Source organism: Zalophus californianus, chromosome 1 (assembly GCF_009762305.2).
Source record: "Zalophus californianus isolate mZalCal1 chromosome 1, mZalCal1.pri.v2, whole genome shotgun sequence".
NCBI classification, from domain to species: domain Eukaryota; kingdom Metazoa; phylum Chordata; class Mammalia; order Carnivora; family Otariidae; genus Zalophus; species Zalophus californianus.
The window spans coordinates 192,954,652-194,108,084 of NC_045595.1; the positions used below are offsets into that span (position 1 = coordinate 192,954,652).

Consider the following 1,153,433-nt stretch of genomic DNA (forward strand, 5'->3'; position numbering starts at 1 on the left):
ATGGGAGGCATGCTCTTTCCCTCTCCTATTTGCTCTTCATTCATTTCAGAGTTCACTGCTTTGTTCTTGTCTGTTATAGACAGAGAGAGCACTCCGGAGACACATGGTATTTTCCTGCAAGACAGAATGACCCCAAGTATAGCACATTCCTCGCTAAGCTAGAATTTTTCCCAATAATTCCTCGAGATAAAAAAGAATTTCACTGCACAGAGGCCTATTTTGCTAATATTAAATTGATTTCTGTAGATGATTATTCAACACTTAGTGGAAATCCAACTGTGCACCAGGTGCTGTCGGAACACAAAGTGAGTCACATTCCCCACCCAGTGGGCATAATTACAATCCAAATTAGACAGGTAAATCAAACTAACACAAACACTGACAGCTTTCCCAAACACAGTGGTCATTTCTGAGAGTGAAGGGAGCCTTGAGGTGAAGGGAGGGAGCATCACAGCTCCTGTCCCTTTATTGGGTCAAATGTATCTTGAACGACACTGTTTTTGAAAGATGTTAGAACTAAAATAGAACCAATAATAGATCTGTGGCTGCATTCAAGATTTTTTTTTTTTACCAAGTGAAAAAATACAAGGAATAGAGTTGTACACTGTCACATAATTTATGTTAGTGCCTCTTTAATTGTGTTTACAGTATTCACAAGGAAGCATTCTGTTTGGATAATTACTCATCTTCCTGAAGATCAGTAATTTGGTTCATGAACACTTCAGAAAATTACTCAAAATGTTGCAAGAAGAGAGTTTCCTACAAACACTCAGACCTACAAAGTATAAATAAGTGCTTCTTTCATCCTCTTTCTACCAGAATATTTTAAGAAATTTCTTCTAAGCGCTTTTGTGCTTTTAAGTTGTTCATAAGAGTGTCTTTTTTGGCAAAAAGAGAGCCAGTTATTTTCCTTCTTTTATGTGTACAATTTAATATGCCACACACTAAAAAAAATTATAAATGTTATGACTTAGGGGAAATTAAGTATATGCTAAAGATACTTATAGGTGATAAATATATCCAGCATGCATAATAAATAAAATTACTAAATGTCATATCTCTACATATATAGAGATGTGCTGTCATTAATACTTATTTAACAGCACATTGGGTATTACTTATTTGTAAGTTATTTTATTCTTTCTAATTGTTGACAACCAATAAAATAAATAGTTTTTAAAATTATAAATTTTATATAACTTTATGTAAATATGTATATATCTATTGCATATGCCATAATGAATGTGTCAAAACTTGATAATTACTATTAGAGATCAACAGACGAATATTGTCAACCTTCTTGATAACTTCTCCATCTAGAATTTTTGTTAATTTAGATCTTTTTCTCATTTTGGTCATCTAAGTAATCAAAATTGTATTTCATATGGAGAATTTTGAAAATTTTCCACTTTTGTCCTTTTACAACATCTTTGTTTTTCTAAGAGCCTTTAGTAAATGGCTTAGAAGTGCATTATATTTAAAGGAGAGGTGGTAAACTGATTGAAATACAGACCTTTGCAGTCAGGTATGCCTGCGTCTAAACCATAGCTCTGACACTTCATGACTCTGATCTTACCCTGTTGCTAGAGCTTTCTGTCCTCTAGCTTCTCATATATAAAATGGGAATAATAATGCATGTCATAATGTTTCTGTGAGGAATAAATTGTATGATGTGTACCAAGGGCTTAACTCAGTACATAGGGCATTATTAACTGTTCAAAGTTTACCAAATTGCTAATGGATCTTGTTGGAGGAGCTCATGGAGAGGGCATGACCTCTGGTTGACACTTGAGCTGGACCGGGCAGTCTGAGGCTCCTCACCCTCTCCCCTGTCCTTGGAGTGTTTATTCTACCCATCATTACCACCATGGGAGCCACTTTCAAGGATGTAGCCTTGAGAGAGCAATGTTGTTGACACTATCTGGATGATAGAAGTGATGGAACCATGTTAAAGCCGCTACTTTAAACTTTCAAGATTCTGGCGAGGGTGGGTGCAGAGATCTGCTCATCCTGGAGTCACCCAAGATAAGCCTCATATTTACATCCCCTTGTTTATTAAAACTGCCACCTACCAATCTGGAGTGGCCTGCTTCTTTCTTTGTTCTCTCCCTGCCCTGCATGGGAAGGGGGGGTGGTTTCAGACTTCACCTGGGAAGCTCCCAAGGTTGCAAACCAACACATGTCAATATTAGCATATTCTCTAGCTGCAGATAGGATGCATACTTTATATTATACTAGAAAACATAATTAATGAGTATTTTCCTTCTATAGTTACCTCTAGTCATTTAAATTACAGGCAAATCAAAATTTTTTCCCAGTGGACATCTAGTAAGCACCTACAATCAAAAAAGCAAGTCTTTTTTTTTTTTAAGATTTTATTTATTTATTTATTTTACAGAGAGAGACAGAGAGTAAGCATGTGCAGGGGAGGGGCAGAGGGAGAGGGAGAGAGAGAATCTCAAGCAGACTCCCCACTGAGTGCGGATGCCCAATGTGGGGGCTTGATCTCACAATCTTATGACGCTCAGGTCATGACGGAACCAAAACCAAGAGTCAGACACTTAACCGACAGAGACACCCAGGCGTGCCCCAAAAAGCAATTCTGTCTGCTACAGACAGCACAGAAAAAGGGGTCTACTATTGAGAACTGATAGTACAATGCTTTCTAACTTCATTAAATAAACCCTTCTCTAACTTCTGTGCTCTCTCTTTGCATTACGCTTGAAGAGTTGATTACAGCCAATTACCTATTATTTATTGAGCATCGATTTTGTTGATCAGACACATTTAGAAAAAATATAAACTAGTTATTTGGGAATTTTAGCCAATAAATTGTCAGCCTGTGATGATTTGGCTTGGTTTTGAACTTTTAAATCAGTTTTTGGCATTGGTAGCTATAGTTACTTTGGTAATTAGAGATGAAAGCTGAATTAAGAAGAAGGAATCTATTAATATATAATAATGGCATCAGAGTCACCAATAAATAAAATTGCTCCTCTGAAATCATTAGAGTGGAATCTAACTTTTAAAAAATATCTTAACAGGCAATACTCTCACACTTCATTTAGGAAATAAATTATAGAATTATATTATGTAGTGATTAGGAAATTGATCTTGCATTTTTCCATTTTTAAGCATTCTGTAGCAGAAAAAATTATTACTTTGGATTCACGTTATAGTTTTGCTCTAGAAGCTCAATGAAATTGGGCAGGACAATTAATCTTTCTTAGTGTCAATTTTTTTCATTTGTAAATTTAGAGAGTCAGACTTATATGTTCCATCTAAACTTTCTCATCCCTTTGACTGACTATGGAATACAAACGATGATGGTGTGTAGAACAAAATGCTTAGTTTATCACTGGATATTTGTTTGTAAGTAAAAAGGAAATCCAGGCATAAAAGGCTTCTAAACACTTACATTTAGTAGGGTCTTCTGATTTCAAAGAAGAAAAATGTCTTACAAATCTACCAAATAACATATTCAAGTAAATGGAGTTAAGACAGAAACACTGAATTAAACAACACTTTGGCCTTTCTAATATTGAATGAACCTGATTTTGCTACTATACTTAGGTGTTACTGTGATACTTTCTTGAGACACCACCTGTAATTTGAAGAAGACCTACTTAAAGGTCAAATTTTCTGAACATTGATTTTCTATCTTGTATGAACAATGAGTTTTGAAGTTACATTTTATGACCACTTTTTAATATTGCCATTTGCTAATTTCAAGGTGCATTAGGTATAATTATTTTTTTAATAAGGGCAGCAGTAAAAAGTGTATTCAAGTATCAGGCTTCATGGAAGTTGCCATATTCCTGCTTCCTCCCTACAACATTTTCCCTTCTGCAGCCCTTATTAGCACCAGTTTCTCAATATCACAAGATTCTTAAATACAACTGCTCTATTTCAGGGGTGAGTTAAAGAACAGATTCTCCAGTGTTTTAGGACACTGTTGCTTTAACTCTGATGAATTAAATAATTCCACAATTCATTTCAGAATGACCCCAGACTTTCAGGACAAGCGCTGTAGCTTAGGTAGGAGCGCTGCTATGTTCACCTTTCTGGGAGCTGGTCTTGATAGCTATTCATTAGTGTTATTATGGAAACAGTTATGAGGGCAGGGGAGGGATTGAGCCCTAAAGTGGTGGGTGAATCCAGGCAAGGGGCAGTTTCCATGGTAGCAGGCATGAGATCATTGTGAAATCTCAGAAGACCTGATTTGAAGTGGTAAGGGATGACGTCAATATCAAAGCTGAGAAAGACAGTATAAAATGGGCCTGCAAAGCTGACATGCTAAAAGGAGATGGGTAACCATAAAGACAGAGTAGAGAAACTAAGAAAGACACTAGGGTTGTAGGTGAGTCTGGAGCAATTCTATAGACAGATCGGAAATTCCCAGGCATGTCCCCATTCTGGTTTACCTGGGTTCATTTTTAATGACCACAAGGCACCTATATCCCTGATGTTACTTGAGTGGCTGTAAGCCAGTATGAATGACATTACCAGTTTTATTTAGTATATGGCAGAGTATTAAGTATAATGAAGCAGGACTCATATCGCTTAATGGTAAAATACTCTTTAAATAACAACTCTTTGTAGAAAAATAGAATTTCTCCGAAAGATGAGTAAAGAAACTTTGAATTCTGCTTTGATCTTGTATGTGGGTTGCAATCAAAAGGCAACACATATGTAAGCAGTGCTTATTTTCATTGTCCGTCTCTTTAGTTATCAGTTCCTCTCCATTGTTTTTACTTTTACACATTCATTCAACCTACCCTTATTGAATCCTTGTCATTCTCTGGGTCCTAAGCACTGGAAATCTAGCAGTAAACAAAATAAACTATTTCTTCATGCTTTTTATTTACAAAAATGTCTCTGATGGGTCCTTCTGGAAACCAAACCAACTTTTTACTTTTTATTGATGCATTTTCTTATCTATGAACTATTTCTTCAACAGCTTAGTAGTCGAAGTAAAATAAACTGATAAAATTATCTTAGCACTCTGGACATATAACAGTTTGTTAAATGGGGTCCAGATCATAATGTAAGTAGCCATGTCAGCAGGCTGTTAGCAATTTCTGCATTTTTGACATGTTTTCGTTCTTGAAGGGATTCCACTGATGAATCCGTTTCAATATGGAGATATAAGGCACATATACATCTGTTTTTCTGGGATATCTCTGGCTTAATGAAGTCATCTCTGTATAGCTATTTCCACCTTAAATGTTGAAGACATTTTAAAAAAGAGTACATAATTAGCAAACTAGATGTTTCCAGAAATATAATGTTTGTCTTTTTGCTTTTTTTAAAAAAAATATTTATTTTAGAAGGAGAATGAGAAAGAGAGGGGGGGGGAGTGGGGGAGATGGGCAGAAGAAGAGGGAGAGAGAGTCTCAAGCAGACTCCTCGCTGAGTGCAGAGCCGGATCTCACAACCCTGAGTTCATGCCCTAAGCCAAAATCAAGAGGAGGCTTAACCGACTGAACCACCCCGGTGCCCCTGTCTTTTTGTTTTAATGAAGATGGACTGTGCTGGCTTTATAACAATAGTTGGTTCTTAGAAGTTGTTTTCCCTATCTCTGTCCCCAAATCATGCCATTCCAAAACATTAGTTTATAAGGAGATTGAAGGAAAATGTATCAAGTCACTAGGACTTGTCAGACTGGGCTTCTTATAAGTTGTTATGCTCATAGAGTTATACTTAAAGATATTTTATGTAAAGAATAGGGAGCCCCCTTGGGGTTGCTCTACTGAATGCATTTTTCCCCTTGGGGTCCAGCACATAATATCATTTAAATTGAGGGGAAAAACTTTGGGGAATTAATTTTCCATTATAATTATTACCTTTTTTTTGGACCACAAAAGGTCACACTATATCTAGGGTCAAATGTTGTTCTGGAAGATGAGGATTGCACTCGGAAGTATTAAAAATACCTCTGAGAAGAAAATGGGGCAGTCTTTGGTTTTAAAGAAGCAAATAAACTGCTCTTTTTCTGGGGATACGGGCAGTTGTTCTTAGACTCAACCTGAGAAAGACAGTTTATTTTATTTATTTTTTATTTACTTATTTGAGAGAGAGAGAGAACGTGCACGCGAGAGTGGGAGTGCATGAGCAGGGGGTGGGGAAGAGGGAGAGGGAGAAGCAGACTCCCTGATGAGCAGGAAGCCCAATGCAGGGCTCAATCCTAGGACCCTGAGATCATGACCTGAGCTGGAGGCAGACACTGAACCAGCTGAGCCACCCAAACGCCCCGGGAAAGACAGTTTAGAGCAGGATTTCTCACCCTGACGTTTTGGATAATTTTTCATTGTGGAGGGTAGTTCTGTGCATTGTAGGATGCTACTGGATGCCAACAGAACCATAATCCCAATTATGATAATCAAAAGGGCTCCAGACATTGTCAAATGTTTCCTGGAGAACTAAACAGTCCTCAGCTGTGGAGGACTGGGTTAGAGAAATTCTTCCTGGGAAGGTAATTGGTGCCTAAAACAATTCATGGCACTAAGAAAGAGAATCCATTAAAGGGACTCAATGTGGAGAAACGAAGTGGACCATAGTCCCTAGAATGGGTATCTATTTTTTTTTTTACCTTTTTTTTCAGAACAGTGTAAGTTGACAACAAAATTGAGAGGGAAGTAAAGTGATTTCCCATTTACTCCCTGCCTCCATGCATGCAGAGCCTCCCCTGTTATAAATATCAATCATGAGGATGGTACTTTTTTTTACCAAGGATGAAGCTACACTGACACATCGTAATCACCCAAAGTCCATACTTTACCTGAGGGTCACTCTTGGTGTTTTACATTCTATGCTTTTGGACAAATGTATAATAATAATAATAATAACCATCATTATACTATCACACAGAGCATTTTCATTACCTTAAAAGTCCTTTGTGCTCCACCTTTTCATCTCTCCCTTAACCACTGATCTTTTTTATCATCTCCGTAATTTTGACTTTTCTAGAAAGTCATATCATTGAAATCCTACTGTAGGTAGCCTTCTTAGATTGGCTTCTTTCATTAATACTTCTTAGATTGGCTTCTTTCATTAATACAAAGTCCATACTTTACCTGAGGGTCACTCTTGGTGTTTTACATTCTATGCTTTTGGACAAATGTATAATAATAATAATAATAACCATCATTATACTATCACACAGAGCATTTTCATTACCTTAAAAGTCCTTTGTGCTCCACCTTTTCATCTCTCCCTTAACCACTGATCTTTTTTATCATCTCCGTAATTTTGACTTTTCTAGAAAGTCATATCATTGAAATCCTACTGTAGGTAGCCTTCTTAGATTGGCTTCTTTCATTAATTTCATTAATTCATAAATCCTACTGTAGGTAGCCTTCTTAGATTGGCTTCTTTCATTAATCCTACTGTAGGTAGCCTTCTTAGATTGGCTTCTTTCATTTTACCAAGGATGAAGCTACACTGACACATCGTAATCACCCAAAGTCCATACTTTACCTGAGGGTCACTCTTGGTGTTTTACATTCTATGCTTTTGGACAAATGTATAATAATAATAATAATAACCATCATTATACTATCACACAGAGCATTTTCATTACCTTAAAAGTCCTTTGTGCTCCACCTTTTCATCTCTCCCTTAACCACTGATCTTTTTTATCATCTCCGTAATTTTGACTTTTCTAGAAAGTCATATCATTGAAATCCTACTGTAGGTAGCCTTCTTAGATTGGCTTCTTTCATTCCTCCATGACTTTTCATGGCTTGATACTCATTTCTTTTCAGTGCCAAATGATATTCCATTCTCTGGATGTACTACAATTTATTTATCCCTTCACCTACTGAAGGACTTCTGGGTTGCTTCTAGTTTTGGCAATTATGAATAAAGCTGCTACAGAATAGAAACTCTCAGGAAATTCACACACAAAATATAAAATGTAAATAAAATAAACAGTTATGATAATGTGAGTGAAGTGTTTTTAGGTTTTCTTGATCAGAGGATAAATTATACATTTAAGAAAACAATGTATGCCATATAAATCCAGTACCTACAAATGGTCATATTTTTAAACCAAGTTATATGACTTCTAGCGACCTATGGATATAATCTCTACCATGTTTAGAGCTCTATGGACAAAGATATTCACATTGCAGTGTTTTTCATAAGAATAAAAATTACAGAAAATCATTAAATGTCTTTGTGTAGGAAAATTGTTAAATGTAATAGGGTGTAGTCCATGTAATCAAATGAAGTTACTAAATTTATATTTGCAAAAATTAACGACGATGTAAAATACTAATTTCCAATATGAAACAAGGTGAAATATGCTAAATAGTATCTTCTCAAGCCATGTTAAGAAAAGAAAATATGTCTGAAATATTGAAGAAAATGGGTCAACGTGTTCAAAGGTAGTGTCTATCTGGTTGGTAGGGTATAAACACTTCTAATTTTTTAATTATTAACATGCAGGAATTTGGGAATAGTAAATATTAATTTGCAATAAAACATATACAGATATATTGTTTCATTTCTCTATCTTATTTATATATTATCAGGTCAATTTCTTCCATAGGTGTTGAGTTCCTCAGATTTAGGAAGTTTATCAAATCCAGGATTAGGTATATATTTGTTTAAATATGAGGACTGATGATTAAAAATTGTTGTAGGGAAAATGTATCATTATTTTTTAATAAGTGAGGATCAGCTCATGTAAATGTAAAATACAAGTTTTTTTTTAAGTTTTTATTTATTTATTTATTTGAGAGAGAGAGAGTGAGAGAAAGAGAGAGCCCAAGAGGGGGTAGGGTCAGAGGGAGAAGCAGACCCCCGCTGAGCCGGGAGCCCAATGTGGGACTCGATCCCGGGACTCCAGGATCATGACCTGAGCTGAAGGCAGTCGCTTAACCAACTGAGCCACCCAGGCACCCCAAAAATACAAGTGTTTTTAACCTAAATAATTCACATTAAAATAATGTGTATATTCAAATAATGTGCATTGGTTAATTATTAGGGACATTATTACTGGCTTGTGGGTATAGAAGAGGGAATCCTGTTGCTACCAGTAGCTTACCTATTACTAGCAGAATTGCTTATCTAACTTGAAAATTAACAAAAACATAATTTTATTACGGAAACAACCAAATAGTCCTATTAAATAAGAGATTTTCAAATTTAACTACCTATTGTATTTGTCAAAATGCATTTGGTTAATGTTCTGTTTCTTCTCAAACCTATACCTGTACAGGATCACTTGCCAGATATGAAGGATTTGCTGTTATCTAGGATGTAATAACCGCTCTCCATATGATAGGATTTGTGCAGACATCACCTTGGTCAATACTACCTATGGACAAAAAAATATGATTTCTGAGTGCTGTGATCAGTATTTGGGCAAACAGCACTTCCTATTATGACCCTTGTCATATCAAATAGGTTCATTGCTAGCCACTGCTTGCTTCCTTTTTCCTGCCTCACTCTGTCCCAACTATATTCTTGAAGTTGTGTCAAACACTGTTTTATCAAGGTCTTAAGAGTTTGTTACATTATCTGCTCTGTCCGTCATTATATTGGCCAGGAATGTCCTGGCAAAGAAAAATATAATACCCTTTAGAGTTAAGAAAATATTATTCCGGCAAGTCGCAAATTATAGGCAATTATTGCATAATTTCAGAGTGAAGTGAGCAGTTATTTGCCCAAAGGGAACATGAAGTAGCCATGAAGGAAAATGACCCCATGTATCTTGAAAGAAATTAAAAAGTAAGAATCTGTGACAAGTAGGGTGCCTCAAGTATCATAAATCTCTCCCTTCTGTTTCTTAATTTCAAATAGAATGGCTAAGAAAGTAAAGCATTTACAAAGGAAGGTGTTAAAATCTAAATTTTACTGCTACAGTAGCTACTATGAGATGCTCACATATAGCCTGGTAAAACATCTAAAGTGCTGTTGTATCAAGAAAGTTGAAATTATTTTCAAAGGCATGGCCGTTAGAAAAAGTGGCGATAATGGCGAAGGAAAAGCGGTAGTAGGATAATCTATAGAGGTTTCAGGCTATCTGCCTATATATAGAGTGAATTTTTTTCCTTTGTGGTAATAAAAAAAAAATGTCAGAACAGGCAATTTTCTAGACAAGTAAATGAATAGGTATAATGGTTTATGACATTTCAAAAATATAAATGAACACACAGAATGTTCCATTAGTACGATCTTAACACATGTGAATTCTGTTAACAGAGACTAAACAAAAATAACATCAGAAATACACAAATAGAAGTAATGTTTAAATCCTGCCCACAACACACCATTCGTGCCTGAGATCTGTGTGTGGATTGTATACCTGTATGCCTTTTGCAAGAACCAACTGCAGATGGAAGAGGTAAAATCTCTCTGAGAAGATAATTTCCACACATAATGCACCTTATCGTTTTCTATCTCTCTGCTACTCCTTCATGTTCATTTTATTGATTCTTTTAAAACAAATTTGTCTGCTTTCATTTAACCATGCATCCAGTCCTGTTGATATTTCCTACTACTAAGCTCTTCATAGCTTCCTGAGTCCTGTTCAACTTTCTCTTATTTTTATAAATGGAATAACTAAAGCCCCAACTAAATCTCTGAAACATTCCTCAGGTAGATGGACACGATGATAATTTGTCTTCAATGTAATTATGAGTCACATAAAGGAGGGAGGATGCATTTCCACACCTTTTATATCCTGTCCGGTACACATGGCTTGGTCACAATCAGAGATGTGGTACATTTGGTAATAGCACTCGATGTCTGCACGTGGGAAGCATGCATTTGGAGCGGGGTGGAGGACAGTGGGCAAAGGCAATTTTTCTATAAGTTGTCCTCACACTGACAATCTGTTGCGGAGTGGAACTGACCAAGGCAAATGTCAGGTTCTATATCATTTTGTCACTGCAATGGGGAATGGATGTGCTTCTGATGGAGTTCTGGGGAGGCACTTCTACCTTTGGCGAAGAAGCAGTTTGAGCAAGTGTGGGAAGACTTTCTTTGAGTGTGGGTCACCCTGCTATCGAGACCTCATGGCAACATAAGTTCAGGCCATCTATGCATAAAACCCCTGAGAGCCTGTGTTGATAATCTTCCCATAGGTTCACAACTCGCAACTTATGCCTCAGGGATGGAGGGGCAGCCATTCTGGCTCTTCTTGACCATGCCAGTCTGGACTTCTATTCTGAGAGGTTGTAATTACTATTATGACTTTTTAGCATAACACGGCCCTAGACCCCTTTTCCAACTCCATCCAATCTTTATATTTGCACTGTATTTTTTCAAATTAGACTTCTCTCTGTTTTCCACACAAGCTGTGTGCTTTCATATCCACGGGCTCTGCTTAAGCTCCTCTGCCCTACCCATATCTCTACCCATCTAATTTCTCCTCTTTCGTCAGAGCTTCCTGAAGCTTTTCTCAATCCTCTATTCAGAAATGATCGCCTTCTCTTGTGCCCCAATAACTGTTTTCTCTTAAGACACTTTCACAAACTGATTTATACGATTGAATCGTGTGTTTATTCTTGATCTATTCAATAACACTATCAGCAAGTTGAGGGTAGGACCTATACCTATATCACCTTTGTATATTCCTGAGTACCAGGGCTTTATCTTTTCATTGTTACCATACACACAGGTATACACACAACTTTCCCTTTCTCTCTCTCACAAATAGTTTGTACACGGTCTTATAATATAAACCTCTACTCAGAAATTTCATTAATATCTGATGGATCATTGCTACATTCTCTCCTTCTTCCTGAGTCCTGTTCAACTTTCTCTTATTTTTATAAACGGAGTAACTAAAGCCCCAACTAAATCTCTGAAACACTTCCTCAGGTAGATGGACACAATGATAATTTGTCTTCAATGTAATTATGACTCACATAAAGGAGGGAGGATGCATTTCCACACCTTTTATATCCTGTCCAGTACACATGGCTTAGAGATTTGGTACATTTGGTAATAGCACTCAATGTCTATATTCTCTCCTCCCTCCACCATATTCTAAGAAGACTTAATAGCTAAATTACTTTAAAGGGCACCAGTGAAATTCTACTCTGGCGTAGTTCAACCCCTTGCCTGAAATAAAAGTAATTCGACTTCCAACAATATGGGGGGAATCTAATTGTCAAGATTATCAGGTGTGTGTGTGTGTGTGTGTGTGTGTGTGTGTGTGTGTGTGTGTGTATTTGTATGTCTTAGGCACTTGACCACTCCTGGTGTTACACTGAAAAAATTTCAGGTTCTATGGTGAAGAGGCTATTTGGCACAGGTAGTATGCTTTCAAATTTCTTCTGTGACCGTGTGTGTGTGTGTGTGTGTGTGTGTGAGAGAGAGATTGTGTGGAAGTGTTTGTGTGTGTAGTATTTTTTGATTCCCTAGAGAAATCAGGAACTGGTGAAAATAAAGAAGTCATTTTCACACCTATAAATGCGCTGTTTCCACCCTTTCCTGCAAAGAGCTGTGACCTTACTTAAGTACCGTTGGTGCCGCACAGAATGAGGAAAGTGTGTGAGGTGGGAGCTTTGGCAAAAGAATTTCCTAAATTTATTGTTCTAAATATACTACTATAAAATCAAGCAAAAGAAGAGGTTCTCAAACTGAGAGGTGCTGTGAGAGCGATTGGTTAGACTTCAGCCATCATATGTTGAAAGCTGCCTTTGCCTCCACTCATCTCAAAAACTAATCCCAGATATGCCAAGTAAGTGAACCTTCTGTGTTAGAAGATCGCATTCTGCCTGGGGAACACAAATCGCAGACAATCTCTCCCCTATCCGTGTTAGCTTGTTTCTACTCCACCCCTTTGGCCTCCCTGAAGCAAGGAAACCTGCATTCCAGCATCAAATCCCAGCGTGTTTGTAGGGAGGTTCGGGGCCTGGAGGGGCTGGTGGGGGGCTGGATTCTGAGCTCTACAATATTTCTATCCCCCCCCCCCCCCTTTCTACTTCTGCGTCCTCACTGATAAGGAAATGGCCAATGGTCTCGCGGGGTGTGAGGTGAAGCAGTTGATTATCCTAAGGAACCAGAACGAATGTGCAGATGAAAGGATCCATTGTCAGTTCCAGCCGGGCGCTCTGACCTAGGTCGACCGACCAGGGCCCTGGGGCCAGGGAGTCTGCCTCCTGCTCGCTCTTGCCGCAGGCTTGACATCGCACTCACAAACCTTTCTTAGCCACAGGAGAGATAATGATAAGCCCCAACCTTCTGAGGAGAGTTAGTTCTGGGCGCTTGCCACGGCTCCATCACTCCAATTCACACGCGCGCACACGCAGGTGTGTGTACGGGTGGTGGGCTGGCTGGGGAAGAATCCCCGCGCAACTCATCTTTGTACCTTTCCAGGACCTCCCTCGTCGCACTCCTCGCGGGGACCTGGCCGCTGCTGTGCGCTGGGGACAGAAGGCAGAGCCCGCCGAGAGTGGCTAGGGGAGACTTTGGACTCGTCCAAGGACGCGGCTAACGCTGACAGCCGAGTTTAACGCAGCCCCTCCAACATCTCGCCCCCTCCCCAATCTCCCTTAAGTACCTGCTCTTAACGAAACTGGGTCGACGTAGATGAGAAACAGCATTCACATCTTTCTGCCTACCCTCTACAGCCGGAGGAGACAGGCAGTGTAGACACTACAGGACAACTGCTTCCCCTCTACCGCGGCAGAGTGCAAAGCGTGGGAAGGGGGCAGACTGCTGAAGGGTTGAGCCACAGGGAAGGCCTGGGAGAGACAGAATCTTTCCCCTCCCACGCCCTTGGAGGAATTCAAGCGGCAGAATATACCGCCCGCATTCAGATTCCCCGCTCCCGCTAAATCCGCGCGCGCTTAGAGCCCGGGGCCGGGTGGCCGCCTGCAGCATCAGCTCAAGCTTCCGCGAAAGGGCCAGCGGCCGTGCAGGAACTCCAGGCTGCCCTCCCTCCTCGGCCCAGGGGCGTCCGCCAACGTGCGGGTCGCCGTCAGGCTAAGCGTGCGGTCGCCACTCGCAGACGTGCTCGCGCCAGCCCGATCAAGGCGGCCACTCCAGCTGGAGGAACCGGGAACCGAACCCGCTTCTCCGAGCTCGACTGCGGACGAATCCTGGGGCCGCGCGTCGCAAGAGAAGCAGCCGCTGTGCGGCGCGGAGGGATACACCCCGGCCGCACCTCCCCTCCCCTCCCCGCGCCCCCGCCCCCGCCCCCGCCTCCGCCTCCCTCCCCGCCTGGCTGTGCTGCCGCCGCGGCGGCCGGTGCTGCTGGTGCTGCCGCCGCCGCCGCCGCCGCAGCTGCCTGGATATAGTGCGGCAAGGAGCGGAGCTTGCAGTCACTTTGCGAGGAGGAGCGCGCGGGCTGCGGGCGGCTGGGGCACCCCGGGAGCGGCGGCGGCTCTAGCTGAGGCGGCCGTGGCAGCGGAAGGTTCTCTCTCCAGGGCTGGACTTAATAACTTTGGAACTGTCCTCCAGTGTCACGTCCTGAACATGAGCCTCCTCCTCTCCTTCTACCTGCTCGGGTTGCTTGTCAGTAGCGGGCAAGGTAGGAGTGTGGTGCTTTATTGCATTTACTTTCCCTCCCCCTTCCACCCAACCAAGAGAGACAGAGAGAGATACAAGAAGAATTAAATGAAAGAACTAAAGTTATAGTTACTGTTGTTGTTATTTTCACTGTTTATTTTAGCTGCCACTAAAAATTATCTGTTCTGTGGAGACCCTTAAATAAGAGAAAATACAGAATTTGAGATTGGCATCAGTGAGCAGGAGATCAAGGCAAACTGCTTCTTTTTCTGGGATCTTGGCTTGCTCTGATTTTCATTACAAAAATTGGATGAGTGTGTTGGTGTGTATTAACAGTTAAATATGTGAGGTTGAGGAAGGAAAGGGAACGACGATGTTTTACAGAAGCAGCAAAAACTATCAGCATTAAACTCGTTTGTGACATATCTCTCGTGTGCAAGAAATTCAGTTCTTAGAGACTCTTTTTTACCCCCTTTCCCAAGACCCCAATTCCTGACGAGGAAGTGAACGATGATGGTTTATTTCTATTGAAACTAAGAGAGGGGCCATGGATGTTGTGTGTAAGACGGCAAATAGATAAAACTAGGCATGTGTTGCAGTCATTCATTTTCAGCACCCCCCCACCCTTGTTAATACATCAAGGTTGAAAATTTTTATAGCGTCAGATTGTAATTACACCTGTAAGGGATATTTTAGCTTGTGGAGAACTGGTGAGATTTTTACCTCTTGAGAAAAAAAAAAATGAATAGCTTATTAAAATAACCTGAGAGAATTTGTGGAAGCTACCTCTGTTTATCTATATAGAGATAGATCTGAATTTATCTTGCTTTGTTTGGATAGTTCACGTTCACATAAAATATATTTATAATAAATGGAAGCATTTTCAACTGTCCAGACAAGTTTGGACATTTAATTGGGAACACAAAATGCTAAAACATGCATTGGTGGAAGTCTTTAAAGAAAAAGAAAATAGATGTAATTTTGTGACGTATGATAGTTGCATAGAATGTTATATTATTAGTATGGTGTGAAAATTGTTTTTTGAGAAAACATAAATTACAAGACAAGTTAAAATATCTCCACTATATTCAATTCTAAGCATTTTCTAGCCTCTTCTGTGTTGCTCATTTGGTCCAGCAGGGGGTGGTAGAACTCCATTTTAAACCCAGAAATGGTTGTTTCTGTTCTTCCACACTCCCTGGGTCCTTCTATCATTCTTCAGCAGGGCTTGACATTTTGGATATGAAGCCTTCCTTTCTCTGCCCTCACCTCCCTAAAGCTATATAGTGTTAGTGGCTGATGAAACATGATTGGATGCAGATTTTATGTTCAGAAATCAGAATGCAAAACTGAATGTTGCTATAGTTTATAAAGTGTCTTGGTAAGATGCCGCTCATTTCCCCTTAATAATATAGAGTATGCAAAATTTCAGTCATAGCAAAATTGCAGATATATCCATCTGAAGCTGGTTTTAGCCCGGTTAATTTAATTACTATTATAGCAAGGATTAACATATACTTTATGCCCTACAGATATGCTGCTTTCATTTTTACAGAGCTGCTGATTATGTTTAACTGTTCATTTATAACATAGACAGGTATTAGTGAATCCTAAGAAGAAGTCCCTGAAAATTACAGTTAAAATACCACTGCAATTAACCGAGTGTAGCTAATGTGGAGTAAGATGGGGGCATAATAGAAAGCAAGTTTATGCAGACTTACGATTACATTGTGACTGGTTTGGAGAAGAAATATATCTCTGTGGTGGAGTCTGTGAATTTACATTTATAGACACTAAGTGTGTTGGAATTTGGGGGACAAAAGAGAAATCTAGGAATGTTTAAATATTATATACAGACACAATTTAATTTGGGTCTATATATGTGACATATCTGAAATTGTGATTCCCCTAATTTATAATTCACAGTGCAGGGTGATTGTAAAGAGGGGCTTTAAAACTAAAGCATGCATGAAAGGGAGCTTATATTCACTGTAATGAAACAGGGAAGGAGGAGAGCATCGTTCTACATATCTCTCTATCTAGTGCGATTTAAAAATGCCTGGCACTCATAGAGGCGTAAATGCATATTAGAAAGACCTAGCTTTTGTGAAACTGAACATATAGTATTTCTGTGCCATGTGTCCTAATGAAGTCGGAGATGGTGGGAAACAGCAATCCTGAACCTGGAGTCCAATTCTCTTATGCTAGTGTTTTGTCCTCCAATTAAGGATGAAGAAGCAAGTAGCAGACACACCACTGGAGCAGTTTTTGAAAAAAAGGGATCTAGTGTAACTCATAATTTTGTTTATTCTTTTATAAATGGGGCCATGGAAAAGCCTCCAGTTAGTGATCCCTGAGCTTGCCTTAGAAATACTAAAATCCCAGCTTGCTGATTTAGGTTTCCAACAATATACTTGCAGGGGATTTTATGAAGCATGATTGAAGCTATTGCTTTGGAAAGTGGTGTGCATTTAGACTGGGGAAAGGCAACGATGATGTATTCCCTTTTAAGTAGTCAAAACGTTTTGAACTGCAGCAGTTGAACAGCAGAAAATGACAGAAGTGAAAAACTGAGCAACTTAAGTGGATGCCAATACCATAATTAGCTAACGAGTTCTAATAGTTCTAACTTTCAACACAACATTATTGTTCTACTGTAGTGAGAGCCTTTTTTTATTATAGCAGAAATGCTTCTTTAAAAGCCTTTCATTTCCACTGCAAGATTAATATCTAATGAAGTAAGGCTGGGATTTAATTGTCAAGTCTGAATTTAGTTGTCAACCGAAAGGAGATTCTATAACTCTTAACTTCTGCAATTATTTTTCTTTGTATTCAGAACTTGGTCACAGTTTCTGTCATCATAAATCTCAAGTAATAACCTGAGTCTGTGATTCAAAGTGCATTTGATGTTTGGATCTATGTAAATCCCAATTCCCAAACTGTAATACGTATGGGCTGCTTTCCTGAAGCTTTAACGCTTTCTAAAATTATTGTCTTCTCCTTTTTAAAAATTACTCAAGTGTGATTATAATAAACATCTATTCCTGGATGCTTATATGTATGAAATAGAAGGATTTTTGTATGAAACTGTAAGGTAAGAACAGAGCTTTTCATCTCTTTTGCAATCCAGTTCAACCATACAGTTAGAACACTTGCCTAAGCCAAAATCTTGGGGAGAGGGAGGTGAATTGCCCAGTTAATTAGTTGAACTTAACAGGCATCTGCTTACATTTTCTCTCTTTGGCGAAGTGCTAGTAAGTCATCCTTCATTAGAGAAGTGTACCTTCTAAAAATAAAGCATGGGTTTGTGGGTGGGTGGGTGGGTGGGTGTGTGGGTGACTACTAGTTTCACTTTTACAGGACGTGTAGGTGTGTGGGTGACTACTAGTGTGTGGGTGACTGAGTTTCACTTCTCGGAGGCCAATGCCTTATCCATTAGGCGACTGGGGCTTCTTGAGTTTCACTTCTATAGGAAGGTCTCCACAAACCTGTCTTCAGTGTAGGCTGTTACACAAACAGCCTCTCTCAAGTACTTTTTAATCTACTCTGCTCTAATTCTTTGATGTCAGCCTCTTTAAAACGTTTCTATTGAATCAACTCCATATGCATTTGCACTTAGAGAAGATAGGCTGTGTGAATTAATATTGTTATTGTCAATGAACAACCCAGAGGATTTCCTTTCCTGCTTTATGTCAAAGGAGTTAAGCAGAGCATTTGGCCACTTTAGTTTCTCTAATGCTGAATTGGAGCCCAGGAGAAGAGCAAGAAGGGAAGGTGGTGGGCCCCCGGGGGTCCAGTGAGTCTTTTCAAGGACACAGTGGGCTAATGTTCTTCCAGAGGTAATGTCCCATTAGAGAAGCAATTAATGGAAGAAAATAACCTCATTCAGTACAAGAAGAAAGTCAAATTTCATATAATTTAGTAAATAAAATGGCTTTCTTTCAGACATAAAGCTAGTTTGTAATAGGACTGAGAAATGAGCTGTAGAAATTGACGCTGGTAACCAAGCCGAACAGTGTCATTTGTTTTTGTCTATTTCCTTGGGAGGCAGGAATGCAAATGGAAACAAGGTTGCCAATCAGAAGGCCCCAGAACTAGTCCTGCTGCTCTCTCTGGCTTTTGACATTTGGAAAATGACTTTAGTTTATCTGTTTTCAGGGTCACTCTCATAGCAGTGAACTTTTGAAAGCATGAAGAAAGTGTTTGATAAGTGGAAGCGCAAGTTTGAATTGCTTTTGTTTTTGTTTGTTTTTGTTTTGGTCCAGAATAAAATGAGTCCTCTGGGTGTTGTGCAAAATTAATTTAATAATTTTAATATTCTGATAAAGGGGATATCATTGTTCTTCAAGTTTTATTAATCTAGATTCTAAATTCCCTGTGCCCTTTATACCTCCCCAATTATATTGAAGGTAGACCTATTTACAAGATTATAAAATAGTTTTAATTTTCCAAATTATTTTATGAGAACACTTTGAGATGCACCCAGTGCTTTTATGCTTTTATTAAATGTAATCTTCCTGAACTTCATAGAGCCAAGTTATCTTTAATTGTTCAGCAAATAAAAGTGCTTCTATATGGCACTATTTAAAATATTTTAATAACTTTTAACCATTTACATTGTTACAATTATAATAGTGCTGATTCCCAATGGCTCTCAGTGTACTTTCTGGTGTCACATATTCACTTGGGCCACTAACAATTCATCAACCATTACAAGGTATTTTTAGAAAGCTGTGATCGAATGAAACAGACTTGTCTGAATTTAAATAGTTAAGAGGTATGATAGGGAATTTTAAGAGTATTTACAAATGTAACGATCAACAGATGACAGTTTTAAGGATTTCAGGTCAGTTGGTCAGAATTTTCTTGGCTCCATTTTGTTATTAAAATTAGCAGGAAAGGGGAAAGAACACTGGATTTGAAATCAGAAGATTTAGACCATTAAGTCTCCTGACTCTGAAGAAGTAACTTAAACTCTCAAAGCCATCATGTGCTTATTTGAAAAATCTGACAAATATATCTGATAGTTGCTATACTGCCATGAGGAGCAATTGTGATTATTATGCCAGACGTATATTATGAATACAGACAAATCTGCCCATGGTTTAAAAACATTCCATTTATTCAATTTTTTTTTTTTTTTAAGTCATCGCAAACTTCTCTGTGAATAGGAATACATGGGGGGGAGATAATCTAATTCATTGATAGGGTGGCTTATTCATCATTTACTCGTTTATCAAACATTTATTGAATGCCTGTAGTGCCTCAGACACCTTATTCAGCAGCATTCCTAGGAATGGTTGTATAGGTTGTGTAATGAACAACTCCAGGGGGCGCCACTCATAGTCGTGGTGATAGAATACATATTTGTTTTCACAATTTTCCAGCAGATGGCAGTAAAAAGTCTTGAGGAATGGGTTTCTTAGTGTATCACAGATCTCTTTTATGGGCCAACACCAGGTTGATCTTAGTCGAGGAGAGGCTTAGGGTGGGCACACAATTAGGATTAAGTGATTTACTAAAGATCCAAATAGTAGCTCGAACTCTGGTCTCTAAACTCTTAATTCAGTTCCCTGAATACCAAACTTTTGCAGCAGTTTAAAAAAATTAACATTTCTGGGGTGCCTGGGTGGCTCAGTCCTTAAGCGTCTGCCTTCGGCTCAGGTCATGATCCCAGGGTCCTGGTATCGAGCCCCGCATCGGGCTCCCTGCTCAGCGGGAAGCCTGCTTCTCCCTCTCTCACTCCCCCTGCTTGTGTTCCTGCTCTTGCTTTCTCTCTGTCAAATAAATAAATAAAATATTAAAAAAAATTAACATTTCTTCAGCTCAAAGTAATGGTAATATTTAAATGTTATGTCATTTTGTCAGTGAATCAATTAACAAATACTTGTTCAGGCCTTACAATGATTTTAATGGCAGCATCCTGTAACCCTGTAGACCACTGGCTCAAAGTGCATTCACCTCCTTGTAACGAATGCTCAGCAAGAATCCAAGGGACTATTAACTATTCTATGGATGAAGAAATTGAGGTACAGAGGAATTACCTGATTTGCCTATATCAATTATAGTTAGGAGTTATCTGGAATTAGGATTAGATTTTCAGTGCCTACTTTTTAATGTGTTTAATGTATTCCTTTGAAAATTTGCATGTGTGTGGAGGGGTAGTGCATAGAATTCAATGTTGATAGTTGAGAAGGCAAAAAATGTAAAAGCCAAATAAGCATATGAGAGATCAGTTAACTGGTCAACAAAATGTTGCAAAATGAGAAAAGAGATATAATTAATTAAAAAAATTAAAGGGTCTAAATAAGCCCTTAGGAATTCAAAACCTAGAAAGAGCTAAAATTTGTTGAGTGTTTGCTAACTGCCAGGCTCTATTGTAAGTACTTTACATGTACTAAGTAGCTTAATATGTGCAACAGCCCTCTAATTACTAATTGTATTACTATTCCCCTTTTACACTTGAGGACTATGAGGCATAGAAAATTTAAATAACTGTCTAAGTTTGCACAGCCAGGAAACAAAGATGTGAACTCAGGACATGTACAAAGATTTGCCCTTTAACCAGGACTCCACCTTGCCATTCACTGAAGCAGAAGGGGATTTAACATGGAAGATGGAGAAGATAAGACAAGGAGTTAACAACAGGTGAACACATTGTGAGAAGGGATGCTCCAAATGTTCAGAGGACAGAATAATTCAATTAATTAATTGAAGAGTTTGGAAAGGTGAGATGTTGGACTCGATTGTGGAAATATTGGTGGCACTGAGAGGCAGAAAGGCCTTGAGGTCAGGCTGAGCTTGACTCTGGTGTAGATCTTCAGGAGCCATTGTTTGGGCAGGAAAAGAACAAGATTTAGGTTTTGTTTTGTTTTTAAGTCTCCTGGCCATGCATGGGGTGGACCAGAGGGAAATGAAAAAGGAGTTGAGGGGTCATGTTATATGTTTCTCTGGAAAAATTATTGGATCTTAATAAGGCATTCGATTTGGGAAATTAGGAGGCAGGTGGTACCTGAAATTTCAAGCCTTTTTGACAGAAAGAATGGTTATCTTAATAGAAATAGGGAAATAGATAAATAAGACCACTTATTTTAGGTGAGAGGTGTTTTGTTTTTGTTTTGCTTGTTTGTAGTTTTCTACATTGATAGTTGAGTTTGAGGTATCCATGGGATGTCTAGATAGAAATGTCATCACTAACTTTGGAAAGGCCAACTGTTGATCTTTTCATTTCAGAATTTTTCTCCACTTTTATTTAACTTTGTTCTCTTATTCTTCCATCACTATTTGCTCTAATATTATTTGGTATGTGTGTGTCTGGAATTTTGAGTAAAATTTCAGAAGCATGTAGGTCAAATTCCTTTTATTATATATTCTTAATTCATTTTCACTGCTTATGCATAGCTTTGTTTTTCTTTTTTTGTTCTGGGGAAACAAAACATGAAGAAATAAGAAAATAAAAAGGAAATGAAAATAAACTAAAATTAAAAATTTTGATATGAAATATATAGAATTGGACATTTTTCTGTTAGTCTTCAGGGGAACTAATATTTTTGAGTGCCTACTGAATGCCAGGGAGCTGTGCTGGGCATTTTCACTCATTGTCTCATTTAATCCTGATAAAATCACCTTTGATAGATGATGTGTTAGGATCGAGAGTGTCGGATTGGCCTTGAGCTATTAAGTATGTTCTGTGGCTGACACCCAAAGTTGCAGCCAAAGTGCAGCGTACGCATTTAAGATACAATTCGGTTCCTTTGTTTGTGTGTTTCTTTGATACAGGATTGGTTAATAGGGGGATGATGCAGGAACTGTGTTGTTCCATATATCACTTCTTCATCTCATTAATTTTGAAGTGATTAAGAGCAAGCTTTCTCACTATTAAAGAGAAAGCCTTAGCAATCTATGAAGATGTTAATGAAAAATATGAAAAATCAACTCAAGTGCTTTCTTTTCTTGCAAGTATTTGTTTAGCAGTTTAAGAACCATTTTGATTTCCCATATATTATGTATCTGGAAATATTAAGAGTGCAGCTAAAAAAAAAACTGGAAAGTCACTTTCTCCTGTGTTAAAATGATGTATTTGTTTTTACTTTTTTAAAGGCTACACCCTGGATCATAGTTTTCATTTTAGAGTGAATGTCCTTCAGGCCTTGCATCTTGAAAGAAGATGCAAATGCTAGGTACAAGCATCAGTAAAGATTTAACTCTTCTAGTATTTTAATTAAGATCGTTATGGTTGTTGTTAGTACTTGGTTACACATTACTGTAGGTTTGGAATTTTCTGGCCTCCAATCCTGTCTTTTCGCATAAGCCATGATATTTTTTACTGCGTAATTTTGCAGGCACCAGCGTTTTTCAGGGAGGCAAATATGGTGTTAACATAGAAATGCATGCCACCACTTGTAAAATAAACTGATGTAATAAAGCTAAGACTTACAGTAGAGTAGAGTACATCCTAATTTAAGAAAAGAAGCACACATATACTTTGTTCTAAGTATTAATGAGGATTGTGGACAGTTTTTCTAATGTTGTAACTTGTCCATTCTCAACCAGCTTTTTAATAACTACAGTACTACTCCTTCTGATTGTTTTTATATTTATTGCCCTCCTTAATTTATCTCTGATTATTATTATCTATCAATGACAAATATTGAATATACCACCTGAGCAGAGCGGTTGCATATTTATATTATAGTGATAGCTTTGTGTCATTGATGAGAGAAATCTGAAACACACAGATTATGTGAAAATTAAAATATAACATGAAGTATATGCCATAATCTTTGTCAAAGTACTGATCAATGATATTGACCTGTTTTTTTTAATTTTCTTTATTACATAAACCATTTATAATTTTCTAATGTTTCTAATGCCAACTGAAATTAAGTACATTTTCAATCCTGTTCAATTCTTTTTCATACTCTTTATCACAGAATCACTGGCTTCACCCTACCTATTGTATAGATTATATACTACTATTTTAAACTAGGTTAAACTTTTGAATTATCAAAGGGTTGGAGTTACATTATAGAATTTAATGATTTTAAATGTACATATTATATAATGAGACGTACTAGTTAACAAAAACTTTGATGGTCAACTTAAATTTACCTTCTTGAAGTCCCACAATTATGCTGAAATGTAGATACTATTCCCGATTTAGAAAAGAGGAAAATGAACCTCGAAGATATCAAATTACTTGTCCAAGAAGAAACTCTTGAAAAATGGTTGGTTTAGAACTTGATATAAATATTTTATTCTAGATGCAGCATTTCTCCTATTGTAACATCTGTGCTTTTACAGAAATACATTTTATCCTATTAATGGAGCAATTCTCAGAAATAACTTTGTGGTACAGTAGATACTTTATGTTACTCTGCTCTTCAAAGTTAACTTTTGGACTGTGTTTACAGGATACATGCTGTTCATTTTAGAGGACTCCCTTTCACTTGACTTATTTGGGAATTCCTGACTTAGAACTGTCAGAATTCCCTTTTATTCACTTGCTGGATCCTGTTTTCTTAGCCCCGTGCTTGTTACTATGAACACCGAACACTTTTTCACCATTTCTAACATTCCCAGATTTGAGCCCTGTGTCAACACAGCTCATTTATTTTACATTTTTCCTAACTTTCTTTGCTCGGACAATTCCTATTATTTTTCTTCAAAACTCAGCTCAGCCATTTCATCACTGAAGACATTTTTCTTTCTCTCAACACATATACATACCCAGTCAATGTGTAAGACATTGAACATACAATCATAGATGGTAATATACCTGAATTCTGCATGTCAGACTACACTGTAACTGTATGTGACCTTCTGTGTGAACTCCCTCAGAGCAAGAATGCCTTTCCATGCTGGCTTGCCATTAAATACAATGCATTTGGTTAGGGAGTTCACTGTAAATTCATATGTGTATTCCTGAAACATAGTAGATGTTTAGTAAATATGTGCTAAATGAATATTTAAATATTACCCAGCAGGAGTAAAACAAACTATTTAAAAATATATTTAGTTTTGACTGTTGGGAATATATTATCTGTTGGTCTGGGTATTTGTTGTAATAATTTTGTTTATATCACTAGTGCACGTGATAGGCCTTCAATAAATATTTGAGTATTTGTAAAATAATCCAGTCAGAAGGAAAGAAAAGATGACCTGCCTTATCTCCTGCACTGAAAATAAATTAGACCAGGAATAAAGCAGACTTTTAAATCTTGCTATAAGATTTCTTCTTCTGAAGTCTTATCTGAGACATAGGAGACCATTATGTCATTGAGGTTATAAAGTCTTCAATACATAGAAATAAATGAGGGAGATATAATATGTTGATAATGGTATAATTGAACAGATTAGATAATGTCAATAGTAAATGCCTGATTTGTCAATAGAACAAATATTTAAAGTCCTCAGATATCAAGATAATCCCTGGGGTTAATTAAAAGCTGATTATTCAGTCAATGATTATTGGAAGCCAATTTTAAACTATATGTATAGGAAGACAAGCAAGATAAGAGTATTTTGCCTTATTTTTTCATAGGCACTTGGATTTTCTTTTTTTTAAAAAAGGAAATTCAGTTTAACCTAAAAACTTGCTTTCTTGTCTGGTAGCCATGTTTTGTCATGATTTTATGATGTTTTCCATGTCTGACTTCAGTGGTAAGAGCATTTAAGTTAATTGGACAAAATACATTTTCAGATACTCCAGAATGTCTTTATCACCTATTTATTTGTCTGCCTTCCATTTATCCCCTAATGTTACTGGTATTGTGTATGCCACTTCTAACTTGAAACACAGTTTGCAATTAGAGATATGACCACTGTTTCTGATTCATCCATTTTTTTACTTTCATCCCTCCCCCAAATTTCACGTAATGTATGATCACATCCATGTGAGTCATTTTGTTTCAGAGCCCGCTCATGAGCCCCATGCTAATGCATTTTACCTCTATGGGCATTGTGCGTGGTCTACAATTTAGCAACAAAATTCAGCACAGGTTATTGAAGGATATTATGTCATTCTCTGTACTTCACTGAAAACTTTCACAACCATATCCAAAATGGATAGGAAGTATTCAACTCTAGTATTCTCATGATATTTAAATAATACTTAGTACAGAATCTTGAGCAATTATGAAGTACCCTAAGTTACTAATGTATTTTCTCTTTCAAGTCCTTGTTCTGTTTCTATTGTATGAAACATTTTATTAAAAATACCCTCCATTCTACTCTGTGCATTAATAGAGATTATTTGGAGAAAGATGACTTCTTCAAGCAGAATGTCACTCCTTCTTGCTAGGAAAATCAAAGGATTAACCTTACTGACTATGGTGGGGCAGGGGTCTTGTTAAATTTCACTTGTCTCTTCCCATTTGGCTGCCTCTCAGCTCCTCATTTAAAAGTCTCCACATCTCAGGTGATGTACCTGCAAGTGGATTTATGATGGGAGAAGGGAAGTTGTCCTAAGAAGTGTAAATTGTCTTTGACTAATTGTGACTCCAGGACATATTCTGACTCAGCAGAAGGGCATACAGGGAGCTAAGAATGAGAAAGGAAAGTAAATACTATTAGTAAAGATCAAGCACTGTTTTGTTTCTAGAGGGTGATGCATCAGCTAAAAGGTAAGGAGGGAAGGAGTGGTAGGGTAAGACTTTGAAGAGCTGGGATAAAGGGTGACAGTGATAAGCATGCAAGGGGAGAAGGAGATGCCCAACTAAACAGAAAGGGACTCCAGACAACCTTGTGCCCTCAGGGAACAGCGTCTGTTTGTAAATATTTCATGAATTAATTGAATGAGGGAAGAGTCAGAGATAAACAAAGCAAGACACTAGTTACGGTGGTTAAGGACAGATTTTAATCAGTAATTTACCATATTGGGAAGGAAGGATATTACTATATTCAATAGGGTAAAGAGCCTAGTGTTGCTTTGTACAGAGATGACCAGGCGACCGGGTGTTTTTAAAGAGACAATGAAGAAATAGGGAGGGAGGTGTATGGGGGCTCAGTAGAGTCAGGGAAGTGAAAAAATTACAAAAAGTAGGAAGGGGTGGTTTGGTCTATTTGAAACCCACCTGAGTTTGTTAACTGGTGGTTATCAAAGTTAGGCTCCTACCCTCCCATAGAGATTAGAGATTGGGAGATAGGGGTCCTATCTTGAGGTGTGGACTTAAACAGGAAAGTCTTTTGGCAGCCTTGAGCTTTCTCCGGCACTTTAAGTCATCCCAGGGATGCAGCCTTGAGCTGTTAAAAATAATGTTAATGCTTCGTTCAAATCTTTATAGGTCAGGCTTGAGACCCAGTTGTGAAGAGAGCTCAGCGGAGCCTGGTTAGTTGGTAAAAGGGAGAATGTCAGAAAAAAAAAAATCTGTCAGTCACCCTGCAGAGTACTTTCTTATGGGTTACCTCATTTTTATATTCACAACATATATGGGATTTCTGAAGTATTATTTTACAGATGAGGGAACTGAATTTCATAAAAGTTAAGTGGCATCTAATAAGTCAAGGACTTGAAATTCAAATTTAGTTAATATTTGGTTCTAAAACTTTACTCATTTTTCTGACTGAACCAGGGTACCTTTGAAGCAGCAAGGGATAGCTGAAGGGAAAAAGGAAGTCCTGGGAGTAGCTTTAGTTTCAGGCTTTTACCACTCTTTCTGGCCATTTCTTTTGAATGGCTAAATCCTAGGTGAGTGACTACCAGTTAGCAAATGAGTAAATCTTTTAGGGACCTAAAACATTAATGAGCAGAGAGAACTAACAGGATTTAGAAATACTGGGTTCATGGTGGTTGCAAGGTGGGGCAGTTTGTCCAGGTTAGTGTAATTCATTAAGGACTATATAGCATTAATATTTAAATGTAAACTATATTTTTAAATGGCTTCTCTTATTGTAAAAACTGGAGTCATGAATAATTCAGTAAGTCATCAGTTTGTGGTTGACTTACTGAATACTTTCATTATGAAATTACATCAGTTTAGGATGCTTTTCGGGTCAAAGAAGGAAAGGATACATTTAGAAGGGCTTAAAAATAAAAATCTATTATAGCATGTAAGAAATCATGTGGAGGCAGGTTGGGACTGCATGTTTCTCCTTGGCTTTTGCTATTTTTCCTTGACTTTATGGAAGAAAGTTGTCTGCAACAGTTTCATGTATCACGTTCTTCTACAATAAAATCTTAAGTTAGGAAAGATAAATATGTCACTGGCCTTGTATTACAAAAAAAGGATACATTCTCGTATATCATCCCACAGACTTCCCTCAGTTCTCATTGGCTAGAATTGTATCATTGAAACTCCCCTAAACTAATGGCTGGTGAGGAGAATGTTATCACCATGATTTCCCCTGACGAATCACCTCTTTTCTGTTTCTGAGGGGAAGGTCAGCCTCCCTTGAAGCGTCTGATTGCTCCATCAAATTCAGTGTTCATTTACTGAAGAACTAGGGAGAAGAAATAGGGTGCAGTGGGTGGTCAGGTGTGTCTGCCACAGAGATATTGAGAGGGCCCTTTTAGACAAAGAATGTAAACTATGTCAGAAGTCAATATTTATTAAGCACTTACGGTGTGCCATTTCAATGTACTTTGTATGTGTGATCTGATTTAATTCTTCAGACTTGTGAGGATGATTATGTTTTAGAGAAGAGGATGGGAACAGATTTTGAAGTGTTTGAATGACCTGTCAAACTCACAAAGCTACTCAGTGGCAGAGTTGGGATTGGAACCCCAGCTGGCTGGCAACAGAGTCCTCTTTCCCTGCCAGGTGGCTGTAAAAGGAAACTGTTAACATTGGGCATAGTTTTACTATTGTTAAGAGTTGAAGAATGGTAGGTAAGGATATTAACTTCCTTTGTGAACAGGGTATATCCTGGGAAGTCTCCTGAGAAAGCTGTTATATACTTGATATTATTTAATATCTGTGTTTACACATCTATTACTATCTTTTTCTTTTTAAATTTTATAGATAATGAAATTAAGAGAGAGTGTGATAAAACAGTTTACCCAAAGTCACATAGCTATGAAGTGGCCAAGGTGGGATTTGACTAAAGACTTACTTTGAATTTGAGGGCTTGAGTGCTTCCTGCCATACAGTGTTTGAAGACTGTTTGTATGTGTGGCGTGGCTGGGGTAAAAGATTTGGGGTAAAACAAATTATATAAACCTGACTGGTCTTCCAGAATCTTATGATATCAAAGAAGCTAATTTTTTAAAGGAAATATATTTCATTTTCATTGCTTTTTTCCCCCAAACTAGACAGGAGAATAATGTTCTCAAATTTAAGGGGGCCAAGGAAAAATATTCATTTGATTTCTGAAAGAGTTGGATGAAAAATAGAAATGGAGGCCAGGGTCTCCTTTAGAAAGAGAAGTGGAAACTGCAAACAAAGAATATTGGTTTGATATTGAGTGATGAGACAGGCTAAGTATTGAAATGAGTAAACTCACTAATCAGGGGCTAATCTACTACATGCCGAGACCAAGATGTGAACCACACCAGTTCCTGGCCTCTAGATGGTTTCTTCCTGAGACTACACAGTGAATTAAAAGGTAGGATAGAGATTAAGATGCTTAGGGTATAAAACTCTGTGTGTGCTCTGTAATTACTTTTTCTTAGAAAGCTATTCTTCTTGGGCGCCTGGGTGGCTCAGTCGTTAAGCGTTTGCCTTCGGCTCAGGTCATGATCCCAGGGTCCTGGGATCGAGTCCCACATCGGGCTCCCTGCTCAGCAGGAAGCCTGCTTCTCCCTCTCCCACTCCCCCTGCTTGTGTTCCTGCTCTCGCTGTCTCTCTCTGTCCAATAAATAAATAAAATCTTTAAAAAAAAAAAAAAAAGAGAAAGCTATTCTTCTTCTCCCCATCCCCCACCCCCATGCCAGGTACTCTCACCAGCACTGTTTTTATGAATGGCCAAATATATGAAATTATATATATATATATATATATATATATATATATATACACATACATATATACATACATATATATGTATATATATATATATATATATAGAATGGGGGGGCGTGTGTGTGTGTGTGTGTGTGTGTGTGTACACCTACGTATGCATCTGTGTATAAAAACCTTGGAAAATCATTCCATCATTCCATGCTGTGTCAAAATGCTTGATATATTTATTCCATTATTTTCATTAGGGCTGAAATTCATGAATATTTTAAGTGATTTGTTCTTTGCTGCTTTTTGCCTCTAAGAAGAAAATGTACTCCACGATAAAACATTGGACTTATTATTCACACTTAGTGTAACTGAAGACTAATTAGCTAGTGTTTAATTTCTCAAGACTACAAAATATCTGTTGTCTCTCTGTTATACAAAATGAACAGCTAAACAGCTCTCCCACCTTATTTTTTTAAACAAACTCCCAGCACACAAACATTCATAATTTATGATGTCTTCCATCGAAACATATTCCCTGAATATAGATAAAATCAGCATTTGGAGCATGGATGCTTTGGTTCCAGCTCAGGGACTGTGATTGAAATGCATGTACATGCTTGAAAAATTCTTCATTTTCATTTTGCCCAATTTGTAACTGCAGACATGAAGGCTGCTAAGTTTCTAGCAGTGTTATGCTCTCTTTTACATTGTACTGTACAACTGAGTTATAACATTTGTTTCAAAGCTGCTGAACAAATTGTTTAACATATTTGTAATATCACAATAAGGATTGGATCATAAAATGTAGATACACATTCTCTTGTATCTGTGTTTGATTGTCATGTCCCTTTTGAGGATTACTAAGTAGATAATCTGCTTCTATTTCTGATGACAGAGAACAAATTCATTTGTGTAAAGAGCTTTTGTGAGATATGTTGCTAATGTTTTTCATATAAAACATTTCTGTATTTGCAGGTATTCAAGACAACTGAGTTTACTTATTTGCAGCCAAGTAATAGTGTTCAAATTAAATAGTGTCTATTCACTTTATCATTGACTGGTTTATGGTTTTATGGAGATAAAAGTGTTTTGAGAAGAGCTTTCCTTTTTCAATAATGGCATTGAATTGTCCCATTTTAAAAGATGTCTTTGATATTCTTTTAGTCCTTATGGTTTGGTGACACCAGTCAAAATTGTTTCTAAAGTGTTCAGAATTCACATCGCGTGGCTGGTTGTTGAAGCGTTCTGCCTGAATGATTGGGTACTAAATGAATTTGTGCCAGCACATGGCAGTTCCAGCCATTGAGGCCAATGGCTGGTTAGTGCTGGGGCAAAACTCTTTCCCATGCACAAGTTGGTAGTGGTTTCCTGCGAATAAATTTGGATCCTGTGGCCCAAATGATGTCTTCAAGAAATAACTCAACATCTGTGTTTTATTTCCAGCTCTGTTCCATACTCAGTGAAGCCCAGATCACTACTTAGAGCTAAATATCTTTACATTCCCTTTAGCGTCAAAGCAAAAGTTTTGTTAATTTTACTTGCAAACATTTTTACTTTGATTTGTGGGCATGCAAATGCTTTGAGCCCTCAAAATATTCTTTCATGTCAGAGGCTGTGTGATGATGGTGAAGAGCACAGAGTCTGAACTCTGGCAAATTTGAATTCAAATCCTGTCCACCCACTTGCTTAATGAGAGATCACAAACAAATGATTCACTTCGCTATTCCTTAATATTCTCATCTGTAAAATGGGGATAATAATAGCACTACTTACATAGTAAGTGTTCAATTAATATTAGCTATCATTATTAATATTACTCTAAAGCCAAGGTATAATTACATATTTTTTTATAATTTGTTAACCAGCCTTCCTTAAAAGGCTTCTAAAGAGTTTGGCTCTGTGGAAAACAATGCTGTGGTAAGATGTCAGATTTTTTTTTTTTTGAGGTGATTATTAGTTTTGGAGAACTGTGTTATCACTGCACCACTGATTACATTCTATTTAGTTTTCCCACATATTGTGAAGGGTGGATGGCAGCTGGTAAGTTTGGCATTTGGGACCTTTATGGTTTCTGGGGTATCTGCTTTTCTTTGTTAGCTGTTTGCTATCATGGTGCAGGGCATCACAACTGAGGCAGAACGGAATTAAGGATAATTACACCATTTATTATGTGACCAACTAAGAACTGTTTAAATTCTGAATCTAGTGCCAAGTTCTGTCTCGCTCTCAAGGACTTTCCTCCTCTTCCAATAACCCTCGTCAGACTCGTGTCTGGGTTTAGGGGAAGCTTATTGTCCTTGTTTGTTTCTCTACTCTTATCCTTCCTTAATTCGAATGTGGCTCTTGGTTCTGCCTGGAATTTGGGCAGTATCTGTACTACTGACTGTTGGTTTGCCATCTGGCCCATATCATGGCGGGGGGGGGGGTAGGCAAGAAGAGACTAAAGAAAGAGGCAGATTGGTAGGTGTCAGGGTTAATAAATTTACAGACAAGGCTTATCTTGAGTGCCCACAGACAGTAGATCTCTGCACCTACCGGCCACAATCTTGAAAGTTTATATAGAGGCCTTAACTGGGTGCAGTCACGTGTACCAACCAGATGGTTTTGCCAACACATTGTTCTCTTAAGGATGCATACTTGAAAATGGCTCCCATTGGGGGAACGGTTGGCATAGTGCACTAAGGCCTGGTGAGGGGGTGAGGAGCCTCCATTTGCCTATGTCCAGCTCATGGGTCAGCTGGCGGTCATGTCCTCTTGATGACCTCCTCCAACACTGATGTTTCATACAGTCTGTTTCCACAGGATGATCAATGCGGGTGGTTCCCACACTACTGAATAAGGCTCCACCTCAGCTCCCATTGACCCTGATATGCCCAGAGGCTTAACATTAGCAGTTCCTCTCTTATGACCTAGCTAGTGGTAACCCTCCCCCCCCCACCATCTCCTATCTGCTGGGATTTCTGGTTTATTTAATTAAGCTTTAGTGATCTTCAACATCCCCTTCTCTGGCCAAGGTGGTTCAGTGACAATATATTCTCCTCTAATATTTGCATCATAATAAAGGAATTACAGGAACACTTGTTAAATCTCTTGCACACTGCAGAAGAGTTAGTGAAGACTTAGGGGAGGAGCATACCTTGGGCCCTCTGGGGCCAACTAACCTTCCCAATCTTTGTTCCTTATTGTAATCAGTCATGCCAATGCCCTTTGCATGCTTGCAGATAGAAAACAAAGAAAAAGCCCTGTTCTGCTCTCAAATCTCTGAGTGGTGATAGTAGTAGACATTATGGTGGTAGAGATGGTAGGGCAATTTGCCCAGTTGCCTTCTGGGCCCCGTCAAGAATGACAACACAAAAAAGGAAAAGGTAACTCTCTGACACTGGACAATCACCTGTTTTCATCATTCCCAACAACTAGTTGCCGTTCGTTTTTTAGGGAATGGGGAACTGTCCTTAGAGCAGGTGCACTCTTCCTTCTCTGTGGATCATGTTTTATAACCTCTTTGCTCTGAGTCATCCGTTACTGATATTAAAAGGGACACTTGTTATGAAAATACTCTTTTCTTTCAGGTGCCTGGATTTTAATTCTAAAATCCTAGCATTCAAAGCTACCCATTCTACCATGCTCTACTTAAAAGTGCCATTTGAAAATCAAAGCTAGGAGTGACACGTTGGCTCTCCACTCCTGCACTCCCTGTCAAGAGCGCCTGGGTGGCTTAGATGGTTAAGCGTCTGTCTTCCGCTCAGGTCATGATCCCAGGGTCCTGGGATCGAGTCCCGCATCAGGCTCCCTGCTAGGCGGGGAGCCTTCTTCTCCCTCTGCCTCTCCCTCTCTCTCTCTCTGATTCTCATGAATAAATAAATAAAACATTAAAAAAAAAAAAAAAGGGCTGGATGGCTTAACGGACCGAGTGCAAAGTCCCGGGCAGCAGGTTCAGAAACCTGCAAGATGATGAAGACTCTGGGGTGTAGACATATCAGAAGGAAATGGAAACATGAAAGGGGCAATGAGCAAATTGTGATCATTATGTTTACATAAAGTAGAAGGATTGATTTGATCCCCAACTAAAAGTCCCAGAATAATTTTCTAGAGGTAGTTTTTAGGCCCTTCATAAGATGGCAGTTTTGAATTCTCTCAGTTTATCATATAAAATGAAGCTCAGACCCTGCTTTATTTTTGAAACCTTTCTTAGTCATTCCAAATTACCTTTCTCTCTTATAAACCACTGGAATATAGATTAGTACTGCCCGTTTATAATCTCATATAGTCCTGGGTTGTAAAGTGTTTTATTTTTTTTAATTTTTATTTATTTTTTTAAAGATTTTATTTATTTATTTGAGAGAAAGAATGAGAGAGAGAGAGAGCATGAGAGGGGGTTGGGTCAGAGGGAGAAGCAGACTCCCTGCCGAGCAGGGAGCCGGATGCGGGACTCCATCCCCAGACTCCAGGATCATGACCTGAGCCGAAGGCAGTCGCTTAACCAACTGAGCCACCCAGGCACCCTGTAAAGTGTTTTAATTTCACTAATCTTGTCTTCTAAATCAGATTCTAAAACAAAGGCTTTGTGTTATGTGATTCACTTAGTGGATGCTCAGTAAAGAGCTGTTGAAAAAAAATAAATGAACGATGCTCTTACAGTGCTATTTATATTTATTATAAAAGAGATTTAAAACTGTGACAAAAGAAATTTGTGTTAAATAAAAAAGATAAGTATCTGGCTGTGAGGACTCATAGATTAGCACATCTTACTGATAAATATTATAGAATATTTGCTCTTTTTTTTTTTTTAAAGATTTTATTTATTTGACAGAGAGAGACACAGCGAGAGAGGGAACACAAGCAGAGGACTGTGAGAGGGAGAAGCAGGCTTCCCACGGAGCAGGGAGCCCGATGCGGGGCTCGATCCCAGGACCCTGGGATCATGACCCGAGCCGAAGGCAGACGCTTAATGACTGAGCCACCCAGGCGCCCCATAAAAGAGTATTTTTTAAAAAGATAAATATACATATAATTCAAGATTTATAAATATATACATCGCCTCCAAAAAATATATATCCATCGCCTCCAAAAACAACAACAACAAAAGATTTATTGATTCATTTTAGAGAAAGAGAGCATAAGCGGGTAGAGGGGTAGAGGGAGAAAGAGAAGAGAGAATCCTCAAGCGAACTCCCTGCTGAGTGCAGAGCACCAAGATCATGACCTGAGCCGAAATCAGGGATCAGCCACTACTGAGCCACGCAGGTGCCCCAAACATAAGTCTTTATCTGATTAGAACAGTTTTGGTGGAAATATAAATTAAATAATCAAAGTTGTCCTAAGTTCTCTGAAAATATATACTTAAATATCAAACTTATGTGTTTTTCCTTCATATCAATTCACTAGTTTGAGTTAGCAATTTAATAAGGAATATTTACACTTCCTTCTCAGTGATCTCTCTTACAAATTTTTAGAGAAGAGAGCAAGTAAGTATAATAGTCAGAAACCCAGAACCTTATCTTCTGGTAAATACTTTAGTTACTTATGTGCATTCCCTACCTACCTAAATTTCTTTTTTTTTCCCCCTGACTCTTAATATTCCATAGCAAAAGTCTATTTCACTTATAAAAAATATGGAATGACTTTTCAAAAATGGCACCACCCAGATAAATATTTGAATTATTTTGTTAAACTTAAAACTATTATATTAGTAATACATCCAAGTTAATTCGTTCTGACTACTAAATGTGTCCAAAGAATACTCTAACATCTATGTTTTGAAATGTCAAAACTCTTATCTCTTTTCAGTTTAATTTTAACAGGAAAAAGGTCAGAAGTTAGAAGTGATTTGTATATAAATATATATCTTACAATAATTAAATAAGCAAAACTGCCAATAACAGAGGTACACTAAAAGTTAAAGTAGGAGAAATTAGCCATCCTAAAAATGTCTGTGATTTAAAATAAAATATTCCTGGGCGCCTGGGTGGCTCAGTTGGTTAAGCGACTGCCTTCGGCTCAGGTCATGATCCTGGAGTCCCAGGATCGAGTCCCGCATCGGGCTCCCTGCTCAGCGGGGAGTCTGCTTCTCCCTCTGACCCTCCCCCCTCTCATGTACTCTCTCTCTCTCTCTCATTCTCGTTCTCTCAAATAAATAAATAAATCTTTAAAAAAAATAAAATGTGTTAGGATTTATAACCTGCACATGTGAAAATTTATCTGTGGTCACACTGTAAAAGATATACATACAACAGTACTCCTAAAAACCTAAATAAGAATATGAGAGGCAATAGCATAAAAATCAAAACTAGCTATGTTAGTGTATTTAAAGTTACATTTAATTTAGAGTTTTCTGGGTACAGGAGAAAATAGGATATGTAATTTTTATTATCAAATTATCAAATTATACCATACTGTTTATCCAGAAGGAAGATTAAAATTGATTTAATGTGTGACTTCTGATGTCAGATAGTTTTAAACAGTTTAGTAGATGATGACTCCCATACTAATTTTAGGAAATATCCAGATATTTTTTAATAGTACCATTTCATATAGCCATCCTTGGAAAGAGCTTAGGGCAGAGCAGATTGTATTCATCTATATCATTTTTTTTTATGTAGTGTTCAGCGATTTATTAGTTGCATATAACACCCAGTGCTCATCATATCAGGTGCCCTCCTTAATACCCATCACCTGGTTACCCCATCTCCCATCCCCCGCCTCCCTTCTGTAACCCTCAGTTTGGTTCCCGGAGTCCAGAGTCTCTCAGGGTTTGTCTCCCTCTCTGATTTCTTCCCATTCAGGTTTCCCTTCCTTCCCCTGTGGTCCTCCTTATGTTCCACATATGAGTGAAACCATATGATAATTCTCTTTCTCTGCTTGCTTTATTCCACTTAGCATAATTCCCTCCAGTTCCATCCATGTTAATGCAAATGGTGGGTATTCATCCTTTCTGATGGCTGAGTGGTATTTATGAACCACATTTTCTTTATCCATCCATCTGTTGAAGGTCATCTCGGCTCCTTCCACAGTTTGGCTATCGTGGACATTACTGCTATGAACATTGGGGTGCATGTGCCCCTTCTTTTCACTACATTTGTGTCTTTGGGGTAAATACCTAGTAGTGCAATTGCTGGGTTGTAGGGTAGCTCTATTTTTAACATCTTGAGGAACCTCCACAGTATTTTCCAGAGTGGCTCTACCAGCTTGCATTCCCACCAACAGTGTAAGAGTGTTCCCCTTTTTCCACATCCTTGTCAGCACTTGTTTCCTGTCTTGTTAATTTTGGCCATTCTGACTGGTATAAGGTGGTATCTCATTGTGGTTTTGATTTGTATTTCCCTGATGGCTGATGATGTTGAACATTTTTTCATGTGCCTGTTAGCCATTTGTATGTCTTCTTTGGAGAAGTGTCTGTTCATGTCTTCTGCACATTTATGGACTGGATTATTTGTTTTTTGGGTGTTGAGTTTGAGAAGTTCCTTCTGGGTCTTGGATACCAGCCCTTTATCCATAATGTCATTTGCAAATATCTTCTCCCATTCCATGGGTTGCCTCTTAGTTTTGTTGACTGTTTCCTTTGCTGTGCAAAAGCTTTTTATGTTGATGAAGTACCAAAAGCTCATTTTTGCTTTTGTTTCCCTAGCCTTTAGAGACGTGTCTTGAAAAAAGTCTCTGTGGCCAGTGTTGAAGAGGTTACTGTCCATATTCTCCTCTAGGATTTTGATGGATTCCTGTCTTACATTTAGATCTTTCATACATTTTGAGGTTATCTTTGTATGTGATGTAAGAAAATGGTCCAGGACTCCACCCCCAAGTTACTAGAACTCATAAAGCAATTCAGCAACATGGCAGGATACAAAATCAATGCACAGAAATCAGTTGTATTTCTATACACTAATAATGTGACTGAAGAAATCTATATCATTTGTATATATATACTATAAATCAAAGAGATAAGTATTGTTTATTGTTTATTGTTTAGTTTATATTTTTAGACAGTTCAGTGATACTAGATTTTTTACATTCAAGCAAGGTGTTAACACATAAGTTTGAGTGATGAATAATGAAAAGAAAAATTCACAAATGTATTTTTTTAGAATTGGCCTTGTATATCTTGTACTCATTCCTATTTGTCAAATCCTTACAGCCATTGAAGCCTATGGGTAATAAAAATATATATAAGCCCTGGATCATTTTCTCAAGGGGTTTACCATCTAGTAGCATCAGTAATAATACACTTATTCCCAAAGCAATAGTACAAAGAATATGTGCTATTTCCATATACGTGACAAAATGTGATATCAACCTGTGAATGCAATTTGATTATATGGTGTCCACCAAGTGCTGAGAATTTGATTGAAACAACACAGTGCAATGAAACTCTGCCTCAGGAAGAACCATAAAATCAACCAGTTTTATTCTGCCACCCACATACCAGTTCCTTTATGGTACCATTATTGCTGGGGTCAGGCACCTTGCTTTTTGCTCATGCACTTCTCCCTGGAGCAAAGAAGATGGTTAGGTTTTGTGTTTTCCAATAATTCCTATTAAAAACAGAGCAACTTGAGATATTTATTTATAAGAGAAAGAGTTGCAAATTATTTTAATCAACAATCTAATTTTACAAAGGAAAAGAAAAAAAAAATCCCTTAAAGGGATAAATGACTTTTTCAATTATCGACAGCTAGCAAGTAGCATGGCTTGATCTAACTTGACTTTCAACTTAAGTAGAAAAATTTTCAGTAGTTCATATTATGGAAAAAAAATGTGTTTGGCCAAAATTTCATGTGCTTTTAATAATTATTTTAAATGTGCCAGGTTGTTTCCTGTGTTTTATCCAAATATCTATTACAGTCTTTTATTCCAAAGGGAAAGGATTTAAAAGTTAGAGTAGAACTGTTGTAATATGTTCTCTCTCTCCAGGAGTGGCAATACCTTTATATCAGAGAAGACATTTCCAGGATACTGAGTATCCCACTGTTTCTTTAATATTTTGTGATTAATCGGAGGAATTCAATTCCTATCTTTTTAAATACTAAAATCACTGTTAATAAAAGTAAGAGTCTTTATTGCATTTAAAGTAAGTGTGTTAATTTTACTTGGAATCAGACCAGTCTATTTTATCTTCCAGGAATTTATTCTGTGATGTAAATGTTTATTTTCTCACAAAGAGGGGACATTTTAAGAGAAAAATGATAGAAATACGGCCACACTTCCAGGGCAGAGAAAGCCGTGTTGGTAGCCAATGAACTGGGTATACTAGAAGTGTGAGTTGTTGTGAATCAAAGTGAGAGAGTAGGTCAAGAGGGAACTGATTTGTGAAGTGTACCCAGGAGTATATATGAAGTCTTGGCCAAAGAGTGTTGAGTAAATTGATGTCTTTGGACAAATTATGTGAAGATAGAGTTGAGTAAGTTCAAGGACAGTCATTATTATATATTAAATTGTGAATGATAACAAGAGACTGGGAATAACGCAAGCCATTTTCTGTGGTAGAGTCATTTAAAAGATTAAAGTCCAGAAATCAGTTTACTGAGAGCATTGAGAACTTCGAAAATGTTGGTGTAACATGGACTCATCCTGAAAACATGGTGATGGTGGTTAAGAGGGACTAATGCAATGCTTGGAAGTAAGCCAAGTTCAGGCTAACCATTTCCTAACATTGTGTTAAAGGCAAACAGAAGAATACTTACCTGGAGATAGCTAGTGTTTGTTTCAAAAAAGCAGGTTGGAGAAATGTTCAAAAACATTTTGAAGTTTGAAATTAAATGCTCAGAATGGAAAGTTCTTTTGAAATCTTGGGAAATCCAAGATCAGAGCACCAGCAGATTCAGTGTCTGGTGAGAGCCCACTTCCTAGTTCATTGATAGGGGTCTTCCTGCTGTGTCCTCATTGTTAGAAGGGTCTAGGAAGCTCACTTCAGCCTTTCATTAGGGCACTAATCCTATTAATGAGTGCTCCACCCTCATGATCTAATCATGTCCCAAAGGTCTCACTTCCTAAGCTCATCACATTGGGGGTTAGGATTTCAACATATAAATTTGAGGCAGAGGGCGCTGGGGGAGGGCCACAAACATTTATTCTATAGCCGTGTTTAACCATGACAACTTTCTTATTCCCTGAGTCCTGTTTTTTGTTTTTGTTTTTTTTTTAATTGACCAGAGGCATCTGGGGTATTACTGTATATTTTCCATTATTAGTTAATGTGAGTTCCCTTATGTATTTACTTACTTTAAGACATTTTTAGAGAATCAAGTGTTTACCAAGTCATTTTGATAAGCAGTATGATATAAATTAGTTTATAGAGATGAATAAAACTTTTGTCTTTCCCCTCAGGAATCTTTAAGTTTTCAATAGAGAAAACACTTAAGCAAACAGTTCTAATAAATTACTCTAATTATAGCCAAACTCTCAAATATGGAAACCATTTTTGAACATGAAATAATACTGAAACATAATTTTATCATATTATTTGACTAGTCTGCTTTCAATTTTAGAATTATTTCTTCAAGTGTGGCAATGAGAATGTAACTTTATTTCAAGCTTTATATCAAGGGAAGAACTGTGAATAAAAATTTTCTAGTTTAACACATATAGTGAGTTCACATTACAGATGTGTCACATTGCAAATGTGTCAAAAAATGGACACGTTGTTTGAGCCCTCTACACTTCCTTTTAATCACTCGGGAGCATATCCTATGTTATGTACATTACTTCCCTAGTTATTCCAATAATTTTAATACACCAAAGTGAGTTCTGAATATGAATACATAATTCTTTATGATGCCCTTTTCTCTGAATTGTATTTATTTCTTAAGTTTCTAGAGTGAAAAAGGTTGTTAAAATATCTCTTATTTTAAAGGGGGGATGGGTTAGCCTGGTGATGGGTATTAAGGAGGGCATGTACTGCCTGGAGCACTGGGTGTTATACGCAAGCAATGAATCATGGAACACTACATCAAAAACTAATGATGTAATGTATGATGATTAACATAACAATAAAAAAATTTTAAAGAAAAACATATCTCATGCTCATTGGTTTGTTGATTGCTTGATAATTTTAACATTTTTCATATGTACCAAATTTATTGTTTTGATTCTTTAGAAATGGTATTAGTCTCCCAATTCCAAACATCTTGTTATTGAACAAATAACATTAAACTCATAATCCTATTCAAAGATTTATGTTGTGTGAAACTATTTACTTATTAGATTCTTTAATGAGGCCTGGCCAGCTCTTTTGAGTGAAAACCAAATACAGTGATTCACATTTACCAAACAGACCTTCAGTCTGAATGATTTTGAGTCATATTTGAGGTCACTTTGTTGTTGTCATTGTACTTAATCTTCCCAGCATCTCATCGTTATTGCCAGAAAACTTTGGTGTGCAGCCTGCATGTAATCAGGCACAGAAAACTGCAGTATAGACTACCTTAACTGAATTAAAATGAGAAGAGCCATACGATATGCAGACTTAACATACGGCAGACATATTAAAGGTGTACACAAAATGCCCAAATAAGTCTTTGGTAATACATACATATGTATACATATCTATAATATTACTAATATTGTTAAATAAAAATCAGTGTTTCATATGAGGGTACCTGATTGTACTTAATATTCTCCTGGAGCATAGGGAAACAAAACGTGTGCATGTATGTGTGTGTGTGGGGGGGATGTTTAATGTTATTATAAAATTTTTTAAATTATGTAATCTAGCATCAGAGATATATAATTCATGTTTTTCATAAGTACAAATGTTTAAAATTACTTTTAGTATTAAAATTCAGTATGGGAGAAGCTAATTTCTGAGATAATTCATTTGAAAGAAAATATAGCTCCTCTTTGGATGCCTTGAAGTATGGACTTAGGGGAATGAGTAACGCGTAGTTTCTGTAGAAAGGTTGTGGTCCTAACCCATAAATACAAATCAACACGCTTTGATTTTAAAAACAGAAATTGTTCATTAACCAAAGGTATGCTTTTGTACAAATGTTTACAGTTTGCTTTTTCCATCTATTTTGACTTCCTACGTTGCCTCAAACTTTGTTATATTTTTTCAGATGAAATCTGTAACAGTGGTCAAGGTGTATTTTGACTTAATCACAAACATTTAATGTAATCAGAGAACAATAGATTCTTTCTGATGTAAAATTCTTAGTTGTCATGTTGCTAGTGTGCTGTTTGTGACTAGAATGCAAAGTAGTTTTAATCCATACATCCTTTTTTCTGTGCTGGGATGCCTGCCAAATCGATGTCTGCGATTAACTTTTGAGGTTGTCAGCTCAAAACAAATGTAGGGTCAGGAGAACTCAGGACAGTGGATTTGTATCTAATGCAAATTTAACCACAGTGTTAGTGTTCAGAATTAGAAAACAAATAATTATCTTCGTAGACTAAAAGTTTCCTTGGCATCACATTTGCTTTTTTAAATTGTCCTATGCTTTTAATCTAAATGTTCAATAAATTTCATGTAAAAATGGTAGAATATTATAAAAATTATCTGTTAAAAATTGTATTACATAATTATTCATGGTATTATAGTATCTAGAACTCTCTGCTTTTTAGCTGGAGGTGAAAGGCAGCAACATTCAAGAACAGTGTTACCTGATTTGCTTTAATTCTTTGAATGATTAGTTAATATTCTAGCCAGAGGTGATTTAGTGAAAAAATAACGTGGGTTCAAGACAGAATTCCTGGGTTCATATCCAACATTGACTTAATTTCTCTGGGCTTCCCTATCTTCATCTCTATAAATCTACTTTACGTTTGTTCCATGCTTTGGAAGTATTCGCATCATTAGTGCCGAGCAGGAATGGAAGGTAAGAAAATTCACATTAGGTGAATACAACTACTATATCCTAGTTTTTGTTAGACACTTTGAATGAATCCTAGTAGCCAGTCTATGAGGAATGTTTGTTTTATGTAAATTCTCAATGAAGAAACTGAGTCTCAGAAAAGGTAAATCGCTTTTCCAAGGTTATCCAATTGATAAGGGAAGAGTCTGGAATTCAAAAACTGTGATCGTCCTGTCTGCTTTCAAAATTCTTGTTCACATGACTGCAGATAGCCTTGACTCTCCGTACCTCTGGCTACAGCGTCAACTCTCATTTCTTACTACCTTCATGATGATGGAAGGGAGGAAATGATATTGAACATTTGGGCAAAGGTCTGTAAAAATATAGTTATTTTTTTGAGCATTAACTATCCCAGATACTGAGCTAAGCATTAGACATATATAACCTCGTTTGAATCTAAACATAACCTTATAAGGTAAATACTATTACTGAGCCATTTTCATAATATGAAAACAATGCTCAGAAGCTTTAAGTGACTTTTCTAAATTTTAAGACAAGGTAGCCTGACATCAAAGGCCATGTCTTGACTACATGATGTTAGTCTCCTTTCACTGCTGTAACAGATTACCACAGAATTAAGTGGTTTAAGCAATACCGATTTTTTTAAATTAAAATTCAATTTAGTTAACATATACTGTATTATTAGTTTCAGGGGTAGAATTTAGTGATTCATCAGTTGCTCATTACATCAAGTGTCCTCCTTAATGCTCATCACCCAGCTACCCCATCCCCCCACCCAACTCCCCTCCAGTAATCCCCAGTTTGTTCCCTGTGGTTAAGAGTCTTATGGTTTGTCTCCCTCTGTTTTTATCTAATTTTATTTTTCCTTTCCTTCCCCTATGTTCTTCTGTTCTATTTCTTAAATTCCACATATGAGTGAAATCATATGGTATTTGTCTTTCTTTGGCTTATTTTGCTTAGCATAATACCTCTAGTTCCATCCATGTTGTTGCATATGGCAGGATTTCATTATTTTTTTTAATTTTTTATTGTTATTTTAATCACCATACATTACATCATTAGTTTTTGATATAGTGTTCCGTGATTCATTGTGCGTAACACCCAGTGCTCCACACAGAACGTGCCCTCTTTAATACCCATCACCAGGCTAACCCATCCCCCCACCCCCCTCCCCTCTAGGACCCTCAGTTTGTTTTTCAGAGTCCATCATCTCTCATGGTTTGTCTCCCCCTCCGATTTACCCCCCTTCATTCTTCCCCTCCTGCTATCTTCTTCTTTTTTTTCTTAACATATATTGCATTATTTGTTTTATAGGTACAGATCTGTGATTCAACAGTCTTGCACAATTCACAGCGCTCACCATAGCACATACCCTCCCCAGTGTCTATCACCCAGCCACCCCATCCCTCCCACCCCCCACCACTCCAGCAACCCTGTTTGTTTCCTGAGATTAAGAATTCCTCATCTCAGTGAGGTCATATGATACATGTCTTTCTCTGATTGACTTATTTCACTCAGCATAACACCCTCCAGTTCCATCCACGTCATTGCAAATGGCAAGATCTCATTCCTTTTGATGGCTGCATAATATTCCATTGTGTATATATACCACATCTTTTTTATCCACTCATCTGTCGATGGACAGCTTGGCTCTTTCCACAGTTTGGCTATTGTGGACATTGCTGCTATAAACATTGGGGTACACATACCCCTTCTGGTCCCTACATTTGTATCTTTGTGGTAAATACCCAGTAGTGCAATTGCTGGTTCATATGGTAGCTCTATTTTCAACTTTTTGAGGAACCTCCATACTGTTTTCCAGAGTGGTTGCACCAGCTTGCATTCCCACCAACAGTGTAGGAGGGTTCCCCTTTGTCTGCATCCCCGACAACATCTGTCATTTCCTGACTTGTTAATTTTAGCCATTCTGATTGTTGTGAGGTGGTATCTCATTGAGGTTTTGATTTGGATTTCCCTGATGCTGAACAATGTTGAGCACTTTTTCATGTGTCTGTTGGCCATTTGGATGTCTTCTTTGGAAAAATGTCTGTTCATGTCTTCTGCCCATTTCTTGATTGGATTATTTGTTCTTTGGGTGTTGAGTAGGATAAGTTCTTTATAGATTTTGGATACTAGCCCTTTATCTGATATGTCATTTGCAAATATTTTCTCCCATTCTGTCGGTTGTCTTTTGGTTTTGTTGACTATTTCTTTTGCTGTGCAAAAGCTTTTTATCTTGATGAAGTCCCAAGAGTTCATTTTTGCCCTTGCTTCCCTTGCCTTTGGCGATGTTTCTAGGAAGAAGTTGCTGCGGCTGAGGTCGAAGAGGTTGCTTTAGGATTTTGATGGCCTCCTGTCTCACATTTAGGTCTTTCAACCATTTGGAGTCTATTTTTGTGTGTGGTGTAAGGAAATGGTCCAGTTTCAATATTCTGCATGTGGCTGTCCAATTTTCTCAACACCATTTGTTGAAGAGACTGTCTTTTTTCCATTGGACATTCTTTCCTGCTTTGTCAAAGGTGAGTTGACCATAGAGTTGAGGGTCCATTTCTGGGCTCTCTATTCTGTTCCATTGATCTGTGTGTCTGTTTTTGTACCAGTACCATACTGTCTTGATGATGACAGCTTTGTAATAGAGCTGGAAGTCCAGAATTGTGATGCCGCCAGCTTTGCTTTTCTTTTTCAACATTCCTCTGGCTATTTGGGGTCTTTTCTGGTCCCATACAAATTTTAGGAGTATTTGTTCCATTTCTTTGAAAAAAGTGGATGGTATTTTTGATGGGGATTGCATTGAATGTGTAGATTGCTCTAGGTAGCATTGACATCTTCACAACGTTTGTTCTTCCAGTCCATGAGCATGGAACGTTTTTCCAAGGATTTCATTCTTTCTGATGGCTGAGTAATATTCCATTCCATATATATATTTTTTTCTTTTTTTAAATTTTTTTATAGATTTTACTTATTTGAGAGAGAGAGAGAATGAGAGATAGAGAGAACGAGAGGGAAGAGGGGGAGGGAGAAGCAGACTCCCTGCTGAGCAGGGAGCCCGATGTGGGACTCGATCCCGGGACTCCAGGATCATGACCTGAGCCAAAGACAGTCCCTTAACCAACTGAGCCACCCATGCGCCCTATGTATATATTTTTTCTTTATTTTCTGTTGGTAGACATCTGGGCTTTGTCCATATTTTGGCTAATTGGATATTGCTGCTATAAACATTGGGGTGCACGTGTCCCTTCAAATTACTATGTTTGTATCCTTTGGGTAAATACCTAGTAGTGCAATTGCTGGGTCATAGGGTAGCTCTATTTTTAACTTTTTGAGGAACCTCCATACTATTTTCCAGAGTGGCTGCACCAGTTTGCATTCCCACCAGCAGTGCAAGAGGGTTCCCCTTTCTCCACATCCTTGCTAACCTCTGCTGTTTTCTGAGTTGCTAATTTTAGCCATTCTGACCCGTGTGAGGTGATATCTCACTGTGGTTTTGATTCGTATTTCCCTGATGAGGAGTGATGTTCAGCATTTTTTCAGGTGTCTATTATTAAGTAATACAGATTTATTATCTCACTGTTTTGGAGGTCAGAAGTCTTACTGGGCTAAAATCAAGGTGTCAGCAGGTCTGTGTTCTTTCTTGAGGCTCTAAGTGAGAATCTGTGTGCTTTTCCTTTCCCAGCTCCTAAAGGCCATCTGCAGTTCCTTGGTTCCTGGCCCCTTCCTCCATCTTCAAAGCCAGCAGTGTAGAATATTTACATTTCTCCCATCCCTCCCTCTCTCTGTCATTCTATCTTCACCTGAATCATCCATCTCCATTTTTTTTTTTTTTAATAAGGGCCCTTGCTATTATTATGAGTCCATATAGAGAACTCAGGGTAATCTCCCCATCTCAAGATGTTTAATCATTTCTGCAAATTCTCTTTTGCCATATAAGGCAGCAGTCACAGATCCTGGGGATTAGGTTGAGTACATCTTCAAGAGTCATTTTTTTTTTCCGACCACAAGTATATTTTAGAATGTGTGATGTTAAAGGAGATAAGCTAAAGAACATAATAGTCCTCTCTGTGAAGAGCTTAAAAGAGATTATTCAGTATTAATTGATTAGTCAGAGAAATGTTAACACATTTGAATTCAGCAACCAGTGTTGTTTAAAATAATGCAAAAATATAAAGATACAGTGGACTTTAAAAGCTGTATAAATTGTGTGACAAGGAACTCATCACAATGATTTTAACTGATAAATATTAATATCAATACATTAAATAATTAATACATTAATACATACATATTACCTCTCTTGAGGCATGACAACTAACATATATCATGTTAGTTTTACCATTTATTTTTTCAGTCCTTTTTAATTTTGTATTTGCCATTTTATATTGAGTTGTTTTATAATTAGCTGTAATGATTTTTGAAAACTAGGCAGGGTATTAATCCTAATAAAGAAAATGCCATCCTGAGGCATAGTGAGTTTTAGTAAATTCCCCAGAGTCACACAGCTAATTGGTAATAGAGTCTTACTTGCTACCTTATTCATTGGACTCTCACTCTAAAATGATTGCTGCTGGGTCCAACCACTTCCCAAATTCTAAGAGAGAACTTAATGAGCCTTTAGCCTTCTGATTTTATGCTTATTCAGGTTCATTTGTGTAATATAGTAATTGGCAAGAGTAAGTCTTCTTTGTTGTGATCTAGAACATCTTGATTTTGGTGGAGGAAATCTGCATCATATAAAACTCATAGTGGGCCTTTCATATACAAGCAGTGCTGGTCAATGGAATTGGCAAGTAAACTAGAGTAATTTTTTTTTTTTTTTTTTTTTAACCCACAGCGAATATCATTCTCAATGGGGAAAAACTGAGAGCTTTCCCCCTAAGGTCAGGAACACGGCAGGGATGTCCACTATCACCACTGCTCTTCAACATAGTACTAGAAGTCCTAGCCTCAGCAATCAGACAACAAAAAGAAAGAAAAGGCATCCAAATTGGCAAAGAAGAAGTCAAACTCTCACTCTTTGCAGATGATATGATACTTTATGTGGAAAACCCAAAAAACTCCACCCCAAAACTGCTAGAACTCATACAGGATTTCAGTAAAGTGGCAGGATATGAAATCAATGCACAGAAATCGGTTGCATTTCTATACACCAACAACAAGACAGAAGAAAGAGAAATTATAGAGTCATATTTAATCGTCCCAAATAAGCTTTTGCCAAGTGAACTGATCAGTTTTACTTCAATATGTATTAACATACTTTTTATTAAATATATTCTCCCTCTGTCCCCGCCCCCACACACATGTTGTCATGTAGTCTTTGTACGGTTTTAGTAGATTTTTTGTTTTTGTAATCTTCATACAGAGATCTTAATGTAGATAGATCATGTTTCATAGTGGAGGAACATTAAAGTAAATGTGGTTTGCTAAATTTCAATATTGATTAGATATTTTTAAACTTAGGAAAGATAAAATTTTGTCCATTACTCTCTTTGATGTGATGTCAGTGTAATAGTGAACATACTAATTTAGGAAAATACCTGTTTTTGACCCTTCTAATTGAATTTATTTTAAAAAATTGGTTTCATTCCCAATTACTCCGTAGATAATTTTCTTTCGGAAGTGATTTCCACCTAGTGGCAACACATCTTAGCCAGTGATTATGGAAATGGAAATAAAACTACAGCAGTTAAAATATTTTTTTATTATTTAGCAAGGAAATTAAATTACAAGTTATGTTTACTTAAGCATAATATATAAAATAGCTATTTTTTTAAAGTCAAAGTTTTCCATGAGATTTCCCTTGTCATGTAGGCTAATACGTCTCTATGATTCCTTCTTCCAGAAGACCACTGGCATTAGTCTGTGAATTACAGGGTAGCTACGTATTAACACTAGAAAATGTTATTGTAATTGCTAGAAACACCATCAGCAAATAATCCTAATGTATACAGTACCTCAGTTTGAATAGAAAAATACGTGTCGACTGTAGCAAATCAAAATAAACCTCTCAGTATTTCACATCCACATTCTGTATTTTGCCTTAGTTCTAAAATATGGATTAGCTCTTAGTGGGTTTTTTTTTTTTTTTTGAGGAATTTAATTTCAGTGCATTATGAAACTATAACAGAATGTTATTTCACTGAAGTAGTCAAGTACTAATTTACTCAAACAATAGAATAGTCAGAGACACAATTATTAACTTATTTCATGAGGTAAATTAATGGTTATTGGTAGCTAGGAACACACTCATCAGTACCGTATTGTGACCTGAATCTCTTTTTCATAAAATACATTTAGAAATGTATCCACACACCTCGGCAAAATGCTGTTCCGTTTTGTTTCTGGTAGTAACTTTAATTCCTAACAACACATTTGTTAGTTTCTTTGTTTTTTTAAATACAAAATTCGTAATGTACACAACATTGTGTTTAGGCACATGGGATGATAAAGTGTTAAGTGAGCATAGCATATAGGATGATATTGATTATGGAACATACTTTTCAGTAGTAGTCCAGTAGTCTATTCGTGTTACTTTGTAGGTTCATATTCTCCTAAAAGCTACTAAACCAGTTAAGGACTTTCAAGCAGACAAATGATTTTAATGATGATATTTAAACTCCTCAAAATGAGAGAGTGAAATTGAATGATTTATAACTGATTATTCACTTCAAGTTGTTTCTGTTACACATGTTTCTTAAATAATAAGAAATGCGAGGGATTTATTGGTATTTTCAGGCTCTGTGTCAGGCTACATGTCCAATAAGATACTACAGAAAAGCACTAATTTGCTAATTTGCAGCCTAGGACTAATTGTTAAGGCTTTGTGATTCCCATAAGTGAAAGTGTAAGAGAGCATTATGGAGATATTACTAGAGCTCAGATTTTGTCAGTTAGAAATTCTAACCTAAAAATGGTGTGGATGGAGAAGAAGAACTTTGGTTTGGATGGACTAAGTCATTTTGACATATATTTCCTTTATATACCATATACTTTAAGTTGGTACTTTATGTTTACTTGATTAAAATTAGAAAGTATAGAGTAGAATGATTCAATTTTCTGATAATTTTGATCTTATGACAACAGAACGTCTCTATTTGAAAAGCAGGATGCCCATTTTAAAGACATTTTAATGCAGATAATATCATTTGTCTTGGGATAGCTTATGAATTATTCTGCTTTATCTGCTCGTGAGATTATGAAAAATGGGAGGGAAAAATGTTGAAGATGGTCTGTCCTGATGCTAGCCTTAATTTATGGTTTACTTTGAGTTGTTTCTGTTCACAGTTGTGTTAAGATTTTTCCTGCCGCTACTGTTAAATTGCCAATCGTCATGATCCAAGTCTGAATTTGTTTTAGTGGCCGACAAGATTGATTTTTATTGAGAATACAGAGATTAAGACACAGCTCAATCAGCATGCTAAGAACCGTTTAGTCATTTCCCCCCAAAAAGAATATGTACAGATCTACAGAAATTGTTTCAGCTGAAATTTTTGTGTATGAAAGGAAACCCATAGATTAATTTGATATTTAAAACGATTTTATTCTCTGAAAGAAATAAAAATTATAAATTGCTCTTTGCCGAGAGAACCCAAATCCTGATCTTCTACTGTCACTTCTGAAATTTTCTGATTTATTTAATCCCATTTTGACTGTGGAGTGAATGCATAAGCGGTCTTCATGCTCAGTAGGTTTCAATTAGGATGACTCTGTACAGGGAACACTCTGACAAGGCAGAACCTCTTTCTTCTCCTGGAAGACATTCTTTCAATATTTATCATCTTAGAATGTTAACCAGACCACTCACCTTTCCAACCACACTACCAGCGGATGTATTTCTTGGTCAGAGAAACTAAGACCTATAACTGTGAAGTTTGTTTATTCCGTTCATCTCCATGAAATCTTTCCCACACTTGTTCTTTTACAGTTTCTGACAGTTTCTTTAATTAAGAAAGGAGATATAACAGGTGCATTAATATAAATTTGTTCTTCAACAATAGTGGATTAGTAAGGGATATCTTTTTTAGAGGGAACAGGAAATCTTGTAGACAATTAATGTAACTCGAGGAAAAACTCAGGGTTATATTAAAATGTATGCGTATGTTAATATTTTAATAATCATTTTGGTTTTTGATGTGTGAACACATTAAAAATTAAAATGAGAATATTTTCCCAGCCACTCCATAACTTTCTGCCTTGGACGTATGCAAATCCCTGAAGTAGCCAGAGGGTCACTTACAGTATTCTCTCTCAAGTGCAGCACTAAATGTTAGGATTGCTTGTTGATATCTAATCCTCAGTTAACATCATAAATCAGTGCTTGTCAGATCAGGAAAGCATATTAACTAGAGTTATTATATTTCAAAACAGTTAGGAGTGTTTTTTATTCTGACAGCTTCCCAGAGAGGGGAGTCCGTGATGAGTAGCTGTAGATATTTTACACCAGTAAGGAGGCTACACATTGCCTGTTATTACTGTTAAGGCCAACCTCAGCTAGCAGGTCGTAATTCTCTCCCGAGTCCTCCATTTTAATTCTTGTCATGCCACAAAGTTATTTACTCCCTTTACCAAGCTAACAGCTGCCAGCCAAGTGCAGTTCTATGGAGTTATAGAATTTTAGAAAGGGTCCGGGGTGGGGGGAGGAGCTCTACAGGATATCTGATGAGTCTTCCTTTTCCTGTTGAAGATACTGATGCATACATTATGGAGGACTTAACTACGCTCTGGCCTAGAGAAGGTGTTTAATTTGTTGCTTCAAATTATACCAGTGACTTGTCCTGTTCTGGCGTCCAATTCATTCATTGTCTGTCTCCGTCTGTTTCAATGCACCGATACCTACAAAAAAATTGCTTTTGCAGTTTTAATGTATTGTTTTGCAGTAAGCCAATGGAAGCCTCTCTGTAGAAATAATGCCATATTCTACAATAAGTATTCACAGAAATTAATTTATCCAGATTAAAAAAAAAAAACAAAGAGAACTATCAATTGAAAAAGTGTTTTCTGATAGATGCACATTTACAAAAGGCCGTAACAGGAACAGAACCAATGGATACAAAACAACATTCCCTTCCTATAAGAATATTACAAAATTACTATAGCCAAGAATAAGGTGAGGCTTTTGGAAAATGTTGACAACAATAAAGTCACTTGGTGAAGCTGTGTTGTGATGTAAAAAAGTGCTGTCACTCACTAATTATGTAAATAGATGATTTTAAATGAAACAACTGTATGGTTAGCTAATGACAGAGAAAGTAGATGCACAATTCTTTTTCGATTCTTTGAGAATGACTTTCAGAGGAGAGAGTTCAGGAGCACTGACAGTAGAGTGAGGTGAGTAGTCTTTAAGAAAAACAATTACCCTAAATGCTTGTCATCTTCCTTATCCAGTAGATTATATCACAGAATAATACCTGAACCTAGGTGAGAGCATTTTATTCTGCAGTCGTTCAAGTAGTGAAAGTTGCTATGAAGGTGTGAACTTTTTGAGTTTTTCACAAAGTAGATACAACAAACCATATGTCTGTGAACTTGACTTGGATTCTGGGAAAGACTTCAAGGATGTTAGATAGCATTCACGTGTGTGTGCGTGCGTGTGTGTGTGTGTGTGTGTGTATACATGTACCCTCAAACATTTGAGTTTCAGGAAGAAGAAAAACAGTGATTGTTCAGATATTGTGTGACTTTGTGGTTAGTCATTGGACTCATGAGTAGGGAAAGTTTTTAAACCTGGTATATCTGAATGTGAGCTCACTGTTTAGTAGAAGTTTACCTTGTTTGTAATATGGAGAAATTGGACAGAAGAATTGATTTGTAACAGGTTGAATGACTGTGTCAACCTTCATTAATTTTAAGCGCAGTGGAACACTTTTGAAGATATTTACACATTTTTCTTTAAGAGTAACATGTATACAAACACCAGGATTATGCTGTTTAAACAGATTAAGAATCTAAAATTTGGAAAGTGTCTGGAGATTGTTCAATCTGACTGTTGTGGGGGGATAAATAGACATAAAACTCTCCTTGTCTCGGGCGCCTGGGTGGCTCAGTTGGTTAAGCGACTGCCTTCGGCTCAGGTCATGATCCTGGAGTCCCGGGATCGAGTCCCGCATCGGGCTCCCTGCTCAGCAGTGAGTCTGCTTCTCCCTCGGACCCTCCCCGCTCTCATGCTCTCTCTCTATCTCATTCTCTCTCTCAAATAAATAAATAAAATCTTTAAAAAAAAAAAAAAAAAAAAACTCTCCTTGTCTCGTGGGGTATTTGATATTTCTAGGAATTAACAGGGAAGTAAGATTTATCTTTCTAAATTTAGAAATAAGTGTTAATGTGCAGAAATCTCAGGGATTTGTCTTTTCATGTATCTTAACTTATTTGAGCTTGAAGTTTTTTATCTATAAATGAGGAATGTTGCCAACTACAAAATGTAGTGTGAATTATTCCCTTCAGACCCTTTGTCTCATATAGCAGCTGTTATACAGGTTACTATTAGGCACCTGAAATCAGCTAAGTTCTAAATAATGAGGAATTGAGTTGGCTAGATAAATGGAATGCAAGCTTTATATAGATCTTATTTTCTGCAAGAGCTGTCCTTGATCAATAGGTTTAAATAACAACAAACTTAATTTTCTTAGAGAACGCATCACTACATTTTATCTCCTTGAAATCTTTATAAAAAGAAACAAAATAAAATGCCTGAAATCCAAATATCAATATCAATATTCAATTTTATTGTAACACCTGCCATCAACATAACTTACCCACAGTTAATGTTTGTGAAATCATTGTGCCAAGAAATGGCAGGCATTGTTTTTGTTAAAAGATAAACTGAGGCACATTAGAATTTTCCGGAGTCAGAGCATATATTGATTCAAATCAGGCAGCGTCAGACTCCGGACGACTCCACTAATGGGAGCTAAGGGGAGAGGTTTTTGTAGAGAAGATGTGGAAACAAAGCAAGGGCATTGTTTGCCTGGCTACAGTTTTGAGCAGGTCCCTCATTTGGGAAAGCCTAGTTGGCTGTTTGTGACTGGGTGTTCTTACTTTTAATTTTTTGGGGATTTCAGTTCATTGACTCTGGCTTTGGTTTTGGTTTACTAGTCTACCGAAGGCTTTAGAACCACCTCAGCCTACTGGCTTTCTTGTTTAACTACTTTAACATTTTTAAACATGTCAAATGGTAACAAATTTACAAATATGAATTATACCCAGGTAAACAGTTGTATATGAAGCCATGAAGTCTAATTTAAGGGAACTGATTATTCCTTTCCCTGTTTCATGCCCTCTATAAATGGCTAAATTAAAGTGCATGAATATCACAAACATAATTGGATTTATATGGGAAATATAGTTCAGTGGTTAAAAACCAGGGCTTAGGGTGCTTGGGTGGCTCCGTCAGTTAAGCGTCTGACTCTTGATTTGGGCTCAGGTCATGATCTGAGGATCATGAGTTCGAGCCCCTCGTTGGGCTCCCTGGTGGGTGTGGAGCCTGCTTAAGATTCTCTCTCTCCCTCTCCTTCTCCTCTTCTCCTTCCCTCTCTAAAAAGCAAAAAAAAAAAAAACAAAAAATAAAAAACAACAACAAAAAACCCCACAAAAACCAGGGCTCTGGTCTCAGTATAACTAATATAGAATTCTAGTGACACACTGTAGAATCTAGGATGAGTAATTTAATCTTCTGTAAAATAAGAATGATTATAATATTTATCCCATGAGGTTATTTTGAGAATTAAATTAGATAATATAGATAAATTGGATGGTACATTTCTGGCACCTAGGAAATACATTTTGTTTTAAGGGAAAAAAGTATTTCTGAAGAAATGTATTATATACAATGTTAGTAATTTGTCTTTTTAGGGTGATGCAGTCAAATTATGTTTTAATTTAAAAGGTAAGACATGTATATCAGTCTTTGAAAAGATAGAAACAATACAAAAACATAAATTATGGAACTTAACAGCAACACACTAAATATTTTGGATAATTGATAATTTTGACTATTTTAGCCATAGAGTGTTTTTTCCAAATATTTTATTTAAAGACTGCACGCGTGTGTGTGTGTGTGTGAGAGAGAGAGAGAGAGAGGAGAATGTGCTTATTAATATGAAATTTCACTGCAAAATACATTAGTACATTTTACCTACTAAAATCTGAATTTTAGTCAATATGTCCTAAGGGTATATTTTTATAGCTGCTACAATCTTAAAAAATATAACCTTGTTGCAGATTTATGCTGGAAGGAGTTATCTTTTTTCAAGACTGTGGAATAGCTTGAATAGCAACAGAAAAGCAGGGTTTGTAATAGATGGTCCCTATTACTCTGCTGGTTTATCTGATATTTCTGTATTACATTTAAGATCTGTAAGCTTACAATGATGACCATAGTGAGGAAATGCAAGCCCACTCCATCCCACTGTTGATGCCACTTCAATCTCCTTTTAGAAGTTGTATGCCTTTAAAACACAGACAAAGGTGAAATGGAAATGCCATAGGATCAGTGTTTCCTTTTCTGTAAAAAGAATGTAGTAATACTTGCCATATGGAATTATTATGGATATTAACTGATATAATATAAATCAAAGTCAATATGCAAAACTTGTCTCATAATAGGTAGAACTAAATGTTACTGGCAATGAATAAATCAGTGTTTCTGTCATCAGATTCGCTTGCATTGAAAATCGAAGTACGTCTTAGGGAAATAATAACCTGAGACGTCAATTTATTTCAATTTAACATTGCCACATATATCACATAATGTCAGCCATGTTCTCTTCTTCCTTGCCTATCTGCATTGCATTTTTTCATGGGCATGACCATTCTCTTTGACCTATTTGGTATACCAGTAGTGAGAAGATTTATACCAGATATATAGTCTTTACAACTACTGGATCCACACTAAGTTTAAATTTTGGTAACATCGCTTACTAGTTGTCTGCCTTTAGAAAAGTTACTTAGCCTCTGTTTTGCTCATTTGCTTGCCTGGAAAAGAAGGATAACTATGGGTCCTCACTCGTAGGATAAGCATGGAGGACTAAAGGTAATGTGTAATGAGTAAAGCACTTAGAAAAACTCAGATCTCAATAGATGTTACCTATTGTTTTCTGCATCATGTAGAGCAATATCTCATGATACTACTTTGTATGCCTGTCATCTACAGGAGACTCTGAGTTCCTGAACAGTAAGGAAAATGTTACTTATCTTTCTGTATTGCAAGTCTATTCTAATTTCAAGCAAATAGCAGAAAGTTAATATTTTGACTGTTGTTATACTTAATTTTAAAAGGGTTTTCTCAAATGCAAATTCCCTGGTTTTGTTTTGTTTTTAATTTTTAAAAAGCTTTTATTTATTTATTTGAGAGAGAGAGACTACCAGCGGAGGGGGAGGGGAAGGAGAGGGAGAGGGCCAAGCTCAATTTCTTTACTTAGCTTATGCCTTATAGACATTATTTTTAATTAAACTGAAAAAAAATCCATAAGAATAAAATGTCCCTGTACTGTAGTGTCAATGCAGACATGTAACTAAGAAAAGAGCTGCAAGCACTTTTTGGTTCTAGCAAAAAATCTAAACCAAGATATGAAGCAGAAATAGTTAGAAAGGGAAACCTATATCACAGAAGACTGGACTATGGTAATAAGAATAAGTGGAAAGGAGAAAGAAAGGATTTATTTTAAAAGTTGTTTTAAGAGAAAAATGTATATGATTTTATGGGGCACAATTTGAGATTTAAATGTTTGGATTTGTGAAGAGAGAATCCAATGGCATTTTGAATAAAATTTAGTTCTGGTCATCTAAGGGGTACCCAGAAATTTAAGGCATTATAAACACCTGTTAACAGGGAATTCAGGGGCACCTGGATGGCTCAGTGGGTTAAGCGTCTGCCTTCAGTTCAGGTCATGATCCCAAGGTCCTGGGAGCCAGTCCTGTATCAGGCTCCCTGCTCAGCAGGGAGTCTTCTCCCTCTGCCTCTGCCCCTCCGGCCTGATTGTGCTCTCTCTCACTCACTCTCTCTCTCAAATAAATAAATAAAATCCTTAAAAAAAAATAAACTAACCTCTAAAGGAATTGAGTTAGTATTTGCTGCTAAAACATACTACAACTTCCTAAACACCATTTTAAATAGTCTGCATTTGTATAACTGCTTTATGAAACAGTCTGTATCCTTTTTCAGAAAGGTTTTTGTGTTATCACTGGTTTGTACAAGTTAGGGAAACTATCACTAAATAGTTTTGTTAAATTTGCTTTAAATGATAATGATTGTATACTTTAAAATGCACTAAGGAAATATCTACTTTTACTGGGGTATCTAAGACAAAGTTTGTAATTCTTCAGTGATTTTGATATGATTATGTGAATTTTGGCTACATAAATATTTTTTTCTAAATAACATCTATTTGAAAAATAGAAAAATACGCTTGAAAACAAAACTAGTTTTGCTAATGGGTTGTCATTTAGATTCTAAGTATTCATTAACCAGGAGGTGGCTAATGAGCAGATGTTTAATGAGCAATAAAAATGAATACACAGGTTTTTTTGCTTGTTTATTTTACACTGACTGAAGGTATAGATGTAGTTGATGAAATAAAAAACTTAAAAAATATCCAATTTGATGTGACTCAATGGAAAGTCATTCTAATAATAGAATTTAATATGGTTTGGAAACTTTCATTAGAATTTCAGAAAAGTATTGATACAATTTTAGAGATAAATGAAAGTAATACACAAATAGCATCTAAAGTTATAGAAACAAATGTAATCAACTCATGTTCAGTATATTATGCAGTGTTTTCTTGTTCTCTTTTGTATCTCATTAGGTAATTGCCATGTTACTGCTCATTTACTGGGGTAGGAAATTCTGTGTATCTGTGGATACCTCCATCTTGGGTTCAAGTTTGCCTACCGGAGATTTCTTATACACTATGCATCTCTCATAAGATAATCACAAGGCTACTAGAAAAGCAATAGAAAAATTTGCACACACCTTTAATAGTCAAATATTTGGAAGATCGATTAAATGAGTTTGTATTTTATAAAAGGGAAAATCCCAATCTTCAGATGACTCCATTTTGAAACAGCTATTTTTTTTCACTTGCTTTTATTTGGTCTATCATTTAAAACTAATTTTCAGATACAGATCTCTTAAATTTTGGTCTCCTAAGTGAAATTTTTCAAAGAAGCAAGTTGTTATCCCTTTACCTTAATAAAATTCCTTTGCTGGTCCATCTGTGCAAATATTTTCCTTTTATGGGCCCTTAAACACTATATTTTATTAATGATCAGTTGTAATTTTACTTTACTTCCCTACAGTAATCACCAAAGCAAAAATTACAGCTTTTCTCTGAATTTTACCTCATGCCTGCTGATGAAATTTAATTGTTTTATTTAATCCCCTCCTCAATCTAAATATGGAACACAGTTTAGAGAGTAACACAGTTGAATTAATCATAATTTATTCCATAATTTATCTCTGTAGTCATTAAGGAAATTTTACAGTATTAGGCTAATATATTTTTCTTTATTTTTATATTTAATTTATATATTGATGCAGCTAAACCATACAGATTAAATACCCTATAATCAAATTCAAATGTAATTTTTCATGTCCATAAAATACCACATTAGGTTTCTAATTATATGTTTGGTTCTTTTTAATGGATTTATAATTGATGGCAAAGACCCTTCTGAATTGCCTAATAAAAAGAGTATGAGAATTGGAATCAGCTACTGAGTATCATAGCCACTTCTTCCTCTGTGTTACTATAAAAAGGAATTCATACCCTGAAGTTTTCATTTAATATGGTAGTTAATATTACATAAGATTATGCATAGAAATGAGCTTTTGAAAATGTGAATAATATACAAGTGTAGGTATTACTATTGGGGTAGGAGTGTCTGAAGACAACCTAATTATTACCCTAGATTATTAGATACACAGTAATCTTACAGGTCTCTCTCAGGTCAAGTGACTGATTGACTACTTGCATTGACTGACTAGAACTTGAAAAATTTGGATGTTTGTCTAATTCACACTGAGTACTGTAAAATGCAAAACTGGGTTTATTCCTCATGAATCCATTTTAATACGATCACTCGTTAATTTGTATTTCACAAACTCTCCCAGTTTATAACTGAGATAGAAAAGTGAAAGTTAGAAATTTCTTTAAGGATGCCCTGGAGAAACTATCATTTTAGAATCCATGTAATTTAATTATACCAAAATCTGCTTTTAGCAGGATTTAAGTCAGAGATTATGTGCTACTCATGTGACTATTTTTTTTGGGGGGCGAGGATTATGAGTATCAACAGAGCTCAAGGGTCTCAAATACCATCCATTTGGCCAAAATAAAATTAATTCATATTGCTTTCTGTGTTCTTCACTGACCCATTTGGTTCCTTCTTTTTTATTATTATTATTAGGTTATGTTAATCACCATACATTACATCATTAGTTTTTGATGTAGTGTTCCATGATTCATTGTTTGCATATAACACCCAGTGCTCCATGCAGAATGTGCCCTCCTTAATACCCATCACCAGGCTAACCCATCCCCCCACCCCCCTCCCCTCTAGAACCCTCAGTTTGTTTTTCAGAGTCCATCGTCTCTCATGGGTCGTCTCCCCCTCCGAAATCCCCCCCTTCATTCTTCCCCTCCTGCTATCTTCTTTTTTTTTTTTTGAACATATAATGTATTATTCCAGCTCTATGTTATGCCAACCCCACCTAGTCTAGTATTTCACTTTTGGATTTGTAACATTTTTGTTTGTCTCAGTAGAATGCAAGATATCAGAGTCAGAGACTGTGTCTTACTGATCTTTGGATTCCCCATAGGGTTTGTCACTGTTCTAGCAAGGGACTGAAAGATGTTTTAGTTTGGATATATTACCTTTTTGGTGCCTCACTCTCTTGATCAGGGAAATGAAAATGAACACATTATGTAAGTCCCTGTGTGATTGTAAGAGTCAAATGGGTTAATGCCCTAAGCCAGGGCTTGGCATACATGGGCATTAAAAATGTTAGTTATTAATTGGTTATCATTAGTGTTCTTTTCTTGAAAGTTGTAGGAACTCTGATAGTGTTATCCAAAATGAATTTGGCTGTGAAAAATATTAAATATTTATTGGTAGCAGTATGAGAACGTTGATTTCTTTTTATCAAGTGACTTTAATTTTGGCAGTCTTCAGACCAAGTAATCTGGGCCCAACATCACTTGGTTTCCCCTGAACGGGGAATTTGTACCAGCTCCAGAGAGGGCTGTCAACAGCAGATTTTTAAAATTTTTTTATTTAAATTCCAGTTAGTTAACGTACCGGGTAATCTTAATTTTAGGTATACAACTTAATGATTCAACACTTCCATACAACACCTGGTGCTCATCACAAGTACCCTCCTTAACTCCCATCCCCTATTTCACCCATCCCCTATGCACCTCCCCTCTGATAACCACCAGTTTGTTCTCTAGATTTTTGTCTCTTCAGGAACTGCTTCAGTTGTAGATGGTCCCATGCCTAAGGTCACTCCCTTTTTCTGGGTTTGTCTATAGCCTGTAACCAGTAGAGGTGGGATACAAAAGTCTGGCCTTTACTGCCCAGATCAGAAAAATTCTAAAGTACCCCTCTAACTCCAGAGATTCCCACGGAGTTAGCTGAAGCTGTCATTGGGTCCATATTGCAGTTTGACATCTCTCTCTTCTATTTATTTATCTATTTAGAGAGAGCTAGAACTTGTGAGTGAGGGTGGGGGAGGAGCAGAGGGAAAGAGAGAAAATTTTAAGCAGGCTCCACGCCCAGTGCAGAGCCCAACTTGGGGCTCAGTCTCATAACCTGGAGATCATGACCTGAGCCCAAATCAAGAGTCAGACACTTACCCCACTGAGCTACCCAGGTGCCCCAATATCTCCCTCTTCTTAATCCTGTATCCCTCCCTCCGTTTTCACAGGTGTTGATCCCAAGAACACTCCTTAATAAACATCCTAAATGCTAAAGCACCTCAGAGGCTGTTTCCAGGAAACCCAGCCTGAGATACACAATGCTATAAGTTTTCACATAGTGGATGTTTAATGAACAGATATAAAACTGGGCTGGAGAACAAAATACAAAGCATTCTACCTTCAGGATCCAAAGTTTTTGCAAGTCAGGTTTCCGAGGCTACGTGAGGCTGGGGATAATACTAGTCACGATTGGTGTTTTGCTTAGTGTTGTAGCTTTGGTGCCTAGCACAGCATCTGATGCCCTAACAGGCTCACGACAAATACTGTTGTGTGAGAGAGCAGGCAGAGTATTTCTGTAACTTTGTAACATTTTCTGTTTAGCAACTTCTGTTGCCCACTCCTCCAAATCAACCCTTTGTGTTCTCACAAAATTGTAGGAATATATTTATTTCTGTTACTGCAATACAGTTACAGATTTTCTGTTTTGCTACTCTTCCTGGCAAAGATAAAACAAACAGTGGCTCAGGTAATCAACCTCAAAGACATTTCTCCATAATTGTTATTGTTGATATCAGGCTAGTCTCTCCAATGCAAAGAGAGACCCTTTTAACCACGATTGTAGTATAACTGGGGAGTCTAACTCGTGATGCCTTTTTCTTCAGTGCAGTCCGGAGATTTTCGTCCAAGTCCTACTACAGGTGTGACTTGTAACATCTTTCTTTCTAGCACAGAGAAGAGATTCTGTGGGGCCTATGCTGGACAGAGTCTAAGGCATTGTCATCTACACTGAGTATTAAAATCTTTCCTTCCCCCAAACTCGTAAACTCCATCTTCCTTAGAATGAATTTCTTTCTCCGGAAGACTTTTGGTCCCTTAGGCAAATAGACCTCTGGTGACCCACAAGATAATCCTGCCAACCAGACAGGCTCAAACAGGTTAGAAACCCTATAATGAACCTAATTTCGGTTCCAGCTGGAGTTTTCCACTATAATTAGAAAGTAAATGATTAAAAAAAAAAAAAGAAAGCAAATGATTGTATAGTATCTTGCTTATTCTTTTCCTTTAAAACAAAAAATAAAAACAGACACTATTAGACTATTCAGCACTGAACTCTTGGCTTTTTATGGAAATTTAGAGAAAATAAAGGGTTCATAAGCCTCAGATGGTCAATTCTGTATTTTTTTTGTATTTTTGTATTTTGTTGTGCTTCACTATTGTCATTACCATTTTTTACCATTTACTCACCCTTTAAGGGTATGTATATAATTTCTTTTACTTAGAGCAGACAATTTATTGAATAGCAGCAAAAAAAAAGCCAAAAGCCAAAAAATGTGATTTTTTTATGTTCTATTGTGAAGACGTTGAGAACCGTTTATTATGATTTTATAGAATTAACAAATTATATTGATAGGCCTTATTTAAAATTTTAAAATTTGCTTCTGAGTATTTAAATTTTGAAACAGAAAATGAATTTGTAATATAAAAATTGGGGATGGGCATCAGGGTATAGTTGATAACTTTTTCTCATTCTTTCGTGTTATCTATATTTTCAATAATTTTTTATTACAAATTCTGATGAAACTCATCTGTGAAATATGTGGACCATTTACCATTTTAAATAGTTAACTTTCATTAATTTCCAATTCTTTTTATGTGTTTTTCCCTCCTTAGGTTTCCCGAATCCTGGAGGTCAACTTTGTGGATTACATTTTATAAATAATCTACTGTTGTCTCTGAATTTAATCTTTGGCCATTTGTTTTCATGTGACATCTTTTCAAATTATTAATTTCTATATATATGTTTATGTCCCCTTATATTATTCCTTATGCTATGTATTTTTCTCTAATTTTTTGTCACAATTATGTTCTTTTTAAGAAACTAGCTTTTATTTTTTATTCACCTCTTTTTGTGTTTTATTTTCTGTTACATTAAATTTTTTATCCATATGGTCTTCTTTTTTTTTAAGACTTTTTATTTATTTATTTGACAAAGAGAGACATAGCGAGAGAGGGAACACAAGCAGGGGGAGTGGGAGAGGGAGAAGCAGGCTTCCTGCTGAGCAGGGAGCCCGATGCAGGGCTCCAACCCAGGACCAAGGACCGTGGGATCATGACCTGAGCAGAAGGCAGACATTTAACCACTGAGCCACCCAGGTGCCCCTGTACATACTGGTCTTCTAAATGTTTCTTTAATTTGTTGCTCATTTTCTTCTCCAGATATAGTATATGCTATACTATATATGCTATTCCCATAGGTTTAGATCTAAACTATTCTTTTTTAAACTCTTATCTTTATATAATTGGGAATCTCAGTTTTTATTTCTGTGTAGGTTTAGAAGATGATCCTTAGAAACACCAATTACTCAGCCCAACCTAACATCTAGAATGAAATTTCATTATTTTCGCTGGTTTGATTCAGAATTAGAAACTCTAATTTTGATAAAATAAGCTTTGTATCCTACAGGTCATTCTTCCCCAGTCAACTGTAATCACCAAAGTTTTTTGTCATTTTGTAATATTGCATAGTATGATTATAAATATTTTCAATGATATTACATATTAGGAGTCTAGGCATAAATAGTTGTTGAATATAGTTTGGACAATATTGCTATACTATACAAGATATAACATACTCAGTTGGTTTGCTTTTAAAAATTCACTTTAACTCTTTTACTTCAATTTGTAAAATGTACTACTAATATACTCCTGTGGTCTAACTTCATAGATTAATGTAAAAAGTTAAGATTATAGTGAAAATATACTACTCATATATAGTAGCTCATGATGATTATAATAAAATATATAGAGGCATGGTTTGTAATCACAGACTTGATAAAATCTATTAAATTTTACTGATGAAGGGCGCCTGGGTGGCTCAGTTGGTTAAGCGACTGCCTTCGGCTCAGGTCATGATCCTGGAGTCCCGGGATCGAGTCCCGCATCGGGCTCCCTGCTCAGCAGGGAGTCTGCTTCTCCCTCTGACCCTCTTCCCTCTCGTGCTCTCTATCTCTCATTCTCTCTCAAATAAATAAATAAAATCTTTAAAAAAAAAAAAATTTTACTGATGAAGAGTAATTATCTAAATATCAATATTAACACACATACATATAGAATCAGTATATATTAATACCTCACATGTTCATGATTTATGATTTTAGACACTCAATTATTAGACATATTTGAAAGTTCCATCTACAAGTCTGTGCATAAGTAGAAACAAAATACCAATGCGAAGTTCCAAAATATGAGAGAAAATATTGTCTCCAGCTTATTTTATAGCTGGCAACTCTATAGTAGTAATTCAAAAAGTAAATAAATTGGTTCCAAAAGAAGTTGTATCAAGCTCCACTTTAAATTGTTGGAAGATAAATGAATCGAAAATTTGACTCTAGCAATATATTTTTGTAAAAGTTAATTCAAGTCTGCCCATTAAATTTAGATTCTGAATGTTTGTCTTGAAGAGAAATATGCGTGCGGGAGAAGCATGACAAACCTGAATGTGTACTACTTACTTGAAGCTAACCTTTAACTTCTTAAAATTCTTCTTTCCTAGTCTTGAGAGAATAATTGATGAGAGTGTTTATGTCTCATACATCTTTACAGATAAAAACCTTCTTAAAGTGAAATTTCTTAAATGCAGAGATAAGGAAGCTATTGCTTAAAACCCTAAGTTTGGATGGTTTTCTTTTACTTTAAGATTCACGGGAAAATGTATATCACCAACACTTTAATGAAAAATGAAACAAAGATACCAGCTACAGGAAAGAAATTCATGTGTCTTATTTCTTTCTCTAGCATTTCTTAAATTTTGGGCAACCCAACGTTGTTACCTGTTATGTTTGGTATATATTTGTTATGTCTGGATAAGCAGAGAAAAAAAGGTTAAAACAGGGAGGCCACTGGAGCACCTGGGTGGCATAGTTGTTTAAGCATCCAACTTTTGATTTCAGCTCAAGTCATGATCTCAGGATCGAACCCCATCGTGGGCTCTGGGCTGAGTGTGGAGCCTGCTTAGGATTATATATATATATATATATATATATATATATATATATATATATATATAAGATTTTATATACTATATATTATATGTAATATACTATAAATTATGTATTATATATATTAATATAATATTAATATTAAAAATAGAAGCCACTGAAGTAAGCTAAATTAGCTCCCACTTAGACCTCAACTGTGTGATCATCCTGTGAAACCATTCAAATAATTTGTGTGTGTATATGTGATTATCCACTGGGCAACTTAGTAGGATAGTTTAAAGGTAACTATCATCTCTCTTGATCTAGCAAGGTATTATTTAATAGGTCATGAGCATAAAACTACACTGATGATTCCCTTTACTAAAAATAATGATAGTTTCAATGTATTAATAAGATACGTTTTAGGTAGAGGATAACGATGGGGAACCTGAGATGCTTTGAGAGCCGTCCTCCTTGACCAGTGTCTTCTTAGTCTGTGCTCATTAATTTGAAGTAGGACAAACAGTTTCTTAGTTGTGTGTAAGTACAAAGCATATCACATCTCAAAACGAAACGGGAAGTACTGGGGGAAGTGCCAGTAGAGGTTAGTGGTTAGGAGAAGGCTCAGGAGCCCCCATGTGGGATTAGACTAATAATCTCATCACTCTGTGCCTGTTATTTACGTTTCCTAAGCCTTAATTTCCTCATTTGTAAAATCATAATAACGAGCCTATCTCACAGACTTGATAGAGGAATTGAAAGAGAAAATCCATGTTAATACAAAGTCTGGAACATCCCATGTTCAGTAATTGTTAGCTCTTATCACCATTATTATTACGCTTACACATCCCGAAATGTATTATATTACACATATCTACGGGAGTAGAAATCCATTAGGATGCATAAAAGATAAAATAGTACACCTGTTTTTAAAGTACCTCATTTTAAGACTACCTTTATATCCAATAAACTGTTTTCTTTCTGGGGATAGAAATTCTGGCTTAGGCATTTTTATTTACACTGAATCAACTACTGTCTGTGACCATAGTTAAAACAAGAACAAAAGCCAGTGTGCATGTATTAGAAACCTTACAAAGGCTGACAGGATTCATTTTAAGATCTAAACGTGGAGTCAGGTTGTTATATTTATTCACAAAACTTCCCAGTAGTGTATACCTTGATCAACAACATGTATTGAATATATCTGTGAAGAAAAGTGGCAGAAACATTGTGGAAGTCCAATAGAAATTAATGAGGAAATAGATTTTATTTGACTTTTTCTTATTTTCTCCTATGGTGTAATTTTATTTTACATTTGTAAGACTACGTTGCCAATTCTTCTAGCTCATTTATCAAGTTGCAAAAATTCCTCAAGAGACAAATTAAAATAAATAGGTAATTGCCAGTGGAGCGCAAGTGACAGAGATATGTGTTGTTTTTATCACAAAAGACTTCTATTGCTACTTCTCCTAAAGAAAAAACTGATCTGAAAGGCAAGGAGGAAGTCAGTCCTGTTCAAGGTAACTTAACTCACCGAACTGTTGCTGCTATAGAAAATTGGAATGTAGCTTTGATTTATACATTTAAAATTGAGAATAAACAGAGATAGAAAATGATATCATGATGAAAAGGCCAAGGGCAACCTACATATTTGAGAAGGGTACACTTCAGTAATTGGAGCTGGAATCATGTAACACCAAATAAACTGATCTTTGACTCTTTGTACTTTTTTTTTCTCTCTCATCTATTTTTTTGGCATTATGTAACTTCTTTAATAATATGTTGGAATGAGTACTTTTTATTATCCATAATCCTACTCCTTTGAGAAATACCTTTGAAGGAGCATTTCTTTGTTATATATTTTGCCCCAAAAAACCTTAAATATAATTGTTGAATAACTATATTGTATGCCTAAAACTAATATAACACTATGAGAAATATACTAGAATTAAAATAAAAAATAAGCACAACCCTAAAGAGCAAAATTTATAATATTAAACTTAAACTGATATATATAATATATAACATAAGATATATAAATGTATAAAATATGTAATATCTAAACTTATAATATTGGAAACGATTTTGATATCTAAAACCAGATTTAAAGGCACACTTCTAGAAGGAGTTAAAATGCTTTTTTTGTAAGCGCTTTAAACTTCACCTTTTATGCTTCTCCCTCTCCCTCTGCCTGCTGTTCCCCCTGCTTGTGCTCACTCTCTCTCTTTCTCTGACAAATAAAATAAACTTCACCTTTTAAATGTTGATGAAAATATTATACAGAATATACAATAGCAGTTCCTTGAAGGCCAGAGATGACAGGGAAGAGGAGAGACTGTGATTGCACCAAGTACAAATAAGCTATTGAGATGTAATAAAGAGATGGAATTATTTGTCAGTGGATAAGCCAGTTATATATTCTGCTTTCATAGTTTGAATGGTTTACCATATAATGACAGTTCCATTTTGAAAATATCCTGTATATAACCCTAATATACTCAAGTTCCAGACTTCAGAGGAGTAACTTCTACTTTTATTGTCCAGTACTTGAACACTTATGTTCCACAAGTGTAAGTGATCCTCAGTCGGGACTAAGTATTTAAACATTCTGCAGATTCAGATTGTTACTTGTCATCTCTCGTCTGATCTTTCTCATAATTTCCCCCCAATCGTAACTGGTCTGGGAAACATCTCCATGCAACTGATGCTCGTACATTAACCAAGGCATTTATGAAGTTGTCATTTTTTAAAAGACTTTTTCCTAAGGGTTGAAGATAATAGAATGTGGTGACAACATTAACTAGCTAAAACTGGAGATCACTTGCCTCTGCTCGTAGGGGCTTCTGGCTTCTCCCCTTCCCTGTTTTTTTGTTTTGTTTTGTTTTGTTTGTTTGTTTTTTAACAGCTATTTCTTTCTTCAGACCCTCATCTTCATTATGTGATACTCTACCGATGTTAGCCTTACTTACACAACTCTCTATCCAGACCTCAGCCACCGGGAAGACAATATGATGTTCTTTTAAAGAATTTCCTGGTCCCAGTCAAAATGACTTCTCTATAATTGAATGTAATGCTTAACACTTCATCAAGAACCCCCTGTACCAGTGATCGGTAATGCTCAGGAACTCTTGGTGGACTGATGACAAATGCTTAAAAAGAATATAACAAAGTGACGCCCAAGTACCTTTCTTTCTCACCCCCAAAAATCTAGCTTTCCCAAGGAAAAAGAAAAAGAAAAGATGAAAGATTAAATAGCACTTTGTTCCCACTTTCAGTAGCTTATTTTCTTTTTCTTTTTTAAATGCAATTGACTATTCCGTATGCTATATTCCCACTTTCAATAGTTTAAATTTCAGAAATACTGGGATACAGTTGAGGGTGTGTGTGTGTGTGTGTGTGTGTGTGTGTGTGTGTGTGTGTGTGTGTGTGTGTGTGTGTGTGTGTGTGTGTGTGGCAAGACATTATTTCATTGTGCTCATGGATACCTAAGAGCAGTTTTCACATTATTATGCTGAGAACACCTTAAATACTCATCTACTCTATAATAAAGCAAACTATATTTTACTGTTGACTTATATTAAAGGCATCATCAAACATTTGTTGATACACTCAAAGAAAAATAAAGAGAAACATATAGCAGTTGGCTACAGAGTTAGAAGTATGTTACGTCAAGGATATGATTTACATAGATTTTGAAACACTTTTGTTTTATCCCTGGTACATTCACCTGTTTGTGGAAGCCAACTTAGACTGAAATTTACAAGAATTATTATTTTTTTTTATTTCACTTATATATTGACTCGCTGGGTCATGGTTTTCCATGTTGGCTAAACAAAAAATTAGTTTTTTTCTCTTACAGTCCATTTTTATTTTTTGATATAGGAAAATAGCTTTTCCATTCTTCAGTACATTTCTTACTGCAGCCAACCAAATACAGATGTCTTTATATTAATTTGCATTACATTGTTTTCAGGCTCTCTCATACCTTGTTTGAGGGACCATCCACGGTCACTGGTTTCCAATAGTTGCTTAAAATATGACACTCAAACTTGACTTAATAACCCAGATGTTTCTTGACCATGGGTGTTTTTCTCCCTTTCCTCCTCTTCCACCTCCTCCTCCTCCAGCTGACTTGCCCACTCTCACTCTCTTTCTGTGACATGGACATCATTTCTTTTAAAGCGGCTTCAGTTTTCATTAGCTGTTTCATCTACCATGTCACATGTTTGACTCTTCTTATGCTTGAAATGAAGAACATTTTAGCTTATATATGTCAACTTCTTTGCATTTTTGTATTTTTTTATTTAGTGCATAGGATTTGAAATATAAGAGAAACATAGATGAAGGCAGGGAAAGAACCTTGTACTCTGTCAGCTGATTCACAAGAGAAGATTTAAAGCCAAAGTTTGAAGCTAAATAAGTCAGAGATTTGGGGACATTAATAAGATGTGGTATTGGAAGAAAATAGTGTGAGCAGAGGTAGAGTGTTTCAGAATTTCAGATTTGACTTTGGTTAGCTTAATTTAAAACTCCAATGAGATATCATCTCACACCTGTTAGGATGGCTATTATTTAAAAAAAATTAATTGTTGGCTAGGATGTAGAGAAATTGAAACCCTGGTATACTGTTGGTGGGAATGCAAAATGGTGCAGGTGCTACAGAAAACAGTATGGAAGTCATTCAGAAATTAAAAATAGAACTACCATATGATCCAGCAATCTCACTTCTGGGTATTGATCCAAAAGACGTGCAATTAGTATCTCAAAGAGATATTAATATGCCCATGTTTATTGCAGTGCTATTCTCAAGATGTAGAAACAACCTGTATGTCCATCAACAGATGAATGGATAAAGAAAATATAATGAAATATCATTCTGCTTTAATAAAGTAGCAAATTCTGCAAACACGCAACAACATGGATGAACCTCATGGAAAGACAAACACTGCATGATTCCATTTACGTGAGGTATCTAAGATTGTCAAACTCGTAGAATAAAAAAAAAATGCAATGGTGGTAGCTGGGATCTGGGAGAAGGGGGAAATAGAGAACTACTAATCAATGAGCATGAAGTTTCAGTTAAAGATGAGTAAGTTCTGGACAGCTGCTGTACAACATTGCAACTATATGCAACAATTAGCCTGGTGATGGGTATTAAAGAGGGCACGTACTGCATGGAGCACTGGGTGTTATGCATAAACAATGAATCATGGAACACTACATCAAAAACTAATGATGTAATGTATGGTGATTAACATAGCATAATAAAATTAAATTAAAAAAAATACTCTACTGTAGACTTAAACATTGTTAAGAGGGTAGAGCTTATATTAAGTGTTCTTAAAAAATCTATTTTAAAAAAGTTTAAAAATTAATATATTTCATTCTAGATTTTCTGTCTGAGATGTATATGGGGAGTGTTTGTAAATAGGAACAGGATTAAATGATCATACTATTAGGGAACATTTTAACCTAAGAACTTTTTTATATTTAGAATACAGTAGCCTTTTGTGTGTATTAATGTAGTCTTTATCTTTTACATAGCATTTATGATACAAGCCATATTTTATTGAGAATTTAAAAATGGTGTTGTGCAGTATCCTCTTTGATTTTAAATTAACCTATTCTCAATCTCTAAAATAGTGGTTCTCAGAGAGGATGTTTTGTTCCCCAGATGTAATGTCTGGAGATATTTTTGATTGTCCAATTGTGCATGAGTGTGATGGTGCTGCTAGTATTTAGTGGATAGAGGCCAACAATGCTGCTTATCTTCCACCTTGAATAGCATCACCATCATCAACCAAGAATTATCCAATGTGAATTATCTATCAGTAGAGTGGAGGTTGAGAAAATCTGCTGTAGAAGTTAAAAGGCTGTAATGTCTAAATGATTATTTTTGGCAGTGTGTTTCTTCAGATGTGGAAATTTTCAACTTAATGGAATTTGTATAATTATAATTGATTATGTGAAATATACTGTACACATGTCTGAACTATCATCTGATTATAAAGTTAGGGTTGTGTTTGTCCATGCTTGACATATATTTGTAAAGAGTGGCTATTATAAATACACTGATAACAGTTTATTCCATTGGTCTTAAATTTAATAGGATTTCTTATGCATAATACCCAGTTTAAAGTAGTAATAGTTTGATATATTTCAACTCACCACATCACTGAAAAACAACAAAAGGATCACATCATCAATGAAAATAGTCACCATAGTCAAACCATTTTAATACCTCTTCTACCGTTCAATGAGACATAAATTATGTTATAAATGCATAATTGTATCTGCGGATGTGTGTCTATACATTTTCTTGTCTAAATCCCCTAGGTTTGGGAACATTTTCCTTAAAAAGTTATTTTATCTGAAGAGAAAAAAGTGTCAGTTGATACATGTTTAATTGTCCCTTTTAATTTTCTATCCAGATGTTTAAATTTATTCTGAAGGAAGTAATTTCAGGCATCAGAAGATCAGAAACATGAGTTTCAAGACATATAGGAACATTAGTCATATTAAACGCCAAGTAAAACTGTATCAGGACAAAGTGTAATCTGTCACACAATATTAAGCAGAGGTGGAAAGTTACAAAATTGGAATACTGTGATATGTCTGTTTTTCAATAACCACAGCTTAATGGGGGGAGTGAGTAGTATATATATGTACATCCATATCTACAGGTATCCCCTACTTTTGGAAAGCTCTTGTTAAGCCACTTCACTTTTACAAAAGACCTACATTAATACCTGTTTTTGCTAACTGAAAAATCCAAAAAGGATTTTCACTGTTATAAAAAAAAAAATAAAAAACAAAAATACCGTTCAGTTTTTGTTTTGCAGCGAGCCATTTGTTATCAGAGGCAGCACACGCCCAAGCAGCAAGCATGGCCCCGCCAACCTCCTTCCCTGCAAACTACACTCAGCATCTCAGCATCAAGCGCCATATCTTGAACTGTGTCTGTGAGCATCTGTGTTCTATGTCGATTTATTCTGTGCATCTGGCATCCTAAGGCATGGGAAAAGCCTAAGAAAGGTTATTTTTTGGGTCTGGGGAAGCTCAAAAATTTTTTTCCATATAAATTAATGGTATTTCCTTCTTTACACCATTTTGGCTTATGAAAGGTTTCATAGAAATGCTCTACTTTCAGAGAACAGGGGAGACAAACATAGAGATATAGATCATTCAGCCATGCTTATTGGGAAAAGGAAGAAGGGTTTTTGCCTGTTCCCTGGTACATTTTAATGTGACAAACTCGAGCACTAGGACAAGTAGAGGGGAAGACATGGGAGCTATAAAGTGTTGAGGACCTGCTTGATGGAGAGTGCTCATGAATGGAGGGCAAATCATCCAGGGTCCTAGTAAAGAGACTTTTGTGGGCAATAGGCATGTAGCAAGAAATGCTAAGAGGGAAGGGAAAAATCCAAATGAAGATGGGACTAAAATTAAATTTTTTTTCTTTTTTTCAAGTTTTTATTTAAATTCAAGTTAGTTAACATACAGTGTAATACTAGTTTCAGGTGTAGAATTTAGTGATTCATCACTTGCATACAACACCTGGTGCTCATCACAAGTGCCCTCCTTAATGCCCGCCCCCCATCTAGCCCATCCCCCCACTCACCTCCCCTCCAGCAACCCTCCCTTTGTTCTCTGTAGTTAAGAGTCTGTTTTCTGGCTTCATCTCTTCCCCCCCCCCGCCCCCCCCACAGTGTTCTTAAGTGATCTCAGCTGACTTCTTTCTCTTCTCTCCAAGGTATAAAGGTGCTTAGTGGAAAGAGAGGAAGGGAATAGTATAAGGTTTGAAAAGATGTGAAGGTTTAGAATAGCTATGAATAGCAAAAGAAACCAGCTACGGGCATAAGCTGGGAGTCTGAAGAGTTCAGCTGAATGGTACCAATCTACATAATATGCAGCTACTGTGATATTTCTATTCTAAAAGAGAGTTAAAGGCCATATTAAATATTAAACAGTCTCTTTCAGAGTGTTCTTGAAAATATAGCCTTAGTGTCATTTCAAGTTATTGCTGAAGCTTGGCTTGATTATTAGTTAGCTGCTCTTAACAACCACAGTTATAGATACTGAACACATCCTTTTTTTCTGTTGTAAGGTGTACTGTTTTTTATTTCCAGTTTTAAAGATAAAGAACAAGATCATTTAGATTTAGATGCATTTTATACAGCTAGACTTAATAACTGTTAATGATCCCTTTCTTATCTGAGTTGAAAGAGATAGAGCTTTCTTATATTAAAAAGATGAGACTCTCAATGGATAATCTGAGTGGAAACATTTAATTCATTCATTCAGTGATGAGTTAGAATTTAGACGGATAATTTCCCTGATGCTGGAAAAACAAAATATTTTTAAACCTTTTATTTCTTTGAAATATATACTAACTATGGCAAAAATAATAGAAATTACATAGTTATTGGTATTGATTGGATGTTTAAAATATAAATTTGGTTTGACATGTGGTCATGCCTTAAAGGTTTATTTATAGTCCTCTATTTGGGTCTGGACTGCTGTTATTTAATTCTGTTAATCTATTAAATATTCATGATGCATTTTAAAAATAATCTTTATTTACAGTGTTTTGATACTCAATTACAATAATATCACAGAAATAATAGTAGTACTTTACTGTAATAGCAATTATCATCACATTGCACAGTCTATATTGGAGAGCAGGCATAATAGAGAATAGAGGGTGGGGAAGAACCAACTCACAAAATAAGGATTGTCCAGACACCTTTACTCTACATGTTCCAGCTCTCCTCACTTAAATGATAAAGCAAAATATCACTCAGATGTTTACTTGGTTATCAGAAGTGGTCAAATGTAAAGTTAAAACATTAATTGGGGGAGGCTGTTTTTTATTTTTATTTTTTTTTAAGTGAGGAAAATGTCTTGAAGAAAAAAAGAGGTGTTTTTTTATTTTTCATTTTTAAGTATCAGTATATACATAAATGTAAACAAAGCTGAAGGATGGTAATTGGGTATACATAAAACTGCACCATCTGCAAAACATGAATGGCAACATCTCAAAATATTTTTTGTTTTTTGGTTATTTTTTCTTTAATATACAGAAATCATCTCCATGTAGAATGTCATAGCCATAGAACATCTATTTTATTTTTTTATTTTATTTTTTTAAAAGATTTTAATTTATTTATTTGACAGAGAGAGACACAGCGAGAGAGGGAACACAAGCAGGGGGAGTGGGAGAGGGAGAAGCAGGCTTCCCATCGAGCAGGGAGCCCTATGCGGGGCTCGATCCCAGAACCCTGGGATCATGACCTGAGCTGAAGGCAGACACTTAATGACTGAGCCACCCAGGTGCCCCTAGAACATCTATTTTAATAACATCAATAAGTCACAAAAAATAACAACTTATACACAGTTTCATTATCCCCCTGTGATATACAGCCAATAAACAGTTGGCATCTACTCAGTGCCAATCTTAGGCAGTCAGGGATACAGCATGGCTGCCCTCTCAGGACTTGATAACCACAGAGGAAGCTGGAGGGAGACAATTACATAAATAGGAAGAGCACTGTGATACATAGGAGTAGAGATGATATAATTTTTATTTTATTTATAAGGATACTGAGACTCAGAGAAGGCATTTGTCTCCAGCTAGGTTGTTAGACTGGTAAAAAAGTAGAATTTGAGTTCAGACCTATTTTATTTCTGGTTTTATAGCCAGTACACTTTTGGGGCTTTCATAGTATTTACATTTATTTAACTATGTTTTAACATATTTAGTGACATTTTTTCTTTTAATGAGTGTGACATAGGTCTGTCAATTGAGAATTTTTTTCCAGAATTATTTTACAAAGATCTGGTTTACTTTGTATAATGTTTACTTGCAATATCTTTTAAATTTATTATAAATTAATTTACTTGGAACATTTTCTTTATTTGTTCTGTATGTTCTGATTGATGGCCTGTGAAGTCATGAGATGTCTTAAAACAGAGGCCGTTGCTATACAAAACCAACAGTGAGAGACTGATTTGTGTCCCTCCTTAAATTCATATGTTGAAGTCCTAACTACCAGTACCTCAGCATGTGACCTCATGTGGAGACAGGGTCTTTACAGAGCTCATTGTGTGAAAATGAGGTAATTAAGGTGGGCCCTAATTCCAGTGTGACTGGTATCTTCGTATAAAGGGGAAATTTGGAGATAAACACCCAAGGAGAATGCCTTGTGGAAATGGAGGCAGAAATGGAGGTGATTCAGCAAAATCTAAGGGCCACCAAAGATTGCTAGTGAACTACCAGAAGCTAGGAAAAAGGCATGGACAGATTCTCCCTCAGAGACCTCAGAAGGAACCAACCCTATTGACCTCTTGATATCAGACTTCTGGCCTCCAGAACTGTGAGACAAGTTTCTGTTGTTTAAACCACTAAGTTTTGGGGCACCTGGGTGGCGCTCAGGCGTTAAGCGTCTGCCTTCAGCTCAGGTCATGGTCCCAGGGTCCTGGGATCGAGCCCCACATCGGGCTCCCTGCTCAATGGGAAGCCTGCTTCTCCCTCTCCTACTCCCCCTGCTTGTGTTCTCTCTCTCGCTGTGTCTCTCTCTGTCAAATAAATAAATAAAATCTTTAAAAAATAAATAAATAAACCACTAAGTTTGTGGTATTTTTTAACAGCAGGCCTGGCAAACGAATACATCAACTAATAAGCAAATGTTTTGAATGAGAAAAATATATTGTTTGTTTTCATATTTATACTAATAAAAAGGTCAATTGTAGCTTGCCTAGAAAAGAAAGCCCTCATATCTATGATTGAAAATAATCATATAATCATTTTTAGAAAACAAAATTACTATGCTTATTTGGATTTGAAAAGCTTATTCTATGTCAGACAGAAAGATGACTATATATAATATACATATGAAGGAATATGTATGAAGAAAACAGAATATTGTTTTGAGTTCTCAGAACGTGAAGCATTTACATTTTCAGGTCTTTGCAGTGACTGTTAACCTTACATTATAATTTATCGCAATGAAATCTAACCTGTGAAAAGAGAGCATGAACATTGGCATAAAATAATAAAACTTTAGTGTTTTTTTTTCTAGCCCAGAGTTTTCCTACTTATTTTCTTTTACCCCCTGCTGGTCCAATCAGCTCTATAGTACATAGAAATAAATAGATTTATAATCTCTGTCAATCAGTGCTGAATCTTAAACTTGCCCTTCAAGTCAGAAAGCTATTTATCTTTACAGTCTTAACACCATGGAAATAACAAAATATTTAATTGTGAAGTTGAAAAATCATATATATATTTATGTGTCTGAGAAAAGAATAAATTTCCCAGTTAATAAAATACCCACCTTAATATGTGTGAGAGACTCTAAAAGGAAAAGAGAAACAGCATAACAAAAACAAGCCAAACAAAACATAAATGAAATCTCATACAATAAAATGTCTTTGTAAATTATTTTCAATGCTTTTTATATTTATTAGTGGTAGTATCCATTCTAATTAATATATATTTGCATTTTTAATAGCTTTAAGAGCTTATTAACTATGAGGCACATTGTTAACTTTTGGGGATAAAATGACTAAAAAAAAGCTTTTTATATCAATGGAGTTTTTGATCTGCAGTGAGCATGAGATATTTGCATAAATAATTATATTTTGATGACAGCCAGGAAGAAAGCAAAATTAAAGGATCTCATGAGAGATAATAGGCAATTTTTTTGGTCTAGACATGTAGGAAGAGACATGTTATCTGAGACATGAGTGATGCTGGACATTCCTGGCGAAGACTTGGGGAGCACAAATGTTCGTAGAAGGCCTAGGACCTGTGAAAACTGTGAGCTGTGAGATTTTGGCACATGAAGGCAATAAAGTAAGGTCAGTGTGGCTATAGCCTAGTGAATGTGGATGGTCTGAGCTGGAGATATAAACAGGGCTAAGACTCCACCAGTCCCTGAAGGACATGTTAAAAACTTTGATATTAATCCAAGTATATAACCTTAATCATCCTTCAGGTCTCAGTTTTAGCTTTAAGTATAATAAAAAGAGACCCAGGACAGCTGTCCCGAAGAACAATGTTAATCTTTATTCTGCTTCTTAAAAAGACTGACCTAGCACTTCCATGGAATGTGCTGTGCAGAAAACTTCTCAGATACCTTTTCTCCAAAGTTTCTCAATCACAGCACTCATTAAAAATTGCACTCCACCTCTGTCATTGATGTATGGAAGCAGTTCCCACGTTATGGTCTCTTGTCATTTATTTCCTTTTTCTCCATGCAAAGCATCCTGGCTTCCATCTGCAAAGCCACAGTAGTCATTCTAGGGATTGCTGTAGGTTCAGAAACCTCTAAGAAGTGTGACTTCTCTGTCACTTTGATTGCTTGTTTATTACAAATTCATATGGACAGTTTCTAATAAAATTCTATATCCTGTGAGAAATGTGAATCTCAGGTCTCCAGACATAGTTTTTAGTTTATTGTAGCTTTTTATAGTGGTGGGGCTGTTACTATATTTTCCCTTATGTTAACGTAGGCATCAAATCTGTAAGATCTGAGTCAGTTGACTGCTTGATTACCCACCATCACCTCTTTTTAGGGTCAAGAGTCTCATTTAGAAATAATAGAATATTATAGAAATTATAGGCCCAACAGTACTTCTGTTCCTTGAGTTTCATTTAATACAGATATTAACTTGAAAATCCCAAGTCCTATGTACCCTGGTTTTTCATTTTGATCATATGAACACCAAACACTTAAAGAATTCAAGCTTTACTGCTTTCATTTATAACTGAGACTCACAGACACCCCCTAAAATAACAACAAAAACAAATACTTTAAACAAGTCCACAGCTGAAACATCATAAACTTGTATGCATACTGGCATTGCATGAACATTTTTATTCATTTTTGAATGGGTGAATCTTCTTTACAGAGTGTTTCTATTCATGTAAATATTCCTTGTTATTAAAAATGGTAGCTTAAAAGGTTATTCTTGTATTCCTATATGATGTCCAGAGTCCCAAATCATTGATGATGGCTGTTACTAGTTAATTCAATATTCATGGTTTAAAACTAGTGAGTACTAATTATTATTCAAGGTCATGAAAGTATTTGGTTATTTTGATGGAAATATGTGCTATGACTAATATATTTATTGTTAGCCATTTACAAAATGGTTTATATTTAGGAGTTTTATGTCAATAAATTTGAGCAAATTAGACAAAGGAGTGTTCTGTTTCATTTCAAAGATAATTTTAGTTCACTAACTCTTAGCTAGATTAATGCTTCTAATAAAAATTAAGCACTCCCCAATGCATGGCATGTGTACCAAATGACCTCATTAAATAGGTATATGGAGAACAGATGCCTCTATGACCTGTCTCCAGATTTACTGAGGAGGGAGTGTCCTTGTTTTAGTGACCCTATGATCAGTGAATGAATCTCCAATTAAAGACACAAGGACAATATTTCTTCATGGGATGTCTCTGTGCAATTTGGCAAAGTTTGAAACGTTAAACAGGACTCATCTTTTACTGATGAATTTATTATCTTCTTTTTTTTAAAATATTTTATTTATTTGAGAGAGAGAACGAGAGCACATGAGAGGGAAGAGGGTCAGAGGGAGAAGCAGACTCCCCGCTGAGCAGGGAGCCCAATGCGGGACTCGATCCCTGGACTCCAGGATCATGACCTGAGCCGAAGGCAGTTGCTTAACCAACTGAGCCACCCGGGCGCCAAATTTATTATCTTCTTTACAAGTCAATAAATGCTTGATTTATAATCAGATTTTAGTCATTGAGTATGTTTTTTTAGTAGGATACCTTTTTCAGGCAATGGGGATCAGTTTTTAGGTTCCTTTTGTAAATATTACCACATTTTAAAACGATACCTGATTAGAATTATTCCGTACATAATATTAATCACTATGAATGCACTGTTTTATATAACGTATAACATACATATGCCCTTAAGGTATCTAATCGAACCATTATTTGTTTATTGTTACTGTTGTTGTTGCTTCTGCTACTGTGATTGGTTTTACAGGTTTCTGTTAGCTATGAAATAATATAGCTGTTAAACGAATACTTGACCTTGTGTCATGTTACTGATGGCACCTCCATGTACAGGAAAATTCAATGTAGATATAAAAATTGTAACATTGTAAAATTAATTTTTCTAATGGTGTATTTTAGGTTGTTGGATTTTCTGTTGTTCTGCCTTCTACTTAAAAATCAAAAGGAAATCTCAGGAAACAAACTGAGGGTTGCTGGAGTGGTGGGGGTGGGAGGGATGGGGTGGCTGGGTGATGGACATTGGGGAGGGTATGTGCTATGGTGAGTGCTGTGAATTGTGTAAGACTGTTGAATCACAGACCTGTACCTCTGAAACAAACAGTACATTATATGTTAAAAAAAAAAGAAGAAGATAGTAGGAAGGAAAAATAAAGGGGGTGAATCGGAGGGGGAAATGAACCATGAGAGACTATGGACTCTGAGAAACAAACTGAGGGTTCTAGAGGGGAGGGGGGTGGGGGGATGGATTAGCCTGGTGATGGGTATTAAAGAGGGCAGGTATTGAATGGTACACTGGGTGTGATATGCAAACAGTGAATCATGGAACACTACATCAAAAATTAATGATGTATGGTGATTAGCATAATATAATATAATAAAATTAAAAGAAAAGACAATTTGGTAGACCTACATTAGAACAATCCAAAAAAAAAAAATCAGAAGGAAATGTAGCATGACTTTAGATTCAGTTACATGTTCAAAGTATTATACATGTATTCACATTGAAAGCTCTAACAAATATATGAAATGGGAGCTAAATTTGATAAATATTTAATGTGTCCATAGCATTGTTAGGTGGTCTTAATATTTCTATAGAAATCCCAAATTACTCTGTTGATTGAAAGTGCTCATTTAGTCTTAGCACTTTGAGAGAAGCACAACATAAGTTACCCATCTACTGAGCATGTTACTTAATGTTATCTAAATGTTACCTTGCTATTGGAAATCTTTAAAAATAGGTACATCCAGCTAAGAAGGTTTATATACACCTGGAGTATACATTAAGAAAGTAGCTGTCTGCGTAAACAACTTCTTAGTAAAATTATTTGATAATATGTTTATCAGCTCAAAAATTATTTAAATATGAAAATTTACTAAGCAGTACATGTAAATGTGAGACTTAATTGTCAAATGTAATTAACTACTTTTAAAGCTGGCATGGGAGGGAGAATAATACAATTAAAAATGCATTAGAAAAATACTTTTATAGGAAAAGATAAACTCTTTATAAATGTATGTCAGGAAGGAAAGTATGCTATATTTGCATATAAAATATGAGAACTAAATAAATGAATATTATGAGTATAAATTCTACAATATGTTTTTGACATAAATAAAGAAGAATGTTAATCTTAAAATATGGATACTTATTTAACATGGGAATGATGGGAATTGCCTTAAGAATGAGCATTTTCTGGGGTGCCTGGGTGGCTCAGTCATTAAGCGTCTGCCTTTGGCTCGGGTCATGATCCCAGGGTCCTGGGATCAAGCCCCGCATTGGGCTCCCTGCTCAGCGGGAAGCCTGCTTCTCCCTCTCTCACTCCCCCTGCTTGTGTTCCCTCTCTTCGCTGTGTAAGTAATAAATAAAAAATAAATTAAAAATAAATAAATAAATAAATAAATAAATAAAACCTTTAATAAAAAAAAGAATGAGCATTTTCCAATAGTAGGTCACTCAACTCTTAATACATATGGAAATCTTTTGGAAAATCTGAACCTTGATATTACTCGTAAATTAAAATCCAAAACATTCTATGTACTCCTTTGCATCATAACATTTTTCTACAGGCCATTCTTCAAACACTGGCAAACCTTTGCATAATGTAACACAATTTTCTTATTTATATTAATTATATAAAGTTATCTTATATTACTTGGAAGAAAGAAAAAAGTAGACTTCCATAAGTTACTTGAGAAGATTATCATGATATATAATAAATGATTAAAGGAAAGGAACATATCTTTGGAATAATTCTATTTTGATAAATATCAAATTAATATATGTATTTGTATATATGTTTGTATAATCATAGGAATTTTGTAATGTAGCCATTCACTTGTTAATTAATCTTGGCTATAATAGGGAGCTAGGATTATGTGTATTGGGATACAGGGTGAGGAGTGTTTCAGGAATACATAAAGGACAACTAATTTCTTCAAAAATGTGATGTATTTGTCAAGCGTGCTTTTTTGTTAGAAGGAATAACTGAGAAACTTGGTTTTCATGTATCTAATATATTACTTTAACTTTTTCAGGTTATAATAAGTTTCTATAAAAATAATGTATACACATATTCAGACAGCCCTTCCCCTCATCATCATGGTAAGAAAGGATTCTAATATAAGTATCTTGACTAAATCCTAGCAAGATGAAAATGTATATTTCTATCATCCACCTACTGGTGCTTCATTTTCAAGAATATTAAGGTGGAGTAAATATTTGTCATGAGGAGTTTACATAGTACCAATATGTGAAGACCTCCACAAAAGTTATTGTTTTATTTCCTTTCTTTCAAGTTCATCTATAATAGCCATCCTGAGAGGTCAACAGTGATCTGATTTTTAAGGTCAATATGAATGAAATTCTGTAACTTCTCTTGTTAGATTGTTATATTTGCAAAATTAACTTTGCTTTCCATAATATGGGTTATTAACTTTAAGAGTGAACTATCTGTCCCTTAATTATAATGGTAGGTATATATACACTTAGACAAGTAGTGATTCACTTTAAGTCATTATGTTGAAGATAATGTGTAACACACTTGACATATTTCAGAAAATATAGAAGAACCTTTTTCCTTTTGGCTTTTAGTTTAAATCATGCTTTCAGTTTTAGAGAATTTGATTTGATTATCACTATCTGGGAGTCTTTTTATCAGAAAAATACTAAATATTACAACTCATTACAAATTTGGTTTGAACTAAGAACCTCTAATAATTTTGGAGAAAAGTAGATGGAGGGGACCTAAAAAAAGGCATTTAAAATTTATTAGATACAATTTTCCCTCCTGGGAGGTAAGAATTAAAAGAAATTTTTTTAAAAGATTTTATTTATTTGACAGAGAGAGAGAGACAGTGAGAGAGGGAACACAAGCAGGGGGAGTGGGAGAGGGAGAAGCCGGCTTCCCGCAGAGCAGAGAGCCCAATGTGGGGCTCGATCCCAGGACCCTGGGATCATGACCTGACCTGAAGGCAGATGTTTAATGACTGAGCCACCCAGGTGCCCCAAGAATTTGGATTTCTAACTGTCTTTTCCTTCTTGAAAAATAAGGGAAGATCATTGGTTGTAACAAATATGATTTATTTTTCTTTCAATTTTTAAAAGGAAGTTTGAATTTGACTCTTTATGAAGGTAATCAGAATTATTGCTATTATTCAATGAAAGGAATTGATCAAAGCTGAGTGTTTCCCAAAAGCATATAGAAACATTCCACTCCACATTCTTGAATTATTATATAACTTATGCTGGAGAATAAGCCCTCAGTTATAAGTAGAATGAAGGATGAGTGGTACCAAACTAGAGTGGGTATTGAGAAACACCAGATTAGATAGATATATGAGGCTTATATCTATCTAGCTCATTTTATTTTCACTGTATCACTTTAAATGATTTCATCTACAAGTTCCAATTTCCTTTCAGCCATTTCAACTAGAAATAGAATATATCCTATAAAATTATAGATTTATAGATTTTTGTTTTTTGTGATGGCTTATTTCATTTAGCTTAATGTCTTCAAGGTACGTCTATGTTGTAGCATATGTCAGAATTTCTTTTATTTTATAAGACTGAATAATATTTCATTGTATATATATACACATATATATTGTATATATATATATACATATGTGTATATATGTATATTTAGACATATACATATATACATATATATGTTTATCCTTTCAAATTTTATCCATAAAATTTTAAAGTTTATTGACATTGTATTAAAACCTGTCATATCTGATGTTACTCCTCAATCATAATGCATAATTCAGTGAGTGTATAATGCAAAATTGCAGTGAATATGTGATAACCCAGCATTTCCATGGGACCCTGCACATGCTTACTTATGCACCACAGAAGAGTTGGGTCTGTGATTTTCACTGCAACTTTACCCAAATTGAACAAGTATTTAAGAGATTCATATTCAGGTCCTTGGAGCCCACTGTATATAACCACATTGTCCAATTTAGTTTTGGAAATTATCATTCAACAGTTTTCTCCCCACTCTGGCATAAAAGAATGGTGTGCCCATTTGTTGGAACCACTCCAGATGATCATCCCCTAGCCTGTCAAGTGCAGGCATTTATAGGTTACTTAATATGATCAATAAGTCCAATATGTGCTCATATTTCTAGCCTTTATGACCACAGTGTGTTTTAGGCAGTCTCATCTTTCCTATTTTATAGAAAAGGGATCTGAAACTCTGATTGAGGATTTAAGTGACTTGCTGAGGGTCAAGTGCCTTTGCCAGAGTCAGGAATAGAACTGAGATCTCTTGATTGTCTAGCCATAGCCCTTTCTACAATACAGTGTTCTTTGTGGTTTCTAATGTATTATTTTTATTACAAGTTTGTTTCTTTAGCCTTGGTTTGATATAATCACACTTCCATAATCGTGTCTTGAAATTGTCACTTAATTAAAGCCATGTTTAATGCCTTATCTCCCTAGAAAAATTTTATCCAAGTAGTCCTGTCTGAGATATGATATATAAAGAAATAGAATTACTTGTCATAAATTTGCTGATATTACAAAAAAAGATAATATATAATTTAAAATATTTTTTTTAATTTTTTTTATTGTTATGTTAATCACCATATATTACATCATTAGTTTTTGGTGCAGTGTTCCATGATTCATTGTTTGTTCATAACACCCAGTGCTCCATGCAGAACGTGCCCTCCTCAATACCCATCACCAGGCTAACCCATCCCCCCACCCCCCTCCCCTATAATTTAAAATATTTTAAATGAATTTACAATAAATTAAATGAATTCATCTGATAAATGATTAATACAGAGATACCTTGAAGATATTCTTTAATATTCAGTATCGTGTGGAATGCTGTTTTAATCTTAGAATCCAGGGCAATTGACTGGAACTCTTCCAGTGGGTCAGGATCTGGTGGATGAGACGCATGAGTCACTGTTTGCTTCTTGAGAACCACCCTACGATTAGATGGAGTTTCATTAACATGTGTTCTTTGTTGCTTCCTCTCTCTTTACTCTCTGTTAATTCTGGTATTAATAAAATCAGATTAAAGACATTTCTATGACAGGATTGATTTGGGGGAAGTACTAAAGAATCATGTCCTATCTTTGTTGATGGTGATTGTTTTATGTGTGGATATTACATATATGAGACTCAGTTCTCATTTTAACAATTGCTAACAAAGCCACGTTCTCTTACCTGAGTCATGCCTTAGTGACAGCATGGGGACAGAATCATCATATACGGAGACAGACTGTGATAGATAACCAAGAGCTCAATCCTACAAATATTTGTTGAGATGACTAGAATCAATATGTATTTGTGGAAGCAGTAGCTGATAGGTAGTACCCAATGAACATAACCAGGTACCATACAGGATTACATGGATAGGTTTAAAGCCTAGGAGACACAATAATTCTATATCAGCCGTGATGGCAATTAACAGTTTCTGATAATTCATAATCAGTTCTGAGTGTGATGCCTTTGGATCTGTGTTAACGCCCAAATGAAATCAGAGACTTACAGATAAGCCTAACTTTGCTGCAATACAGAGAGGTTTTGGTAGATGTAAACGGCAGTTCCATGAATCTTCAGCATGTTGTTCAAGTAAACCTCTACTTTGTCCCAGAGTCACAATAATCTGGTATAATTGCTCATGTTCTAAATGTATGTAGATTTTCCTTTTGGGAGTATTTAAATCCCATATGAACACGATTCAATGCAGAATGTATTGAGAGAAACTTAACTTAAAAAATGAAAATGTTCTTTAAAGATAAACTGAGAAACATGTTTAAAAAATGAAAAACTTTGTTGTTTATGATAATGTAGTTTAAGAATATGATCATGAAGATCAGCATTTTCAAAAGTTCGATGAAAGTATAATTTATATTACAAGGGAAATGGACTGAAAACATTCTTCTATAGTGCTTTTATGGGATTTTTAAAAGCTGACTATGCATTTAATGCTGCGCATAATGAAACTTGGGCCCTTATAATTTACAAAAAAAAAAAAAACTTAAACAAAAAGGATGTCTTTAGTTTCTGTTCTGATCTTTTTGAGTGCTTTGCTAAGTAATTATTTCAGGCTTATACTTGCAAAATTTGTTAGAAAATTAGAGCCATTTAATTTTTTTACTGTTTTCTTTTGTGCATATTTCGCTTTGTCTAGTTTTCTCTTTTAAAGATCTTTATAGCTCTGTCAGTTAAGTTTGAGACATGTCATTCCCTCTTCTTTCCTTTGTTTCTTTCCTAAATATCATTTGTTTTAAAACTGGGTCAGTCTGCTTTGATTTCATTTCCTTGCTTTCTGAAGATTATTGATCCCAAAATAAAGAAGCTCCCTGACATTCAATATTATATATGATTCATAAAATAGTTTTTAGAGTCCTCACAACTGGCCATGTGGTTGTAATGTTCTCCAGGTTCCCAATTGTCTACTTTTTTTCATGCCAAGTGGAGGAGAAAACCTAATTCTGCTCAAACCGGCCCCTTTTCCTGGAACATAATGGGCAGAATCCCATAAGGCACAATTTTCTTCTCAGCGCTCCTCTTCCATCTGGTTAGGGAGGCTCAGAGAATCAGAGAGGACTCTCCTTTGCAATGAGCACATTGACAGAGAGCACGAGGTGACTATAACCTTGGTCGTATTGTTAAGGCTATTTCTTTCCATGATCAGAGATTGTCTGTCAGGGAAAAGGAAACAGTGTGTTGAGTAGAGAAGTCAGAAAAAAGAGATCTCAAGTCCTAGTACTCAACTTCTCTTAGTTTCAGATTCTTATTTATAAAAAAGGGGGACCACTCCTACCTTTTTTCTAATAAATATACATTTATTAGAATGGCGAAAATCCAGAATACTGCCAACACCAGATGCCAACTCCTACCTTTTAAGAAAACTTTATGAGAAGATATTGTAGATGAAGTGCAAGTCATAGATTAGTTTTTCCATAATTTGCAACTCAGGTGATGATTACTTACGGTAGATTACATGTAGCACTGTAATTGACTTAGTGCTTTACTTCGTCCCAGTTTTTCCACATTAGATGATTTAAACTTAAGCAAAGAAACCCTTCTGCCTTCTGTTGTAGATTTTAGATTTGGATTTATTTCTTTTCCTTAATAGGATAGGCCCTTCGTTGCCTTTCAAAGATAATTGAAGGATTATTGAAAAGGAATCACCTGCTGGTCCTTGTACAAAAATAAAAATGACAGACCCCTGTTTTTCTATCTTGTTTCTCAATTTCAGATTAATGAAATTTTGAGACTGTAATGTTTTTTAAAGGATAATGCCCATATGTCATCAATATTATATAACCTAAAAAGTAAATCAGAACCTTTGCTTTCATATTTACACATTTCATAAGTAAAAACTAAAGGGAAGTACAGAATGAAAATCCTTTTTTTTCTCCTGTATGAAGAAACAAAATAGTTCAAACACATAGAAGGAGCAGGAACAGAAAATGTTAAGATAAATTTGAGATGAGCTTTCACTGACTCCAAGGCAAAAGAGCTACAGGTGTATTTTAACTGACCTTTAACGCTAGACCACAGGTCAATAGTTTATGGCATACAGCTTTATTTATTTACTGGAACACCATTTTACTCATTTACTTCATTTAGAGAGAGGAAGTTGACATGTGACCTTCATAGGCCAAATTGCAACTAACTCTTTAAGATTTCAGTGAGGCCCAATAGTGAATTTTGAAGATTATAATTTAGAGAATACTGTAATCAAATTTTGGTTTTATCTGAACAGGAATGGTGGCAGAATTATCTTATAGTGATAGTAAAATTGAAGTCAGTAAACTTCTAATTCATGTCACTTTATGAGAAGGGCTTAATTTTCAGTAAAGATGTTATTTCACATGTAAGGGGAGTGTATTGTCCTATGTTAACATATAATAAAATAGAAGTATTTAGTATTACTACCTCTTGTTTAGACTCAGTTATTTTTAGGGTCACATGTCATGTGCCTGTGTATTTGAGTGTTTCTGTATGAATTTGAGGCTTGGCTATATATGTGTTTTATCCTGTAAAACAGTGTGGTGCTATAGGGATTCAGCCTACTTTCATCCTGAAGAATTGACTGTAACTTCTGACTTTTTTTTTTTTTTTTTAAATCTTGGATCGTCATCTGACCCCTGACATCAGTGGCACTTATCTTAAGTATCCTCTTTCGCAGAATATTTAATCTCTCAAGATGATGGCAGCTAAATTTAGTTTGAAAAGTAGCTAGCTCAATAAAAATTATTTTTTATTAAAGGCGTCATTAAAAGTGATAGTAGATGTTACTACTACTTTTGCTGTTACTACTGCGGTTATTATACCTAATGATACCGCAGCTAACAATAGCTAAAGTGCTTTGTATTTGCCATGCACTCTCAGTAGTACTTTTGGATCTTATGTGAGTCTTTGCTGTCACCTGAAGGAGTCACTGGGCGGATTTGTTAATGCCATCTTTCTGTCACATCTTGCATCGTAGTAGAACCATAGCTTGTCAATCTCCTTCTCTACCTTCCAGCTCCACTAGTTGCCTTAGATTCTTACTGACGGACCAGTCTCCTAGGCCTCTGAGCTTCTGCACTTGGCTTCCAGTACCTAAAAAGCCCTTCCACTTTCCCTGGACCTCTATTTCAGGATGGGGGACAAATATCCAAGCATTGTGTGGTCCAGAAATCTCCCTAGCTTCTCCTAAAAATTTGAGTGGGAGGCCTACTGTTTGCTCCTTCCAGAGTCTTTTCCTTCTACCATGGCATTTGTCAAAACAGAGTATTTGTTGATTTGGCTGTTTAACTGGCTTGTTTATTCCCTGAGGTCAGGAATCTCCATTATAATCAGTAGTAGTGACCAGAGTAGTGGCAACAGTCCTGGTAATAATAGTGGTAGCGAGAGTGGCAGTTTTAATAGTAGTAGCATTTGTATTTCCAACTTGTTGGTATAGCACCTGGAACTCAATTCAGGCCTGATGTTTGAATGGATGGATGAATGAATGAATGAATGAATGAATGAATGAATAAAGTGATATCTTTGTGGTAATTATCATCTCCATTTTGTAGGGGAGAAAGCTGAGGTTTAGATAAGTGAAATTATTTCTTTGCAGACATATCAGCTGAGCTTGGGATCTAGACTCCAGTGAACTCTAAAATCCACCTTTTGGTTGTTGTTCTTGTTGTTTTATTTTTTTTTATTAACATATAATGTATTATTTGTTTCAGGGGTACCGGTCAGTGATTCATCAGTCTTACAAAATTCACAGCGCTCGCCACAGTACATACCCTCCCCAATGTCCATCACCCAGCCCCCCATCTAAAATCCATCTTTTTAATTTAATTCATATTTTTACTGAGACAATTGTAGATTCAGTGTTGTATCCAGGCTTTTCCAGAGAAACAGAACCAGTAAGAGGTGGATGGATGGATGGATGGGTGGGTGGATGGATGGATGGATGGATGGTTAGAAAGATAGATAGATATCTAGAAAAGATTTATTTTAAGATACTGGCTCAGTGAAGATGAGAAGTGTCATGATCTGCATACTGCAAGCTGGAGACCCCAGAGAGCTGGTAGTGTCTGAAGGCCTGAGAGCTGAAAAGCCAATGATGTAGATTCCAAGACAAGTTGAAAGCCTAAGAGCTAAGAATACTAAGGGTAGGAGAAGATCGGTGTCCCAGCTAAACAAGCAGAGAGTGAATTTAACCCTTCTTTGCCTTTTTGTTCTGTTCAGGCCCTGAAAGGATGGTGCCCACCGTATGGAGAAGGACCATCTCCTTTACTGAGTCTACCAATTCAGATGCCAGTCTCTTCTAGAATTACCCTCACAGACACACCCAGATATAATACCTAACTAGCTATCTGAGGATCCCTTTTGACCCAGTCAGGTTGACACATAAAAATTAACCGTTGTTAAGAAATTAGAGAAATTCCTTGTAAACTTTGTCCAGTTTTCCTCAGTGGTAAGATTTTGCAAAACTCTGGTATAATATTATAACTAGGATATTGACATTGATGCACCTAGCTGATTCAAATTTCTCTCAGTTTTACTTTACTCATTTATGTGTGTTTTGGGTGTGATAAGTTTGATACGATTTTATCACCTGTGTAGGTGCCTGTATCAAACAGCATAGTAGAAATACTGAACAGTTCCAGTACCACAAGGATTTTCATATTGTGCTTTCACAACCACACACACTTCCCTTCCCTCTCCTCTCTGGTTCCTAACTCCTAGCAATCACTAATCTGCCTTCATTTCTAAAATTCTGTTATTTCAAAAGTGCTATGTAAATGGAATTATATAGCATGTAATCTTTAAGATTCTTCACTTTAAAATGCTGTGGTAATCAATAAAGTAGTAGTAATAATATAATTAATAATTTCCTTCCATCTGTGCATGATATATATATATATATATATCACTGATTAAGAGATTATCATATTTGGATACTTCCTCTCCATGCCATAAAGACAGGGACTGTCATTCCTCAGCCCCCCACCTGTCTGTCTGCTGCTTCCCAACTGACTTGTACAGCACACATCATGTAGTTGATAATAATATTTGTCTAAAAGAATGAGTAAATTTGTAGTTAAAATTGTAGAGCTTTATACTCTGGGATTGTAGTAAAAACAGGACCTTTTCATGTTGATATTCATCACTTATGTAAATAAAATATTTTTATATTGAGTTGTAATAGCTGGTCACTGTGCTGGTGTGATTTTACAGGTACTAGAGAAGCCTATGCACCGTCCTCCTATCTCCACTTCTGTTTCAATCAATGGTTAAATTACTTCCATGGTCACATTATACTAGGATTCAAAGGTTAAAATTTTATCTTTTTTAAAAATCGAATTATAATTGACATACAGTATTATATTAGTTTCGGGTATACAACATAGTGATTCAGTATTTGTATGCATTGCAAAATGATTACCATAGAAAGTCTAGTTGCCATTCATCACTGTACAATATTATTGATTGCATTCTCCATGCTTCTCATTGAATCCCCATGACTTACTTCTTTCACAACTAGAAGTTTGTACTTCTTATCCCCTTCATGCGCATTCCCTTCCTCAACCCCCTTCCCTCTGGCAATCATTAATCTGTTTTCTGTATCTAAGAGTCTGAGTTTGTCTTGTTTTTTTGGTGGTTTTGATTTTAGATTCTATATGTAAGTGAATTGTGCAGTATTTGTCTTTCTCTGACTTACTTCATTTAGCATGATATCACCAGAGTCCATCCATGTTGTTGCAAATGGCAAGATTTCGTTCTTTTTTTATGACTGAGTGGTAGTCCTTTGTGTGTGTATGTACGTTTATATGTAAACACCACATCTTCTTATTGGGTATATGATTTGCAGATATCTTCTTCCATTTGTAGGTTGCTTTTTCATTTTGTTGATGGTTTTCTTCGTTGTATAGAAGCTTTTTCGTTTGATGCAGTCCCATTTTTGTTTATTTTTCCTTTTTTCCTTGCCTTTGGAGTCAGATTAAAAAAAAAAAGTCACTAAAACCAAGCTTATAGCTCATGTTTTCTTCTATAAGTTTTATGGTCTAAGATCTTACATTTAAATTTTTTTAAGAGATTTTATTTATTTTTGACAGAGAACGAGAGTGTACAAGCAGGAGAAGTAGGCAGAGGGAGAGGGAGCAGGGAGTCCAATGTGGGGCTTGTTCCCAGGACCCTGGGATCATGCCCCGAGCCAAAGGCAGACGCTTAACCGTCCGAGCCACCCAGGTGCCCCTAAGGTCTTACATTTAAGTCTTTAATCTATTTTGAGTTAATTTTGTATATGATATAAAATAATGGTTTAGTTTCATTTTTTACATGTAGCTATCTAGTTTTCCTAGAACCGTTTATTGAAGGGACTGTCCTGTCCCTATTGTACATTCTTTCCTCCTTTTTCAGATATTAGTTGACCTTATATACATGGGCAGTATGGGCATTTTAACAATATTGATTATTCTGAGCCATGAGCATAGAATATTTTTCCATTTATTTATATCTTCTTCAGTTTCTTTCATCAGTGTCTTAGAGTGTTCAATGTATAGATTTTTAACTTCCTTGGTTAAATTTATTCCTAGGCATGTTATTATTTTTGATGAAACTGTAAATGGAATTGTTTTCTTGACTTCTCTTTCTGAGAAGTTTGTTGATAGTTTATAGAAATGCAACAGATTTCTTTATATTAGAGATCTTATAAATTTACTAAATTCGTTTATTAGTCCTAATAGTTTTTGGTGGAGTCTTTAGTGTTTTCTATATGTAGTATCATGTCATCTACAAATAGTGACAGTTTTAATTCTTTCTTTCCTATTTGTATGCTTTTTATTTCTTTTTCTTGCCTAGTTCCTATGCCTAGAACTTCCAGTACTGTGTTGAATAAAATTGGGGAGGATGGGCATCCTTGTCTTTTTCCTGATCTTAGAAGAAAAGCTTTCATCTTTTCACTGTTAGGTATGATTAGCTGTAAGTGTGTCATATATGGCCTTTATTATATTGAGGTATGTTCCCTTTTTCCCCAGTTTGTTGAGATTGGGTAAATTGATGTTGAATTTTGTCAAATGCCTTTTCTGTATCTATTAAAAAATCATATGATTTTAATATTTTATTTTGTTATTGTGTTGTATCACACTGATTGATTTTCAAGGATGTTGAACCATCCTTGCATCCATGAAATAAATTACACTTGATCATGGTGTGAGATTCTTTGTATTGTTGAATTGAGTTTAATAATATTTTATTGACATTTTCTGCATCTGCGTTCCTCAGGGATACTGACTAGCCTGTAATTTTCTTTTTTGTGGTAGCCTTGTTTGGTCTTGGTATTAGGACAATGATAACCTTATAAAATGTATTTGGAAGCATTCCCTCTTCTTCAATTTGTGGAAGACCCTGAGAAGGTTAGGTGTTAAGTCTTTGAGTGTTTGGCAGATTCACCAGAGAAGCTGTCTGGTTCTGGACTTCTGTTTGTTGGGAGGTTTTTGATTATTGATTTAATCTCCTTACTAGTAATAGGTCTATTCAGATTTTCTGTTTCCTCTTGATTTAGTTTTAGAACATTGTAAATTTCTAGGAATTTATCCATTTCTTCTAGGTTGTCAAATTTATTGGCATGTAACTGTTCATAGTAGTCTCACGTTCTTTTGTATTTCTGTGGTATAATTTGTAGCTTCTCTTTCATTTCTGATTTTATTTATTTGAGCCTTCTCTTTTTTCTTGGTAAGTCTAGCCAAAGGTTTGTCTATTTTGTTTGTCTTCAGAGAATCAACTCTTAGTTTCATTCATCTTTTCTATTCTCTTTTTAGTCTATATTTTCTTTATTTTCACTCTGATCTTTATTATTTCCTTCCTTCTGCTAAATTTGGGCTTCATTTTTTCTTCTTTTTCTAGTTCCTTTAGGTATAAAGTTAAATTGTTTAAGAAATCTCTTATTTCCTGAGGTAGGCCTATATTGCTATGAATTTCACTTTTAGGATCACTTTTTGCTGCATCCCATAGATTTTGCTCTATTGTATTTACACTTTCATTTGTCTTTAGATATTTTTATATTTTTTCTTTGATTTCTTCTATGACCCATTAGTTGTTAATTAACATTTTTAATCTCCATGTGTTTGTAGTTTTTTCAGTTTTCTTCTTGTAATTGATTCTAGTTTCATGCCATCATGTTTGGAAAAGATGCTTGATATGTTTTCAGGCTTGAATTTATTGGGACTTGTTTTGTGGCCTAACATGTGATCTAGTCTGGAGAATGTTCTGTGTGCACTTGAGAAGAATGTGTATTCTGCTTCTGTCTATATCTATGAAGTCTGTCTCATCTAATGTGTAATTTAAGGCTGATGTTTCTTATTTTCTATCTAGATGATCTATCCATTGATGTAAGTGGGGTCTTAAAATACCCTATTATTGTATTGCTGTCAATTTCTCCCCTTAGGTCTGTTAATATTTGCCTGCTTCTATGTTGGAGATATAAATATAAATATAAATATAAATATATATATGTTATAACTTCTTGCTGAATTGAACCCTTTTTCATTATGTAGTGCCCTTCTTTGTCTTATCCACCTCTACAGTCATGCTCAAAGATTTTCTTTTTTTTTTAAGATTTTTTATTTATTTTTTAACAGAGAGAGACAGCGAGAGAGGGAACACAAGCAGGGAGCGTGGGAGAGGGAGAAGCAGGCTTCCTGCTGAGCAGGGAGCCGGATGTGGGACTCGATCCCAGGACCCTGGGATCATGACCTGAGCCGAAGGCAGACGCTTAACGACTGAGCCACCCAGGCACCCTAAAGATTTTTTTTTTAAGTAATCTCTATACCCATCGTGGGCCTCAAACTCACAACCCTGAGGTCAAGAGTCATACAATGCTCTGAATGAGCCAGACAGGCACCCGTCTACAGTTCTTTTTAAAGTCTACTTTGTCTAATATGGGTACCCCAGCTTTCTTTTTGTTTCTGTTTGCATGTAATATCTTTTCTCATCTCTTCACTTTCAGTCTGTGTGTGTCCTTACTTCTGAAGTGAGTTTCTTAAATTTAGCCAGTATATAGATGTGAGATGTGTCTTTTTTTTTTTTAAATCCATTCACCCATTCTATCTTTTGGCAGTCTATTTACATTTAAAGTAATTATTGATAGTTAGGTATGTACTTGTTGTCATTTTGTTCATTGTTTTCTGGCTGTTTTTGTAGTTCCTCTCTGTTCCTTGCTTCTCTTTATCTCCTACCTTGTGGTTTGATAATTTCTTTTATGGTTATATTTAGATTCTTCTTGTTTTCATTTTCTTTTGTGTATTTACTATAAGTTTTTTTTTTAAGATTTTATTTATTCATTTAAGACACAGAGATACAGAGAGAGAGAGAGAGAGAGAGAGCATGAGCAGGGAGAGAGGCAGAGGGAGAAGCAGGCTCGCCACTAAGCCAGGAGCCCAATGTGGGGCTCGATCCCAGGACCCTGGGATCATGAACTGAGCCAAAGGCAGACGCTCAACCATCTGAGCCACCCAGGTTCCTCTATAAGTTTTTGTTTTGTGGTTATTATGAGGTTCACATATATAATCCTATGTATTATAAAACAGTTTATTTCAAGTGATAGCAACTTAAATTTCAACATGTTCCAAAACTCTACCTTTTTATTCTCCTTCCACATTTTGTTTTGATATCACATTTTATATCTTTTTGTTTTATGTATTTCTTAACTAATTATTGTATTAATTTTACTACTTTTGTGTTTTAACCTTCATAGTAGCTTTATAAGTGATTAATATACTACTTTTACTATATATTTACCTTTTCCAGTAAGATGTTTACTCTCATATGTTTCCTTGCTATCAATTAGTGCAATGTCTTTTCAGCTTAAAGACGTCCCTTCAATATCTCTTGTAAGATTAATTTGGCAGTGATGAGCTCCTTTAGCTTTTCCTTGTCTGGAAAACTCTTTATCTTTCCTCTGATTCTGAATAATAACCTTGCTGGGTAGTTTATTCTTGGTTGGAGTTTTTTCTTTTCAGCCTTTGGAATATGTCATGCCTTTCCATTCTGATCTGCAAAATTTATTTTAAGAAATCTGGTAGCCTTATGGAGTTCCTCTTGTATATGACAATTCCTTTTTCTACTTGCTGCCTTTAAGGTTCTCCTTTTATCTTTAACTTTTGACCTTTTAATTATATTATGATTTGGTATGGATCTCTTTGGGTTGATCTTATTTCGAGCTCTGGGCTTCTTGGATCTAGATGTCTGTTTTCTTTCTTAGGTTAGGGAAGTTTTCAGCCATTATTTCTTCACATAAATTTTCTGCCCCTTTCTCTCACTTCTCCTTCTGGGACCCACGTAATGTGAATGTTATTCTGCTTGATATTGTCCTGTTGGTTCCTTAAGATATCTTCATTTAATTTTTTTTTTTTTTTCCTGCTCTTTCTGGGTCACTTTCATTGCTGTGTCTTACAGTTTATGGATTTTTTTTCTTCTTTGTCATCTAGTCTGCTGGTGAATCCCTCTAGTGTATTTTTTAAAGATTTTTTTTTTTTTTTAATTTGAGAGAGTGAGCAGAGAAGAGGGTAGGGGGAGAGGGAGGAAACAGACTCCCCACTGAGCAGGGATCCTCATGCAGGGCTCGATCCCTCATGACCTGAGCTAAAGGCAGACACTTAACCAACTGAGCCACCCAGGTGGGTGGGTGTATTTGTTAGTTCAGTTATTATATTCTTTGGTCCTGTTACTTCTGTTTGGTACTTTCTTGTATTTTCTATGTCTTTGTTGAAATTCTGTGTTCATCCATTGTTCTCCCAAGTTTGGTGAGCATCTTTATGACCATTACTCTGAATTCTTTATCAAATAAATTAGTATTATCTGTATCATTAAGATATTTTTCTTGAGGTTTGTCTTGTTCTTTCATATGGATCATATTCCTTTGTAACCTTATTTTGCTTGACTCTCTGTATTTGTTTCTATGTATTAGACAAAAAGTCTATGTCTGTCAGTCTTAAAGGAGTGGCCTTATGTAGGTGGTGAAACTTTTTGTTCAACTTTGCTCTAGTTGTTAGTTTACCCTTGAACTTTTGTGATTGTTTAAAGTGCCTGACTTATTCTTGATATGTCCCCATTGTTGAGGGTCTTCCAAGACCTCTCAGTGTTCCAAGGGGAGGAATCTCTCTTAGCATGAACTTGCTACTTATAAGGAAACGTGTAATGGTAGAATTGTATGCACACAGTAGACCACAGTTCAAAATGCATACTGTATCTTAAATGGTCAGGAAAGGTTTATCTCATTTTCCTATACCACTTCGTTTGTCTGTCTACAAGGTTTAGGATGCATAAGGTTGATTTTGAGGTGCTGCAAGGATCAAGACTGTCCAAGAGCAATGCAGGGTCTTCAGTGTAACAACATGTCACCACCTCAGAAACTGTAATTAGTCATTTAGAAAGATTTACACAACAAGATGTGTAACAGGGGTTGTGGTGGTGCTTAAATATGAGTCCTAAATAAAATGGACAGTTAATTCAACTAGAATAGTGAATAGAGCAGTTTCATTTGCTTTAAAATGTCACCGTTTATGCTTCCAAAAGTTCCCAGCTCAAGTGTGTATATGTGTGTATGTGTGTGTGTAATTGTCTTCCTATTCTTCGTCTTTACAATTTTATTCAGTGTGCTTATGTTATACTGATTTTCTTCAAATTTAAAAGATTTTATTCTTAATTTTTTCAAATACAAAAATCAATCCATCCCTTTAATTATGATATTGACCTTTCTGTGGATATATCTAACACTGTAGTGTCTTCCTAGCAAGACAAGAATTGTATGAGGATTTAGGTTGTCTCTAACATTTAGATTTTGCATTGTTGTTTTCCTGATAATTGCAAGGATTAGAAAGGCAATTTCAGGTTTGAAAAAAAATTTAGGATTTATGTTGCTTTCTTTCACTTACTTCCTCAGATCCCCTCTACACTTCTGTACCCTTCTCTTGTCCGAGAAACTGACTTGTATTTTAGTCAGTTGGGATTGACCAATAAGGAGTCCTTTCAATAGACAGAAGAGAAGGGAGTCTGACTATTCCTTGACTTACTCTTTGAGACAGTGTCCTGCCCTAATGCCACTGTTTCCCTTCAGGCAACTCATCCATGCATCTCTTCTGGAATTCGATAGCCTCTTCTCCCATTGAGGAGACAACAAGTAGCAACTGCTCTTCTGCTCTTAGTCCTGGTCCCTGAACTTTCCCTTATTGTTCCCTTATTCCTTGTCCACATCTTAGTAATTAGTCCCTTTGCAAATAAGGTGTTATCTTAATTTGAGTGTACCAGCTGTATCCTGTGGGGACCATGGGGAGATACAGCATTTTGGATAGCACCGACAGGATGTGGAATCCACTGAGACAGGAAATTGTGAGATTATTGCATAAGGTACTAAGAATGCATCCTGTTTGGATTCTGGACTGAGAATTCAAATGAGAGTCTTCTGTTTGGCTTTGGCCTTTGGAAGACTCAAATGATGGTCTGCTTTCACATCATTTCTGACAAATATGATCTGTGTGTGATCAGTAATTGTGTGATCACATAAGGACTCAATATAACAAGAGTAATGTATCAGAAATTAGTCATGTCCTCAAATTTATCCTTATTATCTGAGTATCATTTTTCAAATACATATAAATAATCTAAATTTATCTTGAAATAAATATTTCATTTGTCTTATATGTTGAAGTTCTTTAAAGTGATGTGAAACTATAATTATATTACAGCAAGAATATGACAGTATATTAAATAATAATTAAATGCTTTTAATTTGTATATGAAGTTAATAGCTTTCAAATAGTTAAATAAGATCCATATTAGCAATCAATACAGATATTAAGTGTACTACCCAGATCACTTTAGAAGAAGCATTACCTCCTTCAAGCTAAGCAGATGTCAATAAAAATTTAAATAATATAAAGCCAATATAATAGATATTAGATTATGCCAAAATTATAATTCATGTTCCATTGTTTGTTGTACTAATATCCATGGTATCAAATAAAAGAATCTTCAAGAACTATACTTAAATTACATATAATTGCATTTATCAGCTATAAATTTTCGAGAAAAGTTGTGTTGAAATTCTTCACATTTTGAAACTGAGTTAAAAACAGAATGTCCATGTTGTTACCTCATACTTTCATATTAGAGGAAAACTCCAAATCACATTTAACAACCCCTGTAATCAATCATGTTGCATTCAGACAACTGTTGGATTATATTGCAGGGGTTTATTTTGTGATTAATTTTTTCTTTCAGGATCAGCTTTGGGGAGTTTTTTTTTTTTAATTGAGAGATAATTGATATGTAATTTTACGTAAGTTTAAGGTATATATGTGTTGATTTGATACATTTATGTATTGCAATATGATTACCATCATAGCATTAGTTAAGACCTTTATCATGTCACACCATTACCATTTCTTTTTTGTGGTGAAAACAATTTAGACCTGGTCTCTTAGCAGCTTTGAAGTTTATAATATAGTATTGTTGACTGTAATTGCTATGCTGTGCATTAGATCTGCAGAACTTATTTATGATTTTAACAATCAGTGTTCAGTGAAACTGTTTACTAAACACATCCATTCACAGCCAGAGACCTTCATAGGTGGTGGTTTTTAAGCTTTAGGGATCATAGGTTTACAGTTTGGATAGCCAGCCATATTATTGTAATCTTTTGTGAGTTTTTTGTTTGTTTTGTTTTGCTTTTTAGCAAAAACTGGCTGTTCAAAGTCTTCCACTCAATACAAGGAGTTTAGAACTGGAGGAATTATGCTTTGCAATAAAATGGAATCTTTATTTGAAAATACAATAAAAAACTACCCCAATAGAGATTTGGAACAATTACTGTTAATAAAGAAAGCTACCTTTAAAAATAATTTTGTTTTCTGAAAAACTTTTGCCAATAACATTTTGCTATTCTCAAAGTTATGGTGCAATTTAGAGTATAACTGCTTATTTTGGCCAGAAAACTTCTATGAGCTTTTTTTCTCCTTCATGTATCTATCCCATCTGCTGGCTATTAGTGACAGTCAAACCCACAATAAAGAATGACATTAAAAACCACCACTTTTTTTTCTGTTAGTTTTCTGAAATTCTCACACTGTTGGTAGTGATGCAGGCTGAATATTTCTCTGAACATCTATTTGTAATTGAAACTGGATACCTATATCAGAAACAGATTTGAGCATGGATGCCCATGACATCTAAAACAACTGTTCTCTGCTTTCTTTTTCTCTGTGTTTATGTTGTTCAGTTATTGTGCCCCTCTCCTCTCCCACAGCATCCTCCACTGTGATCTCTCACTGCTCTTTACTTAGCATATTTAAGCTGCCTGTCCATATGTACTTGAAAGTCAACTGACTATATACTTCAGTGGTGAAACATGCCACTGATGTTGTGTATCACCTGTGTGCATTAAATTGCAACTCCTAGTTTTGTTTTTTTTTTAAATGGCATCCTCTTTACTTATTTCATCCAAGAGACCATATTCTAAATCAGGGGATAAACATTCAGAAGCCGACAGGCATCAATGCGGTAAAAGTAACAACATTAGCAACAACAGTGAATGAGGAGGAATGTGGGGATTGAAGGAGAGGGTGTGAACTGCTGCTACCCTCCTGCCCCTTTCTACTCCAGGTCTGGTCTGAGGACTTGCAGCTTCAGCAGCCCCTGGAAGGTTGTTGGAAATGCAGACTCTCAGGTCCTACTCCAGACATAATCACAATCTGCCATTCACAATTTCCCAAGTAATGTGTATACACATTAGAGGTCGAGAAGCGCTGCTTTTCTCTCCCCCGCCCTTTTTTTTTTTTTTACTTTCTTTGTGTCTTTCTATCTACTGTTGTCAGATCTGCTAAAGTTTTTTGAGGTATGTGGATTATTAATGTGAAAGTTCTTAATTTTCAGAAATTATCCAATTTGGTTTTTGTTGTTACTGTCATTTTTTTTTTTTTCTCTACTTTCTGGGACCAATAAAACAAACTGAAAATATCACTAGGTCTGAGAGGCCACCAGTTTGCAAACTGTTCCAAAACATGCAGTGTCAAAAGTGAATGTGGGCAGCCTTATTGTATTTTCAGGAAACGGTAGTAGTACCTAAATAACTATACAAAACTATTGATAGCAAAAAAATCAAGTGTTGCCATCAGTAGATATGCCAAGTTTTATTTAGTTTTTAATCAATAGCCCAAGTTTATTTTATCTGTAGTGCTGCCTGCTTTTCCTCTTCTACCCTGCATATTGTAGTTATACAGCAGCTAGAGTAACCCTGTTAGTAATGAAGTCAAAACTATCAGTTCCTCCAGTGGCCTCTGTCTCACTCAGGAATAAAAGTCAGCACCTTGCAAGCCTTTTTGAGACACTCTTACTCCAGTTTCTCTTGTTTAAAATTATGTCCAGTCACTCTGGTGAGCTTGCTGTTCCCTCAACCACCTAGAAAAACTCTGCCCCAGTGCTGTCTACCCAGATATGTGCAGGCCTTGTTCTTCAGCTACGAAAATGCTGCCTCAAATGTGATTTTCACAGTGAGGGCTTCTCTGATGAAAACTGGAAATTGATAGCCCCCCACCTTCACGGCAGCCCCCATCCCACTTTGATGCTTTCCCTCCAGAGCATTCACCACCATCAGATTTCTGTAAATTGGTTTATTTATTTGTTCATTCCCTGTCTCTCACCACTTGAATGTTCATCCTGTGACAGGGACTTTTGGTCTTTTGTTCATGCTGGTGTGAGTGCAAGGCTTGGCTTGTTTGTGGTAGGTTCTTAATAACAGGTGTGGCATGAATGGCTTACATCCTCATTTAAGTCTATAGGTTTTAGTTTGTTCGTTTGGTAATAGTACACAGTTGAAGGAGATTTTTTTAATTTTTTTGTTGTTATGTTAATCACCATACATTACATCATTAGTTTTGGATGTAGTGTTCCATGATTCATTGTTTGTGCATAACACCCAGTGCTCCACGCAGAATGTGCCCTCTTTAATACCCATCACCAGGCTAACCCATCCCCCCGCCCCCCTCCCCTCTAGAACCCTCAGTTTGTTTTTCAGAGTCCATCGTCTAGGAGATTTTATTAAGTAAGTGTGTAGTGCAGGTATAACATGATTAGAATCTTTTTTATTCTATAGGTTATATGTATCTGTGAGTTATATAATCCTCTGCTATGCTGAAAGTTTTATGACTATATTATTTTACTTTTAGATGTGCCCATAATATAGTATCTTCTTGAATAAAATTCTTTTAAATTGTGAGTGCTAAATTGTGGTTATCAACTCTATTCTAAATTGCATATTTGAGCTCTATTATTTGTTTTGAACAAAATGCAACTTTAAATAAAATAGGAAATCTCATACAGCATAATGAAAAATGTCCAGTTATCCTTAGAAAATTTTTTCCCCTAAATCATATGGCAATGAAATGATCTTATATATATAACTCTTTCTTGAAATATTTTACACTTTACTGAGAATACCAAGTATGATTTCAAGTGCTATTCAGTTATCATCCTAAGAAAGAAATTTGAAACTGTATTTTACTTTTCTCAAGTGCACTAGGTAGCCTCATAATTATCTGACACTGAATAGGTTACTCTAGATAGAATATCTTAAAATGCACAATGTGGTTTATTACTATAATTAAATCTCAATGTTTAAGAAATGATGCTTTTTAAAGAAGATTTTTCATTTTTCATTTTTTTTTACTTTTTATAAAATGCTGCAAAGATGTACACAGGAACATCTTGAACGCTAATATTCATTTATGTATTCTCCATCAATTAGGGAATTGGTTTTAGAAACCATTGTTTTTAATACATAAATGAAGCCCTAACAAACTAGATGTTCAATAAATATTTGATAAGGAAGAAATGAATTCATTAAAAAATGAATTTGTGGTCAACATATGTATCTGTCTACAGAATAGGTAAGTTCTTGCACTGAGTTCTCAGTGATAGGTGGGGAATTTGCCTGTCATGAGAAGGGTCGTGAGGCTCTTTATTTAAAATGGAATTGGTAGTGGGTAGAGGGTCTCTTGACTAAAGAGTTAATTAAAATGTAATCTCTGAAGCACTGTCAAATGTTTCCACTGTGATAGACAAAAATAACCTTAAAGGGAGGAATATTTTGAATTCTCATTTGATCTACTTTAATGACATAGAAGATTTAGTAGCTTTCTTACGGCTTCTTTTGAATTGAATTTCAATTTAAGTATTAAAAATAATTTTAAATATTTATTTTACCCTTATATGCTGCAAAATAGATGATTAGGCTAGAAGAATTTACTGTACTAATAGTTTAATTAATTTTACCTCTCAATTTTAGTAGAAATACCCATTAGCATGTATAGTTATTTTTATTTTATAAATAATGGCAACTCATACACATAAATGAGTAGCATTTCTCAGAATACTTATAGAGAAATGGTTAAATGAATATCAACTTTGTCGACTTAATATTTCTATTTTATTTTATTTTTTTAAAGATTTTATTTATTTATTTGACAGAGAGAGACACAGGGAGAGAGGGAACACAAGCAGGGGGAGTGGGAGAGGGAGAAGCAGGCTTCCCACTGAGCAGGGAGCCCGATGCAGGGTTCGATCCCGGGACCCTGGGACCATGACCTGAGCCAAAGGCAGACACCTAACGACTGAGCCACCCAGGCACCCCAATATTTCTATTTTAATGTGGAAAACAAAATATGAGGCAAAGGATTGATACAAATTGGGAAATCCGGATAAGAACCTGAATCCCTTGATTCTCATCTAAGCCATGTATATACATGAAATATATAATTACATATTGTAGACATGCTCCAGAGATATTAAACTGATATTTAATTCAACTAGTATATAATAGCAAATAATACTTTATATTATTTTCATTTACTTAATAAAATGGTATTTAATACTATATAAAATATTAAAATAAAAATAATATCAATTATAAGTGTTCAACAGAATTTTTGTAGCAATGAATGGAATATCTGTTACTTGACATTACCTATAGTTTTCATAACTTTTAACTTTTCATAATGTGTCAAGTCCAAAGATCAGAAAATACAGGAATTAGAGGAAGATCAGGAAGACATTTAGTCATACCCAGGAAAATTAATCAATAGGAATAATAAATCGGGTCAAGGTTTAAATGATGTGGTGGTCAAAGCCGGCATGGTGTATGAATAACAAGGAGGCTGAGATTCTGGCATCTGCCTCCTGACCTATTATTTTGCCTCTTCACTCTCTCCTCCCCTAGGGTAACTTAGTCTTCTTTTGGGATCTGCCTCTCTACCTTCTCTAGTTAGGGATCTAGCTGACAGATGCTATTGGACACTGCCACCAACCCAGAAATGGACATGTGCTGTAAGCTCATCCAGTCATTGTTAAGGGTGTTTCCAAGTGGAGATGGCAGGAAAGAGCCTGTTCCTTTTTGGATTATGGGCTAATAGGATGTGTACATGAAAGGGCCTGTAGATGACCCTTCAAGGGAAACCAAGAAAAAAACAATAATAAAATTATTGAAAGCATATAGGTCCTTGACCCGCTAATCCGCAGTTTCACTTTGCCTTTCCCGCGATGTAGTTACCTGGGCCAGTAATTCTTGCTTAGACTGAAACTAGGTTCATTCTTTAATTCTCAGCTCGAGTTCTGATTCTTAATAGTGCTGTTTGAGGTCAGATTACATATTAGGATGGGCTGTACTACGAAACAGGAAACAAACTTAATATGGGAAAATAGAACATAAAGATGAAAGAGTGCTAGCAGGCATCAAGTTCAGTATCCATTATTATGGAAAATGAAGCAAAAATTCCCACAATATTTTATTTTCAATAAGATGTTCCAGCTCATTTAATTAATGAATCATCATATTGAGCCTCAGATCTGGAATCCCACAACTTTTCATAGAAAGCTACTCCTTTCAAAACTCTCTCATCATCAAGCAACAGCCTGAACCCAAATAAAAAGGAGACATGCCTGATCAAGATTTGTCCTCTATATAGGTCTCAATCCATCAAGGTCTGTCATACTTATTTCTTGAACAGGCCTCTGTAGTTTCTAACCTTGACTGAGATAGGGATTAATTAATATTTTGGTTCAATGTGTGTCTCTTTTCTTCCAGCCTAGCATTCAAATTCTCTTTTCAATACTCCCTCTGCTTTGGCTTTGGTTTAGGAAGCATTATTGCATCTTTCTCTAAATCACAAATTTTCCTTATGGTTTTGGCCACAGGGCCAGTTGTAGGACTGTGTGACTGTGGGGGGAAAAGGAGACCCAGACAAATATTTTTGCACTATTCTTGCCTATATGAATAATTTGAGTCCCCAATCTGTATATTAGGACAATTCTGGTGAGCCAGTTTTGTAATTTCAGAAAAGGAATCCCACACTGACCAGCAAGAGTGATGTTTTCATCAGGTCAGTCTTCTGAAACCTACCTTCCCAATGGGTCCCTAGGAGATTACATAGACACAAGTTTCAGAGATCTTCAGGGCATTAGATTGACTTCTTAAACAGGTTTGCAAGAGAGTATAATGAAACAGGAATGTGGGAAAGGAATTCATGTGGGTCCTGGTGTTAGCTCAGAGTACCCCATCCAAAGGTCACTTCCAGCCATGCTCAGTTTTAAGCACCAGAGTGGAACTTAGAAAATTTTCAAGAAGGCACCAGGAAGCCTGGGGTCTTGTGATTTAGGACCTCATCAGGGGCCCTGCTTTTCTAATCTAAAGAAGGTATACTTGGCTTACTTGTCCCTTTTTTTGGCTCCACTCATGGTTGTTCCAAAATGGCTTCCCCTGAGTCCAGAACTCATTATACTCCCATCCCCAAACTTCTGACCTTCTAATATTTTATGGCTGTGAATAGCATTGCCAGTCATTCCATTGCCCAAAAAGATGACTTGGAATCATCTCCTATCCATTCATCCTCCCATACCCAGCCCATCACAAATCATGCAGACTGGACCTCTTACATAAAATTATCTTGAATGTCATCCATTAGTTTCCATCTTCACAACCTTCTTCATGGACCAAGCCATCAGTGCTATAATCACTTCATAACAGTTCACATCCATTCTAGTCCCTCTTCTAGAGAGAGCATCCTTTTTAAAACTGAAGGTATGATTATACCACATTTTTGCTGGCAAAAAATTCATTTAGTCCTCTCTCAGTCTTAGAATGAAGTATAAAAAGACTATGGTCGGGACAATTCCTTTACTTGGCCTGCTGTTGTATTGCCTCATCTCTCCCATTTCTCTCCCTTAGCAGCATCTTTCTCTGTGACTGATGTTGGTCACTAGGCTCCAAATTGCTATCCATATTTTGGTTCTTTGTACTTCCACCATTTGCACTTCCTTTGCCTAGAATGATCTTACCTTCCTTCTTTGCTTTGTACGTTTCATCTACAGTATAATTCACCAAGGAGACCTTTTTCTCAAGGAAATGTCTCTGAGTGGGTCAGATGCCTTTTCTCTAAACTCTCATTGCATTTTGCACTTCTTTATTTCTATTGTCAAATTTGCAAATTTATATTTATCTTGTTTCCAGAGATATGTTTATGTTCCCCACTATGTCAGCTCCATGAGAAGAGATCCAGTACCTCATTTGGCTACAGATTATATAGTTGACCTCTTAGCATTGTGACTGGCTGTATAGGTTGAATATTGAAAAAAAAATCACAAACCTGGAAAATTAAAATTTATTGATAGATAATGAAATTAAAGTGTTAGTTGTCCAATTTATATGCACAAATATATATTTGATGTTAACTTACAGAGAAATAGAGTTGTTTTAAAAGCATACAAACAACAAAGAAAACAAATAATTAAATAGTTCAAAAAGCCAATGTATTCAGGAAGAAAAGGAAACATATACCCTAAAAAAGCCTGCAGGAAGGGTAACATAAGATAATCCCAATGCTTGGACTTTTTTTTTTTCCTTACCTGAAAGGTAAGGAATTTGCTCAGTCATTAAGTATGATTCTTTTAGATAAAGTATTAGAATATCAAGTGTATTTCAAGAAATTGAGATTTGCTTGAATGAAAAAAATTCAGTGTGGTTTTATAAATGTAATTTATTTCAGGGTTTTAAAATATGTTTTCAGAACTTAAAAAATGATGTGTACTACAAGGTAGCTTTCTGCAGGGATATTAGATATGGTGTAATTTGAAGGCTTATGTATAGATGTAAATGAACATGCTAGAAGACAATTCTCAAAGGGTAGATTAACTAAGAGATTTAAGAAAATTCAAATAAAACACTTCTAATTGGAAAAATTTCTATAGGGATATTAATCATAATCAGTGAATAATAAAGAATATTGGTGCATATTAGAGACATAATTGTTGACTTCTAAGAGAGTTTTAAGTTTCTCTGAGCATTGATATTCACTATTAAAAAGGAATCAGTTCATCAGATTTCTCTAGATAGATTTATTAATTAATATTTGATTAGTTAAATATGATCACTTTCCTGAAGAAGAACTGTTGTCTTGAATGTCTTGAGAAATATAAAGTCAGGGATGCCTGGGTGGTTTCAGCCAGTTACTGCTCAGTGTTATGATCCCAGGGTCCTGGGATGAGCCCCACATTGGCTCTCTGCTCAGCGGGGAGTATGCTTCTTCCTCTCCCTCTGCTGCTACCCCCTGTTTGTGCTCTCTCTCTCTCTCTCAAACAAATAAAATCTTAAAAATATATATTATATAAGTCAATTTAGGTTAGGTCTGTGTTTTTAAAAAGTGAAGTGTATACCAGTTCTAAAATGAGAGTGTTAGTTTCATTGTCAAAAAATATGTCAACAAATAGATTCTTTCAAAGTATGCTCCAGTTTAATCTTTTCATTTGGGGCTATATTTTTGGTGTAGATCACATGAGTGACTTAACTAGTCAAAGAAGAAAAATTAAGGCACACATATATACGTAAGACTTTTGATACAATTGAAACACTAGTGTGACTATTATGGTAAACATATAAAATATTTCATAAGTTTTTCAAAGTCCTCTACTGAAAGACACAGCTAACTTCACCTAACAAAAGATAAGAGAAGGGAGAAAACATGAACTATATAGACAATAAGTACATGTCCAAAAACTAAATATGGAAGCAAAAATAAAGTTAAACTGAAAAAGTAAGATCTTTAAGGGAGAAAGTGATAAAATACTTCTCAAATATATCTATTTCTACAAAGAATGAAGGTATTGTGTACCTATGAAAATATAAATAAAATTAATGGAGCATGAATATTATAAAGAAAAATATCAGCGAATAAGAAAATATTAAATACTTGTGTATCATTTATTAAAGAAAATCATATTAATTTTTTCCTTTGTTTCAAATTTCAAAGTATCAGCTTTCCCATAGTATCTTTCAGAGAGCTATGATTTATCTTTTCTTTATATTTCTAATTTAGTACAGTATCTGGTATAGAGTAGAACTCATTAAGGATTGGCTGTTGACTCTTATGCCTTCCCATTAGAAATTGACAGATGTACTTTTTAAAATAAATGGAAGTGAGAGACAAGAGAGAAGAAACTAATGAGGCAGATATGTATCAAAGGCAACACGAGCAGAACATCTGTTTATGGGAAACTGAAAAGTCCTTAATTATCCGTTGGGAATAACCATGAAGATTCTTCATTTCCCCTTGCATTTTGTCTTTGTCTTACCTTAAACTTTACCCTTACCTATTATTGTTAATTTTATTTAATACATTAGATAACAGTGTCACAAATTCTGATCAACAAGGGTGTTTGCCAGGTTGTTTCAAAGTTCGTTATCTCAGACAGAATAGATAAAATGTTGACTCTAAGTGTTTTCATTCACTTCGTTTTAAATTCCCAATTGTTTTGTGTGAATTTCTCTTTCATTTTCTTTTTTTTCTTTAATTTTTTATTGTTATGTTAATCACCATAAATTACATCATTAGTTTTTGATGTAGTGTTCCATGATTCATTGTTTGTGCATAACACCCAGTGCTCTTTCATTTTCACTGTAATGTTCTCTCAAAGTGCATTTGCATGAAGTGCAGGGCCATAAAATGACAGTGAAAATGAACCTATGCAAACAAGTCAATGGGAAAATGATGATTGTTCTGTCACATTTAATATTTTTTTGTCAAAACATTAAGACATCTCTTACTGTGGTCATGAATGCATAGAGAAATTAAAAAAATAGTACAACTAATATTTATTTAATACACTGTATTTTAAAGCATTAGGCATAATAAGAATTAAAGTGATTTCTTTCTTTGTAAAATACTTCTCCAGAGTTCTGTGACCAGCACTTGCCTTCTCGTTGTATAATTCATGGTTACTATCGTTTCTCAGATGCCTTGGTGGCTTGTTATATTTCTTTCTAAGTTTGGATCAGCTTTCCAATATTTTATTCTTTGCTCTTTCAATATCATGAAATATTTCTGAGAGTTCCTTTAATGTGATTTTTTTTTTTTTGGCATCACTTCCTTTGGAATTATCTTCCTCCTTTTTGTCAAAATCATTTTTTTAATCTATGCCAAGTTTTGCCTGAACTAAGTTCTTCTGGCTTCATATCTGGAGCCTGTTCAGTGGCAGCTGTATCTACATTCCCAAGTTATTTTTTCTATAACTCCATTTGCCTTTGACTTAAATTTGACTTCACTTCAGCATTATCACTCTTAGTTTATTCCTTAGTTTTCATTGGCCAGTTCCCTCATTCATGATCATTTCTGTTAAATGTCATATGAGTTCATCACTGGGAAACAAAGAGACAATACAACAGTCAGCTTTGCTTTTGGCTCATGAACTGAATAGACTGATGTGATCAATCACCAACAGACTATGAAAGAAGTGGCATTATTGGTCATTGGTCATGATAAGCGTCTCTTATTTACATAGTAATTTATGTCCTGAGGAGCTAGCAGCCAAGTGTGTACTTAATGCAGTTACAGTCAGTATGCCATTGTAACAATATACCATGTTGTAGGGGCTGATATTATTTAATTGAACTGTGGTACCCAAAATTCATATACCTTGGACCTGTGCAAAGCAAGGACTACCTGCATTTTTATTATTTGGTATGAATATTGAATATTTTATTTTTTGTGTGGACATATATGTAAAATTATCCATTTTATTTTTATTTATTTTCTCTAAAATAAAAATATGTGAGTTTATGGAAATGAAAATAGAAACTAATAAGACTACGCACAGGCCCTGACTCTTCCATTGGCCTGGAGGGTTAAAGTCTGTTTCTTCTACTTCTCAGGATTACTTCTTCTTTTTTTTTTTTTCTTAAGTTTTTATTTAAATTCCAGTTAGTTAACATACAGGGTAATATTAGTTTCAGGTGTACAGTATAGTGACTCAACACTTCCATACAACACCCAGTGCTCATCACAGGTGCCCTCCCATCCCTATCACATATTTAACGCATCTCCCTTCCTACCGCCCCTCTGGTAACCATCAGTTTGTTCTCTATAGTATGGAGGTTCCCCAAACCTTAAAAATATAACTACCCTGCAATCTAGCAATTGTACTACTAGGTATTTACCCAAAGAATACAAAAATACTAATTCAAAGGAATACATGCACCCCAATGTTTATAGCAGCATTATCTACAATAGCCAAATTATGGAAACATCCTAAGTGTCCATTGACTGATGAATGGATAAAGATGTACTATACATATACAAGGTAATATTACTCAGCCATAAAAAGAACAAAATCTTGTCATTTGCAACAACATTGATGGAATTTGATAGTATTATGCTAAGTGAAATAAGTCAGCCAGAGAAAGACAAATACCATATGATTTCACTTATATGTGGAATTGAAGAAACAAAACAAATGAGTAAAGGGGAAAAAAGAGAGGGGCAAATCAAAAAACAAACTCTTAAAATTATCCATCATTAACAGAGATGTCACTTAAAACTTCTCATATGCTATTTTAAATATAGACTTTTCTGTATTTTAAATTGCACATAGATTTCAATGATGGTCCTATTAATGTTGCATTAACTTGGACACATAATAGATACCTGTTGAGTGAACAGTAAAAACCTATCTGGCTGTTTCAAGCATGCTAAAGCCAGTGTCTGCAAGAAAGAGTCTGCAGAAACTCTGTTACACCAAAACACTAATTGTTTACCATAAAGACCTCTGGGATTGATTCATTCTAACCAAAGCAGAAAAAAGCAATTAATAACTCAACTTAAATGTTTGAATTGATAACAAAAATATAACCATGAATTGGATGAACTTTGTCACATTGGGTTTTATGATACATTCTTTCACAGATAGGAATCTCAACACTGCTTTCAGTTATCACGTGATGGGCTTGGGCAAAGAGCTAGAATTAGAGGGCTCTACCTTCAAAGAGAAAGTGAGTACATGTTTTCATTGACAGGCCCCTTGAAAGACAGGATGCCTGCACCTGAAAGTACATATTCTAGAGCAGTACATCCCATTATGGTAGCCATTAACCACCATGGCACTTGAGCACTTGAAATGTGTCTAGTCCAAATTGAAATGTGTTTTAAGTGTAAAACACGTGCCTAATTTGAGGGATCACTATGAAAAAATAATGTGAACAACTCAATAATTCTGTATCAATTTATGTTGAAAGGATATTATTTGGATATATTGGTTTAAATAAAATATGTTATGAATATAAATTTCACCTGTTTCTTTTTACTTTTTTCAGTGTGGCTGCAGAAAATTTAAAATTTCATTATGTGATTCACATTGTATTATTGGGGTGAGCACAGCTCCAGAGACATAATGAACTACGTTCAAATCCCAGCTTCACAGTTTCTTTGTCGTGTGACAGTGGACCAGGCACATAACCCTTTTTTCTGTTTCCTTATCTGTCAAATGCAGAAAATAACAATTACTAGAATATAATAAAAAACGCTTTCTTTAAATAAGTTAATAGTAAGTATTAGGCACTTAGATATTTGCCTGATGTTTACTTAAGTGCTATATGTTAGTTACTATTGTTGAGCATTGACCAACAGAGGAAATGCATTAAACATATCATTTCTTTTAAACTCTTTTGTATTTTTGTGTTCTTACAATTAGCATCCTTTACTCCTTTCAGACATATTGCTGTATAATTGGATCAGATTACATTTTCTTTACATCAGCCATACTGAGACATCTTTTCCTAAGAATATACACAGGACTGTTGACAGAGTTGAAACATAGCCCAATTTCATCACCATCATGTTTCTATTTCATCACGAGTATATTCACACACTATTACTACTTTTTGGTTTACTTCTGTGTATAATAATTTTATCCATTGTGTGTGTGTATGTCAGTGTTTTAATTATTATTACATTCCTTACCAAAGGATGGCTTTTTTCTCATACTGTGGCAAAATAATGGAAGCTCTTTTATTTTTGGGGGAGATCTCTTCTTAGCCTAGAAATGATTATGCTATTTAGTTTCAAAAGTAACTTTTTTTCTCAGTATGCATCTACACTTGTTTATTTTTTTAATTTTTAATTTTTGTTTTTCTAAGTTTTGATTTAAATTCCAGTTAATTAACATACTGTGTAATACTGGTTTCTGGTATACAATTTAATGTTTCAACACTTATTTATAACACCCGGTGCTCATCACAAATTCAAAAGTACTTTTAATTTACATTTAATATAAAATAATTATAATATCTAAATATTAAAGTGGAATTTTAAGTATAAGAAGGTTTAATACTGGTGTGTGGTTCTGTGGTTTATATTATAATGCCAGATAATCATAGATGTATAAACCACATAGATTTGTAGGTTATAGACTCATTGATGAATTTAAATTTTAGATAGATTTTTGAAAAATATTTTTAGTGTGGAAATGATTTCTAAATGTAGTTGGCTTAACTAGATTTCTGTGGTAAGTCAAGGATGAATTGCATTCATATCTGTTTTATGTTAAAAATTCTCTGTTGAGGTATTTTGAGAAAACAATTCTTTTAGATATCTGTAATATAATTTTGCATTTCTTCACCATAAGCAATAGGCTGTATATCAGTTTTCTTTTCTGTGTTTTATTTAATGAGCAGCACTTCTACAACTGGAATAACCACAATCCAAAACAACTGTTCCTCAAACACAGGCTTCCAATGACATGACTGTAGTGTTTCTATATCCTTTTCTTTTTCTCAATGTCTAGGGCTTATGATGTAGTCATAATTGATATTCATAGATAACCACACTCATCATTCATTATGGTCAATGAGAACGCAAGGCTTTAGCATAGTTTTTAGTCTGTTATGAATTTTTTCAGTTTGAGATATTTCTATCCTGATGTTATTGTTTTCTCTTAAAAAAATACCCTCTTATCCTAACTCATTTTACTCCCCATTCTATGGTTAGTTTATCTATTAATATCAGATGATAAACTTCATCTAGAGCTTTCCTAAAGCCTAACTATACTTTATGAATTGAATTTGAATGTATTGAGGCAGTAATAACTTCAAAGTATTGTAATGGGTTTGTTAAGCATGAATTCTCCTGCCTGAATCCATGTTGGCTATAATTAATCAAATTATGCTTTACCAGGTGTGCATTTGCCACGTTCCCTAAATATGTTTCTATGAGTATAATTCTACAGCAGATGTTAACCTTTGTCACTCTTAATTCATCTTCTGTTGTTCGTTTTATATTACGTTCTCTGACTTAAGTATCCATTTAGTGGACTAATAATAGTCATTAAGTAATAGAATAGATTATTTCTTCCAGGTGAACTTACTAGTTATTTTAACTGGGATTTCCCAAGGATTTAATCAACTATGGCCTTAAACTATAAATTCTTATAGTCAACAAATATGTGGGAAATAATCATTATAAAGTAAATTTCAAGTTTTAGAAGGTATTATTCCCACTTTCTTCAACTTTATTTTTACTTGTAATCATGTGGACAAAGGAAACCAGAATCTCTGTAGTACATTTATTCAGATGAAGTATCATAATCAATCCCCAGCAGAAGATATTTTATCACTGAGCTCTACATTGGGGTCTGCAGGTAATGAGGAAAGATTACAATTACAGCTAGTCTTAAAAGGTGCCTAATTCAAAAAGTAAAGAAAATAATTTAAGATATTTATCATCTTCTAGACAGATAACAGTATGACATAGCCCATCAATCTTTATTATTTGGCTTTGCAGTGTGGAAACAGCTAAAAGCACAAAAACAATATTCTCTTTTATTGGTAATTTTAAATAGAACACAAAATATTTTGTCTGTGTAAAACTGTTATCTTTGTGCAGGTGCCAGTGATGAGTAAAAAGAAAGTGTGGCCTTAATAAAAAACAAATAAGTACCACAACTGGGTGGCTTAAACAACAAAAGTACTCTTTTTCACGGTAGTGGAGGCTAGAGTCTTGGGTCAAGGTATTGGCAGGGTTGACTCCTTTTGAGGCCCTTCTCCTGGCCTTCTTTTTCACGTGTCTTCACATCAACTTCCTTCCTTATGTGTCTATGCCCAGTTTCCTCTTCTTATTAGGATACCAGTTTTATTGGATTAAGGTCTATCCTAGTAAACCTCTCTGTAACTTAATTACCTTTGCAAAGACCCTCTCTCCAAATATGGTCATATTTTTGGTGGTATAGGAGGCTAAGACTTCAACATACAATTTTTTAAGAGGGCACAGTTTATCCCATAACACCCTGAAAATTTTTAAATTTAAATTTGAAAAAGCACACAAAATACTTCTGACCCTGTTTATTAAATCAGAATTTGTATTGTCATTTTTCTTTCATTTGCAGAAAGACTTAATTAACAAGATTAAATACCATGCTTCAAATATAAACTAAAGAGAAATTTTTGATGGAAGATATAGCTTATAATGTGAAAATGTTCCTTCGTTCTGAAATGTGCAGTTTTTCTTGATTTTTCATATATTTGCAGGAGGCAATAAGTACTTTAACAGTTGAATGCACAGTATTAGGCATTAATAGATTTTTTTTAAAAGATTTTCTTTATTCATTTGAGAGAGAGAGGGAGACAGAGAGAAAGAGTGCAGGAGAGCATGAGCCGGAGGAGCAGAGGAGAGGGAGAAGCAGACTCCCTGCTGAGCAGGGAACCTTGATTCAGGGCTTGATCCCAGGACCCCAGGATCATGACCTGAGCTGAAGGCAGATGCTTAACTGACTGAGCCACCCAGGCACCCCAACAGATATTTTTAATGAATAAAAATGGAATATGGTTCTCAAGATTGGAATCATAAATGGTGTTATTTTTTCTTAAGTCCAACATAGATTTTTTTGTCTATTATATTTGCCTCACAAAAACATACACCATACAAATATTTAAATACTAATCATTATAATTTATATAAATTTATACTCATATTTTTATATTTATTAGAATTATAAGATTTTTAATTAAAATTTAAATGACAAAGAACAAGTTAAATGAACTACTTTAACTTTTATTCTTACTACAGTATATACCTTTAGAGTTTAATTTTATAAAATTGAAAGGACACATTATATCATATAGTTCTAAACTATTTTTAATTTTTAGTACTGTATGAATAAAATTTTTGGTAAATATTTTCATTTCAATTTTTTAGTTTTTGTAGTTTTTTTGGCTTTTGTAGTATTGCAGTTGATTTTTGGAAAACCAAATATTTATAAAGATTGCATTGATGTTATATAAATGCTAATTTAAAAGATCTATAATGCTATAATTTCTTTTTTTTTAAAGATTTTATTTATTTATTTGAGAGAGAGAGAATGAGAGATAGAGAGCACGAGAAGGAAGAGGGTCAGAGGGAGAAGCAGACTTCCCGCTGAGCAGGGAGCCCGATGTGGGACTCGATCCCAGGACTCCAGGATCATGACCTGAGCCGAAGGCCGTCGCTTAACCAACTGAGCCACCCAGGCGCCCTATAATGCTATAATTTCAATGCTATCACTGTATTTTCTATTAGAATTATTAGCTTTTTTCTCCATATATCTTCATAATAGACCTATTTTGTAATGTGATTAATTTCTTTATGTATCTTCATAGAATTAGCCTTATTATTCTTACTCACATCTGACATTGTATTAAAAATATTCAAATGGATTCCAGAACAAAACAGGGATGATCCATTTTTAGTGTGTTACCATAGATTAGATATTAAACCTATTATCAGATTTATTGTCAACACTTGCTCTATTAGGGAGGTGTCATTATCCCTGTTTTACAGACAAGTAAGCTGAGGCTCAGTGGATTGAGCTGAGGAATTAGTTCCATTTTATTCCAAAGCTGAAGTATTTCCTGTGATGTGCACTGAGCTGTGAGAGAATGTGCTTCATAACTCTCTCTGAATGTTCATTAACTGTACTTGTCTGAGATGTAAAGATTGACAAAAAAGAAGTGCCTTTGAGGTTTACATCAATATGGAAACGAGGTTTTTTGTTTTGTTTTTTAATTTAAATTCAATTAATTAACATATAATGTATTAGTAGTTTCAGAGGTAGAGTTCAGTGATTCATCCATCTTATATAACACCCAGTGCTCATTACATCACATGCCCTCCTTAATGTCCTTCACTCAGTTACCCCATCTCCCCACTCCCCTCCCCTCCAGCAACCCTCAGTTTATTTCTTATGATAAAAGAGTCTCTTATGGTTTGTCTCCCTCTCTGATTTTATCTTATTTTTCCCTCTCTTCCCCTATGATCCTCTGTTTTATTTCTTAAATTCCACATATGAGTAAGATCATATGATAATTGTCTTTCTCTGACTTATTTCACTTAGCATAACATCCTCTAGTTCCATCGATGTTGTTGCAAATGGCAAGATTTCATTCTTTTTGATGGCTGCTTAATATTCCATTGTACATATATGCACACACACATACACACACACCACATCTTCTTTATCCATTCATCTGTTGATGGACATCTGGGCTCTTTCCATACTTTGGCTATTGTGGACATTGCTGCTTATAGCAATGTCCACATTGGGGTAGATACCCCTTTGGATCACTACATTTGTGTCTTTGGGGTAAATACCCAGGAGTGCAACTGCTGGGTCATAGGGTAGCTCTATTTTCAACTTTTTGAGGAACTTCCATACTGTTTTCCGGAGTGGCTGCACCAGCTTGCATTCCCACCAACAGTGTAGGATGGTTCCCCTTTCTCCGCATCCTTGCCATCATCTGTCATTTCCTGACTTGTTAATTTTAGCCATTTTGACTGGTGTGAGATGGTATCTCATCATAGTCTTGATTTGAATTTCCCTGATGATGAGTGATGTTGAGCATTTTTTCATGTATCTGTTAGCCATCTGGATGTCTTCTTTGGAGAAATGTCAATTCATGTCTTCTGCCCATTTCTTAACTGGATTATTTGTTTGGAAAGCAGTTTTTTACATCTGCTATTGCACAGAGGCCTAAAGTAGACTCATCTAGGGCACTAATTTTAAGAAATATCCAGAGGCTGATCAAGGGAAAATTTCCTATGTGAAATGTCCAGGCCTAGGAAGAACTAGGGGATGAGGTTTGGTGACAGTACTTAGAGAATGATAGGAATCCAGTGGGGGAACCCATGCCCAGGTAGAGTGATCATCCGTGAATTCATTTGTTCACCAGTATGTCAATAGGTATGTATTGATGAGCTTTCAGACAGTGTGTTAGACATTATCCAAAGGGCCATGGAGGCGGAAGGAGTGAAACGATGTGAGAAAGTCATACCTGAGTATCAGTAATCAGACAGAATTCTAGACCATGAAAAGGTGGATCCTGGATGCTGTCTTGAATGGTAGTGAAGTATATATATTTTGCCTTTATTTATCATCAGTTTTGGGGTAACTTGGCTCAGCCAAGCTACATTAAATGTATAAAGTAAGAGTAAGGAAATGGGCTCTAAGAAAAGGGATAGTTGTTGGCTTAAATTATTTTCAAGTGCCAGAATACTGGCAGTATTCCTCTATTTCTTTCCTTCAACCTAAAGTTTATGATAGATATCCCAGTGCACCAAACCCACCTGTCATACCATCTTTACTTCTACACTGCTGGCCATAACGTAGTCATGACACTTCTGCTTGTCTTGCCTCTTTTTTTTTTTTTTTTTTATGCTATTTAACCTCTTGCTGCCTGTTTTCCAACTTGATTCCTTTGCCTTGGCTGTAACTTGCCATGTTTTGTTTGTTTTTTTTTTTTTTTTTTAGCATCCTTTGTCTTCTGCTGGCCAGTACAGACTAAGGAATTAAGCAATGTTTTGTTAATTGTTTTTTTAATTTATAGCTTTTCTCCCTCCATCCCTTTTCCCTCTCTCCCTCCCTCCCTTCCTTCCCTCTTTCCTTCATATTTTTCCATTTCTCAAACTTGAGTCTAGTTCCCCCAAATATGGGCTTTTGATATACTTGGTCTCTCGTTCTGCTTAGACTGCCTTCTCTTTCTCCTTTTTTGTTTCTCTGGCCTGTGACTTCTAGTAAATCTCCTTCCTCAACTATGCTGGGCCTAGACACGTAGATAAACATCCATTTTCTTGGGAGCACACAGGCATCCCTTTGCCACTTCATTTGTCTTAATGTAACAGATGTGCTTCCCTAGGATTCATTTGCTATGCCTAATAGATCGGATCTGTGACATTGACTTTCTGACTAAGCCCTAAATGTCTCCAACAGTATCCTCCAGTGAAATCTATATAACATGGTGTTATTTAAGGACACACTAAGTAATGTATGATACTATCTATTTTCTGAGGAAGTAGTTATCTAATAGTGTTCCAATGTGAGTCCATAATATTTACTCTTTGACAAATACTTTCACAAACATTATCTCAATTTAACCTTTTATGTGAATAAATAATAAATAGTATGTGTCAGTTTTCCTTAAAAAATAATATGCAGAAACATGCATACCCCTAAGCTATACAGATAATAGACAATAAATATATGTTGATTAGACATGGGAAAATATACATGAAAATGTAACAAATGCCTAATCATAGTTAATTATAAAACAGAAATGATGTTTTATTTCTCTTGTGTTTTTCCTTCTGTGATTATGATTACTTAGATACCACTTTTTATTTTTGGAAGCATAAGCAGTGTATACTACCCTACTTATGACAAAACATGCATGTTCTCAAAGAATCAAGGCTGACTCAGTATAATCAAATTGTTTTCTGACTCTGGAGTCAGACTGCCTGTGTCTGAATGTCATTTTCAATGTTTCCTGGATGTTTGACTCTGTGCAGGTCACTGAACTGCTCCATGCCTCAGTTTCCTAATCTGGAAAGTGATGATAACATATATAATTTACAGTGTTGAGGATGAACCAAGATAACGTGATGCACCTAGTAAGCACTAAATAAATGTTATTTATGATTATTCTTTTTTTATAGATACTCACAACTTTAAAGCTTCTTTAATTTCAAATCTTTAATCCTGATATCATAGGGTAAAACATGGCACGATTGTTGGACAAGTAAAAGAAAAGTTATTTATGACTCACGACCTAATACTGATAAGTAATATATTTAAATGTAACCATTTTCCAAAAAATCAGAACAGTGTTCTCTGACTTTTGAGGTAACCAAAGGAACGAAAGCAGCAGAAAGGAAGAATGAATTTAGGTTGTTGCACAAACAACTAAATGATCCAATGGAAAAAAAAAAGAATTTAAAATCATTAGTTTTGTAATGTCACTTTTATCTTTTGAGTTTACACAAGGCTGCTACCTGAAGCCACGGGTTTGACAGTTATTAGTGGTGTTTACCAAACATCTCCAGCTCTCAACATTTTTGGGTATGTTCCAGGATTGTATTTGCCTGCCTCTGAAATTAGGTCTCGCATGTAATGGAATTTTGCCAGTAAAACGCAAGGAGTGACAGTGGTCAACTTTCTTTGCTCTACTCTGATGATCCTGGAAGCTCCAGTGAAGGGGAAGCTTCCATCATCCTCAAACTGTGACCATGATCAGAGAGCCCCCTGCTGACCTTTACTGGAGATGAAGCAAGAGCAAAACATAGCTCTTGTGTTAAAATAGGACACTTTGGGTTGTAGGTAGCTACACCATAGCAAGCCTTAGCCATTCTGACTGTCACATTTATTTATATTTTAAATCTATGTGTGTAGTATAATATGCTACAATATAGGATATAATATGACATATAACACTTTTTATTAAGGTATTTATTTATAATTCTCAATTTGAAAGGTTGTAAGAACTTGACAATTTAATTTTTTAATTCCTCAAAATATAGTGCTTCTCAGGTGGTAGTTCATGTATGGTGTGGTTCTAATGTAGTACAGAAAACTTTAAGCAGAACAGATCAAGGGAAGTGAATTGGACATTTAATAAGATTCTTTGGCACTTAACATATCCATAATTCATGAATATGCATCAAAACAATTACAGTAAAAATGGATTTCAAGTGCAAAATATGTGTAAAGCACTGTGATAAATTTTTGAAGGAAAAAAATAAATGAAAATAGTGGAAATGAGCATCCACATTTGATGGTTTTCTATAACTTAATGATGCTGAGTTATAAAAATTCCAGTAGAAACTATCATTCATGTATTGTGAAACAGTTTGATAAAGTCTTTCGGTGAATCAACCTGTCTTTGGTTGTGGGATTTATTTAAAATGAGAGTAAGAATGAAAGAAAGAAGGAAAGACAAAGAAGAAAGAGAGAGAGAGAGAGAGAGAGAGAGAAAGAGAAAGAGAAAGAGAAAGAAAGAGAAGAAAGAAAGAAAGAAAGAAGAGAAAGAAGAGAAAGAAAGAAGAAAGAAAGAAAGAAAGAAAGAAAGAAAGAAAGAAAGAAAGAAAGAAGAAGAAAGAAAGAAAAAAAAAAGAAAGAAGAAAGAAAGAAAGAAAGAAAGAAAGAAAGAAAGAAAGAAAGAAAGAAAAAGAAAAAAAGAGAGAAAGGCACCATTCTCTGGCTGTTGCTATTTTCCTGATAGGTGGTAAGGCGAAATAAAAATAGAAAATCCTTATATATGATTACATAATATATCCGAGTGTCTTATCATACATTCTTTTGTGATTTTTCCATTTTTTATAAAATCTGTCATAAATAGTTTTAAGTCTCATCATCTAATGCATGCATTCTTGTCTTGTCTTTTTATCAAAGGATTCATTCTTGTGAATCAACAAGGCATAGACCCAGACCAAAGAGAGCTTTCATCGTTTTTAAGAAAGTGACGCTAGCTTACAGTCTCCTAGGAAACTCAAAAATTCAGCAGCTGTAGAAAGTCCAAGTTTTACAAAACAGCTATTATTGGGGGTAAAATCTTCCAAAGAAGCATTCCCTGCAATCTCACCTTATTTTTAAATTTAGTCTAAGAAATACTTATGCAGTGTTAATGGTTAGCCATTTGTTACAAGAAGAAAAAAAATGAACAAAACCCAGATTTGGACAGTTTCCATATTCCTTGATCTGTGTGGAACTGCAATTAAACTCAGGAAACTTAACAAAAGGCTGATTATTTGAAGGGAATGGTCATCAAACAAACACAGAAAAAAAATACAAATCCAGTAGGCATGAACAGAATCATTAATGAGGCAGTATAATAGCAATTAATTAGGAGAAATGTATATCCATCCCAGAGAAATATGTATTTCAAAATATAAAATATAAAAATTAACAATACACGAAATAGCCAATTTCTCTCCATGAAATTAAGAGCTTGAGCTAAATGAGCTTCAAAATTGCTATTGAGAGAAAAAAATTCTGCGATACTTTTAAGTGTCTAGCATGCTCAGTTTGTTACTTATGTTCTCTTTTGGAGGCTAAAAGAGCAGTACAATGGGATATTGCTTTTAGAAAATGTACCTGTTTTACATTTCCATGCTACTATGGAAGATAGTTACACATTTTGCTTTCATGGGAATATTAAATTTTTGTAATTTAGGTGAACACTGCCTAATGTTAGTCATTTCATTTGTGTGTGTTAATGACTCCTTTATTATCAATGGATCTTGATGAGAAACAATCCTACTTTTAAGAATGAAAAATTAAATTCTAGAACCATTTCCTTGACAACAACAAAAATAACAGCTGAGAAAATAAACATGCTTGTGGAATTTTCAGCATGTTGACTCATGCTTGCCACAGTGGAGTAGAACAACAAAGAGGAATGTCTGACATCCAGCAGATCTAAACAGAAAAGAAAATTGTTTTTTTCAATATTATTTCTGGGACTTTGGAAAAGTTCAGTGACTTCTCTGAAACTCAGTTTCTTTATGTGAAAAATACAGACAATATCATTACCTTAGATGGGTTTAGGACATTTTTTTATTGAGATACTATCTTAAGATTTTAGTAAATGTTATCACCCTTTCTGCTCTCCCTTCCCATAGAGACTTAAGTAAGTCTTTTTAAGCAGTTGCTATAATCTGATATGTGAATATATCATTATCAGATAATGTATATATTCTGATATATATGTTTTATATGTATATGAGTGTGTTTTGTATGTTTGCATGTCAAATGCAAAATAAATAAGATGGAAAAATTAAAACAAGTAAAATATTTGCCATACATGTTATATACTAAAGGCTTCCTATCATCTATGGATTTTTTTTCTCATAGTTAGTTCCTTATATATATGCTCTTATGGAGATATTTATTACTTGCTATGCATTTACTTTAGGCATGGCATTGAACAAGGCAGACGTATTTTGCTGTCATGGATCATATATTCCAGTGAAGAAGAGAAAATGAGGAAGTTAATAAGCAATTGCACTGCTAGGTATTTGCCAAAGTATACAAAAATACTTATTCGAAAGGACACATGCATCCTGATGTTTATAGTGGCATTATCAACAATTGCCAAATTATGGAAAGAGCCCAAATGTCCATGGACTGATGAATGAATAAAGCAGAAGTGGTGTGTGTGTGTGTGTGTGTGTGTATGTGTGTGTGTGTGTATTTCATTACATAAAATAAACAAATATAATGGAATATTACTCAGCCATAAAAAAGAATGAAATCTTGCCATTTGCAATGATATGGATGGAGCTAGAGAGGATTATGCTGAGCAAAATAAGTCAGAGAAAGAAAAATACCATATAATTTCACTCATAAGTAGAATTTAAGAAACAAAACAGATGAACATGGGGGAACAAAGAGAGAGAGAGGCAAACCAGAAAACATACTCTTAACTATAGAGAACAAACTGAGGGTTGATGGAGTTGGGGGAGTGGGGGATGGGTTAAATGTGTGATGGGGATTAAGGAGGGCACTTGTCATCAGCACCGGGTGTTGTATGTAAGTGATGAATCACCAGATTCTACACCTGAAACTAATGCTACACTGTATGTTAACTAACTGGAATTTAAATAAAAACTTAAAGGACTAAAAAAAAAAAAAAATTAGAGTGTTTAATTTTTTTCTCAAGATAGTTGCATTTGAACTGAGAACTGAATGATACATTAAAATCAACCATGCTATAATCTGGAGAAGATTGTTTGAGGCCAAAAGAACAGCTAATGCAAAGTCCCTAAGGAGAGAATAATCTTGGAATGCTAAGGAATAGGAAAAAGGTCCTGTGACTGGAGTATAGTTAGGAAGGTATAGTAACAAGCTCTTCATGGTCCCTGCTGTGTCATCTGTAGCCACACTGTGCCGGGTTTGGTTTATATACACAATAGAATGTGGCAAAATTGATGGTATATTACTTCTGAGATCAAGTTATAAGAAACACTGTAACTTCTTTCTTGGATATTATTTTTTGTTTCTCTTGGGTTTCTTGTTCTGGGAGAAGCCATGTTAACAGTCCAGTGGGGATGGTTCTGTAGAGAGGAACGAAAGACTCCTGCCACCATCCATGAGAGTGAGCTTAGAGTGGATCCTCTGGCCCCAGACAAGTCTTCCAAGATTGCTACCCTAGCAGACAGCTTGACTGCAATTTTATTAGAGCCAGAACTGCTTGGCTAAACTCCTCCCAGATTCTTGACCTTCAGAATAGTATGGAAAGATAATTGCTTATTGCTTCAAGTACCCATGTTTGGTACTTAGGTACTTACTACTTTTTACGCATAAATAATGAATACACAAAAGAAGAGTGCTTAGAAATGAAGTGACGTGATGTAGGATTTCACAGACCTTGGTAGAGTTTGAATTTTAAGTTATTAAAAAAACTTAAGTTATTAAGAAATTTGAAATTATGAAATATACATGTAAAGGGATTTGACTTTGTTATAAATTAAACTAAACTGATTCTTGAAGACACAGTAATTTGGAGGACCATAAGAATTGATCAGGATGTCAAGTTATTAGGAGTAATACAGATGTGTGTGAGATAATGATTAGAATTGAATAGAACAAACACAAGTTGAGCTGGCAAGAAATGCTGAAGATGGGGATGTCCTTAATATACATGATTACTTAAGATCGATGAGAAAAATAAAAGGCAAGTAACTAAGGAATTTATAAATGACAAAAATGCGTTTGCAAAAGATGCTCAATCTCATTCTTATGGGCAAAAAAATCAATAATAATGACATTTTTCATCCTGCAGATTTAAAAAGACTGATAACACTCTTCATTGGCAAGACTGGAAAACTATTTAGTCTCATTTATTGTAGATATGAGTCTAAATTGATATAAAACTCTCTGAAGCTAGTCTACAAAGTACATATATTTAGTTCTAGGGATTCTCCTTCTAGGAATTATTCTAATGAAATGTTTGCAATATTAAAGAGTACTCATTGTTCATTGCAAGATTATGTTGGTGGAAATTTGGAAGTAGTTTATAGGCTCATCCTTGTATATGTAGTGAATCATGCTTATGGCATCATGTTAAGAAAAATAAGGGTTTCAAGATGCTGTATTTATAATGAATCCATGTATGTAAAACATCCATGCCGTTTTCCCATGGTGTGTGGGTTAAAAAGGTAATATTCAGAAGAATGTTCATTGGAGATGATTTTTACTTTCTTTAGATTTTTCTCTGTTAAGTTTATTTTTGCTGACATTTTTTTTTGATGTTTTTTGTATATAGACTTTATTTTTTAAAGAAGTTTTAGGCTCCCGGAAATATTGGGGAGAAGATGGAGAGATTTCCCATATACCCCTGCAAAATATGCCTCACTCCTTCTCCCATTATTAATATCCCCCACTAGAGTAGTACTTTTGTTACAATTAATGAACCTACATAGACACACCATTATAACCCAAAGTCCATAGATGTCCTTGGTGTTGTACATTCTATGGGTTTGGACAAATGTATATATCCATCTTTATAGTATCATGCAGAGTATTTTCACTTAAAATCCTTTCTGCTCTGCCTACTCATCCTTCTCTCCTGCCTAACCCCTGGCAACCACTGATCTTTTTACTGTCTCTGTAGTTTTATCTTTTCCAGAATGCTATATGGTTGGAATAATACAGTGTGTAGCCTTTTTCAGATTGCCTTCTCTTACTTAGTAATATGCATTTAAGGTTCCTCTATGACTTTTCAATGCTTTATAGCTCATTTCTTTTCAGCACTGAAAAATATTCCATTGTCTGGATGTGCTATAGTTTATTTATTCATTCACTGAAGGACATTTTGGTTGCTTCCAAATTTTGGCAATTATGAATAAAGCTGCTATAGACATCTGTGTGCAGGTTTTTGTGTAGACATAAAAGTTCAGCTGCTTTGGATAAATAAATACCAAAGAGTTCAATTGCTGTATCATATGGTAAGGGTATGTTTAGTTTTTTTAAAAAACTGCCAAAATGTCTTACAAAGTGGCTGTACCATTTTGAATCGCTATCAGTAATGAATGAACATTCCTGTTACTACACATCCTCATGAGCATTTAGTGTTGTCAGTGTTCTAGATTTTTACAGTTCTAATTGGTGTGTAAATGGCAGTTCATTGTTGTTTTAACTTGCATTTCTCTGATGAAATTTGATGTTGAGCTTTTCATATGCTTATTTGCCGTCTGTATATCTTTTTTGGTGAAGTATCTATTAAGGTGTTTAGCCATTTTTTTCTGTTGGGTTGTTTATTTTCTTATTGCTGAGTTTTAAGAATTTTTTGTATAATTTGGTATCAGTCCTTTATCAAATGTGCCTTTTACAAATGTTTTCTCCCAGCCTGTGGCTTTTGTTCTCATTCTCTTTATAGTGTCTTTGGCAGAACAAAAGTTTTCATTTCATTGAAGTCCAGCTTATCAATTCTTTCTTTCATGGATTGTGCCTTTGGTTTGACATGTTATTTTTACAAATACAAATCATCCAAAACTATGGAAAAAAAACAGAAGAAACTAACTGAAGGAAAAAATACTTAAAAATCTTAATCTATATCATGATTTTCTATTGTAACACATAACTACAGAAATAATTCTATTGTAGTTGTCATTTTCCCCATTCAAGTGTTTTCTTTATAGTGATAATTTTGGATTCTAAGTAGTCTATGTTATTTACTTTCTCAGGTCTTTAGAAAACTTTCTTTACATTTATTGGTCTTAATTAGAACAGAAAAAATATAAGAATAATAAGAAAAATAAAACAGGATTGATTATTGAGGAGAAAATAAAACATCAGGACATATAGTTTTTTAAAAAAGGAAAAGATACATATTTGCTACAGATCTTTACAGATACCAAATTTCCTGGTTTTCAAATAAATCATGAGCCAGTCACAAATTTTACATAGAGATTGCTAAAGTGATGTTTTTGTTATGTCAGTTTTTGCAAAAGTGTTTAATTGGATAAAAACTGTTTCCCAAAAATTATTCTCACATTAAATTGTAGTTTACTCAAGATCTGTAGATTTGTACTTTGAGAATCTTACCCACTGAAATACTGCTTTATAATTTTGGCTTTTGAGGGTGTCCAGGAATCAAATCTAAAACCAGTAAGAAAGTTCTGCTTTCCATATTATTTGATAGTAATTTATCTTGTTTAGGGTTTACTGGAGGTCTTAAAATATCTGGCAATTTAATCTGGCAATAACAGTCATAAAAATAACATTACTTTTGTAATTATAAAATACTAGTCTTATTTGTGCTTTACATACAGTGTTTCATTTTATATCTACCATAACTTGGGGTTACTTTGGTTAATGGCTTCCACTTGAGAAATCAGACAACTGAGGCTCAGGGGGTTAAATGGTTTATTCACCATTATAAATCTAGTAAGTAGTGGAGCAATAAAAGGACTCTAGAGCCCAGAATGAAATAATGTCTCCAAAAAAGTAAATCAGATGTTTTTTCCATTCAAAACTTGTATACTTATTCACACAGTTTTCAAAATGCCCCATTTGGTTTCAATATTGAACAGGGACAGGAAATTCTTTCTGAAAAATGTTTTTCCACCACAGTTTCTCAACCTACGCTTTCTCTCTGTATATACGTAAATGTTTCAGTTGCCATATTTTCTATTTAACTTTTGTTTTGAGTATACTTGTTTTATTAATTCAATTAAAAATAACTTTACATAAGTCCTAATATACTGTATTTACTACATGTAAGCATTTAAGACAGGAATGTAGTCCTAAAGAGCTTACAGAGGTAATTGGGGATATAAGACACGTTAGAGAAATCATTGAACAGAAAGAGCAACTTGCAGTCAAGTGCATTCATTATTGACAACTTGGGTCTTATATCCTTAGCACTACCCATTGGATATGATATGGACTGACTTTACTTCAAACTTGATGTCATTGCTAAGATTTACAATATATTTATTGGAGTAGGAATTATATATTTGTCTTCTTTAATCTGGTCACTTCAGAAACTTATTGATAAGATACTACTTGGATATAATCTAGTATTGTTCTACAGTTTATTAACATGTTAATGAATATTTGAAAGCTCCCAGTATACATTATTACACATGGTGAGTGGAAATATATATGTAAAACACCTGCAATTTATGAATGACCATGAAGTTTAGTTATTTAAATCCTGTGTTTTTATTTTATTCTTTTTATTGTTTGTGTATTATGTCTCAAAAATGGCCTTATGTTCAAAAAGCTAAATTGTTTGACCCAATCGTAATTAAGTATTTTTAAAAAGCAATTTGGCTTATAAATACTTGATTCTTTTTTTTTAAGATTTTATTTATTTATTTGTTAGAGAGTGGGAGAGAGAGAGCTCAACAGGGGGTAGCAGCAGAGGGAGAAGCAGACTTCCCACTGAACAGGGAACACGATGCAGGGCTGGAGCCCAGGACCCTGGGATCATGACCTGAGCTGAAGGCAGATGCAGAACCCGCTGAGCCACCCAGGGGTCCCTAAACTTGATTCTTTTTCATTAAAAACATGAAAATATACTGTATGCCAGGTTTTAAATCTCACTCAGGAATTCTATAAAGTGAGGCCATATTTTAAACAACTGAATTTCTTTCACAGTTTAATTTCTGTTGTAAAGTTGAAAAACAGCAATGTAGAATATATCTGGCCATCAATGGCACTTTTAATTTTGAAGCTATACTGAAGCTGTCGCACAGCCATTCAAATGGTTGTCAAAAACAAGTATACTAATTGAAAAGCTCTGGCTATGAAATGAAGTGTTGCGATTTTATCAAGCAGAGATAAGAACTCTATATAATGTGTGGGTTTTGAGGCAAATTGATTATCCAATTGTAAGAGTGGACCACACTTAGAAAATCCTACAGTGGATGTGTTTTACCATTTCTGGTTTGTTATGAAGACTGCATAGAATTTGGAATAAGGATATTTCTAACTGGATCTAAAATTCCTTACTTGCATAGCTCGTGAATCATCTCCTTGCTTTCTGTTGGATTTGAAGGACTATATGACACACAAAATACTGAATTTCAGGAATTTATAATCAAATTCAGGAATCACATGCTTTTATTCTCTGAATCAGAGTATATATATTCCAAAATATAGGATAATTCAACCTCACTATTTACTAACTTTCAGATATCACCCAAGGTTGTATTTGGGGTGAGAGTCAATGTTTTTGATTGTAGTTATGGTAATGGTCTCTAGTTTGTGTGTGTTATGTGTGTGTTTTTAAATATATGTTTCTGATGTCTAAATTATTGTAAAAGTAACAACATATATGCAAGGGTTATTTAGTGGCTAAAGGTCACTGCTGCTAGGAAAAGATAATGCTTTTTGCAGTGCCTGGAATATATATTTAGATTTAATTGGAAAGAAAATATCTTGCCTTTAAAATGTCTTTCCAAGGATAAGCCTGATACAAGTGAGATATGGTTCTGTTGTTCAAGATTAATGATATAAATGGCCAGTCAAATATGGTTCTATACTTACTGGAAACTCTCGAATAAAGTAATTCAAATATTTGAGTTGCATTTTTTTATAATACATACACACATATCTTAGATTTTTTAATTTAAAAGTTTGCTAAATGCATGAAATGCATGATTAACTTTCATAGGACAAAAGTGAACTTTTTTTTCCTGCATAGAGGTATATCACAATAACTGTTTTTATCACTATTCCTAAAACTATATTCCTTGTCCTTTTTTAAATTTCATTTTAGTGTTAATAAAACTAACATTTCATTTTAGTGAAATAAAAAAATGGTTGTTAAAGTTCAGTGAAGATACTTTTATTTAATCTCATTTTTTAATGTCATTGTAAGACTGACAACTTGTTGGACTTCTAAAAGCTTATTTGTTAAGCTTGAACTTTCTTATAAATACGTAGTCAACTTGTTGAGGCACCTGGGTGGCTCAGTCAGTTAAGTGTCTGACTCTTGATTTTGGCTCATGTCATGATCTCAGGGTCCAGAGATCAAGCCCTGTGTTGAGCTCTGTGCTCAGTGCAGTCTGCTTGAGATCCCTCTGTCCCTCCCTACCCTGTGCACTCGTGCACAGGTGTGCGCACGCTCTCTCTCTCTCAAATAAATAAATAAAATCTTTAAAAACACATATAATCAACTTGTTAATTCATACTATTATTTTATTTTTCATATCTATTAACTTTTTGAGGACAAACTGTGTAATTCATCTCTTTATTCCCCAACTGCTAATGCAGTATTTGGAATGTAGTAACATCTCACTTAATATTCGGAGAGAAGAACCTTAAACATGGAATGCCAGTCTGGGTAGGTAAAAGAGAAACAGGGTTAGTGTTTCCTGTCCAAACTTCAGATTAAGTGTGAAACGTATCACACACACATACACACACACACACGCACACATATGCACACACTGATTCTTTAAATTGAAGTATGTAATGAAAGAATAATTTCCTCTATGTTTTATAAAGTATGGTTTTTCAAATTAACATACCAAATTATTAATCTGTACTTTTCATGCAAGTACCACAGAATGCCTTTTTCTGTGAGTTAGTTTTTGAAAACATTCTAATATTTTATTAAAACATTTATTTGGATACTGCATGTTTCCTTACTACAAAACGATCATTGAACATTGAACAAGGACAAGAAAAAGAATTTGTGACTGAATACTGGCTCTACTACTTATAGATGGAGCAAATTTAGTACCTTCGTCTAGAAGCTTCAGCTCTTATTCCAGTACATACAGATAATAAGTACAGAATTGGTGAAATTATCGAAAAGCTGGGGGGGAAAGTGTCTGGATATTGTGCATGTTTAATAACAGTTGAATAAAGGGACATATCAAAGTACTAAACATGAAAAATAGTTATGTAAATATTATTTCAGGAAACATATTCTTTGTGTAGTATCTTTTGTTTTTTAAGTTTTTATTCAAATTCCAGTTTGTTAACATACAGTATAATATTAGTTTCAGGAGCAAAATATGGTAATTCAATACTTTCATACAACACCCGGTGCTCATCACAACAAGCACACTACTTAATCCCCATCACCTACTTAAACCATCCCCCTACCCACTTCCCTCTCTTGTCCATCAGTACTATCCTTTGATTAAAAGGCAATGAAATTAATTCTTCATAGAATATAATTTCAGGCAAAGGATTATTCTCCAAACAAAAGACTATGCTTACTTTTAACTGAAATAGGATATTATAATATCCATCATGTTTTCCTTTCTAATCAATCTTTCTACATTTCAAAGAAACTCAAACCTAACTGAATAATAAATTGCAGTAATTATGTTTTTCCAAGTTCTGATTATTCTATTTTACTTTTCATACAATACTGCTCTTTTAAAATATCCAATTTCAGTAGACAGATCAGGACTAGACTTGTGCATTTGGAACTGAAAGCACAGAGGTGTTATTTAAAGCCGTGGGATTAGATGTGATCCATTAGAGAGGGAAAATGGATGGCAGAAGAGATTCCAGGCTGAGTTCTGTGTGGAGGTCTTCAGGTTGAGGTTAGTCTCACAAGACGTAGGACTGACATGGAGGAGAAACAAGAGAGAATAGCTCCAAAAGCCAAGGGGAGAAAGTGATTCAAGGAGGGAGAAATTGACTGAATCCTGTTACAGATGAGAGCAGATTAGATACAGAGCAGGGATAATCCACTTACTGGAACAAGAAGAAAGGCACAATAGGCAGTTACAGAAATCAGATGTTTGGTAAAACCAGTGGGTAGATGGGGAAGGTGAAAGTTCTCTTCTGATTCTATTTCTTTTTTCAACATTAGAGTCCCATTCATCTGATAAATGTGAAGAGGTGGGAGGGAATGTTTAAAGTGAGGAAAATGAAGAAGGAGTGGGGCACTCCACCAGAAGACTCAGAACTCATTGACTAAGGAGGTTCTCTGTCCTCTCACTGGCCTGTGCATTTTTCAAAGCAAAAACTGAGTCTTATGACCAGTAGATACAAAGTGCAACAGATGAATTATGGCATAGTAGATTAATGTTTATCGTGTGAACTACTCAACCATTATTTTAATGAATCACGTAATCCAGGCGTATCTCCTTTTATTACTCCTTGCTTTATTGCCCTTCATTGATACTGTGTATTTACAAATTGAAGGTTTGTGGCAACCTTGCCTTGAGCAAATCTATTGGTGCCATTTTTCCCAATGGCATTTGCTCACTCATTGTCTGTGTCACATTTTGTTTTTTCTCACAGTATTTCAATTATTATCATCATTATTATTGTTATATTTGTTATATTGATCTGTGATCAATGATTATAAGTCACTGAAAGTTCAGGTGATGGTTAGCATTTTTAGCAATAGTTTTTTTTAATGGAGGTATGTACATTTTTTGAGACATAATGCTATTGCATACTTAATACAGATTACAGTATAGTGTAAACACAACTCTTATATGCCCTGGAAAGCCCCAAAATTCCCTTGACTCACCTCATTACAATATTTGCTTTATTGCAGTTATCTGGAACCAACCACAGTTATCTCTGAGGTAGTGTGCCTGTAGCTGTATTAAAGCCTGTTTTATTAATATCCTGAATGGTTGCACAATTGTGATTTAGTATAGACATCCCATTATCATTTTATTTACTATAATTTTGTCATACAAAAAATTCAATTTTTTTGCCTTCTCCATTAAAACAAAATACTGTATTCTTAACATTTGAAGTTTCTTTTTTAAGACATAATATTCTATAATGATTCCTTGTGTTTTATTTCAACTTTGCCACTGTTTTCTCCCTCACTCTCTCTCTATATATAAATATTTTCCTTTTTTCCCCCTAAAACATATTTTGTTTTTTCCCCCTGAAATTCTGCTCTGAATCCTGAATTTTGTGTTTAGAATTTTTTTTTTTTTTTTTGCCTGTGGAGAATAGAGAGGCAGTTTAAAAAAGGTAACTATTTTTCTAGAAGCCTGACCCATCCTTTCCATTCTTCTCTTACTTACCTGTTACTATTATAACTTCTATCAACAGTGTTGCTTGCCTATTTGAAATAAAGTTGAACCATCACAGGCAGCCTGAATGTGCTTTAAATATACCTCAAAGGGAATTGAAATGTCTCAGTTCCTTCTCATACCTCAAGGCCTGCAGTCACTGCTCTTTGGCACTTAGTTTGTGATGCACTGATTGCCAGATGCTATCAGTCCTGATAACTCCATTTAAGAAATGTAGGGAGAGAAAACTTTATCAGTCTGTTACCATCAGGCCTTATCACCCACAAGCAAGTGGTCAAGCTAGAAGAATAGTGCCGATCAGAAAGAAAGCCCCAAAGCAGATTATTATAGGAGATTGGCCAGTAAGATTGAACAAGTTGCACAGGATTCATCTTTTCACTCTTGAATCAATAACAAGTATTAGTAAAAGCATATCTTGAGGCCTCCTTAAACTACTTAGGTTTAGAATTGGCTTCCTAGGATTAGAGAGAAGGCAGTGTGTTCTGTGGCTTTTCTACTCATGGTCCTGGAACGCCGTGCCTCTGTTGCTGTCCTGCACGTAACCTTTTTTTTTTTTTTCCCCCCAGAAAACTTCTTTGCCCAGAGTTAGCATAAGGTATTGGGTCTTTTAGAACTTAGGACTGACACCAGTGGTTCTCAAAGTAGGAATATCCTCCAAATCCATGGACTAAAACTTTCAGGGGATGGTGAATTAGGCAAGCTGTTTTCATAATAATGCTAAGGACTTTTTCAGCATGTTGACTTTTGCTCTAGTGGTATAAAAGCAGTGGTGGGCAAAACTGCCCCTTAGCAAGAATCAGACAGTGCCACGAAATTATTCTAGCGGTCATTTTCTTCACTATCACACAATCACAGGGAGAAGAAAGCTGATTTCATTTAAGAATGTTTTTCAATAAGCAGTGAAATGTAATGTTTTACATCTCAGCACTTGACTACGCATCTTTTCAATATTTAGTGTGACAAAATTGCAACTACATATAGAGCATTTCTGCTGCAAACAAAGATATAATTATCTCAGGGAAGAAGCAAATGTGGGTTATTTGAGTGTAAGCTGACTAGCTATTTTTTTTTTAACTTGGGACATTATTCTTACTTGAAAAAAATGACTGACAAAATATGGTTATTCAGATTTGGGTTAGCAGACATTCTTTTTTTCCCTAGAATGTGCAAAGCAAGCCTGTCACTTCAAGGAAACTATGAACAGTATTTGTTGTCATTCATATAATTTGTGCTTTTAATCAGCTGATCTTAAGTAATGAGATATATACTGCACTATAAATATTTGATATGCTTTTTTTTTCTCCAGTTATTTATTTAAGGTTTTATTTGAATTAATGGCTCTTTCATTTTGGTTGACTTTCAGGTAATCAAATATTAATGCTGTTTTTAACTAGATATAGGCATATTGTTAGGCAGTTGATTTCAATTTGAATGACCTCAACTTCATACTAATTACTGTATTTTAGAGTTAAGACAGTCTAAAAGAGCGATACCATTCTCTGAGTTATAATCAATCATTCATGTGAATTATAATCACTCATGTGAATCAGCTAATTTTGCCATGTCTTTTTTAGCCCCTGTTTCTCTCCCTTGTTTAATCTGTGCTTCTATAATATATTCTTATTATTTAGTCTGTGAATACTCACAAGCCGAAAGAAAACACCTCCTAATTTATATTCCATAACATTTACTAGAAACATGATAAACTGTCTGAGTATGCCTTTTAGATTAATCCTGACTGCCCAAGATCCTCATTCTCTACCCAGGTTTTGGGAAAAGAGTGTGGCCAGCTTCCTCAAGAATATCCAGGCATATACACACTTGAAAGTAACATAAACCATAATATATTATTTTTCTTTTGATATTAGTTTTTAAATGGGCCATTGTTCTGTACAATACCTTATTCTCTAAATATAATGTGGGCTGTTACAGGCAATATTTCATTTTCTTATATGGTACTTTTTAAAAGTATCATTTATAAGTTGCAAGTGGTTTCACATGAATGTTTTTCTAGAATTGTTTGGGAATACAAGTGTGATCAGAGACTAATGAATCTCCTGGGATATGACCCTTAGTTTACAAGGATCGATGTTGATGCACCTGCCATAGGAACAAATTAGTAATAAGGGTGGAGGTGTCATCAGTGCCAAAAGCTGTTTCTTAAAACTAAAGAACATGGCAAACAGCGTGGCTTAGGCTATTTTAATGATGCCAAGAGTACTGAAAAAGTGGTTTATCCAAAAAAAAAAAAAAAAAAACACAAAAACCTGTCACAGTGGACCACTGAGCAGACTTCTTAGGGCAAGGGTGGGAGACTGAATGATAGACCAAAAAAGAGCTCAGAGCTTTCCAGGGCTTCCTCACTTTCAACCAGAGCAGCTCTCCTCTCTCGCTCTCTCTCTCTTTTCTTTTAATAACCTGGTTTACTCATTTTGTCTATTGCTTTCATTTGAAGACACAATTTTTCTACATGAAATAGTGTGAAACAGATCCCAGGAAGCCATAATTAATGACTACTCCTGCAAGTCATTGTTACATTTACTTGAAAAATTGTCCCCTAATATTAACTAGCATGGAAAAGAAAACTAGCATAAGGAAATTTCTTAGACCTTTTTCTAGTCCATCCTTCTAGCATTCCTCTTTACTCTGTGCCCCAGCCCCGAATGCTCAGTCACCATTTAGCGCCCTTGTTGTTTAATTACCATACAGTGCAGACTCGAGGTGCAATCTATAGGAATTAGTTAAACAGAAACATTAAAAACCTCAAATTTATTTTCAGTTCCCCATCCCATTTAATTCTTCACTGCATATCTTCTTGGCAGTTAAAATATTAGGTTCATTCTGGTCCCAATGGCCAGATCAGTTGTTAAAACTGCTGTTCTCACAGGTAATTAAGTCCCATTACCAGCTTCTGTGGGTAGGATCATGGAATGTCTCTGTATTCAATGTTCATTTTCCTGGTTACAGAGACATTTGAGAAAATCTTCTCTAACATGACTTTTCCCAGATTGCTATCCTATAATTCTATAGTCTGCATTAAGCGCCTTCATTTTTTGGGTACTCGTGATTCTGAAACCTTTCTTCCCAACAATTATGCATTATTTTCCTGGATAAAGTTTAGTTTTGAATTCAGAACCATGGAAATTGTGTGTGTGTGTGTGTGTGTGTGTGTGTGTGTGTGTGTGTGTGTGTGTGTGAGAGAGAGAGAGAGAGAGAGAGAGAGAGAGAGATTTGCAGTGTCTTCTATGGAGAGGAGTAAAATGAATCTGAATTGGTTCAAAGATGTTGAAATTTTATCTTGTGAGATAATAGGAAGTTCATGAACAGGACTGGAGTCCAGGGTTCCAGCTCTAGTTCTCTGAGATTCTCTTTATCCTTTTTCATGGGTTGGGTTTTTCCTCTGTTAGACTGCTTCCAGTTTGGATACATAAGTTCCAGGTATCATATCCTGATACAGTAATGTCCAAAGGAAGAGACTGTATCTTCTCTTCTTGCATTTCTTACCTGAGGATCAATTAATTAATTTTCAGATCCTCCCACTAGATGTCTGTTTTACCAGAAGTGAGTTATGTGCCTTGTATGAACAGATTATCATGATTGCTTGCATGGATACTCTGGGGAAACCACCGCTCTGACTAGTATAGTACTGAAGGGGGAAATAGTTGTTTTCTAGAACGTTGGTAGATTGTGTGGGACATGACATACAACAATGAAAATGTATCCTTAAGTACTTTGTAAGTTTATTGATGTATATAATACATGATGCCTAGAGTGAGCTGGTGAAGTTGTTTAGACAAACTGACCTTCATTCGATTTCTTTCAGTGTTAAGTCCTTTCCTGTGTTGACACTCTGGGGCACTCCTCTTATTTGTCTATTTAAGTCTCTTCACTAGTTTCTTCAGATCACTTCCTTGAGGGATCTTGAAGAATCTTCCTAAATCTTCCAAATTGCTTGAAGTCCCTCTGTATTTTTTTTTTCTATCACTTAAACACCAGTTGGGTAATCATTGATTTGATGGCTTTCACCTTATTGAACTTGGCCCATTTAGCATAGTGAGTGCTGCAAGAAATAGTTGTTCACTGACTCAACAAATATATGAATGAATGAATGAGTCACAGAAATAATTAAAATTGCAAGGCAGTAGTCTTTGAAGAAAAGCAGAAAACCACCAATACTGCCCTTTCTACAGACTCTGCTCTTCCATCATTTGATTCTGCTTGTGAGGATTTATTGAGAATTAATGGAGCTAGTCCCTAGTCTTCAAAGGATGTATCACGGTTTGTGGTCCACATTTATGTGTGTGCTTCTTTGATTAATGGTGGTTTTCCTCACTTGATTTCAAGTTCTATGAAAACAGAGCTTGTGTCTCATTTGACTGATAATTTAAACAAAAACATGGCTGAGTATTTGGCACACATTAAAAAACCTAATCCAATTCTGTTTAATGATTGAAATGATGGAGAAATTTAGTTATATGGTATTCATGACTTTTAATTGTACTAACAGAATTGGAAATGATTGTGAGTTTATTTAGGAATAACTTTTAAAATCTTACTTTTTTTAAAGATTTTATTTATCTGAGAGAGAGAGCGTGAGCGGGGGCTGGGGGAAGAAAGAGGCAGAGGGAGAAGCAGACTCCCTGCTGAGCAGGGAGCTGGATGTAGAACTTGATCCCAGGACCCTGAGATCATGACCTGAGTTGAAGGCGGACGCTTAACCAACTGGGCCACCCGGGTATCCCTTACTTTTCAAATCTTTTTTTTTTTTTAAGATTTTATTTATTTATTTGACAGAGAGAGACAGCAAGAGCAGGAACACAAGCAGGGGGAGTGGGAGAGGGAGAAGCAGGCTTCCCGCTGAGCAGGGAGCCTGATGTGGGACTCGATCCCAGGACCCTGGGATCATGACCTGAGCCGAAGGCAGACGCTTAACGACTGAGCCACCCAGGCGCCCTTACTTTTCAAATCTTAATGGGACAATCAGTGAACACTAAATTGGAGAAAAATCTTCAATTTTCCCTTGTCAAAGTACCTATCTGTCGAGTGCCTACTGAGACTCAACAAATAAAGAGTAAGTTCTTGTGATGACACTATTTGGTACCTTTGTACCTTCTTCAAAATAAGAATTCATCACCTTCTTTTTTTATGCTCAGTACTCTTGCTTGGTTAAATGGATCACGTCATCAGCAGGAAAGGAGTTCAAGATATCACTGCACATGCCTAACCATCTGTTCTAAGGAAATATTTATCACAAAAACCACCAAAGCATAAAGAGGTAGGATATGATTCAAACTGAAAATGAGTTGAAGAACAGGTGCCTTAATAGTGTAGGAATGGGAGAGGTTCTTCTGTCTTCCTGCAGGATGGGTGATCTGAATGGGACCCTGAAGGCTTAACCAGCTCAGACAAGCTAACAGGAAGGGACATTGTGGGTGGAGAGAAATTAATAAGGAAGAATGTTCTATATTCAGTTATTGCATAAGATCTGATCAGTAGCCGTACTAATTAGAGTAACACTGAAAGAAATGCTTTTGCTTTATTTTTCTTTTCTTCTCTTTCTTTTTCCCATCTTTTTGAGCTCATCCTCTCCTTCCCTCCTCTTTCATTTTTCTTCTCTTTTTCTTCTTCCATGTCATTCTTATCTTTCCCTTTCCAACATTTCCAGTGGTGAATAATTCCTTCTCCATCTCTGCCCCCAAAACACACTCTTGTGCCTGTTACAGTTGGAGATAGCTTGCTTGCACTCTCCCCACACTCACTAATTTCTGATATAAAAAGATCAGCACTTCATTCCCAGTGTTTCTATAGGACGATGTTTTTAGGAACCCAGTTATGTTTAATTATGTTTATGTTATGCAGGTTCTTAATTTTATGTTCACTCCTAGTTTTTTGGATTGGTGAGTACTATTATATGGGTACCTTGTTTTGTTTTGTTTAATGGTTCCTGTTTTTGTTTTTATTTTGTTTTGAGCATATTGTAGATTATTTTCTTGAAAGCTCAACTGTACTTTTTCTTTGGAAGATCATGATACTACATTTGAACTTCATTCAGAGCAAGGTAATTGGGCATTTTCCTTCAGTTCTAATTCTCTTTTTATATGTTCTTTTCAGCATAATGATTACTTCACAGTAATATTATAGTCTTCTTATTTTAATTAATGTCACATCTCAATTCTAACTGCTTGTTTTCAGCCCCAGGGTACTAATTTCATATCTTGTTTCTTAAATTAGCTGACTGTAAGCTCAGATTTCTGGTGGTTGTGATAGTCATACAGCTATTCCGTGTTCCCATCAATAAGAAGAAATTAGTGTTTTAATGAAGGATTTTCTGCTATTCTGTTAGGTATTTGATTTTAAAAGAACTGTAGTATTGTTTCATAGCCCTAAGTTGCATATTAAGCAATAATTGCTCTCCAGCTAATATATTATTTTATTGCTGGAAGCATTCGTAGTTTATAAAATGGCAGAAAATGGACAAAATCTAATCAGATGTATGTTAAAATAACTGTTTTATTTTATTATTATCCTATTTAATAAGAATATAGAAAATTATGCAAGTTTTTTAGAAACCTTAAGATTTGTTTATGAACTCAATTTTTTCTTGGATAATAATGTCTAGGAACAATAGAAGAGATTCTCTAGAGACATCTTATTTATACTACATTTAAACTATTAGAAAAAAATAATTCCAAATGCAGCTTACAAATATTGAAATTTGCATTTTTACATTTATTCCACTGAAAATTTTGAATCTCAAAACATGAATAGATAAGCTTCATATTAAAGTAATTCTATTGTTTGTGTTCAAGTATAATCTTTCTACTTTGATTTAATTTTTTTCAGAATCCCATTGTGAGCTTAGCCTGCTCTGGTCCCTAAGCACTGATTTTTCTCCATTACCTCAGTGTTTGATTTGTTGCCCAGTTATTAGTGATGATTATATTGAAGCTCCATCATTGTTATAATTGCTTTAATAAATATATTGTCTTTAGTTAGAAAGTTTTACCTGTCGCATTTGTTCCTTATGTGCTATAGAGAATGAAATATACTTTTTTAGGGTTCATTATTTTATTAGGGGAAATAATGCATTTCCTGAATATAGAGATTTTGTTTATATTAATAGCTTTATTAATGATTTCTGAGGATAATGATATATAAATTTGAGTTTTCCAGAATTTTGTTTAAAAATTTTGCTTAAAAATGAAAAGGTGGAAAAGAAAGTGATGTCCCTTGACTGTTGGCAGTCATATCATGATAAAAAATACAAGTGATATGATGAAGAAAAAAGTAACATTAATTTGGGGATAGAAAAGGAATATCTGTGGTGTCACTGTGTGTGTGTGTGTGTGTGTGTGTGTGTGTGTGTGTATCTCTAGGACAGGGTTTAAAGATGATATTGGAAGTGTGAGGTGAAAGTAGGAAATATGTATTTACAGGCAGTGGAAGCTGTTTATACAGAACCCCTGCAATAAAAGGAAGCTTGAGTTCAACAGGATGGGGAAAAGACCAGCTTGGTCCAACATGGAAAGAAATGTAATTCCCTTTTTTTAAAGGCAATGAAAATTTTAAAATAAATGGATTTTTTTTTAAAAAGAAATTGATTTTTATCTGTATACTGTGAAGAATTTTACTGAACATATCTTTTTTCTTTATATGCCTTTTGGATTTCTCTGTTTTTCATTGATATTTCATATGATTACTATTTATAATATTGTCTTCTAATATTTCAGAAGTTTCTCTCAAATATCATAGAAGTTTCTTTTTATAAAAGTATGAACAGTGCGGTTCCTGAGTGGCTCAGTTGTTAAGCTTCTGCCTTTCGCTCAGGTCATGATCCCGGGGTCCTGGGATCGAGCCCCACATCGGGCTCCCTGCTCCGCGGGAAGCCTGTTTCTCCCTCTCCCACTCCCCCTGCCTGTATTCCTGCTCTCACTCTCTCTCTGTCAAATAAATAAATAAAATCTTTAAAAGTAAATAAATAGGGACGCCTGGGTGGCTCAGTCAGTTAAACGGCTGCCTTTGGCTCAGGTCATGATCCCGGGGTCCTGGGATCCAGTCCCGCGTCGGGCTCTCTGCTTGGTGGGGAGCCTGCTTCTCCCTCTTTCTCTCCCCCACCTGTACTCGCTCTCTCTCTCTGACAAATAAATAAATAATTTTTTTAAATAAAAAAATTAAAAAAAATAAATAAAAGTATGAAAAATTATTCTCTGACAACGTTGATTTCAACAACTGTGATTTTTACAGTGAACATCACAGATCCTCCCTCCTTTTCTCTGACGTTCCACCTTTTTGTCTTTAAGCTATTTCTTAAAAATTATTCTTTAAATTTTATTTAAGATAGTTATAATCTTCCAAGTACGTTAATCGATGCCAAGGAGAGAGTGGATGAAATTGCTAGTCTTATTTAATATTTGCTGTTTGATATAAACTCCAAATGATGCAAGAAATTCTTTTGTGTCATAATTTTATATTTAGTTGCAGATCATAGCTAAAAATTTGAATAACTTTGATGAAGCTCTAATTATGATTGGTAAAGTTATGATAGTTTATTTATTCTGCTGTATTTATTAAGCAATTAAGATGTGTCCAAATATGATTAAGGATACAAAAGTAATTATGATTCTTCTTTTAAGTCCAGAGCTCTTAAAGATAAGAGAATCCATTCTAGACAGCTTAAACAGAAAAACACTTGTCATGGATTATAGATTGCTCAGTGAAGTGTTTTGAAAGCTGATGGAAAAGGCTATATATAGCCTGAGCCTTCAGGAATGCCTGCCAGAATCTTGCTGTTCAAGTGGCCCACCAATGGATCTGATGCCTCCGTCAAGATGTGGTATATGATAGATCAACAAGCTAATACCTGATTTATCTGCAGATCCACATTGCTTCAGAAAAGGTGGTGAGACAGGTTGAAGGGAAAAGGACAATTCATTGAGCTGAATCTAAAAGAGTTATTGTGCCTGTTTGCAAAAACAACTGTGAAATATAAGACCTTTAAAGACAACACATTCTGATGAACATTTGACCCATTTGGGTTTTATAAGGAATTAAAACCCAATTACTATTATTAGTGGAGGTCTGGTAATGCTTACAAGTTATGAAATGTGATATCAGAAATAGCATACACTGATAGGCTAGGAAAAGAATCAACCTTTTTATTGTTATGTTAATCACCATACATTACATCATTAGTTTTTGATGTAGTGTTCCATGATTCATTGTTTGTGCATAACACCCAGTGCTCCATGCAGAATGTGCCCTCTTTCATACCCATCACCAGGCTAACCCATCCCCCTCCCCCCCTCCCCAAGAATCAACGTTTTAGTTAGAGGAATTCTGACCTGTGATTCTCCATGCATAATTTAATAATAATTCGGTAATTTAATAATAATGACACATTAAACTTCTTAATATAATCTGGTAAGGTGATTACATGAGATGCCACATGATTCAATATAGAAAAAAGATCCTATTTTCTGTATGTAGTCAAAGGTACACCATATACTATATAAAGCCTAAGTTTCATAAAACTTGCTGTCTAGAGCCCTAATTTTAGTAACAGGCAGAAGAAAAATAGTTGTGAATACTTTGTTCCACAGAGCATTATTTCTCCTTATATTAGTTGTGGATTTCCACAATAATGCTATCCCAATAATTATTGTATAAAACATCAGCTATTTAATATTTCTCACAATTCTGTGGGTGGTTGAGTGATCTTTCTGATCTGAGCCTACATTGGCTAATTTGGGCTGGGCTTCCTCAGGTATCTGAAGTCAGGTGATAGGTTGACTGGAAAACTAGCTGGGTCTTAGCTGTACTATTCAGTTTTCCTTCACTTGGTCTCACATCTTCTAGAGAGATAACCCTGTGTTCTCAAATCAGAGGCAGGAGTCCAAGAGTTTTGGAAGCATGCCAGACCTGTTGAACCATAGGATTAGATCTGACACACTGTGACTTCACGTACATTCTAGTAGTCTAGAAAACTATTAAAGACTATCCCAGAAGTAAGAGATGAAAAACTACAACTCTTGGTAGGAGATATTGCAAAGCTGCATTGCAGACTATTTACCATACTTTCCTATACACATTTTAGAAACAAATCAAGCAAGCTCATTATCCTCAATGCATTTTCCTCAACTACTTCTTCCTTATTAGAATAGGAACTCAGGTTCAAATAAGCACATCTCTAAGCAGGATATGTATTGTCCTTGCCAATAAAATTATGCAAACACAAGTTTTAAAATTTATTAAGCACATGTTATTTGAAAATTCTGCTATGCACAATACAAAATTGAAAAACAGAAACAAAACAATAATCCAATTTCCAGTATTTCCTGTAAGAAACTTGGAAGTTTTCACAATATCTTAAGTAAAAAGCTGAACAAACTGAAAACAAAAACAGAAACAAAAATATTTCTTAGATCTGTAAGAGAAATGAGCCCCCCCACATTGAAGACGTGTTTACAGACCGTGGACACAGAATCACAACTTACCTGAGCAGAGTTGAAATGTCCTCAGAAGCCAGTGTCTAGGTAGGGAAGCCTGAATTGTAATTGAAGAATTGCTGGGGGGTGCCTGGGTGGCTCATTCAGTTAAGGTCTGCCTTCAGCTCAGGTCATGATCCCAGACTCCTGGGATTGAGCCTCTTGTAGGATCCTTGCTCAGCGGGGAGTCTGCTTCTCCCTCTCCATCTGCCCCTCCCCCTGCTTGTGTGCTCTCTCTCTCTCTCTGACAAATAAATAAATAAAATCTTAAAAAAAAAAAAAAAAAGAATGGTTAGAAGCTCAGTGTGGAAATGTCAGAGATAAATTTTCCAGAGGAATCCATTCATCAGGGAACCCCCCTATTTCTGTGAATTTTACTTCCTGGGTTTCTACCAGTTCTCTTTCACATGGTTTTACAGTGAATGTCAGAGAAAAATACCCTTGTGCTTCCACCACAGGAATGCCAAAAAAAACCATTTTGAAGTCGGCCAGTCCATTCTGCAGTTCTTAAGAAGGTCTGTTCTCAGGAGAAACTATTTAAATAGAGCCTAAGATTCTGGGGTTTTATTGGAATCTAGCTGACCTGGGTGAAGGGAAATACCCAACTTCTGCTCTGTTTACCCTTGTGGGAGAAGGAAATTTCCCAACTCTAGCCAATTTAGCCATTCTGTCCCACCTCCACACTGTTTTCCAAAGTGACTGTACGAAGTTGCACTCCCACCAGTAGTGTAAGAGGGTTGCCCTTTCTCCACAACCTCTCCAACTTTTGTTGTTTCTTGCCTTGTCAGTTTTTGCCATTCTAACTGGTGTAAGGTGGTATCTCAGTGTGGTTTTGATTTGAATTTCCCTGATGGCTAATGATGATGAACATTTTTTCGTGTGTCTGTTAGCCATTTGTATGTCATCTTCAGAGAAGTGTCTGTTCATGTCTTCTGCCCATTTTTTGACTTGATTATTTGTTTTTTGGGTGTTGAGTATGAGAAGTTCTTTATATATCTTGGATACCAGCCCTTTATCTGTAGTGTCATTTGCAAATATCTTCTCCCATTCTGTGGGTTGCCTCTTTGTTTTGCTGACTGTTTCCTTTGCTTTTCAAAAGCTTTTTATCTTGATGAAGTCCCAAAAGTTCATTTTTGCTTTTGTTTCACTAGCTTTTGGAGATGTATCTTGAAAGGAGTTGCTGTGGCCGATGTCAAAGAGGTTATTGCCTATGTTTTCCTCTAGGATTTTGATGGATTCCTGTCTCACCTTGAGGTCTTTCATCCATTTTGAGTTTATCTTTGTGTATTGTGTTAGAGAATGGCTGAGTTTCATTCTTCTGCATGTGGCTTTCCAATTTTCCCAGCACCATTTATTGAAGAAACTGTCTTTTTTCTATTGCATATTTTTCCCTGCTTTGTCGAAGATTATTTGACAATAGAGTTGAGGGTCCATATCTGGGCTCTCTATTCTGTTCCATTGTTCTAAATGCCTGTTTTTGTGCCAGTACCATGCTGTCTTGGTGATCACTGCTTTGTAATATAGCTTGAAATTGGGCAACATCATGCCCCCAACTTTGTTTTTCTTTTTCAACATTTCCTTGGCAATTCTGGGTCTTTCCTGACTCCATACAGATTTTAGGATTGTTTGTTCCAGCACTTTGAAAAATGGCTTCTTTACAGCATTCCTTTTAATTAGTACATCGCTAGCAATCAAGAAAAAATTATAAGACATATTAAAATTTGAAAAGATAGAGCAAGCATCGGAAACAGACTCATATATGGAAGGGATGTTGAATTATCAGATTAGATGTTCAGAAGAACTTGATTAATATGCTAAGGACTCTGGTAGATAAAGTAGACAGAATGCAAGAACAGATGGACAATGTAAACAGAGAATTCCTAAGAAAGAAATAAAAGGAAATGATGGAGATAAGAAACTCTGTAAGACACGTGAAGACATGCAATTAATGAGCTTATTGGTACAAACTGAAAAGCAATAGGAAAAATGACTGAAAAAAAAAGAGAAGAATATTCAGAACTGTGGGACAAGTACAGAAGGTATAACATACATGTATTAGAGATACCAGAAGGAGAATAAAGAGAGAGAATGGAAGAAATATCTGAAACACAGAGTGAGAATTTCCCCAAATAATATCAGGCACCAAACCACAGAACCAGGAACCTCAGAAACACCTAGCAGTAAAAATGCCAGAAAAATGACACCTAGCCACGTTCAAACTACAAAGACACCAAAGATAAGGACAAAATCTGAAAGAAAACAATACCTTACCTATAGAAAAAAAAGGTGAGTATTGTATCTGACATCTCAGAAACCATGCAAACAAGAAGACAATGGAATGAATTATTTAAAGTGCTGAGAGAGAAAAAAAGAAAAATATATATATATAATTTTAAACCCTGAAAAATTATCCTTCAAAAGTAAGGGAGAAATAAATACTCTGATATGAACAAAAATTTAAGGAATAAGTTGCTAGTAAATGTGGCTCGCAAGAAATGTTAAAAGAGATTCTATAGAGAAAAGGAAAATGATATAGATCAGAAAGTCAGATCTACATAAAGGAAGGAAGAGTATGGGACAAGAAATAAATGAATTTAAGAACATTTATTTTTCTTCTTCTTAACTGACCTAACAGATAACAGTTTGTTCAAAATAATAACAACGTATTTGAATATGCATGACCGTATAGAAGCTTGTGACAAGATGTCCAATCTCAAGTCACTAGGGACTTACAAATAAAACAATAAAGAGATACCACTACACACCTGTCTGAATGGCTAAAGTCCAGAACTATGACACCACCAAATTCTGGCAAGGATTTTGAGCATCATAGACTCGCATTCATTATTGGCGGGAATGCAAAATGGTCCAGACACTTTGGAAGATAGTTTGGCGATTTCTTAGAACACAAAACATACTCTTACCAAATGATTTGGCAGTTGTCCCCCTTAGTATTTACACAAAGGATTGAAAATTTATGTCCACATAAAGCTCTGCACACAGGTGTTTATAGTAGCTTTATTCTTAATTGCCATTACTTGATAGCAACCAAAATGCCCTTCAGTGGGTTAATGGGTAAATGGACTGTGGTACATCCAGAAAATGGAATATTATTCAGCATTAACAAGAAATGTACTATCAGACCATGAAAAGTATAGAGGAAATTTAAATCTTAAATGGGTATTACTAAGTGAAAGAAGCCAATCTGAAAAGGCTATATACTATATGATTTTCAAGTAGATGACCTTCAGGAAAAGGCAAAATTTTGGAAACCAGAAAAATCAGTGGGCTCCAGGTGTTAAGAAAGAGAAGATGAATAGGTGGGCAGAGAGGATTTTTAGGACAGTATTCTGTAGGATACTATTGTGATGGATACATATCATTATACATTTACATATACATTATACATTTGTTCAAACCCATAGAATGTACACCAACTCTGCCCTGAACTCAACTCTGAAGTAACTATGGACTTTGGATGGTAATGATGTGTCAATGTAAATTCACCAAAGTTCATTAATTGTAACAAATGTATCACTCTGGTGGTCGATGTCCATAATGGGTGAGGTTAGGCTTATGTAGCAAGAAGGAGTATTTGGAAAATCTCTGTACCTTCTGCTCAGTATTGCTATGAATTTAAAACTACTTCAAAATATGTCTATTTAAAAATAAACAGTAAATTGTGTCTACATTTGTCTTCCTTTAACACCTGTTCGATTTTGTCTTCTTTTTTCACTCTAAATCCTATACTCCATGACCTAGGATTATAATACACTGGTTACTAAATTTAACGTCAAATGCTGTTGCATGATGTGATGAATGTCTTGGGATATTTTTATCTTGTTGCCTTATTTCTTTAGCAAATATTTCTGATGGATGTTGCAAATAACATGTTTTGCTGTATATGATGAAATAAGTAAATTAGAAGAGTTAATATATTTTAGGTTTTTATATTAATCACATTAATTAGTCTTTACAACAACTTTATGATTTCTTTCTTTAGGCTTTACAACAACTTTATGATTTCTTTCTTTAGGCTTTCTTTCATAGGGTATGACACCATTCCTTCAGTTACCTGAGTTCCTACCCTAGTTCTGCAACTATCCTGTTAGAATTAAGAATAAAACTGGATCCTGCTTCTCTTATGAATGGTCTCAGTGAGTTATTAATGTCACCATTTTTTACCTTGGGAAAAATAATGAGCTATGTAAAAGAGAGGGCGAGGTCTTGCAGGAGCCTATACCAACTGCCTCCAACAGTCACAGTTGCTAGGCAGAGCTCATAAACAGTAATCCAGGGCACACAGCTTACTTTATAACCAGAATGTCTTTGATGCTCAAAGCCAGATAAAAAGAGACAACATGGGGATACTTTGGGCATTCTCTCCACGAGAGAAACTGTGGAATGTACACTTGGCCATCTCTTAAAGGTGTGACTTCTGATCTTGGGGTCATGGGGTCAAGCCCCATTTTGCACTCTGAACTCAGCAGGGAGTCTGCTTGGGATTCTCTCTCCCTCTCTCTCTCTCTTATAAATAAACCTATAAGAAATAAAGAGAATAAATACTCAAAACTCCTCACTTTGTAATTATTTCATCACATATCTCTATTATCTATACTCTTTAGGTTATTTACTTCTCTTGTATATCTATGACAGAGATACTATATAATTTAGTATTACTCTATATCTTCTTTAAATACCACATTTAGTAATGTCACATTTATGACTGTTTAACCACTTTTGTGTAGGACCTACTTTGCAGTTATTTCCCATTGAATTCTTACTATTTCTCTACACAGGGTCTTCCTTCAACTGTCTCCCACCTTGGTGTGGGATTTAGTTAATCTGACTGCTTTGTGGAAGCCTAATTTGAAATTTCTGCATGGAGATAATTTTTTTTTTTAAATCAGGCTATTTCAGCCAAAGTAGAAACCACATATTCCTTTCTTTATGAACCCCTTATACTCCAAACAAACCTGGTTTTCCAGAATTGTTGAGCTAGCATGAAATCAGCACAGGACAATAGTCTCTAAATTGAACTTGAATGGACTTCATATTTCATTAATTTTCCAGATTTCCTAGAAAGAAATGGTGGAAAAGGAGTTAAGCAAATACCTCATTTTTTTTTCTTTTCCAGTGTATCAAATTTACCCAACAACAACAACAACAAAAATGTCTGTAAAGCTGTTCCTTTAGCACTAACTCTGTTTGTGTCACGGAATCCCTAAGCTTCTACTCATATTGTAATGTTAGCTAACATGCTTTCAAAAATTGGCCACATCCAATGATGTTTCTTAATAAGAATGTTCTATTAGTCTCATTTATAAAGGGTGTTTTTCTTAGCAAAACATAATGAAATAATTGCCTTTGACAGTGTTTAGTGAGGGAACTTTTACTGGGGTAAGTGCTATGAAAAGATGGGGTCAGATTTGAGATTCATTTGTCATGTTGTCATGGAACATTACAAATATTTATGGTGGGCACCTGGGTGGCTCAGTTGGTTAAGCGACTGCCTTCAGCTCAGGTCATGATCCTGGAGTCCCAGGATCGAGTCCCACATCAGGCTCCCGGCTCAGCAGGGAGTCTGCTTCTCCCTCTGACCTCCCCCCTCTCATGTGCTCTCTCTCTCTCTCACTCTCTCTCTCAAATAAATAAAATCTTTAAAAAAATTTAAAAAATAAAAATATTTATGGAGAAAAATTTTCTTTGCGCTAATGTAACCTGGTGAAAATAATTTTTAAATTACTATGGTACCCTTCTCAGGTTGTACAAAATGGTAGGATACATCCAAGTAGATGTGCTTATTCACTAGGGCTAAGCATGCATATACACATATGCCTACACACACATATACATGTACTTTAAATACAAGAGATTATTTTTTATTCTTTGATCTGTATGTTTATATTTCTATCACAGTTATAACCAAAATATGAGGATATTATTAAGTATCTTTAGTAAGCCCCATATGCATGCTTTATGTGGGGTATGTGTGCATATATGTGTGTTGTGGTTGTATGTGTACATTATTTGTGGAAAATCATATATTTGATGTATTTGTTGAAGCCCACTTAATCTTATGAAAGTGAAATTTCACCGGCACTTCTGTGGAAAGAGAAGCTCATCTTATCATGAAAATCTTACTATATCTTATATATATATAAGCTTTATAAAAATTAATGACCTCATAATAGAAATACGAGCAATTAAATAAAATACCAATTTATTTGCTAAGCAGTTAATATTGGAAAAAAACCAAATGTATTTTTATATTTCCAATGCTATTTTTCTAACTGGTATATGCGGGCATTTTAAAAGTCATTGTCTAGGGCGCCTGGGTGGCTCAGTTGGTTAAGCGACTGCCTTCGGCTCAGGTCATGATCCTGGAGTCCCGGGATCGAGTCCCACATTGGGCTCCCTGCTCAGCGGGGAGTCTGCTTCTCCCTCTGACCCTCTTCCCTCTCGTGCTCTCTATCTCTCATTCTCTCTCAAATAAATAAATAAAATCTTAAAAAAAATAAAAAAAATAAAAGTCATTGTCTCATTTTTTAAGTTCAAAGAAACATCTTAAAGCTCACCATAGTGGTACTCTTGCTTTCCAGAAACAAACAAAATAAATATCAAAAAAGTGCAACTGGGGGCACCTGGGTGGTTCAGTCAGTTTAAGCGTCTTATTTCAGCTCAGGTCATGATCTTGGGCTCCTGGGATTGAGCCCCGTGTGGGGCCACTCGCTTAGCAAGGAGTCTGCTTGTCCCTCTCCCTCTGCCCCTCCCCACACACTGGTGCTTTCTCTCTTTCTCTCTCTCTCTTCCTCTCAAATAAATAAAATCTTTAAAAAAAAACTGACTAAATTTTACTGTTTCAAGTATTTTTATCATAAGAACTTTCAAAAAATAATAATACATATACATCTTTACTCTTTCATTTATATTTCCTCATTATTAAAAAAGAATAAGAATTAGTCACTGATATATATCAACCTTATAATGTTTACATTATTTTGTTTTGTTTATAAATAGTTTCGACCTCACCCTTAAGGAAATTATTACATAAATGATAAATTTAGCACAGGTATAAAATGAATACTTTAATGTATATTTTTAAATAAATATCAGAAAACAGACATCCTCAAATAGAAGAAAAAGACCGAAGTGAAACATTCACAAGTAGGGTCAAGTAATTGATTATATTTTTATTTAAACACATTTCAATAGAAATATATCTATATGTCTGTCTAAACATGTATACTTTATAATAAACTGTCCAAACTCTACTTAGAGAATGCGCAATGACATTAACAACTGGAAACTTGGCTGGCATTCAGCTCACAGATGGAATCGGTACTTTGTGTGGCAAGTGTGGTATGTTTGCCACTCCATGTTTCTACCTATCATTTCTCTTCAGTCAAAAAAAGAACTGTATACCTGGGTGAAGAAGTGTCACCATACTACTATATACTATATCTGGGATGTGAATTGTAAAGATGAAATCAGAAAATATACTGTGAATGGTAGACTGTGAATAATACTGGCTTTGCTTATTTGTGTTGGTCAAAGAAGAAATACAGAGTAAGTCAGATTTGTGCAGGAATAATTATTTTTCTTATATTTCAAAGATAAAACCATAAGAGTAAGGTAAAGTATTTAGTCCAGAATTAAAATTGTTGCATGCCTGGTATTCACAGGAGAATTATCTAAGGATTAGACATGTCACCATGACTTCCAACTTAACATCTGATAGGGAAACTTCATCAGTATGCAAATGGGGAGATGGGGTGACTGATGTAATAAATTCTTTATATAACATGTACTGAAAAGACCAAGATCTCTCTCTCTCTTTTTTTTTTTTTTCGTTAAGCGTCTGCCTTCAGCTCAGGTCATGATCCCTGTGTCCTGGGATCGAGTCCCACATCGGGCTCCCTGCTCAGTGGGAAGCCTGCTTCTCCCTCTCCCACTCCCCCTGCTTGTGTTCCTGCTCTCACTGTCTCTGTCTGTCGAATGGATAAATAAAATCTTAAAAAAAAAAATCTCTTTTTAATCAACAGTTGAGACAAATGAAAAAGGGTGAAAGAAAATAAAAATTGAGAATTCTATACTACCACATAAAAAAGTTGACATTTATAAGGTCCTGTAGAAACAGAGCAAAATTAGTGTATGATAACGTATAGATACTTTTTAAACATTTTTTTTTTTAAGATTTTATTTATTTGGCAGAGAGAGAGCACAAGCAGTGGGAGCAGCAGAAGGAGAAGGAGAAGCAGGTTTCCCGCTGAGCAGGGAGTCCAATGAGGGGCTGGATCCCAAGACTCTGGAATCATGACCCAAGCTGAAAGCAGACGTTTTACCATCTAGGCCACCCAGGCGCCCGCTTTTTAAACATTTGATTTGATTCTGGATGAAATACGAAATAAATATAAAATATTTGGACTTTGTAAGGCAAGAAATAAAAATGAGTTGAAAGCATATCTCAAGATAAAAAGTGGTTTGATATAACAAGATAGTAATGAAACAAAAGATCAGTAGCTAAATTAAATCTACCCTTTGAGATGGTGAAGAACATAATTATTACTGTACAAAATTGAATCAGAACTGTAAAATAAACAATACAGTAAATAAGAAGGAAATGTTAAGAGGACAAAAGACACTTTAATATATTATACATGTGCAAGACCAAGGTAAAAATAACCAAAGAATAGTAGATAGAAATTATTTAAAATAAATGCAGCAAATGCTGCAAATGTAACAAATATTAAATTATAAAATGTGCTTAAATTGCTTTTTGAATAGCAGTCATCAATTTTGCAGACAGATTTTAAAACATGAATTTACATATGCTATTTATTGCAAATCTTATTGATCACATGAATCTGTATAATATCACAATTTTAACAATCTTTTAAAATTGATAGATTGAAAATAATTTAGATCAGTTACTATGTAGTTTTCTTTACCATACACCTTATTAATTTAATTAGAGCAAATGAGAAGGTTGAAATAATAATTTAACTTTTTTAATGTTTAAGCTGTGTATTCTGCAGGCAGTAGAAAGTTTAACATAAGTAATTATCAAAAGTATGATAAATACATTATATGATGAGTCTACAGTTTTTACAAGAATTCACTATATAGCTTCTATGGTACTGGTTTGGGAAATGCAAGGTGGATTTTGGACTTAGAAAATCCAATCCTTGTACAAGAATAAATGAACCTTTGCCTTAGACTTGAAGGAGTATCATTTTATTTACTCTATCTAAGATTTATTTTATTTATTATTTTTTGGGGGGAGGGGCAGAAGGAGAGGAGAACAGAGCACCAACCACAGAGCCTGACTCAGACTCGATTCCAAGACCCCGAGATCATGACCTGAGCCGAAATCAAGAGTCAGACACTTTAATTGACTGAGCCATGCAGGCACTCCAGAATATCATTTCATTTAAATAGGAATATGAAACCAGTGTCTTTAGAAGAATGAATATGTTTTGTTAGATATGGACCTCTCTACCCTTTCTAAATTATATTGTCAGATATGCACACTTATAAAGATGTTAAATAAAAACAAAAAATGAATATATAAGATAAAAAACAATTAAAATAGTTATTATGGTCTAAATATGTTTTAAACCAGAAAATTGTGTGTGAAGTCTCTTTTGGGTTATTTCTTACAATTTTGTGCTCTATGGAATAATGTTAGCGTAATAATTTGCCAGAATCGAGCTCTTTGTAACTCAGTGTTTTATGCAACTGGAAATTATGAAAAAGTTATCCCGTTCATTGTGGGAAATAAATATTTTTAAAAGGATTTTATTAAAGACACTTAATAAAATATTTAATGGAATACCTCTTATTTTAGAGTGTTTTTTTGTCAATATTGGCCAGCCCTCTAAATTGTGGAATAAAGTATAAGTTTATGTGCATAAATATCCCAAAATCTTAGCTGGCTGTGTAATTTTGTCTCTTATAATTTTTTTAAGATTAATATAGATAAAAACCTCAACATAATATATTAAAAAGCATATTTAATTATAATGATTCCCAAAAGTTAATTGATAACCTCTAGGGGATAGTCAGTAGAAATGAGTTAATATGGTTAAATATTAACTTAATTTGACATGGTAAAACATCTTAGTCATTGAATACTATCTGTAGCTGAAGAAATATTTCAATTTTACTTGCTTAGTACTATAACTTTGCTTTTATGTAAATTACAAACTCTTGGGGTATTTTTAAAAGACATTAATTTATTAAATCAAAACCAGTTGAAAATATGTTCTTTCAAAGGCATTTTTTTTTCTTAGAGCCATTTTAAATTCACAGAAAATTTGAGAGAAAGGTATAGGGAATTCCCATATATTCCGTGTCTGCACACATGCATAGCCAACCACATGATCAACATCACTTACCAGAGTGGTACATTTGTTACAATGGATGAACCTACATTTCCACATCATTATCCTCCAAAACCTGTAATTTATCTTAGGGTTCATTCTTGGTGCTGTACATTCTGTGGTGGTGTACATTCTTTGGATTTGGACGTATAATGACATGTATTCATCATTGTAATATCATCCAGAGGAGTTTCACTGCCCCCTGCCCTGTTTTTTCCTCCTCTCAGCCCCACCCCCTGTCAACTACTGATCTTTTTACTGTGTCCATAGTTTTGTCTTTTCCAAAATTTTACGTAGTTGGAATCATACAATATGTAGTCTTTTCAAACTGGCCTCTTTCAGTTAACAATATGCATTTTAAGATTCCTCTGTGGCTGGTCATGGCTTGATAGCTAATTTCCTTTTAATGTGGAGTAATATTCCATTTTCTGGTTGTACTGTAGTTTACTCATCCATTTACCTACTGAAGGTAGGTTAGTTGCTTCCAAGTTTTGGAAGTTATGAATAAAGCTGCTATAAACATCAGTGTACAGTGCTTGGGTGGCTCAGTTGGTTAAGCGACTGCCTTTGGCTCAGGTCATGATCCTGGAGTCCAAGGATTGAGTCCCGCATCGGGCTCCCTGCTCAGTGGGGAGTCTGCTTCTCCCTCTGACCCTCCCCCCTCTCACGTGCTCTCTCTCTCTCAAATAAATAAATAAAATCTTTAAAAAAAATCAGTGTGAAGTTTTTGCTGTGGACACAAGGATCAGTTTTGGGGGGTAGATATCAAGGAGCACAATTGCTGGATCATTTGGGAATCATATGTTTGGTTTTACAGGAAACCACTACACTCTCTTCCAAAGTGGCTGTACCATTTTGCATTCCCACCAGCAATGTATATGAGTTCCTATTGGTTCATATCCTTGGTAGTATTTGTTGTTGTCAATGTCACAGATTTTGACCATTGTAATAGATATGGGTGGTATCTTATTATTTCTTTAATTTGCCTATCCCAGATGACATATGATGAGGAGTATCTTTTCAAATGCTTATTTTCCATTTGTATGTCTTCTTTGATGAGGTGCCCATTAAGGTTTTTGGCCCATTTTTTAGTCTGGTTGCTTGTTTTCTTATTTTTGAGTTTTAAGAGCTCTTTTTATGTTTTTGATCACAGTCTTTTGTTAATTTTCCTTTTTGCAAATATTTTCTCCCTATCTGTGGCTTGTCTTCTCATTCTTCTGACAGTATGGTTGACAGAACAATTGTTTTTAATTTAGATGAAACCCAGACTGTCAGTTCTTTTTTTTTTCATGGATCATGCCTTTGATGTCATATCCAAAAAAGCATCACTATACTCAAGGTCATCGAGATTTTCTCCTATGTTAACTTTTAGGAGTTTTATAGTTTTGCATTTTCATCTAGGTCCATGATCCATCTTGAATTAGTTTTGTACAGGATTTGAAGTCTATATTTAGATTTGTGTGCATGTGCGTATGTCCAGTTGTTCCAGCACTGTTTGTTGAAAAGATAATCCTTTGCTCCATGGTATTGCCTTTGCTTCTGGGTCAAAGAACAGTTGGCTCTGCTTATATTGATCTATTTCTAAGCATTCTGTTCTGTTTCAGTGATCTATTTGTCTCTCTTTTTGCTGATACTAACTGTATCAGAAAATGTTGATTACTGTAGGTTTACATTAAGACTCAAAGAGGGTAGTGTCAATTCTCCATCTTTGTTCTTCTTCAAAATTGTGTTGGCTATTCTGGGTCTTTTAACTTTCTGTATAAACCACAAAATCACTTTGTCAATATCCACAGAATAACTTGCTGGGGGTTTGATTGGGATTGCATTGAATCTATAGATCAAGTTGGAAAGAAACGACACCTTAACAATATAGAGGCTTCCTATCCATGAACATGGACTATCTCCAATAATTTAGTTCTTTATGTCATCAGAGTTTTGTAATTTTCTCCATATAGATTTTAACACCTATTTATTTAGATTTATACCTAAGTATTTCATTTTTGGGCATGCTAATGAAAATGGTGTTGTATTTTTTATTTCAATATCAACTTGTTCATTGCTGTTGTTTAGGAAAGCAATTGACTTCTGCATATTAACCTTGTGTCCTGTAACCTTGCTAAATTGCTTGTTAGTCTATTAGGTTTTCTTTTTCAGTTATTTTGGATTTTCTACACAGACAATGTTGTCATCTGTGAACAAAAACTCTTTGTGTGTGTGTGTGCTTTGGTTTTTGTATTTAGAACACCTTTCATAAACTATAATTAACATATATAGTTCAACAATTTAAAATAACTGATTTTTAGTATATTCACAGAGTTGTGCAACTGTCACCATAATCAGTTTTGGAACATTTTCATCATCCCTCAAAAACTGCACAGTTTTTGAGCATTTTCATCTTCCCGTGTCCATTTATCCCTGAGCAGTCACTCCCCATGTCCCTGCAATACTTCCCTTATCCCTAGTTTCAAAAACACTAATCTACTTTCTATCTATATGAATTTGCTTACTATAGATGCTTCATATAAATGGAATCCTTTTGAAATTTTGTTTCTGATTTCCTTCATGTAGCAGGATGCAGTCAAGGTTCATTCATGTTGTAGCATGCATTAGTATTTTAGTACTTTATTCTTTTTTCTTGCATTACTTGTGATAGCCAAAAAAAGTATAAACAACTCAAATGCCCATCAATGGATCAATGAATAAATAAAATGTGGTATATCCATTCCATGGAATATTATTTGACAAAAACAGTTTTCTATAACTTTTGCTTCTTTATAAATTACTAAATTGTTATAGTATCTAAAAAATATTAGCTTATTAAATGAAAACCAGTTGACAGTGTGATTTAGTTGAGTGTTAAAAGTGGTAAAACATGTATCGAAAAATATAAGCCATAAATTTATTAATATTTTAGTTCATATGCCTATGAAGTAGCCATGCAGAAATAATGCTGTTCAGTTAAACTGGTTGTTTTAGGTTTTTTGTGATTACTTTTGATTTTAGATAAAACATAGGACAATATATTTAAACTTTTATTGTGAAAATCCTTAGATGTTTTGCTTGCCTCTATTATCTGTATATGCATATGCAAAAATGTAATTATATCATAAAAAATAATAGTCAATTTTAAAAAGGTTGAAACTGTCATCTAGAAATGTTGAACTATGCTACTACCTATGAAAATAGTACCTGACACAGACATACCTGATTGATGCTTGGGGAAAATGGTGGGAGTAATGATAAAGACTGAAGTATCACCATTCAGTAACCATGTCTAGAAGCAATGTCAGAATAGTAACTTTATAACTAGAACAATGTGGAGATATATATATATATATATATATATAACAATTAATCTCTCTCTCTCTATATATAGAACAATGTGGATTGATCTTTATGCTCTATTTTTTTTTTTTAATTATGTATTGTGGGGTATGTGGGTGGCTCATTTGGTTGGTCGACCAACGACCAACCAAATTTTCAAGAGTTGAAATCAATCAACTCTTGATTTCAGCTAGGGTCGTAGTCTCGGGGTTGTGGGATTGAGCCCCACATCTGGCTCTGCACTGGGTGTGGAGCCTGCTTGGGATTCTCTCTCTGTCCCTCTGCCCTTCCCCTGCCCCTCACTCACACATGAATGCACACACACGCACACACTCTCTTTTAAAAATAATAAAAATTAAAAATTTTTTAAAATTATGTATTGATTTATAATCTGTGTAAAATTATACTATATTTTTCTCTAATTAGAGATCTATTAATTACTGCAATTCTATATATAGGTGACACCACCTACATCATAGCATTGGATGAAAAACAAACATCAGTTTATATTCAGTTTATATTCATATTCATATATTCAGTTTATATTTATTTCAAAAAATTTTTTTAAATATTTTATTTATTTATTTGAGAGAGAGCACAAGAAGGGGGAGCGGGTGAGGGAGAAGCAGACTCCCCGCTGAGCAGGGAGCCTGACGCGGGACTCAATCCCAAGACTCCAGAATCATGACCTGAGCCAAAGGCAGTCTCCTAACCAACTGAGGGACCCAGGTGCCCCTCTTTCAAAAATTTTTAACTTAAAAATAAATGTAATAAAAATTACCCCTTAAAATGTTCTTGCAGGATTAATTAAAAATGTTATCTCCTATAGTAACTTCGCTTAATTTTTATTTCTCTTTTTCTTGCCTTGATACTCATTTCATCTCTTATACTTCATTCATTTATTTAAATATGTATTGAACTCCTACTATGTGCAAGATCCCCCCCCCCCCGGTGCAAGAGTCTGGATATATAAAAGTGAAAAATATAAAATACATATCTATGTAAATAGCTAGGTTGGTATATTAGTTTCCTATCAATACTGTAACAAAGATCCAGAAAGTTAGTAGTTTAAAACAACACAAATGTATCATTCTAGAGTGCTGGATGTTAGAATTTTGAAAATAATCATAAGGAACTAAAATCTAGGTATTGGCATATTTTCCTTCTTGAGGCTGTAGTGAAGAATCCTTTTCTTTACCTTTTCTACTTTCTAGAGGCTACCTGCATGCATTTGCTCACAGCCACTTCTGTCTTTAAAGCCACCTGTGTAGAGTCTTCAAATCCATCTCTCTTGCTCTCCCTCACTCTCAGTCTTGCTCTTCTCTCTTTTGCTCTGACCTCTGATTAGTCACATGGTTTCTGACGCTCCTGCCATCCTCTTTCCCTTACAAAGACCCTTGTGGTCATATTAGATCCACAAAAATAATCCCCATAATCTTCCCATCTCATTTCAAAACTTTAACGTAATCCCTTCAGCAAAGTCCTCCCCCCCATGTAAAGTAACAAATTCATGGATTCTAGAGATTATAAATGGACGTCTTCTGTGGGGGAAGCGTCTTTTTGTCTATTGCAGGAGGTATGTCTATTTCTCTGTTACAACTTGCACTTATATGTGTGCATGTTGAATGGGATAAAAGTGTTCAATATTGTAATGTTGGATTTAACAGAGACCCTGTACATACTAATAGAAGTTAATATTAAATTCCATAAACCTTGCTAAATATTTTAATAGAAGGTTCTTCATAATATAAACACAGATTTTGTTTTTGTACGATCAGCATAGATAAATGTCTATTTTTATGAAGACATTTTGTTATAGAATATAAGACAGAGACAAGTACCTAAAGCAGAAATTTGCACCATAATTAATATTTTAAAAAAGGATCACCCACGTAACCACTGCACACTAGAGAACCCGATAAGAAGAGAACTTTGCCAGCGCTGTAGAAACATCTGCATGTTGCTTCCGGGGCGTAATCTTTAGAGATAACCGCTACCCTACCTTCTAGTAATCATTTCCTTGATATTTTTAAGCCTTTGATATATGTCCCTGAACAATATATTCATACCTGCTTTTATAATATAAATCAAATGGCATTCTATATGTTACTATATGTCTTGCTTTCTTTGCTCAGAGTATGTTTGTAAAATCCTTCCATCATTTTGTATATAAATCTGGATTGTTTATGTGATTTTTGTACAGCATTGCACTGATTTCATTTATGATCCAACAGTATTAGAGTGGAGCATATTAAAAAGTACACATTGAAATAACACGATATAATAATCATGATGATAATCATGAAGAATTTTGTTGGCTGTCCTATCCCATTCTCTTCTATCACCAGTCTACATGACATGTTCTTCACTCTTAGGTTGAAGCAGCAGCCTTATCTGGGACATGTGCAATTTCTGTGGCAAAGGGAACAAGGAAAGGGGTTGAATTGGGTTTTGTCCTTTAAAGGTTCTTCCCAGGACTGACACAGAACTTCCACTCCTAATCATAACCCAAGTAGGTCCCAGGCCCATATGTGATTTCAAGGAAGCAGCGAAGTACAATTACTTTGTGTAGCCAGAGGGGCGAGACCTGGCAGGATCTCATGGACCACACTAATCAATTCTGTGACTGCAGCATTAATTAGTCATAAACACTCAATTTATTATTTCTGCTCACAAAATAATCCTCAGGTACATGGTCATTCTATATAAAGTACATTATTAATTGGTAACACTATTGGGAAAATGCAATTAGCAAGTTAAAATTTTGTGAGCCTAACTTAAAATGTGGGTGAAACATGCTGCTTGTATAGTAAAATTTAAAAGATAGAACATTACACTACCAGTATTGTGCTAAAAATAAGACTGCACATGCCAGAATATATAAAAATGATCTTACCTAAAAAAAATCATTTACAAAATTAGAACTTTGGGAAAAAGCATGTTTTTATATTGTGACATTTCACATCATAGCATACTTTTTAAAAATGTTAGTACTTTAAAGTGTCTATAGAATATTTTAAATCAGGTGAGACTTTTGTGTCATTCAGTATGACTTAATGAAAGCGTTGTAGCATAAAGATGAGTTCCTTTTAGTTGCTTCCGAGCCTTAGAGGATATCCTTTGAAAACAGTTGTCAGTTCTTATATGGGTGTGTGTGCTGACAGTCTTTTCAGTGCTCCTTGTTAGGACTTCTTTTCTTTCCCTTCATGGATGTAGGGTATGAGCAGGAAAGTGGCACCAAAATTTAGTATTGGTATACTGGGCAAGAGCATTTATAGCAGTGTTTCCTTAAACTCAGCTCACTCCAGACATCAGCTTATTGTCATCTCATCTAAGGTCTATATTCCTAGAGCAGAGAAACACACCTTATGTCCCCCTTCCAAACTTTGATCAAGGCATTTCAAAAAGCAAGCCCTGCCACATGCTAATGCCTTATCTTGGGAACCCCTGCATTTCAATTTCCCTAAGTCTTTGCAAGCACAGACTTCATTAATTGTTGGGCTAAGATGTCAAAGTGAAATTTCTCCCACTGGTTTGCCTTGAGCGGACCCAGGTATTAGAATTCTCTCCAATCCACTCTGCAAAACGCCTTTACAGCACTTTTCAAACCTTGGTGTGATAATGAAAAACAATTATAATAATAAAAACAAAACAAAACAAAACAGGGGCTTTATAGACAGATAGACTTGTTTGACTTGCCTTTTCTATACCTCATTTTCATTATTTGTAAATTGGAGATCATAATGATAATCATAGTTCCCAAATCTTAAGCTATACCTTTTGTCCAATGTCTTCATTTGCCTACTGCATCATAGGAATCAATTAAAAGTAATTGTTTATATCCGTTGACTAAATATCTCCCCCACCATTTTGTGAACTACATGAGAATAAAAGTTGCATTTTTTCATATTATCACCTTCCAAATCTATAGCAATATTTCAAACAGAATGCAATCTTTATGTACTATCATTAGACTCTAACAGATAACTGCTTTTAGCTGTAGCATATTCATATAAAAATGGTATATGTTGGTTTTTGTAATGTTGAAAATTATTCCTAATAATTACAGCACAATTTTATAGCCAGACATTTTAATGCCAAAAATATGTTTCATGTTTCATTATTTGGCTTTTTATTTGGCATTGTGGTCATTGACTTTAGGTGATATTAAGTATCTCTGCATTTACAGTGCAGTCATTATATGGTAATATTTTGCATAGTTATTCATCACTTTGTTCATGCTAGGGCATTTTCACAATAAAGAATAGTTGTATAAAGTAGTGAGTTGGACGGTGGCCTTCCCCAGAACCTGTAAAGTTACCTTCTGTGGAGAAAATGTCTTTGCAGATTTATTAGTTTGCTAGGTCTACCATAACAAAGTACCACAGATTGGATGACTTCATTTATCTTCTTAAAAGTTTTGGAGCCTAGAAGCCCAAGACTGAGGTGTCAGCAGATGTGGTCTCTTATAAGGCCATCCTCCTTGGCTTTGAGATGGCCTCTTGGCTTAGAGATGGTCTTTCCTTTGTGTTTGTGTCTCTTTAGTGTCTCTCTGTGTGTACAAATTTCCTCTTCTGGTAAGGATGCCAGTCAGATTGTATTAGGACCCAAACATATGGCCTCATTTTACCTTAATTACATTTTAAAGACCTTATTTCCAAATACAGCTACATTCTGGGGTATTGAGGATTAGGCCTTTAACATACGAATATTGCAGGGACACAATTCAGCCCATAACAGCAGATGTAATTGAGTTAAGGATTTTGATATGAAGATTATCTGGGTGGGCCCTAAATTCAGTGACAGGTATCCTTCTAAGAAATGGTAAAGAGGGGGATTTGAGGCCAAGGGAAAAGAAGGAGGCGATGTGACTACAGAGTCAGAGATTGGAGTGATGTGCCCACAAATCAAGGAATGCACACATCCACCAGAAACTGGAAGAGGCCAGGAACAGATTGTCCCCTAGAGCCTTAGATGGAGCGTGGTCCTGTCACATTTCAGAATTCTAGCCTTCAGAACTGTGAGAGAATACATTTCTTTCTTTTTCTTTTTTCATTTCTGTTGTTTTAAGCCACCAAGTTTGTGGTAATTTATTATGGCAGCCTCAGAAAACTAATACAGATTTGTAAATGTCTCTTATTCTCGGCACCTGTCCCTGAAGATTTAGAACGATTTTTCATAAACACCCTTAATCCATTTAATTGTTTCTGTAGAGTACAAGAAGGAAATTAGTATACAAGATATACAGTAATATACATATATATACATGTATAATTGCAACAATCTATAGATGTCTTTATTTCATTTTGTGTCTTTTGCATTTGGTATAGGATAAATATTCAAGAAATTTTTAAATTCTTATTTTTAGCATCTCCAAGATGCTGGAGAAAATCAAGATTGTTTGAAAATATGTGTACAGAAAAGAAGTCTACAGTATAAATTTACAAGGATTTGCCAGTAACATATATATGCATATATCTATGTATTAAAATGTTTAAAATGCCAATGCATAATGAATATTTAGTTCTACATGTGAAGAATACCACTACCCTTGTTTGTTAAACTCAATTTGCTAATATTGTTAATTATAAAATTTCATTATCTAGTATAAATAAATCTAAAATTACTTGTAGTTTATTGTTATAAAGATTTGCTTTGTTGGAAATACACGGGTAACTTTCATGTTAAGAAAGTATTCACCATGAACAATCTTTTCACTGAGGAAGATGATGTCCCAAGAATTTAGGCCATAGTAATGATGGATTCTCAGATTTATCCAGTTTCTTTTTAAAGAACATTTCTCTATGACTAGAATAATTTGGCTACTATTTAGAAAATAAGAAAAATATTAAAATCCACTTCTAAATCATTAGAATTGGTATAATGTTCTTGCTTTGTATCAATTTCAGAAGTCAGAGAATAATAAATATAAGGAAAAGCAAGTCTTGAAAAATAAATGGTACTGAAAACTTAAGCACAGTTTTGTGAGATATAAAGAGAAATTATTATATTGCAATACCTGGATATCAAAGATAAAAGTTTCTATTTTAGTCATGTTGGCTAAAGCATCTGAAAACTCCATATGGGGCCTCTGGGCACAGCAAATACATTCAGTGAGCCAGACCTTCGGTAAATGATTCTTAGTGAAAATAGAACTATTAACAGAGACATGATAATTTGTATCCTACCACTAGTGCTGTTTTCCTTCTGGGCTTCAATAAATTATCATCATGATGTTAACAAGCAAGGTGTATTTTGATTTTGAAAATACAGAATCAAAATCACATGAAGTCGACAGATTTTTCTTCAGTGCGAGTCACATCAACTGCATTCTCTTAGTGGGATCGCTGGGGTCCAGAATCTTGTACTCTGATTACAGCTGTTGCTTCATTCAGAGGTGCTCAGCAAGACCTTGCATTATTCTTTAGTGTTCTTTTTTCTCACTTTTGTTCAAACCACCTCCCAGAAAATCTTGAAAAATCACTTTATTCTTTCAGTATTTTTAACAGGTTACAATTTCTGAATCCACAGATTATCAGGAATGCCCCCAATTCAATTTAAGGATTGTCAAATCAATTAGTTAATTAAAAATAAATCTCTGCATATTGCTGGTGGCGGGGGTGCAGAGGTCATTCTGGGACGGTTTATAGTGAACAGGCAAGAATGGAGAGAACCCTGACTTGAGGTGCACCCTGCCCTGAAAGCCTTTTGTAACTATCCACATGGACTGTTTATCCATAGTCCTGGAGACAGTCGATTCTCTCCATGGAGGGAGAGATAGTATCTTAATGAATGTTTTCCCATGTCTGCATATTTTTGTAAGTTTGACTTTATGATCCTGATAAAATTGGAGGATGTGACATTTCATCATTTCAAAATTTATAGGCTATTTTTGTGATATTTTGTGATAGTATTTATGTAAACTATTTTTCGAATTTTGTTGCTAGAAAACTTGTAGAGTGGCTATAAGTGTGTGTGTATAAATGTGATGTGTTGTCGTTTGACACACTTTTCTGTTTCCTGTAAATTGTTCTTCCATCAGGAGGCACAGCCTGTCTGGTGTCTCCTTTCATGACTCTAACAGCTGCTGGTGATCTTCACTTAGAGCCATTAATTCACCAGCAGTTAAAAATGATGCTATTTTAATTCCATTATTCTTTCCTCACTTATTAGCAGATATTTTTATAAAGAAAAACATCCCTTCAGGGCTCTAACGATTAACTGAACATAATAAAGGAGATAAGAGCCACGTGCCCCCTGACAGGACAAAAACGATCACATTAGTTACAAGCACATATTTCTTTACCGTGGACAGTTCACTGCTCCCGCTCACCCCCTGCCCAGCCCCTTTCCCCCACGCTGCTCCCGGTACAGTTAGGATGCACGGATGTCCCCAAAGTATGAGACACTTTGCTATGATCCAATTCTGCTTTCGTGACAATGGTAAGTATAAGTATTAAGTGTTTCCTGGATGCCCTCTGGAACTTCTGTGCAGTTAATGAGGGAAGATTTCAAAATTGTGAACCATGAGCCAACCAAGACTATAATTCCACAATTATTCCATCATTTGAATCTAACAAGAGCATTGTAATGTAGGTGAGACTGTTATCATCATCTCTGTTTTACAGATGAGGACACTGAGGCTTTGAGGTCAGCCTGCTCACGGACAAGAGAGCTGGGAAGCAGCAGGGCTAGAATTGACATCCAGGTCTTCCTCAGAGCCTTCCAGTCCTTTCCTTCTCCTCATTATTTTCCTTTCCCTTCATCCTAACAATCACCTCCATTCACTTGTAAATGGACAAAAAAGAAAAAGGAAAACATCCCTTTACCAACCACATGGTTACCAGTGGTATCAGAAAGGCAGGATAAGTGCTTGATTCCTTCCTATCAATGACTAGTTTTCAAAATAAACATTTGCTTATTTAAAACCTTCATGAGTGAACAATTAGTAGTTTTTATAAACCTCATTATGAACTCTTGCCTATAAATGAATTTAATGGATTTCTACCCACTCAGGTTATTCTCCTTTTTGATCCTCAAATTTTCTCAACTTCTCCTCATAGGAGCCTCTTCAGTTTAGTTAAATTCTTTGGACACATCCCCAGTAAGTCTTTGGTAGCTTCCAAGCTATCTGGAATAACGATGTTCCAGGTTTAAGTTATGTATCTCCTTCCATATACCAGAAGTCAGACAGATCTCCAGAATGAACTGCTTACTTTGACTGGGCAACTGTATCTGGACACCAGAATCTGGGTGCTAGGGATGCTTGTTACTACTTTGTACCTTGTTTCTGCAAACTTCAGAGAACAGAGCTATGAAAATAGATACATAGCTGATAGATCTCTGATCTATTTGACATAGATACGTAGATGAAATAAGTCAAGAGTCCATACCGAGTTTTCCAATTCAAATTCAGCTGTTAAGAGTTTTTGCATAATCGATTCATTTTACATCTTTACATTTCTCCTGCTTTTCAGCAACATTAGAAATAATTTAGAGTAACATTTGCTTTACTCCACAATGTGCATAAAAGAGCTCAGCAATGCAAAAACAAAAGAAAAACCAATAATAAATCCTGTGAAAGGTTTAAGATTATTTTTTGGTAGTTCTTTCTGTCCTTAGGTTGTATGTCGCTATAAACATAGTCAGATTGCTATGATTAATGTCACTTGGAATCATTCATCCGTGTTTGTGTATGTGTCTGTTCAATAACTAGACACATTTATAAATTCACTTTTTCATTTTTCCTTCTGATTTTTTTTGTTTCTTTCTCATTCTATTTGTGTAAAATATTTTGCATGGATTTCCAGTCAAAAAGCAAAGCAGAGAAAAATGTGTATAATATAGATGTATTACTTTTCTCCTTTTTTTCATCTATGATACCTGGGGATCAAATCATAGTTATATACAAGAGTACTCATTCTTTGGTCGAGCTGTGATTTCAGAGATATAGCACACTTTATTCAACTGATTCTTCATTGGAAAAATTTTGGATTATTGCTAGTTTTGTTCGGTCCCATCACATGGAGTGCTGCCATCATTTGCTTAGTTTTAAAAAAATATCCTTATCAAAAATATTTTTACTAGTGTATATTTTAGATATATTCCTAGAAGTTATATTGCTGGGCCAAAGGGTAAATAATTTAAAAATTTGTCACATTGTTGGTTCACAAGCTCCTTGGTGCTTCAAAGGTATGCTCTGAAACTGGTCCCTTTATTCAGAGGGCACGGAGAGACTGAAGAAAAAGGCAGGCCACTCCTGATTGGTAGGTGGCCGGTTTCATAAGCAAGGCAATTTACATATGAGGCTTGTCTTGGGTGGCTGCAAGATGAGTAGATCTCCACACCTGCCTCCAAGTCTTAAGTTTACGTAGAGTCCTTAACGGGGTTCAGTCAGGTGTACCTTTCAGATGGTCTTAACACCACATTACTGGGCGCCTGGGTGGCTCAGTTGGTTAAGCGACTGCCTTTGGCTCAGGTCATGTTCCTGGAGTCCCAGGATCAAGTCCCACATTGGGCTCCCTGCTCAGCGGGGAGTCTGCTTCTCCCTCTGACCCTCCCCCATCTCATGCTCTCTATCTCATTGTCTCTCTCAAATAAATAAATAAAATCTTAAAAAAAAAGAGAAAAAAAACACCACATTACTACCTCAAGTCCATGTCCTTCAGGCAGCCTCTGGGATCAGGCAAGGCAAGCAGAACCATATTCCAAGGACTGGGGAAGGGGGAGGATGTCAAGCCTCTGATCATCCAGATCTAGTTCATGGGTCAACTGGTGGTCACATCTTCTTGATGACTTCCTCCAACACACATATGCCAAATTACTCTTCATAGTGATTTTATCATTGTGTCATCCCACCAGCAATGTATGAAGGTTAATATTTAGCTGCCCTCTAGTTGGTTAAATATGTTGTTATAGTTCTGACTTTTTGCCAATGGAAGAGGTGAGAAAATGGCGTTTTAGTTTCTGGATTATTTCCATTTCTTTTTCTAGGAAGTGTCTTTTCCTTTATTTTTTAGTGTTGTTGAAGATTTTCTCTACTGTAGAGCTCTTCATTAAGCATATTAGCTCCTTGATATTTTAAGTTGCAAATAGTTTTCACAGTTTGGTATCTATTTATGGTGTCTTTTGTTATGCAAGTTTTTAAATGTAATCAAGGTTATCTCACTTTTTCCTTATTGCTTCTGGATTTTGAATTATAGGTTAAAATAATTTTTTTTCTCCATTTATAAAAAGGCAACCAAGTTTTCTTCTGTTATGTATATAGTTTTATCCTTTTATATTTAAATTTCTGGTCATTTTGGAATTTATCCTAATGTATGATATGATGAACAGATACAATTTTATTTCTTCTCTTTACTGTCTCCAGTTATCCAAACACCACTTAAGAATACATTTTTTGTCTTTTTTCTAATATGCTATTTTCTCTTTTGGCCCTTTGTTTCTTCTATCTATTCTTGTACCCAAACACAGTTTAGATTATTTAAAACTTTGGGCATCCTGCGGGCCTCTTCTCCTTTTTGCTTATTTTGTTTTTCCTCAGGATGTTTTGGCCAATAATTACTTCCATTTCTTTGTTTTTTCAAATAAACTTTTGAATCCTATTCTTATGCTTCAAACAATTAAGAATGTGATTTTATTGGCATTGCCAAAACTGCTTAACTTATAGATAAGTCACATCTTTATGATGTGGGATCTTCCTATCCCAGGATATAGTATTTGTTTTTTAGTACTGTGTATTACTTTTATGCCTGTCTATGATCATTTTTTCTAATTTTTCAAAGTAAAATTGTTTTGTTATATGCCAGCATTATACAGTTGAAAGGCTAGTAAAAATTAAAAAGACATTTAAAATAACATTTGAAAGTGATATATTAAAAAATGATATATTAAAAAAGAGTTCAAGATGTGTATACTGCAAATAAAAGAACATTGCTGAGAGAAATCAAGACCCAAACACATGCAGACACACACCGTGATCATGTATTGAAAGATTCAACAGTATCAAGGTGGCACTTCTTTCCAAATTGATCTACACATTCCACTTAATCCCAATCTTTATATGTAATTAAGTATATAAAATATATTATCTTATATATAATTAATGTAAATTATATATAAATTATGTATAAAATAAATTATATATAATTAACAAAATTTATATTTTATAAAATGTTACTATTAATAAAATATATGATTTCATATTATTTTATATATTATATAGATTATAAATAAATATATATTTTTTAAATTTAGGATTTCCATTCATGACACATCTTTGAATTTCTTTTGTCTTACCATCATACAACACAGGGGAAATCCCCCAGCTCAGATCAACACCTCTGCTCCCAACTGCCCAAATGCCTCCATCATTCCTTTTCCTGCTTTTTACATTCATAGATTTAACTATAGACAGGCAAGAATACAAAATCTAAGACATCTTGATTAATGAAATGCTTAATCAGTAACTGAAATATAGGTAAATTAGAGAAACAAGCAGAAAGCATGGCAACATTAGTGGAAATTTCCTTGAAAAGTTTAAGGATTGGAATGCTATGAAAAGCAAACCAATGTATGAGAAGGTGAAAGAAAGAATGATCACTGAGGATTGAAAAACTTTATTGCCACTGATACGAGTATTAAGCAATCCTACTCTCTGCATGAATGAATTCCTAGTAGAGAATTCCAGTGCATTTTGCTACATCAATCATTTTATTTTATGATTACTCCACTAAACTTTTTTGAAGTTTCTTATCATTGAAAAACAAGAAAACCTTTGGTAATGACAAAGCAAAAGCAGAATGGAAGTCTTCGAAGTTAATGCTAATATGAATTGCAAATTATTTTTACAATGGCTTCATTCAATATGACAAGAAAAAACAACAAAAATTTTAAATTGTGTTACTTGTTTTTATTGGTAAGATTTATCACCCTCTTGACTATTACTTAGATGTTTTTAAGTTGAATATCCATTAAATGGAGTATGAATTATTAACAACTTACTGAAATTTATATGTGTAATCACAATGATGAAAACAATCTTTATGTTCCTCATGTAACCATGAACTGTCTTCTACAGAACTAAGTACTGATGAAAACTATTTTGATTTTGGTTTTGTTATATAAGTTTAGTCTTTTGTTATTCTCCAGTGGTTTAGGGTAGTTTGTAAATCTGTATGCTACAAACAACAAGTTGAAGCCAAAATAGAAGAGGGTAAAAGGATTTTTGCAAAAGGAAACTATGGATAGTAAACTATGACCAACACAAGAGAATTTATAAATTAAAGATTTATCTATAAGAGGTTTATGATTTCCAGTATTCATGGAACAATTCAAGACACTGAGGATAAGAAAGATGAATTAATAAGATTTTTTTTAACCTAAGGATTTTACAGTCTAGTAGGAAAGAGAGGCAGTGACTCAGGTGAAGTGTGATACATTTAACAATAGCAGTGTACTTAAGGAGCTTGGGAAAATAGTGAAGACTATGATTAAATTCGCCTGAGGGAAGCAAGAGAGCCAGGAAGGCTTCACAGAGAAGCAGGCTTATAGACAGTAAAGATGGCAATATCTTTAAATAGCAGCTGTGGCAGAAACTTTTGCAATGGAGAGGCACATTTTTCTACAGTCTTCAAAAATAAAAATAATAATGGATAAAGTAAAAATATGAATTGAATAAATTCTATCACTGGATGCTGTTACAAAAGTATTTAAAATTTAAGAATAAGCCTCTGTGGTTATCTAAAATAGTCATAATATTTTTACTGAGTAAAATATTTCTAAATATTAAATTTCTTTTAACTTTAAGAAGATAAGCTATTTCTACAGGTAAAATCACAGCCTTACTTTACCGTTAACTTATATTCAGTTTTCTTTTGTTTATTTTGCATTGACTCTTACATAGTATAAAAAACTGTCTTTCTGACTGAATATGACCTGATTCTTTTGAGCAGGTGTTTAAGCCTTTTGTGGTAAACTTAAATACCTCGTGTGGACTGAAATTACCTGAAGGGTTTGTGTTTCAGTATTTGGACTACAGATATGAAGGCTTTCTCTATTTTAATATTATTGAACGGGAAGGGGGATGCAAAAGCCAGGTTTGGCAGGAGAGCCATTTACTGCTGCTTCACGATTAGTCTCCCTTTCTTTCATTGCTTTCTATTTTCTCTGGAAAAAAAAAAATGATTTCTCCTGTAAACAGAAGATACTGGTAAAATGGAGATTTAAAAAAAAAAAAAAACAAAAGAAGGCAAATATATAACATTTCATTCCAGAACAATTACTTATTTATTTATTGGAATCTTTAAAAGTAGAGAATAATGCTGGGCTGCAGTTTTCTTTGAGGGAAGCTTTTTTAGTAACTGCAGTGAGAAGTATTCTCACATGTGCTTAAGTTGTCATAGTTATTAATAGTTCTGAGAATTTCCCTGAGATTTCCCAGTATATTCAGTTAATGCTCAGATTTTTGCATACACATTGACTTGAATTTATTTACTAATCTGCAAATAATTATTAGAGCAGAAATTAAATTGTGATTCTAAAGTTGCACATCTCATACAACATTTACTATATTTATTTATTGTACTAGTAATGCATACATAGTTACCTTTTTTTTTTCAAATGAGAATCTACTTCATCCACCAATGCTCTTTGAAAGTCTGTTTTTCCAGTTTTAATATCATAGAGCTTTGTGGAAACCAATCGACCATGTATATGTGGTTCTATTTCTGAACTCTATTATGTTCCATTAACCTATATTTCTATTATTATTCCAACACCAAACTACACTGATTTCTATAGGTTTATATAAATTATTGAAATTAGGTATTATGCATTTTCTTACTTTAATTTTTCAAAATTGGGCGCCTGGGTGGCTCAGTTGGTTAAGCGACTGCCTTCGGCTCAGGTCATGATCCTGGAGTCCTGGGATCGAGTCCCACATCGGGCTCCCTGCTCTGCGGGAAGCCTCCTTCTCCCTCGCCTTGTGTTCCCTCTCTTGCTGTCTCTCTCTCTCTGTCAAATAAATAAATAAAATCTAAAAAAAAAAAATTAAAAAAAATAATTTTTCAAAATTGTTTTAGCTGTTCTCACTTTCTTATAACCTTAGAAACTTCTTGAAAATTTCCTTAAAGAATGTCTACAGAGAATTTTGGGGAGATTGCATTGAATTTATAGATCAATTTTCTTAATTTATTTAGATTAATTTTTCTCAGGAATCTTTACTACTTTTAAGTGTTCAGGTGTCACATGTATTTTGTTAATCTTCTCCCTAAGTATCTTATGTTTTTATATTACTTTAAAAGGTATCGTTTTTCCAGCAAAGATATATTTATTTGCTGATATATAGAAATACAATTAATTTTTGTATATTGATCGGTGCTCTGCTGACATATTTACCTATTAATTCTTGTAGTTTTTTATGTATTTTCTATAAGTTTGTTACAAATCATGTCAATTACATAGTTTTATTTGTTAAAATACTTATAGTTTCTTTCTGTATATTTGTCTTCTTTTTTTTTAAGATTTTATTTATTTATTTGAGACAGAGAGAGAGCCTGGACGCACAAGTTGGGGGAGGGGCAGAGGGGGAGGACAAGCAGACTCCCTGCTGAGCAGGGAGAAGGATGCAGGGATCCATCCCAGGACCCTGAGATCATGACCTGAATGGAAGGCAGATGCTTAACCAACTGAGCCACTCAGGCACCCCTGTATATTTGTCTTCTTGTCTATTTTACTGTATGGGAACTTCAGGACAATGTTGAATAGAAGTGCCCGAGAACAAATATCCTTATCTAGTTCCTGATTTTATGGAGAAAACATTGAGGTTTTCACCATTAAATATAATTTTAAATGTAGGTATTTTGCAGGTATTCTTTATTAGATTGAGGAAATGTTCTTCTGTTTCTGGTTTAGTGAGATATTGTATTATTAATGAATGTTGAATTTTGTCAGATGCTTTTTGGCATCTATACAGATGATCATATGATTTTTTTCTTTTACTTTATAAATGTGGCAACTTCTATTGTTTGATTTCCATTCTTGGGATAAATCCAACTTGGTCATGGTATCTGTTTTATGTATTGCTTTCGATTTGCTAATGTTTCCTTTTGATTGCCATGTTTATGTTCCTGACTGTGGTATTGTTTTCTAGTAATATCTTTTTCTGCATTTGGTATAAGAGTAATGTCCTCTTTATAAATTAGTTGGGAAGTGTTCTGTGTTTGTTTTCTGAAAGAATTTATATATTAGATTTTCTCTTTCTTTCTTTCTTTCTTTCTATGTTATTTCTTAATTAAATTAGTTGATAAAACTCACCAACAAGTCATCTTGATCTAGACTTTTCGTTGTGGGAGTATTTTTAAAATATTGTTTTTGTTTCTTTAATATTTCATGTTTATTTAATTAATATTATTCTTATGCCATTTGGAAGGTTTTGTCTTTTGTCTTTTAAGGATAATTAAATTTGCATCTTTATTTCTAATATTCATTCAAACCAAAATATTTTAAAAAATACTTTTGCATCTGATAAATTTTGATATATTTCATTAACACATGATGTTTTCTAATTTACTTTTTTGATCTGTGGGTTGTTTAGAAATGGCTATTTAATATCAAATATTTGGAATATGCCAAATTTGATTACCTTGTGTTTAGAGAATATACTTGGGATGATATAGTTATATCGAACTTATTAGAATTTGTTTTATGGCCCCGAAGATCATCTATTTTAGAGAATATTCAGTGTATACTAGAAAAGCGGTCTATTTCAACAGTGATCGGTTATAGAGTACTATCACTGTTTATTATGTGAACTTTGTTAATAGGGCCATTCACATCTTCCAATTTTTGTCCTATTTTGGTCTGCTTGTTTAAATTACTCAAAGAATAGTGTTAAAATCTCTAACAGTAATTGCTAATTTTTTTCTTTCAGTTCTGTCAGATCTTTCTTTTCAGTTCTTCATTTATGGTGAAGTTCTATTATTAGCGACATACTCATAAATGATTTTTTTCTACATGTAAAAGATTTTTATATCATTCTTGTAAAATTAGTCTTTTAGTATATTGAAACACCCCACTTTATATCTGTTCATATTGTAATGAACTTAGTTTTGCCCCATAGTAATATAGCTTTCCCTGTTGTCTTATGATTGATGTTTGTATGGTATTTTTTTCTCATGCTTATATTTTTAAATATGTGTTTTCACTGGTTTCTGATTTGCATTTTTTCTGATGCAGTATCAGTGATTCTCTTAAATTTGTTCCTTTATGCATAAAGTCATTTTTTTTCTCTAGCTGTTTGTAAGGTCTTATCGTTATCACTGATTTTAACAATATTGTCAGTACGTCAGTGTGATTTTTAAATTCTTATAATAAATCTAATTAGTAGTACCTTATCATTTTATGGGTTTTTTTTAGAAATATCACTGATTGATATTTTTTATTATAATTAGAGTCTGTTGAGCTTTTTGAATTAGTGGGTTTGTATTTTTTCATAAAATATGGAAATTTTATGTTATTTCTTCAAACATGTTTTGCTGCACTTTTCTGGGACTCTTCATGTATGTTGGATTTCTTGATGTTAATTCAGATCACTGATACTTTACTCATTTATTTATTTATTTTTATTGGATACGGTTACAGATATGTCTTCAAGTTCATTAAATTTTTCCTGCAGTTTCTAATCTATTAAATTCACCCAGTGAATATTTAATTTTAGATATTGTACTGACAACTTTAAAATTTCATTTGATTTCTTTTTCAGATAATTCCATTTCTCTCTTTATTACAATTTGCATTTCCCTTTAAATCCTTGAACATGTCTACTAATTCCATTTTATTTGTCATTTCCATTTATTTCTTTCCATATATTTTTCTCCTGGTCCATGATTCTTCATTAGTCTACTTTTTTTCTTTGTATATTGGTCATCATGAATATCACTTTGTTGGGTTTCTGGATCTTGATGTTTTCCTCTAAAGAGGATTGTGTTTTGTTGCGATGACAGTTGATTTATTTGAGGATTAAGTTGACCTGTTTAAGCACCTTTTAAAAGAATTTTATGGGAGATTTGAAGAGGCAGTAGTTTAGAACTAGCATAGCTCAGCTTCAAAGTCTTGGCCTTTTTTGAGTCCCTCCTGAATGTTCCATTTACTCAACAAATTTCTCTGCCTTATTCAAGCTTGGAACTCTTGCAGCCTTGTAAGTTAAGGTGGTTTTTAAGCTTGTTATTCCTCAATAGCTGTTCTTTCCCTCTGAAAGTTTAGTTTAGTGTTCAGCAAAAGGCTCAAGGGGACTTATGTAGATACTAGAGCTCCTTATCTGTGTGGCCTTCTCTTTCTAATACTCTGACATGAATTTTAGCCACCTTAACTCTTCTGAGCTTAACTTTCTGTCTTCATACATTATAGATATTATTGTGCTCTGTCCCCACCCTGTGCTGGTGTCTGGCATATGCCTCCAGACAGAAATTTAGGGTGATCTTAAGCCTCATCTAATTATTTTTACATTTCTCATGGATCAGTGTGCTATACAGCCTTTTGTCTTATTGTGGAAATATGTGTTTTAAATATTTTGTTCCGTTTTTTTAAGTTGTTTAGATGAGAGGGCTTGTCTGGAACCAATTATACCATCGTGGCCAGCAATGGGAAGTCTACTAGTCTTCTTTTTAATAATATATTCTTTATTTGAAGCCTTTACAAAACCTTATTATTTTAATCTGGAACATAATTCCCTTGTCATTTTGTCTGAATACTTCTGATCTCAGTTTAAATGCCATCCAACCCACCTCCTCCTCCCTCCCAACCCCCTGGAAGCTCTGTGGGATCTGTGAGTCCACATATCCTTTTTATTTGCTGCCATGGTATCCTTTGCTTTCTCCATCAGCCCATTTCCTATACTACCCCATGTTTATTTGACATTGACTTGTTTATGTGTGTAACTGGAGAGTATATTCAAAATATTGTTAATAGAAAATAATGAAATATTTAGTCCCATAAATGTGAATAATTAAGCCCAAGTTTAGGGGAGAAAGCAATTAATTTCAAGTTGGGAAAGAAACCATCATGACCTTTATAAGACATGACTGAATATGAGCAATATGGAATGGGAGGAAGCCACATTATAGGCATAGAAGATCATGTGAATAAAGGCACAGAGACTTAAAAATTTGAAAACATACAAGTGAATATAAATATAACTTGGGGAAAAATCTGAAAGATGTTCAATAATACAGTGATGATTGGAAAATTACATTCAACTCATCAAAGTTTTTCAGCAAGAGATCAATGGGTTCAGATACTTCTGGAAGCATAAAGGTAGAGGAAGCAAACTTAACAGGGAGTGGTTAGAGTAGCAAAGTCAAAATATAATGCTTAAATAGATGTGTGGGAATGAGGAAGGTGGAATGTCCAAAGTGTATGCCTAGTGTTTATTTTTCTTGCCTGATATCTGCTTATGCTTTTATAACTGAGATAGAGAATATTAGACACATAAAAAGTTGAGGGGATGAGATCACATAACTTTTAGCATGTAAGGTTGGAGAAGACTGCTTCAAGATTGGGTAGATATATCTATCTGGCAATTGGATTTGAATTTTCCAGATAACAAAACAGTATAGGCCATAGAATAACAAGGTAGGTAACACCATAAAGGGGCAAGTAGTCAATTTCATGTGGGGCATTACATCGATAAAATAACCCAGTATTTCTAGCATATCAATTATATCCAAAAAAGGAGAATTGTTATTGAATGAAAATTTTATGCAATTTGACATCAATGCTATATGTGAATGTTATTTGATGGTGATTTGCACAAACCAACTCTAAAAAGTATTTATCAAGGAAATTAAATATGGATGGCATATTGTTTGATATTGAAGAAGTATTTTAGCTTAGTAGAAGGATGCATAGTGGTCCCATTGAAAAAGAAGTCTAAAAAAAATAGGTCTGTATTAGTGAGAAATATATCATGACAAATGGCATTTTATCTGAGATTTGCTTTAAAATACTGTAGATAAAAGCCAATAAGGGAAAGATATACAAAACAAGTGGGAAAATATTGATCACTCTTTTTTTTTTAAAGATTTTATTTACTTATTTGACAGAGAGAGACACAGCAAGAGAGGGAACACAAGCAGGGGGAGTGGGAGAGGGAGAAACAGGCTTCCCGCAGAGCAGGGAGCCCAAAGTGGGACAAATATTGATCATTCTTGAAGCCATATGTTCTAGTTTTGTCTATGTTTGCAATTTCTATGATAATTAAACCTCAAGTGTGCCACTTAAAAGGAAGTTTTCGATTATAGATTTTAGAGAAATATACAGATATACTAATATATGTACACATATATGTGTATGTATATATATATATGACCCTTTCAGTTACAAATTATGCGAAATTGCTATAGAATGAAATACAGAATTATAAGACCAACAGCAGCTATCTTGAAACTAACAATCATTTATGTAGTTGGAAAAAATTTAGATATAGAAGCCATACAAACATCTGGAGAAGTGGTAGTGAGAGGGGGCTTTCACTATGATAATGAAAAATAAAAATTATGAAGAAAGGAAAGACTCAAGATGTGCCATTGTTTTGGTAAAATCCAAAGATTTGGCAACTGCTTCAAGTTTGGGGGCAAAAGAAGGGAGCAAATTCAGCTTTGAAACCAAGGTTTTGGACTTGACTATAGTGATGCTGTCAACCAAAAGAGCAAACAGGGAAAGGATTGTAGCCCTAGGAGGAAATAGGATGGGTATGATCTAATTGTAAAATAGTACATTGAAGAAAAGGCATTTCAGAAAATTTTTGCCATATGAGTCCTCACCACGGTGAATGACAACCCATTATCTGTCCCTACACACTCGGATTTTTGAGTCTGCTTAATGCCACCATTGAAATGTTTTTGTTTAAATATATTTAAAAATTTGATTCATTTTAATTTTGACATTTTGTAGCAACTCATTAACATGTTGAAATTAGTTATATGTGTGTCTATATTTTATACTTCCTTTTGACTTTTTAAAAATTTAGTGCAGGACACTATAGTCGTGTGTTAATCCTGATTATTCATAATATCACTATGACTATCATGCTATAATTTACTCTTTATTGTTAGCTTCTGTCTAAATAAATGGTTTATTAGTGGCATGATGAAATTTGGGCATTTACTTTGGCTTTAATATATGGTCTGGGTTCCTTTTTTGAAATAATCAAAATCAATAATCAAAATTTATTTAAATCAATAAATTTTTATAGAAATTATTGTAATATACAAAATATGCTGAACAAGTTTTCATTGTCATTTAAACATGGATTTTGTAATTTCAACACAATTTTGTTTGATTAGATTCTTCCCAAATAAAATCAGGTATTGATTCTATCCTTTAAAACCAAGGGGACTTCATGAAAAAATGTGCATCATCATTAGCCATCAGGGAAATTCATATCAAAACCACACTGAGATACCACCTTACACCAATTAGAATGGCAGAAATTGACAAGGCAAGAAACAACAAATTTTGGAGAGGTTGTGGAGAAAGGGGAACCCTCTTACACTGTTGGTGGGAATGCAGGTGGTTACAGGCACTTTGGAAAACATTGTGGAAGTGCCTCAAAAAATTAAAAATAGAGCTACCCTATGGCCCAGGAATTGCACTCCTGGGTATAACCCAAAGATGCAGATGTAGGGAAAAGAAGGGCCATATGCACCCCAATGTTCATAGCAGCAATGTCCACAATAGCCAAACTGTGGAAAGAGCCGAGATGCCCTTCAGTGGACGAATGTATAAAGAAGATGTGGTCCATATATACAATGGAATATTATTCAGCCATCAGAAAGGATGAATACCCAACTTTTACATCAACATGGATGAGACTAGAGGAGATTATGCTAAGTGAAATAAGTCAAGCAGAGAAAGTCAATTATCATATGGTTTCACTTATTTGTGGAACATAAGGAATAGAATGGAGGACATTAGGAGAAGGAAGGGAAAAATGAGGGGGGGGGAATCAGAGGGGGAGATGAACCATGAAAGACTGTGGACTCCGAGAAGCAAACTGAGGGTTTTAGAGGGGAGGAGGCTGGGAGGATGGGTTAGCCTGGTGATGGGTATTAAGGAGGGCACGTATTGCGTGGAGCACTGGGTGTTATACGCAAACAATGAATTATGGAACACTACATCAAAAACTCATGATGTACTGTATGGTGACTAACATAACATAATAAAATTAAATTAAAAAAAAAGAAAGCAGAGTGGAGGAAAAAAAAGATTTTTCAAAATATTTAATCCCAAGTGAAGATGCATGAAACACCAGGAAAACCTTGGGAAACACCCTTTAAAATTGTTTAAAAACATTTAATAATTACTCTAACTTGGTATGTAAAGTGACCATATTAAACTTTTATTTCCATATATAGAGAAGGACCTTCTTTCTTTAGTTAAATTATCATTGATAAGGTTGTAGTAATCTGGACACTCTATTTCCTATCCTTGCACTCAATATCTGGAAAATGTTAAGAGAGCACTCCAAACCATATTGAATCTCCGTCAGACTTTTCAGACACCTATACACGATGATGTCAAAAATAAAAATGGTCTTGCTACTATAGCATACTGCTTCTATAATATTTCTGTCTCTTACTATAAAGAACGAAGCATTTTTCTTCTGTTGAACAGAAACAAACCAAAATAAGGTAAATTCCAAATTAGTAGTGTTTGAATTCCAAGGGAATAAATTTATACCAGGTACAACTAAACATCTTTTACTAGACAGTAATAGGGTCAGCAAGAACAACAATATTTTGACATTAAGTCATTTCATAACAAATGTTTGCCCTTCCTGTTTGGTCAGGATATGGGAAACATATATGACAATACCAGTGTGGTATAGCTTGTCAGGAACTTCTTGATAATCCTATGAAAGTGATACTAATTGGTGCTTGTTTCTTTACCTCTAATACTAAATCATATCTACAGAATCAGTTGTAGATAGATAGGTAAGTAGATATATAGACACAAATAGGTGCATAGGTCCATAGATAGATATACAGATACATAGATTAAGCTATAAATGTAGATATGGCTGTAATTATAGATATATATCATACTATCTAGATGGTATTCTTTTATGGGCATTGTCCAGAAATAACAAGGAAAATGAGTTGAGAACAACTGAATGTATCAAAAAGAACGAAGAGTTTCTTCCAGAAACCACAATCATAACTGTATACAAAACTCTGATATGATGTAGTTGTAATTTATCTCCTAACAAAGACACCGGGGGAAATCTTATCCAGGGTTGGCTAAGAAGATTGCATCTGTTCTAATAAGGACTTACTGTCTCTTCTTCATTCATTGTCTGAGTCCCACCTCTCTTCTCTCACAATTGCCTAACACCTCTTCTTTTTATCAGAATCCAAATTATTCCTGGTAGAAATTTCCAAGTTTCTGTACCCACGGTTTTTCATTTTACTTCAGAGGAGCAGCTGTATTCCTATGGATTTTTTTTTCTCATTTTTCTCTAATAGACTCTGTAACATGCCTGCCATGTATTCCTTATTCCTATGGAATGGCTTCTCTACTCATCTGTGGACTCGTTGACTCATGGCTGTAACTTTCACTCAACTGATGTATTATTCACTGCCGCATTAATAGAAAGGAGTTAGATCCTGCCCAGAATTTTGGCAGGAAGAGTAATTCACTGCTTGAATCTGAGCTAAAATTAGCCTCCACGTTGGTTAGAAATATGAACACATCACAAATTATTTTAAACACAGGATAGTTGGAAGTCTTTAGGACGCCATGTACGCTTATGATAGCAAAACAATTATATAAATTTTATTTTATTTTTTAAAGATTTTTAATTTATTTATTTGAGAGAGTGAATGAGACAGAGAGAGCATGAGAGTGGGGGAGGGTCAGAGGGAGAAGCAGACGCCTCGCTGAGCAGGGAGCCCGACGCGGGACTGGAGCCCAACACGGGACTCGATCCTGGGACTCCAGGATCATGACCTGAGCCCAAGGCAGTCGCCTAACCAACTGAGCCACCCAGGCGCCCTATATAGTTAAATTTTAGAGAGTAATCATGTATCACCACTGTACTATCATCGTACTTGTGCATTGTCAAGTAAGTGAAGGGGGAGAATTAAGCGCATTACACTTTATAATGTGTGCCCTGTTAAAAAATCTTCAGAATGAGAACTTCCTTTATAAGGAATCATCTGCGTTTTTAAAAAAGATCTTCATAAAACATGCAAAGAACAGCTTCCTGTACTTGCAGCTGCAAGACAGAAATATTTCAGTACGCAGTTTCTGTTTGTACGGAGGCAGGTGAAGGTTAGATGGATCCACTCTAGGCAAAACGGTGAAGCCTTTGAAATTTTGTTGTCATTCCTGTTGTTTCATTTCCAGCTAAATTGAACATCCTTTACAGCAGCTTCTTCCTCTCATTGCAAAAATGGAAAACTTGGAGGCACTCCTCATTCTCTCAGACATAGATATTTGTACTTCACAGAAGGGAGCCATTTAGGTAAAAGCCCTGGATTCTGAACTTACCTTGATCTGGGTTTGAATTCCACCTCTGAAACTTTTACTAGCCATGTGATCTTTGAAAGTTTAACCTCAGTGTTTCTTCGTATATTTGTTTCCTCAAAAAAATCATTGAACTATGATAGGCATAAATATAAAATACCAAAAAGCCTACCTTCTTGGCTTATAAGAATTAAATATAATAATTGATTTAGAATAATGAGTTAAATATATTTGGAATAAAGTATGTGCTGAATATAATTTTAATTTTCTCCTCTTCTGTGTTAATCTAAAGTTAATTATAATTTAAATCTCATTCACAGATCTTTACATACACACGTGTGGATGTATATATGTGTACGTATATTGTGTGTACATATGGTGTATGTGCATTTTATTCTACTTAATTTTTACAATGTGAATATCTTATCAAGTAAAATAAGAATATGTATGTACATACATTAAATATTGAACTCTAACTTTGGAATTGGATGGGATGAGTAGTATATACAGGGGAAGAAAGGACCTCCAAAAGATAGGCATTTATTATTATTGAAGTAAAGAACGATTGAGAAAAGTCAGTTTCTACTTACCATGTTTCCAAATATGTTGTGCCTTTGTGGACCCTAAATAGACCACCGAGGGTGCACTTCACCATTTCTCATTATCAAGTCCTCTAACTATATGCATTGTGTAATTTTTTCTGCCAGACTCAATTGTCATTTTTATTTTAGTTAAACTTCACAATGTGAATATTTAGTGTCAACATGTGAAAATTGGAAAAAAAATATATAGTATATGAAAATTTAAAATAAGCATAGAGAAACAATAGCTCATCTAGTAATATCATTTATCCATCTATTTCCGTGGTATAAAATTTGACTTAAATATCATTTCCTTGTAGCAAAACTATTTTTTAAACCCATGGTTATCACAGTCAAGAATTTTACAAAGTTTAGCTTCTGGTGAATATTTGTGCTATACGACAGATGAGGCTAAATTTAATGATGGCTATTTTATTGAAGATAAATATTTTATTTCTTTCCTACACAAGATTCTAAAATCTTACAATATTTTCTAAATGTTAAGTTCAAAATATTAATATATTAAATAGTTAAATATTAATATTTTTAAATATTAAGTTCAAAGGAGTGTTAAAATTAGTCGAACAATTTTAAAGGTGAAAAACAAATTTAAAGGTAAAAGGATGTACAGACTGCCCTCATTATCAGTAAAATTGAATAAATCTGATCTGTGTAATCATTTCTTAATATCTAAATTTTAACTCCAAAATAGAGTGTTGTGTATACAAGAAAATATTGGAAATTTTCTAGGTAAATTTTCTAGGACATCACTGTGAAGCATGAAAACAAAGCTCCAACATCATTACTTTTTAGTCTTTGTTTGCAAAGACATTGGGCTTCAGTTGTTCGTGTAATCTTTTAGTCTTGATATATATTATACTGAATGAGCACTGAAACACTGAAAACTATTGGAAAGATTTTTGATTCAGTTTAGGTTATTGATTAAAAGGATCCTGGCTACAAACGCATAAGATCACTTCATGCTGTGACAAAGAATCCCTGAAATATTGATTGAGAACTTTGGACTATCAACCTATGTATGGGTTTTCTCTTGCTATGTAGCACGCCTCCATTACAAAACAGAAAGAAATTTTCCTATGAATCAATTTAGACAAAAGAAAAGCTAGATCATTGAAAACAAAAGTATAATACATGAATATGCAACTGATTAGATAGAACAAAGGATCAGTAATCTACACACACATAAAAGGACTAAATTAGGAATTAAAATTCCTCTATGGCATTTGCTGCATTTTTTTATTTATATAATTTTCATGTATTTGTTCAACAAATATGAATTAAGCCCTTTTGATGTCCAAATTTCAGAGTAATTTATTGGGAGCTAAATGTTTTAAAATTTTTTTGTTATGTTAATCACCATACATTACATCATTAGTTTTTGATGTAGTGTTCCATGATTCATTGTTTGTGCATAACACCCAGTGCTCCATTCAGTACATGCCCTCTTTAATACACAATTCACAGCACTCACCATAGCACATACCCTCCCCCATGTCTATCATCCAGCCACCCCATCCCTCCCGCCCCCCACCACTCCAGCAACCCTCAGTTTGTTTCCTGAGATGAAGAATTCCTTATATCAGTGAGATTAAAATTGTTTTTAGTATATTCACAATTAGATGATCACTAAAAATTTATTTCAAATGATAGTCCACTCTACTAGATTTATGACAATCTCATAATTGGAGAGGTTGAGTGAGCTGAGTGAAAGCATCATATTATATATTATATTATATATTAATATATTTTAGTGTTCCTGTAATATAAAGCAAATATAAGCATGAAGGCCATAAGCTAAAAAGAAGAGCTAGCAAGCTGGAGGCACTGCTGTATAATTGATAGTCGATGCATTCAGACCCAGGGAAGGCCAAATGAACGGAGATTTGCAGTCATTCAAATCAGGCAACATTCCAGGTCTGTATGACAGGTGGCAAAACATTTGTCCCAATAGCGTGTTTAATGATACTAGCTTTGTACTTTAATATTTTAAAATTAACTCAGATTTTGTAGTCAGTTGACATTTGTTTGAGGAGTTTCTATCAAGTTAGTCAACGTTGGGCGCACATTAAGAATCTGTTCCCTGTAGGATTTTGTATATATTTATGTTAGGAAAATCTTTAAATTTACTATATGGTTTGACAATTTGTTAAAATAACTCATCGAACTCAGAAAAGCCCTCAACATTTATCATTTTATTATGAAGGATACAACTCAGGAAGAGCTTACTACCCAGAGTAAGGTCTGAAAGAGTCCCAGATAGTGTTTGGGTGCCCTCGTCTAGTAGAATGGGGGCAAGTCACCATCCCAGCACATTAATGTGTGCAATAGCCAGGAAGCCTCACTCTATGAGGTCCCAAGTTGAAATTGGGTTACTTATGCCATGATTGATTAAATCAATGACCCTGTGACTGAAAGCATTGGCCAAATTCCAAGGGCTTAGAATCTCCTTCCCAGGAACCAGGTACGAAGGTAGTAGTCAAAATCTTTATTATATAACAGCCACCATTTGCACGGTATTTGAATTCAAGTGAGATCTCTGAGGATTAGAAGTATGTAGTACATGGGTACAGTTTAGACAGTTTGGGAATAATTTGGTTCATGAGATACATGGTAGAATGTAAGACGTAAAAATATTTCATTTCTCGGGTGCCTGGGTGGCTCATTTGGTTAAGCGACTGCCTTCGGCTCAGGTCATGATCCTGGGTCCCAGGATCGAGTCCCGCATCGGGCTCCCTGCTCAGCGGGGAGTCTGCCTCTCCCTCTGACCCTTCCCCCTTGTGTGCTCTTTCTCTCTCTCAAATAAATAAATAAAATCTTAAAAAAATATTTCATTTCTCATTTGTTTCTCATTTACTCTCTGCATTATATCTCTCAAAAATAATTGGCATTTTGGCAGGAAGAATTCTGTGACTAGAATCTCCTTGTGTGTCTCACTGAATTTATGATATATTTAGAGATATTTATTATAATATTCATATTTGCATATCATTTCTTATAGTACTTTATAAAACTTACCCACATCCAACTGAAAAGCAAATTCAGAGAATGATTTATTTCACACATATTCATCTGCACCACATTTGAAATGTAATCATTTTTTCACAAAAAATAAAATTCTGGGATATGATTTCAGAACTATTTCATATAATGAAGGACAATTCTCTACAGAATTTAAAAAAAATATTCTTCCTGTGAAATAGGAAAATAAAATGGGTCATATGTCTGAAAAATATACATAAAACATAGAGACGAATGTTTGCTGATTCACCAGATTGTACATTTTCCTGAGCAGTTGTGCTTAAAACTTTGTTTAAATACCAGTTTAGCAAATTACTAGCATAAAATATCACAATTTACATATGACTGTCGGCTGTTAAAGGATTGAAGTATATTTAGATCATCAGAAAGTCTGCATGAAAAATAAGGTCCTCTCAAGTTCACATACCTTCTCTCCTCACACTTAGCTTAAAAGCCCAAAATTTGCATTACTCTGTCCAGTCATACGTTTGACATATATACTTAAATGATTACAGGCATGAAAAAGAAGAAAAAAAATTCTTGGTAATGATTGGCATGTACCAAGATTGCAGACAAAAGCTTGTAAAAAACCTGTCGGAATACCCCCAAGCCTTAGGAAGCACATAATTGTTATTTCTAAATGTTACCGGCATCAACACTGATCTGAAATATGTCCTTTATTGATGAAAAAAAAAAAACAGGTTGGTGTTTAATCTGTCAAAAAGTATCATGAATAAGTAGTTTAAGTTTCACTTGGAAGAAATTCGGCAGTTCCTGTAAGGAGATTAAACTGCTTTTATGAATAGATAAAAAAGGGAAGTCCCAATTGCTTACTCAGTCCTTGTGCTTAAAATAATGAAGTGTCCAATTAGCATATTCTTTCAAACCCTTTCCTAAATAGTAATGTTGAAGCAAAAAAAAGACGTTTATATAATCATATATTTCTGTCCTTGATGTATGGCATTGAATTAATGATGTCAGGGATACAGACTAAGAAATAAACTCAGCAATTCCCCTGAAGAAGCTTACACTCCAGTAAAATAAAAATTAAATGCTTATTTTCAGTGGTGACAGCCCAAATCAAGGTCAGTGATTACCTGTAGGAGAAAGCATGACTGGAGTACATCAAAGGTCGTTCACTAGAAGAGAAAAGATTGTAGGAAGATAGAAAAGAATAAAACTCCTTGTTGTGCAGCCCGTGCCCGCCTGGTTCCCTTCCTATGCTACACGTTTTGTATTAATCAGCACTCTTTTTCACTGAAGACATTTGTTTTGTAAAGTGATATCTTATGGTGTTATTTACTTTATTTTTTTAAGATTTTATTTATTTGTCAGAGAGAGGGAGAGCACGCAAGCAGGGGAATGTCAGGCAGAGGGAGAAGAAGGCTCCCCACGGAGCAAGGAGTCCGATGCGGAACTCCATCCCAGGGACCCCGGTATCATGAACTGAATAAAAGGCAGGTGCTTAGCCAACTGAGCCACTGGCACCCGATTTTATGGTTTTAATTCCTTTCTTTCTCTCTGTTTTTGTCTCCTCTCTCTTATGCACGCACATTCTGCAAACCCAACATTCTCACATATTTTTTAGCTTAATTTCTTCTTACATCAGAGAGACACAATACAGCCGAGAGATATAGTCGTAAGTGTGTAATCGAATGTATTATTTTTGATCACAGCTTATTTAAAGCCATGAAAAACCAGCAAGAGTTAGGCTGGACAAATATTTGATTGCATCCATGTTTCCATGACATGTGGGTAGCAGCCCTGAGTACACAGTGAGACCCTGCTTACTTCCTTCCCACCTTCCTGGCAAAATTTTTGTTAGATAAGGCAAAGGATGGGCAGTTACTGAATCAACAGTGGTTTGAAGCATGCAAAACAACAAGAAATAATAGTGTAATAGGTGTGCAATAAGTATCTGATTGCTGAATTTGGGCTCAAAAAGGCAGAAAGAAAAACTATCTCGGAAGGCATTTCAACTCATAATTAAAAAAAAATAATGCAAGGGGTGCCTAGGAGGCTCAGTCAGTTCAGGTCACGATCTCAGGGTCCTGGGATTCAGTTCCGTGTGGGGCTCCCTGCTCAGTTAGGACCCTGCTTCTACCTCTCCCTCTACCCCTCCGCCTGCTCGTGCTCTCTCTGTCTGTCAAATAAATAACATCTTTAAAGAAATTAATGCAAGAAATCAGCTTTTTAAAAATGTCTTCCTGCCACCTTTATATGGGCCAATGCATTCTAAAGCCAATTTTCTCTTTTCTGTAATTTCTTTAATTTCTTAGGTTGATACACAGAGTGGTCTGCTTCCACCCTCTTTTGTTCCACAGGAAGGGAAACACATAAAACCACTGAAAGCACCTTTTTTTTTTTTTTTTTTTTTTTAGTGCAGGGAACCCTTGTAAAAACTTCAATGAATTATCTACTTAATCACTACAAAAGCCCTATGGAGAAGATACTATTACTACTCCTCTTCTACACATAAATAAATTAAGACCAAACAAATTTAGATAAATGAAAGGTTTTACATTTAGCAAGTGGTGGGACCAAGCTATGAGCCTGACATTGCTTGCAGAGTCTTGTGTTCTCGCCCTTAATTATTGCAGTGGGACCAGATAGGGACTTGATAACTCCAGTTTTCTCCTGGCCGAATACCCCTGGTTTGGATTATTGCAGTGAAATGAAAACTGAAAATATTACCTGCATCACTGCAGGTCTGCTGGGAGTCTCAGCTAACACTCCAGTACCCAGAAAAGCCTCCGATTATAGTTGAACGCGAGTGGACAGTTGCCACCAGGTGGCACCAAATACAATCAAAACTAGATGGATAAGCTAGCATCCCAGATACCAGGTCCTTGAGGTAGTAAGTTCAGCCGTATGTTTTGCGGTTCTGTAGTTTACAGTATTGAGAATTTTTGGACTTCACGTATTCTGTTGTGGTGGGGTTTTCTATATTCGGAAATTGAAAAAAATCCAAAAAGAGGAATATTAAAGTTTTATGAATGATTGCAAATACTTTTAGAGAGAACTATATTTGGTCATTTGAATCAGTATCTGAGACTTGCCAGGAGGTTTAAAAGCTGTTAATCTAAGCAGATGAAATGACTGAATTTGCCTGATAATAGCTCTGTTTAAAAAAAAAAAAAAAAAGTAGAGTTTTTGCATGAACCTCTCTAATGAGAAACACAGTCCCTGAAGACTACCTGTGCCATCTTTGGGTCAAATCAAGGTTAGAAAGTGCTCCTTTGGGGAGAGGGGGAGATAAAAAGCAAGAGTGCAGGCGAGGAGGGGCAGAGAGAGAGCGCGAGAGAGAATCCTAGGAGCTCCGCAGCCAGCATGGAGATCAAGGTGGGACTCCATCCCACGACCCTGAGATCATGACCTGAACAGAAATCAAGAGTTAGATGCTTAACCGCCTGAGCTACCCAGACACCCCAGAAGTGCTCTTTTAAAATTTGGCCAAAATCTACATTTAAATCACTTTTGCTTTTTACTGTTCTTAGTTCTAATTTGGGGAGTATTATAAAACCAAATAAGTCTTTTCCAATTTAACTTTACTTGAGATATTTAAATAAAAACATATTGATACTCTTTAGAGCTAATTCCAAAGCTAATTATCACAATTCTTTTGCTTCTTAGTCATGTTTTTATTTATTAATTTGCTTATTGAAGTAATATTAATTCAATAATTTACTCTGTGCTTGGACACTGTGTGAGATGTCAAATGGTCAAGGGGTCAAATGGTGAATCAAACAGACAAAACCCCCTGCCACTGTGAGGTTTATATTCTAATGGGAGGAACAGACAATTCTCAGATAAACATTGTGATTACAGATTGTGTTAAGTTCTCTGAATGCAACAGAGAAAAATTTGAGATAGTAATAATGAAAATAAGACGATCCTGTTCTTATGTGCCAGACACTGTTGTAAGTACTCTTCATACACTATTGTATTTCATTCTTACAACAACCTTGTTAGTGTTTGTCCCCTAAACCACCTTTGATAATTCACTAGATAGAACTCAGAGGGCTCAGAAAAGCTCTGGTATTTGTGTTACTGTTCATTACAGTGAGCAGATACAGATTGAAATGGGCAAAGGGAAATGGTGCATAAGACAAAGTCCAGGAGAAGCCGGGTGTAAGCTTCAAAGAGTCTCTTCCCAGTGGAGTCACACTGGGACACACTTAATTCTCGCAGCAATGATGTATGGCAGTACATGCAAAGTGCTGTCAACTAGAGAAGTTCACCTAAGCATTGGTATCTAGAAATTTTTTGAGGTCAGTCACATAGGCATGCAGTACCCCCATGACTACCCGTAGCTACTCAGACTCCAGCCCCCTCCCAGAGCAAAAACAAACATTCAACATAAATCACACAGTTTGTCCAAACTGGTTCCACATGGCCAAAGGCTGTAGGCATACAAAAACACTCTTACCAGGCAGATCATTCCAAGAGCTAGAAGATTATCCTCCAAGAACCATCCAGTTTCTTTCTTTCTTTGGAATGCGAATGCTTAGAACAACCTGAGTCTGCTGAATTAAATTTGACTTCTCAGTTCACCTGCCTGGTCCTCTCCTAGGCTCTCTTATTTTAAAGCAATTATATGTTTTCTGAACATCTACCTCTAGTATAGCATTTATATTGCCATCACACAACAAACCAGTGAGAATTACAAATGTATTTGCTATGCCTTCCCACCAGAATCAGTCCTTGCATATATAACAAATATATTATGGACAGGCATCATTAAAACTGGCCATGATTCAGTTATTTCTGGGTTCTAAGTCAGTTGGAGACAAGCCAGTCACTCTATCTTGGTCACAGGCTTGTACTGAGACTGGCTGGGGGCAATAATAATTTAGTTTGAGCCCTCCTTGTCTTTTTAAGATAGGGTCATCCTCTGTGGCATTTCGGATCCATTCTGTGATGCCTACTGCTTTATTCCCATTAGAAATCATTGTCTTTTACAATTCAGCTTAATAGCTTTCTACCTAAAAAACATAGGTGATAAGTATTTGTGCACAGCACACTGTGGCCTGTTGGGCATATGGTTACCTATTTTGTCGATATAATCAGGGACCTTTGTAAGCATTTAGCCATCACTGTTTATCGTTACATAGTGATTAGTATGCTAAGACTTATATACCACCTCATACTCTGATGGCCTAGTGGGGAACGGTTTTTAGAAATTTCTTCCAAATGGTGTCTTTTGTAGTAGATATAACCAGAAAAATGGGAGCCAAAAGATACTGGTACATTACTAGAATTCCACTCAGTTTTCAGTGATTGCTCTGGACCAGCAGCATATTGTATGACCAAAATGTCTCCCAGAGCAATGCAACTCGAATTTATAGATTTTTATTTGAACTTGTTTCTTTCCAAAAGTAGAGATTGTTTGGGAAAACAGATGGTTTCACCCTTTTGGGCATCTGGTATCATAATTGTGCTGTAGGCCTTTCTTTGGAGTATGTAGAGTTTGAACAACCCAGGACAATGGAACTCAACCTTTCCTGCCCAGGTAGCTACTATTTGTATCCCCAGTTGTCGGTTTAACTTTGATATGAAGTTAATAACCTTCTCAAAGTCCAATGATGCAACTTTAAGAAAGGTTGATCAAAGAAGAAAGGAGTGACGTTTAACAAAGCCTACAAATTGAAAAGGAGCTAATCTTGGAAGGAATGGGATGGAAGGCCCTCTGAATGAAGGAGTAACTGGCGTAAAGTCCCTGAGGTAGAAGAAAACTGAATATTTAGAGGATTGTAGAAAGTCAGATGAGGAGGTAGCCATAGTCAACAGTGAGTGAGGGAGAACATGAGGTAGCATTCAAGAGATAGACTGTGCCAGATTGTGCAGGGCTTGTAAAGCTTTTGTACGAGTAAGGAATTATAGAATGATAGGATATTTACTTTTCAAAAAGAATCATTCTTGTAAGTGCTGGGTTATTGTAGAGGAAGAAGCGATGATGGATGGAAGCAGGTTGCAGTTCTAAGTAGCATGATGGTGAGCAATGCAACAAGAGATACATTTGAGCTTATTTTGGGCAGATAAAATCCAGAGCACATGGAGATGGTTAGGATACATCAGTGAAAAATCAGGCATATAAAGCTTTGACCTTTATTCCTGAGCTTACTTACATTTGTTTGAGAGAGACACAATAAATATAACAAGTAGGCAAATTATGTATTAAAGATGTAAGTAAAGTGGGAAAATAGAACAAGGCAAGAGATTACAAGTAGAGGATGAAGAAGAAACACTACCTTGACTGGAGTGGTCAGTGTGGTATCATTGAGAAAATGGCATTGGAGCCAATCCATCCATTGTTTATCATAAATTGATCCTCTTCTCTGAACTCTCATTTGCTTCTTCTTAACCAACTGAGCCACCCAGGCGCCCCATTTGCTTCTCCTTGTGATGTATTTCAATAACAGTATCAATTTTCTTCACCGGATTGGGTTTCTAGTTGTTGTAATCCATACAATAATACTCTATTTTGTTGCTTCTCCTTCATGCTTCATGGGTCTCTAAATAGCTGTTTATCCTTCGCCATACTACATCTCTTCATAAAAGATATTTTTGGTGGAATAGAATCATTCTGTTAGTTAGGATATTCCATTTCATCAAATTTTATCACTACCAGTGTAAGGAATAGTCACTTTCTTTGCCATCACCTGTTAAGTACTCTAATTGTTGCCTTACCTCCTGCTAATGTTCTTAGTTTCATTGTTTCATTTTTTTACTCATTCTCTCTCTCTCTCTCTCTCTCTCTCTTTTTTATCTAACTAATCTCTGTAGAAGTGGTTTTCAATTTTCCAGGGGGAGCAAAGTATGGAAAGGTTTGCCAATGAGTGGGTGGGAATTAAAGTGAATGTTTTTGTCCAGTTTCCAGAGAGGCCTGCCAGTCTTACCTGAGACAGAATGACATTCTTTCACACTCTCTTCTTGAAACTTATTATGTTTTATAATCAGATTATCAAAAAGCTTTACTCAGGATTAGATACAGATTTTGAGATGGAGAAAAGGCATATCCCAAGGAGATAGGATTTACGTTCACATGACAAGTAAATCTTTGTTTTTAGTTTGAGTATTTATTTATTTACGTTACAACATATTGTCCTTAAAAACCTTATGAGTTTCCACTTTTAAAAACTAGAAAGAAAGAACACATTAATCCAAAGGAAGCAGAAGAAAATCAATAATAAAAATTAGAACAGAAACCAATGAAATTGAAAACAAGAAATCTGTAGTGATAATCAACAAGCCAAAAGCTTTTTGGTTGGAAAATTGACAAGTTTCTAGCCAGGCTAAGAAAAAGAAAAAAAGAGAAAACACAATTGCTCATATCAGGAGAAATGAAAGAGGGGCTATGAACTACAGATGTCATGGATATTAAAAGGATACTGAAAGAATACTATGAACAACTCTATAATTACAAATTTGAGAATCTAGATGAAATGGACAAATTCCTTGAAAGTCACAATCTGCTAAAACTCACACAAGAAGAGATAGACAATTCAAATTATAGACATTAAAACAACTAATAACCTTCCAGAACAGAAAGAAGGTCTACATGGGTTCACTGGTGAATTGTATGAAACATTGAAAGAAGAAATCATACCAATTCTCAACAGTCTCTCCCAGAAAATAGAAACAGAGGTAATTCCTCCTAATTTATTTTGTTAGTCTTGAATTACTAAAATGAGACAAAGTCATTACAAAAAAGGAAAGAAAGAAAAGAAAACCACAAGCCAAAATCTTTCATCAATATGGATGCAAATATTTTCAATATAATGTTAGCAAATTGAATCCAACAACGTATAAACAAAATTATACACCATGACCAAGTGGAGTTTATTCTAGATATTCAAGGTTGTTTCAACATTTAAAAATCAGTTGATGCATTTCATCACATCACAGGCTAATGAAGAAAAAAATCACATGGTCATATCAATAGATACAGAAAAGAGTTTGACAAAATTCAACACTCATTCATGGCTAAAATCTCTCTGCAAACTAATAATAGAGGGGAACTTTTTTTTTCTTAAAGATTTTATTTATTTATTTGAGATAGAGAGTGAGAGTGAGAGCATGAGGTAGGAGACAGAGGGAGAGGGAGAAGCAGGCTCCCCACTGGGCAGGGAGCCCGATGCAGGGCTCGATCCCAGGACCCCAGGATCATGACCTGAGCCAAAGGCAGATGCTTAACCGACTAAGCCACTCAGGCGCCCCTGATGGGAACTTCTTTAAAACATGTACAAAAAACCTATAACTAACACCATACTAAAGAGTGAGAAACTTGAAGCTTTCCCACCAAGATCAGGAAAGAGGCAAAATACCGCTTCTCACCACTGATTTTTGAAATTGTACCAAAAGTCCTATCTAATGCAATAAGACCACAACAACAAAAAAGAAGTAAGAGACATATAGTTTGGGAAGAAAGAAACAAAACTTTGGTCTCAGGTTACATGGTTATCTATATAAAAAAATCTGAAAGAACTTATGAAAAAAACCTCTTAGAACTAGTAAGTGGTAATAGCAAGATCACGGGATACAAAATTAAAGTACAAAAAGTGCTTTTATGTATCAGCAATGAACAAGTGGCATTTGAAATTAAAAACACATTATAATTTACAATAGTACCAAAAAATACTTAGCTATAAATCTAATAAAATTTGTACAAAGTCCATATGAGGAAAACAAGAAAACTCTGATGAAAGATATCAAAGAAGAACTAAATAAATGGAAATATATTCTATGTTCATGGATGGTAAGACTCACTCTTGTCAAGATGTCAGTTCTTCTCAACTTGATCTGTAGATTCAGTGCAATCTCAGTCAAAATCCCAGCAAGCTATTTGATGAATATCAACAGATAGATTCTAAAGCTTATATGGTGAGGAAAAAAAAACCTGGAACATCCAACTCAATATTGAAGAAGAATAATGTGAGAGGACTGACACAACTCAACTTCTAAGACTTACCAAAGAGCTGCAATCAAGACACTATAGTATTGATGACATAATAAACAAATACATCAGTGGAACAGAATAGAGAGGCAACAAATAGGTCTGTATAAGTAGAGTCAACTGTTCTTTGACACAGGAGCAAAGACAATACAATGGAACAAATACAGCTTTTTTTCACAAATGGTAGAACAACCAGGCATCAACATGTGGGGAAAAAAATAAAAGGATCTAGACACAGACTTTACACCCTTCAAAAAATTAACTCAAAATGGATCATAGACTTAAATTTCAAATTTAAAATGCAAAACTGTAAAAGTCCTAGAAGATAAAATAAAAGAAAACCTACATAACCTTGGGTCTGGTAACTTTTTAGACACAACACTATCATTAGGCAAGGCATTATCCATGAAAGGAAGAATTAAGCTAGATATCATTAAAACTAAAAAAAAAAAAAAGAAAAAAAATTACAGAAGACACTGTCAAGAAAATGAGAAGACAGGCCACAGACTGGGAGAAAATATTTGCAGAAGACACAATTGACAAAAGATTGTTAGCCCGAACATACAAAGAATTCTTAAAACTCAACAGCAAGAAAACAGACAATGGAATTAATAGATGGGCAAAAGACATGAACAGAAACCTCACCAAAGATTATATACAATGGCAAATCAGTATATGAAAAGATGTTCAACCTCTCATGTCACTTAAAACAGTGAAATGCCCCTACAAACCTATTAAAACTATTAAAATGGCCAATATCCAAAATACTGACAACACCAAATCCTGGTGATGATGTGGAGGAAAAGGGGTTCTCACACATTGTTGGTGGGGATGCAAAATGTTACAAGCACTTTGGAAGACAGCAGTTCGGGAGTTTCTTGCAAAACTAAACAGTCTTGCCGTATGATTCAGCAGTCACACTCCTTGATACTTATCCACATGATTTGAAATCCTCTGTTTACCACAGAAACCTGCACCTGGATTTTTGTAGCAGCTCTATTCTTAATTATCAGAACTTGGAAGCAAGAAAATGTCCTTCAGTAGGTGAATGGATTAGTAAACTCTGGTACACTCAGACAATGGAATATTATTCAGTGCTAAAAATAAATGAGCTATCAAGCCATGAAAACACATGGTGGGAACTTAAATGCATGTTACTAAGTGAAAGAAGCAATCTGAAAAGGCTGCATACCACATTTTCCAACCATATGATATTCTGAGAAAAGTAAAACCTTGGAGACAATAAAAAGATCAGTGTTTGCCAGGTGTTGGGGCAGAGAAAGGGATGGATAGGCAGAGCACAGAAGATTTTTGGGGCAGTAAAACTATTTTGTATACTACTACAGTGGTGGATACATATCCTTATACATTTGCCAGATATCAGGAGTGAACTATAATGTAAACTATGGACTTCGGGTGGTAATGTATCAATGTAAGTTCATTGGTATAAATCTACCACTGCGCTAGAGGATGTTGACTGTGCGGGAGGTTTTGTGTGTGTGTGTGTGTGTGTGTGTGTGAGTGTGTGTGTGTGTGTGTGTGAACAGGGGGTGTATGGGAACTTTTCATACTTTCCACTCAACTTTGTTGTGAACCTAGGACTACTCTAAAATAAAGATTATTTATTAAAAGAAGTTTTAGGTGATCAGTGTCAAACTTCTTCCTTTTATTTTAAAGACCCTTGGACACATCTTCAGCTTTAAATTTTGATATTGTAATAGATTACACGGTCAATTAGACAAGGGGGTGGTAATATATTTATAATGTGACACTTTCAGCTTCTGGTGTGATTAATTGCCATGCATTAAACATTGGCCGAGAAACCACACTTAGTAATGATCATGGGATTATCACTATTTGAATAGAGTTCTAAACTGGAGGAAGACAAAGCCTTGTAGGATGTTTTCTTAGGACACTATTTCAAATTACTAATACCTGTGCTGCAATGCCTTGTAAATGGTGAAGCATTAGTAATAGTGATCTAGGAATAAAAACTAAACTGTATTGAATAGCACTCCATGAGACATCACACAAATAATACTATTTTATCTTGTGATATCCCTGTTTTAGGGTATATTTTGCCCTGTTGTGGCATTGAGGAACTTGTGAGGCACCCAGACCTAAAATAAATTGCTCGATATCACACAGATAAGGAATGCTGGGAGTCAGATGACCATGGTCTTGCTTCCAGAGTATGCCTTTGTAGCTATTTTATGATCTTGTCTCCCACCTTCCTCTTGACTGTCACTTACTGGAAATGCAAAAGCAGTGAGTTTTAAAGAAAATATTTCGTTCTTCCCTTTTCTAGGTCAGTAGCCATTTGAGAAGATTGATGGGTAAAGAGAAACAAAAATCTATCTCAGAAATACTTTCTGTAGCTTAAAGATTGTGGAGTACAGTTGATTGAATAACAGACTGTAACAGACTTTTAACTGAGAATGCTAATGTGGGTGGACAGAAAGGTTGATATTAAATCAGCAGAATATTGTTTTGATAGCTAGAGTAAATAGAATTGTACTAATTAGCGTAGTAGCAGGTTTATATTCTATTTATATTTCCATATTGCAAGAACTTCTTCTTGTATTTTTATAAAGCCTAATCATTGTAAGCAGATGAATCACTTTTTATGTCTTTTATTCCCCAGTAACCTTAATAAATCAGCATAGCCCAGACGGAATGTGACTTTTCCACATATTTATATATTTGCCTTACCAAATATAGATGATCTTTTTTTTCCTAGTCTCATGTCCTATTTAAACTTTTTTAGCAAGCTTGCATTTGTTTCCAATTGTTTTTCTGACAGAATAGTGACAAAGTCATCAGTCTGGTAAATTAGGAGGAAAAAATAACAGATTTTCACATCTGGAGCCTCAGGCTAAATTAAAAAAAAAATTCAGACAACACCTTTATTTAAAAATATCATAGCAGTTTGTGATGTCTTACAAATCACCCAATAATAAAATCATTTTCTTCTTTGATACATTCATGTCATTTTGATCTAAATTTAATCTTTAGGAGAAATTTTCCTAAAGTAATATATATATTCTATCTATAAGTGTGAAAAATTGTCCTGTAGGAAGACACACTAAAATAATGGCTTCTTAGTATATACTTTACATACACATTGCATATCGCAGAGTTGAGGTCACATATAAATATATAATCAGTTGGTTGCCATTTATAAGGTTTGACATAATTATATGGGAGAAGCAACTGCATTGGTTTAAAAGTACTTTAACATTTAAGTGGGTATAGTGTTTCCTCTCACTAACTAAATAGCACCATCAATTTCATCTAGAGCTTCAGGCAATTCATTAATACTTCAGCAGATGAATATATTATACTTAAAATATTTATCTAACTGAAAAGTGAAGACATAAACTGCATCAAACATGCTATTGGCTGAGATTTTTTGTAAAATTTGCAGATGTATAAATCACTTTTCACATATATCTCATGTTGTTTTCTAAATGTATATTTTATAAAGAAGAAATAAACAGCAAAGATAGGTATATTTGTTTAATTCCCTTCTCCTACTTGATCTTCTGCTGCTTTCAATTTTTACCTTATAATATTATTTATGAGACTCAATAATAGTGGACTTGACTAATGGCTACGGTGTAAAATGTATCTTCACTTTGCTTTCATGGGGATTTGAGAGTGCAGAGTAATGTTAATAATTAATATAACACAATGCCTAGAGCAGGGAGGGTATCCAAGAGTTGTACAAATGAATTATAAAATGATGGCATTTTGTATTTTTATTTATGAACATACAAGAAAATTTCTCTGTTGATATAGAAATGTATCTCAGAAAGGAACTATTTGTATTCAGGTGTTAAGATTTTGCTCTTCATTGGAAAGAAAGTAGATAGAGCTCAATGGAATTAAGTATGACAGTGTAATGAAGAGTTATATATATAGTATTATATTTTAGAGTTGCTGTATATCAGAGTAACACAGACTTGCTTAGAGACATATTAATAGAATTTTTTTCTTCAATTTCCAAGGTTGTCAGTGACATTGAGCCTGATCTCCATTTAGCTGTGCACTATGGCAGCGAAGTAAAACATAAGGCATTTAGTGAACATTGACAAATGTAGTAGAGAATGACCTGAAGAATATCACTATGAAACATGCTAAGTTGGCTTTATTTAGTTGTTTCTTTAGGTTTCTTTGGAGTAAGTCAAGAGCATAAATCCAAAGGCAATGCCATGAAACTAATTTTGTTAAGAGGCCTAGACAACTTCACATGACTACACTAATATTCTGGGGTATTAAATCCTGCATTTTACTACATCCTTAGAATAATGAGTAGTATGCTTAGATAGATAAATATTCCTGATACTTGCAAAGTATCTGCCATAATTATGACCTTTTATCAGTCAGATTTCTGATAAAAAATTAGCAGGGATCTGTTCACAGTCATACTCTCTAGTGAGCTTAGATCGTAAGTAGCCTTGTGGCTGCTAAGTAGCATATTTATAGGCTTTAAAAGTCATAAGACCTAGAGTTGACCTGTAATTTTGAAACTTAGAGGTTTAAACAAAGCTTGGGCCATTCACCCCCCTATTTACAATATGTTTAGTGGTAGAATTGCTTGATGAGGTAAATGCAGATCCAGAATGCCTACTTAAATTTGAATTTCAGATAAACAATGTGTAATTTCTCTTTTTTTTTTTTTTTTTTTTTTTTTTTTTTTTTTAAAGATTTTATTTATTTATTTGAGAGAGAGAGAATGAGAGATAGAGAGCACAAGAGCGAAGAGGGTCTGAGAAAGAAGCAGGCTCCCCATTGAGCAGGGAGCCCGATGTGGGACTCGATCCCGGGACTCCAGGATCATGACCTGAGCCGAAGGCAGTTGCTTAACCAACTGAGCCACCCAGGTGCCCAATGTGTAATTTCTCAGTATAAGTATCTCCCATGTAATATTTAGGACACACTTATACTTTAAAAAAAAAAAAAAAAAACAGGGTTTATCTGAAAGTTTTATGGTGTCTACATTTAATCAGGTAACTATTGAGACATCTAGGGACAGATGAAGATGGACATCATTTCTGCCACATGACCAGCCTTGTTTGAGTAATAATGAACTTCCCACAAAAATCTATATTTCTGGAAGGCAATAAGCATGAATTTCATTTTAAAATTTGATTCATTCAACAAATATTTATTTTGTGCCTATTCAATGTAAGGAATTCTCCAAGGTACTTAGCAGTGAAAACATAGGATCACTGACTTTAGCAAGAGAATAGTTTAGCTAGGAGACAGATAAGCAAAATGGATCAGTAATTATAAATGGAGAAAGATGGTGTGAAGTACTGTGAGAGAGAGGAGGGCCATCTTTAAATAAAGAGGCCAGAAAAAGACTAGATGAGGGAATAGTCTTGAACTGAGGCCTAAATATTAATTGTGATCTGAATTAGTCATATGAAAATCTGAGATAAGAGCATGCTAGGGAGTGGGAATTCCTGTATGACAATGCCCTATATCAAGAAAGGACTTAATATGGAATGTAAAGGAAAATTATGGAACATAGTGGAACACTTTATGGAAAAATTAAATAGGTCCTTGCAATCTTAGTAAGAATTTGGATTCTTTTGTTTTCCTTTTTTTACTTTTCAAAGTGGAAAGCCATTGGGTTCCTTAAAGCAGAAAAATAACAAACTTTGGTTTCTATTTTCAGAAAATGAATTTAAGTAACATAGGGAGAATATATGGGAGAAGAGCACAAATACAAACTGGGAGACAGGTTAAGATGCAAATGCAGTAGTCTGGGGGGCAGGTGGGAAGATGGCAGACTTGGAAAACCAGAGTGGTAGCAGTAAAAATGATAAGAAGTGGAGAAATGTAAGGTTTGCTTCGGAAGTAGTGATAAGGGCATGTGAGACCTGCTAAGGGCTTAATTGTTGGGACTATGAGAAAACTATTAAAAGATAACTCAGTGTTTTAGCTAAGAGTAGTACCAGTGCAGTTAGAGAAGGAAGGTCAGAGGAAGAAGAGGTTGTGAAATAAAATCAAGTGTTAATTTTTATTAGTGATAAATGGACATAGGCTGTGGTAGGTATCCTAATTATTATTTTTTAAATATTTATTTGTTTTGAGAGAGAGAGAGAGAGAGGGAGCTTGTGAGTGGGGGAGGGGCAGGGGGGAGAGAATCTCAAGTGGACTCCCTGCTGAGTGCGAAGCCCTACCTGGGGCTCAATCTTAGGACCCTGAGATCATGACCTGAGCCAAAATCAAGAGTCAGACATTTAAGCAGCTGAGCCACCCAGGCGCCCTCTAATTATTTTTTGTTTGATTCTACAATGAAATAGCCCAACATTTCCATCTAATAGTCAAAACAGCTAACTTAAATCCGCCCCCCCCTTATCTCCTAGAGGACTAATTCTCTGTAGAAACTGGTTAGAAACAAATATCTGAAAATTAACTCTCTTTAAATTTCAGAAACATGAAGCATGTTTAAGCATTACATGGTATTCTAAAAAAAGAACATTGAGGTGGTTGTGAAATGATTCTGAAAAACCAAGTTTTCTCAGTCAAGAGATAACACCTGTGAATTACTTGATTTTGAAAAAATGGGCTATTTGTATTACTCTGTTACCTTTTCTCAGTCATTTGTCTAGAGATCTTCGTAAGTTTTTTGATGACTTCAGTGCCATTTCCAGTTTATTTGACTAAAAGTTATCAGAATAATTCACAGAAAGTTCCATAACCATAAATATTGAGAAACAGGAGTGTAATTTCAAAAATCTATATATAATTGAGATATCCTTCTAAGGGTGATGGATAATCATAATTGAATTTCATTATTGGCCATCTGTTTTTCATATCCATTTGCTGATTTGATTTTCTAATAAAATCATGATGAATATCAATCTGGTTTTTAGAAACATATTGAATTTAGAATTTTTCTATGAAAATGTAATTGGGCATGATACATTTTGATAATGTAATATAGTGTTAAAAGATAAACTGAGGCACACTGAAATTTTTAAAAGTGTATTTGAACAAAAATCAATTTAAATTGGGCAGCATCCAATCTAGCAAATAAAAGGAGCTCTTAAGAGCTATACAAAGTGAGAGAATTTTACTGGCAGAAAAGCAGGTTGGTTATTGCAAAGTTACTTATTTGGGGGGATGGGAGGGGTCTATCAAGCAGATTATTTAACTAATGCTAACGAAGTGATTCCTGATTGGCTTAAGATTCCATTTCTGGGAGAGCTAAAACTATAATAAACTATAATTAAGTCTTAGTTTGGTGACACAGGACTTTGCATAAGCGACTCATTTTGGGTTTGTTGTCTTAATTTTGACAATTTCCCTTTTTGACCAGCCTCGCAGCTTAAACTGGGAGATGTGATAAAAAATGTAAGGTATTAGTGGTACTCCCATATACTGTTCTGAAGTTTTCGCAGTTTTTGCTGGATCTCTGTGTGGTATTCACTGGTCATGATCTGGGGTTCACAGTCTTAACTCACTCATATTCTTCATTCCTTTCCTGGTATTCTAATCATAGGAGATCATTTGCTTGGCGGTTAGGGGGCTATGAACATGCATTTAAAGATTTTGAGAGAATATGGTATACCAGGGAGACTATTATGATTATTATAAGCAGGATAATTCCCGGTGTCTGGAGTGCACTTGGGAGCCTTGATCCTTGAAACCCAAACCAATCACAATCGAATAAGTTAAATAAAGACCCCATTCAATGAGTCACTTTTTTAAGCCAACTTGTTTATTCAGTAATCTTACATAACTGGATTTCAACTTCCCCAGAAGTGTTGGCCATAGTACAAACAACTCCTTCCTCAGCTAAAAGATAATCAAGGACTATCCTATTATCAAGAACAGATTTGGCCAGAGATTTTAGGGATTTTTGATGAGCCACTATTGCTTTCACAGCAGATTCTGCAATAGCTTCAAGAGTTAAGAGATTCCTAATCAGAAGCTCAGTTGTACTTATTCTTGCCAGGGGAGTAGGAATCTGCCAAAGGAAGTGGATTTTGAATCATGACTGCTTCCTGGTAATTCCTGGCTTGGGACAGGGAAGGTGATAGCCATGGAGGCCAGTAGAATTTAAGGATCTGTAGACCACACAGGTGGTTTTATTCTGGTTACCCTGGCCTTGCGTCCCTTTCTTTGTACAGACTCTTGACTCAAGACTCCCCAGGTTGGGGTTTGTTAACTAGAGAATGGGAAATGGACCCCAGGATTATCGTGTTTGACACAGTAGAGAGGGGTTTGTTCCAGAAGAACTGAGGCATTAGAAATCAGAGAGAAGTTTGTGACAGCAAAAACTACAGGATCACCATCAAAATGGCAAATATGACAGTGGAGTAGAGGTTGGATTGCCCTCCTTTGCAATGGCCTGAGACTTGTGAACAATGGCATTATCTTTCCAGGACAGAGAAAGGCAAAAAATGTCCAAAAGAATCATAAAGACTTTTATGATGTAAGAATCAGGAGAAGGGTGTTCAGAGAGTGAAGGAAGAATAGAATTAAACATTCTTGATTCAACATCTTGGGAGGAAGCAGTCTACCTTGATGTCAGAGGTCTCCAACATTTCCACAGGACCAGATGTGCTGTGCCATATTTGGGGGAGGGGAACTAATGGTTTGACTGCCAAGTTCTCAGGATACAAAATAGGACAAACAAAAAGGCGGTAGTTATCCCTGGGAGAGAAATGATCAACAGCATATGGATACCTGAAAGCAAATTCATAAGTCATAAGTCAAAGATCTAATTCTTACAAATCTTTTTTGGGGGGGAGAGGTTTCTGGTTTCATTATTGTCTTGCCTGTCAATCTGAATTTGGGAAGAAAGGGACAACATGAAATATTAACCTTCCTCTCTTGACCAGGCACTGGTTAGATTTGGGAGAGCTGGCTTTGGCAACAATTCTCAATCTTTGCCAGCTTCTGCTAGTTTTTCCAGAATCCCATCTATAGGTTGTGGAGGGAGTGGGATGTCCCAGTGGATCTCATCCTGGTCACAAGAAACTGTAGAGGAGGAAAAATAGTATTTTCTCTACCCTTTATGGTGAGTACTTGTCTGAGACTCCTTTTTCTCTAGGCACCTCATAAATGGGTGAGGTTATATGGGATAAAAGTCTCTACTGTGGCCACTGTAATTCAAGGTTATCTTTGGTAAGGTTAACCCGCTTGTTCAACCTTTAAACAAAATTTTATTCCCCTCTGGCCTCACACTGGACCCAGTCCAGTTTCTAAGTCAGACCCAGTCTGATCCTGACTGATTTCTGGGCCCAGTCTGGAAAAAGAAATGCTCTCAGATAAAATCCGAAAGCACATAATTGAAAAGGTACAGAGGTAGATATGAGAGGAACTTCACCCACAGCCTTAAGACACCGCAGGAAAGCAGTGAGCTGGGTTCACAGGTACCTAAGCCTGGTTGCTCAGTGCTCCCGGGAGCCTTCAGGGGTCTTTTTCAGTTCCCCCTTCTGATACCAGAACGGTTAAAAGATAAATTGAGGCATATTAAAAATTTTAAGAGTTTATCTGAGCAAAAATTGGTTCAAATTGGGTGGCGTCCAATCTAGCAGATAGAAAGTGCTATAGGACATGAAAGACTTTTATAGGCAGAAGGGAATGGGAACAAGGAAGTTATACAAGGCAAAAAAAGCAGGTTGGTTATTGCAAGGGAACTTTCCTTTAGGGGATGGCAGGGGTCTATCAGGCAGATTACCTAACTAGCTCTGATTAGGAGATTATTGACTGGTTTAAGATTCCATTTCTGGGAGAGCTGAAACTGGAATTAAGGCTTGATTTGGTGATGTGGAGCTTTAGCATAAGTGACTCCCTTTCGAGCCTGTTGTCTTGTTTTTAACAATAGAAAATTAAAACATAATCAAAATGTAAGTAAACTTATTCAGAGGAAGAAAATAAGAACATAGTGGAGATAGCTTTTATGTAAAATATTTTAAAATTTGAAAAAATATTTTAAAATGATTTTTCAGAATTTCATTTTCCATGAAGAAGATTTGAAATTTTATATATTAAATATATATTTATGGCTTTTCTGATAAATTCTTTTCCAAATGAAAATATATCATATACTTTATTTTCCAGCTATTATACACAATCATGAAATTGTAGTAAACCGCAGTTTTGTTAAAGCAGGTAGATTATGTGGTATATTTTTTCTTTACGGAATCAACATTTAACTGTACTAGATAATTGTTGTACTAGTTATTTATTGCTCAGGATTATAGAGCTGTTTTTTGATGTAATGTTAAAAAAGAAAAACAAACAAGAAACCCATAACAAACCTTAGAAATTAAAATCTTCCCAACATTATTCTCTATTACAACCAAAAAGTGCATTTAAATGGGAATATCTAAGCCATATTAAGTATCAATGTCTATTTATCTAGACTAGTTCTAGTTATTTTATTGGCACAACTTTAATGTATTTTCATAAGACAATGCCAACCACATTGACAGAGAGGAAGAGAGGGAGAGGGAGGGTGACAAACAAGGAGAAGGAGAGGGAGAGAAAGAATGGATATATTACAGGAGCTCTTGTGAAAGTCACCTCCCAAACAACTTTTCTTTCTTTCTTCCCTTTTTTCTTTCTTTTCCTTTCTCTTTCTTTCTTTCTTTCTTTCTTTCTTTCTTTCTTTCTTCTTCTTCTTTCTTTCTTTCTTTCTTCTTTCTTTCTTTCTTTCTTTCTTTCTTTCTTTCTTTCTTTCTTTCTTTCTTTCTTTCTTTCTTTCTTTCTTTTCTTTCTTTCTTTCTTTCTTTCTTTCTTTCTTTTTCTTTCTTTCTTTCTTTCTTTCTTTCTTTCTTCTTTCTTTCTTTCTTTCTTTCTTTCTTTCTTTCTTCTTTCTTTTCTTTCTTTCCTCTCCTTTCTTTTTTTAAATTTTCTTTTCTTTCTTTCTTTCTTTCTTTCTTTCTTTCTTTCTTTCTTTCTTTCAAGAAATCACCTTTAACTTTATCAGAAACTTAGAGGAAGACCATGTTGTGCAGAGCCTATATTTACCAATTTGGTGTTAGTGACTTATTTCCTACAAATAAGTTAATGTTAAGCTTCATCTGTTTTTCCTTTGTATTCCTGTGACTACTTTCTAATTATGTTCTATATACTTTAAAGGTTTAATCTATAATATATCTCTGACTCAAAATTTGTGTTTATTCATAATGTTTGTGAATGACTTTATAGAGTATCTAGAAACTTACTATAATATTCTTCATAGAGTTATCTTGGGCAGTTGTAGAAATATTTATGAAGATTACCAAATACTTTTGAAATGCTTATCATTTCACATGAGGAACAAATAATAATAATAATAATTATAATTATAATATAATAATAGTGAATTATGTAGCTGTTTTTATATCATATTCTATCAAAATTATTTATCATATATATATTTGAAACCAGTAAAATGAAAGGAAATCATATATTACTTCAACTTTTGTGAAAAACTTATTTTATATAACATATATTACTATAACATAATATATTAACATATATCCCTCTCTCTCTCTCTCTCTCTCTGGCCCGTTCTTCCTCCCTCTCTCCCTCCTTCCTTTACTCCCTTCCTTCCCACAATGAATGGGACATTTTCCCCTCAATGAAATGAACTGTACTCCATCTTCCTTGTCATACTTACCATCACTGCTTTTGCCCTGGGATAATATTACTGATAGGTAAGTTTATAATATAAAAAGAGGAGTATTTTTCTTTATAATGCCTGACATATATTTTGGGAAAACATTTTACACATGTTTATAATTCTGTTTTGGGTAGGAATAGATAGGAATTAAGTAACTACCAATTTTAACATCATTATTTGGAAGTTAATAACTTTAGTTGAAAATCAGTCTTTTGCATCTGATTAAAGATAATGAGGATAATAATAATAAGGATGTTAGCAAATGAATTACTTAATAAAAGGCATATTATTGCTATTTTCTTTTTATAATGTTAATTCGCAAAAATTTTTTCTCACCAGACAACCAATCTGGATGCATTATTCCATCTTCATTTTCATTTCTGATAGAACAGTTATAATCCTGAATTTGGCTAGTGCCCCTGATTTAACCTTTTCTGAAAGAAAGACAGAGAGACCGAGACAGTGAGGAGGTGGGGGGAGAGTGGAGAGATGGAGAGAAGGAGGCAGCATGTACTAGTTGGGCTTATGGCAAACATTAAACATAGTAAGCACTGCTTTCTTTTCATTTTAATTTAAAGATGTAGATTTACTCAGTTAATTTCTGATTTATCTGTTATTCCCTCTACAATTTTCAATTCTTATCTAAACTGCTCATTCAGTTCAAGAAAACTGATTTTCTGAATTTTTGACAGTAAGACATTTTCTAAGAAAAATGTTAATACAAAATACTATATTTTGAGTCCATACTACGAACCTATCACTGGGGCTTAAGGAGATGAATTAGACATACTTCTGATCTCATACTCTAGGATTTCCAAACAGACATTTTTAAAGTGAGTTAGGATTTATAATCTGTCTTCACCTGAATTGTGTAATGTAATCATTTGGTTTAAACTCTTAATCTGGTCTTATATAATTCTTTAACACTGGTAGAAATTATTTTAAAATGATAGCATTGTTTCAAATAATACGTTCTTAATATTTAAAAATAAAATTTGAGGATTACCTATTGTCCCTACCTATGAAATGGCCTTCTTATTCTTAGGACTCACACTTGGAAAGCATACATTTTGGCTGCAGACCAGCATCAGATATTGGCATAGAACTGGGCAAAAATTTATCACAAAGGTCAGGTATACCTTACAAATGTTTACTAGTTGTCTTAGAATTGGTGAGGGCAGATTCAGAGGTGAGGAACTATAATATCTGAACATGCTCCGTCTTGACGGTCTCACTCATATCCTGATAAGTACTTTTCAGCGCTGCCTCTGAGTTAGTTCCTAGAATGTTTTCATGAAATTAAGGTTTGAAATGTTTTTTCCTTCTAAAGCACGTTAGAGATTTTGTGTCTTAAAAACTACTGGGAAAGTGCACTAACTATAGCTGCTGATTGCATTATTAAATTAATGTTTTCTGATAGTTTGCTTGATGTATTTCTCCAACTGGATATTTGAAAGCAGTACAAAATCATATATACCTGACAGACTGATTTCCTCTTTTTCTCCCTTCACAAACTGTTTTGCCTTAAGAAATTATTTTTTTGACTGTAAAAATACTAATGAGAAATTCTCTTCAATTTTAAAATGACATTCTCCCAAACTGATATGGGTGTTAACTATAATTAATTCCAACAGCTGTTGTCTTCTTTTATGTGTGGCATTTGTCAAAAAGCCATCTTCATACTTTTGGCTTATTATGGTGTATCTGGGCAGTTTTATTCAAATTAGAAAGTATATTTACTTCATGATAGAAATAAAATATCTCTGGTTATTACATGTGTCATTTCCATGAAGAATATGTAATTGTTTTATTTTTTAATTTTTTTCATGTTTAATTTTTTATTTAAATTCTAATTAGTTAACATCTAGTGTAATATTGGTTTCAGGAGTAGAATTTAGTGATTCATCACTTACATACAACACCCAGTGCTCATCACAGCAAGTGCCCTCCTTAATACCCATCACCCATTTAGCCCATCCCCCACCCACCTCCCCTCCAGCAACCCTCAGTTTGTTCTCTATCTTTAAGAGTCTCTTATGGTTTGCCACCCTCTCTTTTTTTCTCTTCCTTCTCCTACGTTCATTTGTTTCATATTTTAAATTCCACATGTGAGTGAAATCATATGGTATTTTTCTTTCTCTGACTGATTTATTTCTAACATAATACCCTCTAGTTCCATTCATGTCATTGCAAATGGCAAGATTTCATTCTTTCTGATGGCTGCATAATATTCCATTGTATATATATATCATATCTTCTTTATCCATTCATCAGTTGATGGACATTTGGGCTCTTTCTATAATTTGGCTTTTGTTGATAGTGATGCTCTAAACATTGGGATGCATATGCCCCTCCAAATCAGCACTTTTATATTTTTGGATAAATACATATATATATATATATATATATATATATATATATGTATATATATATATATATAGTAATTCTTTTACTTTTTCTTTTTCTTTTATGAGTATGCTAATGACCCTAGGGGTAGGGTTGTTCTATTTTTAACTTTTTGAGGAAATTCCATACTGTTTTCCAAAGTGGTTGCACCAGTTCACATTCCCACCAACAGTGCCAGAGGGTTCCCCCTTCTCTACAACCTCACCAGCATCTGTTGTTTCTTGTGTTGTTGATGTTAGCCATTCTGACAGATGCAAAGTGTTATCTCATCTTCATTCATCATCAAGGAAATACAAATCAAAACTATATGAGATATGTAATTGTTTTACAGTCAGCTTTGTTTGTGCAGACATAGGACGTTATGGGCTAAATGCCACTGTAAATGTGAGTGTCACAGCTGTTCCTGGAAGCAATGTGGTATCCACCACAGAGGGACCACTCCTGTGTTGTTTCAGTTATCTACGGGTGTGTAACCAAAACAGACGCAAACTTCATAGTTGGTTTAAAGAAAAAAGCAATTTATTATTCCTCATAATGTTGTTGGCTCATTGGGAATTCTCTTTCATTGTCAAATGGGGCACCTACAAGGTTCAAAATGGCCTCATGTAAAGGCCTAACTGTTGTGCCACTGCCATAGGAGAGATCAGCCGGGGTTTGGGGGCAGGGATTTCATTTGTCCTCCACATTGACTTCTCAGCACTACTTCGGCTTTCTCAAAGAATAATGGCTGGGTCCCAAGGAGGAATGTTGGCAAAAGCTGTGCAACTCTAAAGGTCCAGACCTCAAAGTTATACAGTATCACTCTTGCCACATGCAATTTTTTCAAAAGAGTTTGTGGATTGAGACATAGAAGGGGAAATAAAATAAGTTTTCCTTCCCTTGACTATGAGTAAATATAATTTGTTTATTCAACAAATGGTAATTAATTGCTTGCTATATTGAAATATCTTATAGATTTTGAGTGCTTAAAGATGAGTTTTCTCATTCATTTATTTACTCTTTGCCTTGTTTCACAAAAGGTTAACATATTTATGGTAGCTTGTGATAAAACACTCTAAAACAATATCATAAACAGAGCAATACCATATAGTAAGCCATCATCCTAGGAAGTAGGAAGAAGGTCATATAGAGAAATACATACATTGCATTGATGTCTTAGCCCTCAAGCTATAGCAAAGCTGTGGGCAGTTCAGGAACATTCTCTTTTAAAGCTATCAATATGATCTTTCTTAGAAGTGTGTGGTGGGTGTATGCACATGTGTGTTTTAAAAGAATGCTGTGGTATTCTGTAGTAATGTCAACTTTGTGAAAGTGACATTTTTCTTTTTTATGTCCTCCTCTGTTCATGGGTACTTCGGCTTCAGTTTTCTTGAAAATAAGCTATAATCTCAAACCTAGCTCACTGATACAACTATACATTTTCACATTAGATGAAAAAGATTAATTGAATTACATTTTATAAAGATACAAACTCAGTTTTGTATGCCTTTCCTACATGTTATTCCCTAGCGTTGAATTTCAATGCAATAAGGGATGTGCTGATAGAAGGAAAATTACTTTTAAGTTCTAAAATCATATTGTCTTTTTACAGAACACAACTATATAGTTTTTCTGTAAATATGTAGTAGTTGAATGTGTCTCTCCACAAAATTACTGCTTTGTAGCACATAATCTCAGCATTTTATGCAAGTAAAAACCTATTCTGTTCTCATCTTGCAAGGTTTATTTAATATTAGTGGAATAAGCAATGTTGATGCAGAAATATATAATTTACAATAACTAATGTTTTCATATGTACCGAAACCTTTTTTTTTCTGTATGTGCATTGCAATGAATAAAAATAAAGTAATTCTTTTACTTTTTCTTTTTCTTTTATGAGTATGCTAATGACTGTGATGGCCACACATCCTTTGTAGGACAACTGCTCGCTGGTCATACCCTTTCTTGTATTAGGGCCTTTGCACTTTCTGAAACTTCTACTGGAATGTTTTTCTCCAGATACTTTCATGACTTGGCTTCTTTATCCTTTTTTTCCAGATCTTTACTGAAATGTTACCTTCTCTGTGACAACCTCTCAGCCTTCCAGGATTTCTAATCTCCTTTTCTATTTTTTTGCACAATATTTGTCATTGTTCAGACCGATAATATATTGTAGTAATTATCAGTCTGTTCTCTCCCTGCCCCATTAGATGTAACTACCAGGAATATTTTTTTTAATTTTAATATTGCTCATAACTATATCCCTGTCACCTACAATAGCTACTGATACATAGTAGTCACTTAGTAATCTTCTTGAATGAATGAGTAGATCATTATTGAAGCAATGATAACTCAGCATTAATACTAACAAAATATTTAACATATATATTTAACTGATGTTCACATATACCTTCTTATGTTGATTCTTTTAGAGAATTATTTAGTAACCTTATGACAAGGTACAATTCCTAACAGCAATAGGAAATACATATTAACTTGCACTTTGACACATCTCACTAAATGTAAGAAACAAATATGTGTATAACATGAAGTCTCTGAACAGCATAAAAATGTTTTAATGGTTGAGATTAATGTGATAGCTATTTTCATAGTAATTTCAGAATACATATTTTTTAGCCATTCAGTCACCCTATGTCTTTTGATCAGAGCGTTTATTCCTTTTACACTTAAAGTAATTATTGACAGGTATGTACTTACTGACATTTTGTTACTTGTTTTACGGTTGTTTTTGTAGTTCTCTGTTCCTGTCCTCTCTTACTCTTTTCCCTTGTGGTTTTTGATGGTTTTCCTTAGTGTTATACCCAGATTCCTTTTTCTTTATTTTTTGTGTATCTATTATAGGGTTTTGATTTATGGTTACCATTAGGTTCCTATATAACATCTTATGCATATAGCAGTCTATATTAAGTTGATGGTCGCTGAAGTTTGAACACATATTTTCAGAATACATATTTTCATAGGACATAAATCCCTATAGTTTTACTCCGGTCTTGGATTGTAGAGACAGTAGCTTCAACTTTGATATTCATCTCTATTATACTAGCTATTAATGTGTTTCATGATCCTAAATAACATCTATAAATTTTGTCATGTGTCTGTTTTAAAATGTTCATTAGGGTTTTGCTCTAGTTGAATTGGCTTTGATAAAATTTATATTAGCAATCTTCACCAACCCAGTTTTATTTTAGCTGTTCAATTTAGAATATTGCTTCACACACAATTGCTATCATAGTCCTAATGCACTGGAAAGCCAATATCTTTGTAAAAATATACTTTAGTTATGATTCTGATGGAGATTGGCACTTGACAGTTCGACAGCCTGGGCAGTATTATTTCTATTAAGATGTATGTATGCCTTGTCCAAATCATTTTAGTCACTTGCTCAAAATGTTCTATGGAACATTTGAAATAATCTAATAATAATAATTTCTCTAATGTGAAATAAAATAGTCTAGGAAAAGTAAGATAATTTTGTAATAATCTTTAAAATTAAATTTTGAAAATGTATTTATGATATTTATATTAAATAGTGTAATACAGATGATAATTCACTCAACCAGCATCAACTGTGACACACTTGGTGCTAAAAATAAGAATATAGTAACAGGTAGCAGTTCTAGAGAAGTTACTATATCTTAGGCACTGTGCTTTTACTTTATATAAATTACTTTATGCATCCTGTACTCCGACTTTATGAGGCAGGCATTAATTTATCATTTCCATTTTACAGAAGAGGAAATGCAGGGACACCAAGGTTAAATAATTTGCTTGCATCGTACAACTGATAAATTATGAAGCCAGGATTCAAATGCTTGTGGTTTGACAGTAGAAGCCAGTCTCTTAATCCCAATGCTATGCTACCTCCCACAAGAGTGTCAATAACAGAGCCACAGCAGTTATTGTCAATGAGAGAGAGAAACAAACAGATCTGTCTTTACTGTGCAATGAATTTTATGAAAAGGGTAAATAAGGGATGTCATGAGAACTGTTGGAGCAGCCAGCCGAAGGAGCTTTGGGTGGCAGGGAGATAAGTTGAGGAAACTTGGTGAGAATACAGACCTACTTTGTCTTTTCATCGTTACATTCCCCAACCTGACCATGATAGTACTTTGTGGGAGAATGCCCTAAATAGATGTGACATCTAAACAAAATTTTAAAAACCTCAAGTATGAAGTATGGATTCTCTTTTGAATATTTCATATGGATCTGAGCTGAGATGAGCTGAAAGTACTTGTTTTAGCTCATGTCATATTCTTAATCTTTTGCATCTAAAAGAATACCACCATCTTTACTGACAAAGAAGACTTAGGTGGTCAAAGTCCAGTTGACTGTACTGATACCAAATTGGAAAAATAACAAAAATGTAAATAAAAACCAAAGTGAGTCCTACTAACTCCATAATCTCACATTTTTATTTTAATGATACAGCAATTTAATAGAGGTATAGAATTGGATGCTAATAACCAAATTTTGAAGTTTCTGACCATAACAGGAATTTACCAGAATATTTATTAGCAAGGATATTAAAATAAGAGAAAGGAGAAAATACTCACTAATACATAGATACCCATAAAGATATTACAAGAAGAATGTGCTTCAGCATTATTTTTTCCAGTGCTCTGGAGGGGTTTTACTATTATTGTACAGTTTTTGTGGGTTTTTTTTGTTTAAAATGCTTTTTATTTTATTTTAGTTTATTTTATTTTATTTTATTTATTTATTTATTTTTTATTCTTGATGTAGTGTCCCATGATTCATTATTTGTGCATAACACCCAGTGTTCCACGCAGAATGTGCCCTCTTTAATACCCATCACCAGGCTAACCCATTCCCCCACCCTCCTCCCCTCTAGAACCCTCAGTTTGTTTTTCAGAGTCCATCGTCTCTCATGGTTCGTCTCCCCCTCCGACTTACTCCCCTTCATTCTTCCCCTCTTGCTATCTTCTTCTTTTTCTTTTTTCTTAACATATGTTGCATTATTCGTTTCAGAAGTACAGATCTGTGATTCGACAGTCTTGCACAATTCACAGCACTCACCATAACACATACCCTACCCAATGTCTATCACCCAGCCACCCCATCCCTCCCACCCCCTACCACTCCAGCAACCCTCAGTTTGTTTCCTGAGATTAAGAGTTCCTCATATCAGTGAGGTCATATGATACATGTCTTTCTCTGAATGACTTATTTCACTCAGCATAACACCCTCCAGTTCCATCCACGTCGTTGCAAATGGCAAGATCTCATTCCTTTTGATGGCTGCATAATATTCCTTTGTGTATATATACCACATCTTCTTTGTCCATTTATCTGTCGATGGACATCTTGGCTCTTTCCACAGTTTGGCTATTGTGGACATTGCTGCTATAAACATTGGGGTGCACGTACCCCTTCGGATCCCTACATTTGTATCTTTGTGGTAAATACCCAGTAGTGCAATTGCTGGATCATATGGTAGCTCTATAAAATGCTTTTAAGAGAGGTAATTTAGTTTATTGAGGTCATACTGTTGACAAAACCATACAGTTAAGATTAGGAATCTGGAGAAGAGAATAAAATTAGGGAGTCTATTTCTGTGAGATACGGGAAATGCTAATGACTTCATATGCCAAGGGAGTGCTTTAAAGTTGGTATTTGTAAAGAAAAAAGAAAAAGAAAGAAAAAAAGAGAAAGGAAAAACAAGAAAGTATCTCTTAACTTGAAAGAGTGCTTGAACATTCTCTGCTTTAACTGTAGAGTATATTTTGGCACTTGAAAGGGTGATGGCATCATGCCCTGGTTCTCAAAACAGGCTGCTTCTTGCAATCACCATGGGAATGCTTAGAAATACTGACGCCTGGGCTCCCCCTCTAGATTAAGATTTAATTGGGCCTGGATGAAGACCTGGTAATGAATATATTTTTTAAAGCTCCCAGGTGATTCTAAGGCACAACCGTTGTTGAAAACCAATAATTCAGGGCTTTCTAGCAAATTAAAATTGGGAGGATTATTTGTTGGGAAGAGTTAATATTCAGATAACAATGTCTTTATGTGGTGTCCCTATTTGTTGCCATTTTTCAATCTAGTAAATATCAAGAGTGTTAATAATTAAAGAAATTGTTCCTTATTCCCAGGAAACTTCTGATGAAATGAATCAATATTGAAATGCCTAGCCTGTTTCTAGGAAGAGCAAATGAAATATATTCTTTGGAAAACTGTTCAGCAAATACTGTCATTTTACCACTTCTGTAGCCTATTTTTACAAAAGGCACTTAGGGTTTCAAGTGGAGGAATAACTGTACAGAGAGTACACTTACAGATGCATTTGTCAGAGGTGACAGAGGAGTCAGCATTAATCTGGTCAATGTGGACAGATGACACCATATTCTCAGTAAGAGACGAGCAATATACAAAATATTATGCAAAATACATATGCAAAATAGTGATGCATTTTTTCAGAAATTTGATAGTACCACATAGCAAGTTAAAATGGTGGCTTAATATTCTACTGTTATTAAGACTGACACTTAACACACTCTTATACATTCAGATATTTACCATTAGTGTTTTGGTTTTCAAATGTATACATGTAAGTTTTTAAGAATGCCTGCCAAAAATTCACATTCATCCAGTGTACTCTAAATGTGGTTTTGTTCTATGCTTGTTACTTTTGACATTAGATGGGGGTTAGCTAAGACTCATGCTGGAGGGTATTGAAACTCATATTCCACGTGGTCATGAGCCACTTTTTATTCAGATACTCAACAAATTTATCCTTGACTAACTTCTTCATCATATTTAATTTCAAGCTTACCCTTTTTGACTCTTAAAATTCCTATTTTTATTCTAGAATTGTTTCTACTTTACTTAACAGAAAATTACCTTTTCCATTATATTCATTAACCCTCTATGGGAATATAATTATTAAAGTTAATTATTTGCCTTTATATTTAAAAGTTTGCTTTATAGCCACTTTGGAAAATTGTTTGACCATATCTTCCATAACTTCACTTGTGTTGTGCTATCACTCAGCTTGTCTGGTCTTATATATATATTGGCAACAGAACTGAAAATGTTATGTTCATAGTAGCACTACTTCAGTGAACCCCAAATAGGAAAACTATGCCAATCAGTAATAAAATGGAAAAATACATTATGGTATATTCACAATAATTATTATTCAACAATAACAAATAGAGACCTAGAGTTACATGCATAATATGAGCTGATTTTTCATTTATCATATTGAGGAAAAGGAATGAGAAAAATAAAAGCACATAATATACTATTATTTTAACATACGATTAAAAAAAACTATTTTATTATTTTAGAAGACAGGATAATTGACCTGGGGAAGGTTGTGACTACAAAACAACACAGCAGGTGCTTCTAGTGCACAAATACTGTCATCTTTCTTGATGTAGACTCTAGTCATTCTCAGTTGTGAAAATTCATAAAGACATAACCTTACAATGTGTGTATTTTTCATCATGTCTGTTATACTTCAATAAAATGTTAAAAGAAACATCCAAAATTTTACCAGAACCTGAGCTGCAACCCTAAAAATATCAAAACAAATATAGCTGTTTTTTTTCTTTTCTCAGCATTTTCTGAAAAATAACTTAGAATACAAACAGAAGTATGGGATTTGTAATTATTACAAAGAGTAAAATATATTTCTAGATTTTTTAAAGCATCAATATTTCACAGGTCAAAAATCAACTACTCCCGGGGCACCTGGGTGGCTCAGTTAGTTGGGCATCCAACTATTGATTTCATTTCAGGTCATGATCTCAGGGTGGTGGGATTGGGCCCTGCTTCCGACTCAGCAGGGAGTCTGCTTGGGATTCTCTCCCTCTCCCTGTGCCCCTCCACCTGCTGGTATGTGTGTGTGGACTTGTGCACGCGTGCTCACGCTCTCTCTCTCAGATAAGTAAAATCTTTAAAAAATCAACAACTCCCTTACTTTTATATTTGTGATATTTGAAATGTTACTATAATGATCAAAGGAGGTTTAGTCAATTATGTGACCCAGCGGGAGACAGAGGATTTATTCTAGGTATACCATTATCCTACTTTTTCCTTCTAATAGGTTTCTTAAACTTTTCAACTGTGTGCCTTATGTACAGGCTAAACGAGGTTTAAAATAACCTCTAATATATATATACATATATATATATATGTATGTATATATATATATTTATAAAATGAGGCTTCAGGTGGTTGGCAAATGAGAAAACTATTTTTGGAACTCATTTTGAATTATAAAAAATAAGTTTTCTTTGGGAGAAATTATAGTGCTTTTATTTCAATTTCATTGTCTCTTGGTAACTAATTAAGGTAGTTTTATATTACATAATCATGAAATAAAAAGTATTAAGTGGAAATTAAGATTACTAAAAATTAGAAATTATTAGTATAAAAAATAAATGTATTCCTGATTTTTAAATGTAGTCTTTTTATCATTGTTCTTTAAGAGGGTAACTCATGCTAATTAATTCAAGTAGTAGAGTATTACTTGCTTTTAATGTATGACAGAATTACCTATTTCTTATTTATATATTTTGTCTACAGAATTGTCCCAGGAGTAAACTAAGCTTAGCAGAACATACTGTCTTTTTTAGAGACATGTGACAGCCTTATAAAGACATAGTATCATTTAAATGTAATTTTTTAAAGAACAAATGACAATTTTTAAGAGATTCTTAAGGGTAATAATTATACACATAAATAATATTATGATCAGAAACTTCTGGTTTCAAAGTCTTTCTGGAAATTCAACTGTTATTATTATCTCAGATATACAATAATTTTGTTTTACAATTTATCCCAATATATTTTTAAGATTTGGAAACATAACATTCTTAGTAGAAAAAGAGAGGGAGAGAAAGAGAAAGAATGTGTGTGTGTGTGTGTGAATTGCTAACTTAAATGACATTTTAAAAATACATTTATTAAAGATTATTTATTTGAGAGAGCGAGAATGAGAGAGAGAGAGAGAGTACATGAGAGGATGGAGGGTTAGAGGGAGAAGCAGGCTCCCCGCTGAGCAGGGACCCCAATGCGGGACTCAATCCTAGGACTCCAGGATCGTGACCTGAGCCGAAGGGAGTCGCTTAACCAACTGAGCCACCCAGGCACCCTTAAAAATACATTTTAAATATCATTAAAATATGCACATTTAAGATACACCTATTTACTTGAAATGTTTATGACTCTTTTGATTTCAAGTCATCATGATAAAAAGACAGTTGAGCTTCGATCAGTTCTTCTCTTATATTGCCTTATCTTCTTTTTCATTCATTCTCTTTTTAGTTAGATGCTTTGCAAGAAGACCTTATATTTTATATGGAATACTTGTAAGATAATGAAATTTGCTCTAGCTACTACTCCTAAAAGTTGTCCCCAACAAATATCTATTTTAAGAAGAACACATATTATATCTTTAAGAAAAGTTTGTAGACATTTACAATTTTTAATGTATTGGCAGCATTTTTCTATTAGAAAAGCTTATATTGACACTATTTGGAAGTCAGCTATTCTCATCACTATACCACCAGTGCTGCAAATGTGGACAGCATTTGAAAATGATTTCCTTGTTATTAACGGCTGTCATTCTGGAACAGACTAGATTAACTATGTATGATGGGGTGGGGTATAGTTTATTATTGATTGTGCTGAAAATGAGGGAGCATTATTATTAGTCATGGTTAAACAGTGATCATATAATGTGTGTTTGTGAGTTTGTATGTGTTAAAACCAATTAAAGTTTTGTAAAAATCTGCAAATGCTGTACTCTGAGGACAGCTACATAAAACAGTAAATACTGTACTCCACAAGTTTAAAAATTTAGTTTTCCATATGTTTATCATTTTTCCTTCTCTTATTATGCTCAAATGTATTGTTTTAAGGGAAACTTTAAAGAGTAAGGAAAATAAATTATTATTAATCCCATTATAACGAGAAGTGAGTTAGGAGCCAGATGGGTTAAATGACTTTCCAAAGGTCACAAGGGTAATAGCTGTTTGAGTAAGGACCAGAATCTGTGTCTTCTACTCCTTTTGTCTCTTTCTCTAATTAACTTGAAATGTATGCCTAGGTTGGCCAGGAGTTTATAGAACATGATCTCTGTTAAAAAACATTTCAAGTTCTATTTGAAATTGGTCCAATTCAACAAAATAAAAGAAAAAAAATCAAGATTTTTTGGGTTCTATGACATCCAATTACATTCAGAATTTCAGAAATTAATTTCAACTTCACAAATTAAAAAGTACATAAGACCGTGGTATCTCATACCACTAATATATAAGAAACTGTTCACTTCAGTGGCGATAATACATTTTATCCTGTTTTCCATCTATACAAAACAGTAATAAATGTGAACTTTAAGAAATTATATTGTAAGAATTTTGAATATATCTTCACCTCCCGTCTAAGTTTAGAATGTGAAAAGAATTATTTCTTGGACATAAATCTTGATTATACCCAAACATCCATTCTCAGTAATAAGTAGGTTGTGGGTCATGAAGGGCTTTGAAAGGAGAAATCATCATTTTCTCCCTCTTTTTTCTTTTTTTTTTCATGATGTCATTGTAAAGTCAAGGGCTAAATAAATTTTTTGATCCAAATATAACTATTGCATGACATAAACCAAGCAAATAGAAGGTCATGACACAAGTGATTCTAGTTATTAAAACTTTATCCCTTCCTTGGGATTATACCATATGACTTTGTATAATTGTTGTGTCTTGGGTATTCATTAAACCTGTCTCCCTGGTGAATGAGCGCATTAGTGAAATAACACATCAAATTGTCACGAGAACTGAAATCAAAAGGGTAGATTATGTCACCATGGTCAGAGAGATAATATCTGTGAAATTCTGTACTTCAGACTTTATAAAAATATGTTTCTAGGGATGCCTGGGTGGCTCAGCCATTAAGCGTCTGCCTTAGGCTCAGGTCATGGTGCCAGGGTCCTGGGATCGAGCCCCGTGTTGGGCTCCCTGCTCGGTGGGAAGCCTGCTTCTCCCTCTCCCTCTGCCACTCCCCCTGCTTGTGTTCCTTCTCTCGCTGTGTCTCTCTCTGTCAAATAAATAAATAAAATCTTTTAAAATTAAAAAAAATAAAATTAAAATTAAAAAATAAAAAATAAAAATATATTTCTAAACAACTTTATTACTTAAAATAAATGCATGTGCTGCACATAATATTAACTGTGTTATTAAGAATAAATAGTTTGGTAAATATGAAGGATATTCATTTACTTTACACAATTCTGTGTGCTTTACAGAGTTCAAATGAAGGACTAGAAATGGAGTACAAAAGTTATATTGAAAAAAAAGCAAAATATGAAGGGAATAACTCTTCAGATATTGGTCTAGTATAGCTGTTAATAGATATAAATACTTGTGGGTTTTAAGAAATAGTAGTGTATGGAAATCAGAACAAAGTTTGGAGATAATTATTTTTCATGTTCAATGATGGAATAAAGGTATAATTACTACCCATTAATTGTTCTTTAACAAATGTATTTTGAAATAAAAATGAGTTATTTCATATGGAAGATTGGAATATTTCTATAATTGGTTGTGCTTTAAAAAAACAAATCTCATTTCATGGTGTTTATCACTAAAGGAAGCTCTTATTAAAATAAAGCTGAATATAATTCTGACTAGAGATGCCCCATTAACTATCAGCAAGTTGCTGAATTAAAATAAGTGATAAATAATTTCATAAGGGCCCTTGGACTTTCTAGCCATGAAGCAGTACCAACATTTATGCTCTTTGCTGATGGCAAAAGTAAATAAAACCGTGAATTGCAAGAAAGGACAGGGCTGATTGCCTCATGTGGGTCCCATGGATCACAAAAAGACATATGAAAAGACATGAAAGGTTCTGTCCAATGATGAATAATTTAATCCATTTAAAACACAGCAGCCGGGGTACCTGGGTGTCTCAATCGGTTAAGCATTTGCCTTCAGCTCAGGTCATAATCTCAGTATCCTGGGATCGAGCCCCACATCAGACACCCAAACAGCGGTGAGTCTTCTTCTTGCTCTGTGATCTCTGTCGTTCTCATTCTCTATCAAATAAATAAATAAATAAATTCAAAAAAAGATTTAAAAAACAACATATGAGAGCTAGATACGTTCACTGTGACTTGAGCAGTAGTTGAAAAACAAAAGAAACGTAAACCTTCAAAATACAGAACCTTTTTGTCAAGTGTAGTTTTATGTAGGGACCCCTGATACACAAAGTATAAAAAAGGACTGATTAAAATGAGGCAGGTGTCTTGGAAACCAGCCCAGAAACTTATTAGAAACCTCCAGGGATCCCAAGCCTTCAGTAAAACACATGTGCATTTTAGATTATATGATGTTAGACCCAATAAAACTTTAGCATTTATCTAATCCCACTCCTTTATTGTACAAATGAGATATTAAAGTCCTTCCAGTTTGGGGGTTTGCCTTTTAGTCCCAAGGAAGTAGTCAGAAACTTTCTGTCTTCTGAAACCAAATCAGGGGTATTAAAACCACTTGGTTCTTAAAAATTTGCTCAGTTTGTCCCTATTTTAGTAGCAGATCATTTTTGAAGACAACTTTTAAATATATAATAAAAAATAATAAGAATAAAAATGGGTCATCTCTTACAGAGTGGTTTTGAAGTTAATGAAAATTAAAAAAAAAACTACTTCTAGATAAGATTTAAATATTGTGTAAGTAAGGGTGTCAAGGATTACTAATTGGATGTTAAAATTTCCAGACTTGACTGAAGTCACAAGATTTAAATGGTATCATAAACCAAAGATAAGCAAGATTCACTCTTTCAAAACAGTTATTTTAAACCTGGTTACTTTTGGATTACTCTTGAATCCCCACCCACTAAAGGGTATAAAAGTGATGAACTGTTTGACGTTGTGGTGGGAAGGTATTTTTGAAGTGCTTTTCTTTGGAGAAAACTGCTAGGAATTTACTCTTTTCTGTGCCAAGGGCAAAAATACGGGTTGGTGCTCCTGTCTTCTCTGATCAGCCTTTTATGGGACCACTTAGAGCCGTGACCCTGGCAGTCAGGGGAACACTGATATTGATGTCCACCTAGTCTCTGAATATTCTGTAGGAGAGAAACGGGCAAGCGGGCTGTAGTGGTGATGTAATAAAGGAAGTAGTTGCTAAATTGCAGCCATTCTTGACTTCTAGAATTACCCAAGAAGAGAATGCATATGTGTTAATAATGACCAGATTTGGGCCATGCAGAAGAGATGCACTGGGAAAGACAGGGGTTGATTTAGGCTATATCCGACTGAGCAATGAAAAATGACAAAACAGAAGCTGGGAAGAGACCATTGGATGCCTTGGTGTTATGAAGTGAGCAAGCAGCTGCTGGAAAAGTTCCCTCAACTGAGGACAGGTCTCCAAGTATTGGCAAAAGTTGCTGTTAATAAATAAATTAGTTTTAACTATTTCCTAGTTCCAGAAAGCAGAGGACCATCTCCAGACATTGCTGTATCAAATGAAAAGATGGTTTACCTCTCTTATCCACCCACCCCTCCTCACTCCACTCCCACTGCCAACTCCACCCCACAGGTTTTATCCAGGGCCGAGAGAAGAAGTTTCCCCACTAAGCAAATTTGAAATGAGGCAATGGGAGAAAAATAAATTTGCTTTATGATTGGACCCTGAATCTTGTTTTTTCAGTATTGTAACTATTGATGGAAGAATTTATCACTGATAGTAATAATGCATTTAGGAGCAGGATTAAATCCATGCTCCTAGTTAAGATTATAAAGCTTCTGGATTCTCTTTCACTGACTGAATTCAATGTGTACTTGTGTGTGTGTGTGTGTGTGTGTGTGTGTGTGTGTGTGTTTCTTTGTTTTAGGAGCCTAGTGCAGGAAGTTAAGAGATTAAGAGAACAGACTCTAGATCAAGACTAGCTGGGATTACATTCCTGCAGTGCCACTTAGTAACAGTGTGACCTGCAGTGATTTATTTAATTCTTTGATACCTTAATTTGCTTATCTATAAAATGTATGTAAGAATAGTACCTACCTAATCGGGCTCTTTCGAAGAATGAATAAGATGAACGACTCTCAGCACATGTAAAGTGCCATAAAATTATTTATTATTGCTAACACTGTTATAAATGAGAATAATGGTTAGCTGGATATCTTGTTACCGACAATGTTAGATCAAAGGTCAGACATATTTACATATTTATTAAAAACTGTCAAATTATGCTCTGAAAAGTCATTTAAATAATCTCCCTTTAGATTTAAAAGCAAAAACTACATATAAATGGAGGCCATGTGAAGGAAACATCAGGAGATTCTTTAGCAATGAATGATAGTTTATAGAGAGCCAGCCACTTGGAAAGTTATTTGGAAGAAATACACAGAACAGGTGGACTGTACGACCTCTTTGCCCTGTGAAAATGAGTATTTGAAATGACCCGATTCTCAACCTGAGAATTTTCAAAGTGACAAATTATGCTCATTTGGCTTGTAATGATGTCCTGATTATAGGCTATAAGACCAATGATGGATTTCCTTGACTTCTTTTCTTAATGTTCTCAAATCCTGTTGTGACCTTTCCATATCCAAGCATGTACCAATATTTTCAGAAACAGCTAAAAGTTTCATAATTATATATTTAAATATGTATTGCATGTCGTAGGATAACCTTACATGTTTTCTTTTAAATCAGTCTTTCCATATAGGCCTTATTCCTTATTTATTTATTTTATTATTTATTTATTTTTATTTAATGAAAATAATGAAAGCAGTTTTAGGAATTACCTGATTTATCTTGACTTTGGTAAGAGATACGTAGATAACACCTGTATAAAAGTTTATTTTAAGATTTTTTAAAAAGATTCGTTTATTTATTTTAGAGACAGAGAGAGACCACGAGTGGGAGGGGCAGAGGGAGAGGGAGAGAGAGAGAATCTCAAGCCGACTCCATGCTGAGCACAGACCCCATCACGGGGCTCGATCTTACCACCCTGAGATCACGACCTGAGCCAAAACCAAGAGCTGGATGCTTAACTGACTGTGCCGCCCAGCCACCCCTATTTTAAGATTATTTTTAAATTATTATCGTGAGTACATTCTTAGTATTTTATTGAGTTTCTGCTGTACAGCAGTCATAAAGCCAGGTACTGGAGATGAAAATGTGAACAAAAAGCAGACCAGTTTAGTATCCTCATGATGCTTACAACCTAGGGATGGAATGGACTGTCAACAGTTTTACATTTGTGACTTGATCACATTTTGAGGGCATAGATTAGATCACCTGCGGAAACTTGAGAAGAGGCTTGGTTTTAAAAGGTAAAGAGAGAAAAAGCCAATGAGTGCGAAAGAGAAACAAGTGAGGTGGGATGAAAATCCTGAGTGCTCTAAAACGGAGCAGAAGAGATTATTTCCAAAGGGAGATGGTGGTGAAGTCCACAAACACCACTGATAACTTCTGTATGATGTAGAAACATAGAGGTTATTGGGACCCTCGACAGAGCCTGTTCATGGCCAGGGTAGCAGTTGAAACAAAACTGAAGAGGATTTAGGAGTCAGTCAGAAAAGAGAAGTGAAGACAGTACAACAAGCATTCCTTACACAAAGTTTAGCCCAACAGGATGCAGAGAACTGGGATGTTTTCTGGAGGGAGATGTGGGCTCAGGGTGAGTCTTAAAGACAGTGGATATTAGAGTGTGACAGAATGAGCCCTGCAGGGCTGAAATGATGAGTAGGTGAGAAACCCGAGAATGCCCGAACAATGGTTCTAGCATGGGAGGAAGGCATAGCGAAATTAGAGGTTAAGGTCAGCAATACCAATCTGTTGCTAATCGGAAGATAACTTGAAAGGGAAGAAATTTCAGGGGCCTGGGCACCAACCTCAAGGTTTCACATGTATCTCTTAGTGTGGTGGGGCTAGTGGGATCGAGTGATAGACCAAGGTACACAGCTTTACGGGGGATAAAGGAATTCTTTCATATACTTACCAATAATGGGCTATTTCTGTTTCTTCTTCAGGGTAGTTGGTAAATATAATTGTTAATTAGATTGTTACATTTTATAATATAAATATAATTGTTACAATTAAATATTGGTGTTGAACTTAAAACATCTTTATCTTAGTGATCATCTTGTAGTAAATTATGTTACATGTGATATATGTTTCTCTTTCATATGGGAAGACCACAATTTTTCAAAAGTAAATTTAAAAAGAGAGAATAAAATATGTTAATTAAACAACCCACATTTAATTTTATCATTTGAATTAGGTTTCCAGGGTATAATTTTTACCTTTAATAGGACAAAGTCTGACTTTAGTGAATAGTTCTAATTTCTCTTTTATTAAAACCATAATTGGGGTGCCTGGGTGGCTCGGTTGGGCGACTGCCTTCGGCTCAGGTCATGATCCTGGAGTCCCGGGATCGAGTCCCACACTGGGCTCCTTGCTCGGCGGGGGTCTGCTTCTCCCTCTGACCCTCTTCCCTCTCGTGCTCTCTATCTCTCATTCTCTCTCTCTCAAATAAATAAATAAAATCCTTAAAAAAACATAATTGTAATTAGTGTATAGTTTTTCTTTAATTTATCATATGGTTGATCATTTCTTTAATTTATCAGAAAAACATTCCAGGTTGGAATGAATTTGAAGTATGGCTGTATATATACATACACATACACACATCAACATTTATAAGCATATGATATATGCACATATAATACCATTTATAATCCAAAATACTGAGTTCTTATAATATGCTAGGACTTGACTGAAGCTCTTTACATCTATTAACTCATTAATTTTCATAATGGGTAGGTATATATCCCATTTGAAAGACAAGAAAACTGAGACAGAGAGACGCAGAGTTTAACTAACTTGTCCCAAGTAGTTTAGCTAGAAAGGGGCAAATAACCACTCAATTATACACCCAGGTGTTTCCATAGAGCCCAATAGAAGTAGTAAATCTTACTGGTAGTTATGATATTAAGAATTCACAAAAAAATTACAAAATTAAAATAAGAAATACAGGCGTATATACAATTGATTTCAATATTTTGGAATATAAATCATTAGCTGGAGGGGTGCCTGGGTCACTCAGTCGGTTAAACGTCTGACTCTTGATTTTGACTCAGATCATAATCTCAGGGTAATGAGATTGAGCCCTGTGTCAGACTCTGTGCTTGGTGAGAAGCCTGCTTAAGATTCTTCTTCTCCCCCTCCTCTTGACCCTCCCCCCTAAAATAAATAAATAAACCTTTTAAAACAATGATTAACTAGAACTGACCTCTATTTTGAAATGGAGAAGGCTGAGACTCCAGGTACACTTGACGATAATGAAAGGGTAGAAGTGATATTGTAAGTTGAGGGTGAGGGAATAAATTTTATAGCAACCACGGAGGCAGTAAAGGAAGGGAGAACATTAACAAACATCGTTCATTTTTATTGCCATATTTCAGTAGAAAAACAAATAGAAACAGAAGGAAATGAATATGAATGGGTGTCCAAAATTGTTAAGATGTAAGAACTGTACCATTTCACTTAGTGTCCTAAAGTTTAGAATACAAGAAAAATAATAAATCTGAATTAAAAGTATTCCATGTTTATGCCTTTAAGGATATTTTGTTCTACAGAAAAGACTTCGGGTATTTACTTTATTCTCATAGATCCATATAGAAATACATGCACAGAACCTAAAATAATCAGTTAAAAAATAGAGTCAAAGGGAAAGTAAAATAATTAGGTGACTGCATATTTTCTTTTCAAAATCACTGTATTTTTATTTCCATGATAACATGAGATTCTGTCTATAGTAGATCCTCCCAAAGGCATGCGATTCTAAAAAATTAACATTAATACAACATCATTAGCCAGAAGTAATTTTTTACAGGAGTAAAAACAAGATCTGTAATGAGCATATTTTGTGTTTCATATAAAATGATAAAAGAAGATCGAATAAAAATTATTCTGATGTGTGTTTGATAAACTCTTCAACATGTATTTTGACAGTTTTAGTGTTGCAGATCTTGCTGTAACTGTAATGAATAGTTCAATGTGTGAATATGAAATGTTAGACTCCAGTAATATTTTCTTAATTTTATATTTTTAGATACACAAACCTAGGAGGGAAGTGATTGAATGGGAAGTAAAACTGTGAACTAAATTGATCTTATAAACTTGTAGCAGGGATGAAAAGACTTTTTTTTAAAGATTTTATTTATGTATTTGACACAGAGAAAGAGAGCAAGAGCCAGGGGGAGAGGCAGAGGGAGAAGCAGGCTCCCCTGAAGATCCAGGCGCCCGACTGGGGCTAGATCCAGGAACCCTGGGATCATAGCCTGAGCCGAAGGCAGATGCTTAACCAAATGAGCCACCCAGGTGCCCCTAGACTTTAAATTTTTGATAGAATTGATTAATATCTGAGTTTAAATTATTAACATAATCTGACTTCTAAAAAAGTCATTTCATTCTCCGTCATCTTAAACTGCATCAGAGTGTGAAGCTTTTCTGCAGCTACTTGATCTAAGATCTAACCAATCACATTTTGGCTTAAGTAAGGTCATATGGTGTGATAAACATGGACAGGCATCTCTCAGATCCCCAAGGAAGGACTTGCTTCTGCTTCTGGGAGATTTGTCAAGAGACACACCTCAGCTGTCAGCCCACTTAGGGAATGCCCCACTGTAGAGTCATTTCACCCAAAGTCATGGCCTTCTTGGAACAGTGTGGATCTGATGGCTATAAAGTGGGAATAAAAGACTTTTATTAAAAAAAGACTTGAGCATTTCAGCCCAGTACAAGATAACTCTGAGGGACCATTTAATTCCACAGCTCCCTATGAGGATTGTTGAACCCATTGGACCTTCTTCCGGCCTTGTGGTTGAATTTTTTTCTCCACTTAATCCTATATCCCTCACTTCCTTTCTGAAGGGGTTGACTTCTGAACACTAAATATTTCTTGGAGTCTACTGCACAGAGGATCCAAGTTGTGACATAAGGATATGGAGCTCACAACAAAGTGACCGTCTAGGCCCTAGGATCACAAGATCAAAATTCTATAGGAGCTGTCTCAGTTTGTTCGGGCTGCTATCCTGAAATACCATAGACTGTGTAGCTTACACATAGCAGGCATTCATTGCTCACAGTTCCAGAGACTGAAAAACCAAGATCAGGGTGCCAGCATGGTTGGTGAGGGCCCTCTTTCTGGCAGCAGACATCTTGTGTCCTCACATGGCTGCAGGGCAGGTAGCTCTGTGGGATCATTTTTTTTTTTATGGACTATAATCCCATTCATGAGAGCTCCACCCTCATGTCCTAATCACTTCCCGAAGGCCCCACCATTAGATTAATACCATTACTCTGGGTGTTAGAATTCCAGTATGTGCATTTTACAGGGACGCAAATATTTAGACCACAGTGGGAGCCAAGTGGGTAACTTACTGAGTGAATCAGTCTAAATATAAAATAATAATAAGTATGGCAATGGTACCATGGGGACCAGAAACTGGAGAGCACAAGTCTCCTCTTAAAACAAACAAACAAACAAATAAACTTAATCAAAATATAATGTGAGGCAAACAAATATGTCTTAGAACCAAAAGGGAAGACTCACTGTTGCTTAATCTTCAAAGCATAAAGACATGTGTGGCAAAGGAGGGAGAATAGAAATAAAGCAATACTCTGGGATTTCAAATCTTAAACTCTGAACAACGTGTGACATTTTCTAACTAAGATATGACTGTACAAAATCTAATGCAAATTGTTTCTGCACTTTTTTGTGTAAGGAATGTGCTTTGCCAAGTTCCTTTCTACTCCATGGCTAAAGAGTTGTCAGCATAGAAATGATGAAGGTCAGTGAGATACACACAGTAGACTGAATTGAGGAATTTGCCAGGAAAATGCTGAGAGAAAAATCAAAACTTGAACACAGTTAACATGGGACTGAAATATCAGGCTTGCTAAAGTGGAAGGATTGCACATTTCGTGACAAAAGATTCAGTCTGAAGGTTGTCTCCATAGTTACTACAGCTAGGGATATAAGTGATGCTTTCCATGCCTTGGCTTTTTTCTCTGTTAAATTATGCTAATATGAATACTTTCCACTTTACCTGGTTCATAACATTCTTGTGAGGATCATGGGAATTAATATATGTGAAAACAATTTATCAGTGTTTATTGTTTCATCACACACACACACACACACACACACACACATACACATATGTATGTATGTATTCTTTAGAATTTTTTCAGCTGCTTCTCATCTACCAAGGAGAATTCACTTATTTTTTTTCTTTTTATTAACATATAATGTATTATTTGTTTCAGAAGTACAGGTCTGTGATTCATCAGTCTTACATAATTCACAGAGCTCACCATGGTACATACCCTCCCCAATGTCCATCACCCGGCCACCCCATCCCTCCCACCTCCTCCACTCCAGCAACCCTCAGTTTGTTTCCTGAGATTAAGAGTCTCTTATGGTTTGTCTCCCTCTCTGGTTTCATCTTGTTTCATTTTTCCCTCCATTCCCCTGTGACCTTCTTCCTTGTTTCTCAAATTCCACATGAGTGAGATCATATGATAACTGTCTTTCTCTGATTGACTTATATCGCTTAGCATAATACCCTCTAGTTCCATCCATGTCATTGCAAATGACAAGATTTCATTTTTCTGACGGCTGCATAATATTCCATTGTGTGTGTGTGTGTGTCACATTTTTTTTTAATATAATTTAATTTTATTATGTGTATGTTAATCACCAAACAGTACATCATTAGTTTTTGATGTAGTGTTCCATGATTCATTGTTTCCGTATAACACCCATGGGATTATAGTCCATAAAAAAAAAAAAAATGATCCCACAGAGCTACCTGCCCTGCGGCCATGTGAGGACACAACATGTCTGCTGACAGAAAGAGGGCCCTCACCAACCATGCTGGCACCCTGATCTTGGTTTTTCAGTCTCTGGAACTGTGAGCAATGAATGCCTGCTATGTGTAAGCTACACAGTCTATGGTATTTCAGGATAGCAGCCCAAACAAACTGAGACAGCTCCTATAGAATTTGATCTTGTGATTCTAGGGCCTAGATGATCTCTTTGTTATGAGCTCCATATAATATGTACCCTCCTTAATACCCATTAATGGGCTAACCCATCCCCCCACCTCCCTCCCCTCTAAAACCCTCAGTTTGTTTCTCAGAGTCCATAGTCTCTCATGGTTCATCTCTCCCTCCAATCTCTGCCCCCTCATTTTCCCCTTCCTTCTCCTAATGTCCTCCATTCTATTCCTTATGTTCCACAAATAAGTGAAACCATATGATAATTGACTTTCTCTGCTTGACTTATTTCACTTAGCATAATCTCCAGTCCCATCCATGTGGAAGTAAAAGTTGGGTATTCATCCTTTCTGATGGTTGAGTAATATTCCATTATATATATATGGACCACATCTTCTTTATCCATTCGTCTGTTGAAGGGCATCTCGGCTCTTTCCACAGTTTGGCTATTGTGGACATTGCTGCTATGAACATTGGGGTGCATATGGCCCTTCTTTTCACTACATCTGTGTCTTTGGGGTAAATACAAATGGAGGGCAATTACTGGGTCATAGGGTAGTTCTATTCTTAATTTTTTGAGGGACCTCCACACTGTTTTCTAAAGTGCCTGTAACCACCTTGCATTCCCCCAACAGTGTAAGAGGGTTCCCCTTTCTCCACAACCTCTCCAGCATTCGTTGTTTCTTGCCCTGTCAATTTTTGCCATTCTCACAGGTGTAAGGTGTTTTCTCAATGTGGTTTTGACTTGAATTTCCCTGATGGCTAATGATGATGAACATTTTTTCATGTGTCTGTTAGCCATTTGTATGTCTTCTTTGGAGAATTGTCTGTTCATGTCTTCTGCCCATTTTTTGACTTGATGATTTGTTTTTTGGGTGTGGAGTTTGAGAGGTTCTTTATAGATCTTGGAAATCAGTACTTTGTAGTGTCATTTGCAAATACCTTTTCCAATTCTGTGGGTTGCCTCTTTGTTTTGCTGACTCTTTCGTTTCTATGGAGAAGCTTTTTATCTTGATGAAATAGCAAAATTTCATTTTTGCTCTTGTTTCACTTGCCTTTGAAGATGTATCTTGAAAGAAGTTCCTGTGGCTGATGTTGAAGAGGTTACTGCCTATGTTCTCCTCTAGGGTTTTGATGGATTCCTGTCTCACATTGAGGTCTTTCATCCATTTTGAGTTTATCTTTGTGTATGGTGTTAGAGAATGGTCAAGTTTCATTCTTCTGTATATAGCTGTCCAATTTTCCCAGCACCATTTATTGAAGAGACTGTCTTTTTTCCATTGCATATTTTTTCCTGCTTTGTCGAGGATTATTTGACCTTAGAGTTGAGGGTCTATATCTGGGCTCTCTATTCTGTTCCATTGGTCTATATGTCTGTTTTTGTGCCAGTACCATGCTGTCTTGGTGATCACAGCTTTGTAACATAGCTTGAAATCAGGCAGCGTGATGCCCCCAGCTTTGTTTTTCTTTTTCAACATTTCCTTGACAATTCAGGGTCTTTTCTGATTCCGTACAAATTTTAGGATTGTTTGTTCCAGCACTTTGAAAAATGTCATTGGAATTTTGATCAGGATGGTGTTGAAGGTATAGATTGCTCTGGGCAGCATAGACATTTTAACAATGTTTATTTTTCTGATCCATGAGCATGGAATATTTTTCCATCTTTTTGTGTCTTCTTCAATTTCTTTCATGAGTGTTCTGTAGTTCCTAGATTATAGATCCTTTTCCTCTTCGGTTAGGTTCATTCCGAGGTATCTTATGGTTTTTGGTGCTATTGTAAATGGAACAGATTCTCTAATTTCTCTTTCTACAGTTGCATTTTTAGTGTATAAGAAAGCACCTGATTTCTGTGCATTGATATTTATCCTGCCACATTACTGAATTGCTGTATGAGTTCTAGCAATTTGGGGGCGGAGTCTTTTGGATTTTCCACATAAAGTATCATGTCATCTGTGAAGAGAGAGAGTTTGACTTTTTCTTTGCCAATTTGAATACTTTTTATTTATTTTTGTGTTCTGATCGCTGTTGCGAGGACTTCTACTACTATGTTGAACAATAGTGGCGAGAGTAGGCATCCTTGTCGTGTTTCTGATCTTAAGGGAAAGGCTCTCAGGAAGAAAGTGACAACCTGAATAGGCCAATAGCCAGTAACAAGATTGAAGCAGTGATCAAAAACCTCCTAAAAAACCAGAGGCCAGGGCCTGATGGATTCCCTGGGGAATTCTACCAAACATTCAACCAAGAAATAATGCATATTCTCCTGAAGCTGTTTCAAAAAAATAGAAACAGAAGGAAAGCATCCAGACATTCTATGAAGCCAGCATTACCTTAATCCCCAAACCAGGCAAAGACCCCATCAAAAAGGAGAATTTCAGACCAATATCCTTGATGAATATCGATTCCAAAATTCTCAACAAAATCCTAGCTAATAGGATCCAACAATACATTAAAAGGATCATCCACCATGACCAAGTGGGATTTATCCCCAGGATGCAAGGGTGGTTCAACATTTGCAAATCAATCAATACGATAGAACACATTAATAAGAGGAGAGAGAAGAACCATATGGTCCTCTCCATTGATGCAGAAAAAGCATTTGACAAAACACAGCATCTTTTCCTGATTAAAACTCTTCAGAGTGTAGGGATAGAGGGAACATTCCTCAATTTCATAAAATCCATCTATGAAAAACCCACAGTGAATATCATCCACTTATTTTTTTAACTGTAATTTCCCTTTGGAGATCTGTCCTTTTTCAACTTTTAATGTCATTAACTCTATTCATCTATTTGCATTTTAATGCAATTAAAATTCTTATAAGTTTCTCTTTTGCATTTACTTTGATTTAGCATAACCAAACAGAATACAAAGAGAAATAATATGTTCTTTCACTTTAGCCAGAATGTATTTTACAGGGAAGAAAACTATATAAAAAAGTGAGTTGAATTAGCACCTTCATACCATGAATAGAGAATGACCTTATAGAGAGATGAATTAAAATGCTTTGGAAGTTGTACGGAAACCTACTGGCTCACTTAATAAAATCAAACATTGGTCATTCGAGGCTAACAGTGGAGGAGAAAGAATTTTTACCATTCTGACTCCTGTGCTCAAGATTAACCTTCTCAAGGTCTGTTAATAATAACTACTGATCTAAGGATATGGAGCAGAAGAAGGCATTGTATTCTTGAAGGGTCCTGCCTGCGGTTATACACTTTCCTATGCTCCTCTCTGTTATATGCAGTATACCTCAATCAACAGCACAGAGCTCCCATATAAGAAAGACTTGACACATAATGTCCTAATGAACATAAATGTCAGAGAACAAAATGGAGCATTAAGAAGTGTTTTTACTATTATTTCAGGAATAAAACAAAAGGAGTGCAAACATAGAAGTTAACACTCCACGTTCAGCTTTGAACTTAGTGACCTTATTCAGAAGATGGCCTTAATGAACTGGATGACCTTACTTACTTCATGATATCAATAGAGAATAAGAATAAAATAAATTTAACATATATACAAGAAATGTACATATATACTGCATAGAGACTGTTTGCACTATAATAGGATAAAGTGTATGTCACATAGTTTGTAAAAGCTTTTTATACAAGTTCATCTTTTATTATATAATCGTCTAAAATGCCTAGAAAATACTTAAGCCGTAAGCTGTTTATGTCCTATTTTGTGTCTCCTGTTAGAGACTTCAAGGCTAGACCCTGGCACTCTGAGTATCCCACAGCATTTATACAGTGGGTTATGCAGTCTGATAAATGGCCATTGAAAAAGAAAATGGGGGCGTTTGGGTGGCTCAGTCGTTAGGCGTCTGCCTTCGGCTCAGGTCATGATCCCAGGGTCCTGGGGTCAAGCCCCACATCGGGCTCTCTGCTCGGCGGGAGGCCTGCTTCTCCCTCTCCCACTCCCCCTGCTTGTGTTCCCTCTCTTGCTGTGTCTCTCTCTGTCAAATAAATAAATAAAATCGTAAAAAAAATTAAAAAATTAAAAAAAAGAAAAAGAAAAAATAAAACTCTAAGATAATTCAATTGTTCATAATTTTTACTGGTGTACATATTAACTGACTATATTTCTTTGCCACTACATCAAGACTACCCCCCCAGATTTGAGGGGTTTCTAATAAGAAAATTTTCAATCTTTTTTTTAAATCCTCAAGGAGGCAGACCTGAAAGTAGAGGAAAGAGAACAAACCAAGGCAGGGTGGATACTGGACTAATTTAGCTGATAGATCCAATAACTATGCTATGAATTCCTAGCTTACCCCTGGTAACCATGCCATGAAAGGATAAGGAGAAAGTGTACTTTGATAAGGGGTGCGCTTTACTTTGGATAACAATGAAATGAACTTACATTGGGGTCAACACTTAGTTCATACCAGGAAACACTGCCCGATGGTTCTCAGAAGTCTCAAGACTCAGGTAGTCGATCAACCCTCAGGAGTGAATTCTGAGAATTCCAAATGAGACAACACCATACCAGTAAGAAAACTGAAATCTTCATTTGTCTTTCATTAGTAGTTTTTCCAGCTATTATTTTTTCCATTTCTGAGAGATAAAAAGGATAGAAAATAATAGTGGCCAGATAAAACTGTCAGGTACAATGTGTAAAGCCTTAGAACTTTCTGGTCACTATGGAACAGGGAATCAGATGCACAGAAAATGCAGAACACATGAAACAATGTTATTTACTGTTTAATTATAATGCTGTCCTTTATTTATCAGGTTATGATTTGGCTAAATTAGTGACAAAGCTCAGAATGTCATTGTTCTAAAAATAATCTTCTAATTAATGTGGTCCTTCACTTCTTTGAACCTCAAACCTCTCAACATTTTGATTCTTTGAGAAATAAAATCAGTCTTTTAAATGTGTGTGTGTACATGCACACGCACGTGCATGCTTATCTTACACTCTTCTAACTTTAGACTATAAATTTTTAGGCTCAGTGGTAATGTGTCTATAGATCATTTTCTACAACCATATCAGAGTGCATAGTAATAAGTAAATTATTGAAGAATATATTTTATGATTTTATGTATATTTCCACCTCCTAAGCAGTTTGCTGGAATAACATAAGGCAATTTACCGTTGCTTGTTGAAACTATAGGTGCAGATAATTAAGCCCACCTCCATAGTAAAACAATATTCCCATTTTTATTCCATTTCTTTACCATACATGCTCATAGTTTATTTTATGAGTTGATATTAGAAGATGTGGGAACTAAGACTATAAATGTGGTTATAGCCTCCAGCTTCAAGGCTCTTATTTTTGGACTGATTGAAATAGTTGATCAGGACCTAAAGACAAAGACAACTCCCCAAGTTCATAATCTTGAGTTATGCTGCTCCCATTCCCTTTTAGCCAGGAATGCCTCTTTTACTGAGACAGGTGTCATCCGCTATGATTAGTAAGTGAAGGCCAGAATTCTAGAACAGCAAGTTTACCACCTAAGGATCCCAGCTCAGATAACCTAAATATGGCTCAGTAACAACAAATGACCACGGACTTTTCTCTGACAGAAGAAGGACAATAATGATATCTTCATACAGTCAATTAATAGAAAGAAAAGCATAATCCAGAAGAAAGAGAAAAAATCTGGAAGACTCAGAGGCAGTTTCAGTATCCACTAAATGGATATCTGTGATCCTTAAACTGCTAAACAATGTAGTTCACCCTCAGTTGTTTTTAATATACATTTAAAAAAAAATCTTTCCAACAATTGCAACTGAAGTAGATAGTGTAAAACAGTGGTTCTCATCCCTGTTCTGCACTTTTTAATCCCTTGAGGAGATATGCCCACCCTCAGATTTTCTGTTTCCATTGATTGAAGGTGGCAGCTCTGGATCAGTTTCAGAGAGGAACTTTCTATAATGTGTACTGCTTTCCCAGAACGTTTTGGATGTAATGATTTGCTTCTCTGGTCATCGTTATGAATACAAGTTGTTTGCCTCCTATTATAGAGGCCACTGAATTGGGCAAACTAACTTGGGGTCCAAGAACACCAGTGATTTCATGGATTGAACTTTATTTAAATGTAATTAGTATTTTCGAACTTTATTTTAATTTATATTTAATTTTATATTTATTTATTTTTATTCATTTATATGCAATATATATATACAGTTATATGCAATATGCATAATACAATATAATAATTGTACTGTACATATTATATGTATTTAATATTTATATTTTATTGAATTACAATTTGAAGACAGAGTTATCAGACTGTTGAATGAATCATTGACACAAAAATTTTGAAAAGATTAAAAAAGGTTAAGGACTCCCATGTAAGAGTAATTTGACTTTTAAATTAATTGGCTCCTCATAGCTATGGTCTTTATTTCTTTCGTTGTTTTTGTTTTCTTGTCTCTCTCATGAATAACTAGCTCTAGGTCTGCTTATTATTTACTTGTTCTTGTGTATTTCACCTAGGAAATGAAAAATTCCCCTTTATACTCTAGAATAATTTTCTGAAAGCTCATAAGAGTCAGCTGTACAAACTTTTCACACATGGATTTAATGACATTTATTTTGCCAGTTTCAAGTTTTGGGGATGGTATTATTTCATATAAACAGTAAATGATCTCAGAGTAAGTTTGAAATTGCCCATAATATTCTCCAGCAGTATGATTTTCTATAGGATAGAAATTTTGTATTATTCATTCCTGAACCCCAGGAGTCTAGAGCATTTCCTAACACATGGTAGATGATCAATTAATATTTAATGAATAAAGGAGTAAAAAAACGTGAGGTGATGCTGTCCTGTTAGGGCCACACAACAGTGTGAGGATTTCACAGGGGACTTTGCTTGGGATAATCCTCAGTATTTGAAACAAATAGAATTTAATGGCTTTCCTAATTCCTTTAGAAAATGTATTGAGAAATTGATTTTTGTTCTATCACTGGGATTCAGAACTGACTGATTTATAAGTGAAGAGGCTTATTTATAAGTTAAGTTTACTAAGCGTTTATTTTATGAGTTCTTTCTTTTGCCAATTTAAAATCAATTACTTCTGTTTGTGTTTCTTCTTACTAATCAGTAAAAATTTTGACATTGTTATAGAATATTTGACATTTTTTAACACTGAAAGTCATTAATGTATTCATTCAAGCAGTGTCTATTGAGTACTAGCAAGTATTTCCTGATATAGCTGGTTACTTTGACCTCTGGTTACTACAATGCTCCATCTTAAATTTTGATATGTGTTTACTTACTGAGTCGGAACTCTCATCTAAAAGTGATTTTACTAGTGTCTTTCTTGATTCTTACAGTTTTGGTTTTAAGCTCTGACTTTGACATCTATTACCTCTAACATCTAAGCATGACAGTTATTCACAGAGAGCCATGCCAGCATAATAAAATTATAAAATGTATATTTATGGTGCTCAAGATAGTTACTGCTGAAATTATTTTTATGGGCATGTTTTATCTTTGAGATTTCCAATAGCTTTGTTATATTTGATAATAAACACATACTCTATAACCTTGAGGTACATAATTTGTATAAGTCAATGAGGATGGAGAGATTTTCTTTGGAAGCCTGTTTTGTTCATTTTTTTTTTCTTAAATAACATTTTCAAACCTGGGATAATTTTTTATACTGGATAAAAGGCCACACTGGAAATCAGATCTGGATTCCAGCAATATCCTGACAAAGAGTCCTCTAACCTTGGCACTAAGGTTAAATGGGCCCCTTAGATTATATCATGAATATTTACATAGACTGAAATGAAATTGTCCAGTTTATTTAAAATAACATTTTTCAACTGGTGATACTTCTGCTCTCTAACATATAGTAAAAGATTTTAGAAAAAATTGGCTTGTTGCCAATTTATTCATATCATTGGGTACAGCCATCTGGCAAATATTTTCCTTAATTGCTTTTTGGGGTGTTATGCATAGCAAGGAACTATTGTAGCTCTCTGCTGACTACAATTTCTACATTAATATGGAACTTGATCCTCTGATGACAGTTACTTCCACTTTCCATTTTTCCTTTATACCGTTTAATTTCTAAATTTCCTTTTTATAGGCACATACATCACTCTTTGTAATAATAGACATGTGAGATATTTAATGGATGTTTTGATAAAAATTATGTATTCCTATGGACATATATACATATATATGTTCATATATACACATATATGTATACATATATATGTATATATGCATATATACATATATGTACATATATATGTATGTATATACATATATATATAATTTTAGAGGTATGTGCACACATCCACTAAAATTTCTGATGGGAAGACACCATTTCTTGTTCACATAATATACCATTGATGATGTGGATTTTGTAATATTTTACCTTCTGATGAAACTTAAATATATTTTAATATTAGAACTGAACATTAGCTTTTTTCTATATATACTTTCAGACATTTTAATTACAAGTATCTCATAAAACCATTCAGTAGTTTACAACCGAGTGTTGTAAATATTCAGTAGATCAGAACTATGGACGTTTTAATTGTGAATCTTTAAAATTATATTTTAATTTACATTAGTGCCTGCGTACTACTGTGGACTGACTGAATCAGAATATGTTGGAATATGGTCTAGACATGTAATTTCCTTTAAGTTTCTCGTGTCATTCTGAGTGCTTTAACATCCTTGATACCTACTGCTTTTTATGTAGATTACATCCTGTTTAAATCTTGTTTTAAGTTTAGAGAATTTTTAATAAATGATGATGTTATAGAGCCTACTTTTTTCATTTAAAATAGAATAACAATGAAATACAATCAACACAATAAATAACCTGTATTTTTACATTTGACTACTCAAAAGGAATTTCCAGAATCCTTGATTTTTGAAGAAATTTTAGAGTTTCAAGAAACTTTAAGAGAGTACTCTAAGCAGCTTATCCAATTTCATGTCACATAAAATACTTGCTAAGTTTTCTTGGACATATTAAATGATTAGCCACTGTACATTAGATGAATGAAGGGTATTTAGAAGAGTATATGGATGAGAGAATGATGGTTATCTTGTGTTTTATAATGTTTTAATTTGCAATGCATTAAATTCCACATCATAGCTGTAAATTCGTTTATGTGTATTATTAAGCTCAATTTTATGTCTTGATAGGATAGATTTTCATAGTATAAAGTTGAATATTGTGGGTGCCTAGGTGGCTCAGTCAGTTAAGCATCTGCCTTCGGCTCAGGTCATGATCCCAGGGGCCCGGGATTGAGCCCCTCATTGGGCTCCCTGCTCAGCGGGAAGTCTGCTTCTCTCTCTCCCCCCTACTCGTGTTCTCTTTGTCTCTCTCAAATAAACAAATAAAATCTTTAAAATAAAAAATAAATAAAGTTGAATATTGGGTCTTGGAAACTTATAACTAAACTCTTCAAACTACATTCAGTAACTAAATTACAGTTATATATGGAAATATAAAAGTCAGCTCACTTTATAGTTGATTCACATAATTATTCTTAGCTAATTATGCTCCACGATGCTGCTATGACCTTAACAGACAGACCCCTGAAGCACGGTAAAATGTCACATAACCCTACTAAGTTTGAACATTAAATGACATCAGAAATACTATCTCCAGTAAATTCTTATGACATAAATTTTTTTAAAGAATCCATTTTTAAATACTGATTTTTTATGACTTTGTATTATAGATGTTGATATACGCTTCTGCAACATCAACTGTCATGCTTAATATTTTTTTTATATTGCCACAATTTGGAACCCAGGTTATTTTAAATTTATACCTTAGTTTCTCAGCATATAAACTGGAGATAATGTAACTATTTTTGTAATGATTATTAAATAAAAAGATAAAAACACTGATTCATTTAGTAGGAACCCTATGGAATAATATAGAGTACTGCTTGGTTCGGTATCTATAACATTTGCAGTTAACTCAGATTATTATAGATATTAAATAATGTCTTATTAAAATTATGAGGGGACAATTTGCATATGGATGAGGAGATAGCTAATGTCTCTTTCTTTAGAATGTACAAGGTATTTATAGATGTCTAAATAAGCCAAAATCATATTAATGGACATCTCTCAGTTTTTTAACATTGTCTTTAGAAAAATTTTTAAAAAGACCCTATGATAATTATTGAATATTAAAATCAAATAGGGGCTTTTTAATACCAAGCAGAGCTTAAATAATGTTTGATGCACTTAATGAGGCATACTTGGTTTTAGCTTTGACAAAGAAAAGTTCTGGGACAATTGGTTCTTCTTAAGACTCCAAAGAATTTGGGCCACAGTAATAAGTACAATGAGCACACTGTGAACAGTGATTTAATGCATGTTAAATTAGTCCTGGTATTTGAATTTCATCATCTTTAGTTTTCCTTTTATTTAATTTGTAAACTCTAGATTTCATATTTGTATGTTTTTAAGTATTATAATTTACAAACAGGAGACCTGGAAAATATTTTCCTTTACAATCATACTATATAGTATACTATATTATAATCCAAATACTGACCCTGCAGTCATAAGGATGAAGCAATTAATTCTGCTCAGGGGAGTGCTGGAAAGTTTTGCCAAGATGTTGTCATTTTGAAAATTCTCATCTTGAAGAATGAGTACAGGTATGGTAGGCCAAGACAGGGCAAGAGGAAGGAGAAGGGCAATAAAACATATAAAAAGGCAAAAGAACAACAAAACAAAACAACTTACTCCATGAGGGAGTGATAGAAATATAGATAATTGTTAAGGATCTTTTGTGCTAAATAAGAGAATTTGGATTTTAATACATTGTCACTAAATCCAACAAATGCAATAAGCAGGGGAACATAAAATACACATTTATAAGTCAATTGTGTATATATTGACTTTTTGTAAATTAAATCATATTTTACATAACATCAGAACCCTTTTGGTTAAGGCCCCCTGGGAAGTAAATGGTTTTGTAATGAAAATAAATTGCCCTACCACTTGTGAGCATAGCATAACAACCAGAGCTGTTGAATCACTTTGTTGAGCAACTGAAACGAATGTAACATTGTGTGTTAACTATACTAAAAAAAAAAAAAAGAAAGAAAGAAAAGTATATTGCTAAAATAAGTTGAAAGCGAGTAGTAATCCTCATTTCAGAAATAGGTAACCTGAAACATTTATCTGCTTATGAACTATTTTATTATCTGCCTTCTCTGCTTAGTAATTAGGTGTGAAACTTGTAGGTATTAGAGAACCACATCATTCAAGATGGACTTTGTGCCCCAAGAAAAGATCCTACCCAATCAGAAAGCAAGAAATTCCAACTACTAGGAATTCCATAATGAGAGTGCACGTGGCCAAAGCCAAGTTTCAGTGTGCCTTGGCTACTTCATTAAGAATCAGACCTTCTTTGAGAATTTTGTCATGATAATTGACTATTTGCTGACTTAATTACTTTACTATCTTATTTTATCTTTGTTTTTATTTTTGTTTTCTTAGTTTTATTACATCAGGGAGTATATAGTAATTTTGCATGGAATTTAGAAACTGATAAATCAAATGGCTTGACAAAATTTATGTTTAATCCAGATTTTGTTTTTTTAAATGAATTTGATGTAATGTAAAAAAAAAATCACCCTAGAATTATCTAAAAATTAAAATAGGGGGACAGGAACAAGATATATTATAGATTATATAGTCATGTTTGTTTGTATGAATATAACACATAGCGCAGGTGAACCAGAATATTGTTACATTAAAACACAAATTGTCCCATTAATTGGGGAAAATTTCAGCAAAACTGAGGTTTAAAGTGTAGGAAAGGATGTGTGCAAGGGGGAGTTTTGGCAGTCAAGAAGAAACGGAGTGTTATCTATGCCAGATGTTTGTCTATGTCTTTGCACAGTTTTCCTATGACCAGACACTAGAAAAGATGGAACTTCAGTGCTTCATGGAAATTAAAGCCATTCTGTTGAATCTGTCATGCCAAGCCAGGGGATCAGGTCTGGACTCCAGCACAAGGGAGCAAATTAGATTGTCAGGTGGGGTTTGCCCACAGAGAGCTGAATAATAACCTGATTATTAGGAGCAGGGCACAAAGTTATTATGAGTCTTCAAATAACTAACCCGTAGTGTATCCTGCAGCTACGAATTATGTTGGTTTATTCAGTACCCATTCCAGACACTTATTCCCAAGTCAAGGATAGCATAAGAATTGTCAGCTGGTAGGAGATTGAATGGACATGATGGCAGAGAGCTAAGCCTATCAGTATAAGAAGACCCTCCCCAAATGATAAAATATCAAATAATTCACATATGCATAGAAATTGGTTCATTGCAAAATTATCACAGTTAAAGGTAAACTGCATATCATAATGGGATACAAGTGTGTTAATCTCTTCTTGTTCATATACGTTGTCAAGAAAAATACAACCAAAAGCTTTAATACAATGTGTTTCTTAAGAAAGGTATGACTGTCAGGTTTTTTTTTTTTTTTTTTTGGTTTTTTTTTAAGATTTTATTTATTTTTTTGACAGAGAGATAGAGAGCACAAGTAGGTAGAGAGGCAGGCAGAGGGAGAGGAAGAAGCAGGCTGCCCGCTGAGCAGGCAGCCCAACATGGGGCTCTATCCCAGGACCCTGGGATCATGACCTGAGCCGAAGGCAGCCACTTAACTGACTGAGACACCCAGGCGCCCCTGACTGTCAGTTTTCCAAGTTAAATAAGTAAAACAGTGACTCTGAATTATGAAAGAACTGTTTAATTTTTTTGTGACTATGAACTTAAGTAACCAAATTAATGAAAGTGCTGTTAGATCATAAGCCCCTTTGAAACTGATTAAAATTAGTTGCTAGAAAGAATTTTCCATGGTATATTGAAAGTATAACAAGGTATAAATATTTCCAGAGTATAAAATGGAATAGAAAAATGTTTAGAGTGTGGAATGTAGCACTGGACAATGGTATGTGACCTTGAATCAATTGACAATGAATAAAATAAAACATATTAAAGAAACATTTTTTTTTAAGATTTTATTTATTTATTTGAGAGAGAGAGAATGAGAGATAGAGAGCACGAGAGGGAAGAGGGTCAGAGGGAGAAGCAGACTCCCCGCGGAGCGGGGAGCCCGATGTGGGACTCGATCCCGGGACTCCAAGATCATGACCTGAGCCGAAGGCAGTCGCTTAACCAACTGAGCCACCCAGGCGCCCCTTAAAGAAACATTTTAATTATCACTTCAAACCATTTAAATAATAAAATGCAATTGTCCATCTCTGTTGTAATATTAATACCAATTAAAAGATTTTGTAATATTGGGCGCCTGGGTGGCTCAGTTGGTTAAGCAACTGCTTTCAGCTCAGGTCATAATCCTGGAGTCCTGGGATCAAGTCCCACATCGGGCTCCCTGCTCAGCAGGGAGTCTGCTTCTCCCTCTGACCCTCTTCCCTCTCGTGCTCTCTATCTCTCATTCTCTCTCTCTCAAATAAATCAATAAAATCTTAAAAAAAAAAGATTTTGTAATATTAAAAGCCTGGGCAGGCAGACATCTATTAAATATCATGATTTTATTCCTAGTCCATTTTTAAATTAAGATGACCTTGGGTAAAATACTTAGAATCTTTTTTTTAGCTTCTTTATGGCAAAATGTATATGTTTCAGCTCTTATTTAATAAATGTATTTGACAGTAGATCATATTTTGGTTATAAGATAATATGAGTGCTTGGAAACTGGTAGCCTATGTGGAGGTTATTATTGAAGAGACCCTAATGAAAAATTCTTGGACATCCTCACCTGTAGCTACTTAGCTTATGGGAAAAGAGAAACAGAAAAATAAGTAGCTATTTAGTTCTTAAAATTCCCAGCATAAGTTTTCTTATTGCATCATTTCATCTCATGCATAGTGTTTTTATATTCAACTAAAATTATCTACTTAAATTTATAAGCATGCTTTCTCTTTCTGTGGTTTATGTTTAGTGAGGCAAATGTTGAGAGTGGACTCTAAGAGTTTTACCCTTAATAAAAAGGGGTTGAACAGTATTTTTAAAAATCTGAATTTATACATTGATGCCTTGTTTATGTTTGGGTTTAATATAAAAATAATCCTGAGTCTATGATCTATACTATGTTGTATTTCCATGTACTTGCCTTATTTACACCCTGAAATTTCTGCTCCCAGCATCCTATCAAGAGGTAAATTTGAGAACATGAAATGGTCATGGGCAAGAATTAAGATTTGATTCCCATTCCAGGTGTTGACAATGGGTTTAGGTTGCATTTGAAAGTATAGGGATACATCTAGTGTTGGGGGAGCAGGTCTTGGTCACATGAGGCAGGAAGAATAGAGAAACTTTCAGCCAGTCATGAGAATGGATGTGTGTACAGATAACGGGGCATGGCAGAAGCTGTCTGCCTTTTAATTCCATTTTGTCATAGCCTGCTATCATAAATGCTCTGGCTCTCTGCTCTGTGTTGAAAAATTAAGAGAAAGTGTATGTTCCAACACATGAGATCAAAGAGTGAGGACTGGTGTTGTCCCTTCACTGGAGGGCTGAGGGGAAGGAGCAGTGGCAGGTACTAGAAGCCCACTATTCTCAAAAATGGTGCTGCCCACTCACCTCCAACCCCCTCAAAAGCAGCATAGTATTATGGCAAAGTGGTTGGAGTAGAAGATCCTGAGAAACTTATCCAGAGCATAGCCTCTGAGGAGTAAGCTGGGATTGGAAGTGCTGGCTAATATTTGATTATAAATTCAAGAGTTTATGTCACTGCAGTAGGTTTGGATAAGAACACAGAAAATAAACAGTTGGTCCCTCTGCCACAAAATAGTTGAAATACTATGATAGATCAAACTTGGCCATACAATTCATTGCTTTCCCTTATCTTCAATCAAGTTAATTTTACCTTGAGACATTTTATTAGTTGCTGAACATCACCATTTTGGTATTTACTGCATTTAAATTTGGTAATAGATTAAAAATATATAGAAAATAAAAATATAGTGTTCATTTACCACTTAGGATCATTCTAAACCATCATGTCATTAATGGTCATAACTTAAAGTTTTAATCACCTAAGTACTACAAGCTAAGGGAATTACAGGTTACCCTTGAACATAGGTTTGAACTGCATGGGTCCACTTATACATGGACTTTTTTACAGTACAGACTGTAAATGTGTCTTCTTTATGATTTTCTTTTTCTTTTTTTTTACAGCCTTAGACATCATTTTATTTGTTTATTTATTTATTTATTTATTTATTTTTCCCCATGCAATGGGATATTTTTTAATTTAATTTAATTTTATTATGTTATGATTTTCTTAATAATATTTTCTTTTCTCTAGCTTACTTTATTGTAAGAATACAGTATTAATGTATGTATATATATATATATAACAAATATAATGTGTGTTGACTACTCATACACTTCTGGTCAGTACTATGCTGTTAGTAGCAGGTAAAGCTGGGGGATTTGAATTGCACACAGATTTTCCACTGCACGGGGGGTCAGCACACTAATCCCCATGTTGTTCAAGAGTCAACTGTAATTTCCTTAGCACTTCTTCAAATAGTGAGATATTTAAGAGCACTGGGCCACTCCATGACTGATTTACTGTAAGAAGCCTTCATGAAATACAAATCCTTAAAAATCCAAGAAAAATAACAGGCCTAAATAACTCTCTTTCCAGAGTTATTTCAGGAGTACCATGGATGGTGAGCTTGTATTTGTGAGGACAAATCTACTGTATTAACCAACAGGCAAGGTTTCTTTGTTGACTGGAAACAGATGAAGCAACATTCTATCTTGAAAAAGGGCAACCAGAGACAGATTATAGGACAGGTCAGCTGGATAGTTGCCCAGGGCTATAATCTATAAGGAGTGTTAGAATATCTTTGAAAGACAATAAAGTGGAGAACATCTTATTTACCAGAATTCCCCTTGAGGGAGAATATGTTGAAGGGGATCCTTTGATAAGTCACTAGTGGTGTTGGTAGAAGAGAGAAAAGACAGGGAGTGAGGGGGATGGGAAGTGGGGAGAAATGACCAAAGTGGACACTAACGGGCCTTCTATATAAGAGATATACAGGGCTTTTTATTTTTTTATTACTTATTCCCAAACATACACACACACACACACACACACACACAGAGGAGTTACTAATATCAGGAATTGCTACCAGCAGTTCTTTCCCATCTTTCTTTCATAAATCACTAAATAACTTTTAATAATCTTAAGCTTTATGCTAAATAAACCTACATATTAAATATTACTTTCTAAATTATGCCTTTTTTTAGGTTTCAGCTCCAAGGTCAACACCATCCTTTCCCTAAATATAGACTTCGCAGTTGATGGGACGTTTCATCCAGAATGCATGAAAACCTCTTGTTGTAGTACATCTGATTTTTTTGTAAAGCATTTTTATTATCAGAAACAATATGCTGTCATATTCACCACAGCATTGTGATAAATCATTTAGGAACAAGTTTTATTTAATTCTTACAACAGCCATAGGTGACATATGTTATGAGCCAGGATTCAAGTCCAATTCAAATCTGCCTGACCCTAGAGTCCTTGGCACCTTGGTATTTTCAATGGATTTGGAAATAGCCTTAATTTAGGTACCATAACCCATAGTTACACTCTTTACCCCTTAGTGTTTTAGAAAGGATTGTTTGTCTTGTGTTGAGCTATAGAAGTTAGCTAGATAAAGATTAAAGTATACTGAAATATCTTATAAAACCACGTTACAGAAAAGGCAGCACACATTTTCTGAAAAAAATACCTGGGTCCAAGATTGAAATGCTGTTAATTTCCTCTCTGCTACAGTCACTGCTGCTCTCCTCTTGTCCCTTTCTTTGTTTTCTCTCTCTCTCTGAAAATGTGAACTTCCTTTGCTCCATGGTCCTATAGTAGAAATATGCTGTCAACCTCAGCCTGTAAAATGTTGGTCTGGCCAGATTATAAACCCTTGGAAATAGAGCCTTGTGCTCTTTAGTGCTCTTTACCCTGAGTCTTTATGCCTTTATACTGGTGGAGATTCAGAGAAAATGGATCAATTGGACATTCTTGGTGGGGATTTAAAATGATGCAGTCACTCTAGAAATTAGTTTCGTAGTTTCTTATAAAACTATATATGCAGTTAGTCATATGACCCAACAATTGCAATCATCAGTATGTGTTCCAGAGAAATGAAAATGTATATTCACATAAAACCTGCATACAAATGTCCACTGGAGCTTTATTTGTAGTAGCCCCAAACTGGAATTAGCTCAGCTGTCTTTCAACAGGTGAATGTTTAAATAAACTGTAGAACATACATGCCATGGAGTACTATTCTGTTTAAAGGGGAATGGTTAAATTTGCAACAAGTTGGATGAGTATCAGGTCATTGTGCTGAATGAAAAAAAGCCAATCCAAGAAGGTTGTATACTGTATGATTTTATTATCTAAAACTTTTGAAATAGCAAAATTTAGAAACAGAGAACATATTATTGATTCTTAGGGTTAGGGATGTTGGTAGGGCAGGTGAAAGAAGAGTGTGTGTGAGAATAAAAAGCAAGAGGAGGGTTCCTTGTGATGTTCGAAGCATTTCATATTGTTAATATTGTTGTCATGACTATGGTGGTGGATTTACAAAATTATACAGATAATAAATTGTAGAGAGCTTAATAAACATACACACATAACACACATACCCAAATGACTATAAGCTAACTTGAAGAAATCTGAATAAAATAGGTGGACTGTACCAATGACAATATCTTATTTGTGATATTATACTATAGTTTTGCAAAATGCTGTCATCAGAGAAAATTGGGCAATGTGTATATGGGGTATTTTTGTATTGCTTCTCACATCTTCATATGAATCTTCAATAATCTCTGTTAAAATCTCAACTAAAAATGTACATAACTAAGTAAATACTTGTCCCATGAAAGAATAAGTGAATAAATCAGTGAACAATTTCTAGCTGTATGTGGACCTATAATGACTTATGACTATCTTCTTTTTAACTTGCTTATTAATAACCTAAAATCACTTCTAGACTTCCTACATACATTCATGATGGCTGTAGTACATAGAAGGGCAGGCATTCCTCTCATGTGAATGGTATGATTTAGTATATCTAACTTGTAACTTTAACATTAAGTTCGAAGTTGCCAATTATTGACCAAAGGTAAAACTACAGTTTTAAATATTTAAAGTCATAATTTTTGGTAAATGCTTCCCAGTCTTCAACTGATTTATAAGTAACATTTTATGTTGTTACCTCATTTAAAATAGGATATGTAGTTCATGACCTCTTAAATATACTAGGAAGCCATATTGTTCGAACTCTGAGTACTGCATGCTATATCAAGAACTTTCAAGATAAAAACATTGAGGCGATCCTATTAGGAACAATGTTCTTGAGATGTGTTCACATTACAGCCTTTTTACACCTTTGTCCCAAAGAAGAATCTTATTTTTCTGTCTAGGGTTCTCTATAGGCTCATTCCCATTTGAAACACATCCTATAAATGTTTAGGTTTCATCTGAACATGGATACCCATGATAAAACTTCACAGCAATGTAGAAATGTAACATCGACTGACAACATAAAATAACTAGGTGTATACCATGTGCAATCAAGGAGTACTTATCGGGTTTTCTGATTGATTTTTTTAAAATGCCTAATGTAAACAGATGCATGATATTAAGGGTGACTGTTTGAAGGGCATTTCAGATATTCCAAAAATGGACCTCTGATCAACTCAGATCAACGGAACTGAGTAATTGACAACCACATTTTGAGAGCTGCCACTAAATATTCATACGAACCTGAAATTTTTGTGATTTATTTGAGAGGGCAATATTTGAAAATCAATTTCGACTTTGAACTCAACCTGCTAAGATATATCAAAGCTAAGTTCTAAGTGTTTGTTTTATTTTCCTTCCTTCTGTGAATGAATTTCACTTACACTAAAGATGTGTAGGAAGTGAAGCTCATGGTACTGTGTGGGTGCTTTTGTGCTTTCCACTTATTTTTGTGTAACTTTTCAATTTTTGAGAATTACAGTCTTTCCAAGTAAAGCATTTTATGAAATATGCTTGTGGAGCCCAGATTGTTGAAATAAATATGGTAATTATCCATACTTTGCATTCTTTAGTAATGTCAGTATCCCTAAATAGCCAGCTCCAATTTTCTTTCCATGATATCTCATTTCTGTGAAGTACATATTAAATTATACAACGCTTGGTGCAAAGTTAATTTGAGTAAAGTCACATATTTAATATGGATGCCACGGCAATTGGCTATATAAGTACACTGTCTTAAGATTTGAGGTTTTTTTCTCCCCAGTTCAAATAATTATTTTTAACTCCTGAGAAACTCCTAGAGAGTTTTATTCTTGATACAATATGAGCTATGCTCTCAGCACAAGACATTATGAGGAAGGAGAAATATTTGCAATCAAGTTTTAGACCTTGAAATTTATTTGGGTATTTGCATTAAAGAATATCAACAGAATCACAACTGCCTCAAGTAAAGCAAACAAGTTTGTAAAGAAAAGGAATAATGAAATTAGGTTTAGTTTCTCAGAGAGACTTAAGCTCTGTTATAATTAATTTTAGTTTGAAGTGGCACTAAAACTCTTGGCAAGAGGAATGATGTAACTCTGGAAATATGCTGATTTTGGAAGTCTTGAATATATTTAACAATATAAAACATTAAATGTGAAAAGCTGGTCCTGAAGTTTTACTAATCATTATATTTGTGAAGATCAAAGCCTAAAAAATAAAAACCTATGGTAATGGAAAGATTGTAGAGTATAAAGAACTTCTATAGAACCAATTCCAGATGTTAAAGATATCCTAAGAAGAGCTCCATGAATCTAGTGAAGTTGTGTGCTTAAGATTTTCCATATACGTATGTGTTCATTTTTCTACAAAGAGTAATACATGCTACATCAGAAACTTTCAGGATAAAATAATTTGGGTAATGCTGTATGGAACAGGGCTATAGAGATGTACTCACATTAAAGCAGCAATACTGTTAAGACATGTTTGAAGAACACACTTAAGGATTATTCTTAATGCAGTCAGTTCATTAAACAAAATTAGTATTTCTTAAATGTTGTTCTAATAAATAAATAAAATATCATTTATACATGTGCTCATCCTCTGCAAAATGATGTGTGTGTGTGTTTGTGTGTATAAAGCCATATATATATATAATATATATAATATATAATATATATATATAGGTTATCAGATATTGATAAAGTTTCTTTCCATGGAGGAAAAAAGGAAAGCCACTGTGATAACAAAATCTTTGACCTCTTTTTTCTATCTCTTTCCATTTGCATGGGAAGTAATATAACTATTTTGGCAAAATAATTCTCACCAAACCTAGAGAGAAAATTCAAGCTAAGCTGAGGTAGAAGGCTGATAAAATAATTCTTTTGATAACAGAAACAGGCATTGTCCATTTCCCAGGCTTTTGGGTCTCAGACCTCTATATCCAATTTTAGCAGAGATAGTCAAGAAATATTTAGTGGGTTTTGACTGTGTGTCAGCCACTGTGCTACGGCATCACAAAAATATCAGTTAGTCTAGAGCTAGACACTTAATCATCAGTCACTAAGAGTTTATAACACCTGGAAAAGACAAAATTAACAAAGAACAGATGTATGAAAGGCACAGATTGAATAAATGGAGTATGTAGGTAGGGGTGAATAAAAATCAGAGCATGCGTAAGATACTGCTGGGGTTTTGAGGGGTCATAATTTATCACCTTTTTCTTCCCCTGTGAGTTACAAACTAACTGAAAGTAAGCATGGAGTTGGGCATGTGGAGAACTAAACTTTAGCTTCATCACTGCTAACAGTGGTTTGGAGGACATGATATGTGGTCACAGCCTGCCTTCCTAATACTTGTTCTCTGAAATGATCTTATCCATCCAAAACTACAGGCCTTGTTCCAGTAGGATTATTGTAAGATTGGAGGACACAGAAGAATGCACGATCCTACCCAGGGCAAGGCTGAACTACACATGCCCAGTTCCTTCTCACTAGCTTGTTAATTCCATCACACTGTTCTTCACTTGCTTATAATGAACAAGAGGGCTGAGAGGAAAGGTAAACCTGTGCTTTCAGTACATGACCCTGCTGGGGACTGGAATGGGAATTTCTTTCCTCTAGAAATGTGAAGAAGGATAGTTTCAGGCTCTCCTTTATTAGTCATATATGGGAAAAACCTGGATAGCATAAACCAGTGATACATTAGCCAAATCAGAAGAGAAAGAAGTCCAATGTGTTTAGCAAGGGTCTACTGGTGGAGCAGACAATTTGGGAAACTTGGCTGAGGTTTGCTTTGTGATCACAAAGCAAGATATAATCTTTGGCAAGCAGAAATTCCCCAAAGAAATAAAGCTGATTTTTTTTTTTAAACTGGTAAGACTATTGATGTGCAGACTGAAGGTCTAGCAGGTGTTCATAGCACAAGGGAAATCCCAAGGGTATCCATCAATTTTCCTCTGGGTAGAAAATATAACTTCTGCTGTGACAGAGTGTTAATACAGACAGGCAAGAATTAAAGGAGTAGAGAAGAATATATATGACACCCAGTGACAACGATAATAATGTAACATACCACCAGGGCATTGATAGCTCAGTATGAGCAATATTTGGGGAGAATCTCTGCTGAGGTAAATTATATACAATGGTCTACATCTGTGTACAAACTTTAGAGCACAAAGTCTGAACACATCAATGTGAAAGTCAACCATCCATCTGGCCCTGGAGCATAGAAATGCTAAATACCAACTAGTATATACTACTGATATTGAATAGAGATAGTTTTTATTTCTCTGATTTACTTAATCAGATCGCTGTTGCAAAAGTGGAGATGTGTAAGGCACTGTAAAAATGAAAAGAAAATCTTAAATATAGTTCCTACGAGTGGTAGAAGGAACTTTAAAAATAACCCCCCCAAGATTCTCATCTTGTGGTTATTCAGTCAAAAGTGAATCTAGGTATTGCTGGGAAGGGACTTTGCAGATGGAATTAAGAATACTCATCAACTAACCTTAAATACGAAGATTATCCTGGATCTAGTGTAATCACATAAGCCTTTAAATCAGCAGAGGAAAACAGAAGTGTCTGACAGGAGAAGAGAGAGGCAGAGAAAAGACACAGCAAAAGGAGAGGTCAGAGATTCAAAGCATAAGGAAGACTTAAGCACATTTGCTGCCATGGAAGATGAAGGAAAGGAACCACAGCCAGGGAATGCAGGTGGCCTCTAGAAGATGACATTAATCCCAGGCTGAAAGCCAGGGGGGGTTGGGGGAGGGGGGGAATAGAAAACTCAGTTCTATAACCACATGGAACTGAATTCTGTGTAAACAACCCTAGAACCTCCAGAAGGGAGTCCAGCCCTACCAACATCTTGACTTTGGCCTTGTGCAGAGCACAAGTTCTGTGTTGTCAATACTTCTGAACCACAAAATCTGAGATAATAAATGGGTACATTTTAAGCCACTAAGTTTGTGGCCATTTGGTACAGCAGCAATAGAAATCAGATACATTGCACAAATGCATTTAGAATATTCTCTTGGGTGGGGCCTACTTGTGCTTCCAAGCATGACCAGTATGCTGAACCAAGAGCACAGAAAACTTGATTCCACCAGATTCCAGCTAGCATGTGCTGAAATAGTAGTAATAGAATTATTGCTTACTTTTAAAATTTGCAATGCAGTAAACTTTCAGAAAGCCCTCTTGGAGTTCTAGTTCATTGCTATTCAGACTTTCATGTTGTGGATTTACTCTTTGGAAGGATATTCAGTGGCTAGAAATTGTATGGAAATAAACCAAATATGTGGCCTAATCTTAGCCTGCAGGACAGGCCAGCTCAGATGTGCTTCTTCACTCACTACATTGCTTAATTCTTTTAAAAGAAGAGCAGGAAGCTATCCTAATACTACCTAAATATCTAGCACAGTTTTGGAAGTTAATTTGCTTCCAGAATTTTCACAAAGGAAAAAAACAAACAAACAGTGGATGACAGTAAGAATCATGTTGTGTGTTGTTTCTGTGAACCAAGATAACTTTTGCTTACCTTTCCCAGACATACCCCAACATGTCAGTACCTCAGATTATGGACAAAATTTGGAAGCATTTGACCCATTAATATGCAGAGAAAATGAGATGAAATCTTTATAGGGACACTGTTTTTGATACTACATGCTATAAGCTTTTATAGCATAGAGTAGGTTCAAGGCTTTGAAGATCCTGTTATAGATACCAGTTATCATTGAGCCCCTGGGGCCCAAAGATTATAAAGGGTTTGCCTAAAATCAGCAACATGAAGGTTTCTTTTTTGATATTTTTGTGACTATAATGCTCATTAAATTGGTCTACATATTATCTTAAAAAGAGAGTAACAACATTTATGTGGGTGGCTCATAAACAAAAATACGCCCATTCGCAAATAGCAGCTGTAATAAAATGAGAATTTTTTACATAGTAGTTTCTAAATAGAAGGCCCATTAGCTAATATCCTGTATGTTTTTGTTCTGTATGTTTTCCCCTACTAGAAATCAAGAGAAACCACTCTTTAGAGGACACACAACCTTCTACTTTTTCTTCTCCCCTAAGAGGCTGCTGGTGTCAACTGTTCCATTGGACAACACTGGTTGCCAACTAGATAGTTAATAGTTGCACTGACGGTTGTGTTAGGAAGAAAAAATGCCCCTCTCCCTCACCGAAGATGTCTCTGTCCCTGGACCTTATGAATATGTTGTTGTGTCATATGGCAAAGAGAAAATAAAGTTGCAGATGGAATTAAGGTTGCTAATCAGCTAACCTTAAAATAGAAGTATTCTCCCCTAGTCCCTTCAGAAAGAAACACAGCCTTACTGATGCCCTAAATTTAGCCCAGTAAGACCTGTGTCAGACCTGTGACTTACAGACAGTAAATTTGTCTTATTTTAAAGACACTAATTTTGTGATAATTTATTATAATAGCAAATAAAAAACTAATAAAGAAGAATAGTCTCATGTTATTAATTTGGTTCTACTCAGTTTAAAACATTTATTCACTTCAGTCCCTTCAAGGAATTTTACCTCCTATCATCCCACCCTGTCTCTAGTTCTATTCTACTCCATCTGCTAAATCTATTTCCACTCAGTGATCCTTCAAAATAATTCCCCTGTACATCTCAAAATTTAGTGTGTATAGGAATCCCCATCTTACGTTAAAATGCAGGTTCTTGTGCAGTCTGAGCTAGGGTGGGGATTCTGCATTTGTAACTAGCTGCTGGTCCACAGATCATACTTTGCTACCCTGAGTGAATGAGTTTGCCACAAGTGGAACTACCTTCAAACTGCCGGCTGAGTCATGCGTAATTATCTCTCCATAGATTTAAAGAACTTTTTAATAAACATATACTCTCTCTCTCTCTCTCTCTCTCTATATATATATACACATATAAAACAAAGGCATATTTTTGGAAAATTCTTGTGTATTCTAGAAATTCGACAACTCTAACTTCCGTATTGAGGAAATAAATTGGTTTGAGTGGTTAAGTAACATCGTCAGGATTACAGTAGCTTATGAAAATCTCCCAAAATATTGTGCTACAAAGTATCCAGAGTTCTAATGTAAAACAAACAAAACAGTTTGGCTACCTTTCCGAATTGTTTATACGAAGAGCTTTTGATAGTGATTCGTGTTTAGAGATACATACTAGAATATGACATTTCCTTTACCTTGTAGCTTTTTAATTGATGTGCTCTCCAGAATTCAGTACAGGTTACAAAATCAACTGAATGTGTCTCCTATTATTACTAAGTACAAAGATAACCACTTCCCTTTGAAAGTCTGCATTTATCTTCACACATAGTCATTATCTCCAAGAAGAGCTATAGTTAGATGGTGATGAAAGAAATAACTTCCCAGTAATTCCAGGAGATGATCTAAATAGACAAGTATATATCACATTGTGGTTTCCAATCATCCAGGGGCCTTTTATAAGCCAATATTAGCCTCCTCCCAGACCATCTAAAACAGAATTGGACATAAAGCATTAGTATTGTTTTCAAAGCTCTCCAGGTGATTCCAGCCATCTGTCAGGTCAGTGTTGAGGTTCACTGGTCTGGAACTGCACTGTCTAATACAGTAACCACTAGCCACATGTGAATATTGAGCACTTAACATATGTGTAGTTCAAATTGAGATATTCTGTAAATGTAAGAACACACCAAATGTTGAGGGCTTAAAGTGAAAAATGAATGTAAAATATCTCATTAGTAATTTCTGTATTGATATGTTGAAATGATAATAATTTGGATCTGTTGGGTCAAATAATATGTTATAAAAATTAACACCTCCTGTTTCTTTTTACTTTTATTTTTTTAAGATATTTATTTATTTTGTACACGTGGGGGGAGGGGCAGAGGGAGAGGGAGAGAGAGAATCTCAAACAGACTCCATGCTGAGTGTAGAGCCCCCCATGGGGCTCAATCTCATGACCATGAGACCATGACCTGAGATGAAATCAAGACGGACGCTTAACTATCTGAGAGGACCTAGGCATCCCTTTACTTTTATTAATGTAGCTTCCTGAAAATTTTAAATGATTTATGTGGTTTACACTTGTGACTTGTCTAATTCTTTCTTTTTTAATTTAAATATAAATTCAATTAGCCTACATATGGTACATCATTAGTTTTTGATGTAATGTTCAGTGATTCATTAATTGCGTATAACACCCAGTGCTCATCATATCATGTGCCCTCCTTAATGCCCATCTCCCAGTTACCCCATCCCCCCCACCTCCCTTTCTGCAACCCTGTTTGTTTCCTAGAGTCCAGAGTCTAATTCTTCCATTCAGTGTTCGTCTAGAAAGTCATATAGGCTTCTAATCTGTTAACTCACAGAGCACTTCTCTCTCCTGACATTACTTCATTCTGTCTTTTACTATATGTCAAACTGCTGGTGCTCAAACTATCCTATTGCTACTTTAGTAGAAATTAAGTGAAGCAAGTCAGCTACCATGGACATCTCCCAAGTTTTTCCTTATAGAATTTTTCTTCTTCCTATTCCTCAGTGAGTATGTGGACTCCACAAATGGTGAGTTCATTATTTGATTGTTTATGGCCAGTAAAGTTTCACTGCATATCTCAGTATGATATATATCAATATTCTATAAAATTTTTTCAGGAAAAATTCTCCCTTTAAATATAATAACTGAAGAAACACTGATTATTAAGTACTGGTGAAATAAAATGGGAAAAAATTAACCTTCTTTATTTTGGAAAATGATCATGGCTTCTTATATGCAAAAGGAATATGGTGGTCTGGAATCATTTGTACAATAACTACATGTGTTTTTTTCCCACTCTCTTTATCTGCCTTTTGGGTTCTTTTTATTCCTAACTCCATTCATATTTGTAGTGGAGTGGGAGAATATAAACATTTTAAGACTGTATACTATCAGGTGAGCTAGATAAATTGTTTTTCTTCTTCTATTGGAAGAGATTACTTCCTCAGTCAGCCCCCTTTAATTTCATGAAAAAAAGTAAGTAAAATATTATATACTCTTTCATTCTATTTTTCACTTTTTTTCTATCCTTTTTATTTTGGGATATTGGGATACATTGGGATTTATATTTGGGACATGAAGCTTTTTGATCCATTTGAACCCTGGCTATTATTCTCTGTATTTTTCATTACTTCTAGTCTTCTCTTTTAGAAAAGTAATTATTTTCCAATAAATATATGACATATGAGAGTTTTAAAAAATATTTCTACAAGAATTAAAATTGCACATCTTGGCAGTATATATATATATGCATGTGTATGATACACACACACACACACACATTTTTTGCATTACTCATGGATCTCCACAGAAACAGAATCAGTAGGATATATGTGGGGGGCAGGTCAAGATGGTGGCATAGAAAGACGCTGATCTCATCCACAGACACAACAGATCTACAGCTATATATAAAACTCTTCTCTCTGAAAAAGACCTGAAACCTAGCTGAATGACCTCTCCACAATGAAGGATAAAAAGACCACATCAAGATGGGTAAGTGATGCAGAGATGAGGTCTCACCAAAAACTCCATCTCTGGTGTGGTGACACACAAGCAGGAGGGATCTCACAATCATGGATCACATCCCTGAAGAGCAAAGGTCTTGAGCCCCACATTATGCACCATAAGCTAGGGACCTGCACCAAATAAGTGAGCCCCTAAAACATCTGGCTTTGAAAACCAATGGGGAGACCCAAAAGGCTATAGGAAACTGAGATTTATCTTTTCAAGGGCTTGTGCAGACTCACCTGCCCTAGAACTGAGCACAAAAGGAGCGGGTTGAAAAGTATCTAGAATATATGTGAAGGAGATTCATGGGCTGATCTTAAAACATTTATTAGGCAGGCAAAGGTCAGTTGGAACTCTGGGGATGCAAGTTTTGACAGTTGCAATTTTTGTATTCTCTTTCCACCTTGCTAGTGCCCCTTGTCCTGCCCCTGTTCTCTTCTGTGGCCCTCCTCTGCTAAACTCAACAAGCAGGCTTGCCCCACTCCTGTGCTCTTATACAACCCTGCCTCACTAAACTCAGAAGGCAGGCATGCAAGCCCCAGCCTGGCACTTCCCCATGACTCTCTTCCACTAAACTTGGCAGGCAGACTTGCCCAAGCACACAGCCCCACCAAAGCCAGTGATTTAACACAGTTCAGACAGGTGACCCCCTTTTGAAAGCCTAGCTCTGGTGGTCAAAGGAGCTTGCATTTCTGGGCCCCAGGGGACTAAAATATTAGACAGACAGTTGAGACAGTTCTTGGTAGATTACCATCTTCAGGGCACTGCACCAACAGCAGACTGAAACACATGCATCTTCCTGTGACCACTCCTTCAAGACTGGGAAGGATAGCTTTTTTGCCTAATAAAAAGAAACAAGTACAAAGTTCAAGCAAAATGAGGAAACAGAGGAAACAGAAACAAATGTTTCAAACAAAAGAATGAGATAACCCCGCCCCCCAGGGGAACCATCTTAATGAAGAAAAGTATTATCTAATAAAGGGTTCAAAGTAATGATCATAAAGATCCTCACTGATTTCAAGAACGAACGAACACAGAAAACTTCAACAAAGACACAGAAAATATAAGAAAGTGCCAAAGAGAATCACAGAGTTGAAGAATAAAAAAATGAACTGAAAAATACACTAGAGGGGATTGATAGCAGACTAGATGAAGCAGAAGAAAGGATCAGTGACCTGGAAGACAGGGCAATGAAACTCAGAGCACCAAAAATAAAAAGAATTTAAAATGTAAAGATGCCTTAAGAGACTTCTGGTAAAACATCAAGCAGAACAACATTCATATAAAGGGGTTCCAGAAGGAAAAGAAAGGGACAAAAACCTTATTTGAAGAAATAATGGCTGAAAACTTCCCTAACCTGGAGAAGGAAACAAACATCTGCATTTAGGAAGTTTAGAGACTTCCAAACAATATCAATCCAAAGAGATCCACATCAAGACACATTGTAATTAAAATGTCAAAAGTTAAATATAAATAGAATTTTAACAACAGTGGGAGAAAAACAACCTATTACATACAAAGGAACCCCCATAAAACCGTAGCAGATTTTTCAGCAGAAACTCTGCAGGCCAGTAGAGAGTGGCAAAATATATTCACAGTGCTGAAAGGAAAAACTTCCAGCCAAGAATACTCTGCCTGGAAAGGTTATCATTCAAAATTGAAGGAGAGGTAAAAAGTTTTTTAGACAAGTGAAAATTGACGTTCACCACCACTAAACTGGCCTTACAGAAATATTAAAGAACCTTCTATAAACTGAAAAGGAAAGGTACTAATTAGTAACAAGAAATTATATGAAAGTAAAAATGTGACTGATAAAAGTAAATATATAATAAAGGTAATGGATTCATCACTTTCAAAGCTAACTTAAAGGCTAAAAGCCAAGCGAAGCAAAAACAACTATAACTACAATAATTAGTTAAGAGATACACAAAGTAAAAAAAAAAAAAAGATACAAAATGTGACATCAAAACCATAAAAAACAGTAAAAATGTAGACTTTAGAGTGCATTCAGACTTAACTAGCTATCAACTTAAAATAGACTGGTAAATGTATTAGCTTGATATATTTAAGCCTCATGTTAACTACAAAGCAAAAACTTATAGTAGATACACAAAAGATAATGAGACTAGAATCTAAATATAACACTAAAGAAAAGTATCAAACCATAAGAGAAGAGAGCAAGGGAAGAAGAAAGAAACAGAGAACTAAAAACAGCCATAAAATAGTTAACCAAAGGGCAATCAGTACATACCGATCTATAATTTAAATGTAAATGGACTAAATTATCCAATCAAAAGGTATGTAGTACCTGAATAGATTGGAAAAAATGGATAAATAGAATTAAAGAGACCCACTTTATGCTGCTTTTGAGAGACTCAGATATAAGGACACACAGAGATTGAAAATGAATGGATGGAAGTTATTCCATGTAAATGGAAACCAAATGAAGCTATACTTATATCAGACTAAATAGACTTTAAAACAAAGACTGTAATAAAGAACGGAGACATTACAGAATCATAAAGGAGTCAATCCAGTAAGAAGATATATTTGCAAATATTTGTAAATATTTAAACACCCAATGTAGGAGCATCTAAATATTTAAAGCAAATATTAACTTGTAATAGATATTTGTAATATATTTGTAAATATTTAAGCATCCAACATAGGAGCACTAAATATTTGCAGTAAATATAACAGATCTAAAGAGAGAAAGCAACAGCAGTATAATAATAGTAGGGGATTTTAAGACCCCATGACATCAATGGATGGATCATTCAAACAGAAAATAAGAAAACATAAATTTTAAATGACATATTAGACCAGATAGACTTAACAGATACATACAGAACATTCCATGTCAAAGCAGCAAAATATACATTATTCTCAAGAGCACATGGAATGTTTTCTAGGAGAGATCATATGTTAGGGCACAAAATAAGTCTCAATAAATCTAAGAAGATTGAAATCACACAAAGCATCTTTTCAGAGCACAGTGATATGGAACTAGAAATCAATCATAAAAATAAAAGTCCACTAATATGTGGAGATTAAACAACATGATACTGAAAAACAAATTGGTCAATGAAGAAATCAAAGGAGAAATCAAGAATACCTTGAGACAAATGAAAATGAAAATACAATATACCAAATTCAGTGGGATGCAGCAAAAGCAGTTCTAAGAGGAAAGTTAATACAGGCCTACTTCAAGTTCAAGAAAAATATCAAGTAATTTAATTTCACACATATAGGAACTAGAAAAAGAGGAGCCAATGGAGCCCAAAGTTAGTAGAAGGAAGGAAATAATAACAGAGTGGAAATAAATGAAATAGAGACTAAGAAGATAATAGAAAAGATCCATTAAACTAGGAGCTGATTTTTTGAAAAAATAAACAAAATTGGTAAATCTCTAGTTAGATTCAGTAAGAAAAAAAGCGGTTGAAATAAAATCAGAAGTCAAAGAGTTCGGGAAGTTATAACTGATACCAAAGGAACACAAAGGAATGTGAGAGTAATGTGAAAAATCATATTCCAGCAAATTGGACAATCTAGAAGAAATGGATAAATTCCTAGAAACATACAATCTTTCAAGACTGAATCATGCAAAAATAAAAAATCTGAACAGAGTGATTTCTAGAACAGAACATAAATCAATCATCAAAACCACCCAAAAAATAAGTGTCCAGGACCAGACAATTTCATTGATGAATTCTATAAAACATTCAAAGATGATATAATATCTACCCTATTCAGGATCTTCCAAAAAATTGAATAGGTGGAATGCTTCCAAACTCCTTTTATGAAGCCAACATTGTTACCCTGATACTAAAATCAGACCACAAGGAAACCACATAAAAAGAAAATTACAGGCCTATATCCCTATGAACATAGATGCAATATTTTGGAACAAAATATTAGTGAACCTAATTCAATAATAGAGTAAGTATATTTAAAAGATCATATGCCATGAACAACTGGAATTTATTCCAGGAATGCAGGGATGGTTCAACATTCACAAATCAATCAAAGTAACCAATGTAATATATTGCATTAACAAAATGAAGGGTAAAAATTATATGATTATCTCGATAGGTACAGAAAAAGAATTTGATAAAATTAAGCATCCATTTATGACAAAAACTCTGAACAAAGTGGGTATAGAGGACTGTACCTTGACACAATTAAAGCCATGTATAACAAGCCCACAGCTAATGTCATACTCATTGGTATAAAGTTGAGAGATTTTTCTCTAAGATTGGGAAGACAAGGATGCCTATTCTTTCCACTTTTATTTACCATCCTATTGGAAGTCCTAGCCAAACATTTAGGCAAGAAAAATAAATAAAAGGGATATATATTTTAAAGGAAAAATAAAACTGTGACTATTTGCAAACAACATAATTTTATATAAAGAAAATGCTAAAGATTCCACAAAAAAATAATAAATTCAATAAAATGAAGGGTACAAATCAGTGTACAAAGATCTGCAGTGGAGCACCTCGGTGGTTCAGTTGGCTGAGGGTCTGACTCTTGATTTCCACTCAGGTCATGATCTCAGAGTTGTCAGACCGAGCTCCACATCAGGCTCCTGCCCAGTGGGGAGTCTGCTTTAGATTCTTACCATCTCCCTATCCCTCTGCCCCTCCCAACCCCCTCTCTCTAAAATAAATAAGTCTTTAAAAAAATCTGTTGCATTTTTGTACCACTAACAATACTATAAGAAAGAAAAATTAAGAAAACCATCCCATTTATAATTGTCAAAAAGAATAAAATATCTAGGAATAAATTTAACCAAGGATGTGAAAGACCTGCTCACTGAAAACTACAAGATATTGATGAAAGAAATTAAAGAAACAAATAAATGAAAATATATTCCATGCTATAGATTAGAAGAATTAATATTGTTAAAATGTCCATAATTTTTGGGGTGCCTGAGTGGTTCAGTCCATTAAGCCTCTGTCTTCAGCTCAGTCATGATGCCAGGGTCCTGGGATCAAGCCCCACATCAGGCTCCCTGCAAGCCTGCTTATCCCTCTCCTCCCTGCTTCCTCTCTCTCCCTTTCTCTCTCTCTCAAATAAATAAAATCTTTTTAAAAAGTCCATATTTTCCAAAGCAATATATAGATTTGATGTAATATCTATCAAAATCCCAGTGGCATTTTTTTCCACAAAAATTAAAGAAATAATTCTAAAATTTGTGTGAAACAACAAAAGATACCAAATAGTCAAAACAATCTTAAGAAAGAAGAACAAAGCTGGAGGCATCATGTTTACTGATTTCAAACTATATTACTAAGCTGTAATAATCAAAACAATGTTATTGATTTAAAATGGACACATAGATAAATGGAACAGAATAGAGATCTCAGAAATAAGCCCATGTGTATAAGGTCAATTATTTTCTGACAAAAGAGGCAAGAATATACAATGAGAAAAGGATAGTCTCATCATAATTGGTCTTGGGAAAAGTGGTCAGCCATATGCAAAAGAATGAAATTGGACCACTATCATACACCATACACAAAAATTAACTCAGGATGGGTTAAAGGCTTGAATTTAAAACCAGAAACCATAATCCTCATAGAAGAAAACATAGGTGGTAAGCTATAGTAAAAGCAATGTTTTTTTGAATGTGATTTCAAAGACAATGGCAACAAGAACTAAAATAAACAAATGAGACTGCATCAAACTAAAAAGCATCTGAATGACAAAGAAAACTCAAAAAAATAAAAAGGCAACCTACTGAATGGGAGAAGATATTTGCAAATTTATATATATATATATATATATTTATTTATCTATCTATTTATTTAAAAGATTTTATTTATTTGACAGAGAGAGACACAGTGAGAGGGAACACAAGCAGGGGAGTGGGAGAGGGAGAAGCAGGCCCCCCCCCGGAGCAGGTTGCCTGATGCGGGGCTTGATCCTAGGACCCTGGGATCATGACCTGAGCCGAAGGCAGACGCTTAATGACTGAGCACCCAGGCGCCCCGCAAATTATATATTTAATGAAGGTTTATGATCCAAACTGTATGAAGGACTCGTACAACTCAATAACAACAAAACATACAATTTAATTCAATTTAATTAGAAAAATCATTAATCATTAGGGAAATGCAAATCCAAACCACAATGAGGTGTCATTTCACACCTGTCAGAATGGCTTTTATCAAAAAGAAAAAAAAAATAATGAGTGTTGGCGAGGATGTGGAGGAAAGGGAACCCTTGTGCACTGTTGGTAAGAATGGGAATCGGTGCAGCCACAATGGAAAAGAGTATAGAGGTTCCTCAAAAAACTAAAAATAAAACTGTATGATCCAGCAATTCCACTTTTGGGTATTCATCTGAAGAAGATGAAAACACTAATTTGAAAAGATATATGCCCTCTTGTGTTCATTGCAGAATTAGATTTGGAAACTGCCTAAGTGTCAATTGATGGATAAATGGATAAAGAAGATGTGACATATATTTAAATGTTTATATATATATATATATAATTTTTATATTATTTATAAATATATTTACTTTATAATTCTTATGTATTATATTTATTTTGCATAGATATGTATATGTATAAAAAATATATATAACACTCAGACATAAAGAAGAACGAAATTTTGTTATTTGTAACATTGATGGGTCTTGAGGGTCTATGCGAAGTGAAATAAGTGAGACAGAAAAAGACAAATACCAAATGATTTCACTTATATGTGGGATCTAAATGGTAAAACAAAACAAAACCAGACTCACACAGAGAGCAGACTGTTGGTTGCTAGAGGGGAGGGGGGTTTAAGGATGGGTGAAATGGCAGAATGGGTTCAGGAGGTATTAACTTCCAGTCATAAAATATATAAATCATAGGGATATACTGTATAGCATGGTGACTATAGTCAATAATATTGTATCCTATATGGGGCGCCTGGGTGGCTCAGTCATTAAGCATCTGTCTTCGGTTCAGGTCATGATCCCAGGGTCCTGGGATCGAGCCCCGCATCGGGGTCCCTGCTCAGCGGGAAGCCTGCTTCTCCCTCTCCCACTCCCCCTGCTTGTGTTCCCTCTCTTGTTGTGTCTTTCTCTGTGAAATAAATAAATGAAATCTTAAAAAAATATATGGTATCCTATATAATGCAACTTTATATCATGACAGGGGAAACAAGACTTATTATACTGATCATTTCACACTGTATATGAATATCAAATCATTATGTTGTACTCCTGAAACTAATTTAATGTTATATGTCAATAATATCTCAAAAATAGGATGAATGGCAAGTCTGAAATTTGTAGGACAACCTGTTAGGTTAAAAACAGAGGATTTCTGTGTTATAGTCTTGAGGCAGAATTATTTTGTTTTTTTGAGAGTGTGTTTTTGTTCTTATGCTCTACTGATTGGATGAGGCCTACTCACATTATTGAGAGCAGTCTTTTTTACTTACATTAACTAATTGTGAATGTTAGTCATATTTACAGAATATCATCACAGCAACAACTAGACTAGTATTTGATCAAACAACTGTTACCATAGGCACCTAGCCAAGTGGACACATCATATATATACATATATATAAGGTATATATATATATATATACATATATATATATATGTATATATATATATATATATGTATATATATGGGTCATTTAGAAGGATTTTTAGTAAAATAAATGAAATTTCAAATTTAGTTTTACAAATACAATAGAACTGCAGAATTGTTGGTAAAAACACATATTTGGGGTAATTTATCAGGAAATATAGAATTAAGACAAGTGCACTAAAGAAGATATGACTTTGGAATACTCCATTATACATAGGTCCATAAATACAAACAGTAAGGGCAGTACAGCTTGGAGGAAACACTATATAATAGTAATGATTTCACCTCACTAAACAAGTCTAAAAGTTCTAGCTTCTAATCATTTCTCTCATTTAAACATCATAGTTACATTAAGTATTGTTCATTGGACTATGAAGTAGCTATAATGCATTTTTATATAGTCTTACTATAATAAAATGTCAACTAGCTCTTTTACATATTTGGTCTTCTATCAATACATTAAGTGTATTTAATTTCCAACTTGGTATTGTTCTCTTGCCATATTGGGATGTTTCTATTCATTCTGACTTACTTCTTTAGCATCATTAATAATTTTAACACTTTGACTTTACTGATGTTAGAAGCAGTGAATAAGTTAATAGATAGATCTGAACAGTTATATAATTTTATCCACTAAAACATTTAATTTTCTTATATCCTGCTAATGCCTATTAGAGCACATCATAAAATTCTTTTCATTAATGCCAATTGCACAAAAACTAATTGAGTGAATACAGTGGAAGGAAAATATAATGAACTAATTGGTATGCAAATCATTAGCAAAGTGAAGCTAAAAAAGTTTTAAAAATGGAATAGCTTCACGATTCTTTTAAAGCGAACTTCATATTATACATACTCAACCAGAATCCCATGTATTTTCAATATTATCATGAAAATGAGAGAAACTGTTGTTTTTAAATTGTTGGCCATTCTATCTCTTTAATTCCCTGTCTCTGACTGAAATCTCTTGATCTATGTAGTAAGCTCTTTTTCGTTAAGTCGTGATGTCATTGTTGCAATACTGATTAAGCAAGAAAAAAAAGGGTCTGGCAAATGTGAATTTAAGACCTTCTGATAGTCAATGACTGTGACTTAATCTCTCTCAAATTTTAAGAAGGCTAATCTGTAGAATAGGGAAAACAGCATTTTCTACATGGTTGTGATAAAAGACAATGCTCTATGCCATTGACCCTTGAACAACAACATGGGTTTGAACTCTGAGGGTTCACATATTTTTTTCAATAGGTATATAAACTTATAGTATTAATGAATACAGTACTGTAAATGTATTTTCTATATCTCATGATTTTCTTAACATTTTTTTCTCTAGCTAACTTTATTGTAAGAATACATGTATGATATATATAGCGTACAAAATACGTGTTGATTTATTTATGTTATTGGTAAGGCTTCCAGTCAACAGTAGGCTACTAGAAGTTAAGTTTTTTGGGAGTCAGAAGTTATATGTGATTTTCAGCTGTGTCAGGTGGAATCAGCACCCCTAATTCCTGCATTCTTCAAGGGTCAACTACAATTACTTTCTATAATAAATACTCAATCTGTCATGCCTATACTAATATGCATATAAATGACGCATTTGTATTATATTGTTGATGTAATTTAAATACATCCATCAAACCATCCTTACAAACCATATGCATATGTACACACATGTCCTTCTCTCAGATTATTATTTTAAACAATATTCTTTATATCCTGGTATATGAAATTATCTATCATATAATCACCTGTCTTTAGTGTTTTAGATATATTATCTCAATGTCCATAACAACCTCAGTGAAGTAGACACTCTACTTCCCATTACTGAGAAAGTAACTAACTGAGGTTCAAAGATAATAAGCATTTCTAATCCCTCTAGATACTGGTCACAATTCATGTGGAAGACTGAATATAGAGCCTGCATTGCAGCACAATACCTTGTTTTTCATGTGTTAGTTGTCTGTTCCTCTTCAACATGACATCTGCTTCTATTAAGCCATTGACATTATTCACTCAAATATTGCCAGTATCTCAAAAATTACAAGATCCAAGTCTTCTTAATCTTATTTTATGTCGTAAAGCCATTGACATTGTGGAAGCCCTTCTCCTTTTTTAACATTCTGCTATCTTACACCCCCTCAGCTCTCCCCTTCTCTCACTAGTAGTCTCATTAACCTATAGCATATTGTGGTAGAAGGGGAATGGACGGATTATGGACAGGGACCTGGATTAGAATCCTGTAATCTCAGGCAAATCACCTATTTTCCAACCATGTTTGCTCATCAGTGGATAATAAGGGTACCTATCTTGCAGGGATGTTATGAAGACTGAATGGATACCATTTGTAAAGCACCTCACATAGTTCATATAACACTTCAAAATTTGGTTGCCTTACCTTACTAATTTATTTATTTGTTTGTTTGTTTGTTTATTTATTTATTTTAAAGATTTTATTTGACAGAGAGATACATAACGAGAGAGGGAACACAAGCAGGGGGAGTGGGAGAGGGAGAAGCCGGTTTCCCGCTGAGCAGGAAGCCTGATGTGGGGCTCCATCCCAGGACCCTGGGATCATGACCTGAGCCGAAGGCAGACGCTTAACGACTGAGCCACCCAGGTGCCCCACTAATTTATTTTTGAGAATGCGACATGAAACATACGGGTTTTCTAAAGTTCTGCCATTGAGCCCTCTTCTTCCACGCATTTTATTTCTATTGTACATTTCATCCACACTCATGTTTCTAAATATGGTTTTATTTTTGACTACCTCTAATTATTCTGTTTTTATGTTCTAGGTACTGCTTTCACTTTTTCACTGCTTCCTTTGCTGTTGTTTTAATCTCTGCTCTATTGCCTTCATTTTGTTTTACCTTATACTCCATTCTCAAAATACCCCTCTTAATGAATACATTTTATTTTAATATTCAGATTCCAAAATGGCCAGTGACTATCCATGGCTATCCAAAAAATTAAAGCATATCTATCAAGATGTTAAATGTATTTGAAAATCCCCCTGAAATCTGATTTCCTAGTAAACATCATCTATTTTGTCTATTCTTGAAATCAAACTCTTTCTTTAAGACTAAATCAAATGCTTCTCCATAACTAAAGTTATTGGAGATTTTTCTAAAGAGATGATGTCCTCAGAACACATTTTTATTTACTACATACTTTGTTAACAACTTTCCCAGAAGACTTACTCTAAACTCTTTTTTTCATTTTACACAACACACATATGTACATGATGTGTACACATTTAGCTCCTGTACTATTCACTAAATTGTCTTGATTAGATGTCATACTGTGTTGTCACCTTTATATAATTTCATACATGGTTCTTGATTCTAGAAATGATATTGAAAATTAATTAGCAAATTTCTAAAATAAGAAAAATACCCAAGCAGTAAAGATAGATTCAATAATGTTTAGTAGTTTTCAAAAATTCTGCCTTACTTTTCTGATTTTTTTCCTCTCTCATGTTTATGAGAACCATTAGACACATCAATACTGTGTTTTTAAAATCCTGACCATTCTGTTTTATTCTCTCAAAGGACATACTTCCTCATTTCTCAACAAAACTTAGAATTTTTAGGTATAGCAAGGAAATGGTGAAGAAGTAGAAAAGAAAACATTGCCCTTCTTTCTTTCGAGCCAACTATACATGTCTTCAGATCAATAATAGCCACCTTGGAGAGTACTAGAATGAGGTTTTTGTGAGCCATGCAGTGCCTCTAAAGAATTTATAAAACAGGAGAACATAAAGCTTGAATTAATGCACGATGCTATGTTATATGATATATAGAAAATTTTGTCAGTACCGTTGAAACAGCCTTGCTTTTTGTAAGTTCTTTTCAGACTAGAGCTTGAGTGAGGCATACAATTGAAAAAGATAATAATTATATTAATGAGATTCAGAAGCTATGCTTTATCTCCAAACACTGCCAAACTAAATACAATGTAAACAGAGATAAAGTGACAGGCTTAAGAAGAATAAAGCATAATCTAGAAACAGAAAATAAATCAGAAAAAGCATTTGCAATCATCACATTTCAAACTCAATTGGAGAGATCTGAAATATAGCCCATCGGAAGGAAAAAGCAATCACTGAACCCAGTGCATGACAGGGTGGGGGAGTGGGAGATTCAGAGCTCTGTAGAACATTTGTTATCATAGTAGAGTTCTGTAAGAGCTTTTCTTATGAAACCACTGATACTGAGTTTTCAATCTAGCCACACGAATATGCAGCAATTTGAATGTTAGCACAGAAAGTCAAAGGCAAAATTTCCCCCCATGGGTGTTACCAAATACTGCAAAGCCTTTATGACTTAAAGGTTTTTCATGTTTGTTCTCATCTGTGAATAGGATATGAATCTTTCCAAGGGAGAAAAACAATCTTATTTACTGTAACTGGCTTAGTGGCTCCTTCCATTCTGCTTCAGATGTTACTGTATTTCCACTGTGCTTAAGATGTCTTAGTTGTATCTGGAATATATAGAACATTTAAAGATAATCTTGGTAGAATGTAAACAAATGTTTTGATACTTGAAAATACTTGATATTTTCAAGTAGGTGTCCTTCACCAAGGAATCCTTTTAAAGAATTAATTTCTTGTGCAAATACTTATAATCTTTATAGAAACACATAGACATGTTAAAAATATTCAAGAGGTAATATATAACTTTATCCATAAAATTCACTTAACCATCTTCATTTTATATTGTGAATTTTTTTTTAAATTCAAAGAAAATTTTAAAAAGATTAGCATTTACATACACAGAGACAGCATTTGGAACAATCCTATTTTTAATATATGATTGGCAGGCAAAGATGGGACCTGGACAGATACCCTTGGGGAGTCTTATGGGAAAATAATAGATTTTAAATTTTTTATGTGGAACCATTGTTAGTAATCTCATTTCTCTTAAATATTTTAAAGTGAGTAAAGCTGATGATGAAATAGAAAAGTTCCTTGCACATTATCTTTATGTTAAAATAATAAAACTTTATCAACTGCAGTAGAAATACGTGAAGAACTCTGCTTCATTATATATTCATTATATATTAGAATTTCATCCACAAAAACTCACTCCTTTGCACAGCAGAGTAAATCAACTTAAAAATCCTAGAAAATACTTAGAGTCATCTGGCATGCATTATTTATTTTGAAGGTGATGAAATTCACATGTAAGAAAGTTTACAGACTCACTCAAGCTCACATTTTAAGGTCATAGTTGAACCTTTCTACCTTAGTGTGCTAATTAAAATAATGCTGAATAATTTACTATAGGTGTCAAAATATGTATGCATATTATAACAGTGATACTAGATATGAAACCATTAATTATTTCTTTTAATTTTCTTTTTACATCATATTCTATTTCATTTCTTAATCTTTACCTTTAAACTTTACCTAGAATCAAAATTATAAATATACAGCAAATCAAAATGGAACTGAATTTGCAATACTGTTATTTTCCAATAACAATATCCTAATGTTGATTTTGAATGAGGTCCACACATTAAAGAATTTACAAGTGTAGTTATCTACTATCATCCATAGTAACATTTAAAACAACTGTTTTCTAGGATTTTAGAATAGGCAACACAAAGAGAGACTGAGAAACAGGTATCCATAAGATACATTAGTATATATTGCTTCAGACTTATTTTTGAATAAATAAAATTCAGAATAACACTTAGAAATTCCTGACATAATTCCAACTGCAAATAGCAAAAATAAAATCTGAGAGTATGAGAATTTAGCATGAGAATTTCAGGACAGGAGGTTTTTGTGGACTAAATGCTGTAAGCGCTACTGTGCATATTCCAGAAATAAAGATGTGTAAAGTGCCACTTACCCTAGAGAATAGCCAGAAGGTGAGTGCCCTGATAAGGTTACTGTGGCCTTGCCTAAGATCATCTGGAGATATATATGCATATATATACATATACAGATGCGTGTACATACACATATACTCCCAGTAGTTGTTATTCAGAAAGAACAACTTGCTCAAAAACAAAATATATATATTCACAGCTTAAAATATTAAAGAGTAGAATATTTGGATCTTAATAGTTGGATCACTTTAGAAAGGGCCCTCTTAAATTCACTAACTGAATGATATGTTTTTGTTATATAGATTTGGATACTTTCACATTAATTCACGGATCGCAGAATATCCTTCATTCATCTCAGTGATACTTTAAAAAAAAATCTTTACACTTTTCATCCAGGAAAATACTATTCCATGATATCTATATCTTCTATCCCTACAACTTTATAACACTTCCAGATATATCATCACCACAGTAGTCAGTCAGTATCTGCGAGAGGTCTCTGCTCAGCCACCATTTGTACAAGTTTTGTCCTTCCCAAGTACCTTGACCAAGGAAGCCCAGTGAGAGATAAAACCCACATCTTGTTCTGCTCCCCAAACTCAGGACCTTGGTTCAGGTCCACATCAACTGGTAGAACAGGGCAACTCTTTGTCATTTTTTTTCCCAGGAGTTGCATCCTTTTTTAAAATTTGTAAACCTTGAGTGATAGCTACTGTCTTTGGGTTCTGGCCACTCAGGAGTACTTGTGAGTACTCCAGGAGCTATATAGACTGTACTGTGCCATTCCCCGTGTTATAGAGAGTTGATTCAATTAGGAGACACTCTCTGGTTATCCCCTCATCATATAGGGTGTCCTACAAAACAACAAGAAGACTACTAGTTACAATTATTTGTGATTCTTCATCCATTCAACAGATACTCATTGAGAACATATTATTCTGGGTATATCTTAGTGAATAAATAGATAAAATGCTGGTACTCATGGACCATCTATTCCACTAAGTCTAAGGAGACAAGAAAGATAAACAAGTAAGTTGTACAATTTGTTAAATGCTGGTAATGATTATTAAATTAAAACAGCAAATTAAGCAAGCTGGAGTGGTCAGGGTCGGGGTCAGGATAGACATTTGAGCAAACCCTGAAGAAGATAAGGGAGTGAGCTGTCTTGTTGATGGACTGATAAACTGTCTTTGATTTTTATTCTGATTGAAAAGTGGAGGCACTGATAAAATTTGATTAGATATATCATAAGATCTAACTTATGTTTTTAAGTAGTTTTCAAATAAACAATCTTCCTGTTGTGTTGATCAAACTTCTGTTTTTAAGTGATTGTACTTACTACACTATTGATAATGGAATCAAATGTTGAAAGAGGAAAAGCAATTAAGACATTATGACAAATATCCAGGGTAAGAGAGAATTGACTTATGAGAGAATTTTAACTGTAGAAATGGCATGGAGTGATCAGATTCTAAATATCATTTCAAGGTAAACTCATAAGGATTTTCTGATTTATTACATGTCAGTTGTGAAGGAAAAAGTGGAATAAAGATTATGATAATTATCAAACCATAGTATTTCCCCATTAGAATTATCAAACCATAACATTTCTCTATTCCTTAGGGAAGCAAGACATCTTCTGCAATTCTATATATGCCTAATCCACCAAATTTTTACTTGTCCAGCTCTACAGTTTTATTATAGAAAGAAACTGAAGCTAATCATGAAAGAAGTACTAAATATTTGCCATGACCAAATAATGGCCATCAGTCAATAAATATATGAAAAGATAAACAGTCTCATCATGAGCAGGGAAGTGCAGATGAAAACAGCAGTGAGACACTTCCAAACCTGTCAGTTTGATGAAAAATTAAAAATATGTTAATGCCAAATGTTGGTAAGGATATGACAAAGGAATCACTCTCATATATTTTTGATGGGGGTACAAAACAGCAAAAAAAATTTGATAAAAATCTGATGATAACTTGCAAAGATGAAGTCTGACGTTTACTTTAACTCAGCACATCTTCCCCTAGGTATGCATACTGCAGATTCTCTTGCCCATCTTCTCAAGGAGATTTCAACAAGAATGTGCAGCACATAATACTTTGTCATAGACAAAAAACTTCCACAAAGAATTACCTTGATGTTTATCAACATGTGAATGCATGTATTTTATTATTTATACAATGGAATTTTATTATTTATCGATTGTTATGTAACAACCCTAAAATGTAGCTGCTTAAGACAACACACATTTAATTATCTTACAGTTGCTGTGGGTCAGGAGTCTGGGCATGACTTAGTTGAGTCCTCTGCCTCGGGATCTCTCATAAGACTATAGTCAAGACGTTAGCCAGAGCTGTTGTCTCATCTCAAGACTATATTTGGGGAGAATCTGCTTCCAAGCTCACTCGAGTGTTTGTTGGCAGGATTCAGTTCCTTGTGAGCTGTTGGGCTGAGAGCCTCAGATCCTCGATGGCTAGAGGCCTCCCTTACTTCCTTGTTATATGTGGTTCTCCCTGCAGCAGTTCACCACATGGCAGCTGACTTCCATCAGAGCAAACAAGTGAAAGAGTAAGAGAAGGTGTGCAGGAGAGAAGCCAGAAACTTTGTGAACTTCACAAAGTTCACAAAATTTCAGAAGTGGCATCTCATTGCTTTTGTTTTTCATTCAAGACAAGTCAGGAGGAAGCAGGATTCATTGGCATGTGTCTTAGAAACTGTCTACCACAGCTTCTAAGAGCAATTAAAATATAAAACAATTAAAATATATGATCTAATGCTGTAAGTACCAGTGTTTATGTGTAAACCCCAAGCACATAATGTTACCTGTTAAATGAAAAGGACAAGGTACATAAAGTTATATACAGTATAGTACTACTTCTATAAAGCACAAATATATCTGATAGATGATAGATAGATTTAAAGAAAACATGAACACTCTATTCAGGGCAGTAGTTTCTTGTTTGTGGGACAGGAGAGGGATAATATCAGGAGGTGTAAACAGAAGGGTTTAATTGTTTTTCTAAGAATTTATTTCATATTGTGAATGTTAAGTATAATATAATTATCCATACATGTTTTACAATACTTAAGAAAAAATTGAGAACCTGCATTCTACTTCAAGAGAGCCTCAACCATGTCACGGAATTTTATCTACAGAGTGAATGGAAAAATCCTGCTCCCTACTCTAGGGATAGAGCATACAGCGCAATGTCTGTCTGGCTCATTCTTACCTCCCTAAACTCATGGTACATGCAAATTCTTCACATCTTCACTGTTTCTCAAAAGCAAGCCTCCAACATTATTTGAGTCTCATCGTATTCCACTTACTCCATTTTGTTGGAACCAGATTGTTTTCTTGATTTATCTTTGCTCTTGACCACGTAATGCTAAACTATGAATATTATCATCAGACCTTTTTTTTTTTTTTTTTTTTTTTTTGTCCTAACACTTGTTTCTAGACTGATTTTTGACACTGGGTCCATGGGAATACCACACAGTCTTTGCTATGTCATGTTTCTCTAGCTACAAATGCAATTGTAGTTTGTGGCAGTTTTGCTTGGGTAAATAAACACCTAAAGATATTTTCTTAAATTTGAGTTGACTTCAACCAAAGTTTCATATTTTTCTCCTATTTTAAAGAGACCACAGAACCTGTTGGGTAAATTGCTGTCATTCTGTCTGTAAAATGTCTTCTTTTCTTTTTTCAGTTTTCAGAGTACAGATTATGATTCTTTTTTTTTTTAATGGGGAGATAACTTTCAGAAAATAGACATAAAAATGAGAATGACATGTAATGTGAACTTTGTATTTATATAGAGGGGAATATAATATTTTTAAAGAAAAACTATTTTAGATTGAGCAGGGGTAATATATTCTATAAGAAAATCTGTATCCATTCTCTATGATTGGGAATATATCTATGTTTTGTTGATAAATATGAAATACAGTGAAGTTAGATGAAACATACTTCTTAATGAAACTAAATTTGTGATACACCTGAAGACCCAAATAGTAGAAAATTTCTGCATTACTCATTTGTAATCTTGAAACCAAAACCAGACAAGAGCAGCCCAAGAAAATTAAATCATAGGCTTATCTTCCAAAACTACATAAAGAAATAAAATAAAATATTAATATAACAAATACACCTGCACATATACATACACACACATATGACAGTTTTTCCCAAAATACATGGGTACTTTAACATTACAGAGACTATTAATACAACTCTCCACATTACTAAATCAAAGGAGAAACAAACAAATATATGCATATGATTATCTTAGTTGATGTAAGAAATGGGAGAATTTAAAACTCATTTATAAGGACTCAGCAAACTGAGACTAAAAGGTAACTTTCTTAATCTGATAAATTGTATTTACCAATAGCAAATAGGTCAAGTATAAATAATGAAGACACTTAGGTCATATTTTCTTTAAGTAAGAAATAAGACAAGGTTCCTGTCAACAATCTTGTTTATTGAACATAATGTTAAAGTTATAGGGGGCACACTAAGTAAACACAAATAAACAAAAATTAAAAGGACTGGAAAAGAAAGATACTTGCAGATGACCTAATTGGTGACAGAAAATTCAACAAATCAAACTAACTATCCTTCATCTAGAGAATAAAGAACTGTGATTTATTCCTGCAAAACAGTAATATTATATATCAGTGAAAACAACTGTATCTTCATGAATCACTATGGATAAAGATTTCAAAATCCAGTATTTAGTGAAATGCTAAGATTTTAAAACTGTATTTAAAATAGAATACAATTCATTTAAAACTTTAGAACACACAAAATAGCATGTGGTGTGTGTTCAAATTATGTGCATGTGGCCTAAGGACAAAACTGCTCCTGGGAACCATTTCCTAACTTGCGGATAATTTTTATTCCTGGGAAGGAAGAAAGAAGAAATAGAGGTTGAAAATTTTCTGCATCTGCTGCAACCCTAACACTTTGTTTTTTAAAAAGAACAATTTGGATAATATATAGCAAAACATTATACCTTAGAACTGGATCATAATTAAGTGTTATATTTTTATTCTGTACTTTTTTAATATTTGAAGCATTCTATTACTGTTTTTAAAGTTTAAAACAAGTTACTTTTCACTATACATTAAAATGTTTTAAATTATTTTGTATATTTAAAATATGAAATATATAAATTACTTTTTTTGTATTTCAAAATGTGCGTGCACATTCATGCACATGTTTGTGTGTACTCTTGTGAAAAGGCTTGGCTTAATCATTATGGTGGACATTTGCTTCTTCAGTCACTTTCACTGCCACTTGTTGACCAAAAACACATTGAATTTAGAGGGTTTATTGGAGTATTTGAGGGGATTTTAAATTATCAAGTAAATTTAAAAATAATAAAATATACTTTAATACATTCTCAAATGCCTATCATTTAAGAACCTATGCTTGAGTAGCTAGGTTGATTACTATAGATCTTAACAACTGTTAAGTTATAGACACATTTTCCTTGTAATTGACTAACTTTGTTCATGTCAGAATTTTACTTCAGATACCAAGAGTAATAAATAACAAACTGTAAAACTATTTGTAAGAAGCTATCAGTTTAGCCAAAAGCTTAGTTTATTGGCTGGTATCTTAAGCATTACAGTACTAATAACTACATTTCTATTGGTTTCTCTATTCTATGGACATTTCTAAGTACTTTGCATACATCAATTTATTTAATCTGCATAAAAACCTATGCCACAATCCTACAGATAAGGAAATGAAAAGTCTCAATTTACTTGCCCAAGGAAGGTCACAAAGCTAGGAAGTGGTACATTTGGCATTTGCAATCTGATAATCTATCTTTAAAGAAAAGCTCTTACCTCATTATCTCATTCATTCTGTGTATCAATCCCTTTTGTTCATACTATATACAAATCTATTCCATAACTAGTTCAACAAATATTTAGTGAATGCATTTTTGTATTAGTCAGTATTCTTAAATTGGGAATATGGAAGCAATACAGATTTTTAATGCTCTAAAAATTAAATGAACTATCTCAGATGTGTTTACAAGCTAAGGGATTTAAATATATCTGAATAATCACTTGGTTGGGGGTATGGAAATCATATTGAACTAAATCTTGAATAAAAACAATTAAAATATGATATATCTAACATTTTCAGGCACGTATTATGTGCCAGAGAAGTGTTCTAAGAGCTTTTGTTACATTCATTTATTCAAAATACACACACACATATGACATAATTATCATTAACCTCTTTCACAGTGAACAATTTGAAGCACAGATATTTTGTCTGAAGTTTCCAGAAGTGAAGTACCAGATTTGGATGATTGGATTGGGCTCCATTAGTAGTCATCAAATCCCATACTTTTGCTAAATAAATAAATATAAAAATTTAAAAAATTAATAATGAAAAAATGTTGCTTTATTTTAATAAAGTCAGAATTCATTAATAAATTAAAAGATTATCTCTTATGGTTATTTAGTCTAGAGTTTTAAAATGATTTTTATCTTAAAAATTTTTTAGTGAACATTCTTTGGGTTGTTTCTTTCTTGACCTGCAGGCAACACTTCACCATTGCAGTCGATGCCCTGCTCTCTCACTCGCTATGATGCCAACATTGTCTTGGTCTCGTATCTTTTCTCTTTCCCCTCCTTTCCTTATACTTAATTTGTTTTTTAAACAACTGTGTCTCTTTTTATTTTTATTTTTTGAAATTGTAGACAGTTAATGTTTCAGATTTGCTTTATTTTAATGTCCTTGCTTAAAAACATTAAAATTGGAAACCTGTGTGCCCCCAAATTATTGTTTTGTTTTTATTGTGTGATCCTAGTGGACCATGAAATCCAAGCCTATGGCCTAAAGACGTAAAGCCCCACCTTCTAATCACAATGTGCCTTGATATGAAAAGTACAGATATTATTTTGTGATATTTTTTCTTTCCCCTCTATCCCTTTTTACCCAACTCACTTCATTATGATGAAAAATAGTAGGTCCATTTTATTCATCTTTATAAAATTTTTATTGCTAGTAAGATGCTTATCCATAATCTATCTTTAAGAATTTTGTCAAAATTAAATTGTGTTGTCCTCCAAAATGTTTCCAGGTGTTATTAGGTTCAAGAAAATTGGAAAAACATAGATTTAATGAAAGCTTATTTTGGGGTTTGTAATTGAAGAACATAAATATTGCATACAATATACTTAGTTGTTGGTTCAGTAACACTCCTGATAATACCTGTGAAGTTCAGAACCATAGATAGGGTCTTCTTTTCCACTTTGTGCACGTAGTTGAGATGGATAAGATATTTCACTATAGCAAGAGAAATGAGAGATGTGTGTAGTAATAATTTGTACAATTATAAAATATTTTTAAAGACATTACTCCAATGTGTGCTGGGTGCACATTGGAGTAATTTTGACATCCTCACTTAAAATTGCCAAGCAATTAAGAATGATGGCAAGACTAGCAGTTGGAAATTAATCATTGCTAAAATGTAGAAGTTGTATATTGATTTGCACTAAGAAAAAAATTAAAGTACAACGCCAAAAGTACCTGGTTGTCCAACTATTGCAGCTGTAGAGCTGATTTAGTAGATGAGGGGGCAGTAAATTTAACTGAACTTTTCATAAAACAGAGATGTGCATGGAACATCCAAAATATTGCCAAATAAATTGAACTGCTGTAGAATTTATATGACAGTTCTCCCTTTTATAATTTAATGGGAAAGTTCTGACAAAAAACTTACAGGAATATATGTATCATTTTCATGTACTTCCTGGGAAAACAGTATGAGATATGCACTTTTGAAGAAAATAACAAACTATAAAATTAAATATAAGTGCAAAAATGCTTGGCTTATTTAACTGTAATTTTATACTATAATATGAATGCGTATTCTTGTAGATTATTGCTGTTTAAGAACTCTACCTTGCTGTGTTCAATGGTTTAATCATTGCTAGAAGTTATTAAAAAGGCAACTCTAAAACATAAACTGATTGAAGTAAATCTTGTATAGGATAATTCTCATTTGAGGAACAATCATAAGAAGATACTATTTATAGATTTTATTTAGTTCATGCTGTTTCCAACCAGAATGATCTTACCTTAATGAATCAATTTTCCAGTTTCTGGGAGGCCAAGAATTACAAAAACTGATGTATATTTCTTTACATATCTAACCTCATTTAGGGTTGTATATAATTACCATTTTTCATAAATATTTCAAATGGACTTGTATGTTCTATGCTTACCTAAACAGCAAACACGGAACACAGTACTAAGTCTTCTTGTGTCATTATAAAAGCCAACTTTGTTCATTTTAATGAAGTTATGTTCTCTTGAAATTGGCCATTTCTCCGTTAGGGTTCTCAGGTTTTTTTTAGCTTCTAAATTAGGAACACTCTTCTGCATATCCACCTCATCCTTCTTATATGCATAATTTTACAGATAATCTTAAGCCTTTTCAGGACACCTGAGTGGACCAGTTGGCTAAGCATCTGACTTTTGCTCAGGTTATGAGCTTAGGGTCCTGGGATCCAGCCCTGGGTAGGGCTCCCAGCTCAGTAAGGAGTCTGCTTCAGGAGTCTCCCTCTGCCCCTCCCCCCAGTTGTGCGCAGGCTCTCTGTCTCTCTCAAATAAATAAAATCTTTTAAAAAATCTTAAGCCTTGCTCTAGAGTGCAAACTCTGTGACAATGCTTGATCCATACAGAGGTTCACAAGGGGCTTTCAGATGGTCGATGGTACTAGATTCCTGTCATACGTGTAATCCTAGCATTACTTATATATAAACGAGTCCTGCATATCTGAAGTTTCTACTGCACTCAAATTATATGACATAAATGTAAGAAATAATGTTTCTGAAAAGAAAATGTATACAAATACACATATCTAGTTGCCACTGGAAAACAAACTGAGATTGATGACTTAACAAGAATTATATTAACTTACAAGATTAATGTTAGTCTAATTATAAAGTCTCTGAACAAAATACACTTGTATTTCTTACTAGAAGAATCAGTCAATAATTACTGTGAAAAAGTTGTACAGCTATGTTTGAATACTGCTTGAGTTGCCACCTGATGGCAGTCGTGTTTGATATCAGAAGGGCAGTTAGCTTCTCTTCTGGTGAATGGGGTTTAGATGATTTAGACACACAGTCAATAATCAGGAAAATTAAGCTTGTTATGTGGAGAATAATATCAATTACCAAGGGTAATTTTTGCTAGATTATGGAAGGATATATTTACCTGCAGCTTTATTCAGGTATCATTTGACAAAATTGTAGGATATTTAAAGTGTGCAGCATGTTGATTTGATGTCCATATACATTTACAAGGATTCTGCCCATCAAGTTAATTAACTCATCTATCGCCTCACATATATATCTTTTTTTGTGTGTGTGGAAACATTAAGTTCTGCTTTCTTACCAGATTTCAATTACACAATATGGTGTTATCAACTATAGTCACCATGTTGTTTGTTAGATCTTCAGACCTTATTTGTCCTTTAATTAAAAACGGTTACCCTTTCACCAACTTCTTCCTATCTCCCCCATCCCCAGCCCCTGGCAACCACTTTTTTACTCACTACTTCAGTGAGTTCAACTGCTGTTTTTTTTTATTCCACACGTAAATGATACCATGCTTCTGTTCTCTGCCTGGCTTATTTCATTTAGCATAATGCTTTCCAGGTTCATCTATGTAGTTGCAATGGCAATTTCCTTCTTTTTCAAGGCTGCGTAACAGTACAGTGTGTGTGTGTGTGTGTGTGTGTGTACACCAGATTTTTAAAATTCATTCATTAGTCAGTGGACACTTAGAGTGTTTCCTTACCTTGGCCACTGTGAATAATGCTACTATGAACTTGGGAGCACAGATATCTCTTGGAGGTACAGAAGTGGAATTGCTGGATCATATGGTAGTTTTCTATTTTTAATTTCTTGAGTAATCTCCATAATAATTTATTTGCTCTGTACTATTTCACATTCTCATCAATGGTGTACAAGTGTTTTCTTTCCTCCACATCCTCTCCAGCATTTGTTACTGTCTTTTTGATAAGATCCATCATTACATTATTATCTCATCGTGGTTTAAATTGCATCTTTCTGATATTAGTGAGGTTGAGCATCTTTTCATGCACTTCTTGGCCATTTGTATGATTTCATTGGAAAAATGTCTATCCAGGTCCTTTGCCCATTTTTTAACTGGGTAATTTGTTTGTTTTGCTATTGAGTTGTATGCGTTTCTTGTTTATTTTGGATATTAATTCCTTATCAGAAATGTGGTGTGCACTTATTTTCTCCCATTCCATATGTTGCATGTTTTTTAACAAAGAATAAACATTATTTTAAAAAGATTTTAAAAGGGATTTTATCTTTTAAAATAATTCCCTAATACCAATATTGTTTCAGTTTTACATAAGATCCTTTCCATCATTAACCTTCCAGTCTACTCACTCTTGTGAGTATTAAGGATTTCTTGCTGTCAAGACACTGATATCGAGTATACTTAAATTGGAATTGTTTTAATGTACTTTGTATGGCAGATGAAATTTTGGCATCACCAACTATGGATAAAAATAAAATGTAAAACCACAAGAAGTTATATATGCTTTTCCTTCTTCAAGAAATTAGTAATTTTGTTTATAATACATATTTTTCTTGCTATGTAGAGATAGTAACCAAAAAGATAAATGGTGAGTTTTATTTTTTTTATTCAGTAATGGAAGTTAAATCTGGTAATCATACCAAATAACTATCAATATACATACCTGACCTTCCGAAATAAGATATAATTTCTGTATAGTGTAATGGAAAGTATATATTTAATAGCATACATAAAGTTCATAATTTTCACACACATTGAAAATGAAGAATTATGATTAAATTGATGTGTAGGTCTACTATTTTAATGTACTGTGTATTCATTATTTCACCTTAAGTCATAATTTCTTTGATGCTAATTATGAATGTTTCATTAATATACACCCCTACTAAAGAAAAGGAGGATCTGAGGGGTAGTTTTTAAAATACTTGCAGAGGTTTGGGTGCCTGGGTGGCTCAGTTGGTTAAGCGACTGCCTTCGGCTCAGGTCATGATCCTGGAGTCACGGGATCGAATCCTGCATCAGGCTCCCTGCTCAGCAGGGAGTCTGCTTCTCCCTCTGACCTTCCTCCTTCTCGTGCTCTCTCTCTACCATCTCTCTCTCTCTCTCAATAAATAAATAAAAATCTTTTTAAAAAAAATACTTGCAGGGGTTTTACTAATAGCTTAAAGTAAACTTCTTAATATTGGAAAAAATAATAGTCACCCCTTGAAGGACATTGGAAATTCCTGCAGTAATTTATTCATCCATTTATTAACAATATACTATGTACCAGAAAAGCACCCTGCCTGGGAAGTGCCATGATTGGTACAGGAATAAGGTAGGACATCTGCCCTCATGAAATTTACACTCTACAAGCAGTAAGAAAATAAGCAGATATGTGCGGTGATAGGAAAAATACAAAAAACTATATGAGCATGCAATTGAAAGGATCTTAGTTTAGAGGCAGGATCAGGAAAGACTCCCTTTAGGAAAAGACACTAATAAGCACTGACATATCTTTTAAATGGGCATATGCATATGAAAGAAATTTAAATCAGAATTGAATGAACTCTTCTTAAAAGAGTGATGTATTGATTTATTCCCAAGAAAAATTTTTCTGTTAAAATACTCTGTGAAAATAAGATGCTGATTTTCAACTCTGTAATAACTTTTTTAGTGGTGACATTTCTCATTTGCACATTATCCATGGTGTAAACCATATATGCACTTTTTTCCCAGCATTAATGACCACTTAGCCCAAGCTTTCCTTAAGAGTTAATGAGTATCTGGAGTAGTTGGAGCTTTTAAGAGGAGTTGAGGACCCTTGATCCATATGGTTATTACTTTACAGGAAATGCCTGACCAACAGGTCATTATTGCTGTTATTGTGCTGAGAATTTAAATAACTGATGAATAAATTGCTCAGTAGATTCTTTTGCAGTTCACATAGATATTTAGTATAAAGTAATTTGCAGCTAATGGTATTTTAGTTCCATATTTTACTTTTATAGTGTCTACGTTTATAATGACATAACATCATCTATAGTATTTTCCAACTTTATAAGTGAGACATTGCAGCAAAAGAGTTTTCAAGTAATTTCCACATATCCATCTGGCAAGTCAAAATAGGACATCAAATTCAATTATTCAAGCATCTTTAAGGTTAGATAATTTTATAGCAGGTATACAGGAAAAATAAAGAGTATTTAACATGAAATATTTACATGCTTTGGTAACAAAGAAAAATAGCTTTATCTTTTTGCTTTTCACCAATTTAAACTTTTATTAGAACTTAATGAAATATAAATGTTCACATATTTTACATTTTAGTTTTGGGTAAGTAAGAAGTACTTGGGATTGAAATATTTCCAGAGATTTGCAAGAATTTAATTCATAGTTTATTTATTCTCGGGTTGAATAATATCAAAATTATTTATTATTTTATATATAAATTAAATTGGCCAGCATCAAAAAAATACATCAATAGAAGAACCTAGCCCCACTTCATTACTTCTAGAAATTCTATTAAATTAAATTCATTAATCATGAAACTCTCCAGAGATATCTAAAATTATGAACTGAAAATGGTGTGAGTGCAAGTGGTCAATACACTTCCAAATCAATTAGGACTCTTTGTACTGAATATAACAGAAAATTCAAGTAAAACTGGTATATTTAATGAATGGAATTCATTGACTCACCTAATTAAAAGTACAGTGGTATGATTGACTGTAGATGCACCTTTATCCAACTGCTCCAACGCCCAGAAATGGGCAGATTTCTGTTTGCTTAGTCCCTCCTCTACATTCAGATCTTGGCTCAAAGGTCAATACCGCTTAGTACCACCTGTCATCAACCTCTATCTTTATTGGACTAGAGGAATTCCCCTTGTTATATGTTCTCACAGCAGCTTCTATTATTTTCTCATTGTATTTATTAGTAGTAATAAGTGTAAGAGTAGTTGTAATCTCATTATTAAAGTTTGTAATAATTATTTCCTTGCCTGGCATGTCTTAGGCATGTAGTGTGTAATGAATGTTTCAATGAAGTCAAACACCCATCACCATTCTTCACACATAACAGGACCGTGAACATCAATACTGTCAGCGTTACTTTCTCTTGGCCTTTGTTCAGTGTTTGTCATTGCATTGCTCTCTGCTGAAATTCTGCCTTCCATGAAACTTCCCTGATTCTCAAAACAAAACAAAACAAAATAAAAACTAGTCTCTGTCTTTGAGACCCCATAAGATATTATCTTTCTTTTAGCATTGGTCATGGTCAAATATCCGTTAGTGATTTGGGGATGTGTGCTGTTTTCTCTACTAAATCATTAAATTTGGAGAGCATGAATTGTCTCATGTTTCGATTTTCCATGGTGGAGAATTCATAGCTATAAATAAATATATTTGAGTTGATAAACAAATTAAAGATGCACTCCTCTTATTTGATGGTTTAATATTGTTTTTAACTACCAGTGTTTCCTTGAAAATGTGAAAGACATCTGTATCTTGATTTGGGTAGTTAGTGCTCTATAATATCATATCTAATCAAATTTGTGCAAATTACATCACATAAGACTGCCTTTTTTTAAAAAAGAATTATTCTCTAATAAAAAATAAATAACAAAATAGACTTTTGTAATATAATGGTCTCCCCATATCTATTTGTAAGTAAAATGGAATGAGATAAACTCAGTTCTCTTTTATGATACCTTATATTTCATAAATGTGAAATACTTACTAGGTAACTTCATTGGTTCTCTTTCCCATGAGATAGAATCTCAGTAACATCAGTAGATATGTAAGATCTAAAAAAAGTTTCGCTAGATAATATATATGCAAAATAGGTAGTTACTAAATCCAGTATGCATAAGAGGAAAATGTTTCTGTAGGTTTTCAAACAGTGGTTCTTTAAAAAATATTTTGTGGGGGTGCCTGGGTGGCTCAGTTGGTTAAGCGACTGCCTTCGGCTCAGGTCATGATCCTGGAGTCCGGGGATCAAGTCCCACATCGGGCTCCCTGCTCAGCAGGGAGTCTGCTTCTCCCTCTGACCCTCTTCCCTCTTGTGCTCTCTATCTCTCATTCTCTCTCTCTCAAATAAATAAATAAAATCTTAAAAAAATATATTTTGTGTTTTTTTTAATATCTAAGAAATATGTATAGCCATTAATAGGTGGAGGTATTGATTTTGATAAGCAAGTGTAAACTGTTTTCAAAATAATTTATATCTTTCTACCTAGTAATTTTGCTTTTATTTATGAAACTTGGTTATTTCTGTATTTCTGTATGTGTTAAATATACAATTCTGTTTTAGCAGTTTCTCTGTCTTATGTGTCCATTTTCAAAGTTTCTGTCTTTCTATTTTTTTTTTTTCCCTTAAAGCCAAAGCTGTTAACCTTAGAATTCTGTCCCTTATTTATGTTTCTATCCCTGGTTTCTCTGCTTTCCAAGCCATTAATTACTGACTGATAGTTAATCCTATTTCTGGAAGCACATGGTTGGTATTTTCAGGAGAAGGAACAGAAATAATACAGCTGTAATGGGCATGACTACCTAATTCCATAATCCTTTCATTAGTCAGGCATCCCATTTAGTAGAGTATTTAATCCTGCAGAGAGCCCTGAGGGATCAGCTCATATTCTCACTGTGGTTTAGAATTTTTTAAGGGTTCATATCATTACATCTGAAGAAAAGTTCTATCTGACTACTTTCTATAATAAGCTACGGCAATAGGTAGGTGGAACATAAAACTTTTGGCATATTTAAATATTTCATAGCAAATGATGGTACAATGATGGACTTTGTGACCACTGTTTTCCCTTTCAGCATTCCAACTCTGAATTCTCAATTCCTGTATGAATCAGAACCCCAATTTGCTAGCTTCTGACAAAGTCTCCATTTAAATGCTCTTTTAGCTTGCCTTATAGCCCAAAGGTTATATTGAAATAAAAGATTTCACTCCCAGATAAGAATATCTGTTTCATATACTGTTTCCCACTTCAACAAAACTCATGTTCTGCTGAGTAGTAATTAGATCAAGGTTTACAGTTCTCCAGATTAATTTCAGACTTGTCTTTCCAGAAATTTTAATTAAAGGTAAATTCTATTTGCTGTATATTATATTATCCTAATGAAGAACATTACTGCAAAAAAAATAGTTAACTTCATTCACCAAATCATGTAGTATAGTTATGTTTTAAGTAGAGTTTTTAAAACAATATTCATATTTAGTGTTGCTTGAAAGTTTTAAAGATGATTAAATACTGGATTGCAGTTACTAAAAAATAGGATAGGATTTTTGAAGGATCTTCCATTCCTTTGAATTATTTTATTCGGTGCATTTAAATTCTTAAAACTAAAACCTGCAACATCATGATAAATTTTCAAAATGAATTACTTTCATTCCCTATAAAAGTTTGCCATACAAATTGATCATTAGGACAAAACATAAGAAAATTAGTTAGATTTACATCTGTTTGTTTCCTTTAAAATGATACTTATTTTTTTAAGATTTTTTTACTCATTCATTTGAGAGAGACAGAGAGAGTGCGTACATGAGCAGGGGGGAGGATGAGAGGGAGAGGGAGAAGCAGACTCCCCGATAAGCAGGGATCCCTGCATCGGGCTCGATGCCAGGACCTCAGGATCATGACCTGAGCTGAAGGCAGACACATAACCAATTGAGCCACCCAGGCGCCCCTAAAATGATACTTAAATTCATTTTTTTCTTAGTCTAACAGTATTGTGACACTGAACATTGTAAGTTTTACAAATAGCCTTTTAATTATGGAGTAGAGTTTATTTTTTAACAAAGATCCTAGAAGACCAAATATATTATCATATATGAAAATATGAAAGCAGATTAAGATGAAATCATAGAAACATTTAAAACCATGAATATTTTAGTTTTGAGTTTAAATTTAATTTTACTTATTTTATTTATTTATTTATTTTAAAGATTTTATTTATTTATTCATGAGAGACAGAGAGAAAGGCAGAGGTAGAGGGAGAAGCAGGCTCCCCACCGAGCAGGGAGCCCAATGCGGGACTCGATCCCAGGACCCTGGGATCATGACCTGAGCCGAAGGCAGATGCTAACCGACTGAGCCACTCAGGCGTCCCTAAATTTAATTTTCAAAAGCAAGTTTTTGTTTTTAATTGAGAAAAATCAGGGTACATCAATATTTTTTTTCTCTTGCCATTAGCATTTGTTAGCTCAGTCCTATATCAAACCACCTTTGAAGAGGGTAAAACATGTAAAAAAAAAAAAAAAGAATTTTTAGTCATTTTGCAACAAACATTAGGGCAGTAGTCTTTCTTGTAAAGAGTTGTAATAAGATGGCCATTTTCTCCTGACATAATCAACTACCAGTTCACGGAGTTGTTTACCTCAATTTCCTAGGGTTGCAAAGTGGCAGCTCCTCAAATATGTATTATAATACTGATAAAGGCTTCAATCGTGTGGCATAATCTTCTCGGAGCAATTCCCCTTTTGGGTCATTACAGCACATAATGGAAGCATTTATAATCTCTAGATAAAATTGGACTAAATGAAATTAGATTCCCTGTTTCCTTCATATGAGAATATTTCCTAATGTCAGCATTTATTGAGCAATAAACTGGGGTGTTGACATTGTACAAAAGAGAGAGAGCCAGACAACTCCCCCATCTCCTTTAGCTTCGTCTCTAGAATGTTTGTTCTTTAAATTAAACATTTATGCAAACTGTAAATTCAGATGTTGTGCAAGTCCAATGCTAAAAGGGCTGGTGAGGAGTTGTTCCCTGAGGCATTTGTAACCCATATATATTTTTTTTAAGTTTCTGTGTGAAAAAGGAGAGTGTGCATGCCACCACAGCCGTCTTCGGGCAACACTCATCCAAGGAGACATCTGGAGCAGAAAATTTTAAGAGGGAAAAAATGTGGTTGATGGCAGAAACAGTAGGCAAGCAGTCTGTTAGCCATAATCTATATATAGGGTATTATGCTTTGCAACCAGCAAGTATTCATGAAAATTAATGGCCTACCCGTAAAGAACTTATTGGATATTCTTGATAATGGTTCAGTGTCATGATTGTACTTGTAAAATGTAAAGCTTTCTTCATTTAAGCATTGAATTTGCAGGTATCACATAGACCATGTATCTAATTATTAATTTATATATATATATATATATATATAAATTAGGGTGGTACTTGTAAAATGTAAAGCTTTCTTCATTTAAGCATTGAATTTGCAGGTATCACATAGACCATGTATCTAATTATTGAAGCTTTTAGCAAACATGTATGTGATGTGTTCATGACTACAAATTAGGGACCATTCAGGAATAACATTTATACACTCGTTGTCAAAATGGTGGGAATTTTTTCTGCTCTTACAGCACATTGTTTCATTGGTCTGTCTATACCTACAAGACATGGGAGATTTTACATGAAAATATTCTAATGTATAAAATATATGCAGTTTAATTTCAAAGCACTTTATGGAATAGGATTTTTAAAGATTAAAGGATTTTAAAATTTTATTTATTTATTTATTTATTTATTTATTTATTTATTTATTTGAGAGAGAATGAGAGATAGCACGAGAGGGAAGAGGGTCAGAGGGAGAAGCAGACTCCCCGCTGAGCAGGGAGCCCGATGCGGGACTCGATCCCGGGACTCCAGGATCATGACCTGAGCCGAAGGCAGTCGCTTAACCAACTGAGCCACCTGGGCACCCCAAAGATTAAAGGATTTTAAAGATTTAAGATTGAGTATATATATAAAAATTATGTTAATAAATATATATTAATATTAAAAGTAATAAATATATAAACATAAATATAAATTATATTAGGTAATCTCATTTTTTTTCATTCCAAACAACAATTGTTTCAGGAAAATCTGTGGCTAATTTTCTCTGTCTCTGTCTCTGTCCCTGCCTCTCATACACACATACACACATACATATACACAAAATGACACCATCACCTAACTTCCATTTCTTCTAGAAGTTGTGTTTTAGCTAATACATATTTTTAATGTTTCAAAGTGCTTTTACTGAAGAAGTATTAAAAGAATAAAATAAAACTGTTTTAAATGGGACCAGGTCAAGCACCCAACAGACTTCTTTTAGCCATTTATGAAATGTAAACTATTCCATTTATGGTGGCACATATACCTAAAAAGTAATGTGCAAAAGCATAAATGCTTTGTCCCAAAAGTTTAGAAGGTTTTAGCAATTGGGGCACCTGGGTGGCTTAGTCAGTTAGGGGGCTGACTCTTGATTTCAGCTCAGGTCATGATCTCAGGGTCCTGAGATTGAGTCCTGCCCCTGCGGCAGGCTCTGCCTGGGCATGGAGCCTGCTTAAGATTCTCTCTCTCCCTTTCCCTCCCCTCTCATGTGCTCACTCTCTCTCAAAAAAGGTTTTAACGATTATAATAATATTAGCATGCCAAAGTATTTCAGATGAATTTTCTAAAATATTTCTAAAAAGCAAAATTCTATAATTCTGCATTAACTGCTTCTAAAAGAAAATTGGCTTTTGTACTACACTGTTGCATATTCAGCCTATGGAAAGACTACTTCATTTTTCTCCTTCTTTATCTGACAGGTGATATGGTGGAAAGTATACTTAACCTAATTCTTGTTCTGTCACTAATTATCTAAATCATCTCTGGGGAAATCTCTTATTTGAGCAATAATTTATCCTTTTGGAAAATTGTGCTATTTATAATAGTTTATAAATTTATATTTTTATATCTACCATTTCTTATTCTTCTTTCATCAATCCTATGAGACATCATAATACTTAGGCCAACTCTGTAACCCATTAAGATGTCATGAGTTGTTGAGGATTGAAAATGAATGTAGGCAAGTTATCTACCTTCTCTATGTCATCTCTCATTGGAAGAAACAAGGATAATTTTATCTATTTCACAAGGTTGTGAGGATTAATTGAGTTGATATTTTTAAAACTTTTATAACAGTCCTTGGCACAAGTAAGTACCACATAAATACCACAAGTATTGTTGTTGTTCTAAGCAGCAGCATCATTAGTATTACCATGGTATAGTTAAAACTAGGACCAGATCTCTTATAGGACTGTATTACAGTGATTAGATTAAAAACCTATATAAAGGATCTAGAAGTTTTTTAAGAACTGTAACCTTCTTTTTTGTACAGTATTGTTAATAAACTCAGAGCACACTTTGGACCGTAATGTGTTGAAAAAATCTTCAGTTAAAAACAAACAAAAAAAATCACCTGACCTTTAAAATGGCAGTAAAACAATGGCAACAACAAAAAAATGTGTTTTTTTTAATATATTGTGCTTTTGGAAATTATTTTTACTGACCTTAAAGCTATCGTAGTTTCCTGATGATTTTTCTATGAGAAAAGGTTTTTAGGACACCATTCTAAATGATGATAAATTATTATTTCACTATTTATATAGGCTGGTCCTATTTGCTACAACTTCTAAGTTCTATGAAGTGTTTCGCATATAACTGTTACTTTCCATATTTTATAAATTATGGAATTAAAACACGTATATGCAAATTAACTTGGCCAAGCTCACTGAGGCTGTGTGATGGAGTTTATGCTGTAACCCAGATTAATTCTGCCCAAGTCGCGCGTGCTTTACCCCGCTGCAGTAGGGCAGATGGTGGAGAGGGCTCTAATGACAAGCTGTCTGGGAAGTCTTGCCAACTCCATTCATGTGAAGCACTTGCCAGGTTGTAAAGGGTTTATTCCAGGTAATTTAAGGAGCTGAAATAGAGACTGATTTAATTTTTTAAAACGTAACTCATGATTTGGTACAAAAACTTGCATACCTCTCAGGATCCTGTTGACCAAAAATGACTGCTTAGAGGATATTGTGCTTGTGATCAATGAAGTTTGGTCCTGGGAGTTCAAAAACTGCTTCGTTACTTGGTTAGCTTCCCCACTAATTGATGGTACAAGAAAAAAAAAAAAAAAAAACACTGCTAATTGTAAGTAAGCTCTAGCTAGAATCTAGATTGAGAGCTTGAAGGATAATGTCATTAAATAAAGATTTAGAAATTATTAAAATAATGTATCTCAGAAAAATACTGTGGATATTAACTCATTCATTCAGTGAGTTATACCACATTATACTACAATTGTTGAGCACCCATTAAAGTCCTGGCATTATTTTGGGTGGTAGGACTACAAAGACACCATAGGAAGTCCATTGATAAATGTTTACTGGTTATTTGTTCTTAATGTTTAAATAACAGGTAAGGATTTTAGAATCACCACCAAAGGAAAGAACTGCATAAGAAGTGAATGAAGCTTTCCCAGTTAAAGAAGAAATGAGAATAGCAAGAGAAATGGTGGAAGAAAAGATATAGGGGAATTTATCTATGTATTTAGACCTTATTTCAAACAAAACCAGATGAACCATCAGCTAAGGTATCTTAAATACTTAAATTAGTATTTCATACAGAGGTAATTGAGAGATAAAGCAGGGGATCTTAAAAGAAATACAGAAAACCCATAGGGCAGATGCTTCCAAAGTTTTAAAAACTAAAGAAATGATCTAATGTCAGTGCGTGCAGGAAATGTTTGCATGAAACTCAGTGTCTCAGAGGTTCAATATTTCTATTAATGAAGAGCAAAAGTCTTAGAACTGTAGGAAGGAATCATTTAGAATGCATAGATATGTTCCAGACCATTTGAGAAAGAGAATTACACCTTGAAAAAATCATAAAATACTATTAATTCTTTGTAGGGGAAATATTATAGCTCAGAAAGTTTAACAGAGGTTCTGTTATTACTGATTGAAAAGTATTTGGGGCTGTATTACCTTTTTTGGGATTTTAAGAAGTACAGACATGCTTGGACTTACCGGTTGATGAGAATTTATTTTACTGTTAAGGTATGTTGAAAAGTAAGTCTTCAAAGCCATTTTCTCTATTGTAGTTGGATTGCTTTGACTTTGGTCCTGACAACTGGTCCTGACATGGGTGGTCACAGTGGTGCAGTCATATGACCTTTGTAGCTTAAGATGCACTCAGATGCTGATTAGAAGATGGAAATATAAATTACTTGCAAATGTCATAGCTTGTCCTCTAGAATGGTCATAAACACACGTTTCTGGGAAAGAATAAGGGAGAAAGGATGGGTCTTATTCAAGGAAAATAAGTTAGAGCCTATTTCACACATAAAAAAACAAAAAGGCAAAAACCAGTATGGCAGGGTAAAGAGCAAAGGTTCTAATTCCAAGATGCACATCTGAACCACCTGAGGAATGCTTTTTCTATCCTTTCCCCAAATTCTGTTTTAATTGATCTAGGATGGTCCCCAAACACTGGCATATTTTTAAACCTGCCTAGGTAATCTTATGTAGAAACAGAGTTGATAACCACTTGCCAAGATTAGAAAGAATATTTTTCTGCCTACCTATACTAAGGTGAGGCCAGGTCAAAGTTGGTAGAAAGCTCTAGAAGGACACAGAATGTCCTATTTTCTGCATTAGAAGTGGGATTTTTAGCTTGCTGTTCAAAAAAGTAAATTCCCTTCAGTGTGAAAGGAAATTTTTCCTTCTTAGGAGGAAAAAACAAAACTTAGTGGAAGGAATAGCAACACTAAAAACCATAGTTATTGGAAATGTGTAGTTAACTTAGTTTTGACATCAAGTATACAATCTATACAGATTCTAATATCTCATTGTAAACTCTTAAGCACCTTGCTGCTTTTTCTTCTTAGAAAAAGATGAAATTTTGTCATGAACTCTATGAAGTTTCTGGCAGAAAATAAACACCTTTTAAAATTTTTGTTTTGAATTGAATTTACATATACTCTCCACATTAAATGCTAAAATTATGTATAAACAAAACAACAAAATGAGGAGATACTGTATCACAGTGCTTCATGATGATATCTGTTAACTTTATCGGTTAACTAAAGGATACTTATTCGAAGGGACATGTGCACCCTGATGTTTATAGCAGCATTATCAACAGTAGCCAAACTATGCAAAGAGCCCAAATGTCCATTGACTGATGAATGGATAAATAAGATGGGGGGGCATATATAATGTGTTTGTGTGTGTGTGTGTGTGTGTGTATAATGGAATATTACTCAACCATAGAGAAGAATGGAATCTTGCCATTTGCAACAACGTGAATGAAACTAGAGTGTATTATGCTAACCAAAATAAGTCTGTCAGAGAAAGACAAAAACCATATGATTTCACTTATATGTGGAATTTAAGAAATGAACCAGATGAATATAAGGGAAGGGGGAAAGAAGAAAGCAGGAAGCAAACCATAAGAGACTCAACTATAGAGAACAAACCAAGAGTTGATGAAGGGAGGTGGGCAGGGGATGGGCTAAATGGGTGATGGGTATTAAGGAGAGCACTTGTGATGAGCCCTGGGTGTTTGCTGTATGTAAGTGATGAATCATGAAATTCTATACCCGAAAGCATTTTTACCATATCTGTTAACTACCTAGAATTTAAATAGAAATTTGCAATAAGAAAAACTTCATTGGATAACTCTTTTCCCAGCTTCCCCCTTGAATTGAATCCATGACAAATGATGTACCTCTTCAATAACAAACACTGCCAGAAAAAGTCAAAGTTCTTCAAATCACCATTTAAAATAAGTTGAGAATATCCAGTATCCAAGGAGGATACCGCCTGTAAGATTGGTGATTGAAGTAAGGTTGAGAAACATCTTGAAGCACTCCTTACATGTTTCTCCACATTTCCATGGGCCAGCCAGATCATTTATCACAGCCACATTTCATGTACATGCATTCCTTCAAGCTTTAAGCTGATTTATTTGTCTAGATGCTTTTTCTCTCCCTGTATCACTCATTCTTCATTCAGAGATCAAATATAAACCCGGGAACCCTTCACTATATACTGCACTCACAACTTTCATGCCTGGAAAATTAATGACTCACTCCTTTGTGCTTCCATTAACTTTTGCAATTTTATCACACTATATGTTTTTATCTGGGTAATTGTGTGTGTGTGTGTGTGTGTGTGTGTGTGTGTGAGTGAGTGAGAGAGAGAGAGAGAGAGAGATATCTCCCTTATTTGGCAGGGTAAGTTATTTGAGAACATGAATGTGTCTTTTCCCTTGTCATAAGCATAAGTATTTTCCCTATTGCTGGGTGCACATGAAAAGTTGTTCTATTGCCAGATAGACTTGTAAATGGCAGAAAGCTTCAATGGCCAGATAAGCAATCTCTTCAGTAAGATTGCTGGGATGAGACATGAAAATAATATGGATCAGGGTATCTTTTTCCTTGGACCCAAATTATCAGAAATTGCCTCTTTAAACATGTGCCAAAGTATTTCACTCTACCACTCTCCTAAAATCATGTTGTAAATATCAGAGCTCATAATTTATTGGTTTATTTTATACCATTTATTTCTCTGTTATTTTTCTCATGAAAACCTTATTTGCATTCTTCCTCTTTCTTTTTCTCCTTTTCCTTCTGAGAGAAGGAGAGGGAGGAAGGGATGGAGGGAAAGACGATGAGGCAAGGCGAGAGAATGAGAAGGAACAAGGAAGAATAAAAGGAAAATAGGTAGATAGTAGGAGGTGAGAGGTGAGTACATAGATGGTAGATAGGATGGTTTTAAAATAAGTCCATAAATTCTTCTATAGTTCTCCTTTCAAGTGATGGAGTCTAATTTTCTCCCTTTTAGAGTAGATTGTAGTTAATGGCTCACTTCTGGCAAAGAGAACAGAGCTGAAATGACAATGTGCTAGTTTTGAGACTAGGTGATAAGGGCACTGAGACTTCCCTCCTCACCTTCTCTGTCTTGGATGCCTCACTGTGGGGGGAGTGAGCTGCCATGTCCTAAGGGTACCCAAGCAGTCTGTGGTGGGGCTGATGTAGCCAGAAACAGATTTCCTGTTGCCAGCCCCATGACTAAGCTGTCTTGGAAATGAATCATCCAGGTAACATCCCTGCTGCAACCATATGAAAAACCCTGGCCCAAACCACCCAACTAAGCCATTTCTGATTTCTTGATTCCAGAAACTGTTAGATAAATATTTGTTGTTTTAAGTTATTATGTTTGGGATAATAATGATTTGCATTAATAGATAACTGTAATAAATTGAAGATAAATAGATGGATGATACATCAGAGAGAAGTAGAAATTTAGAAAGATGTTATTACAGATTTATGTTTATAAATTCATAAATATATGCAATAACGGAGCTATAGCTTCCGTTTTGTTTTTTTTCGTAAATTAGTTTTGCCTGCAAATTTTTTGTGTGTAATAGCCAATTTCACAGAAATCTGCAAACTTACCCTTTTTCTCACCTATTTCATATTTACTACATTTTCTGGATATTCACAATAACAAAAATGAATTAAAGGAAACAAAATGAATCAGTGAAAGGTTTCCTTACTCACTTGGTTCAAATTTTAAAAATTTAAAAATGAATTTTTTTTAACTTTTGGTAAATAGCTGGTGTTGACTGGTATTTCCAGCACTTTATTAATTTATACATTTAGTGACACCATCATTATCTTAACTCATTTGAGCCACTTTAGCTTATCTGCCTAAAGTTAGCATTTCTGTAATTGAATTGTCTAATACCTCTATTTTATTTTCCCTAGTACATTCAAACTCACTACAATACTTATTACCACCACTGATTTAGACATCAAACAACGGGCGTTCAAAATTTACAGAATGGAAAGCTATAGGTCATGACCTCCATCTACTTTTTGGAGAACAATGAATGTAAACCTTATTTGTAGATGGGGAGATTCAGAATTCTAAGGTCACATACCTAGTATGTAACCAGTATGTGAATTATGGGTCCTCTTTTCATTGCCCTGTCTCTATAGCAGAGTTTAATGTGTTAAAGAACATTAATTAAACAGAGAGATTGTGGTTGTTTGATTCTTTAAAGACAAGAAGAAAAATTCAGAATGAATCTTTGAATTTGATTTAAAAGTTTAAATCTATTTTATTTTGGAAAATTTGTGTTTCACTGTGTCTTTGATGAATGAAAATCTATCTAGGTATTCCTAAAATAATTACTGCAAAAGTGAAATACAACTACCCTGTAATTTATGATGAATTATTTTTTATCCCCTGAGGAACTCTGTTGAATGAAATGAGTCACCATATAATCATAGTGTTCATTGTAACCAGTGCTTGTAGATTTATATTGCCATGTATTTACAATATTAAAGTATAAAGTAGGACAAATGCACATTCATTCTTATTCACAGCTGCTTTTCTTCGATCATCCTGTTCAATGCAATTAAATCAGAGGAGAATTTTTCCTAGTAATGCTCATTACTGCACAGAGGCTTTCTTTCTTTCTTTCTTTTTAAGAACATGAGTTTAAACTGACTTTAAAGTCCTAAGGTTGTGGGAAAGAATAGACAGAGGGGTGACAGAAGGCAGGGGAAGTATGCGTGAGCATGCGTGTATATGTGTGTTTGTGTGTGTATGTGTGTGTGTGTGTGTGTGTGTGTGAGAGAGACAGAGAGAGAGAGATCCTTGAGATAAAGACCAAAGACCGTTATTATCTCCATGTAGAGTATTAACCCTCCAGGAGCTAGACTTTGACTTGCTGATCCAGTTACTTAGTTCTTCCCTGATCCTTGACTCCTACCTCTCATAGAACAGCAGCCTTTTTTAGACAGCATAGTTGTTCTAACTCCAAATGATGATCTCTAAGTCCCTTTGCTTTGCTTTCTGTCCATTTAAAACTAGTTGTCATTATCCTTTCATGACTTAAAGATGTCATTTAACAATTGAGTAACTTTCCTTTTTCCCTTTATAATCTTTTAGTGCTCTTCTTCTAATGTTCTTTGACTCATAAGACAAACCATCATGCCTAAGAGTTCTTTTCTTATGAAAGTCCACTAAGATTTTCAGCTTTCTTCATGTGCCAAAATGCTTTGCTCTCAAATTAGAAACATAAGATTTTGATTAAAACTTTCAGGTACTGACAAAAAAAAAAATCCAAGCGTCCATTGGGTTGATTGACTCTGTGAGTTAAAAAAATATATTGAAGTCAGATAATGCTAATTTCCGAGAAAGCCTTTATTTCTCCTGATCGTCTAGCTCCTTTTATCTTTCCTAATAATGTGGTAAAGAACAGAAATAATAATAAAATGATAATAAGAGCAATAATAATAAATAAGTTAATAAAGTAATGTTACCTAGGAGGTAAATCAAAAAGAATGTAGATTTTTTTTTCTGCATCTGAACCAATTATTCAATAGCCCCGTACGCCAACATTTTCATGTGGGATTTTTCAAGAGAGTTAAGTTTTATAGAAAGCGATTTGACTAATTCTTTCAAGCATGGTATGTTGCTAATATCATTATTGATGCATTTGAAAGGAGGTAATAGGTTGCATACAATGCCTTGGGCACTGGAGTTTAATTCTCCTGTAGAACTGTGGTTCAGAAGAGCTGTTCCACTCCCAAGGTACCAAAAAATTATCTGCCTGCCCCACCCCCTCCTAATTTGGTCAAGCAGGAAAAGTAATTAGAGTCCTCATTAAGGCCTCCATCTTCAGTTATATTATAAAAATATTCTCACATTTCTGAAATTTGGTTTGTGTTGTATAGCCAATGTGTACATTCACTAGAGTAGTATTTCCTTTGTTTCCTGATAACACTTTTTCTAAGATGTCGACCTGCCTTACAATAAATGTCTTATTAGGGTCAAGAAAATTGAATACCTTCTTTTTGCACCCCATTGGCATCCCCTTACAAATTTATTTTTCCTCTCTCAATACTTTGGGACTAAAATAGAATGTCCCTGAAACAAACAATATTTTTCTCTAAATAAAATATTATAACACATTTGTTAAAATTTAAATTGGTTGAAATATTTGTAATTGAATTGATCCCTCTGTTAAATTCTTTAAATCTATGTTTTTTTCTACTGCATGGATTATAGAATGAAATGACATTAGATTTAACACAACCAAATATATTTAATGATTATAAGAGTAACAGATTAATATTGCATGGTTTTCCACCAAGTGCACCATGCCTGTCTGTGGTCTAGCATTTGAATGATTTCAAGAACCAGTGCCCTAAGGCTTTTTTTTTTTTTTTTTTTTTTTGCTGGTTGATAATGTGCAGTAATAGGTTCAGATAGACTAATTTGTGCCTAAGTGATAGCTAATATATCTTCCTCCCAAATACTATTTAACTTGATTAAAATGGACAGGTCAACATAAGGCATTTCAAGTGGGAATTTCAAGCACCATTGAAAGCTAATTGGGCAAGACAAAGCTTATAACAAAGTATACTTGGAATCGCCAAAACTCTAAATGGATGCTAGGAAAAATTGTATTTGCATTAAATTTTATACAAGCACTTTGGTCCTGCTCAGTGCATGCTGTCAAGGGAGCTGCTTACTTTACCTAGAAATTTAACTTTCATTACTGATTAGCAAACTGGAAAAAATTCCAGTTGACTTATATAATGTGACCACATGTGCTGCATGTTTCAAAATTTGCATTTGATGGAGAGTGATTTAAAAAAATATAAGAATTATGATCAGTCTTTTTCTAACATTTTTCCAAAAAGGGAAAAAGAAATTAAGGAGGGCACAAGGTTTGATGAGCACTGGGTGTTATATGCAACTGATGATTTTTGAACACTACATCTGAAACAAATGATGAACTATGTGTTGGCTAATTAAATTTAAATTAAAAAAAGAAATAAGCAAACATATCAAGATATGCAGTACATGGGTCAACAAGTCTAATGTTTATACAGACCCCGGCAGCTAACTGCATTAGTGAAGAGAGGAAATGCAGAGACTCCCAGAGACCTGAGCATGAGTGATTTCCCAGAAGACATTCAAATTCAGTTTTTTTTTAAGATTTTTTAAGTTTATTTGAGACAGAGAGAGAGAGAGCACATGAGAGAAAATAGAGAGAGAGAGTGCATGCACAAGCCGGGGGGCGGGTGGAAGGGCAGAGGAAAGGGGAGAAGCAGACTTCCTGCTAAGAACGGAGCCCAAGATGGGACTCGATCCCAGGACCCCAGAATCATGACCCGAACCAAAGGCAGATGCTTAACTGACTGAGCCACCTAGGTGCGCTTCAAATTCACTTTTAAAAACAATATTTTGGGCCAAACAAGACATTTCTACTGGCCATCTTATATCCACAAATTATCAGTCTGTAACCCTTGAGAGAAAATTTCAATTCCAAACTTTCTCTTAATTTATGAATATGTTAGTAAATATATTAAATTTCATCCAATGTAATTGTAAGGATTATTTTATAAGATAGAAAAGTAGCTATTTAACGAATTCCCTTTCTGGTCTGGTTATATTTTATTCACGAAAAAAATTTTGATTATAGGTTTTTCTCTACAGCTAATCTAATATTACATGATTATAATTACTTATTGTTTATTAGATAATATGTCCTTCACTAGGGCAAAACTAGATTAAACTAAATGCACGGTTCTTTTTAACACCTGACTTGCCTATTCTGTCTTATCGGAAAGAATTAATGCAGTGTTTTGTTTTGTTTTGTTTTTGATGATATGTCATTAAAAAAGCTAACTGCTCTTTTTCTTTCTCTAACATTCATTAGCTAGAATTATTCTTAACAGATAACTTTATCTAAGATTAAATCCGACTATCTTTGCTTTCTAAGCTATCCAAGTATGTTCTTTACAGAAAAAATAGATGATGGAAGATACCGAAAATACAAGATGTGCAAGAAAATCTTTCAAAAATTAAATAAAAAACAAAACAAAATAAGAGTGATGTAAATACACCAGTTTTATGACCCAAGTATTCATGTTACTTTTTTAAAAAATATTTTATTTATTTATTTGACAGAGAGAGAGAGACACAGCGAGAGAGGGAACATAAGCCGGGGGAGTGGGAGAGGGAGGAGCAGGCTTCCCGTTGAGCAGGGAGCCCAATGTGGGGCTAGATCCCACCTGGGATCAAGACCTGAGCTGAAGGCAGACGCCCAACGACTGAGCCACCCAGGTGCCCCCTATTCATGCTATTTTATATCAAACAATTAAACAAATAAAAATATTCCCATACCCATGCTCTCTTATTGTGTACTTAAACACGAGAAACTACAGTGCATAAAATAGGAGCCAGAATCAATTATAAAGTGAAAATGAAATCATCTTCTGTCTGTCTTCCAAAACTTCTTTTTTGTTTCTTCTCTCCTTCCCACTCATCCTCTCTTCACTTCCTTCCTTCTCAGTCCTTGCAAGGACATCATTTTCTTACCTCTCAGCCAGGTCCAAGACTTCCATTTAAGTTCTAGCATATACTGATGTTCAGCCTATTTTTGTAGCATTAGAAGCATCACCACCATCTGGCTCTAAATTGTCAAGTCTACCAAAATCTCTGGAAAATGGCTTTTTTCCCCCTTTCCTTGTGTTCTGGATCATATTCTTTCCATGTTTTAGGGGTATTTTTCTTTCTCTCCAATTCTGATTGCTGAGTAAATAGGTCTTTGGACTGCTTCTTCTAAAGTCCATCCACAACTGTCAGTATTAATGTTGCCTTCCTTTTGCTATCACACTTTGCTTATGCAAATTTCCCACATTCCTTCTTGAATATTAATATGGTTGGGTTTGGCTCATGTTTCCCACTAAATTAAACCGAGGATCATCTCATCATCTTTTCTCCTCTTTAAATGTTAGTTTGTGATAACAAAAAGAATATCCAGAAACACTCAATACTAAAGAATCTGTTCATGGCATTGTTTTGCAAAAATTCCTAATGGAATGTGAATATTTCATTCTTTGATGTGTCCTTCATGTATTAATGATGAAATTAATGAACTGATGCAATTACTTAATTTCAAATGCAGCTGATTTATTTTTAGAATCCCAAGAGTACCTAGAACCATTCCTCCTTTATATGGTAAATCCTTAATAAATACTATTTAACTGAATCTTCCTAAAATCAACCAGTCTTTAGAAGATTGTTGAGTTCTTACATTATAAAATTGTTAAAACTAAATTACCTATGCTTTCAAACTTACAGATATCAGGAAACAGATTAGACACTGGGGTTTTAGGGCCCAGTAGGCAACTGGCCAAGATTTCTGAAACAGGGTTGCTAGTGATTATGAGCTCAGGTTTTGGCCTCAGAACTAGTAAGAGATGTTAACTCTCATCTGAGGAGACTAGAAATTTTGAAACACAGAGGAATTATAAAATCGAAGACCTTTACTGATAGAATGTTAAAAAAAGAATAGTCAAACCAAAACCAATGATCAGAAGCAAATACCAAAACAAGAAGTCAACTGCAGAAATCCCAAAACCAAGATAGTCCAAATTTTAATTTCATTATATTTGTTTTGTTTGTCTTTCTTATTTTCCTTAGCTGTGTGTCAAACAGTGCATTAAGCTTGTCACATTATTATTCATTTTAATTCTTAGAAATACTCTATGAATTCAGTGGTATTCATCTGCCACTTTGCAGATGAATAATCTGAAACTAGGAGACATCAAAAAAACTAACTGGCACTTCACAGCTATTGGATGGCAAGGTCAGGATCTCTTAATCAAGTCTGAGGCCAAAACCCAAGTCCTAATCACTCATAACACTTCTTTAGAAACTTGACTGATAGCCTGTAATCAAAACTGTTATTTGTGGTTTGGATTTTATTTGCTAGATGAGTCATGTTTGTGAATGATCAGAAAATGACATATTAGTCATTTGGCATTCCCTCTTGCCAAGGTTTCCACTTCTGGAACATCTTTTGGAAAGATGATAGGTTTAAAGGCTAGACCATAACCAGTCATCTGGCCTATAATCTTCTTCTCATGCAAGTTACTGAAGTTGAGCCTATTCTACTATACAATATGCTTCACTTCTTCAGTTGCTGAAGTCTAGGTTTGGAGTAAACAGTTACTTTAAAAGGATATTTCTAGGGTAGGATAAAGATACATGAAGTGTATGTGGGGTGTTGGAATGATAGAACCCCTTCAGTGATTTCACAAGACTAGGGGCGGTAAGTCCTCCTTTGTGGCAAGGTTGATTTTATATAGCTGTTGTGAAAACAGACATTATTCCCAATGTGTGTATCCTCAATCTAATCATTGTTGATGGTTAGCATATGTATTGGGCTTTTTTACAATTTTTTTTTTTTTTTTTTTTTTTTTTTTTTTGCATCACAAGAATTTGGTTCTAAGTGAAATCTTGGGTAGAATAAACCCCAGGCTATCAAAACGATATTGACAACACAGCTACGATGCAGCGGAAGTGTTGGTATCCTGAAGTCTTTTGAAGGTTGGGGTCATAATATCTCTCTATGCTTTTTGGGACTGGTCATGGCCCTTGGCACTAGAATCATGTTTTCCTGTATTGCAGAGAGCTATAGCTTATCAGTAGCTTCCAGACTTCCCTGGGAGGTGTGCCTTATTTATTGAAGAGACTGGAGTGCTTTTTGTGTCTCACTTTGTTAAAGACTTTCCCTCCCAAGATCTAATGCTGGCTGTTTTAATTAAGCAGGGCTTCATCATGCTATGAACTCTCTATGCTGTCTCTGCTTACTTCAGCATCCCTGGCACCATGGCCAGCAGGAAGTAATCTGCTGTTAGCATTATATGCTGTCCTTCAGCTGATGGTGTTTTAACTTATGTGACAGATTGCCTTTCCAAGTATTTGACTAAAAACACTTTATCAAAATATTCTGAAGAATGCTCCATGTTTTCTTTTTTCCATAGCATGGATTATTTCCATAATTAGTTTTTTTTTTTCCCCCAGAGCACCACTTATTTCTCATATTTGTCTGTCTCCCATCTGCTAGAATGTAAACTTCACAAGGGTAGGGATCTCAGTCTGTTTTCCTCGCTGATGTAACGTGACTGTCTAGAATAGTACTTGGCATGTAGTAGATTCCCTGTAAATAGTTGCTGAATGATTGTGGCCCAACATATTTGGCATAGGCTGAGCTATGCCCTACCTACTCTAGGCTATGGTGATTAGGCCTAAGAGCCTCTGGGTGCCAGACTCTTTCAGTAATTGCCATCTTCGCCCAGAATATAGTTTCATTGAAAAGTTAGCCCTCAAATATGGTCCCTGGTTGTGACTGACACTAGATGAGGAAGTACTGACGTAACTGCCTTTTTAATACAGGTAGACAGCCCTACATAAGTCCATGTTTGAAGATGAATTTTTTATAAAACAGGGTACACTGGGTTAAGATATGTTTTAATCTGGGCTGCTATAACAAATTACCATAGACTGGGTGGCTTAAACAGCAAACATTTATTCCTCACAGTTTCAGAGGATGAAAGGCTAAAAACAGGATGCCAGCCCAGTCAAGCCTGGTGAGGGCCCCCTCTCAAGCTGAAGACTGCCTACTTCTTGTTGTATCTTCACAAGGAAGAGAGAGAATGAAAAAGCTCTCTGGAGACCCTTTTATAAGGCTACTAATCCCATTATGAGGGCTCCACTCACATTATCTAATTATTTCCCAGAGACATCACTTCATAGTACCATCACATTGGGGTCAACATATAAATTTTAGGGGAATACATACATTCATGCCCCTCCAGGGCAGGCCGGGATGGGGGCAGAAATAATATTTTCAGTTATTAGAATACTATAGATATTACTGGGGATCCAGCTAGTCCTTTTCTTGCATATAGAGGTCAATTATTTTAGCTGGATTGTGTAAAATTGAGTGATGGACTGCTTATATCTTCTTGCATACACAAGGGCTATTGGATGCCCTTGATTGTTGGAGAGTCTCCCACACTTACAGACTGAAATAGAGTTCCTCCCCTCTCTACTTGTTGATGACCTACAATTCAACCTCTGTACAATCTCGTGCATTTCTAAAGGAATGCCATGTTTCCAAATGCAGAGAACAGAGGCTCACACAAGTCCAATCTAAAAAAAAGTTACAGTATATTTCAAGTACATTATAGTTCCTCAGTCTAGAGATTTAAGTACTGACCTGTTAATGAACTTCCAGAAGAAGTCACTTCTGTGTCTTGGACATACCTGTGATCCCCATCTAGAGGAGATCCTATGTACCTCGGAAGTCCAGCTTCATGAAACGTTACAGAAAAGTGTCATGACCTTGAGCAGTGTATACTCAGTAACACTAAAAAAGCAGTAGTCCTCTGTTCTTTACCAGGAGTGTCTTTGAAGATGTCATTGTTATTCCCTCCTTTGACTTTTCTACATTGGACCTGCAATCATTCATCTTTTTAATCAAGCTGCGAGTATAGAATAGAACTCTGCAGTGATTTAGTATGTCCTAGGAGTCATTATCATAGGCTTTCTGTATGTAGGAGGAGAATTTCACCCTGTTTCAGTTTTTCAGATAAATAAGATAAAAAAGAAACCACTTGCCTGGGATTGCCATTAAACTGTAAACTCTTTGGCTTGTAAAATTAAGTGATGGATTGAGTTAGAATACAACCAATTTCTCCGCAGGTTAGGAGCAAAGAGTGGTCACTGGCGTAATCACAGAATTGACATCCAAGCACTCCCTTCTGTCTCTTAAGTGGAGAGTCGGGTAAACTCTATATAATCTTATCCCCCATTCTGTATGAGAGACAGAAACTTCAGGAACATTTGAAGCTGGATGAAATGTCCTATGAAATCTATGTGGCTGTAATTAGAGCAGGTTGTCATCTGAGACTGTAAAGGATCAAGTAATCTAACAGTGTCTATAAAAGTTTTACCAGACCAAATGGTACAACAAATAAAATCAAGAATCCAGGAACCAGAGATGAAAGAGAAAGAACATGTAACTGCTGATTTTTCTGAGCCAGCTACACTCATGCATATATAGTGGGGAGGGGGAACCTACTTATGTAAATGTTCAGTGGTTGGGGGGATTCATAGATACACGCGTTATTCTATTGTTCTTGGGTCAGCTTCACGTTTTGTGTTCTGGTCAGTTTCCTGACCCCTTGGACTTGTGTGTAAAGGGACTAGCTGATGAACTTTAAAAGCACAACTATAAGGCAGAATCACATTAATTTAATTAATATAGAAAAAGTAGTCAAAGTTGAACATTATTTATGAGTTATAAAATACGTGGTTTTACTGTTAATATTCTATTTTAAAGTATATGTATTCAAAATATACTAGTAATTATATGTATTCAATATGTACTCTTTCTTTACTTCTGTTAAGGTTCTAAGCTAGGTCACAAAATATTAAAGTATAAAATACTTTTATCATCCCCCATACTCAGTCCTCAGTTGCATGAGAAGTAGTTGGTTTGAATGAAAAAAAAAATAATGAATAGGTGAGGGTGTTATTTTGGGTTTGAAACCTATCATAGAACTCACTGATGCAGTAATAATCATCTTTCTTTGCAATCAACAAATCAATCAGTCAAATAATGTATATTCAAATTTGTTTCTTTCATTATCTGCTATTAAAATAAAAAGGTCTGATTCTAGAAAATCTTTTAAAAATATAAGTTAAAATAAGTACCCTCTCTTTCCCGGGGTTGGGAGTGGGGAATAGATTTGCACCTTTTTATTTGGCAAATTTAGATTTAAATGTGTTTTTTTTTAAATATCCGACTCATGTGTACATTCATTCTTTAAGAAATGAAATAGATGCCTGCAATGTTCCAGGGCATTTAATAAATTTAGTGTGGCATTGTCTTTTCTCAGCAAAAATTCGGATAAGAGATATGGAGTATAAATAGCAACTTCCCAGGGGTTCCGTTGGAGGAGTCATACTTACATGTGACAGAATTTGAAACATAGGACACCCTTAAATATTTATTACTATACTAGTTTGGCAGAAATTAATCACTTTGATACTCATAATTTCTCTTAGCATTGATTTAGGAATTTGGTTACTTCAGGTGTATTTATTACATTATAATAAGCTTTATAATAACTGTAGTCCATAATTTCCTGCAAATGGTGACTGAGACAATAGCTTTTTTTGTTGATAGGAATAAAACTTCATATTTTGCACTACATTTTCTACCCCTCACCAGGGTAATGAGTATCATGGAAATGAGCACCAGAAATTTTTGTATTATTTGTGCATGTGTCAGCAAATTCTACAGCCTGTTGTAGAAAGTCCTTCCCAAGGGAAGAAATCTTTAGCACCTCAGTCAGCCTTATTGAATTCAGGCCTCTCTGATCTGAATGTTTGTGTCCCTCCAAAACTAACATGGTGGCATCCTAATGCCCGAGATGATGATGTTAGAAAATAGGGCCTTTGGGAGATGATACGGTTGTGACAGTGCAGTCCTCATGATGGAATTAGTACTCTTATAAAAGGGACCCCAAAGAGCTCTCATTCTCTTTTCACCATGTGAAAACACAAGAAGTAGGCATTCTGCACCCCTGGGAGAGGGCCTTCACCAGAACAGGACCATGCTGGTGCCATGATCTTGGACTTCCAACCTTCAGAACTGAGAAATAAATGTTTGTTGTTTGTAAGCCACTCAGCTTATGGTATTTGGTTACAGCAGCCCAAGTGGATTGAAAGATAGAAATGAACAAATTTTGCTTAAATACATTCTAATTAAGTTTGGATTGAGTAAACAATTTCTCAGTTTATTTGGAATGAAAAACTACAAATACAGTTTTGAATGGCAGTCTCTGTGGTGTGCAAACATGGAGCAGTTGTCTTATGTAGAAGGAACAAGGTACTATATTTGTCTTTGTGAGCACCTTTAGAGCTAAAGAAGAGGTATTACAATAATAGCAGTTAACATTCATTTAGTATTTGCTTTGTATCAGATACTTTGTATCAGACCAAAGACAGAATCTTGGTTTATTCTAGTTTATACAGTTCATTCAGTATCTTTGAGGTAAACTCTGACTCTTTAATACCACCTTCCTCAGACAGTAGCATCTCTGTGTCTGGTGTGGAGGGGAAAACTGGCCCTTCCCTTTTTTTTTTTTTTTTTTTTTTTTTCTTGAGAGAGTGGGTAGAGGTAAAGGTAGAGGGAGAGAATCTTAATCAGGCTTCACAACTAGCACGTGAGCCTGACGCGTTGCTCGATCTCATGACCCTGAGATCATGACCTGAGCCGAAATCAAAAGTGGGATGCTCAACGGACTAAGCCCCCAGGTGCCTTGAGGGGAAACTTCCTATGTAAACTTGTAGCCACTGGCGGGACTCTTAGATACAAGCTCTTACTGTGGTCCTTGCTTCAGCTGAGGTTTTTGTGTTTTGTTTTGTGTCCAGTTCTGCTAGGGTTCCTGATCCCTTGAACTGGTGTCTTAGAGAAATTGCCGGTGAATGTGTGGTTTGTACTTATGACTCAGTCAGGGACCAGGGATTCTCTCGTGCTGACATCTCAGAGGTAATAACCTACATTTTCTGTCCTGTCCCTGGCAGGTGAGCCTCACGGGTGCCTCACGGCCAGTCACTAACCTCACAGCAGGGAACCCCCGCATCAAGCCTCATGACTGGCACTGCTTTCTGCTACGTGACACTTATGTGGGGTTAGGGACATTACATCTTCCCACATCACACAGGAGTCCAGAACACATAAAAGTACTAACCCTTACTCTCCTTTTCCTCATTATGCTACCCTGAGTTGTTCTCTGTTGCCTCGGGTTGTTGCAGTCACCATTTATGGAGTTCCTGCTGTTTACATACACAGCCTGTTCACACATAGAGCTGTGCAAAATTGGGAGGTCCCACTTCTCTGATACCAGCCTTCCTCTCAACCTGTGGACAACCTCACATTCTGTTAGCCCGAAGTAGGAAGCCATGCCGTAGAAGAATGGGTCCTGGCAACTCCATATTTTACATCTCTTTTCTGACTCAGTTCCCTGGGAGAAGGTGGTGGGCTATCCGCTCTCTTTCCATCTGGAAGGGATTATTCCCAAGTTAATGTTTCCTCCCTTCTGAGGAGGTAACCAGTCTGCTCTTTCACTCGAAGTCTTCAACAAAATAGCACCAAGTATTTTGGAAATCTAAAGTTATTTCAGGCCAGGGATCCACTTCTGCTTTGTCCTGGGGCCTGCTGAAACAGATAAACCTTGTGGACTCATTTCCTCATCTGGAACCTTAGATCACTAGACCAGAGACCCTGTAGGTACCTTCAGGCAATCATAATCTAAGACTGAGATGTTTAAAATGCCTTCATAAAAAAACACAAAAGGTTTCTCTATATTTAACCATCCAAACTAATTTGCTCTTTTTAAATTTCTCTGGTTTTCCCTCCATGTCTCTATGCATACATTTGAATAAATCATTTGTAAAATATGTTTTCTTTTTATAATACTTAATCTTAGTATTATATACCCCTGGTCATAATATAAGGTTATTGATTTGGAGGCCTAAGAAACAGAATTGTTGTTGACTTCTTAAAACATATAAATTGTTTATTTCATGAAACTATAAACTTTTTAGCTTAGTGAAATATTTTTCTTGTGGTTATATAAGAGCAAACTTTATATATGTGCTCAGGTGAATCTACTCAGTGATCCCATACGTGGTTATAGAATGAGCCACTCAGTGAGTAAATAACTGCATGTATCTTTGAATTATAAGTGTCAATTTTATTCTAGTAGTCATTGTTAGTTACCCTGTGCAATTGAAAACCTTTAAAAATGTTATGACTCATGCCTTATAATATTCTTTCAAAACTGTTTATTTTAAGGAGTGTATTCCTATGGAAATATTTTGGATTCTGGTACATAATGTACTCAGTAATTTTATGATTTGCACTGAGCAAAGGAAATTAGTACAGTCTTACATTAAGGATGGCATCTTTCATTCGTCCCTTATAATAGTGCTTTTGATTTAGAAAACTTTTTTGTTCCTAAAGCTGTTCCTTCCTTTTTTCACATTATTTCATACTAGAATTTGCAATATCCTGACAGGTTTCACATTTTCTGACAATAGATATCAAGGCACGCTGATAAGCACTGTGAGTGTTGACTAGCCAGCACTATGATTCGACTTAGGCAAGTAAGGCAGGTGAACACTGGCGTAGTTGGGCTGTGACAGATGTTTGATCTCTGATTTGTCAGTCTTATGAATAAGGCTTAGGCTAACCTTAATCTGGAAAGTCCACACACTTGGAGTAGACAAAGCACTTACATAGGCATCCAGACACTTAGGAATTAGTCCCTCTGCAAACACTTCTTAATTTAATTTATTACCACATAGTATTAGCAGTGATTCAAAATTGTACACAATGTTCTATGCTGGTTTCACCAAGGCAGCTAATAACTTACATGTCTAAGTGGTGTCTGTTGAAATAAACTTGGATTGGATGTAGAACTTGGACTTAGCTGCCACTTCAGGATATTTTAGTTTTAATTAAATGTCACAATCAAAATAAGTGATGAGTGAGCTGTGCTTGGTCTGGTAAAGGGACTCTGGGCTTACCTACCACGTAAGCACAGATTGTTTCACTCATCACTCAGTTGACATTTTCCAGACTAATTGGCATGAAGGGATATTTTTTACTTTTATTTACATTAAGTGATTTAAGAAAAAGGATTTATTTTAAAATATGGTACAGATGGTCTTATTGTTTCCATGTTTATAAATATTAAAGTATTGTTTTGCTTTTATTAGTAAACTATTTTGCTGAGTATGCTATGCGTTGAAGTTTATTTAAATTTGAAGTTTCAAAAAATAAATAGACAAATTTGGAGTTTCAACTTCTATATCTCATTCTAAACTTATTCCATGTTATTTAATTTCGGACAATGTATTTTGGGAAAAAATCATTTTGTCTGTTTTTACAACAAAAATATATTTGAATCTGCATGAACTTCATTTCACAAACATTTCCTCTTTGCTATGATTTATTCGTAATCTCTTGGTAAGCCCAGGTTTTTAAATGCTTGACATATGGGAGAATCTCAATACATAAGTGATTGATTTTTGCTCAGTGCTGTGGTTCCATGACATATGAGAGTGTAATGATCATAAAATATATTTCCTCAACATGATGGTCTTCCCAAGCTCATCATCTCTTGACATTTCTTTACACACTTTCTCAGTTTCCCTTGTACTTCTTCCTTTCTTTATATCTTTATTTGCCATATCTTTTCCTTCACGTGTTCTCTTTTGAACATCGGTTACTTCTTGAGTACCAGTCATTTGGATGACATTTTTGTACACTTCAATTCACAAGTAAAATGCATGTTTGGATTGAAACACAAATACCCACAACTACTGAATAATCCATGACAGCAAAACAGTTTACTCAAAAGGCACTTAATATGTCACTAATTTAATTTATGCAAATTTTTATAAATTTAGCAAGACCTAGATTCTCAAAAATAGAATAGTCTACAGAGAATAAAAGTAGATTTAAAACTGCTTTTTATTCAATTTAGCCAACAGAAACATTCATGGAGAAATATGAATAAAAAATTTTCATTTGCAGGACACCTGGGTGGCTCAGTTGGTTATGCGTCTGCCTTTGGCTCAGGTCATGATCCCAGGGTCCTGGGAATGAGTCCTGCATCGGGCTCCCTGCTCCACGGGGAGCCTGCTTCTCCCTCCACCTCCACGTGTCTCTCTGTCTCTCATGAATAAATTCATAAAATCTTTAAAAAAAGAAATATTCATTTGTTTTTGTTTCGTTTCCTATAGTATCACTTCATGTATGCACACTTTTAAGTTTTTATTTAAATTCAAATTAGTTAACACGTAGTGTAATATTAGTTTCAGGTGTACAATATAGTGATTCAGCATTTCCATACCTCACCTGGTGCTCATCACAAATGGAGCCCTTAATCCCCATCACCTAATTCACCCATCCCCCACCCTCCTCTCCTCTGGTATCAGTCTGTTCTCCATAGGTAAGAGTCTGTTTCTTAGTTTGCCTTTCAGTAAGTAAGATTCCTTGAGAGTTTCTATAATTACTAGGTAAGTGCCTTAGTTCTCCCAACTCCCTCAGTGTGAAGGCCAAGGAATAAAAGTGCTTGCTTGAAAAATGTTACAAGTCATTGTACCAAGATAAATCAATGCCTTAAGTTCTCTCTGCATGTCTGTTGAATTTTAAGTGAATCCAACTCTGCTTTGTGTCAGGCATATAGTAGACTGATTAAGTTGTCAGTTTTTAAACCTCTGCAAGTGATGAACTGGCCATTTTAAATGCCGTTGTTAAATGTTGTATCAAATTGCAACGGGCTCTTGGACCCCTCATGGAACTTAGAAATGCCAGTGACTTCATTATATTTATATTCCTATAAATTGAGAAAGTCTCTTTTGATGGGACACCTGGGTGGCTCAGTTGTTAAGCATCTGCCTTCAGCTCGGGTCATGATCCCAGGGTCCTGGGATCGAGCCCCGCATTGGGCTCCCTGCTCGGCGGGAAGCCTGCTTCTCCCTCTCCCACTCCCCCTGCTTGTGTTCCCTCTCTCGCTGTGTCTCTCTCTGTCAAATAAATAAAATCTTAAAAAAATACATTAAAAAAAGAAAGTCTCTTTTGAATATCTGCTATTTGATATGCATGCTTAATTATTAATTTAAGCTTTGTTATGATAGCAGTTACCTTTGTTAAAATGTTCCCTGTGTTCTATTTTGAGAAATAATTTTCATTTAGGAAACAAATTGCAGTTCCATATATTCCCTCCATTAGCTCTTCTCCTGATACTCTTTCTCACGTTGGCGACACTTGTTTCATTGAAATAGAAAACCTTAACATCTTTGACTTTCTCCCTTTTTCACCAATTTTCTCATTGATCACAGAGGTAACTCCTATTATGATATTTATTGTTACATACATTCCTGTTTTTCCATATTTTTTGCCACCAGCCAACCCAGATACTCAACATAATATACTCTAAAGTGCTTGTCCCTTAATTCAGTTGTCAGTCATCCTATCTTCTGCCTAACCTTTACTAAATGCCAATTTTGTCATGTCAGTATCTATTTATAAATAATTAATGAAGGAAAATTTAAGGTTTGATATTTACCATGGCTTTTGAGATCCTCCAATGTCTTTTCAAAACTCTTTCTCCAATGATAATATATTATCAATATTATATATGAAGTTAACCTCCTCTATATTGATCTCCTAGGAATTCTCTGAATGTTCCTTGAATACTTTTGCCTTATCTGGAATGTCCAGCAGCATATATATTCCTTACTTGGAATGTCTACCCTCTTTCTGTCTATTACAATATCTATCACATCTTTTTCAAATTTTATTGCCCTCCGTGCAGGCTTCCTGATTATAAATCTCATGATGGCCATAATTGATATATGCCATCTTGTTTTATCATTTATCATTTTATGTAGTGTTAGTCTTTCCAAATAAATTGTAATTCCTTTGACATTTGGAACTGTGGCTTATTATTTTTGTATACCATTGCATTTTAAAAAAGTGATTTGCAAATGCATATAGTTAATAAATACTGATTTTTGTAGACAATTTTTAATTTACCTAACTCTATTTTTAAGGTTGATATTACATGGATTTCCTTGAGAATAATTTATAGAGGATGTAGATTTACCATGGCTCCACTTCTCAGTCTATGGGTTAAAGCTTTTTCTTACTTTAAGAATCTATCATGAAGGGGGTGCCTGGCTGGCTCAATCAGAAGAGCATGTGACTATTGATCTTGGGGTTGTGAGTTTGAACCACATGTAACTGGGGTGTAGAAATTACTTAAAGAAGAGAAAAAGAATCTATTATGAAGATACTGGCATTTTTTTCAACTATTCAACCCTAATTCTAATACAAAAAGATAGTTTATTGATTGATTTATAAGGAATGCCATTATTTAATCAATAATGGCCCTTATAGGAAATGAATCTATGAAATATTATACCCTTCATGGGTTTCTTTAAAGTTATTATATCTATTCCAAATACATAAAAAAGTAAGACATCAAAATGAGATTGTTCAGCATCAGTGAATGCCATTTTATTTTCAAATTCCAGTCCTAAATGGAAATTGTAATTAGAAATGCTTATTATTTTTTTTTCTAAATGAAATAAAGGCCTCATATTACTATCCACTTTCATTTTTTGTGTGTGTAACCAAAAATGGAGAGATTAACTAGGTGGTATCAAATGTATCAGTCCTGTCCACTTTTCTCTGAGCACAACTTTTGACACTACAAAACTTTAATTTTCTTCTGACATTTAGGTCCAAAATGAGACTGTTCGATGTGGCTGTGGGTCAAGAACGATTACAAGAAACTCTGGATGTTAAATCACTAGAGCCATGATTAAGACATGACCTTAAATTTTAGTTCTCCAGGTTTTTCCTAATATGCACGTTTTAATGTATCTGTAGAGGTCAATTAGAGCAAATCTAGCCTTTGGGAAATATGTATTTTCTTTATATACTTTAACACCTGAATTATAGCAATGTGTCTAGTCACCAAAATGTCCATGAAAAATATGGTCTTGATTAATGGGTGAATTGATGGTTTTTACTGAATGAAAAATTAACCAAGTATTTTAATACAAATTAACTAATTAATTTCAGGCTCAATTTCATTTTATTACAATGAATAGGTTATTTATTATACCCATCAGCAAATCAGTGTAAAATTATCCAGAACTATATTTAACATATAAAGTGCTTATATCCTTCAAGTTTTGTCTTTTCTATATACTTTTCCTTAGAAAAGTAAATTTACTACAAAGACCAAAGATGGAAAGTATTTAAATAATAAGTGGCAGACATTTGTCAAACTGTCTGATATCCTTAAATTCTTTTTAAGGCAATGAAGTCATCCCACAATTTGATACTGTCAATAATGTCAGTGTTCTATCCATACTGTACAATAAGCTCTTGGTAAGTGTTTATGCATTGTTCTGCCCTGTATTCATATTTTATCAGTTTAATTAAAGGAGAAACAGAAGTGAGGGTGATGAGCCTTCACTTTTAGAAATTTACATTTTAATAGGTAGAGAAGTTAATATAATTAGCTATTATGTAAGTTTCACTCGTTTAATGAAAATGCCTACTGATTGGGGTGCCTGGGTGGCTCAGTTGGTTAAGCGACTGCCTTGGGCTCAGGTCATGATCCTGGAGTCCCAGGATCGAGTCCCGCATCGGGCTCCCTGCTCAGCGGGGAGACTGCTTCTCCCTCTGACCCTCTTCCCTCTCGTGCTCTCTATCTGTCATTCTCTCCCTCTCAAACAAATAAATAGAATCTTTAAAAAAAAAAAAAGAAAATGCCTACTGATCAAAGATACTTATTTGTTGATACCATAGAGGAGGCTATTAAAGAATGTTTTGTAAAGTTATTGATATTTTACTCTTGCTTTGAAGATAGAATATAGGCAGCCATGTGGACATGTGAGAAAGGGAGAGAAAAACAGAGGAAATAGCTTGAGTGAATCCATAGTGGCAGGAAAGTAAAAGAGTCCATGAAAAAGATGAGGGATGATTCATTGTGGTTGTCTGTAGCTGCAGAGCATTGGGAAAGAGTAATTGGAAATAAACATGGAAAGGCAAGTTTTCTTTCAATTAAAATTTGTATAATAATTAACTAATTGGGCTAAGCAAATCCGCTTTGAGGACTTTTGAAGCAGGCAGGTGAAATTAAGCAGTTTTAGAAACTTATGCATGCAGAAGCCTAAGAAATACTTCATGGAAAGAGAGGTTGAAGAGATAAAAGTCAGAAAAAGAAATATAGAATCTGATATATCACTATCTCAGATTAAAACAAACATCTCACATTAAAATTAAGGAGTACATGTATTAGGGGAAAATTGTTTGAAATAAGAATGCAAGCAAATGATATTTCAGAGGCTATATCTCCAAGACTTGAAAATTGATTGATGATGCCCAAAAATGGACTATGAACAGTAAGCAACTTTTGGTGGAAGGGAAATGAATTTGGTTTGCACTCAGAAAGTTTGAAATTAAAATATGCTATCCAACTGAATTCTAGCTGAGGTTGGAAACCGCAGGACTAGATTTGGAAAAGCACATACTAAAGATCCACAGAGAAAAAAAGAAATGGGATAATATCTTAAAAGAGAAAGAAAAGGGAGGAAAGAAAGAAAAAGTGGAACAGAATGGCAATTCCCTTTTTATTTTCAACCATATAATGTCTTTTCTGCCTCCTTCCCTTCTATCTGTTAGGTATGCCCAGATCTTCCCCAATTTACAAAACCCCTGACCACATGCCCAGAATTGTGGATCCCCCAAACCTCAGCCATCTCTTCGGATTCACGCTAACTGTAGGGACAGTCTTAATTTCCTTAACTTATGCAATTTGCCTCTGTTGACCCCATCTCACTTTAAATGCACCTGAGGGATTAGTTACTCTTCAGAAGGAAAAGTCCTCACTGGAAGTGGCCTTCTTTATAGCTTTTAGATAACTCTCTTGCCCCTTGATTCTACTAGTTTTCTTCCTATTCTATCTAACTTAACCTATTTCTCTCTGAAATATCAGACTGACTTGACCACTTGTTGACTCCTATAATGTGCCAAGCACTCTTTGAGAATTAAGGAATTATGAATAAAAATGGGCCCAGATTGAGGGAAGAGAAGAAAACCATGTAAGCCCGCCTGTTTCCGAAAGAGGTATCCTGAAAAAGAAGGAATTTATTATTTGATGATGGGGAGTACAAGGAAACGTATTTTAAAGAGCTTAAACATGCCCAACAAATCTTCCTTGATAAATATTTTCTTCTTTTCTCATGTTTTTGATTTTATATTTCATTTCTTTAAATGTGTTCAATATAGTTAAGTTACATTCTGAGTCTAATTCCATTTTTTGAAATTTTGTGGGTCTGTTTATCGTTTTGGATGTTTTAGTTGACTCTTGCTCACAGTGCCTTATTTCACCATGGTTTTTTATGACAGAATATGAGTTTAGGTTGAAGAGAGCTTAATTTATAAACATCTTGGGCAGTGTGGGCTAATGATACAGTTCCTCAGAAGGGGATTACGTTTGTCCACCACTTAGCTGTCAGCCCTACATGGGGCACTGCTTTTTTGTTTAATTTCTCAGCTTGGAGGTTCCCAAAGAATATGTGTTTATAATTAAATTCCCAAACCTGGGATATGGCAGAGTGTGGTTAATCTATTTAAATAGAAACATTTCCCCCATCCACAGGCCAGGAGAATCAACTGTCTTTATCACTGCCCTTTTGCCAGTAGGATGATTTATTCTATACCCTTCTCATACTAAGGGTGAATTTTATTCCGCTCCAGTGTTATCTGGTGTTCAATAGCACCCACTTTTATAGACAAGTTTTGACCCCATCTTTGTGCAATCTGTGCACCTTTTGCTTACTATAATCCACAGATTTCTGGTATCACTTTATACTCTGATTTTTAGATTTTTCTTCATTCCCCCCCCCCTTGGTGCTCCATTAATTTTCTGAAAGCTCAGCTATACATATCTGGAAGTAAGGGATGAAGGCATGGGTTTTGGAATGCAGTCACACTATCTTGTCTACCATATTATTAGAAATATAAGTCTTTCAATTTGTGTTAAAATATAATTCTAATTTTCTTCTAAACTTTTAGAATGTTCAGCTATTTTATTTCAAAATTGACAACAAACTTATTGAACATCTCCTCTCTTTTATTACCATTGTGCTGGTTCCTTCACTTAATTTATTTATCTTGTCAAAATAGTGTTCATTCACATTTCTTATGCAATGTTTTTCTTCTTTTCATGGAAATATTTTAGTAGGTAATCAAAATGTAGTTTATATTTTTATTGTTATGATGACAGTGTAAGATATACTCTTTCAAACAAGGCTCCAAATGTCGGGCAAACATTTTTTGTAGTTATTGCCCAATGTGGTAGCACATATATAACCAAGAATGTAAATATGGAAGTGAGTATGAATTCACTCATTTACATGACAAAGAAATTTCAACATGCTTTATTAAATAAGTCCTGTATTTGGTCTGGTTCTGAGTTGCATACTAATGTAACGGACATAATGTTGTTAGATTGTATTTTATAATTAGAATGTATTTTATACAACTTTCATTTCTTTTTACAGGTAATAAAAATTTACAGGGAAAATAATTGCTATTTGGATCGTGTAGTTTATAGATCATGTAATAAAATCTTAGAATTCATGTTGAAAGCCATACTTAATTATGATTTAAATTTTTTTTTCAGCTCTTCTTCAAGTGACAATTTCACTTAGCAAAGTAGAGCTTAGTGTGGGCGAATCTAAATTCTTCACATGTACAGGTATGTATCAGATGTACAAGTATTCTCAGATGATAACTCGTGTTATGCTTTATTTAATATTATATACTGGCAAAATTTAGATGGTGAAAAACAATTCTCTGAAAATAAAACCTTATATTATCATTGGACTTATGAGGTTGGGAAGTGTTAATAACTATATTTTGCATGTTAAAAAGTATGATTTTATTTCTGTTAATTTCAAGTTATTAATTTTGACTGTCAAACTAGCTCATTTATTTTGAAAATAATTATCAACTGTAATGTATGCACAATAACTTAAACAAATTCAAATATTATTCCTGTATAAATAGTAATATTAGGATGAATGTAAATATTATAACTGAATTACCTTCATAAATATGCAGTGAATAAATTAGATATAGCACACTGCTCTATGTTACACCTGAATGAAAACTTTGGGACAAAGCAAATCAAATCCATCCTTATGAAAATTGAATTTAAAAAAAGTTGATATTTAATCAGCAAAGCTTCTGCAAGAATTTTGTGACTATTAATCAAACTATTGTATATCGTAATACCTATGGGAAATTTTATGGACCTCATTTAGTTTGATCATGCACATGCAGAATTTTTTCAGAAGACATTTAAATACTTAAGCAACACATTCTAATTCAGAGTACTGTAGAGCTCACAAATGCACATATTCGACTTCTGTTTATATTTATAAAATTCATTTTTATGCATACAAGCCTTCATACCTAAAGTTTTAAATAATGTTCATCTAGAGCCAAAATTGCCTTTTAGGGTATTTTAAAATTGTTGATGTTCCTGATTATACTTAAGTAACACAAAACTGGATTAAAATAGGCATTTCTGACATAAAATGCATTATACAAGTCTTGAGAATTACATGGCTTATTTAAATTATTATTAAAATTAATAAAAACAGAAATAGTCATAACATTTATAAATCACAAATGCCATATTATAATACACATACTATAGACATTATGTATGTATAATACCACATTTTATGAAAAACTCACAGAAGCCATGATTCTTCATATGTTTGCCTTCCTAAAGGTCTGAATTGATAGGTCTGTGGATACATATTTTTGCATATTGACAAATAGAAAGGCAGAGAGCAAATGAGATACTGATTCAACATCATTTATTATGTCAGCAGAGCTTTGGCATAAGAATGTAGATCATTGTTTTAAATCTCATCCATATTTTATATACACAAATGCACACATGCACACACACAGCTCAATTGTGTCACATATTCACAGAATAATGAAGTAGTTTAAAAATGAATTTTGAAAAAATGAAATTGTTTTTCTTACATTTGTATATCACAATGATTTAGGTTGTATAAGTTATATAATATTATTACCTCTGTAATAGGTCAAATTAAGACATAATTTAAAATTTAAAAGAATGAATTAACATCATTTAGTGTACTAAGTTTTGCTGGTAAAATAAGGCAAAATAATGAAACATTTTCTTTTCCTTATATACAAGAGCCATATTGTTGTCATGTAAGTGGCCTTATATATATGAAATAGAGTAGTAAAACAAGATCTAAAAAAAAGATGTACGAAACCACTGCAAATCAGAATGCTTTCATGTATTTTTCCTGCTACAATGCTGACCAAGTTGCTATGACTCTGAAGTTTCCTGATACACTAAAACATAGACATCTAAACTCAATAAAATAAATGTCTTAAATTTACACCATCAGGTGGTCAGACCCTCACAGAGCTAATAAGAGTATGTCATAAATAGCAAATGAATTTGTATACCACATTTTTAAGAAAATAAAAATTTTACTGTTATTTATCAGTATCTCCAGTAGTCTAGTCTTAATAAAATTTTCCCCTGATACTTTTGAGTTAATAGTGTATACTGCTTCCACAAATTATCTCTCAAGTAATTAGGTGAAATACATCCTTTTGGTGAGTAAAAGCAAACATTGGAAGCTTCAGCTTTTACGAAGAGTATAATAACCTGGATTTTGAATTGAGAAAAATAAATGTTTACCCTGTAATGATTTGGTTGTAATTGCCTAGCAGTATAAGTATCATTTCAATGCATTCTAATTATCATATGATGAAATAGTTAACAGTTTTAAATTAAAATGATGAAACACTTCATTTCAGTTGAGAAAAGAGATTAGGGCTCCTTTTTAAAAAATAAATTAGCTTTATCTGTACAAGTTTAACAACTTAGGAAATTAATTCCAAATTCGATATTATCAAAGCCAAAGTTTATTTTGTATAGGATTTACATTGTTATAAGCTTTGCTTTATCGGAGAGAAAAGTCCTATCTCCTGACCCTGGCAAAGATAATTGGGAACAGGTGAAATCATGTTAGTAATCATGTTTCTGTTCAGATATATCGATCACATTTAATTTATGTCTGACTCAGTGGCCAAGGCAGTTTTATAACTTAACTGTAGTAATAATTCATAGATTGCTATGATAAAGTTTCAACTATCAGAGCTTAAATACCATACTGTTAGTTTCCTGTAGAACTTTCGGGTTTTGCTTACGCAAACAGGACTGAATTCTCAACATTGGATAAATAAGGATGAGCATGTGTGCTAACATTTGTGTTTACTTTCAATTTTGTAAGATTTTTCAGTTTACAGCCTTCTCTTATTTACATTTTTTCCCAAAATTGTTAAAAGTTGTCACATAATAGTAAATGTCAATGCCAAAACAAACATTTGAAACATATTTTCAAACATTTATTTTTCATGGCTATTTGCAGCAATTGGTGAACCTGAGAGTATAGATTGGTATAATCCTCAAGGAGAGAAGATAATTTCAACACAGAGGGTAGCAGTGCAAAAGGAAGGTGTTAGATCACGATTAACCATCTACAACGCAAATATAGAGGATGCAGGGATATATCGTTGTCAAGCAACAGATGCCAAAGGACAGACACAAGAAGCTACAGTTGTTTTGGAAATTTACCGTAAGTCATGCATTTATTAGTTGATTGAAATGTGGTTGTATAAAAACTCGAACAAAAAAATGCATTTAGGGGCACCTGGGAGGTGCAGTCGGTTAAGCGGCTGCCTTCAGCTCAGACCATGATCCCAGGGTCCTGGGATCAAGCCCCACGTCGGGCTCCTTGCTCAGCGGGGAGCCTGCTTCTCCCCTGCCTGCCGTCCACCCTCTTTGTGCTTGCTGTCTCTTTCTCTCTCTAGCTCTCTCTGTGTCAAATAAATAAATAAAATCTTTAAAAAATGCATTTAATAAAAACTAACATTCATGAAGAACTATGTGCTAGGCAATGTCCTAAGACCATTACAAATATCAACTTATTTATACTTTACCAGAATTCATCTCTAAAATAGAATAGATAATAGGAAAGAGTTTATTATAAACACATAGAAGGAGCCAATTCTGTTGGTTAAACAACAGAGATGAAAATGTTTTAATATTCTCAAGCCATTAAAAATCTGTTGGGTAACTAAAGAACAGTAGATTATTATGAAATTTATAGGGAGTACTCTTTCACACTAAAATAAAAGGTCAGGATGAGAACAAATGAAATTACATATATGATAGCAGCGACCAGTCTAGAATGAGAATTGAGGAAGGGTCAGTGAACAGGAGTAGACACAGAAAAAAATGAAAACTCATCTAGTGGAGAACAATATCTAGCTGGATTCTTCACCATCAGAATATTCATTAATAGAGTTTTCCACACTTACACTTCATCTTATGACTTGAGATTGACTGCTTTCTACATTCCTTCTCCCTTCTTACATTTAGGAATCATTAGCCTTTTTTTTTTTTTTTTTAAGATTTATTTATTTATTTTTTAGAGAGAAATGTCAGGGGGCAGACAGAGTGGGAGAGACAGTCTTAAGCAGACTCCTTGCTGACCAGGAAGCCTGACACAGGGCTGAGCAAGGAGCTGGATGCAGGGCTGGATCATGACCTGAGCCTACACCAAGAGTCAAACACTTCACTGACTGCACCACCCAGGCACCCCAGGAATCATGAACCTATTTAAGAACACATTAAAGCCTGTTGACTCCCTAGGCTTGAAACCAGGCTCTATTACTTATTTTTGTGGCTTTGAGCAAATGCCTAACCTCTCTGTCTTTGATTTTGTCAGCTCAGTCGGTTAAGCCGCTGCCTTCGGCTCAGGTCATGATCCCAGGATCCTGGGATCGATTCCCACATCGGGCTCCTTGCTCGGTGGGGAGCCTGCTTCTCCCTCTGCCTGCCTCTCCCACTGCTTGTGTTCTGTCTCTCTCTCTGACAAATAAATAAATTCTTAAAAAATAAAATAATAATAATAATATTACCTACCTCATACGTAGAGTTGTTTTGAGCACTACATTAATCAATATTATATAAAGTGCTCTAGAACAATGCCTTACAATTAATATGTGATAGTATTTCTACCCATATTAATGAAAAATATGTAAAAAAATATAAAAATTTTAAAATACTAACTCAAGGCATCTCTTCCTGACAGCTTTATTATTATTATTATTATTATTATTATCATTGTAGAAGCAAGACATGAAAAAAAAGGCAAAGCATTCCCACAACATGACTTCCTCTTTGATGCCCAGTGCAATTTGTTGGCACATACTGCCCTCATTTTTCCTGACTTTGCCCTTACTCCTGTTAATTTCAAAGTTCCTTAAGAAAAGATAGTGTAACTATATCCCTACAGTACCTATTTCATAAATAGAAAAAAAATAAATTGAAGTGATCATTTCCTAGACATAGTATTTGGAAAGATTTTGCATTGCTTTGAATGATGAAAAGGAAGGTGCCTGGTGTTTTGTTTGTAAACTAAAGAAATGGCTTTTTTCCCCACAAGAATAATGAATTACTTTTGTGAAAATTTCTCAACAAGCATAAATATCCAAGTTCATTCATTCATTCGACACGCTTATTGGGTGTCTACTAATGACAGGCAATATTCCGAGTCCTGGACACTCAGTAAAACAGAAAATGTCACTGGCCACTTGGTGCTTATTATTTTATTGAGTAAAGAAAGACAAACAATGAATGAACTTAGAAAAACACATGGGTACTAGATATACACGCTATAGAATTCTGTAGTGAATAAAGTTAGTGTGGTAAAGAGAGGGAGAGTTGAATTGGGAAGGGAGAAGGTTATTTTATCTGTGAAGGTGGAGCAGAAATCTGAAGGCATTCAAAAGAGCACAAGGCCTGAGGATGAGAACAAACCTGGAGTGTTCAAGGGATTGCAAAGAAGACAGTTTGTCTGGATCACAGGGACTAGGAAAAGAAAGAAAAAATTGGGATCAGAGTTGTGGGGCTGATTCCAGTTCACTCAGGACCTAGTATGGCATTGTGAGGACTTTGAATTTAATTCTCAGTGAGATGGGAAGCTCTCAAGTAGAGGAATTATGTTATCTGGCCTAAGGTTTTAAAAGATCTAGAGTTAATGATTTTATCATCTCATCAATCAGCACATATTTTGGAGTATGTTACTGGGAGAAGTGAGCAATAATACTTTTGTGGTTTGTTTTACTTTCTTGATACAGAAAAACTCACTTTCAAAGAAGTGGTATCACCTCAAGAATTCAAACAAGGAGAGGATGCAGAAGTGGTTTGCCGAGTTAGCAGCTCACCTGCCCCTGTTGTCAGCTGGTTGCATCATAATGAGGAAGTCACCGCTATTTCCGACAGTTAGTATTTTGGTAACTCCCTAAATTATATGTTCTCATAATATTGCAATTTTTAAAAATGCTGAATCTACCTGACTGCATATAGAAATTTTATTTTTTGGATCCCAAGCATCAAACAACTGTTTTGAGAACCTTACAGCTCTAAAGTAGGAGTTGGCAAACCACGGACCTCAGGCTGAGTTCAGCCCCTGGGCTGTCTTTGTATGGTCATGAGATTACAGCCAAACCCGACCGTTACATAGTGTACATGGCCACTTTGGGGACAGGGTTGAGCAGCTGTGACACAGATGGTGTGGCCTACAAAGCCTGCAATACTTATCATTTGGAGATTTACGGAAAAAGTTTGCTGACCCCATCCTATTCAAGAAAATTTTGTACAAACAGTATAAAGATAATAAGTAAATGAAGGAATCAATCCTGATGCATTCAAATTCTACATGTTACAGTTCAAACATCATCCCCTGGGCTCATCTATGTAATCTTAAAATAATATCTATATGAACCCTGTTTATTATTCTGGCACTGTTCTTTCAAAAACACCTACATGCTCTAAATATTATGCTAAGATGCATATGGATAATGGACAGAAAAGTACATTCATTCAAATTGTCTTCATAATTTTGATTCAGACTGAGCTAAAATTCCAGAATAATATGACATCTGAAACTGAAAGCATAATTTGCTTACATTATGCTACTTTACCATTGTGCATTGGGAGCATTTTCAATTTTCAATGCACCTGCATTGCAGAGAGTTATGAAATAATTGAATCTTTTCAAATACTTTCCTTCTTGGATGATTCTGTTGTGTGTTTCTAAGAGCTAAAACTTATAGCATAAAGGAGAGAAAGCAGATAGTATCTATTTTTGAATATGTACAGAGAACATATCATAATCATGTTTAATAGTCATTTTTTAAATTTTGAGACAATTTTTCTCAGCATTTTCAGCGCTTATCACTTATTGACTATCTCTCTTTTTTCTATTATAATAAGTTAGTGAGAAATAATACTTTATTTCCTCTTATTTTATTTCAGGATAACTGCTTTATATTTCATTAACACATCACATGAGTACATTGTGCAATTATTTTCAGCTATTTTTCCCTCAACAGTAAAGAAAAGGCAGTTCTTTTATAGCAGCTAAATGACAATGTCTAAACATTTTCAGATTGCCTCATCTTAGGCTTCAAGTGTACATCTGGTTTATTGTAAACCTTAATTACATGAAGGTTTTCAAATGAATTATAGTTTTTAAAAGACACAGAGAACAAAAGCCTCAAAGCAGAGATTGATAGTCAAGTGTGATGGTGATGGAGGAGCGTTACTCTGTGCTACAGCTCACACATGTTTTCCCAGTATCCAGGAACGAGATGATTTGAAGCTGGAATGCCATTATGGCTCTACTCCTTTCCTTGGCCCGGAAGCTTTGAATTTTCTAACTGCTCTGTATCTAATTCAGATTCTCTCTCTGTAAACAGTGGGTTATTATCTCCAATTTCAACAATAGTTGTGAGTTTCAAATAAGACTTGAGGCACATAATAAATATTTGTTAAATGAATGAATTAAGTATTTGCGTGTATATCAGTTTCTCAACACAATGACATTTATCTTTCTCCTTCCTTCTCACTGAGTTTTTAAATTTTGAGAATCAGTGTTACCAGAATTATATGCACTCAGGTTATATCTAGAATAAAAATAAATCCAATGCAAGGGGAAGTGACTAGTCTAGAGTAAGCATGAAACCTAGCTCTGAGTTGCAGGGCAAGGAAAGAAGAAAAATGATGTAATTATATTTTTCCTTTTTAACTCTAGGATATAAAGAATTTAGGTGAATTGTGAGGAAGGACAAACTTTTCTAACCTTTTAATATTGGAGGAACTCACCACATAGTTCATTTTTGAACAATTTGTACATTGATAATGGATTTATAAGAAATAATATTCTTCACCTGATTATACCTGATGGCCCCTTTATTTGAACTAATGGAATAAGATTAAGTTTATAACTATGAAAGGAACATGTAAAGGGACTTAGAATAATGTGGTGTGTCCAGGTAACTTTCTGAAGCCTTAATGTGGTACGTGAGTAGTTTGCAGGCTCCAGATGATATAATGAAGTTTTGGAACTGTCCATCTTATTAGCCATGCTTTTGGTAGCAGCTGTATGGCAGATATTTATAATTAAAATTCCAATAGGACATTTGAAGTGGAGGTTTTCCATGTTGCTTGTTGAAGGGAAGACACCTGCTAAAAAATCCAAACATTTAGGGAGTAAAGATGACATTTTGTTACAAAGGTTGAATATCCCAGTTGGAAGGATATGCTATTGTAGATGCTCATTCAATCTCAGCCAGTTTGAAAGTTATCTCTAAAATATTCTAAATGCGTGCACCTGGGTGGCTCAGATGGTTAAGCGTCTGCCTTCGGCTCAGGTCATGATCCCAGGGTCCTGGGATCGAGTCCCGCATTGGGTTCCTTGCTCCTTGGGAGCCTGCTTCTCCTTCTGCCTCTCTCTCTCTCTGTTTCTCATGAATAAATAAATAAAATCTTAAAAAAATAAAATAAAATATTCCAAATGCTTTGATCATTGCCTAATGAAGTACCCTGTTTGCATCAAAAACTATGGATAAAATAATCTTGTTCAACATTTTTTTATGTTATCTACTTCCAGTATAAAAATTCATTCAATTTTTAACTAGTTGTTGAAAACCTAGTTTTCTAGGTTTTCATATGCCATCTAGCATACTGGATGGTGGGTAGTCCTAGTTAACAAGATAAACAAGTTTATTGCCTTCAAACGGCTAATAACCTAGTATAAAAAGATTAATGAAGAAACCAGTGAAAACAAGGAATATTGAGGTCTATGAGAAGGAAAGTGCAATGATAGAGGATGATAAAAAAATAACGTCTCATCTAGTTAGGGCAGGGGAGGGTGTCCAAGATGCCTGCTGAAGAGAGAAGTAACCCTTAAATATGAAAAGGGGTTAGCCAGGTAAAGAGTGGTGGGGACTTTTCAGGAGGGGAAAAACACCATCTGCAGTGGCCCGGAGGTGAAAGACACCAGGAGTGGTGCTTTCCAGAAAATAGAATTAGTTCATTATAATGAGAATTTATGAATAAGTGCAACTAGAATACTTATACTACTAGATAAATATAAACCAGGATTGATCATAAAGGACTAATAAGAGAGGAAACTGGAAAGGAAGTTTGAGCCAAGTCATTATGGCCTTGACATCTCTGCAAAGGAATCTGGAATTTATCCAAAGGGAACATCACTAAAGGATTTAATCAAGGCAGTGACATGACCTGATATGAATTTGAGAAGGCTATTATTGCTTCAGTGAGGAGAATGAATTGGATGGTGGTCAAGGCAAAACTCCAGGCACTGATAGCAGTTCAAACCCTAATGAAATGATTGCTGAAGGAGAAGGAAATTTAGACTAAGTAATGGTAAAGGGGGAAGTGACAGGACATGGGGTTTGATTGGGTATGCAGATGGAGGGAGATGGAGAAGTTAAGGATGACTCAAGGAATTTGACTTGGGCATATAGTTCAATGTAAAGACCTGTGAACACAGAACTGGAGAGACCATATGAGAAATTTCAGGGGGAGATAGTAAACTAAACTTTAAATCTACTGAGATTAAAGTACTTACAATCCTTCTCAGTAGCTATATCTGGTCTACCGTTAAACACTTTTATGGTCATGTAATGGCCTGATCTGAAGAAAAATTGTGTCTCAAAATATAGATGGTGCTTGAAGCCAAAAGAGTAAATGAGACCAACCATCAGTGGCTGGGGAATGAGAAGAATAGAGGGCTAGAAAAAAATATGTCTCTAGAAGCATAAAGCAGATCGCTTATTGAGTATTACTTTATTTCATTTATTTTTCTGAATGCAATGAAAACTGGAGTTTTAATAATGAAAGTCCTATATAATTGAGAGAACAAATAATCTCTGATAATCAAATAGTTCTAATATCCATAGCTATGTCTGATTGACTGAAGCGGTGCTTTCTTCAAATGTTTTCTGCCATTTGATAGTTTACTAACATCATTCCATGGACTTTACATACATACCTAGAATTTGACATGTGATTTTCATGTAGTTTGTTTTCTGTTTAGAAACATCGATATGTATTTAGATTTAGCAGATAACTACTGATTTCCTAATATTCTAATAGTTTTCTCTCAGCTGGTAGAAGTAATATATTAAAATGGCCATTTGAAACTAAAATTTTACGATTAGAAGAAACACTGATTTATTCCCATCAAATTATGTATTATATGCATTCAAATTATTTTCATTTTAATATCAAGTATTGCCTTCCTGATTAAAATAATTCTTCCCATTACTATTTTTTGACTAAATACACTATAACCATTAAACAACATTAGAGTTAAAGGATAATACATATTTTAGTAATTTAAAAATATAATATTATGGTGATCAAGGTATGATTATGTGCATCCCTCTCTAAATTTGAACTTCTTAAATTGATAATTGCTTCCCACCCTAATTTCCAGCCACATGCTTAAATAGATCTTTTAATTGACCTTGAAACATTCTAAATTTTTACGAGTTCTGAGTTACTCCAGGACTTCTTGTGAGTTTAAATTTAAAATTTCTTGCAGATTCTGTTTCTCCAGGCTTTTCTTGGAGAAAAGGAAAATTTACCAGGGGAAAGCATCTTCATGAACATTTGTGTCTCTCTTCTTAGGGTCAACCTAAAGAAGAAATAAACATGATGGGAAAGCTTGTGGAGTAGTCCCCCCTTGTCCACAGGGGATACATTTCAAGACCCCTAGTGGATGCTTAAAACCACAAATAGTTCCAAACCCTATACTGTTTTTCCTAAAAAAAAAAAAAAAAAACTATGATAAAGTTTAATTTATACCATAAGCATTTAATTTATAAATTAAGAGATTAACGACAATTGCTAACAATAAAATAGAACAATTATACGAATATAATAAAAGTTGTGTGAATGTGGCCACTCTCTCTCAATTTAGCTTATTGTACTGTACTCACCTTTTTTCCTTTTATGACATGACACAATGCCTAGGCGATGAGATGCAATGAGGTGATGTAGGGTTAGGCTACTATTGACCTCTGATAAAATGTCAGAAGGAGGATCATCTGCTTCCAATCCATGGTTGACCACAGGCAAATGAAACTGCAGAAGGCAAAACTGTGGATAAGGATGAGGGGAGGCTACTGTACTTTTGAGCTGAAAATCATGTCCATTGCTTTATAATCAATATTTTCTATTTCTGGTATCCTCTGAATCTACATATTTCCACTCTTTGTTAATTATCTCTTGCTTACCTATAGGAAGCATAATCCTCCCATAGCCTGATCACTCTCCTATTTGTATTTGCAGCCCCAACTAGAACTGGTATGGCATTTAGGAATTGCATTAAGGACTTGCTATGGAAGATGAACTCCAAATCTGAATTGAACCCTGAACTGCCTGATATCATAGCAGTTTATTTCTCAGTTACATGAAGTCTGATTGGTAGCAGGGGTAGGGGTAAGATTGTACCCCATGCATTCATTCAGTGCTCTAGACTGAGGGATGATCTATCTTTTTCTTGTGTGGTTTCCATGTTTGCCCTAACCGATCAAACCAGCAGATAGGGGAAGAGCAGTAAACACTAGAATAGGTCCAAAAAGTAACCTTTAATGGTATAACAGTAAATATCCCAGAGATGAACACCTTAAACTAATGGCATTTCTACTTTACTAAAAGGCCCAAGGGTGTCGAGGATGTATCTCTCTTATCTACCAGAGTATCTCAAATACTGTACATACCAAATAAATGATGTTCAATGATGTATTAATTAATGAAATTGAAGGCATTGCTTTTGCAACCTGTTTTAAAATAGGACTAGAGTTCAGACCGTTCTTTATTTGATAAGAGGGGAAAAGGTCTTAACACTGCAACAAAATTGTGATGATTAAAAACTCAAGCCAGACATTGTGGAAACACTGTCAGGCTGAAATGGTGCCTAGGGTAGCCAGGTTATCTTAAGCAATCAACTAATGCATGCCCTGCAACAGCTTATTTTTAATGTATATTCATGTGCATATACTCACACCTAAGATGGAATCTTGAAATAAAATTAAGTCTAATCTGTTCATTCCTAAAGTGGATTATCTGCATTTAGAAAAAAAATTCAAATAAATTTGAGATATGACCATTTTATATGTCCTCTATGTGGCTTGAATATTATTGTACCATTTAGCTGCCTCCTCAGAGTATGCAAAATTATTAGTTTAATTATTGTGTGAGGAAGGCTGTTCAATCAATTTTCTAACCCTTTTCCATACTCAAGTTGCTACATATTTGCAGTCAAAATGTCTTCATGTCTGTAATATCTAATCTCGCAGCATTGTTCTTTTGTGTATCATTTCTGCATTCAAAGTACCAAGGGGAAAATAATAGCCTAAGCATTTTATGTGGAAATAAAGTCTTGAATGTGTTTTAGAAAAAAGGTGTAACAAGGCAGTGTGGAGTGGAAAAATTGAAGCCATGAAATTACATTTTACTTTCAAATTTGAATTTGTTTGTTGATGAAAAGTTTGATAGTGTCAGACAAGTGCCATATTTTAAGTCTTAGCCATTTAGAGCACACCGGACTCTGCTTTCAATTACTGATATCATTTCCTCCCCTTTGCTTACTTTCCAGATCGATTTGCTATGCTAGCCAACAATAATCTGCAGATTCTCAACATCAATAAAAGCGATGAAGGTATATACAGGTGTGAAGGAAGAGTGGAGGCTAGGGGAGAAATTGACTTCCGTGATATCATCGTTATTGTTAATGGTAAGCAGAGAATAATTTGTACCTCTTTTATTATTGCATGTTAGCAATATATTGATTTGTAGCCATGCAAATACAGCACTCTGATACACCTCTTCTCAACCTCGAGGAAATCTCCTGACCTCAGTGATAGCATCTATTACATTGTGTATAGCCTCAAGGGCAGGATCCGTGGCTTATTCAACACCATCACCTTTTTTTAGAGTCTTGAAAGAGAGTAGTTGCCTTTTGCTGGTTTTGTAGTTGTTGAAAGAATGCCAAGTGAAACGTAGTAAAGTATCATACTAGATTTTACTTTTAAATTGCATGAATCACTTGTTGCTTAAACTAATCTATTTAACAGTTTTGTAGGTTTTCTCAAATTTAAAATTAATAATTGATTCCACAAGGAGATTAATAACTAAGTTTATGGCATCACAATGACATTTCTTCCAAACTTGGCTTCTCCTGCTTTATTTCTTGCCTGTGATAACATGACATTCTGTGAGCCCCGACGATATTTTAATGTTGTCCTGGTTGTCTCTATTTTGGTAATCTAATCTGTAAATGACATGTGCACCACATGTTTTTAACAACTCTCAAATATATTCTACCATGATGCTCTCCGTAGGAGTGCAGCCCTTTTAAATTGTTTTTTCTTTTTCTTTTTCTTGAATTGCTACAAGTTGTTTCCTCTACTCTCAGGCTCATAATTTCAACTTCTTCTCCATCCAACCTCTCAACAGTAAATTTGTCAATGATTCCCATTACCTTCGAGACAAAGTCAAGACTGCTTTTCTTGTCATTGGAAGCCTTTTTTTTTTAATTTTTTAATTGTTATGTTAATCACCATATATTACATAATTTGTTTTGGTATAGTGTTCCATGATTCATTGTTCATAACACCCAGTGCTCCATGCAGAATGTGCCCTCTTTAATACCCATCACCAGGCTAACCCATCCCCCTACCCTCCTCCCCTCTAGAACCCTCAGTTTGTTTTTCAGAGTCCATCATCTCTCCTGGTTCGTCTCCCCCTCTGACTTACTCCCCTTCATTCTTCCTCTCCTGCAATCTTCTTCTTTTTTTTTTTCTTAAAATATGTTGCATTATTTGTTTCAGAAGTACAGATCTGTGATTCAACAGTCTTACACAATTCACAGCGCTCACGATAGCACATATCTTCCCCAATGTCTATCACCCAGCCACCCCATCCCTCCCACCCCCAACCACTCCAGCAACCCTCAGTTTGTTCCTGAGATTAAGAATTCCTCATATCAGTGAGGTCATATGATACATGTCTTTCTCTGATTGACTTATTTCGCTCAGCATAACACCCTCCAGTTCCACCCACGTCGTTGCAAATGGCAAGATCTCATTCCTTTTGATGGCTGCATAATATTCCATTGTGTATATATACCACATCTTCTTTATCCATTCATCTGTCGATGGACATCTTGGCTCTTTCCACAGTTTGGCTATTGTGGACATTGCTGCTATAAACATTGGGGTGCACGTACCCCTTCGGGTCCCTACATTTGTATCTTTGGGGTAAATACCCAGTAGTGCAATTGCTGGATCGAATGGTAGCTCTAATTTCAACTGTTTGAGGAACCTCCATACTGTTTTCCAGAGTGGCTGCATCAGCTTGCATTCCCACCAACAGTGTAAGAAGGTTCCCCTTTCTCTGCATCCTTGCCAACACTTGTTGTTTCCTGACTTGTTAATTTTAGCCAGAAATCTTACTATTTGCAACAACATGGGTGGAACTGGAGGGTGTTATGCTGAGTGAAATAAGTCAATCAGAGAAAGACAATTATCATATGGATTCACTCATACGTGGAATTTAAGAAACAAAACAGAGGATCATAGGAGAAGGGAAGGAAAAATAAAACAAGACGAAATCAGAGAGGGAGACAAACCATAAGAGACTCCTAATCATAGGATACAAACTGAGGGTTGCTGTGGGGGAGAGTGGGAGGATGGTGTAACTGGGTGATGGGCATTAAGGAAGGCACATGATGTAATGAGCACTTGGTGTTGTATGCAATTGAGGAATAACTGAACTCTACATCTGAAACTAATGATGTACTATATGTTAATTAATTGAATTTAAATAAAATAGGAAAATATAAATAAATATAAAAGTTTGTTGGTCTTTTACTACCTGTAGCAAAGGTAGTTTGACCACAAAGTTCATGCTGAAAGAGAAAGACAGTATGAGAACACTGCTATCTTTTTCTCTCCTTCTCTAAGTCTGTAATTAATTGAGATTTGTGGATAATATAATGGAATAGACCAGACAGTATGACTTGGAAACCAGGCAGGCTGGTAGAAATTGCACATGCTTATGGAGGAGGCCAAAGGGTCAGGCCTTCAGAAGCGAAGTTTTTCTTTTTTAGAAGTGCAGAGTCTAGTATTTATTACGAGTACACAGTCAGAGGTTTTGACCTTCAACACATGGGGAAGATTTCAGTGCATGAACAATAGGTTTAAAATGGAAGCATGTATCTATATATGTATCTCCATCTATTTCTATTACCAATAAGCATCTCTAAACTATTTCTGTCTATTATATACAGTAAACAAAGATAACTTACACTATTTAGTTTAACTATTGACAACTCTCTACTGTGCTTTATTTCCAAAATAATCTATGTTGGCATATAAAAGTGTATTTTGTCACAGAAAAATCATTGTGCTGAGTGTTCTTTTATAAAAATGGGGATTATAATATTAGTTTTTAATGTAAAGTTTTGGAGGCAGTATATAAATATTTTTATTATATGTTTTATGCGTGTCAAATTATGCACATACTTTTGCACTAAAACAGTAACTCAAGTCTGGTATTAAAAAGGAAGTGTTGGCTTACCTGGGTAGCTCAGTTGGTAAGCGTCTGCCTTTGGCTCAGGTCATGGTCCCACTGGAGTCCTGGGATCAAGCCCTGCATCAGGCTCTTTGCTCAGCAGAGAGCCTGCTTCTCCATCTGCCTGCCGCTCTCCCTGCTTGTGCTTTCTCTCTTTCTCTGATAAATAAATAAGTAAAATCTTAAAAAAAAAAAGAAAAAAAGGAACTGTTATCGAGCAGACATAGCATGTTCACCCTTCATTAACTATTTTGCTATTATAACTTCTACCTTAATATATTTAATAAGTGTTCTAATCTGTTTCCATACTAGTTTATCTGTGAATGTTTATACATGATTATATTTATTTTGAAGGAAGCATTTTTTGGGTATGAGTGTCTTAATTTAACAAAGTTTGAATATTCAAGTCCATCATGGTGTGCACTCAAACTGGAATATTTAGTTCTGTATGTCTATTCCTATTATGTCAGGATTCACAAGTAGATAACATGGGATTGTGTTCTTTTGTGCCACTCAAATCAATCACGTAGGTGGTTTTCTGTTCTGTCTGCATCACACTGAGCCTCCCAAAGGCAAATCATTCTCCTTCCACATCCCAATTTCCTCTAACAGAATCAACTACAGATCCTAATCTGACCTTTGCTAGAACACTGCTTTATCTCCACTTCCTCTAATTAGTCACATTTTCCCTTTATGGTCACAAAACTCTCATACCTTAGAATTCCTGGTACCACTTTTCTTCAAAATAACAGTGTTCACAAAAATCAACCATTGATTTATTCCCCTTCTGATGCAGTTGGATCCTGTCAAGGGAATGCATTGACTAATGCCACCGGTTCATCTGTGCTTTGCTCTCACATTCTGCCTTTACTTCAGGCAGAAAAATCATTCTGCTCCAGTGTTATTGACTTTTGTGCGGCTTACTGGAGACCAGCTCCTTTTAAATTTTGAACTCTCCTTAAAAGTATCGCCCTACTAGTTCTCTCCTATAAAACCTCTCAAAGACATTTCAATGAAAAGTTCAAGGGTGCAAAAAATAATAATAAAAGCAATAGCTTTATCCACATTATCTTATCTTACCTCAGTGACAAATTTGACTTGCTCTGTGACCTTTTCCTCAACTTATGTTGTAAGCCCTCTCTCTTAATTGCGACTGATTTTCATCCTGACTGATTTGGATTTTATCCTGGACCTCCTTTACTTGTCTCCTTCCCCCTCAAGGACACTGGAATCCTGACCAAAGGCTCCAGGCAACTATTTATGGACATTTCACTACTTCCTTGTAAAATCTTGGCTCTGGAAGAAGTTCTGCTCTTTCTTTTAATTTTTGCTCTTTGAAATCTTTTCCCTCACATTTCCTTTCTTCCAGTTCATACCCTTTTGTTTCAATAATTAGTCAAAGGATATTTTTGCTAGGTTCCTCTGTGGTACCAATAATACTAAATGTTAGGGATATTTTTTTTCTTATCTCCGTCTATTACTTTCTTACTATATTTCTCAATGCCTTTGTATAGTTTTTCACAAATACTTATCTCTCCTCCTTTGAAGAGGTTATATGTCACTGCTCATTGACATGTGGATTATGGTGCTTCCAGGGGAAGAGTTGTGCATCCCCACCCAACTGATGACAAGACTTCTTCTGGCCAATGGCTTATAAACAAACACAGTATACACTATGATTGAAATCATAGAAGAATCACATGTTTTTTATCATGTTCTTTCCTTCTGACATGAAACTAGCATGACACAAGAAGAGACTTCTCCTTCACCTTGGACACCATGATGAAGACAGGTGCAGCAGGGTCCCAGCTGATCTGCAGGTGCAGACACATAACATAAATAAGAAGTAAAGAACATTTTTTAAGCCCTGAAATTTTAGAGTCATTTGTTATCACAGAAAAGCAGACAAATGCAATGCCAGTGGCTTTTTCCTACTTAAAATAAGCAAATTAAATACTGTCTGACCTAGGTGTACTTCTGAAATTACTTCCCTGAGTATGGTACAGACATCTTATAAATCCTACTTTCCCTGATGGTGATCATTTCTTATGACTTTTTTATCACCTTATCTCAAAATATTGGAATTTCAACTGAAGACTTTTGACTGCAGTTTCAATATTAATTTATATTGCATTAAACAGGTGCATATGAAGTGCTAGCTATATGTTTAACACTATGTAATGCTCAGAAAGGCTTAGTGTAGCATCATTTCCCTCAAGGCACTTAGAGTTTTATCTTAATAACATAAAATAATCAACTTTACTAAAATCCTTTATTGTTTATGGGGAAGCTGGATACAAAAGCATATACTAAGGGCAATTTTTATAGATATTAACAGACTATTTTATAAGAAGGGGTACCTATTGTAGTTGAAGGGGAGACTTGCTTGGTATTTGGGATAAATCTATTGATGAAAAGGCGTTACCTTGTAGAAAAGAGAGAGACAGAGAGACAAATAAAGCAGCATCTGCAAAATCAAAAAGAGGTATAAGGTGAAAAAGCATCCAATAGCTTAACTGTTACTGGAATGTGATATTTTGGGGAGGGAGTAATGGTAGGGTTAGAGGAAGATACGGCTGGAAGGTGGGGAGCCAGATCATGGAGGACCATGGACTCTCTTCTATGAGGCTAAGATGAGCTCACTTCGAAGAGCAGGGAAACTAGAAAGCAAGGAAGTTGACAGAAGGATGGAGGCAGAGAGAGGAAGTGAGTTAGTTCAAGTGAGAGGTAATTAGGACCTGTGCTAAAAGACAAAGAAATGAAGGGGAAGATAGAAAATCGGGTATTATTTGAAGCAAAGCCTTTGTGTTACTTACATATGTGTCACAGAGGCAAGAGCAATCAAGGGTAATTTGAAGACTTTTACTGTAGGTTCTAGCTTTCCAGTATAATAAATGCAAACAAAACTGACCAACAAAGTGTGAACTGAAATATATCTGTTGGATTTGACCATTATGAGATTACAAGAGACATTAGGGTCAATGATATCATTTGAATAGCCTGGAAAAAATTCATACCACAATGTCTTGAAAAATGAAGGTAGCAAAGGCATAGCATTTGTTACCTCAACTTATTGGAATCATGTTAAATGGGAAACATTACAAGGTTGAATAAAGATCAGAGGAAGTGGTTGGGGTTCTAGGACACTTACAAGGAAGATATACCTTGCACATAAATAGAATATCTTTTATGTTGAGCCTGGAGGAAGTGTGTCCAAACTGAGTTAGGATATGAATAAATTAATTCAAAGATAGGTCTGGTTGATAATTTGAGATAAATCTTGCCACATGACTTCCATATTCTATTTCCAGTCACCTGGCTTCCCTCATCTAGCAAACATTGATGTACTCTGGATATTTCTCAAATATTTCTCCACAGTCTTATGTGTTTACATCTTCTCTTTATTGGATTTTCAAGTAACCTTTCTAACATACCTAAAATTTTTCCACAAATCTTCCAGTGGCTGCCTTCCTTTAATTACTATACCCTATTATATTATTATATATTTGATAAATTGGCTGGCCATCTTCTCTATAAAGTCCTGGGCTCTTTTTACTAGATAATTATATTATACACCCACCCACATGTACATGTTATTGTGTGATATCCAAATCTTGTATATATTTCTTTAAAAGAGAATTCAAAATCATTTCTCTTTTTAACCCATGCTCATTCTCCCCCATCAGGTTCCTAGCCCTTATTTAAGTAGAATGCCCACTAAAACTACTGAGAAAATGTCCATATAAATGACAGATCTGGAAATAACTTTTAAATTTAAAGTATAGTCAATAAAGAGTTATTTTTATAAAATGCTCTTTTAAAGTGTTATGATTCATTATTTTCTGAATCTTTTGTAAATTTGTGGAGAGCGATCCACTAATTGCCAATTCAACCTTGGGATAATGGAGGCAGGAAAGATTGAGAATGGATGAAAAACACCTAGTAGTATAATTTTAAAGCAATTGTGTCTTTAGTCTTCCTTTGAACATTAAAATCAACAGTAAATGACAATGGCCAGAGATATTTGTGCAAGTGCATGTCAGAATGGAGAGTGCACTTTGTTAATGCAGCAGCCCTCAGGCAGTGATTTTGTATTCCTGCCCATTTTCTAGCCATTTCTTAAAATTAAGAAAATTGGAAAAAGTACTTTTCTTTTTTAAGAAAATGAAAAGTCAGAATTTTCCTCTTTAAATTTTATGCAATGTTATATAACATTAAGGATATATAAAAATATAAAAGACCAGGAACTAGCCTCTTGTATATCAATAATACAATTGAATCAGCCATTCATAGCAATAGTTTCAGTCAGTTTAATTACTGTAAATTCCTAATTTATAGCAATAATATATAATATATAATTCACCAAAGAGTCAGTAAGTAAGCTTTTGTCAAAACCAGAATATTTTCTGATATTATTAAATATTTTTACCCCTAATGATCCCATTAAGTTTCAAAGAATATAAGGATGAAATTTTTTCTTCTTTTTTTATTCTCATCCAATGTTATTTTAGAAATTTCTATAATATAGAAAATGTGATAGATATGTTAGTGGAGAGTCCTGTTCCCCAGCCTCAGTTTTTGGGTTCGACCAAGCAAGGGTCAAAGTGAAAGTACACTCTCAAGATTGACAAATGGGCAGGTGACTGATGGGGGTGGGGGAGGGTGTCAAGGTTGTCTTTTCTTTTTATGTTTGCATATGTAATGAGTCATAGCTAAGGTAGTCTCTGACTGAGGCTGCTTTCAATCTTCTAAGGGACTCCTCCTATGTGTGGGGAGGGGGAGTTTTTGGCTCTCCCTGGTCTTTGTCAGAACTGTCATGGCAGCCTTCCCCCGCAGGGAGGAGGGGTCAAAACTGCAATGTAAATATATCATAATGAAGCTATAGGTTACTATAGGACTGGGGTTATAGGGAAGAACGTTTGCTGATTCACCGGGGTCTTTCCCTGCTATTTGCAACTTGGCTCCCACCCTTTTTTATCAGTTCCAAAGCACCTGTTCCCTGCTCATATCTAGCTAACTGCCTACTCCATTTGATAGATAGATAGATGATTGATAGATGATAGATAGATAGATAGATAGATAGATAGATAGATAGATAGATAGATAATAGATAGATTATGACAGATAGATAGATAGATAGATAGACAGACAGACAGACAGACAGACAGACAGACAGACTGATGGATCTAAGGACATTTTTCTTTGCCTTTCCTCTCAACATAAATAATTGGTGTGAATAATTAATATGGTTTCTTCCTTTTCTTCAATTTGTATTTCTTTTTTGCCCAGAATTTCCTGTGTACACTTAAAGGGCATAATATTATATTTGCAAGGCAGTGGAAAAGCATACATTTATTTTACAACTTATTCCTTTCCATTTTTGATTATAAGAGAAGGCAGAATTATCCCATTGTTTGAATCAGATCCCGGCTCAGAACTCAACCATCCCCTGGATGGCAGTCTCCTGGTTAGGTAGAGATTAGTCTTTGTAATTTTTCTCTAACACGTGCTTAATAAACGCGGAAGTGAACACTATCATTTGTCAAAGCAAGAATGAAAATTTCAAGAAATCTATAGAGGACACAAGAGACTGCAATGATGAAAATATTTTACATTTCATGGAATCAATCAGTAAAGTAAAAGACACCCTCAACGTACTATCTGGCATTGTGCAGATGAATGACATTGAGGACAATTAGTGTCTAGATTACATTCACGACATTAATGTGTTCTGTTCTTCAAACTGGGCTGCACTAAAGGATGACTTAGGAAGCAGTGTCACTGTTTTATTCATATTGCAAGTTACTTGTGACCAGTATCTCTTGCTTTCACTTTTTTTTGTATCATGTCCAATGGCTTTCAATAAAAGTGTAGGTGGCCAGAGCATGTGTCTTGTTTTTTTTTTTTTATCTTTTTATGTTATATTAGTCACCATACAATACATCATTAGTTTTTGATGTAGTAATCCATGATCCATTGTTTTAGTATAACACCCAGTTCTCCATGCAGTATATGCCTTCCTTAATACGCGTCACTGGGCTAACCCATCCCCCCACCTCCCTCCCCTCTGAAACCCTCAGTTTGTTTCTCAGAGTCCATAGTCTCTCATAGTTCATCTCTCCCTCCAATTTCCCCCCTTCATTTTTCCCTTCCTTCTTCTAATGTCCTCCATTCTATTCCTTATGTTCCACAAATAAGTGAAACCATATGATAATTGACTTTCTCTGCTTGACTTATTTCACTTAGCATAATCTCCAGTCCCATTCATGTTGATGTAAAAGTTGGGTATTCATCCTTTCTGATGGCTGAATAATATCCCATTGTATATATGGACCACATCTTCTTTATTCATTCATCTGTTGGAGGGCATCTCGGCTCTTTCCACAGTTTGGCTATTGTGGACATTTCTGCTATGAACATTGGGGTGCATATGGCCCTTCTTTTCACTACGTCTGTGTCTTTGGGGTAAATACCCGGTAGTGCAATTGCTGTGTCATGGGGTAGCTCTATTTTTAATTTTTTGGGGCATCTCCACACTGTTTTCCAAAGTGGCTGTAACCGCCTTGCCTTCCCGCCAATAGTGCAAGAGGGTTCTCCTTTCTCCACAACCTCTCCAACATTCATTGTTTCTTGCCTTTTCAGTTTTTGCCATTCTAACTGCTGTAAGGTAGTATCTCAATGTGGTTTTGACTTGAATTTCCCTGATGGCTAATGATGATGAACATTTTTTCATGTGTCTGTTAGCCATTTGTATGTCTTCTTTGGAGAGGTGTCTGTTCATATCTTCTACCCATTTTTTGACTGGATTATTTGTTTTTTGGGTGTTGAGTTTGAGAAGTTCTTTATAGATCTTGGATACCAGCCCTTTATCTGTAGTGTCATTTGCAAATATCTTCTCCCATTCTGTGGGTTACATCTTTGTTTTGTTGACTGTTTTCTTTGCTGTGCAGAAGCTTTTTATCTTGGGCACCTGGGTGGCTCAGTCATTAAGCGTCTGCCTTCGGCTCAGGTCATGATCCCAGGGTCCTGGCATCAAGTCCCACATCGGGCTCCCTGCTCTGCGGGAAGCCTGCTTCTCCTGCTCCCACTCCCCCTGCTTGTGTTCCTGCTCTCGCTATGTCTCTCTCTGTCAAATAAATAAATAAAATATTTAAAGAAAAAAAAAAGAAGATTTTTATCTTGATGAAGTCCCAAAAGTTTATTTTGCTTTTGTTTCACTAGCGTTTGGAGATGTATTTTGAAAGAAATTGTTGTGGCCGATGTCAAAGAGGTTACTGCCTATGTTCTCCTCTAGGATTTTGATGGATTCCTGTTTCACATTGAGGTCTTTCATCCATTTTGAGTTTTCCTTGAGCATATATCTTTTTAACAGTGGCAACAGTTAAGAAACAAAGAATTCCATTTAAGTTAGATATAAATTAAATAAACACCCAGTTATAAGTAAAATTAGTTCCCTGTACTGAACACATTTTTAAGTACAGTGTGGTGTGCCCCTTTATGGAGGTACACTTAGTTTTACTAGGATAACTGAGAGTGTGCCATCCCTATGTCAAATTAGTCTTCTGTCTCTTACACACACACACACACACACACACACACACACACACACACAACTAGCCTGATTTCTATTCCCCCTATAATACTTAGTTCAAGTATCATTTCTAGAAAGTTTTTCCCAATTTTATCTGCCTTTATTACCTGACTTCCACCCCTTGAGATTTCATAGCACTAGAAAATTTTATCTCTGTAAAATTTTCCCAAGTTCAGATATTTGAAAGGCCTCACCAAATTCCCTATAGTATGCTCATGTAAAGGTCATATTTTAAAGGAAAGGGTATGGTGCACCAAGAGGAAAAGAATGCAGGAAAACATCAGACAGGCCTCCAGGGTACAGTCCCCTGTGTGAGATCCTCCAGGGCCCTATTTGCACACAAAGATGCTCTTTACTTTGAACCACCACTATCTGAGTGAGGAATCTTCAAGAAGCTCTCAGTGGGGGTCCTTAAGTAATTAAAGCAGGTTTTACAAATTGGTTAGTCCAGGTACAAACTATTAGTGCAGAAAATGTTTGGGGATCCCTAGGGGAGTTTCTGGTTCATCATAAATTCTTTGTCCAAAGTCAAATAACAGACATCCAAGTATCCCCAAAGGTATTTTAGAACTTTTTCAGCAGAGCTATTAACCAACTCCATCTCTACAATCTCTCTCTCAGTATACCTTTCACAGTGATTTGAAATTATCTATTTATGTGTGAAATTATCTCAAACTAGACCATTAATGCTTCAAGAACAAAGGTAATATTATATAGCAGTAAGAGTTTTGGATATAGAAAGCAGTCAACTTTTGGAATAATGTCTTCAGTATTTAATTATTTTATACAAAAATATCATTACCCCACTCACAGAAGATATTTTATTTGATAATTATCACCACTTACATTTTTTTCTCCTTAGAGAATAATCCAAAATAATCCAAATTATTTTACTATCACCTTGATCACATTTCCCTGTTATACTACCAATCTACTAATCCAATTTCAGTTATCTTGCATGCATTTTAAGTCTTATTGAGTTATATATAATACATAATAAAATGTATTTAAAATGCCATATAGATATATGAATGCCAAATATATAATATGAACCAATCACCACAATAAAGATAATAAATTTAAGTGAATATACCCATTACCCACAAAAGTTCCTGGAATTTATGTAAAAGTAATCTTGCAGGGGTGCCTGGGTGGCTCAGTTGATTAAGTATCTGACTTTTTTTTTTTAAGATTTTATTTATTTGACAGAGAGAGAGCAAGTGCACACAAGCAGGGGGAGTGGCAGAGGGAGAAACAGGCTCCCCGCAGAGCAGAGAGCTGGACATGGGACTCGATCCTGAGACTCTGGGATCATGACCTGAGCCAAAGGCAGATGCTTAATGACTGAGTCACCCAAGCGCCCCACGTAACTGACTCTTGACTTTGGCTCAGGTCATGATCTCAGGGTCCTGCTGAGCAGGGAGACTGCTTAAGATTCTCTCTCCCTTGCTCTCTCCCCTTCCCCCAACTCCACTCTCTCTCTCAAAATAAAAATAAAGTAAAATAAAAATAAAAAATAAAAGTAATCACGCAATATATACTCTTCTGAGTGACTTCATTCACTCAGCAAAATTATTTGGAGATTCATCCGTGTTGTTGCATGTAAATAATACTTCATTCCTTGGTATTGCTTAGTAACATTCAGAATATTTCACAATTTGCTTACCTTTTCACACAAATGACTATTTGGGATGTTTCAAGTTTTTGGCTTACAAATAAAACTGCTATAAATATTTGTATATATGAGTCTTTGCATGGATATATGCTTTTATTTACCTCGGGCTAATATCTGTGAGAGGTATGACTGGATCATGTGCTATGTATGTGTTTAACCTTCTTTTAAAAAATCCACCACATCGTTTTCCAAAGTGGTTGGGCTATTCTATATTCCCAGAAGCAGTGTATTGGCCTTTCAGTTGCTCCACATCCTTAGCAAAATTTCCTATGGTCAGACCTTTTAGGATTAGACGTTTAATAAGTGTTTAGTAGTTTCACATTTGAAGATTTAGTTTGCCTTCCTCTAAGGACTAAGGAAGTTGAGCATCTTTTCATATGTTTGTTTACCTTGTGTCAGTTTTCTTTTAAAATCTTTAATCTGGGCGCCTGGGTGGCTCATTTGGTTAAGCGTCTGCCTTCGGCTCAGGTCATGATCCCAGGGTCCTGGGATCGAGTTCCGCATCAGGCTCCCTGCTCCTTGGGAGCCTGCTTCTCCCTCTGCCTCTCTCTCTCTCTCTCTCTCTCTCTCTGTCTCTCATGAATAAATAAATAAAATCTTTAAAAAAAAAATAAAATCTTTAATCTACTTTCTTTACTGGATTATTTTCTTCTTATGGAGATTTCAATTGCCTTGACCCTAATCTTTCAGGGGACATATTCACTCTTTCAGTGTCAAATATATGGTTAGCTGTTGGCTTTTCAGAGATGCTCTTTATCAGATTGAAAAGTGACCTTTTCCTAAATTGGTAAGAAATTTTATCAATAATGATTTCTGGGTTTTTCCAAATACTTCTTTTCTGAATCTAATGAGATAATAACTAATGAGATAATAACATAGTTTGCTTTTTTTTAAATCAATTAATTTGGTGAAATACATTGTCCAATTCTAGAATGTTAACTAACCTTACATCTCCATGTGGCCATAATGTGCTATTCTTTTATATAATATTGAATTTAATTTCCTAAAATTTTGTTAAGAATTTTTGCATCTGTGTACTTAGGAGATATTATTCTGCAGTTTCTTTGTTTCTTTGTTTCTTTATTTCTTTGTTTCTTTGTTTCTTTGTTTCTTTCTTCTTTCTTTCCTTCTTTCTTTTCTTTCCTTCTTTTCTTTCTTTCTTTCTTTTCTTTCTTTCTTTCTGTCCTCCTCCAGTGCCAGCAATGGTGTAGTCAATCCTTCTCATACTTGGAGTATTTCTGACTTTACCTTCTGCTACATCTCCTTCTCTCTTCTGTTTTGTATTCCAACTAGAGCGAGTTCTCTGGTTTAAGGACTCATGCAGTTAGTCTCACCTGGATTATCTAGGATACTTTAGGATAGTTTTCCCATTTTAATGTCTATAATCTTAATTATATACTTATATATATATATACTATAATCTTTTATATATAATATATATATTATATATATAATAAACATAGATATATATGCTATAATCTTAATCTTAATCTTAATCTTATAAATGGCAAATTTCCTTTGCCATTTAACTTAACATATTTATAAATGGCTGGATTTATATCATTGATGGCATTGACGGCATTAACATCTTTACAGAGGAGAGGGACATTATTCTCTATTATTCTCTATTGTCACTTCTCTCTCTCTCTCTCTCTCTCTATATATATATATAGTTGTTTAAATTGTCAGTGAGTTCTTAAGGTGACTTTAATAAGGAAAGCAAAACTTTTATATATAAAAACATTGTTACCATTTCTAGAGTTCTTCATTATTTTGTGTATATCCAGATTTCCATCTGATATCACTTCCCAAATGCCTGAATTACTTCCTTTAACATTTCTTACAGGACAGGTCTACTAGTGCTGATTCACTTCAGTTAATGTATATCTGAGAAAATCTTCATTTTGCCTTCATATTTGAAATAAAATTTTGTTGAGTTAGAATTCTAAATTGAAAGGTTTTTTTTGTTTTTGTTTTTGTTTTTTTCTTTCAGTACCTTAAAAATTCTGAGCCATTATCTTTGGCCAGAGTTATTTCAGATGAAAAATCCGCTCTAATCTTTATTTTGTGCTTCTGTACCTAAAGAACCCACCCACCTAGTCCACCTAGATTCTTCAATATTTTTCTCTTTATCACTTGTTTTAGGCAATTTGAATATGATATACCTTGGTGTAGTTTTCTTCATTATTCTTGTCCTTAGCTTTTATTTTGACACACTTGGGTTATAATCTTTATCAGATTTGGAAATCTTTCAGCCAGCAGATCTTCACATATTGCTGTTACTTCTTTCAAGTTATCTTTTCTTTTGCAATGTTTAATCTGCTACTAATCCTGTCTTGTGTATTTTGCCTTCAGACACTGTAGTTTAATATGTATAAATTTGATTTTTAAAATATCTTCTAAGTCTGTAACATGATCAGTCTTTGCTCTAGATTCTTGAACATATGGAATGCAGTTATAGTAACTGCTTTAATGTTCTTGCCTGCTATTTCTATCATCTGTGCCATTTCTGGGTCACTTATGGTTGAATGTATTTTTCTTTCCTCATCATGTCTCATATTTCCTGCTTCTTTTCATGGTGAATAATTTTAAATTAGATGCCAGAATTTGTGGATTTTACTCCTTTACTGTGCCGAATATTTTTGTATTTATTTTAAGTCTTTTTCAGGAATCCAGGTGAATTACTTGTATACAGTTTCATCCTTTCAGTTCATGCTTCTAAGTTTTGTTAGGGGGTATCAAAATAGTCCAGAGCTAATTTTGCCTCACTCTGGGGTAAAATCTTTCTAAATTCCTTATTTGCCATATTTTATGAGGTGCTTTTGTTTTGTTTTGTTTTTTTCTCATTTTTTTTTTAATTCTGGCTCATGGGAATAAAAACTATTTCTCTGAGCTTTGCAGATTGTTTCTCCTGAATCTTCTGGGAAGTTCTTTCCCTGGACTCAGTAGTTTCTTCTCATGGATATACATGCAGCAGTACTCATCTGGAAGACCCCAGGGAAACTTACTGTAGACCTGAGGAAGTCCTCATTGCCCACCTGTCTCCTGTCTGGCACTCTGTCCTGTGAACTTTGCTTCCCCTGAATGCCTTCCCTGCCTCAATTCAAGGAGACTTCTGTACTCCAGCTGGGCCCCTCCTCCCTCTACTACAGCTTATAAACTCTCTCTAGACAATTAGCTGGGGCAGTAGTAAGACACACTCATTTCCTTTTATATTTCAGAGATCACTGTTGACTCCTTTGTTGACTGATTCACAATGTCTTGAAAACTGCTGTTTTGTACAGTATGTTTGATTTCTTGGTTCTTTTTTTGGTAGAATAAATCGGGTGCCTCTTTCTACATCTTGGCTGGAAGCTGGCAGTTTTGTATATAATATTTCAACATAGTAAACAAAATTCTACAGAGAATGACAAGGATTTGAGTAATGCTAGCAGAATGTTTTGTTTAATGTGATGTTACTAAATCCTGATCTCAAAATATCACAGTCTCCCGTTCTGTACTGAATGTAAATTCATTTTGTATCCATATATCTATGTCTAAATTTCATTTTCTGCCTGTGTTGTCCGTACATTTTGCTTTGAAATTAATGTATTTTTGTTAATTAATTTAATTGTACTCCAGTTTTGACACTGGATTGTTGATAGCAGGGTATCACAAAGCTACTCTGAAAGAGCCAAAGCCATGAGCTGAAACATGGCCAACATTCTAGGCCAACAAGTCTATGTCTCATAAACAGAAAGACTATAGAATCTGTGGAATCTGCAGTTCATGATAGATAAAAACAAGCAGCAAGAAGTAAAGGGATTTTCAGAATTCATTTGGCAGATCAGAGTATTGAGTTAAAGAAAGGGGAGGAGTTTGATAAAGTAAAGTAGAAACAAGCACATCTTGAACATGAGGCAAGACTCTCTTAGACTGGGAAATTTATGAGATTTTCCTGCTTCTGAACAATGGGCAACTGACTTCTCCAGGAGTCGTGGACTGTGTTAGTATGTCTCCTTAATGGATCTGGTGGATAATTGTTATACATTTAATTAAAAATTAAATAACGCCATTATTTATATTATACAATTATACTATTTATAATACAATTATAATTTTCTAAAACCTCACCATGCAATTTTTTTAAAAGTTTGCATATTTGATTTATGTTAACATACAGTAAAATTTACTTTTTTTTATTTTCACTGTATAGTTTGATGAATTTTAATGTAGGCATAGATTTATGTAACCACCACCACCATAATCAGTAAACAATTCTTCCATCATCCCCAGACACTTTTATTTTTTCCTTTTGAAGTTACATCTTCCTATAACCTCTAAGCCCCACATAACCACCACTCCCTTTCCTTCACTATAATTTTATCTTTTCAAGAATGTCACATAAATGGAATCATCCAAAATCTAACCTATCTAGGGTAAATAAATACCTAGGAGTTGAGTTCCAGGGCTATAAGGTAAGTGCATGTTTTTAATTTCATGAGAAACTGCCAAATCATTTTCTACGATGGCTGTATAATTTTGAATTCTTTCTAGTAATATATAAGAAGTCAAGTTGCTTCTCATTCTCACTGGTGTTTGATCTTGTCAGTTTTTGATTTTTTGCTTATAATGCTACACATCAAAGTAGGTGTGTAGTGAAATCTCTGTGGTTTTAATGTGCATGTCTGCAATGTATTGCCATGGTTTTATGCTGTGGCCAATGATAGTGCACACCTTTTCATGTGCTTGTTTCTCATTCCTGTATCCATATACCCTCCTCTGTGAAATGTCTCTTTGCAGTGTCTGTACCCATGTTCTAATTGGATTATATTTTTCATTACAGTGTTAAGGTTCCTTACAAATTTTATAAGAGCAGTTTTGCTCTCCAAACAGCCTCTTTAGTGATGTCTGTTCACTTCTTTTGCACTTTTTTTCTTACTGTTGAATTTAGATTGTCTTTATATATTTCAGATACAGTTCCTTGCTCAGAGATGTGTTGATTTGCAAGTACTCTCCCTCATGCTGTGGCTTATCTTTTCATTCTCTTAACAGTGTAATTCAGAAAGCAAAGCCTTTTAACTTTACTTTTAAAGAAGTCCAAGTATTAATTTTTTTCTTTTATGGACCATTCTGTTGGTGTCATGTCTAAGAACTCTTCACTTAGCCCAAAGTCACAAAGATTTTTCTCCCAAGTTTTCTCATAAAAATTTTATACTTTTATTTATTTTTTTGTTTATTTATTTATTATTTATTTATTTATTTATTTATAAGATTTTATTTATTTATTTGACAGAGAGAGGCACAGCGAGAGAGGGAACACAAGCAGGGGGAGTGGGAGAGGGAGAAGCAGGCTTCCCATGGAGTGGGGAGCCCGATGTGGGGCTCGATCCCAGGACCCTGGGATCATGGCCTGAGCCGAAGGCAGATGCTTAACGACTGAGCCACCCAGGTGCCCCAAAGTTTTATACTTTTATGTTTTCAGTTTAGGTCTTTGATTCATTTGGGGCTCAGTTTTTTAGGAGGGATAAATTCTGTCCTCAGGTTCATGTATTTGCATATGGATAGCCAATTATTTAAAAACCATTGCTAAAATACTATTATTTCTCCATTGAATTGCCTTTGTTCTTCGTAAACTAAAATTTTAGAACACTGGCTGTATCGTAGGAGTCTATTTCTGGATTCTTTTCTGTTCCACTGATCTATGTACCTATCCCTGAACCATTATTGTGCTTCCCCAGTTGCATAGCGTTATCCAGGCCTTAAAATCAGACAATATGATTTCTTTGACTTTGTTCTTCTTTTACGAAAACATTTTGTAAATTCTAGTTTCTTTGCCCTCCACTTAAACTTTAGAATCATTCTGCCTACAAAATGATATACTGCTGGGATTTTAATTAGAATTGTGTAGAGTCTTGATAGCAATTTTGAAATATCTGACATATTTTTCAATGTTGAGTCTACAAATATATGAACAGGGTATGTCTCCTCATTTTTAAGGTATTTTTTCATGTCTTTGATCTGTTTGTAGTTTTTAGCATTCAGATGCCATACATGAATTTTGTTTGATTAATACCTACGTGTTATATTTTGGAGCTATTGTATATACTTTTACATTTCTAATATTTCATTAAATATAATATAAATGTAAATGTAAATATATATTAGTATATGTTTAATTGTTCATTGCAAGTATGTATACAGAAAAATGATTATTTTTGCATGTTTTTTTCTCATATCTTGTGACTGTGTTAGGTGCATTTATTAGTTCTGGCAATGTTTTTATAGATTTTTGGATGTGCAGTGAAGACAACAATGCATCTGCAACTTGGAAGAAAATTATTTTTTCCTTTCCAATTGTCTGCTCTTTATTTTTATTTGTTGCTTAGTACTGTGTTGGCCTTCAGAATGATGTTAATAGGAGTGTGTAGTGGGGACTTCCTTACTTGTTCCCGAGCCTGGAAATAAAGTATTTAATCTTTTTCCTGAGCATCACATGGATTTGGTTTGTTTTCAGTGTATTCTGTTTTCCATTCTTCTCTTTCCTCTTCCCTGCCTTCTTTGGATTTGTGTGAACATTATTTACCATTCTATTTTATTTTATCTATCATGTTTTGGGCTATATTTATTTTTCCCCTTGCTACTGTGATTAAAATGTACCTATTTATCTTGGAGCCAGGATTTTACTGTCTCCTTGAACGCAGAAGCTGTAGTGCCCTCTAGGTCCTTACACCCCTTTCTTCTTGGTCTTAGTTGTCTTCTGTATTATACCTGCATTAATCGAAACCCCTGCACTCAATGTTAAAGGTCTATTTCAATCATTAAACATATTTTTACAAAGATATTTATGATTTCTCTTGCTCTTTCTTCATCCCTGAAGTGTCCTCTGATAAAATTTCTCTTTTGTCTGAAGAGTTTCCTTTTCCAGTTCTTTTAGGATATAATATAATCTTCTGGTAGAAGTTTTATTAATTGTCTTTAACCTGAGAATGATAACGTCTTTATTTTACCCTCATTTCTGAAGGATTTTTTTGCTGGACATATAGACCTTTATTCTGACATATCGTTTTTCATGGCACTTTAAAAATACTGTTTCACCTCCTTTTGGCCTCCACGGTTTCTGATAAGAAACCTACAGTTATTTGAATTATTGTTTTCCTATAACTGATACATTTTTTGTAATAGTATGGCTTTAGCTTTTAGCAATTTGATTATGAAGTTGATATTTTCATTTTTCCAAACAGTCTGTCCAAATTCAGGCCACATATTGTGACCAGACTTCTGTGGACTGTGGATTAAAAATTAGTTACATTTTCAAAACCTTTGCAGTGTTTTTAGATCTGTATACATGTGTACCATTGGCCACTTCAGTAACTGTGTGGTGGTTTAGCTCTTAGTTCAATTCTCAAAGTCATGGTACTGTTTAAGATCAGATCTACAAATGCACAGCTCAGAGCTGAGCCCAAGATTTCATGAATAACTTGATGCAGTTGCTTTCCTAAGCTCTTTCTACTCTGTGATGCCTCCCATGCTTTCCTGTTCTGCAAGTCTCCAGTTTACAGTCCCTTGGACTAAAAACTGGGGTTTTAAAAAATAGAAATAAAATAAAAATAAAAACTGAGGTTTTATCTACCCCTCACTGCCACAGATGTGCCCTTATTGAGGGCCAACTAGTTGGAGGAAAGAGAAGGAGGAAAACAGTGGGATTTTCCTTGCCCTCTTGGGACTACCGTCCTTCTGACTGATGAGGAAGAATGTCTTCTTTCGGAGACTCAGGCCCTTGCAGGCTCCCACTGCTGTGCCAGGGAATCTCTTCTGCTCCCTCAGACCGAACTAGAAAGCTTTTCTGGATCTCCATTGGGCCAGATTGATTACTTTTAGGGTTTCCAGCTGCCTTCAGTCCAACCAAGGGGTTCTGAAGAAAAAAATTTTTTTTCACAGATTTTCTTTTTCACATTCTGATATTTTTCTAGTAGTGCTATGCCTGCTACTGTTTACATTTCAGAATCCTCAAAGAGGTTATCCATGCATGCTGTCCTAGTGTTAGGGAAGAATTAAATGACACAGACAGGATGCATTGGGGTTACTTTCATTAACCGAGACCTAGAAATCTATAATATTATTTTTAAACTTGTTGACATGTATATGATCAGGATTTTTTGTTCTTTTTTTTTAAACTCAGAATGAATATCTTTTCAATAAAAATACTAACTGAAATGATTTACAGCAGCTCACTTGATTGATACTCAATTTGTCATTCTAGTGTGGCTCTGAACATTTAGCTCAGACTTTAGGATACCTCAGCCTACTTACTAACTTTTGACAGGAGTGTGTTTAAGACCATATGTATCTACTTTAGTAAATGGGGCAACATTAAAGGATTTTATAGGGGAAAAAAAGAAAAGAGGCTGCAACTCTTCTTTCTTTCTGACAGTCTATCACAGATGAAAATTATATTGGTCTTATAAAATTTGTTCTTTTAAAAAATATGTAATAGTAACTTCCCCAAATTATTAGCTATATGATCATTTGATGGTTTGTTCTGATATATATTCAGATATTATAGTAAACTGAACAGTTTTTAATACCAGGATAACCTTTTCCTCCCAACATTTTTGTTATCATCATCATTACCTTCATTCCTGTTAAATAAATGAGCCAAAGAAGAACCCCCTCCTCCTATATTAGTCCTCATGTTGTTTTCTTCTTCTTAGCATGGAAGGATGGAATCCTTGCACCATTAACTCAAAACCTCATTAGCACCAAATTCAAGTTTTTATACATCTATTGTTTTATTTTCTTAATTTAATTTTATGTTATGTTAGTCACCATACAGTACATCATAAGTTTTTGATGTAGTGTTCCATGATTCATTGTTTGCATGCCCAGTGCTCCCTGCAATACGTGCCCTCCTTAATACCCATCACCAGGCTAACCCATCACCCACCCCCTCCCCTCTAGAACCTTCAGTTTGTGTCTTGGAGTCCATAGTCTCTCATGGTTCATCTCCCCCTCCAATTCCTCCCCCCCACTTTTACTTCCTTCTCCTAGTGTCCTCCTGCTATTCCTTATGTTCCACAAATACGTGAAACCATATGATAATTGACTTTCTCTGCTTGACTTATTTCACGTAGCATAATCTCCTCCAGTCCCATCCATGTTGATGCAAGTGGTGGGTATTCATCCTTTCTGATGGCTGAGTAATATTCCATTGTATATTGTTTTAAATATAGCCAAATATGCATATTTTAACCATTTAGAATCCACCTGCTTTGCACACCTTGGAGAAGTGCACCCACCTTCTGCTAGCTGTAGACAAGACAAACTCTGGGCCAGTCCAAACCACTGCTGCCCTCTGGAGTTCTCCTGCTGTGCTGCTGAGTGACATCACCTAGACACAGAAGCCTCCTTCTCAAATCACCTCTCCCAGGAGTTTCCTTGCCCTCCTCCCCCTCTGAGTGGTGCCCCTTCCCACACATACTGTCTCTGGTAGGTCTCTTGCTAGGATGAATTCACCCTCTTATGCAACTGTCCAAGCACCACCTAAATAAACCCTATTGTCTCTTGCATGCCACCATGATCAGTCCTGAAATCCTCCAACTGATCACATTTCCCAACAGATTGACTTTTCCAGAATTTCTTAAAAGTGATCATTACTGGGGGTACCTGGGAGGCTCAGTCAGTTAAGCATCTGCCTTTAGCTCAGGTCATGATCTCCGGGTCCTGGGATTGAGCCCCACATCCCTGCTGTTGGGCTCCCTGCTCAGCGACGAGTCTGCTTCTCCCTCTCTCTCTTCACCCACCCCCTGTTCATTCTCTCTCTCTCTCAAATAAATAAATAATCTAAAAAAAAAAAGTGATTATTACTAACTCTCTAGGAATGTGTTCTGAAACCTTACACATTAAGATTAATTTTAAATATATACTATGGCTTTGCTTTTAAATTACTTTTCTTGACAGCATTATAAGACTTCTCTTTAAAGGCAAATTTGAGGGCACCTGGGTGGCTCAGTTGGTTAAGCGACTGCCTTCGGCTCAGGTCATGATCCCGGAGTCCCGGGATCGAGTCCCACATCGGGCTCCCTGCTCGGCAGGGAGTCTGCTCCTCCCTCTGACCCTCTTCCCTCTCGTGCTCTCTATCTCTCATTCTCTCTCTCTCAAATAAATAAATAAAATCTTTAAAAAAAAAATAAAGGCAAATTTGAATTACCAAATTGTGTTCTATCTCATTTTGTACCTCAGGTGATGTCAAAAGTTTTTGCCTTAGAACTCTTCATATTTGTAAAATTATCGGGGATTCCTCAAGGTTTTGCTTATGTGGGCTCTGCCTATTTTATATATCATATGTACATCATATTAGGCATTGAAATGAGAAGTTTTAAAAATATTCTATTAATTCATTTAAATTTTAAAATGTTAATTTGTTAATTGTCAAAAATAATAAGTATGCTAATCCAAGTATCATATTAAAGAAAATGACATTTTGAAAAATATAGTAAAACAGTGGCTTTTTACATTAAAAATTATTATTGCAGTATAGTTGACAGACAATGGCACATTTGTTTCAGATGTACACCTTAGTGATTCGATAATTCTATACATTATTCAGTGCTTCCCATGATAAGTGTAGTTCACCATCTGTCACCATACAACATGCTTACAATATTAGTGTCTATTTTCCCTGCTGTACTTTTTATATCTGTGACTTAATTTTTTTTATAACTAGAAGATTGTACCTCTTAATCCCCTTCACCTGTTTTATCCAGCTCCCCACCCACATCCCCTCTGGCAATGACTAGTTTGTTCTCTGTATTTAAGAGTCTAGTTTCTTATTTGTTTATTTCTTTGTTTATTTGTTTTTGTTTTTTTAATATATTTTATATATGAGTGAAATTATATAGCATGTGTCTTCTCAGTCTATTTCACTTAGCATAATACCCTCAAGGTCGATCCATGTTGTCACAGATGTAAAGATTTCATTCTTTTTTAATGGCTGAGTAATAGTCCCTTGTGTGTATGTGTGTGTGTGTGTGTGTGTGTGTGTGTGTGTGTGTGTGTGTACCACTCTTCTTTATCCATTCATCTATCGATGGACACTTGGGTTGTTTCTATATCTTGGCTATTATAAATAATGCTGCAATAAACAGAGGGATGCATATATCTTTTTGAATTGGCATTTTCATTTTCTTTGAGTAAATACTCAGTATTGAAATTACTGGATTATATAGTATTTCTATTTTGAATTTTTTACATTAACTCCATACTGTTTTCCATAGTGGATGCACCAATTTACAATCTGACCAACAGTACTTGAGGGTTCCTTTTTTTCTATATCTTCACCAACACTTGTTATTTCTTGTCTTTTTGACACTAGACATTACGACTGGTGTGAAATGATATATTGTTGTGGTTTTGATGTGCATTATGGTTTTGATTTCCCCGATGAGTAGTGATGTTCAGCATCTTTTCATGTGTCTGTTGGCCATCTGTATGTCTTCTTTAGAAAAATGTCAATTCAGGTTCTCTGTCCATTTTTAAATCAGATCATTAGGATTTTTAGTGTTGAGTTGTATAAGTTCTTCATATATTTTGGATATTAACCCCTTATTGGATATATCATTTACAAATATATGAATATGTCTCCTCAGGCAGGGAAAACAAAAATAAAAATAAACTATTGGGACTATGATGAAATAAAAAGCTTTTTTGCATGACAAAGGAAACAATCAACAAAAAAAAGCAAACTTTTGTTTTGTTTTGCTTTTTACATTTTTGCAAGTTTCTCTAGTGTGTACTGTAACAGAAGACAGGGAGATTCTCATACCTGTGGCTGCATTCAATCTTCTGTGATATATTTTTAAACCTGAGAAAAGGACTCTTTTAGACAAGGAGATTATTGAACTCTTCCTCCATTAGCACAGTCCAGTAACTGGGATTGTGAAAATTGTGAGAATTTTGCAGGAGAAATTCAAATTCACACAGATATGTGGTTGGTAAATGGAAGGCATCATCAGACCTCCTGAATGGGTTTCTGGGGTTCTTGAAACATACTTTGAGTACTATAGAATATTATTAATCGTAGAATGTACTCCAAAAAGCATAAAAATTGACATGCTTAATTGTCTAAGACATGTCAACATGTCTAAGACTTTCAGAATTTTTTTTTTTATTTTGCCCTGAGTTATCCTGTATTATTAACTTTAGTCTTTTATTTAGTTATCTCCTCTTACTGTGAAAACAAGAAGAAAATCAAAGTAGTGCTTTCCATTCTTCCAACTTCAATTTTTCACTTGGATGTTCTTTAGTAAGGGTTATAATGCTTATAGATATCCAGCTATGAATTAACTTTAGGAAATTATCTGAAAATTATTTACTTCAGCTTTTATTGTTTTACTTTCTTATTTGTTCATTATATATTTTTTTCTGGTTATAAAAATCCACAGATGGAGTTGAAAATTGTGTAATGACTACTGAAAGCAATTTGATTTAGTCCTTTTCAATCAAAATTATATATGCATTTACTCTTTGACATATCAATTTTACTTCTAGATAATTAACTGGAGCATTGATTGCACTAGATAAAAATTGTAATACATAAATATTTGGATATTCTCAGGTGACATACACATGCCCAGTAGTTTATCCACATGGTAGAAGAGTGTGTAATTTGAACAGGAGTGAGAAAGTTCTCTGCATAGTAACATGAATATATCCCTTACATGTATTATTAGTTTGAGAAAAGAAGCACAGTACAGAAAAGGGTATATTTTGTAAAAAGAAGGAAACATAAAAAAAGTGTGTTAATATTTGCATGAAATTGCAGGTAATTAATTAAGTGGTTAAGGAGGAAAGGGGTAAGGTACTGTTGGGAAGGGAAGGTCAAGAATTTTAAACAAAATGTATTCCACTTTCTGTCTGTATAATTTTGACTTCTCTAAATACATAGTAAGCGGAATCATAGACTATTTGTCTCTCTGTGACTGGTTTATTTTACTTAGTATAGCATCCTCAAGGTTCATCCATGTGTAATATATGTCAGAATTAAATTTTTAAAGCTGAATAATATTCCATTTTGTTCCTGTATGACAGTTTGCTTATCCTTTAATGCATTGATGGACATTCGGTTGCTTTCACTTGTAAAATACTGTGAATAATGCTGCTATGAATATGAACATGGCTGTACGAATTCCTCTTTGAGACCTTACTTGCAATTCACCTTCCATGTCTTTCCCTGGAAGCTTCAAACCTTCAGTAGACTCCAGAGATCCAAGATAGTTAGATTAGACAGATTCTGCAATTGCTGCCCAAGTGGGGAGACAGATGCCTGGTGCTTACTATTTTACCATCTTTTTCAAATCCTCCCTAATGCTAATTTCTAAATGTCACACAGCCTTAAGAGTGAAAACAAGGAAAAGTAAATAAGAAAGGACCATGAGCCTTAATTTTAGTAGTCTTCTGCCAGATAAAGGATATACATGTGAATTTATTTGATGATATATATTTTGGCCAGATCTGATTAATCAATGAGTTATGAAAGAGTAGCTTTCCTGACAGTGGTGGTGATTGGGAGTGGGGAGGTTGTTATCCTCATCCTGAATAAATCTGGGGGATTATTGGTGGTGGTCAATTTGAACCACATGAGTATTCCGTAGTTAATACTATGTTCTTCATCTTCTGAGAAATATTTAAGGGGTAGTGTGTGGAGGAATACTGCAAGACACAAAAGACATGTGGGATTGCTGGATGCTATTGCTGATGAAAGGGAATTAAGCTGTCAAATTAGTGGCATCTTTGGTGCCTGAGCAGCCAATGCTATTGTTGATGAAAGGGAATTGGGATCTTTGGTGCCTGAGCGGTCAATGAGGGAAATTATAACATGAAGTTGGACCAAAATCTCCATTTAAGTCTGAGTTCTGGAGCTACCTCCCTCCACATTCTCATGTTTCTTAAAGCCAAAGAATGAGAACTGAAACTTACCAGAAAATATTGACTACTTAATATATATAGAATATAAGTCTTTGTAAAGTTATTAAAACTAGATATTTCAGATACAGTCAAATTAAAAAAGTATTTTTAAGAAGTTAAATTAGAGTAGAAAAATATACTAGATATGGGTCTTATGAGATAGCAAGAAATTTGGATGAAATATAATTGTAATCCCTTTTAAAATTATTTAGTCCAGGGGCACCTGGGTGGCTCAGTTTGTTAAGAGACTGCCTTTAGCTCAGGTCATGATCCCGCTGATCAGGCTCCCTGCTCTTCCCGGAGCTTGCTTCTCCCTCTCCCTCTGCCTGCCACTCCCCCTGCTTGTGCTCTCTCTCTCTCTCTCTCTCTGTCAAATAAATAAGTAAAATCTTTTACAAAATTTATTTAATCCAAATCAATAACAGATTCAAAACCAGTGAGGCAATACACATAAAAATGCTATAGTCTTAACGATGCCTAAAAAATTCCCTGAATATCTTGGCATCAGAACTAGTGAACATCTCTGCAGGTTTTGAATGCTATTATTCTTCAGAATAGTTCTGGAATTACTCTTAAAAGTACCATATAAATATGCAATAGTAATATTGTTCGACAAATCCACACTGTAAGTAAGAATGCACATTTCATGAGCAGAGTCATTGTATCATAAAATGTATCATAAAATATCATTAAGATTTGTCAATTCTTACAGGTCATCCAGCATATGCAGTTTACACTATAGAAAAGAAAATCATGATAAAGAATAAATAATTTCTTTCAGTTAGTAAAAATAATTGGACAAGAACTGGAGCATGTGATTCTCCATTTTGAAGTTTTTCTATTTACACAAATACTTTACTATAGATAGAATTTCTATTGAAGAGTTCATTTGCATTCTAATTATCTAATGGGTTAAAAATATTTATTGTTGTAATAAAAAATAGTAATTGTGCTATTGCAACTATGTTTATTATAACAAAATGAAAAGCATTACATTTTGATTAAAGTGTTCTTTTCTGTAATTACAAAAGAACTAAAACAAGATACAGAAAGTCAAATTTCAGTGTACTTAAAATGCAGAGTTAATGTCTGAAAACAGTCCATCCTATTGTAATACTTGTAATTATTATGTTACTTTAGAGACAGCATGTCAGATCATGTCCCTTGTATCTAAATTCATAAAGGCAGAAACTTGATTTATTGTGCTTAATTGCTAAGATACATATCAGTTCCTACCCCTACCATCAATGGCAAAAATATAGCATCACTGCTGATCTGAATGCTATTGTAAAGATATTTAATTATTATCAAACTTCTAAATGCCTGTCTGGTCATGTTGTTTAGGATATATAAAAAACAATTCTATTAATATAATTAATTTTAGGAATATTATTTTGTCGGATTCAATTGAAAATCATAAAAGTGCGCATTAAATAAAAATTTATGCTGTACTTTGAAATTTGGCATCTGTTATGGATGCTATTGATTTGTTTATTGCAAACAGTACATTTTAGTAACAGTTTCAACATGTCCAAAATGTGCAGCATATACAGTTTTTGCAATGTAATTAGTTAGAAACTGGGGAAGTTTAATTTTAAAATTGAATTGTTCATGAAAATCTATTTCATACTCTCTATGGCTTGAGCATTTTCTCTTCATAAAATGTTCTATAGTTGTGTGAAGAAATTAAGTGCAGTTAATCAGAAAGAACATTATAGTTTGACACCTAATTTGAAAGCCCTGTCTTGAAGCAGTGAATGATTGCTTATAGAATTACATATACCGATGAGGACCCAAATAGGAAATCCATTTATGCTCCAAGTAGATCTCAGTGTTGATGTCAGTCAGGGTGGTATTGTCTGTCTTTTTGTGAAAAGTATTTCATAAAAGTATATATATAAAAGTATATATAAAAGTATATGATCCAAGAGCTTTTCTTGGATTCTTATATATAAAATAAAGTACATATAAAAGTATATATATATATATATATATATATAAATTTGTTAAATGTCTCATTTCTCATTTAGTTTGATAGGTTAAAATAATAAAATAACATTAGCATGAATTATTTAATTATTGTACATTGGAAGGGAGATCAGTGGTCTTAAAGTCATCTTACAGTGCAACCAAGTCAGTCCTGTCGATGTAGTACAGAGGTAAGAGAACAAGTTCTAAAGCTTAGCATTTTAACAAAAACAACAACAAAAAAGTAGTTGTAAGAAAGTCCCAATGGTGTTGATGAAATGTTTTTCATCTCTATTTCATCCATGTTCATCTCTTTTTTCAGTGCCACCAGTGATCACAATGCCTCAGAAATCCTTTAATGCCACAGCAGAGAGAGGAGAAGAGATGACATTATCCTGCAGGGCCGCTGGCTCTCCTGAGCCCTCCATCTCCTGGTACAGGTAGGTTACGCATGCACGTCCTTCTGGCTTGTGTCCAGAATCAATCTCATGGAAAAAGATTTCTGATCTTATTTTATCAGACTAAAAGCACTCTTTTGAATTTTATTAAAAGGTTATGGTGGTTTTGTTTTCAGTTAAATTGGTTAGATTAAATTGTTAAAGAGATTAACAGAGTGATTTAATCCAAGTCAAAGGCTACACTCATGGTGCTGGTTTTTCTTTGTATGAGGCATGTTTCTGGCCAAAATGGGCCCAGAAGCCCAATGACTAATTCAACCACATTAATGTTACTGCTAGAAAGTATCTAGAAATACGAATGCTGGTATTAATGGTTCCACCATCATATGTATCTAAAAACCATTTTATTGGAATGTAATTGTATATCTTAATTATGTACCATTTTATTCAGGAAAACTAATTATGTACAGTTAAATTTCCATAAATATAATGTCATTTTTAAAAAGCTTACTTCATCAAATGAATAAACTCTCTATTCTCAATCTGTTCTTTGACAGTTTACTTTTATATATTTCTAAGGAAATTTTCAATGTTATGTGATTTCTATTAACCATCAAACAGATATCAACGTATTTCATTCTTTTATGTTAGGGCTGTAACTGTTAAAAAGGAGACAATGAAACTTCACAAATGGACAATCTTAAAAATAATCTTAGTTATTAATTCAGGTTACCACTCAAGCATAGCTATGGATATTCATAGAATCTCTTCACTTTGTAAACAGTGTAAGAATAATCACAAGAAAACAATTAGTAGAAATATATTAACATTGGCAAAAAGTAGCCATAGTGAGGATTAGGTTTCTTCAAAAAAACAATTTTAAGAAGAATAATTGCAATCCAATTCCCTTTTTTTCTATTTCTTCCTGAGCACTTACTGATATTCTGCATGTTTCAAACCTTTGTCCATTTTAATACAGCAGGTAGCAATAAACAAGATATTTCTTCAAATAAGGTAAATAGATGTTCTTTGCAAACATTAATTCCTTTGTGACATACTGTTGGTATTTTCTAAAGGATTACACATCAAACATTAACATATTCACCCCAGATATGATCCTGTTATCTCAGAGACTTCTGGTTTCTGGTGTGTATCGTTAAGAGTCAATATTACATCTAATTGCAGCACAGAAAAGCTCTTGGATCATTCATTACAATGAACAAATATTGTTCTAGAATCTCATTCTCATCATTTTATCTTTCCAGAGAGACTTCCTTCTGTTTAGATTTCTGTCTTAAAGTTCAACATTTGTTCAAAATTCTTATATTTAAGTGGAAACATAAATATCATACAGGCTAGAATAAATCAAATGCAGAGGTTAACATAGTAGGTCATGCAAATCTATAATTTTGTAATCATTATATCTTCATATGGCATTTGTTTCATCCCTTTAATGGTGTAAATAATAATTGTTCTTATTCTCTGGATATTTAATATACAGTCAGAGAATGGGAGTATATGATAGTGATACCGACAAAGCTAAAATTAGTATTAGAGGGAAGTTTTTATTTTGACATATTTATATGTAGATACAAGCATGTTATCCTTGCTGAAAGAAAAAAAAATCCTGTAATCATTAGGTAGTATAGGGCAGCAGTCCAAGGAGAAAGACTACCTGTTACACAGAGATGATATTTCCAAGGGATATGAGTGAAGCCAATAAAGAAAACGGTTGAGGACCAAACAGTGGGGAAAAATAAGTTTTCACAAAGAGAATCAGGAGCACTTGGTGACATGGAAGCTAAAGTGGGAATAAAAGTCGCTACTCTAGAATATCTCTACCTTCATTCCATTCAAATGCTTCTTCTACATCTTTTGAGAATATTATATGGATTTTTATCGTTAGCCCACTAATCAGTGAATTCCATTGATTTTCAAATGTTAAAACAGTTTCACATTCCTTGAATTGAACCCACTTGATTATCCTATATTGCCCTTTTTATATATTGCTGGAGTCACTATGCTAATAATTTATGAAAATTTTTGCATTCACGGTTATGAGAGATACTGTCTTTTTGTGTTTTTATTCTTGAATTGTTTGGGGTCAGAGCAATACTGACCTCATAGAATGAGTTAGGGAAGTGTTTCCTCTTTTGTTTTCCGGTAGAGTATATATATATAATGCCTATTATTTTTTACTTAACTATTTGGAAAAATTTCCAGTGAAACAGTCTGTGCTAGGACTTTTCTTATGTAAAGGTTTAACTACAAATTCAAGTTCTTTCATAGATCTAGGTCTATTCCAGTAATATCTTTGTCTTTAGGGATCTCTGGTGATATATATCTTTCCAGCAATTTGTTCATTTCATTTCAGTTTTTTTACTAACATAAAGTCACTTACAGTATTCTCTTATTTTACTCATGATTTGTGCATTGTCTATATTGGTCTTCCCTCTCTCATCCTGATAACCTGGTAACTGGTTATTTGTTCTCTCTCTTTTTCATCCTGATCAGTCTAGATATAGGTTTATGAAAAGAATGATCTTTTCAATGATCAGCTTTTGATTTCAGTTATTTTCTATTTTGTTTTTCTATTTTCTAGTTCATTGATCTCTGCTCTTATTTTCATTATTGTCTTCCTTTTGTTTACTTTGTGCTTAATATTCTTTTTTAGTGGCTTAAAGTGGATACTTATGGCATTGATTTCAAGTATTTATACTTTCCTAATATAAGCATACATTTTTCCCTTTAAATAATACTTTAATTGCACCTTATTAATTGTAATATGCCATTATTGTCTAGTTCAATTATATTTTTTAAAGATTTTATTTATTAGAGAGAGAATGTGAGTGTGAGTTGGGGGAGGGGAAGAGTGAGAGGGAGAAGCAGGCTCCCCGCTGAGTGCAGAGGACCCTTAGATCATGACCTGAGCTGAAGGAAGACACTTAACTTCACTGAGCCACCCAGGTGCCCCTTTATCAAATATTTTTATTTTTTTCTTGCAATGTTATTTTGTTTGTTTCAAGTTTTATTTAAATTCCAGTTAGTGAACATATGGTGTAATATTAGTTTCAGGTGTAGAATTTTAGAGATTCATCACTCACATATAATACACAGTGCTCATGGCAAGTGCCCTCCTTAATCCCCATCACCCATTTAACCCATCCCCCCTCACTGCCCCTCCAGCAACCCCCAGTTTATTCTCTATTAACAGTTAAGATTCTGTTTTATGGTTTGCCTCTCTCTCTTCCCCCCCCCATGTTCATCTGTTTTGTGTCTTAAATTCCACATATGAGTGAAATCATATGGTATTTTTCTTTCTCTGACTGACTTATTTCACTTAGCACAGTACACTCTAACTCTGTCCACATCATTGAAAAATGCAAGATTTCATTGTTTTTGATGGCTGAGTAAAATTCCGTTATACACACACACACACACACACACACACACCACAATTTCTTTATCCATTCATCAGTTGATGGACATTTGGGCTCTTTCCATAATTTGGCTATTGTTGATAGTGCTGCTATAAACATCAGGGTACATGTGTCCCTTCAAATCAGTTCTTGTAATGTTATTTTTGACATTGGTTATTTAGGAAGTTGCTGATTTGTTTCCAAATATGTGGGTATATTTCATATGTATTTCTGCTCCTAGTTTCTAACTAAATTCCTTAATTGTCAAAAACATACCTTGTATGATATCAATTTATTTAAATTTATGATCTATATTTTTAAATATTCTGTTACATACAGAACATTTATATATAAACATAATATCTATATTCATTGTATGGAGTAGTCTCTAAATATCAAATAGGTCAGCAAGTTGATTCATATTAACGTCTTATACACCCTTACTGATTTGACAACTATTGTCTATTTCTGTGCTCAGTTCTCTCTGTTTTGTTCTATGTCTTTTAAAGCTCTGTTACATGTACAAACATTTATCAGCATCAGATCAGTATTACCAAAATCATTAAAGAACTTTGTTTAGGAATAAAATGATACGAGATAGAACTTCGGGTCCTTTTATCTCTGTTTTCAATTTTTCATGTCTTTAAGTTCACAAATTATATTGATATATTTTCAAGTTCATTGATTTTTTTCTTTTGCAATGTTTAATCTGCCTTCAAATCTACCAGAGTATTTTTCATCACTCTATTTTTTTCTCTCTTTAAGTTTGATGGAGTATTTTGTTTTTGAGGTAAAATTGGTATATAACATTATTAGTTTCAGGTATATATCATAATAATTTGATTTTTGTATACATTACAAAGTGATCACCACAATAAGTCTAATTACCATCTGTCACCATACAATGTTTTCCCTTCACCGATTTCACCCACCCCCTAACTGCCTTCCCCTTTGACATCCACCAGTCCATTCTCTGTATCCATGAGATTGTTGTGTTTGTTCATTTCTTTTGTTTTTTAGGTTCCATGTGTAAGTAAAATCATATGGTATTTATCTTTCTCTGTCTGACTTATATCACTTAGCATAATACTTTTAAGGTCGATTCGTGTTGTCACAAATGGCAGATCTCCTTTTTTTCCTATGGGATTTTTCCAGTTTTCTTCTTGTAATTGATTTCTAGTTTCATATCATTGTGGTCAGAAAAGATGCTTGGTATGATTTCAGTCTTCTTAAATGTACTGAGACTTGTTTGTGGCCTAATGCCATTTATCCTGGAGAATATTCCATGTACACTTGAGAAGAATGTGTATTCTGCTTCTTTTCGGAGGACTGTTCTGTATATATATCTATTACGTCCATCTGGTCTAATGTGTTGTGTAAGGCCAGTGTTTCCTTATTGATTTTCTGTCTGGATGATAGATCTACTGGTATAAATGAGGTATTAAAATTCTCTACTACTGTTGTATTGCTGTCAATTTATACCTTCAGGTTTGTTAATACGTGCTATATATATTTCGGTGGTCCTATTTCTGTCCCTTCACTTTAAATCTCTGTGTGCCCTTAGATCTGAAGTGGGTGTCTTATAGGCAACATATCAATAGGTCTTGTTTTATCCATTCAGCCACTGTAGGTCTTTTGATTGGAGAATTTAGTCCATTTGCATTTAAAGTAATTATTGATAGGTAGGTACTTAGTGCCATTCTGTTCATTGTTTTCTGGATGGTTTATAGTTCCTCTTTGTTCCTTTCTTGCTGTCTTCCCTTGTGGTTTGATACCTTTTTTAGTGTTATGTTTCGATTCCTCTCCCATTATCTTTTGTGTATCTACTATACAGGTTTTTGCTTTGTGGGGCACACATACAACAGACTGCATATATAGCAGTTTAAGTTGAGAGCAATGTAAGTTTTGAATACATATTAAGGACTCTAGATTTTTTCTCCCCCACCCCCTAAAAGCCCAGGTTTTATGTTTCTGATGTTATATGATACATCTTTTTATTTTGTGTATACCTTAACAAATTATTGTAGTTACAGTTGGTTTTACTACCTTTGTCTTTTAAATTTCATTGTAAGTTTTTAAGTGTTAATCCACTATCTTTAATATATTTGCCTTTTCCAATCAGATTTTTACTTTCATATGTTTTTTTGTTATTAGCTAGTACCTTTTGTTTTTAGCTTGAGGAAGTACCTCTAACATTTCTTGCAAGGCTGGTCTAGTGATGTGAAGTCCATTAGCTTTTTGCTTATCTGGAAAACTCTGTCTCTCCTTTATTCTGAATGATAGCCTTGTTGGGTAGAATATTCTTGTTTGGAAGTTTTCCTTTTAGCACTTTGAATATATCATGCCATTCTCTTGTGGCTTGCAGAGTTTATGCTGAAGAATCAGCTAATAGCCTTATGGGGTTTCTTCATATGTAACAAGTTGTTCTCTAGCTGCCTTTAAGATTTTCTTTTTCTTTTAATTTTGACATTTTAATTATAATGTGGAGCTCTTTGGGTTCATCTATTTTGAAACTCTCTGTGCTTCCTGGACCTGGATGTCTATTTCCTTCCTTAGGTTGATTAAGTTGTCAGCCATTATTTCTTCAAATAAGTTTTCTGTCTCTTTCCCTTTCTCTTCTCCTTTTGGGACCTTATAATGTGAATGTTACTCCACTTGATGTTGTTCCATAGGTCCCATAAGCTATCTTTATTTTTTAAATTCTTTTGGTTTTTGTTGTTATTGTTGTTGCTGTTCTTTTTGGATAATTCCCATTGCCCTGTCTTCCAGGTTGCTGATCTGTTCTTCTGCTTCAACCAAACTGTGGTTGAAATTCTTTAGTGTATTTTTTTCAGGTCAGTTATTGTATTCTTCAGTTCCATGACTTCTGTTTGATACTTTCTTATATTTTCTGTCTCTTTGTTTGACGTTTTCACTGTGTTTGTCCATTCTTCCCCCAATTCAGTGAGCATCTTTATGATTTATTGAACTCTTTGTCAGGTAAATTACATATCTCCATTTCAACAAGGATTTTTTTTCTTTTCTTTCTATTTTTATGTTGTTCTTTTTATTTGGAATGTATTCTTGTTTTATCATTTTGTTTTTCTCTATATTTTTGTTTCTGTGTATTAAGTGGAACAGCTATCTCTCCAATTCTAGAAGGAGTGGCCTTGTGTAGGCGATGAAACTTTTTGTTCAACCTTGCCCTAGTTCTTGGTTGAATCTTGAACTTTGTGCTTACCTATATAGTCTGATTTATTCTTAATAGGGGAGAGCACAAGGGTAGAATGAGCAACTTGCTGCAGTGGGGCCCAGGGAGATACAACATGTGGGCAGGGTGAGCCTGCTGGCTTCAGAGAGGCTATGGGGGAGGACAGAGAGGGCCCAGGACAGGAGTGAGCTCCCTGGCAATAGTAGGGCCACCAGAGCTTGTGGGTAGGGCAAGCCAGGCAGCTGCAGCAGGGCTATGGGAGAGCAGCTGCAGCAGGGCCATGTGGGGCAATCCCTACAATACTAGCAAGGTTGAATGAGAATGCAAAAATGGTGCTTGCCAGCATCTTCTCCCCTCAAGAAAATCCTACCAGACCCCTGTGTCTCCAGCACATGCTAATGAATGTCCATTGCATATAGAAAGGTGCTTTCCAAACTACGTTTTTTTTTTTTTTTTTTTTTTTGGAGATTACTGGGGTAAGTCTGTAAGACCTTTAAAAGCAGCCTTTCCATTTATCACAGCCTTTTGGATGTCCAGGGTATAAGCCCTTTTGCTTTGCAGAGTCAGATATTTTGGGTGTTCATCTCTCCAGTATAAATCCCAAGGGTTGGGGTGCCTGATATGGGGCATAAGCCCCTCACTCCTCAGGGAGAAACTCTAAATTTGTGAGGTCCCCCTAAACAGTGATTTGACATGTTGAGGGTAGGGATTTTAGCAAGATTATGTCTCTGCCTCTCTTACTGTCTCGATGTAGCCCTTTTATCTTTTGTTGTGGAGAAGCTCTTAAGCTAGTTTTCTGGTATTTTTCAAGGGGAATTGATCTTTGTGTAGCTGAAGATTTGGTGTGTCCATGGGAGGAGTTGAGTTCAGGATCTTCCTACAACATCATCTTGAACCACCCTTTCATTTACTCAATGTTTACTGTGCATTCTATGATAGAGGACTTTCTCTTTTCTTCCATTCCTCTTACAATGCTCGTATTTTACTTCCTTGAACATATAGAATATATTCTAATATTTATTTTAACACTCTTTTCTCCTAATTCTATCATCAGTGTCATTTCTGTATCTTTTTAATTGATTGAATCTTCTCCTTATTTTGTGTCATATTTTACCACTTATATATTATCCTGGTTATTTTTGATTGAGTGCCAGGTATTAATGATTTTATGTTTTGGAATACTGGATATTCTTCTATTCCCTTACACTATTTTTAGATATAGTAAGTAACTTCAGAAAAGTTTGATCATCTAACGATTGCTTTTAGGCTTTTTTAGTGGATCCAGAGCAACCTTCAGCCTCAGGTTAACGTAGTTCCATTACTGAAGCAATATTCTTCTGAAGAGGTGACTAAATGTCCTGCATTCTAAGAAGTCTTTATACTCTGGATGGTTGAGATGCAAATTATTCCTGGTTCTGGGATTGTTGTGCTTTATCTTTTCCAATGGTTCTTTCCCTATGCTGGGAAAGCCTTACTGGCATGCAGTCACTAAATCAGTCTAGTTAAAGGTTGGTTGGGAATGCACTGCAGATCTCCACCCTCTTTCTTGTGCAGCTGTCTTTTCTTATATTCTCTGATCCATAAATTCTAGTTACTTTAACCTCCTCCAACTGAGAACTCTGCCTGGCTGAGTTTGGGTCCTCCCTCTATGGAGCTACAGCTTGGAAAGTCTCTCCAAGTAACTATGATGATCTTCAGAGGTCACAGTCATGAGCTACTTGTTGATTAGTTTGAAACAGTTTGAAAACTGTTATTTAATCTGTGTCCATTGTTGGTTGCCGTTTGTAGTGGGAGGGTAGATATGGTTCCTTTTACTCCATTATGGTTAAAAGTGGAATTATCCTCCCTTCTTTATCATTTCCACTAATTCCCTGATTCTAATCCTTACTTTCTTATGCTTAGAAAAGGGGTAGTTAGAGAGTAAGTATAGGCTTACAGAATTCCATCAGAATTCTTTGGGAGTCTTTTTCAGACATGGCATTCCTCAGAAGTGGACTGTGTATAAAAACGAGTATATTCTATATCACAAGTTTATTAGGAGAGAGGTTTTAAAGAACTATTACTTTGGTTATATGCCTTGCTGATATTTTTAAATTGAGCTCTTGAAGGGAACATAGTCTTTACATATTGATTTCCTCTAAATCTCTTCAAGATCTACCCATCCACTTCAGAGCCCAAATCATAAATAATTTTTCCCATGAAAATTTCCAGAGTATTTTACCCATGTTCTTTTTCCTTCTCTCCTACTATGGTAGATCCTTCTTTGGACCTACCCAACACACAAAAACTTATGAATAAATTCATTAATGGAATCTACCTTATCCTCTGTTACTGCTGTTACTTCCATTCATATTATGAATTCTTCATGATAGGTAGCCATGTCTCACTCATTTGCTGTACTTCACATATTTAGCACAATATTCCAAATGAGGTAGGGAAATAACTCTCTTTATTAGAAAGAACACTAGAATTTAGTTAACCTGCTGCTTATATTACTGTGTAAATCTAGGTTTCTTCATCTGTGATTTCAGGAGTGGGAAAATCATACTTGCAATTTTAGTTCTGTAATCTGTGAATGAGGGTAGGAAGGAAAGTAGACATATTAGCTAATTGTGAGTGTTGAACCAGGTAGAATACATAAGGAAAGAGTTTTATAAATTATAAATTGCTTAAACTTCTAGGGTAATATTGTTGTTGTTGTTCTACAAATTAATACTTTCTATTGACTAGGTTAAGAAATATATTGTATCACTAATTGCTGTGAAAGTTCTGTGTGTACATTATATTCTAGACAAAATTGCTGAAACATCATTTTTAGTTGTTATGTTTTAGATTAATAAAAATATGAAAGGAACATTAAAAATACAGAGCAACATATATCTATCTCTCTCTATATATATACACAGTATTAGTATTTTACAAACTGCTTTTGCACCCCACTCTTATATAATTTTTGCACATTTCATGATATCTTTAGAGATGTCAATAGAAACCGGAAAAACAGATGTTAATGAGTCATAGAAGGATAAGTATTATATTAGGATATGTGCCAATGCTTTCTGGAAAGTGAAACCAGAATTCACTGGAAAGATCATTTAGTGTACTGAAGAAATGTTCTCTTTCATTCTAGGAAATATTTGTTATAATCCTTTCAGAGATTATTTTTTTTTAATTTAAACTTGTATGGGCAAATAGATATCCCATCCCCTAAGGACAGATCCTAAAGGTTTTACATTAGTGGGCCTTACAATCAATTCAATACTTCAAAATATCATTATAAGAAAAATATAGAAGGAAAGCTAAAGGAGAAAGAAAAAGAGAAAGAGCAAGAGGAAATGAGGGGAATAAACAAGAATGGAAGGGGACATACAGTATAAGAAGATTTCACACATATTTAGGGGAATTGTAGAAATTATTTAAGTATATTTAAGGCATTTCTTACTGTCAGTTATTATAGAAAAAGTTTGAAAGACATCATTTTTATAAATAAAAAAACTAGAACTGGAGGAGAGTGAAGACTATTTCAACTCAGAAAGAACTTAGAAAATATTGCAAATTATTTATCTCTAAGAGGGAACATATCTAAGAAAAGTGGTTTCTTCTCATTAATGAATTAAATCATCATATTCAGCATTATTTCTCTACCTGCATTTGCACATAATTGTTTCATGTTACCCTCCTATTGGTAGTATTTATTTGGAATATAAATTGGTAACATGTTTAAATTACATTTACTTTGAAACTTCTTTAAAGGATGTTTCCATAGAAATTCTCTTAAATGCGTCCTAGGGACCTAGTAAATAAATATGTGTTGACTCACCAACATAAAAAGTATACATGGAATTAAAATCAGCAAAACAAAATTTTTTTTTGCTAATAATCACAGTAAAAATTGAACCAAAGTGCTTTTCTTTGCCTAAGATCTGTGTTAAGATTTCAACAGCTCAAATGTTATTCTTGTCTCTAAATTCAAGCAATTTTCAAGTATAATTTTAATATCTAATAATTGAGTTATACTGGGCTACTAAAAGTATACTTGTGATTAGAATATAGCTTTGTGTATCTAAAGCCATGTAATGATTGACAACTACTGATCAAAAAATTGAGCACAATCTCCTCCTGAGTTATGAAGTCAGATTTATGAAGATCAACCTCTGTTTTCTTCTTTAGGAATGGCAAGTTCATTGAAGAAAATGAAAAGTACATATTGAAAGGAAGCAATACAGAACTCACTGTCAGGAACATAATAAATAGTGATGGGGGTCCTTATATCTGCAGGGCCACAAATAAAGCAGGAGAAGATGAAAAGCAGGCATTTCTCCAGGTCTTTGGTAAGTATTATAGCATAGTGGTTAAAATTATGATGTCTAGAGGGAGGTCTGAGTCAAATTCTACTCTGTCACTTATATGTCACTAACTTTCTAAAATTAAATCTGTTTTCACATCTGAAATATATTTTAGTGTTGCAGCTACCAGATAGAATTATTTTAAAAATTACATGAAATGATACATGTATATTCTTACAAAATATTGGCTGACTGATAACAGAAGATGGAAGAAAATTCCTTTAAATTACACATACTGGGATTCTGTTATAACTTACAGATAATTTATATTTACATATATATATGGGTTGGTCTTCATAACTCTTTGACACATGTTGAGATTAGTTTTACTTTTAATATACTTCAAAACAACACATCTATAAAGCTATAATTAGGAAATTTTGACCTGTAACTATAAGAAAATACTCCCTTTCCATTCTATTAAAAGGAAATATAATATTAATATCTTCCATATTTACCAAGAGCCATATTGCCTTCTTTGGGGAACTTACAGAAAGTGAAGAACTAGTAAGGTGTTTTTATTTTTTTTTTAAATTGATTTAGCTTCCATTATGTTTGTAAGAAGAAAAGCAATTTTACTGGTGTATTTGGAATATATCATTGTCTTTAAAAAGCATAACTTGAAATTGTATGCACTGATAGCATTTAATAAACAGTTCTCAAAATGCTTTCACAACAAAGAGGGGAGGTGGGAAGAAAGGAAGATAATTCTGTGAGAATAAGAAGGACCACGATTCATGTAGAGGAAAGAGTAAATAAACTTAAAACTGTTAGAAATTATAGAAACCCTTAACTCATTCTAGCAGTATTCCCCACGTAACGAGATTGTTCTCTTTAGAACCTACACTAAATAAGTATGACTCAATATAAAAATAAATAAATTAAATAAAAATGATAGTTTCTGAGATAATCCCAAAGGGTAGATATTCTCAATTTACATCAGAGAGGTATAATGAAATACTATACAGTCATTTGTTGTTGTTGCCTTTTTTTAATTAGGTTGGTAATGAGTGAAAACAAAAAGATAAAGATTCTAACATTTTTATCTTTTCAAATGGAAAATACTTCATGATATGGTACCTCACTGTTGTAATCACTTTTTTATAGTAACACTAAACAAATTTACATTTTGTTAGAAACAAAATCAAATATATATAGTAGAAATCCAACTAAATCCATTAAAGTCAATGGAGTAAACACTGAGTTGTTAAAAATTATACATGCCATATTTCCAATATTAGGAACCTAGTTTTCTAAGATTAAAAACAACTTATTTATATCCCATGATTAATTGCATTTAAAGATTAAATAAACTGTTACTTTTCTAAAACACCAAGTGCTGGCTTTTATCCCTTTTAAGTTCTATCATGTAAAAATTAATGAAATGCAGATAGTACAGACTTTACAATCATATAGTTCTGTGGTATCATGTAATTTGTGGATGGACATAATTTTTAATATAAAGATAATTTAAATAAGTAGAAATAATGTATTTTCTCATTACTGAAGTCATAATTATAAAGAAAATAATTAGCTACCCTGCCTAAAATATTGTTAAAATAAATTGAAGTAAAAATAAGTTGATTGGGATAATATAAGAAACTAACATATATATATGTATATATATATATTTACTTAATGAATATTTTAAATATTGTACATAATTATACTTACTACATATTCAAGATACAATCATTTTCTTCTTGGGTGAAATTATTTTTAAAGCTTAAGAGATAATCACTAAATAAGCAGATGTCACAATTATAAACACACACACACTCATAAACGGGTACCATGTGGCTTTAAAAGAGGAAATTTTAATTTTGTAGCTTTAAGAGAGGAAAAAATTAGTCTTTTAAATTACAACATTTCAAAAGGAATTATAATTTGTATGTTGGCTTGTAAGCCACTTCAAATTATCCCTATGATAATTGATGAGAATTATTTTCTAAAGCTTTTTCTCCTGTCCTTTGTGAGTCTCTTGGCACTCCTTTAAAGCAAAGCATGCTGCTGTAACTGCTACAAAGTTAATAATTCTATACTCCACTAATGTGGACTTAAATGCCCACTATGGCTTTTAAGTCTGAATGGTAATATTTTCCTCCCATACAGATTGAGTAATGTATATATTCTTTACAGTACAGCCTCACATAATACAGCTCAAAAATGAGACTACGTATGAGGATGGTCAAGTTACACTTATATGTGAAGCAGAAGGGGAGCCTCTTCCAGAAATCACTTGGAAAAGAGCACTAGATGGCATCACATTTTCCGAAGGCGATAAGGTAATAGGAACTCAATATATAGTGATTTTCAATACCATTGTATTCTCAGAGTTTTGCATATTATTTACTCTCACACTGGACTCCAGTTTACCAAGTAATTTGTAGGAATGCAAGAAATGGCTTAAATTTTAAGAAGGTAACTCTATCACAGTCAGCCTAAAAGTAAGTGGAGGAGAAAAAAGTGAAAGTGTGATATTTAAAGATGTTCTTCATTAAGCCACAAAATCTTAGGTTGTTGGTGTTCTTAAGTTTGCTTACATGGACTTTCGGCGTACGTTGAATCTATAAATTTTGTTATTGTAATTTTAGCCCCCCCCCTTGCTGTGAAAATGAAAGTCATTCTAGTTCACCAGATTCTGCTGTCACTATTAACTCTTTATGCTTTAGAATTGTCTTTGTGCAGCGGTAGGTTAGGTTTTTGCTTTCATGTAATTTAGAATATAATAAAGAGAAATAAGCACAAGCACACCAAAATACAGCATTTTGGCAATTGTCATTCCTATGTAAATTGGCAACCTGTCACCAGAATGCGTTCAAATTACTAACAAATTAATAGATTTTCATTATTGTTATTTTTCATAATTATTTGTATAAAACTCCAAAGTATGGACAAAAGTGAAACAGAAAGGAAAAGACAGTGAATTAGTGGTATGATGAATTGACATTTCACACATGTAAAAGAGGGTAAGATTAAGCTTACAGATCTCTTTTCTTAATATTAAAGAAAACCCCTTTAAATCTTTCATTAATTTAAATCAAGTTCTACAAAACAGTGATTTCTGCAATATAAGTACCTTTGACTTATCAACACTGATAGCAGAAAAATTTGAAACCAATTTATCTGAAAGGCATTTTCTATCCCTCCAACTCATCACGTAGTTTTGAACAACATGCTAACTCCATAAATTGACAAAACAGCCATCTCCCTGCCTATTTACTATTTATTCTTTGCAAGAATTGTATTCACATATATGATATGTATATATGTATGTATCATATATATATAAGATGTACATTATATATATATATATCACTTCTTTGCTTCATTTCCTCCTCATGATGACATTTTTAAGAGAGTATCTTTTTTGGTAATAGTTATACTATTTTGATATACTTATTTTATATGTACAAATTGAAATCAAATTCATAAAATACCTTCTGGCAACCAAGAGAAACCATACAAACTTTGCTTTAACATTTTCTTAACAGAAAATCACAAATATTTTTAAGGCACAGTTGTCAAATCTGAAAGTAGTTATATTTTCATAAAATTATTTTAAATTATAAAAAAATTAGATAAAACTGTAGGTAATTGTTTTTCTGTCAATTTAGTACATTTCTTTAGACAAGATCTGTCAATAATAATGATTTTCATGTCTATAAGCCCTTATTAATTATACCTTCATTTTCCTAACTCATGCTTTCATTATATTCTTGTCCACTGTAAAACTCCTAAAAGTTCTCATCTTTTTTTTTCATTAGTAGCTGTTTATTGATCAAATGGTTTGATGTAAAGTTATTTAAATATATGGAATGCTTCACGAATTTGCATGTCATCCTTACACAGGGGCCATGCTAATCTCCTCAGTATCATTCCAATTTTAGTCTATGTGCCGCTGAAGTGAGCCAGCCAGCACTTAAAAGTTCTCATCTTAAAGATAGTGTTTATTCTTCATTTAATAGATGTTTCCTCATGTGTATACCAACAATGATAGATACATTATATTCAGTTATTTTATCATGAAAATTTATCAAAATACCAGAAGGCTGTGATATTTTTTTCTACGCTGTAAACCCCAGACCACTCAAAGCCATATGCAGAAATTTCTTCTCTAGTTTTGAAGAATAATTAACTAGCTTTGAATAGAACTTTCTCTGTTAAAATACTCATCTTATATTTTTTATTTGATTTATTTGCTACAAAACAATCATAGAAACTCATATATGCTTTTGTTTTTCCAAATGTAACTTTTATCCAGTGGATAAAGAAATTAAGGTTATTCACTTTCTATCATGACATTTCTCCAAAATCATCTTAAGATTCATATCTTATTTTCTGCATGGTAAGCCTCCTTTCTCCTAACATTACTAGTTTTTTCAACAGTCGAAATTCAAAAACTGAATGGTTGACCTGAGCTTTGAAGAAGACATATCTAGTTTAACTCTCAGCTCTGCCATTTGACAATATTGTCTGAAGTCTTATTAATATGAGTTTCTTTGTCTTTAAAATATGAATAATAATATTTTCTTCCCTTAAAAGTATAAGAAATCTGAGGAGTATACCAAACTCTTTACATTTTGTAAATATTCAATAAACTTTTTTTTATTATATCACTCTGTCATATTACACAATTTTCAAAGCATAGTTTATCTTGTTTCTGTTATTCTGAATAAATTCTAGTTGTTATTGGCTCCATAAAGTCTGGTACCTAAGGTTTGATTAATCACTATCACAGAGTATTTTCAGATCATATCTCTCTTGTCATGGAAAGTATGAGATTGTATTTTCCACAAGAATCACTTGGAGATCCTGTTAAAATGCACTTTCCAGAATCCCACTCCCCGAGGTTGACTTAGTATGTTTAACACAGGACCTAGAAGGACATATTTAATAAACTCATAAGGTTGGTATATGGATTGACCTCAGGCCATACTCTGGAAAACAATTCCCTAAGTCACATGAAATTTAATAGCTAATCCTGTCAACAGAAAAATGCTCTTAACAGATTACTTGACACCTGATAGGGACTTGGGAAATATGGAACAAAACAAATCAAAACTTCCCATCATGCATACACTATCAAAGTTTTGATGAAACTGCTCATTGTGTAGGTCATAACATTGAAACAACATCAATGCAATGTGGCTCATACTAATAACTTCATCAAAAAATATGACCGTGCACTTAGCAAATATGTTCATCAGTGTAGATTTTCAAAGGATGGGATCTCAATTAATAGTATCCCCTTTTCTTGCCTAAATTTTCAATCACCAGATAAGACAAAAGAAATAAATGGGGATAAAATGTCATGTGGCTTAAATCTGCAGGTCAGTTAATGTTCTTATACCATACTAGAGAATTAGATAGACCTACCCAGCACAGTCCTGAGTAGAATTAGACCTTGTAGCCCCCCAATATGGGAAACTAGATATCAGTGCTAAGGTTACCATCATGGCTGAGAGCAAGGGACAACCTGTGGTCTCTACAGGAAAGTCCTTTCTGAAAATAAAAAAGAGCAGGGGCGCTTGGGTGGCTCAGTCCTTAAGTGTCTGCCTTCAGCTCAGGTCATCATCCTGGGGTCCTGGGATCGAGCCCTGCATCGGGCTCCCTGATCGGCGGGAGGCCTGCTTCTCCCTCTCCCACTCCCCCTGCTTGTGTCCCCTCTCTTGCTGGTCTATCTCTGTCAAATAAATAAATAAAATCTTAAAAAAAAAAAAAAGAAAGAAAAGAAAAAAGAGCAGCTAGGAAACGCATATTCAGTATGATGCCCCCATAGTTACCAATCAAACATCTGCCATGGTTCTCATGGGGAAGAGTAATTAAGGAGTTGGAAAGTCCAGAATTGGTATGTTCACAGAGCTCCCTTCCCATGGAATAAATGTTAGGAGTCCATGAGAAGTGTTCACTGTCCAAAAAACTTTATATTAATAACATCTTAATAAACATTGAATATACATTGTCACAGTTTAACTTCTGGTATTCTTACTGCACGGTAGATGACCCCAAAACATAGTGGAACAAAACAACCATTTTCTTTTGCTCATGATTTTGTGGATCAGGAATTTGGGGAGGCTCAGTGAAGTGGACATCATGAGGCACCTCAAATTGCTCTCATGTATATGTTTTATAGAACAACTGAACTATGGGGGCGCCTGGGTGGCTCAGTCGTTAAGCGTCTGCCTTCGGCTCAGGTCATGATCCCAGGGTCCTGGGATTGAGCCCCACATCGGGCTCCTTGCTCGGCGGGAAGCCTGCTTCTCCCTCTGCCACTCTCCCTGCTTGTGTTCCCTCTCTCACTGTGTCTCTCTCTGTCAAATAAATAAATAAAATCTTTAAAAAAAAAAAAAAGAACAACTGAACTATGTATATTAGTATACCATAAAATATCCTTGCATAATATGGCATCCTACAGAAATGACAACAAAAATTATAGTGCTTAGAGTTCTTTTAAACACATGACTCTTTCATCTAACCCACTTGAATGCAGCTTATCCACATTTAAAATAGTATATGTAATTTTTACAACTTCAGAAAATTTCAAAAATATGTGTAATATATAAGAAAAAAATACTTGCTTTAAAAATATTTTCTTAATACTCATTATTATTTTGGAATAACATTTTGTTCATCATTTTATTAAAGAAATTTCACAGTTTTCACTATCTTTTAATTACCTATTTATTGAAAATTTCTAGGCACTTCAGTGCAACTTAAGTATTGTTTATGTTTCTCTATAAAAATATTGATTTATCAGGGTTATCCAGAAATTCATTACTCTGACAGCTTAAAATTAGCACATGATTTTGGAGTCATCTTAAGATACATTTGTTTATAAAAATCAGAAATGCCTAGCCTCTTCATTTAATAGATACTATACACATAAACTGAATAATATTTAAACGTATATAATAAAGTATAGGACAAAACCAAAGCTATTGTTGCAGAATATAAAACAGCCATGAATTAAAACTTATACATTGCTTTGTAACTTATAAACTAAGCAATCTAATTTTTTATATTAAAATCTCTATTTTTAACATCAAAAACTAATGATGTAATGTATGATGATTAACATAACATAATAATAAAAAAATCTCTATTTTTAAAATAAAACCGTGCTTCTTTCACAGTTGATCTACCGATTATATAAGATGATGCGTCTACGATGTTTGACAGTCCCTGGCATTAATACCTGTCATCTATTTTGAACCAGTTTCTTTAGATCATTCCTTCTTATCATTCTTATTAATCAATAAATGTTAGTATATGTAAGATTATAAGTATTGATGAATTAGTATGAGAAGTCATGCAAAATATCACACAAATCAAAGTTTAATCCTAATTTTGTCATTTTGGTACATCATTCAGGATATGACTTCTTATATCTGACCAGTTTTTGCATGTCTAAATCAGGATAATAAGATGTCCCCATAAAAAGTTTTGGAAGATGAAATGAAAGTCCACATAACAATATCGCAGACACAAATCAAACATCTTAAAAGTGTTAGTTTCTCTTGTCCTTGGAGGTATCCAGTCTTCAGATATTTTATACATGAGAAAATGATCATATTAATTCTCTGTTAATGACTGCTGTCACAAAGGGAACCAGATAAAAAAAATTGCGTGAGCATGGTCATATGTTCTGTATGAATTAACACAACAGTAGTGTTCTAGCTGTTACAGATTGTGCTTCTATGACATAACTATATGTAGAATTTACTATAAAATCATCTCTAGTGATATCAATTCCAAATCTTGTAACTGTATATCACATCCCTCATGGAAGTTGACAATGTGCAGAATCTGCATTTGCATATTCATCTCACTCACTGTATGTTTGATGTCATTCTCCATCCCTGCAGCGAAGCATAGATGAGGGCTCAAACTTCCTATCTGGGGTGAGGATAGATTCTCATGCTAAAGAAAAGTTGGTCCTTCTTCTTATGAAACACAAAATATCACAGATTTCTTTCTGCTCTCTCGGGTCTGTCTTCTCCCCCACCCCCAAATTTTCTTCTTTAGGAAGCGATTCATTTTTTGCCTTCTTTTGGGCTCATGTAGACATCCCACATTACATAGCAATAAATATTGATTCTAAATAGACTCTTTCACATTGTAAGAAAGGCTAAACAGGTCATTAAAATGGGAAGAAAAAAAAAGATGCCACACTCCACAAAGCAAGATTACTTAACAGTGCCTTGTCCATAAATTTTCAAAATATGATTTCATAGTCATCTGATAAACCTGGTGTCTTTTAAACATTTTTTAAAGACATATTGTTACTTGTTATTTAAGAGTAAACAGAAGTAAAAAGATCTACAGGGACTGATTTTTACTTCTAGAATTCTTACAAAATGGTAAACATAACAGCATGCAAACCCGCCTATATGAAGAGAATGTTTTATATAATAATTATAAAGTGCTTATAATATTGTCTGGGAGATGACATCTCACATGTGCCACTTATCTACTCTTAAGATACAGAATCTATAATTATTTTATTCCTGGTATACTTGTCCTGCATAGTAAATTATAGGCCTTCCTCTACTAGAAATTAATCCCACCCTACACTGAATAAGAAGTATTTGAAATGTATAGCAATAAGTTATAACTCTCTTAAAGCAGAATTTCTCAAATTTCAGTCATTTGACAGCTCCATCTTTCTCTTTTTCTTTTTTTAATTTAAATTCAATTAGCCAAGATATAGTACACCATTAGTTTCAGATGTAATGTTCACTGATTCATCAGTTTCATATAACACCCAGTGCTTATCACATCACATGCCCTCCTTAATGCCCATCACCCAGTTACCCCCTCCCCTCTAGCAACCCTCAGTTTGTTTCCCTGAATCAAGAGTCTCTCATGGTTTGTTTCCGTCTCTTATTTCTTCCCATTCTGTTTTCCAGTTTTCCCTCCTTTCCCCTATGATCCTCTGTGCTGTTTTTTTTATATTTCACATATGAGTGAAACCATATGATAATTGTCTTTCTTTGATTGACTTCGTCTCTTGTATTCATGTGCTGCCTGTTATACACTTAATTTTTTTCTTTAAATTGAATTAGTTTTTCATTTATTCTAATCCTGCCCAAAAATATCAGTGGAATCAAAAGTATGAATATACACTAGTTATACTTTTAAATATCATTAAATAAATATAAAACTCTAAAATAAAAATTGTTTTTCAAAGTCATACTAAACCTAGCATGTATACCTTCACTGGTACACAGACTATACTTTTAAAATAACTGCTTTTCAAACATACTTTGAATTATCATGATACAAAGTTTAGTAATGAAATTTTGGGGACTGGAACACATTCAAACATATTCTGCTTAGGACAGAAACCCATTTTCTGTCCTCCTACTGATGGGAGCAAGCGCTTCCCTCCAGTAAATAAATATACTTCATTATTAATCAAAGGCTAAAGAAATTACAAATCATAGTAACAGGAACTCATTTAGTTTCAGTCCTTAATACAAACTGGTCCTTTCAAAATGATGCCAATAAACTCAATACATAAAGTGGAGTGGCTAACCTCAAAAACAGTTTCTTCTTATTTTTGCTGAAGTGAAATATCAAATTTTAGTCATGGTCCGAGTTTAGATCAATTCAAAACTTTGTGATTAAAATAATAGGATTTTCTGTTCTTTTACATTTGTTTTGAAAAATGTGTCTGTGTCCAAGAGAGCAACCTGATTCTACATTAACTTTCATATTTTAAGTTCATACTTTTTGTTATTCACATAGATGTATTTAAACTGAAATTTAAGATTAAAAAAATTACTAGCATGAATAGTTTAACATTTAGTTTTGCACTTATGTACAAAAGTCATAGTTGTTGAAATGTTCCTTTCTATTTTAATAGTATAGAAATGGTGAACAATTTTCTCCACGTATTTAGGCACTGTGACCTGGACGATACCTTAAAGGCTCTTGCAGACTAAAATACTAGGTCAAAGGGATTTCTGGCAATAATAAAGATAGGCAGTTCTTTCATACAACTACCTGAACAAAATATGATGTTTTAAATTTTGTAACAATTTAAATATCTCAGCATATATTTATTATTACATGACTGCATTCATTATTAGGTTATTGTTTTATGCTTTAGGATATTATTCCTTATTGTCCATCTACAGCTTTGGACCTAAGGAAACTTCCTGTTTTAAAAAATGATTTATTTAAATCCCTTTTAATGAAAGGCAGAAGGTAATGGAGGGAATGTTTCACATCACATGAGAAACTACACTGAAAATTCTTAGATTTTTTATATTTAAAATGTGAAGATTACATTAACCTTTTCTTGTGTTTCTCTTTTTTTAAACTCTAAAGCAAATATGACTTCCTGAAAAGATAAATTTCATAAAATGTAAGCAGTGAAATAATCTTTAAAGTGATAGGATTTTATATGACTAATGTTTTCTTTATCACTTACCCAAATTCATTTAACAACTATCAGCAAATACTACTGAGAGCTGTTATGTTTGCATGAACTATGCTAGGCACGAAGAATGCAGCAGTAAAAAAAAAGTTTTCTGTTTTATGGTGCATACAACTTAGGAGAGGAGTTGGAATGAAAGCATATTTAAAATCAGTAGTCTTTTCCTTATGAATATGCAATCTTGAATTATGCAATTTTCACATCCAAAATACCAATTTTGAGTATGTAAGTGAACTTTTACAAGACTACAGATATAGCTTTGGCATATTTTTCTGTGCTATTACAGACCCAGTTCAACTTGTCCTTCTGACTGGTGTGTATTCATGCAGGTTGGAAAGTAGGTCTGCTCTCATCAGAATATCTCCACTCAGTTTGCTCCAGGCTGATAAAAATTGCTTAGACTCTGATTTAAAAAACAAAAACAAAAGTAATGGTAAAATTAGCAGCACCTTTGTATTATAATGAAAAATATAATATTTTCAACTTCCTTTTCCTCTTTAAATAGTAGTCAACAAAATGAGATCAGCAAATCCATAATTATTGATTAAAAAGAAGAGATTGTAGAGTTTCAAATATCTGCACTTTATTATAAATGCTCTAGTGAAATGAAAAACTAAAATATGATGGCATATTTATAGCAGCAGCATCTTTAAGTATGGAGGACAGTATGTAAGTATCTTTTATATATCTTTTAAGTAGCTGTACTTCTGGGCAAATTTTTTACAGCTGCATTTTTATCGCTTTTATGATGAATTTTATTTACACCTTTTTACCAAATCTAGAAGATGCATTTTGGTATGCAATTATGGGCAATTTTTAGTACCTGATTCTAAGACCAATAAAACAAAACAAAAACACAGGAACATAGGTCAAGGTGAGAAGTCTAATGTAAAAAAACAAATAGGCAAATAAAATCAATAAAATGTTTTAGTAAATAATTGAAAGAGCAGTGATGATATGTTTGTTCAAGTATTTTAAAGACATCCATACATATAGTTGAACTAGCCATTTGCTTAAGGTGGGTAATCCTATGTGAAATGAGGGGAAGTTATTAAAAGGCATAAACTTTCCATGAATCAGGGATTACAGATAATGAAATTATTAAATTTCAAATGAGAGAATGCCCAGTCTCTTGAATTTCTCTAGCGTAATTTGCAAAATCATTAGTGTCTGAAGGGAATCCCTTCATTTGATGTGATGTTGCTTTAGAGGATCTCAAAGAGCTACCCACAGAGTAAGCTACATAAAAAGAATCATTTGCATAACCCATGGGTTCCTAACCATGTTAGCTTTGGTATTCTCAGTTCATATAAAATACAGTCTAATGAATTAGTGTTATGTAGTAGTTATAACATTTTCTTTACTGCAATTCCTAGATTTGCCATTTACCTGGTCTCTCATATCAGGTAAATTGCCGTATTTTTCAAAGGTACAGTTCCATTGTTTATACGGTAAGTCCCCATCAACCTCTACCATTTCCTTATTCTATAAATCTTTTATCAATTTAATAGATAACCACACATCTTAATATACAGTTTTTATTCCAATGCTAAGCCCTTTTTAAAATTATTTACTAATTTTCAGTTTATGATTTTCTAATGGCTTAGTATTGTGAGGCAGTGTATTTGCAATCTCCTTCTTCTATAAAGCTTTTCCATACAACTCAATTATAAGGAAAGTTAAGACTACTTTGGTAATATCTTTACATTGGGAAGAAAAAGTCAGTTTCTGATTGTAGACAAGAATGCCAAAGAACACATATTCTTGGCACCTGTAGATTTTAATGCCTGTATTTTTTTCCCGTTTGTAGAGATAATGGGCTTTTCTGAAGGATTTTGTATTTGAGTGACATTTTTAACGTTCTCCTAATGCATTTTTTCATACTAGTGCTCTGAGAGCATATTATAAGTCCCTGCTGGGCAATAGGCAAAATGGATACTTCTATTCCCTATCTGATGTAGGTGGTAGAATATAATTAGGCAGGTTGGAAATCTTCCTGGATGCTACTGAGCTTGCTGAGAGGTGGGTTTTCAATCATTTACAGCTTCCTGAAATTTTTTTTCCAGCCCACAGTTTGAATAACAATTATCAAAGAAGTCCAGTCATAAGTTCAACATATCCTTTTAAAAACTACTTTTGAGAAAATTCTGTGAAATATTTTAAAAATAAAAATGTCATTGTTTTTTAAAAAACGTTATTTATTAATGAACTATTATTTTTAAATGTGTTATAAAAATTTCTATTTAAAAGAAACTGCCATCAGGTTTGTAAGATGATATAACAGTAGTTCACAATTTTACAGGAACTGTTTTGGGGAAAAGTGTTATTTATATACTGAAAGTGATTTTACTATGGCTTTGTAGCAGAAAATATATTTTCTTATAAATACTTTATCCTACATCGACTTCAGTTGATACTTATTTCCTCTTATGAAGCAATCTAGTACTATCCCCTGAAAAAATATAAAATAATATAACTATAAGGAAATATGGAGATGCAGTGAATATTAATAGACTTAAAAATAAATTTCCTGGTATATGTAACTTCGATATTTTGTTTATAGTATAAACTACATTCAAGAAACAAGCTGAAGCAAATTTGAATAAATGCATGACAGCTAGGCAGGCATTTGGATACCATTTAAAATAATATATATGAAAAATAAATTCAAGTTACTATATAATAGACACAACATATCTGTGAAAATATTTAAGCAAACATCTAATAAACAGCTTCCATAAAAATAATACATCTGATGTATTTCATTGTCAACTTTGAGCATGAAACAAAAACAGGTGCATAAAAGAATGTTAGTTACACAATAATTAATGAATAAAATTGAATATATTTTAATGAAAATTACCTTAGCATAGTTGCTGCAGTGACTTCATTGCACTTGACTGAGGGGTTAACAGATAATAAATTTAAGTGATATATTAAATAAAGATTTTCAATAATAACTCTGTTCTGCCATCTACTGAACAGTTGTGTTTATGATGGGGATTGGGGTGGGACAAAAATGTTTTAGATGTAAATCAGCCTTGGCTATAATGTTCCATTGTCATGATCTACATCTTGGAGCAGCATTATTACTGTTGCTTTGTAATCCTCAGAAAGTTCTTGTCTAGCTTTCTAAATCTCTTATCCTCAGATGCCAGATGCATATTTAATAGTGCATCTACTTATAAGAAAAATGTATTTATACTCTATCAAATATGTAAAAGCAATGTAATTCTAATATTTGTGGATCCTACCATTTTTTTCCCCTGACCTAGACCACCCATCTTGCTCACCTTTTAATTCCCATACAAAATTTCATTTTCTATTATTATAATTACGACCTCATATGCACTCCTCAATCTTTTTTGGCTTCATGAAATGTTTCTGGCACAGCACCATTCATGGTTTAATTAACCTCAACATCTATTCCACAGATGTGTTAGGACAGCTGAGCTTACCTGGAGGAAAAGACTGTAATCATTCTGAATGGTCTCTCTTTAAAGTTGTGGTGCATATTCAGTGTGTGTTCATTGTGTTGTGTACCATTCATCCCACATTTTCCTGGACCATTTTCTTGGCCAGTTTTATCATAACTACCTTTTGCATTTCCTCCATCCTCAAATTTGCAAATTTCCTCTATCCTGAAACTTTTGCTGGTGATCTGCTTCCTCTTTTACTAAGAAAATAAACAATCAAAGAAAACTTTATCAAATTCTTACTACTACATCCACACTCATACATAACTGAACCTATATGTTATCATGAGTGAAATTTTTTTTTGAGTTTTTATGTGGATCCTAGTAGTACCCTTTCTAACATATGATGGATTTAAGTCCAGTAATTCAGATCCCTATTCTCAACAATATTTTTATTCAATACCTTCTTTATCATTCCTATCAACATTCAAAAATACTCTATTATTTTTTCTTTTATGTGTATATTATATATAACATATACATTTTGTATGTATATCTGTAACATACACATACACCTATTACACATACATGAGAATATATGTGTGTATACAGCATATAGACAGGCAGATGATGATAGATGGATAGACAATCTCATCACCTCCGAATACCATCTGATTCTCCACCCTCTCTATTCACAGCAAAATCCCTTGAAAATGTTGTTTAACCTTGCTCTAATTTTCTTTCTCCAATTATTTCCTGAATACAAACTTTGATCATATCACTCCACTGAACCTCTCTGACAAGTTTAACAGTAACTTTCATCTTTTTAAACTTAATGGCAAATTACCAGTCCTCATTTTTTTCCTGCCTTCTCCTCATTTTCATTCTGCCAATGAAATTATCTCTTTTGCTTAAAGCATGTTCTTTGGCTTGCAGTATGCTCCTGGTTTTTCTTTTGCCACACTTCTCACTACTTTCAGCCCTGTGATCACTCTTTGCCTTCTAATTGACCTCTAAGTGATAGAGCGCCCCATTTTGAGGCCCATTCTTGAATTCCTTTCTCTATGTTTAGTCCCTTGACTTACTCATCTAGTCTCATGGCTTTGATTATCACTTGGATCCATTAAACTCTAAATCTCAACCAATGGACCTCTTCACTGAACCTTAGTCTTCTATATCCAATGGTATACCTTCATTTAGATATTTAATAAATAGCTGAAAGTGCAAATATCCAGTACAGTTCTGTACGTTATCTTCACATTTGCTTCTGCCTCAGTCATCCCACTTCATTAAATGGTGACTCTTTCCTTACAGTTATATAGACTAAAATTCTTGGAGTTATCTTTGATTCTTGTCTATTACTACACCCATATTCTTTTTTTTTTTTTTTTTTTTTTTTTGCAAATCCTGTTAGCCCAATTTTAAATATATTCAAAACTTGATCATTTCTTAACACCTCCCTGTTACTGTTCTGGTCCAAGCCATCATAATTACTTGCCTGGATTATTGCAATAAGTTTTTAAGAGGTCTCAGTGCATCTCCATACCTCCCGTTAGTCTCATTAAAATAGCTAGATTGCTCCACTTGAAACAAGCCAGATAATAGCACTCTTTTGTTCAGAAGCTTCCAGTAGTTTCTAATATCATTCGGAAATTCATTCTATTACCTACACGGCTCTATATGGTAGGCTACTCTTCCAATCTCTGTTATCTCCTTTTTCCTTTTATTGTTACGGAACCTGGACTGAATTGCCTGATGGAAGAACCAAGCGGCCCTTGGAGATCTTGGAGGATAGGAGGTTTATTTAATGCCAGGGGGCTCAGAGGAGAGTGGTCTCCAAAGGTCTGAGCCCCAAGCACAAACAAAGGGGGCAATTTATACAGTTCTACTTCCGCATACTTGACACTTGTGGTGCGTGCGTGAATCAGGGCTGGGAAAAGGACTCGGACTGGTGCGTGCAGGAAGCAGAACAGGGAGAAGAACCCAGAAGAGCCCCGGGGCAAGGACTGGGACTTTCTCGTTGGCTCGGTTGGCCATCATAGGACACAGATTTTCTTTATCATTATGTCCTACTATTAAGATCAATTAGTTTCAACCAGTAAGATTTCATCTTCCTCCACCAGTCCTTGGATATTGCAAGTTTTTCAGTGTTGTGTCTACTTTATCCATCTAGAATATTAACTGCAAGTAGCAGGTCATAAGTGTAGTGAAAACTGTCACAAATCTTTGATGTACTAACTGCAGATTCCAGTTACTTTTGAGTCTTCTGAGAGAGTCCTAGATTGCCAAACTGAAGTCTATACAATAGATGATTGATTTGTTTTTTTATTAATGTATAATGTATTATTTGTTTCAGGGATACAGGTCTGTGATTCATCAGTCTTACATAATTCACAGAGCTCACCATGGTACATACCCTCCCCAATGTCCATCACCGGGCCATCCCATCCTGCCCACCCCCACTCCACTCCAGCAACCCTCAGTTTGTTTCCTGAGATTAAGAGTCTCTTATGGTTTGTCTCCCTCTCGGGTTTCATCTTGTTCCATTTTTTGCTCCATTCCCCTATGATCCTCTGTCTTGTTTCTCAAATTCCTCTTATCAGTGAGATCATATGATACTTGTCTTTCTCTGATTGAGTTATTTCACTTAGCATAATACCCTTTAGTTCCATCCATGTCATTGCAAATGGCAATATTTCATTTTTTGATGGCTGCATAATATTCCATTTTGTGTGTGTGTGTGTGTGTGTGTGTGTGTGTGTGTGTATTATTCATATATATATATATATATATTTTTTTTTTCCACCACATCTTCTTTATCCGTTCATTTGTTGATGGACATCTAGGAGCTTTCCATAGTTTGGCTGTTGTGGACATTGCTGCTATAAACATAGGGGTGCATGTGCCTCTTCAGTTTGCTATATTTGTATCTTTGGGGTCAATACGTCAATACCTAGTTGTGCAATTGCTGGGTCATAGGGTAGCTCTATTTTCAACTTTTTGAGGAACCTCCATACTGTTTTCCAGAGTGGCTGCACCAGCTTGCATTCCCACCAACAGTGTAGGAGGGTTCCCCTTTCTCAACATCTTCACCAGCATCTGTCATTTCCTGACTTGTTAATTTTAGACATTCTGACTGGTGTGAGGTGGTATCTCATTGAGGTTTTGATTTGGATTTCCCTGATGCCAAGCGATGTTAAGCACTTTTTCATGTGTGTTTTGGCCATTTGGATGTCTTCTTTGCAGAAATGTCTGTTCATGTCTTCTGCCCATGTATTCTTGGTTGGATTAGTTGTTCTCTGGGTGTTGAGTTTGATAAATTCTTTATAGACTTTGGATACTAGCCCTTTATCTGATACATCATTTGCAAATATCTTCTTCCATTCTGGCGGTTTTCTTTTGGTTTTGTTGACTGTTTCCTTTGCTGTGCAAAAGCTTTTTATCTTGACGAAGTCCCAATATTTCATTTTTGCCCTTGCTTCCCTTGCCTTTGGCGATGTTTCTAGGAAGAAGTTGCTGCGGCTGAAGTCCAAGAGGTTGCTGCCTGTGTTCTCCTCTAGGATTTTGATGGATTCCTGTCTCACATTGACGTCTTTCATCCATTTTGAGTCTATTTTTGTGTGTGCTATAAGGAAATGGCCCAGTTTCATTCTTCTGCATGTTGGCTGTCCCAACACCTTTGGTTGAAGAGACTGTCTTTTTTCCATTAGACATTTTTTCCTGCTTTGTTGAAGATTAGTTGACCATAGAGTTGAGGGTCCATTTCTGGGCTCTCTATTCTGTTCCATTGATTTATGTGTCTGTTTTTGTGCCGGTACCCTACTGTCTTGATGATTACAGCTTTGGAATAGAGCTGGAAGTCCAGAATTGTGATGGTACCTGCTTTGCTTTTCTTTTTCAACATTCCTCTGGCTCTTTGGGGTCTTTTCTGGTTCCATACAAATTTTAGGATTATTTGTTCTATTTCTTTGAAAAAAGTTGATGGTGTTTTGATAGGCATTGCATTAAATGTGTAGATTGCTCTAGGTAGCATAGATATTTTCACAATATTTGTTCTTCTAATCCATGAGCATAGAATGCTTTTCCATTTCTTTGTGTCTTCCTCAATTTATTTCATGAGTATTCTATAGTTTTCTGAGTACAGATTGTTTTGCCTCTTTGGTTAGATTTATTCCTGGGTATCTTATGGCTTTGGGTGCAATTGCAAATGGGATTGACTCCTTAATTTCTCTTTCTTCTGTCTTGTTGTTGGTGTATAGAAATGTAACTGATTTCTGTGCATTGATTTTATATCCTGCCACTTTACTGAGTTTCTGTATGAGCTCTAGCAGTTTTGGGGGTGGAGTCTTTTGGGTTTTCCACATAAAGTATCATATCATCTGCAAAAGTGAGTGTTTCACTTCTTCTTTGTCAATTCAGATGCCTTTTCTTTCTTTTTTGTTGTTGTCTGATTGCTGAGGCTAGGACTTCTAATACTATGCTGAATAGCAGTGGTGATAGTGGACAGCCCTGCCATATTCCTCAAGGGACTTAGGGGAAAAAGCTCTCAGTTTTTCCCCATTGAGTATGATATTTGCTCTGGGTTTTTCATAGATGGCTTTTATGATATTGAGGTATGTGTCCTTTATCCCTACACTATGAAGAGTTTTAGTCAAGAAGGATGCTGTACTTTGTCAAATGCCTTTTCTGCATCTATTGAGATGGTCATATGGTTCTTGTTCTTTCTTTTATTAATATATTGTATCACATTGATTAGGTTTGCAGAGGCTAAAGAGCTTCCTACTAAAGAATGAATGGGTCAACCAGGAAATTAAAGAATTTTAAAAATTCATGGAAACAAATGAAAATGAAAACACAACTGTTCAAAATCTTTGGGATGCAGCAAAGGCGGTCCTAAGAGGAAAGTATAGAGCAATATAAGCCTTTCTTAAGAAACAAGAAAGGTCTCAAATACACAACCTAACCCTATTCCTAAAGGAGCTGGACAAAGAACAGCAAATAAAGCCTAAACCCAGCAGGAGAAGAGAAATAATAAAGATTAGAGCAGAAATCAATGAAATAGAAACCAAAAGAACAGTAGAACAGATCAATGAAACTAGGAGCTGGTTCTTTGAAAGAATTAATAAGATTGTTAAACCCCTGTCCAGACTTATCAAAAAGAAAAGAGAAAGGACCTAAATAGATAAAATCATGAATGGAAGAGGAAGATCACAAACAATGCCAAAGAAATACAAACAATTACAAGAACATATTATGGACAACTATATGCCAGCAAATTAGATAATCTGGAAGAAATGGTTGCATTCTTAGAGACATATTAACTACCAAAACTGAACCAGGAAGAAATAAAAAACCTGAACAGACCCATAACTGGTAAGGAAGTTGAAGCAGTAATCAAAACTTTCCCAACAAACAAAAGCCCAGGGCCAGATGGCTTCCTCGGGGAATTCTACCAAACATTTATTTTTTTTAATTTTTTTATTTTATATATATTTATTATTTTATTATGTTATGTTAATCACCATACATTACATCATTAGTTTTTGATGTAGTGTTCCATGATTCATTGTTTGCGTATAACAGCCAGTGCTCCATTCAGTACGTGCCCTCTTTAATACCCATCACTAGGCTAACACATCCCCCCACCCCCTCCCCTCTAGAACCCTCAGTTTGTTTCTCAGAGTGCATAGTCTCTCATGGTTCATCTCCCCCTCCAATTCCCCCCCCTTCATTTTTCCTTTCCTACTATCTTCTCTTTTTTTAACATATAATGTATTATTTGTTTCAGAGGTATAGGTCTGTAAATCGCAGACATCTACCAAACATTTAAAGAAGAATTTTTTTAATCGGATTTTAAGATGTTTATTGTATTCTGGTTTGATTAAAAACAAACAAAACATACATGTATTTAGCAGGAGCTGGTGGGATACACTGAGCCTAACTGGGTGCACAGCAATCTGAGAATGGAGTCGTGAGCGGCCCCGCTGTGATGGAGGTTTCCTGCAGCAGTCGGGCACTGAGCGTAACAGTCCCTAGTTCTCTCCTTTCAGCACTGGCAGTAGTTCACCATTGTCTCTCAGTTCCTTAATATCCAGACCTCTAACAAGCTCCCCTTTCACATACAACTGGGGGTATGTGGGCCAATTTGAATAAGTTTTTAACCCCTGCAGAACTTCTTCGTCCTCCAGTATATCAAATGTCTCCTATTCAACACCAGTATTATTTAGTATTTCCAGAATTTGTTTGCTGAATCCACATTTTGCTTCCTGTTTGTTTCCTTTCATAAAGAGCATCACAGAAACTTTATTTGTCAGTACTTTGAGCCTTTCCTCTAATTTGGGAGCTTTAGGGCAAATTGTATCTAGTTCTTCAGATGCTTCAAGCTCCTTAATTATATCAAATCCTCCTATGAGCTCTCCAGAAACGTAGAGCTGGGGATAGGTGGCCCAGTTGGAATAGGTTTTGAGGCCCTGACGAACTTCTTCATCTGAGAAGATATCAAAACTGCTAAACTGAATATTATGTTTGTTAAAGATTTCCACCATCTGCTTGCTGAAACTACAGCATGGCTCCTGAGGAGTTCCTTTCATAAACAACATGCAAGGCGTGGCATGAGTTAGTTTCTTCAGGCGAAGGTTAAGATCTTCTTTAGGATGCTCGTTACCACTGGGTGGGAAGGAGACGTTAGATGCATGGCACTGAACTTTTTTGGTCAACCCTGGGGCATGTGCACATTCTTCTGAAACTGTTCCAAAAAATAGCAATGGAAGGAAAACTTCCAAACTCATTTTATGAGGCCAGCATTACCTTGATCCCAAAACCAGACAAAGACCCCATCAAAAGGAATTATGGACCAATATCCCTGATGAACATGGATGCAAAAATTCCCACAAAAATACTAGCCAATAGGATCCAACGGTACATTAAAAGGATTATTCACCACGACCAAGTGGGATTTATTCCTGGGCTGCAAGTTTGGTTCAACATCTGCAAATCAATCAATGTGATAGACGATTGATTTTTAACAGGTATTAACTCTGAATATATTTAGATTAGTTAATGAGTTCTTCAGGTAAACTAAGGATAAATTGCAGACCACCGTTCTTTCAATTATGAAATTCAAAGCCAGTTAAGAACTTAATCTATGTCTAAAACACGAGAGTTCATTTACTCTATGGACATTTACATTCAAGTCTGAAGTTCACTATATTTTTTGGAGTCATAGGAGCTGTGATGATACAGGGACAAACTTTTAATAATAAAGACATGTAATGCTAAAGTAATAGTAGCATATCTATAGGTCAGTAATTTGATTGAATTGATATCATCCTTTGATTGCTTAGTGAATTAATAATTTGTTTATCCATAAATTAATATATACTTTGGAGTCAAATAATTAAGGGGATCCCATACACAATATGTATAGAAGAAGGAAACTAGCAAGCCATTAAATTGCACACTTTTCCTGTGTGTACCATAGAGGAGATGTTGGAGGTTTATTGAGGCCTTATCCATCTCTTCCTCTATTACACGAACCTGTCTGGCTGGCTGTTTTGATCAGCACCTTGAGATAGCCCTTTACATATTTATTCACTAATAGTATGCCTTTTTAGTACCTTCTCATAAAATTACAACACTCTGCCCTGTAGTATAATTATTTGACCTCTTCTTATGCCTGCATATTCCAAAACACAACTAGAGCCTTGATCAAAGCTGTTTCTCATCAATTTATGTCTTGTAGCAAAGGTAGTATAATTTCCCAGACCATCTCTGCTTCCTGGGTCTTTAGCTCCACCAGATTGCCCTTTAATAATAATATTCTTAATTTTTTCCTTATCTAATGATTGATACACATAACTGTAAAGATGCATCACAGACCTGTCTGATCCATGATTTTTGGATTATTTTAGAAAAAGTAACAAAATATAGAAATATATGATGCTTTATCTTCCCTTCTTGTTTTTGATAAATTCCACACCGTACTTTCTTTTTCCCATGGTTTAGGGTTGTAGCATTGATTCATTTATCCCATCAAGTATTTTTAATTCTCTTCCTCTTTTTCATGATTGTCTTAATAACTTCTATTAGATCCTTTCTGAAGACTTCTTTCTCCTTAATTGAAGACTCATAACAATGATGAGAAGTTTGGTTTGTATATACAGTCTTTCTTTTAACTTCCCTATTCTTTATGGAGGGTTACTTTATTTACTATAAAACAAGCAAAATCCAAACCAAAACAAAAGCAGACCAATGAAGTTTATATATTTGTTACATACAGTTTTAGTTTCTAGCCATTTCTTAGAGGTAGGTTGTTTCTGTGTCTGTGTAATGGTTTGATGAAATTGCGGTTTTGAGTAATTGGTGTATTGTGAGTAGTTTCTGGTTTTTACATTCATGCCTTATATAAAGCATTTCCAATAAATATACACTGCTCTCATTTAAGATGATTATGTCAATTATATATGAGTCAGATAGCACCACAGCTACCCAATGCATGGTTATGAGACAGGAAATAAAGTATTTAATCACTCAGCATAGCTCTTTGTTCAAAAAGGAGCATATATTTGCTATAATACTAGTGGCACATATAATAATTATGTACATTAGTTATATAAAATTTCTTATATATCCAGTGATGTAGATAGACATTGGAATATATATTTGGCATGATGTAATTTTTTTTCTAATATTTATTTATTTATTTATTTGAGAGAGAGAAGGAGATAGAGAGAGCATGAGAAGGGGGGAGGGTCAGAGGGAGAAGCAGACTCCCTGCTCAGCAGGGAGCCCAATGCAGGACTCGATCCTGGGACTCCAGGATCATGACCTGAGCTGAAGGCAGTCGCTTAACCAACTGAGCCACCCAGGCACCCAGGCATGATATAGTTTTTAAAAAAGAAGGAAAATGTACACATACATTGCCAGATACATTTTTTCCTTCCCATTTTTTTGTTTAAGTTTTTATTTGAATTCCAGTTAGTTAATATATAGTGTAATCTTAGTTTCAGGTATAGAATCTAGTGATTCATCATTTGCAAGTAACACCCAGTGCTCATCACAATGAGTGCCCTCCTTAATACCCATCACCCATTTATCCCAACCCCCCACCTACCTCCCCTCTAGCAATCCTGTTTGTTCTCTACAGATAAGAGTCTGTTTTATGGATCCCCCCCTTTTTTTATCCCTATGTTCAACTGTACAAATTTTTTCCTGCGGTTGACTTCAAGTTTCATAGCATTGTGGTTGGAAAATATGCATGGTGCGATCTCAATTTTTTTGTATTTGTTGAGGCCTGATTTGTGACCCAGTATGTGATCTATTCTGGAGAATGTACGATGTGCACTTGAAAAGAATACTGCTTTAGGATGAAATGTTCTGAATATATCTGTTAAGTCTATCTGGTCCAGTGTGTCATTCAAAGCCATGGTTTCCTTACTGATATTCTGCTTATATGATCTGTCCATTGCTCTAAGTGTGGTGTTAAAGCAACCCACTATTATTGTATTATTATCAATGAGTTCCATTATGTTTGTTATTAATTGTTTTATATATTTGTGTGCTGTCAAGTTAGGGGCATAGACATTTACAATTGTTTGATCTTGTTGGATAGACCCCCTTTATTATGATGTAGTGCCCTTCTTCATCTCTTGTTACAGTCTTTTGTTTAAAATCTAGTTTGTATAAATATGGCTACTCCGGCTTTCTTTTGACATCCATTAGCATGAGTCTCTTGTAGGCAGCATATAGATGGATCTTTTTTTTTTTTTTTAAATCCATTCTGATGCCCTGTGTCTTTTTATTGGAGCATTTAGTCCATTTACTTTCAGAGTGATTATTGATAAATATGAATGTAGAGCCATTGTATTACTTGGTAAGTCATTGTTTTGGAAATTTTCTCTCTTCCTTTCTTGTTGGAATCGCACCATGCATATTTTCCAACCACAATTTTCTCTGTTTCTTTCCTTTGTTGCTTTGGTCTGTCTTTCCCACTCAAGAGTCCCATTTCTTGCAGGGCTGGTTTCATGGTCACAAACTCCTTCAGTTTTTGTTTGTATAGGAAACTGTTTATCTCTCCTTCTATTCTGAATGACAGCCTTGCTGGATAAAGTATTCTTGGCTGCATATTTTTCCCATTCAGCATATTGACTATATCATGCCACTCTCTTCTGCCCTGACAAATTTCTGTAGAGAGGTCTGCTGCTAACCTTTTTGTGTTACCTTAAGTTAGGGACTTCTTTTCTCTTGCTGCTTTTAGGATTGTTTTTCCTTATCTCTATATTTTGCAAATTTAACTATAATATGTCTTGGGTTGGCCTGCTTTTGTCCATTTTGCTGGAAGTTCTCTGTGCCTCCTGGATTTGGGTGTCTGTTTCCTTCCCCAGTTTAGGGAAGTTTTCAGCTATAATTTACTCAAATAAACCTTCTCCCCCTTTTTCCCTTTCTTCTTCCTCTGGGATTCCTATGATACAAATTTTATTACACATTATGGAGTTGCTGAGTTCCTTGAGGCTACATTCATGATCCAATATTTTTCTTTCTCTCTTCTTTTTAGCTTCATTATTTTCCATAATTTTATCTTCTATATCAAGTATTCATCCCTCCACCTCTTCCATCATTGTGGTCATTACATCCAGTTGGTTTTACATCTTAGTTATAGCATTTTTTATTTCTGGCTGACTAGTTTTTAGATCTCTTATCTCTGTGGTAAGGGACTTCCTGTTGTTCTCTATGCTTTTCTCAAGTCCAACTAGTATCCTTTGATTGTTGTTTTAAATTCTGGATCAGGCATATCACTTATATCAATTAGATCTTTGGCCTGTGACCTTTTCTTGTTCTTTTTTCTGGATGAATTCCTCTGTCTTGGCATTTTGTCTAGGCCTTTGTCTTCTTCTGTATGTTAGAAAAGCCTGTTATGTTTCCTGCTCCTGAGAGTAATGGTTTTATTAAGAAGAGGTCATATACTGTCCAGGGCCTGACACTTCAGTGTCTTGGGTGTGTGCTGTGTGCACTCTGCTTCTGTGTTTTAGCTGCTCTTTCCCTCAGGTAAGTCCTCTGCAGAGTTTCTCCTTGCTTGCAGTGGGAGGTGTTTGGACTTTGGCCAGAGTGTGGCGAGTTTTAACTAGGTGTGCTCTGATCTGCTAGTTATAAAAGAGATTTGATGCTATTTCCACTAAAGCTGAAGCTTTGCAGAGCTCTATGGTCAGTAGACATGGTCTGTCTACTCAGTGGTGGTATGGGGAGGGGGAGCATGGTGTTGTGCTACTTTTCTGGGGGATGGGCCCGCTGTGCTTGTTCTCAGGCACACTTTGACTAGTATAGATTTGAGGGAGGTGATGCTTAATCATTGGAATCTTAAAATTTTAAAACCACTGGATGGTATCATAGAGTTCATATCAATGTAATACTTACAAGACTGACCCTGACACCAAAGTCATGGTCTTTGAACAGGGAAGGTCATCCTGATGAAGAGCAAAGTCAAGGATACGTGCAAGCCATCCACAAATGTAATGGCAATTACAGACAAATTCAATATCTAGACTTTTATTAGTAGCATTATGGGTGTAATAAAATATAAATCCCATTATTCAGTAATTTAATTATTTATGTGTGAAGTGTTTTATCATTTATCAGTAGGAATTTTGCTCTCCTATAGTATTTTGTTCATCCTAATTTTAATTTTGTTCTTTACTGAACATACTACATATTTTTCATTGACAAAATATTATAAATAATTGGGATGTAGTTCATGGGATTGTGAGAAACGTCTAGCAATAGTAATGCACTGGTGAGTAAAAAGAAGATAAGAGAGTTACTATTTCTTTGTGAGACGGAATGCCTTTAGCTATCACAATGAAATGGATATTGTATAAACTTATATATTTATCATGTAGGTCTGGATATCAGATGTTTTATGCGAATTTGTTTAGCATGCACTAACAAGTCCTAAGTTCCGCAAATATTCACTCGTTTAATCTGCATAGCAATCCTATGAATGTTGCATTCTTATACCAATTATACAGGGAGAGAAACTGAAGTACATCTAAGTTAAATAATTAACTCCAGGTCACAAAGGTTGTAGGTGGCACCATCAAGATGTTAAATTTCCAGTATGGTTCTGCAGTCTTAGCTGCTATGTTATGCTAAAGTTGGCAGCACACCCACCCAGGCATTAATATAAAATAAGCAGGTCACATTCTGAAAACCATCATTTCAACAATTGTTAGTTGGAACCCACCTTATATAATTCTTTAAAATTAAAATCTCTGAAGAGTTTATTCTACTTTCACTTTATATCAGTATTTCATTTATTAATATTTCAATTTTAAGTATCAGTTTTAGGGGTGCCTGGGTGGCTCAGTCGTTAAGCTTCTTCCTTCGGCTCAGGTCATGATCCCGGGGTCCTGGGATCGAGCCCCACATCGGGCTCCCTGCTCCTCAGGAAGCTTCTTATTCCCTCTCCCACTCCCCCTGCTTATATTCCCTCTCGCTGTGTTTCTCTCTGTCAAATAAATAAATAAAATCTTAAAAATAAATAAATAAATAAATATCAGTTTTAAAGTAGTGAATATATAATATGGAACAGAATTAAAATATGGGTACATATCATAAAACATGAATATATGAAAACATATGTATAATTTATAGACATATAATAGTTTACTAATGATAGAATATTTCCCACCCGTGACTCTGTGACAGAAGCCTAGAAATACTCTCGTCCTCTTTTCTTTCATCACCACTTCTCATTCAATCATTTACTAAGCACTGTTGATTCCTCCTCAAAACATTTCTAGAATGTATTCTTTTCTTTCCATCTCCGCTACCACTACCTTTCCCCAGCACATTATCAGTGCAGTTTGCTTCCATTGAGCCTCCCTTCCTCCTCTTGAATTCCTTCCTCACTCCACAGCATGAATGATCTTTTCAAAGAGCAAATGCATTTGCCTTGTAGGCCTACAACCTTTCATATCCTTTTCCAGTTGCTTCTAGAACACCTAAATGCCTTCCTTTGTCTTTAATTTTTAACAGTTTTATTTAGAAATAATTCATATAGGATGCAATTCACTCATTAAAATGTAAAATTAAATGTGTCTTAGTATATTTACAGAGCTGTGCAATCATCCACCAAATCAATTTTGAAATATTTTCATCATCTCAAAAAGAAATTCCTCCCTTCTTGGCCATCACTCCCAATCTCGTCACACCACCTGCCAGCCTTAGGCAACCACCGATACACTTCTGTATCCATAGATTTGTCTATTCTGAAAATTTCATATAAATGGAAGCCTTTGTTACTAGCTTTTTTCACTTAGCCTAATGTTTTCAAGGTTCATCCATATTGTAGCCTGTGTAAGTACTTAATTTCTTTTTATTGTCATATAGTATTCCATTGTATGAATATATCACATTCTATTTATGCATGCATTAGTAGATGGACATTGTGATGCTTTAACTATTTGGTTTTATTAATAATGCTATTATGGATGTTCATGTATAAGGTTTTGTGTGGACATATATCTTTAATTCTCTTGCAAGTGTAATTGCTGAGTCATATAATAACTCTGTGTTTAACATTCTGGGTAACTGTCAGACTTTTTATCCAAAGCACCTGCTCCATTTCATTCCCACCCACCAGCAGTGCATGAAAGTGCCAATTTGCCTACAGCTTCACCAACACTATTATCTGTCTTTTTGATTACAGCTAGCCCAGAGGGTGTGAAGTAGTATTGTGGTTTCAACTGACATTTTCATGGTAGCTGATGATGTTGAGCATCTTTTCATGTTCTTACTGGTCTTCCTTTGACTTTTGAGGCTCGTTAGAGCAGGCTTGTCCCTCTCCAGCCACTTTATCTCTTACCACCCACTTTATATTGAATATTCCAGTCCTAGTGAGCTTCTTTCATCTTTTGAACATGCTATTTTCCCTTTCTGGTTTAGGCCAATGTGGTTCGCATTTCCTTCCTCCCTTTCTCTCCTTTTACTTGAGCAGGGCTGACTTCATGAATGTAATACGTGCATAGTTGCATAAAGCCTGACACTTGTAAGGGCCCTATGTTTGCTTCAATGTATTGCTGTGGTTGCCTTGAAATTCACAATGAGTTTTGGACAAGAGACCCCACATTTCATTTGGCAGTAAGTTCTGCAAATTATATCGCCAGTCTGGTGTCTGGCTCATCATTATTACTTATCCTTCAGGTCTCAGTTTAGACAGAGATACCTACAAGACATTGTCCCCCACCTCCGTAGACTGTATTATGTGTGCTTCCCGAAGTTCATTTATACAAGCATGTATTATGATTTGTCATTTCTTTCCTCTAAGCCCTTTGGTCTACGAGGCTTTGCCTTTCTGATCCATGGTTCTGTCCTCAGAAACCAACTTAGTGTGTATCACATAGCTTTGGTAAAATATGTAGTTCAACCACACAGTTATGGCTCAGGTGATGGGCCACAGAGGGAAAGCAATTCCACATATGAACTCCAGGGCCAGACAGCCTCAACATCCAGTGCTATCATTTGTAAGCTGTGTGGAAGCCACCTATTTAATGTTTCTGTTCCTCAATTTCCTCATTTTTTAAAAGATTTTATCTATTTATTTGAAAGAGAGAGAGAAGTAGTGAGAGAGAGCATGAGTGGGGTGGGGGAGAGGGAGAAGAAGGCTCCCCGCTGAGCCCAATATGGGGCCCGATCCCAGGACCCTGGGATTGTGACTGGAGCTGAAGGCAGATGCTTAACTGACTGAGCCACCAGGCACCCGTCAATTTCTTCATCTTTAAAGTAGGGATAATATTAACAAACCATGAGAGACGATGGACTCTGAAAAACAAACTGAGGATTCTAGAGGGGAGGGTGGTGGCGGGTGGGTTAGCCTGGTGATGGGTATTAAAGAGGGCACATTCTGCATGGAGCACTGGGTGTTATGCGCAAACAATGAATCATGGAACACTACATCAAAAACTAATTATGTAATGTATGGTGACTAACATAACATAATAATAAAAAAATAAATTGGGGATAATATTAGTCCAAATCTCATAGTAGTATTACTGGGATTAATTGGGATTGAGTTAACTAATAAATGTAAAACAATGAATGTAGTGTCTAACTATCATTGTTACCTGCTATCTGTGTTATATTCAGTTCCTATCTGTTGAATAAATTATTGACGCTATATACAAAGAGAGGAAGAGGGCAGTAGAATGTAGGGAAAAATTATGTAAGTTAAGAAATTACATTGCCCATATTACTCTTCCTTACATGAATTTGCAATGCTAAGAAGAAGGGTGATTGTACAAAAGTTCAGTTTAGGTAATCAAAATAGGAAGAGAATTAAGAAGCTGGGAGCAAGCTCAGAGGAAAGAGAAATTAATGCTAAGAGTAAGTATAGGGATCTTATAAGGAAGGAAGAGAATCTTTCTGTTTAAAATTCTTTGCAGAAATTATTCAACTTAACAGAATGTTAACACAATTTTGAGAGGTTAGTTTGGGTAAATTAATGCCAGTAACCTTTGGAAAGTATTTCCTTGTTTATATAATTAGCAGTTATGTTTTGACATTATCTCTAAGTATTTGAAGTTGCAATTTACAGTCAAAAGAGATATAATGCCATTACAAAAAGGCAACCAGAATGTGTAATAAAGGGGTGCATGTTTCCTGTATGTCTGTATTTGCCTGGGGTTCAGCATGCTGTCTTTGCTTGCCTGTCCAACATCAGGAGATCCCACGTGCCCTTACTCTCTTCTCTGTGCCTGCTGGCTTCTCTCAGTTCCTTCATATGCCTTCTGGGGGCATGGCCTTAAAATTCTCTCTACAAAACTGCTCCTCTTTCACTATTTTCAGTTCATAATCCACACCTCAGTTTATCAGGGAACATTCCTCTAACTCAACCCCACCCCTCCACTGACTCACCCATAAGATGAAACTTTGGTGTTACTACATGGTACTTTTCAGTTTACTTGTATGATTTTTTTAAATTAATATCCGCTGAACTTTAATTTCCCAAAGGGTAAAAATTGTTCAGTTTTTCCCAACATGTATCCCCAGTGCTTGGGTGCTCCTTGTAGAATAATTGCACAAGAAGACAATTGCTGAGTAACTATGTGACATGATTCACCAATCTCCCAAAAGGCCAAAGAGGTCAATGACATTGGTTTGAAGAAGAAAGATGGGGAATACTGTCACCTCAGATGTGTTATGTACTACAATTGGGTTCTAAACTTGACAGTAAATGTCTAGTCAGGTAAGGTCACAAAAACAACCTATAAACATGATACATTGCATAATTTCAAATGTCCAACAATTAAAATTGACAACAAAATATTTGTGTTGGAACTAAACTCCAGAAGGTAGTTACCACATAGATATTTCATCAAGTGATTCTTGAAAGGACGGTAAACTCTGTAAATAACCATTTCTTTTCAGTAAATTCTATAAATAACCATTTTGTAAAAATATTGAAATACTATTCAAATAAGCAGTTCTTAAACTGACCTTCTGGAAAGGCAAAGAATATAACATTAAATCAAATCTCAAAGAGTGCCTTTCTATAAAGGATTGGAATAATAATGTATAGTCAGGCACTTTACTTTCTAATCATCTTACTTAATGCAGTGATAGAACCTGAAAATACTAGATGGACAGCTAATATGCCCATTAACCTGTCTCAATCAAATATCAGATGTCTTAAATGAATGTTGGTAGGTTGTGAATCAAAGCCAAGATATAAATTAATTTTCTTTCAGAAATGTGTAATGCTTTTTTGTAGCACAAAGAGAAAGATGTCCTTTGGAATGTCAGGTATGAGAAGGAATGACTTTGGTCTTCTAGTGTAAGTATTTGAGACAAATGAATATTGTAATTATTATAGAGCCAATGTCAAGTTTGAAAATGACTTATGATTTCCCAGGGAATTACACACCTTCCCAAAGAAATTCTGTTCTTCCAGAATTTCTGTTAATAATTCCAGATACATTGAAAATAACTTTTTGATTCCAACATCTTTACTAATATCATACTAATTTTACAGACACCAATAGCTTTTTGTAAGTCAAAAACCATATCATTTACAACAGGTAATAACATGAGGACTTGTTTACTTTCAAAGGAGGTATATTTGCCTTTCAATTCTGTGAAAGAACAATATTTTTCTTAATAGAAAAATGAAGAATTTGTTTTGTGTCATTAATAAGTTATTTTATCCCATTAAAAAAATACTAAATGAAAGTTTTCAATTCATAGTAAATAATAGCTAGAGGAATACTTTTCCTTTACTCAACTACATCTCAATATCACTATAACTCAATTTGCTTTAAAGATATTAGAATATAATGGTTCTGTCCTTGGTACTAGTCCAGGTGACTTTAACATAAAGTACCATAAAAATAAAAATGTTCTCACATTTGTTCAACTGTAATATCACCCTACAGGATGAATTCTGAAGTTCCAATAAGATTAGAAAAAGTGTATCCTGAGAAAAGCACAGAGTAGTACATTTAATAATTATATAAAATAGTCAATTTATTTTGAATAAAAATTAATATTTTCCCAAGAAATTAAAGGAATGATGAGAGAATCCTGCCATGTAAATATGGAAGGGGTAAGGGGGGAAAGGTTGAGACAGGGCTGTGTAGGGTGCTTATGGAAATGACAGTAATTCAGATTAATTGGAAGCCAAATTAATGGTATCCAAATTGTGAAGTGTGCTTAGACAGAAAAGTGATGTCTTAGAAAGGCAATGTCAGATGGAAGTCCTTATATGTCAGGCTGAGACATTGGGAGTTTATTCGGACGTCAGTACAATGTTATTCATGATTATAGAGCACAGGGGATTTGAAACCTTCATGAAGTTGTTATGAGAATTAAGTTTGCTTTTTAAAAAACTTATTCTTAGCTATGCAAGAAATAATTTTTGCATCTGCAATGAGACTTTGCTAGAGAAACATAAGAAATAACATAATGCTGATGGTTTTTGCAGAGTCAGGGAATGTTTTTCGGTTACATTCGCCCTGAGTGTGATTGTTCTCTCTGAAATCCAGAGAAGCCCGTTAGTGTTCTTCCAATTCAACAGCATGACAGATTGCAAGTAGGTGAAGCAGAGAGCAGATAGGTCCATGGAAATACAGTTACTAAACATCGAAAATGGTAATGTTGAGCAAGATGATAAACTGAGATTTATCATCATTTAAAATTTCAATAGATAAAGTTTCAGAAACTGATCCAAGACTGAAGACATGGTCTAGCACGGGTATGAGAAATAATTAGTACCATTCATGGAAGGGAAGACCGCAGGAGTAGAGCAGGTTATACTGGGTGAGGGAGTGATATGTTCAGATCTGCGCGTGCTGGTTTGAGAAACCTATCAAATGGGCATGCCCCGAAAGAGACAAAGCTGGTTCCATAGCTCTCCAGGGAAAGCAGGATCCTGCCTGGAGAAAGAGTGACTAGAGATTGCAACTGCTAATATGGGAGGGGATGAGAGTGTCTAGGTAGAGTGCATTGGGTGCGTCCAGGACAGAAGCCAGAGGCCCCCAGGGAGAGAGGAAGCTGCAACCCAGACTAAAAAGTAGTCAGAAAACAAAGGAGAGTGTGGGTGTTCTGAAAGCCAAAGGAAGTCTGCGCTTAAGGAAGGAAGGGTAGTTCAGTGGGGGACAAGGATGGATAGAGGTACAATAAAATAAGGAACTAATACCCATTTAGTTATCAAAAAGTAGTTAATTTGTATAACAAATTGGCCATTCTGCTTTTGAGTTTACTTATTCTAATTTTAACTTCTGTGAGTTTCTGCATTTTTTTCTTTCCTCTCAAGTAAGTAATTGGGTTGGCAGCCGAACATCTTAAATATTGGCAGAAGAGAATGCCTTCTGCTTGAAAGCCTCACCTTACTATTTTTTAGTAATACTTGAGAGTTGGGGGACATATTTTTGGCCTGATCTGGGCTGCATAATACATTCCCAGCATGTTTTTGTTTCTTTGTTTTTGAAGAACATTTTTACGATAATGATAGTAAATGAATTATGAGTGACTGATATGGTTGTATAGTAATTGCATGTCTGTATAAAACTAGAAAACAAAAGAGTGATCATATTGTATCTCAATCAACTTCATGTTTGAAAAAGAGCTTTCAAATAGTCTGTTGACATTAATAAAAGAAAATAAACAAGTTTTAATAATACAAAGTACATGTATTGAAATTTATTTGAATTTCAATTATATAGAAAATTAAACCACCATTTTTTAAAAAAATATTTTATTTATTTATTTGAGAGAGAGAATGAGATAGAGCGTGAGAGGGGGGAGGGTCAGAGGGAGAAGCAGACTCCCTGCTCAGCAGGGAGCCCGATGCGGGACTCGATCCCGGGACTCCAGGATCATGACCTGAGCCGAAGGCAGTCGCTTAACCAACTGAGCCACCCAGGCACCCTTAAACCACCATTATATTATTACATAATAACTTACATATTTCAAAATAAATGTGTGACATAAGTTTTTATTGAGGCACGAAACCTAAAATATTGAAAATAATTCAATAATAGTAAAGTACATGTTACAAATTAATTATAAAATGCCAAATTTCACTGTATTTCCTGATTGTACAAAGTAAAATTCGGTAAATAAACTGTCTTTGTTTTAATATGTGTGCTATAAAGGTATTTAAGTGATTTAAGAAAACAATTGTAGGTATACCAATTAGGTTGCACACAAGAATTCTTATTTGAAATGTAATCTATAGACTATTGGATTATCAGCAATTCCTTGATTTGCATCAATATTCATCTAATATGTGATTAATCTTTTCCATGGTGTTTCTATTGACTTTCTAAGAATGACTTAAATAGTGCTGTTTTTAATAATTTATCTGTTATGAGTAATGTACTAAATAGGCTTAGGAACAGTGCTGTTTCGTTCATTCAAAAATAACTATAAATTCTTATTAAAGGCTTTAATTCTCAGACATCTTGATATATTGTCTATACATGGTGAAAGAGGAAACTAAAGTGAAGGAGGAATATCATTTTCTGGTGGGTTTCAGCCAGAATTAAACAGGCATTGTTGTTCTGTTATGTTTGCAAGGAGCATAATTGTAAGCCAACAAAGCCCTTCTTAGAAGAACAAGCAAGCTTTTTTAAAAAAAGCACAGAGTGCACTAAATAAGAGGTTGATAAAACATGTGTTGAAGTTTTTACTACATGTTAGTGTCCCTGTAAGCAAGTGGGCAGGTACAGTGGAAAAGCCAAAGACAGTAAGTCATAAATACGGAAACATTGCTTTCAAAAAAAAAAAAAAAAGAGCAATGCAGGTAAGACTTTATTTTCATTTATCATGTATGTGATAAACACCCTATGTTTGGTCATCATTTGCACGAAACAAGCGTAAAATCTTTCTTTTTCCTGAATCGATGTAAACAGAGCCCAGATGGCCGTATCGAAGTCAAAGGGCACCATGGAAGCTCATCACTGCATATTAAAGATGTGAAGTTGTCAGATTCAGGGAGATATGACTGTGAAGCTGCGAGTAGGATTGGAGGGCACCAAAAGAGCATGTACCTTGATATTGAATGTAAGTTATTTTTCTTTCATATGTTTATTAAAACAATTTTGTCTGCTTTGGAAAATACGAATTTTGGTAGGATCCTCAAAATACCTCTGGAGTTCATGATTCAGTATTTGACTCATTTCTCTAGAACTAATGTAGCCATTCAGAGTCAGTTATTAGAGACATCTAGTGGATGTTATAGGACATTTCACAGTGCTATGTATTTAATGGTTTTGATACTACTTATTCTGAAAATTGTGATTTTCTTTTTTTGCAGTGTGTTTAACCCAAACACAATATAAATTGAATTGTATTAGTTATCAGTAATTGGTTGGTACCTCCTTAGAGTTTTCTCTGTTGATTTATAATATTAATGGTCCTGCGTTTCACCTGTGTAGTTATTTTGTTGAATTATTTTACATCCTCATAAGATATGAAATAGTATTTTTAAGATGATTTAATGTATCAGCATTCATATTTTACCCAAATAATGCTTATTGTCTGTAAGTAGGAATTATGACAGATGTAAGATTGGTGGAATATGAGGACTAATGTACATGCACAATCCACCTTACATCACTCAATGAGATTTTAGAATAATTTCACATATATGTTCATAAAAAGGAAGAAATTAAATGTTATTTTCAATAAATATTTAGGAATCGTCAATGTTGGCGATCCTCTGATGTTCAAGAAGACATAACTATCATAGTGGGAGTGTATAAGATGCTCTTATTGACAAAGCATTTCTATTGGAGAATTTCTAGTACATTAATATTGATAGAATGTAGTGATAACTATGAAATAAGATGTATTTTCTTGTTGAAAATGTCTTTAGAAAGCAAATATTTCCTCAAGAACAGACACAAATAATCCATATTATTTTACCTATTCATAAGTGTCCTTGTTAAGAAATTCATGGAAGGGCCAATTAAACAACTATAAACAAATTATGAAGGATATTAAATAATTATTTCACAAATTACAGATTTCATTTGCTAAAGTTAGAGAACTTCCAAGGAAGTTGTTTTATTGCCATCATAAATCTCAAAAAAAAAAAAGAAACAAAAAATGCCATGATATTATTCAGGACATACAGAGGAAGAAGTGATGCTAATAACTTATTTAGCTTTTTTTCATAATACTGTTTTCTACTATTTTCCCATTATATTATATATATGCATATTAATGTTACATATTAGTATATATAAATTTCTATTTCAAGTCAACATTTGTAGCAAATTATAAATATTTCTCAAACTTTCAACATGTTTGCTTATATTTTATAATTCAAAATATGTATCTTAATCCAAAATTTACTTTATTATTTTTTCTTTTTCTTTAATGTGGACCTACATGAGCAAAAATTTAAGGGTGACAAAACTTGAATTATATTAGAGCTGCCCAACCAGTTTGGAGGGAATATTCATAGAATACTCCCAGCGTCTTCTCACCGTACTAAAAATGTAGTAGGAATCATATTCCCTTAATAAAACTTAGGGCTTTTTTTTTTCTTTGCATTTTGTAAATATTTAAAAGCTTATTTGACATATCATAGAATTATTACTAAATCACTGCTGTAGGTACTCAGAAAAGTGGAGCTCATGAGAAATAGCATTGTCGATGTTTCCAAAACACAGTATAGCAGACTGGGTCATACAGGCAATATTAGGTTACTATACCAGTGCTAGGATTGGTGCTGATTAGTTATGTGACCTGCATCCCTGGGACCTCAGTTTCCATATATGTAAATTAAGAAGGCTGAAGGAAGAAATTCTTGGGGCTTCATCATACTTAACCATTTAAAAATGCTTTTACTCAAGCATAGCCACATCCTTCAAAGGTGTCCTAAAACTTTTAAATTGCCCTCCATGGACACCTACCTAAGTTTTCATTATGAAATAAATAAAAAGCTAAATTAAGATCTATAATTTCTGTGTCTATGTTTTAAAACCTCATTGAAAAGAATTCTAAAAAGCCATACTAGATCAAACCTAGGGTCTTTTAATTGAGCTGTTTAAGATTTAGAATTGGTACTGAGTGATTGTGGACCGAAAATGAATACAACAGAGCTCATGCTTTATTAGAATACTGGATTAAAGGAGATTTAAATCAACCTCAACTTGAATTCACATTTCAAAGTGATCGATGGAGAATAATATCAATATAACGTGAAATGCTGATATAAAATGACATGAGATTTTTGGATATTAGTGATTTCACCAAGGTAAAAAATAATGGGGTAAACACATGATTGTATATTGCAGTACAAATTGCATGTCCTTGTGATCTTTTAATAACATGAATACTTTAATACAAAAAAAATACTTAAGGCACTGTGTTTTTCAAGGACTGATATAACAAAGTACAAGTTGCTTTTGATCACAGAGGTATTCCCTCTTTGCTTTAAAGGTTTAGACATTGGTCAGCCTGTTTAATTTTCTGAAGTAAATGGTTAGAATAAAGCTCACAAGCAAATTATATAGTATCTCTTATTTAGGAAGGATAATAAAAAGAACTTGCTTTGTAAAAGAATGTTATGAAAATTCTTTGAACATTCCTTGAGATTGTTGTTTCTTGTTGATTAGAAGCTGGCTAGGTAAAACTATTTTGAAAGTAATAAAATAGTTTTTTTCAACTATTAAACCATTGTTTTAAGAATAATTTTTGTTTTGTTTTATTGATAGCTTTTAGAACATATGATGAATTTTTCCTTTTTTTAAAAATTAATATTTATTCTTCTTTAGTAGAAATAATTAGAAAAATAAATATCCCCTGTTGACAACCTTATTGAAATATAGTTGGACCACAGTACAATGCCAATATATAAAGGGCAAAATGTGATCAATTTTGACATATGGATGTGCCCGCAAATCTATAACAATCATCTAGACAAACATTTACATCACCCCCAAGAATTCTCTCGAGCTCCTTTGTAATGCATTTATTCTTTCACTCTCCTCCTCAGGCAACTGTTAGTCTACTTTCTATCACTATAATTTAGTTGTACTTCCAAAACTTTATATATATGGGATCATGCATTACTTTAATTTTAATTTTTCGCTAAGCACTTTCAGTCAACACACACTGATATGTTGAATATGAATCAAAAATTTATAATGTTTTCCTGTCTTTTCATTGTGTGGATAAAAGAGTTTGTTTATTTAGTCACGTGTTGATGGGCATTTGGTTGTTGTCAGTTTGGGGCTATTACGAAAACCCTTTGTGAGCATTTTGAACATTGTGTGGACATAGTTGTTCTTTTTATCTGGAATAAATATGTTTCTTTGAAGAGCAAAAGATTTTAATTTTGCTCAAGTCCACCTTATCAAACTGGATGCATATATGATATTGTTCATGTTCCATCTAAGAAATCATTACCTAACCTAAGACCACAAAGATTTATGTCTAGGCTTTCTTTTTATTTTATTTTATTTATTTATTTATTTATTTATTTATTTATTTATTTATATTTTATTTTATTTTATTTTACTTTATTTTTTTTTAAAGATTTTATATATTTGTTTAAGAGAGAGAGCACAAGCAGTGGGGAGGGGCATAGGGAGAGGGAGAAGAAGACTCCCCTCTGAGCAGGGAGCCTGACATGGGGCTGGTTCCCAGGACCCCAGGGATCATAACCTGAGCCTAAACCAACTGAGCTATCCAGGCACCTCTAGGCTTTCTTTTTAATGTTTTGTTGATTTAGATTTTGCATTAAAGTCTATGATCTATTTTGGACTCATTTTTGTGGAGTCCATATATATTATTTTTCATACATCTATCGAAATAATTCAGCACTATTTTCTAAAAGACTTTCTTTTTCTAACCAAGGATTTGCCAATTTTGTTGATATTTACAAAGTACTAGCTTTCGGCTTTATTAATTTACATTCTTTATATATAAATCTGTTTTCTAATTTGTTGATTTCCATTTTATTTTCATTATTTCCATTCCATATATTTTGGACTTGCTTTGATCTTTGGTTATAGGTTCTTGAAGTGAAATATTAGGTCGTTTACTTTAGATGTTTCTTATTTTCTAATATAACCATATAAAACTCTAAACTTCCCACTAAACAATACTTCAGTGCAGCCCCAAAATTATGGTATGTTGTATTTTTGTTGTCATTCAAATGGTTGAAAATATTTTCTAATTTTTCTCGTGATTTCATCATTGGTCCATAGTTATTTGTAAGGATTTAATCCCCAGGTATTTAATGTTTTCCTAGATATTTTGCTGTTATTTTATTTCTAATGTAATTGAGTTTTGCTCAAAAATACCCCATTGTGTGATTTTTTTATTCTTTTTCATTTGTTGAGATATATGTCCCAGCATCTGATCTATCTCAGTAACTACACAGTGTGTATGAGAAGCAGGTGTATTCTGCAGTCATAGAATGCTGTGTTCTATAAATGTCATTTAGATAGAGGGAGGTGACAGTGTTGTTTAAATCTTCTGTCTTTACTTTTTTTGTATAGCTGTTTTATCAGAGTGAGAGGTGTTAAAACTCTCTACCATGATGTGAACATTTCTCTCTCACTTTAATCCTGTTGATTTTTGCATCATATATCTTTAGGCTCAAGAGGCCATGAACATTTATAGCTTGTATGTTGTATTAGTTTTCTATTTCTGCTAAAACCGGTGACAACAAATTTAATTGCTGGAAACAACATAAATACGTTATCTTTCAGTTCTGAAGGTCAGAGGTTCAAAATGATTTTCACTGGAATGAAATGTTGGGAGGACTGTGTTCCTTTGTGGAGGCTCTAGGGGAGATTGTTTTCTGTCCGTTTCAGCTTCTAGAATCTGCCCACATTTTTTGGCTCTTGGTCCTCTTCCATCTTTAAAAAGCCAGCAAAGGCAGATGGAGTCTCTCTCACATTACCCCACTCTAATTCTGCTACTTTTCTCATATCTTCTCTGTCTCTGACTTTTCCTTACATGAGATAATTGTATCCATACATTGGATAATCCAGGATATTCTTCTCAACTCAACATCTTTAACTTTATCACAGCTGCAAAGTTCCTTTTGCCATGTAAAATAACATGCTTACAGGTTCCAGAGATTATGATGTGAATATCTTTGGGGGGGGGGTGGAGGTCATTGCTCTCTCTCTCACATATATCTTTCTCATGAATTATTTTTTATTTTCTCCACTAAACATTTGCCTTAATATATTTTATATAATATTCAGATAACTACTCATACCTCCCTATGCTTAATGTTTATATACCCTTTACCATTTATTTACTTTCCACCTAGCTATATTTTTATGTGAAATTAAATTGTGGGGCGCCTGGGTGGCTCAGTAGGTTAAGCGACTGCCTTCGGCTCAGGTCATGATCCTGGAGTCCCGGAATCGAGTCCCGCATCGGGCTCCCTGCTCAGCGGGGAGTCTGCTTCTCCCTCTGACCCTCCCCCTGCCTCATGTGCTTTCTGTCTCTCTCATTCTCTCTCTCTCAAATAAATAAATAAAATAAAATAAAATAAATTAAATTGTGTCTTTTTAGGCAGCATATGACAGAATATTGCTTTTTCATTTATTCTGTCAATCTCTAACTTAAAATTAAAGTTTTTAAAGTAGGGATCAGCAATAAATGGGCCAGGTAATAAATACTTTAAGTTTTCCTTATATGGTCCCTGTCACCTACAAACTATCTTAAAATCTTGTGCATTTCTCTCTTACAAATGATTAAAAATGTGAAAATCATTCTTAACTGTAAATATATGTATAAGAGGTCCTTGGACTATATTTTTGTCCATAGTTCATAGGCTAGAATATTAAACTGAATGGTGTTATTAATATAGTCTCCTTCAGGTATAACATTTTGTTTTCTGCTTTTCCCCCTCTTTTTTTTTTCATGTTCTGTTTGATTTTTCTGCATTATTTTGAGTTACGTGAGATTTTAGTGATTTATTTTAATTTGTATGTTGGCAATATATTTTTGGTATTGTTTTGCTCAAGTGATTCTATAGGAATTATAATACACAAACCTAACATTTCACAGTCTTATATAGAGCTAATATTTTGATACCTTATATTAAGTAGAGAAACATCACAACTATATAGATCCCTTTACACCTGCCCCACCACTGATCTTTCTATTGTTGATTTCATATGTATTACATCTACATTCATTGAAATCTCACCAGAAATTATGATAAATTTTGTATTGGAGAGTCATACATATTTTTAGGAACTGAAGAGAAAATATTTTAATTTACTTATCCATTTACCATTTATTTTGCTCTTTTTTCATCCCTAAAGATCCAATTTCTTTTTGATATTATAGTCCTTCAGCCTGAAGAGATTTCTTCTCCATTAATTTTAGAGCATATGTGTTAGGGATAGATTGTATTTTTTTTTTCCCAATCTGGAAATATTCTCCTCATCATTCCTGAAGGATTCTGTTTTTTTTCCTGGAAAGAATTCTGGGTTGACATTTTTTCAACGGTTTAGTTCCAATATCTTCTAACCTCCTTGGTTTCTGATGAGAAATTCATGATAATTTGAATTGTGAATTCCTCGTATGCCACATGTCATTATTCACTAGCCGCTTTCAGGTTACTTCCTTTATTTGTATTACTCATTGTTTTGATTGGAATGTGTTAGATACAGTTTTCTTTGAGTTTTCCTGTTTGGGGTGTACTGAGTTTCTTAAATCTGTAAATTTATATTTGGCAATCTTTTTGAGCATTTTTGGACACAATTTCTTCAATTATTAGTTCTTTCTCGGTCTCTTTCTCATCTCTAGGGCTTTGCTTATGCATGTTAGACCTTTTGGAATTATCTAAAATTCCCTGAGATACTGTTCAGTTTTACATATTTTAACTATTCACTGTTCTTTAGATTAGATAATATCTGCAGTTTTCTCTTCAAATTAACCGACCTTTTATCCCACCATCTCCTTTCTGCTCCTAAGCCCAATCAGTGAGTTCTTTTTTTAAAGATATTAATTTTTTTCCTGAATTTCTGATTTTGTTCTGTTTTATATTTTTTGTTTCTCTGCTGACTTTTTTTATTCTTACTCATTTTATGTATGCTGTCCCTTATCTCATGGAGCATAGTTAGAATAACCGCTCCAAAATCTATAAATCTAAAATCTGATAGAATCAACATCTGGGTCATCTTGGAATGCATTTGTTGATTGTCTTTTCTCTTTAGAATTGATCATATTCTTCTGGCTCATTGGATGTCAAGAAATGTTGGTATGAGTCCTGGATACTATAATTATTATGTTGTGCAGACTCTAAGACTTTTGACAAACATCTGGAAAAAGTGTATTAAGCAGATATTCACTTCTAAATTCTTTGTTGCCTACTATGATGGTGACTCAAATCTCAATTAACTTCTTAAAGCCTTTGTTATGCAAATTTGTGCCTGTCCCATGCATTCAAAGCTCAGGACTTAGGCTGATTTCTGTGGCTTAAAGGAAGAATTATGGCATCTCCTTCAGTGATCCCTATTTGGGATTGCCCCCTTCCTGCTCATCCTGTATTGGCTTCTTCCAAGAAACTGTTGTACTTCCGGATATATTTTAGCTCTAGTATCACGGTGCAGCACCCCAACTATGGCCTGCCCTCTAGACAAAGTCATGAGAGAGAAAAAGAAGTGGGACATCAATGTTAATTCCCTTCCACAATCTCCTTGATTTTATTTACTCTACAGAAGCCTTGGGTTGTGACTTTTGCTATTGTTTTGTATTTTTTTTTAATTTGTGTCATCTCTAGAACTTTTAATCATTACCAGCAGAGGAGATGGACAAATCACAAATTTATACTGCCATTATGGAAGCAGAAATTTCTATATATTCTATTCTTCATACAAACTTAAATCATAAAAATATTTGGTTTCCCTAGTCTCTGGAATCAAGATACGAATGTTTTAATTTCAGTTTTTGGAGTTTTTAGTATATTTCTGCCTTTTACTTTTTTTCAAATTTCTTTTTTTGGTTTTTATTTTTTATAAATCATATATTCTCGAATAAAGCATTACACCAATCAAAGATTATTTAAAATGCAAAGTCCTAAAAAGAAGTTAAGTTTCTTTTTTCCCTTTCAGTAAATCAGTCTTCTGTGCAGTCAGTTTCATTTATCTCTACACAGACCTTAATTATCCTGAAAAGTGTATTAAGTTCTCCATGTATAAATCATTTCAGATTTTATTTTATTTTTTATTTTTTTAAAGATTTTTATTTTTTGACAGAGAGAGAGAGACAGGGAGAGAGGGAACACAAGCAGGGGGAGTCAAGGAGGGAGAAGCAAGCCTCCCGCGGAGCAGGGAGCCCGATGCGGGGCTCCATCCCAGGACCCTGGGATCATGACCTGAGCTGAAGGCAGACGCTTAACGACTGAGCCACCCAGGCGCCCCTCATTTCAGATTTTAAATTAAGAGACAGGATAGCTTTAGCTGAGGTTTAGAATTAGATGTTCAAAGTTTTTAATGGCATCCTTCATCTATAGAGAGATAATTCTGATAAAGGCTAAATTTTATGTAAAACAAAACAAAATGTCTTATATTTTATGATGAATAAACACATTTAATTGTGCATTCCATTGACATTTTCCATTCTTTTTTTTTTTTAAATCTCCAACTGAAAGGAGTTCTTCCTGTGGTTCTAACCTACACATGGATGCTACATATAAGATGTCTCCTCTTGTTTTCTCCTCATGATGAATATGATTTAAATAGCCATTACAAATTATTTGTAAGTCTCTAGAAGTCTAGCTTCCTCTTTGATTAATCCAAATTTTTATGGTTTTTCTTCATATACCTTAAAGAGAATTCTTTGTTTTTCACAATTAAAATTACTGATGAACTCAAGGACAATATAAAATATGTTGGGAGCCTAGCCCACTTTTCCAACTTTATACTACGTTTCAGAATAAATTCTAGCTTTAGCATGATAAAATTTTGCCCATCCATGTGGCTAACCTCTTCTCTGTGATATGTTTATGAGATTATTACCTTATGGATAATATAATTTATTAAAACTGAATATAAAAATGCTTAAAGTTGATGAAAAAGATGGTGGAAAATTCATTTATGCTAAGTTATGTAAATATGCTGATGAGAGATGAATTTTACTTAAATAGAAATTAACATAATTATTAACCTTAATTTCATTAATTGCTAAAGTTCAGATTTTATTCTTGTGATAGAAATAGAGGAAATGGCACAATGGTATCATTTGTCTACAGTTAGCATTATTTTGGGGTAGCGTTAAATGATCATTTGGAATATGTAACCATGGTCATCATTTAAAATTTAGTCAGCCTGCTTTTTTCTTTCAATTATTTTCCTTGTAAATTAGAGTAATTTTATTATTAAATTTGGACCTTTTCAATTATTTTCTTTGTAGAGTAATTTTATTATGAAATTTGGAACTTTTTTTTACATTTATGATACCACCATTGTAATAAAAAATCTTATATTCCTTCATATTAGTAGAAATTTTGATTGGATATTGCACCAATAATAAGTACTGAAGCTATCTAATAAGCTTATTTCTTGGTAATTAAAGACTATGTTTTTATAAGATAGGATGTTTTATTTAGCAGCTAATTTATAATACCATTGAAACTTTTAGAACCTGACATGCAATGCTATGAGAAGTTATTTTTGTAAATAGATATTTACAAGTTAGAAATGGTAAGAATATTTATATTCTGCATCTTTAAATCAAAAACAGTAGAGGAACTATGAAAACCACAGACGCAATGTCATAAAACACAATGTCATAAAACACTGACCAGAACAATCTTCACTGCCTGACTCAAGCAGCTACAGTCTCTTATTTCTAAAAAAGAGTGAGAAACAATCAAGCCATTTATAATTGATACCAACCATATTTACTGTAATAGCGCTAAAGTTAAGGTGTTTAGATTAAACCCCCTTTTTTAAAAATTCAAAACCTCTTTTATGTTTCCTCTGAAGCAGATTTCTTGGCTGCCTGACAGTTCATTTTCAACATTTCAAAGGAATTACCCTTTCTAAGAAACATAGGTTGAACTAAAGTTCCAATTTATAAAACAAGGGAGATAACAGGCATGTGATATGTGGTTTAATGCAATAAACACCGATTACATAGTACATTTGATTAAAATTAGAATATCATTAAGTATTGTGACAATCTACTCATTGCATATTACCTGTTAATTAGACTTAATTATTTTATGTGATAAATTTAACAGTTACATGATGACAATGCATGTTAAGAAATATTGAATTTTTCATTTACATTTTATTTCTCATCCAGATCTCTGCACCTGCTTTTATTTGTTAGACATAATCGCTTCTCGGCCTTTTGGCTAAGATCAAGTGTATTTGTTAGACATAATAGCAATATTTACATGCATTTTCTTCTGTGGTGTGAAAGCATTAGGAATATGAGAAACCTTTTAAGGATGTGGCAATATTAATTAATCTTACAACAGACTCACGTTACTTCCATTATTTACATGCCTTCCATAGAATTGATACATCTTTGCTTGATCACATAATTCTTTCTTCACATTTCACAATCTCAAGATAACAGTGATGCTCGTAGCATGATCTGCCGCATGTCCAGGATAAGGTAAATAAGATGCAAACAGCATTTTGAATATTTAAGAAATAATCTTACTAAATACTTTGGAATTAGAAAAACTTCTTGGTCATAGTGGACACATTTATATCTGAGATTGAAATATTGTCTTATGATCCTAACTTTTATACTCACCATAATACATAATACATTTAAGCTGTTCAGACTTTAAAGAAGATGGTTCACATTTAGAAATAAGTTGGTTCTAATGCTAACAACTGTTTAGATTTTATATCCAGTATGATAATTTCAAGGACAGTATCTGAGAGAAATATAAAGCTTATCTCTAGATGCAGAAGATAAGAATAGAATATTAAAAGAAAAGCTGAAAAATCTTTTACTGCTCAGGTGTATTTTTTAACCCCAAATTTGCATGTGTCCCCTGGGGAAATTTGAAATACCATGCTCCTCATGTAAAGGTATCATCAGTTATTCTAGTCTTAACACATTTTTGTCTATCTCTGATAGATATCATTTGATTCAAATTAAATCATTTTGTTCAAACGTACTTCAGAGATTATGACGATGAACAAACAAATATCAAAGAAATAACAATAGTCATATTGTATAACTACCGGATTTATCACTGCCTCTTGGCACCTGCTTAACTTAACTGCTGAGGAATAGTGAGCTCTGCCTCCAGTTTGCCACAGCTTTCTGTCCTTCCTCTGGCTTGAAGACCTTGCCCCAGAAATCCCAGTTCTCCCTAGCAAGTGAGTGTCTTAATTTGAGCTGCGATAACAAAATATCGTAGACTGAATGGCTTAAACACAAGCATTTATTTCCCACTGTTCTGCAGTCTGGAAGTCCAAGATCGGGATGCCAGTGTGGTCAGGTTATTGGTGAGAGCCTTTTTCTGGTTACGTCCTTACATGGCCTTTCCTTGACGCAAGTACACAGAGACACTTCCTATCTCTTCGTCTTTCCTTAAGGGCATTAATCCCCTGATGGGATTCTACTCTTACGACTTCATCTACAACTAATTACCTCCAAAGGTCCCCACCTCCAAATCCTATCAGCTTAAAGATTAGGCCTTCAGCCTATTAATTTGGGGGGGGGGTTGGGGAGGATACACAAACATTCAGTCCATAGCAGTGAGCTTTCTGGATTTGACAGAGATCACGGAGAGTTGGAGCTAGTGCAGAGCTTCACAGAGTGAAGCTGCCCACCAAGATCACATCATGCCAAGACTTCACAGACTTCATTGAGTTTTACTGTCTTGAAGATCCTGAAAGATACGCTAAGACCTTGTGGCCGAATGCTTACAGCTTGTCTTAGTCCCTTCAGGCTGCTAGAACAAAGTGCCGTAGATTGGGTGGTTTATAAACAACAGAAGTTTATTTTGCATGGTTCTAGAGGCTGGAAGCCCATGATCAGGGAGCCAGCATGGTGGGGTTCTGGTGCAGACTGTGGCTTCTATTTCTGTCCCCATAGGATGGAGAGCAGAGCCCAGGAGCAATGCCCTCTCCTGACTCTTATAGGGCACTGATCCCATTCATGAGAGTTCCACCCTTATGACCTCATCTGCTCCTCATCACCTCCCAGAGGCCATGCCTCCCAATGCCTTTATATTGGGGAGTAGGGTTGCTACATGTGAATTTGGTGGGGATAAGGCACAGCATTCAGTTCATAACAATGCTTCTCCACCTTCCTCCTCTTCCTTAGGACGTGGTGCCAGTAGATATACCTTGTTGGGTTTGCTACTTTACACTTTAGTCCACAATAGCATGGCCACCAAAAGTTATGGTTATTGATTCTTGAAAAAGTCTAGTCCAACAACTTGAATCCAACCAGCCAGAATTCTGTGGCCATAAATCCTTTCATTCTTTAATTTCAGTGGAACAGTGGCAAGGACAAGTTTTTCCTAATATTATCTATGTATTCTTGGTACCTAACCACTGACTGAAGTCAGCTTTGTTTGTGATGATTTAAACTAAATAGTAGTTTTCTAATATATTGGGCTTTACAGAAATAATATTAGAATGTCATAGTATTAGCAGCTATCCTTAGATTTTAATGAATCTGTTGGATCTAATCCTAGGAGATTAGTCATTTAAATTATCAAAATTTCAGTTTCCTGATTGGTAAAGAGGGAGAGATGCATCTAAACTTATTATTTTATGAATTTAGACATGCTGAGGTTAGAATCTTAATTATATATTTTTTCATTCAACAGTATTTATTAGGCATGTACTACAAACCAAGCACTTTTCCAGGTGTTGAGTATAGAGAATTAAACTAAGCAAGCAAAAATGACTTTATGAGCCTTACCCTCTAGCAAGGAAAACAGATACTAAACAAACAAAGTAGCAAAATCTATAATATGGGATAGTGAAAAGGGCCAAGGAGAAGAAAATAGAGCAATGCGGTGAGATGCATCAGCAGCTAACACCACAAAAATCGTACATAATAAGCACCCCAAAATTCAGCGGCACTTCCATGCTCAACTGGAACCAGCTGACACAGCCTGACTTTCTATAGGGAGCTTTGTGTCAAGCAGCAAGGCTTACCTCCATGCTATGGGTCCAGTAACACTTGTAACCAGGCAGAAGAGGTGACAGCTACAGGAGTTTCATGGCAATGGCAGAGGCACGAGAGAACAAGCCCCATAACAAAAGCTGATTTCAGGTGTCTACTCAGGTCACATCCAGAAAGTCAGGTGGCTAAGCCTATCACCAATCCAACAGGGGAATGCACTCCCTTTGGAAGGGCTTTTGGAGCAAATATCTGCTGCATAAAACAAGCCATTTCAGAAGTGTGTATCTGTGAATGAAAGACCATTTTAAAATGATATTCAAGTTTGTGAAAACATGTATATTTACATTTTCTCTAAATTGCTTCAGAATTGTATTATCACATACTGAATAAGAAAAACCGACATAATTTTCACTATGTTGTTTTAAAGATGTTAAAGAAGTAAATGGTATTTTTGTATCTTCATTTAATGACTTTCATAATAATTACTCAGGTTCATAACATTTATTGTATAACATTAGAAGTAGTATATCATTAGTGCTTTTCAAAGATGCAAAATGATTGAAGGGATATACAAATATTGCAATATATCTAGGAAGCTGGACTCTACTTATATGAATCAGCTTAGAAACTATCATAAAATAACATAATTTAATGCAATTATAATTAAAAAATGTGTCATAGAGACCATACAAATGAGCTAATAGAAAAGAACACACAAAATCCTCTTAGAAATGTAATATCATCATAATATTTTGAAGAAGTAGAATCTAAGATCAGATAATATTGATTTTGTATCCATACAATTTCAAAAACTTAATGTGACTCATTTGCCTTACTACATTTACTCATATAGATTACTTTATTTCATATGTTTTGGGTCCTCAGGAGTGAAATGTCCTCTCTGCTCTAGGAGGAACCATTTATACCCTTCTGATGAAGATGAAGGCTTGATAAGAGTAATTCACCTCTTTACAATCATTATTTTTATCACTCTTGCTATCTTAAAATGCTGCCTATGTAACAGGATTTAAAATGTTACTTGTTAGATACAAGTAATTCAGTGATAATCCTCTTTGTTTAGGAAACCTTTGATCTATTTTGGGATTGCCAAAAAGTCTTCTAAAGATTATAAGAGCAATTATCAATGTAGTCAGCCCAACACCATAACAAGTATTCTAATTTTTGATACTTTTATTTTTTTTGTGATTTCCCCAGATTTCATAATGTGATGAATTTTTGTTCCCAGTACTTATGAGTCATCAATGCTAACAATTGATTTAACCATTTTTCTTGCCTGAGCAACATGTCACATGATTGCTTATTTTAATTATTTTTTAAAAGAGTGTTATTTTAGATTTCTATCCAAGAATAAAAATTAGACATATAAAAATTCCAGATCATATCCTAGTAAACCAAGATAATAATTTCACTTGAATATGTACACATTTATTTTAAAATTTTATTTAAAATTGTTTGATTCGCACAATGAAATATTCTTTCCTAGAATGAGTAGAAATGATTCCACTATAACATAATATTCACAAAGCCAAAGCCAATTATTCCTAACATCTTTTTCTAAAGTGGGAAGAAAAAAGGAAAGTAAAAGAAACACACATTTATGACTTTCCAGAAGCTCTCTGGAAAGTCCGAAAGCTATTTAGGTATGTAATAGATATATTTAAATATTTTTTCTAAATTTAGAGATTTATTTTGGAAAAGCAAAATCAAAAGCCCTTCCCAGATTTGTTCACCTGCCTGAATTAAAATTGTAGGTGATTGAGAAACTACTGGTTACCTATTTAATCAAATTTACAATAAGTTAAAATAAACATAAAAGGAAAAAAATGCTTCCTTGATAAAATCTTTGTTAACAGTGGGTATTTTTCATTCAGACTATGGTTTAAAATGTGTTCTTTTTTCAATATTATTATTATTTTTAAAGATTTTATTTATTTATTAGAGAGAGTGCACAGAGGGAAAGCTAGAGGGCAAAGCAGACTCCCTACTGAGCAGAGAGCTTGATGCTGGCTCAATCCCAGGACCTTGAGATCATGACCTGAGCCTAAGGCAGATGCTAAACGAACTGAGCGACCGTGGCACCTCTCAATATTATTTTGATTTAATTTTTCTACTTCTTAAATCCAATAATATTATTATAAAACTCTTGATTATTTGTAATACAAATTTTGAACATAATAGGATAGTACCAGCTGCTTGATACTTATTGCCATATTCACTCATTAAATTAATATTTATTTAATGCTTACTGTATGCTAGACAGTATAGTGACCCTAGGGAAACACAAAAAAGAATGCACATTTTTTAACTCAAAAAAAAAAAAAAAAACTAGAGATCCATGTCAATATTATTTTAGGAGAGGTTGTACATTTTTTGTTTTTGTTTACTATGATGCAGTGTTCTGAAAATATATCACACATGATTCATTTCCAGTCATACTTGAATTACTTTTATTCCATTTGATTTAAAATATTTTGCTTTGTGGGCGCCTGGGTGGCTCAGTTGGTTAAGCGACTGCCTTCGGCTCAGGTCATGATCCTGGAGTCCCGGGATCGAGTCCCACATCGGGCTCCCTGCTCAGCAGGGAGTCTGCTTCTCCCTCTGACCCTCTTCCCTCTCATGCTCTCTATCTCTCATTCTCTCTCTCTCAAATAAATAAATAAAATCTTTAAAAATATATATTGCTTTGTTATATAAAAATACTTTTTAAAAAATAGTTTATCATCTCTTTAAATAAAAAAAGTGTTCTAATCAAATGCATATTAAAAATATAAAATATAGGGATGCCAGGGTGGCTCAGTTGCTTAAGCTTCTGCTTTCGGCTTGGGTCATGATCCCTGAGTCCTAGATCAAGTCCCACACCTGGCTCCGTGCTCAGGGAGTCGGCTTCTCCCTCTGCCTGCCACTCCCCCGCTTGTGTTCTCTCTCTCTCTGACAAATAAATAAATAAAATCTTTAAATATATATATATATATAATATATGTCAATGTAAACAGTAGTTAAGCAGAAGGAAACTGTGATGTAAGTCCAATTAAATAATACTATGGGGGCTGCTGGGTGGCTCAGTCATTTGGGCTGCTGACTTGATTTCATTTCAGGTCAAGATCTCAGGGTCATGAGATCCAACCCCACCTTGCATTTTACACTCAGCACGGACTCTGCCTGAGAGCCTTTCCCTCAGCCCCTCCCCCCACTTGTTCACATTTGCTCGCTCTCTCTCTCAAATAAATCTTATAAATAAATAAATAAATAAAAATAATACCATGGTTACTTGAACTTTAAAAATATGTGACAATTTGATACCAATTTTATTCAAGACACTTAAAGGAAGATAGAAGAGTTTTACATTATTCCCCACATTTCAGCCTCTCAATTAAGAGGCAATAAATATAAAGGTAAAATAGTGATGATGATACCTAATGTAATTGCAATTAAATCTGCTCATTACATAACATGCTTAAACATTGCTTGACAGGTCATAAACACCATATGAACTGTTATCATCATTATTATTTCTAATGTTGCTATTATTATTGTTATTATATTATGGCAATAATACTAAAAGTTTTCTTTTTTGTTTTCCATTATTGTGACCCAGACATTCTTTGATGCATGTAATAAGCAACATTCTAGAATGAACAATCATGCACTTTTAGATTAACAATGAAAATGTTTTAGTTTGTTTTTGAAATTTTTTAGGTCATCAGTGTTTGGTAAGTTCATGAAAGGAATTAAACTTACTGCATATAAAATTAATAACCTAGACATCAAATTGAATCACTAGATGAAACAATGTACTTTTAACCTGATAGGGCTTTCTTTTCAATTCTAATAGTAGTGACAAACTCCAAAATTGTTTGACATCAATAAGCACAAATTATATAAACTACAGAATGTGCTACAGTTAAATCAGATTCTGAAGAAACTAACATTATCATTACTTATAAAACAATTTTAACACTGCTATATCCGTATGACCAATCATTCTTCTTTTGACAACTCAGAAATTTTACAAAAGAGATCCACTTAAGCTTTGTTTCCTAAATTTCTATGTAAAATTGTGCACAATGAAAACATAGTCCTTAAAATACTGTAGCTTTATGCAAAATTCAATTATATAAAGTAGCCATAGAGGAAAAAATTAACCATAGGTAGTAAAATACTTTTATTAGTATATTTATGTATGATTTAAGGAAGAGAAATATTAAGACAAGAAAAAGAATAGTAGTAGAATATTCACTGTACTTATAATCAAGGTTTTCTTATTATCAGTAATAATTATATCACTAATATCAGTCAAATTAAAGAGAAACCCAATGTGTGCTAAGAAGTCCTATATAGGCATTATCTTCATATGACACTTATGACTCCAGGGTCATAAAATATGCTGAAATTTATGCATAACTTGGTGTTCAAATGTGGTACTGAAAATGCACATCCAACACTATGGTTGGTTAATTGGCAATAAGCAGACATCTAATTTAGTATTCCATGTAGCCTCTAGAATTCCCATGGTACATGGACTGAGTCCAGTTAATTGCCATAGCTGATTCTGCCTATGAATGAACATGCAGTAGAGGTGGATCTATGAAATTATTAATTGAATTATCCTCTAAATGTGCCAAAGGATATATTAGTTTTTATTCCCTTGGTAGTTTCTCTCAGCATAAATCAAATGAGAAAATTCAATGACTGAAAAAGCATCAAGGTATTTTAGAAATTAAAAAAACATGTGCAGTTAATTCCCGGTTAATTTACGGGGCTGGCTTCTTTACAAAATAAGCAGTAAGAGTCTATGAAAGACAGTGTATTACCACAGAATTAATACTGGATCAAAGTCCTAAATTCTGCGATACTGGGAAAATGAAACACATGTAGGTATACCTTTCCTTCTCCATTAAATGCAGTGATGATATTTAGAATCCATACTTAACTGGATTTTCACTCATTTATTTAACTATTATTTCCTGAACATCTACGGAATGTCAAATATAAATTCAGGTCCCGTACAAAATTGTGAGAAAAGCAACATTGTCTTTGCTGTCATGGAACTTATGCTTTAATTCAGGAAGCACATTAAGATGAAGTGTATCAGAAAGTGATGGAACAAATGGGAAGCTAGTGCAAAGTGCCGAAAGCAGGAAAGTAGGTTAGGGATGGTGAGGGTCTCAGATCGAAGTTAACTCAAATAGAGACACAGCAGACGCAGAAATAGGCATAAGCCAGCTAATGTGGAAATTTATAAATCTTTATAGAAGTTTTTGATTTCAGACGTGTGAAGAGAATCTTATAGAAAGAATTAATCAGGATAGTAACATTGTCTTAAAATAGAAGCTGGTAGGTTAGGAAGCCAGTAAGGACCAACCTCCTAAAGTGAACCAGGTAATGATGACGGCCTCAACCAGGGATGTAATAGTGGCAATTGAGAGAAGTGAATGGTATTTTTATATACTGTGATTTATTGGTGAGGAATGAATGTCAAACGTTTATGAATATTTTATTTTATTGTGGTTCTTAAAACCTAATATTAAAGAAGAAAATTTGAAAATGTTATACCAGAAAGTATGATCATTGGAAGAGGGGAAGGTGTTTCATGGCAGTATAGAAATTATTTGGAGAGTGTGCAAGACAGATTTGCTATAATCCCGATACTGTTTTAGAAGGGCAATACATGTCGTGTCATCAATATGATTTTCAAGAACAAATTTATTTATAATGATTGTAAATCTTACCCTATTATGCTTTTCAATTTGATTCACAAAATGGATAGTGTATACTGAGTTTGTGTAGTGAGTTGCCTGATTCTATTATTCATGAACCTTTGGAAATTCAGGTCGAACATTTTTATAGTTCAGATCCCAGAGCCTGTGTGTTGTGTTTTGTTATCAGCTTCAGCCAGCTCATGAGCAAGCAGAATTCGTGAATCCAGGCCAGCACTCAGCAAGAAGTAAGACTTTTCTCAGGTCTCAGGTACCAACCACAAATAAACCATGTTCAGAGAAAAGCCTTCAGAACTTGAGAGGGAATGGCAAGAAAGTGAAAAGCTTGCATTAAGCAAATAATCAAGGAGGGAAGTTTTGTGCAGTGTCAGGAATGCAGTGATGAGTGCTGGCTGCACCTTCAGCCCTAACTCTCAGCCATAAGGCAAGAGATAAAATAAAAAAGTACATTTACCAAAAAGAGTAACTTGGCACCAAGCTTGAAGGCAGTCTTCAAAGTTTCTTTAATGTCTCCCGGTATGCCTGGAACATACTTTTCCTGATCCCCACTTTGAGGAATAGACAAATTCACTCTGCTGTTTCTTCTATGCTGGCAGCTTTAAATTAGAGATTCAGTCAAAGTCATGGATATAAGTATTATTGAAATATACTAGCTCAGCTGCCATTTAATTAAATTTAAATAATTTCTCCTTAGAGGTCTTTCCATTGTGATAATAGCTAGGAGAACATAGTTCTTTGATTTTTAAGGTCTGTATTCATTTTACATCCAGTTTTACATACTCTCCTTCTCACAGTCTTGCAATAGTGTATATAGTCTTGCTAATCATATATTCATAAGTAGAAGATAGAGGCCTGAAAATCATGTGCTTCCCAATATTTTTACCACCAAGGAACTCACATGATTGTCTCTCATGCATTCTTTAGTTTTAAAGTTACTAACTTATTAAAAGGATATTTAGTAAAAAGGATTATTCTTAATTTTCATTATATGCATACATATCTATATATGTAATTACATGTATGTGTGTAAACTCCCTACCAAAGGTTTTTATAAACATGAGATAATTAACATTATCCTGAAAGATTTATAATTCTAGCCAAAAGCAAATTTCACCTTTATATGGTCCAATGCTTCTTTATATATGGTAATTATTATAACCCTCTCTCTATATTTTTAATTTGTTCAAGAATACTGTTTTCTGTGTTAGTAAACTCCTAGAGATTAAAGAAACAAGTTCGACTAATAATTCTATAAAGAAAAAATAATCAAAGGGGTGCCTGGGTGGCTCAGTCATTAAGCGTCTGCCTTCGGCTCAGGTCATGATCCCAGGGTCCTGGGATCGAGCCCCGTGTCGGGCTCCTGCTTGGAGGGAAGCCTGCTTCTCCCTCTCCCAGTCCCCCTCCTTGTGTTCCCTCTCTTGCTGTGTCTCTCTCTGTCAAATAAATAAATAAAATCTTTAAAAAAAATAAAAAACCCAAAGCTCAAATTAATAAACAGAAAATCAAGGTGACATAATTGCTATCTGGCAGATTTGGGACCTGAATCCAATGGCGGGCCTGATCCTATTTTCAATATAATATTTTACTTATAAACAGCAACTGCAAAATTCTGTCTTCTATTGTAGTTCAGCGACTGTGTGTGTGTGTGTGTGTGTGTGTGTGTGTGTGTGTCCAGATTCTTATTGTCAGGCTTGATGTGACAATCGATGGGAAGAATTTAGGACTGTATTCATCATATTTTGTGTGCTCAAAAAATGTTAGAGGTAAGGGATCATGATCTTCTGGAGGTTTTCTTTGAGCCCCCCTGCATATCTTAATTAGGTTCAGTGCTAATACCTTTGAGACAAGAACCTTACCCATTCCACTTCCATTGTACGACATATCACTTTCATTATAGTTATGTATTTCTGCATCTGCCTAACCCACTAGAAAGGATTCCCTGTTGACATGAATCCCCCACATTTCAGTAGTACTTAGCATAAAATGGACACACAATAATACTTTGGGATAATTAGTGCAGCAGCTATCTTTTCCAGAGCAGTGCATTCAGAATCTTTAAGAGGAAGCCTTAGACATCTGATTTTTTTTCCCCACAAGCTCAAAATATGATTTGATGAATAGCCAGGTCAGTGAAACTTTTATACCTAAACAATTATAGCCACACTTGCTAATGGTTAGCTTAGTGTCAGTGGACATAAATTTTGGTATTTTGGCTGGAGATGTGCAATCAATTCAGTAATTTAAAAATTGCAGTATTTTGTTTGGTAAGTTACCCTAAATATTAATTAAAATGTCAAACCAAATACAACTAAACCATAAATAAAATGTTAATGATTCACAGTAGTTTATAGAACATACTTAATTCTTAAACAACTTATTGTAGAAGTTATTGTTTAAGGGATCAAGTACGATATATGATATCACAATACTGAAAACTGAAGATGAATTTTACCCTTTAGATAACACAAGAAAACAATATAATACTGTTTTTAACTCTCAAGCATATTACCTCATATGCAATACCTTAAATTTTTAAAATATGAAAATAAAGCCACTTATGATTTAATTCCAAATAATTAATATCTCTCAACAAATAGAACAAATAGCTTGAAATTTCCCTGATATGATGCATATATAAGTGTTCACACTAGAGCAAACACACACACACACAAGGTTTGTAAGTTCACTGAGACTAAAAAGCATCAAAATTAGAATTTCACTGTTGAGAAAGGTACCACCATTTATGTTTGCTATTTTTAGAATATGGAGAATATTTTGCAGTTGCATTTAGTATTTTTTGCTATATCCTAAATGATATTTTTAGTAACAAAACCCCCTTAGTTTTCATTATATTCTAGAATATTCTTTCATTAGAGGCATTGTATACTCAAGAAAAGTATATTTAGGGGCTCACTCAGTTAAGCGTCTGCTTTCAGTTCAGGTCATGATCCTGGGGTCCTGGGATCGAGCCCCGCATCAAGCTCCTTCCTTAACAGGGAGCCTGCTTCTCCCTCTCCCTCTGCCACTCTCCCTGCTTATGCTCTCTCTCTCTGTCAAATATATAAATAAAACTTTTTAAAAATATATTTGGATATTAACAAAATATAAAGTATAAATATCATATTCAGATATGAAGATATCATACTCAAAATGACAATTGCATAGCACATATTAGGAATTAGAATGATGGAAGGAATGTAACATTTTTTTTTTTTTGGAATGTAACACATTTTCAACTCTTAATGTTTTGAAAAGGGATCACAACTTAATTTCCTAATAAATATCCTAATAGGAAGTTGAATATTAAGCTCAACTTGGGAAATTCTATGAATATTCCTGATGTAAAAATTACATAGTAAATTCATTTTTTAAAAGATTTATTTATTTATTTGAGAGACAGAGAGAGAGAGAGAGAGAGAGCAGGGGGGAGGGGGAGAGGGAGAGAGAGATTCTCAAACAGACTCCCCACTGAGCTTGGAGCCCAATGTGGGGCTTGATCCTCAGGACCCTGAGATCATGACCTGAGCTGAAATCAAGAGTCAGATGCCCAACCGACTGAGGCACCAGGCACCCCAAAAAATGCATTTGTAGATGAAAAATATAATTTAAAAAGTGTTTAAAAAGCAATTATATTTTAAGGCATTAGTAAATATGCTCATTTGGGGATTAAATTTGTTCTTTATTGAGATGTTGAATGATGTCTTCCATTTATTTGAGGAATTTTACTTTCAATGCAAGACTTCACTTGTCATGAATCAAGAGCAAAAGTGCCATGGTTAGCATATTCGTAATTTCTTAACCACAAGAGGGTTAGACTGCAAATTTTGAGATTACCTTTGAAATACCAATCTTATATATAAGCAGTAAACAAACATATTGTATACACTACCTCAATATATCTTTTTAATTCCAAATGAAAGGTATATTCAAATTTCCAAACTGGAGCTTAGGGAATTATCTTTGACTTTCTGATATTGAAAAAATGGATTAACTTTTCTCTCTGTTTACAATTTTAAATAAACTTATAGTTTATTATTTTAACTTTTTGTGTCTTGATGCTGAAATTGATGGAAGTGTATCTGTGCGTTGTTTCAAGTTACCTCAAATTATAAAATAAACTTGACAGAACATAAAAACTTCAAGAAGGTGGGGAACTTTGCCTTTTCATGTTCAGCATTTGGTCCCCAAAACCCAGAATGGGACACAGGATGAAATGAGGAAATATTTATAAGATGTAAGTTCTACAACAAAGCAAAATATACTCTATTGTCTTCTTATCCTTCTCCTCATTTCTCTTATTCTTTTCCCCTTCTCTCTTCCCACCCTCCTTCCCTCTCCCTCCTCCTCTTTCTCCCCACTCCAGGTTTTGTTATTTTTCAATTCTTAACGTAAGGTTAACTCTCCTGTGTTTTTGTCTAAGCACCTTTTATTCAAGGATATGTTGCTAAAATATGATTCTAACCATTAAACCCTTAGTGCAGAAAATAACTGGTGTGCCCCAGAGTACATTTCTTCTTACATCTTAGCTTCTCATACATCAGCAGAGAAATTGGAATAGTGGCCATGATTTTAATTATCTCATTTTATTGACATCACCGAGAAATAAGTGAATGTGCACATGTGCACTTGTTTCAATCAAAATTTTTTCTAAACTGTATTGCGTGTTTCCTTTATTGCTTGAATACAGCATATAGGACTGATAAAATACTTCCTTGATTACTTGACATAATCACTTCAAACACTAATTTCACTATTAATGATCTACAGAGACCACTCTCTGAAAATGTATTGGTTATTAATAGAGTAACTGGCACAGTGGTATGGTTTCATAACACAATCATAAAGAGCCAAAAGACTATGGGTTGGCTCTGCCACCACCTTCCCAAATATCCCAGAATGAGGTTTCTTGTATGTAGAACAAAGATTTATAGATGACTCTCATGTTCCTTTTCATATATTAGATGCCATGAGATCTGTCTAGTTCTGCAGAACTTGAAATGACCATGTGCAGGAAAGTATTACAAGTTTAACTTTTTCATAGGTAAATACAATAAATACAAAGATATCTTCACATAATGAGAACTTGGTGAATTCACACACAGTTGGATATAAATCTTTCATATCTCCCTGTGTGAAAGTCTGATGGGGTAAATTTCTTTATCGTGTGATTGATTTTTAAAAATTGTTGGAAAAATAAATAAATAAAAATTGTTTAATTCTAACAACTTCAACTACACAAAATATAGAAAATAATTTAATATTCTTAACAGTCATATTTCCTTCGGATCTTTGTTGTTGTTTTTTTTTTTTTTCTTTTAAACAAAAGGAAACGAGTTTTTCTTTAGTTACCTTTTTTGGAGAGTGTACTCTATCTTTTGTCAAAGAGAAATTATGCTGACATTTAAAAATGAGGAGGAGGACGTCATTCAAGTCTATTGCAATGGGGGTCAAGACTTGCAATAGGAGAGAGAGAGATTGAACTCAACTCAATACAACAAGGACAAGTGGGGATTACAGCCAATGAGCAGAATGATAGAAGTCAGTGGATGGAAAATTACTAAGAGAAACTTTATTACATTTCCACTATAATATGCTTCTTGCTAAACGAGCCTGACAGAATTCTTGCTAAAACCAGGCCTCAGACATGGGCATTAAGGGTGGGTAATAAAGGACTTGATCAGATTTCAAAGATACTCGGATATCAATGGCACAATTCCCACTAAACAGACTTAGCAAGACTCTCTACTAAAGGAAGAAGCAGACCGGGGAAGGGCCTAAGGACAAAGCCAAGTGCTTAGAAAAGGCTTATAGAATCCTGACAAAAGTTTTGTCAAGGAGGGCATTGTTGCCACTTTCCTTGGTTCCCATTGTGACCAGAAGCTTTCTGAAAGGACTCCTCTCCTCTTCCATCGAGTGAATGACATATTTCATCTTGTCACTAGACAGGTTTCTCTGATATTTTCCTCTGCTTGGCTCAGAGAAAATGTTCTTCCAATAAAGTTATTTCTGATCATTGAGTTTTGTAGACTATTTTATGTTGGACTTGAGTGGGATTTGGGGGACATATAATGCCTTGAGAGACGTTTCTACTACTTGATGTCCTGCTTATGCCGTCTTCCTCTCTCCTCCTTCCCCTGCTATTTGGTTAACTGCCAAAGTTTATTTCCTCTGCACAATGTTTGAAGCCTTTCGTGATGTGAAAGGCCTACTTTTTTAAAAGGCTGATGCTCTGAAACTTACTGTTTTTGATTTCTCAACATGAAATACGGCTACTGGTTTTTAGCCTGAAGTTTTCACATGTTGCCTCTGCCAGAGTCACATCCTTCTTCAACCAGTGACCCAACACTAATTGTTGGATTTTGTTAACATGCCAATCTTGTGCCAGTGAACATTGCTGCCTTGGTCCTGGTATGGTATCTATGAAGCATAAAATGTAGAGGAATTTACTTTACATTTTACTGTAGATGGAAGTTATCAATATTTTCTTGCCTCACACCACAAATACATTTTTTTAATGCAGCTTTCACTATGGCATGCATTGCCTGTAAGCATGTTTACATTCAACATCAGTGATTCCAAATTAAATTCCTACTGAGATCATCAGGCAAACAATTAGCAGCAATTACTTGCTTTTGTAGAAAAATCAAATCTTGCCCTAAGTTTATGGTTAAATTATAACAATATAACATATTCACGCAGATGTCACATTTTGGGCAGAGTAGACTGTGAGTCAGCTATTAATAGTTCCATTAGCATGTATGACTTTCATATTGGGCTATATTTATATGCAAATAAATTATCCAAAAACCTTTCCTTAGAATATTATAATATTAAAGAGATTATATTTCATATTTATTCAGAGTAATAAAATATTTTATAGATAGAGCTACAGATATAGATTGAATCTTAGCTTTTGACTCTGAATATCAGGAAGTTTGGTTTCTCTTAGGGTTGTACCCCTAATTAGTCACATGTCCTTAGATTTTTCACTTAATCTTCCCAGGCCTTGAAACAGTTTTGTTTTTGTTTTTTTTTTTTTCTTTTCTCCTTGAAAATACCTTCTGTTCAATTTAACTGAACTATTGAATTGACAGTTCATTCACTGCTTAATTTCAAGTGAATTTGATGTACAGTTTTTAAGAACCAAGTAAGCATTGTACACAATGTAAGCTATCAGGTATCTAATTGTGACCATATCTTAACTAATGAGACTCAGATCATTTGGTGGAGAAACAATGACATAGATCCTTCTACTGCCTATTACCATGCTGAGGGAAAACATAAAATCTGTGGGATTCTGCACAAAGTGCAGAAGCTCACCCACAACTGAAGGTCATGGAAAGGTTGTGTTTAAGAAGTGTGGAGCTTATTGATTTGTGGATGTTGAACCAACCTTGCAGCCCAGGGATAAATCCCACTTGGTCATGGTGAATAACCCTTTTAATGTACTGTTGGATCCTATTGGCTGGTATTTTGGTGAGAATTTTTCATACATGTTCATCAAGGACATTGGTCTGTAATTCTCCTTTTTGATGGGGTCTTTGTCTGGTTTTGGGATCAAGGTAATGGTGGCCTCATAAAATGAGTTTGGACATTTTCTTTCCATTTCTATTTTTTGGAACAGTTTCAGGAGAATAGGTATTAATTCTTCTTTAAATGTTTGGTAGAATTCCCCTGGGAAGCCATCTGGTCCTGGGCTTTTGTTTGTTGGGAGATTTTTGATGACTGCTTCAATTTCTTTAGTGGTTATACATCTGTTCAGGTTTTCTATTTCTTCCGGGTTCAATTTTGGTAGTTGATACATCTCTAGGAATGCATCCATTTCTTCCAAGTTATCTAATTTGCTGGTGTATAGTTGCTCATAATATGTTCTTATAATTGTTTGTATTTCTTTGGTGTTGGTTGTGATCTCTCCTCTTTCATTCATGATTTTGTGATTTGGGTCATTTCTCTTTTCTTTTTGATAAGTCTGGCCAAGGGTTTATCAATCTTGTTAATTCTTTCAAAGAACCAGCTCCTAGTTTCGTTGATCTGTTCTACTGTTCTTTTGGTTTCTAGTTCATTGATTTTTGCTCTGATCTTTATTATTTCTCTTCTCCTGCTGGGATTAGGCTTTATTTGCTGTTTTTCCTCCAGTTCCTTTAGGTGTAGGGTTAGGTTGTGTATTTGAGACCTTTCTTGTTTCTTGAGAAAGGCTTGTATTGCTATATACTTTCCTCTTAGGACTGCCTTTGCTGCATCCCAAAGATTTTGAACAGTTGTGTTTTCATTTTCATTGGTTCCCATGATTTTTTTTTAATTCTTCTTTAATTTCCTGGTTGACCCATTCCTTCTTTAGTAGGATGCTCTTTAGCCTCCATGTATTTGAGTTCTTTCCGACTTTCCTCTTGTGATTGATTTCTAGTTTCAAAGCATTGTGGTCTGAAAATATGCAGGGAATAATCCCAATCTTTTGGTACCGGTTGAGACCTGATTTGTGACCTAGGTTGTGATAGATTCTGGAGAATGTTCCATGGGCACTAGAGAAGAGTGTGTATTCCGTTGCTTTGGGATGGAATGTTCTGAATATGTCTGTGAAGTCCATTTGGTCCAGTGTGTCATTATAAAGTCTTTATTTCCTTGTTGATCTTTTGCTTAGATGATCTGTCCATTTCAGTCAGGGGGTGTTAAAGTCCCCCACTATTATTGTATTGTTGTCAATGTATTTCTTTGCTTTTGTTATTAATTGCCTTATATAATTGTCTGCTCCCATGTTAGGGGCATAGATATTTACAATTGTTAGATCTTCTTGTTGGATAGACCCTTTAAGTAGGATATAGTGTCCTTCCTCATCCCTTATTACAGTCTTTGTTTTAAAATCTAATTTGTTTCATATAAGGATTGCCACCCAGCTTTCTTTGGTGTCCATTAACATGGTAAACGTGTTACAATATATTAACAAAAGAAAGAACAAGAATCATATGATCCTCTCAATAGATGCAGAAAAAGCATTTGATAAAGTACAGCATCCTTTCTTGATCAAAACTCTTCAGAGTATAGGGATAGAGGGGACATACCTCAATATCATAAAAGCCATCTATGAAAAACCCACAGCGAATATCATTCTCAATGGGGAAAAGCTGAGAGTTTTCCCCCTAAGGTCAGGAACACGGCAGGAATGTCCACTATCACCACTGCTATTCAATATAGTATTAGAAGTCCTACCCATAGCAATCAGACAATAAAAAGAAATCAAAGCATCCAAATCAGCAAAGAGGAGGTCAAACTCTCTCTCTTTGCAGATGATCTGATACTTTATGTGGAAAACCCAAAAGACTCCACCCCAAAACTGCTAGAACTCATACAGGAATTCAGTAAAGTGGCATGATATAAAATCAATGCACAGAAATCAGTGGCATTCCTATATACCAACAACAAGACAGAAGAGAGACAAATCAAGGAGTCGATCCCATTTACAATTGCACCCAAAACCATAAGATACCTGGGGATAAATCTAACCAAAGAGGCAAAGGATCTATACTCAGAAAACTGTAAAATACTCATGAAAGAAACTGAGGAAGACACAAAGAAATGGAAAAATATTCCATGCTAATGGATTGGAAGAACAAACATTGTGAAGATGTCAATGCTACCTAGAGCAAACTATACATTCAATGCAATCCCCATCAAAATACCATCCACTTTTTTCAAAGAAATGGAACAAACAATCCTAATATTTTTATGGAACCAGAAGAGACCCCAAATAGCCAGAGGAGTGATGAAAAAGAAAAAGCAAAGCGGGCGGCATCACAATTCCGGACTTCCAGCTCTACTACAAAGCTGTCATCATCAAGACAGTATGGTACTGGCACAAAAAACAGACACATAGATCAATGGAACAGAATAGAGAGCCCAGAAATGGACCCTCAACTCTATGGTCAACTAATCTTTGACAAAGCAGGAAAGAATGTCCAATGGAAAAAACACAGTCTCTTCAACAAAGGGTGTTGGGAAATTGGACAGCCACATGCAGAAGAATGAAACTGGACTATTTCCTTACACCACACACAAAAATAGACTCCAAATGGTTGAAAGACCTAATGTTAGACAGGAGTCCATCAAAATCCTAAAGGAGAACTCAGGCACTAACCTCTTCGACCTCAGCCACAGCAACTTCTTCCTAGAAACATTACCAACGGCAAGGGAAGCAAGGGCAAAAATGAACTATTGGGATTTCATCAAGATAAAAAGCTTTTGCACAACAAAAGAAACAGTCAACAAAACCTAAAGACAACCGACAAAATGGGAGAAAATATTTGTAAATGACATATCAGATAAAGGGCTAGTATCCAAAATCTATAAAGAACTTATCAAACTCAACACCCAAAGAACAAATAATCCAATCAAGAAATGGGCAGAAGACATGAACAGACATTTTTCCAAAGAAGACATCCAAATGGCCAACAGACACATGAAAAAGTGCTCAACATCGTTCGGCATCAGGGAAATCCAAATCAAAACCTCAATGAGATACCACCTCACACCAGTCAGAATGGCTAAAATTAACAAGTCAGGAAACGACAGATGTTGGCAGGGATGCGGAGAAAGGGGAACCCTCCTACACTGTTGGTGGGAATGCAAGCTGGTGCAATCACTCTGGAAAACAGTATGGAGGTTCCTCAAAAAGTTGAAAATAGAGCTACCATATGAACCAACAATTGCACTACTGGGCATTTACCCCAAAGATACAAATGTAGGGATCTGAAGGGGTACATGCACCCCAGTGTTTATAGCAGCAATGTCCACAATAGCCAAACTGTGGAAAAGGCCAAGATGTCCATCGACAGATGAATGGGTAAAGAAGAAGTGGGGTATATATCATGGAATATTATGCAGCCATCAAAATGAATGAGATCTTGCCATTTGCAATGACGTGGATGGAACTGGAGGGTGTTATGCTGAGTGAAATAAGTCAATCAGAGAAAAACATGTATCATATGACCTCACTGATATGAGGAACTCTTAATCTCAGGAAACAAACTGAGGGTTGCTGGAGTGGTCGGGGGTGGGAGGGATGGGGTGGCTGGGTGATAGACATTGGGGAGGGTATGTGCTATGGTGAGTGCTGTGAATTGTGCAATAGTGTCGAATCACAGATCTGTACCTCTGAAACAAATAATGCAATATGTGTTAAAAAAAAATAAGAAGATAGCAGGAGGGGAAGAATGAAGGGGAGTAAATCGGAGGGGGAGATGAACCATGAGAGATGATGGACTCTGAAAAACAAACTGAGGGTTCTAGAGGGGAAGGGGGTGGGAGGATGGGTTAGCCTGGTGATGGGTATTAAAGAGGGCACATTCTGCGTGGAGCACTGGGTGTTATGCACAAACAATGAATCATGGAACACTACATCAAAAAACTAATGATGTAATGTATGGTGATTAACATAACAATAAAAATAAAAAATGAAAAAGAAAAAAAAGAAGTGTGGAACTTAGTTTTGAAGGCAGCCAGATGAAAGGAAGGACAGGCACATTGCAAGCTGAGAGGAAACCATAGGCAGATATGTCTGTGTAATATTTAGCACACCTAAGTGCCAAGATGTGTTATTACTTAGACAGTTCTCTTTTGAGGGACATTAAGTTCTTCTGAGTTTGTGTTAAGATAGCAATGCATTAAGGGGCGCCTGGGTGGCTCAGATGTTTGGGCATCTGCCTTCGGCCCAGGTTATGATCTCCAGGTCCTCTGATCGAGCCCAACGTCTAGCTCCCTGGTCAGCAGGGAGCCTACTTCCCCCTCTCCCTCTGCCTCTCCCCTTGCTTGTGCTCTGTCTCTCTCTCTCAAATGAATAAATAAGATCCTTTTTTTTTAAAGGTAGCAATGCATTAAAAGTCCTTTACATAACCTTTTAATATTTCCACTTATTTTCTCTGGAAAGATACCTAAGACTGGATTGCAGAATCAAAATTATAAAGCTTTTTAAGATTCTTTATCTTCCTGAAGAATTGTTCAAATTGTATTCACTTCAATTATGTATGATAGGATCCACATCACCAAAATGTTGCTAGCCCTGAATAATATAATTTTGTTCCTGGGTTGAATGGATATATAATGAATGGTCTCTGGTTAAAATCAACGCAAATTCACATCCTAGACCTACAACTTAGTGCTAGAATAAGCTTGACAGCTCTTAATCCAGATCCTTCATGCTTACAACAGGATAACACCTTCCTCACAAGGTTATTGAAAAGATAAGATAGAATAAAATGTATAACCTTACTGTCTTACATAGAAAACATTCAATTAATATTTCATACCTCTGTGTGAGATTGGCATTATAAACATACACTAAAACAAATATAGGACAAGAATTTTTCAATTACTTGTGCATTTGTACTACAGATTATAATTCTTATGTATCTTATATAAAATCTCTTGATAAACAAAGTTGGCATAGCTCATTTTTAAGTAATTGGGGTAGTAAAACAAAACATTTAAGTTAGATTACTAAAGTCGATAATTTATGAAGTGATATTTTTAAATGGTTAATATTAATAACAATAATAATATAAATACCAGCAAAATTTTAGTTACCATTTAATATAGGACTTTGCTTTTATGTAAAAATTTTAAAGATGAATTCTTTCAAATAATTATACTGTCAAGATATTGAGACTCAAAGAGGTTATGATTGATTGGCATTTGTGCTACATGATAGTTCTAGAATGGGGCAAGACTAAAAACCATTTTGTGTGTCTTCACAATTAGGTTATTTCAATAAAATAATATAATAATATTGTCTGTTTTTTCTTAATTATTTTTATAGCGGTCTGATGTAGGGTCCGGAGAATTGACAGAGCTTCATAGGAACTGATTAATTTTCAAGTCAACTTTGTGGATTATATTAAAGCATCTCTGTTTTAATTAAAACTAGAAATGATAGTTCAGGAAAAAATTCTTAATTGTGATATTGACATTTCAACTTAGATTTTATATCTGTTTCAAAATATCTGATAGAAGAAATTATATGAGTAAGACAAAATTTAAAAATGACATAAGACCACTGATTTTGTTATCCTAAACTCACATTTTATAATGAGGTTTGTTCCAGAAACAGATTTCACATATGTAGATAGCTATTAATTAACCGAATAGATAATTTTTGTCAGATTATTAAAAGCAAACTTAACTCTGAGCATTAATGTTTCCTATTTTAATAATTGATCAATTTTGAATATTTGTGTATTAATTTTAAGATTATTTGGTGAAACAATCAAATAACATATTTTCATGAGTTCTGATGTCATATATTAAATATATGAAGTTAGAATTGCTGTGGCTTCTTTCTGTAGCCAAGCAGTTATTACTATTGTTTATGCTAATCAAGTGATTATTTATCTTAAAGTAAAGGTCCATAAACGTTACGTTATTTTGCTTTATAGATGCTCCAAAGTTTATATCAAACCAAACAATTTATTACTCTTGGGAAGGAAACCCGATCAATATAACCTGTGATGTGAAATCTAATCCACCAGCATCAGTCCACTGGAGAAGAGAGAAATTAGTCCTGCCAGCTAAAAACACCACTAATTTAAAGACATATAGTGCAGGGAGAAAGATGATATTAGAGGTAAGTCTTCATGTACGTATGAATAAGTTGTACTGTTTGAGCAGTTACCTACTATTTTAGAATATATATATATAAATATGTTAATATGAAAACATTTGTATAATATATATTTATAGTATATAATATACATACACATACAAATCTTATTGTGTATCTTTTTTGTGTATTTACTTAAAAAGGAAATATTATGCATTTGGATCATGGCCCATTAATGATTAATATCTCACTCTTATATAGAAATATGAGTGTATAGCAAAAGCCATTATTTTTCATAAATTTTTTGGAAAAAAAACAATTATATCAGGAAAAAACAGGGTGAGGTAATGAGTAATTCATTAGTTGTTAAGGGCCCAAAGCATTCATACTAGTTATTGATTTTGAGATTATGCCTTCCTTCTAAGACTGGCATATATAACATTTTGGTGGGTACGTATTTACAAGTTTCTAAATAAACCAGATTTACTTGTTCAATGCCCCATTTCATTTTATATTTTAAATTAAGATTGTAGATAATTGTCTTTATAGTGACAAGTGCCTGGCCTTTAAATTCTGTTTGAATACAATACCTTTTTTTATTTTTCTACTGTATTTTACATTTTTTTAAATTTTATTATGTTATGTTAATCACCATACATTACATCATTAGTTTTTGATGTAGTGTTCCATGATTCATTGTTTCGTATAACACCCAGTGCTCCATTCAGTACGTGCCCTCTTTAATGCCCATCACCAGGCTAACCCGTCTCCCCATCTGCATCCCCTCTAGAACCCTCATTTTGTTTTTCAGAGTCCATAGTTTCTCATGGTTTGTCTCCCCCTCTGATTTCCCCCCTTCATTTTTCCCTTCCTACTATCTTCTTTTTTGAATACAATACCTTTTATTTATTAATTGTAGATTGTGTGTGTGTGTGTGTGTGTGTGTATCAGTTCCCAAAGTTTGTGTGTCTATGATCAAAATCATGAACACTTCCAGTTTATCATGCTTTCAGTACAATTGGGAATCTTTCTCAAATAGCCTTATATAGCTGAAAGGATGCTGTTTTTCCCTGTAATTCAATTTACATACATTTTAAAAATATATGTTTTAAAATAACATCTGATACTCATAATGCATTAACCTAAAGGTATTCTCATTGGTGCCATATTCTTTTCGACCTGGTAATTGGACTTCATGAAATATTTGGTTGATAGAAGGATTTAGCCATCACTTCCCCAAATATTTGGATAACTGACTCTATGCTAATTAAACAAGTGTCTTAATCTGTTTCTTTTTTAGTTTTGTTTTTTATTATTTACTTATTAATATAGCCAAAAAAGATGAAAAGGTAGGACTCTAAAAGGAACTATTTTTTTGTATTGATTTTCTAGACCTAGGGCAGAAAGGCTTTAATTATCACTTATATGCCCAACAAATACATATATTATAAAATATTAGTAAGGCAAACATCTGTACACACCACCCATTCCAAAGGATTTAAACACCTTGAGATGGGTGGTGTCTAAATCTGTTTCAATTTATTAAATTGGTTTCTTTGTAACTTTATTAGGACTATTGATGAATTGACACAGAGGAACACATAGAAAGAGGAAATGAAGTTTAGGAAAGTTTAGGAAAAAGACTTGTGAACTCTTTTATTAACATTGTACTCCCAGGGTGCCTGGGTGGCTCAGTTGTTAACTGTCTGCCTTCAGCTCAGGTCATGATCCCAGTATCCTGGGATAGAGTCCCACATCGGGCTCCCTGCTCAGTGGGAAGCCTGCTTCTCCCTCTCCCACTCCCCCTGCTTATGTTCCCTCTCTCTCTGTGTCTCTCTCTGTCAAATAAATAAATAAAATCTTTAAAACAAAAAAACATTGTACTCCCAGCTCATATTTTGATGTTCAAAATTATATTTGTTGATCTGTTATGTACTATTAAAGCCCAATATCTTAAGTAATCTTGAATTATTTTAACTGCATATTAAAATGTGAAAAATTGGTGTCATATGTAGATGTTTCTAGCACTTCCTGGGTAAATATCAGCAATAATTGGTATATTTTAAACATTTAAATATTTTTAAATTAAAGCTTTAGAATATACATTTGTTGTATAATAATTTATTTTTTTATAAAATTACCTGTCATATCATTGTGCTGGGATTGGGCATAAAGCCACTATTGCACGTTGCATTCATATTGCTTTCCTAGAACACATGTAATATGCTGCAGGGCACATGATTTGGCCAGGTTATATCGAAGTCTGTGGGTTGTTTTTTTTGTTTTTGTTTTTTTTAATAATCTGTGCTACTAGGGGTGTCTTCTGTATTTGTTAATCATACAACATGATAAAGAAATTATTTCAGATAAAACTGTAAAACTTTTATCTTTTAATAGGTGAACTCCCAAGAACAGAAAACAAACAAATAAATAAAAAAAAAAAAAACCTGAATTGAGCCTTTTAAAAGTTGTTCCAATGAACTGGCTATATTAAATTACTTTTTTAATATTGAGGGGCTGCACAACAGTCCTGATTCTTTGTCACGGCCATCCTGTCTGCCTTTTATCAATTCAGTGCACATTGTTCCCTATGGACTATACAAATAACTCTCCTCTGCCTGTAAAATGTAGAAATTTGGGGGGCAGATTCCTTTCTCACTAGTAAAATTATTTTCAAGGTAAATTACCCTGGTTTATTAAAACCTGAATGTGAGAAGAATGAATGTTTTAATCACTCAGGAGTACTTATGTAAGAATGGTTAAAGCCTCTAATCCTTAAACTTATGATCTATTTCTAGATAGACAGCTAACCAGAGAATGAGTGACACAGCTTTTTTGTGCTTTTTCAGAATTACCATCTTCAATGGACCTCAAAATTGCACTTTTAGTTAATGGCCTCCCATTACCACAAAATCATTTTCCCCCTTTTGGAATAGAATTGAAATTAACAGCAACTTGTTGTAAGCATATTCTCTCTTAATAATAGTTACTGGGATTGAAAATTGTATCTATTACTATCATCAAATCTCTTTTCTGCATTGATACTTCAGAATTTTGGTACATTAGAATTACAGAGTTGGCCCCAACATTCCGCAATAGATTCCTGAAAGGTTAACTTAATTACAGATTTCAAATGCGTAAGGACTGAGGTCAGCTATTTTCCACCTAAACTGAAAAAGAATTATAGGAATTCAACAGAAACAGAGGCAAGATACTATTATTAACCATCAAGATAATGTGCCTGTCTACAGGGATTGCTACACAAGGGCAACATTTTCTTGCAAAATGGGAAGGTTTTGTTGTTGTTGTTGTTGTTGTTTTTAGAATGAGTCCTCATCCTTCGTTAATATTTTATATTCAATAAAATCATGAGAGGGAAAAATAACTAATGTATTTCCGGCCTTTCGTGAACTTTAAATCTGCTTGACTTTAGGCTAAAAAGTTCATGTCTGCAGCAATTGCAGAATATATATGTTTCAAACTGTGTACTACTTTATGAGCTTTACATACCAAATATCTAATGATTTTGCTATTCAATAGATATAAAATAATGGTGGCATTTGTCTACCGCATAAATTAATAGTTAAGCTATACTTCACCTAGTGCTGTGCAAATATAGGTTCATGTATTACATCTTAAAAGGATGTGACGCTTACTTGATACAGGAAAAAAAAAGAGTATGGCTAGGAGTTGTGAATAATTGAACATGTGTGAAGTTGGTAGGTATACTAGAGTTTATTTTAAAACTGCCATGATATTGTTTTAAAATTGTTAAACTTTTTATTATTATGATTATTTTAGATAGCACCTACATCTGAGAATGACTTTGGACGATATAATTGCACAGCCACTAACCGTATAGGAACAAGATTTCAAGAATATATTCTTGCTTTGGCTGGTAAGTATAGCACAGTAATTTATAAGAACTCATAAAATATATCTATAAGCAAATAGCTTTATATTTTAGTAAGTCATGATACAGGTTATTATTAGGAAGAATGAACCAGTGCTTAAAAATTTAGAACAGTTGCATCTGACAGATAGATAGTGAGAACTTAGAATATATTTAGTGATCAGGATTGATTTTAAACCCTGATTCTGATCCCCCAGCTTTACAAGTGAGCTATCTATAAAAGAAGTAGAAAAGGTATATCTTAGGAAAGCAAATTATATTTTATGCTAAGTAGGAATCCTATCAAAAAAGTTTAAAAGTCATCTTGAGAGAAAATAAACTAAAATTAATATATTTTAAAATCCTAAACTTGAAAGTACAAATAATAAGCTTATTTTTAAGGTAAATAGAAAATTTAGAGTTATATAAGTTGCACTGAAGGCTGTTGCATTTTGTATATGAAAGCATTCTAGTTGTTCCCCAAAAGCTTAAAGGTATCTAAATAGTAACATGTAGATACAATTCATTTTAACTAGAAATCCAGTTATGTTTTTAGTTATATAAGTAAGTTATATATAACACACATATATATATTGTAATGTTATGTTTTAATAGAATAAGTAGCTTCCATGAAAATATTTTTAAATGTTTTATAAGTAGAATTCTAGTATATAACCATAATTTAAGTCACGAAATATATTTACTTCTATTGGTATGTAAATCATGTCATTAGTTGTAAAGACCAAAGGAAATTTACAAGTTTACAAAGCGAATAATACTCAAATTATTATGTGCCTGAAATCTGTTTCTCTCCACTTCAAGTTGTGCTACACTAGAGAAGGGATTGTGCGAAAGGGCTTTAGGGAAGAAAGGAGGAAGGAAAATATTGAGATTAGAGGGAATTGAGGAAGAAAACGAAGGAGGGAGGGATTAAGGAAGAAAGGAAATAATGAATATTTATCACCTACCATGAGGTGATTTAGAAAATTAATCTCAATGACAATCATAGGAAGTAGACTCTCCACATTTAGGCATATGAATAAACCATTACATAAGCAATTAAATTCTAGGAAAATGAAATGTGCTGAGTCAAATCAAAATTCATTGATAATAAATTGAAGTGAGCATGATCTGTACTGATCAGAAGCATTCATTACTTACATTAATTCCAAGCCTCAGGAAATTAGGCAAAGTTTCTTGTAATTAGTATGAACTTTTTAATAAATAATAACTAAATATGTGATCAATATATGTATATGCAATTGTATTAATACTAATATATATTTTATATTACTTTCTTACAAATAATGTAAGTTTGTATCTATTAGGTACACTTGTTAATGACCAGATTTTTAAAAAATTTTCAAGTGCTTGTAATTCTAGAAAAAAATATGAAGAATAGAATGTTATATTCATGAGATTTTGATATCTTATTAAATTCTCAGGAAATGGGGCACCTGGGTGGTTCAATCACTAAGCATCTGCCTTTGGCTCAGGTCATGATCCCAGGGTCCTGGGATTGAGCCCTACATCGGGCTCCCTAATCTGCGGAAAGCCTGCTTCTCTCTCTTCTACTTACCCCTCCTTGTATTCCCTCTCTCACTGTCTCTCTCTCTCTGTCAAATAAATAAATAAAAAATATTAAAAAAAATTCTCAGGAAATATTTAATATCTGTATACCTGCATAGCTCACATTTCTTACTGTAACATTTTTCATTGAAAAATATGTTTGATACCTATCCTTCTAATGAAGATATTAACTTAATGAGTTTCCCTCAACCTAACCACAAAAAAAATAGAAAATGTTCACTCAAGCTAAGAGCTAAAATGTTATTGGAAATACTTCTTGAATACTGCAGCTTTTCTAATACTTCAAAATTTTGTGACAAATACATACCTAAAATTTGTTTCAGAAGAGGTAGTTTCAACTGAAATTGTAACAGAGATATAAAAATAAATTAGACCCTGAGCCTTAGATGGGAAACATACGTTTAAACATCAGCATTTATAAACATTCTTCCTTTGATGGGAACTCTTTAGTTAATGCTTATAAAATTTAGTCTTTCCTGAAGGATTTGAACAATGAAAGTACAAGGTGATTTTAAGTAAAATGTAAGAGAAATGTTATGTAGAAATTTAAATATTTCAAAATAGATGTCAGTATCACAGCTCAATATCTCATTGGCCTATCCGACCTAGTAAAAGGTCCAGATCATTTGGCATGTGGTATTTTATTTTTTTTAAGATTCTTTTTATTTCACGGAGAGAGAGACAGAGAGAGAGGGAACACAAGCAGGGGGTAGTGGGAGAGGGAGAAGCAGGCTTCCCGCTGAGCAGGGAGCCCTATGCGGGGCTCGATCCCACAGAAGGCGGACACTTAATGACTGAGCCACCAAGGCGCCCCAGCTTGTGGTATTTTATACTGTAACAGATTACTTTGATTTAAAAGGGCAATAAATTAAAACAGTGACAATTGCATATGAAATTACGTGCTCTATATTCAGAGAAAAATACAGGAAAAAGCTCCCTTTTTAACTTCATTTCAAAAATCTCTTTTTCCTTTTTCTTTTCCTTCTTTTCTTCCCTTTTTAGCACCTTTATAATTAAGGCTTACATCTGAGCGAAGGAGACATCTGTATGCAGGTGGGGGCACAGAAGCCTACCATAAGGGGTCAGACCCTCAGCAGAGTTAATAGACTAGAGGGGGTTCAATGATCTAGTGTGAGGTGTTAGCGTCTAGGCAAGTGAGAAGGATTTGCATGTGCCAAGACAGAAATAGCAACCCGGAGAAGAGTGTTGGAACCTAATCAGTGTAAGGAGGGGTCCAAGTAAAGTGGTGGGGGCAGTGATGGATGATTCATTTCTACAAACGTAGGGGTAACATCCATGATTATATAAAAGTACAAAAACTAGAATGACCCTGGGGTAATGGTTGGGTATTGGAGTTACTGGTGTTAAATCTGGTTTTAATGTATGCAGATAGATATAGAAAGAAGAAAATAAGTTAAGGTGTGTGTTTGTGTGTATTCAGCCATTTCTACAAGGAACTTCTTGTTAGGAATCTTACTCAGAAAATGATTTCTGTATATGTAAGTGATGAGTCACTAAATGCTACACCTGAAACCAATTTTACTATGTGTGGTAACTAACTAAAATTTAAATAAAAACTTGAAATTAAAAATAAAAAGAAAAGAAAACTATTTCTGAGCTAGCTCTATCCGCTGAGAGCACTTGGGAGCTCCCAACATCTCAACAGCAAAGAGCATATACGGCTGGCAACCATGTCTTGGTTTCTAATTCTGTTCCTTATTAAAAGTAGCCAGGCTTTCTTGTAAAAGTGGCTGATTCTAGGAGTAGGACAAAGAAAGTACAAGGTAAGCCTGGAACAATGTGTTGTGCCGGGCGGAAAAGAAATTAAAAATAAAGACACATGTCAAAAACATCCATCAGCCATTTTTAACAAATACCATAATACAAATGAATTCACCTGAGGGGCATCAGTGGTTGCTAATGCAGGTATATGTTGAGAAAAAATTTAGCAAGTTAGATGACAAAATAAAAATAAATAAATAAATAAATGGAAATACTCTTAAAAGTGCCTACGTCCAAATTATTTTTTAATTACCAGGGAAAAATAGCAACATTATAGTTGTAAGCTTACCAGCTCCTACTTTAATTAAGTGATCAAAATTAACATCTCCATTAATGAGAAAATTAAACGTGGGTGCTACCAGAAATAGGCAACGAGAAGAACACAGAATAACAATTGTAATTTTCCTGCCAAAAATGCATAATCAGAATCTAGTATGAGGAAAGAAGACAAATCCAAATTGAGGTACTATCTACAATATAACCAGCCTTCAAAGTGTCAAAGCCGTGCAAAGGAATGATTAAGGAAACTTTCTATATTAAAGGACAGTGAAGATAAATATAACAAATAAATGCCATGCCTGCATCTTTTGTTATAAAGGACATTACTGGATGATAGATGAAATTTGATTGTAATCTTTGGATTAGATAGTAATTTAATTGTTTTCTAGAGCTTATGTAGGAGAGTGTTTTGTTATAGTAAATACACACTAAAGTTGGCACCATGTCAACTTACTCTGAATGGCTCACATTAAAAAGATAAGTTCTGTGCACTACTTACAAATTTTCTATAGATATGAAATTACGTTTTTAAAAAAGAATAAGGGCACCTGAGTGGCTCAGTCGGTTGAAATCAACTCTTGATCTTGGGGTTGTGAGTTCAAGCCTTGCATTAGACTCCACACTGGCATGGAGCCTACTTAAAAAAAAAAAAAAAAAAAAAAAAGAAGGAAACTAAGGCCAATAAACAAATACACCTAAGATATAGTAGCTTAAGAAAAGCAACATAACTTGTGAATATAGATAGCATTCTTGATTAAAAAATCCAATCTGTTATGTGTGTGCATACATAATTTCTATATGTGATCTTATAAATGGCTTTAAAATATTAAAAAGAATTTTTGCATATTAAATAATCATTGATTCACAGACAACTTCTGTTTTCTAATATGAAGGTATATTTTTTACTCTAAAATACAGTAATTTATTTAGACACCTTTTTTAAATATAATAATGAGTATAATTAATAAGTATGATGATAGTACTGTTCTTAACAATGGTGGTGTAGTCTTTATTTGGCAGGATATAGAAGTGTATGGTATAGCAGTGTATGGAAATTGGCATATAAACACCACTTATATTCGTGAGCTGGATTTTTCACTTCTATCTTTAGAAAACTACAATTATATGGGAAATATCAGATATTTCTCATATGTGTTTGATAACCAATTTTGTTAAATTAACTCTTTATTGAAATACCAAATACAAATACAATTAGATGAAGACAGGGACAGAGAGTTTTTTTAAAAAGACTTCTTCATGAATTTTTTTTTTCAAGTGCACTTCTTAGGGTGATAATCTTTTTTTCTAGCTAGAAAACATATTTCTTTTTCAATTTAAATACCTGTCTTGGAGCAAATTAAAAATGTAGAACACATAAAGGTAAATCAAATTGCAACCATATAGTTAACAATTATCATTCCTTCCTTATAGTTTTCTACTTCTAATAGATCATGATCTGACAAGGCAGTCTATATATGTATATGTGTGTTTTTTAAAGTTTTTGTCCAAAGACTTTTAATCTAACATTTAAACATTATCAAATGATTTCATTCATAATTTTAACTTTCTTACTTCATTTCCTCTTTGTTGTAGTTAACTCTTAACTGTAAACTTTTTCATATTAAATCTTAATATGATGAGCTCCCATTTGCCTCATTAGGTGATAGGTTTTTCTGATAAAGTCACCTTCTCCTGAGCACTTTTAGGGGAGGGACTCTGCTGTAAGCTGGCAGGCAACATATCTCACATTGGGAATGGGTGCTTCCATCCTGAAGGGGGTTTCAGTGCTCTACAGAAGCCATTCCAAGATCCACCTGGTCAGAATTGTGTGAAGACTAAGTGAGAAAATGAATTCAAGCACCAGCATAGGGCATATACTCAATAAATATTAGCTAGCTACTATTATGGCCAAGCTGTAGTTCATACTGATCACTGTTCTTTGGCTAAAAATCAGTTTGTTAAATGTCTCTTTAGATATAAGACATAGGTCTAGGGAAAAAAATACATAGATCTAGAAATTATAGACCAATGCATAGTAAAACTTGATTGGGGGATAATGACCTCACTTATAGTGGACACTATATTTCTATTAAAGGATACAAAATTTCATGTGATTTTGCCACTTTTTTCCTTCTAGTCCTGTATCTTTTTCACACAAGTGAGTTCTCCCATGCTGTGGGTCACAATTGATTTTTATTTTAACCTCAGTCAGGACCCTGTACTTACCCCCATTAAATCTCATCTTGTCCATTTGGACACATCTTTTTAACCTACTGAGATCCTGTCAAATCCAATGTTTTAGCCCTCTTTCCAGGATTGACTTAATTCAAAAATAACATGAACTGTGGTCATCTGTATTTTCATCTAAGTCATGGAGAAGTCTATATTAAGTCATTTTTGAGAATAGAAAACTGTTACAGGTTAACCTGGATCAACTGAACAGAATTCTGTATTTATGGAATTACAGTCAATCTGCGTGTCCTTATATCTGAATCATATTTTATCCAGACCCTTGTTACATAAAACTTGAAAGCAGGTGAAAGTTGGTTCATTTGGAAACAAACTTTCTTCAACTGAATATAAAGCCAGGTTTCTCTTACATGATCAGTTTTATTATCTAACCTGGAAAAGTATACATCTTGCTCTTTTTTCCAAAACTATGAGGCAAACTTTTGCATGTCTTCAGAAACCATGTATGGCATCAGCTTAATTTTGTAATTCCCCTGCTCCTCTGGGAAAAAAATAAAAAGGAATTTAGGATAGCTAGATATTATTTTCAAGGAGCCCCTGCTTGCATCAATTTTTAATCATTTGTTAGTTCACTCACTCAACATGTGTATGAGTTTCTAGTAAGTACCAGGCACTGTTTTAGACCTTGGTGAGTAATATATGGCCCCTGATCTTTACATTGAAGTTAGAGTACACAAGAAAAGGGTTGCAGTAGAAATGTAGGCAAAATGCTTGGGAACAAAAAATTGAATTCTGTTTGGAATTCTTGGGGAGGGTTTCAAATAGGTGTCAACTTCTGAGTTCAGTCTGAAAGACTGAGTAGAAACAGATCCTTTGAAAAGAAAGGGAGAAATGTCAAGAATCAAGGGTACCATGCTGTGAAATGGCATGGACCCTAAGGTAACAGGAGACTGGAGGCCGAACTGGAGGTTTGAGGGGATCAGTGATGGTGATGAGAAACAGGAAAGTAGTGAGGTGGTCAAATTATGCATGTCCTTAAAAACATTTAGCATGTTTACATTCGCCTACATCATGTATATAGCAAGGGAAGTTTGGAGTTTTTAGTTATAAAGCAGCACAATCCTTTTATGTTGGTAGCATTGTAGAGACTGATCTCAACATGGCATAGGATATGGGTCAATTGTCAATTTCCATGTTTCTCTAATCAACCTAAAATTTATAAGTGTAAACTCAAACATCTTAATGTTCACTGTTCCAGAAAGGGAGATAATAAGATATATATTATATTCTTAATACATATGTATATGTATGTGTGTGTGTGTGTGTGTGTGTGTGTGTGTGTGTGTGTGTGTGTGTGTGTGTGTGTGTGTATAACAGCAAATGGATTGCTTTTCTTTTGTTCTGGTGGGTGCCAGGGAAAAAAGAAAAGTAAGCTTTTTATTTCTGTGGTGGAAAATAATTCTTATCTTAAAAAAATCATCCTGACCTTATAAATTCTTCTGGCCACTGCATCATTTCTCTGCCCCTCCCCCTCCTTAATAAATAAACTTCACAAAAGAATTGATTATATTTGCTGTGCCTAATTATTTTCCTCTCATTCTGTCACAAACTCTTCCAGTTGGTTTTTACCTTTACTGCTCTATAAAACCTATTATTAAGGTATCCATTGAGCTTTTTCATGCTCAATCCAGGGGCCCATTCTCAATCCTCATACTTCTTGATCTAGTGCCAGAATATTAACCAGTTAATCACTTCTTTCTCCTTGAATCATCTCTCCAACCTCCAACTTAGCTAACATGTCACCATGCTTTTCTGGTTTTCCTTCTTCCTCACTGGACTCTGCTTGATATCTTTTGCTAGTTGTTATAAATCTCTGACCTGTTAAAAATCACCATGCCTCAATTTTTGGATCTCTTTTTGTTTTATATGAACTCATATCCTTGATATACTAAATTCTTACGGATTTAAATACCACCTGTATTCCACCTGTAACTCCAATATATATCTTCAGCTTGGATCTTTTCCCTGAATGGTATACTTTTATATCCAACTGCTTAATTCCCTCTCCCTTTAGATGTTTTATAGGCAATGCAAATGTCCAGATGTCCAGATATCCAAAGCCAATCTCCTATATTCACCCCTACATATCTTCCTTTGGTGTTCTTTCCATCTCAGTAAATGGCAACTGTCCCTTTTCAGTCATCCTGGAATCTACTTATTTACTCAGGCCTAACCCCTTGATGAGTGTTGTTGATTCTACTGGCAAGGTATTTCAGGTGTCTCATTGGTTTCATGAAATCAAATTCTGTATTCTGGTTGTTTTTATTTGTTTGGTTGTTTGGTTTGCTTTGCTCTTAATACAGATTGTTCCATAACTGGTCTTCCTGCTTTGGCCTATGCCCCCTTAGAGTATAGTTTAAAAATAAATAAATAAATAAATAAATAAACAAGAGAACTTCTTTATTTTTATTTTTTTTAAGATTTTATTTATTTATTTGACAGAGAGAGACACAGCGAGAGAGGGAACACAAGTGGGGGGAGTGGGAGAGGGAGAAGCAGGCTTCCCTCCGAGCAGGAGCCCGATGTGGGTCTCAATCCCAGGACCCTGGGATCATGACCTGAGCCGAAGGCAGACGCTTAATGACTGAGCCACCCAGGCACCCCGAGAACTTCTTTAAAAACAAAAATAAACAAATAAACAAACAAAAACCATATTCTCTTCTGCTCAAAGCATTTTGATGGCTTAACATTTTGCCCAGGGATGAAGCCATAGTGATTATAAAGGCCTGTGAGGCTTCAGAGTGTTTCTTACTAACCTGCCTTCCTTGGCTTCTCTGAACTTTCTCTCCTTTCTCTCACCTTAGTCATGCTCCTCTGCACAGATCATCCCCCTTCTTTAAAAACCCAAGGCATAGCTCATATTTGTACTTACTATTTTCTCTTCCTAGCATTTCCATAAGTTTTTTTTTTTTTTCCTTCCTTTAGGTCCTTGGTTAAATATTACCTTTTTTAGCAAAGATATTCTTGTTCACTCAATTTCTTTTTTTTCTTTTTTAAAAATTTTATTTAAATTCAATTAATTAATATATAATGTATTATAAGTTTCAGAGGTAGAGCTTAGTGATTCATCAGTTGCATATAACACCAGTGCTCATAACATCAAGTGCCCTCCTTAATGCCCATCACCCAGGTACCCCATTCCCCCCCTTCCCTCCAGCAACCCTCAGTTTGTTTCCTATAGTTAAGAGTCTCCTCTGATTTTGTCTTATTTTATTTTTAAAACTACAACACTTCAACTTTCATCCCTATCCCCCCCAACCATCTCCCATGCCTGCTCAATTTTTGACCACAGTATTTATAATAAATAATTTATATATATAATTACTTTTATGTAATTACAATATAACCACCATAAGAGTAGGGATTGCTATCTCACTTTTACCCCCAACATGGAAAACTGCCTGGCTTGTAGTAAGTTTAGATGAATTTTTGAATGTATAAAGGATTTAGTATGTTTTATTTAATTTGTTTATTAGTCATAGTTGAAATGCCTTATTAATAATGGGATATGGGAGTCCATGACTTGCAAGTATTATAGAGGGAAACAATTTCCACTTATACCTCAGGAGTAAATGAGCACTTCAATGGAGGCTATTAGAAGTAAAAATGATTTAATTAAGGAGAGATCCCTGGGTTACCTCAGGTTAATCGTTGGACTTAAAAATATAGGAACAAATACAATGAAAAACATTTATTCAGAAAGTTAATATAACCACTTGCATGAAGAAAATTTTAAAGATGTGTGATCAAGGGTGAGAAGATCAGGAGAACAATGCTTTTAGATTTGGCAATTGGAGAAATCCAGATAGGTAGTGAAATAAGAAATTTATAAGGTTTTAGATGTGTTGCAAATTTGCTATTATATTAGATTACGTTTACAATTGAAATAAGAAAAATATGTACAAAATTTTATTGGAAGTGAAGTGGCCACTCAGAGCAGAAGCAGATAGAATCCATCTTGGCATAGTCCCCGAGGTACATGCAATTGATACAATACCGCACATTACATGGTCTTGCTGAATCCAGGAAGATCAGTCCTTTATGTGACAATTCCTTTAAAACTTGGGTCTTTTATCAGATGGAGACTGACAAAGAAACCAAGCAGAGAAGAACTTAATATTGACGGATGGGTGGTTATAAAATCATTGAAAAGGCAGAGGAAAGGGAAGACAAGAGAGTCACGGGTCTTTTGGCCTCGGGTCACAAATTAACAAAGTGCAGTTCAGAGGTCGTCTGCAACTGCTAACTGGAGGTTGGGAAACCTGACTGCCAACAGACTACCCCTCTGTTGACTTCAGAACCACCCTGTTACAGAAACTGTGTGAATAGCCTGTGGAGTAGGGAGTCAGCTTCTGTCTTCATTCACATCTGTAGGTCCTCTTGTGCCGATGCACCTCCTCAGAAAAGTGGGAGTGATGTTCCCTCCCCGTCAGTATTCTAAACGGCTTACTCAAGCATCTCATCCTGAGCGCCTTGGTAGCACTTAAAACCATATCAGCAAATAAGTCTGGGACATGGAAAAAGGGAATAGCTTAGATGATAGAAATGGATGTGATGTATCAACAGAAAATGTCTAAGATACTTCTATTCCCTAGCTTTAAAACACCATTCTGGCCAAATACTCCTTGAGTACTTCCACTTAAGGGAAGGTTGACAAATATCAAACTCTTCCAATTGATCTAACTTTAGCCATACCACATCCTCATCTATGGGGAAAGAGCTGAGTCTGTGGTGACTCTGAACCATACCTTTGTCACCAGCTTCCCAGCGTTTGAGAAAACCAGATTCCCAGAAGTAAAGATGTGAGGGCAGAAATGCGGAACAGCCTGTTGAAACAGTGTGACAGGGAAGCAAAAAAAAAAAAAAAAGAATTTATAACCTGAGATTAGAGTAAGACTGAAGAAAGTGTGTCATGTGAGAGATCTTTATAGTTCATGGTAATAAGACACAAGAAAGACTAAAAATACAAAAGACTAAAAATACAAAAGGGAAGAGAAGAGCTCTGGTAATGCAGTGATCTGGAGAAGGGCAAAGTTAAAGAAATTACATTCGAAGATATAGGGTTTGGCCTTCAAAAAAAGAGGAAGACAGCCTTCCATTTTAGGTTTACCCAGAAGTGGTAGGATACAATTTGAGTGACCTTGCTTGATGAATTCTATTTTCACTTTTGATATTGAGAAATCTATTTATATTTGTTGAGAATTGTGGATGCAGTTGAGGAAGAGTGTGAAGAGCTAAAACACATACACAGAGCTGATCTTTATTGTTCCTCTTGTCTTCAACATATTATATCCCAGCTTATTCTGAAGCCTGAGGAAATACTATTTTGTAATTCCATGATTCATCCCACTTTAAAAATGTTTCTAAAACATTTACTCATCCACGATCTTCTGTATACTCACATTATATTCATGAGCTCCCTTCCTTTTCTTCCACATGTGTATCTTTGGACATATACTTTCAGAATTTTACTTTATAAAGTGTACCTTTACTTTGGGATACTTTTTTTTTGTTAGACAGAGGAATATGATATTTGATGTATTATTTTGAATCTGTTTTCAAACATCTCTGTATACATCTGATTGTCATGCTCTTTTTTTTTAAATAGGTTCTATGCTTCACTTCACTTACTAGTTCCTCTTTATTTTTTTTAAGATTTTATTTATTTATTTATGTGAGAGAGAGAGCCAAGACACCCAATTGACTGAACCACCCAGGCACCACATAGTTCCTCTATTTAATTCCATTATTATGTTTTATCAGCATTAAAGTCAGAGAAGCAACTTTTTTCATTGTTTTTTACCTTTCACAAGATAAAATAATCACCAAGGCAGACTTTTTGGAAGTTTTCACTTTTATACTTTGATCAAGCTGTGGCTTTAGGTGCATGTATAAATATCAAAATGTTTATCAACATTATTTATACACTGACAGGCTTTTTAAAGAAAGAATAAGTGAAAATAGTATTTGTAATTTTCCAGTGATTTATATCCACCCATTTATCCTCACAATAGCAACTTTAGTGTTGACATTGTTACCTTTTTTTTTTTTAATGAGGAAACTAATAACCAATGCAGTTAATTTGCCCAGGGTCATACAGCAATTCCTACAACAGTCTGCTAAAGATTGTTTTTGTCCTGCTCCTAGATAATGGCACCAATTCTTTGCTATCATACACCCTCCACATCTCTAAGCTGAACCTCAATGTTATATCTCTTACCTTCCGTTTAACTAAAATATTACACTCAGGGTCAACTAAATAACTTTATGTTGTTGAATTTACTTTGTTCCTTGACTACAAAAAATTCTACACAGGTATCTGAGTTCTCTGAAGCCAAATTGATGGTATTTTGTTATCCAAAAGATGTTGGGTTATGCATAAATTATTAAAACACTTGAATTTTTGCTCCCAGAATATGATATTCATTCTTAAGATACTACACAGGATGATGTATTGGATAAAAACAATTTTGTAAGTCTGTAAATATGTCATAAATAAATAATACCTCAGTTTAAAAAAATAAAATAAAATATTGACATTGTGAATACACAATAATGCAATAGAAGGAATATGGTTATCAGGGAGAGATAACAAAATGACAGTGACTAACATTTGCTAAGTATATCTCAGGTTCTGTTTTGTGTACTGCATTACTTGATCCTTATAGCAACCTTAGCAGTGGAAATTATTCTAATTTCCACTTTAGAAAGAAAAAAATATTGATGAAAAGACAAAGAATTTGTCCAAGATTGCAGTTGAAAAAAGTAGCAAGGCCAGACTTTGGATCCATAGATTCTGAAGATATCCAGGCTCTTCATCTAACTCTATGCTGGTTCTAGTAGAGGTGAAAATAAAGAATAAAGAAAGAAACACATGTTTGTACAATTGTTCTATTCATTCAGCGATGGGTGACATTGATTAATTATTGAAATGGAAGGTGCTAGGAAGCAGTTTAGAAAAACATGCTGACGATGATGGGAGCTTTGTGCATGGAATGCAATATCCACAAGCCCCATTGGAAACATAGGACTGTGTTTGATAGTCTTCTACAATATGATCCTCTGTTTGCATAGACCCAGTGAGGTTAGATAATTCAGGATATTGAAAACCAGACTGAGAAGTCTAAGCTTGATGTTATAAAGAGGAGGAAGCTTCTGAATACCCTACTCAGGGAAGTGACGTGATTAGAGTGGTGCTTTAGAAAGATTGATTTTGCATTTACATGCCATATGGTTTGAAATTTGGTGGGATGTCCAATAGGAAAGGAAGCCAAGAACCACTAATGGCATTGCAGGTAGAGGCAGATAAGATTTGGGCTTAACAGTGGAAACAGGAAGGAAGAGTAGAACACAAGAATTATGCTGTGGGAATGATGAAAATAACTTTGCGACTTACTGGGATGTACATAAGAGATAGACTTGAGGATGAACGTGATTATAAAACAATTGTGAGTGGAGGGATGAATTAGAGATATTGGTTCTAGGCATATTAGACCATATTCACTTGAATAGGTTCTGTACCTTTGTATATTATTTTTAATTACTGAAATGTTTAATTCATCATCTATTCCTGGGTACTGAGCATAGTCCAGCCACTTTCCTCAATGTTACACACACACACGCACACACACACACATATATATGCATGCATGTATATAAGTATGGAATAATTCGGTAGTCAGCAAGTGGTTGGACATATAATATCAGAATGTAAAAGATAAAAAGTATTTAGGAAGATACGAGAGCTGCAAGTCATAAGCATGTTTTTCCTCTTAGGTAACAGAAAGAGGAGGCCAACAAAAAATAAATACAAACGATGAGAGTCAGCCTGTCTGAAAATAGACTATCTGGCTAGATAAAGATACCCGCTGGCTCAAGTTTTGGTAATGGTGCCTTTGTGTTAACAAAAAAATAGCCTCTTATTTCTCTGTGGTTTTCTCATGTAAAGGGCACAGCTCAGCTAATGGTGCGTGCCTCTGTGGTCAGAATAAGAACCAAGGACCATGTCTATTCTGAATGTGTGGTCAAAGGTGGAGCCCAAGATGCATCGCATCTCTCCCTCCCCCTTTCAGTACTTAGCACTTTTCCTTTTTAAATGTATCCTTAAACTGAAGATTATAATTGCTGTGATGTCCAATTTAGACCTGGCTGACATTAGAGAGTAAATGGGCATGAGGTGAAGAATTGACAGTTTTATTATAAATAATCAGCGTGTGGGTGTATATATATATATTTTTTTTAATGCAAACTTTAGGTCAAGCCTACAGATGAAAAGAACCTACAAAGGCATAATCTGGGATTAAAGAAACATGAAACTATGATAATGTTTATGTATGGCAACTTTCATAGATTTTTTAGGTCATTTAAAATTTTTATTTCCAGGTAAGATTTTAATAGTAGTATGACTTTGGAATACATCAGTATTCTGCACATTAATCTCCAAACCTTAGAGTTATCCCATAATGCACTTAATAAGATATCCAAATAATTTACAGTTACTAATTAGAGCTGAAATGTACACTCTTGCATTTCTCTACAATATTCATATTTAAAGGCCATAAACCTGCCCTCCTGGCTCTTGCCCAGTACCATTTATAAGGCATATTTTTATGTGATCCATAGTACTTCTTTCAAGTCTAGCAAATAAGGCACACTTGACTTTTGATAGCCATTAGAGATTTTTATATGAATCTTTGATTGTATCAGAACAGGAATTTGCATTTACATGTTATTTTCAATCAAGTTTTTTTTGTTTTTATAAAATTAATTTCATAGATGATATATATACATATATATATTTTTAAAGACTTATTTATTTATTTTAGAGAGAGATCAGGGAGGAGGGGCAAAGGGAGAGAGAGTCTTAAGCAGCCTCTGTGCTGAGACCAGAACCTGACACAGGGCTCGATCTTACGACCCTGAGATCACCACCTGACCTGAAACCATGAGTCATATGCTTAACAGACTGCACCACTCAAGCACCCCTTACTTATATTTTTATAATATATGTATATATTTTAAGTAAATTATATGTAAATTTACAACTTTATGATTATTTCAAATGTGATATTGAAAAGAGAGAGAAGAGGGGCACCTGGCTGACTCAGTCACTAGAGTTTGTGACTCTTGTTCTTGGGGTCATGAGTTCAAGTCCCAGGTTGGGTGTAGAGATTACTTAAAAAAAAAAAAAAGGCAGGGGAGAAAGAGAAACTGAGAGAGATCCCTTCAATGCTGAACGTACCTCTAATTCTTCATGTTTCTGGAGTAGAAGTTTCATTAATTTCCTCATGAAACTTTTTCCTCTCTTATTTTTTCCTCTTGCCTCTTTAGCATTTTTGATAATTGTTTATAAAGTTTTGTATACTGGAAAATAAAGTTTCATTCAGGATACATTATTGAGCTTGAAATAATGTGAGTAATTGACACAAAAACACACAAGACAGATTTTATAGCTGTTTTTAAAATACAAGGCTTACAACTTAAATATTCCACATAAAGCTTTATTTTAGCTAAATAATACATAAGTGAAACTAAAACAGGTAGTTTGCAGTTTTATTTAGTTCATAATGACATTTGCTCTAAACTTAACACTTTCCCCGAAACTATTAACATAATTTTAATAAACAAAAAGAAAATCTCACATCTTCACAAAAGATATTTATGCTATTAATTCAATAAACTCTTTGTTTCTTCTTATATTTTTAATTGTACCTGCATTCTCCCTCCATCCCTTTCTCTCTTTCACACACACACACACACACACACACACACACACACACACACACGAGCTTGTTTTCCTTGAATGCAAATAAAGTCCCCATACTCTATAGAAAAGGAAGAAGTAAAATTATTGCCTCAATCAATGAAATTTGATAATGGATATTTTACTCTTCATTTTCTATAGTTATAAAGATTGACTAATGTATACTTTCTTGCAATTTGAAAGCATCATTCAGCAGTTTATGCAAGCCCTCTAATTCAAATATATTAAGTGACATAGGGAGCAATTTTCCTTTATTCCTAATTGTCAGGATACCATTAAGTCTTAATAACGGCCATCCATATTACCTGGCTTACATTTCCTTTGGTTTCACTTTTTCGTAGATGTGCCATCCAGTCCCTATGGAGTGAAGATTACAGAGCTGTCACAGACCACAGCTAAGGTTTCTTTCAACAAGCCGGACTCCCATGGAGGTGTGCCTATTCATCACTATCAAGTGGATGTCAAAGAAGTGGCATCAGAAACCTGGAAAATAGTACGCTCCCATGGAGTTCAAAGTGAGTCAGTGATTTCAAAGTATGTTGGTTAATTCAAGCTGAACTTCAGTGTTCTTGTGTGATTGGGATTTATTTTTCTTCAATGTGTACTTTTTTTTTTCTTTTAATAAAGTAGGGCTGAGAAGACATTTCCACTGCCTTTTCTTCTTGAGAATAATTTTAATAGAGAGTGGGAAAGTTTTCATCTTTAATAAAGATGGAAGAGTTTAGCAAAATCACCAAAGTTCAGTTTTAGGGGAAAAAATTTACTATTTAGAATTTTCGTGGTGGAAAAACAACTACTGACATGTCAGATTTGATGGCTGAATATTCTGAAATATGTTTGTTTTTTGTTTATCTGTAAGATTTCCTCCATAAGTAGTTGTAAAAGTCATACTGTAAATGTAGAAATCTTATGTATGTATTTATGAAGCCATCTATAAAAATTATCTGTCTACTAAAATTTATTTCAAAATTATGTTTTGAAAACTCAGGTCTTTCCTACAAATTATGGCATTTTGAGTAATAGAATAAGCTAATTCTAAGAAGTTAAAACAATTTACAGCACTTCTTTTCACATATAGAATTTCATCATTGTGAAATTGTGACTTTTTTTCCCATTAAAAGAAGAAGCTAAATTAGGAAATGATAATTAATTATAAGAGGGGGACTCTATTGGTTGGGTTATAGAACTACATTGCATAGTCCAAAAGGACAGTAAAGAAAATAGTGAGGACACTATTGTTCCAAAGTGTCCCTCCTCTGCTGATCCTGGCCCTGGCCTGATCCTAACATGTATGGTGTAAGGGCTCTGTAAAAGGCATGAACTGTCCTGTGAAGAAAACCATGAGCCCTCCTGTGAAGAATTGTCCTAGTGGACGACAGAGACAGAACAGATAAAATCATTGTAGTTCCACCAGTGTTGGCATCTCCTTGTTCCGTTTTTACTGAGAGTAACTATATGTTTTCTATAGAAGTGCCAGAAATATTCATCAATCTGTCATCAGTCATTTACTACATGCTTCAAATAATGCCCCCCCCAAACATGTCAGCTCTTATCATTTCTCTTAATGATGAGAGGATTTGGACAGGTAGTGTTCTTTGTGCAAATGCTGTGTGGTTCAGGAGAGAAGATAGTATTCCAAAAGAATGAGCAAGTGAGTTCTGGGACTCTAATGGAAGAAACCATTATCCTAGATTCAAGAATTCTATTTTTTATGAGAGGGAAAACAATAGAGGTGAAAGGTGAGAGACAGAAGGAAAAATGAATTATTTATGACACTACAGAACACTCAGAGTGGGGGTGCTTGTGCACAACCAAGAAGAAAAGTAATGTTAAAGCTAAATATTAGAGAAATTAAACTTGGCAGAATAGTACTGCCACATCTCACCCCTCCACCCTGCTGAAGAAAGTTAATAGATTCTCCGAAGACTTCTTACAAAGTTGCAACATCATGAAGGATTTATAATGGCCTTGATCTGATGGAGTTGTTCATGTTCAAAAACCTGATTTTGTTACTCCATGTATCCATCTCTCAGAAGCAGATTTCTGTGTTTATAAAACTGATATATAAGAAAGAACATTTGTTAATTCACAATGAGAAAGCACTGTCCTGGAAATTAGACATTCAGAATATATATAATAAGTATATTCTTTACCTGTCAGTATTTTATGTAGGAAAGGAAATATGCATCAGAAACCTGTTTGGTGAGTCTTGAATATCAGTCAAGGAAGTTAAGTGAGTGAGATATCCAATGCCTTCAGACTGGGCCAGCTTAAAGCTTGCCAGTGAGACCAGAATACTCAAAGTCTTGGTTTCTCTTCCTCTTCTTATAAGAACATTGATCCCATCATGGGGCTCCACCTTCATGACCTCACTAAGCCTAATTACCTCCCCAAGACCCACCTCTAAATACTATCACATTAGAGGTTTTGGTTTCAACATACGAATTGGCCGGTGGGGGTGGGGGCGGGGGGCGGGAGAGGGTATGTTGGGGGGGTAGGTACACAAATGAGTTCATAGTTCCTAAATATTCATTCTATTTTAATCACTGTGTTAAGAACTGAAAATAAATCAAATCAATAGATTTTGAGCACAAACTGAAGAATTTGGTATTATCAATATATTCTGTTTTACAGAGGATGAAACTGAGGGCTATCTATATAAAGCAAAAAATTGCGACTATAAAGTTTAGCTTCTTATCTGTAAGGTAATATGGGTAAATAATGGAGAAACCAAAATTCAACCCCTAACAGGAAATCTGATTCCAAAGCCTGTACTGTTGACGTCTATGCACTTTTTATCCTCTATTCAGTTAAGAGTTGAGAAAGTGGAACAAAAATTACTGCCCTGTAAAGTATGAATATGACCCATTATATATATGTGTGTGTGTATGTTTAAAATTTGTAAATATTTTATATAATTTTATATATATTTATATATAAATAATTTTTATAATATAAAATTTAAATATATATAACATGTAATGTGTGTGTTTGTTGCAATGTGCTTTAGATAGCTAGTGGAAGGAATTACATAGACAATTTAGGGAGCAATTTGCCTGACCAAGTTAAATATGAATTAGAGGGTTGAAATATCACTGTTATTTAGAGGTTTCTTCTTAGAAAAGAAAGCAAGGAGGAAGGGACAGGAAGGGGGAGAGGGAGAGAAAAAAGGAAAGAAGAACAACCTGTCAGAATGGCTAAAATTGGACATTTTAAACATGTTTCTTCACTCCACCCCATATATGTATGGTTGACTAGACTGCAGGGTCCGGAGCGGGTATGGTAGATATTGTGTGCATGTGAGTTGTGAAATTACGTGATGTAGTCATCAGTGGTTTCAAAAAGAATTACAGTTGAGAGAGAAATAATTCCATAGTTGCTTCAGTGGGAACATTGTACTTCAATGCAATACAAAGATATAAGAACAGAGTAATTTAGTAAAAGAATTATTATAAAGGTTCTAAAGAATGTGACCCCAGTGCACAGTTCTCTGATGCAGCTTGATTTAAGGGTGAAAGTTCAATGATCTTAAAAATTGTCTTCAACTTTGTAATTGCACATATTATGGAAAAGAGATCCGTAGCTTTCATTCATTTCTCAAAAAATGTATCTTAAAAAAATTTTTTTTTAGTTTGACTTTGTTCTCAAATTATAGTTTAGCTGAGTATACAATTCAAGCTTGATAATTACTTTCCTTTGGTAATCTAAAGAGAACATTTTACTCTCTTCTGTCTTCCCTTATTTTAAAGCCTGCTGGAAGTTGTTCTTTGTAAATACTTTGACTTTTTTTCTTAAGCTGGTTTTGTGATATCTACTTTAATTTTGTATCTTGAGGTTTAATTGCTTGTCCTAATGTGGAGTTCTTTATTTGTTCTGTTTGAGGTTCATTGTATTCCTCAATCCGAAGATCCATGTCTTTCATCAATTCTGGAAAATATTATCATCATTACCTTCTTGAACATGAATATTATGTCTGCCCTCATTCTCTCTGTTCATTTATTCTGATAATCAAAATTATATGCTACACTTGATATTTGGGAAGTGAGAATATCATATCTCTTTACCTTTATTGTGTTTCATTCCTTTACTATGTTATTTTTCAGTTCTGTCTACTAGTTCACTAATTCTTAATTCACTTATATCTGCCATTAAAACTATTAAAATTTTAATGGTCATATTTTTAGTGTATGTAAGTTATATTAGTTCATTGTATGTCTCAGCAGTATCTCACTCATGGTGGCTTGTTAAATAGTATATTTTATGATTTAAAATCGTGATCTCATATTTTGTTAATCCTATTTACTAGGATCATGCAAGGCCTGGGGTTTGGGTGTGTTCTTCCACAGAAGATATTCTTTTTCTTCAGGTAGTTGCCCTGGAACATTCCAAAGGTGGAAGCATCAGAGCATCCTAAATTAATTTCTTGATTTGAGTTTCTGTACTATGAGAGCAGGTTTATAGTTACTAATTTTCAAGAAGTTCTTATCCAACCCCCTTTACCAAATTGGGATTTGGTTCGAGGCCAAGCCAAACAAATTTTTTCTAGCCCACACTTTTACTTGCTTCTGAGAACTTTGACATTCCTGGCTCCATGCAGGGGTCCGAGCCTCAGATTTCCCTCTTTCTTCTTTCCCCAGTGAGGACATTCAAATCCAATATTCTATATTACAGATCTGTGCAAAAGCTCTCAGCTGTCTGAGTACCAGTGAAATTTTCCACAAGACTGCAGTAACTGATAGAATAACAATTACATGGCCGCTCCTCTAGCTTCAGGTCTCCCCATCCACATCATTTTTTTCATATTTCAGAGTTTGCCTTCCTTTTCTATGAGATAATATGTGCATTTAAAAAGATTTTTGAAAATGGTATGTACAATTGTTACCATATTTAAAAGACTTGATTTTATGGCTATATTGTTGAAATTCTGAAGACATTTTTTAAAGCATATGCATGGTTTTGAATAGTGAAGAAATGCTTCTTTTGTGCCTTTGCTTTATAGTTTGAACTAATCATTCATCTTACAGTTTAAGAGAGTTTTGTAAGCATAACTATATTCATTGCCTTTGAGGCATTTGTTAGAATACAGATTTAGGTTTATCTGTTAAAAGACAGTTACTATGGTCATGAACATTTCAGCTACTATTTTTTACCCTCGGCATGGTTTTATTTATTTATTTTACTTTACATGAGTTTAGTTGACATTCGGTTACTTTTCTTTCTTCATAAATATCTATAAGTCATTATATATTATTCATGTATCTACTTTTACCTGGAAATAAATACCAGCTCTTGCTTGATTGTGTGGCATAAGCAAGAAAATTTTAGCAAAAATTTTTCCTATTAGTAGATTCTGATTCTAAATAAGTCATTAATTAATTTCCTGTGAATTTCACCTGCTCACTGTGCACCTGGTCCTAGGTTTAGGGTGCAATTGTGGTCTAGACCAATTATTAAATTCTTCAGGTTTAGCTGAAGTCTTACTGATCATCCAATCACTAATGTGACACAAAACTAAATTTTGAAACATGGAGAGTTGTGAACAAATCTGATATCAACAACTTGAACTATTCAAACTTCAAATGTGAGTCATTCTGACATTTAATTTTGAGTGAAAAATATGTATCACAGGTGTAGCAAGACTTTATGATTGGGAAGGATACATGACATTTTCATTACCCTATCATTTAACACTTTGTAAGCATGTTCTATATACCTCATTGGGCACAAATGAAGAGAAGATAATAATCTTGCAAAACAGCTACTCATTTTTCAGTATTCAAAATAAAAAATGAAAAATTAACATTTTAAAATTTCAAGTTCTTTTTATCAGAGCATAGAACAATTCTCTCAGATAGCATAATCTATTTCTTTGTGAAATGTTTATTTGTGAAATGTTTAGCCAGCTAGAATCACACATAGACGCCCTTTCAATCTCAACCAAGATTATTATATACTCTGCTTTATTTGGGTCTAAGGTTATAGTAGAATTTCTCTTTGTTCCTGAAAATAAGGGAGATAATTTTTTATTTGAAAATAGTAGCATTTTGTAAATGGGACATTCATTAGAAACTTATTCAAATTCTCACCATTTTTACTAATCAAAGGATGTAATAACTAACTACAATTTGGAAATAAGTTCACAGTTGGACTTTACAGTTCTTTCATTGCATAATTTCACTAAACCTTCAATATGGCTTTGCAGGATGCAATTGCAGTAGGTGTATTTTAATCTGTAGATGGTAATTTTAACATTATAGCATTTAGTTTGTAAATGTTGTGATTAAGCTTATGTACATGCTTCATTATTACATTTAATGCCAAACATTTTATCCAAGTTTTAATTTTTGTTCTATTTTAATTAAAATCTGAAGAAAAAAAATCAACTTGTATGGTAGAGAAATCCATTTTCAGCTTGTGAAGGAGTTTTTCCAAGATTGTTTTGAAGTATAGGTTTGGATTTACAAATCATATGCCTATGCCTGAGAGGTCCACAAACTGATTTTAAATAGGAGCTTAAATTGGAATAAAGATTAATAGATCAAATACTAAGAAAGATTTCAATGCAACTAAAGAGGTGCTACTTTGCAGTACCTTCCTTTCTCTCAAAGGGGGTGCCATAAATTCAACCAGCTGCTTTCTTGGAATAAAGAATCGTTCTGGCTTAAATACTCCAAAACCACAAGCTTAATATCATTTATATAGATTCAGGCGGAGGCTCCACATCAACAATGAAAAGTTTATTTATTACATGCATGGGAGTTCCATGTACAAACAGCACTGTTACAACACCTAGTTCCTCCATGTTTTAGTTTTTCACTAGGAATCACCTCCATGCTCTGCAATCTTCCCACTGCCCCCACCCCTGTCACTTTCTCTTAGTGCAGCAGGCTCCATATGGCCTACAAAGTGTGCTTTTACATTATTTGCTTCACAGAATTCTTTAGCTTTTAAAACTGGACATTAATGCCCTTTAGAAGTAAGGTAGATTTTGGCACAATTTTTTTGTAATTTTTTTCCCATTGCTTTGTAGTAGAATTTCTTAATCAAATGTTAGCTTTCTTTCAAGTAATCCTCCCATGTTTCCTGTGTTTTCTCTCATTGTCTCTACTTTTATCTTTTGCTCTACCCTAAATTTTTAACACGTATTTTTCAATTTGCCTGTCAATTTTTAAAATTGTTAAATGTTTCATTCTCTGATCATTTATTTCGTGTATGCAATATATTCTCTTATCTCTCTGATAATTGTAATGATATTTCTTCAGAGTTATTTTTGCTCCATGATTTGGTTTTCTTTTCCTAGACTTATTTTGTTGTTGTTGTTATTTGTTTTGTTCTCTGTCATTCATATTGGAAACTTTCCCCAAGTATTTGGTGATCCTTGCCTGAATATGTGCATTTGAAAGTAAGAAAAAAATCACCCCTAAGTTCTGTGCAAAGGCAGGGTTTTTTAAGCCTTGACATCACATGGGTTTCTAACTTCCCCATCAACAGAGGTCTGTGAAATAGTAACTATTTTTGGATATTATTTTGAGGCTGTTCAGTTATTATTGGCATAACTGGCTACCGGGACATTGTGGAAAAGCAGCTTCTGTCAAATGTTGTCAGATGTTTCCCACAAAGTTTGTCCGGCAAATTAACTCCATGCTCCCTCATGTTTAGAATTCCAGAGTACAAAACTTCTTCGGTCCCGCTTATCCAGACAATAGATCTTTCATCTTCTGTTGAGGTGAGAGAGAGGAATTCATCTTCTCTTAAATCTGAGGAGAGGGCAGGAGAGTACAATTGTTTAAATGTTTGATGATCATCCAGGTTTGTGCTTTCATTTTTTTGGATTTAAAATTCCTGAGACTTTTCTGAAACTTCTGTAGGTCTAATTAGTTTACCTCCCCTATCATCTGATCTTCATATACAGATTTTTATAATTTTTGATGTAACATTATATTTTTATATGTGGATTTTTCAATTTTTAAAACAGTATTAAATTACATATTGATGACATAGTGTTGAAAATTACACTTTTAAGAAAAATGAGCATATCAATGTTACTTACTAATGATTAGTACCTATAATTATCTAACTTTGTGCTCTGTTGTGCTGCTTATAGGTAAAAAAAATTCACATTTTTCTTGGAAACTGGCTAGCTTCATATGGGCATTCATTAGAAATTTTAAATATAAATTAAGCTCTAAAATTTGGCAGTTTTGGGGCACCTGGGTGGCTCAGTCGTTGGGCATCTGCCTTCAGCTCCGGTCATGATCCCAGGGTCCTGGAATCGAGCCCCGCATCGGTCTCCCTGCTCCACGGGAAGCCTGCTTCTCCCTCTCCCACTCCCCCTGCTTGTGTTCCCTCTCTCACTGTCTCTCTCTCTCTCTCTGTCAAATAAATAAATAAAATCTTTAAAAAGAAATAAAATAAAATTTGGCAGTTTTCCCAATAATATCCAGAATAACAAGGACCCTCAGATATGGACACAGTGTAAGGTTGCATATATTGTATAATATGCAACCACAAGAACTATTTACAAATCCAGAAGATAATTTAATACAACCAGCTCTCTATTGAAAAACATTCTATTTGATAGTCGCCTCAAAGGTTTTTTGTTCAAAAACCCACTAATCATGCAATAGATTTCAGATTATTCAACAGTTCCTGGATTCTTCAGTGGTAATTGAGGAACATACTGTATATACAATGCTATATCTATATATTTTTTAAAGATTTATTTATTTATTTTGAGAGACTGAGAATGAGAGAGAGAGAGAGAGCACATGAGAGTGGGGAGGGCCAGAGGGAGAAGCAGGTTCCTTGCTGAGCAGGGAGCTTGATGCGGGACTCGATCTCAGGACTCCAGGATCATGACCTGAGCCAAAGAGAGTCGCTTAACCAGCTGAGCCACCCAGGCACCCTACAATGCTATATCTATAAACAGAGTGAATAATAATATAATAGGGCAGATTTCTTTCTATGAAATCATTAATTAATTTTTATAGTGAAAATATACAGGATTGGTCCTCTTTTGTTCTGAATTCACTCAGAAAGAGAATAACATTGTCAGTGGAAACATTTTATTGAAGTTATGGCCTGTAAATGTTTTTCTGTGATCATTATTGATCACAGAAAAAAATCTTTTTGCTTTTGTTCATACTTAAAAAGAAAGTTAGGGCGCCTGAGTGGCTCAGTTGGTTAAGCGACTGCCTTCGGCTCAGGTCATGATCCTGGAGTCCTGGGATCGAGTCCCACATCGGGCTCCCTGCTCAGCAGGGAATCAGCTTCTCCCTCTGACCCTCTTCCCTCTTGTGCTCTCTGTCTCTCATTCTCTCTCTCTCAAATAAATAAATAAAATCTTAAAAACAAAGAAAGCTAGTGATTATTTAAAATATGGAAGGAAAATAATGACAATGAGCATCATAACTCAACTAAAGCTAGAGTAAGCTCACACAGGTATTTCTTCAAATATGTCACTTTCCTAAATTTATCAGGAATTTTCTATGTTGTGTTATGGTGCCACTAAAAATAATGAAAGAAATAACTGATATATCTTTGTTACTTAAAACTTGTTTTATTTATTTTTTGTTTTTGTTTTTGTTTTTTTGGAAATGCACCCCAGAAAATGTCCCTACATGACAAATGACATGATCATCCTTTTAGGTCTTTCTGTCATTTGTCCTCCCCGGCCACCAACCAAACCCACAATGGTCCCTTTTAACTATAAAAAGGAATTTCCTTTTTTTTTTTCTTACCTTTGTGTGTGTTTTTGTCTGTGTTCTTTAAACATATATTATCATGAATTTTCTTTTGTTTGTGATATATTGGCAGGCATCTTTTCTAAATAATGTGTAAAGCATTCACGTGATCCAGTGACCTGAACATGATAGTTTCTTCAGGTTTACAATGCTATAATAAAACAACAGGTCTCAACAAACTGTTTTGGCTACCAACTGTGATGAAAAGGGTCTGAGAGGGTTTTGGGGTTTGTTGGTTTGTTTTTTAAGTCATCTAGGAGACATAACTCTTTTCTATTATATTAGGAATGGTTTTTCTGTAGGAGGATGTGTAGTTTTCCTATAGTTTACCAATACCTAAAAGTTATTATAACATCATTTCAAATTACACTTAAGATTTTTATTCCAGGGGCGCCTGGGTAGCTCAGTCCTTAAGCGTCTGCCTTTGGCTCAGGTCATGATCCCAGGGTCCTGGGATCGAGTCCCACATCGGGCTCCCTGCTCAGCAGGAAGCCTGCTTCTCCCTCTCCCACTCCCCCTGCTTGTGTTCCTGCTCTCACTATCTCTCTCTGTCAAATAAATAAAATCTTAAAAAAAAAGGATTTTTATTCCAATGTTTCTTTAATCCATGTTATTTACAGTGTCCTGGGTGACACTGGATTTCCCGATATCTTACTACTCAATTTTATAGTTTTAGAAACAATTTTAAATAATAATTGTTTAAAGTTAGCTCTAAACTACTGCAGATTTTAAAATCATAATGAATTCCAGTGCTTTTAAAAATTCTCTACAAGGAATATTTTCTACAATTATACTATTCCCAACATAAATATGCCTGAAGAAAAATGGTTATCATTTTAAAGACTATATTTCACATGGTAAAAGAGAAATTGACTGCAAAAATCATCTGTTTTAAATACAAGTGCAATAAACTCATGAATTGCAAAGAAAGGGGGATAAAAGTAATCCACATTAATTCAGTATTTTCAGTTAAAGGAAATCTGTTCTAATTTGAATGTAATGGAAACAATTCTATCTGTAAAAATCAAAACAAGAATATCTTGGACTGTTTTCATTGTGCCCGTCAAAAAAAATGAGCTAACTTAGAAATTTATATATCATAGCAATCTTAACGAATTTAAACTATGTAGATCAAAATATACAAGTAATGAGTCTAGGAGGGGATTTGTGTGAAATAACACCCTTTAAGTAAAATTATTTGTATGCTGGAAACTTCCCCACATACCTCAATATGAAGACCCAAATTCATTCATAATTCTGTACTCAGCCTGGTCTCTGCTATAATGATAAAAAGAGCTTCTATACGAATAATTTTTAAAATTTTAATAAAATTAATGAACTCTTCTATATGTATATAATTTTATAAATCAGGGAAATAAATGGTATGAAGAAATGAAATTAATTTATATAAGAAAGATTTTTGTGAGTAGTGAGTAAAGAAACATGGATATTTCATGAGTGTTTTATAGCAATTTAACCCATAGGAGGATGGAAGTATTCACTGTTACTAGAAAGTTAAAAAAATAAGAGTCCATCTCACTGCTCAAAGGTACACTTTTTTTGGACACCTTAATATTCAGTGCAAATATAATTTTTCCTAGAATATAGCTCACAATTTTTTCTTAATTCTAGCAAAGAATCACTATGGGCTGACCATCATGGTTAGTTTAATAGTGAATTTAACTAATAAGGACTCTTAGAAGACATGTTTAAATTTTATACTCCTAAAATTTTTTAATTCATACCTAAAATAATTCCCTTTATTAAATAAACATTATTTGATTTTTGTGATTGTTAAAGTTCATTACTATGAACAGTATCTTCTGTATTATAGTATATAAATATTCTCAAAGTTAAGGAGGAGTATAGAGATTTTCCTTTATATGCTAAGTGGCTCAAAATTCTTCTATCATTGGGAAGGTTCTAAGGCCTTCTTCAGTAATGCCATCCTATTAGCAGAATGACCATTGTGGACTGGCATGATCAAAAATGATTTCAGAGACTGACAGTACTCTGGTCCTCAGCTCTTGTACATCATGTGTGGACCATAGAGACAGCATTCTTACTTTTCATCTTTTGCCATCTCCTGTGTTCTTTTTTTTTTTTTTCTACATATGCAGGTCTGATTAGCATTTTATACTAATAATGCACTGCTTTGATTTTTCTTAAGGCCCTTTTTAAAAATCACTACTGCATACAGCAGTGATATCTAAAATAGGATTCTCATATTCCAGGATACATAAAAGATCAACCATTAGGGCCCATAAAGTAAACTGGAAAATATTGCCATTTCTCTAATCAAATTATGGAAGTGATGATTCAGATAACTGCATTTATAAATGGTTGACAATGCTAAGTGTGTGTGTGTGTGTGAGTGTGTGAGTGTGTGAGTGTGTCCTTCTTTTTCATTTTATAACATGTCCCCTAAATAAACACATAGCACATCAAAGTCGGCCCACTCACTGTGCATACATGCATTTTATATTCTTAAAACCATGCTTGACTTTATGTTACTCCATCCACGCTTTCCTATCCATCTGTCAAGGTTCAATATAAATTTGAGCTTTTTGGTAAGGGTTTATTTATTTTTTAGTAGAAATATTTTACATTCCTTTGAAACTCTATAGTAAGTATTGCTTATACTAGGATTTGCCAGCTTCTCATTTCATAATGTAAGTATTAAGATACAAGTCGTATTTCTCTATCTTGATTGTACATCTGGGAGCCTGTGTAACATATTGTATGTACCTTTGAATCTTCTACATCACCTGAGATGAATGAATGGATTACTTAATTATGAGGTTTTCTTATATTCAAATAAAATTATATAGTTATTATTTCCAAACATCTGTCAATTTTGACTGTGTCCAGGCTAAGTTAAATGGAACCATCTAAGCAAGTTGGTTGTTTATTCCTTTCTTTGGAGTTTTCAAAGATTCCGCAAGCTTTTTTAGGTACTAATGTTATGGAATTAGCTGTTCTGTAAAACTTAATTCTATTGTATATTTAAAAAAAAAGAAAGAAACTTCCTTTTAATTACTAAGATTAAAAAAAATCTATTGTACCTTTTTAAAAAATAATCTCTTTAAACATAAGTAGACTATTGAGAAAATGGAGATAGCAGTTTCTCTTTAAAAAGCAGTCTTAATTATTCCTACTTCTTTTTGCCACACTTCAGACAAAACGGAAGCATCCAACCACTGTATGCCATGTGCTTTGCTACTGGCTCACCTAACATTAAAGAAAGAAGACCTCCTTAAGTGATAGAACATGCCTGTGCAGTTCTGGCTAGTGGGCATGTCAATGGACAGTTAGGATTTATTGTATCATAGAAAAATTAGTGTGCTCTGTAAAACTGCTTCAATTTAGAATGTTTTGCTAGAGATCTTCATCCTCACAACTGGGTATTGTGACACAGACACACATAGCATGAACTTTGGATTTGGAGTTCAAGACATGTGATCTGTCCAGGGTAGCATTGTTTTATCCCCCCGTCTGTTGGTGAGGCTGCTTATCCTACATTTTGTATCTATAAGGCTTTGAGTACTTTTGACATTTTAACAATATTAGACATTCCAATCCATGGATATTGGATGTATTTTCATTTATTAATATATCCTTTAATTTCTTTCACAAAATTTTTACAAAAATATTTTGTAGTTTTTCTTGTGCAAGTCTTAAATTTCTTTCATTGAGTTAATTCCTAAGTATTTAATTCCTTTTGATGCTATTAAAACGGAATTGTTTTTTAATTTTCCTTTTTAGAATGTTCATCGTTAGTATACAGAAATTCAACTGATTCTGAAGTGTGTTGACTTTGTATCTTCTCACTTCATTGAATTCATTTTTTAGTTCTAAAAGGTTTTTGTGGAATTTTAAGTATTTTCTACATATAAAATCACATCATTAGTGAACAAAGATAAGTTTACTTCTTTCTTTCTAATTTAAATGCCTTTTGTTTATTCTTACCTCCTAATTGCTCTGGCTAGAAATCCCAGTACTATGTTAATTAGAAGTGGTGAAAACAGGTATCCTTGCCTTGTTCCTGATTCTGGAGAAAAAGATTTTAATCTTTCACCATTAAGTATGATTAACTGGAGATTTTTAATGTATGGCTTTTATTATGCTGAATTATTTACTTTTTATTCCTAGGTTTTGAGTGTTTTTATCATGATGAGGTATTAAATTTTGTCAAATGCTTTTTCTGCATCAATTGAGATGATACATTTTTTCCTTTATCCTATAATTGTAGTGTATTACATTGTTTAATTTTTGTATGTTTGAAACATCCTTGCTTTCCAGGAATAAATTCTTCTTGGTCATGGTATATAAACCTTTTACTATGCTGCTGAATTTGGTTTGCTAGTATGCTTTTGAGAATTTCTTTATCACTGTTCATAAAGAATACTAACTTGTAGTTTTTTATATTTTTTTGTAGTGGTTTTATCTGGTTTTGGTATCATGTTAATGCTGGCCTCACAGAATGAGTTAGGAAGTGATCTTCTGCTTCATTTTTTTTAGGAATTTTTGAGAAAAATTGGCATTAGTTTTTCTTTATTTTTAAGATTTATTTATTTATTTTGGGGGGAAGGAGCAGAGGGAGAGAGAGAGAATCCTGAAGCAGACTCCCCACTAAGCACAGAGCCTGACGCAGAGCTCAATTCCAGGACCCTAAGATCATGACCTGAGCCAAAATCAAGAGTTGGATGCTTTACCAACTGAGCCACCCAGCACTTCAGTATTAGTTTTCATTAAACATTTGATATAATTCATCAGAAGCTGTTGAGAACAGTGTTTTTCTTTGTCAGGAGATTTTTGAATACTGATTCTATCTTTGTACTAGTTATAGGTCTATTCAGATTTTCTATTACTTTATGATTTAGTCTTAGTATATATTGTGTATCTAGAAATTTGCCCTTTTCATCTAAGTTTTCCAGTTGGTCAGCATACAGTTATTCATAGTAGTCTCATAATCCTATTTATGTAGAATTTGTAGTAATATCTCCCATTAATTTCTGGTTTTAGTAATTTGAGTATCATTTTTTTTATCTTAGTCTATGTAGCTAAAGTTTTTTTTTAACTTGTTGATTGTTTTTTGAAGAATCAACTTTTGGTATCATTGATTATCTCTATTATTTTTCTATTCTCTACTTCATTTTTATCTGTCCTAATTGTTCTTATTTTCTTATCTCTGCTGGCTTTAGGTTTAGTCGTTTCTTCTTTTCCTAGTTCTTTAAGTTGTAAAGTTAAGTTGTTGATTTGGTATGTTTCTTGTTTCTTAATGTAAGCATTTAGTGCTATGAATTCCTCCTGAGCCCTGCTTTTGCTGTGTCCCATTAGTTTTTCCTATGTGGTGTTTTCATTTTTATTAATCTCTTAGTGTTTTTTAACTACCCTTGTGATTTCTTCTTTGACTCATTAGTTTGTTTAAGTATGTAATCTTTAATTTTCACTATTTTGTGAATTTTTTAATTTCCCCTTGGTTAATGATTTTTAACTTCATACTGTTCTGGTTAGAAAAGTTACTTTATTTGATATCTATCTTTTAAAATCTGTTGAGACCTAATTTGTGGCCTAACATATGTTCTATTTTGGAAAAATATCCCATGTGCAGTAAAGAATAATCTTATTGTTTGGACAGTATTCTAAATTTAGTACTTTTATTTTGTTGTTTAGGTCTCCAGTTTCTTTACTTAATCTTCTGTCTGTTCTACCCATTATTTTGTCTGTAGTAACATGTATATGTTTATAATTGTTATATCTTCTTGTTGTATTGAAACTTCTATTAATATATAATTTCCTTTTTGTCTCCTGTGACACTTTTTGATTTAAAGTCTATTTCCTCTGATAGTAGTATAATCAGCCCTGCTCTCTTCTGGTTATTATTTCCATGGATAATCTTCTTCCATCCTTTCACTTTCAATCTATTTGTGTCTTTGGATCTAAGATAAATCTCTTATAGATAGCATATAGTTGGATAATATGATTCTAGTCATTCTGCCAGTCTCTGTCTTTTGACTGGAGAGTTTAATCCATTTACATTTAAAGTAATTCCCAATAAGGGGGGACTTCTGTCATTTTAATATTTGTTTTCTTTATGCTTTACAGCTTTTTTTATCCTTTATTTTCCACATCACTGTCTCCTTTTGTTTTTAGTCAGGTTTTTGTTTTGTTTTGTTTTGTTTGTTGGTTTTTTGGTGGTGAAATGTTTAAATTCCTGTCTCATTTATTTTTGTGTCTATCTTATAGCTATTTTCTTTGTTGTTACCATGGAGACTTCATTTAACATCCTAAAGTTCTAACACTTCAATTTGAATTTATACTAGCTTAACTTCAGTAATATACAAAAACTCTGCTCTTGTATAGCTTCATCCCTATCCTTTTTGGTTGTTGGTATCAAAAAATTACATCTTTATGCATTGTGTGCCTAAGAACATGAACCAATAATTCTTTTAAATGTGTTAATATCTTAAGTTATGTAGAAAACAAAATTTGGAGTTACAAATTAAAGTTATGATAATATTAGCTTTTAGAATATTTTTTAAAAAAATAGAGCCTCTCAAGTCATGTAGAAAACCATGAGTCAGTTGCAAATCATTGTTCCAGTAGGACCAACTTTTGTAGTTGTCATGTATTTGCCTTTATTGAGATCTCTATTTCTTCATATGACTCTGAGGCATTGTCTAGTGTCCTTTTATTTTACCGTGAAAGACTCCCTTGAGCTTTCTTGCAGAGTAAGCCTAGAAATAACAGAGTAGCTCAGTTTCTGTTTATCCAGAATGTCTTAATTTATCCCTCATTTTTGGCAAACAGTTTTGTCAAACATGCATAGTTTTTCCCTGTTAGCACTTTGCCTAAACCCTCCCTCTGCCTTTTGGCCTCCACAGTTTCTGATGAGAAATCTGCTAATAATGTTATTGGGATATCTTATATATAATGAATTACTTCGCTTTGCTGCTTTCAAGATTCTCTCTTGGTCTTCAGCTTTTGAAAATTTGATTTATAATGTGTCTTGGTGTGGGCCTCTTTGAGCTCAGCTCCTCTGAAATTCATTGGACTTCTTGGATGTTCACACTCATGGCTGAAATTTTCAGGAATTATTTCTTCAAATACTCTCTCTGTTTCTTTCTCACTCTTCTTGTGAGACTCCCACAGTATGATTATGGCCCACTTGATCATGTCCCACTGGTCCCGTAGGCTCTGTTCATTTTTCTTCAATCATTTTTTCTTTCTGTTTCTAGATTCAAGAATTTTCATTGTCCTATCTTCAAGTTCATTGTTTCTTTCTTCTGCTCATTCAGCTCTACCTGTGAAATCTTCTAATAAATTTTTCATTTTAGTTATTGTACTTTTAAGCTCCACAATTTCTTTTGGTTTCTTTTTAGATGTTCCCTCTTTATTTTGGTCATACATTGTTTTTTATTGTTGTTTTATTTGTTTGTTTTCTTTGCCCACATCTTCTTTTAGTTCTCTGAGCATCTTAAGAAGATTGTTCTAAAAGTCTTTTTCCAGTATATCGACCATGAGATATTTTCCAGGGAAGATTTCTGTTGATTAAAACTTTTTTCTTAAATGGGCCATAATTTCCTGTTTCTTTGCATGTGTTGTGATATTTGTGTTAAAAACTGGACATTTGAATTTAATAATATGATAACTCTGGAAATCAGTTCTCCCCTTTACTCAGCATGAACTCTTATTATTCTTCTTTATTGTTTTTTTAATTATTGTTGTTGTAGGCAATGTGTGTGCCAAGGATCAGACTGTCATGTAAACTTCAGGTCTTCTCAGGGCACTAGTTCTTTAAATCCTTGAGAAGTCACTTTTGCCAGAGGAGGTGGGGCCTACCATAGTGAGGGAAGGTGCAGCAATGGTTTCCCACCTCCTTGTCTGCAGCTCTGTGATCAAAAGCAGCAATCAAAATCAGAGCAAGATCCCTGGTGTTTGGAGGAGAGTGTCCTTTTTTTATCCACACTGACTTCCACATGCTGTGTGCAGGCCACTCTAGGAACATGTGTGCAGCTGCCTTCTACTTGGCTAGGGTGGGAATGGGTAGCTGTTACTGTGCTGACAGCTGAAATTGACCAAATTTACCAAAATTGACCACAATTTTCCATCCATATCTTCCACTAGAAGTTGCAAGCCTTGAATAGGCTCTAAGATTCCAACACATTTACATCAGGCAGATTCTGCCAATACAATTGTTGTTTAGGTAAGGAAACAAGATTCCTGGTGCTTTTAGGAATCCGCTCCTTCCTAGAATCCTTCCCTTTCCATTTCTAATTCTTCATATTCATTGACACTTTATTTTATAGACATTCATTCTTTCAGCTTTAAAATTCAAGATTCAGATGATTTTTTAAAAACTGTCATGAGGGGACACCTGGGCGGCTCAATTGGTTAGGTGTCTGCCTTTAGCTCAGGTCATTATCCCAGGGTCCTGGGGCTGAGTCCCACATCGGGCTCGTTGCTCAACGGGGAGCCTGCTTCTCCCTCTCCCTGTGCTAGTGCTCTCTCTCTCTCTCTCTCTCTCTCTGACAAATGAATGAATAAAATCTTAATCAATCAATAAATAAATAAAAATAAAAACTTTCATGAGGGATTCCAGTGGAATTGTTCAGATGAGTCTCTTCAGTTTATATGAAATATTTGTAAATAAATAAATTATACACATGAATATTTAGCCATAGAATTATATGCCTCATAATTTAAATCCTCCAAAAAACATTTTAAAATGCTCTAAGTCAAATAATTTGATACTTTTTAAAATAGCTGTCTAGAAATATGTTTTAATAAAATAACTCAAAATATTTACACATAAATTCTTTGTCACAAGTTGTTTAGGGATATGATATCTGTAAAATATGAATGACAAGCATTCATATTAATTTACTTGAAACATTTAAGGTTTGATGGAAAATGAAATACATATATATTAAACAAGATAAAGAAAGGAACATACATGATCCAGAATATTTAGATATAGTAGAATGTTTCTATGTTCTAAAATTCATTGAAAAATATCAAGCAACTTATTAGAACTAATGTAGATGTCTGGGTTAACTACAGAAAAGCGTGGCTTTTTTAGCTGAAATTTTAAGTACCATTATGAGTTTAAAAGATAGTACATAACTCCCTTCCAAAGAGAGAAAGAAAACTTTTTTTTTGAAAGATTTTATTTGTTTATTTGAGAGAGAGAATGAGATAGAGAGAGCATGAGAGGGGGGAGGGTCAGAGGCAGAAGCAGTCTCCCTGCTGAGCAGGGAGCCCGACACTGGACTCGATCCCGGGACTCCAGGATCATGACCTGAGCTGAAGGCAGCCGCTTAACCAACTGAGCCACTCAGGTGCCTGAGAAAGAAAACTTTTTAAAAAGAAGTGAGGGGGGGGAAACTGCCCAAGTTGCACTTGGTTCTGAATCTTACATTTTAAGGGAATCTCTAAGCTGTCTGTATGGTTTGGTGTGTTGCAATAATAGAGAACATAAATAATAGAGCAAAAGCAGTTTGTTCCTCATTATTTGGAAAAATGGCTAGGAATATATGGGCTTGAGTGGGATATATGAAATAATCTGTTTGATTTGGTTTAAAAAATAAATAAGAAAAAATTGGCCAAAATACACAATAAGCAGAACCAGCTGGGAAATGTCTCTCTTGTGCAGTGAAAAAGCTCAAACTCAGAACTCAGGATCAGATAGTCTGATCTGACTTTGCTCTGAATCTCCATCATCACATTTCTGCTTTTATTATAATGTGCTCCTGGGAACTAAAGGAAAAAATCACTGGGTTGTATTTATCTTATGGTGCTGGGAATTTATGAAGATCATCAGCATGCATTTATGTGGTTCTTTCTGATGATAGTCCAGAAACACATAAGTTAAGTAGAATTTTCCAAGAGACTGTGTTCTCTATTAGTTTAATTAAATCTTAAAAGACATATACAGTATTACCATTTTTGTTAGTTTATCATTTTTAGTTTTATATGTAATTAGTGTCTTTGAGAAAAGAATACTTTTTACTACATTTAGGTTTATGAGGATATCTTTAAATTCCTTTTCCACAACGGGCTTTCTGTACTCTGGTTTTATAGGCCAGGATACAGCTGTGGGAAGATGCAAGGCTTTAACTCTAAGACAGAATCTTGTTTAAATCTAAGCTTTACTATTTAGTGGCTGGTTGATCTTTCTGAGCTGCCATTTATTTATTTATGAAATGTAGAAAGCAACCAAACTGGACTAGTCTAAGTGTGAAATGTAACACCATCAAATGGGATTTGAATAATGGATTTTTTTTCTGACCAGCAAAAGGTTTTTCTTGGAGAAATAAATGTGCCTTCAGTGTTCAGCAATACAAGAGTAGGGTCAATAAGTGATAAAGGATACCAGCTATGGATTTAGCAGTGTCCACTTTGGGCCAGCTTCTTTTAAAGTGATACTTTATTTGACATATTTTTTAAAATATCAATTCAAAAACTTTATTGAATTCTTTGCATTCAAAATGTGTAGGTTCGATAAAGGGTGGAGACTCTCTCTTTCTCTCTCTCTCTGCATATGTGTGTGTATGTGTGTGTGTGTCCTGCTCAGCAGATTCTTACAGTAAAAACTTCCAACAATAAAACAGCCAAATACAAAAGTAGGGAGCATAATCAATAACTGAGAAAAAAATATGTATGATATTAAGAGGTTATATTTAAGGCTTTTTTTTATATATATATATATATTTAAGGCTTAAAAAAGGCTTAAAGTTTCCTTAGGCATGGTCGGGGGGTGGCATTTAATTTCAAAAGCTTAACTTATGCTCACAACCCCTGCCAAAAAAACAAAACAATACAAAAAGCTACAGCAACAAAAAGTTTGTAGCGTTAAAAGTTTTGTGGGCACAGACATTTTGAGAATTTAATCTTTTATAAGTGAAAAATAATACTCTGATTACCTTTAATCATCAAGAGATTTCGTATTTTACAAAAACCTGTTGTTTTAGACAATAGAAGGAGATTTTCGTAATTATAGATCCATCATGTTTTATGTACTAGATGGGCCCTGAAAAGAAGTATCATTTGAACTTTTCTAGATGAATAATTTTTATATGCTAAGTAATGTATTTGAAGTGAAAAAAGTATGAATTGTTTATGAAAAAATATTCTTTGATGAAACTCTCCTGTTTTTAAATCAAGGTTTTTATCTAGAGTATATTTCAGAGGAAAGCCATTTGATTTCAAGAGGCAGTATTTACTTCTTGTGTAAAATCTCATGTCAGTTAAAACTCCCTTGTTAAATTGTTAATTTTTATGCAGTTTATACTCATGATTAAAAAGAACATCAAAACAGTACAATAAAGAAAAAATTATGAATTTCAGAAGTGATGAGCTGTTGTCTTAAAATAGTGCCATCAACATACTGTTTTGAGTAAAAGCCCCACACAAACCACATAATAATTTGATTAATTTTTCTATTTTCATCAACACATATCAATATGAATTATGTATTATACAGAATCAATTCATAAATGTTATATATCTTAAAGTATATATATCCATGCAAGTTATATATTATGATTCACAGAAGATTTTAGGCACTTTTGAAAAGATGAGATTATATCCTTTTGCAACTAATGGAATCTTGAAACAATATGATTTGTACAAAAATGTATGTTTTACTTTTCAAAAGTAAATGAAAAGCTAGCTGAACTGAGATGATTACTTACATAAACTTCTTAAAACTTAAAGACACTGCACTGGAATAATCCCTCAAATCATTCATATGTATGTAGGGAATAACTGGAGTGAAAGTACTAGAAAACATTCTACGTTATGGATAAAATACACTTGTATTTAAACCTGTTGCAAACTCCTGCAGAAGACAGTCTGATAATTCCTTCTAAAAAAAAAAAATGAAGGGGTGCCTGGGTGGCTCAGTTTATTAAGCATCTCAGGTCATGATCCCAGAGTCTTGCGATCCAGCCGGGCATCTGGCTCCTTACTCAGCAGGGAGCCTACTTCTCCCTCTGCCTGCAGCTCCCCCTGCTTGTTCTCACTCTCTCTCTGACAAATAAATAAATAAACAAAATCTTTTTTAAAAGAAAGGAATAAAAGATGTTTTTTTGGCTTATTTTCATAGTTTAGAGAATAAAAGCTGAATCTTAGATGAGAACCTTCAGGTCGTTTATTATATTGTCAGATTTATCTGAGGAGATTAACAGCAAGTGTAATTTTGAATGATGAGTCCCATCCTAGGTAAGCTTTGTGATTTCTTGTAGCTAGCTTACATGTCTCATGGTTCCTGAAAGCCTGAATAAGTGGCCTTTCAGGTGCGTGATACAGCATTTCTCCATCCAGGGAGTCCTTACCTGCTTACGGGGACTGGCTGAAAAACCCCATCGAGAGTCCTGAGGTTTAAGAGAGCCAAAAGAGCATGGCTCAATTCAATCTCACTTTAGAACTTTGCTCAGCCTAATTATTTTGCAAATATGTAATTTATTTTGCTCCAAGGGTCTAAATATTCTGTAGCTTCTTCTTCTCTTGACAGCTAAAGGGGTGGGATCTACAAGACGTAATCTGAACAAACAAAAACTTACTTTATTAACTCCTTTTAATGAAGTCTGATTCCCCTCTTAAAGGGAAAATGAAACCAGAATTTTCTGTCTAGCAACACTATCTCTGTACTTGCAAAAATAATGTAAAAAGTTTCTGTTTTCCTTCATTTGCTAGTTTTAATGTCATTATTTTTATACAGTTCAACATTTGCTGAACTTTTGCTTTTATAGCCAGGTGACAAAATAGTCATTTATGAAACTCAATTATATTTAAATCAGGCAGAAACATTAAATTAATGAAGAAAACCAGATTCTTTGTAGAACCTATACCTGTTGCCATGTCACAGAAAAATTCATGGTGGTTTATAATTTTCAGAAGAATTGCATTATGATTTCCAAATCATGTTAACTAAATATAACTGTAAAATAATTTATGCTATTTGTCCTTAGAGAACTTATAGTAGTTTGTAATCTAGGTCTGCTTTCACATAATTTTTGAGTTTGATTTTCTAACAAATTATAGGGAAAGAACCCATCCCACACCTCAGTTTGTGGTTCTTTTGTTCTATTGTATGGGCACATTTGGGGAAAAAAAGTCTTCCATTAACTAACTTCATAATTTGAGGTATGAGTCTATTATAGAGTACACAGCCTCTCGTTTTTCAAGTGGTAGTTTGCTTTCAGGCTCTACCTTGGGTATTCAAAAACCCTGTGTTTGGTCCTATGCCAGGAAGTTGTGGATGATTTAATGTATGTATCCTCTCATTTAAGAAAGGCAAGTCAAATTACAGATCCAGGCTTTCCCTCCCCTGAATCTTTTCCTTTCCCTCTTTTTAAATTGGTCCCAATTTATGGAGCTCTTTCTATTGCACACAATAATCCTTATGTTCACACAATGTTAATAAGCCTCATAATAAGGGTTATTGTAGCAAAACCCTCACAGGTGGGACTCAAAAACAGACTGACTTCTTGTGTATAAACTTTGTAAAACTTGCTTCAATAGGTTTACTTCCATGCCTCTCCCCTACAATTTTGAAGGCCCTCCACGAGGGCCCCTCATCCACTTTACCTTTGAGTGTTGTAGCCCAGTGCTCTAATAACAGTTCAGCCAGTATTTAAGCTCTCTGCTCCTCTCCTCCGCAAACTGCTCTACTGCGAAATTCAGTCAGCGGAGGGGAGAGTCTGGACATGGAGAACAGAAGAATATGAGGAAACTTGATTCTGAGTTGATTATAATGTAATTAGAGAAATGAGTTTCCCCTTGGCAGAGATAGAGGGACAACTCAAACCTCCTCACAAGCCCTGTGAAATGGGAGAAGAGGAAGAATGCCGACCGTTTAAGCCAGAAAGAGCTTTCACTAGAAACATTCAGATAATCCAAGTAAAATGTGGAAGATTATTATTTTTTTTTTTTTTTTTACGGGGAGGAGGGAATTGTTGTTTTAATTGTTTAATCTAATAACCTCATTTTTCCTTCATTCGGTATGCTCTGATACTTTGCTAGGTCTATCATCCATTTTTAACCTAAAAAGATGAACCGTCTGATCTCCACACTTTTGATTTACAGATGATTTTATTTACAATTAAAATTGTCTGATTTGAATTCTACTGATTTTCTTGCTGAGTTGTATCAAGGCAAACAAGTGAACAGAAACATTACCAATTGTTCTCACCTACAAGGCTGAGTTACAGTGTATCAATGATCTTAAAATGACGGTATTAAAGAGGGCACATACTGAATGGAGCACTGGGTGTTATACGCAAACAATGAATCATGGAACACTACATCAAAAACCAATGATGTAATGTATGGTGATTAACATAACATAATAAAAAATAATTAAAAAATAAAAATTAAAAAAATAAAAATCACTAAAAGGAACTAGAAACCAGATCCTAAAGACCTAGAGAAAAAAAAAAAAATGATGGTAGCAGTTGCGTCTTTACATCATAGAAATATGGAGAGGCATAGCACCTAGCAAAGTTGTCTAAAGCAGGAAAGGCATCTATCACAATCTCTCCTATATCTGTGCAAATGTTAATATTTATGAATGAGTATCTAAATACAGAGTATTTTTGCCATTAAACAGAGTCAAAAGATGAACAACTTTTAGACTATCAATTGCATTATCTCAGTCTCCATATAATATCCCCATTTGCATAGATCAGTGATGTGTGGTGATGATTATTTCACAGAGCACAGATTATGTTATCTATACCTTCTTTCAGTTTGTTTTTCTACTTTTGTTTCTATGAACTTAATAAAAGTGTCTTCGTTGATGAGTTGGGAGACTCACTCAGCCCTGAGACGGTAGGATCTCAGTCAGTGGTGGAATTGGGCTCAGAACCAAATAACTTCCTTCATGATTTTAAAAGCATGCATCACGACAGGGTCTTCTTGCAAAGGTTTTTGTAGTCAGCGTAATACCTGCATGAGTCTAATATGTCCCCATGCTACATCAAGCCATTCTCTATTAGGGTAAAGGAAAGGGCAATCAAACACCGACTGGTTCATGACATCACATTCAACACTGACTGGTCCGTGACAATATTGACTGTCCAAAGGCTTAAGCATTTTTATTATAAGACCTGAAGAACAAACACGCTTTTATAAAGCTTTAAAAATCTCTGCAGAACAGTAAGCCTATTTCACATTGACTTTACATTTGTTATATTTGTTTACTGGCAAATTGATAAGATATGATGACTTTTAAGCTCTTGAAATTCCTTGTTATACTGACCTTGAACAGAATCTTTCAAGGAGAGTAGGATTTCAACTTCTCAGCATTTTAGCTTTCTAACTTTTCATTTGATTCCCTCCTCCCTTTCCTTAATCTGCATGATCTAATGCACTAACCTCTCAGTCATAACTATTTATTTTTCTTGGACTGATATTATATATACATTGATTCCACATCATCAACCAACTGGATCTGGGTTTCCTGAAAAAGCTTACAGGTTGTTAGCTTGTCAGCAACACTTGGATTAAGCTTTCATATTCCCATTTATCCTTGTAGCTTCTAGTCAGTTGGATATCCCTGCCCATCAGTCTTTCCCACATGGCCTCCCTTAACTTTGACACCAAGTGTTATAATCTGAGGCTTTGACAAGGCAATGTACTCTCAAAAACAAGGTCAGTTTTCTTACGAGGTAGAGAAACTGAGAAACACAAATGTCAGGTTTGCCAACTGGAAATATATCCTTTTGCTGGTTTTAGAACATCTGTAATGTATTAAATAAAGTCTGGTTGATATCTGGGATCCTTTTTTGCCACTAATAATTATCTGATATATATGACAAAATAGATATGTAAAATGTATATGTAAAATGTAAAATATATATGTAACTTTTATATATTTTAAATTCTACATTTTAGACAAAGAAAACATTTTTACCATGCATTCAGCAACTTTTTTCTTTTCTGTAGTTCAGTAAGCAATTCAATGAAATTAAACAATTATAATAAAAAAGCTAAAGAGATGTCATGATAATGAATATTAGGGAAAAGTATGAAACAAAAGGAAGTATCAAAACAAATTCATTAAGTATATTCATACATGTGGAATGAAAAATATTACCTAAAGAATCTATATTATAATGCAATTTACTTTTCAGAAATATGCTGATAAATCATATTGTAATTTTATTGAATGTACCATCTTCAGTCATGGTTCATATAAAACAGTATCTCTACAGATATGATCCTGGTTACCTATGATTTAAACTTTTATTTTATGATTGATTATACCTTGTATTATGAGTCAATCATTTTACTTGGATTTATTATATAAGCCAAACATAATTTCTTTCTGATTGTTTATCAAGGCTTTACCACTTCCACTAGTAAATTTCTGCACTATTTTTTTTAAAGATTTTATTTATTTGACAGAGAGAGACACAGTGAGGGAGGGAACACAAGCAGGGGGAGTGGGAGAGGGAGAAGCAGGTTCCCCATGGAGCAGGGAGCCCGATGTGGGGCTCGATCCCAGAACCCTGAGATCATGACCTGAGCCGAAGGCAGCCGCTTAATGACTGAGCCATCCAGGCGCCCCAATTTTGGCACTATTTAGCAAAAGCAGTAAGGCTGGAGTCATCTATGGAATTTTGTTGGCTTCCTCCAGAGGAATTTGTAAAGATATGATATTTTAAAGCTACCATTGTACCAAATTTCTTTGGCAAATTGAAGAGGTTGGCATGACCCAGGAGATGTTTCTAATAACCTTCACATCCCTGTACTTTTTTAGATTCTCTCTTCTGAGTGTCATGTTGGATCCAGGTCTCATAAAGTATAGAATTAAAAAGAAATTCAGAGAAAAAATACAGGGGGTGACAACCTTCAAACCAGCATTAAAAATAATTTGATTTGATTTGAGATTATCAAATAAATGATCTATTTTGGTTGTAAAGTCAGCTTTGTGACACTTTTCCACCATGAAAGAAACACCTTATACCTCAGGCCAGAGTTCTATATATTGAATTCGATTTAAAGTAGATAAAATATTTGGGATGCATACAGTAAGGATGTTTTATTTAGATCATTCTTATTTCTTCAATATATTGTGAATGTATCATAAAAGAAGCTATTAATTTTCTTCTTTGGAAGTTACTGTGTGGAATCAGAAGGCTAAAATAGAGTGAAAAGGGCAGTGTTCACAAATCATTATCTTATATGTATTTTCTATTTTTTCAGGTATCTTCTGGAAAGATTGACAGTGAAATTATTCACTCAGCTTTGAAATAGGTTGTTTTGTTTACTTATTAAAATATATTAACCATAGACAATATATATACTATTTTTCGTCTTCTAGCAATGGTTGTTTTGAGCAGCCTGGAACCAAATACAACTTACGAAATCAGGGTTGCAGCAGTAAATGGAAAAGGGCAAGGAGACTACAGTAAAATAGAAATCTTCCAGACATTACCAGTCCGTAAGTAATTATCTCTGTTTTGCTCTCTGTTGCCATTCTCTTCATTTGCAAACTTATGGGATCTTAAAATGCAGGGAGGTGTTTCAACACTTTGGGGAAGTGAATTAGGTCTTTGTTGAATTGGTTTCTGAAAACAATGGCATCTAAGTATTTAAAATTAACTTTGCTCTGGAATGAGACAAAAAAGAAAAGGTGCAGTACAATAAATACAGTAAAACTGCCCTCAGGAAATTGTCCTCATCAGGAAGGTGTCCTATTCATTAATAGTCTGATTAATTAGATTATAGTGCTCAGACCATGGTCTGTGAGAGAGTAAGAATAGTGACTATGTAACATGTCCAATATTTCATTCTTTTGATGAGACATGACTCTTGCCTTTATCCCATAGATTCTGTAGGCCCTAAGTGTGAGAAAAAGGCACCACTGAATTAATCCATTTTCATGGTGACTGCGGAAGATTAACTATTGTAGCCTCATCTCTGCTACTGTCCTCTTTTGGGGTATTGTAAGGCAGTTGACTTACATAAAGTGAAGATAAATTTGAAAAGACTTCCATTTCCTTTATGTTGAATAAATTATTTGACAATGTAAGAAATTTGACTGTGACCCAAGAAATGCTGTTATAAAATCTGTGCATCACCCTGCTTGTTATATACAGCTAATATGACAAATTGGCTACAATAGAAACCATTATTTTAATCAATTCCTTTTTGATAGAATTTACATTTGTTCTGAACTTTCTTTTCAAAGGAAGTAGCAGCTGTAATGGAATCACAAATTTAGTATATTGTAAAGGTTAAATGTAGACATAAATATTTTAAATGTATATGTTAAAACATTTGGAACTGAAAATACAGTTCCTGCTATTATCTCAAATGTTATTATCAAAATAATATTACAATATTATTAAATGAATTCATACTCTACAACACATACATTCTAAAATTTAATTTAGAAGTGATATTAATCTACCTGAATATAAAATCCATCTTATCATTAGATTTTCCCACAATCTCTTAAGTCTTTTTAAGAAATTATTATACTGATTTTATAGACATTTTAATTCATTTATCAAAAAATGTTATATTGAATACAGATCATGTCATATCATAATATCTGCACACTAATGTAATTAATTTTAATGAAGAATCACTCCAAAATACCTCTATTTATTTTGTTTCTATATGGCTCTAGTATACAAGGCTATTTTATTATATACTTGCCCGTCACCACACCCCATTGACATATTTCCTTAATGATACGCCTTTTCTCAAATAAACTACTCACTTCATATGGTTATAAACACCATATTTAAAAAAGATAACCTGCTGAGAAAAAAAAAAAAAACAGATTCTCCAAGTTTGGAGGCATAAAATCCTCTTCACTCTATTCTGCTTAGTTTGTCTTGACATTCCTCTGAGTAGACCCATACTACAAGTTTCTGGAACCTGGCAAACTAAAGCATGTCTCCTGAAAGTTCCTTAGTATTACTATATTCCTATCTATAGAGAATTGGAGAAAAAAAGGTTAGAGGATGACAGTGCATGCTGAAGGACATCACATAAGTGACACACAGCAATAAATTCCCATTCCAAGTTGTCAAGCAGTGATGGCATCCTTCACATATTACATTTCACTAGATCCCTGTTCATATTAAATATGTAAGCATCTTTGTTATAAGACCACCTCCATGGGAAGAATAACATCAAAGGCAAATATGTTCATGAAGTTAGAAGAAAAAAATATATATTGGAACACATATCTATTGGTTAGTTACTACAAAATTTCTGTATTCAAATCTGCATCTAATTTAAAAATACTTATTAAGGGGCACCTGGGTGGCTCAATCGGTTAAGTGTCCAACTCTTGGCTTCGGCTCCGGTCATGATCTCAGGTCCTGAGATCGAGCCCCACATCAGGCTCTGTGCTCAGCATGGAGTCTGCTTGAGATTCTGTCTTTCCATCTCCCTCTGCCCCCCCCCGACGCATGTGTGCTCTCTCTCTCTCAAAATAAATAAATAAATCTTAAAAAAAAAACACTCATTAAAGCAGATATGTATGCTAAACCATTATCTTTCTTGGTAAATATATATTCCATATAGTTCTATAACTTAATATGTTTATATTAAAACATGTACAAAAATTTTACAAAAATTTACCTTAATAAATAGGATTGCACACTATTAATAACACAAGAAATAAAGTTTTCAGTTGTATAATGCAATACTATTATCAGAACATTTGCATATCAGTATAAATAATATTTTGGTTCTCGGGTGTCACTTCTATATTTATGTAGATTTATGAATATTGCTGTTTCTTGGGGAGAAAGGATCAGAGGTTTTATCACAACAAAAGGCAAATGGAAAATGGTAAATTCAAGATCACATCTTTTTTTTTTATTATTACATGATGGTGTTCTCTTTATTAGAATGCAGTTTCTCCAGGTATCTGAGGTGTGTGTAAAAATCAAGAATGTTGTATTGCTTATTTAGGTGAACCAAGTCCTCCATCCATACATGGGCAGCCAAGCAGTGGGAAGAGCTTTAAACTCAGTATCACCAAGCAGGATGATGGAGGGGCCCCTATTTTGGAATACATTGTGAAGTATAGAAGTGTGAGTACATTTTTATTATCATTTTGTACAGTGTTTTCAAATTGCATTAAATTTTCATTGAATTCATAGACATATTAGGCATGCATGTATATTAAGTAACAATGATAAACAGTTCTTCTAGAAATTCAGTTGCTAATTGTCCATTGCTGAAATTCATCATTATAAATTGTGAAATACTTGCCTTTTGTGTGTGTGTAAAAAATCTAAGCATTTATCATCAAAATAATGCCATGTATTCCTCTTGTGATTTCTAAACTTGACATTTCAGAAATGAAATGACATTTTCCTTGTTTTCTGACAATTTTAACAGGATGTTTTCACCTTTCATTCTGCTTGATATTAGTAACTTCAAGCTAAGCCGCTCTTCTCAATTTTAGTTATTGTATTATAGGTAATTATTTAGCTATTGTATCAAAAATATTTCATTTTTTATTTTATGAATTATTAATTTTTATACCTTAAATTTATAACCCTTTTGATATGAATCATTTGATTAAAAAACAAATTAATTTAATCAACATTTAACAAAGAATGGCCATATTGAACTTGTGGAAGAAGGATTAGTTTTTTTCAAGTTTAATTATCACTGGCTAATACGGAATTTTGGACAGCTAAGAGCTGCCTTGGGACTTAATACAGTAGTGGATGAAGGACATCCTCTGGTTGCAGAGTGATAAAGAAAGTGACCTGGTGGACTTTGCCTTTAGCTGAAAATTATACCCAAGGCCACTAAAAGTGGCTTCTCTTAACATTGTCATAAGTGCCATTGAATATTTGTGTCTATTGTGGAATATGTTAAAAGTAAAACACAATTTTAAATTATTATTTATTATTATAACTTATCTTTCTTTTCCAGCAACACAGTACACATTTTCTAAAAACCAAATTAAAATTATGTCCCATTAGAGAGAAATATTTCTCAAGACTGTCACTAAATGAAAAGTGGTTAGTTGGGTGTTGGGTCAACTAAACAATAGGGTCTGGGGTCTGCCACAAATTGTTAAAGTAATTATCTTTATTATCATAACAGCTGTCTCAGTCCTCTTGGGCTACCATAATAAAATACCACAGTTGGATGGCTTAAACAATGAAAATTTGTTGTCTCACAGTCTGGAGGTTAGAATTCCAAGATCAAGGTTTGGTTTCTTCTGAGGCCTCCTTCATTGGCCTGCAGATGACTGCCTTGTTGGGGTCATGACCTTTTTTTTTAATATATTTATTTTTTTAAATTCAATTAACATATAATGTATTATTGCTTCAATTATTCATCAGAGGTAGAGGTGAGTGATTCCTCAGTCTTATATAATGCCCAGTGCTCATTACATCACATGCCCTCCTTAATGTCCATCATCCAGTTACCCCATCCCCCATGCCCCTCCCCTCCAGCAGCGCTGTTTGTTTCCTGATTAAGAGTCATGACCTTTTATCTGTACACATACATCCCTGACCTCGCTTCATCTTCTTATAAAAATATCAGTCATATTGGATTAAAGTTCCATCCAAATGACCTCCTTAAATCCCTATCTCCTAATAAAGTCGCCTTGGAGTTTAGGGATTTAACATATGAATTGGGGACTGGAACACAATTCAGTCCATAACAGTGGTTATCATACATGAATCCTGTGTATCTAAAAGGACCCACTATTGGCATTTTGAGTAGCATAATAGTGAGCCATCCAGAAATCTACCCCCATATTACAGAATGTTTAGCATCCCTGCCCTCACTCACTGTATAGCCAGTTGTGTCCCTGGTCATAATTGAAGCCAAAAATGTTCCCTAGAGTAGCACTGCATCTGTTTAGAGCCAATTAGATTCACAAAATGGGAAAAAAAAATGGCATTTTAGATATTCAAAGGGAAATTATATATATTATAATAATTTATTCATTTTATCATTTTATTGTCTATTTTATTATTTATTTTAATTGATCAATAATATAAATGATCATTTAAAATGCTGACCAAATTTATTTTGATTTAACATAAGTTAGAATTAATGTCTATGAGAAGTTTTGTGTGAAACATATATGAATACAAATAAGTTAAAGTGTTAAGTATAATAACAGAAAATTTGGAGTAATTCAAATTTCCGTAAAGATGATGAAAATATTTTAATTTTTTATGTAGTTGATATGGCTTAGTCTTAGGTTAAAATTTGTACAAAGTTTTATTTTCAGTAAATTTGTATCTTCCATTTTTTCCCTTTTCTCCCCCGCCAAACTAATAATAGAGGTGCCCTATTTTCATCTATTTATTCAACATCTATATTTCCCCTACCAGTAAAAGAAAGTTTTAGTCCCTTCTCAAGTCCATCTTCCTTCTGTCTTGCCATATCCCTCCTCTTCATTTCCAATCCCCAGGCCTTTCTAACTTGAAAAGGTGCTAGAGGATTTGTCTTTTTAAAATATGATAATGAAAATAATTGTTGCATAATTAAAACATAGATACAATTGACTGATAATCAATTACTGTGTTCCTGCTCTCAGACTTAATAGCATTTTGGGATGGAACACTGTTTTAGTAGCTGAATTTTAGGCTCCTATGGCAAGATTTATAAAAGCAATTCCTCTCCACCCTTTGTACTTCAAGGAAGGCATTTCTCCCTCTTGGACCCTATAGATATAAATATAAACCATTAATCAAACATTGGTTTGAAGGGGAGTTGGAGACACAGTTATGGAATGAATAAGTCACTGGTATAAAAGAGCATTAGGAATATAGTCAATGATATTGAAATAGAGATGTGATGTATTTAGAAAGATGGTGCTACACTGGTGGTGAGCACAGCATAATGTATAAACTGGTTGAATCACTATGTTGTACACCTGAAACTAATGTCACATTGTGTGTCAACTATACTAAAAAAATAGGTACTTTTTAATGGGAAAACTAAACCTTACAGAATGTGGGTGATTTGGTGGGCATGGGGAACAGATATCAGAACATAAGACTTTAAAATCAAAACAGTTTTGCTGCAGTAAGTGTTGAATTAAAATCTGCCTGTGGAGATTATACCAACCCCTCGACTCTCTCATCTCACTTCAGTTGGCTAGCTCTGTGCGTCCCAAGTACAGCCATTCTGACCCACTTTATCTTTACCTATCGTTTATGGTATGCCTTCTACTTCAACACATTGAAATAATCTCTGTATTTCTATTCTTTTTTCTTTCCCTTCCTTCTCTGCCCTCTTCATCCTACAAACATCATGCTTTACAGGGTTAATAGGAAATTCCATGATTCAATGTAAATTCTATGAATGTGGTCAAACAAGAGCAGATCTTGGGAAGGAATAATTTTCTCCACATTTTATTTCTCAACAGATTAGTTCTTCATGTTTAAAAATTTGGATGGCGTAGCCAGGTGATGGGTAATGAGGAGGACAAGTGTTGTGATAAGCGCTGGGTGTTATATGCGACTAATAATCATTGAACACTACATCAGAAACCAATGATGTACTATACAGTGTCCAACTGCACATAATAAAAGAGTCAAACTTGGGAAAAAATAAATAAAATTTGGATTTTAAGATTTGGAGGCTGTTTTATGGCAGTCTTTGCTTTGATATTTGTACTTGTATTGAAATAGTTACAATTTCAAAAAGGTTTTTAATCATCTGTTCTCTTTATGTGATTTTAAGCCACTTCATCTATTAGTTGCTCAAACTGCATGAATTCCATAGTGGAGTAAAGTACAATTGAATAACTTGAAAAATTATTTAGCGATATGTGATGCATTTTTTAATCGTATAACCTCTATGGAAAGGAAATAGGGGAATTCAGAAAGTAAGCAACATCATAAGGATTTTAAACTTGATTGCTTCTTTGACCCTATCTTTCAACTCTCCATGTGCGTGAGACTGTATGTTTTACCATCTAGGAACAACAGAATTGAGATAATGTATTCCCTATGTGAGTGTTGATTGCTAGCAGACATTGAATCTAAGTATTAAGCCTGAATTTCACCAGGATGAGGAAAAACAAATCATATCCTAATATAGAGAATGTGTAACTTAATATAGATCAGGAAACACATATAGAGCACCTGACTTTGTTCAGTTACACATTAAGAAGACAGAATTTATGAGAACAGAACTAGAGTAGTAAAAGAATAGATGTCTCTATGCATTCTTTGTGAAAATTAATGTCTCTAACAATAAATCAGTAGGATTAAACCATGTATTTGGAGAATAAAGACAAGCTTATTAATTTCATAATGTATATGGAAAAATGAAGGAAATTATTTTATGTACAGAATATTTTACATCTACTTTGTGTTGTAGAGTCAATGTAATTCCATATAATTTAATAAATAGTCTTTTTACATACTTCCATGAGTTTTTCACCGCTTTCTCCCTAATTTGATGATAGCTGTGGGATCATAACTATCATTTAGTGTTGGCACATTAAATAAGTTTCCTGAGCTAAGAAGGACTAAAAAAAAAAAAAATTAGCTGCTTAAAATCAATTGTGAAGAAAGTACTTTAGGGACTAGCAACAGTGCTCTAGCATACATTTCTGAGTCTTAATTGATCTTCTTAAGCTATTTGGAGTCTAGAAGGCTGTATCTTAATGGCCATAGGAAAAGAAAAGATAATTTTAAAAAGGGTCTTAAAATAATACATATGTAAAATTGAGTTCTTGTTGTTGAGATAACTTATTTTCTAATTAATTATTAATAATAATAACTTATTTTCTGATTTACCTATGTTTAGGTGGGTGCACTGAAATTTATTTAAAAGCCATCAGTATAAGTTTTTGAAGCATTTTCAAATAATTAACTATGGACATTAAAGAGTCCTAAGCTTTCTGTTAATTTTCTTTGCACTAGTGAAGAGGATGATTATTCATTCGGTATTGATATCTTCAAAAATACTATTTGTTGTCTGGATAAACTCATCTAAGAATCAATGAATAAATGAGTGTGTTGTTGAGCAATTATATATATAATTCTATAATTAGATTAATAAATCTAAGAATAATGAATGCAAGAGTAAAAAACACTTGTACTGGGTGAATTTTTATGGGTTGTGAGACCACAGAAGGTGATAGATAGGAAAAAATTAGATTTTACTTTTCCCAAAGAGATATGTGAGTGATGGAGCCTAGGAAAATTATGTAGGATCCAGTTTACAAAATTTTACCAAGCCTCAGGATATGGAACAAAGGCAATTTGAAATCAGTTATGATAATAGAAAAAAAGAAATCAGATATTTGAGTCAAACTATACTTCAATTAAAAAGAAAAAAATTAGAATTTGAAACTTTACTAAAATCCTCCAAATCTTACATCTTTTGAAATCACAGTGGAGTGTATGAGTGTGTGCGTGAGAGAGAGGGAGAGAGAGAGAGAGAGTGTGTGTGTGTGTATGCGATTGCTAAATCACCTCTCTGATATTCAGAGTAATAAATGGAGCCGTATTTAAGATGATGTTGAACATATATTCCCTGAAACTTCAAAAAGGATTAGTGAATTACTTCTTATAAATAAAAGCAGTCAAGGAGTCCTCTACAAATAAGAAAACCAACACTCCTTTCATCTCTTAGCTCTCCCTCCCTATATGATGATAGCAAATATTTCCTCTATGCTGGTATTATGATTTTAAAATAACTGTTAAGGAGAGCTCTTAACTGTCATTTGGCCCTGTTATCTATTTTCTGAGAAAAAGGATTGCTTAAGAAAAGCTATATCAAAGCAAAATGGCCATTTTTCTTTTAGTAGCTGCCCTTCAACATTTAATTGGCTTATTAATAATAGCCCTATTCAGCAAATCATCTCATTAAGTTACCTAGGGGAACATTTTGCAACCAGATTATCTTAAATCGTTCCCATAGCATTCAAATTCCTGTAAATTAGGCACTCTACAGATGCATAATTGAGATTTTGATACCTAGGGGAGTATTTGGTAACACCCACTTTAATTTTTTTTTCCTATTCCCTAAGAATAGCAATTAAGGGATTAAAAAGCCTCCTTGTCTAATGTCGAATGGAAAAATTGAAATGACTAATGGGGGGAAATATTAGAAGTCCCTTTGGTTCCTTATGCCATCAGTCCAACTATCATAAAATGATGGTGGGGCTTTTAATTTATCATGTTAAGAGCTTCAACAATTAAGAGTTAAATGATGGGTAATTCAGAAGAGACTATCTACATGTCTTGTGCTTGTCAGGAAGTTTCACTTCAAATGCTCAGTTCCCAGAAATAGTATTTTTGGAGGATTATGTGAAGGACATGAAATCTCTCCTTCACTCTGAAGAATTAAATTTTGTCCCTGGGGTAATCAGATCTCAGCTGTTGGTTCATTTTCTGGCTCTTTCGCCCATATCTCCACTCAGATCCAAAGCAAAACTCAACTCTGGATTTTCACCAAGGTATTCTTTCTCATCAAGCACTTCACAGTTGCTTAGGACTTCTGGAATTACTGGGATAGAAGGAAGGCCATAGGGGCAACTCTTTACTGCTTCATGTACCCTTTGTCTTTATCTAATCTTTCAATTCTCCTGCTTCTTACCCCCTCCTTCCTGTAGAGGGCCATAGTGTAAACACAGTATCGAACATATCAGATATTATGTTATATAGATTTTATTGTGTCTGTATATGTGTATATATTGTGTCTATATATGTGTGTATGTGCCTAAACACATATACACATATAGACACAATAAAACCTACATATACACATATACATTTAATATATCATCTAAGATTGTTTTTGAATAAATATTTTTTAAGCATTTAATTTTTTTTGTCAATACCTATAGTGTTGTTACATTTACTGAAAACAATAAGACCATAGCGTGTATCTTTCTGTCTCCCAGTGTTGGTACACCTTTCTGAGATTTTCAGTCATTGTGCTTACTTTTGGATCTAAACCTCCGTGGAAGAATCACACTTTTTCATTAACTAAGTCAGGAAAAATGAAAAATGGCACTGGAGTTGATTATTTCCAATGAGGGTGACATCACTTCCCCAGAGACCTTCTGAGGCCCCGGACTCTCCTAAGTTTCCCTGTTTTATGCTCCCAGAGCATTCTTCATTTTTCAAAGAGCTCATGTCTTTCTTCTGGGCTGGTGTAAACTCCAAGATGAGCGTATTATACATGTCCTGTTCACTATTGTGTTCAGAGTTCTAGAACAGCCCCTCTACCCAATAAAGGTGGAATGAATAATTGATGGATGAATCGATGATGAAGGAAGGTGTTGGGAAAATCATGGCTGTTCGGTACAGCTGTCCCAAGCATTTCAAAAGTGCTCCTCACTTCCTTTCTTAGACTTAATAATCATTTAGTGATGTAGGCAAGTTACAAGCATTCTGGCCCAAACTATGCGGTTTTCCAATGGCCTTTGAGTACACCTCATAATACCTTAAATAGTACTGGACAACAATTTATAAACTTAATCGATTTATAAGTTCAAAATGCAAAGGAAATATCTCTTGTTTATATGATAACTTTAAGTGCTTTTCCAAAACCCATGGCTTCATAGCATTAAGGGTGCTAATATGTTTTAGTTTTATTTTTTTATTTCTATTTTTTTTAAAGATTTTATTTATTTATTTGAGAGAGAGAGAATGAGAGATTGAGAGCACGAGAGGGAGGAGGGTCAGAGGGAGAAGCAGACTCCCTGCCAAGCAGGGAGCCCGATGCGGGACTCGATCCCGGGACTCCAGGATCATGACCTGAGCCAAAAGCAGTCGCTTAACCAACTGAGCCACCCCAGGCGCCCCCCTATGTTTTAGTTTTAGATGAAATATCAAAACAGGCTAACTGATACCTCTGTAATAAAAATTCTATGTAACCAAAAATAATTAAGTAGGAAAATAGAGTAATAGTATGGTATCAAAACAGTAATGTCTTCTTGTCTCCTTTTAATGGACACTTCATGTTTATAGTATCATCAATTTAATGCAATCATGCCTTTAACATCCACAATTAAATCTCAGAGAATAAATCCTAAATTTTCACCATAAATGCTGAAAACATTGTTATGCTTTATAGTCAAAGAAACATTGTAAAATATTGACTCAACATAAGGTAATACTGGGCTGAGCTCTGAGGTTAAAAAGGATTGATCTCTCTGTCATCTATCTATCCATCTATCCTGCCAGGCTCTAATTTACTTATAATTATATCTCTGGGAAATTGAGATTTGCAATTGCATCATTCCAGAATAATATTATTTTATTTTCATATAGTTATTATGGAAATAGGCTCTCCTTAATAATAGTTGTCATTTGTTAAGTGCTTAGGATTCCTAAGGCCCTGGACTACCCAGAGTACTTGGTTTTCCTCATTGCTGCCTCATAAAAGCTGACAGATGCAGCTGTTGCTATCATTTCTGTAATAGACATGAGAGAAACGAGGCAAAGAGGTTAAGGAATGCACCAGTGGTTAAATGGTTAACATGGCACAGCCAAATGTTCACATTGTTTAGGATAGTTTGCGTCATTAATTTGTATAAATTTATTGTTCTTTGTTAATTTTAATTATAGTATATTTTTCAAATAAAAGTTAATTCAAATATATGATCTAAAGCATTTATTTTAGAAAGAGAATCAGGATTTAAGTGTAGATGTTCAAGGATAGCATAACACATTTTATTTTCTGATGCTAAGAACATTTTTAACAGGTAATATTTTTTCTTATATGTTGTTTTATTATGAGTCTAAAACATCAGAGTAATAAAAATACTCATGGTAATTTAAATCTGTAAAAAATATCCAGCCTCTATTTGCAAGACATTTTATCTCCCCTTCCCCCCACCTCAAACCTTAAACAATAGTCTCTGGCAATTATTTTAATGGACATACTAAGCGTTTTCTGTAAATTATGTTTCATTTTTTCTGTCCACATGACTATTAATAATCAAAAAATGGCCAAACAGCAAAATGATATCTGTGAAATAAAAATAAATTCTTAATGAGGCTAAATTATCAGCCACTGAATTATCAAAAATTAATTATGAAATCATTCTTTTGCTAAAATTTAAAAAACATTACATTCTTATGGACAATTCTTAGAAATGACTACATTGGTAAAGCAACTTTCTTTATCCCTGTGGATGATAAAATATCCTTTCTTGAAATTAATAAACACACTTTTTCTACCTGAAGATAAATTATATTTTTAAAAATTCCCAACTTCAGTGTATTTACAAAATATATTTGATTGCCTCTACAGAAAGATAAAGAAGATCAGTGGCTAGAGAAAAAAGTGCAGGGAAATAAAGACCACATTATTTTGGAGCATCTACAGTGGACAATGGGGTATGAAGTTCAAATTACAGCTGCCAATAGATTGGGATATTCAGAACCGACAGTCTATGAGTTCAGCATGCCACCAAAGCCAAACATTATTAAAGGTAAGCAAAACTATCTGCTTTCTTAGGCTGGCAATAAATATGATAATCATCTTTTTATAGCTCCTCTGGATTTTTTCTTAATATTGAAAACATAATTTTATAGAAGGAATTGTAAATTCTGAGTTCTAATCATGATTATCATGACATGTCTTACTCAAGATTTCTCAAATTGTTCTTGCCATGGGGTATCAGTTAACTTGTAAATACACTCTGACAACTTTGGTGGTTGAAGCAATGGAGAGAGAATGAACAGAGGGAGGGGATGGAAGGTAAGAGTGAAGTGTCAAAAATCAACATGAAAAATTTCTGTTGAAACCAGAAAATCTTTCGCAAAGAAGACTTCTCTACCAAACACATGGAGGCTGGTCCTTTACTTTCAGGAAAATTGCGGTCAAAGATAATGATGAGCCCATCCATGACTGATCAAACCAGTCGATTTTGGAAAGATAGAATCAATCACACAATGAGTCAGAAACAACCACAGTTGTAGCCCAGAAAAAATTATAACAAAGATTTCAAGGAGGCTCACAACATTGCAGGACACTCAACATCGGTATTCAAGCGCACTAGTGAATTCTACCTTTATTAGTAACCGTGCTTGCATCGTTATATGCTAGTAATATTATCTAGTAGGGAAGGTAGACATAAAACCTAGGGTTAGAATAACCACCAAATAATTACAACTAAGAGATATGCTGAGGCTGTATGCTGCCATGAAGGGGTTTGGCACTTGTACCTAACTTGTGGTGAGAGGGTAGGGGTTAGGGAAGGGTTCCTTTAGAAAGTGCCTTTCCAAAACAATAAAGGAAATGAGTCTTCCAGGGAAAGTTCGTATATAGAAGAAGCCTCTGAGAGAGAGAGAAAAAAATTTTTTTTGATCTGCTTTAGGAACTAGATAAAACATGGCTGAAGAGAACCTGGAGGTGTATGAACAAAAATAAGGATAAAGAGGGATCTGCGACCCAGATAATCCAAGATCTTCTGAAAATTACATAAACAATCTTAAAAGAGGTCCTAGAAGCAATAAGGAATCATTTGAAGCAGGGACGTTATATGAATAGATAGGCATCACAGACAGATTAATCTTGCTCATATGGGTAAAAGGAAGAGATAGATGAACAGGAGCGCTGACAAAAAAAGTGATAGCAGTAGAAAAAGAAAACCATGAATAAATTCTGGACACAGTGTAGATGTAGGTTAACCTTACATGTGTAACAGATTGAATTAAGTAGATATTGATGACTTTTGAGTTTCTTTGCTTGGATAGTTGGAACACTGTTGGCATCATCTCTCAGGATGAAGAATTTGAGGAGCAGAATGTGCAGAATAGGATCAAACATAAGATCGGTTTGGTGATCCTTAAGTCTGGAATGTCAAGTAGTGTTATATGTGTGCATATAAAGATGAGAAGATGTCATAGATTGGAAACATACATTATGATGTTAACATTAACAGGTGGATGGTATCTGAAGCCTGGGTGAGGATAAAATTACACAATGAGTAATGCCCAAGTTCCATGAAAAAGAGTCTGAAATACTCAATAGATATCTCCCTGGTACCTAGAAGCATGCCTGGCACAGCATAGATGTTCAAGGAGTACTTTCTGGGTAACTGAGTAGAGGATAAAGAACTGAGTCCCAAGGAACTATTATATGGGAAGAGAAAACCACAGCAAGCCCCCACCCCCCATGAGATTAAGATGTTGTAGAGTTCCTGGAAAAACAGAAGATTGTAGTATCTTGGAAGTTAAGACAGAGTCATCTTTAAAGAAGAAAAGCTATAAATCTCATTTGCCACTTCAGATGCTGCCAAGAGGTCAACGGAACTCAATCTAAAGAGATGTGAAGTGTCCTTCATACATACAACTTCACTGAAGTGGCTGTGAGAGAAATTATGTGAGGTTAGGAGGTTTAGAGTCCATGTTTATTTAATGCTTTTAAGAAGGTTTGCTATGAAGGCGAGCAGAGATTTAAAAAAAAAAAGAAACAGTGTCAGAAGGACTTTTAGGATGAAAAATGCTGGAGTGTGTTTCACAGCTGATGAGGCAGATCATGCAGTCAAGGAGAAGTCAGAAAAAGCTATCTGAGAAGGTAGGAGAAAGAATTCCTCCCCCTCTAAACTATGCAGCTGATACAAAGCGATAGCAGCCTCTTGGAAAAGGGGAGAGAAGGAAAGATTAATTTATCTATAAAAATGCCACAAAATAATGTTTAACTGTAGCCACCGACTTGAATCCTGAATCCACTGACTGCTAAAGCCTCATGGAAAGCCTCATTAATGACATGCCTTTATAGCTTAAGAATTGTTCAGCTTAGCTCTAGAAGGTTTTTTGGGGCAATTTTAAAGGCTGTAATGGGTGATGGTGAATTTGGGAGCCTTTATGCCCACAATATCCTACAGAGTTAAAATTATGTATTGGTTAAATAAGGAAAATGATCTGCATATGCCTTCATCAAAATTACCCTGGTAGCTGTATGATTTCTTATTCCATTTTAAAGTAAATATTATAAATTCAAACTCATATCTGAAATAAGTTATCTATAATAAACTAGCAGACCTTAAGTCTTTTTTTTTTTTTTGACCTTAAGTCTTTTTATTCCAGTTTTAGAAGATGTGAACTTTACAAGTTTAATTTAGTTTTAATCCATTTTTGGTAGTATGTGTTGTAAAACTTTCTAATAAGTTTATAGACTTTTGAATTTAAAAAGTCGTTGCTTATGTGCATTCAATATATTTAACTTTTTGTAAGCCACAGACTAAATATAGAGTACATGTATTTGTTGGACTGAGGAACTATTTTTTTAACAATATGCTCACCTTAAATTCATATATATGTTACATTGACAATAATGGCTTTTCTATGTATGTATATTAGTGGATTCCACACTTCTGCATAGTTTATTATTCTAATTTAAAAAGTACTTTGTGATGAATAATATTTTCTCATTTCCATTTATTAAACATGTGTTTACTTTGAAAGATGTGTTTCTTGATTTACATAGAACTAGAGTGCAAAAATCACAATCCTGTTCCTTTTGGAATATTTATACAGCATAATGCCATCTCATTTTATTTATAAACAGTGAGAATATTGAATAGTTATGACAAATTAATTCTTATAAAATGATTACAAATCTATGGAATGAGAGTCTGATAAAATGACATTTATGGATTCGTTCTGTCATCTCTATGGCTAAAAATACTACTACTTTGGTGGATTGAATATAATCTAATGTTTTAAACAATCCTTGGTGATAAATAAATTTATTTTGAAAAGCATTTCCCACCATTTCTTTTGGTTTATGACAGGTTTAATACTGTTTTAACAAAAAAAAAGGGGGGGTCTTTTTTTTCTTTTAGTAATTGCTTCCTTTTTCTGCTTTTGTTACAGTGAATTGAACACATGTCTAATTTTAACACTATTAATATAATTTGGTGACAAATAATTGCATTCATACATTGTTAAGATCTGATGATAAAACGATTCTACCATCTGAATTCAAGCACGTAATACATTGCTAAGAGTTCCTCAAATTTAAGAAACTAAAAAAGAAATTATATAAATCACCACCACTAAATATGTTGTTAAAAATTTTCAGGTTTTTTTCCTTTTATATTTTCATGGTTGTTTTGATTATATTTCTAATGAATGTAGAGTAAAATAATTTTGATATCACTCCGTCTAGTTCCAAGCAATACTAGTATACCCTTACTTACAGTTCTGAATAACTCAACATAAATAAAGAAAACAACATATTCAAGTGCATGGCAAATACTAAAATGTCTTCTTAAAGTTAAATTTATGATCTGTTCAGAATATGAATAAGAGAAATTTTAAAACAACAGTGAAATTGAAGTTCAGTTAATTGGAAAGAACTTCATTTTAACTATCTGGAAATCTCAGTCAAAGCTAAATGTTAATACTACAACCAAAACAGTATTTCTTTGAATTTAGCACATAATGAAAAAGTAAACCTATATTTTCATGTCCTTTTGTTCTCAGTTATTTTTAAAGAGGTACAATGACATATGTCTAGAGTTTGTCTTTGGTCAGTCAGGGCTCCTTGCTTCTATTCTTATGGCAAATTTTCATTGTGTGAATAGGTAATTTTCACTGATATTTCTTGGTAGCTTATTCACTATTAAAAATATAACTACTTTTATCAAATATTTCTTCTATGATGGCAGCGAAAAGTACTATCAGTAAACATTGCAGAATATGATGAGCTCATATTTACAGTAGCAAAGTGAATTTACCAGTAGCACAGTGAAACGGCAGGTGCCTTCTCACTTATAAGATGTATCTTCATTCGAGAATAATTAAGATGCTTACATTTAAAGAATCAATGACAGAACTTCTGTCTGATTTATGTGAAATAAACATTAATTAATACTGAATATTAATATTGAGGCTCAGCTATGATTTTAATATGTGACAACTATTTCGAAATGTTCTGTACAGATTTTAGCCATTCTTTGTCTTGTATCAAAGTAATTTTTTTGTAGGTAATTTGTAATGGCTTTGTGTAAATCTTGCATTAATTATTTTCTCTTTTTTTTCTTTCCTACTGTCACTTTTTTTCTTTTTCTTTGTTTTCATGTTTGTAACCCTACTCTTTTTTTCCTTATTTTATTCTTATTCTATTTTCAAAAACAATTTCCGTCACACAGATAAGTGCTGTGAAGCGAATAAAGGCGAAAATGGAAGCCAGTCATGGCAGCTGAATGCTGCTGGGTTTTCTTTCATTATAGCCATAAGTTTGTCTTGGATGTTTTAATGTTGTTGTTTTATGATACTTCCTTTTATGCCCTGCAAATTTACAAGGCTAATCTGAAATTATGATAAAAGATTATCTATGGCCCAACTAATTATGCATGTATCTTCACCCATGAACAATTAGCCTATTTTCCCTTCCCCAAATTGTCAACCTTTAAAGTAGATAATTTGTCAGAAAATCACTGAAAGAAAGTGAATCAGGATTGTTTCTTCCAGGATAAGTTCACTGCATAATTTGCTTCATTCTAAAGTTTCCTTTAATTTCTGAGGTTGACCTTGTTAAATATCATGTCACTTGGAACGTAAGCATTTGCTGCATCTAGTCTTTCATTTGATTATTTTGCAAATATAATTCAATATCCACGGCCATACATTGTATAAATAGTAATTTTATTATGTAGAATTGTGGATCTTTTATATTGGTTTTAATTGTTATACTCTTTTAAATGTAAGTTTCTAATTTTATGGACATTTATAAAATTTCATAGTGTTTACCATTTATATAAAACGTAAACCTGATAACTTTTATTATATTAGATGTGTATCCTTATTGTGTGACCTATTTTCCTTTTACTGACCTAAAATGTCATAAGGAATAAAAGTGAAAAAGTTTCTTCTTTTAAATTTGAACACCAATATTGAAATATCCATTTTTCATTAAGTTGAAAATATCTCTCTGCAATTGTCCCAAAATAAATAATAAAGTTAAAATGTGTTTAAAAAGTTGCATCCTGTTCACCGGATATGGACTGATGCTATTGTTAGCTACTTCTTGAGAGATGATGAAATTGAGAGGAGAAGGAGGTGTTACTACATTCCATTTTTCAGAGGAAGCTGGATTTGAGGGAGTATCATGAGTAATGATTTCAGTTTTGACATTTTCATTCATTATAAAATGAGAAAAGTGTTTTGTACTTTTCACTCCTAACCACACTCTAGCAAATGATTCTTAATACTCATTCAGGACAATTAGAAAGCAGTCAGATTTACATATATCACTAGGGTGACCATACTTACATGGTAAATCAAATTACTAGATACGAGGCTTTGAGAGTCACTCATCAAAAACTGTTTTGCTGCGTGAAAGTATTCTCTTACTATGTTTCTTTTAATTAGCTACAGGATCCTATTAAGTAAGATCTAATGCTAGACTTTTCTTTAGCAGTCTGTCTTTATCTTTTCTAAACTCTGCACTGCTGTCCTTTCTTCTGATCTAGCAGTGGACCTTTAGAATGCAGAAGTAACCCATCCACAGATTAAGCACACTTCTAGTTCCTTCTCTTTCCTTCTGCTGAGACAAAGGGATTTCCAAATTTATGCAGTACGGAAATCTAACCTGCTTATGGCGAATGTTCTGTTTTTAAAATCACCGTAGCAGGGGCACCTGGGTGGCTCAGTCGGTTAAGCATCTCCCTCCAGCTCAGTTCATAAATCCTGGGGTCCTGGGATTGCGCTCCACATCAGGCACCTTGCTCAGTGGGGAGCCTGCTTCTCCTTCTCCTCACTCCCCACTGTGTTCTCTCTCTCAAAGAAAGAAATAAAATAAAATAAAATAAAAATAAAATAAAATCACCATAACCATTTTTTTTTATTAAAGAACTAATTATAAGTGCATATTATATTCCAGGATATCTGTATTTGGAGAAGGTATGTACACTTGTTGGTTACTAATATTTAGAAAGTGCTGGGAAAGAAAAAGTGCCAATAACTCTTCCAGGAACAGTTTTCCCTGTTGGCTATAACCTGACTGGATTTTTCCAATAAGACAAATGCTTCCACAAGACTCATGTAGAAATTATTTTGACGTAGTATATGATAGCAAAATACTTTTGTGGAGAACGTGGAATATGTATTTCATAAGATAACATAGTTGATATTTTTAAATTTAATATTCTATGACTCAAGGTCACCAACAGTGATATGAAGAATACTCAAATTCAGGTTTACATGGTACATAAAATGATATTTTGACAGTTGAGAAAATAATTTAAAATTAAAATTTTATTGTCTCACAGAATTATTTACATTTAATAAATTCTTCATTTAGTTTTTATAAACACCTAAGTACAGATCAAGTTTTTAATCCTGAAATTAAAAAGCAATCTATCATTTGGCCAAATGTTTATGCTTAGGACAATTATTTTGCAGTTCTGAGAAATGCATAAATTCTTCAAAATAAATCCTCAGACATCTTAAAATACAGGTTCTGTGCTTTGGTTTATTTCTACAAGAAATAGGAAAGCACAAAACTCTGAACAGTACAACTATAACATTTCAATAAATGAGGGCTTAGAGATTGTAAATTACCTTCTCAGATTAAAAAAAAATCTTAGGAATATGTAAGTGTTGCTAAATTATCTTTTTTATTACCTGAGTTTTAGTTTTGTTATATGCAACCCTGTAATCTGACAGTGCTCTTTAGTCTAATCAGTATCTACCTATAGGTCTAAACGAATGTGATTGTTGGTAAGCAAAACATAAAAATTCAACTTATTTTAAGTCTCTCCCTGATATCATCCAATGACTTTTTTCATTCAATAAATTCTTAAATAAAATCCTGCGTCTCAAATGTATAAAATATGAAGTTGTGTGTTAAGGTGAGTTTTAATCATTACAGGTAATATGTCTATGTCTACTGATGTGTATATCATATCTCCAAATGTTAAATCATTCCAGAAGTTTGTGTTAAGCATCGCCTACCATTATTAAGTTAGGCTGATTTCCTTGTGGATGATTACTTCATCTGCATGTGGAGATCAGGATTAATTTCTTCTATAAACATGGATATCTCCTTTTATATCCCCTCCCCATTTTTGCCTGGTTTGTCTTCTTTTCTCCTTTTATTATTTAGTGTTACTGGTTTCTCCTCTCCAAACAAAACTCCATAATTATTCATCAGATCACTATAAGGCTCACCAATACCATATACCAGATGTGCTAACAGAGTATGCCTAGGAAGTAGCAGTGAATTCTTTTCTAGGAAATTTCTTTTTGGAAAGGAGAATTGTAGGTCAATTGCCATTTTTCATCCTCTCTCCTCATATTAGTCATTGAGAATAACAACATTTTATAAATGCTACACTCATACCATTTCCAAAAACATGAAACAAATGAACATATATGCATTCATTCGTGGTGGACATGGACAAGATTAAAATGTCTTATGGCTTATTTTTTTTTAATTTCTTTCCCTTTTTTCCTTAGCCTAAAGTATCTTAAGTGTTTCAAAAAATTAAACAAACAAATAAATAAATATATTCTAGACATTGGATTAACAGTTTATGTATATAATTTCAATTGGACATATAAAATGAATACATACACAAATAATTTAATTGCAAATAGTTTTCACTATTTAAATATACAGGAGGTTTTTTTAAATTAAGAATTAAAAATACAAGTATGCACAGTAGTTCATAGGTTATACAATTTGGGTCCATTTGGAAGCCATTATAATTTAACTCAAATATCTTCCATATAACAATGGGGACTTATCATATTTAATTTAAACCTGAAATAAGGAAAATTCTACAGTAGTTTCAACTTTGTACATTTGGATTTGTGATTATTCAGTTATATTCAACAAAACAGAGTGTGCAAGAGGTAATTAATCTTTTTTGGGTCAGGATAAACTCTGTTAGATATCTGAAAAGTATTGTATTTATTAATATGGTATACCTTCACTAGGAGTGGAAACAAATTTTAAAATTACAAATGATTTTAGTGATTTAAGATAGATATTTATATCAACAATACAATCATTAATATGTTCGGGTCTAGTTTTCAAGAATAGTTAGATCATGTTACTTATAAAAATACTTTAAGTTTGAAGTAGTTAGGAAATCTCTTTAGTCATGTAAAATTATCTGAAAATTTCTACCTGTTTGTTTTTGGTTATGACATTAGCAGCATTAAGAGCTTTAAATAGTGTGTTACGATACTACCTAAATTAAATGTTATTTATAATTTTCTTTAGCCCTTATGTACTATAATTTTACTTATCAGGAAGGTTGTATCCAAATGTGTCATTTACTGTATTTTATTATGGCTCAAATCTGTGAGGTGTAATGTAGTATCCTTTAAACAACCTTTGAATAGGTACAAATTAAGTAGGTTTTCTCTCATATTAGCTTATTTCCTTCCTTCCTTCCTTCTTCCTTCCTTCTCTCCTTCCTTCTTCCTTCCTTCCTTCCTTCCTTCCTTCCTTCCTTCCTTCTTCCTTCCTTCCTTCCTTCTTCCTTCTTCCTTCCTTCCTTCCTTCCCCCTTCCTTCCTTCCTTCCTTCCTTCCTTCCTTCCTTCCTTCCTTCTTCCTTCCTTCCTTCCTTCCTTCCTTCCTTCCTTCCCCCTTCCTTCCTTCCTTCTTCCTTCTTTCCTTCCTTCCTTTCTTCCCCCTTCCTTCCTTCCTTCCTTCCTTCCTTCTTCCTTCCTTCCTTCCTTCCTTCCTTCCTTCCTTCCTTCCTTCCTTTCTTCTCTCCTTCCTTCCAATTCATTCTTTCTAATATTCTCTCTCTCACTCTCTCTCATTCCCTTTTATTCCTCCTCTTTGTCTCTCTTGCCCTGTTGTCCTCTCAATCTCTCTCTCTCTCTCAAACCCCTCCAGCCTTTCTTCCCTCCCCCTCAATTTCTGGCCATGAATAAATAGGGTTTATTTTTCTACTCCTTTTCTATTAATCACTGGTAAATCTTAAAGTCTTAGCATTTGTGCTATGGATATATGTCATAAAACCTTCAGAAAGACTAATGAATTGAATATCCATTGGAGATGCAAATATTCTACAAATAGCCCTTGAAATTATTTCAATATGAATTGAAATTGGTAAAAATTCCATTTCCAAACCAGCTGATTATGTCATAAAAATAAAGAGAATTATTTAATCACTGTTAATACTTTATAATTTATCTTAGACTCCAGAAGGTATTACCACAGTAAATTTTAGGACCTAAAGAAAAAAAAAATCTTTCTAACATCCTATTAACCTGATCTCTTCTGTATTAACATCTAAATTGGTAGAGTTAACATTTAGAGTTAACATTTTTCTAACTTTTAAATATAAAGCTGTAGTATTATCCTTCTTAATTTATTGTACTTTAGAACTTGATGAAATACTTAAAGTTTATAATAGTATATTAAGCAGCATCTCAATTTTTATCTAAGGCAAAAAAATTCAGTAACCTTAAATTTAATTTAATTGTTCTGAAATAAGATATAAGAGTGTGATAATAATGCTGTGTTTTCCAAATACCTTTGGTTTTATTATCTTACATAAAATGAGCCAGATAAAGATTTTCTGGTAGCAGTCATCCTTCTTCTATGGCTATTAATTAATTTCAAAGCCTAAATTGAAAAAAAAAATGGAAACAGCTAAGGAAAACACATATGTTCAAGAGTTCTATCATTATATCTGTGCTGATATGAACTGCAACTAATGTTCTTATGGCTTTGTTGGTAGACTATTATTTTACCTAATTTTTTAAGCTAGGTTGATTCAAGTAGACTCAAATTTCATTTTAAGTGTGAACTAACTGAATGTATTTTTATAAGCTCAAGTTTCTTTATTTGTGTGTGTTCAAGTTAAATTAAGTTATTCTTTATCATTCCATTTTAACTAATAAAAATATAAATTTACACATTTGCAAGCATTGCATAATATTGAGATAACATCTTTTTTCTTAATTATACCATATTTATTTTTATTCTATACATGTACTAAATGGGCACTATGAAATAAGTCTCCTAGGTAATCTTTTTTTTAAATGCAAGCAATTAAAAATTACTGTTTTAAGTAACCTCCACGATTCATGAACTTCTTTAAGAATATTCTTATCTCACATCTTACACTGATTTTATGTGTAACACTTGTGTTTTAAAGTGACTATTTCTGATCATTTTAATTGCGTTTGTTTTCATCATAGCTTATTTTCTTGAAAAAAAATGTACGTTATAAATGTATTGTCTTCAGTATCATTTCTTATTTAAAACCCCCAACATAATATCCAGCACTATGTGTAATCCTATGCATGTGTTTCATAGTATATTAAATGTCATTTTATTTTCTGTACCTCTGTGTCTCCATTGTTGTAATAAAGAAAACTGAGGAAAAGCTTTGTTATATGTGTTTTCTTTATTACTGGTACAAATCTTCTCTGTCCTTGTTGTGTGTTTTCATTCCTAACTTAATCAAATCCAATATCACAGTGTAATAAACATATAATCATTGAGTGACTTCTATTTTGGGACAAATAATACATCATCAGTAGACTCATATTGCAAAAATAATTTAGAAACACTGCTAAATGCTGTTTCTTTCATAGTAAACTAGTTCCAGAGTCTTCTTAGAAACTTCAATGACTAGTAGGAGACCAAAATAATCAGATACTATCTTAGTAGAATACGGGAATAAAGTTAAAAATTTTAATAATGCAAGCATTGTTAAGTAGTTTCCTTTGCTAGCAAAAGTTTATAAAGGCAGATGTAAATGCTTAAAGAGATTTTTCAAATCTCTTTGGTTAATGTATTACTATAATTCCATTTAAGCACTATGAGAATAAAGTTGTAGAAAATTCCTAAGGTTCTCTGCTCATCCACAGACAAGGTATGAAATAAAAATGATGACTTTGGTTCTATTTCCTAATGTGTACTGTGTCACATGCTGTGTGGAATATTTCATTCACTCCTCAAAGTCCCTCTGAAGTAAGTATCATTTCTCCCATATTTTAGAGGAGAATAGTGAGGCCTAAAGAAATTGAATAATTTATGTAAAGAGTCACAATTATCATCCAGGTCCAGTGCTCTTAATAAAACATTATATTTCTCTTTTTGTTTTAGTACTGGACCTGGGTTCAAATATGGAAATTATTCAATTAGTTTTTATAAAGTGAAAAATTACTAGCCTATGTATGAATATATATTTTTCTTATATAAATGCAGTGAAGGGCTACATTGCCAGATAAAAATGAAATAGTATAGAAATTACGAAGGAGAAAAAGTTCATTTTCAAGATTTTCATTAAGGCACACTTAATCTTTCTTATTCCAGAAGAGCCCAAATGTGTGTGTGTGTGTGTGTGTGTGTGTGTGTGTATCCCATTAAAACATATTTGGATACATTTCAAAATGAAAACTGTAATATAATATCTGTATTTTGTTGTAATTTTTGAACTTCTTTCAATTGATTCAATAGTTACAAAAGTTTTGTACCTTGGGAGAGAAAGAAAGTTAAGTTTTCTTTGTTGTTCTTGTTTTTGCTTTTCCTGAAACCCCTTGACAATGAGATGGTATCAAGTGGGAAATATCTGGGAATCGTTGGACATTTTATAGTGACCGTCACAGTAACTTTACATTACTCTGTTAGCTTTATATTACCTTGTTTGGGGTCACTGTGAAAAAGCTAAAGAGATTTGAGGAAATCTATTCTAATACCCTAATCAATACTGTTATCTTATTATGTCAACAAACTGAGGATCAGAGAAGCCCGGTGACTAGTCATTGACTCTGATCATTCCATCTTTGTTTTATCAAATTACACTGAATCAGAGATGACATAACTCAATCCTTAGTCTACAACTTATGTAGTCCTGTGTCTTTGACCTAGTTCTTTTGATTTCTTCTTGATTGCCTCATAAAAAAAATCAGTGTGGCTCAGGAAAGGACATGTATTAACCAACCACAGTTCCTTCCAGTAATCATGGTACTTCAACAAGTCAGCTTGTTACCTTTCTCACTTTAACTCCTACACAGAGCTGCTTTCCTATGATCAATGTAATAAACTCACACTCAGTTTACAGCCCAAAAAGAATATCAAATTAAATGTATTCACTTTATAATTTTTACACATTTTCTGGAAACATCTCATAAAATGACTTTTTTACATTGTTCATAGAAATAGGTCATTTTCTAGTAATGTAAAGTAATATTTTTACATACTATCTACTAAAAACTAAAGCAGATGGTTTCATATCAGCATCTGTCCTTTTCATTTTAAGAAATCAAAATAAACAGCTTAAAATCAGAATTTGCATAGTGGCTATACGTCTCCTTCTTTACTGATTTTTCATTTTTTATTACAAAGAGAAATATAAAATATTTTAAAAATGCATATTATAATAAATATAGACTATTTATTTTCCTGCTTAGATAAGGTTAACAAAAGTAAAATTTAGCTCTTCACACTACCATTTCTGTTTTGAGAAATGCATGAACAACAACTCTCAATTTGCTATTGTTTCTATATAATTTCACAAGAGCTAAACTGGATATATATGTTACATGGAAGGTTAAAGGCAAAACTCTCTGATGTTCTTGCAAAATGATAAGAAAAATATTCTGCTTTGCATTGCTTATTGGTGGAAAACAGAAAAAACATTGTGGGGTTTTTATATACTAGCCTGAGACTTACTGTTCCATCAAATGGTCAGACATGAGGGAAAGTTTATTTAAGGGAATAGATACATTTCTCTACAGCAGGGTCTGTTCTGGTTCATTGGTGGGTCCCATCATACCAAAACAAGAAACTAAAAATCTTTAAAACTTTCCTGTGTGTCAGTCATCACTTAGCATGTCATTTTTTAATTATTAAAGGACATAAAATATTGTTTATTGAATTTATAGACATTCCCAATCTAGGCAACTTGGTCATTTCTTGGAAGATTTTAAAGATATGACTCTGTATTTTTTTTTTTCATTCTTAGACTTTACTTTTTAAAGAAGTTTCAGGTTCACACCAAAATTGAGAGGGATGTACAGAGTTCTCATACACTGCCTGCCCCAATACATGTATTGCCTCCCCAATTATCAACATGGAGAGTGGTACACAATTTGTTACAAGTGATCAACCTAGATTGACACCATTGACATCATTTTTACCCAGAATCCAAAGTTTGCATTAGGATTTATTCTTGGTATTGTACATTATATGGGTTTTGATGAATGCATAATGAAAAATATCCACCATTATAGTATTTTTACTAAAATAGTTTTACTGCCCTAAATATCCTCTGTGTTCTGCCTCTTCATCCGTCCTTCTCTCCTAACTCCTGGCAACCACTGATCTTTTTTATAGTCTCTATAGCTTTTCCTTTTCCATCAGGTCATCTATTTAGAATCATTTCGTATATATTTTTTTCACATCGGATTCTTTCACTTAGTAATGTGCATTTAACGTTCTTCCATGTTTTTCATGATGTGATGGCTCATTTCTTGTTAGCATTGAATAACATTCCATTGTCTGCATGTACCACAGTTTATCCATTCATCCAGGGAAGGATAACTTAGATGTATTTTTTAAATATATTAAAAATCTGCACTTCTATTTTAGAGTTAAAGTATACTATACAAGATATTATTTAGATGCACTATGTAGTAATATACATTAAAAGTTGTCTTATGTGTTCAGATGTTTAATTTCAATAATGTAACTTGGTTGTTTTTTTATATAACGCTAATGCAGAAATTGAAATCTCTAAGACCCAATACAGTGAATGTTTAAAACTGGAAATTTTTCATAAACTGATGTTATAAATTCCTTGGAAAATAATACCATCCATATATTTATTCATATTTTTCAATTATCATCTTATATATTTATAAAATTCAAAGGAATGTATATTTAATAATTTCATAATAGATAGATTAAACAGTTTGGAATTTCAACAAACAATTTGGAAAATATTAATTGTAATTTAATCCTGTATGGGTGGGATTCAATTTTGTACTACAGTCTTTAAGAAAAAGGTATTTTCGAGGTACCTGGGTGGTGCAGTCGGTAAAGCATCCGACTCTTGTTTTGTCCCAGGTCATGATCTCAGGGTCTTGAAATTGGACCCCACCTGGGGCTCTGCACTCAGCAGGGAGTCTGCTTGTCCCTCTCTCTCTGCTCCTCCCCCCAGCTCACGTGCACACTCTCTCTCAAATAAATAAATAAATAAAATCTTGAAGAAAAAGAAAGTTATTTTCTATTTGTGCAAAGAATTCCATTTTCTATATATGGAACAGCGTTTTAATATTAACAGAAAAAAGAATTTGGCCAATTAATGGTTAAACCAAGGAACTAAAATTTAAATTATCCAATTCTTTAACACTGGATAATGTCTATTTTGGTCATATTCATTTCAATCTACGAAGTTTTTTTCCTATAAGCCAATAAAAACCTTCATTATCTTATGAGAAATTCCTAAATCACCTTCACCAAAGAGAACCGAATACGTATCATAAGATTTAAACTTCATATGGAGAAAGTATAGAGGTAATGAGATAATAAATTTCAAAAGAGCAGAGTGAATAAATATGACATAAAATATTTTATAACTCTTTCATTTTTTGTGTGTGAAATGGTCAGTGGTTTCCATTCAAGCACACTTAACAATTTGAAATGTCAGTGTAGTTAAGAGCGTAGGTATTCTGTTGTGTAAGGACTTTAGATATTTCACAATCTTGTGGTTTATTGTTGCACCAGATTTGTAACAACACTTACAAATATTCATTTCTAAAATTTTCAGTTATTTGAAACATTTATCAAAAATTGTTGTTATCTATAAGTGTTTAGCCAACTTTTTTTTCAAAATTTAGCACAGCTTATTTCTTTAATTCTTTTTCTTACTTTAAATATATTATTTTAACTTTTTCTGAGACTGTGACAGGTTTCCATCAACAGTCCCATAGAAGAATAATAACTTTATATTTTAGATTGTTTCTTTTTACAGGGAATTGTTCTCAAAAGATAAATATTAAAACCTTAAGGAGGATTGTGTAGATTAAAAAAAACAAAAAACGGTGTGAAGGTGATGAGCCTCTTGCAATGTCATTCCACTTAAAAGTATACAGAATAATTATACATAATTGTAAATATACATTATGCAAATGATAATATTATTTTATCTTATACAGTGTCTATTTTTAAAATATATTAATGGACACTAATTATCTAATGTTGATTCAATCACTAATCACATGTTCCAGGCTGAGTCTAACTACTTCCTCACTGCTACAAACATCAAGCCGAGATTGACAAGCCTGGGTGCATTATGGGAATGAGCATGGGATAAGAGAGAGAGGGAAGACTGGAAAGACATTCCAAGCCATAGCCCAGGCCTCCACTAGCTCCCTCCCTGCAACAGGTTCTACTTCCCTGTCTATGTATCTCTAACAACTCTCTACCATCTTTTGGGGAAAGATCACCCTTTTGAGGTTTTGGTGATGATGGTGATGGTGGTGGTGGTGGTGGTTGATTTTGGTTTGGGTGATATATTTGTCTATCTACTCAGTTTCAGGGTCCATTCTTTTTAACTTCTTCACTTTTATCACTTAACTCTGACCTACATCAATCATCCTCAGTATCTTAGCTCTAATATTTGTATATCTATGCTAATTTCAAACATACCTTTTATTTTCCTACATCTCCATGTTTGCTCATAGCATGTTCTGACTGAAATAAACTCCTTTCATCACATGGAAGGTTTCTCATTCTTCAGTACCTTTCAAATATTGTCTTCTCTAACGTGTCTTACTTGACCACTAACTATGAACGTATATGCTTCCCCACCTATCTGCTCAGGCTACAATAAAGCAATCAGTTGCACTCAGTAAAGCAATCAGTTGCACTGCATTTCATTTTCTAAGTTACATGTCTTATTCATCTCTCCCAATTCATACAAGTCCCCAGACAAGAGAGCCTTTGCTTTTTTCATATTTTATCTTCACAACTGCTTGATAAAATTGTTTAATAACATTGAGCTAAAATAAAGGGTGATCATGCATTTTTGCCCAGTTTAGCCTTGGGCAAAAATATTTCTGTAATATCAAAGGACTAGAAAATATTTTGAAAAGATAGTTAATTTATAATTCTGCCTTTGTAAACAAACATATATAAGAAAAGACATTCTTAGGAAAATGTATAGAGTTTTATAATCATAAATACCATTTATATAATATACATGTTTACAATTCCTTTTCCCATTACCAAACCAAATATCCTCAATAAGCTAATCGGCTTGCCCCAAATCAGATAGTAAACATAAATGAGTAAATAGATAAGTAAATAAAGTCTGGTTTATGTGTGTTGCCCTCTTAACCCACCTTCTCTCAAATAATACTTCCTAGTAGGGAGAAGTGATTTAAAGGGAAATTTTGGATTATCATTGAGTTTATATATATATAAATATTCACACACACATGTATGAGTCTTATATATATATATACATAAAATAGTTATACATGTAAAGAACATTTTAACATAAGAATCAAAATAACTAAAGAATGGAGACACAGTGGTAAGAAATAGGTGATGTAAAATACAATTTTCACCCTCTTCCCCCAAAGAAACTTGCTAGTAAGCAAGAAACCATCTACATCAATATTGCTTAACTGAGTATACCTAGAAAAATCATGACCATCTTATTAAAATGTACTGAAATAGCCTGAGGATTTAAAACACATACAAGTAACAACAGTAGGCTTTGTTAATATATTTGAATAATACTGAAAAATTATTGATGAATGTTACTTATATAAAATCTGAAAATTTCAGGGGTACCTGGGTGGCACAGTAGGCAAAACGTCCAACTCTTGCTTTCGGCTTAGGTCATGATCCCAGGGTCATGAGATCAAGGCTCTGCATTGGGCTCAAGCTCAGCGTGGAATCTGCATGAGTTTCTCTTCTCTTTCTCCCTCTCTTACTCTCCTCTCTCCCCACATGCTCTCTCCCTCTCTCTCTAAAATAAATAAATACTTTATATTTATTTGACAGAGACATAGAAGGTGAGCACAAGTAGGCAAGGCAGCAGGCAGAGGGCGAGGGAGAAGCAGGCTCTGGGCTGAGCAGGGAGCCCGATGTGGGACTCTATCCCAGAACCCTGAGATCGTGACCTGAGCCCAAGGCAGACGCTTAACCAACTGAGCCACTCAGGTGCCCTAAATAAATCTTTTTTAAAAAATCTGAAAATTTCAACCTTTTAAATTAATGTGTGGATCCGCAAATTGTATTATCAAGGATTATCAAGTTTTAAACTCTGACATGAAATTTTATAATTTGTTTTTAGATTATTGAAAGAGCTCCAATAAATTCAATACATGTCCCTTTAATACACAGCAAATTACTTTTATGTGATCCTAAAAATTAAAACTTTGTCAGACTGGTCACAATACACTTATAAATAGTGCAATTTCATACAATTATATACTCCTTTCATGTTGGTAACTTTTCATTTTTTATATATTTTTAAAGATTTTGAATTTTAAAATCCCAAGATTCCTTTCCCAAAATGCAATCCCTTATAAAAAACTCTGCAGTTTCGTTTTCCCTAGTAACAATGCTCTTTCACAGCCATCACAGATATTACTAGCAGTACATACTTTTTTTCTTTTCATTGTTCATTGAAAACTGCATGCCTGAAAATTCATGCTGCACCCGCAGAGTTTTCATTCAGCTAGTTCGCTAAGCAGTTAAATATCTGAATAATATGAACTTGAGTGAACTTAAAAAGTTGCTAATAAGTGCATTTTGTCAGGACGCTGAATGATGTAAATGCTTTCATTATCTCATGAATACTAGAAGCTGTCCAAGAGGGAACCAAGATATGACAGAGAAAAGATTAGAACACAAAAGAGGTACAGTCTTTATTTTAAGGAGGAGGTTTTGATTCACTTGGCAATAACCTGTTGAAAGTTTCAATCTTATTTTTTATTTCAGTGAAGACAAATGTGTCTGAAAGGCACAAAATAACCATAACAACAAAAGAAATAATAATGATAACAGCAACAAAAAAATCTAATGGTGAGGTAAAGAAGGCAAGTGAATTACAGAAAAAAATACAGACACACACAAAAAGAATATATTCTTATCCCAAACCAGGCAAAAGTCAATTTCATCTATCAGAGACAATAAGAGAATTTTTAATAATTCTTTTGCTTTCATTTATTTTAACATCACTCAAAAAATCAAGAAAGATTTTCATTTGACATACAGAAGTATGGGAATGACCAGAAAGATCACTTGCTATATGAATAACGGACAAATAAAAAAGGGATAATATTTAACAATGTTGAGTTCTAGTCACAGTGAAATGCATATCTAAAACCAGAAGAATGAAAATGATCTTAAACCTTAGACCTTAATAAAGATAATTTATCAAAAACAACAATAAAAATCACTTGTAAAATGTAAATATGTCTTTACAATTATTTTTATGCATCATAGTTCATAAATGTTAGCAGTATTCAAATGTTTAATCTTCTAAAATCTAGGAAGGTTTTGGGTAAAAGTAGAGAAGTTCTATTTTTTTAAAAGAAAATGCTGTAAAGAACAAAATAAGAAGTTACTATAAACAAAGTGAGCATAAAGTAGTAACAAATGAAATAATAATGCATTTGTGCAGTTCTTTGGAATTCCCAAACCGTTTTCATAATGTGATTCTCAAAGCATATTTTAGCTGGGATACATAAGAATTATCACCTACATTTTATCGATATTGAAACAGAATAAAATTGTAATTATGATTTAATTATATCTAACTGCAGTGTGTGAGCCACAAAAATGTATGAACAATACATTGCATTGCATTGTTTCTATCAAAGTATAAATATGTTATAAAATATTACCTGTTTATAATTTAAATGAAAAACATATATCTTAGGAGGGTACACTCCATTTTTTTCTGGGTGTATGGGGAAGCAATAATAAAAGTAGCTTAGAGGGGATGAAAAATATAAATTCCAATTATAGTGGCTCTTGAGTTTGCTATTTGATTTTTAATTTTTTTAAATTAATAGAAAATGGTATTTTTAATTCTCCTTGCTGATGCAATTTGTAATGATGTTCTCCTTTCTAATTAATACAGTTTAATTGGTATTAACCAGACATTGGAAACCTCAGAAGTCCACGCCTTTGTTTCAAACAGGGAAATTAAATATGAATCAAAATGGAATGGATCCATCAATTCAGGGATGAACACCAGGCACCATAAATGCAGGAGGCCCATGGTCATGACAGAAGAGAAATGTGGTATTTGGAGAAATGGAAATAATGTGAGAAGTTGTGCTCAGACTTTAATATCATTGGTTTTAACACTTCCCTCTTTAATAGTGAATTTTATAATATGAATAAATCAAAGCTTACTTTTTTTTATTTGTGACTATACCTACCAAGTTGACCTGAAAGTCATGTTTTTTTTTTTTCCCAAATATATAAAAACAGATATTTGGAATGATTTTTTTCTAAATACCTAAAATATATAAATATTGCATTTACACATGCCTGAGTTCCCATTTTGTTTAGGTGAGAGAAGACTATCAAGTCCAAAGACAAATCTCAGATGATTTAGGTTCTGTTAAGCAGGTCAGAATTCCCAGTAGGGAATAGAAAGTTTTATAAATGCATAATAAGACATTTCTCTGCACAACTCCATGGGTTGAGGAATATTATTTTCTTTCTTGACAAGTGGGTTAATGTCAAGAAATGTAAAGGCTGCAGCTTTGTCTGCACTGGGGGAATGTTGTGATTAGACTTTATTTTCTATATCCCCATCGTTTTTGAAGTTGCAAATCTTATTAAAATTTATATAACTTTTTAAAAAATTATTTTGTTGAACCAATCTAGACCCTTGTCTCATTTCTATACTTTTGCTCTCTCTGCTACACTTTTTTATTCTTTGTTAATTTGGGGGATCCTAGGAGAAAATCACAAAACATAAATTTAATTTACCAATTTAAGATAATTCCCAAGTCTGGGGCGCCTGGGTGCCTCAGTTGTTTAAGCGACTGCCTTCGGCTCAGGTCATGATCCAGGAGTCCCTGGATGGAGTCCCACATCAGGCTCCCTGCTCGGCAGAGAGTCTGCTTCTCCCTCTGACCCTCCCCCCTCTCATGTGCTCTCTCTCTCTTTTATTTTCTCTGTCTCAAAAAAAAAAAAATCTTTAAAAAAAAAAGATAATTCCCAAGTCTGTAAGTGACAGTTGATTTTTGAAAACAGCTTGTCTAACAACACAATAAGAAACTGTGAAATCCTTAGGGATGGTAGTTAGTTTTTTAAATTAGTGCAATGTCTTTTTTTTTTTTAAGGATGTATTACCCTAGAGTATGCCTTATATAATGCAAGATTATCATAATCCTGGTGAAAGCCCTTACTATTAACTGTATGCTCTAGTTAATATAAAAATTTTACTCTTTTGTTCTTTGGTTGTGTTAATGAAATGAAATGAAATTTTAGGAACTACGTACTTCGTAAGTAGAAAAGGACTTAAAAGGATGTATGAACCTAAGGATTTATGTTTTTTTTCTAAAGATTTATGTTAATTTGTATTATTTTGATTTTAGTACATATCATACATATGTACTACACTAATTAGGCAGTACTCAATGAAGGTTTGTGAAGCATAAATGTTTTGATAGCCTTTTTTTTTTTTAACTGTGCAGCCACAAAGTCTTGAGATAATCCAGATGTCCGATTTTAAAGTAGCTGACCATTGTGGCTCAGATGGAGCCCAACTGCAGAAAGCTACCTGCTTCACCTCTTTTCAGATAGGACATATATGTAAACATATGTGTGTATAGATTTACACCTAGATTTTCCATAGATCAATTGATGTTTGAAAGTGTGTTACTCTGAGCAGGATGAAGGAAGAACATACAAGCAGGAGACAAGTATACCTCCTGCGATATTGGAGGATATAGTACCTAGCAATGTTATGAGAAACACCAAAAGATTTTTGAATGTCTTCTTGTTTTTCATACACCGTTTACTTACCGATATTTAGGAATATCTCTCATGGAAATAGCTACCACTATTTTGAGAGCAAAAATGAAATCTCCATTTTTCAGACCTATTAGATTAAAAAATTTTTTTTTCTTAATGTTTTTATTACTTTTCCAAGTCTGAAAGTCATTCTCAATTTGTAGAAGATGATACGTACAAATAGAATAATAGGTAAATAAAATACTAAACTACTTAAGGAGTCAAAAAGCAAGACCAGTTTTATGAATATAGTATACAGGTTTTTGAAAAACTAGTATTATCAAATGCAATAAATTTCATGGAAAATTAATCCAGTGTTTTAGTTGTGAGTTAATTTCTACAACAGAAACATGAAGACATGCATGTGACAAAATTTAAAATGAAGTTATTTTTCTTATTTTAATAATTTGTATGTGTTTATTTCAGTTAGGACATGATTACATAAAGGTCTGGGGACTTGTACTGATTCAGCTTGCCAAACTCTAAATTTCATGCGATGGAAGATTAGGTGGGAGGAAAGTTATAGAAATTCAGTCAACCTGATTCTCCTCTTTGCTTTCAGTGATAAAATATATACCAAAAGAATAGATGTTTAAACTTTATAATTCCTAAATTATTTATTCTTATTTATTCTAATATAAAACCCCCCTTTTCAAAGAGCAATACAAAATGAGAGAGCTAATAGCAAGAATACATAAAAAAATGATTTCTATTGTTGAATATCATTTAAATAATTGTTCCTTGTCTAGTAGTGTAGGGGAAAAATGGACATTTTTCTGTAAGAAAACTACACATTTTAATTTATTTACTATGTTATTCCTCTCCTGATTATTTGATGATACACAACATAAATCTAACACAGGTATAAACAATATAAAACCTGAAGGTACATAGTCTTCATTGGTACTGATCTAATATCAAGGGTTATCCTGTGACTTAGGCCACTGTCCTTCTCTGGACCTCAGTTTCCTTATGTGTAAAGTAGAGCTGATAATATTGTTTTCCTATGTGATAGAGTTGTAAAAATTATCATAAAATATCATATATTTTAAAGCACATGTGTAAATATTCTGGAAAGCTAAAAAAGAAAAGTTGAACTTAAAATCCTTTAAATGATTGCTATGTTCAGTCTCAATTAGTTCTATAATTAAAACTGTAATTAACTTAAAAAGAAAGTATTTTCTGTATGTTACTGAAAAAATAAAACATTGTTAGGCCCCAAATCCTAGTGATGTAATTTTACATGTGGTCATGATTTTGTTTGTGAAAAAGCCAAAGACAAATAAGTAAGCTTCTCCACCAGAATAAATAGGTGGCAGAAAAAAAAAAATAGAAAATTTGTCTTTCATAGTTATTATAGCCTAACTTCATGGGACGTGAGAAAATATTAGCATTTAAATACATTTTTAAGCCAATTAAAAAAAACACATAACTTTTAAAAGAAAATTAAATATCTATTACATAAACCTACTCGCTATACATCCTATCCTCCGCAATGACAAAACATATTTGGTTTTCCATAAAAATAACTTCAAGTAACCTTCAACATTTATAATCATGAGTTTAAAAGGTATAATTTTGTTTCCCTAGAAAAAAAGTAATAGCTATTTTAGCATCAATATTCCTTTACCATAAGGTGCTTTACAAATATAATGTTTCTAAGAGCTTTTCTAAAGATGGAAATGAAGCAGATCAATATGCTGGTTTAATGCTAAAAAGGTCATAAATAAAATATTTATCATTTAAAAGCTAACTAGCTAAACATAAGTAAAAATGACTGTGTTCTCAAGAGAATAATCAGTGTTTAATAAGAGATAGTGTCCCACTTTAGGGTGCTGATGAAAGAAATATGTTTATAGACTAGTTTAACTTTAGATGGCCTATTTTTTCCACCAAAACCTCATTTCCCCAGAATTTTACAATAGCAAAATAATAGTAGCAATAGTAATAATAATAATAATAATAATAATAATAATATTGCCAATACTTGTTAGATTTTTACTCTGACCTGAGCAATAAGTGCTAGAAGTATTAAGTACATTATTATATTCACAACAGTCTTTCCAAAAACCCCATGATCTAGTTTGTGATTGTTGCTGTTTCTGTAATTGCCCTCATTTTAATAAAGTGGCATCTCAGTCTTAGAGAAGTTAGCTGCCTCACCCAAGGATATACAGCAATATGTGATGGACACCAGTTTCAGTGCATTTAAGTAGAAAGCCAGTCCCTTCAAACTTAAAAAAAGGTAAATAAAAGAGTGACTGCATGGCTTAGAGGGTTAAGTGTCCGACTCTTGATCTCAGCTCAGATCTCAATCCCAGGGTCGTGAGTTCAAGCCCTGCATTGGGCTCTATGCTGGGTGTGGAACTTATATTTAGGAAAAAAAAAAAAAAGGTAAATGAAGATCTAATAATGGGCCAGGTAGATCATCATTGATCTGTGGGATTTATTGTCTAGAACCGTTCTGCATGTGAGAAGGACCTAAGTGAAGTGGAAGAGGAGTGACTGGTTTAAAGCACAGGGTTATTGAGTCAATGTGTCCAGAGAGTCTAATGCCCAATCAGGTTCATATTTTCAACTCTTCTTTTCTGAGCTTTGGTAGTTGAATCATGTGCAGTATATCAAAATGAATTCCTGTGGATTTTGAAAAAATTTTTAGCTTTACATATAGTCAAAGAAATTTCATTAGGTGAATTGTCCTTATTGTATTGTAATGGTACATTCAGGTAAGACTCATTTGTATTTTAAAATGGATAATGGAAGAAAATGTATAAAATGATTTTTAATTGTCTCTTCAGCCTTTCCTCAAAGTGGGTTCATGTGATACGAGAAGAGTGCTATGGAAACTAGTAATTTCTCTGGATCTTAGCTAGGCAATTTTCCTAAACTATCACTACCTAAGTAGTATGGTAAAGTTTGCTGGGGAACAGAGATTCTGAAAATGGCAGGAAAAATTAATTTTCCTCTAACACAATTATATGTTTGTTTCCTGTTTTTCTTTATCAGAAACAAAAGAATTACAATCAAAAGTATACTTGCTTGGGCATGGGAGCTGTAAGTTTGTTGATTCAATACTTAGGGAATTCTCACCTGCAACTTCATGGAGATGCTGTAGAAGTACCTCCATGTTTTAGCACAGGTAAACCACAAAGTCGCTGGGGAAGGTGCCAGGAAACATGTCATGGATAGAATGATTTTTTTATAAAACATGCGTTTCCTGGGGGGAAAAAAAGATATAGATATGAGGCTCAGTCATTCAGTAGAAAAATCAACTAAGATTCAGACAGGTGTGTCATCATTCAGCACCAGCTTATTGATTTAAAATAAAAAGTTATATTGATTCCTTTAGATAACGATCTCTTCAAGTCATTATTAAAATATTACACCGAATTTTAAAAATATAACTTAGAAAAGCTTTGTTTTACATATGTATTTTTTTTCAGAAGTGGTTTTCTCCAAACCAAGTCTGCATCTGTCCTTGTCTCTCACTTGCATTACACACCTCTTATATATTTAAGATGCCATTATGATGCTGAGTAATAAATGCATTTTGTCATTAAAAAGGAGAATTATAATTTTATAATGTTATGTAAACAAATGTTAACATAATTGAGTTAATAATCACTTTAAATAGAGGTGCCTGGGTGGATGAGTGGGTTAAGCGTCTGCCTCTGGCTCAGATCACGATGCCAGGGTCCTGGGATTGAGCCCTGTGTGGGTCTCCCACCTAGGCTAGGTGGGAAGCCTGCTTATCCCTCTCCCTCTGCCTGCCGCTCCCCCTGCTTGTGTGTGCACTCTCTATCTGTCAAATAAAGTTTTTTAAAAAAGAATCATTTCGAATAATTCTCTAAAATTGTCCTATAAGAATTTTATTCTTTTCTCTCTAGATAACACAGTATCGCCAGTTTAATCTCCTTCCATGGTGCTTATTTTTGTGCCAACACTGCTGTGACTGTGTAGTCTACCCACATCTTCAACTACAGTTATAAAACACTTGATTCATTTTCACTACCACTCTCCTCCTTGCTATTTGTACTTAATCAGCATATTCCAGCCTATTCGCAGTCATCTCTTCCATCGATAATTTCTGTATGACTTTCAGGAATTCCTGCAGCCACACATCAAGGAAAAATGGCTCCCATCATCCCCTACCTTCCCATGATAAGCTTCAGAAAGGTCATAAGTACCATAGCTCTGTACAAGTTTGCCTCTAGTCTAATACGATTTATTAAAATATTAACTGAAAAAATACAAGTAAGCCATTTATTCTAAAATGATGATTTTCAAAATATTCATATACAGATATTTTAAAGTGTGTTCTCTGTCAAAACAAAGTGCTTGGAGCACACATAATTTGCAAATTTAAGACTTAAAACTAAGATAATTCCATATAGAACATTTATTTAATCTTTTCTTACAGGAGTTTTGACTGTATTTTCCTTTTAGCAATGTGGTGATCCATTAATGGTTGTGACTTTCTGATACAGTACCGTTGGGGATGTGATAACATTCATTATCTTCCCCTCAGGGAATCAAAAAGTATATTGGAAAGAGAGCTACTTAAGAGTTTTTTTCCAAATAAAGTTTGAAAAAATATTGCAAATCATTCACATGTCAGTTGCTTAAAATATCGTTTGAAAGCCAGAAAATGGTTCCCAACAATTATGAAATTAAAATTTGCCGGTGACTTATCACTTTTTTCCTGTCTCTTTATTTAAGATTTATTTTCAAAATAACTGTCTGTTTTTTTCTAATTTGGAGCTTAGTAAAATTATTTTCTTTTATTTTTTAAGATACGCTTTTTAATGGTCTTGGGCTTGGAGCAGTCATTGGCCTGGGAGTGGCGGCACTCTTGCTAATCCTTGTGGTAACGGACGTCAGCTGCTTCTTTATTAGACAATGTGGGTTATTGATGTGCATCACGAGGAGAATGTGTGGGAAGAAGAGTGGCTCTAGTGGGAAAAGTAAAGAACTCGAAGAAGGAAAAGCTGCATACCTGTAAGTAGCAGACACTCACAACGCATTACATTACACAAGTGCTATGGTCAAGCTTGCAGACTTTGTTCAGGGACTTTTTTTCTGAGCAGAGTAAAGAGCTCGACTCTAAGACCATTGGACACTGTACTGTCTGCTTTCTGATCTTAAGTCTATATGACCTTAAATATAACATGTTATAGAGCCAAATGCTTTTGAAACCAAACTATTAAAAAATAAATCTTAAAATGGGATCCACACAAAAAATAATTAGTCATGATTTAAATAGAATTAGGAAAAAAAAGAAATAGAAATAGAAATATAGACAGTGGTACAAATGTATTTTTGATTTCTCCCACTATTTTTCAGTTTATATCGAATAAAAGAAGGACACCAACAGTAATCTGAGTTAAAAACTGGGGTAAACTGAGTAAAAATATAAATTATGCCAATTCCTTCAAGTGCAGATGACTATATAGAGGTTTCAAGATTGTATAGCCATGTTATATGTGCTATGTGATACATTAGTATGGATTCTGAATTTCATCTTCCAAATTTTGATCAAAAGATGACTATATGTTAGAGTTTGGCACTCTCTGTAGCATCTCATTCAATTAGAATATGAATTCCAAGAAAATACATAGAGCTGAGTACTATAGGGAACTCCTTTGTCATGTAAAAGGGCAACTAAGAGGTTTTAACACTTTTTGTTTGGGTTGGTGATGTTTTGCTAGATCTGAACCTAATCTCAAAAAGTACAATAGGCTCAATGAAAAAAAAGTTAGAAGGCACAGGAGAACATGCACACCCACATGTGATTTAAACACACAATGTTTATGTGTATGTGTATGTGTGTTTGTATACATATACATATGTGTGTATATTAAACCCTGTAATCAAAAATAACTATTCTTAAGAATTAAGAACATTTCCTTTACCTTTTAAATCTTACAGTCTTTCTGTTACATGTCTAAAACATTCAAAAGAGTTAAAAGAATTTTATAGCCAAAACCCATTTATCAACTACTTGGATTCTGCAAAAGATACTTGATTATATTTCTGTTATCCCATATTTATCTATTCCTCAATCCATTATTTTACTTTTTGCATTTCAAAGTGAATCCATACACTTAACCCCTACACAGTTCAACTTGCCTAGCATTGCATGCAGTTTTGTTAATGTTTTTTTTTAGGTAAAACTTACATAGAGTAAAATGCATAAAATCTTCTATTTGATGAGTTTTGACACATGTTTATATCTGTATAACCCAAGCCCTATCAAAATTCAGAAACTTAATATCATCCTCAAAATTTCTCTAATGTTTCTACCCAGACAACTCATATTCCTCCCGCTGCCCCAGGAACTACTAGTCTGATTTTTTTCATCATAAATAACTTTTAGCTGTTATAGAACTTGATAAAAATTGATTCCTGTAATGTTTACTCTTTTGTGTCTGGCTTTTTTCATTCAATCATGTTTTAAGATTCATTCATGATGTTCTGTTTATCAGTAATTCATTTATTTTTTATTGTTGAGTCATTTCTATTTGTTTTTCTATACATACATTTAGGCATGTAGAGCATCAGGCATTAATTTCTAGACTTAGCAATATAGGAAAATCCATTCTTCATGGCTGCATTGTTTTTTGTTTTGTTTTGTTTACATCTCCGAGCCTATTTCAATCCTACTATACAATTTGTCTATGACCACTTCTTACGGACTCTCTATAAGGGATATTTTCACTTCATGAGATGCTAAATTAGATAACATACATTTTCATTTCAAAAAAACATTAGATTCATTTCACAATCAAAATGCCACCTACTTACTTGTTGGACACAGAACACAGCAAAGAACAAACAGAAATCAGGCTCTGCTTCCCGCCTGAATGGGATAGTAACGTGTGCCATATTAAACATAGTGGGATCAGTTCACTATCCAGTATCTCCTGCTTTCCTCATTAGAACAAAGTCTACTTTTTAATAACCTGCTGTGCTTTTACATTGTCTTATTAACTAAATAAATATATACCAAATGTATACCTAGTATTTTTTTCACATATTGAGAAAACCCTGTGTTTATAACATAATCATATATAAATATATTGATTGCTATATTGATATATTGATTTTATTTATTTATTTATTTATTTGAGAGAGAGAGAGAGCTGGGATAGGGAAAGAAGGTGAGGGAGAGGGAGAGAATCCCAAGGAGGCTCCCCATGCAGGGTTTGATCTCACGACCTGAGACCATGACCTTATCCGAAACCAAAGATCAGACACTTAAATGACTAAGCGAACCAGGCACTGCCAGTTAAGTGTTTAAAGCTTACTTTAGCTACTTGTGAACAATGAATTACTGGAAGGTTGATAGGTGTAGAGGAAAGATTGAGAATCAGAAAGATTGAGTGGGAGGATCTTGAAATACTCCAGGTAAAAAATTATATTCTTTTGGACCAAGGTAGCAGTACTATAGGCAGATAGAAATGTTTGGAGTCTAGATAAAGCTGAGGTAGAGTCAACTACTATTGATTGATTTGGCTTTGGGGTGAAAGAAAGAGAAATCATGTTTTTGTCTTAATTAACTGGAGGGATGTTGGTGACTGTGTGCAAAACAATGAGGTATATTCAAGTTCTGCCGTTTATTTTTATTTCACTCTATTAATTGGTAATTTATCCATCAACACTTTGGTTTCTAAGTCCTGCTGGGTTTAATTAACCTTAAAGACTTGGGAAGATGAAAACACGGAGTTCATTCTGTGTTTGTTATCCATCATAACTTTTTATATTGTCATTTCCCCTGCTTTGGGAAAATAATTTTCAACTCTTCTTCATAAATTCGTTGTTCGAATTGGGAAGATATTATACTTTTTTTCTCAAAAATTTTACATAAAATCACAATGGGAAATAGAATATTCCTGATTTGGATGGACTGGATCTCTACTGGCCTCTAAACATGATCGGAAGTATTCTTAGACTAGTACTTTCATGTTAGCACAATTATAAGACTGTGCAGATTTTTACAGAATATGTTAATTACACACTTAGAGTATTCTTGTTTAAAGAGTATCAAGTTCCAGAAAAGAGAAATAAAGTCAGTTGCATACAGAATGTCATTCATGTAAAGTTCTAGAATATTCCCTTATTTGGCTCTTATAAATTTAAACTTACCTTTATCTTGCATTCTCATCATTTATCTAATAAAAATGGTGAATGATTTATACTTTATCAAACTATGCTTATACTCTTGTCCACCCAAGCATTAATTTATGCTAATAAATATTTATTGAACACCTACATAGTCAGGCACTATTCTAAGCCCCAGAGATACAACTGTGAAGAAAAGCAAACTAGTCCCATCATCTAGCTTTTACTCTGCTGGGAAAATGTTTCAGTAAAAAATAACAATCAAATGGATGAATAAATAAATAGTTTCTGTTATAAATGCTACAAAAAAAAAGAAAGAATTTTCCTGGTTGGACTTAAGTTGTAAAGGAACTAAAATATTAAAATCTGATAGAAAGTAATTAGCCAGTGTGTGTGTGTGTGTGTGTGTGTGTGTGTGTGTGTGTGTGAGAGAGAGAGAGAGAGAGAGAGAGAGAGAGAGAGAGAAAATGGCTTTTCAATGTACAGAGAGATATCCAAACCAGCCCCCTTTACTGCCAGGTGAGAGAAGGCAAATATTTAACTCCAGTCCACTCGAACCATCCCAACTCACTTCAGGGTGGGATCCCGAGGAACAATGGTGAACTTTGGAGTCCAGGGGTGCAGAATTACTAACGACTGAGGCCTAATGATAAGATTATTGAATACACCCTCTCCACATGCCTCTATTCCACCGCATTAGTAAATGCCTATATTTGGCAGTTCCTTCTAACCAGTACATCATGTCCCAGGATCAAGAAAATCTATAAGGTATACTCAAAGCAACAATCATTTTGAAGAGGTAGAACTAGCATCAGGGCCAGATTCAGAGAAGGCAGGGATGTTGGAATTATCAGACCAAGATTTTTTTTAAGTATATGATTAATATGGTGAGAACACTGTAAGACAGCATGAAAGATGGGTCATATAGCAGAGAGATGGAAATTCTGAAGAAGAATCCAAAAGAAGTGCTAGAGACCAAAAACATCCTAATAGAAATGAAGAATGTCCCAGAGGAGCTTACTAGTAAACCAGACATGGCTGAAGAAAGAATCTCTGAGCTTTGTGGAGATCTTAATAGAAAATACCAAAACTTACAAGCAAACAGAGGGACACCTGGGCGGCTCAGTTGGTTAAACTTCCAACTCTTGATTTCAGCTCAGGTCATGATCTCAGGGTTGTGAGATCGAGCTCCATGTTGGGCTCTGTGCTGGGCATAGAGCCTGCTTAAGATTCTCTCTCTTCCTCTCCCTCTGCCCCTCCCTGCCTCTCTCTCTCTAAAAAATCAATCAATCAATCAATCAATCAATCAATCAATAAATAGATAAATAAAGACTGGAAAAAATCCACAGAAAAAGAACTATGGGACAACTACACAAGGTGAAACATATGTGTAATAGGAATACCAGAAGGAGAAGAAATAGAGACCGAACAGAAATATCTGAAACATTAATGACTGCGAACTTCCCCAAATAAATATCTGACACAAAATCACAGATCCAGAAAGCTCAGAGAACACTGAGGAGTGCAAATGCCCAAAACAAAACAAAATAAAACAACAGAAAGTATACTTAGTCATATCATTTTCAAACTACAGAAATTCAAAGATAAAGAAAAATTCCTGAAAGAAACTAGAGGAAATAAATACCTTATCTATAGGAAGCAAAGGTAAGAATTGCATCTAATTTATGTACACATGCACACACACACTGCTATGTATAAATATGCACATATAATGTACATCTATTATTGCAATGTTTTCTCAGATAGCAGTGAAGCTTCAAAAGGTACCTTTTCAGCATGTAAATTTCTGGATCCTTCTTTTTATAAATAAATAGTATTCTATAGTATCAAATACCATCATGCATCTATCCCCTTGTCTTTGATGACAATTTAGATGAAACGTTCAATATTTTATCATATTGAAGTATAATATGCAGTTTGAACTTAACTTTTACATAAATCTTGTTGTAAATGTACATTATGCTCCTAGACAGGGAATGTAAATCAAAATTAAAAAATACTGACAAATTGCCCACAAAATTCTATACTAAACTCTTAATAAAATCAGAGAATATATATTTCTCTATAGCTTTTCAAACAAACATTAAATATTATCAATTTATGTTTATTTTTTTCAATATAATAAGTGAAAGATATCATTTAAAATTTGCATTTTTCTGATCCAGGTTAAGTCTGAGCTTATTTGTTTTATGATTTTGCTTTGGTCACTTTATTTCTTCAGGGAGCTTTTTGTTCATATTCTGTACAAATGTTCATGGAGTTATTTAACTTTTCTCTAACTTTTTAATTATATAATATGGCCCTTAATTATTTGACGTCATATTTGTTGCAAATATTTTCCCCAGTCTATTCTAAGGTTTGAGTTTTTCTTATGATGCCATTAATTATATGAATCTTTCCATTTTTATTTGAGAACCGATGAATTTTATAGATCTTTCGTTCTTAGTGTGTTTTGAGATATTTTCATTTTGTTTTTCTTTAATTTGTTGAAGTTGCAAGTTTTAGTAATGTATTTCCCAACATAAATCCTCTTTGCCCTCCTAGAATACTGAAGACAGTTACTGATTCAGGGCTTCATATATGTTAAGCACTATGCTAAACACTGAAGAAATTAGTTTGGTCTCACTATCATCTCTGTTTTACTATCCAGGCAACAGGACAGAGAAATGCTTATGCTGTAAGTTAGTGAGAGTCAGCTAGTTTGGACCCAGGGCACATCATTTTAACGATTCTGCTGTACTTGTCATTTCCTGCTTAATAATCAGTTCTAGAAACCTGGCAGGAATTTATTTAGTTTTTACCAGTCTATACATTGTGAAATTGTCCATAAATTGTGGCATGCATTTTTATGCCAATTTAAATAAAATACTGCCTTTACCATTTTTTTATAATTCGACAGAAAATATCAGTAATAGTTCTGATATCATTTCAAGTATAATTAAATATAATTTATACAAGATAGGCATTAGACTCATGGAAATTATATGTGTGTTTCAGATATTTTCACCTAAGAGTAAGGAAAATATGCATTTCATACTCCTTATAGTATTTATTTTAATAGAAGATATTGGAAACAACCTAAATGTCTGTTGGTTGGACACTGGCCAAATATATAGTGCATACATACAATGGGATAGTATGTGCCATGGAAAAGAAAAAGGCAGCTCTAAATGTTCTAGTGTTCATCGAAAAGGCAAAATTATACTCAGTTAGTATGTACCATTTGTATAAAAATAACTCCCTGCATTTTCACACATATATGCTAGTATATGAATAGAAAGAATGTCTTTGGAAAACAGTTTGAAAATGTGCTTGTCTCTATGATAGGTAACTTAATATCCTGTAAATAGGAATGGTAGGGAGGTGTACCTTTCTCTATATACCCTTTGTAGAATTCTATAATATATGAATACACTAGCTAGTTAAAAATGTAAAAGATCACTAAAAACAAAAATAAGGATTTTAAGACAACTCACCCATGTTCTCTTCTAACTCTTCTAATTCCCTTTTAGTAATGTTTATTTTATTATTTCTAGTTTAAAGTGGTTTGCTCATGTATTATTTTCAATACATAAGCAAAGGAGGATACAATTAAAATCCAAATTCACTATCTTCTTTTTTTTTGCATTCTATTTTATTTAATTCACACCCCTAGATCTGCACCTGCTAATATAAACATAAAATCCAACCCTTTGAATCACTTTTTTGCTTAGAGTCAGCAATAGCCACATTTTTCCAAACAGTATCAACCTCTATGTCATCAAGGGCATTGATATCATGAAGAATTTTTTAAAAGAATCAATCTTTGTTTGCAAGAAAAAACAGCAAACAAAACAACATAAAGCTCAAATTTAATGGTGGTGGGCTCTTTAATCATCTTTACTACTATGTAGATCTTGCTTCCTTGTAGTCGCTATTCAGGTGTGCTGAACACATCAGAATCACCAGGTCTCACAGACATTTGCATTTTAGAGGTATAAATGGTTCTTCACTATTAACTCTAGATTATAGAGTTCTAGATTTTCTTCCATTTCTATTAACATCCATTCTTCATATTTTGAAGTGTATGTATGTGAGGGACCTACATACTGAAATAAGAGCAATATCAAACCTGCCACCTGATCAAAAGTGTTTTATCAGTCTCAATATTTTCCTGTTCAAGAGTCAGCATTTGTAAGGTATGTTAAATATTTGTGCCATTGTTGGGGTTTTGTTGTTTGATTTATTTTGTATGTACTCTTAGTTTACTTGATTTTTAAGAACTAATTTTAATGTCATATATCTGTCATTACAATATTAAATAGATTTAATGTGCCCAGTGCTCCATCATTACATCCCTCCCTCACCTTCAACCTCCAGCAAACAATGATTTTATTTTCTCTATAATTTTGCCTTTTATAGAATTCAGTGTAATTGGGATTACATAGTATGTAGCCTTTCAGACTGGCTTATTTTCCTTATCAGTATGCATTTAAAGTTCTCCCAGGTCTTTTTGTGGCTAGATAGCTCATTTCTCTTTATTGCTGAATAATATCCAACTGTATGGATGTACCACAGTTTGTTTATCCATTCATCTGTTGAAGGACATTTTACTTGGTTTCATTTTGGGGCAGTTATGATAAAACTTCTATAAACATTCATGTGGAGATTTTTGCATGGGCATAAGTTTTCAGTTCATTTGGGTAAAATATGTTAGAGTACAGTTGCAAGATTGTATGGTGAGACTATGTCCCTGGGTATGTGAGGACCCCTATCCCTCCCTTACATTTTTTTTTGTATTTGTGCAATAATTATAATCTCTATTACGAGTGTATCATTCTCAATGCTTATATCTCACTTTATCCTTTGTCATCACTAAATGCCTTCTTGTTTTTCTTTCTTTTTGTTCATTTGTTGAGGAATGAAACCTTAGTGTAAACTTTCTAATTTTATGAAAATTCCACAATTATGTAAAATTACACTTATTCTCATATTTTAAAAATCCAATAAAGATGACATGGATTTGAAATTACAAATGAAAACATCATGCTTATGTGTTATAATATTGTTTTTATGTAAACTATTTTCTTGAAAACATGAATATGTATAGTCAATATCATATTATAGTTAAAATCATTCATATAATTCATAAAAACATTTAAAACAATGCTACATCTCATATAGATAAATTTTATCTTCTAAATTTTAATATAGAAGCATTATTTCTGATGCTATATTTCAAATTAAAAAAATCTAAAGCATATGGCTTCTTAGGGGGAAAAAGCTACTTCATGTCATAATTTCCTTTAACAAAATATATTTTTATTTATTTCCCAAAATAAACTGCACAATCAAATTTAAAATTTAGACTTTTGCAAAAAATTAACACAATTTTGATGAAAAAAAAAAGAATCCTAGATAAAATGGAATTTCTCCTTTCTATTTTTTCTGAGTGAAAATTATGTGGGTGAGATGAATTTAAATGAAAAATAAAAAATTCTTAGGGTATTCTTAACCTGACCATGCTGGATTTTTGGCAGGCAGAGGTGGGATTATGTGGAGATTCTAAACTATGTTTCATAATGCATCTATTTTTACATTACATAACTAAGGTTTTCTTGTTTGTTTATTTTTCTAGGAAAGATGGATCAAAAGAACCAATAGTGGAGATGAGAACAGAGGATGAAAGAATCACTAATCATGAGGATGGGAGCCCAGTAAATGAGCCAAATGAAACCACACCACTAACAGAACCTGAGTAAGTAGCTTCAAATGCTTTATTATTTTTATTTTTATTTATTTTTATTTTTTAAAGATTTTATTTATTTGACAGAGAGACAGCGAGAGAAGGAATACAAGCAGAGGGAGTGGGAGAGGGAGAAGCAGGCTCCACGCGGAGCAGGGAGCCCGACGCGGGGCTTGATCCCAGGACCCTGGGATCATGACCTGAGCCGAAGGCAGATGCTTAACCACTGAGCCACCCAGGCGCCCATCAAATGCTTTATTATTTTTAGATAAATACTTGTAAAATGATAACATTATCATTCCTTGTAGTATATATTTACAAATAACATTTGTAGAAAACTATTTCTTTTTCAAAGAAAATAGATGAGAATATCGAAAACCATTTTCTAGGGAGACATTACATATGAAAATTTTGTATCAATGCCAGAGAAAGTCTACTGTTCAAACATATATTTATAATTTTATGTAAAAATGTCAAAAAGATGGAACATGTTAGAGTTGGATTTTCTTACGCTTATTTTACTCTGTAAGAAAGTGATACTTTCAGGGCACCTGGAGTGCTCAGTCAGTTAAGGTTAAATATATGACTCTTGATTTCAGTTTAACTCATGATCTCAGGGTTGTGAGATTAAGCCTGTGTCTGGCTCTGTACTCAGTGGGGAATCTGCATGAGATTCTCTCTTTCCCTCTCCCTTTGCCCTTGCCCCCTCCCCCACTCATGCACTCCTAATCTCTTTCTCTAAAATAAATAAATAAGGGGCATCTGAGTGGCTCAGTGGTTAAGCATCTGCCTTTGGCCCAGGTCATGATCCTAGGGTCCTGGGATTGAGTTCAGCTTTGGGGTCCCTGCTCAATGGGGAATCTGCTTCTTCCTCTGCCCCTCGCCCTGCTTGTGCTCTCTCACTCTCTCTCAAATAAATAAATAAAATCTTAAAAAAATAAAAAATAAAATAAATAAATCTTTAAAAAGAAGAAAGTGATACTTTCAAAATCTGATTTTTACTGAAATATAAAAGGGTCAGGAAATGAGTCATTACTCTGAATATGAATATCAATTTAAAATAAAAATTAATAGTGTGAAAATGTACACAAGTCTACTTTAAAAAGAAAAATATTCATTAGAAAGAAGAAGAAATACTGTTAAATTGTCTATCTCTTTTTTTAAAGATTTTATTTATTTATCAGAGAGAGAGAGAGACAGAGGCAGGCAGAGGGAGAAGCAGGCTCCTTGCTGAGCAAGGAGCTCACTGTGAGACTCAATCCCAGGACCCTGGGATCATGACCTGAGCCAAAGGCAGATGCTTAACCGACTGAGCCACCCAGGTGTCCCAAATTATCTATCATTTTAATGTCTATATAGGAAATGGTGCTTGCTCTCCATTCAAGATTATATTATTTACTTCTTTCTGTACCCATCAGACCTCCATTATAGCCATAGCAGATATTTCAACTAAATCTGCAAAGATGATGAACATGTGCAAAGATGATGTTCAGACAATATGAAAGTTAAAATGATTCAAGCCAAAGACATTACTAGGGAATGATAATAGTATTCTATGGAATATATTGAATATAAACAAAACCATGACTATCACGTTATTTTTTAAATACTGCTCACTAAAGTTACTTCTAAATTATATTGGGGTTTTTTTTGTTTGTTTGTGTTTTTAAGGATTCCTTTTTCTTTACCAGAAAACACTTACAGAGAAATTTAATTTGGGTTTCTTATCCTAAATGGAAGGCTGTATGTTGTCACAAGTGAAGAAAATAACTTATTTCAGAAATGCCTGCTATCTGCTCTCAAGGGGCTGAAATAATTACTATTTAGAGAAATACAAAGTACTACTATGCAGCTAAATTTTCAGTATAAATCCTCAGGTCGGGGCGCCTGGGTGGCTCAGTTGGTTAAGCGACTGCCTTCAGCTCAGGTCCTGATCCTGGAGTCCCGGGATCGAGTCCCGCATCGGGCTCCCTGCTCAGCAGGGAGTCTCCTTCTCCCTCTGACCCTCTTCCCTCTCGTGCTCTCTGTCTCTCATTCTCTCTCTCTCAAATAAATAAATAAAATCTTAAAAAAAAAAATCCTCAGGTCATGGCAGTGACTGCATTTAGAGATTATTACCTTCTAAATTGAAGTTTACTCTTGTAGAGGCAGCTTTTACAAGGTGGGTTCTATAGTTTTTCCTTCAGAAGTTAGAAGTCTTTTGAATGAAGCAAAATTTTACACAACAAAACATATTTCTGTCTGTTGATTAACATTTACAATGAGAGGTTGGTGCGTATGAAAACTAGCTAAGAACTGGGTATTATATGTAAATGATGAATCACTAAATTCTACTCCCAAAACTAATACTACACTATATGTTAACTAACTGGAGTTTAAATAAAAACTTGAAAATACAAAAAACAAAACAAAACAAAACAAAAAACTAGCTAAGAAAATGCCCTTACATGTGACAGAGCAATATTTTGCAAAAAATAAAACAAAAACAAAAAAAAAATGATCTAATAACTACTCCAATCCTCAGTTATAGAAAAGAAATACTCAACATAAAAATAATAGAATTAACTGTAATCTTTAAAGAAAGCAATTTAACATAAATTTAAGTAGTGAAAACTATATATGCAAAAATTCATCATCCAAGAATTAGTTGAAAACACTGGTTAATTCCAGTATTATAATTCTTTGAATAAAAATATATTAAGTATTATGCTAACCTCCCACCCAAGCTCTAAATTTCTCTATATTTTGCTGCTTAGAGGTGACCTTATTGGTTTTATCTTTTATTATCAATATTTGCCATACTTGGGAGTGGGAGAATGGAAGAACTGTGAAAGCATTATTTATAATACACATAAAAGAATCTGCCCTAACAGGTATAAAGTAGATGCTGTTTCATTCCCAGCAATGGGATGTAGTAACATTTACCCGTGACTTACTTGTGATTGGTTAGTTTTCACATAATAGCTTTGATCTTCAGAACCTAATGGCTTGCTCTTCTCATTCAAAAACGGAAAAGAAATTACACAAAAACCCCAGAGAAATTAGCATAGTAGCATTCACTGCCCCACAAAATGGTGACCTTAAAGTACAGAATTGAACTGGAATTTGTTTTTTTTTTTTAAGATTTTGTTTATTTATTTGAGAGAGAGAGAATGAGAGATAGAGAGCACGAGAAGGAAGAGGGTTAGAGGGAGAAGCAGACTCCCTGCTGAGCAGGGAGCCTGATGTAGGACTCGATCCTGGGACTCCAGGATCATGACCTGAGCCGAAGGCAGTCGCTTAACCAACTGAGCCACCCAGGCGCCCTGGAATTTGTTTTTGATGTGGAAAAAATATTTTGTCAAGGGAGGAAATCTTCCCCCCAAAGCTATGTAAATAAGGCATAATCATAAACCACTGGATTCAAGACCGGTAGAAAAATCTATACATCTTGAATCATTGTCATCATAGTAAGATTTGTGAAACTATTGTTAAAAAATAAAGGGCCACCTGAGTGGCTCAGTCAGTTAAGTGTTGGCCTTCAGCTCAGGTCATGATTCCAGGGTCCTGGGATCAAGCCCTGCGTCAGGCTTCTCACTGAATGGGGATTCTACTTCCCCCTCTCCCTCTGCCCCTTCCCCTGCTCTTGCTCTCTCAAATAAATAAATAAAATCTTAAAAAAAATAAAAAGAAGAAAGGAAGCAAGCAAGCAAGCTGGTTTTCCTTCATAGGTTATAATTGAAAGCAACTCAAAAAAATGTGCGTATAAATGATACAAAAATAACAAAAAAAAATTATAGTGAAAAGAGACCAATTAAAGAAAACATATACAATAAATGTAGAAAAGTGAGAAAGTCCTGAAATATATTTACTTTCATTACGTTCCAAAGAACATAGCTAATTCACCCAGCTTTTGAAGTATGTAACAAAATATGGCAGCAACTATTAATGATTTTTATTTGAAAAAACTTAGGTACTAGTAACTCATCTAGTTGACATATAAAAATAGTGGCTTGTGGGGGCCTGGGTGGCTCGGTCAGTTAAACATCTGCCTTTGGCTCAGTTCATGATCCTGGGGTCCTAAGATAGAGTCCCACATTGGGCTCCCTGCTCCATGGGGACCCTGTTTCTTGCTCTGCCTCTCTCTCTCTCTCTTTCTGTCTCATGAATTAAAAAAAAATACTGCCTTGTTTAGATTCTAAACAATTCTATTTTATGTATCAATAACTGGTTATCAAATCTAAGCCACCCTATAGTGAACGATTTTGTGCATCAAAATCTACAAATACATTGTTTCATTCATCATTTTGCAGTACATCACATTTTTACAACGGACAATATCATCTAATTATTTTTCTATCATTTTGATATGACTAACAAATCTGATTTTTTTCATTCTAATAATTGTAGATACTGACTTCTATAAGGCAGTAACTTAGTATTAAGGAGTACCACTTAAACTGCATTAGAAAATGAAGGTCATTATTTTATATTTCCTTCCAGAAAATTGCCTTTAAAAGAAGAAAATGGAAAAGAAGTCTTAAATCCAGAAACTATAGAAATTAAGGTTTCTAACGACATCATACAATCAAAAGAAGACAGCAAAGCATAACACCAAGATCACAGAGGCTTGAACAATGCTACAAACAGCATTTGGATTGCAGTGACCCTATGACCAAAACTATTCCATTGACCTTAATTTCTTGGGAAACTTCTAGCTTGGAATAGCTTGTACACATATACATATGCTCAAATATTCCTGCCCATGGTCCATTAACTTTGGTTGTTGTTGTTATTGTTGTTGTTCATTTTGTTATGAATTTCAATATAGAGATCTGACTGGCATCAACTCTTGGGTATCAATTTGATTCTGTGATTGAAATACTGCAATTTATTATACAGCTAAAGTGCTCTGTTTCTTAAGGACTATATATTTCATTGACAACCTCTCCCACAAATAGGGGTTTAAGAAAAAACAAAAAGAAAAAAAAAGCTTTGTGAGCTAAATGTATAAGAAAGCCCTGCATGTTTTTCATCCTATCTTGGGCAAACAGATTATTAACGTGGATTTCAGTTTAAGATGAAAACAGTTAATAATTATCAGGAGAATTTCAGGGAACTTGGGCTTGAAGGAGCCAGTTATCTTTAGCAGATATTAAAAATTGAGAGAAACTTTGGAAAATTCTAAGTTATAGTTACAGTGCTATTTGAATGTTAAGTTTTGATAGACTGAAATGCCAGATCAAAATTGTTACCCATTTGAACGAATATTAGTTGTGTGTAAAATTAGATTAGAAAGATTCCGTAAATCTCTCTCTTTATATATGCCATAATCACTCACAATGGATTACACAAAAAAATAAATGTATTGCAAGTGAAAATAATATTGATTTCTGCCCTCAGCTTCAAATAAAGTAAATTGAAATGGTAACAATATCAATGTTGTCTTAATATATTTATAAATATGTGATTATATTTTACTTTTTAAATAATTTTATCAAAAAAATAAGTCCTTAGTGTTGAAATACTTCAAACCATATCCTCAGATACATTTTTTTGACCATTGGTTTAGATGATCTTTGTTTAAAAATTCATTTTCCCAGTGTTATAGGTCCATCATTAAATGTAATTGGCTAATGGAAATTAAAATCCTTAGTGGTTAAATAAAGAAGAAAATAACATGTAAACATGCCATAAAAGTCTCAGTGATAAACAACTGAATTGCCACTCTCTGTTTTTCTTTTGTGTGTTGTAGCTAGAAGTCATTTTAAGATTTTGATAAACAACTTTGGTTGAAGAAATTCCTTGGCTATTCAACACAAACTTTCTAATATTACTTGTTAGGGCCTATACCAGAATAAAATACTTATTAACTTCCAAGCTATGCAAGCTCCCAGAGGTAAAAGAATAAAACATGATTTTCATTCATATGTAAGTTAAAATAAATGTATTTATGATTATAAATATACATACCAGTTGGGAGCAGGTTTTAGATTATTTGTTACCCTAGAGAGCCAAAGGTTTCTTTAGGCCCCATTACATTCATAATCTTTAGTGTTTCAGGTGGTATTATAGCTCAAATATTGACTGGTTGGGGAATGCATACCAATAGAACATTGGAGGAGAGTTTTAACAGTGCAGGTCAACCTTTTCCCCGTGTCTCTCTATAGAGATAATTTGGTGATATATTAAATGCAATTTTAATGCTACTCATGAACACTCTCATTTACAAAGTGCTTGAAACTGTCAGGCAAGGAGAGACAACCAACTAATTTTACAAACCTTTAGTTATTAGCAGGACAGAATGTGTCCATCTGCATGTTCGTGCACTAAATCTCCAATGTCGTTGCCATAATTCACAGGATTATAGTGCAGGAATCTCCCCTTGATATTTTTTTTCTGGCATATTCTGAAGAAAAAGATTTCCTGTGCCTACCTAAGAATTTGAGTAGAAATTATCCAACTGGTCTTTTGATGGATTTGACTGTTGCTATTTAAGTCATGTTTCTGTGATCATCTCTTTGCTTTATTGGACTGTTTTTCCCCCTTTTGTACCAATGTGCTATAACTAGTCAAAGTACTTGAATTTGTTTGTGCAAAGTAAACAAGCATAGTAAAATGTCCATGAAGCAATAGCCATGAATGCTAATTTTTCCTGGATAAGGCTGGTTTTAAACTAATAATGGTGGAAGAATTAGGAAAACTGAGAAACCAGTTTAGCATGTTTACTATTAATATATTTGTGCTGTACTTCAAGAGCGGAGAAATCATTATAAAGAACAAATATTTTTGTGTTTCTTCATTTTGAAAGTTCTGTCTCTCTCGTTTCTTTGGACTTTCCATGTAAAGCAATTTACTTAAATATTTCTTTTATATATATATATACATATATATATACATATACATATATATGCTGTTAAATTTCTTGCCACTAATGTGGAATAATGATCTGAGGTTAGCAGATAATTTGAAACTAATTGTAGACAGACTGTTTCAAGTGCACTGTTTCAGTTGTCTGGGTGGTCCTTATCTCTTGTCTTTGAAATCTATGCCATTCAGGAGCAAGACAATACTGTGATTAAAAAAAAATGATAACATTTCAATGGAATGCTCCAACTTACTCTATTTGTAAAATTCTCCAAATAAGAGATTCTTGTAGTAAATTGTAAAATATGAGTAGAACTGAAATAATCTGTTCTTATTTTTCATTCTTATTCTAGATTAAACATGCCATTTAACTGTATAAATGTTATTTTTACTGTCTGAGAGTACTCTTAAATGTTAGTATAAAATGTCAAAAGAGTTGACTGAATATAATAAGTAGGGTTAAATAATAAGAACCCTATGCTAATTCAAACAAAGAAGAAAAATATCACTGAAAATATTTGTATTTCTTGATAGGTTATGTGCAATTAGGCAATGACAATCTATATTCAACAACATATAAGAAAGAACAGTAATATCAGCATTTTGATAAATATTTTGTTTTTAAAACTGGCACAAATTAATGTGTCAACACATTTTACAATGATTGGCAAAAGAATTTAGAATTGTGACTTCTAAAAATTTATTTATTATTTTTGTGGATAGATTTATTGCCATTCTACTGATGCTAATGTCTAACATTATTGTAATGTTTCTCTAGTTTTCCCTTATTTTTAATATTAATACCTATAAAAGCATTTTTCAAAGACTATTTGATCCGGCAAACTTTACATGAATCTTAGTCTTTGATTTAAACATTTATATAAATAGAAGGATTTTATTAATCAAATTATTTGAGTGCCAACAATGAACTGTAACTTTATAATCTTACCTTTATTTTATGCTTCTTATTTCAAATAATTAAGATGTATTTGTGCCTTTGGATTAGCATGACATTCTGCTTTATTAAAAAAAAACCAACTGCAATCTTTATTGATATAGTTCCCTCGTATCTGTGACACTTAAATGGTACTGTTTTATTTTCATTTAGTGAATAAGCTCAATTCAAATTACCTTACCTTGAATACAAAATCTAAATATAACAAATTATACTGTGTAACTTATTTTCACTTATGACAAAGCAATTCTTTTGATACACACACAAAATATATTTCATTTTGTCTGTACTGTTCTAGATAATAAATACATTCTAGATATTGTTAAAATTGAGTTCTACCACTTATGAGACAATGACAACAGATGACATTTTAAGATAGGGTAAATTATTTTAGTGTCACTTGGGTCTACATTATCCTGTTGTACATTTGTTTGGGCACCATACATCATCCTTTATCGTTGATGGTAAGATAACCTCTGATAAAAATATGTACAACTGAAGTGACAGAAAGAATGATCTCCATTTCTTAATTTAAGAAATATTGGAATAGCATATTAGAATTACCTATTAAAGTTGCAATTTCCTTTTTCATGAAGAATGATGTACATGCTAAATTTCAGTTGCTCATGGAGTTCTTTCTCACAATCATATCCAGAGTGCTTACTCAACAAACTTTAGGAGTGGGTGAAACTATTTTTTTAAATGAATTGTTTACATTATTTATCTTTAGAGAGGAAAGATTTGAATCTTTGTATTAATCCTTTGAAGCATTATTATATTGTCTCTCACACTGAAATTGCATATGGAAGTATTAGGGTATGCTAAAATTAAACTATAGAAGGTCACAGAAATGAAGTACTTCAATCCTAAAATGAAAATCTTTCAAGAAAGTATCCTACTCATGGGTTTAATCATGTTCTGAGATGAAACAATTATATGCGTAAATGGGAAACATAAAAGAGCCTACATGTAGTACTTGCTGAACAAATACAATTTCCTTCCACGTCCTTCCTCCCCTTTTTAAAAAATTGCATTTACCCACGTAGATGCATCTGTTTAACAATATTATATGAGAATGCTAATAGATTATTTCCCCTCATAAAGTTTTATATTATATATAATGTTTAATATTTATTTGATAACACATTTAATATTCTTAAAATATATCTCATTATTCACTATGGATTTTTATCAATCACTTAAATACCTTAGGCTGGCATCACCACTTTAATTTTTTATATAATTTTTAGGATTTTGGCCACAGCATGTTCGTAATTATTAATATAAAAATTAGTTATATAAATTTAATATTGCTACATTTTTTTCTAAAATAAAAACACATAACACACTAAAAGTTGCATCTGGTTTTAGCCTTCTTTGGGAAAAAATAAGCAATGCAATTACTTGGAGCATTTCAAATCACAGCCAGGCATACGAAAATAGAGGAAAAAAGAACTGAAAGAATCAAGAAAGGCAAACTGAACTCTTACATTTGGGGTGGATAGGAAAGATGTTAGTGTGAAAAGTGCTGGACCAGGGATTAGGAAACACTGCTTAGATAAAAATTAAGGCCAATTATATTGATGCAAAGAGAAAGCTGAGTGAAATACAGAGGAGAAAGATAACATAGAACCTAATATTCAATTTTGCAGATGGTATTTTTTTCAAGAACAATATGCATTGTATACAATAAATGGTACTGTTAAGAGCGAATATATTTGTTCCAATTCTTAAAAGAATGTTCATGGTTTAGCATTTTTGCCTCTAAACTCTGTTAAGAGTATGTGAACTTCTTACAAATAAAGTTAAAAAAAACTTTTTTTTTTCATTTGGTGTATGAATTCTAAGCTGTGTTCAGTATGCATTAAAACATACTTTTATTTTCTTTAATGTATATATCCATTCAAATTCTATAGTCTTAAGTTAGCTACCACAAAGTTTTCTTATTGTTTCAATATGGTATGTCCCTATGAAATGCTGTATATATATGTCTAAACTGTAAAAATTATACTGCAAATGTTGAAGTTTTGTATTTATGAGAGACATTGAAAGTATGGCTTACAGTATATCAAAATTGTCACTCTTCACCATTTGTATATTAATAGTAAAGATACTTTTACTTTAATAAAGTGTTGCATTTATGTTTATTTTGAATACTATCTCTGCAGTGAGTGAGCTTATGACTTGACATATATTTTCATTTTTTTCAGATATTTTCGTTTTTAAAGAATTTCCAAACCGATCTCTCTCTCTCTCTATATATATATAAAAAGAAAGCTTTCTGCCATTTTGCCTTACCCTGAATCACAATCTTTTGCTAATAAATAGTAGGTAAGAGCAGTGCTTCTCAAAATGTGGTCTCCAAACCAGCAGCATTAGCACCTGGGAATTTGTTAGAAATAAATGTAAGTTTCTGGACCTCACCAGAGACCTCTTAAATCAGAAGAATCTGGGAGAGGGTAAAGGAGTTTGTGTTTTAACAAGCCTTTCTAGTAATCCTAATTCACACAGAAATTTGAGATCCAGTGGATTGGAGATATATTTTGGGTGACTATCTAGAAGTTAAAAACTTCTGGTTCATGTTGAAATTTTATTTCTCATTATTATATAGATTATCTTCTTGCAGGACTTCATGAGTTATAAAATAAGGGAAGCCTATCATTCCTCACATACTTTTATAAGGTGTTTTCCTTTTTTTAACCAGTGTAAAGTTCAACTTATTCTTAAAATGAAAAAAAAGCAAATACCAAATTTTCACAAGGGAGCAATTTTCAACATAAGCCTTACAAATACCACATATGTATGTAGAATAAAATAACATTAAATAGGTGGTGAAGAACGAAAAAAGGCATTTATATATTGTGCTTGTTCTGTCAGTATCCTGTATTTAATTAAAAGAACGGTTATAATAAAATACAAAATATACCATGAGAAAGAGGCTAAAACGAAGTCTCTGATATATGATAAAAATGGATAAAAAATATTTTAGAAAATTTCTTCTACTTCCTTCTAACCTAAGTCATTACCTACTATAATCCCCTTTATTTGTAATATAGGTAATGAATGTATGTCTCCTAAGATTCATGTCATACATGGGGTAGAACTTTAAATTCCTTTTTAAATTTAATTAATTTTTCTGAATGAATTTTAACACCTAAATTAGAATGTTTTCAAATCATAAATAATGTTTTCTGTTTTATGTGAATTGTCTTATATATGTTCTTATCCTTGGCATAACTTTGTTTTCCAAAATAAAATGCATACATTTGGATATTTTCATTTTCCTGGGTAACTTAACTCATCTTCCACAGACAGAATATTTTTTGGGAGAAGGGGATGCAGGGGGGAGGGAACTGTACTATTGCACTAGAATTATATTAAATTTAATCAAAATTTAATATTATTCTGTTATTTTATTAATCCAGCTGGCTATAAAGACAGACGTTTCTAGTATTAAGATATCTTAGTATTTGGGGGAAAAAAAAGTTTAACTTGGTGATTCAGTTCACATCAACATCTCTTCTTTCACTTTGAATTTCCACATGCCCCTGCAGATCCCTTTATCTTCCTTTATCTGCCATTTCACAAGCATGGTCAATGTCTAAAACTCACCTGGCAAGATTGAGATATATAGAAGAACGAATGATTGCCAAAATTAGTCCAATCACACCAAGAAATCAAGCAATTACAAACTTTCTTGGAAGAGTCATTTTTAAAGTGGAGGGTTGTAGAAGGAAGTTGTAATGTTCCCCCTTATAAAAGGGGATGGAACATACACTAGAGATCATTCAGTGGGGGGTGGGGAAGTTTGCCACCCAGTCAGACCACGTGAAGCTCCCCTGACAATTCTAATGGAAACACCCCTTGAAAAACATAAACAAAATTTTCACTAACTCAAAAACCAAGAAACCCATATCATTACTCACCAGAAGAAAATATTAGAGAATGTCTCACGAAGTTGAAATAGGGATAGAACTGAGATCACTAAAGAAATATTAGGAAACAGATAAGAACCCAGATATTAGAATTAGAATATACCAGGGCTCACATTCCAATTCTAAAACTATTGCTAGCTCTGAACTTTAGCAATTTATATAAAAACTTAAACCTTGATTTCATCATCTATAAAATGTGGTTAGTTCTAAAGTGGATATTCATCTCTAAGAGTTCATGTAAAGATTTATGGAGATAATGTTAATAAAACTCTTTATGCAGTGTCTACCACAGAAAATACCAGTATGTGGTAGCCATGATTATTTCTATATCTGCCATATTTTAACACTGATTCTATTAAGTTGTGTTAGACACCTACTTCACATTCTTTAGAGACTGACCATAAATAAGTCAATTATTTAATAATTCATTAAATTGTTTACTGATAGGTTAAATTTGAGGCATTGGAAAAGTTGAAAGCATGGCTTTCCATTTCATTATTTCTTCTACTTCTGTTTCAATTATCTTTTGCTGAATAATAAGTCAAGCCAAAATGTAATGGCTTAAAAAATATATTAACATATAAAACATATATCAACAATATATTATTTCTCATGATCATGTCTGTTAACTTGACTCAGCCTGGCAATAATTTTGCTCCACACGGTGTAACTGAGTTCACTTAATGTGGCTACTGGTTTCTAAGAGGAAACCCTACAACTGGAAGCATTGTTGTGTATGTACTTACCAAGACTCTAATTGCATCGCATTTGCAATATTCAACTGGTGAATAAACACATAGTCAATTGTGTGAGCATAACGGGGTGTAACAAGAGCATGATATATTTGAGCAACACTCATGTTATAAGTATGGAAACATCCTCCTTCTGTACCCTAGTGTTTCACATCTTTTCCACATGCAAAATTTACTTCTCCCTTTCCCAAGATTTTTATTTATTTTTTATTTTTTATTTTTTAAAGATTTTATTTATTTATTTGACAGAGAGATAGAGAGCACAAGTAGGCGGAGTGGCAGGCAGAGGGAGAGGGAGAAGCAGGCTCTCCGCTGAGCAGGGAGCCGGACATGGGGCTCGATCCCAGGACCCTGGGATCATGACCCGAGCCGAAGGCTGCCGCTTAACTGACTGAGCCACCCAGGCGCCCCCCTTCCCAAGATTTTTAAAGTCTTATTTCATTAGCTCATGAGAATTGAGCTTAAATTTCAGACTTTATTCAACTAAATAAATTTGAGGTATCAATAAAACTCCTCAGGTATTGTGTCTTGGGTGCACTTTTTTAGTACAGAGTCACTAGAAAGACAATTTAACTGCCCCCAGAAAACCCTACAGACAACCGTGAGACATGAGCAGAAAGATAACATAGACATTGCCATTTAAAATAAAGAGGGAGGAAATGGAGGAATTCAACAATTAATGTGTCTGCAGAAATTTTGAAGTCCAGCCAATCTAAACATTACCAGTTCCCCTTTCCTCCAGCATAGGGCATTTTCCTTTGTTTGGATGAAGTTCTACTCTCCCTGGGAGTGGTTACCTAATCCATTGCCCTCAGTGGCTCTTAGGATAACTCTGAGATATTCTTCCTTTTCTGTAGGAAATGATGTGTGGTTGTAGCTGAGCAAATTTCTTGTCTTGCTACCTGGCCAGATATATCTAGTACTGAGCAATCTATTTTCCTTTAAACCAAGTCCCATTAAGTTGAAGCTGATACAACTCCTTTAAAAACTGTGTGTGTTTTTTTTTTTTCCTTAATGTATCAAATTATAACCACTACATTAGACAAAATCTACAGTCTCAAATCTTTTTAAGACAGTGTCCTCTCTGTCTTGGGCTGCAAAGTGAGGTGCTATTGAATAATGCTCTTAAGATCCTTAAAAGCTCATTTGTCTAATTAAGAAAGTCTACAAGGCACTTCCTTAAATTTCTGTGGCCAAAACAAAGGACACTCTTGTTGTGAGTTTTGACCTCAAGATTATGTTTTACTGACAATAGCCCAATTTGATATTCATCCAATTGATATTCATCCAAAGCCATTTATTGCTTTGACAAATTTTTGACAGCTCTAAGTGTGGGAATGAGAGAACAAGTCTTGGATAAAAAATAATTCCTCTAAATTCTGCTTAAAATTTGAGCATCTATCTTGTTAGCACATCTTTCTCTTGAAAGATTTTTTCATACCTGAGAGGGCAAAAAGGATAGATACCACTTTCAGTATGCTGCCTGGAAATCTCCTTTGTCAGATTCACAAACTCATTAGTTTTATTTTCTGCTTTCCAATTTATCACAGGCAACAGTTTCCTAATTGTTGTCAGTATGAAATGTGGTTTTCTTTGTCTCCACTGTTTGATAGTAACTGTTCTAGCAACTTACCCACATTCAGTCCTCTAGCTCCTACTCAGTCAATAAGCTAAGGACAGAAGGTTCAGATTTTGTTACAGTAGTAACCCACTTGCAGTTACAGTTTGTCTTTCACTTATGTGAGTTGTACTGTTTTCCTATCGCTGCTATAAGAAAGTAAAAAGAAGTTGGTGACCTTAAAAGAGAAACACAGGGTGCCTGAGTGTCACAGTCTTTTAAGTGCATGATTCTTGGTTTTGGATCAGGTCATGATCTCAGGGTCCTGGGATCAAACCCTGCATCAGGCTCCCCCGCATTGGATTCCAGGCTCAGTGGGGAGTCTGCTTAAGATTCTCTCTCCTTTTCCCTCTTGCTCATACTCTCTCTCTCAAATAAATAAATCTTAAAAAAAACAAACACACACAAAACACACAAATTTATTATTCCATGATTGTTAAGGTGAGACTCTGGTATGGGCTGCACTGGGCTAAAATCAAGGTGCTGGCAGGATTGTGTTAGTCCGAAGGCTTTTAGAAAGTCTTAGTTCAAGCTGCTGGAACAAGTTACCAAAATATCTGTGGCTAAAACAACAAACATTTATTTCTTACAGTTCTGGATGCTGGAAGTCTGAAATTAGGGTGCCAGCATGGGTGGGTTCTTGGTGAAGGGCTTCTTTCTGGTTATGTCCTCACATGGACTTCCCTGGGTGTGTGCATTCAGACAGTAAAAGAAGAGGGTGCCGGTGGAAGGACAGAGAGAGGGAGGGGGAGGGAGAAGGAGCAGGGGGAGATCTCATTTATAATTCTCTTTTTATGAGGGCGTTAACCTCAACATGGAGGCTTGACTCTCATGACCTAAGCTAACCCTAATTACCTCTCAGAAGCTTTACCTCTAAATACCACCACACTGGAGACTATAGTTTCAACATAAAAATTTGAGGGGGATATAAATAGTCAGTTAATAACATGAAGACTGCCCACATTCCTTGACTCACAGCACCCTTTGTTCTTCAAAGCCAGCAGTGGTATCATTCAAACCTCTGTTTTGATCAATATACCTTCTCTGACACATACTCCCTGCCTCCTTATTTCTTGGTAAAAAGCCTGTGATCATTTTGAGTCTGCCTGGATTATCCAACATAATCCCCCCTTCTCATAACTCCTAACTTAATCAAATCTGTAAAGCCTTTTTTTATTCCTCCCATGTAAGGCAATATATTTTCAGGTTTTAGGGATTAGGACCTAGACATCCTTTGGGGGTTATTGCTCTGCCCATCAATCTACATTATAAACCATTGCCAAATATAATGGTAGAGGAACCACACTTTATTATATTATGATTTTTTTGTGTGTTGGCTTTGCCCAATTTGATGTTTTTTGTTTGTTTGTTTGTTTTTTCCCTAGAGATGTGCTGAGGTCCCTTACACAGCACATTCAGCTGGACCCTCAGGGGAAACTAGAATGTGGAAAATGTTCTTTCATCCTCTAGATCTTTCTCCACAGGGCTTCAAATCATTCTGTAGACCAATACAAAGATCTTTAGAGTATGGTGAATGGCTTTCAAAAGAGAGTTTTTCAGGAGCACAAATTCCAGTGTGCAATTATTTATCAAGACTCTGTTTGCATTATTCTTGTTAATATGACAACTTCCAAACTTTGTGCCCACCCAGTCACTGTGAGAGAGGATTTCATCAAGAGGCATGATGGATTAGAAGTGACAAATAAAATATATCCTACCAAGCAGTGAAATGGCTCAAAATATTAAAGTTGCAATAGATAGAAAGAGGTTTTACACTCAGAAAAAAAATCATAGAATAGAATGAAATAAATAATAGAGTTTATATAGGTACTAGACACCTCACTGTTAATCCCCATTATTTTTATATCTAAAATTCTGATCTACAGAAAGATGAAATAGTTTTTCTTGGTTTTATATATCTGGGAAGTGGCAGAAACAAGATTCAAATTCAGGTCAAGAACTTCAATTCTGATTTTTTCCATTAAGCATCACATATCAAGAGAGAACATTTATTAATGATGAATTTAAAATTAATCTCTGAATATAAGTGGTTTAAACTCAAGAACTTTAGTTATGCTCTCCATGTATACATTAAATTTGACAATAAAGCAATATTAATAGAATCAGCTACATAACTTTAAAATATATTTGCTGATCATATATTTTAAATGTAAGAAATAAAATATGTAGTCTAAAAAATATAAGGAACAACATTATAGAACATATGTTAAAGCCTGCTATTTAAAATTCAGAGAAAAATATTTTCAACTTCAAATAAAATTAATTTGAATAATCACCTACTTCTTTTTACTCCAAAGTGCTAAGGAACATTCAAAATCCAATTCTGCAGTCTAAGAATGTTTGGAAAACCGATTACTTTAAATAATCAGTGATATTTAAAAATCAGTAATATTTTAAAGGAGAGAACTGGCTCCTTTTTTTTTTCACAGTCTTTGTTTTATCTCCTGTTGACAAGAATTTCTTCATAAGTCATGGATTTAAAAACATGTATTTATAATAACCCATGTTTCTTGGAGATTTCAAATTAGTTATTTTATCAATTATCCAGATTTTAAACTATCCTATACTTTACAAATTGAGCAATAATTGTGATTTTCAGTTGTACATAATAAGTGAAAGAAAAATCAAATAATGTTCAGAGAACACACTTTGTTATGGCTTGACTACTTTTAAATTTATTGGGACTCATTTTATGACACAGAATATCATCTATCTTGGCAAATATTCTATCTAAACTTGAAAAGAATGTGTTTGCTGTTGCATTTTTGTGGAGTGTTTTATGAATATCAATTATGTCAGTTTGGTTGATAATGCTATGTAAGGGGTCTACAGCCTTACTGATTTTATGTTTCCTGGTTCTATCCATTATTACAGAATGGTGTTAAACTCTGCAACTATAGTTGTGAATTTGTCTATTTCTCCTTGCAGTTCTATCAGTTTTTGCTGCTTTTCTTTTGAATCTCATTATTAGATATAGAAATATTTAGAATTGTTATGTCTTCCTGATGAATTTTCTCCTTTATCATTGTGAACAGATCTTGATTATCCCTCATAAAATTCTTTGCTCTGAAATCTACTTTGATATTAAGACAGACACAATGTTAGCTACCAATAAAAAGAGTGAACTATCATGAATGGTACTGCAAAAAAAATGGTAATGCTGATATCTTTTTGATACCATGTTTTCATTTCCTTGGTATACATACATACCAAAAGGAGTTGTTGGATCACATAGTAGTTCAAATTTTCATTTCTTGAGGAACCTTTATACTGTACACATAGTGGCTGTATTCTCACCAACAGTGCACAAGTGTTCCCTTTTCTCCACATCCTTGTCAACACTTGTTATCCCGTGTTTTCTTGATGATAGTCATTCTAACAGGTGTGAGGTGCTATCTCTTTGTAGTTTTGATTTGTATTCCCTGATGATTACTGATGTTGAGCATCTTTTCGTGTATCTATTGTCCATTTGTGTATATTTTTGGAGATATGTCTATTCAGTTCCTCTACCCATTTTTAATCACATTGTTCGCTTTTTATTGAATTGTATGATCCAAAATATGGAAAAAGTACCCATCAATGGATAAATGGGCAAAGAAGATGTGATATATAGTCTATATATAAAGTGTTTACACACAATAGAATATGATACAGCATAAGAAAGTAGAACATTCTGTATTTGGGGCAACATCATGAACATTGAGGGCACTATGTCAAGTGAAATAAGTCAGGTAGAGAAAGAAATACTGTATGATATCAATTATATGTAGAAACTCAAAAAGCTGGTCTTGTAGAAGCAGAGAGTATAATGATGGTTACCAAGGGTAGGGACTGAGTGAGGAAATTGGGAAATGTTGGTAAAAGGATACAAATTTGCTGTCAGAAGATGAATAAGTTCTGGAGATCTAATGCACAGCATTGTGGTTATAGTCAAAAATACTGTATTGTATACTTTAAAGTTGTTAAGTGACTAGATAACATATTATCCAGTAAAGTATACCTTAAAGCTACACAATGTTATATATCCATTATATCTGAATTTAAAAAAAAAGAAGTGAATTATTGCAACAATGTACATGATTCTCAAAATTATTTCTTGAGTGAAAAAATTCAGAAACACGAGAATAGGCTTTTTGATTCCATTTATTAAAAAAACAGCAACAAAACAAAACAAAACAAAACAAATTTTGGAAAATGTAACCTAATCCATAGTGAATTAAGTATCAGTGGTTCTTGGGGTGTAGGGAAACTGGGGTGGAGCAGAAGGAAGAGATTACAAAGTGGTACACGACAGATTTGGGGGGATGATACATCTATTTATTTTCTTATTGTTTTGATTCTTTCACAGTTATGTACATTTGACAAAAATAGTCATACTGTATAAATACATATGTACATTCTAGTGTTTACTAATTATGCCTCAACAAGGTTGTCAAAATGAAACATACATTTCTATGGCTCTGATGAAAATACAACAAAAGTTGTGCTGTGTAACAATTGATGAGGTCAAGTTGTAACTTCTCCAAAAAAGAACATGCAATTTTCACTGAAGATATCAAAACATTATTCATCAAATGTCCTTCAATGTCTAGATGGGAAATTCCAACTACTAAGAATAATTAATGAAATATAATATAAAACATTACCATAATTTAGCCTTTAAGTTCACTTTCTTTGATATCCCTTCTGAAAAAGCCTTATTTTATTCTGACAATTAAGAAAACTGAATTTCTTTATAAATGAAGTGGGATATTTATTTTGGAGTTTGGAGAATTTTTTTTTGGAGATATTTTAATGTACCTATGATAGAAAATTAAGTTTTAATTAAAGTGAATAGGAGTTGTAGCTTAATTTTTTTTTATTTTTTTTAAGATTTTATTTATTTGAGAGAGAGAGAGCACGTGAGGGGGGGAAGGTCAGAGGAAGAAGCAGACTCCCTGCCTAGCAGGGGGCCTGATGCGGGACTCGATCCTGGGACTCCAGGATCATGACCTGAGCTGAAAGCAGTCACTTAACCAGCTGAGCCACCCAGGCGCCCCATAGCTTAAAAATTATATTCAAAAGTGATGATTGTGAAAAGAGTACCATCGCTTAAAACTCAAGGTGAAATAAAATGAAGTAAAATAAATTACCTTTGTCAGTTCATTAAGAATGAATGAGTGAATGAATGAATGAAATGTAATAGACCTAAATGTGAAATGCACAACTATAAAACTCCTAGAAGATAACATAAGAGAAAATTTAGATGACCTTTGGTATGGCAAGACTGTTTACATATGACACCAAAGACACAATCCATGAAAGAAATAATTTATAAGCTGGACTTCATTAAAGTTAAATACTTCTGCTTTGTGAAAGACAATGTCAAGAGAATAAGAAGAGAAGCCATAGGGGCACCTGGGTGGCTCAGTTGGTTAAGTGTCCAACTCTTGGTTTCAGCTCAGGGCTTGATTTCACAGGTTGTGGGATTGAGCTCCACATTGGGCTCTGCTCAGTCGGGAGTCTGCTCAAAGATTCTCTCCCTCTGCCCCTCCCCCTACTCTCATGTGCTTGCTCTCTCTCTCTCTCTCTCTCTCAAGTAAATAAATAAGGAAAAAAAGAAGAGAAGCTATAGACCAGGAGAACACATTTGCAAAATACACATTTGATAACAGACTATTACCCAAAATATAAAAAAACTCTTAAAATTCAACAATAAGAAAACAAACAACTTCATTAAAAAATGGACTAAAGACTAACATATACCTCACCAAAGAAGATATATAGATAGCTAATAAGCATGTGAAAAGATGCTCCACATCATATAATATCAGGGAAATGCAAATCAAAACAATAATGCAACATTATACCCACCTATTAGAATGACTACGAATCCAGGACACTGATAACAAGAAACACTGGAAAGGGTGTGAAGCAACAGGAATTCTCATACATTGCTGATGGGAATGCAAAATTGTACAACCATTTTGTAAGACATTTTAGTGTTTTCTTACAAAACTAAACACATTCTTACCATGTTATCCAGCAACTGTGTTTCAAGGTACTTACTCAAAGGAGTTGAAAACATGTTTATACAAAAACCTGCACATAGATCTATAAACATCTATATTTATTTGGTGACTTTATTCATAAATGCCAAAACTTGGAAGCAACCAAGATGTCCTTTCATAGGTGAATGGATAAACTGTGGCATTTCCAGACAATGGAATATTATTCAGCACCAAAATAAATGAGCTATCAAGCCATGAAAATACATGGAGAAAACTTAAATTACTCAGTGAAAGTAGCTAATCTAAGAAGGCTACCTAGTGCATGATTCCAACTATATGACATTCGGGAAAAGACAAAACCATGGAGACAATGCAAAGGTCAGTGGTTGCCATCTATGCGAGTGAGGGAGAGATGAATAGGCAGAGCACAGAGAATTTTGAGGCATAGAAAATACTCCATATGGTACTATAATGATGTACATATGTCATATATTTTCCCAATTCTGTAGAATACAACATCAAAAGTGAGCCCTAAGGTGAACTATGGACTTTGGTTGATTATGATGTGTCACTGTAGATACATTGTTGTAACAAATGTACCACTCTGGTGATTGTTATTGATAATAGGGGAGGCTCTGCATGTGTGGGAACAGGAAATATATGGGAAATCTCTGTATCAACTTTCCATTTTGCTGTGACCTGAGAATTGCTCTTAAAAAAAAAAAAAGAAAAGTATAACAAAACCATACATCAGGACACAAAACAAGTGCCAACAAATTAAAAAAAGATGAAGTCATACCTTGTACTTTTTCCAATCACAAGTCTATGAAACTGGAAATCAACCACAAGAAAAAATCTGGAAAGAGCACAACTGCATGGAGGTTAAATAGCATGCTACTAAACAATGAATGGGTCAACAAAGAAATCAAAAAGGAAATAAAAAAATACATGAAGACAAATGAAAATGATAACACAACAGTCTAAAATCTTTGGGATGAAGCAAAAGTGGTTCTAAGAGGGAAGTTTATAGTAATACAGGCCTACTTCAAGAAACAAGAAAAATTTCAAATAAACAACCTAAGCTTACATCTAAAGAGCTAGAAAAAGAACAAACAAAATCCAAAACCAGTGGAAGGAAAGAAATAATAAATATTAGAGCATAAATAATATAAAAACTAAAAAAAAAGACAACAAGAAAATCTTCCATCAAGAAAGAGAGAGGACTTGAAAATCAAAATCAGAAAAGAGAAATAACAACTGACGCCATAGCAAAATTATATGCCAACAAATTAGACAACTGAAAAGAAATGGATAAATTCTTAGAAACATATAACCTCCCAAAACTGAACCAAGAAAAAATAAAAAAAAATTGAACAGACTGACTACCAGCAATGAAATTGAATCAGTAATCAAAAACTACCAACGAACAAAAGTCCAGGGCTAGATGGCTTCAAAACTGAATTCAGCTAAATATTTAAAGAAGAGTTAACAACTATTCTTCTCAAACTATTCCAAAAAATAGAAGAGGATGGAAAGCTTCCAAATTCATTCTACAAGACCAACATTACTCTGATATCAAAACCAGATAAAGACACTACAAAAAAGAAAACCATAGGCTAGTGTCTCTGATGAGCATAGTTGCAAAAAATCCTCAACAAAATATTAGCAAACTGAATCAACAATACACTAAAATAAAAAAAAATCCACCATGATGAAGTGGAATTTATTTATGGTGTGTAAGTGTGGTTCAATATTCACAAGTCAAAGTGATACATCATCGCTTCAACAAGAGAGGATAAAAACCATATGATAATTTCAATAGATTCAGAAAAAGCATTTGACAAGTACAACATCCGTTCATGATAACAACACTCAACAAAGTAGCTTTAGAAGGAATATACTTCAACATAATAAATCCCATATATAAAAAATTCATGGCTGGGGCTCCTAGCTGGCTAGGAGCTAAGCACTTGCCTTTGGCTCAGGCAATGATTGCAGGGTCCTGGGATGCAGCCCTGTGTTGGAGCCTTGCTCAGCGGGGAGCCTGCTTCTCCCTTTCCCTCTGTGGCTCCCCCTACTTGTGCTCTTCTCTCTCTCTTTTGCAAATAAATAAATAAATAAAATCTTTAAAAATTTCATGGTTAACATTATACTCAATGGTGAAAAACTGAAAGTTTTTCCTCTAAGATCAGGAATAAGACAAATATGTCCTCTGTCATTACTCTTATTCAGCATAGTACTGGAGGTGCTAGCCACAGCAATAAGACAAGAAAAAAAAATCCAAATAGGTAAGGAAGTATAACTATCACTATCTGCAGATGACATGATACTATATATAGAAAACCCTAAAGACTCCACCAAAAAGCTACTAAAATTGATAAATTCAATAAAGTTGCAGAATACAGAATCAATACACAAAAATCCATTACATTTCTATACATTAATAATGCAGCAGCAGAAAGAGAAATTAACAAAACAGTCTCATTTACAACTGCATCAACTATTGTAAAATACTTTGGAATAAACTTAATCAAGGAGTTAAAAGACTTGTACTCTGAAAACTACAAACATTGATGAAAGAAACTGAAGATGACATAAACAAATGGAAAGATATTCCATGCTCATTGATTGAGAGAACAAATATTGTTAAAATGTCCATACTACCCAAAGAAACCTACAGATATAATTTAACCTTATCAAAATACCAACAACATTTTTCACAAAACTAGAACAAATAATCCTAAAATGTATATGGTACCACAAAAGATCCCAAATAGTCAAAGCTGTCTTGGAAAAGAAGAACAAAACTGGAAGTATCACAATCCCAGTTTTTAAGCTATATACAACAAAGCTATAGTAATCACAACAGAATATTACTGGCACAAAACTAGACACACAGATTCAATGGAGCAGAATAGAGAGCCCATAAATAAACCCACAATGAGATGGTCAATTAATATTCAACAAAGGAAGCAAGAATATTCAATGGGTTAAACACATCTTTCAACAATTGGAGTTGGGAAAAATGTACAGTTATATGCAAAAGAATGAAACTGGACCACTTCCTTACACCATACACACACAAAAATATACCCAAAATGGATTAAAGACATAAATGTGAGACTTCAAACCATAAAAATTTTAGAAGAGAGCACAAGTAGTAATTTCTTTTTTTTTTTTAAAGATTTTATTTATTTATTTGAGAGAGAGAGAGTGAGAGATAGCACGAGAGGGAAGAGGGTCCGCGGGAGAAGCAGACTCCCTGCTGAGCAGGGAGCCCGATGCGGGACTCGATCCCGGGACTCCAGGATCATGACCTGAGCCGAAGGCAGTCGCTTAACCAACTGAGCCACCCAGGCGCCCACAAGTAGTAATTTCTTTGACAGTTGCCATATTAACATTTTTCTATATATGTCTCCTAAGGCAAGGAAAACAAAAACAAAAACAAAAACAAAAACAGGTGTTTAGGATGACACCAAAATAAAAAGCTTCTTCACAGCAACAGAAAAAACAACCTACTGAATGAGAGAAGATATTTATAAATGATATATCCAATTATGTGTTAGAATCCAAAATATGTAAAGAACTTAATAACTCAACACCAGAAAAACACAAATAATCCAGTTAAAAAATGGACAGAAGACATGAACAGACATTTCTCCAAAGAAGACATATAGATGAACAACACACACATGAAAAGAAGCTCAACATGAAATGAGAAATGAAAATCAAAACCACAATGAGATACCTCACACCCATCAGAATGGCTAAAATCAAAAGCACAAGAAAAAATAAGTGTTGGCAAAGATGTAGAGAAAAAAGAACCCTTGTGCACTCTTGATGGGAATGAAAACTGTGTAACCATTGTGGAAAACTCTATAGAGTTACTTCAAAAAATTAAAAATAGAAGTACCAGATGATCCAGTAATTCCACTACTGTGTATTTACCCAAAGAAGATGAAAACACTAATTCAAAAAGATATATGCAACTCTATGTTTATTGCAGCCTTATTATAATAGCCAAAATATGGAAATAACCCAAGGGTCCATTGACAGATGAATGGATAAAGAAGAGTGGTGTATATATACATAATGGGACATTGCTCAGCTATAAAAAAAGAATGAAATGTTTCCATTTGCAACAGCTTAGGCGGATCTAGAGAATATAATGCTAAGTGAAATAACTGAGTCAGAGAAAAACAAATATCATACAATTTCACTCACATGTGGAATTTAAGAAACAAAACAAACAATTAAAGAAAAAAAGAGATAAACAGGGACGCCTGGGTGTCTAGGTCAGTTAAGCGTCGGCTTTTGGCTCAGGTCACGATCCCAGGATCCTGAGATGGAGTCCAGCATCAGGCTCCATGCTCAGCAGGGAGCCTGCTTCTCCCTCTGCCTGTCATTCCCCTTGCTTGAGCTTGCTCTCTCTCCCTGACAAATAAATAAAGTCTTTAAAAAAAGAGAGAGAGAGAGAGAGAGAGAGAGAGAGAAATAAAACCCAGACTCTTAAATATAGAGAACAAGTTGGTAGATACCAGATGGTGGGTGGGTGGGGGGATTAGTGAAATAGGTAAAGATTAAGAGTACACTTCTCATGATGAGCACCTAGTAATGTATAGAATTGTTGAATCACTATATTGCACTCCTGACACTAATATAAAACTGTACATTAATTAAAAATATACATAATAAAAATAAAACAAAGACAAAAAAGAACAACAAAAATCAAAAGCATATATTACAAAAAGAAATGGAAACAATTTAAATATTAGCCTAACAAAGAAGTAACATTTCATTTTGTCTTAATTTTGTCTTAATGCCAAAGGTGCTAGTGTTGAATTGAATACTAAATGCTCATGGAAAATCTGCAAATTATTCTCAGAATACTGGCTTTTCAAATACTGATCTAGAATTACATAATCTTCATTTACTTTGTCTACCTACTTAAGTTCTAACCTTAAATCATGTCCACTCATGTTCTATATTCCAAATTTCTCTGTTAGCTCTCATTATTTCTTCCTGACATTTAAATTACTTTATTAAAAAGGAATGTATTTATTTCCATAATATTGCAAATCATTTAAAATTATAGGATCTAAATAATTTAAAATAAACTAGTTTGAACATAACACTGTATGTTAATTATACCTGAATTAAAATAAATGAATAAATAAATAAATTTATGTTCTCTATCTTTAAATAAATAAATAAACCTTTTTTTAAAGATTTTATTTATTTATTTATTTGAGAGAGCGAGAATGAGAGAGAGAGAGAGAGCACATGGGGGGGGTCAGAGGGAGAAGCAGACTCCCCGCTGAACAGGGAGCCCGATGCAGGACTCGATCCCGGGACTCCAGGATCATGACCTGAGCCGAAGGCAGTCGCTTAACCAACTGAGCCACCCAGGTGCCCAATAAATAAACCTTTTTGGTTATATTATAGAAGAGACTTTAGCTCAAGAGATAAATTGCATCTGTAGCAAAATTTTAAAAAAGTAAATATAAACCTTAAAATTAAATTATCTATCTCAAATATAGAGAATTTTAGGTCATCATATTGAAAAAAAATCTGCAAAAGTAATGAAACTTACCACTTCAAATCTACTAGAATGGTTAGAACAGAAAAGACTGACCACATCGAATGCTGGTGAGGATGTAGAGCTACTAGAACTTTCATACATTGTTGCTTAGAGTTTACACATACAACTTCTAAAGTCAACTCCTAAAAAACTCATTTCTGAAGGTAAACATTTAGAATATGTCTCAGAGATTGGACTCCCGGGAGAAAATGCATCCAAGAGAAATCAAAACATGAACCCAAAAGGACCTGTAGAAGTCTTCATAGCAGCTTTATTGATAACTGCCAAAAGCTAAAAATAGCTCAAATGTCAATCAACCTGAAATGGATAAAGTAATTATGTTACATTCAAATAATGGAATACTGTACACAGCAATACAGAAGAATGAACTGCTGAGATACATAGCAAAAGGGATGAATCTCATAATCATTATGCTGAGCAAAAAGAGACACAAGCAAGTATGTGGTGTATGATTTAATTTATATGAAGTCCAAGAACAGGCAAAACTAATATATGTTGATAGAAATAAAAACAGAGGTTGCTTATTGGACTGACTGAAAGGAGGCATAAGGAAGCTTCCTAGGATGATGTAAATGTTTTATTTGTTTTATTAATACTACATTCAATGTCTATTAATATTGCATAATATTATACTTGTCAGTACTAACTGATTTTTACACTTAATTTTACAGTATGCATTCCTTGCTCTGCATATAATTTTTACCTCAGTAAAAGTGAAAAAAATAGGATTTTGAATCCAAAAAACGAAGAAAAGAACCCCACCCAATAAAACTTTATCAAAAGCAGAATTTAACAAATTCTTATCAAATGTTTAATTATTATTTAAATAAAAATGACAACACAAAGCAGTAACTGAAAAAATGCAAGTAGTTACTGTCTAGTGCTATACATCTGATTCTGATTCACTATGGTTTTCTAAGTAATTTTAGTTTTAAGGTTTACTTTAATACTACAGATTATTTTGACTCATAATGTGATTCAAGGCTGAGAGGGAAGAGTTGTTTGGGAAATGATTACAACACAGGTTAAATCTCCAAATTTATAAATGTGCATAAAATAAATGATAACTTTCCTCTTGATCATTTCAGTCCTTTTTTCTTATATGTTTGTGTTCATATCTTCCTCCAGTTCCAAGTGTCCTTATGTGAAAGCAACACATATAATTTTTTTTTTTTTAAGATTTTATTTATTTATTTGAGAGAGAGAGAATGAGAGATAGAGAACACGAGAGGGAAGAGGGTCAGAGGGAGAAGCACACTCCCTGCCGAGCAGGGAGCCCGATATGGGACTCGATCCCGGGACTCCAGGATCATGACCTGAGCCGAAGGCAGTCGCTTAACCAACTGAGCCACCCAGGCGCCCAACACATATAATTTTTAACAAAAAGTTACTGAAGATTGTAAGTAAGCACTCAGATCACTGGTTCTCAAATTGCCTACATGTTAGAATCACCCAGAAAATTTTATAGTAGTACCGCCTGAGTTTCACTTGACTCTCACCCCCAGAAATTCTGACTTAAGTAGTATGGGGTATGGCCTCATCCAGTTAAAAGCTCTTTAAGTAATGCTGATAAACAGCAAGATTGGGAGACAACTGACTGGTAACTATTAGGAACAGAAACAGAGCCCCAAATGCATCATCCCTGAAAAAGTATGTTTCAGCAATAAATTCTTTGGGTCCTTAATGGGAACTTGGGTTTTAAAAAATTGACCTCAAAACGTGTGGAATTACACCCAAAACCATAAGATACCTCGGAATAAATCTAACCAAGGACGTAAAGGATCTATACTCAGAAAACTATAGAATACTCATGAAAGAAATTGAGGAAGACACAAAGAAATGGAAAAATATTCCATGCTCATGGATAGGAAGAAGAAATATTGTGAAAATGTCTATGCTACCTAGAGCAATCTACACATTTAATGCAATCCTTATCAAAATACCATCAACTGTTTTCAAAGAAATGGAACAAATAATCCTAAAATTTGTATGGAACCAGAAAAGACCCCAAATAGCCAAGACGGTAGCATCACAATTCTGGACTTCAAGCTCTATTACAAAGCTGTCATCATCAAGACAGTATGGTACTGGCACAAAAACAGACACAACAATCAATGGAACAGAATAGAGAGCCCAGAAATGGACCCTCAACTCTGTGGTCAACTAATCTTCGACAAATCAGGAAAGATTATCCAATGGAAAAAAGACAGTGTGATATGTCATTTGCAAATGACATATCAAATAAAGGGCTAGTACTCAAAATCTATAAAGAACTTATCAAACTCAACACCCAGAGAACAACTAATCCAATTAAGAAATGGGCAGAAGACATGAACAGACATTTTTCCAAAGAAGACATCCAAATGGCCAACAGACACATGAAAAAGTGCTCAACATCACTCGGCATCAGGAAAATCCACATCAAAACCTCAATGAGATACCACCTCACACCAGTCAGAATGGCTAAAATTAACAAGTCAGGAAACGACAGATGTTGGCAAGGATGCACAGAAAGGGGAAACCTCCTACACTCTTGGTGGGAATGCAATGTAAAAGTGATGTGTTTCTATAACACAAACCGAATAGTGTTTCTATTCGGTTTGTGGCCATGATGTAAAAGTTATCATGGCCACAAACCGAATAGAAACTTAGGATCTAGCACTTACTAAATCAGGCTGTATTGATAGGAAGATCAAGTTTCTTTGGCCTGATGAAAAGACTAGGAAGCACATTTTTCAGATCCACACAAGCAGGATGATGCTGGCCGAGGATGTAACCCTGAACGACTTGATCAAGGTAAAGATGACCTCTCTGGTGCCCACATCAAGGCAATCTGTACAGAAGCTAGTCTGGTGGCCTTGAGAGAATGTAGAATGAAATTAAGAAATGAAGACTTAATAAAATCTAAAGAAAGTGTTCATTATATAAACAACAACAACAACAAAAACACAAGGAGGCACCCCTGTGGGGCTCTATCTCAGCAGACCACAGTTTCCTTCAAGGAAATGTTTGGGAGTGTCCTAACCACCCCCCCGTCCCCCCAGCTGACGGATGAGGTTGGGGAAGCTGCCCAGGGGAACCCATATTCCAGTTGCTCTTTGTTAGCAGAACCTATTGTGTATCTTTTTGAGGTGATGTGTATAATACCCACCAGACTGCCTTCATCTGCTGCTCACTAGAGTACTTTCTCCCCAATAAAGCATGCTCCTTCTCAAAAAAAAAAAAAGGAGGAATGTCAAAATTAGGAAAAAAAAAAAAAACATTTGATCAGGCTGCTTTAAAAGTAAGCTCAAGTTTTCACTTTCTTTACAGTGGTTTTGGATGTATCTCTTTGTATAGTTTCCTAGTGGCTGCTCTGGATGTTACAAAATACGTATTTGATTTATAGCAATCTACTAATAACATTTTCCCAGTTTGCATGAAGTGTGGAAACCTCATTTCCATTTAGGTTCCTTTACCTTTAGTTTTCCAAAATTTAATTATATCTATTTGTTGTTGTTGTTTGTGGGTTTTTTTTTTTTAATTTAACTGTTAGGGATCCGCTCAGTTTCTTTGATCTGTAGGTTTGCATATTTTGCCAACTTTGGCAAGTTTTCAGCCATAATTTATTCAAATGCTCATTTAGCTCCACTCTCTTTCTTTTCTCCTGCGGGACTCTGAAGATGCATATGTGGGATCTTTTATTATTGTTCTACTGGTCCCTGTGGCTGAGTTCAATATTTTTCAGCTATTTTCTCTCTCTGTTGATCATACTAGGTGAGTTTTATTGCTCTGTCTTTAAGCTTATTGATTGATCCTTTGTCATCTCTACTATTGAGTCCATCTAGTGGGTTTTCAAAAGTATCTTTTATTCTATTTTCCAGGTATATAATATCAATTTGATTCTAATTTTCAGTTCTACAATATATATATTTGATTGCTTTACAAATCTTATTTCTTTGTTGGGAATTTCTTTTTTTTTTTTAAATCTGTTTCAAGAGAATCTGTAATTGATCACTGAAGCATTTTTATGATAGGTGCTTTAAGATCCTTGTGAGATAATTCATTTCAGTGTTGGCATCAGTTGAATTCTCTTATTTATAGTAAATAAGAAGTGGTCAGTCCCCCTAGGGGACTTTATCTTACTCTTAGGGCAACAAGATGATATCCACAGGATTTTTTTGCTTTGTGAGTGTCTTTACTCATCATAGGTGAGGGAGAAGGAAAAATTTTATCTGCTTATAGAAACGGGGAAAGAGGTTGATATCCCTGCATTCCTGAAATTGTATCTTTATTCCAGACATTTGCCAGATAGCCCAACCTCTCAGACTATAAGGAAGAACTCTTTCAAGGTCCAGGAACTCATTCTTCCTTGAAATGTAAATATTGAGGAAAATAGCCCCCAGTGCTCAGGGCTCCTTGGTGGCTTATCTAGAAAACTAGCCAGAGTATAGTTATTTGGTCCTCTTAGAGAAAAGAAATTTTACTATAATTTCACACCAGAAAAATCAAGTAGATAGATGGTTACAGATCTAATTTTCATGGTATATAAAGAGTCTTAGGAAACTATGACCTTTTTATAGGAATACTGAGAAATCCAGGGAAATTTTATGTCCCCACAATTAGACTCTGGGCTTATTTCACTTTTTTTTTTTTTTTTTAGAGAGAGAGCTGTGAGCATGAGTGGGACTGGGGGTGGGGTGATCAGGAACAGAGGGAACCGAGGGAGAGGGAGGGGCAAGCTGACTCCAGGCTGAGCACAGAGTCCCTGCTGACCCATTCCCTCAAACCTGAGATCCCTACCCCATCTGAAACTAAGAGTCAGAAACTCAACCTACTGAGCCCCCGAAGCACATCTACTTCATTGTTTTTACCTTTATTTATTCTCCTTATTTAGGTTTAGGCCCCAAGTCTTAGTTGACTTTTGTAGGCTGTCAGTGGACTTTTCAGAGCTTTGCAATTCTGTCTTGATTGATTTGGTTTATCTGTTGCAACTGGCACTCTCCTTTCCCTTGATCACGCTGCCGGGAACTGGGCAGGGGAGCCGTAGGGGATTACCCACATTGGGAGGTTAGAGGAGGGATTTGGTGGGGTTCCACTAAAAACCCCACTTCCTCCAACGCAAGCCGGCCAGAGTCTCTGGACAGGAAAGAGGGGAAACAGAGGCTGCTGAGAGGATTGTCTGACATTTGGCAGGAAAGAAGAATGCTCCCCCTGCTGGCTGCTTGTTGTTTATGGGGTTCCCAAGTGACCTCCTTACCCCTGATGCTGTCAGAGGGATTTTCTTTTGATTCAGGAAGGAAATCAGCATCCCTGGACCTCCTTCTGTGGCTAGGCTGGAGGTCTGAAGACATGGGGTCTGGGTGGCCTCTGTGTGTGTGTGTGTGTGTGTGTTGTGGGGGTGCAGCCAAACTGCCTCTGTGTTGTTGTTCAGGTCTTGGCCTCTTTAACCCACGCACCTACTTACTGCCTGTCAGTCAGTGCTCTGTCTTCATTGTCTCTTATTTACAGGGTTTATATTTGTACTTTGTGGAGAGGAACAGAAAAGGATAGGGAGAAATGAGTCTATACTATCTTGTCTGGACTGGAAGTCCCTCACTGTACTTTAAAGGAAGCAAAAATGGAAATCTAAGAAGAGGTATGTTAGGTGTGCTTTAGGGAAAAAAGACAACCTGTAACAACATGCTCTGAGTGTCTCAAAAATTTACTGTTGATACAAGCATATAAAATTGAAGGAAAAACTCAGAACGTTGCTCTAAGTTCAGGCTGGGTAAGAGACACAATCCCACGCAAAAAGATATACTTGGATTTGGGCAGGGAATATCAGGGTAAATACACTTTCCTATTAGATGAGGATGTTAATCCCAAAAGTTGGGTCCCAATCTTGTAATCACATGTGGTTTCCTGTCTGAAAAAGGTAACCTAAATAAACAGAATCAATTGATGGAAGGAAACCAAATTCAATGACATTAGTTGAACCTCTAAAAGAAGTTGTGTTGGGGTACCCAGGTGACTCAGTTGGTTGAGCATCTGACTCTTGATTTCGGCTCAGGTAATGATCTCATGGTCATGAGATCAAGCCCTATGTGGGGGCTCCGTGCTCAGTGGGGAAACTCTTTCCCTCTCCCTCTGCCTCTCCCCCAAGCACACACTCTCCCTCTCTCTCAAATAATATTTAAACCAAGTTGTGTCAAAGCCATCCATTCCTCTGAAATTTTGATTAGAGAAATTAACACATTCCTTAGCTTAAGCCAGTTTGAATAAGGTCTTTTTCTCTATATCTTAAATATTCCTAAGTATATGCAATGATTACAATGTGCTTTCACTTTTATTTAATTCATTATCTTTATCTACATCTTTCCTGGAAGATTAAAGTTCAAAAATTTGGGGTCCAATTTAACTGCATAGGTTTCTTTCTGAGGTGTGGTCAACTGCTAATTACTCTGAATATAATTTATCTCTTCCCACTAGCTATTTACTTACAGATAGGGTACCCCAGGAAGACCCATAAAAATAATGATCACTCTTCATTAAGAGGATCAGAAGGAAACTGGGCCATCTGTGATGCTCCCAATGGTAAATAATAAGTGGATGTCAAACAAATAACAATGAAAAGCCCCGGCAGGGTTTTTAATGTCCTGATAATAGCAGAAGCTGTGAGTGACCTATGCTGTAATGGCCATAAATGATCATGAACATGAATGAGTCATTAAGGTTTTGCTATTCAAAATTTTCCTCTGAGTAGAGGACATCCTAAGATGGGAATGAGGTTGAGGGAGAGTATACTTGTATTATGGAGCATAAAAAAATTTTGCCTCAGTAGCATATATTATATCAAAATTGAAACATTTAAAAGATAATTATGCTGTTTAAATTCTTAGCCTTTCCAGATTTGCAAATCTAAAATACTTTTTAAAAAACTATCAAATAGCTGTTTTCTGGCTCTAGTTATATGATTTTAAATGGATATTGCTTGTAGATTATTAGGTAGGTCATCAATGAAGCCTGAGGTGTTCTCACACTTTATGTGTCTTCATACTGTCACATAGCCAGAGAGGTGGCAAACCCGGTGACAGGCTTTTATTCCATGGAGGAACTAAATGATCACACTCACATTTTCCATTGTGGTTTTCCTGAAGTTGTGCTCAGTAGCAGATCAAATACATTATTTCTGTTGCCAGCAGTGAGCTCATTTGGAAGAGATTCAATTCCATGCGAAGGACAATAACCTTCCTTGTTCAGCCTTCCATTCCTGTCCTATTTTGCACACCCACCCCCTATCAGCCCCGTACATCACAGCCTGATACATGCAAACTGTTAAAGCCTAGTCTCCCAACTTCTTCTCTACCCTCTGTCCCTATCTCTATATGTTTCATTTATAATGGGATCTCTATTCTCATTGCCCCCACCACAGACCCTCTCAAGACCTTGCCTGTGGTGAATCTTCTATCTAAAATTGTTCTTCTGGGCACCTGGGTGGCTCAGTCCTTAAGCATCTGCCTTCGGCTCAGGTCATGATCGAGCCCCGCATCGGGCTCCCTGCTCCGCGGGAAGCTTGCTTCTCCCTCTCCCACTCCCCCTGCTTGTGTTCCTGCTCTCACTGTCTCTCTCTGTCAAATAAATAAATAAAATCTTTAAAAAAAAAATGTTCTTCTTTTCTTCTCAATCGGTAAAGCTCCTTTCCATTCCTATGGTCTGGCCCATGGCTTAGTATCTATGCACTTCCTGTCCTGACTCAGTCACTGCTTCCCCCTTCTCCCACTGTACCCCTCCATGCCTTTATTTTATTTATTTGGTTCTGATTCCTCAACAGAATGAACTCGACAAGAAGAGGAGTTGTTCATTTGGTATAGTTTCTTTGACTGATGATTTGTTTTTCACAAGAAATCTTTCTTTAATGATTCAATGATTTAAAAATGATTCCAAGACTATTAGGGGGCAAATTCTTTCTAAGGCTATAGACTCAAGGATGTCTATGAAATCTACAAAATCATTCAAAATCATTGTGCATGTTTGCTTATGTACACAAAGAAACCATCATTTGATCAGACACATTCTCAAATGTGTCCCATGGACAATAGAGGTGGAAGACCATGGTTCTAAGGGATTAGGTAAGAAAGTTGAAGATCAAGAAACAGTAGGGAAGTCCTCTTTTTTATTTGTTCACATATTTCTTAGGATTCCTTTCATTTTTTATTATGGCAAAATATAAATAATACTAAATTTCCTATTTTAACCATTTCAAGTTTACAGTTCTATGGCATTAAATACAGTTGACCCTTGGGCGCCTGGGTGGCTCAGTTGGTTAAGCGACTGCCTTCGGCTCAGGTCATGATTCTGGAGTCCCAGGATCGAGTCCCACATCGGACTCCCTGCTCAGCAGGGAGTCTGCTTCTCCCTCTGACCCTCTTCCCTCTCGTGCTCTCTCTCACTCTCTCTCAAATAAATAAATAAAATCTTTAAAAAAAAAATACAGTTGACCCTTGAACAACACTAGTTTGAATGGCATGAGTCCATTTAGGTACAGATTTATTCCTATAAATACAGTACAGTTCTGTAAATGTATTTTCTTTTATGAATTTTCTTAATAATATTTTCTTTTCTCTAGCTTACTTTATTATAAAAATATAGTATATAATACATACAACATACAAAGTATATATTGATTGACTGTTTATGTTATTGGTAAGGCTTCCGGTCAACAGCAACTATTGATCGATTTTGGAGAATCAGAAGTTATATGCAGCTTTCTGACTGCAGAGAGGAGCCACGTTCCTCACCCCTGTGTCGTACAAGGGTAAACTGTACATTCACATTGTGCGGCCTAAGTCTTTTACTCCATAACATTTCCACAAAGGTCGAGCTAAATCATAATGCTTTATTTAATTTGATTTATAAAATGACCACAAAAACTAAATTATTACTAATCCCTAATAAGATTTTTAGAAATGTTGGCATGAATTAGCAGTCTCAAAGACAAAAATAAAATTGCAGTTCAGTAATGGGTTTTGACATTTTAAAATAAAGGCAGTCATTCTTTGCTCTGTGCATAATGCTCTGTTTTGCAATTAATGAATGATTCAAAGGACAATGCAAGAGAATATCAGCATGTGAAATATAGTATACCTCCAATTAAATCATTAACCCATCTGTTTCTGCCCCAAACTGAAAACAAGATAAAAAAAATGATGTGAATGTGAAGAATAATATTATCCTGTGTGGTTATGGGATAAATTTAGACAAACTATTAAAGCATAAATTTCTGTATATTCTTTCTTGCCTGATGGCACAATCATGTCTTAAGTAAGCAGGAGTTACAAGAAAATTTATGTCCCATTTTTTTTTTTTACAATGAGTAAAATTAATGATACATTTAACTTTGTTCATTTGATTCTCTCTTGTACTAGGCTGTAAGTAAAGTGTTCATTTTATTCCCTACTACATACTCAGATTCTAACTCAGAGCCTGGCACATAACCAGAACTCAGTATGTTCTTGGTAAAGGAGTGTTTGTTTCATTTGGTACCTAAATGAATGAATGAATGAATGAATGAATGATCTCTTCCTCCCCTTTTGGCCTGGTTTCCCTCCTAGCTTCCATCCACCCACATGCCTCTCTCTTTCTCCTCTAATTCTTTCTTATCAGCAAATTTTGACACATCGTCTGCTCTCTGTTTCCAACACCTTTCTTTTTTTTCCTCTCAGAATCTTCATTTTTCCTGTCAATGTACATCTTTCCTCAATTATATGTGATTTTATACTACAATTGCAAAACAAAGCCCTGTTGCTTTGTCTTCTTACAAGCAGAATACACAATAAAAATATTATTTTATGCAATGTCCTTTTGCTCCTCTTCTGAATTATTCAAAAGGTAAGATGTTATAAATGTTTATTTTTTATTCTAAAAAAAAATCATTTTCTTGTTTGTTTTATTCAACTCTAGATTTTTCTATCCTGTGGGTTTGGAATCCTTGACATAAAAATTGTCTATATACCACAGAAATGTAGGATGAGAAAACATTACTGAAAGAGAAATCAATCTTACCAATCTAAGCAAAAACTAAGAGACATGCACAATTAAAATCTTTGCATTACATAGTTTTTTAATGAGCTAAGAATCAATTATGAGTTTGTGTAGTTGCTTCAATTATTGGGTATTAGAAAGTGATTTTTCTGTATACCAGAATCCTGATAATTATTAAGTTAAATTTTTACACAATGAAATATACATTGACACAAAATAAAACAGATAAAAAGCTTCTTAGGCTTAAGGTCTGTAACCATATGTAAAACCAAGCAAATGCATTAATTATAAACAAAATCACATTCTCAATAAAATTTAAATTAGCACCATTACATTTATGTGATATGTACTGTTGATTTATTGAAATTGTAATGTTGATTTTGGGTTTGGCAATAAAATGCATCTTTTGAATTTTACTTCTTTCCTTGATCATTGCTATTCAGAACATAACATATTCCCCTTTGAGATGTTTCTATCATTGCTACGAATATACATCCTTTACAAAATTAGTTTTTTAATCAGTTCCCCATAACCTGCAGGACCACTTAATTCAATAATGTACCTGTCAAATATGATGATTTTAAATTAATACCAGTTCTAAAGAACAATTACAAGCTAGTAAGTAAAAGGACCATAGTTAGATAATATTCTACTGGAAATATAAAGGTTTTGTGGCCTGTTTTTTTGTTTGTTTGTTTGTTCAGTTTGTTTTAGTTCAGTATGTTTATACTAGTTTGCACTTTAGGATAACTTGTATCTTCTACCTTTTTCAATTTTTCCCTCAGTTTAAATCACAGTGAAATCTTTGCTTGAATCTGAACCATTAAATGATTTTACTTTTACTTGTTACAGACAAGTTCATATACAAAAGCAAATAAATACAAAAATCATATGGCCATTTTGTTTATGAAATTTACATCTAGCTGATACAGAATATTTTGAACACTGTTTTTTTTCAAGATCATCATACAATTTAAAACCCATGATTAAAAATACGCTAGACCTTTGTAGACCCCTAAAACGTTTCAGAAACCTGTAAGAAGCACTTTTGTACATTAATAAGTTAAGTCCTCAGTAGAATCCCATGAAACATGTAGTGACATGTCTTCACTTTATATAGATCCTAAAATAAAGATCTGGATAAGTTAAATGTAACAACATCCCACCACACTGTTATAATCCAGAAAAGTAGGAGTCAGGGTTAGCTCTACCTGATTCCATGGCCTTTATTCTCCCCATCACTGCTGATCAGTTTCTCCTGTTACCTATTTTGATATATACTCAGTAACACTATTTCACTACTTTGATAAATGCAGCTCAGCATTAGGCACAAGCCACCAGACATTTGCAAATATTATGTTAAATTCCAAGTTAAAATTGACCAAAATCCTTCCAAGTGCTACTAATTACACCTGTAATAACCTCTCAAAATTAAAAAAAAAAAAATTAACTCCGCAATGCTCATTTACTTCTCTTTTAGACCTACAGGGTTGGAATTTATAGCTCCTTCGAGTTGAATCCCACAAAAAGTCTTGAGATTTAAAAAGAAAAGCTCATAGAAATTTCTTTTTTTGGGGCGCCTGCATGGCTCAGTTGGTTAAGCGCCAGCCTCCGGCTCAGGTCATGATCCTGGAGTCCCAGGATCGAGTCCCGCATCGGGCTCCCTGCTCGGCAGGAAGTCTGCTTCTCCCTCTGACCCTCCCCCCTCTCATGTGCTCTCTCCCTCTCTCATTCTTTCTCTCAAATAAATAAATAAAATCTTTAAAAAAAATTAAAAAAAAGAAATTTCTTTTTTTTTTAAAAGATTTTATTTATTTATTTGACAGAGAGAGACAGCGAGAGAGGGAACACAAGCAAGGGGAGTGGGAGAGGGAGAAGCAGGCCCCCCGCGGAGCAGGGAGCCGGATGAAGCTTGATCCCAGGACCCTGGGATCATGACCTTAGCCGAAGGCAGATGCTAAATGACTGAGCCACCCAGGTGCCCCAGAAATTTCTATACTGTATAAAAGTGTTATGGTTAATAGGACTGGGGATCCCTGACAGCGTGGTAGAGAGGGGAAAGGAAGCTTGAGATTTGAAAGAGGATGACTGCTTATCGAACTTTTGATCATTTGTTCATCGTGCCATGTTGTGTAATCACTGTACCCATCTTTTCCATCATCAAAGAAGGCAACATGACGTTGTTTGAGTCATTCTCCTTTATTCAATGAGTTTATCAATCAGTCTGTACTTCCATCTGTGTTTTTGCTTTGAACTTTTCTCTGTGTTTAGCACCATTAGAGTAGAAACTGCTATGGTGAATCTGAAATGGTTTGGAGGCAATGGGAAAGCTGTAGCAAATGCAGAAGAAAATTATGAGATATTTGATCTCATTGGCAGTCAATTTGATATCTGGTATTTAATGGAAAATAAGTGAACATTTTTACCCCTGACCTTTTCACTTTAAAGTGAATTACTGTTACATATTTTCCATCATTAGTTTTTCCTCTAATCTTTTTTTCCTCATAGAAAACAATTGACTTGAATAAAACCCCATCTTTTCTGAATCTCAGTGTATATTCTGTTTGAATGTGGATAGTAAGTTATTTTTTTTTTCCTATAGCTTTCTAACATGTGTGTTCTTAAATAGCTTCAGGATAAATGTTAGGGCTTCAAAGGTTTTAGTTTATTTTTGTTTTTATCTCACCTTTAGCCTACTGTGAGCCATTTTTCTTAAACTTGGAAAATCCATTCCTTTAAAATTAATTGGCATTGATTCAAAGCAATGTATCCTAAGTTTTGCTGGTATGGTTTATACCAATTATGCCCTAAAGAGTATTAGGATAATTCAAAGCTACACAACAAACAACTAATAAAGTATTGAATAGACATAATAAATTAAAATATTTCATAGGGTATTTGAGACTAAATTGACAGTCAATTAAAAATGCTATTCCAGTCAAATAAAAGAAGCTATTCCACAATGTATAACTTGAGAAAAAAAAATCCTACTATAACAGAAGAATGGGGCTAAATGTTCATAGGAGCACAGATTTGCTACAGGGAAGTAAATATTTGACCTCCTTCACACCATAGACCAGACACAGTCCCAGACTCATGTCACTAGCATGTCCATGTGAGCAGTTTGAGAGGATAGCAAGACATGTATGGCTCTGTGAGAGTGATATAGGCCATTAAGGGACACGTTTTCCGTGGAAAATAAACCAAACCAGACCAAACCGAAAAATAGTAAGTCTTTTTCTGCCTAGTGCAGCCATGTCTCATGGTCCCAAGAAGCATCTAAAGCATGCAGCAACTCCACAGCTTTGGATACTGGATAAACTGACTAGTGTGTTTGCCCCTCATCCATCTACTTGTCCCCATAAGCTGAGAGAATGTCTCCCTCTCATCATTTTCCTAAGGGGCAGACTTAAGTATGCCCTTACAGGAGATGAAGTAAAGAAGTTCTGTATGCAACGTTTCATCAAGATTGATGCAAGGTCCGAACTGATATAACCTACCCTGTTGGTTTTATGGATGTCATCAGCATTGACAAGACCAGGGAGAATTTCTATCTGATCTATGACACCAAGGGTCGCTTTGCTGTTCATTGGATTACACCTGAGGAGACCAAATATAAGTTGTACAAAGTGAGAAAGACCTTTGTGGGGACAAAAGAAATCCCTCATTTGGTGACTCATGATGCTCCCACCATCCGTTATTCTCATTCCCTCCTCAAGATGGATGACACCATTCAGATTGATTTGGAGACTGGAAAGATTACTGATTTTATCAAATATGGTAAGCTGTGTATTGTGACTGGAGGTACTAATCTGGGAAGAATTGGTGTGATCACCAACAGGGAGAGACACCCTGGTTCTTTTGATGTAGTTCACATGATAGATGCCGATGGCAACAACTTTGCCACCTGGTTCTCCAACTTTTTTTTTTTTTTTGGCAGAGGAAACAAACCCTGGATTTTTCTTCCCTGTGGAAAAGGTATCTACCTCACTATTGCCGAAGAGAAAGGCAAGAGACTGGCAGCCAAACCGAGCAGTGGGTAGAATGGTCCCTAAGTGACATGATTGGAAGTCTTACTATTTAATAAAAGATCGTACAGCATGATAAAAAATAAAAACATAAACATCCACCTAAAATTGGTTCTACTTTTTATTGTCATTATATACTGACAATTCCAAACAATGTCAGTGATAAAATGCTCCTCAAGACAGTGAAGATTGCTCCCATGGCCTCTCTCCCTTGGTATGTCACTGATCCGGAGTCAAGACTAGAGCCTGCCATGTGTGGTACAAGAGAGTGCATTTGACTACAAAACAAAAATGGAATCCATGGGCCCTGTGGTCATTTTTTTCTCCTTCCCACTCTCAAGGGTTGAGAAGGAAAGGGCTGCTGGTTTTTCTCCAGGTGATACCTAAGTGGATTTCATAATCATCCATTTTTTTCTTGATAAGGATAGAGAGGGCTAAAGCTTGAAGCAAAACTGGAACATCAAGAAATTTATTCCAGGGAATTTCTCAAGGTACAAATTTCTTAAAATTTATTTCTTAGTTTGTTACTGAGATGGAGATTTGGGTAAAAAAAGAAAATTAAAAAAATGCTTGAATCTTTGATGAAATGGTGCTAAAATGTTACAGATTTATTGATGCCTTAGTTGGCTTTGGCTCAGAAAGTTTCTCATTCTCCATTTATGTTAACCCCTTTCTCAGATTCAATTTAATTCCCCCTTTTCTTTCACAGGGTAAAAAATGCCACACACTTCGATTTATGAGCAGTAATAAGAAATAAATCTTCTGAGATTTTACTTTAATTAAGAAGAGTTATGTCTGCTTACAATTTTTTTTTTCTTTCTACATGCAGTGATTCTATTATCAAGGATGCTATGGACAGAGAAGTGGAATGTGTGCATTTGAATATGGGTACCTGGACAAGAACAAATATTAATTTAGTAGTTTTGCATTACTTGGGAGGCTCTGTATATTATAATATTTCCCATTACAATTAGATATATCAAGATACTCAATTTTTAAATATATATTTATATTTTCAGAAAGGCAAAGATATTTCCAGAGGGAAAACCCATGACTTTTTCATGTTTCCCCCAAATGACTTTCTTTTTAGTAACAGTATATAGTTTTTTCTTAAAGTATTTATGACTCAGAAGAATTTCAGAAGCCACCTCTCTAGATCTAGAATATACAGAGTTAAGAGGGGATCGGTCCCTCATACTGTTTGATATCATCTGTGATATTGGGAATGTTCTTGCTATCCTAGACAGAAACCACTAGCCACATGTGACGCTAAATAATTGCAATGTAACTAATGTGGTTAAGTAAAATTTAAATCTTGTCATTTTCATTCATTTAAACTTAAATGGCCACAGGAAGTTAGTGGCTACCCTACTACCCTATTATTCATTGCAGCAGGTACAGCAGTGCATTAAAATATACTTGCACTGGAAAATAATTTTTCTCCTTGCTATTTAATAATACCAGAAAAAGATACTACTTTCGTGTGTGTGTGTGTGTGTGTGTGTGTGTGTGTGTGTGTATTTTAGCCAAGGTAGACTGCACTGTTCCATTAATCAGTATACCCTGAAGTTCTAGTGGCTTAACAGAACAAGTATTTGATTTTGCATTGTATGTCCAGCACTGCTTGGGGGCTGTGAACAGGAGTCTGGATGCCTCATGACATCAAGGGCTGCAGCATCGGCGAGCAAAACTGTGGATAACTCAGAAGGGCTCCTAACTGACACCCACCAGAAGTGACCACATGTGACTTTGCCTCACAACCCATTAGTCAGAACAGTGACATGGCCCCAGTAAACCTCCAGGAAGGTTTGGAATCTTGGCAGAGCCCAGAGCAGAGAAAGCAGATAATGGTGAGTAGAAGTAATCACTGTTGCTCTGTATTTCACCTGTGTGATCCTGGATTCTCCAACTTCCAGTTTCTTCCTCCCCTTAAAACAAGAATATTAAAGCTGATCCCCTAGAAGTACTGTGAGGATTTTAAATAGGATAATCTGGTGGGAATTGCATCACACAGAATCTGACTCTTAGTTAATACACAATAAAGGTCAGTTCTATTGCTTTTTTAGCTCATTGTTTATTTTTTATGTTGAGTATTTTTCCTTTGACTATCAGTTTAAATGTATGCATGCACCATAATATTATCTACTTGCAATTTCACTTGCTGTTATGTTTGTAAATTCTTTCCTCATAGGATGAGAAGATTATTCAGTGACACAAAATTAAAGGAAACATGAAATATAAGTCTTTTAGAATAATTGTTGACACAAAGTATTTATTACCTAATAGTATACCTACTTGGGAACTCAGTTAATATAAAAATGCATGTAAAAACTGAAAAAAATACAAAGGTGTCATCTCTTGGTAATTCTTTTTCCTTTACTCTCAGTAGTAAAAATTTCATAAATCTGAAATACTCTGCAAAATAGAACCACACAGTGTTTTCAGGCATGGTGTGAGCAATTTTAGGGGGGAAACAAATGGAAAATTAACCATGTATAATGGATACTTGAGTAAATGTTAGAATGAAAATGTTTATATAGCTAGAGGGCAAGTTCCTGCTGCTCCTAGGCATATTTAAATTATGCATTCTTATTTTAGAGGATATGTGACCTTTATATTGTGCTATTTTGGAAATGGCATCTTTTCATGATTTTGGTAAGAAAATGCCATTGTGTTCTTATTTAATTGTGTCTAATCAGCTTCTAACTAGTATTTAATAATAACAAGGCTGCTTGATTAATGTCCTTCATTTTAGTGATGGTTCAACAGTGATGGTTACATTCTTTCATATGAAGACAAAAAACAAAAAAGCTCCATCTTAGTTCTTGAGACTGAGACTACTTGACCAATGTTGTCTCATTAATGCACTGTGAGAGCTGAGGAGAACTTTAGTCTCATTACAATGAGGATATTCAGGGCCTTCTGCTGAGTGTTTGATCACAGTAGCATATTGTGGAATCACCCTGACATCCCTCCTTTTTCCACTTGCTTAGATATCCTCACATCCGCTGTCTTCTTACACACACACACACACACACACACACACACACACACACACTCCAGTACCTACTCCTTTCTGTATTTTCTTTCTTTTTACATTTTTCTGCTGTAGTTCTTAGAATGGAGACTGTTGCCATCCTGGTTTGGATACAGACGTATTCCAGAAGGTCCTATATTATGATGACTCAGCTTCAGCTACCATTCGTTCATTCACAACTAGCTTGAGGCTGAGACGCTGCAAAAAATAAGCAAAGTCTGGTGCAAAAGCTTATCCTTTAAATAAGCAATCCCATTTCCAATAAGCTGCTATCTGCTGCTCTCCAACCTCATATTTAATAACTCTATGGTCCCATACCTAAACTTGAGAAAGAAATGCACTTTAAAAATTTTAAATGTGGGGGCGCCTGGGTGGTTCAGTCATTAAGTGTCTGCCTTTGGCTCAGGTCGAGATCCCATGACCCTGGGATGGATCCCCCCGCATCAGGCTCCCTGCTTGGCGGGAAGCCTGCTTCTCCCTCTCCCGCTCCCCCTGCTTGTGTTCCCTCTCTCGCTGTGTTTCCCTCTGTCAAATAAATAAATAAAATCTTTAAAAAAATGTTAAATGTGGCTCTAGTTATCTGACACAGATTTTATAATGTCTTCACCTATGAAAGTTGATATCCCTTTCTGTATATCATTTTTAAACAATATTTCCCAGCATATAATTAGAATTTGGAATGCCATAAAACTTAGTAAATGTAATTTTAATATAAAAGACTTAATTTTTATTTAGATAGAAAACTGAGCTTCTTAGATGCCACTTTATTTTCTGTGTGTGTTTGCATGTACTTGGAACTTACCAACCCTGTTAAATCACCTTGTTATGTTCAGCCTTGCATCTGAAGCACTGAGCCTGGGAGACCGTCATTGACAAGAAATAGCTTCTGTTTCAAGTTCTTGTAAAATCCATTGTCGTGTCCCCAATTTTCTTGTTACTACTTCTAAAACTAATCAGAATATGTTTTTCTGTCTATCTCAAAATTAATTGCGAAGTTATGTACAACCCGAGGAATCTCTCATTTGTTTCCTTTCCAGGTGGTAAGATTTTCAGATCGAACTACAGTCCTTAAAGCTGAATTTCATGTTTGCAAAAGCCAGGAAAGAAATAAACAACTATACCAAAGTGTGGACAATGCTTTTGTAAGAAGGGATTGATAGTATCCAATGAAACATTTTAGCAAAATATGCCTTTCAAACCAGTCTATCCTGACAGAAGTTTCTAGGCAAAATTACTCATTAGCATTTAATATGCTAATGGCAATAGCCTTGCATATGCCTCCAGCAACTGTCAAGATACTGTATTTAAATGATTAATAAAGTGACAATGGAAACAAAGGTTCTTCATAGTCCAAAGTGTCAAATTTAGAACAGAGCATAAACCATTAGTTCTAGAATATGTGCATATGAGGTTAATATTTCCCTGTCAAATTCCAGCACAACTTTAACATCTATTTCATAGTGAGATGTATATAGAACATAGATTTAAAAAAAGAAACAGTTAAATCCATCTAATGCAAAAGATGCATAAAAGTAAGGTGTAATTGTTCATAATAATATGTATACTTTTAATTCAATCTGTTTTACAGTTATTAATAAAAATATGAATATTTATAGTTTAGATATCAGACTGGGTACAAATATCTTCTCCTTGCCTTCTCAAGGTCTCATTAAATGTCAGAACTTCTAAAGTTTCACAGAGAAAAAAGATTTATATTAAGTATATTTTGTATGCATTTTCAAATATATTAACATGCATATAAATGTAATATATTTCTATATTTTTAATCTAATGATAAACTAAGGAATGTGTGTCAGGCAAAATTATTTGCAGGTAACAAAAGGTGTATGACAATCTTGAAGCAGAAAGTATTAAATATAGGGAAATAGCACAAACATGTTGGAAGGTCTAGAAAAGCAGGGTTTAGGTTGGGCCACCTTTGTAATGACTCCCAAAACTGCTACTGAAATCAGCATGACCACTGTTGTGTGCTGACGACAGGCACTTACTTCCTTGTTGGGTTCCACCAGAACTGTGGGCCCTAGAGCAAGTGGATCTCTGCTTCCATGCTCAGGAGAAAGAGAGTGGCTTGAGCACCGGACCTATCCTACTGTTGCGGGATCGCCAGGTTCTTGTCTCACGGAGTCAAAGAACATATCTCGTGGACACCAGAGAGTGAAGTGAAGTGAAAGTTCATTAAGTGAAAGTGAGAGCAGAAAGGAAAGAAAAAGCTCTCTGGAATGAGAGGGGTTCCAACAGTGTTGCCACTGAGCGTTTATAGGGCTGGCCTTCTATTGAAAACTTGACCAGGAAGCTTGTGGCCTTGAGAATCTTGTGCCATCTTGGTTTGAGCAAAGACCATTGACAACACCCTTTATGACTTACTTCTTTGAGGTCTGGTCATTTTCTGTGATTACAATGTAGCTGCTAAAGACAAATCCTCGCTGCCATCCAGGGCCAGGTGGTCTGGTGCAATCCCTAAATTCTTGTTCACTCTAACTTAGCACTCCTGCCCGCCAGGAATTGTTTCAGAGCCTAGTCAGGGTCTCCCTATCTCTCCCTATACCTTAACCCTTGCCTTACTCACTACCCCATCAATTCCCTTTTAATATAATTTGTACAACCCAAATTGTAAAGGAATTTAAGAAATTTAGGCTTTTCTTTGTTTTGTTTTTGACTTTCTAACCTCTGTGGTACAGGAGGTCCCAGAAGAGTGTTGGCCTCCAAGGTTAGTGATCCAATCTTACCAGTCTGACACAAAATGCTGAACCAGATATTTGGAAAATTGTGGGGAAAACAGTAATTAAAAAGGAGCAAACAGATTGGCAGATTAACTGCAGCACAGGACACCAAAAGAAAGGATAATTCTTAAAAAAAAAAAGGATAATTCCTTTCTAGGTAGAACTAGACGACATATAAACTCAGAGTAAGTATTAAAAAGCAAGGATGTGACATGGGGAATTAATAAAAGTGATACATTAAAAATTGAATTGACAATTGTGTCACCCATTCTGCAACTTATAAAATAAAGCTGACTCACTCTATTTTTAAAGATGTCTGTAATATTTTCCTCTAAGGGACACAGACATAAGTTCAAAGGTTACATTTCCTTTACTGTGGATCCAATCCTACAGTTTGATTCAAAAGTAATAAATATTTACATAGTCACAGTATTATAAACACTGCAGTGTATTGTTAATGTTAGAAACAATTTATAGTTAAAAATAGAAGCTTAATTATAATTTTAGAATAAGATACAAATACTATATTCTTTCATAATACAAAGACTAAATATTAGAAATATAACAACAGAAAAAAATTCAAAAGAAAGACTCAGGGACTAATTTAATAATCTATTATAGGGGCAGGGATGTGTTAGTACATCCTGACTAAAGGTTTTATGTTAAGATATAGAAGATTAGTTATAAAACTATTCACCAGAATTAATAAAAAACAACAGCATTAACATAGGTAACTTCTATGAATTGGGATTAAAGATAAAGGAAGAAAGGCTTCTAATTTTCATGCATATGGTCTATCTTATTTATGAACTTTGATAATCCCAAACCCTCTCATGGCTACTGAACTCCCAATTATTCCATATTTTTTTCACCAAAAGTTTGAGACATGTTTTCCCCTTTTATACTGACTCCATCCATTCGGAGGCACAGCATGGATATTTCAACAGTCCCTGGAATTTGCACTTGGATCATTGCTGTTTTTGTGTACTCATTTATGCTGCATGACTGTACCTATTGCTTGAATTTAATAACTGCCAATATGTGTAAGAACTCCAAGTTTTATGTCTAGCTCACTGGTTTCCTCTACACTTTAGACTCAGATATAAAGCTTCCTGCTGGTCATCTCTATATGGGTAATCCAAGGACATCTGGAACTCATCATATCCAATGTTGGCTCTCTCAGTTGTTGGAATCACTAGTGACCTGATAGAGCATAGGGTCTTAGTGGATGATGTGGTTTAAAGTGGTGAGGTTTGGAGCCATCGGCCAAGAAAGAATTCTTGAGACGTCTTCAGTACAAAATGTGTTTTTATTAAAGCAGGGGGGCAGGACCTGTGGGCAGAAAGGGCTACACTGAGGTCATGAAGAGTGACCCATTATATACTTCCAAGGTGGGAGGGGGTTAGGGATAATGTAAGTCTCTAAGGAATTTTGGAAGCAAGATTTCCAGGGCCTTGAGGGGGCTAGCTGTTGTTGGGAAAAGGTCATTTATTACTGTCTAATAAAACCTTAGTCATGAGACCCTTCAGATGTGTATTGGTGGGTCATATGCCTGGGGGATGATTGCCAACATGCACCTGGGGGGGATAGAGATAAAGGAAGTTTCCAAAGGAGTTTTTATATGTTAAAGTAGACTTGCAAGATCCTATGGGGTCAGGGTAATGTGAAGCTAAGATTGCCTTTTGCTCTTAACAAAGTATTGACACCGAGCTAACTGAGTTCCTAGAGAAAGGTTACGCTCCCTGTTTCAAGGACTTGTCAACGGACTGTAATGTTAAGGAAATTTAAGTTTCCATTTGCCTTTGCTTCCCACACCAGTGAATACTTCTCCCACTCAATCGTTTTTCCTCAAATCAAATTCTTTTGAATTCCTTTCCATGAAAATATTTAATCTTCCCCCCCCACCTTTTTTCATTGTGTTATTTTAGGCTTTCATGTTTTCTCGTCTAAAACCCTGTAGTAGACCCTTCCTATATCCCTGCTTTCAGTCCTCTTGAAAGTCCCATTTTCAACATAGCTATCAGAGTGACTTGCCTAAAATGCAAATCTAACTATGCTTCTCCTCTGCTCTAAAGCTTTCAGGGGCTCCCCTTCCCTAGAAGATATGGGCTAAGAGCCACAATATAATAATTCTGTGACTCTCCATATTATCTATATCTTCAGACACCTTTTAAATTTCCCCCTTTGTATTTTTATTTCCACAATCCCAAGTAACTTGCCACGTCTTACATATATCCAGATGTTACACTGTTTCTCTTCTCCATGCCTTGCTTGGCCTCTCACTACCTTGTTTCTTAGGCTCCTTACCTGCTCTAAAAGAGGTTTCCATGAGTAGTACTTCTCCATGCGTAGTTATGTATACCTTCTAAACACATATTATCCTGTATTCTTAGTACTCATTGCATTTGCCAGAGTATCTTAGAATAATCTCTTTTTTATGAGTTTGTTTTTCAGATAGCTAGATTCTTGGGGTCAGCATCTGGGTCTTAATTACCTCTTATCCTGTTGGCACATCAAATGCTTGTCAAATAAATTAATTAGTGAACAAATGACCCATTAATGATTCTTTTATCAGTGGGCATAATACACCTCTTCCATGTCCAGAGAGATGTTCTTGAGCTACCAGTATGGCTAAGTTACCAGCATTGCTAAAAAACAAAAACAAAACAAAACAAAACCCCCAAAATCACAGCTAAGTATATTCCAAAGAAATCATTTCCTAAAATTTGAAAATATTAACTGCTATATTTAATGCAGAGGAGGGTAAACATGAAACTTTTTTTCTCATTTTTGTTGTTGCTCCAGTCCTAAGAAAGGTGTTTCTTTGAGCAGATGTCCAGGTGTCAGCCTGCAGGAAGTCATTTAAAACTGGGGCACACCAGGGTAGTTTCCATGGAAGCAGAAATTAACCCCCAGGAACCTCATATGTTTTAAGAACCTTCAGAAGCACATCTGGTATAGCCTCCATTAGAGACAACAATTGAGGCAAATTCTTATAAAAAACAAGTCGAAGGAAGAGCAACCTCCTTAATCATCACTTCTTATGCTGCTAAAATCTTCCTTTGAAGCGGTATGTGTTTTATATGAATATTCAGAGTAAATAGCCACCCTTTAATTTGATTTTTAAAGTGTTCTTTCCCCAAATCATAAATTATTTTGATTTAAATGATTATACAATAGGAATAATGGTATTTAAGATTGATAAACACTTACTGTCAAATAGTTTATCCATGCTTTTGCGTTTTGCACAAGTTTTTCTTTTATTAATATTTGTAAATATCTTTAGTCATATTTTCTCAGGAAAGGTGTCAATAACTCAGAAAAAGACTGGATAAAGATTGTCACTCATCATGAAGGAAAATACTGTGGTCTAACAATTCTCATTGTTAGGAAGAATTCTTTAAGGATCCTACTGGGTTTATTTAACAATCTGTGCTACGCACTGTTGTATTTTGTACATATTAACTTATTTAATATTATACATTTGTAAACATGAACTCATTTAATCCTCATAACAGCTGTCTCTAATAGAAACGATTATCATCTGCCTCTTTTCACAAAAAAAAAGAAAAAAAAGGAAACTCTGGCAAAGTCTGTTTAAAAAATTTGCCCAAATCAGGTAGTTAAAAAGTTGCAAAGCCAAAGGTTGACTTTTATCTATCTGGAATCAAAGTTCAAGATCCTTGCTGCTGTGTCGTGTCATCTCTTTCTTGTTTCTGCTGCAGGTAGAGTAGATGGAGATCCCAAATAGGGAAGGCTTAAAAAGGCCTGTATGATGTCATTTCATGCAAGGATTTAAGATTTGGAAAGAATGAAAAAACATGAATGGAATTCTTGTCATAGATTCTTCCACAAGTGTTTGTTCCTTGTTCTCGTCTGGAATCTGCAACTGCTTAAACTCCCCTTTTCCTTCTGTGACTTTCACTGGAATAACATTGGATGATGGATTTCTACAACATGAAAAAGTGATTTTTGCTTAACAAGCAGATCCAAAGCAAACACTAACTCTTTCTCGCCTCTATTTCAAAATTGAGAACGAGAAGTACAATTAATGAATCAAGAATTTTAAGGAGAACCATGTCCTTTTAAGTGTCAGTAAAATATTTCTAAATAATATTAAATTAATAATTCCTTTTTTTCCTGGCTGTATCCATTGAAATGTTCCAGGAGCAATTTCAAACCTGTGATTCATCTAAGCATCCAGAGTCTTGTTCTTCTATACTACCATTTTTCCACTACATGGTGTCATGACCCTTTGGAGAAGTGAATTCATCATGTTTGGAATCGAAAGGTACAGAGTAGCCTGGAATGCATTGCTATGTCAGAAGGTAAGACTGCTTTCAAGTTTCATTGGTTCATGTCAAAGACCCAGAGACTAAACTAACAGCATATTGGCTAAGTGTCAATAATTTTAGATCAAAAGAATATTGATTGAATTTGCCTTACAGTTAATATTAAAAAATCATAATCTGTAATGAGATATACATACAAAGATGCTAGCCAACAGTACTGATAAAGATGAAGAGGATGGAATACATTGTGCTGGGTCTTCATAATCAGTTATTTTATTATCACTAAATTGTTGTGCCAACAAAGAACATAAAAATTAGTAAATGGAAATAAAACAGAGAGGTTGTTGATTTCTACTGATTTGAAATCCTCTAGATTGTCATCTTGGACCACAAAAAGACATGAAACATATCTTGAATTCACTTGGATATATTTTTAAATATCTTTAAGAGTTTTATGATCTTAAGATTACAAAAGACTGGTGCAATTTTATCAGGTTTAAAGGCATTTAAACTTACTGTTTTTTAAGGACCTCGGGAATGTCAGAGTCATTGTGGAAAAAGCTTAGCTGAAGTTGTCTCAGCGAAACAGTCATTTAACAGATGAAAATCATGAACAGTCTCTGGAAATGGCACTGAGGGCATACATTAAATGGAAAAGTACTTATTCAGGAAAACCTATATCATAGTAAAAGCAAAGCGTTTGTGGCATTTGACCTCAACTTGCCCCCTCTGCTCATAGTTAGACAGAGCTCCTTCTCCACAAAGCCCTCAGTCTTAAGGCCACAGTTCCAATCTGGAAGTGGTAGGCCTTAGAAATTTTTATACCATGTAGCTCTGTGTTGCAGAGCTGTATTCTAGCAAATGCATTCAGGAATACTGGAATTCACTTCCCCCCATTTCCCAAAATAATAAGGCAGGCCAATAAAACTGGATTCTAATCACCCTGACACAGCTCACACTTAGGTTAAAGGTTCAAGACCAACAATTTTCTCCCTAAGATAAGGAACAAGACAAGGATGCTTGCTATCACAATTTTTCTTCAATAGTGTAGTGGAAGTTCTACCCAGGGAAATTAGGCAAGAGAGTGAAATAAAAGGAATTCAAATTGTGAAGGAAGAATTAAAACTATCCCCACTTATATACGATATGATATAAGATATCTATCTATCATCTATCTATTATCTATCATCTATCTATCTATATATCTACTGAGAGAAAAGGAGAGAGAGTATTCTAAAGAATACACTAAAACAAACACATAAGCATACCCACATGCACACAAATTAAAACTAATAAATGCTCTCAAATAAATGCTGTCAGTAAAGTTACAAGATGAAAGATCACTATACAAACGTCAGTTGTAGGGACGCCTGGGTGGCTTAGTTGGTTAAGCATCTGCTTTAGACTCAGGTCATGGTCCTGGGTCCTGGGATTGAGCCCCGCATCGCACCCTGCATCAGGGTCCCTATTCCGCAGGAAGCCTGCTTCTCCCTCTCCCTCTCCCACTCCCCCTGCTTGTGTGCTGTCTCTCTCTCTCAAATAAATAAATAAAATCTTTAAAAAAATTGATTGTATTTCTATAGACCAGCAATAAAAAATACAAAAATGAACTTAAAACAACAATGCCATTTGTTACAATAGCATGAAGAACACTAAATTACTTAGAAAACATAGCAAAACAAGCTGAAGACTTTTACATTGAAAACTACAAATCAGGGGTACCTGGGTGGCTCAGTCAGTTAAGCACCCAACAATTGGTTTCCTCTCAGGTCGTGATCTCAGAGTCATGGAATTGAGCCCCATGTCCAGCTCCATGCTCAGTGTGGAGTGTGCTTGAAATTCTGTCTCCCTCTCCCTCTGCCCCTCCCCCCTCACTTACACACACTCTCTTTCTCTCTCAAATAAATAAATACATAAATAAAATCTTTTTAAAAAAATCCCTACAAATTATTATTGAACGAAATTACAGGAGATCTAACTAAATGGAAACACATCCTGTGTTTTGGATCAGAAAACAATATTGTTAAGATGGCAATATTCCCCAAAATGACATACAGATTTAATACAGTATATAACAAAACCCCAGTTTCTTTTTATTTTATGAAAAACTTATCTTAAAATGTATATGGTTCTGCAGATATTATGAATTGTGTTCTCCCAAAATTTATATGTTGAGTTCCTAATCCCTAGGACCTGAGAATGTGAGTGTATTTAAAGGTAGGTCCTTTAAAAGGTAATTAAGTTATAATGAGATCACTAGGTTGGGCCCTAATCCAGTACTAACAGTATCCTTATAAGCAGGAGAAATTTGGACACAGACAGACATAAAGAGAAGACCATGTGAAAACACAATCTACAAGAAGGTGGTCACCTATAAGCCAATGAAAGAGGCTTCAGAAGAAACCAACCCTGCTGATTCCTTGATCTCAGAACTCCAGCTTTCAGAATTGCAAGAAATTAAATTTCTGTTGCTTAAGTCACCTACTTAGTAACATTTGGTTACAGTAGCTCCAGCAAACTAAGACAGCAAAGGACATAGAAAATCCAGAACAACCTTAAAAATGAAAAGTTGGAAAAAAAAAAAAGAAAAGCTGGAAGACACATGTGTATGTATGTGTCTATGTGTGTGCGTGTGTGTGTGTGTGGTATTCTGACCATTTGCCTTCCTCAGGAAATTTTAAAGTAATTTACTTTTTTAAAAAAATATTTATTTATTTATTTTAGAGAGAGGGGGTATGAGTAAGGAGAGGGGCAGAGGGAGACAGAGGGGAAGAGAAAGAGAAGCAGACACCCCCCTGAGCACGGAGCTGGATGAGATCATGACCTTGAGATCATGACCTGAGCCAAAACCAAGAGTTGGACGCTTAACTGACTGAGCCACCCAGGGGCCCCTAAGTAATTTACTTTTAAAAGCTAGGGAAGTATCACTGTAGTGGAGTAGACAGGTATATTAATGGTGTGCTGCTTCAAGAAGTTACATGCCTTCCCTCTCCTTGACACAGAGCACAGAATGTCATAATTTATTTGTTCATTCATTCATTTATCCATTCCTGAATATATTCAAAAGCATTCATTGTCTATTAGTGAATAATAATCACACTGCCAACTTAAAGCTAAGAAGCCATCTTCTTGAAGTGAATGCCTAGTAAAGGAGATAAGCTTACATCTAAAATTGTGTTTTTAAAGCAGGCAATGGGGACTGAGAATAACTTTAGTAACTAGTTTAACCCTAAAGATGGTCCAATTAAGCTATTAAAATTTGTATTTATATCTAATTCCAAAATCCTTTCTCTAAAGGCTGTATTTTTCATCAGATATGAATATATTTTAAGGACTATATCTAATTTATATACAAAATAAATTTCTAGGTTTATGTGTTAGCTGAGTTTGAATAATCCTTGATAGGGGATCATATTTAGTTTTCATAATAAGTTTATTCTATTATTTAATTGTGTCAGCAAAGCAAAGCTAGTTTACTGTTTTCATTTGTGTCAGTTATGGCATCTCCCATTTGATGTTTACAATACTTCACTTACTATTCTTATATGTCTGTCACATTGACCTGACCTGTTCAATACTACTGCTCCATCATTTTTTTACATTATTTTCCAGAGCATTTATTATTCAGAAGAGTGAAATGTTTCTGCCTCTCTAAGAAATAAACCTCAGGGGAGTAGGGCATGGACTGTGACATACTACATGTTCAAGAAATATTTATTTAGGGGCGCCTGGGTGGCTCAGTTGGTTAAGTGACTGCCTTCGGCTCAGGTCATGATCCTGGAGTCCCAGGATCGAGTCCCGCATCAGGCCCCCTGCTCGGCAGGGAGTCTGCTTCTCCCTCTGACCCTCCCCCCCTCTCATGCTCTCTCTCTCAAATAAACAAATAAAATATTTTTTAAAAAAGAAATCTTTATTTAATAAACCATTGACTTAGCTGACTGTGCATTCTGGTGGTAGTTTTCAGTTCTCTGAGACTAACTAAACATCTTCCCAGATGTTTATACATTCAAATACTGATTTATGCTAATTATGGTTCTCCTTTAATTTGTCCCCTTCCCACGGAAATAAACTTCACTTTCTTAAGTTACTTGTAATCAATTCTTCAAGTTTTTAATTACTTTCTTTGTCCCAAAGTGAAAGTCTTATTTCTGAAAATGATGTATTATGCCGGAATATGCTTTATCAGTGTATGTAAGTTTAATTAAACTAGAGAGTTCTAGGTAAGTTTTCTTGTCAAAACAAATTTGTTAAACATAGTGACATTTGGAACTATGGAAAAACAAATTATGCACTTTAATCCTTGATTCCAAGGATTCTATTATTTTTTGTTTTGCTTTCAAGTTGGTTTATTTTTAAAAACCTAGTTTGAATTAATATATTGATGTAATAGTAAACTAAAACAATCATAAATGTCCAGGATAGTTTAACTATATAATTTAAAATTTGTGATTATACTATCCATTAAAATTCTAATAATATTATATATATTTCATGAATATAATTATTATGAGCTATATTGCCTTACATTTTTGTGATAATAAAACAAATTTTATGCAAGTTTGTTTTAGATAAAAAATATTTCCCAGTTTTATAAAATATATAATACGTCTGGGGCTTGGTATATAAGAACATTTATTGACTACTGTGGATCACAAGTGGAAGGATCATTTTTATTCATTCATCAAATTTAAATTGAGTAATTATAACATTTCAACATTATGGTAGGCAGAGTAATCAGGATTTTTTTTTTTTTGGAATTACAATGTCAAATTGTATCTTTATTAAAATGATGTAATTAGATGTTCAATTTGATTCTGAATTGTAGAAAACGAATACATGAAACACAAAATCATAGGCAATAAATGAGACCACTTTGTCATACCAGGAAGAACATTTATTTGAATAACAATTTATAGAATGATAAATACTTTTTATAGGATGTGAATCATGAATCTAAACTATATTAATTTTTCATTTGACCTAACATATCCAATGGAATATCATTTGGAAAGTTTTGATTTGACTTAATAGCTTTTGATATATGTAATGTGAGCTAAGGCAAACAATATGTGTTGTTTTGTTTATATGTAGTTCTTGTATTATATAAGAAACTAATAAGAAACACTACTCAATCTCTTCCCTTATTTCCATCTTTACCCCTATATTTTACTTTCTTAATCATCTTATCTCAGACTTGTATATTATCTACATTCTAGATGATATCCATCAACATCTCTAGTTATAATTTTAAAACAAACTGACAGTTCTTCGATGTTATAACATTGCTTTTCCCCCTGAATTCCCAGGGATCATAAATTTTTTCCATTGTCAGATTCTTTTTGTATTCACATTAATGGTAATAATGTTAAACTCTCAGAAAGAAGAACTCTCAGAAATTCATTAGAATGTTAAACAAGGCTCTGCACAAGTAAATCTGAATTTACTTGACCAACCTAATGTCTTTCAATATTCCATCTCAACTTTCTTACTATCCCTCCAAAGCTAATGGTACAAGTATTGGACTCTGTATCGTGTCTTGAGAAATCTAGTCTAAGCTGTGCAAGAAGTTGAATTTCTAGGAAGAGCTTAAGTTAGTTATCAAAGCCTTGGGTAAGATAAAGAAAAAGCAGGGATCCCAAATGAATTTGGGTCAATAACTGAGTAAATAAGAGTCTAGCTTTTTCGCATAGGAATAATTTAAGAACCCAAACAGAAGAAGACTGTGAGGGTGGAGGTGGAGAATAGGCTATGGTACCATGGACATTACTAGATCTAGGTTAGCAGATCTTTACTTGGCTGCAAGTAACAGGAAATAATTACAATAAAAACAAACAAAAAAAAACCTGCCCTACACAATTTTTATAAAAGCATATGTCTTATAATTGGAAATGCAAAGTGGAGTGAGGGTGAAATCAATAGCTTAGTGATATCATAAAGTTTCAGATTATTTTCACCATCTGCCCATCCTATAAGGGAGCAATCAGGAGCAATTATGTATGTCTGGTTTCCTTTCTTGTCACAAAATGAATGCTTATTATGACCATAACTACATGTTTCATGGTTCCTACTCAACAAGCAACTTTCTAAAGTTCATGACCTCAGCCAGACATGTTCAATTTAGGTCATGTGACTGCACTTGGACTGAGGGAAGTCACCATCAGAATATCATGCACTGATTGGCTTAGAATAAAAAAGACACAGCTCTGCAGCTAAGGATGGAGAGTCATGTGCCCTGAGTCATATGGGGCACAGGGATAGTAGATGAACAAATTAATTTCCATTAGGAATGAAAGAAAGATTCTATGTAGACCATCAACATTTCCAATAAGACAAATATATCTGTCATGTGCAAATAGTAAACAAATATATAATATGAACAAACAAATAGTATATGACTATCAAATGGATAAATGATTAAAAATATATAATACAAGGAGAGTAAAGAAGCTTACTTGTAGTAAAGAAGCTCAGAAGTTTCAGAACACAATACATGGACTATACTACATTTTGGGAGATTTCTTGTACTGTTTGTAAACAGAGGGTGCAGTAAAACTGGAATGGTAACACCTTTGGAGTCAAACCAACGTGGGTCAATTTATTACTCACCATTTATTATCTGTCTAGCATCTCTTGAGTAACTTTCTCTTTCTCTGAGTTTATGTTTTTTAGGTATAAAATCTTTTTTTTTAATATTTTATTTATTTATTTGACAAAGAGAGACACAGCGAGAGAGGGAACACAAGCAGGGGGAGTGGGAGAGGGAGAAGCAGGCTTCCTGCGGAGCAGGGAGTCCGATGTGGGGCTCCATCCCAGGACCCTGGGATCACGACCCTAGCCGAAGGCAGACGCTTAACGACTGAGCCACCCAGGCGCCCCTAGGTATAAAATCTTAATTTTGTATGAATAATGTTGGTGTGAGAATGAAATGAAAGAATGTATAAAATATATTCAACTCAGAATCATTCCTGTCCTTAGTCTTATCAAGGAAAGTCCTTCTCTCGTCTAATGTAAACTTTTAAGACACAGGTCAAAATCACTTCATTTTTTGACTGTCTGCTACAATAGATTGCAAAAATGGCAACAATTATCCCTTCCCTGTATCCATGCTCCTTAGCCACATGTCTTTGCAGCTCTTTCTACAAAAGATAGATTCTAGTTTCCTGCCCCTTGAATCTAAGCTGGATCTGCAACTTGCTTTGACTCGGGCAATTTTAGACAAGACATAATGCCAGTTCCATATGTAGGTTTCAAGACTCCTTTCACATTTCTGCATTCTGTCTTTGTCCTCTGTGACTGTCATATAAACAAGTCTGGACTAAGACACTGAAGATGGAGTAGCACATGGACCAGAATTGAGTCAGCTCAATTTCTCAGGTGAAGCCCCAGATATGTGTTAGCAAAGTCAGAATCAGCATATGCAATATAGAGCAAGACCAGTTGCTAGATGTTTTTTTTTTTTTTTTCAAATTTGAGAACTAAATAAATGCTAGTTGTTTTAAGCCACTAAATATCAGAGTGATTAGTTTCACAGCAATAACTAACTAGTCCACATGTCCTAAGGCACGTTTATGCCTTTCAGTATGCCAACAGTACATTGCACTTTTTTGTCAGTGCACTGTAGGAAACAGAACGCCGCAACGACCACTGGTGCATGTTCGCTCAGACTCCAAGATCTCTGAGAAAACTCGAGATTGCAGGATTTAAAAATAACCCGAAAGGATAGGAGTGAAATGCCCTTGGAATGTGTGTGGTCTGTTCTAAAGTACGCAGCGGAAGATGTTTAGTAGATAGGAAGCCAGCTGTAAACAGCACACTGTGCACTCCCTTTGTTCCCTTGTCCTGTAAATTCTGTTTTAAAGATGCTTACCTGCTTGACTAATCTTGTATACATGGAGGAATGTGCCTTACTATGCCCCTGCTGTAGAAGGTATATAAGAGTATGGAAAATAAACCTCGGCACCTCGGGCTGTTAGCTTGGGGTCCCCTGTGCCTCGCTATACTGTCACCTCTTTTTCTCAGTTCCTTCGCCGCCCCAGGTCCCCGACTCTCAGAGGTCGACAGCCCACTTATCACATTATTCTTTGATTTGATATTGTCTTTCTTCTTCTGTGAACCATATATGCCACAGGGACAGGGGCCATTTTTTTGCTCATCTTTGTAACCTTAAAACTAGGTGAAATACCTGACAAACAATGGATATATATGTAGTAAATGCTATTAACTGGTGAATTCAGTCAAAGTGGTCAGGCTATTTGTAACACATGGGCAAAATTTAAGATACTTCTTGTTTCCTTAGCTTATCCAGATAATGCAGCCATGACTTGCTTTATGTTTTCTCATAGCTGCAGAGGCATGAAACATCCTGAGAGATTCAGTGACATTTGCTATCCAAACATTTTTGTTCCAATTAATAGTGGTGCTTCTCAAGGGGAGTGCAGCACAAATGAGTGGTCTCAGAGACATTCTCTCCCTGGGAAAACTGAAGTGGAAAATCAAAATGTGCCATGGTTTTAATGAAAAACAGTTCGCATAACTCTCAGTAGAAGTGGAAAACTGGGAATTATATTGTGAAATAGAGCGTGTCAAACACAATGTGGCCATTGCTCTCAGCTATTTTCTCTGGAATAATTCAACAGCAAAATCAATGAATTGATGGATTTATCTCTTTAACAAACCTGTAAGGATTCCATTATTTGACAATGTTACTCTTTTAAAAATCACTTTCTTTGTGTTGCCTACCTATTAACCATAAAGCAATTATGATTTGCTTTATGTATATGTTACATGTGTTACCATTGTATAGGAACTAAGCACTTAACCACGTCTACACAGACACATTATCATAATATATTTGTAAAACCCTTTCAAGTGCATAAAATGCCAATTTTGTTTTAAAGATGTCAACAATCCAGAAAGGTAGCTTCAGAAAAAAAATGACCTCTTTCATTTCATATTAAAGACAGCAAAATGCAAAGAATTAATGTATTAAATTTCACAAAGTAGTTAAGAGTCAAGATTAGAACCAAATTCTTACTTCAAAATCACTCTTTTTTGAACAAAAGAAATTTGATTTTATCTGATTTTTTTAAAAATACAAATTTTTGTATTATCCCTTCCTTTTTTCTTCTTTTTACCCTTGAGCACCAGGTTACTTATTTTACTCACAGTTTTACTTTAGAGCATCAAAGATAGTTAATGGAAGCTTCTAAACCTGATTTCCAATGGTAACAACTTTGCATAGGGAGGAAGTCACTGCCTGAGAATATAAATAACTTTAAGGATGATCATGAAGAGTATACATTTCTTGGTTTCTCAAATAAGTAAGTTAAAGGAATTTGCAGTCTGAGGCGACTCTGGAATTCTCAGTAACTATACGTGATTTTACCTACTCATGGTCGGATATACATGTTAGAGAAAAATTATTCTTCAATTTTATCACATATTGTCACTCCTTCATCCATTTAATCAATCTTCACACAGTGCCTAGTATGTTCCAGGGACCATGCCAAGTCCTGGCTTTATGGTAGTATACAAAACCAACATGGTGCCTGGTTCATGGAGGTTACAATCCAGTGGGAGATGCATATTTTTAAAAATAGACATACAAGTACGAAATTTGAAATTGTTGTCAATGTTTTGGTGAAAAGAACATCTAGGTGTTCTGTGAAGAAACAAAAAGAAGGATATATTGAGAGAGAATTGCAGGATGAGCATGCGAAGGAAATAGAAGAGTGAAGTCTGAGAGATGGGTAAGAGCTTGGAGCCCTGAGGGGCGGCTAGAAGGAAGTGAGTGAATCTCAGAGTTCCAAGAGCCAAATTTTCGGAAGGTGGGAGAAGCTAGGTCATATAGAGTCTTCAATATCAACTTGTCTAAGAGGATTGAGAATCCTTTAGACAAATTTTAAGTTGAAGAATGATATGATCTATTTTTTTGAAATTATTATTTTTGGTGTAAAATAATACAATAACAATCAATCAATGAGATTGGTTGCATATGGAAGTTCAGAAAACATATATATGTCAAGCATGACCTGCAGCTTTGTTGAAAGCATGTCTTCTATCTTGAATATTTCCAGGATTCCTAGAAAAACAGGATGGAATATAGTTCAGGAGCATTCAACTCAAGACACCCGCTATGACATGGAAAAACTTGAAGATGAAGAAATTAGGCTAAGTGAAACAAGCCAGTCACAAAATGACAACTATTGTATGATTCCATTTACATGAGGTATCTAAAGTAGTCAAATTCAAGACTGAAAGTAGAATTGTGGTTTCCAGGGTGTGAGTGAAGGAGGGAGTGGGAAGTCAGTGTTCAAAAGGCACAGTATTTCAGTTGAAAAATTCTCAGTTGAAAAATTTATGGAGATGGATAGTGGCAATAATTTGCAACAATGTGAATGTACTTAATGTGTCCTGAACTTTACACATAAAAATGGCTGAAGTGGTAAATTTGTGTTATATATATTTTACTCCAATAAAAAATTTAAAAAAAATACTGAACTCAGCAAATCAATGAATCTTCTTACTTGAATGAATTCATGAAAAACAACCATGAGTATTTAGGAATGTATTCCACATCAATTTAATGCATAATATATATCAGTGTGTGTATGAACTAAAGTATAATGTAAAAAATTGTGCATCATTGCTTTGGCTGCATTTTGAATTTTATTCAGCAATGTTCTTAGGATGCTTTGCATGCTCTGTGTGTCAGGTTTGAGGCATTGTCTTCTTCTTGTTAAGATCTGGTGTTCTACTTTTCCTCATTTTAAATAACTTTCACCTGACTTTCATTTCCATACCAATAAGTTCATTCGAGCAATAAAATTTTATTGTCAGTCTTTTCAAGTTTTTATTTTCACCTTTTTATGAATTCTATCAGGAGACAAGAAAGAGCTTTACCCTTATATACCAACGTGCCACTCAAATTTATTTCCTAAAGTTAACCAAAAAGTTTTGGAGGATTTACTTTCTCTTATGGTTATCCAAATGTGTCAATTCAGTAACATATAGGTGTTCTAAAAATTCAGTGTTAAAGCCATTGCAATTATGAAACTGAGTGAATCCTGAGCTTTTTGAATGTAAAGAAGATATCTCTAACCACCCCCAGTCTGGCTCGATGTCTTAAACATGACAGGTGCAGAAAAAGATTTGACGACTGGTAGAGTGGATATGTGTCATCGCCTGTCATCTTTTGATTAGCCTCCTTATATTTGGCTAAGCTCCCATGTTATTCAACAGAGAAGTGAAGTAAGTCAAAGTCTCAGCTTTCCTTACAGCCAGGATGTGGGCATGCAACCTGTGTTGCCCAGATCAGATGTCCCCATGTGAGACCTTAAGTGAGCAATGTGAAGGCACAGATCTGCCTCAAGCTATCCTTTTGCTGGAGCAAGTGATGGTAGAAGTGTCTGGTCTTGGGGGACAGCAGTGGTTCAAAGTCAAGTTCTTGAGCCAGAGTAGCATTTGTGTGGGGCAGTTGTGTTTGCAGAGTGGTGAAGTTCCTTTCATTAAGTGCTAGGTGAAAGCAGTAGCAACAACAACAGTGTCTTCATAGAACATTTTTGTTTTTTGTTGTTTTTGTTTGTTTTTTGCATTCCTTCACTTTCTTGTCCTAGAAGCAGAGCCTCGATCCTGTTTTTCTAGGTCTCATAATGATTCTATATGCCACGTAATGTACTTTTAATTAATTATATTTCTGCTCAACCAGGGGAAACTGATTCTATTCTTTATAACAAAGAAGCAGATTGATAAAATTGATAGAAACATTTGTTCAGTAGTCAGCCAGTTGTTTATTGATGACAGTTGTAAATGGCATTTATCATTCATGCATTCAGTCATTCATTCACTTACTCAGCATGTACAATATCCCAAGAAGGGAGTTGGGTGCAGGGAGGCAAAGACTAATAACATAATTCTTTGCTGAGAGCATATTTAAGTCTAGTCAAGGGAACTGATAAGTCAATGGACAATCACAGTAATAGTGAGGTGAGCAATATAAATAAACAGAGTGGCATATATGAGAATACAAGAGGAACACCTTTGCTAGGCTTGAGAGATCAAAGAAGGCTCCTGAGAAAAAAACAGTGTTTTCCAAAGTTTGGTTAATAGGTCACCTGCATTAGAGTTACCTGCTGGTGCTTGAACATGCCAGGTTGCTTGTCCAGCTCTATATCTACTGTATACAAATTTCTGGCTTTTTCATCAGGAATCTGCATGTGGAACCAACATCCCAGGTATGTAAGTTGGGTAAAGGAAGGAAATGGATCTGGAAAGCTCCCTATTCAAAGTCCCAAAAGTGGGAACAGCTGAATGATTAGTGTCCAAGACCAAACACTAAAAGGTGTAGATAGGGTTAAGCATCTCTCTAGACTGATATGCTTTGACATTCATGGAAAGTGCCAAAGAAGTCTGGATTTGATTCTTCCACTAACTACATTAGCTGTATTGTTACAGTTGCACAAGCTGATTCTCCACCTTGACAAAAAGGACAGTGAAACCAAACACATTAGAAGATGGTGAGGATTCAATGTTATTAAATGTATAAAAACATTGACTTTCAAAAAAAGTTAGCCTCATTAACTTTATATGTGTTCCTGCCAAAAGGAGTTGCTTCTTTTTTGTTTGTTTGTTTGTTTGTTTGTTTTACAGGTACCGGTTCTTCAATTGTTAAATATGAATGCCAATTCACTTTATGCAATGCATAAAAGAGAGCTTAATAAATGACTTTCAACAGTACTCGTGATAGTGGTTCATACCTTCTTAAGTCGTATAATATTATTGACTTCACAATACATTCCACTCAAGAAACATAGCCCTTTAAAAAAAAAAAAAAAACATATGGGGATTTATTTGTTGATTGAATGAATATTGGCTCTGACCTAGCTTGCAAAAAATAGCAAATGAGAGAAAGACTTATTTGGCTAAATGTCAAAGAAAATATTTAAAAATGCATTGGGAAATATGTTAGCAGATGTTTCCCAATGTTTAATACTGTTTTTGGTGAAGCTTGCTGTTGGCATAATATTTTCACTCAGATCTAAACTGTTTTGTTCCTAAGAAAATAAAAAGTGTACCCACCTCTCTGATCGTGACCTTTTTGTTATTTATTTGAATAGAAGAGAGAGGACTCGAACAATTATGCTTGAAATCACTCCTTATTGAAGCTTTCCACTTGGATATTTCACGCTGTCCTTGTTTTCTTGATTTCCCATGAATTCAGATATTATTTTCTAATTATGACAGTACAATAACAGCTGAGCTACAGCAGGCTTTTCTTATTACTGAGTTTGATAAACAAGGTAGTCATGATTTCAGCAGATGTCTCTGATTTGAGACATTCTAAGCAGGAGATGAGTGAGCTGCAGACACAAGTCCATCATACCAGGAACCATGTGATAATTACATGGTCAGCAGCCCCAGGACTTTAGCCGTTACTTATCGACCATGAACTACTTGTTCATCAGCCGTGTTGTCATGTGCTCCTTTAAAGTTATTTTCATTTCTTCTACCTTGTAGATTATTGCCTAAAACTTGAAATATGGTTTAGTTGTGACTTAACAGTAATTCTTCCCTCATTTTATACTATTGCTGTTAACGTGATGCTACATTGCAAAAGTGCTTGTTCACCAGTATTTGTTATGGGTCTTTTTGCTTTAAGACACGCATTTTTTTTAAACTTTATTTATTTATTTGAGGTGGGGAAGGGGCAGAGGGAGAGAATCTTCAAGCAGACTCCCTGATGAGTGTCAAGCTCAATACCACAACCCATGAGATCACAACCTGAATGAAAACCAAGAGTCCCATACTCAACCCACTGAGTCACGCAGGCGCCCCATTAAGACATACATTTATATGTCTTCTTATTGTCTGTGATTATTTTTTTAGACAGTGCTTTTATTGTAGACCATCTGTAGACAAAAATATATATTTCTTGCTATCTTATACTAAATCTTCCATGATTTGATATTAATCAGGCTTTTATGGATATATCACATGTCATATCCTTTACAAATCCCACACTCTAGCTGATATGAATTCTTTTTAAGACATACATATATTCTCCTAGCTTTATGTATTGATTACTCTGTTTCTTCTTCCCATGACAGATACCTTTTGCCCATATTTCTTTAAGTTCCTTCTTTAAGGCCATTGTAAATAGAATCCTCTGTCGATGGACATTTAGGAGAGTTCTAATATTTTGCTATAACAAGCAAGCTGCAGTGGACATTCATGTCTATGTCTCCATATGGGTATGTACAAGGGTTTATTGGGAACATACACAATATAAAAATATATATACATGATATATTTATATTTTACTGCCTAGCTCTCTCTGGCCTCCCAGAGGCCTTGGTAGAAGGTGTGATGGCCCCCCAGCAGATTCATCCTGTGTTAGGAGGTGGAGGTAGGCTTCCTTTTCCCCTGCTGCTCTCTGCTTGTTCTCATTGGAGCCACGTGGTACCAGTGGAAGTAGGCAATCCACTGCAGACACATGGAAACCCACCACATGTGTACTACCTTCAGGGAGCTGTTGGTGGAATTCTGTCCTGGTGGGAGGCAGCAAGAACTGAAGCAGGAACTCCTGAAAATTTCTCTTTTCTTTCAAAGGAGATCTAGGTGAGCCACCTCTTCTGGGGGCAGGAGCTGATGCTGGGCCTGGCCAGGGGCCACGGGCCCTGACTCCACAGTTTACCATTCACCAGGACGGAAGGGGGAAAGCCCAGTATGAGAGTCCTTTTCCCAGCTCATTGGGTTTTAAGAGAAGACCACTGTACTCTAAATATTTTTTAAAGATTTTATTATATTTATTTATTTATTTATTTATTTGAGAGAGAGAGAGAGAGAGAGAGAGAGAGAAACAGCATAAGAGGGGAGAGGGCCAGAGGGAGAAGCAGGCTCCCCGCTGAGCCAGGAGCCCGATGTGGGACTCGATCCCAGGACTCCGGGATCATGACCTGAGCCGAAGGCAGTCGCTTAACCAACTGAGCCACCCAGGTGCCCCTGAATAGTTTATTTTTGCTTTTGTTTCCCTTGCCTCAGGAAAGATATCTAGAAAAATGCTGCCAGGGCCAATGTCAGAGAAATTATTGCCCGTCCTCTCTTCTAAGTTTTTATGGTTTCAGATCTCACATTTAAGTCCTTAATTCATTTCAAATTTACTTTTGAGTGTGGTATAAGAAAGTGGTCCATTTTCATTCTTTTGCATGTAGCTGTCCGGTTTTCCCAACACCATTTGTGAACTAGGTGAAGGGAATTAAGAGTGTACTTATAGTGATGAGAACTGAGTAATGAATAGAATTGTTGCATCACTACATTGTACAACAAAACTAATATAAAACCATATGTTAATTATACTGGAATTAAAATTAAAAATATGTATAAAAATAAGAAAATAAAGTATTTAAAGAGAGCGAGAGAGAGAGAGAGAGAGAAGACTGCTGGACATGCTGTTACCATAGCAGAGTAAATCTGGCCAGGACCTGTTTTTGATGGGAATGTATCTCAAGTCAGTTCCCTTTGACCTTCAAAGGCCATTTGTTTTTTTTTTTTTTTTTTTTTTTATCAGTTTGAAGGCAGTGGGATAATTTGAGCTTAAAAACTTTGGTACCATTTCAAATCACATCTATTTCTATTTCTATTTATGTTTATGTTTATGTTTGGAGGCAAAGGAAACAAAAGCAAAAATAAAGTATTGGGACTTCATCAAGATGAAAAGCTTCTGTAAGTGGTAGAACCAACCAACAAAACTAAAAGGCAACCTTTGGAATGAGGGAAGATATATGGAAATGGCATATCTGATAAAGGGTTAGTGTCCATAATACATGAAGAACTTATAAAACAAAAGAACCAAAAAATGAGTAATCCAATTAAAAATGGGCAGAAGACATGAATAGACATATGAAAAGATGCTCAACATCACTCATCATCAGGGAAATACAAATCAAAACTACAATGAGATGCCAACTCACACCAGTCAGAATCGCTAAAATTAAGAAGTCAGGAAAAAACAGGTGTTGGCAAGGATGCAGAGAAAGGGGAACCTTCTTACACTGTGGGAATGCAAACTGGTGCAGCCACTCTGGAAAACAGTATGGAGGTCCTTAGAAAGTTAAAAATGGAACTACCCTAGGACCCAGCAATTGTAGTACTAGGTATTTACCTGAAGGATACAAAAATACTGATTCAAAGGGACACATACATCCCACTGTTTATGGCAGCATTATCAACAATAGCCAAATTATGGAAAGAGACCAAATATCCATTGACTGATGAATGGATAAAGAAGGTGGTGTGTGTATGTGTGTGTGTGTGTGTGTGTGTGTGTGTGTGTGTGTGTCTGTATGAGTGCTGAATATTACTCAGCCATCAAAAAGAATGAAATTTTGCCATTTATAATGACATGGATGGAAATAGAGGGAATTATGCTAAGTGAATAAGTCAAAGACAAATACCATAGGATTTAACTCATATGTGGAATTTAAGAAATGAAGTAGATGAACATAGGGGGGAAACAAGAGAGAGAGGCAAACCAAGAAACAGACTCAACTACAGAGAACAAATTGAATGTTACCAGAGGGGAAGTGGGTGGGGGATGGGTTAAATGGGTGATGGGGATTAAGGAGGCAACTTGTGATGAGCCCTCTCAGCTTATCTCTTAACTACTCTATGATCAGAAATACAAGAGAATACCCTAGGGCATGTATTCTAGAATCTATTCTGCTTGAAAGACTTTCCAAGACATGGGCTTAGTTAATCCCCCCACCTCCATCATGTCTTTTTTCGGATCACACTTTCTCAAATGGGTCCACTTAAACAACAAATTTAATGCCCTAACTTGCTCTCCAATGACAATACATTGCTACAGATCTCTTCTAATTCTACTCCACTTTCCCCATTTTCAATCGTACTTGTCAATTATAATATGCTACACAATTTACTTATGTATTAGGTTTACTATTTATTTTGTGTTTCCTTCCACAAGAACATAAGCTCCCCAAGGCAGGGAATCTTTATTTGGTTCAACAATGATCTCAAATAGCTAGAATATATAGCACTCAATAAATATTTTATGTCATGAGGCTTAAATAAATGAAAGAAGAGAAAAATTCCATATTCTATCTCATACTTAGGGTACTTTCTCATGGAGGACAAATCAGGACAGTTGGTGGCACTATATAAATATTTTTTCTCTGTGTGTATGTTTGTGTATTCTTACAACTTCATTTGGCTAAATTTGTCAGCAGTCAATATGTGTATGATGACACAAATCCACGAAGATATTACCAACTGCTGTATTACAGACCCGAGGTCCAAGAATTCTGAACTTCCATGAGAAAAGGTCATAATAATATTATGCAGTAATCATGACAAGAAGTATTAACCTAGGCTCGTCACCTTGTTTCTGAATAGAATTCAAAAAATGCTGACCCTAAAACAGTGTAGAATATATGCACACATTACTTCTTATTAAATTGTCTAAAACAAATCTTGTAGCCATACCTAATTTCATGAGAGTAGGAAAATGCAATCCTATTATGTTCCAGAAGGATAACCAGAAATATTTGGAATCATAGTAATGGCCACCTAATTGCCCTCACATAATTCAAGGCATTCTTTTTCCCCTCATGCCCATCTTAAATGTTTCTTCTATAAACAGCTGGAGAGGAGAAAAGGATAAAGTTATGAGTACCTGGTGTTAGCCAGATGAAAGAAAAGACTTGTGCATCTCTGAGAGATCCAGCCTTATTTATTAAAGACCAATGCCAATCCAAAATATCACAGCATTGAGTACTCTGGAAATTATCTTTTTGCTAGATTATAACCTTTTGCTAGATTACCTTAAAGGTAGATATTATAGGAAGGCATCTAACCTAGAGGTTGTTATTTCTGAATTCCTCTTGTAATTACTTGGAACATTTGTTAAAAACAGACCTTTTGGTATCACTTTACGAGCTCAAGATTGAGTAGATCTGGGGTGAATATCATGGATATATGTTTAAAATGAATATCTCCTCCAAAGAATGCTGATGTTGCTATGTGGAGTCTACGATGTGTACCACCCCCCCAAAAAAGTTGGAAGTCTCAAGCTTTCCTGACTCCCGGAAGACTGGTTCAGATATAGCTTGGGGTCAAGGAATCAGTATTTCTAACTAGTACCTCAAGTGATTCTGGTCACCGGACAGGCTTGGTAACTATTAACTCAAACCACTGTTAGGGAGGAAGGAACTGATGGCTAGAGTGAGTTGATCCCTTGTCTTTGTGGCTAAATAGGGAGGTGTAGTGTTGGCACTAGAATTAAGGATGATAGAGAATATTCAAATTCAAAAAAAGTGTAGAGATAATCTAGTTGCCTCAGTTAAACTGAGAAAATTGAGTTACAAAAAAATGAAGTGGCTTACCCTCAGGGCAAGGGGTTTGCAACTCCTGAGTCCTAACACAGTGACCACAGGATGGTTATGACTAAATATGACCTTGGTGTCTTCCTTCCTTCCTTCCTTCCCCTTTTCCCTCTTCCTTCCTTCCTTCCTTCCTTCCCTCCCTCCCTCCCTCCCTCCCTTCCTCCCTCCTTTAATGTTTTTCTATACTATAAAACTATTCTCAATCATTTGCTTGCTAGAGAGAGACAGAGAGAGGAAGGCTTTGAGTCCTGGGCATCCATCCAGAATGGCAGAGATAGTTCACAGGGAAGTAGAAAGTTCCTCCTTGGGGCCACAGCCTCTCTTGAGCTCAAGCTGCTGCCTATAGATTCATACTGTCTTTGCAGCAGGCTGTGAAGTCTCAGCTGTTTGCCATTTCCCCCTGAAAACTGCGTTGCCCAATTCTTGGTGTATTTTTAGGCCCAAGACTTCCAGGTGCTATTTGTTGCTATTGAAGGAAAGAAGTGTCCAGATTGATTTAGTTGAGTATTTTTGTTAATCATTGTGAAGAAGTAGGAAAGAAGTAATTGACATGATAAAATTTAAACATAAGAGAATTTGCAAAGTTGTTAAAATCATATTTTCTGGTATATAATTGCTGATCTATATCCTAAAGAAATAAATTGGAATCTCTGAGATTTTGCACCAAACTGTTATTTAGGATGAAGAGACTCACAAATGGCGACCACCACATCCCAGTTTCTCTCGCAAGACGAGAAGGCATCACATACTTAATGATAGGTATCTCCTCCTCCCATCACTGTGCATTCGTGAAGATGTTAGCAACTCTAGATGCTAACTTCCAGTGTATTGTCCAGTTTTTTATACCCTAGAAGCCATAGGAAAACACTACAGTGAATAAAAATGTGTCTTTTCAAAAATTAAATTACAGGAAAAATAGATATTTTAAAAGTTAATAAACTTCTTTAGTTACATCTCAAATTGTTTATTTCTAAGGTTTTATTTATTTATTTGAGAGAGAGACAGAGAGAGAGAGTAGGAGAAGCAGACTCCCCACTGAGCAGGGAGCCTGGTGGGCTCCATCCCAGGACTTTGTGATCATTACCTGAGCTGAAGGCAGACGCTTAACCAACTGAGGCAGCCAGGCGCCCTCATATTGTCTTTACTATTTCTCACTTTTAGCTTCTGCAGAATAAGCATAACATAAGTGAAACCAAATTTCTAGGTCACAGAGTCCTTTCTGAGGGATCAAAACTGTGCTGGAAACTTAAACACATTCCCTGAGCTCTTGGCATTTGTTTCCTCATTTCACTGGCAATCAGGTCTGTTCCAGATTTTTACAGATTCAGGCCTTCAGTTAAGAGAAAAAGAAGTTACTGAGGAAAGGTAATAGAAAATACTCATTCACATATCCATCAGTCTATTACAAGTCATACCAGAAAATAGCCCCTTTAATTTTATATACATTATTTCATAATGATTGATATGGATATTCTTTATTTCAAATTCATAACTTTTTTATGTTATGTTAATCACCATACATTATATCATTTGTAGTGTTCCGTGATTCATTGTTTGCATACAACACCCAGTGCTCCATTCAGTACGTGCCCTCTTTAATACCCATCACCAGGCTAACCCCTCCCCCCACCCCCTTCCCCTCTAGAACCCTCAGTTTGTTTCCCAGAGTCCATAGTCTCTCATGGTTTATCTCCCCCGCTGATTTCCGCCCCCTTCATTCTTCCCTTCCTGCTATCTTCTTCTTCTTTTTTTTAACATATAATGTATTATTTGTTTCAGAGGTATAGGTCTGTGATTCAACAGTCTTATACAATTCACAGTGCTCACCATAGCATATACACTCACCAATATCCTTGATGAACATGGATGCAAAAATTTTCACCAAAATACTAGCCAATAGGATCCAACAGTACATTAAAAGGATTATTCACCACGACCAAGTGGGACTCATTCCTGGGCTGCAAGGTTGGTTCAACATCCGCAAATCAATCAATGTGATACAATACATTAATAAAAGAAAGAACAAGAACCATATGATCTTCTCAATAGATGCAGAAAAAGCATTTGACAAAGTACAGCATCCTTTCTTGATCAAAACTCATCAGAGTATAGGGATAGAGGGTACCTACCTCAATATCATAAAAGCCATCTATGAGAAACCCACGGCGAATATCATTCTCAATGGGGAAAAACTGAGAGCTTTCCCCCTAAGGTCAGAAACATGGCGGGGATGTCCACTATCACCACTGCTATTCAACATAGTACTAGAAGTCCTAGCCACAGCAATCAGACAACAAAAAGAAATCAAAGGCATCTGAATCGGCAAAGAAGAAGTCAAACTCTTACTCTTTGCAGATGATATGATACTTTATGTAGAAAACCTGAAAGACTCCACCCCCAAACTGCTAGAACTCATACAGGAATTCAGTAAAAGGGCAGGATATAAAATCAATTGCACAGAAATCAGTGGCATTCCTATACACCAACAAGACAGAAGAAAGAGAAATTAAGGAGTCGATCCCATTTACCATTGCATCCAAAACCATAAGGTACCTAGGAATAAATCTAACCAAAGAGGCAAAGAATCTGTACTCAGAAAACTATAAAATACTCCTGAAAGAAATTAAGGAAGACACAAAGAAATGGAAAAATGTTCCATGCTCATGGATTAGAAGAAAAAACATTGTGAAGATGTCAATGCTACCTAGAGCAATCTACACATTTCATGCAATCCCTATCAAAATACCATAAACTTTTTTAAATTCATAAATATTTTAGTTGGTGTTTCTAAAAGAAAATGATTCAAGCATGCACATGTAATGTTTATGGTGCAGTAACATTTGCAAACCAAAAAAAATGTTCATAATAAAATTATAATATCAAATTTGACAATTATTACAGGTATTCTGTTAGCAATCTTTGCTGCTTCAAGTGGAAAAGAAAATAAGGGAAATTATTAGAAGAAAGGATTACTCGTGATTTTTTTCTGAAAAGATGGTGAAAACAAAAATTGATGGTCATGTTTCACTGTGATTAACCTAACGGCAGACCCATTATTTATAGTTGCCTCCAAGGCTATACTGTATGTTAAGCCCATTTTTGTAAGATTGTCTTTATACAATTATTCTTAATTATTTTGCCATTTTGTGGAAATGACTAATACATTTATCCTAAATGAAAAATATCTGCACAATTACCTAACTGCATTTTAAATCTTACCTACTGTTCCAAATCAGAGACTCGGACACCTGATGCCTCTCTGAATTAATACTATAATTTTACATTACAAAGAAAACTATCAGAAGTGCCAATTTAATTACTGAAAAATCAGCTAGTTTTCCTTCCTTTTTACAGAAAAGAAGGAAACTTTATCTATAACATATACAAATATTATACAGAGACTTTATCTATAACATATACAGATATTCAGAGACAAAGAATATTCTTTACCTTACATAATTCTTAATGTCTCTTCTTTCTTTCTTTCTTTCTTTCTTTTTTTTAAGAGAGAGAACACAGTGCAAGGGGAGGGACAGAAAGAGAAGGAGAGGGAGAGAATCTTAAGCAGACTCCACGCCCAGCATGGAGCCCAACTTGGGGCTCAATCTCATGACCCTGAGATCGTGACCTCAGTCAAAATCATAACTCGGGTGTTTAACTGACTGAGCCAACTAGGCACCCCTTAACATCTTTATGGATAAGCAACTCTCACTTAAAACAAAACTCCTTCTTGTATGACTGACAATTTTGCAGACACAGTTGTAGTGTATAACAATGGTAGAATTGATTACTTAATTTTCATTTTATTCCTATTACAATTATAAATATATTTGGAGAAAGGTAATTTCCATAAAGATAAATCATTATGCATTTTTCCTTGATTCAATCAGCATTTGTTTTATTTTGAAACACCAGTGATACATTTACTTCAGCCAGCAACTAAGTAACATTAAGCAAAAATACTTTGTATTATAGAGCTTTTAGAATGTTCTAACATTAATGTATAAGAATTTCCAAAATTCCCATGAGTATGAAGACTTCTGGTCTCCACCTTTAGAATCCTGTCTTCAGTAGGGTTGGAAAAAAGATGGGGCAGATATCTGCACTTTTAACAATTGTCCCAAATTGATGGTTTAAGGAATTGTATTTAAAGAAATACAGGTTTTGAAATCCAGTGAATTAAAATTAAACTTTATTTTTTAAAACTTGAAAGAGTAACTCTTCTATTTCTTGAAACCATGCCAAATTTTTTCATGCCAAATAACTTTGTTACCTACAGTTTCTGAATAATTCTAATTGAAAATGTTTATTACTTGGGGTACCTGGCTGGCTCAGTCGTTAAGCGTCTGCCTTCGGCTCAAGTCATCAAGCCCCACATAGGGCTCCCTGCTCTGCGGGAAGCCTGCTTCTCCCTCCTCTACTCCTCCTCCTTGTGTTCCCTCTCTCTGTCAAATAAAAAAATATAATCTCAAAAAAAAAGAAAATGTTTATTACTTTGCACTTCCAAGACAAATATTGAATTTCATAAGCCTGTGAAAAATTTCTAATTGTTGAGTAACATTTGTGTAAATACAATATTTAAATTCATTTAAAATGGAGGGAATTATATATATATATATTTTTTTTTTTACGAGAGAGAATGAGGGTGGGCATGTGTGTGTAAGTGTGAGTTGGGGGGAGGGCAGAGGAAGAGAGAAAAAAACCCAAGCAGATTCCGTGCCTAGCACAAAGCCTGACTCAGGGCTTAATCTCACGACTCTGAGATCATGACCCGAGTTGAAGACAAGAGCTGGAGGCTCACCTGACTGAGCCACCTAGGTGCCCCAAGGGTTTTTTTTTTTTTTCTCATATGCTCAATAACTGTGTTCTTAAATCAGATTTGTATGCAATATACAGTTAACTCTCAGAAAGCAATCAATACTTGTTTACCACTTTGAAGTATTTTAAAGAAAAATATATTTCCAGTGTGTAAACTTGGCATAATGTTCAAAATGGTCATATTGGGAAATATTTAGTTAGGTGGTAAAAATCTCATTATTTCTTAATTTCCGAAGGTAAGGATTGGTTATAATGAAATAGGATAGTTTATTCTTCCATTTTTATTTTTGTTCTAATATTCAGTGCTTATAATCTCATAACAAGAGGCCATAAACTATTATAATCTCCTCTACACTCAAAGGGTTATATGATAGATGGGAGGGAAGAAAATAGCAGAAATTTAGCATTAAAAACAAATCTATCAGATCCAGTCATTTGCTCCTGTAATTTCTACTTTCTTCTCCTCCCTATTCCCACTTCCTCTATCCTTCTAGGTTTTCTGTAATTCTTTGCTCTTTTGAAGCTCTGCCTCACCACAAAAAGAGCATAAGGAGCTAACCTACTGGTTCTGGGAGGAAGAGGAAGGACCTGGAAACTGAGTTGCTCCATTCACTGTAGGCACAATCTGTGCATCCTCAGCCTGCTCCCAGGGTTCCGAGAGACAAGTGAAGGTCCACTGAGTGCCAGGAAATTGCACATATGTGCATGATGTTAAATGACTGATGCTTTAAACCATTAAGTTTTGTGTTAGCTATTCAGCAGCAGTTAACACAAACACAGGGAGGAACACCACCACCAGAAGTAGAGCTGATGCAGGAGATGATGCCACCAGGGAGACAGAAAGTGTAATCAGTAAAAACAGACTTACGAGGAAGAAAGATATAGATTTTTAGCTTAAGTAATTATGGAGATAAAAAGTTAGGGAATAAACAGTAAAGTTCCATAAACTTTCATCTAAACTGTTAGGACCAGATGTGTACAGAATATCGATTTTTCACATCTTATAACGTTATTAGGATGTAGATACTGTATATTTTGTAGCATTCATCAGCAGATTCCAGGACAATGTCTCACAATACATTATTCTGAAGCAAAACAAATAAATAGTCACAATAAATAAAACCTATAAAATTTATGTCAGTCAGGTCAGGTTTTGCTTCCAAATGAGTTATTAAAAATATTTTAGTTTTTAGAGCTTCATGAATTTCAGAACTACAGATGTAGTCCCTGATATGTTAACATAGCAGAAAATTGCAAAAGTATGAAAAATTAGAAGAACCATTGAATTGGATGTTAAGGCTAAACTCTTGTCGGACCAGCTAAGATAAGAAAATAAAACTAAAAAATAGATATGTTTAGTGCAAACTCCAAGCTATTGATGAAATAGTTGAGAAAGGGTACCCATGCTCCCCTCTGTAAGTAGGAATTTACCTTCAGCCCCAGTTCCTACTTCTTGTAGTATCGTTATTTAAAAAAAAAAAATAATAGAAAAGATATTTTACTGCCTTTTCCAAGCACATAATCAAAAAGATCTGCAAAGCCTGAGCAGAGTGTGTAATGTGGAATAAGAGGGCGGTGTGAAAGGTGGGTGAGTAATTTCACTCCAACTTAATCGTATGGCCGCAATCCCTGAGTGGTTTTTCTGCATGTGTTTTAAAGTAGTCTGTAGCTCATGAAAAACACAAAGGCATCATTATCTCCAGAAAGGAACTAGAAGTGGCAGAAAACAGCATTTTATGGCATCTGGAGGTTCAAAGTGTGGACTTATTACTGCCCAGTTCAAATCCATCTGATAATTTAACAGTATGTTACAACCTTAATTCACATCTGCACTGGTGATTTGTATGCCAGCAAAAGAATTAGTTACTAGGCCCATATTTCATGGCCTTTAAAATCATATTTTAAAAATTCTGTAGATTTAAATCCCATTCTGTTATAAAATGCATCATTACTGTTATTATTAATATTATTGAAAAATTTAAAATTCTATAGAATTATTTTGAAATGGCATTTAATGGGATAGCATATAATCTTGGGAATGTTCAGGTGCCATAAGTGATAATTATTTTTCGGTAAATAAATGAACATGGAAATTAAGAGTCTCATCTTATTACTATGGTTCATTTATTGGTTTAATAATGACATGTTGTTGACTAGATGAATGAATGATGGGTATGTTTTTAACCGTCTATTAATATTGGACAGCTGAAAGTGTTTTCTTTAGTCTTTAAACAAGCTACATGTATTTGAATGTCCATGTTTTTCTGTTCTTATTTTTCAGTTTGGTTCTTCAAACATTTTTGTTGATATGGTTGGAGTGTCAAATTTTTATGTATTAGTAAAATTTCCATGGAAACAAATAGAAAAATTTCAGTCCATGATTTGTATTTATTATTAAGTTTGCTTTCATCAAACTGGTGTGAACAATTAAAACTGTCTATTTCCACGCTTGCCTGGTTATAATAATTTCTAACAATTCATTTCGATGTACAATGCTTTTTTAAAAACCACTTTGCTGAGTTATGATTGCCAAACAGAAAGGTGTATGTATTTAATGTATACAACCTGATGAGTTTGGGGATAAGTATATATATGTGAAATCATCACTATAATCAATGCTATAAACATATATATCACTTACAAAAGTTTCCTCCTGCTCTCTTTATTTTAATTTTTTTTTGTGATTAAAAACATATAAGATCTACCCTCTTAGCAAATGTGTAAGTAGATGATACAATTTGTTAACTACTGGCATTATGCTGTACAGATTTCTAGGACTTAATCATCTATGTACAATGTTTTAAAGTCATGTCTATTCAGGGTTTTGACTACATTAAAATCCAAAATAAATGTGATATCAGGTACAATGCTCATATATTAAAGCACTCAAAACACATTTGATATTAAAATGTGAATATTACATATTTCCATTTTCCCCAAATTTATTAGTTAATAAATGAAAAGGCTCTCTAGTGTTTCTTTTTGATAAAAATTTGAGAACATTTTTGGATTCCTTCAAAATAGATTTAAATTTAGCTATCCTGACACTGTTTCATAAATGCTATTTCAAAGAGATGAATATTTTCTAGGAGTCTGTTAAAAATGAACTTAGTTCAGAAGAGATTTGATCTTTGTAGGAAACTAATTACATGGAAAATGAATCATTCAAGATATCAAGTACTGAAAAATGATAATTCTAATTTTGAAATTCAAAGATATTATCTTCCAAATAAATGTAATAAAGAATAGCAACTATAAACAAAAGAAAAAATAAATTAAGACTTACCTAGCTCTGAAGTTGGACAAAAGAACAAAACAGGAATTATGGACAAAATACTTTATTATTGAAATCTAAGGGTAGCATAATTTTTTTAAAACTTGAAAAAATTATTTGAAAAATCGTAAAATTTTTATTTCCAGTGTGAATTTTGACTTCAGATGGGTATTTTCCCTAAAAAATGTAAATATAAACTTTTCCATTGAGAATAGAATTTGTCTAAGAGATATCAATACTGTATTTTACATTTTATTTTATCTGTTTATAGCCAACTGAGACTCATAAGATACCATTAAATGTTAATAAATGACACAGACACCAGACTCTTAGTTGATCAAAGGCTCCTTCCTGATGAGTGAATGAGAAAAGCAAAGAGCTAATTTTGATTCCCTCCTGCTTCTGAGACAGAAATTGTTCTAGTGCTGTTCCTACTTAAACAACTTCATGCAGGGAACCACAGTTCATTTGAAGTAGTGGTCTAGAATTCTTTCCCTTGGGGTGCTTGGGTGGCTCAGTCGGTTAAGCGTCTGCCTTTGGCTCAAGTCATGATCCCAGGGTCCTGGGATTGAGCCCCAAGTCAGGCTCTGCTCAGCGGGGAGCCTGCTTCTCCCTCTCCCTCTGCCTGCAGCGCTCCCTGCTTGTATTCTCTCCCTGCCACCCTGTCAAATCAATAATATCTTAAGAATTCTTTCCTTTGAGGAATGCTTACCTTCTGAGCCATGCTTTTGTGGATCGAGGCCTCTGAGGGAAAGGTCAAGAAAACTCTTATCTGTGACTTACTTGTGACCTAGTACTGCTGCTAAACTATAATCTTAAGAAGGTAAAGTATGGATTTCATACAAATACAAAATTTACATGTGTCGAATGTTTTAACTCATTAATTCATGTGGAAACAAGGAAGATGTGAAAGTCTTTTCAAAGAGAAATTTGAAGAACAGCCATATCTATACATTCCAAAACAAACTTGCTAAAAGTTGCAAAATTGGTTTATATTGTATAGGGAAATAAAATGCAAATACAATAATTGGTGTCGTATTTTCTACACAGCAGATGTCAATTGTATTTCCACTAAAAATACTTGTACACTTTGCAATGGATAAGAATTATTTGCATTTCCATCCATTTTCTACAATTTAACTTCCACCCTTACAGTCATAAAGTTATCTACTCAATAGAAAGGCAATGAAAGGTGAAAACACAGAAAAAATTCAATAACCCTTGAAGGACCACTCGATGATGTCTAGAGCCCAGTAATCTTATTTGTCATTTACATGTTGTGGAAAATTTTTCTTGAGGGTCTTCTAGTTGTGTCCAAGGCTGAGAAGTTTTCTTGATTTAATAATTCCAGTTTGGCTAACTTCATGCTTTCTAGATTCCCCAAAGTCAGTAAACAACCAATTGTGATGTTATTCTAGAATCTCCCACTATAGAGATTTCAGTGTACAAAATTAAAATATTAGTTCACAATTTTGCTTTTACCTCAAAATACACTGTGTCTCCTAAATTTAAATAAAAATTTAATTTTGAGGAAAACATACTTCCAAATAAAGTAAAATGTTTTTAGGAATAATGCTAAATGGACTCAAGCATTCTCAAACACAGAACTGAAATTAAAAAGGCAAATTTTAGCCATCTGCCCTTTCAACTCTTTAGTAGGACCAGAAGTGACTGAATAACTCAACAGGACAGCAGACATATCATAATACACAAAACTGTGGCCAGAATTAATAGAAAATAAACAAAGTCATTTCAAACACTAAGCATTAATTAACTGCATGCATTGCTTGGCACAAGTTGCATCTCGATGAATATTTGGGGAAATAAAGATATGAATGCTATGGGAGAAGACAAAGATGTAGAAGTAAATATCCTCAAGTCCTCATATATTCATAACTCATAGGTTTTTCTTTAGGAAATGGTGGGAGGTTATTTCAGCCCTAGGTCTAATGGATTGCAAATCTAAAGACCCTTAGGGATACAAAGCACCCTTAAAAAACAGACAGCTGCCATTCCATCATGAGTGGCAAATGAATAAAAAGGGGTTTGTATGATGGGGAAAGCATTTCAGCTGTATATATTGAGAGTGGTAATAGAAGCAAAAGAAAAAAATATATATAGTAAAAATCACTCTCAAGGGAAAGGCACAGAATACAATAGATGAACTAGAATAGTTACTATCTCAGAATGACATCTTTACACCAGTCTATTCCTGAGCTTTTCCATAACCTCTGTAACTTCTGAGGATTCTGAACTCTATGACTTTCCCAAGTTTGTGTCTTATCCTGCTGAATCTAGTTAGCTAAAGCAATTCAAAATAAAACCCTTTATTTCTAGAGCAAAATAAAGAGATGAAGAGTTTAAGTTCCTGTCTTTAGTTGTCCTTGGGTTGGACAGGGGGCATACTGGAGAGTCAGGTAGAGGAGTGTGTGTGTGTGTGTATGTGTGTGTGTGTGTGTGAGAGAGAGAGAGAGAGAGAGAGAGAGAGAGAGGGAAACAGAGAGACACAGAAAAAAAGGAGGGGGGGAAGAGGAGGAGAACAAAGTAACAGGAGAGAAAAGAAGGAGAACAAAGTAACAGGAGAGAAAAGAAGCAGGGAAGGCAGGGAAGAGAGCCAGCTTGGGCTTGAAACAAAACCTGGAATTCAATAGCGGAAAAGCCACAGAGTTCTTCTGAACACAGAATAACTACATGCTTGTACCTAGAATCACTGCCTCAGGTACATCTGCAGAGGGAGAAGAGGAGGAAGAATGTCAAACCCTGTGGCCTATCGGTCATGGGTTTAGGTTATAAGAATCATAAAAATGTTCAGCATTCTACATAAATGTGCTGTTGCTGTTGTTAAGTATGTAATTTTAAACCCCAGCTGAATAAATCCCGATCTTTTGTTTTCCTTCAGTTCTTTTGTCCTAACTTCTATGAACGTGGGTTCAAATCTTTTTTATGTCCTCAATACCACTTTCCTCACTCCTAATCCTCACGGCTGGTAGTTTTAGATTTTAGAGGCTATTTCACTAAGAAGGAAAACTCCACGTTATGAAATAGTTCAACTCCAACCATCTTACTACCACTAGCTGCTGAAATATCGCTCCTCTTCTGCACCTACCAGCTCCAGGAGAACTGATGGAAACTCCATTTGTAGAAAGGATTTTGGATGAAAACAAATTGATCAAAATAATGAATCAGTCAAAACAGAATACTTACAATATGTTTCCTTTCATGTAATGGTAACTTTTAATGGACAGATGACATTTGTGTACTTTAATTTGCCATCAGCTTTTTAAGCCATTTGTCTCATATATTCAAATCTATCATTTAAAAATTTAAATGTATTTTAGTCAATTATGTCTATTTTATGGCAATGTTTTCATAACATTTTCAATATTATTTCCAGCTCAAAGCAATTTTCTGAAAACAAACTCGTTGAAATGAATGTTGTAATCATCAATTTTGTTTGAATAAATTTTGAGCAACTCAAGGTAGTATGAAATTTAAAAACAATAATAATTCCATAGGTTATTACTTATATTTTTTTGTTGTTGTTTCATGTAATTTCATGTAATCATTTGAGGCCCGTGTTTTCTATTTGGCCATAGTTATACTTTTAAAAATGACAGGAAAGGGCGCCTGGGTGGCTCAGTCGGTTAAGCGACTGCCTTCGGCTCAGGCCATGATCCTGGAGTCCCGGGATCGAGTCCCGCATCGGGCTCCCTGCTCAGCAGGGAGTCTGCTTCTCCCTCTGACCCTCCCCCCTCTCATGTTCTCTCTCTCTATCTCATTCTCTCTCTCAAATAAATAAATAAATAAATAAATCTTTAAAAAAAAAATAAAAATGACAGGAAAATATTTGAACAGTTTTTCAATTAACCTAATTTGCTTTGGTTTGATATAATTATTATTTGCAGTTATATTAAGAATTGAATTTCCATTGTTAAAAAGTATATTCAAGATTTGGAAATAAGCAAAAGGTTAAAGCATGACAGGTGTGTAAATAGAATAGTATTTCTAAGTGGAACTTAAAAATCTTTAGAATGAACTAAATTTTTATGTTGAGTATTAAAAGATTTTATTTATTTATTCATGAGAGACAGAGAGGCAGAGGGAGAAGCAGACTCCCCGCAGAGCAGGGAGCCCGATGCGGGACTCGATCCCAGGACCCTGGGATCATGACCTGAGCCGAAGGCAGTTGCTTAACCGACTGAGCCACCCAGGCGTCCCTGTGTTGGGTATTTAAAGAATACTAATTTATAAAGCCAAAGGATAACATCTGAATAATATTTTATGCATTCAAAACTGTACTCAAGGACATTAAAAATAAAATAAAACTCATTGATACATTCCCACACCTTTTTTTCTTAACAGAATATAGAAAGGAAATGTTGAAATTCCTTTCAATAGAAAAACTAGTATCTACTCAGTGAATTCAAATTCACTGATGCCTTTGTCCTCTGGTTATTAATAGGGCTACAGGAATAAATTCTACAATTCTATGAAGTGATACTAACACTTAAAAAAATATGCTAGACAAACCATAAGAGACCCTTAATCATAGGAAACAAACTGAGGGTTGATGGGGGAGGGGGTGGGGGGATGGGGTAACTGGTTGATGGACATTAAGGAGGGCACCAGATGTAATGAACACTGGTTGTTATGTAAGACTGATGAATCACTGACCTCTACCTCTGAAACTAATAATACACTATCTGTTAATTAATTGAATTTAAATTTAAAAAAAATCTACAGAGTCAAATATTGACTAATAAAGAACATAAAGACTTTTTAAAGAAAAAAGTATGCTAGGAAGATGCTTTTTATTGTGATAAAATATACATAACATAAAATGATAAAATTTTTCATTTTAAACATTTTAAGCACACAATGAACGTTGTGTTGAATGTTCTCATTGAATGCATTTACATCACCACTAACCCTCTCCAGAAATTTCTCCTCATCTCATACCCAAACTCTCTACCTGTTAAAAAGTAACTCCTCGTTCCCTGCTCTCCTCAAGTCCTGTGAACCTCTACTGTACTTTCAGGTCTCTGTGAATTTGACTATTTTGGGTATCTCATATAAGTGGAATCATGTAATATTTATCACTTTGTTGTCTGGCTTATTTCATTTAGCATAATGTTTTCAAGGTTTATTCATGTTGTAGCATGTACCAGAATTTCATTCCTTTTTAAGGCTAAATATTCTATTGTATGTATATGTATCACATTAGTTTGTCCATCCATCTGGTGATGGAGATTAGGGTTGTTTCCACTTTTTAGGTATTGTGAATAATGCTCTATGAACATTGGTTTGCAAATTATCTGTGGTGGCAAGGGTTAGTCAAAACACCACAAAATTTCCTACTGGTTTGAAGGTCACTGTTTCTTGATTAAGCATTTGCTTGATTGCTGTGGACCTTTCACTGTGTTTCAGAGAAACTATAAGGTTCATAAAGCCAGTTTCTGGTTGTTTTTGATGTTTCTATGAGGGAAAAGGGGCTTGGAGTTTTATAGCCCATCATTTTGTTCTTCAAGAGAAACCTTTAACCAGAATTGTCTCAGCAATTTTTTTAAAGATTTTATTTATTTATTTCAAAGAGAGAGAGTGAGAGAGAGAGAGAGCATGAGCTGGGGGAGGGCGAGAAGCAGACTCCCCTGCTGAGCAGGAATCCTGATGTGGGGCTCAATTCCAGGACCCTGGGATCATGACCTAAGCCGAAGGCAGATGCTTAACCTACTGAGCCACCCAGGTGCCCCTCAGCAATTTTTTTTTTTATTGATCTAAAAATGAATGTCTTGTGATATTTAAAAGAATTTTCCTTACATTTAAAAATGTATTACACTTTTATGATATTCATGGTGCACAGATATAAATCTAACAGACTGTTCATACACCAGAGAAGTTCCCAGTATAGGGAAATAATGTCACACATTTTGTTTTTCACCAACTGTGTGAGGTAGGTGAGGAAATTACTATTATCATTGTATCACGTATAAGGGAATTTAGGCTTAGGGACAAAATGTGATCTACGTAACTCCTAAGTGGTGAACTGAAAACTTGAACACATGCTGTGTGATTTCTTCCTGTCAGAACATTTTCCAACAGCCTTCTCTAATTGGATTCTTCTGTTTGAATTTATACACTCAAACGTTTAGTCAAAACTTTTCTGCCAATTTCTCATGACAGCTGCCAGAATATATTCAAGCACCATAACCAGTAATTATACAATCTTCTTTGTCTTCCTGGACCTAAATAAGTTATGAAAACATGAATGTCAATGGTATTTATGGTTTGTAGTGGGATCAATGGTTTATTTATTTTTATTTTTTATTTATTCATGAGAGACAGAGAGGCAGAGGGAGAAGCAGACTCCCAAGGAGCAGGGAGCCTGATGCTGGACTCGATCCCGGACTCCGGGATCATGACCTGAGCCGAAGGCAGCCGCTTAACCATCTGAGCCACCTAGGCACCTGGGATCAATGGTTTAACATTAAGTTCCTGTTGCATCTCTCTACTCAAAGTTAAGCATTTCCCCAAGTCTCTGCTCATTTCAAGGTAAACATCAGCTCTCAGATTTGAAACAGGACCCGGACCACAGGCAGCTGGAATAGTGGGTTAGTTTGGCTTGGGAAACCATGGATAAAATAAAGCAGGAGATGATCAGATCAAACCTAAATAAAACTTCAATGTAACAATATGGCATCACATATCCTTCCTTGCTCACTTTACAACATAAATATGAGTAAATATGCCTCTACAGAAAATGGTTTTTATTTCTAATATTCTAAGGCTAGGATCAATCATATGTCTTACAATACCAAACTCAGTGGCCTTTCCATTATCATTTTATTTGATGCCTCTTGGTTTCTGAACTATTGTTTGCTTTGATTCTCCCTTTTTTCTGGCCACTTCTTCTCAGGATAAACTGCTGACTCTTATTCCTCTCACACACCAGAATTCACTGATGTTTTTCAGGCTTAATTTTGTTAGTTTTCTCTTCTCTCTTTTCATGATCTGCCTGATGATCTAATCTCATTATCTCAACTGTGATTTATTTACTGAAGTTTATAAAGTCTTCCCTGAGATCTAAAACTGTAGTTATTCATTCTCACATTTATTCATATTATGGACTCATATTGAAAGTATTCATCATGCATCCTTTTCAACTGCGTCTCCTCAGTATTTCCAATTTGATGCCCCCAAGAAACTTAAATTTAATGTGTTCCATTGGGGCCCCATTCTCCCTATTTCCAGTGCACTCCCTTTGCAGATTTCCTTATAACTATTATTGATATCCATATGAGTTGCTTAACCTAAAATCCTAAATTCCTATTCTCTTCCCACCCTGATTGAATCCATATCGATGGTAAGTCTCCATCTCATCTCTTTTTCTTTTAAATAGGAATCATTTGTTTTAGAGAAAAGATTAACTTACAACAGCTATTAAAATTAATTTGAACCACAAAGGCACAAACAAGCTGAATCATGAAGATGTTACTAAAAATGTGTAAAATTTGAGTCCAAAATTCACACTTGAGTAACTAGAAGTTGATTAGTGTCCATAAGTTTCACGAGGTGCTTCAAAGATCTTAGATCTTGGAGTCCTTATTCAGAAGTTCTTATAGAACATGTTAGGATAAGTACAAACAAATTAAACAAAGATCTATCTATCCAGAGGCAATGTGTTTGAACTTCTGGAACCAATTCTTAAGTTATTCTTCCTGAGGTTTTATTATATTGTTTTAAAAGGCACTGGAGAATGAATAAATGGAAACAATAAGATTTTACAAGAGTGAAAGCATTTACGAAACTATATAACTGCCAAAGAACATATTTTAAAGCATCTTAAATGGTTTGATTAATGAATAATTTAAAAAGTCATTGTAGCTAACTACTCCATGTTAAATGACCTTTATCCCTTGGGCATCTGATAAAGAGAGGTTCAGCTTTAAACAATATAATTTGAATTAGATATTCACATGCTTATCCCAAAGTCATTCATTTTATGAACTGATTACCTCTTTTTTCTCTCCATAGATTTCTTTATGAATTTTCATACAGAATGAATCATACGATGACTATGAGAAATTAAGAAAGGAGTATTAGATGGGGTATCTTGCAATAACCCATCTATGCCTGTAGCAAAACTGCCTGGATTCCTTGAAATTGATTGTCTAATTTCTGCATGTGTCAAACACTTCCATGCATGTGTCTTTGCTCAACTACTCTCCTGGTATAGATTTGCTTTTCTCATTCTAGGTCTAAATTCTTGTCTCTCAATAACTAACTCACAGGTCACCAATACTGTAAAACTTACCCTGATTTTCTTATTCATGGTTAATACATCATTACTTCTAGGCATTCTCTCCTATAACATTTTATCTATAATGTGATTGATTTTTTTTTAAGATTTTATTTATTTGACAGGGAGAGACACAGCGAGAGAGGGAACACAAGCAGGGGGAGTGGGAGAGGGAGGAGCAAGCTTCCTGCCAAGCAGGGAGCCCAACGTGGGGCTCAATCCCAGGATCCTGGGACCATGACCCGAGCTGAAGGCAGCCGCTTAACGACTGAGCCACCCAGGCGCCCCTATAATGTGATTGATTACATGTATCAATATGAATGTGCATTACATCTGGTTGCATACACTAATATAAACCCCATCTATTCAGTAACATTCCCTTTCTACCTAATAAAGTGTTAGCTCATTGAGGTCAGAGACCATAACTTTAGCAGTTTTATATGTCCTTGGAAATAGCAAAATGCCTTGAACATAATAATCCCCCAAAATTGTTGACTTAATTGAATGTACTGCTCCACAATATTAATTTACTGATCAAAGAAACTGACCTGGGAGCCCAAAACTTTCATATCCTGAATTCAGTTTAGTTATAGCTATATTTTGGTATTAGTCTATAGAGATATTCTTTGGTTTAATTTAAAAATAACAGTTAAGAAAAAAACTATAGGGCGCCTGGGTGGCTCAGTTTTTAAGCATCTGCCTTTGGCTCAGGTCATGATCCCAGTGTCCTGGGATCGAGTCCCACATCGTGCTCCCTGCTCCGCGGGAAGCCTGCTTCTCCCTCTCCCACTCCTTCTGCTAGTGTTCCCTCTCTCCCTGTGTCTCTTTCTATCAAATAAATAAATAAAATCTTTAAAAAAAAAAGAAAAAACTATTATACTTATATATATTGTATTTTCTATTTAGTTCATATGTTCATATATTTATTATTACTGCTATGTTAGTTGTAAGAGCAACAAAAATAAATGTATAAAAACCACCTATGCCTAAGCAGGGGAAAGCTTTCTTACATGCTTTCTGGATATTAAACACATTCAGAATCTTCCTGTGGTGATGATCTCTCCAGCTGGACATCTACTAGAATAGAAATGACTTTAGTTTAATTAAAGTTCCTATTGACACAGTTGCTTCCAACACATAGGGCAATCCTTGTGGAACAAGCAGTGGTCATCCTACTTATTTTCATAGCTAGGGTTTTATTCCTGATAGGGATATCCACCGTTCACCTTATTTTAACAAAGAAATTTCCTCCAGTGGGTTACAATTCTCTTTTACAGTTCTATAGATTGGAAATATGGGTATTTATTGCAGTTAAGGAACTAAGAATTTTAAAGAGGCACTTTGCCAAAGCTGGCTGATAAATGACCTCATTCTCCTTCAAGTTTATAGTCAACACCGTGCTGTGCTGGCACTCCAAGGTGCATGATGTGGTTCAAGTCTTTCTGCATGAGCTTCAGAGGCACAGCTCTCATTAAAGAAGTGTGCTTAAATGGCTGATTTTATTTGTTTACCAAATACTATCTCTTTTAAAATTCATCAAAGTATAAAAAACCATTTTAAGCAGTTTCTAATAATTACAATTTAAAAATACCAATACAAAGACATTCTTCTTCTGCTCAGGCTGGGGAGGCTTGATGAGTTTGCAATCCATGCAACTACATGGAATCCCACACCCAACAGGACCCTGTTCATGGTTTCATGTTCTGTCATCACTGTCTTGAAATTCTTAGTTATTTTTGAGCAAAGTGCCCATATAATTTCATTTCATTCCATTTTGAAATGCCTGTGGTATCATGGTTTAGAATAAATCACAAGGTTTTGTTTCCTGAGGCTGACAGTTATGAACCAATTAGGTGAAGTTTCTTCATTTCTGATTCCTTGAATTGGCAGTTTCTGTACTATGATCTAGAAAACTATATTGCAAACTTTCATTTTAGCAGTAAACTCCACATCCTTTATTTTTTCCTTTTCCTAATGAGATATTAGACAGAAGTGCAACCTCTGAAAACACTAAAAACTGTAGCTGGTCTTGTTCAAATGTGGGTTAAAAGGAAAGGATGGTCCACTTTTCTCTGGCCATAGAGATGGGGAGGGTAATTTAAAGAGCATGAGGTAACACTGAGGAGCCCACACATGAGGCAAAGCACTGTTTAGAAATTAAAAATCAATAAAGGCCAAAGCTATTGGAACAACTGCAGGTAAGTGAGAGCCTGTTAGTATTCAGAACCCAAAACATTTTATTTAGAGGACTAAAGAAACGTTTGAATTGAATGGAATTTTTAAAAAGGTACTGATCTTGGCTGCTTGATATAAAGCACAGCAGGCTTTCCAGAGGCTTACAATCTACTGAATGTTAGAATTTTAAATCTCAGATGATTTTTATCTTTACATCTGACTACAGAGCACAATAGATTATAAAGCATACAATTATATTATGAACAAATTCAAAAATTTTGTTATGGTGGTTTTGAATTTATCAAGGAAATATGACACATTTCTTAATATCAGCTTTCAGGTTATTGCTATGACCTCATATATGGTTGTGTAAAATTGTTTGATTAGAACTGGGTATATCCTACAGAAATGTTGCACTTTATCAGAATTAGAAATGGTCCAGACACAATGCCATTAACAGGAGCTCAACGAACTATTCCATCATGAACGGTCTTAGAATATTGGTAAACATAGCTCAGCATCCAAATTGAGCTTTAGATTCAGTATCTCATTATATAAGTGCAAGGCATGAATTTCATGTGCCAAAACCATGTCAAGCACTATTAAACTGACAAGGGTATAGAGAAGGAACAATTCAGACCTCTTGGAAACTCTCATTATTGCTTTTAGTCAGGAGGCTAGAGGTATATAGTTTCAAGAGAGAAACTGAATAATTTTGAAAGCTGTCACTGATCAATATTCTAAATGCACAATTTTTAGGAAAATACAACACATAGTGATCCTTTCCAATATGCCTATCAGTCTGGTTATCAAAGTCATATTTCAACATTGGCTGTACTCATTAAATTTGTACTTGAATATAAATGTTTGAATATGCATTTTTACGTGGGGAAAAAAAAACATCTTTAAAACAATTTAAAGTGGATTCAAGGACACACTTTACAGTTGATGATTTACTCACTAGAGATATGACATTTTGATGATCCCTCAAATCTGTTTCCCAGAAGACCCATTGCCCTTTTAAAGCCGTGATGTGTCCTAATGCCTCAGTCACACCTGGGTCCTTCTGACTTGATTTTTTGAGGGATAGAAATGATGTGGATGGATGGCATCAGTTTTCCTAGAAGCCGACTTCAGTAACTTTGAAGTCCTTGGCATCAGTGGGAGAAATACTGACCAATTTTCTACAGAAAAATTGGGCTTGATGGAAGCATTCAGAAAAATACCATTTGATAACCAATGAGATAGTTCTCATCTTGCTCTGAGAATTCTCTGATCTTCTTTTATTCTTTAACAGCAAGGCATCTATTCATGCTAGCATTATGTCAACGATAGGGTTCAACAGTTGATATTTCCTTTTTCTTTAAATAAGTAAGTACTGGGAATGAAAGTGTGTCTGGTCAGCTGAAAGTGGTTAGGATGAGCCCTTAGCAGAGGCTAGAATATCAGAAAGGTAAACAAGAAGGGTAGGTATCTCTCTAGACACATTCCAAGCAGAATGAAGGCCACCAGAAGGCAGAGTTTGGTATCAAAGCAACTACTGAAAGGAAGAAAACAATATGATATAAAAGCAACACACAGTGGAGTAGGGCTAACCTGGGGTAAAGTCATGACCCTACCATTTACACATAGCTTATGAACAAATTACTATTTATTTGTTATGGGATTTCTTTTCCTTTAGTGCCTGAGGTTCTTGGTCATGCTGCTTCAAAGAAGGATGGTAGACCAGATGAAGAGTGGTGGGCAGTAAAGCAACATTTATTGAGCGGTAGTACAAAGCTCCTGAAGAGGGAGGGGACCCACGAGGGTTGCCTCTGGAGTTTCTAAGTTTAGGGGTTTTTATGGGCTTGGTGGAGGGCTGTTTTAATCAACCTTTCATAAGCCTGTCACCCAGTCAAGTTTTTGTCACATTGGGAAAGGGTGGAGGGCTCCTTCCAAGGTGGTGTAAAATCCTTTTAAGGGTGGTTTCCTCTTAGGGCGGGGCTCCTCGTCCCTGTCTGCCTTTCTTCCAACTACCCTTCATTATATTGTTGAGTCTCACTTTACTCCTTTGAAACAGGAGAATGGCAACACCTTCATAGACAGTAAGATGGAGGTTAAATCATGTAGTTAAAGCATCTGGTAGAGAAATTGGTACTTTGTAATTGCTCCTAAATTTTGGTTATTGTTACTGACTTTTCAATGAAAAATAATCCCTATATATCAAAATTAGAGGAAAATTTTATCAACTCCTTTTTTTTTCTCATTTTGGGGTGAAACATTTTGATTCTATTTCTTTTCTTTTCTGTGACATTTTAGAAAAGTAAGTAATAGCATGGGTTCTGGGCCTAGTCTGTGTTCAAACGTTGACTATACCACTTTCTAGCTGGGAGAAATTGGGCAAGTTGCTTTCCCTTGATGTGTCTTGGTTTCCTCATACATGAGTAATATGAGACTGAATTCTAGGTTGCTATGAGGACTAAATAAATTAATCTTTAAATAGTTTATAATAGTACTTGGCATATAGAAACTTCTATGTAAATAAAAGCTATAATTTTTCAATAAAATTATTTTGGTGGCATTTGGGATATTCATCTACATTTAATGTTATAAACTATTGCATACACTTTTTGTGCAGATTTTTCGTATTAAAATATTTAATAAATTATGTAAATCAATCTGCTAAAATATTGATATTGTTATGATGGCTTTAAATTTCAGTATCAATTTTGGAATTAGTAAAGTAGTAAGATTTTTTTTAGAATCTGAAAACATATAGCTTCCTTAAATCATGTATATACACATACATGCATGTTTTTATTTTATCTGATTCCCTTTTCAGATGTAGACGTCCTGTGTGTACTAACTTTTTTTGTTTTCAAATGCATATTTGAGTCTGTTCAAATGTGTACCTAACCTCAATTACTATTACCTTTCCCATTGTTTAAAATATATACTTGAAGCACTCTTCAAATGCGTATAATCAACTTAGGGTTTCCCTCCTTTTTGAATTCCAAAACAGTTTTTGAAATGTGCTTGTGTGTCAGGGTGGGGCTGTTGTGGGAAAATCTGGGTTTAGCCCCATATGAATGAGAATGTGAAAAGGAAGACCTACAGAAACTAAGGTGTGACAGTCAGCATTCAACACACCCGTGGATCTCCTCCTGCATGGATTCTGGAGTAAATAGCAAAGATGTGGCTCAACATTTCTGATTCAATATTTCCACAACACCTCAAAGTCAAAGTGGATCTTTTGACTGATGTCTTCAGTCAGAAAGGGTTTCTTTTGTTTTGTTTTGTTTTCAGCCTTTCACAGAGAAAGTCAAGTTATTTCCTGTTAAAAAGAAATGGAATTCTGAAATAATATCCTCAAAGAAACTCTGACTGTTCCTTTATTACCTGAATAAGAAAAATCAACCAAGAAAGATTGAAAAAGTATGTATAAAAAATGGACTTAGAGAAAGTAACTGAACCGTGTTAAGGCTTTCAGGTTTTAGGCATTGTATTGGTTACATGACATTTTTTTGTTGTTGTTATTTAATACTTAAAAGAGTTCTGCAAGTTGCATATTATTGACCATTCTTCAGGGGGGAGGGGAGAAATTTAAGGTAAAAAAAAAAGTAATAACCAATGCCCCTGAACATAACTTTTTATTAAGGTTTCAGTATAGTATTAAAAATGTCTGCATAGGTTTATATAATTATATTTTATTTATATGAGGCATATTCTTTTTCCTCCTAGGAAACCCAGACTTGAATGCTCTCAAGGTTCTAACAGTTAGGATCTAGGATTGTTGGAGAATTGATCACCTGAGGATTGTTGTGCGTGGAAATACACTACTTAAAAACAAATAAATAAACCGTATATGATTCGGCTTACATGATTTGTACAGAATAGGCAAATCTGTAGAGACAGAAAGTAGATTAAGGTGGTTTAAGGCTGGGGGTGGGGACTGGGGTCATAGCTAGAGGATATGGGGTTTCTTTTGGAGGTGATGAAAATATTTTATAATGAGAGTGGTAATGGCTGTACAACATTATAAATATACTAAAAACCATTGAGTAATACACTTTATTTTTCTATTTTTTATTTTTAAATGTGAGTATAGTTGACACACAATGTTACATTAGTTTCAACATAGGGATTAGTTTTAACATAGTTCATACAGAATAGTGATTCAACAACTCTGGATCTTATGCTATGCTCACCACAGGTATAGCTGTCACCTGTCACCATACAAGATGGTTACAATACCATTGAGTATATTTGCTATGTTGTATCTTTTATTACCCTGACTTACTCATTTCACAACTGGAAGCCTGTATCTCCACTCCCCATCACCCATTTATCCACCCCTAACCCCTTTCTGTCTAGCAACTATTACAGCTGTACACTTCAAGTGGGTAAATTGTGTAGTATCTCAATAAAGCTGTTACAAAAACTTAAGACAGAGGATGGAGTGACTGGGCGATGGGCCTTAGGAGGGCACATGATATAATGAGCACTGGGTATTATATAAGACTGATGAATCACTGAACTCTACCTCTGAAACTAATAATACATGATATGTTAATTAATTGAATTTAAATTTTAAAAAAATGGGAAAAAAACTTAAGACAGTGACAGTAAATTAAAGCACAATTCTTCAATTTTGTCAAACATATGTCCATTCAGTTTTGGTAAACATACATCTTGTCCTCAGATATTACAGTAAGGAATTAAGGGAAGTATGTGTGCCTATTTTCTGAATAGAGATTAACCATGATTTTAAATCAAGACCAGTCAACACCTTTCTTTTTTCTCCTTTACCGAGGCTCAAGTTCAAGGGGCCAAACAAAGAGAAGCAAAAAATTTGATTTCATTAAGGTTGTGCTTTAGAGAATACAACAAACAAGAGAAAGGAAAGCAAGTTGATGGAGTAGGCAAATAATTACTTATGATCAGGTTATTGGGATTTTGGATTTATGGGTAATGATAAAATTCAAAGCTTGGTCATGAGAATAGATTGTGGAAGGGCATGTTGCTTGGAGAAGAAAAGATCCAGGAAGTAAGAGGCCAGGGGTCTTGGGAGAATCACTATAAATACTGAAATCACCTGGAAGTTTTTTATGAATTATGTCTTGAAGGGAAGACCAGTGGGTAAGGAAATAATTCCAAAAGTAGGGGTAATGGGTTTGAATGGTTAGTCACATAAAATTCAAAGAGTTTTTAAAAATAATCTTTCTTTCTTTTCTCCCTTCCTTCCTTCCTTCCTTCCTTCCTCCTTTCTTTCTTTCTTTCTTTCTTTCTTTCTTTCTTTCTTTCTTTCTTTCTTTCTTTCTTTCTTTCTTTCTTTCTTTCTTTCTTTCTTTCTTCTTTCTTTCTTTCTTTTTCTTTTTCTTTCTTTCTTTCTTTCTTTCTTTCTTTCTTTATTTCTTTCTTTATTTATTTCTTTATTTCTTACTTTATTTATTTATTTATTTATTTATTTCTTTCTATATTTCTTTCTTTCTTTCTTTCTTTCTTTCTTTCTTTCTCTTTCTTTCTCTTTCTTTCGCAAATTTTCAATTGTATTGAAATTGTAATTGAAATGTAATTCAGATGCATTTCAATCCCTGCCTCTTTGAGATGTAAACCTTTTCCCAGCCTCCTGTTAGTTTTACAACCCAGGAATGTTTTTTTCAAGGACCTGGGAAGGGAGCCAGTTCCTTGAAATGTAATTATCAAGAAAGAGTGTATCCCTATCTCCCTGTCTTTCTGGGAAAGTAGGAGTCTAACTGCCAATAAGGAACAATTAGCAAACACAGATGCCCTTATCACATTGAGAGACCTGCCCCCTCATGCCCTCCAGTACTTTTTCATTAGCTGTCCTCAGTGCTTAGAAATGCTCTCAAACTTTTGTTTCCATGGAGTTAAATTCACTTTCTCCCCTACTGCAAGAGTCTTGAATAAAGTATTCCTGGCCTATTTAAATCTGTGTGGTACATTTTTTAAAGACAATTTGTAAGCAATTGTGTTGTTTGCCACCTTAAAAAGGAGACTTTAGCTATGCCTCATTAGAAAGTTCTGAGAAAAGAGTTCTGATGGGTTATTAATGGTCAAGGTGAGATTTAACCACAATTACCTCTCTTCGCTGTATATACACCTTAATATTACTAAAGGAGACCTTAGCAGGAACTGGAATGCAAGTAAAGGTCTACCAAAACCTCTTTGCCTTATTATAATGCCACTTATTTTAATACAACTGATTCACTAAAAACTGAAAAATCCAATATAAATATTGGGGCACAGGTTTAACCCAAAAGTGATCCAAACTAAGAACCTAGGGTGGCACAGAAATCTTGGGAATGAAACATTGTCCTTTACCTCCCATTTCTTGCAGAGAGTGAGAAGCCAGCACAAAACTCAACTAGCACAAGCTAGAAACAGCCATTAGACACCAACAATCATATTGTACTAAGTCAGTAGACAAAGGGCCATCCAAGTTTAGTGCAGAGTGATTAATGAGAGAGGGTGGAGCCAACAGGGCTACATTCAAAAGTTATTATTTGTTTCCTCAAATATTGTAACAAAAATATGTTTTTTGTTAAATTTTTCTCTTGCAGATTCTATCTATGCATCTGTGTTGAGAAAGAGAAGAAGGAGAGAAGACAGGGACCTTGCTCAATTTTCATGTACTTTGTTACTGATAAGTCAAAAACATAAATGCAAAATGCAAAAATTAGGGTGAGTGAAAAGTCTTTATAAAATACTAATGTATGCTATATCTGTTCAAAAATACTTTAGCATTTTTACACAATGCATAGTTTTTGCTTTACAGACCAAGGAAAGACAGTTTGAATGTTTCCACTCTCATTCTGTCCAATCTGAAAAAATCATTTTAAGAAAAGCCCCATTTTATGTAATCAGTGGAAATTTTGGAGTTGTAATCTTTTTTTCCTAGGTATTTGCAAATACATGTGAAACTTCAGGGATTAGTTTAGTGGCATTTTTGTAGGCAATATATATTCTCTTATCCTGTTCCTGGTACACAATTCCAAAGTCTCCAGGCTATTTAAACTAAGCAATGTAGTCTCCAAAACAGCCAGGAAGCTCTGAGTGTGTCAGTTTTACATGAATGTATGTGTATTGGAGGTGGAGAACTAAAGGTATATAAATTGCTTTATTTTATTTTATTTATTTTATTTTTATTTTTATTTTAAAGGATCTTGAACTCTAAAGCTTGCTGATCTACTACTAGATACAAATACTGTATCAACCACTATTTAGCTGTGTGACTTTGGGCAAGTTAAAAAGTTACTTAACAACAAAAACTCTTATTAATTACTACTGGCAATGCAAAATGACACAGCCACTTTATTTTATTTATTTTTTAAATATAATATATTATATTTTAAAATAATATAATATAATATATATTTTTAAAATAAGTATATATATATTTTAAAATAAAACATATATAATATGTTTTGACAGAGAGACACAGCGAGAGAGGGAACACAAGCAGGGGGAGTGGGAGAGGGAGAAGCAGGCTTCCTGCTGAGCAGGGAGACCAATGGGGGCTCGATCCCAGGACCCTGAGATCATGACCTGAGCCAAAGGCAGCCACTTAACCGACTGAGCCACCCAGGCGCCCCAACACAGCAACTTTAGAAGACATTTTGACTGTTTCTTACAAACCTAAACATACTCTTACTGTATGATCCAGCGATCATGCTTCTTGGTATTTAACTACCTAAAGGAATTGAAAAGGTATATCCACACAAAACCTGAAAGCGAATGTCTATAGCAACTTTCTTCATAATTGCCAAAACTTCGAAGCAACCAAGCTGTCCTTCAGTAGGTGAGTGAACAAGTAAACTGTAGTACATACAGACAGTGAGCTGTTATTGAGTGCTAAAAAGAAAAGAGATATCAAGCCATGAAAATACAAGGGGAAATATAAGTGTAAGTTATCCAAACTTAGTACCTAGGATGGCACAGAAATCTTGGGAATGAAACATCGTCCTTTACCTCCCATTTCTTGCAGAGAGTGAGAAGCCAGCACACAACACATCACTAAGTGGAAAAAACCGATCTGAAAAGGTTATATATACCTTATGGTTTTGAGTATATGGTATTTTGGAAAAGATAAAACTGTGGAGAAGGTAAAAAGATTAGTGTTTTCTAGGGGAGAGGGAAGGATGGATAGGCAGAGGACAGAAGATTTTTAATGCAGTGAAACTATTCTGTATGATTCTGAAATGGTGAACAAATGTATTTATACATTTGTCAAAACCCATAGAATGTACAACACCGCGGATGATCCCAAATGTGAACTATGGACCTTAAGTGATAATGATGTGTCGATGTAGGTTCATTTTTCTACAAATGTACCTCTGTGCTGGGGGATGTAGGTAGGGGGTGAGGGTATGCATGTGTGAGGGCAGGGGGTATATGGCAATTCTCTGTACTTTCTGCTCAATTTTTCTATGAATAAATCTTCTCTAAGTTAAATTTATGAATTAAAAGAAAGTACTTAACCTCTCTCATCTTCAGTTTTATCAAATGTGGACTGTAGGTAATAATCACACCTATTTCGTACAGTAGTTATAAGGCTAAATCAGCAAATACCACTTGCTTATAACAGTGCTTGTCTTTTAGTACCCACGTGTTGGCTGTTATTAGTGGTAGTGTGTCATTTAGATTTATCATTACTTCTTTTCCATTTCTATGATTTTTTTAGTTTCAAAATTTTATTTAAATTCAAGTTAGTTCACATATAGTGAGTGTAGTATTGGTTTCAGGAGTAGAATTTAGTGATTCATTATTTGCGTATAACACCCACTGCCCCTTATATCATGTGCCCTTCTTAATGCCCTTCACCCAATTACTCCATCCACTCACCCACCTACCCTCCAGTAATCCTCAGTTTGTTCCCTGTATTTGTTCCCTATATTTAAGGGTTAATTATGGTTTGCTTCCCCCTCTGTCTTATTTTATTTTTCCTTCCTTCCCCCATGTTCATGTTTTGTATCTTAAATTCCACACATGAGTGAAATCATATGGAATTTTCTTTCTCTGACTGACTTATTTTACTAATACACTCTAGTTCCATCCACATTATTGCAAATGGCAAGATTTCATTCTTTCTGATGGCTGGGTAATATTCCATTGTATATTTATACCACATCTTCTTTATCCATTCATCAGTTGATGGACATTTAGGCTCTTTCCATATTTTGGCTACTGTGGACATTGTTGCTATAAATATTGGGGTGCATGTGACCCTTCAAATCAATATGCTTGTAACCTTTGGATAAATACCTAGTAGTGCAATTGCTGGGTCACAAGGTAGTTTTATTCTTACCTTTTTGAGGAACCTCCATATTATTTTCCAGAGTGCCTACACCAGTTTGCATTTCTACCAATGGTGCACAAGTTTTCCTTTTTCTCCACATCCTTCCCAACACCTGTTGTTTCTTATGTTGTTGATTTTAGCCATTCTGAAAGGTGTGAGGTGATATCTCATTGTATTTTTGATTTGTATTTCCCTGATGATGAATGATGTTGAATATCTTTTCATCAGTCTGTTGGCCATCTGAATGTCTTCTTTGGAGAAATGTTTGTTCATGTCTTCTACACATTTCTTGACTGTTTTTTGTTTTTGTTTTTGTTTTTTGGGAGTGTTGAGTTTGTGAGGTTCTTTATAGATTTTGAATACTAGCCTTTTACCAGATATGTCATTTGCAAATATATTCTCCCATTTCCATAGGTTGCCTTTTAATTTTATTGATTTTTTCCTTTGCTGTGCAGAATCTTTTTATCTTGATGAAGTCCCAATCGCTCATTTTTGCTTCTGTTTGCCTTGCCTCTGGAGATGTGTCTAATAAGAAATTGCTGCAGCTGAGGTCAAAGAGGCTACTGCCTCTTCTCTTTCAGGATTTTGATGGATTCCTGTCGAACATTTAGGTCTTTCTTCCATTTTGAATTAATTTTTTGTATCTGGTGTAAGAAAGTGGTCCAGTTTCATTTTTCTACATGTTGTTGTCCAATTTTCCCAACACCATTTGTTGAAGAGACGTTTTTCCTTTGGATATTCTTTCTTGCTTTGTCGGAGATTAGTTGACCATATAGTTGAGGGTACATTTCTGGGTTTTCTATTGTTCCATTGATCTATGTCTTTGTTTTTATGCCAGTACCATGCTGTCTTGATGATTACAGCTTTGTAATACAGCTTGAAATCTGGAATTATGATGCCTTCAGCTTTGATTTCTTTTTTCACCATTACTTTGGCTATTCAGGGTCTTTTTTGGTTCCATATACATTTTAGAATTGTTTGTTCCAACTCTGTGAAAAATGCTGGTGTTATCTTGATAGGAGTTGCATTGAATTTCTAGATTAATTGGCTAGTATAGACTTTTTTAAGATTTTATTTATTTATTTGAGAGAGAGAGAATGAGAGATAGAGAGCACGAGAGGGAAGAGAGTCAGAGGGAGAAGCAGACTCCCTGCCGAGCAGGGACCTCAATGTGGGACTCGATCCCGGGACTCCAGGATCATGACCTGAGCCGAAGGCAGTCGCTTAACCAACTGAGCCACCCAGGCGCCCTAGTATAGACATTTTAACAGTATTTATTCTTCTAATCCATGGGCATGAAATGGTTTTCTCTTTGTTTGTGTCTTCCTCAATTTTTTTCATAAGTGTTCAATAGTTTTCAAATATTTTATATCTTTGGTTAGATTTATTCCTATGTATTTTATGGTTTTTGTTGCAATTCAAATGGGATCAATTTCTTGCTTTCTCTTTCTGTTGCTTCATTATTAGTGTATAGAAATGCAACAGACCTCAGTGCGTTGATTTTTATCCTGTGACTTTGCTGAATTCCTGTATCAGTTCTAGTAATTTTTTGGTAGAGTATTTCCATTTTTCCACATAAGGTATCATGACATCTGTGAAGAGTGAAAGTTTGATTTCTTCTTTGCTGATCTGGATGTCTTTTATTTACTTTTGTTGTCTGATTGCTGAGGTTAGGACTTCTGGTACTATGCTGAACAGTAGTGGTGAGAGTGGACATCTCTGTTGTGCTCCTGACCTTAGAAGAAAAACTCTCAGTTTTTCACAGTTGAGGATGGTATTAGCTGTGGGTCTTGTATATATGGTCTTTATGATGTTGAGGTATGTTCCTTCTATTCTTAATTTCTTGAGGGTTTTTATGAAGAAATGATGCTGTATTTTGTCAAAATTTTTTTTTCCTGCATCTATTGAGAGGATCACATGGTTCTTACACTTTCTTTTATTAATCTGGTGTACGATGTTCATTGATTTGCATATGTTGAACCACCCCTGCAGCCCGGGAATAAATCCCACTTGGTCATACAGTCTGAAACCTTTGGGATGCAGCAAAGGCAGTCCTGAGAGGGAAATATATAGCAATACAGGCCTTCCTCAAGAAGCAAGAAAAGTCTCAAATACACAACTTAACCTTACACCTAAAGGAGCTGGAAAAGAACAGCATATAAAGCCTAAATCCAACAGAAGGGAAATAATAAAAATTAGAGCAGAAATAAATGATATAGAAATTAAAAACAAAACAAAACAAAAACACAGAACAGATCAATGAAACTAGGAGCTGGTTCTTTGAACGAATTAACAAAATTGATAAATCCCTCATTAGACTTTTCAAAAAGAAAAGAGGAAGGACCCAAAAAATAAAATCATGAATGAAAGAGGAGAGATCACAATCAATACCACAGAAATACTTTTCTTTGTTCTTCACAGTCACCAACCACCCGCACTTAATCTATGAAGTAGACTAAACAGAAATTCTTAGCCCTTCTTTACATCAGGAAGCAAAAGGTAAGAATTCAAATAAATTCCTGAGTATCATAGGTCAGACGGAAAGTAGGTCTTCTGTCTCTTAGAACAATCCTTTTCCCATTACACACCTTGTCTAAGGACACCTTTACACTTTTAAAATTACAGGCAACTCTTCACAGTACGGTGTTAATGGAAAAATCGTGCATATGAGAACCATGCGAAGCAAAGAATGCCTGCATTGAAGAACCCAAAGAACTTGTTTATGTAGCTTATATCTCTTGATGTTTACCTTATTAGATATTTAAACTGAAAAGTGTAAAAATCCAAGACACATAAGAATGCAATTCATTAGTCTTCAGACTGGTGACACTAATAAGAAAATTACACTGTATGCTCCCAAGAGAATAAGAATGAAAGGCAAATAAAATCTTAGTCTTTTTTTTTTTTTTATGAAAATAAGTCAGTTTGACCTTTTAGATGCCAATGAAAATGTCTTGGAATACTTAGCAGTCCCCAAACCACAGTTTAAGAATGACTGCGACATATGGTATGTCGTTGAGACTACTTCATACATGGCCGTCCCCGTCCTCAGCTACCTCACAGTCTCCCTGCTCTATAGAGGGAGCTTTTCCATATTCTGCCAATCATCCTTCAACCTGATCATTAATCTCACACCAGACAGCTTCTGAGTCTCTATCCCCTCCATGTCCATTGATACCTTTCCTGTAGGTGTATGCTCCCTTGGGAGAGAAGACTTTAGAATCTATGAGCTTTCTGCTTGTATGAAACTCTTAGCTCAATTCATGCACAGCAGAGCCTGGGATAAGAAGCAGCTCTGGTCTCAGCTAAAGAACGAGAGAACCCTGAGCTGTGAGCAGGCTTCAGAAGCCACAGAGGTGGCCCAGGACAAGCTGGAGGATGAAGTGGCTGCTTTGATATAACCAAGTGGGAAGAGGCCACAGAATGAGGTGTAGAGTTGAGCAGGGCAGGGCAGTGCATGAGCCAGCTGAAACCCAACCAGAGGCTTCATGAATAATCAACAATGTGGAGAAACACTGGTTGGCTACTTAATGCAGTTTATACAAGGTAATTTCCTTTGTTTTTAAAACATCACGAATGTCGATGAAATGCCCTTTCATTTCACATTTAAGCTATAAAATGTCACCACCATTTCCAGTTTATTAGATGATGTGTTTCCTTAAAACTTTTGGTTTCACAAATACCAAGCTCTATTGTTGCATAAGGTCAGAATTATTTTCTGCCTGTTTATATGCAGTTTGACAAACTAAATCAATTTTTGGTCTTTAGGAGAAGAGAGCCACAGCTAATAGGTTAGACTCTGTATACATAGCAGTTTTTCATAAGGGATCCTTATACTGAGTGATGTGCTATATATTGAAACATCTCCCTATCACAGGCTTTCACACACAAGTTAGCATAGGATATGCTGATTAATTATTGGATATCCTTTCCTGTAATTCTGCATTACCCACAAATGTTTATTGAACTCCTATTTTGCACAGATCACTAGACTTATTGCTGGGTATAAAAAATAATATAAAATGTAGTCTTCCATAAAGGCTTATCATGGTCTGGATGAGAAAACACACATGCATTATTTGTTTCAGAGGTACAGATCTGTGATTCAATAGGCTTGCACAATTCACACTGCTCATCATAGCACATACCCTCCCCGATGTCTATCACCCAGCCACCCCATCCCCTCTGAAAAAATAATGCAATATATGTTAAGAAAAAAAAAAAAAAGAAGATAGCAGGAGGGGAAGAATGAAGGGGCGGGAAATCGGAGGGAGAGATGAACCATGAGAGAAGATGGACTCTGAAAAACAAACTGAGTGTTCTAGAGGGGAGGGGGGTGGGAAGATGGGTTAGCCTGGTGATGGGTATTAAAGAGGGCACGTTCTGCATGGAGCCCTGGGTGTTATACACAAACAATGAAGCATGGAACTGTACATCAAAAACTAATGATGTAATGTATGGTGATTAATATAATAATAAAAAATTAAAAAAAGAAAAAAGAAAACACACATGCATTCATAAACATATGTGGGTGGATACAGTGTAGTTATAATAATGTAAGGTAAATGCTAAATGTCAGGTGCTACAGACCAGAAATATAGGAGGATAGAGAAATGATCTCTGGTGGAAATCTGTTTTTATCAACTCAGTTTTTTTTTAAGAATGTATCTCTTCCCCCTCAGACCATGTGATATAATAAGAGCACAATGAACCCCAATGGTGTATACATGACTCCTGCCTCGTTAATTAGCATATTCTTCTTGCTAGCCACACTGCCTCAAGCTGGACCAATGAAAATCTGCTTCCTGATTTACTGGACCAATGCCATGGGACTATTTTTGTGCAGGTCATAGGCTAGTAGTATTAAATCATGGGAGTCCTCCTGACCATCTTTGCTACTCAATTAGAAGAGCCTTTGGGAATAAAGCTTATGTCAAAGAAAGCAAGATTGAGAGATGCAGAAAGAGGGATATTCCTGGATGTAGTTATACCTAGAGTTTCTTCTATCCTGGGCTTTTCCAGGGATGTTGGCCAAAAAATTCTTATTCTTAAATCAGTTTGAGTTGAATTCATGAAACCAGCCACTAAATGAGTCCTGATTCACACAGGAAGAATAATGACTTGAAGACTGAAATGGCCCTCTCTCACCTTCTCTCTCCCAAATAAATAAATAAAATAAAAAAAAAAAAAAAAAAAAAAAGACTGACATGGCCCAAGGGTCTTTGTGGAATGTTTTAAACAGAATCCTGAATGCTGTTTAAGACTCAATTGAGAGAGAAGGATTAAAAAAGAATATTTAAGATAGGGAAATTACAGAGGCCAAAAATCCATAGTGGGAAGTCTAATTTTGTGTAATATAGGGTGGCTTCATGTATGGAAAGAGATGCAAAGTTTTATGAAAGGGAAAGGACTCAATTTAGCAAGGGTAGCAGTTGGGCGATGGTTTTAGGGGCACTCATATTTAAGCAATGGAACACAGAACTGAAATTAATGAAGGAAGCCTATAAAAAAGAATCCAAATAACCAATAGAGAACGAAAAAAAATATGTATGTTTTATATATAGATATATCTATATATATGTATATATCTCTATCATCTATCTATCATCATCTATATCTGTATATATATCCGGAATATGGGTTTTTGTCCTGCTACTGGCCCTGTAAAATTGTACATGTGATGATACTTCAATCCATTTACAGGCAATTGCCAAGATCTCCGCCCAGCTTTAATTATTGTTTCTGTTCATATTTATTTTAGCAAAAGTAACACATTTATGTGAATTTGTAAAAAATAAATGTTACCAAAGTTTATAGTAAAAACTGACGTTTTTTTGCCTGTTTCTTGTTTGCCTTTCTCCACCCCCAACTTCAGCACTAGAGAAAAATACTTCTAAGTCTTCCAGCTGTTTCTTTATATATTAGCTTCATACTTCTACATAATGTTCATACAGCTTCATCTTAAATTTTCAATTTCAAACATCATCTATTGTCTTCCTGCCAAGCTGACACCCACTTTTACTTCTCCTCAAATAGAATCTTGTTTTTTGGTCACATTATGAGTCAGTATTTACTTGGACTATGTAAATATGTAGCCTATCTCAATACTGTTCTCCACGGAGTCACACAGGGCTCTGAGTATGATGCATTTTTTTAATCAAATAGGTTTTACTTTTCTGCTCCATCCAACCTGTCAAATAATTTTTAGGAATATTGTTTTCCAAACACTCAAATATATCCTGATAACCTATCAATTTCAATTTTCTTACTTGATCTTTCTTGAGCTCTCCCTCTTCTCTTTTTAATCTCAACTTCAAACTTCATGTCTTCAGGCTTGTTTTCAAGATATCTGAGGGCTCCAAGTGCTGAACTTTCTAGGCTTTGATGGCGTCATTTTGCTCTGGAATTGTTCCTCCCCTTTCTCTGCTAAGTCAGCTACTGCATCTCTATCTGCTGACTTTTACAAAAACATGTTGAGATCACATTATGGTTTGTACATTCTGATTTTCACATTTTTTAAAACTTCTTTTCTATATTTTAGTTTTGAATAGGAGAGGAGATAACCACATATGGTCAAACTACCTTGATTATCTAGAAATTGCCCCATTCACTTTAATCTCTTTTGTTTCTATCTCCATATCTCTGAATTTTATATTCTGTATTCTCTTTGGAATATGAAAAGTTTTTTTTTCCCCAAAGAATCTTTGAAAAATTTTTAAAAGGTTCTTTTATGTCTTAAAGTCACTTCTTGGTATTTAGTGTTATCCCCAAACGCACTCATTTTTATCCCTTAAATTCACCATTTATATTCCCCAGAGTCTCCACATTTCACTTTTTATTAAGAATTATAAATAACTCAGAAATGATTTTCAGGTCCCCATGCTTCTACTAATAGATTTTAGTAATGTCCCTGACTTGCTTTATAGTCACATATAAGGACACATCAATCACTTTGAAAACTGATTATAGAATACTGCCTATACTTTAAGAATCTCCTTAAAATCAGTGGCCTGAAAATATACACAGGTATCTTAATAAGTTAATAGGAATTTGCCCTTAGAAAACAGTCATCCCAGAAGACTGTGGTATATTATAACTTTAGCTGTTGGCAGTTTGAAACATGAGAACTTGAGTAATAATTGGTTCCAAAGCTTTTTTTGCAGTCTCCCTGATGGTCCCATGCTATCGGATAGGTTCACTATCAATCAACTGGAGATGGCAACCCCAGTTCAATACAATAGGTATTGATTTCACTCACAGACCTGCTATGGGCCAGAAATGCAAATTTTATTTTTATTTATTCATTTTTTCTAGAAATGCAAATTTTAGATCAGTCCTTCCATACGTCTTTTCCTCCCCAATGAAAGCAAAAACAAAAATAAAACAAAGAAACACCAAAAAATCTCACATTTAATTTAGAGAAAAAGTTGTTCGATGTACAGCTTATTTTTGGCTCCTAACTATGGTCTTGTATGTCTTTATTCAATGATAATAGCTCTCAGTAAATTCCTCTTAACCTGTATGTGTTTAATTTTTTAAAAGTTTTGAATTCTTTCAGGCGCTTTTGACAATTACCTAAGTTCTAGCTGTCTGTGCCCATTGAAACCATTTATCCCCGGTAAATTCTAGCTGCCCATACCCATTGGAATCATTTATCAGGGACTGGTAGCAGAAAGGGAGAGATTCAGTCAATCCTCATTATTCTTAGATTTCGTATTTGCAAATTAGCCTCCTTGCTAAAATTTATATATAACCCCCAGATCAGTATTCCCAGCATTTTCAAGGTTATTCACAGACATGCCAAGAACAGCAAAAAATGTGATTCGCCCAGAGCACACCTCCCCAGCTGACATGGACCAAGGCCACTCTGGCTTTTAGTGTCAGCTCTCATACTCTAAAGGAGCATCCTTTTTGCAATCTATTTAGTGCTATGTTTTCTGCATTTTTGTTTTTGTTGTTGTTGATGATGATTTAGCTGTTTAAAATGGCCCCCTAGCTGGTGTTAAAGTGTGGTCTGAATTTCCTAAAGGCAAGAAGATTATGATATGCCTGGGGCACCTGGGTGGCTCAGTCGTTAAGCGTCTGCCTTTGGTGGCTCAGGTCATGATCCCAGGGTCCTGGGATCAAGCCCCACATCGGGCTCCCTGCTCGGCGGGAAGCCTGCTTCTCCCTCTCCCTCTCCCCCTGCTTGTGTTCCCTCTCTGGCTGTGTCTCTCTCTCAAATAAATAAAATCTTAAAAAAAAAAAAGATTCTGATATGCCTTACTGATAAAATACATGTGTTTGATAAGCTTCATTCAGGCATGAGATATACTGTTCTTGCCCTGAGTTCAGTGTTAATCAATCAGCACTATATATTAAATAGTGTCTTTAAACAGACACACATAAAAAAAAGGTTATGTATAAGGTTGATGCACCTTTTGTGACCAGAGTCTCGCAGACCTAACTCTGTATTTTCCCTAGGAACAGTGGTTCCATACTTGCTACATCAGTGTTCACAGAGACTTTTTAAAACATAATTATCAAGAGTAATGAGGACAGACTGTATTTACTTATTAACCCCATGGATGCCTATTCTAATTGGAAAATCTTGAGGTAAATCCATTATGCAGATTTCAAGTCAAGGATGGATAAATAGGTTGGCCTTGGCAATTTTACTATTATACCAAGACTCAAGATAACAAAGTTAATAGTTCTATTTTCATTTGCATTTTTTCACTTTTGTTCCAAAAATGATTAAACAAAACAGTAGGTGATATAAACAAAATTTATTTAGTAATTCATGAAACTGCAGTCTTCATTCTGAGAACTGCAAAAAGGGTGGAAGGCAGGAAGCTTTTATAAGATAAAGAATAATGAACAAGGAAGAGACAAATAGAAAATATCTGATTGGCTGGGGCCACAGAGTCAGCCTTGTTTGGGGTGAGAAGGAACCAGGAAGTAAATATGGAGTGCAGAGTTGGCTTTGTGTTTGGGACCTGGCTGATCGGATTATAGTACTACATTTCTCGTCAAGCAAAGTTACCTATAGGGACATGAAAGTTACCTGAGTTTCAGTTCAAGAGCAGCTCCATCTTGGGCCTAGAAAGTTATTTCAACACTTCTATGGACCGTAGGAAAAAAAAAAAAAAAAAAAAAGCATGACTCAAGTATCTTTGTAAAAGCAAAGCTGTTTTTATTTTTCTTTTATTTATGGCATGAACATGTATATAATCTTAAATTGTCTTTCATATTAATTTACTTTCAAATTTATGTCTTTTGTTTCTTGATACCTGTAATTATAGCAATGTCTGAGCTTCTAAACCCAAAATACTATGTTGTTTATCAGCTTCAGTGAAGGGTTCTGAGTTACCTGCCTGGTAAAACCAATTAAATCCTTATGATATTTCTGTCCTTTTCTTGAAAAATTCTAAAATTTTAGTTCTAAGTTCTATAGAATCACATATTGAATGTAAAATACATTATTAATTGATGCTAATCCTTCACAAAACTGAGTGCATTTAACTATCATAATTCATCTGCAATATCCAAGTGGTCATTTCAGTTAAAACAAAATAAGCTATAAATGAATGTTTCAAGTTATTTTGCTATGCTCTGATTTTTTTCCTCACTAGGAATTACAGCTGCAGCAAAATAAACTACAGCCTAATATATAGATAATAAGTTAGTGATCTATACAGTCATGTGCGTTTTTTTATGTTACTTTGAATATTTATGTACTTGTATACATTCAAATCAGAGTCTCTTTTTTGTAACTCTACATGAAAGTATTTGATTAAATGACACTTGCCAACAACACAAATCTTTGAAAATTTGCTTGTCAGTCTATTATCAATAATTAAGGTATGACTGACCCTATCTTGCCTCCCTATTTCTGCTTTAGTTGCAAAAATTATTATTATTATTTTTTTAAATATCTTCCCAGTTGCTGAAGCCGAAAAATTACTTTATTTCTCTACCTCAGTGGAGCTTCTGTTTTGGAGGTTGAAACACCTGCTATGCATATATTATGTAAAGAACATACCAATCATTTAGAATGAAAGTTTGACTATAAGTGCCACACATTACTGAAACCTGTTTCATAATGTGCTTCTGTATCATTTTCATTGTTTTACTATTTTATTGCTGTGGAAGCAGGCAGACATATGTGTGTGTGGGTGTGTGCTTGGGTAATTAATGGGTGAAAGTAACAACTAGTGGTTAACATAAGCAAATAACCTTAGTTATTTACCTGTGCTAACATTATTTGACAAAAATTCTATAAAAATGATACAAAAATGTCCAACCCTTGTGTTTCTGCTTCATTCTATTTGCATTGAAGTATCTGCATTTAATCAGTGATGTTTTCCAATTGTCTTTCTCAAAAGACTGAGAGTGGTCTACACATTTTAAGAACTTCCTGATGTATTCCACAAAGTTCAACTAAAATAGAAAGTGGGCACTAGAAACAAGTGAAATGTGGAGAAAGTGAAATTTGACCCACTGCCCAAAGCTTGTTAATTACTTCTTTTATTTCAATTTTGATCATGAGAACTCAAGCAACTTACCCATCCCAATCAGCTCTTTACAACTGATATTTATATATGCCCTGGTCTTTCTCATCTTCTTTATCCCCTCATTTTTTTTAAGTTTGCAGAAGATACTATTAATTGTTAGCAAATGTTGGAGATAGGGTTCCATGTTTGAGCCTCCCTAAGTCCTCCTTTTTTCCTTGTCTTTTATGACAACATCTCTCTTCTGGTTTTCCTCTCACTTCTGCATCTTATTTACCCAGTTTTATACATCTTCTACCTGGACTTTACAACTCGGTCCTTTAATATGTTAATTCTGCACATTTTCAAAGCAATTTTTCCATATTAACTGCTTTTTTTCCCCTTGTTCCACCTTCCAGCACTGCCTTCTCCTCAAATACCCATACTCCTATGTTCAGACACTTGCTTCATATCTCCATGTTATTTCCAGACACCTTTAATTCAATCCATTCAAAAGTGAACCCATGAATTCCCATCTGCAATTTTTTGTAGCCCAGATTTAAAGTGTCCTCATTGGCCTTCCAATGATCAAATTCAGAAGACCTAGATTTTTCTAGCTGTCTTCTTTCTTACTCTCTTTATCTGATTGATGATCAAGTTCTAATTATTTTACTCAATAAATATCTTTATAATCTACTGTTTTCTAAATGTTTCACACATTTTGGGGTTCAAGTTATTATCACTTCTTACCTAGATTATAATAGTAACCCAATAACTGGTTTCCTTCCTCCAAATTAATTTTTTTTTGTCTGCATATGTAATTAATATTATACAACATGGTGCCAAAAGCAACGGACAGTCAGTAAAAGATGTAAGGTTATATGGGGTGGGGGATGGGTCAGCCTGGTGATGGGTATTAAAGAGGGCACGTTCTGCATGGAGCACTGGGTGTTATGCACAAACAATCAATCATGGAAACAATACATCAAAAACTAATAATGTGGGGTGCCTGGGTGGCTCACTCGTTAAGCGTCTGCCTTCGGCTCGGGTCGTAAACCCAGGGTCCTGGGATCAAGCCCCGCATCGGGCTCCCTGCTCAGCGGGAAGCCTGCTTCTCCTTCTCCCACTCTCCCTGCTTGTGTTCCCTCTCTCTCTGTCAAATAAATAAAATCTTTAAAAAAAAAAACTAATGATGTAATGTATGGTGATTAACATAACAATAAAAAATAATAAAAAATATGTTAAATAATCATTTTAGAAAAAAAAGATGTAAGGTTGAATGCTGTTATATCTCAGCTGGAAAACTATCTGGCACTAGTGAAGCATCTGGGTGAAGGAAGACTCTGGTTTGAGGGGTGATGAGCTAGTGTTAAGGGCCTGAAGCTAGTAAATAGTAATCAAAATGAAAAAGGGAGTTAGATAAGTAAATATTTTTCAGTGTGGTGTTTGTGGTTAATAGGATATGGTGGTGAGGAAGAGGCCTGGCAGTCTGAGCAAGTCAAAAGAACAGCTGTCCTTTGCTAAAAAACAAAACAAAACAAAACAAAACCTGATTGGATTTAATGCAATGTTCTTTAGCACTGTCTAAGAAAATTACAGTATCCTCTTTGTCATCAAATACCACTGTTTGTGTGTTTAAGTATATGGGTGTGTGAAGGTAGATGTGTATATATACATAGGTACATGCATATTTATGCACACACACATATGTATGCAAACATACATGTATGCATAGACATATACCCATGCATGCAAATGTACATGTATGCATAGACACATACCCATGTGTGCAAATGCACATGTATGCATAGACACACACCCATGTGTGCAAATGTACATGTATGCATATACATATACCCGTGTATGCAAATGTGCATGTATGCATAGACATATACCCATGTATGCAAATGTACATGTATGCATATACACATACCCATGCACGCAAACATATGTGCACATACACACATGCACACAATACGTATATACATATGCCTAATATATATAGATTATGGCAAGAACATTTGTTTCTCTTGGTCTTCCTCAGTGATCTAGTGCTTTCTAAGATATACTAAATGTAAGGAATATGAATCAGAGACAAATTGGTCAATAATTTCTGAACAAATCAAATAGCATTAAACTAGAAATCATTTTCTTTCACAGGCTATGTGAAGTGCTAAACTTAACTGAGATTTATTAATTTCTTCATACCTTTTGTATTTGATGATAGCTGAAGTTACAGATGGTAAGTCAAAAATTGTGTTTATTTTCTAGGCTCAAAAATTACCAAATCATCTTTAGTAAGTTCTTTGGCCCAAATTAGATCTCTGAACATCCACATTTATATATATAAAAAAAAATCTGGGTATCTAGCTCTAATGAAGCAAATTAAAACAAACCAGATCTATAATAGAGTAATTGTTAAGCTAAAGACGGAAAATTGTACAGACTTTGATGCTTCTGTTACCTTTCTTTTTATATTGTTACTGTCTTAGTCAGTTCCTGCTGCTCTAAAGAACTACCATGGCCTGGATGGCTTTTAAATAATAGAAATTTAGTTTTTCATAGTTCTGAATGCTGAAAGTTCAAGCTCAGTGTGCATGGTCAGGTACAGGGGAAGGTCCTTTTCCAGATTGCAGATTGCCATCTTCCTGAATCCTCGTATGGTGAAAAGAGGGTGAAAGAGCTCTCTGGGGAGTCCTTATTATAAAGGCAATAATCCCATTCATAAGGGCTCCACCCTCATGACCTAATCACCTCTGCAGTGTCCTACCTCCTAATATAATCACCAAGGATGTTAGGATTTCAACATATGAATTTGGTGGGGGAGAGACACATTCAGTCTTTTGCAGTTAGAATTTGTAATATTCCAAACTCGTTAGTCTACGTGAATTCCTTTCAAATTTTCATCATTCATCAACAGGGTGAGTGATAAATTTAAACAATTAAATTTACATATCTCATTATATTGACTTTTGTCTTCATAAAGCAATTTTGTGAAAAATAAGATCTTTGCAATATAATATATATTTCATAGGAAGTGATACAATTTCTCAGTTCTAATAATTATTTTGAATATTCTTTGAATAGTCTTAATATTCTGAATATCTTGAATATTTTGAATATTCTTAAATTTCAGTGAAAAATAGAACAGATTTCTTATTTATTTACTTATTTTATTTATTTATTTTTAAAGATTTTATTTATTTATTTGACAGAGACAGAGACAGCGAGAGCAGGAACACAAGCAGGGGGAGTGGGAGAGGGAGAAGCAGGCTTCCCGCCGAGGAGGGAGCCCGATGTGGGACTCAATCCCAGGACCCTGGGATCATGACCTAAGCCGAAAGCAGATGCTTTAAACAACTTAAACAACTTTAATTTGAAAATCAATTCCCTTAAACAACTTATCACCCAGGCGCCCTAGATTTCGTATTTAATATGTATAGTTTCACTAGTTTTTTACTCTAAATCTTTTCTTTATATAGTTCCTACTTGCTAGAGATACATGTAATTTATAGTCACATATAGAAACATATTAATATTATTTTTATTTAGAAAATAATTATTTTACAACATACCAAGGTACAAAGTAATTGAGCATAATAATCAATGAGACCATAGTTTTTCTTAAATGTATGGGAAAGTTATTGTAACATAGTGGAAGTTTGGCCAAATCTGGCTTTTAGTTGTATAACTATTCTATTATATATCACTGGTAAATAGAAATCAGATCAAATAAGATGGGCAGATTTTTTTTTTCTATTTTATTATCTCAAAATTGAGAAATGCCAAGACATAAAAGACCAAAGGATAAGAATCCATGTATACTCCATGGTCGGAATCCTTTGGTTTGAATTTTAACCCTTCCACTTGTAAGTACATGATCATGGAAAATTCCCTTCCTCATTCTAAATGTAATGTCTCTACCTCTAAACCAGAGATGAGTATAATGCTGTCACAGGCCTATTGAAAGTTTACATGAAATAATTCTTGGAAAATACTTGTTACTCAGTAATTTTTTAAAAGGTAGCATACTATAACAATCTATAAAATTTGTAACTTCTTTAAAGATTGCTGAAAGACAGTGTAAATAAGGATATTGAACCAATGAAATTCTACTTCATAATGGACAAATGGGTGTTTTCAGTGTTGACCTCTTCCTAGTGCTCATATTTCCAGAAGCATGTCTAAGCCACCCCAATCAATATTTAATCTGACTTCAGTTTACATAAGAATTTATATAAATGAAATACACTGGATACATTTTTAAGCAGACAGCTATGCTTTATATATTAGTTTTTAATAATTACAAAGAGTTTAATATCCAGCATAAGCTGAATATTGGCATTTTAAAATAAAGCAGGTACATCACTCCTTTAAACACTTCCAATGGAATCAAAATAATGATTTAATATCCACTATTATCTATTTTTAGGAATATATCTACATTGTTTTGTTTAACCATCAGAAATTTTACATTTTTTTTCTTCTAAAACCAGTATCATTCAACTCCCCACACTTAACTTTTATGATAAGGTGATATATTATATGCTAGGAAGAGTTTTATTGATTTAATTTATTTTTGTGGCCATAAGTTTCTCTAAATATTGAAAAATTCATTTAGGAGTATTATTATTGTAGTAATTATTACTGCTTATAGGTTATGATGATAATTATTAGTACATAATTGATATAGACAATATAAATGCATTCATATTTTCATAAATAACTTTTGCACATTAAAGTGATTTTTATGTAAAACATATCACTTTATGAAATATATTGGACTTTTTTATTATATTAAACCTAATATCTATGAATGAATCACTTATTGTTGGAATGAGACAGAGTTTACCGTAAATTCCGTTCTCCTTATTTTTGGTTCATTTTTATACATGTAGGTATTGAAATACCTTGTTCACATAAATAAATAGAGAGGATTAAGAGCACACTTACCATGATGAGCACTGAGTAATACAGAATTGTTGAATGACTATATTGTACACCTGAAACAAATATGACACTGTACTGGAATTAAAATAAAAAATAAAGGAAAAAGAAAGAAAGAAAAGAAAAATTGCTATAAAAAGAGTATTATTCTAGCAATCTCATTAAATTATTTGAACTCCTCTTAGATTGTATGCAAAAGTCTTGTTCTAATTCTTCAACAAATATCCTTTTTAAATGAGCTATCAGCTTACAATTCATGTAAATATTCCTTCAATTTGGTTTAAAAAAGTTAGTTGAAAACCATTGGCCTTCGAAATTTATTTATTTATTTATTTTTAAATATTTTATTTATTTATTTGTCAGAGAGAGAGAGAGAGGGAGAACGCACAAGCAGGGGGAGAGGCAGGCTCCCCACCAAGCAAGGAGCCCTGTGTGGGCCTGGATCCCAGGACCTGGGATCATGACCTGAGCTGAAGGCAGATGTTTAACCAACTGAGCCCCCAGGCATCCCAGCCAATTTTATTTTTATCTTGTCATTACAATTCTTTATTTTCTCAAAATCAATAATAAATTCTAATATTCTGAACAATTATCATTATAAGTTTAGTGTTGGGAAGGAGGTATTTGATTTTTAAAGTTGGAGAATTTTAGTATAGTGTGGTGGAAAATTGGACCTAAAGTTCCATCGAAGACTCTTAGGAAAGATTTAATATAAAAGATGTAATTCTTTAATTTGAAAATCAATTCCCTTAAACTGTCTGTAGCCACATACCCTTCAGAGGCACCCCATAGCCAAGTGGTAGTCCACTTATCTGAGGAACACCACCACACTGGTTAGCCAAACAACTTCACAAAGGATTTTCTGGCTGCTTCTTTTGGATTTCCATTCTTAGGCTCCCTTCTAAGTAGAAATTCTGGAGACTCACAAGGAAACTTAAAAAAAAAAAGTCTTTAAAAGCAGATGTATAACTTTTTTTTTTTTTTTTATCAAGCCTGGATATTCTCTTGGGGCATAGTCTCTTTTGTGTACAGAACAGTTTCTTATTTTAATTTCCTACATAATTTAAAACTTGATGAATTGATTTCATTAGCACATTAAATCTGCACAGCACTTACATTGCCCATTTCTCTTAACACAAACTAAAGTAAAAAAATAACCTCTGTTGTTGTTTGAGATTTCATTTGGGTAGATTGGGTTCTGACTGATTGCCTCATCACAAGTTGCATTGATTAAGATGAAAGTAGCTACACATCTTACATCTTCTCAACATCTTATTTAAAGCTTATTTCAAACTTTTATTCATTTTAGAAATTGTGTGTTATACATACTTGGAAATAGTTTCCAAAAATTCTTTAAGCCTTTAATGTATTCACAAGCTCTTGATTTTCACCTTGCCCACACTAACGCCTTTCATCTAGGGTAATTTTTAAACATCAGCTGCATTCTTTATCAAGTGAAAGTTGCATACAGCTGATAAAAGCAAAAATTCATGTTCCGTTTCTAAAAGAAAGAGGTAGTTCCCTTGTCCCAAGACCTGTACTGTATTTGTGGACAGATTAGTTTTCATTCAATTGGATATCCATCAAAAGGGATAGGTAGTAGTTGAAATTCCACAGTCCAAGATCTCCTCTAAAAATAAAACTTAAAGTAGGGGCGCCTGGGTGGCTCAGTTGGTTGAGCGACTGCCTTCGGCTCGGTCATGATCCTGGAGTCCTGGGATCGAGTCTCATATCAGGCTCCCTTCTCGGCAGGGAGTCTACTTCTCCCTCTGACCCTCTTCCCTCTCGTGCTCTCCATCTCTCATTCTCTCTCTCTCTCAAATAAATAAATAAAATCGTTAAAAAAATAAAATAAAAAAAATAAAAATAAAACTTAAAGAGAACCTCACTGGTTTGAGGGACTAGATTATGATACTTTGCACAAACATTATCTTTTAAATGTCTAAGGGGGTTGGAATTTTTATTATTGTTACTGAAAAGGGAAAATTTTAAGCAATCATATGTAGATTAAAATCCTGATATATTTAGGGGTGCCTGGGTGGCTCAGTTGTTTAAGTGGTCTGACTCTTGGTTTCAGCTCAGGTCATGGTCTCAGGGCACTCAGCGGGGAGTCTGTTTGAGATTCTCTCTCTCCCTCTCCCCTTGCTCGTGTTCTCTATTTCTCTCTCTCAAAATACATAACATCTTAAAAAAAAAAAATCTTCAAGGGCTTTCTATTAAAAAAAAAAATCCTGATTATATATCATGAAAAGATCGAAGTCATAATATCAGATCATAAAGAAAATAGCCATAACCGTGGCAATCTGAATAACTGCACTTTCGATTTTCTGTCTTTTTTTTTAAGATTTTATTTATTTATTTGACACAGAAAGAGATAGTGACAGCAGGAACACAAGCAGGGGGAGTGGGAGAGGGAGAAGCAGGCTTCCCGCCGAGCAGGGAGCCTGATTCGGGGCTTGATCTCAGGACCCTGAGATCATGACCTGAGCCAAATGACTGAGCCACCCAGGCGCCCCTGCACTTTCGATTTTCAAGTGTATTGTGGAATAATGCTGAACAATATCTAGGATTAACCAAGCATTTACTATATTTTGGGCTCTAGACTAAGAATTTTAACTATGTTATACCATTTAATCATAGCAACTCCATGAAGCATGCATTTTTTAATTGGCACTTGACAAAGGTGTAAACTGAGGTTGACAAATGTAGATAAATCCAGTTTTAGACCTTCAACCTACATGACTCTGAGATCTGTACTCAAAAGCCTTTGGTATCTCTCTGAAAAGGAGACAAACTTTATTCTCTTTAGATGGCCTAATATTCAAAGAGAAGATAAATAGGATGAAATAGATAAAGGGGATTAAGCCATACGAACTTTCAGTTATAAAATAAATTATGTCACAGAGATGAAAATTACAGCATAGGGAATATAGTCAATAATATTGTGATAATGATGTTTGGTGACACATGGTAACTGTACTTATCACGGTGAGCACTGAGTAAAGTACAGAATTGTTGAATCAATGTGGTGTATACCTGAATCTAATACAACATTGTATGTTAATTATATTTCCATTAAAAAGAGAAAAAGGAATTTAAATAAAAGGGAGAAGAGGTAAATAGTACAATTAAAATGAGTATGCTTATTTTTTTTCTTCCCATGTTTTATTGGTGGGGACAATAGCTCCTTCTTGAGCTGCTAACTTGATTTCAGTTAGCAGAGCATAAGAGGTCTGGGTAGCATTTGCTTCATCACAAATTCAGTGTTCTGGTGATTCAATAAGATGTTGCACTTCTGAAAGTTTGTATCAACCCTGATGAAAGAGAAAAACAAATTACATTATCTTTGAAAGCAAAACTAACAATAGAGAGTAAATGTTGACTATATCTTTTCCTTGAGAACTCTACCCCCCATCATGATTTGTTGATTTACAGCAGTGACAATTCTTTTATTTTTTTATTTTTATTTTTTTAAAAGATTTTATTTATTTATTTGACAGAGAGAGACACAGTGAGAGAGGGAACACAAGCAGGGGGAGTGGGAGAGGGAGAAGTAGGCTTCCTTCAGAGCAGGGAGCCCAATGTGGGGCTCTATCCCAGGACTCTGGGATCATGACCTGAGCCGAAGGCAGACGCCCAATGACTGAGCCACCCAGGCGCCCCAGTGACAATTCTTTTAGATATTTTTCTTGAAGGTCAGTCAAATTTATCCACTCAGTTGGGTTAGGATTTGGGGCAGTTTCTTTTCTATTCATGAAGCTGTAATCTTACCTCGTTGGGATAAAGTTGATGAGTTTACAAGAAGAGTTTACAGACTTTAACATGGGTATTATTTCTGTAATGAACAAGACTAACAGAGACAGACACTGTGGAAATTCATTAGTACTAAAAACACAATCAGTAAAGCACTGCACCAGAACCCATTCCTCATCAAAAACATCTAACTCCATTTTAGTTCTTGACTTGGGACGGTCAATCACAAAACACTCACTAAGTATCATGCAAAGCAAAACTATAAGCAAAGCCTCTGCCCTCCTAAATGTGTAAACTACTTATCTTTTTACAAAGAAAGCTTTTACACACAGCTATTTTATTGTCCTTCAAAATATTTAAGACAACATTTTCTGCATAAAAATACTTAACACAAATGGTGGATTAGTGTTTCTAGTGAAAAGATATCCAATGTTTCTTTCCCCAAACACCTTACTTTTTGTTTGTTACCCCATTTCAGAGATGATCTGATAAGAAAATCCTAACAGCTGTTTCATTGTGAGCTTTGGTGACAAAGATCAAGTCAAGTTCATATTTAATTCAAGACCAGACACAGTAGGGACTGTTGGTACCCAAATCAGACCATAATCCTATGTAATTTAAAACCAGACTCAGTAAGACTCTGCCACTGGTTTTGAATGAATTAGCCAAGCTGCTTGAAGGGTAACTGACAGTTGTTATTCAGCAAATGAGGGTTTAGCAAGAAAGAAACATAAATTACACTGAAAACCTACCCTGCTGTCCACAATATAGGCAAATTATGATTTAACTCCACCCTAAACAGTTTAGTTCAAAGACCCTTAAGAAGTTATATAAAAGGCTAGCATTGATGGATCCCGTGATCATACACAAGTTTGACTTCAGAACTCTTTCTCTTCCATTGACCTATAATTTACTGCCTTATTAATTTATCTCTTGTAGAGAAATATGGGATAGTGGGAATATTGTTATGCAAGAATTCTCTCTGTATACAGACAACCAACAACATACATTTATGTAGGTTTGCTCCTACCTGGTTCCTATGCCCAATAGTTTCACCATGCAACCATTATATAAAATCTACATTCATTCATTTATCCCATCCTACAATTTTTTAAAAATGACCATGAATATATCAAGATATTATTGAAAAGGAAAAGAAAGACAAGTTATTTTAATTCAGATGCTGCATTAATGCCACGTGTTTTTATGTCCCCTATAATCCTTTTTTGTGCACACATATATCTTTTTTAAACTTTGAGAATTCCTTGAAGTTAAAGGGTGTTTCATGCAAGATGAGATAGATGGGTCTGTGGAGAAGTTAAAAATTAGGGTGATTATTAATTTTGGCCCAGAGTCTCACACTATATTTCTAGGAGAAACCTAAGCCAAGACCATAATTTTCATAAGGTTGAAGTTCAACCAGAGCAAGAAATTGATCATATACATGTTCAATCACTAAGCCTACGTCTTGACAGAATAATGATATAGATTTCACATTTCAAAAACAGTATTGCATACCAAGTATAAATTCTAAATTTATTCCAGAAACCTTGAGCTCAACAATTTAATAGTGGTGTTACCTAGTAATTGGAACTAAAAAGATTTAACATGCTGTCTTTTAGTTTTACTTATGTAGGGCAAATTATTTACATCACTTGTCTCCAATTATGTAGGCTGACTTTTAAGGGCAGGGTAGTTTTTCAGAGCTGCCTTTGGGGAAAGAGAATAAACTAAAAGATAAATTTGTTATGGAAACTCTATCTTGTAGAACCACACTGGCTAATACAAAAATTAAAAACTGATTTTAATAAATATTTTATGTTATTCTGAAAAACAAGGATTTTATAATATCAACATTTTTATTAAGACCTAAAACCCTTGTTTCATACTCCATTGTCATCTTGAACTTGTAGGAATCTGAAGATTAAGCATGTCTTACAGAGCTGTAAAACAAACAGAATACTTCAGGCTTGTTCTTCTACCCTTGAAGTCAGAGGCTGATTTTTCAAACAGTGGTGTGAAGAAATTAAACATGACCTGAAGCAGGAGAGAACAATACTGTAGAGATAAACAATATCCCTTCTGCTGTACCAATTTTGCTATGAGTGATTCAAAGGAGAAAAGTTATAGAGCAGAACATGGTTGCTATGAAATTGCAGATCTCTCCAGCAAGAGAGAAATGCTGTGGGTTTATAATTGTATTTGAAGAGACCTAACTTGATTTTTTTCCAGAATTTTTTTAATTGATGTCATTAAAACTTTACATAATTTAGATTAATGATAGTGTGATTTTTCCTTGAAAAAAATCCAGACATATTTGAGTTATTAAGCATTTACTAATTGTTTAAGAAATTTAGCTATTTAGTGATGATTTATTAAAGTATTTTTTTTGCAGTTTTTATATGTTTATATAATTACCATTTTAGCCCGATTGGTATAGTTACTGATACAGTAAGCACAACTGGATCAAAAAAGAAATGAGAGGAAACAAATGTATTGGCATACTCAGATAAATGCTTTTTGGTTGAGATCATAAAAATAAAATGTGAAAAAAATTAAAAAAATAAAATGTGATTATATGGAGTTTGTGAAAAAATAATCCTTTTCAAACAGGTAACAAGTAGTTCTAAAATATCAGCTTTCCGGGCGCCTGGGTGCCTCAGTTGGTTTAGCATCCCACTCTTGGTTTCTACTCAGGTCATGATCTCAGGATCCTAGGATGGAGCCAGACATGCTCAGCACAGAGTCTGCTTGAGATTCTCTCCCTCTGCTCCTCCCCTACTCAAATGCATGTGCATGCATGGTCGCTCCCCCCCCGCTCTCTAAAATAAATAAAATCTTTAAAAAATATATCAGCTTTCTACAATGCATTTATTTTGCTCTAGATGTCCAATAAAGCTGAAATTAAAATCTCCCTAATAATTTTCTTCATCTATTGTTAGAACCATATAAAATATTTCATATAAAGATTCTTTATATAATTCTTAAATAGTTCCAAGACTTTCCTAAAGAATTTAGGATAAATTTGAAGCCACCACTCTATTCTCTTTGCTATTTCCTGTGTATATGTGTCAGGGAGAGATTTCTGATCTGGCTAAACCTTACTGGATAGTAGCAAAACTATGTTATATAAGAAAGTGGAGGTTGGAATTCCAAGACATTGACATCTAGGTAGAAATATTTTGATAGTGAATGTGTAGAATGAACAAGAATGGATAATGATGAAAGCAATGTTGAAATGATGAAAGACTGGCATAGGAAATAAGGAGACTATATAAGGCACGTAATGAATGCTCTGCTTTCATGCTCAGTTTCCCTTACTCGTTTATTTTAGTGTATGTCTGCCTACACCCTTGTTTGGATTGGTTATGTGAAAATTCTCAGACCTGCTCTGTCAGTATTGGGTATGATAATAAGAATGCGAGGTCTGCAGTTTCAATAATCTCTCTAGGTTTTACTGATAGGAAAATTAGGTAAACAAAGTCTATGGATGCTGGTAGATGTGATGGCTCCCTCCAGACCTAGTGATAACCAGAGCTGGGATGTAGAGTCATAAATCATATACTCACAGAACACACAGGCCAGGACAGGAGGGGGGGGGGATTTGACAAAAAGGGGAGTGTATTGTACTATTAATTATGCTGGTCTTTCCATTTGTGGATATGCTTAAATATTTCTAGAATGCACAGATAACTTATAAAAGAGTATGGGAAGAATCTTAATTGAAAAAAACACAAGACAAAGGACTAAAAATATTATTCAAGTCTTATATCTCTAATTTCAATTTTATGGCCTTGTTTCAAATAAGCTAAAAAAGATGAAGGTTAGGAAATTAATGTGTAAATTTTGTTTTACATGTATTTGTCTCTAAGATAAAACATCCAACTTGGAGTAGTTGGGAATATGGAATTGTTTTTTTGAGAAAGAGTGAAACAGATAAGGAATTGGCTGTAGGTAGCCAAAAAGTCAGAGATGAAGTCAAAATTTTGTGTTCTCTCCTGTATTGAGCATATAGAGAAATGAACAGAAGACCAAGAATTGAGCCTTAACTGAGGCCTTACCATGCATTTCTCTTACTTTATGCAAGTTTCCAAAGCCTACATTCTTCTCCACGTTTCACTAAATCAGTCTAACCTGGGCATTTAGTGATGGATTTTGACATTTGGTGAAGTAAGCCACTGAATGTAAACAGGAACCAGAACATTAAAGAAGTATACAGAAACACAAATAGAAGGGCTTTGGAGTTAAATTTTCACTTGTTCTAACAACTACAGCTTATCCAGCACCGAGTATTATGCTCGATATGAAGAGAAGCAGGCCTTGGATTTGATGCATTTGTGTTTTCAACATTTAGCTTCCATATTTTATATTATGGAATATATATATATATATATATGTATATATGTATATATACACTACAAAAAACACATTGAAAAATACTTCTCCTTAGGGAATCTATAATTCAGTTTGGAAGAGTAAGCATATGTGATTCTAAAAATATGAAACATACAGAAACAAGTAATTTTTACTAAGTTTAATAAGAATTATAGCATTCAGAGGATGTATTTAATTGTGTGTCAAAATAATTGAGGGAGACTTTACAGAATAAAGTAGGCATTAAAGAATACATTCACAAAAAAATTCTGATGTAAATGAACAAAGAAAGCATCAGAAACAAAGTTTCAGATTTCATGATAAGCTTGTGATTTGATCATGGAGTCAAATACTCACCTCCTGAAATACCGAGAGAAGAAAATAAGGTCTATTCTACACTAACACCTTGTCATTGCCCATGGATCTGATCTCTCCTCTCCTTTCAGCCCCCCATTATGCTTCTCTTTCAAGTTTTGCCATTATAACTTACCATGGGTGTAGGTTTCCAGAATACTTTGCTGTTTCCAAGTTTGGAAATGATATCTATGTTGTGTTTCTAAGTGTTAAGGGGGCAGCTCATTGCTGGCTTGGTCTTTCGTAAATTTCCACTGCTTTGACATTTCTACAGGCTCTTTCTCAGTCATTTTGTATCAGGTAGTTCAGTCCAAGGTTTCATGGAATATTTCTGGAATTAAAAAGCAGTTTGTAAACAGTTTTTTAATAGCAACACCAGCTAAGAAATACAAGGAAAGAGTCTATTTTAAATGAGTTTCTTTTAGCAATTATTAAAACTTGTCCTGAAAGTGATTACTGTCTCCACATAGTAACAAGTGAGAAATGCTATAGACCTTAAAAATGGAAGCAAGGGAAGCAGGGTGAGAGAGATTAGCCACAGAGTTTCTTAACTGGAAGCAACGAATTGGTTTACTCTTCAACAGGTCTGTGATTATGGCATACTGGAAGGGAGGCAGCAGAAATACTAAACACCCACATACCAGCATAGCCCTTTACATTTGGTTTGATATTAAAACTCTGAAAAGTGCCAACAGACTAAATATTAGAGAAAACAGTGGAGGTTATGATGGAATGTATTTAGATAAGATTGAACAGATAAGATAAAAACAATCTTTGCATTCAGTGATTTTTTCTTTATTTTTAAGATTTTATTTATTTATTTGAGAGGGAGAGTGAGAGAGAGAGATCATGAACAGGGGAGAAGGGTAGAGAGAGAAGCAGACTCCTCACTGAGCAGGGAGCTCGATGCAGGACTCGATCCTAGGACCCCGGATCATGACCTAAGCTGAAGGTAGACACTTAACTGACTGATCCACCTATGAGCCCATATTCCATGATTTTCAAGTTTGAGGAATGTTATTTGAGGTTCCTGGTCAAGTCTTATCTTGTTTTGTTTTAATTCAATTCTTGCTGGAGTCCTCTTCCTGGAACTAATGGTGTGCCCTTTCTTGGAGGGCATAGTAAAAGCAAACAGGAGCTGGACATATGTGTTAAAGTTTTCCAGGCAGTTATGATATGACCTCATCTTTCACTAAGTGTCACTGTAAAGTATCAAATTGTGGAATTCGGAGTCCAAATAAAGACATCAGCCATTTTATTCATTTATTTCTAAATCCTCAGGTAGCTAAGTCAGGTGTTGATGGAAAGGATATATGGCTGGACACTCCAAAAATCTTGGGGATCAATTTAAAGGCATTGTGTGTGGTATTAAGAACAGAGATATAAATTATACTCAGTGTCATCAACATTCTCCCTGGAGGCACAGGAGTTGTGACATTAAACCCAAAGTGTAATAAGTAAAATCCTTGTTCACCCTTTGCTCAGTTCTGACGAATATTGAGAGTCATAGGGAAAGGGAACGTTTTCTGTTGTATGCATTCTTTAGAACCATTTCATGGACACTGTCTGATAGACGTAACTATGGCTTTAGTACAGAGTATAAACCTTATCAATGTTAATGAGTTAGGAATGAGCATATAGCCAGCAAAGTGTGACAGCTATAACTAGGGGAAGGTTGTCACAGGGACGAATATGAACACAAATGTCTCCTTTTTAAAAAATGAGAATTCAAGAGGTACTGCCTGCGCTAGAGGGAACGAAATTGGGGTCAAAATATTGAGGGGCTAGAAATGGGGCAGTTGGGGACAGTGACATAAGCAGAGAGAAGGGTTATATACAGATGAGCAGTTGGACCACAGGGAGTGAGGGAAGGGGCTAACACCGACAATTTTTTGAGAACTTTTCTTTTCTGGGTCCAATCTTTTGGAAAGATTTCTTGGTTAAGATGCAGAGCAATGGTGTGCATAAAACATCAATCACTGTTTTACAGAAAAATAACCAAGGTTCAAGGAGATTAAGTAACCTGCCAAGTTTATGCAGCTGTAAAGAGATATGACCTGGTTTTGAATGCATTTCTACTGCTTCCAAAGCTCCTATTCAATGCACTGTACCAAACTCCTCCATAGGTCACTTCTTAGTAAAAAGTGCTGGGGCATAAATCTAGACCTTTCAAAACTGGTTGACTTGCTGCTTCATAGTTCACACCCTGTTGTGTTTTGTGAGAGTAAAGGAAGAAAAGAATGAACAAGGATTAAAAAAAAAAAGTCCATGTTCCATGCTTTTTATCAAGACTAGGGTGTAGCCTGAAGAAATACCACTGCTGTTACAATGATAGGAAATTAAGAAAGCCAAATCCAACCATTAACTATAGTAAAAACCTGACCTATTTAATGAATTTCCCAAGCTTTAGGACAATGGAGAGATCAGATTAGTCTAGAGAGAGAAATGAGACAATATTTCCTTTTAAAAATGTATTGGCATTAATGCAGGTTTGTGAGATAAAAATTATACCTTTGTGTTTATTCGGAAAACTGTATGAAAAAACATATATTTTGTATTGACATCTGTGATTTCATGTGTTTTCTCTTATTTGTGAAAATATATGGAAATGAATTTTTTTAGAGATTACTGATCTTATTGTTTTTAAGTGATCTCTTAGAAGTAAATGTTTAAAAACACTGCCTATTATTTCCATATTACAATATCAAGAAATAACTTAAAAAAACAATTGTTCATTCTGTGATACCTGGTATTACATAAATTGTGTCTAAACTCTATATGAGAACTTTCCATTAACATTTAAATGTCAGAATTTCTATTTTATTTCAACAATGGAAATTAAGACATCCATATATTTTTTTAAAGTAAGTACCATTCAAAGGAGTTCATACGTTGGTTTGACTGTGGCTGCTGAGCTTCGAGTACTTTTAAATCTCTATATAAATCAGTTCTGGAATGCAGTTTGCTTTGTTAAGAGTACTCTGTCAGTATCTCACCTGCAGGTGACAGATAAAATACAGTTTTGTAGAAATTTTTGTAGCATATCCAAATTCAGATTAAGAGTTTATGGGAGAGGGAGAAAAGCATGAGAGACTCTTAACTCTAGGAAATAAACTGAGGGTTGCTGGAGGGGAGAGGGTGAAGGGAGTGTGTGTGATGTGGGCATTAAGGAGTGTGTGTGATGTGATGAGCACTGGGTGTTAAATGCAACTGATAAATTATTGAACATTACATCTGAAACTAAAGACATACTATCTATGTTGGCTAACTGAACTTAAAGAAATTAAAAAAAAAAAGTTTATGGGGATAAAGAGCCAAAATACAATTAGTTTTATCATGCTAAATCATTGCAAAATAATATCTATGATGGTCATTTTAAATTTGTCATCTACTTTGCCTTTGAATATATAATAAAAATCAGTAAAAAGAGTGAATATTTTGATCACTTAATGTTTAACCTACAAAACTTCAATTTTATGTATACTTTAAATATTAAGAGACGAGGATTTTATATTAAAGTAAAGCTATGTGGAGATTTTCTTTTTCAAGCTGAAGTTTTAGTTAAAATGTAAAAGAAACAATTCTTGAAAATGCTGATATATTAATAAAGCAAAAGGATAGAGTGCCCTCTTCTTCCTCCTCAGCCAGCCTATCCATGTATGGGGCGGTAGACAGTACTAATGTGTGTGCAGAATTTCACAGTAGTCCGTGTTATATTATCTGTGCCTAGGTGATGGTCAGATTCTCAGTGTGTAATCTGTTTGCTGTTGGCCTGTGAAGTTGAACACTCTCTGGCTTGATGCCCAGCCTCTCACCCGGTCCCTGGCCATAACCGTAGCCTTTGCGCGCATACTTCTTTCCATGGCAGATCTCTTCACCATGTGTGGCTACTGTTGTGCTATCTAAATTTTTCCTGCAAACCATGTCCCAAAAGCAGCAGAAGTGGAAGCTTCTCCCATCCCACTGCACGTCTTCCGTGTGGTACACGGTTCTCTCACAGGCCCGACACTTTTTTCCACCTCCCCAGACTGGCATTTCCAGTGGGAGGCAGGATCACACACCGCCCGCAGAGGTAGCAAGTCCAGACTAGAGGGAGCGTGCTGGATATTCTCAAATCTACATGGAGATTTTTTGGTGTTACATAAATTAGGCTGGATTTGGAGTGGACACTATGAATTTATTCTTATTACATTTTATCCAATTTTGAGCCCCAATTTGAAAAAGAAGTTTTGAAACAGAAACTATTACTGTGGGAAAATCAAAATGCCGTTGAAGAGATTCAAAATATCACCTCCGGTTTAGCTTGCAGCTCAGAGCAGTGGACAGAGAACTATGGGAATGGCTCCTTGATAAAATATTTTTTAAAGGAGTGGAGTGATTTTGTAAGGACAGAGTTGGTTAATCAAGGGTGCTGTTTGGGACATTTGAGTTTGAAATTCTTGTGGGATCACCTTGTGGCAAAGTCTGTCTATTTCAGGCAAGGCGCTCAGGAGGCGGTACATAAAGAATCAGCTTTATGCCCTTTTCGTAAGCAATTTAGGCGGAAAAGGGAGTTCCAAGGTGAATATTCTGGATCCTATGTGTGTTCAGCTACCTGATAATTTTCATTACCAACATCAAGCATACACATTTAAAAAACGATGAACAGAATATTTCCACTAAATAATTTAAGAATAATCACTACGTCATACAGGTACAAGTGACTAATCATTAAAAACAAAAAAAAAAGACAAACTCCATTTCACCCAGAAACTAAAAGGCAGAAATTATAAAAGCAAAGCTTAATAGTTTGACTATATATAAATATAAAAGCTCTGTATAATGAAATTATACAGCAAAAATTCTTAAAAAATAAGTGCTGTATGGGGGCGCCTGAGTGGCTCAGTCAGTTAAGGTCAGCCTTTGTGTCAGGTCATGATCCCAGGGTCCTGGGATGGAGCCCCACATCTGGCTCCTTGCTCAGTGGGAGCCTGCTTCTCCCTCTTCCTCTGCTTGCAGTTGCCCCTGCTTGTGATCTCTCTGTTAAATAAATAAATAAATAAATAAATAAATAAATAAAATCTTTAAAAATTTAATTGCTGTATACATAAGATACAAAGAGCTAACAAACAAAACACTTAAAGATCTCTTATAAATCAATAAGTAATAGGCAAATTTTCTAGTGAAAAAACTGAGCCATGTTTAGGCCAGACAATACACAAAAGAAAAACTTATGAAGAGTACATCCAGTTTTTAAAAAAATCTGATTGGCGGCCCAAGAGCTACAAATAAAATAGCAATGAAATAAGACAACAAATCAAGTGTTTTGTGTGTTTAGAAAATATTCCCTTCAACTAGGGGTTCAAGTTTAAATGGGTATAAACTTTCTGATGGGCAGTTAGCTGAAAAAAGTTTATGTTGCATTGAACCAGCACATTGGAGATGTCTTAGAAAGCCTTGGCTGCCAGTTTAATAATCACAATGTTGAATACAATGACAAAAATTAGAAAGCAGTTAATGTCCAGCAGAAAGTGATTGATTAGATAATCTATTAAGTGGAATACTAGTAAGTCATTAAAATAACATTTGTAACTGCTGGAATCACATCAATTTGACCTTTTTTTGGGTACTCACACTAATTAGCCTTTGTGAACTACCACCCCCTTTCCTTGCAACACACAGAATGAACATTCCTGATGAGAAATGTCAAGATGTCCTACACTCTCCTGGATCTTGAGTGGAGTGACACAGGCACCCAGCACTTAGAGCTGATTAATCCTGACAGAGACACTTGGGATTGACTGTCTCTTGGTCTCTGTTAGTTATACCTTGAAGTTTATCCATTTTCTGTCCTTTATATGATGTTTTTTTAGCTTCTCTGTAAGTTCTATGAGCCAGTCCATATACTTGAGATTGTTGCTTGCTTAATGTACCGTAGATAGTTGCTGTTGCTTGCTACCAGATAACTTGAAATAAATTAGATATATTTACTGAGGAAATTGGTCACCAAATATTAGTGATTAGAGAAAGAAAACTCAACACAACATAGTCATGTGATTATATTTTTTTCCTTTTCAGTATATTTGCTCTCCAAATAAACAAGCATATTTTAATATTTAACTAATAAAATATAAGGAATATATTTAACTAATAAAATATAAATAATAACAATATATGCTTAATATATTTGGTTTAAAACATAATACATATTGGACATTATAGGTCCAATAATTATATTTGAATATATAATTATCTCAATAAAAGTTTCTATTAAAATACCTTATAAGTATATAAGAGATGTCCAAACTCATTTATAAATAGATAAATGCAAATTAAAATAGAAAGGGACCATATTATACGTAATAGATTGGCAAAATAATAAAGTTTGAAACCTAGAGTTGTAAGAGTGTGTTATTTTCTAGTGTGTGTGTACCAGTTTAATAGACAGGTCCTTTGCTCAGGGTTTCACAAGGCTACAACCAAAGTGTCATTAAGGCTGAATTCCTTTCTGGATCTTGGGATCTTTTTCCAAGTTCATGTGATTATTAGTAGAATTCATCTCCTTGTTACTGTATGAGTAGTATTGCTTTTCTTGCTATCTATTGGGAGTTGCTCTTAGCTCCCAGAGACCATCCAAAGTTTTCTGTCATGTGACTTTTCTCAAGGCCCTCTCATCATGGCAGTTTACTTCTTAAAGACTAGCAGATTCTGAATTTACTCTGCTAAGATGGGGTCTTATATAACATAACATAGTCACAGGAGTGACTATCCCATCATCTTTGCTATATTCTATTGGCATAATCAAGTCAGAATTTCCATCACACTCAAGGTGAGTGGATTTTCCAAGGGGGTAAACCATAGGGGGTCACTTTGTGTAAGTCCACCATGAGTTACTTTATAATTCCCTGTTTCAACATCTCACTAGTCCTGCTTTTAAAATAACCACATTGGGGGATAGGGTTAACAAAGTCCAATTTATTCATGTTAGATTCAGTCTTGCAATTTGACCATGCTGATCACAATGAACAAATTAAATATTTTCAGGTCATTTGAACATGTCATTGTGGAAACATGCATGGAGAATCCAACTTAATATAAAATACTAAATTTAGAGTGTTCAAAAGTGTGAACTGTCTTGATCTGAGGATATTAACTTAGCATGATCCTCTTTAAGGTGGGAAAAAAAAAACCCTCTTGAATTGTTCAGAAAATCTTTGATTTGAGTGTATAATGAATAAATGTTCTTCAAAAAAAAAAGAAATTTTGAGTTATTTTTGGAAGTAGTTTGAAAAAAGACAAGATTCAATCAATCTTACTTGAAGCTAGAGAGAGATTTTGGTTAAAATAATACAGGATATTCATATCCATTCTATATTTATATTTCCCTGAGCTAAAAATCAATTTAGCCAAAAGGATCATGTTTATTTATACATGAAGAAGGATATGACATAAAGACAAATATAATTCCTAACCTCATGTTTCATTTTTTCAGAGTAAGCATAAAATATACAAGTGGAACATAAATTTGAAAAAGTTAATATTTAATAAGAAGTGTAACAATTTTTGAAGCAGATATTCTGCCTTAAGGACTTGTGTAAAATACAAAACTTAATAATTATTGTGATCTATCTGAGAATGTGATAAAGCAAGGATAGGATAAGGTATACTCAAAGAAAAATGGAGTTTGATATATTAATATTAGTGACTATAATTTCTCTAATCAAAGTTTTATTTGGTGGCTCTAGCAAAAATAACTTGACTTTCTAATTTTCTTTACTTAACTAGTGTCATTTTTAAATGGAAAAATTCTGACAGTACATCCTTTAGAGCTTAGTTTTATATTTTTATTTTATTTAGATTTTACAACTCAAAGTCAGCAATTTGACATACTAATTATTTTTTTTTAAGTTTTTTTTTTTTTAAAGATTTTTTATTTTATTTATTTGAGAGAGAGAGAATGAGAGATAGAGAGCACGAGAGGGAGGAGGGTCAGAGGGAGAAGCAGACTCCCCGCTGAGCAGGGAGCCCGATGCGGGACTCGATCCCGGGACTCCAGGATCATGACCTGAGCTGAAGGCAGTCGCTTAACCAACTGAGCCACCCAGGCGCCCCATACTAATTATTTTTATGTATGATTTTTCCCCTGGATTTTACTTTAGTATGTAAACATGTAAACTTTTAAATCAATATATTTGTCATTTTTATAATAAGGATGTATTTATCAAGCATCACTTGATATGCAGATATCCGGTAATTTTGCCTTAAAATATGTGTGTGTGTGAGTGTGTGTATTTTTTCCCTTGAAAAATTGACATTAAAGCCAAGTAATTTATTTGCCTCTTTGAATATGGGTTAGCAAAAAAAAAAAAAAATTAAAGATTTTATTTATTTATTTGACAGAGAGAGCACAAGTAGGCAGAGCGGCAGACAGAGGGAGAGGGAGAAACAGGCTCCTCCTTGAGCAGAGAGCACGATGCGAGGCTCAACCCCAGGACCCTGGCATCATGACCTGAGCCGAAGGCAGACGCTTAACCGACTGAGCCACCCAGGCGCCCCTAGTCAAAAAATTTTAATATAAAATGTGAAGAATGATACTATTGGGAGTACTTATGGTATGCATAGCTGGAAATAGCTGCTTTTATAATATTGTGTTGTCTGTAATAGAAAATATTTTTTTGAGGACAAATTAAATACAAATGGACAAGTATTCATATTTAAGATTAACTACAATGAGAGTTTAGTCACTAAGAATTGAAAAAGATAATACATTTATATAGTACTACAGAGATATTCCATACGTGTGTATACTAAGACCAAATATTGATTTTCTTTCAAATCATGTAAAAAGAATTCATGAAAGTATGACCCGGGATTCACTGTAATGTGAAAGATTATTGCTTCTTAACATAATTTTATGATTGAGATATTCTTTGTGGAAATGCCCAGCATGGTATAATTATAACATAGTCAAATTTCAGGAACACTTTTAACCTATAATGGCTGATAAAAAGTGTGTGAATGGCAATACTAAGCTCCCTGAAAGGACACCAATATATTGGGTCAAAGTTTTAGTTCAGCTCCAGGCAGCTACACAAAAATGCTGGAAGATACAGAAGTTCAACATGCAGAGGACCATTTTCTAGGAAGACGGGGCAAGAATTCTTGAAATGGTTTTGAAAGAAATTTTTTGCACAGGAATTTGCAGGGAGTTTAAAAGTACAATTCCAAAAGCATCTCTTATATATGCCATATGGCTGTAGCTTCATTTAGGAAGACTTCTGGGTTGACCAAATGTCTCTGTTGTCCAACACAAGGTCTTTCTCAGGACAAATGGTGTGCTCAAATCAGGAAAATCCATGGCCAGGGCGGGACTAACGGGGGCCACCCTAGTTTTGGTTCTGACTGTACAAACTATCTTGGAATTTTGCAAGAAAAATATATGCCCAAGCTCCTACTAACAGATTCTATTTAAACTTATCTGGGATGGGTCTCAAGTATTGTTTTGTTTGTTTATTACTTTTCTACTCCTGCCATAAGAGATGACCACACATTTAGTGATTTAAAACAATACAAATCTATTACTTCACAGTTCTATAGGTCAGATGGGCAGGTACAGCATGACTTGGCTGGTCCCTCTGGTTAGAATTTCAAAAGACCAAAAGTAAGGTGTCAGCAGGTATGTGCTCATATCTGGAAGATTTGGGGTTGAATTCCTTGCTTGTCCAGATTGTTGGCAGAATTCAATTCCCTGCATAGGTAGGACTGAGTTCCTTGTGTCCTTGCTGGCTATAAACTGTGAACTATTATCAGATCCTAAAGTCCTCTAATGTTGCCTGGCTCATGACCCACTGAACTCCATCCTTGGATTGAGTCCTTTCATGTATCAAATCCCTCTAAGCAGCCCTCTGCCTCATCTCTCCTGCCTGTTCTTCCACATCCATCTGACTCTTGTCATTCCTCTTCTCATCAGAAGGGCCATGTAATTATATTGAACCCACCTGGATAATTCAAGACCATCTCCTTATTTTAAGGTAAGCTAATAACCTTACTTTCCCCAGTCATATCCCTTCATAGCGGTACCTAGATTGGTGTTTGATTGAATAACCAAGGGATGAGAATTTTGTGGGAATATCTTTAGAATTCTGCCTGCTCCATTTTGTTTTAGGTTCTCTGAATAATTCTATCGTGCAGTCAGAGTTGAAAAATATTGGTAGGGATGCATCCCTCCCACCCTCCTATCTGATCTCAAACACTTCTATCCCTCTACAAGAGCCAAGTGTATCCAGTATGGGGAGAAATTTAAAAATCTCTCTGGGACTTCTAGTTTAAGCTCTGACATATAAAGAGTTCAGAAGCTGTATTACATTCCCATTGCTGGTATAACAAGTTTTTACAAACATAGTGGCTTCCAATAGAACAAATTTATTATCTTACATTTCTGGAGGTCAGACGTCCAAAATTGGTCTCACTGAGCTAAAGGAAGTTGCATGATTTATCTATTTTGTCTACAAATTTTTTCCCATATATATAAAGCTGTAAATCAATAAACAATTTTACTTTTATTCAGGAAATTCTTACAAGCTCTTTTTTTCCAAGCAAAAAGTTAGTTCGCTTGGGCAAAGAAATTTCCCTCAGACAATCGGTTGTAACCTGGCCACACACCTTGCTTGTTACTTTCAAGACACTAACTCTCACTGTTTCCATTAGCCTTAAATTATTATGTCACAGTCTTTGCCCAAACCCAGTTAATTTTCCTCTTTGAAGAACGGAAATAATTTAAAGTAGTCTGAAATACCTACTTTATCTCAGACTCCAACACTCTGATAATGTCCTCCTCTGACAATTCCCTCCTGAGACACTGAAGACTCTGCAATGAACAGAATATTCTGTTGCTTTTTGGATGGTATCAACAGTCGACGTTGTTTTATGGCTTGACAGCTTGCAGCCATTTTATACACCACAAATGTAGAAATGTTTTATTTTATCACTTAATGAAGAAATAGTCTCTGAGAAGGTAAGTGATTTGTACCATAATATAGAAGTCAGAGACATAAGGTCAGGTTCTAATCCCTGGTTTGACTCAAAGTTGTCCAATGTGTCCAGTCACTTCAACACTCTACTACTTTTTTCTCTATATAGTAAAGTGTCTTGAGAAACCCACCCACTTCTATGCAATAGGATAATTCATCTTTATCTCTCATTTTCACCATTCTCTGAGCATCCGTCCTACATTTTCAACCGCTGGCGGGACTTTTCCACTTGACTGCATTTCCATCATTTGACACCATTTAACTGACACCATTTAAACTAAACTATTCTACACCGAAAATGTAATTCTCCAGACTTCATTATTATACAGAAATTTGACAGTGGTTTTAAAAATCTTAAGCATACATTTCTTGTCTCCCCATTAACATTGTAAATGTCCTGAGGAAAGGATCTAGGATGATACTTCTCAATACTGTCCTCTCTGGTAAGCACAGCACAGTGTGTGAGGCATTCAGTGAAAGGGAGAGCAAAGCAGGATATCTAAATTGAACAGTGAAAAATGATTGAGCTATAAGTCATTTTAATTACTATGTTAAATTAAGTTCAGTGTGACATTTAAAATTACAATTCAGAGCGCCTGGGTGGCTCAGTTGGTTAAGCGACTGCCTTCGGCTCAGGTCATGATCCTGGAGTCCCGGGATGGAGTCCCACATCGGGCTCCCTGCTCAGCAGGGAGTCTGCTTCTCCCTCCGACCCTCCCCCCTCTCATATGCTCTCTCTCTCTCAAATAAATAAATAAAATATTTTAAAAAATAAAAAAAATAAAAAAATAAAATTACAATTCAATTTGATTCAATGGCCATGAGCTAGCATCACCAGGGGTGCTCAGAAAAAAAAAAAAAAAAAAGAAATAAAAACCAATAACCCAGTGGTACATAGAAAGGATAATTACAATACCTTCACCCCTAGGCAAGCTGCTCTCAGGTTTCTGGTACCACACAATGAGTCCTTGAGGTGATTCAAGGGAGGAGAGGAAAAAAGGAAACAGAAGGGTAGAAGCTTCTCTTTATTATTTTTGCTTTCTCTCAGCTGAAATTCTCTACAGAAGAGGGACATTTCAATTTTCAAGGATATTTGGGAAAAAAAGAACATTTTAAAGAGGGAAGAGAAAGTGGAATACTAGAACCGGCCGGAAAGATTAAGACCATCAGTGCAATCACAAGAAGAAGCCTCTAAAATTGCTGAGCTTTCTTCCCTAGAATCACCTCGGGTGACTTCCATGCTGATGATGTAAGCAAAGGCAGTTCTCCAATACTCTAAGCTTGCAGATCCCTCTCTAAGGATGATCAGCAACAAATACAACAAAATCATATACAAGGGAGTGCAACACTGTCAGACACCAGGGCTCTTTATCTAAGTCCCAGCGTTAGTGGTGAAGGGAAATCAGGAAATCAAATGTAAAGATTTTCTCTTTGTGAAAGAATCCTAGAGAAGCTTGAGATATCATCTAATAGGTGAGGGATAAGTCTCATGATGCAGCATTCATTCTCATTCAGTTTTAGTCCACAAAATCTTAGTAAATGAAATATGCTAGATACTCTATTAATATTATGGGCATACAAAGGCAGTGAATACATGTCATATGTCCTCAGGGAGATGCATTTGTTTGTAGATATAAGCCTCTAGTGCTATATGGGAATTCTACATTTCTCTATTCTGTTCTCCGATCCATGTTCCTGGATGATTTCCTGGATACTTTGTCCCATCTTTCCAAACTTTCCAAAGCTCCTCCACCATCCTTACTCACAGAAGATAATCTTGCTTCCTATTTCACTGAGAGAATATGAGAAAACTGAAAAGAAATTCCACATGTTGTGACACCAAATTCACCCACCTGCTCACAGGGTGAGTACACAAGGTTTAAATATCACCTGTTTACTGAGCACTCCCAAATACCTAACTCTGGCCCTAAACTTTCCCCTGAACTCCAGACTAATATATCTGGGAGCTTAGTCGCGATACCCACTTGGATGTCTAAAGAGGCATCCAAATTTTAGTGTGTCCTAAAAAGGGAGGGGTAGTTTTATTCTTCCAATTTCTTATGTTCCAAATCTCGCATTTATCCGTGGCCTCTCTTTTTATGGGAAGTCACCTATCTTTTTTTTTTTTTTTTATTTGACAGAAAGAGAGCACAGGCAAGGGGGAGCAGGAGTGGGAGAAGCAGTCTCCCTGCTGAGCAGGGAGCCCAATGCGATGTGGGGCTCAATCCCAGGACCCTGGGATCACGCCCTGAGCTGGAGGCAAATGCTTAACCGACTGAGCCACCCAGGAACACCTGATGTCACCTATCTTGCCCACCAGTAAATCCTATCTAATCTACCTTCGAAACACACTCAGAATCTTACCAAGTCTCACTGTTCATCGATACAACCCAGGCCTATCACACCATCATCCCATGGGGATCATGCCGTAGAGCCTAACTGGTCTCCCTATCGGGCTCTCTCTGTGTCGCTGTATTTTTGTGATAACACTAAGGAGTCCAAGAATTCTAAATACAAATAGACTTCTCGCTTGTTTGAAAAATAAATTTGTCAATGTAGGAAGCTTCTCTGTATTTTATTCGGAAGTTGGCTGTCTGACTTATTCATCTTATATATCGGGCATATTCTTGAGCCCCACTTGTATTCTTACTCTGGATCCCCTCGTGTCAGGTGCAAGTCTGCCCCTTCCCTTCTGACTCTTCCCCTTCCCTGCTCTGCTCTGCCTTGCTGGCCTCTCTGCTTTTTTCTCAAACATGCCAACTTTGTTCCTACTGAAGGATCTTTTTACCTGCATCTCTCTCAGCCTTGGACTAACTAGTGCGCACACTGTTTTGAGACCTCCTCCAGGCTTAATTTCCACTCGATTCAAAAGGCCTCCTCTCACACCCATATGCATCTCCATTCCCAAATTCCCTTTCCTCCTATGCTATTTTATTTTTGTTCTCTACAAAAATACCACCAGCTAACTTGTAGAGATGTAGCGTGTGTTTATTGTCTGTCTCATCCCACTTGAGTGTGAGCTCTAGGCGAGCAGAGACTTGACCTAACTGATGATATTGGGCACTTGGAATTAGTGCCTGCCACAGAGTGGAGCTGTGACTAATAAAGGTTTGTGAGTAATAAAATAAATGAAATTACATGGTAGGATGAAGCTCTCTAATGTTTTACATTAAAGACCTCTGATTTGATACTGTGTGGCTTTTTGTCTGAGAACCATGTGTAAGTGCACAAACACACCCAAACATCCAGAATATTATAAATACATCTACATATAAATACATAAATTCATTTATGTGACTTTTAAGTATGAGTGACCAATGTTTGCCACCTCACATGTTTCATTTTAATAGCCCACAATCCTGGGAGACTTACTCTTTTATTTATTTTGTTTTATTTTATTTAGACTTTATTTATATTCAAGTTAGTTAACATATATTATTAGTTTCAGAGGTAGAATTTAAAGATTCATCAGTTGCATATAATACCCAGTGCTTATTACTTCGAGTGCCCTCCTTAATGCCCATCACCCAATTAATCCATCCCCCACACCAACCTTACCTCCAACAACCCCATTTTTTCCCTTGTTGAGAGTCTCTTATGGTTTGGCTCTCTCTCTGTTTTTACCTTACTTTATTTTTCCTTCCCTTCTCTTGTGTTCATCTGTTTTGTTTCTTAGATTCCACATATAAGTGAAGTCATATGGTATCTGTCTTTCTCTGACTGACTTATTTTGCTTAAGGTCATACACCCCAGTTCCATCCACACCACTGCAAATGGCAAGATTCCATTCTTTTTGAAGACTGAGTAATATTCCAGTGTGTGTGTGTGTGTGTGTGTGTGTGTGTGTGTGTGTGTGTGTGTGTGTACCACCTCTTTTTTATCCATTCATCAGCCAATGACACATACTCTTAGCTTAAGTGTGTGAACATGAGCACACGGTAAAGAACCCTAAAGCACAGTCCTACAAGTGTCTGTACTAACGTGACACTCATTCTGTCCCCTTCTTTTCATATGTATAACACCATGTGACTTTAAAAAAATTAAATTTATATTTAATGCATACTCTAAGTATTGATTTTCAGGCATTTTAAATGTAAACTATTATCTTTTGGTTCATATCACTGGTGGAATGAATCTATTTTAAAGTATGATAAACTAAGTCAATAAGTGCAAATCACTTCTCAAAAAACAGCATGTGTGATGAGATAGTATTTGGAGGTATTAACTAGTATTGTGTTACACATGTTGTTCCCTTTTTCCCAATCTTCATTCATTCAACAACTTTGTTAATTTCCTTGTGATTCTAAAATAGAGAATTTATCCTCATATATGCTATACATGTTTGAAGATTAAGCTTCCACCGTATAATAGGGAACAAATGTTTCTATAATATTATAATAGTGTTGTCATTTGTAGCTCTGCAAATTTGATTAACTTTTGGCATTTCTATAGTTATAGAAAACTACTTTATTCTTAGGAATGTAACAGAGTAATATTAATTTTAATTTTCCCAGTGAATGCCTGATGTTCATTCCTCAGTGATGTGAATAGTGAACATATTTTCCAAGGTCCAGGGGGGTTGCAATGTTATTGACATACATACAGATTTTAATACACTTACCTTGTTTCATTTAGGTTGACAGTTTCTTCAAATGGCAAGATATATACTTTTCAAGATACCTGATTTTTCTTCCTATTCTCACACTTAATAGGACTAAATCAGGTAATCTAGACTGTGACTTAATTGCACTGCTGAACTAAAGATCAATTTTGGTCATCCATCTAATCTTTGAGAATGCTGAATTACACCCAGTGAAGTTTAATAAACTCCTCGTGTGTGTGTGTGTGTGTGTGTGTGTGTGTGTGTGTATCTAAACTCAATATATTTAATACAGTTTTTAGATTAAAAGGGTCATTTTGATAAAATCACTTTGTTATAATAAATATTTTCTTGCTCTGACCTGCCATGTGGAATACAAATTAAGCTTCTTTGTAAGTCTAGTATCTATAGTATCTGTAGGCTAGTATCTCTAGCATGACCGTCACATATGAAATATAGTATAATACCCTCTGTTAGTAGAGTACAGGCTTTGAATTTTTTCCCTTGGAAGTTGATGGTTGGCATGAAATCATTCATGTTATCTTGGTCTAGCTGCCAAGAAGCAACAAACACTTATTCTTAAAATGTCTGGTTGACATTAGTGTTGCAGTTGGGAGACAGGATAGAGTGATGCTAATTGACCCATATGAGAATTGGACCCAAGAACTTAGTTGCAGCAAGTGCCAAGTGTCACTTACTTGACTAACTATTCTCTTGATATTATCCAAAATCTGCATGCATTGCACATCACAACTCAAATGTTGCCGCATTCACCTTTGGCCTTCAGCAGGAACATGTCCTCAAAAGGTATTTTAGGCTGCTTTTATAATATGTACAATATAAATGTAAAATTATTAAAGTCTGTATATAAAATACTTTAAGTAAATAGCCCTAAGTATATTTTCTAAGGGTGACTTATATGTTGAGAGCCCCAGCAGAAGCCCGATTTGTAGAATATGTGATTTCACAAATGTCTGCATGGGTTTTGGTCCATTAAAATCATCAATGTGCTTGAGAGGATGATGAAACTCATGGGAAACATGTGACCAGACTTGTTGAGACTGTCAACTCTTAAGGCCTAGACTCTCAGAAAGACATGGACACTAAGGACCTTCTTTGGTACCCTGAGCAGTGTATTGGATTTGGAAGGAATCCCTTCTCTTCTTCCACCCCCAACCCCAGGATAAAGTATTAGAATGAGTAGTAGGATAGAGGCAGCTTATGAAGGCCAATGGAGGATTTTGAGTGCAACATTGAGGAATATTGCTTGAATGATCTTTCAATCCAGCCTACCAAGATAACTTTTAACAAGTTCCTTAGGAGGGGGAATATGTAATGAACTGAACATGTAAATGAAATAAAATAAGTGCTATCTTAGTGGGTAATGTAAAAAATGACAAAGGACATAGTTCTCTGGATTTTACATCCAGAAAATTGTTTTTCATAAATAACTATCATCTTCATTGCTGACTCATTTTTATAGAAACATTGCCATAATTCTAGTTGCTCTTTCACATTAACATCACAGAATGTAGGCAAATGAAAAAGCCTTTCTAATTATAAATGTGAATTTAAGAATGTAATGCATTTAATGTAACACTCTTTAATAACATATTGATTATAAGATATTCCTTGGTGTTGATCATGCTTAATTATATAAATGTAGTTACACACATATAGAAGTATTATTTGTAACAGACATTTAATAAATATAAATGAGCATGGATTATAAGCAAATAAATGTTATTAAAATGCATTATTAATAAAATTGATAAAGATTCCCCAGTCTAGGTAACCATCTAGGTAAAACTGATTAAAATCAATATATTTACAGTCTAGTTAATTAGTGCTATAATTTGCCTTTGCCTGTGGAAACCCAACTATAGACATTATAGCCAAATATTTTTTTTTGTAAAAGATGTCATACTGAATAAAATTCAATCATATTTCTTTTTTGAATTTATGGATTAATTTAATGGTTATTTGAAAAATTAATTTGTGTTAATAACTATGAACAACTTAGATTCTCCTATAAATATGCTCATTGATATGAATGTAAGTTGCAGTTATAGAATCACAACATATTTTCTAAAGTGAAAGTTATGATTTATTTAACAACTAAATCTTGTCAGCTTCACTACTGTATCTATTGAATGTAGCAGTAATTCTTGTCTTTCTTCTCTCTTTTTATTTTAATTAACAGGAGATTGTTTTTGCTATATTATAATAGCTATGATATCAGTTTAGGTTTTACTTGACCCCTCTTCTGCAATGGTGTATAGTTGTCTGTATTGAATACACTGGTGCAGCCAATTTGTCCCTGACATGCTAGCTGACCTAGAAAGTGCTTCTTTCTGGTCAGCTATGGGGACCATGTTAAGTGGAGTGGATTAAGGGACCTACCAATGTTATAGATTTTTTTTTCCTTGATGGATTACCAGTATCTATTTTTCTTTTCATGATGAAATAGTCAATGATAATCCAAACCTTTGAATTGCTCATAAATGCATCTTGATTAAAGAAGAGCTAGTTATAATCAGTAGTTAAGTAGGGGTTGGAGGCAGCTATTAAGTGTTCAAATTATTTACTGAAGTATAACAAACCATCTAGAACTTAATGGCTTAAATAACCTCCATTTACTGATGACTACTCATTTTCTACATCCTGAATTAGATCCGAAAGGGATGGCTTATTTCTAATGGAAAGACTCCAATGACTGGGAAAAATTGAATATCTGGAGGCTCCATTACTCATATGTCTAATGCCTGAGTGGGAATGGCTCCAAGGCTGGGGTCAGCAAGGAGGAGAGACCTAAGCACCTACAGATGCCTGCCTTTGAGGCTTGAACTTCTCCCAGAATGGAGTTTGGATTATGAGAGGATACATCTCAAGAGTGACCATCCAGAGAGCAAGTGAAACAAGATAACCAGGTGGTAGTTCCATGACCTGTTATAAATGAGCCTCAGAAGTGCTATAGCACCACATCCTCCATACTTTCTTGGCTGGGGCTGGCACAAGCCACTGCAGATTTTAAGCAAAGGAGATAGAGATAATAGTCTTAATAGAATGAGTATCAAAGAATTTGGAGATATGTTTGAAAACTGTCATTGGCTCTGGTGAGAGTAGTGAGAGAATAAGCCAGAGGTATTTCCTTAAATAGAGCATGAAAGAGTCTGAAGTAGTGTCCCAGCTAGCATATTTAATCTAGATAGCCCGCATCTAGGAAAAACGTTATCTGATAGGATTGAGATACAATAAAAGGATTTGTAAGAAAGAGGTAACAAAGGCAAATTCTTCATTTTTAGTTTTATTTAGACCCACATAGCGTATTGGAAAAACACTAGAATTATTTATTTTACTATTTGTGAGAGCGTCATGGTGACCCTTTTTCACTCAAATATATATGTTCCTCTAGCAATTTGTTTAACGATTGTTTTTTATTCTGAAGTTTCCCAGGCAAATGCTAAGTGAAAAGGAAGTTAAAACACATTACCTATACATTTAATGTAAAAAATAAAATAATGAATGGATGAATACAGACAAACACACATACAAACATACATACATACATACAAAAGTACATAAGGTGGTTTTTTTTTTCAGAAGGTAGGTCTTTCAAACTTTATTTTATGCTTTCAGAAAATATTTTTATTCTGAGTTAATTCAGGGGAAATTTTAGTTCCTTATTTCACTTGAAATAATTCATAATCATTATGAAAACATTTGAAATCAGTCATCATAGAAATACTATGAATGTAGTACTCCTGTATATACACTGGGAAAAGTGAAGATCTGTATCATAGGTATTAAGCAGTTAATATTGTAGAAAAAACAGATTCAAACATGCTGATAAATACTGAATTTTTAAAAGGAATAAGTTAATTTGCTGGTGTCACTTACAAATGGGTAGGAAATGAAAGTTATGGGCAATAAAAATCAAAGTTGATTTTTTTATCTAGTGGTATGAAACACTTATTACACTTAAAGTCTGTAAGTGATAACTTTACTGCATATGAATACTTATTGGTGCAAAGAATTTCAGGAAAATTTTGAAGATGATATAGCTCATCAGTGAAATTGATTATGCTCAATTATTTTCTAAAAATGCAAAATTCAGGTTCATAAGCAAAAAAGATTAGTCCCAATGTATATAAGGGAGTGTTGTGCTTATTTGGGATGACTAAACTTTGTGAATAAAAAATACTCAGCACATAGTAGATGCTCAACAAACAACTGATTCATTACATGTCATTATTTAGGCTTAATGTAATTTATTTATGTTTCCTTAAATTTTTATTGTTCTTCCCATTTAAAAAATTTTGCTGTCAAAGCTTTAGCACTTGTAATTGACCTTAACTATCATTAATTCCGTCTTCAAGAATTTTGACTTACATTTTATGAAATTCAAATCAACATTATAATTCTTTGAAAAATTTGATTTTCTTGCTATCTTCCCTTTATGTTTACCCATAATTGATCTTTCTTTCTTGACAGCATTTTGGGGACATTGAGTGGCATGTGAAGGCAGTCATGACAGCATCTGTAGGAGATTTACAGCACTTAACCTGTCAGGGATTTGTCCTTAGAATTAAAGAGGAGCAGGATATCTTTAGAGTTCAGGTCTCATGCTTAGTTACATTCAAAATATCTTGTAAAATTAGTTTCAATGTCAGCATACTAATGCCTATGTCAGCTTTTTAAAAAAGAGTGGCAATGATATACAGCCACCTGACTGGAGACTATAAAATAGATGGAATGGTCAGATTTAATCCTAAGTAACCTTTTATCCAATGACAGTAATTACTTATTTGAACCTTTAATTCATTTAAATTTGCTTGAACTTTCAAGTGACTACCCCCATATTTTTCCTTTTGACAGATAAAATTAAACGACTAATTGTAGAACAACCTACCTAATGCTATGGTGTGATTGACAGTTAAAAAAATCATAAAGCACCTTTTACTTTTCCAACTTTGAACAGCTGAATCTTTAATAAGATCAATTTATATTTGTTACTTTATTACATTTGATTTCACAGAAACATCCTCTAAGCTAAAAATTCAGGATTAGAAAGGAGATTCCAAGAGATTCTGGAACGCATGAAAATTCCCTATATATATGCTCTTTGCTTGTGAAAAGTTCAAAATCTTCATCATATTTTCAAGTCTGTCTGTGACTTTGGTAAAGTGTGGTCACTACTTTAAATGGCATTTAGAGCATTTGTGGAACAAATGACAAAATGACACTACCAAAAACACATTTTAAATGTATTATTCCAATGAAAGAATCCAATATAAATGTTCTTCTCGTTTTCCCCCAAAGATACCATTCTCTAAATCACCTGTATCTCTTAAAATTGTTGGCTATGTTTACTGACATGAAATCCTTTGAAATAGTTTGCTTTAAGTGGGCTGCTAAGCAAAAGTACAAAAGTTTTTGTCTTACATTTGTACTCATGTCATTTCTGCTTGAGGGAATAATAAGTCATCCCTTGATTGAACTCACTGTGGAGCATTTTGGAATATCCACATTGTCCTTAATATCTTCCCTTGAAATGTGGTGGGGCAACCATATTTCCCTTCACAGTCGATGCTAGGAAAGTTAGTATAACTGCACTGTGTATGGGAACTTTGTATTAATTGATATGGGAGTGATTATAACATGTGACACTTCTTTTTGGTTCCACTGAAGTACCTGAACACACCGCACAGCCACTGATGGGCTACTGTTGCCTAAAATCTACTTTTATATTACCCTGGAAATTTCTCATTAACTTCACTCCAGCAATATTACTGCTATATTCTTTCTTTTTTTTTTAAAGATTTTATTTATTTATTTGAGAGAGAGAATGAGAGAGAGAGAGAGCACATGAGAGGGGGAGGGTCAGAGGGAGAAGCAGACTCCCCGCTGAGCAGAGAGCCTGATGTGGGGCTCGATCCCAGGACTCCAGGATCATGACCTGAGCCGAAGGCAGTCGCTTAACCAACTGAGCCACCCAGGCGCCCTGCTATATTCTTTCTAAGGTTATCAATTCAGATTCCTATAACTTAGAGCCAGTGGTCTTCTAGATACAGAATAGAGGATTCAAGGCAGGTCCATGAAAAAACAAATCATACACGATGAAGTCTACAATTAGCCTGTTACTTTTATTTTGTCGTTATTACTGGCCACTATTTTTCCCTAATTCTAATTCTAGGTGGTTCTCTGATATCATCAGTTATAAGAGTAACTGGAGCAAGTTGTTATAAATGACAATTATTAGGATCCACCTCAAGTTTCTAATTCAATAGCTCTTTGGTGTAGCCCAGGAATTAGTATACTTAATAAGCTCCCCCTAATTACTCTGCTTCTAGTTTTTCAAAGATCTTGGTTTGAGAAAAATTAAGAATTTCAGTTGGGTCCTGTACATGAAAGATTATCTCTTTTCCTTATCCTCTATGTGAATTGCAATCAGCAGACATATTTAATAAACCTTACACAGTTATGAAGAAAAATGAAGGCATAGTTTTAAATCTGAAGATTCTTGCTTTTATTTGTACACTTTAGTGAGCACAATGCCATCAGTTTATTTTGCATTTTCCCTACTCTTCATATTTTTCTCTCATGGGTATTCTGATTTAATTATTATTTAGAATCAGAGGATATTAGAACTTTATATTGGACATTATATTACTTTATACTGAAGTAAATAATTGCCCCACTTTACAAATGAAGAACCTGTTTGGAAAATATATGACTTTTACTTTAAAAGTAATGACATGTTTAAGATCATTTAAATAAAAAATTAGTTATATGTAATAATTGTTCTAGTATTAGAGCTAGTACTGACACTAATTTTTGTGTTATTTCTGACATCTTCTTAAAAGAAATTTCTTGCCAAATAAGAACTTTGCTCAATAATAATATTTAACTTTATTTTTCATTTTAAATACTATATGCTTGTTGCAGAAGTAAAAATAATACAAATATTCTCAATTAAGAATGAATAGTAAGCTAAATAATTTCTCCCATTTTCCAAATGTTAGTGCTCAGAGGTAAAAGGTATTTTCCAAGCTTATTAATGGAATATAGATTAAATATTTATGTATTCATTTTTATGTACATAGATAATGTCCATATCTGTATGTATTTTGTATATATAAAATCATATGTATATATGATTGTCCTACAACTTGTTTTATGTAACAATATATCATTGATATTAAGCCAATATAAAGGTTCTAAAATTAAACTGTGTTTTTCAACAGCATCTGGCACATAAAAATCATTAATAAATATTATATTGAATATATTGAATAAATAAACCAATAGATGACTGTGTTATGTCTCTCAGTTCCTACACCCCTATAATACTTCATTTTTGCTGATGGCCATAAAATTTTTCAATCAATGTATATAAGTAGTAATATTTAAATAAAGTTGGATAGGGCAGATGGGTGGCCCAGTCGGTTAAGCATATGCCTTTGGCTCAGGTCACGATCCCAGGGTCCTGGGATTGAGCACCGCATCAGGTTCCCTGCTCAGCCCGGAGCCTGCTTCTCCCTTTCCCTCTACTGCTTCCTCTGCTTGTGCTCTCTCACTCTTGCTCTCTCTCAAACAAATAAATAAATTTTTTAAAAAAATAAAGTTGGATAGAGAGTAACTAGAACGGATGTTCAGTGCACATTTTCCCTTAAGAAATAATACAGTCTTTTATTTTTCCTTATTAGGAAAAAGGATAGGAAAAAATTTTATATCATCAGAATATGTATCCATTATCACATTGCCTTCTAAATATCACAAGATGTAAAATAAGCTGCCATATATTTACCTCTTCCCCTTACATATGCACATATACGTAATAAATGGATACAACTAAAATAGTGAAAAGTCATCAATGTACAAAGCTGGAGACATCATAGCATATTTATTTTCTCACCAAACATCTATTAGATATATACATCAAGGCATCTATTATGTGTGTGTGTGATATAATAATCTATAAGAGAACATGATTCTTACTTGAAAGCACAGATTGTTTAATAAGGTAGTCTTGAATGCTCATATAGATTTTGTCATTCTTTTTTAAAATTTTTTAAATTTTTTAGAAGATTTTACTTATTTATGTGAGAGAGAGAGGGATAGTACAAGTGGGGGGAGGGGCAGAGGGAGAGGGAGAAGCGGACTCCCCACTGAGCAGGGAGCCCGATGAGGACCTTGATCCCAGGACTCTGGGATCATTGACCAGAGCTGAAGCGAGACATTTACCAAGTGAGCCACCAAGGTGCCCAGATTTTGCCATTCTCTAATTGTATAACTTTGTATTTGTATAACCATCAAATAGTTTAGATATTCTCTGCAAAGCTCATAATGCCAGTTTACAGTCATGGCGACTAAACCACCCATTTTATTGATAAACCTAATCTTCAGAATGTACTTATCCCTAATTTATTTACCCTTAGGACATGTGCTTCTCAGAACTGGGAGTTCATTCATTTTTGCCTCATACCCATTCCCCAACAACTCAAATTCTTGCTTTTCTGTCCCTTTTCACATAACTTCATAAATGTGTATAATATATAAAATGTCTACTCATGGTCAGAAACTCGAAGTATTCTTATTTTCAGAATAATCTTCCTGCTAGCAGTAATTAAAACTTTCTTTTTTTTTCCTTCTCTTTTTTCCTTTGGTCTTATTCTAGAATACTGATAGAAACTTACTAAACCCTCCTAAAAGCTTAATCTTCCCTGTTTAAAAGTGTGGCGAAAACAATACTGAGAACTAATACAGCCTGCAGACACAGCATGTCTATTAGGACTAAGAATTAAAGCTGCCTACATTTTACTATTTGTTCCAGGAAACTCCTTCCCTGGAAGACGAGTCTGTAAATCAGTAAATAATTTCATTGTTTATATCTGGAACTTCTCAGAAATCAATTTATCTGGGGCGCCTGGGTGGCTCAGTCATTAAGCGTCTGCCTTCGGCTCAGGTCATGATCCCAGGGTCTTGGGATCGAGCCCCACATCGGGCTCCCTGCTCCGCGGGAAGCCTGCTTCGCTTCTCCCTCTCCCACTCCCCCTGCTTGTGTTCCCTCTCTCACTGTGTCTCTCTCTGTCAAATAAATAAATAAAATCTTAAAAAAAAAAAAAGAAATCAATTTATCTGAAGAATAACCTGGTCAAATAATTCCCTTTTCAGGGCAGAGCATTTGCTCTGGACCAAAAGCCCCCTTTAGAGGACAATAACTTGTTCAAGCAGGCAAACCATTGAATTTTGGAACAAACCATTGTTTGTTGACACTTTCAAGACTCTCACTGAGTCCATTAATCTTAAAAAAATTATTTCATAAAACTGGCTCATTTCTTTTCTTTTTTTTTTTAAGATTTTATTTATTTATTTGTGAGAGAGTGAGAACTAGAGAAAGAGAGCACACATACAGAGGGAGAAAGGGAGAGAGAAACAGACTCCCTGCAGAGCAGGGAGCCCAATGCGGGGCTCAAATCCCAGGACCCCGGGATCATGACCTGAGCCTAAGGCAGACGGTTAACGACTGAGCCACCCAAGTGCCCCAAAACTATTTCATTTCAATCAGATGTCCACATTGAAATGTACCTTAACCTCCCCACTCCCAGACACTGAACACCTATTGATATTTCCCCCATGGCCACACCGCGAAGATGCATTAATTAGATTGATGCCTTGTAGTTGCAGACAATAAACTCAACTCTTCATGATCAACTCTGGCCATCTTCTGGAGATCTATAGCCAGCAGTCATAGAAGTCTGGCAAGTTAGAATTGAGTCCCTTTACCACTGTTGTTCAATTTCCTGTCATCTATTTCTCAAATTCTGAGTTTTTTTTTTAACTAGGAATAAGAAATGCCTTTCAATAATTCTTTAATTATTTAATAAGACTTGCACATTTTTATACTTGGTAAAAATATGTCCTATTAGTGATGACACTACTATTTGTCTCTATTTTCCCCTTTCTCAGGCAGTACTATTACTCTGTACAAATGATACTTTCCCTTAATACAGCAGGTTGTAAACTCAGCTTTGGTTGATAAACAAGCTATTCTGATGATCTCTGGGGGGAGTCAAAAGTCTAAGCTGTGGGTGCCTGGGTGGCTCAGTTGGTTAAGCGACTGCCTTTGGCTCAGGTCATGATCCTGGAGTCCCGGGATCGAGTCCCACATCGGGCTCCCTGCTTGGCGGGGGGTCTGCTTCTCCCTCTGGCCCTCTTCCCTCTCATGCTCTCTGTCTCTCATTCTCTCTCTCTCAAATAAATAAATAAAATCTTAAAAAAAAGTCTAAGCTGCTTGTGTCACAGTAAATGTGAAAAAAATGTGTAAATATGAAAAAACACTAAACCTTTGTCAGTCAAATAATAAGTAGTCTTAAATTGAAATTTTCCCTAGTTGTGATCAAATCCTTCACTAGGCTATATGGTTTTCTTTTTTATTGTCTAGATTTTCTTCTTTTGGTCTCATTTTGTAATTCAATCTATTTTTAGCCAAATATTATTCACAGTAATCCACAATTGAATAAGATTTGTCTTTATCTGTGTTGAAACAGTAGTTAAAGAGAGTTTGTTCGTGAATGTCATCTGGGTTTCCAAATCTCACTTTGCACACTGTCTTTTTCCCTCTATACAACATGGATTTAATTTTTTAAGTTTCAACTCTTAGGCTGTTAATTTCTAATTGTACAATCCACACAAATGGTTGAAGTTCAATTCCTCCCCCAAATGAATGCTGTCTTAAGGCTTTAACAAATGCAATTACTTTATCTGCCTGTTAATACCTTCCATGGCTTTTAACAAAAACTTATTTATTTTCTTTTAAAAGATTTTATTTATTTGTCAGAGAGAGCGCACAAGCAGGGGAAGCAGCGGGCAAGAGGGAGAAACAAGAGGTCTGAGGAGCAGGGAGCCCAATGAGGGACTTGATCCCAGGACCCTGGGATCATGACCAGAGCCAAAGGCAGAAGCTTAACCAACTGAGCCACCCAGGCATCCGCATAAAAACTTATTTTTAAGCTATTGTTTGACTAAGCATAAGAAGGATCATCTGTAGGTTGATTAAAGTCTAATTGTGTTTAGGTAGACTTCAAGAGAGCCAAGAATCATCCCTGTTCCTGATACTCATTCTTGAATTAAATCCTCCCCTTTAGTCATTTGTTTCCTACCAACAGTACACAGTAAAGTTGAGGGGATATCATTTCCCAGATCTTTTACAAAAGACTGTAACCTCTGTATTGTTACCACACTCTTCCAATTACCTTCTCAGTTTGTTCTTTGATGAAGCAAACTGCCATGTGAGAGGGGCCCCACAAGGAACTTTGAGCCACCTCAGGTGAAGAGCCTGCAAGGAACTGACACCCTCAATTCAACATCCCACAAATGACTGAAAATAAACACTAAGTGAACTTGTAAATGGTTTCATCCTGAATTGAGAATTCAGCTGGGACCAGGCACCCTGGTCCTGTGCCTTGAGTATCGCCTGCTGGGAGAAGCAGAGGGCTCAGCTGACCCACAGAAACTGTAATATGATAAGTGTGTGTTGTGTTCATTGCCAAATTTGGGGGTGATGTGTTATTCAGCCATTGAAAACTAATGTACATATTCTAAGATATCAATTAGAACTTTTTTATTTTGTGGTTACTTTTTGATGCCTTTCAATTTTATTCTTTGAGTGCAAGGATGATTTTAAAAATAGGCTTGTGTATCACAAAGGTTTTATGATTTAACCATTTAGAAGCCATAAAATATTTTATTTATTTATTTTTTGTAGCAGATATAACTCTTACTGCTTAAACACTAAGTAGAGAGAGAAGTTTTTTTTTTGTTTTGATAGTCTGTGGAATTGCTCAGGGAGGAGTCCAGAGAGCCAGGCTTGAAACAAAGCTTTCTTAAACACACAACAGGCTGTTGAAGAAACCACTCAAGCTCCTGCTGCCCCACTAAGCTCTAGAGAAAGGTTCCATAGTCACAGAAGCAGATGTAGGAAAGGACTCAAACTTATAATCACTAACACTTCTGAGAGTTGGACGTGTGCTTCTCTTTTCCAACTAGAGTTGACCCTGGAACCATGTAGATTTTAGGGGCACTGACGCCTATGCAATTGAAAATCCATGTATGCAACTTTTGACTCCCCCAAAATTTAATTATCAACAGCCAGCTATTGACAGAAAACCTTACCGATAAAAGTCAATTAATACATATTTTGTATCTTATGTGTATTATATACTGTATTCTTAAGATAAAGTAAGCTAGAGAAAGGGAAATGTTATTAAGAAAATCCCAAGGAAGAGAAAATACATTTATAGTACTATACTATATCTATCGAAAAATTTCGCACGTAAGTGGAACCGCAGGGTTAAAATCCATGTTGTTCAAGGGTCAACTACAGTCCCTTCCAAATGAAGTCTCTCCTGAGTGTATGGGCAGTTTTCCTTCATTGCTAAGCAGTCAAAAACATAGTTGTCAAATATATATACTCGCATGCGATACAAAATATTTAAATCACATCTAGTTTTCTAACAGGTTTTAGAGAGGATTCTACCCTATATCTCCAAAGCTTGAGTAAGTGTTCCTCATCGAGTTCCAAATATCCATTTTAATTTTTATACTTAGCAAATTATATTACAATTTCCTGTGTACTTTTCTGGAATTTCATTTGAGTATAAATTACTTTAGGGCACAAAAAAGTCTCATTCATCCTTCCATCCATATTGGTTGCCCAAACCTGAAGCTAAAAATCATGGATGCTACAGAGCTTTCTGTGGGCAAAAGGGAGACTTGACATTTCACATACATTTATTTGACAGATTAAACCATGTCAATCTATGAGATAGGAATACTAAAACATTTTTTTAAATTAGAAAGTCTAAGGGAGGAAAAATTAGTATTGAAGAAGTGATATTTTGAATGCTTTGCTTTTTAAGATGTTGATTAACATGATATTAAAATGGGAAGATGAACTTTAGTAATCAATTATTAAAATAGCTTCAAAGAAGGAAGATCAGTATTTGAAATTATTTGGTATGCATGATAAAGGGCCTATTTTTTCTTATTATGCCATAAAGAGTTTTGTCTTTTCTCTACATTTTGTCTGGAACTCTTTTTCTCTCATTTGGCAGTAAATTTTTTAGAACCCTTTTTGCCTTAAAACAGTATTATTTTTACATATAAGTTATGGAACTATAATTCACATAGGACACCTCTCTCTTATAAATGCTGTCCTTAAAATGCAAAGACCCTTAATTAGCTCATTCATGGTAGTCAGTCTCTAATAAATATTGTAAAATATAGTTTAAAATATATAATGGTTATATTTATTAAAATTGTCTTATTTCAGAGAGGATAAATATGTCCTGATCTATTCATTCACATATTTATTTAAAAACTTCAGCTGTGAGTATATGTCAATAGCCAGCTTCCAAAAGACGACACTAAAATCAAATTTGGGGCACCTGAATGGCTGAGTAGGTTAAGTGTTTGACTCTTGGTTTTGGCTGAGGTCATGATTTCAGGGTTATGAGATTAAGCCCTGCATGAGGTCCCATGCTAAATGCGGAGTCTGCTTGGGTTTCTCTCCCTCTCCTGTGCACACTCTTCCTCTCACTCTCTAAAATAAATAAATAAATAAAATATTAAAAAACATAAAATAAAATCACTCCAAATGTATTGCTTACTACAGTAGGTCACACTATTACTACTATATTCTTGATAGTTTACAATGAGGAGGGGCCAAGGTCATGATATTTACAAAAATTTTGGTTTAATTTAATTGGATTTTTAAAATTAGACTCCCAATTAGGATATGTGATGTAATAGTTTAAGTATAGTGCCAAGAATAATCAAGAGTTTTGAAATATTTTTTAAAATACAACAATCAATTGCTCTGAGAAAAGGACTATTACCTTGACTAGTGTTTGAATAAAGAGATATACAGGAAGCTACTTAAATAAACAATAATGTTATTTGCAACTCATTTTTCTGGTTGAGAAATGTCTTGGAATAGTAAAATTAATTTGACATAGGTTTTTTTTAAAGATTTTATTAATTTGAAAGAGCGAGCATGAGAGGGGAATGGGCAAAGAGAGAGGGAGAAGCAGACTCCCCACTGAGCAGGGACCCTGATGCGGGGCTTGACCCCAGGACCTCCGGATCATGACCTGAGCCGAAGGCAGCTTCTTTTTTTTTTTTTTTTTTTTTTTTTTTAAAGTATTCTTTTTTTTTTTTTTAAGACTTTAGTTATTTATTCATGAGAGACAGAGGAGCAGAGAGAGAGAGAAGCAGAGGGAGAAGCAGGCTCCCAAGGAGCAGGGAGCCCGATGCGGGACTCGATCCCAGGACCCTGGGATCATGACCTGAGCCGAAGGCAGACGCTTAACCATCTGAGCCACCCAGGCGCCCAGCCGAAGGCAGCTTCTTAACCAACTGAGCCACCCAGGTGTCCCTGACATAGGTTTTTAATTAGTAAAATCAACTTAATGTAAACAGTGAGCTTTGTGTCTGTAGATGTTTTCCTCTTGAACCTGCTATCTTAATATGTAACCTTATGGAGCCAAATGAAGTAGAAGATGAGACCTGTGACTAGATCTAAGTCACATAGAGAATACACAGGACCAGGGAAATATTTGCTGGGCCCTAACTATATATGGCCAATGTGAATTATAGTAACTCATCAATGAAGTTTTAAAATAATGAGTAGAGAATAGGCACTGGCATATTTATTATTGAGTAAGTTCCTTTGAAGATTTGTCCAGTGTTCAAGCACATCTCTTCCTTTGTTGGTATGGGGATACCTATATGGGTGTGTGTGTATGTGTGTGTGTGTGTACGTGTGTGTGTGTGTGTGTGTGTGTGTGTGTGTGATCATCAAATGTAGAATTGTTGGTTAATATCTTGTCACCAACATTGAAAAAGGACAGCACAACGTCATGGCTCTTTAGAATCTGTTTGTATTAAAATTATATAAATCTAAAAAAAAAACCCAAACTATATAAATCTTTCCTCACAGTTTCTTGACATAACTTATTTAATGCTATTTACATCACTGCTCATGGTGCTGCATCATCCATTGTGCCACTTGTTAGTACTGGCTTCTCATGACTCAGTGGTTATTACCATGCTTCCTTGATGATGAGGAGGAATCAAATCTTATTAACAGTATGAAAGAGGATGTACAAGGTCATTTGTTACCTACTCCGTTTTTCCTGGGACTAAGTGTGGTACTGAACCCAGTCATTTGAATACTACTATTATAGACCTTTGGAAGCTCAGTTTGAGTAAGGAATTTCTTCCTCTTCATTGTCTTTGGAGCATTTTCCTTTTATTCTAGTCCACAGATTTTGTAGATATACCACTTGAAAATCAGATCAAATCAAATGTATTTTTTTTTTTCGTTTCTTACATTCTTACAGGTTCCTTTAAACTGGTATAAGGCTTGGGTAGAAATTTGAATCACCACCATCTTCCTGTTTAAGAGTGGAAAGAAATACCTCTTGAAAGTACTAGTTTTGTTTCTTAATAGCTTTATACTGTTACAGATTATGAACTTTCTTTCTTTCTTCTCTTCCTTTCTTCCTTTCTTTCTCCTCATGTGACTAATGCTATAATAAAACATGTCTACAAAATAAAAGACATTGCTTGAAGATGGCAGAATATGATTTGTGAAAAGAATATTGTGTTGAGAAAAATTACCTAAAATTTAGAAATAAAGCAAAATTGAATGTCCACTATAATGTTCTCTTTGTGTTATAATTGAGCATGTTTGGGGTTTTTTAGATTTATTTATTTATTTTTGGGGGGCAGAGGGAGAGGGACAGAAAGAATCTCTAGCAGACTCCCCAGTGAGCCAGGTGCCTGATAACATGGAGCTTGATCTCAGGACCCTGAGATTATGACCTGAGCCTAAATCAAGAGTCAGACGCTCAACCAACTGAGCCACCCAGGAACCCCTAATTGGGCATGTTTTAACAGGCCCTTCAAAGAACTATTTGGTTCTCAAAGTATGGTCTGGAGGTACTGAGGAGTCCCCAAAATCCTTTTAAACATCTATGAGACCTTAATTTTTCCTACTACATAGTGGGTGAAGCTGAATTTTCTTCATAAACTTCAAGTTAAATAATATATTGCATCATATTTAATGCAAAAGCAGAAATAAAAATCCTGCAGCTTTATTTCTAATATTAAAAGATTTGTCATACAAATTGAAGGAAAAAAGAAAGAGACAAGGTCTTAACCGCAGCAGAATTAAAGGCTGCTCAGACATCTGTTGCTTATGGTTGTATCAAATATGCTGATCTTTGTCATAACCGGTTGAATGACTACATCTTCTCCTTTGACAAAATGCTGGATGACAGAGGAAACACGGCTGCTTACTTGTTGTATGCCTTCACTAGAATCAGGTCTATTGCACGTCTGGCCAATATTGATGAAGAGATGCTCCAGAAAGCTGCTCAAGAGACCAAGATCATTTTGGACCATGAGAAGGAATGGAAACTAGGCCGGTGCATTTTACGGTTTCCTGAGATTCTCCAGAAGATTTTAGATGACTTATTTCTCCACACTCTCTGTGATTATATCTATGAGCTGGCAACTACTTTCACAGAATTCTATGATAGCTGCTATTGTGTGGAGAAAGATCGACAAACTGGACAAGTGTTGAAGGTAAACATGTGGCGTATGCTGCTTTGTGAAGCAGTAGCTGCTGTTATGGCCAAGGCGTTTGATATCCTGGGAATAAAACCTGTTCAAAGAATGTAATCCTTCTTAGGTTTGAACACTGTGTTTTTACCAAAAATAGCCATTTAACACTATCTGCTTTTTTACAATCATGTGGATACAAAAATAAGTAAAGGAAATTTGTCAGCTAAAAAAAAAAAAAAAAAAAAAAGATTTGTCATAAATCTCTAAACTATAAATGACTAAAAAATAATGTCACATTTTCTTTTTGTTATAGAAATATATTTATTTTTCAGAATAATATGTTATTTATGTTAATGCTTATTGAATTTATTATTTTTAAATGAAATAATAATCATTTTTAAAGATTTGCTAGGTTTAATTTCTAATATGGTAAATTTCAGTAGATCGAACTTAGAAAAACAAAACTCATTAGTGTCTTGAATTTTTCTTTTTGTACATTTTCAATAATTTTTAATATCATAAAGGATTACTGAGAAAAACATTTTAAGGACTCCACCTGTAGGAGAATATAACTAGTATAATGTTGCTATTTGGATAGAAGCTATGGGATTACACACTAAGTTATATACTTCTGTCTGTAAGAAAAAGTAATTCAAAAGGTATGCTTTAATTGCCCACTAAGACACACATTAACCAATTTTGCATCTAAATTAGCATTATTAGCCTTTTTTTTTTGTCTATATATAATCAGTTCCTCAAGTGCTCTTAGAAGCAGCTTTACCATCTTACTGGCTCCCTCATTTATAAGTTTGTAAGTCTTTGATATGGTTAAGTCTATACCTGGATGAGAGTCATATTTTTAACTTTTTGAAAATTTACTTTGACAGCAGATTAACTGAATTTTATATTTTATGTGAGTGGGAAAGATCTTCTAATACACACTCACAATACAACCTTAGTTTTGGCCCATAAAGGAAATTAAAATATGACATTTAACAAGAATGACTGGGTCTCTGGTAGCACACCAGGAAAATATAGTTTCTTCTGAAATTCAGGTTTATTATAAGGTACAGTTTTTCAGGAAATGAAATAAATACTATCTTCACAAAATTCAACCCCAGAAATCTTGATTTCTATTTGAATTTACTAAATAACATCTTTGGAACAGGATTGGTTAAAAGTAGTAAAATGTATTCAAAGCTAAATGTATTTTCAAAAATTGTTAGTAGAACATGCAAATATATGGACATAGAATGGGGAAAGCTACAGATTTATTTTGTCACTCAGTAACATGCAGATAGTTTACATTTACACATAATACAACAAATGCTTTGAACATTTGAGAAATGAACACACAAAAACCCAGATTGATAAATGTGATCATCTCTAGAAATTACTATTGTAACAAGAAATCTTTAAAATTCTGATATTCTGGTAATTCTGATATTTGGTCAAACATTTTTGCCAGGTTGGGCAAAGTTTATTTATTATTGTTTATGCAACTACTACATATTATGGAAAAACCAATAAAAATAAAGAAAATCTGTGTAACTACAAAACATCATATTTAATTTAAATATACAATTAATTATGTAATGAGCATAGGCTATGAGCTAGGTACTAGAAGTACTGAATAAGATTATCAAAAATATTTCTTTAATTTCCAGAAACTAATATTATTTCCAGTACTTTTATATTCATAATTGGTCCAAGCATTAGTCTGCTTGTTTCAGATTGAATCTAGTGACATGTCTTTCTGAACATTATTCAGGTTTTGAAAATAATTAAATAGCTAAATAAACTTTAACAAATAGTGAGAAATATTTTCCTTAATTTTTGTATTATTAAATATTTAATGAGCATGGGAGGTTTTATCTTATGCAGTACACATGAACAAGGGAAAGAAGAATGGAATTTTTCTCTATTTTGAGAGATTTACTCTAGACCTGACATAGTATGATATATGAAAATTTTCAGTATGTTTTAAAACTGGAAGAAAAATTAAATATTAGTAACTCTACTTTATTATTTCACAATTGAAAAAACTAAAGCCCAAAGTGTTTCAATGACTTCACCTAAAAGTAGACACAAGTTTATTCAGTGGCAGAACTGAGAGTATCACACAATTTGATGACTCCAAGTCCAATTGGTTTACTACACAACATTGTCCTACAGAAAAAGAAAGCAATGGAAAACAGAAAAAGTGTGCTCAATCTCAACGTCTTAGCAAAATGGATTATTGGCAATAACACTTAAGGAGAAATAATCTCCTCAATCAGGTTTCTGTGTGATCTTCCATTATAAGTGATAGAGAGATTTATAAAAGCGATTAACAATCTTTTTAGCCTCTCCTGGAAGGGGCTGCCATTCATTTGCCAATCATGGAAGCAAGAAGAGATGGCCAAGAGAATTAACATGTGGTGAACAAGAAAAGACAACTTGAAAGCAGATCAAGAAAATAATAATGACCTAAGTAAAATAGAAAAATATATACAGCATGAACCTGAGGGCATTTTGTGTCTGAGATAAGAACACTCAGGAAATTAGAAACCAGACATACAACAGAGCGCTGGGTGGAAGGATCAGTGGGCATGGTGACCAACACAGATTTTGAAAGATTGACTGCATAAACTGGATGATGGCTGTGATGGTGATAAGTAATGATTATAATTAAAGTGAAAAATCTACAAAATGAGAGATGAAAATTGTGAGGTTACCAGAAATGCAATACGTTACTAAAACTCTTTTTTCCTCCTTGGTCTTTGTTTAAAAGAATTAGCTGTTTTACAAACAGCCTTTGGAGTTCAAGTTGCTTTTGAAGGTGAACTATATGTGATTGAGCTATCTGAGTGAGGAATCTGGAGGATCTAGAGAGAATATCTTAGAGTAAGAGACCTCTTAATAAGCTCAATTGCTTCAGCAATATGTTCAGCTGAACAGTCATAGTTTTTTTTTTTTAATTTTGTAGCACAAGACAATTTTTTTTTTTGACATTTTTTGGTGTAGATTTTGCAAGGAAATATTGAAGGTATTTTTTAAAGTTACTTGTAATGTGTACATTTTTATCATTCTGTGGAAAATATCTCTATGTCATATTTCACTTTTCCCCAAGGGTTAGCTTAGGATGGCAATGGTGAGAAGAGATTAATAATGCCTTTAACCCAAGAAACTAGCATATCGGAGATATTCAGGGTAAAGGACTATCACAGCTTTAATGGCAACGTGAAACTACTGGGCACTGCAGAGAAATTAAGAAGAGAAGCAAAAACTGAGAATTTACTCTTGAGACATTAGTGGGACATCTATAAAGAGACATCTGGGAGAGTTGGAAAGAAGATTAAAAACAAAACAAACAAAACAAAACAAAAACAGGTGAGAAGACAGGATTGAGGTACTGATTTCTTTATTCCATGAGTCTAAAGGCCACTGTTGATATCATTGAAGGGGGAGGGTTGAAATGCGTGGGGAATGAATACAAATAGGCACGGAAAAAATGGACTAAAGTTAATCTTGAGCTGCTGAACACTAGGAGGTAAAAAGGGAATGAGAAATTAAGTGTTTATATATCTTTCAAAGCATTCACTTTTTACTAAGCCTGGATTTGGAGCTAGAGATTGTAGGTTAAATTTTTTCTTCACTCTCTCCAGCTGTTTTTTTGTTTTTGTTTTTGTTTTTGTTTTTGTTTTGAGCATGACTTACAACTCTTCTTGACTTGAGTTTCCTTATTTGTGAAGTATAAATAATAATACCCACACTTCTGTACTAAAAGTAATTTGAAAATTAGGGCTGCAGTTTACGTAAATTCTTAATTCAAGATTATACAAATATAGATTTTATGGAGTGATTTGACTACAAACTACATTTTCCACTGATCTTGGAACTTTTAAGGCAGTGTTGATAAGGTGCGTTGGGTCACCAATGAACTCCATGCATTTCCTCAATATTTTAGTAAAGACTAGAAGCTGAATCAGTGAAGACAATAGTCAATGTCTCTGTGTTCCTTGGGTGAGGCATAGTAAGGTTCCTATAAATAGGAATTTGACCACCTACCACACATCTGGAAATAATGGCTAAGAAAGAAGGAGATGTCTCATTTAAAGATGAGGAGTAGAACATTCTGTTGACTGATAATTTTCAGCCTTAAAATAACAATCGGTCAGTTAAAAATCAAATCTCCATATCTAAAAAGTAAATTAACATGTTTTGAAAGGATCTCTAAACATCCTGAGTTTGGAAAAAATAATCTATCATCCCCCATTTATATGTAGGGCTTCCAGACAATGGAATGCAAGCCATTAAAAGGGAAATTCAGATTAAAGTTTCATCTCTTATATACTAAATCTTTTATACCAAAAATGAAAGTGTTGCGTTTTTCAATGAAATGTGGTTTCTTCGATATTTAGAATTCGGTATCTGGGAGAGCTGAATGAAAAGGAGCTTAATTGCTAGAAGGACAATGTGTAATAGGGAATGGAAAGGAATAAAATATTTGACTCATGCATTTTTCCTCAATTTCAGTGGATCTCTTTTGTTATGATTATCTTTAAGCCTCAAGGTACATTTTTCCTTGTATATCATAAAATCTTTAATTAATCATTTGCTGGTGCAAATAAAAATGAAATAAATTAAATTTAGCTCTGAATTATCCCTAGTAATGGAAGAGTTGCATATAATTTAACAATTATAATATGGAGGGAATTGGTAAATATTTTTTGCAATACAGTTAGATACAGAGACTCTGTTCAACATTCAATTGCCGACCCCATGCATACACTTTAAGCTAATCATTGCTTTGCTTTTGTATATAATAGCTTGAACTTCATTCTTTGGTTGGATTCCCAAAAATCAAAAGTTGGAAAAGCAGCTTATCTCAAAAGCAATAAGCTCATGGGATTTTGCAAAACATGATTCATCATCATCATCTATGCCATCCTTTGGTCCCTGTCTCAATAAGTTAATGCTTTGTGAAGATGGCTTACTAAATTAATTGTATATTTCTGTAACTAGATGATGTAATACTCAATAGAGGCCAATATTATCCATCAATATTATCTATCTTTAAAGAATAGTTGCATTTCTTATGCCTTCAGTCTCTCTATCAAACATTTTACTCTTTCACACTATAGTGACCTTTGCTCACACATGCTCTTATCATGCCAAGCAACACTCTAAGCTATTGGTGAGAGTTTTCCTTTATTTTTAACTGATAAGTCCTTGTTCATATTCTTGAGCACTAAAATATAAATAAAAGAATATTCAGTTGAGAGAGAATTGATTTCCTAGGTGTTTCCTAGGTGTTTACTTTTAAAATATGTGGTCTAGTTGACAGGGTATTTGATTTTAAAACTCATATATATTATATATGTGCAAAGGATGGATCTATTTCTGACCTTTTCATAATGAGTTATTATAGGAATTCTAGCTCTCTCTCAGTGTGTGTAATATCATCTTGGGTTAAAGCAAACACATTTAAAATTCCCAGATGTGCAATGTGACAATCATGATTTCTAGTAGGTTTGTTTCCAGGCATTTTGGACATGTAAATTTTCTTTGGAGAAGGTAAGTCTAAACACCTGACAAAATTCTCTGATTGGAGCAAATGACACTCTACCTCAGCCATCAACATCTTTTCTCTTTTGTAAGTTTAAGAGATGAATGGGAAAAAAATTTAAAACTAGTTCTTTGGTAATTAGCCATGACTGGACCAATTCAAATTCACAACTCAATGGCAATTCTGAATTGGTTTACATTACTTAAAGCAAAATGTTCTCACTTGGATCTATCATCCATTAAATGAGACATATTAATAAATGCAATTTTAAAAAGCAAAGCTTAATTGAATACAAGATACTTATAGAAGATAGGTTCATCTTACTGAGGGCAATTTATACTGCCTGCAAGAAAAGGTGTATTCTCAAATTCAAAGGAAATGAGAGGATTTAGAAATGACACTTCAATTTCCAAGATGAAACAGATACAATGGCCATTTTTTTTCTCATCTCTAAATGACATGCAACTCTAACACATCTTTGTCCCCTTCTCTGAAAGATTGCTCTGGATTCAAATATATATCCCAATAAAAAATCTATAATATATAAAAACCATGTAACCTTCCCTTCATAAGGAGACAATAGTTTTTATCTCTGTGAAGTTCTTACTTCAGAAAGTATACAAAAGAAAATACAAAATATAAAAAATAGTTTCATACTCTTTATTTAAAGAAGCCTAATTTTTACAGAAGTCCCCTCTACTTTCTTTCTTTCATTGTAGTAACCCTTATTTTTAATTTTACTCTATATTTTTTCATGCTTTGCTTACTATAAGCAGATATTTTTGTATACTCCATCTTTCTTAGGTGAACTGAACAATACTATAAATCCCTTCATAATATATAAACATGAAATGTTTTGACTTTTTTCAAATTTAGAAATATTTTAACCAAAAAAATTTTCACATAGAATGAGTCATTGTTTTGTAAATTTTATTTTGGAACTATGCAAATATTTCATATAATTATTAAAGAAAATTAAATTAAAACTCCAAAATAATACAAACAATAAATACAAATAATACAAAATAAATACAAAAGTTAAAAGTAACAAATGCATATAAACATGCACAAAGTTGTTCATATCCACACAGATGGGAATTATGCCAAGTGGATTTAAAATACAGTAACTTGACTATAAATTTGTAGTAGAACCGAAATAACTCTTGTGAATATTAATATTTTGCAAAATGTATATTGTTTAATGTGGTGTTGATATTTCCATTCTGAGATAGTTGTATGTATCATAAAGTATATAAATTGAGTAATTATATAATTTTTTAATTCTATCACTCCTGATGTCCTAGAAAATTGACCTTCCCATCACAGGTAAAGGAGATACAATTTTTTTTTTTTTTTTTTTTTTTTTGCTTTCCCATACTTTGTTTTCTTACTTGGTACATTTATTTTATTTTTAATTTTTTTTAATAACATATAACATATTATTTGTTTCAGGGGTACAGGTCTGTGATTCATTAGTCTTACACAATTCACAGTGCTCACCATAGGACATATACCTTCCTCAGTGTCTATCACCTAGCCACCTCATCCCTCCCACCCCGCTCCACTCCAGCAACCCTCAATTTGTTTGCTGAGATTAAGAGTCCCTTATGTGTCTCCCTCTCTGGTTTCATTTTATTTCATTTTTCCCTCCCTTCCCCTATGATCCTCTGCCTTGTTTCTCAAATTCCTCATATCAGTGAGATCATATGATACTTGTCTTTCTCTGATTGACTTATTTTACTTAGCATAATACCCTCTAGTTCCATCCACGTTTTTGCAAATGGCAAGATTTCATTTTTAATGGTTGCATAATATTCCATTATGTATATATACACCACTTGTTCTTTATCCATACATCTGTTGTTGGACATCTAGGATCTTTCCATAGTTTGACTATCGTGGACATTGCTGCTATAAACATAGGAGTGCATGTGCCCCTTTGGATCACTACATTTATATCTTTGGGGTAAATACCCAGTAGGGCAATAGCTAGGTCATAGGGAAGCTCTATTTTCAACTTTTTGAGGAACCTCCATACTGCTTTCCAGAGTGGCTGCACCCAGCATACATTCCCACCCACAGTGTAGGAGGGTTTCCCTTTCTCTGCATCCTCGCCAACATCTGTCATTTCCTGACTTGTTAATTTTAGCATTCTGACTGGTGTAAGGTGGTATTTCACTGAGGTTTTGATTTGGATTTCCCTGATGCCGAGTATGTTCAGCACTTTTTCATATGTCTGTTGGCCATTTGGATGTCTTTTTTGCAGAAATGTCTGTTTATGTCTTCTGCCCGTTTCTTCATTGGATTATTTGTTCTTTGGATGTTGATTTTGATAAGTTCTTTATAGATTTGGGATACTAGTCCTTTATTTGATATGTCATTTGCAAATATCTTCTCCCATTCTGTTGGTTGTCTTTCGGTTTTATTGACTCTTTCCTTTGCTGTGCAAAACTTTTTCATCTTGATGAAGTCCCAATAGTTCATATTTGCCCTTGCTTCCCTTGCCTTTGGTGTTGTTTTTAGGAAGAAGTTGCTGCACCTGAGGTTGAAGAGGTTGCTGCCTGTGGTCTCCTTAAGGATTTTGATGGATTCCTGTCTCACATTGAGGTCTTTCATCCATTTTGAGTCTATTTTTGTGTGTGCTGTAAGGAAATGGTCCAGTTTCATTCTTCTGCATGTGGCTGTCCAATTTTCTCAACACCATTTGTTGAAGAGACTGTCTTTTTTCCATTGGACATTCTTTCCTGCTTTGTCAAAGATTAGTTGACCATAGAGTTCAGGGTCCATTTTTGGGCTCTCTATTCCATTCCATTGATCTACATGTCTGTTTTTGTGTCAGTACCATACTGTCTTTATGATTACAACTTTGTAATAGAGCTTGAAGTCTGGAATTGTGATGACACCGGCTTTGCTTTTCTTTTTCAACATTCCTCTGTCTATTCGGGGTCTTTTCTGGTTCCATACGAATTTTTGGATTATTTGTTCCATGTCTTTGAAAAAAGTTAATGGTATTTTGCTAGGGATTGAATTTTTAAATGTGTAGAATGCTCTAAGTAGCATAGACATTATGCTAATATTTGCTCTTCTAATCCATGAGCATGGGACATTTTTCCACTTCATTGTGTCTTCTTCAATTTCTTTCATGAGTGTTCTATAGTTTTCTCAGTACAGATTCATTGCCTCATTGGTATCTTGTGTTTTTGAGTGCAATTGTAAATGGGATTGACTCCTTAATTTCTCTTTCTTCTGTCTTGTTGTTGTATAGAAATGCAACTGGATTTCTGTGCATTGATTTTATATCCTGCCACTTTACAGAATTCCTGTATGAGTTCTAGCAGTTTTGGGGTGGGGTCTTTTGGGTTTTCCTCATAAAGTATCATATCATTCGCAAAAAGTGAGATTTTAAGTTCTTCTTTGCTGATTCAGAAGGATTTTATTTCTTTTTGTTGTCTGATTGCTGAGGCTAGGACTTTTAGTACTATGTTGAATAGTAGTGGTGATAGAGGACATCCCTCCCATGTTCCTGACCTTAGGGGAAAGCTCTCAGTTTTTCCCCATTGAGAATGATATTCACTGTGGGTTTTTCATAGATAGCTTTTATGATATTGAGGGATGTGCACTCTATCCCTACACTGTGAAGAGTTTTAATCAAGAAAGGATGCTGTACTTTGTCAAATGCTTTTTCTGCATCTATTGAGAGGATCATATGGTTCTTGTTCTTTCTTTTATTAATGTATTGTATCAATTGATTGACTTGTGGATGTTGAACCAAACTTGCAGCCCAGGAATAAATCCCACCTGGTCATGGTGAATAATCCTTTTAATGTATTGTTGAATCCTATTGGCTAGTATTTTGGTGAGAATTTTTGCATCCATGTTCATCAAGGATATTGGTCTGTAGTTCTCCTTTTTAATGGGCTCTTTGGTTTTGGGATCAAGGTAATGCTGGCCTCATAAAATCAGTTTGGAAGTTTTCCTTCCATTTCTATTTTTTTTTAACAGTTTCAGAGGAATAGGTATTAATTCTTCTTGAAATGTTTGGTAGAATTCCCCTGGGAAGTCATCTGGTCTTGGGCTCTTGTTTGTTGGGAGATTTTTGATTACTGCTTCAATTTCCTTACTGGATATGGGTCTGTTCAGGTTTTCTATTTCTTCCTGGTTCAGTTTTGGTAGTTTATACATTTCGAGGAATGCATCCATTTCTTCCAGATTATATAATTTGCTGGCATATAGTTGCCCATAATATGTTCTTATAATTGCATTTTTTTTTTTTTTTTTTTTTGGTGTTGGTTTGTTAGTCCTCCTCTTTCATTCATGATTTTATTTATTTGTGTCCTTTCTCTTGTTTTGGATATGTCTGGTCAGGCGTTTATCAATATTATTAATTCTTTCAAAGAACAAGCTCCTTGTTTTGTTGATCTGTTCTACTGTTCTTTTGGTTTCTATTTCATTGATTTTTGCTCTGATCTTTATTATATCTCTTCTCCTGCTGGGTTTAGGCTTTATTTGCTGCTCTTTCTCCAGCTCCTTTAGGTGTAGGATTAGGTTGGGGTGTATTTGAGACCTTTTTGTTTCTTGAGAGAAGCTTGTATTGCTATATAATTTCCTCCTAGGACCGCCTTTGCTGCATCCCAAAGATTTTGAACTGTTGTATTTTCATTTTCATTTGTTTCCATGAATTTTTTTAAATTTTTCTTCAATTTCTTGATTGATCCATTCATTCGTTAGTAGGATGCTCTTTAGCCTCCATGTATTTGAGTTCTATCCAACTTTCCTCTTGTAATTGAGTTCTAGTTTCAAAGCATTGTGGTCTGAAAATATGCAGGGAATGATCCCAATCTTTTGGTACTGGTTGAGACCTCATTTGTGACCTAAGATGTGATTTATTCTGGAGAATGTTCCTTGAGCACTAGAGAAGAATGTGTATTCTGTTGCTTTGGGATGGAATGTTCTCAATATATCTGTGAAGTCCATTTGGTCCAGTGTGTCATTTAAATCCTTTATTTCCTTGTTGATCTTTTGCTTATATGATTTGTCCATTTCATTAAGGGGTGTTAAAAGTCCCCTACTATTATTGTATTGTTATCCATGTGTTTCTTTAATATTGTTATTATTTGGCTTACATATATTACAAATATTACATATTTGGCTGATCCCATGTTAAGGGCATAGGTATTTACAATTGTTAGATCTTATTGTTGGATAGACCCTTTAAGTAGGATATAGTGTCCATCCTCATCTCTTATTATAATCTTTGGTTTAAAATCTAATTTGTCTGATATAAGGATTGCCACCCCAGTTTTCTTTTGATGTCCTTTGGTGTGGTAAATGATTTTCCACCCCCTCACTTTCAATCTGGGGGTGACTTTGGGTCTAAAATGAGTCTCTTGCAGACAACATATCGATGTGTCTTGTTTTTTTATCCAATCTGATACCCTGTGTCTTTTGATTGGGGCATTTAGCCCATCTACATTCAGGGTAACTATTGAAATATAACGAATTTAGTGCCATTGTATTGCCTATAAGGTGACTGTTACTGTATATTGTCTATGTTCCTTTCTGGTCTATGTTACTTTTAGGCTCTTTCTTTGCTTAGAGGACTCCTTTCAATATTTTGGTGTTCGCAAATACTCTTAGTTTTGTTTGTCCTGGAAGCTTTTTGTCTCTCCTTCTATTTTCAATGACAGCCTAGCTGGATACAGTATTCTTGGTTACATATTTTTCTCAATTAGTGCTCTGAATATATCATGCCAGTCCTTTCTGACCTGCCACGTCTCTGTGGATAGGTCTGCTGCCAATCTAATGTTTCTACCATTGTGGGTTACAGATCTCTTATCCCGAGCTGCTTTCAGGATTTTTCTCTTTGTCTGTGAGACTTGTGTGTTTTACTATTAGATGTCTGGGTGTTGGCCTATTTTTATTGATTTTGAGGGGGGTTTTCTGTGCCTCCTGGATTTTGATGCCTGCTTCCTTTCCCAAATTAGGGAAGTTCTCTGCTATAATTTGTTCCAATATACCTTCTGTCCCTCTCTCTCTTTCTTTTTCTTCTGGGATCCCAATTATTCTAATATTGTTTCATCTTATGGTATCACTTAACTCTCGAAATCTGTCCTCATGATCCAGTAGTTGTTTATCTCTCTTTTTCTCAGCTTCTTTATTTTCCAGCATTTGGTCTTCTATATCACTAATTCTCTCTTCTGCCTCATTTATCCTAGCAGTTAGAGCTTCCATTTTTGAATGTGCCTCCCTAATAGCCCTTTTTATTTTGACTTGGTTAGATTTTAGTTCTTTTATTTCTCCAGAAAGGGATTCTCTAGTATCTTCTATGCTTTTTTCAAGCCCAGCTAATATCTTTATGCTCATCATTCTGAACTCTAGTTCTGACATCTTACTAATGTCCATATTGATTAGGTCCCTGGCAAGTGGTACTACCTCTTGTTCTTTTTTTTTGAGGTGAGTTTTTCCATCTTGTCATATTGTCCAGAGAAGAACAGAAGAATGAGAGAATAAAATGCTAAAAGGGTAACAACGACCCCCCAAAAATATAAACATCCAGAATGTGGTCGCTTTTCTTTTCATAGAATTGCTGCTATTCTTTTCTTCATTCTACTGTTGAGTTTGTAAGTGTTCTGAATGGTGTGATAATTATCTAGCTGAATTCCTGCGACCAGACAAAATTTAGGGCTCCTACTCCTCCACAATCTTGCTCCTCCTCCAAGGAGATTCAAATATAAAGAAAACCAGATTAAGTAGAATTCCTATAATTTGGCCTTTTATTTGTGTTTATTTATTCATTTTTATTTTTAATTAGGTTCCATGCCCGCATGTAGCCCAATGCAGGGCTTGAACCCAAGGACACTGAGATCAAGACATGAACTGAGATCTAAAGTTGGCCGCTTAACCACCTGAGCCACCCAGGTGCCCCAAATGGGAAATATTATCATGAACTCTTTATGTACTTTTTCTTCAAAATCAGCAAACAACAACAAAAGTATTCTAGCACTTACTATGCAAAAGACCTAGGAAAAATGGGCTAACCCCTAGTAATAGCATTTGTAGCTAGTGCCCAGATAGATCTTCCACAAAAATTGAGCCAGGATATGGAGGAGAAATAACTTACTCTAACTTTGGCTAATATCTATGGATAATATCTTTTTTTTGAAGATTTTATTGATTCACTTGACAGAGAGAGAGTACAAGCAGGGATAGCAGCAGACTGAGGGAGAGGGAGAAGCAGACTCCCTGTTAAGCAGGGAGCCCTGCGTGAGACTTGATCTCAGGACCCTGGGATAATAACCTGAGCAGAAGGCAGACACTTAATCGACTGAGCGATCTGGTCCCCTAACTATGAATAATATACACAAGATGAGTCTGCAACTTCCTAATATCAGATAACAAGGAAGCTCTTGAAGAATGCTAAGATCATGTCAAAAAAAAAAAAAATGCAGGAACCTAAAAGAAGCTTCCACAGGCTAAAGGTGGCACATGCTTGACATCACCAAAAATAAATCCATCAAATGTATTTACACCCATAAGGTAATTAAGTTTTTTAAAAATTCATTTTTGAAGCTTGAGAAAGAATGTGTTGAAAGCTCTTAAAATCAAAAGAAAGAAAGAAGTATTTAGGTTTTTCTCTCAAAAATTGTACATGCTACATACTGGGTAAGCAAGTAGGAAATAAAAGGAAACTACTTTTTATAGACATTTTCCAGGTAATACATAAAGAATGAACAATTGGATTAGAATTTTTATTTTGCAAACCTCAGTGAAATAATGGAACTATGCATTAATTACCAATAGCTGTTAACTCACATACACAAAAAAGACAAGCACATCATATGTGTTGCCTGTAAAACTATGTGTCTCCTGTTGAAAAACAACAACTTAGATATAGTATTAATTTAATTTTGTTAAAAAAATCCAACTTTAATCTAGATTCACCTACCAATGTATGGAGTATACCATGAACAGAGAAAGCAGTTTTATTACTTCTTAACAATACGGTCTGTAAGATTCAGAATGTGGAAAATGCTATAGGAAGGAAATATTTAAAAACAAAACAAAATGGAAATAACACAGAAACCAAAAACAGTCTAATCAACAAATGAATGAAAAGAAGAGAAAAAGAGGAAGGAGGAGAAAGAGAGAAAGAGAAAGAGAATGAAAGCCTGTAAAGGAAAAGAAACTTAAAAAAACAGAAATTTACATATATTTTAAAATTCTGTTAAAAAATTGTGACACTTATAAAATGATTAGAATTTGAAAACTGACACTGAATATTAAAGTATTTGCATATATTTTAGGTGTATTAAAGATACTGTGGTTATATTTTTTAAAAGGCTTACTTTTTAAAGATACATACTTAACTCTGTGAATGAAATGTTATGATGTATTTAATTTGCTTTAAATAAAAATAGTGGTGGAAGTGGGTGGACATATGGATGACACATGAGTTGAGAAGAAATACCACCATAAGTGGATAACTCTGGCAGCAGAGTGATGCACACAAGGGATCTGTTATATTATCGAATTTCTTTTCCTTTCATTCTTCCTTTCTTTCTTTTTCTTTTTCTTTTTTTTTGAATTTCCTTTTCAATTAGTTGGGAAGTTTTTCATTATAAAAGTTAAAAACAATGTTAACATTTAGAGAAAGTGAGAATGCTTGAACACTTAGCTTAACTAAACAATTTTTTAATGCATTTATTTGGAGTAATTTAAGACACATTCTAAGGCACTGAGTTGGTTGAGTCGTCAACTCGATTTCAGCTCAGGTCATGATCTCAGGGTCCTGGGATTGAGCCAATCGGGCTCTGCACTCAGAGGGGAGTCTGCTTGAGATTCCCTCTCCCTCTGCCACTCCTCCTGTTCATGTTCTCTCTCTGTTTCTCTCTCACTCTCAAATAAATAAGTAAATCTTAAAAAAAAAACAAAAACACTTTATGCTTATGAGAACTGCCTTGTCCAATATGGTAGCCACTAGTCACATGTGAATATTGAGCACTTGAAATGTGACTAATATAAATTGAGATGTAAATACACAATAAATTTCATATACAGTATAAAATGTATAATATTTCGTTTATAATTTTTATATTGATTGCATGTTGAAATGATATTTTGAATATATGGGTTCGTGCAAAATCTTACTAGATAAATTTTCCTTGTTCTTTTAACTTTCTTAATGTGGCTACAAGAAAATTTAAAATTATGTATGTCACTTATAGTATGTTCCTACTGTACAGTGCTGTTCTAGATAATATAGGAAGACAAACTAAATAATGCTATTAAGGGCTCTTGAAAAATTAGCTTTAATGTAGAAATATATTTGATTTAAATATGCAGAAAAGTATAACTGGTTAAGGCATTTAAGCCATCAAGAAAAACAATAACAAACAACAAATTACTTATTCAGCAAGCAGGATGTACTATAGAAAAGTGAAAAAGTAAATAAATTCAAAGTCTAAAATAAAATACTCCCTGAGCATAATTTCCTGAATGTTATCATTTAATTGATTAAGTGTAGAACGATAAGAGATACTTTAGTTAAATGTTATTTATAGAATGATTGATCATTATTGTGCATAATCACAATTTTGACTGGGAAAGTTTTATTATATCTTAGAGAAACATTAATAATTATAATATCCATGTCCTCCAGAATTATGTTTAAATATTTAGTATTGAATTATTAAAAATTTCCTTTTATGTTTAGTATTTTCTTACAAGTTTCACCTGACAGATGAAACTGCAACATTTAAGATGATTTTTTTAAGATTATTTATTTATTTATTTGAGAGAGAGAGAGAGAGAAACAGCATGAGAGGGGTGAGTGTCAGAGGGAGAAGCAGGCTCCCCGCTGAGCTGGAAGCCCGATGCAGGACTCGATCCCAGGACTCCAGGACCATGACCTGAGCTGAAGGCAGTCACTTAACCAAATGAGCCACCCAGGCGTCCCTTAAGATGATTTTTTTAATCATTAAATTTTAGGGCACCTGTGTGGCTCAGTTGGTTAAGTGACTTCTTCTCCCTCTGACCCTCCCTGCTCTCTGTCTCTCTCATTCTCTCTCTTTCAAATAAATAAATAAATCTTTAAAAAAAATCATTAAATTTTATTCTCATAAAAACTCAAAGCTAATTTGGAAGAAGAATTAAGTAATGCAGGTTTAGATAGAGCAATGCCTTGGCCATGTCAATTTATTTTATTTTTCAAAGAAAAGAACTTTTAGAACTATTACTATCAATAGTTATATAAGATAAATTTCTTGAATTGACTAAAACTTAGCACTTCATAATGAATCATGTATCATTACATTTTCCACCTACATTTAAAAAAAGGCCTAACTCTTTTCTCTCAAAAATAATAAAATTCTTATTGCTTTTTATTACTCTCTTTCTCCCTGTCTACTTCTTTGTACATGGAGGTCATATTGGATTTGGTCTTACCTGAGTATGATTCTTAATTCTATTATTATTTATCTGTTTTTTTTGCAAGTTCTCTTGACACTCTTACTTCTGAGTAGCTGTAAAATATTCAGATTATATTATCTATTGTGGTTTGTTGGGAATATGTGAATCTGAGAGACAGAATGTTTTACCAATGTGACATCCAACTCCACACAAAATTGAGATAATAGATATTGTAATAAAAGTTATGAGAATGTGGTTTCACTCTCTCAAAATACCTTTTTTTCTTTTAAGATTTTATTTATTTATTTGACAGGGAGAGACACAGCAAGAGAAGGAACACAAACAGGGGGAGTGGAAGAAGGAGAAGCAAGCTTCTTGCTGAACAGGGAGCCCCTGAGATCATGATGTGAGCCGAAGTCAGATGCTTAATGACTGAACCACCCAAGCGCCCCATCTCAAAATATCTTATTGTACTGTACTCACCTTTCTCTCGTAATGGTGTGAGATGATACATGTCCAACAGAATGAGATGAAATGAGGTGAATGGCATAGGCTTTATGACATAGCCCTGGGCTACTATTGACCTACTGAGGATACATCAGAGGAAGGATCATCTGCTTCCGGACTGTGGTCTACTGGGGATAACTGAAACCTTGGAAGGGGGACTACTGTAATCAGTATCCATTTGTTTGGGAAGCGCCTGAGTAGCTCAGTCCCTAAGCGTCTGCCTTTGGCTCAGGTCATGATGCCAGGGTCCTGGGATCGAGCCCCGCATCTGGCTCCCTGCTCTGCAGGAAGCTTGCTTCTCCCTCTCCTTCTGCCCCTGCTTGTGTTCCCTCTCTTGCTGTGTCTTTCTCCATCAAATAAATAAATAAAATCTTAAAAAATATATCCATTTGTTTGTCTAAAATTTTTCAAAGATAATTTACTAACGGGAAGGAGTGGTGTATTAGGCACTTCTGGTTTTACTACAACACAGATAGTATTATTCTCATGTTTTCCGTGTATTGATGAAAATCTTTACAGGTTAGAGGATGGACAGTGTTATTGAAATCACATAGTAATGATGTATGGGGTCCTTGCCTTATGGAAGAATATCAGACAATAATAGATGACTGAATAAGGCATTTGTAAATGGAAAGAGAATATAAATGTGGACTTGTCTAATCCCCAATTATGTAAATAAAAGTAAATTTGAATATCTATCAGGATTGTGTTATAAAATGGAGGGGGATAAATTCTAGTGTTTAAACTACCTCAGAAGACAAATTGCCTCCCTTATATTTTATTATTTTTTGGACATGACTGCACTACTTAATAGAATGACTGAACTAGGGAATTTTGTGTAGGCTGCATGACTGAGTAGAAAAAGTGGGGTCACATTTTTTTATCCAGTGAGTACCAGCCTATTGTTCTACATAGTTCTTTGAATGGCTGTTTCAAAATTTTTCCATCAAGTATTTACCCCTGTGCATTGTTAAAGGACACAGGGAATATATTTATGGTGAATCCAATTTTTAATTCATTTTAAAAAGTCAAAATGATTACTATTATGTGATTCTTGTATTTTCTTAAGAAAATTCTTTTCCTAAGAAGTAATAAAACTAGAAAAAACATTTCAACTTCATTTATATCAGCTTCTCACATCATTCCCCTATGGCACAATCAGTGTAAACTAGTCTCAATCTATTTTGGTTTCCAGTGGCATAAAAAAAGGACTAGCAGTTCCTCTCTGGCAGCCAGCAAAAGAGAAAACACAGAAAATCAGTTCTTAAAATTTAAAGTGCTCTTTTTTCTTGGCAGTTTTAACTGTGACTCACAGTTCAGGAGTGTGGTGAAAATGTAGGTGTGACATTGTAAAGTTGCTTGCTTAAGAACATCAACAATTTCATGTACTCAAGCCTGCCTTAAAAAAAAGAAAAGCAAACCTAAAGAAAGATCATTTCTTCTTCTAGATAGTTTCTCTAATTTCTTCAGGTATAATCCTAAGTAACAATACAGGATGTCTTTCCTAAAAAAAGAAAGGAGGAAGGGAGGAAGGGAGGATGGAAGGAAAGAAGGAGGAAGGAAGGAAGGAAGCATGGGAGAAAGGAAGGAGAAGGAGGAAAGAAAGAAGAAAGAAAGAAAGAAAGAAAGAAAGAAAGAAAGAAACAAAGAAACAAAGAAACAAAGAAACAAAGAAACAAAGAAACAAAGAAACAAAGAGAAAGAAAGAAAGAGAGAAAGAAACTATATTAAATAAAAGAACTTTATTTAGGGGGAAAACGTTGCCTAGGAGTGCCTGCCTGCTATTTCAAGATTCAATACAATCTTCTGGATTTTAAATTACAAAGCATCAACTTGAGGAGGAACAAAAAGAAACTTCAGTGCCAAATCAGACCATTGAAATGAACATATCCTCCCAAGAATGATGATCTGTAATTAATGCCAATCATTGGAGAAAGATTAGAAACTATACACCAGCCCAAAGGAAAAGTATAGTGATTTCCATCCACTATTTTTATAGAGAAAAACTATGATTAGATTCAGTGGAAAAGCATATTGTGAGGTGGTAAGGATGATGATGATGGTGGTGGTGGTGGTGGTGATAGCAGTGGTAGAGAAGATGGAGACTTATAGCACTCCAGAACGGTTTAAGTAAAAATGGTAAAAACAATCAAAGACAATGAAACATTCATTTTAGTTTAAAAAATAATTTAAGGGGCACCTGGGTGGCTCAGTTGGTTAAGCATCTGCCTTCGACTCAGGTCATGATTGCAAGGTCCTGGGATCGAGTCCCATGTTGGGATCCCTGCTCCATGGGGAGTCTGCTTCTCTCTCTGCTCCTCCCCCCCACTCATTCTCTCAATCTCTCTCTCTCTCAAATAAATAAAATAAAAATAATAAAAAATAATTTAAATAATTCTTTATTATGACCTTTTACTCTCTTGTATGACTTTCATTTTCTTGTACCTGTCCTGACTAAACACTCCTTAGATTATGAATAAGTATTTTTATTTGTGTTCAGTGCTCATACCTAGCTCATGATTATGTGTGGCTGAATTTACTCAACTGCACATTGAGTTTCCAAAATAAGTTCAGTTTCACAACTTATTTAGGCATTAAAAACACTTCTTCATAGCTCCTACTGTATTTTTCTGGTTAGCTCAGGCCAGAACTCTCCACAACAACATATTCTACATTCTTTTCCAATTAACTATTCCCATGTAACAAACACTCCCAAAACTTAGTGGTTTAAATCAATAATTTCTCATTAATATGTCTCATAGTTCTGCAAGTTGCCTCTGCTCAACTGAGTAATCATTTCTTTTAGTTGCAGGCAGATAATGTCTAAGGTTAGATCAGTCTGAATTCTTAAGTGTGCTGGACATTCAAAGTGGGTACCTAACTCAGATGTTTGGTACTTTGGTGCTTCTTTCCCTATCTCTCCGTCCATGGTATTTCATTTCCTCCTCATGGCTTTGCTTTCTTAGAGCATGCTGGACTCAGGATTGTCAGCACTTCTTGTAAGAAGCTGGCTTCCAAGAACAGAAAGTAGAAGCTGATTGCCCAATTAAAGGCTACATCAAGAACTGACACAGAATATTTTTGCCTTTATTTTATTGGTGAAAGCAGTCTGTAGGTCTGCTCAGATTCAGAAAAGTTAAGAAATAGATTTCCATTATTGATGGGAAAGTGGTAATGCCACAGTGCTGAGGAGCATATACGATGGGAAATACTGTTGTGTCTCTCTTTAGATAAGTATCTGCCATCTATTTATTATTTCTTCAAATACATGAACTTCATTCCTGCTTCTTTCCTCAACTGTACACCAAAAATTTTCTAAATGCTCTCACTTTTACTTTACAGAGAATATTGAAGACATAAGGTGGGTGCAACCTCAAATTTCACCTTCCAGTTCTATAAGGATTTTTGTATCTGCCCTCATCTTTCTTTTTCTCTCCCATAACAATGGGGAAGGATTTGCTTGCAACAAAATCTCAACCCTCCACATCTGCTATGGATTTTATCCCTACATTCTTTCTTGGCACCTCATCATGCCACTTAATTTCTTCTCTTCGAGGTCTTCTATTTTTCTCTTTCTACTCTTTAATTCTCTGTTCATATAACATGGCTCAATAGTTCCCATTGTTACAACAAACAGGCACACATTGAAGAAAACAAAACAGAAGTTTGTGTTCAATGTTCTCATTCAATATCTATGAGGGTATCATCCTGCTTATCTCTTGGTTTCACAACAAAATTTTTTGAAAGAGTCGTCATCATTCCCTTCCTTTGTATATTCACTCTATTCTAAAGGAGCTTGTCAAATGTCAAAACAAATTCTCTATTCTCTAAGTCCAAAGGGTCCTTTTTAGTATATCATATTAGAAATCTCAGCTGCCTTTCACAGAATAGACCATTTTTTCTGGCATAAGATATACTGAAGTTTTGCTGTTTCTGCCTCAATGTCTCACAACAATTTTAGGGAAATAGATCTTTCTGAATTTAGTTAAATTTGCCGTAGGGCCTCGAGAAGAACTTGAGGACAGAAGCAATGACCATTTCCTCCAATGGCTTAGTTAGGTCAGGGTCACTATGTCCAGCTTCCTTATCCTTTAAGATAAGTTTGTCCCAGAAGTTTCTTCACCATCTTAATAAAATTCTAGTGTCTATTCCCACCAGCCCATTGGACAATTTTGAATTGCAGTTTAAGCTAAGCTTGTACTAGTAATGTACTGGAAAAATAAAAAAAAAAATTTTCATAAAAATATTGGAAAAAGGAGCAGTATAGTCATTTCTAATAAGATTTCAATTTCTTAGGAGAGAAAATAGTCCCTTTGTAACAAATGTATTTGGTCCCATAAAGGACAATACAAAATTAAATATCCAATACGTTGTCTTGAATGGGAAAATAAAAATTAAAAATCCATCAATAACATGATCTTTTTTTCATGAGTTGTTTAAAAATTAGCTATGGGAATAAATCCACGAGCTTTTAAAGAATTCTAGAACTATGTTTATACATGGTTGATATCTTAAAGGTGGATTAAATCATTCTTTTCTTGTATAGTTAAACAAAAATTTAACTGTAGTAAGTTGAATCACTCTAACCTCTATCAACTCTTTGACTTAATGCTTTGTTACAATTTTAGCAGGTGGAAGTATAAACAAAAAATGAAATTTGGTACATTCTCTTCTCTGAAATAGACTGTGATTATAAAGGTTTTTTTTTTTTTATAGAATTTGGAATATAAGGGGGAAAAACGAGCTCAGTTGGCAGGCTATTCAGAAATATCAGAAAGATCAAATATTTAGAGTCCTGATTAAGATTCAGAATTTTGAATAAGTTCAGATCTTCACTGAATGAGCTTGGGCTGATAAAACACGTTTATGGGACCTGTGACGGTTAATTTTATGTGTCATCTTGATTGGAGCTCAGGATGCCCAGATATCTGGCTAAATAGTATTCCTGGGTTCCTCTATTGGGGTGTTTCTGGAAGAGACTAACATGTGAATGGTGAATTGACTAACACAAAGAACTCTCCCCAGTGTGAGTGGTCATCATACTATCCATTAAGGACATGAATAGAACAAAAATGTAGAGGAAGGTTGAATTCACTCTCTGCCTGACTGAACTGGGACATTGGTTTTCTGCTGCACTCCATTCTCCTGGATCTCAGGCCTTCAGACATGTACTGAAATCTGTATCATTAGCTCTCTGGCTCACGGGCCTTCAAATTACACCACCAGCTTTCCTGGGTCTCCAGTTTGCGGATGGCGATTGTGGGGCTTCTCAGGCTATATGAGCCAGTTATCTTATAATAAACCTCATTTTATTTATTGTTTATTTTTTTCACTTTTTAAAATTTTATTATGTTAATCACCATACATTACATCATTAGTTTTTGATGTAGTGTTCCATGATTCATTGTTTGCGTATAACACCCAGTACTCCATTCAATACGTGCCCTCTTTAATACCCATCACCAGGCTAACCCATCCCCGCACACCCCTTCCCTCTAGAACCCTCAGTTTGTTTCTCAGAGTCCATAGTCTCTCATGGTTCATCGCCCCCTCCAATTTTCCCACCCCTTCATTTGACATCTTGACTCTTTCCATAGTTTGGCTATTGTGGACATTGCTGCTATAAACATTGGGGTGCATGTGCCCCTTCGGATCACTACATTTGACTTTGGGGTAAATACCCAGTAGTGCAATTGCTGGATGGTACAGTAGCTCTATTTTCAACTTTTTGAGGATCCTCCATACTGTTTTCTGGAGTGGCTGCACCGACTTGCATTCCCACCAACAGTGTAGGAGGTTTCCCCTTTCTCCGCATCCCCGCCAAAATCTGTCATTTCCTGACTTGTTCATTTTAGCCATTCTGACTGGTGTGAGGTGGTATCTCATTGAGGTTTTGATTTGGATTTCCCTGATGCCGAGTCATGTTGAACACTTTTTCATGTGTCTGTTGGCCATTTGGATGTCTTCTTTGGAAAAATGTCTGTTCATGTTTTCTGCCCATTTCTTGATTGGATTATTTGTTCTTTGGGTGTTGAGTTGGATAAGTTCTTTATAGAATTTGGATACTAGCCCTTTATTTGATATGTCATTTGCAAATATCTTCTCCCATTCTGTCACTTGTCTTTTGGTTTTGTTGACTATTTCTTTTGTTGTGCAAAAGCTTTTTATCTTGATGAAGTCCCAATAGTTCATTTTTGCCCTTGCTTCCCTTGCCTTTGGCGATGTTTCCAGGAAGAAGTTGTTGTGTCTGAGGTTGAAAAGGTTGCTGCCTGTGTTCTCCTTTAGGATTTTGATGGACTCTTGTCTCACATTTAGGTCTTTCAACCATTTTGAGTAAAGACAGTCTCTTCAACAGATGGTGTTGGGAAAATTGGACAGCCACATGCAGAAGAATGAAACTGGACCATTTCCTTACACCACATACAAAAATAAACCTCATTTTATATTTATGTAAAATATGATCCCACCAGTTCCATTTCTCTGGAGAACACTAATACTAGACCTCAATGGCAAAAGATGCTACTATTTGGCTAATTATTACTTACATTCAAGGATCAGTGGTGATATTATAACATACAAATAACACTTCTAAAATACTTTTTTTTTGGTAATATATACCTCTAAGATATTGCATATATGAATCTTTAACAGGAATGAATCAAAAATTTTTAAACCCATCCAATTCTAGATCATTATTTGTGTGAACTATGCCATATCACTTACTCTATTTAAAATAGAATGTTCTGATGTATTGACAGAGTCCACATGTGCATGTGAACACAGGGTCTAAAGAAAATCAAGAAATGAACAGCATAAAAACCTCATAAATGACAACAAAATTGTGACATATTTTTATGAACAGGTTATTTGGGATATGAAGAAGACAATGGAAAATATGAAAAACACTAATTTATAGACAGTGTTTTGTGTTTTCACAATGCTTAAAGCTATTTCCTTTAGGAATATAATAACATCTATAAAATGTATGGCATACACTTACAATATATTCCAAAATATTACACATATGTATTTAAAGGTCTTCAAAAACTTAAATGTCTTCAAAAAGTGTGAAGACCTTGAAGATTTTTTCTAATATAAATTCCTTACTTTATATATATAATATATATAACATATATATTATATCTATATTAAGAAATTATAAATATAGAATCATATTATATATAATAAAACATATAATATATAATATAAATCAAGCTAAAGTTATTTTGTTTTTATGAATATCTAAATTTGTACTATGGCTAGCCTCAGGTCACATTTCTATAAGATACGATTTTAAAATCAATCATACATTGAACAGTAAATTGTTTCAACCCTCTGGTAATTTCTCTTAAGTTATATAATAAAACATATAGAGAACAAAAAATCAGATGGGAAATAAATTGGGTAGGAGAAGACAGATATAAGGCAAAATAAAGCTTTAGCTACCTAATTTATATTTAAATTTTGTATGGACCACTTATGTAGCGAGTAGGGAAGGTTAGGCTATAGGTAAGGGAGGTGACCTTCAGTTTCACCAAAGCCAATTCCTTCATCTGCGTCCTCAGTTCATTCCATGCCATCTTTGGTGATTTTGTTCCGTTTTCCTTATTCTGCCCTGCTTCTCAAAACTTTCTCTATGTAATCATTTTTTTTATTATTTTTTCTTCCTTTAAATTTTTATTGTTATGTTAATCACCATACATTACATCATTAGTTTTTGATGCAGTATTCCATGAGTCATTGTTTGTGCATAACACCCAGTGCTCCATGCAGAACTTGCCCTCTTTAATACCCATCACCAGGCTAACCCATCCCCCCAGCCCGCTCCCCTCTAGAACCCTCAGTTTGTTTTTCAGAGTCCATCGTCTCTCATGGTTCCTCTCCCCCTCCAATTTACTCCCCTTCATTCTTCCCCTCCTGCTATCTTCTTTTTAACTTCCTTTAACAAAAAATCTCATGCTTTTCTAGTCTTCAAAATACTTTTCCTTTGCTACCACTACAATGTAATGTCTTCTCTTTGTCATTATTATTAACATCAAATTTCCCTACCAGTCCTTTAACTCTTTGCTGCATTTTGATCTCACTCCTCTTTTAACACTACAGCAATGACTCCATGATGGCAACTTTCATAGAATTTTCAGTAATCTTTTCCTCCTCAATTACTCAGTAGCCTTTTGTAAAATGTTACACTTTTCTAGATCAATAGTCTCTTCTACATTGTGAATGCAAACTCTAGAGTCTAGATATGCTCACCCTAGAATTCAGACATGGGTGGAGATACTTGGAGATCCAAAGAATCTACTAGGTCAGGACATTTGGGGAAATGCTACTGAGAGCCACTTTTCATAAGTTGCTTCCTGGGAAATAACAAACCCTGGGGAAAGAGAAAATTGAAGACCACAGATTTCCAAAAAAAATGAAGATTCAGAATTTAAACTGAAGATTATTCAAAGATATTACATGTCCCACCTGAGCCATTTGGCTCTAGGTCATGGTTCCATAGAAATCATTAAGAGATGACCAGAGCTTAAGAATAGAAAAGCAAAAAATATTTCACTGATATATTCATGAAAAACTGAAACACAAAATTCTGTTGTTTTTTCAATAGCAAAGGAACAATGACTGACAGGAGATCTTTATACTTCACAAACATTTAGAACATTTGTTCTGTATAGAATTTATATAATTAATGTATTTGAGTCCTTCATGTTGTAGTTTAAATTATAAGACTGTCCGCACACATTTTTGGAATTTCTTCAGGGAACAATTACTCAAATAAAAAATATATGTGTCATTAAACTCAGCAATCTGACTCCTGAAATATATACAAAATAAATAAAATTGACAGTGTATAAAGATATATGCATAAGCATATTCATCCCAGAATTATTTCTAAATAGCAAAAATTGGAAATGGAGTTCTTTTTTTTTTAAGATTTTATTTATTTATTTGACAGAGAAGAGACAGAAAGAGAGGGAACACAAGCAGAGGGAGCGGGAGAGGGAGAAGCAGGCTTCCTACAGAGCAGGGAGCCCGATATGGGGCTCATACCTGGGACTCCGGGATCATGACCTGAGCCATCGAGGCACCCCGGGAATGGAGTTCTTATCATCATAAGAAAATAGGTAGACAAAAATTGTATATGTGTGCCATGGTAATACACATCATGGAAAATTACGTAGCCATTAAGGAGAAGAGATCTTCATCATTTCAGTTTAATTGAGAGAGCGTTCTCAAAGTTATTTTTAGATAGGAAGTGAAGGTGTAGAAAAAGTTGTATATCGTTTCAATATTTCAAAAAAGAGGAGGGATGAATACTAAGCGTGATGGTTAATTTTATGTGTCAACTAAGTCATGGATATTCAGACATTTGGTCAAACATTGTTATGGATGTGTCTGTGAGAGTGTTTCTGGAAGAGATTAACATTTGAATTGGTAGACTAAGTAAAGTAGATTGCCCCCTATCCCCACCTGTGTGAGTCAGCCTATCCAATCAGTTGAAGGCCTGAATAAAATAAAAAAATTGACTTTCTCATGAATGAGAGGGAACTCCTCTTTCCTGATTACACTGAACTGGGACATTGGTTCTTTCCTGCCTTCAGACTCAAACTGAAACATTGGCCCTATCTGGGGTCTTGCATTCTCACTGGAAATGCACCATCAACTCTCCTGGGTCGCTAGCTTGCTGACTACAGATCTTGAGACATTTTAGCTTCCGTAATCATGTGAGACAATTCCTAAAAATAAATATATAGCCCATTAGTTCAGTTTCTCTGGAGAACCCTGAATAATACACAGTTGATGCAATAATGCAAAGCATCAGACTATGAAATCAGCTACACACAAATTAGAGTCTTTAACTAGAATTAGGTTTTACTAATAGTTACCAGGATAAAAAAAAAAAAAAATCACAAGGCACAAACAATGCTGGGAGATGTCAGGGACAGCAACAGATCTCACCAGGTGCTTTCTTGACATCGAATATGTTGTGGCCCTGATTAATATTTGAGGTTTCCAAGAAATGATACCAGCCACATAAATTATACCCAAAAAAGCCATTTCAATCATAAACCATCTCCATCATCCTTAGATGGTCACAAGCTTACATGACATCTCCAGGGGAGCCATGTTTAGCAAATGCCATTAACTTGTTTGCCAGGAAGCTTATCATGACCAGTTTTACAAGAAGCATAGATCAATCACATCACCTGACTTTTATTTCCTGGGAATACCAATGCCTTTCCAGAATTGAGAATAGATGGCAGATCTGCTGCTTTCACCATTTACTTTCTGGATGCTGCTATGGATTATGTAGCATTTGAAGCAGAGGCATGTAAAAGTAAATAAAGTTTCATGAAAAATAAAGATAATCTATTAAAGAAGTCTTCATTTATGTAAAATAGTTATGCATTGGATTACACATGTTTTAAGAAGTTTCTTCCCTCATAACACCTGTTATAGTGCCTTGCATACTGTAGGTACTCAATAAATATTTCTCAAAAGAATGCAGAAGTCTACTGTTCAAATAACTTATGTAATCAAAAATTTTCTTACATAATATATAATAATTTAATGTTATTTTAAAATTAAATGTTGCCCTCAATCCCCACATAAGTAATTCTGTTGAAAAATTTCAGTGGAATGTGTTAGACTGAGAAGAATAAATTTCACTAAAAGATTTTGGGCATCTGATTTGCCAGTGAAAACTGATGTGATACTAAAACAGACAAAACATTCTCAAACCTTACTTCATCAATTGCCTTGGAAATATGCTATGAATATTGAAATCATGAATGTTATCATTTTTCTCATTCTCTTAGTGCACATGCAAATCCAATCTTTGATTCCCATTGTGGATAGTCATATTTTTCAACCTGATTGTGTCAAAAGGTAAATTTTAAATAAAGGTCCATGTTTATGACTAAAAGTGTTATAAGAAAATTGAAATGGGGGCACCTGGGTGGCTCAGTGAGTTAAGCATCTGCTTTCAACTCAGGTCATGATCTCAGGACCCTGGAATCGAGGCCTACGTTGGGCTTCCTGCTTGGTGGGGAGCCTGTTTCTCCCTCTCCCCTGTTTGTACTCTCTCTCTCACTCTCTCTAAAATAAATAAATAAAATCTTAAAAAAAGAAAAAGAAAAGAACTCAGCTGTCTTGATGTTGATACTTTGCCAAGGACAAAAAGCAATCTTAGCTTAACATTATCCTGACCTCCAAGATCCTGTAAGTTTTTTTAACATATAAAAATTCCTTTGGAAACTTCCTTTATCTCTACCTCCCAAGATATATGTTGGCAATCATCCCCCAAGCATATGGCCCACTGATTTACATCTGAAGGGTCTCATGACTAAGGTTTTATTAGACAGTAATAAATGACATTTTCATAAGAATAGCTAGCTCCTCAAGGTCCTGAAACCCTTGCTTCCAAAATTCCTTGGAGACTTACAGTATCCCTAGCACTTTCCCAACTTGACAGTATATAATTGGCCACCTTTCACAACCCCAGTGCAGCTCTGCCCACGAGTCCTGTACCCATGCTTTAATAAAATCATCTTTTTGCAACAAAGATGACCCAAGAATTCCTTCTTGATCATTTGCTCTGAACCCCATTTCCACATCAACATTGCCTGATATAAAAATAAGAGAAATTTATGCAAATGTTAAGTTACATAGAGCAATGTTACATAAAGCAATGCATTTCCTATAAAACAGAGTGTAGAAAGGAAGAGATAGTTTTCAAAATTAGTAGCAATACAGCGCAATGGTATTTGCTCATTTCCCCTTTACCTTCTTCTCCAATTCCCCCTCCTCTTCCTTCTCCTTCTTCTCCTCCATTTCCTACTGTTTTCCTCCTGCTTGTCATACTGCCCTTCTCTATGTTCTAGCCTTCACAATTTTCTGTGATTGGGTGAAAAAAATCCTGAGATTTGATGAAAAAGTAAAGGTAATGAAAATAAAAACTTAAAGAAATATTTTGTATCAGTCAGAAAAACAGGAATACCAAATTAAGTATTTTGAAAGACATAATGTAATGTAGGGAAAATTGTTTCACAGTTGTTGGCAGGTTGGGAAGCCAAAAGGGGACTATTCAGATGCAGACAGACTAGGCTAGGGCCTGCAGTGCTCATGGAAACCTGGAAAATTGGAAAAGGGACCTCTTGAGGATGAGGCTGAGATGTCTCAGGAGGAACCATTGCCTGGCTGTTGCTGGTACCTCTGGGAGGAAGGGTGCCTGATGCTGGCAACGGGGACTGAAGGATCTGGAACTGGAACCAATAGCTGCTGGGCTGCTGCCCGCCCAGATGTTCACGGTGGGGAGAAGCTGGTAGGAACAGCATGCAAATAAAACAGAATTAGATCCTTTTTCCACACTCCTTTCTTTCTGCTCTCCATCTGCTTCCCCTGATGAGAAGAAATAGTAGGAAGCCAGAAAGAAAGGAAAGGGCTTGTTGAGGAACAGTCCTCATATCACAAACCAAAGCAAAAGAAAATATTCTATGTTTGGAGTTAAAAGATAGCAGATGAAAGAGCAGCACCATCTTTTGGTGGTTCAAATATTGAACCCTAAAACTCCATTACTCACATTAAAGGTAAACATATTTCTTCCAAGGGGAAGAATTCTTAAAGGCCCAGGAGAGAGTAAACTGTGCATTGTATTTTTCTAAACATGTTTCCTTTGTCACATAAACTATGTATGAACTTAGATATGGTTTTTCCTCCCTTCACAACTATAAAGAAAAGACATTGGAAATATTTTTTTAAAGTGCGCTTTATCATTTGGTGTCTTTTCTAAATCTTTTAAGTTATGTTGCATGGTTGTTCATCTGGAGTAAATGTATATATTTCAATAGAAGCCATATTGATTGACCAGTTCTGATGTTCACGTTTTAAGTATTCCCCATATTACTTCTGTATAAATATTGATTCATAAGCATTGAGAAAATAAATATGAAGTTTCAAGCGATATTTTTAGCTTTAAGATGTATGTAATCTGTTGCAAAGCAAAGCTTATCTTATAGCTTATGTCCAAGTCAACAAATTTCCACCAATATAGACCATGATTGGACCAGTTTATTTTTTTTTCAAGAATTATTTATAGAAACAGAGAACTTCTAGAGAACAGTTTAGTTATGAAACTTTTGAGGACAATTTAAATGTAAAAAATTATGTTTACTTGATGAAGCAACTGAGGCATAGCAAATTACTCACCTGTGGATACCACACCTGGAGTGACAGAACCCCTCAGAATCCCAGATTTCATAATGTCTAACTACTGTACTAAGTTCTTTGCAAAAATTATTTCTGGGCAACAGTATACTCAGGCTCTTGTATAAGGAGTCTGATTTATACCATGTCAGACTAAGGAATTAGGCTTTACAGATCATTTTTTTAACCTCACTATTAATTTAATTTTTTTCTGCTCTTATTTCATTTAATCTCTTCCAAAGTTTTCAATATATAAATTCTCCTTGCCTACCTGTCTGTTGAACAAGTATTTATCAGTTGGTGATGCCATTATTATTATCACCAGAACAATCAATATTCAAATTTAATTCAAGGATCCTGCATTCAATTGTCTTCAAACTATTGGCATGGGATGTGTTATATTTAAACACTTAATTTGATATACTATATGAAATAGCTAAAAATTAAATGGGACTGCAACCTATCAAATGTATTTTCATGACTTGCTCACTCACTGTACTTTATCAATGAATTCATTATCAATGAATAACACGAGATATATTAACTTTTATTTAGGAAAACAGGATTTCCCATGGCCTCACCAGTCCTTGAATATTCACCAGGTTATACGTTTTGCATAATGTAAGACCAGGGAGCAGCTTCCCCATCAAAAAAAAAAAAAAAAAAATCTCTCAGACTGCAGTTTCTTATCTGTCCTGTTTCTCAATGTTTCCTCTTTGCCTGAAAAGTGCCTGACCATAGTTCTCTCTCAAACCTATATGCTGAATGAATGAAGAAATTAATGAATGAATGAACTATTGTTTTATATGAAACCTCTCTGTGTGGAGGAATATAGGCATGCACTTGATAGTTGATCATTTGTAGAAATGGTATATTGGCACTTTATAATATATTATTGAGCATTGAGTTTACTGAGATTATGTTTCATTAACATGATTTATGAAATTAAAAAAATATAATATTAAGCTAATCTGATGCAGGATATGCTTTTAAAACCCCATATCGCATCACTGCTGCACCCCTTCGATTTCAGCACAGCCTTGATGACAATACCTGGTAAGCTGACTGTCCCACCTGAAAAGTCATGTTTCTCTGCTTTTCTACAAGAAGCTTTTTTCTAAAGCTGAACAGGGTCACTCAGTCTTCCTGAAGGTGCCACACAGAAGTTCAGGGACATTAAGACTACTGGGAACAAGGGCGCCTGGGTGGCTCAGTCGTTAAGCGTCTGCCTTCGGCTCAGGTCATGGTCTCAGGGTTCTGGGATTGAGTCCCACATCGGGCTCCCGCCTCCGCGGGAGGCCTGCTTCTCTCTCTCCCACTCCCCCTGCTTGTGTTCCTGCTTTCGCTGTCTCTATCAAATAAATAAATAAAATCTTTAAGAAAAAAAAAAGACTACTGGGAACAAGCTTGTCTTCTGGGGATGGGAGTCAATGGAGAAATGTCCCAGCCTCCTGTCCTATGCAGGACAATTCTAACATTTGCTCTCTACAGTTCTTTAAGGGTCCCGGAGGGACCCTTATGTGACCCAAATGCTCACAGCAATAACAACATCTCACCCACAATGGTGGAGGGAGGATGTGGTCAGCTCTACATGGGTCCTTTGGGTTGCTGTGTATGACAGCATATGACAGACACCCAAAAAGGGCTGCCTGTTTCACACATATTTTATCCTCAGGGTGCCCATGTCTGTTTCTGAATCTCTTCCTTTGCTGCCCTTTCTAAACCTCTAAAACCCAGACATTTTGCCTCCGTATATTGTTTTATTCCTTACTACTTATATCCCTTTGATATGATAAACACTTAGAATCATAGATTATGGACTTGGCTTCGCTCAAATTTTGTTTCAATTTTCCGCTGCATGTTTATTGCTTCAGGCTACCTTGGATTTTTCCTCCTTCTTGATTTGACAAATTTCATAGGGCCCTCTTAATCTGTTTCTGTCTGTCCCATGTGCTGCAGATTATGTTACTTCCTGGTTTACCTTGAACTTTTAGAAAATACTCAGATATAATCTATCACTCATTTGAGACCAAAAAAATACTTTCAAAGTTCTTTCTAATTTTTCTCACTGCAACATATTGCTCATATATGAATAGATTTAATACATTTAAGTGTATTTATCTCGAGATTATTTTTACTGTAGCATAATTATTAATAGCACAAAACCACTAATTCTGAGTCAAGATATTTCTGATTATAAACTTTGACAAGTCCAATTACTTTTTCAAATTATGTAACAGTATGATTAAACTAAACTTTGCCTAGCTTTCCAAGGGTGTTATGAATTTTTGGTGTGTGGAATTCAATTATTCTTCAAATTGGTAGTGAAAGTACAAATTAATCTACTACGTCTTCAACTTTTTTGAAGACAGAGACTGCAACATTTTCAGAAATACAACACATGGACTAATTGTTGGCAACATTTCTTCTTACTCTACTCAGAACAAGATTGTGAAAGCTTAGGTCATCCTTTATTTCCTAAAGGCCATTATCCATTTTCAACTACAGATGCATTTCTAAGACTAATAAGACTAAGAAAGAATTACCCCGGCATGGCACATTTCCATAAGTATCCTTTCTATAGTCCCACAAGGATCATTTCTCATTGTACTTAGTAGAATGTGACCCATCAATGGCTTTTATATTGGTGGTGCCCCCTTTTCAATGCTCATACCATGGAAAAGTTGGCAGTGTCTCTCCAATTTCTATTTAGTCCCAGAATTACTTTCCAAAATATACTCATAAACTTATCATTTGAATATTTAAAATGATGCACTTGAAAATTTTCATCCATCCATGTGTTTATTTATTCAAAAGCTATTTATTCAATCACTACTACATGTCATGATTTGAAAATATTTGTACACTGACTGTTGGGCATTTTTCCTATATGTTTTATGGAAAACTATAGAACACTCATAGAGGAAGAGGGTGGAAAATAAGAAGAAAAGAAAGTTAGAAATTAATTTATCCAATTTCCTTTTTTTCCTACTGTTGTAATAGATTATATCACCGAAGTCCATATTAGGTAACTTGTTGGAAGTTAGCAAAATCAATTACAAACCAAACAAACAAAAGAAAACAGATCTCTTAATTGTTCATCCAGTGTTTTTTTTTTCTAATTATCAAACACTTTCTGAATTCAGGATGAGTTAAATTGATAGCAATCCCATCATTTTAGTCATTCATTCATATAACAAATATTTAGTGGGTGCCTATTGTATGACAAAAACTATCATATAAACTTGCCAATACAGACAGAAATCCTTATGATTGTGACTATTAAATAAATAAATAATACAGTATGTCAGAAGATTATACGTACTATGAAAAAGACATGCAACAGTTAAGGGGCATTTAGAGTGCAGAGAATGAATATAGAGATGGCTGAAACTTGAAAAGTCAATAACCTTCATTAAGAGGTGTCACTTTATTGGTTTTCTTTTTTTTTTTTTAAGAAAGGCAGACTGCCACCTGTAGCTCTTCATTTGGAAGTGTCTGGAGTCTTGGAAGCTTGACCAGCCTACCTTCTCTTTCAAATGGACCTTGAGAGCTTGTTTGGAAGTTCTAGCAGGGGAGCGCAGCTACTCTTATATCCTTGACTTAAGAACAGTCCTCCTCTATGGGGGAAGGTTGTCCTCTTAGATGGAGTGCGTAGCTTTGGAAAGGACACACAAGAGGTGAGGGAGGACGGGGACACCCTCCTAGCCAGCCAGATCAGCATAATCCACGCTGGCAATCAATGCAGTGATAGATGTCACAGCCAGATTGCCTTCACAACCTAAGAGGTGACATTTCGGCCAAAAATTGAAGGGTGTGAGAAAGTTCACCAGGTGGACATTTGAGAAAACAACATGTTTAGCAGAGGAAATAGTCAGTGTAAAATTCGTAGGCTGTGTGAGAAAAATAGCTATGTAGAGGCCAATGTAGCTGGAGAGATTAAGAGAGTGTATCATAGAAAAGAGGGTTAGAGAAGCAGTGGGTGAGCCTGGACAGAAAGGGTCCTTTGGGTCATCAGAGGGAATTTGTATTTTACTCTGATGAAAATGAGAACCATGGCAAGGTTTTAATAAAACTAATGACATGACTTATACCAATAACTTTATTAAGAAAAGAATTTAAGGGCACAACCGTGGACAAAGGTTCACGAGTCTGAGGGCTCCTGAAGTAACCTTAGCTCAGGCTAGGGTGGTCAGATCTGAATGCTGCATTTTATGGGGAGTTCTGACTGGGGAAGCAAGGAAATATTTTCTCCCAACAAAATTATTTCACAGTAGCTCATTTATACCACTATAGAGGAGCGGGTTCTGGTGACACCCCAGGTTCCAAATATGGATAATGAGACTGCCCAAAAAGTGAAATAGTGAGTATAATGTCATCCAGATAGATGTGACTTCTAGGGAGGACTGTAGGAGATGTAGTTCCAAGGTCAGAGAGGTTTTCATAGCTCTGATCTTGCTACAGTGACCTCAGATTGGAGGAATATGAGGAAAACTTAAGACTCCTTTTATTTACTTACTCTAGAATATTATCCTTGCATCTTTTTTCTTTTTGAGGTATGGTCAACGATTACAATTGTATATATTTAAGTTATACTACTTGATGATTTAATATGCGTACATATTGTGAAATAATCATCACAGTCAAGTTAATTAACGTATTATCACTTTATATATTTACCATTTCCTCTTTTTTTAACTTTTAACTTTTTAATTTTTTAAGTAAACTCCAACATGGGGCTCAAACTTGCAACCCTGAGATCAAGAGTCATATGCTCCACCAACTGAGCCAACCAGGTGTCCATTCTCTTTCTTTCTGAGTATATAGTGAGACACTTAAGGTCTACCCTGAGCTAATTTTAAGTATACAACACAGTATTATTAACTATAATTACAATGATGATCTCTAAAACTTATTCATCTTGCAAAACTGAAATTTTGTACCCCTTGACCAACATCTCCCCATTGACCCCCACCCCATTCTCTGGTAACTTAACATTTTACCTTCTGCTTCTCTACCTTTGACTATTTTAAATTCCACATATAAGTGAGATCATGTAATATTTGTCTTTCTGTGTCTGGCTTATCACTTAGCATACTGTCGTCCAGGTTTATCCATATTGTTACAAATGGCAGAATGTTCTTCATTTTAAAGTCTGAATAGTATGCCTCTGTGTGTGTGTGTGTGTGTGTGTGTGTGCACGCATATATGTACCACTTTTTCTGAATCAAGATGAAATTCAAAGCCTGAACAGACCAATAACAAATCATGAGGTTGAACTGATAATCAAAAACCCCCCACCGTAGCAAAGCCCAGGACCAGATGGCTCCATGGGTAAATTCCACCAAACATTAAAAATCAAAACAAAACAAAACAAAACCCAATCTTTTTTCAACTTCTCCAAAATAAGAGAAAACTCCTTTAAATTCACTTTATGAGGCCACTGATATCAAAACCCAAGACACTGCAAGAAAAGAAAATAACAGGTAAATATCCTTGGAACACAGGAACAATGATCCTCAATAAAATACTAGCAAACTGAATCCAGCAGCATATTAAAAGGACCATACATCATGACCAATTGTGATTTATCCCTGAGATACAAGGATAGTTCAACATATGCAGATCAACCAACGTCCTTAAATCTTTATACATACTATAATGTCTTTTCTGAAACCTATAATCAGATATATTTTAGAACTTAGAATTTCAGAGATACTTGGGGCAGCACTATGTGCATATACTGTGTATCTAATAGTCCTGGTGGGGTCTGTCATCAAGCATAGTGTTATGTTCACAGAAAATCATATGAATATTCACACTAAGTGGGAAAGAAAAACTATAAATAACCTTGTCTTTTCACTTCCAAAGTGAATGCAGAGCAGGTCAAATGTTATTAGCCATTGAGTTATAAGAATACTTTCAGTTTTCAATGGTTTTTGGGTTTTGTAATCACAGATGAGTGATTATGCACCTGTATTTTATCATATGTTTATCTCAGTTGCTGCAAATATATAGTTACTTAATCTAAAAACAGCTCAATAAAAGAATTCAAATGTACTTTGTGGTGTATGGCCTTAAATTAATGCCCAATATTATGTGCTGTCTTGGCCATCTGATAAAACCAAGCGGCCATGTTGAATTAAAAAAAATTAAAGATTTTTAGAATAGAAATACTTTTAGGAGCCTGGGGATTTAGAGGTCAAGTCTAAAATGAGACTATATATAAAAGCTTAAGTTGTTAAATTTTTATCTGATCTAAGTTTTAATATTGACAGAGTTGGGAAGAATATACTGACTATCCCTAAGATTCATCAGAGCACCAGTTGAATAATGAAATGTACATAAAATAGAAGATATGCTTAATCGAAACTTGTTCACATTTTTGTAGTTTACTGGAGGATGTGTTTCTGGCAGGATGAGAAACATAAAACACGTACAGACATTTTGATATATTTTTTCATTGATGTCCAGAGGATGACTTCACAACGTATTTTATGTTGCCATAATTTTATGGCATGGGAGACACTTGTTTTCCATCACTTTTCTGATGTATTATTCCAAAGCCTCTGAAACAGAGAAAGTTCAGCTGCTTACACAAAAAAATAATTCACTTGCCATTAGATTTACTGAGGGAAAGAAGTTGCCTATTACATGTGTTCAATTTTTTACATTCTGGACTATATAGCTATTAAATTTAAATATGGGTAGGTAGACTCAAAACATGGTGTGATAAAATGTTTATTCTATTAATATTTCCACCAGTTTAATTCAGTAAATATTAAGAGTTATTTCAATTATTCTTACTGAAGGGTAAAATACAATATTTTTATTAATATTGTGAGCAGTGAAAACAGTCAACAAAAATGTTTCTCCCTTTACACATTTTTATAAAAAATACAAAAAATAGCATTTTCTTATACAACAGGAACTAATAATAGATTTATTTTCTTCCTGTTACATAAATTTATTTCCCAGAGCCCCTAGCAAGAAAAAGTTTCAGCAAGAGAAAGTCTCAATTTAATCATGTTTAAAACTCTTCCTAATATTCCGTAAGTCTCTGGGAAGAAAAAGCAATGCAAAACTTTATCAAAGATATGTATTAGCATATATGTTAAGTCTATCTCTGCCTCTATTTGTCTCAAGGTCATTATATTATGCTAAATTTTCTTTATCCTTGACAGGTGTGCTCAATATTTCTCCCCACCCATTTTGGCTGCAAACATATTTACCAAGTGTTACTTATTTTTCCTCAGATTTTTCAACATTTTCTTCCTTTTTTATGTAACCTTTTGCCCTCACCATTGATACTCGTCTTAGAAAACTCTGTGTGAGAATATCAAGAGCATTTTTACATGAGTTCTGCCAACTTCATTTTGTATGCTAGAAGTTATACATCTCATATTTAGAAGTGCTTGGAAACAGCTGATGCATCTTTTTTTTTTCAAGATGATGCTAAAAGTTCCATCTAATTTAATGGACAGAACAGTTCTTTACAAGTTATGTTGTAAAAATATTCATTAACATTGATGGAAAGTGCTACTCAAACAGCAAAAAATAAGTCTGTAAAAGCTTATTAAGATTCAGAGGCTCAAATAATGCAACTGAAGAGTTTGAAAAACCAGTGAAATTCAGCTACAAGGGTTCTATCAGATGCACATTTCAAAAATGGAATTTGCTACAATATGATGAGTTTCTGTGTAACCATTTGGTTGTTGTGGTTTTTAAAAAGTAAAAAAAAAGGTTTTCACTTTGAAAATGATATTCACAAAATGGCACTTGATTTGCCTGGGCTATGTAGCTGACAAGAAATTATATTGGTCTTGCTTTGCCCATAAGTGTAGCATAACATGCTATTTAAGATTATTTTACACTAAGATATTTTACTTGGGCTATAAAAATGAGATTTGGGTTTTATATTTTTCTAATATATTGGTAATGGAGTCTCTACGTAATCTTTCCTTTTAAAATGATATTTTGAAATATCTTTATTCTGAGACCATAATATGCATTTATTTTATTTTATTTTTTTAAAGATTTTATTTATTTATTAATGAGAGATTCATTTTAATTATTTATTTATTAATATTTATAAAAATATTAATAATAATATTTATTACTATTAATAAATAAATTTATTTATTTATTTATTTATTAAGAGAGACACAGAGAGAGAGAGGCAGAGGGAGAAGCAGACTCCCAAGGAGCAGGGAGCCCGATGCGGGACTCGATCCCAGGACCGTGGGACCATGACCTGAGCTGAAGGCAGACGCTTAACCATCTGAGCCACCCAGGCACCCTGCATTTTATTTTTTAATGAACTTACTTTTGATTATGTTTCAATCTTTATCTACATGCCACTACTCACTTATGGAACACATGGAAATATTTTAGAGACCAAATAAGTTGAAACATAATTAATGTTCTATATAAGACTAAATGTCACCTGTTTTAATACTTTTGGAGAAAAATTGTAAATATTTTGTTGCTATATGTTAAAAACTTTGTTATGAATTAAAATGTGTTTTTTTAATGCAGTAATTTTATGTTTTTGGAAAAAACGGGGTACTGCTCATGTCAGGACAGAAAACAGTAAAAATCCCCAATATTGCTAAATAATTAAAAATTAAACTAAGATTATATATTATTAGGGGTTTACATTTTTAAAAATCATTCAAATATTCTTTCTCAAAGTTGTAATTAAACAACTACATTGATGACCAAAAAGCCTTTTCTTTCCATATTTCTGTAGGAAATGATGAAGAACATCTTTAAAAATATTGGGTCAGGTATCACATCATAACAGAAAGTCTTTCTCCTCAGAAAATAAATTATGGATGAGGGATGCAAAAGATCAAATAATGGTTTAGAATATAAAACCAAATCTCTATCAACAAATTTATATTTTTTAAAGAGTAAATTCTTTCTCTACATATTCCATTACCCATTTTTAGTTCTAATCACTTATAACACTTCAGTCCCATTTTTCAAAGAAATTCAATGTGGTTTATTTATTTATTTTTCTCATTTAAACTTTTTGCAACTGGAAGTATGTAACTCAAAAGATTAGTCAAGGAAATGACATGGTGGTTCTGTGTTTCTTCATTGTAGAATTTTAAGTGAAGACAAAGCAATTTACATTTTTTAAAAATAATTATTTATTTAATTTAGAGAGAGAGAACGAGAGCACTCAAGTGGGGAAGGAACAGAGGGAGTGGGAGAAGGAGAGGGAGAGAATCTCAAGCAGACTCCCCACTGAGCACAGAGCTGATGCTGGGCTTGATCCCAAGACCCTGAGATCATGACCTAAACCAAAATCAAGAGGTGGTTGCTCAATCAACTTAGCTACTCAGGCAGCGCCCCACATTTGAAAAATTCTTTACTGGGGCACCTGGGTAGCTCAGTCGTTAAGCGTCTGCCTTCGGCTCAGGTCATGATCCCAGGGTCCTGGGATTGAGCCCCTTATCAGGCTCCCTGCTCTGCGGGAAGCCTGCTTCTCCCTCTCACACTCCTGCTAGTGTTCCCTCTCTCGCTGTGTCTCTCTCTGTCAAATAAATAAATAAAATCTTTAAAAAAAATTCTTTACTAATTGAGCATTGAATTAAAGAAACCTCAGATGTCAGGATAGTTCTAAGACCAGTTTCTCTGGTCTAAGACTAAGACCAGTTTCTCTCCACCAAAATCATAGACTGTAAAGTGATATTAAGAATTAAAAGAAAGATAATTATAAGTAAAATGACAATGAAGGGGTGTCTTCATGTTCCCACGCCAATAGATATTCTGTGGTCCTACATCTATGCTTTTTTTTTCCTGTAAATGTGCAATTATTGTAAATATTACGTGAATATTGGAAAATTGGATTTGTCTAACATCAGCAGAAGACAATATATCAAAAATAAAAACACAGAGGGAATTTAAGAACATTGTCCCTAACCTGGATTTAAGAAACTGAACAATTACAATATGACAACAAATCTCTGTCTATTCCTTTACCACAGGCAGAACTTGGAAATAGAAATATTAAGTTGTCAGAAACAAGTAAGGTTCATAAAGAGGAAGAAGCTGTTTCCGTAGAGATGAAATGAGCCAGTTCAGCTAACTTTTTGCATCAAGCCATCTGGACTTCTTTACAAAAGCCACTCCAACTTCCTACAGCAACGCTCAGTAAGTCTGCAGATGGACCCCTTTTTGTAGAGTGTAAAATTGCTAGTATGGGACATAGAAAGTATTTGGCTTCCAAGATTGAGGATGAAGAAGGGTTTTAGGTATTGTTAAAATTTAAGAAAACAAAACTAACTTCATTGAGAATTGCTTGTGAGATGCCACACGTACGTAAGTTTCTTCTGTCACCAGATTTGTACTTGAGTGCCTATGTAGATATTTTCTGTAAATAACCTACTTTTTTCTCCATTCTCTACAATTGTTTGAAAGAATAAAGTCCAAAGTCAAATCTGGTCTTGTGAACCCAGAAATTCTTCTACCTTACTAGAAATAGTCTTAATGATTTTTATAACAAAAGTGTTTGTCTCTAAATGCAGTTTTAAGAATTTTTCTTCAATTAGGGCTTTAACATTTTAGGAGAACACAGTTCAGTCCATTTATCATCCAGTCTAAAATCATAAAAGAACATGATCTTTACATTAATTTGTTAGCATCTTTCATCTTATCTCATTTTCCAAATATTTTCATTTATAATATTATTTCAACAGATATTTAAGTAAATACCATGTGCTTAACATTGGGGGTATTGAGGAAAAAAAAGAAAAAAACTTGATTCTCCTTTTTTTTTTTAGACTGATACTCTTGTATTATTAAAACTTAAAAATATGTATTTTCATATCCAACAAACATGGATTTGGATATATACTCCAGGTACATGAGTGTGGGCAAGTCGCTTAGTCTAGTTAACTCTTTTTCTCCATTGTAAAATTGAGAATGCTGACAGTATTTATCTACAGAATCATCATCAGAATTCAATGTGACTAAGCACTGAATGTGATCAGCAGGGTTCCCAGCAGAGAAACCACCCACAAAATCACTGGTAACCTCATCATCGCCTTTTACAAGATCACTGTGAGGCTGGCATTCATTCTACTGTGTCAAGTTTGCTTAAGGGTTAGTCACTCTCTTTCTTCACAACACTATCATTCTCTTCTCTGTATAAATATCTATACTGGAAAATATTGCTTTTTTAAAAAATCAGTCTGTCAGACCAATACTAAGAATGATAATATCAAAATGTTTATGATGGATAAGGGTGATTCAAAAAGGTATTTATTTCATCATTTTCTATTCAATGAAATTTTACTTAAATCATTCCAAGAAAATTATAATCAGTTCTAGTTTTTGTCTTTGTGGCATCTCATGCTGGTATTAAACAACAAAACAAAACACCTATTAGGGAATCATTCTCCCCATCTAGTCCATTGTGTTACTGTTTGCTCTCACTGCCTTCCAAACTCTAAGGCTTGGGGGGAACTGGGCTGGACACCATTGTTTGCAGAGCATAACTCTCAGTCACCCTCAGTATGGTCACTCTTAATTCCTTTTCCTTTTCTTTATTAATTAACCACTTAACATTACATTTCCCTCCTCTGAATCTGCTCTACGTTTTCGACAAAGCTCCTAATGCAGAGTGTTAAAAAAAAAAAAAAAAAGACAGCCAAAACACTGAAAATATAATTTGGGAATCACTGCATCATGTCTGAGTGCACTGTTTCTTTTTAGGATTCAGCACTATATTTGCTTTCCCTGGAGCTCCACCACTGATCATGGCTAGTTTGTTATCTACTATGACACTCAGCTATGTGTCTGCCACACTTGCTCATCTTACATTTTTGCATTTGGAAATATATTTTCCTCTCCAGTTATATTTCCCTCATCTTATCTTTAATGCATTTTGTTCTGTGTGTCTGTTTACTCCTAGAGGTCACTTTAAATTGCTATAATATTCTTTTAGTTTCAAGCTCTTTCATTTTCCCCTCTTGCTGTTTAATGTCATCTGAAGAGTTAATGAGCACAGTTGATATTCTATCATCTGGATTTCAGAGTTCCTTCTGTTAAATGATTCACAACTTAACACTGACCACACACATCTAGTAAGATTTTGGTTATGCAATTATCATTCTGGTTATCTTTAATTGATTAGAGTTTGGAACTTAAACTCAAGGTTTTGCTTGAATAATTCTTCCCCATCGTCTAAATAATTAAATCCAATTTACCTTTCCTAATATTTGTCATTGTCAGTTATTCGATCCAAATATATATTTTCAGGTTATATTTCATTGCTTTTATAACCTGTGAAGACTGAACTGGAAAGGGGGGAAAACTGGAATGGATAGAATCAAGGATTTCTTTCATTCATGCATGCACTCATTTATCTGCTCAATATCAATATAGACGTACCATGGGCCAGACATTTTGTAGGTGCTGGAGACACAATAATGTAATGAGATTATGGTGCTTTATTTTGGATATAAATAATACAAATGCAATTTTGTTACAATGCAGAAATAGTGACCAGAAAAATCTGACTTGGGATATTAAATGGGAATAGAAGTAAATTGGAGACGAGTATAGGAGGATACAAAAAGAAGGAATGATATGGACAAAGCATTAGAGAAAAAGAGAAAATAGCCCCTTTGTATAACTCAAGGGAATTTTGAATGTATGATGAGGAATTTCATGAGTTTGTATAGGAAAGGTAGGTTCATGAATTGCTTTATGAATAAGAATTTGGATTGTGAAATTAGAGCATCTACATGGATTTTTTTTTTGCCATATACTGAGATTGGTAGTACAAAAAGAAAATCTTTTGCTTATTGGGGGTATGATGTTCACTTTAGTTTGATCACATTGAAATAAAGATACCCTCATGTTTCAACTGGAAATGGCAAGTATTTTACTTATGATAAATTGTGGTACTTGATCTAGATTAGAGATAAAGTTTTGGAACTCCTTGTCATAACGATGGTTAGTAAAAGCCACCCTGGTAGAGGACATGTCACTGAGAGTGCATTTGAATTTTTTTCTGTTATGTTGAAGTCCAGAGGTTGGCAGTCCAAGAATGGAAGGTTTTGTCAGGGGTCCAGGACTCATGATACTTCTCTATTTTACTACCCATTGAACATGATGCCATTGCTTTGGACACTGTGATGCACTGTTAGACCTCCATCACTGAAGGATTTGTTTTCCCAGTTATTGATGAGCTGTCAGCACACTGTTGTCAACAACCTAAGGGGTCATTTCAGGAGCAAAGAGCTGCCTCTCCCCAGGTCTCATGATTCCCAGGGTTACTGACAGCCAGTGACTGATCAATGCAGGAGTATAAAGCCCTAACCACTTCAAACCCACCTTGAGACTATTTCTGAAGGACAACTCTAGCTCCATAGATCTCCTGAGATTGCTGGAGGCTATTATTATGTGACCCCCATCTCAGTTCAATTTCTCCCTCTGTCCAATCCTGTTCCCTTGCCCTACGTTCTACTGTAGATGATCTAAAAGTCACTGTTAATAGTTATTTTGCATGCCAAACTCCATTTCAGTATCCACAACTCAACCTGTTAAAGACTCTATTTACAAGGATTTCTCATAGTCCATGATGGCCTCTCCAGCTGTAACCATTATGTACAAATTCCAAAGAGCACAAAGGAATAAAAAAAAAAAGAGAGAGAGAGAAGTTCGACTCTTATTCATTTCAGTCATTGCAGAGGTTATGCATTTTTATATCCCAGTGTCCAGAACTTAGTTTGAAAACTATACCTATCTGAAACTATACTCGGAAAAGTCATTTTTATTTTGGTTGGCTATGTGCCCAGATAGAATAGTCTCTGTAACATCTTCCTTCCTTCCTTCATTATGAGAAGTTATCTTAAGTCCTGGTTAGAAATCTGAGTGATCTCTAGGAATTCAAGTCATGAGTCTAAAGGGTAGATGAAAAATGAGGAGGATACAGTCTTTAAACCATGGCTGAGTGCTATTATTTTTCCACAGCAAAACGTGACAACATTTAATTGGCCTAAGAATTTCCTGATGTTGGGCACTAATTTTTTTTGCTTGTTTTGAAAATAAATTATTTGACTGGGTGTAGATTATTTTCTACAAATTACATTAATGAGTTCTATTCAATAGACTTCTACTGATTACGTTCTATGTATCAAGTGCTATGCTAGGAATTTCAATAGATGAAAAAGATTTGCTTGAGTGAATTTAGAATACAATTCACTTTGAACTCTTGGATTTGCTATTGTCAAAAGGGAAACGATATTTTTCTCAGAATATTCATTGCTATGAATGCTTATGTCTTATATCTAAGCTATGTTCTATCTCATGAGGACAAAACTTCTAGTTGAAGACATATTATATAAACACATGGAGCATTAACTATGAAAGATAACAGTACACAATAGCCCAATTAGTGGCACATAGACACTGTAACTCATGTCTTGATTAGGAACTGTGAAAAACTGAATTTGCATATTTGTCATGCCATGATAAGCCTATGCCAAAATGTGTCCAGGTTTCTGTTGGCCAAAGCCAAAACATGATTGTCTATTCTTATTTGAAATTAAAGTTAAGTTTATGCCAGCTGTCGTTACTGATTTGTGATTTGTGATTCTAACAAAATATTTTTTAAAATACATTTACATTTCTGATATTAATGTCTGACAAATAACATTAGGTCAACAACATTAATCCAGACTGTCACAAAACACAAACTTGAAATATGATTAATGACCAATATTGTCTATCTTTTTGCCAATTTCTCAGAATTTTTGATAACTTTTCCCCAACATTAATTTCATTGCATTTTGGAGCCTCTTGATTCTTGATTTTGTTTTGATCTCATGATATTTTGCTTTCAATGTGATATTTCTATTATTTTGTTGATGGGCAAACACTAGCTATGTCGTGTCCTTGACAGAAGGGCTGTGGGCTGGAGATGCCCACTCAGTTATCAGTTCATAAAGATTTGTGGGAAAAGTAAGTGACAAGTCTTAGGGTGGGAGCTCAGGCTTTGTTTTTCATGGGTTTGTACAAGCAAGCATTTCTGACACGATATGCTCCTTTCAGTATGCAAGTTCTCAACTATTAAACATTTTCCTCACAATTTCCTTTTAATACACCAAATAAAGAAAAAAACACATTAGATACCACAATATAGATTATGATGTGCCTTGCATGCTGTGGTAAGATGAATAATGGACCCCCAAAAGGTGTCCACATCCTAATCCATGGAACCTGTGAATGTTACTTATATGGCAAAAGGAAATTTGCAAGTGAAATTAAGTTAGGATCTTGAGATGAGTAGATTAGTCTGAATTTTCTAGACGGGCCCTAAATGTCATCACATGCATCCTTATAAAGGAAACATTTGCCACAGACTATAGAAGAGGAAAGCCATGTGAAGGAATCAAAGTGAAACAGAGTCATAGAGAGAAAAAGATTTGACATTGACTTTGAAGCTGAAAGAAGTGTCCATGAGTCAAGGAATATAACTCTAGAAGCTGGAAAAGGTGAGGAAACGAATTCTCCTTTGGTGCCCCCTAAGAGAGAGTGGTCCAATGAACATCTTGGTTTCAGCCAAGTAAAACTAATTTTGGATGTTTGGCCTCCAGAACTGTAAGAGAGTAAATTTGTATGGTATCAAGCCATGAAGTTTGTGGTAATTTGTTATAGCAGGCATAAGAAACTATATAAAAACTGTATGTTTTATCTTAATTGACCACTGTGAACTTTGCTTTTGTAGGTCATAATATATTAAGATAATGAATTTTCATTTTGGTTATAAATGAAAACCAGTTTTCATTTGCTTTCTGTCTGTTTCCTTACTTTTTCACCTAAACTTTTGATAAAGAATTCTCATATATACTTGATGATTTTTCAGTATATAGGATAATTCTACACTGAAGCAATAATGAAAATAATCATTATTGCACAAGGATATTATATATCTGTGAAATTAGGTGTTGTTCCCTTCATCTCCTCCCTTTAATTCTTGTACATAATTTGTATCTAACTGTTCTTAGAACTCCTTAGGAGATTCAATAAACATATGTTTTGCTAAAGCACTACAGTTAATCTAGATTCATTTGAAAATTTAAAAATCTCAGGCTTACATTTTCCTAGTACTTTTGTGGAATCCACAAATTATAAAGAAATTAGGTATTACAAGGAGCAAAATTCAGTTATTATTTTTTCTCTTTATTAAATGATTTTTGTATTTTTTGTTCCCACAAGAACTATGCAGCATATTTTGGACACTCAAACAGGTGGAAAGTAGCTTCACAAATTAAAAATGAAAATAGAGCTAAAATAAATAGAAAAGTGAGTTTTAAGAGTTAATTTGTTACACGTATAACTTTCAGTATGAGATAGAGTAACAGTGAGGTCTTTATGGACACTGCAATATTAATTGATGATAAATCATTTAGTGATTGACTTTATTGTCTTCTCTGAGCTCCAGTTTAGATTGTGGTAATTATTATTAAAAATCTCCATTATTTCCATTTAACATTTCCATTTAACATTTTATGATAACAGAAATCCTTTACTGGCCCATTTGAGAATCCATTCAGTCTTTCTTAGATTTTATGATTGGCTGCCTACTTAGCACAACTATTAAAGGAATATCTAATAATTTTATTATTGCAGTGAAATATGACCCTTAGTTTTTAATTTTAAAAGATTGAAGTGATTAAGAACTATATTCTTACTAAAAGTGCTTTAGACAGAAAGCTGACCAATACTTGCCACTATCTTTACTGAAAATGGTTTTCTTCTTGACATTGTAATACACTTCTTTACAAGTCTATGGCATTTTTTCTTCTCAATATTCTCCCCTCAGTCCTCATTCCATATTTGCAACAGATTAATTTATCAGCTATCTTTCTGAAGCCAGCCAGCTCAAAAACTTTTAGATTCCTACCCCATATTTCCTACTGAACCTTCCCTTATCTACCAGTTTGCCCATAATCTCTACTGGGAAGGAAAGATGGGGTGTTCAGATCTCATTCACTCATGTCTCAAGAAACATTTTAACATATTTTTCCCACTTATATGTTTTAATTCATCTTTCTTTTTTAGTTCTTTCTCCGTTTCCAAATATGTTCCAGTTTGTTCTACCCTGAGTTATTATTTTCTTCAGTGCTGATCAACTCTTTAATTTCTCAATCTTTTTCTTTTCTTTCTCTGCAAACCTCTTGAAAATGTAGTGAACTTGTCCATTTCACTAGGTCATCATCCACTCATAACTCAAACCCTTGAGATCTGGTTTATATTTGGGTCATTTCTCATCTCTACAACCATTTCTTATTCCTGACTGACTGTTTCCTGAGTTGTCCTGGCATTCTTCTCTGTTCCATACACAGCTTTATTTCTGAGATTAAGTTAAATAATATATGAGGTTAAATAAGATTACATGTGACAAGAACTCTACCTGTAAACTACAAAATAAATATAAAAGGAATGAATTATTTTAGTATATAATTATATTTGCAATAACAATGATTATTGTTAATAGTATTATTATTTCCATTTTCTCAGTTTAAATTCCCCACTAGTAAATGAATTACAAATGTCTAATCTGATTCCTGTGCTAAGATTTAGTCTCATATTATTTTTCTTCAGATGTTATTTTTATTTGGATAACATACATTTTGATAACTCAAACATAACATATGTAAAACGTTTACTTACCTTCATTTCTTAGGGAGAAAATTGAGACAACATTTGTTTCTCTGCCTTCTCTATTTCTACCAATAGCTCTCCCAGTCACAAAACTGACAGTTGGAATTTCCTTGGACTTAGAAGCAAGAACTCTGGACCCAAACCACATGAGCTTACTAGTTATTAGTTTTGTGACCATGCGAAATTTATTTATTCTTTTTGTTTCTTCATTTCTTCATCTCAAAAGTGGGGTTAATAATAAAAACTTATCTCACATGGTTGTTCTGTGGATTAAACACATTGAAATATATAACACTTAGGGAAGTGTATAGCACAGAGTAGGCATTATATATAAGTTCATTATTATTATTTGCTCTCTTCCCTTATTTAACCACTCACATTCCTGGTAATTTTCATTAGTAGGCTTTATGTCTCTACAAAAATAAAACTGAATTTAATGAGAAGATTGGAAGCTAGTCCCAATCCCAATACTTTCTGGATTTTTGGCAAGTCGCCTAACTTTAAAGAAAGTTTTATTATGTAAAAATGGCAAAACAAAAATGAGTATGCTTATCTCAACATTCTCTTTTAAGTTTCAAACATAATTTTTTGTTAAAATGTGTAGACATTTTAATATTATATCTTGCATGTATCTCTCTTTACTAATATTGTTCTTAAGCCATTTTCAAAGCTTATTATTTCATGATTTGGGACAAGAAGTGATGGAATAACACTGTCTGGTTTAGGCAGACAGTTTTGGCTTCACCACCCAAGATTAAGCAATTACAGAGGAATTATTCAATTTACCTGAGCTTCATTTTCCCCTCTATGAAATCGTGCCAGTATTGATATCTCCCTGTGCGGATGTCAGGAAGATTGATTAGGTAGTCAAACACAACAGTTTCAGGCATATAGTAGATATGCATTTTTATTCTGATTACTATCATTCACCCACTTCCATGTTCTTTTTTGTTTTAAGATTTTATTTACTTATTTATTTAACAAAAGAACACAGGTATATGAGTAGGGGGAGGGGCAGAGGGAGAGGATACGTGAGAGAATACTCCATGTTGAATGCATAGCCCAACTGGAGGCTCTATCTCATGACCCTGAGAGTATGAGCTAAGCCAAAATCAAGAGTGGGTTGCCCAACCAACTGAGCCACCAGGTGCCCCTCCACGTTCCTTCTAATTCATTTTTAGTATATGTTAAATAGAAGTTTATTAAATCAATAAATATGTGCCATATGGATATCAAACAGGGCTGGATGGAATTTCTACTTTTCCTCTTTTTTTCTTTAACCAATTTGAAGATCACCTATATTATCTGGTTTTATATTTTAATATATACAACACTTTCAGTAAATTTTCTAATGAGCTCAGAGTTTTTGTAAAAAATATGAAATAAATGCATGCATTTAATTTTTAGAGTCAAAACATATGTTTGAATAACTTCAATGTTTTTAAGAGTCCTTCTTTTAAAAGGGAAGAAAAAGCTTGGAAATAATGTAGACAACTCTCATAATAAATCATTATTTTTAATATAAATGGAAAGTCAGTTGCTTCAATCTAAATGAAAATTGTTTTACCATCATTTCATAGCAACCCAGTAATTTATTGCTTATATAGTATTTTTTTTCTGGGTTTAGGAAAAATATTACATGAGTTATTGATAGTTCAAGATGCTGGAAATATGTGATCTGCTTGACATAAAAGATAGAAGAGATCACATTTAAATTGAAAAATTATTTTAATGAATTGTTCAAATTTTAATTGATTTCTAAACTTGTCTGTAAATCATGCTGTTTTTCTTTTCTTTTACAAGCCTATTAAGTGGTATATATTATTTAAATTATATCTCATTTATCATGCATCATTTAGAATACCAAAAAAAATATTGTTGACATCTTCCTGCATCATTCCCATACAGAGTAATGAAATAATTAAACTTAATTATTTTCTAATCTGTGCTAGGTGTGAGGAAGTCCTTCCTTTTTCTTTACTTATTTAGTCCAAAAATTTTCATAGCTTCCAGCAAATATTGTCTCTGCCTGCAGTAGTTAAAAATTTACATAAATTATTTTCCTTATTTTCCTGCATTTTTTCTCCCATACCCAGAAATATGAAAAAAAAAGGCATTGTTGTTTTTATTTACTATATTACAAAAGGGAAGTCCCTGTCAAGAAAACATCTGATTTAACATAATTTTGTCTCTTGCAAGTCTTAACTATTTTGTTTTATCAATTTAGTCCATGAAAACTCATGGGTACTTACATATGCAAAAAAAAGAACAGATATCAATATGGTTCAATAAACCAGTGACTGTTTATAAAATTGTTAAGTAATTTAGAGGTATATATGATATTGTTACTGATTATTTGGTTACTGCAGAATTTTAATGTTAAGATTACTACTGTTTTTAATACACTTTTCCTTAACAAATATTCCCAGCAAGGTAGAAAATGTTATTTCAGTTTTCTCTGCATTAAAAACAAAATAATAATATGTTCCAGTAAAAGGCACCAATGTTCCTTGGAGAAATGGCTGGTTCCATACTTAGGTGAAACAAGGTGGAAGATGAGCATGGACTATGTTGTTCCAGAAAGCAAGGGAGTGTTCAAATTCTAACGTGAATATGTGAAAAGGGCAAAAATCTGGTTCAAAGGTGTTTTTATGGGACAAATTTAGGACAGACTGTGTATTTTAAGAAAAAAAAAGCACAGAAAGAAAGAAGAAAATGATTGATGTTAATGGATTTTAAAAATTTGAATAACAAAAGTTTCCATGGATCCACAATGATATTTTAACAAAGAAAGGAGGAGGGTAAAGAGAAAGTTCTTGGTAACAGAACAATGAAAGCTAATATGCAGAGAAAGAATGGTAGAAGATACCTTGCCCCATCAATGTAATAATCATCAATGGAGCTAACATTGGATAAAACACTATTGAAGAAGAAGATATTTATAAGATATTTAAAACATCTCAAAGTAACACCTTACAAATTACTTATTGATTGCAAAGAGAAAAAAAATCCTTTATAATGGAGAAATCTGGTGAACTCTTATCCAAGTTTTTCAACTTAACAAATAAATATTGGGACACACAGACTTTATATACCCACCTACATAAGATATGCAACAGAAATATACATCATGGTAATGCTATCTGCAATAAGGTTCAATGTAGTTGTAATCATGAGGACATATCACACATATCAAGATTGTGCGATATTCCACGTGAGAGACTGAATACATAAGTGGACAATGTCTAGATCATGCATAAAAATAGAATTTTGACCCACAATCTGGAACAACATGTCCAGGAAGTTAACCCATTATCTACAGTAACCAGTCCAGGAAGTCAACCTACCTTCTCTCTACAAGACTTGTAGTATATCAGAACATTTCTTTAGCAACCAGTCTGGGAAGTAAAACACTAACCCTTGTAAAAATTGGCCCCAAATGACCAGGACTTAATTAGTAACTGACAGCTTCCCTAAGTTTTGCTCCCACTTTTAACTCAGGGTTAACAGGAAAAAGCCAAATATGTACCTTTAACGAATCACACGTGTTACCTCACTTCTAGTTAGCCCAGCTAACAGCTTCCCCATGTAAATGCCACCAATCAAGGCATACTTGAAGCCTTCTCTTTTTTTTCCACTATAATGCTTCCCCACTCATCTGCCTGCCTTTGAATGTGCCAAAACACAAATGATGGCGATTGACTCCCTTGTACAGCAAGCTCTGAATAATAATGCTCATTCTTATTTGCATGGTCTACTTATTTCTACATATAAGGCATCTGACCTGAACTCTTTAAATATATCTGTATCTTAAAAGAAGAAGAAAATATGGGTTTTATTTTATAGTAGATAGGTATTCAGTAATAAATTGTGTAGGTTACTTTTTAATATTTCAGCATGTGTGTTATTGTGTGTGGGTAAACATTATGTGTGTGATTGTGTATATGCATTTAGGTAGAAGGAGCTAAATATTGCAAAAAATTAAAAATTAATGGATTTAGATAGGTGAACAAATGGTATATATTCACGTTATAGGTTTTAAATATTTACAAGTAAAGCCATATGAGGGAAGGAAAATGTAATGCTTGACACATCATATATAATCTATAATTCTAACTATTAAGGGACTGAAGAAAATAAGAAATGTATGTTCATAAATGAGGTTAACTGTTTTTATTCATCCAGGCCCTTTCTTTGATTCTAGATGAGGTGTGATCCTATGTTAGCTTAAGTCAAGCCATTAGGTTTTAATAAAAATTGTTCATACACTACCAGAAGGTCAAGTGATCAATGTCACAAAAAATTTTTGAAAATTAAGTGTGTTTATTTACTTGTATATAATAGTTTTAATAAGCACAGGTGACTACAAATAATTAAAACTGAAAACATGACCGACAAATGTGATGTAGGAAAGATGTTAGGGTTTGAAGCTGATGGCCAGAAATAATTCTTGAGACGTCTTTGTTGCAAAAAGGTGGTTTTACTAAAGCATGGGGACATGACCCGTGGGCAGAAAGAGCTGCACTGGGGTCATGAGGAGTGGCCTATTATAGACTTTCAAATTGGGAGAGGGTTAGGGAAAGCTTAAGTCTGTAAGGAATTTTGGAAGCAAGGTTTCCAGGACCTTGAGGGGGCTAGCTCTTGTTGGGAAAATGTCATTTATTACCATCTAATAAAACCTTAGTCATGAGACCCTTCAGATGTATATTGGTGGGCCATATGCTCGGGGTATGATTGTCAACATGTGTCTTGGGAGGTTAGAGATAAAGGAAATTTCTAGAGGAATTTTTATATGTTAAAGTAGACTTACAGAATCCTGGAGGTCGGGCTAAGGTTGCCTTTTGCCCTTAGCAAAGTATCAACATTGAGACAGTTGAGTCCCTAGAGGAATGTCATGCTGCCTGTTTCAAGGAGTTGTCAATGGGCTGTAGGTAGTAAAGAAATTTAATAATTTTTCTTCTGCATTTGTTCCCCACATCATTTTATAATAGTGATTCCTTGTTTATTTACAAAATCTCAGATGATGAGATATTACCTGTCCAGTAAAATACTTGTTGATATTTTCTTATTTGATGTAGAAATAATTTATAGGTTATGATATTTTATAATTTTTAAATTGTTTTCATACAGCACCATGTGGTCTACACTGTGCTAGGCTCTAGCCATCAGAAAAAGGAAATACCATCCTAGTTCTCGCCCAAAATATAAAATCACAACCCAATCCAAAAGACGAATCTATATCCAAAAACCATCTAAATCTCAGTCTGTCTGAGCCGAGAGCAGTCTGAGATTAAACCACCCAGTTCAGTGTGCCAATTATTGTAAAATTTAGGTGTTATTCTTTTCAGGTTTGGTGAGGACAAGTGACCAGCAGAGACTTGTCACTGAAAAGGTAATTTGTTAACCACATTTCCCAAAATGACCGGGGAGTGGGGGAGGGACATGCCTTGCCCATGGAGAAGCACCAGGATCATAAATGAGAAGGCAGAAGGAATGGAAGGAAAACCTGGACCTTTGTTGTGGTTTCCATGAGAAAGAATGGGTGAGGTAGGATCAGCAGGTTTAGGACTGGCTAGTTTGAGTAGTTGAAGTCTGTTGGGTGTATGGGCTGTACTGAGTTGTCTCATTACTGGCCTAAGGGTGATTAAGACAGGGAATATTAACCTGAAGTGTAAAAGCCAGATGGAGAATGTGAGGATAGGGAGATTATGGGCTCTGGATTACTTTGCATGTGAATGGCACACTCCTAGAAAGTTGTTTGTCATTTCTAGGGAATGACTAACCCAGAGATGGACAGTCCCTCTCTTGGTCAGTGCGAGGCCCAGATTCCAGAGCATCAGGAATATACAAAATGAAAAATATAGTCAATAGATGAGACCCATAACCAGAAGGTAAAGTTGATTACAAAGCACAGTTGACACAGAAATCTTATAAACTAAGTATAATTATGATTAACAGTTCCTTTAGAAATTACCACTTGAAGCACTGGGTGTTATGAACAAACAATGAATCATGGAACACTGCACCAAAAACTAATGATGTAATATATGGTGATTAACATAACAATAAAAAAATTTAAAAAAAAATAAAATAAAAAAAAAAAAAATAAAATTAATTAATTAATTAAAAAAAAAAGAAATTACCACTTGAAATACAAATGCTTTAGATTCCACTTGCATTCAGATTGCAGTTTAACTGCTAAAAACTCTATTTTATAACTCTTGCACATTTTAGTTTGGAAATAAATTTCAAGTCAGATACATTCTCTTAGGTATTGCCTATACCATTTAATATTATATGATTGAAAGGTGAAGGAAAATAATGGAATTCTTATCTTAATCAAATAAAAAAGTCATTGAGAAACCTACTCTGTAATTCTTAATCTTTTAGGAAAAATACATCATAAATATTTTCTCTGAAAATTTAAAAATCTTGGTAAGGGGATAAGAAAACGAATGCATGATGAGTTAATAAAAGAGTTAATAGAACAGTTAAACAAAAGATTAGATATTTGTAAATTGTGCAGTAAAATGTGTTTGTTTTTATGTTAGTTTTCATTAATTTGAAAATTAAAAGAACCAATTGGAGAACAAATTAATATTGGAATCAGATTATTTGAAAGAACTTTTGAAGAATTTTGATTGAGAGAATGATTTTAATAAGTATATTCAGCGAAAAAGAATGTTGCTGAAGAAATGGTTGAAGTGTTCAAGCATCCAAGGCATGATAGAGGAGGGCAAAACAGTATATAAAATGTTTAATATTTCTTTGTGACAATGAATGGAAATATGTTGAGTGACTGCTGAAAATTTTGTTCTCTTAAATATCTGTTTCATAATATTTGAAGTTTGTTTAGTGAAATCTCTTTTTGGAGTGGAGTTTGAATAATAATAATTTAGGTAAATGTTATTTCAAAGGTTTAACAGATGTTAAGCATCTTAAATTTTCTCAGATTATCTATTGTGCCTTTTCACTTTATATATTACATGGTCTGATTTCTTGAGGTAGTCTGGTTATATTTGTAGTTAGAGCTCTGAAGCTACATAATAGTAGGACAACATAGATGGATGCATTTTATAGACCTGTTTTCACATTGGATTTACACAAACACATGAATACCTTCATAGGAAAAAGTCATACCTAATGCACATATGGCACTATATTCAGTTGAACATTTTACTCTTTTCCCCCCTTTGTGCACAGAACACATATTCTAGTACCTGACAATATTTTTAACAGACAAGCTCTGGATTTTTTTTCTGTAAACTAAATTTTTGCTAGTTGTGTATTAGTTTTATGTTGCCTTGCAATCCAACTATTTTAATGCACTTTGTTATATTTTTTTAAGATTTTATTTATTTATATGAGAAAGAGAGAAAGAGAGTTCTCCAGCAGGTGGGAAGGGTAGAGGGAGAATCAGATTCCCTGCTGAGCCGGGAACCCAAAGTGGCACTTGATCCCAGGACCCCGGGATCATGACTTGAGCCAAAGGCAGACGTTTAAACGACTGAGTCACCCAGGTTCCCAGTACACTTTGTTATCTTATAATCTTGCTTTAGACATATCAATTCAACATATACTGAGACTAAATACATAGATAGGAGTATCACAAATCTTTAAAGACTTGAAACAACTAGAAACAATATTGTGGAAAGTTACTGAAATAATTAGTGTGCAAAACAGAAGTAAAAGAAAAGTCAGAAATCAAGATGGAAATCAAAAGACTAAGAAGAGCCTTAAAATTATATTAACTGTTACTTTTCACAAGATGATGAAGTCAATACAAAAAATCAGAACCATTTATTAGGAACTGGTGGCAAGTCTGCACAGTGTGGGGTTATTAACAGAATTTGAGAGTGAGACAGAGATGGGTTTAGACATTCCTAAGCTCCATTTTCCTTTCCATAAAATGGGGTTATGAGTATGAAATGCCATAATATATGTAAATCATTAATATTATGTCCAATTTCTCAGAAAACACTGGTTATTTTCAAATACTAATGATAGTGGTCATTAGTATTGTAGCCAAACTTGAAATACCATTTATTATGTCTTAGTATTGTTCAAAGAACTTTACATGCATCAACTCATTTACTCTTTACAATATAACTATCAGGGCAATACGGTAATTATCTCCTTTTGACGTACAAAAGTCCACCAAAAACAAAAAAAAGAACTGAGACCCAGAGTTGCTAAGTAATGTATCCAAGAGATTAAGTGCTGAAGACAAAAGGTGTACACTTTCGTCTGGTTTAACTATGCCGTAATGCTTGTTTGTCAAACCTGTTAGCTACTGTTACCTACAACAAGGAGGTGATCGAAATCCTCCAGAAAATATTACCTACAAACACTGAACACTACAGGGCACGTGCTGGTTAGGTGTGCTGACGGTAGCTATGGTCAGGGTCTACCTGAGCTGGAGCTTATCATGCACTGTGCTGGCTCAGAAAACTTGCATAGGAGTGGGGGTTGATGAGCTTTAGATAAGAAGTAACATTCATAGGGGTGCCTGGGTGGCTCAGTCATTAAGCATCTGCCTTCCGCTCAGGTCATGATCTTAGCGTCCTGGGATGGAGCCCCACATTGGGCTCCCTGCTCCGCGGGAAGCCTGCTTCTCCCTCTCCCACTCCCCCTGCTTGTGTTCCCTCTCTTGCTGTGTCTCTCTCTGTCAAATAAATAAATAAAATCTTAAAAAAATAAAGGAAGTAACATTCATAAAGTGAAAGTGAGAGAAAGGGCTCTCAGGATATTCACATTAGGAAACCCCAGAAACAAAGATGGCAAAGAAGGAATATGAAAGTAGTATTTAGGGGCCAACTTACATAAGAGATAGATTTTTTTTTTTATGTCTAGGAATTGTGGGAGACTGATTTAGACAAGAAGTTGAAGAACAGATTGTGAAATGCTTAAGGGTACACATTTGGATTTGATAGTGCAGAAAATGGAGAAACTGTTGAAAGAATTAACAACAAGCCAGTAGTATTGAGGGAAATTAATCTGATAGTTTTTTTTAAAGATTTTATTTATTTATTCATGAGAGACAGAGGGAGAGAGAGATAGAGAGAGAGAGAAGCAGAGGGAGAAGCAGGCTCCCAAGGAGCAGGGAGCCCGATGTGGGACTCGATCCCAGGACCCTGGGATCATGACCTGAGCCGAAGGCAGACGCTTAATGACTGAGCCACCCAGGGGCCCCAATCTGATAGTTTTCAGGTGTCGTTTGGGTAGGTACGTCTATAGGTAGTCTAATGCCTGGGGATCATTAAAGTGGTGAATATAATGATCTAAATGTGGTAGAAGCAAACATTGAAAAGAAACATGGATCCTTTGAAGAACATATTACTAGTTCATGGGTAGCTTTTGAAATCTGTGTCAAAGAAAAGTGAGTTTTTAGAAATGGCTTCTGGGGTTAAGCTAAATGAGAGAATACGGTACTACTGAAATAAACAGAATTCTTGTGAAAAAAATGTTAAATGAAAACTTGGCGGATATCATAGTACAAAGTTATGTTTAAGTTGAAGGAAGAAATAACTGAACATAATAGAACAGTATCAAAGAGGAGTTTTGAATGTTTATCTCCCCGGAGCATCTGAAAATTCTTCACTTCCATTCCTTTCTTTCTCCCTTTCCTCCCTCTCTCCACTCCCTTTCTTTATTTCCAGTTTTCCTCCTTCTCTCCTTCTCCTACCCTCCCTCTTTTCAAATTTATTCATTTTTTTAAGATAAATACTCATTAAGTACCTATTCTGTGAATATTTTTGTTTTCTTTCTGGGTCACTAGTAATCTTATGACTTAGCTTAACACTGGGATTAGATATGTGAGTTTCAAATCATGAAGTTAGCTTGTTCTGTCTGATAAACTATGTAGATGATGACAATATCAATTTAATTATTAAGATAAATTTGAAACAAGTGTATGAATTATTTGCTGCAATAAATAAACCTGTACTCTATGGCCTAAAGGTTATTATAATCATATATCAAAAGTAAAGTTTGTGTGCATGAGTGTGTGTATATGTAGGTGTGTTTGATGAGTGTGCAGGGACCCAATGCCGATTATCGTATTACAAATCAATTCTTCCCAACAGCTGAGACTTAAGCTTGCTGGCATTTTGAACTTCTTTCTGCCATTGGAAATAAGTTTATCAATTTGAACTCACATTTTCTTTTTAAGCCTGTTTTCTCCCCTAACTCCCCACTAATATATGAATCATTATTAATATTCTCCTTTTTTCCACGTTGCAGAAGTGTTTAGTGCTTTTTTTTCCCTATACTTCTTGAGATTTAATTACTAACATTTGAATACCATATGTTTCTCCTCATCTTCCTCCAGGGTAAAAATTTGAATGTCGGTGCTGGTGCATGTATAAACTTTTCTCATTGTTGCCAAACACAGTATACGTATTAGAATTGTGTGTGTCTCCTGTTCCAGTGAACTGAATTAGTTTATCATCTGAATGGTTACTTATTCATTTGTTTTGTGAGGGAAAGCTAAAAGGCTTAGGTAACTGCAGACTGAAGGTGAATTTAGAAGGACATATGACTTAAGGCTTGTAATATTACAGAAAAATGCTATGTTTGTAAATGTGACTGATTTGTGTGTGTGTGATAAATATTAATATATATATTTGTCCTCTCAATAGCTCACTCTCTATCACACAAAGTATTTAGGCTATTTTATATGTATCTGGGAATGGATGTTTTCAGCATTAAGCAGATAAGGGTCACAGATAACTTTCCAAGGATTTCCATCCCCAGGGTGACAAAGAAGCCAGAGAAGATGCCCATGACTTTAGGATTGGTATGAAAATAGCAACAAAACAATAGAATCTGAATAAAGTCAACAGTTAGGAAAGGGGAATGTTTCAGTGACAACTGGAATGGATCCCTGACTGAACACCAGAGGGATGAAGAAAATCTCAGGATTCTCATGTTGGGAGATTATTTCAAGGGTGAAATAATCAGAACATCTGGGCACTGAGTAAGAACTCCAGATGGAGCGACTTAAAGTCTTCAACTCCAGTGATATGGGCACTCAAAATATAAAATAAGTTGAATACTTGGGAAAAATACATCATTTCTTTTACACACTTGAGTTTGAGTTGACATTCATAACTACAAATAAATCTCAAAAGAAAAATATCAATAGGCCCATAAGGACTGTATATTTATTTTCATCTTTTAACCATGCTTCCAGTTTGACATACTGAGTTACTACTCTACAAAAAAGATACTATCCTTGCATTATTTAATAGTATCTGCAGTTTTCATCAAATGACTGAACTTCCTTTTCATTTAGGAACTAATCATTTCTTTAAGTATTTTGATTCTCTTGAAATGTAAGTTATTTAAGTAGTAATATTTACTCTGAAAATTGTATTCACTGGTATATCAAACTGACTTCTAGTTTAATCTTAGTTTCACTTTGTAATCTCTATGATTCTATTAATCTACCTCTTCTGGCCTGTTTCCATCTACCTAATATAAGAATAAATAAACTAATAGCTACTTTTTTAGTTTTATTGTAAAACTAACAGTAATGACAGTAGTGGTATTAAACAGAGTTGTATAGCAATAACAGTAGAAATAGCAAAGTATCAAAAAACAAAAACAAAAACAAAACAAAACTCCTAAATTGTTTCAGCAGACATTGTGCTAAGCAATTTCTCCACAAATTGTATTAGGCATTTTCTATTGATTAACTTATTTAATATTCACAGCAACTCCTGAGGTAGGCAACATTTTAGTCCATTATACAAATAAGGAAACTTAGGTTTAAAAGATTAAGCCACTTCCTCATGCTATGGAGACGATGCATGTTGGTTATAATTCCCATGCAGAGCTGGCTCTTGTAGTCACCATATGATGTAAAGGCAAAAAGTTAGTCAGGTAACAAATGTTAGCTCGTTCCCTGACCTTAACAGTTGTTCTCAAATTTGGGGACAACGGAAATATCTGGGGAACTCTTTGAAATGTGGATTGCTGCTTCCTTCCACTGAGCTTCTGGTTAATTAGGACTTGAAGGGAGACCCAAGAATTTCTATTTCTAACCAAGTCCCAAGTGGCAATAATGCTGCGAGTCCCAGGAAAACATTTTGAGAACCACTTTTCTAGATCAGATCTGTGGAGAAACGCATCAAGGTTATAAAGTGGCCTTAGTGAAGGAAGTGTAGGTCTACATATGCGTGAATAAAGCCAGTCTACAACCTAATTGGAGGATACCATTCATGAAACATTTCATCTCTTCTGAAATTTCATCACTAGAAAACCATTATATTCCACCATTATATTTTCTCTTGTTAAATTAAATTAATATTTTGGAAGGGATAGTGTCTATTCATTCAGTTATGACCATTTTGGTGGACACAAACACAATACAAAGATGAATAATGCATGGTCCCTGGCTTTAGGAGCCTTACTGTCTATAGAACAAAACTAAACCTATAAGCAAATAATGCAACAAAGCATAAAGATCTTATGCAAATTGGCAAAAAGTTCATTTATGGCACAAAAGCAGAGGATAACAATTCAACTCGAGTTGGAGTATGCAGTTGGGGGAGTTAAAAATGTGAAAAGTAGAAAAGTGGATAGATGAGTTGATTTTTCGGCTAAGAAGTGTTGAAATCCAAGAAGGTTTCCACTAGTCAGGGCATAGGGCTTTGTTGGTGAAGTCTGGGCTACAGGAAGAGTAGATCTGAAGAACGAGGCTGGTACCAGATTAAGTATAGTGTTATGTCTCTAATAAAGAATTTGGACTTCATGCCAAACACAATCGTGAATTTTCACATGTGTTTTAAGCAGGTGTGAAATATTTCCTTTGTGACATTAAAGAGTAGTCTGATGACAACTTGCAGTGTTTACTGACCAACAGGCAGATCAAGGTTAGTAAGATTAATTTTGTTAATGAAATGGTCCTGAGAAAAGAAGAGTTCCTCAAATAAAGAGTTGGTAGTGTGGATAGATAGATAGATAGATAGATATAGATGGAATGAATTTGATATAGTCAAAGATGAGATTAACAGAAATTTTGTTGTTAATTGCATGAAGTTGGTATCACTTCACTCATGAAGTCTGATCACTAAAGGATCAGAATCAGGCTCTGGCTAAGAAATTATATAGATCAGTGGTTCTCAAACTTCTGCGTATTAGAATATCTGGGAACAACTTTGAAGAATCCTGATACACAGGCCACACCCCTTACGATTAATTCAGAAGCTGTGGTAGCAGCAGTAATCTCTGAGTCCAAGTTCAGCCCAGTTGGACATCCATAGATATCATAGATAATAGTGCTATTTCCTAGATAGGGAACAGACATGTAATGTGGATAAGAATGTGTCAAAAAGAATGTGAAGAGGGCGCCTGGGTGGCTCAGTTGGTTAAGCGACTGCCTTTGGCTCAGGTCATGATCCTGGAGTCCCGGGATGGAGTCCCACATCGGGCTCCCTGCTCAGCAGGGAGTCAGTCTGCTTCTCCCTCTGACTTTCTTCCCTCTCATGCTCTCTACCTCTCATTCTCTCTCTCAAATAAATAAATAAAATCTTTAAAAAAAAAAAAGAATGTGAAGAGAAACAGGATCTGAAAATATATGAGATGGTCTAACAATAGAATAAATGGCCCTGGAGGTGATGAGAGTATGTAGGAGGCAGAGTAGAGGTGGAGATACTAAACCTCATATTGAACAATAGGTGCTGCAGTTTCTGAAACTAAGGTAAAAGGGGGTAACACATGACCTAGATATAAATAGAGTCTCCACCAAAACAGCAAGAAGCTGGAATGTTCATGCCCAATAGACTCACATCCCTCTGGTAAGGAGTCGCTATGCCATCCCCAGTGACAAAGGGGAAGGAGAAAATTGGGGTACAGGGCTTGGAAAAATCACTTTCAGCTATGGAACTGCATAGCAGGGAATGCTTGGTAGTGGGGGCCTGGTAAAGATCAGGAACATCTCAGGGAGAGAAATCCTTTAGAAGCAGAGCAAAGATCACAGGAAAGTGAGTATTTGCTATTGTTTGCTGTGAACATGAACATTTTTCTTACTTCTGGAAACATCTTTTTAAGCACTGCATTCAAAAATATAGTCTGTAAGAGAGCTCTCATATACTAATATGCTTTGCTTTTATGGTCAAGTGATGTGATCCAGAATAAGTACCTGACCTCATGGACCAATTAAAGTCCCTCCCCAAGACTTCTGTAATTTGAAATAAGAATAAGAACAAGCCATTCTTTCTCTAATGTGAGGAACTACCTATCAAATATGAGATTTGGTCTCTGTTAGACCACTGTCTTCACCACGTAAAACTGATGGTCTGCAGTCAGAGCAGAAGAAAGGAGCCAAGGAAATAAAAGCAGAAAAGAGAAATAGCAATAGAAGGAGAGTTACGAAGGTTCTCCAGCTCCAGCCCTAAACTTCCTGTGCTGTGGTTGTTCAATCTTTCTTCTAAGTTGGAAGTGCACTGTGGTATCCCGGTGTCTTTTGAGAAATTGTTCCTTTTGTTGCTGATTTTAAAAAAGATAGCTGTCTAACAAAAAATGTACGAACCCTGGGGTGCCTGGGTGGCTCAGTCGGTTGAGCATCTGACTCTTGATCTCAGCTCAGGTATTGATCTCAGGGTTGTGAGTTCAATCACACATTGGGCTCCATGCTGGGAATGGAGCCTACTTGAAAAAAAATGTAAGAACCCTATAAACTTGTTATGTGAACAGTACATTTCCTGATCCATGCCCAGTAGAATGTGACTGGAAATATTGTGTGTTATTTCCAGGCCAAATGAATTAGGAAGCATGAATGCTTTTTCCATTCTCTCTTTTTCTTTAAGCCTGGATAAAGACTGATCTGAGGTCTTAGGAAAATGCAGAAGAAAATAGCCTAAATCCTGAATTTTTAAGTGTAAGAAAACAGTTCTATGAAAGCAACACACAGTAGATTTTTATGTTATACAAAAATATTTCCAATCATGTTAAGCTACCAAAATTGTAGAATTTCTTTGTTGTAGCAGCTAGTGTTATTCTAACTCCCTAAATAATAAACTAGGAAAATCTGATTTGGACCTTTATACATTATAACAAAGAATGCAAGTGTGATAGTCATTGTTTTATTCACTAAATATTAGCAGTCTTTAGGAAACATCATACACTAACTGGTCCTCTTGAGAGACCATGTGACAAGATCTGGCCAAGGGTTTTCAGCAGAACTAGTGTATATTATATCCCTGTAAGAGCTTTAATTTGCAGTGTAAAACGTAATTGACCTTTTTAATTTTTTCCCTAGTCTTCCCTTCCTTCGGTGACTCTAATTACATTATGTATTTGATCCCAAAGAGTAAGTTGTTAGCCATCTTTCGCTCTCTCTCTCTCTTTTTTTTTTTTGTAAGTAGACACCAGACACCCCAGCCATCTCCAATTTTATATTACTATTTTTTTTTTATTTCAGTGTTTTGTTTTAAAGTTTCTTTTGCTATGTCTTCAAATTTACTCATCTTCTGCAATGTCCATTTGGGTGTAAATCCCATCCAATGTATTTTTTATTTTGAACATTGTAGTTTTCAGCCCTTACAGCTTGATTTGTGTCTTTCTTATGTCTTCCATGTCCCTCTAAATATGTTCATTCTTTCCTCTAGTTGCTTAAATATCTGAAATTTAATGTCTTTACCTAGTAATTATAGCATATATATATATATATTTTTTAAATTTTTTATTGTTATGTTAATCACCATATATTACATCATTAGTTTTTGGTGCAGTGTTCCATGATTCATTGTTTGTTCATAACACCCAGTGCTCCATGCAGAACGTGCCCTCCTCAATACCCATATATATATATATTTTATGTAAATTTCAAATCACAGATTATTCTTTTCATTATGGATAAAATTTTTCTACCTCTTTGTGTTGGATGCCAGACACTGTGAGGTTTATTTTCCTGGACGCTGCAGTGTGTGTGTGTGTGTGTGTGTGTGTGTGTGTGTGTGTGTGTGTATACTCCTATAGATAATTTTGTACTTTGTTCTAAAGTGCATCGAAGTTACTTGGAATCAGTCTGATCCTTTAGGGATTTGCTTTTAAATTTTGTTAGCTTGGACCAGAGCAGCATTTACCTCAAGATTAAACCCAGTGCCTCATGAATGAGGATGATTTCCACTCTGGCAAGTGAGAACGGTCCCTATTCTCAGCCAGGTCTCAGATTACTGTTTCCTCTAATCGTTTCAGGTTTTCCTTCCCAAGCCTCTTGTACTTTTTGTTACATGTCTGCTAAATACTCAAAGGCCATTATCTGCAGTTTCCTGAAATTCTCCATCTGAGTAGTCCTCTCCATTCTGGTATTCTGCCTTGTCAATTCCAGCTGCTTCTGCCTCCCTGCACTCCCAGTTCCGTCTTTTCCACTCAGGGAATCCACTAGCTAGGATCCCCCACTTTGTGCGGTGATGTAGGTGATGTAGAAAGTCTCAAAACCTGAACCATTAACATAATTTGCAGGCCCGGTGCTGATGGAAAATGCAAAAACTCTTGTTCAAATATTATTAAGAATTGCAAGCTAGTGACAGCAAGCATTGCGCCAAATGTTCAACACTGTGTAACTGCACAATTTTCGTGACCATGAAGCCAGCGTGCTCAAGGCAAGAATTTAATACAATAGCAGTGTTCATCCAATTTGTTTCCTATCTCATGGATTGCTATCCTTCATTGCTCAATGTCTGATGTTTTATTTTTTATTTTTATTTTTTTAAAGATTTTATTTATTTATCTTACAGAGAGAGATAGCGAGAGCAGGAACACAAGCAGCAGGAGTGGGAGAGGGAGATGCAGGATTCCCGCTGAGGAGGGAGCCCGATGTGGGACTCGATCCCAGGACCCTGGGATCATGACCTGAGCTGAAGGCAGACGCTTAACGACTGAGCCACCCAGGCGCCCTCAATGTCCGATGTTTTTAAAAAATACCTTTTCTTCTATTCTGTTCTGATTTTTAGGTGTCTCAGATGACAGAGCAAATCCTCTCTTTGTTACTCTTTCTTGGCCAGAAGTGAGTTTCCCTTACTAATCAGCTGACTAGGAACTTCTCAATTATTTAGGGGCTTTTCTATTGAGATGGCTTTAGTATATCAACTATTTTTCTTGAATTTTATCAATTCAGTTTTTCAAGTAATGCTAGATGGTAAATGATATAATTTTATTTAGTGTTCCTTTAAAATCTGACGCATATATAGGCATACCTGTATGCTTTGAAGATACTGTATTGCTTACAAATTGAAGGTTCAAGACTTCAGTGGAGGGAGTAGCAGCAGATGTGGTAGAAATAGCAAGAGAGCTAGCATGAGAAGTGGAGACTGAAGATGGGACTGGATTGCTGCCGTCTGATGATAAAACCTGAATGGATGAGGAGTTTCTTCTTATGGATGAGCAAGGAAAGTGGTTTTTTGAGATGGGATCTACTCCTTGTAAAGATGCTCTGAAGATTGTTGAAATGACAACAAAGGATTTAGAATATTACAAAACTTAGTCAAAAAGCAACGGCAGGGTTTGAGAGAATTATCCTCAATTTTGAGAGAAGTTCTACTGGGGGTAAAGTGCTATCAAACAGCATTGTGTGCTACAGAGAGATCGTTTGTGAAAAGAAGAGTCAATTGATGCAGCAAACTTCAATGTCATCTTGTTTAAGAAATTGCCACAGCCACCCCACCCTTCAACAACCACCAGTCTGATCAGTCAGTAGCCTTCAGCACTGAGGCAAGTATTGCTCATAAACTGACTTAACACTCAAATAATGGTTAGTATCTTTAAATTCAGATATATTCATTGATTTTTTTAGACATAATGCTATTGCATATTTAATAGACTATAGTATAGTGTAAACATAACTTCTATGTGCACTGGGAAACCAAAAAATTCATTTGACTTGCTTTGTAGTGGTAGTCTGGAACCAAATATACAATTTCTCTGAGATATTCCTGTGCCTGAATTATTATTTCTGGCACACTTACGAGAATTTTTTATTAATTGGATTTGTGTTTGGTTGTGATATATTTTGAGATTTCTTGATGAATTACAGTATTCAATGTTCTTCAAGTATCTAGAAAAAGAAATAGATTTTCTCTTCATATGAGCAGATATTGTGGATGTTTAGTCTTGGATACTACCTCTAATTCTAGAGCACAAATTGCAAATTTCATTTTCTGCAGGAATTTGATAGGTGACACAAGGAAGTATTGGGGATTAGTAACAGATACTAGTTGCAGATGAGTCTCTGGGTGATTGAAGGATGGGCGTGCAAAGAATGTGTAAATGAACATTCTTTTTTTTTTAAGAAGCTACAAATGTAGCTGTTCATGTGAAAAATAATAATAAAAATATTGTACAGTCCCCAAATATATGATATCCATTTTTTTTGTGTTGATGTTTTCTATTTTATGATCACTAACTTAAAGCATTGTTATTTGAGATTATTATTAATGTATTTTATCAAGGAGAGTTTCTTCAAAAAGAAAGACATAAAAATATACAATAGCCTATGAGAATAAACTAGGATGACTCTGATTGAAGCTGTAAAACTGTGGAAAGAGGTGAGTACTCACAACCACTCTTACCTCCACCACAGAGTGTTGACAGTCATTGGCTAGGAGTACATCACAATTTTTTCTAAGAAACCAAGTGGGTAGATCTTTGCCCTTGATGAATGATTAGTTTTTTCTTTTTTTTTTAAGCCAAGGATGGCAAAACATTAAATTTATAATTCTTCTTTCTAATATCATAACCACTAACCACATGTGGTTATTAAGCCCTTGAAATGTGGTTAGTACAAAATACAATCTGCACACCATATTTTACAAACATACTAAAAAGAAAAGGTAAAAGGTGTTAATGATAATTTTGAATATCTATTACACATTGAAAAATACTGTTTGGATATATTGAATTAAATGAAATATATTATTAGTATTAATTTAATCTTTTTTAATCTTTTTAGTGTAGCTACTAAAATTGTATTCATTATTTATTTTTAAAAATTTATTTATTCATTTTTAGAGAGAGAGAGTGGGAGGAGGGGCAGAGGAAGAGGAAGAGAATCTCAAGTAGACTCCTTGCTGAGAGCAGAGCCCGATGTGGGGCTTGATCTTACGACTCTGAGATGATAAACTGAGCTGAAATCCAAAATCGGATGCTCAACTGACTGAGCCATCCAGGTGCCTCCAAAATTTAAAAGTAAATATGTTTTCCTCATTTTATTTTAATGGTCAATGCTGATCTCAAAGCACTTGGGCATTAAAAAGCATCAAAGAATAACAATGCATACCAAGCGGGATTTATTCCTGGGCTGCAAGTTTAGTTCAACATCCGCAAATCAATCAATGTGATACAATACATTAATAAAAAAAAAGAACAAGAACCATATGATCCTCTCAATAGATGCAGAAAACGCATTTGACAAACTATAGCATCCTTTCTTGATTAAAACTTCACAGTGTAGGGATAGAGGGTACATACCTCAATATAAAAGCCATCTATGAAAAACCCACAGCAAATATCATTCTTAATGGGGAAAAACAGATATTTTCCCCTAAGGTCAGGAACATAGCATGGATGTCCACTATTACCACTGCTTTTCAACATAGTACTAGAAGTCTTAACCTCGGCAATCAGACAACAAAAAGAAATAAAAGGCATCTGTTGGCCTTTTATTAAAGGCCTTTTATTAAAGAGTGAGAAGTCAAACTCTCACTCTTTGCAGATGATATGATACTTTACATGGAAAACCCAAAAGACTCCACCCCAAAACTGCTAGAACTCATATAGGAATTCAGTAAAGTGGGAGGATATAAAATCAATGCACAAAAATCAGTTGCATTTCTATACAACAACAATAAGATAGAAGAAAGAGAAATTAAAGAGTCAATCCCATTTACAATTGCACCCAAAAACACAAGATACCTAGAATAAATCTAACCAAAGAGGCATTGAATCTGTACTCAGAAAACTATAGAATGCTCATGAAAGAAATTGAGGAAGACACAAAGAAATGGAAAAATGTTCCATGATCATGGATTAGAAGAACAAATAATCTGAATTGTGTAAAACTGATGAATCACAGACCTGTACCCCTGAAACAAATAATACATTTGTCATTAAAAACAAAAAACAAAAAACAAAAAAACAAGAAAAAAAAACACAATGTATAGAGCATGGTGGCAATTAGTTTTTTGCAAACTCTCAATTTTGTAAAGATTGAACCAAAAGTTTCTTTACAAAGGGGAATGCTTTAAAGCTATTGCCACTATTAATCTTTTCAAAATTTTTATAAATTATTAATACAAAAGACAGATTTTTCTTTTATTTCTGCTTCTCTTCAGTAGCTTTGTTATTTTTAATAAAATAGTCTTGTTTTCCCATATGTATGTTATTTCAGATATTTTTCTTTATCTAATATTTATCTTCATAATAACTCTGCATGATAAGACAGAAATTACCTCTATTTTATCTTTATATTTCCTTTTCTCCTTTGCCTGTATCTAGGGAACAGGGAAGCTTAGAGAAACTAAACTCCTAGGTCAGTCATTCATTCAACATTCACAGTCAAGAAATCGTTTCTTATTTTCACAAAATTGATAAACTTTTGAAAAATTGGCTGTCCTCAATATCATTCTCTTAGAGTCCAACAGGCTACTTCTCCATTTACATGAACTTGCTGTACTTCTCAAGCTCTCATTTCACTTTGAATATTGCTTCTGTTTTGGAGACAATGGCACTGCCAAGCAACTTCCTAGGACATCTGAAGACAAGAATTACAGCCCATGATAGGTTAGGAAGGAAGACAATATTATGAAGTCCAAAATCTCTCTTTCCTTAATTAATGCCTCACATCTCAAATAACTTGGTGACAGGTCTAAACCAGGGTCTGCTTCATGGGAATAAGATGAAGTTCCAACTGTGAATAGTCACTAACTGAACCATTGAAGGTGCGTTCACAATTGCCTGCTGATGGTAAGGTGTCAGTGGTGTGAGCAAACCCTGTTCATGTCCTAGATGACCTTATTTAAACTGTGTAGGGGAAGGGAAGTTCTAGCTGGAACAAATAAGTTGCCCACTTTGGGTTATCAGTATTGCAGAATATGGGAAAAACACTGTTAAAATCTATCCTGTGTTTCTTTCTCTTGTATTTGTAAATTCATGTCTATGCCTCCATATCATAACTACTTTGAAAACCTCTGTATTCGTTTCCTAATAATGTTATAATAAAATTACCACAGACTTGGTGGTTTAAACAATACACATTTATTATCTTGCATTTCTGTATGTTAAATGTCTGATGTGGGCCTCACTGGGCTAAAATCAAGGTATTGGCACATACTATATTATATTTTGGAGGCTCGTAAGAGAACCTGTTCCTTTATTCTATGGCTTCTAGAGGCTGCCCACATTCCTTGGCTCATGGTTAACTTATTTTATCTTCAAAGACAGTGCCTTAACGTTTGTCTAACTTTTCTCCCCTAATTACATTTCCCTCTGATCACAAATGGAAAGGTTCTCACCTTTGATTTTAATCATTCATGTGATTATATTGGGCCCAGGCTAATCTACACATCTCAAAAGACTTAACTTAATCATGTTTGCAACATCCCTTTTACCATAGATGGTAACATATTAGTGGATTTTAGTAATTAGAAAGTGGACACCTTTTTTTGGTGGGGGGCATTACTCTGCCTACCACAACTTCTGTTGCTCTGAGTCTTTCCACAGGACTTACATCGTTCCAAGCAATATTTTTTTCCTTTCACATAGGTATTCTTCAAAAGAAAACATTGCAATGGTATAAAAAATATCCCTGCCCATATAACAACCAAAAACCTTTTTGAAAGCAGTTTATCTCATTTTATATCTTTAAGTCATCTACTCTTCCATCCAAAACAACCAAGACTTGGATTTATACATTAAGATGCCTACATAAAGAAAGTTGTTAAGTAGCAAGATTTACGTTGTTTTATATATTTTTCCTCTTTTAGCTACAGCAGATTTTATAAATGTGACATTTTTACTTTGCTATTACTGACAAAATTATTTTTTAAAAAAATTCCAAAGGATAAATCTTATTTAAGATTCAAAATCTTATTTAAGATTCAAAATAAAGGAATTACATCTCCTGTTGAATTGATGATTTTTAAAACTGGATAAATATTAAGCTGTCAATAATTAAAATTTGTTCACTGTATTAGAGTTCTCCCAAGAAATGGAACCATTGAACTATTAAGAAATATCTGTATATCTATCATCTATCTATCTATCTATCCATCTATCATCTATCATCTATCTATCTATCATCTATCTATCATCTATCATCTATCATCTATCTATCATCTATCTATCTATCTATCTATCTATCTATCTATTTATCATCTATCTATCATCTATTATCTATCATCTATCTATCTATCATCTATCTATCTATCATCTATCATCCATCAATCATCTATCTAAAGAAAGATTTGTTTTAAGCATTTGGCTCACACAATTAAGGGGATTATTTTGTATGTCCAAAATGTGTAGCATTATCTAGCAGGTTATAAATGCAGGTAAGAGTTGATGCTCCAGTCTTGAGTTCAAAATCTATAGATGAATCAGTAGGCTGGGAACTCAGGGCTTATATGTTGAAGTCTTGAGGAAGAATTTCTTCCTCAGGAAACTTGCCTTTTTTTTTTTTTAATGTTCTTCAACTGATTGGATGAGGCATACTCACTTTGTGACGAGTAATCTGCTTTACTTTAAGTCAACTGAGTGTAAATGTTAATAACATCCACAACTATATTTACAGCAAAATCTAGACTAGTGTATTGCTAAACAACTGGACACTAACCAAATTGACAGATAAAGCTAACCATTGTCACATTTGTGTAAATTATTGTGGAATAAAAGCTTCATCTGAAGGACTCATTATTTTTGTGAAGGCATTTAAATTAAATATTTTCTTACATCTTTTGATTCAGTAGATCTCTATTGAGTGCCTACTACATAGATGTTTACAATATAACATTTTAGGTGTGCCTGGCTGGCTCATTTGGAAGAGCATGTGACTATTTTTGTTGTTGTTGTTGTTGTTGTTGTTGTTGTTGTTGTTGTTGTTGTTAGAGAGAGAGAAAGAATCTTAAGCAGGCTCCATGCTCAGCATGGAGCATGAGGCGAGGTTTGATCTCAGGACCCTGAGATCATGACCTGAGCCAAAATCAAGAGTCAAACTCTTAACTGACGAGCCACCCAGGTGTTCTAGAAAAGCAAAAGACTCTTGATCTCTAGGTTGTGAGTTTGAGCCCCATGTTAGGTATAGAGATTGCCTAAATAGATAAAACTTTTTAAAAAAAGAACACTTTTTATATCAATATATAGATATCTACTAAGCACTGACACATAAAGCATAAGCACATAAAGATGAATGAGATGAACTCAAGAAAATTGTTTTCAATGAAAAAGATAAATATATGTACAAATCATCACAGCACAACATTCTTGGCACTAAAAGAAGAATGAATTCAGTAGCATGATTGCAGTGTGAATGGAGTGTTCATTACCATAGCCTAAGGAGTCATGCTTTAAGGAACTAAAGAAACTGGCTAGTGGAAAAAGTAAGAAAGGGCATTACAGGCAGATCATAGACCAAATGGCATGGTATTGTGTTGCTGTTCACAGAGCTGAACATGTTGGTATATCTTAAATTCTGGCTTATGTTAGGAGGGGGAAGTGGAGTTTTATACTGTGAACAGCCTTGAATGTCAGACCACATTTCATCTTGCAGGAACTAGGGTGACATTAAAATATTAGTTGTTAATTGGGAGAACACATCAGATTTGTCTTTACAGTCCTTAAAAAGGCTACTTCTATTTGAGGAAAGGCACTAGCTACTTGTTCCCTCCCCAGTGTTTCCAAAGAAAGAGAATGTGGAGATACTCATTCAGTCATCCAAATTTTAAAGGGTTGTGAATCAGTTTTAATTATTATCATGACTTACTAATAACATGTAAAGATGATTCAGATTTACAAGGCTGCTTTAGAACCATAGCAATTAAAGATGGTAAATGAGGGGAGAAAAATACCTCCTTTGCTTTGTCTATGTTGGTACTTATTCTAATGGATCTAGGCCACAAACTATAGAAATAAAATAATTCCTTGTTAAATATATATCTCTATAAAATGTTAAATGATATTTAAAGATGAAAGTTGTTTTTTAAATCATGGCTGATTTCATAAGGTTCAGATATACTGAAGAGTTCTGTTAAGCATCAGGCACATGAATATGTGAGTGCATCGATTTCTATGCTGCATAACTAATTATCACAAATTAATATAAAGCAAATTTTATGTCATATTAAAATAATAAAGATTTAGTATCTCAGTTTCTATTAACCAGAAATCCTGCTACAGATGAACTAGATTCTCTGGGTCTCACCAGGCTAAACCCCAGGTTCTGGCCATGTCTACATTTTCATTAAACGTTCTACTAGGACAAGACACATTTCAAATTTCTCTCAGGTCATTGGCAGAATTTATCTCCTGTTTCAGTAGCATAGGCTTTCTTGGTTTTCAGCTGCCTACCAGCAAGGGACTGGTCTCAGCTCTTAGATACTATCTGTAATTTTTTGCCACATGGCCCTCTCTATAGACCCTTTCACATAAGATAGCTTAACTTCTTTTTTTTTAAGATTTTATTTATTTATTTGAGAGAGAGAGAGCACAAAAGAGGGAGCATGAAAGAGAGAGGGAGAAGAAGATTCTCCACTGAGCAGGCAGCCCAAAGCGGGTCTCAATCTCAGGACCCTGGGATCATGACCTGTGCAGAAGGCAGATGCTTAACTGACTGAGCCACCCAGGTGTCCTGGTAGCTTACTTTCACATCCAGGAAGGGAGAATCTTTCATTTAAGGCTGCTAAAAATATGAAAGAGATATCCTATCATCTTCGTCATCTTATGTAACTTAATCAGAGGAGTAACATTACATTACCTTTGCCATATTCTATGTGTTAGAAGCAACTCACAGGTCTCACCTGCACACAAGGAGAGGAGAGTACACAAAGGTGTGAACATCAGGAAGTAGGAATTATTAGGGATCTTCCAGGATGATCTTCCACATGTAATATGCAAAAAAAGTCATGTCTAAATCTTTTGGAAGCCTCCAGAAGCTTTTGAAGCATTTTGGATCAACATGTAAGAATTATCTCTGGAATGCACAAATAGGGCAATGTGTTAAAAAATGCCTCAAATATTACATTCATCAAATTGTTAGGAAAAGGATGAAAAAGCAACTTTTTAGTATAAAGAACCTTAATAAGGATTAGTAATCAAGGAGGATTTTTAACAACAATCAACACAGATAACCATTGTTTTTCCAGAGTCATATTTAGGCTATTTCACATTGGATAGCTTTTATAATATATGCATAAATTAGATGCATAGCTTGAAAGTTATCTAATGTAAAATAGCATATATATATATATATATATATATATATATATATATATATATATGCTATCTTTAAAAATACACATATATATATTCTTCATGCCTGGAAGTGCTGAAATGAAAGTCTTACCTTGTTGGTAATTAAGTAATTTCATGTTGAATCACTGACAATCATAGACTTGCATTGAACACATGAGAATTCAAAGTGAAGTATATAATGATCCCACACATGGCTACAGTGAGTTTAATAAATCAATCTCAAAGTCCCTATAGGAAGACAAGATCTTCCACCTGTTCAAGTCCTTTCAGGGATGGCTTAATTTCAATAGAATGATCACCTTCCACAGGCACACTTGGCAGCCAACAGTTCACATGCTGTAGCCCTGAAGCACAATGTATCACACCGTAATGAGAAAAGGTCCACAACAGATGAAAAAATGCCCTGTCAGGCTTCAAAAGGGACTGTAGTTACAACCAGAATTAGAGGATTGTGGGACTTAGGAGTGTTTTGCATCAACAGAAATATTGTGTTGCTAAAGTTAACCCTCATTGGAGGGGCAATATTTGCAGAAATATAACTGACAAGTTAAAGCTGTTCATGTCTCCTCCTGGAAATGCATCTTTTATGTTATTTCTACAGTTATAATATGTGGATCAAAATTTCCGTCTTGTGTCTAGCACCCAATAGTCTACATCCTAATTTTGGACCGCATTTTTTTTTCATTATGTTATGTTAATCACCATACATTACATCATTAGTTTTTGATGTACTGTTCCATGATTCATTGTTTGCATATAACACCCAGTGCTCCATGCAGAACATGCCCTCTTTAATACCCATCACCAGGCTAACCCATCCCCCCAACCCCCTCCCCTCTAGAACCCTCAGTTTGTTTTTCAGAGTCCATAGTCTCTCATGGTTCGTCTCCCCTTCCGATTTCCTCCCCTTCATTCTTCCCCTCCTACTAACTTCTTCTTCTTTTTTTTTTAAACATATAATGTATTATTTGTTTCAGAGGTACAGGTGGACCACATTTTAATCTTTATATGAGGCATCAACCTGAATTATTTATCTGTTATTACAATTCGTATTTAATGGTCCTTTTTATTCTACTTAGAGAACGCTATTAAGTGAAAACAGAGAAAAAATATATAAGGTATTTGTGCATCATTTTCTCAGCAAACTTTTTTGTTATTTCTTTGTATTCTGATGTTATTTCCCCTTTCAGGACCTAGCTACACAAAATAAATACTCCTACCTTATTCATATCTTTTTGTCTTGATCAGCTTCTGTCACCCTGCCTTTCTCACTCTTCTGTGCCCATCTTCAAATATAACAAAGATAAACATGTAATGTTTTAAAATGTAGAGTATACACCTGAATTGAACAGAATATTTCTAAAACCTGATTTACTGGCTCCTATGTCAGTCTTTCAATGTTTTATACAGGAGAATTCATGTTATCAATTCATAAACATGTACTTAAGTGAAAAGTATTGTGTCTGGTTCCTGATTAGGTATTAAGCTTGAAATATTTTCCTTTAATAGGTAGGTTAAAGCACACATATTTTCTGATAATATGTTTAATAGCAAAAATTTAAATAATTGATTAACGAAGCATACAAGCAAATTGCTTCACACATTATTTCTTTTCCATTGTGTAGAAAGTGCTTGACTTGGTCCTTGAAAATTGTCTGACTTTTATCATATACAGCATGGTTTCACATTATTCTAAATAAGACTTGACATGAACTCTATTGACAATAATCTCCCGGTGCCATAGTGGCCATAATAAAAACAATAACCTGTTGGTTCCTTTATTCTGTCATTAATTAATGCACATAGCATTAGTGGAGTATTACTGTGTGCCACACACATTACACAGAGTATGAATCAGACATATACCCTGAATGCAAAACAGATGCAACATAATAAGAAACCACGTATTGAAAATACAAGTTCCATTGTCATTCTGGATATGTTAATATTTATGTCTGCTTGCTCACATGTTTTTGTGACGGAACATGCCTATTCTTGCTTCATCCCCACCCTGTGTCCCTCTAGTTCTATCTGCCTCAGTGGTTAAGCTTCATACTATTGGACCCAGACCTTCCATTTCATGGTCATGGCGATTTGATCAAGAAGATGATACAACATGAAAGCATTCAATGTTCAGGCACCTACAGTTATGCAAAATGGGCTTAAAAGATGATAATATCCAAGGACAATTTCTGACACAGAAACTCAAGCTAAGCCTATGTAAAGACTTTGACTGGTGTATAAGATTCTGAAAGATCATTAGATTGAGTTAAGCTGAAGCTATTACGGGCCATGTTTACCTGTAAGAGTGAATTACTTCTTATCACTACCTGAGTTACATTGGACATTTGAGAGCTATGATAGGTAAATAGGGATTAGTCAGCTTGGACCAAATCTGTTTAGCAAGAGAATCCTCACTGATGTCACTATTTCCAAGTAAACAGAGTTGGGAAGACTTTATAATCCTGGTGAATGTGGGCTGACTTTGGGGAGAAGTGGAATTACCAAAATATTCCAGGCCTGTTGATCATTATTTTGCATGGGTTTCATAAAAGGAATAAACTGAGACTCTTCCCACCATGTCATTTCTAAGCATGAGTATAAATGGGAAAACACATGAGGAAAAATACTATTTACCACGTTGTTAGATAGTTGATCAAACTTATTACCACTAAGAACTTGCTGGTTGCTTTAGAATGAGAGCCAGAAATTTCAGTGATGTATTTTAGAGTGTGGGGTATTGAGTTTTCCAATGATGAGTACAATAATACCTCCATTCCATGTGTTCTTTCTACAGTGTGGCTTATAATAGGATCTGTGTCCTCTCCCCTTGAAATTGAATGGCTTTTTGTGACTGCCTCCACATAAGAATGCCATGCCCATCCACCATGGTCTTTTGAGATGTTTGCTCCTGAAAAAGCAGAGAGAGTCCATGGAAAGGATGTGTGCATGAGTTTTGGCTAACAGTTTAGATGAGATTCCAGCTGATAGCTCATCCTGAATCACCACTGTGAGTTAACCATCTGAATGTAGATCTTCCAGCTCTAGTTGAATCATTTCAGCTGAACCTCTTGAATTAAAGACAAGGTACCTGCTGAATCCCATCTAAGCCCTTCCAAAAATACAGATATGTGAACAAAATGACAAGTAAATAACTGTTGTCCTCTTAGTCCACAAAGTTTTATGATTTTTCTCCATACCAATGGATAAATGGTACAACCAGCAACTAATATATTGTGCTGTCCTTGATCTTTCTAAAAATTCTTTGTATAAATGGGACTTACTATTACAGTTTCTGATCTTATCCTAATACTGTACTTAAACAGTGCCACTGGTGGTTGTATTAACTGTTAATTTCATATGATTCACAAGAACTATAAATAATATCAGAATGGGGTTGTGAGTGATGTAGGAAAATAAGGAACACTACTTGGAAATCCTAGACTCTAAGATTGGCAAACACCTTAAAAGAGGCTTTGTCTCCTTCCCTCTGTACTTAGTAACAAGTTGTATTTCTGATCAGACTCTTCGTGAGGTGAGTATGAAGGTGGTTATGGTGGTTGTATATGATGGTTAGACCACATTTAGCAAACACCATTTTTATAGGTGATGTCATGAGTGTCAGACAAATGAAAACATGCATAATAGAGGATGACATATTTTGGGTTGATGCTCATTTCAGCCATATTTCCTTATCTTGGAAACTTTTTGATTCATAGCCCATTTTACCCATTTTACCCATAAGCCTTGTTTTATATCACATATGGATGCAGAGTAAAAAATGTAGAGCAAGGAATCCAAAAGTTTCTCTGTGACCTATACAGATTTTGTGACACATTTCCTAGGAAGATTAGCTGGATTATTCTGATTATATTTCCAAAAATTGAACTAAAAACATATGATTTACACAAGGATATTGGAACTAGAGAAGGACATATTGAGTTTTATGTATATCAAAGTAATGGGCGTTTTATAAAGACAAGAAAGAGATACTTTGAGCAAACCGAGGGATAGTAAGATGTCTTTAGTTTCAGGTGTACAACACAGCGATTCATCAAGTTTTTACATTATACTATGCTCCCCACAAGTATAGCTACCATCTGCCTATACTCTATACTCAAATAAATTTTTTTAATAAAGTAAAATTACTTTCAGATTTAAAAAAACCCTTTCATTCTGAAATAAAATTACACTTAATGTAAAAATACTAAAATATATGTTTTTTCCAAAAGAAAAAAAAAGTGATTGTTAGAATATGAATAGGTCATACAGAGCAAGGGAGAATAAATAGTAATTCATGTTGTTAAAGTTGCCACAGTGACTTGAATCCAAACGAGTTATAAAGCCAATCTTGAAGGTTGGCTATCTGTGAATCATGTTTTTAAATCCCCATGAAAAAACTGCCTCTTCCTTATTGTACCATCCATATTCTTATAAACTCGTCTCTGTCACCAATGAGCACTATTTCTTGCAATCAAAAAAGCTAAAGAGAAACAAGAGTATACAATGGCAAATGGGTTCACAAAAGACACTATGATCAATAAGGGGCAGGTGAACCTCATTAGGATATGCCCTTGAACTGAGTCTTCAGAGGTGAATAAATGTCCAATGGTGGAGGAAGAAATACATTCAAGGGAAAAATAGCATAGATAAAATTATGAAACATTCAGATTTAAAGGTCCACAACTACTTAGAATAGCTGAAGTGGGAAGTCCTAGATAGGATATAGTAAAAGAGAGGTTGGAGGTAGAAGCAAAAGCCTTTTGAGGGAGGCACATATATATATCTCATCCTGCAAAGTTTAGATTTTATATTGAAGGTAATAAAAAGTTACAAAAAACCTTATTCAGGACATGGCATAGCTGTATTTACATTTTAGAAAGAACATTTCCAGGAGAGAAGGATTAAAAGCAGGGAGGTCAGTGTATATGTAGCTGATAATATTAACACAGGTTAATACATGACTCTGATACAGAGAGCAGGTACAAAAAATATTAAGATCTTATAATCAGTTTATTACTGATTAGATATGAAGAGTGTAGACAATAACGTCTAAAAATACTTGAAGTGAATTATTTTCCTGGTAATGGACCAAAAGATTAAAATTGGGAGGGCAATAATAGATTCAGTCTTTGTCTGGATAACACCTGGTCACGTTGCACCTCTTCATCTAGATCCTCACACCAAGCATCTTGGGCACATTCTCAATTTTTCTTTCTCTGTTACAAGAATTCTACAGAGTAGAAGATATGGTGATTATATGCCAAATCTAACCACCTTTTCACCTTTATTGTCATATCTTAGTCTTCAAAAATACTGACTGCAAACCGATGAATTGACATGTCTGTTAAGGGTTCTACCTTTGAAGAGCAAGTCAGTGTGAGTGAGAAGATTGATGGAAGATGTTAGGCAGAGTCAGGATGTAGGCTGATGTGGCTTGGCAGGTATAGTAAGTCTGAATCAGGCAGGGTGGCAAGGAGAGAAATAGAAAATTATTCCTGTAATGTAAATTAAAACTGGTTGAATTTTTTTTCTTTGTTGAATCTAACTTGTCCCTAGTCTCAAGGCATAATCTTCGCATTTCCTTTACATGAAAGGTCTTGCCCTCAGATTTTCATAGGACTTAATAAGGTCACAGGACCAGCCTACCTCATCAAGGACTCCCTCCTTCAACACCTTACTCTAGTAGCTTGGCTTCTTGTCATTCATCGACCAAGAATTCTGTTGTGGTTATGAAATTATATTCTTTGCTTTTTTTTTTACATTATGTATTCCCCCATTAGAATGTGAGGCCCATGTGAACAAGAAAATTATTTTTCTTTTTGACACTGTCTTTTCCATGTTCACCATAGCACTTAGAGTGATATATGTATACATTGAAAGCTTCTGGGTAGATTTACAAATGAAAGAAAAATAAGATATAATTTAAATTTTGTGAGATATTTGCTTAGAGACAAGAACTGAATGAGATGCTCCAAAAATAATTGTATCAACCCTGAAGATAAGGAGGGGGGCTATTTACACGTACTGGCAATTTGTGGATTGAGAGTAAATACATTTTTTTAAAGATTGTAGAAAGTAAATCATTAACTTAAAATTGTTGTATAAAGAAATTGAAAGAAATAAGTTTCTATTGGGTACCAGGCACTGTGTTAGGTACTTAATGTATTTAAACTCATAATTTTCCAAGAACCATGACATGTTTTTCTAATTAATTCAGAATTATACGTGTTATGTATACAGATAAAGCATGAAGAGTTAAATTGTTAAAATTGATGTACTTACAGAAGAGTGAAAAAAATCACATATAGAACAGGAAGCATTTACTAAACTCAATATTGACAAATATTTATATCTCTTTTGTCTTGAAAATACAAAAGTTATTTGCATTTGGAAAAAATATTTTTGAAAATATTGGCCACTAAACTATGAAGTAACATGTCTGTTTTTTTATACTCATATGCCATCCATAAACCTAGATTTGACTAACAATAAAAATTTCCACTGTTAAAATGCCTGCAGAAGCATTGTTCATGTTAAGTTATAACCAAATACTCATACTTACATTGCTAGGCTATCAATAAAACAATTCAAAGTTTATAGCACAGTGGTACATTGTATCTAGTGTTTTTATTGTGACATATTATGCTACCTTGTACTATATCATACTGTAATTCAGACATTAACTTATGTGACTACTATTCTTTATCTAGAAAAAAAGAGCATTCTCATTTCCTCCAAAAGCTGTAATTTGCATATTTCAGACTACAAAATATATCTATTTCCACAGTACTAGTTTCAATTATTTATTGGGATTCTTCATAATATACTGGTAAACATATTTTAAATTAACTTGTGAAAATAAGCCAATACATAAATAAAATAAGTAAAGAGCTGCAAGTTAATAAAATTCTGGGACATGGAATATGCTATTTTAATAAAGCACTGCCTATAAAATAGTGTTCCAATTCTTCATCTATGTTTCTCAGGCATGGTGTGGTGGTGGTTCACAATAGTATAAGTATGAAAAACAGTTTTGCTTTTTCTCCTCAAACTTTAAAAAAAATATTCCTTAAAGACAAATTATTAGGCAAAATAAATGGGATAATAAGAAGTTGTGGGAAGTAAAAGTCATTGTTTTTTGAGTCAAAATTATCATTCCTATATGTCAGGGTTGAAGATAGACACATGGCACCATCACCATCTACCACACACACACACACACACACACACACACACACACACACACACCCCACATGCACATACATCACACACACAACACACCACACACGCACACACACAGTGCACAGACATACCCTAAATCTTAAAGACATTAAATTCTTATAGAAAATAAAATCGATGCTTAAGAAAACATAAAAAGTTCAAATGCAGTCCTCCTATAAATATATTCCCAAATGATTGTTTTTTAAAATAAATTCTCTGGAGGGTTAGTGGTATGGGGGAAAGGTAAAGTGAGATAATGAGGTGCAGACTTACCAACTCACAATTAAATGGTGGGACGTTTGATTTTATTTACTCAATTTTTTGGTCATCAAGGATCCCCTGTGAATAAGGAATTTCATGGCTAAGTACCACTGAGAAACACTGAAGTGAATTATTTGTGGAATTCAACACTAACATGTAAATCTGGGGTAAAAAGCCAATGTAGAATGTATACGAATGATAAATGAATAATCACCGGTCTTGTGTCTTCATTTGGTATAAATGAGTAGCCTTGAGAAAGGATGCTAATATATATTACAAATGATACATTAAGTTTTAATGAGGAAATACAATTTTCAGGATGAATGTCAGGAATTTAAACCTATTATAATTAATTAATTAATGTATTTAGTTTAAAAACTTTAATCTCTGTATTAATATCTCCATTTTAAGAATGAGTTGGGGATTCATAGAAGTAAAATAAAACACTCACTGTTACACACTGAATTGTGAGAAAGAGGATTGCTAAGCAGTTTAAAAATGGTTCATAGACTGTTCTCTTTATACTGTACTGCTACGAAATTTCATAAAAATCTCAAAAATTTGTATTAAAACACTTTTGAGTATTGCATTAAATTATATGAATACTTTTTTCATGTGTTTTCAACTGCAGAGAGACTGAAGTAATTGCAAAAATGACATATATACAGAATTAGAGAACAAAGAAAAGAAAATGCTCCCTGAACTGCATATTTTATTAGATTATTTATATACCTTCTATTTTTGGTTATTGGATACAAAAATGCATGGAAAATACTTTGAAGGTTTTCAGAAGAGAGCAAATACAACAATAATGGAAAGTATGATGTGCAAAGAAAGAGAAGAATCAGATGTATCTTTCCTGAAAGGCCTACATAGTTTTAATGACTGTCCTCAAACCCAGGGAAGGGTATGCTTGAGAATGGCTTCCAAACAGCTTTACAGATGAAAGCAACAGCAAATAACAGCTTTGAGAGTTTAAAGAACAGGATGCAGCATCCTATGCCACTTAGGATAACTATAACTAAATCATTAGAGCTGAAATGCTTTCCTGTTTCTAGAATTTTTCAGAGAATAGTAAAGATGCTGAAAATAATATATGGAAGAGAATAAAGGACTGTAGATGAGAAAACATAGGTTCTGGTTTTAGTTTACTACTACCTACATGATTTTGTATAAGACATTTCATTGTTCTGAATTTCAGATGCCTCATTAAAAAAGGATAAAGATGGACTACAATGGCAGCTTTTGATCTTTTTGGGTCATGAACATTTTGCAAATTTTATGAAAATCATGTCTCCTCTCTCCAGAAAAATGTCTTGCAGTCCCAATGTTACTTTTAATTTCAGGAATATGGTAATAGCTTGCAGCTTATTTATGGATCATCTCTAGAGATTCCTACTAGTAAATAATTTCATACTCAAAACGTACAATTGCATGAAATTCTAGAATCAACCTTTGTTTCTTTTTTTATTTTAATTCTCTCTCTCTCTTTTTTTTAGGGAGAGAGAGAGAGAGAGAGTGAGCAAGGGAGGAGCAGAGGAAAAGGGAGATAGAGAATCCCAAGCCGACTCCATCCTCAGCACAGAGCCTGAATCAGGGCTCGATGTCATTACCCTGAGACCATGACCTGAGCTGAAATCAAGAGTCAGATGCTTAACTGACGGAGCCACCCAGGCACTCCCACCTTTTTGTTTATATGTTATCTCTATCTGAGGTTTACATGCATATTTGAAGATATCTCTTTTATCTAATAATAATACAAGCAAAGCTTCCATCATCTTATGTAAAGAAGAATAGTGAAATAATTGCTAATAATTTCCTTGGAACAAAAGGGCAGAAACACTGTCTACTTTTACTTGCATTGACTCCCTTAGTGTCTGGCATAGAGTTTGGTATAAAACAAACAAATCTTTCAAAAATATTTGTTGCTCAAAATTTCATGGTATCTTATTCTGATTAAAACACTATGTTTTTAAGAGTTATATGACACAATTTTAATAATTTATCTTCCTTTATCAATTAATCCACATCTCTCTTAAACTAAGAACACTGAAAAAATTATTTTCTGTCATTAGTGAATTTTAAATAAATTGAATGTAAAATTTTGACATCTCCATCATGTAAATATTTAATCAATGTTTCCCTGGATCTCATTTATTCAGTTTAATGCTTCAATTTGAAAACCTCTATTCTGCTATTTTTAATGACATTATGTTATTATATTTTCTTCCATAATCAGATTACTTTTGTCCATTATAGATAGTTATCCTCCTTTGTTTCCTAATTTTGTTATTTTCCAAGGCTCTATTTTAGACCAGTATTTGTTTTGAACTTTTCCTTTTTCATAGAGAATTTGTGCATTTCCTTTTTTTTTTTTTTTTTTTGCCACATTCTACATTTATATTCCTAGCCTTGTCTTTTTTCACTTTAGCTCTGGAACTATGAACTCCACATACTGCTAAAATAAGTAACTAAAGGCATAGCACAACAAATGCATATGTCCTGCTCTTTACAACTTGAAATCTTGCTCCTGATTCTTGATTTTTCCATAAGTCGTTCCCATGCTCTCCAGGAAGATGTTGTTCTCCACAGGATCATCCTCATCTGCCCAGCCCTCAGTAGGAGAGAGGGAGTAAAGAAAATTTAAACGAGACCTGGAAGAAAGCTAAATGTTTTCAGTCCACATTCTATTGACCAAAACCTGATCACATTGTCTCATCTTCCTAGAAGGTACAGAGAGGAGCATGGATAATTTAGCTTTGTATTCAGGACGAAAAGAATGGTTTGGTGAACACTTAAGAGACTCTTCATAGCATTTCCCCTTCATCCTTTAATTAACCCATGTCCTTCCAATATTTGTTGACTTCTAGGTTTATTGCAGGTCTTGGTGAAGGACCATTTGATACCTTCTTCAAAGTGAAATATGCTTTGATTAAAAAAAGTATTAAATAAAAATATATAAGACCATAAATTTTTGGTAATTAGGGCCAATATTAACAACTGAGACCTTTTGAAGTATATAAGGCATTTACTTCCAAGAAATTCAGAGGTAACTACCAAATTGAGATTGTTTCATTTCTTGGTTTCCCATTGTAATGCCAGCCTACTTACCAAGGTAGCCTTATCATTTCCCTCTACTATATTAAAACATGGACCAAGGCTTCTTCCTGACTCTAGGTTACTGACTTTTTTTTTCTTAGAACATTTATTTTAGAAAATTTGTAATTGAAAATTTTTTTCTCTACCCTTCTGAAATGTAAATCTTTTTAAAAAAGTCTCCTACTAGATTTACAACCAAAAACTATGGGAGCTGGGAACCATCTTTTTGAAAGGTAATCGTTAAGGAAGATGAAGTTTCTACCTTCCAGTCTAACTCCAAGTTGTAAAACTTCTTGTCATGAAGATAGATGAAAATTTACTTCTTCTTCTTCTTCTTTTTTTTTTTTTTTTGGTAGGTAAAGCCAATTAGCAATAGAAATAGCCTACTATTCTCTACCCCACATCTTAAAACCTTTCCCATTTATTTTTTCAACAGATTGGAGTTCAGACTGCACTTTTCCTTTTCACTATTACAAGAGTCTTTAAAAATCTTCCTTATCTGTTCAACTTTTCAGCTTTAATTTTTGCTTGATACTGCCTGGGAACATTCCTAAGTCTTGCCTCAAACCTTGGTCCTATTGCTTACTTTACTTGCTGTTCAGGCTTTTACTGGTTCTAATTGTTCATATGATCTTGAACTTTATTTTTGATCAATTCTAAAGCTGTTTATATCTACTAATCTTGCTAAGTCTACTTTAGTGGTCCACTAATCCAACCAATCTTTTATATAACCAAGCTTGTGGTGCTGCTAGTTTTATCAAGACTTGTATTATCAAGACTTTCTCTGTCTCATACCAGCTCATATCTGAGCCAGCCATGAAATCTGCCTGTTTATGACTCCAGAATTCCTGCCCCCACCTCTGCAGAATTGATCTGGGCTTATTCCTTCTACCTCTTCAAACTCAGAGCAGTTCTTGAATAATTACATATACATAAATTTTCTTACTCTGTTTTCATGCTTTTCTATGGTTTTTGGCCTTGTAAGACTCAACTGATTGCTTTAACTCAACATATTTTCTATTTTGGATTAGCTGCCCTGCCTGATTTGATGCTTACATGGGTGAGGGTTGAGATACGTGGATTCAGCTTTCTCATTATAGCATACTCACATTCTTTTCCCAGTTCCAAAGCCACACTAGCTGCAAACATTTCCCTAACTTTTGGGGGGGGGGGCAATTTACTTTCTTTATATTAGTGAGACTTCACTTAATTTTTTCATGAACCAGAAATAGAAATGGAATGTACAAATCAACAAGAGGAGATCCTGGTTTATAAAAAGTGATAAACTGAGGCCACTAATATTATTTGTAAGGTATTACTACATTGAGTTGGATTCTTCTCTTATTCCCACTGAGTTTGTCACTGAATCTGGCCTAGTGAATAAACATAATTCCCTTTATGCATTAATACAAGGGCCCTCTCCATCTTCTACTTTTTGTGATATCTTTACTCTAGACCTTGGGTCTTTGAGGCAAGTACAAGAAAATAACACTTTTTTTTTTTTTTTTCTCAGTCATGCGAGAGTCAGCTTCTTCTCAGAAAATATAATGCTAGGGCGCCTGGGTGGCTCAGTTGGTTGGGCGACTGCCTTCGGCTCAGGTCATGATCCTGGAGTCCTGGGATCGAGTCCCGCATCGTCTCCCTGCTCGGTGGGGAGTCTCCCTCTGACTCTCCCCCGCCTCATGTGCTCTCTTTCTATCTCATTCTCTCTCTCAAATAAATAAATAAAATCTTAAAAAAAAAAGAAAATATCATGCTATAATGTGCCAGTCCAGGTCCACACATCAAGATGAACACATCTTTGATTATTTTTATTATGAAAAATTCCAATTGTTTAACAGGTAGGAAGACTAGGATATTAACCCCCAAACATACATCATTCAGATTAAAAATGATCAAAATTTTTCTGAGCTTGTTTTATCTCTTACTAAGTTTTTCCTTCTTTCCTTATTTTCCTTTATTTTTCTAAGCAAATTTTAGAACTTCATAGCCTTTCACTCACTGTATGACTAAAAAATTGGGTGGGGTGGCTGGATGGCTCAGTCAGTTAAGTGTCCTTGGTTTTGGCTCAGGTCATGATCTCAGGGTTCTTGGATGGAACCCCTCACCTGCATCTGGGCTCCACACTCAGTGGGGAGTCTGCTTGAGGTTCTCTCTCCATCTCCCCATACCTCTTCCCTTACTCAAACTTTCTATCTCAAATAAGTAAATAAATCTTAAAAAAAATAGGGTTATTTTCTTATGTAATTGTGTCATTATGATACCTAACAAAATTTATAATAACTCTTTAGTATCCTTAGTATCTGATCTCTGTGATGAATTCTTGATAGAATTTATTTAAATTTTCCTAGAGGTTGTCACAAGGTGAAGTTTAAAATGAATTCTTTGGAGGTCTAATGAAGGTAGTGGCATGCCTGGCTTATTTGACAGCTGGAGTGGATCATTTTTTAACATCCACTTTATCTACATGACACAGTTTTTTTTTTCAGGAATTATAATAAGGTGAAACAAGTGGCAATAATGGCCAGAGAAATGCAGAATGAGAATTTTATTTTATGGAACTTCATATGTATGAAATAATGACAGAAAAATAAATAAATATATATATGTATAATAAAGAGGAGACTAATGGATTAGTACTTTTTAATTGCACTATTTTTTAAAAACAATCATGCCTATGCATTCATCTGTTGCACTGATAAATGATATGATAATTTTTGTTTTTGAGCCTTACCTTATACAAGTTTGTCAATGACTTCTTTAAAATTGAGCTTCTTCACATCTAATAGATATTATCAGCAGAATTATCAATCTTTTTTTCTCCTTGTTGCTCAAGGAAAGCTTATTAATTTTAATTTTGAAAACATTTTATTTACAAAAGTATTATTTCACACAAAATAACATATGCAAGTTAAGAAAAGTCTTAAATATAAGTTTTGCAGAAATTCATAAAAATCTATTTGGGAATCTATTATACAGGTTTAATTTTATTTTCATAATTTTTCCAGAAAATATCTGAAACAAAAAATAAACATTAAAATTTCAATTATATTTCTTAAAAACTTCTGAAGTTAGTTTTCTTCTATAATAATTATTTTAAAATGGCTGAATGATAGTGAATACTGACTGATTCATTAATTTAGAATATCAGTTCTTGAAGAAAATAATCAAGGTAATACAATATTTTTTTGATGTCTTTGACAGTATAAGATGAGCATCTTTTGTCAGTTCTCTGAGCATTCTTCTTTGAAATTTGATTCTACTATTCTTTGGAAGGTTCCGTTTTCTTACTTTTGCACTTGCATAATTAATGGCATACTCCACAATTTCCATGAACGGATTTTCAAAGAATGATTTCAAAGCTTAGTGTTTCACTGTACATGCTTTAAGGCTGATTCTGGCTGTTTATGAATATATTTTGTTTCTGTTTAACCTCATTTAAAACTTCACATTGGGGGGAAAAGATAACTCATAAAAGAAAAAAATTGCATACATCTCCTGCAGAAATAATATATATATATATATATAATACTTTGAGTTTGGAGACACAAAAGGCACTGAAAGAAGGTCAAACAGTTTCAAACAGTTACGAATTCTTAGGAACCTAATCTCGGAGCGCCTGGGTGGCTCAGTCATTAAGCGTCTGCCTTCGGCTCAGGTCATGATCCCAGGGTCCTGGGATTGAGCCCCACATCGGGCTCCCTGCTCTGCAGGAAGCCTGCTTCTCCCTCTCCCACTCCCCCTGCTTGTGTTCCCTCTCTCGCTGTGTCTGTCTCTGTCAAATAAATAAATAAAATCTTTAAAAAAAAAGGAACTTATTCTAAAGACGAACATGCATAGTTGAGTCTGAAAGCACTGGAAGATGTCTGTTACAACTATAGAAATTCTCTGTATTAACTTCCACATAGAAATACTCTGTATTGATATTTATTAAGGGATAAGTATTACAAATGTAATAAGTTAGGGCTTACAGAGATATTACTGAAACTAAACATTAACAGCAGCAATTGTTTAGAACTTAGGATAATGAGAGAGATTTTCTGCTATTATTTAGCATTGTTGGCTCAGGACATTAATAAAAAGAAGACTGACTTTGTCAGTGTTATTATTGTTTTCAATTTTTCTACAGACAATCTACCCATCTGCTTATTGCCTTTCCCCAAAGTAAACTGTTCCCACTACCCTACTCTTGACATATAACTGAATGAAGATACATAAGTCTTCAGGTGTTTTTTACTGTGGGAAGTTAAAAAGGTTGAATTAGGGTAGTCAGCATCTCTCTCATTTAGCCTTTGCAAAAATCCCTGTTGCTGCCTTGTGTCTCTTCTGCACTGAGTCTATTTCTTGCACTGAACCCAGACTTTGTAGAAACAAATCTGTCTACAAATCCTCCAGTTGCTTTCTTTTGCTTATAGAGTAATGCTTTTAATTCATTAACCTGGTGCAGCTTTTCTTCCTGATTACCCGCCCCCCCACACCCCACAATCCTCATTTACCCACTCTCAGAGAGCAGTCTCCCTCTGCCTTTGGTGCACCAGATTCTTTCTGTGAACACTGCTATGAGCCCTTGTACATGTTGCTCCCTTTTTTCTTTAAAGTTCTTAGTGATTTTGAGTGGAGAGGTTAAGATAATTATTTTTTTTTAATTTAAGACCCAGAAAAATACCTGTTTATCTGAGAATGTTCCTGACATCTCTCATGCAAAATGCATTTTTCTGGATCCACAATTTTAGGACGATTTATTTCCCTTTAAAATCTCTAGTGTGAGAAATATGTCCACCATATGTTCAGGTAATGCTTTTTGTTAAAAAAGAAAAACAAAAAAAGTATAAAATGGGATTCTATTAGAGCAAAACACATTTAAATCTTTTATGAAAATTGTTAGAGATGATTTAAACACAAAAATAAGTAACTATATCCAATTCTAGAGAACTTATCATAATGTAAAAGATTACATTTTTCAAAAGATAAAAAAATTTAAAAAAATGTTAAAACTTCATTCTAGTTCCCAGGGCTAAGACAAACAACAGTGAAATTTTGTGAACATGGGCAGGTAAGATTTTGTTTTCCCTCCTATTGAACATTGTCATTTCTATGAAGTTAAAGGAAATTGTGTATTTTATTTATCTCTCAAATCTTTTCTGAAGGTATTGATGTGGGAAAAGATGTAAAAGGTAAATGGGAATGATTATTTTCAGTTAGCTCTAGTTTATTTTCTTACCTCACAATTAGAATAGTGGTTAGAATGAGTGTTCAATTGCATACAACGTCTATGATTTAAAAATTCGAAGTTTCATCACCTATGAAATATAATGGACAAGTGCACTATATTACAACAGCATTTTTTATACTTTTATAAGTATAAGAAAGAATTCATAATTATGGAAAAGATAAAATGCAAGCAAGAACATAAAATGTTACTCATAAGCCAAAATATATATTATGTATATATGTGTGTGTGTGTGTATATATATATATTTCTTTTGCATGCAATATGTATTTGTTTTTTTCTGAAAACTTCTAACATATTTTATGCAATGAGCTTTGGGCTACAGATACACAGTGTTTTGTGTTTCACTTTGATATTAAACCAATATCCAGTGCTCACTTTCAATGTTTTGAGTGTAAACTAAGTAAAATATGCCACATTTTTATTTTCAGCAAACTGGTTCTTATAATTATCATTTAAATTAAAAAAGTATGCTTTCTTGTTATCTTGTACCTCTTAATAATTTAAAGATCATGATATCTTCTGAGATTCTATTGAAAACTATTGATCCTTTTCTCACCAATTACAGAAATGCACATAGATATATTCTTTACAAGTATTATCAAGATATCCATGCACACATTGAAATAAATCCATTAATGACTCCCTGAAAATCCTTGGAAATGAAGGTAACAAAAGACCCTTATAGCATAGTCCAAAATATCTCTAAATTAACTCCAGAAAAATTGTATTAATTATGTAATTTATAAGCAATATCTTTTCTTTGTTGCTAGTTTGTTATTTTCGGGAGATAGGTAATAGTATTTAAATAATATTCATCAATTCTTAATTGTTTCTGAAGGTACCCCAAAGCAGGCATTGTTACATAATATTTCCCATGTTCCAGTAGATATAAATTATCATCATATTCTACATCCATATGTGTATATGTATAGACATGAAAATAAACACAAACACTCTCTATGCCATCTTAAGTTCAGTGATGATGGTTATCCTCCCATTTAAGGTTCTTATGGCCTCCAATCTTGGTAACAGATGTTAACAGGAAACAGTGGAATTTTCCTGATGAGATAGTTTGGTTTTAGAAGTGTTTTAGAAAACAAGTAAAGTGCAAAGTTTCACTAAGCCCCTCAAATAAAAATGATGTAAACCCACAGATGACAGTTTAATGGGTTTAGGCAGGAGGATGGGGCTCTATAATATCAAGATAAATGGTGTTGAATCTCATGGATAGATTCGGTTACTGACTCTACAGATCAATAATGGCAATCATGATGATGATTTACTGTTAGGGAAACATATTTTGGTGGTATCTAGGGCTTGTCTGACAATGCATATTCAAAAGACATATTGAATTCCCTGAAATGTTAGCCTTGTCACTCATGATTTTAGTATTTTTTTTGAAATACACTAAAAAAAGACATTTTTTTAATTATTGGACTGAATAAAAATACTTAGTTTTTATAATTATAACTGGAGATTTAACATGTTTCAAAATATGACACTAAAGTTAAATTGCATTTCAACCAGGAGGTTTAATATTAATCTTTGTTATTTTAAATGCAAACTCACTATAGATGAGGAAATAAAATAATTTCACCTCTATTTACTACACTACAAAGAGAAAAAGTGACTGAAGGATTTTCATTATAGTAAAATTGCAAAATGATACATTGTGTTCTATTTGGGAGGGACTCAAGATTGCATGAATCTGGGCACCGTTGCAACTATTATGAGAACAATCATTAACATCTTTGCTATTAAGAAAAATGGCACTTTTGCTATGGAGATTGGCAAAAATGCAATTAATCAAATGTCAGTTTCAAGGTATTTGAGAGCTCCTCCTTCTCCTGCCAAAATAATAAAGGAAAGGATATTCAGAATTTTATCCCTTCAAGTTGACAATTTTCTAACTATCCGTTAATTTTTGTATGTCTCTCTCTCTCATAGAACATTTACATAAAATGATGCAAATCATAGCTTAATTTTTAAAAGGATTTTATTTATTTATTTGAGAGAGAGAGAGTGAGAGAGAGAGCATGAACAAGGGGAGGGGCAGAGGGAGAAGGAGAAGGAGATTTCCCACTGAGCTGGGAGCCTGACCCTGGGCTCGATTCCAGGACCCCGGGACCATGACCTCAGCCAAAGGCAAATGCTTAACCAAATGAGCCACCCAGGTGCCCCACAAAGAATAATTTAAATAATCTGCATAGTAGAATGCCTGTCATTTGACATTGCAGTTCATTTTTCCTATGTCTGTTGCTCTTCTCACAGAATCGAATGAAGAGACGTGACTGAACATGTTTAACAGGGAGGAATTGTGTTCTTTTTTGGAAGGTAGTAACGGAAGTTGATCTCTGAGCTTAAGCCCTGGAACTTCTGTCTATCAGCTAGCCATTTCTTACCTGTGCTTTTATTTCCTATCTGCAAAATGTCAGACAATATAAGTAAGGTAAACAAATGCAAACTTCCAATGTTATCTCAATGAAGGACGTTAAATTGTGAATAAAATACTAAATCATTTACATCATTTGTTGGAATATAGTATGACATGATTAAAATGATTTTATTTTGGGGTGCCTGGGTGGCTCAGTCAGTTAAGCATCTGACACTTGGATTCAGCTCCGGTCACAGTCTCAGGGTCCTAAGATTGACCCCCGTGTCAGTTCAGTGGGGAGTCTGCTTGGGATTCCCTCTCTCTCTTCCTCTGCCTTGACCCCTGCTTGATCCCTCTCTCTCCCAAATAAATAAATCTTAAAAAAAAATAATTTTTCTAATAAAAATACTCAATAATTTACTTAAGATATTATTTTATTATTGCTTTATGTTTTTATAGAAATGCCAACAATTTTTACCTTTTCTTGATAAGAATCTTTATTGTGTTATATATTACCAATATCCGTAATAATCTTCATTTCATGTAAATATCTGGGTTTACAGTAAGTGTATCCCCTCTTATTCCCTCATTTAAATCATTTTTTGACTCACCAAACATACATTTCATTGATCCTACATACTATTTTTTTTCAACCATTCTTCACCACTTTGATGGATTCTTTCTCTTGCCTACTAGGTTTAATGCTATAATCAGTCACAATAATCATCCCTTGCCTACGTGCCCCAATCACTTCCCTTTCTTGGTTTTACATACTCATTTTGAAAAATCGGATTAAATTCACCTTCCAGACTTTTCCATGCCTATACTGAATGCAGCTAAATGTGGCTGGAAAGTAGTTTGCAAAAAAGTATCCCCATTCCCCCTTATCTACCCATTCTCTCTCCCTCTCTCTCTCTCTCTTTAGTATTCTCAAAGCACTTACTTGTTTTCAACAAACTATGTAATTTTCATATTGTGGCTACTATTTATTTATAACAAAACCATCAAAAATCGAGTAATTGAAGGCTCCCTCTTTTCCTAGAACATATGTCTTTACAAGCATTGGGATCTTCAATATTTTGTTCAAAGATATATATCAAACCTATATTAGATATATGTTTAATATAGTAACCCTCAAAGATATTTGTTGAAATAATATATACTATATGTTCTTTAAAACAGAACTCCTCATCTTCAGATTCTCTATACTCTATGGGTTTTATAGAAATATGTTTTATTTTGGGCCCACTGAGATTGCCCAAATCACATCTATTTTCATGTGTGTGTGTTTTGCAGATAAAATGTTGATTAACTTTTATTTTCTCATTCATATTCTCTATCCTGGATGAGTATATTGTTATTGAAAACCCTCACAGAATAATTATAAAGGGCCCTTTTGATTCTACCTTGATTCTATGGCACATTCTTTTCCAGAGATGCCTGGTGTCTAGGAGAGATAAGAGTTGTTTAAAGTGCATGAGGGGAAATACTGAGTTGCAATTTTAACCTTTTGCTATAGAATGCTGTTCAATTAAATTTCAACTTTCAGTGTCTATCAATCTATTATTGTAATTCCTTCAATCCCATTAAATTGCTAAATCCCACTAAATTCTTTTATTACTTAAAATTTGATTAATTTCTGGACTCATAAAACCCTTGGTTACTAATATAGTGAGAGGATGGTTTGGTTCATAATTCTTGTGTTAAGGATGAGGAAACTGAGGTGTTAAAATTTAGGAAACTAGCTCAGGGTCACAAATATGATGTACTTTATACTTTGAAATGGTTCCTGAGACTTTTATTTTCAGAAGCTTAATATAAGACATTTCATGCATGCAGGAAATTATACCTTCATATCTCTTTTGGGAAAGGAAAAATTACAATTGAAAATATTTCTTATTCAGATAGCCTTGATTCTATTTGACATTTTAACTGTACTATCTTTAACCCATATAATGAATGGATTAGGTAATTACATTACTCTATGGATTCTATTAGCATAGGCAGACATTAGAATTTGGGAAACCAATTTGGCTGGTAAATTAGAAGAAGAAGTTAGTTGGAATAGCCTAAGGAAAATGAAAAATAGAATTTCTTTCACGTTAAGTCACAGGTTACAAAATTAGAAGTCTACATTGTTCTTTGTTAAAAAACCTATCTCATTCACATTATAATACACACTAATCCATTTTATACAAATTCACTGTAGAATATCATATTTTTCCTTCTTGTTACCTGATATAATTCTCTCCTTTTAATATAGTTAATAAAATGGTTGAGATTCCATAGTTCTTTCTCATGTTCCTTTTTATTATAATACACCATCACTTAAGAATGGAAACTAGATGAACTCCACCTTTTGGATTTTTTTCCACCTGAATATGCACATCATATGGTAATAGACTAGCCCGCTGTCTGTTGACTCTGTGGCCACAGCTGTGATGATCAGAAGCACCATATGTTTGTAAGAGATACTGATTATTTGATAAGTATTCATTTGTAAAATGAAAACCAAAGCAAACAAAGGGTTTTTTTAGATGTTTTAAAATAACTGAATAGTTCTAAATGAATCTTATACTTCAAGTAATAGATATTCATCATGCCTGTAGAAAACTTGATGCCATAACTTATGTGAGATTCTCTTCTGTCCTTGCGAAAATCTTTACAACTCCATTATTTTGATTTCTTAACACATCAGATGCAAGGCATATAGTTCACCAAATGTAAGCTCAGGTATGGTTTGACACACATACAATGACAGAGCTAGAAGGGCCCACACTTAAAAACATATATATATATTTAGCTACTTGGAAGTATATAAAGATTATAACTAAGAACAAAATTCTAGCCTCTCATAATAGCTACTATTCAGTAAGCATTAACTAAACATTTCACTAATAACTCATTTTGTCCTCCAACTGTCTATATTAGGAAACTGAAACTTAGAGAAGCTTAATATTTTGATGTGGCTTAAATATATAACCAGGAAGTCTGAATTCAGAACCCATTTCCTAATGGCTTGTGTTGATTGGCTTTAGACTAGGAATTGTAAAAGGGGCTAAATAATTAATATTGCAAGCTCAATAAGCATTTTCATAATTACTTCAATGTCTGTTTTTACTCAATCGTTTGTCTGAGTTTCACACGTTTAAGACAATTCCAGAAATAAAATGATGCTTAACGTCAATTGTTCATAGTTTTTGAATGCACATATTTATTTTTAATTGATAAAAAAAGCATAAATAATTATATTAGCAGTGTCTGCTGATTAGCAACATTCTTCAGCAGTACCTTGACTAATAGTATTTTACTAGTCAAGAATATAATATTGCACATGAATTAACAGAAATGGAAAATCACCTCAGTGTGTAAAATACTTTAAAAAGTTCATTTTTGCCTGGAAATTATGCATAAATTCATTTTAAAATAATGAACACTTAGTAATCTCAATACATCAATTAACCTGATTAAGAAAGCAAATATTTGTTTAACTACATTAGGGGTAACTTTAGATGTGGGCTTGTTCAGAACAAGTTTATGAATGAAATCTGTTTCTAAAATATGAAGTCCATGGTAATAATCCAAGGACAGGTCTTGAAACTAACCAGGTAGGCTGAGAATAAGAACTCTCATATTAGCTAAACAGAATTATTCAGAGGTAATCAACAGTATCCGAAATTTTCACTTCCTTAGAACAGCAGCAATATGATATTACTTTCAGATGTCTGGTTCAATTCCAGAAGGATCCATGACATATCTCTATTCTGTGGTCATTGCATTCTTGACACTTTTGTAACATTTTTGTTGGGGCACGGGATTGTTCTACCTTAAAGGAGAGAATATAATTGGATTATTTATACAGCCTATGGACAACTTTAAGTATATACGTAATTGTTAGTGGATTAGTTGTGTCATCTAATCTTTTTTACATAGTTCCTCTTAAATTCATTTTACATTGTTTCCTTTTTAATGCATTTCATTTTATTATTTATGTATTCATGCATTTACTTAAAATGCATAAGAATCAGATTCTTTTTCCTTCATCCTTGTGATTCTCACTAAGTAGTTCTGGGATGTGAGTCAGGAGTTTGCATTCCTAACAAGTCCCAGGTGATGCAAGTGAATTAGGTATTGTACTTGGAGAAACACTAACATACCATATTTCACGTGGCTGAATTGATTGATGACTTAGCAGTCTGTACTTTGTCTTAGCCAAAAGGCTGAGAAGTGATGACTTAGCAGTCTGTTCAGAAAAATTCCTTAACTTGACAATGATTTTCACCTTTGATATGTACATATAGGTTAAGAATTACATATTTGGTGATTTGCATCCTAATACTGTTTACAAAGACTGAGGGGGTAAAGAGAGTCTCTTTTGCCTCTGGGCTGAGGAAGGAAGGGAAAAGCTACAGGGAAAATGGAAGAGTTAAACAAGGAAGCTTGTCCCTAAACTGAGCTTTATCCATGGGGTTGAGGCTAGAGGGGAACAACTGAAACTCAGAAACTTGTAGGAAAATGTACCTCAGGACAGACTTATGCCCAAGGTAATGGCATGATCTCAGATATTTTGCATGTACAACCATGACTCAAGATAATAGAATAGAAATTTTTATTGAGTTTACATAAAGTGGGGGGATCTTAGATAATTCCACAGATTTTCTGTACACCCCAGCAGGATAACTACATAAGGAGTAGAATAATTTTCTATGTAAAACAAAGTAAGACTGAGAGAGTATAAGGCCTAAGACAGCCCCATTGAATTTTCTAATTTTCTGTAATCCTAAAGTGCTTCACAGGTAGGAGAAAGAGGAAAAAGAGAAAGAGAGAGAGTTAATGGCAGATGTTGAAGGAGTCTTCTGAGATGCACTGATTTATATACAAAGATCAGATAGAAAAAGGGACTTCTCAGATGATGCTTGAAGGATAGAAGATGAAGAACAGGTAGAAAATATCCCACCTTTCTAATAACTTATACTGCCAAAATTCCTTTAGTATTTTTCTTTTATTATTGAAGTATAGTTGACATACAATGCTATATTCATTTCAGGTATACAACAAATATAGTGATATGACAATTCTACACGACTTAATGTTCACCAATGTTAAGTATAGTCACCATCTGTCACTACATGATCTTATTACAATATTATTGATTATTTTTCCTATGTTGTACCTTTTTATCTTCATGACTTACTAACTTTATAACTGGAAGTTTGTACCTTTCAATCCCTTTTACCTACTTTGTCTATTCTCCCATGGCCCTAAAATACCTTTAGTTTTATTCAAAATTCAGAGGCTCAAGATACCATAAACTTAAAGAAATGCAGGGTTCACTACTTGGTGGAGTAGGGCTTTGAAACAAAAAGAAATTAATCTATAGAAGAATAAAGATAATATTTATTGAATGCCTGCAATTGTGTCTTGCAAGGACTCAAAATTGTATCTGAGAAAATTCATAAAGAATGAGTGAACATATCAAAGAATGACATGGACAGAGTATTTATGATTACAAATACACTCTTTTCCTTCTTCATTCTTTCAAATATATTCATTGAATTCTTGCTAATTATCAAAAAACTGCTCTGGGAGATATAAGTGAAAAAATCCAATATGATCATGCTCTCTTAGAGATTACAATATAGTGGAAGAAATGCAAACAGAAAAAAATTTAAAAATTGGATGGTCACCAATGTTATGCAAATAACTTTAAGTGGGATAATATGTTAGACTATTGAAAATTCTATTCTAGTAGGATGGTAAGAAAAGCCTGACATAATGTTAGCTTTTGCTCCATAATAAAGCATCTCCAAACTTACTGAATTAAAACCACAACCATCTCTTTAATCTCTCAAACTATGATATGTCTATCTATCCTATTTTTCGTCTAAGCTTTCCCATGTGTCTGCAGTCAGCTGGAGAGTTGGCTGGGGGTGGATTATCTTGAAAGCTCTTTCTCACATGGAAGGAGGTTAGTAGGCTGTTGGCCAATGGAACAAGAAATACTAGCCACATGCCTCTCATCATCCATAAGCTACTCTGATCTTGTTTACATGCCATAGAATAATCACAATGATTCCAATTGTCACTAAAGAGAAAGTTGCAGAGTGCAATTGGAAAGCTTTGCTTGTAGCACATTTGTTATTATGCCATTGGTTAAAGAAAGTCTCATGGCCAGTTCCACCATCAGTGGGGGAAGGCACTACCAAAAAAAAAAAAAAGAGAGGGGGAGTTTTTTTGTTTTGGGCATGGGTCAAGATGGCAGGATAAGAGGCTCCTGACTTTCCCTCTTCCTACAGATGCACTGAATATACAACTATAAGCATCAGTTCCCTCTGAGAGAAATCCAGGAACCATTTGAATGAATCTTATACATCAGGTGACTGAGAAGATATCCACACTAAAACAAAGGTAAGAAAGACTGAAATCCACTATAATCATAAACCCCATCCCTAGTACAACACCATACAATGGAGAGGAAACCCCAAACTTCCAGTTTCTGTGTGAGGAGTAAAGAGTTGGGACCACACAGAACCTAAACTTTTAAGGCTCATCACTTTCTTCAACCAGTCACTCCAGGCTTCTCATAGGAGGAGCAGGCAAAAATGTCCACCTCCTAGTCTTTCCCTGGAAGAAAATTGACTACAATTTTAAAAACACCTACCTCAGGGCGCCAGGATGGCTCAGTTGGTTAAGCCTCCAAGTCTTGGTTTGGCTCAGATCATGATCTTAGAGTCTTCAGATGGAGCCCCACATTCTGGCTCCGTACTCAGCAGGGAGTCTACTTTAGATTTTTTCTCTGCCTCTGTCCCTCCCCCTGCTCACGTGCTGTCTCTCTCTTTCTGTCTCTAAAATAAATAAATAAAATCTTTAAGAAATAAAAAATAAAAAACAAGAAAATAAAAAATTGAAAATTCACAAAGTAAATAGAGATTAAACAGCATGCTCCTAAACAACCAATGATTCAAAGAATAATCAAAAGGGAAAGCAAAGATATCTTTAAAGAGATAAAAACAGAAACACAACATACTAAATTTATGGGATGCAACAAAAGCAATTTCTTAAAAGGGAAGTATACAACAATAAACATACTCAGAAATTTCTCAAAAAATTTAACTTTACATCTCAAGGAACTATAAAAAGAAGAACAAACTAAGCCCAAAGTAAGTAGAAGGAAGGAAATGATAGAGATTCGAGTGGATACAAGTGAAATAAAGACCAGAAAGACAATAAATTATGTCAATGAAACTAAGAGTTAGGTTTTTTTTAAAGATATACAACATTTACAAGTCTTTAGCTAGACTAACAAAGGAAAAGAAAGAGAAAAATCCAGATAAATAATATCAGAAATGAAAGGTGAGACATTCCAAGTGACTATATACACAAATACTAAGAATCATAAGACATTATTATAAACAATTATATACCAACAAATTTGATAACTGAAAATAATTGAGTATGTTCCTGGAAATATACAACCTAACAAATCTGAATCATGAAGAAATAGAAAATCTCAAAAGACCTATTATAAGTAAGGAAATTGAATCAGTAACCAAAAGCTTCCCAACAAAGAGAAGTCCAGGGCCGAATAGCTTCACTGGTGAATTCTACAAAATATTTTAAGAAAATTTAATACCAACCTTTCTCAAAATCTTCCAAAAAGTTGAAGAGGAGGGAATCCCTCAAATACATTTTACAAGGTCAGCATTTCCCTGATACCAAAGCCAGATAAGGAGACTACAAATAAAGAAAACTGTAGGCCAATACTCCTGATGAACAAACTTACAAAAAATTCTCAAATAAAGAATTAGCAAGCTGAATTCATCAGCACATTAAAAGTTTTGTATACCATTACCAAATGGGATTCATTCCTGGGATTCAAGGATGGTTCAGCATGTGCAAATCAATAACTGTGATACACCATATTAACAAAATGAAAAATAAAAATCATATGATCATCTGAGTAGATACAGAAAACGCACTTGACAAAGTTTATTATCTCATGGTAAAACTCTCGACATAGTGGGTTTGGAAGGAACATATATTAACATAATAAAGACCATATATGACAAGTCCACAGCTAACATGATACTCAACAGTAAAAAGCTGAAAGTTTTTCTTCTGAGATCAGGAACATGACAAAGATGCCTATTCTTGCCGCTTCTATTCTACATAACTGGAAGTTCTAGTTAGTGTAATTAGGCAAGAAAAAGAAATAAAAGTCATTTATATCTGAAAGCAAGAAAACTGTTTCTGTTCACAGATGACATGATTTTTATATAGAAAACCCTAAAGACTCCATGAAAAAAAGTTAGAAATAATGAAGAATTTAGTAATGTATGATACAAAATCAATATACACATATCAGCTGTGTTTCCATATACTAACAACAAACTATTAGAAAAAGAAATGAAGAAAATAAACCCATTTGCCAATAGGAATGCAAACTCCTGACTCACACCCCAGACTACTTAGTGAGAATCACAAGGATGAAGAAAAAAGAATCTGATTCTTATGCATTTTAAGTAAATGCATGAATAAATAAATAATAAAATAAAATGCATTAAAAAGGAAACAATGTAAAATGACATAAGAGCAAGTATGCAAAAAAGATTAGATGACACAACTAATCACTAACAATTACGCATATACTTAAAGTTGTCCATAGGTTGTATAAATAATCCAATTATATTCTCTCCTTTAAAGTAGAACAATCCCATGCCCTAACAAAATGTTACAAAAGTGTCAAGAATGCAATGACCGCAGAATAGTTATGTCAATAGTATTGAAAACAATAAAATACATAGGAATAAATAAACCAAAGAGATGAATATTCTCTACACTGAAAACCATAAAACATGGATAACAGAAATTGAGAAGACACAAATAAATGGAAAGATATTTAAGTTTATGGATTGGAAGAATTAATATTGAGTTTATGGATTGAAAGAATTAATACTGTTGAAATGTCTGTACTACCTAAAGTGATCTATAGATCTAATATAATGCCTATCAAACTTCCTACAATATATTCCACAGATGTAGGAAAAAAATCCTAAAATTTGCATGAAACCACAGAAGACCTCAAATAGCTTAAGCAATCTTTTTTTTTTTTTAAGATTTTAATTTATTTGACAGAGAGAGACACAGAGAGAGACAGGGAACACAAGCAGGGGGAGTGGGAGAGGGAGAAGCAGGCTCCCCACCGAGCAGGGAGCCCGATGCGGGGCTTAATCCCAGGACTCCAGAATCACGACCTGAGCCGAAGGTAGACGCTTAATGACTTAGCCACCCAGGCGGCCCTAGCTTAAGCAATCTTGAGCAAGAAGAGCAAGGCTGGAGGCATCACACTTCCTGAGTTCAAACAATTTAACAAAGCCACAGTAATCAAAGAGTATGGTGTTGAAATAGAAAGACACACAGATCAATGGAACAGAATCAAGAGCTTGGAAATAAACTCACACGATTAACATTAAACGAGGTTCCCAGAATACACAGTGAGGAAAGGATGGTCTCTTCAATAAACAGTGTTGATAAAACTGAATATCCACACTCAAAAGAAAGAAATTGAACTATTTCAACACTATGCATAAAACTTACTTAAAATGGACTAAAGACTTGAACATAATATTAAATTCTAAAACTCCTGAAAGAATACCCAAGGGATAAACTCCTTGACATTGGTATTAGCAATGTTCTTTTTTGTTGTTGTTTGGTTCTTTTGTTTTGTTTTTTTCTTTTACACCAAAAGCAAAGGAAATTAGAGAATTAATAAACTAGTGGGACTATCTGAAAATAAAAACTTCTTCATGGCAAAGAAAACTACCAACAGAATGAAAAGGCAACCTATGGAATGGGAGAAAAATGTGTACAAACCATATATCTAATAGAGGTTAAATATCAAACATATATAAGAAATTCATACAACTGAATAGCAAATGAAGAAACAAAACCTGAAAGGCAAAGGACCTGGACAGACATTGTTTTCAAAGAAGATATTCAAATGGCCCAAAGGCATATTAATGCTCAACTTCAGGGACACACAAATCAAAATCACAATGAGCTGTTTACATCACTCCTATTATTATATCAGTTATCAAAAAGACAAGAGATAACAAGTGTTGGTGAGGATGTGGAGTAAAGGGAACCTTTGCACACTGTTGGTGGGAAGGTAAGCTGGTAGAATCACTATAGAAAACAAGATGGAGATTCCTCAAAAAATTTTAAAAAGATCTATCATATGATTCAGCAATCCCACTTCTACATATATATCTGAAAGAAATTAAATGACTATATTGAAGAGATATTTTCCGTCCCATGTTCATTGCGGCATTATTTACAATAGCCAAGATAAGAAAAGAATCCATGTGCTCATCAAAGATGAATGACAAAGAAAATGCAATATTTATATTATGGATTATCTTCAGCCTTAAAAAAAAAAAAAAGAAATCCTTCCTCTTCAGACAACATGAATGAACCTGGCAGACACAATGCTAAGTAAAATAAGCCAGACAGAGAAAGACAAGTGCTTCATGGTATCACTTACATGAGGAAGAAAAATTTGAACACAGAAACAAGAGAGTAGAATGGTGGTTTTTAGGTGCTGGGGCACAGGAGAGAATGTGGAGAGGTGAGTAAAAGGGTACAAATTTTCAGTTATAAGATGATTAATTTCTGAAGATCTAATATATAGCATGGTGACTATAGTAATATTGTATTCTATAATTGAAATTTTCTAGAAGAAATCTTAAAAGTTCTCATCAAATAAATGAAAAAAAAATGTAACTACATGAGGTGGCCCATGCGTTAATTAATCTGATTGTGGGAATCCTTTCAGAATGTATAGGTATAGATTTGAGAAGTAAAAAGATGGTTGTGTTTTTATTTTTTTATTTATTTATTTTTAAAGATTTTATTTATTTAATTGACAGAGAGGGAGAGACAGCGAGAGAGGGAATACAAGTAGGGGGAGCAGCAGAGGGAAAGGGAGAAGCAGGCTTCTTGCTGAGCAGGGAGCCCGATGTGGGGCTCGGTCCCAGGACCCTGGGATCATGACCTGAGCTGAAGGCAGTCGCTTAACCAACTGAGCCACACAGGCGCCCCAAGATGATTGTGTTTTTAATCCCTGGGTTTAGGGATGACTGTTTATGAAGCAAAAACTAAAAAGTGGGTGAGGGGCGCCGCGTGGCTCAGTTGATTAAGCATCTGCCTTCAGCTCAGATCATGATCCCAGGACTCTGGGATCAAGCCCTGCATCAGGCTCCTTGATCACCAGGGAGCCTGCTTCTCCCTCTGCCTACCACTCCCCCTACTTGTATGCATGCTCTCTCTCTCTTTCTCTGACAAATAAATAAATAAAATGTTGGGTTTTTTTTTAAAAGAATCCAGACCCTCATGCAGAAACTTAAAAAAATAAGTGGGTGGTCTGAGTTTCTAGCGAATGAAGAAGTAGGACCAATAAGTTGACAACTAGATATATTGTGTGTGTGCGCAGGTGTGTGCATTTATGAGCAATCATGCTACTGTTTCACTCCATGGAATATTAATATGTTTGATAGATAGGGTACCTTGACAGTTATAACTGGTTATGAGTTTTACTTGGTGAGAAATGTGTAACTTATAATTCAGAATGCTAGAAATACTTATAATGGTACTCCTTCTACAACTTAAAGTTAGATGGCAAGGCTTTTCTATTTCATTAAGGGATGTGCGGTAAAATTTTGCACAGCTCCTTAATGGCAATTTGCATCATAAAGGAAAGAATGGGGATATGTTAATTGGCTTGAGAATTATTATTCTATTTAACCACATTCATTTCCATTTTGGAGTGAGGTTCCAAAACTAAAACTCAAGTTTACTATATTCAGTTGTGTCCTAGGTGACCTTGTTTAATGCATGGTTATAATTAAACTGAATAATCAATAGAAAAACAGGAAACTTCAAAGTCTAATGAATAGAATACTCAATGGTATTTAAGATAAAAAATGACTAGCTTTTCATTTTTTTTCTGTATGCTTTTTAGAAAACTAATTCCCACCTTTCACCTGCATAAACTCTAACTGGGACACATGATATACTTTTGGCCATGTAGGTTAGTTCCATTAAAAACTCTATTGCTCACAAAGTTATAAATTTGTACTTTCCATCCAACACTTACCACTATTGATTTTTTCTTTTTTATTGTTATGTTAATCACCATACATTACATCATTAGTTTTGGATGTAGTGTTCCATGATTCATTGTTTGTGCATAACACCCAGTGCTCCACGCAGAACGTGCCCTCTTTAATACCCATCACAAGGCTAACCATCTCCCCACCCCCCTCCCCGCCAGAACCCTCAGTTTGTTTTTCAGAGTCCATTGTCTCTCATGGTTGGTCTCCCCCTCCGATTTCCCCCCCTTCATTCTTCCCCTCCTGGTATCTTCTTCTTTCTTTTTTTTTCTTGTTGAATCACAGATCTGTACCTCTGAAACAAACCACTATTGATTTTTAAAATAACTTTGCTCTGATACAGGTTGCTTTTATGCTTCATCAAGACAGGAGTTCAGGTCAAAATGATATTTCATGGTCTTTTGTTAGGGCAATTAATGGTCTCTGACTATATCCACTAGTCTATTGTACTAATCTAACACTTAAAATAAAATTTTAAGAATTATCAGTTTTCAATGGCACTGAAATTTTTCCTAGATAAACTAGGATATTTGGACCATTTCTAAAAATATTTTCCAAAAAAAATGGCCAAAGAAATTTATAGGTTTAATTCATTCAAAATTCTTCATAAAATATATATATGTATATCTTTTGCTAACAAACCATTAGCTCTACAGGACAGTTGCTGGCTTCATGATGTTTGCTGAATAGAAGAAATGTAATTTTTTTTGGACTAATCAGTATTTTACAAATCTGTGCAAGTGGGTGATGATAGAGAGAAAAGGCAAGAATTTTCCAGAAAACACGAAATCCACAGAACATTTTGTAAACACTATTAATGTAAAGATGTAGAAAAAAGTTTAAAACAAAAAAAATCATCTATTTATTAGATTACAAGTACTATGTAAAAATCTAGGGTTTGGTTTACTAGGCTTTTAACTATGACTTCAGAATATTTGGTCTCAGACATTTTTTTGTTCCCCAGGTCCATCAAGTTTCTGGCACCATGTGTACGTATTGGGTGCCTACTTTATTTTATTTTATTTTATTTACCTATTTATTTGAGAGAGACAGAGAGAGCACGAGAGTGGGGTGAGGGGTAGAGGGGTAGTGGAAGAAACAGACTCCCTGTCGAGCAGGGAGCCCAATGTGGGACTCGATTCTGAGACCCAGGGATCAGGACCTGAGCAGAAGGCAGACGCTTAACCGACTGAGCAACACAGGCACCCTTGAGTGCCTACATTTTGCCAGACAATTGTGCTAAGCACAGTGCTACATATTGTTGATTCTGGCTAGATATAATTTCTCTGATAGTGCATTTTTCTCCATTGCCTGGATATGGGAAGCCTCTACTACAATTACACTCAGAAACGATGAAAGAATTCTCCAGTCCCCTTTCAATGACCATCATATTACACTGAACTGGAACACTTGGATTTTGAAAATAGAAAATTCTGGTATCAAATTCTTATGTAGCTTTGTAATGTGTCAACTTGGCTATGCTGAAGTGTGTTTTCCATAATTTTCTCTCCTGTATGCTTTTTTTGTTTTCTTTGGGTTTTTTTAAGGTTTTATTTATTTATTTGAGAGAGAGAGAGAGAGACAAGAGCACAAGCAGAGAGACGTGCAGGCAAAGGGAGAAGCAGGCTTCCTACTGAGCAAGGAGTCCAATGTGGGACTCAATCCCAGGATCCTGGCTGGGATCATGACCAGAGCTGAAGGCAGATGCTTAACCGACTGAGTCACCCAGAAGTCCCTCTCCTGTAAGTTTTGAGTTAGGGTGGGCTGTAGAAAAGATTTTGTGAGGTCTAGTGGGTGAAAGTGAAGCAGAGCCATTGTGTAGATCTCATACCTTCTTGCTGATCTGTTAACTCATCTTCATGTAAGACAGCAGCTTCATCTTTCCCTTGTTCCATTTTTTGGCTTCTCCAACTCCTATATCAAGCATCTGTTAGCTTCTGTAGAATGCCCACACAGCTCAGGGTAGAGGCAATCATAACCGACCCAGGTTTTAGCCTTTCCTCATAAACTATACCTTGTGCTTTTGGTTTCATTTAGTGTTTGCTCTCACCCTGACATCTGCCCTCGCTGCCCCGAAGCATGACCCTGCGGATCTCAAGATTCAGCATTAGAAACTAAGAAAACAGAATTAAAAATACTGCTTAACCAGTTCTGGAAAAAGTCAAATCTCTGACATTACTGAAAATGTTATATGAAAACAATGAATCATGGATCACTACATCAAAAACTAATGATGTATTGTATGGTGACTAAAATAACATAATAAAATAAAATTTAAAAAAAAGGCTGAATCTCTGAAATAATTCACTCTCTCTCTCTCTCCCTCTTTGTCTCTCTGTCTTTCTCTCATAAATATGAACATTCAAATGTTAAGAATACACACTGGTACAACTCTTAAGGAAGAGATTGTTTCAATATATATTAAAACAATATATGTATTTATATTTGGATCCAGAAGTTTCACTTTTTAAAGTGAAGACATATTCCCAACTATATGAAAACACATATGCAACAGGTTAGTTATTGCTACATTGCTTATTAGGGCAAGATACTGGAGGAAAACACATTCACAACCAGAATGTTGGCTACACATTGGAGTCTGTGCAGTTAATAGAAAAACTAAAGAAGGTCTATATTAACTGATATGGAGTAATTTCTATATAATGTCAGGTGAAAACAACAACCATAAAGTATATACTGTATGCTAACATTTGCATAAGAAAGAATTAGGAAATATGTATGTATTTACAACTTCTAAAAAAACAAAACTTAAGAGTGATTGTTCTAAAACTTCTCAGATCTCATTTGGATCCACATTAGGTTTTATATAGCCAATAAAATAAAAAATAAACGAGGTTTGGGGAAAATCTTTAAAATGGAAAACAAATTAACCTAACCGTATTTCAAATGAATAGCACAACCAAACTGAAAAGTGGACCAAAGAAATAACCAAAGAAACTTGTAAACACATTATCACAGTATTTTGACTATGAAGTCTTCGGTATAAAGACAAAAAAAGATTTTTTTTTAAATGTTCTGAAATCTGGTTGGCAAGATTTCTGTATTGGCATGGATTAGTAAATTTAAAACTGCTTTCTACATATTCCAATACTGACAAAAGAGAACGTCTATTGTGGACAACAGTAACAAGGTGTATCACTGTTGGGAAAGGGAATAACAATATGGAAAGGGATTGGACATGGAGTAGATCTCCTAGTGTAGAACTGGAATGGGAAATATCAGCTTGTTTAGCTAATGGAGGACAATGTTTCTCTGATTTCCACCCAAAAAGAGTGATTCAACTTATCCTCCATTTGGAACATTACTAATAAAAAAGTATTGAACAACAACAACAACAAAGTATTGAACAATTCTGAAAATGTTCTAACTACTGGAGTTCAGTTTTTCTTTTGCAGCATTTCCATTTTCCAAACCAAAAATTGAGTAAAAAATATTATATCAGAAATCAATATGCTTTGTCAGAGTATGTGGACACTGAAAAAGAAACTTCTTTGAGTTTGTGATCATTTTGTATTTTATTATGAGGCAAGTTAGTAGAGTGACTTTTCTTTCCAATATATTACAATCATCCAAGTAGACTGTTGGCACATATATTACTGAAGCCTTACTGTTGAGGGTTAATATTAAATCACCATTCTTATATTCTTCTTCCTCATTAGATAAATAATGCAAAAGGTCTAATGTAATATAAAAAGACTTGCATTTATCAAACTGGAAATATCTTGTGGCACATCCCCCCCCGCCTGTTTTTAAAAATTACTGAAGGAATTTTATTGAATCAATGAATAACTTTCGGAGATTTCATGAGCCAGGCTAGCAAATAAATTGGGGGAAATGCATGGGCAATTGGTAAGTAGAATAAAACATAATAAATGTAAGGTTATGTAACATAAGTTCCCTTCTGTCCTATATTAAAAATTGAACATATGTAAGATGTTTCAGAACACATATATGATGCATTTGAAGCCTCTACTATATCATGGCTTACTAGATGTAATATTGGTGTTTAATACACACTGAAAAATTTGAAATCAACTCTGCAATGATATTTCATTGAATTTACACTTGATTTTCATTTATTGATTAGGTGATATTCAGCGTGGTGACTCTAGTCTGAAGCAGTTGTCGGAAATGTATTTTGAAACGTGTAAAAAATATCCAGTGGACCTTAAATCATCCCTTAGTTTTGCAATTTATTTTTGGCAATATGTTTAATTTCTCACAAATGCCTTGCTTAGTGCTGACAGTCAAAAAATTTGTTCTATTGTTTTCTAAAAGCAGCTTTCTTTAATTAAGAATCTGCTACCTTAACAACTACACAACTTTTACTTAATTGAACAACATGCTACCGCTTTACTGAGTTCCTAAGTCAGAAGATGTTTACTGAAATAAGAAGCTGAAAAAGAGTTTGTTTAGTTATGTCTGTTGTTTAAGCAAGGAACAGACAAACCTAGAATCATTTAAAGTCATAAAAACTGTCTAAATGTTATAATTTGAAATGTTCAGTTTTAGGTAAATTGCAAATATATACATTACACATGCCCAACATCAATAGTTTTTAATGAAATGAAAATTAAAATCACAAGGCACTCGGATATGCCTATTCAAATAACTAATATTAAAAAAGGCTGACCATATCAAATATTGAGAGAGATGGGAAGGAACTTAAACTCTTTCATACTCTGCTAGTATAAACAGAAAATAATATAACCACTTTGGGCAAAGTTTGGCAGGTTCTTTTTTTAATGTTTAGCATATATCAGCCATTCTACTACTAAGCTTTACCCAAGGTGGGGGAAGGAAATGTATATCTATACAAAGACTTGTACATTTCTTCACAGCAGAAATATTTGTAATTGACAAAAATAATCTAAATGTCCATTACTTCATGAATAAATTGTGGTATGCCAGAAAAAAATGGAATCTTAGCAATAAAAGTGGGTGAACTATTGACACAACCAACACCATGGATGAACTTCAAAATAATTATATTGAGGGAAAGAAACCAGACCTCTCCTTTCCCCCCTACTGAGAGCCTAGTTTTGGAAGCAGATTAGGAGTCCTTCTGTTCTCTTCCATCTAATATTTCCTTTCAATATAAGATTCCTGGCCTTTCCAGAGATGATCTAAGAAAAGAGAGGAAGGGAAAGTAAAGCCAAGATGTTTTACTGGGCATAGGTGTTATCTTAAAGGGTCTTTGCTGACAGATTATATTGCTTTTTGTGGTCTGTGGTCATGTGTCCTATGTTGGGTCCCTTCAACTGCAACTTTCTCAATGTAGACCATGCCAATCTTTCATTTGCATACTCCCAACCCCCTTTCTGCTTTGGTATTTGAAGATGTAGTCCATCTCTTTCTTCTGTGGACATACAGAATTCTTTGGGAACTGAAAATGTTTTAGAGGTTGTTGGGATTCACACACCTTTAATTGGTTTGGGAGAAAAGTGCAGCTCATTCCCAGACACGGTCCTGGTCTAGTCAGGTCCCACCCTCACCTTTGTCAGGTATGGGGCAGACATCAGCCCCTGCATCTCCAATGGCAGGAAACAAATGGTAACATTTTCAAGTAGTACTGTACCCTGTGGACTTGAAAAAAGTGGCCTACATTCTCCACCTTACTGTAGAATGGAATTTTAGTATATTTATGCTTTTCTGATTACCCCTTCCTTACCAAATTCCACAGATAAATCTGATCCTTTTATATGTTAAGTATAGTGAATCTTCTAACTGCTTCCCAACCACCTACTATAAAATGTCTTCTTGGAGTTATGTCTTACAAGCTACTTTGGAATGTAGCGTCTATTAATTTTATGTCTCAGACAAAAGTGAGTTAGGGAATTTCCCTTTAACAACCTGTTAACAGATTTACTGACTCAGAGATATTTCTGGAATATTTACTCTGTGTAAGATGCTGTAGAAAGTAAAAAAATGATAATAAACATATATCCTCAGATACCTTTTATAGAATCTAATATGGAAAACTAGATATGTGGGTACATGAGTATAATTCAGAAAGAAAGCAGTGTGCCACAAGAGAGACACAAATAAAGTATGAAAAGATCCTTTATTCTGGACTTGTAGGATTTGGAATAGTGGAGAGAGTGGGGGAAAATCTATATGAGTTAAAAAAAATGATTAAAACTAGGGAGTATGATACCTTATAAAAATTTAAAAATCTTAGACTTCATGACTTTGGTGATCCAAATATCTATTAGCATGTTTCTTAATATATTTGAAATGAGCAAATTGAAATATTTATGCACACATTAAATTCTAAAAATATAATAAATCACAGAGTTTCATTTACAGTTTATTAGTGAATAGATTACCTCCTATGCTTCCTGGCTACTTTCATATTGATCAGAGAGTTAATAGCCAGATAGAAATGATACACTTTATAATTTGCCTTTAATCATGAGGGTTTTTTTTTTTTTTGTATTCTATGCACATCTTATTTTGATTAAGATTATGCTATGTCATGAAAAATAGACATTCTAAAAGATTTTTAAAAAACAAAAAAGAAATGACAACATTCTATAATAAATCTTATATAATAAAAGTTTCTCCTATCTTGATATAACAACATGAGGGTTTTTATGAAATCAAAATATATAAATCAAGCTTGAGATACCAGGTACTTTTAGGGTACATTTTTTTTTTTTTTTGGTAATAACTATAAGCTGGGACAGAATGGTGATTGGTAACAGATGGCAGAGTAAATGATCTCCTGGGGTGCTTAGTTTGAGCACAACAGAGTGCATAGTCTAAATAGGGGAAAAAAGAAACTATCAAATGTGTGCATGTGTGTGCTCATGCGTGTGCATGTGTATGCGTATAAACACATTCCTTCAGGGCCCAATCACAGCAGTCGTCTAGCTGAAACTTAGTTGAAATTTAGACGTTTTCCTGGCCCCTTACCACCTATTTCTGCATCATTCAAGTGCCTTCTTTCAGAACGTAAACCATTTAAACTTGGATTTGCTCTCAATGTTATCATCAAACTCCGTCTAACATCTTTTCTTTCTTTTTAACCTCATGCAGTCCTTTTATTTTAAAGGAAGATATAGAGAAGAAATGATATTAAATTCATAGATTTAATGGCAGTAAACAGGTGGCCATGAAGAATGCTTTCACCTATGTAAGCACCAGAGGCTGGTTATAGCTTATAGAGCAAATTTGCAGGAGCTATCAATATAGTTGCCATGCTAATTTAAGGACTTAAGTGCTCAATTATATTTTAACCAAATAATAAAATAATAAATGAATTTAATGAACTATTGACATTTGCAATAGTATACAAAATATAACTTTCATTTTAAATTATCTATAAAGTATTTTAATTATTTGAAATTTAATTTTTAAATTTCTTATCTTTTCAAACAATAACATATTTCTATCATTCTTCATGATTTAAAAGCACTTCATATATTTTTCTAGTTGTTCTTTACAATAAAGTAGAGAATAGATTCCCCATATTTTTAAGAGGGTGCTGAGAAGCTCAGAGGAAAGAAAAGAGATCATTATTTATCTTCGGATTCCATGCATTTTGTTTTTTCTACAATATTTTAGGCATGTTATAATGATATTCAGATGTAAGGGATATGTATATTTTAAATGGGTGACCACATAGTAAAATTTAAAAACAAAACAAAACAAAAGTAACAATATAAACTAAAAGTATAAATTTGTCTAAGCAACTATCCAAAGTATAAAATCAGTAAGAAATGTACACTTGAAAAAGAAATTAATCATTAATATGGGATTAAAATGTGTGGTAAAAAAATAATAACCTCTTGAACCTACAAATGAGATAGACCTGGAAAGTCAGCACTTGACCATAAGCTTGAAAGAGTGTTCTTGTTTCCTGCTGGATGTAGTAGGATAGATTCAAGAAATGTAAATTGTTCCATATTTTCCTAAGAAATCCAAAGTCTAATTGCTGAACAAAGTCTAATAAATAAACATGAGCAATGAAGGTTCACTTAAGAACTAAATTGTACAGCTCTGGGATCTTAGCATAGAAAGAGAAGAATGTGTGCTAGTATCTAGACGGTAGAAGCTGACCTATTTCAATAGTAGCAGGATTAGAAAAATTGAAAAGAAGTGTGAGGTGACTCACGAATGAGAACACAACAATTGGGAATATGCAACCCAGAGAAGAAATCGGTATGACTATAGAAAATTTATTTAGGGGGTTATATTAGTCTGCTCGGGCCACCATAACAAGATGTCACAGGTTGGGTGGCTTAAACAACAGAAATTAATTTTCTCACTGTTCTGGAGGCCAAGAGTTCAAGATTGAGAGACCTCTCTTCCTGCCTTAAGGATTGCCACCTTCTCTCTGTGTCCTCACATGATCTTTCCTCTGTGCACTGAGGGAAAGACAATTTTGGTGTCCCTTCCCCCTAAATAGGGACACCAATCCTATCAACTAGGGACTCACCCTTATGATCTTATTTAACCTCAATTATCTTCTTCAAGGCCTTACCTCCAAATATAGTCACATTGGGATTAGGACTTTAACATAGGAATTTTAAAGGGATACAATTCAGCCCATAAGAGGGGAGTATAGGTATTAAGGTGAAGTGGATGTTAGGTTTGTACCAGTACATTAGAGCTGGATTTTGTGGGAAGGTTTTTATACTCTGACTCTGCATGTAGTTTTAGAAGGATATATAGAGTATGTGTAGGGGCAAGAATTCACATGCATCAACCCCAGTGCCAATGGGGCATGTGGTCTTTTCATTCACCTGTTGCTGACTAGAGTTTTTTCATAGCACCCTTTAGGTAATCAAAAAATGCATGAGTGATTTTTCCTATGAAAACTTTCATTAAGCTCATTTCCATTTCCACTGAGGATAGGGGAGCTTTGAAAAATTACAGTTAATGGTAAAAAATCCTGTTTGTATCTTGAAATTGTCTCATTTGGGGGAAATGCTCAGTATTTCAGGTATTCTTCTGCTCCTTGGTATGCCTGATGTGTAGAGGACTGTCTATGTGCCTTCATCATGACGAAAAATGAGCCTAAGCTCTGAATTAGACCTTCCTGCTGTCCTCTGGGTATGCACGGGCTTATGCATTTATATTCCATTAGAATTGGGTGTCCTGCTGCCATTTATGGGGCAAATTGTGGCTGGGAAAGCTCATCTGTGTCCTGGTCACAGGCAAAACCTGCTGGCACCTCCTTTTGGATCCATCCTCATCACAGCTCTTGCTGGAACTGTTGAACCCTGGGAACTCAACATGTTCTCTGTTCAGTACTTGTCCTAGGCTCTTTTGAACTATAGCCTTTGCCATGGGACCAAAACCTTCTCTCAATAGATTGGAGCTACTGGCTCTCAACTATCTCTTCAAAGTGGCTAAAAATTGACTTAGTTACAGGAGGAATACTCTTTAACACCTCCGTGAGTCTAAATAAGTCAAGTACCATTTATTTTCTTCTAAAATTATATAGGTACAGGGCACTTTTCAAGGAGGTCTAGAGTTCCTAATGGCAATATAAACAAATACTCTGAAGGACTCAACTTTCTCTTCTATTTGGGGGCATTTTATAGTTTTGTATGCCCTTCTCTATGAAGTTATAACCCAGAGGGTTATCAAGAACCTCCAGTTTGACTGCTTGCCCTCTTCCTCTTTCTCCCTCAGTAAAGCAAGAATTTCTTAAACAGGAGGTACTGCTTTATTATGTTCTCCTTCCAAAGTAATAATCACACCTGCCCCTTTTGTATGATAGACAAAAAGTTTAGATTTAGACAGGTTTAAGGGTGTGGAGATACATTCTAATTATGAAATGTTTAAAATACATAGATTTAATATTATCATAATATTATTTACTTGTTAATTAATTTATACATTTATTCTTATAACAAAAATGTATTGAAAGTCTTAGTGCTAGTACAAAATGCCAGGCTATCAAGATAAGTACTGAATCACAGAGTCTAAGTTCTCAATGAGTTTACAGTAGGGCAGGGAAGAGAAAAAGAAAATCACAGAGGAGTACTATAAATGCTACAGCTCACCTTCATGCTCAAGAATGAAATAAGGAACATCTTGCAAGCTCCCAGAAGGGCCATGACTCAGTGTGACAGTTGAGAGGGAGTGGTTTCCTATAGGATATAGTGAAGCAATGCTACTTTAGTTTGATTAATCTGATGTTAGAACATAGATGGGTTGGAAAGGATAGAGACAAAAGTAGATGACATTGTCAGAGCCTCAAAATTGTTGATGTATGAATGAATTGAGAAGAGAAATTCTTGGGAAGGGGGGTTGCTACAAGATTAGAAAGAAAAATTTAAAAGATCACTCAAGATGGCATCTATGGCCAAAGTGAAATCTACAGTGAAATGTCATCATAAAAAAATAATCCAATAAGATAATGAGAAGTATTAAATAAAATAATTATAGAAGGAGTGGAAAGTAATCTTCTTGCTGTTCTACATCAATCAGGTTTTTATAATTGTGTCTAGTTTTAGATATTGAATTTTAAAAAGTAAAAAAAAAAGATGAAACAAAAAGAGATGGTCAGAGAAGAGAAGCAAAGATAATTAACCTTCTGGCAAATAGAAATTAAATGAATTAGATTTGTTTAGCTTAGAGAAAGGAAGGGCAAGGCTGATCTAATTATAGAAATGAGTCATTCATAGAGCAATTAGGAAGAAGATGCAGTTTTCCAAGTCCCCAGATGACTAAACATTAGGAAATAGACTTTAAAACAGTAGCAATTTTATTTTCAGATATAAATTTAAAAAACACTTTAAAATCTACTACTAAAGCACAGATATATAGCTTCCTATGTTTTTGTAGGTTTCCACAGGACTGTCTTTCAGCTAATTAGCATCTGTCTGTACTGACTGGTACTTAGGAGTTAGGGAGGAGAACTAGATGTGCTCTTGGTCTCTGATTTAAACAAATCTGCAACAGTTTATTTATTTCTTTTTTTAATAATTTTATTTATTTATTTGAGAGAGAGAGAGCATGGGGGAGGGCAGAGGGAGAAGCAGATTCCCTGCTGAACAGGGAGCCCAATGTGGGGTTCTATTCCAGGACTCTGGGATCATGACCTGAGCCAAAGGCAGACGCTTAGCCAACTGAGCCACCCAGGTGCCCCTGCAACAGTTTCTCAACTTGAGTTCATGGATTTGTTCTGAAAATTAATTAAAAATAATGTAACTTTCTCTCACTATGCTTTTTTAAAGCCAATAGCCTCCCCATAAAGTGTGTTTTAAGTTTGAGGGAAAAGAAAGTAGTCTATAAATTGCTTTACTTTCAGGCACCTGGTGCCTCAGGTGGTTAAACATCTGCCTTTGGCTCAGATCATGATCCTGGGGTTTCTGGGATCAGGCCCACATCGGGCTCCCTGCCCAGTGGGGGCCTGCTTCTCCTTCTCCCTCTGCCTCTCCCCTCTGCTTGTGCTTTCTCTCTCTCTCTCTCAAACAAAGAAATCTTAAAAAAAAAAAAAAACTTAAAAAAATGTCTTTACATTCTACCTTACTATAAATAAAAAATTCAAATCCAGTCCTTAAAAATATATTAATCAAGAGTGTTTTCATTAATTTCTTGGTAATTTAATAACTCTATGCTTTTGCCTTTTATAAATTATATGGAATAATCTTAATTTACACTAATTCAAGTGGACCTTTATAGAACATTCTAGGAAGTTCGAGACCTGATTAATTTTATGTTTCTTTCCAAATATATCTAAATTTCCTATACCTGTCCATAAACTTCTAAAGCTGTCTGTGCACAAACTGGACATAATCTAAGGTCAATGGGAAGAGAATTAAACTCCACCTCCAAGAAGAAATATCAACAAACGTGAGGGCAAGTTAAATTCACTACAGTAACAGAAATACATATTTTGGTAAAGATACATTTAGGTTGTTCATAAAAACAATTTCTTGGAGAATTCTTTAACCTGTAATTTGTAAAGATCAAGTACACTGAACAGGTCAGATGTGTCCATGAATGACAATGGAAAGTGACATTTAAAAACAATAAAAAAGTTTAGAGTAGCAAGATCACAGGATGCTCTGCAAAGGAGGTTGAGTTTGACTGATAGCCTGGAACAATTAGTTCAGGGGGAGATTGGCTAGTATGTTTCGGGAGATGGTGAGGAGCCAGGATCACACGTCTGTCTGGTGGGCAACATATAGGTAATAGAAGTTTGCTTAGACATGCTTGTTTGCTTACTGTTGGTGTTTTTTCTTATTTGTTGGTTTGAACCCACAGTTAAGAACAAGGGGGATATTTCAATAGAAAAGTTGAGAAATCGTATCATCTCACCTAAAAGGAACTACAATACCCTGTACACAGGAATGATAGGTGGGATTATGGTGGGGACAGATACTTTGGAGGTAAAATTGACCCATTTATTTGACATTTTATTTTTTTTAAGATTTTATTTATTTATTTGAGAGAGAGAGAGAATGAGAGAGAGAGAGAGAGCACATGAGAGGGGGGAGGGTCAGAGGGCAAAGCCGACTCACTGCTGAGCAGGGAGCCCGATGCGGGACTCGATCCAGGGACTCCAGGATCATGACCTGAGCCGAAGGCAGTCGCTTAACCAACTGAGACACCCAGGCGCCCTTTATTTAACATTTTAGATGTGGGAGGTGCCATGTCCTAATATCCAAAGCACAGCCTAGCCTTTTTGCTAAGAAGATTTCTCTAAGGGTCAAAAGCTTACAACCATGTGAATTATAATTGATCTTGATTATTAGATAGTGCAAACATTTTTACAGAAATGCAATTTGTGTGTTTAAGGTTTTAAAAAATTTCACCCCACTTTGTTGTTACTCCAAATGTAGAACTTCCCTTGAATACAATAAATATTAATGCTTGGGTTGCTTTGCATTTAGGTTTGCCCTCCGTTAGCTCACTTTATTATTTGCACACTAATTCGAGGATGATTATATTAAGAGCACTTCATCTTTTCATTATCTTACATTTATTTGACTACCCTACTTGACTATCTCATATCTAATTGAAATACCAATGAGCATGGGAGTTGAAAATAGAACTTTTGTGTATTTCTTTATCTGAAGCATTTTTTTTTTAGATTGGCAGTTTCTTTCTTTCTCTGCTTTTCTTTTTTTCTCTTACTTTTTAGTTTCTGTATTTGAGAGAGAAATATAGTGGGTTTAATAAAATTCTACAAATGCTCAGGAGACTTCCCTTTCAGTCTTCTTTCCCAACATTCTCCAAACATCAAAATAAAAACCACAGTTTTCAAATAAAATGTAAATCACTGTTTTCCAACTGAAGAAATAAAATAATAATTTAAATATTATGTAAGTTAGAATGGTATAAGAATTTCTCCACGACTTTTAGACAAGTTTGACTATTCTAAGGTACAATAGCTCTGTTTTATCCTTTTCACTTCAAAAATGTCAAAAAATCACAATAAATACATTGATTCTAATTGGGAAATTTAAAAACTTTATTTTAGGCAAATTCAATTTACAATGTGTCAGCATGATTTAGTATTCTTGTAGCAGTTTCTTGGATTCTTTTCAATATACCTATGAATTTTAAATAATAAACATATAAGAACAAATTATTTCTCAAAACCACCTTTTAAATTAATTTGAATATTTAACTTTAAGTGGAATACAATAGCTGCTTTTCTTACATTTACAAAATAATTTTTTACAAATAATTTTTATATTTAAAAAACTTAAATAGGAATCATTAGCATGTACAGAAATTTAAGAATTGCACTATTTTTTACAAACAATATATATTGTATATTCAAATAACAATATTAGTAATACCTTAGAGACACAATCACGTTTCTGTAAAATGTTTGTATTTTCTATCAATCAGGAGCAATTATAAGTCATATTAATGTAAGCATTTGTATTTAACATGTTTAATGTTTAGGGCTGCCTGAGTGGCTCAGTTGGTTAAGCATCCAACTCTTGATCTCAGCTCAGGTCTTGATCTCAGGGTTGTGAGTTCAAGCCCCGCATTGAGCTCCATGCTAAGTGTGGAGCCTACTTAAAAAAAATAAAATGTTTATTGATATATAGTATCAATTACATAGTGTGTTTATGTTAAATTGACCAATTTATTATACAGAAACAAGCTTTTTGGAGCTACAAATCAATATAAGTTCATTTATGCATGTGTAACTTTTTTTTTAATTTGTTAACCTGTTGCTATACATTATTACTTGTTTTTACTTTTATTATTTTTTAGGAAGCCTTTTCTTAATATTGTATTTGGAGACCTAATCTCATGTTTGTGTAATATGTTGAATTAGCCTAATTTAACTACGTGTTGTGAGAAAAACTAGCTAAAACATTATCAAAATTCTCATTTTTTAATACAGGACCTTTTAGCATTAATGCAATCATTTTCTTTTTTCTGCATGGTGTCAAACAGTCTCTTTAATGGATTTTAAATATTTATCAAATTAACCAATTGCTTGAATAAACATATTCCATTAGTGGTTTTAAATTTGTATAAATATGTGTAGACTATGAGCCATTCATATCCTGAGACAGTTATTGCCAAACCATTTTCATCATGTACCTCTATTATGAAATGTTTTGAGTTATACCCCTAATAAAAGTATACTACTTGTTTATACTTTATATATTTATACTGATGTACTGATATGTATGAATGTGTATTATAAAATAGCCACAAAATTGAAATTAAAAATTTTTTAAGTTTTAAAAGAATGAATAATGATAAGCAATATTACATGGTTTGATATTTCAATTTACATCATTCATCACTGACACAAAGAAAATCCCAATACAATATTACTGATATTTATTGCTGAGTAAAAATTGACACTTCTTGGCACTTAGTTCTTAACAGTTTGTTAACAATGATGGCTTAACAGCATCATCAACCATTATTTCAGGGCATACCACAATTTAAATGAGAATTAAATGCACTTTTCCAACTGTTTCCTGATAATTTCAATTTGTGTCATCTTTCTTTTAAATCTTATTCTACTGGCACTGTTGTTATCCTGTAGTTGCTGACAAAGTGCTTATATTCTTCTTCTTCTTCTTTTTCAAAGTGCTTATATTCTAAGTAAGAAAAGTATACACTCTGCTATTTTTTGTTTGCTCTTACTTGTACTACTAATGATATCTTCAATTCACAGTTCTTCATAGGGGCATTTTCTCGCTGCTTGTCCACTTTAGACTTAGTTTTTTTGAAAAGAGATAATACTATCCAGAAATTTACTAAACCTGAAACAGGTATATCACAATGCATGATAAACCGTTCAGGGGGGGAAAAAGAAGTTTGTCCCTGTAAATCCCTTCTGGTTGAACTCTCACCCTTTCCCTCAAGGAACATTTTATACCATGTAGGCCAATCCTCCATCTGTTGTTAGGATGGAGCGAGAAGATCCATATTCATCCATATTTTATACATTAGTAGAATTACTTTCTTTCTCTATATTTAAATATTATTTATTATAATGTTTTCTTCTTGCACCTTGATGGATTATCTTGCTCACCTCCTGTGAAAATACATACACCTCACTTTGGAGACAACTAATTGAGGGAATACAGAGAAAAAATTAAACACAGCCAACCAAGGTTATACACCAAGCTTTTTGAATGGTATCAGGAGACTTTCAAACTGTCTTAGTAGGAGATCTAGTAAGTCAGCTTTTGGTAATAAGGAAGTTGTCGAATTCCAGACTTGTTATGGCTATAGACTAGTTATTCTGTTCTGTTGCTACCTTTGGATAGGAAGGTAGTTTCCAGAAAACTTCACATCAAATTATCCCATAATGTGTGACAATATTCTTTCACATAGCTAAGGGCCTAATGTTGTCAATTTCTGTCTAAAAGAAGAAGATGCACAATGTGATCTTGGCTTAATTTAAACTTTAGCTTAACTACAAAGGCATCGGACAACTTAGAATAATTTTAGTATATGAGTGGAGTACTAATTTATTCAACAAATATTTCTCTTTTTTTTTAAAGATTTTATTTATTTATTTGACAGAGAGGGAGAGAGAGAGGGAGTACAAGCAGACAGAGTGGCAAGCAGAGGGAGAGGGTGAAGTAGGCTCCCTGCCGGGCAGGGAGTCCAATGTGGGGCTCGATCCCAGAATCCTGGGATCATGACGAGAACCAAAGGCAGACGCTTAACTGACTGAACCACCCAGGAACCCCTCGATAAATATTTCTTGAGTACCAACTAATATCTAGTACTTTTACAGTAATTAAAAAAAATAAGTATTTTTTCCTACTTGAAATTAAAAAAAAAGGAAAACTCATCTGACCTAACAGAGCCCTCAGCTAAGAAAAACAAAAGGTCAAATAATAAGCAGAGAGAGATTGGTGTTATTTTCTATGGGGTTTTAAGGGACAGCTTATCTAATAAAGTAATGTTTGAACAGACTTGATGGAGAGGTGGGAGCAAGACAAGCAGGTGTCCAAAGGAAATGTATCCCAGCTGAAAGAATAGCAAATGCAAACTAATACACCAAAGCAGGAGTGAACTTGGCAAGTAAGCCTGGAGGCTGGAGAGGGGTAGAGTGGTGTTAAGTCAAAAAAGAAAGAGAGAGTGGTGGGGGACAGATCTACCAATTCCTGTAGGATAATTTTTTTTTTTTTTTTGAGAGACAGATGATAAGGAACTGTAAGGGTTTGAACAGAGAGATATAATATTATGTGGATATTTTAAAAATGGAAATCATTCAGAATTTGACTACAGAAAGTAAGAGTAGAAGCTGGGAAAATAGTTTGCAGGACATTACAACCCTAGAATTAGACAGTGGTTGCTTAGAGCAAGTCAGTAACTAAAGATCTTGAGAACTAACTGGATTGGATCTTGGCTTTATTTCAAAAGCATAACAGACTAAGACAGACTTAAGAGCATGTACACTAGAGACAGACTGCTTTGGTTTAAATCCCAGAACTGGCTGTTTCATGTTTTATAGTCAGATGCTATTTAAACTTCCCATGATCCCTTGTCTATAAAAAATGAATAATTATGTTTCCTACCTTAGTTATCGTAAAAATTCATTGTTAACGTGTGTGTTTATGTGTGCACACATAAAGTGTGTGTTTATATGAGCAGAGCAGCTAGGACAGTATAATTACATAGTAATCATACAATGTTTGCTACTAATACATAAGGAAGGAAAAAGAGGTGAGTCCATGATGAGTCCATGGTCTTGGTAGGAGCAACAGGAAAAATGGAGTTATTACGTACTGAAATGGGGACAATTGAAGAAGTAAGTTCAGGGAGAATGAAAACAGAAATGCAGATTCAGGTATGATAAGTTTGGGATGACTCAGAAGCACGGAAGTGTTTTGTGTAGGTATATTTCAGATAAGGAATATAGACTAAGAAAAATGAAGTGCTCAAAATGTAGGAAAGGAATCAGTAAAAGTGGCTGAAAGATGAGGGTAGATGAAAATTGGGAGGGCATAGGTCTTGGATACTAGGTGGATCCTAGAATTTTATTTCTGATTCAATATACTTTCCCAGTTTTTTTTTTTTTAATATCTTTGAGAAGAAAGATGAAGTTGTGATATAGACCTTGAGATTATAATTGGAATGCATACAGACAAGAAATAGTAAGTAGGCTCTCTGAGAGGGAAGGAAGTTGAGGTTACCAGCCATGAGTTAAAAGTGGGATCAGTTGGTAGGGCTATGTGTTTTCCTCCAGTCACTCTGAGTCACTCAGATGCTACAACAGAACAGGTAGAGAGTCACACTTAACTAAGGTTGGAATTTTTCTAAAGTAGAAAATTGCATAAAGGAAAACAAAAGAGAGAAGGGGATTGCAAATTCATGCAATAGAGTGATTATAAAGAAACCAAATCAGGCAATAAAGAAAATAAAGACATGGTGGGGATGAATACCAGTTGTAGGTCAATGGGTTGAAGGAAGTTCAGATGGAAAAAAAGAGGTTTTTAGAAAACTGTAATAAAAAAGAATGAAAATGAAGATAAGAGGCAGTGATTAGAGAATGGAATGGTTGAAGCTGATATTAAGGAAGGGGTATGGCTGCTGGAAATAACAAGACTAGAGCATGACCACAGATTGAATGGCTGAAGAGCGAGATCATTGGAGTTGAGGCACTTAAAGAATTTCTGGAGTTAAGGAACTAAAAAAAAAAAAAAAAAGGACTTTTAAAATTAATACTGAAATCACCAAAATTTTTAGTGAGAATTCTGTTGATTCTATTGGGGAGATAATATGACAGTTTGTATTTCAAACAGGAAACTTATGGGAAATAAAATCAGGATTGGAAAATTGAGTTATTTTGCTATAATTTTAACAGGTGGTGAACAGGATTTTTATCATATTGGCATCAGAAAAACGTCAAGATGGTAGAGGCTATATGGTGGACATGGTTTACATAGCTAAGGCAAAACATTCCATCAGAGAGACAGTAGAGGAGACTATAAGTGGGAAATTCCTGTAAATGGTTACTTTATTAACAATAATACCCTAATTCTATTTTCCCTATATAGCACTTGACACTTTTTACAGCACTTACCCTGATTTCATTTGACCTTTACAACAACTCTGCAAAAAATGGGAAGATAGTTTTATAGTTATGATGGGGCGGGAGGTTTTGAGATGTTAAAAGTCAAGATCAGAAACTTGTGGTTACTAAATACATAGAAAACTCAAAATTTTTCTGAATAAATACTTTGATATTTGCTCTGAAACACTATGTTTATTTCACTTTTTAAAAATTTATTTATTTACTATTTGAGAGAGAGAGAGATTGAGAGAATGAGTGGGAAGAGGGGCAGAGAGAGAAGCAATCTCTCTGCAGAGCAGGAATCCTGATGTGGAACTCCATCCCAGGACCATGCGATTATGACCTGAGCTGAAGGCAGACTCTAAACCAACTGAGCCACCCAGGAGCCCTGTTTATTTCACTTTTAAGTCAATATTTGTTTACATTTTATAGCACTCGATCTCAAGCTAAGTAGAGTTAGTGATGTTGAAATACAGCATACTAGGATGTTAGAAACATTTATGACATTCCAAGATAATGGTAGGACTCAGCTTGTGAAAATTCCATGCAGAAGCAGAATAAATTTTGACAACTATGTAGATAGATAGATAAGCATGTACATAGATAGATGATGGATAGATAGATGATAGATAGATAGATAGATAGATAATCTGAAGAATGAACATAAAATATAGATTGAGGGGGATTTTTATGAAGCAATGAAAATAATCTCCTTTGAAATTTCATAATATAATTTTAAAAGTTTAGATAGTAGATGCTTTTTAGATAACAGTATCTTTATTATAGTACTATACAATATAGAACATTGTGCTGCAGAATAATATTACATACTTGAAAACATTTTATATTTTTGCTTCAGGAAAATAGTTTCAACTTCATCCTCTCCCAATATGCTTCAATTTTCCTGCTATTCAGATCATGTGCTTCAGAATAACTTGGGCATATTCTGTCTGTGATGCAGATAATTTACTGAATGTATGGAAACTCCAGATTCTTCATCTGTAAATTAAAAACTGGGGATAACCTTGTATAACTCCAGGGTTGTGATGAAGAGTAAAGGAGAGAATGCATATAAGTCCTGAGCACAATGTCTTTGTTTTAGCAAGTACTTGATAAATGATAGTTGCTGTTATTATGGTATACTATAAATACACTTATAGTATACTATATATACTTATTCAATTTTTACAATTCCTTCCTGCCTCCAAAGTTGCAAAGTAAATCATATTTTCATATATTAACTGTTTTTTTAATGTTTAAAGCAACATGCTTGAGCATAAACTATTTCTCAGCGATTTATAATTATTTCCATGTCATTTATTCTGGTCATTTGAAATAAGACTCTTATTTGTTTAATGCTTGCTCTAGTTTAACATATAAATTTCTTTTTCCTCTTTGCATTAAAAAATATATTTTACTCCTGAAATCAACTTCAACCTTCTTCTGGATTTTCCTTTCCCTCAGGTGAAATTAAATGAGGACAAAAGTAAGTCCAAAACAATAACTTTTGCTGTGTGTACTCCGAATGATAAAGAAAATTACAAATATGGGGCAAATCAAAAGGGTAAAATAAGATGGTGAAATGAATTCTAATATATCAAAAATCACAATAAATGTAAATATAAATAAATGTTCTGCTTAACAAATTGAATATTGGGAAGTTGATTATCTCGCTGGTTCTCCCAGAAGCAGACTTAGCAGACAAGGATTTAAGTACATGTCATTTTTTGGTGTTTTCATGAACACAAACAAAGAAGTGGGAACTGGGGAAGCAGTCAGCAAAGAATGTGCATTCAGTTGCTAAAGAAGAAAACAAGTAAAATTTTATCCTAAGAAAAAAACAAAACAACCACCTCTGGGAAACTGTGAAAAACATATGTATCAGAATTACCTACTAGAGGACTGAGGGAGCTGGGGTATTTATACACCCATTCTGGAAAGTTAGTGACTAAGAGATGTCTTTGAAGTTGGTTTTGGCAAGGAAGTATTTCACTCCTCATATCCAGGAAAGAAACTTTCAGCTTTCTGTGAGATGTGATGTCAATAGTTCAAAGTCTTCTGATGTTGAATCTGCTGTCTTAGCTACTGTATGTGTGGGGGTGGGGGTTGGGGGTTCAGGGGGTCCCTTATATGCTATACCCAATATAAACAATCAACACACCCAGAAGATAAGATCACACAAATTTAAAAATGGAACATGGAAAATATACTAGCAAAAAGAAAATTGCCAAATCAGTAATAATAGCCAAAAGGAAAAACAAACTAGTAATAAAGTATTAAAACATAACAAACTGAAAAGTCAATATGCCAGATTTTAAAATCATTCCAAAATTTTATGCATCCAGTATTATATTTTCACAATATATAAAGCAAAGATCAAAATACAGGATAAAAGTATATTGCCAAATCTACCATTCTGTTGGGTCACTATGGTTGATATAAAAATTAAACAAATTTAGTGAAGACAGAGAGAAGATGAAAAGACTATAAATAAAATCCATCTAATAAATAGCCACTATAGCTCCACAAATAAAATACACAGTATTTTTATACATTCATATGTGCGTATCAGTCTACCTCTCAAATCACGATTTCCACCATCAAAAAAAAGCTATTCAATGGGATCATTGTATTGAAAAAAAGACACAATAGATTTAGGCGTGAGGGTAAAACCCTATGTTGAAAATCTATAGAGTTTGAGGGAAAAATAAACAGCAAAAAGGGATATAATTAATACATAAAGCCACACCAAAAAATTATAAAACAGGTCTTTGTCTCAGCAAATTTCTAAAATCAGGGTTAATAGAAACTATTTCATAATTTTTGTAAGTGAATGAGACTTTTGAATAAGGAAAACCCATAAGATTTTTAATTCAGTTTATCATATTTGAGACCTATTCCAAGCAGTTACAGTTTATGTGAAATAAAATTACAATAAAAACTACTGTATGGAACATTAGGCTGAAAGATCATAGATTGGACTCATTATAGTCCCAAGTTTTAATCAACAGTGTTGTGTCCTGATCTGGAAAAATAAAACATTCTTATCTTATGTATTAACATCTCTGGGATGGTTTACCAGCACAATTGTGTGAACCTTGTCTCAGACCAAATTTCAGAGTGAACTGGACTGTATTTCAAATAAAAGATCGTCTCAGATTTTGCAGAATTTTGTAAGCTAAAGTTTTTGATATTAGAACCACTTTAATCATTAGGATATGTATTATTTTTGAAGTGAATTCTTATTCTAGGCTAACAAGAGGATGTTTATAAACAGATAAAATCTTATCATTAATGTAGATATTAAGAGAGGAATAGTTATTCATGTATTCATAAAATTAAATTCACAAAGGAAGTTATCGGTACATACAATCAAAATAATTAAGGTACTATCTGTGAATTAGGATTTGAGGTACAAAACGATTTAAGATACAAAATGAATTATGACGAGAATGGAAAAGTACAAAATAAATGAAGCAATATGCGAAGGAAGTAATTTGCATTGATAGGAATATCAGACCATGGGCTTTATTATCATTACTCTGTCAAAATTATTTTAGTGTGGTTTTCATAAAGTTAAAGAGTTTCAATGAATAAAAATAATTGTGTCTTAGTGCAAAAGTAAGCCTCATCTTTGGGGTGAATATTTTTAATTTCTTTATATGGGTTAGAGAAAATATATTTATCATATAATTTATGACTGTGTCACCTTTTTTATGTGTCACATATTTTAAAAGTAGTATTCAGAGATTTGGAATACAGTATCCTTCATATAGTCCCCTCCCCTTATAAAGTACAAAAAATTACCTGAGGGAAGAAAGAGATTTACTTTTGTTTGCCATATTAATTAAACACCTATATGCATTTTAATTCCTTAAGTATATATTTAATAAATTAAATAAATCCTTAAATAATCAATATTTTAAATTTATCAAACAAGTAAAAACTAAGAAGTCTACTTACTACCTTAAATAAAAACTACCTTAAATAAAAAGCTACCTTAAATAAAAAGCTACCTTAAATAAAAACTCGGCTGCAGGCTGTGCCTGCACATTACAGCATGCTGCAGCATGCTGTGACAGACAGGACCCTGGAGACAGCTTCTGCCATGCATACCCTTTGAGAGTAAGGGGGAGGCGAGGGGGTGGTGAGAGGGAGGGGGAGGAGTGTGGCTCACTTCTGGTCCCAGAGCTGATTGGACAGCCTGTCCAGTGCTTCATAGAGCCAGTTGGCTGGTGGCACAGGTGGCCTGAATATATCAGTTTCTGTGGCGCAGGGAGTGCAGACCCAGCTCATCCATTGTGTTGGCCACATTCATGGTTGGGGCTGTCTTGTTTGTTCTCGAACACCGGCGTTGTGGCTGAGCTCATCCTGCACCAGCATGGTCATGAGCTCCTCATGGGTCACGTTCACAAGCTCTCTGTAGTTGCTGTCAACCACAAAGATGAGATCTTGTGTGGTCTGGAAGCAGTGGCACCACAAAGGGCGGACCTTTCGAGGCCGCCCACATCCCACCTAGTGAATCTGAAGTTCTTGTACTCTATGGTTTCCACACTGAAGCCTACGGTGGGAGTGGCCGTCACGATCTCACCCAGCTTCAGTTTCTACAGGATGGTGGTCTTCCCCACAGCATCCAGACCCACCATGAGACTGCACACTTCTTCTTTGCCAAAAGGACCCTTGAAGAGGTTTGTGTAGATAGTCCCCATGTTGTAGGCTGGTGGGAGCGACATTGGTCAGAGAAACCCTTGGCGGCCAGCAGATGTGGGGAGGCTGCAGCTCTGAGCTAGGCATTGGTTTCACTCCCCCTAAGATTTTTTTTTAAATTTTTTATTGTTATGTTAATCACCATATATTACATGATTTGTTTTGGTGTAGTGTTCCATGATTCATTGTTTGTTCATAACACCCAGTGCTCCATGCAGAATGTGCCCTCTTTAATACCCATCACCAGGCTAACCCATCCCCCTACCCTCCTCCCCCCCTAAGATTTTAACCCTTTAATCTCATGTTCTTCTTTCTGTTCTAGTACCCCATCCAGGATAGCCTATTACATTTATTCATAATATTTCTATAGGTTCTTCTAGGTGGTGAACAGTTTCTCAGACCTTCCTTGTTTTTGATGACCTTGATAGTTTTGAAGAGCACTGGTCAGGTTTTTGGTAAACCCTTCATCAGTTTAATTTTGTCTGATGTGTTTCTCACCTCAAACTGGGATTATGCGTTTGTGGGATAAAGACTTTAGAGGGAAAGTTCTGTTTTTTTCATCTTTTTTTAATGTTAAATTATTTTTTATTTTTGTTAAATTTTATTTTATTTTATTGTTATGTTAGTCACCATACAATACATCATTAGTTTTTGATGTAGTGTTCCACGATTCATTGTTTTCGTATAACACCCAGTGCTCTATGCAGTACATGCCCTCCTTAATACCCCTCACCGGGCTAACCAATGACCCGAAACCATACCCTCAGTTTGTTTCTCAGAGTACATAGTCTCTCATGGTTCATGCCCCGCTCCGATTTCCCCCCCTTCATTTTTCCCTTACTACTGTCTTCTTTTTTTTTTTTTTAACATACAATGTATTATTTGTTTCAGAGTTACAGGTCTGTGATTCATCAATCTTACACAATTCAGAGCGCTCACTATAGCACATACACTCCCCAGTGTCCATCACCCAGCCACCCCATCCCTCTCACCCCCCACCACTCCAGCAACCCTCAGTTTGTTTCCTGAGATTAAGAGCTTCTTATGGTTTGTCTCCCTCACTTGTTTCATCTTGTTTCATTTTTTTCCTTCCTTCCCCTATGATCCTGTCTTGTTTCTCAAATTCCTCATATCAGTGAGATCATATGATACTTGTCTTTTTCTGATTGACTTATTTGGCTTAGCATAATACCCTCTAGTTCCATCCACGTTGTTGTAAATGGAAAGATTTCATTTTTTGATGGCTGCATAATATTCCATTGTATGTATATACCACTTCTTCTTTATCCATTCATCTATTGATGGACCTCTTGGTTCTTTCCATAGTTTGGCTATTGTGGACATTGCTGCTAAAACATTGGGGTGCATGTGCCCCTTCGGATCACTATATTTGTCTTTGGGGTAATACCCAGTATTGCAATTGCTAGATGGTGCAGTAGCTCTGTCTTCAACTTTTTGAGGAACGTCCATACTGTTTTTCAGAGTGGCTGCACCAGGTTGCATTCCCACCAACAGTGTAGGAGGGTTCCCCTTTCTCTACATCCCCACCAACATCTGTCGTTTCCTGACATGTTAATTTTAACCATTCTGACTGGTGTAAGGTGGTATCTCACTGAGGTTTTATTTTGGATTTCCCTGATGCCGAGTGATGTTGAGCACTTTTTCAAGTGTCTGTTGGCCATTTGGATGTCTTCTTTGCAGAAATGTCTGTTCATGTCTTTTGCCCATTTCTTAATTGGATTATTTGTTCTTTGGGTGTTAGTTTGATAAGTTCTTTATAGATTTTGGATACTAGCCTTTAATCTGATATGTCATTTGCAGATATCTTCTCCCATTTTGTGGATTGTCTTTTGATTTTGTTGACTGTTTCCTTTGCTGTGCAAAAGCTTTTTATCTTGATGAAATCCCAATAGTTCATATTTGCCCTTGCTTCCCTTTCCTTTGGCAATGTCTCTAGGAAGACTTTGCTGCAGCTGAGGTCGAAGAGGTTGCTGCTTGTGGTCTACTCAAGGATTTTGATGGATTCCCGTCTCACATTTAGGTCTTTCATCCATTTTGAGTCTATTTTTGTGTGTGGTGTAAGAAGATAGTCCAGTTTCATTCTTCTGCATGTGGCTGCCCAATTTTTCCAACACTATTTGTTGAAGAGACTGTCTTTTTTCCATTGGACAGTCTTTCCTGTTTTGTTGAAGATAAGTTGACCATAGAGTTGAGGGTCCATTTATGGGCTCTCTGTTATGTTCCATTGATCTATGTTCCTGTTTTTGTGCCAGTACCTTACTGTCTTGATGATGTTTTTGTTTGTCCTGGAAGCTTTTTAACTTTCCTTCTATTTTCAGTTACACCCTAGCTGGATACAGTATTCTTGGCTGCATATTTTTCTCGTTTAGTGCTCTGAAAGTATCATGCCAATCCTTTCTGGCCTGCCAAGGCTCTGTGGATAGGTCTGCTGCCAATCTAATGTTTCTACCATTGTAGGTTACAGACCTCTTGCCCCAAGCTGCTTTCAGGATGTCTCTGAGACTTGTCAGTTTTACTATTAGATGTCGGGGTGTTGGTCTATTTTTATTGACTTTGAGTGGGGTTCTCTGTGCCTCCTGGATTTTGGTGCCTGTTTCCTTCCCCAAATTAGGGAAGTTTTCCACTATAAGTAGTTCCAATATACCTTCTGCCCCCCTCTCTCTTTCTTTTTCTCCTGGGATCCCAATTATTCTAATATTGTTTCATCTTATGGTATCACTTATTTCTCGAATTTTGCCCTCATGATCTAGTAGTTGTTTATCTCTCTTTTTCTCAGCTTCTTTATTCTCCATCATTTGGTCTTCTGTATCACTAATTCTCTCTTCTGCCTCATTTATCTTAGCAGTTGGAGCCTCCATTTTTTATTGCCTCTCATTAATAGCCTTTTGATTTCGACCTGGTTAGATTTTAGTTCTTTTATTTCTCCAGAAAGGGATTCTCTAGTATCTTCTATGCTTTTTTCAAGCCCAGCTAATATCTTTACAACCATCATTCTGAACTCTCATTCTGACATCTTACTAATGTCCATATTGCTTAGGTTCCTGGCAGTTGGTACTGCCTCTTGTTCTTTTTTTGAATTGAGTTTTTCTGTGTTGTTATTTTGCCCAGAGGAGACTAGATGAATGAGAGAACAAAATACTATCAGGGTAGCAACAACCCCAGAAAAATATACACTAAACAAATCAGAAGTGACCCAAAATGGGGGGGGGGAGGAAGAAATGGAAAGAAAAAAAGAAGAATATAATCAGGCTGTTGAATAGATCAGAGCCACACACTAGGTTTTCAGCATATTTTGGTCTGTTAGAAGAAACTGCCTCCCCAAATTTTATAGAAAGAAAAACTTATATATGTACAAAAATAAGGGTAAATATGATGAAGGGTTGGAATATAACTATAGAGATGAAAATTATAAGAGATTTTATCAAAGGAATTGATAAGATAAGAAGTTGGTTGAAAAAAGAAGGAAGAAAAATTTAGAAAAAAAAGAAAGGAAGAGAAAATGATCAGGCAGGAGACTAGAACAAAGCCATACACTAGATATTTAGGGTATATTTTAGTCTGTTAGAAGAAACTGTATCCCAAAATTTAAAGAGAGAAAAACATATATATATATATATATATATACATATATACACATACATATATATATATATATATACAAAAAATAAGGTTAACTACAGTGAAGGGACAGAATATGACTCTAAAATGAAAATTAAAAAAAGATTTTAAAAAAAGGAATTGATAAGATGCTGGTTAAAAAAGGGAAAAAGAAAAATTTAAAAAAAAATAGAAAGAGAAAAAATAAAGAAAATTTAAAAAATAAACTTTGAAAGACTAAAGAATCATGGGAAAAAAGCCATGAATTCTATTTGTTGTATTCCCCTAGTGCTGGGCTTTTTTCATTCTTATTGATCAGTAAACTTGGTCTTAGCTGTCTGTTCTGATCTTCTGGGGGAGAGGCTGTTGCAGAGATTCTCAATGTCTTTGCCTGAGGCGGAATTGCTCCATCTTTGCCAGGGGCCAGGCTAAGTAATCTGTTCAGGTTTGCTCTCAGGAGCTTTTGTTCTCTGAAAGCTTTCTGTACAGCTTTGGAGGATGAGAATGAAAATTGTAGCCTCCCAATCTCTGCCCCAGAGGATCTGAGAACTCAGGACCCCACTGCTCAGTGAGCCCCCAGAGAAAAGCAGTCAGTCACTCCTGTCTCCCTGGTCTCTGGCCGCACTCCATGCTTACTTGGCCTGTGACCGAGCATTTCTATCTCTGGCACCCGACTCCATTTGGAGGTTCCAAACCCAGCAGATTCCTGCGGGGTGCTCCCGTGCCACTCCTCCCAGGGAAGAAAGGGGAGTCTCTCCTGATCTGCCACTTGTTGTGTCCCTGCTGGAAGAGTAGTGAGTGGCCTGAATGTGTCGCAGATCACAGTTTATGGAAACCCCGAGCTGAGAGCCCACTTCTCAGTTCTGTCTTTGCAACTGACTTCCTTACTCCAATACCTGGGAGCTCTGCAGCACTAAGGCACCCCCAGTCTTCCTGTGACCCCAAGGGTCCTGAGGCCACACTGTCCCAGCAAGGGCTCCAACCTCCACTTAGCCATTGGAGCATCGTCCCTCAGCAGAGCAGACTTCTAAAAGTTCTGATTTTGTGCCCCATGCTCTATTACTTGCCGGTAGTGGCTGATGGAGGCTCCCTCCCCCCATGGTCTGTCTTCCCGAATATTGCCTCGGATTCACTTCTCTGCACGTTCTACCTTCCAGAAAATGGTTGCTTTTCTGTTCATAGACTTGCTGCTATTCTTTTCTTCAATCTCCTGTTGAGTTTGTAGGTGTTCTGAATGGTTTGATAACTATCTAACTGAATTCCTGGGACCAGACGAAATTTAGGTCTCCTCCTCCTCCTCCATCTTGCTCCTCCCTCCCCTGTTCTTCATATCTTATCAAGAGTACTTACTGTCAACATAACTTTTCACTGTTAATGCTGTCTTTCATCACTTGATTGAAGGAGTGTTTGTCTGTTTTCTCCAGTGTCAAGTTATTCTTTTATTCTCAACTTTCTATACCGTACCCTTTTTGCACACCACACGCTTAAGGGGTGGGGACTTTAGGTTAGCCAAGTAATTCTATTGGCAAAGAAACAGAGAGCTTGATATACAGGGGCATTGTATAACTAATAAACAACCTCTAGAAGACCAAACCTTCATTAATCTCTCAGGAGAATATTCTCCAATTTTTCTTAAATGTGACTTGGAGCATGACTAGACAGGGAAAATTCCCCAGAGGCAGAGGCAGAATGCACATTAGACAGAACAACAGAGTCATGTCTAAAGTGCTGTGTCCTACCCACTGACATTTGATAAATGCTTTGGATAAGGTGACTGTGTTTCTTCTTCTTCCTCTTTCTAAATGAATTTTTATTACAGTGTTCCTGTTCCTAATCCGTATTTGAACATGGGGTGTATAAACATATTACTTGTTTCTTAGCTGTCTAAACTAAATGTCCATATTGGATCTTGCTGAACATTATTCATTCTTCATGGATATTTAGTTACTATATTAACTTAGGATTTTCTTGCTGGAGAAAAAGAATTTGTTCCATGAGTGAGAAGTGAGTTCATAGATATTTGGATAGCTACAGAAATAAATTAACAACAACAAAAAAGGTCACTGTCCCTTTATTATCTTTCATAGTAACAGAATCTTAATTTTGAAATTTTATCCTGAGTATATCATTATCCAGAAAAAAAAAAAAAGATAACATTTCCTTTACTCCCTAGCAGGTAGGTATGGCCATAGGACTAAATTCTCCCCAATAAGATAGAAGTTGAAGAAAAAATTTTTAAATATATGCATTTTCATGTTTTTCCCATTAAATAAATGGGATTTGCCCCTCACCTTTGACTTCTCTGCCTTCTTTCTATATGGAATAAGAATGTATTGCAGAGTTGTTTTGGCATATGTGGATAAGTGCAAATCTATAAAAGGGCAAACCAAAAAAAAAATAATAGAATTCACAGCCCTTGACAAAAATCTCCACTGGATGGAGATTTTAAGAGAAAAATACACATTTATCTTTTATAAACTACAGATGTTTTTGGAACACAGTCTCATATAACCAAATTTTACATTAATTAATACAATTGAAAATTGCTTCAAAAGTGTATATGTACGTTCAAAAAGCAAAAAAGAACAAAAACATTTTTGGAACAGGGTACATGATGAATTTATTTAGACATTAATAAGTAAAATATAAGTAAATAAAGAAATAGAGTAGTTTTATTTTTTTAGAAATATAACTAAATTAACATGGAGCTCAGAAACAGACCCATATATATTTAAAACTACACATGAGGAGATGTTAAGCACATTTTCATGTGTCTGTTGGCCATTTGGATGTCTTCTTTGGAAAAATGTCTGTTCGTGTCTTCTGCCCATTTCTTGATTGGATCATTTGTTCTTTGGGTGTTGAGTTTTATAAGACTTTTATAGATTTTGGATACTAGCCCTTTATCTGATATGTCATTTGCAAATATCTTCTCCCATTCTGTCAGTTGTCTTTTGGTTTTGTTGACTGTTTCCTTTGCTGTGCAAAAGCTTTTTATCTTGATGAAACATTGCTCAGCATCAGGCAAATCTAAATCAAAACCTCAATGAGATACCACCTCACACCAGTCAGAATGGCTAAAATTAACGAGTCAGGAAATGACAGATGTTGGTGGGGATGTGGAGAAAGGGGAACCCTCCTACACTGTTGGTGGGAATGCAAGCTGGTGCAGCCACTCTGGAAAACAGTATGGAGGTTCCTCAAAAAGTTGAAAATAGAGCTACCATATGATCCAGCAATTGTACTACTGGGTATTTACCACAAAGATACAAATGTAGGGATCCAAAGGGTATGTGCTCTCCAATGTTTATAGCAGCAATGTCCACAATACACAAACGATGGAAAGAGCCGAGATGTCCATTGACAGATGAATGGATGAAGAAAATGTGGTATATATATACAATGGAATATTATGCAGCCATCCAAAGGAATGAACTCCTGCCATTTGCAACGACATGGATGGAACTGGAGGGTATTTTGCTGAGCGAAATAAGTCAGTCAGAGAAAGACATGTATCATATGACCTCACTGATATGAGGAATTTTTAATATCAGGAAACAAACTGAGTTTTGCTGGAGTGGTGGGGGTGGGTGGGAGGGATGGGGTGGCTGGGTGATAGACATTAGGGAGGGTATGTGCTATGGTGAGTGCTGTGAATTGAGTAAGACTGTTGAATCACAGACCTGTACCTCTGAAACAAAGAATACATTATATGTTAAAAAAAAAAAAAAGTAGAAGAAGAAGAAGATAGCAGGAAGGGAAGAAGGAAGGGGGGGAAATCAGAGGGGGAGACTAACCATGAAAGACTATGGACTCTGAGAAACAAACTGAGGGTTCTAGTTGGAAGGGGTTGGGGGGATGAATTAGCCTGGTGATGGGTATTAAAGAGGTCATGTACTGCATGGAGCACTGGGTGTTATACGTAAACAATGAATCATGGAACACTACATCAAAAACTAATGATGTAATGTGTGGTGATTAGCATAAAATAATAATAATTAAAAAAACACACATGAGATAAAGTCACATCAGTGGGAAAGGGATAAACACTTCAGTCAATAGCAGTGGAACTGATTATAAATGTGGAAAAATTTATATTGAGTTTATATGCACATCAATTCCAGATGAAAAATAACATTAATATGAAAGACAGTATCTTAAGCCCTTTCAAAATATATGAGTGATTAATGACACACCTCCCAGTATGAAAATATCTTCAAACAAGATAAAAAATAACAAAGAGAATTGAAAAGATTGATAAATTGGAATATATAATAAAATTATTATTTATGTTAACTAAAGTGCCCCATGAAAAGATTGAAAATAAGATCACAAATTTATGTTGTTAAAAGCTGAAAATAAAAAACCCTAGAATATAAGATATATAAAAGAACTCAGGCAAAAGTCATCCCCTGAAACACTGGACTTCAACAGACTTTTCACAGAATAAAATCATGTCTAACCTCATTAATAAGCAGAAAAATGCAGGTAAAACCACAATGAGAAATCATTTTATATCTAAGAAAAATTAAAAGGCCTGTAATGAGAAATGTTGGTCAAAATGTGAACCTTCCTAAGTACCTGTGTAAGTAACAATTGTGGGGGAAAAATGACAAGAGAAAGAAAATCTTTAGAAAGTAGTTTGGCAACATCCTAAAGAGTTGAACGTGTGCAAATTTCAAGACCCACAAATTCTGTTCCAGCTGGATATACAGGTACAGATATACATACAAATATCAGCATGTTCAGATCTATGATATCTATCCTCTATCTGTCCATCTACATTATAGACTAGAAACTTTTTCTTTTAAAGATTTTATTTATTTATTTGAGAGAGAGAGTGAGACAGTGAGAGAGTGTATGAACAGAGGGAAGATTAGAGGGAGAGGGAGAAGCAGACTCCCTGCTGAGCAGGGTGAGTCTCCATCCCAGGACCCCAAGATCATGACCTGAGCCAAGAAAATTTTGAATTCATGCACATATATTCCTCTCTTTCTTTCCTCTTTTTGCCTCCTTCTCCCTCCTTCTCTCGTTTCCTCCTTTCCTTCTGTTTCTCCCTTTCCCCTAAGTCCTTTCTTCTTTATTTTACCTTCTGACCCATTTGGCATTTTTATTCACTTAACGCCTGCTTGCAGAATACTCTTGTGCAAGCCCTGCCATTAAGTACAGTAGAAATACTACATTCAATCATCACAACTTAATGAGTTAGGTACAGTTACCATCCCCACTTTTCCAAATGACGAAAATAAAGCAGATAATTGATGGCAGCTCCCAAAGGAAATATAGTTGCTGTTGTTGTTTTTTAATTTGCTCCCACTTTTCTAAAGGCTACTATGTGTTATATAATTAGAAACAAGATTTCCCTTATTTCAAATTCTTCATTTACTATCCATAACATTCTTAGCTATTCTTCCCCTGGCATGCAATTTAGTTTTTACCTTAAAAATGTCTTAACATAAAATTTCTTTCTTGGAATCTCAATGTACGTGAAGTTGTTCTAGTTTTCTTTCATAGAACCTCTGATAGTTAGTGTTAATGTATTGTACACAAATAGAATGTAAATATAGAAATTTGTGTTTGTCATTATTTTTTGTACAAGTATAATATAAAATATAATATGTATGTACTATAATATATAATTGTACCTATATAAAATATATAAATATATGGAGATTATAAAATATAATATGTATGTACTATAATATATAATTGTACCTATATAAAATATATAAATATATGGAGATTATAATATATAATGATATATATTATACCATATAATCATAACATAATGTAAATAGAGCATGTGTTTCATGTAGTTAATATCTATCTGACACCAGGTTGTAAAACTCCTTAATAGCATGTAATATTCTTGTTTTAAATGTTACTTTCTTCCTGTTGGCTAGCACAATGCCTATATAGTAGAGTCACTCAATACTCATGGTGTACCTAAACACTATAGTTACTTTCTGGGATTACACACTTTTTATTTCTTTTCTAGAACCATGCAGTGACTTGCCAAAAGCAGGTGGTTGTAGTTGCCTCAACAAAGAGGATTTTCGTATCACTAACATTGTTTGGAATTGTAGACACATGATGTTGATATAAAGCAGAATATTTTTTGGTCTGTTTCATTATTATTTATAAATTCTCTTCAATGCAAAGCCCCACTGGTTGCACTCAGGACAAAATGCTGCCACCCCTTTCCCATTCTACTCCACCACCCTTCCATCAGTCATGTTGGATGTTCTAGGTTGGAAAATTGATGCATGTTTATAGAATAAGATTTTCCTGTGGAATTTCAAAATTAGAACTGAGAATTACTTTTGAGTGTCTCACACTGTAATATTTAAAGTTTTGGTAGGGGTGGGTTAGGGATGATGTTAGAAACTAAGCATTCAGTCATGTGGCAGGCTCAACTCAGCAAAGACACAATAGTGAATGGAGAAACAGAGAGAATTTTTGATAAAACTTCTTACAACTATTCCTAAGACTAGTATGTTTTTATATAATTGAGTTCCTAAGAAGTCCCCAGTATCTTCATTCAAATCTTTATTTTGATTCATATATTTTAAGTTAGGTTTTGTGACATTTGGAACTTACTTTCCCTTTCAAAGAAAAGATGGTTTGGGTTATAACAGAATAAACAATTCATAATGTTTTAAAAATAACATTAAATTACACATAATGAGAAGTCTAAACCTTGGCTGTTCAAGAATTGATTCAAAGCCTCAGTAAGTCCTAAATCACCCAGGTTATTGCTCTCCATTCTTCCATCCTGCATGTGGTAGCAGTATCTTCCCTCATAGGTGAAATTCAAGTGTTGTGTCTGAAAGGAACAGATCCAAACATGACAGCTTTCCAAGCAGGAAGAAGATGAGGAATTGAGTACAAAAGTTTTCTTCTTTCAACACCCACTTTTATTAAAGTGGAAATTTTTCTCTGAGTCCCTCTCACCCTAAATAGTCTTCTCACACAGCTCATTGGTAAAAACTGAGTTGCTTGGCTACTGTTATCTGCAGGAAGTTTGGGGAGACACACTTCAATAGTCTTCAGTCTGTCATGGAAGGTTGTTTTTTTCAAGAAGAAAGGAGGAGGAAAATGGCTGCTAGGGAGACAAGCATCTGACATTTACCTGTTAATATACTATTGTAAGAAGCCTTTGTATTTAAGATGTTAAAGGAGAGAGATTTTTATTATTTATTTATTTATTAAATATTTTATTTATTTATTTGACAGAGAGACAGCGAGAGAGGGAATGCAAGCAGGGGGAGCGGGAGAGGGAGAAGCTGGCTCCCTGCTGAGCAGGGAGCCTGACGCAGGGCTCGATCCCAGCACCCTGGGATCCTGACCGGAGCTGAAGGCAGACGCTTAAGGACTGAGCCATCCAGGTGCCCCAAGAGAGAGATTTTTAATGAGGAAGATGATTCGTCATCTTCTACAATTCCCTGAATCCTCCATCTCCCTCTATGTAAAGGATAAAATATTTCTAGTTAACACATGAAGATTGTGACCACTTCAAAAAGTTATGTATTTATTGAACAGTAGTATACCATGGGATTTCTGAAGGAACCAGACATAACAGTCAAATACTGTTCCCGATGTGGATGAAGAATAAGTAAGTGAACAGTGACCTGGGCTTGGTAGCAATGGAGCAATTACTAAGCCATGACCCTGGAGGAAAGAAAGAGAGAGCAGTAATAATAACTTGTTAGAAGAGAATTGCACAATATAGGATCCCCTGCGAGTAGCAGTGACATTCGTTTAAGATACAGTCAGTTCAAGGCAACCACAGAGGGAGGGAACCAGGGGTATGAGTACCCTGACCTCTCTCTACTTCCTGTCAGAGCACCTCACTGACTGAGCCCAACTAGAACACCAGAGTTCAAGGATGCTCACTGATGTCAGGGGTCAGTCTCACGTGGCAAGTGAGAAGGTAGACAAGGCTGGAGAGTGAATTAAAGGTAGCAAAGGGAAGATAGATTGCACAGCAAGAAAAGCACCTGCATGGTGAGACATTCAAAGGAAGAAATATCTACATTCTGTCCCCATGACTGCTATTAAGTTCACTGCTCTAGAAGGAGCCACTATCAACAATACTTTATATTCTGGCATATAAATACTAAGAAGAAAACTAGCTAACAATTTTTGTTTTAAAAGTGCAAAGTTGACTTTTTCCAAAAGAAAGTGAATCTACATTAAGTGTACAGAATTCCAGAAATATTATGATCTGTGCTAAGTATCTGAATCAAAAAATTCAACTATGAACCACTTGCTCAGTGAGGCTCGATTCAACCCCATATCCTTTCACCAGTGACCTTAATTTCTCCAAATCCTAGTGTAATTTTGGTGGGATTAATCTCGCTGACTTTTAATTCTTCATTACCTTCTTTTTACTCAGTTGTACATTTTCTCTCTTTCCACCACCATACTATATTATGCCCAACTCAGAGCCCTTTTTTACTTTTGATGGTTTAGAATTTTAACACTACATTTGTGCTCTATCAGTAGTAATCTTTAGTGTACATATTTAAGTAAATGTTTTTATATTCAGTGCTTCTGGCCTTTGGCCACAAAAGGGAAAACCTTAACAAATTTTAAAAACCTAGGAAATACATGTGCTTTTTCTTCGTATTATCCTTAATGTTTCTATCTAGGCATTAATTTCTAATGTTTTTAAAAATTAATTTCTAATGCTTTAATGATGGACATTAGTCATAATTACTGTTCTTGCGTATAATAGTTAAATTACTACTATATTTGGTCTTTTTTGTATTAATATATATATATATTTTATTTTAAGTAATCTCTACACTGAGCGTGGGAATCAAACTCAAGACTTCAAGATCAAGGGTCGGATGCTGTACCCCCTGAGCCAGTTAGGGGCCCCCTGTATTGAACTTTCACGTCACCTCATCCTCCCACATAGGTTCACACCTGACAGTCTTTAGTGGATTTTAAAGTGAAGGTGTGTTGTATATGAGCTTTCTTCATAGTCACCTATTTGAAAAATGCAATTTTTTTGCCCTCAGTTGTGTCTAATAATGCACCTGGATGAGGAATGTTTTGTTGACAGTTCTTTTTTTCTTAAAATTTAAAAGTTTTACTCTACTGACTTCTGGCATATATTGATGATAAAAAAAAAAAAACTTACTGTCAATTTAATTATCATTTTTTTCTATGATTTTTTTTTTCTTTTCCCTGTCAGGTCTTATGACCTGACTCTTTGTTGTTAATTGTCTTCAATTTTACTGCAAAGGGTCTTAGTATGGTTTTATTTGTGTTTATCATTCCCAGGACTCATCATATATTCTGTCTTAGGTTTCATAGCATTTAAAATCAGGAAATTCTAGGTTATTTTTAACTTCATATACTGTTTCTTTGACATTTCCTCTATTATTAGTCTCCAGACATCCTATTAGAGATGGGTTGTTGTTTCAAAATTTTGCTTATTTTTATTTTTTTTGTTTTTGTTTTTTTTTCTTTATTTTTTGTTACTTTCTGTTACTGTGTTGATCTCAAGCAAATTCCTCAGAATTGTCTTTTGATATACTGATTAATTATGTATGGCCTATAGTTTTATCCACTCATTCTTTTTTTTTAATTCAATGGTCATATTTTCTCATTTTCAAGACTTCTGAGTTCACTTGATACTACGTATATATTTGTAATTTCTACCCTATAATTTTTTCTTTTTATTAATGTTCTTCCACTTTTTCCCTGAAAATATCCCCAAAACATTTTTATTAAAGTCATTTTCAGTTTCCTCTATTGTTTTCATTTTATCTAGTGTAAATTCATCTTCAATTGATTTGGCTTGCTGTTTTCTTAATATCAGCTTGACTTTCCAAATTTTGGGTTATAAGTTCATACTGAGCAGGGGTTCTTTTTATTTTTGTTTATGGTGTTCTCTTTTAACTGTGTGTATGTGTGTGTGTGTGTGTGTGCTCATCCTTCCTCATAATGTGAATTTATATTTCATACTTATATTTCTCTTAACCAGAACTGGAACAATCTGATATGGTTGTTTCAGAGTTCTGCCGCCCTGGTGATATACATGCATAACCCACCGAACATGGTTAGCTGCATGGTTGTATCTGCTTCATTCATTCCACCTGATTAAGTATCCACTTTATATAAGTCATAACTCCAACCAGAGATTCATCACAACTTTTTTGCATCTCCTTTCAGAGTAGGGAATCCATCCAATACCTTTATTTTATAAAAAATTCCAGGTCATGAATTTCAGAGAACTCTTAAATCCTGTTACCCAAAAACAGTCCTCACTTCCTTCTTCCTCTGTTTGTTTTCTGGCCCTGAAACTAGCAGGCTTGCATAATTAAACATAACTGTTGCTGTATGTTTATATTCTGTTTGGTCCTGGAAGATGTTTGTTTTGAAATTTTTTCTTTAAATAGTCTTTTTTTTTATAGTTTTTCTTATATCATTAAGTGCTTAGATTGGAGCATAGAAGTCAAATTATAACTTTTGATTCATTGTTTATTGGCTAATATTTTCTATGTGAAATATATCTATAATGAAATTAAATATGTTAGTCTACTTATTGAGAGAAAATGTTTTATAAGTAAAAATGTGCAATGTTCTGTTTTCTTTTATAGATAGATGAAGCAATTACCCTTGGGAACTCTACTACTTAATCCTATGAATGGATGATATATGAAATATAGCTTCTGTAATGAATAAGATGTTAATTATGGAGATTTACAGATTAAATGGGATAGAATGTATTGCATTGGCAATGTAATGACTATAATAGATATTTAGGGTGATGCACTACATATTTTATTTCTGTGAGGTATTTTTCTACAGTGTTAAAGAAATCATAGGTAGGTAAAACCTATTGGGTCATCTGGATCATCACCTTGACATGCAGGGTATTCTCCTCAGCATATTTTTTAGGAATTTTTCAAGTTTTAAATAACATAAGCTATAGTTCTTCATAAGTGGTTCCATAGCCAGAGCAATTTTTTTAAATTGATAATAGTCAAGTAACAATATAGAAATATGCAGACTGTACTTTCTCCTCTCAAAGTTGCACAGGTGAGCACAATAGTTGTGTTTATTAGAACACAATCACTCATTCATAACTTCAGATTTGGGAGAAAGTCTTAAGGTCAGCAGTTCTATTGCGTCCATATTTCTAGCATCCTTAATAAAACATCTCCAGTAAGTAGTAATCCAACTTTAGTATCCACATTTTCAAATCAAATTTTACCCCCATGAACTATGAGGAGAGGGGGAAATTATTAGAAAGCATTTTCTTGCTATGGCATCTGTTTGTTTGTTTGTTTTTTCATGACACTAGATAGAACACATTCAAGTCCTTGTCCAAATGTCCTCCCTTCAAATATGGGTTTGCAATTGTCGCTCTTAAGTGTCTCTTATTAAATATCTTCATTGTCTCCCAAACTGCGTAAATTTCTTGGCTTTAATTTTCTACATCATTCTTTTACTTCTAGACATAAATTGCTCTAGTGTGTCAACATTTTTCTTAAACGTATTTCATGAACAACTTATCACAATATTCCAAATGAGTATAACCAGCCCAGAAAATACTGTACCTATTCTCTCCCTTGCTCTATACACTGGGGTATATTAAACTTAATCTATGATCTTTCTAAACAATCCCAATGTTATAGCATTCCAGATTTTCATCATTTCTTTTTCTACGTGCCTCCAAATTAACCAGCTAATGTTGCGCTCTACCTAGTCTATAGTCTGGGCTTAATCTTCTTCCTCTCTGAAACTCAGCCTACATTTTGCCTCTTCATCAACTCCTTGTCTTCCTAAATTCTCAGATATATTTGGCATCAGTTTAATGAACTTATCAAATTCAGTCAGTGCCTGGATACATAATTTGTCTGAGCTAGGAATCTTAAACTCATCTAGTTAGCTACAGGAGTTCTTACATTTTTTTTCCTTAATGTTTTCATTTACTTTGTTAATGTTTTCCTACCAATGTGATTTTCATCTCATTCCCAAATTACAGAGAAAATGGACTCAGGGGCGCCTGGGTGGCTCAGTTGGTTAAGCGACTGCCTTCGGCTGAGGTCATGATCCTCAAGTCCCGGGATCGAGTCCCACATCGGGCTTCCTGCTCAGCAGGGAGTCTACTTCTCCCTCTGACCCTCTTCCCTCTCATGCTATCTCCCATTTTCTCTCTCTCTCAAATAAATAAATAAAAAAAATCTTAAAAAAAAAGAAAATGGACTCAAAGTAACATTTGAGGACTTTATCTTATGTTTCAGTGTGTCTTTGACCTTCTCTTCTAAACATCAGAACTACGGCTTCTTTGTTCATTTAATCCCTCCAGATATAGGCCAAGAGTTTTTGTTCCTGTCTTCTGTTTCTTATAAGTAGTCATTATATTCTAAAGTTTAGGTCTCCTAATACTATATTTATGGACTCCTGACATTTGTATTTTTTCTTGGGTATGAACTGTCCATTTTTCTTAACCTTTAGATGTGTTAATTTTGAAATTTCATCATTTCCATTTTCATTCTAATTTGGCCCATTTAAAATTATGTTTTCAGAGTATAATTTTCAAAATATTTAAAATATTTTTTTGATTTCAGGTATTGACTTTATAACTATTTTCTCTGCTTTAAGTCTAGGATACATGTCCAAATCATTCATTTAGAATCACTAATTTCAAGTTATAGTGCTTTCATTTTACATTTTTTACCACACAATTCATCTTTCTTCTTCAAAATTAGCCTAGGACAATAATAGCCTTTATTGCTTTTACAGTATTCTGGGAAATAAAATTTTATACAAGGTAGGTCAGGAGTGGACTAAAAAGTTATTCTCTAAAAAGTCAGAGCATTCTATCAGTTTGATGTTTTAGCACTATTATGTCCTATCCCTATCCTAATTTAATGGTCTTCATTAAGTGCATATTCCTTGTATTATTTTACTTTACCAGTTTGTGGTATTTGTCCATTATATTTGCTATTGCTGCTGATTCTCTCCGTTCTGGGTGGAGGGGATGGTGGGGAGGTTAATTAGCATCTTTTTCTTTTAATCATCATTTGCCATGAGCACATACTTGTCTCCTCTTATAAGGTAAGTGGGGATGTGGGAATGGGAGCAATAAATCTACATCTAACAGATAAAATAACTTTGTATTTCTGTTTCTAGCAATTTTATTCTGCTGCTCATATATCATCTGTGAATCTCTAGTGTTGCATCCACCACAGTTTAATTGCCTTGTAGGTTTTGTTTTGTTTTGTTTTGTTTGTCTTGGCCTATGTTCGCCATTTTAATATAAACATGTTGAATGGCAAATAGTATGTCCTTTTCACTGATACGTTTCTGGTTCCAAGAAAAGTTCAGGATCTTAATAGGATCTTAATAAAAACTTGAAAAAATAGACAAACTTTTCATCATATTTTAGCCATGTCTCTAACATTAAATTTGTCTCTTGGATTCATTTTATCACAGATATTAATTACAATTTATGCATTATTAGAACTAATATATGATGATCTGGATTATAATTCCTTTTCTTATATGAATGAAGTTCAGGTTTTTATTGATGTGCAGAGAGAGACAGAAACGGAAGTGAGGTGGAGGGAAGAGGAGGGGAGGGAAGAAGAAGAGAAAGAACTAGTTTATTTTTCTGTAGAGTCAAGTCTACCCTAGGAAGAGAAGATAAAGATCCCTAGTTTATAATCCTTTGAAATATAAACAAATTCTCAATGTTTACTACCACTTTGAAATGTAAACATGTACCTCCAGGAAGATAACACTTTATAGGTCTCTGGAGATCTCTATCTATTCAATCACCCTTTAACTCTGCAAGCCTTGTTCCTTAACAGAGATTTTTCAAAACATTTATTTATTTATTTATTTGAAAGAGAATGAGAGACTGGGGGACAGAGAGAGAGAGAGAGAGAGAGAGCGCATGAGAAGGGGGGAGGGGCAGAGGGAAAGGGAGAAGCAGACGCCCTACTGAGCAGGGAGCCAGACACAGACCAATCCCAGGACACTGAGATTAGGACCAGAGCTGAAGGCAGATGCCCAACTCACCTTAGCACAGATTCTTGTCCATATTTTGGCCCTTCCAAATTCTTTGAATTTTAGAATTAGTTTGATAATTTCTACCAAAGGAAAAAAAAAGTCCGATGAGACTTGGAGATTGTATTAAATCTACTGAACACTCAATTGGGGGGGGAATTAAATGTTAACATTATTGAGATTTCTCACCTAGGAACAAGGTATATTTTTCTATTTCTTTAGGTCTCTAATTTCTCTCAGTAATGCTTTATAGTGTAGAGTGGACTGGTCATGCATAATATTTTGTCAGACTTATCCTTAAGCATTTTGTATTTTAAAGCCTTTGTAAATGTATTTTGTTAATTAATTCAGATTTTTCATTGTCACTGTATAAAAATACAATTGTTTTTGTATATTACTCTTGGATCCTGTCAACTTTCAAAATTCATTTATTAGTTTTTTTTAGTTTTAGCAGCTTTAGTGTATAAGCAATTTAGGGGAAAGGGACATTATTTTCCTTACCACAATGCCTTATATCAGATTACATCCTAAATTTATGAGTCTTTATTATGAATAAATATTGGATAATTTCAAATATTTTTCTGCATCTATGAGATAATTTTATGTTTTTGTTTTTTAGTTTCTCAATATGGTTAATTACATTAAATGATTTTAAATGTGAAACCAAATTGGCATTTCTAAAATAATGATCATGGTAAAATATCTTTTTTACATATTATTGGATTCTACTTCCAAAATTTTAATAAACATTTTTTTTGCATCTCTATTCAAAAGGGATACTGAACTATAGTGTTTTTTTTCTTACACTGTGTTTGGTCTTGGTTTTAAAGTAATGATGGTTTCATAGAAGGCGTGTTCCACCCTCTTCAATATTCTGAGTTTTTGTAAAAGTACTATTATTTCTTCTTAAAAGTTCTCTAATGGGGGAGCACCTGGGTGGCTGAGTCTTTTAAGCCTCTGCCTTCAGTACAGGTCCTGATTCCAGGGTCCTGGAATCTAACCCCCTGTGGGGTTCCCTGTTTCATGTATACTTCAAAATAGTGTGTGTGTTGCTGTTGTTAGTTAGAAAGTTTCATAAATGTCAATTAGGTCAAATTGGTTGGTAGTGTTGTTCAAGTATTCTATATTCTCAATGATTTATAAAAATATTTTTGAGTACAATTGACACGTGATGTGACATTAATTTCAACATAGTCAGTCAACAACTCTATAGGTTTTACTGTGCTCAGCACAAGTGTAGCTACCATCTGTCACCATGCAATGCTATTATAATACCGTTGACCATATTCCATGCGCTGTACATCTCATTCCTGAGTCTTATTCATTCCATTCCATAACTGGAAGCCTGTACCTCCTGCAACTCTTTACCCATTTTGTCCAACCCCCTACTTCTCTTCTGTTTGGCAACCATCAGTTTGTTTTCTGTATTTATGGGTTAGATTCTACTTTTTGTCTGTGTATTCATTTCTTTTGCTTTTTAAGTTCCCCGTATGAGTGAAATCATATGATTATTTGTCTCTTTCAGTCTGATTTATTTCACTTGACATAATACCCTCTAGGTCCATTCACATTGTCACAAAGGGCAGGATCTCATCCATTTTTATGACTGAGTGATAATGCATTGTGTGTGTATATATATATATATATACACACACACACACGTGGTGTATATATATATATGGTGTATATATATATGTATATATATGGTATATATATATGTGTATATATATATATATTATTTTTCAGTCCCCCTTTTCCAACAACTGAGAGAACAAATAGACTTAAAATCGATTCTATTTGTTCTCTCAGTTGTTGGAAAAGGGGGACTGAAAAAAATTTTTTTAAGATTTTACTTATTTATGAGAGAGAGAGAAAGAGAGAGAGAGAACACATGGGGGGGAGGGTCAGAGGGAGAAGCAGACTCCCTGCCGAGCAGGGAGCCTGATGCGGGACTTGATCCAGGGACTCCAGGATCATGACCTGAGCCAAAAGCAGTCGCTTAACCAACTGAGCCACCCAGGCACCCCTGGACTTAAATTTTTAACTATACTTATGGATTCTTCTATTTCTTTTTGCAGTATACTGGCTTACTTTCATGTACTTTGAAAGTCTGTTATTATGTGCATGGACATTCAGGATTATTATATCTTTTGGATCAATTGACACTTTTATTATTATGAAATCATTTTCTTCATATCCAGTAACACTCTTTGATTGGAATTCAATATTGTTTGATATTGATACTGTAATTCCACCTTTCTTTTTACTTTCTGTTATTTTTTTCAATCCTACTTTTTATACATTTGTGGTTTATATTTGTAGTTTTTCTTCTTCTTAAGCAGCATATAGTTAGAGCTTGCTTTTTAATACAATCTGAAAACTTTGTCTTTTAATTAAAGTATTTAGACCATTAAATTTAATATGTTGTGATACAATAAAGTTTATGCCTATATCACACTATTTATGCTCTATTTGTCTCATCTTCTCTTTATTCACTTTTTTCTTCTATCTCTCTACCTTCTTTTGGGTTAACTAAATATTTTTATGTATGCATTTTATCACCATGATAGCCTATTTTGTTTTCTCTTTGTTTTATTTTAGTGATTGCTTCAATTTATCACAATCTAATTTCAAGAGTTATTATACCACTCTACATAGTTTATAAGAACCATAAAATAGTATACTTTCATTTTTTTCCTTTCTAGCCTTTATAAGAATGTAGACATTTTTATATATGTGTATGTACTACATGTGTGTATGCATTTATATATATGCATGCATATATGTGTGAATGTTATAATGTCCACAATGCATTATTATTTTAAGCAGTTAATTATCTTTAAAGAGATTTAATAGTAAGAAATGTATCTCATATTTTTATCCATGTAGTTATAATTTCTGATATTCTACATTCCTTGTATGTAAATCCATATTTCCTTCTGATATCATCTTCCTTCTGCCTGACAAATTTCCTTTAACATATCTTGTAGTTTATGTTCTAGTAATAACTTATTTTGGCTTTTGTGTGCTAAGTATTTAATCAATTACATATTTATGAAATTATGTATTTGATGACCCTATCACTCTATGTCTCCTATAACATTTTCTGAAAGCACATGGACTATAAAGACAAAGCAATTCATGTGTTTAAACATGATGACCTGGTAGTTTCATAGTCAGGAAACAAGCTAAGAAAGGAAAATCAAAGAAGACTTTATTAGGGTAATATAAATGAGAAGGGGTACCTACAATGTGAGACCTTACTGACTCCTTGAAATCAAGGTCTGAAATGGGTTTCCTATTCTGAAAATAACAATGGACTTTTGGCTGGTATTATTATGCTGTAGGTAAAACTGACAATGAGGTGGAAAGAAGGAGATACAACCATGTATCCAACCAGGATGAATGTGTTATACCTTGGGAACCACAAGTTTATGCATATTAGACATTGTCATTTAATATTATATATTTCTTAATTTCTATTTTAATATCCCATGTCTTTAGGTAGCTACGCAGCATTTTGTGTAATTTTAGCTTGGTATTACAGGTCACTAATTTTTCATTTCAGCTTCACGTAATGAGCACTATAACCAATCCAGAGTTTCTAACACAAAATATATAAATTAATATATACATACAAATACATGTATTTTCTACTTTTATAGAAATTCTTGTTTTAAGCTAACTTTTCTTTTTTTAGAATAAAAAATAAAAAAAGATATATTTATATATTTGAGAGAGAGAGAGAGAGAGAGAGAGCAGGGGGAGGGGCAATGGAAGCAGGAGAGAATATCATGGGGTGAACATGGGGTCTGCCATGGTTCTTGATCTCATGACCCTAAGATCATGACTTGAGTCAATACCAAGACTCAGATGCTCAACCGACTAAGCCACCCAGGTGCCCCTAAGCTAAATTTTCTTATGTCATTCACAATGAATTATGCATTATTCTTGAATTACCCTTTCTGCTTATTTTTAATAAAATAATAATCATAAATTTATAGTGACATTTTGTTGTAAAAGCCAGACCTTGATATCAAGATCAACTACTTGTTAGTAAAATTATTTAAATGCATAATGCAACTTGATTTTTGGTCCATAAATTTCAGATTTCATTTATTTATATTATAATTTTTGAATATATCTGTTGGCTTTGAAATTTCTTTCTATATGACAAAGAGAATAAATATATTTTATAAAGTGTAATGGCATAACCATGGGCTTTTTTTTTTTAAAGATTTTATTTATTTATTTGAGAGAGAGAGAATGAGAGATAGAGAGCATGAGAGGGAAGAGGGTCAGAGGGAGAAGCAGACTCCCCGCCGACCAGGGAGCCCGATGCGGGACTCGATCCCAGGACTCCAGGATCATGACGTGAGCTGAAGGCAGTCGCTTAACCAACTGAGCCACCCAGGCGCCCCATAACCATGGGCTTTTATTTCTTGGGAGAAAAATTAGGCACTACTCAAACCAAAAACTTGAATTAAGGAAATTAAGATTACATAACATGTAATGAATCCATGGCACTTCTAAATAAAATGGTTCTCAAAACTACATAAGATTTGATATGAACTGGTTGAATATACTAAGATATAATAATAGACAGTAAGCCTGGGTAAATAATATGCTTGATTATGCAGCCTTTACATATAGAAACAAAAGAAGCATAAGAGAATATGAATATTAATCTCTGGTAGATTGTATGATTTTTCACTAAATGTTCACAACCTCCATGACCTTTGGGGAAAGAGTGTAGATCGCCACTGATTGGTGTTGAGCTTAGCACTGTAAATTGTTTTGACTAATATTTGAAGCATAACATACTCCACATCTAAGTAAATTATTTAAATAATTTCCATGAATTTGACTTGGTCCCTTGAGCCTCTTCTCTCTGCTATGAGAAGAATATAGTCCAAGTGTCACTGCTCCATCATTCTGAGTTTTGAAATCAGAAAACTGGAGGATCAGAGCTGAATTCAACTCATATCTGGATCAGAACCATCACACCAATCTTCAGGTATATGAGTGAGAAAGAAATGATGACAATTGTAAACCAGTAAAACTAGCATCATTTATGTTTCATTATTGCAGCAAAAGCCAACTACAACCCATCCAAAGACTGTCCAGAAGATTTTAGCCGAGACACATCAATTATTCCAGTTTCATTAACAAGGATCTGCTTAATGAAGAGTAGGATACAACCAACTATTCTCTATCATTTCCTTTTAATGTTTAGTTTGTTTATTCTTCTCTGTTTTATTTACATGGTCACTAACAACCTATTAAATATGATCTGACTACCCACATAGCCTACATAAGAAGAATCAACTATTTCATGCTACAAATGCACATACAAAGCTTTTCTTTTTCCTTTTAAATAAGTAAAATTACATTTTTGCTCTATAATAGTGCCAAATACTTGAAAAATGAGTTTTCCTTGAGATATGCATTTCCTCTTAGTGTGCTGACATTACCCTTCAAATCAATATGTGCCAAGTAAAAATGTATTTCTAATTTTGATAACACTAAGTATAAATTACTATAAAATTAAGTTCTGTTAACATTATCAGTGTTAAGTCCTGTTGATACCATAACAATGTTTTGGAAAATGACAGTTTACTTTTATTGTATTCCTCCTCAAAACCTACAACACCAGTCTAATTCTGAGAAAAATATCAGACAAAACAAAATTGATGGGCAGCCCAAAAAATACTAGACACGGCTCCTCAAAACTGCCAAGTTCATGAAAAGCAAGGAAGAGAAATCATCAAGAAGACTCTAAGGATATATGACAACTAAATATAATGTGATATCCTGTATGGGATCCTGGAACAAAAAGAGAACATTTGGTGAAAACTAGGATTATAGAACAAAGTGTGGACTTTAGTTAATAAAATTGTATTCCTATTGGTTCATCAGTTGTGAATAATGTGCCATAGTAATGATGTCAATGATGAGATAAATGGGGTGCAGGACATATGGGAACTCTATACTATCTTTGCAGCTTTTCTGCAAATATAAAACTATTCCAAAATGAAACATTGCTTAAAAATAGAAAAAGTATTTCACTCAGCATAACACCCTCCAGTTCCATCCACGTCGTTGCAAATGGCAAGATCTCATTCCTTTTGATGGCTGCATAATATTCCATTGTGTATATATACCACATCTTCTTTATCCATTCATCTGTCGATGGGCATCTTGGCTCTTTCCACAGTTTGGCTATTGTGGACATGCTGAGTGAAATAAGTCAATCAGAGAAAGACATGTATCACATGACCTCACTGATATGAGGAATTCTTAATCTCAGGAAACAAACTGAGTGTTACTGGAGTGGTTGGGGGTGGGAGGGATGGGGTGGCTGGGTGATAGACATTGGGGAGGGTATGTGCTATGGTGAGCGCTGTGAATTGTGCAAGACTGTTGAATCACAGATCTGTACTTCTGAAACAAATAATGCAACATATTTTAAGAAAAAAGAAAAAGAAGAAGATAACAGGAGAGGAAGAAAAGGGGAGTATGTCAGAGGGGGAGATGAACCATGAGAGATGAGGGACTCTGAAAAACAAACTGAGGGTTCTAGAGGGGAGGGGGGTAGGGGGATGGGTTAGCCTGGTGATGGGTATTGAGAAGGGCACGTTCTGCATGGAGCACTGGGTGTTATGAACAAACAATGAATCATGGAACACTGCATCAAAAACTAATGATGTAATATATGGTGATTAACATAACAATAAAAAATAAAAAAAATAGAAAAAGTATTATTTGTATAAGGTGGAAATATAGATTATTTTCATTTATTAAAAAAAGAACATATCTCATTCTGTACCAAGTAATGTTCAAAAAAGAAAAAAAAATAGAAAGACAAACTATCTAGACATTTGCTTAAATAGAGCAGAAGTTTACAAATAACAATTTGACATTCTTCCAAGATTAGGGTGACTTTCTTTTTCTGTTTTCTATTTAAGTTGACTTATTTATTTATTTCTTTATTTCTTTATTTCTTTATTTTAGTAATCTCTGCACCCAACCTGGGGCTCGAACTTACCAAAGATCAAGAGTAGCATACTTTTCTGACTGAGTCAGCCAGGCACCCCTACTTAGGGTACCTTTCTAAGATTAGATAAATCATTTTGAAATCAGATAAATGTACCTCAGTTTCTTTCTTTCTTCTTTCTTTCTTTCTTTCTTTCTTTCTTTCTTTCTTTCTTTCTTTCTTTCTTTCTTTCTTTCCTTCTTTTCTTTCTTTCTTTCCTTCTTTCTTTCTTTCTTCTTTCTTTCTTTTTCTCTCTCTCTCTTTCTTTCTTTTTTTAAGATTTTATTTATTTATTTGACAGAGAGAGACACAGCGAGAGAGGAAACACAAGCAGGGGGAGTGGGAGAGGGAGAAGCAGGCTTCCCGCCTAGGCAGGGAGCCTGATGTGGGGCTCCATCCCAGGACCCTGGGACCATGACCTGAGGCGAAGGCAGACGACTGAACCACCCAGGTGCCCCGAGTTTCTTTCTTTCTTTACGAGATCTGTACACAGTAAAGACTTTTGGAAGACAAAAGAGGATAGATTTTAATTATTGAAAAGGGAAGAGTCTGAGAACTGGGGCCAGTCAGCGATCATGTTTTATTTGAAATTGTATTATATTTAAATTCATGTATGTACAAATTTTCATTATATTTTCATTTATTTTTTACATATATGTTAACCTAAGTTTTTATCTCAGATAGATAGAAAAATCAGAAAAGCTAAATAAGGCAGACTGATTACACTTTAACAATCTATGCAAAATTAATAGACTGTTTATAATGTGTCAGAAAAATCGAAGTCTTGAAAAAATTTATTGAATGTATTTTACATCAAAATATTGAAGCTTAATAAACACACATAAGAAAGATTATACAATAAGCTATAGTATTCATGAAAATTGAAATATATTTAGGACAAAGATAGGGCCTGTTATTTATTACTGTAGAATATAATACCAGGGCACCCGGCTGGCTCAGTCAGTTAAGCTTCTGCCTTCAGGTCAAGTCATCATCTCAGGGTCCTGAGACTGACACCCGCATCGGACTCCTCCCTCTGTTCCTCTGCTCTCCCTCTTCCTTTGCCCCCCGCCCCACTCATGCTCTTTCTCCCTCTCTCTCTCAAATAAATAAATAAAATCTTTTAAGAAAAGAATATAATACCAATTATTTTTAAGGTGCCTGCACATGTAATTAGAAGAAAAAACAATCAGGTAAACCAGGTCTTATGGAATAATGATCAATATATGTAAACAGCTAACTTTCAATTTTATACTATATAGTTTTCTCAGCAAATGTATGAAAATCAGTTTATTATATACAAGATTACTTTCTCAGATATACAGTGGATTTAATTTGAAGTTAGGATATGAAATAAAACTGGACAAATAACATCTTTGATTGTAATGGGGAATAAAAACAAAATACTTACAAACTAAACTTAACAGTTGCAGAATTATAATAAAGATTCTACAAAATCGACTTTTTAATTTGTCAAAGTTGTCAGTAAAAATTCATGATGATTATGAAATTATTAAATATTACAAAGCTATGCCCAATAAATTCTAAAGCCTTTCTGCTTAGTATTCAAAGATTTCATTTCCTTATTTATGTTATATTATTTATAAAAGACACAGCATAATTTTACGAAGAAAAATATACAACTTCCAAAATCATAAAAGCTACAGTGGACCAAATATCATGTTTTGGTTTCTATTTCTCTCTCTCTCTCTCTCATTCAACTTTGTCAATGTTTGGGAAACATAAATAAATTTTGGATAGTTGGATAAACTGTCATTTCTTTTTAACTTACTAAATAATTATGCAGCTGGGCACCCCATTTGGTAGTTTTGCACAAATATTTTGTGATGAATCTTATATTACATGACTGAAATTTGACGAAAATATAATGTTCTATAAATTGCCAATTTTCTAATTGGCAATTGGGCTGAATTTAAAATAAGGGGGCAAAGTACATGTTTCATATGACTGTATTTTCTTATTACATAATGAACTATGTGTAAATTATTAAATGATATTTTATTAATATCACATTTGTGTTTCAGGCTATGAATGTTGAATGCACCAAAGAAATTATTATAATGTGATATGCTGTTTTCTCTGAGCTTCGAAATAGATTTGGAATGATAATGTAAGAAAAAATTATACAGTTTTTAAATTCCCATAATCTCTACTGTGATTAAAAGAAATACTTGAAGGCATTTCAACATCAGAGACTGCCAAGGTTATGGGCTGTTATGTTGCAGTACTTTACATCCTTCACAACTGGCATTCCTCTCCAAGGACCAATCCCACTTGCCTAATTGATATATTAAGTCAAATAGCTGCCCAAAACATTTTGCAAGTTCATATTCTCCTCCCCTAATCTTTCCTTAAGGAAGCACCAATTGGAATATCTGCAGTCCATCTAAATTCTTACCTTACTAAAATGCTGTCATGCTGTCCTCTATCTGAAAGCAAGAAAAGTGTGTCCAGCAAAGCCTGGTTAGGTTTTGGTTACACATTTTTCCACTCGCCTTCTCCCACCTCTCCAAAGATAGAAACTTAGACACAATTCCTATCATTTCTTTCTCCACGCCCTCCAAGATCTGGAGCCATTACACATAAAAGTCACTCAATTAATATCCACTGAAACAATGAATAAAAATTGTAGCCCCGATTTCATACTATGATCCCGATAGTTAAACATTCCTTTTCACAACATGTAAAGTAATTCAGTGCTACCATCCTTAACATTTAGTGCTTTTTATCTGCTATCTTGTTTGGTTGATATCAATTACATCCATTCCAGAGGGTGATGCAACCAGGTTTAAAAGGTAACATCTTCTTTACCAATCTATCAATTTACCAAAAAGTCTATCTAAGATAACATGCTGGTTTTCTCCATGAATAATAATTCTACATATTCTTCATGAGGAGTAAACAGGATTTAGGCATGCCATTTCCATCACTGATTTTTGTTATATGTTCTATCACATTGTCAAAAAGGCTCTCAAGACAATAACAAGCTTGTTTGTAGTGTGATTGGACCTTTACCAGGGTGGCCTTGAGAGCTCTTCCTCAGGCAACAAGCCTTATCCCTCACACTCCTCCATGACACTGTTTACATCTTGGGTCATCAGACAGGACTTTCTGTACCCATCCTTTTATAGTACACATCCCCCATGTTCTATCATTTTCTGTTACTTCCTTTTTTATTTTATTTTATTTTATTTTATTTTATTTTATTTTATTTTATTTTATTTTATTAAAGATTTTATTTATTGATTTGACAGAGAGATACACAACGAGAGAGGGAATACAAGCAGAGGGAGTGGGAGAGGGAGAAGCAGGCTTCCCACCGAAGCAGGGAGCCCAATGCGGGGCTTGATGCGGGGGGCTCGATCCCAGGCCCCGGGGACCATGACCTGAGCTGAAGGCAGACGCTTAACGACTGAGCGACCCAGCTACCCCTTCTGTTACTACCTTTAATATTTTAAATTGCATCTGTTATCTTAAGTTGGAACAAAAATCTACTTTTTTTGCTGGTTTGTTTTTTATCTTGCCATCAAAATTTAAACTACGTGAAGGCATGAATTCTTCTATCTGGTGTGTCTACACTAATGCTGTGACATGCTGTGTAACAAAATACCACAGACTGGGTAGCTTATAAATAACAAAAGTTTATTTGTTGTAGGGGCGCCTGGGTGGCTCAGTTGTTAAGCTTTTGCCTTCGGCTCCCGTCGTGGTCCCAGTGTCCTGGGATCAAGCCCTGCATCAGGCTCCCTGCTCGGCTGGAAGCCTGCTTCTCCCTCTGCCACTCCCCCAGCTTGTGTTCCCTCTCTCTGTCAAATAAATAAATAAAATCTTTTTTTTTATTTTTTTTAAAGATTTTATTTATTTGACTGAGAGCACAAGCAGAGGGAGAGAGGAGAAGCAGGCTCCCTGCTGAGCAAGGAGCCCGACGTGGGACTCGATCCCAGCACCCTGAGATCATGACCCGATCCAAAGGCAGACGCTCAACCGACTGAGCCACCCAGGCATCCCAATAAATAAAATCTTTAAAAAAAATTTATTTGTTGTAGTTCTGGAGGTTGGGATGTCCAAGATCAACATGGCAGCATGTTATGATGAGACTTCTCTTCTTGGTTCATAACTGGTACCCCTACCCCCTCTTGTGCTCACACACGCTCTCGCTCTCAAATAAATAAATAAATAAAATCTTTAAAAAAATCTATATTTGATATTCATTATTGTGATTATTATTGGAATAATAAAAAGGTATTGTTTATAGCGTTAATATGCATTCTTTGGAAAATTTACCTCAGCCCTTAAACATTTTTCTCCCCAGAAATTGGTGTATTTTCATCTTACAAATACTATGTATTAGTAATAATAATATCAGTTCTTGATGGCGGCAGAGAAGCCATCTCCATTCAACTCAAGCAAATAGATATCATGACAGAATTTTTGATGATTTTAATTTATTACATCACTAAATTCTAATCAAACTTGAGATATATCCAAATAAATTTCTAAGATGATATTCTCTGTTTACAACATTCCCATCTACAATGCACATATCTGCATGTATAATGTGTGAGATACAACCATGAAGTATAGGCATTGTTTATTTTGTTCACATTGCATGTTACTAATACCCAGAAAAGTGCCTGGCACATGATAAATACTCAAAAAATATTTTTGAATAAATGAATGAATGAATCCAGTAAGATGTAAATTGGAAGCCCATAAGTGTTAAAAACTATATTAAGTAACTTAACACAAAGTAGTTATTTGACAAAAAGCCTTCTGAGTTTTTGATATAATCAAAATATATAATCCTCATCTTACAAATAATAGACATGAGGGCGCCTGGGTGGCTCAGTCGTTAAGCGTCTGCCTTTGGCTCAGGTCATGGTCCCAGGGTCCTGGGGTCGACCCCCGCATCGGGCTCCCTGCTCAGTGGGGAGCTTGCTTCTCCCTCTCCCTCTCCCCCTGCTTGTGTTCCTGCTCTCGCTGTGTCTCTCTTTGTCAAAAAAAAAAAAAGATAGACATGAGACTGTTAAAAAATCTGTCAATTGTCACACATTTAGGTTAATAATGTACCTTTCAAAACTCTGTGTTATTTCCATCATTTTATTTTTTTTATTTTTTATTTTTTCCATCATTTTAAAAATGACTTTGAATCACCTACATTAGATGTTTGTAGAAGTGATTATTAGTTTATTCAATCTGTTCTGCATTGCTTTGTCTAAAACATTAAGGAAAGAAAGCATGTCTCTTTAACCAATCTTTCTTAAAGGGCAATTACATTAAATAAATTAATAAAGAAATAACCAGTAGATTGATTATTAAAATTCATGGTAGTAAGATGTACAAATAAGACCCACAATTATTAGTATACATTTTACTTTTCAACAATCCTTGTGTTTTTAAGTTGACCAAATTTTCAGTTTGTAAAAATAAAGAAAAGCAATATGTATTGTGCTGCTTTCATATTTCCAGTGCCTATTATGTTTATAAAATTGCTATTTACAAATAAAAACTTATTATCATCATGTATTTTAATTTTCATGTTTTCATAAGTAGTAGCTCCAAATTCTAATTAAGATTATGAAAAAGTCTTGAACCAGAATTATAGATATTAATAGTTGTTCTGTTTTGTAGTGAATGCAACATGGTAGAAAATGTATTTGGAGAGAGAAATTCTGATGAAACTATTGGGTGACTCCCAAATCCTTTCCTTTAAGATTTATTGCAATGCAGAAGGAAATTCTGAAGGTGTAGAAACCTGGAAAAATTTTGATTGTAGAAAATCTGACTGTGACCCAGACATTATTTTTACTTACTTATTGTTAATAATGTTATAGGTCTTTGGATGTTTTCAAGATGAGGGTAAGGGGTAAGGTTTCAAGAGATGGTTTCGTCTGAGTTTATATAATATATATAAATATATTTATATACATAAAAATATAATATAATGCTAAATATATGCAGAGTGCTGACTTGTTGGGATCATAGATACTGTGGAAAATGTAATTTATTTCACAATATTTAATTGTATATCATCATTAAATTCATTTTTAAGTTACACTTTTATTGCAAGTATTTGAAAATTTAATAATAAACGTGTTTTTTTTACTAGAAGGAGACGCTATCGTTTCAACTTAAAATTTTATATATCACTAGACTTATATTGTGGTTTTAAAACTTTAAGTTGAAAATATATCTATTTCTCTGGACAGAAAGCAAATGATTAATTTAAAAAATAAAACTGCATTTTGGAAATACTTAATGTGTATCGTATAAGATTTCCAGATAATCTAGAAATATTATGAACTAACAAAATAGATATTCTACTTTAAATATCCATTCTTAATTTTGAGAATAAATATAAAAAACTGTATAAGCATAGACTCCAGAGTCAAAATGCCTATTTAGGTTTACTACCTACTGGGTGTATGAATATGATAAAGTAAATTAACTTTCTGTGTCCTACTCTCCTCATCTTTAAGGTGGAAAAAATAATAGAAACACCTGAAAAGGCATTTTTTGAGGACAAAAGAAGACAGTGAAGACGAAGACAGTGAAATTAAACTCCATATAAAGCATTTAAACTTACACTTGCTACAGAATAATCATTCAATAACTCATTCTTCAATGTGAGTATCCTTTAGAGCCTTCAAAAAATTCCATCTGATTCTGTAACATCCAGCACTCTGAAATGGGGTCTGGAGTAGATTATTTTCTATTTCAATATATATGAATGTTGTTTGATCTTAAGATCAACCTTTCATTTCAAGGAACATCTGCTCTTCTAAATTTAATCATCATTAAGTTTGAAAAAGAGTGGTCTTCTTCGGTTTTTGTTGACCACTTTTTTGGGGCTTTCTACCTTGAGCTAGGAAACACTCAAAGTGCTTTGGATATGTTAACTCATTTAATCCTTAGAAATGTCTCTTAAGGGTGCCTGGGTGGCTCAGTTGGTTAAGCGACTGCCTTCGGCTCAGGTCATGATCCTGGAGTCCCCAGATCGAGTCCCACATCGGGCTCCCTGCTCAGCGGGGAGTCTGCTTCTCCCTCTGACCCTCTTCCCTCTCGTGCTCTCTATCTCTCATTCTCTCTCTCTCAAATAAATAAATAAAATCTTTAAAAAAAAAAGAAATGTCTCTTAAGTAAAGAGTATTAGGTATTTTATTTATTTATTTATTTATTTATTTATTTATTTATTATTATTTATTATTATTTATTATAATAGTTGGTAAGATTACCAAATAGTAAAGCAGGTGTCAAGACAGTTAATAACTTATCAAATGTTATACAATCAGCAGACGGTAGAACCAGGATTCTGAATAGGATTTTTCTGACTTGAAAACACATACTCTTTATCATCCCCTTAGATTTAGTCCAGTTGAGCATTTGAGGTGCAGGACTATAGAAGAGGTCCCTGCTATCCAGAAGGTGATAAAAATTAAGAGATGTGATCAACTTTAATAATTGAGAATATGTATACAATCAACACTAAATTTTTTTCTCTTCATAGTGGAGGGAGCTGTTATGGACTGAATATTTGTGCCCATCCTCCTCTTAAAGTAATACCTTGAAGTACACCCCAATGTAATGGTATTTGGGGATGGGGCCTTTGGATTTAATTACTTTCGAAGAGGACATGGAGGTGGGCTCCCATGGTGGGATTGGTGTCTTAATAAGAACAGGAAGAGCTACAGCTCTCTGTCTGTGAGGACACATTAAGAAGGTGAACATCTGAAAGCCAAGAACAGGGCTCAAACGAGGAACCAAATCTGCTGGTACTGTGATCTTGGACTTCCTAGTCTGCAGAACTGTGAGAAATAAATACCTGATGTTTCAGCCACCTAGGGTATTTTGCTATAGCAGGTTGAGCTAAGCCAACTTTTGATCTATTATTCTTTGACTCTATTATTCCTCTCTATCCTTCAAAACCGCTCCATTATTATTACATTTCCAATGCAATACTTGTCCTAGGTCTTCTGACAACAAAGTAATGTTTCACTTTTCCTTGTTTCTATCACATGAAGATTCTTAGCACTTGATAGATGTTTAGTAAATATTGTTATTTGTTATCTTCATCTGTCAGGTTGCAATTATTTTCATTATTTTGTTCTCAAAATATCCCACTTATAATTGAATTGATTTTCCTGTCCCTGTCCCTGTTGCTATTTCCACTCTGTCAAGAATTACAGTTTTTAATAACAATTCATTCTTTCATTAGTGTGATTTCCAATGTCAGGGAACTTTCGAATTGATAGTGTGGGAGTTGAGTGCTCTCCTCAAGGCAGGCTAATATAATTACTGTCCTCATGGGTCACAGTTGCAAAATTATCATTCATGTTTTCCTGCAGGCTCCTAGAAAATTTTCAGTTGTTCCTGGAGTAAGTTGACCTTAAAGTATACAAATGTTCAGTATTATTTTTCTGAATTAAAAAATACATATTTTTTTAATTAAATTGGTGGTATAGTAGCCAGAATCATAGGAAGTAGAATGATGAATGCTACTTTTTATAACAATATTTTGTACGACTCCTAATGCTCTTATTTTTTCACACATGTTCATAACATAATGTTCGTGACTGTCACTGAGACTTCAAAACACAGACATAATAAAAAATTTTTTAAAAACCTAGGCTTCTTGAGAGAATTGAATTATGCTATCTAACTTTATCACTTCACTGAAATAGCAGCTACTATGCCCTCAGATTACAGACCAAGGAGACAATGACATGCCCATGAAAGGGTGAAGCTTTTTCCAACACTTTTGAAAAATAAAACCTACACACAGAATATTTAATCTTTGATCTTAGGATCTTAAAATCACAATGAATCACAGGAAATTCTTTTTCTTTCAGCAATACTTATAGAATATTGAAGGTTAAATTAGGTAGCTCAACTGCCAAACTATTCTTTGGTTTATGTAGTAATGCAATTTAAGATTAAATGCTATTTTTATAGATGTAGTGTTAAATATTTTAGGAAAGTATTTATTGATCACATTCTCAAATCCATAGAATGCTAAATCATGATCAAAGTGATTGCTTTAAAGTATATACTTTTTAATTTGGGGGATCAAAAATAATCCATTTAATTAATTGCTTTTTTAAAATACATTTTGGAATTTACATGGGGAAGTATTAGCAATTTTGTTTGAAATGTCTAATAAATTCAGAATAGAATGACTAAACAGGTATGTGTGTGCCTGTTAAAAATTCAGATAAGTAAATTATTTGTAAGAGTAGCAAAGTCTAGAAAAAGAAAACTATATAATAATTTTATAAAACCCTTACCACTTGGACTTTTCCTTAACTTTAATTAACATGCCAACTTAAACTTAGGGCTTAGTTATGCTTTATTCTCATTCATCAAGTCACTAATAAATATGTCATTTCATAATTAAAAAGTCTAAAGTTGTATATGACTTCCTTTATTTACAACAAACAATAACATAGTTGAATAGTTTTTCAAAACATTAAATTCCTTGGGGTTACAAAATAGGACAAATAAACCTCTTATTTTTTTGGATGAATTTATTGCTTACTACAATTCAATCAACTGAATTCATTTATCTTAAAAAAGAAACTCTCTAGTAAACAGTAAACAGCTCATTTTACGTTGAAAAGTTTTCAAAAGTCACCATGCTGGGCTACAAAGAAAGACTTAATTTAGTGAAAAAACAAAACAGAAATCATCTTCACCAACAATTACTGCAATTTTCATTGTAATGTTGGAGAGGTTGTTTTGAAATATTTTTTTTTTTAATAGGATAAATGTGTGTCCCTGTTGGGATTAGGTAGTGCAGTGGAATGTTATGCAGAGAAAATCCATTGGCCTTTTAGGTGTGGCAATGGGCTCTATACTCACCAGAAATGGAGCTGTAAGATACTAGTAGTAAGGCTAAGGGAATTTCTTCCTACTACCTATGTCAAACAAGTTAGAGGCAGACTCAATTGCTGTTTGAATCACTTACAAAACTGGCGATTGTCATGATTGTAATGTGTCATTTGCAATTACAGTCAGCTTTTTTCAATTTGTTTTCAGACTTAATTTTAGAAAATGAATTCATATTTAAAGCTCAGAGCACCTGGTCTATGACTAAACCATGCATCAGTACAAACAATTGGACTGTTTGATGAGAGAAACATGCTTCTGGGTTCAGTTGGCATTTTATGACTATGGATGTTGTTAAATGGCTGGGCTGGTTTGATGCACTGACGATGCTTCAATGTATATAAATTCTCTTTTTAGCTATGCATGTCTTATTGTGTATTGAGTATAAGTTTTCCAAGTTGTTCTAAAGCTTAAACAAGGTAGAATTTTACAGAGTAACTTAGAATGTTTTTAGGGATTGAGTGTCCAGGGTCCATAATTCTAAATTTATTTGATCATTTTTGTAGGGACTTCAGATGCCAAAAAAATTGGATCAAAAAGTCAAAGTGGAAAGATCTTTAGGACGTCTTAAAAGTAACATTAGAATATTGTTTTTGAATGGTTACAATTAAAGATATATGTGTTTTGTGAACAAATGAATATCTTTATATTTTTAACATATTTAATTTCAGTTCTCTAAAGAAAAATTTATACCTATTTTTTGCAATTGATATATTGATTAAAGGAATAACACAATGATGCTTCTAAAACACCTTCTTACCCATAATCAAATTTAATACTTTCATCGATCGATAGCATAAAGTAGCTCTTATTTTTATTGGAGTACCATTTATAGATGTCTAGACTTAAACATAAAAAAAGAAATCTTTCAAATGTTCTTCTGAACTGTTCTTTTATTCACTGTGGTTGCTATTCAACACATGGTTCAAGGCTTAGACAGGATCACCAACACTGGGAAGCTTGTAAGAAATGCAGAATCTTGGACACTCTCCAAGACCTACTGAATTAGAATCTGCATTGTAAATAAGAGTGATTCATAAGCGCATTAAAGTTTAAATAGCACTGATGTAGACTATCTTCATGTTGTAGCAGAAGGAACTTTCATGTGGTCTAAAGATAAATATTGGTCTCTGATATTGAACCTTGATCTGATACACCAGGCCACAGATCGGATTCACAATTTGTAAATGCCTATTTTTGTGTGTATGGGCATAGATGTGAGTCACATTTCTGTACTGACCTATTATTAATTAGCACTATTAATGATTGTGTATTCTAGACTGTACAATCCAGAAGAGAATATAAAACTATATCTAATCACTTGAATAAGAGGCATACTAAGTTAAAGGCCTTAAAAGAGGTAAGAAATTAAGTATTGCGAGGGACCAAATAGTAAAAAGGAAAAAAAAAATACAACCAGGGGGGACAGTTCATTATGGAGAAAGCTTTATTTGAATTTTAAGTTGAATATGAATACATTGTCAACAGATATAGCTAGGAACTTGGTTTCTCAGAGAGGTTAGCGTGTAAGCATAAGCCCAGATAGAGAATTTTTGATGAATAAGTCATCAGTCTCTGTTATTTGGAATATACTATATGATAGGGGGTTAAAAATTAAGACAAGCCAAGTGAATTGGGGTGATATTATTAAGAGGTTAGGGACCTATCTTGAGGTATATTCACTTTATTAGTTATTGTGATTCTTGGATGATTTTCTTTAAGAGACCAATGTGATTGTAACAAGGGGTGATGGTTACTTTTATATATCAATTTGACTGGGCCAAGGGATGCCCAGATTAAATGTTTCTGGGTGTGGCTGTGAAGGGGTTTCAAGAAGAGATTAGCATTTGAATTGGTGGACTCGGTAGAGTAGATTGCCCTCTTTAATGTGGGTGGGCACCTTTCAATCTGTTGAGTTCCTATATAGAACAAAAGAGGGGGAATAAGGAACTTGCCCAGTTTGGTCCTGCCTTCTTGATTGAGCTAGGACATTGATCTGCCCTTGGGTGAAGATTTGTACCATCTGTTTCCCTGGTTCTCAGGCCTTGGACTTAGAGGGGAGTTACATCTCTTGGGTCTGCAGCCTGCACATAGCAGATCATAGGACTTCTCATCCTCCATAGCCCTGTTAGTTGTTTTTTTCTGGAGAACCTGACTAATACACAAGGTTTTTGAATAAAAAAATTGTACAGAGGAAACAGGAAAAGCTGGGAAGATGTCTGTCCTTGGGGAATAAAAATTACAAGATACGACTGAAGATAATGGTAGCAGGGGTAGATGAAAAGGTTATTTAAAGAAACTTTGCAGGTGTATCTACAGGCCTGGGAGCTAATGTCTAAGGTAAATGAAAGGGAATACAGAATAAAGGTTAACTATAGAGTTTTAATTCTGCTTGAGGAAGAAAGGCCAGGCCATTAACAGAAATTAAGAAATCAGAAAAAGCATCAGATTGAGTTTCGGGCACATTGATACAAATTTGTCAACACTGGGTTAATTAGGTTTCTATGTCCATAAAATAATGAGGGAAAAGAGAACAAGATATGATGTGTATATTTGAGAGTCATCAGCACAGAAAACAAATAGATGAGACTGTGGAAGTGCATGAGAGTCTAGTGGTCTTGAAGGGGAGCAGCTCAAATATATTTTACTTCCCTTTGCCCTTTTCTGGCTATGCTGTTATCAGCATCCTAATCAAAATTCTGCTTGATTGTGAACTTTATTTCATCTATTTATGTGATTATTTCTTTTTTGCACAGTTAAACTGCTAAAAGCAAGCTTCCCTCACTTTGATAAATGTGACAGAACAGTGAGGTGCTCCCCAATATCCGTCCCCTCCTTTCTCCTAAGTATAGAACTTTACTTCTGGCTTTACTAAGTTCCTCCCTTATTCCCATAGAAAAGTTTCTCCACCTTGCTTTGAACCTCTTGCTATCATATAATAGATTTTCCGAACAAGATAAAGGCAGAATTTACAAGAAGACCTTTAAAGAGAGATCATCAATTCCACAGGAACCCCATTTGTTTTTTGCCTTCTTACCTTAGAGGAAATACTAGCTTAACGGCTGAATTTCTGGCCAACAGTTAACAAGTGTAAGAATGAGAATCATACCAAAACGTTGGAAACAAACGATGTCAGGAAGGACTGCATTGCTCTGAAAACCAGTTGGAGCCATAGCATCAGTCCCAGACTTCTTTTCTTAAAAAGTTCCTATAAGTGAAAACAATTCTAAAATTTGCTTAAACTGTTATTTGGGGGCTCATTGGTTTTTTTGCCCAAATGTGATTCTTAACTCACAAAATTTGTTCACTGTGTCTTAATCAAATTTCAGTCAATCTGAATATGTAGATTTAACTTCATCATGGGCAATGTGTACGTTTTAAAGGAAAGAACTCTTAGTGTATGATTCTGAGTCTCATAGTCCATGTGGCTGAGCAATATATGTTAAACTAGGGGTAGATTTTAAATAAAGATGTGGTTTTTAGATGACAGGCTTATTTATCACTTTAATATTACTTCAGCTTTCTATTCCAATTGTCTTATGTTGATAGGAGCTAGCATGAATTCCATGTTAGCTGCCATAGCATCAATCTTAGGTACCAGCTGAGAAAGCATGATGTCCTAAAGTCCCTCGATTTCAAATTCCTATCATGTTGACCTAGTGCAGTGTGAAATGCATGCTGATCTATTAGGGGACGATAAAAAGCATTGTGATTAACTAGTGATTTATATCCTCTGAGATCGACAGCATATAGAAAATACTGACTAATGGGGGATCTAGTGGGACTGAGAAACATATTAAAAAATAGAAAGCCTGATTACCTTATCCTAGGGCATTCATCACTCTTGCCTTCATCAGTTATCTCCCCTTCTCCCTGCAGAATAATCAGTGATGCCAAAAAAAAAAGTGCATGCTGAACTTACATTATATAGTCCTAGGACAAATGCAATTGTTGCTCTTTTTTTTTTAAGATTTATTTATTTATTTATTTTGGTGGGGGAGAGAGAGAGAGAGAGAGAGTGCACCAGCACAAGCCAGGGTAGGGACAGAGGGAGAGAGAGAGAATCCTCAAGCAGACTTCCTGTTTAAGGAAGTCTTTTTTAGACACAGAGCCCAAAGCCGAGCTCAAACCCAGGACCCTGAGATCATGACCTGAGCCAAAATTAAGAGTCAGGGGCTCAACAGACTGAGCCACCCAGGTGCCCCTGCAATTGTTACTCTTTAGGAACATCTAAAATCTCTCAAAGTGGACTTGGCAAATGATGATATTGAAAAAAAAATATTCAAATTGGATAGAAATATTCAACAAATTCCACTCACTCTGCAAGCATATTGCCTTATCCATTCAAAAATCCAAGGAATACAAAATGGAGAGCTGGTTTATTAATGCTTCATGGGATCCAGGAGAAAAAAATAGATACAACGTTTATAACTATTTGAAGAAAAGCTTAAAACCATAGCAAGAACTTTCAGGTGACTAACCAGTAGATATTTACTTCTTTGCTGGAGAAATCAAATTTTTGTGTTCATCCTTCACTAACTCAGTAGTTACCTATCTCTGGCTCCGGGCTTCATACCTGATCAGTTTGAACCAATTATTTAGGTGCCATTCTTATTTCCAATGATGGATTTAGGCATTGGCTTGTGAAGAAATTCTAGCCAATTGGATAAAAAAACATGTTTCCCAGGAACTTCTAGGATAGGTTTCTATCTTGTTGTTGTTGTTGTTGTTGTTTTTTAAATCTTCCTTTCACATTCACCGTTCCTTTTCATTTCTGGATGTGTTGGCTGGAACTGCGGCAGGTTTCTTGTGATTTGTGAAGAGTTAGCCTGAGCACAAGCCAACATGCTAAGAGGGGAATCACAGATTTTCAAAGGTTCATTGGTCCTTCAGGAAATAATTTAGCAGCTAAACTCATAATCCTGGAGACTTCTACCTCTAGCCTATTTGAAGTAGGATGATTTTTTTTCTTAGTTTTTAAGCCAAACAAGTAGGGTTTTCTGTTATTTGCTATTTGTTGATACAAACATTTAAGCAAATATATACCAAATAATGTCTATCCTGGACATGACTAGTGTTATTACACATTCCTTGTTCATGATTTTCTAATTTTTTAATATAAATATATGTTCCATTTTGTATTAACTCAAGGGAGATACAGAATATTTTGGAGTATAATCCCCAAAATTTCAGATTTCAGGCATTCCACTAGACCTACTGTGCCAGCATATTTAAAGATGATGAACAATATTTTTAAATTAAAAAAATATTTCTGTTGTCTTCAGTTGTTTAAGAAACAATGATAGATATATAGTGAACTCTTTAGTATTTCAAAATCTGGGCACCTTTGCGTCTTCTCTATTAAATAAAAATCTTGAGGCTTAAAAAAAGAATCAAGTATTGATCATTTTTTATGCATAAAAGTAATAAAATTTTTAAAAATTTATACAGGGATATTGTACCCAGAACACATCTTTATGTAAATGTATTAACAAGTATCAAAGACTTTTTAAAAAATGTTGTCTTCTCAATTACATTCCTCTCACTGAAATATTATTAATGTCCACATTTCCTTTCATATCATTTAATCACAGCATTTTGTGAAAGCAAATGATTATGTCCCTCTAATAATAAAACAAAAACTAATTTTAAAAATGTTAAAAACTCCAATGGCTTAATATTGTCACAAAGTCTATTTTTATAACTCTAAAATCTTATTTTAAAACTAAGTAATTTTAGGGGCGCCTGGGTGGCTCAGATGGTTAAGCGTCTGCCTTCGGCTCAGGTCATGATCCCAGGGTCCTGGGATCGAGTCCCGCATCGGGCTCCCTGCTCCTTGGGAACCTGCTTCTCCCTCTGCCTCTCTCTCTCTCTCTCTCTCTGTCTCTCATGAATAAATAAATAAAATCTTTAAAAAAAAACTAAGTAATTTTATAAAAATTAGCTCTCTTCAGTCCCAGAGATATGTGTCTCATGCTAAAACTCATCAACATAATTAGTGTTAGCATCAGCAGTTTCCAGGAATTTGTTAAACTTACTTTTAACTACCTTAATCAATTCTGTACATTTTCAAAAATTCCAAACAAATTGAATTTGTACTATCTTTATAACGGATAAATGACATTAATTTTTTAAGTATTTAGATTGTTAAAAATGAGATCAATAATACAATTCCCAAAGGATATAGAATCCTTACAAGCACAAATGAATTGATTTTAATGATGGTTAATTCACAGAGAATTTAGATCACTGCAACTGTGTGGTCACATCTGCTGGCTCTCTGAACTAATTGTGGAAGAAAATCCATTGTATTCAAAACAGAAAATGAAATACTAGCAATGATCAAAGAAATGTGTTTTCTGCTTGGGAGTCGGGCCCACAACTGAGCTTCACCATCGGCCAGTTGGTCATGAGAGCTTACATTAGGCGCAGAAAATAACTCACTGCCCTTGGAAACCCAAGAATTTATGTGCATTCCTCAGAGATACAACTGCAGAGAGGATTTGAACATTTGCCATTCATAACGTGCTATGGTTTATACTTGTGATCAAACCAGTTTAGCTGCTGAAGATTAAGGCTACCAAAGTCATTACCAAAGATGCAAAGAAACAGAAATTCAGCATGTCAGTAACACTTTCTGTCAAGATGTTCCATGGTAATGAGTTGTTGTGATACAACAGTTGCCCTATCACACCTTAGGATGTCTTTGTGAACTAAGTTTAAGGAGAATTTAATATGCAAATAGGCCAGCAGAATTGAGGATACAGCACATACCTAGTGCATAATGTTAAATATGCATGAAACATAATGTCTTCATGTTTAATTCTATTATAATTTGGGGAGTTATATTTGCACATTCATTTTTTACATTTCTACTTTTTATTATTAACATACAGATGTGAGAGCAATTTTCTGTAGCTACAATAATGTAGGCATTCAGGGCTTCTTCCTTGACCAAGATAAAGTTATTATTATGGGATATAACTGAAGTAGTTACCTTCCTGTTGAATCACTAGCACACAATATGAGTTTCTCTTTAAATTTTTATCAAAATTATTTATGCACAATATGTGCTTAACAGCCCATAGTGATAAGTAAAAATACAAAAGGGCATTTTACCATAAACATAAAAAGGTGTTCTACTTATTTCAAGGCACATTTATAATTTATATAAAGGCATCTTTGTAAAGTTAGAAAACTAGCTCTTATTTCTATTGTTCTGCAAGATGAGTTCTTCAATTATTAGCATTTTTAAATTGGATTGTATTGTAAAGTTTTTAAAGGAAATATAAAACTAGATTTAATTTATTTTTAATTAGTGTACTTATTTTTCTCATGTCCTAAGTCAGAGATTAATCTTGTTCCTTATAGAAACATGATGCATGTTCTCTGAATACACTTAGAGATTAGTTATACTCTGGCATATATTGCCACATAGGAGCATAAAAGAGAAACATTTTTGATCAATTATTTTGTGAATGATCTTAAGTGATCATTAACTTTGGTTCCTAATTATGGGCTGTTGATATTCAGATATCCCTTTTTACTCTAATTTAGAGATTAGATTGATAAGCAAAAAGTTTAAAATAAACCATGTCACTTAAAAAATGCTTCAGTGCTATTGGTGATGAAATTGGGATGAAAACATACTTTTCACATATCAAAAGCCTGATTAATACAAAATGCATAGACCAGCTAGCCAACCTCAGCACACAGATCAACTCATAAATCAACATAGGCTATTTTTACTAGAACCACTAACATTGGTACAGTTGTGAATTTAACATTGATTTACTTTTTTTTTTATTTCAAATATGACAACCACTAACCCTTGGGTTTCCGATTTATGATGCAGTTGAACATAGTCACCAGAAATTCAGATCAAATGTATCAAAGTTCTCAGTCTACCACAAACACATTTTCCTTCCTTCTGTACCCGAATTCTTTAGGGTAACCCATCCAGTTCTCTCAATCCCAACTCCTCTTCCCTGAAACCCAAACCTGTCTCTTCCCATCCAGATTATCAATGACAATTTTATTTTCTTTCTCCATTAAACCTCCCTCTCATCCGAGCTAATGTTGTTTTTATTTTTATTTTTTTTCTAAACTATAGTACATATTGTTTGTACTTCTCCTTTTGGCAGAGAACCTGCACTTTCATTTGTATTACCAACTCCCAGAAATAGAATTGAGTATGTGCTGTGAGTCAGAGATTTGAGGTCATTTCCTTCCCCCTGGCTACATACTGTTTTTAGCCTAGGGATGGGGAGAAGGAGCAGGGGGCATGGCTAACTCCCCATCTCTATCTTAGAGATAGTGGCCCTACCATGCTCAGCATGCACACATGCACACATACATGCATGCATGCACGTTTACTACTGTTCCCACTTCCCCAAATGTTGGGTTCATGGGTGAGGATTAGAAATTACACATTCTCACGTGGCAGACAATGTAGAAAGTAGCTTTGGCTTAGTGGATGATTGCATCTGTTTTTTTCTCTCAAAGGCCCTTCGTGGCTTTCTCAGATCCCTCATTCACCAAAATTCCAACTAAGAGTCTTTTGATGAGGAAGACTCTATTTCCAAGTCTGGCTGTTTACAATCCCCCTTCTACAAAGACTCTTTTTGATAATACACTGATAGAGCACCTCCAACCAAACCACACACCCTCTCGCCTTAAGCCTCTTGATGTTAGGGTAAGGGTGCCAACACTAAATTTTAGCATTTCTTTGCAATTGATACATAAATTGATTAACCAGACAAACTTTTTTTTTTAATTAGCACCTGAAAACTGCCAGCACTCAGAATATATTATAAAACAAAAAGAAATCAAATTCTGCCCTCATTGAGCTTAAAAACTTTAAAAATAAAAGTTAAATACATAGTGTGCTACATGGTGGTAAGTGCTAAGGAGGGAAAATAAGCAGGAAAGATGACAAGATGTATATTTGCATAGGTGGGTGCAGTTGAAATTTTAGATAGAGATCTTCAGGGCTGGCCTCTCTGAGAACACGACCTTTGAATAGAGACCTAAAGAGGAGTGAAAATGAGTGTTGGTGATATAGGAGAAGATCTTTGCAAACAGAATGATAGTATGTTCAAAGTGCCCTGAGGTAAGAACATGGTTGGATGTTCAAGGAATCTTGCAGAAGCCAGTCTCAATGGAGAGGAATAAAGTGGGTTAAAGAGGTAGAGAGGAGTAAAATGGTGAGGTTGAGAAATACCCTTTGCCAGTAGTAGGACTTCTGGGCTCTAAGAAGGACTCTTGGGTTTTTACCCTGATTAAGACAAGAGACCACTGGAGGGTTTTAAGGAAAGGATGGAAACAACCCTGCTGATGTTTTAATATGGCTGTGTTAAGAGTACTCTGAAGAGGCCAAGGACAGGAATAGGGACACCAGTTATCAGACTCTTGCAATAATTCTGCAGAGATAAAATGTGACTTGTCCTGGGATGGTGACAAGCGAGTTGATGAGACATTGTCAACTTTGGGGTATGTTTTAAATGTAGAGTTGACCCTATTCAATGAAAACAGACATGTGTGAATGAGAAGAGTCAAGGATGATACTAAAGTTTGAGACTTCAGCAAGTAGAATTACAGAGTCACCAGCAGTTGAATGTTGTGCAGTATAGGAGCAGCTTGGAGGGGTGGAGGTATGGGAAACATGTAAAGTCTGGAACTCAGTAGATAATTTGCTACCTCAAATGCTCCCCACCAAAGATTACTTTTTGTTCTCAGGACTATAACCACAATAGAGAATGTGATCATAAACATTCTAATATCATCTCGTCCCATGCATGTTTTCTAATATGATCCTAAACTGAAAGAAATCCTCAGACTGTTATTATTTCCCCCTGGTTTTACAGATTAGGAAGAGTATACTCTAAAATTTTATAGTTATTTTGTCCTTTCCAGTAACAGATTAAACTGTGTATTATACGCCCCTTAGTGACAGCATAAATGGTTAAAAATCAAAGTGCTAATTAGCCATCAAGCCACTTTTGTGGCTCATGAAAACTTTTGAAATGCAAAACTCATGTCCTAGCTTCTCTCTTCACTAAAAGTTTTTTTAAAAAATCTGGATCACAAGTGCTTCTACATTTCTAGAAATGTAGAGAAATTTTGTTTTTATATGCACCAAAATACTAATTTAACAGCTGCTCCCAATTGTCTCAGATTTTTAAAAAGTTTTGTTTGTTTTCTTTTGATTTTTCTTGTGAGTTACATTTTTAAATTCTCTTCTACATGATGCCAGATAAACATCCAAGAAAATCTTTGCTACTTTATATTCTGTATTAATAATCATTGATCCAATGATAAACAGCCTTTAAAACTCAGTAGATTTCATTATATTCTTACTCATATTAAGTGAGGGAAATGCTTAATTTGCAACTGTACTATGTGGGGCTGGGCTGGGTCAAGGTTTTTACTTATTCTCTTTCTAGGACCCAAGAAGAAGGAGTAGGTCCTATATTGAACAAGCTATTCTGGTTGAGAGTGGAAGTTGGAAGTGGTGGGGGGAACAGAACTGGACCACACAAGTACATTCATAGCTCTAAACTGAATGTGACTTACGCCGTGTTTATCCACATTCCATTGAGCAAATCAAAGTTTGACCAGACCCAAAGTCAATGGGACAGAGAATATACTCCCCCCATGAAGCATGACAAGAGGGACAAGGGGGAAATTAATAAATGTGAACCAATCGCACGTTTTATTTAAAAAAAAATGTTTTACTTTAATAAGGTAGGTTTTTCTTCCCAGCTATAAATAAAATCAACCCCAAAAGTCAAGATTACTGATAAAATACTGATCTATCTTGATGAACATTCACATCCATCTCATAACTACCTTTTGCTCTACAACCAAATTAACACATGAAAAATCAATTATATTTCAATTACATATTCCATTCATACTGAATGATTTGGTAGAGGCTTATGTCTACTTTATTTTCTTCAGTAGTTGCTGTTGTTATTTTGATGTTTGTAACTTGTCACATGCCCCATTAGACAGAATCTCCTTATGATATGAAAATCTTTGGCACTTTGTCTGCCCAGGAATAGTTTCACGTATCCATGGCTGTTGAGAGATTTTTCAAGCACAAAAGACCACAGAATCCAACAAAGGAAATAAACTGTTGAATTTTATAAAATAAATTAGCTCAGACAAGCTGGATATGACCCTCTCACTGAAGGAAAATCTTGATAATCTTATATAATGCTGTAGAACAGATTCTTAACATTCCGAGAGAAAATTCTAAGAGCTTTCTATCTCTGAGATAAAGAAAGAAAACCAAGATCATGCCAGGGGACGAAAACATGTTTGTTGTTGTTGTTGTTTGTTTTGTTTTGTTTTTTAGAATGAGCACAATTACATCTTTTTAGGTACTACTAGGAGGGGAAAAAAGTTATTGGAACATGAGACAGGACTGAATTCTTTGGATATGAGAGGAATAAATTGATTTCATGACCCATCAGTTTGAAAACTGTGTTTTAAGTCATTTGTTTCACTTTTTGGTTGTGAATAAAGAAAAAATAAACATTGGTTTAGAGAGAACATAAATGTATGAAATGATATTTGGTATCTCAGGAAGGGCTGCAGAATCAGTTTTGGAATTTAGACAACCAGAAGTTATACTCCAACCATATGGCAGAACTCTTCTTCAGACGCATAAGCACAAAAAGCTGAGCTGGGCACAAACAACTCAGTTTGTGTCACAGAAACTGGACAAGGGGCATGGTCTTTGTAAGCTCTGCTTCTCTGATATTGAAAAGGAATGAGGGTGGGGTGCCATTTCTTGGCATCTCTAGTTTAATGAATAAATGTCTCAAGGGAGATTTCTGGTTGTTGGGTCTCATTCACATGGCTGAATAAGAGGAATTTCTATCTTAGGTAGGGACTGATTCTCAATGTGATCAGTTTCACCAACACAGGAAGCATTTCTAAACCTTTCAGACCACCAAAAAGTGTGACTGATGACTGTATTATATAACTCAGAAAATCTTCCCTGTCTTTATATATCTTCACAAAATGGCATTTCCCAGTCTAGAAACCTAGGGCAAGAAAACCACAAAATTAACTACAAAACTATAATACAGCATAATATATTGATTTGGCTGACTTTAATCCTGCATACAATGTTACATATTTTCCATTGATGTTTTCAATACAGGCCTTCTATGGTCCTTTGCTTTATTGCCCTTTACAGATACTATGTTTTTTGTTTTGTTTTGTAATATTTTGTTTTGTTTTAACAAATTGAAGTTTTGTGGCAACCCTGCGCTGTCTATTAGTTCATCTTTCCAATAGCATTTGTTCACTTTGTGTCTCTGTGTCACATTTTGGTAATTCTCATAACATTTCAAACTTGTTCATTATTATTATATTTGCTATGGTATCTGTGATCAGTGATTATGACTCACTGAAACCTCACATGATGGTTAGCATTTTTTAGCAAGAAAGAATTTTTAATTAAGGTATACACATTTTTTAAAAGACATAATGCTATTGCATACTTAGAAGACTTCAGTATAGTGAGAACATAACTTTTATATACATTGGGAAACCAAAAAATTCACTTGACTTTTATTAATGGCGATACTCACTTTACTGTGGAGGTCTGGAACCAAACCTGCAGTCTCTGAAGTATGCCTATAATTCATTTTAGTTAATGCTTTATTTAGACAATGGGAGACAGTCTAATTTAATGGGTGATAACTACAACATATTTTCCTGATGACATGTATTATGCCATCCTAAATGATATAATACATCTGCCGAATCAGTGATTATTCAGTTTACCTTAGAAATGCATAACAAATGAAAACAATTTCATACTTGAAAATCATGTTTACTCCTTTTCCATTTTACATATAATAACCTCCTAGAAATCCCTGTTAAGACATTTGTTTAATTTTGATAGTTTTATTGCAAATTACTTTTAGAGATAATGTGGTAATGATTGTAAATAATTGTACAGTGACAAAAGAAATGACATATGAGATTATTATAGAGCCTCAATATCACTCTGTGATACATAAAATTGACCATGATGACATGCATAAAAGATAGTTTAAATTATATCTGATAAAAATGCAGCAATCCATACCTTCCTGATGTTTAGATTCCCCCATACACAGGGGCCTAATCAAAGAAAGCATTTTTTTTCACTCTGTTTTAAAAGAATTCATTCTTATGTAGTGGATAAAATTAGACAATTTAGGTGTCCTCTCCAAATGCAAACTCATTACTAGGAAAGGGAATTTCTAACAAGAGTTCTACAGAACTGTAGATTTCCTTGTTAAATAAATAAAATAAAATTAAAATAAAATATGAATGAGAGAATAAGGATGGAAGGGGCCATCAATTCCTTACAGTTTTGTCCTCTCAGCAAAAATTTACCCATGAGGAGGCTTGACACTTACATTGAACCTCCAGGATCATGTTTTCACATCCTTCTTTCCTTTGTTACATTTATCAGTCCATATTAGAGTCAAAACCTACCTCCTAATTCTTCGGCAAATGGTCTAAGTAAAATATTTTACCAGGGTAGTGCTGTTTGAGTACATCCATATTGAAGAAGAAAGAAAATAGTTATCAAAACATATTGTCCCATTCAACATGGAACACTGTTTTAGGGGAGTAGGAAATAAATTATTGTGAAAGGAAATAATTTAATTATTCACTGTTTTATATGACTTAAGTTGTAGATCATATATAAAATAGCAGAGTTCTCTGAAAGGAAAAGAAAAGACAATGAAAAACTGTATTCCTGGGACTTGAGATGTTCTCAAATTGAGAAGACACTGGGAAAATTAACTTTTATCTATGGAAATATTGGTGGATCTCCTTATACAAATGTACTAGATTTTTCCTCACTTAAAAGTCAATTCACAGTGAATATATCATTATGAATAAATATATCTCCATGTAATATTAACTAAACTTCTAAGAAAATTTAATGGTCTGCCAGATGTCTACTCTACCACATTCTTAAATGCTTCATTTTGAGTTGTTACAGCCTCCATTACAATATGAAATTGTTACCTTTGGCTTTCATATATTTCTAAGTTGTATACTTGTATACAAAATTTAAAAAAAAAAACCCTGTCACCACACACACACACACACACACACACACACACACACACACACACACACACGCAAATTGTAATGAGGGGATCTAGTGATTATAAAAGGTTAAGTCAGAAAACCTTAAACTACTTTTAGTAAATGTCCTTTGGTATACTGAATTTGCTCTGTAATATGGTGTGACAGAATCTGGGTGAAATCAGTAGGAATCATCCAATGCAAAGAAATAAATGGACCACACTATTGGACCAGTAATTGTGGTAGGAGAAGACCAAGATTCTGAGTGATGAAGGCAGTAGAATTCCTCTTTTAAAAAAATATATTTTTTTTTATTTATTTGAGGGAGAGAGAGAGAGAGAAAGAGAGAGTGTGTGTGTATGTGCAGTGGGAGAGGGAGAAGCAGACTTCCTGCTGAGCAGGGAGCCAGATGCAGGACTGGATCCCAGGACCCTGGGATAATGACCTGAACCGAAGGCAGACGCTTTACTGAATGAGCCACCCAGGTGCCCTTAGAGTCCATCTTTTAAAACAGAGAAACTTGGTTTCATTTTACTCATACTCTGATTTCTAAGAACTATGTATACTGAGTCACTATTATTAACTAGTTGGCATGACTCCTTCATGGCATTGCTTTATGTTACATGCATTATTTTCTTTTTCAGCTAGATATTTAGATGGTGTACATGCACACAAACATACAACACACAAACTAAGCCCTACTACTTAGAACTTTAAGCTTAATATTGGCTTTGACATTATTGTCACATATATTTTGTACTCTTTAAAAATGTTAAAGAGATACAGCTAATGTGGACAAACTCATAAGTAAAGAGAAATAGTCTCAGATTACTTCCTATCACTTGTAAATAAATCAGGGCTGTCTCACAAATGTTCTTTTGTTCTTAAGAAGTCTTACCTGCATTTCTTATGGAAACTTAATTAGCATCATATAGCTGAAAAAGCTGAGAATCTGTAATATGTAGGAAACAATGGCATTTGTGTATTTATTCTCATATTCTGCGATGAATATGTTTCTAGAAAGTAATTTTATATATTCTGGTTTAATATCTGACTCTATTTCAGGATTTTCAGGTCTCATGTTGGTATTTATATCTCAGCCTCAAAATAATGAACATGAATTGGAGCCAGACAATTTTCCCAGTTCCTGTCCTTGATAATGAGTAATGTCTATTACTTTCCAGGGTTCCACCTTCCCTTGAAAAAGAAAATGCTCTCTGCTGTTCTTTCTTTGCCTTGGATACCATTTTAATTGGGCCAAAGTGAGGTAATCTTGTAATCTTGGGTCTTTGCACACTGTCCCAATCGGCTTGTCCTGATACACTTTTATTCCACTTCTGCTCCACTTCCTCGTATTCATAACTTCTAAGGATGCTTCCAACCCAGTCTTGATGAATGGATTCTTAGGGTCCACACCTGTATCATTTATTTCTATCTCATCTTCCACTGGTTCTGTGGCCCTTGCTAGTCCTCATGAACAACCTCTTTTGCTCTTTACTAGAGCTTCTGCAAGCATCACCATTGCCACTAGATCCTGTTCTGGTTTCGCACCCTTTCCTGTTCTCACATCACTGGGTCACTAATGCCAACAGTTCTATTGCCCACCCTCAAATCTGCCCCTTGCTCTATGAGTTTTGGTTTCCTTTTCTCCCATCCTTTGTGGTAGAGCTGTGGACTGACTATTTCTTCTTCACTGGCTGGTTTCTTTTGTCATGGCCTTGATTCTCTGACAATACACAACTCTTTTTTTTTTTTAAGATTTTATTTATTTGTCAGAGAGAGAGAGAGAGCACAACCAGGGGGAGTGGCAAGCAGAGAGAGAAGTAGGCCCCTTGCTGAGCAAGGAGCCCGATGCAGGACTTGATCCCAGGACCCTGTGATCATGACCTGAGCTGAAGGCAGATGCTTAACTGATTGAGCCACCCAGCTGTCCCACAATACAAAAATCCTATGCCCGATATGATTATAGCTTCTTAGGTAAGTTGAGTTCACCATATATTGTTGAGCATTTTGAAAGCACCCAGTACTAAGTACAAATAAGACACTATCCAACTCGTTAAGGAACTATTAATTTGGCTGGGAAGAAGAAAGGAAATTGCAAATCAATGTAAGTGCTACTTAATAGTACTGATGTTTTCACTATTGCTTCTACCCCAGCGTGTTCCAGCCCTCACTGTTACTGTTACACAATTTACAGAGAGCCATTGTGGACAATCTAGACAATATATAGGAATTATTTATATATTAGCAAAATAGGTCCTGGCCTGGTCTCTCTGACAGAGCATCTTATACTGCTTCCCTCTCATAAATCCTACACAGTATTGACAACGTGTTCTCCCCTGCCTAAAAGTAGAAGTGATTAGGTTCTCAACAGTAAAACGGACTTTTCTCTTCTTTCTTTCTTTCTTTCTTTTTTTTTTTTTTGCACATACCATCTTAAGCAAGTATCTTTAGACATGCTTTATTCATGTGATAAATCAATATATTCATTTGGCTCTTTATAAACACTAAAATCCATGAGAAGATCTGCATTTTTATATAAACAAAATAGAAACTTAAAATTGATCCATAAACTTCAGAGTGCTGTATCCCTTTATGGACATTAATTAAAAAAACATACTTCTTACTTTGTGTCTACATGGTGGTGGTGATGGTGGGGTGATCTTTCCAAATATTCTCCTCACATCTGGCATAAAAATAGAAATCACAAAATACAACAAAGGACAGACTTTACATTTTAATTAGTATCCAAAGCATATAGCATCTTTAATTTTTTGAGCATAGTAATAGCATCATATGAATTCTTCATTATCTATAATTTACCCTCAAATAGCAAACTTGTATTCCAGTCAGGAAATTTTCTCAGTTTCTGGTCCTGAGTATATCTATTATACTTTCCACACAACAATTATTGCTCATGAATTTTTATGAAAGCAGCTTAACAATATATTATAACCGAGTCTATATGAACACAATGGATTGGGGAATTGTCACACTCACAGATATAATGCAGTTTATATAATACTTCCACCTAAGGTACCTGACTATTTCAGGTCAATATTCTTCTGGCTTGAGTTACAAAGAATTTTTCAACACATTATTTGGCATGTATGAGCATGATCTTAATCAGTCTTACCATATCTAGTTTCAGAATGTCAGTGCTTTTAGGTACTTAATAATTAAATATGGATGATACAACACTCCCTGGCATTAAAATGGTACACTGGACTGTAAAATTTACAATAAAGACACTAAAAATTAAGGTGACAGTCAAGCCAGATGGCTCCTCTGATGTTCTAAAGTACACATGAAAGATTTTATTAATTTAGTCACCATCTGGGATATAGTTGAAAATTAGCATCTATGGGCAGTTAAATCCAGATATAATCTGGATGTCACAATGTGTTCTACTCCAACTTCTGCTATTTTTCTCTTTGGTGACACTGCATGGAATCATTTTGGTTCTTCTTTTCCATGAGCATGCATAAATAAGATACCTGCCTTCTGTCAGGATATTGTTGAAAGCACTCAAAATTGAAATGAGAAAACATTTATGTATATATCCATAAGGTCATAATTGATTCTTCTACAAATCCTAGATCATTGCATCATGAACTCTATTAAGTTACATGCTTTCAAAAATTAACATCAATTTGATTTCATCTTCATTGGCTTCTGAATTTTTTAATATCAAATGTAATTTTCAAATAGATGATGAAGGAATGGATCAGACCTAGCTAGACATTGTGTACTTGGGCAAGCAGGTCAACCTTCCTTAAGTGTAATTGAATTTCTCACCTGTGAATTTAAGCTATTGAAGGTCCAGATGACATTAGCGCTACTAGTCCAGGGATTGGCAAAGGATGACCCCAGGGCCAAATCCAGTTCACGGCATGTTTTTCTACTGCCCTCAAGCTGAAGTTGTTTTGTTATATTTTAAAGAGTTGTAAATGACAAATAAGCAAAAAAATAAACACATAAATATTGAAAAGAAGAATATGAAACAGAGATTATACACCAGCAAGGATATTTACTACCTTGCATATTTAGGTATATTCTTTGCAACCTGAGATATTTACTTCTGGCTTTTGATAGGAAGTTTGCCAACCCCTGTACTAGATTGCAAATTATCATAGAGATTTGGTCTGTTAGCCTCAACAGTGACTATGGATTGTAATAAGTTCACCAATATAAGAAATATATGCTACATAAATAGGGCAGAGTTCTAAGTTGAATAGTGCTAAAAGATCACTCTGACTAATATATCCAAGCACTGACAATGTTAATTAAGACCAGGTACTTTGAAATCCAGTGCAGATTTCTTGGGGGAATTTAAATTAATTGTTAATATTAAACAACTGTAGTTTTTCCATTAGCCTACAAAGAGTAATCATATGTCTTTCAAAATGTAAAAAATCAACAATTTTGTAGTGCTTTTGCATTTTATAAACTCCATTCATCTATGTCTTCTCATCTGATATTCACTAAGATCCTGGATTCCTATATTTTGTTTATAAGACTTACATGAATTTATTACAGCTACTTGGTGATAAACCTTGAGGTTAATTATTAATTCAACTTCCTATCCCCAACACCCATGCATTTCCCCTACATAGGGTCACCCCAAACAGGCAAAAAGCAAATTTAAAATAAATAACAAAGAAGAAACTCCAAAATAGCAATTAATTTTATCAAGGGAAAGAAAAAACAGTTTTCTTATGCATGTAAAAATGAGTGGAGTTAACAGCATGTTAACCTCAAACACACAAGTTGGTGGCAGGTATAAATAAATAAATTAATCATTTTTTATTTAATTAGAGTTTATTTTTCAGTTAAAAAATAGAAGCTGAAAAGAAATGGAGTGAAAAACCATAAGCATTAGGTTATAAAATAACTGTCCATTTTTTAAAAAAGATTTTATTTATTTTTCAACAGGGAGAGAGAGAGAGACAGCGAGAGAAGGAACACAAGCAGGTAGAGTGGGAGAGGAAGAAGCAGGCTTCCCGCTGAGCAGGGAGCCCGATCTGGGACTCGATGCCAGGACTCTGGGATCATGACCTGAGCTGAAGGCAGACACTTAACGACTGAGCCACCCAGGCGCCCAATAACTGTCCATTTTTAAAAGAATTTGAAACAGCTATTGTAAATCTGTATCCTGTATATTTCTACTCTCAGAGGGAACAGATCAAAATAATTAGATATTGACGGCTGTGAACATAAAGAATTAAGAATTTTGCATAGTTCTTCTAACATCTTGTAAACCAGAAATACACAGTGTAGAAATACTGATGGTATGACATTCACATTTTTCCTTCAATTTCTCATTTTTTTGACTAAACATCTTGTTTAATACAAATAAAATATTAATGTTCCATTTAATTCAAATCATAAATATAATATATTGTAGTAAAGGATAGGGGATTACATTTCCTCATTGATATTCATTAACTTAACATAAAGTAAAAGTTACAGTATTTCTGAATCATGGAGACATCCTTTTTACCACAACCATTAGGGTTGGTTTGTAAAACGATAGCTTTATTACTCTACTAAAATCTTTTATACAGCATTATATAATATGGGGCACTCTAGTTTTCCCTATGGTATATAATCTTCCACGCTTGTAGGTTTTTATAATCTCACTGAGTAAAACACTCTCCAAGTTACTGATTCTTTTTTAAATATAAAATTTTAAGTCTCAATAGCAAGTACATATGATAAAATACCCAGGGTTTTAAATAGGCTATTATAGATGCAATACATTGCCTTAATTCCAAACCAGAACTCTCAAACTTAAGGTGAAATCTTTCCTTAGACCTTCAACTAAGATCAGATTTCTGAAAATTGTTTTTATTTGTGGTCTGAGCATATTCATCATGAATTTCCTATAAAGGGAATTTATTATCTTGTGTTTTAACTTTATATATATATATATATATTAATTTTATCTATTTTTTGACAGAGAGAGACACAGCGAGAGAGGGAACACAAGCAGGGGGAGTGGGAGAGAGAGAAACAGGCTTCCCGCCAAGCAGGGAGCCTGATGCGGGCCACGATCCCAAGAGCCTAGGATCATGACCTGAGCTGAAGGCAGACACGCAACGACTGAGCCACCCAGGCACCCCTATTTTAACTTTATATTAAGAGAAAGTATTCAAAAATTATATTTCACAAACCAAGCACACATTTGCCTTATAATCACTACCTCCCATAATACAACCCAAGAAAACTTTTCAAGTATTAATTTTGAAAGTAAAGCAGAAAGTACCAGTCAATTCCCAAAGTTCAAGTGCACATATTATTAATTCCAGTGATTTATTTGACCTATAAAGACATTCCTGCTTGAGCACAGCAGAAGCATTACTGTGACTTTCCTTCCATAACCTCAGTAGAGAATCAAATGACATGATTCTATCATTATAACAATAATAGAGGTTCAACTTTGGTGTTTTGTATTTTTTTAAAGATTTATTTATTTATTTATTTGACAGGGAGAGAGAGAGCTCAAGCAGGGGGATCAGCAGGCAGATGGAGAGGGAGAAGCAGGCTCCCTGCTGAGCAGGGAGCCCGACATGGGCCTCAATCCCAGGAGCTCAAGATCATGATCTGAGCAGAAGGCAGACACTTAACTGACTGAGCCACCAAGGTGCCCCTGGTGTTTTGTGTTTTTTTTTTGTTTTTGTTTTTTTTGTAACCATTCAATCTTTCAAAGAGTAACCGTTCTGCCATTGCACTTGGCATTGGCTTAATTTTCTTACTTGTAAACAGAAAGAAAAAGTTATGACCTAAATAATTAGGTAATATCCCTATAGAACTTATTTCCTCAGGGAAAACATAAAGCAGAATAAATGTGTTTAATTATAATTTGGTCATGCCTAGACTATCATGGCCTGCTTATGTTTTTTATTTCACTATAACTTGCAAAAGATTATGGCAAATAAACTAACACAATGACAATTCCAAATGGTTCCAGTACACAAAATGATACATTACTTTGGAGAAGTTAGCAATTTGGAAATATGGGCATATATTTAAAGATATGATAAATTCATTTATACTACAAACACATTTTCACAAAAAAATCATCCAAAGAATAAGAGTAATTCTCCATTTCCTTAGCTTCTACATCTTTCTTCTCCAGAGAAGAATAGGCTTCTTTCTAATATTCACAGATAAGTCAATCTTGTCAGCTCCACCTCTAAGAAGGCTGATCACATCTAGGTTATAGTTCTAAGAGTGCAGGCTCTAATATTAAGAGGCATGTGTTCAGTTGTACACCCCCCTTACCCTTTACCAACAATATTATCTCAAGCACAGTTAGTTCATCCCTCCGAGCTTCAGTCTCCTTATTCATAAAACGGATTTGCAAATATCATTTCATACTGAGAGGATTGTTGTATTTCCCCAAGGATTTCATGTAAAATACTTGGGGGTAACTGTTGCTACAGAATAGGTACTGAATACAAAAATGCTGTATATTATTACTGCTATTATCATTATTTTTTATCAAATTTATTTATTTACTTATTTCAGAGAGAGAGAAGTGCGAGGGAGCAGGGTGAGGAGCAGAAGGAGAAGCAGACTCCCTGCTGAGCAGGGAGCCTAATGCTGGGCTCAATCTATCCCAGGACTCCAGGATCATGACCTGAGGTGAGGGCAGACGCTTAACCGACTGAGCTACCGAGGCACCCCTGTTATTATCATTATTATTATTATTATTAGTTTTCTGTTATTTATTTACCAGCTTAAGTCTATATACTTTGGGATGTATGAAGATTTAATCCCAAGTATGCTCATTTCTAAAACAGGGCTGAACTCTCCATACATAAGCTTTTCCTGCCCAATTTCCGAGGCTTTGTACTTGCTGTTAATTCTCTTCTTTTACCCTTTAGAAAAATTCAGTGTTATAGCATGACATGTTGAAGATACAGATCAACTTATTTTTTGGCCAAGGTCACTTTAAATATATACATATATTCCATTATAATTACTTTAAAGTAGTATAAATTGGTAAACAGGATCATTTCTGGCTGTTCTTTCCCTATTTTGTTAATCTAGTGTGTGCAATATTATTGGGCAAATATTATCACTCAATAAATATGTGTTGGATGAATAAATAACATTACTTTAATTAAAAACATGTATTAAGCTGAATTTTAAGCTACTATAGCTTTCCCCCTCCTGGTCCTTTACCATCTAACAATATTGTAAAGAGGATATAATGTACATAGAGTACCTTAGCAGATATGCTTTTATAAATCAAACAAACAAGTTGATTAATTGACATAATATTTAAGTTAAACTAATTTGAGAGTCTTCTTTAGTGACAGTGGCTTAAGTGTTGACAACATTCCTTAGTCTTAGCATGGTACTCAGTATTTAATGGGAATTCAATTAAATACAATTTATTATCCTGTAACTTAGATACAAAATCTTCCTTCTAGCTTCTGTATGATTCTCCCAAATACTTTTTGTCACAACTACATTCTGTCTAGTATTCCTGATGATTTAACATGCCAGAGAAAGACAAATACCATATGATTTCCTTCATATGTGGACTGTACGAAACAAAACAGATGAACATATGGGGGGGGAAGGAGGGAAACAATCTATAAGATACTCTTTTTTTTTTAAAGATTTTATTTATTTATTTCACAGAGAGAGAGAGCGAGAGCAGGAACACAAGCAGCAGGAGTGGGAGAGGGAGAATCAGGCTTCCTGCCCAGCAGGGAGCCCAATGCGGGGCTCGATCCCAGGACCCTGGGATCATGACCTGTACTGAAGGCAGACCCTTAACGACTGAGCCACCCAGGGCCTCCTCTATAAGATACTCGTAAGTATAGAGAACAAACTGAGGGTTGATGGAGGAGGTGGGTGGGGGACGGGCTAGATGGGTGATGGGGTATTAAGGAGGGCACTTGTTATGATGAGCACTGGGTATTGTATGTAAGGGATGAACTGCTGAATTCTACTCCTGAAACCAATATTGCACTGTATGGTAACTAACTAGAATTTAAATAAAATCTGAAAAAAATAAGTTGTCAAACAATAAAATATGTGTTGTAAATTTTCATCAACTTTGGAATATATTTTTAAAAAAGAGTAGTACAAATTCTAATATTTTAATAATTGTAGCCCTGAGATTTTATCTTAAGGACATTTTTAGGAAGTAAAAATCACATGAACAAAGATGCCAATAACTGCAGTATAAAAATACTGAAATACTGGGAAAATACTTTTAGCTAAATGAATATTCATAAATTGTTAAAATATTATGCAGCATATAAAAGTATAACTGAATATTATAATGAATGGAAATTGTTTACAATACAATTTCAAGTAAAATAATGCAAAGTGCAAAATTACATGTTCTTTTTGATTAAAAGTGCTTAATTTATATTTTCAAAAACTAAAGTTCAGTAAACTATTTTTTTCAAATTTCATAAGGATTGCTCAATTCCCAAATGCCAATTTTGCCATATAGTGGATGATTGGGCTGCTGACTCTGCCATCACTGATGATTTGGAAATCTAAAATCTGATTCATTCTTCTGTGTTACAATGACAGGTGGGAGGGATGATTCTGTTTCTCTTGCTAAAAGAATAAGCAACACAAATTTCTTTGCAAGCAATCAGCTGAAAATCAACTTGTCCAAAAGGTGTGGATCTTTATATTTGGTGGTAAGGGATTTGTATTTTTTTTAGAGATTTTTTTTTCCCTTCCCTCGGAGAATTTAAGTATGGCACTGAGATTACAAAATCAAATATATAGATATATGTGTGTGAATATATACATACATATATGTATATGCATGTGCACTGTATGTATATGTATATGCACATATATGTATATACACACATACATATTATCATCATGTGATTTAAATAATATTCATATTGAGATGATTTAAACTACACATTAACAAATCAATCCAGATAAGACAAAATATATCTTGGAAGCAACGAGTCCCTATAATTAAAGATGCAGTTTATCCATGGGGTTCTTTTGGAAGAAGCTAATCTCTTCTCTCTCATGTATGATTTAAAATCATTATAGGTAAGCAATAGTTCTCCAAGAGGAAGGACACTGGAGTTTTGTAAATGTAATCATCCCATGTTTTTAAAATAATAAAAGCAGAGGTCATATAATAAAAATAGCTAACCTTTCTTAACCCTTGCTTTTGCTAGTCATATTTTCCATGTGTTACCACATTTAAACTTCATAAGATCTTATTGCAGTAAGATTTTTTATCTCCATTTTACTTGCATGGAATCCGAGGCTTAGAAGAAATACCTAGCCTAATGTGTCAGTTTCAGACAGCCAGATTTTCTTTGTTGAAGGGCAGTTTCTCCAGTAAAACAGTGTACTTTGTAGTAGCTGTTATTGTTTATAAAGTTATCTGCTTGATCAACAAAGGCATCCAGGATTAGATTCAATAATTCAATAAAAATTTACTTAGATCAAAGACCAGGAATTCACAGTGGTATTTGACATCTGTCCCAAAATTCTTAAGAAAAATATTGGAACCCAAATGCGAGATCACTGATATCTCCTTTATTTTATTTTTTAAAAATTTGTTCTCCATGGACATGAAAATTCCTTTAGATTGGGAGTCTTGAGCCATGTACAGCACCCTTGCAGAAATGGGAGAATAAATTTAGGATGTCACAATCTTTTTCATCATATTGATCTCTTCTTTTCCTGGATAATACCCAGACTTGTAAAATAGAAGTCAGGAAAAATGTCAACTACCCATGCCACCATAACTAAGAAGTGTAAGAACTGCGATTTGAACTTATGGATATTTGATGTTAGGTCTGTTCTTTATCTAGTGGTGATGTAAAAGGAAAGATCCATAAAAGTTTACAGAAAAAAGTCATAGCAATTATGTGTGGATTCAACTGAAGGGTTGGAGTAGTAATAGGATTGGTCATCAAAGTCTGCAAGGTAACAAAATCATTCACCTTGGTGGTTAGATCCGGCGGTGGGAAAATCAATTTTAGCTAAAGTATTAGTAGTCTACTATGATCAAGGTTTAAGCAGACCAGGAGATCACAGTTTTTTAATTCTGGCTTTTATGCAGTGAGAGCCTATACTACATATAACAGAGATATGGATAAGGATTATGGAATCTCATGCATTTATGTATGAATTAAAATGGAATATACAAGAAAGATAACATCCTCAAGATATAAAGTAAAAATAAAGTGAACTCAAGAACATCCAGTTTTGAACATTGTATGCTTTCTCTCTGAAAGAAAATATAATATTTTGTTAAGCTGTAAGGTTTGTTCAGATAAACTCTAATATATTGCTTTTTCTACCATAGCATAAAGATCTTTTTTAAGTTCTTAAGACAAAGACTTCTAAAGACCCAAGACTTATTTTAATATATCATTTTGAATAGAATATTCTACCTCCAAGAGTTAGAGATCTATATACCACTATTAGAGCAGATGATTGAAAATGTTATTCTGGAATGAACATCATGAAAATGAACATCACCTTTTCCAGTATAGTCTTTAATTTTATGAAGATTATGCCATATTTTTATTGCCATTCATATGTTTAAAATTTGTTTTAAAAGAAACAACCTACTTATGAACTGAGTGAAAACACATTCTTGTTTTGACATAACATCTTTAAATAGAATATAAAGCTCTTAAAACACCTTAGGCTCTAATTTCATGTAGGTAGAAATGAGACATCAGAGATTCAACCCAGTGGTATAGAAACAAAGGAAAGACTGATTTAAATGTTAAAACTTCTGAAGTTAAAACAATGGCAAAGGAATTTTCCATTTACTGTACTTTTATTTTCCCAAGCTTATATTCATCAGCTGTCTAATAAAACCTGAAGAAAGCAGAAATCTTTAGGTTCTTTGTTCTTGTGTATTTGGGAGCAGGAAAAGAAGCTGAAAAACCAAATAAATGTCATAGGAAGAGTTGAAAATTGCAGTGATGGAACAGAGGTAGAGAGTAATATAGCAGGACTTATGTATGAAGTGGTTTACTCAGTTATGACTTACACAGAGGTTTTTTTTTTTTTTTAAGATTTTATTTATTTTTTGACAGAGAGAGACACAGTGCGAGAGGGAACACAAGCAGCGGGAGTGGGAGAGGGAGAAGCAGGCTTCCCACAAAGCGGAGAGCCTGATGCAGGGCTCGATCCCAGGACCCTGGGATCATGACCTGAGCCAAAGGCAGACGCTTAACGACTGAGCCACCCAGGTGCCCCAGACTTACACAGAGGTTTTAATTAAGATACTAAGGTCCATTTTAATCAAGTGTTGGAGGATTTCTGACTTTCTATGTTACAAATGGAGAACAGAGCCAAGAGTATAGAGATTCATGTATTCAGGAAAGAGCTAGCTCTGCCTTTGACAAACTGGGTGGCAAATCTTAGTGGTAACCAAAATATTCTTGCTTCTTTAGTTTCTTTCTGATGAAGTCCCAACAAACTGTGATTATCTGAGAATGAGGAAACCTCAGTATGGTGGGAAAATGATAAGGACACGATGGCAAACATCAAGATAAACAAGGCAAGCAATTCATATATGGAAGGAGTGAGCAAATTGAAAAGTGGGAAAATGGGGGCACCTGGATGGCTCAGTTGTTAAGCGTCTGCCTTCAGGCTCAGGTCATGATCCTGGGGTGCTGGGATCGAGCCCCGTATGGGCTCCCTGTTCAGCGGGAAGCTTGCTTCTCCTTCTCCCACTCCCCCGGCTTGTGTTCCCTCTCTTGCTATGTCTCTGTCAAATAAATAAATAAAATCTTAAAAAAAAAAAGAAAAGTGGGAAAATGGAGCAAAGCAGTGAACAATGAGTAAATAATGAAATAAGGATAAAATGGGAGAGAACAAAATAGATTCTTCTGATGCCTCTCTGAACAAATAAAGATGCAATAAAAATGACATATTTTTAAAGAGAAAGTGAATAACATAGACCTCTGTACATTTCTTGAAGGAACAAATGAACTAATACATTTGGAATTGATGGTATATTAGAGAAGGAAGTAGGGATTCTGCCGTTACATTATTAACTTGATCAACACCCATAACCAAACAGACAATTTAGCACCACTTTCACCCTCAATTCACTTTAGTGCTTGTAATTTCCTATTGATTGTCAGCTAACCAAATAATTACAAAGCTCCATTTTCTATCTATTGAGTAAACATAATCTCAGTGGCAACTATGGCTTACTTAAAATGGATGAAAGATGCATCTAATAAGTTGCAAATATGCAGAATATGATCAGTTTGAAAATTCAGATTGTCTTCAATTATTTAAATAGTATTATATTATAATAACTAAGTATCAAAATAACAGAATCAAGAAAATATCCAAAAGAGCATTAATTACCTTGTCATAGTCTATTCATATTGGGGCATTCTGTAGAAATGAATAAACTCAAATATTTCTGCTCAATCTGAATTATTTGTTATGACCTTAAAATACTATAAATAAGGAAATGTGCATTCATATATAAATGAAAGTTTAAAATATGTAAGTTGAATACAGTATTTTAAAAATAATAAATTTGACACTTTCTTTAAAAATTAAAATAAATGAAATTATTTACTCTAGCAGGGATAACATGTCAGTTTCTTTTTAATATGCTTTCATAATAGACTACAAGGCTTCTTAGAGTAAGTAACGGGCCTATAGGTGTAAATATGCAGCCTAATGCCCAGGCTCTTTCCCCATAGGTTGAAGGAAAAGAATCAGCAAAGGGTAAAAACTCAGGAAAAGTAAACCCAGACTCCTTCCTTGCCAGGTGGTCTTTGATTGGAGAACTAGGAAAAAAAAAAAAAAAGGATCTAGGCAAGTAGAATCATCTTGTTTGCAGTGCAATTAGCCTAGAAGATACCATTCTTTGAATTAGTCTTTTGAAGAAAACATACTTGTTTCCCTTCAGTCTCTAGTTTATGCCAGATGCATGTCATTCGTTTAGGGATAATACCTTATCTTCTAATTTCTTGAAGAGTTTGTGTAAGATTGGACTGATCAATTTTATGAATATTAAGTAAAACTCAATTGCAAGCACATTTCAATGTGGCAATTTTTTTTAATGAAGTATTTGAAATTACAGATTTAGTACCTTTAAATAATTAGAAATGTTTAGGTTACTTATTTCATACTGAGTCTGTTTTTGGCAAATTTTAATTTTCTAAGAATCTATATATTTTATCTATCTTTTCAAATGTATTTGCATAAAGTTTTATATCATGTCCACTATATTTTAAATCTCTATTGTATACATTACTTATATGTACTGTTTTCTTTTTACTTGGTAATTTCTCCAGACATTAGTTTATTTGGTCAGTTTTTCTTTCTTTTTTTTAAGATTTTATTTATTTGAGAGAGAGAATGAGAGAGAGAGAGAGAGAGAGAGCATGAGAGGGGGGAGGGTCAGAGGGAGAAGCAGACTCCCTGCTCAGCAGGGAGCCCGATGTGGGACTCGATCCCGGGACTCCAAGATCATGACCTGAGCCGAAGGCAGTCGCTTAACCAGCTGAGCCACCCAGGTGCCCATGTGTTTTCCCCTTCTTTTAATTGTTACTCATCTCTCCTTTTTTTGGGTTTTTAGTTTATTGTTCCCTCTCTTCCTTTGGGTGTTTACTTTGATATTTTTCTAATTTTTCTAAGTTGATTATTAGTTAATTTTGATCCATTCTTATTTAAAGTAATTATTTTTTAAAGATTTTATTTATTTGACAGAGAGAGAGAGAGAACACAAGGAGGGGGGCAGCAGACAGAGGGAAAAGCAGGCTCCCCACTGAGAAAGGAGCCCTATGTGGGATTCCATTCCAGGACCCTGGGATCATGACCTGAGCTGAAGGCAGACGCTTAAGCAACTGAGCCACCTAGACGCCCTTAAATTAATTCTTTAGGTAAAATTTTCTTTTAGGTTCTTTTTGACTCCATCTTCTATGTTTTGTTATCATGTATCTTTTTAATGATAGTTCTAAGTAATGTCTAATTTCCATTGTGAATTTTTCTTTTAACCATAAATGTTTTAAAGTGCAAGTGTTTTTTTTTTTAAATCTCAATCTGTTTGGTAGAGTTAATGATACATTTTTATTTTCTAACTTAATTCATTATAGTCAAAGAATGATACGAATTATTTTAATTTTATTTAGGTCTGCTTCATGGCCCCACATAATGCGGACTGTTGGTAATGTTCCATGTTTGCTGGGTAGAAATGTGGGTGTTTCTATGTTCTACAAATGTACAAACATATTGACTGTGTTATTCAAATATTTCAGTTCTTAATTTTTTCTTCTGCTGGATTTATCAATTACTGAGAGAAACGTGTTAAAATACCTGCACATAATGGAGAACTTATTGATTTTGCCTTGTAGTTGCTTTTATAATTATAGAGGAATGGTTGCGTTAGTAACTTTAATTCTTTACCTCTCCTTGAATCTGTACCCTTTGTTGTGTGCCCTACAGCGCCTTGCAGTACTCTCCCACTTGACTCTGGCATTTGCCTTTTTTGGTTAATGCAGTTTTAGCAAACATGACACAAACTTGAACAGAGCTTAATCGATTGTGTTTGTTTGTTTGTTTGTTTCTTTTTTTTTTTATTGTGTTTGTTTCTTACCATCTGCTGATTAACATGAGATCATGCCCAGGCCAGTCTTTTGGAGACATTCTAGCAAGAACATCCAGACTAGCTGGCAGTTAGCTGATGACCAGTTATAGGAGTAAATTCATTTTAGACCAGAAACACTGCACAGTAAAGCCAACCTTAAACAGTTGTCCTATAGATCATGAGCTAAAGACATATGCATTTTTAAGTGCCTCTGACATTTTGTGTGGGGGGGTGTTGTTTGTCACTTAAAGTTTTTTTACAACAAGAAATACGATATAATATTTTAAGCTTTTAAGCCACAAATATGCATTATTATTTAATTGGGGATTGACATTTTAGTATTGCATAAGGATTCTCTTCAAGAAAAGTAATGTATGGCTTTACTTTTTTTCTTTTATATTAGTAGCTGCTTACTGAAACTCTTTTTACTCTTTATATTTAACTTCATTCCTATGTTTTGTGTGGCTTTTTCATATAAGATGCAGTAGAGAGGACAGTGGCTTTCAGCCAGTAAAAATTCTTATGTTTTACGTTGCCTTACATGTGCTATTTGTAAAATGGAAAAACCTGTGCAAAAAACATATAGAGTAAAACAGAAGTTGGAGGCCTGTTCCCCATTTGCGATTTAATTTTATAACTTGTTTTCAAGGATTCACAAAATATCAAATTCCTTTTAGCATATTTCTTATTTGATAGACTAATACCGGACTCCATACTAAGTTAAATATTATAGCTGGAGGACTGAATCCATGTAAAGGAATTCCAGCAAAATAAGTTCCTAAAAATAAGTTAGCTAAAAGTTTTTCCCAGTATTTCACTGTTTCTATACTGCAGTAATTGGCTTCTTTGTTCATGTATTTTTTTACTTCCTAAAACTGTCCTTGCTAGGTCCTTTGACGTTGTCCCATGCATGCCCATGATTGTATATTGCAATGGAATAACTTGTGGAAGCTTTGAAAGATACACATATGTTGCCACCATCTTGTGCTAGCTTTAGCCTAGAGGAAAGAGTGGGTTAACTTACTGCATCCATAAGCAGTGCCAGGAGCAGGGTAAGGCAAGTGAGGTTTCCCCAAATTTTAGATAAATGATTTCACTAGATTAATTATATTTTATTGCCACATATTTTTAAAAATAAAACTTAATATTAATATCCATAACAAAGAAAATATCTATATATTAAATTTTAAATAAAGACAGGATCTGATAATGTTCTGAGTTCTCAGAGTTATCACATTTTCTACCTAAATATTACAAAATCCTTCCCCAAGTGTTATCTACAGAGCAATTTTTGGAGCAGTATTAGGTTGTGCTTATGAATAAAAGAGAACGTGAAATTTTTATGTTGAGAATACGAAGTCTAATGCTTCCCAGTCTCTGGAAGTACAGGTGGCTGTATTCTTGAAAACATGGTCTAAAATTCTTTGACTCTGGAATGTTTTCCTCACAATATTAGCTGAATTTTCTTTTTGTTTCCATTCTGAAAATCCTTTTCTAAACTACCGAGTTTTGTTTATTTATTGTGATTTCTGACCTTTGATTTTTCAAGTTTAATCTGTTAACTTTTATTGTAATTTCTGATCTTTTTGGGCTTATTTCTAACATATTTGTCTTCTTGTGTCTTTATTTGTCTTATATGTTGATATATCTTGTTATCGTAACATAGTTTAACTTGTGCAGTTTCATAACTCCCTACCAAATAATCTACAGTTTTAAACATGTAGTCTCAAATTTCCTTGGAATTAACTTTACCTGTTTTAAAAAAGCAAAATAGAGAAATTCTATTTGTCTTTTTGGGCTACAATTTGCATCTTTGGATCTATCTTTTAGGTCAGTAATTTCCTTTTTAATAATATTTAATCTACTGATTGACTAATCTATTACATCTCAGCTTTTTATCTTTACAGTTATTCCCTCAAAAATTCTATTGTGTTATTTATTTTAAAAATTGTTCCATTATTTCTTATAATTCTAGTTTTTCTTCCATATGTTCAGGCATTACAATTATATTTTAAAATGGATGAAGTGTTTATTTAAATTTTGTTCCTAATAAGCTTAAATTATTTTTTAAGATTATTTATTTATTCACTTATTAGAGAGAGAGAAAGAGTGTGCGCAGGAAGGAGAAAGAGAGAGAGAATCCGAAGCAGGCTCCATGCTGAGTTCAGAGCTGGAGGTGGGGCTCAATCCCAGGACTGCAAGATCATGACCTGAGCCAAAACCTACAGTCGGATGCTTAACACACCGAGCCACCCAGGTGCCCCATCAGATTAAATTATAAAATATTTATGGGTTTGATTCTAATCTCTATTGCACTTTGTGGTAATTACTCATGGTATTGTACCTCTTTATGTTTTATTGGTAATTTTTGAACTTACGCAGATTATTATCTTTTTGAAACTCTATTTTTGGCAGTTATTGTGAGGCCTGTATAAAATTGTGTCCCTCCAAAATAGAATTTGTGTTTCTTTCTGTTTCCAGAGGTATTATCAGCCACATAACATTTTAATTCTTCACTTAATATTTTCAAACCTGAAAGGAGAATTAATTCAGTCCAAACTCTAGGTTGAGCTAGTTTGTCATGGTTTCTCAGAAGCAATTGTTTTTCTTTCAATCTAGTACTAAGGCCAAGATTCCTTGCTGTTCTTTTCTGTTTCATGGACATATTCACACAAACTGAAGGTATATTTCTTTGGTGTCCAACTATATATGGGTTGACTCTTAGAACTATTAATTTGGGCATTCCCTAGGCATTCATGGGTATTTTCCTTTCTTTCTTGCCCTGCACAGTCTAAATTTCACCAGAGTTTTTCCAAAAGCCACAGGAAGAAAGATTTCCTTAGGGGTTTGCCAACCCTCCAGGTATACAACTTTTACTTTATTATTGGCCTCAGCAGATACCTTACATCAAAAGAAAAAAAAAAAAAAAGATCAGTGATGTATTTTGAATATCATTTAAAAATATTTTATCTGACGATTCTTTTTTAAGGAGTTGCCTTCATTAAATTGTTTCTCAAATATTTCATATCATGGCAGGTATAGAAAATGTTAAAATTATCTGACATGTTGAAAAAAATGAGTAAGTTACTTGATGTTAGAGGCGGCTGGCTTAATATTTCATGTCTTACTCAACTAACTAGGTTCCCAGTGGGGATAAATATTTTTGCACACTCTTAACTCATTTGTGCACACTTGTAATTCAGTTGTGGAAAACAAGGTCGCAGTAGCAATACCTGGACTATGAAGTTTTGTTTTGTTTTGTTTTTAGTTTAGTACTTTTTGTTCACCACATTGTTGTGATATGTAAAAGTATTCTCTACTTTAACTGGGCAAGTTCCCCCAACTACAAATTTTTCCACTGAAAAATCTTGGTTTGTTCAAAACTTGTACTCAGTAACTAATAACTTTTAATAATGTACTAAATAATAAAATAAAATATTGATAGCACATTAAATATACAAAAAAAGCCTCTTGTGAAAAGTAATATATGAAAACTATGGTACATGAGCTCTGCCTCATTCCATTTATCAAAGTCTAGTTGTTCTCTAGGTACAAAGAGATAACTCTGTTGTTTCCCAAGGGTATGTAAGCAGAGCACTATCTAATACCAGATGAAAAATAAGTGTACCTATTGAAATGAAAAAGTACGGCAAGTGCATCTGTTATTTATGACACCAATTATATCATGAATTTGCTGCTTTGTTGTCAATATAAAAATGACAAACAAGGGCCATAGTGCATATCTATATAAGCCATGTCTATCTATGTATGTAAATCATAATAGAAATTGCAGATTCATGTGGATAATTTAAACCAAAAGTGCCATTTCACCTAAAATAAGGGTAAATAAAAGGTAAGAAGACAGAATTTCATTGTCATATGACTTATTATTTTAATCTTTGAATTTATAAACAAATATGTACAGCTGAAAAAAATGTGTTATATGTGCTTTCAGAAATGTTACCTAATTTAATCTGTATACACACACCAACACAGGCATGCCCACATACTTGGAATTTGATATCTGTATGAGAATATTAAAGCTCAGAAAGATAATTGCATAAAGTCACATAACTAAAATACACTGGTGAATTTTACGACCATTTCCGCTCGATTACAAGGACATATTTATCTTACCATATCATCCTATGTCATTAAAATTGAAAATTTATGCGGGATTATGATATACCACATTATAAATCAAGGAACTCTCAAAAATGAAATATGTTAGATGATGCACAAATATAATTATTTCATTATGAAGCTTTCTCTTAATATATCTTCAATCTTTATGTATTACTCTAAGATTTAAATAATGCTATACTAAAGTTTACATGTTTAAATTTTTCATGCTATCCCTTATATTTAATTAACTTCCAGGTATACAAATTTTATTTATATTATGTTGATGAGCAATTTGGTTTATGGTATGAGAGAAGTTGGATTGTTTTGTGTTAGGATTTAATTTACACAAAGAATGTTTTAATTTATACTCCAAATCTTGTCTGTAAAATTGTTTTCTAAAAAATAGTTATTATATATATAATGATTTGAAAATATTGAATTTTCAAAAATGGGTCCCTGATAAACTATGAGATTGTGGTATTCTCTATGAATAATTAACGTATTTTTTAAGTTTGTAAAGAATTGTCAATAATAGGAGAGGTTGTATGTATAAAACATACATCAGGAACAAGAAAAGCATAATATGGGGCACCTGGGTGGCTCAGTCAGTAAGCATCTGCCTTCAGCTCAGGTCATGATCCCAGGGTCCTGGGATCGAGCCCCACGTCGGGCTCCCTGCTCAGCGGGAAGCCTGCTTCTCCATCTCCCACTCCCCCTGCTTGTGCTCTCTCCTACCCCTCTCTCTGACAAACAGATAAATAAAATCTTAAAAAAAAGAAAAGCATAATATATTATTAACTTTTTGTAACATCAGTTGTTTACATAAATAGTAAAATAATTTACAATTATTATAATTTATATAATTAATAATTATAAATTAATTTCCTCAAACACATTTATAATAATACTCATTTTCTTGTCTACCTTTCCTTATCCTGGTGCTTCACCTCACCATCGACTGCTCTTTCTCCCAAATTTTAAAGTGAATTTTGCCTTTGACATATATTCTCTCCACAGGAAATATGGTGCTCCCTGAATGGACACTTCTTATTTTCTTTTGAAGGTCAGTGTTTCCAGGATACAGGCCATGGCTAGTGTATATACAGATTTGGAGCTCAGGATCAAAAATATTACTCCATGCTCACAGCTGGATCATACAGTCAGTGGTCTTAAGTGCATGCAAAAAGGCCAAATATTGTTCAGAAAATTTTCATCTTTGATATCCTGGTAAAAACATCAATATGTCATTACAAGAAAAGTAAAAATTAGTTTAGACTTCCTGATGAGGACTGGAAAAGTCTTAATATAGAGATGGATAAGAAACAATGCAAGTGGATCCAAGGCCACACCTAAGAGCAAAGCAGGGTTTTGTAGGAAAGGCCAACAAAGTGAGGAAAGGAAAGAGGGTCAGGTGACCGCTGACCACCTTGGCTTGTGTGCTTTTCTGTGCACAAAATTTAGGGTAGATATCCCTTAGGTTTTGACTGTGAGAGAAGGTGTTTTTCTACAGTTGTTTTACTTGCATTTCTTTTTATCTAACCTAAGTAGTTTCCTTCTCCACTTTCTCTTCAGTATACTTTTCCTTATTAAGAACACCAGTGAGGGGTGCCTGGGTGGCTCAGTCGGTTAAGCGACTGCCTTCGGCTCAGGTCATGATCCTGGAGTCCCGGGATCGAGTCCCGCATCGGGCTTCCTGCTCAGCAGGGAGTCTGCTTCTCCCTCTGACCCTCTTCCCTCTCGTGCTTTCTATCTCTCATTCTCTCTCTCTCTGAAATAAATAAATAAAATCTTAAAAAAAAAAAAAAAAGAACACCAGTGAGAAGGGGTACCTGGGTGGCTCAGTCATTAAACATCTGCCTTCAGCTCAGGTCATGATCTCAGGGTCCTGGGCTCCCTGCTCAGCAGGAAGCCTGCTTCTCCCTCTCCCACTCCCCCTGCTTGTGTTCCCTCTCTTGCTGTGTCTCTCTCTGTCAAATAAATAAATAAATAAAATCTTTATTAAAAAAAAAAAAAGAACACGAGTGAGAAGCCAATATGTGACCTGAGTTCTTAGCAAGATGGCAAAACAAATGTAGTTCTTCAGAGCCTTCTAATATGTGGTGGGACTATGCTCTTTTGAAATCCCAGTTTCTTTGTGGTCAATACTCAGGGACAACCTATGTTACTTTCTAGAAAGACTGGTATACCTCTCTTCTGTTAGAGAGAAATAACCCCGAGATCCCTTTTCCATTTCAGTGGCGATAACGATGCATTGAAATAGCTCTCGGGTGTACCTGAAACCATGACATTGCAAGGAAGTTTATATTTCAAAGCAAAGAAGTTACATTCCATTAGGTGTTAGTATCCAATAAATATGCAGTGCACTGAGAGACTTCCAGGAAAGATAGAGAGTTGGTGCATATTTCCAAAATTGTTTGACAGACATTAAAAGTGATATAAATCACAATAAAATAGAGATGAAAACTTCATCTACAGTAAAACTAGACAAGCTCCCATCATCATCCCACACATTTTGAAATATCTACCTGAATCAATGAAATTTAGATGAAGCTGAGAGAAGATACCAGGAGCTAATACTCAATTTTCAGGCAAGTGGGGAAAGTGCAATGCTAAGACTGTATACAAGAGGTTTAAAAAAATAGCAAAACAGTAATATTTCTTATCGTGAAAAAGGGAGAGGTGAAGCCCTGGATAGAATATTAAGAACATAAGGAGCTAACTATTTGCAAATCCGACTTGCAAGTAGGCTAGGGGTAGAATTACATCATCAAACACTGTGCTTCTCAGATTTTAGTGTTCATTATTATGACCAGAAAGGCTTCTTCAGTGGTGATTATTGGACCTCATACCCAGAATTTCTGACGCAGTAAGGCGTCACCCATTCCCTTCTCTAAGTAGTTCCCAGGTGATACCAGAGCTCTGGGACTATACTTTGAGAACTTGTATAAATGACTTAGGTTGTTGTACTTCATGTAGTTATTGTCTAAAAGATTTTATTTTAGGGGTCTCCTGGGTGGTTCAGTCAGTCGGGCAACCGTCTTTCGATCTCAGCTCGTGTCTTGATTACAGGGTTGTGAGTTCAAGCCCTGCCTTGGTCTCCATGCTGGGCATGGGACCTACTTTAAAAAAAGTAAATAGATAAAAGATATCTTTTTTTAGAGCAGTTTTAGATTCAAAGAAAAATGGAAAGTAAGGTATATATTTTTCCTGTGGCCCTTGCCCCCAAACAAGCATAGTCTCCCACATTATCAATATCCCCAGAGAGTAGTACATTTGTTATAACTGATGAACCTATATTGACACACTTTTATCACCCAAAGTCTATAGTTTATATTTGGGTTCACTATTGGTGTTGTGCATTCTATGTGTTTGCACAAATGCATAATGGCAGGTGTCTATCATTATGGTATCATACAGAATGATTTCACTGGCATAAAAATCCTGTGTTCTATTTATCTGTACCTGCCCTCCAGCCCCTGGCAACAACCACCATTTTGTTGTCCCCATACTTCTATCTTTTCCAGAATGCCATATTGTTGGAATCAGATAGTATGTAGCCTTTTCAGATTGTTTTCTTTCAGTTAGCAACATGCATTTAAAGTTCTTCCATGGGGCGCCTGGGTGGCTCAGTTGGTTAAGCGACTGCCTTCGGCTCAGGTCATGATCCCAGAGTCCCGGGATCGAGTCCCACATCGGGCTCCCTGCTCAGTAAGGGAGCCTGCTTCTCCCTCTGACCCTCCCCCCTCTCATGTACTCTCTCTCTCTCATTCTCTCTCTCTCAAATAAATAAATAAATCTTTAAAAAAATAAAAAATAAAAAAAATAAAGTTCTTCCATGTCTTTCATAGCTTCATAGCTCATTTCTTTTTAGTACTGACTAATATCTATTTTCTGTATGAAACACAATTTATATATCCATTCACCTACTAAAGACATCATGGTTGTTGTATGCATGACTTTTAAAAAAGTGTTTTAAATTTTTTTGACCTAATTTCCCAAGTATGAGAATGGCACACTAAAAAGCTACAGTGCTATGAAGAAAGAAATAAAAAGTCTGGTATCATGTTGTGATGGCTTTGTGCTATATCCGCATATATATATATATATATCAGCATAGTTAGACTAAATGACATTCCTCAGGGGTCGCCTGGGTGGCTGTCATTAAGCGTCTGCCTTCGGCTCAGGTCATGATCTCAGGGTCCTGGGATCAAGCCCCGCATCGGGCTCCCTGCTGCATGGGAAGCCTGCTTCTCCCTCTCCCTCTCCCCCTGCTTCTGTTCCGTCTCTTGCTGTGTCTCTCTATCAAATAAATAAATAAAATTAAAAACAATTTAAATGACATTCCTCAGAATCCTCACGCTAGTATGCTTCCAGATAGGGTGGGCTATGCAGACATACACATCAACACAACTATTTTAAGTTTAACCTAAGTATAACCACTTCAACCAACAGACTTTTAAAACTATTCTAATATTCCAAATTATAGGGGAGACATATTCCACCAAACAATCATAATTCTTTAGTACTATATACAGTAAGCTTCCACACTTTTAGAGGCGTGGTCAATGTAAGACTCAGTGAAAGGGAGAAGAAAAAAATGATCAGTTTAAAAATTATTATAATTTCTCATATATTTTCCAAAGTAGACTAGAAAGTGCATTGAGTTTGTCGAAAAACAGAATAGCATTTCCTGAGGCTAGAAAGAGGTGAGCTCTTTAATAATTTCTGGGCAATAAGCAAGCTCGTTAACTACCAATAAAGAATTAATATCGAGAAATCAGGGAAAAACCATGAGATCCTCCACAAAGACACTGAAAGAAACTAACCTTGATCACTTGAAGTCACTAAGGATCTAAGGTTCTAAGGAACTCAGATTCCCTCCTGCTTTGATTCTCAATGATATTATATGTCAGTATTATACTTAGACTACTGGAAAACTGAGGCTTTAGGTTGTATCTACAAAGTTTAAGGTTAATTTTGTATTTATCTTATGGCATGAGTGCACGCACATGCACACACACACAGATTTATTTATCTAAACGGTATAAAGTGAAAAAAACCGCCTTCTGTTCATTTGGGGGCTGTTACTTAACTGTTCATATTAAAATAGAATTTATAGCAAAATTGAGGTAGAAAAACTTTAGGTATGTTAACAAAAACAGAAATAAAAACAAAACAACTACATTGATGTTTGGGATAAAGTGCAGGTGCAATAAGATGAAACTAAGGTAAAGAATAAGAGTGATTCTGATTGTGGATACTTTAAAAATTTTAGAGGGTAAATTGCTAGAATATTACTGAGTTTGAAGCTATAAGCCTTTGCAAATATAAGGTAACTGCTGGTGACTTAGATATATAAACAGAAATATACTTGAATTAAGTGATCTTAAAACATCGCTTTACGTTTCATAAATTCGATCATTTTGGCAATGACTTCTGAGATATTGCAGGAACAAAGAAGAAAAACATCATGTCTGTGATCTTTAACTTTCTTTTCAGATAATATATGTTGTTGAGGGCGCTCAGTGGCTCAGTTGGTTAAGCGACTGCCTTCGGCTCAGGTCATGATCCTGGAGTCCCGGGATCGAGTCCCACATCGGGCTCCCTGCTCTGCAGGGAGTCTGCTTCTCCCTCTGACCCTCTTCCCTCTCATGCTTTCTATCTCTCATTCTCTCTCCCTCTCAAATAAATAAATAAAATCTTTAAAAAAATATATATATGTTGTTGATGTAGCTAGCTGTCCATTCTTTCCCTGCCCCAAGCATCAGTGACAAAGGAAGAGCAATTACGGGAGTTTTTGGTCAAATATTTGTAATAATTTGGTGACTTTTAAAAATCTTTGTCCAGGGGTGCCTGGGTAGCTCAGTTGGTTAAGCGTCTGCCTTCGGCTCAGGTCATGATCCCAGGGTCCTGGGATCGAGCCCCGCATCGGGCGCCCTGCTCTGCGGGAAGCCTGCTTCTCCCTCTCCCACTCCCCCTGCTTGTGTTCCCTCTCTTGCTGTGTCTCTCTCGGTCAAATAAATCTTAAAAAAAAAAAAAAAAAATCTTTGTCCATTACAATAGTAACATAATTTCCTTAGGCTGCGGTGGCGTGGGGTGGGATGGGGCATGGTTATGGAAGAGCTGCCTCTAGAACAGAGGAAGAAATGGCAGATTGTTTCAATATATGTTTTTTCCTTTAATGGTTTTAGTCAACTGAAAGCCAAATGATTTATGGCCCTTCGTATTCTCATTTGTGGCTTTTCTCAAATTTACCTAAGCTCTGTGTTATACTCTGACAACCTAAATTGCTTTGAGAACAAAAACTATTTAAAATAAAATCATATTATGACTTATTTGACAGAGGCATGTGAATGTGACAGGGGCATCAATAGAAATTCGTAGCTTTACTGAGAAAGATTTCTCATTCTAAATAACACAAGGCATGGAGAGCAGCTTCATTTGATCAAAACATGGTCAGAACTGCAAATGTACTACACACGCTCATGCCTTCACAAGTATTGAATAAACTCTTCAGTGTGGTTATAACTACCTATCTTTTCCAGTACTAGGCATGGGAATGAAGCTTTTGGCAAAATGCTGTTAACATTGTGCTCCATATGTGTAATATTAGGTATGTATTTGGTTGAAGAGGTAGCTGATTGTAATCAAGGCAGCATTACTAAGTAAAAATGTGGAGATTCTCCTGAGGCGGGGGGCGGGGGGGGGGAGCTCTGATAGGTAAGTAGAAAAGAACATTGCTATTGTTCATTCTCCAGGAAACAGGGCATCCTGGTGACATATGTACTAATCCAAAGCTTGCTGTTCCAGCCTATGCATAACCACACACAGAATGAGTATTCTAAACCCTAACAGATATTCACAATCTGTCCAATGCAGTAATGACTCCCTCCCATTCCCTTTATACAATTAATCTAGAAAAGGAACATTGAAATATGTGGTAACAGTTATTTTAGAATAAAGACTTACCTAAATAAAATGTAAAATAATTTGACATACACATACACACACACCTCTAACAATAAATGTACATTAATCTAGACACATACCTCAGTTGGAAGAGCGGTGTGTGTATTATAATATGTGTTTTTCCTTTAAAGTCGTCTTTTTCCTGGTCTGGTAAATTAACTGCAATTTAGAACAAATCTTATGGGAAAACTGTGTTAAATATAAAAATAACCAACGTGCTCACTGATTTCTTTTCTTCAATTTCTTTTCTTTTTGGATACAACCTGTATATATATTGGAGATTACCAACATTCAATTAGCTGACCACTCTCAGTCAACAACCAGTTGTGTGAAAGTGTCCATATGCCTATGTGTGCTATGAATATTTTCAAGAGGAATTTGGTGTTATTGATGACTTTGATTTGCTCTTTCAACAAGGGTGCATTTAGAGCCCATCATGAATCTCATACTTTGCTATGTACTGTGCCTAACAAGTTACATGCATATGATCCTTTCCTTTGGATCTCAGTCTTACAGGCTTGTTATATATATATGCCAAGTATATTTTTATATCACTTTTTTGGGGGTATTTTTCCTAGTAGTAGCAGCTGTGTCAGCATTATTCATGGTAGAAGTATTACTAATATTACTATGGGCATGATGTATTTTACATACATTTTAAATGGTTTTTTTAACACCTTAATCTACTCTTTAATCCACCTTAATCCACAGATACATCAATGAAAAAGGAATAGGTCAATGGTGACAGAAAGGGAGAGGAGAAGGGGAGGGTAAGGAATATCAGATACAGAAGACCATACCCACAAGTTCTGAACTAAATGCAGCAGCAGAAGCCTGAGGACGTTACAAAATTTGCCTGTGTCACCCTGTTTCTTCAATTAGCCTCTTTCTTTCCAGCTCATCTAATTGGGATATTGTGAGTAAAAAAAATTTTCACTGGGTTTTTATGTGTGCAGTGTGCATTTGAATGAATAATGACTTTCTCCTAGTGGATAGGTAGCAAAACCAGAAATCACATAGTGCAGGATTTATAAATCACTCATTATGTGGGAAAAAAAGCAGGCACCCTGGAAGATGGAAACAATTGAATCTAACCCCGATAACTGAGTGGGTTATGTGCACCCAAACCTTGTTCTTTAAAACAAAATAATAAAAACGTGCTTTAGAGGAGATAAATGACTCCCCAGAGAGGGGCAAAAGACATATTGCTTTGTGAGCTCCAAAACATTAGTTATAAGAGAGAAACATTCTTATCCCTATAATTCCCCGAGGAGGAAAGGCACTGGGGAGTAGAGAAGATAGGTGCAGCATGAATTCAGGGCACATTTTCATTTCAGTGAGCATCTGCTGACAGATAGTAAATCCAGTGATAACTGTCATGCAGCATGGGTGCCTTTCTTTCTGGTAAGCATGGTGAGAGTACCTTATCCTTCCTGGCATAACTGTTTTCCAACTGAGCAAAATGGGGATTTAAAAAGTATAAGAGAAGCTAAAAGGCAAAGAAAAATGTGACTATTGAAAAGAAAAGCTATTTCTAACAAACCCATTTTCTTTTGATGCAATGAACCCTTCCCATTTTATAATTTCACAAGGTATAGAATATTTTATAAATATTCTGAAATTTCTTATTATAAATCCAGATGGACACTATATATGCACTATTTCTCCAAAAGGGAGGATGGAAGAACTTAAGAAGCAATAGTAATAATCGTGATGTTTCCTTGGATTCTGAAAGCTTTATGGACAAGAACTGCTTAGAGACAAATGTAATTACTTGTTTCATCCTGCAAGTGTAAAACAAGGTCATAGATATTTTAGATTTACAGTTAGATCCAGGCTATTTCTGAAGAAAAAAATAATAGTATCTTTCTCTCCTAAGTATAACTATTACATTTGTTCCTTAAAGTGAACAGAATTTTCTATTCCATAAAACATTTATTTATATTTAATATAATGAATAATATTGAATTAATGAATTATATTGGGTACAATGAATTAACATTAAGAACACTGATCACAGTGATCAATTATTAACTGAAACATTTATACTTAGTGCATTTCCAAAGCAACCTAACCATACAGTAAAAGCAATAAAACTTGATACTGGATTATAGGATTTCCTATAACTGGGAACTGCCCAAAATTTACTTACTGGGAGTCCTCTTGGATCTCATAAAAACAGCATCATCCTAACATGTACAAAATTATTACATGATTATTCTCTGTCAAGGACCGTTCTGAGTGCAAGCTGGTCCTGACACCTCCGAGGGAGTACCTTTATCTCAATTCCAGCATAACATAATTTTTCCTTCGGTTAGAGGTAGTTTTAGTTTATTGATTTTAGCAATTAAAATATATGTCTTCAAAAAACCTGAAATAATTTAGGGTTGACAAGGTCAAGAAGAATTTTGTCAGTGAAGATTGCATGTATACTGTAGAGATTTGTTGTCAGAGTTAATTTTTCTCACTGAATTGTCACAAGAAATCATTTAAATATTTGATTGTGTCAGTACCATGCTGCACAACATCATACAGTATTCACAACCGACGCTACTTTTGGACATTTCCCAGAGCATGAATACCAGTGCTTGTCATTGATAAATAACACTTGTTAGCTAATCATACCTGTCAGGTCATGTATCTGAATAATTTACTTTGTAATTTTCTTACATTAGTCAAATTAAAACATAGGAATGCATATACTATTCCAGCCAGTTAACTCAATGATAGGTGGTAAGTTAAAATTAATTATCTGCCATGTAATGTTATTCTAAAGTTGAATGAGTTTCCCATTTGATCCAAAGATTTGCAAGTATTGCATAAATATGGGTGACTGACTAATTTATTCCATACAAGTTCATATATATTAAGTGGAAAGTAATGTCTTCAAAACTTATACATATTTGATTGCATATATTTTGCAAGGTAGGGTCAAATACAGATTCACATGATTCACTAGATTCACATGATGCAAAGATGACCCAGGGTTCATCAGGGAAACATACTAGTAAAGAAATAAAGCAGATGATGTCTTCCAAATTCTCATCTTTCTACAACCTAGGTCAAAATTCTATGTGCTGCATGGTCAAGGTTACAGCAGAGACACCTGTCTGTAGAAATCCTTGTTAGAGAAGCTGGTATAGTTGCAGAATAATAAAGACTTTGCAATAACAAGAACATCCATATATGTCAAAGTGCTATAGGGCAAGTGATAGTTGCACATATCCGATAGTACCCATACTTTTCTTTACATGACATACAATTTAAATTTATAAGTGAATTGTTGGACCGGGTGTGTTATTCTGAACATGTTCTTTAGTAGCCCAGTGGCCTTACCTTAGAATTAGCCCTTAGTTTTTGGCCCATGGATTTGTATTATCTTTAATAAAACTTGGGGTAGTATGCTTTATGGCCAGAAACACCATTTGAAGTTCAGACCATTAAGCAAAGTACCTAAGGACATGGATATTGAAAGAGCTTGCCTCCATATTATGATGACTGCTGTATTCCATTGGGTATGTCTACCTTGAAGGCAAGACTCTTTTATCAGTAAATCATACTGTATTTTCATGCATCAAGACTTGAGGGCAAGGGCCCATTGATCTGGTAGTCTAGCTAAAGTGGTAGGCAAAGTTATCTCTATGTCCTGTGGATGAGCAGATACCTGTTAGTAATGGAGGCTAAAGCTTTGAGGGTCAATAAGGGTCCTTAATTGGAGATTTAATTATAGAATGAGAAAATGAGATTGATAACATTATTTTTCCTTTTGTGAACTTTCTCTATTAGGGACTAAGAAGACATTTGCCAGCAGAAAGAGTTGTAGACATTTGGCAGCAGAAAGAGTTGTGGCAAAAGTTTTTTGACAAAAGTTTCAATCTACTGTAAAGTTGATCCAGATATTTACAATTTCATGGGGATTGAAGGAGATATGAGGTTCCAGGGCAGGATTTGAGTTGTTTGGATTGTTTTCAAGGCTTCTAACTGTGGATACTTTCCTTCAAATTTAGCTATCTAGTGTCTTGGTATAGAATCTAGAATAAAATTGGCAGATGTGGGATGTATTGTCTCTATTACCCAGGGAGATCAATTCAATTTTGTGTCTTTTCCTTGGTTGTTGGTGGTTGCAGAGGCAACAACACATTTTTTTATATATATATATTTTTTGTGTTACTCTCCATATGATCACTTGTGTGGTGGGAACTTGAGCTTTGTCTTCATTCAGAGTCACAATTAGTCATTTGTGCCAGGATGGCAGGCAATACAAAAAAAACAGGTTTTCATTAGAGGTCATTCTCAAACAGCTACCATTGCAAGAGAGTATCTCTATGTCCACCAAGAGTTCATCTTGTAGTTGGGTTTGTCCATCTCATTAATGGCCTGTTATTGGCATGCCTTTCCATGTAAAGAAAAAGTGATTTTGGTTTTGTTTATAGTGGATATCAAAAATAAACCATCAACAATATCCAAGGACATATACAAACGCCAATAGTAGAAGCAGAAGAAGTAACCACTATGATGTCAAGTAAAATGGGAACAATAGCAGTCACGTTCTTATTTAAGGTTCCTAAATTTCACGCAGACTTTAAGCAATAGTGGCTTCCACTGGCCAGTCAGGGATGTTACATTGGAGGTAACTGGGTGGCACCGTAATATCTCAGTCTATACTAACTCTCCTGTGAAAAGACCAGGAACTTTTTCTCCTCTTCATTTGGGACATCATTGCAACTGTACAATCCTGGCAAGTTTCCCAGGTAGAGATCATGCTTGGTTATGTTCTACTGATTTTTGTAGAAGCAAAAAATGAGGATATCATTGATTCCAACCAACTGCCTTGTCTGTACATTTGATCACCAAAACATCCCTATCACCTGTACAGGGTGGCAAAAGAATAGTAATTATATGCAGGCATAAAAGTAAAAGTAATAGCTATCTATGCTCTGTTACCCTGGGAATTTTAGGAATATTTGGACTCTTTGTTTGGGATAGGAAGGGGGAACTACATCTTACCTATCCCTTATCCTGGCTCATCCCATCCCTAGAATTTTCTAAAATCAAGCCTAAGTCTTGGTATCAGCTTATCTACACAGTGCTGCTTTCAATTGCTAAGCTCCCATCTCAACAAGCTGTCTGTCCCTTAATTTTTATCAGTCTCCTAGTCTTTGGCCAAAAAGCATGTAGAATTTGCAGTTTTATTCTTGTTTCCTCTTGGCTACCAAAGGTTTTACTAAGCTGAGTTTCCTTTTTGACAAAGCCACCTTGACTTCAGATATACTGCTTGCTTTGGAGTTTTAATGTCTGACAGACTTCCCTGCCATTGTTCCATCTGAGGCTCAGAGCAGACATCTCTGAGGCGTTGCTAGTCCTGGGCTAGTGGAATCTAGGGACACCTTGTCTCTTTTTGAACTCTGAACAGACATCTCAGCAGTTCCATCTGAAGTCTATGGGCTAGTGGACACTGTCACCACTGTGCCCAGTCCTGAGTTACAGGCTACCAAGTCGCAATACTTCCTGGTTACCTGTCATTTTTCCTAGGCGATAAGATGGCCATGTAAAATTCTCTCACTTCCAAAAAAAACAAAAACAAAAACAAAAAACCCAACCCCCAAAACAGAAAAACAAAAACAAAAACATGGCACAAGGAAGTAGAGTGTGACCTATATTGAGCACCAAATATCTTGTCTTCCAAAACATACCATTAGTGCCGCATGGTGCAGCAATAACACACATTTTATTAGGCAAAGTTCACAGACAGTGGTGAAATATAGTGCATACTGTCCTCTGAACTCATTATTCCATAGCCCCTGACACAGTAGTGTATACTTTTCCCAGAATTTCTAACTGGGAGGAGCATGCCCAGGCCAGGAGACTGGACATATGACAGAGTACCCCAAGAAAGAAGATAGGCCCTGTTCCTACTCTGTGTTACATATCTATAGGGTATGCCAAAAAGTGTTCAGTAACTACTTTTTCCTAAGAAATAAAAGATATATCAAGAAATTTCCAGGCCCAGGAATATATGGATTGTGTATAGCAAGACCATGTCTACACAGTGAGGGCTGTGAGAATAGTTTTGCATGGCAGGAACCCTGAGATCAGCCAAAGCTTTTGTCTCTCTGTAGAACTCTTAGCCCAGGTGGGTCATCTCCCTGCTCAACTATCGACATGGGAAGGAAATTATCCTCCAAAGATATTCAAATCATTTCGCAGCATGTATCTAATTTTCCTTGCATTTCTTATTATGACTAAGAACAAAACCATGGTTAAAAAATACATTTTGCTTGAGTTTTGATTCACTTCTAGTATATCAAAAGGGACTTTTACACTGTACTTGACTTCAGTATTAGTTTGTTTATATATGAATAGGGCTCTTTCCATCTTCCTTTTATTCTTTTACTAAGTCCAGGTCATCTGTTATGCATCAGGCCATTTTGCAAGGTGTTGGGGACATAAAATAAATAAAAATGAATTCTAGACTTTTAAAATTTTAGAATTATGTGGGGCTCAGTCCATAATGATACAAGAACCACAAATTATGTGGGGAATAAAACATAAATTACACAAGTAACGTCAACCCCTTATTATAGTAGAAATGTCCATAGAATACTGTTTATAATAAAATATAGACTCCTTGAGGGAGGAAGAGGTGTCAACAAAGTCTTAAAATAAAAGCCAACACTTTAAAAAGAAGTAATACAAAAGAAAGTAGGCACTAATTTAGTCTGTTTGGGCTGCTATAACAAAATACCATAGACCGGTGGTTTACAAAGAGCAGAAATTTATTTTTCACAGTTCTGGGGGCTGAAAGTCCGAGATCAGGGTATCGGTATGGTAGGGTTCTGGCTAGGGCCTTCTTCTGGGTCATAGGCATATCTTTGTATCCTCACAAGGTGGGAAGGGCTAGAGAGCCCTATAGGGCCTCTTTTATAAAGGCAGTATGCACAATCATAAGGGCTCTGCTTGTATAAATTAGCTCCATCTTCCAAAGGTCCCACCTTGAGGACTGGATATCAACATATCAAACTTTCAGACCACAACAGGTGCTTTACAGATGGATATGTTTGGAGTTGGAATTTCAGGTTAAGGAGCAGTATGAATTAAAACATGAAGTTATGAGTAAACAGATAGTTGCAGAATTTAGTAGACTTCTATTTTAGCCTGGAGCGTAGCGTGTGCAGAGAAGAGAGGGGTGATGATAAGATTAATGGAAACAGAGGTGCTCCATCATGCCTTCATAATTTCTTCCTAAATTTGTGCACCTTTGAGTTCTAGGTCATGGTCAGCCACTGCTAGATTTGATGTGGGGGAGAGATTTCAATAGGATTATATTTAGAGCAAGCATATGGGAGAAACAGGGAGGGTGGATTAAGAAGGGATGAAATTAACATCCTGGAGACTGGTTAGGGAATGACTATAAAAAACAAGAAGTTATTTCCATTTCTATCACAAATTTCCTAGCACCTTCTCATATTTTAAACATTTGTAACTTGATTTCTGTTCCCAATCTAATTCAGTTTGAAAGACTGGAACCCTAGAGCCAAAGTCTGGCAGTGAGGGGAAGACACAAGTAACAGTGAAACAAAGAAACAAATACATAAATCAATGGGAAGGAGAGTGCCAAAAAAAATATGGAAAGTGGCCTGGAGTTTTAAAAAATCAAAGCAAAATTCAGTCGATGTGAATAAATTAAACTCGGAAAGAATTATGATTAGATATTCCTAACATAAAGAAATAGTGCTACCTAAAATATACGCACTCACCATATTTACAACCTGCTTACAGCAAACATTCAAATGAAACAATATCATCGCCACAGTTCCATTGCAAAGACTTATCAAATAACGGATTTGCCACTATTTACCTTCAAAGATTCAAAAGTCCTTCCGAAGCCCTAGGGCCTTGAATCTCCTCTGAAGTTATAGATCATCTTCACAGATGTGACTGTGATGTGTTGGCCGTTTTCGTGAGGAAACCTTCCTGTAAATAGTGTGTTTCCTGATTTAGGTGGAGACACTAATTTTGGTTTAGAAAGTCAAGGTATTTCTTAGTTAAGATTTTCCTCTGAAATCTCTTCATGGTCAGCAGAACCTCAGAGATCCAGGTGCAGCAACCTGCAGACTAATGTTTTGGCTCCCCCTGGAGGATATTGAGATGTCAGAACCTAATAAGTTATTGAGTCATAGCTAGTTTTTCACAAGCCACGTGAGGTTGAAAAGATGAAATGAAATAACAACAAAAATCAGAGACTTCTGATGATAGAGTCACTGGTACTGGACTTGTCATATTTAAAGCTGGACAGACTGTATGAGACTACTTTCTTTAGTCAAAGAAAAACAAGCAACAAAGGACTGATCATTGAGTAAGGGGAAAATCAGGAGGGGGGCCTCATTTGCATCCCTGGCTCCTTGCCTGATGAAAATCTCACCAGCACAACAAACTGGAGTCTTAGCAGAGCATGGTAAGACCACTGAACTGGAGAAGCAACCAGGAATCTGCAGGGCAGGGCTCTGTAAAGTCCCTTCTAAGGTTTGAGGATGGGGAGGCAGAAATCTACATGAAGGCTTCCTGCAAATCTTTGATGAATGCTTGGCTGAGATTGTGTAGGGAGAGAAGACAGGAGGCTTCAGTCAGACATCTGATGTCAATTTTTTTCTTTATTTTTTTTTAAAAGAAAAACTTCATGGTAATATTGATTACTTAGATGAAATGGAAGAATTCCTTGAAAAACACAACATAGCAAAACTAATTCAAGAAGCAATAAGGGATCTGAAGACGCTACCAAGGAGTCAATTAAAGAAACTGAATTCAGAATCAAAATCCTCCACAAAAAATATTTCAAGCCCAGTGGATTTCAGAGGATTTCAGACATTTAATATTTGGAGTGAAATGTAGGGACTTTAATTCCATTTAGTTCCTCTTACCTTCACCACCTGTAAATTGTATTATCTCGAGTATGATATGGTGCTATAATTTTCGCTTAAATCATCAAATATGATTTATAAAACTCATGAGACGGTTAGTATACTATGTTCAGTAGTGTATCCCAGAAAGACAGAACTACAGAATGTGACCACATTTGGGAATTGGGTAACTAAAGCTAAATTAAGATGAAATCATACTGATTAAAGTGTGCCCTATAAGAAAAAAAAGCAGAGGCACAGATACAGAAAGGGTAGCCATGTGTCTAACTAGGCAGAGGTTGGTATGTTTCAACTACAAGCCAAAAATACCAAGAATTGTTAGTAACCACCAGAAGCTAGGAAGATGCAAGGAAGGGAGGATATAGCTGTACTGATACCATAATTTAGGACTTCTATCCTTCAGAACTGTGAAAAATACATTTCTGTTGTCTTAAGCCACCCATTCCATTGGTATTTGTTATGGCAGTCCTAGCAAACCGATATAGATTTTTGTAGAGAGAAGTAGGGACGGCTGAAACAACTACCTAAAAATGTAGATATGGCTTTGGAATCAGGTAATGGATAGAGCTAGTAAGAGTTTTCAGATGTTTAATAGAAAAAGCCTAGATTGCCTTGAAGGGACTGTTGACAGAAATATAGTCATTAGAGATGGTTAAGGCTTAAAAAGACACAAGGAGAGCTACAGAGAACTTTCATCTTAAAGAATACATACACCATCATGAACAGAATATTGGTAGATACATGAATGTTAAGGGTGCTTCTGGTGATGCCTTAGAAGAAAAAAATGAACATATGAATGGCATTGCCAAAATCAGTGCTATAAAGTGGCAGGAAACTTGGCTAAATTGTGTTCTAATGTTGGGGGGAAGTGATAAACTTGAATATTTTTTTAGATTCAGTTTCTAAGCAAAGTGTGGAAGGTACAGTATGAAACTTGCTGCTTATAATAAAATGTGAGAGGGAAGAAATATGTTGAAGAAGGGCCTGCTAAGTAAAATGGAGTAAGGACATGATAATTTGGAAAATTCTCTACCTATCTAGGTAACATGTTTGGAGACAGACCAAGGAACAACCATTTACTAAAGAGATTAGTCATGTGGCTTATGTATTCAATTATCCATATTAACTCTTCAAGTGGGACTCCCATAAGAATATTAGATCCTAGTTATTTTCCCACAAGTCCCTACTGCTCTGCTCATTTTTTCCCCAATATTTCTTCCTTCTGCTGTTCAGATTAGGTAAAGTCTATTGATCTGTCCTCAAGTTTGATGATATATCCTGTCTTATCTCCCTGTACTCTTGAACACTTCCAGGAAGATTTCTTCTCTGTTATTGTATTTCATTTTTATAATTTCCTTTTTTTATACTATGTATGTCTTTGCTAATATTTTCCACTTTTCATTTGTTTCAAGGGAATGTGCAATTGATTATTGATGTAGTTTTAGTAGAGCTGCTTTAATATTGTTAGATAACTCCAACATTCGATTCATTTTGATGTGGTATCGGGCAAATGTCTTTTCTCCTTTAAGTTGTGATTTTCCTGATTCTAGGCACAATGAGTATTTTTTTATTATATTCTGTATATACTGACCATTGTATTGGGAGACTAGAGTCCTATTTCATTTTTTATTTAGCAGGAATTCACTCTGTTTAGGTTTACCATACAAATTCTGGCCTGTATTTGTGGACTGTGGGTCCAATGACCATTAGATTTTTAGAATCTTTGCATGGCTAGTTTCATCTGCTTGGTTTATTTGATTTCACTAGGTCTTCCAGAGTCACAATTGGTGGCACTTGAGTGGACAGAAGGTCTTTAATCAGACTGGGCCACAGTGGGGTAGGTGAGTTTCTGGTGTGTGGTAATGAAAAATGCTTCTGGACCTCGACTGCTTTTTATGGAGAGATCCCTTTGTTGTTGCCTAGTGGCGACTGGCTATCTCTAGGTGACAGAGGCCACTCAGGCCCATAAGGACTAACATTCTTCCTGGGTGATGCCTCTTTTTCGCAGTGGGATCTCCTCTGCTTGTAGAAGACAGAGAGTTCTTCCCTGGCTGGATTCTTGTTTTGGTCAATTCCCACTTGCTGGTGACACCCAACTGCCTGGTGTTTCTGTGTGTGATGGGCACTGAGGTCATGTGGGGAAAGACAGCACTTGCCTGGTTGTTCATTGTCATTGGTGTTTCTATCAATATCTCTTTCAGTACTTCCTGGCTCACCTGATATTGGTGGTACTCCCATTTGATCTAAGTGAGTGATGACCCAGCCAAGTCCACTTGCTAAGTTGGAGGATGGAAAACAGCAAGCTTGAGTCACATTCTTCTGTTGGATGGGGCTTTACAAGACACACCAGTCCTCTAGTCCTGAAATCTCTAACCGGTCTGTCTTCCTTTTTCCATGTTTTAGAATTCTCCTTTCATTACCTTTTGCATTACTCACAGGGCTTATGGTTGTACTAAGCAGGGAGATACAAGGAGAAATGAGCGTATGTCATTTGTCCAGACCATAATTTTATATTTATGTTTATATTTTTATGAATTTTAAAAGGAAATAATGCCAACACTTCACAAATTCTTTCAGAAAGTAGAGAAAGAGGAAACACTTCTCAACTGATTTTTACAAAGTTGAACCTTAATAACAAACCTAACACAAAGATTTTTTTAAAAACCTGAAAATTAAAACAAAATTCCTATAAACATAGATGCAGAAATCTTCAACAAAATACTAGCAAATCAAATCCAGTAACATATGAAATTTTTAATAAATTATCACCAAGAATTCTATATCCCAAGAATTCAAGGGAATTTCAACATTCTAAACATCAATCACTGTATTTGAATACATTACCAGAATTAAAAAAAAAAAAAAAACATAGCTTTATTTGAATAAATGCAGATAGAAAATAAATCACAAAGGGATATTGAAGAAAGGGTTATAATGGGGTGCCTGGGTGGCTCAGATGGTTAAGTGTCTGCGTTCAGCTCAGGTCATGATCCCGGGGTCCTGGGATCGAGCCCTGCATCGGGCTCCCTGCTCCTTGGGAGCCTGCTTCTCCCTTTGCCTCTCTCTCTCTCTCTCTCTGTCTCTCATGAATAAATAAATAAAAATCTTAAAAAAAAAGAAAGGGTTATAATGGAAATATTTTACTGATAATCTTATTTGTAATTTGTTCTCCATTGGCTATCGTTGGCTATTGAAAATAATATCTTCTTTATGGAGATGGTTAAAAAAATCTAGACAATAAAATCAATGAAATCTGGAATTCAATTTTCCTGATTCTGTTACCTATGAGGTCTGCAATATTAACATATTACTTAAGCTTTCTTAACTTTACTTTTTTTTTTCTTGTAAAACCTCTTTAATTAGTGTTCCACTCAGGTTTTTGTAAGAATTAATGCAAAATTCATGCAAAGGTCTTAGTACATAAAAACCACTTGCTCAATAGTTTAGTGTTATTGCTTACTATTTTTGTTATTAATGTCAAATTTGCATAGGTGACTATGTTTATAGAATGATTATATGCATGAATAATTGAATAAATAGATAATATAATTTAATTCCAATCCTACTCTTCCTTTCTAATTACTCTGCATGTATATAAAAGCTTCAGGCTGTATTTAATCCAATAGAGATTTTACTCAGATAAAAACTATCTATTGAATGTCTTCTGTGTGCCAGGCATTGTGTTAGATGCTGGGGATATAGATGCATCTCCTGACTTCATTCTTAAAACTTAAATGTCCAGTGCTGAAATGTAATAGTTAAATAAAAAACATTAATAAAGTATGATAAATACTCTTGTAGAGTACAGACATCTAATCTAGACTGAAGGTTTCCTAAATTATTTTTTTTAAGATTTTATCTATTTATTTGAGAGAGAGAGAGTGAGTGTGAGTGTGAGTGTGTTTGTGTGCATGCATGCACAGAGGGAGAGGGAGAAGCAGACTTCCTGCTGAGCAGGGAGCCAGATGCAAGACTGGATCCCAGGACCCTGGGGTCATGACCTGAGCCGAAGGCAGATGCCTAACCGACTGAGCCACCCAGGTCCCCCTCCCCCATCAAAATTATTTTTTGAAAGTGATTGGAAAGGTGAGATCTAAAGTAGGATATTAGCAAACTGATAGGCAGGGAGACTGCCCCAAGTACGGACATCCTCCTGGGTCTCTATGCATGGGGAAACACCTTGAGGCAAGAAAGGCAATAACAAAATGCAAATAATTGAACGATGCCTACTCACTGATGGAGCATCTATGGCAAGAGAAGAACAATGAGAGATTTCTAAGTGTATCAAAGACCAAAAAAGAAATTGGGGAGTTGCTGATAATCTAACTGATCCAAATCATCAGAAACATGACAGAAACATGACAGAAATATGGGTCTAGAACATGAACAGGGAATTCATAAATTACCATGAAATTTGTTCATTATTGAAGAAATGAAAAACAAATAACCAATATAATACTTTACATAATCTGATATTATATATTATACTGATATAATACATAATATGATTGGGTAAACAATTACTATATACCATGTTTTAAAAATGATGGAACACTATGTTATTATTAGAAAAAAATAAGATAAAATCATATGTGCCCATATGAAAAAGATCAAGATATATTAAAAAACCCCTCAAAGTTGGGCGCCTGGGTGGCTCAGTTGGTTAAGCGACTGCCTTCGGCTCAGGTCATGATCCTGGAGTCCCGGGATCGAGTCCCGCATCGGGCTCCCTGCTCGGCAGGGAGTCTGCTTCTCCCTCTGACCCTCTGCCCTCTCGTGCTCTCTATCTCTCTCATTCTCTCTCTCTCAAATAAATAAATAAATAAATCTTTAAAAAAAAAAAAACCCTCAAAGTATATATTTAAATATATAAATATTATATACACATGCATATATACTATATATGTGTGTATATGTGTATTTATATAAACATATGTCTATTTCTCTGTATATACAATTACAGAAAGTTATGCAAGAAAATTTTCAAGAGTGCTCACTTCTAGAGGAGTGGGTCTGATACTTTTCTGGTAGAGAGAGAACTTTACTTTTCAATTTTAAATATTTTTTTTAACTATGTTTACACTTTACTTTTTTTTTTTTTGAGATAGAGTTGTGGGGGAGTAGCAGAGGGAGAGAGAATTTTTTTTTTTTTTTTTGCCAGAGAGACAACAAGAGAGGGAACACAAGCAGGGGGAGTGGGAGAGGGAGAAGCAGGCCCCCGGCTGAGCATGGAGCCCAAGGCAGGGCTGGATCTTATGACTCTGAAATCATGACCCGGGCCGAAATCAAAAGTCTGATGCTTAACTGACTGAGCCACCTTAGCACCCTTACGTTTTACTTGTTTTTTTAAGAGAAATAATTTTAATGGTGAAAAAAGAAGTGAAGAAATTAGGAAATCCAAGTATACTCCTGAGTAGTTCTGTTAGAAAGAAATTGAATATAACTCTCAAAATAAAATTTGACTCGATGTTGTTATAATGGCTTCTTGGAAATATATTGAAGAATTTGATTATATTCAACCTGTTCCCTGATATTAATATTCAGAGAATATTTCATATTTTGAGGAAAATGATATACAGGATCCTGAATATAATTATGCCTTTGATAGTTTATTGGGCTCAAAAATTGTTTACTTATTCCTTAGTGATCATGGAAAATCATATAACTTTTATGGGTTTTGGGTTACTCATACATAAAATGGAAACAATAGCCCAAAGCACTTCAAAGTGTTGAGTATTGATTATATCAAATTTTTGAAAATGCTTCAAAAAGACTGACAACACATTTCAACTCATCTGAGAAATAAGTAATTACTCTCTATCTGAAACGCTTTGCAATAGTTTTTTTTTTAAGAGTTATGTTTGGGGGCGCCTGGGTGGCTCAGTTGGTTAAGTGACTGCCTTCGGCTCAGGTCATGATCCTGGAGTCCCGGGATCGAGTCCCACGTCGGGCTCCCTGCTCAGCGGGGAGTCTGCTTCTCCCTCTGACCCTCTTCCCTCTCATGCTCTCTCTCTCTCATTCTCTCTCTCTCAAATAAATAAATAAAATCTTTTAAAAAAAAGAGTTATGTTTGGGAAATTAATATTACCTAGGGTAAATATGAATCTAGATGTATTTTTTAGCTTTACTGTATCCTTATAAATAAAAAAATTAAAAATCCTTCAAAGAACTTTAATATTATGCAAAGATACACTATTTTTTATAACTAAACCAAATTATGTACTATAAAATTAGTTTATGTAAAAATAATTAATTGTAAAAATTTATACTTTAATATTTTTGTTCAATTTTCATTAGGAAACATTAGTTTTATGTACAAGGGACCCATAGCTTTATACTGCAGGGGTGCAGCTTTTTCAACTTCTGCAAGATTAAAATCCCTCTTGCAAAATGACCGTACCCTTTTTTCTCCATATTCCACTTTTTAGTTGCCAGATAGAGTGCTCTAGATGCCATAGATCTTTATTGCCTCATTGAGCAGAATCAGTTTTGAATGGCACCTAGACACAAGCTGATCTAGATAAAAGTGACAAATTATTGCTGAATGAGCACATGTAAACACTGAGGAGGGAATCAACATCTTTAGAGGGAAGGTCAAAAAAAAAAGTATGAAAGGATGGCTGTCCTTGTCATTCTTAAAAAGAGTAATCAAAGTAATGTTACATAAAAATTGCATCATTTCTGTAAATGGATTTAAGAAGAGTTAACACCTTATAGTTAAACTCACAAGTAATAGAAACTAAAAGAGAAATTCAGGTAAGATTAGAGTGACACATTTCATGCCGTTTCTTCTTTTGTTTCATAGAGAGGGAATACATAAAAAAAGAGTAAAAATAATGGTAATCTCTTACTGAGAATCCCTTAAGACATTTGCAGTTATTTTGAAATAGCAGCCATCCTGATTGAATGTTACAAAAGTCTATATAAACCTTAACAAGGTTGTTATGACTTTGTTTTGAGCCCTGGACTTGCTGACCTGAAACAGAACAAAGATGTAGAAATGACATTCACACCTCTTAATTGGTATCATTAAGAGAATTTTTTTTTCATGCCAGAGGACAAAGTGAGAGACCTCCTTGAGATTACTATGCTCTTGGGAAAACTGAATCTGTCTTCTAATGAGAACACAATGCTTGTGACTCTTAGAAAGGACCAGTTAACATTTAGCATTTTGTATATACTTTAAAAACAGATATTCTGTTCTGAAAGTATTCTAAGTGATTTTGGTGTCCCAGAAGGCAGGGCGGGGGGAGATCTGTGAGAGAAGTTAAAACAGTGTATGCTAATTGAAAAGATGATAGAAAATTTGAGGGGCTTTCGCATGAGTTTGTGTGTGTGTGTGTGTGTGTGTGTGGGTATGTGTGAATATGCATCAGTGCATGGGAGTTGAAGAAATGTTTAATGAAAACCCTGTGATTTATTGTAATGCATGTCACACTAGAAACTGCTGTCTACTGAAAACTTGGCATGAAAATAGTAGGATGCTAAATGTCAGAAATTCAAAGTTGTTTTTTCTTTTAAGTAAGTGTAAGACTTGAAGAATGTGCTTAAGCAAAAAAGTGGCTCTATTGTATTTGCAAATATCTTAACAAGGTATTTAAAGGGATTATGTGGATTTTGATTGAACATTACCACAGAGACTATTACTGCCCAACCTATTTATGAGCCTTCATTGTCCCTGTGCGTGTGTATGTGCATGTTTCAGACATAGAGCGAGACTCCCTCCTGGCCCCCAAGCAATTATACTGCATCAGAAGCATCTGTACACATTATCCAAAAGTGTTTGTGACCATTATGTTCATTGTGTTCAATGTGTAAGTGACCACCTTCTCTTGTCTCTGGTTTCACTCTTCCACTATATTACCATAGTGTTTGTTCAACATAGTTAAGGATGTGTTCCAATTTGGGGAGTCAGTGGAATCCTGGGGATATAACTCCCTCTGGTTCATATTGATTTTCTTCTTTTAAATTTTCAGTAAATAAGAGTTAATTTGCAACAACATAGATGGACCTAAAGGGTATTATGCTAAGTGAAATAAGTCAGACTGAGAAAGATAAATACCATATGATTTCACTCATATGTGGAATCTAAAAACCAAAACAAATAAACAAACAAAAAGCAGAATCAGACCTGTTGTATACCTGAAACAAATGTAACATTGTGGGTCAACTATACTGACATTAAAAAAAAAATAAAGAGTTCATTAAGTGCTTTCTCTGTAATCTGAACATTATGAATACTCTTATGTTTGAACCTCAAATTTGAAATCAAAATTTTATTTAATTCTTTTAGTTGTAAGAGGTTTTTAATATAGGCCACCTAATATGACATGTTATATACTAGAATAGGATCTTACATAAATGGATAAGGCATAGTTCTTTGCTCCGACTATTTACCAGTGTCCTAGAGGAGAACAGCATGTGAACTGATAATTCGGAGATAATGTGTGCTACATTTCAGCCATTTATAGAGGTGTATGGGAGCATGGAGGCAGCACATATTTCTGTGTAGAGAGAAAACTGGAGAAAGTGTCACTGCATATCTTGACTTGAGTTTTGAGAACATGAATTAGGTGAATTATTGGAGGAAGTGATTCCAGGCATAGCCTTTTCAGGGTTTTCTGTGTAAGATGTCTATCTACATAGAGTGATATGAAAACTGATGGGAGATGAAGAATGGAAGGGCTCTTGAGGGTCCTCAAATACCTCAAGAAGCTTTGGACATTTGGACATTATCCTCTAAGGACAGGGGTGAGAAAAGTATTTTAAGTAGGTAAGTGGCATAATTACATTTGGGTTTTATTAATATTTTGTAAGCTGTGTGGATAAGAGAAAGACTGAAAGCAAGAAAGCAATCTCAATAGTCTGATAACAAATGATGAAAACCATGCCAAAACAATGGCTGTGGGGATGGAGAAAATGTGATGAAATTGAAAAAACAAATGTCCATTTTGGAGGTCAAAGCGATACAATGTGGTGACTGAATAATGAGTCTCATCAATTTGAAGATATGGAAAGAATTCTAGGATAACTCTCAGATTTCTGATTTAGATAAATCTGTATATCTGGATTTGAGTTAAATATATGTGAATATTTTCGGAATCAGAGAGGGTGAATAAATCACACACTTCTTTCCAGCACAAGTTAAAAATCTATTGATAATGACTCAGGATTTGGAAAGATAGAAATGTACATTTCTATTACTAATTAAAACGCAGAGTTAAGTATGGGGACAGCTGAATTTTCTGAGATACTTCAGTGACTTACTTAGATTGATTCACTCCCACATCTGGTCGTAGGTCCAGTTGGACAAGAAGGGGCTTCCTCTGTCTCCCCGCAAGCAAGTGCTTTATTGAATAGCAAAATAGCAAAGAAAACTTTTCTTCTCTACAAACAAGCAAGATTCTCAAAAAAAGAAACTCAGTATTTGTTAAAATATTTGCACACACACATACATGCATATAGACATATACATACATGTAATATACACACAAACACATATGGTTTATATAAAAATATGGTTTTATATAAAACATGCTATAATATAAACATGTATGTTTCTATATAGGTACATGTTTATTTGGTTTTATTTTCATTAGGCATTAGGTGGCATATATATTGCCATCTTATTAATTTGATACAAGTGCTCTGACTTCTGAGAAAAGTTCATTATAATAACCCACTTAAAATATAACAGATATATAACATGTATGTTTGTCTTCAGAATTTTTTAAGTAATTTTGAATAATTATATTGTATTTTCCAACCTTAGCATAACTTAAGTAGCTTTTAAAGTGTGCATTTCACTGAGTTCTTCTACAGCTATAGATATACATTAGTATATTAAAGAAGTACAACATATTTTTCATATGTCACATTGATAGTAAAATTGAAGCCTTTTATGTATAGAAAAATTTGTGTTGGATTCCAGCAAGCTCCTATACTGCCTTTTATGTTTTAAATTTGAACTTGTAACTGGATACTCCCTTAGTTCTGTGATTGGTATTGATACCTGAATTTTTATAAAGAATCAGGAGTGAAGAATTTATTGTATGCAAATATTACTTTTTTTTTTTTAGCTGTCTTGTACTAGATTAACTTATCTGAACTGGATTAACAGGCCTGGATGGAAAAATGCATGGGCCCTAATATTATACATGGTCCCATAGATGTCTTTTAATTCAAGAGACACAAATTTGCAACAAAAAAAATATTTTGGGGTTATTTCCAAAGAGATTTTAAAAAACAAGAACCACCTCTGTGATTTTAGAAAGTCAGTTTCCCAAGTTCCCAGTTAATAGTAATGGGACAAGCCCGACGGAGGGACAGAGTTATCTTCCTACTGGCTTATCTATTTCAGTAGTTGTGTTTAAATAAAGATGGATTTTAAATTTTTCTATAATTCTATTTGTCTTCATATATATATGAAATACATGAATCTTATGATTCTCATCTCCTTTGTCTCAGCTTTTATCTTTCTTTCATGTTTTCCTAGCATATCCATCTCTCTCCTGCCTTTCCACTCACCTCTTCAGCCTATGGACTCTCCTAAGATGTACTTTGTAGTATTTTTCTATATTTTACCCATCCTTGTTTATCTTACCTATTGTGCAATTTAATTTTTGTCTCTCAAAAAGATATGTTTTAAGGTCTGACTCCAGGTGACTGTGAATGTGGCCTTATTCAGAGATAGATTCTTCCCAGATGTAATCATGTTAAAATCAGGTCATACTGCATTAGAGTGAGTTTGAATCCAGTGACTAATGTCCTTATAAGAAGAGGAAAATTTTGACATTCAGGACACAGGGAGAAAAGGCCATGTGAGGTAGAGACAGAGATTGGAATGATGCATCTAGAGGCCTAGGAACGCCAAGTGTTACTAGCAGCCACTGAAGCTAAGAAGAGATATGGAATGATCCCCCACTTCCAGCCTTCAGAGAGCATGGCCCTGCCTTCCAGAAAGACTTCTAGCCTCCAAAACTGTGAAAATAAATTTCTGTTGTATTAAGCCACCCAGTTTGTGCTACTTTGTTACTGCCACCCTAGGAAACTAATGTATTCATCAAATCAAACATATCAAGTTTTCAGGGATTTTTGCAATTATGTTAAACTATTTAGTGAAATAAGCAAAATTAATATTCCTATACTATTATTATTTCTCCACTTGGCCTTTCATAAAGTGGATATAAAGTCATAGACACACCCAAATATATTGAGATAAATAATTGTTCCTCTTGTTTTTTTAAAAAAGATTTTATTTATTTATTTGAGAGAGAGAGAATGAAGACAGAGAGCACAAGAGGGAAGAGGGTCAGAGGGAGAAGCGGACTCCCTGCTGAGCAGGGAGCCCATCGTAGGACTCGATCCCGGGACTCCAGGATCATGACCTGAGCTGAAGGCAGTCGCTTAACCAACTGAGCCACCCAGGCGCCCAATAATTATTCTTCTTGATCAAGTTTAATATTATTGAAAATAAGAACAATGTCAGATATGTATTTGCCAAGTGACTATAATTTTGGCTCCCTCATATATATGTATGTATTCAGGCTATTATTCCTCAATATTACCCTACTCAGTCTTTATCTTATTCATTTTGCAGTTCCTAGTTTCCTCTTTTCAGATGCTAAGCAGGACAATGACTGTTGAGGGACTCATTTTCCCTCTGCCTTTTGAATACTTACCTGAATCAGCTAGTTTCACTTTTGCTTCCAGCCCTGTCATTACATCTTTCTGCATATGACTTCACTTCATGTAAAATTAAAATGAATTCTGATAGATAATAAAAAGTTTCTTCCAAACGATGAGCTCTGTCTTCCTTCAGATTGCACAGAATTATGAGAAAGTATCTTGGGTTTGAATTTTAAATCTTAAGTGCTTCATCTTGCTCACAGTAATAGACCCTTTCCTCTAAGACTGTTCAGAGGCCGAGAGACAGAGAGACGATTGAGTCAAGGGCAGGTATGACGTGAGAGTTCTCATCAGTGGCTCTTGATTTGGAGGTAAATAGTCAGCACAAGTCTTCTGAACAATATCTGGATGGAAGAGGTCATGGAAGCTCTGCATCTTGGAATGGTCTGAGCAAAGTGAGTACTGACCCGAAATGTTTGCTCAAGCAGCTTTGACCATTTGTTGTTTTCAATCCAGAGTGGAAGTCCTCTCTCTTCCTCTGATTCTGGATTCACAAACTCCTCTCTTTTAACTCCTAAGCTCCCAATGTAACATATACCAGTTTTATCTCATTTTAGAGCTAATATTACCTTTGAGGCTACTTCACCCTTCTCTAGTATATTTTGGGTGATGTAAAAATTTGAAATTATTTCTCTATATTCTTACCAATATAAACAACCTGCAAACTTATAATTTTTACAGTTTTGCAATGAATACTTCTGAACTGCATTAACATAATGCTCCTATAGGAGAAAAGGAAAGAGATGATCCTCCTTGAATTGGTAAATTTCCTGAAAATCTTCTCTACTTGTAGCTTAATATATTTCTAATTTCCCTATTTTATTAATTATAATTCATTTGTTTTCATATTCTAGTAGACTATAGTATTTAATACTTAAGTTTAAATTTCTCCATACCACAGGAATTGTTTTAGCAATAGGAAAAAATTCTTTCAGGATAAAATATATTCTTACTATGTTGTCTATATTATCATATTCAAATGCTCTGTTTAATCCTGAGGATGATTCTTCTTTTTTTTTTTTTAAAGATTTTTTTTATTTATTTATTCATGAGAGACAGAGAGAGAGAGAGAGAGGCAGAGGGAGAAGCAGGCTCCCAAGGAGCAGGGAGCCCGATGCGGGACTCGATCCCAGGACCCTGGGATCATGACCTGAGCCGAAGGCAGACGCTTAACCATCTGAGCCACCCAGGCGCCCTGAGGATGATTCTTCTGAGGGGTAAAAAATGTCTAGATAAACTTTTCTAGGATGCTATTTCTTCTATAATTCCACCATTTTAAATCAAGAAGATGAATATTCTATTCACTGAAGAAAAATTTAGTAAAATCTATTACAATTTTAAGTGGAATACATTCAAATCGATAAGATAAAAATATATTTTATCCCTTAATAATAACAAAACAATGGCTTTTGTTGCTCATGCTAATGATTCTCCACCTAGGGAAGAAGTAATATACAGGTATGTAAAATATTTCATGGGGCGCCTGGGTGGCTTGGTTGAGGATCTGCTTTTGGCACAGGTCATGATCTCAGGGTCCTAGGATGGAGCCTGGAGCCTGCATCATGGAAACTGCATAGAGCTCCCTGCTCAGCGGGGAGACTGCTTCACCTTCTCCCTCTGCCTCTCCCACCTGCTAGCGCCTGTACTCTCTCTCTCTCTCAAATAAATGAGTAAAATCTTGAAAAAAATATTTCAATGTTTTCTGAATTATAATTTAAGAAATATGTCAGCAATGCATATAATAAAGAGTCTAAAGTATTAAGAAAAATAGTCTTAAAACTCAATTTCTAAATCTTTGACAAATAATAGTCAATCTTGAAAGTAGTTGAATGTTCTGTTCTCCATACTCCACAATACACCCCACTTTGGTTCTGGTTTTTCCTTTTCTTTTTTTGGCTATATGTGTTTGTGGGTCGAAAAATAAAAACTCGGTGTAAAATATATAATTCTAGCCATTTTGTTTACTTGGCCCTATTTCTGATTTCTGTAGTTTATATAAAATCTTTCAGTTACTGAATCATAAATTCTAAACTCTTCAAGGTATTGTTAAAATAAAGCAATAAAACCAAACAAACCACAAAAATACTCTGAACTATCTTCCTTAGGATGTCAAAAGTATATAGAGTGTTTTATATCAAAAAGGACATTCCTCATTCTGTTTCTCAATTATTATAATACTAAGCATATTATTATTGGTGAATTTTGAGATCTTTCAAACTTGAGATGTTTGATAGTTTCCAAGTTTGGTTCAAATCGGTTTTTCTGGATAGTAGATTGAGATTTGGTGGCAAAAGGATGTCTATATACATTTATAGCTACATGTATATATATACATATATCTCTGTAGATATATGTATATAAATACATAAATAGATATGTTTAGATATCTATGCCTATAGATAGGTAGATATTAGATATATCTCTATATATCTCCCAAACAATCCTTTTTCCATCAAATCACAATATATATATGCTTATATATATATATATATATAATATATATTATCTGTTACACACATACATTTTAGGATATATATATGGATATATTTGTTTATAAAATAGTTTTACTATATATTTGCAATAAATTCTAGTCAGTTCTCAAAAAATGTGAGTTTTTCTTTAATATTTTATTTATTTATTTATCAGAGAGAGAGGGGAGGAGAGCGCACAAGCAGGGGGGAGTGGCAGGCAGAGGGAGAAGCAAGCTTCTCGCTGAGCAAGGAGCCTGATGTGGGACTGGATCCCAGGACCCTGGGATCGTGAAGCAAGCTGAAGGCAGACACTTAACCGTCTGAGCCACCCAGGCATCCCTGGACAACAGATTTTAGGGGAAAAGGAATAAATAGAGTAAGATGTGTTAGATATTTTGGTAAAAGAGTACAGTGGCTCTGGTATGGTTGGGGCATCAGAGATGTAGAGAAGTGGTGAGATACTGAGAGCTGAAACAACATGATGACTTCCAGATGCAGAATTTCCTGATTCCGATGGATGCAGCATATGAATAAAGACATGATACAATATTTTTACCACAATGAAAACTTATGAAAGTGGAGCAGGATGGCAAAATAATTAAAATAATACATTGAATTTTTAAATGTATTTACTGGCGATTGTTTTATTGACTGACAAATTGTTTTTATGATGCTAGTGGGCCGGCATTACAGCTGTGTAGAAAATATTGTAAGTCAAAATTCCTTTTAAATAAATAGAACACATCCATACACATAAAGCTGAAATAAAGAAGAACTTTAAATTTATTATCTAAACATTGAACTATAACATAAGCAGAATGATTATTCTGCATGCATTGCCATATATTTTAAACAGTTTCTTAGCTACCTTTGTATCACCTTCATTTTTAAAGAAAATTCCTTTCTTAAAATACAGAATAATTTTTAGTTTATTTTTCATATCATTGCCTACAATCCACTTCAAAGTTGCATTTTTTGGTTAATAAATTTAAAATTATGATAATTGATTCTATTCTTTATAACATAATAATCTTAATGGAAAAATTATTTTTATTTATTTATTTTTTTAAAGATTTTATTTATTTGACAGAGAGAGACACAGCGAGAGAGGGAACACAAGCGGGGGGAGAGGGAGAGGGAGAAGCAGGCTTCCTGCTGAGCAGGGAGCCCGATGCGGGGCTCGATCCCAGGACCCTGGGATCATGACCTGAGCCGAAGGCAGACGCTTAACGACTGAGCCACCCAGGTGCCCCCTTAATGGAAAAATTATATTTTATAGGACCTGAGGTACCTGGTAAACTCACCGAAAATTCAGCTGGAAGATATTTTCTATTCTACTTTATGTTAAATATTAATATTTCTATCTAAATATTTTGTTAAGTAGGTCATTTGCCTTTACATACGGCGCCATTTTTCAAGAAACAGTTTTTCAAGACAAAACTTCTCAAATAACTTCTATTATTTGAATATATTGCTAAATGAAGATGTTAAAAAATGTTCTCAATTTCATTTTTTTTAAAGATTTTTTTTTTATTTATTTGAGAGAGAGCACAAGCAAGGGGGAGCAGCAGAGCGAGACGGAGAAGCAGGCTCTCCGTTGAGCGGGAAGCCTGATGCTGGTCTCGATTCCAGGACCAAGGACCCTGAGATCATGACCCAAGCTGAAGGCAGACACTTAATGGACTGAGCCACCCAAGATCTCCAAAATGTCCTCAATTTCATTTCATTCCAGAACAAAATATAAACTAATGCAGATAAAAATAGGAGCTCTGGCCAGTAATTCTCTCCACAAATCCAGATACTCCCCTTTGTTCGCTTTAATAGATACAAGTTTGAATTTTTTCATTTGCAACAACTATTTTTTGGTAATTGAATTTCCTATCACTTTCAAAAGTGAAAATTTTGAGGTGTTGCACTTATTGTATACTTTGATTAAAGATTCACTAGTTTAGAAAAATAAAACGAAAACTTAGAGGACTCATTTGCAATAATGTTCAAAATATGAATAGGATATGTATGTTGACTTACAAAGTAATTCTTCAAATATTTTCTAAAATTTGCTTCCTAATGAACAGTAAAGAAAGTATATTTGCAATGCTAAGGACTTTTTCAACATTCAACATCAGTTTCATCACAAAAATTTTGTAGCTCAATACTCTATGCATATTTTTTGAAAAATTATAAATTTTGACATCTACAGCTTTATTTTTGACTGGCAAAATATTGATATTTGTTTGAATACAATACAAATGATGTTTTCATCACTATCAATTTGAAGTACATGTCTCCTGCATAGATTTCCTTATGTAGTATTTGTATTATTAATGCAGAAACTAATTATTTTATCTCCAATCTTGAAATTTTAACATTGTTTACAATTTACCATAGTATTCAATATAATTTCAAACAAATCATCTGTGACAGAATATATTCCAAAGTTTTTATTTTCACTGACATACATAAAATTTAAAAAAAAAAATCCATTATTGGAATTTACTTAATTGATTTTCTCTCACAAGCGCCTGATTATGGTAAGGGCCTCATTTAACTGTGAAGTTATTCTGGCAAAGAAATTAGCCCATTGATAAATTTCACTTAATTTCTCTACGTACAACAGTATATTCAATTTTTAAAAATGAGAACAATTAATTTAAGAAATCAATTATCTGAGCTAAATAAAAATTCTTGCTTCACATGATAACATGTAAACTTATCTTGTGTGGCTAGAATTTTTCACATTGTCTCTTTAGAGTATAAGCTTTGAAAATACTGATTTTAAAGTAGAAACTGCTATTATCATCCTTTTTTGACTTTCTTGTGCTTATGGTATCAGTATGGTGAATGATAAATATCAATAAAGACATTTTGCAGATTAAATGTTCAACAATGACTTTTCAAGATATAAATTTAGTATTCAATTTCCATTTAACATGCCCTTTAGCTTGTTCACATTAATTGCTGCCTAAAGATTTTTTGAAAAAAAAAAAACTTGAAAAGCATTCCTAACAATAAAATAGCAAAGGTTTAGAATATATAATAACTGACAAATTGAAGAGTGTTTACGCTATTTTCTTCACATCTGACAGGAACAAAACTCATCCTTGATTTCCAGTACATATTTAATGTTTACCTAATTGATTTTTCTTTTCTGTTTCTTACTGGCTTTCGCCAACTGGCAGGCTGAAGACTTATAAGCGTTGGACAGACCATGCATATGGGCTTGGAGAAGTGACTAGTAAGGACACTTATGTGGTGTAATTCTCCTCCTACCACCAAGAAGGCCTTGGATGCTTTTTCCCACTTGTGCCTGAGAGACACTTTTTCTGCTTTAATCACTGAACATTCTGAATGGTATGCTTGAAAAAGAAATGTTCATTAAGATGAGTTCAGAAAACTTTGAGAAAAGCGATAAAAGTATTAGTGCACATCTTTCATTACACATGAACTGAGAACTCTGTTATCACCCATGCATCTCAATCACTAATAGTGAGATCATGGTAGAATCTGTAATAAGTAAACATATAGAACAAAATCCATCTTGCCTTAACCTAATGTAACTATTAGTAAGATTATTTCATTGAAAATAAAAATATCGCTTGGAAACTAAATTGGAAAACAGAAACAAACTGAGCATGCTCCAGGCTAACGTGTTTTCATGATTACATTAGGTATGAAACAAAGAAACAGGTCAAGGGAGATTTAAAGATTCTTTTTCTCTGTATATATATTAAAAAAAAAAAAAAAGACACCATGGGTGCTAAGGATAAAGCTAGACCATGATTCTGTCAACGAGCCTTGGTTGATTAACTCACTTGAAAAAGAAATAAGACTGTAACCAAGTAGCCCAACATCCTGTGATACAAAAATGGAGACAATCATGAGATGTCTTCTGGCCCAGAAAATTAAGTACTTTGAATCTATATTTTTAGTGGAGTTATTAAATAGATCTCAATAATTTTTTTTACAGAATGGGTGAGAAACAACAATAAGGACTCTGATAGGGAGCAGATGTCCTAAGAAACATCCACAAAGCAGATGCCAGTAATGTGTGAATAGCAAACAGACATTGGGGTGGAAATAACATAAAACATATTATTTGGAAGAATTTACTGCAGTATTTTACATTTAAAAAAATAATGACTATGTGATTACCCTAGAAAGCTCACAGGTATAACAATTAGAGAAGGGTAGGAAAGAAAGCGGGGTGGGGAGAGAGAGTGACAGGGAGGGAGAGAGAGGAGAGAGACCATCGAGATGAATACAAAAGCAAACTTATATTTTATACGTTGCAAAACACAGCATCCAAACAACCAACTTTAGAATTTGATCTGTGATCTATAAACAAATATGGTGAAATGTTCTCATATGTTACACAGTGTTGATAAATCCAGTTTAGTAAGACAAACATCACCTTCTACTTGTTAACAACATACACTGTATAAAAATGTTTGCTGTGGTCCATGCCTCCACAATACCACCTCTCCCCACAACATTCCAAGTCTACATGTACAACAACTCAAACTTCTGAATTTGGTTTAATTTTTTTCTAAAAGGCAAACTTTATAACTAGGAAATTATTTTTTATTTGTAAATCTGAAAAATCATCTACTGAAAATAGCTTTTAAAAATGTGCCTATTTGAAAGAGTAACCAACTTTGATTTAAACATTGAAAAGTGAGAGCTCATGATCAACTGAGCAATATTACTGTGTGATCAGACATTGCAGAATGTTTAGAAGAGCTGATTCATCATTTAGCTCCATAAATCTCATTCATGGAATATTTGTTTGTCTTGACACAAATGTATTTGCCTTTTAAATGGTTTAGAAGTTTTCATGTAAAAACACTAGAAACAAGTTATGATTATTTAACAACCATAATTCCCAATAATTCCCTTTTTCCATTTTAAAACCTCACATATAACTCACATACAAACACTATTGCAATTACTTAAAATTACAACATTATCCAAAATGCCAATATCTTCATTGGGCAAAACTATGAAGAAGCATGATATCCACATTATAAATGAAATGATGACATTTTGTATTAAAAATATCACACAGCAGTTGTATGAAGATTGAATTTCTCACCATAAAGATTAAATCTTCATGTAATGTGGCAAGTGGCAATGAACTGGTAATCCATCTGCACTTGCTTTCTCCAAATATTAGGATTTATTACCAAAGAAAATAGGACCTGCTAATTTTTCAGCCAACCACCTATAAAGTACAATTCATTGAACAGATAACGTGATTTTTTTCCTTTGCATTGCTCTTTAGCTATCTTCATTATCTCTGTTTGAAAGAAAGCATATTTGGAGAGCAGAACAATTATATGGTTCTATGAATTGTATAACTTGTTAAAAACAGCAGTTTGCTGGCATAAAATAAATTTTGTGTTCAAGGTATAGATACAATCTACTGGAATGTACTTATATTTTCAACAGTTTCAAAAAATTGGATATCTGCTTAAAGAGCCTGTAGGACGTATCTACACCTTAATTATATAACTATAGAATATTTCACAGCTTATTCACCAGTAAGCCATATTATATTCCAATAAACCATCCTGAGAGGCAGTGTCATTATTATTATAAATAATGTCTTGGATGTGCAAATACTTCAGCTAAATATTAATTTCTATTTAAATAATTATTACTATTAAATTATCAACAAGAATGATCTTTAGGCTTTTAAAAATTATTATTTAAAATATGTTATAAATGAGGGGCACATGGGTGGCTCAGTCGTTAAGTGTCTGTCTCCGGCTCAGGTCATGATCCCAGGGTCCTGGGATCGAGCCCCGCATCAGACTCCCTGCTCCGTGGGAAGCCTGCTTCTCCCTCTCCCACTCCCCCTGCTTGTACTCCCTCTCTCTGTCAAATAAGTAAATAAAATCTTTTTAAAAAAATATGTCACAAATGAGAACTAATTGTTCCCTGAAGGTAAAGACAATGTCAGATGTCACTTATTACTTTTCATTTTATTGTTATCGGCTTGAGCTTGGTTTTGCTTTGATTAGTGAAGAAGCCCTAAATAATAGTAACAAATAAAATTGAAGTTTCTTCCTCTCATAAGCAAAGTCCACATAGGGCACAGCAGTTCTATGAACCTCGGGGATTCTAGTTCCTATTTTGCTTTGGTGTACGATTCACAGAGTGCAGCTTCCACCTCATGGTCTAAGACAGTGGCCCCAACTAGAGCTGTTATCTCAATATTTCAACCAGCCAACAGGGAGAAAAGCCGGGGCAAAGTTTATGCCTCTCTCTTTCTCAGACCCTTCACAGAACGTATACGTAGTATTTCTACTGACATCTTCCAGATCAGAATTGAATCAGTGTCCAGAGCTAGCTGCAGGGAAAAGTGGAAAATGCAACCTGTATTTAGGAGCCCACCTGTCCAGCAAAAATCAAAAGTTATTACTATATTAGGAATATTGAAAACATGAGTCACTTGAGCTGGTGCAGTTCTTGAGGAGCACATTCCCAGGGCCTGAAATAATGGTATTAATAGTGATGGATATACATGTATTCAATACATAACTTGAAGAGGCCACATGTGTTTTAATTAATACACCTAGTATTCTTGGGTTCGAGGTTAATAAAAATATCTAGTTTTCATGTGAATATAATCTTTAATTAAAACTTCAGTCTACTTTTCCTCAAATTGTGTTTTTTGTTTCTTTTCCTTCAAATTGTTTTTTCTTTAATTTTGTTATAAAATTAAACTCTTAACACTTTCAGTCTAGATCGATCATTTCTTAGAAAATGATCTTAGTACAGTGTAACTCTTAAAGTAATGGATATTGGAAGCTGACTGCCTTACTTCTAATGCAACTAACGGTATGGGATTGGGCTAGTTATTTAAACTCTCTGTGATTTGGTTTTCTGATCTTTAAAGATTTTTTTATTTATTCCTTTGAGACAGAAAGAGAAAGAGAGAGAGCATGAGAAGATTTTCTGATCTTTAAAAGGAGGATTAAAAAATCAAGTAAAATAATTAAATTACTTAGAAGAGTACTATGGCGGACAGTTCCTAAGGTGACTCCATGATTCAGCCTCTAGTACTCAGGTTCTTGTGATGTCCTCTCCTCGAGTGTGTATGAAATCTGTGATTTACTTCTAACCAGTAGAATACAATGCAGTTTAACAGGATTTATATGATTATGTGTGTAATTGTAATTCCCTTCTTGCAGAGAGACTCTCCTTTGCCTGATTTGAGGAAGCATAAAGGAATTCTGGGAATACACAGATGGCATGGGCCTGAGGATGGCCTTTTGCTGACAGCTAGCAAGAAACTGAAGCGTCCCATTTAATAGTCCACAAGGAAATAATGCTGCCATGCAGGCCGGTTCCTCAGCTGACTTTCAGTTGAGACCTCCGCCCTGTCCAACACCTGAATGCAGCCTTGTGATGTGAGACCCTGAACTAGAGGATCCAATGTCACACTTCATAATAATGATAGCTAATGTACTTTGTCTATATTATCTCATTTAAACCTTAAGAGAATGCTGTTAAATTCTTATTATATGTGTTTAGGAATTTACAAAGAAGGAAATTGTATTAGAGTGAGTTTAAGTAGCTTCAGTCAAACACTTATTAATGAATATATACATGATCCAAATCCATGCAAGTCTAGCTTTCGAGTCTGATCCTCTGCCCCCCCCAAAAAATAATGATCTCAATGATCTCATATGTAACTTTTAAGGATTTTATTTATTTATTTGAGAGAGAGGGAGAGGGTGCAAGAGAAAGCATGAATGGTGGGGAAGGGCAGACGGAGAAGGAGAAGCAGACTCCCCACTGAGCAAGGAGCCCAACTCAGGGCTCCATCCAGGACCCTGGGATCATGACCTGAGCCAAAGGCAGACCCTTAACCAACTAAGCCATCCAGCCACCCCTCAACATATGTATTTTTGATCACTGATTATGTGTCACTCTCTATTTTAGATATTATTGATATAACAGAATTAAACAGACACTAAGACATTAGGTAGATGAGACAAAACCACCAAAGAGAAGTGACAACTATCTGCCAAAGAAGGAACAGGTAAACCAATGGAAAGTGATGTCCTCTAAGCCTAGTGAAATTTTGACCACTTTTTCTTTTTAAAAACGATTTTATTTATTTATTTGACAGAGGGAGAGCGAAAGACAGCAAGCACAAGCAGGGAGAGCAGTAGATGGAGAGGGAGAAGCAGGCACTTCTCTGAGCAGGGAAGCCTGAATCTGGGTTCGATCCCAGGACCACAGGATTATGACCTGAGCTGAAGGCAGATGCTTATTTGGGAGAGAGAGAGAGAGACAGAGATAGTGACAGATATAGCGAGAGAGAGCATGAGCGGGGGAGAAGAGGGAGAAGCAGGCTTCCCACTGAGCAGGGAGCCCAAGACAGGGGGCTCTCGATCCCAGGACCCTTGGATCATAACCTGAGCCTGAGCAGAACGCAGACCCTTAACCGACTGAGCCACCCAGGTGCCCCTTAACCACCTTTCTATACGTTTCTGGTAGGACCTGTCAGATGAGAACTGAGAACTGGCCATTACAGTAATGAAGTAGAGGTCATTATTGCCCTTGTTAAGAGCAGAATTGTGGAATGGTGTGGGTAAAAATCTAAATGGAATAGGGTTAGAGAGACTTGATGGAGAGAATTGGAAGCATAATTGACTATGAAATTAAATTGGAGAAGAAACAAGTAAATACTTGCTTGGTATTTGTTGGAATGAAGGTCTAGAAGATTGTTAGAGGCAAAGCATTAGTGAGAAGGAGCTGGAAATACAAGCGATACTGATATGTGAGAGGAATGTGTGAAATTGAGCTGGTGGAGATATTGCAGTTATTGCTAATGGCATGTTCTTGTGTAGGTAGGGTTGGTCATATGAAGAAAGTTTGGGGTAAAGTGGGAAATAAAGGATTATTGCAAGAGAGCGAGCGGTTGCTCAAGCTCCAAGTCCAGAGAGTTGCAGAGGTCATGTAGGTGTTAACTGAAATGACTAAGGATGATGTCAAAGTATTGTGGAGAGAGTGAGAATGAGCGAAGAACTGAAACCCTCAGGAAATGAGGAAAGGCTTGGAGGTTTGTAAATGTTAGTGACAATGAGAGGTTGTGTTTTCTATAGGGCAGTGATTCTCAAAGTCTGGTCCCTGGACCTGCAACAATAACATCCTTGAGACCTTATTGGAAATGCAATATTCTAAGCCCATCCCAGACTACTATCAAAAATTCTGGGTAGACTCAGCTATCTAGTTTAACAAGTATTCCAGGTGATTCTGATGCACACTAAAATTGGAATGCCCCTGGGAGAGTGTAATGACCTGACACCTGAAGGTGGAGATCTTAGGAGCAGGGGAGGAAGACTGATCTGAAAGTAGCCGGGAGAAGCAATATTGATAATTACAGCTCTTTGGTCAGAAGCCTGGTTGACAACCCGGAATTGTGATTAGAGTCTATGGTGGTAGGCAGGAGGCAGTCTTGTAGGACTGATCCTTAATTGGGGATCTGATGCTAATCTGGATAGTGTCAGAATTGAGTTGATGTATACCCCACCTTTAGGCCTGGTGGATAGAGAGGTGAAACACACCTAATTTAGAATACCTACAGTTACTAGCCTTTATTAATCCCTTACTATTACTATGAAATATGTGGATTGCTTTACATGGATTATCTAGTTTAATCAAAACAACTATTTTACGTATAATAGTTAGTACTATTATAAACTCCATTTTACAGCAAAAAACTGATGTGACATTATGTGACACGACTTGCCTCAGGTCCCGTGCTTAAAGCAGTACCTTGCTTTCTTACTTTCATGTTTTAAAATCAAATAAAATATTTATTTTTCAAATCCTTCACCTCAGGTTGTAGTGACAACCATAAATTCTGCTGCTATTCACTTCAAATTACTGTGATGTTGTGATTTATACATAATATATATTTGGTAATTCAGACGACCAAAATATATTTCTCATATGTATGTGGTCTTCCCTACTTCCTGGCTTACAGGTCCCCAAACCCGTGGAATTTCCTAAGCCATAAGATCAATGGGAGCATTGTCAAAATATTTGGTCTCCTGTCCTCAGTTCCTGCAATTGCTTCAGAACCATAAGAAATGAAATAGGTGTCCTATTATTTATAACAAGTTCCTCTCCATCACAACTATGTGTAAGTTAATGAGGTGACTTTTGGAAATTCCCTAAGAATGGGAGCTAAATGTCAGGGGAACCGACCATGTGACTAGCGGGCTGGAACATTCAGTCTCACCCCTAGTCTCTGGGGAGAGGAGAGAGCTTGGAGGTTGAATCAATTGCTGGTGGCCTATTATTTAATCAATCATGCCTGTGTAGTGGAACCTCCATAAAAACCCAAGAGGACAGGGTTCAGAGAGCTTCTGGATTGGTCAACACACAGAGATATAGAGACAGTGGTACACAAGGAGAGAGCACGGAAGCTCTAAGCCCATATGCAGCTTGCCCTATGCATCTCTTCTCTCTGACTATTCCTGAGTTATGTCCTTTTATATAAACTGGTGATCTAGTAGGTAAAATGTTTCTCTGAGTTCTGTGAGCCACTCTTGTCAACTAACTGAAACCCAGGAGGAGGGCATGGGAACCTATGATTTATAGCTATTTGGTCAGAAGCCCAGGTGACAACATGGACTTGTGATTAGTCTGCTGGGAGTGGGAGGTCTTGTAGGACTGAACCGTTCACCTGTGGTATCTGATCTTATTTCTGGGTAGATAGTGTTGGAATTGAGGTAAATTTTAGGACACCCAGCTGGTGTCCAAAGAATTGCCTGTTGGTGAGGAACTACACCCACCCCCCCCCCCCAGCCCGGCTCACACACACATATTGGAATTAGCTGGAATCAGAATCCTTCACTCTGACTGGTTTGCATGTTCCTGGAAAAGTCCAGTGGGCTGTGTTAGAGCTGTCTTAATCATCCCATATGACACTTTTCAAGATACAGTGCAATAGTAGGATTGGAAGGGATCTGCTGGCTTAACTGGTCAAAACTGTCTCATTTACCTGAGGCTCGGGAGTTGGTACTTGAGAGACAAAAACGCTGGTGGCAGAGTTTGATGGAAATATGTAACCCTCATTAAAATGATTTTTCTATTATGCACTCAATTGAAGAATATTTAGATGAGGACAATTGTGCTATGTTTAATTTCTCCTTGTTCAGGCTTGGTGTTAATTGATGGCTAAAAATATAGTTTCCCAGAAATGTGTCACCCCCAAATTCCTTCAGACACACAGGTGCCAGAATGATCTATCTAAAATGCACAACCGATCATGTTACTTCTCTGATTAAAATTTCAAAATCTCCTATTGCTTACAGCTGTGATTTAACTTTTTTAAAAAAACTCAGGAGAATAGCAGAGAATGCTATATAGTCTCCAAAACTGACTTCCTTTTCTTTCTTCTTTTCTTTATTCCCTTCTTTCCTTTTTCCCTCTCTCCCTCCCCTCAATGCCCTCCCTCTCCCCTTCTCTCTCTCTGTGTGTATGTGTGGGCGTGTGTGTGTAATATATATATATATATATCAAGCTCAGGTAGACTCTACATCCCAGCCTCTCCTGCAGTTAGGGATGGACAGGTGGCTGGGTCTTAAACGTGGGGTATAAACTGAAAGAAGGGTGTCACTCTCAGTCCAAGATTTTTAGGGAAACAGATTCCTAACACCAACTCATTTCTGCTAGCCTGAAATCATCACCGTGATGACTCCAGAAACAGTGTGGAAACTGGTTTCTGACTGACTCAGTGGAGCTGAGAACTGACCCATTTCCAGCTCCCCTGGGAACTGTTCAGGAATACCATTTCTGAACTTTATATGAGTGAAAAACAAGCTTTTATTATGTGAACACATAGGTATTCTAGGATTTACTTTTTATAGACATGAGTCACTCTAATTTCCATAGTCTCTTAATTTAAGAATCCATAATGCTCTATGAACATTTCACATTTTATATTCAAATTATCTGTTTATGAATCAGTTCCAGCCATAAGACCATGATATCTTGATTAAAAAAAGATGGTATATGAGATTCATTTAGAAGTATCCATTGATCAATAGAGCATAATTGGGAGCAATATCTAAGGTTGAATCTACATGGTTAAATTATTTTGCCTGCTTATATCAAATGGATCAGTAAAAACAATCAGACTGCACAGTTTAAAAATCCTTAGATTTGTGAAACAGAAATAATTTATACATCAATGAGAAAATAGCTTGTTTTATTTTTTAATTCAAGTGAAGCTTTGAAAATATCACTAGAATGTAACTGCCTATTTGGAAAGCACCATTGCTTTAAAAGCTATTGAAAATTACATGTTTTCTTTGTAATCTCAAAAGAAGCTTAGAATGATACAGAAGGTTATATATACTTATACTTTTAAGATGCAATTATGTCCTGCACTTCCCTTGGTTTCTTTAGGTGGTTAACGGTATATCTATGTGAAATAAATTAACCAAGGTAGCAATTAGGGTACTGCAAGATGTCATTTTTAAATGTGTGAGCAATCACATGGACAAACACTTTACAATCAAAACCTAATTTACTTACAGAAATCAATACCTATGTATTTTTTGGCTCTAAGTGGTTTATGGGACATAACCTCAACAAACTGGAGAAATGCAATCCTGATGGCATATTGTGGCTATCTTTAATAAAAGCAATACATAGCTGGTGAAAGTAAGTTTTTGTTGAATCATGTTCACACATAAATTTCAAGTTTAATGAATTTGGGAGTTACTAGGAAGAAATAGAAATTAACCTTTTTATAATTTGTTGATCTGATTTTCATTAATTGGATATTATTGAAATAATAATTTTAACACCAGGAACTATCTTTTAGGTAAGAGATTAACTGAGGCACTTGCTATTTTAATAGACAGGACCACAGCCCAGGTACCCTGATTCCCATCATAATGTTCACTAATAGTAATTTTCAGTACCCGTAGTGCTACTGGTAGGAAATAGCTTGCAAATTTATAAAGTTGTTTCCAGTTGTCACAGATATTGGAGAGCAGCACTGTCCTTTAGTGGGCAGTAGATAAGAAAGCTTAAATACTGCAAGGAAAGTCATGCCATACATTCCACTATGATTTCAAATGATCACTGGGCATTCAAGGAAGCAAAACACCTCTTTATAATTATCTAATTTAGAACCTATTTGAAACAGGTTTTTTTTCAAAATATATTGTGAAGTTCTAATATATACAAAATCTTCCACAAATTAAAATACACTTTAATCAAGAAAAAGTTCCAAGTTTTCTCGAGTGGCCTACCATTTTGGAAACTCTTATCCCCAATGGCAATGCTGTTTGTGGTGTTTGATCCACCTATTACACCCTCATTTGTCTATAGAGCTGTAACATTCTTGGTGAGACTGCATATAACTACAAGTGCTTGGCATCTTCACTGTGTCTTGTGATTTATTCCTAAATGAGCCTTTATTTTTATTGTAAATCACTTTTCTTATAATTTGTTTTTTTTACATTACGATTGTAACTTTTGTTGATTTTCTAAATGTACACTTAGATAAGTTAATAGCTATATTTTATTTCAAGACAGTAAAGGGGACGTTATTAATATTTGAGTTAGGGTTTTATATTTGAATATGAACCAATGTGCTATAAATTAAAGCACTTCATTTGAATTCCTTTTAGAAATATGTTTTTTCATCACAGAATGTCTTCAATGGGAATTACAAATAGAAAGTTCTTTCTGAATGTGTTTAGGAGGTATGGTTTTTACACGTTGAGACCAAATAACTCCATGATTATGATCTAGTATGGAGAGGCTAAATGTATATTTCTCTCATTTTCATAAGGCAGTGCCTTCATACTTCTTTACTACTTCTTAATTTTACATATTTCTTTCCTAACATACATAAGTAGTTATCAAGCCAACATATTGTGTGGGTAACATATGAGTTTCATTATAGTTTTACAAAAATAATTATTTTCTCTGGAAGATAGATTTGTTAATTGCTGTATTAATATGTATGAATTATATATAATATAATTGATATGTATTAAGTTAATATATATAATTCATATGTATTAACATATATTATATATTTATATACTATTTATTTATATTTACATATTATATATTATAATATTTATATATTATAATATACTGCTGCATATTGGACAGATACCATAGGGATTCTAACAATTTGGGCATAAAATAGTCCATAAAGTTCAAATTTTGGTACTTTGGGTTCACAATCTTAAATCTTCTTGCACATGACTAGTTTGAGATGAGGAATTTGGAATAGGAAGGATAACAATTTGATCTTTCACTCTGTACCATTCTCTTTCTTTGGGTCTTTCTCTTTTATTGTATTGGAGACTGAGAGTATCTTAGTCCATTCAAGCTACTATAACAAAAATACCATGACTGGATGGCTGATAAACAGCAGGAATTTATTCTTCACAGTTCTGGTTGGAAGTCCAAAGTGAAGGAGCCAGCAGATTCAATATCTGGTGAAAGCCTGCTTCCTAGTCCATAGAGGGTCATCTTTTCACTGTGTCTTTACATACAGAAGAAATAAGGAAGCTCCCTGGGGTCTCTTTTATAAGGGCACTAATCCTCTCATGACCTAATCACCTCCTAAAGTCCCCACATCCAAATATCATCACATTGGGGATTAGGATTGAAATATATGCCTTTGGTGAGGACTACAAACATTCAGTCCAAAATAGGGAGGGAAGATGGGGGATACAACTATTGTTTTATCTAACTAGTGCTCCTGCAATCATCTCCAGGTATGAGGGAATTAAATGAGTTCTTTCTTATTCCTCCATGGAAGGAACTGTAGAAATAGGAGTTCCTGCAAAAAGGGGATGCTGGCAAATTATTCTTGTGTTTGACATCTGCCTCTGCAATGTCTGGTTAGTGTGCCCCACATATCTATCAGTCTAGGGTAAAAAGAAAATGGGCAAGAGGTAGCTGAGTTTGCAGGGGAGTTACTGCATTATTTAGGTCGACAACTCTTAACCCCAATCATGAATTCCTCTGTTTTCTGCTTGCATAATTGGTGAGCGGTGAACTCTTATAAGTAATAGAAAAATGTGTCTGGCAGTTCTTAAAATGTAGAGGCATTCAGCAGCAATCGGTTGGCCTCTGTGGATTTAGCCACAATTCTAAGACAACAGGAAAAGTTTATTTCCACATCCCTTCACAGACACATGTTCTGTAGCTATTTGTTTCTAAACTTTTTCTTGACTTTTGACTAGTTGGGAATAGTTTTGTGTCTATAGTATTGTTGCCCCAATGAAGAGTAAAATCCGATTCATTAGGGCTTATATCCTATATATATTTTTACTCTGTTTAACAAATTCAGGGTCAGTGTGTGCTTGGCCTTTTTTTTTTAAGTCCTTCTCCCTCTAATTATAAACATTTCTTTACATTCCATTATCTTTTGATGGTCTCACATATGCTAAACCTGTTCGTACAGGCTCATAAGAGTCAATTACAAAATTTTCACGAATTTTGCTAAACAGTTAAACACAACCACTATTAAAAATTAAACTATATAAGCTTACAAATAAAAGCTACTCAGAACTCCTCATTTATAATTATTTCATCACATTTTACTCTTACCTAACTCAAGGTTATTTAAATATATTGGTGTGGTGAAATCTGTACTGAGGTCTGTATGGTGAAAATACAATATAATAGTGTGCTATGATCTCTGCCCAATTCCACTTTTAGTGACATCATGTTTGTAGTTTGAAGTTGGCTATGGTGGGAACATTTATACTGTGGAATTGGCAAACCTACAAATCAGAGCTTACCACCCTCTCTCCCCAGAATAATTACCAGCACACCACTCTCAGAAGCTATTGCTGTCCAGTATAAATAACCAGGATATATAAATTCTATGTATTGTACTAGTCATTAACTAGAAGTTAGTACAGTTAACTATGAGTTAAAATAAGTAATGGCTATAAAGCCATGCAAAATTTCTGAATATCAATTATATAAAACTTTTATCTTCTTTTTTATATGCTTTCTTTATTTAGTCTTTTTCTAATAATGTTTATAGTAGTCCAAATTTTTCACATTACTTATCAGATGTATCTTGTAAACAATTTTTTTCTGGAATTATTGAGACACAATGTTGCATAAAGTTAACTTTTCATGAAGGAATTATTGATCTGTTTCAACCTTATGCTACTGTAAGCAACTGATAATGACATAAATTTTGAAATTCTAAAGGTAAAATTACCCTGAACATGCTGTATGGTTCATAATTTTAGTTATTTAATCAATCATTCGTGTACTTAACTAGGTCCACATCTCTTTTATGAGGAAAAACAATCCTCCCTTTATCTGATGGTATATCTTTAACCAAACCTGCCCAAGACTTGGGTTAGCTCTCCTTCTAGACCCCAGTTCTGAACAGGTTCTTTGAAAATTCTCTCCTACCCAGCTTCTTAAGAATCATAAATAGACAAACAGGGGTGCCTGGGTGACTCAGTTGGTTAAGCGACTGCCTTCGGCTCAGAGATTGATCCTGGAGTCCCTGTATCAAGTCCCGCATCGGGCTCCTTGCTCTGCAGGGAGTCTGCTTCTCCCTTAGACCCTCCCCCACTCTCATGTGTTTTCTCTCTCTCTCATTCTCTCTCTCTCAAATAAGTAAAATCTTTAAATAAATAAATAAATAAATTAAATAAATAAATAAATAAATAAATAAATAGACAAACAGATATGGTGTTAAAAGAAAATCTTTTGCAGCAAAGGAATCTATCCCTTTATCTAAAAGCTACTATAAAAATTTTCTTCACACAAAAAGCAATTTACTAAAAGGATATTATGCAGTCTCCCAAAATAAACTTACAGTGATCAAAAATCATGTTAATTCTTGGTTTTGTCACAGCAATAGTTTTAATGACATTGCTCTATATATTCCTAATTGTCAACATGTGAGATAATGTGTGGTAATAGTATTTGAGATCTTTCTGATAGGTTAATTATTTGCTTCCCTTAAGATATTTGATTTTTTTTAAATTTTTTATTGTTATGTTAATCACCATATATTACATCATTTGTTTTGGTGTAGTGTTCCATGATTCATTGTTTGTTCATAACACCCAGTGCTCCATGCAGAATGTGCCCTCTTTAATACCCATCACCAGGCTAACCCAACCCCCTACCCTCCTCCCCTCTAGAACCCTCAGTTTGTTTTTCAGGGTCCATCATCTCTCCTGGTTCGTCTCCACCTCTGACTTACTCCCCTTCATTCTTCCTCTCCTGCTATCTTCTTCTTTTTTTTTTTCTTAAAATATGTTGTGTTATTTGTTTCAGAAGTACAGATCTGTGATTCAACAGTCTTGCACAATTCACAGCGCTCACCGTAGCACATACCCTCCCCAATGTCTATCACCCAGCCACCCCATCCCTCCCACCCCCAACCACTCCAGTAACACTCAGTTTGTTCCTGAGATTAAGAATTCCTCATATCAGTGAGGTCATATGATACATGTCTATCTCTGATTGACTTATTTCACTAAGCATAACACCCTCCAGTTCCATCCACGTCCTTGCAAAAGGCAAGATCTCATTCCTTTTGATGGCTGCATAATATTCCATTGTGTATACCACTTCTTCTTTATCCATTCATCTGTCGATGGACATCTTGGCTCTTTCCACAGTTTGGCTATTGTGGACATTGATGCTATAAACATTGGGGTGCACGTACCCCTTCGGTTCACTACATTTGTATCTTTGTGGTAAGTACCCAGTAGTGCAATTGCTGGATCGAATGGTAGCTCTAATTTCAACTGCTTGAGGAACCTCCATACTGTTTTCCAGAGTGGTTGCACCAGCTTGCATTCCCACCAACAGTGTAGGAGGGTTCCCCTTTCTCCACATCCCCGCCAACATCTGTCGTTCCCTGACTTGTTAATTTTAGCCATTCTGACTGGTGTGAGGTGGTATCTCATTGAGGTTTTGATTTGGATTTCCCTGATGCTGAGCGATGTTGAGCACTTTTTCATGTGCCTGTTGGCCATTTGGATGTCTTCTTTGGAAAAATGTCTGTTCATGTCTTCTGCCCATTTCTTGATTGGATTATTTGTTCTTTGGGTGTTGAGTTTGATAAGTTCTTTATAGATTTTGGATACTAGCCCTTTATCTGATATGTCATTTGCAAACAGTTTCTCCCATTCTGTCGGTTGTCGTTTGGTTTTGTGGACTGTTTCTTTTGCTGTGCAAAAGCTTTTTATCTTGATGAAATCCCAATAGTTCATTTTTGCCCTGGCTTCCCGTGCCTTTGGCGATGTTTCTAGGAAGAAGTTGCTGTGGCTGAGGTCGAAGAGGTTGCTACCTCTGTTCTCCTTTAGGATTTTGATGGACTCCTGTCTCACGTTTAGGTCTTTCAACCATTTGGAGTCTATTTTTGTGTGTGCTATAAGGAAATGGTCCAGTTTCATTTTTCTGCATGTGGCTGTCCAATTTTCCCAACACCATTTGTTGAAGAGACTGTCTTTTTTCCATTGGACATTCTTTCCTGCTTTGTCAAAGATAAGTTGACCATAGAGTTGAGGGTCCATTTCTGGGCTCTCGATTCTGTTCCATTGATCTATGTGTCTGTTTTTGTGCCAGTACCATACTGTCTTGATGATGACAGCTTTGTAATAGAGCTGGAAGTCCGGAATTGTGATGCCGCCAGCTTTGCTTTTCCTTTTCAATATTCCTCTGGCTATTCGGGGTCTCTTCTGGTTCCATACAAATTTTAGGATTATTTGTTCCATTTCTTTGAAAAAAGTGGATGGTATTTTGATGGGGATTGCATTGAATGTGTAGATTGCTCTAGGTAGCATTGACATCTTCACAATGTTGGTTCTCCCAATCCATGAGCATGGAACGTTTTTCCATTTCTTTGTGTCTTTTTCATTTTCTTTTGGGAGTATTTTATAGTATTCTGAGTACAGATCCTTTGCCTCTTTGGTTAAGTTTATTCCTAGGTATCTTATGGTTTTGGGTGCAATTGTGAATGGGATCGACTCCTTGATTTCTCTCTCTTCTGTCTTGTTGTTGGTGTATAGGAATGCCACTGATTTCTGTGCATTGATTTTATAGCCTGCTACTTGACTGAATTCCTGAAAGAGTTCTAGCAGTTTTGGGGTGGAGTCTTTTGGGTTTTCCACATACAGTATCATATCATCTGCAAAGAGTGAGAGTTTGACTTCCTCTTTGCCGATTTGGATGCCTTTGATATTTTTGTTGTCTGATTGCTGTGGCTAGGACTTCTAATACTATGTTGAATAGCAGTGGTGAGAGTGGACATCCCTGCTGCGTTCCTGACCTTAGGGGAAAAGCTCTCAGCTTTTCCCCATTGAGAATGATATTCGCTGTAGGTTTTTCATAGATGGTTTTTATGATATTGAGGTATGTACCCTCTATCCCTATACTCTGAAGAGTTTTGATCAAGAAAGGTTGCTGTACTTTGTCAAATGCCTTTTCTGCATCTATTGAGAGGATCATGTGATTCTTGTTCTTTCTTTTGTTAAAGTATTGTATCACGTTGATTGATTTGCGGATGTTGAACCAGCCTTGCAGCCCAGGAATAAATCCCACTTGGTCGTGGTGAATAATCCTTTTAATGTACTGTTGGATCCTATTGGCTAGTATTTTGGTGAGAATTTTTGCATCCATGTTCATCAAGGATATTGGTCTGTAATTCTTTTTGATGGGGTCTTTGTCTGGTTTTGGGATCAAGGTAATGGTGGCCTCATAAAATGAATTTGGAAGTTTTCCTTCCATTTCTATTTTTTGGAACAGTTTCAGGAGAATAGGTATTAATTCTTCTTTAAATGTTTGGTAGAATTCCCCTGGGAAGCCATCTGGCCCTGGGCTTTTGTTTCTTGGGAGATTTTTGATGACTGCTTCAATTTCCTTAGTGGTTATAGGTCTGTTCAGGTTTTCTATTTCTTCCTGGTTCAATTTTAGTAGTTGATACATCTCTAGGAATGCACCCATTTCTTCCAGGTTATCTAATTTGCTGGCATAGAGTTGCTCATAATATGTTCTTATAATTGTTTGTATTTCTTTGGTGTTGGTTGTGATCTCTCCTCTTTCATTCATGATTTTGTTGATTTGGGTCATTTCTCTTTTCTTTTTGATCAGTATGGCCAAGGGTTTCTCAATCTTGTTAATTCTTTCAAAGAACCAGCTCCTAGTTTCGTTGATCTGTTCTACTGTTCTTTTGGTTTCTAGTTCATTGATTTCTGCTCTGATCTTTATTATTTCTCTTCTCCTGCTGGGTTTAGGCTTTATTTGCTGTTCTTTCTCTAGCTCCTTTAAGTGTAGGGTTAGGTTGTGTATTTGAGACCTTTCTTGTTTCTTGAGAAAGGCTTGTATTGCTATATACTTTCCTCTCAGGACTGCCTTTGCTGTATCCCAAAGATTTTGGACAGTTGTGTTTTCATTTTCATTGGTTTCCATGAATATTTTTAATTCTTCTTTAATTTCCTGGTTGACCCATTCATTCTTTAGTAGGATGCTCTCTAGCCTCCATGTATTTGAGTTCTTTCCGATTTTCCTCTTGTGATTGAGTTCTAGTTTCAAAGCATTGTGATCTGAAAATATGCAGGGAATGATCCCAAACTTTTGGTACCGGTTGAGACCTGATTTGTGACCTAGGATGTGATCAATTCTGGAGAATGTTCCATGGGCACTAGAGAAGAATGTGTATTCCGTGGCTTTGGGATGGAATGTTCTGAATATGTCTGTGAAGTCCATTTGGTCCAGTGTGTCATTTAAAGTCTTTATTTCCTTGTTGATCTTTTGCTTAGATGATCTGTCCATTTCAGTCAGGGGGGTGTTAAAGTCCCCCACTATTATTGTATTGTTGTCAATGTGTTTCTTTGCTTTTGTTATTAATTGCCTTATATAATTGGCTGCTCCCATGTTCGGGGCATAGATATTTACAATTGTTAGATCTTCTTGTTGGATAGACCCTTTAAGTAGGATATAGTGTCCTTCCTCATCTCTTATTACAGTCTTTGTTTTAAATATTTTTTTTTAAGATTTTATTTATTTATTTGAGAGAGAGAGAGAATGAGAGATAGAAAGCACAAGAGGGAAGAGGGTCAGAGGGAGAAGCAGACTCCTTGCCGAGCAGGGAGCCTGATGTGGGACTCGATCCCGGGACTCCAGGATCATGACCTGAGCTGAAGGCAGTCGCTTAACCAACTGAGCCACCCAGGCGCCCCAGTCTTTGTTTTAAAATCTAGTTTGTCTGATATAAACATTGCCACCCCAGCTTTCTTTTGGTGTCCATTAGCATGGTAAATGGTTTTCCACACCCTCACTTTCAATCTGGGGGTGTCTTTGGGTCTAAAATGAGTCTCTTGCCAACAGCATATTGATGGGTCTTGTTTTTTAATCCAATATGATAGCCTGTGTCTTTTGATTGGGGCATTTAGCCCATTTACATGCAGGGTTAACTATTGAAAGGTATGAATTTAGTGCCATTGTATTGCCTGTAAGGTGACTGTTACTGTATGTTGTCTGTGTTCCTTTCTGATCTTTGCTGCTTTTAGGCTCTCTCTTTGCTTAGAGGACCCCTTTCAATATTTCTTGGAGGGCTGGTTTCGTGTTTGCAAATTCCTTTAGTTTTTGTTTGTTCTGGAAGCTTTTTATCGCTCCTTCTATTTTCAATGATAGCCTAGCTGGATATAGTATTCTTGGCTGCATATTTTTCTCGTTTAGTGCTCTGAAGATATCTTGCCAGTCATTTCTGGCCTGCCAGGTCTCTGTGGATAGGTCTGTTGCCAAACTAATATTTTTACCATTGTAAGTTACATATCTCTTCTCCCGAGCTGCTTTCAGGATTTTTTCTTTGTCTCTGAGACTTGTAAGTTTTACTATTAGATGTCGGGGTGTTGACCTATTATTATTGATTTTGAGAGGGGTTCTCTGTGCCTCCTGGATTTTGATGCCTGTTTCCTTCCTCACATTAGGGAAGTTCTCTGCTATTATTTGCTCCAATATACCTTCTGCCCCTCTCTCTCTTTCTTCTTCTTCTGGGATCCCAATTATTCTAATGTTGTTTCATCTTATCGTATCACTTATCTCTCGAATTCTGCCCTCGTGATCCTGTAGTTGTTTCTCTCTCTTTTTCTCAGCCTCTTTATTTTCCATCATTTGGTCTTCTATATCACTGATTCTCTCTTCTGCCTCATTTATCCTAGCAGTTAGTGCCCCCATTTTTGATTGCACCTCATCAATAGCCTTTTTGATTTCGACTTGGTTAGATTTTAGTTCTTTTATTTCTCCAAAAAGGTTTCTCTAATAACTTCCACGCTTTTTTCAAGCCCAGCTAGTATCTTTAAAGTCATGATTCTGAACTCTAGATCTGACATCGTACTAATGTCCGTATTGAGTAGGTCCCTGGCTGACGGTACTACCTCTTGTTCCTTTTGCTGAGGTGATTTTTTTTGTCTTGTCATTTTGTCCAGAGGAGAATAGATGAATGAGAGAACAAAATGCTAACAGGTTTACAACGTCCCCAGCAAATATACTGTATACAAATCAGAAAAGACCTGAAACCAGGGGAAAAGAAAAGGAAAGAAAGAAAAAAGAAAGAGAAAAAAAAAGATAAAAAGATAAAAACAAAAACAGAACAATACAGAAAAAGCAGAATATGATCAGATATGATCAGGCTAGTGCATAGATCAGTGCCACACACCAGATTTTGGGCGTATTTTGGTCTGTTAGAAAAAAGGGCCTCTTAAGATTTTAAAGGAAGAAAGACATATATGTACAAAATAAGGGTTGATACAATGAAGGGATAGAAGATGACTGTAAAGATGAAAATTATAAAAGATTTTATAAAAGGACTTGATAAGATAAGAAGTTGTTTGAAAAAAGAAAGAAGATTTAAGAAAAAAAAAGAAGAAAGGGAGGGAATGTGATCAGGCAGGAGACTAGAACAGAGCGATACACTAGTGATTTAGGGTATTTTGATCTGTTAGAAGAAACTGTATCTCAAAATTTTAAAGAGAGAACAACTTATATATATATGCCAAAAATAAGGGTAACTACTATGAAGGGATAAAATATGACTCTAAAAATGAAAAATAATTTTTTTTAAAAGAGATTGATAAGATGTTGGTTGAAAAAGGGAAAAATAAAAATAAAAATAAAAAAACAGTTAACAAAAATTAATTTTGATGAGCTAATGAATCATGGTAAAAAAAGCCATGAATTCTATGTGCAGTATTCCCCTAGCGCTGGAGTTCTCCCGTTCTCCTTGATCGGTAAACTTGGTCTTGGCTTGCTGGCTGTTCGTGCTGATCTTCTGGGGGAGGGGCCTGTTGCTGTGGTTTCCAAATGTCTTTGCCGAGGCTGAATTGCCCCGCCCTTGTCGTCCGGGCTAAGCAAGCTGCTCGTGTTTGATCTCAGGAGCTTTTGTTCCCTGCAAGCTCTCCGTACAGACTTGGAGGACCAGGGCAAAAATGGTGGCCTCCCAATCTCCACCCAGAGGAGCTGAGAACTTGGGGCCCCACTCCTCAGTGCGCCCATAGAGAAAAGCAGTCACTCCCTTGTCCCCGGTCTCCGGCAGCTCTCCATGCTCACCCGGCCTGTGACCGAGCGTTGCTATCTCTGGCACCTGACCCCGTGTGGAGTCTCCAAACCCAGCAGATCCCTGCGGTGCGCTCCCGCACCGCTCCTCCCTGGGAAGGAAGGGGAGTCTCCCCAGATCTGCCGCCTGTTGGGTCCCTGCTGGAGGAGCAGTGGCCCGACTGGGCCGCAGATCACAGTTTATGGCAACCCCAAGCTGAGAGCCTGCGTCTCGGCTCCGTCTCTGCAGCCGGCTTCCCCGCTCCGATACCTGGCAGCTCTGGCGCACTCAGGCACCCCCGGTCTTTCTGTGACTCCAAGGGTCCTGAGACCACACTGTCCCGCGAGGGTTCCACCCCCCGCTTAGCCACTGCAGCGACGTCCCTCAGCGGAGCCAACTTCTAACAGTTCCGATTTTGTGCTCCGTGGCTCTATCACTTGCCAGAAGCGGCCGGCGGAGGCCCCTCCCCCGCCGTCTATCCTCCCGAATATCGCCTCGGATTCACTTCTCCGCACGTCCTACCTTCCAGTAAGTGGTCGCTTCTCTGTTCAGAGAGTTGTTGCTACTCTCCTCTTTGATCTCCTGTTGAGTTCGTAGGTGTTCAGAATGGTTTGATCCCTATTCAGCTGAATTCCTGAGACCAGACGAAATCTAGGTCTCCTACTCCTCCGCCATCTTGCTCCGCCCCAAGATATTTGATTTTTATCTTTTTACTAAAACCAGTGAAATGGTCACATCTCTATTTCACTTTGGCTTTTAGGAAGCTAACACTCAAACAGGGTTTATTTAACCAATTCTATAATCATTTTATAGATGTGCTTTCTCTAGTCCTTAATATTATGTACTTATTTATCTTTTTTTTCTTGCATTAATGGTGTATTTCTACTAGTAATTTTTTTTTTTTTGCCTCTGCTCTTATCTTCAGCATTCTCAAAATCTTTGTGGAATAAGATAGTTTATAAATAGGTAAAGTATTATATAAAGTTATGCAAAATTTTATTCTCATGTTCTTATGTTTTCTACAACATAAAGTAAAATAAATCAAGAAATCAAATTAAGTAAAAAGAAAATGCAACAAACATTTGATTACTTGTTTTAGTTCACCAGGATTAGGCCTCCCTATATCTTACTAGCTGAGAAAAATCACACAGATGGATAAAGCAAGAGTAGTAGTATAACTAATGACAAGCTTTCTTTTTTTCACCTTGGCACATGCCATTTGAAGAAAAAAAACGAGTAGATGGGCACAAAACAACCACTATATTGAAAATATATATGATTTTACAATTAGGAATACAGCTCTCTGAAGTATACCACATAGGTTAAAAAAAAAAAAGCATGGGCGAACATCACTTTGTATTCTTGCATTATCTAAACAATAAACTTACTTAGGGAAAATGTATTGACCTTGACAATTGTAAGGATGGGTTTTGAATTCATATTACAGTCTTTAAGAAGTGACTTTTCTTTTATCATCTAAGATGTCCTTTGGGAATACTCACGTATTTTTCCAACTAGACAGTTAATGTCATTGATGTTCTTCTCCTGTTTAGCAGAAGGAAAACTTTATTTATGGCCTTAACTAACGCTGCTCTAGAGTAGAGTAGTTGTACTGTGATATATTGGGGCAGTTTGTCATTTCTATATACAAATATTCCTTTCATATGATAACACCTTCATCAGGATACCAGTTTCAGCCACAGTCGGAAAATGAGAAGCAGCAATTAAAGTTGCTGGGGTGAAGAGAGAATCCAATGTGTGGTATATTAATAGTGCATAAATGCAACACTGAGTAGTGTAACAAATGTGTTTGACAATGTAATTTCTTCCCAAAAGACAGTTTTAAAAGATTAATGATTCACCAACATTCATCTTACAGTCAAGATAGAAGGATTTGATTTGTTGTTGCCTATTTTCTTTATTCTATTATTTTGTCATGTTTCTCTTGATAAAAATGTCACATTAATTCTCTTTCTACCTTGAATAGCTCATCATCTAAATTCTATTATTTTCTTAAATGATAGCATTGCAGAATAGCTGCTATTTTGCTGAGTGTTGTCATTTTCATAAAGTGAAATTTTTCTTTGGAAGAATACTATTTATAAAGCCACTCAGGGTACCTGCAAGTCTTTATTTAGTGTTAGTTGAAGTTACCCTGATGGTGCCATGTTTACAAAGGAGGTTTCTAACTGACGTGACATTTTCTTCAACAAAGATTCAATAACTTACATTGTGTTGGTAAATGGCTTGATTTATTTTACCACTTACATAGTAAAAGCTTTGATTTAGAAAGTGCCTCTTTGCCATATTGTGGTATAGAGGATAGGGAATTTATTGCACCTCTCTCATTTTATAAAATACACAATGTTTAATTTTAACCAAGCTTCTGTTATTTTCTTGTAACCATGATTACTTTTGGCAGTTAAATGAGTCACTAGGAAGTCATAACTTATTTATTATCTTACGGCAAAAGAACTGCTTTAGCCAGAGAATATATTTTTTCAGTAACTTCTTTAAAAATACTTTTATTAAATTAAGGGATATTGCATTATGTTGGCATATCATTCTGAACAAAGACAAAGTAATTAAATATTAGGAATACAAATTAAAATGCAGTTTATTTCATTCAACCATTTCACAGATATTAATTAAAAGCCTCTTATATGTCAGATACCATTCTAGGTATTGGAGAAATACTAGATATTCAAAATAACAGTGATTTAATAGCTAGATTATATTTTTGTGGCTTTGACAAATAAACAAAGAAAATGGCATACAATATGTCAACTTGTGAAAGGACCTCCTAAAAAAAATAAACAAGGAGCTAGGGAGTGACAGTTTTGATGGGTCAAGAAGAAGTTCCAGTTTAGACAGGGAAGTCAGAAGACCCTTCTGAAAGTGAAAATGAAACAGAAAACTAAGGAATATAGGGAAATAAAGCACAGATATCAGACAGCAAAGTGTTCCATGCAGAAAGAATATTAAGAGCAATGACCCTGAGCTGGTGTGGGCTTAGCAGGAAGCTAGTTTGGCTGGAGCATGTGAGAAAGTGAGGAATTTTAGGAGATCAGTTCAAAGATGTATTGAGTTAGGAGAAACAAAGATCATTCAAACCTTTTAGGTCAGTTAAAGACATTTTTTAAAATAATTTTTATTTATTTATTCATTTGAGAGAGAGAGAGAGCACAGAAGGAGAGTGAGAGGGAGAAACAGACTTCAGCTGGGCAGATAGCCCTATGTGGGGCTCCATCCCAGGACTCCGAGATCCCGACCTGAGCCGAAGTCAGACCCTCAACCAAATGAGCCACCCAGGGGCCCTAAAGACTGGGTTTTAACCCAAGTGTGGCATAAAGCTGGTGCGATTATTGAACCCAATTGTGATTTCTTTTTCTTACGTAAAAATGCCACTATTTGTACAATGTATCTCAGATTAAATGTATAGTAAGCATATTTCAGTGTGTAAGCTATATGTCTCAGTACATTAAAATGTAAATATATTTAAAAAGCTATCAAAAATGTTAAAAAGCCTTGACAAATGCTAATGAGAAAAATGTTAATGCAGTAAAGTAAGTTAAACATAAAAGGCACACTCAACACATTAAAATGGATAAAAATGAATGAATTAAATTAAATGAATAAATTAAATTCACTTTGGAAACATTGAAAAATAGATTTAATTTTATGCCAATAATACAATCACATTAAAAATAACTTAAAATTATTCTAAGAACTTAAAAGAAAAAAAGAAAATGAAAAAAGTTAGAAAATAGATTTAAAATGTATTGTAAATATATAAGATAAGGAAAATGAATCTAAGATATTTATCCTATGGAAAATTTAAATTCCAGAGATAACAGAGCCTCTATTTGTCACAGAGAGTTCTCCTATTCTAGTTTTAAACTTAAGAGTAGACATGGAGGAGGAAAGGAAGTCCTATTATAATTTTCAAACATTAAAAATAAGAACTCCCACAAATTTTCAGGCAAAAAAATAAGTCAGGTACAGAAAAAGGAAGAAAATCAGATTGGCCTACAACTTATCTTCATGACTAAATGCTAGTAGACAATGAGACATCAACAGAAATCTGAAGAAAAACATAAGCACATGTTATTAGCCAAAATGCTAAGAAATATAACCATTAGAAGGACACAGCTTAACCTTGATTTTGGCCAAGTGAGACAGAAATAGGACTTCTGACCTTCAGAAGTATAAGACAATCAATTTTCATTGCTTTGAGCCTCCCAATTTGTGCTAATTTTTTTTTACAGCAGTTATAAGAAACTAATACAATTAGCTAATATCTCTGTCTTTGAAAGAGAATGAAATCACAGAATTGCTTCTTAGAAAAAATAATACTGTACCTTTACTTAATTGATTCCATCTTAACCAATTCAACACAATTTAATTATCAACACTTGTTTCTTAATTTTCTTTGAGAAATAACCTCAAAAGACCTAAATGAATTGTTTCTACTCCATCTTGCAGTGAAACTGTAGTGGTCAGCAAGGAGAAGTTGTCCAACACGTGTCACCTTAAATTTATTGTTAAATCCCTTTTCATTTATTCCTGAATCACTATTTTTCTGACTGTTCATTTATTTATTATACATCATCTTATTTCCTACACATACATTTGTAGGTTTTCTTTCTCTCCCTTTCTTGTCAGAAATGTATCACTGCTGCCATTTCAGAATTCAAGTTCCATGTGCATGCAACATTGATCCTGGTCACAAGAGATGAGTAATATCAGTTAGTGAAACCACACATCAAAACAAAAGGAAACCAATGAACAAGAATTCTTCTGTGCAAAACCTATAAGTACCTTTAACTTGACTTAAGAGCATTCCAGGAATGGAAAATCATTTAAATTTTTAAAATAAGACTAGGTAATTTTTCTTTTCTCCATAAGGTTTAGTGCATCTTAGTGGTTGAAGTTTAGAAAGAGGAAGGGAACCCAGACTTTTAGTTGGAGCCAACCAACGCACTTGGCATTTCAGTCATTAATGTCAAGCCACTGGTGACAGAGTATTCAGTCTTTCTATTGTTGTTATTACTATTACAATTAGCTGGGAGACAATGGATACAGTAGATTTCAGAGCATAGTCCTCACAGTCACCAAACCTGTCTTAACCTGAAAATCTATTTTTTTTATGAAAAGCCTCTAAAAACCCATTTGTATTTACTTATTTTAACTTTCTATCCTGACATTGATTTGACATCTTCTCCTCATTTTTGGATTTTTATAAAACTTAATAAAAAAGAAATTATCCAAGTAGATTTCCTTTACTTTTCTTCTTTCTATAACACATGTGAATTTATAGACAAGTAATATTTCTTTCAATTCTTGAGTTATAAAAGCACTTTAATTTCATTTCTGAGGGATCTCAAAATAATAAAATAGTCAATGTCAGAAATATCTGATAAATAAAATGTAAAATTATATATAATGTGTTTTTACTATTTTAATCATTTTTTAATTCAAACATCTTTATAGATCTTTATTGCATGTCATTCAAATTCTTCACCTCGCTGTTTGTTTCTTCTTCCTACACCTCCTATCTTTCTTTGTCATTTTATTTTTTTCCCCTTAAGAGCCTGCTATGCACAGATTTTATTTCTAAGCCTATAAATTGCCTCAGACTAATTCTACCACCTCAGAGGGTTTCCCTTAAGTAATAACATGTTTTGGTATTCATTGGTTGATCCACTTATTTATTTTGAAGTTTTTATTGAGTAAAACTTCAAAAATTGTAAATATTATATAGCATATTATATGAAGAGAAAAATAAGCCAGACACACATAGTCTCTCTTTTTAAAAAATTAACATTTGTTCTATAGAGATACAGATGTAATGACCTAATTACAGTTGTAATAAAACAATGAGATTATATAATAGAGGGCTTAACATGTTTTGGGATTTGGGCCCTTCTGCATTCAATCAGGAATGAGAAGCCCCTTTATGTATTCCAGACAGGAAAGGTTTGAATGGAGAGAATTATAGGTTTACTCAGAGTCATTGTTGGGACAAAGATGAGGACAGCCATCATCCAGGTTCTCAGTCTGCAATACCAAAGTGGTTGTTCGTGTTGTTCTCAGAAATGTTTGCAAAACTTAAGAAACTTTCAGAACCTCTGGCTTCCATAGTATGCCTTGAGTACTATTTGGCTCACAAAAGCCTTTTTGATTTCAAGCATCACGGATCACAAAAACAAATCAACTTTGAATTTTCATCCCTACTATTGCCTTCACTCTGTTTAAGTGCTAGAACAAGACTATAACTCATTCATTCCTTTTCTACCTGTGTCTCATCCCAGTTCCTCAAAGTCACCACCTCAGGATCATAATGCTATGACACATCCTGGATTAACATGTCCTGCTTCTCACTAACAATGGGATCCTGTGGCCAAGTGACAGGTGAGTATTGTGAACTGAAAATCTGCTCCCTGTCCTTCTGCTACAACTGACCTAATTTAGGAACCTCTGAAAAACATGGAGTGTCAATTCCCTCTGGAAAACATTGTCCCATCAAGTAACTGCTTGAAGTAGAAAGTGTCAATGTTACTTGGGGAGAGAAAGGTGTATGAGAGTATTTATTATCTCATCATTCCATTGTCTTTCAAAATCATCTATTTTTCTTGTCTCCCACTTGTCTCAACTGCTACCAGCCTGTTTCCTGCTCTTAATTGCATCATGATGTAATAATTTAATTTGCATTACATTTCCTTTCAAGCATCTTCTAAATATCATTTATATTCAATTATATTTTTTTGAGAATAAATCCCATATTCTGGAGCAGCAGTTTTATCAACTAATTATCATAATGTAAAATCGCATTACAGACCATGTGCTCAAATAATGATGATACAGTTGCAGGAAACAATAATTAAGTGTAGATTTGTTCATTATCCATGACATCCCAAATTCAGATCTATTAAAGTTATGAATATAATGTAAACATAAATATATATTTCCGGTTGTGATGAATGAAGGAATACCTCTTTCTAATACATATAGGTCACAACGCATATAGGTTATTGCTTACTCTTTAATAAAATGAACAGGTCAAAAACAACTTCTCTATTTTTTATGATTTCAATACAAAGTCGTTATACTCCATGACCTAGAAATATCTTAATAAATAAATATATATGTCTATTGAATAAATTCAATTTTACTCTACAAGGGAAAGATACATCACTTCACGAAATCTTCATATATTAAGAGCAAATAGCATATGTGTATGAAAATGTTAAATGAAATTATATACATTTTGCTAAATTCTTCTAATCACATACTTGGAATATCACATGAATATGAATGCATCTGCTAACCTTCTAACTGTGTTGGATTCTATAATTAATGATTTATATGAAAACATATTTTTCATAACAAAAACATGTATATTTCATATATGTATGGAGCACTTTAAACCTAAAAGGAAATTTAATATCATTCCCTGAAATTGTTTCTGATACCTAATATATCTAGATACAAATTGAACAAAATTAACCAATAAAGTTAAACTAATTTAGGGCTAGAATATCATATAAACCCGTAAAAATCCAGATTTCTTAGAAAAAATTAGCCAGTATTATAAAATCCTCTTTTCTCAGTCTATTATTCTAGTTCATACTTAATTCAGCACATACTAATCAGAGATGAGGGAGAGAGAGTTGCATTCTCTTGGAATACCATATAATTCAATCCAATTCCAAGGATGTACATCCTCACAAATAGCATCATTTCATCAGAAGAGACCATTTAGCTTTGCTGTGGTCTGATTTGGCACTTTTGTAGAAGGTACTTTCTCACAAAGAATCTGATCTACTTATTAGAAGATTAGCAAGGGAGTGTATGATGTCTCAAAGGTCATCAGATATCATTAGAGGCTCCAACAAGTCATAATTAACTTGATGTTTAAAAAAGAGAACAACAGGGTCACCAATAACACATTCTGGGCAGGTGGCCAGGATACTACCATGAGAGTCATGATGTCTAAACATAAATTGAGTAGGCTGGACTTACAAAGTATATTGATCAGAAACAAGGCAACTATTAACATGGCAAGGAAAAAGAAATTTCTAATAAAGTGAGCAGAAGTCTTGGAAAGACTGGAACATTAGCCTTCAGTTTAATTACTATAGCATATATACTCTCAAGTAGACTTGAGCCTATTCAAGAATCAAACCCTACTAAAAGTCATGAAGCAGTTTGAACTTGAGGGTGGCAAAAAATAAGGAGGCAGTGTCCCCTGCGGCCAGCATAAAATTGGCAAAATGGTGAGAGACAACAAAAATAGGATGAAACTCTTATTCTTTGGGCCAATTTCTTTGAGATTTTGGGGTCCAAATTTTTAAAAATTGCCACCAAACCAAAGGATGTTTTATTTCTACTTCAATTTTTAATAGAAACAAGCTATATTTTAAGAAGCTACTATACAAAACTCTACATGAAGAATTTGAAATCCCTTTACCTACTTTTTCACAGGACGACTTTGAGTAGTCTCACATATAACTCAACAAGCTTTGTTTGCAAGTCTTCAAGCCAGGCAGGATGAAGGCAATTATTACTACATGAAAATCATAGAAAATAAAAATTTGGCCCATCTTTTTTCCCCTTGTTTTTGCATTTTTGTGTCTTGGGGAGGAGAAGGGCATAGTATTTCCTTTCTCTGTCTTTCCTCTGCACCCCATTCATCTAATCTTTGTATTTGACTGTTTACTTACTACTCTACTCCTTCCTGATTTTTCTCCTTGACTAACTTCATGTTATATTATTATCATGGAGGATAGGCTCCCATTAATGCACACAATTTCCCCTTTATTTTGGCAAAATGACCATACCAGATAGCAGCATTGAAAAACAAAAAAACTTACTATTTTGAGAATAATCGTTGTAAGTATTTTGCATATTAGAAAAAAAAGCCTTGGATTCAGGGGCTGATATCAAAAATCCAAGGATCATTTGTAGTTTTTCATTGGAGAAAAAAACCTTCTCTAACCAAGAGCATCTCTCTCTCTTCTTTAAACCTATTTTTTAATGAAGATCTCAACATATACAAAGGTACAGCAAATCTACATGAAGCCCTATGTACCTACAATTCAGCTTCAACAATCCTTCACTTAAGGTTAATATTGTTTCATCCCTACCATCACCCTCTCCTCTTTATTTCATAATTTTGAAATCCCAGATCTCAAATCATGTGTTCCATAAATATTTGGGAAGAATATTTTATTTTAATATCAAGGCAACATATGCTATTTAACCACACATTACCTATATATTTCCACTGTTTTGTGAAATAATTAATTGTAATTGCATGCAAATACACAAATAGATAACCTCCTTAATGAATAAAAGGTAATGTCATATAAAATAATCAAATATGGGCGCCTGGGTGGCTCAGTTGGTTAAGCGACTGCCTTCGGCTCAGGTCATGATTCTGGAGTCCCGGGATCGAGTCCCGCATCGGGCTCCCTGCTCAGCAGGGAGTCTGCTTCTCCCTCTGACCCTCTCCCCTCTCGTGCTCTCTATCTCTCATTCTCTCTCTCTCAAATAAATAAATAAAATCTTTAAAAAAATAATCAAATATATGCACAGGATAAATGAAAGACCTGTTTGAATAAGGACAGTGATTTCTGTGTAAAGCTGATGGAAGGCTCTTAATCTGCCTGTACTTTTGTCTACTTTTTAATGCTCACAGCAGGAAATATCACTTAATACATATTTGTATTAAGTGGGGCATCATTCAATGAAGCAGGATTTAACATATGGCAAATTATCCCACATTTTTACTTAACACTGAATCTGTGATTCAAATGGTAGAAAAAATAGAGTTTACAGCCAAGTTTGCATAAAGTAAATGTAGAAAATTCAAACACATCATTAAAAAGTCAGTGTTATTGTGAAGTATTTTTTCTCTAATCTAGAAAAGTATAATACCATTGTGTTTCCTACTTATGACAAATTGTTCACATAAATTTTTACTAGGGAATTCAAAAATGTTTTACTCCCTGGAACAATAGTTTGAAATCAGAAATAAAAAAAAAAAATCAACGACCCTTATATGCAAATATAAAACAATTATGAAGAAACCAAATGAATGATATGTCTTGAAATATGCTAATAAAAACAGAATGAAGGCAAAGCTTATAAAAGTTCAATAGTTTCACTCAGACATGCTGTAAATACTCCTGTTTTATCATGTAAAAATTAGAGATTATCAGAAAGCAATAAAGATCTCCATTTTCCTTGTGAAATATTAAAGCAGGTAAAGAAATCCATCAAATTACAAGGAAAGAAAGAGAAGAAAGAAATAGAAACTACACAAAAGCCAGAGAACAATAAAAAATGGCAATAAGTAAATACTTATCAATAATTAATTTAAAAGTAAGTGGCTTAATTTTTCCATTCAAAAAACAGAATGGCTAAATGGGTTAAAAAACAAGACTCATCTATATGTTGCCTACAAGAGACTACAGAAATGAGGAATGAGGACACACTTAGACTGAAAGTGAAGGGATAAAGAAAGATATTACATGTGAATGAGAATGAAAAGAAAGTTGGGGTAGCTATACTCATATCAGACAAAAGAAAATTTAAAAGAAAGACTGTTATAAAAGATAAAGAAAAACACTACATAATGATAAAGGAATCAACCCAGCAAGAAGATATAACATTTATAAATACATATGCATCTAGCATAGGATCATCAAACTATATAAAGCAAATATAAAGAGACCTAAAGGGAGAAACTGGCAGCAACACCATAAAAGTTGAGAATTTAACACCCCACTTATATTACTGGATAGATCATCTAGATAGAAAAAAGTCATTAGACCAATAGACTTAAAAGGTTATAGAACATTCCATCCAAAAGCAGCAGAATTCTTCTCAAGTGCACTTGGAATATTCTCCAGGATATATCATATGTTAGACTACAAAACAATCTCAGTATATTCAAGAAGACTGAAATCATATCAAGCATGTTTTCTAACCACAAGAGTATGAAATTAGAATCAATTGTAAGAAGAAAACTGGGGAAAATGGGGAGAATAAACAGCATGCTACTGAATAACCAATAGGTCACTGAAGAAATCAAAGGAGAAATAAAAAGAATACCTAGGGACAAATAACAGAAATATGACATACCAAAATCCATGAAAAGTAGCAAAAGCATTTCTAAGGGGAATTTCATAGCAAAATAGGTCAACCTTAAGAAAAAAAATTCTCAATCAACTTAAAACCTAAAAGAAATAGAAAAAGAAGAACAAAGAACAGAGTTAGTAAAAGGAAGAAATAATAAAGACAGGAAAAAATTAAATAGAGACTAAAAAGAAAATAAAAAAGATCAATGGAACTAAGAGCTGTTTTTTTTAATTTTATTTAATTATGTTATTTTAATCACCATACATTGCATCATTAGTTTTTAATGTAGTGTTCCATGATTCATTGTTTGTGCATAATACCCAGGGCTCCACGCAGAACATGCCCTCTTTAATACCCATCACCAGGCTAGCCCATCCTCCCACCCTTTTCCCCTCTAGAACCCTCAGTTTGTTTCTCAGAGTCCATAGAGTCTCATGATTCATCTCCCCCTCCGATTTTCCCCCCTTCATTTTTCCCTTCCTACTATCTTTTATTTTTAATATAACGTATTGTTTGTTTCAGAGGTACAGGTCTGTGATTCACTGTTTTTTTTTTTAAATAAACAACTATAAAATTCTGATGAAAGAAATTGAGGAAGACATAAAGAAATGGAAAAACATTCCATGCTCATGGACTGGAAGAACAAATATTGTGAAGATATCAATGCTACCTAGAGCAATCTACACATTCAAAGCAATCCCTATCAAAATACCATCAACTTTTTTCAAAGAAATGGAAAAAAATAATCCTAAAAATGGACAGGGAAAGAAACAACAAATGTTGGAGAGGTTGTGGAGAAAGGGGAACGCTCTTACACTGTTGGTGGGAATGCCAGTTAGTACAGCCACTTTGGAAAACAGCGTGGAGTTTCCTCAAAAATTTAAAAATAGAACTACCCTATGATCCAGCAATTGCACTACTGGGTATTTACCCCAAAGACACAGATGTAGTGAAAAGAAGGGCCATATGCACCCCAATGTTCATAGCAGCAAGGCCCACAATAGCCAAACTGTGGAAAGAGCTGAGATGCCCTTCGACAGATGAATGGATAAAAAAGATGTGGTCCATATATACAATGGAATATTACTCAGCCATCAGAAAGGATGAATACCCAATTTTACATCAACATGGATGGGACTGGAGGAGATTATGCTAAGTGAAATAAATCAAGCAGAGAAAGTCAATTATCATATGGTTTCACTTATTTGTGGAGCATAAGGAATAGTATGGAGGACATTAGGAGAAGGAAGGGAAAAACGAAGGGGGAGAAATCAGAGGGAGAGATGAACCATGAGAGACTATGGACTCTGAGAAACAAACAGGGTTTTAGAGGGAAGGGGGTGGAATGGTTACCCCGGTGATGGGTATTAAGGAAGGCACGTACTGCATGGAGCAATGGGTGTTATATGAAAACAATGGATTATGGATCACCACATCAAAAACTAATGATGTATTGTATGGTGACTAACATAAAATAATAAAATTTAAAAAATAAATATATAAAATAAAATAAAATTTGTATTGAACCAGAAAAGACCCCAAATAGCCAGAGGAATGTTGAAAAAGAAAAGCAAAGCTGGTGGCATCACAATTCCGGACTTCAAGCTCTATTACAAAGCTGTAATAATCAAGACAGTATGGTACTGGCACAAAAACAGACACATAGATCAATGGAACAGAATAGAGAGCCCAGAAATGGACTCTCAACTCTGTGGTCAACTAATCTTCGACAAAGCAGGAAAGAATGTCCAATGGAAAAAAAAGACAGTCTCTTCAACAAATGGTGTTGGGAAAATTGGACAGCCACATGAAGAAGAATGAAACTGGACCATTTCCTTATGCCACACACAAAAATAGACTCAAAATGGTTGAAAGACCTCAGTGTGAGACAGGAGTCCATCAAAATCCTAGAGGAGAACAGTAACCTCTTCGAACTCAGCCTCAGCAACTTCTTCCTAGAAACATCGCCAAAGTCAAGGGAAGCAAAGGCAAAAATGGGGAACTATCAGGACTTCATCAAGATAAAAAGCTTTTGCACAGCAAAAGAAACAGTCAACAAAACCAAAAGACAACCAACAGAATGGGAGAAGATATTTGCAAATAACATATCAGATAAAGGGTTAGTATCCAAAATCTATAAAGAATTTCTTAAACTCAACACCCAAAGAAAAAAATGATCCAATCAAGAAATGGGCAGAAGACATGAACAGACATTTTTTCAAAGACATCCAAATGGCCAACATACACACGAAATAGTGGTCAACATCGTTCGGCATCAGGGAAATCCAAATCAAAACCTCAGTGAGATACCACTTCACACCAGTCAGAATGGCAAAAATTAACAAGTCAGGAAACAACAGATGTTGGTGGGGATGCGGAGAAAGGGGAACCCTCCTACACTGTTGGTGGGAATGCAAGCTGGTGCAGTCACTCGGGAAAACAGTATGGAGTTTCCCCAAAAGGTGAAAATAGAGCTACCCTATGACCCAGTAATTGCACTACTGGGTATTTACCCCAAATATACAAATGTAGGGATCTGAAGGGGTATGTGCACCCCGATGTGTTTAGCAGCAATGTCCACAATAGCCAAACTGTGGAAAGAGCCAAGATGTCCATCAACAGATGAATGGATAAAGAAGATGTGATATCTATCTATCTATCTATCTATCTATCTATCTATCTATCTATCCATCTATCATGGAATATTATGCAGCCATCAAAAGGAATGGAATCTTGCCATTTGCAATGACGTGGATGGAACTGGAGGGTATTATGCTGAGCTAAGTAAGTCAATCAGAGAAAGACATGTATCATATGACCTCACTGATATGAGGAATTCTTAATCTCAGGAAACAAACTGAGGGTTACTGGAGTGGTGGGGAGTGGGAGTGATGGGGTGGCTGGGTGATAGACATTGGGGAGTGTATGTGCTATGGTGAGCGCTGTGAATTGTGTAAGACTGTTGAATCACAGACCTGTATCTCTGAAACAAATAATACATTATATGTTAAAAAAAAAAAGAAGATAGCAGGAAGGGAAAAATGAAGGGGGTGAAATCGGAGGGCAGACAAACCATGAGAGACTATGGACTGAGAAACAAACTGAGGGATCTAGAGGGGAGGGAGGTAGAGGGATGGGTTAGCCCAGTGATGGGTATTAAAGAGGGCACGTACTGCATGGAGCACTGGGTGTTATATGCAAACAATGAATCATGGAACACTACATCAAAAACTAATAATGTAATGAATGGTGATTAACATAACATAATAAAAAATAAATTAATAAATAAAATAAAAAGATATACAAAATTAACAATTCTTTAGCTAGAATCACCAAGAATAAAAGAGTGCTCAAATAAATAAAATCTAAAATGAAAGAGAAGTGACAACTGATATGACAATTAAAATCGTAAGAAACTACCATAGATTTATAAGCCAACAAACAGAACAACCTTGACAAAATGGATAAATTCCAAAAAATACATGATCTTCTAAGACTGAATCATAAAAAAGTAGAAAATTGAAGCAGTAATAAAAAATCTTGGGGTGCCTGGGTGGCTCAGTCATGAAGTGCCTGCCTTCAGCTCAGGTCATGATCTCAGGGTCCTGGGATGGAGCCCTGCATCGGGATCCCTGCTCAACGGGAAGCCTGCTTCTCCCTCTCTCACTCCCCATGCTTGTGTTCTCTCTCTCGTTGTCTCTCTCTCTGTTAAATAAATAAATCTTTAAAAAAAAAAAACTAAAAATGTGTTTAAAAAAATCTCCCAATGAACAAAAGTCCAAGACAAGATAGTTTCACTAGTGAATTCTACCAAACATTCAAATAAGTTTTAACACCCATCCTTCTTAAAAAATTCCAAACAAATGAAGAGGAGGAGAACACTTCCAAACTTGTTTATGAGGCCAGCATTACTCTGATATTGAAATCATATAAGGAAATCACAAAAATGTCAACTCCAGACCAATGTCCTTGATGAATAGAGATGCAAAATTCCTCAGCAAAATATTGGCCAAATTGAACAATAAATTAAAATGGATCACACACCATGATCCAGTGGGATTTATTTCAGTGATGCAAGGATGTTTCAGTCAATGTGATACACCACACTAACAAAATAAAAAATAAAAATGATATGATTATCTCAATGGATCCAAAAAAAAAGAATTTGATAAAATTCAACATTTGCTTATGATAAAAACTTACAACAAAGTGGGTATAGAGAAAACATACTTCAACACAATAAAGGCCATTTATTACAAACCCACTGCTGACATCATACTCAATGATGAATAGCTGAACCATTTTCCTTTAAGACCAGGACCAAGGATATTCACTCTTACCACTTTTATTCAACATAGAATTGGAAGTCTTAGCCATAGCAGTAAGGCAAGAAAAGGAAATAAAAGTCATCCAAAATGGTAAGGAAGAAACAAAGCTGTCACTATTTGCAGATGACATTATGCTATATTGAGAAATCCTAAAGTCTCCACCTAAAAACTGTTAGAACTAATAAATTCAATAAAATTGCAGGATATAAAAATCAATACACAGAATTCTGTGATATTTGTACACTAATATGAGCTATCAGAAGGAAAAATTAACAAAGCAATATCAGTTAAAATTGCATCAAAAAGAATAAAATACATAGGAATAAATTTAATCAAGGATATGAAAAACCTACACACTAAAAACTATAATACACCAATATAAGAAATTGAAAAAGACACAAATAAATCTGTCTTCAGCTCAGATCATGATCTCAGGATCCTGGGATCGAGTTCTGCGTTGGGATCCCTGATCAGAGGGGAGCCTGCTTCTCCCTTTCACTCTGCCTCTCCCCTCCACTTGTTCTCTCTCTCAAATAAATTTAAAAAATCTAAAAAAAAAAAATCTGTACCTCTAAAACAAATCATACATTATATGTTAAAAAAAAAGAAGATAGTAGGAGGGTAAAATGAAGGGGGGGGAATTGGAGGGGGAGATGAACCATGAAAGACTATAGACTCTGAGAAACAAACTGAGGGTTCTAGAGGGGAAGGGGGTGGGGGATGCATTAGCTTGGTGATGGGTAGTAAAGAGGGCATGTATTGCATGGAGCACTGGGTGTTATACACAAATAATGAACCATGGAACACTACATCAAAAACTAAAGATGTAATGTATGGTGATTAACATAACATAATAAAATTTTAAAAAATAATCAAAAAAGAATGGTATTAGCATAAAAACAGACACACAGGTCAATGGAACAGAATTGAGAGCCACAAATTAACCCACACATTTATAGACAACTAATTAATGACAAAGAAGCCAAGAACACACAATAGAGAAATGTAAGTCTCTTCAATAAATGATGCTGGGAGGGACGCTTAGGTGGCTTGGTCCATTGATCATCTGTCTTTGGCTCAGGTCATGATCCCAGGGTCCTGGGATGGAGTCCCACATTCGGATCCTTGCTCAGTGTGGAGCCTGCTCCTCCCTCTGCATGTTGCTCTCCCCTGCTTGTGCTCTCTCTGTCTCTCTCTCTGACAAATAAATAAATAAAATCTTAAAAAAATAAATAAATGATGTTGAGAAAACTGGAATGCTACATGCAAAAAAATGAAACTATACCACTATCTTACAACATACATAAAAATACCTCAAAATGCATTAAATACTTGAATGTAAGTCCTGAAACCATAAATTCCAGAAGAAAATATAGGCAGTAAGTTCCTCAACATAGGTTTTAGTAGTGTGTTTGTGGATTTGATGCCAAAGGCAAGGGAAACAAAAGCAAAAATAAACAAATGAGCTACATCAAACTAAAAAAAGCTTCTTCACAGAAAAGGAAAGCATTATCAAAATAAAAAGGCAATCTACTCAATGAGAGAATATATTTACAAATTATATTATCTGATAAGGGGTTAATATCCAAAATATATAAAGACTTCATACAACTCAACAACAACAAAAAACAAACCACCCAATTATAAAATGAAGAGAGATTCTGAATAATTTTCCAAAGAAGACATACAAATGGCCAATAGGTCCATGAAAATATGATTATTAAGTAAATTCAAATAAAAGCCACAATGAGATATTATCTAAAACCTGTTAGAATGGTCAGTAGCAAAGAGACAAGAAATAATAAGCTTTGGAAAGGATGTGTAGAAAAAGGAACTCTCGTTCACTGTTGGTGAAAATGTAAATTGGTACAGCTACGATGGAAAATGGTATACAGGTTCCTCAAAAAATTAAGAATAGGGCACCTGGGTGGCTCAGTTGTTTAAGTGACTGCCTTCGGCTCAGGTCATGATCCTGGAGTCCCGGGATCAAGTCCCGCATGGGGCTCCCTGCTCGGCAGGGAGTCTGCTTCTCCCTCTGGCCCTCCCCCCTCTCATGTGCGCTCGCTCTCTCTCTCATTCTCTCTCTCAAATAAATAAATAAATAAATATTTTTAAAAAATTAAGAGTAGATCCTTTATACAATCCAGTTATTCCACCCTAGGTAAGTATGTGAGGAATACAAAAACACTAATTTGAAAAGGTATATGCACCCCTATGTTCATTTCAGCATTGTTTATAATAACCATGATATAGCAACAATGTCAGTGTGTCCATCAACAGATGAGGGCATAACTAGGTTATGGTGTGTGCCCACACATGTGCGCACACACACGCACTGGAATATTACTCAACCCTAAAGAAGAATGAAATACTGCTATTTGCGAAAACATGGTTAAAACTTGAGGATATTATGTTAGTAAAATAAGTGAGATGAAGAAAGACAAATACTGCATGACTTCACTTATATGTGGAAACTAAAACAAAGCAAACAAGCAAACAATTAAAACAATAAAAACTCACAGATACAGAGAACAGGTTGATGGTTATCAGAAGGGAAGGGGTTTGAGGTTTGGGGTGGTGGATTAAATGAGTGAAGGGGATCAATTGTATGGTGATGATCGCTTTGTAGTGCATACAGATGTTGAATTATAATAGTTGTACACCTGATATTTATATCATTTTATATACCAATTTCACCTTAATTAAAAAAATTGAGCCAATGCCATTAGGAAAAATACATAATACTAATAAAAATACTAATAAAACAAAGGTAAAAATAATTTTAAGATTATATTTTGCATTGTTTTAATATTGAGCATGTTGTATTAACAGTTCCTAAGTTATTTTATTACAGGCATACACACATACATACTAACATATTCAAATCATTAAAGAAAAATTGGGATGTCTTCTCTCCCAAGTCTTTCTATATTGATAGTGCAGTTTTCGAGTTTTCTAATCTTCTCTGAAGTTACTGGACCTACAAGCCTGGAGGATGCAGAAAGAACGTGTGCCAAGACAGAGAACCCCAATGACAGTAGAAACCCAAAGGATACTCAGGGAGTTAACTAACTGGCAGAAGATATATATTAGCAATGAATTCCATATTTGTTTTCATCTTCTCTTATTCGTAGAGAGATTAAAGACTACTTTTCAGTAGTGGCATTTTATACCAAAAAGTAAAGAATTTTTGGCTCTTTATATGGTAACTCATTCTTAAAATGTCTTTCAGAGCACACTATATTTTTTCTTTGGCTTTATTTTATTTTCATCAAGTGTGTTGGGCACAAATTACAAAAGGTAAAAAATAAAGGAAATCAGAGGCAGTGTTCTAGATGACACATTATGAAATCTTGACATTTAACTGCAAGGTAATATCTTAAATTGAATCCCACTTCTTAAAAAATTAAAAAAATAGAACAGAGAACAAACAACAATGAAAACAAAACTATATTAAAATGATAATACTGGATCCATGCATTCATTCCATCTAATACCTGATGCATCAATAAGAAAGAGAAACATCTTGTTACATGTAAACAAACACACACAGATACATACACACAAACACTCAAAGGGATAAATTTCACACAAATCAGCTTGAGCAAAAAAAAACACACACTAAATAGTAGACTATATGATTTCAATTAACACATTTCTAAAAGAGACATAAATACTGTTCAGGGTAATCAGTTTAGTGGTAAAAATAGGATATAAATATTAGTAAAAATAAATAAAATATACACCTATTTATGGAATTGAAGAATATTATTTTGGCATTAAAATAAGTATGTTGCTAGTAAAAGTTAGTAATAGGGATTTTAACCAATAACTATAGTGGGGATATGCAGAAATAATACAAAGAGATATATATAAAATGATCTTATACAGAGACCTCAGTATTCATGAGCATGTGAAAGAAATATCAAATAATTCAATATGGATTTGGGAGAAAAAAGTGTCAAATATGGGCAAGATGCCAGCAGAACAGAGATATTTAAAGAGAGAAACAGAATTCATAAAGCTACACTTCTAAAATTTATCAGACTCATGCATCTTCTCTCTAGTATTATTTTCTACTTTATCTCTGCCTTCAACAATGTAAGTGTCATAAAATATTTCCTAGGGAGGCTCTATTTTTTACATACTTAGATATCACTTCATTGCTCTTTGAATGTCTGTTTATGCTTTTTCAGGGGATAGTTAAGGGGATTATGTAGGGAAAGACAAGAGAATGTTCATGAATGCCTTAAAGTGATTTATAAATATGAAATGTTAAGAAACTGCAATCCTGCTAGGCTATTATGTGATTTTATTTTATAAAAGTTGAAAAAAGTGACACTCAAAAATATTCTGAGAAAATTAATTAACTAAAGGTTAAATGCCACAATTGAATTGCTATGTCTATGTACTCTATATACACACTTCTATAAGCAGTAGGATTTTGAGGCATTATTTGGTATATAAAATAATACTTCTGTTTAATATCTAGTAGTACTTTTCTTTGATTACACACTTCCCACACATTTGATGAAGAACATAGGGAACCTCTATTACTTAGGTGTCTTTCATTTGTCCTGTACTGGAGGCTTATTCCTTCTAGGAAGATTAGCTTTGCATGGTTTGGTTCACTTCCATAGTGGGAGCCATAAATCCATCAAAACACATAAAAGAGACCGATGGCCTCCTAATTAAAGCTTGAATTTATGGTAGAGACAGTCTTCTCAGTGAAATTCTTCATGAAGCAATAGAGTAAGAAATGCTTATTTTTATCTATTAAAAGTTTGTTAAGTTTATTTTGAAGGCATAAAATGAAGATATAAAGAACATGCATGTAGTTACTATATGAGCTCTATTACAAGCTGTAACAAAGGTATGATTTTTGGCACAGAGAAGTGGGTCGTTAAAGAACTGTAAGAATTGCTGTTTATAAAAATGTTGGTGCAAAGGTGATCCAAGTGATAAATGGGGGAGTGTTACCACTGACAGAACCCTGATGCCGATTTAGATGTGAGTGGAAGCACTGGTACTGCAAGAGATTTTCAGAGCTCAGCAAGGCTCCTTTTCAAAGAATAAAATATTGATTTGTATTAAACAGAGATGAGGTAGGATATCCACAGTGATATTTTCCCTTTTTTTCCCTCAGGAATAGTCTCAATGATGTGGATGGAGCTAGAGAGGATTGTGCTGAGAGAAATAAGTTAGTCAGAGAAAGACATACACCATATGATTTAACTCATATATGGAATTTAAGAAAAAAAAAACAGATGAACTGGGGGAGTGGGGAGAAAAGAGGGAGGCAAACCATCTAAGAGACTCTTCATTATAGAGAACAAACTGAGGGTTGCTGGAGGTGAGGTGAGTGGGGGGATGGGGTAAATGGGTGATGGGGATTAAGGCGGGCACTTTTTATGTTGAGCACTGGGTGTTGTATGGAAGCGATGAATCACTAAATTCTATTCCTTAAACTAATAACACTGTATGTTAACTAACTGGAATAGAAATAAAAGCTTGAAACTAGAAAAAAATAGTCTCAGAGACATTTCAATTTCCCTTCCTTTCTAAAAAAATACTTACCTTATTTTATTTATTTTTATTGAAGTATAACTGATACTCAATATCCCGTCAGTTTCAGGTGTACATCATAGTGATTCCTTATTTTTATACTTTATGAAATGATCCCCATGATCATTCTAGTTACCATCTGTCACCATAGAGTTATAATATTATTGACTGTATTCCTTATGCTATACATTACATCCCCCACTTATTTATTTTATAAATGGAATTTCACTCTTCCTGGATGTATAATACAACACTCAACAAAATAATAATTAAAAATGGAAAGTAAGAAAATAAATTCTTGTATAACTGGCAGTTGGCTGTATCATCCTGCAGCCAAGATTAAATATCAGATCAACAGATGTGTGGTTAAAGGAAACTGCACTGTGTGAGGTATCACAGAATAAAAACCTTAGAAATAAATAGACATATATTATTCGAGCTCCAAAGAAAGTGAAAAAATATCCACAGGTATAGATATTTTAAAAAAGCCGATTTGCACTCTCTTACAAATTTATTTGTGATGACTACCATCAAAGGCCCTCCATATTCTCCCATAAAACATTTTTTTTAATGTAAACAGAGAAAGAAAGAAAGAAAATGGGTTAAAATCAGCACTATAGGCAATTATTACACTTACTCTCCAAGGTTAACTATTTAACTTTTAATATTCTGAAAAACATAACTTGAGTTAATCTAAACTAATACAGTACAAAGTACCAAAATACGGTCTCCTTAAAATATGCATTTCTTGGGCGCCTGGGTGGCTCAGAAAGCAGACGCCTTCGGCTCAGGTCATGGTCCCAGAGTCCTGGGATCGAGCCCCGCATCAGGCTCCCTGCTCAGCGGGGAGTTCGCTTCTCCCTCTTGCACTCCCCCTGCCTGTGTTCCCTCTCTCGCTGTGTCTCTCTCTGTCAAATAAATAAATAAAATCTTTAAAAAAATATGCATTTCTTAAATTATTAGAATAGGTAAGAACATAAGTAACTAAAATCATTGAAGGGGAGTTTTCCAGGATGCCTATTTACAGAGCTTCCACTGTGTTATTCTTTCGTTTAAAATTTTTTTCATAACACAGTATTTCTAGTTAATTGTTACTAATGTATTACTCAATTTGCAAAAAATTTGAAATGTTTATACAAATTTTCGTCATCTATATTTGTAAATTTCTGTTTATTTTGAAAAAATCTGTGTTAAATTCTCTTTTTAATAATACATTTTAACATTTTTGAAACTAATTCTATAAAAATTGTTCATTATAGCAACTTTAAAATAAGTATCAACTTATTTGGCAAGAGAATATAGTAACAAGATTAAAAGAAAACTAATGTGTTTCTATGTGAATTCAGGGCAATTTGGTTATCAGATTGTATTCCTTAAGTTTACACAATTTTTGGTTGTCAATGATACCTCAGCAAATCTGGGGAGATAAAAACAGAAGAATATGAGGGCTCGCTCTTTCTTGCTTTCTCTTTCTCTCTCTCTGCTCTCCACCATGTGGGATGCAGGGAGAAGGGCGACTGCAAACCAGGAATGTCCCCCCAGATACCTGATCAGCCGGCACCCTGATACTGGACTTCCAGCACTTCGGAACTGTGAGGAAAAATGTTTGAGCAAAACAAACAGATCAAAAACAAAAATCAAAACAAAAAACAACAACAAAAATACCCCAAGAAACAAAAAATAAAAAGAAGAATAATTGCTATCATTAGGTGCGGGCAAAAGTCCTATAAAAGATTGGGAAGGGTGGTTGTCAGGGCCTGGGGGACGAGGAATGTCCAATTATCATTAATGGGTGTGGAGTGTCAGTTTTGGAAGATGAAAAGAGTTCTGGAGATGAATGGTGGTGACAGTTACAATGTGAATGCAATTAATACTGTTGAATGTACACTTAAAGTAATTAGATTGGTAAATTTTATATATATTTTACTACAATTAAACAAAGAAAAGAAAAAAATATGAGTTCATCCAAGACATATTTTGTTTGTTGCTTTGGGTTTTTCTTGTTGTTGTTACCATGTAAAAATAAACCAGGTTGCCTATTTTTATTTTTCATTAATTAAATGATAAATTAATTGACTAATCTGAAAATGTTCGTGTCACTGTTGAATAAATATAATGTGAGGTTCAATTAAAAATGGTCTGAATCTCAGATATCCATTTGAATTAGTTATCTGTTCATTCCTGTGTTTGATGGTTCATAATTTATAGTGACTTCTGTTAATTAAAGGACATAATGCCCTACATAAAATATCTTTTATGTTTTTTTGTGCTCTCAGCTTTAAAGGAAAAACATATTTTTGAAGCCAGTTGTATATCTCATGTCTGAGAAAGGCTATGCAACCTAATTGTTCCCATGAGAGACCACTGATTATTTGAGACAGATGCCTATGTTCAAATGTTTCAAAAGTGAAGGTACAACTGTCAAGTTCAACACATATTTTTAAAAAGAATAGAAATAATATAAATTAAAAAGATGAATTTCTGTTAGTGGCACTGGTTTAATTACTATGAATCTGACCACTACAGCTTGTTGAGAGTTACAAAAAGAGACAAGTGAATACTTTGAATGTCTATTATTTCTAAAACTGAACTTGGATTTTCATTTTCATAATCTCAAAATAAGACATGACCCAGAAATATTTTGCAATTTAGAGACATAATTTGTCAAATATAACCTTTACATATTTTATGCTTGATAACACTAAACAGCTCTCATGATAATCACATTTAGTGTAATTGATTCACATTTGCTTTGAAAGTGTTGTTAGTATTAACTAGCATTGATTGGAGATATGTATGTATGTTTGTGGTCTGTATGTATGGGTATGTTGGGGGCATCCCTGTCCATAGAAGTGAATTTATCATAATTTGTGATCAAAACACACTCATCATATGTCTACACATAATCTGCTTTATTCTTAGTTATTTTAATGATGCAATAAGAACCTATAAAACACCCACAAGCTAAGGCCTTGGGGTGGAGTAAATTTATACACATGTCTCAATCTATTCCCTGCAACCTCATCCCATCCTAACTTTGATAAGATCATTTTCTGAAAGGTGATACTAATAATCTTTTTTAAAATGAAATTTATAGCATCCACACATATACTCACATAGTAAATTTTTCTATTTGAATTATTTTAGCTTTTTAAATGAGATGATCATATATACAACGATGTAGCTTTAAAATTATTTTTCTATAAATTATTCATCTTAACCATTATATGATACAGCATGACAATAATATACCATATTTTTTATCTTTGTTTTTTACTTTGCTTTTTTATTTTTTTTATTTTTTTTAAAGATTTTATTTATTTACTTGAGAGAGAGAGAATGAGAGATAGAGAGCATGAGAGGGAAGAGGGTCAGAGGGAGAAGCAGACTCCCTGCTGAGCAAGGAGCCCAATGTGGGACTCGAACCCGGGACTCCAGGATCATGACCTGAGCCGAAGGCAGTCGCTTAACCAACTGAGCCAACCAGGCGCCCTACTTTCTTTTTTTAATTTAATTTAATTTTATAAAGTTATGTTAGTCACCATACAATACACCATTAGTTTTTATGTAGTGATCCATGATTTATTGTTTTCGTATATCACCCAGTGCTCCACGCAGAACGTGCCCTCCTTAATACTCATCACCGGGGTAACGCATCCCCCCCTCTCCCCTCTAAAACCCTCAGTTTGTTTCTCGAAGTCCATAGTCTCTCATGGTTCGTCTCCCCCTTCATATTTGCCTTCCTTCTCCTAATGTCCTCCATGCTGTTCCTTATGTTCTACAAATAAATGACACCATATGATAATTGACTTTCTCTGCTTGACTTATTTCACTTAGCATAATCTCCTCCAGTCCCATCCAATTTAAACATCCACTGCTTTATTTGTGAGTATCTATGGTTTTTTCAGGCTTTACCTATTTTAAAAATTGCTCCCTTGAACTTTCTTATATGTTTCTTGTTAAACTTGAAAACAAATTTCTTTTAGACACAGGCTTAAGATAGTCTTTAGAGATACACAATATGTGATTCTATTTTAGAAATTATGGCCAATCTGTTTCTATAAGCAATTTATAAAATAGGTCACTAGATGGTAGAGAGGTGATAGATGATAGATAGATGGTAGATGATAGATAGATGATAGATGATAGATGATAGATGATAGATGATAGATAGATAGATGATAGAAAAAAGAGTGATCATATAATTTATTTTTGAATTAGACACTTTTGTGAATGGAAGGGTCTCTGTTATTAATTCCATTATTGGTAACAGTAACTGTTATTAGTGTTCCACTCCAACAGGTGTAAACTTGGAATGTCCTAAAAACAAACAATACAACTCACAGCAAAACATATAAGCAACAATGACAAAAATAATAAAACCCCCAGCAAAGCATATAAGCAACAATGATAAAAACAAATATATATAAAACCCACAGCAAAACATATAAGAAACAATGGCCCTGTTATTAATTAGATTATTAGTAACAATAATGATTATTATTAGTGTTCCACTCCAAGAGGTATAAACTTGGGATGTCCTAAAAAAGAAACAAATAATAAAACCCACAGCAAAACATAAAAGCAACAATGACAAAAACTGCAATTAAGTTAATTTTGGACTTGCCCCACCATATTTGTGTAATGTCCTCAAACATAAGCTTTATATCATTTAAGTGTTTTTAATGTTTTAAGATAACAATAACTCAAATTTCAAGCAAGGAAATTCAGATTATTATATGAATGCATCATCACCAGATCTTTAATTCTTTATTCATTCATGTACTTAACATGGTGATAAAAATTAACTACCAGTTTGATCATTTTTTTATCACTTGTTGTTGTAAACAATAATTCTAACAGAATTCCAGAAGAGTATTCAATATAGGGAAAGTACATGAAAATATAAATGAAACATTTCATTAAAATTCATGCCCATATTGGTATGATAATATCTCAATATAATCAATTGGAACAAAATTTTTCTTTTGAATAATTTCTGAATAATTAGAGGGTAAAATTCTTATCTGAACTGAAATGTTAGCACCACCTTTAACACCAGTGGTGTTAATATCGTTGTCTTTTATGTTTCCTCATAGACCACTTAGAATTCTCAACTTTTATTTTTTTTTAATTTTTTTATTAACATATAATGTATTATTTGTTTCAGGGGTACAGGTCTGTGATTCATCAGTCTTACACAATTCACAGCGCTCACCATAGCACATACCCTCCCCAATGTCTATCACCCAGCCACCCCATCCCTCCCACCCCTTCCACTCCAGGAAGCCTCAGTTTGTTTCCTGAGATTAAGAGTCTCTTATGGTTTGTCTCCCTCTCCAGTTCTTTTAATTCTTGGCATTAAATTTTCAGAAGCATGTCCTTGGGCAAAAGAAATTTGTATTAATTCACAGCCACTGTCACAAGTAATTTAGTAGTGATGTCAGTGTACTTCCAGTTGCTCTTTGCCAAATAACCAAAAAAGTCACACCAATAATAAACTATAAAAAGAAGGCAATGAAATTATTAGTTAGGGCTACAAGGAGCACTCCATAATTTTCAACAATGTGAAAATATGCTTTTGTATGTAAGGTCTTAAAATCTTAAGTGGAGAATAGGTAGACTGCTAATTGTAGGCTTAGTGTGAATTCCCCAATACCATTCCTTGATTGTCCTTGTTCTGCTAACCTGGTTTTGTCCATTTCTGTCTGAGTGTCTCTAATCTATCATCTATCTATCTATCTATCTATCTATCTATCAATCTATCTATCTATCTATCATCTATCATCTATCTTTTTTTAAGATTTATTTATTTATTTGAGAGAGAGAGAATGAGAGAGAGAGAGCATGACAGGGAAGAGGGTCAGAGGGAGAAGCAGACTCCCTGCTGAGCTGGAAGCCCGATGTGGGACTCGATCCTGGGACTCCAGGATCATGACCTGAGCCGAAGGCAGTCGCTTAACCAACTGAGCCACCCAGGCGCCTATCTATCTATCATCTATCTATCTATCTATCTATCTATCTATCTATCTATCTATCTACCTATCTATATCTTTCCATCTTCTATCATCTATCTATCTAATCTTTATAGTTTTCAAAATAAGAGGCAGCATGGAAAAGTTTTTACATTAACAAAAATTATAGTCAAACTGAGTCCAAATCTTGGCTTTGTCACTTTCAAACTATGGGAGTTGAGCAAGTCACATGAACTATTTCGCAGTTGCCTTGTGTTACTATAATTTCAAAAGACATTGTAATAGTGGTTCCCGAGAGGATATTATAAACTAATGTAAAAAAGTACCAATGTATTAGCAACTAAAGTTTGGCTATTTATGGTGTGTCATATCTTGTTTTAAGCAATTTATATATGTTAATTTTCACAATTGTGTTGGCATTTAAAAGAACACAGAAGTCACTAAATAGAATTCCAAGACCAGTTTGACTTCAAAGCCAGTGCTCTTAACATCCCTTCTACATAGAACAATAGTAGATTAAGATGCCAGTTTCCATTAAAATCACAAATAAAATGTTATAAAAAATAATTTTGTACTCTTGAACTAATGTGGCTTATACTATAGTTCTTGCTTGGCCTGGGTGTCCTGTCTGCTCTTAACTGTCTTAAAGTGTTCTTAGTCTTTGACTATCCACTGAATTCAACATTCAAAAGAGCTCTGCTTAATGTGATTATTCCCTGGGACTAGTGTGATAGGTCTTCCTTATCCTGAAGTTGTGTATAGAGAGAATCTAAATATCTTTGGCCAGGGAGGAACATGACCTGCTTAGAGACAGTTAGAATCTGACTGCCTCTTTCTACACTGTCAAATCAATTTCTGCTAAATCTTTTAACATTGTCTTTGGAGCAGTATGTCCAAGCAATATAGCTCATTGCCTTCCTGACCAAGGTACAGTAAGCTTGCCTACCTTGCAGTCACAAGACAGTCAAGTTCTAATATATTAACTATGCTAAATTTGTCAATGATGCTTCACTCTTTTCAAATGAAAGTCATTTGTTTTTTTCCAACTTAAGAGCATATGAAGAACAGTTATCATTATTAGGTAGAGAACGCTAGCTCTTAGGATATTTCTTAATCAAATTTTATCCCTATTCAATCTCCCTTGTGTCTGCTACCACATGTACTGCACAAACAGACACACACCATAAGGAATCGAACAGTTTCTCCTTGGGTGCCATAATCTTGTATAAAACAGAAGCTATAGCAAAATAGATATTTTTTTCTTCATGATTTCCTTCTAGAAATCAAGTAAGGAAGTACCAGAATGTTTATCAGCCACACTTCTAAATAATTAAGCTCTTGATAACAAGACAAAAAATCAGCACTCTCAAAAGTATTTAAAGTGGTCAAATTTGTATTACTTCATGAATCCACAGAACATTTAAGCATAATGCTTTTTTAAGGGTGCTGGGAGCATTTGTTCCCAATGCACATTCATGTACTATCAGAGAATAGAGAAAGTGGGGACAATCCTTTTTTAAAAAAAATGCATAATAATACATTTTGTTAAAGGAGTTCAATATTTTATTCTTTTGTCTTTTAACAAATATAACCATCAAAAGTATTCAGATGGAAGGTTTTTACAAAATGTCTTCAAGTTCAAAGACGAATTGCATTCTGTAGTTATAAATAAATATGGGAAAATGGTTTATTTCATGTTTTATTACATATTTATTATATATTATATATTTACATATTACTTATTATATAATTACATAATATTATATATTTATTATATATAAATATACAAATTAAGCCAAACATTGATTTTAAAACTTGTTTTTGTAGGAGCATTGGTGCTAGAGGAAAAGGGCATGAGATGAAGTAATATATTCGTGGTTTCCTTTGTAAAATGTCCCTTCCATTGTGAGAAAACAACACACAAATATGAGAATAACATGACACTGTTGAGAGTCTTGATAATTATTATTAATGACCCAAGAGTTTAAGTCATAAAACTTCCTACTCATGGCAGGAGGAAGATGAATGTAATTGATAACAAAGATAGTTTATTGCTAGACTTTCATAAAATTCCCAGATAAATACTGAGTCAAATTCATCTCTGCAAGCTTGATCAATAACAAAGCTATATCCATTTGTTAAATTCTAGGTCTCTGTATGTGACCTCTAGCACTGTAGAACTGTTTATTTTGACAAGGGAAACAAATACTAGTGTTTTAATTCTTGTTTTATTTCTAGGAAGAAACAGGCAATATGGAATGCCAGATGTAATATTTTTCTTAGTTTTCTTGCTTTCTGAATAAACTATCATCTCCATTTTATATCTGTTTGAAATTATGGAAATAAAGTCTTAACAAATTTAGTACATTTTGCATGTTAGTTTTGTTAAATTTCTATACATGTGTCATGTATTGACTAAAGTATCTTAGATATTTTACTACTATATAAATGGTATACTTAGTATAAGTAACACATACACATATAAACCAATACTTAATAAAAAGATGAGCCATAAGACTATTACTCTTTTCTAAGAATATTGATTATATCATCAGAGCAAAGCTGTAAATATTTTATTCTTTATTATAATTAGTTAATTCCCACTTTTGTTCTGCTTAAACTCTATAAATCATAGTTACTGAATTCTTAATTTTAGGGTTTTTTCCTTTTAAATAGTTATACTTACTTTTAATATGCTACATAATCATTTGTAGTATTCTCTTTCCTGAAGATATTTTAATCTTGCTTTTATTTCTTTATAGATTATAAACACAGTTTTCTATATTCTTTTTTTTTACATTTTTTATTTTCATTCCATTATAGTTAACACACAGTGTTATATTAGTTACAGGTGTAAAATATAGTGATTCAACAATTCTATACATCATGACTCAGTGCTCATCATGAGGAGTGTACTCTCAATCCCCTTCATCTATTTCATATTCTGTGTATGATAATTCTAATTTGGAAGCCAGGGCATGACTGTTACTGCTGGATCTTGATCAGAATGTTTTCTCTATTTTTTTTTTTCCTTGTGTCTCTGGTTATCATTGACCTGATATCAGCCATTTATCTGAAAAATCATTTGTAGAAATAATTTGTAAGTCTGGTACAAAAGAATCTTCTGCTGAAGAGAATTTACATGTGCTGTTGGTCAAGAGTCCAGCATCTCTCAGGAGTCCATATCCTACTAAGCCAGAGTAATTTTAACCTAAATTCAAGAATTAAGGTTCCTCACACCTTGTAGAACTCCTCAAGCCTGCAAGCCCATGCGAAGACTGACTTCCTTCCCATTCAGTCTTATCCTTAGGATATGGTCTTCTACAATCCCAGATTAGTGGTTCATATGTGAGTGTGGGTGTGTGGAGACTCACAATCTCCATCTAGGAATGCAATGGGCTTTGACTTCTGTCCCTCTTAAGTAACTAAACTGTCTAACTTTCAGCTATTTTACAACTCTGTTTTTTCCTTTTAGTAAATACCTTGAGGGCGATATTGATTTTAAATGCTAGTCATTTTTCTGGGCTATCATATTTTCCTAAATTTTTGTTTGGTGTATATTTCCTTCTTGATCTTTTAAAATTGCACACATGATTCTCATGCTCATTTGTCAGACACATCACTCTACTCTTTTTAGGGAAAGAACTTAAACATCACAACAAACAAACGTAACAAAGAACATATAAGCACCATCACACACTAGCACCTTAGCTGCTTATACTTTAATCTTAACTCTCACCACTACACAACCTTAAAGTCTACATGGTTACATAAAACTAGTGGAATTTTCCTAAATGGATCCTACTTTTTCTCATTTTAATGTGCTCATGTACTTCTTCCTACCTTGTTTTACCATTTCTCTACCTTTGCTTATTAACTTCTACTAATTTACAACAGTTTGAATAACTATTTCATTACTATTTATATTTGGAATTTAAATTATTTTCTTATTATTTATATGAAATTTTAAATGATATTACATATTTTAAAATATGTAGCAAATATTTTTTTATCACTTGTATTTTGCAAATATCTTCATTTTACATTAAATACATTGTGGTTAATTGCATTAAATCAAATTTTAGATTGTTATCATTTTGATTGTTAACTTACAAATTTGATACAAGAAGCATAGAAAATATTTTGACATATACTTACGATTTTCTAGTGATCTGAAAGTGTTGTATTTGTTTTCTTTATGTATGGTTTTCAGTGTACTTACACATTATATAAAATTCATTTCTAAATGAGTGGTATGAAATGCACATTTTTCAATTTTTTTCTCCAATGGTCAACTGATACACTACACTAATGTTTTCATTACTCTTGCCTTTATAATTCTTCCACATCACATATTTTTCACAATATACTTTAACTTTAAATTTAAAAGTGTTTCTTTGATCTAATACTTACTGTCATAAATGAGAAAGATCTAGAGAGCAGGCACTTAAAACTGACATTATATATTCATTTACGGTTTTACTGTTTTAAAAAGATTTCACACTATCGTTCCACGTATTTCTACCAACAATATAATATCTTACTCACTTATGATCCCAAATTAAGATTCAACACATTAGTTGGCCTGCTTCAAATCTGATATTTTATAAGTTTCGTACCAGGAGTCAAAAATCACGGCCTTTAGTGGAGTCTAATTCACAGCTCTTTCCATTTTTTCCTGCTATCTGTGTAACAAAAGACTTGTGAATAAATTGACTTGATTAAAAATGATATACAATACTTTATTCCACTAACTGCATATGGATATAATAAATAGCAAAATCCTTAAATATTAATTTCCTTCTATCTCATTCAATGTGATTTCAGTGTGAAGCCCTTATTCATTTGAATGCGATACCTTGATTTTTATTAGTTTGGAATATCGTAACTAGAATGTGACTTTTGTTCCACAAAAGGAAAATGAGTACATAAATGTCCAAACATCATGTGGTTAATAATGGTGAATTTAAAAACAATTACTGACCTATTTTGATAAGCCTGAGTTATTGTTACAGAGCAGAAAGAATAATATTCAATAGAGCAAGCATTTCCAAATTGCCCTAATTACAGTAAAACTTTAATTTGGTCTAACTACATTATTTATATTATTTTATAAATTTTCATTTTTTTGTAAAAGTGTTCACTTTGGATTTTTGTATCCTCCATTCTTTTGAAAGTAATCTTACTTTTGTTGGTGTTTTGATTTCACATAAATAATTATGTGTTGTTAGAAACAAATAACTAATAAATATGTTTACATTTTCCTAGTAAATGTTATGTACTTAAATTTGTAAAGATCTTGGTAAAGTCAAAAATTAATTTTACTATTTTTGATGATAGATGTTCAGGTGTGAATTATAACACTTGTGAAAATATCGTGTTATACAAAATTTAAATTATTTCAAAAGACAAAAATATAAAGTTAAAACTGTCTTATAATATCCAAATGTAACAATTTAAATGTTATTCTTCATCGTTTGGACACATACTCATTTGGAATATAAAAGGACCATAAGATGTACGTAGCACTGGCAGTATTCTTTTCAGTTGCATGAGACTATTTTTCTTCTTTGCTTTCAGTTCATTAGTTACTGCTTTCACAAGAGCGAGAATTGCACTTTAGGAATTTAAAAGGATCTCCTATGATTACCTAATCAAACTCTCAGAGAAAGGACCTTACAAAACTTCTATGATGTTAGCTTCTTTCTTAAGGAAGGAAATGTATTAGTTCATTCCATTTAGAAAGACGCTTGCTGCTAGAGTACTTTTCTTCCATAGTTAATTTCCCTCCATTCTCTGTTGTAATAGCCTTTCCACATCTCAGCCCACTAGTGGAACTGGAAAATAGCTTATTAAGATGATGTGACCCTTTTAGTAACTTTGCATGTGTAAAGAAAGTTGCCATGATACGCATAGCTTTCTTCCTTGTAGACTTAATGGTACTAATGTTTTACTCTACTAGAACCTTTTAAATCTTATTGCTCATCTAGTGGTGTGTTCTTCAACCCATCTGGAAATTGTGATAAAGAAATGCTCTGGGAGTTTTAAAATAGGGTTTTAAGCCAAGCCTTTGCACATAGAAGCTGTATAGCAAATGAAAGCTATAAACCACACTCCTTCAATCTTTAGCAGTGCCCAGGAATTCTGTCAGAATGAAATTACAGGTTAGAAATACAATTCAATATCAGGCAGCGCTTATGGTGGTCTGAATCAGAGGCAGAAATATCCTGTAGGCCTCAAACATTTTGTGGTTACATTTGAAATGTCTCTACCTAGATGGGGTTAAAGCTAGCAAGGTCACAACCTTAGAATCAATGATCAGTTTAGTGAGGTCTGTTTAGTACTGCTCACCGTGCTTGACCCCTATGCCTCATTCCCTGTGGCCCACCCCTCCTCTTCTCATCAGCTCTCAGATCTTTCAGGTGGATTTGACCTCTTCCCTCACTAGACTTGCAGTTTTCACTTAAGTTTTCCTTTCTTTATGCTACTCAGATCTTGATGTTTAGTTACCAATATATGGCAGAAAATAATAGATGTGGAAAGATGCAAAACACCTCAATACAGAAACAGTTACATGTTCAAAACTAATCAGAAATGGCATGAAATAAGCAAATTGGTGACTAGATGCCAGGCGCTCAGAATCGCTGACATGAGGCCAAGATTAATTACCAACAGCAGTTTCACCAAAACTAGAAAGCCATAGCATTGACATTCTCTTCTCCTTGCATTATTTTTTATTATATTTGTTATTATAGTTATTTTTTGTCCTTCATATTTGAGGAACCACATAAGGACTAACATTGTGACATTATTGGTACTTTAGAATACACTGGTTCTTTTCTTAACTTATCACCACGACTCCTCTGAGTAGTGCTAACCTGTTGCCACTTACACATTAGTCTGAACTCATGTATTCAAGAAGCAGGGACCATACAAGTACCAGAGATAAAAGCAAAGCAAATGTGTCAACCCTTATTACACAAGCAAGTCAGATGAAGAAATTGGACACCAGTAAAAAAAGACATTAAAACTGAGTAAATTTTTTTCTCATAAAAAAATAATACTCTACACTTCCTTCCCAAAACCTGTGGGTAAAAATTAGTAAGCTGAAGTAAGATCACAACAGGTGGCACCCTGAAGAACCAAGTGTGGGGTCTAAAGGCAATAATTAATACTCAATTTTTCTATTTGATAATTTTTTATCTCCTATCCCAGCTTTTCCATAATTATATAAAATGATTTTTAGATTTTAATCAAAATAAAACTTTGTGCATAATTTTTATTTATTTATTTTTTATATTTATTCATTTAATTATAATTAGTTTTTATTGTTATATTAGTACAGTACATCAGTAGTTTTTGGTGCAGTGTTCCATGATTCATTGTTTGTGTATAACACCCAGTGCTCCATGCAGTATATATCCTCCTTAATACCCATCACCGGGCTAACCCATCCCCCCAACACTCTCCCCTTTCAAACCCTCAGTTTGTTTCTAAAAGTCCATAGTCTCTCATGGTTCCTCTCTCTCTCTCTCTGATTCCCCCCCTCATTTTCCCTTCCTTCTCCTGACATCCTCCATACTGTTTCTTATGTTCCACAAATAAGTGAGACCATATGATAATTGACTTTCTCTGCTTGACTTATTTCACTTACCAGTTCCATCCATGTTGATGGAAAATTGGGTATTCATCCTTTCTGATGGCTGAGTAATATTCCATTGTATAGATGGACCACATCTTCTTTATTGATTCATCTGTTGAAGGGCATCTCGGCTCTTTCCACAGTTTGGCTGTTGTGGACAAGGCTGCTATGAACCCTGGGGTGCATATGGCCCTTCTTTTCACTACATCTGTGTCTTTGGGGTAAATACCCAGTAGTGCAATTGCTGGGTCATAGGGTAGCTCTATTTTTAAATTTTTGAGGAACCTCTGCACTGTTTTCCAAAGTGGCTGTACCAACGGGCATTCCCACCAACAGTGTAAGAGGGTTCCCCTTTCTCCACAACCTCTCCAACGTTTGTTGTTTCTTGTCTTGTCAATTTTTGCCATTCTAACTGGTGTAAGATGGTATCTCAATGTGGTTTTGATTTGAATTTCCCTGATGGCTAATGATGTTGAACATTTTTTCATGTGTCTGTTAGCCATTTGTATGTCTTCTTTGGAGAAGTGTCTGTTCATGTCTTCTGCCCATTTTTTGACTTGATTATTTGTTTTTTGGGTGTTGAGTTTGAGAAGTTCTTTATAGATCTTGGATACCAGCCCTTTATCTGTAGTGTCACTTGCAAATATCTTCTTCCATTCTGTGGGTTGTCTCTTTGTTTTGTTGACTGTTTCCTTTGTTGTGCAGAAGCTTATCTTGATAAAGTCCTAGAAGCTCATTTTCACTTTTGTTTCCCTTGCTTTTGGAGATGTGTTTTGAAAGAAGTTGCTGTGGCCATACCACCTGCAAGCATATGTCTAAGACACTTATACTGGTTCACTGAAAACACACTTTATAGAACCTTCTTTATTCATTCATGCATTCATCTGTTTATTCAATAATTATTTCACAATTGTTACTATATAGTAGAGACTTGACATATAAAAATAAGACATAGCCTCTTATATATGACAGATAGACACAGAAAGATAAACAGAGGCAGATAGCTAGGTATTTAAAAAACTGATGGACAGATACTATGGTATGTTAGATATCATATAATATATGTAAGAATGTGGGAATTAACAGCAAATTCTTTTTTTTAAGATTTATTTATTTATTTGAGAGAGAGAGAGAACAGGGGGGATGGGCAGAGGGAGTGAAAGAGAATCTAAAGCAGACTCCCCATTGAGTGCAGAGCCTGACATGGGGCTTAATCTCAGGACCCAGATTTCATGACCTGAGTCAAAATCAAGAGTTGGCCACTTAACTGACTGAGGCATGCAGGTGCCCTGCAAATTCTTTTAACAAAGAGAATGGTGATCTATTCTAACATTCATCCTATATTTATAGCATCAGGGAATCCAACTCAGAAATACATTTTAAAGTGGGACTTGAGACATTCCACTTATGGTTAGGTTACAGAAGGCCATGGATAACCTTCACTCATATAGAAACAATAAAACACAATGTCATAAAAAGAAATCATACTTGCTGTTAAAGCCATAATAACTATTCGTGGGCACAAATAAATTAAAAGAACTAAATACTAATAGGAGATGCCCTTCCTAGGTGAATAGGGGCATGAGACACTTTTACATGTGTGTCCAGTTGCTGAGGTTGAGATCAAAACAGATACAAGAACCAAGCAGCCCAAGAAAACATTTGAAATAATAGTCATAATTTAACCAAGTCTCGGCTGGCATGTTGCGTTGGAATCTAAAGGAATCCCAAGTATGTTTTTAATTCTTTCAACAAGTAATTTTTTGGGGGGAATTATCTGATTAAGCAGAGATTGGGATTAGTTTGGGAAAAATGAAAAGAGATCATGTGTTCTAAAATTCAGTTAGGGTCAATAAAAAGGAGATAAATAAATTTAGGAACAAATACAAAAGCAATGGATGACAAGAAAAAAAGAAGATGTGAACCCAAAATTTCATTTAACCAAGAAAAAGATTTTTAACAACTGTTAAATAAATAGGTTTTCAGATGAAAATCTTAAATAATTTGTTGCCAGCCTATCCACATTACAAGAAAAACCTAAAGGAAGTCCTCCAGTTTAAGGGAATACATTGAATGGTATAAGACAGAATGAAAATATGTGTGGGCATAAATAAAAGTTCATTTTATTATGTATCTATTCATCTTCATTTTATGTAAAGGATTATTGGTGGTTTAAAGCAAGACAATGATAATATATTATGAAATTTATAACATGTACAATTAAAATATATGACAGCATGAGCATATAGGTTGAGTGGAATACCCACCCACCTTATTGGAGTAGTATAATACTATTTGAATGTGTATATTGATTTCTTATAGGTGAATATTATAATCTCAAGAGAATCTAGCAAAAATACTCACAGAAATACATGGGAAAAGAATTTGCTATACAGTTGAGACTCTTCTAGGAGAGCTTCTACCCAGATAATGGTTCAGCATGGGGAGGCAGAGCCCAAACGTGAGCCAGGCATCCATTCATGAGAGCTCTCCAGTGTGGTGTGTCACAGCCTGAGTAGTTTCAGAAGGGTACACACATGGAGTCAAGACAGCATGGCTGTAGGATGTTAGAGCCAAAGCAGTGAGAGGGGGTATACTTGAGGGGCATAGCTCAGGGTCTAAGCCTAAGCAGAGTGGGGAGAGCACTGGTGTAGCATCAGTTTAAGGAAATGACCTTTCCAAAATGTCAGCCTTAGGCAAGATGTGCAGAGCATCTATACCAACAGACTAATAACTTTGGGTGAGTAGTTAAACCCCCAGGAGGATGAGGAGATTTTCATGGAAGGCCTGGTGTGAGGTATTGGCAACTGAGCAGAGTGAGTAGGGAGTCAGAGTATAAACAGTGATAAAATAATCTGCTCAAGGAGGAGGGTGGAGGCCGAAGTATATTGATTACATACAGTGGGATTGATCAAATGAGTAAATTTATTAAAAATCATCGGGTCATATTTCTCACTGGGAATATGAAGAAGAAAAATACAATGAACCCTTTGTCTTTCTTTAGACTTAAAAGCACTGATATGGATTCATATTTTTTACATAAAGACATTAATTTTTTAAAAAATATTCATTTGGGGCACCTGGGCGGCTCATTTGGTTAAGCGACTGCCTTCAGCTCAGGTCATGATCCCAGGGTCCTGTGATCGAGCCCCGCATCGGGCTCTGGGCTCGGCCAGAAGCCTGCTTCTCCCTCTCCCTCTCCCCCTGCTTGTGTTCCCTCTCACACTGTTTCTCTCTCTCTGTGTCAATTAAATAAGTAAATAAAATCTTAAAAAAAAATTCATTTGAGAAAGAACAAGCAAGGGGAGGAGCAGAGGGAGAGGGAGAAGCAGACTCCCAGCTAAGCAGGGAGCCCGATGTGGGGCTCAATCCTAGGACCCTGAGATGAGGACCTGAGCCAAAAGCAGAGGCCTAATTGACTGCACCACCCAGGTACCCTAAAATAAAGACATTATTTTTAGAACAGTTTTAGGTTCACAGAAAATTGAAAGATAGTTATAGAGATTTCCCTTATACTCCCTGCCTCCACACATGCATAGCCCCCCTCATTATCAACATTCCCCAAGAAACTGGAGCATTTATTAGAGATGATGGATCTACATTGTCACATCAGAATTACTCAAAGTCCATAGTTTACCTTAGGGTTCATTGTGATGTACATTCTATGGATCTGGAAAAATATAATGATATGTATGAATATTTTCACTGTCCTAAAACTCTACTGAGCTCCACTTATTCATTCTTTCCAATTCCTGACAACCACTGCCATAGTTTTACTTTTGCCAGAATGTCATACAGTTGGAATTATACAGCATGTAGTCTCCTCAAATTGATTTCTTTCACTTAACAATGTTCAATATTTGTCCATGTCTTTTCATGGATTGGTCACTCATTACTTTTTAGCCTGAAATAATTTTCCATTGTTTGGATGAGCCACAGTTTATTTATCCATTAAGCTACTAAAGGATATCTTGGTTGCTTCCAAGTTTGGGCAATTATAAGTAAAACTGCTATAAACAAATATTTGCAGGTTTTTGTGTGAATATAGGTTTTCAACTCCTTTGGGTAAATATCAAGGTATATAATTTCTGGATCATATGATGAGTGTTTTTTTTAAGTCTTTTAAGAAACTCTCAAACTGTCGTTCAGAGTGGCTATGTAAGTTATTATTAAGAAAATTAACAGGAGGGCGCCTGGGTGGCTCAGTCGTTAGGCGTCTGCCTTTGGCTCAGGTCATGATCCCAGGGTCCTGGGATGGAGCCCCGCATAGGGCTCCCTGCTCCGCGGGAAGCCTGCTTCTCCCTCTCCCACTCCCCCTGCTTGTGTTCCCTCTCTCTCTGTGTGTCTCTCTGTCAAATAAATAAATAAAACCTTAAAAAAAAAGAAAATTAAGAGGAGTAGGATTTGAGAATTAGAAAGTAGTAATGTAGTAATGTTAACTTCTAAATCTTGATGTTGGAAATACACACTAAATTTGGGGGGTAATAGGTCATTACTTGTGATGATTTCTTTGAGTCAAGTTGTTTAAGCCAAACTGTTAAGATGGAAGGGAAGGCTGCAATCACTCTGTAGCCAACACATGCCTTTTCCCAGTCGTTCAATCAAACACAGGTTTAGGGTACTGATAAAGAATTTTGCAATAAGAAGTCTGTAATTAGTTGACTTTAATCTAGGGAGATAATCCCTTTCTAACTATCTGTAGACAAAAGCTTGAAACCTGCCCATGGAATTCTAGCCTGCCCATGACTTCTCTTTCCTGCTCACCTGCCTGGTGGATTTCAGACAACTAGGCAACCTACAAAATCACAAAGCAAATTCCTTATAGTGTATTTCCCAATATCTTTATCCTCTACTGGTTCTGCTTCTGTGGTTGTACTCTGGATGATACATTACTGGTCCAAATGGTTCAGGAAAAAAAGTTTTAGTATACTTACTAATTTTCTGTAAATTTTGATTGTTTGAAAAATATTAAGGAAAGCCAATAAAAAGTTAAAATGGCATAGTAAACAGAAATTAAAAGGAGAAATTTGTTGGGTGAAGAATGCAGAATGGCAATGTCAGGCAAAGGAAAACATATGTAGAAAGGGGCAATAATAAAATAAATTGTGTAACTAATGACAGGAGAGCTGTTTATTATGCCTAAGGTGTAGTTTTCATGAGGTATGTGGGCAAAACAGAAAATGAAACCTGAGAGCATGGCTGGGACCAGATGGTGAGGAACATTTTATGTCTTGCAATGGTATTTGTAATGCAATCCAGGAACAAAATTGAGTTAAAGAAGATAGGTAATTACTATTGTGGTATAGTCTATTTGCAGAAAATATCTCCATAATGGGGGCGCCTGGGTGGCTCAGTTGTTAAATGTCTGCCTTCGGCTCAGGTCATGATCCCAGGGTCCTGGGATCGAGCCCCGCATCAGGCTCCCCACTCTGTGGGAAGCCTGTTTCTCCCTCTCCCACTCCCCCTACTTGTGTTACCTCTCTCACTGTGTCTCTCTCTGTCAAAAAATAAATATAATAAAAAAACTATCTAAAAAATATCTCCGTAATGGATGTGGCCGGGGAGAGAGGGGTAAGGTGGGCAGGGGTAAAGAATAGTCATTCAGGATTGTAGAAAGAAATTTAATATTGTTAACAGGATAGTGCATAATCCTACTCAGGGGACAATAAAAGGTACACTTAGACAGTGACAAAGGAGTAACCAAAAAAAGGGTCAATTTGAGATGGTTTCAGCTGAATGTAAAGACTGATGCGCAAGGAAGTGATAGAAACAAATGAATCAATGTATCTCCCAAAGCTTCAGCTTGAAAGTAACTAACTGATTATGCCATAGATGGAGTAGTGAATTGCAGAAAAGAACAGAATCCAACCAGGATAAATAGTTTAGTTTAGGGCATATTTCACTTGTGTTACATGAGTGGTCATAATTTAACAATGTATACAGTATTTTAATATATATATATATTTGAATTGTTAGAAAGCCTTAAAATTTGGGTATCATGAGGATGGTGACATACTATTGGACAGCATGAAAATAATTGGAATCAAAGGAAGAAATGGTATTTTTATTTATTTTATTTATTTTTTTAAAGATTTTATTTATTTTTTTGACAGGGAGAGACACAGTGAGAGAGGAAACACAAGCAGGTGTGTGAGAGAGGGTGAACAGTCTTCCCGCAGAACAGGGAGCCCAATGAGGGACTCAATCCCAGGACCCCGAGATCATGACCTGAGCCAAAGGCAGATGCTTAATGACTGAGCCACCCAGGCACCCCGAAATGGTATTTTTACACAAGAGGAGAGAAAGTTCCAAATGTTTTTCCAAAATTCTGTCTGATCATAACTTAAATCAGTTATCATCATCTATCCTAACAGACATGGGGGGAGAAGGTATAAAAGCAAAGACTTGAAAACAATGATAATCTTATCCATGCACTCCTTTAGAATAATTTTTCTAAATGTTTTCAATCATAAATATACTTAAGCATGATATCTGTGTACAGGTAATCAAGAGGTGATTATTTCTCTATTTGATATATCTGTAAATGAAGTATTCATGCATATTTTAGGTAAAATTTACTTGAAAGCCTGGGAATATTTTTCTGCTCACTCTTTTGCAATTAAATATGCAAAACTTGTTTCTCTTGGTCTCTAGGATTCTTTACTCTTTGCCATTTTGTGACATTTTGAAAATAGTATACCAAGTAGAAAAGGCATGATCTGCCCTTTAGAAAACAATGGCAGAAAATGGTTATTTTTTCAAGGCTGAGCAAATGACTTGAAATGGATGAAACCTGTTCTAAGAGAAGGCAATATATCATAAGTCACAAAACAGTAATCTAATTGGTTTCGGGATGGTTCATTTTTACTGATTTTTTTCATAAATGCTATTTTTTCCTAGAATATGGTAACTTTTTCATGCAAAATTCTTAAGTAATCTGCACATTACTTGGAGCTAATGCAGGGTCCTATCTCTGTTTCAGAGTAAGAGCATGTGACTGGCGTCTGCAGTGGAAAAGGAATTTTAACTAGCCTTTCTCTTTACATTTTGAAAGAAATTATCGGTAAGTATGTGATAGTTCAGGAAACAGAAATTCACAAGGGGCTTATTTGGATTTAGAGTAACCGTTGGGTTTATTTTGACCTTATTTCTCCTTTATACAATGTGGATCTAAGCGTTACGTTTTCAATGGGCTGACGAACTATAACATAACTGATTGTTGAATTAAGATAAAATGAGATGATGTATGTAAAACACTCAGACATAGATGATCTTTTTATTATTGTCACAGCTTCCACACTTTGGAAAACAGCCTGGTCGGTGTCAATACCAATTACAGTGATAGTTGATTCGGTCTCCCACCTGCTCAATTGTAATGTTCAGACCATAATCCAATTTACTTCAAGATGTTGTAATAATAAATTGCAGTTTTAGATATGAAAATACTTAGAATATATTCAGCACTTGTCACATACTATATTTTTGTTCATTTCTAAGTACCCTGAATTTGGATTACTTTGTATGCACCTAGATGTTAGAGTCAATGAAATGATGTATTTCTGAAACTCATGGTAATCTAATTCAAAAAGTCTTTTAAACATGAATGACTATTTAGCCATAGAATATGATTATAATTAAGGGTAAGTTGATGTTAATATATTTGTAATTCTTGTGGTCAAATAAAAGGGTAAATTGATATTGAATTAATATCCTGTTTTCCCAGTTTTTGAGGGCAAACATCACTAATCATGATTCTAAAGTTGTTAGCTATTTGTTTCTCATTGACAGTTGTATCTACCATACAGAAAGTGGTCAACTTTTGCTGAAATATAAAATATCTTGTGTGACATGCCTGTGTAATTCTCTAGGATACATTTATAACATTTTCTGTAGGCCACATTTACAACACTTTAAAAAATATGGCCTTTACTCTTTGTCATGTAATTTGAATTATATGGAAAGTTGTTTTTCTTTTTTTTTTGAGATTTTATTTATTTATTTGACAGAGAGAGAGAGACAGCAAGAGAGGGAACACAAGCAAGGGGGAGTGGGAGAGGGAGAAGGAGGCTTCCTGCCAAGCAGGGAGCCCAATGCGGGGCTTGATCCCAGGACCCTGAGATCTTGACCTGAGCCGAAGTTCAGGTCAACTGAGCCAACTGAGCCACCCAGGCGCCCCTGGAAAATTGTTTTTCTAACAGTATTCCAGATTCTGGAATTGAGGATTGTCTGTATCTCCAACATTTTCATAATTAAAATAACTATCTTAGGGCTGCCTGGGTGGCTCAGTCAGTTAAGCGACCAACTCTTGGTTTGGGCTCAGGTGCTGATCTCAACGTCATGAGATCTAGCCCAGCATTGGACTCCGGGCTTAGCTCAGAGTCCACTTGGGACTCTCTCTCCCTCTCCTTCTGCCCCTACCCCCTGCTCTCTCTCTCTCTCAAATAAATAGATAAATCTTTAAATAAATACATACATACATACATAAAATAACTTTATTTTGTTTAATTGGACTTCAAATGAAATGCTATCAATCTGTACCTAGTAAATTTCTCCATACTTTATTTTTTGCATGTTAGCCATTCTTGCGTCAATATCCTCAAATTTGGATAGAACTGGCATTAGTCATTAATTAACATCCTACAGTTTTTGTCATTTACATAACACTTTCAAATGGATGAGTAAAATACTCAAAAATAATGTTTAAATATGTTATATTTCAAATGATATGATAAATTTGTTTGAATATCAATTTTATTAGATAGGTTGGTAAAGCATTATTATTCTATGTTATAGGTGGGTCTTGAGACACCAAGTAGTTGGGGTACTTGTATAACAATATCAAAATAATAAGTGGAAGAGTTAAGGTATATAATTTTGATTCAATGAATTTATAAAGATATGGCATAAAATCATACTGTAATTTTGCAATACTACATTCTACCGATCCTAAAAAACATATGCTTTTGTGAAATAAGTATTAATTTTTAGATGTATCAGCTCTAACAGAATTTAAAATGGGATGGGAACACTACCAGTGAATTTTTCACAGTAAAAAACAAGTAGCTTATTACTCAACATTCTTAATATATGTTTAATCAAGAAGACATGATCTATGATTGTAATTGTGCACTTGAATCCAGAAAAGAGTTGAGATGTGTGATTTGATGAAAGCTGTTCAAAAACTTTTTTGTAAGAAATAACATTTATTGTATCAAAGGAATACATAAGTACTTATCATCAGAAACCCTTGTTTTATCCCTAGCCCTCACCCACCCTCAGGATTGTTACATCTGTAATTTTAACAATAAATTTGAATGTCTATTTTTTAATCTTTCAGATTAGCACATACCTATTCACTTTCTGCTATGAAAGGTAAGTATGCAACTAACTGAAATCTCCATTGTTTATCTCATATACCCATAGCATAGTTTGATATTTACATCATTATATATAGTTTCCAGCTGCATGCCTTTATGATTTGTATCACAATTTTGTGCAATATATATTTATTTATGAGTTTTAGATAATGATGTTTCTTAGGAAAAGTAAAGATATTAGCCTCCATTCCTCCATGCTGTCATTCTCTTCTCTTTTTGTATAAGTTTTCATATTCACAGTTATATTCTGTTCTATAGCTATCACTGTTTTCCGGTTCTTAGCTATAGTTTATTCTAAAAAAAACCTGAAATTCACTTATTTTATCAAAACAGTGTATATATAATTCACTACATAGCTAAAGGAACATTAGTCTACTATTCCAACTCATGAACCATTCGAAAGAAAATGTTCTTAGCATAACAAATAATGATAGTCTCAGTATTTTTGAAGTAGTATTTTTTATGCTATTTTGGGCTTTTATTTCTTTTTTCTTTTTCTTCAGAAGTCTTATATCTAGATACTACTCTAAACATTTGTAACTTCTAAAATTTCTACATGTATGTATTTGTTTTTCTAAATATTCCTTATTTAGAGTGTATTGTCTTTCATGGCTCTGGATTTAAACTTTCAACTCAAGTTCTATATCTGATTTACTTATAAGCTTGAATTTGCACAAAGTATTTACTTGACTTGTGCTTGTATTTTAATTTTTGTATCAGTAGAATATATAAACCATTGCCTATCTGATAAGTTCCTTGTGAGAAATTAGTGAATGCATACATATAAAACTTTAAAAAAGTAATTTGAATAAAATCAATATATTTTTATAATTATAATTCCAAGGTTTCTAATAAAGACTTTTTGTTTTTTTGTCCTATCTTTTTTGTTGTTGTTGTTATTACTCTTTTTTAGTTCTTTGAAAAAAAATTTTTCCCCCTGGAGTCTTTCTTTTTTTAAAGATTTTATTTATTTATTTGAGAGAGAGAGAGAGAGAGAAACAGCATGAGAGGGGAGAAGGTCAGAGGGAGAAGCAAGCGCCCCGCTGAGCCGGGAGCCCAATGTGGGACTCGATCCTGGGACTCCAGGATCATGACCTGAGCCGAAGGCAGTCGCTTAACCAACTGAGCCACCCAGGCGCCCTTGTTTTTTTTTTTTTTTTTTTTTTCCTTTCTGAATTGGTGATTTTCCTTAGTGGTATGCTTTGATTCCCTTTGCCTTTTTTGTATCTACTGTAGGTTTTTGCGTTGTGGCTATTGTGAGGCTTACATAAAACATATTATAGATATTAACAGTCTATTTTGAGATGATAAATTTGATCATATACAAACACTCTACTCTTTTACTAGCCACCCATATTTTGTTTTTGATGTCACAATTTAGCCTTTTTTTTGTGTTGTACATCCATTAACAAATTATTGTAGTTCAAGTTATTTCAATATTGTTGTCCTTTAACCTTTATATAGAGTAAATGATCTTCACCATATTAAAATATTAAGAGTATTCTAAATTTGACTATGTACAAACCTTTACCAGTGTGTTTTGTACTTTGATGTTTTCTTTTTACTAACTGGTGTCATTTCATTTCAGCTAGAAAAACTTTCATTTTTTCTTGTAAGGAGGTCTAGTGTTGATGAATTTTCTTAGCTTTTGTTTCTCTGGGAAAGTCTTTATTTCTCTTTCATTTCTGAAAGACAACTTTACTAAGTAAAGTAGACTTGGTCGGCAGTTTTCTTTTCTTTCAGTATTTTAAATATATCCTCTCACTCTCTCCAACCCACAAGGTATTGCTGAAAAAAATCTGCTGATAGTCTTATGTAAGCTCCATTGTATGTGAGGTATTTTTTTCTCCTGATGCTTTAAAAATATCTCTTTGTCTTTGATTTTAGACAGTTCTACTATAATGGTATTAGAGAAGAGTTTTGGGTTTGAATTTTGGGGAGACTTGTACACTTTATGAGCATGATGTTCACATCTCTCCCCAGATTTGGGAAGTTCTCAGCCATTATTTCTATGTATAAGCTTTGTGCTCCAGAATTTCTATTTTCTTTAAGTTTTTATTTAAATTCCAGTTAGCTTGGTGTTTGGTTCTTTTATTTTTTTATAATTTCTATTTAACTCTTAAACTTCTCAATTTGGGACACCTGGATGACTCATTGGGTTAAACGTCCAACTCTTGATTTTGGCTCAAGTCAGGATCTTAGGGTCATGGGATTGAGATCTGTATCTGGCTCCATGATCAGTGGGTAGTCTGCTTGAGATTCTCTCCCCCTCCTCCTGCCCTCCCCCCTCACACACTCCCTCTCTCTAAAATAAATGAAGAAACATTTAAAACAATAAAAAATAAATTTATCCTTTTGTTTGTGTGTTGTTTACCTGATTTTATTGAATTGTCTCTTTTTTCTTGTAGTTTACTAAGTTTCCTTAAGACAATTATTTTGAATCACAGATTTCCATTTCTTCGTGGTCATTTCTTTGGTGATACCTGTTATGTTTCTATAATTTTTCATGTTACTTGAAATTCTGCATTGCTGCCTTCACATTTGAAGAAGCAGTAAACTTCTCAGGTGTCTACTGACTAGACTTTGGGAGAGAAATATACTTCAGCCTTAATAGAGATCTTGAGGCATTTTTCCAACATTTTTATATGGATATACCAGCTCCACATTTCTTGTTTCTCATAGAGGGAACTCTTAAGATTGTATGCTTTCTCTCAATCCAGCAAAGCCAGGCCAAATGCAAACAGCCTCCTGTTTGCTTGCTTTCCTTAAGGGAAGTGCGGAATACTCATCTGTTTGTGTTCTTCCAATTTGGCAGTTGGGCTGGCTTTCTGGGAATGGTCACTAGTAGTCTGCAAAAGCTCAATTTCAATGTCATTGGAGGCATGCGCCAGTAGCTGGCCCTGGATTAAGGGTGGGGTGTACGCAGGTGAGGCCTGTAGAGCATCGACAGTACCCATGGGCTAATTTGGAAATCTGCAAAGGAGACATCCCAAGTAGCTCATGGGCAGTCTTCCTGATAGGGTTCGTGACATGGGTAATAAGATCTATGTCATTTTGATGTCCTCCAGCCCTCCAGGAGTGCTGGCTGCTACTCTCCCAGTTGCTCCCCATCCTCCAGTCATGCAGCAAACCTCAGTTTTCTGGATTGGGAGAGAAAGAAGTGTATTTCTTTGGTGTCATCCCACACATAAAGGGAAATCCAGCATTCACTCATATATTCTCATCTATATAGTGTTGTGCTTCTATTGGAATTAAAAAAAAAACTTAATGTTGGGGGGCCTCGGTAGCTCAGTCAGATAAATGTCCAGCTCTTGGTTTCAGTTCAGGTCATGATTTCAGAGTCCTGGGATAGAGCCCAGTGTTGGCTCCATGCTCAGTGGGAAGTCTACTTGAGGATTCTTTCCTTCTTCCTCTGCCCCTCCCCTTGTTTGTGCATCTCATTCTCCTTAAAATAAATAAATAAATCTTAAAAAAAACACTTTAGTACTTAATGCTGGAAATATTGCATAAGTTAATGAATAAATTACAATTATTTATGTCTATATTATATATTTATTTATTGTTACAATGATATATATTCCATTCAAATAACGATTTAGGGATTAATGCAAGGATATAGCAATGGTATTAATGTAGAACAATAAATAGTATTTACAAAGGAGGAGAATGGGAAAATGTGTGCAAATGATGTTAAGAGACAGAAGTCAAACATCAAATATTAATGGTGATGAATTATTACTTTATAAGTGAGATACACATGAGTTTTATTCTACAGTTTTGTGACAGTGAAAATAATGACTTTTACCACAAAAATGATCAATTATTTCCTTTTTATGCTTTGAACCTTCCAGAAGAAAGAAGAACGATATATTTAATAGCATACATTAATTACACACTCCACAACTATAATTAATGGGTGTCAAAAAACTTTGTCACTGAATAAAATTGTTAAAAAGTCAAAGTTTATCTTCAGTGCACCAGAATTTTAATTTCTTTGTTATAAAGGAAAGTTTTCAGTTCAGGATCAGCTGCATTTGGAGTCTTTCTTGTTCTCTTATATTCTTTATTTCCTATTTCCTCATAAAAAATCTTCTCTGAAGTCATTTTCCTTATTAGTTGTAAGTTATCATGGTTCAAATAGCTATAGTTCTCAGGGGTTGTTGGATTTGAATGGGTGTAAAAAATGGTTGGTAAAACAAAAGCTTTTAAACTAGAGAAATGAAATAATTATAGAATTCAAGTGTCATGAAACTGCTTAGGTGAAATAGAAAGGTGAAGTTTATTTTTCAATCATAAAATCAGATTCCGTAAATTATTATACAATTCTTTTAAAAAAATATGGTCTTTTAGATAAAAGATATTTTCTACATGTAGTCAAATAAATTCACATAGTATATTGAATTACTGCTTATTGAGATTTTGGCTAAAATTATTCTGAATCTTGAGATCTGTTTCAAAAAAGTTGGCATCTTTAAAATACAACATCTCAATCCATGAATGATTCCACTTCTTAAAATAATGTTTCCAATTTTCAGTGTACACATTTTCTACAGATATTGTTAGATATGTGTTTGGATATTAGATATTTTGTACTGCAGAACCATCTCCTTTGTGGAAAGGAAGGGAGATTGAATGGTGAACAGCCCTGAATTAATGTCAAGTTTTAACAGCACAGCCATGGTAGGTGTACAACACTGAGAATGAGCAAACGCCCAGTATACACCCTACATCCTTGCTGTTCAATAGAAGTATACTGCAAACCACATATACAATTTTAAATGTTCCAGATGTTCACTTAAGAAATTAAAAAGCAGCAACTAAAATGAATTTTAATTATGTTTGATTTAACCAATATGTACAAAATATTATCATTTCAACATGAAATAATATAAAATTATTAAGTTATTAATTAAGTTATTAAGTTAATTTACATTCTTTACTTCATACTATGTCTTTAAAATCAATTATATATTTTATACTTAAAGTATGTTTCAGTTCTGATTAGCAATGTTTAAATCTCTCACTAACTCCTTTTCACTAGTAGTCACTGTATTGGACAGCATAGTTATTTACGTGTGGAGGTCATCAGTAATTGCCTAGAGACATAATGGAGTATGATTAACAAGTATATTCTCTTTACTTTCCTCCCCGAGTGAAATTACTATCGATGTTAATCAGTCAGAATTACCCAACATGTTGGGAATGTGTTAGTGTTTTACAAAATTAAAATAGCATTATCTTTCTTGATTTAAAATTTGTGTAACTGCTTAATAGAAAAAAATTAAAACAATACAAAAATATGAAGACAAAGTTAAAATAAGTGAATATCCATAAACCAAAGATAACCAGTTAACTGTTGTTAATATTTTGGTCAATATCCTTTCTGATGTCACCGTGTGGAAAAAAATAAACTATTCATGTATTTAATTTCCAATATTACGTATGTAAAATACATGAATTTATGAATATTTACATATTTTCACATTTTTCCAAACACAGCTTCTGGAACAGAGAACATTCTAAATGATTTAAAATAAGCGCCATCAGTAATTTAGTGGAATGAGGTGATCTATCTAATTTCATAAATTGTTGCTCATCCCATTAATGAGGGAAAAATGCCATTGAAATAATAAGTGCTTAAATCAAAGCAATAAAGGACAAATTGTTAGTAAAACCCCCTCTCAGTGGATATTTCACTTGGTGTCTTGAAATGTTTGACCTTTCCCAAATCGGTCCCTATACACATACTATCTCACTTAGATTATTGTTCCAAAAATTAATAGAAGTTAACTATATGAGAATGAAGCTTCCACGGGGGCTGTACTTCATCTTTTTTCTTTTTCCTGTGTTGTATCCTCCTGTAGATATTGCTTACGTATAGGAAGGAAATAAAAAGGGGCTACAGCAGTAGAAACAAGTATGCCAAAACTAAAATTACTTTCATCAGGGCACTTCCATGAATTTTCTAAAGCATTTGCAAAGCTGCAAATTTGGCAAATATCCGGCAAGCAAACTTAATGATATGAGTCTGTACTTGACTGCAGTTAAAATGCAGATACAGCTTGCATCTAACAGAATGAGATGAAGTTCCTATTTTCCTGGAAAATATAATTTGCCAAGTATAAACTTCATGTTCTATAGAGCTGCCACAGCTTTCCAATGAATATGTCACATTAATTAAAGTGGAAAAAAATTGTGCAACTTTGAAAAATGTTTTTCCAACTTGACTGGATAAATGCTGGAGTTAATGAGGTCAGGTGTGCCTCCAATCCCATGCAAGACTGCTGTCATCGCATCAGAGGAAAATGCTATCTACATGCTATAGGTCATGTTTCTGATCGACTATCGCACAAATGCATGTCTTTGGTTACTAAGCTGACAATGAGAAGGGGAATTGATAAGGAAGCAGAATAAAAGTTTGAGTTGTTTTTAAGTTGGTTACCTAGAAGTTTAGATTTATAGAAGCCTCAAAACAAAACTAAACAGCCATAAAAACAAATAAGCCACTGCCACTATCACCAACAATAAAAACACCTGTTCTGTGAATCATAATATTCTGTTAATCAAATTCTCTAATGTTCTTGTGCAATTCCGGCTACATGATCTAGCCCTGTGCTACTCATGGTGTGGTCACTCGAGTGAGTCAATTTTCAATCTGTCATCTGTTTGTGATAAAATAAGTACAAATAGTAAGAATAAACATTTAGAACATTTTTAGTAGTATAATAGTCATTTATGGCCACAGGATCCAATATTTTTTTTTTAATGGAGTCTGGGTTGTATATTTATGGTTTTCGGTTTAATTTTCCTAGTTACTTGTTTTATTGTATGCGACACATGTAGAATTAGAAATTAACAGGTATAGCTCTTCCACCCAGACAGTTTGAGAAGCATTTGTCTAGGCCACTGTCTTGAAAAACTCTGTTGACAGACTAGGTCAAGACCTCAAATTTATCATGACACCAACCTGTCAGCAGATAGGTGGTATATCTAGGAAAGGGTACAGGTTGCTTAAAAGTCAGGCATGCTGGTTTAATCAATTGATTTATTCCTTAACTTCAATTTTTCATCTTGTCCCCTGATGGATTTCATGTTTGTCTTAAGCTTAATGAGAGTCTCTCATTACCTATGATGTAGGCCTATATGAGAATATAATTGAAATGAAGCTTATTTGCATAGGTTTCAAATATTTCTCTTTCTTGGTCCTCTACATACTTCATGAGAATATTTGATCTGCAAGTGAAATAATTTGGTCTACACATTTTAATGTTACAGAACTAAGTGATGACATTGATCTCATTCTTAATTCCACATTTAGAAAGCAGTTAGTTTGCTCATAAACATACACTCAGAACAAAGGAAAGCATATTTTATTTAGCAGCTATCAAGGCAATCTAGAATAGTTCCCAAATATGTCACCACAGGGCTCTCCTCTGTTAACTAGTAATTTACAGAGTGCTTAATTTTAAGAAATTATAAGGAATAAAAACATTCCTTACTATTTAAGTGTTGTATTATTCTCTAATACCGAACCACTTAAACAACAACAACAACAACAACAACAGGGGCTCCTGGGTGACTCAGATGGTTATGTCCAACTCTTAATTTCGGCTCAGGTCATGATCTCAGGGTTGCGAGATGAAGACCTGCCATCAGGCTTACACACCGGGCAGGGAGCCTGCTTAAGATTCTCTTTCCCTCTCACTCCACCCCTCTCTGTCTCTCTCAAAAATTTAATTAATTAATTTTAATTTAATTAAAAGACTTAGTTTGTTATCTTGTTTATTTGAGATTCTTTCATTAACCACTTATGTGGTCAATAAAACAATATATATGTTTTCATAATACTAGCCATGTATTTATTCAAAAATATTTTTCAGATACAGTGCTGAAATTAGGGATCTTATGCAAGTAAAATATTTATAACTACATGTACTAGTGAAACAATCTAAAAAAAATTTACATTTATTTTCTTTTTGATTTTCTCAGTAATGTAGAAAGATAGTCTAAATAAAAACATATAGCTTTGCACTGTGGCAGTATCATAGCCAATGAGGTTTATCTTAGGTGTAATTATTGCTAATTCAAAATTAATAAAAATATACAGATTAATATATAAACTATTTTTCAGAAACAATAATAAATTTTATTTGGTAAGATATTAATAAATAATACTTTTTATCATTTTAATCATCATCACTGTTTAGAACATAGAATGAAAATTTCCAGGTAGTCCTACTATAAAATAAATTTCATTATTAGTAACTTTAACATTAATAATTTACTTGTTTTATTTACTTTTTTCAATTGCAAATTCTATCACTGACATGGGAAAACAGATTTGTTTTCTAATTCTACTTATATCATATTTTTGTATGAATATTCTCAATAATCAGAGTTATTTTTCTAATTAATAGGCTTTTATTAATATCTTCAGCTGTACATAATTTTTATATTTTTAAAATTCAAAATACAGAATAATCTAAATCCCTACATTTCCTTACTCTCTTCATGAACCAAGTTATATGCTATTATGAAAAATAAAATAATACAAATTATTGAAAAGTAGAAAAATATGAGTAGCTAAAGTTGATAAAATTTAAGAACACTACAATTTTGATAGACCATGAGTCAGTAAACTGTAGATATGTGCATTTATCAATAAAATAAATATATTTATATATAACATATTGGGGATCCAGTCAAAATCAAATTCTTATTTTTTCTTAGTCTAGAAAGAAACTCTCACCCACGAAAACAACATAGGTGGTTGTGAAAGGCAGTGCAAGGAAATCCTTCCTCTTATCTGTAAACTACAACAGCATTTCTTTTGAAGTTTTGACTTACAAGTTCTTCTATCTTCTGAGTATCATGGCTGTACGTATAAAATGTATGTTTTCTATTGTGCTTTATATCACAGTAAAAGATTTACATTAGAAAATAGTAAAATTAATTACTTATTTTAAGTCTTGTAGTTCAACTTTATTAGTAGTATGATCAGTACTGGTAGTAATATCAATAATAATAGACTGGTAACAATATTGACAAAAATATTAGTGATAGTAACAGCTAAGAACTAAGTGTTACTCTGTGACTGGGACCATCCTAAGCTTTTTCAGTTTATTGTCACTTTTAATCCAAGAACAATATATAAAACACCTTATCATAGAAGGAGAAGCTATAATATATTTGAAGGGATACAGCTAGAATTAACTTCATGGAGACTGGCAAACCCAAAGAAAAAGATCCGTATTGTCTAGACATGGTTGGTTTGGTTAAGACTGGGTAGTAAGAATATTCTGAGACTCTGAAAGGTTATGCAGATCATGAACAACAGATCTAGTATTAGGATTCAAGTCTCATGATCAAAAGTCAGCATGTTTGGGGTGTCTGGGTGTCTGAGTTGGTTAAGCTTCTGACTCTTGATCTCAGCTCAGGTTTTGATCTCAGGATCATGAATTCAAGTTCCATGGCTGGGCATAGAGCCTACTTAAGCAAACAAACAAGCAAACAAAATCAATGTGTTTAAATCTTCAGTACATTTTCAAGTGGTTCTCAGAGATGGGAGTGTGTGCAGTGCTAATAGTCTTAATTTTAAATCACATTACCTTGATTTGAATTTTGGTCACACTGTTTTGTATTCAGTAGTATGGTATTGGATAAATTACTTAATCCCTCTGTGCCTTAGTTTCCGTGTATGTAAAAATCAAGATAATAATAGGTTTTAAAAATGACATATGTTAGTAGATAGTATATATTTCAAGAGTCTCCAACCTGTGTTTGGCACAGAGTAAACATTCACAATCATTTTATTCTGCAAGATTCCTCATTGTGAGGGCTGAAAGCTTTACATGGGTTTATAGTTTATATGATAGCCTGGTTTATTTAGCAGTTTGTTTTATTAGTCAAATAATCGCATTTGTTTGACATAAATAACTAATATTCTAAGACATTTAAGTACATTTTACCCAGATGGAAGGAATGAATATACAATCATTTCATTTTAATGTCGCTAGCAAATAAAGGTGAAATACGAGTGAAATCACAGAATGATGTGTCTAGACATTTTTATCACATTCCTCTAGACAGATGTTATTGTGAAATTTTAGTAGCATATATATTACCTGGCAGAGGTGATTCTGCAAAAAGCAGTCAGTACTTGTCAAATTATCAGTTGTAATGTGCAAAATAAAATATCCAGAATAATGAAGATGAGCTGCATAGATGGTCTCTTAAAGCAGCAGAACTGGTAACCTTACTGTGGATTTTTACCACCTGAAGTGAGTGTGTTTCTAAAATGTTGTGTATGGCATTCAGCATGAGGAAGTGAAAATGTGATGTTACAAGGTGACAGCAGCTTTGCATTCCTAATACAGCTGTCCAAAATAAACATTTTGAAATATGTTTATATAGGTGTGATCTTCCTGGAAAGAAATCACATTATTTTCTTTAACATTCAACCAGCAAAACAGAGGCTCTGTCAGAGAAGAGAAATTCCACTGCAAATCTCAGTAATTCAGTAAAATCTATATACCATTTAAGGCAATTTACAGAATTGATTTAACCATTGTTATAAGCTATATTTTGTCACTCTCAAAATTCATATGTTGAAGTCCTAACGTCCATTTCCTCGGATGTGATTGTTTTTCAAGTTAGAATCTTCATAGAAGTAATTAAGTCAAAATAAGATCTTTGGGCATGGATCTTAATCACATATGACTGATGCCCTATAAGAGGAAATTTGGACACAGATAACGCAAAACAGAAATGATGTGAAGACAGATATTGATCATCTACAAACTAAGGACAGTGGCCTGGAACAAATACTTCCTTCAGGGTCCTGAAAAACAAACAAACAAATAAACAAACAAACAAAAAAGCAAGCCCTTATTTACCTTGATGTTGGACTTCTGCCTCCCACTAGTACTCTAGAAAAATCCATTTCTGTTGTTTAAGTCACCCAGAATGTAATACTTTCTTACAACAGACCTAGCAAAATGGTACAGCCATATTAAACTTCCATTGATATTTACTTGACAATTTTCCACTTTGCCATCAGGTATGAGTTTTTTATATCAGGCTTACAGGAAGAAAATAATTTTAGGTTCAAGATTTCAATGTCTCAACTATTGTCTTTTGAGTTTCAGAAGAGGAGACTGGCCAATAATATAGAAAAATTAAAATCGGTATTGATAATCACTTTCACAAGAAGGAAAGAGTAGGAGCAGCTATTTGAATAATAATTACCAATTTTCATATTACAACTTCTTGGAAATTGTGGATCTGGAAATATGTTTTTAAAGACCCTGCTAGGGTTTTTGGATACTTCAATGGGAATGTTTTGGGCCCAAAGCTTGGGAGAATGGGGTACATGGCTTTGATTCTGACTTCAATGTTTTTTTCTTTAATTTTATCCAAGAGGCCCATTGAAAATGCCAGCAGTGCCTTTTTGTTTTTTAAGATTTTATTTATCTATTTGACAGAGAGAGACACAGCAGAGAGGGAACACAAGCAGGGGGAATGGGAGAGGGAGAAGCAGACTTCCTGCAGAACATGAGCCCAATGCAGGGCTCAATCCGAGGACCCTGGGTTCATGACCTGAGCCAAAGGCAGACGCTTAACAACTTAGCCATCCAGGCGTCCCCAGCAGTGCATATTTTTGTTGTTTTGTTTTTTTTTCAAATACAATTATCTTGGGCAAGCTTAGATGGGTTGAATTGCCCCAGGGCACCTCACTTTTCCAGGAATGGCCCAAATGCAAAATGCTGTGAATAAACCGTATAGAACTGATTGCCTTTCCTTAAATAATTCATCATCTAGTTGAGAAGATAACAAATAAGCAAATAAATTATAATGCATCATGATCAATGCAATGATACCTGTATAGTATTGTAGTAGCGAAGAGGAAATGAAGGATGAGAAGTCTAAGAGCAGAGAAATGAGAAATCATTGACTGCTTCTGGTTTATAAAGCCCCAGGGACATTTGTGATTGTTAAAGTCCAGGTGTGGAAGAGATTGCTTATTCCTCATTGCCTGGCCTCCTTAAGAGAAGTTTTAACCTTTGTTACAGGTTATTTTGGACGCTTCAGGGAAGTCATGATTTCCTAGCCCACAAGTTGGGCTGATACTGAAAGCAACTCATTCCATTCCACTTTTATGCATGATATGGCCCTTTATTCCACAGCACAGATTTTTAGAAATTGAATGTGAATGATTGATTAATTAGATATCACAAATTATACATTTCAAACTGCTATTGGTTTTAATGTCTAACAAAAGGAAACTACACCTTGTGAGTCAGAAAAGCCAAAAGAGTTCACAGCTCCATCATTGAACTTGTTGTTCTTCTAGTTTTTTTAGAAGTTATAAACTGGGTTGCAACAAAAATAGAGTAAGTTCAGGTCCAAAGGTGACAAAGATGTGTTTATAAATTGAAGGGAAAGGAAGAAGTGATCAGTGTTTATTTTTTCAGTTTTGACCTTTGTAATTTGGATTTTCTTATAATAATGAAATGGTTAGTACTGAAATCATTGAGAAAAAATTGACTATTGTGTGAATGGCCCTTCAGGTTCTTAATGAAACAAAAAATTGTAAGATCTTTGTAGATCATATAAGTTTTCTCAAAAATACATCTCAGATATTATCAGAATGTATTTTCTTTTTGTAAGAACATTCAGATAAATATGACTTGTCTGAAATGTAGATAGGTGCACAACACATATAATCAATTCTGTAAAGCACTGATTAATGAACAATGTGAAAAATTCAATTACAAGGAAAAAAAGTTTAAACATGTATATCCTACATATTTATATGTCAACTAGCATCAATCACTAATATATTCTAACATATTTGTACTTTGAAAATGTTGGCTTTAATAAGGGAATATGTATATACATATATATGTATATATACATTTATATTTATATTCATTTTAATATTTAACTTTAGTATTTCCCATCCTAGAAAACTCTGTCATTCACTTATTTTAAAAACTGAGGTTTTGTGGCCTACACAACTTTACATAAATACATTAAATTTGTGGGTGTATATTCTTGTAATATATTCACTATATTTTGGAATCATGTCTATAGATTTCTTGTAACACAATTATCTTAAAACAAATCAAATTTATTTTAATAAAAAACTATTATGTACTTGACTATAATATTAATTAACAAAGTTAGAATTCTTTCTTATAAAGCAGATCAATGCCAAGCTTACTTAGGTCATATAAAGTAAAACATTGATCTGCTTAGATTATTTATGTCAAAAATAAAATATTTTAATATTTTGATATAAATTATCTAAATAGATTAGTTTAGAATAAAACAGAATTTTTGGTCTTATAAACTTCAAATAATTGAAGCTAAAGGATAACGTTATTTATTTCACACGTAATATAATCTCTTCATTATATTTTATTAATATAGCTTAAATATGACAAGAAACTGATAGCCATTTTCTAAGAAATGTGTTTTTTATATATATATTTTCGTAACAATACAGAATAAAATAACATTTATATACTTGAGTTTTAAATTCTAAGGCCCATATTTTTAACATAGTTATTTCAATGGTATTTATTTTATTATTATTTTTTTAGTCTCTAAATTATATCCAAAGTTGTGCAAAGTTTTATAAGCTTTAACTTTCTTGGAGAGCAACAGGATTGGAGTTTCTGCACTGAAATATGAACCGACTGTATGTCCCATAGATCATTCAGACACTGGTGTGACTCTCCAGTGTGTGATGACAGAATGGAGTAATTTCTACGGATCCTTGTTCCACACTAAGTGATACATATTTTATTCTGGGTCTTGGTACACAAAAGGGGGATCCCTACAAAGGCACCCACCTTGAATGGCAGAGGTAGACATATAGTATCTACACATATAAAATTACTTTACAAAAATGCATTGATCCAAATGCTATCCTTATACATAAAAAGCAACATAAATTGGTTAGAAATATCTGGTAAATTTGGGGTATATATAAACACTACTAGGATGGATGTAAAAACAAAACAAAACAAATACCAAACAAAGTACATTGTATCAGATCCAATTTTAGTGCCCCTGGCACCTGCTTTCTGTTTGGTCCAAATTGGCAAGGTCTCACTTGGCCCCTGGGCTTTGGCAACTTGCTCAGTAGAGAGCTTTGACTGCACTACAAACCTTCTTTACCTCTTCAAAGACAGTAGACAAACTGAGGGTGGCTGAAGGAGAGGTGAGTGGAGGATGGGGTAACTGGGTAACAGGCACTAAGGAGGGCACGTGATGTGATGAGCACCGGGTGTTTTATGCATCTGATGAATCATTGAACACTAAATCTGAAACTAATGATGTAATATATGTTGGCTAATTGAATTTAAAAGGAAGAAAGAAAGAAGAAAGAAATGAAAGAAGGAAGGAAGGAAGGAAGGAAGGAAGGAAGGAAGGAAGGAAGGAAGGAAGGAAGGAAGGAAGGAAGGAAGGAAAGAAGGAAGGAAGGAAAGAAGGAAGGAAGAAAGAAAGTCCAGGCAATTCCCCTGCTTGCAGGAGATAAGAGGACATATTTTTGTCAAGTCAAGACCTGTATTTCAAAAGTGAGTGCCACAATATTGCAGCCCACAATTAAATATTAGTACTTAAGCTTCACTTCAGGCTCTATTTTCTGGATTATTCAGATTATAAAATATCTCTTTCTGAATAAGACTTTTATCACATGTTTTAAATAAAAAGACTCACCACATATAACTTTGGTATATAGATATAGCACATGATTTATATGAATTCATCTTAATAAAATATTTATTTTGTTTACATGTACTTCAGAAGTTAATAATTTCCTAAAGGTAAGGATTCATTTTGTTTAAATTTCTGTTTTTCTACCCCAATAATAACAGGGGCAATTACAGTAATATTATATTAAGAGCTAATTAAGTGCCAGGATACTTTTCATTTGAGTCTTTATAAATACTTTGTGAATATGTATTTTTGAATTCCTCGTATGTCCCCCAACGCTTCATTTATTCTAATAAATGGTTATAATCTATTTAATGGTTTTGTGATCTAACCTCTATGTCTCTGTGTGTAACTTTTGTAAGTCTGTTACATTATGGCATACTTTTACTGCAAAATAAATAATCCTCACAATTTTTACTCAACATAGTGGATATAATCTTGAAAATTGTAGGATATATTTTTATAATATGTTTCTGGATGGATTGTAAAATGTCCGAGAAAAATGAGAGTAAACCATACATGAATATTCCTGAGAGTAAGCAGTACTTCGGGGAACACACCAGGCATTGTTTTCCTGAATTCACAGGGTGGGTATCACCAGTGTAGGGTGATATGGTAGAAAGAGCAATGTACTGAATGCTAATGACAACTTGTAGTATTCTCAGTAGTGGAGAACAGGTTTAGGGAATATTCTTTCATCTTTCAATTCCTTTCTTCCTTTATCTCATTATCTGTACAGTAAGAAATTTGGACAAGATCTTCTCTTGGGTCTACTCTAGTTACAAACTTTGTAATATTAATGGAAAACAATTTTAAAATAAGTCAAAGCTTGTTCTAATGAATAGTATTTCAAGTTACATTGAATAGTTTAAATGAATAATATTGTATTAAAACGATCCCAGAAGATATTAATAACAGAAAGGAAAGGGGAAAATATTATGGTGAAATTATAAAACAATTTTTTTCTGTTCCTATTCAAAGTCTTCAGTTACTATTTCCCATTTGATCTGACTTCTTATAGGTCTTATAAATGTCTCTTTTTTGTATGTTTGTATTGCTTTAATATTCCAAATCTTCCAAAAAATTATAGCAAATAAGTCAATGAATTTGAGTTCTAAAATATGTGTTTTGATAATTCTGCATCTAGATGCTTGTATAACTTTTTCTGACAATGATTGTTAGTAGACTGGAATGATCTGGAAGACTGGCATTGGCCCTATAGAGTAATTAATCTGATTTTACTTAGTGTTGTAGTTTCTCTTGGGAGTTGTTACAAAGGAAAGGGCAGTTCACTCTTTGTCCTCTAATTCAAGCCAATTCATAAGTTAAAGATACATTTTAGGGGAGAAAATTATTAAAAGTAAAGTAATCTAAATCTGCAGTGTTAATTGATTTCCTTGTTGAAAACAACTGAAGATAGATTATAGTGAAAGCCCCAGAAAATGTGAAAAATTTATGTTAGTAGCCACATATATAAATATATGTATATGGCTATGTGGCATGTTCTAAATCTGTTGTGAATTGAACTCACATTTATTATTAAGGAATACATGTTCACATATTGTCTCATTATTTGTGCTAAAAGATTGAAACACAGATGTCAGCTGTATGAATTTACCTTTTAACATCATTATCAGATAGATTTGGACTCTTTATTTGGTTGGGAGAAAATTCCACAGCCTCTCAATATTTCTATGAATCCTGTGAGGCTTATATTTTCAAGTTCATTTTGTACCTCACAATATTCCTTTGCAGAATCTTTGATAGTTCTGTATCTTATCATATCACACTGATCCAGGCATTGTCCTTCTGGGTCATCTGAATCCAGAAGAATAACTGAGATGATTTCTGTGATTTACACAAAAATCAAGAACACAAACAACTTTAAAAAAAGAAAAGATAGAAAAAGAGAAAAAAAAGCAAGCAAACAAATCCAATAAATAATTTTGGACTTTATAATTCATCATAGAATTGAGATCTTCAAAGAGAATATTGTCTAAAGAATTGTGATGGGACTGTGATTTTGCCCTACTTTCAGGCAAACAATTTAGCTTGCCACACTTTTCTGGATACCAGGAGAAGAAAACAGCTTACTGGTTTAGAGAAAAGAAATTTATTGCTCAGGACAGAGCAGGAAATACAAGCTTCATGTTTGCGTCAGTTCAACTTGGCTCACATGTTCCTTTGGGGTCATGCAGTGCTTGGACCAATTGTATGCTGTACATCCAGAAGCTCTGGGCCTCAGCCAAGGAAGCCCAAGCTTAGGAAATGCCATGTACTATAAGGGGGATGCAAGAAAACCTGTCCAACTTTTCCAACACATGGAAACCTTAACTTTTTTTTTTTTTTTCCTCAATCTCATCTTGTTAGTAGTTATCAGGATAACTCTTGCACTGAGATATGTGCACAAAAATATTCAAAGCCACATTCTAATAGCTAAAGTGGTTAAAAAACAAACAAACAAACTTAACTTTCTTACTCAGACCAGCAAACAAATCTGTTCTCTGCTCTGGAAGAAGTCTCTATTTTCTACAGCATTTGCTATATACAATCATCCTTGAAATCATAGTCCAGAACAAAATTTGTCAGTGACTCCACTGAAAAGAAATAGAGAAATAAGAGTGAACTAAGGAATATTTTCTCCTGATTGCCTCATTTTATAATAGTACTATATAAAATGATGTGGGAAGGATGCTTTTTTTTTAAGATTTTATTTTTTTATTCATGAGAGACAGAGGGGGAGAGAGAGAGAGAGAGAGACAGAGAGAAGCAGAGGGAGAAGAAGTCTCCCAAGGAGCAGGGAGCCCGATGCGGGACTCGATTCCAGGACCCTGGGATCATGACCTGAGCCGAAGGCAGAGGCTTAACCATCTGAGCCACCCAGGCGCCCGGAAGGATGCTTTCTTTATTTATCCCTCTCTTTTTTTTTTTCTTAGTCTACTTTTTGTCTATGCCTTCAATCCTTTTCATTTCTAATACTAAGAAAAGTTACTAATATTGCACTCAGTGACTCAAGATCTCAGACCCCAGTTTCTGAGTACTAATGGGTAGTGCATCCTAGGAAAAGTACTTGTATGTATGGAGAGAAAACATGAAAAAAATCAATAAATAGGTGTTAGTCTCTGTAATTTTAAATCCTTAGTAATTTTTTGAAAGAATCAAGAAAAAATGGATTTTTATAATAATAATATAAAAATTTTGGTTGTCCTTTGACACATCTGGTACAGTCCTATACCTCATATGTTTAAAAAATGTTTTAAAGACATAAATATATCTTAAGGGTTAGTGATATAAGAAAGGTCTGTATCAACTCTAAGTGTTTCTTCTATCTATTTAATGGTTTTATAAGTATATCTGCTTAAAGCTATTTTTAAACAAGGCATATTACTTGTCACTGACATAATGGCTGTATCCTAAAGTGTCTATATGGCATTTATTTTTGTTTAGCATAAATATTATCTGTAAATCACTAAAAATCTTAAGACAAATGGATTTGTACATCAGAATTTCTGGATTCATGATCTGGCCATGTTAAGGACAAGCTCTGTGATATTGGACAAGAATGTTTCTCCATTTTTTTTTCACATTTCCTGCATAAGCATGGTGGTGAACATGATGTCCAAGTAACATCTGAGTTTTCAAATTTGATGTCAGTAACAGAAAACAGAGCCACCGGCTCCATAAAGCAAACCATTACAGTCTCATTTTCATGTGAAGTAACCTCTTCCACATCACCAAGAGGAAGCCTCCCATTCTTTATTCTTGATTTAATGGATGGGTCACATTTGACCAATAAACCCACAGGGAACAAGGTTGCAATATTGTACATTAAAGCCACCTGAACACACTATGGTTATAGGTAGTGGTTTATTTTGATAACCTTTTAAAAGGAAAATTTAAGCAAAGGAAGGACAAAGAAGAGGGTGATTTTACAAAAGTGATTTAACCATGAAATCACTATAAAAAGAGATACTAAAGGAGAGGTTACTACATATACATTTATTCTTGGTTTCCTGGGAACTTTAACATTTCTTTTGCAGATCTATTTTTATCTCATTTTTTCCTTCAATATATATTTTAAATAATACATGTCTTAGTAAAATTTAAAAAATAGACATCAACCAAATGCAATTTTTAAAATATCATGTGACATACAGCAAATCTGAGAGAATATTATTTACAGGGGTGTCTGGGTGCCTGGGTGGCTCAGTCAGTTAAGTGTGTACCTTCAGCTCAGGTCATGATCCTGGGGTCCTGGGATTGAGCCCCGCATCGGGCTCTCTGTTCAACGGGGAGTCTGCTTCTCCCTCTGTCTACCACTCTGCTTACTTGTGCTCTCTCTCTCCCTCTGTGTCATATAAATAAAATCTTTTTTTAAAAAAGAATATTATTTATAAAACAAAACAAAGCAAACAAGCAAGGACATTTTAATCCATTATGGCAACAATGCTGCTAAGATCCCATTGAAGTTTCTTAAATGACCTAATGATATCAAGTAGTATTTTCCATAACTTAGGAGACCATTTAATATTCAATTAACATACACAATTTCAAAAGTTATTTCTGAGGATGTTGAGATAATGGAGAATTAGATGTGAACCCTGAAAGGACCAATATCTACAATATGTATCATTTGTTCAGCTCCATTTTATCTAGTAGATGTGACTGTCTACAACCCTCCTCCCTTCCTCAAAGAGTTTAAGAAACTTCTAGGGGCAGGAAAAAACTTCATCAAACTATATACACATTTTTAAATTTCATGAGAAAATCAATGTTAAAAAATTTTACTTACAACTTTGAAAAGTAGCTGCATTTTCAATCAAATTTCAGCACTAAACAGATAATTTATAAAAAAATGCCGGGTGATTTTTAAGCATTTCCCCAAATTAAGATCAAAAGCAGCTTCTAAAGAGTTATATTTCTTACTGTATACCTCATTAGGAGAGAAACATAACCTTTTTGTTCTTAGAACCTGAAGGTTTGAGGATCATATTAATAACTAACAATGAAAGTGTCTTGAAAAGGACAAATAAGAAGATAGCTTCTTTCCAAAAAGGCACAACTTGGTCAAATTAGTATATATAATTTTTTTTTTATTTTTCAGAAATAATGCATTAAAGCCTTCTAATTGAGGGAGCATATTTACCATATTTTACCTTTTAAAAATATTTGACTTAAATATTTTTTTCTCTAAATAGTTTAAAATAAAGACTTTCAGTTAAAGATGATAGATTTATCACACATATTTTCTTTAATGCCTTCTCAATTCCCAACAACAACAAAAAAAAACCAATAAGAATATATGAAACAGGGAAGCAGGCATCTCACAAGGACGAAGGAAATAGGAGAAAAATGGCAGGCTGACTTTTTTCTTGGAAGTGGACAAACAGATCAGTGATAACTGACTTGGACTAGAATGCAAAGATAACAACAGAAAGCAGAAGCTGTCTTCTTGGCATCCTGTAGAACTTAGGATAGGCCCAGATTCTCGTGACACTAGGCACCCCTCAACATGGCTGCAGGATTTAAAAGTAGAGGGAGTTTGAAAGATACAGATAGACTTCTAGAGAATTCCCCACCAAAGGAAATACAGTCTTAAGGAAGTCAGGCAGAGTTGAGGTGGGGACACCTATATGGAAAACAGAAGGACTAGAAGAAATGTATTAATTGAATGATGTGGCTATCCTCCCATTCCTATTCTCTGGCCATGCCCTTAGCACTCTTACATTCAAACCATCACCCCTTATTAAGAAGATAAATAGGTCTTTCTGTAAAGAAAAACTATAAGACTGAGAAAAGACATCTATATACTGACACTTAATTTTTCCCCAAAAGAATACCCAGTAATATCACCCTTAGATTAAAACCCCTGTAGTAAGTCTTACTGTGCAAGTAGAAGTATACAGTAGTCTTGTTTAGCTTCTTACTCTTTATCATGAACTGGTAGTAAAGATCACCAGAAATTAGAGGAAAATATAGGTTATAAAAGAAAATAAAATTAAGCTAAACCACGGGTGAATTGTAACAGATAGTACAAAGAAAAAATAGGAAATAAAATAAAAAGTATCTTCAGACCCATACATCTGGAACATATGACATAAGGGAACACACACACACACACACACACACACACACACACACACACACACACAATTGATTTCAGTGAAAATGGTAGATATGATGTTTGAATTATTTCAAAACAGATACAGATATTTAAAATGGTATTTTCCCCAAAATATAGACATTACTAGATTCCACCCATAACCCAGTGCAATTTTTTAAATTTATAAATAGAAGAAAATGAATGATGAATGATATACCTAAAACTTTTTAATGAACTACGATCTAGAAAAGTAATTCACTCACTATTCTTTGTTATATCACCTAACACATATTTGAAATTTTGTTCTTTTTTTTTAAAGATTTTATTTATTTATTTGAGACAGAGAGAATGAGAGAGAGAGAGAGAGAGAGCACATGAGAGGGGAGAGGGTCAGAGGGAGAAGCAGCCTCCCTGCCGAGCAGGGAGCCCGATGCGGGACTTGATCCAGGGACTCCAGGATCATGACCTGAGCCGAAGGCAGTTGCCCAACCAACTGAGCCACCCAGGCGCCCCTGAAATTTTGTTCTTATAATCATATATTTTGGTCATATTAAGAAATTATCATGAAGCTAGAACTCTATAAACTCAAAAATGAAAAACATCAAGGTAATAAATAACAATCACAATATCACTATGGGATTAAAATTCATAAAAGAGCAAACTTAAGGTGTGAATTACATATTAAGTAGTTTTGTTTGGTTGGAGTTATGCAAAAAATTACATACATGCATCATCAGCTGCACATAGTGTGATTTGCTTTGCCAAAGAAAATAATGGAAGTTCTAAGTTGATTTATTTAAATTCTGCACTTGAATCATAATGGAAGTATAGAGCATAAACTAACTCTGAAAAGTTTCTAACCTCCTATACTCTTATGTTATACATTGGTAAATTTCAGTTTAGTGAGAAATGTTAGCTATATTAATAAACAACAAAGCCAATTTACATTTATGCAAGCAAATCTTTTCTCTTTTCAATAATAGCTTAAAATTGTCTTTTTGGAAAACACCATACAATTTAATTATTTTAAACAAAGTTAGAAGGATTAGTGAGTACAGAATATAAATCAGCAATTTTATTAGAGCATGAATTTAAGTACCTCATATAGAAGATGGAAGCCCCAAGAGTTTAAAGATGATGCTATTGACATATCAGTTCATTCTAATATAAGTGATTAATAGTTGCATTTATATAAATGGATAGAAGGATCTGGTAATATTAAGTGCACACAGCAAATAATTCTATTAAAGTTTTTAAATGGCCTGAGCTTATAGTCATTTAACAGCTCAATTACATATTTTCATTCATATAAAACACTCAGGCTGAATTTTCATAACCAGGAGAAATGAGGGATTGAGATAATTATCCAAATAACTTAGGCTAAAAGTCACACTTGGGGTTCCAAGGAATTGGAAAGCAGGAAAAATGTATATTTTGATTCAGAGAAGTAATATTCTATGCTAATTTCCAAGTTAAAATGATCAACACTTTTGGCTCAGATGCTTCTTCAAAAACCTCAGGAGAGGGAAGGAGAAAAGTAATCTTTGGAGCAGGCTTGGCTGGGGGAATGCACAACTATTAAGTGATTTGAATATGCTCTCTAGTCCTGTGTTATACTCAAAGACTATATATTTTATTCTTTCTGTTAAAGAAAAAAAAAGCTAGTAGCAATGTGGCTCACCAAGATATCAGATATCCTACAAAAAAAAAATACATAAATTCTAGAAAATTCAGAAAAATTGAAGATCTCCATACTGAAGAGATTATAAACCAGATGTAGACATGGATTTGAGTTTTTATAACCAAGTGCAATTTTCTTAGAAGATGATCTTTTCTTACTTCAAAGTAAGTTAAAAAAACTTTTGGTAATCTTCCTAGCTAATATTGTTTTGGCATTCTTAAGTCGATACTCCACTACTGCCAAATGGGGAGGGGAAATTTCCAAATGGGAAGTTAGCGTAGAATATTATATCTCTGAATCAAAATATAACAGAAGATGGAGGCGAGGGGAGGGGAAGCAAGGGATGATGATTATAGGAAGAAGGAGAAAAGATAGGCAGGGAGAATAAAGAAAAAGACGTGATTTGCTCCTGAGGTGATATAAAGCCTTTGTATTATCGGAATAGATTTACAATCATTGCAATAGAAATATCAGTTTATAACTTCTCACCTTGACGTATTTGAGTAATTGAGTAATTGTTTCTAAAAGCTAGGTGACTTTTAGAACCAGGCTTTTATTGTCAAATCTCACGTTATAAAAAAAAAAAATCCTATTGCTTAAATTCTAACCTTAATATCCCCAAAATCAATCATAACATTTCAAATTTCAATAAAATCACTAAACCTATTCATATTACTTGGATCTTTAAAATAATTATTTGGCTAACCATATATTACAGTGGATGGGCAAACTGCTATTCTATTTACAGATATTTATATTTTATAAATATATTCTTTCAAAATTTAGGCCTCATTCAAGTCTGCTTAATTTATTTGCTTGATTGCGATTTATAGTTTTCAGATATTAAGAGAACATCCAAACATTGGTCATAATTGAACATCAGAGATATTGGAGTTAGTGAAAAAGCTTGACAAATCCCAGCTGAAACCAGTGAAGGAAATTAAATATGCTTTAGGCAACAGTATTTCTCCATCTTAAATGAGAACTTTTTGGGTGAGTCTATTGTTGCCAAGCAATTCAAATGTTGAAAATATAACATGAAGTATGTCAATTGGCTTACCACACTTTCATCTAAATACAGTAGGATATTTGTCATCTTTTTGTTTATTACTTTTTTATGAGTAATACCAAAACGAAACAAAAATCCAAACATTTATAGATAGTTCAAATAAATTAAAGTCCATCATCACTATCTGAACCTGGCTTCTATGCCCAAAACTAACTTCTAATCTCATTCCCTAACGTTCATTTTCACCATTTATTTTTCTGGTTAAGTAACAGCATCATTCTTAATATACAGTGATATTCCCTCATTTATCAATATTGCACTATATCTATTGATACTCCACTTTAAAAGTTATGGACATTAGTTCACATATTTCACTTGCCTGGAAATTTTACTGTATCTTTTTACAGGGCTGGCTCACTATCATTCTTAAGATCTCTGGTAAGAGAAGCTGCCTCTGGTACCATAGCTAAAACAATTTACAGCTTCACTTGCTTGTCTCTAGACTACTTAGCGCCCAGCACAGACGTCCCAAGTGTAATTTCATTAGCTTGTTAAATGACTCATGCTCCAATTAAAATGAGGTTTTTAAAAAAAAGTTTCTTGCTTCTCTTACTCACTATTGTCCCCAAAACCCAGTACAGTGCCTGCCATCTAGAAATAGTCAATAAATATTTAGTAAATAAATTATGAGTTTTCCGAATTTTTCCAATAAAATTCCATTACTTTTATTTTTATTGTTTGATATCACATATTAAAAGCATATATGTACAATTGAAAGTGATAGGTAAGTATCTGAGTAAAGATGACTACACTTGAGAAAATAGCACTATGACCTTTTAAGTCTCCTGCATGGTCCTTTCAAACCACATCACCCTGCTTTTCTTCCAGATGGGATCAACTTTCTACTCTCTATATGTTGTTAGTTACTCTCTTGTTTCTCTTCATAGTTTTTGCTTGTTTGTTGGCTTAATTTTCCCTTCCCTGGACTCCCTATGAACGGAACATACTCTATAGATTTGCTTACAGCTTGGCAACATTATAATATATTCATCCCACATATGTGTCTGTTCTCTGTTCTTTTTCATCATTTCATAGAACCCATTCTATAAATATATTTCAATCCAATGACTGTTCTATCATTGATAAATATTGAGATTTTGTTATTTTTTTGAATTTTTTTTTGAAATTACAAAACCTGTCGTTTTGAACATCTTATTGCCTTCTACATATGTGAACAAATCAACCTGGGGTTTATACCCAAGGAGCTGAAATTCTGTGAAATGTTCTGTGTATGTGTATGTTCACTTTTAGAGTGTATGTGACCTGTATAAAACGAAAATAATACTCACTTTACTTTGGTACTAAATATGTATTTAAATATATAAAAATGACAAGGAAACCAGGGAAAAAAGTTAATACAAATAAAATCATTCCTTGTCCCAAAATAAATGAAAATACTATTTTTACTATATTTTAAAAAATTTGGAATGCATTAATAAAAAGTAGAGTAGGAAACACTAACAGAAAGTATAACAAATGCATAATTAAATATAAAAAGGAAACTGCAATGTGGAAAAATGCTGAGGTCTAGTCTTTTACATCTTCAATATATCATTTGTATCAGAAGTGATACTTTGATGCCACCTTTACTGCTTGCTCAATTAAAGGAGAATAAATACACATGGTGGACATATATATTTAGAAAGAAGTATAATATCATCAAAAATCAAATTTTTGCTTCACAAGTAAGCAACGTTGGTATGAAAAAGGATGAAGGGACACTTAATAACTACAAAATCACTTTCATGAAGTAACATGTTTTCTTACATATCTACACAAAAATCTTAGTAAAATTGTACTGAAATCATCCAAGGATTTAAATTTGTTATATTTAGCATTTGAATTTTACTTCTATAACCCAAGATTTTTATGTTCCTGTGTAAATGAATCATAACAAAGGGGGAGGACTTTCAAGAAATGTATTTATGCTTTTTCAGATAAGTGTTAGTGTTGATATTTGGTGCTAAATGTATCACATACAGATTTAAGCTGTGGAATGCAACAGATATGTTCAAATTTTCTTCCCAAACATTTTATTTTTCTGAGCTATGTTAGAAGTGAATGTTATGTTTTGTTAACAAGTGATTTGCATCTGTAGTCTATTTCTAAAATGTGTAAGTTGTGGGTTTACCTTTAGAAAGTCAGTATATCTGATGCTTGCTTGGAATCCTCTCTGCCTAGGAAACTCCCCCTAAAAATGAATAGCCCATATTGTTTCATTGCAATAACAGTTGCTCTTAGAAAGATCTGATTTCTTTCATTCTTTTAGTGAATGCCTCTTGGTGGGTACTCCAGAAGGGGACAAACCAGAATTTGGGGCTCAAGATATTTATTAAGATCAACACCTGTGAGAAAGCAGGATTGGTGAAAGGGGAATTGGAGCTGTTGAAAAATGCACAAACCACCAGCACAGAGCATGGATTGAGATTTGCATATGACAATTATCCCCCATGAGGCCAAACTGGCCTTTATATCCCCAGATAGGTCATACCCGAGGAAGGATATGACTTTGGGCAAGAAGGGTCTCTGCAACTTTGGAAGATCCTGAACTGACTGATGGTGAGTTGGAGATTTCTACTCGCTGGGCTCTCCAGAACCATAGAATATATTTTCCCTTGAAGAGGGAACAAACTGGGGCACCTGGGTGGCTCAGTTGTTTAAGCAACTGCCTTCAGCTCAGGTCATGATCCTGGAGTCCTGGGATTGAGTCCCGCATCGGGCTCCCTGCTCAGCAGAGAGTCTGCTTCTCCCTCAGACCCTCTTCCCTCTCGTGCTCCCTCTCTCTCAAATAAATAAATAAAATCTTGAAGAAAAAAAAAGAAGAGGGAACAAACTGATTCTTTGTCTAGAAAATCCAAAGACATCTGTAATTTATATAATTTTTAAAATTAAAAGGTGGATTTACAATTTGGATATATGTTCAATTTTAATTTGATATATAAATCAAGTTTATTTCTATACAAAATCAATATTTGGACAATAAAATTTTAGAAGAAAGATACCTTTCTCAAATATATGAAAGGATTATTGAATCTAAAAATGGGCAAGATATCTATTTAGAAAAATGTAAATGAGATAAATTCAATATATAAATGAAGCAGTATAATACTAATGGGTTAGAAACATTTTAAAGACATCAATTATTTTGAACAGTCATAGATTCAATGCAAGCACAACAAAATTCCACCAGAATTTATTGCAAATAAATTATAAAATTTCTAATAAATTAAAAAGGATGAAGAAAAACCAAGACTCATTTTAAGAACAAAGTGGAGGATATATTATACTAGCTAACAAAGTTCATTGTAATCTACAGTAAATAAAGAAATGTAGCATTGGCACAAAAGCAAGACAAATAAAATTATGGAATGGAAGAGAATCTCTGGGAAAAGACATAGGTATAAATGGCACAGATTTATAGTAAAGTAGAAATGTAGGTATAGGGTAATTTCTTAAATTTAGAACCTTGAGTCAGTAGAATAATGGCAACCCTGCCTCTCCCTGATGTTCAGGGTCAATTACTCTTGACAATAAGTTGGCTCCTTCCCTTTCCTGTTGATCTCTGCCAGTGCAGTATATAATAGGATTTATGGATCCCATGGTCATATCCCTACAGTTACATTTCTTTTGGTCTAAAGAATGGTTTTGCAGGATCACCAAATTTTTAGTAAATTAGTTTTTAGTAGTAGGGGCCAAGGCCTTGCAGAGAGGAAAGGCAAAACCATATTATAATAATGAAAGATCAGCACTGCTTCCAGATTGGGGGTATCCAATGTAATCAAATTTTCATTGAATATAGCTGGAAGTTCTCCTTGAAAAATGGTGCCATATCAAAGATACTATTAGTCTCCGTTTCTTGGAGATTTGTTATTCCAGTAGCAGCATTAGCTAAATTAGCTTGCATGAATTGGAAGTTATACTTTTTGAACTACGGATAGCCCCTAATTTGATACTTTATCTATTCCGGTATGTACCTTGGGCTATGGGGTAGCCAATGGCAGCATGGCTAAATATAACTTTTGAAATAATTGCTTCTATGTGTTTTTTTTAGTGACTAATCTTTATGTGTGTAAGTGTTGCGTTAAAATGCAAATACAAAAATCTTCATAAGTTGTTCTGAATCACATAGATCCTCCTGCGTGTTACTTCTACAGCTCTAAACACCTAACAACCCAAATATTTCCATTCAAGTTCTTCACCAATCATGTAAGTTATTTCTCACTATCCACAGGTTTATTTATTCTTCCCTTGGGCCACTTGTATTTCTACACAAATTAGATAATCAGGTGTGCTGCCTGAATCTCTGGTCCTTGGGAGGTTTTTCCCAGATATCAGACTATGAATCAGGGATGCATGGTGTTTATTTCAGAGTTGTCTTAATAACTACCATCAGGGGGTCAGAGAAGTAGAATTGGAAGAACAGAAATGTTGAACTCAGGTGCAGTGACAAAGAGGATCCAGATAATCCTACAGAAATAATCAAAATTGTGGTGTGACTTCGGAATGTTCCGTATCTGGCAAATGTACTTGGAATTTTTAATTATAAATGGATTTCTTAAAGGCTGGACACTTCCCCCATGAGGGAGCACAGTGTGAGGGTGGCAGCTCCCTTGTAGAAATTGCATTTCCCTGTGAGCTGTCAGCACTAAACCACTCCCAGGGCTATCCAATAGGAAGGGTATGAGAATCACAGCACAGCATCCACATCAGAAGGGACATTTCTGTAAACAGGGATAATGTGAAAGGCCACCATGTAAATGGGAATAGGTCTAAAGACTGCTGACTTCTTGAAATATTTTTTTCTGTAATTAAATGGAAGGAATGAATACAAAGGCACTTTGATTATCACAAGCATCGCACCAATATAATATAATATTATTATGAAAATAACACCTTCAGGGCAACATCTATCTTTATTTAATGGATGTACTATTTTTTTTTTTTAAGATTTTATTTATTTTTTCATGAGAGACAGAGACAGAGAGAGAGGCAGAGGGAGAAACAGGCTCCCAAGGAGCAGGGAGCCTGATGCGGGACCCGATCCCAGGAGTCTGGGATCATGACCTGAGCCGAAGGCAGATGCTTAACCATCTGAGCCACCCAGGCACCCTAACTGATGTACTATTAAAAAGAAACCTCTGTCAGCAGGCATGTGGGTCAGTTAAATAATTTAAAGCTTTGTGATAGTGACTTAGAAAATGTGAGAAAGAGGAAGTACCTTCTTTACCTGCTTGAAATGTGTCAATCCTCCTTTAAGATTTTTAATAAACTAGATATAAACAAACTTTTCACGTTCACCACAAAATCTGTCAGTGATTCAGAAAGACTTCTCAAATTTTTAGGACATCTTATATCAGTAGGATACCTTGTTACAATTAGTGAACCGACAATGGTGTATTATTAACTAAAGTCCCTACTTTATGCAGATTTCCTTAGTTATTACCTAATTCCATTTTGCTGTACTAGAATCCCATTCAGGATGCCACATTACACTGAATCACCATATTCTTTAAGCTCCTGTTGGCTGTGACAATTTCTCAGACTTGTTTTTGATGGCCTAGACAGTTTTGAAGAGTACTGTTTATTTACTTTATAGAATGTCCCTCAACTGGGAATTTTCTGATGTTTTTCTCATGAGTAGTCCAGGGTTATGTGTTTTTAGGAAGATGATAGAGGAAAAGTGCCATTTTCATGATATCGTATCAAGGGTACATATCATCAACCTAAACTGTTTTTGCTGATATGATCCTTGACCAGTTGGCTGAAGGACTGTTTTTTGGATTTCTCTGCTAGAAAGGTACTCTTTCTTCCACTGCTTTCTGTGGTGTAGTCTTCAAAAGAAAGTCACTGTGTGCAGACCACACGTAAGGGATAGAAGTTATGCTCTCCCTTCTCAAGGGCAGAGTATCTATTTTAATTTGAAATTCTTACCAAACATTTGCCTTTTCTTTCTCTCTTTTTTTCTCTCTTTCTTCTTTCTTTCTTTCTTTCTTTCTTTCTTCTTTCTTTCTTTTCTTTTTCTTTCTTTCTTTCTTTTTCTTTTCTTCTTTCTTTCTTTTCTTTCTTTTTTTTTCTTTCTTTCTCTCTTTCTTTTTTCTTTCTTTCTTCTTTCTCTCTTCTTTCTTTCTTTCTTTCTTTTCTTTTTTCTTTCTTTTCTTTCTTTTCTTCTTTCTTTCTTTCTTCTTTCTTTTTTTTTTTTTTTTCTTTCTTTCTTTCTTCTTTTTTTTTCTTTCTTTCTTTCTTTCTTTCTTTCTTTTTTCTTTTCTTCTTTTTTTTCTTTCTTCTTTCTTTCTTCTTTCTTTCTTTTCTTTTTTTTTTTCTTTCTTTCTTTCTTTCTTTCTTTCTTCTTTCTTTCTTCTTTCTTTCTTTCTTTCTTTCTTTCCTTTCTTTCTTTCTTTCTTCTTTCTTTCCTTCCTCCTTCCCTCCCTTCCTTTCCTTTCCCCTTTCCTTTCCTTTCCTTTCCTTTCCTTTTTCCTTTTTCCTTTCCTTTCCTTTCCTTTCCTTTCCTTTCCTTTCCTTCCCTTCTCCCTTCCTTTTCCTTCCCTTTCCTTTCTTTCCTTCCCTCCTTCCATTCTTCCCTCCTTTCCTATTCAGTCATTTATTTATATCTGCATGGAATTATCCATATTTATTTTTTACCTTGGGCTATATCCAAAACTGCATTGTTTATTCCTGCTTGAATTGTTACAGATTTTACCATAGAAGTCTATTGGCTCCTGTGTCTCTTTGACATACATCTATCACGTGTGTATTTTTTAAGCATTTTATTAGTTTCTGGCACTACAAGACACTCAAGGCTTAATTTGTATATCTCCTGCCTCACCCTTAGGATCAGGCATTTTTTCCAAAGAGCCTGGGTTCTTTTACTAGAGAATGGTATTAGAAATCACAGTCTCATTTCTAAGTGTACTCACTGCTACTGGAGTGTTGTTGCTTCTACACCCTCTCAACTGAGAGAAGAAGGAATTCTATGTGTGAATACTAAACTATACATATATATCTATAAATATTTATTCATTTATTTATTACATTTATAAATATTTAAATAAATAAATATATCTACTTCTACATGAGTTAATATGAATATATCTAACTACAGGCCATTACTATATGGTTTATTTTTGCCTCCTCTCCTATCGATCTGTAAATTTCCACTCCAACTGTGAGAACCCTAAATAGCACCATCTGTCATTCCTTTACTGAATTGTTCATTTCCACTTTCCACATACAGCAGTATCAGAATTGTTAACCTAAATCCTCACAGGCACAGCTTTAACAACTAGGATATAATGATTATGTACAGTTCTCTTTACCTTTAGTCTAACAGACTCTACTCATTGCCAGCTATTTAGGTCAACTTCCTTCCTCTCTACTTTCAATCAGACTGCACATGCATTTGTAACACAGTTTGAAGACATTCTCCATTCCATCCCCAGGCCCCCTGGTATCCTAAATTACTATTTTATTTTTTTAGAATTTGAATATAATAGATAAATTTTTCATGCTGTAAAATTCTATGAGCTTTGCAAATACACAGTGCAGTGTATCTACTATTACAGTATCATACAGAATAGTTTTATCATCCTGAAAATTCCTCCACACTTCACCCAAACCCTTCCTCTTCACCTGAAACCATGGCAACTGCTGATTTTTATTCTATCTCCATAGCTTTGTCTTTTCCAAAATTTTATATAATTGGAGTCATACATTATGTAGCCTATTCAGACTGGTTTCTTTCACTTAGAAGTATGCATTAAAGATTCATTCATATCTTTCTGTGTCTTGATACTTCATTTAACTGCTGAATAAGAGCCCATTGTGTGGATGTACCACAATTTCTTTATCTTCTCACTGACTGAAGAACATCTTGTTTGCTTCCAGTTTGGGTCTATTATGAATAAAATTGTAAACATTCACATGCTGCTTTTGTGTGGAGATTAGTTTTCAAATCTGTTAGGTAGATACTTAGAAGCACAATTACTGTAATGTAAGGTAAGAGTATTTTCAAGAAAACGCCCCGATATTTTTCATTCCCACAAACACTGAATGAGAGTTCTGGTTGTTCTGCATCCTTGCCAGCAATTGTCCTTGTTGCTGTTGTCAGGTATTTGGATGTTGGTCATTCTACTACTTGTGTAGTCATATTCCACTTTTATTTTAGTTAGCAATACCCTAATTATAAATGACACTTACCACTTTTTCATATGCATATTTGCCATCTGTATATATTCATTGACGAGGGGTATGTTCAATTTTTGCCTATGTTTTAACTGGATTATGTATTAGTTTGCCAGGGCGATCATAACCATGTACCGCAGACTGAGTAACTTAAACAATTGACATTTATTTCTTCATGGTTCAGAAGCTAGAAGTCCAATATCAAGGTGCTGGAAGGGTTGGTGTCATTCTGAGACTTCTCTCCTTGGCTTGTAGATGGCCATCTATTCTGTGTCTTCACACAGTCTTCCCTCTGTGTGCCTGTGTCCTAATTTCCTCTTCTTATAACAACATCTGTCATATTGGATTGGATCACCTAAGTGACCTCATTTTAACTTAATTACTTCTTTAAAGACCCTATCTCTAGATACAATCACAATTTGATGTCCTGGGAGTTTGGACTTCAATATACGAAGTTTGGGGGACCCTAATGTAGATTATGTATTTCTCCCATGTGCTATTTGGTAGTTTTTATTTTTTTATGTGTTTGGTCCATTTCATCTAAACTATCAATTTATGGGCATAGAATTGTTCATAGTATACCTTTATTGTGTTTTTCACGTCCATCGGATCAGTCCCGATGACTATTTCTGATATTGTTAGTTTGTACCTTCTTTCTTCCCCATTCCTACTCCCCCCCCTCCTTCTTTCTCCTCCTCCTTCTCTTCTTCCTCCCTCCTTCTCTCCTGCCATATCTCATAACTGTCCCTTGTTTGCTTAGCTGGTCTAGCATTTTATCCATTTTCATGATCATTTTATGGAACTAGCATTTGATTTCATTTATTTTCTCTATTGATTTATTGTTTTAGATTTAATTCATTTCTGCTCTGAATTTTATTATTTATTTCTTCTCCTTCACTTGTGCTTAAATTACTCTTCTTCTAATTTTATTTTTTTACAACCTTTTAGAGATTTATTTATTTATTTTAGAGAGCGAGAGAGAATGGGGGAAGAGGCAGAGGGAGAGGGTGAGTGCAGAGTCCCATGTGGCACTTGATCCCAGGACCCTGAGATCATGACCTGAGATGAAATCAAGAGCCAGTGCTTAACTGACTGAGCTGCCCATGTGCCCCATCTTTTTCTAACTTTCTAAGATGGAAGACTAGTTTATTGATTTTCAATATTTTTTCCAATATATGAATTTAATGCTATAAATTTCCATCTCAACACTGCCTTTGTTGCATTTCACAAAGTTTGATTTGTTTAATTTTCATTTTAATTCTAAATAAGTTTAATTTTTTTTAAGTGGGCTCTGTTCTGGGAGTGGACTATGTGGGACTTGAAGTCATGACCCTGAGATCAAGAATTGAACCAAAATGAAGAGATGCTAAGTGACTGAGCCACCCACATGCCCCTAAATAATTTTAATTTTTATTGAGACTACTTTGTTCACCAATTTGTTATTTAGAAATGTATTGCCTATTTTTCAAATATTTGGGTATATTCCATCTCTCTATTATTAAACTCTAGCTTAACTCCATTGTGTACTGAGAAATACTTTGTATGATTTTGCTTTATCTAAATTTAAGATGTTTATGCTGCAGAATTTGGTCTATCATTGTAAATGCTCCATTGGAGCTTAAGAAGAATGTGTATTCTGCTACTATTAGATAGAATAGTTTGTAAATATCAAGTAAATCAAGTTGATTGATAGTACTGTTCAGATCAACCATACCTTATTGATTAACTGTCTGATTGGCCTATCAGTTACTGAAAGAAAGGTATTGAAGTCTTCAACTACAATTGTGGATTTCTCTACTAGTCCTTCAGTTCTATTAGTTTTGTCTCAAATAATTTGGAACACACTTGTTAGGTACATACATATTTAAAATTGTTATGTTTTCTTGGAGAATTGATGTCTTTATAATCACCTTCTTTTTCTGAAGTCTGATTTGTGTTAACATCACACATCTTTTTCAAATCCTTAACTGTAAATCTGCATTTTTGTATTAAATATGGGCTTCTGATAAAAATCACAGAGATGAGTCTTCTATTTTTAATCCACTCTGACAAATTATGCCTTTTAATTGATTTAAAATGTTCTTTTATTTTGTTTTGTTTTGTTTTGTTTTGTTTTTGTTTAAGACACCAGAAATTTATTCTGTCACAGTTCTGGGGCCTAGAAGAATAAAATCAAGATTTCATCAGGGCCATGATCCTTCTGAGACTCTGGAAAAATCTTCCCTTACCTTTTCCCCTACCCTTACCCTTACCCGTGGTGGCCTTCAATCCTTGATGTTCCTTGGCTTGCAGCTTCATCACCCCATCTCTGCTTCTGTTGTCATATGGTATTCTCTCCTTCTCATAAGGATGCCAATCATATTGAATTAGGACCCACCTACCTTCCAAAAAAGGTACTTTCCAAACCATTTATATTTAAATTGATTATTGATAGAATTGAATCAATATCTATCAATTATCAAAATCCTCCCTCTTGGTTACTGTGTGTCTCAGTCAGTTAAGTGTCAAACTCTTGATTTTGGCTCAGTCATAAACTCAGGGTCATGAGATTGAGCTTTGAGTTGGGCTCTCCACTCCCTCTGGCCCTCCCCCTGCCCATGCACACACTTTCTCTTTCTCAAATAAATAAATAAATCTTAAAAAAAATCCTCCATCTTGTTCCTTATGTCATTGCTGTTATTACTCATTACACTTTTCCTAATGCTATGGTCGTCCAATACATTGTTTGTTATTTCCTTAAAAAGTTATCTCTTAGGTAACTAATAAGAAGAAAAATAAACTACTTTATCTTGCCTTCACTTATTCTTTCTCAGACATTCCTTCCTTTATGTAGATCTGAGTTAATTGCCTATATCATTTTCCTTCTCCATAAAGAACTTCTTTTAACATTTCTTTCAGGGCAGAAGTGCTGGAAAGGAATTCCTAAGGTTTTGCTTCTCTGACAAAGTCTTGTTTTGCTCCTTTACTTTTGAAGGACATTTTACTGGTTATAAGTCTGGAATAGTGTTTTGTTTTGTTTTGTTTCTGTCAACATTAAAGTATTTCACTCCACTGTCTTTTTGCTTGCATGGTTTCAGATGAAAAGTCTGCCCTAATTCTTATCCTCTTTTCTCCCTTAGGTAAGGTGTTTCTTTCTCTGTCTTTTTTCAAGATTTTCTCTGTGGTTGATTCACTTCAGTTTGAATATTTGAGTATAATGTTCCTACGTCTAGCCTAGGTTTTTTTTGTTTTGTTTTATTTTGTTTTGTTTTGGTGTTTATCCTGTTTAGAGTTCTCTGATTTTTCTGGACTTCTGATTTGTATTTTTGATTAATTTTGGAAAGTTCTGAAATATTATAACTTTAAGTATATTTTCTTGTTCATTCTTTTTTCTTCTAGTATTCCCATTATTCATTTATTACATCTTTTAAAGTTGCTCCACTGTTATTGAATGCTTTGTTTTACTTTTTATTCTTTTTCTCTCTGAATTTAAATTTTAAAAGTTTTTATTGACATATCTCCAAAGTCACTGCTTCTTTCCTTGACATTCCAAAAGCAATCTTTATTTCTTTTAGTATGTTTTTGATTTTCAGTGTTTACTTTTTATTTTCTACTAGAATTTCTATCCCTCTTTTCACATTATTTATCAGTTATTTCATCTTGTTTACATTTTTCAATAGTCTTAACGTAAGTTTTAACATAATTCTATTTAAAATTTCTTGTCTGATAACCCCAACATTAGTCTCATATCTGAGTCTGGTCCTGGTGTTTGACTCTTTCTTTCTTTCTTTCTTTCTTTCTTTCTTTCTTTCTTTCTTTCTTTCTTTTCTTTCTTTCTTTTCTTTCTTTCTTCTTTTTCTTTCTTTCTTTCTTTCTTTCTTTCTTTTTTCTTTCTTTTCTTTTTTTTCTCTTCTTTCTTTTCTTTCTTTCTTTCTTTCTTTCTTTCTTTCTTTCTTTCTTTCTTTCTTTCTTTCTTTCCTTTGTTTCTTTAGACTGTATTTTTATTGCCCTTTAGCATGTCTTGTAAGTTTTTGTTGAAAGCCAAGCACGTTGTATCACGTAACAGCTACTGAGGTTAATAAGCTTTTTTGTTGCTGTAAAAATGTGATGACTTCAAGCTCTTATATATTGGAGCTGAAACCAGAAGTCTTATATACAGAGCACAGAGCAGTGAACAAAATAGAAAAAGATCCCTAACCTTCAGATATGCAGGAATAAATTATGCTACAGATATTTTCACATGTTATTTAGTTTTAAAACACCTACAAAAAATAGCAAAACTGAAACAAGACAAAACATTCTATTTTTTGTCAATCAATAAAGTGAAATGGCATATATTTATAATATGTCTAACTTAATTATTCTTGAAGGGTAAACTTGCCTAAAGTTTCCTGTATGTGTGTGGATGTATACCCTGAAATTTATCTGTGGATTTCCATATAACAGCATTATATTGCCATCATAATACAATATATTTGATGACAATTTAATGTGGATAACATTTTACTCAATGTGTGTCTTTTCTGTCTTCTAAAATTCTTAAGTGTGATTATTTTATAGATATTATCTGAAGCAAAGTTTTGCAATCTTAGCATGAAATAAACAGCAAGTCAAAAGTGAATGCAAGTTCAAAGAAGAAGAAAAATATTTTGTGAGCAGGATGGTATGGAAAGTGTCTGAGAAGTTTACTATCAAAATGATGCAGATATTGAGCTGTCCTTGAACCAGGAAGTGGGCATTCACCAGATACCAAATTTGCTGACATCTTGACTTGGACTTCCCAGCTTTCAGAACTCCTTTGCAGATGTATCTTGAAAGAAGTTGTTGTGGCTGATGTCAAAGAGGCTACTGCCTATGTTCTCCTCTAGGATTTTGATGGATTCTTGTCTCACGTTGAGGATTTTCATCCATTTTGAGTTTATCTTTGTGTATGGTGTTAGAGAATGGTCGAGTTTCGTTCTTCTGCATGTGGCTGTTCAATTTTCCCAGCACTGTTTATTGAACAGACTGTCTTTTTCCCATTGCATATTTTTTCCTGCTTTGTTGAAGATTATTTGACCATAGAGCCCATATCTGGGCTCTCTATTCTGCAAAACTCAAACTGTGGAAAGAGCCGAGATGCCCCTCAACAGATGAATGGATAAAGAAGATGTGGTCCATATGTACAATGGACTATTACTCAGCCATCAGAAAGGATGAATACCCAACTTTTACATCAACATGGATGGGACTGGGGGAGATCATGCTAAGTGAAATAAGTCAAACAGAGAAAGCCAATTATCATATGGTTTCACTTATTTGTGGAACATAAGGAATAGTATGGAGGATGTTAGGAGAAGGAAGCGAAAAATCAAGGGGGGAAATCAGAGGGAGAGATGAGCCATGAGAGACTATGGACTCTGAGAAACAAACTGAGGGTTTTAGTGGGGAGAGGGGTGGGGGGATGGGTTAGCCTGGTGATGGGTATTAAAGAGGGCACGTTCTGCATGGAGCACTGGGTGTTATGCACAAACAATGAATCATGGAACACTACACCAAAAACTAATGATGTAATACATGGTGATTAACATAACAATAAAAAATTAAAAAAACTAATGATGTAATATATGGTGATTAACATAACAATAAAAAACTAATGATGTATTGTATGTTGACTCACATAACATAATAAAATAAAATTACAAAAAATTTCAACTGAAAAAAAAAGAAAAGGAGAAAGGTTAAGAAGCTAGAGCAAGTAAACACAGTTGTAAGAAGTGCTGGAGTTTCTACCCAGGTCTGACCGGTCTGTACTATATCTAATATATCATCGTTTTATTTTTTGTGGGCTTACAGTTAATCTTAGTGTTTTCTAGGTGAGAGTATCAGGGATTTTGTTTTCAACAGTTTATGGAGGGTATGTTTGGTGCCTAGAACAAAATAAGAAACTAAGTGAATATTTGAAAAAAAATAAATACATCTGGCTAAAACTACCATGTAACTAATGAAGATATGAGACAAAGGGAGATGAAATATTTTATTAAAAGCCACTCACCTAGTTAGTGAAAAAAGGCACGAAAGTCCAATATTGTGTCTCCTAGATAAAGATTTTGTTTACCACTGACAACTTGTAAGGCTGATTCCAGAATATTCTCTCCTTACCTGGATCAGTACTAGCTCTCTGAAGTAGATGACTTTTCTTTCTCTCTCCCTCTAGTTTGGGATACAAATAGGTTGTTCTAAATAATCACACCTGAGGGTCAACTAACACTCTATCCTTAACAAGTTTTCACTCTGTCCGTAAAAAGAATTCACCCTTGAATATATATGGATTTTTTGAGCTGGTTTATTTTTCTTTTTTTCTTTTTTTCTGTCTCTGATCTATAAAGGACCATATAAGTCTTCCTATCTTATTTTGTAAGTTCAACATCTCCCAATCTCTAGCAACTAAAATGGAACATGCCCCAGACTGAACTCTTTTCAGTGCTGCCTTCATGGGAGTGGGATTTATGCTAGGCATGGGGTCCAGTGCTTGGTTTAATGTTCCACTGTTGCTGTCTTGAAATTCTTAATAAAATTTCATTTTGAAAAAAAATGATGCAGATATTAGTAGTTTTACTTCAGAATATGAAATCTGGGGAGATTTCAATTTTATTCATTCATTCTACAACTGTGTACTGAGCATCAGCTCTATAGCCACCCCTTTATTAGCACTTCATATAAAGTGGTTTTAGTAAAACCTATCAAGCTGACCACACTGTGGCATCACAAGACAAGCTATTCATTGACTTTCCTTGCCCCATGATTCACTGTAAAATAATGTACAGACTTCAGTTATTAATAATAAAAACATTGTATCCATGTGACATTATTTTAAAACAGTATATGACACACTTGTGTCTACATTAATTTCTCATAAGTCATGTAAAATGATACGATGTAAAACTATTTTCTATACTTTAAAAAATTACTTATGTACTAAGTATGACTTTGTTGAACACATCACTTAACCTTTTAAAGCCTTTGTTATTCATCAGTGAAATGGGAATAAAGATGCCCTCCTCACAAGGTTTCATCAGGTAATCAATATAAATAATCTATGACCATTTGGTTATCAATAAAGCTTATAACAAATGGAATGTCCTATATTCACCAATAAACATTTATTGAGTACTTTATAGTTGAAATGTACCATCATTTGCTTTGAGCAATTGTGAAAATAAAGCAGGCATGTTGCATAACCTCATGATTATATTTATAGGGAAGATAAAGCATACATATAAATAACTACAGTTTAAGGAAAAGAAGAAGAAACAATCTTTTTTATTTATTTCTCTCTAAGACCATAAATCAGGTCCTATATTAGGAGGTAATGTACAGAGAACCTTATTTAATCCACTCAAAAGCACTGTGAAGGAAGAGTTTTTTATTTAATTTTTAAATAGAAAAGAAGCCTTGAAAAAAATGTTTTAACTTCCAAGGAAAAAAATATATCTGAATCAAAACACACTTTAATGTGCTTCAGTTTAACATTGAAAAGTATTCCTTATTAGATGATCACCATCAGGTGAACTTTCAATTTATTTTCTAGAAAAAAGTTGGAGGAAAGATATGTCTGAAAAGCAATATGTTTTCAAAGGTCATGAAAGAGAGAATGCTAACAAAAAGTAACAGGACATTCTCCTAGGGAGTACCTTACATGATAATTTAATTTCTTAAAATACTCAGATTAAAAAGGAGTTCTTTTACCTTGGTTTTTGCCTGTAAAGACTGGTAGGGCTAACCTCTTCTAGTAGGCAACCAAGCAAAATAAATTATTTAACATGCTATTTTTTTTTATTATGTTATGTTAATCACTATACATTACATCATTAGTTTTTGATGTAGTGTTCCATGATTCATTGTTTGCGAATAACACCCAGTGCTCCATGCAGAACGTGCCCTCCTTAATACCCATCACCAGGCTAACCCATCCCCCCCTCCCCTCTAGAACCCTCAGTTTGTTTTTCAGAGTCCATAGTCTCTCATGATTCATCTCCCCCTCCGATTTCCCCCACTTCATTAGAACCTACAGTTTTGCCCTATGATTTGGAATTTTATTTTCCTATTAATTTACCAAAACTTTACATCTAACTACCTCAGCACTGTAGCTAATGCACAGCAAGTAATATAAATATTCAATTTTTTGAAACTTTGACTCTCTGGCTGGAATTGGAGGTTATTTTAAATATAAATAAATACACGAAAAAATAATATGCTGAAACAAAAGAACATGAACTACAGACAAAAGACAATGAACTACAAAATCACTCATTTCTATTATGTTCAAGCACAAGGTTCTTAAAAAATAATCATTGTAGGGCGCCTGGGTGGCTCAGTTGGTTAAGCAACTGCCTTCGGCTCAGGTCATGATCCTGGAGTCCCGGGATCGAGTCCCACATCGGGCTCCCTGTTCAGCAGGGAGTCTGCTTCTCCCTCTGACCCTCTTCCCTCTCGTGCTCTCTGGCTCTCATTCTCTCTCTCAAATAAATAAATAAAATCTTTAAAAAAAAAAAAAATAATCATTGTAATTAAGAGGGGAACTTTTGCCATTAGAGATCTGTGTTACCTAAATGACATAATAATATTAATGCAGGTTAATTATGTAAGGCATAATTTGAAAACTTATTGATTTATATGTTCCTATATAATCTACAATGCCTTGATAAAAAGATGATGCCATATCTTTTTCATTACATCTGATTTTCCTCATTTCCCTAAGTGTAGTTATGCCTCTTTGACCTAGAACAAGTAATCTCATATGTAGACATTTTGAATTCACAAAGTCCAAAGTCTGCATGATATATCAGAATCAGAGAGTACTTCAAATACTGATGAGGTCTGAACACAGACTTGCCTTCATCTTCCTGATCCTTTAATTCAACTAGTCTATGTGCTTAAAGCACAGGAATAGAGCAGGGTGATAAGGAAAAAAAGAAAAATCAGTCAGTTCAGTAAAGTGGGTTCTTTTCCCATTATATATATTTTTGTATCTGCACTGGTTCTTTTAACCCTTATAAGAACAAAACATTAATTATCTCTGAAGGATTTATGTACTAACAATTTATATTTAGGAAAGAGATGATGCCCATAATTCTTTATCCATTATCATAAAATAACAGATTTAAAGTAAGAATAATAATGAATCTACCTTGATAAACATTTGGCTATCAGAATTGAATGGTAGAGTAAGAAAAAACATATCATCATGATGAATAAAAATTTTAAGTACCATTTTCCAAAGATTTGAAGTGATATTTGAATATGACTTCCAGTGCAAAAGATGATGGCACAAGCCATTGTGTTTTTTAGATAACATATATCTGGGGCCTCTTTTGTTTTTGTTTTTGTTTTTCAGTTGTTCAACTTGTCTTTTAACTGTAATGTTTATAACATGTATATTTAATACATTTAAAATATAGTTGACCTTAAATTTTCCATCTTGCTAATTGTTTTTGATAAAGACCCAGGAGGAGCCCTATGTGGACTTTCCATAGCTCTTTTTCTGCCTGGCTGCTTATTTCCAGAATTCTGCCTCACTACTTTCTGTAGTCTCAGCCTCCCTGAACTCTGACATCTTTTCTTCTATATAACAAATGCTGAACTCAATTTGGGTCTCCTTCCTGAGTTATTTTTCTGGAAAAATGCCTCCAAGTAGAAATATATGGCAATTGTAGATTGCCATCTTATACATATCATACATTTCCCTTTTCTCAGGACCCTCAGTTCTATGAAGCCTGTTGTCCAATGTCTAAAAATAGTTACTTTATATATGCTCTCCAGCTTTCTAGTTTTCTTTTTCTCTCTTCATTTTTAATGGAAGAAGTTTGTGGCTCAAAGTGTTAAGTCCTTAAACCATTCTATGTCAGTATCAGTTGATGCTCTAAAACTTCAGAATAGAAAACTTCAGAAAAGAGAAATCCATAACAACAACAAAAAATAAATATGGTAGATATGGTAGAATTTATTCTCCCCAAACCAATTCACATATGAGAACACATATCTAAAATCAAAGAAGTAAAGTAAAAGCTAAATAAGTCACAAAAAGTAGCCATGATTATGTTGGTGGTTGAGGAGATAGTTGGCATCATCAGTTAGATGACAGGAGAGGGAATGAGCACTAATTCCTATTTACTTTGGCAATCTTGAATTTTGTCAATGCGTTGACTTTTTACTTTTTAAGATTTTACTTACTTGAGAGAGAGAGAGAGAGAGAGAGAGAGCACAAGTGGGGGGAGGGGCAGAGAGAGAGGGAGAAGCAGATTCCCTGCTGAGTCGGAAGACAGATACTGAGCTAGATCCCAGGACCTGGAGAACCTGAGCTGAGCTCAAGGCAGAAGCTTAACTGACAGAGCCACCCAGGTCCCCCATGTATTGACCTTTTGTATATGAAGTTCTGACTTCCTTTAAGCATTCATTGGCTGCTGAAGCCAATCCCTCAGTTCTACTTATTTTTTGGTAGATCTGGGAGACAAGATAGTCTTAAGGTAATCAATGTAATTTTTTATATCTTTAAAACATCCTAAATGCCTTACAAGAATAGTTATAGCACGTTACATTTCCCTTTGGGAAAAAGTTCCTAACAAACTTACCTACTTGTGGATAACTACTATACATTTTGGAATAAAATACAAAAAGAAAGAAAAGAAAGATAAGGAAGGAAGGAAGGAAGGAAGGAAGGAAGGAAGGAAGAAAGGAAGGAAGGAAGGAAAGAACGAACTACCTGAGTAGGGACAATTTAAAGGATTGTTAAAACTGCAGAACAGACTGGCACAGAGAGTATTTCATATTTTTGTGGCTTCGCCTTCATGTCTGAATATCTTGGTATAGGGCAGTTCAGCTAAAACATCTAGAGAAACTCCCTGCATTTAGGTCACTAGAAGTGGCAGAAAGAAACTGCAGCAAGTGATGCTGGAATGTGAGGGGAGCTATCCTAGAAAGGAGACAATAATTAAAAGGAGATCTCAAATCTGTGTATTAGAAATGTCTTAATCACTGGATGATCCCTGAACCACATATAGGCATGATAAGCAAAAAGCAGTCTGCACTGAGATCTGAGTTGTTACTCACCACAGGCAAGAAGAGTATACATTTCATGTAAGTAAATTAATACCCACTAAAACAAGCATATCAGCTTTTTCAGAGGAATATAAAAGAGCCCAATTCTCACAACATAATATTCACAATGTCCAGAATGCAATCCTAGCTTCAGCAGACTACAAAAGAAATAAAAGTCACCCAAATCAGCAAGGAAGAAATCAAACTTCCACTATTTTTGGACATCATAATACTCTTATGGAGAAAACCCAAAAGACTCCAACAAAAAAAATTCTAGAATGATACATGAATTCAGTAAAGTCACAGGATACAAAATCAATGTATCAAAATCTGTTGCATTTCTATACAATTGCACCAAAAACAATAAGATAACTAGGAATAAACCTATCAAGAGGTAAAAGATCTGTGTTCTGAAAACTACAGAACACTTATGAAAGAAATTGAAGATAGTACAAAGAAATGGAGAAACATTTCATGCTCATGGATTGCAAGAACAAATATTGTTAAAATGTCTATACTACACAAAGCAATCTACACATTTAATGCAATCCCCATCAAAATACCACCAGCATTTTTCATAGAGCTAAAACAAACAATCCTAAGATTTGTATGGAAACACAAAACCACCCCAAAAAGCCAAAGCAATCTTAAAAAAGAAAAGAAAGCTGGAGGCATCACAACTCTGGATTTCAAGTTATATTACAAAGCTCTAATGATCGGGCGCCTGGGTGGCTCAGTTGGTTAAGCGACTGCCTTCGGCTCAGGTCATGATCCTGGAGTCCCGGGATCGAGTCCCGCATCGGGCTCCCTGCTCGGCAGGGAGTCTGCTTCTCCCTCTGACCCTATCCCCTCTGATGTGCTCTCTCTCTCTCATTCTCTCTCTCTCAAATAAATAAATAAAATCTTAAAAAAAAAAAAAACAAAGCTCTAATGATCAAGAAAACATGGTACTGGCACAAAAACAGGCACATAGATCAAAGGAACAGAATAGAAAACCAAAAACTGGACCCTCAAATTTGGTCAACTAATCTTCGACAAAACAGAAAAGAGTATCCAATGGAAAAAAGACAGTCTCTTCAACAAAACTGGTGTTGGGAAAACTGGACAGCAACGTGCAAAAAAATGAAACTGGACCACTTTCTTATACCATACACAAAAATAAATTCAAAATGGATGAAAGACCTAAATGTGAGACTAGAGATCATCAAAGTCCTAAAAGAAATCATAGGCAGTATCCTCTTTGAGATCAGCCATAGCAACGTCTTACTAGATATGTCTCCTGAGACAAGGAAAACAAAAGCAAAAATAAACTATTGGGATTTCATCAAGATAAAAAGCTTCTGCACAGCGAAGGAAATAATCAACAAAACTAAATGTCAACCTACAGAATGGGAGAAGATATTTGCAAAGGACACGTCTGATAAGTGTTAGTACACAAAATCTATAAAGAACTTATCAAACTCAACAACCAAAAACCAAATAATCCAGTTTAGAAATGGGCAGAAGAAATGAATTGACATTTTTCCAAAGAAGACCTCCAGATGGCCAACAGACACATGAAAAGATGTTCACATCACTCAACATCAGGGAAATACAAATCAAAACTACAGTGAGATATCACCTCAAACCTGTCAGAATGGCTAAAATTAATACAAGAAATAACAGATGTTGCTGAGGGTGTGGAGAAAGGGCAAGCTTTCACACTGTTGTTGGGTATGCACACTGGTGCAACCACTCTGGAAAACAGTATAGAAGTTCCTCAAATAGTTAAAAATAGAACTACCCTAGGAATCAGCAATTGCACTACTAGGTATTTAACAAGAATACAAAAATACTGATTCCAAAGAACTCATACACCCTGATGTTTATAGCAACATTATCAACAACAGCCAAATTATGGAAAGAGCCCAAATATTCATTAACTGATGAATGCATAAAGATGTGGTGCATACACACACACACACACACACACACACACACACACTGGACTATTACTCAGCAATAAAAAGGAATGAAGTCTTGCCATTTGCAATGACATGGATAGTGCTAGAACATATTATGCAAAGTGAAGTTAGAGAAAGACGAATACCATATGCTTTCACTCATATGTGGAATTTAAGAAACAAAACAGATGAACATAGGGGTAGAAAAAGAGAGGGGCAAACCAAGAAACAGACTCATAACTATATAGAACAAATTGATGGTTGCTGGTGGTGAGGTGGGCAGGGGAACGGGCTAAGTGGATGATGAGTATTAAGGAGGGCAATTGTGATGAGCACTGAGTGTTGTATGTGAGTGATGAATCACTAAATTCTACACCTGAAATTAATATTACTGTCACCTACCTGGAATTAGAAAAAAAAAAAAATCTTGAAATGACAACAAACAAACAAATAACAAAAACAAAGCTATTCAAATATCAAGAGGATCAAAATCATTAGGCATCATGGAAATCCAAATTGAAATTACAATAAGGTCAATATACATACATCAGAATGGCTAAAATTTATATGACTAATTTTGTGTTGATAGAGATTTGTAATCTAAAATTCTACTGGTTAGTATAAAAATATTTCACTTTGGAAAACTATTTTGGAAATTATTTACTTCTTAAAGTTACTCTCTATACAATGTTGTCTTTCCATGCCAAGCATATAACCAGGAGAAATAACAGCATGTATCTACACACAAAAATTTGTATACATATGTTCATGGAACTTTTATTAAAATTTATTTAAAATTAACCCCAAACTGGAACCTACCCATAAATCCATCAATATGTATATTTGTCATATTCATATAATTTAATACTATTCAGCAATACAAAGGATTAAAATACTGGTAAGTACACAACATGGATGAATCGCAAAATTATTTTGCTGAGTAAACTTAGTCAAACACAAAACAATATATAGTGTAGGACTTAAAATGAAAACAAATCACTTGTGGCTGCCTGGGTCTAAAGTCAGGGGTAGAAATCAGCTTACAAAGGGGCACAAAACTCTTTTGGGAATTGTGAAAATGTTCTGGATCTTAATTTTGACAGTGACTTTATGGATATATATGTATGTCAAAACTAATCAAAGTGGATGCTTTAAATAGATACAATTTATTATATTTGATTTACTAAAACAAAGTGAGGAATAAATATTCATGTTAGGTTAAACTGTTATTTATTTCATTGTTTCAACCTAGAAACGCTTTAAAGTAATAATATGTTCAGACCCTTTGTAAAGGGTCTTCTGATGTCACAGTGATTTTAAGTTATTTTATCTTTCCTGAACCTCATGCAACCTTTACATAAGAGAAAGGAAATTGTGTACATGTTACTTTAAAAGCTTCTTCAAGTTCACATTATAATACTAGGAGTAAAAATTAATCACATACCTTAAATATGATCATGAATAAATTCAAGCAAAGTAAAATTGAGATATGTCAGCAATTTAACTTAAATTGTACAGAGGAAAATGTTATTTGTGTTATTCTTATATGTATATATTTTTGTACATGTGAAATTTTTTCAAATTAGAAAAAGAAATGTAAACAAAATAAAAAAATCTGTCATATTAGGAATAAGAATCATGTACATTTTCAGGATATGGTGCCATTACAGTTTGAGATTTTTGTCTTTTAAATGAATAAAGTTATATATGAACATTGCATTTGGCAGGACAAGAATAGATACGGAATATGAAACTAGAGTAATTTTATTTTTTGGCAGGAATCAATTTTGTGCAACATCAGTTTAAACAAGTTATATTAAAACTTCTATTTTAACTATCAGTTGTATTTTATTTTATTTATTTTTTATTATTTTTTAAAGATTTATTTATTTATTTGAGAGAGAGAAAGTGGGGGGGGGAGACAAGAGAGGAAAAGTCCTCAAGCAGACTACCCATTGAGGGTAGAGCCCACCTTGGGGCTCGATCCCAGGACTCTGAGATCATGACCTGAGCCCAAATGAAGAGTCGGATGCTTAACTGACTGAGCCACCCAGGCAACCCTCAATTGTATTTTAAATAATTAATTAAGTAATTAATTAATTTGTTAAAGTTTGGGGTTTTTTTTGAGAGAGAGCATGCTTTGGGGGAGGGGCAGAGGGAGAGAGAGACTCTCAAGCAAATTCTGCTTTGAGCACAGAGGTCAACTCAGGGCTGGGTCTCACCACCTGGTGATCATGACCTGAGCCAAAACAAAGACTGGGGCACCCAACTGACTGTGCCACCCAGGTGCCCCTTGATTTTATTTTAAAGATGTGATTTATAAAAGATGAAATATATTCTCTTTAAGTAGGGAAGTTTTCATGAAATGTCCTTAGGGATTTAAAAAAATATTTACTTTTTTTATCTCAGTTGTCTGTGGTTTCAGTTTTTATAGAGGAACTACTGACTTGGTTTATTTTGTTCCCATATGCTATAGAAGAAAATATCTCAGAGCAAGTCTCTCTAATACACATGATAGACATGATTGCTCTACCTGATGAGTGTTACTTAATCAAATATTGTAGTGATTTTTTATATGGTTATCAGGGGTCATCAAAATTTCAGCCTTTTATCATGATTTGTCCTTTGTGTTTTGACTATTCTTTATACTTTTTAGAAAACCTATTGTATATATTGTATATATGTGTTTGTATACATATATACAAATCATTGACTATATGTCTCTAAATAAAAACTTCACCACTGAACAGGAGTGAAGTATGTCACATAGAAACTTCCATGTTAGGAAGAAAGAGGGCCTCTGACCTGGATGGGAACCTTTGGGACATATTGGTGGTGAAGTGGCAGGGAGCAGAGTGGGCCAACATGCAAACCCAACTCTGGAAATTATTACTCAGGGGATATTGGCAAATAAGCTAATTTATTTCTTCTTTCATTTTTATTGACCTGTTAAATATAGACAATGCCAAATTTGAAACTTGTGCTAAATAGTAAAGATAACAAATGTAAAATGGAGTTGATAAACTGTAATTTTCACTATTCAGATTACTATACATGGAGAAGAAAAGACTCTGGCCTCCTTACCCTTCAATTCTGTGGTGAATATAGTTTTAATTGGGGGATCACTACACCTGTTTCCCAAGCTGAATAAAGGCCAGTGATATACACTCAATATCTTTCTTCTTCTTCCCCCTCCTCCCTCCCCCTCCCTTCTTCTTCTTCTTCTTCTTCTTCTTCTTCTTCTTCTTCTTCTTCTTCTTCTTCTTCTTCTTCTTCTTCTTCTTCTTCTTCTTCTTCTTCTTCAACGGACAAACTAATAAGAGAGGAGAGAACCATGCAAAAACCACAGTCTGGCTGCATTAGCACTCTTTGTTCTAATTTGTTTCATGCTTCTGTTCCTGTTCCTATTTTTTTTTTTTTTTCATAATAGGATATAACAACATACTCACTTTGTTCAAGTGAGAATATCCTCCTTAGCTCTATGAATCTTGGACATCACTACTAAAGCTGGTATGTTGAAAGGAAAACAAAAACACCATTACATGAGAAGATAATTGAATCTTACAAACATTATGGAATAGTAAGTTTAAGAATAGTAGTTCTATAAATGATAGAAAAAAATCCACCAGTAAAATTCTTAATAAACCTTAACTTTCATTGATTTAATTTTCACTGATACTAAAAATGCAATTTACTTAAAAGTTTATTTGGGAATATAAGTTAAGGGACAGGAACGCATGTAGTTTCTGGAAACTCAAATACTAATTGACTAAAGAAATTATTTCATCTACATTTAGACAAGGGAATAAAGAGCACAATATCTTTAACAATGGGAGGGTAATCAATCAATGGGATTTAAAAAATGATTAAATATAAAATTTGAACAAATTTAATATATATTTTTAGTTGTTATTAATTAAAACATAGGATATTTGAGATACTTTGACATAGAAACAGCTTAATATAACAAAATGAAATGCACTCATTAAGAACAATACTGAAAATTATCCCCTTGGCACTTAGAAAGTAAGACTCTGGATCTCCAGCTGATTAGAACTAATGCAAAATGCATTAGTGTTTAGTGGCAGACATTTCAGAGTGCTTTTATCAAGAGGTCCAAACAAACTCAGTGGGTCATAATGTCAAATCAGTGGAATAATTCATGAATCAGCTCATCCTCTAACTTATTTTTACTTGCCAAATAATTGGTCCTAACCCTTAGTAAGCCTATCTTAGAAATTAGAGTTTTACAAATGTGAAAACTTTGTTTTTGTTGTTTCTAAAATAGCATGCTTTTGAAGTTGTTAAGGAATAGAGACTTCTCATTTTTATCCTTATTTTTGAAGATTGACATTTTTAGGACATATTCTCTCACATGCATTCTTTGTCTGCCTCTCTTTCTCTCTGGCTCCCTCCATTTCCCACTACCCCCATCCCCAAATATAAATATACGAGATTCCCCCCCTTTTTCTTGCTTAGAAAGCAAGGGAACTAACTAAAACTAAAACTAATACTAAACTAAAATATAAATAAATTTGCAAAGCAAGATAAAATTTGCATTTTACCATATGCAAAGTGACTTTTAAGTTCAGTTGTTATGACAACAAAACACAGTAATTTTATCTTTGTATTGATCATGTACCAGTATAATACAGAGGCATACATTTCAGACAAAGATTCAGGTTTTCAAAAGATTCAAATGCTATGAATGACTATCAGGAAGTCGAAGACTAGCCAATGAAATATATCATTATTAATGGCAAGCAATTCCAATGCTCTTAAAAATTGTCAGGGAGTATCCTAAAATTCTATGTAAGTTCCAGGTGAGAGTTGGATTTTGCTGTAATGGTAACATTACATTATGTTCTCAATTATGTTTGACAACATAATTCATGATTAAGTGCCCCTCCTATAAACTAATATTAGAAGGTATTAATAAAAAAACCAAATAAACAAAGAAATTTAGAGTTTACTAAAATTACCTTGTTATCTGAGAATTTTTGGCCAAAAATCAAAATAACTCTCTTCTCTTGCCAGATCTCCAATCAGTTAATAGAGTATTAAAATAAATTTTTGATAGAAAAAGTTTGATAAAAAGTTTCAGAACTGTAAGGAAGAGAAGTAGTCAATAGAACATTTCTATCTGTTTTCTTTATCCACAAATTAGTATAATAATTAAGAATCAGATATTATTATAATACTGTAAGACTTCTGCAGGTAGTCAGTAAATTATTTTGAATTGCTACAAAGGAATCAGGAGAACTGGTACCTCCCTATTTCCAACAGTCTTATAAATGGCAGATAGATCCTTAGAAATCAAGTACCAAGAGTATATATTTGTCTCTTTCTTTTCTATCTCCCTTTTTTATACACAAAGAGGGTTGGTGGTGTTGATACCTAAACCATATTTACATTCTCATTGAAGCTAAAGAGAGATATGATTTTTTTCTATTCTCTCAAAGACATTACAAAGTAACAAACATGCAACCATTTTAATGATGTGGAAATTTATAAATATTGAGAACAACAAATGCTTTGGATTTATCCCATTATGTAATATATATAATATGCCTGATACAGTATTGCTCTAGGACTTTCAATAACATAATCTTCTAGGTATAAGAGATCACCTCTATCTGTTCAATGGATGAAAGATGTATGATCTCATGGCGAATGATGGGTGTGTAGTCCTGAGGCCTGAATGCCTGTAGGCCCCATACATCATTACCTCAGTCAAGAAGATTGGGAACCTAGGCTGCAACCACTGAAGATTAACAAAATTACCAATATCTTTTCATTGAGTTACATTAATGCAATGGTTTACATTTGTTATTTCCAATACCTCAAATAAGACCCTGTAACATGTAAGGAACTTCCAAAATTGCATTACAGTTGTTGATAAATATATTGCTTTATATTTATTTATTGTTATGCTCATCTTTACCTTTTTTAGACTCTCACACGCTAGAAAGTGTGTAGTCACTTTAGAGCTTAGTTAATGCCAGTGACAAAGAAAGAATTCAATAGATTTGGGTTGAAAGGCTGAAAAACAATATTTTGATGGTGCTCACTCAGCTTGGTCAGATATATTAATTTGTCCATGCTCTTATAATAATTATAATCATGATTACTAGACCACCAAGTATTGAATATTATTATCAAGATATAAAAATTACCATACCACCAAGTATTAAATGTTATTATCCAATATAAAAATAATTTACAGAGAAATTATTTGGATTTGCATTAATATGTTTAATACAATTGTTGTATAAGTGACTCCATCTTTAAAATGTAAAAAAATAAAGAAATGATATATGAGAATTAATCTGTTCAAGAAAATGCAAAAAAGAAATGTGATTAGATATTTTTATCTGAATATAAAACTAATCTACTCAATTTAAGATGGTGATACTAATCAAGTCATAAAAATTAAATCCTCTCTTTAGAATAGGCTATTTAAATATTTAAATTGAATTTCTTTTTAGAAAGGGGGAAAGAGAGAGGTAGGGGGAGTGATGGAGGGAGAGAGAGAGAATCTTACGCAGGCTCCACACCCCGGGTGCAGCCCAATGCAGGGCTCCATCTCACAACCCTGAAATCATGACTTGAGCCAAAATCAAGAGATGCTTAACTGACTGAGCCAACCAGGCACCCCTACATTGAACATATAAAAACTAAATATAAAATAAAGTAAACATATTATTTTTTTGTTTACACTTTTCCATGGTCATTACCAAGAATTTATGTTAAGAGGAAAAAAATGTTAAAGTCACTACAAGTCCAAAACTTCAATTCTATTAAAGAACCTAATTGTGACCCTACATGGAGTTGTTCATGCCACATCAGCAAACCGAAACTTAACTGAGTTTCTGTTCTTGGATCTCCCAGAAAAGAAAGGCCTAGTTCAGCCCATCAGCACCTGTCTGCTCAGCACAAGCTACCTGTCCCAAATCCAAAACATCCCTTTGGTTCCATATAAGGAAAGTAAATATGCTTTAACCAATTATTAAATGCCCAGTATAACTTTTTTGTTTCTGCTTACTTTGGTCTATAAAATCTATCACCTTACATAGCTCTTCAGAGCTCCTTTTTATCTGTTTGCTTGGATGCTGCCTGTATCATGAATTATTGAATTCAGCTAATAAGATATTTAAAATCATATGCAAGCACTTGCACACTCTCAAATAAATAAATAAATCTTAAAAAAGAATTTAAAACTAGCAAATGACAAGAAAAGAAAGAACACTTTTAGAATAAATTACATAAATATGAAGTAAACAGTTCCCAGATAATGCAAAAGTCCTCATGTAAGCTTTCTAAAATAAACACAGAAATATATCATTCCGCAGGGAGCCAGAGTTTCGTAGAAACAGATATCACACTGTTAACTTATTCAGTAACATCAGGCAATGTGATGAGATGATGTCCAAAAATGACATCTTGAATAACAATCCAAAGTAATAAAAAAATTGCTGGCTTTTTTGATGATAGAAAATATATTTTATAATTACCTGATATTTATCCAAGGAAAATAAAAATGAAAAATTCCATGATGAATCTTTATGACAGACAGGGTCAGACCCAATGTTGAGAAAGAGTTTCATTACCTAAACAGCTAATTCTTAATAGACTATAGCAGCTTATAATTTATGCTTTCTTTGTGATAGATTAAAAATAAGTACCATTTTGATATTAACAAAAATATTTCCAAGGACAGTACAAGTGAGCATCAGCACAGCAAATACTGGACCATGAAAACCATTTGGTTTATAGTTTTACTTATTATAATAAAGATTACTTTATTCATTGATTTTTATTGATTTTCTTTTATGGAATGGTCAACATAAATCTTAGGAAATGATGAGCACAATCCCCTTAATGAAAAATGAATGTTAAGACAGACTGATTCTTTTTATTGACCCGTGACTTTGCTAAAATGCATTTATTTCAGGTCAAAAAAGGGCAGCTGTCTGACTACATATATCCCGAACGAAGTGATGTCTGCTTCTTCTGTTACTATCTTTAGGACTTCACTCAAGCTCAGGGATAACCTGATGGTTAGAATTGCAAAATCTATAGCTTAGTTCAAATACACTTTTTTCATCTACGATTAATGTGAAATCATGAAGTGCCAAGCAATAGGGGAAAAAAAACCCAAAAATAATATTTTTTAAGACAGTTCCCATTTTTCAGAAAACACAGTCTAGAGGACACAAACTTGCAAGCAGAAGATGAATGAGTGCTAGAGGTCTGATGCACAGCATAATGATTGTAGTCAACAACACTGTAGCACAAACTTCAAAATTGCTGAGACACTAGATCTTAAATGTTTTCACCACAAAAAAGGAATGATAATTATGTGACCTGATGGTGGCATTAGCGAATATTATGGTACTAATCATAATGTGATTAAACTTATACAGTGCTATATGTCAATTACACCTCAATTAAAAAAGAACATGTCACGAGAGAAGCAGGACTTGAACAAGAATTTGAAGAAAGCGGAGGAATTAAGAAAGAAATGGTGGGATCCGTGGTGATAAGGGAGAGTGTTGAAGCACTACGGTCAGGTCCAAGGGATTGTGAATGATCATCTGTGTCTGATTAAAGGGACAGTTTTTACAGGAGTGGATAAGAAGTAAGAATGGGAGTTAGAATGCGAGGAGGTTGAGAAGGTCATGGAAAGGAAAAGTTCTGTCAGTATGAAAAGTTCTGTCAGTATGATGGTGATAAAATCAAAGAGTATTTGGGGAAATTATTCTAGCATCTTTGTGAAGTATATACAGTAAAGATTAGAGGTTATCTTTTGTCCTTATGGAAAGATGAATGAGCATAGACTTAGGTACCATTTTTGGACAGCATTGTCACCAAAAGTAGAGCAGAGCAAAGTCACTCGCCCCAGGTATTTTTACAATTTGGTGATTCTGAGTAAATTCCAATATTTGCTCATACTCCATAACAGTTACAGCTGTTCCATTTGTATCTCCCCAGTTATATGTATCATATTCTCTCCTATGAGGGTCTGGGTAAATTTCTCAAATATCTATTTTTTATGTCTCTTAACTGTAAAATGAATTCAGCAATACTATTAGAAGAATCTTGAAAGGTAATTAACATTTCTTTAAGAAGAAAATAATATTTTACTTCTTAAAAGTATTTGAGATTACCAAGATCAAAGATCATTTTTACAAATTTAGAATTACAATATCTAGAATGGAAATAAAAAGAATACAGTGATTTATTTTCTAAGTACACAATATATGAAATTAAAATCTTTATCATACCTGTGTCTGAATGAGAGCTATGTTGTAGAATAATAGTGTGTCATAATAAAAATGCTACTTTTATTGTCTTAAAACATGTTTTTGCCAAACTTTTTTTAATCTGTTTTCTGTTCTTTTCCAATTACATAGGACAGAAAATATAATGCTTATAGAAGAATTCAAGTAAAACGAACAAACCAAAAATCTCTTGACCACCATTTTTTATGGGAGAAATGCTATTATCAGGTCTATTAGTTACACTTTTTCTATGCATTTATACCTGAATATACATGAACTGTAATGTCACCTACTTAAGGAAAGACATTTCCATCTATTTTATTCACTGCTGGATTCCTAATTCCTAGAAGCATGCTTGGCAGCGAATATGTTCAATGAATAAATAGATGTATAGAAACAAAGAAACAAGGGCAAAGAAGGCCAGCTGGTGATTTGACACAGAAATCTCCCTAGGAATAGAGCATGGGACCAAGAGTGGGAAATGTTGAGAACAAGTTTGTAATCCAGTGAATCAATGCACTTCATGTTTTAAAGAAACAGACTTGAGCATGTGAGGGGGAAGACATAGCAGTAATGGGAGGGTTCTGCCTCTCAGCAAAAAGAGATCCAGCTGGAAGTAGGAGGCATTTTTTGTAGATACTGTACCAAAGGGAAAGAAGTAAGCATGTGATAGAAATTAAGGAATCTAAGCAGGATAAAAATGGAAGTGACCCACCACCCAAACACTATCAGTTAATGACACTGTACTTCAACCTAGTAAAAGACAAAGGTAAATATTTTATATAATCAAAATGTAAATAAAAAATCATTTGAAAATCAAGAAGCAAGGACCATAATTGAATGCAAAACTGATAGCGATATGCATAGCTTTCAAACTGATAATAGAGCCTACACAGAACAATTACACTGAGTCAAGGAACTTTGTGACACAGTACTCTGTCACCTAAGTAGGATGTAATTGAGGCAAAAAGAACTGATGAGAATATGTTATTGGAAATTGTTAATGCTGAGAAAAACAATATAGGAAAATTAAAGAGATGGGCGTATGCTTGATAATTATTATGCCCAAACCCTTTTATTTTCCCAACATAAAATTGAAGCCTTGGGTTTCTAAGTGACTGGATTCCATTCTCATAGCTAGTTAGTGACTGAGCTGAGGTCTCATTTCATGTTATACAATCTCTTTGGCTACTTCACAGTGATGAGTCAAAATTAAACTGAAAAGGTATTTTAAGATCTTAAGGAAAAAAAAATCCCAAAAGTTTATTTTCAAAACTCAATCATGTCATCTCTGGGGCCATGGTGTTTTATAATTGTTAATAAATTCTATCCTACCCATATAGATTGGCTTGAGATTTCCTTCATTTTAAGACGCAGGGATAGAATGCTCCCTCTTCAAGACAACTCATTGAAAGTCATTCCTAAGAAAAAACAGAAAGAATTGACGATTGAAGGGAAACATCGCTTTACTACCCAAAACATACTGGTTTGAAACAAGTATTTTGATGAGATGCTATGGAAAGCAAGCCACATTATTCTCTTTTAAGAACGTCTATTCATGTTTTCATGGGTTCACATTTCTTTCAGAATTGTTAATTGGGCATTGTGATGAAGCAAGCTCTGAGATTCAACACATTTAAAACTAAACAACAAAAACCAGAATGATTGTGCAGTGCGTTTGAAACAGAGGGACACGGGAGTTAAACACAAAATGTTGGAAAGTTTTCAGGGCAAATTTTGTTGTGTGTGTTGTATTTCTTAGCTACAGAAACTATAGATACACACTTTTGCTCTCATATCCAAAATAATATTAATTTGACCCAATTATTTTGATTGATTTTTTTAAGATTTTATTTATTTATTGAGAGAGAGAGAGAACGAGCATGCACAAGAGCAGGGAGGGGAGGGGCAGAGGGAGAGGAAGAAGCAAACTCCCTGCTGAGCAGGTGGGGCTTGATCCTAGGACCCTGAGACTAAGACCCGAGCCTCAAGCAGACCCAGGTGCCCCATTTTGGTTGATTTTAAACTTAAGTGTCTTGTCATTATTCAGTGGTTTTAAAGCTCATATAATTATTTAGGTAAAGTAGCTACAATGTCACAAAATGTATTATGAATGGGGCATATTTATCCAAATATAAATAATTTAAATGGGAACAACAGAAAAAAAAAATCACACCCTAATCTATTTTTGGCACCTTTTATACAGTTTCATATTAAACTGACAGAATTTTAACACCTTCATAAGGATAAAGGAGGAAAGAAGGGAAAGTTGTCTTTGGAAATGAATGAAGATGTTTATTGATTCAGACTGGAAAGAGAAATATGCTTGCATAATGAAGCAAACAGTGCTTAAGTGAGTGTTGAACTGCGTTAATGTTCTCATTTAGACTCTTCCTGGGGCACCTGGGTGGTTCAGTCAGTTAAGCACCTGACTCTTGATTTTGGCTCAGGTCAAAAATCTCAGGGTTGGGAGATTGAGCGCCGGGTTGGGCTGGCGCCGGGCCTAAAGAGAGATTCTGTCTTTCTCCTCCAAGAAGGCGCCCAGCTGCCAGGGGTGAGTGTGCTTATTGGACCATTGCTGCTATGTACTCTGAAGTACTTGAAATGCAAATGTGGAGACTTTCTATCTAAATGCTTGGCAGGATTAGGCACCTAATTAGGATGGTCTTTTCAATAGGTTAGAGTAAGCATGCAATCAGTAACACTGGGACTTTGGTCTGGGAGGCCTTATGGTTCATCTCGAAGTATCCTAAGTAAAATTGATACTAATTTATCTCTGATCCAGTGTCCCAGATTTCAGTTTCAGCTTACCAGCCCTAAAATAGAATGGAGCCCCAGCCATCCAGGAAATGATGTAATGGTGTCTTTTGCTGATGTTGGGAAGGTAGCCAAAGAAGGAGGATGTTTAACAAGATGGCGGACAGACAAACCCTTCAGGATGACCTTCCTTTCTTTGATAAGCCTCCAAGCAGGCAATTTTCCTTACCGAACCTGTCTCTAGAAGAGCCTCATCTGAAAATAGCACCAGCAAATGAGGAAGGATTGGAGAAGATCAGTGCCCTTGAAAATGAACTTTCTACTCTCAGAGCTCAGATTGCCAAAACTGTGACCCTGCAAGAACAGCAAAAGCTCATTGCAGTTGATTTGGATTCTACCACATCTGTCATGCAGCACCACCCTCAGTCCTACCACTGTCCCCACCCATACCTCCCCCACCCCTCCGCCCATCAGGTTCCACCATCGTGTATCTGCTATTGACCTGATGAAAGAGGGAAGAAGAGATTTGGAAAAAGCCTGTGAGGGAAAGACTCTGGTTAAGAGCAGGCCAAAGAAAACTGGTACGCCAAATATGCTAGAGAACCTTAAAGATAGGAACTGTGTAGAACTTAGGTCAGTGAAAAGGTCTGAACAGGATATAAAGCCCAAACCGGTGGAAGCTACTGACCCAGCTGTCCTCCTAGCAGAGGCTCTGAAAAAGAAATGTGCTTATCCATAAAAAAGGGATAGTCAAGGTGAAATTGAAAAAAGGAGTTCCAAAGTCTGCATCAGAGGCCACCTCAGAAACAGCTGTTTGGACCTCACATGTTGGAATCCACAGGAAAAATGAAGGCTTTAACCGAAAATGTTTCAACTTCCTAATAAACAGTGAACTGAGAAAATTATCCCTGTTCCAGCTGATGGTTTGTTAGGGCTGCTCGGGTAGTAGAAATCAACACTATTTAGTAAATACCTGAATTTAGTATTCAGTGGTATCCTTTAAATCTAATTAGATTCAGCAATAACAAAAACACTCTAAGTTTGTGGGGTTTGATTTTGCTTTTTTCTGTTTTTGAGAAGGTTAGTTCCGAAGTTTTCTGTAACCTGTGTATTCAGATATAACGTGTTCTTAATGTAGAGCCAGGATGTTTAGCTTTCTAGCCTTGAAAACAATTATATAGATTTCAGAAGAAAGCATATTTGTGGATGTGAGTTTTTAATTCTTAACATTAATTTATCTCTGCAAATGTTTTATATGCATATATTTAGGTATAAAATAGTATGTAAAATTTAATAATGATGTCAGCGAGGGTCCTGTTACCATCATTAGTTGTCAGTGATCATTTACCCCTCAATGATGGAACTGAAGGTATAACACAGGTCGTTGGAATGAAATATTTAGGATTGGAATCTTTTTGCCTTGAATAGGACTTTTACCTTAGATTCTCTCTCACATTTCCTTGGAGATGGAGTTCAAGTAGGAACCAGATAATGTTCACTGCTGAAAATTCCATAATGCTTTCATTTAAAGGGAAGTCAAAGACCATGAAAGCTGCTTTTAGTTCAGTGCTATCCAGTGCTAAGAAAGAAAATGTGGTTTTCAAATAGTGAGAAATCAAATTATTGAATTAAATCTATAACAAGGGAAAACCAGAATGTACCATCTTCTTTTTTTTTCCAGTTTAATAAATAGCATCACAAAGATGACTTGTTGCTAAGCTAATACTTAATGGAAATGGCAGCATAATGGAGTTTAAAAATTTTAATATTGGTCAAATACAGCAGTTTTATAATGAAATATTGAATAGTTGAAAGAAAGAATTTCCTATAAGTTGTTGATCATTGGTCAGAGTGCTGTTCTGTTGAATTGCATTATGCAGCAAACCTTAGGTGCTATTAGAAAGTGGAGAAGAGCCTTTCTAATTGAGGACTTCCGAGAAATTGCTGTAAGTGATCGCTTGTGAATGCTTGATAAATCTTTCTGGTTTTCTGTATTTCTGTTAAACTCAGCTATAGTTAATTCCAGAATCTCCTATCATGAGTCAATATTTAGATTTATTTAAATCTAGTAAAAAGAAGTGGAAATAGGAAGAGTAGACATTTACTTTTAAGTTATTGAAAATGTGCACAGTGTTCTCAATATTAGAAAATGTTATTCAGCTTAAATTTGAACTGTGGCTTATTTGACTCATGTTGTTGATTTACATTGTTTCTAATTGTTTCATATGACTTAAAAATTCTACCTTTAAAAGAAATTCAGAAAATTTGCCAGGATTACATATTTTGACCTCCTAGGAAATTTATATTTGTATCAATATTGAATTTTGGCTACTGTTCTAATTGAAAGAAGTTACTGTTTTGAAAGAAAGCAAACATATTTTCCTTGGAGAAAAAAAAAAAGGATTTTCTCTTATCCTCTGTCCCTCCCCACCCAGCTGGTATCCCTGATACCAGTTTAGTTGAACTTGAAGCTTCCTCTGTTCTGAGTATAATTAAAACACAGCTTAGTTCAGTACTTAATGAATGCCTGATATTTAATTTCAGTTTGTAGTTACTGAATATTGTGCCGAAAGACAGCCCAGGCTTTTGGACTAGATTACTAAAGCACAGAAATTTACCAAAAAACACTGTTGGTTTCCAAAAGAGAATTGCAAAGTCAAGTCCTACAGCTGTAGTACACATTATAAATTTTCATGCCACTTAGAAGACAAAAAAGAGAGCCAAAATTTCTCTTCTTTACCCATGTTCCACAACATGACAGAAGCCATGAATCAGGGTAAGGGAGGAAAATTGATCCAGGTGCCAGGAATAAGAGATTCTACTACATCTTTTGTGTACTACTATTCTCACTTTGCTTTCATTTATATCATACTTTTTTGATTTTCCTCTGAACTCTTTGGCAGATACTGCGCTCATGTTGATGCTTCTTTCCATATGTTACATCTGAGTGTTGGAAATTCTCCTGCGTCTTCTACACTTTTCCTTTCTTCCCTTAGTGATTAATATATTCCCATGCCTTTAAATGCTGTATGAATACTGAATATTCACGTAATTATATATGGACAATTTACAGCTATCTTAAATTTGGCACTCTCAAACTACACGCTTAATCTAGCCTCCAAACTGATCCTACCTCTAAAACTGGCATCACGTTCCTCCAGTTAGAGCATCAAATAGCATCTTTACATACCTTCTTGATTTCACTCCTGACCCCCTCATATCTGTTTTCCACATGCCATCCACAGATATTCTGAAAAACTGACTAAATGGTCTATATCATCCTGCTGAATAAATCCTGTGAAAGCTTTCTATTGACTTCAAATAGAAGTGATTTAAAAGTTGTGTTTGAGCATGGCCCTTCATACCTTTCCAAACACGTGTTGTTCCTCTCTCCCCTTGTTCTTCTACACTTAAGCCCATTTGCTTCCTTTCATTTTCTAAAACACACTGAGCTCTTTCCTGGCCCAGACTTTTTATCTGTGCCCTTTCCTCTATATCAAACACTTGCCACATGCCTTCATAATGCTACTGTGGTTACCCCTCACAGTTAAATACTGCCTGTCAGAGAAATGCCCCCCACCCTTTCTAAATTAATTTTTTTTAATAGGCTCCACTCCTAACATGGAGCTGAACACAGAGCTTGAACCTATGACCCTGAGATCAAGAACTGAGTTTGAGATCAAGAGTTGGATGTTTAACCGACTGAGCCACCCAGGTGCCCCGAGAAATGCCCTTTTAAATTGTACCCATTCAAGAACCATCATTATTGTCTGTCTTTGTACTCTATCAATGCATTTATTATACTTATTGCAATGTACTACTTTCCTGACCATAAGTTCCATGAGGATATGGACTAGAGTTGGTGACTCATCAGTACAGTTCTCACTTAGCACAGTTTCTCACACAGTGGAAGAACTTTCCATAAAAAATCATTAAATTTTGTTGCACATTATCCCACCATCTTTAATAATATTTTCTTTTTTTTTAAATCTCTGTTCTATTAGATATTCTTGTGGGACTGTTAATCAGATGATTTTTATTCCTGTAATCAAAAAATAGACACATAGTAGAAGCTAGGGTGATCAAATATTCTTATATCATTAAAAAGCATGTTAGAAAATAAGTGAAATCCTTTTCATTGATAACAGCCTTATGAAATTGTTTAGTACTTCCTTCTTAGGTACTATAGTTATTCTGGTTTCTATTCATGTTCCACTGGTCTTTTTTTTTTTTTTTTAATCTGTGACCATTATAGTGTCCAATCTTTACTTTCCATTATAGGTTTTATTAGCTAGGGTCAGTTGAAATTATTTTGTTACCACAGAAAAGCCATACGAAGTAGCTTTCTCAGAAATATTTGTTTTCTGACTTTAAGTCAGGTTTTGAGATAATACAGCTACAGATTTGGTTAGTTTAGTGGCTCAGTGCTACCATCAAAGACCAAGGTATATTCCATATTTCTTTTCTGCCACCTTCACCATGTTGTTCTGTTTTCCTCAAGGTTACAGTATATCAGCAGAAGCAACAAATACAGTTGACCCTTGAACAACATGGGGGAGGGGCACGGACCCTTGCAGAGCTGAAAATTCATATAACTTTTAACTTCCCGTAAACTTAACTACTAATAGCCTACTGTTGACCAGCCCTTACCAATAACATAAAGAGTTGATTAACATATTTTGTATGTTATATGGACTATACATTGTGTTCCTACAGTAAACAAGCTAGAGAAAAAATATTATGAAAATAATAAAGAGAAAATACATTTACAGTACTACATGTATATTTATTGAAAAAAATCTACATATAGGCGAGGAAGGCCAGGCCAGGAGTACCTGTGGTGGTGGGCCTGGGGCTTGGGTGGCAGTGTTCCACAGCCAGGGGGCCTTAGTTTAGCAGCAGCAGCTGCTGGGCAGATCCATCAGCATTGACAGTAGCCTGAAGGAATAGTACCACTGCCCAATTTGCCTGAAGGTGTACCACCGGCTCCTGGACATCACCTTGCTGCCACATAGGAGCACACTGGGGAATACTGCCTCAGGGAGGGGTCCCCACCCAGGCCCTGTTTAGGATCAGTTTGGGGTTGGATTAAGAGTGCAGTTTGAGAGGGCAAATTTGAGATAGATATGTGAATATTCAGTATTTATATAGCATTTAAAGGCATGGGAATGTATTAATCACTAAGGGGAGAAGGGAAAGGAGTAGAAGACGCAGGAGAATTTCCAACACTCGGATGTAACATATGGAATGAAACATCAACATGAGCACAGTATCTGCCAAAGAGTTCAGAGGAAAATAAAAAAGTATGATATAAATGAAAGCAAAGTGAGAATAGTAGTACACAAAAGATGCAGTAGAATCTCTTATTCCTGGCACCTGGTTCAATTTTCCTCCCTTACCCTGATTCATGGCTTTTGTCATGCTGTGGAACATGGGCAAGACAGAAAATTTTGGCTCTCTTTTTGTCTGCACAAGGGGTAGTCTGCAGCCCTGCTCAGTCCTGGGGGCTGCTGATAACTTCGGTAGGCCTCTCTGGGTACTCAGAGGGCAGCAGATGTGACCTTTGTGTCAGTCACCTTCCATTTGGTCCTGTAGAGCCTGGGTGGGGGGGCATTGTAAGTAAATGCTTGAGGCTTTTGCTGTCAACTCTTAAAAACCAAAGAAACAAAACAACAACAACAAGAAACTGCATATAAGTAGGTGGTGTCTAGACCCATGTTGCTTAAGGGTCATCTATATATGACCCAACCTGTAGACCCATGTTGCTTAAGGAACATCTGTACTCTTCATACACAAAATTCCAAAACCAAAAAAAGACCAGATCTTTTTAAGAGCAGGACAAATTTTCCCCGGAATTCATAGTGGCAGACTTTCCTCACATTTCACTGGACAGCGTTGGATAGATAACAGATTCTTTACTAAGAAAGTCACTTCATGAGAAATTATATGGTTTGATTGACTTTCAGTAATCAAACATTGATGGTGCTGTAAAATTATTCATTAGTCTTAAGGAAGAATGTAAAGAGATGAAAAATTTTTGGTTTCTCTCCATAGATTTCAAAACACACCTCCTTTCAACTGCTTTCTATCAAAATCAAAATAAATTGTACCTCTCAGCTTACTGGGTTGAGAGCATTGATTTGTGTTGCATGATATTAAAACACCATGGATAAATGAGGTGATAGAATTTCAGGTTCTCTCTTTTTTTTTTTTTTTTCTTTTACTAATTGTGTAGCGTTTGATGAGTTAATAAGTCCTTTGGTGGGCAGTTTTCTGATTTGGGAAATGGCACTAAGCAACCAAGATGGCACTAGCGATGTTGTAAGTATCATTTCAGATAAACATTCTCTAAGTCTAGAGCTCAATCTTTGTACTGAACTACAAAGTCCATTCATGATTTCTGTATTCATATTCTTATTCCTTCCCCCTTGGCTCCCAACATTAAATTAAAATGTTAAAATTCTTGTGTTCATTTAGAGCCATAGATTATATGCTGACTTATTCCAATTCACTCTTTTTGTAGATAAAAAAAAAAACTGTATACAGGGATAAGATAAATTATTTGATCAACATACAGGTATTGCAAATTACTGTTTATAAATTAGGAAATATAAAAACTACTTACATGCTACACTTAAAGTTCTTTATACTTGAAGGCAAAATATGTTGCTTTTGTTTACTCTTTACCATAAATTGTTTTTATGGTCTTGGAAAATGAATCAGCAGAAAAACATATTGCTTATTTACAAGGATACAGCTCAATTAATTGACTCTCAGGAAGCTTTCTCTAATCATTCAAACAGAATTCATTCTCTGACTGTTTTATGTCTAATCTGAAGTCTTGATACAGATCCTTGAAGACTGAAGTTTATCCCTCTTTTGATTTATAAAATCATGTCAGATATTTCTGTGTTCTACCACCTCTCTGGTTAGGATATAAGTCGATATTAAGTAGTGTACTTTAGATTATTTTGGTACTTTCCAAATTTAATCACTTTTGCTTTGTTTTGTTTTGAGGTAAAAACTCTTTGAAGCTGTGTTTAGATGTACCGTGAGGTTCAATTTTCAATCAATATAATTACCATTGATGTTTTGATTAGTTAAGTTAAAATGCACAAAGACAAAGTAACCATACTTCCACAGATTTCTAATCAACTACAGAAGGAAATTGAAAATATAACAAGAAAAGGCATCAGCTAATTAAGCAGCCAACAATCTTGGGCATAAAGAGAAGGTGAGACAGTAGAGTTTCCAAGGAAGGCTTTCAAGATATTTGTCATCGTTAAAGGTAGAGAGTTATTATGCAAGCAGATTATGTAAATGCAATTAGAGATTCAATGAAAAATGGATGAGTTGAGAGATGAGTTTATGAAAGTCACTAATCCTTTCACATTGTCAGCATTATTTGGTTTATACCTCACAACAACTTTATGAGTTAATATCACTGAAAGGAATAAAAAGTTTGTCCAGTTAATGCGTGATGAAACAGAAATTTGCACCTAGCTCTAGCTGATTCTAATGCCTAAGCAACTAGTAAGTGGCCCAATAAACTATTGCACAGTAGTACTGAGAGGTAAATGGAGCTGACCTCTGGAAACAGGGAGGCATTTCTAAAATATTGGTGTAGTTCATGATGGTCAGGTCTCTTTGGCTTCTATGTCACCACCTAATGTTAAACTGTTATGGTTATTAGGAAAATAATCACATTGCAAGACTATATTAGAGAAATAAAGTTTGGAAATCATTCCCTGAGATTGGAGAACAGGTGAAGTTTGGTGTCCTAAAAGTCAGTCAAAGAGTGGGTTTACAAAAATGTCATTCAGAGTTGAGACAATTAAGATTGCACAGAGTGCTCACTGGAAAATGAGTTATTAATTGAGTGATTAAAGGTTCCTCAAGGAGTTAAAAATAGAGCTACTGTACAACCCAGCAATTGCACTACCAGGTATTTACCCCAAAGATACAAATGTAGTGATCCAAAGGGGCACCTGTACCCCAATGTTTATAGCAGCAAAGTCCACTATAGCCAAACTGTGGAAAGAGCCAAGATGTCCATCGACAGATGAATGGATAAAGAAGTGTGGTGTGTGTGTGTGTGTGTGTGTGTGTGTGTGTGTGTGTGTGTGTGTGTGTGTAATGGAATATTACTCAGCCATCAAAAAGGAGGAATACTTACCATTTACATCAACATGAATGGAACTGGAGGATATTATGCTGAGTGAAATAAGTCAATTAGAGAAAGACAATTATATGCTTTCACTCATAATGTGGAATATAAGAAACAGTGCAGAGGATCATAGGGAAGGGAGGGAACTAAATGGGAAGAAATTAGAGAGGGAGACAAACCATGAGAGACTCTTAACTATAAGAAACTAACTGAAAGTTTCTGGAGGGGATGTGGTTGGAGGGTGGGGTAACTGGGTGATGGGCATTAAGGAGGGCACAAGATGTGAGGAGCACTGGGTGTTATATGCAACTGATGAATAATTGAACTCTACATCTGAATTAGTGATGTACTATATGCTGGCTAATTCAATTTAAATTAAAAAAAAAACCATGGGGCACCTGGGTGGCTCAGTTGGTTAAGCGACTGCCTTCAGCTCAGGTCATGATCCTGGAGTCCTGGGATCGAGTCCCACATCGGGCTCCCTGCTCAGCGGGGTGTCTGCTTCTCCCTCTGACCCTCTTCCGTCTCATACTCTCTGTCTCTCATTCTCTCTCTCTCAAATAAAATAAATAAAATCTTAAAAAATAAAAAAATTAAAAATTAAAATATTAAAAAAAAGATCATGGATCATTTTCATCATAGCTTTTTGAGAAAATGATACCTGAGACAGAAATCTATAAAATTTTATGAAATATTGGAGAGAAAGACCATAAAGAGAACATAATATCATTTACATGAAAGTATTTTAACAATTACATCTTTGAATTAATAATTTTAGTCAGTCAAAAAAAGATGAATGGCAAATTGAGTGACTCAAGATGCATGAAAGATGAAACAGGATTAAGGAAGACTGGAATAAGTGTGCAGGCAGGAAGAGATACTTGAGGGGCAGGGATGAACCGTCTCCACTCTAAATGTGGAAGAAAATAGAAGTTAATTGAACATAATAAAAATGAATTAACTAAAAAAAGAAAATAATTGGTGAGAATTCAAAACATTTTAAAAGGAAGAAAATTAGAAAAAAAATATATGTCAGATGAAATGAGTCTTCATGATAGTATAGTCATCAATGAAATGAAAGGAGGAGGGGGTGAGCACGTATTTTGAGTAGACTAGAGAAAGTCTGGAGGAGTTATATAGTGAAGCAGTCAGGAGTGAGTCAGTTCACGGTGAGAAAAGCATCACTAAGCAAGCTACTTGATATATGAACTTGTCAAGTTACTCCAAAAAGTAATTCTAAAATTTCCCTTGGTTTCATAATGAAATTGTTGAAATTTAACTCTATAAGGATGTGGAGTGAAAGAGCATACTCAATAAGGTTCAGCTTCAGATAGGCAACCCTCCATAGAGAACTTAATGCAAGGATAGTTCCAGATGACAAAGAAAGCTTTTGTTCCATATCTCCTAAGGACTGAAAAATGTGTGACTCAGTGTTCGTCTTCAAGGCAGTCCACAGTTTATCTTAATACACCTGACCTCTCTTGGTCCACATTATGCCCTTCTAAGCCCCAGTTAGCTTGAACTATGTGAGGTCACCTAATACGCTCCATGATGGCATATATTTGCTCCTGCCACCCACACCATCCAGAAGCCTCTTCATATCCAACCCCATACATTAGATAGAACAATAATCTTCAAAGAACCATCTCAGGCAACTCTCTTTTATTGATGCTTTACTGATTTCCTAACCAGATATAAACTTTCATTTGAATATACACACCATTTTTCATTTATAATTGTCATTCTAAACCCTCAAGTTTAGTGATCTGTCACTCTATCTGTTCCTCTCCACCTCTAACCTCTCTCATGTGGCTCAACGCCTGAACCATAAAGTATCTTGATCATTTCTGAATCCTCAGTAAATACTTTCTGAATTATCATTATGTGACTCAATATTCTTCACTAATTGCACTAATATTCATTCCTCCTTCATTTATTTTCTGTCTCCCTAAATATTTCATTCTATTTACTCACCTGACTTCTTAATAAATATACTGAACATGAGAGAAAAACATCTGTGGTTTCTAATGTCTCTCTCCAACTGTTGAAATCAAATTTGTTTAAATGCTTCTAGCCGGTTTTTAATGGTTTCTCAAAAGCTTTCAATTTAGGTAACCAAGTTTTAATTCAAAATACTCAAAGCTTAATTTATCAATAAAATCTTGAGACAAATATAGGCTTTCCATAAATCTGTTCCTGTTAGTTTATCTTATATTTAAGAAATAATTAAGTAAATCCATGAAAATAGTTTATGAATGGAAATCATGGATATATTCTTTTATTTACTTCATTGCCATTTTTTAGATTAAAAAAATGCTACTTTACAAGAAAAAAATATAATCTGAAAGCTAATGATCATGCAGCACAATTTTTGAAGAATAATCTATAGTTCACATAATTCCAATGGCATTTTTAATAAGTACATGAGGTCAGCAGAAAAAGTATTTTACAAACTCCTCAAAACTAAATATGTGATTATATTTGCATGTCTGTTTTTGTAAGAAAGGAGTAACATATCAGAATGTGATTTTTAAAAAATTTCATATGCTTCTGGGGCACCTGGGTAGCTCAGTCAGTTAAATGACCAACACTTGATTTTGGCTCAGGTCATGATCTCAGGTTTGTGAGATCGAGCCCCATGTAGGCTCTGCACTGGGCATGGAACCTGCCTAAGATTCTTTCTCTCCCTCTTCCTCTGCCCCTCCCCACCTTTAAAAAAAAAATAATGATTCTTAAAAAAAGAATTCTTAAAAATTTCCACCATTTTTTGTATTTTCTAAGGTTTTTATTTAAATTCCAGTTTACAGGGCACCTGGGTGGCTCAGATGGTTAAGCGTCTGCCTTCGGCTCAGGTCATGATCCCAGAGTCCTGGGATCGAGTCCCGCATCGGGCTCCCTGCTCCTTGGGAGTCTGCTTCTCCCTCTGCTTCTCTCTCTCTCTCTCCCTCCCTCTCTCTCTTCCTCTGTCTCTCATGAATAAATAAATAAAATCTTTAAAAAAAATAAATTCCAGTTTACAGTGTAATTTTTAAAAATATTTTCTTTATTCATTTGAGAGAGAGAGAAAGAGAGAGAGCAAGAGCACACAAGCAGGAGGAGGGCCAGAGGGAGAGGGAAAAGCAGACTCCTCGCTGAGCAGGGAGCCTGACATGGGGCTTGACCCCAGGACCCTGGGATCATGTCCTGAGCTGAAGGCAGATGCTTAACTAATTAAGCCACTCAGGCGCCCCTACAAACAGTATAATATTAGTTTCAGGTGTACAATTATTGATTCAACACTTCCATACATCACCCAGTGCTTGTCACAAGTGCATTCCTTAATCTCCATCACCTATTTAACCCATCCCCCCACCCACATCCCCTCTGGTAACCATCAATTTGTTCTCTATACTTGTCTGTTTCTTGGTTTGCCTCTCTCTCTTTCCCTTTGCTCATTGTTTCTTAAATTCCACATATGAGTGAAATCATGTTTTGTCTTTCTCTGACTTATTTTGCTTAGCATAATACTCTCTAGATCCACCCATGTCGTTGCAAATGGCAAGATTTCATTCTTTTTATGGTTGAGTAATATTCCATTGTATATATATACCACACCTTCTTTATCCATTCATCAAGGAATGGACACTTAGGTTGTTTCCTAATTTGACTATTGTTGATAATGCTGCTATAAACATCGGGGTGTGTGTATCCCTTTGAATTAGTATTTTTGTATTCTTTGCATAAATACCTAGTAGTGTAATTGCTGGGTCATAGGGTAGTTCTATTTTAAACTTTTTAAGGAACCTTAAAAAGTGGCTGCACCAGTTTACATTCCCACTAACAGTGCACAAGGGTTCCTTTTTCTCCACATTTTCAACAACACCTGTTGTCACTTGTCTTGTTGAAAGCCATTCTGACAGGTGTGAGGTGATATCTCATTGTAGTTTTGATTTGTATTTCCCTGATGATGAGTGATGTTGACATCTTTTCATGTGTCTGTTTGAAGTAAAATTTTCACTATTTGCAGATTATATGATAGTCTATATAACCCCCTGCCAAAAAGAAAAAAGAAAACCCAAAAGACTCCACCAAAAATTTCTAGAACTGAATTTAGATGATAGATGAATTTAGTAAAGTTGCAGGATACAAAATCAAGGTACAAAAATCTGTTGCATTTCTATACACAAATAATAAATTAAGGAATTAGTCCCACTTATAACTGCACCAAAAACAATAAGATATCTAAGATAATCAAAGAGGTCAAAGACTATATGCTGAAAACTATGAAAACATTAACAAAAGAAATTGAAGATGACACAAAGAAATGGAAAGACATTCCATGCTCATGGATTGAAAGAACAAATATTGTTCAGTCTATACTACCCAAAGCAATCTACAATTTAATGTAATCTTATCAAAATACCAATAGCATTTTTCACAGAACTATAACAAACGATCTTGAAATTTATATGGAACCACAAAAGACCCTGAATACCCAAAGCAACCTTGAAAAAGAAGAGCAAAGCTGGAGGCATCACAATTCTGAACTTTAAGCTGTGTTACAAAGCCATAATGATCACAACAATATGATAATAGCACAAAAATAGACACATAGATCGATAGAACATAATGGAAAACCCAGAAATGAACCCACAACTATATGGTCAATTCATCTTCAACAAAGTGGAAAAGAATATCCAATGGGAAAAAGAATGTCTCTTCAACCAATGGTGTTGGGAAAACCAGACAGCAACATGCAAAAGAATGAAACTGGTCCACCATTTTTTTAAAGCCAAAAAGTGTAAAACACGTATACATTATTTTCTGGTTTGGAAAATGTTATAAAGTGTTTATGTATTCAACGTTATCCACCAAATAAATAAATAAATAAATAAAACCTGCCATTTGCAACTACATGGATGGAACTAGAGGGTGTTATGCTAAGTGAAATAAGCCAATCAGAGAAAGACAATTATCATATAATGTCGCTCATATGTGAAATTTAAGAAAGGGGGAAGAAAGGAAAAAATAAAACAAGATGAAATCAGAGAGGGAGACAAACCATAAGAGACTCTGAAGCACAGGAAACAAACTGAGGGTTGCTGGAGGAGAGAGGGGTGGGGGTATGGGGTAACTGGGTGATGGCACATGATGTAATGATCCCTGGGTATTATATAAGACTGATGAATCACTGACCTCTACCTCTGAAAGTAATAATGCATTATATGTTAATTGAATGTAAATTGAAATTGTAAAAACTCATATATTCATGGTTAGGATAGTGTTATAATTTTTCATTATATTTGAATAAGAGATACAACTAATTTTATGTGCTTATAACCGCATTTTCAATGTTTTCTATGTATCTTATTTTTTCTAACACTGACTTGTCTGTACAGAAAGCACAATAAAAGAAAAGAACATCTGTGAGATAAATTACATTCCATAATCATCTTAGATTCTTTGTCCTAAAGAGTCTAAAATATGTGGAAGAGGGTGCCATGTTTTATGGGAGAGCTAAATTTTGATTACTGGAGGTCTCTTTATTATCTCCTTTGAGAGTTCTATAAGACTTCAATTCATACTTCATAATTGTCTAACCTATCAGTTTATCTTATTAGCAATGTTGAGATCTTAAGTTTGGCAGCATTCTTCTTTAAATACTGACATTAAGATGTGAAATTTTCTGGACCAACCTATATGGCAAGCAAGCATTTGACATCATTCATTTAGTTTTCTGGTCAAAGTTGAAACTAACATACAATTAATAAATCAAAATTAGGAATTAAATGTATACTTCGTCTATATTGAGACTACATTAGAACGTGGAAGATGAAGTCGCCTGGGTGGCTCAGTCGGTTAAGTGTTTGCCTTCAGCTCAGGTCATGATCCCGGGGTCCTGAGATCAAGCCCTGCACTGGGCTTCCTGCCAAGTGGGGAATCTGCTTCTTCCTCTGCCCCTCCCCCTGCTTGTGCTCTCTCTCTCTCTCTCTCTTGCTAGCTTGCTCCATCAAATAAATAAATAAAATCTTTTAAAAAAATCTTTAGAAGTGGAAGAGGAATCATAGTTGTATATAAATGTGGTATAGGTGAAATATAATGGGTTGAAGGAGAAGATTTATGTTTGGGTTTCATCTGGTCAATTTATGCCTTTTAAAATGTACTGTCATCATTCAGCTATTAAAAATCAGGGTGTTTTTTTTTTTTTTTCATGCTGAGCTTTATATTCCCCAGGACTTATTTATTTTATAACTGGAAGTCTGTATCTTTTAACCATCTTTATCTATTTAACCAAATAAGGGTTTTTATTTATTTATTTATTTTTAGATTTTATTTAAAGATTTTTTTAAGATTTTATTTATTTGAGAGAGTGAGAATGAGAGAGAGAGAACACATGAGAGGGGGGAGGGTCAGAGGGAGAAGCAGACTCCCTGCTGAGCAGGAGCCCGACGTGGGACTCGATCCCGGGACTCCAGGATCATGACCTGAGCCACCCAGGTGCCCCTAGATTTTATTTATTTATTTGACAGAGAGAGAGAGAGAGACAGCGAGAAAGGAAACACAAACAGGGGGAGTGGCAGAGGGAGAAGCAGGCTTCCCATGGAGCAAGGAGCCCGATGAGGGGTTCTATCCCAGGACCCTGGGATCATGACCTGAGCCGAAGGCAGGCGCTTAACAGCTGAGCCATCCAGGTGCCCCCAAATAAGGGTTTTTAATAAAGATAAAATATTTAGTTAAAACAGTACTTTGTAAATGTCAAAATGAAATACAATTGTATTTGTCATTATACCACATGAGGAGTCAGTAGGTGATGTGCTTCATTTTATTTAATTAAATTATTAAATGTTTGAGGATACCTGGAAGTCTTATATTTGCAAGAATGTCTGGGAATATTGCTAATTCAAGGATCCACTGAATGAGATTACCCAGAAGGGTACCCAATTCTTTCTAATATGTGCCATTTTGCAAACTCCTTTCCTTGTACATACCTATTATAAGATCTTCCTGTCTGCTCACCAAATTAACAGGCTGATGCTCAGACAACTTTGACTGATCACTCATTTCAGAATGATAGAATAATACTTTTTTGCATCAGTATTCATTGAATCATTCATTCATTCATTCATTCATTCAATTCTTTGTTTGATAGATGCTCAGTCTGAACTAGGCACTGGAATAAACCCTAGGAAATATATAGCAATGAGCAAAGTGCCTAAAGATCCCCGGAGTGCTTTTCAGTACATTAACATTCATTCCACTGGAGGTAAAATAAGAGATGTGAAATAAGACTCAGAAGAAAGGAGTCAAGTATAGTCCCTTCCACAGTGTAATTCTGAAGAACGGGACTGTCATCTTTATTATGATTTGTAAGTCATTTAAGTTTTAAGGAAAACTTAAAATTCAGTAAGTGGGGATCCTTGACACATATTAGAATCATTTTGAAATGTGTAGTCTCTCTCTAGTATGAATAATTTTTACAAGTCATTATCTATATTAGTATTCCATGGCAAGTTTATCTATCAATCTTGTGACTATCAATCAAAAACTCAGATGGACAATAATTGCTCATTGCTTTATTTGTTTTACTAAAGTAGAATTTAATCCCCATTCCCCAGAGACTATAAAAAAGAAAATGTTAACCATTTGAGTGTCACCACTGCACCAGTTATCTTAAAATTTCATAAATTCCCTATGATTTGCCAAAGCTTCAGAGTGTTTGAAAATGCCTACCATATCAATGGGTCAGTTTAGGGGTGGGATGAGGGAAGTTGAGGTTGATTATCAATAGGATTTGTTACACGGGAGTCAGTTTGGCTTGAATAAAAACAAAAAATGAAAAACTACAACTGTACGGCTGGTATAATTTACTCAATGTTAATATAAGTTTATATGTGGTAAAGTGGGTACACCTAAGGTTAATATTGTAATATTTGTTTACTTTTTAATGAAAATATATAAAAGTTTCTATTAAAAATAAAGAAATATTTTACCTTATAGAAAAGGATTAGGAAAAACTCACAATCCTCAACATCAAAATGAGTAATATCAGAACATTTAATAATAGTTAACATCATTGGCATCACTGGCACTTGATTACATGGAAACTTTTCATGCTGATTTGTTATATGTTTAACACACCAATTATTAACTGATATTTATTATTTATAATGGAGTATTCTACAAAAACAAAAGTATAAAAAATCAAAAGTAAAAATATCTTAAACTAACTTAAGATTTTTTTTTTTTTTTTTTTTTTTTTAGTAAGCTCCACGCCCAGTGTGGAGCCCAATATGGCGCTTGAATTCAAAACCCTGAGATCAAGACCTGAGCTTAGATCGAGAGTTGGACACTTAACTGACTGAGCCATTGAGGCACCCCAAGAATACTTCTTACATATGGTGAAGGATATTTATTATTTTAAGTATAATTAAAATCATAGAGCAAGAAAATATGAAGTTTTTTATAATTGAAATTTTATTGTTTCTTATTAGTTTGGAAACTATTTTGGTTATATTATGGATTCATCTCCATTTTTTAACTTTTCAAAATCTCTAATATATGTAAATAATGTATAAATTCATAGTTGTAAAGGTATTTCTAGGTATCATCAATTAGAAAAGAAAATTACATTTGTATATATTTATTGTATAGTCCAGTTAAATGATTCTGTAAAATTGCACTTTTTCTTTTTTCATTTCCTTGGAGTTTTAATTTTTTTTAAATTTGCATCTAGTTGACATACAATGCGTTTCATTAATTTCAGGTGTAAACATAGTGATTCAACTTCTCTGCACCTTTTGCTATCTCACCACAAATGCAGCTACCATCTGTCACCAAACAACCCTATTACAGTATCAGTGACTATATTCCTTATGCTGTGTATTTATTCACATGACTTATTCATCCCATAACTGGGAGACTGTATGTCCCACTCCCCTTCAAAGATTTTGACCTTTCTCTCACTTCTTTCCCAACTGGCAACAATCAATTTGTTCTCTGTATTTACAGATCTGATTCTGCTTTTTGTTTGTTTTTTCATTTGTTTTTCTTTTTATTTTTTTAGATTCCACATATGAGTGAAATTATATGGTATTTGTCTTTGTCGTCTGATTTATTTCACTTAGCATAATACCCTCTAGATCTAGCCATGTTGTTTTCCTAAGGGTACAAGTACATGGTATGTACTCATATGTATATAAAAGATATTGGTTAGGGGCGCCTGGGTGGCTCAGTTGGTTAAGCGACTGCCTTTGGCTCAGGTCATGATCCTGGAGTCCTGGGATCAAGTCCCGCATCGGGCTCCCTGCTCGGCGGGGGGTCTGCTTCTCCCTCTGACCCTCTTCCCTCTCATGCTCTCTGTCTCTCATTCTCTCTCTCTCAAATAAATAAATAAAATCTTTAAAAAATAAATAAAGATATTGGTTAATAAAAAATATTGTCACTCATATGAATTTATTTATTGATTTTCATCTAACTGACAGTCTGAGAGAACACACATGGCTTCAGTAAGTAATTCCAATTTAGTAATTTCTGGTAAAATTCAAAAGTTAATAAACAATTCAAAACCTATTTTGGTAGAAAGAGGTTTTTTAGTATAATTTTTATTATAATGCAGTTATAGATAATGATAAAATGGAGGACTTTCCCACCTCCCAGCCAAGGCTAAACATGCAGTTGTGAAGGTTGATTTTTATCTGAAAACTAATTAGAAGAAATCTCATCAAAATTACCCTTACTTTTTTTTTAAACTCTCTGAGCTGGTAATTATCCTTTAATCAAGTTGACAATACTAGATGCTATAATAAAGATCAAAGTGACACATTTTTTTGTGTGTTTATGTTACTTTTTCCTTTTAATTTTGTAATTAGACAAGTCTTATCTTTAAAAGTGATGAATTTGCTCCATATTTTAGGAGCTTATAAAGACTGTCAAGAAAAATATTATCATGATTTATAAACATTTTAATAGTTTACATGAAAAGAAAATATTTATATTGAAGTAGAATTAAATTTAATATGAGTGATATATATGTGGATATCAAATAATATATTGAAGTAGAATTAAATTTAATATGAGTGATATATATGTGGATATCAAATAATAATAATAAGGTTGCAACTTACCTACCTAGAATTAAATTTAATATGAGTGATATATATGTGGATATCAAATTAATAATAAAAAATTTAATATTAAGTAAGTATTAATTAAATAGCATATGTACAACCTCTTTTTATTCATTTTCCTTCATTGAACATCTATTATGTCTCATGTATCGTTTTTGGATATTTTGCTTATAACAGTAAATGAGACAAAGTCATAAAACCAAGTCTTTTAGATATACATTTTAGTGGGTTGAGAAAAATACTAAGCAAAGGAATAAATATTACAAAGAATTAAAACAGGGTGAAGCGGTAGAGACATGGTGAATAATTAAGTATTAAACAAGATCTCATGGACATCTTAAGGATAAAAAGAAAATGTTGGGTCATAGGTCTATGCATTCCAGGGATATACAGCCACTAAACAGAATCTACATCAGCACTTTTTAAGATGCTGTCCAGGGGTAGGCAGGGCCGAGTATGTAATTTTAATCCCAATTTACATTTTATTCCCGGTATAATGGTAAAGCACCAGAGAGTTTTATATAATGGAATAGCACAAACAGAAATTCCATTCTTATTGCTGTGTGAAGAGTGAATTTTAGAACAATAAAATTTAAAATTGGGAGAAAAAATTAAGAGATTATTTCATCAGTTTGGTTGATAGATGATAATTTATTTGTGATTCTAGTAGTGGAGACAGAAAGAAGTGAATGGATTTAACATGTGTTTTGTTAGTGAAATTATTAAGTAAGACATTGATAGACTAGCTTTAGAAGTATAGGAAAAATTGTGCCTTTGTTTTTGTCTTTGCAAAATTTTTTTTAATGTTTTGCTTTGTTTTGTTTTGAAAGCAGATTTGAGATGTCCCTTAGATTGGCAAAAGGAGATAACAATTAGGAACATAACAGGAATAGGTTATAACAGTATCCATTATTTTAAGATAACTGGCAAATAGTTGGTTGTCAGAGAAGACAACATTTTTACAACATATAAAATGTCTAAGTAGTTTGATTAAGAATTTAAGTATCTTATAAATGTTTATTGATGGGTTAGGATGTATCAGGGTTCTCCAGAGGAACAAGACCATAGAATAGAGAGAGAGATTGACAGTAAAGTCAGTGGTGTAATTCAGACCACATCTTACGGCCTGAGAACTGGAAAAACTCACAGTGTAGATTTCAGTCTGGGTGGGAAAGCCTCACAACCAGGAGTGCCAAAGGCAGAAGACCAGTGTTGCATCACAAGCAATCAGGCAGAGAAAGAAGAATTGTTCCTTCTTTTGCCTTTTTGTTTATTCAGGCCCTCTACTTGGACTGAATGATGCTTCCCCACATTCAAAGGATAAATTGCTTTAGGAGTCCACTAATTCAATACTAATTTCACCCAGAAACACCCTCACAGATACATCCAGAAGTAATGTTTGGTCAAATATCTGGGCATCTCATGATTCAGCCAAGTTGACATACAAAATTAATCCTCACAATGTGTAACCTACATTCATAAAAGTTCATATATTATTATGATACATTTTCACAAATTAGGCACCCTTTTCACATATACAAATCCATAACAAAACATTACCAGGGCCCCAAAATCTCTTCTCCTATTCTCCTTCACTATTTACCTACTTCTTACTTCTCAGCTGAGGTTAAACATTATCTTGACTTCTAATAGCACAGGATAGTTTACCTGTTTTTGAGCTTTACACACAGGAATCATAATTTGTGTATTCTTTTGTGTCCTGTTATTTACTCAACGTTATGTTTAAGATATGTATTTACACTGTGTTGCAACTTACCTACCTAGAATTTGAAATTAAACTTATAACTGTTTATAATATCAAAACTTTAATTTTATAAAGGGGTTTACATCAAAGAAACTGTGACAATTGAAGAAATCAAGTTATTTTTCAAAACTTTATGAAGTCTGTATAAATTTCCCTCTTTCCTTTATGTTTTGATATGTGTACGTTTATAGCCAAAACTTTACCCCTAATAACCCTAATAATATGAACATTATTCAGCAGATATGCCTATCACAGAAAAATTCAAAGAACACATTTATAAATGCATACCAGATAATCATAACATAGTGTTTGTTAAAGTTAATTTATTTATCTTAAATTTAGATTAAGCTATAATTCAGAGAGGCCTTCATCTATGAAAGCTTTTGAGAGGACTGAGTTACTTCCAGCATCAGTTATCACTATGGCAACTCTACAACTATCTTTATATTTGGCATACGAAGAACCGATTGGAATTCCATTTGTTTTTCTCTCTTTATCCTTATAGAAAATTTTAGATGGAACACATCACCCTAACATTCATAAATATAAAGGGTGACTTATTATTACATATAAAGTTAATTATTATAGTTTCAAATTCATTTTTAAGCATTTATATATATAGTTCTTAACATATTTTATCTAGTTAACTCAAAGTTCTGAAATTTTGTGTCCCATTCTGATTATACACGATAAACTGTAGCTCCATTACTTCTAAAATAATAAATTCAGTCATAACCTGTTCCTCTTATATGACTAATTGGCTTTCTGTGAGACATCTCAAAATGAGCATGCGAAAAACAGAACTTTTTACTTATGGAAATATGGACCTATATTAAGGAGTATAGAACACTAGAAATGACAACTATGTGAGCATATGTATGTATGAATGATTATATATATAATATTTTCTTATTAAAATTTTAAAAAGATAATTAACTATTTAAATAAAAATAAGAACAGTACTAATATATGTATATGCATAAATGAAATGTAAGACAATAGTAGCATAACACATAAAGAAGAAAAATTGAAGGACCAATGTTATATGTGAAGTGGTATAATACCAGTTAAAGGTATTTAATTTAGGTAAAGTTATTTAATTCAGGTAAAGGTATTTGATTTAAGGTAAAGACTGTGACAAGTTAAAATGTATACTTTACACCCTTAACAATCACTGAAATAACAGAATGAAGGGTTATGTCTAATAAGGCAGGAGAGGAGAAAAATATGGATTTATAAAAATATACTGTATTGATTCAAAGAAGAGAGAAAAAAATAAAAAAACTAGAGGGAAAGAGAATAAAGACCAGATAGACGAATACAAAAACAATAAGATGATAAACTTAAACATAATCATATCAATAATTGAATTAATTATAAATAGTATAAATAACCCATCTAAAAAACAATTATTCTAGGGGCACCTGGATGGCTCAGTTGGTTAAGCCACTGCCTTCGGCTCCGGTCATGATCCTGGAGTCCCGGGATCGAGTCCCGCATCAGACTCCCTGCTCGGCGGGGAGTCTGCTTCTCCCTCTGACCCTCTTCCCTCTCGTGCTCTCTCTATCTCATTCTCTCTCTCTCAAATAAATAAATAAATAAAATCTTAAAAAAAAAAAAACGATTATTCTAGTGAATAAAAGTAAGACCAAACTACATGTTATTACAAGAATACTTTAAATATAAATAAAGAAGTTAAAATGAAATAAAAAGTAAAAATACATATTGTAACATTAATCATGCATAATTAAACATAAAATAACTATATAAAATTTCTATTTACCTAATATTCAAATCTAATTGGAGGTCCTTTTTAAATTTATTTATTGTTTTACAAATCTGGGAATACAAATTTTCAGCATCCATAGGTTTCTATAAGGATAAAGAAAAACAAATAGGATTCTAAATGTATAATTTGAAAATTCTCAGCTTTATTGATATACTATATTTTATCCTATTGAGATTTCTAATCTTTGGTTAATATAAGACCTTCAGGAAAGAGAAAAAAGTAAGCCAATAAAGGATTTTTATACTTAACATTTTTTTAAAGATTTTATTTATTTATTTGAGAGAGAGAGAAGGCAGGCATGTGCAAGTTGGGGAAGAGCAGAAGAAGAGGGACAAGCTCACATTGCACTGAGTGGGAGCCCAACTTGGGGTTCAATCCCAGGACCCTGAGATCATGATCTGAGCCAAAATCAAGAGTCAAATGTTGAGCTGACTAAGCCACCCAGGTGCCCCTCCTTATAGTTAACTTAGAAGTTATTTATAGTCAGAGATAATGTCCAATTAAAGACAATAATACCAATATGTATAAGTTATTTTTAAAATTTCACTCACTTTATCATTCTGATGAAGCAGTGGACTAGCTAATGTGCTAGGTAGGACTAGGAAATCTATAAAAAAATAAATAAATAAACTTTTTAAATACAGATCTTGCTGTCAAATTGTTAACAGGCTAGTGAGGGGCCCAGTTAGGTTTACAAGATTTCCAAGAGTGTGATTTTTGCTTGGCAGTAAAATCAAGATATGCTCAAGCTGCAGTAAGAAAACAAGACAAGGGCAATGATGCCGAATTGGGAAAGATAATAATGAACTTCCAGATTGAGTGACATGTGAGGGAAATTTTAAAGAATGAGAATAATTTAGAACAACTTAAAAGAGGAAAAGTATATATCAGGGAGCAAGAAAGTCCTTTGCCAAAATTGGATGTGAGAAAGAACACTGTCTATCTGGAGAGTTGGAAATGTTTCAGTGCAGGTGGAAAAGAATCTGATATATGAGGTTGCAGAATTCACTAGCAAGATCATGAAGCCCTTTGAGTGTCATGTGACTTTTATCTCTTCTTTTTATTTGTATCTTTCCTCTTTTGCACTTTATTTAATTTTGTCAACACCTCACTTTATTTTATGGGAGTCAATGGATAAAAGTGTACGTCTGTAATTTTCAGATTTTGTTCCCGTGTTTCCTCTTGCTCACAGGGAAATCCTGGCAAAATCACTTAACCTGTCTGAGGTTCTGATACTTCCTCTGCTAAATGAATTTAATTAAGTATGTAAATCTGCCAATAATACAGAAAAATCATCCATTGCCTTGTGAGATATTGCTCTAGAGAAATCAACATGCTGCATGGATCTGCTGCTAATTTCTTTACTAAATAATACATATTTTTGACAAATCAGGAATGTTATCAATTGGAATTAATGAGATAAAGAGCAAAGAGAAAGTTTTCAAGCCTTTTAGAACAGTTTTCAATATAGTATTTGTATTTCCCAAACAACTACCACCAAATCTTTGTAAAAGTTAAAGAGCATTTTAGGGTGGCTAATCTGTTATTTTAAATTGTCCGTTGCCAAGGTAACCTGTTCTTTGGGACTTGTGGTAGAAAGGATCTTTCCAAATCACAGTCAGACTCTCCAGAGGTGTTAGTCAGACAGCCACCTGCTACATTATAGATCTGTTTCTTGATTCTCTCTAAAGAAACAGTTATTATTTAAATACTATATACAAGATATCTCCAAGTTACAAGAGAGTTTGGCTTTATATTACATATGGAAGTGCAAATACATTTAGATTAATATGATAAGGGCAGGGATATAAATACAAACTAGATACCTTTGAACAGAAATTTCTCTTAGCAACCAAACAGATGTAGTACAAAAAAAGAAAGGCTAGAAATGATGTTATGGTAGTTAATAGTTACAAACTATACATAACCAGATTGGGATGAATATAATCTTGTTATATATAGTTCTAATCATCATATGATAAATCTGACCACCAGGCTGTGATGAAGCACAGTCCCAAGGGCTTTTTCAATTCATTCTTTGTATAATAATGTGGAATACATACCAGTTTGTAAGGATTTGCAAGTTATCAGTGAAGATTTTTGCCACAAGAATAATTAAAACATGAGAATTATCAATTTTTTGATACAAGAAGATATATTTAAAAATTGTAGGTGGTTTTCTCCCTCCCACAAAGTGGCCTGGTGAATGGTAGGTGAGGAATCTTGAGATTGAGTTGATGTGTAAAATTCAGTGATAGATTTAGAAGATGTGTGCCAAGTTCACAGTGTAGCTAGAAAGGGAGAGACAGTATCTTCAGAAAAAGTAGTAAATCATTGAGAAATGGTATGAAATATCAGAGGCAACTTTAGTTTTTGCATTGTCCCACCCATAGCTGACACTGACTATTGACAGAGAGTACCATACATTAACAGCACAAATATATCAATCAGGTTAGCACCACAGACGTGGATTCTCAGAAATTACCTGGAGAAGGGAAAAGGACTGAAATAACTGCTATTATTAGAAGTGATGTCTGAAATTAAAATACAGTAGTTATAAATGTCAGTTTCTTAGATTAAACTCCTCGAATTAATAAGTGAGTTTAGCAAATGAGTAAGTGAGTTTGACAAACGAACTATGGAAATGTAAGATGTTAACAATGGAAAAAACTAAGAAGTACATGGATTTCTCTGTACTACCTTTGTAACTTTTTTTGTAAATTAAGAGCATTCTAAGGTAAAAGATGTTAATAAAAATGTAGTAAAATTATGGTGATGTAAACGGAATTTTCTATCTGTTTCTTTTTCCATTCCTGTCGTCAAGAGATAATTTTAGGCAATAACAGAGAATTAATTTGAACATGATGCCACAGTGCCATTTGTATAAGAAGCTTTATAATTAAACCCAAAGCAGGAAAAGAGTTAAGTCATGTTTAGTATCTAAGGGCAAGACTAATAATTTGCAAGCTGTGCTATTAGATGAAATAGACATGCATTAGGTATACAAGAAAGAGTTTTCTTCCATAGATGCAGAAAAATCACTTGACAAAATGCAGCATCCATTCATGATTAAAACTCCGAGCAAGTTAAGAATTGAAGCAATTTTCCTAAAACTGTTAAGGAGAGCCAAAAAACTTACTGCTAACATCATAATTTATGGTTTGTTACAATTTCAAGGTGACTTCTGAAACTGATCTCTAAATGGAGTTCAGCAATCTTAAACAACTGATTTGTTTTTACTTTAATTACATCATTCATAGCTAAGGCATTTCTTTTATAAAAGCAATCTATCTAGGTAATTCTTCCAATTTTGCAATTAGAAAAATCACTGCAGAATTGAGAGTTTTACGCAAGCTCTACTTAGTGCTTTCCTTGTTAAAGAATGTGAGATTCTGCTTGTTCAAGTTCTTCAATAACAAACATTATTTAAAACAATCATTGAAATATGTATTAGGCAGTTTTGATTAAAGGTTGTAGTTGATAAATGCAACTTTTTAGTTGTATTTGGGGTGGTGATAATTTCTTCATTTATCCCATGTTCATTGTATATGTCCTCATATTCAACATTATTTTTTAAGTAACTTTCAGTGCTTTCAGTATTTTTGGATTTTTCTAATTTTAAGATTTATTTTCATAATTTTCTTTTTAAAAATATTATTTATTTGAGAGAGAGAGAGCACAAGTTGGGTCTGGGGCAGAGAGAGAGAGGGAAACAAGTAGACCCCTTTCTGAGGGGGGAGCCTGACACGGGCTTGGATCCCAGAACCCTGAGAGTATGACCTGAGCTGAAACCAACAGTCAGACGCTCAACTGACTGAGCACCCAGGCGCCCCTATTTTCATAAGTTTCTATATTTTGCTGCAGGTATCTTGTTTTCAATCCCTAGTTGATTTAAATAAGTAAATTTAATATAATAATGTTAGATTTTGTATAGAGAGATTACATATAAGTTTATATATATATATATATATATACACATACATATACATATACATACATACATAAGAATTACCCTAAAGTTTTAAAAAATGTCTTTGTAGTCTTATAAGGAATATCACCATGGTGCAAGTGAAACTATACCCAGTCCAGGGTTACAGATAATACCTTTCTTTGATCAAAAACAATTGTCAGTAGGACGTTAACTGAATACAACAGCTTTTGTATAGTCAATGGAGATATTTAACATAATATTAAAGATGTCATAAACCGTTTTTTTTTTTTTAATTCAAAGTACTGATCAGGCTTCCCCTCCCTCTATGTACCTTGTGTTGTTTGATGGTGATTAACTTTATAGTGAAACCAAACCAACAATGTCACAAAATCACAATATATTAATAATTGGTAAAGGCAAATTATAGAAGGATGATTACAACGGGAAAGTCCTAAACTTGGATTTGGCTGCCATAACTGATGAGACTTTGGGAGTATAGGTGTTTGGGTTAAATAAGGGTCAGTTTTAATAGATTTGTAAGAGAGGAGTATGTACATCAACCGTTATTTCCTTTGATACTAGATATTCAAAGTAATAGATTAAAATAAATATTTGCCTAGCATTTGAACTCAAGTTTTTTTCAGGAAACTTCTTTAACAGATTAAGAATGGGCAAGTCCGTCATTCACAGATTCTGGGAACTAGATCAAGTACAGAAGACATAATCTCAGCCAATCAGACATTTCTACATGCGTCTTTGAAACTGTAGGTGTGATTAGGGACACATTGGGCTATTTTCTGTCCTCCTAGATCTTCTGTAGACTCTTCCCTATTTTTCAAGTTTTCTTGTTAGCTTTTTCATATATTCAAGTATCTATCATGTAGCCTTCTAATAATATTTCCTCTAATTAAGATATCCAGAAGAGTTGTCTATTTTTCCAACAAGAAACTCAAAATCAAAGCAAAAACTTAAAATGAAAAAGATGAGTCTTACATAGGAGGAAATGCTCTCCTTTTAACTGATAAATATCAACATTTAGAACTACAAGTTTTCACAATTCTAAACCTAAACTATCTTCAAAAGTAAAACTGTTTAAGAAAAATTTTTAAGATTGAGAAAACCATTGCAAAGTCTTTACCAATGTAAACATATATTTTTCAAACATACTCTTTATGAACAAGTCAGATGAATAAGATAGAATTAAAAAGGGTTCATAATACATCCAACGGACTATTTTTTAAGTTTTTGCTTGATTATAAAGAAACGTTTTGGCAGGAAATTTCCTCTGATGGTTGCAGAATATGCTGGTTTAAGCAACATATTTACTGAAGTATTTCCTCAGTGTTAGACACCACCCATGAACATCTGAACAAGTTATTCTCTGCCAACTTACATCTTTTTTATAAAAATGGATAAAACACATTATGGATACTTGAAAAGAGACCATAGCTCTGGGAACAAATGAAAGTCACACTGAAAAATAATATGAGCATAGGCAGTCACAAGGCAAAGAATTGGGTTCCACATCAATGAGTTGAAGAGGAAAGTCAATTTTATGCTAATTTATATCTTGGTTACATTTTTTGAATAGTGAAACAAAATAAAAAGCTTGTTAATTATAATTTGGAAGATGTTTATAAAACTTAATTTCTTTCTGTTCAAATAATACTAATGAATATATAACTTAGCTATGATTCTAATAAATTCCCTTTGACATGATTTTTAGTAAGTTTATCAGTAATTAATTTATTCTCATTTAGAGTTGCATTAATGTCTTCAAAAAAATCACATGGTAGAAATCTTTGACATTTGACCTTAAAAATCTATCAATTTGAGTCTTAGTTCTACATCTGTATTGATGTTATAATGGAGTTAGTGTAAATTATCTTGTAAAATGACTTCCAGATTTAAAAAAAAGAAAAAAGAAATCGTTTTAGAATGACTTCTCCTTTGATTTCTGTTGATCAAAAATATTTTCAGGAGAATATCCAATTCAAACTATTGTTATGATACTTGTAGTACACTAACATATTTTTTAACTTTTGTATATTCTGCATTTTTTTTTTTTTACTTTTCAACATATGAAATATATTTTTTTTGTCTGTGATTCATCAGTCTTACACAATTCACAGCACTCACCATAGTACATACCTTCCCAAATGTCCATCACCCAGCCATCCCATCCTGGCCACCCCTCACCACTCCAGCAACCATCAGTTTGTTTCCTGAGATTAAGTCTCTTATGATTTGTCTCCCTCTCTGCTTTCATCTTGTGTCATTTTTTCCCTCCCTTCCCCTATGATCCTCTGTCTTCTTTCTCAAGTTCCTCATATCAGTGAGATCATGATACTTGTCTTTCTCTGATTGACTTTTTCACTTAGCATAATACCCTCTAGTTCCATCCACATCGTTGCAAATGGCAAGATTTCATTTTTTTGATGGCTGCAGAATATTCCCTTGTATATATATATATATATATATATATATATATATATATATATATATACCACATCTTCTTCATCATTCTTCTGTTGATGGACATCTAGGCTCTTGCTATAGTTCAGATATTGTAGACATTGCTGCTATAAACAGTGGAGTGCATGTGCCCCTTCGGGTCACTACATTTGTATCTTTGGGGTAAATACCCAGTAGTGCAAATGCTGGATCATAGGATAGCTCTATTTTCAACTTTTTAGGAACCTCCATACTGTTTTCCAGAGTGGCTGCACTAGCTTGCATTCCCACCAACAGTATAGCAGTATTCCCCTTTCTCCGCATATTCTGCATTTTTGTATTAGAAAGTAGAAAATGTAAATTTGAGATTTTTATTAGGACAATAGCTAAAATTGATGAGCAGCCAACATTAAGGAAATAAGTGTGCAAATAAAGATTTTTGGTCAAAATATCCAACCACTCTAAGCACATGTACATACATCAGTGGCTTTCAGCTTTCTCCCCATTTTAACTGAGCCAAACCAATTATCTTATCAGGGCAGCAGAATGGCTAGGGCTTCTGTTCTGCCGTATGGTTTAAAAAATACCAATAGATTAATTTTTCACTTAGAATAAGATATTATTAAAAACAAGTTTTGACACTGGGTCTTCTTATGTTTTGAAATAATTAAATGAATAGTACTCCTTACTCAAGAGAAAAATACAACTGGGCTCAACAGCACACTGGATGAAGTAGAACAAATCAAGGAGCTGGAAAATAAAGCAATGGGACTCATCCAGGTGGAATAGCAAAAAGGAAAAAAAAAAGGATTTTTTAAAAAAATGAAGATAACTGAAAGAATCTCTGTGGCAAAAATCAAGCAGACTAACATTCTCATGAAAGGGTTTTAGAAGGTGAAGAGAAAGAGAAAGGGACAGAAAACTTATTTGAAGAAATAATGGCTGAAAACTTCTCTAACTGAAGAAAGGAAATAGACATCCAAAAGAGGCACACCAGGATACATTATAATTAAAAGGTCAAAATTTAAAGATATAGAGAGAATCTTAAAAGTAGTGAGACAAAAATAAATTGTTACATATAATAGAATCACCATAAGACTATCAGATTTCTCAAAAGAAACTTTGCAAGCCAGAGGAAGTGGCATCACATATTCAAAGTGCTGAAAGGAAAAAATCTTCCAGCCAAAAATACTCTACCCAACAAGGTTATCATTCATATCTGATAGAGAAATAAAATAATTTTCCAAATAAGCACAAGCTTATTGCTTTCCATTGCTATTAAATCAGCAGGGCAAGAAATACTAGAGGGACTTCCTTAAACTGAATAGAAATTTCATGAATTAATAACAAGGTAAAGGTAGTAGATTGACCACACTACTACTACTACTACTAAGGATGTTAAAAGAGAAAAATGGTAAAGTTAATTAAAACTACAATAATTAGTTAAGGGATATATAAAACAAAAATATGTAATAAGTGACTTCAAAAATAAAAAATGTGGTGGTGGTTGGAGGGAGCAGGGGGAGTAAAAAAGTAGTGTTTTGTAATGTGTTACTGAACAACTACTAGATCATAGAAGAAATCAAAGGCATACACTTTGAAAAGGAAGAACTGCAGATGACATGACAATAGAAAACCTTAAAAACTCCACCAAAAATTGTTATAATTAGTAAATGAACTCAGTGAAGTAGCAGATACAAAATTAATACAAAAATTCTCTTGCATTTCTATACACTAATAGTAAACTGTAAGAAAAATAAATTAAGAAAACAATCCCATTTACAATTGCATCACAAGGAATAAAATACTTAGGAATAAATTTAACTGAAGAGGTAGAAAACCTGTACACTGAAAACTGTAAAACATTGATTAAAGAAGTTGAAGAAGACACAAGTAAATGAAACGATATCCCATGTTCATGGATTATAAGAATTAAATTATTAAAATGCCCATTCTACCCAAAGCAATATACAAATTCAGTACAATCCCAATCAAAATTACAATGGCATATTTCAAAGAAGTAGAACAAATAATTTTGAAACGTGTATGGAACCACAAAAGCCCCCATGGAGTAAAAAAATTTTTTTTTGAAGAAGAACAAACCTAGAAGAATCACATTCCCTGATTTCAAACTATATGTTAAAGATATAGTAAACAAAACATTATGGAATGAGCAAAAAATAAAAACAAATAAAAGAACAAAGGAGACTTGTAGATCAAGGAACAGAATAGAGAGCCCAGAAATAAACCCATGTAAATATGGACAATTAATTTATGACAAATGAGGCAAGCATATACAATGGAGAAATAAACAATCTCTTCAATAAATGGTTCTGGGAAAACTGACGTACATGCAAAGAATGAAAGTGGACAAATATCATACAGCATGTACCAAAATTAATTCAAAATAGGTTAAAGACTTCAATGTAAGACCTGAAACCATAAAATTCCTAAATACACACACACACACACACACACACACACACACAACAAAACAAAATAAAACAAAAACCAGTTAGTAAACTCTGTAACATTGATCTTAGCAAAGTTGTTTTTCGATCTAACTCCAAAGACAAGGAAAAGAAAAGCCAAAATAAACAAGTGGGACTATTTCAAACTAAAGAGCTTTCATACAGGAAGGAAACCATCAACAAAATGAAAACGCAACCTAGTAACTGAGAGAAGATATTTACAAATCATATATCCAACAAGGGGTTAATATCCAAAATATATAAAGAACTTATACATATCAAAAACAACAACAAAACAAAATCTGATTAAAAACTGGGCAGAGAACCTGAATAGACATTTTTCCAAAGAAAACCTACTTGGCCATCAGGCACATGAAAAGATGCTCAACATCACTAATCACCAGAAAAATGCACAATGAGATATTTACCTCACACCTGTGAGAATGGCTAGGGTCAAAAAGATAATAAATAACAATTGTTGGCAAGGAAGTGGGAAAAAGGGAACCCTTGTGAACTATTGGTTGGTGGGTAAACTAGTGCAGCCACTATGGAAAACAACATGACATTTCCTCAAAAATTTTAAAATAAAGTTACCATATGATCCAGTAATTTCATTACTGGTTATCTATCCAAAAAATAAAAATGCTAATTCAAAAGAATATATGCACCCTTTTGTTCACTGCAGCATTATTTACAGTAACCAAGATATAAAAACAACCTAAATGTCCATCAATGAATAAATGGATAAAGAAGATGTGGTATGTATATACAATATAATACTACCCAGCTATAAAAAAAGAATGAAATCTTGCCATTTATGACAATATGGATGGACCTAGAGGGCATTATGCTAAGTGAAGTAAGTCTGACAGAGAAAGACAAATACTGCATGATTTCACTTACGTGTTGAATCTAAAAGCAAAACAAACAAAACAAGATAAAACTCAGACTCATAGATACAGAAAAAAGACTGATGGTTGCCAGAGAGGAGGGTGTGAGAGGGGTGTGAAATGGGGGAAAGGGATTAAGAAGTACAATCTTCCAGTTATAAAATAAATAAGTCATGAGGATGTAATGTATAGCCTGGAGAATATGGTCAATAATAATGCGTTAATTTTACAAGATGACAGATGGTAACTAAACTTATTGTGGTGACCATTTTGCAACGAACACAAATGTCAAATCACTATGTTGTGCCCCTGAAAATAATATAATCCTGTATGGCAATTACACTCCAATTAAAAAATAGAGAAGGTACAATTTATTATTTAAAAAGATTACTCAACCAATATAGTTATTCTTAATGGGTATAAGATTCACTACATCTCACCAAAAGCTGACTTACTCATAGTCATGTGCCTACTCAAAAAAAAGGCAAAATCAATGAATAAGCACTCCATATACAGTATTGTTCCCAGAGATGTAAAGAATAAAAGAAAATGTAAATACAAATAATTGAGGAAAATTAGGTATGATCTTAACGGCCTACATATTTGCCACAGCTAGCATTGCTGAATTTATAATTTAATACTTATTTTTATATTCACTGAGGAATAAAAGGATCTGAAAGAAAAATGGGGTCGGTGACTTTGTGTAACTAATGCCTGATTATTTAAGTGTAAATCCCATCACCACAATCATCTTTACTTTGAATATTTGCCTTTATCAAATTTCACATAAAATCAAGGAACTTGGCAAGCATTAAAAAAGCATTTAACAGCTTTTTATTTTAATTCTTTCAACATGATTACTTTTCATAGCCTCATATTTTTATACCCACGTTTCCCAGTGTTCATTAATGAAAATGAGGGAAATAGACTATACTTAACGAGAAAGGCCAGCTACTGAGAGTTTTCTTGATGTAGAGTGGTGGAGGAAGATACTGAAGACAATACACATTGCCATGGGCTGCCACCATGTCACACCTCACCTGTTAGATATCAGGCCAGAAAAGGTGACCCTCTGAGCAGACACATGTGGATCATGGCTTGAGGTGGAGAGCATCGGCTGGATTTTAGTCATGAAACACTATGTCCTTTCTCTCATTGTGTCCTTTCTCCCATGAACAACTTGTGTAAATTACAAAATATATCAAAGAAGAATAATAGCTCATTTATCCTCACAGAATAGATTTAAAGGCCAGTTCTGCTACGCAACATAGCCTCTGAAATTGTAAAGAACTGCAAATTGTCACAATTGCAGTAAGACCCAGAGAGTGAAGTAAGAATGATAAGAATTCTAAATGATTTACTGAATAAAATTATTATTATTACTATTCATTAAACATGATTATTAGAGTAACATACTCTAAAACACGAGCTACGAAACAAAAATAATAAAACAGAAATAAGCTGATAAGGAGCAGAACCAATGCTGAAAACAAACAAAAATATCTAAAATCTTGTAAGAATAAACTTTTAAAAACATATTTTTAAAAAGTTCTATAGGAGTACTATAAGCAGTTTGGTTTTGTATCTCTCCCTCATATCACTAAAAGCATAGAACTGCCAAATTATCCTTAACACTTCACTCTCCTACCCAGACATAAGCTTTTGTCCTTATTAATTTAGTCATTAAACTTGAAAATCACTGCAAAGTGTAAATAATTGCTATGATCTAAATTTTTACTAAAGAAAATAAGAAAAAATGGATGTAAAAACACAGTATATGGCTGTAAAACTTTTGCAACAGAACATTATTTCTATATTTAAATTATTTCAACAGATTACTATTCCAATAAAATGAGTTAACATTAACTTAACATGTAAAGTAGTTAGAATTTTGACACTGTGAGCAGCTAGCTTATCATGCTCTAAAAAATGTCTAAGCTGTGTGTGTGTATGTGTGTGTGTGTGTGCGTGTGTGTGTACGTCTATACAGATAAAATATGAAGACTAAGCAGAAAGAATAGATGGGAAGGATTTTTCCTGAGGGGAAGTGCAAATATTAGTCAATCGATTTTAAACTCGGAGCAAACAAAGAGGATCATTGTCTTGGAATAAGTAGAAGAATGAAGGAGTCCAAATGGTCCTAGATCTTGAAATTTCCCCTGCTTTCTTCAAAGGAAGCACAAATCTTCTCTGTAAGAAACACTGATTTGTGCTCTGAGATTTTTCACAGACTAAGATCAATAAAACATGAGCTAGGAAATAAACAAGTAAGCGGAAAACATTACAAAACAAAACAAAAAGCCAATAAGCAGCAGAACCAAGATTGAAACTCAGGTAGGCTACCTCCAGAATGTGCTCTTGACCAGTAATCATCCAGTTGTCTTAGCTCTGGCTGCTCTGACAGAATACCATATACCGTGTGGCTTAGACAGGAATTTATTTCTCCTAGTTCTGGAGGCAAGGAAGTCCGAGATCAGGATTTCGGAATGAGAGGCATCCGATGAGAGGCCAAGTGCTGGTTATCAAATCATTTGCCTTCTTGCTGTATACTCACATCACAGTTTGAAGGAGAAAGAGAGAATCTCTCCCGTGTCTCTTGTAAGGGCAATAATCTCTTTCATTAGAGTTCCGTCCTCATGATCTCATTTTCTCCAAAAGTTCCCACTTCAAAATACCCTCATATTGGGGATAAGGGCTTCAATCTATGAATGGGGGAGACACAGACATTCAGTTCATGCACTAGATTTTCTGCACGTGGTCAAGTCGTAACTGTTTTTGGCTTTGCAGGCTACCAACTCTATACAACTACATCATGCTGGCACTGTAGCGTAAAAGAAGCCGTGGATAACATTTAAACAAATGGGTGGCTGTGTTCCAATAAAACTTTACTTAGAAACCCAGGCAATAGACCAATTTGGCCTGTGTGCAATAGATTGCTGTGCTCTGCTTTTACTTCTTTCATTGTTTAATTAAATAAAGATACAACAAAGTGTATCATCTAATCCAAGAGTTATTTGAAAATAAAATAGGTATAATTCAGGTGAGATTAATAATGGAAAAATGAAGACGTAGTTAAATAATATAATGGAGAATGAAAGCAATGAGGTGAAATAAAGTAGTTAAAGGTAGTGCTAATATGCAATCCATCTTCTTCCAGCCCCCTTGCCAATAAGTTCAAGTAGAGAACAGAACTATTACCCTCATCTGGTGGTGGTGTGGTAACCAGTTTGAAAAACAGAAGAAAATCATAGACTGAAAAGGAATTATGAGGGTCACAGAAGCTTAGGTACAATAACAAAATATCTGTGTCCATATCAGAATTCCAGAAGAAGTGGAAGATGAGGGCAACACTGAAAAAGTATAAAGAAATAATGCCAGAAAATGCCCCAAATTTGGCAAAAGAGATAAATCCACCTATTTGAGAAGCTCTGTGCCTCAAACAGGATAAACCTAAAAAATACATGCCAAAGTGTATCATAATAAATTTCAGAAAATTAAAGACAATGAAAAAATCTTAAAAGCAGCTACAGAGAAATAAAGCATTACCTGTAAGTGAAAAATAATTATAAATACCATGACTGTGTCGTCAGAAACCATAAAGACTAAGAGGAAATGACACATTTTTCAAGTTCTAAAGGAAAAAATTCAAAACAAAATTGTAAACTAAGAAATCTAGATCCATTGAAAATATCCTTCAGGAATGTGTGTAAACTGAGGGCATTCTGAAAAGAAGGAAAACCTAGGGATTTGTTCCTGGCACCCCTACCCTAAAGAATGGCTAAATTAAGTTCTCTAACCATGAAATAAATGATAAAGAAGAAAATTTGAAATATCAGGAAAGGAGAAAGGGCAAAAGGGAGAGCAAAATTTGGATAAATATGGTAGACCATTCTCTTTAATTTTCTTAACTATGTGAGATGATTGAATTGAAAATTACAACTTGCCTGATGTGATTCTAAATGTATTTAAAGGAAATGTTTAAAACAATAAATTGTAAAGAAAGATGGTAAAGAAGATTAAGTGGCAATAATATTCCTATACTTGAACTAATAATATGTTGACATGGCTGGTTTTCTTTCTTTTTTTTTTTTTTAAGATTTTATTTATTTGTTTGGAGAGAGAGTGAGCAAGAGAGCACAAGCAGGGGAAAAGAAGGTTCCCTGCTGAGCGGGAAGCCTGATGCAGGCCTCTATCCCAGGACCCTGAGATCTTGACCTGAGCCAAAGGCAGATACTTAACGAACTGAGCCACCCAGGCATCCCTTGACACTGGTATTATACATGTATGTTATATATTTATTATGTATTTAAAAGTGATGCTTAGAAAAACCACTAAAAATCTATAGTGAGATATATTCATAAATTCCATAGATAAATCAAAATAGCTGCATCTCTGTGGAACTATGCTGAGTTAAAAAAAACTCAATCTCAAAACCTTGCATATTCCAATTGTATTTATATAACATTATTGAAATGGCAGAATTATAGAGATGGAGAATAGAATGGTGGTCGATAGGTGTTGGGGATACCATATTTTATTGGATTGCCAGAGTTTAAAAGTCAATGGAGAGAGCACTGACTGTTTTATAATATTAACTTCTTTGAAAAGTGTAATTATTTATAGCCAAATTTTTTTTAGTATTCCTCAGTGGAGTTTCAAATTGTCCTCAAATAGATCACCTTTTTTAGGTTTATTCGTGTATACTTTTTTGTTATTTTTGCTTGGTATTTTATTTATTTTTTTAAAAAGATTTTATTTATTTATTTGAGAGAGAGAGAATGAGAGACAGAGAGCACGAGAGTGAAGAGGGTCAGAGGGAGAAGCAGACTCCCTGCTGGGCAGGGAGCCCGATGCAGGACTCCATCCCGGCAATCCAGGATCATGACCCGAGCCCAAGGCAGTCGCTTAACCAACTGAGCCATCCAGGTGCCCTGCTTGATATTTTAGATGATGTGAAACTCCATTATATTATTAGCTTATTACCACATGTATATAAGAATGACATTTAATTTTTTTTTTATCTTACTGAACGCACATGTTGTTATTAGTTTTCAGTTATTTCTATTGGGAATTTGAGGAACCAGGCATTTCATATATAAATAATCATTTTTCTTTCTAATTTAAATTTGAAAAACCATTATTTCTTTATTTTCACCCAGTAGATTAGTTGGCAATTAAAGAGCAATGTGAAGTGATCAGGTGAGGAGGTCATCTTTGTCTTATTCCAACCATGGAAAAATGATTTGTTTCTTATTCTTTCCCTTTATATCTCTAAATTCATTTCTTCTGCTTCACTTCTGGATTTTTCTTGGATGAATTTTGTTCATTTATATTTTCCTAGAAACTAGCAGGTTACGTGAAAACATTCAGATGTGCCTTTCTTTTAATCAGCAAATTTAATTAACATTTAATTTTATAAAACAATTTTGGGGTCTATTGTTCTCTTTCATTACTGTAATTTTGTGCATTTTAGTTTTTCAATTAAAATATATCAAGTTACCTTGAAATAGATGCATTTTTATTATTTTATCTTTATATTTATACAATTATGTAAATTTTTATTCTTATATTTTACTCCCAAGTGTGAATAGTTTCCTTTAAATCTACTCCCTTAATTTTCCTCTTAGCTTTGCACAGTGGCAGTACCTTTCGTAACCAATGAGGTTTATCCAGGGAGCGATTATTGACTGCTAACTGAAAACTTAATTCTCCTCTTAAAAAACAAAGTTATTTTTTAAAAATCACGGGGTTAGTTTATTTGCACATTGTTTCTCTCTCTGTTCCTCTCTAATATTTTTTTAAAATATAAACTATTTCTTCCAAATATTCTTTTAATGGCATTGAGTAGATTCTGACATTGAATGTGTTAATAATGAATATTATTGTTTATATACTGCAGGTTTGATATTAATGTCTTTGTGCATAATAGAGTACCTAAAATGTTATAGATGGTTGATTTTTTAGTTTAATCACTCCTTAAATTTTTAATTTCTCTAAGATCATCCAGCTAGGATATAGTAGAATTAGTATTTTAATCCAGAGTCAAACCCCAGAGACCATATGCTTAACTATTATGCCACATTGCTTGTGGATATCATTTAATTGTGCTTAACTGAACTTCCCTGGGTTTCATTATATCTAAAATGTGATGATCTAAGGAAAGAGTTTCACCATCTCTGTCTTGTTATGAAATATCCGACTGAACAAAAAGTACCAGTTTCTCTTTACTTTCCTTATTTTAATTTTTTTCATACAAATACCAATAGTTTCATCTTTTCTATAACTCCACAATGTTCTCATAGCATTAAACATTTTAAGAATTTGATACAGTTTAGCATCATTCAGAAATATTTTTTGAAATTTGCTGAAAACTAGCTTGCCACAAAGAAAAATGAGACTTTATTGCTTCTCTAATGAGTAGAACTAATTTATAACTGGCTTAACCCTATAAGAATTCTCAACAAAACCAAGAAAATGGGGCTCTCGGTAGGAGCTCATTTAACTTCTGAGTACACAAAAAGAGTAGTCAATTGTTTTCCAGACAATTTCTGAAAATTACCCTAGTACTTTGCTAACAAAGCCCACACTGGCCCAGCTTGACAGTTCAGCAAACAATTTGAAGATTCTTCTCCCTGCAAGCTAAAATTTAAGAAAGTTAGGGGTGCCTGGGTGGTGCAGTTGGTTAAGTGTGGGATTCTTGATTTCCCCTTGGGTCCTCCCCCAGGTGTCATGAGCCCTGCACAAGGCTCAGCTCAACGGGGAGTCTTCTCTCCCTCTCTCTCTCCCTTTCCTTCTGCCCCTCCCCCTGCTCATGCTCTCTCTATGAAATAAATAAATCAATCTTTTTAAAAAGTTATTCGAAAAAAGAGAAAGTTGAAATAACAGTTACTGCTCATGCAGATAGCCCCACCCTTCTCAGGTCTTGGTGGAGAAAAGTTGAATCCAGATTGGGGAGGAAAGGTAGAGTGAGGTGTCAAAAATACCTTCTGAGAATAATTTAAATAAGTATCAGCAGAGACAAAGAGGATATGATGACCCTGGGGGGAAGAAACACTTCAGAGGATTCAGGTATTTTCCCCAATTTTGTTCAAAATCCCTACCAAAACAAATATCCTGCTAAGACAGTCTTTGTGTCCTGGTCTTTAGTGTTCTGGTTAACATCTGTCTAAAAAGGTTCATGCATCTAATACAAAATATTCTGTCCAAAACCCAGTGATTTCATAGGGTAAGACTGAGGCAATTTTAAGATCCTCTCCTTATCCTCTGTTTTTTTTTTTTTTTTTTTTTTTAAGATTTTATTTACTTGACACAGAAAGACATAGCGAGAGAGGGAACACAAGCAGGGTGAGTGGCAGAGGGAGAAGCAGGCTTCCCATAGAGCGGGGAGCCTGATGCGGGGGCTCCATCCCAGGACCCTGGGATCATGACCTGAGCCAAAGGCAGATGCTTAACGACTGAGCCACCCAGACGCCCCTCCTTATCCTTTGTTTTGCTCCTGTTTTGATGCTTTTTCTGATTTTTCCCTCCTTTTAAAGAAGAGCAGAATGCTTAATTGACCTGAAAACCAAAAATCTCATCTTTGTTTTAATGTCTAAATCTTTAGCTGCATGAAAATAAGAAATAATTTAAAAAATAATAGCATCATATCATATTACAGGACGTACATTCAATTCAAGGAAAGCAATAAAGTTGCAGCTGCTATTTTTAAAGGAAAACTTTTTTAGCCATTATTCATATTTAGAAAAATGGATATTAGCTGAGGAATCATGTAATTTTCTTTACTTTCCTTACCTCTTCTGTTGAATTCGAAAAAACACTCAGGTAAGATGCAATTTTATTTTTATTGTTATTATTTGTTCCCCTGCTTACTAATGAAAAGGATTCATAAGGTTTATGCAGAAAATATATTTTAAAAATATAATTGTTATGTTAAAATTATTATTGATGAGCATTGCACAAGCTTAAAAACCAGTAAATACAGGTAATCATGATTGACATAATTTTAACATTTAAGCAGGGAGACCGACCAAAAAAAAAAGTGCAACATTTTAAGATTATAGTGTAGAAAATAATAGGAATGATATATTTCTTAATAAAGGCTGTTCTTTCTTACAATAACAAGGAATGTATATAGAATAAAGAAGAGCATGGGATTTGAAACAACTTAGGGTTTGGCTGAAATTAAGACTGAGTATGTAAAGCCCCTATGATATAGAAAACACAAATGATAGATAATGTATAAAAAGTTTAAAAATATTAAACAGTATAAGAAGGAAATACCAAAACACGGTTAATAATTATGTGATTCTTGGAACTCACTTAAGTTATGTGAACTGACTTCCTTGCATAAAAATGGGTATTTTTAGTGAAATATTCATATCCATTAAATTATTATTTATAAAGCACATAAAACATGCCCTGGCACATAGTAGGCACCATATACATGTTCATTTCACTATCGTTTTGGATTTTTAAATGTACGTTAAATAGTCAACCTAAAAAAATTCACTGTTATTATATTAGAAAAAGTTTGTGTGTATATGCAAAAAAAAGTACAAGTGGTTTCTGACCATAAAGAGATTAAATAGCAAGTGTTTGGGGTCGGAAAGCACTTTCCACTTTATTTTCCTTATATATTATCTAGTTCTTACACAGTCTCAACATTTTTTGCAGCAGAGACCAAACTGGAGAGAAAACATTGTAGTTACCCAATCATCCCCCAAAGCTGGAATCATAGCAAATACCCCAGGAATTTAGATGAATCCAACAGACAAATGATGGACTCTGAAAAACAAACTGAGGTTTCTGGAGGGGAGGAGGGTGGGGGGATGGGTTAGCCTGGTGATGGGTATTGAGGAGGGCACGTTCTGCATGGAGCACTGGGTGTTATGAACAAACAATGAATCATGGAACAGTACACCAAAACAAATTATGTAATATATGGTTATTAACACAACAATAAAAAATTAAAAAAAAAAGAAATAACGGAGAAACACTGACAGACTCTTCCAGGTTCACAATGCTGTACCCACAGCTCCGATATGGAAATTAAGCATCAAAATAATTTGATGACAATGAAATTACTGGAAGTCTTTACAGATTTAACTTCATATGAATTGTCATAGATTTTATGGCAGAATTATGAATGTGTTTTATTATGGTCCACTGCCTAAGGGCCTAATGGACAGTTCAGAAAATATATGGACTATTTTACCTCTCTAAAATCTAACAAAATTCTCATTTTATATTCAAATTTGACTCCAATGTTATAAGATGAGGGATATAAGTGGCTTCTGGGTGGCTCAGTCAGTGAAGCAATTGACTCCTGATTTTGGCTCAGGTGATGATCTCAGGGTTCTGAGATCAAGCCCTGCTCTGGATTGGATCCTGCGTAAGATTCTCTCTCTCTCTCTCCCAATATTATCTCTGAGTGATTATTTTAAATGAGAAATATTTGGATTACCATGTAGAGCAATATTACTTTCTCCCACCTCTAGAAGAAAATGTGAGCTTGTGAGTAGTTAAAATAATTCAAAGAGATTCTTTGAAACATGAGCCTGCTTCTCCCTCTCCCTCTGCCCCTTCACCTCACTCATGCTCTCTCTGTCAAATAAATAATTAAAATCTTTTTTAAAAATGTGGTGTATACATACAAAAGCCAAATGCTGGCAAGATTGGAACACTTATATAATGTTGGAGGGAAAAATTGTGTGGCTGCTATGGAAAAGAGTATCAAGGATCCTCAAAACATTAATAGAACCACCATGTGATCCAGCAATCCCTCTTTTTGGTATTTATTCAAATTAATTGAAATCAGGATCTCAAAGAGATATTAGAACTTCCATAAGCAGGGAGCCTGAGACACGGGGCTCAATCCCAGGACCCCAAGATCACAATCTCGGCCTAAGGCAGACACCCAACCCACTGAGCCACCCAGGAACCCCTACAATACATTTTTTATCCATTCAAGTGTCAGTGGACGTTTAGGTATTTTTCTACATCTTGGTTTTTATGAATAATGCTGAACATGTTCCAATCTTGCCATATTTGCCTTTTGTTTTTCTGGTAATAGCCATCCTGACAGATGAGAAGTGATATCACATTGTGGTTTTTGATTTGCATTTCCGTGATGATTAGTGACATAGAGATCTCATGAATATGACACCAAAAGTACAGGCAATAAAAGCAAAAATAGACACGTGGGACTACTTCAAACTAAAAAGATTCTGCTCAGTAAAGGAAACAATCAACAGAGTGAACGGACAACCTACAAAATGGGAGGAATTATTTGCAAAACATATATCAGATGAGAGGTTAATCTTCAGAATATATAAACTACTCCTACAATTCAATAGCAAAAAAAACCCTAATAACCTGATTTTTAAATGAGCTAAATACTTGAATAAACATATCTCCGAAGAGGACATACAAATAACCAACAGATATATTTTTAAAAAATGAGTAAAGGCTTTGGAAACCACTTTATTTTGAAACAAGTGTTCTTCATGTTCTTCCATTAAGTCAGTATTTATATTTTTAAAATATAAATTTTAAATTTTTTTTATAAAATTTATTCTTAGGTATATGTTCCCCCCTTCAGTGTTTCCCACTGACTTTAAGGTTAATGTGAAATAAACTGTGAACAAGAAATATCATCTTATTCATAAAGGAAATCGCATTTCCAGAGAAGTGGAGCAACCAAATAGAATGAGTCAGATCTCTCACTATCATGGCAACATCCTATCTGCCCCAGATGTTTTATGCTCAGAATATTATATGGGAGAATAAACTTTCATTTTATTTCAGCCACATAGATTTTGCCCTGTCACAGAAGGCAAATACCCTGTCACAGAAGGCAAATCAGTTTCTCAAGTAATATAAATGCTTATGAAATATGTCATTTATCAGTTCTAAAACGTCAATTATAAGACATTATTGACTTAAAATAGCTTTTAGAGGGGCGCTTGGGTGGCTCAGTTGGTTAAGCATCTGGCTCTTGATCTCAGCTCAGGTCTTGATCTCAGGGTCATGAGTTCAAGCTCCGTGTAGAAAATAAATCGACAAAAAAACAGCTTTTAGACAAAGATGGCATGCTGTTATAAACTGTACAATGATCCCTATTTTAAGATTTTTTTTTAAACTACAGAAACTCCTGTTTATAGCCAGGATGATACTCTAATTTTTTCTATACCCTGATTTTACTTTGAATTCTTGATTTTTCAGAGTGAGAAATATAACTTGTTTTTCTTTCAAATAAGTTTTGTTTTTACATATTACATATACTTATTCATGGTCACAAGTTGATATCTGTAGCTTTATTCACTTTTGAACTAATTATTGTTATAAATTTACCCTCTTAGCTGTAATTCATTCTATATGCCTTGCATTTGGCTTATTTTGCTGTGATTAATGCCATCTGTGCTTCATTTTTGCTTCTGTTTGAGCTATCTTTTCATAATTCTTTACTTATTTTTTTCAACTTGGTGAGTTGCCTTATATAAAGAATCACGAATTTCTGTGTTCAAAGTACCATGGTTTTAAACTTTTGATATGCGTGCGTTGGACCTCCTTGGCAGATTTGTAATATTTAACTTACTTCTTTCATCTTTTTATGGTTACTCAAAAATTTCGGCAGTTTTCTAGTGTGAAATGAATTTGTTATAACACTTTCCTTTTTTTAATAGTGTTTTACAAGTCTGTTGCTCTGGTTAGAACTCTCCCACTGTTTACATTCAGTTAAAAAAAAACAAACGTTAAATTACTGGGTATTTTGAAATGTCAAGCTGCATCCCGGACACTCTAGCCTCCCAATTTCCACCCCAGTTAAAGGCAAGAAATTCCATAGATTTTTTTTTTTCCTTCTCTCTTCCCAAACTTTTTCTGGGAATGCAAAAATATAGTATTCTAATCCAGATAATAAATTGAAAATTATTTTTACATTATATATTTTGTCCTTCAAGTATGTATTTCAACCTGTAAGTTTATATTTTAATTTTTATGACTTGTTTTGAATCAACTTTATATTTTAATCTTTTCAGAATTTATTAGTAGCCTCCCAGCAGGCTCGCAAGTCCAGGAGATTCAGTGGGATAGCTTTCAGGTGTCCTACAACACATTTAGCTGTAAAGATTTTACCCACAGATAGGCCCTCACAGGGCCTTTGGTTATCAGATGCTCAGACACTTCAGGGATAATGTTTCAGAGTCAGTTTACCCCACCAGGAAAGCCACTAACAAGTGGTTCTCCAGTGATTTCTGCAGAGGAGATAAATGCATGGAAAAGGAATCTAGATTCTAGGAGCATAGGGGGTTGACATATATCATTTATCATCTTCAGGACCGCCTAAAGCCACAGAGATTCTAGCTGGTTACACTAATGTTCTTTTTATTATTTTTCACAGAAATTGTCAACAATCATGTTATCGATAAACAAGTTAATCTGCATGTTGTATAGGAGGGAATATAATGATGCCCTGCACCCCACCTAGCCCCTTCACTGAGGAGTTGCACTATTTCCTGTCTGCTTTGATTGGTGACTGCTAATGACTGTCAGTTGTCTCCGTCAGAGTATAGTCCTCACGTAAGGGAGGTGTCCCAGCCAGGAACCTATGTTGCCACTTCTCCCAGGACACCCATCCATCCAATGTCTCTCTCACTGATGCGGAGGTGTAAAAACACACACACTGATACGCCCTCACAGTGGGTCCAACTTTATAGTGCAATTCATGTTCCAGATGACTCCATGAAGCTAGGCTAAAGCTTGTCTATAGCTAAAATCTTATTCTTGCTTCATTGTCTGGCCCGCCCTGTCCAGCTTCTCTACCCCCTTTCTGAGGAGACTACCTCAAGAATTACATTTACAGGAATTCCATCTCAGGCTTTCCTTACAAGAGACCTAACTTAAGTCAATATTATTTAGATTCTATGAGATGTTGGATATCTGAGATTAACGGAGGTGATATGAAAGACAACCTTACCTCAGAATTACAGAATTGGGGAAAACCTTTTTACAGTAAAATTTAGAAATGTTGCCCTAGTGTGATCTGCAGTTTATTCCCACAACAAAGAATTTTTAGGTTAATCTGACTTGTATTACCCTGGTTATTTCTCTATGCCTTTCCTTAATTTAAATTTGCTACTGTTGCCAAAGTTTAAAAACTGCTTTGTTTTTTGTTTTTATTTGTATCATTTTGTTTACATTTTGTTGTTGTTTTTTAAGAAATATGCATAACTTTTTTGTTTGAGTAATGGAAAAGTAATGTATTTTCTAAATAATCTTATCAGTCGTCGTTATTTATTAATATTATAGTAGGTTGCCATTATCTTTCTACTACTTCGCTTATTTTGTTTTTGTTAACATATTCTGTATATGAAAATGTGATTTCAAGCTTTTTTCTTTACAAATTCAATTTTCTTTAACCTCTATATTTTCTAAATTAAATGTTTATTGCATTCTAATTTTCATGACAATAATTCCGCTCCATTAATCTTACTTTAGGCCTCAGGCACTGTATTTTCAGATCAAGCAGTTATCTCTGTGTCATTTTTTGACCCCAGCTCATAAACACAGTTAAAAGCAACGTGCCTTTCTTCACTTCCCAAGTCTGGGACAACCTGAGAAAAAAGGCATGGATTCCATTTCATATGGAATTAAAATACTAGCTTTGGTGCAGAAAAACTAATTTGGTAAAGTGAATTTAAATCTGTAGCCAAAGTGTTTACAAACCGTTCCAATTCTTCCCCATCCCAATGCCATTCTAGACAACAGGATATCTCACCTAGGAGAAGTGGCTATCTCCGGGGTTGATGCATTTAGCCAGCTTTACTGATAAGGAGGGAAGATAAATAAAACAAGAACATGTGTGATACACTAATGGTTGTTGCTTTTAATAAATTTCCTCCACCCAATCAAGATATGTGAATTAATAGACACTATTCACCTCCATGACTGAGAAGCACAGCAAGAAGTTAGAAATGTTCCTCTAAATGAAATTCTCCCACATAGAAAGAAGAGTCCATATACATGGAAATTTCCCTTGCAAGAATCTGCTGAGGAATTTTTCTATATGTCAGTAGAATCTTCTATATATTATTTGCTGACAATAATTTTAACCCTGTACTTCCTTATTTTTTCCTATGCTTTTCCCTCATAGAAAACTTATATTTGAATATTTTCATATATTTGTCTCTGATGCAAGTTAATTTTTCACAACATATCATTTATAGATACATATTATCTTATTTTAATCCCTGATTACTTCTCTGGCATGTCAACTTGAGAACACAAGTGAAAAAAATAATTAATCTCCGATAGGCAACCCCTCCAAGATTATCCCTTTCCTTCAAATGCTCCCTCCTCTTTCAACCCAGTTTTATTAATCAAGACTAAATGTTTCTGCTTTCATTCTTCAGAATGAAATGTCTCCTTGCACTAGATTTTTAGGGATATGTGGTATACAAACTAATTCAAATAGAAAGAAAACATGCTAATAAAATCAGGAATGCCTCAAAATTTATAACCGTCTCCTTCCCATTTTTCTGAAAACTCTTGTTCTCTAGTTTTAGTAGTTGGTTTTGTTTTAATGAACATTGGAGCTACTACAAGTAGCCTAGTGAAAATTTTAAACCTTGCTATAAAGTAACTATTCTTAAATATACTTATATACCTGGCTAGGTTGATTTTCTTACTTTTGATTTTAATTATTAAGATTTTTTTATTTAAAGAAAAAATGAGCCTTAGAAAATATTTAATGACATTCTTATAACTACAGAGTCAATTAAGTGGTAAAGTTAGGGCTCTAACTGGGGCAATCTGAATCCAGAGATCTGATTGTAGAAAGTTATGCTTCAGCATATCATGTTGTCATCTCTCTTCCTCTGTCATGCTCTCTTTCAGTTCCTTTCTCTCACCCACATTTCTATCATCTGCCTTCCCAGTGATTAATCTATCTACATATCAATTTGCTATCGATCTGATCAACTGATATATATATATATATATATATATATATATATATATATATATATGTATATCTTCCCTCATGCTCAACTAGTAAATTTAATGGAGCAATTGGACAATATAATTCAAACATGATGTTGTCACACATTTGTTGAATAAATATTATGTCAGGAGAACTGCTAGGAAATTAAAAAGGCAATACACAACATCAAGATGAGTTGTCTGTGTTTAGAAAAACATATATTTCCTTGCAAAACTGTTTTAAGAAACATTTCATAGACACCCTCTCCCACACACACTTAGGAGCACACTCTCACCCACAAAAAAAAAAAAAATGTTTGATGTATAAGCACGTAAAAGTAACCTCTGCAATAAATGGTTCTACCCAAGGAAAAGCTCTACCAGTACACCTAAAATATGATCTACTATGTGCAGTGCCTAACTATTATGCAGGGGAATTATCACCCATAGGAAAGAAATATACTACTAATTAGATTAAATGAAATAAATGTCACACAACAAAAGTTACATCAAGGAACTGGTCTGAATTATTTAAATATGTCTGATTAAAATATATTTTGTTTACTTTTCTTTCTACTATAGAATCCCCAAATAAATCTCCCAGTTGCCCATTGACTGTGGAAATTGAAAGTTTCTTATCTTCAGGACATTAAAAACTCTTTAGTAGTACTTTATTTTTATTGTGAAGTTGTGTTAACTTCTGAGAACTTGGCATTATCAAATAAAGATAAGAATTTAATAATGGGATTTTTAAGTTATAAATATGTATAATTATAGATATTTATATAATATATATGTGATGCATGTGTGTAAATAGATGATGCCGACTATAGCAATAGCAATTGGAACACTTTTCAGCTAAATTTCATAAAGTTTTACTTACTTTAGTCATTGCATTTCAGACAAAAACAATCTATAACATAGAAAGAAATCTCTAAAAGAGCTATACAGAATATCATGAAAGTCTCAATTGCTAAAGTAGGTCACAGCAATTAAATTGTCTTCTTAACAGGTCTACTGGTAATTCTATTATTCCTATAAGTCACATTTTTACAAAGTTCCTTTGAAAATATTGCTCTTTTGTTTATAAGCTTTTAAAGACACATTCACTCAGACTTCTTATTGCCTGTCAACCATTTTCTTTCATTATAAAAGTCATTTTGTTAGGGTCTTGGTTTAATTAATAGACTGTATTCATTAGGACAACTGACCAACTGAAGAATCCCTGCTGCTTTATTCAATAGAAGTAGCTCCTGGAGTTTTGTGTTTAATTTGCTCCATTTTTCCTGGCTTATAAACCATGAAAATTTTGATTTTCAGTATTTTTCTTGGTTCTCAGATTAAATCAGTTTCCAAGAAATGAGACATATGGGTGACTTATATCTCCTTTATTGATATACTTTCTTGCCAAAACTTATTTTTTTTAAATTGCCAATACAAGGATTTTCTAAGCTAGGTACTTATGTGTGTCTGATTTGCAAGTGTATTATACTGAATGGCCTTAAATTTGTATGCTTCTTATCAGAACTGATAATAGAATATTAACAAAGAATATTAGAAAAACCCTTTTAAATATTTAGGTATGGGTATTTGTAAGGTTAATTTGACTTAATTGCTGGGAGTATGATAATTCTAGCTTCTAAGGTTGCCTAGGTGGTTCTGTTGGTTAAGTGCTCAAGTAATTATCTCAGGGCCCTGGAATTGAGCTCTGGGTCAGTTCCACACTTAGCAAGGAGACTGCTTGAGAATCACTCCCTTCCCCTGTCCCTCCCCCACCCCAGCTCATGCTTTCTCTCTCTCTCCCTAAAATAATAATAATAATAATAATAATAATAATAATAATAATAATAATAAATTCTAGCTTCTAAAGAACTTTAATAAGAAAACTTCTAAAGAATTTTTGACAGAGTTGTATCTTCTACTCTGAAGCCTGTTTTCTGCACCATGTTGGTTCCAAGGTCCTTAGGTGTGGGACTCCCTTCTAGACAACTTTAGATAGCAGGCTCCCGACAGTGTGGCAGTGAGATGGGGTGCAGGAGATGAAGAGCCTAGTTTTCTTAATGGCAGCTATTAGATCACACACTTAAGCACTACAGAAGCAGTTCTTTATCTGCAGCCCATAATGGGACTTAATCCATGAACTTTGATGAGAAACAAATAAACAAATGCATCCTTTATGTTTACTAATATCTAACTAGAATTTTGCACATCTTTTTTTAAATTTTATTTTATTATGTTATGTTAATCACCATACATTACATCATGAGTTTTTGATGTAGTGTGTCATGATTCATTGTTTGTGCATAACACACAGTGCTCCATGCAGAACATGCCCTCTTTAATACCCATCACCAGGCTAACTCATCCCCCAACCCCCCTCCCCTCTAGAACCCTCAGTTTGTTTCTCAGAGTCCATCGTCTCTCATGGTTCGTCTCCCCCTCCGATTCCCCCCCTTCATTCTTCCCTTCTTATTATCTTTTTTTTTTTTTAACATATAATGTATTATTTGTTTCAGGGGTACAGGTCTATGATTCATCAGTCTTACACAATTCACAGCACTCACCATAGCACATACCCTCCCCAATGTCTATCACCCAGCCACCCCATCCTTCCCACCACCCCCACCGCTCCAGCAACCCTCAGTCTTTTTCCAGAGATTAAGAATTCGTCATATCAGTGAGATCATATGACATATGGCTTTCTCTGATTGACTTATTTCGCCTAGCATAATACCCTCTAGTTCCATCCACGTCATTGTAATGGCAAGATATCATTTTTGATGGCTGCATAATATTCCATTGTGTGTGTGTGTGTGTGTGTGTGTGTGTGTGTGTGTGTGTGTGTGTGTGTGTATCACATCATCTTTATCCATTCATCTGTTGATGCACATCTTGGCTCTTCCCATAGTTTGGCTGTTGTGGAAATTGCTGCTCTAAACATTAGGGTGCACGTACCCCTTTGGATCACTACATTTGTATCTTTGGGGTAAATACCCAATAGTGCAATTGCTGGATCATATTGTAGCTCTATCTTCAACTTTTTGAGGAACCTCCATACTGTTTTCCAGAGTGGCTGCACCAGCTTGCAATCGCACCAACAGTGTAGGATGGTTCCCCTTTCTCCGCATCCTCGCCAACATCTATCGTTTCCTAACTTGTTAATTTTAGCCATTCTGCCTGGTGTGAGGTGGTATCTCATTGAGGTTTTGATCTGGATTTCCCTGATGCCGAGCGAAGATGAGCACTTTTACATGTGTCTGTTGGCCATTTGGATGTCTTCTTTGGAATAATGTCTATTCATGTCTTCTGTCCATTTCTTGATTGGATTATTTGTTCTTTGGGTGTTCAGTTTGATAAGTTCTTTATAGACTTTGGATACTAGCCCTTTATCTGATATGTCATTTGCAAATATATTCTCCCATTCTGTTGGTTGTCTTTTGGTTTTGTTGACTGTTTCTTTTGCTGTGCAAAAGCTTTTTATCTTGATGAAGTCCCAATAGTTCATTTTTGCCCTTGCTTCCCTAGCCTTTGGTGATGTTTTTAGGAAGAAATTGCTGCAGCAGGGAGCCCAATGTGGGGCTCGATCCTAGGACCCTGGGATCATGACCTGAGCCGAAGGCAGACAATTAACGACTGAGCCACCCAGGCGCCCCTGTATAATTCCACTTTTATGAGATATCGAAAGTAGTAAAATTCACAGATATAAAAATTAGAAAGATGGTTACAAATGCATGGGGAAAGGGGAATTGTTGTATTTAATGGATATAGAGTTTCATTTCTACAGTATGAAAAGGTCCTGGAGATCTGTTTCCTGACAAAGCAAACATAATTAATACTACTGAACTGTACACTTGAAAATGGTTAAGATGGTAAATATTATGATATGTGTATCTTACCACAATAAAAGAAAAATACAGCAGAATGTTGTAGGCTTCATTTGACTTCCCAAGACTCTTTGTTTGGTGTGAAAATGGTTACAAATCTCTACTGTAGAGCAATATTAGACATGCCTGATTTGCCCCTTCATAGTGATTCTTAGTGCAAAACATTATTGATCTCAGATGAATCATCATGTAACCCATAAGTTTAAAATAATATCTCTGATCACCTTAGAATTTTGAAAGGACAACAACAACATAATAAATCATGACCCTTGCCAACAAGTACTCTAGATTTCATTGGGACCACCAGACATACATCTGAAAAGATTTGTAAACATTCAGAAAGAAATCCCTCTTTTTTCTCATTAATAGAGTGCCCACCACTCCTATAATTTTCCTCATAGTTTTCAGATTTAAATAAGAATTTTTAAATTCTAGTTAATTAGCAGTTCAAGCAGAAAAATATCTCATTTTTTAGAAAATTCCTGCCAGGTATGAGGATAAATGACATGATTGTTTGATTAGACTTGAGCTTTTGTAGCTGAGCATTTGAATAACCCAAGACTTACTATATTCCTGTACTCTATAACACCTTTTATCTCCTAATCCTTCCCTGCTTCTGAAAAAGGCACAAATTGAAAGGGAGTTTATAAGTTTCATCTCAGACACAAGAAATGACTTGCAATACAGGGCAGATTAATGGTAATTATCTCCAGCTCCCTATAGTACTATTATTATTAATAATGGTGATTCAAATTGGAAGCCCTTTGAATATGAGTAAGTGGTTGTAAAAACGGAAATTTCAACCTGATGAATTCACATGCAATCACTTATATTTATAGAACGTCCCAAAAGGATGGGACTAGCAATTGCACTGAATGTATTCAATTGGATCTGGCCTTTCTATTTTATGTTTGGAGCTACTTTTATATAGCACTTCATTAAAAAAAAATGGTTAACAGAATCGAATACTAGATTTATTTCTGAAAAAGATATGTTCAAGCATAAATTTTTTTAACCCTTGCTACTAATTCTTTTAGTCAATGATGAAAGTAATACCTTTATGACTTTGGCCATGTTCCTGCTGAAAGTAGAAATTTATTTATTTATTTTTATTTTTTTTTTAAGATTTTATTTATTCATTCATGAGAGACAGAGGGAGAGAGAGAGAGAGAGAGAGAAGCAGAGAGAGAAGCAGGCTCCCAAGGAGCAGGGAGCCCGATGCGGGACTCGATCCCAGGACCCTGGGATCATGACCTGAGCCGAAGGCAGACGCTTAACCATCTGAGCCACCCAGGCGCCCCTGAAAGTAGAAATTTAGGCAGGGTTTCAGTGCAATCAGCTTTTCTGGGTGATGATCTCAGAAAGAAAAATTGAGAGATGAGTGGACAGGAAGTGGGAAAAGTCAACATAAATGTCTGTGATTGAGGACAGTATCTATGCAATTGGAATTGTTTCTATTAGGACTTCCTAAGTGGTATATAGCTTACCTTCTTGAATTGTCAACTGAAAGAAAGATGTTGGAAGCATGCATTACTGTCTTCTGCTTCATTGGTTGAAGTTGGTGAAAATTAACTCTTCCACATGACCAGATTGTATGTGTATATTCATGATGAGTGCGGATTTCACTGATACACACACACACACACACAAACACACACACAAACCACAGTGGCAAAAAGTAAAAAAAAAAGAGAGAGAGAGAGGAACACACTTAGAGTGGTCTTCTGTCAGCCTAAGGAAAGTCTGCAATGGGACAGAGGTGTTTGTGGAAATGAGAGGTGCACAAAGTGGAGGTGCTGCAGGGCACCAGAAGCTTCGGTTACAGTCCACCCCTTTTACCACTCATGTCAACTTGGGTCCTACATTAAGTCTGTTCTGGTAGTGAGTCTGCCAGAAAGTGACAAGTTGCAAATTTTTCAGGAGAGTCAACATAAGATGATTGTTGAAAACTTCCTTGATGCTGTAACTGATCTTGAAGCCATAACTAATACTCATCAATGCTGTCTCTCAGGAAACTGTAGCTTTCCCATATTGGCTATTCTAGGTAGTATGAACCATACTTTTGTATTACCTTGGGCAGATCATGGTTGTTAAAATTGTTTATTAATAGTTTTTACAGAGCTTTGAGATAATGAGAGGAAATGTTCTGGATCATACTTTCCCTCCCAAACTTTCTAGCTATAACTGTAGCTTTCCTTTCTGGGAGCCAGAACCTCTAAACTAGGAGAGCTCATGACTACCAGTGAAGATTAAATTCAAATATTGGGACACTGGAGTGTGGTGAGAAGAACCAATCTTGTTTTCACTCATCTATTCTGCTATTCGGTCAATGGTTAAATGAACATACTACATCTTGAGTTACAGAGTCTTAAAATATTGTCCCTGAGCCCCGAGAGAAATTAACTCTACCTATAAAAAGGATTCCATTATTTTACTAATTTGGCTTTCTCCTAATGATGTGGCATGTGCTTGTATCACTGGGCACAAGTCATGTGTCAATGTTGCTATTCTTCCAAACAAATGGATGTCGTCCGGGGCCTGAGCCAATGTTGTACAGGATCCCATACTGTTAAATTAGGTACTCCGTAGAGATGTATATGGCTCCCATGGCTTCAATTCCAGTAGGGATGAACTGATGCCGTGATATGTTGTAAGAAAGAGTGGGTTGAATAATACCCCCCCCAAAACTCATATGTACCTGGAACTACCTAGATTGTGATCTTATTTGGAAATAGATATTTGAAGATATAAGTAGTTTAGGATCAGAATGGGATTATACTAGATTATAATAGGACTTAAATCCAATAACTGTTTTCTTTATAAGAAGAGGAGAGGACATAGAGACAAAGTCATGTGAAGACAGTGGTGGATATTGGAATTATGTAACCACAGAGACTTCAGACAGAGTGAGGCCCTGCTGACATCCTGATTTTAAACTTCTGGCCTTCACAACTGAGAGAAAATATTTTGTTTGCTTATTTTAAGCAAACCAGTTTGTGGTGTGATTTGTAAGAGCAGCCTTGGGAAACTAATACTTAAACATTCTGCTGTGACTCACTTGTTAATGTCTGGACAGTATCCTCAAGGGATGATATCATACAAATCAATGGTGTAATATTTTCTGTTGGGGATCAGATGAGGTATTCAAAAATAGTAGAAGCTGGATGTTTGCTCATTCTTCTCTCTTTTGCTTAACGTACACATCCTTTTCCATTCTTTTACTTTCAATTGACTATTTAGACATAGAATTGCTGGATTATAGGCTATCTTTATGCTTATTACATTGAGAAACTGCTAAATTATTTTCCCAAGTGATTTTGCCATTTTATATTCCTGGCAACAATATATTGGGGCACAAATCCCACTTCATCTTTGCCAACACTTGCTACACCTTATCATTTTATTAGTCATTCTATTGGGGGGAAAATGGTGTCTTGTTTTCATAAGCACTTTCATAATATATGATGAGGTTGGGCATCCTTTCATGAGCTTACTGGTCCTTTATAACTGATGATGAACATGGTTTTTGAGAGGGCATCCCTGTATCTACTTAGTTTACTGATCAGTCAATGATTGTTCAGAAGGTGGGATCAAACACTTTGATCTGGTAAGACTTTCACTTTTGCTAATGACCTATGTTTGGGTTGCAGAGCAATTTCAAAATTTCAACTTGTTTTCAACTTTGTCCCGGTTTTTCCATTTTACTGAACTGGCTCATATTCTCCCTATATATACACACAGTCACATGGACATTGAGCAATGAGTCCAATGTGTAGAATACTGTGTCTTCTTCAGGCTCTCCTGTGCCTACAAGAAGCTGTTCCAGTCAGCCAAGGATATCTGGTAATTTAGCAAATCCTCTGTCATAATTTCTGGATTATGGATTCTATGGATGTGGTGTTTTGCACTCTGTTCTAAAAAAGTGACATCCTTCCTTTGAGGAAGATGTTGATTTTTGTGGCCAGCCTTCTCTGGTTAACACATAGAGCTAGGTAGGAAATAGGAGCAACCTCAGGCAGTAATATGACAGATTCCCAGTGTTCTTACCCAAAGTTCAGTAGTTTTCTATAAATAACTATTTTCCAACTTGTTGAATGTTTTTGGTTGATTTTCATTGTCCTGAAGTGATTGTTTTAGACATTTTATTTGTAATGTTATTAATGTTTTCTCTTTATTATTATTTACAGGGATTGCCAAATTCTTCATTTGGCCACACAGCACTATGTCTTTAAAATCAGGAACATTTTGGAATAAAATTTTGCCTTTACTATGCTTAAATTGTTTGTGAAATTCCTAATAATTTTGTTTTTCAATACACCTTAGTCTTCCTGTTGGATTAACTCCTAAAATAACATTTTAAAAGAAGGGCTTTTGGACTCAGATGGTGAACAGAGATGACTATTTATCCTGGATCTGAGGGTTGAAGTTTTAAAATAAGATGCATTTAGACCATAACCACATGTGTGCATGGATGGCACCATCTCCAATACTGTCTTAATACTCAATGAAGTAACATTTGCTGTTTATTCTAGTGATAGTGATTATGTTCTCTCATGGGTGTTTGAAGAAAGGTGAAGGCATTAATTCTTAATTTTCCTCAAGTGTATCTCTTCTCCAGAATGAAGACTTCTACCCATCGTGAAGAGATATGGATGGCTAAGTTCAAGAGCTAAGAAAACAGAAGGGAAAATGTGTTCTCCAACCAAGCTCAAGGTCATTTGCTAGTGACGTGTTAGGAAAAGAAAAGAGCCTAGTGGGGGAAAAATGCCAATCTGTTTTCAAAAACACAGAGTATGAGTTATTTTAGTGATGCTTATTGTGTAAAAATGCTTAGTAACATGAATACTATTTGAAAGAATACTTAGTAGTGCATTCTTTCAAATGTATTGTGCTATTAAATGTAACAGATTAGAATCATAATTTCTACATATGATTAAAAAGCAGCTGTTGTATTTATTCTCCTACACCAAATTTCTCTCATAAATACACAACACTTATTTTAAAATCTGCCATACTCTTTCAGGAAATATTCATTGCATCAGTAATTTTCACACTATGACGTACATGTTATCAGAATGGTCACTTCTCACCATTACCATAATTAATTCTAAGTCCAGAAAAGTCATATGTCAAAAATACTTCGCAAATCTAATATTCAGACAGTGACCCAAGATTATAAGTAAATTGGCCCCAAAATGTAAACATCTATATATCCTCTGTTATTACTTCCCAGTGACATTAAGTAACAATAAATGAATAACGTTAGAAGATATGTTGCTGATAGAGTTACAACACAAGATTTATTTTTAAAATGAAAGACAAAGATAAATAACTGCTAGAGAAAAGTGTCTTCTCCTAAATCATCCTTAGAAATTAAAGAGTGATCAAGAATAGTTTTCATATACAGTAGCCACAAAAGGAAAGCATAATTCATTAGAATAACATGACAACATGTATACATAGTGAGAAGAATAGTAAATGTTTGAAACAATGGAATTTTTACTGAGGGCCCAGAGTTTATTTCCAAAGTGAATGTGGTCAAAATGTGCTGGATATTGTAGAATATGCTTGGTGAGTGGTAATGAAAGTACTGAGATGAAGATAATGTCAAAACTAGGCAAACAGCCTGATAATATATGGATATATAAACCAGGATAAGTTTGAAACCTATTTGGAAACAGAATAGTCTGACCTGATTTCCAATTTTTTGAGGATGAGTCTGTCAACTTTGTAGACATTGTTGTGAAAGGAGTAAACATTAAATTTGGCAAAGCACACAGAAGTCCACTGCTATAGGCAGGAGACAATTTTGCTTAGACTTAGACTTAGATTGATAGTATCAGAGACATGAAAAAATTTTGGATGGGAGATACGACTGTGAAGTTAGAGCAGAAAGGTTTTCTGATGGATTAAATACTGGAGTTTATACAAAAGAATCAGGGAAAGAGAACTGTCAAGCCTGATGCTTAGGTTTTTGGTTGGAGGCACTGGGTTGAATGTTAGTATCAATTGCTAAAATGGAAAATACAGGAGGAGAAGGTTTGGAGAGGTGTAAATCCAAACTGTTGTTGGCATGTTGATTTTGAGATGTCTCTCAATAGCCAAACTGAGATGTTGAATATTGTTTTAGATATTTGAGTCTCGAGTTCAGATAGAACATAGGGACTAAGTAAAATATTGCAGACATCATCAGCTTTAAATATTATTTAAAGACAAGGGGAGATATAAAGTGATGTTGGGAGTGAATGTAATTAGAGAAGAACAAAGAGTGAAGAACAGAGGCTTGTAGCACTGCCATACTCACCGATTGATTAAAGGACAAGAAACCAGTAAAACAGATACATGAGCGTCTGTTTAAAGGACACGTCATTGACCTTCACCCAAGGAAAGCATGTTGACAAGGACAGATAAGCCTTTTCATTACTGTAACAGGGGGAAATCTTAATAAATGTATTAGCTGTTGTATATATAGAATCCTATTGCATTTCAGATGAGAAAGAGAATGCTTCTGGCAGGAGATAGTTTCAGTTTGTTTGAAGTTGCTGCTCTGCTTTTTCTTTCAAATAATCTTTTTATCTAAAGTCTCAATTGAATGGACAATAGATCAACACACCAGTCTCCCTCAACATTCTCCTCAATTCCATTTAGTGCTACAGATGCTAGAGTCATATAACATGGCCTCCTGCTATGGTTTCCAGGATGATGTTGATTCCCAACCCTTCATCTATTGTTTTATTTCTAAAACACTTGTCTGAGTCCTTAATAGTTCCTTTTCTGTCAGGTAATTCGATATTTCTATACCTTTTATATAAAAGTGAACCCAGTCATGAACAGAGATTAATGAACATCTCATTAAAGAGGAATCATTTGAGCTGAGATATAAAGGTTGAATAGAATTTTAATGTGTAAATATGTTATTATATAAATGACTTCATCCTGTCTCATGACAACAACTTGAATTTGCATACTATTTTTTAACTCTGGCAGAAGAGGATTAGAAAATCATTTAAGTCAGATGGCCATATCTTAGTTTAGATACCCAGGTGATAATGAACCCTCTCTTCTGGATCCAGTAAGTCAGACTTAAAAATGTCAGAATACATTTCACTCCTAATTAAAGGTTTCAGTCATTCCTGCTCATCACATCTACCACTACGCAAATGAACGTCTCCTCTCTTTGTTTTCAAAAACTCCTTGCACACAACTCTCCTTAGTTCATTTGTTTGTTTGTTTTTTAAACGCACTCTCACCCCTTTTCTTCTGCCTATAATTGTATCACAACTCATGGTGATACTGCTCTAATTTCAGCAAAGACTGTATACATGTACTTCTCTTTCAAATATGCTACCCTGATGTTTCTATTAGGGGGACTTCTTCTCAATTTTCTTGGACTTTCTTTTTTTTTAAGATTTTATTTATTTATTTGACAGAGAGAGAGAGAGAACACAGGCAGGGGCAGCAGGAGAGGAAGAAGCAGACTCCCAACTGAGCAGGGAGCCCGATGCGGGACTCAATCTCAATACCCTGGGATCATGACACTCACGCTTAACCGACTCAGCCACCAGGCCCCCCTTTCTTGGACTTTTAATGGTAGTAGTTGTGGTATTGACTGTGCCTTTACCTGCCCGGGCCACTCCCAGATCATTGGTCCATGATTCTCTTCATTTATAAACATTTTGAACTCCAGACCTTGTATATCTCACCTTTTTCAATTATCCTGAACACCTATTGTCTTCGATAACCCTGTCAAAATGTATATATGAGTTGTAGAATATTTTTTCTTTACACACTCCCTGGCAATCATCTACAGATGTTAACAACTCTACTGAGAACTCTTCTGAAGATTTTAAGATTCTTCAAACTCCTTAAGAAAATAACATTTTAACTTCCTTTTATATTGGCATGACTTTAATTATTGCAAGGCACAGAATTTAATTTGCATTCTTTTTTTTCTTTCCTAGCGTTGCTACTTGTCCTCTCTCTTATCCAACTCCCACCTAGATGCTAAACATACATTGTCTTTAAAAGGGTTTATTTTAATGTAAATTTACTCAATGTGTTCATTTCCTAAATTGTATTGTCATTAAAACATAAATGTCAAGTAAAAGTCTATAAAAATGAGAAAAAAAATACTTTATAGAAGAGAGGAGTTCTCATAATACAGCATACCTATAATTGTCCAGTGCAGGGATCCCAGCTCCCAAAAAACACCTGTGGCTTGTTTTAGACTCATTTTTCCTATTGTAAGAATACTTTAAAGAATTTATGAAAGAGATTCTCTAGAAATAAACCCATAAAAAGAATGTCATACAGCTGGAAGACATTTTATTCTCTTTACATAATACACCAAAAGTACAGGAGTATTCTAGGGGTGAGCTGGGCTTCTCTAACACAATACGTGCCTATCTAATGTGCAGAGTAGAATGCCGAGGAGACACTCAGTTTTGTGCTTGTGATAGATAATTTTCATGTAAGCTATGATTTATTCCAAACTACATATGTTCACTCATATCTATGTTTTTAGACTACCGTTAAGCAATGCAACTTACTATGACAATAAATTTATTCTGTTTCTGTATTTCTCTCTGGTAAACACCAGGCCCATATGACTACTGAGTACATGATATATGGCTAGTCCAACTGAATTTTTAATTTTGTTTAATTTAAATTAATTTAAATATAAATTTACATAGCCACATCATTAGACAGAACTCTAGAGATATGGCCTTGCAACTGTGGGGCATAAACTAGAGTTTGAAGAGCTCACTCAGTGTTACCAAAATATTATTTTCTCTGCCAAGCATTTTATGTTTTCACCTATATACAGGTGAAAGCCTTTTCTCTTTTCTAACAAGTTCAGATCACCTCTATTGAAAACAAGCAAAAAACAGCAACAGTAGCAAAACTGTAATTTTACCTTGACTCAGCTCTTAGTAGAATGCTTGTTTTCTGACTCCACTTTATTCAACTTTGACTGCTAGCCAAGTCCTTACCCCGTTGCAATGTGGATTCTAGACTCATATTTTTTGATTCAAAAATACTTTTATAAGAGGCTATTTATATAATTTTTGGCATTCTCGATGAATAAGATATTGGTTCTGCCTTTAGAAAAGGAGTGATCTAAAGAGAAAATGATGTATTGCCTTTGGACTCCATCTATTATATTGTAGGCATCTGATTTTATCACCATTCTGTGAACTCGTGTTGAATGCTGTGTCAGCTTCTGAATATGTAATGTTTTTGTTTGTTACAGATCTTCGAGTTACTTTTCAAGGTGTTAGGGATCAAATATTTACAGTTATTATCACGAATATTGGCAAATTGTTAATATTGATTATAGGTAACAAAAAAGGTGTAGTACTTAGTATTTTACTACAAATTTATAATCTCATGAAGTATTAATCATATGAGATAAATTAAGGAATCTTTGATTCTTAATATGTTACTATTCTTATAATAAGCATCTCAAAGTTTGAAACTAATTTTGCATGAATAACACTATATTAGTTGGAATGCCAACCTAACTAAACTTCATTGGTGATAAGGAAGTATATAGGTATACTATTGGGTTAGTGTAGGACTTTATGTACATAAAAAAAAGATGGAAAATTTAGGCTGGAAAGATATTTTTGTAAATCCAAACACAAATGGTAATTTAAAAATTTTGTAAATTTTCTAATATTAAAATTAATAATTGTTATTCTGTGTGATATTAAATCAGGAAGGCCTGGGTCTGAATTCTGTATTTGTTTTGATTAGTTATGTTACTTCCATTTCCACTTTAGCAAGAAATAGATTATAATAATGCCTGGCATACCTATATTCTAATCTTGTTGCCTGGGTCGCATTCCTATGGTCTGAGGTAACACTTGCCTCTCCTCTTATTAGTTTTTCTCACTGATACTATCAATCTAAGCATCTCTAATTGGAAAGGCAGTAAAGCTTCATGTACATGGTACTGCTTCTGACAACTCCTAATATGTTTCCAAGATAACTTCTTGGAGAGAGGAAGTGGGTGTGAGACCGAAGGACTTTCTTTACCATTGCAAATCTGTTCACCTAAACAACTGAATGAATGGGATTCATACAGCCTGCATGTAGAAAGCAAATCTGTGCCTTTGTGCTTGTTGCATGAGGTCAGGAAATGGAAAATGGAAGAGGAAGAGAAGATGCAGGCTTGGTCCTTGCCCTTAATTCAGGATCTTCTCCCAGTCTACAGTGAATGTGCCCTGAGTGTTATGCTCTTCATTCAGACACCCCTTAAGTCATTAGAGAGGCTGGTAAAAAGAACTCTTCAAGGGAAAAAGTATCTTCCTGCATATGGAAAGAAGGTGGGTGTCTCATCAACTAGAGTATTAAGCAGAAATATGAAGGATCACATTATCTAATATAAATGAAATGATACAAAATCATAAAAAAATAAAATTACCACAAAATACTAATAATTTGTATTCTTATTTCTTGACAATAATAAAATGTATAGAAAGAAGAAATTGTATTTACAACTTAAAGGAAGTATTAGAGAATATCCTGAAAAACATGCAAAGTTACACTGTAGGGACATAAATATAAAAATATGAATTGAGACCACTGTCTTGAGACAGAACAGTTCAAGTACTCATGTTTCCCCTAGATACCTGGATGATAGTTGATAATACCATCAGTGCCCCGAATCTTCTTTTTTTTTTATAAAATGAAATTATTCCACTTGATGATATCTGAGTATTAATTTATTTCTCTTTTTATCCATTTAAAAATGTTAAGCTTGCAACTGTTTCAATAGCTAAAAATGTCTCCAAATACTCTATGATCATGATCAATATTTGGTTAAGTGATAGACAGCACACTGCATTTTCCTGTTTCCTCTCATTCCACAATAAAGACATTTTGTTGTTGTTGTTGTTAAGCACTATGGACAGCTTTGAAGAGAAAAGAAGTTATTAGAAAGAAAACTGCAGAAGTGAGAAAGAGAAAAATGTAGAAGCAATTCATGCCACTTATCTTAGTGGCAGTGAAAAAGGGAGAAGATAATAATTTCTGTTTTCATACCAACAGTTGACAGCACTACCTTCTGCTACCAACTAACACCTTAGAAATGATAAATTAATATCCAGCAATATAGTCAATTTTAGAAAACTTCAATGCATTAATTATCTTATCTGTTGAAATATATTTCAATACAGCCTGAGTATAAATTTTGAAGCTGAGGAATTGAGACTTATATGAAACTGGTAATAAAAGGTTTATAAATTCAAGATACAAAACACACACACACACACACACACACACACACACAAAGAAAAACTGTATCTTATGTAATTTCACAAGTCAATTTTTAATATGTAATATAATTTATTTTTTATAAATGATACAAAACTATCATAGATATGTTTGCCAGGTTTGAGTTCCTGGTCATTTCCTTATGAGTATTCCAAAAACAGTATTTCTATTTATTAAATATCATGCAATCCATTCAACTTATTCAAACAGCAGGTATTGAGCACCTACAATGTTGTAGGCATTTGGTAGGTACTAAGGACAATCAAAAGTTTAAGAAGACACAGAGAAACAGACTTCATTAGTGGCAAAGAAGGAAATAGAAAAAAATAAAGAAAAACTTAACAATGTAGTAAATCCAGATTATAATTTTCATCACTACTCATCCAAAAATGTCTAAATCTGTTTGAAGTTTTCATTGTATAAAATGTTTTATTAATTAAATGTGAAGAATCAGTTAACTGAGGCAAATAGAGGATTATCTTCAAAAAGAATGGGTCACATTGCTAAACCTATTCTTGTCACCTGTTTGATTCTTGCAGAAATGACTGTAGGTCCCAACACTGTTAGTGAACTGAAAAATTCTTACAGACTCTTAAAATATTATGGTTTCACATTTTCATGGAAACATTTCCTCTTCTTTTTCCTCTTCTTTTTTAAGGCATTGCTGATCTTTATTTTCCCCATTAACTCTTGAATGTTCTATCAATATTTCTCTTTTTAATTAGTCATAATTCAAAACCCAGTGCCTGTTTAGACCTATTATGTTAACAAAACACCTGTTTTCTTAATTTAGTTAATTAATTCTGAGACTTTGTTCTAATCTTTTAACTGACTGATTGCTTAAATCAAATGACAGTTATACCACTTTGTGGCCTTGTAAAGGCATATCTTAAACCCCCTAATGAACATATTAAATATACACTGATCATGAAATATTATTCATTTCCCATTTGTGACCTCACATTTTGTGTGGCAGATCAAAGGGCAGAAATAAATTATGAGATCAGAATCCTCATTAAGCTAAAGGGATAGTTAAGTTTATTTCTGTTCCCAATCACACCAATTTGCTGATGTCATCTGAAAAGCAAAACAACCAAATCTTAATTCCATTTTTTTTTGACATACAGCATTTATATTCATAAGTGGAAGGGGCTCCTGAAGGGCAGAGCTGTATGCAATTAACAGGTGATTCATCATTTCTTGATGCAAAAACTGTAAGGAATTGAACAAAGCCAAGCTTGGGTGGTAAGGTGAGAATTTACGTGTCAGTTGTAACTGAGAAAGTCTATACTATTTTATGATGTACATGTAATGTCTGGCAACCCTCGGTCATTAAAGGGGTCTGCTACTGAACAGATTATCTGGTATGTCTACAGGCAAACCAAGCTGATGCACAGCCACTTTTGTAACTTCTGAGGTTTTTTTAAGGGCAAATGGATTTCTCATTTCCTATTCACACTTTTAGTGCAACTGTCATATTAAAATGTTTATATTTCATGAAATACTATGTCAAATTCCTACTTAAATAGATACTTTAACCCAAAGAATCCATCACTCTAATAATTTCAACAAATGGTAACACCACCATTTTAATGAAGGCTTGGTGTGGCCAATTAAGCTTTCTACTTGTTTCTGGTTTTCTCATTTTATATTAATTGATCCTAAAGTTTTCAGTGACCCTCAATAGCTTTCAGGATAAAGTTGAAATTTCTAATTTAGTGCATATGGTGAGTAAACAATCTGATATCTTCCTAACTCTCTATGTCTACCCTTCCCTCTCCATGTACCACTTGCACCAAGAAAATCAATCAACTTGAGTTTACTTGAATGAGAATGGTAATAAGAATAGCTTATCTGCTGTTGTAACTTTTTCTTCTGCCATCCATCTTAGTCTAGCATATATTCCCCATCCTTCAAAGGTACCTCATTTTGATTTAGAGAGTCTGATTTACAAAGAATTCCTCCCTCCTTCCATAGGACGCTTAATGAACACATCCATACCAGGTGTTATCACAACACTCTTGCTATTGTTGCAGTAAGTGTTGTGAGTCACTCAATAGTACTTTCCCAGAACATGTCTGAAATACAACCCACACCAAATGAAAAGTGGTTTCTGATTCAAACCATTTATTAAATCATGTAGGTAGATACAGAGATATATATATTACAAATACATATGTATATGTGGAATTATACACAAATAAAGATATACAAATTAAATACAGTTAATGTTTTGGTTTTTTATTGCTGCTGAAAAACATTACCACAAAGGTAGTGGGTAGTGATTTAAAAAACCACAATTTATTATCAAATAGTCTTGGGGGTCACAAATCCTAAAATTAAGGTAGAACTGCCTTCCTTCTAGAGGGTCTGGGGGAGAACCTGTTTCCACACCTTTTTTTTTAGCTTCTAATGGCTGCCCGCATTCCTTGGCTCATGGTTTCATCTTCTATTTTCAAAGCTATCAGATTAGAGTCTTCAAATCTGTGACTCTAACCCCCTGTTTCCCTCTTGGGGAGACACCTGTGATCACACTGAGCCCACTTGGATAACCCAAGAAGTCTCTTCATCTCAATTTACTTAACTTAATTACATCTGCAATGTCCCTTTACCATGTAAAGTAATATATCCACTGGCTGGAGATTAAGATATGGGCATCTTTGGGTGGGAGGGTGGGGCATTATTTAGTCTGTCAAAGTTAAATAACTGTCAAAGTTAATAACTGTCAAAGTTAAATAGCAGTTGAAATAAATGAATTGACTACTAGATGATGGATAGATGTAAATACAGTAATATGGATTCTTTAAGATCTTTGAGTTTAGCCTTGGAGGTAAAATTTACATATGAATACTTATAACAAAATATCAATACTCTCATATAAGAATGATAAAGTGCTATAGGAGTCTTGAGAATGGATAGTGCATTTACAATGAGGCAAAAATTAGACTTCATAATTTTGCGCTACACCTGAAAAACTGGTGGACTTTGGACTTTGGACTTGCAAAAGTGGAGCAATTGCTAAGTTAGATAAAAGAGATAAATGCATTAACTGTTTCCACTATTGCTAAGATCATCAAAGCCTTGTACTCCTGACTGTTTGCAAACTGTATTTATTTTGTTCTAGAGAATTCATTCTAAGTAAATTTCAGAATTCATTACAAGTAAATTGCTTTATATGGTTTGTGGCATTATTCAAACTTTGATACTATGCTGATCAAACAGCTCAGGTATTGAATCAGTTAAATGAAATAATAGTTCCTGTGGTTTACATTTACAAGTGTTACTATCATCTACAATTTAACTTTTAATTGTATGATCCTCAACTGAAGGACTAATATGTTTAGCTAGAATGTGGATTATGCCACATCATCTTTATCAAAATAAGTCAATCAGAAAAAGACATGCATCATATGATCTCACTGATATGAGGAATTCTTGATCTCAGGAAACAAACTGAGGGTTGCTGGAGTGGTGGGGGGTGGGAGGGATGGGGTGGCTGGGTGATAGACATTGGGGAGGGTATGTGCTATGGTGAGCGCTGTGAAATTTGTAAGACTGATGAATCACAGACCTGTACCGTTGAAACAAATAATACATTATATGTTAAAAAAAAAGAAGATAGTAGGAAGGGAAAAATGAAGGGGGAAAATTGGAGAGGGAGACGAACCATGAGAGACTATGGAGTCTGAGAAGCAAACTGAGGGTTCTAGAGGGGAGGGGGGTAGGGGGACGGGTTAGCCAGGTGATGGTTATTAAAGAGGGCAGGTATTGAATAGAGCACTGGGTGTTATATGCAAACAATGAATCATGGAACACTACATCAAAAACTAATGATGTAATGTATGGTGATTAACTAACAATAAAAAAGAATGTGGATTATGGAAATGCTGAATGGTCTGATTATTCTGTATTAGTTAACTGTAATGCTCTAAGAGCAATGTCTAAGTGTCTGCTAATTGATTCAGCCATTTTCATAGAGCAAATATATCACAAAAAATCATATACATAATATAAAACATAAAATACATTAAACACAAAAATAAATCCCCAACACAAAACACTATATAAGCAATAAACAGGCTACAGCAGATTTCTTTTGTTATATTAGAAGCCATCTCAGTTTACAATATCTTACTAACAAAGGGAAATCATAAACATATAATGGAAGAATTTAAGTTGTATGAATTCAATATATGCTTATCAGTATTTAATAATCTTACAGATGATGTTATGTTAAAATATAGACTAGTTTTTAACATTTAAGAAACAACTATATTGGGGCGCCTGGGTGGCTCAGTTGGTTAAGCAACTGCCTTCGGCTCAGGTCATGATCCTGGAGTCCCGGGATCGAGTCCCACATCGGGCTCCCTGCTCAGCGGGGACTCTGCTTCTCCCTCTGACCCTCTTCCCTCTCGTGCTCTCTAGCTCTCATTCTCTCTCTCTCTCAAATAAATAAATAAAATCTTTTAAAAAAAAAAAGGAACAACTATATTACTAAGTCAACTGAATAAGTAACATATTTGATCATGTAAGCTGTTGATTGATAGAATTTGTGGTACATCAGATATTAATCAATTCTTTGGAAGAAAAAAATGGCAAGATTTCCCCCCAAAATATTAAAATAATAATAGGGACCCAATGAAAGCAGATCTGAACCTTGTTTTTATCTAGATCTATGATATATGAGGCATTATTGCTTTCAGTTCCCTATTTGTAGAACTATGGAATTTGGATTAATTTATTTTTATATTTCATTTCCAATGTCTCTTTTAAACTTTAATGATTGATTCATGCTTATTTATATAATAATTTAAAATTAAAGCAATTTGAAATTATATTATATATAAATATCATTTAATATATGATATGTATCATCTAATATATCATAAACATATTTAACTATATATCATTTTATCATATTTTATTTTATTTTTTAAAGATTTATTTATTTACTTGAGAGAGAGAGAGCACACCAGCAGGGGAAGGGGCAGAGGGAGAGAATCCTCTAACAGACTCCCATCTGATCTCAGAGCCCTACGTGGGGCTGGATCTCCCAACCCATGAGATCACAACCGGGATGCAAACCAAGAGTCGATAATTTAACCAGCTGAGCCATGCAGATGCCGTTACAATATACCATTTTAAAAATAAAACTATTTTTTCCACTGCCACATATTATCAGAAGTGTTGGAAGATATTTTATTAAATTGAAAAGTAATGTTTTGAAAAATAATTGTTATTTAATAGCAAATTCATATTTCATGGAGTTGCCCTAGAGTGAGCAATCATTCTCTAAACATATGGCCAATGAAGCTTCTTCCAGAGTGAACACAGTATGAGTGAATGCACACAATTTAACACTAATTAGTGATTTCCTAAAGCAGGGGTTGACTAAATATGGCTAGCAAGGGCCAAATCATGTCTTCCATCTGTTTTTACAAATAAAGTTTTATTTGAACACAAGCATGCCCATTTGTTTACCTATTATCTAAGATGCCTTTCACACTGCAGTGACAGAGTTGAGTATTGCACCAGAGACTATATTGCCTGCAAAGCCCCATAGAGAGAAAATTTGCCAATTCTTCCTTTGGGGATAGTAAATATTAAATAAGCATGCAAAACAGCATCATTGGACAACATAAAGCAAAATGTTAGAGTGCTTGAATAACAAATGGAAGTTGGAAATTAAATGAGAATGTGCAAGGGATTTTTTGCATAAGGTATTTTAAGAATTGAGTAAACTGAGTATGCTTCAAACGTAGAGTTCCATAAATAAATGTTATTTGTGAATGTATGTGTGCAACATTAATTTTATGAACAGTCTAGGTCCATGAGCTCTTTCTTATTGTCTATGAGTTGGAGGAAGAGTAAAGAAGTGCAGCATCATCCACAAGGGCTTGACGTTTAAACGCTATGGTTAATCCAAGAGTGGTTGGTTATTGGCAATGGACATATCAAAATTAAACAAAGGAGTTCTAAACCTGAGAGTCTGACATAGTATCTCTGAAATCAGTAAGTTGTTTAATATGGCAAAATACCCAAGGTCTTTATAAATGTAAATGTCAAGAGAGATCCATGGCAACATTCACCCGTTTGAAGGACTTCTCATCACTTTACAGTAGCGCACTTTAGAGTAGCTCAAGCTCAACAAATAAGTTATTTCCTTGCTGAGGAGTGCCTTTTGCTTTAATGAATCTCATTGGTTTTTGACCCGGGTCAAAATAGCAGTGTAATCTCAGTTACACAGGGCCCAATCTCTGAGGATCCAGCATTCACAACACTAACATCTTTCCCAAGGGGAAGAAATTTGAAGCTAATGCAACCTAGGGAGGGAAATTTACTGTAAATCCATTCTTTGGTCCATTTGTACTCTTTTAATTTTTTTTTGCTTTTATATGAGAAAACTAATAATGAATAATATCCTAGATAGTTAGTGTAAGTCCACATTGATTTGGGTTTCTAAATTTTTAATTGTGACTAGTATGTCAATTCTATTTGAAAAGTCTAAGCTATAATCAAGGGAACATAGAGCCACTAGGGAAAAGGGAAAGGGGCTCATTTCCTTGCATAAACCAATAGGTATTGTGGCCCAGTGAATGGTGGTTATTATTCATTAAAAATTTAGTGGGTCTACTACATGAGACAATATTGCTTATGTCATGATTTTAGAAATACTCTTAATTACTTGACCACCTGTAATATATGAGGGAAAAGAAAATCATAAGGAAAAGAAAAGGTTAAGAGGTAGAGATAAAAAATTATTTGTTTTTCAGTGAAATTGACATATCATTTTTATGCAAATGTACCTTCCTCTTCCTATTCTGCAAGTTCTTTCTCTCACAAAAAAATTTTTAGACTAATTGTTGTATCTGCCACTTGCTAAATCTGTTTTCTAAATTACAAATTCAGCCTTCACTGCGGGTGTACTGCCAGCCACTTCTTTCACAAAAGATCTTTGTACTAATTGTTTTATCTGCTGCTTGCTAAATCCATGTGCTAAATTATACCTTTCATTGAAATAACACCAAAACCTACTCAGGAAGCAATTAGTAGGTATTGACATTTTTTAAAAGCAGAGCTTATATGTTTTAGATTGTGTGGGAGGGCCTGAAAGATAGATGTACAAATAATACATCAGTCAAGGGACTACAAGGGCTTTCAGGACATAATGTTATTTCACAAATGCCTTTTCTAAGAGATTTGTTAAAAGTAGGTCTCTCCGAAATCAGAGAGGGAGACAAAACATGGGAGACTCCTAACTACAGGAAACAAACTGAGGAGTTCTGGAGGGGAGGGTGGTGGAGGGATGGGGTAACCAGATGATGGGCATTAAGGAGAGCACTGGGTGTTATATGCAACTGATGAATAACTGAACTCTACATCTGAAACTGATACATTATATGTTAACTAATTGAATTTAAATAACATAAGATTTTTTTTTAAAAGGAGGGAAAAAAGTTGGTCTCTTTATGCTCAGTGTGCCTAAAACCATGTAAAGATTATATGAGGCTTTCTTATATACTATTATTAAAAATAATTCTTATAGATAATCTGTTCTGAATTTAAAATAGCGAAGCTCCATCCCAGATTTTAAGTTTCATATATTTTTTTCTCCAGATGGTAATTAAGATTTGGTGAGTATATTATAGTTTTGCCTCAGGAAGAGTAATACCAAGCACTATTTTCTAATAGCTAAAAAGGCATAACAGAATGAATCATATGAAAACAAGCTTTTATTATCATTATACTATATTGCCATATTGAATTTTAGCCTTCATGCACTAATATCCATTTGTCACTCTTTAAAAATAATATTTATGAAATCATTCATTCTTGCTATGTTTAAAATTCTCAGGCACACAATCTAAGAAAATTAAGGAGATTGGTGAAGAGATGCCAAGTGGATTCTTACATGGTATGAACATGAGGAACTCATTGCTGCCATAGAGAAGAGTTGAGGTTCTTTCTGAAACACGATCTATTTCACTTTGTTAATACTTTTCCAGTGTTTCACGTAATGAAATATATAAATATACTATTAACGTGGATTTTTTCAGTCCAATTGCATTTTACTCATAGTCAAAAATTTTTAAATTTCAGAATAAAAACAAGCGTCTATGTTTGAGATTTGTTCTTCTGGTGGAGATTTGTTTAAGATTAATGTTTCATATTTCAAACCCATATGGGCAATGATCTTAAATTTGAAATTTTTTAAAGATTTTATTTATTTATTTGACAGAGAGAGAGATAGCAAGAGCAGGAACACAAGCAGGGGGAGTGGGAGAGGGAGAAGCAGGCTTCCCGCTGAGCAGGGAGCCCAACGCGGGGCTCGATCCCAGGATCCTGGGACCATGACCTGAGCCGAAAGCAGGCGCTTAATGACTGAGCCACCCAGGCGGCCTTAAATTTGAATTTTAAACAATACAATTTTATCATGGGCTCCCAGTATATGATAAAAACTCTCTAGTACAAAATATCATATATCTAAATGGAAATGAATAAAAAAGGGATAAAAATTTTCCTATTAGAGTGTATCTGTTTAGAGCATGTTTGGCAACATAAATAATAGATTTATCAATTAACTGGTGTTAGTTAATTAAATAGCATTTATAATGTCTAGTTTCCTGAGGCTTTTATAAGGAAGAATAATTATTTCCATTATTTTAGAAAGAATATATAGTGAATTGTTATTGGTGGACAGATTAAAATAAATCTGGCCTTGAAGATACAGGGAATATGAATACTTTATTAATGCTCAAAAACAAAACCAAAAACATACAGTCAATTAACAGTGTTTAATTTTACTTCTGACAAATATCTGGAAATAGTGATCATTGAAAGAAATCAAAGTATTGCTTTTATTTTTATTACAATTTAGAAGCAGAATGACCAAATACACACACACAATAGATGTATAGATTGTATGTGTATATATATATGTATATAAATATATGTATAATTCCCCATGTAATTTGCAAATTTTTACTCTAATACAAATAAAAAATTTTAAAAATAAGATTTCCCATATAAATGCTAATTCAAAAAGAAATTAGATGTTTAAGTTGAAATTCAGTTTGAACATGTGAATCAAAATTTAAACTGTTAAATAATATTAGTCAAATATTACACTTTCTATTTTTTATTGGGCATATAATGATATAGCTCAAGTTTACTTAGCATTCTATTATTCTTTTACTATTGTAATACATATACTTTTTGAACGACTAGACAGAGTTTTATATTTTATTTTATTTTTTAAAAGATTTTATGTATTTATTTGTCAGAGAGAGAGAGCACAAGCAAGGGATGTGGCAGACAGAGGGGGAAGCAGGCTCCCCACTGAACAAGGAGTCCGATGCCCAACTCCATCCCAGGACCCTGGGGATGAGACCCTTATGTCTCTGAAACCCAGTCCCATATTAGTATTTGCTTGTAGATACATTCACATGCTAATTTTAAACCTAATATCCTTAAATAGAGACCAGCATCATTCTTTCAAGCACAGTCCATATAGACATATTTATGTCACCAACAGCATTGCACATAAAGGCTATGCTTCTGATTGGTCTAGCAACTGGATGATCATTAGGAGTGGATCTGTTGACTATATCTCTTGATAATTTTATCTCTCACTTTATTGTATAACACATCTTTTTAAATTTTATGATGAAAATTGTACATAAATGAAGAATAGAGAATGAGGTAAATATTATTTACCTTTTGAAATGGGAATGCCTTTTCTTTTGCCAAGTTGTGATTGTGAGACATTGAGTCAATTTTGTCAGGAGTCCATAGGGTTTGGGTTATGTTGTTGCCATACCTATCACCTTTGTATTGAGACTTCAAATTCTTTCAGCCTTGGGCAGCTTGTATCATGTGCTGAGTGTGGGGTTTGGAGTTTCAAAGAGATGGTGGTCTTCATACTACATTCTCACCTTTCGTTGATCCATGAACATGCATATGCCACAAAGAATCTCTTTGTATACGTCCTTTTGCCCCTCCTCGAATGAGTGGTAGAACATCATTACTGTTTCTCAGTGCAAAAATCGAAGTGAATGTAGAGGTGATTCTCTCTTCAACTTCTTTAGTTTCAGTGCCTTGTCCTTTGGGAGTGGGGCTTTGTCGGTGCTCCTTGGACAACCAAAGCCTGCCTTATGTCTAGAAGATTTTAGGTAGGAATAAGTTTTCACTACTTACCATGGTAATTCAGACCTCTCTTGAATCAGTGCAGAATTTTCAGCCCAAGTAGTTTCTTAGCCCCCCACCAGAGACTAATTTTTACTTCTGTTCTTCCCTGAGAATCAGTGTACCATTGCCCAGGACAAGGGCCAGCATGGTGGTTTCCTGACTTTTTCCTTGAGACAGTGAATCTAGGCTGTAGTCCTTGGAGCAGAAAAATTTTCTGCCTGTAATCAAGCCATTCATGATGTTGGCTTTTCTATGACAGAAGGGTCCAGAAATGGTCAGGGCTTTGTGCCTTTGTCCAACTGAGGGTGCTTTTCCAACTTTCTGCCCTGCCCACAATCTATCTCATGACAGAAGTGGAAAAGATCTTACAAGTGAATGTGAATTCCACTTGCCCTTGGGGCTTTAAGGAATTTTAAATGGTTACACTATACATCATTTGGCACTTAAGAATTTGTTAAATTTTGTTGTTTTCTTTCACACTTTCAGGACAGTCGTTTCTTTCTACCATGCTCTCTTCTCTCTCCTTGGAGAGGCTTGTCATCTAGTTGACTTGGTAATCTTGCAACCTCAGCTCTCTGATGGACTTGAGAAAAGTTAAGATTCCTGTTTTCTTGTTTTAGGGTATGAACTATGTCCCCTTGTGGCTTTTTACTTTCTAAGCTGAAACAGAATTTGGGTGCAAATAATTTATTCTGGAAGTAATTCCTGGAAATAATGTTGGGGCAATGGAAAGTGAACAGTAAATGGAAAAAATGCAATACAGATGGCATCAATGAGCAGGTGTAACTGCGTAACTGGACACCCCTGGAGGACTGTGGAACATCTGCCTCAGAGCTTTCTCACCTGAAGGGTGAGGAAGCTGTAATACTTCTACACCAAGCATATTCTTCAACATTGTTTGAGGACTGCCTCCATGGCATTACATTTGGAAGTATTCTCTGCTTTAAAAATTTTCTGATTTTCCTGAAGATGATAGATAGATAGATTATTGATAGATGATAGATACATAAATGATAGATGATAGGTATATATAGATGATAGATAGATAATAGATAGATTGATAGATGATAGAGATATATGTATGATATAAGCATAAAAGAGTTGCACAAAAGAGTGGTTATGCTTGATTGCATTTCAAATGATCCAGAAGCATAAGATCTCATTACAAAGCCATTTTATCATTTTTCATCTTGTGTCAGTGTCAAAAAGTATTCTTGTTACCACAGGCTAGCAATTTTCAAGCATTTCTGGGTTTTCTACCTAAAACAAATTAGTCTCCAAGGTTACTCTGATGAGCAAAATATTTATTGCAAAGTACAGATTTACTTATCATTTATCATTCTGAAACTGATGATTTAAATACCTTGTTCCGTTGTTTTTCTTCAAAATTGTTATGATTTTTTCATAATTATAATTAATCTACATACATTTTGTGTATTTCTGCTGGGGCAGAAATTTTTGAGAAAAGCATTTAATTTTAATAGGTATATATTCCATTTATTTGAGGTTGTGTATTATTTACTATGAGGTTAAAGTTTATTTTATTCATTTTTTTTGTTGAACTCTGGGAATATGGATGGAGGCTAGTGGTAATTTGCACATTTCTATTAGTACATTGCCTGTGTTATCAGTCCTCAGAATAAAATATAAACTTCTCTGAATGCACTAAAGCTTACAGTTTAATTTAAATAACTTGTCACCTACTGGGATGAGTGACTATCACTGGAAATATCACTGGCAAATCTGCGTAGGAAAAGAGGGTTGTGTGTGCTGCTTATATCTTAATTTCACCTGAATGAGAGTTAAGACTATGTTACACTTGGAGCTCTAGCTTTGAGCCTTGTTATATTAGTAGAGCATATTATGGGATTCCCAGGAAATTAGATAATTTAAATGATTAAATGAATGATTTTAATCAGGAGTTATCACAGGATCTATCTACTATCAAAATAGTAGATACCTACTATTTCAAAATAGATCAAATACTAATAGAAAATTAGCTAAAATGATCCCAGAAAAGGAATATTGCTTTTGTCATATAGCACTCAAACAAAAGCAGTTTCTACACATTTGGGGTGGGGGGGTGTAATTAAAAGCACTTCAATAGAGAATCTGAGGCAAGTAATGTAGTGGAAACAGCATTTTTTCTCCTGTGAATGGTGAAGACAGAAATGATGTAATTTGTGGGGCACTTTTGTATGTCTGTTTACTATTTTGTTTTGGAACTCCTAGAGCATGTTCCTATGCTACTGGAATTTTCCACTGAAAACAAGCCATTGTGAGGCAAGTTGGTGAGGAATATGGAATGCTGAAGTAAAGTTCTTTTATTTTTAAGATTTTATTTATTTATTTGACAGAGAAACACAGCGAAAGCAGGAACACAAGCAGGGGGAGTGGGAGAGGGAGAAGCAGGCTTCCCACTGAGCAGGGAGCCTGATGTGGGACTCGATCCCAGGACCCTGGGATCATGACCTGAGCCGAAGGCAGACGCTTAATGACTGAGCCACCCAGGCGCCCTGAAGTAAAGTTCTTATAAATGACATAGGATATGAGGACCAGAAAACAGTCTGATGACTGGGTTGACCTTACATAGGAGCAAGAAGACCATGATAGCTGAGAAACTTCATCATTTGCAAAAATAGAAAAGTGAGATATTATCCTTACAAATGCATAGATTCATGATTTGATGTATAATGATGAACAAAAGATCCAGTTTGACAGCTTCTACTTTTTCACTGAAGTAAAAACTTTGGGAAAAATAGCTGTGTACATGTATTAAGAAATACAAAACATTACTATGAAACATTATATATTGTGGACTCATTCTATACAAGACTAGAACTTCAAAAACGTGCAAATAGTTTACTAAGGCATATTAATTTTCACCCTCTGAAATAATTTCCTCTGAGCTCTGAAACAGATATAATTATGTCCCACAGAAAGACTTCTTTGCTCATATAAATATAGATTTACATATTTTTATATAATATATATTATATAATATATATTATATATAAATATAATTATAAATATAAATATATAAATATTATATATATATAATATATATATATATTCCAGGGCTTTTTCATGTCTCTTATTTTCCCTTAAAAATCAAAAAACAAGTACATAACGTTTTTTTTCTGAATCTTTTCTGCTAATGAATAGCAGCATTCCCTTGATTATAAAAATAGGTAATGAAGACCTACACTTAAGCACAGATATACTTAAGTATACTTAAGATACTTAAGCACAGATTCGTTGGTTGCAGGCATGAATAATCTAGATTATTTTCATAAACTCTAACGCAGCAAGCATACTCATATATTTATAAGAAGTGAAGCAGGTAAGAAAGCATATTTTCAATGGGAATATCATGTAATATGATGATTTTTGAGTAATTATCAGAGACTGACACTGGGAAGTATTCTCCTAATCAGAGAATTTTGATTAATCTAATCACTCTTTTACTGTGCCTATGCAAATAATGTCTCCACCGGTGTTCTAATTTGAAACAACAGGTTTCTTTTATTAATGAATAAAAGGAAGTTACCAGTGATAATGGCAGCATTATGGCTAATATTAAAATCTGAAAAGCAATGTGACAGAAATAATGAAGTTGATTACTAAAAGAAAATGGAAGTTCATTGACAATATTTACTCAGGCAAAATTGTAGTCATCACTAGCCAGGACCATGCTGATAATGGAGAAAGACATTCTCAAATTAAATACACTGTTCTGGTTCTGAGTCTTTTAAGTACTAATTAGTTTCATACCTTTTATAAACAAATCACATGTTAGCACATAAATAAGTTATTTTGAAGTAATTTTAGATTACCATTAAATGTGCATTATTATTTACTACATTGTCAACTTTGTCTTCCTTCCCACTCACAACTAGAAGTTATCTTGTTTCCATGTTATGTTGTCAAATATAAAAGTAAGCAAAAAACGTTAATTCAAAAAGAGAATTAAAGCTATATGACTCTCTTTTTTATCTAGAAACTATAAATACAGGAACTCTAGAAAGCACAAAATTTACACACAATAAGAAGTTCCAGTAGGACCTTGAAAGTATCAGCAAATCCAAAGTGCTCCAAATCCAAGGGGCCAAGATGCTGTATGCCATTTAAGAGTTCCTGGTACTCCATCTCTTGCTACTAGATGAATATTGATAGGTAAATGTATAAACTAAAGTCAAGTGGAGATGTAGGAAGCATAACTTTGAATTGGGGGTGATGCACAGGAACTAGGAGGCAAAAAAGGAATATTTAGCTTCCAGAATCTCTGGACTGGTACCATCCCACCATTTAGCACAACAAAATGGTAGTGTCTCTACCACCTGAGACAGTGATGTAGCACCAGGAAGTGCTTTTCCCCACCTTATCCATGAGTGCCTGGATTCCTGGCAATGGCTTCCAATTCAAATACCCCCACAGGTCCATTTCATACAGTCTTGCTTTGTCCAGACTGCAATATGCAGCATCAGCATATTGCTTACAGCTTTCTGGACCTCTGTCTGTCTATCTAGCCAGCAATTGTGCCAGAGAACACAAGAATTTGACGTTTCTGTCGTTCTCATCAAACCTGTAAGCAGTTACAAAGTCAAAAAGAAATATTCATATCCTTTTCTCATTTCCAGAAGTCAGCTTCCTCTTCATCTGAGCATGGAAATGTAAACTTCTATGTTGTTAAGTATCCAAAAGAAGGTAAAACCATTCTATCCCCAGGAATCATTTTATTGACTTTGCTGTCACATTAAGAATTAAATGGTTCCTGTCTACAGATTTCATTGTACTCAAGATGGGTGGAAAGGGTTTCTCTGGGCATTTCAAAGCCTTAACAAAGAAATTCAGTTCCTTGTTCATCAAGAAACCACCTGTCTTCTACAGCATGTTCATCCCTACCATGAAGCTGTGGCTGCGTGAGAAATACTATAAAGATTTTGACATAACAATCACTTATGTTTGAAAAGTGAGGCCAGAAAAGCTTCTATTTTGGCTGGTCTCATTTTATACTTATCTCTGGAAGTGTCTGTTTTTTTTTTTAAGATTTTATTTATTTATTTGACAGAGAGAAACACAGTGAGAGCAGGAACACAAGCAGGGGGAGTGGGAGAGGGAGAAGCAGGCTTCCCGCTGAGCAGGGAGACCAATGTGGGGTTCCATCCCAGGACCTGGGACCATGACCTTAGCCGAAGGCAGATGCTTAATGACTGAGACACCCAGGCACCCTGGAAGTGTTTTTGCTCTTCCATTATTATTCCACAAGACAACAGAAGTTTTTCAGCAGGATGACAAAAAAAGCAACTAAGTCAACAGTCTTTCTGCATTTCTGGGCCTAATTAATCCTTCAGGAAGAGAATATACTTCCTTAGCAAATTTTGAAAGCTATAACAACTGGTTTTAGGGAGTACTCTTTGGGCATCATAAGCCAGATCCCACAGGTTAATAGAACAATTAATTTGGCTTATTGACCAAGAATACTTGAAACCGAAGACTTTCTTTAACTATTAATAATTATCATAGTTCTTCTTGAGATGATTAATGTTTGTTTTTATCATGACTTGTTTGCAAGTGACACAGAGTCATCTATGCTGGTAATGTACATATATATATTATATGATAATAAACGAATACACAATATGTGTTTAATATGTATATATTATATATAATACATGAACATATGTTATGTATTTAATATGTATATATAATATATATCATATATAATATAATAACATGTATTCATTAATTTCTACATAATTCAAAAAAGCTTTTGTATGCCTATAAAATTTTGTGACTTTTTTCTTTTTAAATCAAGTGATATATTTGAGATATTATTTGAATCCTGTATGGTTACTGAGGAAAAGAGATTGTTACAAATAGAATCTTACATCAATCATATTTGGGGAAGAATCAGTTAAAGGGAAAGTAACCGTATATTGCAGGCATCCAGGAAAGTATTTATGTGTGCCCATTTTCCTGGCATAATAATTATTATTACTAATTTTTATTTTCAGAAATGTCCCAGTTTAAATGATAAATGATATGGTCTATCCCAGTTTATGTCATGCAGTTTTCCAAAATGTGGTATGGGGCACAGGTGGATGAATTGAGTTGACCAGAATTCTAGGATTTTATTCTTCAGAGTGTTAGATTGGTGGTCCTTAAAGAGAAAATCCTCTACAAGAATGATTGAGCCTAAAGTGGAGAAGCACAAAAGCCATGTCTCTAAGTCTTTAATAAATGATAAGTAGTATCAGTGAGATTTGTGTGGTCAAGTGGATTATTTAAACATTCTTTTTTAACTTGATAAAGGAATGATGGTCATGACATGGCGATAGTGAGCAATTAGAACAACAAAACCATGTAACAATCCTCAGGTATATGATATAGGGGATATGAGAATACTAGTTGGGAGAGTTTAAGGGAAATGGACATCTTTGGAAAAAAACTAAATTTCAGTTAAGGTGAAATAATAAAGCATCATTTTAAAATAGCAGCTTATGATATTACTGTATTTCCTGGATATGGAGTAGCAGCCACAATGAAAGAATTTGGTTTTGGAAAAACATGAGGGACAAACTAGAAATGGGGAAAGATTATAATAAGAGAATATTCAGCAATGTTAATATAGTAAAGAATAGAGCTCTTTGTGTTTCTTTTTTTGAATTGTACCTCAATAAGTTACAAATATTATTCACATAGTAAGATGTAGACATTTTAGTAAAAACCATTTTGCAATTAAAAAAATATACTATCAGATTTATAGATAATAAAGAAACACATGGGATGATTGAAATCATTTGGTGTGTATAAGAGATCGTAGGAATTAAAGTTATACATATTTTTGTAGTTTTGATTACTATCAAAATTTATACACATGTAAGAGAAAACCAATTAGTAATAAGTCCAAGAAAGAACTGAGTAGACAGTAAACAAGATTGTCTAAGGTAATAAACCTTATCCACATTAAAATAAAATCATAACAAAGAGGTAGAGATGGCCCTGCAAATTTCCCCTGAGGGGAGAGCTAGTGGGCATATTGTGAAATCTGGAGTGAGAATAAAAAAAAGATAGTGATGATGATGATTACTATTATTGCTACTGTTATTATTATTTTAATGAGTTTGTAAAGGTTCAGAGTATGTCTGAAGCTATCTGACACAGAGTTGTTTCTCCCAAGTCTTCTGATTATGTCTGTGTACCTAATCAGCTATACAGGGCCCTAAGTTCAATAGTTGATAGCATTCCACGCAGGACATTGTATAATGAATTAGACAGAAAATCATCCTTCTGGTGGTTTCTGCTGAGTTGAGTCAGATGTTTGAGGAACTCAACCTTTAGATTTTTCTCTCTTTCCATATTCCTGCCTGTGAAAGAAATGTTATATTTCTGATACCTAATTGTAGATCTATACATATTACTCAGCATTAACTAATTACCATCTCAACATATTAGTATCATTTCAGGGACTGGGATACTGTAGAGTTCCTTTTTAATGATACATAAGTGTTACATTGAGATTACTCTAGCCATGGCAGCCTATAGCTATGAACTCTGTCCATATATTTTTTTTTTTACTTTTATTAAGAATTGATGACATTGGGCGCCTGGGTGGCTCAGTTGGTTAAGCGACTGCCTTCGGCTCAGGTCATGATCCTGGAGTCCCGGGATCGAGTTCCGCATCGGGCTCCCTGCTCAGCAGGGAGTCTGCTTCTCCCTCTGACCCTCTTCCCTCTCGTGCTCTCTCTCATTCTCTCTCTCTCTCAAATAAATAAATAAAATCTTAAAAAAAAAAAAAAAAGAATTGATGACATTATTCAGAGTAGAAATTGAAAGGATCAAAGTCATGATGATACATATGGCCCCAATAGTCTCTTAGAGGAGGTGGGAAAGAGATCAGAATACTTCTTTCAATTGGCCAAAATCTACCTATATGGAATGCTCTTATAAGCCAGATGTACTATCAGTAATTGCTTTGAGAGAAGTATAGAAATGTAAGACAACCCAGAAAAAGGATATTGGTATTAGAAGTGTTTTGAAAAATATGCTTGAAGCACCACTATCTTTAGTTTAGAAGAGTGGCTGAAGTAAAGTATCCAACTGATTAAACCCTTTGTATGGTAACATATACTAATTAATCAACCTATCTTTTTACATATAAATAAAAATAGACTTAAATTTTACAAAATATTTTAAGGAAGTAAGCGACAAAATAGGGGAAGGATAAAAAGGAGTAAACAGAAAAAAAAAAAAAACATTGGTCTTAAAATATTGAGATATAATTCGAAAGGAAGAAAGTAATTTAAGGGGCTCCTGGTGGCTCAGTTGGTTGAGTGACTGCCTTCGGCTCAGGTCATGATCTCAGGGTCCTGAGATCAAGCCCCACATCCGGCTCCCTGCTCGGCAGGAAGCCTGCTTGTCCCTTTCCCATTCCCCTTGCTTGTGTTCCTTCTCCCACTGTCTCTCTCTCTGTCAAATAAATAAATAAAATCTTAAACAAAAGAAAGTAATTTAAAAGTAATATATAATTTGCCAACAAAAAAACAAATAAAATGTGATTAACAGTAGATCTCTTTTCAGCAAAGTGGATTCTAGAAGTTACTAGAAAACACAAAGGTGTTTTTTGTTTTTGTTTTTGTTTTTTTTCAGTAGTAGGGTTGGTTTTATTTTTAGTGTGAGCCAAAATCAGTACCTGCTGTAAAATCAGTCCCTTCAAAACCTGTACCTTTTCATCCCTGGAAAACACAAAGTTTTGAGGGAAATGTTTTTATAATTTAAAGACTAAAATAAAGAAAGAAAATGTATATATTTTACACATTTCCTGGGAAAGCTAGTTACTTATGTACATACTCTAGCAAACCACAGAAGAAATCTAAGGCAGAAGAAGGCAAGAGATGAATTAAAAAAGAATAGATGTGAAAGCAGGAGAGAAAAATACATAAATCTAGCATATCAACTCTACAAAACGTCAACACTGTCCTCATCTGTGTTAGAGGGTTTAGCAAATAATAGGATTAAGAAACTGTATAGCAAATGTGTAAAGTCAAATGTTTCTCTTGTAATAATTACAAAGGAGAGACAAACTAAGTCAGCCCAGTGTGTACAAATGGGAGAATAAAGACTATAAAAGAAACTCCTGGTATCAACATGATTTTGGACTCATGATGAGGACATATGTGAAGATTTAAAACATTCTCTATTGTATTACTTTCTGCTGTTAGGTTTATATTTTCTTAGGTTTATTTTATTGGTTTTGCTCAGTCATTTTTTTCCTACTTTGTAAGAGTTACTCAACTTATTAAGTCTTTCCAAATATTTGCATTAATGGAACAAATTTCCTTCTATTTACTCCCCTGCTTTATCTCATAAGAACTGTTATATTTATATTGTTTTCTGTTCTAAATTGATCATGATTTTTATTTTATTTTGATCATTGTCTTTTTATTTATTTATGAGTATATTTTAATATTTTACAGTGGGTGAAACAATCTGGATTCATAAGCAAGTTTTCATGGACATCAAAGAATGTGGATGAAGACACAGTTCTTTGGATTACATCTAGCCTCCTTTTGTGGCTTGGTGTGTGGGCAACAATCAAAGTAGACCACATGTGACTATAACAAAATGCACATACTCTTGTTATGGAGAATTTAGTTTGTATTTACCATTTGTTAATATTTTTCAAGTTATTTAAATCCTCACTGCTTTGTATTTACTTAATCCATCACTTTCAGAGAGAACAAGGCTAATCTATCACATCATAGATTTGAATATATCAATCTGTGTGTAAAAACTTGCCAATTTGGGGACACCTGGGTGACTCAGTCCATTAAGCATCTGACTCTTGATTTCTGCTCAGGTCATGATCTCAGGGTTGTGGGACTGTGCCCCAAGACAGGATCGTTTAAATTATATTTCATGTATGGTCTTTTGCAGATAGTCTAAATAACACATGGGTCAAAAATCAGATAAAGGAAGTTAAAACATTGTGAACTTTATATAAACAAAAACACAACATACCATAATTTGTGAGATATAAAAAAAATCTATAGGTCTACAGATTTCTATTAAAATCTAAAAACAATGATCTCATTTTCTATCTTAAAAGTCTAGAAAAAAGAAGAGTAAATTAAATATAAAGTCAGGAGAAAAAATAAAGATAAAAATAGTAGTGCATAAAATAAAGTAGATAGTAAATATAGAAAATCAATGAAACCAACTTCTGTTTATTAAGTGGAATAATAATAATAAAACAATAGCTAATTTACTAATACAAAACAAGAATCAATGAAATTCAAAAATCACTAACAAAAAGCAGTCCATGACCATGTAAAAAATGTAGAGATATTAAAATGGGATAATAATGAAATTATTTTTTTACCAATGATAAGACAACTTTATGAAGTAAATAAATTGAATACAAATTACAAAAACCATCTAAAAATTAAAAAGTGTATATGGTCATATATCTAATGAAGATATTGAATCAATAAACAAACATTTTTTCACAGACTACTACAGATTCATATAACTTCACTCGTAAACTCTGCTGAACATTGAAGGAAGAAATAATACAAATGCAACCTAAAATCTATCAGAAAATGAGAGGAAGAAATGTATACTGACCCATTTTTCAGTATTTTTATTTTGAAATAATTTAAAATGCAAAAATTTGTAATGATAGTATGGACATTTCTCATGGAGTCTTCATCAAGCTCTCCTCATGATCACATCTTACATAATCATAGTGCATTGCCAAAAGCAGAAAATTGACATTGGCATACAAACCATGTTTGGATTCTTATATTTAACCAGTTTTTAATTTTTTTAGTATAGTTTTATGAAATTTTATATGTATAACTCCACATAGCCATCAGCACAATCATAATACAGAACTGTTCCCTTTGTGTTGTACCTTAATATTCTTACTCCAAACCTAACTCCTGGCAACTACTGAATTCTGCTCCATGATTATGATTCTATTACTTAGAGAGTATTATATAGATAAAATTTTGTATTTAACACTTGCAACTGCTTTTTTTTTTTTGCTCAGCTTAATTCCCTTAAGATTCACCTAAGTATTCGTGTATATCAATTTTACCTTCAACTATAAATTACAATTAAAAATGCAAAAAAAAAGCATGAACTTTCACTTAATATGTATTTATCCACACCTTGCTCTTTCTTCTCTCTTGACGTTCCAAGTTCATTCCATTATCATCTTCTCTTTGTCAATTCTCTTAGAGCCAAGTATGTTGGTGTCATCCTCTTCATTCTCTTCCAACTAAGAATGTCTTCATTTCACCTTCACTAGTGAGGAATATTTTTACTGGGGATAAAATCTAGGTTGTCAGTTATTGTCTTTCAGTACCTGAAAAATATTGTGCCACTTCCTTTCCTTCAGATATTCATATCAGAATGCACTGTCATTTAAATTGTTGTTCCTCAAGGGTGCCTGGCTGGCTCAGTTGGTGGAATGTTCGTGACTCTTGATCTTGCAGATGTGGGTTCCAGCCCCAAGTTGAGAGCAGAGATTACTTAAAAATAAAATCTTTTTTTAACATTTATTTATTTATTTGAGAGAGAGAGAGAGAGAGAGAGAGAGCACACACATGAGTGGGGGAGGGGCAGAGAGAGAGGGAGAGAGAGAATCCTTAAGCAGACTGGATCATGGAACTGGACACTGGGTTCACTCCCAGGACCCTGAGATCATGACCTGAGCCAAAACCGAGTCAGATGCTCAACAGACTGAGCCACTCCGGCACCCCAAAAATAAAATCTTAAAAAATTTTTTGTTTCTCATAGATATTACATAGTTTCTCTCTGAGTACCTACAAGATTTTTCTTTGTATTTAGTTTTTAGGAACTGATTATGATGTTCTTGACCACAAATTTCTTCATATTTATGTTATTTAGGGGTTGCTAATATTCCTGAATCAGTAAGTTTATGTTATTCACTTGATTTGGGAGATTTTCAGGCATTGTTCAGGCATTTCAAATGATTTTGCTGCCCTCATTCTTCCTCTTCTCCTTCTGGATCTTTAAAATTTTGTTACTGTCACACATGTCCTGAAACTCGGTCCTCTTTTAAAGTTGCATTTCCTTTCTTGTCCAGATTGGATAATTTCTATTAATCTAAATTCAAGTTCGCTCATTGTTTTCTTTTTTTAATAAAATAGGGAATTTCGGGGCATAGCTATATTTATTTTTTAAGTTTTCTATTTTCTTTCCAGTATAGTTAACATACAGTATATTATTAGTTTCAGGTGTACAATATAGTGATTCAACACTTCTATACTTTATGCAGGGCTCACCATGATAAGTGTACTCTTCAACTTCATTCTGCTATTGAGCCATCTAATGAAATTCATATTTCAGTTATTTCTTTATTCAGTTCTAAAATTTTAATTTGATTTTTCTTTATATGTTTTATTTCTTTGTTGAGATATTCTATTTTTATCATTTGTTTCAAGAGCATCCACAACTGCTACCTGGATAATTTATTTACACTAGTTGCTTTACAGTCCCATGCCAATAACTAACATCTGTGTCATCCAGCTATTGATGTCTATTGATTGTCTTTTTCTCATTCAAGCTAAGATTTCTTTGGTTCTTAGTGTGGTGAGCAATTTTGACTATGTGTCAGACATTTTATATCTTATAAGAATTTTATTTCTATTGAAATCTTCTAGTTTAGCCAGTAGTCAATGCATTTAGATTTAGAATGCATATCCTAGCATAATCTTGTGGGTGGTGGTGTTAAGTAAAATTTGAAATCACATCATGTAGTTTTAAATACACAATATAAAATATTTAAAACTATGTAATTCTGGCACACTATTATAAACTATTACTGAAAAAAATACAGAATACTTAAAAATGGAGAGACATAACATATTTAAAGATTGGAAGCCTCTATATTGTTACAATGTCAATTTTACCTAAAAATTGATCACAGGTTTGTTGGAATAGAAATCAAAATCCTGCAGGCTTTTTTTGTGAAATTAATAACCTGATTATAAAATTTGTAAGGAAATAAGAAAGACCTATAATTACCAAAACAATTTTGAAAACAATATCAAAAGTGTTGAACTTAGATTATAGGATCTCAGGACGTACAATAAAGTTACCAAAACAATGTAGTATAGGGAAAAAAAATAACAAAACATAGATTAGTAGAACTGACTAGAGTCCAGAAATTGACCAGAATTTACATGAGCAATTTGTCTGTTTGCCAAAGCTCTCCTGGAAACACATGGGAAAAGTGTAGTCTTTTTAATAAATGATTAACATGTGCATGATGTACACTTTTCCATTCCCTTACTTTTAATACATCCATGTCTTTATAATTACAGTGGGTTTGAGAAGAAAGTATATAGTAGGTCTTACATTGTATTGAATCAGATCATCTTTTTTTTTTCTTTTCAATGTGGTGGTTTAGACCTTTACATTTAATACAATATTTGATATATTTAGATTAAAACCTACCATCTTGGTAGTTGTTTTCCATTTAGCTATCTCTTTGCTGTTCTTTTATTTCCACTCTTTCTTCCTACTTTGGATTTATTCAGCATTTTTTATAATTCTCTATGACCTCAATTACTGGCTTATAATTCACACTTCTTTAAAAAGATAGTGATTGCCCTAGGGCTTACAATATTATCTCTAACTGATATAGGGAGTCTTCCCTTACAAATCTGGCAAGCACAATTTTCTCTGTTTAATAACTCACCACAATATGTTTTACTATAATTATACATACAAAAACAAGGAGTTATTGCATATATACTTAAATCTACTCATAGCTTTATATTTTTATGGCTTTAAGTTTGTTTTGTAATGTTTACAATTCCATACAAAGAATTCCAAGTATTGTAATCTTTGAGTCATTTCAAAATCAGACTAGTTAATCACTTGCTTATAAATTCCTCTTGAACTATTCTCAAATGGATTAATATGTTGAAAATTTACAAATAAATTTTAAACCTGTCAAATAATTGAATAATACTGTTTTATATATAAATACTACATATAGATAAACATTATTTGTCCAAGATGTGATGGAAAGCCTCAGAATCTACATCCTTCTAAAAAGATTTTATTTGATGTTCAAAATACTACAGAAATGAATAATAGTTTCATATTGATACGTAACAGTGATAAGATATCAAATATGTGGTTCCAGAGTTAGAGATTCATTAATTCACTCAGCAACCATTTACTGAAAATTCTCTGTATGCTAGGAACTAGTTAAAGATTGGCATAAAAAGGAAAACATGCGGCTCTTGGCCATATAAAGCTCCAAGTCAGTAGGATCAAATATGTAATACAAAAGAAAATATGTAAATAATTATAAGTTTATAAATAATAGGGGATTGACTTTAAGATGGTATTTCCCAAACTTGGCTAGAGATAAGGTCCGAATTCTTAACTCATAGTTCAATATTCTATTAATTGAAACATTAGAGCATAGTGATCTTGTCTAATTTTGAGATTTTACATATCAAATATTAAAAATGGAACACTAGTAGCCTTTTGCACGTGGCTATCATCATCATCATCATCATAGTTGTCATTTTGGTGTGTTTGAAATCCTTTGTGGTGAAGTGCACTGCAGTTCAGTGTCAAGTGATTAAAAGTCTGACCTTATATTGGAAAATGCTTTCCAAAGAAAAATAAATAAATATCAGGAATTTTCTTTAGATAGTCTGGAAGCCATCACTGTCTGGAAGCCATTCATCTCCTCTAAAAGTAAATTTCATGCTTTCCCTCTTTAAAGAAACTAAGAATATATGTTTTGTTTTGTTTTTCAAAATCCATGAGCCAACATTCCCTGACAAAAAATAAAAAGGCAATACTTACTGCTGCATTTTTTAAGCATGGAAACATAAGACATCTATAGACAACTTAGAAGTTTATAGGAAATTTTCATTTTTAAGAAAAATTTCATCTTGTCTTCTTAAGAAGAGAAAATCGAAGCTCCTATGTCAATCCAAACAATAAAACTAAAAGACAGTAAAAGGACCCAGATGTGAGAAGGAATGCAAATCACCATACTAAGAAGCTGAGAAAATTACTCAGCAGGATCCAAAAATAATTAGGAACTGAGTGAGCTTATTGGTAAAATATTAAAAGTACTTTGAAAACTCTTAAGTGACAATATATTTAGAAGATTTTTTCTTCCTGGACAGTATGATGAGGCTTTTTCTGAAAATAGATTACCAGTGGGGGTTGACAGCTGTTGCAATATTTATTTTTCTTTTTAAATAAAATAGAACTAGAAAGTGAAGTTTATGTGAAGTTAAGTCCTAGTACAGAGAAATGTTTCCATGTGTTTGGGTACAATGTACACTAGAATTCCGGGACAGGAAAAACCAGAAATTTCAGGCAAAAATTTGCTTGGTTTATCTAGATTTCCAGACCTCAAAAACAAAACAAAAGACAAGAAAAGAAAAACAAACAAAAACATCAAAATATGAGTTCCTTGGGGCAGAGTTCTAGAAACTTGCTGCTTCCATTTTAATAGAATTTTGACTTTTTAAAGGCTCCATTATCTGATGCATTATACAAATAATATTTCTTGTGTAGGATATTAACAACTGCAAAGACATCAACTGTAATAAATCCTTCTAATTATAGTGGAAGTCTAAATTTTCAAATTTACTGGAGGGTTAAAATTTGGAGTGAAATTGGAACTTGAATTAATTTTAAAAGCATGTGTTAATATGTATGTTTCAGTAATGAAGATATCAAGGTACAAGGTAATTATTTTCCTCAGTTTTGAGGAAAGACTGGGAACTAAAATATCAGGGAGAAATAAAGAATAAAGATCAATTAGAGGGGTGCCTGGGTGGCTCATTAGGTTGAGCATCCAACTCTTGGTTTTGTCTTAGGCCACGATCTTGTGGTTGTAGGATCCAGCCCTGCATTGCACTCTACGCTCAGCGTTCAGGTTCCTTTCCTTCTCCCTCTTCACCTCCCCACTCTCCCTCTCTCTCTCTCCTCTAAAATGAATAAAATAAAATCTTTTAAAAAAATGTAACAAATAAAATCAATTGGATAGGGTAGAATTATGTGTCTTAGAGAAAAGTGAAAGCAACATAAATCATATACATGTGAAATAGTTACAGATTGATAATGAAAAACCCAAGACAGTCCATGAATGGGCTCAACAGACAACGGAGATGAAATAGTACTTGCAACAGCTGGTATTTAGAAACCTTAATTCTCTTTCGAATGCTGAACTTAAAAGCTTGAAATGTCCTAGAGCCCATGTTTCTCTGCCCTCCCTTCCAAATTCTACCCCGATTCCTCTAATTGCTTATAAATTACTGACTTTTACAGTTACCTAAAATATATACCATGTCAATGTGTCAATTTTTCCTGTTTCTCCTCATGATAACTTTTTTTTGATATTGCCAGGAAAGCCACATATAAGGGGGTTCAGTACTGCTCTCCTGAACAGAGCTACTTCTTGTATCTTAATGACATCTCCCCAAATAACATTTTGCCAATGACATTTTCTAACAAAACTGCACAGCTAATATGTGGAGAATCTTTTTCCATCACTCAAAGTGTCTATGTGTGTTTGGTTTCACTTTGTCTAGTTAAATAAGCTAAGTAATGGCTTGAAATTTTAAGTATCTCTGAGTGATGACTTTTTAAAATTTCTATTGTAAGCACTTACTATCTAAGTTTTTTGGACAGGAATTCATATTGGGTGGTCACTAGACCAATCTCTCAAACTCTGCTCTGGCCACAGAACTCCTTTTACCTAGCATGTGGACATTTTCGCAGGTGCTTGGGCCCCTTCTTGCCAAGGAATCCCTCATCATCTCCCATTCATCCATAAACCTCCATGTTCAGTAATTAGCTTACTGGAACAAGATTAGTGTTTTGTTTTGAACTCTCATTATAATAGGTCAATTGCCCTTTATGCTACTAATAACCATTTATTTTTAAAACCTAAGCTAAATAGAATAAAAATCTCTCTTCCTTTTTGGTTGTCACACCTGAAAAACAGATTATAATGCCTGAATTATAATTAATAGGCAGTATAATTCAACTTGATTCAATGACCAAAAATATCTAAGTAGAAAATATCAATTTTGACTTGCTGTGACATCTCAAATCTATAAAAAGTAGATAGGACTGCAGCACAAATCAGTATGAATATTTTGAGGCTGATCATATACAGAAAACTAAATTAACTGTTCATTTGTATGTAAGTGTGTGTGTGTGTTTTATACCATTTCTTGTCTGTAAAATTCTTCACAGCAATCATAATATCAATTTTATAATTGCAAATTCCAACAGAGGTTATTACAAGGTAGTATAAAAAAAGCTTTTAAAACCTGAATTGTTACCAGTATTGGTTTAATCAATCCTCACCAATAAGTTGATATTAATTCAGTGTAGAATTCAGTAAAATATGGCCAGTGAACCAAATCCAGAAAATCACTGGGTATAGATTTATTTTTTCAATGTACAAAAGACTAGAGGGAATAGAATAATGGATCCCAGTTAGCCACCATCTGGCTTCAGAAGTTGTCAACATACCACAAATCTAGTTTTATCTATTCATTTCCATTTCAAAGCATTATTATATTACCTGTAAATTCCTCAGTGAGTAACTCTAAAAGATAGGATTATTATCAACATAAAACATATGTAACAAAATTCAGAGTAAGTCTTTAATATCTAATTATTTTTCATGTTCAAACTTTTCTAATTATCTCATAAATGCATTTTTATGTTTTATTTCTGAGTCAGGATTCAAAGTAACCCATACACTACATTAGGTTGCTGTCTTTCAAATCTCTTCTAGTTCATAGAATTCCTTATCTCTTTATTTCTTGTCACTTTTTGTGGAACAAACTAGTCATTTATCCTGTAGACTATCTCACATTTTTGGTTTGGAAATTTGCATCATCATAGTGCTCCCCATAAATGCATAAAATGGCATTTAGGCTTAGGGGCTAAATTATAGTCAGGTCCAATTCATTGGGAGAGATAAATGTGTAGACCATCTTGTAAAATCCCTATTGCATCACTCAGGAGGCACATACTGCATGGTCATCCTGATTTTAGTGCTATTAGTGTGAATCAGTGAGCTTAGGAGTTGTCAGCTTTATCTATTGACAATTTTTGCACAAATCTTTCAGCAACTAGTTTTGTAGTGATTAATGATAGTTTCTTAGATTATTTCATTAACATTTACAAAAGGTAACTTTCTAATTTTGTCATTTTTCTGAACTTGTTACTTAGAATTCTTCAGTAAAGGACTTTCTATCATCATCTATTTGGTGACTTGAAAATCAAACTGTGTAAGAAAAATAGAATAAATGCTTGATTGTTTATTTCTCTCTGCTTATCAATATTCCAAAGAATTCACTATACCCTAGGAATCTCCAAAGATGACAAATTTGTTTTTAAAGTATAATTATGCTCTCTTTGTTTTCTTTATATGAATATTTGATGTATGTCAACCCATTATAGGCATTAATTCTTGTTGCTCAAATTCTGGCAGGCAATTTCTTAAATGGATATGAGATCCTTATACCTTGGTACACATGCACTATGTAATCTGTTTTTGAGAGTTGGTAAGACATATATATATGATGTGATATCAAGCACTCTATAGTAAGTGAGATTTTGCACATGTAAGTAAGTCCATAATTGGTTGACTGAGTTAATCAAAATGAAGGTCATCCCTAGTGGACAACCCTTAAGAGAATTAGCATGAAGCAGTGATCATCACCCGGCTGGGCTGGAAGGAAGCAAATGATCATGTTGGGATTTATTTATGAGAAGGACACATGGCAAGGAGATGAAGAAATCTTTTAAGATCTGAAAGCAGTTCTTCAATAAGCAACCAGCAATAATACAGAAACAGGAACATACACCCTATAACAAGAAGAAAATGAATTCTGCCAACAACCAGTGAACTTGGAAGTAATACTCAGGCCTCAGATGAGATTTGAGACCCCATCAGCACCTAATTTTTCCCTAGTAAGGACTGCATAAGGGACATAGCTAAACCATAAATGGATTGCATAAAAACTAAGGTATTTTTTCAAAATGTCATTAAATTTTTCATAATTTGTATTTGACAAAATTTCACACCCTTTCATGATGAAAAGGCACATAAACTAGGAATACAAAGAAACCAACTCAGCATAATAAAATTCATATGTGAGAAACACAGAGCAAGCATCATATTCAATGGAGAAGACTGCATACTTTTTTCTCAAGATCAGAAACAAGGCCTGCTTTCAGCTCTTCTATTCAACATAGGGTTAGAAGTGCTAGCCAGAGCAATTAATCAAGAAAAAGAAAGAAAAGAAAACCAAGCTGGAAAAGAAGAAGAAATGTATATCTGTTTGCAGGTGATACAATATTATCTGTAGAAAATCTTCAAGTTTCCAAAAAAAATTGCTACAACCTAATAAACAAATTCAGCTAAGTAGCAGGAAACAAAGTGAACACAATAAACCAGCTGCATTTATTTTTTATTTTTAAAAATTTTTTAAAAAGATTTTATTTACTTATTTGACAGAGAAACACAGCGAGAGCAGGAACACAAGCAGGGGGAGTGGGAGAGGGAGAAGCAGGCTTCCCGCTGAGCAGGGAGCCCGATGTGGGACTCGATTCCAGGATCCTGGGATCATGACCTAAGCCAAAGGCAGAAACTTAATGACTGAGCCACCCAGGCACCCTAAATCAGCTGCATTTATATACACTAACAATAAACAGTTTAGAAAGGAAATTACAAAAACAGTTACATGTATAATAGAATCTAAAAGAATAAAATACTTAGGAATTAAACAAGAAGGAAAAGACTTATACAATGAAAACTACAAAACATTGCTGAAAGAAATTAAAGAGGACATAAATAACCATGTCATTCCATATCACATCCCACGTTCATAGATTGGAAAGTTTACCATTGTTAAGATACCAATACTGCTTAAGTAATCTACAGATTCAGTGGGATCCCTATTAAAATCCCCATGATGTCTTTTGTAAAAAGAGAAATACTCACTCTAAAATTCATATGGAACCTCAAGGACACCAAGTAAACAAATAAATTTTTTAAAAGAATAAAATTACAGGACTCAAACTTCCCAATTTCAAAACTTACTGCAAAGCTGCAATGATTAAAACAATTTGGTAATGGTATAAAGATGGATACATATGGCAATGGAATAGAAGAGAAAGCCCAGAGCTGAAGAGAAAGCCCAGAGTTAAACCCTTGCATATATGACCAAACAATTTTTGTCAATGGTGCTAAGGCCATTAATGAGAGAAAGGACAGTGTTTCCAACAACTGGTGCTTGGAAAACTGAATATCCACATGCAAAAGAATAAAGTTGAATCTTCCCTAACACTGTGTACAAAAATTAAGTCAAAATGGATCTAAGCCTAAATTTAAGACCTAAAACTATAAAACTCTTAGGAGAAAACATAGAGGAAAAAACTTTACAGCATCAACTTGGCAATGATTTCTTGTATGTAATACCAAACGTACAAAGAAAAAAAGAAAAAATAAACAAATTAGACTCATTACTTTTTTAATATTCATCAAAAGATGCTATCAACAGAGTAAAAGAGAAATGCACAGAATAGTTGAAATATTTGCAAACCTTGTATCTAAATTCTAAATTCTAAAACTCAGAAACAACAACAAAGCTCAGTTCAAAAATGGGTAAAGGACTAAAACAGGCATTTCTCCAAAGGAGATATACAAGTGGCAAACACATACACAAAAAGATGCTCAAGATCATGAATCATGGGGGAAATGTAAATCAAAACTACAGTGGGATATTGTCTCACACTCATCAGAATGTCTACTATTAAAAAAATAATAATATCATATTAAATAATAAAAGTTTAATAAATAACAATTGTTAGCAAGGATATGGAGAAATTGGAACTATTATGCACTGTTGGTGGTGTTGCAAAATGTTACAGCTACTGTGAAAAGCAGTTCAGTTGTTTCTCAAAAAATTAAAAAATAGAATTACCGTATGAACTAGCAATTGCACTTCTTGGTGTATACCCCCCAAATTAAAAGCACAATCTCAAAGAGATATTTGTACACCCATTTTCATAGCAGCATTGTTTGCAATAGCTAAAATGCAGAAGCAACCCAAGAATCCATCATCAGATAAAAGAAGCAAAAGTAGTACATACATATGATGGAATATTCTTTAGCCTTAAAAAGGGGGAAACTCTGACATATTCTACAATATGCTAAACCTTGAGGGCATTATGCTAAGCGAAGTAAACTAGTCACAAAAAGACAAAGACTGTATCATTCCACTTATATGGGTAATTAGATAATCAAAATCATGGGAACATAAAGTAGAATGGTGGTTGTCAGGGGCTGGAGGGATGTGATAATGGAAGAGTTGCTTCATGGGTAGAGAATTTCAGTTTCACAAAAAAAGTTCTGGCAATAGATGATAGTGATTTTTGCACAACAACGTGAATGTACTTTATACCACTGAATAGAACACTTAAAAATGCTTAAGATGGTAAATATGTTATGTGCACTTATCACAATAAAATTAAAAAAATAAAAGGAAGGTGTAATATTATTATCCACCCATTTTTTCCATTATAAAGTTATTACCAACACTATAATTTGTTTTTTAAAGGAGCACATTTTTAAAAACATGTTAAAAAACATAGGTGAACAATAATTTCAAAACATTGGCAAAGACAGCCACAAAACATTTTTACTTTTTTTGCAGCAAGGGTAGGTGAAGGAGAGTAGTATTTATAAAATTAATGAAAATTTAATTTAGAATATTTGTACAGTTAAATTTGATAATTCTGAATTTTAAAAATGCCCCATGTCCAAATTTGTCAGCGTTTCAGTTTATAACCAGAGATAATTATTTAATATGTGATTTTTTTTGCATTTTGCAAATTTATATCAATTTCTCCATTTAAGTAGTTCTTCACAATGAATGGTTGCTTAAATATAAAAAATAAAACAAAACTGTGTAGTAAGCTCTATTTTCTACTAAAGAAAAATATGTCATATATATTTATTTTTCTAGCCTTACATACTAATACAGTTGCATTTATATATCATTCAACAAAAAATGAAAATGATTTTTAATAAAAAACATCTATAGATCCATACGTTTCTATCCTTAATATAATACTCTCTTCTAGATAAAGAAAGGTATGGCCTTCGTTTTACATTTCTATACTCCAATATCCAACCTTCACTTCATTATTTATTTTCTCTATGGTTGCTTTTTAAATCAAGATTTTTGGAAAACAATACCATAAAGAAGTCAATGAGCACCATGTCCCTTTCCTGTTCCTAGCATTTGGAGTCTTGAAAGAAATAAATATAATCAACAAATGCTTCCTGTTAAAACCTGTAATTCATTTAAAATAATTTAAAATAATTAAAGAAAAAAAAGTTTCCAGTATTCGTTGAAGATTGTCATTTTTGCTTTCTTTTGGCTTTAAAATTATAAATCTCAATAGCAGTAATAGTTTTTGAAAGTGTTATCATCTGAATGTGTTTTAGAGATCATGATATACACTATTTTATGGAGCATAAGAATATTTATTGGTAAGCAAATACATATAAGAATTATGTGTGACTTTTAATTACCTCTATGTGCAATAACCCACAGCAATTATTCCATCATGACATCTAATAACTACAGTAAAAGAATAAAGGTCCTATATGGTTAACTAACTACTAAATTAGTGATAGCCTTTGTCAAAAATTAGCCCCAATGTTCCCAATAAAATTGCTGTCTGAATTTTTAAGAATAATCTAAAGATATTCTTGCTATATTATTACTGCAATTTTATAAACATCATACTTGTGATTTGTTTTTATAAAGCCCTATTCATGATTCTCAAGTGATTTTGTGTTTTATTAAGCTTATATGGTTTTTAAAATGTTTTTCCTAGTGTAATCAAGAGAATTTGGATAACAATATAAACATGGAATGAGATATAGATGTGACTTAACACTTTAAACTGTCATTAAAAAGTCAAATTAATAGGGATATCACGATAAATAATATGAACTACTAAAGCTATAGTCTATTCCAATACCCTTTATTAGATAGTATATTACGTTTAAGCTACCAAATTTGATTGTTGTTTCTCAATCCACATCTCACTTGACCTATTGACAGCATTCAAAAAACTTGATCATTTACTTCTCTTTCAGTTTTTTCTTTTAGCTTCCAAGAGACCCCAATCTTGCTTAATCTTAAGGTTCACTCTGCACTCCGCACTCCTCAATTTACCTTCATCTCTTCTGTGGACTCCTCCTAATCCCTGTGAACTGTAATATTAAAGAGCGTCAGCAGTAATTCCACATGCAATGACTCCCTAATTAACCTCATTTTGTCTTGTAGTTTTATAAGATATATATATCTTATAAATCAGTGCAAGTGCACTGATTTTTAATATATATATATATTTTTATTTTATATACATATATGCTGATTTTTTTAAAAGACAATTGTCTATGAATATTTTCACTTAATTTTTCAAGCTGGGCTTGCTGAGTAAAGAGTGCTAGCAAATTTGACTCAAAGGTGATTGGATAGCAAACACACTCTCACACAGATAGTGATAAGCAGAATGGCTTCCAAAGATGTCCATTTCCTTATCCTCATATTTTTAAGTATGTTATATTACATGGCAAAAAAGGATTTAAAGATGAAATGGACACTGCTAATCAGATTATCTCAAAATGCACAGATTAGCCTATATTATTTGGGTGCACTCAGTAGAATCATGAGTAAATGTATAAAAGGGAGACAGAAAACCCAAGGTCAGAGTAAGGCAATAAGAGAGAGAAGACCAGTCACTGCTTATTCTGGAGACAGAATGGAGCCATGATCCAAAGATCAGATTTTAATAATTAGAAAAGGCAAGGAAATAGATTCTTCCCTAGATTCTCCAAAAAGGAATGTAATCCTGCTAACACCTTGATTTTAGCCTAGTGGAATCTGCATTAGATTTTGACCCACAGAACTGTAAGATATTTGTGTTATTTTAAGCAACTAAACATGTGGTAATTTGTTGGCGAAGCAAGAGAAAACTAATACACCTTGGAAGTTAGAGATGTTGCATGGCTTCAGGGAAATATAGATAATCATCTCCTCTGGATCTACTGTATTACATTTTAGGTTGGTGAAACTAGAGACATTTTCCTCCCTTCCTGGGTAAGATTAGTTTACAGAGTAAGATGTTGAATCTCTTACTGTCTCTCTGGAGAGGAGGAGGGAAAGTTGTGCCAGTTCACTTAAACAAGGTCTGAAGATTATAATTTTGGATCTCCTCTCTTGTGCAAACTTAGGGCATGTGAAGTGACATCATGATTTCATTACAACACCTTAAGGAGTTTGGAGAAAAAAGGACCCTACATTGAGGTGCTCTGTGAGTAATAAATGGGCTCTTCTCTGATCCAGAGATCTCATGTTTCCTGTAAGAAGGGAAGAATCCAGGTAAGGGAGAGGAAGAACCCATTATCTTTATCTTGATGAACTCAATGGAATTATTATTATTATTAATTATTATTATTATTATTTAAGATTTTATTTATTTGAGAGAGGGAGACAGAGTGTGCAGGCACACATGCATGTGACAGAGAGAGAGAGAGAGAGTGAGAGAGGGAGAAAGCAGGGACCTGAATGCGGGGCTTGATCCCTGGGCCCCGGTATCATGATCTGAGCCAAAGGCAAACGCTTAAGGGACTGAGCCACCCAGACACCCCTTAGTAGAATTATTTTTGTCACGTAACAATAAGAATGCTGGTGACTCAAACTTGTACAGTAACTCTTCACTGCTCTCAAGTTCCTAAATTTTGTCTATTTTTAAATCATGATCCTGTGGCTTTTGGCTTTCTTCGTGTTCACAAGTTCCTTGTGCTATCTCTATCACCATTTTAACATTTCAGAGAAGACTAAGAGAGAAGTATGAAATCAATATTTTTAGATAGATGAGTTGGCCTCTTTTCATTAAGCATACAGTTTTTCTGAAATCTCCACCCAGAACACACCTTCTTACATAGTATGGGCTAGTATTATATCGTATAGTTATTATCATTTAGAGGGACCCATGAATCAGTTCTTCTTTGTGTTATTTTTTTTAGTCTAGAAAATGTATGCTTCAAATAAAATTTGGATTATTTTGTAAAGAAAATGGACAGAAGATTGAAAACAAACTGTACCTGCCACTTACAGTAATGTATTAATTTAGCTCTGTTTTTTTCTACCTCATTCACCCTCATTAATGTAAATAATTTCTAATGTTCCTGAGTTATTTTAGATTATTAACTCATTGGAACATCCTTTTGTATTATAGACATATAATTGTTGTTTTTTTACATAAAAGTTTGAGCAGGTATTTTAAACTCAGTGTACTAAAAGCTGACAACATTCCCATTCTTTTTTCCATTCTCCTGCCACTTTATGTGGCAACATCATTTTTAATTTCCATGTGGACTTCGTCACACAACTGTCCACTCAACTCTTGAAACAGGAAACCTTGGAAGGAAACTTGAACATCATCTCTTCTACCAGGCACTCAGAGAGCAAATTAATTAGCTTTAGATATGAAGCATCTATTGATTGTTTATTTCCATTCCATTCTGTTAATGGTCCTGGATCTTTTATAGGAGGAGGCAGCCAGTAGTTTTCTCATTTATTATTCTGACCTTATATCCTTTTTTATATAGTTCTTTATCAATATTCCAGAGTTAATTTTCTAGATGATATTATGCAAAGTACTACAGAAACTCTTATTTTTGGCTTTTGCAATAATGTCACATCCACTTAGCATAAAAAAGTAAGGCTTACCGCATTTTTGCTCTAGTTTGTGTTTTCAGTCTGATCCATCACTGTGCTTCTTCTAACAACCACCATATTGCCCACAATGTACTTTGTACTCCAGCTATATAATACTTGGTGCTCTTCTCAGCACATAGTCTGAGGTTCTGGGCCTCCTTTTTTTCTACAGATGTACTTCTCCTTACCTGGTATTTCCTTCATGAAGGTCATCTTTCCCTTAGGCTTTTTATGAAACCCAAGACAGATGTAATTGACTTCTCCTTAGCATCTTTCCAAGCTTTTGTAATCGATCCTATCAGTTATTTCTAAAGGTGACTGTCTGTCTCACATGCTAGTAATTCCTTAATCAAAGCAGATCATATTATAATGTTCTTTATAATTGTTTCAAAAGTATCTAAGTACATGGCCTGCCAAAGAATAGATGCTCCATAAAATACAGATTTATGACAAGTGATAATAGAATTACAGATGAAAAATAATCAGATTTCAGATAGGGTTTAGCATTATTTTTTTCTTCCCTCTATGATATTAGACATATTTCAAAAGATAAAACTGTATTTCAATTAATTAAACAAGTTAACTTAGGCAAAAGATTTTGAAACTGTGGCATAAGTCTAGAGAGGAAAAAAAATTCCACCTGGGAAAAAGCTAAAACGAAAGATGATCATGTGAAGTAAGATTGTACTTTCACACACACACATGCACATGTGCGCCCATTAGATTACTTAATTTAGATATAATAGCTATTTAAAGTTTTTGTACAGATACTAATATGATCATTCATGCTTTTAAGAAAGTCTAAATCTTGAAAGAAGAAAATAAACATGTAAGATTTTGAATTAACAAGGAAGGTGTCTTAAATTTTAGTTATTTTACAGTAAAAATCATTTCTTTGGCCAAATATATGGGAAAATGGTTAAGGAGACAGCATAATTTTTATTTGGCAAACTGCATATTTCTTAGTTAAAATATTTATCATAGAGTAATTTTCTTATATTATATTCATTGTTTTATCAGAAATATACTTTAAATGTCATTTCTGAGAAAATGTACAGGTTAAGAAGAATGTTGGATAGAAAAACCAAGGTCATGTGTGTGACTTCACACTTTCATTTTATTTTTTATGCCATGGTGATTAATAGCTATAAAAATGAATAGTATTATTACTTTTGATAATGAAATCAAGGCAGTTTGATAAGGATATGGAAATGCATGACATTTTGTGACAGGCATTTGATCTAGGAGCCTTTATTCTTTCCTCTTTCCTCTTACACTATTTGCATATTTAGTGTAAAGATAATAGGTTTTCTCTATGACAAAACTCTTTTGGTAATTTATCCATAATTGAATTGGGTTCTTAGTTGGTATCTTGTGTATATGTGAGTTTATGTAGTTTAGCATCCTTGTATTATATTGCATGGGTTACTGCTTTAAAAAATTATGCACCAAGGAGATAAATGTCAAGCTCAAGAAGTTCAGATTCATAATTAAACCACCTGCCTTTCTCCTCATACATGGCACATAACAAATAGCCCTTTCATTTTTATCTAACACAGAGTTATCCTATCCAATTTGAGTAACATTTTCTTAGATCTGATATTACTTACTTGATTAATATTCCTTTGTCTTTAAAACAATACTTAACACAAATGTATTGCATGATAATCTTATTTTTGGAAGGTGTGATAATTTTCAGGTACATGATATTTTGCAGATTGTTGGAGGCTATTGTATAGTAACCTTCATTTCAGTGCTACATTGTCTTTTAGGAGTGGGAAAATAATTATAAGCTGACAAGTACCAAAAATTTAGACAAGCTATACAGAAGCTATTCCATGTGTTTTATATAAATCTTAGATACCTCTCCTGTTTCAACATTAGTTTAAGTGAATGACTGAATAATGCTACCCTTATATATTGCAATTACCTTAGATTCTGTGACATAAAAATATAGCATCTTGGTGTGCCTGGGTGGCTCAGTCGTTAAGCGTCTGCCTTCGGTTCAGGTCATGATCCCAGGGTCCTGGGGTCGAGCCCCACATCGGGCTCCCTGCTCCACAGGAAGCCTGCTTCTCCCTTTCCCACTTCCCCTGCTTGTGTTTCCTCTCTCGCTGTCTCTCTCTCTGTCAAATAAATAAATAAATAAATATTTTAAAAAAATACATAGCATCTTAGACCATACACAGTAAGTTATTTTTATAAAAGTAGTATGGTCTCATCAAACCTAGTTGGGAATAACCTGTTTCTATAGTCATTGAGTGCATTAAAATTAATCTATGAATTTATCAGTTTTATCTAAGATACGAAATTGGGAAATGAATGCTTTGTCTGTGTTTTGGTTCCCCTGAATCTCTTTGAGAAGTTACCTCTCCATTTCTCCATTTAATTAAGGTGAGGCTATCAATCCTATGACCCTGCCTTTCATGCCATAAAGATATAAATGAGACCCAAACTGTGTACATACATATATATGAAACCTATCTGTGTACAATCCCATCTTCTTGGATATACAATGATTGTACCAGGCGGTGGCTAAGTAACTCAACAAGACCAGGAATCTTTTTCTGATGGGGAGTGCTAAAGATGTCCTATGCCTGAAATAACAAACGGTAATTTCACAATGTGAAAAGAATTGCTGAGAAAGAAGTTAGTATAGAAAAAACCAGAGATGATGGAAAGAAAAGTATGAGGGTGTGCATTTGTGAGAATATGTATACAGTTATGTGTGTGCATGTGCATATAAACATGTATAAAAGTTTTGCTTAAAGGCAAACACCTGGTGATCTTATTGTTTTTTTAATTCTGCTTTGAATAAAGCCCTTGACTTCATAAGCCAAGTTTCTGTCTTGTTTTGTTTTCTATTCTTTTCAGAAGTTGGTTCAAGTTAGTATGTATTACTCACAACCTTCACTAATTGGGAATCATAGTCCCAATTCTTAAAGAATATCTGAAAATCAAATGTCTAGAACAATAGTATTTTTTATACAAAGTAAAATTATATTACAATATACTGATTTAGTTTGTCTGTTAAATGTCATAGGAAGAAAGAATATTTTTGCTTAGGAATATGCATTTATATGTTCTTTTGTTCTAATAAGTCACTTTAGAATGCATAATTTGCCCTAAATAAAAATTGTATTATGTATATACACTATATATAATATAATGATATATACACACATATAATATAAATATTGTATATAGATCTTTATATATTTAATATATCCTTTAGATTTAATATAACTAACATAACATATCCATCTCTACAAATGCAATATATCTATATATATAGATCTAATACAAAGATATGCACACATACAAAGATTCTCTCTTTGACCAAACTCTACCCAGGTTCCTCTGAACTCTCTTATTAATCCTTGATTTTGGGCTTCCATGTTAGTTTCCACATGGTCCAATTTTAGCAAAAATCCTCCTAAGTCAGTTTGACTAGAATCTCCCATCCTTCCACATCTGATCACCCTCTGCATCTGATTAGGTTTCTCATCCTCCACCACTCCTCACGTGATGTCTGATCACCTGGCCTGCATTCATCAACAATCCTGTTAGGTCAGGTAGGCCAAAATCCCTCCTGACCCCTGAGGTTTCCTCTTGGTAATCTTCCATCCACCAGCCCCTGCTTCTGCTCTTCAGCTACAAAATCATCACTTTTCCTTGTTTTTGGAGTAGAACCCAGCCTCTCTCCCTTACATACTGTAAAACCCCATTGCAGTGGTCCCTAAACTTACTGCAATTGACCACTTAAAGTCTGCCATACCATTTTTTAACAACTGTCAGAATATCTCGTTTTCTTTAGTAACATATATATATATAATATATGATAATATTAAAATACATATTTATATATAAAATCAAGCAGCATGTTATTAACAATGTATTATGTCATTATGTACTGGAAACCAAAAAATTAAGGATGAGGTCCAAATAAACTCATAAGACAGAGAGAAGCAGACAGATACATAAACTTTAAAGTGTAGGACTCTGTTATCTTATTGCTCTGGAAGGGAAGAGGTATCAGAATATTCTCGCCAAAAAATGTAACAGTTGATTTGAAGGTGAAAACACAAAATCAAGGTTCACATGGTTTAAAAAGAGACAATAGTATTGTGGAGATCATTCTAAGTATAAAAGGCAACATGTGCAAATTTATGAATGTACAGCAGAAAAGAGAATTCAGAAAGATAGAATTTAACAATGGATCAAAAGGTTTATAGATGAAAGGGTCCAAATTATGACGTATGTTTCAGGTTATATTGAAGATGTTTGAAGTAATTTGGAAAAAGCTGAAACACTTTTTAACAAATATGCTATGATAAATTTTGTGATGTAGAAAAGCATACTGGTGATAATATTGAGAATTATTAACCTTGGATAAGATTAGGGGCCAAGAAATGAGTTTTAAATTTTTTGTGATGATAAAAGATGAGAAAATAGCTTTCTGAGATATTTCAGAAGTTAAGTTGAGAGAACATGACATCCATTTAAAAAAATGATCAAAAAATATCAATCAATCAATCAATAAATAAAATGATCAGTTGGTATGAAATCTAAATTTTTGGCATTTATTCAGATGGCCCTGCCATTAATTAAAACAGAAATACAGAGGAGAAAGAAGGCTGGTGAGGCGGGAGGTGAAAATAATTGGGTTTAGGTATGTTAATCTGGGTATTTGAAATTCAGCAAACCACCCTGTGATAGCTGGAGAAATAGGAATGGAGGTCATTAAGGGAAAATATGTAATCAACAGTGACCTTCCAAGGAATTGCAACGAAAGCCACCAAGAGAAACTATCAGCAGCCTTGAAGGAGAACCAGAAAATTGCAGCGTACTGGAATCCAAGGCAGTTGCAGAAAGAAGGCAATCATAATGTTGGCGTTCAGCACATGCTATGCCCAAATATGGTATTTTGGCTTACTAAATATTGTGAGCTGAAGGAGTCTGAGAAAACAGCAGAAGCAGGAAAGTCACTTTGAACCCTGTCACAAAACGGGTCATAAAACCCTCACGTGAGAGGGCCCCTTCCTCCACCTATAAGGAAAGAAGCATCCTTATCTCCAAAGACAAAGGAACAACCAGAAGAGTCGTAACAGGCCTTGCTGAGTTTCCCCTAGTTTATACACTTACCTCATATTCTCTGACGTATCCTGTTCCTCCCATAACTGCCCATTCTTCATCAAATCTAGCATAAAAATACCCAGGTTTATTGTTTATTTGGGTCTTCATTTCCTTATGAAGTGTCCTATGCCACCTAAAACATATTAAATACCTTTGTACGCTTTTCTCCTGTTAACTGTCTTTATTGGTTTGATTTTCAGATCCAGTCAAGGACACTAAAAGGGTTGAGGAAAACTTTTTCCTCCCCTACAATCAACATTGTTAAATTTTGCAGAATAATCAATCAAGTGTTTTGTTGATAAATCCAGTACACCAGTGAGGTAATAATTCATCTTAATACTTTCTGGAAAGTTGTGAAAAAGAAGCCATTTTGTAGTGTGAGAGGGAAAATGGAAATGGTTCTGTATAGCAAATTTTCAAGCTGAAGGTATATCAAATAAGTTGCCTTGGTGATATGCACCTATTGTGCAAGCTAAGAAAGAGGACAGACAGCCTTCCTATACATCTATGGAGTAGTAGGGAGAATGATACAAAGAAAGGTTCAAAGGACTAAAGTTCTAGATGAGAATGAAGACATAGTTTGTACTTAAAGATGCTCTAAAAATATTTGGCTGAACACACACTTAAGCACTTTAATGAAGAAGCATTTTTCTATCAAAGGGTTGTGACAGCCTTCATTGTGACAGTGTTTACATAAACAATATCTAATATACGGCAATTAAATATAGAAAAGCTCTTACACAAAAGCTAGCTTGACTTATTTCCAAAAAAAATAAATCTCTTTTGGTAGAGATTATCTTATTACTTGCTTTTACAGATTTGAGAAAAATGTTCATTATTAATAAAATTGATGGAAAGCTTACTTTTCTGTCTTAAAATTAGAGTCATGAACAGAGAAAAACCAAAGTGCCAAGGAGACCTAGGTGGCTAGTTGATGTCATCTGAGTCTGTGTAGTAGGAGCACAAGGAAGGTAGATAAATGGCTTACTTTTTCTTCTGTCAAGTTCAAGCAGATAAATAAGAACATCTGCCAAATGCCACTTGAAAGCCAAGATGAAATAAAACTTACATATGTATTTCCCAGGATAGTAAGAGGAATGAAACAATATCTATTAAGTATCTTCTTGTCACAAACTTTTTCTTGTTGTTGTTCCCTGCTTGCACTATGCAGGAAAAGATGGGATTGTTTTCTCTCTGAAGTGAAAAAGTTAAATATTTTTTACCTCAGAAATAAGTAACTGTGTTACTAGAGTCCCCAACGTGTTTGTGACTCATAAAGGTGGCGTCTGAAATGTGTTTCATCTAACACTCCTTTGTTCCTTCATAAGGGAATTAATTTTTGAGTATCTAATATAGATCAGATGCTTTTCTAGGCATTAAAAGGCCTCAGTTTTATACATATATATATATATGTATATATGTATATTTATATATATATGACAAACCCCTGCCCTCATTAAAGATGTACTTAGTAATAATATAATAATAGATATAATGAGTAATGCCATGATACATATAATAAAAGTATATGATAATAATATCCCTTATTCATTTTTTCTTCACTTTAGTAACCACTTTTTCCAGATTCGGTTAACACATGTGTTCTTATATGAAAGAGTGATTCTATATCCTCAGGTAGTGCTGAGAGATCATAATATGGTAAATATGGGAGTATTTGGAAAAACAAGTTTTGCAAATAGACTGTTGACTAACAAATATATTTTTCAAAAAACTCAATAATTTTCTTTATTTAATTTAATTTAGTACACTTTAAGACCAGGTATTTGCTTGGACTCCCATTTAACTGTATACTTGTTTTTTTCCACCTGAAAGATTTTTCTTCAATGATTTGCCAAGATCCAATGTATTTTCTACTTATAGTCAGCTCTTGATTATCTCCTGGGATTACTACATTATAGATTACTTGTAACAAACCTTGTTTTCCAGAACTTACTGACTTTGCTGTCTTCTCCACTTGCAATTAACTCATTTCCTGACATTCAGTTTTTATCTCCAGCTAGTAAAGTGTGTTTTTAAAGTTAACTCTTTTCTGGCTGCATTTAAACATTTTAAATAACAGCTGGTCATCATCTTTTAATAAGTTTTTCAGTATAAGAAGTATATCAAAGGATACATTCTTCTCTCCAAGAAGGTAGATAACACAAATCAAAATGTTTGATTGCCATATTCAACTCCAAATCATTATAAACCAGAATCATGGTAATTACTAAGAGATACAAGACCATCAAGAGAAGATAAGTAGAGTGATTTTTCATGTAGGTATGTGTGAAGGATGTGAGGAGATTATAAGGGTGCGGGTATTGGCACTTTCTTTGCTCAAAAGCCTCTTTTCCATCAACTATTTTTTAATAAGATACAGAACATCCCATTCCATAATTATATACAACATTTTAAAACAAATGACTGATACCAAGAAATGTTCATTTCCAATATCAGGAAAAATTCTAAGTCCCTTAAGCTAGCACTCTCAAGAAGCAATGCTCTCAAGTTTTTTACTAACCTACTTTCCTGGGTCTCCATAGGCCTATGAGTACAAACAAGCTCAGCAACATTCACAGCCATAGCTGCTACCTTAAGACTAACTCACTCTTCATCACTGTGGGTACAACATCCTGTAACACCACTTAGAACCTCTTGTTTTATTGCCCAGAATCTCTGGAGATGTCCATATTTGCTCATGAACAAATTCTATAATGTCATACAGAATCCTATAAAATTGCATAATAATTATGCCTTTATTTCTTGTCCCTCCACATGCTGCTTTTGACAGAAAAATCTTACTTATCCCAAAACATTCACACTAGTATTCCTAAAGTAGTAAGACCTAGAAGATGACAAACGGTGCTATATGCCAATCAGTGAGTTATCTTTGAATGGGGGCTACATGGAAACCAATGCAGACACAGGGAAGGTCATCAACTCTGACTTCTAAGAACCAGAAAAGCAATGTAAATAGTTTAGGCTCAGGTAGGTAGACACCCTGTCCAAAATAATAATCTATATCATTATTAATACTATGTGCAATAATAATATATATAACACACATGTGCATACAAATATATGTACATAATCATCTACTATTTACACATGTATGTAAATATATACATGCATGCAATGTGTGTATATATGTAAACATACACACAAACATGCAAACGGTCCTAGTACTGTGTGTTAAGAGTATAACTAGTGGCAGACATTATATTTTAAATAACGCCTAGAAATCATCTAGGGTTGGCAGACTTTTTTTATTTAATTTATTTTTTTTTTAATTTTTATTATTATTTTTTTAATTTATCAGAGAGAGAGAGAAAGAGAGCACAAGCAGGGGGAGCGGCAGGCAGAGGGAGAAGCAGGCTCCTCGTTGAGCAAGGAGGCTGATGTGGGACTGGATCCCAGGACCCTGGGATCATGACCAGAGCAGAAGGCAGACGCTTAACCGACTGAGCCACCCAGGCGTCCCTGGACTTTTTTGTTTTTTTTTAAGATTTTATTTATTTATTCATGAGAGACAGAGAGAGAGAGAGAGAGAGAGGCAGAGGGAGAAGCAGGCTCCCAAGGAGCAGGGAGCCCGACGCGGGACCCGATCCCAGGACCCTGGGTTCATGACCTGAGCCGAAGGCAGACGCTTAACCATCTGAGTCACCCAGGCGCCCTGGACTTTTTTTTTTTTTTTTTTTAAATACTAGTTCTTTCACAAGGAGTTAAATGAAGGGAAAATGTTTGGGCAAGTGGAAAGAAGTTTGTTAAAGAGCACAAATGGATTGTTCTTGGTTCAGGTGGAGGTATTTCCTAGTGCCATAGTAGATGACTCCCTGAATTCTCATAAATCAGGCTCTGGCTTTCATCGTTTCTCCCTTTCTCTCTTTTAAATTACCTTACCTCCTTTACTCTCCAAAAACATATTCTTCATTCCCACTAAGACCCCAAATTCCTCAACTCCTCTTTGCCCATTGGTCTGTCTCATGGCAGTAGGTATGTCCTATGAAGATTAGAGTATGGCAAAACCTTTTACCATCATGCTCAACATTCCCATTCTGTGACACACCACTGTCCATCCTTGAAATAATTTCTTCCTGCTGCCAAACTCAATTGGTATCAATTATTCCCAAGCTTCAGGACATCTGTGGCTCATCACTCTACTCTCTGGGCTTACATTTCCACCCACAGTCATCCTTCCTTTTCCACAAGGAGTGGCACATGTTTGCAGCTGCAGAGGATTACCAGCCTGTCTTTTTGCCTATCAAAATTTGGAAATCTGACTGCTTTCTTTCCTTTTGTCATCTCTCTGTTCCTTTCAGTCCAAACTGGCAATTCTGATGATTCAGAGTTTTCAAGTCACAGGATTTATTCTACTAAACAAAAGTTTCCACCACAGGTCTTTCCTATATAATCAACGTCTATTTCTGGCTTCTCTGGAGATATCTAAGCAGATCTGGAGTCAAGTCTAGTTTCTTCAAAGAGCCTTCAGTTTAACTGGAAATCATGACCTTTTATTCCTGTTGAGACAAAAACAAAAGGTTGTCTAGCCACATCCATAGCTTTCTCTCTGGAACACCTTTCCTAAAAGCAAATCTAATTTTAGTGTCTTTTTCAATCTGGATAGGCTGAAAATTTCCCAAAATCTCAAGATCTGGTTCTCTTTTGCTTAATATTTCTTTCCTCAGTTTATCTTTTTCCTCTCTCATTTTACTATAGAACAAGAACAAATTTGGCTATCTTCAACTCTTGCTTGAATTTTTTCCCTGCTAAACAACGATGTTCAAGATTTACAATTTCTGCTTTCTTTGTAACTGTAGGTTACAACTCAGTCCCTACCATAAATAGGGTATTGAGAGTTGTACAGAGTACACATTTGACTTCAGAGCTGGAAAGAAAACTACAACAATTTCAAGTTCGCAGCCATCACTTAAGAATGAAATATATGAAGCAATTCTTCTGAAGTGAATCTCTTCAAATTAGAGTACTATACATTACTCAGTGCTTGTCATGATAAGTGTAGTCCCCATCTGTCACCAAATGTTATTACAATCTTATTGACTATATTCCCTATGCTGTTCTTTTCATCTGTGACTTACTTATTTTATAAATGGAAGTCTGTACCTTTTAATCCCCTTTATCTATTTCACCCATCCACCCCACCCATTTCCCCTCTGGCAACCACCAATTTGTTCTCTGTATTTAAGAGTGTTCCTTTTGCCTATCTCTGTTTTACTTTGTTTGCTCGTTTGTTTTGTTTCTTAAATTCCACATTTGCATGAAATTATAGGGTATTTGTCTTTCTCAGTATGACCTATTTAATTTAGCATAATACACACTCTAGCTCCATCCATGTTGTTGCAAATGGCAAGGTCTCATTCTTTTTTATGGCTAATATTCAATCGTGTATATATACCACATTTTTATCCATTCAGCTATCAGTGGACACTTGGGTTGCTTCCATATCTTTCCTATTGCCAATAATGCTTTCATAAACACAGGGGTGTATATATCTTTTCTAATTAATGTTTTTCTCCCCCTGTAGGTAAATGTCCAGTAGTAGAATTACTAGATCATATGATATTTCTATTTTTAACTTTCTGAGGAAACTCCATACTCTTTTTCACAGTGGCTACACCAGTTTGCATTCCCACCAACAGTGCACAAGGGTTTCTTTTTCTCCACTTCTTTTCCAATACTTGTTTTCATAGTGTTTAACTAGGGAATGACCTATAGAATGGCAGGGACCTATTTCCTGTAAGGTAGTTAGGGGACATCTTTTTTCTTATGAATGTTTGGAGGACATTGCATTAAGTAGGAAGAAAAAAAATGAGAAAGCCAGAATAACATTTGTATGATGGCATCACACCAGTTGGTATAATTGAGGAGATAGGACAGTTGGTGAAGCTGGAGTTCAAGGGCAGAAGAAAATAGTAAAAGATGAAGCTGGAGAATCAGGAAGTGACTGAGTCCTGAAAAGTACTGTAAATATGGCAGGATTTTAAATTGCAGTAAGTGGGTAAAGATGCAGGTATATTGAGAAAGACTGACAAAAATGGATTTGTACTTTAAAAACATAACTGTTGGGGTGCCTGGGTGGTTCAGTCGGTTAGGCATCTGCCTCCAGTTCAGGTCATGACCTCTGGGTCCTGGGATTGAGCCCTATGTTGGCTTCCTCCTCAGCTGGGAGTCTTCTTCTCCCTCTCCCCCTCCCCTCACTTGTGCTCTCTCTATTTCTCTTTCTCTATCTCAACTAAAGTAATAAAATCATAAAAAATACATAACTGTTGTCGCTATTTGGAGAATGTAGAGAAGGAAGAGTGGAATCATAAAGACCTGTATGAAACTGCTGCAGTGGAATGCACTGGATTGCATTAGTTTTACTGATAGATGATAAAATATACACATTTTCCCACATAAGAAGTTACTTTACTTGCAAAAACCAATCTATAGTCAAAAAGAGAGAGAGAGAGAAATGCTTTCCCTAAAATTAATGATTTTGCTTTATTTGGAAAAGACACAAACTGAAAAACATTGAGCATAGTGTTCTGAATGAATAAAATGGATGAAGAATTCAAGATGGGCATCCTTCTAATCTCAAAAACAAAATATTTGCTAAATTCATTAAGTACTGGATCTAACCACTTGACCTTCCCTGTATCTACATTTTGTAGTGTGTGACCTTACATACACTCTGCACCAGGTGGGGTCTTCTGCTGTACCTCTGGACTCCAGGTCCAGTGAAATCTCTCACTTTGAAATGTTAACAAACAGAACACAACAGACATGAAAGAGCACTTGAGTATTTCTGTTCTTGCTCTTGCCCTCCGCCCTCTGCTATCAACATCAGCAGGATAAGTCCAGGCTACTTCCAAATGAAGTCTGAGAAATAAATAGACCAGACTCACAAGGCTCCAGTTATCTTAGCTAAAATCATCATGATCATTAGAAATACTACCAACACCCAGATAGCAAAGCCTCCCCACCGACCTAAACCATTTAGATTCCTGAGCTAAGCAATGTGCATCGTCTATGCCCCTGGAGTTGCGTAATTGTTATACAACATTGTGGCAACATATAACTGATACAGATGATAAGGAAACACCAATGTGAGTATGGAATTTTAGGTTGAGAAATTCTCTGAAATGACATTAATCCATTTTGAGGCTTGGAATCTTAGATTAGGAAGTCTTTGTTATTAAAAATATCTCAACCTGTATAAACTTTTGAATTCAAATAGCAAAGAGAATTGATTTTTTTCTCCCTTTGAAGTCTGGGGAAAATCAGCCTTATAAAATGGAGAACTCTAGGAGATACAAAGGGGTCAGGAAACAGCGAGATAGAGAGCCTCTGAGATGTTAAACTCCCCATACCTCCCCTACAGCCTACTCTTCTCCCCTCTTCATCACACTCAGTACCACTCTGTTTGGCTACTATAGAGCATGGAGGGGATTCTGAGGTTCTTGTGTGTCCCAAAAAGGAACATGGAAAAGAAATCAGATAGCACATGGTGCTGATTAAGTAAGTCACCTGAAGGTCTGTGTACAGGTTCACATGGGCTGCAAACAGGTTGTAATTTAAAGGAGATAGTATGCCAACTGAAGACATTTTAGGCACTTCAGCAGTAGATGCTGAAAGGATACTGACTGAAGTCTATAAACATGGCACAGTGGAAATACTCATGAGCCAGGATATGACCTGGCTTAAAGGAATCACCTGGAAATTCTAGAAGACCAAGTATTTAACCAAAGGGAGACTGAATAAATTTGAGTTACTGAGATAAATCAAAAGTGATTGTTATTTTTTTAATTTACTTTTATTTTATTATGTTATGTTAGTCACCATACAATACATTATTAATTTTTGATGTATTGTTATTTTAAGTGGACCTGACTAGGGGTGCCTGGCTAGCTCAGTTGGAAGAACATGGGACTCTTGATCTCAGGGTGGTGAGTTTGAACCCCACATTGTTGTAGAGATTACATAAATAAATAAATACATGCATACATACATACATACATACATACATAAACTTTAATTGGTCCTGACTACTAAATATAGTGTTTGTTTTCCTGGGTACTGAGTATAAAAGGGAAATCATGCGAAGGCTGAGTAGTGTTCAGGAAAAACAAACAAAAGTATATTTCAACATATCTGAGTTAATGTTAGGGAATTGAAACTAATCCCAAGAATATATTATAAATTATATCTCTTTAATGATATCTATTCCCATGGTTATGATGAGCATCTTTTACACTTATTTATCTATATAGATGTGTGGATTTGGAAGAATTTTAAGAAAAGGAACATAAATTTAGAGAGTACTAGAACACTCCCTAATAGGACATATACTGTGGTTCTGCACATTTTTACCCATTTTTTCAAAAATGAACAAACAAAAGACATCTAGTTAATTCAGTGAAACACTGAGCATCTGTTTCCTTCTTGTTACCTGGGTATGACAGCCTGAAACGCCAAAAGTGGTAATTCTTTGAGAAGCAATATGATGTAAACATTTTACAAATATTTAAAATTCATAGAAGTCAATAAAACTCAAGTTTTGGTGACTCAAAGTACAAAACATCTTCCTTATTGATACTTATAACACGGCAGAAACTCTATCCTATCAGTTTTTAAATAAGGACAGCCTATTTTTTTAAATTTTTTTATTGTGTTCAGTTAGCCAACATATAGTACATCAGTCTAAAACAGGGCTTTACTCTCCCAGAGAAGACTTACATCAGTCTGGTTTCTGAGATCTCAAACTTTGATTTATCTAACAGGCAACAGGTATTGCCAGCAAAGAAAACATTACAAACCATTCAACCACAACGGCTCCTGACCATGTATTTCTTCCACTAAGGGCACTATGATGACCGAGGCTGAACTGAATGCATCAAATAGCCAGATTCATTAAAAACAGAGCATGACAAAATAGATGAAATTGAAACAAAGATGCATCTCTGGCAACTTTGAACAGACAAATGTATGACATTACAGAATAGTGAGTAGATGTGCCTGGGTGGTTCAGTTATTAAGTGTCTGCCTTCAGCTCAGGTCATGATCCCAGGGTCCTGGGACCGAGCCCTGCATCAGGCTCCCTGCTCGTTGGGAAGCCTGCTTCCCCCTCTCCCACTCCCCCTGCTTGTGTTTCCTCTCTCACTATGTCTCTATCTGTCAAATAAATAAAATCTTTAAAAAAAAAAAAAAGAATAGTGAGTTTTTTTCTTCCTATTCTTAGTTTATTCAACAAATGAGTATTGAAGACCAATAATGGGGAAATAGTATGCTGGCCAGTTTTCTATACTTACAGAAGTGAAAGTTTGCCATTTCTACATGTTTATAGACTTACAAGAAGGTAAGTGAATTGATTTTATCTTTCCAAAACATTATCTACATTTTGAATTCAGATTTATAAAATGAGAGATGAATGTAATCACTGGATCTAGAGTTCTAAATTGTGAAAGAAGTGTGGAAAAGGAAAAATAATTTTGTCTCTACTCTTCTAGGTTTTTGACTGAGACCTTCATAGTAAAACACAGATTCACTGGAGAAAAACAAACAGAAGTTTAATAACATGTATACCTCCTGTATACATAGGAAATACCCAGGAAAACTGAGTAATTCCTCAAAATGACCTAAGCCACCACTTCATTTTTTTTATTTTTTTAAAGATTTATTCATTTATTTGAAAGAGAGAGAGAGAGGTGAGAAGGGGCGGAGGGAGGGGTAGAGAGAAACTTCAGCAGACTCTGCACTCAGCATAGAGCCTGACATGGGATTCAATCTCATGACCCTGAGATCATGACCTGACCCAAACCCAAGAGTCTGAAGCTTAACCGACTGTGGCACCCAGGTGCCCCCTAGGCCACCACTTTAAATATCATCTACAATGGGGATAGATGACAAAGACAAAAGATGTTAGAGGTGGAGACCAGTTATGTGAGGTTACCAGGAAAGACACAATAAAGGAGGGTAAGGTCATTACACAGATTTAAATCATTACCTTCTCCATGGATAAGCATTTCTAGAGATTTAGTCTTCCTTCTTCCTTTCTTCCTTGTACAGAGAAAGAGACACTCTTACAAATGGAGATTTCCCTTATAAATGTAAGTATCCCTCACAAAAGGGTAATTCTTACGCAGTTTTCAGAACTTTTCTCCCTTCTGCTGTTTCTTAAAAGTACCAAGCCGAAAATAATCCTTATACCAAAGAGATATATTTAGGGGTGATAAATTCTGCTCCCTTTCAGTTGCATGAGCATCACTAAGTTGAAATAGTATTGGTCAGTATTCTAACAATCCCCTGATATAGTCATCATTTTTACATCCATTTTAAAACTAATGATCCTTATTGACTCCTTTGTGGAATACAACACCCATAGCATTCACAGCTGTAAAAGACATATTAATGATTTATGTAATTCAAATTCCTACTTTAGGAACAGTGAACCTATTGCTGTTGATGATACTTCTCTGGCCCAATTATCCGCTTAATTGCATTCAGTTGAGAAGACATGGGTGCTAAGGCACAACAGAGTCCACTTAGTAGGTGAAACATCGACCCTGGGCCAGTTAGAGGAAGCACATCTTGTTCCCTTTTCCATCATTTTATGCATGGATATGTGGACAACTTCTACTTAGAGTCCTCAAAATTGTTGTAGCTATCAACACTTCACAGATTGCTCTCTTTCTGACAGCTAAGGTACTTTTGGTTTTCTACAGGTTTAAGGAGAATCTTCACTGGGGTATAAAGTGGGGTCATCAGTGGCAGCAGGTGGGAAGAACGTTTTTTCATCAATCAGGTTCAATGGAAAATAAAGTCTACTGTGAAATTGAGCTTCTGTCACTCAAGGTCAAGGAATAGTTAAGTAACACCACTCAGAGTTCTGAAGGTAGTCTACTGTTCCTTGTTCTTCTTCCAGAATCTAGAAGATTGCTTCTTCTTTTTAACACCCTTCACCTAGAGGAGTAGGAATAAAATGACTTTGGAAAAAGAAGAGTTTATTACTTAAGAGAAGAAAATAAATTTTCATGCAAAGTATTTCTCTTCCTACATTGGCCTCCAGTTTTCAGTCCCTGTCACCTGTCAATTTCACTCTAATCTATTCTGCCTCATGCTCTGCGGCCCTGACTTTTATTCTACTAATTTCCAGAAAGGGTTCATAACAAGTTTCCCCAAAATGTGCCACTTTGGCACTTGGCCTATTTTGAGCTGAACGCAATTAAGACCCTGCAGCTCAGGAGAAATTTTGTTCCTCCCTTAACTACCTAGAAGATTGTAAATTGAGGGTCTTTCCCAGAATAAGTTATTACCAGAGATAAATTTTATCTGAGTGACGCATGGCAAGGAAACATCTAATTACCAACTATCTGCTCTTCCTACTGCTCTGTGAATTGCCCTTCTCCCCTTTGAAGCCCCAGACTACTATCCCATTCCTTAGCCCAGGATGGCTTATATACCTCATTTTATTTTTTTGTCTTTGAACCTCTCATATAAGTGTGGTTCCTGTAAGTACAAAATTAAATTTGATTTTCTCCTGTTAATCTCTGTCTTATCAATTTAACTCTTATACCAGCCAAAAGAAACTTTGAAGGGTAGAAGAATTTTTTTCTTTCCCAACACGCTCTGTATCTTTACAATTTTAAAAGAACTAGAACTAAAACATATTTCATAGAAAATATAAGTATACCTTCAATTTCTCGTTTGATAATATAACACACTATGAAGGGGCTATGAATTTATTTTTGCAGAGTCTGTAATAAACCAATGGATATAGCCTCTACCGACAACAGATTGCACTAATACCTTTTTTGCTCTGCAATCTTGGGCACACCCTGATATGAAATCTCAGCGAATGACTTCATGCTTTAATAAACACCCTTCTTCCCATTCATGTTTTTGCAAACAAATGCAAAGATATAAAATTTGTGCTTTTGCTGTTGGAAAAATTTTGTGGATTTTCAAAGGAACTGGAGTGTGAGGTTTCTTTTCCCCATAAAGAATTGAAAGAGTGTTTATTTCTTTTCTTTTTTTGTTGTTGTTGATATATTTTGTTTTAGAAAATATGGCATTGCTTCTGTGGCAATAAAAAAAATATTCTTTGGAATGCATATGATTATTAGAAAGTACTATCTTCCCATGCATGGGTTATTGAAGTTTCCATAGGTGCAGTAATTATTCAATCTCTAAGTACTCACACATACCCGTTTTACTTCATTTATTTTTTAAAATCTCTTGGGTTAAACAAAACATGGAAAGAGATGTCTTATCTAATGCCATCCCCTGAGTTACAATAATATGAAGAAAGCCGTTTGCTTACCAAGCCATGAAAACTGCTTCTCAGCTAGAAATACGTATGTTCTCCTTGATGGAGTTTTAAAGAACATAGATGTATGCATCTGAAATGCATAGAAAGGGAGAGGGAAGGCAGGAATTAGAATGCAAGTGGAGCAACCTGCGGGCTTCCTTTGTCTGATAAGGCCATTTCTCATGAGTTTAAACATAAGTTAAGAGCTCATCTCATAGAGCAACTTTTCCTACCACTCCAATTTCCTATCTTGTCTTCTTTTCAGCCTAGTGTAAAGTTATTCAAATCAAGTCCCTCTTTTTCATGTTTTCTAATCTAATTATAATAGCCTTTTCTTGACAATCCACATCAGTGTTACATTCCATGAAATTACCTTGTATTTTAAAGTGGTATGTGCCATCCATATTCACTTTCTCTTCCTTGCTTAGCCAAAAACAGCTGCTATATAGAGTCCTTGCAGACCATCTGCATCCCTCCTGCCCATGACTGGATGGAATTAAAATTAGCATTTCAACATAGCAATTGTAGCAGCACCTCTGTACATTTAAATATGGGTCCTTGCTTTGAGAATATTGCACAAGCCTGACAACCAAATAGAAAATGGACTCTATTCTATAAAGTGCCATTTCTTTGTTTTTTTAAGTGCCATTTCTTTACACGTATACACACATACGCATTTCACCACATTCAATCATAACAGAATTATCTTTGTTTAGCTCAAAATCTGTCCCAAAGTATGACCACCAAAATCATTAATAGTCATTAGCACTGGTCAATAAAATAGGCAATTTTAATACTTACAGCTGATGACTTTAATTTTGAACATTTTTTTATTTTTTCCCCCTTGGCAAACTAATGTCTTCCCCACAGTTCACCAGGGCTATAAACTGTAAATTGAGTGGAAGGACAGGGCAATCAAAATATGGAATATTAAAAAGGTTGAAGTAGTAAAGTACCTTTCCCAGGATATTTAAGACATTAAGATTTTGATATTTTATATTAGAGCAGAGATTACATTGGGAAAGGAAAATGGCACAACAAAAAGTCATTATTTTAAAATGACTATTTCATGAAAATTCTACAGTAGAAAATTGATCTCTTTTAGTCTCAAATCTTAACATTTTTGTCATAATTTTAAGTTACCTTTATTTAAGATCACCTAAAACTTTACATATATATATATATCTATATTAATTTATATATATGTAAAGTAAAGGTTTTTGTGTTGGAATTCTGTATATTTATTGGCATTATAGATCTCAAAATTTAATATAATGTGTAATGATATGTACTGTAACATACATACAGTAGATAACCAATAAAATGTTATTTATATTGAAATAAGCCTTTTGAGGACTTTGAGGGTTACATCCTATACACTAAAATTTTACCTAGTTTTACTATTAGGAGTTCAGAAAGCCTTTTAGCTGAGTAACATTCTTTCCTACATATTTGTGTTGAAGTCTTTTATTTTAAGATTCAGGTCATTACAACAGAGGATAGTCAATTCTCTCAAGAGTTCTCAGCCTGCAGAGTTTTGATCAATGTATCAGTCTGAACACAAGGATTTGTCTAATTTATTATTTCCCAAGGTGACACAATACATTTTTGGGACAAACTTAATGGCAACTTGCAAATCAGGTACACATTCATTCTTTCAGAAGCAATGTTTAAACATCCACTCTCTCCCAGAGTATTGTTCCTGGCTGGCAAATCTGTGTGGGCCCTGCTACAATTCAGGAGTCCTGGAGGTGAAAATAATTTTCATGATAATACTAAGATGGTATCTGCCTTTATCACTTTTTATCTCCCCAGAGAGTGTGGTGAAGTCTTCCAGGAGCTATAGGATATGTGATATCACAAAAGACGGGCTATAGACACATAAGCGATTTGTCTTATATTGTCCGGCATTAAAGAGAGGGACAAACTTGTACAATCAAGCCACTTTTCCTTACTCAACATGTTTAGCTTTAGGAAATATATTTTTAAAATAATTTGTTAATATGTTTATTATAGTTACTTAAAATGAATGAATTATGAGGAGACATCATGTAGTCTTACATATTTCCAAATTTATTTCCTCATAGGGTAAATTTGACAGACATTACACAAATAAAGACGTTTGGGGCCCTTAGTAATATCGAAGGATCTAAAGAGGCCTTGACACAAGAAGGTTTGTAAACTGCTAATCTAGATTCTAGAATTTAGAGTGTTAATGAGGCTTTTCCATCCCATTTCCAACAGTTCATCTCCCAGTAGTATGTATACAGCCTACATTAAGATGGGTTGTCACTATCTTACTGTTATTGCTTGTTCTAACTTTTTGAAAATAACTTGCCTCCCACCCTCAGTTTGTTGCTCTGGTTCTCTCATTTCCAATGTTTCTTTAGAGATGCAAAAGAAAGTCTCCAGGTTATAGTTTTTAAAGTTTTCCTTATTCTTTTCGTTTTAGCTGCTACTTGGGTAAAAACCTAGCTCTAGGTAGAAGACTTTACATCTTGTAGGGGAGAATGCATAACTCCAAAATACTCCAGTTTAGCATGTGCGGTATTTATGCTGAATACAGTCAAGACCGACAAACTCAGGAAGATCTGTTTACTTTCCCTTTAACTGCCTGAAAGAATTTGGAAGGCTGGTACACGGAGAGAGATACCAAAGATAACTTTATCCCCAACACTGATCTGTTTGTTCACCAAACATTTGCTCTTCTCATCTTCCTGTGAATTGCCTTCCTTCCTTTTGAAGCCCCAGACCTGAACCCCTTCTTCTTAGCTCAGGATGGCATATAAACTCCAATGGTCCCACTGCCTTGAGTTTCATGTCTTCCGGGCTCCTGTATATACAATTTTTTTTCCTCCAGTTACTCTGTCTTATGTCAAATTATTGGAGCAGTCAAAGAATTTGGAAGAAAGAAGTTTTCCACCCCTACATTATATTGTACAGTCACTTAATTTTACAAACTTTCCCCATCTAGCTTGCCCAGCTGTGTAATTAAGACCCTTAAAACTAATTATGTGTGCTCTCACTTCTTTTGCAGCTCTTTTTTTTTAGTATCTGTTGCCCTATAAAACAATTCATATCCACTCTTCACTAGACAAATTATATCATTCCAGGTCTCCCATTTTTTCCTGTTGTGTGTACTGAATCTTAAACTGATGGGGCACCTGGGTGGCTCAGTCAGTTAAGTAGTTGCCTATGGCTCAGGTCATGATCCTGGGGTCCTGGGATTGAAACTTATGTGGGCTCCCTGCTCAGCCTCAGCGGGGAGTCTCCTTCCTCCTCTCCCTCTGCCCCTCCCCCTACACTTGCACTAGCACTCGCTCGCTCTCTCTCAAATAAATAAAATATTTTAAAAAATTTAAAAAAGTAAAACTGAGTAGCACACACGTTTTATTGCACAGAGATTTTCTCATCTTGCATGAAGTATAACTCCATTGGCTTTGGATACAGTCTACGTGGGCTGGAAGCTCAGCTCTGCCATGAGTTATTTATATGATTTATAGAAAATTAACAACATTTCTAGATCTCTATTTATTCATCAGTAAACTATGAAAAATAATACTATTTTATGAGATTATTAGAATTCTATGGGTTGAAACATGAAAATTTCATAACTATGCTGGCACACAGAAAATTCTGAATTCATGTTTGTTATGATTTTCTTATTTTATTGTTAAACTCCACCTCTTGATGGCCTTCATTTCTTCCCTGCTTAGTCTCATTGTATTTTGACATAATCTTTCAGTCTAATGCATACGTTAGTTTTCTATCTGCAAATATGTATACAAGTTACTTGGGAAACAGAAGTAGGCTAAATTCAGTCTGTGTTGGATTATCTTTTTTTGATTAAAATTATAACTTGGATATATTTTTTAAAATCTCAGATATTGGCTGTGCCCTTTAAGGTGACATGAAAGTGATATTTTGGGTGCTTAATTTTTTTCCAGTTTTATTGAGATATAATTGACATAAAACACTGTATCAGTTTTATGTGTACAATATGATGATTTGACGTATGTATATGTTGCAAAATGATTACCATAATAAGCTTAGTTAAAACCCATCACCTCCGGGCATCTGGGTGACTCAGTCGGGTAAGTGTCTGACTTCTGCTCAGGTCATGGTCTCAGGGTCTTGAGATCGAGCCCTGAATTGGGCTCCCTGCTCAGCAGGGAGTCTGCTTCTCCATCTCCTTCTGCCCCTTGCCCCGCTTGTGTGCTCTCTCTCAAATAAACAAATAAAATATTTGAAAAAAAATATCAACTCACACAGTTACAATTTTTTATAGATTTCTTTTTGGGCTTAAAGGTGTCTTATCACACATTCATTAACTTATGACCATTTTTTAACTTGAAGGCTGATATTTAGAATCAAGATGCTACTGAAGAAGAAAAAAAAGATATGCAGTTAAAAAAATACAATGAAACATGTGCGATAGTTCTAAGTATGAAATAATTTTCTGGGAAAATCCTAATTCCAATTTCGTTGTAGGCCAGAACTATCTATGGCTAATATGAAATTCTACTAAAACACAAATTTATAACTTGAAATAATTCAAAACCAGAAAAATTAAAGCAGCTTTGAAGAGAAAGCAGATTTGGATATCTCTTTTATTGATTATAGTGACATGAATCTCTCACAAACTCCAAACTTTATAAAAAAAAAAATAACATCATGTTGGGGCGTCTTGGTACTTGATTTTAGCTCAGGTCACGATCCCAGGGTCATGAGATGAAGCCCGGCGTCAGGTTTCTCACTCAGTAGAGTGTCTGCCCGGGATTCTTCCCCTCTCTCTCTTGCCCTCCTCCCACGTGTGCTCCCTCTCTCTCTCTCTCTCAAAAACAAAAACAAAATTGGGTGTCACTACTGATTAATCTGATTGACGTAACCAGAAATCCATTTCAGAGATCTTCTATATTTAAATGTCTTCTCTCATGAAACACAATGAGATTGTTAAAATTATAGCTCTATCATATTTTAAATTATTTGGGAGAAATCAGGAAAGTTGTCTCATTCATCCTTAAAAAAATTCAAAATGAGTATGCCCCAATTAACTAAATGTGAGTGCTAGTGATTAAGAATCAGTTATTTTTTTTAACTTAATTTAATTTTATTATGTTATGTTAGTCACCATACAGTACATCATTAGTTTGTGAGAATCAGTATTTTTCCACCTTGAAAACTGAAATAGAGTCTTGGTCACTGGATGTTTTCATCAAGTATACTGTTCTACTAAACCCACTTAGACTATCTCTGGTTTAGAAGATGGAAAAATAAAATAGTATATTTTTAGGTTCACTATCTTTCATAGATTCTTTATTATAGTATCTTGAGCTATATCCTGACTACCACAAGTTTCAATCCAAAAGTTAGAAGGATAGATAATCCTAATTATGAGAAGTTTTCTTCTTATATGGGTAATTCAGTGAAGTGTAGGTAGATGTAGGCTTTATTTTCTTATATGTCCTCCATATGTGTCCACATAAAACATATTCTGAGACTTTATATTTGTATACAGAAAGGTTTTTTTTTTTAAGAAATGCTCTGGTAACAATGCAATACCCTGGTAACAAAGTAGCTCTGGACTGAAAGAGAAGGTGAAGAAGCCTCAGATGCTCTCGCAGGGAGCTCTGGCACTGTTCTGAATTAAGGTGAGGGAGTCAGATACTCATGCCATGATGTCAACCACTCAATATATATAGGTTGCCCCCCGGTGAGCAATTTCCACAGAGGAACACAACTGTAAGATGTCACAAGCCAACTCTGCTTGCAGGTAGGGATATAAGTGCTTCCACTCTGAAGGGAGTTTTGGGATAGCGTCCACTACTTGCACTACTAAGATCCACCACTTTCAATTAGAATATACATTCCATCTGGAAATAGTTCTTTCAACTGTCATCCCTTTGTTTTGATATTACATCTGATATTCACCATCATAGTTTCCCCATACCCTTAGCAACCACTGCTCATGGTCTCGCAGGTTTACTTGGTAAAGTGACCCAGGCTTTTCTCCATGAGGGTTCTGAGCCTTTGTTCAAAGTGCCCTTTTCCGGCTCCTGTCGTTCAACATTCACCATAAAAACTAAGTAAAGGTGTATCGAGAGAGACACTCCTGTGGCTTACCTCAGTGAAAACAATTTCTTCCCATTACCAGTTGTGTAATAGTAACTCCACTCCCTTGTAATTGATCCTGATTAATCAATCAATTACCCCTGCCAGGAAGATGACATCATTCCTTACTTGTTAGTCTACTGTGACAGTGTGAAGAAACTGGGTGGTAGATAATTTTTAATGTTTAATGGAACTCTTACTCTGTGACCTGATGGAAGTGTTCTGGTTTTATGAACTGAACCTCTGGACCTGTCAAGTTGAAAATTGCAAGAATGGAGACCCAGATTCCCCAAGTGGGTAATTAAGAGTGATGCTCAATGGGACCACTCCTACTTCCACTCCTCAATCTTCAGACTCATAGAGTTTACATGTTGGGCATTCAGAGCTATATCAGGAGAAGTCTAAGATGAGTGCTGAGGTTCTGGTTGAATCGCTGGGTAGTTGGCACTATCAGGGTGGTGCTATCATCCCTTGAGAAGAACAGCAAGACAGAGCATGTCTGGGGATAGGGAAATGGTAAGTGGCAGGTTTAACACTCTGCGAGACCTACATCCAGTCAGAGATTTACAACTGATAATAAGATATGTGTGTCCAAAGTTCAAGAGATATGTATATGTGTATGTTATGTGTATGTGTATATTCATACATGTTTGTATGTATGAGTTTATCCATGTACTCAAGTGTGTGAAGGCTAAACTCTAGCGTTTCTTTTTATCCCCAAAAGTAGTATTATCACTTTTATCTACTACCTATTTCCATATTTTGTAGTCTTTTTCTGTACTATAATTATTTTAAATATTTTTCTTCATTCTGCCTTATTTTTGTATTTCTAATGGATTCTATTTTACTTTATTTCAGTTACTTTTCCTGGCTGACTGTTTTAAATAATCATCTACCATTTAAAGTGTTATATTTTTATTATTTACATTCTAGGAATCAGTTTGAAAACTCTAAAATATACTAATACCCAAATTTTCTGTACTTCTTTTTAGGTACTTTATTTTAGTGAATTTCAATTGTCTTAACCTTTTCTTTTGCATCTGTGATCCATGCATCTGTTGTTTCTATCACTCTATTTCCCATCCTATTACCTAAATGTACATCCAATTAAAAAAAGTCTTCACTGCAAATGTTATTTATTTTCTAGAAATATAATTATCTCTTTTCTCATATTTAATATTTAAATTTTTAAGATCTCTGTTATAAAGTAGTTTTTTATAATTTTGAAGTGTTTAAATATTAAAAATAGGTTTATGATACTTTTTAATAGTATTTTAAATTTTATTCCAAACAAAAAAGATTTTTCTTTTATATTGTTATTTGACTCAACTCTTTTGCTGTTATAAATTACAATTATTACATATTAGACAATATGCCTAGCACAACAAATGCAAAATTGATTCATAATTGTTTCCAGGAGTCCAGAATATTGTTACAGAAACATTTAAACTATTTTTTATCCAAGGTGTCTGTTCACTTAGTTTGATGGGCAGAAACTATTATTTCAATTTGTTTGAATGCTCTGTGAATACCTTGGAAATACCTTCCTCATGCCTTTCTAAGGTTTGTGTACCAAGAAAAATCATTTTATAATTTTCTCCTCTCTAGGTTATGTATTTAATTAAAGTAGTTATTTCATCCAGAGTCATGAGCCAAGTTTTCTGTAAAATACGCTATATTCAGCTTCCAAAACAAATCAAATACATAGTAAGCATTTTTTCTGCAATGAATGGTAAAAGGATTTAGGGATAATTAAATATTTATTCTCACAAGTATATTTTCACTGTTTGCTATGCCTCAGACACAATTCCAGTACATGAAACTAGAGCACATAATAGGACCACAAAGTTTCTCATGTTTTACAGGTAGAAAGAACAAAAATATATAATATTGCAGATGGTAATAAAGGACAAAAAGAGAAGGAAATCAGGGTATGGGAAACTAAGAATGGTAGGAGAATACTGTGGCTCCATCAGCGATTTGAGAAAGGCCTATGAATAAAGTTGGATTTCAGCACAGAAAGTGAGAGGCAAGCGGGGGAAAAATGTAGGCAACAGAAAACCATATGCAGAGGCTCTGAGGCAAGAGAATGCCTCGCGTGATTCTTAAGAAACAGCTAGTAGAAGAGTGTGATTAAATTAGAAAAATATTAAAAGAGCAGTAATTGAGATAAGGTTAGAGATGTAGAAGACTGGGCAATGTGAACTATTAGAGAACTTGGGCTTTTGGTCTCAGTGGGTCCAGATGACACTGGATGACAGGAGAGGAGAAACATACTTTGACATTCACTTTTAAAATATTACTGGGTGGGGCGCCTGGGTGGCTCAGTCATTAAGCGTCTGCCTTCGGCTCAGGTCATGATCCTAGGATCTTGGCATCGAGCCCTGCATCGGGCTCCCTGCTTGGCAGGAAGCCTGCTTCTCCCTCTCCCACTCCCCCTACTTGTGTTCCTTCTCTCGCTGCGTCTCTCTCTGTCAAATAAATAAAATCTTTAAAAAAAATAAAATAAAATATTACTAGGTGATCAGGTATATAATAGACTACAGAAGAACAAGAGTCAAGCAGGGAGACCCATTAGGAGACATCATTACAAATGAAACAAATCACAATGGTGATCACACCAAGGAGGTAAGGGTGGAAATTAAGGGAAAACTCAAATTTTGGACTTATTTTAAAGTAGACCTGATAGTATTTACTGATAATTCAATGCCCAGCGAGAAAGAGGAAGTACAATAATGACTTGGAAGTCTTGTCCCAGGCAGAATGAGTGGTAGAGTCGCTATTAAGCGAAACAGGACAATTGTGCAGGAAATAAGCTTGGGGAGGGAGTATGAAAAGTCTAGTCCTGAAAATGTGAAACATGAGGAGCCTGTGAGATTTTCAAGTGGAAATTTTAATTCAGCTACTTGATTGAGGGGTCCAGGGTTGAAGGCAATAGTTATGGTTACTGATCAAAATTTTTTTCCCTGCTGCATAAGTAGCAAATCTACATATTCACACACAAACAGATAGACATCTATGCAATATGATAAATAACATGATAGCTATTTTTTTTTCTAACTTTGCTTCATCTTCTACAATTTTAATTTATATGTATACTCAGAACTAGAAAACTATAGCAATGATAATATTTAGTTGGTAAATGAAGAAATTAAGAAAAACAGATGGCAGCCCACTTTACTCATTAATATTGTGTGTATGTGTGTGTATTGGTGGTCATTCTATAAATAAGAAACCATTTGTAATAATAATAATAATAATAATTAAAAAATTTCAAAATGCAACTCCTCTGAAAATCTTAGTTTATACTCCAGTGGACTTTTTATTTCTCCAGGTAACTGCCTGAATTTCTTTCATCTCTTTTATTTTTTTTTAAAGATTTTATTTATTTATTTGACAGAGAGAGACACAGTGAGAGAGGGAACACAAGTAGGGGGAGTGGGAGAGGGAGAAGCAGGCTTCCCGCCGAGCAAGGAGCCCGATGCGGGGCTCGATCCCAGGACCCTGGGATCATGACCTGAGCCGAAGGCAGATGCTTAACAACTGAGCCACTCAGGTGCCCCTCTTTCATCTCTTTTAAAAATTTGTTTTATCTATAACAAGTGTTGCAAAAGATGTGGAGAAAAAGGAACTCTCGTGCACTGCTGGTGAGAATGTAAATGGGGGCAGCAAATGTGGATAATAGTTTGGTGGTTCTTCAGGAAACTAAAATAGAAATAGTAGTAATTCCACTACTGGGTATTTACCCAAAGAAAACAAAAACACTAATTCAAAAAGTATATGCACTTATATGTTTATTGCAGCACTATTTACCAAGATATGGAAGCCATCTAAATGTCCATCAATAAATGAATGAGTAAAGAAGATGTGGTGTGTGTGTGTGTATGCATATACATACGCATCAGAATATTACTCAGTGATAAAAAAGATGAGATCTTTTGGCATTTGCAACAACATGGATGTACCTAGAGGGAATTACGCTAAGTGAGATGTCAGGTAGAGAAAGATAAATACCATATGATTTCACTTATACATAGAATCAAAAAAACAAAACAAACAAACAAATGGATTCTTAAATACAGAGAACAAACTGGTGGTTACCAGAGGTATGGTGGGGGCATGGGTGAAATAAAGGAGATTAGGGGTACAAACTTCCAATTATAAAATAAATGAGTCACAGAGATGAAAAGTATAGCATAGGAAAAATAGTCAATAAGATTATAATAAACTTTTATGATGACAGATGGTGACTACATTTATCATGGTAAGCACTGAGTAATGTATACAACTGTTGAATCAATGTTGTACACCTGAGACTAATATAACATTGTATGTTAATTATACCTCAACAAAAAAAAATAAATCTGTTATTGCCACTGATTTTCTTCTGTACCTCTTTTCATTTTCTCTACATTCTTTCAACAGATGATGGAATAAACTTGAGCATGTGTAATGGGAGTGAATCCACTGAAATTAGTCATTGTATGTGAAGTACCCATAATTCAAGCATGATGCTGACTTCTAGAAAAGTTATCTCCTTTATTCATTTCTATATTTAATTTAATTTTTTTATTATTTTTTAAAGATCTTATTTATTTATTTGTCAGAGAGAGGGAGAGCGTGCGCAAGCATGGGAAGTGGCAGGTAGAGGGAGAAGCAGGCTCCCCACTGAGCAAGGAGCCCCATGCAGGACTCGATCCCAGTACCCTGGGATCATGACCTGAGCGGAGACAGATGGTTAACTGACTGAGTCACCCAGACGTCCCTAATTTAATTTTTAAAAGATTTATTTATTTGTGAGAGAGAGAACATGCAGGTGGGGGAGCCGCAGAAGGAGAGGGAGAGAAAAAATCCTTAAGAAGAGTCCCTGCTGAACATGGAGCCCAATGTGGGGTTTGATCTCATGACCGTGAGATCATGACCTGAGCCAAAAATCAAGAGTCGAATACGACCAACTGAGCCACCCAGGAACCCCTCTATATTTAAAGTTCAGTTTAAACTTAACAATTCCTTTTTATTTTATAAAATATCAGCAATTGTTTTTGGTGTTTAAACTATTTTTAAAAAATTTTATTATTTATTCATTTACTTTTGTTTCAAATTTTTCTTTAAATTCTAGTTAGTTAACATACAGTATAATATTGGTTTCAGGAGTAGAATTTAGTGATTTATCATGTAACATACAACACTCAGTGCTATCACAAGTGCTGTCCTTAATACCCATCACCCATTTAGCTCACCCCCACCCACCTCCCCCCAGGCAACCCTCAGTTTGTTCTCTACAGTTAAGAGCCTCTTATGGTTTGCCTTCCTCTCTCCCCATCGCCATGTTTATCCTTTTTGTTTCTTAAATTCCACATACAAGTGAAATCATATGGTATTTGTCTTTCTCTGACTGACTTATTTCACTTAGCATAATACAC

General features: G+C 34.6%; 1 protein-coding gene, 1 non-coding gene and 5 pseudogenes across 3 annotated transcripts; 4 read left to right on the forward strand and 3 right to left on the reverse strand.

Moving 5' to 3' along the window:
• The first annotated feature begins 14,234 nt into the window (after positions 1–14,234).
• On the forward strand, positions 14,235–536,231 carry NCAM2 (neural cell adhesion molecule 2). 2 transcript variants are annotated; one of them, XM_027584956.2, is made up of 18 exons: positions 14,235–14,494; positions 312,386–312,460; positions 315,198–315,404; positions 317,974–318,117; positions 324,810–324,947; positions 353,288–353,405; positions 364,143–364,303; positions 366,458–366,603; positions 398,584–398,734; positions 430,935–431,122; positions 434,900–434,996; positions 450,996–451,169; positions 477,733–477,852; positions 480,348–480,469; positions 489,645–489,825; positions 516,117–516,321; positions 525,083–525,202; positions 529,673–536,231. In XM_027584956.2, the coding sequence occupies exons 1-18, from the start codon at positions 14,440–14,442 to the stop codon at positions 529,779–529,781; spliced, it is 2,511 nt and encodes an 836-aa protein (XP_027440757.2). In that variant the 5' UTR covers positions 14,235–14,439; the 3' UTR covers positions 529,782–536,231. The 2 variants fall into 2 exon arrangements, with proteins under 2 accessions (XP_027440757.2, XP_027440758.2); XM_027584957.2 differs by lacking the exons at positions 516,117–516,321; positions 525,083–525,202; positions 529,673–536,231 and adding an exon at positions 494,497–496,056.
• Positions 368,126–368,230, reverse strand: LOC113919032. Its single transcript, XR_003518777.1, has one exon. It is a non-coding gene; the product is annotated as a U6 spliceosomal RNA (small nuclear RNA).
• Positions 384,214–384,906, reverse strand: LOC113917260 (annotated as a pseudogene).
• A 27,935-nt stretch (positions 536,232–564,166) lies between the features above and the next one.
• Positions 564,167–564,954, forward strand: LOC113917829 (annotated as a pseudogene).
• Positions 564,955–803,277: 238,323 nt separating this feature from the next.
• Positions 803,278–803,813, reverse strand: LOC113917905 (annotated as a pseudogene).
• Positions 803,814–977,930: 174,117 nt separating this feature from the next.
• Positions 977,931–978,042, forward strand: LOC113918990 (annotated as a pseudogene).
• A 48,537-nt stretch (positions 978,043–1,026,579) lies between these two features.
• On the forward strand, positions 1,026,580–1,027,587 carry LOC113918922 (annotated as a pseudogene).
• Positions 1,027,588–1,153,433: the final 125,846 nt, after the last annotated feature.

Bases quoted from the DNA above. Each gene is read 5' to 3' on its own strand.
- NCAM2 (XM_027584956.2), top strand. From the start codon at position 14,440: ATGAGCCTCCTCCTCTCCTTCTACCTGCTCGGGTTGCTTGTCAGTAGC. The intron at 315,405-317,973 runs GTAAGTCATGCA...TTCTTGATACAG, and splicing joins AGTTGTTTTGGAAATTTACC to AAAAACTCACTTTCAAAGAA. The intron at 489,826-516,116 runs GTAAGCAAAACT...TTATTTTTTAAG, and splicing joins AAAGCCAAACATTATTAAAG to ATACGCTTTTTAATGGTCTT.